General features: G+C 43.9%; 17 protein-coding genes and 1 pseudogene across 63 annotated transcripts in view; all 18 read right to left on the bottom strand.

The window, feature by feature from the left end:
- Positions 1 to 220,450: 220,450 nt before the first annotated feature.
- LOC138245662 (protocadherin gamma-C3-like) lies at positions 220,451 to 1,051,198 on the bottom strand. 47 transcript variants are annotated; one of them, XR_011194157.1, is made up of 4 exons: positions 353,732 to 356,408; positions 251,396 to 251,490; positions 238,569 to 238,657; positions 220,451 to 223,310 (listed from the first exon to the last, which is right to left on the bottom strand). XR_011194157.1 is itself a non-coding variant. In XM_069199458.1 (4 exons), the coding sequence occupies exons 1-4, from the start codon at positions 1,050,980 to 1,050,982 to the stop codon at positions 223,087 to 223,089; spliced, it is 2,826 nt and encodes a 941-aa protein (XP_069055559.1). In that variant the 5' UTR covers positions 1,050,983 to 1,051,198; the 3' UTR covers positions 220,451 to 223,086. The 47 variants fall into 47 exon arrangements, 46 of the variants coding, with proteins under 46 accessions (XP_069055559.1, XP_069055526.1, XP_069055529.1 ...); XM_069199458.1 differs by lacking the exon at positions 353,732 to 356,408 and adding an exon at positions 1,048,565 to 1,051,198; XM_069199425.1 differs by lacking the exon at positions 353,732 to 356,408 and adding an exon at positions 990,011 to 992,778.
- On the bottom strand, positions 293,142 to 295,658 carry LOC138245667 (protocadherin gamma-C4-like). Its single transcript, XM_069199472.1, has one exon. The coding sequence runs from the start codon at positions 295,656 to 295,658 to the stop codon at positions 293,142 to 293,144; it is 2,517 nt and encodes an 838-aa protein (XP_069055573.1).
- On the bottom strand, positions 318,786 to 321,491 carry LOC138245666 (protocadherin gamma-C4-like). Its single transcript, XM_069199471.1, has one exon. The coding sequence runs from the start codon at positions 321,404 to 321,406 to the stop codon at positions 318,890 to 318,892; it is 2,517 nt and encodes an 838-aa protein (XP_069055572.1). The 5' UTR covers positions 321,407 to 321,491; the 3' UTR covers positions 318,786 to 318,889.
- LOC138245842 (protocadherin gamma-A6-like) lies at positions 592,817 to 595,454 on the bottom strand. The gene is given in 2 exon segments (XM_069199805.1): positions 592,817 to 594,168; positions 594,171 to 595,454. Coding segments are annotated over 2 exon segments (2,595 nt in total). The 5' UTR covers positions 595,414 to 595,454.
- LOC138245833 (protocadherin gamma-A6-like) lies at positions 603,309 to 606,007 on the bottom strand. The gene has a single exon (XM_069199788.1). The coding sequence runs from the start codon at positions 605,964 to 605,966 to the stop codon at positions 603,309 to 603,311; it is 2,658 nt and encodes an 885-aa protein (XP_069055889.1). The 5' UTR covers positions 605,967 to 606,007.
- LOC138245819 (protocadherin gamma-A12 pseudogene) lies at positions 614,741 to 617,489 on the bottom strand (annotated as a pseudogene).
- On the bottom strand, positions 653,691 to 656,383 carry LOC138245665 (protocadherin gamma-A12-like). The gene is given in 2 exon segments (XM_069199470.1): positions 653,691 to 654,230; positions 654,232 to 656,383. Coding segments are annotated over 2 exon segments (2,574 nt in total). The 5' UTR covers positions 656,266 to 656,383.
- On the bottom strand, positions 826,723 to 829,360 carry LOC138245806 (protocadherin gamma-A6-like). The gene has a single exon (XM_069199732.1). It carries the CDS (start codon positions 829,333 to 829,335, stop codon positions 826,723 to 826,725), a length of 2,613 nt encoding a protein of 870 aa, XP_069055833.1. The 5' UTR covers positions 829,336 to 829,360.
- On the bottom strand, positions 854,925 to 857,515 carry LOC138245790 (protocadherin gamma-B5-like). Its single transcript, XM_069199707.1, has one exon. It carries the CDS (start codon positions 857,400 to 857,402, stop codon positions 854,925 to 854,927), a length of 2,478 nt encoding a protein of 825 aa, XP_069055808.1. The 5' UTR covers positions 857,403 to 857,515.
- Positions 866,593 to 897,582, bottom strand: LOC138245776 (uncharacterized). Its single transcript, XM_069199669.1, is given in 7 exon segments — positions 866,593 to 866,604; positions 867,514 to 869,236; positions 869,931 to 870,485; positions 870,487 to 870,814; positions 871,777 to 871,843; positions 878,840 to 879,196; positions 895,016 to 897,582. Coding segments are annotated over 7 exon segments (5,469 nt in total). The 5' UTR covers positions 897,443 to 897,582.
- LOC138245775 (protocadherin gamma-A6-like) lies at positions 897,580 to 907,643 on the bottom strand. Its single transcript, XM_069199668.1, has 3 exons — positions 907,157 to 907,643; positions 898,965 to 901,531; positions 897,580 to 897,684 (listed from the first exon to the last, which is right to left on the bottom strand). The coding sequence occupies exons 1-3, from the start codon at positions 907,641 to 907,643 to the stop codon at positions 897,580 to 897,582; spliced, it is 3,159 nt and encodes a 1,052-aa protein (XP_069055769.1).
- Positions 937,672 to 940,037, bottom strand: LOC138245668 (protocadherin gamma-A6-like). Its single transcript, XM_069199473.1, is given in 2 exon segments — positions 937,672 to 937,908; positions 937,911 to 940,037. Coding segments are annotated over 2 exon segments (2,145 nt in total). The 5' UTR covers positions 939,933 to 940,037; the 3' UTR covers positions 937,672 to 937,785.
- On the bottom strand, positions 948,805 to 951,590 carry LOC138245664 (protocadherin gamma-A11-like). Its single transcript, XM_069199469.1, has one exon. The coding sequence runs from the start codon at positions 951,535 to 951,537 to the stop codon at positions 948,913 to 948,915; it is 2,625 nt and encodes an 874-aa protein (XP_069055570.1). The 5' UTR covers positions 951,538 to 951,590; the 3' UTR covers positions 948,805 to 948,912.
- Positions 1,010,292 to 1,012,915, bottom strand: LOC138245769 (protocadherin gamma-A11-like). The gene has a single exon (XM_069199656.1). It carries the CDS (start codon positions 1,012,803 to 1,012,805, stop codon positions 1,010,292 to 1,010,294), a length of 2,514 nt encoding a protein of 837 aa, XP_069055757.1. The 5' UTR covers positions 1,012,806 to 1,012,915.
- LOC138245753 (protocadherin gamma-A11-like) lies at positions 1,012,911 to 1,024,519 on the bottom strand. The gene is made up of 2 exons (XM_069199627.1): positions 1,021,731 to 1,024,519; positions 1,012,911 to 1,013,108 (listed from the first exon to the last, which is right to left on the bottom strand). Exons 1-2 carry the CDS (start codon positions 1,024,446 to 1,024,448, stop codon positions 1,012,911 to 1,012,913), a joined length of 2,916 nt encoding a protein of 971 aa, XP_069055728.1. The 5' UTR covers positions 1,024,449 to 1,024,519.
- A 15,041-nt stretch (positions 1,051,199 to 1,066,239) lies between the features above and the next one.
- On the bottom strand, positions 1,066,240 to 1,068,949 carry LOC138246981 (protocadherin gamma-A11-like). Its single transcript, XM_069201730.1, has one exon. It carries the CDS (start codon positions 1,068,907 to 1,068,909, stop codon positions 1,066,240 to 1,066,242), a length of 2,670 nt encoding a protein of 889 aa, XP_069057831.1. The 5' UTR covers positions 1,068,910 to 1,068,949.
- A 58,758-nt stretch (positions 1,068,950 to 1,127,707) lies between these two features.
- LOC138246980 (protocadherin gamma-A11-like) lies at positions 1,127,708 to 1,130,430 on the bottom strand. The gene has a single exon (XM_069201728.1). The coding sequence runs from the start codon at positions 1,130,324 to 1,130,326 to the stop codon at positions 1,127,708 to 1,127,710; it is 2,619 nt and encodes an 872-aa protein (XP_069057829.1). The 5' UTR covers positions 1,130,327 to 1,130,430.
- Positions 1,130,431 to 1,153,403: 22,973 nt separating this feature from the next.
- Positions 1,153,404 to 1,153,433, bottom strand: part of LOC138246979 (protocadherin gamma-A6-like) — a 2,611-nt gene continuing 2,581 nt past the window's right edge. Inside the window, exon 1 of the mRNA XM_069201727.1 lies at positions 1,153,404 to 1,153,433. This exon is cut by the window's right edge and continues 2,581 nt beyond it. Within this exon, the coding sequence (XP_069057828.1) occupies positions 1,153,404 to 1,153,433 (30 nt within the window).

Here is a 1,153,433-nt window from a genome sequence, read left to right as displayed (position 1 = left end):
TTCCCTTCCCATGTCTATCTATTCCATTTCAATATATGTTAAATATTTCCCATCCAGCTATTTTGCTTAACAGGCCCCCCTTTTCACACCTCTCAGTTTGTGATAGACTCTCCTTCCATAGCCGCCTCTGTTATCAAATTCCTCATTCCATGCCACGTAATGCATGGCAGATCATTCTTTCCATATGTCTTAACATGTGGAAGTTCCACTTCTTCACCCCTCTGTGTGAACTTCATCTTTTCCATGTTTCTCTGTACTTAAGCAAAATTTTCTTCTGTGTACCCAGGAGGAGATGTGGTCTAGTAGTTAAGTTTCCAAGTATAGGACATGGGAATCTTGACACCTACCCTAGCATTTGACTGAAAATCATGTAATTCTGAATTAGATAATCTCCCTGTGCTTTAAATGTAATTGTTTTATTTAAAGATGTAAATCCCCATTTCATATGCAGATTTTGTATTGTCTCCCAACACTCCCTCTTCCATAAATTAGAGCTTGACTTGCTCCTCAGATAGGTTTTTATAAATGTCTATACACTCCTACATGTCTTACTCTGTGGGAGAGGACCATATATTCATGCATGGCACTTCTGCTTGCAAGCCCGACATTTGAGGAAACTATCCCCTATGTGCCCATGTGTGGTATTCACCATTTAATGTAACTACAAGTTTGTCTTTTATTCTTTAATTTCTCTACTAGCCTCTATTCAAAACCACCTATTTTACAAGTCCTGATTCAGGCCACCTTTTTGTGGCAGTTCCCCCTTCTTTGCATCTTACTCATGCTCTAGAGCTTCATCCTTATACGAAAAAAAACCTTCCATACCAACCTTCTCTGGAAGGTCACTCTAATATTGCATAGTCTCCAATCATGCCCACTTTTATGGCACTATCCCTTACATACTAATCCAGGTGTGATAGGCCCCACTCCCAAACCTCTCCATATGTGACAGGCCCCTTCCACATACCTTTGTAAGATGCAAGTCACACTCTATATACATATGAGGTAGGTCCCTAGCCAATGCCTCCTTTTGTGTGTGTGCCCCATTCAGAGACCATCTTGTATGACAAGGATTCCATGCCTGCCAGCTTTCCTATCACCTTTGTGCAAGATACCATATTTAGGCCTCCATTGTGTGGAGTATTCTTCATCCCCTTCAGTGGAGGGTTGCCCACCACATTTGGAAACCATCCCTCTTAGTCTTCTTGGGTGTGTGGTCCCATTTTCTTAAAATATTTAAGCTGCATGGTTACCACCTATATTTGCTTGCATGGCAGATCCCCTTTTTGTTCTCCTTGTGTGTGGGGGTGCATCTCTATGCGTGGTATTCTTTCAATGGCAGCCTAAAGTGGTGGACCACTTCTTTGCGCCACTGATCTTTCTGTACCATCCTTGATTCGCAGAACACCCTTTTTAGATTGAGCGTAAGCGTTCTACTTCGTGTATACTTTTAGTATACTTATTAAGGCTTAAGGCAGTTTAATTTGTTAGTTGCAGAGTCCTTTAAAAATTCTTGCTTGCTAGTGGTCAGTTCTACACTTTTATCCCTCCTTTTTCTCTTTCAGAGCAGTGGCCAACAAATGTATTATTCCACTTTGGTTTTGTTATCCGTTGCTTTGGCGGACTCCTTTGGCATCTGTTTGGTGCTTCCTTTTCATGGTGGGTGTTTTAGGCTGGTAGCTGCCTGTGTTTTATTGCAGCATTCCATTCCTGTCACCTCCTCCCATGTCACTGACATTTGTTTTGGCTTTATCCCAGTGCTGTCCTCACCCCTGACTCCTAAAATAAGCTTATTCTATAAAAGAAACAGCTAGTCGTTAAGCTCAATGCTCACGAAAACCACAATATGCCCTTTCTCATATAATGTATCTAAACCTAGAAGCAATGATCTGAAACTTGCTGAGCCTGACATCTGGAGTCTCTCCTCCAGGGCCCTTCCCTACCAGCACTCAGGACATTGCTTATCTTCTTTATTAAGGCCATAAATATTCTCAGTCTGTTCTGCTCTTGTTAACTTCATTAGAACTTTGTTGAAATAGGAGGCAAGAACCCTTGCAAGACTTCATTCTGTTAAAAAAAAAAGATACTTTTCCAGCCTTATTTTCCATCGTCTCTCCTCAAGGGCTTGTGATTTCTGATATCAGTAGCCGCCAGTAACCACCAAAACATAGCAGGAAAAGACAAAATTATGAGACAGAGTTGACCAATTTATGTGGCAAAAAAAGTCCAGTTATGAATTTACAGTGCCAATAGCTCTAACTCAAGACAACGCGAGACCTATTGCATTGCAAATGCTTGTTTATCACCCTTGTGGGATTTACCCTCACACAGCCTTTCATGCATTTGAGTATTTCCTTCACTTGCTCAGCATTTCTCTGTTTGGAAGTAATCTTCCTTCCAGTTCTGTGAATATGTGGCTGCCGTCCAGGTTCCTCTCTTTCTGCCTTTAGTAAAGGCAGTGGCCTTGGAAAGACCTTCTTCAGATTAGACGCCCAAGCTCAAAACAGACTAGGAGGGATTACATGATATAGTTTATTCCCATCTCTTATCATCAGCATGCTTTTACATACCCAACTGTTGTATGCTGCAGTTGTTGAAGAACACTGGGTCTAGTTGGGTTTTAAAATGCAATGTACAGTACCCATTACTGGAGAAAGTGTTCAGCGTGGCTAACATTTCAAAAACAATATGTTGCTACACCATTCCTCCTTGGCAATAGGATAAATCTAAGACATTCACCTACAGTTGATGGCTGATTATTCAGTTTATCCAGTTTTGCCTTTTAAGATAGAGTGACAAGAAAAGTGTAATACCAAGCAAACAAGCAAAAATACATCAGTTCATAAGGAGACCTATAAATACTTGGCTGCCACAAGATTGAATTTACTGAAAAGTTGACTAAGATTAGACCAAGACAGACAGCAAACTTTTCTCTGGTAAATTTGCCTGCCCTCGTCATATATGTTTCCACTTATACTACCTCTACTTATAATTTTGTAATATTTAGATGTGTGTAGTTTAGGTATTAGAGAAAGATTAGAGAAAGATCAAGGTTCCAGAAAATATTTAAAGTTGCACCTATAGTATGTATATTTGGGACTAAGCAGCTCTAATTCTAGTGACATTCCATTTCTCTTATAAGAGAATTAATACATGAAAAATTACACAACATAAAATGTGCGCCACTCTCTAAGACTTGTGGTGTGAGTTAATAAACTTTAAATGCAGTTCAAAGTGTCAATGCAGTTAAATGCACCCACAAATTTAAATGCAAAATTTAAATTTTAAATGTAAATTTGAATGCAGTTCAAAAATGGAAATAATTCTTCCAGACAGGTTAATTCGAAATTAGCAGTCATAGTATTTGCAGGTACTCAGGAAAAAGGTAGGAGGATGACAGGTTGAGAAACACTGCTACAATGTTATTAAGAATGTGGGCCCATATTTATACTTTTTGACGCAAACCAGCACTGGCGCAGGTTTGCTTCAAAAAATGTACCGCCAGCTAAGGCCATTCCTATGCATTATGCAGGTGCCTTATTTAAGGATTGACGTTAGCCGGCGCTGCAGGCTGGTCAGAGTAAAAAAAATGACTCAAACCAGGCAGCACCGGCGTAGGGGAAAATGGGGGTTGTGTATCAAAAAATGGTGCAAGTCAGGTTTGAGTCAAAAATCATGGCTCAAACCGGATTTGCACCATTTTTTGACACACAACCCCCATTGAAATGACTCCTGTCTTAGCAAAGACAGGAGTCATGCCCCCTTGCCCAATGGCCATGCCCAGGGGACTTCAGTCCCCTGGGCATGGCCATTGGGCATAGTGGCATGTAGGGGGGCCCAAATTAGGCCCTTCTATGCCACTTTAAAAAATAAAAAAATAATACTTACCTCAACTTACCTGTACTTACCTGGGATGGGTCCCCCCATCCATGGGTGTCCTCCTGGGTTGGGCGAGGGTGGCAGGGGGTGTCCCTGGGTGCAGGGAAGGGCACCTCTGGACTGCTTCCATGGTCTGAGACCATGGAAGTGTGCCCACAGGTCCCTTAACGCCTGCCCTCACCCAGGCGTTAAAAAAAGGCGCACATCAGGCTGTGCGCCGTTTTTAAGGCCCGCCCCCTCCTGTGCGTCAAAATGACGCAGGAGTATAAATAAGGCGCACAGGCCTTAAAGTCATTTTTTGGACGGGAACGCGTACCTTGCATGTCATTAATGCAGGCGGTTTCCCCCATCCAAAAAATGACACACACAGAGGATTTTTACGTCCGCGGGGTCGAGCATCATAGTTTAAATATGGGGCAAGCTTTGCGCCGAATGTGCGTCAAAATGTTTGATGCACATTGGCGCAAACAGAGTATAAATATGCCCTGTGATGTCCTGGTCTGTACAATGATAGGTTGTGTTAGACCTGGCATCCTTGGCGTGGTCTCCCCTGTCTTTTTGCCTCTGCTTCCTGTGCTTTTGACTGTGGCTGGACTTTTTTTTGCTGGTTTTGGTGCTCTGGGCACTTTGCCACTGCTGACCAGTGCTAAACTGCAAGTGCCCACTGTGAACTATATATGTAATTGGCTTTTCCGTGGTTGGCATATTTGATTTACTAGTAAGTCCCTAGTAAAGTGCACTAGAGGTGCCCAGGGCCTGTAAATCAAATGTTACTAGTGGGCCTGCAGCACTAATTGTGCCACCCACAGGAGTAGCCCTGTAATCATGGTTCAGACCTGACACTGCAGTGTCTTTGTGTGCAGTTTTAAACTGCCAATTCGACCTTGCAAGTGTACCCACTTGCCAGGCCCAAACCTTCCATTTTTGTACATGTAAGGTACCACTAAGGTAGGCCCTAAGTAGCCTCAGGGCAGGGTGCGGTGTATGTTAAAGGTAGGACATGTACTGATGTGTTTTACATGTCCTGACAGTGAAATACTGCCAAATTTGTTTTTCACAGTTGCAAGGCCTATCCCTCTCATAGGTTAACAAGGGGACTGCCTTTTAATATCTTTTAAGTGCAGTTTCCTATTGGGAGCAGATAGAGATGTGGAGTTTGGGGTCTCTTGAACTCACAATTTAAAAATACATCTTTTGGTAAAGTTGGTTTTCAGATTGTCATTTTGAAAATGCCACTTTTATAAAGTGGGCATTGTCTTGCTTAACTATTCTGTGCCGGGTCAGACTGACAGTTGGGCTGTTGTGAATTCCCTCTAGACAGTGACACAAAGGGAACTGGGCTGCAGCTTGCGTATCCTGGGCTAGAGTGGGGAGGGAGGAGCTGACACGTACACCTGAAAGGGCTGTGCCTGCCCTAAACAATGCAGTCTCCAACCCCTTCGTGTGTGTCTGGGGCCAGGCCTGGGCAAGGCAGGATCTTGTGAGACTTTCCTTTGAAGTTTGCCTACTTCAAAGGCAGAAAGGAGTATAAGTAGTAGACCCAAAACCCCAGAATTTTAGAACACTTCTGGATCAAGAGGAACCTCTGCCAAGGAGAAGAGATAAAGAGCTGGAGGAGGAGTACTGCCCCTTTGCTGTGTGTGCTTTGTTGGGTTTGCCTGCAGTTGCCGCTTCTGCCCTATAGAGGGCAAAGACTGGACTTTGCTGTGTATCCTGCTTGTGAAGTTTCTCCAAGGGCATGAACTGAGCTTGCACCCTGTTCTGAAGTCTCAGGGCCATCAAAGACTTCCTCTGCCAGCACTTGTTCTCTCTTGCTGAGACTCCTATCCTGCCAAGTGGTGCCTAATCCAGTCCCTGGGCCCTTGAAAGGAGAAGGTGGTGAAAAAACGAGAAAGACCAAGAGCACCAACTTCGGATGATGCCAGGACTGACGCCACTGTCGGATACCACGCAGCCACCTGCAACTGAAGCCGTGGTCCCCGCTGGAGTCGTACGACCCCGCAGGCCGACACCACTGCAGGCTCACCAAGGTACATGACTCTGTGAGTTCCAGAGTGCTGTGTCACTGACACCCATGACACCTGACTCCGCCATGGCGTCTGCAGCCTCTTGGCATGACCGCGACCCCATGAGGTTGCCGCATCACATCGTGGCCCCGGTATTCTACCCTGCCGGAAGTGCGAGGAGCCGACACTTCGCACCAATGCCGCCTCACCTGCAGAGTTCTGCAGCAAGGACCCGATGCCTCGTGCCAACATCTCCGCTCCTTCGTTCTGCAGCACCGGAACCAACGCCACACCGGATCCAGCGATGCCTCAACCCCCAACTCCGTGCAGCGGCTTGTTTCCTCATTTCCACAAGGTACTGTACCTGGGGGTCTGTACAACTCCCTGACCATTGCCATTGGTGTTGGATTGTTGGGAACGACTCCGTCACGATGCCGTGTTTTCATCAAATTGAAGCATTAGTGTTTCTAAGCGCTGTATGAAAGGCTAATCTTTGAAAATTCATAACTTTGCTTGTGTATGTTAGATTTTTGTTGTTTTGGTCGTGTTTTACTGAGATAAACATTGGATATGTTTCTAAACTGGTGTTGTGTCAATTTTGTAGAGTTTTCACTGTGCTACTGTGTGTGATTGTACAAATACTTTACACATTGCCTCTGAGATAATCCTGACTACTTGTGCAAAGCTACCAAGTTGGTGAGCAGGGGTTATCCCTGGTGTGTATTTCTCTTACCCTGACTACAGTGAGGGTCCCTGCTTGGACAGAGTGCATACCAACTGCCAACCAGAGACCCCATTTCTAACAGGTTGTTTCTATCTTGTGATTATTTTTGGCTTCTATTGGTGTAATGTGTAGCTCCTCTGAGTGTGAAGAGAGTGTATTTTATCATTGAGTGAGTGAGCCCCAAAACATTGCTCTTTCTCTCTTTAAATGAGGGGTGGCAATAAATGAGGGTTGACTTCATGAGGTTAACAGTAACAAGCAAAAGGCCATACAGGACTTCCACGCTTGCAGAGCTGGGAGAAATTATTTTATTTGGGACTGATTTGGTATCAAACGCTCTAATCTTTCTTAACGATGGTGTTTGAAAGAAAAGGCCTGGGTCAAAGAGGAAATAGTGGGATTTTAAATTGGCAGCAGTGGAGGGTGAAGCACTTTAGTTGTGTTTCATTTAACCAACTCACCATTCATGGTCGAGGTTTCCCACCATTGATGAGTATGAATTGCATTTTTGTAATATTTATTTAAAGGCCTGCAGTGATCATCCAAAACTGAGGGTGTCATTTACAAGGCCTTTGTGCCACTGTTGCATATTTTTTTTCTTCATGAAATGGTGGCCCAAGCAGAGCTCTACACTGCTCCACATTTACAAACTGATGCAGTGGGCCCAATGCACAGTTTTTCATTCTGTGACTCCACTGGGTCGGAATTTTACTGTCGCTCAGAGCAGGCATAGAACTGATGCAGGGCTTTTCTCAATGAGGGTCTCCTGGCATTGCTGGAGTAGTGTCATTTTTTTGATGCTAGTCCAGCAATGTGTGAGTTTAGTGCCACAGATACCTCAGAATTTCTGACGCATCTGTGAAAACATGAGCCATGGAGCTCTGTATTGTAAATACAGTGCATCAGTGGTATTGTTGGGTCGTAGGGCAGGGCAAGAAATCTGACGCATTGGAGCTAATGCGTCAGATTCTTGTAAATGGGGCCCTCAATATTTTAGACATTTGATCGTAGTTGGGGAGGACACTTCAAGAGATGGGCCAGATTCACAAAGATGCAAAGGTCTTAAGTGTAGACCAAAAGTCTAAGAGGCAGGTTCAAGAGCCCCTAGAACCTCCTTGCATCTCATTAGAATCATTTTTTACGCTATTGTGGTCGAATGAGGCCAAATTTGCTGTACCAAATTTACAGAGTGGCACAATGCATACATTGCGCCACTTTGTAACCCTTTGTGCTACATTATGTCTGTGCAAAGCATAATGTATGTAAAGGGAGAGGTCCCCCATTAGGGGGGCTGAAAAAATGGCACAAAGAAATCTAAGAAATTTCTTTGCGTCATTTTTTTTGGCACTTTTAATGCCCACTCAAGGCAGACGTAAAAGGAGGCACACCATTGTTCACAATGGGGTTCAATCGTCTTTGCAGGATTAGTGTCAACATTTTTTACGCTAATCCTGCAAAGCTCTGAACTAGCATCAAAAATTTTGATGTTAGTTCCCTAACTACTGCCATGGTTTTGGGTATGTATATTAGATATGGAACAGACTTGGTGGCGTTAAGGGGGCACTAAGGGTCACAAGAAAAGTGGCGCTACACTGGTTGCAGCGCCAATTTTCTTAAAACAGGCCCTAAGTTTAAACCTAAAGTCCTACTTTACTTATAGTAAAGTTAGACTTTTGGTCTAAGTTTACCTTTGTGAATCAGGCCCAGAGTTTGGAGTAATCGGCAAACTGGTGAAGGGAGCTAGCTGAATTGACTAGAAGCATTCAGGATGCATTATACAAATAGTGAATATCACTGGGGCAAGGACGGAACTTTGAGGGACCCAATATTTGACTTGGGGGAAGGTCCTATATAGGACTCGCAGTCCGTTTGAACATATCTTTTGTTACTTATCAACTAAAGACGGTATTCGAGTATATTTCATTGAAAACTAGAGCATGTGTGTGTATTTTTCATAGTACAAACCTAGACAAAAACATTGGAGTGCAGGCAGGATCAAAGGCATATACACAGTCAATGAGTGATTGGAAAGGAAGCTGGGTTCTGAGAGTGGAGGTGGTTTGTTACTTTATTGTGATATAGTGCTCTTTAAACAGGTATGTCTTCAGCTCTTTCTCAAAATGGAGCATGGTTTGTGCAGTGCTGATGAAAACAGGGGTGTTATTCCAGATCCAGGGTACATAAATAGTGAAGGTAAGTGTTGTTTTTGAGGGGGGGGGAGAGGGATTCTTGATCTACAGTATGATGGTATCCTGGCTGCTGCTATTCAGAAATTCATTGGCGGTTGTGAGCTTTTCAGTCAGACTGCAATCTGACTTGTGAATACAGAGCGACTACACTTGTTACACGCATGTGGTTCTTACTAACAACACTGGAAATAATATCTCTCCTAAGACTGTATACAGCAAGCTTAACACAATATTTGGTGTAACTTATATATGGTCTGTAAGAACCATGTGCAGAGGGCCACAGGTCAAATGGAGCTTACTGGGCCCAGCCATTGTGATTGAGGCCATTTACCCCTTGTGTCTTGAGGCCCGGCCTACTATGAAATGTGAGCAACCGGGCCAAATACCCCTTCAGCACACGACTCTTAGTCGTAGCATAGGTTGAGTAGTCCAAGGCTTTCTGGGGGGGGAGGGTAAATACATGGGGGGGTGAACACAGGCTCAAAACTCAAAATACAAGGAGCTGCAGCAATAAATTGTTATCCAGTCAAATACTTGCTTTTAGGAAAAAAGAAGTATTTATTTTACAGTTACCGCCACAAAGTAAAATATGACATTCACAAACAACTTACAGACTCCTGAGGTCAGAGCTCTAGTGTTTCTTAGACGGTTCCCTGAGTCACACTCCCTTTTCACTTAAGCACTAGTGCTTATTCTCCATTCACCACAGCAACATTCAGGTGAAGCCCAACTAGTAGCCTCAGTGTCAGGAGTCTCCTTTTGATTCTGTTTTAAAGTTAAAAGTGTTACAGTGCCATTGTGCATTGTGGCAAGTAAGTTTGCCTGTGGTTGACTGGCCCAAAATCAGCCTTACCTACACCAGCACTATCAGAGCGAACGGAGTCCTTGAATGTGTCCCCCTCTGCGGCTGGTGGAGATACAGTGGCTGTCTCCGGTAGGCTCTTTGCACACTGCCCAAGGGGGAAGCGCTCATCAGTCCTCGAGTTTCTCACTTGTGATCGTACAGCTGTTGCAACTGGTGGTTCATTGGTGCTATTCCCATCTGGGTAAGTTATTTGACTCTTCTATAGTTGGTGTGGGGAATGCGAAAGTCCTGACACTGGTCCTCATTCATGGTGTAGGCCCACTAGGGTCACCATGGCAGCCTCTCCTCTCCGATAATGATCCTGACCAGGTCACACTTCTTGCTTGGGCCCAGTGTCCCAATCTGTCATACAGGGTCACTGTCTCTCCACTGCACTTAGGCTCAGACCTAATCGGCAAGAGGGTTTCTTCATGGTGGCCCCCCCTATCATGTGGGTCCCTGGCTTTTCACTTCCCTAAGGCTTTGGCTGACTCACCATGGGAATCTCTTTCAGGTGGCCCCTACTTGTATACGGGGTCACTGACTTACCGCCGCACACAGTCTATGGCCCACTCAGCACTGCAATCTCTTCACGTAAGCCCCTCCTGGTTTACAGGGTCACTGGCTTACAACCGCAGATGGACCTGATTGGTGCAGCAGTGATCATGGCTCACTTTATGGGGCCCTTCTCTGGCATATGAGTGTCCATGACCTTCTATGCCCATTGGCAATGTGGTGCAGCATCCATCTTTCATCTTGCTAGTGGGACCTGCTTCGCTGATTTCCCACTGAATTCCCCACGCTCCCTCCATGCTTTCCTCTTCCTCAGAGAAGACACTAGTCTTGGCAAGCAGATAGCACTTGTGCTTCAGGGCAGGTGTTCTTAGATTCCCTGGGTGCTGCTCTTTCATCAAGCTGGGAGGCTAGCAGGTCTTGGCCTCCAGTCCTGGTCACCAGAAGACTTCTTGCAGCACTAGGGTCCTCACACAGCCTGACTAGATGCTTAACAGATTTTGAGGTCTCAAGAGCCCCTTCTTATAGTCCATTTCCAGACAACAAATGTGATTTAGAGTCTGAGCCTTTGATGTTTATGTTAAGGGTCTGCTTTCTTTTGAAGTACCCACTTCTCTGCCCTATCTTCCTCCTGAAAGCAGTTTGTCACAGCAGGAGCGACTCCAAATCTGATGACCCCCACAACAAAGGCCATGGGAGTGACTAGAAGTTCACACCTGGATGTCAGCTGCAGTGATATATGTATCATTTAGTTAGCCCAGAGCTACAGCTCTACTCTTTATGATTCTCTTATGAGAACCATCTCCTTCCCTAGATGTGCCCTGGCCTCTTCTATTTGAACTCTCTCTGAATCAAAGAGCACCCATTGAAGCGTACTGCGGGTGCCTGGCTCTCCCTCTCTCCAGTGTGTCCCACCCAGCTTACACTAATGCAGCAATACACAAATTTGTCTAGGGGGATTCCTCCAGCTTTTCTCCTCATGTTTCACCATGCAGCCCTGGGTCTTACCAAATTGAACCCTGAGTCTTCAGTGTGTTGTACCGCTTGCAGGCAGCATACATAAAATACATCCACTGCACAGCACTACATCCTTCATGGATTACACCACTCACATGCGCACATACACCTTGCACATGCATATAACTTATATGCAATGCACAGAACTGCATTATCCCTCTATTGTACCATTCACAGGCACACATACACCCAGTATATGAATCATACATTCACTGCGCAGCACTACACGCCAAACCAATAGGCCCAGGGTGAGTTAAGCACCCAGCAGTGGAACTTTAATTGAGTTAGCCTGTAAGCCTAACTCCAGTAACACATGTAAAAAGGACCTTTTAACTCCTTCTGATCACTTAATGGTATTCTGCCAGCACCAAGTTCATGGTAGCATGTCATAGAGTTGAGTGGAGAAGAGTAGAGTTCAATGGTTCAGTGGCTGGGAGTGTCATGGCGTGGAGTGGAGTGGCGTGGGGTGGAATATGTGGAGTGGGTTGCAGTGGACTGAAGTAGTGAGGTGGACTAGAGTAGAGTGGGATGGATTGGGTTGGAGTAGAGAGGGTGGATTAAATGAACTAGGGTGGATTGAATGGTGTGGGGTTGATTGGAGTGGTGTGGAGTGAAATGGGGTCAGGTGGATTGGAGCAGGGTGATTATTTTGGAGCAGGCTGGGAGGACTAGATTAAAGCATTAGGAATAGGGTGGAGTGGATTGTGTTGGGGTGGGGTGGATTGGATAGGGGTGGGGTGGATTGAAGTGACTTTGAATGGGGTGAATTGGAGTTGGGTGGATTAGGCTGGACTGCAGTGGGGAGGATTTGAGTGGACTGGAATGGGGTGGATTGGATTTATTTGATTGGAGTGGGGTGGACTGGAATGGAGTGGATTGTGGAGTGAATTGGACTAGAGTTGACTGGATGGATTGGAGTGGGGTGGATTGCATTGGGTAGACACCCAGGACGTAATGAAATACATACCCATTTTGCTCAATAAGTACACAGGGTGTAAAATAGTGTTACAGCTGATGCAACAGCATTTCAAGGTAAAGATAGGGCATATGCCAATCTCTGATAGGAACGGTAAACCACAAAACAGAATGTCAAGCTGAGGGTTCATGTGAACAAGAAGAAATTTCTAGGTCGGTTGATGGAAATGGGACAAAGGGACAAAATAAAAATAAAAGAACCAGTGAGTTGGCAAGCACCAGGGAATAGGACAGCATAGAGCTTAGGGATACCACACCTAGAGGTTAGAAACAATAGAGCTGCACCATGGTGTATAGAATACAGCTAGGGTAGCAGACCAGTTGACACTCCTCAGGAGAGCAAGATATGCTCTGTTTTGAAAAATCTTGGCATTTCTGCAGGCTGCAAAGATATCATCACAACTAGTGCAGCGGCCAACATATATTGAAGCACTGGTAGATGCCACGCCATTGCCAGCCTAGATAGGTTCAGATATGGTCCTAAGGGGTTGTCGATGATTGTGTTAGGACCACTGTGAATTTACTTTGTATGTGGTAACTCAGGGTATTTTCACCTCCCGGCTGGATGGTATTGGACTTGCTATCCTGCACTAGTGTTACCACGAATGACTCACATCACTAACATATCCCAGATAAATGATGTTGTTTGCCATAGGCCTCGCAGGAAGAGAGCTGCCACCTGCATAGATAGAATGATAGCAGTTAGAGGTGTCATGGTGCTGCTGGTTGGGATGATATATTCAACATCTAAGATACATCAACTGGCAGGGCTAACAGAGAAGCTGGCAGACTTCACAGTGGCGGCCCTGTGGAATATAACAGAAGAATTGACTGATATGAGAACCGTAGTAATTCAAAATCATATTGCTCTAGACATCATCCTCGACAAGGAGGGTGGGGTCTGTCACATAATCCATCAAAGTTGCTGTGCATAAATCCCGGACAATAGTGACAAAATAAACAAAGTTATAGGAAACAAGAAGATTCAAAAGGAAGCTAACGGTATGCGTACCTCTACAGATTTTGGTGGGATATGGGGAACACTGGGTGCATGGTTTTACAACTGGACATCATGGTTGATAGAGGCACTGGTAATAAGAGTAGTGGTTACTAATAACATTGTGTGTACTGATACAAGCCTGCCTGACATGCATAAAAATATTACTAGAAAGGTGCTGTAATGAGGATGCAGTACCCCTTATCACACCCGAGCAAATGTGTTTTCCTGTCAGGGGATACTGAAGAAACAATTCCACTAGGGGAATAGATGTAGGTTATCATTGAGTATCAGAGGGCGGAATGCAGAAATGCCATTGTATCACAAGGAATGGAATCCATGCTGGATTTCCTGGCCTGTGACACTCAATGGTAAGCGGGCCTATTGCTGAAAAGTTCATAAATCTGGTGAACCATGTTTACTGTTTTTCTTTCTGTATGTTCAGAACGCAGTTATGATGCAAGGCATGCCAAGAAGACAATACTGTGATGTACTCTTGCATGCTAGCTTGAGCAATGTATTAAGACATTTATCTCCCTGTGCACGTATTGTTTATCAAAGTAGAACATTCCTCTGATCATCACGTGGCGCATGCAGGCCATTATTTTGTAACTTCTGTAGCTGTTTTGTCCATTTATCTTATGTATGAGTGTTACTAAATTTTAACTGGAATTTTAGTTGCAATGTTCAAGTAATTGATCAGGTCGCAAATAATAACTGGACAATATATGAAACTCCTGGTTATGCATTTGTGGTTTTCATGCATAAAAGATTGTGTGTAAGTTCTGCTGTTTGGACTCTTGAACTTGGCTCTGCCAGTCATAGTCTCTGTGTCATGTTAAAATAAACTTCTCTTTTATTTTTCCTGATGAGGTCCTGCCTTTGACTTTTCCTGAGTTTTGAAGCTTCTACAGACTGAACTACAGTGGACTAGTGTGGAGTGGGGTGAACTGAAGTGAAGAGGGGTAGATTGGAGTGGTGGTGACTGAATTAAATTTGGGTGGGGTAGACTGGAGTGGGGTAGATTGGACTGGGGTGGATTGGATTGGATTTAAGTGGACTGGATTGGGGTAGGGTGGATGGGACAGGGTGGTTTGGATTTGAGTGAGGTGAATTGGACTGGAGTGGGGTGGATGGTACTGGAGTGGGGTGGAATTGAGTGGATTGGAATGGAGTGGGGTGAATTAGATTGAGTGGGATGGACTTGATTGGGGTCGATTGGATTGGGGCAGATTGGGGTGGCTTGGAGTAAGGTAGACTTGATTGGGGTGGGGTGGGATGGATTGGAGTGGGGCAGAGTGGGGTGGGAAGGATTGGAGTGTGGTAGATTGGAGTGGAATGGCTATTTTTGGAGTGGGTGGAGTGGGGTAGATTGGATTGGGGTGGACTGGATTTGAGTATGGTGGATTGTGGTGGATTCTGGTGGACTGAACTAGAGTGGGTTGAATTGGACTGGAGGGGGGACTGGAGTGAGGTGGATTGTAATGGAGAGGGGTGGATTCAATGCGTGGGGTGGATTTGATTGATCTGGGGTGGGTTGGATTGGTGTGGGAGAGATTGGATTGGTTGGTGTGGGTTGGGGTTGGATTAAGGTGGTTTGGAGTGGATTGAACAGGAGTGGGGTGGATTAAGGTGGACTGTATTGGATTGGAGTGAGGTGGATTAAAATGAATTGGTCTGGATTGAGATGAAGTGGATTGGATTGGAGTGGGGTGGACTGAACTGGGGTGGTGTAGATTGGATTGGATTGGATTGGATTGGATTGGATTGGATTGGACTGGGGTTGATTTGAGTAGAGTGAAATGGGATGGGATGGAATGGGGTAGATTGGAGTAGAGTGGGTTGGATTGAAGTAGAGTAGAACGGATTGGCGTAGAGCAGAGGTCTCCAAATTTTTTAATGCCGCGCACCCCCAGTTGAAAAATAAAAATCATTGGCCCCCCCCTCAGAATTTTATACAATTATTTTATAAACATGGCAAACCTATTTAAACATTGCAGTTAGGTATTGTTACCTTTTTAAAACTGCAATAATATGCTTCTGCTTAAAACAAAGGCCTGTTATCTGTATAATATTTATTTTGGCCAGAGTCTGGGGCCCCCCCTGGGATCACTTGAGGCCCCCTAGGGGGCCCCGCCCCCCAGTTTGAAGACCTCTGGCGTAGAGTGAGGTGGACTGAAGTACAATGAGTAGGATTGGATTAGCGTGGGGTATATTGGAGAAGCGTGTGGTAGATTGAGGTGGAGTGGGTTGGGTTGGATTGGATTGGGGTGTGGTAATGAGGATTAGATTGATAAGGAATGCATTGAGGTGGGTGAATTGGATTAGTGAGGAGTGAGATGGATTGAGCGGGGTGAATTACATTTGAGTAGGATGGACTGTAGTGGGGTGGAGAGGAATGGAGTGAGGTGGGTTGGATTGAGGGGGTGGAGTGGATTGGGGTGATTTGGATTGGATGGAATGGAGTGAATTAGATTGTGGTGGTATGGATTGGTTTGGGTGGGGTGAATTGGATTGGAGCGGGGTGGATTGGATTGGAACGGGATGGATTGGACTGGAATGGGATGGATTGGACTGGAATGGGATGAATTGGATTGGAGTGGGATGGATTAGATTGTGTGGAGTGCAGTGGATTGGATTGGTGTGAAGTGGGGTGGATTGGATTGGAGTGGGGGGATTAAGGTGGTGTGGGATGGATTGGATTGGAGTGGGTTTAATTACGGTGAACTGGGTTGGACTGGGGTGGATTAAGGTTGATTGGATTGGAGTGGGATGGACTTGGGTGAGGTGAGTGGATTGGGTTAGATTGGATTTGGATGGACGGGATTGGAATGGGGTGGGCTGGATTAAAGTGGGGGTGGGATGGACTGAAATGGGTTGGATTAGAGTGGGGTGGGGTTGGTTGGAATGTGGTGGTTTGGAGTGGGGTGGATTGGATTGAAGTGGGGTGGGTTGGCCTGCAGTAGAAAGGGTTGGACTGTATTGGGGTGAGTTGGACTGGAATGGGTTGGATTGTGGTGAATTGGAGTGGGGTAGGTTGGATTGGATTGGAGCGGGATAGATTGGATTGAATTGGTTTGGATTGGGGTAGACTGGATTGGTGTAGGGTGGACTGTGGTGGATTGGAATGGGGTGAATTGGGATGGAGTGGGCGGAATTGGGATGGATTGGATTAGGGAGAGGTGGACTGGTTTGGAGTGGGCGGTCTGGAGTAGGGCGGACTGGAGTAGGGAAGATTGTTTTGGATTGGAGTGACTGGATTGGATTGGAGTGTGGCAGACTGTTTTGGATAGGAGTGGGTCAGATTGTTTTGGTTTGCAGTGGAGCATATTGGAGTGGAGCCGATTGTTTTGGATTGGAGTGGGTGCAGATTGGTTTGGGGCATACTGTTTGGATTGGAGTGGGGCAGACTGGAGTGGTGCAGATTATTATGAATTGGAGTTGGACAGATCGTTTTGGATTAGAATTGGCCGATTATTGAGGATTGGAGTGGGGCAGATTCTTTTGTGTTGGAGTGGGGCAGATTATTTTGGATTGGAGGGGGGCTGATTGGAGTGCGGAGGATTCTTTTGTATGGGTGTGGGGCATATTGTTTTGGACTGGAGTGGGGCTGACTGTTTTGAATTGGAGTGGGCACATTGGAGTAGGGCACATTGCTTTGGAATGGAGTGGGCTGATTGTTTTGGATTGGATTGGGATAGATTGCTTCGGATTGCACTGGCAGATTGTTTTGGAATTAATTGGGGCAGGTTGGAGTAGTGAAGTTGTTTTGGTTTGTACTGGGACCGATTGGAGCGGGCAGATTGTTTTGGAATGTAGTGGGACAGATGTTTTGGATTGTAGTAGGGCAGACTGGAGTGAGGCATACTGTTTTGAATTTGAGTGGGGCTGATCGTTTGGGACTAGAGTGAGGCAGACTGTTTTGAAATGGAGTAGCAAAGATTGCTTTGGATTGGAGTGGGACAGATTGGAGTGGGACCGGTTGTTTTGGCTTGGAGTGGGGCAGATTGTTTTAGATTGGGGTGGGGCTGGTAGGAGTGGGGTGGGTTGAAGTGGGGTGGATTGGGGTGAGGTGGACTGGATTGGAATGACATAGGTTGGATTGAAGTGGGCAGATTGGATTGGAGTAGGGGGATAACAGTGGGGCAGATTGTTTTGGAATGGAGCACATTGTTTTGGATTGGAGTGGGGCTGATTGCATTGGGGAAGAATGCTTTAGATTAAAGGGGCATAGATTGTTTTGGGTTGGAGTGGGTCAGTTTGCTTTGAATTGGAATGAGGCAGATTGGAGTGGGCAGATTCTTTATAATTGCAGTGGGCACACTGGAGTGGGGCAGATTAAAGTGAGGTGGATTGGAGTATGGCAGATTGGAGTGTGGTGGATCATGTTGAGGTGGACTGAATTGGAGTGGGTTGGATGGAGTGGGGCGGATTGGATTGGGTTGTTGTGGAGAGTTGGGGTGGGGCAGATTGTTGTTTCATAATGGAGTGGGTAGATTGTTTTTTATTGCAGTGGGGCAGATTGGAGTGGTTAAGGTTGTTTTAGATTAGAGTGGGACAGATTGTTTTGGATTGAGTGGGGCAGATTGGAGTGGGGCACACAGTTTTATATTGGAGTGGGCCAGGTTGTTTTGAACTCAAGTGGAGCTGATTGTTTTGGGTTGGAGTGGGCAGATTGTTTTGGATTGCAGTGGGGCAGATTGGAGTGGGGCAAATTGTTTTGTAATGGAGTGGGGCTGATTGTTTTGGATTGGAGGGGGCTGATTGGAGAGGGGCAGGCTGCATTAGATTGCAGTGTCAGATTATTTGGACTGGAGTGGGGCAGGTTGGAGTGGGGCTGATTGTTTTGGTTTGTATGGGGACAGATTGTTTTGGATTGAAGTAAGACAGACTTTTCAAATTGTAGTGGGGCAGACTGGAGTGGGGCATGTTGTTTTGGATTGGAGTGGGGCAAATGGGGGGGGGGGACAAGATGGTGGCTGTGTGAACTCATCTGTTGCCAGCCCCCTGACCAGGCTTGAACACCGTAGTGGCAGAGATTATCCCCCCAGAGTATGGATATTCTGGCACCCCTCTGTGTCGAGGTGAATTGGCAGCAGTTAGGACGACCAACTTGGAAACTCACTGCGGCTCCCGGGGCTTCCCTCTCTGTTCTGTCCCTTAGGGCCACCCACTAGCTAACCAGGAAGCGAGGCCAGCGCACTACTTCCCGGCTGTACGTGATCATTCCCAAGCCCGCGAGAGGAGTGAAGGCTCGTGGGCTGGCTACACTGGAAAACGATGGATTGTGCCACTCCACCATAGCTCCATGAGGCAGGAAGGAGGAAGAACATCTATCCCATGTCGGTGGAGGCGGTAGCGGCGGTAGAAATAAGTCTGGCATGCAAGATTCTTCATGAGGCCCCCCTGACAAACAGAATCAGCTGCCAGTAGTGTCGAGCAGTGCAATGAGGTCAGTGAGAAGACTTTACAGAACTCTCTGCTTGATGACTTAGAGGGGAGCTTCAGGGGGACTGGAGAAGGGACAGATATCGCCATTATTCCATGGAGGACATGCACAAGCAGAGAATGAGCTCAAAGGGGTGATCAGCAAGACGGAGCCACCTGATGTGGTTGTGGAAACGAGAAAGGACGCTGTAAAGGAGAAAGATAAGGATATTGGGGATGCCCCAGGGCACCCTCCAAATGTAATGAGTGGAACACTTCTCCACCCAGACTGGGGTAACCAGGATAAGCGACCCCCAGACGAACACTAACTGATCTTGGTACAAAAGTGGGGTCAGAAATAGAGCCTGGGGAAAAGTTTTTTTCCCTTTCGGACGTATCAAGCTGGTCGGGTGGAGGATGAAGTGTCAGACTCGGTTCAATCCAGTAATGAAGATGGTCAGCATACCCCAAATCCAGTTTCCCAATCCAGAGGCTAGTCAGTACCAGCAGAGTCAGGAAGAAAAACGGACGGGAGGGTGATTCCGCTGGTACGGGTGCTTCTGGGGGAAAGAACTTGCTCTGGGATTACTCTAGAAGTGCTGCTTCGGGGTCTCCAGACTCAGGTAGTAAACCAGAAAGTGTGCTGGAAGGTGAAGTCTCAGAGGGCGTCTCATTAGGGGCAATCTATCAAAGTATTATGGCGCACAGACATGAAACCTGAACTGGGAGCAGGAAGACCTAAGCTGCTTGCAACAAAATGCAGTTAGCTATTCAGGCGGTTGCCAAATCTTGCGCTGAATTTGCTGAGCAGATCGGGGAGACAGAAACCTGCATCTCTAATATAGAAGATAATCTAACAACCCAGAAGCAAGTCTCTAACTCATTAAGAGCACAAGTAGAAGATACACAATGGAAACTTGAAGAGTTTGAGAATAGACTGATATGCAACAATCTTAGGCCCTCAATACAACCCTGGCAGTTGGTGTTAAAGCAGCGGTAATACAGCCAACAGGCCGGAGGTAAAAAATGGGATTACGACCGTGGCGGAAAATGGCAACATAGACAGCCACTTTAACACTCCGACTGCCATGGTGGTACAAACAAACAGCGCGGCGGACACCGCCAACAGACAGGCGGGAGACAATGTACCGCCCACCCTAACACAACACGCCTATCCGCCACCTTTTCTGGGGCAGAACCAACGCGAATAAAAACACGGTGGAAACAGTACACAGAATGAAAAACACTCACCTCTCCACACCCCACGAGAAACCAGGACACCATGGAGCCCGAATTGCAGAGACTGCCGGCGATGGTCTTCCTGCTCCTCTATCAGGAGCTCCAACAATGGCAGCGACGACCATGGTGAGTACTGCACCTACAACACAGGGGAGGGGGGGGGAAAAGAGAGTGACACACACACGCAATACCCCCACCCCCACCCTCACCCACAACACCATACACACAAATACATGCTGCAACATCACATATACGCCCCCTAACCCCCTGGAAGAACTCAAGGACAAAAGGAAATTATTTGAATGAATGTAATCATGTGAAATATCATTATCAAAATGCAAAATCCAGTATATACAATTATGTACACCAAATACACAAGTCCGGATAGTGCACTAATCATTGTCCGTGGACCACTGGGCCCAAAATGCATGGGCGAGGCCCACACTAGATACCTGACTCCAAATGGAGAGAACACTGGAGGAGCATCACATAGAAAATATACAGGCACCTCAGTGGCAGTGGGAGGGGGGGCACCTCAGCCTGATGAACGCACAACGCCACTGCTCCACGAGGGGGCTCCATGCCCACAGTTTGGTCCTGGGGAGTGCACAGCCACAGTCTCTCAAGTCTTTCCAGTGGGTGGTTTGCCCACTGCTTTATCCTGGGGAGTGAAAAGCCACAGTCTCTTAAGTCTTTCCAGTGGGTGGTTTGCCCACTGCTTTAATCTGGGGAGTGCAAAGCCACAGAGTGCTTCATCCTGCTAAGGACTGAGGTAGTGGATGTATCTCTCCACTGGTTCTGGAGGGGCCTGGTGCCCAGAGTGCTTGATCCTGCCAAGGACTGAGGTACTGGATGTATCTCTCCACTGGTTCTGGAGGGGGCCTGGTGTCCAGAGTGCTTCATCCTGCCAAGGACTGAGGTAGTGGATGTATCTCTCCACTGGTTCTGGAGGGGGCTTGGTGCCCAGAGTGCTCCACGTGCAGTGTGGCCAGAACAATACATTCACCTGGGTGTGTGTGCCACGAGATTGCCGAGGTACAGGTAGCATGATACGCCATGGAGGCAGAGACATACCACACACTGCTGCGGCTTCGCATTCCCTATGTAGGTGACAACTGTGATGACAGTGATGCTTCATGGAAGCTGCCCAGGGATCCTGGAACTCACCACCAGCCTCGGACGACTGACCACTGGGGATGGTAGCCATGTCAGCGGTGGTGCCACTGTCTGAGGACGTCACGGGCCGCTGGTGGTGCTTGCGGCGGTGTCAGTCGCTGCAGTACTTGAGGCGGTGTCAGTCTCGGCGGGGCTTGCGGCGGGGTCTGTGCCCGCGGTCCTTGCAGCGGGGTCTGTGGCGGCAGTGCTGGCTGCGGGGTCTGTGGTGGTGGTGCTGGCGGTGGGGTCTGTGGCGGTGGTGATGGCTGCGGGGTCTGTGGCGGCGGTGCTGGCGGCAGGGTCTGTGGCGGTGCAGGTGGCGGTGTTCTCCGCCGTACAAGTTGGTGTCGATGTGGACAGAAGGTGTCACACTGGTCCCTCAGTCGGTGCCAGCATGCCCTCTCCTGACCTGCCCTTCAGTTTTTGGCCCTTCCCCACCTTTGATGGTGGCGCAGCTGTCTTGCCACTATCCCCTTCAGTTTTCCCTGACCCCTTGGTGGCAGGTGTTTTCGGCTTCTCCCTCCCGGATGTGGGCACCTTTTGCACCTTGGCAGGTGGCAGAATGTCCTTACCCTCGCTCTGTGGCACACTGGCAGCCCTGATGGTTGGCGCACTCCATGATCCCACAGTTGCTGGCACCACTGTGCCTGGGGATGTGGTGGCGGGGGTGCTGGGCTGGGACCTGGAAAGCCTAGCCCCAGGGGAAGGACGGGAGAGAGGTGTAGGGAAGAGGTCAATGTTAGCCAGGAAAAGGTTTTTAGACACGCTGGAACGGGTAGATGGATGGGGTTTGGGAGTGGAGGTAGAGGTAGTGGTTGTAGGAGGTGTACATCTGCCGAATTTGGGTGAAGGTGCATGGGCTGGAGGCTGTTGTGAGGTGGATGGCTGTTGGGTGGGTTTGTGCCTGCGTTTGTGTACTTTGGGAGAAGGGCTCACAGACACACTGGGAGAGGACACTGGGGATGTGTGCATGGTAGTGGGGGTGGTGAGTGCACGTGAGCGGTGTGTGGTGATGGGTGTGCTGGTGATGGAGGTAGTGGCTGAGGATGTAGTGCATGCAGGTGTGAGTGGAGACAAGACAGGGAGGGAGGAGGGAGATGTGGAGAAGGGGGACACAGTGGAGGCAGTGGATGTTGGTATGTGTGCATGGGTATCATGCTTGTGTGAGTGCCTGTGAGATGTGTGGTGCTTATGTTTGCCTGAGCCACTCTTGTGTGTTGATGTGTGTGCATGCTGGTCTGATGGTGTGCTTGGGATAGGCTGAGGTACAGGGGATTGGGTATGGGTGGAGGAAGTTGGAGGGGGGAGGCTGGACACAGGGACAATGGCTGCCATCAGTGCTGAGGCCAGAGCCTGAAATGCTCTCTGTTGGGCTGCCTGGCCAGAATGAATGCCCTCCAGGTGTGCATTTGTTTGTTGCAAATGCCTCTCAACACCCTGCATGGCATTCACAATGGTAGACTGCCCAACAGTGAGGGATCTCAGGAGGTCAATAGCCTCCTCACTGAGGGCAGCAGGGCTGACTGGGGCAGGGCCTGAGGTGCCTGGGGTGACGGAGATGCCCAACCTCCTGGGTGAGCGGGCACGGGACACACCCTGAGGGGCTGCTGGGAGGGCGGTGCTGGTGGGGGGGTGGCGGCTGTACCTGTTGATGCAGTGGGCACAGAGGTGCCCGCCACCACAAGGGAGCTCCCATCAGAGGAGGAGTCGCTGTCACTGGTCTCTGCTCCTGTCCCCGCCGTGGAGCTCCCCTCGCCCTCCGTCCCACTGGTGGCTTCAGACTCCATTGTTTCGCCCTCCAGGGCCAAGTGGGATGCAGCTCCCTCCTGCTCCGGTGCCAATGCTCCTCCGCCTGATGATGCTATTGCACACAAGAACAGGGAGACCACAAAAAGGGGGGGAAGACAGGAGAAAGACATGTTCAGTGCATGCAACACCACTACCGTTGGCGGACACAACAGACACAGCAGCCCTCTGCACTAAGCCATGCACTTATAGTTCCTAGATTAATCACATGCCCATGGGGTACAAGGCCTAAGCCCGATTGCTGCACACCTGGAAGTCACAGGAGCCTGACTAGTTGTAGATGGCACTAACCCCTAGTGGGGTTGAGGTGCCACAGAGTCTGCCTCACAAGGGACCTTGCCTACCAAGATCGCCCTGTCCTAGGGGAACCCACTGCCCACCACCCCCACCCAGACACCTCGTAATGCGCGCAGAGTCAGTTGAATGAGAGTGTACTCACCCCCTTGTGGCTGCTGTGATGCCCTCAAGCGCCCATCCAACTATGGATACGCCTCCGCCAGGATCCGGACCATCAGGGGGGTCATGGTGCGATGGGCACCCCTCCCACGTTGGGAGGCCATCCCCAGCTGGGCCTCGGCTGTCTTCTTGTTCCAGCGGTGCAGGTCCTCCCATCTTTTACGGCAGTGGGTGCTCCGTCTGTGGTGGACCCCCAGGGTCCGGACGTCCTTGGCGATGGCACGCCAAATAGCCTTCTTCTGGTGGGTGCTGACCTAGAGGAATAGTACAGGGGGAAAGGAAAATCATTACCTGTCCGGACCGTCATACTCATTGACCCATGTTCCCACCCTTGCCCTGACGAACATACACTCACCGTCCGCACATGCAGGCCTCAGCCACCCCTCCATTTATCTTCCATCCACACCACTCCAAACAGGCATTGTCCATGCAGCATGCTCACAGTGTACTCACCTGTTTGTCTGGAGGACCGTACAGTTGTGTGTACTGGGGGAGGACCCCATCCACTAGTTTTTCCAACTCCTCCAAAGTGAAGGCAGGGGCCCTTTCCCCAGACACATGAGCCATCGTCGCTTCCAGACACAGGTCAAAGCAGCAATTGCAGTGTAGGTCCTCTCCTGTTGGTCAGGTACCAAGTGAGTGAACAGACAGAAAATGGCAGTCACGTCTGCGGCGGTGCATACCGTCACTACCGGCGTACATCGTCATTGGCTCCTCGGACCTATAGGGTCCCATGTTAACCAATGCTGGATTGCACCGCGGTCTTCGACCGCCCACCGCAACAGTGTACACCGCCAGCGCAGTTACCTCATATCCCCTTGTCCCACCTTACAGGTCAGGCAGTCGCCATTTCAGGGGGCCACATGGCATTAATATTAACTGCGTCACACCAATGGAGCCTTGAATACACACAGTTACAGGCACATTGCGGATTAATAAATGTGTGCAAATGACATTTTGTGAAACCTCAGTGTTGGCTGACTCTGCTCGCTGTTCTCCTCCATAGGGCACGTCTGCTGGGGCAGGTGGTGAGATGGCGGCATCCTCTGGTGTACAGACCGCTGGTGGACCTGTCGACAATGGAAGAGAGACACATAATAGTCACCTACAGACTTGATCATGCAACAATCCATGAACTGTGTGCCCAGTTAGAACCAGACCTGATGTTAGCTATCCACCATCCCACAGGAATCCCCCCTCTAGTGCAGGTCCCGTCAGTACTCCATTTCCTGGCAAGTGGTTCCTTTCAAACAACAGTGGCCATTGCATCAGAGATGTACCAGCCAATGTTCTCTAACGTGTTGTCCAGAGTGTTGTCTGCCTTGCTGAAACACATGCACAGCTACATCGTGTTCCCTCAGGTGGAGGATTTGCCCACAGTGAAAGGTGACTTCTATGCTCTGGGACATATCCCCAACATCATTGGTGCCATTGATGGGACACATGTGGCCTTGGTACCCCCCGCAGGAGTGAACAGGTGTACAGAAACCGGAAGAGCTAACATTCTATGAATGTGCAGATGGTGTGTTTGGCCGACCAGTACATCTCCCAGGTGAATGACAAATTTCCTGGCTCAGTGCATGACGCTTGCATATTGAGGAATAGCAGCATCCCTTATGTGATGGGGCAACTCCAGAGGCACCGTGTGTGGCTAATAGGTGAGGACAAGGACCCTATACAGTGTGAATAGGTGTCTGGGTATGGGGTTGTCTCTACGGGTTAGTCTGTGTCTAACAGTTGTCCCTCCATATTTGCAGGTGACTCTGGTTACCCCAACCTGTCATGGCTACTGACCCCAGTGAGAAATCCCAGGACAAGGGCAGAGGAACGCTACAATTAGGCACATGGGCGAACTAGGAGGGTGATTGAACGCACCTCCGGCCTCCTGAAGGCTAGAATCCGGTGCCTCCATATGACAGGTGGTTCTCTCTACTACTCACCAAAGAAGGTTTGCCAGATCATCGTGGCCTGCTGTATGCTGCACAACCTGGCTTTGCGACGCCAGATGCCTTTTCTGCAGGAGGATGGGCCAGCTGGTGGTCTTGTGGCAGCTGTGGAGCCTGTGGACAGTGAAGAAGAGGAGGCAGAAGAAGAGGATATCGGCAACAGGAACAATATAATCATACAATACTTCCAGTGAGACACAGGTAAGAAGATGACACTGCCTCCCATATCTCATACTATTATTGGAGCTAGCATGAGTCTGTCATTTTCGCTCAGTGTATGGACCCTGACTTGTCACTTTGCCTTTCCATTTCACAGATGTGGGTCTCACTTTGTGCCCTCTGCTATATTTCCTCCTGGCCCACAACTGTGTTACATTGGTATGTGCACATGTAAATTGACATTGCTATATTCCATAGTTATTGCAATTACACGTTTGTGAAAGCACAGACTGACTCCAGATTGTTTTGTAATTGAAGTGTGTTTATTTCTGTGCAAATAAGTGGAGGGGGTTGTAAAATGGGCAGGGGGATGGTAGAGGAATGTCAATGGCAGAGCCCAGCCTATTTGTTTTACAGGTGCATTGTCCAAAGGGGCATAGGAAGTGGAGCAATGGCAGTTGAAGGATGGACAGGGTGACAAAGTGGGACAGAAGGGTGACATTCAAGGGGGTCTAATTTCCTGGTGGGGGTCTTGGCAATGTTCTCTGTCTTGTTCCTGGATCTCAGGGACCATTTTGCGGGGTGGTTCTCCATCTGCAGGGGGTGGGGTGCTGGTGTCGTGTTCCTGTGGCGGTGCCTCCTATCCACTAGCGCCGGCGGAGGTGGAGGGCGGTTTATCGTCCAGGCTAGTGTCAGGGGCCCCTTGTTGTGCCACAGTGTCCCTCCTGGTGTTGACAAGGTCTTGCAGCACCCCTGCAATGGTGACCAGGGTGTTGTTTATGGACTTCAGGTCCTCCCTGATCCCCAGCTAGTGTTCCTCCTGCAGCCGCTGGGTCTCCTGAAACTTGGCCAGTACCGTTGCCGTTGTCTCCTGGGAATGATGGTAAGCTCCCATGATGTTGGAGAGGGCCTCGTGGAGAGTGGGTTCCCTGGGCCTGCCCTCCCCCTGTCGCACAGCAGTCCTCCCAGTTTCCCTGTTTTCCTGAGCCTCTGTCCCCTGAACCGTGTGCCCACTGCCACTGCCCACAGGTCCCTGATTTTCTTGGGTTGGTGGGTTTGCCTGGGTTCCCTGCAGTGGTGGGCACACTGCTGATTAGTGTGTCCTGGGGACAGAGGAATGGGCCCACTGGGTGGGTGCTGTGCTGGTGGTTCCTGAGGGGGGATGCTCTGTGGTGGCTTGTGCTAGTGTCAGGGGAAGCAACTGTCCTGAGGTCCCTGATGGGCTGGGCTGGTCATCTTGATCCAGTTGTGCAGAGCTGCTGTCATCACTGTGGGTCTCTTCTGTGGGGGGACTGGATATGTCTGGTACCTCCTGTCCGGTGACATTGGGTTGGGGTCCTGCAGGGGTGTAAAGGCATGATTATTGCATCTGTATGTGCCATTGTGTGCAATGGGTGAGTGACCCTGTACTCCAGTGCTTGCATTCTTGTCCTGGTCCTTGTGTGATATTTGGTTTGGGGTATGTGTGGGTATCTGTAGTGGACATGCTTTGGTGATGGGTGTCCATGCTTTGGTGTTGCATGCAGGGCTTGGTATTGGGATGGGTGGGTTGTGATAGTGAGGCATATGTGAGATGTTGGAGTGATGGGGTTGAGGGTGAGTGAGGGAGTATGTGATGGCATGCAGGTAGGGGGGGGTGAGGCAGTAAAGATTTGACTTACCAGAGTCCAGTCCTCCTGCTACTCCTGCGAGGCCCTCAGGATGCAGTATTGCCAAGACATGCTCCTCTCATGTTGTTAGTTGTGGGGGAGGAGGTGGGGATCCGTACAGCAATCTGGTGTCTGGAGACCACGGAATGCACCTTCCTCCGTAGGTGGTTCCACCTCTTCCTTGGTGTCATCCCTACTTCTTGGATGCTGTCCCACTGCGTTGACCCTGTCGACAATTCTGCGCCATAGCTCCATCTTCCTTGCAATGGAGGTGTGCTGCACCTGTGATTCGAATAGCTGTGGCTCCACCCGGACGATTTCCTCCACCATGACCCTAAGCTCCTCCTCAGAGAACCTGGGGTGTCATTGAGGTGCCATGATGTGGTGTGGGTGATGTGTGAGGTGGTGTGTGTTGTGATGTGGGAGGGGATGTGTTGGTGTGTGTTATTTGAGGTGCGTGGATGTTGTGTAAGTGATGGTGTTGTGTGTCTGTGGATGCTGGTTTTGTTTATGGTGGTGTCTCTCTCGGGCGTGGTTTCAGAAATCTGGTAGTAAGGGTTTGAGGGTGATGTGGGTGTGTGCTTTATATTGGATTGGGTGTGTGGGTGTGGTGTGTGTATGTGTGTCAGGTGTGTGCATTTTGAATTGTCCAATGTGGTTGTGTTTGGTAAATGTGCGTGTATTTTGAGCGTGGCGGTGTGAACCGCCAATAGAATACCGCGGTTGAAAGACCGCTGCGTGGATTCGTGGGTTGTGATAGTGTGGGCATATTCCTGTTGGCGTGGCAGTGGAGGTTTTGTTATTGCCAGTTTATCACTGACCTTTGGTGTGGCGGACTTGTGTGGGTGTCTGGATTATGGTGGATTCTGAGCTGTGGGTCATAATAGCTGTAGCGGAATTCCGTGGCCGCAGCGGTATGTTGGCGGTCTTCTGCACGGCGGTAAGCGCCATTTACCGCCAGGGTTGCAATGAGGGCCTTAGTGTTTTAGGTGTCATGGAAGGGGTTCAGCGGTCTGATACCTGGCAGTTTGTGGTGGAGCTGTTTAAGGAGGCTTCTCCTGAACTCTTGCAATGATCCTGGGAGAATGAAATTCAAAGAGTGCATAGATTCCCCTTTGTACAGAGGTCTAGTGCGGGTCGTGTAACAGATAAACCTAGAGCTATACTTATTTACTTGGGTAACTTTTTGCTGCAACAATCCCTGTATGACCTGAGCTGACCAGACCAGAAGAGATCTGCTAAGGGGCAGGAATGTTTTGTCAGACCAACCTTTTGTCAAATAACTGTTGAAAAGAGGTAGCAGTTGCATCAGTTGATCCCGACCTTTCAGGAGAAGGGCGCTCAAGCATTCTTACTTAATCCAGCCAAACTTAAAGTTATAGCAAAAGACTGCTCTTAATTTTTTACATCTGAAAACAAGGCCAAAGTATTTTTGGGAAGTCTAAAGTCAGACTGACAATGGCTTTAATATGTTAAAATTCTATTTGATCTATAACAAAGGGTTGCTGATGGGGGGAGAGGGGCAGGGAACCCATCAAGTTCTCAAAGAGGGGGGTTATGGACCTAATGGGGAAATGAATGCAAAAGAGCTCTTTCGAGCTTGTCTCAGGGGGCCTGCATCCCATCATGAATGGATCCCCACAATCCCTGTGCCCTTGGGTTTGGACTAAGGAGTAGGATGGGGGCGTTGGGTGTAGGGTTTGGGAGGGGAGGGTTGGGGCCTGGGGTCAGTGTAGGGATTTGGGTATTGGGGAAGGTGCTGAAAGGTAAAAAAGCCAGTTCACAAATCTATTCAGACAGGCCAGGGTTTTTCGGAACAGTAGGGATGTGCAAAAAAGAGTGGGGGGGGAGGAATAATCAGTGGTGGCTGAAAGTTGAAATTTAATTTTGAAAGGTATTTGATAATAAAAGTACATTACAAGTTACATGATGATAGGGGATAAGCTCCGAATCTGCACAATTAATATTTGCGGTCTCGACGATAGGGAGAAGAGGCAACATACCAGATTAGGGTTTAAGGCTACGCGCCCAGACATTGTATGTATCCAGGAAATTTACATCACTTGGGGGAGGCACCAGATACTTAAGGCGCTGGGCTTCTCGCTATTAGCTTGCTCTGAGCAGGGGATTACCTCTAGAGGGGTAGCAATCCTTGCCAAAAGTTCTCTTTGTGCATCTGGGAACTCATCTGTAGACAAATTAGGTTGATGGGCTAATGTTGAATGCAGAATGGGGTCGGCTCGGTTCACGCTTTGCACTATCTATCGGTTGAATATAGATGAACCCGCGATCTGGGATGCACTTAATAGCCTGTTGTCCCAGTTGCCCCTGCCGCTGATAGTATGTGGGGAATTCAATTTTGCCTTTGGGAGTTAACGACCAGCTTCTCGGAGACCAAGTCTATGTGGGGCAAAAGCCAAGAATGTTTAGAGCTTTGGGCCAACTAGTGGCTGACCAGGGGCTGGTGGATATTTGGGCAAGCCAAAAGGACCCGGACCCGGGGTTTACTTTTTATTCTGTACCACATAACAAGCTGGCCCGGCTGGACTATTTTTTCATGTCCCTCTCCAGAGCAGTGGGAACCAACATAGAAAAATTCCACCCGAGTTCTATCGGACCATAACCACTTGGTATTGGACATCCCAGCAATTATGCAGGCCCCACTGAATGTTCACATTCAGTAGGAAACTTTTGATGGAAGAGGTGTACGATGAGCATATGCGTTCCTGGCTGAAGGAGTTTCTGGCGATTAATAGAGAAACCACTTCTCTGGAAGTTATGTGGGATGCTCTGAAGGCATGTGTAAGGGGATAGACTTTAAGTCTGGGCTTGCATCAGCAAAAGAAGAAGCAAATAGAGTTGTTGCATCTTTATAGGGAGTTGGCCATGGCAGAGGAAAAGCTAGCTAGGGAGTTGTTGGAAGAACATGTCACTGGTGAGACTCATGCACAAATAGCAAAATTCAAGCAAAGGTTAATCAAGGTTTCAAAGTGTAAATCACACAGAAGTACCAGGTATATAGGGCACAATGTTATGAATATGGGAAATCCACTTTTGTAACTCACAATGCGGATCAGGCAAAAAGAGGTGAGGGGGTTGATAACTGCAATCAAAGATCCCAATGGCCATGTCATAGAAGAGCTGCAAGGGATTGTCAGGACTTTCCAAGACTATTGTCAAGAGCTTTACTCAGAGGAGGTGGGTTCTTCAACTGTGGGCTTAGCGGAGTATCTTCAGGGGACAGACAGGGGTAGGTTGAGTGAGGAAGACTGGGAGCAGCTGGACTCACCTATTACATCTGATTAAATACTTGCAGCAATGGGCTCCTTGGAGCTGGGGAAAGCAGCAGTCCCCGATTCAGTACAGCTGGAATTTGTATTAAAAAAATTCCCAAAATTACAACGGGATATGCTTTAACTATTCTGCAAGGCTCAACAAGGTGCCGCCCCGGCTTCTTGCGGCTCGGCAAATTTTGGGGGTTATTCTAACTTTGGAGGAGTGTTAATCCGTCCCAAAAGTGACGGTAAAGTGACGGATATACCACCAGCCGTATTACGAGTTCCATAGGATATAATGGACTCGTAATACGTCTGGTGGTAAATCCGTCACTTTTCCGTCACTTTTGGGACGGATTAACACCTCCTCCAAAGTTAGAATAACCCCCATAGTTATTTTCAGGAAGAAAGATAAATCATCCTGGTGCCCCCAGGTCTTATCAGCCTATATACCTATTGAATGCATATGGGAAGATCTATGCAAAGGTTCTTGCCTCTAGACTGTGTGTTATTATTTCCACTCTACTATCAGATAGACAACACAGATTTATTCCAGGTAGAGAAACAATTGATCATATTAGGAAGGTGATCACATTATTTGTTGTAGATGCAGTTCATGAAATCACACTGGGCTTGATTTTACTGGACACAGAGAAAGCGTTTGATCGGGTTACATGGCCACTCCTGCAGTCAGTGAAGAAGCTTAAGGGCTTTGCGGATTGATATATAGGGGTAATTAAGACATTATATAAGAACCCGACAGCCAGGTTACGTATTGCTGGTATGGAGTCAGAGGAAATACATATTGCAAGAGGAACGAGGTCCTTGCTCATCTTCGCTCTTTGCCCTTTACATTGAATTTTTCATTGCCAAATTAGAACAGACCCAGGACATTTAACCTGTAATTCAGCATTCTATACAATATAAGGTATTTGCAAATGCTGATGACGTGGCAGTAGTCCCCACTGATTCGGTGGCTGCCATAACAGAAATTGAATCCCTTGCTGAGAAGTTCGGGGAATATTCAGGGTATAAATTAAATGCTGCCAAGACTCAGCTTATCTCTATAGCTACAGAGGGTTCAGGGGATCAGCGGGTTCTGAAGGCTGCCTATAAAGTGTGGAGCCAGGTCAAGCAGAGACTAGCACTCTAGAAGGTCAATCACTATACACCTACCTCTGCATCGAACGCCATACCTGGTATTTTTCAAGGCTCTGCTATGAATAAGTGGAGACAGAACAGGTTGACTATGATAGGGGATCTACTTTATGATGTTCCGATTCGCCCCTTTTCAGGTCTGCAGGAACATTATGATTTAACGAAAGGAGACTTCTTCAAATATTTACAAATTCAAGACTTTTTATGTAAGAATTCTAAAGTGTGGAAGGATATGGCTAAGAGCCCTCTTATTGAGTCGGTTAGGCTTAGCCAGAAGATTGGAAATATATATGATATGTTAATTCTGATGCAGGTGGATGACCTAGAAACGCAGAATACTAAATGGGCTGCTAGACGTGGTAAGACCCAGGTGATAATTCAGAATTTGCTGTCTGTCTGTGATAAGGTCTTACTCACTGCCAGTTTGAGAACCCAGCACTTTAAGACTATCTTTGATTTATACTATACAACTGTAAAGCTGGCTAAGTGTGGAGAAGACGCAGCAGGCAGATGCAGGCGTTGAGGTTATTAACTGGATGGTATTGAACATATTTTTTTCGCCTGTCCTAAACTGGAATCCCTCCTGCAGTCTATTGCAGGATTTTTTAGTGTCATCTCAGGCAACCATTGCAGATAGATTCCCAGATGCTGCTGCTAGGTCTGGAAGATGTCAAGGGATGCCCAACCCGTAGCTAAGGAATATGCTGCGCTGATATTCATCTTGATGGCAGTAACACATCTGTGCATTGCTTCTGAGTGGTTAAAACCTGATTCCCCAACTTTTTTTATATGTCAGTCTAGATTCTTGACATCATATAGTATGGAGTTAAGTCTATATAGACTTAAGGGTCTTAGAAGTCGCCGCCGGAGCGCAGCGACGTGGTAACTAGTGGGCAGGTAGTTAGCAGCAGAATAGCAGCCTGGCTGGGGAGCATGGCTTGCTTCTAATGATCACGCCCTTTTTCTTTTTGGAAGGACTCTGTTCAGGCACACAAGGCCTCAGAACTGACCACATTTTATGAATGAATTTACTTACTCAGGTTCGCAGGGAATAGCTTATAACCCTCTCTCTTTCGTCTGTGGTTATGCTCTGCAAGAATTATTGAAGTACCTTAATTTGGCTTTGACTATGCCCGGATGTAAACTTTTGTTTTCCCTTTACTTCTAGTGTAATTGGCTATGATCTGTCTTGTGATCTATGTATATATACCTACGAATAAACTGGCGAAAAATCAATAAAGATATTTTAAAAAGGGGTGGGGCAGATGGTTTTGGATTAAAGTGGGCCAGATGGTTTTGGAATGGAGTAGGGCAGATTGTTTTAGATTGGAGTGGGGCACACTGGCGAGAGGCAGATTGGAGTGGGTGGATTGAAGTGGGGTGGATTGAGGTGAGGTGAGGTGGACTGGATTGGAGTGAGGTGGATTGGATTGGAGAGGGGGTTGGATTGGATTGGGGGTATTGGAGTAGGCAGGTTGTTTTAGATTAGAGTGGGGCAGATTGTTTTGGACTGGAGTGGGGCAGAATGTTTTGGACTGGAGTGGGGCAGATTGGAGTGGGGCAGACTGCTTTATATTAGAGTGGGCTTGATTGTTTTGGATTGGAGTCGGGCAGACTGGAGTGGGGCACATTGCTTTGGATTGGAGAGGGAAAATTGTTTTTGATTGGAGTGGGGCGGATTGGAGTGCAGCAGATTGCTTTGGAATGGAGTGGGGCTGGTTGTTTTGGGTTGGAGTGGAGCGAATTGGAGAGAGGCAGATTGCTTTGAATTGCAGTGGCAGATTGCTTTGGACTGGAGTGGGGCAGATTGTTTTGGACTGGAGTGGGGCAGATTGGAGTGGGGCAGACTGCTTTATATTAGAGTGGGCTTGATTGTTTTGGATTGGAGTCGGGCAGACTGGAGTGGGGCACATTGCTTTGGATTGGAGTGGGAAAATTGTTTTTGATTGGAGTGGGGCAGATTGGAGTGCAGCAGATTACTTTGGAATGGAGTGGGGCTGGTTGTTTTGGGTTGGTGTGGAGCGAATTGGAGAGAGGAAGATTGCTTTGAATTGCAGTGGCAGATTGCTTTGGACTGGAGTGGGGCAGATTGGACTGGGGCTGATTGTTTTGGTTTGTACTGGGACAGATTGGAGTGGGTCAGATTGTTTTGGATTGAAGTGGGGCAGATTGTTCAGATTGTAGTGGAGCATACTGGACTGGGGCATACTGTTTTGGATTGAAGTGGGACAGATGAGTTTGGATTGAAGTAGGGCAGACAGTTTTGGAATGGAGTATGGCAGATTGTTTCAGACTGGAGTGGGGCAGATTGAAGTGGGGCGGATTGGGGTGAGGTGGACTGGATTTCAGTAGGGTGGATGCGATTGGAGTGTGGGGATTGGATTGGATTGGAGTGGTGGAATTGGAATGGGAAAGATTGTTTAGGATTGGACCGGGCAGATTGTTTTGTAATGGAGTGGGAGAGAGTGTTTTATATTACAGAGTGGTAGATTGCTTTGGATTGTAGTGGGCAGATTGGAGTGGGACAGATTATTTTGGATTGACGTGGGGCACATTGGAGTGGGGCAGATTGTTTTGGATTACAGTGGGGAAAATTGTTTTGGATTGGACTGTGGCAGGCTGGAGTGGGGCAGATTGTTTTGGATTGGAGTTGGCAGATTGTTTTGGATAGGAGTGGGCAGATTGGGTTGGGACAGGCTGTTCTGGTTTGTACTGGGACAGATCGGACTGGAGTAGATGATATTGATTTGTAGTGGGGCAGATTGTTTTAGATTGGAGTGGGGTAGATTGTTTTGGATTGACTGGGGCAGATTGTCTTAGATTGAGGTGGGGCAGATTGGAGTGGGGCAGATTGTTTTGGATTGGAGTGGGACAGGTTGGAGACAGGCAGATTGATTTGAATTGGAGTGTGCAGATTGTTTTGGATTGGAGTGGGGCAGGTTGGATTGGGGCAGATTTTCTTGGTTTGTACTAGGGCAGATTGTAGTGGGGCAGATTGTATTGGATTGGAGTGGGGCAGATTGTTTTGGATTGTAGTGGGGAAAATTGTTTGGATTGTGGTCGGGCAGACTGGAGTGGGTCTTATATTTGTTTGGTTTGGACTGGGGCATGTTGGTCGGATTTACATGGGGCAGACTGTTTTGGAATGGAGTAGGCAGATTATTTTGGATTGGAGTGGGACGGATTGGAGTTGGGCAGATTGTTTTAGATTGGAGTGGGGCAGGATGTTTTGGATTGGAGTGGGGCAGATTGGAGTGGAGGAGAGTGTTGTAGGGCAGATTGGAATAGCGTGGAGTAGGGTGGATCATGGTGAGGTGGACTGGATTGGAGTGGGGTGGACTGGAGTGGGACAGATTGTTTTGTATTGGTGTGAGCAGATTGTTTTGGACTGAAATAGGGTTTATTGTTTAGGACTGGAGTGGGGTAGATTGCTTTGGATTACAGTGGCAGATTGTTTTGGATTGAAATGGGGCAGATTATTTAGGACTGGAGTGGGACAACTGTTTTGGATTGGAGTGGTGCAAATTATTTTGGTTTGAAGTGGAACCGATTGGAGTGGAGCAGATTGGTTAGATTATAAGGGATTGAGTGGGGCAGATCGTTTTAGATTGGAATGGGGGTAGATTGCTGTAGAGTGGAGTGGGGCAGATTGTTTTGTATTGTACTGGGGAAGACTGTTTTGGATTGGTGTAGGGTTGATTGGATTGGGGCAGATTGTTTTGGAATGGAGTGGGGCAGATTGGAGCTGGGGCATTGCTTTGGATTGGATTGGGCAAATTGTTTTGGATTGGAGTGGGGCTGATAGTTTTGGGTTGGAGTGGGACAGATTGTTGTGGATTGCAGTGGCAGATTGTTTTGGAGTGAAGTGGGGCAGGTTGGAGTGGGGTAGATTGTTTTGGTTTGTACTGGGACAGTTTGAAATAGGGCTGATTGTTTTGTATTGTGTGGGACAGATTGTTTTTGACTGGAGTGGCACAGTGGAATGGGGCAGATTGGAGTGGGGTGAATCGTGGTGTGGTGGACTGGATTGGAGTGTGGCAGTTTGTTGTTGCAGATGGGAGTGGGACAATTGTTTTTTATTGGCCTGGGGCAAATTGGAGTAGGTCAGGATGTTTTAGATTAGAGTGGGGCAGGTTGGTTTGGATTGGAGCGGGGCAGAATGTTTTGGATTGGAATGGGGCAGACTGGTATATATTGGAGTTGGGCTGATTGTTTTGGATTGGATTGGAGTGTGGCAGACTGGAGTGCAGCATATTGCTCTGGACTGGAAAAAAAGATTGTTGTGGTTTGGAGTGGGGCAGATTGTTTTGGATTGCTGTATTGGAGTGGGGCAGTTTTTTGGTGTTGGAGTGGGACAGATTGTTCTGGATTGGAGGTGGGCAGATTATGGCGGTCATTCCAACCGTGGCGGGCGGCCGTAGCCGCCCGCCATGCGGTTACCTCCGAATGACCGCACCGCGGTCAAAAGACCGCGGCGGCCATTCTGGCTTTACCGCCGCGGTCAGAATGGCCCTGGAAGCACCACCAGCCTGTTGGCGGTGCTTCCGCGGTCCCCGGCCCTGGCAGTCATGGACCGCCAGGGTCGGAATGACCCCCTATGTGTTGGGCAGATTATGTGTGAAAGTATAATTTTGAATTTACATATCAGAAGGAAACAATGTTGCTTTGCAATATTTAGACCAAGATTGTTTTGAAATGGACTGGTGCACATTGTCTTGGATTGAAGTGAGGCAGCTTGGAGAGGGGTAGATTGTTTTGGATTGGAGTGGGACAGGTTGGAGAGAGGCATATTGATTTGATTTGGGGTGTGCAGATTGTTTTGGATTGGAATGGGGCAGATTGATTGGGACAGATTTTCTTGGTTTGTACTAGGGCAGATTGTAGTGGGGCAGATTGTATTGGATTGTAGTGGGGCAGATTTTTTGGATTGTAGTGGGTCAGATTGTTTGAATTGTAGTGGGACGGACTGGAGTGGGGCATATTTGCTTGGTTTGGAGTGGGGCAGGTTGTTAGATTGACATGGGGCAGACTATTTTGGAATGGAGTGCAGGCAGATTATTTTTGGATTGGAGTGGGACAAATTGGAGTTGGGCAGATTGTTTAGACTGGAGTGGGGCATGGATGTTTTGGATTGGAGTGGGGCAGGTTGGAGTGGAGTGGATTGTAGTAGGGCAGATTTGAGTAGGGTGGATCGTAGTGAGGTTGACTGGATTGGAATGGGGTGGATTGGAGTGGGACATATTATTTTGTATTGGTGTGGGCAGATTGTTTTGGACTGGTATAGGGCTTATTGTTTTGGACTGGAGTGGGGCAGATTGCTTTGGATTGCAGTGGCGGACTGTTTTGGATTGAAGTGGGGCAGATTATTTAGGACTGGAGTGGGACAGACTGTTTTGGATTGGAGTTGGGCAGATTCTTTTGGTTTGAAGTGGGGCAGATTGGAGTGGGGCAGATTGTTTTGGATTGGACTGGGTACAGATTGATTTGGGGCAGACTGGAGTAGGGCAGATTATAAGTGATTGGAGAGGGGCAGATTGTTTTGTGTTGTACTGGGGAAGATTATTTTGGATTGGACTGGGGCAGATTGGAGTGGGGAACATTGCTTTGGTTTGGAGTGGACAGATTATTTTGAATTGGAGTGGGTCTGATTGTTTTGGATTGGAGTGGGATAGATTGTTTTGGATTGCAGTGTCGGATTGTTTTGGAGAGGGGTGGGGCAGATTGTTTTGCATTGGTATGGGGCAGATTGTTTTGGACTGGAATAGGGTTTATTGTTTTGGACTGGAGTGGGGCAGATTGTGTTGGACTGCAGTGGCAGATTATTTTGGATTGAAGTGGGGCAGATTATGTTGGATTGGAGAGGGACAGACTGTTTTGAATTGGAGTGGGGCAGATTATTTTAGTGGGGAGATTGGAGTGGAGTAGATTGTTTTGGATTGGAGTAGGTGCAGATTGGTTGGGGAGCAGATTGTTTTGGATTTGAGTGGGGCAGACTGGAGTGAGGCACATTATAAGGGATTATAGTGGGGCAGATCGTATTGGATTGGAAGAGAGCAGATTGTTTTGTATTGTACTGGGGAAGATTGTTTTGTATTGGAGTGGGGCAGATTGTTTTGGTTTGCAGTGGGGCAGATTGTTTTGTATTGGTGTGTGGCAGATTGTCTTGGACTGGAGTGGGTCTAATTGTTTTGGATTGGAGTGGGGCAGACTGGAGTGGGGCACATTGCTTTGGATTGGAGTTGGCAGATTGTTTTTGGATTGGAGTAAAGGTGATTGTTTTAGATTAGAGTAGAACAGATTGTTTTGGATTGCAGTGGCAGATTGTTGTGGAGTGAAGTGGGGGAGGTTAGAGTGGGGCAGGTTGTTTTGGTTTGTACTGGAACAGATTGGAGTAGGGCAGATTGTTTTGTATTGATATGGGGCAGATTGTTTTCGACTGGAGTGGCACAGTGGAGTGAGGCAGATTGGAGTGGGGTGGAACGTGGTGAGGTGGACTGGATTGGACCGCAGCAGATTGTTGTTTAAGATTGGAGTGGGCAGATTGTTTTTTTTTGCTGTGGGTCAAATTGGAGTGAGGCAGGTTGTTTTAGATTAAAGTGGAACAGGTTGGTTTGAATTGGAGTGGGGCAGAATGTTTTGGATTGGGGTGGGGCAGAGTGGAGTGGGGCAAACTGTAATATATTGGAGGGGGGCAGATTGTTTTGGATTGGAGTGGGGTGGATGTTTTTGGATTGGATTGGATTGGATTGGAGTGGGGAAGATGGTTTTGGATTGGGGTGGGGCAGAATTTTGTGGAGGGGTGTGGTGCAGATTGTTTTGGATTGCTGTTTTGGAGAGGGGAGGTTTTCTGGGTTGGAGTGGGGCAGATTGTATTGGATTGGAGAGGGAGCAGATTGGAGTGGGGTGGCTTGGGAGGACTGAAGTGTGGTGGACTGGAGTGGGGTGGGTTGGGACATCCTGTATGATTATGTGTTAAGGTATAATTTCGAATTTACACATAAGAAGGAAACAATATTGCTTTGCAAAATTTAGAACAAGATAAAAGTTATCTTTTGAGAACAGCGCCCATGAGCAAAAACAAACCATAAGTGCAAAGTGAAAAAAGAAGACTTGGCAACATAAAAAGTCAACTATAGAAAATACATCTTTTCATTTTTTTTTTGTTCTGCTGGGCATGGTTTTGCCAGTCATGCACCTTCAGTTTTCAGGGCACTAGAAGTTAAGAAAAAAATCAAGAGGTTCCAAGTGAGAAAAGAAGACTTGGCAAAATGTAAAAAAAGTTAACTATAGAAAATACAACTTCACAATTTTGTTTCTCCTGCAGAGCACGTTTTTGCTAGCCATGTGCCTTCTGTTTGCAGGGCAGAAGAAGTTAAAAGAAAATAGTACCTCAATCAGGTCGGGAGCAGCGGACGGCACTGATTAAGTTGACTCAATCAGTGATTAGTCCCTGCTCCACGGATCAGAACGGAGAAGATGATATGGCCTCCAGTGACAAATTACAAGGCTGTAAATTACAGTGCCAAGCAAGCCAACAAATGGTAAGCCACGGGTGGGCTCCAAACACTTTTCTAACTGCAGCAGCATCTGGCTAGCGATACGCATAAGCTACTGCAGGCTCGACCCAAAAAAGGCATACATACACCCATTATTAAAGAAACAAAGCCTGGATCCATATGACCCAAACCACTACAGACCAATTATAAATGTATATTTCCTGGGCAAACTGCGAGAAAGAGCAGCATTCACCTAGATGTCATAAATCATTAAATTTAACTCTATACTTTCTGACTTCCAAATCGGGTTCCATACAGAAAAAGGCACGCAATCTGCCCTCATTGCCATCTGGGATGACCTTAAAACACAGTAGACCGGAATGGGGTTGCAGCACTACCTCTCTTGGACCTTTCAGCTTTCTTTGACACATTTGATCATGACACTCTAATCCAACGACTCTCCGAAGTTGGCAGAGAGGAGACTGCTCTCGACTGCATCACATCCTACCTTCAAAGCAGAATAAATGTCACCCATACTCTCCCTTTCTCATCCAAAACATACTTCACAAAAGCAGGGGTCTCTCAAGGCTCTATCATCTCACCCATGCTTTTCTGCATCTACATAAAGTCATTACCTGCAATGATCAATGAATTTCAGCTCACTTGCTACAACTACGCAGATGACACAGAAATACATCTTAAAATTGAAAGCCTGAACGACATTGGAAACTTAAAAATCTTCACTTGCCTCTGAGCCGTTGATCAGTGGATGACATGGAATCATCTCAAACCATTTCTGTGCGTATTTATCCATACATTGTTTTCTGGCCATTTTATCTGTATTTATCCAAATTTATTGTGTGTTGTGTGAATAAATAAAGCAGTAACTTGTATATTTCCAAATGTTTTTAACCAATAAATGTGCACTCCTACTTTGATGTCTGGTCGGTTTTAGCACATTTATCAGGCCAATATAATAAAACTATGAAGCAACAAGAGAACATTTGTGTATTACAAGCTTATGTTAATATATGCAGTTATATAAGGAAATGTAATATGTATTTTAACTCCGCATGCTCTCCATCTGCATGACTATTTGTTGGGAATTCATGAACAACAAAAAGGAGAGTCACTAAAAAGATGCTCAATTGTATGCATTTTTCCCCTTTTAAAAATAATAACATACTGCAAACACGTTATTTTCTGTCTGTATTTATCTGTGAAAACGGAAAACTGGGAGGCTTAGGCTTAATTATGACGTAGTTTGACATGATGATTTGGGATCACCTTCTAAAGTATCTAAGGAAGTAAGAGATCTTGGAATTATCATGGACTCTAAGCTATTAATGAATGCCCAAGTGGATACGTTAGCAAGCTCTAGCTTCATTTCTATTAAAGCTCTTCAATGCATCTTCCCCCACCTAGGACTTTCACACAAGGTCCAAGCTAGTATCTCTCTTGTACTGTGTAAAGTTGATTATGCCAATGGCCTCTATCATGGATCAATTTTATCAACTATGAAAAGACTGCAAAAAATTCAGAACTCTGCTGCCAGACTATTCCTACTTGTAAAGCCACAAGCTCACATCTCCCCTGCCTTGAGGGCCCTTCATTGGCTACCGCTTGCCAGAAGATCCAGCTTCAAGCTGTTTTGTATTACCCACTAAACAATACATGAACAGGACCACTTTTTACCAGGAATAAAACCATCAAATACATATACCAAACGAACACCACTCTAGCTTTACACCTTGCCTCAAAACCCCAGCATACAAGACAAAAACATGGGTGGAACATACTTCTCTATTCAAGCAGCCAAACTAGGGATTTCACTACCCCCAAACATACGCTCCACAGTTACCTATCTTATCCTCAGAAGACTACTCAAGTGGCTCTGTTACTATATGATCGACATATTCAAACACAAATGTACAGCATATGCCTGTGCATTTAAACGTGTATAATTTGATTACATTTATGTATTTAGATATGTGCATCTCTTCGTACAAGTATGTGTACTACTTATGGTTCACAAATATATAGAATGGATCAATGTTAATAAAAGAGGTTATGAGAAGAGAAGAGGTAAGATTAGCAATGTCGATGTTTGATTGAAAGCATATGTAAAAGCAAAACGAACTTTAAGAATCACTAGTGGGAGGAGAAGTGGGGGGCGGCGAAGAGTGAGCTGAACATGTGGGTTATGAATTAGGCATCCTGCAGAGAGACAAGATGAGCGCTGATCCACGTGGTTTATGATTAAACTAACTTCTATCATTATTGTCAGCTTTCCTGGCAATGGAGTACTTGGTGTTTCTTTCAAACTCAAGGGAAGAGTGGTGAGTGTCCGGGGACGAAAAAACGTGTCCCATGGCCTACAATAAGATCCTTGGTTAAAAAATAAAATAAAAAAAAAAGCAGCAAAACATCTTTCGGCTTGTGACATCACCAATGACTGGAACACATATTTGTTGTAGAGATGGTTCGAGGTAATTTAGCTGCGAACGGTGGTGAGAGAGAAGAACGGAAAGAAGGAATTGAGAAAGCGAGCCAGGGCAAGAGGGAATGAGCAACCTGAAGGAAAAGGGAGTAGGGAGAGCACGCGGAAAAGAGGAGAAAAAAACTGCTTTTCACATGCAAATAAATCCATGACAAAAAGCACGAGGAAATTTCTGGGACGTGTCCTACCCTTCTCGGGAAAAGCTGGTGCAATATTGTCAAAGTGTGTAGAAAGCATTTCACACCGGATGTGCCTCATGAGCGAGTCACCCCGGCCGCAGCCCCGCCCCTCTTCAGAGATCAGTCGATGTGCTGCCTGCGGGGAGCACCGCATCTCTGAGATTACATTACCCCTGCGGTGCTCACCGCTTCCCACGTTGCAATACACAGCAGTCCTTGTGTCCCGATAATTTGCTTGCGACCCACAGCAGCAGAACAAGGCGACTCTGTGCCATCTGTTAATCATTATCCTGTTTCCGACTGAAGGTGAATCTTTTGGAACCCTTAACGGAGATTAGGGAGACATTTACAGCCCTGACAAAGAGAAACGCATTACATTTTGGACAAATGTATCAGATCGGACAGGGTTTTAGAGACATTTGGATATTTCCGTTCACGCTTGTGCCTCTGATAAATGCCAGTATAGGTTTGAGACGAATCAGTCACAGTCAGCCAGAGGAGAAATTTCTTAATAGGCCAATATTTCAGAACGGTTGATGGGGGACTGTCACTTAGTCACAGGCCAGATATTCCCACCAGGAAGACCGGTGCCTCAGAAAACCTGAAAGGGCTTTGGGGAAGTCAGTGATGTGTCAGGCAGAAACACAGAGACGTTTACAACCAGTGTTATGTCAGAGGTGCCCCCTTTTGTCACTACCCTGGTGCCTGAGGGACCACGTTATGGTACAGCTGTTGTGATTAGTAAAGCTTCATTGCGCTCTTATCCAACAGTGTCTTTGCGGTCTTCTGGCTGTGTCGGTTTTCCTCTACACATTCTTTAACAGGCAACCAGGGGCACTTGTTTGCAATGAGCAAAACCACTTCTGGCTCAAGAGTATGGCTGCCAACATGCCAGCAACCTCTGTCCAGGTGACACTCCACCAATAGGGGCTTGTCTTTACTGTTAAACCTGTCAGCCTTAGAGTGGGCTTCCCCCAAGGTTTTTGCCTACTTGTTCCCCCTTTTTGCTGTATTTTTGCTCCTGTTGGCCTTAGGACTCTGTGCACTTTGCCACTGTTACACAGTGCTAAAGATCTTCTGCTCACTCCCCTAAACATGGTTTGATTAGCACATACCTAATTGGCATAGTTAATTTACTTGTAAGTCCCTTGTAGAGTGGTATTTCACATATCCAGGTTTTGTAAATTAAATGGTACTGGTGGGCCTGTAGCACTTACTGTGTCTCCAACCTAAGTAGCACTCTAAAACTTGCCCCAGGCATGCCATTGCAGCCTGAATGCAGTGTCACACTGCCATGTCAACTTGGCATTCAAGCCCCTTTGTCAAGCCTTAAACTCCCTTTTTAATTTATATGTCACCCCTATGGTAGGCCCTAGGTAGTCGATAGGACAGAGTGCTGTGTAATTAAAAGGTAGGACATTAATTTTTACATGTCCCAGTAGTGAAAAACTCCCAAATTCGTTTTTCACTACTGTAAGGCCTACCCCTCCATAGGGTAACACTAGGGATATCTTACATTTAATAAGCTGTAAATCCTAATTGAGAGGAGGTAGGTATGTCATGTTTGGCACCTAGGGAGTTTTAATGATAAACTCTCTTTAATGGTAAAGTCAGATATTTCATTACAATTTAGAAAATGGCACTTTTAGAAAGTTGGCATTTCCTGCCCTTAGCCCTTTGTGCCTGCAGCCTGTCTTGAGTCATGTGACTGAGTACAGCTGACAGACTTTGTGAATTCTTCCCAGACAGTCCCACAATATAGGAATTTGGTGTGCCTCAATGGGTATCTGCTGGCAGGATGTGGGGAGGGGGCAAACCTGAGCGCAGGCCCACTTAAAACTGAATAGCCTGTGGTCTGCCTTCACGGAAAGGGCCTAATGACCCTGTATTGTCACTGCAGCCAGCATGGAGCCAAGGCAAGGGTCAGGTAATTATATGCACTTCAAAGAACCTTTGCAGAAGCTTTTCCCATCTTTGAGAAGAAGGGCACCAAGGTATAAAATTAAAAGCTTCAGACCCACTCTTCAGTTTGCTACTGGACCTGAAGAAGGACTCACAGGGGACTGCTTGCTGTTGTGACTTGCTGTGCACTCACTCCTCCAGACTGCTGTTTTACCTGGAAGGACTACTTCGCTGTCCTGAGCCTGCCTTAAACCCTCAGAGGTCAGCCATGCTTTTGAGCCCTGCATCTTCAGCTGTACCCAGGACTACCAGAAGTGACTCCAAGGGCTAGCTTGCTGACCTCCTGTTTAAAGCCAAAGGGACATAAAAAGGCTCCTGCCATCTTGAGCTCGAACCTGGACCCCCGCCTGATTGAGTCCTAAACCCCCAAGAGGTCTCCATCCACTCCTGGCCCATTGGTTGTGGTGCTAAAGGTGTCCAGGTGGCTAGTTTCCAAAAGTGAGGACCAAGATTTGGCCAAATGGTGCTCTAAGAACCAAGAGGAGACCGGGATCAACCTGCTCGCCTATTCCCCCATGGTGCATCACTGGTCAGATTGACTTCATTGCTTCTCCCACTACGTTCTTCTCTGCAGCAGCAAATCTGTTTAAGCCATCTTTCGCCAAAGTGGTATCTGACCTCATGGAACTGTCTTCAGCTAGAGCCTCCTGCTTTGTCCCACTGGAAAATTTTGACTTCCATTTCCACAACTAAATGTGAAGGTAAAAACTTTAACTGTGGTTTTGCTCCACAGCCATCTGACAGCTATGCTCCCTGCTCACACACTCCTGTAGCTTTGCCTTGCTGAACTTCTACCTTCTCAGATAATTTTCTCTCAAAGTTTTTCTAAGTCCAAAGGTAAGCGCTGGCCAAGCCCAATCTACTTCTTGTATCCAAGCCGCACTCCATCACCTTCAGCCTTAATGTTCGCCATTGAACAGGCCTTGTGCAACCAGAAGTCCACGGTTGGCGCATTTATATTTTAGGTACTGTTATGAACCTTAAACTTTAAAAAAACATAACTCCGGTTCTACTAATTGGAGTTTAAGCACAGGTTAATTTAGTGACTGTTTGTGGTTCACCATGCAGGGGAGTGTGGCTGTTGCTTGACCAGAACTTGTACCCCTGTCAACCAACAACCCAATTCCGTGCACTCACCCAAATCCCCACTCACATATAAAGCATTTTTCTCCAAGACTAGAGGAAGCCAGCAGTGGTGTCCTTCCTACTTGACTCACCAGACATGCGAGAAGGAGAAGAGGCTCTAGCAGGAGAAATGGAATGGCTCATTGGCTGGCAATATGGTCTCACATCTTCAAGTGCAACATATATACTAAACTTGAAAAAGAATGCAGAGCAAGAATGTGTTTGATGACAAGATGCACATAAGACTGTAGTGACACAACCCTAGCTCAGCAGCTCCTACTAAGAGGATCCACAGTGAAAAGAGCTAATCAGGCAACTGCAACACTCACATGCCATCTACTCTGACAGAATCATGTCAGCAGTCTTTGGTTTCTTGTTTCCACTTCACATCTGCTATCCTCTCACTCATTGAATGCTCTTGTCACAACTGTGTGGTGCTTCATTAACATTCCAACTTCATTTTCACATGATGACCCGCATCATGCTCCAGGGCTGAAAAAAATCATAGATCACCTTAGCACTCTCAATTGGTATCCTCTTCCAAGGGCTTCACTACTCCAATCTCTCAAATGATTATTGTTTAATATCATCAACACCAAAATCAGTATTGTTCCTAAGGGTCAATTTATTGTTGTGGATGCCCCCTATGATGAAGGCTGAAACACTCAAGAATCATTTTCTTGCTGCAGAGAAGACTGAATATGAAGTCAAGCCTGCTGCTCCACCTGGTAGTTGAAGATAAGCACACTCTTTTCAGAATTCTTCTGAGTACAGGCCCACGTCATATTATGCCACCACAACAGTGCCCTGAATATGCACTTAGAGTAATTGGTTAATCCGACTATGAACAATAGATGTCAATTCAGCCAAATGCTAGGGGTAGGAGAACTGAAGTCACACTCACACTTACACCTTACTGACATTACAGGAAGTGACATTATATGACTTTGAGGCTGAGTCGTCCCAGGAAGCAATGCCACATGACCTTAATCCTGGTGGCATCACAATAATTGTCAGCACTTAAATTCCATAATAAGTGCATGATTTATATAACAAAACAACATAGATACAAGTCTATTTTAAATTTCACCTATAGTAGGTTGCTATATTAATAGTTCCCTTAATGTATACCACAAGGGGAATATATAAATGAATCACAGCGAGAGGAAATTTATTTTAAAAACACAGTAGTAGTTGTGTACACATGTATCAATTGATACAAGCCATAAACTGAATACAAACTAAGCTATTGCCATAAATTATTCCTTATTGGCAATACATTTTGATTTATGATAATTACCCAGAGTACTGTCATTCATGCGAAGCAACGAGATGAGGTTTGTATTCAAAGCACATCATTTTTCATGTATACACAATAAAGGGACATGGCAACAACTTTTTTTTAAAAATGTGTTTTTTTGTGTGCATTTTTTGCATTTAATCCTACAAGTGTACATTGCGATGCTGCATTTATTTTACAAAACCTAAAGTGCAATGCCCGTGCTCCAGTGAAAGATGCAGAAAGTAACCGGTGCTCATCAACACATTGTTTGCCTTCTGTTCTTGCCGTAGCAGATAGTGATATTTGAAAGTGGTGTCAGTAATACGTGCCCTGTAATGACGTGGACAAGGACAGTGAGGGTTCGCCCTTGAATTATTTTTCTAAAAAGGGATCACATAATGCATTTTAAAGCATACATTTCACACAAAAAATCACTCACATTCACTTGAAGTCATTCTTGTTCTCAGTCACTCATTCTCACTCACTGGCTCACTCCTGTTCACTTACTAACCCTCAATCCCACTTATTCACATTACTACCTGTCATTCACTCACTTTCAATCACAGACATACAGGCACACACATTTAGAAACATGCTCTCACACACAAGCTGTCTCTCACACAATCACATGCTCAGCTGAAAGCATACACACAACATACGTTCAAAAGCATTTCCTTCTCGTATCTCAGCTACCAGCAAAGGGCCCACTGCAGATGCTCTTGCTACATCGTTATTACACTAATAGTGAATAGCAGACGATTATTCGTTATTAGTATAATAAAAAAAGGAAAGGGAAGAAGGATGGTGCATCCCCTCAATGATCATAAGGGCACTAATTTGCCATTTTGAGGCTAACAATCGCGGTCCAGGGGAAAACCAGTGGTCACTGCTGCAACTTCTGGCAGTCCCTAGGATATGCCTATGCTATGCACTCCTCCTCCTCGATCAGGCAAAACAGTGTGAGAATGAGTCAGTTGACAGGTTCTCTGACCGCCTCATGAAATGTGTTAGCAACTGCACACTTTATGATGTAGAAGGCGACCTCACACACAGGCATTCACTCTCCAAACTGCCACATCTCAGTCTGTGTGAATGGGGAGTATTGCTCCAGAACTGTCAGAGGAGGGGCATCATGCACATTGAGTCTGCACTTTTAAATGTGAGCATCAAGTCTGAGCCACTAGATTAACTTGGGAAACTGTTGTTTGAAAAACATACCATCTCACGCAAAAGTCATAAATCCACATGTAGACGCTGTAATATCACCACCCCACACCTGCCTAGGTGTCTTGCCAACAGTAAGAAACTGTTCAGAGTGTTCCAAAGACTGTAGATGTACTAGCACGCCTATACCATGCTTAAAAAACACATCCACCAAATTCCAAGTCTGGGTATCAGCTCTAAGGTCCTGCTAATGTTACTAGTGACATGATTGAAAACAAGAAGGAAGACACTATTCAAGATGTCTGCACAGTTGATGTCCACCACCACATGTCAGACCTAATCCAGTTGCCTGAAGACCCTCATGCATGAGGGATGGTCAGCGAAGAACCGTATTTATAATAAAAAGGGACACAGGGACAGAGTTCAGCTGTTGCACATACAAACACTTGGGCCTCATCTAAACACTCTGTGGTCAAACATGCAAACTGGATGGATGATGAATTCTGCACCCTGTTCCTGGGCATCTGGTGTTTAAAGACAAAAATACTAAACTGTACATTGATGATACTTTCCGACCAGTAGTGCTACCTAACAGTAGGGTAGGGTACAACATGAGAAGAAGAGTGGAATAGAATCCAGAAAGCTCCAAAAGGCAGACATCATTAAAAGTTTTGAATGTCCCACATCATTTGTTTCTCCAGTTGTGCTCACCTGTAAACCAAAACAGCCTGGTGATTTGTGCATATGTAAAGACATGCAGATACCCAACACTGCTGTTCACAGAGTATGCCATTTAACACGAATGGTAGTTGAAATTATTGCTGAGGTCAGTGGCTGCCAATGGTTCTCAAAGATAACCCTGAACTCAAGATACCATCTCAACTCCTTCTTGACTCAGACACTGGGTACATGAACAACTTTTCAACACTTTGGAACAATGGCACTACATCTGCTTTATGTTTGATATATCGAATGCTACTAAAGAGTTTCAGAACTGCCTAAGGGAGGTGTTATCAGGTCTACTTGATGTATAAATGCCAGCGACTACAGCCTGGTTCATGCTACCACAATCATGCGCGAAGAACAAAATACCTAGCTGCAAGCTGTGATTTACAGGCTCAAAAGGAAAGGACCAGTGCTTTAGAGAATCAAATGAGTTCCTAAAATCCAGTACTGATTTATTCTGATACCAGTTTTCAGAGGAGGGTATTGTTCCTGACCCTATAAAAGTTGAAGATGTCAAGGCCGATACCACCCTAAGGTCAATGTGGAAGTAAAGAGCTTCTTAGGTAACTAACTGAGAAAGAGTCTTCTGAAACTTGACACCCCTTGTGGGTCTGTGTTTTGACCTCAAGCCATCATCCATTTAGGAGTGGTGTGATGAACATAAACAAGTCTTCCAGGCCACTAGTGATGCATGCTCTCTCTGTGGATGCCACATTGTAGTTTGATTATCCAATCAAAGGCACTAAGCTGCTCTCTGCCACCAGTCCCATCAGCCTTGGGGCACTTCTTATACAGCTGCTGGACAGCAATTAATGGACACCTGTCTTGTATGCCAGCCATGCTCATGACTTCCGAGCAATGGTGTTTTCGCATACAAAGTTGATCACTATGCTGTGGTGATGCTGCCTTTTCATCCAATACTAATGCTGGCATTCCTTCCAGGTCCACTAGCTTCTGATGTGAAGGACCATAGCCAAGCCACCCTAAATATTGAGAATGGGACCTGCAGTTGGAGGAGTGTTTTTTTCAAAATGATACAAAAACCTTGACCCAGTATTCTGACTGACTTTCTTTGTGTGTTTGATGTACTGTACTTAGTTGCAAGGGTATGCTCAGATTTAGGTCCCATGTGCACTGTGCCAATATAACCAGGCTACACCTACGACTCATGAGCCCTAATCATGGCATCCTGATATTTGGAGCAATGCAAGAGGAACATGACAAGGCTCTTATATAAGTGTGCCAGTTACTTGCTGATGCAGGCCTCACTCTGAATGCAGCAAAGTGTGAGTTTCACAAGACCAAACTTAAATTCTTTGGGCACTATTATCTGATGGGAGAATAAATCCTAACCCAGATAAATTGCAAGCACTGCCAGCTACTTGTTCCATATAAGATGTCACTGCTGTGATCCTTCGCAGGCATGGCCAGTTATTGCTCAAGGTATGTTCGTGACTTTGCTACAGTGAGTGCCCCAGTGAGCGGCTTGACAAAACAAAATGCCTCTTTCCAGAGGTCTGCTGAATGTGATCAAAGCCTCAAGAGAATAAAACACGCAATTGAGAATGCAACCGAGATGGCCTTTTGGACCCCAAGATACATGCTGAGGTCACAGTAGATGCGAGACCGGTGGGGCTAGGGGCAATCATTGCTCAACATAATGGTCATCCTAATGCTCAGAGACACATTGTATGTTTGTAGAAGCCTGTCTGACACAGAATGTGCCTATTTTCAGCCAGAGAAGGAGAGTCTGGCTGTAGTGTGGGCCTGCAATCATTCACATGTGTTTTTGTATGGAAAACATTTCACTATCATTACAGACCACCAAGCACTGCTTACTATTTTTGGCAATCCGAAAGCCAGGGTGCCCCCTCTCATTGAATGATGGGGGTTGTGACTGCAAGAGTATGACAATGCAATTGTGCACAAGCCAGGTAAAGCTCAGAACCCTACTGATTGCTTTTCATAAGTACCACTACATCGTCATAGAGCAACATTCAAAATGGTTAAGGAGTACATTAACTACATTGTGAGGTCCAGCACACCAGCAGCCTGGCGCGTTGAACAGAGTATTGCTCCTACTAATGCCGATAAGAGCATGCTTATCCTCAAAGACATAATTTCATCTCAATTGTAGTAGAGGAGCACTCAACCTTTTTCGGCCAATGTTGAATTTCAAAAATTCCCAAATGTACAAGATGAACTGTCCTTGACCAAGGAAGTTGTTGTATTGAGAGGCTCAAGAATTGTCATACTTGAGAGTCTCAGACAGCAAGTCGTTAAAGTAGCCCATGAAGACATTTTGGCATTGTAGCCACCAAAAGAGCCCTAAGAGACTGAGTATGGTACCTGCGCTTAGACGAGCTAGTTAAGAAGGAACTAAAAGAGTGGAATCTTTGCAACTGCCTTTCCCCCAAGGTGATGCAGCATCTACTAACAATGTATTCACTTCATGCACAGGTTTGGGAAAGAGTTGCAGTTGAATTCCTCGGGCCCTCAGGAAACAGACATCATCTCATGGTGGTCACTGAGGAGTCTTCACACTTTTCTTTAGTAGAGGAGTTATCATCAATAACCTATGACAAGGTTATCGAGCAGCTGCACAACATCTTTGCAGCGTAGGGTATCCCCACCATTCTCAAATCTGACAGTGGCCCACCGTTCAACAGCAAAGAATCCAAGGAGTTTCTAGTCAGGCTAAATTTCAAGCATCAAAAGGGTACACCTCTGGGGTCCCAATCTAATGGTGTTGTGGAATGATTCATGGGTATCCTCAAAATGGTAGTTCGATGAGCATCGATGAAGGTGGTTGAATTGAACCAGGCCCTATGTCAAGTCCTTTATGCTTAATGTTCAACTCCTCTCTCCACAACTGATGAGAGTCCTGTCACCTTGCTATTTAGGAGAGCCATTGGAACTAAACTGCCACAGTAGACCGACCTTTAAATGCTAATAAGGTTCGTGTCTCCAACACTTCTCATAAGTGCAAAATGAAAACATATGCAGACTGGCATTGACAAGCTCAGGAAACAGTCTTTAATGAAGGTGACTGGGTTCTGGTCAAACAGAAACGAAAGTGAAAAACAGACACTGTTCTTGCTGTTGATCCTCTGAGGGTGGTGATGCGCAAAGGGCCATGGTGATGGTGCATCATCCTAAAAAGTCCATCACACAGGACTCATCACACTTTAAGCCCCTACCTCGACCTCGACATTCATCAGATCCCGCAATTATGAATGAGGCAATCCCACCGAACAGTCCAGATCAATCATCAGATCCGATGCCATTGGTGCACAACTAGAGTGCATCTTAACTAGCTCATACTAATATATCAAGCTGGCTGACTTATGAAGAAATGTAATGTGCTGTTGTTTATACTTTTTATTTAACAAAGGGAGAGATATAGTGCCATGAGACTGAGGGTCTCATTAGGAGTTCGGCAGACGGTTTGAACTGTCTGCCCAACTTCCGACGGGGACGATGCCCCCACACTGGTTACCTCCCCGCCGGACCCATTAAGAGTTTCCTGTTTGGCTGACGGGCAGAAACGCAGGGTGCACCAGTACCTTCGCACAGCAGACAGTGAACCTTGCGATGCTGCTGGGCAGGGGGACCCCTGCCCATGCCAAGTGCATGGGCAGGGCAGGGTCCCCCTGTGGCCCCCTGCACTTGTTCTTCACCAGCCTTTTCATGGTGGTAAAACCGCAATGGAAAGGATGACAGAGAACGAGGTCACAATCAGCAGGGCGGAATGCAGCACCGCCCTGGCTGATTGTGATCTCTGCCACTGCCAGCCCATCGGTATCATGGATCCCGGCAGTGCTGGCGGTAAGGGTCTTATTGTGGCACAGCAGCAGCAGTCCTGACCGTCTCATAATGAGGCCCTATGTGTGCTAGGACCCTTGAGATTCCAGGTGGACTCATCAGAGGAATAAGGTAACGTGCTGGGAAGTGTTAAGGAGTGGTTATTAATGGTTCTGTTGCAATCAGAGTGCAGTGTGTGATCGTATTCTAAGGAATAAAGATGTCTGCTACAGACCTCATTTGCAGGTTCCCAGGCTGGGGAGAACGCTGTAACTCACATTTTGTGGCTTTCTATTTGCTGGCTTTATTTGTTTTAGGCTGTCTAGGGTGAGTAGGGTGAGTTTTGTTCCTCCCAAAGAGTCTTCTCACACCAACTCCCCTTGTATTCTCTCACAAAAGCTCCATTCTGTAAATAGACCATTAAATCTTGTTCTTACCTTTTTATATATGATGTGCATGCAAAGACATAGGTCAAGTGTCAGGCTCTGTCTTCTGAGGGAGCTTGATGTTTACTTTTCTTTCTTAGACTTCAAAGTGAGAGCATTTATGTGACAATCTTGCTGGATATTGGTTTGTAGGAAAGGTTTTTTTTCTAGCACACAACAACATTTAAATGAACTGTGCAAATGTTTCAGAATACATCAGAACTATGAACGCACAAGTGATGCACATGTTTTTGTTAATTCTGAACTGTGTTGGAAACAAATACTTTTTTATGTGATCAAAACAAATCAACACAGTAGGTGATGCCATTTGTACACATTATTGTTCGTGCGCTGTATAGTTTTATTAGTAAAACTGAATGTCTGTGCAAATAGAAATGCCACTCTATGATACACCACTGCACTCTTCACCAGTGCACTCTACACCACTTCTGTCTGAGCAACTCCAATCTACTCTGCACAACTCCACTCTACTCCACTCTGCAACACTGCACTCTATGCCACTGCAATCTATGCTGATACACTCTACGCCAAAGCACTTTACTTTATAACACTGCACTCTATGTACTTGCACTCTACGTCAATCCATTGTACACCTCTCTAATCTACTGTTCACCACTGCACTCTATGCCACTGCACTCTACACCACTGTACTCTTCACCATTACACTCTACGTCAGCCTACGCCACTGCACTCTACCCTGCACCACTCTACTCTGTCCCACTTCACTCTATTCTGAAACAATATACTCTACACCACTGCACTCTATGCCACTCTCCCCCACTCTGAGCCACTGCACTCTATACCACTGCTCTCTACACCACTCTATTGTAAACCACTGCACTCTACACCACTGCACTCTACACAACTGCATTCTGTCACCACACCCTATGCCAGTCTATTTTACATTCCTGTATTCTACTACACTCTATGCCAGTGCACTCTACACAACTGCGCTCTACAACACTCTATTCTGCAACACTACACTCTCTGCCACTGCATTCCACGTCACTCTACTCTACAATACTGTACTCTATCCCAAGGCACTCTATGTCACTCTACTCTGCATCACTGCATTCTATGCCTCTGCACTCTGCATCACTTAACTCTAAGCTAGTCCGAACCTCTCTTCACCACTGCACCCTCTTCACTTTATGCCACTCTACTCCTCACCACTGCACTCTATGTCACTGCACTCTATTCCACTCTCCTCTGCACCACTTCAGTCTACTATGCGCTACTCTAATCTATGCCACTGCATTCTATGATGCTGCATTGTACACCACTGAATTCTATACCACTGCACTCTGTACCACTGTGCTCTACCTCACTATGCTCTGCAACACTCTATTCTAATGCACTCTACACTAGTTCACTCTTCTCTTCGCCACTCCACGCCACTGCACTCTTCACTATACCACTGCACTCTACTCTACGCCACTGCACTCTACTTTGCACCAATGTCCTAAATGCCACAGCACTCTGCACCACACTACTCAACTCCACTCTACTCTATGCCACTGCACTCTACACCAATCTAGACCACTACACTCTAAAACACTACTTAGCAACACTGCACTCTAATCCACTAAACTGTATGCCACTCTACTCTATTGCATTTGATGCCAATGCACTATAAACCACTGAACTCTATGCCATTCTACTCTGCATCACTCATTCTACGCCACTGCACTTTGCAGCACTCCACTATATACCTCTGCACTTTGTACCACTCCACTTACGGCACACTATTTCTACTTTGCAACACTTTACACCACTCTACTCTGCACCACTATATGCCACTGCACTCAGTGCTATTATACTCTGCATCATTGCACTCCACACCACTGTGCTCTATGTCCCTTTACTCTACTCTGCACCCCTCCACTCTGCACCACTGCACTCTATTATGCAACATTCTCTCTGAATTCTATGCCACTGCACTCTACACTAGTCGACTCCACTCTGCTGTACACCACTCTATGCGACTCCACTCTGTGCCACTCCAATACGTGACACTATGCTGCTTCACTCTACAGCATTCATGTAATTGCAAGAAGATGAGTGAATGATGGAATGCATGCAGTTTAGAGAGGGGCTCTAGAGAATCCACCCAACAGGTTAAGAGTAGCTCTCCAGGGCATGCGCTGGGTACAGTCAGTCCTGGTGGATGCTTTATGTCAACCACTGGAGTGACAAGTGAGCAACCATAGGCTTACAAGTGATATAGCTAGCTATGATCAGTTTTTTCAAGCATTCATTCAGGGGCATGAGGAATTACCTACTTGTTTGCAAAAGCAGTCATAGTAAATACTCTTTATAGACTACAAGGGCCTTAATTTCTTCAAAATGTTCCTTGCTGCAAACATAGAAGGCCCTGGATCCTGTGGCCTTGTTGCCTGCTCTCGACCTTGCCACAAGGCTGCAGCTGTTACCTGGAACTCCAATACAGCTCCCATTGCTAGGGAGTGTAGCATTCCTCCCCTTGGTAGAAGCTCCGCACCCAAAAACACCTGTACCATGCCATTCCACACTACCACTGCCATGCAATTACAAGTTAAACTCCACCGTATATGGATTAACTGTGCAGATCTGGATTTACCTGCCATACTTTGGATATCATTCCCAATCCCTTGGGGTTTAACACTCGCTAGGTCTTGGGTGTGAAGGGTTGGAGAGGAAAGGGCAGGTTATTGCGTGCAGGGTGCATGCTTCCCTGTGCATTGGGAGGGGCGGGATGTCCTGCAGCCCATTCCCAAGGTAATTTTACTGACCAGGTTTTCTAGCTGGTAAATTCGGGTCTTGTGTTCCCTTACCTAGAAAATTCTACAGTTCGCTAAGTAAGTCCCGAATCTTTGGCTCACCAATAACTGAGCAGCGCTTGGGTGTAAGTAGGGGCTGTGGGGAGGAGCTAACAGCAGAGAACCTGTGTGCTTGAAACTGCCCTTCTGCCTCTGAATGTCATTGGCTGATGAGAAAGAAGGCTCTGGCCTGCACATTTTACCTTTCTGCCACCACAACCCCCCCCACTCACCCCAACCTCTGTAATATGCAAGACAGACACAAGGGGATAACGGCTTTAGGGGACATGGACAGACCCTTTTCAAATAAGGTGACCGCCCTTAAACTACTTTCCCAGTGTAAACCCGTATCCTCCCACTGTACCCTGGCTTTTCCACGAAGATGCCCCTCTGTGTCCCAGAGCTATTTTGTATTTTCAGTTTTTGCTCGATCACATCAGCTGGAAGACAGTTCCAAGCAGTCACGACAATTTCTGCGAATACCAGCCTTTCAAACCGAGAAGCTCTCTTCACTGCGCAGAGACTCAGCGGTAAGCATTGACAAAACATGTTATTAGCTACTCTGCTTGCAAGCATACATTAAAATGTCTTCATTAATTATAAAGTGCGTATCTTTGCTGCAACACTGACTATTTCTTCACTTCCACTGTACAAAGAGGGTATCTGCTCATAATATCGAAGTGGCTGCTCCGTGGCCCTGGTAGAGATTTATTTTTTTTAAATATTTTTAGTCGAACACGACTTTATTTTGCATTGTTAAACGATAAATGAGCAGGAGCAAGTGATTTAAGCTTGAAAATTATTACGACATACACGATTGGAAATCGTACCTTAATATGTTATTTGTTGTTGCGAGATAAATGTTATCCTCTCCTAATGTAAGTGATAGGGAAGGCGGGTAGTGACTTGAGGCACAGAGCAGAGGGCAACCGGTTATTACCACGGATTACTTAAGAAGCCTGCTCATGCAGGTGTACTGCCATTTGTACATCATTTGTAATAACAGTATGAGTGTGCACGAGGCAGTAAAATAAATAAACCAGGAATTCCCAGGGATTGAGCATTAGAGGCGCGGTTCCCTTATTCGTTCATCGGGGGAGCTGTTGGTGTTTGTTTTCTCTACAAAGATGCCGCTCTCGGTAGCAGATCCAGTTTCAGCCCATCACCTCTCTGCCGTGAGAAATATATTTGTTTTGGTTTCCAAGCCATACTCACAGCTTTGTTTCTAATAAATACTGGGTATTTTAGCCAGATCCAATTGCAGAACCTCCTTAGCTCCAAGCCGTGAAGAAGGTATGTGTGAGCACATTTATATCCACTTTAAATAATCTAATACTTTTCAACTCACCCTCGTATGGATTGACTTGCAGTCACTTAAAAGCCAGAGTTTGACTTTGTGCTACTTGTCTGCAGTCCACTTTATTCCTTCCTATATAACAAACATTGGCAAAGCCAATAGGTCTTGCCTGTGTAAGAGCTACTGGGTATGTCAATGTGTTCTAGCCACATTGTAAACCAGCATAGCTGCTGTTCAGCATGTCCAAAAGTTAGTGGTGTAGAGGAGAGTGACACAGAGTGGAGTGTTGTAGAGTGGAGCGTTGTAGTCTGTAGTAGATTGTCTTAGAGTCGTGGGGTAGACTGGAGTTCAGTGGAATGGAGTAGAGCGTCATAGCTTGGAGTAACATGGAGTGGAGTGTCATAGAGTTGAGTGTCATGAAGTAGAGTGGCAATAAGTGGAGTGGCATAGGGTGGTGTGGCACAGAGTAGAGCTGAGTTGAGTAGAGTAGAATGGCATGGATTTGCCTAGAGTGATGTAGACTGGAGTGACGTGGCATAGAGTGTTGTAGAGTGGCGTGGCATAGAGTGTCTTAGAGTGGAGTGTCGTGGAGTGTCATCAATTGGAGTGTTCTAGTGTTATGTAGAATATAGTAGAGTGGAGTGTCATAGATTGGAGTGTTCTAGTGTGTTGTAGAATATAGGAGAGTGGAGGTGTCATAGAGTGGCGTGGCATAGCCTGGAGTGGCATAGAGTGGAATGGAGTAGAGTGGCATAGAGTGTAGTTGAGTTGAGTGGTGTGGAGTGGCGTAGTGTGGAGTGACAAAGCGTGGAGTGTGGTGGCATAGAGTGGAGTGTTGTAGAGTGTCATAGAGTAGAGTACCATAGAGTAGAACATTGAGTGGAGTGGCAATGAGTGAGGTGAAGTAGAGTGGCATAGAGAGGAGTGGAATATAGTAGAGTGCAGTAGAGTAGAGTGGCGTAGAGTAGAGCAGGGTAGCATAGAGTGGTGTACCTTGGAGTCGCATGGCATAGAGTGGCGAAGAGTGGAGTGGTTTAGAGCATCATAGAGTGTCGTAGAGTGGCATAGAGTGGAGTAGTGTCATAGATGGAGTACACATGGTGTGGCAGACAGCACATTTTCAATTGAAATGACTACTGCATTTTCACAGACATACAGTTTTACTGATATAATTATGCAGCACACAAATGATAATGTGTGAGAATGGCATCACCTAGTGATTTGATTTGTTTTGATCAAATTAAATTATTTGTTACCACCACACTCCACGAGTACAAAAAATTGTGCTTTCTTAATTCATTCTATTCTGAAATATTTCCACAGTTCATTTACAGACCTTTATATTTTTTTGTGTGCTAAAAAAAAATATTTCCTTTCACACCCTCAGATTGTCACATAAATCTTCTCATTTTAAAGTCGGAGAAAAAAGTAAATAAAAAGTTCCCTCATAAGAAAATGCCTGACGTTTGTCCTCTCTCTTTAATTGAACAGCAAATTTGACAAGATATGAACAAAATGTAAATTTAAAGGTCTGTTCACAGAAAGTGAGCACTCATGGAAGTATGCAAGGAGCGAGTCAGAGAGGTAGTAAACAGGCTATGCTTCACAGAAGGGGCAAAGGCGTGCTGGACGGCCTACAATAAATTAAACCAGCAGGCATGGCCACATGAGTTGTGTGTCACCAGCATAGGAGAGGACAATTATGTTATGAGATTGGAGGATGATGGCTAGTGAGATCATATATGCATGAAGAGGGTCGGGCTCAGGGAGGAACCTTGCCAAATGCTGCAAAAGAGGTCACAGGCATCCGAGGTGTAAAGTGCCAGGCTGAATGACTAAGGCCTTCCGGTCAGAAAGGAGCAGATCCATTGGAATGCACCACCTTGGATTCCGGTATCGTCTCAGCTTTGCATGAGAATAGAGAGGGAGACTGTGTCAAATGCTGAAGAGAGGTTCAGGAGGATAAGGGCCACCGTGCCTCCTCTGTCTAGAGTCAGCAGATGTTATCCGTGGCGGTGATGAGGGTAGTTTCCGTGGTATTGAGGAGTTGGTTGTTGTTGAGGTATTCAGCAAGGCATCTGTTGATGATTTTCTCTGAGACTTTGGTTGAGAATGGTAGTAGGGATATTGGCTTCTAGTTATCGAGCATTGAAGGGTCCATTGGGGGTTTCTTCAGCAGTGGAAGGACAGTTGCACGTTTCTACATATCTGGGAAGGTCGCAAGAGAGGTGGAGGCATTCAGAATGTTTGAGCATGGCACTCATAGTTTGCAGTTCCCTGTGGTAGGCATGGCGGGGTCTGATGGGGCCCCTGAGTGGATGGACTTCATGGTAGCAGCAGCTTTATCTGGGAAGATGAAGGGCTAAGTGGTTAGCATTAGTTCTTTTGATAAGATCGGGAGGCAACTGGCTAGGCCTTTTGTGTCAGGTTGCGGGTTGAAGTTTCTGTATATGTCAGTAGTTTTGTTGATGAAGAATTGAAAGAGATTGTTGCTGAGGTCCTGCAAAGGGATCATCGAGTTGGAGGTGGATGCTGGTGAGGTGAAATCCTTCTCAATAGCGAAGATTTATTTGCTTCTGATGGTGCTGGCATCAATGCGTTTCACCAGAGCGGCGCATTTTGTGGTCTTGATCATTTGGACTGAGGTATCCACCCGAGTTGCAGAAGTCTCTGCACCATAGGTACATGTTACATTAGTAAATGCGAGAGGAACTTGGGGGAGTGGCTATAAAATAGATGATAAATACTACTAAAAAGAAAGGATTAGCCAGGGTAAAGAGGGAGTAAAGGAGGGGTAAGGAGTTTAGGGAGGGACATCCAAATGAAAACACCCACCCACAGATAGTAATTCCATTGTTATTCACAAACTGCATTACGCCTAAAAGTACCCAGAACAGTGATCAAATAATTAAATAAATAATGGCAGCATGGGCTTGAAATTAAAGTCCATAAAAAAAGTTAAATAAATACAATTATTTTGAATTTGAACAGACATTTACTGAAAATACCAAAGGTTACAAGGACGTTATAGTTAGGTTCATGTTTTACATACACAAAACCATAGAAATTCAGCAGTTATAGTTATGTTGAGAAACTAAAACTCATGGCCTAAAGTTACTTCTGAATTTCTGTAGTTTTGTGTGTGTAAAACGTGAACCTAACTAACTTAAAGTGATATGTAATTACCATACGTTAATCCAACCATCGCCTTGGGCTGTGTGCGGCGGGAGCTGGCTGGAGGCCAGGCCTGTAGCCAGGCTCTGCAGCCAACCCCCTGCCTGTAGCCAATTCCACACTGTGCACAGCCTTTGGCTGGGGTTTGGTGTGCGAATGGGTGTATTTTATTTTATTGTGCTTCAGATCCACGGTTCCATTGTGAAGTTAAAATGGGGGCCACACTGAGCACCGCAGTGGATCTGTGGATCCTCTCATAGAGCTAAAAACATGTGGAGAATTTCTTGCTCATGAGGGGATCCTTGGAGACCCCACCATCTGTCCTATGGGGCTAGGGTACCTATATCCTAATCCTTTACATAATTTTTCACTTTTGTCACCCCCCCACTCCAGGCCAAATGAGAAGCAAAATAGTGACCAAAACTTTTCTCTCAGGTTGCGGCCAACCAATCAAGGCCTTGCTTTTGGCTCAGGATCAGCAGATCCCGCATGGATGGATCCTCGGAGGATGCACATCCTGAGATATACATTAATAACCCCTAAACTACTGAACAGATTTACACTAAATTACAAAAAGTCCTCTTTCTCGACCAAGAACTATCTGGTATCACTTCGTTCAGCAGTTTGGGCTGCAGTGTTTTGAGATCCCCCACCTCCCCCCCTTTTGCTCAGCTCTAGCTTGACAAATCACCCTGAAACTTTCAAGACAGCAGCTGAAGTGAGTGGCAATCTAGTTTTGGAAATCTTGTGAAGGTTAGTCAAACAGCGCCACAGTTATAGGCAAAACAAAAAATGCCAGTTCTATTCCCAGTAGGTTATATATATATATATATATATATATATATATATATATATATATATATATATATACACACACACACACATATATATATATATGTATATATATATACATATATATATATGTATATATATACATATATATATATAGATGATGGGCCCTTGAGAGCGTAAATCATCAACCCCACTTAATTTTTGGGCTACACAGAATCTTTGTCAAAGATTTTTTCAGAAATAATTGCAGGGACTTGTTCCAGCGATGGAGCACCGGCCTGCAGGTGCACATGTCTGCGATGCTGCAAGAAACATATATATAGAGAGAGAAGGAGAGATGGAGAGAGACAGGGAGTTATATTTAAGTGCTAACGGTTCTATTCAATTTGCATTTTTTAATTAAATATAAAAAAAAATGTTTGAAAATAGTTAAAAGAGTTACACTTCTAATCAAAAACAAAAACAATATTTAAATAAAATAGGATTTAATAAAAATGACTAAATACTTAAACATGAAAAATGCTAATATGGGGTTTAAAAAATATATTTTAAATAAAAACTATAAATTGAATAAATATTTTTATTTATTTATTTACCTATTTAAGAACATTTAATTTGGTGAGTACAGTAAGGAACAAGAGAGGGAAGACAGGGTTCAAGTAGGGTGAGCAAGGTCCAATAGAGCAGGCTGCAAGGGGGAGGACAGGGTAGAAGGATGACTACATCACGGAAGACGTAAAAGCTTCCTGGCCGGCACACAGTAGGTACAAAAGATGCATCTGCAGTGGATGATTCTTTCCAATAGTCAGAGATCAGCAGTGCCACACTGGGCAGGTATAGCAGACTCAGCAGTGGCGCAAGCCACACATATACAATGTATTGCTTTGTATTGTAATTACACCTATATAAAGCTTTGTACCCCTGAAAAGGCATTAAGGTGCTTTATTCCGGGCAGATTCCAAGGTTAATGGTTAGTCTAGAGGTTATTGTTGGATTATACTCTGAAGAAAATCATTTCATGGGATTCCTCCAGTTTATTTGTGGTGGAATAAATAAATACTATTTAGGCATGATCATTAGTTTTGGGGGATAGAGGGTTGTGAGTCCATGCAGCTGGCTGATGGAACTGATAGATGAGCAAGAGGAGATTAGATATTGTTGGAGTGCAGGTGTTTGAATTTCAAAGTAGGCGAGGTGGTGGTCTTTGAAATGAGGTCTGGGCAATTATCAGAAATACCATAATAGAGATTATGACAAACATGCCTTTGAGGTAGAGTCTGCTGTTTTCAGAGACAGGAGACATTCAGAGGATGGGAAGGAAGGAGAGGGTCACTCACAAGAAAAAATGGAGGCAACAATCAGAAGTTTTAAGTTATGGTCAGGTTTACATGCAGCGTTTTGGGAAGATAGAGAAGGCTTTTTGTGATAGCATGCAAACTGAGAATGCAAAACAGTAGGCAGAATCCTTATTTGCTCGTGAGATAGTGCTAGGTTAGGTACTTTTAGAAGGCACTAGAATCAGGTAAGCATGCTGTCCACTGCTAGCCTGCTGATGGACCACAGCTTCAGCATCTACAGCTGATGTGTTCAGCGGTTGGAAGGATAGTACTGGCTGGACTTATATGTAGGGAAATCGCAAGTGCTTTAGGCTGGGCAGTAACCTCATGATCATACGAAGGAAAGAGAATATATGGGGTGAATAATGCTTTGATCAAAAAGTACTACCTGCAAAGGTTGGAGATAATGTCTTCTGGTTTCACCTTTAAAGTCCGGCTGTCAGTATTAAATACAATAGCTAAGTGGGGTTAATTTTGGTGCTGTCTGTGGTTAGCATGGGCCTAGATGGTTGGGAATACAGATTTCCACAGGGTGGAAGCATTTTGCCTGCATTCCTGTGGCTGGAGAAAGGGGACCTAGACACCTATGAGAGGGGAGAGGAGACGGGGCGCCTTCATATATTTTATGAGGGTTTTGGGTTGCGAAGAGATGCTGATTAGTCTTTCTGAACACTGGCATTTGGCAAATGAGAAGGGTAAATTGTGGGACAATGCTTGCCTTTTGTCTTTCCCGGAATACAGCTTCAGAAATCCCACACCGTCTGTTGCTCTGTTGTGAATGCTCGCTTCTGTAAAGGTGTCTATCTTGGGTGCATGCAATCATCCGTTTTTGAACTGCATTAGGTTCCTCGAGACCCCACTTTCATTTCTGTTTTGTTGTACATGGTAGTTGTGGAAGCTCTTTTACTCTCTAAGACCACATTCTTCATTGAGATCTTTGAACCATTTGTTTGTCCTGCATAAAGGATGGACCCCACCATTATGCATCTCTGCTGCAGCCAGTTTATGAACTCTCCTTTTGCCAGACCAGGGGTGAAGTTCATCTTGTAGCATACAAATGTAAATGTGAATGTGGACGGAATGAAGTGCATTTCCTTGCCGTCGTTACTTTGTCCCAGTTATTGACGAGGAATATAAGCTCCATCTTCTGTGCTTTTTTAACAACTACTGAACACACACATTTAATTATGAGTTATCACATAACCTATACAGCACCAGAGTTTTCTGTTTTTTTCTCGCCTCATTCCACCAAGAATCTAAGCTGGGCTGCGTGATAGTTGTATATTAAGCATGAGACTGCCAGTTGATCATTATCAATTGGTAAATAGATTATAGCATGTTTTATTATAGCCTTCCTTCCTGCCCAAATTTAATCATTTAACAGCAATCAGGAGTGCTTTATTAAGATTTGTGTAATAGGGAGACACGTGAACTGACATGCTCACTTAGTGCACTCAGTGACTCCACTCCCCTTGCCCTCTCTCTCCTCCCATGGCCCAGCCCCGCCCCTCCCTGCACTTGCTGGCTGAGCCAGCAGCTGAAAAATAAAACAATAGTATAATATCGTTTTATTTTCAGCCAGAGGGGCGACGCTCCTTCGCCATTGCAAAGGAGCTGCTCCTGAGTAACAAAACCTACACTGTGTCAAAACTCCCCCTTAACAGCTGAACACTCACCTGCACTTTGGAAAGTCAAGATAGATGAACTACTTGAACTACAGCAATGGGTGTTATTAACTTGACCTGATCACCTCGTCAACCCTAATCCAACCCCAACCTTTCCACGCCTGGCCTTCAGTTCCTGTTTGTTCAAACATTCAAATAGTTGAATCTATAGCTAGGCTCTCCCACTGCCACCACTTTTGAGGTGCTGGATGACTTAATTTTTCCTACCCAATATCTCCGCTTTGTTGGGCTTTGAGAAAGGATACAACAAACATGCTAAATCTCCAATGACTGATATTTTCTTTCAGATCTAACAGTTTCTGCGTTGCTTCCAGAGATGCCAAACAGTGCTGCTTTCCTTCCCACGCAAAGATCAATTTGAAGGGATAGCCCCATTTGTAGGCTGTTTCCTCCTGTCTTGGAAAGTTTCTGACCTGGCAGAAATAATTTGTTTTGACTAGGGTAACCACTGATAAATCTTGATCGATTTGGATCTTGTCTCCATTGTAGTATAGTGGACCTTCCCACTGGCTTTCTTCATGACTTGCTCTTTGTCCCTGTAGAAGTGCACCCTCATCACCACATCTGGGACTATAGTGCTCCCCTGCCTCTGTGGGGCTACCCTGTGCACTCTGACAATGTCTGGTGGCTGAGAATCTGTGTCTTCATGGATTGCTATAAAGAGGCCTCTGACATAGTCAATGATGTGCCGTAAGTGGTTTTCAAGGTCCTTGCATTTTCCTTGTAGGATTATATGCTGTTCTTCTAGCACCAGCAGACATGCTGTCAAGGTTTCAGTGTCTGCAGCCTTCTCATCTACAGCTCTCTCCAAGGAGTCCACCCTGCAACCCTTATCCACGACATCCCTGTGGACTTCTTTATGGTCCTGTTTTAGTTTCTCTTTAAAACCAAGAATGTCTCCCTCGAGGTCATTGTAAGCCCTTGTAAGGAAGCTGCTGGTAACTCTTTCCTCCTCTAAATGCAAGTCATGTCCAGTTTGGACGCTAACTTCACCTTTGGGTCCACTTGATTTCTTCCTAGGTTGCTGTAGCATGAATGTTATGGACATTTCTACCCCTCCTTCACCCCTGCCATTTCAAGGAAGCTGCTGTCAAGCCTGTTAATGTCTGTGGGCCTCATCCATGTTCTATCTTTCTGAGTGTGCCTGTTCGGAGGACTGTTCTCAGGTCTAGTCTCTTGCTAGGTATGTGGAGTTTGTGCAGCTTTCCACAAACTTCACTCTCTGATTCAGCCGGGTGCAATACGCTTCATCCTTTCTAATCTGCAGTTTATGGACAGGCGCTTTACTGTTGCAGTCGGTGCTCCTGCGGTTGGTCAGTCCGAGGTCACAGGTGTGACACCAGCCTTCTTGCTTCTGTCAATTCTCATGTAGAGTAGGTTCTGCTTTCTTCTATGCTAAAGTCTCTCTTGATCCAGAGGCCTCCACTACATGGCCTCCTTTGCATCCCCCGGTGCTCACCGCACACACCACCAGCATCCACAAACCCCCTCAGGAGGCTAGGAGGTGCCACATCTGGGCCATGCTGTGGATCTTGTCATTCAGTGCAAGCCCCTCCACCTCTCCGCACACTCGTCGAGTGGCAGTGATGGCCGCCAGGGAATCATCCAGCACAGAGAGAGCAGTGTCCTCTCTTTACTTGGGACCCCCTTCTTAGCAGGCCCCTAGAAGTCACCACCGAGCACCAACAGCACTAGTATGGGGGTTGCTGCTTACCATCCAGCCATCATTTTGCAACTGTGATCTGTAGGTTGCAGTCAGCAATATGAACAAAGTTAAGTTCTAAGAGCTCTTAGGGGGTCCTGGTCGCTCACCAGGCTCTGCTGGCCCTTTTCTGTGATGAGGAGCCCCTCCTATTAGAGGCAGGTGCAGGATGGCTAGTGTAACCCAGGTGGTGGGTGGAATCTCTCCACTCCCTATCCACATTATTCCTCTATGATGATATTTTTTAAATAGTAAACACAATTGCCACAAATAGAAGGAATTTCCAATCAAAAAATCAAACAGGGTGGCAAATAAAGCCCATCACAACAAACATGTTGTTTTTGCCTTGGCTTTAAACTTCTTTTACAGCCCAGTCGACGAGTTGTGGCTGGTATCGGGACAAAGTGGTAGGGTGGTGGCACAAAACAATAACAAAAAGAAACGTACCTACTGCATCGCCGCAATGGCTCTTCAGGCTACACTGTCCACTGTGGACACAGGCTCCCAGCCTGCCTTGAAGCCAATCCTAATGCTGCTCTCATGCTGCCAGCAATAGGATTGGCCTGAGTGCACTGGATTTGCACACCCAGATAGACTCAGAGTCTGTGCCTGCTGTCTCCAACCCGGCAACACAGACCGGGTTGGAGACAGCTCAGTGCGCATGACTGTGACGGCCGGCAAACCCACATGCACACTCACAGCAGCACCACTCTTCCTCCCTGCCTGCCATTCCCCAAGGCCCGGCCCCCTAGAAAAATAAAATGATAATAAACATGGTTCATTCCAGAGTCCACTAGCACAAACCTCTCTTTTTAAAAAAATAAAAAGTGCTTTTGCTTTAGATTTAAAAGAGCACTTTTGCTCTTCTTTTATTAAATGTACTGATCCATCTCAAATCACTAAATTAAAAAAAAAGTTCTTTTGTGATTGCCTTGCGCAAACATGTTAAATACATGCACGTGCCTACAAAATGTCTCAGCAATCACATCACTGCGTCTCGTTTTTAGCTATGAATCACAGCACTCGCAATGCTGTATAGCATGGTTAAAAAACATTGGCAAAGCCAATAGGTCTGATATGTGAGCCCTATTGGCTTTACCAATGCTTGTAGGAAGGGTAGTGTTAGCTGCATCATGATAGAGAAGAAAAACCTCTTTGAAGAGGCTTCTTTTCAATTTTTAATTGAAGGCTATCAGATTTTATTGGAATTTTAGATGACAGTGCAGTCTATTCCAGAGCTTTGTTCTAACTACACAATGGACCACCATGTGACTTTAATCTGACAAATTAAAAAAAATCCTAGCTAACAAGAAGGAAAGTTTCAATTCTATTAAGGATACAGAGGCGAGTATTATGCTACTTATTTCTTCGTTTTATTAATAGCAGCCAAGCACAAGTACAACACCAAGGGAAAGAAGTTGTAGAAACAGCAATAAACAACCAAACAGTCACTGGATCTTTATAGTCCTATGCCTTTGTTGCCACCTCCTCTTTCTTCCTGAGTGCAGACAAGAGAGTCATCCTTAATCTTGCTTTGGCCCATCAGACCCTATAAGAAGATGACCAAAATGTATGAAACTGGAAACCAAATCCATCCATTTCTAGCAAGAAAAATATTCCACAAGGCATTAATACAGACTCCTCCCCAAAAGAATGTCATAAGATACCATTGGCAGAAACATCCATACTTACTTCAACAATGATTGGTATCATCTCGGGAGGAGCAAACCGGGCGGGTTAATCCTCATCTCTGTGTCCTTAATAGAATTGAAACTTTCCTTTATGTTAGCTAGGACATTTTTCATTCTATGGCATGACCGGGGGGGAGGATTACACTGGTTTAAAGCGTATTCACCACCAGCAAAGCAATACTGGGAACTAGTTAAAAATAAAATCTCTTAAAGGTAGTGTCAGATGACCAGTCCACAGCACTGAGGATATCTTCCAGGTGAGCTCTGAGGGAGAATGCCTTGGAGGCCATAGGTCCTCTGACAGAATGTGCTCCAAATATAGTTGTGTCAATGCCCACTTCCTGCATAGCCCTTGGGATTCATCAGGCAATCGGCGGAGAGGAGACTGCTCTAAATGGCTTATGTAAGGCAATGAGCAATTGTTGTTCCAAATGAGTATGTACCTCCTCTGTCATAGCTTTATACGCCTTGATGCACCTTACCACACAACGTTTGGGGGAATCTGGAAAAGAAGGTTAATTAACCAATCTCAAGTCACATTTTGTTCTTCTAGAAATACGGAAAGAAACTCCTTCCGGGGTAAATACTGTACCCGCAATATCCAGTAATCTGACATCTGAAACACATTGGAAAGAGATTAGACAAAGGAGTGATGCTAGTTTAGCCGACAATTGTTGGTGGAAAAGGAGTCTATTAAATGGCCAAGATTGAAACCAATTGAGGATCTTGTTAACGTCTTGTAGGGTTGAGTATCTGGGTTCCGGGGCAAAGGAAAGGTGGTTGCCTCGTAAAAGTTTATGCATTAAAGGATGCTCCCCTACCGGATGATCGCCCACCTGGGAATGGCCTGCCAAGATATCCAATCTAAAAGTGCTCTATATGCAAGATCTTCCAAGGTCAAAGAGGCGAAAAAGTTTAGGATGTGGACAACATCCGCCCCCACGGGATTCAGGTGTTTTGTACCACATCAGCCCAAACATCAAGGCCATGGTGATCAATAGCGCTTGGTAGTGCTGTCCACCCATGCTTTGCAAAGGAGATACAAATCACAAAATAAGCCAGAAAATCGAAAGATGGAGACTCCACAGGCTCGTGTTCCTGAGGTGATGAGAGTGCCAGTCGGCAGCTTGATTGGCCACCCCTGGAAGGTGTTCCGTGGAGACAGAGATCTGGTTCTGAAGGTAGTAGTCCCAAAAATCGTGGGGCAGGTCCGCTAAATTCTTCGATCGAGTTCTTCATAAATGATTTATGTAGCAGACTGCCACTACATTGTCCATTTTGAAGAGGACGCAACACTGTGATCTCTCCTTGGTCCAGCAGCAAACTGCAAAAGAACCTGCTAGGAGTTCAAGAAAGTTTATAAGCATTAAACATTAATGAGCGTACCAGCTTCTTTCAGTGGAGAACTTCCCGTACCTTACCCCCCATCCAGAGCCACTGGTGTCGGACTCTATGACCAGATCCGGAAGGGAGTCGAAGATCGCTTAACCATTCCAGGCCTCCATGTGTCAGCCACCACTGGATCTCTTCGTAGGTGTCCTCTGAGACGGGGAACACCTGAGAATATGTCAGTCCTTTCATTAGGTGAGACGCCTTCCACCGTTGAAGGGCTCAATAGTGCACGGGCCTGGAAAGATTGCCTGTCCCGAGGTGGACAAAAGGCCCACCACCCTTGCTAGCTGCCATAGGGAGGTGGAAGGCTGAGAAGCCAGTCGATGCAGTTTGTGCCTGATCTTGGTCATCTTCCTGGGAGGCTCAGGGTGGCTTGTACCGAGTCCACAACGAATGCTAGGAACACCAATGATTGATCCAGGACAAGGGGGGACTTCTGCTGATTGATGATGAAGCCCGGGGATTCCAGCAGGAAGACTGCCATTTGTAGATGAAGAGAGAGAAGAGACGTCAAGGTTTTGTTCCATGGAAGGGATGTCGTCCAGATAAACTATGAGGTGGACTTCCAGCGCTTTGAGGAACTTCACAGCCGGATGCATCACCTTGTTGAAGCATAAGGGGCGGAGGACAGCCCGAACGGGAGAGAGGTGAATTCGGAAGTCTTCCCCAGCCAAAGGAACTAAAGGAAGCGAGGGTGGGGGAGACTGGGACCGTGCGGTATGCATCCTTGGGGTCCAGGCTCCCCAGCCATTCGTTGGGAAGGAAGAGGTCATGGAGGAAGTGGATGTCTTCCATTTTGAAATATCGGTATACAACCCATTCGTTAAACTCCTTTCAATTGATCACTGTTCTCTGACCACCGTCTCTCTTTTCTACTATGAAGATATTGCTGAGAAAACCCCTAGGGTGGGGGACAGTGCTCACAATGGCTCTTTTAGTAGAAGATTGGTGACCTTCTTGTCCACCAGGGAGGCATGTGCTGGAGAAATAAAATAACGAATGAGGGTGTTGTCCTGCCAGGGGGAGCTGTAAATCTCTATGTGGAACCCCTGTACCATTTGGATGACCCAGGCTTCGGAAGTTAGAGCTTGCCAATTGTGGAGGAAGAGTGGAAGTCTGCCCCCTAACCCCTGGAATGCTAGAATCTGAACGCTCATCTGAATTGGATCCTTGGATAATTCCTCCATGTCGTCCTCCTCTTACCCTCGATGCCTGGGGTAACCCCACATAGAGTAAAAGCTTCCAAACCTGGAGGCGTCCTGATAGTGGTCCTTTTTAGGGTCTTTAGTACTGTTAGCGTGGCTGGCCAAACGCCTTCCTCGACCAGCCCCAGCGAAAACCCAAGGAGTGAAAATGCGCTTTATAAATGCCTGAGCTGTGTCAAGAGAATTAAAGGTATGGACACATTTTCCCAATACATGAATGAAGGGATCTCCGAACAAACCCCTTTGAGCCACGGGGCCCACCTCTGATGTGGCTGTGTCCCCCAGCTTCGGGTTGATCTTGATAAGGAGCCAGCGACGCTGCTCCATGGAGATGGCACAATTCGCATTCCCCAAAAGAATGATAGCCCGTTGAGCCCACCCAGAGAGGACTTCCAGGGAGATGAGGTTTACTGGTGCCTTGGCGTCCTCCACCATGTCCAAGATGTTTTTAAGGGGGTCCCACCAAGTCTAAGAGCTTGTCGTGGCGAGCATGCTAAGATCGGTAATTCCCCTTCTTTGGATGTCGTATGTATTGCCCCAAAAAGGTGAGAGTCACTTTGTTCTCCAAAGAAGGGTGGGGACATTCTGCTCGGAGGCAATTACGGACCACTTTGTCCGGCGACTTGCAAAACGTCCTGCAACATAGGTTGCAACTTTTTCTGCAGGAAACCATTCCGCAGAACAGGGGTGCTGGAGGGTACCTGGGTCAAGCATTTCTTGGTAATCGAGGTGGCCATGACTTCACAAGAGCGATCATCAATGGGTAGGTAGGTGATTACAATGAACCAACAAGTACTGGGCGGTGGCCGCACGAGAGCCATTTCATCTAATGCTCCTGCGGTCGTCTCACATGTACACCTGAAATGTCAATAGAGTACGTGACAGCTGCCGCAAAGTAACAAGGAACATTCCTGTGGCCGCACACTAAACTACAAAGGTCAAAGCTATAAATAACCACAATAACAAGCCAAAAATGAATACAAAGAGACCCAAGAAGTCAGAGGCACTTAACCCAGCTGCCGAGCAGCAAAGAAAGATGGGCAGCAACAGAGGCATAGGACTATGAAGATCCAGTGACTGTTTGATTGGTTGTTTATTGTTGTTTCTATTACTTCTTTCCCTTGGTATTATGGGAAATGAAGACTGTTGTACTTGTGCTTGGTTGCAATTAATAAAATGAGGAAAGAAGTAGCATAATCCTTACCTCCTTGCCATAGAATCAGGATAGTGTGGCTGGACCGCAAGGTTCGTCTCAGCAAATAGTGATAGAAAAGTGTTGGTAAGTATTTTGGGCCGTGGCCTTCCTGTGTGAAAAAAGACATAGAATTTTGAACTTTAATAACTGATCGACCCGCAGCCAGGGAATGGCAAACAGTCTGGCTTGAAGCAGTATATTGGCCTGAATTTGTAGGCACGGTAATTTCACAATCTCATTCTTTGTAGCTCCTGCATAAATAATGTTGCAGTAATTTAGCCTTAATATCACTAATGCCCTGAAAAATTGAATACAATGAGATTACTAGAGCAGCCGGAGGCTCCTTCTCATCAGTCTGAAGTTTTTGACCATAGTTCAGATTTGATGGCAGAATGATAGATCTAACTGGAACAACACTTCAAGAGTTTAGACTTCTTTGGATTGACTGGTGGTACCTCCTAATTTCTCAGGGCATTTACATTTGGGACTGTTGTCCAGATACAGATTCTCCTACTCAAGGGATTTCAGTTTTCAATGGAATAAGCAAAGATAATATCCTTCATCTAAATGGATATGTGTTTCTGCCAGCTGATGTTTTTGTGAAATCTTTATGGCAACACAAGCGGATGTAGAGTTGGATGCGGTTTTCTTGTTTGAAACTGTAAATTGTTTTCAGAAATACCCTGAGCCAACTAGCACATGCTGAAGAGGAGAGAAGAGAACCCAGTAAGACTCTGCATGAGAGGCATTTCACTCTAGAACAGGCAGCATTGATTCTAATTTGCTGACTGTGATCTGGTAGGAATTGCCACAGAGCCTGTGATCCCAGCTAATTTTTCCAGTCAGTTTAGCAGCTTTTTATGATCCACTGAATCATATGGACCTGACAGGCCAACGAGAATTAGTATTCCAGTTTGCTCCTTTTTTAGACAATGGCTCTTTCTGTTCCCCTTCTTGGTGTGAATCCGGGTTGCCATGAAGCGTATTGTCGGCTGCCACAAACTCTTGCAGCTGGTGCATTACCTCACCCTTCTTGATTTTGCTAATGAAGGATAGGCTAAGGAATGCTCTGTGAATGGTTATAATGGGCCCACAGTCGATTCCTCTAACAGGGGAGAGGTTATTGCATGTTTTAAGGCATTCAGAATGGCTTCTTGTTGGAGAGAAGTATTTACAGTCTTTGTAACATAGAGGCTTAGTGAATTGTAATAGTGTTTAATTGTTGTGGCTAAAGAAGGTTTGAGCATAATCCTCTTTAAAAACTTGTTTGAGGGTCACTAATACAAACAATGAACATGGGATTTTGATGCCTTTGGGGTCAATTAGTATGTTAGATGATGATCCCAACTTCTCTGAGATCTTGGATCAAATTTCTTGAAACGTGTTCTGAAAGAAATGAAGCTCATTGTTAAAGTGCTGGTTTGAGATGAGAGTAGTTCTAGAATATGTAGACCAGTTACAGTGAATTCAGCAACGGAGTAAAAAAATGGAGCAGCCGTACAAAGAAACGCAGCTATTACAATCTAAATCTGCAATTCTCTGCTTCTGTCGTGGGAAAAGGGACTGCATTTCTTTCAATTGAGGCACAGGCTGACCAAGGTACATTCAAGGAAAGAGGGGCACAACTGTACTGATTTTGGATAAATATTAAAAGATAGAAGATCCCTTAACATATTGTAGCTCAAGAAGCCAGACATAAAGTGCTCACTTGTATTCACGACATAGTCGTAAAGTCATTAAACAGACAGCACACAATTTGTCTTAGATTAATGTGGAATCCAAATTGGAGGTTTTGGCTGCACACCACACTTAACACCAAGATCACCATTTGCACCAGCTCCTAAAATCAAGCAAAAGATGTCAGACATGCTCACTATATAAGACACATTTATGACAGTATTAATCCGTCCATTAATACATGGTGAGTAACAGTTGAAAGTGGTACAAATTGTCAAAAATATACATACTTTCAGCCCCAACACAAATAACTATATACTATGTATAAGCATGGGCGTCATTTAGGGGTCACCAGGGAATGCAGCTGCAACCCCTTTCTTGTCCCTTGCAACCCCTGACATGCCTTGGAGACCTCTGGCTTCTGAGTTGTGTAAATTGGTGTCAGGACACGGGGCAGCTCGCCCTTATGAGAGTTAGTCAGGACTCCACTCTCCTTGTTTTCTGTCAATGAATTACTATACTAATAATATTGAATTACACTGTAATATTCACTATTAGGTTAATAAAAATGGAGTACATTTAGCTGGAATAGAACAAAAGTTCTTAAATGGATGTATTGTGTGTTCATGGGGGTGAGAGAGTGTTTATGTGAGAGGGAGCATGTGCGTGTCTCTATGTTTAAGCTTGTGAGAGTGAGAGTCAGTAACAGGTATGAAGTGATAATAAGTGAGATTGAGTTTCAGTAAAGGAATATGAGTCAGCCAGATTGAGTGAGAGTAAGTGAAAGTAACAGAGAGCACAACTGAGTGAATGAAAATGAATGAGTGTGAGGGAGTTTTAGAGAGTGGAGGAATCAATGTGAGTGAGAATGAGTGAGAGTGACAGTGAGTGAGCGAGTGAAACTGAGAGACAATAAGTGAGAGTAATAAAAAAAATAGTGAGAGTAAAAGTGAGTGAGAAAGTAAGAGTGAGTAGGAGTGATTCATATGAAGAGTAAATGTGGATGATGGAGTGAGAATAAGTCACAGTGAGTGATTATAAGTGAAAGTGAGAATGAAGGAATGTAAGTGCAAATGAGTGTAGGTGAGAAAGTATGAGTGACTCAGAGTACGAACGAGTGAGTGAAGATGAGGGATTGCAATAGACTAAGGGGGTCATTACAACATTGGCGGTATAAGGCGCTTACCGCCGTGCAGAAGACCGCCAATACACCACCGCATCCGCGGTAGACCGTCACAGCTATTATGACACACATCACGGAATCCGCCGTAATGCAGACACGCACACAACACCGCCACACCAAAGGTCAGCGATAAACATGCGGAAACAAATCCTCCACCTCCACGCCAACAGAAACACGCCCATGCTATTACGACCCACGTATCCACGCGGCGGTCATTCAACCGCGGTATTCCATTGGCGGTACACACTGCCGCGCTCAAAATACACACACATCTCCAAATCACCGCCACAGTGGACAATTCAAAATACACACACCTGATACACATACACACACCACTCCCACACACCCATTACAATATAAAACACACACCCACATCACCCACAAACCCCTACAACCTGAAATTCGGAGAGAAGGTGAGAGAGAGAGCACAGCTATTGACAACCCCATCACACAGAGGCACACAACACCATCACCCACACAACATCCACGCACAAAACACCACATACCACTACACTCACCACACTCATCACCACATACACCACCCCACACCTCACACACACCACCCCATGTCATGCCAAAGACACCCCTGCTTCTCCCAGGAGGAGCTCAGGGTCATGGTGGAGGAAATCGTACGGGTAGAGCCACAGCTATTTGGCTCACAGGTACAGCACACATCAATAGCCAGGAAGATGGAGCTATGGCGCAGAATAGTGGACAGGGTGAAAGCCGTGGGACAGCACCCAAGAAATAGGGAGGACATCAGGAAGAGGTGGAACGACCTACGGGGGAAGGTGCGTTCCACGGTCTCCAGGCACAACATCGCGGTGCCACGGACTGGCGGCGGACCCCCACCTCCTCCCCCACAACTAACAACATGGGAGGAGCAAGTCTTGACCATCATGCATCCTGAGGGCCTTGGAGGAGTCGGTGGAGGATGGGACACTGGTAAGTCAAATCTTAACTATCAGATCCCCCACCCTACCTGCATGCTAACACACACACCCACCCTCACCCCCCCATCACTCCAAATCCTCACTAATCTACCCATAACACAAACCACCCATCCCAACACCAAGCCCTGCATGACACAACTAAGCATGGTCACCCAGCACTAAAGCATGCTCACTGCACATACCCAGAATACCCCCCCAACCATCACCACACAAGCCCCCACACAGGAATGCCTGCACTGGGGTTCACGCACACCCACCCATTGCACACCAGGAAACACACACATGCAATAATCATGTTCTCATACCCCTGCAGGAACCCAAAGGGACGTCACCACACCAGAGGGTTCAGACAACACCACTCCACCCCCAGAAGAGGCCCACAGTGACGACAGCAGCTCTGCCCCACTGGATCTTGATGACCAGCCCGGACCATCGTGGGCCTCAGGACAGTCGGTTCCCCTTGCCCAGCCACAGCCCAACACCGAGCTTCCACCCTCTGGTAACACCAGCACAGCACCCACCCATTGGGCCCAAACCTCCCTACCCAGGACAGGTCAATCAGCGGTGTGTCCACCACTACAGGGCACCCAGGCTAACCCACCACCCCAACTACAACAGGGACCTGGGGGCAGTGGTAGTGGGCACACGGTCCAGGGGACGGAGGCACAGGAACACCGGGGAACTGGGAGGGCTGCTGTGCGACAGAGGGAGGACAGGCCAAGGGAACCAACTCTCCACGAGGCATCTCCTCCATCATGGGAGCATACCACCACTCCCAGGAGACGATGGCGACGGTCCTGGACAAGTTGCAGGAGACCCTGCGTCTGCAGGAGGAGCAGTATTTGGGGTTCAGGGAGGAGCTCAGGACCATCGGCTCCGCCCTGGGCACCATCGTAGGGGTGCTGACGGACATTCAAAAGACCTTGAGGCACACCGTGGCACTCCAAGGGGCCCCTGACACTAGCCAGAGCGATGAACTGCCCACCACCTCTGCCGGCGCTAGTGGACAGGACGCCCCGCCACAGGACCACCACACCAGCACCCCAACCCCTGCAGACGGACAACCACCACGCAAGCGGGCCCTGACATCCAGGAACAGGACAGAGCAAGATGGCAAGACCCCCGCCAGGAAATAAGACCACCCTGATTGTCCCCCCACTGTCCCACTTTGTTTCCCAGTCCAGATTGGAACTGCCCCAGCTCCACTTCCAAAGCCCAGATGGGCTGTGCACCTGTGAGACTAATAGACTGGACTCTCCTCCACCATCACCCATCACCATTTTACAACCCCCCTTCATTTTATGAGCACTTAAATAAACACCCTTGAAACACAAAAAAATATGGAGTCAGTCTATGATTTGGTACTTTGTATTATCAATTACAGTGTCATAATGGGTTACCCATTGTAAGGCTAACATACCTATGTCACACATCACAAGCCCTTCAAGGATGCAAGGAGTTGACACGTAGGTTACCACACTTGTGAAACTGAAATGGAAGGGTACAACTCAATTATCAAATAGTGATTGAAATGGAGGTACAGGATAGAGGTAGACGTGTGAAAGTTAATGTAATGTTAAAGCAGAAAATGTTCTCACCTGTGTGTCACTGGAAATATTGCTGTCTGACTGACTCCCTGTTGTCGTTTTCTTCATCCTCAGCTTCATCCTCATCACTGTCCACAGGCTCCACAGACTCCACAGCTGCTACAACACCGTCATCTGGATCATCCTCCTGCAGAAAAGGCACCTGGCGTCGCAAAGCCAAATTATGGAGCATGGAGCAGGCGATGATGATGTCGCACACCTTCTTCGGTGAGTAGAATAGGGATCCATCTGTCATATGGAGGCACCTGAACCTGGCCTTAAGGAGGCCGAAGGTGCGTTCGATAACCCTCCTAGTCCGCCCATGGGCATCATTGTACCGTTCCTCTGCCCTGGTTCTGGGATTCCTCACTGGGGTCAATAGCCAGGAAAGGTTGGGGTAACCAGAGTCCCCCAATAGCCATACACGGTGCCTCTGGAGTTGACCCATCATATCAGGGATTCTGCTATTCCGCAGGATGTAGGCGTCATGCACTGAGCCAGGGAACATAGCATTTACCTGCGAGATGTACTGGTCTGCCAAACGGACCATCTGGACATTCATGGAATGATAACTCTTCCGGTTCCTGTACACCTGTTCACTCCTGCGGGGGGGACCAGAGCTACATGGGTCCCATCAATGGCACCTATGACGTTGGGGATATGTCCAAGGGCATAGAAGTCACCTTTCACTGTAGGTAAATCCTCCACCTGAGGGAATATGATGTATCTCCTTACGTGTTTCAGCAGGGCAGACAACACCCTGGACAAGACGTTGGAAAACATAGGCTGGGACATCCCTGATGCCATGGCCACTGTGGTCTGAAATGACCCACTTGCAAGGAAATGGAGCACTGACAGGACCTGCACGTCAGTGGGGATTCCAGTCGGATGGCGGATCGGTGACATCAGGTCTGGCTCCAACTGGGTACATAGTTCCTGGATAGTGGCACGTTCAAACCTGTAGGTGACGATGACATGTCTTTCTTCCATTGTCAACAGGTCCACCAGCGGTCGGTACACCGGAGGATTCCGCCATCTTCTCATATGTCCCAGCTGACGGTGCCTACGAAGGACAACAGTGAAGAACCAGTCACTATCCCTCCAGGTATGTACCCACAGTGACACACAAGACTACACCAGACACAAAACCCTTCCTGTATGTGTGTTGAGTGTAGGCCTAGCTATGTGTGACGCAGTAGTAAATGAAGCCATGTGGGCCCCTGAAATGGCGGCTGCCTGACCTCTAAACTGGGACAATGGGATTGTGGGGTAACTGCGCTGGCGTTGCACACCGTCGCGGTAGGCGGTTGTAGACCGCGGCGCAATGCTGCATTGGTTAACATTGGACCCTACGGGTCCCAGGAGCCAATGAACAGGTGTGCTGGCGGTGATGATGCGCACTGCCGCGGACGTCACCGCCGCGGACGTCACCGTCATTTTCTATCTGTTCAATCACTAGATACCTGACCTTCGACAGGAGAGGACCTACACTGCTAGTGCTGCTGTGACCTCGGTCTGGAAGCGACGATGGCTGCTGCGTCTGGGGAAAGGGCCCCTGCCTTCACTGCACAAGAGTTGGAGAAACTTGTGGATGGGGTCCTCCCCCAGTACACGTTACTCTACGGTCCTCCAGACCAACAGGTTAGTACACAGGGAGCACTTTGTATGGGCTAGGCCTGCGTGAAGAGGGCTGGGTGGAAGAGGGAAGGGGGCAGAGTACATAGAACAGTTATGCATGGGAATGAATGGGCCACATGGCCAGAGTAGCGAGGGGGACACTCACAACGACGGTGCAGTTGGTAATGGCTGTACCTCTTCCCTTGTGCATGTCATGTAGGTCAGCGCCCACCAGAAGAGGGACATTTGGCGTGCCATCACCAAGGAGGTCCGGACCCTGGGGGCCCACCAGAGACAGGGCACCCACTGCCAGAAGAGATGGGAGGACATTCGCTGCTGCAGCAAGAAGACGGCAGAGGCTCAGCTGGGGATGGCCTCCCAAAGTGGGAGGGGTGCCCGTCGCACCATGACCCCCCTGATGTTCCGGATCCTGGCGGTGGCCTACCCGGAGTTGGATGGGCGCTTGAGGACATCACAGCAGACACAAGGGGGTGAGTACTAACTCATTCTGCGGACTTTGCGTGCAGTGGAGGGGTCTGGGTGGGGCAGGTGGGCTGTGGGTGCCCCTAGGCCGGGGCGCATTCGGTAGGCAAGGCCCCTCCGTAATATAGGCCATGTGGCACTCAACCCCACCTCAGCAGAGTGCCAAGTCGAGGTACATTTGTCCCTGTGGCATCCATGTGCGCAGATGTCCACCATTGCCATATAGGCCATATCCCAGAAATTGCATGTGCAGAGGGCAGGAGCACGGCGTAATGCAGGGGGCTGCTGTGTCTGTCTTGTCCGCCAACGGTAGCGGTATGCCATGCACTAAAACTCTCTTTCTTCTGTCTCCCCCCCCTTTCCTGCTCTCCCTGTCCTTTTGTACATCAGCATCATCAGGCGGAGGTACAGTGGCAACGGAGCACGAGGGAGCTGCATCCCACATGGCCATGGAGGGCCACACCACGGACTCAGAATGCACCAGTGGGACGGAGGGCGAGGGGAGCTTCACGTCGGCCACCGGATCACCAAGCAGCGACACGGACTCGTTCGACAATGGGAGCTCCCCTGTAGTGGCGGCACTATCTGTGCGGCCCACTTCTACAGGTACAGCCGCCACCTCCCCTACCAGCACCGCCCTCCCAGCAGCCCCTCAGCATTTGCCCTGTGCCCGCTCACCCAGGAGGGTGGGCATCACCTTCGCCCCAGGCACCTCAGGCCCTGCCCCAGTCACCCCTGCTGCCCTCAGTAAGGAGGCCATTGACCTCCTCAGGTCACTCACTGTTGGGCAGTCTACCATTGTGAATGCCATCCAGGGTGTAGAACGAGAGTTGCAACACGGTAATGCATTCCTGGAGGGCATTCATTCTGGTCAGGCTGTCCTTCAGCGAACCCTGCAATCTCTGGCCTCAGCACTGATGGCAGCCATTGTCCCTGTGTCTAGCCTCCCCCCTCCAACTTCCTCCACCCAGACCCAATCCCCTGTAACCCAGCCCATCCCAAGCACACCTACAGACCAGCATGCACACAAGTCAACACACACAAGTAGCTCAAGCAAACATAGGCACCACACACACCACAGGCACTCATGCAAGCCTCACCCACATACAGACACAGCAACATCCACTGTCTCCACTGTGTTCCCCCTCCTTCTCTTCTCCCTCCTCCCTCCCAGTCTCGTCTACACACACACCTGCATGCACCACATCTACAGGCACTAGGACTCGCACCAGGACACCCAGCACCACAAGCCGCTCGCCTGCACTCACCACCTCCACTGCCATTTACACGTCCCCTGTGTCCTCTCCCAGTGTGTCTGTGACGCCCCCTCCAAAGTACACAAACGCCGGCAATCACTCACCCAACATCCATCCACCTCACGACAGCCTCCAGTACCTGCACCTGCACCCAAAACAGCTAAAGTGACACCTCCTACAACCACCTCCTCTTCCTCCACTCCCAGACCCCCTCCAGCTACCCATCCCAGTGTCCGTCAGAAACTGTCCCTATATCAAATTGACCTTTTTGCCCCCACAACCCCCCCTCCAATTCATCAGTCCTGTTGTAGCGCCTCAGCCAAAAAGCCTCCAGTACCAGTGGTGCGTGTTCAAGGTTTGTGGAGTGCACTGGCCACCAGGGCAGGCAGTAGGACCCGGAGCCAAGGCACTGGCAGCCCACCCCCTGTAAAGGCTCTAAAATTGGAGAGTGGACGACAGGACCGTCTTAAGACTCCTGGTGGGACAACAAGTGACATGGGTTCGAAGGCGATTGGTGAGTCAGCTGTAACTCCAACAAAGGTGGGGAAGGTCCAGAGGAAGTCTGCCCAGCCTGTTGTGAGTGTCACGGCGGAGAAGTGTGCCATCATTTCCGGTGGTCCAGACACAACCGCCAGCACCGTCGTCACTGGTCCAGAGACCACCGCCACCGCCGGAGTCACAGCCCAGGAGGGCACAAGTATCGTCACTGGTCCAGAAACCACCGCCGGAGTCACAGCCCAGGAGGGCACAAGTATTGTCACTGGTCCAGAAACCACCGCCGGAGTCACAGCCCAGGAGGGCACAAGTATCGTTACTGGTCAGGAGACCACCGCGGGAGTCACAGCCCAGGAGGGCACAAGTATCGTTACTGGTCAGGAGACCACCGCCGGAGTCACAGACCAGGAGGGGCCCAGATGCCACAGCCCCACAGGGCAATGATGGAACGTCATGCCACCCACCAATGCCCATTGTAGAGATCGTCATGCCACACACCAATGCCCAGTGTAGAGATCGTCATGCCACACACCAGTGCCCAGTGTAGAGATCGTCATGCCACACACCAATGCCCAGTGTTGAGATCGTCATGCCACACACCAATGTCCGTATCAGAACCGCCATGTCAAAGCACCGCTGAACAGTCCAGAACCGCCATGGCAAAGCACTGCTGAACAGTCCAGAACCGCAATGGCAAAGCACCGCTGAACAGTCCAGAACCGCCATGGCAAAGCACTGCTGAACAGTCCAGAACCGCCATGGCAAAGCACAGTTGAACAGGGCAAAGACCGCCATGTCAAAGCACCGCTGAACAGGGCAAAGACCGCCATGGCAAAGCACTGCTGAACAGTCCAGAACCGCCATGGCAAAGCACCGCTGAACAGGGCAAAGACCGCCATGTCAAAGCACCGCTGAACAGGGCAAAGACCGCCATGTCAAAGCACAGCTGAACAGGGCAAAGACCGCCATGGCAAAGCACTGCTGAACAGGGCAAAGACCGCCATGGCAAAGCACTTCTGAACAGGGCAAAGACCGCCATGTCAAAGCATCGCTGAACAGGGCATGCACCGTGTAGGAATGAAGAGGCCGCCACATCAGGCATCCTTATCCCATATGCAGCTGGGACAGTGACAGGACATGAACTTTCACGGGGAGACTCATCCAGTCTGGGCACCAGTCCCACCCAGTACCAGGTGAGACCTGCATCTACTTGAGAGACTGTGGCTTTGCACTCCCCAGGATGGCACAGTGGGCAACCCACCCACTGTAGAGACTTGAGAGACTGTGGCTTTGCACTCCCCAGGATGGCACAGTGGGCAACCCACCCACTGTAGAGACTTGAGAGACTGTGGCTTTGCACTCCCCAGGATGGCACAGTGGGAAACCCACCCACTGTAGAGACTTGAGAGACTGTGGGTTTGCACTCCCCAGGATACATCAATGGGCACGGAGCCCTGTCGTGGATCTGGCTTCGCATTCATCTGGCTGAGGTGCCCCCCCTTCCCTTCCCCCTGAGGTGCCTGTAGTGTTTTTTATCTGATGCCCCAGCAGTGTTCTCTCCGATTTTGGTCAGGTGTCGTTTGTGGGCCTCGCCCATGCATTTTTGGACTGTTGGTGCACGGACATTGCTATGTACATATCTGCACTACTTCTCGGATTGTATGTGTAAATAAGAGTGAGATATATATGTGTATATTTTTGTATGACATGTATATTGGCACATTATAATGTTTGCCCGAATTTCGCTTTGTCTTTTCATTCTTCTGGGGGGATTGTGGGTTGTTACTGTGATTTTTGTGACTGCATTGGTGTGTATGTTGTAATATGCGAGGGTGGGGATGTTTGGTGGGTGTCCCCCTAACTTTTGTCTCCCCCCTCCCCCGTGTTGTAGGTGCAGTACTCACCGGTGTCTTCGGCACCTACGTAGCTGTTGGTCGTAGAGGAGCAGAAAGACAAGGGCAGGTAGGATTTGTAATTCGGCCTTCATGGTGTCCTCATTCCTCGTGGGATGTGTTGAGGTGAGCGTTTCTCATAGCAAAAGCTGTTTCCGCCGTGTTTTTATCCACGGTGAATCCGCCCCGGAAAAGGTGGCGGATTGGCGGGTTGTAATAGTGTGGGCGGTACATTGTCTCCCGCCTGTCTGTTGGCGGTAACCGCCGCGCTGCTTGTCTGTACCGCTGTGGCGGGCGGTGTGTTAAAGTGTCTGTCTTTGTTGGCGGTTACCGGCAGGGTCATAATTCCCTTTTTTTGTCCGCCGCCCTGTTTGCGGTATTTCCACAGCTTTAACACCGTCCGCCAGGGTTGTAATGACCACCTAAGTCACAAAGAATGAGTGAGTGTAAGTGAGAGAAAATAAACGTGAGGCTGAGTGAAAGAATGTGAGTAAATGTGAGTCTAACTGAGAACATGAGGGAGTCTGCTGTGTGCTCTAGCATTCTGAAGAAAAAATCTTATGGAGGCACCCGTTGCAGACACTGGAATACTGAAGGCTGTTCTTAGTATCACAGGCACCTGTGACAAAATACTTGCACTGGCACACTGGAAGCTATTATTGGCACAATGGGCACACATGGAAAAATAATGGTACTGGTATACTAGTGGTATAAAGGAAACAAGCTTGAACTTTGCATACTTGAATACATTCTTGACATTGAAGCACCTGTGGCAAAATACTGGCACTAGGCCATTGAAGCTAATTATTGTGGCACAAAGGAGGAAACCTAAGGTGTATGGGCAATCATGACACAATTCTGGCACTGGCATGCTCAGATAAATTTTGACAAATGTCTCACCATGGTGTATGAATGCCATTAATAAAAAAAAACTCTGGCTCTGGTATATTGTATATAATTTTTGGCCTAAGGGGGCACCAATTGCATATGGGCGTATCCTTGACTAAGTGGTGGCCCGACACGCTGGAAGTAATTTTTGACATACAAGGACACCCAAGGAACATTGGTTTGGCAAACCACGAAAGAACTTGAATATTTAATAGGTGTTCTTACAGATCCTATGGCTTTTAAGGATATTTTTTTGTAAATGTTGTGTTTTAAAATGCATTATTTGACCCTGTTGTTTACATACTACTTTTCTCATGGGATTACCCCTAATCCTTCCTAAAAGAGGTCTGGCTCACTCACTAGCTATAATTCAGGGCCCGTATTAAGTCTGACAACTTTCAATCATGTCAGCACCGGTATCTAAAATAGACTTCTGTCCTTGTGTTGTTATAGTTATCATGCAGCTTTTAGAAGGTGGAGACGTGTGGCACAATGGTTAGGGACCAGGGTTCAATTCCCGCCTCAGCGGGTCTTGGGCTCAATTCCCTTGGACCAGATAATTCTCGCCTTGGTGCCTAATCTAATTAATGGGTCCCACTCTGTAACTCTGGGCATTAGCTTGCTTAATCTCCATAATGGCCCTGACAGCGCTTGGATGCTTGGCTTCACCCTGGGGGTTGCCCAGGAGTGGGTGCCTCACAGGGAAAAGCCAGGACGGGTTCCACAGACACTAACGGGTGAGTAGTGCACTATACAAGTGCGAAATTTAAGGAATTTAACCAGTGTCACTTCTTGTCATACCAGGGTTAAAGTTATGTGGCATAACTTCCTGGGACAATTCAGGGTCAAACGTCATATGATGCCATTACCTCTGATGTCTTTAGGGTCAAAGGGCGTGTGATGTCACTCCACTACGCCAGGCATTTTGCTGAATCGGTGTCCATGTGTCTAAGATAACACCCTGAGCTACTCAAGTGCTGAAAATACTCAACATTCAGTTGGTGAGCATCACCCTTCTCAGTTTGGGCATGGCCAGGGTCCAGCAGGCGTGACCATTTCTCAAAGATAGGACAGACCACAAAGGTGCAGACACCCTTGCCTCCTCATTGTATATTCTGTTTCAGCTCCATTAATATTCATGGAATCACTGCAGATGAAACCAGAGCAGCAACATGCAAGAGGGCCCAAGGAATCCCCTAATAGCTGGTGAAGGCTGCAGAAAATAAGAGGAAAGGGGAAATGAAGGAAACATCACCAGGAAGATACCCACACCAGAGGCAAATGGTAATGGTGCACTGACAATGAGAAATGGGTATGGATCACCATATATGAATGGTTCCAAATTACACGAAAAAGAGTAAAGTTTACTCCTATGTAGGCACTAGATTTGTTGATCTCGTTGGTGGTACTGTGAGACCAGGCCCTGGTAGACAGATGCAGGAGAAAACTGTCGACTATTTGAGGTAGGGGGTTCACATGGAAGAGCAGACAGCAGATTCGGACTCCTGGTACAGAGCTTGGAAAAATGAGCATGTCCCAAGACGTTATAGCATCGTACCTGAAATCTTCACGAAATAGATCTTCAAGGAAATAGTAATTTGCTTTTCGCCCATCTATTTTCTAAGGTTGAATAAGAGCAAAGATGCCCTTTGTGATGTTCCCAATTCATTTGAGATTGTTTTGGAGAATACGTGGATGCCCCCCTCTGTTATTTGCTACAATAAGAAACGTCTTGTAGTTTATAGGTGTGTGGTGTACTTCAAATTCCATTTCTACTTACTTTCTACCCCCCTAATTTCAGGTGGATAGTTCACAATATCAAGAATGGACATTTGAGAACTGTCCTTTGGGAAAACTCTTCCTGTGCCTTTTTTAATCAGTTCCTTCTCAGACTTCTCTCTGGCAAAGGGCAGATAAAAAGAGTGACAGCCATTCCGCACTAAATAGGATGCGATGCATGCCACTGGGACCTGATAGTCTGTCAGAAAAAGAGGTTTTACACTAGTGGAGCCAATGGGGGTTCTGCAGGTGTAAACCTGGTACTTTCAAGAACTCAAAATTGACTGAGTGAACTGCTAGTTTAGGGAACTGTTCTGCATACTCGAATTCAGCCTTTCATTAAAGTTAAAAAACAATATCCTGTGAAGCTCTTTGAGACCTAATAAGACTTCTAAAGTAAGCGTGAATAATTAAAATATGCATAATTCTAAGAGAATGCATAGAGACAACATAAATAACTGCAGGCTATTTTCCACTTATTCACCAGGCTAAAGGTGAAATGTTAACTTAAACATATACATTAAATTGTGTTTCTGTTTATGGATTTATCTTGGGGCAAAACTGAAAACAGTAATTAAGCACAGGTGTTGTTGCCTTTGTCTGCTGGCAATGTGTCATATATTAAAGTTGGCAGCACAAGCATTACTCGTCATGGCAGTAAAGCTCATAGGCTTCGAGGTAGATTGGACAGGTTGTACTCTGCTGCTTTTTGCATAGTTAGCTTTGGCTCTTCAGATAACTGCTCCTTTCCTATGACCGTAACGTAGCGCCAGATGTAGTCTCAAAAAGTGGTCACAAATTGTTCCCCAACTGTTCGTGAAAGGACTCTGATTTTGTGAAGCAAAAAATGTACTTGCATCATAAAACTGCCACTTTCATGGGGTCGTGGAATGACTGGCCTAATGAATCTTAATTAAGTAAGTCACAATTTGGAGACCCTGTGATTGATTACAAATACAAGAATAGTGACCTGCAAGACATATCATTCTTGTATTTGTATTTCCAAATGAAAAACGTTTTTTTAAAGCAGCCCGTGTTTCTTAAAGGAATTGATGCTGCTTTGAAAAACAGGAAAAAATCCATTTGGGGACACATCACGTGCCATGGACCACTGCCTGCTCCCCCTGAGGCTGCTAACGCAATTCCCAAAGTGGAAGGGGCCCAAAATAGAACATTTTACCCTTTTGTAAATCAGCTATTACCTCCTTTAAGTTGCCAATAACTGCAATGGTTTGCAACTGCAATTTACAAACTGTTGATGCATGGCATGCTGAATCTGAATTTGAAACAAAATGCTCCTTTTACATCTCTTCTAATTTGCAATTCGGTATAGGTTGCAAAACCCAATTTTTGGCGTCAGAAAATAAATAATTTCTGACTTGTAAAATGGGTTTTGTACATTACAAACGGACAAGGTCTCCTTTCATGCACAGAAACAATCCAGTCTGAGACACAGGCATCTTTGCACCCTGGTGCCATCATCGGCGCTAGGCATCCCATTGTGTTGCCAGCGCAGGGGGAGAGGACAGAAAGATAAAGCAGACGTAGTTTATAATGAATTTGACTCTACTAAACCTTGCAGAATCCAGAGGCCGAATCTTTCCTTCCAGACTCAAAGAATTTTAAGCTTTCGGATTTTCCTTTGCTTTCAGTCAATCAAGTGATTGAGCTTATTTTACACACTAAATCAGGGTACCCATTAGACCCCGTTCCATCTAAGATAATACATCAATTGGCCCTTAAAATAGTGCCTTCCCTTACATCGTTATTCAGTAATATGAAGAAGGGAGGATGCTTTCCTCTGGAGTGGAAAAAGCTATGGTTCTACCACTTCTGAAAAACCCACTCTTGACCCGATGTTAGTAAGTAATTATCAACCAATACCTGGATTAAGTTCCCTGCCAAGGTTATTCAGAAGTACCTTAAAGGTATTTTATCGGATTATTTGGAGAGTAACAATAGCTTGAACAATACACAGTTTGGTTTTAGATCGGTCTATAGTACTGAGACAGCTTTATTAGCAGTCTAAGAAGAGATTAGACTCACCACGGACAATGGTGGAAGGGCTGTGGTGGTCCTTTTGCACCTATCCGCAGCCTTTGATACAGTGAGCTATACAGCTCTCTTGGAGAGGCTGACGACAATTGGGATCTCAGAGTCCACTTCTGACCTTCTTTCTTCATTTTCAGTAGATCGGGTGCAAATAGTGGCCCTTGGGGATTTTAACTGAAGACCTTATACTATGCTGTGTGGGGTCTCCCAAGGGTCATCTCTCAGACCTACACTTTGTAATATCTTTGTTACTCCTCTCGCCAAACGTATCCATTCTTTTGGGTTTGCCATTATTGCATATGCGGTGACACCCAGATAGTGGTGTCAATCCCTAGCAATGTTGAATCAGTTGCAGATCGGTTTAACAACTGTATGCAGGCTATCGTAGACTAGATGAGTAGTAACTGTTTAAAATTAAACACCCAAAAAACACAGGTTCTCCTTTTTGGGAAATATGTCACTTTTTGGAATAACTCCTGGTGGCCTAGGTCTCTTGGTTCTCCTGGTTTGTCAGTTCCCAAAGTAAAAAATCTGGGAATCACATTTGATTTAGAGTTTTCATTTGTGGAACAGGTTAATGAAATGACATCCTCCTCCTTCTTTGTTATAAAAACATTAAAGAAGGTGGTACCCTTTTTTCCACCAGACTTACAGAAGCCAATCATCATTTCCCTAGTTTTCTCTAGGCTTAATTACGGCAATGCCATTTACTTAGGCATTAACCAGAGACTCTTAAACAAGCTTCAGATGCTACAGAATAAAGCTTGCATTTGATCAAGAAAATCCCCAATTCTAAGTCCGTATCTGCTGCTTTGGTGGAGCTCCATTGGCTCCCTGTCAGAAAAAGGATTGCCTTTAAAGCATTATGTCTAGCTCAGAATGCGCTACATGGAGCGGGACCACAGTGTTTTAAAAATAAATTTTAGTGGTACTCCCCCAAAAAGAACACTGCAATCTACGCCCGCCAGATCTCTAATTGTCTCAAGGATTAAGAAGATGACCTGGGGCGGTCATAGTTTAGTACATTCCACATGTTATTTGTGGAATGATCTACCCTTTTCTCTGAAAAGCCTAGATACTTTTCTTTGTTTTTGCAAGTTACTAAAAACCTGGCTGTTTTCGGTACCCCTGTCAGCTAATTATGTTGGTTCCAGGTTGAAGGTCTTAGTGTTAAGGTAGAGCTGAGCTGTCCTTTTTACAGCGTCAAGACACTGCATGGACTTGTACTGGATGCTGCTGAAAGGAGCTATGACTGTCATTAGGAGTAATCTGCTTGCTATGCTGACCTGTAGCCTGCTAGGTCATCAAGGGAACTGCCACTGGACTATCAGGACAATCTTATGCTGAATTGCCCTCACTTTCTCTAGGGGGCCCCAGTGATCTCCTAGAGGCCAGCAGAAGATTCCCCCAGTTGATCATGCTGCCCTGGTCCTGAAACTATAGCACTTGGGGAGAGCTATATTTTATACTGAAGCATGTGTGAAGAGCGCTTCCTGCCTTTCTACTAGGAGCACATGGAGAGCACTCAACTTTGACTACCTTGGCAGTTTTACTTTTGTGCTCCTGTGGTGTTGGCCTTCCCCACTACCCGCCACAGGAAAGAGAGAAACGAGTCCACCACCAGCCTCTTGCTGAGTGTGAACGAAGCACTCACTGGTTGGTGCCTCCAGGGCACAAGCAGACACCACGTGGGTGCAACCACTGCCGCGGTCCGGCTGACGGAAAGGAAGAGGATCCTGCCTCTTGTTCAGTCTCTCCATGAGGGGCAGAGGAAATGAAGGAGTGCAGGAAGAACCTTGTCTCCAGCCAGTCCTTGGGAGCCGCTGAGCAGTGGTGTGTGAACTCTTCAGCCCCAGGCAGGGGAGCCATGATGTGAGACCATTCCCCCGTGAGCAGTCCTTATCCCACCAGAGGCCACTGCGCGGCTGCTGGAAGAAGCTGCATGGGCCTTCCAAGCCATTGCTGGAGCAACACAGAAGCTGCCAGCACCTAGGCTGCTGTGCTCCCATGCCTGCTGAGCGGTGGCCGGGCTAAGGAGAGTGGCCGTCCATCCAAGACGCCGACCGCTCTCAGAGCGCAGCTGCCCCATCTTCCTTTTTCTTTTTCGGATTTGGCCTAGCTTGTGTGAGCCTCCTCTCCCCCTGATGTGGGATTACCTATGGCCGAGGGGGGACCTTTTTGCCTTTGTGGTCATGGTTGGGGGGTGACTTCCCATCCACAGGAAACTATCTTCTCTGAGGCAGCTCCCGCAAGAGGAGCGGGATCACCTCTTTTTAGGGTACTGTGCCGTACTCCCTATAATAGGAACGCAGGAGCTCCTTGGCTCAACGGGGTGTTCCCTGTGATAATTACAGCCCATTACAATGCTGGTGCCGTCATTGGTAATATGGGCACCTGGTTATGTTCTCTGCTGTTCACCCTGGTGCTCTGTTTCACCCTCAGTGTTTCCTCTGTATTCTGTCATGACCTGATACATGTTACTGTCGCACTACTATGATTGGGGTGATGTACATAACTGCAGGGTCTGCCTAATATACAGTTGGAGGGTGAGTAATGTTTTATAGGATTTAGGCCCTATGGTAAAGTTTTTATGATATGTCCATTCATGGTGATGTCTTGGTATTCATGATAAGGGGTTTATTATGACATGTGCATGTTTGTGTTACAGAATACCAGTAACCTATATGTTTACCTGACTACTGCTTGCTGCCGCAGAGTACTAGTAACCTGTGTGATGTTCTGACAACTGCTTGTGTTCAGGATTGTAGGAAGCTGTCTCTGTATATACTATATCAAAATGAGAGATAGTGTGCACAGAGTCCAGCGGTTTCCCAGAGGCTTAGGAGAGGCTAAAGTAGATAGTACTAATGCTCCCTTTTGTGGTAGTGTGATTGAGCAGCTAGACTTATCAGAGGGTAGTGCAAAGCATTTGTTGTACACACACAGGCAATAAAGGAAGCACACACTCAATTACTAACTCCAGGCCAATGGTTTTTATATAGCAAAAATACTTTATTTCTAGAATAACAAGATTCAGTTTGTACTTTTCTAAGTAAGTATCAAACATATGTATCAACATCACTTTGTTTCAATTTGGCAAGTTATACGGTTTTCAAATAAACAGCAAATATCTGTTCTAAAAGTTCACAGTGCAATTTTAAGAAACAGGTCTGGGGGGAAGAAGAGTTAGCACAGTTTCAAGGTAAGTACAAGACTTACAGTTCCAGTCTCCAGTGATTAGGATGTCCACAGGTTGGGGTTCAAGTTAACCACAAACACCCACTACCAGCAACATGGGGCCAGCCGGGTGCAGAGATCAAAGTTGAGGTAGATTTAACATGGGCTCCTATGGAGACTGGGGGGCACTTAGAATCAGGCCTGCTTGCAGGTAAGTACCCATGGCTTCGGAGGGCAGACCTGGGGGGTTTAGAGGAGCACCGGGAGGCCACATGTCAGCACCAAGCACACACTCAGTGGCGTGGGAGTGGATGTACGCAGGGTGTAAACATAGTGCGGGCTCCCAATGCTTTCCAATAGGGGAACACCGGGGGTCACAAAAATGATGAAGGCTAGGTCTAGGGGGTCGGTTCCGGAAAACTACAGGCTGGACAAAGAGGAGGGTTGCCTGATGGACATTGCTGAACTGGTGGCTGGATTCCTCAAAGCCAGGGGGCTGAGGGTGTAGTGGTACCTTTGGGCATCGGGTATCTTCGTCCAGTTCTCTTGTGGTCAGAGGGGTCCTCCGGATTAAGGCTGCAGGTGTCATCGTGTTGGACAGGAGGGGCCAACCCAGGGTGGATAATAGGTCAGAATTACCTGGGGACCAGCTGTAGTTGGTTGGGCCACCTGGTCATGGGCATTTGGTGCAGAGTGGGCAAGACTCGCGGATCCGGGGTGGTTCTGGAGTCCTTCGCTGGTGTTTCTTTCTTGACAGGACCACTGACCATGATCTTGGTAAGAGGTCGCTGGTCCTGCATTGCCTTTTTGTAGAAGGGCTTCAGAAGCTGGAGACAGGCCTGTAGGGCTGGGTTAGCAGGATCCCAGCACACATTCAGTCAAGTTAGCATCGGATATCAGGCCAAAGGGCCGGCCTACAACTTTGGCGGAGGGGGTTAATCCTTCCCAAATGTGACGGATATCCCGCCCACCGTATTACGAGTCCATTATATCCTATGGAACTTGTAATACAGTGGGCGGGATATCCGTCACATTTGGGACGGATTAACCCCCTCTGCCAAAGTAGTAATCAGGCCCAAAGTGTCAGGAGGGAGTACTGCAAACAAGAAGCCAGTTTCCTACAAGGATATTACGAATACATGCCGTCTTTGGTCTAAAGATGTTTTATGCAATACCGTTTATTTTTATATAACTTGTGTTTCCTTTGTGGTGTATTTTTTGTGTCACGTGTGTTGTGTGTGTTGGGCAGACTGTGCCAAACTCCCAAGGGGGGTGAGCAGGAGATATCTTGGATGTGTAACTCCCTCACCCTTACTAGAGTAGTGGGTTCTGCCTGGCTTAGGTGCATGCCCTAGCCAACCAGAATCCCCATTTCTAGCACCCCCCATCTCTCCGGATATATTAAAAACAATCACTGCCTTTCCCCGCCCAGCTCCAGATAATATCTGTATTGTCATATGGCCCACCTACATACTTCAAATACCTGGTCACTACCCCACTCCTGGATTTCCTGATATCATTCATATCTCAAAAGCTTCAACTAGGACATGTACATCAAACACCAACACATCTGTCTGGATATACTCATCTTCTACATCATGCTCAAAAGCACCCCCCAGCTCCCACTGAAATCACCACTGCTGAAACACACTCAGCTTTGTCTCTAACTCTGGCTCCCAGCTCTCTCCCTTCATCAAAGTCTCTCGCTCCAACCATACCTATATCTACATGTCCCGCTCACCAAACCCAAAAGCTACTGATCAAAAGCTAATTGTTACTAAAGTTGCCTGTCTCTACTTAGACCGTACACACTCTGACAGCATAAACCCACAAAACCTACCTCTCCATAATTCCTATAATGCTTTCATTTTCTCAATGAAATAGTATTATAACCATTCTGGCACACATGTAATGAACCAACAGTTAGTAGTCACCAAATTCGAGAAAGTATCATAAGTTAAATACAAAAGTCCTTCCACCTACTTGCATGAGTGCAAGGAAAGGAAGAGCTAGTCATTTATAGTATATTTTATAGGTCTCTATGGTCCTGCAGGGATTCTGGGTTATGGCATGAGACAATTGTCCAGTTCAATCATGGTTATTCCCAGGTGAGAATCACCCTATACGGTTCGCTTGTTTTTCACCCTTATTGTCTATGAAAATCCAGATGTTTGTTTTGGGTCCAGTAAGACTTTAGGGGCAGGATAGGGGAAGATGAGAGATGCAGAATATGGGGACTCACAGAGAGAGAAAAGAGGGTTAAGCAGTGGGTCTTGGGGTTATGGCCTGGTAGTGTCACTGTAGTCCAGGAAGGGTGAGACAGTGTGTATTGAGAAAGTGAATATGAAGGTCAAAGGGAATATGTGGGAATTCAGAGTGTGGCACATGTAGGTCCCTCTAGAGGGACAAAAGATTAGAAAAAACATGTAAGAGCAACCAATGGTCAATGATACGAACTCCAAGATCTTACATACCATGAGCTTAATAGACTAGGTATTTAAAGTTGAATTGGGTTGTCCCATCCGAGGATGAGAGGCACGTCAGCATTAGGTGCAATGTCTGGATTTGCCTTCCTATTTAAGTATAGTGAAAGGGACCTTGTAGTGCCTGTTGCTGTCGTAAATCCAACTACATGATTAATGGTAGAATTAGGGAATAGTGGTACATGAGGTTAAGTTGGCTGTGTGCCCACATACCAAGGCACTTTTAAGAAGGAAGGGGAAGGGGTGATTCTGCCCAGGGTCTGACCATCATTATTTATCATGGGTGAACTTGCACTCTGAAAATAGCCCTCTTACATATGGGAATTTGGAACAATTCAAAAAGCTGTTCCCTGTGCAAAAGTACAACAGGTGCTTTCCAGTTGTCCAGTTATGGGGAATGCACAATTTCTCTACTGTTAGTGAAGTGAGCTGTGGAGTTAGCATTATTGAATAGCGCCAAGCTAGCTGATGGGATTAGTTTGCATCCTCTCTTCATTTTTTCATGTCAAATATCTTATAAGTACATGTTGAAATTTGGACATAATCATAGGATGCGTACAAGTTTGCAGCATGTATGTTGCATCTTCAGCAGGTGGTGCCTCTGTTAAGGCTTGTCCAGTGGAGTCAATATAGGGTCTCTTACTGCTTTTGCAGCATTTTGAAGTATGTGAGTTGGGGGCCTAGCTTCTGTTAGGCCTTTGTTATGCATCTCTAACAAAGCTTCCCATTTGTGTTCTGTACAATCATTAGAAATAGCCCTGAACCAGTATGTGTGGAAGGCTGTTGCAGTGGAAACAGAATGTTTTGAGTGATAACAGTCCTCTATATGACTGATAGAAGCCTCCTATATCAGCAATGATTTGGAGGTACTAGGATGTGTAACTTTATGAGAGTAAAGGAATAGATAATATGGATATAGCAACAGGATTGAATTTGGATCAAGCGCTTTGCCAATCAATGAACAATTTGATCTGGTCATCCCTGAATAGGTGGTCAATAATTTCTTTGCCGCCCAATATTCCTAGTGCCAAATGCCACTCGTAATCTAATGCCAATCTGCAGCACTTCCAGAAGCACTGCACAATGAGCACGTATATCCTTTTAACAAATACTCTTGTTTACCCCTCCATAATTCACCCCAGCCATGTAGGGACCATGTCAGACATTAGCTCTTTAAAAAATGCAAGAGAAACCAGCCTGCCAATGCTAGAAATCAAACACCCTAACACTTGTAAGCATTATATCGGTGGGGATATTTCAATAAAGTGGGAGGTCCACTGTCCAGAGGTCAAGATCTATATCATGTCCTAAATGCCATTTCCCATGTTAGTGTGAACCAATCCGTCCATTAGGTGCACCAGGCCATGCTGATGCCCCTGCCACCCAATCTATGCCACCCAATCCATTTGTCATCCATGACCAACAGAGTCCTACAGGGCCCCAATTTTTTAGGATACCAACGGTAAGTGCTAAATCCATTCTCAGCACTGGTAATCCTCTTATTGAAACAAAGAATATGAACAAAATGAAGACCAGCTGAAGCTATAATTGGTCTCCCTCTGAAGAGGCTCAGTTAATTCGACAAAAGCACTTTTTCTTTAAAAACAAAAGTTTTAATACCATAAACTAGCATCCTTGTAGATTAGTGAATCCCAATTCACCTTTCGTTTGTGTTTTTTCAGGTTTCATAGTTGTTTTGGAACTTCTTAGCCACTTTGGTTCAAGTCATCCCTACTTGTATCCAAGTGTAGTAAAAATAGATGTGTTTAACCACTGACTTTGTGTTGCACCACTTTGCATATTAGTTGTTTAGTGTTCACCAGTTGCAGATTACATTTTGTATTCAATTTCGCTGCCTATTGGCTTTGTCGTGGCGTTAGACATTGCAGTTGAGCTGTTTTTCCACATGGTAAACTAAGCTTGTTTCTTCATATTTTCTCTTACCGAGCATGATAGGAAAGTATTTATTTTTTGTTTTCTTCAGTGCAGGGAACAGTTCAGCCTTGGAAGGAGAGCCTTGAAATGCTGGCCAGTTTTCAATGTTTTTATTCCAACTCTGACCTACAGTAGCCAGCATGTTTGAATATTTCCATCTGAGAGGGGAGGGCCTTTCAGAAGGCTCTTTCCATGGTTGTTTAAACTATAAAAGAGGTGGCCCTGCTCAGTAGCGAGGGAATTTCGATGACCTTGGTCAGGATTAGACACCTGACACACACACACACTTGTCCCTTGAGGGTGGATATCTCTTTCTCGCAGTTAAATGGGGTCATCTTCTTGCTGGCATGAGAAAGATGAAGAGCTTGGCAGGCCCTACGGTAATGAATTTTTACTTTATCCTTTGCTTTGCAATTATGCTATAAAATAATCACATATATTTGCTGTGTACATTGCAGTTGAGAATCATTTTGATATATTTTCCTTTCATTGCTGTGACTATTTTTAAACGGGTGTTTTTTCGACCTACTAATCTCCTTCATTTTTTTTAGGAACCTCGTGGTAAAGTAATAATAAATGTCTTCTTTGAACTAAGAAGTGCATTCCAGGGATTTTTGTCAGCTCGGTCATTAGTGAAAGCAAAACACCAAGGAATCTGTGAAATTAGGCCAAAGGACAGATGTATCATATTGGTTCATTAGGAAACGTTGCAACAGTATATGAACTAAGGATGGTAAGATTTTTAAGCTATCCCAGAACTCTTGACGCTTCTCCTGTAAGAAAGCATGTTCTGCAGGTACTAATATCATTGTGATAATAATGTCTTATCACAGAAGCACTGTAAAGCCATTTGGGATATCAGAACATTGGGGCTTGTTTTGTTGATCATTATTTTAACTGCCCAAACTTTACTGTATCTAATTAAAGGTCAAGTATTTTAAAGGTAATAGTTCTGATTGGGCATTACGTTTATTGTGCGTTATCACTATGTCATTCATAACTGTGCCAAACGTATCACCTCCTGTGGACAACAAGAGAACAATAATACCTGAGGCCCTGGGACGTCAGGAGGAAATGCAGTATGCATCACAGATGCTACCTAATAATCACTTGTAAATACACTATACTTATATATATAATAATAAACCACACTTTCTACAGCGATGCCGCTAGTGGCAAACTCACTTCTTGGTCAGCAGCTCTTCAAAGTGCTCCAACCATCTTCATTGTTGGCCTTCAATACCCATGATTGCCCTCCCAGCTTTGTGTTTAACAGGTCTTTCTAACTTAGTGTATCTGCCCGAGAGTTTCCTTGTTATGTTGTAAAGTTCTTTCAAGTTTCCATAGCTTCCCACTTCCCAGGCTTCTGTGGCAAGACCATTGATGAATCTTTGCTTCTCTTTGCGTCCTTGTTGATTTTGGTGTGTTTACCTTGAGCTTTTGGGTTTTCTGCTCTTGTTTGGCTGGTGTTCACTATGGCTTTTTTCCTTTCTCCCTTGGATTTTGCAGAGTCTTTGTGGAGATCTATCCTTTATACTAGTTCACTATTCACTGTTTGTTTGATTTTTTCCACTGATTTTCTATGGGGTCTGTCATCCTCTAGTTCTTGCAGGACTTGAAACTTGCTGCTGAGAGTGACTGATTTTTCACTCTGTTTCTGTGCATCTTTGAGGAGGATGGTGTTATATCGCTGGTGTTAGTTTCTCTGTTCCATCCATGCTCTTATTTGCTTTAGCCTGTCCACGACAAGGTGATGGTCTGACATCACGTCTCCTCTCATCAATCTCACATCATGCAGGGAACTTCTTGGCAATACAGACATGGTTGATCTTATTCTCTGTTGAATGTTCTGGTAACATCCACTTTGCCTTGTGTATTCTTTTGTGTGGAAATACACTACCACCTATCACCAGACTGTTCAGGGCACAGAGATCTGTGAGCCTTTCACCGTTCTCATTCATTTGCCAAGGCCATGGGTGCCCATGACTTCTTTGTACCTAATGTTGTGGCTTCCAATCTTGGCAATGAGGTCCCCATCAGTATGGTGATGTCACTCTCAAAGCATTTCACTAGGGCAGACTGGAGTATTTTGTAAAACTGTACTTTTTCCTCTTCTTTGCTGTCATTTGTAGGTGCGTACCACTGGATAACATTCATGTTGATCCTCTTTTCCTTTGTGCAGAAGGTTGCTGTGATGTTTCTGGGACCCTCGGCTTCTCATCCAATCAGAGCTCTGTTAGTTGATGATGTTAGCATCAGTGCTACTCTTTGAGTATGCGGGGCGTTCTCTTCCTCAGTTCTCTTCCTCATGTCCAGAATACAACAGCATACCTCCTGGTGCCAGTCTTTTCTGTCCAGACTGTCTCCATCTGGTCTCAATGATGGTGAGCAGGGCAAGGTTGTATTTTGTCATCTCTGCTACCACTTCTGCTGTCTTGCCTGTCTAGTACATGGTCCTCACGTTCCATGTCCCGATGGTGATGGTCTTGGTCGAAAGCAGGTGGAGGCAGAATGTAACAAATATGTGATATTAGGGAAGATGTTCAACGTCCTTTTGCAGCCACAATCCCTGCAATCCACAAAATGCCAGGGTTAATGAACATCAAAGGACATTTTAAAATGCACAAAATCCCTTTTACTTGTCAGAATGGTCTTTCCGTAAAAGGGCCTCTGCACCCCTTTCTGAATGGCAAATAAGATGGAGCATGAAAGAGCCATCCTTATCCTAATTGTGACGCTCAAAGGTATGCATCAAGGGTTTGTGATAACCATTGTGGTCACAAACCATTGATCGGTTACAGACTCCACAAGCTGTGGTAGTGAATGAATGAATTACAAAAAGGAAGCTGTCTTCGTGAGACTACATTGCTTTTGGGAATCATCGGCAGCTTCGGTGGAGAAGTCAATGGGACTTCTGCCTGCTCCCTTGATCTCTCCCCAAGTAGGATTAATTTCTTTTCTAAGAGCACTACCTGTCTGCTTAAGGGATACTGGCTGTATTTAAAACAAGCATTGGCAAAGCCAATAGGTCTTGCCTTTTGGACTTATTGACTTTGGTGATGCTTAGCAATTGAGTGATGACATGACCACTGTTTTCAGGTTTTATCATTCTATAGGCACAAATATATGTCACTGCACATTTTTTTCATCTACAGAATGATGTGGGTGCCATTATCCCTTTTTAATTTACTGTTCTAAGATGACAGACATCATTTGAATCAGTGAATAAGAAAATGTTTTTTTATCTCAAAATAAAAAAAGTTTTTTTTAGCTCGTATGTTCAAAATAACTAAAAAAGGACAGCAGGGGTAGAGGACGATGGAGGAACAGGTGTTTGGAGGAAGGAAAAAGGAACACATGAGGAAAAGAGCAACACCAGGAGCATGGGGAATCATACACAGAGAGGCAGCAGGAGACTTTGGTGGAGGAGAAGCAAACAAGAGGGAGAATGTAAACAGCACCCAAGGAAGAGAGCAATCTGGGATATAGAGAAGTGCACAAGAGAGAAAGCAACATGTAGCACAAGGGCCGAGGAGTCGGGCTAGAACACACAAAAGAGGGAGCAAGCTCCATGCAAGGGAGAGAGAATCATGGAGAGTGGGGTGATTGGTGGGGGGAGGTGAGAGTTGAAAAATATACGCACTCATACAGAGTGCATAACCAAAAAGAAAGAAAGAAGAGAAATGTAGTTTTCTATATGTGAGCAATGGATGGATATCAGTCTGCCAATCAAAAGCAGAGTAAAGAGGATATGCTCCAGGGGAGGAGCCAACATAAAAAAAAGAAATCAAGCCATCAAATACGTACCAGGAAAATGAGATTAAGAATAAACCCAACCAATGGTAAGCAGTGGTGCAGGTAGTAAACCCATTTCAAGTTCACACTAGAGGACATATTTGCCACAGACTGGCATAAGGCAGTGCTGCAAATCGTTTGCTGTACTCCCTATGCCAATGTGAAAGGGTAGGAATGCACTGTATTCATGAAATATGGTGCATTCCTGTCCTTTCACCCAGCATCACTGCACAATTTGGTGCCTAGCACCAATGCAGGCACCCTTGCACCATGGTGCAAAGGTGTCTGCATTGCATGCAGGATTGTTTTTGTGACCGTCATGCACAAAAACAATCCAGAGAGGTGTTTTCCTCTTTTTATGTGTGCTGCAGAATGTAGGACACATGGAAAGAGAAAAAGCAAGGAGAAATAAAAAAATAATCCTCGTTACGCCACCCCTGGGGAGGCATAATGTTTTGGAGCTGTTCCAGGCTTACGTTGTTTAGTAAATCTGGGAAAGCGTCAAGATCCATGGGTTTTGCATGGGAAACCCCACCACAACGCCCATCGAACACCCCCCTGACTCAGAGAAAGGCAACGTAGCGACTTGGCTGCCTTGCCTTACACTATATCTATGAAGCCATGAAAAGCCACTCTAAGTGGCTTTGCGTGGCCTCATAGATATGGTTCTGCAGTCTGAGCTGCCGGAGTGTAAAGAAAAGTGACACTCCACCAGGCTTGTAAATAAGTCCCAAGGTGTTTGCGGTGTCATGTAGGCAGAACTTGCAAATTGTCACCTGCCTAATTAATATTCATTTGGCACACTGTTTTGTGAACCCTTGAGAATGGCCAATGTGCAAACCAGTTAGTGTGCACATTGCCAGTGCGTGTACAGACACTTGGGGCCATATTTATACTTTTTGACGCAAAACTGCGCTAACGCAGTTTTGCGCCAAAAAAATTAGCGCCGGCTAACGCCATTCTGAAGCGCCATGCGGGTGCCGTATTTATTGAATGGCATTAGCCGGCGTTAGCCGACCGGCGCTGCCAGGTGTGCGTGAAAAAAAACGACGTACACCAGGCAGCGCTGGCGAAGGGAAAAATGGCGTTTGGGCGTCCCAAAATGGGGCAAGTCAGGCTGAGGCAAAAAATTCGTCTTAACCCGATTTGCGCCATTTTTTTGGGGCGCCCAGACGCCATTAACATGACTCCTGTCTTAGCAAAGACAGGAGTCATGCCCCCTTGCCCAATGGCCATGCCCAGGTGACTTCTGTCCCCTGGGCATGGTCATTGGGCATAGTGGCATGTAGGGGGGCACAAATCAGGCCCCCCTATGCCACAAATTTTTTAAAAAAAAATACTTACCACAACTTACCTTTTCTTCCCTGGGATGGGTCCCTCCATCCTTGGGTGTCCTCCTGGGGTGGGCAAGGGTGGCAGGGGGTGTCCCTGGGGGCAGGGGAGGGCACCTCTGGGCTCATTCTGAGCCCACAGGTCCCTTAACGCCTGCCCTGACCCAGGCGTTAAAAAGAGGCGCAAATGCGGGGTTTTTTGCCCCGCCCACTCCCGGGTGTGATTTTTGCCCAGGAGTATAAATACCACGCACATGCCTGGGAGTCATTTTTTAAGACGGGAACGCCTACCTTGCATCTCATTAACGCAAGGAAGGTGTTCACGCCAAAAAATGATGCTAACTCCATGAACTTTGGCGCTAGACGCGTCTAACGCCAAAGTATAAATATGGAGTTCGTTTTGCGTCGAAAAAAACGACGCAAATTCGGCGCAAACGGAGTATAAATATGCCCCTTGGCGTGTAGTTTCCTCCTTAAGCCAGGCCTCAGTGACATAAAGGAAGTTAACATGGTGCTGGTCAAGGAGCACAATAAAAGGTTAAGTTTGTGTCTTCCAATCCACCCCACTCCACTCTATCCACCCCACTTTACTCCAATCCAATCCACCCCACACTACTCCAATCCAATCAACCCCATTACCTCAATCCACTGAAACCCACTCAACCCTATTCCACCCCACTCCACTCTACAACACTCTCTGCAATGGAACCACTGAGCTCTACTCCCCTCTATTCAACTCTACAACACTCCAGCAAATCCACTCTATGATACACTACTCCACCACTCCACTCTGACTCTCCATGCCACTAACTTTCGGCCATGCTGAACAGCAGTCACACTGGTGTACAACATGGCAAAATACATTGCCAAATCCAATAGTGCTTGTGTAGGCGAGACCTATTGGCTTTGCCAATGCTTGTTTATTGGATGTTATGCGATAAAGAGTGTGGCTTTAGGAGCCTAGGTTGCAGAGGTATTACCATTGATTAGACATTCACCAGGGATGGCTTTCATTCCAACCCAGCGGTTGAGGTGCAACAAAGTATGGAAATTCTGACCCTGAGTGTAATCGAGGCCAGGGACTGTGAATGAGGGACTGTGGTCATAAACGTGATTTAAAGGAACAAAATATTATGTAACTATTTTGTTGCTGTTCAACCTTAAATAGTGCAGAATCATGAATGAGAAATAAATGTAAATCAAACTACTCAGTGGGAAATGCATTCTTTTACGCTATGAAATCTCATTTGGTTAATATGATCACTGCTGATGTTTATGTGTGTCGCCAGAAAGTCACGGAATTTAATCCTGGTAGCTGCCGTAGTAAATAGATACTTGTGTGTTTATATTGCAAAGAGGTCTTAACCTATGACAGAAAGTGCTTTGAAAATGTAAATCATTATGTTAGAACTGAATTACACTCAGTATAAGATAGGCTGCCCTAAAATTAGCAATAAGATATAGGGCACGATTTAGAGTTTAGCGGACAGGGGCTCCGTCACAAAAATAACTGATATCCTGTTTGCCTTATTACACATGCACTATAACCTAATGCACTTGTAATAAGGTGAATGGAATATCCATGACATCTGTGATGAAGCACCCATCCATCAAACTCTAAATCAGGCCCTAAGTGTTTAGAAAAATATGTGGTTTTAAAATATATATTTTAGTAATACACAATCAGACCATATCTAGTGGAGACATTTTGATGAGCGTCCACAAAAGGGACACACTCCAGGATTCAGCTGATGAGGCTTGTTATGTCACCCCTCAAAAACAAAATCTTTGTTAACCATGAAGACTAAGGCCCATATTTATACTTTTTTAGCGCCGCATTTGCGCCGCTTTTTGACGCAAAAGAGGTACAAACTTACAAAATACAATTGTATTTTGTAAGTTTGTGCCTCTTTTGCGTCAAAAAATTACGCAAATGCAGCACTAACAAAGTATAAATACGGGCCTAAGTGACTCCATCAATAATGAATTAATTACTTACTGGTAATTCTCATTACTCCAAATACCCTGTTTCTCATCCCAATATTTACTAATATGAGGTGTTCCACCTCTACTCAGATCCAAATGTCCTACCCATAACCAATGAAAAACAAATGTTTGTGAAAAGCCCACCCCCCCCACCCTCCATCTCCAATCACCCTTTACCAGTTCTGGTTATAAAAGGGCATGGAGCCCAGAAGACATTCTGTACATCCCCAAGTCCAAGAAACAAGGGGAACAGGTTATGATCCAGGAAGTAAGGGGTAGGGTGGGATGTAAGTATTGGTACAAGAAACAGGGTATTCGGAGTAATGAGAATTACCAGTAAGAAATGAATTCATTACCTCCTCAACCCTTTTTCTCATCCCAATACTTACAGATATGAGGATATACCAAAGCAAACTCAGAACAACCTAATCCCCATAAAAACAAATGCCGCAAACTTTGGATACTGCAGAAACATCATTTATTGCAAACCAGAAGGCACCATACATGAGACCCAGGTGATCAACGAGCTACAGTAGCCAAAACTTGAGACCCAAAGGACAAAGACTCTCTAACATCCAACCTGTAATGGGAGACAAAGGTAGAGAGAGTAGCGAAAGTCGCAGCCTTACAAATGTCTTACAGAGAAACCCCCTGAGCCTTCACCCAGGAAGCCACCATTCCCCATGTAGACCAACCCTACACACCATCCGGGAAACAGACATTCTGAGAATCATAAGCCAAGGAAATCGAAGAACGAATCCATCGACTCATAGTGGGTGTAGAAGCTTTCAGGCCATGACGAAACACACCAAAGTTCACGAAGAGGGTCTCACATTGACGAAAATCCTTGGTGCAAGAGAGATAGATGGACACAGCCCGCTACACATCCAAACTGTGTAAGGCAACCTCCTCAGGAGTAGCAGGATCTGGAAAAAAAGAAGGCAGTGTTATCTCGTAGTGACGGTGAAAGAAGGAGACAACTTTGGGAGGTACCCAAGCGAAGAACACGCCGGTCACAAAACACCTGCAAATAGGGAGGTCGGATCAACAAAGACCACAGCTCACCCAATCTACGAGCTGAAGTGATGGCCACCAGAAAAATGTTTTCAAGGAAAGAAACTTCAAACACACAGTATCCAGGGCTCAAATGGAGGAGATTGAAGGACCCTAAGAACCACAGGCAAGTCCGGAAGAGGAACCACAGGACGAACCTGAGGCTTCAGTAAAGAAAAACCGTTATGGAGACAGGAACCCAAAGGAAGGAGCTAAGGCAAACCAAAAGGTGAGCAAATAGCCCAAATGACTGCCCATTGGACCCTCAATGTAGAAACAGCCAAACGCTTCTGGAAACCACCCTCAAGGAATTGAAGGACCGAAGAGGCAGGACAAGAGGCAGGGTCTAAAGACCTACCCATGCACCACTGAACAAAGAAAAACCAATGATGATCATATGCCTTCTTGGTGGAACATTTTGGTGGGTTCTGAATGGAAACAGCCACAGGAGAGGAAAGACCATGCAATATCATACCCCTCCCCTCAAGAGCCAAACCATCAGATACATCTGCCGGCAAGTGGATGGAGGAAGAATGGTAGTTCGAAGAGGACAAGGGTGGAACGAGAGAATCCACTCTGGCTCAGCCGACATCAGATGCAGCAGAGGAAACCAACCCATCTGAGTCCAAAGGGCGCCACCAGAATGAAAGAAATTGACTCTTTCCCAAGCCTGGCCAGTAGAAGGGGTATACGTGGGAACGGAGAAAGGTGAAAATATCTGGAGCCAGACAGAAGTCTAGGGAAGAAGGAAAAACTTGGCTGAGCTTGTCTGCCTGAACATTGTCTTTCCCCCGAATATACGTGGCTGAGAGGGAGAAGGTGAGATCCCGCCCAACTCCCTACCTGAAATGCAAAATAGGCCAGAGCCCGAGAACTCGCCCCAAACTGCCTGTTGACATAGGTTTTGGCTACAATGTTTTCTGTTCTCACCAGCACCACCTGGTCCTTCAGCAAGGTAGACAAATGTATCAGAGCCAGCAAGACCGCCTTCAATTCCCTCCAATTCAAGGAGAGCCTGCTGTCCTGAGGAGACTACCATTCCTGATTGGAAAGGGTGCCCAGAGTAGCCCCCCAACCTAGACTGCTGTCATCCATGGTAACCACATTGGGAGGGGGCAGTGCCAGAGGAAAGCCCCTGGCCAAAAGGATGGGATTGAGCCACCACTGCATCAAGTGCCAGATACTTTGAGAGACAAGCACCAGAAAGTCCAGTGGATGCCGACAAGGCACCCAATGTGATAGCAGACAGCGAACCAGAGGACCCAAGTTCAGCCGAGCCCACGGGATGACAAAGACGCATGATGCCTGAAAGAAAAAGAAAGCAGTTGTGGCCAAGGGAGGGACAGAGCATCTATCCCCCAACAACCTTGCTCTGGGGACCTGGAAAAAAATCGGGGATGGAGGGAATTGGCAGCGGATGCAAACAGGTCGACCTGAGGAGTGCCGAATTGGTGGCAAATCTAGGTGAAAATATCTGAAGCCAGACAGAAGTCTAGGGAAGAAGGAATAACTTGGCTGTGCTTGTCTGCCTGAACATTGTCTTTCCCCCGAATATACGTGGCTGAGAGGGAGAAGGTGAGATCCCGCCCAACTCCCTACCTGAAATGCAAGATAGGCCAGAGCCCGAGAACTCGCCCCAAACTGCCTGTTGACATAGGTTTTGGCTACAAAGTTTTCTGTTCTCACCAGCACCACCTGGTCCTTCAGCAAGGTAGACAAATGTATCAGAGCCAGCAAGACCGCCTTCAATTCCCTCCAATTCAAGGAGAGCCTGCTGTCCCGAGGAGACTACCATTCCTGATTGGAAAGGGTGCCCAGAGTAGCCCCCCAACCTAGACTGCTGTCATCCATGGTAACCACATTGGGAGGGGGCAGTGCCAGAGGAAAGCCCCTGGCCAAAAGGATGGGATTGAGCCACCACTGCATCAAGTGCCAGATACTTTGAGAGACAAGCACCAGAAAGTCCAGTGGATGCCGACAAGGCACCCAATGTGATAGCAGACAGCGAACCAGAGGACCCAAGTTCAGCCGAGCCCACGGGATGACAAAGACGCATGATGCCTGAAAGAAAAAGAAAGACAATGAAAAAATGGAAACCAGAATGTAACAGGAGACAAAACCAGAGAACATCAAAGGCAACCTACCATGTTACCCTGAAGACATAGCCAGTCTCGAGCAGGTGCCAGATCCCTTGTACCCATATCTAGGAGGAGATCAAGCAACCACTGCGTCCAGTCTGGAGGAAGGTTGACCAAGCCCTCTGCTGTCTGGAAACGGGCCCAAATGAACTGTAGATCCTGTGTAAGAGTCAGATATGACTTCTCCCAGTTGACAAGCAAGCCAAAGTCCTCCAGAGTCTTCCATACCGGCACAATCTGACATTGGAGGACGGACAGTACAGGATGATGGAGGAGCCAATCGTCTAGGTAGGGATGAATCATCACCCTGAGACAATGAAGATAAGCCACCAGAGAGGCCATCACCTTAGGGAACACCCTAGGAGAGATGGCCAGACCGAAGGGGAGGACCTGAAACTGCCAGTGGACACCGCCCACACAAAAGCGAAGGAACCGCTCATGGGACAGAGGGATGGGAAAGTGGAGGCAAGCATCCCTCCAGTCCAATGAGGCCAGCCATTCGCCTGGGCGAATGAGGGGAGTAATGTGCTGTAAAATGTCCATCTTGAAGTGAGGTCCCTTCAAAAACAGGTTCAAATGTTTGAACCTGACCTTCCCCGCAGGTTTTGGGACAAGGAATACCAGAGAGTAGCACCTTTTCCCTTGCTGCGCCACAGGAACAGGTACCACAGTCCGTTGTCTGACGAGGTCCGCAATCTTTTGGGACAGCACAGAAAGATCGGATGACTCTATGGTGCCTGTATAGGGAGAATGGGAAACAAAGTCAAGGGCGTAACCGACTGAAATGATATCTAGAACCCAAGCATCTGAAACATGCCTTTGTCAAGTTAGAAAAAAAGGCCAGACAACCCCCCCACAGGGATGGAGGAATAGTCAGGAATACTTCCCATCTTTAGGACCAGGGGAGGCTGAGGTTTGGAAAAGGAGAGAGGAGGAAAGGGGCCACAGCTAGGACCAGGAATGTCATCTTCCATAGGAATACTAAGGTTATCCCCAGATATCTGAACAAAGCCAGCAGACCAGACTTCTGAAGGAACTTGGACCTGGGCACATCCTCAGCCACTGGAAACACAATGCCCTTTCATAATCTGGAGAAGACGAGGAAGAGGAAGAAGAGGGAGACAACACCATCAAAGAAGACACCAACAAGGTAAGAGAATGGCAGAGTAACAAGAGCCACCTAAGTCCTTGGACCTCAAAAAAAGCTTCAGAGAGGGAGGACAGCAACACCTGGACTTGCTCATCAGAAAGACTCATACCCTGGGAGGAAACCAGGAAGAGAGTCTGCCGACTTGTGGTGTTTACTTCCATCCTGAGAGGTACTGGAGCAAAGATGTTGCTTAACTGACCTCCTACTGTGCTCCATGATGAATTGGCACCAAGAAGCAGCAGGACTCAGCTAATAAAAGCAAAAACTACCCCTTAGTAGGCCACAACAAAGCCTGGGAGAAGAACTGAGGCCCCATGACACAAACAAGTGCAAGACGTGCAAAGAGTTCCAAGGAAATATCCAAGGAAATAAAAGAAACAAAGTAAAGTGATTAAAATGACATTTTTTGCATATATATATATATATATATATATATATATATATATATATATATATATATATATATATATATATATATATATATATATATATATATATATATATATATATATATATATATATATATATATATATATATATAATGAAAACCCCTTATGGAGACAGGAACCCAAAGGAAGGAGCTAAGGCAAACCAATATATATATATATATATATATATATATATATATATATATATATATATATATGAAAACAAATTAAAAGTACAGAAAGGGAGGTGCCAGAGGTGAGAACTGAACCCATGTCTGCAGGGAGGGCTGAAGCACACGTAAGTCTGCCACCAAGTTACAGTCCCTGCCGCAATAGACCCACAGAGTTGCAGTAATGACCTCCTGCCATACGAGGGAGCCGAATACCCCAGCCGCTAGTCGACCAAAGAGACAATCCACTGACCGGCAACAGAGCGCCATCAACAGTGTATCGCATGAACCGCCCTCTGCAGAAATGGGTGCCATACAACCAGGCCACCCCAAACACTGTGATCGGCGGATAAGACAAAAACCAGCTACCAAACCACTGTGTCAATTAGAAGGAGAAAGCACGCGGTGGAGAAAATAATGCAGAGGTAATCGCAGCAGCAGCCCCCTAGTCCAAGAAAGGGAGGACATGTGCTGCACAGGGCACACATTAGGTAAGCCCAAACATCGCAGGGCTATTGTTGAAATGAAAAAAGCCCGACCCCAGGAAGGCCCAGTCAACCCAAGACCCAGGAGAGAGAGCTAGGGAGAGAACCACAACCCTAGGCACAGTGCCCAGCACAGCACCCAAACAGGGAAGTAAGCAAAAAAGAAAATTAATATAGTCAACCTCAAGAGGCCTGGCCTCCTGGGACTTACCTTTGATTGTAACAGCAAACAGGATGCCTTCTGGGCTCCATGCCCTTTTATAACCAGAACTGGTAAAGGGTAATGGGAGATTGGGGGGAGGGAGGGGTGGAACTCCTCATATTTCTAAGTATTGGGAGGAGAAATAGGGTTGAGGAGGTAATGGCCTATTCTGGTTCGTAGGCAGCCTTTACATTGTCCGATTAAGTATTTATGTACTTTTCCATTTCTTTCAGGCAGGAGGCACACTGATGAGAAGGTTTGTTTCTCTTTTGTGTTCTATGTCCCCCTTTCAGCCAGAGACAACTCATTAACACTTCAGGGGCTGTTGGTGTTTAACAAAAAATATGACAACTCTTTCTGTAAAAGTAAAAAAGTATAGGTACTTCATTCCTCCTAATTCCGGCCAACTTCGACCTCTGGTCCTGCATCTCTCATGTTGCATTCCCATTAACACACAGCTCCTTTTCCAGTGCTGTAACAGATATTGCTGTTGAGTATTTTCAAAGACCCCCAGGCTGTGGCCTAGACTTGCAATGGTTATTGCGCACAGTGAAATTTTTAACAGTTTTGTGCCGATACAATTGAACATCTTACTTTTCAAGGCACTGAAAACTCACCTCCTGGCAAAAAAGAACACACTGTCACGAAGGCACAACAATGCACCTTCCATTAGTCTGACACTCATGCACATAATCCCACCTACTCCCTCCTGGTCATTACTGCTATGAAAGGATCAAGTCTGTTCCTTTCGCTACACATGCTTGGTTTATGCAACTAACAGCTATCTCGTTCTTTTGTACTGCCTTTGTGCCTACTGTACAGAGTTCCTGGTAGAAATAACACAGTCCACCAAGAAAACATTCAAAATACAAATATGAGAGACTGAAAATGTATAGAGGGGGTTGGGAGGGACAGAGCGTCAAATTACCCATAAGAATAAGCACTGTTCAAGAGGTTGCATTTTCAGTAGAAGAGTCTGTCTTGAAAAAGGCACAATAGGAAACTGGAGATGGGGATTTAGAAGTAACAGTGAAGGAAGTGGCTATTTATATGGACACCAGTCACTAGTACAACATTTCTGCTATTTTAACCGGTCACCTGCCAAATAGTACATTATCCGTGCTATTTTTCCTGGCAACTCAAGTAGTTAAAAACTTCACTATTAATCTGACTTCTAGCTAAACTGCAGATATGTGTATTGTTAGACCGGCAACCAGCTAACTAGTGTGAAGGAGGTTCTTTTTGTCCAGGGGGTGTTTTCATGAGTGCTACCAAAATAAAACAAGCATTGGCAAAGTCAATCGTTTTTGTATATGAGAGTTATTGCCTTTGTCAATGATTTTCGCCATGTTGTACAGCATCATGAACTATACACATCATAGTTTTTCATCTTTATTGCAGAGAGGGGGTGAAATGGAGGGCAGGTGTGGGGTCAACATGGACAATAGTGGGTGTAGGAAAAAAGCACTTTGATGTGGTCAGCGGCATCTGCGTCATAGTCCTTGTTTAGTAATGGGGGTGGCAACATGGACAATGGATCAAGCAGATGCTCAGCAGAGGATGGGATGGAAGCGCTGGGGCAGTCACACAGACAGAGGAGGGTGACAGGCGTAGGAACATGGAAGGTTGTAGAAGTACATGAGGAAGACAGTTGTAAAAAACACACCCATGGAGTGCTTAAACACAAAGATAAAAGTAGCACCTAAATAAATTAGCATTATGCTCCAGATCAAGGACAAATACATGAAGAGGAAGGAAGCCTCCAACAGTTGACCAAAAAGAAGCACGCAAATGAGTGACAATGTAGCCAACCAATAGTAAGCAAGAGCGGTCTCTAAGGCCACTGTTAGAAGATCTAGCAAGAGACAGCACGTGTGCTGTCTTAAGTGAAACCTAAGAAGAAACTCTAGAAAGTTGTAAGATGTCGGCCATCTTAAAATTGGGGTGCAGAAAAGTCTGTCAACTATTTGAAAGTAAGTGTATGTGCAAAAGTATACCCACAAGTAATTCAAAAATTCCACAGAAAGGGGAGAACATGCATGTAGTAGTCTCAGAGCAAACTAGACAAAATATGGAAATCAAAGTAGCCAATAAGTGATACATGGAGCAATAGTACAATTTGGTGACCAAGAAGCGCCTGTGTGTCAAGGGAAGATGGGATATGGGCAGTCTGGGTTAGCTGGGGAACATCATATGTGAAGATCTTCTTTGTTTGTAAAGGAAGACATTTTGAGAAGAAAAAAAAACCTCTCCCAAGTGCGAGAATTGAATTACATCATGCCTCAGGTCTTTGCAGCAATTGCAATAAAACACTAGACTACCTTGTGGGCATCAGAATCAACAGGTCCCATATTTGCAGTGATTGCCTTAAAACACCACTGTTGTGCGGGCTCTAAAAGCATCAGTTCTAGTTTGTGTGCTCTTGCTGCATTAGAATACCCCTAGAATATTTACTCACTTGTAACAGATCATGTATTGTGCAAAAGGGCCTGCTAAATATGTTGCTATTAAACAACCGAAGAGGAACATTCAGATCCAAACAATTCTGCAAACCGTTTGCTATAGAAACAAAGAACTGTGAGATGAAATCACACAGTACTAAGTGAAACTCCAGTGATGCACCCTGGCATTTTAGGTATTGCCTAGAAACATGCTTAACTAATTTTCCGGCTTCATGATTTCCCAAAAAGTCCTAATAAAATTATGTACAAATATACATACAGATAGGTGGTTTGGGCAGCCCTCTTCATCCATGAATCTGTTCCAGTGACATTCACATTTTGGTCCGGCTCACATGTCATATACAGCGTGGAACAGTGAATAATCCCACTTCATACATTAGCTGTCTTGCACTGAGAGTGACATCAGTTTTTTTCTCCATATGCACTGCCTGGTAGAAAGGCGTGTGCTGCATTTGTTGGGCTGGCATACCTGAGCTTCTGATCCACTCTTTTATTTTTACTTTATTTACATTGTTGACAAATGTATTTTACATATATATGCACAACAATATAATGAAACTATCCATGCTTCCCAAGGCAGACCTACCGGCCTGCCCAATGTTTGTTTACTTCGTGAGAATTGGCTGCTTTCTACTGTCTTAGTTATAGTACACATTTTGTTTACTTACTCCAACGTGCATAAATTGTGATATTCCTATAGGTACAGCTAACCACCCCTCAGACGAATTTTAGGAGTGTCTCACATGCAATTATGTGCAAACACGCACACACCTGTCCAACCCTATAACAAGTAGATACAAGCCTGGGATACAGTGCTTTCCATGCCATGCTACACCATGCCACACAGACTGCCGCCTGTAGGTTTAATCAAAGGGTTTCTGCTTCTTGTGGAACTCGAGAAGTGAAGAGGAGGCCCTGTTCCAGTTGCTTGCAGTGTTGTTATGTTGTACGGAGTTCCTCCCTGGACCAGCTTGCTTGCTTTTGTGTTCTTCTGCATTGTGCATTGTGTTCCCGGGGTGTCAGTCAGTCGGTGCATTTTTTGATCCATTTGTCCTGGTTTTTTAAGGCGTTTAGATTGTTGGTGGAGTTTGGTTGATTGTGGCTCAAGGTGTCTTACCAGTTGGAGTCCTAGATGTTGTTCCAGCTTCGTTTGGCCGTATACTTGGTGGTGGGTCTCGTTAGGTGGGGAATGCTGATGCAGAATTGGATGATGGCATGGCTGATTCAGATGAGCGGCGTGGTTGCTGTGATTTTGATGTTGAAGACAGGGTCGAGAGTGTGTCTAGCAGAGTGTGTGAACCCGGTGACATGCTGTGTGAGTCCCAGGCTCTCTAGGCTTTCTAAGAGTCCAGTGGTGTTGGAGTTACTCTTGTTATCAAGTTGGGTGTTGAAGTCTCCTCGTAGAATGTAGTTGCTGGAGTTGATGATGAATGGGGTGATGAAGTCAGCTAAGTTGTCGGCAAAAGTAGCTCTAGGTCCTGGTGGTCAGTATATGAGAGTTCCACTTAGCGTGTATGTGGCTAACGTCTGTAGCTTGAGTAGATGTATAGGTGCTCCATGTAGAGGGTTGCAGCTTTTGTGGTTGTAATGCACTTGAGTCCTTGAAAATGATTGAGATTCCTCCTCCCGGTCTGTTTTGGTGGTCTTGGTGTGCGAGTCTGTCTCCTAAAGGGATAGCCATTACGATGTTGGGTGCTGACTTGGGGTGAGCTATGTTTCCTTAAGGAAGAGGAGATCCAAAGCATGGTTGTGTATGACGTCCCAAATTTCCATGGTGTGTTTGCAGAGGGAGAGAGGTTGAGAAGCATGCATGAAATATTGTCTCAGGGGTACATCCTTGTAGATAGGTGCAGAGGGTGCTCTGTGTGGCGTGAGCATGGTGGGTGTTGTGGGGCAGGTGTTCTGGGTGTGGGTGTAGGTGAATGCTCACTCTGTGTGGTGTGGTGAGGCGCGGTAGCAGTGCGTGGATGGGTGTCACAGGTTCAGGGACTGAAGGTGCTCAGTGGAACTGCATGCTGGGGTGAAAATTTCCAGGGTTTGTGGAACGGGGCACATTCTAGGAGCGAACAGGCACAGAAAGGCTCACCCTTGGTGCATGTTTGCCCAAAGCATGCCTGCTGCGCACAGCCGCTGCGCAACCATGCTGCGACTACTATTAAGTCAACTGAGCACACTTGAAACAGAACAAAAAAGAAACTGCTGCTTACTTCTTGCATATGTTAGGCAAGACAAAAACATGGTGAGCACAAACGGTTTACTTATGGCTAGTTGGAAAGCTACTAACTCCTTAGGGTTGCTACCTAGCTCCCTATTTAGCACACAATGTATCCAGTCCTTGGCTTTCATTTTACAATCTAAAACACTCTGGAAGCTGTAGTCATGGACTGCTTCCATTGAATAAGCTGGAATGTCACATCTGATAACAAAGATGTGCAATAAAAACCCAGCACCCTTAGCACAGGCTCACATTTAGTAATGGTTGCAACAATTTACAGCTGCTCATACTGGCTTTTAAAATGGTTAGTAAACTGATGGTGTCTTTTGTGTTGAATTTTGCAAGCACCAGACCAACACTTCAGTGGCCATCCTGGCCTGAAAACATAAAGCGTGGAGGCAAACCTCACCACTTTTCATAAAGTGTGTTTAAAATGTGTAATCCTTAGCATCAGTAAAGGTTTGCAATGCCTTTGTCAACCTTGCACATAAGGGCAGATTGGGTGAGAGGAACTGGGGGCTAGTTCAGTAGAAGACTCATTGGGTCTGCGGCTTAAAATGAACTTGTTACATTGAGTGATGAGCAGAAATAAAGTGGTCAAACTTACAAAGATCACCTACAAGCTTAACATCCAACTTCTGATGCCACTAGTGCTTAAAGGTGATGCGTTCTCGGAGACCAAGGTATAAAGTATTTTATTATTCCAAGTAGGAGATGCACAGGATCATACAATGACAGCATGCTTGGTTGGAATGGAGGAATGAAAGAAAGATCCTTTAAAAGCAATCTGTGGTAGAGTGTCAATCGACCTCACCCTCTGGGCTTGGGCAACTAAGGGTGCTCCTGGTCAGAAAGCAAACCTAGATTTTAGTGCCTGGGGTGGGCAGTGGGCTCCGCTCGTGAATTAGAGCATGGAGGTCCAGCATTTGTTGTCACTTCGCACCGCCTGTCCTACTGCTGTGTAACTTGAGAAAGTTGTATGTCATCCATTTCTGTATTTCATGCAGGTAACCCCATAGTTAGATAAAAGAATAAGTTGGCCCCTGGTCGAATCCTAGCTTAAGTTGAGTGCCTCTGATGTACCATTTAGCCTTGAAGCTAAAGAAGCAAGTCACCTCTCCCAAAGGTTTATGTAGACATTAAATAAAATAAGGAAGAAAGCAGGCCCCAGAGGAATAACAAAAGTCAATGCAAAGTTAAACAAATGAAATGGCGGGAGGAAGAAAGTCATGAGTGTGGCTCTCCAAAAAGATCTAAACCAGTTCAAGACTCAGCTGGCTCCCAGTGGTGAGAAGGTAGATAAGAATGGAATTTTCAAACAAGAAAGCCAGCGGGGTCTCCACTCACTCTTTGTGACTTGAAGCTCAATAAGGCTCACTATCTGAGCATAGTCTGTGCTATGGGTGTCATGAAAGTGTGTCTGACAGCAGTCCAGGAGCAGCGAGGAGTTAAGTGGCTAGCCATTTTGCAAGATGTTGTTCCATAATCTTAGCAATTGGCAGAAGTAAGGTGATAAGCTGAACAATTTTCAAGTTGATAGGGTGCAGACACATTTTCTTTATTAGAAGAAAACAAGAAAGTGGTCAGTCCAGTCCAGTGGCTCCAAGGTTAGTTTGGATATGGCAGATTGGTATGTGAAAAGGTAGATCAAACATGTCTAACCCATGACATGACTTCCTGATTCATTGTTCAAGCCAAAGGACCCCATAAGTCATCAGCATGCCCGCAGAAATGGCTATCATATGTACCATCAGCATGGTAGTGGAAGTCACCTCAGATGATTACCTTCCCTGCCTTCATCGTGGAGGGACTACTGGATGTCCTGAATTCTAATGTCAAGTGTGTCTTTTGTTGTGAGATCTAAATGTGACTAACAACTCTTGTTTCCTGGTCACTCTGTAATTACAGTCAAGTATTTAGGTACAGGCAGGATAGAAAGAGCAAAACCTTTGGTATGTCTCTTGTCTTAAATAGTGTTAAAGTGTTGTCTTTTTAGTGCTTTTGACAAAGGAATACTTCTCAAGGTTGATGCATGCAAACGTGTCTGGTGTAAATAAGTTTACACCTGCTACCATGCACATCTCCCTGTAACACTACATCCTACTGGCAACTGGGGTATATTTGTTGTGCTTGGGCACATATATATCAGTCTTTAAATGTATTTATTGGACGTCACAGAGTCAAATCCTGGTAGATCCATGCAGCCTTTCATTATCTTGAAGTTGATAAATATAGTACCCTTGAATTTAGCAAGAGTTAACATCTGCTGTCATTGGCTATTTACAAGATAAGTCATGAATTGCTCTTTACAGGTTGCACTTTACAATTGCACTCTAAATATTGTTAAATAACCTCCTCGGAGACCACCTTTAAACAAGAGATCATTGCTTTAGGACAGAGGTCTTAGTGTAGAGAGCTTCAACAGAACATTTTAGGACAAAATACACATACCCTAAACACTGTGCATAAATACAGAAGAACTAAAGCATATTGCAAGATATAAGTGAACAGGATGCTCAGACTGTGCTCTTCACTTGAGCTACCTGCATCCCAAGTCAGGGAAAGATGGACGTTCACAATGGGAATGCATAAGGAAGATGTGACAGTCAGGGACTACTAAATATAGTGAGTTTGAACAGCAAGAAGGGAGGAGTGACAACCAAAAGTTGTGAAAGGGGGGTGTGATAGGTGTGAGTGCTGCTAGTTACGCCACTATTCTCGATATATATCAAAGATCACTGAAAAGTAATAAGGGACATGTTTACAAGGAACTGGCCCATTGGCTCTGATGTGCCAGTATCCTTGCACTGCCCTGCGTTCCCCTAACACCACCATGGTAACGCTTTATTTACAATACAGTGCACCATGGTACTCGTTAGCATAACTGCGCCAACATTTTTGACGCAGTTGTGGCGTTTTGCTGGACTAGCGCAGAAAATGTTGATGCTAGTCCAGTAAAGGTCAGGGAGGCCCTTTAGATATAGCACTAGCATCATTTTAACGCCTGCCTCAGGCAGGCGTTAAAAAATTACGCTAGAATGGTGTGGTGAAATCTTGTAGATTTCACTGTGCCATTTTTATGGGCTTCCCTTCGGGGGAATGCCTCTCTTGAATACATTATACCTGTTGGAGGTATAATGTGGTGCAAGGGTCTACAAAGTGGTGCAATGGTACCATTGTGCCACTTTGTTTATACTGCGCAAGGCGGAGGGCTGATTAGTGCCACCATAGCGTAAAAAAATGATGCTACAGCGGCGCTAAGGGGCTTGTAAATATGCCCCTCCCTGTTACCAACTCTCTCCTGCCAACAAAACATTTTCTAGAATAGAACGTGACACAACACTCGGGTCAATGGAAAAGCTTCAGGCTATTTCTTTGATGAAACTGTCACTTAGGAGGTTCAGATGTACAATGTGGTACACACTAACCACTAATATCTAATTTTGCGACAGGGAACCTCTGGATGTGAGTAAGGTATTATTCTGTTTAGGCGTTTTCTTACTCACTACTTTTCTCTCACCAAGAAGCATTATCTACTAAACTCTGAACATCTGTGACACATTTCCTGTTGTTTTTGTTGCCTGCTCCCTCTGATGCTGCCTAACACTGTTCCTAAAGAGGAAACTGTTTCCCGGGCACAGACAGCATCCGCTTTCCAAATCAGATTCCACCCCCTATGAGATGTCACTATCCGATCAACTTTGCAGTAGTAAACAACTGATACATATCATTGTACATCAAAATTAGGATAGGATTCCCCTTTCACGCCCACTCTTAATTGTGAACCCCTTATGTAAGTCATAAAGGCTTTCTCAAATCACAAAATGGTATATGCACGTTTGAAAGCACTCTCGTCAAACTGTGTAATTTTGCGAATTGCAGCATTGGATCCACTGATCCCTATCTATATGGATGGGCATATGGCTAGCCTCAGGCTACACAACCAGCTCGGCCTGCCCGGCAGGCGTAGTCTTCGGGATGTAAAACAACCACTTTGTGCGAAATCGGGGAGAAAAAGCGATACTAGATAACGGTTCCTGACAGAAACTCCGTTTAGAGGACCGACTATACTTGGGATTCTCCAGCCTTAAAAACACATAGAAATCGCTGGGAATAGGTATCCAGTTTGTGGTGCAGATTGTCAAATAAAGGGTACCAATGCATATCTCCCCGTGCAGTTTGATATGTGCTGTATTGTGCATCAAGTTAGGTCAAATGATTTGTTTCTGTGTACGTCGACCGCAAGCTGTAAATCCCTAAGGACTGACTTATTCCCAAAGACTTTCCATCTGCATGTCTTCCGCTGCACAAAGAAAGGCACGTCCCCCTTCCCCCCACACCCACACACTCACCCCCCTCTATATCTTGTTTAGTGGGTGGTGTAAATCGTTAACGTGACAAAGAAAAAAATCCTGAACCGTCGAGTTTGAACAATCGCTCCCTCTTAAGAAGCGGTTCTGGGAGCTGACCCTAGCCTAGACCCTATCGATGCCTTTTATTTTTTCCTTTGCCCATACGCCATGTGGCTTCATCTTTTTTTTTTTTTGTCTTTTCACCCCTCCTTCTGGCGCCATTTTCTCCCTCACTACGTCCCCCTGGAAGCATTGTTTCCTTTGTCAAAGACACAATTGCAGAACACAGCCCATGCTCTGGGGGGCGCCAGAGCTCTGCGCATGAGAGGAATAGCAGCAGTCAGTTGGTAGGGCCGGGTGCACATTTACAGAAAAGTGATGGATGACTGTTAAAGCATAAAGGTCAACTCCCCTCCCACTCGTTTCACGTCAGTATTAGTGGGGTGAAGGGGGATGGGAAGTGTTCTTGTCGACAGTATTCCCGCAGCACGGTTTGGTGAATATGAACGCTTGAAGCTTTTCCTGGAAAAGTGTAAAACTTCTGCCAGGTGCGGTGTAAAGCAGCCATTTTAAATGTTTTCTTAAAGGGGTGACCCGGGAGGCACTCCGACCCCTGCAGAGAATGGGTATCCGAGAGACCAGATGGAGTACAGACCGCTGGCCTCGTTTCGTCTTGGAGACATGCCCATTTGTTGGACTTGGCAGTGTTTCTGACAATGCAAATTGGCTGGGTCCGTATCTGAAAACACCGACACAATGCTTCTTTATACCTGGAAGATTACCTTGCAAATTGTGTGGTTGGTCACAAAAACATCTTACTATTTCGAAACGGCTTTATAAAAATGATCGCAACAACTACGCACGTAGGTTAAGAAACACAAAACAAACAGACAAGGTAGACTTTTTTCCACGCGAAGCCCACGGATTTGCCTAGTAACTGGCACTAGTCGCGAGCGATTTTGTTGTTATGGCAACCTTGGTTTAACGAACAAAAATAGAGCAGAGAATTTCTTTTCAACTGAAGCCGCCTTCCAGCCAGAAGGCCTGGAAATGGAACAAAGAACCGAGTTGAACACCGTACTGCACGTGTTGCAATAAATCCATCCCGCGAAGGAGTTCGCTTAATAAAAAATATACATTGTTAAGTTTTCTTTCTATTCATTAGCTGAGAGAGACCACCTGAAAGAGAAACTTCGATGTTACATTAATATGCATGCTCTTAGTAGTGTAGTGGCTCTTCCAAGTAGTATGCGGGGTATTTCTATTTTTTTATTTAATTATCGTCTGATATACCATGGCAAACTCCCGCCGTATTTGAGACGACTCCACAGTGCGACGAATCACCTATAAATTGACATTGGCAGCTTTTAAGCAAGCTTTTGCAATTATTGCAAGGGTAAGAATGCAGCAGCAAGGCTAACATGTAGAAATAATACAGTGACTCAGAGAAATGTATTTTGCAGGCTGTTTGTTCAGTTGAGGAGACGAAAAGGTGAAAAGTTTTGACCACCCATTATGAGTGTTGTAGAAAGCAAGCTAAAAACATGTCCATCATATATTTACTATAGCAGTATTTAGACTAAATTGCTACTAATATACAAGTACGTGCTTATTTACAAAGAGTTAACTCAAGGCAGAACAGCCTATGGTGTTAGGGGGGGACAGCCAAACACTGGGAGGTCTCCCCGGGAGGATAGGAGAAGTGGGACAGTCTGCAGTGACATTAGGCTTCGCGGGCTCTCTGGGCTACTTACTAGCCATGGGATATATAACCCTCCATTTTGTGCCTCCATTTTATAGAGGTGATACAGGGGCTGGTGGCAGGAGCATCAGGCAATTCTTTATAGAGAGGCGGTTGGTTTTGCAATTCGAAAGTGGCGTTACCAAAAGGTTAAGGTGGTAGTCCCTCGCTACGGTGCATTTCAAAGGAGAGGCAAACCTACAGTGAGCCTATGGACAGGAGAGTGGAGATGCAGCAGCTCAGGGCGGCCAGCCACTACGACTTACTGCAGACCCAGACCTTGGCAAATGTGAAGCCCACGCAGCGGGTCTCCAAAGATGTGGCGGCTGCAGTCCTCACTTTCACGCCCCCGCCTCAGGACCCCAGTGCAGGGGTAAGTGGTCAGGGCCGCTCACAAGTGTGCAGAGCGGCCCCTGCAGCCAGGGTGTGGGGAAATGTGCATTGGGCAGAGGAGCAACCGCCGCAGGCCAACGGCGTGCTCCACAAGGTGCCCCGGGTGGCCTGTGGCGGCGGAGGAGGAAGGCAGGCAGTGTTGGCCCCACCTTGAGTCTGCCGTAGTCGGCTCACAGGCGGCAGCAAAGGGCCATGGTGGGGCTTGTGCTAATGTGCAGGCCACATAAGGAAGGGTGCAGGGGATTGGTGCGGCCTCCCAAAAGCCACCCATACAATGCTCAAACGTTACTGACAGGAAAAGGGGATGAGGGAGGGGGAACAAGACATGCAGGCCAGCAGGGCAAGTGGAGGAAAGAGGCTGGATGGCACTATTGCCACTCCGCCTTCAGGAGGGGCAGGGCCCCCACCCATTAGAAGAGGACCCCCAAGGAGCAGGTGTGCAGCAGACAGTCAGGATTTGTCAGGCCCTGATCCCCCAAGAGGGCTTCTAGGCAAAGGGGGGAGTGCAGGCACCCATCCACTGCAACTGGTGCATCTGATGTGGAGTGAGGATGAGGAAGGTGAACTGGGTCTAGGGGACCAGGAGAACATTAATATGAAGGTGAAGCCTCAGAGGGTCCATGGCAGGGATAACAGGAATCTGGGGTGCAACAGGGGATGGAAGGGGACAAAGTCAGGGGGAAACATGAGCCCAATCCTCCTGGATGAGTGGGGTGAAGTGGGGGAGGGTGTGCCTGCGCAGGAGGAGTTCAGGGATGATGTCATGCATGGGTTCGGGGGGAGCTCCTGTACACCAGACCTCTTTTTTTCTCTTGTAGGATGGAGCAGCGCAGGCATAGGAAGACTCGGGAGAGCCTAGTATAGCTTGGCTACACAGAGGGAAAGAAAAGGTGGGGTCCGTGGCGGCTAGCCGGGCCAACAGCGGACAGAAGTCGCACACACAACAGGGTGTGGCCATAAAAACCTGCTCATGGTCGCGGGATGGCCGGGTTAGTACACTCGCTAGCATCATGACCTGGATGAGGCAACGTCCTGGCACTGAAGACTTGCGGCGCAGAAACAAGGTGGCAGGCGGTTCACAATCCCAGGACAATGTGTGTGTTGGTAAGGAATATGCAGGTAGAAAGGGTGCTTGGCCGGGGATGGCAGGTATGTATGCTCAGGAGGAGTGGCATGACACAGTGTTGGACTATGAAGAGGAGAGCATGGAAGAGGGGTAGATCAGATATGAGGGCAATGGTGGTGAGGAGGGGAAGGGGATCTACTCACATATCTGTTCTTCAGTCGTTGCATTAGCAGGTGCAGCAGGGAGGTCTGTTGGGCATTGGGACGCTCCGCAACAGAGGCAAGTGACACTGAGTAAGGGAAATATTTTGGGGATTAGCTTTCATCTCCATTATTTCGTTTGATTAATGGCTTAATTATTTTATTGTAGAGCACATGCCATTTGACTTATCAGGGTCCTCTACTCCGGTTATTGCATTTGTCGTGGTCTTTCTTCCAATAAGGTGTACATACCTTACACCTTAGCTACAGGTAGTGCTTCAAATTTTATTAATACCTACACTTTGCATCTACCCTTTTGAGTCGCTTTGTGCATTAGATAATTTCCTGCGTTTTTTCTTGGTTACTCCTTTTACAGTCTCAGAGGCGATGAGTTACTATACTTTGTGGTCCACGTACTGATCTTATTACTTCACTTCGTCCATTAGGTATGGCCTTAGGCACTATGATTTTTCTCACTTACAATAGACTGTGTTCTTCGCATGACTGTTTGGCTTCGTCACTGTCTCTTTTTCACCTTCATCTTTTTTAGCTCACAAGGTTCTAAAAGTTTTTTATCGTATATATCTTTTTGGATATTTGGGAGTTTTCTCTCTTTCTCTTTTTTTTCTTTTTTCTTCTCATAGCACTTACATATGGTGTCTCCTCGCTATTCCTTTTTGACATTTGTCAGTTTGCCATGTCCACGGTTCACATTTCGATTATTCACCTTGAGGTTTTTTTTTACCTACTAAATGTTTTCTTGATAAAGACCATAAACTTGTACTGTTGGTGGTCCATATTGGCCGTATTTACTTTGTATTCACTCTATGGTTCCCCGCCAGCGACCATAGATGTTTGTTGGTGGTGGTCTTAATTGGTCATTTTACTTTTTATTATGTTCCTTGTAAGAACTAATTGTAAAGCATGGATACATGTACATGTTTTTCTACAGCCTTGAAAAAGTCACCAGTGTGACGAAACACCTGTCGGCTGTTTCTGGAACGATGTTCTCTCTCACTGAATGTATTTCGCCTACCAATAAACAGACTATCTTTTGAGAAAAGATGGGAACACCGACGTGTCTATTCTCTTCTATCCAACATCAACTATGGATTACGGAGCTTGAATACTTGTATCATACTGTTGTTACTGTGTGCTGTGGTCCGGTTTGTGTATTATGTTTTGTGTATAGATGTACACATTGTTCATGCCTATGGGTAGTAAGGCATTTTGACCACTTGCACCACACTCTATGTTATACATTTCACAACTGTGTCTACTTCCCTAGGAGTGCAGCTATTTTCACCCTTACTACCCCATCGACGAGGCAGAAGGCTCCGGAAGTGGCACCGACCTTGGAGCCAGGTAAGACGGAGGTGCGGCAAAGGGAGCGCATGGTTTCGTTGGCAGTAGAGGTCAAAGAACCCCTTAAAAGCAGGGAGGCCCGCTTAAATAGAGATACTTATGTGCTGGATACAGGGGTGGGGACTGAGGTGGTACTGATGCATGGGCCTGAGAAGAAGGGCGACAGTGTGCATTCGGCTACGAGTGCTAGTGGGCTGCAGGAGCAGGAAAGAGAAGGAGTAAAAGGGGCACAACAAGAAAAGATGGGACAGAAAGGGCTGGAAACTGACATACACACTGAAAAAAAGGAGAGTAAGGAGTTGAAAGTAAAAAAGCTCTCATACATGGGAACAGCTAAGCAGTTAGGGTCACACTTGATGTTATTGACCAAGGAAAATTATGGAAAGGGGAGTACGTGGAGATGTTGAAGCTCCTACATGGGGAACTGAGATAGAAAGAGGGGTCAAAAGAGGAGGAATATGAGTTGGCCAAACGGCCTTAATTGCCAGTCAACATTGAAAATTGGACGGTGGCCTTTCTAATATTTGGAGAGCAGTGGCACTTTTCTAATACATAGACATCATTAGAAAGGGGCAGGTTAATTATGTCGAGTACTAATGGGTCCAATACGACAAGGGGTTCAGGGTGCGGATGGCATTAGATCCAGAGGTTAAGAGGGGAAAAAACGATTCCGACTTGTGGCAGCACAGCCGGCTAAATTTGAGAAAGTGATTTCACAGCCAGCGTCCTCCCATTGTGTATCACCTCTTTCAGGGACGTCCTGCCCTGGGTGGGGTCATCAAGGAAGAGTAAGACAGGTACGAGCGGGAGTAACACCAGCCAAGTCGGGGCGTGCTGGGACTTTAACAGAGTAATGTACACAAGAGAGTATTGTAAGTTCAGAGATGATTGCTCTAAGTGTGGGGGGGGGGGCACCCACTGGCCAACTGATTCAGATCAGGAAATGGAGCGGGAGGTGCAGGAGGTCATGTGCACACAGCACATTCTAGTGGAGATCAGCAGCAGAGCAAGTGGCAGCAGTCTTTCAACTGTGGCAGGAGGCTCAAGGATCTGAGGGGAAGAGCTCCTACTCCAATTAAGTTACATAGGCTACAATTTTGGTTGGGGCAGTATGACAGGACAAATGCAGCGACAATGTAGTTGGATGGTTTTACCTGAGGCTTTCGATTGGGCAATGTGGGCCCATGTGAGCGGTGCTGGGTGGCGAATCCGAATCAGGGACACACAAACAGGTAGTGCAGGCTAAGCTGGACAAAGACGTGTTGGGAGGTCCATTGGCAGGCCCATTTGTAGACTCGCCGGCGCAGAACCTTATCATTTCCCTGATTGGGGTAGTACAGAAGAAAGAAAAAGGACAGTTCCAGCTCATACAACACCTCTCATGGCCAGGGGGTTCTTCAGTAAATGACTTCATCCCAGAAGACCTGGTGTCGGTTCCATATGCATCAGTAAATGTGGCACTGGTCGAGGAATTCGGACAGGGGGCATTGATGGCAAAGAGTGACATCAAGTCTACCTTTTGCCTATTGGCAGTACACCTTGCAAACTTCGAGCTGTCAGGGATTCAGTTTGATGGGAAATGGTACGTGGAAAAAGTCCTTCCCACGGGATGCTCCATATTGTGCATGGTTTTCGAGGCATTTAGGCCCATATTTAGACTTTTTCACACAAAATTGGACTAACGCAGTTTTGCGTGAAAAAGTGTACCGCGGGCTAGCCCCATTCCAAGATACCAGCCAGGCCTCTTATTTATTGAATGGCTCAATCCGGTGCAAAGGGTGGGCTAAAGTCATGGAAAATGATGTTAGCTGGGTGGGGGTGGCTGTATGGGAGAAGGAGGTTTTGCACCAAAAAAATGACATTAGGCTGGTTAGAGTAAAAAAAGATGACTTTAACCAGTCTAGCAACATTTCTTGACACTAAACCTACCATACAACATGACTCCTGTCTTTTAAAAGACAGGAGTCATGCACACCACTCCAGTGACCAGCACAGGGGACAAGGGTCCCCTGGGCATGGCCATGCACCCAGTGCCATGTATTTCGGCCCATTTCAGGGTTCTCAATGGCACTTTAAAAAACATATCAAAACACTTACCTGGGATGCGGTCCCCCATTCCCTGGTGTCCCTCTGGTGTGGGTGGGAGTGTCTCTGGGGCCTGGGGAGAGCACCAGTGGACTTAATCCATGGTGCTCCACCATGGAAATGGGCCCACAGGCCCCCTAATGCCTGCCTTGACCCAGGTATTAAATAATGGTGCCTCCCGTGCACCATTTTTGCACAGGAGGATAAAAAGGAGCCTGGGCTTTGGAGTCATTTTTTGCCCTGGAACACCTACCTTGCATCTCATTGACACAAGGTAGTTTCCTGCTAGCAAAAAATCACTTTAACCCCAAAACTTTGGTGCTAGACGGGCCTAGCACCAAAGTATACATTTGGAGTTAATTTTGCATTGAATTAGAGTAAAAAAAATGACGCTAAAGTGCAAACAGAGTATAAAAATGCCCCTTAGCACCTTTCTCCACTGGGTCTTTACAAAGCACATGGGACATGCACAGATCACGCACTACCTAGATGACTTCCTGTTGGTGGGTACACCAGGTTCCTGGCACTGCCAAGAACTATTGTAAGAATTTCAAGTCATCATGGATGATCTAGGGGTGCTTTTGGCACCAGAAAAGACTGTGAGTCCTAGTACAACTCTGATCTTTCTGGGCATAGAGATTGATTCGGAGGCAATGATAGTGAGCCTCCCAGATAAGAGAGTAGGCATGACTCTGTTGTTGGACAACATGCTGCGCAAACAGGAAGTGACGCTCAAGGAGATACAGGTCCTACTAGGCCACTTGAACTTTGCGTGCCGGGTGGTGCAGAAGGGCAGGACTTTTTGCTTTTTGTAGACACCTCAGTTTCGCTCTTTCAGGTAATTGGCTGCCACATCATCACATACGCCTCACAGCAAAGGTGAAAGAGGATCTGCGAATGTGGTGTCTCTGTTTGGAATCCTTAAATGGGATCCTGCTGAAGTCTAGACAGGAACTGGGATGGGACTCAGATATTTTCAGACACGGCGGGAGGTACGGGTTTTGGCACCTTTTAGCAAGGAAGTTGCTGCGCAGAAGAATGGCAGCAGAATTGGAAGTTGAGTGGGAGAACTATTAGCTTCCCAGACTTCTTCCCTCAAGTGGTAGCAGGGATGGTCTGGGGGTGCCAGCTGGCCCACAAGAATGGGGTTTTCAGGGTAGACAAAATGTCCGTGGTTTAGGTGGTCAATCGCCAGTCAGCCAGGGACCCACATATTTTTCCACTGTTACAAGTTTTTGCCTTAGGATGTTTGCGGCATGATATTGCATTTCAAGCCAGGCACGTCCCGGGTGTGGACAATGACATCACAGTGGAAGAGGTTCCATGGGCTGGCCATGGACGCAGAGCCAGCCAAAATGCAGATGCAGCCAGATCTATGGAACATTGGCGAAAGAGGATGCTTCAATTGGTGCCACAGTCCTTGGCAGTTTCTACAAGGAATGCTTATACACAGGCCTGGCAGGAGTTCTTGCAGCACGGGCGAGCAGAAGAGAGGTCTAATGGGAGAGGGTGGAGGAAATAGTACAGTATATCTTGGCATTTTTATATAGGGGTTAGTCCAGGGTAATGATATCAGGTAAACTAGGGGGCATTGCCTTCATGGGGAAACCCTATTGGGGTTATGCACCGTCTGCAGGTGAGTTAAGTTGAAGGATGCTAGAGTGGTGGGCCAGGGAAGCAGGATGAGCAGGAACAGGGAGGAGGCCAGTAACACTCATTTTGCTTGAACTTCTTATACAGTCACTGACAGAGATCTGCACTGACATGAATGAGGTACTGTTGTTTAACACCCTAGTGTCCTGGATGTTCTCTGGAGTATTCCGCGTGTCGGAACTGCTGGGAGCTGAAGATGGGCCAGAGGTGCTTGGTACGATGTAGAGTTCCATGATGGGGGAGTGGGCAACTGGTTAGCAGGGTCCAAAACAGACCAGGTTGGGAAGGGGGCAGTTATGTTCATGAGGAAGTGCCACCAGGCAGAGTTATGTCCACTGAGGTTGGGCCATCAATTGAGTGAGTTACAGGCATCAACGGGGTCCTGATATTCCAGCACGGGCACAAGAAGCCAGTCACGGCCGTCCAATGTCTATTTTGCGCAAAGGCTTCCGCCATTTGGGGGTTTAGGCTTCTGCCTTTGGCACACATTCTTTTAGAATAGGTATGGCAACAGAAGAGGGCAAGACAGGGTGGTCTAGGGACAGGTTAATGTGTTCAGGTAGATGGAAGTAAGACTGCTATCAGCATTACGTGCAATTTGGGGGAGGGGGATTGGAATGCAAGAAAGCTTCTGATGTTCTTCTTTGTGTCTTGAATGGTTTGGTCCTAGGTCCAGAGCTTCCTGGAATATCCATATGGTTGGCGGTAACTTGTTTGTAAAATGGGCTCAGAGGCACACAGCAAGCAGCAACTATGGGTTAAACCTTGGCCTGGATAAGTCTGTCTACAGGGTGCAATGGGAAGGAAAAAGGGATATGCGATGGGGCGAATTGCTTCCATGGCCAAACAATTGCATGGTTAGGGGACAGTGTCTGGACATAGTGGTAGTACATCTAGGGGGAAATGATTTAGTGGTGAAGAAGGGTTTAGCAGTCATAAAAGCCATGAAGAAAGATTTCTAAGAGATTTGAAAGCAATGGCATGGCTGTCAAGTGATGTGGACAGCATTTGTTCTGGAAAGGGCTTGGCGGGGGGCTCATCGACCGGGAGCTATTGAACGGACACGCTGTAAAGTCAACAAGGAGATGCAGGCTTTTTGTCAGAGTAAGGGCATTTCTGTGCTAGAACATGGGGATTTGAGATTTAAGGACAGGGAGTTTTTTAGGGGAGACAGAGAACACCCGCCCTTCATGGGCATGGAACTTTATATTTTCTAGATCAAGGACACATTGAAAGGCTTGTTGAACATACCTTAATTGAGGCCCATGGCGGTGGGGGTCAGAAAAAGTCTGGGGGGCCTTTTTGTGGGTGGCAGAGGCATGGCAAGTTGCCAGGGTTTTAGAAATTTAGGACTGTTTAGTGTGAGTCCAGGTGCTTAACAAAGGGTTGACAACAGCAGGTATGGGCGATCCAAGAAGGTAAATGGTTGTTAAGAAGGTAGCTTAGTTACAGGTTTAGTGTTTTGAGAACTGTAAGGCGTTGGAAGGGAAGAAACAGTTTAAACCATATAAGGAATGCAGTATTGAAAGGTCAATGATGGAGGGAGAGGGGCATGTAAGGTAGGGGGGAGGTTTTATGTAGGTGATTATGTGTATAGTGAGGTGGTTAGTTTTGTACAGCAAAGGCCTAGGTTTTCAATTTAAGAGCAATGTTAAAGCAGCATTTTCCACACTTAAGCCTGTGTCTGTGGTTGGTAATTTACCCATCTCTCCCAAAAGGGTCCTTGTGGGGCAGCCAACCACCGGGAGGATTCCCCCCAAGGAGGATTGGGGAAGTGGGACAGTCTGCAGCTTTGCGGGCTCCCTTTCGGTTACATACTAGCCTTGGGGTATATAACCCTCCATTTTGTGCCACCATCCACCATTTTATAGAGGTGACACGTGGGCTGGTGGTGGCAGCATCAGGCAATTCTTTACTCCCCCTCCACCCACCTTACCTAGAGGTTGACTTCTCTAAGGGTGCAGGTCATCCCCCATACCTTGGTCCATTTTTCTGGTGAGAGATGTGTAGAGACACTGCGTAATGCTAGGGCATCGCTTTGGAGCAGGTGCAGTTGTGGAGGCATGTCAAGTTGCCAGGGTTACAGAAATGTAGGGTTGTTCAGTGGTAGTACAGGTGCTTAACAGAGGGGTGACAACAGCAGGCATGGACGAGCCACAAAGTTAGATGTTTGTTAAGAAGTAGCTTACTTACCTGTTTAGTGTTTTGAGAAGTATAAGGCAGTGGAAGGGAAGAAACAGTTGAAACCATATAAGGAATACAGTATTGAAAGGTCAATGATGGAGGGGTAAGGGTAGGGTAAGGGAGTGGTAAGGTTTTATGTTGATGATTATGTGTATAGTGAGGCGGTTAGTTTTGTATGGCATAGGCCAAGGTTTTCAATATAAGTGTACCTGTTGCCAGCAAAGCAGCCTTTTCCACACTTAAGCCTGTGTCTGTGGTCGGTAATGTCCCCATCTCACCCAAGGTGTTGGCTGTATTGCGTGAATAGGAGACAGCAGACCTGTGCCATATCTCCTTAGAGTGCCACAGTTCTGCTCTCTCCAAGCACTGATGCGGTTGTGGCTCCCATGCGTCAGTGATGGAAACTTTGCTTCATAGTGCAAGTGTGTCTGCATTGACCTCAACTAAGGAGTCCCTTCCTGCACAAAAATTCTGCAATAAGACATTTATGTGTGTGCTGCAGAACGCAGCATACATGCAAAGAGGAAAAGAAATAAAAACATCTGTGTGTGCTACACCTGCCGGCAGGCCCACGATTTTGGAGTAAATCCCAGTCTACAATTCTTCGTAGACAGGAACTTGCTTTTAAACCCATGGGTAGTTGCATGGTAATGCCCATGCACCACACATGGAACTCCCTGTTGACGCAAAGTAACACAGGGCAGCACATCGCTCTGCATTGCATTACTTTAAGTTACAAACCAATGCAAATTGTGAATTGCTCTGGTTTGTTAATCCCAGCAGAAGACTTTGCATTGGGCTGCAGTAAAAAAGTAACTCAAACTAGAAACAAACTCATTAAAAATGTGGGCTGTGGTCTACTACCCACTGTTGTAGCAAGAGCTCTATGAACTCTAATGCAACATATGAATTTGTGCCCCTCAACCCCTGTTTTTTGTTGTTAAAAAGGGCAACAATTGGTGTTCAGTGGTTCTGTTACCCCTCTACGTGCTGCACTATTGATAGCTACCATCTACATACTAAATAGATAAACCAGGTAATCAAACTAAATGCCTCCAAAACAGAAATAGTAATATGTCGTGACTGGAAATATTATGACCCACTGTGCGCCTGGCCTGACGATCTCAGACCACCTCTTCAATTATCCAAAGAAGTTAAAAACCTTGGAGTCACCATGGACTCCAAGTTAACAATGAATGCCCAAGTGGACAAATTAGCACGAATAAGCTTCATCATCTTGAGGACTTTATGACACATCTTCCCCCACCTCGGATTTCCACACAAGGTGCAGGCTACTATCTCACTTGTACTATCCAAACTGGATTATGCCAATGGCCTCTACCATGGATCATCTCGATCTTTTATGAAAAAACTACAATGTATTCAGAACTCCTCAGCCAGACTACTATTACATGTAAAGCCACAAACCCACATCTCCCATACCTTGAGAGCACTACACTGGTTACCTGTTGCCAGAAGATGCACCTTCAAGCTGCTTTGTATCACCCACAAAGCTATACATGGAACAGGACTGCTTTTTATCAGAAACAAAATAACCAAATACATTCAACAAAGAAACCTCCGCTCAAGATTGGCATCCCACCTTAGAAAACCACCGTACAAGAAAAAGACTATAGGTGGCACATCCTTCTCCATTCAAGCTGCCAAACAATGGAATTCATTACCCCCAAATATAAGATCCACATATAACTATCTCATCTTCAGAAGACTACTCAAGAGTTGGCTCTTTCCTTCATAACCACCATATTCAAACAGCCCTTGTTGATAAATATTTTTTATCTGATTATGTGTATATTCTAGATATTAGGAAATATGTATCGCTACTATGTCATAACAATAAATTACCCACATACTCTTTAAACCTGTTTAACTAATGTATATTTACTCATGGTTTATATATATATATGTATGTGCATATATGTGTGTGTATTCATGTGTGTATGTATGTGTGTGTGGGTATATATATATCTATCTATATATATATATATATATATATATATATATATATATATATATATATATATATAGATAGATAGATATATATATGTGTATGATAACAGAGGGCTACCCCAACAAAAACCCAAGGGGCTGGGTATAGTATAACATGTTCATAGGTCATTGCACAGCTCCTAGAAGATACGTTGTTATATTAGATACTTATGAATCCCTGCTCTCATTTTATATCACTCTGATCACATGTTTATTATCATAGGCATTTGGCCATTCAAAAATTGAGTAAAGATAAATAAATGTTAGGAAAGTACACTTATTAATTAACTTCAAATATTACAAATCTTGAAAGTCTGTGTTTATACAATACTAATTTTCTTCTCATATTATACCCATTATTATATCCCTAGGGCATATATTCCCTTACTATGTATTTACATAACTATTTATCTATTACTCTAGTCCTACCACACTAGAGAATAAAATAAATAAAGATAAAATAAAATCTATAAATAAAATTCAAATTATAAATAAATCTTTAGAAAATGCATTAATTATAATAAAGAATAAATACATCAAATAAATATAATGATATACAATTACAAATACAAAATAATATATTTTTACTCTCTTGTAAGCTTTACTTTGTCTACCCATCACCATGTGTCATGTCTTTATCAATATATTCTCCATTCCCACTCTGACTCATCCAAAATCCAATCTACTACTTTCATCTCCTAAATAACCCTGCCTAAACTCTTCCCTCCTCTTCCACATCTAACTCACCCAAACCTCCGTTTTTGAATTTTTGCTTTTGAATGTCGTTTACCTTTGCATGTATAGAATTATAATTAAAATACTTAATTTTATATAAAAACAGGTATTTGTCTGGACATTGATTTGCTGTTCGTGCTGCTTGCACGTTGAGTTATGAGTTGTATTCACTGATCTGTTTTTGCACTCCCCCCTGAAGGAGCCTTGACTGCTTCGCTGAAGCTACCTAACTGAGAGTCAAGTGCAGAAGGGGTGTTTACCCCTGTTGAGCAGGATCAATAATAGGCTGGGTCATCAGGTGTAAAAGGCCTCAGCTACCACAGGTGGGTCCATTAACTCCTGTCTGCCCTGCAGCCCACTGAAAGGGGTTCTGACAATGGATGTTTAGGGGTACCATGGCCCTATCATCCTTTAAAAGTGCTGATATGTTTCTGCCTTCTATAATAGCGAAATAACTGGTCAGGGGCATTCCTCATGGCAAAAAGTACCCTTCACTCTAATTATATGAGCGTGTTAGCATATGTATGTATACGTTGAAAAGACCAGAATTTCCTACCTCTCCTTATTTGAATTTCAAGACCTAGGGTACAAAAGCACATAACGTTAGTCAACAAGATATCATTCATCATGCTGGGTTGGTGATGATTCACTGAAAAAGCATTCAGGGACACAGCACACATGATAGGGTGGTACTGTAAATCACATGCTCAAACACAACATGCTTATCACACGTGCAGCTTTGTGAGAGTCAACAATGAAATTAGTGTGTCTTTGCTTACACTATTTAGGACTACTCTTTACTTTATGGTCTGGCAGGGGTGGGCCACTTCTGTAGTCACACACACATATATGGTCTATTATGGGTTCCCTCTGTTAGAGGAAGCATTGCAATACTTTGTGTCATCTTTATATGAAAGAAAACTATTTGTTACCTGAGGCATATTTGCCAATGAGTTCTGTTGCCCTTGCATCATGCATTCGGGTGCAAAGGCAACACACCTACTAAGTCAGATTTATCAAGCCACGGAAGTCCATCTTGCATGGCACTGTGTGGCTTGATAAATCTAGAGTAATGCAATGCAGCTCAAATAGCTGCGTTGCGTTACTCTGTTCCAGTGAGGCGTTCCATGGGTGGAGTGTGGGTGTTCCCACGCTTCCACCCATGGATTATGGTGCATTCCCAGATTTACCATTAAAGGATGACCTGGGAATGCGTCAAAATGCTATGCCTCCCCAGGTGAGGCATAACTAGAAGAACAATGTTTATTTCTCTGCTTTCTTTCCTCTTTCTATGTGTGGTAAAGTCTGCAGCACACATAAAAAGAAGGAAATGCCTCAGAGGATTGTTTTTGTGCAGGACGGTGCACCACGGTGGAAGGCTGCCTGCATTGGTGCTAGGCAGCCAAAAGGGCATCAGCACAAGAAAAGGACAGGAATGTGCCGTATAGTGTTAAACAGGGCTCATTCTTGCCCTTGGAGGTGGCTTGCTGTGCTGCATGAAAGCTTGATAAATGTGGCCCTAGATCTAAAGGCAAGAATAGAGATAACCATTGCCATTAATCCATATGTTAAATTTTAGGGTAGCACAGCTACAAGTTATCATTACTGCTCGTAGACACCCAGCTAATCTTGTGCGGCAATCCAGAAGAGTTCAGGATGACTTGAGAAGTTGTGTACTTACTTCATCCAGGAGAACTGGCCTGGGTAAATACATATTATCTCCTCTCTTGCCAGCCAAACTCTCTTGTGCTCGAGATGAGATGCTACTGACAATTTTATGCTGGCTGGCAACATGTTTGGGTGGGATTCTGTTGGTCACATGGTCACCAATATGTAATGTTCGCTATCGCTAAAGGCGCTGATGTAGTCTGATAAGTTATCGTCGGTCACATGGTTACTGCAAGAAGTTGGGTTACTGGTTGAATGGGGTGAAACCGTACTCAAGCAGGGACCACAGTTGCTATCAGGGAGAAGCCACAAGCAAATCCTAAAATTAACCTGTTGTCAACCCTTGGGTAGCTTGGCATAGAGAAGTGTGGCTTAACTCAGAGGCAATATGTAAAGTATTTCCTCAACATTTCAAAGAGTAACACCGTGAAAACACACCAGGAACCCACATCAGGTTAGAAACATACAGTAATGTTTAATAAATAAAACAAGACAAAAATGACAAAAATCCAATCAGTAGCATGAGAGCTATGCAGGTTTAAAGATTTCTGTGAAATTAACACCAAAAAGCACAAAGGGCCATATTTATGCTTTTTGCTGCAAAACTGCGCTAACACAGTTTTGTGGCAAAGAGTATAACGCTGTCTTGCGTCATTTAACAATTTCAACCAGGCAACGTATCTATTGAATGGTGCAAGCTGGCCCTAAACTTGGGTTACCGTCTCAGAAAAAGATGTTAGTCGGGTGGGGGTAGGGAAGGAGGGGGTTGTGTGTCAGAAAATGAAGCTAGCCTGGTTAGAGGCAAACAAATGCCTCTAACCAGACTAGTGGCATTTTCTGGCTCACAACCACTAAAAACATGACTCCTTAGAAAAGACAGGAGTCATGTCCACCACCCCAATGGGCAGCACAGGGGACAAGTGTTCCCTGGGCATGGCCATTGCACCCTGTGCCATGCAGGGGGGCCCAAGTTAGGGCCCCAGATGGCAAAAAAAAACAAAAGAAAAACGTATGCTACTTACCTGGGATGAGGTCCACCATCCTCCGGTGTTCCTTTGGAGGGGGTGGGCGTGTTCCTGGGGTTTGGGGGGGCGCCTATGGATCCCTTTCATGATGTTTAACCATGGAAAAGGGTCCACATGTCCCCTAATGCCTGGTCTGACTGAGGCGTTAAATAGTGGTGCAAAGCAAGCTTTGCACCATTATTTAGCCACTCATCCCACCCGTGCGTCATTTTAGCAGGGGGGATAAATATGGGGCTATGGGGATTGCACCATTTGTTAGATGGGAACGCCTACCTTACATCTCATTGAAGCAAGGTAGGTGCATGCATCCAAAAAATGGTGCAGACTTCTATATTTTTACGTTAGATGTGTCTAACATCAAAATATAAATGTGGAGATAGGTTTGCGTTGAATTTGTGGTAAAAAAATGATGCAAATTTGGCGCAACTGAAGTATAAATATGGGCCAAAGTGCTAACAGTAGACATCTGGTCTCGCCAGACCGGGAAACGTTACACGTTCAGTCTGACTGCAGTGGAGCCCAGACCAGATACAGAAACCCATTTAGACCCGCTGAACACAGTACATTGAATCCTGGTTGTGGAGCGTTGCGAGGTCCCACGCCGAGGTTGCAACCTGTTTCTATTCTGGATTTGGGCTCAAGGGAAGGCAAAGCACAGACTCCTGCTGTAATACATTGTTGACTGCCACCATAATCAGTGATCTAGGAAATTAATTCTGATAGCCAGATTTCAGCAGTAGTTGACTGGTTATGTTATTTAGAGATGCTTTGATGTGGGAGAGAATAGAAGCCCAACTACAAAAATAATACATTAAGTCCTGGCCTTGGTGATTTGGTATCACTCAGTAATTATGGGTGTGAGAAGGCAGGGCCGGCTTTAGGGCGGTGTGAGAGGTGTGGCCGCACCAGGTGCTGACCTCAGGGGGGCACTGTGTTTAGCAATAACTTACAAACTTGCAATTTAAAAGCACCTCCTGAAAGTTTCTTGTGCGTCCAGCCTTCAGGAAGCAATTAAAATGTCAAGATACTTCTTGTTATTAATGTTCTTGCTAGAGAGAGAGATCGGTGGTTTGAGGGCAGCTTTGACTCACCTTAAAGTAGCTTAGAGGGTTAATATGCCTGCTGCAGAGAACATGATGATATTTTGCGTGGATAGCTGAGTGGATTAGTAAAGCCAACCTTTACAAGTGCTTTAAAACAAATGAATGTATGTGAAAGGGGGGCTTTGGAGAGATTAGTGGTACATTTGCCGGGTGGTAGTGAGGGATCTGAGGAGGTGGTCATAGGGTGGGGGGGCACCAAAAAAGACTGTTGCACAGGGTGCCACCAATGCTAGAGCTAACCTTGTGAGAAGGTACCTCTGTTTTTGATCAGCCAGGAGAGAAGCAGCTCTACTTTATTCAGCGGGAATCAAGGCTCTTCCCAGACAGAACAAGAGACAGCCTTTTTGCTGCAGGCGCATCTGATCTGCTCTGGCCGTCTGTTCTGCATCTTCTATATCCCTTTAGCCAACCTTGGGACTTTTTTTTTTTTTACTTGAGGAAGAGTCCTGTGTAACCCCTTTCTATACTCTACCATGCAGTTTTTCATCTACACACACTTGGGACATAATGTCCATGCAAGGAGCTACTCTTTGTACCTCTTTAACAATGCTTTGTTCTTTTTGACCGACCCTGCCCCCTTTATGTCAGATGTTTACTTCACTACAATGACCCTCATCTCACCTCTGTATATGTGAATTTTTGTGGCACTAGATCCATCTCCTCCCTGTCTTAGCACACCCTCCAAGCACACTCTCCGTGTTGCGTCTAGACCATTACCTCTGATTTGCAGTCATGCCTGGACCTTCCACTCTTTGCCTACTCAGATGGGGAGGCCAAATCCTATTTGGCTGTGTCACAACACCTTTGTCGTTGCGGGCAATAACCTCCAGTAGTGGATAGATAGGGAACTGGCTCTGAATCCCTGACCCTCTCCCACCTCCAGACGGATTTGAGTATCCGCCATATATAATAGGCTGTATCAGTGGTGGGATTGCACGAGATGTGTATGCCTGGATTAGGATTTGTGAATAGAAAAGAGACTCCCTCCCCGCAGATGAGGTCAGGATGTTTAGGTTTGTTTTGCTGCGGTACGCGATTTCTTAAGGACATATTCACCCCTGGGATTCTAGAGGACGCCAGTCGTCTACTGTCTATTTAAGCTATGGAAATGTTATGTGAGAAAGCCAGTTTTCACTCTATGAAAAGTCATGAAATAATCAATTCTTGTGTTATAACCTCTCTGCTCATTTCACCGTTGAGTTGTCAAAATGAGCGAATGCACAGATGTGTGGAAATTTAGCTGTAAGGAAGTGAATTTCGGCACGAGAGAATTAACAAGTAGAGATATCTTTATTATGCTGCAGAGGATTACACTGGAAGCTTTCTAAATATGTCATTGACACTCCACGTCCAAAATTTCTCACCAAGCCCCAGAATTACAAGAAAAATACAGAGTGCGACACTGTGCCAAATTTGGCAGCATTGCGCCCATAAATTTTAAAACGCAGGAATGTGCGGTATTCACAAGAATATGGTGCATCACTGTGTTTCCCCTAGTGCCGGCACAAAATTTGCTGCAGAGCACCAACACAGCCACCCTTTCGATATAGTGCAAGGATGGCTGCGTTGAGGGGGAAATTGTTTTTGTGTAGGAAGGGACACCTTCCTGCACAAAAACTATCTTCAATGGCGATTTTCTTTTCCTATATGTGCAGCACACACACATAGAAAGAGCAAAAAACGAGAAGAAATTAAAACATTTCTCCTCGTTGCACCACGTTAACGCCGTTAGATTTTGGTGCAGCCACAGCTTTATGAAAACTTGTAAATCTGGGGCAGCATCAAAATGCAGTGGGTGTATTTGTGGCACACCCACATCAACACCTATTGCATGCCCCTTCCACACAAAGTGCTGCGTGTGAGGGGGGCGTATTTACACGGTGGCCTTAAGTCACAAAAAGTGGCTTAATGCCGCCTAGTGAATACGGTGTAGTGGATAGCGATATTTGAGTGGTATGATCTCTGTCATGTGGAAGGTTTGGAGTCATGCTGCTGTCATGCTATGGCTGCGCTCAAGTATGACATGAAGCAGAGAGATGTCTTGGACATAGTTTTGTTTGCATATAGTTATCATGCTTACCTTACAATACAGACCACCATCTAGAAAGTGGTACTTACATTTCATTTCAATGGCAGGTGTATTCATCTCACCATTAATTTATCTTACCGGTTCAGGGGCGGCTCCTCCCCTAGGGCGGAGGAGTGTCGCCACTACCAGCAGCAGGAGCTGCAAAACGTTTATAGAAACAACATAATAAATTGAGTTTATTATGTTGTGTTTGTAAAAGTGGACAGGGCCACTGGCATGATGTGGATGGAGGGGGAGTGCACAGCACTCCCCCCTCACTGCACAAAGTATGTTTGGCTGGCCATCTGGGGGGCCCTATGTGCAGAGGGCTCTCTCCAGCCCAGCAACATGTTGCTGGGCTGGAGAAAGCCTGCACAGGCTCCCACTCTGCCTGGGAGCACCTTGGCTGGGAGCTCCAAGCCATTCCTGATGCTGCTTTGAGTAGCGTCAGGATTGGCCGCAGGGCAGGCTGGGAGCCTGAACCTGTGCCTGCAGCCTGAAGAAACGGAGCAGAGCGGACGCTTTGGTGTGGAAAAAAAGGTACGTTTAATTTTTATTATTATTTTTTTTTGTCCCCACGCTCCCTGCCACGCGCCGCCCTGCTCCTTTTCCCTCACACCATCTGCGACTGTACCGGTAATATCAATGGTGTCTTAGTCAATGACACAACATGTTCCAGCACTCCCTGTACATTTCTCAGGAGCATCAAGTGTCTTCGTCTTTAGGTATGGAACCCTTGTTTCATCTAAGTCTGTTCAGAAGAAGCTGCTCTTGTCTGTCTGATATCATACTCGTATTTCACAACATTTGAATAGTTCTCCCTCCTTGAGCCTCCCAGCATACCTTCCCAGTAGAGTTCAGGACTTTCAAAGCATGGCAGGCCACGACTGGTGCAGGTATGTCTGGACAGATGTCTCCCACCCTAACTTGATATTAAGGTATCTACAGTGGAGGACGTGTTACGTATTACACCTTTGCACGTGAGGCCTCATAAGTGCTGTATTCAGTGGATCTTCTGAGAAAACGTGTTGCATTACATAGGTAACATTACAAAGAACTGCTATGTGTATAAGAAAAACATCTGTAAAGTATTCAAATGTCCCAATAAAACATGATGCTGCACTTTGCCTCAGTAGAGCAAGATTTCGAAAAAAATGCCTGGTTATGCTGGCTCATAAATGTCACTCATTGAGAATAAGGGTATATTTTTCAAAAGCTAACAAGTTGGTTCAGTGACTTAGAAAACCGCCGCTGAGAATGTTATTAGTTTGAATCTCATCAAGGTCGGCACAGTCTCCGATCCGCCCAAGGTCAGTAAAGTGAGTACCATTGAAGTGGATAAGAGTAGCACCTGCTTTTTACGGAGCTTAAAATGGCGTGAGTGCAGTTTGAAGCGCCATATAGTTCTGTACATGTATGCATCATGTGACATTGGCTGCAGTGTGCAGGTGGAATGGAAAACAGCCCAAGCGAATGGTGAGGAACAGGATTTAGTTATAGCCCATCTGCCATCACTGGTGGCAATATATAGACCAATTGGCCACTTTTATCACTGATAAATAATTTCAGGTCACTCTTCGCAGCAGCTGTTGACCGTCCTTGGACTTTTTCCTCTACCAGGCAGAAGGGGATTTAAAGGTGGAATTACAAGGTCTTGCGCTTTCGAAATCCTCTTGCCACCAATCTCAAATGTGAGCTTGGGAGGATTACGACAGGGTCATTCTCTAATTTCCAAGAAGTAGGCTTTGGAACCAGGATGTCTGGATTTGAATTTGAGCATTCTCTCTTGATAAATCATGGGTAGTCTAGAACAGATCACTGAAGCTGGAAGTGCCTAGAGGCGCTGCTGCACTGTTTTCTCTACTTCTGCATCTATCAGCCTTGAGCTACTATCATCAAAACACCACTCGCTCAGCTACCCTTCCAGTCTTTGCCATATTGGACCGCTTGTTTCTGCTATACCGTCAATCTGTCCTTAACACTGGGCTAAATGTCCCTCTAATATTATGAGTGGTGTGTGTATTACCTAGTAGGGACACAGCCCACTTGTCTCACATAAAAAAAATGTACTTCTCATTGTTTGGTTTGTAAATCAGCTCCCATTAATGGTATGGAATAACGTAATCACTGTGCAATTGTAGCTTTACTAGTGTGTTGATATAGATGCTAAAATCAATTTACCAAGGCTCTTATATTGTATACTTTCTATTTGCAGTTCTTAAAAAACTCCAGGTTTGAACTTGTGTTAGCCATGGGCGCCAATCACTTGTTATTTATACAATTACACAGTCAAAATATAATTATTGATGTCAATACATTGAAGATCCCTTCTTTCATTATAACACTTTTAAAAGTATTTGTCTCTTCTTAGACTTGTATGTGTGCTGTCCTGGTATTGGGAAAAACTTGTAGCAAATACATCGCTTAACTGTAGGGGACCGAGAATTATCTGGCAAACATTCAGTCAAATTTAGCGCACATCCCCAGAATCTCTACCCACAACTACGAATTTCTGCACCTTCACTCAAAAGACTTGAAGTTATGTCTGATGTTTAAGCCAGGCCACACAGTAGGCTGTAGGTTTGATGTTTAAAGTGCCTGGAGGTGATTCGGTTTATGGTGGGGACTCTATAAACATCCTCAAGAAGAACCACGTTCTTATGGCCACCAATCATGGGCCAGACAAAGGTGGTCATTACAACATTGGCGGTAAAAGGCGCTTACCGCCGTGCAGAAGACCGCCAATACACCGCCGCGGCCGCGGTAGACCGCCACAGCTATTATTACACACATCTTGGAATCCGCCGAAATTCAGACACCCACACAATACCGCCACACCAAAGGTCAGCGATAAACATGCGGAAACAAATCCTCCACCTCCACGCCAGCAGAAACACGCCCATGCATTACTACCCACGAATCCACGCGGCGGTCTTTCAACCGCGGTATTCCATTGGCGGTACACACCGCCGCGCTCAAAATACACACACATCTCCAAAACACCGCCACATTGGACAATTCAAAATACACACACCTGATACACATACAAACACCACTCCCACACACCCAACACAATATAAAACACACACCCACATCACCCACAAACCCCTACAACCAGAAATTCTGAGAGAAGGCGAGAGAGAGAGCACAGCCATTGACAACCCCATCACACAGAGGCACACAACATCTCCACCCACACAACATCCAAGCAAAAAACACCACATACCACTACACTCACCACACTCATCACCACATACACCACCCCACACATCACCCACACCACCCCATGTCACGCCAAAGACACCCCCGCTTCTCCGAGGAGGAGCTCAGGGTCATGGTGGAGGAAATCCTCTGGGTAGAGCCACAGCTATTTGGCTCACAGGTACAGCACACATCAATAGCCAGGAAGATGGAGCTATGGCGCAGAATAGTGGACAGGGTGAACGCCGTGGGACAGCACCCAAGAAATAGGGAGGACATCAGGAAGAGGTGGAACGACCTACGGGGTAAGGTGCGTTCCACGGTCTCCAGGCACCACATCGCGGTGCAGCGGACTGGCGGCGGACCCCCACCTCCTCCCCCACAACTATCAACATGGGAGGAGCAAGTCTTGACCATCTTGCATCCTGAGGGCCTCGGAGGAGTCGTTGGAGGAACGGACACTGGTAAGTCAAATCTTAACTATCACATCCTCCACCCTAAATGCATGCTATCACACACCCCCACCCTCACCCCCTCCCCTAGCACTCCAAATCCTCACTAATGTACTCATGACACCAACCACCCATCCCAACCCCAAGCCCTGCATGACACAACTAAGCATGGACACCCATCACTAAAGCATGCCCACTGCACATACCAAGAACACCCCCCAACCATCGCCACACAAGCCCCCACACAGGAATGCCTGCACTGGGGTTCACGCACACCCAACCATTGCACACCATGAAACACACACATGAAATAATCATGTTCTCATACCCCTGCAGGAACCCAAAGGAACGTCACCACACCAGAGGGTCCAGACAACACCACTCCACCCCCAGAAGAGGCCCACAGTGACGACAGCAGCTCTGCCCTACTGGATCTTGATGTCCAGCCCAGACCATCGTGGGCCTCAGGACAGTCAGTTCCCCTTGCCCAGCCACAGCCCAACACCGAGCTACCACCCTCTGGTAACACCAGCACAGCACCCACCCAGCGGGCCCAAACTTCCCTACCCAGGACAGGTCAATCAGCGGTGTGTCCACCACTACAGGGCACCCAGGGTAACCCACCACCCCAACAACAACAGGGACCTGGGGGCAGTGGTAGTGGGCACACGGTCCAGGGGACGGAGGCACAGAAACACCGGGGAACTGCGACAGAGGGAGGACAGGCCAAGGGAACCTACTCTCCACAAGGCCCTCTCCTCCATCATGGGAGCCTACCACCACTCCCAGGAGACAATGGCAACGGTACTGGACAAGTTGCAGGAGACCTATGTCTGCAGGAGGAGCAGTATTTGGGGTTCAGGGAGGAGCTCAGGACCATCGGCTCCGCCCTGGGCACCATCGTAGGGGTGCTGACGGACATTCAAAAAACCTTGAGGGATACCGTGGCACTCCAAGGGGCCCCTGACACTAGCCAGGACGACGAACTGCCCACCACCTCCGCCGGCGCTAGTGGACAGGACGCCCCGCCACAGGACCACCACACCAGCACCCCACCCCCTGCAGACGGAGAACCACCCCACAAGCGGTCCCTCAGATCCAGGAACAGGACAGAGCACAATGGCAAGACCCCCGCCAGGAAATAAGACCACCCTGATTGTCCCCCCACTGTCCCACTTTGTCACCCTGTCCAAATCGGAACTGCCCCAGCTCCACTTCCAATGCCCAGATGTGCAGTGTACCTGTGAGACTAATAGACTGGACTCTGCCATGGACATTCCTCCACCATCACCCATCCCCATTTTACAACCCCCCTTCATTTTTTAGCACTTAAATAAACACCCTTGAAACACTAAAAAAACTGGAGTCAGTCTATGATTTGGAACTTTGTATTATCAATTACAGTGTCATTATGGGTTACCCATTGGAAGGCTAACATACCAATGTCACACATCACAAGCCCTTCAAGGATGCAAGAAGTTGACACGTAGGTTACCACACTTGTGAAACTGAAATGGAAGGGGACAACTCAATTAACAAATAGTGAGTGAAATGTAGGTACAGGATAGAGGTAGACGTGTGAAAGTTAATGTAATGTGAAACCAGAAAATGTTCTCACCTGTGTCTCACTGGAAATATTGCTGTATGACTGACTCCCTGTTGTCGTTTTCTTCTTCCTCAGCTTCATCCTCATCACTGTCCACAGGCTCCACAGGCTCCACAGCTGCTACTACACCGTCATCTGGATCATCGTCCTGCAGAAAAGGTCCCTGGCGTCGCAATGCCAAATTATGGAGCATGGAGCAGGCGATGATGATGTCGCACACCTTCGTCGGTGAGTAGAATAGGGATCCACCTGTCATATGGAGGCACCTGAACCTGGCCTTAAGAAGGCCGAAGGTCCGCTCGATAACCCTCCTAGTCCGCCCATGGGCCTCATTGTACCGTTCCTCTACCCTGGTCCTGGGATTCCTCACTGGGGTCAATAGCCAGGAAAGGTTGGGGTAACCTGAGTTCCCCCAATAGCCATACACGGTGCCTCAGGAGTTGACCCATCATATCAGGGATGCTGCTATTGCGCAGGATGTAGGCGTCATGAACAGAGCCAGGGAACATAGCATTTACCTGCGAGATGTACTGGTCTGCCAAACAGACCATCTGGACATTCATCGAATGATAACTCTTCCTGTTCCTGTACACCTGTTCACTCCTGCGGGGGGGGACCAGAGCTACATGGGTCCCATCAATGGCACCTATGACGTTGGGGATATGTCCAAGGGCATAGAAGTCACCTTTCACTGTAGGCAAATCCTCCACCTGAGGGAATATGATGTATCTCCTTACGTGTTTCAGCAGGGCAGCCAACACTCTGGACAAGACGTTGGAAAACATAGGCTGGGACATCCCTGATGCCATGGCCACTGTTGTCTGAAATGACCCACTTGCAAGGAAATGGCGCACTGACAGCACCTGCACGTCGGGGGGATTCCAGTCGGATGGCGGATCGGTGACATCAGGTCGGGCTCCAACTGGGTACATAGTTCCTGATAGTGGCACGGTCAAACCTGTAGGTCACGATGACATGTCTTTCTTCCATTGTCAACAGGTCCACCAGCGGTCGGTACACCGGAGGATTCCGCCATCTTCTCATATGTCCCAGCTGACGGTGCCTACGAAGGACAACAGCGAAGAACCAGTCACTATTCCTCATGGTATGTACCCACTGTTACACACAAGACTACACCAGACACAAAAGCCTTCCTGTATGTGTGTTAAGTGTAGGCCTAGCTATGTGTGACGCAGTAGTAAATGAAGCCATGTGGGCCCCTGAAATGGCAGCTGCCTGACCTCTAAACTGGGACAATGGGATTGTGGGGTAACAGCGCTGGCGTTTCACACCGTCGCGGTAGGCGGTCGTAGACCGCGGCGCAATGCTACATTGGTTAACATTGGACCCTATGGGTCCCAGGAGCCAATGAACAGGTGCACTGGCGGTGCTGATGCGCACCGCCGCGGACGTCACCGCCACGGACGTCACCACCATTTTCTATCTGTTCAATCACTAGATACCTGACCTTCGACAGGAGAGGACCTACACTTCTAGTGCTGCTGTGACCTCGGTCTGGAAGCGAAGATGGCTGCTGCGTCTGGGGAAGGGGCCCCTGCCTTCACTGCACAGGAGTTGGAGAAACTTGTGGATGGGGTCCTCCCCCAGTACACACTACTCTACGGTCCTCCAGACCAACAGGTTAGTACAACAGGGAGCACGTTGTATGGGCTAGGCCTGGGTGGAGAGGGCTGGGTGGAAGAGGGAAGGGGGCAGAGTTCATAGAACATTAATGCATGGGAATGAATGGGCCACATGGCCAGAGTAGGGAGGGGGACACTCACATTGACGGTGCAGTTGGTAATGACTGTTCCTCTTCCCTTGTGCATGTCATGTAGGTCAGCGCCCACCAGAAGAGGGACATCTGGCGTGCCATTGCCAAGGAGGTCCGGACCCTGGGGGCCCACCAGAGACGGGGCACCCACTGCCGGAAGAGATGGGAGGACATTCGCCGCTGCAGCAAGAAGACGGCGGAGGCTCAGCTGGGGATGGCCTCCCAACGTGGGAGGGGTGCCCGTCGCACCATGACCCCCCTGATGTTCCGGATCCTGGCGGTTGGCTACCCCGAGTTGGATGGGCGCTTGAGGACATCACAGCAGACACAAGGGGGTGAGTACAACCTCATTCTGCGGACTTTGCGTGCAGTGGGGGGGTCTGGGTGGGGGAGGTGGGCTGTGGGTGTCCCTAGGCCAGGGCGAGTTAGGTAGGCAAGGCCCCTCCGTAATGTAGGCCATGTGGCACTCTACGCCACCTCAGCAGAGTGCCAAGTTGAGGTATAATTGCCCCTGTGGCATCCATGGGCGCAGATGTCCACCATTGGCATGTAGGGCATATCCCAGAAATTGCATGTGCAGAGGGCAGGAGCACAGCGTAATGCAGGGGGCTGCTGCGTCTGTCTTGTCCGCCAACGGTAGCGGAATGCCACGCACTAAAACTCTCTATCTTCTGTCTCCCCCCCTTTTCCTGCACTCCCTGTCCTTTTGTACTCAGCATCATCAGGCAGAGGTACAGTGGCACCGGAGCACGAGGGAGCTGCATCCCACATGGCCATGGAGGGCCACACCACATACTCTGAATACACCAGTGGGACGGAGGGCGAGGGGAGCTTCACGTCGGCCACCGGATCACCAACCAGCGACACGGAATCGTCCACCGATGGGAGCTCCCCTGTGGTGGCGGCACCATCTGTGCCCACCACCTCTACAGGTACAGCTGCCACCTCTCCTACCAGCACCGCCCTCCCAGCAACCCCTCAGCGTTCGCCCCGTGCCCGCTCACCCAGGAGGGTGGGCATCACCTTTGCCCCAGGCACCTCAGGCCCTGCCCCAGTCACCCCTGCTGCCCTCAGTGAGGAAGCCATTGACCTCCTCAGGTCACTCACTGTTGGGCAGTCTACCATTGTGAATGCCATCCAGGGTGTAGAACCAGAGTTGCAACACGGTAATGCATTCCTGGAGGGCATTCATTCTGGTCAGGCTGCCCTTCAGCGAACCCTGCAATCTCTGGCCTCAGCACTGATGGCAGCCATTGTCCCTGTGTCCAGCCTCCCACTCCAACTTCCTCCACCCAGACCCAATCCCCTGTACCCCAGCCCATCCCAAGCACATCTACAGACCAGCATGCACACAAGTCAACACACACAAGTAGCTCAAGCAAACATAGGCACCACACACACTACAGGCACTCACACAAGCCTCACCCACATACGGACACAGCAACATCCACTGTCTCCACTGTGTCCCCCTCCTCCTCTTCTCCCTCCTCCCTCCCAGTCTCGTCTACACACACACCTGCATGCACCACATCTACAGGCACTAGGACTCGCACCAGGACACCCAGCACCACAAGCCGCTCACCTGCACTCACCACCTCCACTACCATTTACACGTCCCCTGTGTCCTCTCCCAGTGTGTCTGTGACGCCCCCTCCCAAAGAACACAAACACCGGCAATCACTCACCCAACATCCATCCACCTCACGACAGCCTCCAGTACCTGCACCTGCACTGCACCCAAAACAGCTAAAGTTACACCTCCGACAACCACCTCCTCTTCTTCCACTCCCAGACCCCCTCCAGCTACCCATCCCAGTGTTTGTCAGAAACTGTCCCTCTGTAAAATTGACATTTTTGCCCCCCCCCCTCCAATTCATCAGTCCTGTCGTAGCGCCTCAGCCAAAAAGCCTCCAATACCAGTGGTGTTCAAGGCTTGTGGAGTGCACCGGCCACTAGGGCAGGCAGTAGGACCCAGAGCCAAGGCACTGGCAGCCCACCCCCTGTAAAGGCTCTAAAATTGGAGAGTGGACGACGGGACCGTGTTAAGACTCCTGGTGGGACAACAAGTGACATGGGTTCGAAGGGAATTGGTGAGTCAGCTGTAACTCCAACAAAGGTGGGGAAGGTCCAGAGGAAGTCTGCCCAGCCTGTTGTGAGTGTCACGGCGGAGAAGTGCACCATCATTTGCGGCGGTCCAGACACAACCGCCAGCACCGTCGTCACTGGTCCAGAGACGACCGCCACCACCGGAGTCACAGCCCAGGAGGGCCCAAGTATCGTCACTGGTCCAGAAACCACCGCCACCGCCGGAGTCACAGCCCAGGAGGGCCCAAGTATCGTTACTGGTCAGGAGACCACCGCCGGAGTCACAGCCCAGGAGGGCCCAAGTATCGTTACTGGTCAGGAGACCACCGCCGGAGTCACAGCCCAGGAGGGCCCAAGTATCGTTACTGGTCAGGAGACCACCGCCGGAGTCACAGCCCAGGAGGGCCCAAGTATTGTCACTGGTCAGGAGACCACCGCCGGAGTCACAGCCCAGGAGGGCCCAAGTATCGTTACTGGTCAGGAGACCACCGCCGGAGTCACAGCCCAGGAGGGCCCAAGTATCATTACTGGTCAGGAGACCACCGCCGGAGTCACTGGGCAATGATGGAACGTCATGCCACACACCAATGCCCATTGTAGAGATCGTCATGCCACACACCAATGCCCATTGTAGAGATCGTCATGCCACACACCAATGCCTGTATCAGAACCGCCATGGCAAAGCACAGCTGAACAGTCCAGAACCACCATGACAAAGCACCGCTGAACAGTCCAGAACCACCATGGCAAAGCAGCACCGCTGAACAGTCCAGAACCGCCATGGCTAAGCACCGCTGAACAGTCCAGAACCGCCATGGCTAAGCACCGCTGAACAGTCCAGAACCGCCATGTCAAAGCACCGCTGAACAGGGCAAAGACCGCCATGTCAATGCACCGCTGAACAGGGCAAAGACCTCCATGGCAAAGCACCGCTGAACAGGGCAAAGACCGCCATGGCAAAGCACCGCTGAACAGGGCAAAGACCGCCATGGCTAAGCACCGCTGAACAGTCCAGAAATGCCATGGCTAAGCACCGCTGAACAGTCCAGAACCGCCATGGCAAAGCACCGCTGAACAGTCCAGAACCGCCATGGCTAAGCACCGCTGAACAGTCCAGAACCGCCATGGCAAAGCACCACTGAACAGTCCAGAACCGCCATGGCTAAGCACCGCTGAACAGTCCAGAACTGCCATGTCAAAGCACCGCTGAACAGGGCAAAGACCGCCATGTCAATGCACCGCTGAACAGGGCAAAGACCGCCATGGCAAAGCACCGCTGAACAGGGCATAGACCGCCATGTCAATGCACCGCTGAACAGGGCAAAGACCGTCATGGGAAAGCACCGCTGAACAGGACAAAGACCGCCATGGCAAAGCACCGCTGAACAGGACAAAGATCGCCATGGCTAAGCACCGCTGAACAGTCCAGAACCACCATGGCAAAGCACCGCTGAACAGGGCAAAGACCGCCGTGTCAATGCACCGCTGAACAGGGCAAAGACCGCCATGGCAAAGCACCGCTGAACAGGGCAAAGACCGCCATGGCTAAGCACCGCTGAACAGTCCAGAACCACCATGGCAAAGCACCGCTGAACAGGGCAAAGACCGCCATGTCGATGCACCGCTGAACAGGGCAAAGACCGCCATGGCTAAGCACCGCTGAACAGGGCAAAGACCGCCATGGCAAAGCACCGCTGAACAGGGCAAAGACCGCCAAGGCTAAGCACCGCTGAACAGGACATGCACCGTGTAGGAATGAAGAGGCCGCCACATCAGGCATCCTTATCCCATGTGCAGCTGGGACAGTGACAGGACATGAACTTTCACGGGGAGACTCATCCAGTCTGGGCACCAGTCCCACCCAGTACCAGTAGAGAACTGCGTCTACTTGAGAGAATGTGGCTTTGCACTCCCCAGGATGGCACAGTGGGCAATCCACCCACTTGTGAGACTTGAGAGACTGTGGCTTTGCACTCCCAGGAAGGCACAGTGGGCAATCCACCCACTGTAGAGACTTGAGAGACTGTGGCTTTGCACTCCCCAGGATGGCACAGTGGGCAATCCACCCACTGTAGAGACTTGAGAGACTGTGGCTTTGCACTCCCCAGGATGGCACAGTGGGCAATCCACCCACTTGTGAGACTTGTGAGACTGTGGCTTTGCACTCCCCAGGATACATCAATGGGCATGGAGCCCCGTCGTGGATCTGGCTTCGCATTCATCTTGCTGAGGTGCCCCTCCTTCCCTTCCCCCTGAGGTGCCTGTAGTGTTTCTATCTGATGCCCCAGCAGTGTTCTCTCGGATTTTGGTCAGGTATCTATTGTGGGCCTCGCCCATGCATTTTTGGACTGTTGGTGCACGGACATTGTTGTGTACATATCTGCACTACTTCTCGGATTGTATGTGTAAATAAGAGTGATTTTGAGTTATATATCTGTATATTTTTGTATGACATGTATATTGGCACATTACAATGTTTGACCGAATTTCGCATTGTCTTTTCATTCTTCCGGGGCGAGTGTGGGTTGTTACTGTGATTTTTGTGACTGCATTGGTGTGTATGTTGTAATATGCGAGGGTGGGGGTGTTTGTTGGGTGTCCCCCTAACTTTTGCCTCCCCCCTCCCCGTGTCTTAGGTGCAGTACTCACCGGTGTCTTCTGCGCCTACGTAGCTGTTGGTCGTAGAAGAGCAGAAAGACAAGGGCAGGTAGGATTTGTAATTCGGCCACCATGGTGTCCTCGTTTCTCGTGGGATGTGTTCAGGTGAGCGTTTTCCCATAGCAAAGACTGTTTCCGCCGTGTTTTTATCCACGGTGAATCCGCCCCGGAAAAGGTGGCGCATTGGCGGGTTGTAATAGTGTGGGCGGTACATTGTCTCCCGCCTGTCTGTTGGCGGTGACCGCCGCGCTGCTTGTCTGTACCGCCGTGGCGGGCGGTGTGTTAAAGTGGCTGTCTTAGTCGGCGGTTGCCGCCAGGGTCATGATTCCCTTTTTTTGTCCGCCGGCCTGTTTGCAGTATTACCGCACCTTTAACACCGTCAGCCAGGGTTGTAATGACCACCAAAATGTTTTCTTTTCAGTTCAAATTTAAAATATCAACCATTTCTAAATATTTTGCATGAATAGATTTTATCTATGTTGACGGGTAGTATGAAAACCTAACGAGGTGTTAAACGCCTTCTATATCAGCAGGACATTAATTAGAGAACCAGTGCTCACCCCCAGAGTGCCCTAAACAGGGGTACACTGCTGGACAATCTTCATTGGTGCTGCTTGGTTTATTATTCCAAGAGGATCCTGTTATGCTTCGTTTTTAAAGCACACACTGAAAGCTGACTTACTTGTTGGTTCTGGTTGCCACTTTCCTCAGATGCAGAGCTGACAGGTGCCTAAAACAATAATTATGATTCTGACGCAGAGTAGAATAAATAGGGATTTCATGCAGGCTTGCAGGTTATTCCAGAGGCTGGAAACTGCTTCCAGGATTGGCGAAAAGGAGGGTGCAGGAAAGGTCTTTCTGCAAACATTGGGCTATATTTATACCTTTTGACGCAAAACTGTGCGAACGCAGTTTTGCGTCAAAAACTTTAATGCGGGCTAACACCATTTTTTTGCACCACCTAGGCGTCAAATTTATACTTTGACGCACGGGGGTCCAAAACACGGGTCAGAGTCATTTTTGTTTACTCTACCCATTGCGCCTCGTCGTAAAGCAAAAAAACGTTAACGCAGAGAAAATGACTCTAATCCGGTTTACGACGTCGCATACCAGATACACGCCATTTTCCACCGCATTAGCATAAAAAGCGGCGCAAACGCAGCAAACAGTGCTAAGGAGCCACAAAATGGAAACCAGGCGAGACCCCAGGGAGACCCCAATTGACCCGAAACCAGCCAGGAGGACACAGACAAGACCCAGGAGAGGGAGAAGAAGAAAAGTAAGTGTTGTTTCAGTGCAGAGGAGCATGCAATACTGGTCAGAGAGGTGACGGAACACCAGCATCAACTTTTTGTCACCTCAAAATTGCCAATTGGGAGGAGAGAGTCAATTTGTCAATAAAAAACGAAGGAAAAAATGGCAAGGAACAGGAAGGCAGCACTGCAGACTGGAGGTGGGAGTCCAGCACCGCAGAAGGCCCTGGACGAGATGGAGGAGATGGTGGCAGCTGTCATCCCAGAGGAGATCGTCACAGGAATTCAAGGACAGGACAGCGCAGACTACCAGGAAACAACACATATGCAGGGTAAGTTGCATGGGGGACAAAAATGCCTAAATGTTAACTGCAAGCAGGGGGAGGTACATACCTACTACACAATGCATGTCAGCCATGGAAATCAGGCAGTGGAAGGGTAAAGGGGCACAGGACGGGTGCATGTGCTGTGCAGGGGAAACCAGGGGCACAGCACAACACTACACCAACAACCCTTGCATGGCGGTACTCTGCCATGCCAAGGCTGTTGGAAAGGCAAAGCCAGTCCAGGAGGGTAGGGTAGAATGTAAAACTGGGCTGCTGTCACAGGACAGCTGGTATTGTCACAACATGAACAAGGGGGCAATTTCCAGTCTCAGGCCATTTCCGCAAGTGGCATTTACCATTGACAACAGTTGCCACTACCACCTGTGCTGTGTGTGCTGGTCAAGTAGCAAATGGCAGTTAGGTGCCCATGGAACAAACACACCCAAAATAGAGGGTTCAGGATGACGACGTGATCAATCCCCTTCAATTCCTAACAAAGTGTAAATCCTGTCAAATGCTCATGTCTATAGGTGCAAGAAACATCATGTATTGTTATTTACATTATGAAGTACACCGCAGTAATGTCATACCCATGGTGCCCATTCCAGGGTCTACCCCGTGCCTGTGTTACAAGAGCTGCAATGCCACCTTGCAACATCTCAACTGTCATACTGCTAAGACAACAGCATTGGGGGGGAGGACATATGTGTCTAGCTAGTGAAACACACCTGCACAGTCATAAGAGGAAATGGAACACTGCCAGGCCCATCAGTGCAATCCAATGTAGCACACATTGGCAAACATCAACATGACACACTACCAATGCTGACACCTGTATTGTGCCATGCCAATGCTATACATAGTATGTGCTAGGTCTCAGCAACGTATAGGTGTATGTGAAATATCAGTGAGTGTGTCAGTCCTATATTGTTAAGTGTGGTGCAAGTGGCATCAGAACACCCACAGCCATTGCAAGGCTACACCATGCTAATGGAAGTAGAAGGAGGGTTGAGTAGGACAAGAAGGTGGCAACACACAATTTGGACAGAACCTACACCTAGAGGATGTGACGCAGACAATTCCCCAAACTGCCCACCCTACACGTGACATGCGGGTTGGGCATAGGCCTGTGAGAATGCTAATATTAATGACAGGAACAATGAACAGGAACCAAGATTACAATGTCCCACTAATAGGAAGTCAGTGACGTCACATTACAACTGCCACAACACAGACACACTAATTTTACAATATCTCATTTCAGAGGACGATGGCTCTCCTGTGGATATGCCAGTCCTGGACTTCCCTGATGACATGAATGACGAGCTGACAGCCATTAGCCAGCAAACCCTCCAAGATGTCCTTGGAACACTCCAGATTCCACCTTCACTCGCAAGGAGAAGCACAGATGTAGCAGCCATCACAGAAGTCCCACCCACCACAATAACAGTACGACCTGCCAGCTCAAACCCAGCTGAGGCCTCTGATGACACTGGTACCACCTTTGAGAGGACAGTAGTGGGAGTACAGCGGGAGCTGGCCAAGGAGGTGCAGGTGGGGATGCAAAATCTGCCAGCCAGCCTTGAGGGGATGCGCATGTGCATGATGTCATCTGCAGAACAGTCAGCAGCCATGCAAGTCCAACAATCCCTACTGCAAGGACTACAACCGTGTGTGAGGGATTTCACCACAGCAGTTAGGGAGTTGCCACAACACCTGGCATCCCAAATATTTCACTGCGTGCATGACTGCAATCATGACCCCCTCTGGGCCGACCTGGCTGCCTACCACAGCAATGTAGCTGCTATACTCAATAACCAGCAGCTTCTCCTTGCTGCAGTAATGCCCTTAATAGCCCCACAGTTGGCAGCTACCGGGAATTCTGAGTCCACTTCTTCAAATACTGAAGTGTGTGTTGTCCCTTCAAACCCACCACCACCAAGAGGAGAGGAGATGAGACACACATCAGAAGATGATGACGTGGAACAAATCACCTTCAGCCGTAGGATTACCCAGTAGCACCAGTCCATGCCACATGGGCACTGATTTCCTATGTCCTGTGCTTGTTAACATGCCAGTCTTGCTACAGTTGTTAACATGCACTGTTCTCCAGCACACTGTTTACCTTACCACTATGCACTGCAATTGTCTGTCACTACCTAATTGGCAATTCATGTTCCTCTGCACTGAATGCCACTCCATCACAGCATGTCCAATGACATGTCCCTCACCATTGCACTTGTGTTGCGTTACAATAGAAGGCGTCACACTAATGGATTTACAATCCTGGACTATGTAAATATTGCACTCCAGCACTTTCAAATAAATAGCACTTACACAACCACTTTGTCTCTGTGTAATGTGACACATCAACTGTGTAGGAGATTTGTAATGCATGTAACATGTCAATGGCCACAGAATGTCAATACAATAGTGTAGAACGAATGTGGGCTGATAACTATGCACAAGTGTCTGGATTGTATCATCATCTGTGCTTCCTTTGGCTTATTTCAGAAGTTAAAGGATCACAAACAGTATAATGCTGTGTAGAAAATAATATGTCAGGTCCAAAGTATGTACAAGACGAAACTCAATGTGGCCTACATTCCCTTCAAGACAATCATTATGTATGTGACATATTTTAATATTTAAACTTTAACCCCACACTCACACACCATACAGCAGGAATGGATGTGTACAAGTGTATGGACAATAAAGTCACCTGGGAGTACAATGTAAGAAATCATAGGTGTGATTTATGCATACTGAACTTCATAAGATTATGACACCACTCGGTTTCTCAGAGTTCACATGAACATCAGGCTGCAGGCAAATGTCCCATAGTGCCCAAAATTCCAATACAGGACTCAAACGATGATACTTTGAAAATCACACCAACCTTTACAACACATTGGGAACCATAGTTACCTTGAGTGGTGGGTGCAATGGATGGCAGATGCATAGAGAAGTAGTTTTGTTGTAGCTGCCAATGTGACAGCTCATTTGGAAGTGGGAAGTGGGAATAACCATGTCAAGAATGGGATATGGATGCAGGATGGAACACAAATGCAAATACAAACTTGACACTGTGCACTCATGCAAAGGCCCTGATCCCCAAGCATATGACACATACTGTAAAGGAGTACACCAAACTTTATTATATCTGTATGAAAGGAAACTTAAACTATGAGAAACACCTAAACTAACCTAACCTAACCTATCCTAACTATACATTACCCACAACTGGCCCTAACTACCCTAAGCTAGATTTACTTACCACATGTAACTAAACACCCTAAACATCAACCCTGCACCCCCCTTATATGACGGGACATGTGTAGGACAACATATACTAACCTAAACACATACTAACTTATCCTAAACAAATATTTTTTGTTTTTTTTGTTATATATATATATATATATACATATATATATATATATATATATATTTTATACACATAAACCCTAACATCATCCCCCACCCACCCACAAACAAACATGTAATAATGTAAGTTCCCCCTCCCCCAACCCACTTATCCTAACTAAACTAACAGCCTACTCTAACCTAACACTAAACCCCTAAACCCACTAAAGAAAAGTACGAGGAAAGAGGAGGGAGGGGACAGAATTAGGGGTGAGGATCAATAAATCACAGATTGGCCCTCCTCAGGATTTTCTTAATCCCTCGCAGTCTCCTGCCATTGAGGGCCACCTCCTGCTGCAGAGTGTCCATGTGGCGCAACGTACGTTGCATGTCATGTTGTAGGGTTCTGAACTCGGTAATGCCCATTACTGCAGCTGGGGTCGTCTGGGTAGCACTTGTTGTAGCTGGTGCTGTGGTTGGAGGTGGAGGTGCAGAAGGTTCTGCTTGTGGGCCTTGGGCTGATGTGGTCGGGGGACCAGCTAGAGTGGCTGTCACCCATGTGTCCACTGTGGTCTGAGCTGTTGTGGTGGGGGAGTTGTGGCCAATGCTGGCCCCCCTTGGGTAAATGCCCTCCGTGCCCCTGTGGCTCTCTCCTGATGATATCGCCTAGCCATACTACGAAACCCAGCCTCCACATCGAGGATGTGGCGGTACCGCACTGCCCGCCTCTGAAATTCACATATTTCCTGGGCATTCATGTTGGCAGCTGTAAAAATAGAGACAGTCAAACATTAGTGACATCATTGTGTGATACATGTACAGATGATATTCTAACACTACCTCAAAAATAGCACATGCAGTCCAAATCACAGTACAGATGATAGAATGTCCCTGAGGAATGACATGCCAACGCAGCCTACCCATCAACTATCTAACAGCACAGCAATGCACAACAAGGTGTGTACTTAATTAAATATGTGCATATTTGTAGTTCTATTTGTCACATAACAAATGCTACAAGTACTCAACATGTGCCAGGCCGACTAATCCCTATCTTCTGGATCACATTCAAAGCACACAAGACCTGTGATTTGTTTATGGAACTGGCAGGTCGGTATGCAGTTGGTAATCATAAGGGGGCATTGTAGTGTCTGTCATCTACACAGTGACCATCAGACCTAGCTACACATATTTTCTACCCCTAACGCTGTGCCTCCGGGGGGGTGGACATGCAACACATATTTTCAAACATCAAGGACAACCACAAAGCTTTGTACAGCTGTACATGGGATTAGTCAGTCCACCACAGGTAAGGAGGCCTGCCAACTAGGATTGATTTAACCATTGGACAATCACATCTACATTCATGTTTCTATTTGCAGACAATCAACAACATCTGTTCTCACTGACACATTTCCAAAATCAACCACATTGATGCAAGCACCCATCTGGCCTTGACCTGCATGCACGCCTATGACATTTCACTCAAGTGCCACGTAAATGGAGTACAACATGTGGAGCTAGATTCTGTGGGACAGTCACCCATACAGTTCTACATGTTCATTATTTAACAGGGATGCACAAGTTGGTGTGTAAAACCGATGCATCACTGTTCTGTGTGAATTAGGGTATGACTTGCTGACTAAATTATGACACTGGCCACCGCCAAATCAATATTTGGCATACATGTAGCAACAAATCACCTTGTTCACCTGCCCATCCCTATTGCGCAGCACTGCACTCCCAATATACTCCCACTGAATGTCTAACTCTTCCATGGAACACTATGTCAACCTCCAGTCAAGTCACATATCAGATCACATGCCAGCTCATCATATCTTGCAATGAGTCCAACACACAGGAGTCAATCACACAACAGCTGCAAACACAATACAGGACAAACATATTAACACTTACTGGATATTGTGTAGGGGGCTGGTCCACCTGTAAAACATGGAAGAGTGATATGTGCTCAATGTCTGCTCACTGTACAAAAGTTGAAACAACAAATCACTGTGTGTGACATTTTATATGATAGAGCTGCACATCAGGCATGTAGACACCCCAACAGACATACCACTGCAAACATGCATTGACACTGTCACTCCAGTGAGTAATAGATACACATATGCACACATGCACTTGCCCTAACAATAATGTGGTGCCAATCATGATTACTCAATTTTGTGCTTAATTCATTCCAGAGGGTACTCCATTTCATCTTTTGTAATTGGGAAACACATGCAATGCGACATTCCAGGTGCACATCAATACCAGTGACTCAGGTATTGTGGCTTGTGCGTCAAGGGACAGTGAGTAACTGTGTGATGATCATGTGGGTTGATTTGCGTTCAGGAATTATTGTGCTTTCAGTGGTCCATAATAGGTGTGCTAGTGGTGTATGTAGTTTACATATGCCACACTGGCAGTGGACCCTGAGCCAGATATGCCCCCTATCACAGCATGATGGCAGGGATCCTGTGTGTTACTTGATGACAATGTTACGCTAAACATGGATTGGCCACTTTTCTGATTCAAAACAGCAAAAAGATGTATGCTGACAGTGTCTTAGTTGATCATCCTTGACAGAATGCATGGGCACAGGTGTAGTCATTGCACCTGAAATGTGTTACTCTGGGCCCTGTGTACCTATATCAGGTATTGTAAATCACACATTGCCAGAATCAGCAACTTAGAAGTGCCAAGTTGGGTTATCATTGGTAGTGCAACTGGACTGACACTGTCCGCTAACAAAAAATGGGGCCGCAAATGTCCTACTTCTGCAATCATGATGAGATAGGTCTCTATTTGAAAGCACCTTGGGAATGGTGGCACTCACAGGAATGCTGGCCTGCTTATCTTAGCAGACCACCATGTCTGTGACTGCCTTCATATTGAGAAGTTAACATTTGTAGAAATGCTGCAATATATCAGCAGGTGTGTACCAAAAGTAACATACCAACCTATTACTTCACTAAAGTAATATCATGGAAGCAGTCAGTGGTCCCTTGCACAACATCATGCTCAAAAATAGTTTGTTATCATGCATTCACAAAAAGCAGGGATCTCATGATGTCCCTTTCACTTTAGAAAATGGGTTGGCACAAAAGTGACACAGATGGTAACTGCACTAGCTCAGTCCCAGCAATTGCGCCCAAGCCAAAAATGTTGTTGGGCCTCGCTACTCAATGATAGGATTTCAACGCCTACTCCGAAAAGCCACGAGATTAACCTGTTTTGTGCTAATGCAATCTGGTAGCATCATGGCCCATTTGGGTTTGGCCATGTGAATGATTATCTGTCCAGACGTCAACACATAGAAACAGTGAATTTATAGCCAGATGTGTAATTTATTTTGTGTTGCATTTGCTTCATTTGTTGACGCTGCAGCTGTAGAAATTATCCAAATATATTTGAATGTAGCAAGTGTGCAATACTTTTGCATCCAGAAATAGCGCAAATGCAGCACAAACAAAGTAGGAATTTGGGCCTAAGATAATAGCGAAGGTTATGAAGAGCTTGGTATGTATGGCCATGAATACTGTTCGGACATGGTTGCACAAAACTCAGGACTACATTGTTTCCATGTATTACCATGTGAAATATATCCCATTCCTGGTACACTCACAGGCCCTGATTTAAACTTTTTTTTGTGCCGCATTACCGTCATCTATTGACTCAAAAGCGGCACTAAATTACAAAACACAACTGTATTTTGTAAGTTTGTGTGGCTGTTGCGTCAACAAATGACGGTAATGCGTTGCAAAAATTTTATAAATCAGGGCCACAGTTTGTTCAACTTGCATTCCACATGTCCACAAACATTGCATGAAGCATGTCACAACATCTGCTACTGTCACTCCAGAGCATTGTACTGTACACATTAGTCATTTTGGTACTCACCAACAGGGCCACCAATCATCACACCCAGGTGGTCCAGCAGGTACTGCTCTCAGGCCACCAGGTCAGCCCAGCGATGCTTCAGCTGGTGGTCGTTGTGCTGGCTGTTGAATATGCGCTTCAGGTGGAACAGCACCTTTGCCCACCTCAGCCTTCTTGCCTCCGTGTGATACCCCTGTGTCACACGACCCCCAGCCTCCAACATCAGGGGGAGGAAGTGACACACCAGCCACACAAATGCCCCTAGCTCCTCCTCACCCATTCGCCCCAGCCGTGGCCTTCCCAACATCTCAGCAAAATAAGAAATTAAAAAGGTAAAGAGGGAAAAACAGGGAAAGGAGGTAGGAAAAGGAAACTTATCTAACCCACAGACAGCCCAACACTACCCCAACTAACACTACCCACAAACAGACTCCCAACAGTACAATGACAAATCTAAATACAATAAATGACAAAAATACACTTACACAGGATACCACAGACACTTACAAAACACCAAAAGACAATATAAAGAGCACACAGGAGACAAATTCACAATATGCACAGAAAGACAAGTAAAAACACAGCCACACAGTCTAGAATAATCACAGACCACTGAAAGTACACCCATTGTACCATTTCTGCAAACAGGATATCCTATTACATCACGTACTGTCTCAATTGCGGGCCATTTTTTGATTTGCGTTTAAATTTTTTATGCTTACGGGGTTTGTGTCAATATTTTTTCACGCACATTCATGAAAATTCCCACGCATTCAAGGATCAATACATTTTCAAAGCATAACCGCATTCCTGGGGTGCGTTGGTGGAATTAACGCTAGGGACCAATTGATGTATAATGTGCGCGAGTGTCATTTTTTAACGCATATGCGTCTTTTTAACGTATAAGCATCATTTTTAACGCATATGCATCATTTTTTGCCACATGTGTCTTTTTTGACGCGTTTGCATAAAACAATCTGTCTTAAACTGTGTTTGAGTGATTTTTCCATTTTTAACATGCATGCAGTCTATAACTATAAAAAGATAGGATGGTATGACCTGCAGTGTGTGTTCTAGTGTTTGGGCACATGTGGCAGACCATACTACTGCGGCCCATAATACTCATGTTGTTGTGCAGGATTAGGTCTCTTAACTGATGCAACAGCAGCACAAACTTTGGAAATAAAATAGGATTTTTCAAGTTTGAGCAGGTGTTGCATCAATAGAGGACAGCAAGGCTACGCTACGTGTTTATGTGTGTGAATTGTCTGTTCAAATTATTGTTGTGCCTCTGTGGGAACGGCATGCAAAACATTTGGTGTCATGTGCATGTATGAATGTGTTGAAAATGGGTACAACCATCAGATGCCATTCAATGAGGTACATCAGTCATGATATGTGTTTGTAATATCTGTTGCCTCTTATGCTGTGTGTAGTTGCTTGACATTGGGGACAAAACATTTCTCATGACTAACTGTACACAGGAAAGATCGAGGACGGCTCATAATGGCTATGTCAGATATGTTACCCCTCACATGTCATGAAATGTTGGCTACCACTTCATGGTCACTTGTGTGTATACTACCCATGAGTCAGGCAGTTGAACATGCTAGGTAGGTACGGTGTTTGTGACACAGAGTCTCAAATCCAATCCTAAAATTGTTATGTACACCATAGTTTGACTCATGTAAATGACTTAGGTTTCTTCTGTGGCTGTGGAGAACCAGCAGACCATGCTGCATGTGTTCACATATTTCCAGTGGTTCATTGCACAGAGGTGTCCAATTCGAGTGTGTGTGCATGTGTACCCTGTATCAGTATTGGCCGCCATGGTGTCACAGTTACGTGCAGGTCTAGTCATGAGTCTGTGGAGCCAACCGTTGAATGAACAGAGTATCCTTCAAAGCAGATTTGACTAAACGCCAAAGATCACCTAATGGCATACATGGGGATAGTCCAGCTATGGCACAGCAGAAATTTCAGAAGGCTGACGACAGAGCAACCTTGGTGTGCTCAAATATGTTATGGGTCAGTAATAGGAAACAGGCAGATTTCATCACAACATTTGTACACAGGGTGGGCTCTAAAATTCCCACTGCAACAAGGAACATCAGTGCCTCTGTGCTGATTAATTTCACAGCTAGTCACCACGCAAGCCCCATCAAAAGGTAGCGGCAGAAGTGAATCTGTGTCTGGACCGTCAGGGCACAAACATGTTTTGTCCTTACATACACATAAGCAGCCCTAGTTTGTTGGGCTGGAGGCACAGTACCAAATCCATGCATACAGCCATAGCACACTGTCACTGTTTGCCACTAATGAATACATGCAAAACCAGACAAGAGATGGGGCTGGATTAGTCCATTTCAGTTACATGTCCCAGAACAAAATACGATAAGTAAACAAATTAAACTATACTATACATTTGAGGATTCATCGTAGACCTACCAAACACAATACCCCAAGAGGAAACAGAGGACATGGAAACCAAGTATGAGGTAAATGTAGCCACAGGCAACATTTCTGGTTAATGCAAAGACTGGAAGCAGTCTGACTAACAGGGTGCAGGCTCTGTCAGTAACAAACATGAACAAGGCAAATACACAGTGAGCAGAGTCTGACTGGGACAAGCAGGAACAACACTGTGGGAACAAAGATCAGTTTCTGCTGTACTATGCACTGTTGAACAATCCCCCAAGGGCTCTGGTACACAAATGATTTGTATACCAATGCACAACAAGGAGATTCATAAAATAGCAGCTTCTAAGCAGTTCCAGGCACCAGCAAGGGCAGGGCAGAATCAAATGGCTGGGCTGCATGAGAGTGCTCACAGGTGTGTGCAGCTTCAGTCTCTCACAAGTCCTGGAGTTGAGAATCAAGTTCAAAGGGCCAACCGGACCTTTCACATGGGAAGCAATGGACAGCAGATTGCAGGTATTACCGACTAACAGGCAGTGCATTATCAGACCTGAAGTCCATGCATGCTGATGAACTAGAAGTATGGCATGCCATACTGAAGAGAGAAGCACACAGGAGTCAGAATGGGAGTCTGGGTAGCTGATGATTCTCAAGATACAGATAGTCCATTTACAGCCCCCCTAGAAAAGGGTGGTCAGAGACTTAAAACATGCAGTGGCAGGATTTATTACATGGGATGGTCTGCACAAGGCATGTCTTATGAGCAATGCTTGTCATACATGGGGCACTTGTGCTATCCATTTTCATGTTTGATGCACTTCTTGTCACACATGCTCATTGCAGAGATAGCTGATGTCGCACTGACTGCTGTCAAGGATATGGTCATACATTCCTGTTACCAGTGCAGTTGCACATCCACTGCCTCATGTATGATGCACCTTTTTACCTTATGATTGACGGTGTCTTAGTTGTGTGTCATATGCTGCAATGGACCATGTTGGCAACATGGATGTGTCTCATAGCTGTGGTCCTATGACATTGCCCTTCAAATGTGAAATAGACAGGATGTATGCCATTAAAACTGTGTGTGATGTTTGCTATACATTCATACCCATCACATATGATGTGGCTTCTGAAGTATGCAAATTTGTATTTCTGCAATGCTCCATGAGGCAATACTCTGATATGATTTCTAGAGATCATGTGATGCATAAATAATTACCCAGAGCATGATTGAGTGATGAATTGAGGTGTTTAATTCCATGTAATAACAAAGTTGTGATAGTGACTATAATTAGAAGAAGTTTTGTACAATCTGTTGTCTGCGACACCTTCCTGCAGCTGTGTTAGGATGTTACCCCTCATTTTCCCAGACAGCATCCTCCTCTTCAGGCATTTGTTGTTCCGGGTCATAGAGGGGAATGTTCCTCCTCACACAAATATTGTGCTGGGTGGAACAGGTCAAAATGATCTTGCAGACCATTTCAGGGGAATATAGGAGGCTGCCTCCGGTGATGTCCAGGCACCTGAATCTGGATTTCTGGATGCCAAAAGTCCACTCAACTATGGTGTGTGTCCTACGATGTGCCTCATTATAGGCACGCTCTGCTGCTATCATTGGGTTGGCAAATTCGGTCATGATCAATGGCTGGATCCCGTAACCCTGATCAGGTGAGAGAGAATATGTGGGTATTTTGTTGTTGGTTGCACCGTGATTGTCACTTTGCATGGCAGTTGTTATCTTGTGTCGTCTGTGACTCATATATGTTTGTGATATTGTGTGGGATCCTAGGCTTCTGTGATGTCCTTTCTGCATTGGGATGTTTGACTAGCAAAACTGGTGTTTGGCTGATCGACCTGATATCTGTGGTATACTTAGAAACTTGCAGTTCAGTGTGTGTCTCCCATGTGTTATGTAGTGAGAAACATGTATCCGTGTGCATTCACTGGAGGTGACGTGATATTTCCACAATCACAATAGATTCCACTGTGGTGGTAACATGGTTGCACTATATGGCCTGGACATCCCATCCAATTAGAAATATGTAATTGCAGGTGAAATGCAACAGTGAGGCCCTTTGATTTGGCTAGGTGACAATGCACAACACATCTCTATACGTTGGCAGCAGTGAAGTGTTCACTATTGACAATGCACAATTATCCCATGTGTGACAAGTTCTTTGCAAACCTATTTTTGTTCCCTCACCCAAATGGCTCATGTGCAACTGTGCACCTACACTACTGAACTTGCTCCAGGTGAGCTGGCTAACTTGGCTGTGGGGGTGTAGGTTTTAGTGTAGGAAGGTCCATTTCCCTGTACATCTGTTATGTATATGGGGAATTGTCTCAATCAGTATGTGTAGCAGTGTGCACTTTGCATTAGTGTCACATCCACATGTTTTCATAGCGCAGTCCACTTCCTTATTGCTAGCTGGCAATGTCACCCCAGGAGTGATGTGAGATGTTGGTACTGCCTCAATAATTCCATGTCACCTTCATTTGAGTCGGCGTCATCATGCTATGTGTCTCATGGTGTTTGACCTGCAGCAACACACATTACACACCCCTTGCACAGGACGTATTGCTTGGAAGTGTATGGGATTGACTGTAGCCTTATGTGATATTGAAAGGTTCATCTTCCAAGATGTACTGCCAGTTAAGGCCATGTCATTGTCACTGTGTGGTTTTAAATTGGTCCCGTGTGGCTCTAGAATGGCATCTATTGTTATTTGCATCCGTCATTTATCCATAGCTATGTATCACATTGGGTCAGGATATCAAACAACACTATCAGTGTCACACCTCAGTGTCTTCCTGGCCATGTGTCAATGTAGTGGTGTATGACTGTGTGTCCTATAGGGTTGCTGTGCTGTGTGTAAATTACTAGGTTTCCTTACTTACCAACAAGAAGGCTATTGCCATATCGTCCATCCTGGAAGTGCTGATTGATGGTGCTGTGGCGGAAGATGAATCAATCATCTACACTCCCAGGATACTTTGCCATGATGTTGGTGAACGACCCCTGGTTATCCACAATGGCCTGCACATTGATGGAGTGTGTGTACTTCCTGTTGCGATATAGGTGCTCGGTTGCAGCAGGTGGCACAATCCGGACATGTGTGCAGTCAATGGCACCAAGCATGTGTGGGAAGCCATTAATTTGATAAAAACCCTGTTTGGTCTCCTGCTGCTTCTGCTGTGTGTTGGGGAAGCTGATGTGGTGGGGTGGGAGGGAGATCATGGCATCAAGTGCCTTGGGAAGGAAGGCAGAGAATCCCGGCAACCAGGGCACCAGTAGTTTGAAATGAGCCACTTGCCAACATGTGCAGGACAGCTAGCAGCTTGGTCTCCGGTGGAATGATGTGGGGTGTCTGCAAGCTGGCTGCCAACTGTGACTCAATGTGGTGCAGCAGCTGCTGTATGGCTTGCCAGTTTAGTCTGTACCTCTGGATGATATCATGTTTCCTGAGGCCCTGAAGGGTTGTCCTGGTCCTGAATATCCTCACCCTGCCTTCTGCGTTGCCTTTGGGGTCCATGTTGGTGTGGTGGTAGCTGCTGCTGTTGGTCCTGTGCTCTGCGTCTCCTAGCAGGCTGCATGTGTAGCACCCCCATGTCGTCCTTCTTGAGCAATGATGTTGATTGTGTGAGTTTTCCTTAAGTAGTGGTGCGTTTGCCCCATTTTAATGCATGCCCTGACCCAGGCATTAAAATTTTACGCTAATCGGGATTTGCGTCATTTTCCGGCTTCGCCTCTCAGCCGTGCGCCATTTTTGGCCAGTTGGATAAATATGGCGCACAGGTGTTTAAGTCATTTTTTGGATGGGAACGCCTACCTTGCATCACATTGACGCAAGGTGGTTTCACGCATCCAGAAAATGAAGCACACTCAGATTTTTTTACGTTAGATGGGTCTAGCGTCAAAATATAAATATGGTGTTAAGTTTGCACCGGATTAGCGTAAAAACAATTACGCTAATCTGGCGCAAAGGGAGTATAAATATGGGCCATTGTTTTTGGAAGGTGATAGGGTAGACCTACAGGGGTACTTGTTAGGCTAGGAATTCTCTGCATGGACAAGTGCAACCCACACTGTCCCTCTGATTTCACATGTGCTGTCAAACCCTTATCTTGTTCTGTTTGTAGAAGGAAAGCCCTTATTTCTTGGAAACATTCTGATATTCAGACAAATGTTTTACTTTTAACATTTGGCCCTCGATATATTAATGTTTAGTTCAAACTGTGGCTAAGCATGACGATTCTAGCAGCTTTAGACTATTCTGTACAGCAGTTAATGTGGGAAGTTGGTTTGTTTCTGAGTGCTCAAAGTTTTGCATATTGGAGGTCAGTAAGCATGTGTAAATGTCTGTGAGGTACTTATGTGGCGTAATCCTAATGACAAAGGAACGGAGTGCTATACATCGCATAAACCAGAGAATATACATTAAAGGCTGCAATAGACAACACAGAGAAGAAAAAGGAGGTAAGGATTCCGGTAAAAGTATTGAGCGTATGGCAGTGAAAGACAGTGAAAATAAGTAGAGAGGTAGCTGGGTGAGTGAGGTGTCTTGGGGCGCATTCTTCATCAAGAGAAACATGACCAAGTGATGCACAAGCCTAAATTGTTTCTTTTGGATTGGAGGAAAGATGAAGAATGGCAGGTATCAAGGGAATGGAATTTGAAACTAAATAAAATGAAATTTATATTTATAGAGCACTCGAATGCCCAGAAGCATCATGGTGCTGCAATACATAACGCTGGGAAAAAAGAAAGAAACAGAATAAGTTATACTAAAAGGAACAGTCAAAAGTTAAAGGAGGACAGTCTATTGACCAAAGAGCCATGTCTTTAATGCTTCCCTAAATGGAAGAAGACCTGTCATTTCTCTCAAACTAAGAGGAATTGTGCTCCAAAGGTCCAAAATAAAGCTGCACGGGCGAGTGTGCATTGGAAAAGCAAGTGATGTGTCAATTCCTTACTCGCAAATAGTGCCATGTGATGATTCTTTTTCTGCCGGTCAAACGATGCATTGATTCTTTCCTCGCAGGGAAGTGATGCTTTGATTTCCTGACAAGCAGCCTCAGGTCAGTGATGTTGCAGGTTTGGACGCCCAGGAACGGTGCTTGGAAAATACAGATGCACAGCAGTCCAAACTACAAAGCCTCTGCCTCCCCAGTGGTATTTCCTGCACTGGAAACAATTATGTTTTTTGCTGCTTGTTAGAAATGGGGTCTCTAGTTGGCAGTCAGTTTGCCTTCTGTCCAAGCAGGGATCCTCACTCTAGTCAGGGTAGGGAAGATACACACCTAGGATAACTCCTGCTCACCCCTTGGTAGGTTGGCACAAGCATTTAGGCTTATCTCAGAGGTAATGTGTAAAGTATTTGTACCAACCCACACAGTGAAAACACCACAAAAGGACTCCACACTAGTTTAGATAAATAGCCAGTATTTATCTAAATCAAGCAAGACCAAAATGCCAAAAATCCAAATCCAACATACACAAGCAAAGATATGAATTTTTAAAGTAAAATGAGTCTTAATCCATTGAAATCAATAGATGCGTTGCTTTAGCACAAAGTACCTGGTATGCATCAAAAATAAAGCCGCATGGGTGAGCGGCAATTGGAAAAGTAAGCAACGCGTCAATTCCTTACTCGCAAATGAGATTGTGTGTTGATTCTCCGCCGGGCAAGCAATGCGTCGATTCTTTCCTCTCAGGGTAGCGATGTGCCAATTTCCTGACAATTAGCTTCAGGTCGGTGATGTTGCAGGTTTTGATGCCCAGGGACGGTGCGTGGTAAATACAGACGCACGGCGGCAATGAATATGCGCTGAGCTGGCGATGCATTGATTTTACCAGCGATGCGTCAATTTTTCAGCCATGATGCAGGCGCTACATGGATTTTTCTTCCCCTCAGCTCCGGTGTGTGGATTTTCTCCTTGGGTTCACCATCTTCTTCTTCCAAGGGCCCAGGGACAGGACATGGTACCACTTGGCAGTGTAGAGGTCTCAGCAGGATATCCCAGTTGCTGGCAGATGAACTCTTTGATGGCCCTGAGACTTCAGAACAGGGGGCGAGATCAGTCAAAGCCCTTGGAGAATCTTCACAAGCAGGATACACAGCAAAGTTCAGTCTTTTTCCTTTAGGGCAGAAGCAGCAACTGGGGGCCAACTCAGCAAAGCACACACAGCAAAGGGGAAGTACTCCTCCTCCAGCTCTTCTCTTTGGCAGAGGTTCCTCTTGATCCAGAAGTATTCTAAATGTCTGGGGTTTTGGGTCCACTACTTTCTGCCTTTGAAGTAGGCAAACTTTAAAGGAAAGTCTCTTTTGTTTACAAGATCCTGCCTTGCCCAGGCCTGGCCCCAGACACACACCAGGGGGTTGGAGTCCAATTGTGTGAGGTCAGGCACAGCCCTTTCAGGTGTATGTGTGAGCCCCTCCCTCCCCACTCTAGCCCAGGAGACTCATCAGGATATGCAGGACACTTCTCAGCTCCCTTTGTGTCTAGAGGGAATTCACAAACAGTCCAACTGTCACTCTGACCCAGACGTGGTTCCACAGGCAGACAGAGGCACAGAATTTGTTAAGCAAGAAAATGCCCACTTTCTAAAAGTGGCATTTTCAAACAGACAATCTAAAAAACAACTCTACCAAAAGATGCATCTTTAAATTGGGAGTTCAGAGAAGAGACCCCAAACTCCACATCTCTATCTGCTTCCAATGGGAAACTGCACTTAAAAGATATGTAAAGACTGTCCCCATGTTAACCTATGGGAGACATAGGCCTTGCAATTGTGAAAAACAAATTTGCCAGTTTTCCATTATCAGGACATGTAAAACACACCAGTACATGTCCTACTTTTTATATACACTGCACCCTGCCCATGGGCTACCTTAGGGGTGACTTACATGTAGTAAAAGAGAAGGATTTGACCTGGTGAGTGGGTACACTTACCAGGTCGATTGGAGGTGCAAAACTGTACACGCAGACACTGCAGTGGCAGGTCTGAGGCATGTTTACAGGGCTACTCATGTGGGTGGCACAATCAGTGTTGCAGGCCCACTAGTAGAATTTGATTTACAGGCCCTTGGCCCCTCTAGTGCATTTTAATAGGGACTTGCTAGTAAATCGAATATGCCATGCAGGGATAACCAATCATAATCACAATTTATACAGGGAGCACTTGCATTTTAGCACTAGTCAGCAGTGGTAAAATGCCCAGAGTACCAAAAACCAGAAAAAACATAGCCCAACACACAGTACCAAATACAGAAAGCAGAGGTAAAAAGATAGGGGAAACCACACCAAGGATGCCAGGTCTAACCCTGCTGATAAGCGCAAAGACCTGAAATGAATATACCAGGAAAAAATGTGTCGGAAATAATCCGGGCCAGAGTTATGGAGTGCTTTAAAAGCAACTACATAGGGCCTTAAATTCAATGTGCTTTCTAATAGGCAACCAATGTAGCTCCCTAAGGGCCTGTGAGGCTGACTGACACTTGGGAATCCGGAGCAGTTGTAGAGCCACAGCATTTTGCAGCAAAGTTTTGCTGCATGTTGGTGTAGAGTGCATTGCAATAATCCAACTTGGATAGCACAAGGGCAGTGACAACTGTCTTCTGCAGCCCCTTGGGAATGAAAGCAAGTATTTTTTCTGAGAATCTTGAGGGTATAAAAAGCTGATGACGTAACAGTATTCACCTGATTTTCAAAGGTCAGCTTGTCATCAAAAAGAATCCCATGTTCCTCACTTTCCTGGCTGGCGATGGCAGTGTGCCCATTTCTTGAGGTCACCAACTGGGGGACCAAAAGGAGGTTTTATTGCCAAACAGCAGTACCTCCGTTTTTCCTGAGTTTCATTTTAGGCAGTTGCAGTTCATGCCTTTGCCTATGTGTTTCCATGGGACCTGGCTGCAGTGTAATCAGGATCACTGGTCTCTGAGACTACAATTTGAGTGCCATCAGCGTAAGATATTACTGGAAAGCCAAAGATTTTATAAGCCTGGCCAGAAGAGTGACATATATATTGAAAAGGGTGGGGCTCAGGGAGGACTCCTGTGGCGCGCCACACGGAAGGGAGAAAGGATTAGACACAAATTCGTCCAGGGGGACAAATTGTTCCTGCTCCAGCAAAAAGGATTTAAAGAGAGCAATGGAATGGAGGTGATCAATCAGTAGGTCATGATTGAGCGTATTGAATGCCACAGGGAGATCTAAAATAATCAAGGCAGCATTTCCTCCTTTGTCAAGGGCAGCTCTTATGTTCTCAGAAGTCACAACTAGGGCAGATTCGGTGCTCCTCCTTTACATGATTTGAGAAGGGTTGGAACCGATTGTGAGACCCTCATAGTGTAGCCAGTATGGTGGGATTTGTGAGTTTAACACCTCAGGCATTGATGCAGTAGACTCTGAAGAAGATTCAAGCAGGTTGAGGAGGGCAGTGGAGTTCTCTAAGGGTGTGGATGACCCTGTCAAATATATTTAGCTATTTAGACAGTTGGGAAGCATTGCGAGGATGCTCCTTTAGGACATAAAATATTTCCCAGGGACTTAACCCAGCAGGGAGTTGCCTTGTAGTTTTGTGAATGATCTGCCCTTTGATGGCAATTTGGAAGTATTATTTTAAAAGAAACCCCTTCACTTTGCAAAGCATAGTGATGTGATGTCAGAACGGTTTATCTTCTTTAGAATGTGGGTTCTGAAAACTGAGGTTAGTGCCAATATGGAATCCAAGGGATGTCATTGCTGTTAACAAGAAGAGGGGAAGAGGCTGTAGAGGTTTATGGCTTAGAGCCATTCTTGCATTTTTCCTAGTTTGTTGTCACTAGCTATTAACTAATGTCTTCAGCGGGTTCAGTTTATGGTAGACTTTAAAGGCTTGTGCTTGGGGGGAGATGACACAGTCCATTCCAGAAGAGAAGTTATGCTCAGTCTTTGTCCCCTAACCTACCAAGCCCGAATGACCTCTTTTCTGCTACGGGGGTGGGAAACAAACCGGATGCCTCTCTACAAATACCACTCCTTAACTCGTGCTTATAATAATATTTGCCTTCAGGCAATCATTAAGTGCAACTCGCCATAGATCCATACTTCCATCTTGTAATACATGCTGTATCCTGTGCCACCACATTTACAGGACAAGATATTAAGTAGAGACTACCTGGAAAAGTCAGGTCCCTGCAATAGTCAATGGTAGACATCTTGTGGCATACAGGGATGCACATCACACCTGAGAGGAATTTGAATGGCAGGTGGAGGACTTTCAATTTGAATTAGTCTTACTTGGATAAGGGCTGGTTTATCGGGAGGCAAATGATTTCATAATAGAACTTACAGTGGAGGATGAGGATTCTGTGGTACTGTCCACCACCCACTTTCAAAGAGGATCTGGCACATTCTTGTAGATGGATTCTAGAACCCATCAAGAAAACAAAGAACCTGGGGCCTGTGACATGCATGCCAACATGTGTGACATGAAAGTCAATGTCTTTACTAAGGGTGCCCAATTTAAACTGCTGAAAATAGGCTGGAAACAAGAGACATATAGTAAAAATAAAAAAGTGCATATTTCCCACTGCTTATTTGTTTATTAATAGTTTTTTATAATGTACAAAATACAGGATCAAAAGGTACAACTATGATAAGGAAACAAAAACAAGCAGTGGCAGAGCCAATGGGTCCATCCCTTCTAAGTACCAACACTTCTGTGCGCTGCTGCTCTGTGTTGAAGCATGTGCATTAAAAAACTCAGACTGTGGCCAGCTTGTAAACCCTGGCTGCTTTGTGCACAGAGGCATGCACATGGAACATAACTCATGCACAAGTATGCGTGACAACACACTAGTAGACATTTTTAACTCTACTGTTTAATGGCAATGCCTGATCTTTCAACTACAATTAAAAATAAAGCAAGCAGTAACACTTTAAAGTAAAGCAAGTGGTCGGGAGCACATTGCAGCTTCAAAACCCTCACAGAAAAACAAAATGTGGAAGGGGGCAGGGGAGTCGATCGGAGGACTAGCATTGAGACTGTGCAGGGGGTGGTCCTTTCTAAACGCAAAGGGCTTGATTTATGAAAAGTTAGTGCCTCCTTTATGTCATTTTTTGATGCAAAAGCAGCGCAAACTTACAAAATATAATTATATTATACTTAAAAAAAATAATAAAGAGTGTGTGTCCTGCGATGGAATGCAATTGGTGTCTCTCTGGTGAGCTACAACAATATTCCCCTCTTTCCCTTCTGTACCACAATAGGCAGAGCCCTTGACTCGCGCTTAAAACACCACTAGCAGACGTAAGCAGTGCGAAAGATGCCAATCTCCTTTCCGGTAGAAGATGCTACCCAATGGAGAAGCCAGTGCCCTACTCCATGAGGACAAGGGCTGAGTGCATCAGCCATCTTGGGGCCTATGCTTCGCTCATGTGCTAATAGCGAAGCTGGCTTCAAGTAGACTTGACATTGAGGGCCATATTTATACTCCGTTTGCGCCGGATTTGCGTAGTTTTTTTTTACGCAAATTCGACGCCAAACTAACTCCATATTTATACTTTGGCGTTAGACCCGTCTAGTGCCAAAGATCTTGGAGTTTGCGTCATTTTTTAGCTTGGACACCTTCCTTGCGTTAATGATATGCAAGGAAGGCGTTCCCGTCTAAAAAATGACTCCGAGGCATGTGCGCCGTATTTACACTCCCGGGTAAAAATGACGCCCGGGAGTGGGCGGGTCAAAAAAAATGACGTCCAGCCTCTTTTGTGTCGTTTTTTAGCGCCTGGTCAGGGCAGGCGTTAAGGGACCTGTGGGCTCGGAAGGAGCCCAGAGGTGCCCTCCCATGCCCCCAGGGACACCCCCTGTCACCCTTGCCCACCCCAGGAGGACGCCCAAGGATGGAGGGACCCATCCCAGGGAACTTAAGGTAAGTTCAGGTAAGTATTTTTTTTAAAAATAATTGTGGCATAGGGGGGCCTGATTTGTGCCCCCCTACATGCCACTCTGCCCAATGACCATGCCCAGGGGACATAAGTCCCCTGGGCATGGCCATTGGGCAAGGGGGCATGACTCCTGTCTTTGCTAAGACAGGAGTCATTTCAATGGGGGTTGGGAGTAAAAAAAAAAGGCGCAAATCAGGTTGAGGCGAAAATTTTGCCTCAGCCTGACTTGCCCCATTTTTTGATGCCCAAGCTCCATATTCCCCTACGCCGGCGCTTCCTGGTGTAAGTCATTTTTTTGGGCGCACACCAGGCAGCTCCGCCGGCTAACGCCGGCTAACGTCATTGAATAAATACGGCGCCCGCATGGCGCTTCAGAACGGCGTTAGCCGGCGTTAGATTTTTTGACGCACAACTGCGTTGGTGCAGTTGTGCGTCGAAAAGTATAAATATGGCCCTGAGTGAGAAGGCGGGCCAGGCATATCTGACCTGCTGTGGCAGTTTAAAGAAAGAAAGAAGGGGAAAATTAAGCTTCAAGATGAAAGTAATATACAACAACTGTGGAACTTGTACTTAAAAAGTGGGCAGCTCTAGATTGCATTTGACTGTTAATGATCTGGAACATGGAAGCTCGGGCCCTTAAATTTCAGGCATGCTTCTAGGACACATTTCACATTAGGAAGCACAGCAGACTGCTATGATCTGGACAGAGCAATATGGGGGCATTCTCTGGTCTGGGTTCCTCCATTAGGAACTGACTTTAGGATGCTTGACACTATAAGCAAACTTAGGAGATTCGCTGGCCCCTGAGATTCAGCAGAGGGGCTGCAAAGTGTTTTTGAAAGGGCCTAGATGGCGAAGGTAAAAGGAACTGGTACACAGAAGTACCTAATGTATGTTGTAGGGACGTAGTGGGTAGTACCGGAGGAGGAGCTGGTTTATATATGCATTCAGTAACAGCAGACAACATGGCAGTGACAAGAGCCAAACCCACACTGCCCTTGACAAAGGAGGTTCTGCAGAGCTGCCTGACTGAACTTCACAAGAAGAAAACAGAGATGGTAGCAACACAAGTGCAAGCCCTGAAGTCGGACATGTCTGCAGCTCTAACTGATATGAATAAGGATATTCAAGCCACTGGAGAGCAGGTAGCCACCAAGGAAGATGACATAGCTACCTTGAGCCAGCAAATAGAGAAACTCCAATAGTCACAGGCTCGGTTTGAAGAAAAGGTGAGAGACCTGTGGGACAATTGTACCAACTTAGAGGCCCAGGCATGCAGAGATAATATTAGAATATAAAATGTAAGGGAGGTAGAAGAGGGACCATGAATGTGTTAACCTCTTGAGACCAATACTGCACAAAGACCAGAATTTTCCTATCCCATTCATTGGGGTCCGTAGAGCAGGAGCCGCTTGAGAAGCACTTAGACCACAGCCAAGAGACATTATAGTTAAACTGGGATCCTCGAAGCTCAGGGACAGGATTATGTGGCAAGCTTTGTCTTCCAGGGTCACCACGTGTGCTCATATCAACACTTAGCACACAGCATGATGAACAAAAGAAAAGCATTGATGCCTATCACTGCAGAGCTGAGAAGAAGACAAGTGCAGTTTGCTCTGCGGTTCCAACTGGACTGCAAAAATCAGGAGATCCACATGACTGAAGAAGGTCAGGATATCCTTTGGCGTACGGAGGACGGTACCTCAGAAGTGACTCAGGGAGCACATGAATCGAGATGGAGAGCTAAGGAGAAGTGAGAGAAGTGTTAGTCTTCAAGGTGAACAACACGTAAATTGTGATAATAAAATATTGGGGCAGGAGAAATGAACTTGAGAATCCAGAATTTGCAAAACACTGTCCTCTCCTACTGTTGGTATTTTAGGAATGCTGTATCAGTTGTAATAGTGCTCTTTTTTCCCTTTTCTCCTTTATTCTCCTCTATTAATCGATCTGTTAGGAGTAGTTAAGTGGATGTGTTCCTAAGCTGAGGGCAGTCAAACAGGGGAGTACTAGTCTCTAGTGAGCCTCATCACTGCGCCAGAGATGCAATTGTTTCCTTCCCTGGAGGAAAGCACCAATGTTGTTGGAACCTGGGTAAGATGGTGCAGCTGGGAATGTTGGAAGAAGGTAAAAGAGTGTCAGGGAATGGTTTTCATGGATCAGCACCATTGCATTGACCAATAGGCTTATAAAGGACACAGCTTGTATGCAAACTCAGTTCATATTTACACTATGGTAAAGCAGATTTCATGGAAAGTACGAGGGGTAAACTCACCAGTTAAGAGATGGTAATGCATAACTTTGGCTGTGCCGTTATGTATCATGAGAGTGACATAATAATGCAATCGACAAAACATATATCAATTGTTTTAATTTTACTAATGAAAAGTGGAGCACTCAAATCATATTACTGAAGGTGCATTCACAGTGGAGAATTATAAGTTTCATATATAAATGTATGTTCTAATGTTGATTTTAACATGTGTAAATGTATTACTTGAGCTTGTTTATATCTGTGTATTCACATTATGATATTATGGTGAAATTGCGGATAATCACCTTTCAGTTTTAATTTCATTTCACTTATATTTGTAAGATGCACTTATAATTATGTATTGAATGTGCATTGAATACCATATTAAATTAGCATAACCAAAAGCCTGAAATGTTGGTTTCATGTTGTTAGCCTTCAACGTGGAGTTTTGCTCACATTGTAATCCTCTTTATTTGCAGGTGGGTCTGCCTGAGTCTACGGTTAATAAAAATCATATTGGGCAGATTTACTAAAAAGTGGCGCAGCGCAGTGCTGCGCCTAAATTTGCAGCTCTGCTCTGCGTCACTTTAGAAATGCAGGGATGCGCCATATTTACTAAAAGTCGGCACACCCCTGTGTTTCCCCCTGCTCTAAATGTATCTGCCAGCACCAACGCAGGCATCCTTGCACCATAATGGAAGGGTGTCTGCGTTGAGGGGATTGATTGTTTAAGTGCAGGAAGGTGTCTTTTCCGACACATAAACAATCTGCAATGGTGATTTGGCACTTCTATGTGTGCTGGATAATGCAGCACACATAGAAATACCAAATTGTAATTTTTGAATGATGGTTTATGTGCAGGAAGGGACTCCTTCCTGCAACTAAACAATCATTTATGGCCTTTTGCTCCTTCTATGGGGCTGCAAAATGCAGCACACATGGGAAAAGCAAAAACGAGGAGGACTAAAAGTATTCCTCCTCGTTGCGCCATGCTAACGCCACCCCTGGGGTGACGTTAGTTTTTGGCGCTGACACAGATTTACGCCTTCTTGTAAATCTGGGGTAGCGTTAAAAGTAATGGGTGTTGTGGTGGAACGCCCACAGAAGCACCCATTGCACACCTCTTTGCCGCAGAAAACTGTGTTGGAGGGGCCCATATTTAAAATGTGGATTTAAGCCACAAAAAGTGTCTTAACACTGCCTTATAAATCTGGGCGCACTTCAGAGCAGCACCAGAGCATCACAAAATGTGATGCTCTGGTGGCACTAGGGCATTGTAAATCTCACCCTTTGTGTAGCAGAGAAAGTGGGGTATGGGACGATACTTTGGCAAGTACAAAGGAGCGTTAACGAACTGAGAAGAAAATACTCCTGTTTGTGTACCAGGATCCAAGAGCCACTGAAGACTGTTGTGATGTCCAAATCGTGGGATGCGTGGTTTGATGGTAGTTGCCAGTTTTAACAGTGTACAGAAAATGGAAAACTACTGCATGGACGATGTGGATTTCTCTAGGGTTCTGTGGATTTAATTGGTATTCACAGTTTTAGATGAGAGCAAATTCTCTTTAGCCTTTGACAAGGGCAGATCTCATTGAGACTTAGATGGGGACAGACCTCTCTACTCTCTATTCCTTTCTATGGCTTTATGCTTCGCAACACCTCTCCTACTGAGGTTCCTACTATGCTAACACTTTCCTATATTTCCATTGTTTCCTATATTACTAAAAGGTAATCATAATTACCTATAGCTTAGTTTAGGATAATTAGATTAATTTACATAACTCTGGCTCTAAATTTGTAATAAACTTTTGAACTTTACTCTCCGTCTCTGGGATTTATTGTGTGACCAAATAAGTTACATTGTTAATTGATTTGAAGTGTTGATTTTAACTCCCCTTTACCTATCGAGACTCCTAAAAAGGTCTATCAGAAGAAGAGAAGCAAGGATATGGGTCTGAGCATCATCAGAGACATAGGGTCTGGAGGGCAGGGAGCTAGGAATTCCCTGACAAAATATGCTTCCAGTAAACTCACATGGTTAGGAACGATATCTCACTTTTGAAAAACAAAGCATACCCCTTTCAGTATTGTGCAGCCACTCAAAGAGAAGTGGAATAATGATAGAACTTCACAGAGATCTCCATATTAGGGTAGATAAGGTGGTTTACGACATGAAAGGTACATGTAGATATATGTATTTGGAAATTAGCTCTGGGTGAAAAATCTAGCTATACTTAATACCTATGCCCTGAACAGAGAGGAAGCCCTTTTTATCTCCGTGCTTGACAAATTGAAAGACTGGACTCTGAGAGACCTCACCTGGTTGGGGGACTTTAATCTGGTCCTGGATATATCCTTAGCCCATAATGGAACCCACAAGGCAGCCACTTGTAGGTAGCGATGTCTCAGAAGCTCTGTAATAGATTTCGATAACAAGGGTCCAGAGTTAAGAAAAGTGGCACTACAATACATGTAACACCACTTTTCTTGTGGCCCCTTGTGCCACCCTACCGCCACCATGTGTGCGCCGTATTTAAAATACGGCACACCATGGCACAGGGTAAGGGGCAGAATTTCTGACACTATTGATGTACTGTTCAGGGTTAGCACCAAAATGTTGTTGTTAACCCTGAATAATACATAGGTGCCCATTTAAAACAATGGCATGCTCCCTTTTAATGCCTGCTCTGAGCAGGCGTTAAAAGTGCTGAAACAAATAATGCAAAGAAATTTCTTAGATTTCTTTGCACCATTTCTTTCACCACCCATTACGGGGGAACGCCCCCTTTCCATACATTATGCATGGTGCATAATGTAGTGCAAAGGGTTACAAAGTTTGTAAATTTGACGTGGGAAAAGGCCACCTTAGCGTAAAAAAAGTACGCTAAGGCGGTGCTAAAGTGGCGCTAGGCCTGCTTAAATCTTGGCCAAGGTTTCCTTGACATCTTGAGGGAAACACAAACGGAGGTTAGGGAGTTCACTTACTTCTCACATATCTGTAGATTCTAATTGAGGCTAGATCTGGCCTGGGGGGCCCAATCTTTACTCTGATCAACTACATTTAACCCCCAGGGCACTATCACAATATCTGACCATTCCATGATTAACAGGAAATTGGATTAGGGACTCTGGGCCAATGCAAGAGATAACTGGAGGTTTGATAAATAAGACACACTCATACTACAGAGTTTGAAGGACAGTATTTGACAGTACTATGAAGAGAATGACAAGGGTAGAGCAATGGAGGATCTGCAGTCTTACCTGAGAAATACCTGCAGCAGATATTCAGATGGCAACAGAAAGACTGAGAATCTGGAGAATGTGACTCCATTAGGACTCTGTCTGATGTGACTTCTCTTAGGGGGCAGCTTAATCTACTTGCTGCAGAGAAATTAGGGAAGGCACTCATGCCTGAAACAGATTTTATGCATGAGCAAACAAGAACAACTTGCTCTTGGCAAGGAGACTTAAGATGCTATGGACAGCTAAAAGAATCCCCACTTTAACTGACTCTGAGGTTTAACCCCTAAGTGAGGAGGATGCTAAGAAAGAATCTTTCAGAGAGCATTATTTTAATCTTTACTCCTCGGATAGGGTGGACCAGGAGAAATTGAATTATTTCATGGAAATGGTCAGCATTCCTGGATTAGCAAAGGCCATTAGCAAAGTGATGGAAGCTTTAATCTCGGCTGAAGAAGTTTATGCAACACTCAAGGAACTACATCCTAATAAAGACCTTTGCCTGGTGTCACAACCAACCATATTTATAAGCATTTTCAAATGGAATTTGTCCCACGGTTGGTGGCTACATTTAATTTGTTTCATTCACGTATATTTACCTGTCCAGTGACTGAGACCCATGTTACATTAATCCATAAGTATGGTAGGTCTGAAGTGTCTGTGCCTTCTTAAGGCCAACTGCACTTTTGAACTGAAAATGCAAGATCTTTACCATCGTCTTGGCGAACAGGCTGCCACCCCAGCTTGCATATGTGATTCACCCGGACCAGTCTTTATTCATACACAATAGGCATGTGGCCGATAGGATTAAATACGTCCCACATCTTATAAAGCAGTCAAACTCTTGGAAAAGGTAAAGCATTCGACAGAGTTAACAGATGTTTCTCAGTTGGGTGCTTAAACTTATTGGCCACAGCCAACACATGATAATCTGGAGATAAGATAATTATAAAGCTCCAGCTGCCAAAATAATAGTAAATTGGTTGCAATTGAGGAGGGTTCCCCTGTGTATGGGATACAAGTTGACTGGTCTCTTTCCCTTCCCTTTTTTGCACTATTTATACAGTCACTGGCTGCCAGAATTAGAAAGCTTTGAGATATACACAAATGTCTTTCCGTGGCGTACCACATAAAATACATTTGTTCGCTGATGACAGTTTGTTAACAGTAACAGATCTAGTTCCATCCCTTAAAAGAACTCTGGATGTTATACCAGAATACAGAGGCCCTCATTACAACCCTGGCAGTTGGTGTAAAGGTGGCGGTAATACCGCCAAGAGGCCGGTGGTAATTACCGCCAAAGTATGACCATGGCGGTGTTATCTCCGATAGACAGCCAATGTACCACAACAACCGCCAGGGCGAAAACAACAGCCACCACGGGGTAGCCGCCTACAGCCAGGCGGAAGTCAATGTTCCTCCCACCATATTATGACCTGAGAAACCGCCACCTTTTCCTGGGCGGTACCAACAACATCAAAACCCTGGCAGAAACAGAGCTCAGAAGGGAAAGGACTCACCATTGGAGACACAGGGAGCAACCTCACTGCCATGGAGCCCGAGCTGCATGTCTTCCCCATGGTCTTCTACATGCTGCTCCACCATGAACCCCAACGACGGCAAAGACGACAACAGTGAGTACAGTCGCCAAGAACACAAGGGAGGGGGGGAGGAAAATGACAGTGACACACACACAGACACAACACCCCCCCCCCAACACCATACACACAATCAGCTGCATTACTAAAACATTTCTACCCTGTACCTCGGACGAATAATGCAAGGACAAAACGTTGTAGAAAAAATGAATGTAATGAGAGCAACACATCAAGATAAATAAGGGAGGCAAGATAATATATATATACATATGTACATAAAAAGGGACACAGCCCACGCCACAATGTACATTGTCCACATGGCCACAGGCTGCTCAATGGTGGCTGGTGTTGGGGGAAGGCTTCTTCCCATCCTCTGCAGACTCGGACAGCTGCTCAATGGTGGTGGTGGTGCTGCTGCTGGTGGGGGGAGGCTCCTGCCCATCCCCTGCAGCCTCAGACAGCTGCTCAATGGTGGTTGGTGGTGGGGGCTCTGTCACAGTTCCTGCCCCAGGCCCCTTTCTCTTCCTGGCAGAAGCTTGGGCAGGCTCCTTGCTCCTTCTGGCAGCTGTGGCAGGCTCCTTTCCCTTGCGGCTGCCTGGTTCAGGCTCCTTCACCCTCAGGACATGTGCCCTGGATCCTTTCCCACGACAAGTAGGTATGGTGACGACTGGGCCCGTGGACTGGGTGGCTGAGGTGTATGGCTGGGTTTTTGCCACCCTGGCCTGATGTGCAGGACAGGGGGTGGGGGTAGGGAAGAGGTCAATGGTGGATAGGAAAAGTGTTTTAGAGACACTGGGGCGGGAAGAGGGAGAAGATTTGGGAGTGGAGGAAGAGGAAGTGGTTGTAGGAGGTGTCTGTCTGCTGATTTTGGGTGCAGGTGCATGGGCTGGATGCTGTTGTGAGGTGTACGGCTGTTGGGTGTCTGAGTGCTTGCGTTTGTGTACCTTGGAAGGGGGGGACAGACACAGTGGGAGAGGACACAGGGGACGTGTGCATGGCTGTTGTGGAGGTGTCTGCAAGTGAGATGTGTGTTCTGCTAGGTGTGGTGGTGATGCTGGTAGTGGATGATGGTGTAGTGCATGCAGGTGTGAGTGTAGATGGAACTGGGAGGAAGGTGGAGAAGGAGGAGGAGGGGGACACATTGGAAATTGTGGATTTTGGTATGCCTGTATCTGGATGGTGTTTGTGTGAGTTCCTGTGGAATGAAGTGTGGTGTTTGTGTTTGTCTGAATCACTCTTGTGTGTTGTCTTGTGTGCATGCTCGTCTGCCTGTGTGCTTGGGATAGGTTGAGGTTGAGGAGAATTGGATTGGGAAGAGGAAGTTGGACGGGGGAGGGTGGAAACAGGGACAATGGCTGCCATCAGAGAGGAGGCCAGAGCTTGGATTGATCTCTGTTGGGCCACCAAGCCAGTGTGAATGCCCTCCAGGAACGCATTAGTCTGTTGCATCTGGGCTGCCAGCCCCTAGATGGCATTCACAATGGTTGACTGCCCTACAGAGATGGATCTCAGGAGGTCAATAGCCTCCTCTCTCAGGGCAGCAGGGCTCACTGGGGCAGGGCCTGAGGTGCCTGGGGCGAAGGAGATGCCACCCTCCTGGGTGAGCGGGCACGAGCAACTCGATGAGGGGCTGCTGGGAGGGCAATGCTGGTACGGGGTGGCGGCTGTACCTGTGTCTTGGGTGGTCACAGAGGCGTCTGCCACCACCAGGGAGCTTCCAAAGGAAGAGGTATCTGTGTCAGAACTGTCCCCCCAGTCTCTGACGTGGTGCTCCCTTCGCCCTCCATCCCACTGGTGCTCTCAGCATCGGTGGACTCTGCCTCCTGGGTCCTGTGGGATACAGCTCCCTCTGTCACCTGTGCCTCTGCTCCTCCGCCAGATGATGCTAATGCAGATAAGGACAGGGTGACAAAACAAGAAGTGGGGGAGAGAAAAAGGATACACTTGATCAACGGCTGCACCAACACCACCGTTGGCGTACACAGCACCCTCACACACAGGGAACAGGCCTACGCACTATGCATTGCACTACGAGTGATATTGGTAACCACCAAGGCATGGGGAGGGGCACACACCGGCAAATCCAGCACACCTGGGACCCAGGCAGCCCTGACCAGTAGTGGATACCTACAAGCTAGGTAGCAGGACTATCCCTTCAAAACCCTAGACAACCCGGGGACCTACGCTGCAATGTCAGGCCTGGCCTAGGGGCACCCGCTGACAGACATCCCCCACCCAGATACCACCCCACCAGGCATTAGTAGTAATGATGGGCACTGTGCTCACCCCCTTGTGGCTGCTGTGATGCCCTCGAGTGCCCACCCAGCTCTGGATAGGCCACCACCAGTATGCGGGCCATCAGGGTGAACAGGGTTTGACGGGCACCCCTTCCTCGTTGGGAGGCCATCCCCAGCTGGCCCCTGCCGTCTTCCATGCCCAGCGTCTCAGGTCTTCCCACCGCTTCCGACAGTGCGTGCTCTGCCTGCCGTAGACCCCCAGGGTCTGCACGTCCTTTGTGATGGCAAGCCATATACCCTTCTTTTGATGGGCGCTGACCTGCAGAGGAAATACACACAGGAAAATAGTATTAGTCAGACAGTCCTACCTGTTACACTTATGACCCACCATACCGCTTCAAATCACCATTTGCACACACATGGCCCAGCACACAACCGTGGCCCCCTCCCAGAGGATATCCACCCACCCCCCTTACACGAGGCCTTCACACACACCACTCCATGCATTCATGCCACATGCATCGTGCCCACAGTGTACTCACCTGTTGGTCTGGAGGCCCATACAGCAATCTGTCCTGGGGTAGAACCCATCTACCAGTCTCTCCGACTCTGCCAAAGTGAAGGCAGGGGCCCTTTTCCCAGTCACACGGGCCATGGTAGGTTCCATAAACAGGTCACAGCAGCACATGCAGTGTAGGTCCTCTCCTGTTGAAGATCAGGTAGCAAGTGAGGAATCTGATATAAAATAGCGGTCATGTCCGCGGTGGTGCATACCATCACCTCCAGCGTAGATCACCATTGGTCACTGTAACCCATAGGGCACAATGTTACCCATTAGGAGTTGCACGGCGGTTCCCTACCGCCTCCCGCAATGGCGCACAATGTCAGCGGAATTAACTCATTTCCACCTGTCCCTCCACACAGGACAGGCGGACGACATTTTAGAGGTGGGGGGCAAGCCCTGGATAATTGCTGCGTCAATGTTTAAATTTGGACATACTGGACAATTCACACTGACCCATTACAAATTAACAGCATGCAATGTTCTGTTGTAGCTCGATTGTTCAGTTTGTGACTGGCTCCTCACTCTTTTGCCCCATACATTACTACTGCTGCAGATGAATAGGAGATGGAGACATACCCCCATTTATAGCCCCCTGGTGGACTTGGCAACAATGGAGGACAGGCACATAATACTCAACTATAGACTTGACAGGGCCACAATCACAGAGCTGTGTGCCCAATTACAGCCTGACCTGATATCTGCTATCCGTCACCACACTGGAATCCCCCCTCTTGTGCAAGTTCTATCTGTGCTCCATTTCCTGGCAACTGGTTCTTTCCAAATGACAGTGGGCTTGGCAGCAGGAATATCACAGCCAATGTTCTCAATAGTGCTGACAAGAGTGTTGTCTGCCCTGATTAAACACATGTGCAGCTACATTGTATTTCCCCAGGTGAAAGATTTGGCCACAGTGAAGGCCGAGTTCTATGCAATGGGACATATCCCAAACATAATAGGGGCGATCAATAGTCACATATTGCTTTTGTCCCCCGTCAAAATGAACAGGTGTACAGAAATCGTAAGAGTTTCCACTCTATGAATGTACAGATGGTGTGCTTGGCGGACCAGAACATCTCCCACACCAATGCTAAGTATCCTGGGTCGGTGCATGATGCCTTTGTCCTGAGGAATAGCAGCATTCCAAATGTGATGGGCCAACTACAGAGGCACAGGTTGTGACTAAAAGGTGAGCCCTGTTCCCCACCCTGTATATGTTGGTGTATGGGTATGGTGTGGGCCATATGGGATAGTGTGTGGCTAAATGTTGCCCCTTAATATTTGCAGGTGACTCTGGTTACCCCAACCTATCTTGGCTGCTGAGCCCTGTGAGGAATGCCAGGACAAGGGCAGAAGAACGTTACAGTTAGGCACATGGGTGAACCAGAAGGATTATAGAACAGACCTTTGGCCTCCTGAAGGCCAGGTTCAGGTGCCTCCATCTAACAGGTGTATCCCTGTGCTACTCACCCAAGAAGGTCTGCCAGATAATAGTGGCATGCTGCATGTTGCACAACCTTGCCCTGACATGCCATGTGTCTTTTCTGCAGGAGGAGGAGGCTGGAGATGCCCCTCTGGCAGCACTTGACCCGGTAGACAGTGAGGATGAGGAGGCAGAGGATGAGGACAACAGAACAGCAGTCATCAGGCAGTACTTCCAATGACATACAGGTAAGACAGTGTTACTTCACATTTCATTGTAATTATTTTTAATTGGCACTGGCATGCTGTTATTTCCCACTTCTATGCCCACTTTGGCAATTCATTTTACAGATGTTGGTGCCTCACAATAGTTCCTGGTGTGATCACTGCAGCCAGCTACAGGTCATTAACATATGCTCATTTACTGTACAGTTGAATTGCAATGTTTGAACCTGATTAAATGAATACATATTTGAAACATTTGACATACTCCATCCGTCTATTTTTTCCAAGGGTGTTTAATGAAGTGCTAAGAAAAAGAGGGACAAGTGCAATGGGATGGGGTGATGATGGAGAAAAGTCCAGGGTATTGTTTCAGTCTCTTTGTAGCACAGATGCATTGTTCAGGGGACATAGGAAGGGGGGCAATGGCAGTTCAAGGTGGAAAGGTTGACTGTGTGGGACACAAGGGTGGCAATCAGGAGAGTCTCACTTCTTGGTGGGGGTCTTGGCAAGTGTCTCTGGCTTCAGTCTGGATCGCAGGGAACATTTGCGGGGTGGTTCTCCTTCTGCAGGGGAAGAGGTGCTGGTGGCCTGTTGGTCCTGAGGCGGGGCCTCCTGTCCACTAGTGGCAGCGGAGGTGGAAGGTAGTTCAGATGTCTGGCTAGTGGCAGGGACCCGCTGTTGTGAGACTGCCCCCCTCATAATATTGACCATGTCTGCCAGCACCCCTGATATAGAGGCCAGGGTGTTGTTGATGGCCTGCAAGTCCTCCCTGTTCCCCTGGTACTGTCCCTCCTGCAGCTGCCTGTTCTCCTGCACATTGTCCAGGATCTGGCCCATTGTGTCCTGGTAATGTCGATATGCTCCCAGCATCTCTGCAAGGTCCTCCTGGAGATTCGGTTCCCTGGGTCTGTCCTCCCCCTGGCTCACAGCACTCCTCCCAGTTTCCCTGTTGTCCTGCGCCTCTGTCCCCTGAACCGTGTGCCCACTGCCAATGACCCCAGGTCCCTGATTGTCTTGGGTATGAGGTGTGCCCTGGGGTCCCTGTAGATGTGGACACACTGCTGATTGACGTGTCCTGGGGACAGAGGTATGGATACGCTGGGTGGGTGCTGAGGTGGTGCTTCCTGATGGGGGAGGCTCTGTGGTGGTATGTGACTGGGCCTGGGTAACCATCTGTCCAGAGGACCCTGATGGGCCAGGTTGGTCATCCAGATCCTGAAGTCCAGAGTTTCTGTCATCACTGTGGGCCTCTTCTGTTGGAGGACTGGATATTGCTGGCACCTCCTCTCCGTTAACATTGGCAGGAGTACCTGTGGAGATGTAAATGGTGTGTTATGGTTTCTGTGTCTGACATATTGTGCATCCGTGGCTTGCCCCGTTGGTTGTATTTGCCCTGGCAGCTTTCACTTGTGTATGTTGGTATGTGGTGGGTTAGCTGATTCACTCTAGTGTGCATGCTTTAATGAAAGGTGTCAATGCAGGGCTGTGAGTGGTGTCCATGCATTGGTATGGCATGCAGGGCTTGGCATTGGGATGAGTGAGATGTGACGGTGGGGAATATGGGACTTGGTGATGTGATGGGAGTGAGTGTGAGGGTATGTGATGGCATGCAGGCAGGGGGGTGATAATAGTCGAAAGTTTACTTACCAGAGTCCAGTCCTCCTCCTACTCTGTCCAGGCCCTCAGGATGAATGATTGCCAAGACTTGCTCCTTTTATGTTGTTAGTTGTGGGGGAGGAGGTGGGGGTCCACCGCCAGTCCTCTGCATAGTGAGTTGGTGTCTTGCTGCAATGGAACATACCTTCCCCCGTAGGTCGTTTCACCTCTTCCTGATGTCATCCCTAGTTCTTGGGTGCTGTCCCACGGCGTTGACCCTGTCCACGATTCTCCGCCATAACTCCATCTTCCTAGCTATAGATATCTGCTGCACATGTGCTCCAAATAGCTGTGGCTCTACCCTGATGATTTCCTCCACCATGACCCTTAGCTCCTCCTCTGAGAATCAGGGGTGTCTTTGTGGTGCCATGGGTGTTGTGTGAGGTGTGTAGGTGAGGGTGTGTAGGTTGATGTGTTGGGGTGTGTGATGTGGGGTGCGTGGGTGGTGTATAGGTGTAGGTAGGGTGTGGCTCTGGTTTTGTCTGTGGTCGTGGTGTCTGTCTCGTGCCAATGGTTTGTAGTTGTAAAGGGTTGTAGGTAATGTGGGTGTGTGTTTTATAGTGGTGAGGGTGTGTGGGTGTGGTGTGAGAATGGGTCTCAGGTGTGTGTTGTTTGAATTGTCCAATGTGGTGTTGTTTTGTTTGAGTGTGTGTATTTTGAGCACAGCGGTATGTACCGCCAACGGTTTACTGCCATTGAGTGTCCGCTGTGGTGATTTGTGGGTCATAATGTGATGGGCGTTGTTCTGGTGGCGTAACGGTGTGGGTTTTGATACCGCCACTTTATCACTGACCTTTGGATTGGCGGAATTGTGTCTGTGACTGAATAGTGACGGATTGGTGTGTGTCATAATATGGTGGACGGATATCCACTGTGGCAGCGGTAAATTGGTGGCAGTCAGCATGGCGGTAAGTGGGATTTACCGCCAATCTCATAATGAGGGCCAGAATTTCTAAGTGAGGGACTGTCATGTGATATGAAAGTCCATATTTCCATAAATCGATAAGGGGAAAAATTTTAAAAACTGTGGACGTCTTGGCTTTGCTATTTGTGAGTAGGTTCACCATCTTTAGCATGCCTGAGATAACTGAAGTATCTCCAGCCAGTATGTATGTAATTATAGTTGAGTTAGTGGGGGGCATAACATGGTATGGAAACAAAATGACATGATGATGAGGTTGAATGAACACATGGTCTGCCCTCCTTGGACACATTTGGTGGCTGATCCTAAATTGGGGGAGTGTTACAAGCCACATGACACATCAAACCTAATTTGTAATCACAGAGATTATCACTGTTGGCTTATTCCTACGAAGTTTTGTAAAAATAACAAAATATCTTTGGAGAAAAAAAGCAAAGAAAAGTAAGTAATTGTGTTTGCACTACTTTTTTAAAGTGTTTACACTGTTGAAATGCTGTCGGCTGATTTCAGGCCTGGTGGACAGCCCAGCTGCAAATGCCAAAAGCCAGTTCAGCTACAGCAGCCAATGGCTGAAAGGGGCTGTCCAAATGCCTCTTCCTTTATCTGGGTTAGGGTGACCACATGTCCGTACTTTTAACGGACTTCCCATAATTTAGCCCTACCGTCCATTGTCCGTGAAGAAAGGCTTAAAGGACAGTATTTGTACATAATTTTAGCCTTTCAGCTAAAGGACAACATGCAATTAGGACAGATCAGTTTCCCCAGCTGGATTGAAAGGCAGGGAGTCTCATGTGATCTGAGGGAGGGAAGGACAGACAGATAAGAATCAGGCCTTCTTGCCAGGGTGTCTCCTTCCCTAAAGAAATGCAAATGTGTGCAACTGTTAAATCTGCAAATGCAAAGGGGCATGGAAACCTGTATTGACTTTAATCAAAGGAGTCACATAACGCTTTCTGGTGGCAACAATATTTTCTTTTAGAGAGGTACTGTAAGGGTGTCCCAAGGTGAGCTGTGGAGTATGTGGTTTTAATGGACTATTATAAAAAATGTTTACACTAGGTATAATCTGTATGTTGAAATTTGTATGTTAGAAGGACTTTTTTTATTTAACCTAAATGTATTTGCGCATTTTGTAGCAGTCTATATTATGATGTGTGTAATGCATGTTGAAAATAAGGACATACACATTCAAAGTTCTTTCAGGGACTTTGGTACCTCATAGTACTAACAAACATTGGCAAAGCTAATAGGTCTTGTCTACGCAAGAGTTATTGGCTTTGCCAATGTGTTTTAGCCATGTTTTACACCAGAGCGCCTGCTGTTCAGCATGGCTAAAAGTTAGTGGAATAGAGGAGCGTGGCACTAAGTGTTGCAGAGTGGAATGGCAAAGAGTGGAATAGAGTGTTGTAGAGTGGAGTGGCAGAGAGTGTTGTGTTTAGGAGAGGCGTACTGTGGAGTCGCGTACAGTGGCATATAGTGGGGTGGTATGCAGTGTAGTTGACTGATGTAGAGTGCATTAGTGTAGAGTGTTGCAGAATATAGTGGTGTAGAGTGAAGTGGCATTGGATGCAGCGGCATAGAATTCAGAGGCATACAATATAGTGTCATAGAATGCAGAGTCATAGATTAGAGTGGTGCATAGTAGAGTGTAGGAATGCAGAGTGGAGTGGTGCAAAGTAGAGTGGCATAGAGTACAGCGGGTAGAGTGGTGTACAACAGAGTGGCAGAGTGTGCAGTAGTGTAGAGTGGTGTATAGGGCAGTAGTGTAAAGTGCAGAATAGACTCGGGTGGCACAGAGTACAGTGGCATACAGTAGCATAGCGTAGAGTGGTGGAGTGCAGAGTAGAGTATAGTGTTGTAGAGTGCAGTGGCGTAGAGTGGAGTTATGCAGAGTAGAGTGACATAGAGTGCAATGGCATAGAGTGCAGTGGAGTATAGTGACGTACAATAGAGTGGCAGAGACTGCAGTAGTGTAGAGTGGTGCAGCAGCATATAGTACAGAGTAGACTTGAGTGGCATAGAGTACAGTGGCATAGAGTGGTGCAGTGGCATAGAGTGCAGAATAGACTTGAGTGGCCAAGAGTGCAGTGGCATAGAGAGGTGCAGAGTGGAGTAGTGTAGAGTGGTGCAGTGCAGAGTAGAGTACAGTGCTGTAAAGTGCAGTGGCGTAGAGTGGAGATATGCAGAGAAGAGTGGTATAGAGAGCAGTGGCATAGAGTGTATTGGTGCAGAATGCATTAGTACAGAATACAGTGGTGTAGATGATGGTGGTGAGTGCAGTGTTGCAGAGTAGAGTGTCAGAGTGCAGTGGTGTATAGTGGAGTAGAGAGGCATAGAGAGCAGTGGCATAGAGTACAGTGTTGCACAGTAGAGTGTAGTAGCATATCATGCAGTTGTTTAGAGTGCAGTGGCGAAAAGTGCATTGAAGTAGAGTGCAGTGGTTGAGTGCAGTTGGGCAGAGTGGCATAGAGTGCGGTGGCATAGAGTAGATTGTTTCAAAAGTAAAGTGCTTTGGCATAGAGTGGAGAGGTGCAGGGTAGAGTACACTGGCATAGAATGCAGTGGTGCAGAGTGCAGTGGCATAAAGTAGATTGTTTCACAGTAGCGTGACGTGGCATAGAGTGGCGTTGTGTAGAGTGGCATAGAGTGTGATGGCATAGAGTAAAGTGGTACAGAATAGATAAGAGTGATGTACAGTGTATTGATGTAGAGTGCAGGGCATAGAGTTGAGTGTTATAGAGTAAAGTGCACAGTATAGAGTGTATTGGCATGGACTGCAGTGGCATACAGTGCAATGGTGCAGAGTGGCGTGGAGTGGAGCTGTGCGGAGTAGATTGGTGTGCCTAGACTGGAGTGTTATAGCGCACAGAGATGCAGAGCACAGTGGTGTAAAGAGGTGTAAAGTGCACTGGCATAGAGTAGAGTAGAGGGGCATAGCGTGAAGCAGCATAGAGTGCACTGGCATAGAGTGGAGTGGTTCAGAATGGAGAAGAGGGCAGTGTCCCACAATGCAGTGGCATGGAGTGTTGTAAAGTGGAGTGGTGCAGAGTAGTAGGCAGTGGTATGGAGTGGTGCAGAGTAGAGTAGAGTGGAGTATGCATGGTCCGGTAACAACACATGTTTGATTGAAATTACCATTACATTTGCACAGAGATACAGTTTTTCAAATAAAACTATACAGTACAATAGACGATGATGTGTGGAAATTGCATCACCTAATGTAATTATTTGTTTTAATCATATAAAGGTATTTGTTTCCTGCACAGTTCAGAATGAACAAAAATGTGCTTCATTTGTACTCCTTATTCTGATATACTCTGAAATCCTTCCAGAGTTTATTTAAATGTTGTCATGTGATAGAAAAATCTCTTCCTAACCCCAGTATGCAATAAGATTGTCGCATAAATCCTCTCACTTTGAAGCCAGAGAAAGAAAAGTAAACAATTAGAGGCATATTTAAGAGACCCTAGCGCCATTGGAGCATCTCTTTTCGTGACGCTCCAGTGGCTCTATGCCCTGCACCTTATTTACAAGGTGGTGTTAAGCCACTTTTTGTGGCTTAACGCCACCTTGCAAAGACTGCCCCTTCACTTGCAGCACTTTGCGCGGAAGGGGCATGCAATGGGTATTGCTGTGGGAATGCCACAGAAACACCCATTGCATTTTGACGCTCCCCCAGATTTATGAGTTTTCATAAACCTGAGGCAGCGCCAAAATTTAACGCCACCCCAGGGGTGCCGTTAGCATGGCACAACAAGGAGAAATACTTTTATTTGTCCTTGTTTGTAGCTCTTTCTATGTGTGCTGCATTGTGCAGCACACATAGAAAGAGTAAATCACCATTTAAGATTGTTTTTGTGTAGGAGGATGTCCCTTCCTGCACAAAAACAATCTCCCCCTCAACGCAGCCATCCTTGCACCGTGGTGCAAGGGTGGCTGTGTTGGCGCTCTGCTACAAATGTAGCACCGGTGCAGGTGACAACACAGGGGTGCGCTGTATTCTGTTAAATACGGTGCATCCCTGCATTGTGAAAATTATGGAGCGAGCGCTGCCAATCTTGGTACAGCGTTGTGCTCTGTCATTTTCTGTTAAATATGGGCCTAAGTTCCCACCGAAGACAGAGCCTGACATTTGACCTTGTTCTTTGAATGCACAGCAAATGTGATGAGATAAGAACAAGATTTACAGGCCTGTTTACAGAAAGAGAGCACTCGGAAAGATACTGTAAATAAGGTTTGGGCAAGGGAAGGGAGAGCTCAAGCTGGATAGCCTAAAACGAATAAAGCCAGCTAAGTGAAAGCAACAAAATGTGTGTTACAAACCACAAAGCCAATGGCAAGCAACGGGCGGAATGCATTCTCAAGGAAGCTCTTGAATGTACTTAAATTGACAGCCGTAGGGGACTTTGAGCGGAAAGTCCAATAATTTAGTCCATTCCGTATCTTGCAATGGTTTGGCCACATCAATCACCCAGGTAGTATGACAAGAAGACCTGGAGTGGTGTCCTTGTTGCAGAAAAGGTCTGTAAACCCATCTGATCAGTTTGCCCCCAGTCCATGTGGTGTAGAGCTTCTGGTACTCTTCATGTAGAGGTAGTGCTAGGTGGCAGACATGAAATAGGGCATTTAATGATTGTTTAAGGTGGTTTAAGTAAGGAGTTGACGGGGTGAAGATGGTAGTCTGCCACAAGGGTTTGGAAATTTAGTAGCTCATTGTCCAGAAACAAAACCCCAATTTTAAGACACCTGCAGCATGCCACTGACGGAGTGGTTCTGAGCACAGCCATCCTGTGCCAGTGGGAAGACCTAGCAAAGGTAGTGCAGGAGCACAGGGTTTCTTTGTGTCAGTGAGTTTACAGGTTCTAGCAAGGCAAGAGCAAGCTGTGGATGTTAACCCCAGATGCTGTTCCATAGAATGGTCAGTAGGCAACAATGACCAGTGCAGTAAGCCCTCCTTAAAAGTACCATGTGGCCCACTACAGAAAGCAGAAGAGAAGACCATAAAGCAAACTGGGCTCAGAAGGACCATGACGCTCTGCTGAGATTTCCATTCTGCAAATCAGCGAATAAATGGTAGATATTATTCACTAGGTATCAAAAGGTATTGGCTACCTGTTCAATCTGAGGTCTAATTGTATATAGGGGGAAACGGTACTATATGTTAAAGAAACACTAATTACATTTTAGAATCTTTATCATGTTCTTACATTTTGTTTGTGCAATTTACATCCCAAATATTTTGAAGATTCTATGTGTACTTGACACTAAGGCATAACGCAGATCACTGGTTTGGCTTTTGCTCAATTGCTTAACCATTTTAAGACATGGACAGAGCAGGCAATTGCCTTACACAACCTTGCAAGGGGTCTGGCCCCTACTCACCCTTCACAGCACGAGCAGCGGACCATTGCACCAGAAGAGTTTGCCAGGGTGGGTTGGTGCTGCTTATTCAACTACTTGACAGTGCCTCTTCTGTTTCTCTCCTGTCTGCAGAGACAACTCCCCAGGTACGCAATACCTTCCGATAGTCTTTGTAAACCCATTTTGTCTGATTTTAGGAATTGTTCATTGTTCTTCTCTTCCTTATTTATCCCGTTCTTAGCAACAGCTCTTTGAACCAGTTGCCGTGGATCTCCCATTTGATCTCAATTTCATCCTCCTCTTTTATTATTTTTGATTGGTAGTCCGGGCTCCCAGTTCTGAGATAAATGTAGAGTCCTGGACGTACACTCTAGTGCTGTGAGACTACAGAGAATTTGTGTGTACCGTACATCCTGACATTAGGTGTGAGACTGTCGCCCACACCATCTGCCCTGTCTCATTAATTGTTTTTAGCTTGAAATTCCATTGGAGGTTGAGGTGAGCCAGATGTTTTTGTTCACCCTGTTTATATTAGCATAAGGTTACTTACCTTAATGCTTCCCAAACTATTGCCATGGGTTTTAAGATGTTCAGACACATATTCAAAATGTTGCAGTTGCTTTCTCTTCAAGAAAAATTGGGTAGATTTGGGTAGGGGTGAGGGGTGATGGCCTTGAAACAGTGCTGAAGGGCATTCATTTACTACTGAACAAGAACATAATGTTACACCTGAATGTAGGATACCAGGAGACAATCACAAACAGACCACAGTGAATAAATAATGGTATGTTAAAAAAGAGTAAATAAATGTTCTGATAACGTAAAGGGGTATGGCCTTTCTTGGGTGTGTCTGTAAAACTGACTTTTGTTCTTGAATTTTTTCAGAATTTTTCTCCTGAATTTTGCCCTTTTCTCCTGAATTTTTAACAGTCCAGTCCAGAATTTGCCTCGATGCCAGATGGTCACCCTAATCGGGGTGCATGTGCCCCGTGTAAGTTTTGTGGGTGTGTGACGTCATGAGCTCTGCCAGAGGGCTAAACTCTCTGCCAGCAAGCCAGTCTCTCGGTCGTTAGGCGGTGCGAGCGTAAACAACAAAAGAAAAACAATTAAAAGCGTAGTTTAATATAAATTTATATTCTGTGGGCCTGAATTAAAAATATATTTTATTCACCGGCCAACAGCAATTAAATGGACACGACATCAAATGGATATATTTTTAACATATAGTTTGGCTTTTCCAGACATACGTCACAGTTTAAAACTGTACCTGCTAATTTGTTGACTGCTGCTTGTATTTTAAGCCCTGCAAGTACAGACAGCCCTGTAAGCAGTGATTAAAATATATGTTATCTAATGGCGTCAAACATTCGGCTAAACGATTCCCTTGCCAGCCCCTTCCTCCACACAACTGTCTTCTCGCTTAACTGATGGATGCCTTTTCAGTGTTTCAGTAAAAGAAAACATGTTTCCCATCCCGAGTACGGAGAACTGTAAACAGCTTTCCGTGATCAGGAAAATGTGATTGCTGGTTGCAACAGCAGCTTAAAGGACAGTGTGCAAAACGACTTCTTGCTGCTTCACCCACGCACCCACGCTGGAATATACAAAAATACCTCTACCTCCGGTGGTTTCACTAAGAATATCTATTTTGCAGCAGGCATTTAAATAGAACGAAATGTAGTTTGCAGGAGACAGAAGCGCCACCAAGGCGGCTCTGTCTGACAAAACTTCATTTTGGCCTCTCTTTTTCTTTTTTTTCTTTCTGTATTTCTCTTTCTTTTCCTCGATCTCTCTCCTTTCTCTTCCACTCTATTGCTCACGCACTCTTATTTCCCTTCCTTTTACTTTCCTTATCTTTTGCTTATTCTCTGCTTCCATTTCCCTAAATCTCACGCCCAGCCTCTCTTTTCCCCCCATTGATTCCTGTCTCTCACCCACTCTCTCATTTGTCCCTCTCTTTTACTTTCTTTCTCTGTCCTCTCTTTTACTTTCTTTCTCTGTCCTCTCTTTTACTTTCTTTCTCTGCCTCTCTCTGATTTTCCATACTGTCCCTTCCTCTCCGTTACTTCCCATAACTTTCTCTTTTACTTCTCTTTTCTCTCTTTCCTTTCTGCTTCTCTGTCTCTTTCTCTATCTTCCCCTTTTTATCTATTTTGCCTCATTCTCTATCCTTCTCTCCCTCTCCCTCACACTGTTAAATAATTGTAAGTCTTTCTTTCTACCCAACTCATTCTCGTTCCCTCTTTCACGTCCTCCCCTTCATTTCCTCTGCCTCCTCTTCTTCCTCCCTCTTTTCAACTACAGATCTAATTACTTTTATCCCTTTCTCCTATTCCTTTGAACATTTCATCTCTCTTCACTCTCTTTTTCTTTCCTTTTTTTCTTTCTCTGTCACTTTCAGTCTAGTTCTCTCTTTCCCACTTCCTCTCGCTATCTTCTTGCTCCATTTCCCTCTCTCTGTTGATCACTTATTTTTTTCTTAATCTTTTTTCTACTCTTGTTTTTTCTTTCTCTCTCACTTTTCCATATCTCTTTCTGCACCTTCTCACTCATTTCTTTATCTTGCCTATTTTCTCTCCCTCACTCCACTCTCTTTCACTCTCTCCTTCCCTCCATCTTTCTCTCTCTGGTTCTCTTTCAATCTGCTGGCTCTTACTTTTGTTTTCTTTCTCTTGACCTCTCTTTCTTCCATGATTGGACTGGCCTGTAGGTATGGACGTCACTTAGGGATCACACTGCCTTGCGACCCCTAACCTCGGAGGTGGCAAAATCAGTGCCAGGGGCACCTCAGACATTGGTCGGGCTCCACTGTCTTTGTTTTCTGACATTATTTTCTTATTACACTAACAGTGAATAACATTACATTATTCACTATTAGTATAATAAATGCTGAGTAGAATTAGATGTAACATGACCTTCCCTGGCAGCTGAGGTAAGAAAATGCCTTTAAATGGATGCTGCGCGCATGCTAACGGATAATAGTGTTTATGTGAGAGAGTGTCTCTATGTGTAAATGTGCGTGTATGTGTAAGCCTGTGTGAGTAAATGTGGTGTACAAAGGGCGTGTGAAGTCACTTCCACTCCCCCTGGCATTTTGGTGAATTGACGTTCATGCTTGTGGGGCCATCTGGCATTGCCCGAATGACTGCTCTAATAGGTCAGCGTTGTGAGAAAGTAGCCTCTTTCTAGCCTTGTTACCCCCACTTTTGGCCTGTTTGTGAGTGTATGTCAGGGTGTTTTCACTGTCTCACTGGGATCCTGCTAGCCAGGGCCCAGTGCTCATAGTGAAAACCCTATGTTTTCAGTATGTTCGTTATGTGTCACTGGGACCCTGCTAGTCAGGACCCCAGTGCTCATAAGTTTGTGGCCTATATGTATGTGTTCCCTGTGTGGTGCCTAACTGTCTCACTGAGGCTCTGCTAATCAGAACCTCAGTGGTTATGCTCTCTCTGTACAAATTGTCACTGACAGGCTAGTGACCAATTTTACCAATTTACATTGGCTTACTGGAACACCCTTATAATTCCCTAGTATATGGTACTGAGGTACCCAGGGTATTGGGGTTCCAAGAGATCCCTATGGGCTGCAGCATTTCTTTTGCCACCCATAGGGAGCTCAGACAATTCTTACACAGGCCTGCCACTGCAGTCTGAGTGAAATAACGTCCATGTTATTTCACAGCCATTTTACACTGCACTTAAGTAACTTATAAGTCACCTATATGTCTAACCTTTACCTGGTAAAGGTTAGGTGCAAAGTTACTTAGTGTGAGGGCACCCTGGCACTAGCCAAGGTGCCCCCACATTGTTCAGGGCCAATTCCCCGGACTTTGTGAGTGCGGGGACACCATTACACGCGTGCACTACATATAGGTCACTACCTATATGTAGCTTCACAATGGTAACTCCGAATATGGCCATGTAACATGTCTATGATCATGGAATTGCCCCCTCTATACCATCCTGGCATAGTTGGCACAATCCCATGATCCCAGTGGTCTGTAGCACAGACCCTGGTACTGCCAAACTGCCCTTCCTGGGGTTTCACTGCAGCTGCTGCTGCTGCCAACCCCTCAGACAGGCAGCTGCCCTCCTGGGGTCCAGCCAGGCCTGGCCCAGGATGGCAGAACAAAGGACTTCCTCTGAGAGAGGGTGTTACACCCTCTCCCTTTGGAAAATGGTGTGAAGGCAGGGGAGGAGTAGCCTCCCCCAGCCTCTGGAAATGCTTTCTTGGGCACAGATGTGCCCAATTCTGCATAAGCCAGTCTACACCGGTTCAGGGGACCCCTTAGCCCTGCTCTGGCGCGAAACTGGACAAAGGAAAGGGGAGTGACCACTCCCCTGACCTGCACCTCCCCTGGGAGGTGTCCAGAGCTCCTCCAGTGTGCTCCAGACCTCTGCCATCTTGGAAACAGAGGTGCTGCTGGCACACTGGACTGCTCTGAGTGGCCAGTGCCACCAGGTGACGTCAGAGACTCCTTCTGATAGGCTCCTTCAGGCGTTGCTAGCCTATCTTCTCTCCTAGGTAGCCAAACCCTCTTTTCTGGCTATTTAGGGTCTCTGTCTCTGGGGAAACTTTAGATAACGAATGCAAGAGCTCATCCGAGTTCCTCTGCATCTCTCTCTTCACCTTCTGCCAAGGAATCGACTGCTGACCGCGCTGGAAGCCTGCACAACTGCAACATAGTAGCTAAGACGACTACTGCAACTCTGTAACGCTGATCCTGCCGCCTTCTCCACTGTTTTCCTGGTGGTGCATGCTGTGGGGGTAGTCTGCCTCCTCTCTGCACTAGAAGCTCCGAAGAAATCTCCCGTGGGTCGACGGAATCTTCCCCCTGCAACCGCAGGCACCAAAAAGCTGCATTACCGGTCCCTTGGGTCTCCTCTCAGCACGACGAGCGAGGTCCCTCGAATCCAGCAACTCTGTCCAAGTGACTCCCACAGTCCAGTGACTCTTCAGTCCAAGTTTAGTGGAGGTAAGTCCTTGCCTCACCTCGCTAGACTGCATTGCTGGGAACTGCGACTTTTGCAGCTACTCCGGCCCTTGTGCACTTACGGCGGAAATCCTTTGTGCACAGCCAAGCCTGGGTCCACGGCACTCTAACCTGCATTGCACGACTTTCTAAGTTGGTCTCCGGCGACGTGGGACTTCTTTGTGCGACTTTGGGTGAGCACTGTTTCATGCATCCTCGTAGTGCCTGTTTCTGGCACTTCTCCGGGTGGTACTTGCTGCTGAGAGGGCTCCCTGTCTTGCTCGATGTCCCCTCTCTCTCCTGATGCAATTTGCGACATCCTGGTCCTTCCTGGGCCACAGCAGCGTCCAAAAACGCTAACCGCACGATTTGCAGCTAGCAAGGCTTGTTGGCGATCTTTCGGCGGGAAAACACTTCTGCACGACTCTCCAAGGCGAGGGGGATCCGTCCACCAAAGGGGAAGTCTCTAGCCCTTTTCGTTCCTGCAGAAACCTCAGCTTCTTCTGTCCAGTAGAAGCTTCTTTGCACCCGCAGCTGGCATTTCCTGGGCATCTGCCCATCTCCGACTTGCTTGTGACTTTTGGACTTGGTCCCCTTGTTCCACAGGTACCCTCGACTGGAAATCCATCGTTGTTGCATTGTTGGTTTGTGTCTTTCCTGCCTTATTCCCCTATCACGACTTCTTTGTCCTTTGGGGAACTTTAGTGCACTTTGCACTCACTTTTCAGGGTCTTGGGGTGGGCTATTTTTCTAACCCTTACTATTTTTTAATAGTCCCAGCGACCCTCTACAAGGTCACATAGGTTTGGGGTCCATTCGTGGTTCATATTCCACTTTTGGAGTATATGGTTTGTGTTGCCCCTATCCCTATGTGTCCCCATTGCATCCTATTGTAACTATACATTGTTTGCACTGTTTTCTAAGACTATACTGCATATTTTTGGTATTGTGTATATATATCTTGTGTATATTTCCTATCCTCTCACTAAGGGTACACTCTAAGATACTTTGGCATATTGTCATAAAAATAAAGTACCTTTATTTTTAGTATAACTGTGTATTGTGTTTTCTTATGATATTGTGCATATGACACTAAGTGGTACTGTAGTAGCTTCACACATCTCCTAGTTCAGCCTAAGCTGCTCTGCTAAGCTACCATTATCTATCAGCCTAAGCTGCTAGACACCCTATACACTAATAAGGGATAACTGGGCCTGGTGCAAGGTGCAAGTACCCCTTGGTACTCACTACAAGCCAGTCCAGCCTCCTACGTTCGTGTAGGCCGATTTTGTGGCTGTTTTATGCTCTGGTGACCTGTTTTTTGCTGTTGATTTGCCTGATATTAACATAGTCACTGCCTGCACAAATTATTGGAGTCCACCCTATATCTCGAAACATTTAAGCAGTGGCTCTGTAAATTAAAAAAAAAATGCAAATGTGGGTAACTTTTTTGGCCGCCGTATTCGCTCGTAGGATGGGCGCTTTATTTTGATGTATAGGCCTATTTTCTGTCCCCCTCAGTCCCTGCTCTCTTCCCCTCTGTCTTGTTCTTTCTCCTTCCCACATTCTTCAATTCACTCTCAATGTAGTACTCTTTTGCTTTTACATTATTACTCTCTTTTTCTCCTCTTATTTCTCTTTTCCTTAGCGCTCTCTCTCTCACACACACTCTGCCTCCCTCTCCTGCTTTTTCCCTCGGTCTCTCTTTTCCCCCGTCTCTCCTCTCACTCTTTCCCTTTCTGCCCATCCCTTTCTCTCGTTTTTGCCCACGCTTTTGCTTTTTTTCTCTTTCTTCTCTAACTCCATTTTGATTCCATTTCCTCATCCTCTTTCTGTACCTCTTCTTTTTCAATGCTCCTTCTTTCTAATTTTCTCTCGTTCCTTCTCTTCTCGCATTTATGGCCTCCCGTTTCTCTTGTTCTTTTCCTTCCTCTCTCATTGCCTCTGTCCCTCTTTCCCTCCCACTCCTAGGAAATGCTAGGGCTCAGCTGAGAGGGTCCCTTGTCCCAGGAAGGTAAGGTGTCAGTAGATCGGTTTCTTTGGCTAGGTTTAGTTAGGCGGGGTCAGGGTGGGAGGGGGGGGGGGGGGGCGTTATCCCGAATGACAGGCCCTCGAGCATCTCCACATAAATGTCCACTGATCTCCGTGCTCGATATTTTTCAATTCGACTACCGAAACTCTGCTTTTGTTTTTGCGTTCTGGCTCCCACATAGTACCCAGAGCGTCAAGAACCTCCGTGAAGCTGTGTTTGTGCTAAATGAAAAAATGGGAAAAAACAATATTTCTTCTTGGCTGAACAGCCCTTCCACCCTAAGCCTGACAGTGTGCCGACGTCGTACAGCCCCACTTTGCCTTTCAACACTCTGCTGTCAGGAGCCCTTAGGTTTTCCACAAGGACCACACGGGCTGTGGCACACACTTTGCAGTGCAGATGAAGCGTGTTGCAAGCTCAGAACCCATAAACGCGAGATCCTTTGGAACATTCTGCTCCACGCCGAGATTCGGATTTCTTGGAAAGGATGACGAAGACAAAGCACTGGGTGTACTTTTTGGAGAGAGCAGCTGAGAGGCTGCTCACAAAAACACTGCGCACGAAAACAAAAAATGTTATCATGACGACAATATAACAGATCAATCTCAATTGCGAAGCAAAACATGGCAACATTTCAATTGAAGAAATGGGAAGACGTCCTAACGGGAGTGTGGCAATGATGCAGCAGCGAATAGAAGAGGACGGCGCCGCCTTTAGGTGCTTCCAGGAAGTTAAAGTGATTTGTCCAAAGTCACCCAAGCTTTATCCAGCGACGGTAATCCGGTAGGTGACCACATTTCTCACACTGCTGGCAAAGCTATTCTCCTATAGTCATAGCTCAAACTAACACACTTTAGCACTGAAATTTAAAGGAATATCCATCAAAGTACGATAGTTCCCAAAAATTGAAACCACATGTCCCTATATTGCCCAAGGGTTAAAAGAGTAAATGCAACTGGGAATTAGCCTTGCTTGTTTTTTCAAGCGAGGCCAGCAAAGTCCCATACCATAGATTCCACCAAAGGTCAGTCGCATGATACAAGTGAACACGAAAACAAAAAAATGAGTGTTCCTAATGTCAATCCGCCCCATCTTAAAGGCTCCAGTTACAACTACATTTGCACGTGAGGAAACCGATTACCTCAATAAGTTGTAGTTCCTAATGGAACAATTTTATGTATAAAGAGAAGATCTATATCCAAATGCCACCAGGCTCAGTATATAGCGGCTCTTACAATGGTTCTTAGACAAAGTTAAAGGGGGCGCCGGTAATGCAAGACAAGTGTAATATGGTGTCATTAAGAAAATCAATCAAAAAGAAACAGAGACCCTTATGTGGGTTTAACACTAACTCTAAACAGCATGTGTGTGCAGTATCTACCTCTATGAGGAGACAAACACTCCAGTATTGCACTGTGTTAAAGATGAGTATTTGTGGTACAGTACCATGTACCGTACAGTAGGCAGGGGTGTCACAGAATCTTTCTACATCACTCTAGGTTGTGGAGTACCCCAAGTCTCTACTCTGTCACCCTGCTGTCTAATCTAATGATGCTTCCCCATTGCACATTTAATTAAAGAAATGGACCTCTACTGTTCAATATATGCCAATGACACCCAGTTCTTGGTTGACTTCAGTAACTCTGCCAGTGACAACAGAGAGCTGTCTGACTGCCTGACAGCAATCAAAAGTTGGAAGAGATGTAATAGTCTCTGACTCAAAATCAGCAGGACGGTGATTCTGAGGATAGAGAAAGAGATTAACATTCCCCAGTTGTTTAACTGGCCCTCTAATCTAGGTCACAAACTGGCACATACCCTGGGTTCATTTTGGCACAAACCTCTCATTCACCCCATGGTCACAGGCTGTGGTAAAATATGACAATTTTCAGCTATATGCCTTTTTTAAAATCTGACCCCCTGGTTACAACTGTGCATAGCATGCGGCTAGTTTGAGCACAGGTAACATCTAGATTGAAGCATTGCATGCAACATACTTAGGTCTACCACAAAAACACACAGAGATGGCAAAATATACAAAGCAGAGCCATTTGCAACAAATACTGCCTCAATAATGATGTGTCTTCCAAGAGGTCTGAATTTTCCTGGGAGACTATGAAACAGCAAACTCAGCAGAGATTCCTATCCCTTGCCTGGAGGTAGTGCTTAATTTGCCAAAAGGATGGGATTGGGAGCACAAAGATCTTCTCACAAGCCTACGGCCAGTGAAATTAAATGTTGATAAACAAATACCAAGGCAGCATAGTCTTTAATCCACCTCAGGCCTCTTTAATCCAATACCAGATATTTCTTCTCCTTTATCCCTCTCTTGCAAGTTCCTGCTTTCACCCTTTGTGACTGTTTTTCCATCTGTCTCCTTGTCTGTCTTGTTCTTTGTGTATTTTTCTCTCTCTTGCTCTTGGGAAACGTCTGATGCAGAAAAAATAAGTGCTGGTCCCTAAACATGTCCTTCTACCATCCTGTTAGACTTCTATGCTCTGGCCATGAACAGAAACTAAACACCGTGAAATGGCCCAACCAATTTGGGAAGCCAAACTATGAAGGTTATAGAAACTGGGGCCCAAATTTGTGGGGATTTGGCACAGGGCAGAGCAGCAAGTCACCTGCACTGTCCTGCATCAAAGTCAAAGGGCAGGAATGTGCCGTATCTATAGCATACAGCACATTCCTGTCATTTCTCCCTGCGCTGGTGTCATTGTGGCAGCCTAGCACCAACGCAGAATGCAGCACACACAGAAAGCAGAAAAAAGGAGTAATAAAGATATTTCTCCTCATCCCTGGGGAGGTGTAAGGTTTTCACGCATGCCCGCGTTTATATGGTCCTGTAAATCTGGGTATGCGTCAAAATCCATGGGTATTGCATGGAAAGACCCACACCCAACGCCCCTGGAACGCCTCCCTGACACAGAGTAAGGCAACGCAGCGAGTTGCACTGCCGTGCTTTACTCCATATCTATGAGGCCATTCAAAGCCATGCAACGTGGATTTCCGTGGCCTCATAGATATGTTTGAGAGGTCTGTGCCACCACTGCATCACTAAAAGTGATACAACAGCAGCACAAGCCTCTCATAAATATGCCCCTAAGTTTTAGAATGATGTACCAATGGCTTGAAAATATCTGTTGTCTTTCACAAAAGGACTCGGGCAGCATCTGCTTCAACAATGAGGTTTGGCATTGACTTCTCGTTTTCTACGGAGCTTCTCCTCCAACTTCCTACAGCCTTTGGGCTATCCTCTGGAACTGTGTTAGAGCCCCCTCAAGTGAATTTCAGAATGTGTTACATTCTGGAACACAATGTCATCAGTGAAAGGCGCCGTCTGGTTACATGGCCCTAGGAGAAGAGGTACTTGCAACTTGTGCAGGTTTAGTGAGGCAGACCTAGATGTGAGGGGGTTGATGAGCAGTGGCATCCACATGTGTATTTGTCAAAACTGTTATCTTTTCAACAGAACTCTTTTAACCAGTGGGTATAGGTGCCACACTTAGAAGTTCTGCACTACAAACATGTGAGAAGGTGCATAGCTAGAGATATGTGATTGGACGAGCAGGCTCTGAGACAATGAAATAAAAGTGTAAAACCTATCAAGGCAATTTCCGCAAAGGTTCAAATCCATCTTGACCAACTTACCAGCCAGACTAAATTGGCCTCATTTCAACCCAAGTTGGCACTCCTTATTTGTGGGTCTGGCAGTTTTTCTCTGAAAAGCAACTTAAGAGGTTTGGGTCTCACTTTACATTTAGGATACCTGCTTGGTGACAAACCAGGATCAGCAGGGCTTTAAAAAGAGCAGGAATTAAGGATCTGTAGTGAAGATTTCAACCTCTTCTGTCTCTTTTAAGGGACACAAGAGAAACACCAGCGATAATGATTGGGGGAGCCCATTAGGAAACATATTGAAGGAAACCTATCATCGATAAACTATGGTTTTAAACTGAAGAAATGTAAGTTCTCAATGCCTTCTTGAGAGTAAGTTTGGTATCAATAATTATTACGAACTTTCAGATGGATCATGTTAAGATTGAAAAAGCGTGAATTCAGCAAAACGTGACATCTGGAGCAGTAGGTATGATGACTGTGTTACAACCTATTAGATCAGTACTATAGTACTATCGATTGACTATTAAAAGAAGATATGTAATAAGCTACTGTGATATAAACAGCAAAAAGATTTTTAAACAAAAGTTGTAACTGTGAATTAATGGACATCTGTGTGAAATAGTTTTCCTGTGTACTTCTGTTATAGCGACTAGATTTATTTTCATATTGAAATGCACAAAAAGGACTGGTGTGAGCGCTACGCTGCAACCCTTCTTACCCACTTTTATTGTGTTTTTACTAGAAATTAACTCAACATGATGTTGCCTTCGCCATAGTTGAAGTGCACGGACATGGGATTCAAAACCACATAACACGCGCGTTTGGTATTCAGCTGTGAAAACACTGATCATCTCCGGAATGTGTGTGCTGCAGCGGAAACAGCCAGGACACAAGGAGCTGAAATCAAGGCAATATCCTGGGAGTAAACATTGTCGATGCTGTGTACAGAATGAGGGATGACATCCACGACACACCAGCCTTGTAACATCACTCCTCAGTTCAGGAAAATATCTGAGGCCTCATCCCTTCAAGGCCCATCTAATGCACCACTAATGACTGTCAAAGTCTACTAAACCCTTTTCCCTTGCTGTGTGAACAATTCTGAATCCAGTGCTTAATTTGTCCCAGTGGTTACAGGCCCATGCACGTATTTTGGGGGGCTGCTATTTATTTTCCCTTATCCGACTTTGACTCGCAGCAAGAACGAAATGCTGGAAGGGTGGGAAAAGGAGAAAGAACAAAACGGTGAGACGCGAAGAAATCAGGGATGGAAAGAAACCGACACGAATGAGATCAAGAGACAGGAAGCGAAAGAATGATTTGGGAGGTGGAATCGAAACCAGGAAAGCTTTGATATTCGGCAGTGCACCCCTTGGGCTCATAATGCAACGCTGGATCTCTGCAGTTATTTATATATTTGCAAATGTATCACTGGTTGAATCATTTTCTCTTGTATCTGCATCAAGGTGATTTGTCTTGTGTAGCGCTTTTTCGCTAGCCAGCCAAGTTTGCGCTATATAAATACTCAAATAGACGTTAACTCACTGAGCTAACTTGCTAGCAGTTTTGCATTTTGTGAATACTCCCCACAGAAGACGCCCCAGGGTGTGAAGCGTGCCCCATTTATTTTTTGCCATTCTTGGTTGCAATGATGTTTTCCGGAGCTCGATTGTCATGCCGGACTAGTGAAGCAAAGTGACGCATCACTATACGCTTCAACGTGCTTTGAGAGAGCCATTTGCTATCGCGGCCTGCCTCTTCCCAGTGGATTTATTGATTTAGCCTGCCTCCTGGAGTTGGAATGTCCGCCCCGACTCAGTAGGCCAGAGAGGGCCATCTGCAGGCCCCTGCCACGACTAAATGTCATTAAAAGGCGCAGGGGCTAGAGGCCACGAGGCAGGGTCACCTCCACGCTGAAGGGTCCATCTGCCCTCCCGGGAGGAGCAGATGGACAGTCACATGGAGTCAATAGACGTCTACAGCGTCTACTGGAATGCGGCCACCGCCAGATAGAAGGACGCCTTTACAGTCGGGGACTCCATCTGCCAGCGCCCCGGGCCAAGGGACATAAATACCCGTGCCATCCGCCCGGCCTCCATACCACCAGAAGCCACGTGACTCGGTCGCGCGCCCTCAATAGGGGCTTTGAAGGCCCACCGAGACTGACTGTCCCGTCTGCACACAGCCATTGTGCTCTATTCTGGAAGAATGAATGCAGCCCTCTGGGGACGCTGACTCCAATGCAGTCACGGCGCCTTTCAGCCACCGAAGGGCGGACACGCCATTGATCTGTGTCACATAAAACGCAACAGTGTGTCACCAGTGGGAGTGATCATGTGTGCGCGGGGGCCTTGGGTGTCGACAGGGGGCTGGTAACTGATTGGAAAGTTATGGCAGCCTCACTTGCAAGCGTGGAGGTACTGGGTGAGACAAAGCCTCGTGTACAACGCAGAGGGTATCGTAGATAGCTCATAGTGCACAGGTCTGAACCAGTGCGAGGTTAATGACATGCACACATCGTGGCAACAATCTGTTCTGGATTAATAATTTATATTCTACAGATAATGACTCGGGGTGCTTTGAAGTTGCCACAAAGCGCAAACCTGCCCTAGAGTAAAATTAGAAAATGAAATACAAGATTGGCCAAAACAATTTTCGAGTTTGACTCAATTTTGGTGATAAGGCAAATAACATTTATTGGCAGGAATCGCGCTCCGTTGAAGTTCATTGGTTCTGTACAGCTTCTAGGCTGACTGGTGCATTCAGAGGGACTGGCACATAATGATAGCCATCAAGGGGAAATGCCTTTTGTGTGAATGTGAGGTGACCTGATTAAAATTAAGGGGCATATTTATACTCTGTTTGCGCCAAATGTGCGTCAAAATTTTTGACGCACAATCGGCGCAAACCCTGCCCCATATTTATACTTTGACGTCCGACCCCGCGGGCGTCAAAGTTCCACCATGTGCGTAATTTTTTGGAAGGGGGAACCAGCCTTGCGTTAATTATATGCAAGGTAGGCGTTCCCTTCCAAAAAATGACTTTAAGGCCTGTGCCCCATATTTATACTCTGACGTCATTTTGACGCACAGGAGGGGGCAGGCCTTAAAAAACGGCGCCCAGCCTGATGGGCGCCGTTTTTTAACGCCTGGGTCAGGGCAGGCGTTAAGGGACCTGTGGGCTCAGAAGGAGCCCAGAGGTGCCCTCCCATGCCCCCAGGGACACCCCGTGCCACCCTTGCCCACCCCAGGAGGACCCCCAAGGAATGAGGGACCCATTCCAGGGAAGTTGAGGTAACTTGGGGTAAGTATTTTTTTTCGTTTTTTTTTGTGGCGTATGGGGGCCTGATTTGGGCCCCCCTACATGCCACTATGCCCAATGACCATGCGTTGGCGCAGTTGTGCGTCAAAAAGTATAAATATGGGCCTAAAAGTATTTAAATGAATGCTGGAAAGAGGCCCGCCTGCAGTTACCTCCTTTTAGGAAGTGTGTACTAACAAAAACTAACGTGGAGCACACTGTAAGTAAGCATGAGGCCAAGCCGGTTAAAAAAGTATAGTTAATTGGGCCATTCCAGTGCCGTCCAGAGGTGGCATCGCCCTGCACTACAATGTTTGTTGGCACCCACCAATGACCACCTCTGCCATGGATTCCCTCACTACGACCCTTTAACAGAGCCCCTCAAGCATCCATAACCACTCTCTCGACGCATTTAATTAGTTTTGTAGCACACTCATTCTAACGTACGGTGTCAGAGCACTTTATATTGCACACGCATTACACAGAGACAATCAATCATAGTTGTGTACATCAGTGTATAGGAAATGTTGCATAAGACAGAGGACTACAAGGTGTAGGGTTCACATGTCATCCATACTGGTAGGCTGTAGAGTTTAAGAGGGATTGGTCTGGAGAAGCACAAACTCAGAATTTAAAATGTAACACCGTGGTTGTGAGTTCTGTTTAATGATAAGAATTGATTTCTACATAAATTAACCCTTTTTTTGCAACATTAGGATAATGAAAGACAGGGGGAAAAATAACAACAATCTAATCTATAATATACCTTGCTGAATGCATGCAGTTCTTTGATGACAGTTAATAGTTTACTGTAATGTGTTAGGATTTTAACTTATGAACTGTAAGTAACAAAAGGACGTCTCTGACAAAAGCAGTAACACACTGAACTTTGGGCCACATGTACGTAGCTTCAGATTTGCGCCCTGCAAATTGCGAGTCAGAGCGACTCGCAATTTGCGAGTCGCAAATACGAATGTAGGATGGTGTCCTTGACACCATTTGCGATTCGCAAGGGGGTCGCAAATGCCCACCTCATGAATATTCATGAGGTAGGTCGCAATTTGCGACCCCCTTGGGAATAGCGGCCCTCACAGGGATGGTGGCCTGCTGGAGACAGCAGACCACCATGTCTGTGACTGCTTTTCAATAAAGCAGTTTTTTTTTTGTAATGCAGCCCGTTTTCCTTAAAGGAAAACAAGATGCATTACAAAAACAAAAAATGAAACGTTTTCGTTTCATTTTTACAGAGCAGGCAGTGGTCCATAGGACCACTGCCTGCTCTGAAAAAATGTTTACAGTGACATTCACAACGGGGAAGGGGTCCCACGGGGAGCCCTTCCCTTTTGCGAATGGGTTAGCACCCATTTGAAATGGGTGCAAACTGCGATTGGTTTGCGACCGTGTTCGCAGTCACAAAACAATCCTACATTGCACTGCGTGTCGCAATTAGGAAGGGGACACCCCTTCCTAATTGCGAGTCGCAAACCCGTTTTGCGATTCGGTAACCAGATTACTGAATCGCAAAACGGTGTTTGTGCATCGCAATGTGCTTTTTGCATGTCGCAAACAGCGAAATTCGCTGTTTGCGACGTGCAAAAAGCTACCTACATGTGGCCCTATATGCTTTGAATACACTTTGTGATATGCATGGTACATGTTCTTTGCAGGAGGCATATTAACCCTCTGCGCTACCTTAAAACTTTGACTTGCGAAAACTCCGAACTCTCTCCAGGCAGAACATTAATCGCCAGAGTTATCTTGACATTTTTATTGTTGCCTGAAAATTATTGGAGCAAGGAATGCTGCAGTAGGGGCTTTTGAAACTATAATATATTAGCAAACATGGTGCCCCCTTCTGAAAGTCAGCACGCAGTGCGGTGGCACCCGTCGCACTGCCCTAGACCCAGCCCTAGGCCAATCAGTGACTGTGATAAATGGGCTGGCATCCAGCCGTAGTGCTCATACTGCGCAAAGTGTGCCCCATATTGCAGGGGGAGCATTGGCTGAAGTCGCTGAGGTTATACGTGAGAGATATTTAACGGAAAGACGATACAGTGTTAAATAAATAAGAGCACAATTTTAAGCTGCCAATAGTGGTGACAATAAACAGTGTGTCAGACACTTTTCAGTGGGCTATGGGGTTGCAGGGGCTACTGGGCCCAACTGTGGTGGTTGAGGCCTTCTACCCCTGATGTTTCGGGGCTGGGGCGGGGTTGGACTGACCTACTATAGATTCTGCTCAACTGGGTCAAGTATCCCTTCTGCACTTGACTCTCAGTGGTAACTGTGGTTGAGCAGTCGAGGCTTTACCGGGGTGTGTGTGGGGGAGCTTGGGCATGGGAGTGCGGGATGTTGATACAGGTGAATGAACATGACTCATAACTCAAAATGCAAACAGTGCGAACAATAAATCAGTGTCCAGCCAAATATTTGCTTTTATATGAAAAATTAGTATTTTATTTCTAACTCTAAATGTGCAAAGAAATGCAACATTCACATGCAATAATACAAACCCACTTGAGGTCAGGGCTCTAGTAGTTGTCTGACGAATCCTGGTACCACCCTCTGTTGTGATCCACTAGCCCATCTGGCATACAGGGTTGCTGCACTGCTCACTATCAGGCTCAGACGTTTTAATGAGATCGCCCTCAATAAAGCAGACAAAAGTCTCATGCGCTGGCCTAATCAAGGTCACCAGTGAACCCTTCTGGCATATGGGTTGACCGGTTTGGCCATGGTGCTTCCTTTATGACACACTTCACATGGCTGGGATCATGCTGGCCCCCTCCTAGTACACGGGTATTGTCGGACTGTTCCTGCAGATGGGCAACAATTCGATCGGTGTGCAACTGCTCACCTTCCTCAGGGATGTCTCTCATTAGGGCTTCCCATTGGACCTTTCTCCTTCCAACCCAGTTCTGGTCACAGGCAGAAGTCTTGTATAGCTTTCCCTCCTCACAGAGCCTGGCTGCTGGGCAGATGACAAACTTTTGGGGACTTAACCTCCCTTTCTTATAGCTCTTTTCCTGACACCAAATGTAATTTGTAATCTGCATCTTTGAAGTTTTACTTTGGGGTTCTACTTCTTTTGAAGTAGGACTTTCTCCTTTTTATCTTCCTTAATGAAAGAGGTCTGCCACAGCAGGCACAACTCTGAAGCTGATTGTCCACAACATAATTCATGAGTGACCAGAGTTCACACCTGGATGCCAGCCACAATGATATGTACATCAAATGTCAATCCCAGCCCCCCAGCCCTACTCTTTATGATTCTCTTATCAGCCCCATCTCCTTTCCCAAGATTTGTCTAGGCCTCTTCCTTGTGATCTATCACTGAATCAAAGAGCAGTCTATTGAACTGTAAATGGAGTCTCTGCCTATTCCCTCCAGTGTGTCCCCATCCAACTCACAGGATGCAGCAATACACAAATCTGCCTGGGGGGTTCCTCTCCTCCTCATTTCTTTACCAGGCAGGCCTGGCCTTCCCAAAATGGAACCCAGGGGCCTCCATTCAATGTATCATTGCAGGCATGCTCACTCAGTGTACACTTAGCACACTTTCAGCTCAGCGCTAATAGCTCTATGCATTGTGCTCTCACATGTACACAAGCATTCACCAAACGGACTCTGGGGCATATTTATCAACGGTTTTGAGTTTTCCTTGCACCATGCAAGGTAATGCAAGAGTGACTCAAGACCTAGATGAGATTTACCAAGCCATGCAAGGCCATTGTGCGGGGCCCTGCTTTGCTTGGTAAATATGGAGTAACACAAGGCAACGCAAGTCGGTACTGTGCTCTACTTTGATACTATTAGGTTTGTTGTGTGCATGGTATAAATGAATAAAATAAAATCAATAAGTAAAGGATGAAAGGGGTCTTCAAAGACCTTCCTTAGAGTATTGTGGAACTAATAATGTTCTGGTAACAGGAAATCAATTGTTCTGTGTCCGATGGCTTCTTTCTCTGGAGGTTGACAAAATTAATACTAATGAGTTGGGTACAAATAATTATCTCTCAGCAATTATCTTACCGTCCAGACAACCCAAGGGTTGGACATGAGATTTCGAAATACACATTGTTATTTTTAGACTGAGGAATATCCTACTCTATGTACACTATTATGCTATGCCAACACGCCACTTGCCTCAATCGCTGTTTGTTTTGCTGTTTAGATCTTGGTTGAGAATGCACCTGTTAAACAGTTCTATAGCTAAGATTATACACCAAGTGGGCTTTGATTTGGCCCTTTCAACCACTGGCTTTCTTCAGCTTCTTTTAGCCACTGACTTGAAACTAGTGGAGTATTCATCTCACACATCATGCTATTTGCTGTTTGATTGTATTCTTCCGCCTTCAGTTCAGTGCTTCCATTGAAATGCAGGTGGGATTAATTTGCAACTATAAATCGAAATGCCCACTGCTGCTAGCTCTCTCAAGTGTCTACTTCTAATCTGCCAATGCTTCATGTGTTAGCACATTTAAACCAGACCTAATGACTTTGTAGTGCTTACTGATATTGTTTCTTCTCCCATTCGAAAAATGGGAATATTTAGAGTAAAGATTCTTTCTGCAATACAGGAAACATTGGAATAGATTGGGTTTACATTAGATTATTTAAAACAGCCCCTGGAGTGTGCTATAAAAAGACATTGTCACCATGATATTGGCGAGGCAACTCAGAATTAGCACCAGTTGACAAGGTCAGTGGGTAACCTGCAGATCACATGCAACATTTCAGCCTCATATGGTAAAGGTAAATATTAACATTTACTAGTGTTCTTTTAATAGTGACAAGTGAAAGCTCTAGGTGTGCCTTTTATTATATACATGGTGTTCAGAGTAAGTAATGAAAGGAATCCTGCTGGATCCTGGATCCAGCAGCTGTTATTGAGCTAGATCCAGAATCTTGGTTGGGCCTAGTGAAAAAAGCTGAATTTGTCAGTTCGTAATTTGCTAAACCAGATATATTCAGTGGTGCCCGTACAGTGTCCGCCTTCCATGAGGAGCAGCAACCTGCAGGTGGTGAGGGGGCTTTCTTATTTTCACTTTCAAGTAGGCCAAAACAAACGCCTGATTTAAAGGGCCAACAGCCCTCTGCTGTTCTTTTGCTTGAGTATCATCCTGGATGGGTACACTCTGCAGCCTAACACCTAAATGGCAATGCAATGAAGGCAAAAAAAGGTACACAGCTTGTTATTACTTCACAAATATTTAGAACAATTTATCATTTGTTCGACCACTGTATGGAAGAGACAAGTATGCACTGTAACAATGTCAGATGTATTTGTCTGTATGTGTAATTACACAAATAAAGATTTAAACAGCACTTACTAATTATTTTTTTTATTTAATTGTTTTATAGCGCTACTCATGCTAATGGAAAGTGTTAGAGTGCCATATATCACATCCACAGGCACATTTATTCAGACACATACATCAAACAAGTGTGTAAATCAACGTACATGAAATGTTACATAAGCCATTGAGGGTTATGTGGTGCAGAAGTCAGACATTGTACATGCTGTTAGTCATTATATGGTAAGAGAGCATTCTCAGGAGAAACACAGTCAGGATTAAAAACATAATACAGTAATTGGGGATGTGTGCAATATTAAGAATGTATTACTACCCAAAGAAACCCTTTCTTAGCAACCTTAGAATAATGATTGATTGAGGGGAAAAAAGCAATAAGGATGTAAATTTATACCTCGCAGTTTGCATGCAGCTCTTTGATGCCGGTTCATAGCCCACTGTGCTATAATAGGATTACAATTTATGAACTGCAAGTAACAAAAGGTGTTCTGTGTTACAACGTTTATGATCTACATGTCATACAATGCAATTTGCAGCATGCACAATTATCCTCTTTGATACTTTAAGAGTGAAAACTGTGAGGACAAATCACAGATCTCTCAAGGAAGTACATTAACCACAAGAGTTATCTTACCATTATTGTTATCCCTTGAAAATTGCTGGGTGCAAAGATTTGTGCAGCAAGTGCCTCGCGCCAGAAGATATAAAAGCTTCTTTGTGACCAATTAAGTGACCCAGAACATATTTGTCTGATTTATCCTTGTTACCAATTTCTTTGTGGCACAGTTTTAAAAAATATATATATAAAAGTTGACTTTCACACTCGCTTTCCATGGCCCTCCCTGAGGCTCCATCCCTTTTACACTACCACACCTTGACCACCAAATTATTGATGTCTGGAGTAAATGTTTTCCATTTCCAGCACGGATAATGGCTTTGGTAATTATGATTATTCAAGCTGTTCACAATATTTTCTCAAAACATATAGAACTCCAGACTTTTATTTAATTAGAGATGTCCACCACAACCAAAGGCACAATTTCAAACAAATGGACCTCAGACTCTCAAACTTCAGAAACTGCAAGCACAAAGCTCATAGCAATCAGAGCTGGCTCTAGGATAGTGCGACTGGTGCCACCAAACCAGGAGCTGACTTGAGGGGGCGCCGTGTTTGTAAGTATTATATGGTCTTAAAAGCACCTGCTGCCAGTTCCTTGCTTCCAGAAATGTTCCGGCAACAATAAAAAGGTCAAGATAGCTCCAGTGAGTAATGTTTTTCCTGGAGAGAGGTCAATTGGAGTTTTGTCTAGTGGAAGTTTTGACTCATCATAAAGTAGCGCAGAGGGTTAATATGCCTTCTGCAAAGAACATGTGCCATGCAGGTCACAAACTGCATATAATGTAAATAGGTCAATGGGTTACTGCTTTTGTTACTTGGAGTTTATAAGTTAATATACTAAAATAGAACTGTGACTTATTGACTGTCATCAAAGAGCTGCATGCAAACTGTAAAGTATAGATTAGAGGGTTATTATTTTCCCCCCCAATCTTTCATTATCCTCATGCTGCAAAAAGGTTTCATTTGGATCAAACTCAATTCTTATTATCAAAAAGAACCCCAACTATGGTGTTACTTTTTAAATTCTGAGGCCCAGATTTAAGAGGGCCGAGCGCTATTCCAATGCCACATTAGCATATTTTTTTTAATGCTAATGTGGCATTGGAAGGCTAAAAACGCTGCGCCATATTTACAAAGTGGCGCAAAGCTTGGATTGCGCCACTTTTTAACCCCTTGCGCCACATTATGCCAGGCATAATGTATGCAAGGAAAGCGTTCCGGTGCTAATGGGGCAGAAAAAACGCTGCAAAGAAATATAAGAGAGTTCTTTGCGTCATTTTTATCTGCACTTTTAACAGCAGGCTTTAAAGGGAGGCTCCCATTGTTTCCAATGGGGCTCCTGGTGCTTTGCAGGACTAGCATCAAAATGTGACGCTAATCCTGCAAAGAGCCAGACTAGAGGAAAAAGGATGATTCTAGTACCCCTGACCAACGCCATGGTGCACCGCATTTTAAATACAGCACACACATGGTGGCGTTAGGGGGGGGGGCGCTAAGGGACCCAAGAAAAGTGGCACTGCACTAGGTGCAGCGCCACTTTTCATAAATCTGCCCCGAGTTTGTACTTCTCCAGACCAAGCACTTTTAAACAATAATGCCTATCAGTATGGATGGCATGTTTCTCTTTCACCTTGTAGTCCTTTGTCTAACGTAAAATTTCCTATAAACTGATTTAAGCAGTATGATGGATTGTCTCTGTGCAAGGTGTGTGTAATTTAAAGTGCTCTGATACCCTACACTGGTATGAGTAGCGCTATAAAACGAATTGAATGCATCTGATAGAGTGTTTATGGGGAGTTGAGGGGCACAGTTAAAGGGTGGTGATGAGGGAATCAATGGTGGATGTGGTCACTGGTGGTGTGCCAACAAACATTGGTGCACCGGGCACCACCAGCGCTAAAGCCAGTCCTGATAGCAATGCCTTACTTGTAGGGTAAAGTCCCTCTGAAAGGGTGCAGGGGAGTGTGTGATGGGCAGTGCATCTGTTTTACACAAGAGACAGGACTCTACAGACTGAAGCATTTTATCCTGATTTTGCTCCGATTCTGTGGAGCCCCCTCATCCCAATTGATTATTCTTGTCCACATTAAATAACACAGCTGGCTGTCGCTATAGCTGTCCCTCGCGTCCCTTAACCCATTCTCCTTCCAGTGAGAGGAAGGAAGCGAGATCCCAGCTCCAACTCGTACATCTGCAACAGCTCCGGAAACTCCTCCGCCGCTTCCTGTTCCTGGGGGCTCTGGGGGTAGGCACTCTGCAGTGAAGAAAGCGGAGCACGTGCCCCTCATGATGCCATGTTACCTTGGAGGAGAAAGTGAGAGACCTCAGAAAACGGATTTTGTATAAACGTCTCTTTTCTAAGGTCGGGTATTTATCTATCCTTTCAGGTTCACCCAAATAATTAATTTACAACTTCAAAAAGTCCTCTTCATGTGCGTGCAGTAGATCCTCCTCATGTCCTGCTCTCCTTTTATCTAATTTTCTTTGCCACTTTTATATTGTTTGCAGCCTGCCCGCTCTTCTGGACCGCGCTTTGAAACACATGCCTACTGCACCTGTTCAACATTCAACTTTTATTTAACCTGTAACTTTTAACATGACTGGTCCTTTCACTGCTGCAGCCCCAGCCTGACCCACAATCCTGCATTCCTGCCCTTGACCTGCACTCCTACCATGCTCCGCAAAGAGTCCCTACCAACCATTACACCCCATTGTAAGCTAAGGTTAACATATTACATTTTTGGAAGACCAACGTTATTCCGACAATTCATTCTTGCCTTGAAGATATGTTTGAGGTGTCTACGTTTGGGAAATGATTTATAAATTAAACAACGACCTACGTAATTTTGACTATATTTGGGGCCAGTTCTTGACAGATTGTTCTTTTGGTATATCTATATTATTGATGGGTACATATTTATTTTCAGTTTCATGCTTATTGTCAATATAATTCTCTGTTTCTTTTCTTCCTTTCCTTTCTAATCATGTTGTATCTACACTTGGTGGAGACAACTGATTCGTAATGTAAGAAACTGGGATACTTGGAAAACAAATCTGTTACTTTATTACTCTGTTTATATCACTATGCTTCGTTACTTTATATTTATGTACTGTTTTCTGATTATAATCTATCTTATTTGTGAAAAAAACAATAAAAAGTGAGATACAAACAAAACAATTCTTGCCACATGCACATCACTTCTTTAACTGTCGACCTCTTGCCGCCAATGTACCAGCCCCGGCGGTTGCCATGTCTACCACATTTGTCTCTGGTCATCATCCAGCCCACCCCAACGCTCTGTGAAGAGGTGAGTGAGCCACTGAAAGCTTGAGCCAGGCTCCAACCTGAAACCTGGCTCAGCTCAAGGTCCTGTTGGAAACCACGAGCCCATAACGAGCCGAGCTTACATGTGGCTTTTGCCTGCCTGCCTGCCTCCCTCCCGTATTGTAGATGTAGCGTTAGGGTTAGAGCTGTGGACTTTGGACCTGGAGAACCATGTTTGACTCAGCATCTGCTCAACATCCTGTGATTCTGGGCTAATTACTTCATCTTCCCATCCCTATAAACAATGAATGGTTATCTTGTGTAATGCTACCGGTGCTCATGTAAAGCACACCAATACCTTCGGTTCACGCTCATGCTATATAACAACTGCAGAAAAGTGTAGAAAAAGGTAATAAAAACAGAGCCTTAAAATAAGGAAAGACAAATAGATACCCATTTGTTGGCTGATTTGTAGAAAGTACAATCAGAAAACCTGCATTAATCACAGCCTTCACACCCAAAGTTTGTAACCTTGGGCAAATATTTTATTTCACTTTTAATAAAGTACTTCTCAGTGCAGTACTATAGTGTGATATTTTAATGTCAAGCTCCACATGCTAAAGAAATGCACTTTTTTTGAATAATGAAAAACCTTGTTTTATTTTACGTGATTTTTGGCCTATGGCCTACTTAGCAAACAGTTTCATCTCTTGGCAAGTGCACGGGCTCTAAGATCGGAGCCAGACCCTTGGCTTCGCTTAGCTCTCTTTGTTAATTTGTTGGCTCTCTCATCTTTAGCTCTGTGATCCGGAAGAAGATGCCTGTTATGTCTCACCAGGTGAAGCTGATGAATGAACACCAGAAACACTGTTTTGTTGTATAAAAGTCTCTTTAATTAAAAGGGGTGATTATATTTCTATTTTCAACTTCAACTCAATAATTAACTTCAAGAATTAATCTTCTTCAAACATGTGAGGTCGTTCATTGTTGGCACCCGCTCCACTTTTATTTCACAAGTCCATTTTGCTTCTCCATTTTTATATTGTTTTCTGCCTGTTCACCCCACCGACCACAGCTAGCATTGTTACCAGTTTAAAAACATGTCTAATAAAACTATTAAACATTCACATTTTATTTACGCTATAAACCTTAACATGTCTGATCCCCACTCTGCTACCACACAAAAATATCTCTGCATAGAATTTTATTTCTGGCCCCTGCTGTTCACGTTCTCCTTCTCAAAGAAACCTCCATCAATACCGACACACATTCTTTCTTCCTAAAATAAGGACTGATGTGCATCATCCTGACAGAGCAATTCTGGTTTGCCACATTTAATCATCAGGTCTTCCACAACTCACAACTTAACATCATCCAAAAGTCACTCATTTCCCTATTGAATCCTGTCTCATTCCAACCACTGCTGATGTCTTCTCGGTCCCTTATATGCCCTGCTTGACAGCAGCTTAATCCAGTCCAAATATGTGTACGGGAACATTTTAGCAATCTCATTTCATCTTCTTTCATACCCTCCCGGCCCAAAAGGTGCATCAAGTCATTTTTTCAAGGTGTAACAACAAGAAGTCTGGCCTAGCTCTTTTACCCAACAATTTCCATAAAATAGGAATCGGCTGGGGCAACCTCACCTTCCTAACATCATCTTCACTTCTTTCAACTACAACTCCATTTTTAGGAAATCCACACTCTTACCACCCATTGCCATAGAACCTCCAAGGTAACAGAAGTATTTCTTCTTTTCGTAAGGCCAGCTACATCCTTGGAGTGTACCTCTTTCCAAATTTTCATTCTCTTTTGCCTGGGCAGAGTGTGGAACAGCGTGCTTCTCCTCGTGTTCTGAGCATTCTTGTTGAAATTTGCTTTGCGGCCTCATGTGGAATCTTTATTGTATGACCAACATGTCCTGCTCTGAACGTCTGCTAAACCTTGTTGCTGCCTGTCTTCTGCTCCCGCCCAGAGCCCCGTGACCCAAAGAGGATGCTTCTCTTGTCCCATGGGGCCCTTCTAGTAGGGAGCCCCGGGTTAACAACAGTGCGGCAGGGCTCCCTTACAAAAAGACTTGAGAGTTCTGAACTAAACGGTGATATTTTGCGATACAAGGTTTCTAGAGCAACAACAACTTTTTCTAATCTTGCTTCTATTTGTAGCTGGTGCTGGGTTTCCACAAGAAGGAGGTCCTCTCAGGGTGTTCCTGCCAGGCAGACACGGCCTCCATCCTATTATTTGTCTTTGTAGTTAGGTTGTGCTGTCTTTAGAGTGCTTTTCCCAATTGCCCCATTTTGTGTCCCTGCATCTCTTTCATGTGCCTTTAATGTTTTTGGGTCATGTTTTTGGATTCATGTGCTCATCCACCCACTTATTTTCAACTTCTGACTGTAATATGTCACTGTGGTAATCTCAATGAGGGTGTTGTTTTGCGACATACTGCCACTCTGAGTAGGAGAGGATGAATAATGTGTGCTTCCGGATGTGGTATAGAAGCAGCTGTAGTTTGAGTCATTGGTTGTACTCTTGTGTGTTGTGTGGAATGAGACTGGTGGGGTGGTGCCTTTTTTGTGCTCTGGTATTGGGTAGCCTCTGCCTGTCACACGTAAGCACTGTACGTCTAGTTTACAGCTCAGTGGTAACTGAAAATCATTCAAATTATGAAGGAAATCAAAAATAAGAAGTTGAATCCACTGGCTGAATTTTTTTCTTCACTGATACTGTTGAGAAAATGCAGTCAGCGGAATCTATTGCGTCATTTAATTTTCTCTAGAAAATGGAGCATTTTAGTTACCACCAAACAACTCAGGCCCGATATATTTTGAGATAAGTGTTAAAATTTCCAGAGGTGTGACTCAGTTTAAGCCTTTAGGGGCTTATGATGTGGTAAAAAAGGGTGACAATGAACTCAAAACCACATGACCCCTTCACCCAGTAAGATTTAGTTCTCTGCATGTATACTGCATTTTAAAGTCTCACCTACAGTTAACTGTAGCTGTCGGTTGTCGAAACGTCTGTTGTCTCATACATTGTGCATATCACCACCCCTTTGTTCCCCTGTTTGCCTCACCTAATCATGGACTCATTTAGGGGTCGCAGCTGCGACCCCCAGCTCGACACTTGCGACCCCTGACCTCAGAGGTCGCAAAATCAGTGCCAGGAACACAGGAGCAAGGACGTTTCTTGGGGCCCCACTTCCTTGCTTTCAATCAGTTTTTTATTACAGTAATAGTGAATAATATATTACTCACTATTAGTGGGATAGAAAAGGAGTACAGTTAGCTGGAATATGAACCTCCTTGGTAGCTAAGGTAAGAAACAAAAACACTTGTATGTTGTGTGTGTGTGTTTGTAGCTGACAGGCTGTTTATATGAGAGAGTGTGCAGCAGTGAGTGTGTGTAAGTGCAAGTATGTTTGTGTGCGTGAAAATAAAGCTGGAATGTCGTGTGATGTCACTTCCATACCCCTGGCCTTTTGGTGAATTGGCGTCCATGCACCTAACCTTGACCTCACAAGAGTTACACTTGCAAATTTACTGTCATCATAAGTGCACTTTACAGTTATAACATTCTACTTATGCTGACTCTGTAGGTCATAGTGACGAATTTAGTTAGAACTGTACATATCATGTTTCTAAAACTGACATCCAGCTGGGAGAGTAAAACAAATCAGAATGCATCTTTAACGGAAGTCTCATTTGCAGTGAGCTGATCTCTCACCTGAACAAGAGCAAACCCCACAAACATAATTAGCATGACAAAGTCTTCTAGTCATGCGAAGGTTAAATAAACAGATCTCTGTCCTCTGTATTCCTACAGTCCCGTTCCACTTCAGTGGGCCAAAAGCCACATGGAACTGAATTATAGGTTTGTTCTTGGCAACCTGGAACGGCTGTGTTGGCGACTGGAATGGGCCCAAAACATGAATTGTGTATGTAGGGAAGCACTGTGCCTCAAAGCCCTTTGCATAGTAAGAAAAGCTTTCAGTCTCTTCCAGGTTTCAAAGTGAGGACTGCACCATGGTAACATCAGCCAAGAGTGAGTTTAAGAGTGATGGGCTCAGACTCCCCAGTTGTTGATTTTGCACCCATGCAATCTCATTCTCAAATCATCTTACTCTCTTGGAGATCAGTCCGGCACAGATAGTTTACTCTGCACGTTCTCTTCCTTATTGTTTTTCATTTTCGAAGAGCACAGATCACAGTGTTTTTACTCTGGAGACACTGCAAATCAGTGACAAAAACCCCAAGCAAGTTCACTAAGTTTTCTAGCTGTGGCACACAATGAAACTGAGCAATAAATCTAGTAGAGTTTATTATTGTTATCATTAGTTGAGGTTCATATATGCGGTGCTTCTCAGATTAACATAATTGCACACCAAATTAGGTGAAAAACGCGAATCTAGGGGATTCAATGAAAACTAGGACGATGAATCAAAACTGTGTAGGTTGGCAAAACAATCCTGACACATTTCGCAGTTAATATCATGAAAAACTCGTCAAATTCGTTTTCGTAAAAGCCTGATCTGGCTAGATTGCAGAGATCAATACCTGTCCGTAACACCAACAAGCAGGGAGACCCGTGTTCTTCCTTTTGCTTAATCCAGCCTCCTTCCCATTGCTTTCATTTCCCCAAGGTGCTTTCATGTTTATCTTTACCACACTCGCCTCTGGCAAAGCTACCACGTTTTCTTCCCCTTCAACTACTCGTTTTTATTAAACCAAAAATTCCTTTTGTCAGTGAGTCTGTTCCGTCTTTTTCTTTAACCCCCCCCCCCATGGCACACTGCTTCGATTATTTCCTTTCTGATGCGTGCCCGCTTCATGCTGCCACCACTTAGATTTGCTGTTATTTTGGAGAGGCCACTTACCTTAATGCGATGAAAGAAAGAGCTTCTGTGCTGCAATATGTTTTACATATATTTTTATTTGGCAATTCTTTGTGCGTTAGAAGTTTTTTTTTTTACTAAATTGATTTTTAGATTTTGTTTGCAACACTATCAGATCGCTTGTGCCTTCTACTGTTTTTTATTTTCAGATCTGGACAATAAAAGGTCCTATGCTGTTTTCTTTTATAATAAATTTCGTCAGATTTTTTTTCCTTAATTTGGGATTCTGTCAATCTCATGGAGCTGGTACACGCACATACAGAGGGGAGAACGTTTTTTTAATGTAAAGCTCCCATGGCAACAGTAGTTCCCTGAATTGATGGGAGGGGAATTGTGAAACAACAGAATTCTGTTACTCACAGCTAGGTATTTCAATAGCTGACCCTGTGCCCCATGCTCCGGTGGATTAAAGCACAATGTAGATAACACCAGTGCAGACCAATGGATGGATAGGGCTGACTGAAAGCCCTTGCATGCCAAGTGAACATATTTTTTTACTAATTACAAAATGTTTTGGCTAATGCTCTATGGCGGCTGCCATCAGGGCAAAGTGGCAGGGCGGGGGCACAAACAAAAAGACCCCAAAAAAACGTATCTCACGCCCACTGCTGCATCGTGCTGCGTCACCGCTATTCTGCAATCACTGCTGGCTCCCAGGCACAGGCTCCCAGTATGCCCTGCGACCAATCCTAACGCTGCTCTCATACTGCAGGCAGCATGACAGCAGCATCAGGATTGGCCTGAGTGCCCTGGCTTTGCACTCCCAGGCAGACTGGGAGTCTGGGCCTGCTGTCTCCAACCCGGCAACACACCTTGGGTTGGAGAGAGCTCAGTGCGCATGTGTCTTTGGCCGCCATGAGACGGTCGGCCAAACACACATGTGCATTGAGGGGAGTGCACACCACTCCCACTCCCTGCCGTTATACCCCATGACCCAGCTCCTTGAATAAACATTGTTTATTAGCGTTTTATTAGGGTCGAGCATGCAAGCGCTCTGGCCTCTCTTGAAATATATTTGTGTGCTTTTAACCACGCCCATGTCACGCCAGTCACTTTCAGTGGTTCGTGAGCTTGCCTTTTGAAATTCGCTTGATTTCATTTGTGAAAGGCATGCGTATGTCATGCCTTTTCCGGTGCTTAGCCCTCCTCGAGCGCACCGGCCAGCTACTGAAAACATACGAGGCTCCATGTTTCAGCATGGTTTCTGGACTACTTTTCCTTTTTATTATTTCCTACATAGGGCGATCACGCTCGTTTGAAAAAAAAAATGTTTTTGTAAATTTCCTCTGTCCACACCCCCGGCCACCCTCCCTTCAATATTTGCGGGGGCCGCCGCTGCACATATGCATTCCCACACGTCCTCTAGTTTACAACGCTAATATCTGTAACTTCAGCAAACAAGACACCCATTGCATTACAAATGCTTGTTTTTCCAGTTTGAAGCTGCTGCTGGCGGGGGTGATGCTCCTCTGCCGCTGCTAATGCCAGACCTAAAAAACACTAGCTGGGTTTAGAAAGTGTATAACGTGATGGGTTTTCAAGTTACAAAGGTGGCAGGCACCATCTCAAATTTTTTTTTTTTTAAGTCAGGCCATGAAGGACCCGTTTTGTTAGCAGTTCTTCAGCCTAGCCATATTAGTACAAAGCAATGGAAGAGTGAATGAACATTTCATGACAGAGTTTTACACGTTATACTTGGCAAGTTTCTCAAATGTGGTGTCTGCGATTTGGGACTTCCTGTACCCCGTTCTTATGCTCTCGTTGACTAACCTTTATTCTGAAATGCTACTAAAATCTCTCCTTGACCAGAAGTGTTATCTGTGTGTGGTCCCTTTTTCTGTTTTACTTTGCTTCACTGTGAAAATATGCAGCACTGCCATAAGAAACGTGACCCCGGTATCCCCAGGGGATCACAGAGGTCAAACAAAATCATTAGAAATAATTGGAAGAAAGAAGGCCACTAGAGAAGACAATTTTTCAGAGAACAAGCTTAACGCTTTGAATAACCATTTACTTCCTGTTGGCTGCTGGCACTGAGGAAATATTAAAATCAATGTAGCACTGGAGAGACAGTGAATATGAACCAACCTCCTGAAATATGAGGTCGTAAGGAGTAGTTAAGGAAGCAAATGTTATGGTAGGTGTATTTGTAATGTGCTAACTCTTTCCCCTCTGCTCCCCCAATAAGCGTATTTAGGGCCTATTTACGAGGCCCTAGCGGAACATTGCGTATTTTTTTTTACATTCCGGTGGTGCACTGTGCCAGTCCATATTTACAATGCCACGCAAAGCCACCTTGGACATGGACCCCTTTCACGATTACACTACTTGAAAGCGGTGTTCCATGGGTGAGGCTTGGGGTGTTCCCACACAAAACCCATGGACGCATTCCCAAATTTACAAGTTTGGGGATGTGTCAGAGTCCTACGCCAACTCAGGGGTGGCATAAGAATGACGCAATGGGGGGAAATATCTCAATTTTTCCCCGTTTTTTTTCTCTTTCTATGTGTGCTGCAGAAAGAGGGAAAACACCTCTGTGATTGTTTTTGTGCAGGAAGGGACACCTTCCCGCACAAGGAAGGCGCAGGACGGCGCAGCAAGGAGCTTGCTGAGCTGCTCTGCGCCACAGGCCTCGTAAATGAGGCCCTTAGTGCTTTGTTCTGGGGTCTCACACATCACACAGGTCATGTTTGAGTCGAGAATCCAGTGGCTAATGATCTGTTCAGGGTGGAAGTTGGTTATGAGTTTTGCTATGAAGGTTAGAAGTTTGGACAGTTTAGAAAGCTCTTTGGGGATCACATGGCAGGCTGATGGACCATGGTGGCCCATAGTCATCTTCTCCAAGCACATGAAATGCAGATACATAATATTTGAAGGAAGGTGAAGGAGCTAGTATATATTTTGCTGTTTGAGGGTTGGAGGTCAGTTCACAATCACACACAGGGGCATTTATGCCCTGTGTGTTAAGATGAGGAATTTGAGGATGACTTGGGCTTACCCTGGGAGCAAACAATGACATTCTTCTCTTGCCTTCTGTGACGATGCTGGCTACATGATGGACAATATTTAATTATTTCCAAGTTGGACGAATAATCTATTAAATACATTTTTAAACTGTACATTGCAGTGGACCAGTTTTGGTATGACCATGGTGTATTTAATCGTGGCAGGGATTTTTTTCTGTCTTTCTGAAGTGAGGTGACAGATTTTATATTGTTTATGTGTGATGGTCTGGTACTGTCTTGTTTTGATTTGGATCTTGCAAGTAAACTCTCATAGCAGTTCTATTGAGATATGTATTTTAATTTTATTTAGGCTCATGAACTTGTCACCATTCCATCATTTTCATGGGGGAAAAGAAGGCATTGATGTGCTTAAGAATCAACATTGCACATTCATTCTAATCTCCTTTTCAGTGAACCTTCATTATGAACACGGGAGCAGACTTTCTACCTTGAAAGATGTTATAATCAAAGATAGGGCTGAGCTGCAGGATGCTGCCCCTGGTGGGGCTTTATCTGTAACCTTCAACTAAGTTAATACACCTACTTCTTTTATAATCTACGAGCATCCATCTTTGATTACAACAAAAGAGCTAGATCATTCTTTCCCACGTCATTCCCAGAGGGACCTTAGAATCTGAAAATTCTACACTAAAGTCATGTCAGGGTGATCGGAAACAGGTGAGGACATTACTTAAGCTTCTTCAACAACCCTATTTCTAAAAATTATGAATACTCTATGCAACAGAAAAGAAAAGAGAATGGGTAATCCTTCAAATCAGTAGTTGATTTTATATCTGAACTACCTAGCTATATATTAACACACACTAAACAAGAAATTGTTCTACCACAATAATCATTCGATATCAAACTAAATCCAGCTTTCAAAAGAACCAACAAAGTTGCAAACTACCTTCATAACGTTCCTAATCACCATCTCAGAAGACACAAAGGCATCTGGGGATTTGCCCAAGGAAAACAGTGAGACAACACATTTTTGGGGATGTATTTAACTGCACAAATGTCATTGTAGCCCATGCAATTCACTCGTGAGAAACAGTCTGAAAAAAACACAAATTAAAACATCAAGAAAGCAAGCACATTACACACCACACGAATTCAGAAGAAAACATTTTATTTTTTTTTCAAAGAAAAAAGCAATATAAATATTAGAGTATAAAACTTGCGTGTAACACAATGACATTGGTCTATATGGATATAGGAAGGATATAAGCATATATATAATATATAAGTATATTTCAGTATTAGACACATTTAAAAGGACAGGTGCGTATCATTTCACGTACATGTATATCACAAAACACAAAGAAAAGTTACAGATGAATAGAAATACTGATGTCCACAAGTTAGTACTCGGAGAAAAAAACAGCAGAGCTTACTACACAACAATTTCTACGCTATGTACCAAATGCATTTCTTGTTAAAAAAGGAAATATGGTTTACTAAGGTGATCTACTGCTAAAAGTTTCACTTGACTACCTGGTGTATAAACCTTACAAGCGGGTGTAAATGGATTCTACTACAGTCACCAGGGGCGAGAAGGCTGAAGGGGGTTGGGGTGATCAAAACAGGTTATTCTCTGGGAGAAGATCCTGCTTTATTTCTACATGTCACAAAATGAGACAGCAATCGCATAGTGGAGCAGAGATTAGTGCACACTTCCATAGGCTGGGCTGCCCAAGAGCAGGGACAGCAAATCTGGCAAATTGTAAAGAATTCAGCCACAAAATGGATCACGGAAGTCAATGATCCTTGCCAAGCAACTGGCTCTTGAAGGGTCTCTAAGATGTATTGGCCGGCCTATTTCCCCCTTGCGCTTCCCTTTATTTGTAGTGAAGGACTGCTACTACCTAACCTAGCTTCTATTCCCTTCACTTTGATTTCTGGGGTGGGACATCTTGCTCTCTACATTTTTCAAACTCAATTACCAGCAGTATCATGCTTCCCCGGCTTGCTTGACAGCATCTGGAGATCCACCTATCACGTTTGTTTATGCTTTCCTGAATTTGCTGCTGTTTGTCTGAATTTGCAACACTGGTGGCATGGAGTTCTTGGAATTCAATGCTAGCACCAAGATGCATTTTGTCATTTTCCAAAGAGTATTTGAACCTCAGAGTAGCTAGCAGCTAGAAGATCTGGGTGATAAGCTATTGTAGCTCTAAAAATCACTGCCTCTAGCAAGGCTTGTTTCCTACAGGTCAGAAAGACGATGGGTAGTGTAAGGTGTATTTGACAAATTAGGTCTCTTCTAATCAAAAGAAATGCATATGATAATGACTTAATTTAGAGGTTTCAAAAAATGGATCGAAATCCAGCTACTATTCTTGCTAGCTGCCTGCATGTAATCAGGACTGTTGTTTAGGGAGGTTCATACTCAACAACCTACTAGACAGGTCCAATATTTGTGTACCAATGCCTGGCTCGTCACCCATTAAAGTGGCCAGTGAATCAAAACTTAATTCAAAAAATGCTTCACAATATTTAATACGCCCCACTATTGTCACTTTTGCCCCTCCCACCCACATCTTTTTTAATACACCCTCCATGTCTTGCCCTTTTTCCACCAGTACTAAAGAAAGCTTGCTTACCTGGCCGGCTATTTACAGGGGTTTAGAAATCCCATGCGGTTTTCTTACATGCAATGACAGCCCTAGGTTTCGTTGGGTGGGGGTTGGCTTCTTTATGGCTGACTTCATGTGACTATTATGCATGCAGTTTCATGTGCACAAAGGTGACGCACACACACCGATTCCATTCAGAGAACGTAGACTGAGAATTATTCCCATATAGGTAAAGGAACCCACCCAATAACGTGTTTCTATTTTCCAAAGGATCCTTCTCATTGACTACCATAGGGGAATCAAAATTCCTACACTTTGCATCCTGGGAAAACAACATCAAAAGTACAGTATAGAAATACATACTGCAGAGGACTGATGCCAAGTTTGCTCTTGTGTTTTCTACAACCACTACTTACATTTTTACAATTACATGTATTTCTCTTTTTAATTCTTTCTGCTTATAGCTTTACCATCTTGTAATCACACGTATGTGATATCATCTATTCGCTTATTCGTCCACTAATGTTGGCACTTTGTCTCCTAAGAAAACTGTGTCAACGTATACACTTTTTTGTCATCCAACTATAATCATGCAGTTAAGAGCCATTATGTCTAATGACAATCAAGGAGCAACAAAGTTTGGCTCATCTCCTTATACCCCATAATAATGGCTTTCGTGATTACTCACGGCGAGGTCCCATTCCTACCCAAAAGCTCACAATTCAAATTTTGGAATGTGGAATGATCAAACGCTCATAAATTATAAATAATCAATTATAACCTTATTTACACTGGCCACAGCTCCCAAACATGCGTGCAGATATATCACTGACCATCCTTGGAGGAAATGGAATTCAAACAGTTTTGCAAAAAAAGATTTGACACTCTTGCATACTACAATACCCGAATGTTAGTAGAAAATAGTACTTAATATTAACAGGGCACTTGTTTCATTGTTCCAGATTTTTTTTTTTACGTTTTCCGACATGAGGTCTAATAGAAAATTCACTAATAGTTCTACTGATGAGATACATTCTTGTTTCTGCCTACCATGAATTCCAAACATGACATTCAGCATACATCCTGGGATTTGGCTTAGGTGGTTGGGGGGGGACTAGTGCTGGGAGGATTTTGCCCTGTTGTTTTAAGCTGCCCTTCCTTTGACCTCGATTTTACTTTTTTTCTTTCTTTCCAGATTTCTTCTTGTTGCCTCCAGAAGAGGCAGATGACTTCCCATCACGCTTCCCTGCAGCATTGGTGAGCGTGGCTGTGCTTCCTGGGATGTAGACGTTCTGCCGGTAGTCAGGGACGTGCTGCAGGGTGAACTGTGGTCCATATCTAGCACTGAGGCCCATGGTACCTGCTCCTCCAAGGGTAGAGTTGCCATCAGCAGCTTCTACATGGTGAAAAAAGAAAAAAGTTTTGTGAAACCTAGAGTTTTGTAACCGGACTGTATAGCGAGTTAACACACTGATCACCCAATCCTCATTTGCTTAAATAGAACAGTGTACAATTTGATTAGTAATCTGACATCACTATAATAATTAGTATTGAGTCTGTGTCCCTTCATTGCACATCTCCAGTGTAGAAATTGTGCCACGGTACTTAACGGCCACCCATCTGCACTTCTTTAACCATTGCTTTCTTCAGTCCTTTTTGCTGAACATTATCTGCTGGAACACTGCTGCAATAAGGTATTCTCTCACATTGGTTTTTGAAGAACCACTCCACTCACACAAGCACTCTCTCAAGTAGGTTCATATGAGCTATTAAAAAGAGAACTCCTAAAGCCACTGGTTCACCAGTTTCCTCAGTGCTCAGTTTTTGTGTTTTCAGAGTGGCGTCACATGCGAAGGGGCCTAAACAGTTTGCTTTCTTATTTTTATGATGATAACCTGGAGATATTAGTTTGAGGAGGATTAAGGCAAGACAAACAACTTGAGGGCGAAGAAGCACATAAAATTGGAGAGAAGCAGCCTCTAACCTGTGTAGGCAGACAAAACATGTATTTTTTATTTACTATGCTCAACAGGTCACCAACACTTCAGTCATGACACAGTAGAACCTAGAAGTATTTGTATGTTTCCCCATCAGGGGTGAAGAGATTACACTAGGTAAAAAAAAAAGTTTTCCAGCCACTCACTTACAACATGAGTTTATCTACATATTGTATATCAACCTTCACTCCAACCCTCCTTTGAAGATTTCAAGGCGCTACCAGGAAATAATGTTTTGTTAGTTAAATTCTTTATAATTGACAGGCGTCACTGTAGCATAGACTCTTGTTTAATGCAGATAAGACAGTGAAAGAAAATCCTTGACATTTTTAAAAAGTATTTTGTTGTACAATCCACAAAATATGATAAATGTTCTGTGAATGATTCTGAAACAAATGCTGTGGCAGACTGCAATGTTGCTATTTGTTTCTGAAAAACCAATTCATTTTCACATTTTCTGTGAAAGATTCAGCCTATGCATAATGTTGATTGGAAATTAAACAGTTCTGTATCTTTCCTGCTCCCATATCCTTAAGTTGTGAACTACTTTGCAACCATAAAGCTAAGCCAACTTAATATATGAAATTAAGAATCTTTCTTAAATGTTCAAACACACACAGAAGTTCCTGGACCACTTCCTATGCATATTCTGCATTCAAAATATTTGACCAAATCCTACATATAGATAACCAGTAAAGTCCTCCCTGGACTGGAAACAAGCATCCTGGGACCAGTTTCAGGGTATCACCACTTAGGACGACAAAAGCAAAAAGAATAGATGATGGATGGAATGCTGCAGGAAGGACCTGGCTTGGCAGTTCGGGCTGCAATGTTCTCATGGCGAACAGGATCAAGACTGATTTGCATATGGCTGGGTCCAGATGGATTAAACACAGATCTTTGTGACTGGGATGAATGTATCGTTCAGCATTCTGTCTACCATCTGTTCTTTTTGCTTTTGTCACCCTAAGTGGGAAAGGTATGCCCAGGTGTGGTTCCTGTGCTCACTGCACCACTGGATTCAACCTAGCCTGAGTGATGAAGGGTGATAACCTGAAACAAGTCCCAGTATGCTTGCATCCGGTCCAGGGAGGACCTGGCGTGGCAGTTCAGGCTGGATTGTTCCCATAGAGAAGAGGGTCAAGACTGATTTGCATATGGCTCGGCATGGTGGGCAAAAAGCAATGGATTAAACTCAGATCTTTGTGACTTGGGGGTGAATGTTTGCATTGTTCAGCAATCTGTAAATCATCTGTTCTTTTTACTTTTAGAAAGTGGGCATTTCTCTGTGCTTATAACTCAAGTGCTTTGCAGCCTGACTGCAATGTAGGTCTGGGGCAGAGTGACAGCTCCACTTGTTGTATACTTTCCAGTCAGCTATTGCACCGGAGGGGATGGGTGTGACAGAAGAGGCATCTGCATACTGATAGTCTTCCTGGTCTGGGGAGAGTGAATACATGTGAATAGGCTGTGTCCTGCCCTCATACAATGGACTGATTACCCCCTACTGATGTCTGGAGACAGGATTGAGTTGAAAGCCGGTTGTGCTTCACTTGAAAGGGCTCTTTTGAAGTTACCTCCTGAAGAAAGGCATTTCTGAGTAGAAGTAGAAGGGCGGTAGCCTCCTGATTGGGAGAACACTTTTGGAACTGGGACTGAACCCCTGCCTGAAGGACTGCATAAAGGACTCATCTGGACTGCTCTTCTTTTGCTGCCCTGTGGCCTGGCGTCTGCTGAGTTGTCCAAAGGAATCATCTGGATTGCTTTTCTATATGTTGCACTGCTGCCAGCTGTCCTACTGACTTTGGCTGCACTACGCACTCAAAGGACTGCCGGGAGGAGCCATCAGTTCAATCTCTGGTTTATGTGACCTGGCCTGCCTGTACCCGTAGTGCCCCCTTCAAGTGCCCCCGAAAGAGTCCAGAGCTGGGGGGGTGGGGGGGAGTGCTATCCTCTGCTCCTTGGTTAGTGTCTGCCCAGGTCGAAAAGAGCGCTTCCTATGCTCCTTGGTTTGTGTCTGCCCAGGGCGAGAAGAGCGCTTTTATCATTTTTGCACAAAGAGAATTTTCCCCATGTTAGGGCAGTACGTGTGGGTGCCTCATCCTAGCCTGCTTCCCAGTGTATGCAATATGGAGGACTGAACTGTGATTCCACATAGTGTACAGCTAAACCTTGGTGAGTAGGGAGCAGGCCCCAAGGACTGCGTGCCTGCCCTGCCTCCCCCAGCATCACACTCGTTTGGCTGTGACAGTACCGAGCGAATCCCCACTGCATTTCGACTGAGAAGCTAGTATGGGCCGGCCCCGTGAGGAGCAGTGTGCACAACCCACCCAGGTGAGTGGGGCCAGAGGAAGCAAGAGCAGCACCTCAATCCAGCGGGTGTGGTGCCATATGGAGAGACTGCATGAGGCAGCCTGCTGTTAGCTACAAACTGGTGCCCCATCCCCCCTCCTTACCAGGCTCAGTATCAGGAGAATCCTCCATCTTTCAGGATCCATGGACCCAAGAAAGGCGTGGGATCGACCCAGGGGAGCTTCCCCGACCCCACCTCTATGCTCTAATGGAAGCTTCCTTCTTGTCAGGAGCTCACTTACATGGAATACCAAAATACGGGAAGTGGGCATGCAGGTGTTCCGGCGGCCTATGATGTTTGCCTGCTTTGTTTTGCCTCTGCCGTTCCGGTCCGAGAGGCCCAGCAGGGCTTCGGACACACGGAACTTGGAGACATTGTTCTGGTGTGCCCCCCTCTTTTTTTGTTTTTCAGCGCAGGATTGGGGCGCTCGCTGCTGCAAGACCAGTTGTTCATGCCTAAGGGAGAGACCACATTGGAGGCTCCCTATTATAACCTAATGTAATTATCGTAATACTCCTAATAGGCATAAATAAGTCTTGGGCCCAATGTGTTTTTTTTTTGGTGATGCTATATTGTCCTCGCATTGATCCTCATGCACGGGTTGGTGGCCACAGAGGGTCTGTCTACTAAGGTGCAAATAGAGGATTGCCTCTAACGATACTACATTCCTTTGGGTAGAGGGGTACCTATATGCCGCATACCTATGAAACAGAACTTACGTGATGTTCTCACACTGCACCCCTTTTGAAGTGCTTACAGGTGTTATGACGCATGCTTGCACTGTAATTATGATATCCAATGTTTGGATGAGATTACTCCAATAACCTACCTGCTGGGCCTCATGCCCTGACGTTATGATGTAAGGCATTTTTATTGCTGCCTAGCCGAGATGACCCATATTAATTCAGGATAAGCATTGAGCGCACAGTACTAATGACTCATGTTGTTCTGATCTATGTCTCGTACAATATATTATATTTTTCTATCCACAGTGTGGAATCTCTTTTTTGGTGTATTTATTGTCACTGGTGTGAGTGTGTTGCACAAACGCTTTACACACGACCTCTGTGACAATAAACCTGACAGTTCTGTGACAAGCTGCTGGGGGTGCGCACAGGTTATCTTTGGTGTGTAACTTACCCGCCCTGACCAGAGTGGTGGGTTCTGCCTGGCTGAGGTGCATACCCTATCCAACCACATACCCCATTTCTAACAATTAGGAATTGTGATGTCACCATGTATGAATCAGTCAACTTACACATCCTTGTGTTTGCTTTTTAACAATCAAAAATAAAAATAGCTGCAAAACCCCTCCACGCTACTCAAAAACAGAATATTTGGGAAAAGAAAAAATGGCTTAAACATAGATGAAAAAGAAAGGTGAGGATACCTTCATTTCATATGAGCCCTTACTAATAAAATTAACTCAGGGTTCATTAGAAAGAGCTCTAAGGTGGAAGCCATACTTAGTGGCAAGTACTCTTAGAACCTTATCATCCAACTTACTTGAAAGCCTTACCGTGTACAGGGAGTGCAGAATTATTAGGCAAATGAGTATTTTGACCACATCATCCTCTTTATGCATGTTGTCTTACTCCAAGCTGTATAGGCTCGAAAGCCTACTACCAATTAAGCATATTAGGTGATGTGCATCTCTGTAATGAGAAGGGGTGTGGTCTAATGACATCAACACCCTATATCAGGTGTGCATAATTATTAGGCAACTTAACAAAAAACAAATATATACCCATTTCAATTATTTATTATTACCAGTGAAACCAATATAACATCTCAACATTCACAAATATACATTTCTGACATTCAAAAACAAAACAAAAACAAATCAGTGACCAATATAGCCACCTTTCTTTGCAAGGACACTCAAAAGCCTGCCATCCATGGATTCTGTCAGTGTTTTGATCTGTTCACCATCAACATTGCGTGCAGCAGCAACCACAGCCTCCCAGACACTGTTCAGAGAGGTGTACTGTTTTCCCTCTTTGTAAATCTCACATTTGATGATGGACCACAGGTTCTCAATGGGGTTCAGATCAGGTGAACAAGGAGGCCATGTCATTAGATTTCCTTCTTTTATACCCTTTCTTGCCAGCCACGCTGTGGAGTACTTGGACGCGTGTGATGGAGCATTGTCCTGCATGAAAATCATGTTTTTCTTGAAGGATGCAGACTTCTTCCTGTACCACTGCTTGAAGAAGGTGTCTTCCAGGAACTGGCAGTAGGACTGGGAGTTGAGCTTGACTCCATCCTCAACCCGAAAAGGCCCCACAAGCTCATCTTTGATGATACCAGCCCAAACCAGTACTCCACCTCCACCTTGCTGGCGTCTGAGTCGGACTGGAGCTCTCTGCCCTTTACCAATCCAGCCACGGGCCCATCCATCTGGCCCATCAAGACTCACTCTCATTTCATCAGTCCATAAAACCTTAGAAAAATCAGTCTTGAGATATTTCTTGGCCCAGTCTTGACGTTTCAGCTTGTGTGTCTTGTTCAGTGGTGGTCCTCTTTCAGCCTTTCTTACCTTGGCCATGTCTCTGAGTATTGCACACCTTGTGCTTTTGGGCACTCCAGTGATGTTGCAGCTCTGAAATATGGCCAAACTGGTGGCAAGTGGCATCGTGGCAGCTGCACGCTTGACTTTTCTCAGTTCATGGGCAGTCATTTTGCGCCTTGGTTTTTCCACACGCTTCTTGCGACCCTGTTGACTATTTTGAATGAAGCGCTTGATTGTTCGATGATCACGCTTCAGAAGCTTTGCAATTTTAAGAGTGCTGCATCCCTCTGCAAGATATCTCACTATTTTTGACTTTTCTGAGCCTGTCAAGTCCTTCTTTTGACCCATTTTGCCAAAGGAAAGGAAGTTGCCTAATAATTATGCACACCTGATATAGGGTGTTGATGTCATTAGACCACACCCCTTCTCATTACAGAGATGCACATCACCTAATATGCTTAATTGGTAGTAGGCTTTCGAGCCTATACAGCTTGGAGTAAGACAACATGCATAAAGAGGATGATGTGGTCAAAATACTCATTTGCCTAATAATTCTGCACTCCCTGTATATGTGGCAAATTGATTAGGGAAGCCCATTCAATTATAACACGTTTTTATTTTTTTTGGGGGGGGGAGGGTGGGAGGAGGCAAGAATGCTCATAAGTTGTCGTTCTGCAAATCTTTAAAAAAATATATATAAACTGCTATTCAGTGATGCCTGGTCTCTGTTAGATTAGAACAAACACAGACAAACCTCCCTCGTGGTTCCTAACCTATGTTTGATGCCTAGGGGACATTTGGGCTCCATACTTCAAAATATTAGTGTGGTGCTAAAACTGCGCCCTCAGGAATTCGATCCTTAAGCACAATGAGAGAAATTGACTTTTAATTGCCATATGATCTTTTAACCATCCAATTTTTTATCCTCAGTAAGAATTATACTTGTCACATGCCTTGATGAAAAAATCATGATAAAAAAAACATTTTACAGGAGATATTATGTTACAAGAAAGCTCACATATTTCCTAAGACAGAATTTTCAATAATACCTTCATGTCTGGAAACAATTTGCCACTCATGTATGAATGGAAAATAGTTGTAACCTTAGCTCATTCAGTGTAAAAGCATCTCAACCCTGTGAAGGAAGTTTGGCTGAGAGCGTGCGTTCTCTTTTGTGCAGTTCTGGGAATTAAACATGAGATTTTGGAACAGGAGACCCTAACAATTAATGCAAATTTAACCAGCAAAATATTATTTTTCATCAGACTTTTTCCAATTTAGCTGGGGGGAGCAGGGAAGGAGAGCATTGATACATAAAGAAAAATCAACTGATTTAAAAATGAAAGGAACAGCTAGTTCAATGCATGGTGATCTTTTTATGCCTTTGGACCCGTGCAAATAAAGTGCCTTCAGATACACTGCAACATTCCACCTGAAGTGTAACAGCAGACACACAGGGGCACATTTACTATGGACAGCTCCTCCATTAGGGTGGAGTAGCGTCACCCCCTCCCCCCCACACCACCAGCAGCAGAAGCTGCAAACCTTTCACCATGAAGGGATAATAATGAAAATGTCACTTACCCAGTGTACATCTGTTCGTGGCATCAGTCGCTGTAGATTCGCATGTTTTGCAATAGCTCGCCATCTGGTGTTGGGCCGGAGTGTTACAAGTTGTTTTTCTTCGAAGAAGTCTTTCGAGTCACGGGACCGAGTGACTCCTCCTTTTGTGTCCATTGTGCATGGGCGTTGACTCTATCCTCGATTGTTTTTCCCCGCAGATGGTGAGGTAGGAGTTGTATTGTAGTAATAGTGCCCATGCAATGGAGTGACTAAGTATGTACCTATATAAGGTTGAAATGATATATATACAAATAGTTGAAGGTAACTTCCGAACTGCTACAGGCTCCCGGGGAGGCGGGTGGGCACATGCGAATCTACAGCGACTGATGCCACGAACAGATGTACACTGGGTAAGTGACATTTTCAGTTCGATGGCATCTGTCGCTGTAGATACGCATGTTTTGCATAGACTAGTAAGCAGTTATCTCCCCAAAAGCGGTGGCTCAGCCTGTAGGAGTGGAAGTAGTCTGAAACAATGTTCTTAATACGGCTTGCCCTACTGTGGCTTGTTGTGCGGATAACACGTCTACACAGTAGTGCTTGGTGAATGTGTGAGGCGTAGACCATGTGGCTGCCTTACATATTTCTTGCATTGGGATGTTTCCTAGAAAGGCCATGGTAGCACCTTTCTTTCTGGTTGAGTGTGCCCTTGGTGTAATGGGCAGCTGTCGTTTAGCTTTAAGGTAGCAGATTTGGATGCATTTAACTATCCATCTGGCTATACCTTGTTTTGATATTGGGTTTCCTGCATGAGGTTTTTGGAATGCAATAAATAGTTGTTTAGTCTTTCTGATGTTTTTAGTTCTGTCAATGTAATACATTAATGCTCTTTTGACATCTAATGTATGTAGTGCCCTCTCAGCTACGGAATCTGGCTGTGGGAAGAACACTGGAAGTTCCACTGTTTGATTTAGATGGAACGGTGAAATAACCTTTGGTAAAAATTTAGGATTAGTCCTTAGGACGACCTTATTCTTGTGTAGTTGTATAAAAGGTTCTTGTATTGTAAACGCCTGAATCTCGCTTACTCTTCTTAGGGAAGTAATGGCGATGAGGAATGCAACCTTCCAGGTTAGGAACTGTATTTCGCAGGAGTGCATGGGTTCAAAAGGTGGACCAATAAGTCTAGTTAGGACAACATTTAGGTTCCATGAAGGAACAGGTGGTGTTCTTGGTGGAATAATTCTTTTAAGGCCCTCCATGAATGCTTTAATGAATGGTATCCTATAAAGGGAAGTTGAATAGGTAGTCTGCAGGTATGCAGATATTGCTGCAAGGTGTATTTTAATGGAAGAGAAAGCTAGGTTAGATTTTTGTAAGTGAAGCAAGTAACCCACTACATTTTTTGGAGTTGCGTGTAATGGTTGGATTTGATTAATATGGCAGTAGCAAACAAACCTCTTCCATTTACTTGCATAGCAGTGCCTGGTGGATGGCCTTCTGGCTTGCTTTATGACTTCCATACACTCTTGTGTAAGTTGTAAGTGTCCGAATTCTAGGATTTCAGGAGCCAGATTGCTAGATTCAGCGATGCTGGATCTGGGTGCCTGATCTGTTGGTTGTGTTGAGTTAACAGATCCGGTCTGTTGGGCAGTTTGATGTGTGGTACTACTGATAGGTCTAGCAGCGTTGTGTACCAGGGTTGCCTTGCCCAAGTTGGTGCTATTAATATGAGTTTGAGTTTGTTTTGACTGAGTTTGTTTACCAGATAAGGAAGGAGAGGGAGAGGAGGAAAAGCGTAGGCAAATATCCCTGACCAGTTCATCCATAGGGCATTGCCCTGGGTCTGCCTGTGTGGGTATCTGGATGCGAAGTTTTGGCATTTTGCGTTCTCTTTTGTCGCAAACAAGTCTATCTGAGGTGTTCCCCAGAGCTTGAAGTAAGTGTTCAGAGTTTGGGGGTGAATTTCCCATTCGTGGACCTGTTGGTGATCTCGAGAGAGATTGTCTGCGAGTTGATTCTGAATCCCTGGGATAAACTGCGCTATTAGGCGAATTTGGTTGTGAATTGCCCAATGCCATATCTTTTGTGCTAACCGGCTCAACTGCGTTGAGTGTGTCCCCCCTTGCTTGTTTAGATAATACATTGTTGTCATGTTGTCTGTTTTGACGAGAATGTATTTGTGAACTATTATTGGTTGGAAAGCCTTTAGTGCTTGAAAAACTGCTAGCAGTTCTAGGTGATTTATATGCAGTTTTGTTTGATGTACGTTCCATTGTCCTTGTATGCTGTGTTGATCGAGGTGTGCTCCCCACCCTGTCATGGAAGTATCTGTTGTTATTACATATTGTGGCACTGGGTCTTGGAAAGGCCGCCCTTTGTTTAAATTTATATTGTCCCACCATAGATGCGAGAGGTAAGTTTGGCGGTCTATTAACACCAGATCTAGAAGGTGACCCTGTGCTTGTGACCATTGTGATGCTAGGCACTGTTGTAAGGGCCTCATGTGCAGTCTTGCGTTCGGGACAATGGCTATGCATGAAGACATCATGCCTAGGAGTTGTAATATCATCTTTGCTTGTATCTTTTGTGTTGGATACATGCGTTGTATGATGTTGTTGAAGTTTTGAATTCTTTGTGGACTTGGAGTGGCTACTCCTTTTGTTGTGTTTATTATGGCACCTAGGTACTGTTGTACTTTGCACGGCAGGATGTTTGATTTTGCGAAGTTGACGGTGAACCCCAGTTTGTAGAGGGTTTGTATGATTTGATTTGTGTGGTGTGAGCACTTTGATAACGAATGGGTCTTGATTAGCCAGTCGTCTAGATACGGGAATACATGTTTTTGCTGCCTTCTGATGTGTGCAGCGACTACTGCTAGACATTTTGTAAAGACTCTTGGTGCTGTTGTTAAACCGAAAGGCAATACTTTGAATTGGTAATGTATTCCTTTGAATACAAACCTTAGGTATTTCCTGTGCGATGGATGTATTGGTATATGGAAATACGCATCTTTGAGGTCTAAGGTTGTCATGTAGTCGTGTAGTTTGAGCAATGGTAGCACTTCTTGTAGTGTGACCATGTGAAAGTGGTCTGATTTGATGTATGTGTTTACTATCCTGAGGTCTAGGATTGGTCTTAGCGTCTTGTCCTTCTTTGGTATTAAGAAGTACAGTGAATAAACTCCTGTGTTTATTTGTGTGTTTGGTACTAATTCGATTGCATTCTTTTGCAACAGTGCTTGAACTTCTGTCTCCAGGAGCTCGGAATGATGTTGTGATAAATTTTGTGCTCTTGGTGGTATGTTTGGAGGGAATTATAGAAATTCTATGCAATAACCATGTTGGATAATTGCTAGAACCCAAGTGTCTGTAGTGATTTCCTGCCATGCTTTGTAATAATGACCTATTCTTCCCCCCACTGGTGTTGTGTGGAGGGGATGAGTGACATGTGAGTCACTGCTTAGTTGCAGGGGTTTTGGGGCTTTGAAATTTTCCCCTATTCCTAGGGAATTGCCCTCCTCTGTATTGGCCCCGAAAGCCTCCCCTGTACTGTCCCTGGTAACTGGACGGTGTTGCCTGTGAGGTGCTGGCTTGTGTGGCCTGACCCCGAAACCCCCCTCTAAAGGGTGTCTTGCGGAAGGTGCCGTAGTTTCCTCTGCTCTGCGGGGAGTAGAGTGCGCCCATTGCTTTAGCAGTGTCCGTGTCCTTTTTAAGTTTTTCTATCGCTGTGTCCACTTCTGGACCGAACAGTTCTTTTTCATTGAAAGGCATATTGAGAACTGCCTGCTGTATCTCTGGTTTAAACCCAGACGTTCGTAGCCATGCATGCCTTCTGATGGTCACGGATGTATTAATTGTCCTTGCAGCTGTGTCTGCTGCGTCCATGGAGGAGCGTATCTGGTTGTTTGAAATGTTTTGACCTTCCTCAACCACTTGCTTTGCCCTTTTTTGTAGGTCTTTGGGTAGATGTTCAATGAGGTGTTGCATCTCATCCCAATGGGCTCTGTCATAACGCGCAAGTAGTGCTTGAGAGTTTGCGATGCGCCACTGGTTTGCAGCCTGTGCTGCGACTCTCTTTCCAGCTGCATCGAACTTGCGGCTTTCCTTATCCGGGGGTGGTGCATCCCCAGATGTGTGGGAGTTGGCCCTTTTCCTAGCTGCTCCTACAACGACGGAATCTGGTGGCAGCTGTGCAGTGATGAAAACAGGGTCTGTAGGGGGCGCCTTATACTTTTTTTCCACTCTTGGTGTGATTGCCCTACTTTTGACCGGCTCCTTAAAAATTTCTTTTGCGTGCCGGAGCATACCAGGGAGCATAGGCAGGCTTTGGTAGGAGCTGTGGGTGGAGGAGAGGGTGTTGAATAAAAAGTCATCCTCGACCTGTTCTGAGTGGAGGCTTACATTGTGAAATTGTGCTGCTCTAGCCACCACTTGAGAATACGCAGTGCTGTCTTCTGGTGGAGATGGCTTCGTAGGGTATGCCTCCGGGCTGTTATCTGACACTGGGGCGTCGTATAAGTCCCATGCGTCCTGATCCTGGTCACCCTGGCTCATGGTGGTGTGAGCTGGGGAATGTGATGGAGTTTGTGCTGGTGAGACGTGAATTACAGGTGGAGGAGAGGGTGGTGGAGTAACCTTTTTCACCACCTTTGTTTGTGGTGTTTGTTCAGTTTGGAACTCCAGTCTTCTCTTTCTTCTAATAGGGGGAAGGGTGCTTATTTTCCTTGTTCCCTCCTGTATGAAGATACGCTTTTGCGTATGGTCTACATCGGTAGATTGCAGCTCTTCCTCGAACCTATGCTTTCGCATTTGGGAGGTTAGTGAATGCTCCTCTGTATAAGAGCCTGGAACTGGGTCGGTTGCAGGTTGTTTTGGCACCGAAACCCTGTCTGCATCTTTTTTCGGCTCCGAGCTGACTTTTCTTTTTTTCGGGGCCGAAACCTCTCGGCGTTGATCTTCGTCGGTGCCGCTGTCTCGGCGTCGAGCCGTGTCTACACCGCTATCTCGGTGTCGATGCTTGTCTCCAGCACTTTCTCTGTCCCGAGAAGGCTGCGTACCGGTGTCTCGACCGGAGTCGGACTGTCTCGGCACTGTTTGGGCCTTTTTCGGTGCCGACGGTCGGTCACCGAATTTATGGGTCGAGCCATGGCCTGGTGGCAGTGGCGTCCCCTGGGCCTTGTCAATCTTCTTATGTGTTGTTTTCGACATCTTACTCACGGTTTGTGGGTCATCGAATTCCTCGGAGTCCGATTCGTGGATCGAGAAGGTACCTTCCTCTTCTTGTTCCTCGAACTCTCGGTGGGCTGTCGGCGCGGACGCCATTTGAAGTCTTCTGGCTCGACGGTCTCGGAGTGTTTTTCGGGACCGGAACGCACGACAGGCCTCGCAGGTGTCTTCACTGTGCTCAGGTGACAGGCACAGGTTACAGACCAAGTGTTGGTCTGTATAGGGGTACTTGTTGTGGCATTTGGGACAGAAACGGAACGGGGTCCGTTCCATCGGCGTTCTTCAGCACGCGGTCGGGCCGACCAGGCCCCGACGGGGGATCGAAAAACTACCCCGAAGGGCACCGGAGCTCTTCGATCTTCGATGCGGTGTTGAATCTAACTACGCCGATCCCGAACGCAACAATACCGACGAAAATCTTCCGAATTTAGCTATCTTTCCGTTCCGAAACTCGGAGCGACAGGAACACGTCCGAACCCGATGGCGGAAAAAAAACAATCGAGGATAGAGTTGACGGCCATGCGCAATGGACACAAAAGGAGGAGTCACTCGGTCCCGTGACTCGAAAGACTTCTTCGAAGAAAAACAACTTGTAACACTCCGGCCCAACACCAGATGGCGAGCTATTGCAAAACATGCGTATCTACAGCGACAGATGCCATCGAGCACTAGTTTTATCATCCCTTCGTGGTGGAATGGGCGGGGCCACTGAGGTGATGAGCACTGAGGGGAGTGCACTGTGCACTCCCCTCAGGGCGCATGTGTGTTTGGCCGCCCGCCTGTAGCCGGCAAAACACACATGCGCTGTAAGATCTCTCCAGCCCAGCAACAGAGTTGCTGGGCTGGAAAGAGCCTGCACAGGTCCCAGTCTGCCGGGGAGTGCCCAGCCAGGACGCTCCAAACCAATGCTGATGCTGATCTGAGCAGCGTCAGGATTGGCCACAGGGCATGCTGGGAGCCTGTGTCTGCTGCCTGAGGAGTCGGAGGAGAGGTGCGGTGCGGAGTGGGTACATTTTGATTTTAATTATTTTTTTGACCCGCACCCACGCGCTGCCCCCCACACCCCCGCATGCCACCCCCTCCTCATTAAAGATGTGAGCCGCAACAGACATTTACTAAACATTCACACAATGTAGGGCATCAAGAAAAGTTACTGCATTGCGTGAAAAGGAAAGAGCAAAAATGCTCCAGATTTACAAAGATATAAAGCACTTCTGTGCTCTCCTTGCATTGTTGCACTGTGTGCAGCCTAGCGTCAAAGCATGTACACGTGCACCACAGTGCAATGTTGCCTGTTACAGGCAGGATTCTTTTTGTGTATGAAGGGGCACTTTCGTGCAACAAAACAATCCTGAGGCATCTTCCTATTTCTATGGGTGCACAAGAATGCAGCACAAGTGCAAAGAGGAAATAATGAGGAGAAATAAAGTTATTTTGCCTCTTTATGCCTCACTTGGGAAGGTGTTGTATTTTGACACATTGCCAGGTTCACAAGTCTTGGTAAATCTTAGGATGTGCCAAAATCCATGTGTGGATGCATGGGAACACCCATGATCCACCCATAAAACGCCTCTCAAGTTGAAATGTAACGTTATTCAGCGCATGTTGGTGCCTTGTGTTACACATCTTTATAAAGGCACAACAAGGCCGTGCAAATCCGGCCTTGCAATACTGATGCTTTTGTGTTGGACAACACAATGGCTTCATAAATATTGCCCCCAGTCTCAGAATGTGCAACATACAGTGTAGACACATTTCAATTGTTGTCTTATTTGTAGGTCACATTTCTGTTGTATGCTTTGCTGCAATGCTCAAAAGTAGGTGAAAAGTGACTTGAAGGGATTGTAAAAAAAAAAAAAGAACAACTAACCATGGACACTATGGTGCGTTTATATGAAATTACATAATTAGGGGACCTGTGGGCCTAAATAATTTAAAGTTACAATTCTGGGCAAGAAACACGCTTTCTACTGACTGCAAAAACTACCAATGTTGCGGTACAAACTTTTACAATTTCTAGTGGGAGCGAAAAGTACATTTGGAACTAACGTGTGTTCTGTTTCCCATACATTGTTCAGCTTGACTATGTCATCCCTTCCTGTCGCTATATTTTGACAGATAGCGCAAGAGAAGCTGGCCGGATGTGAGGTTATCAACTACATAATGTTTTCTATCAAGTAAAGTGGTAAGGAGTTCGGCTTGTGGAAATAAACACCTCTACTGTGACTTTTCAAGAGCAAACCCTTGACATCAGTGCCCCCCCCCATTGTAGGACAAGTGTGAATGAATATTGCAAATAGCAAACAGAAGTCTAACATTTGATCACCATTGAAAATCAAAGTGAGCAGCCGTGCACTGCTGTCTCCTACACCAAAAGAGTCAAAATGTAACGAAATGTTGTTGTGTCCTTTAGAGTCTGCGCAATGCACCTTGTGGCCAGCCAGCTTGTGGGTTGTGCTAAAGCATTTCCCGACAATCCTGAATATCGCAAGTCCAGAGCACTGACCACACACCCTCCCACCGAGAAAGCCTTTGCCTTGCTTCGTACTGTACTAGCAGATGGTGTTAGACTGTCGATGCAGAGTTTTCATGTCTTCTGTGGTACTGTATGCTGCTTTAAAATACTGTGATTATTACAAAAAAATTGCATACCAATTTGGTGCTCTCCAACTAGGATACTGCACTACATCACATGACAATTACATCGGACCCACTATATCGACCTCTCCACTGCTTTGTGGTGTAAGAATAACCTCACCTATATTTACCTCAAAAAGAAAGCATAGCCAAGGGTTAATATTAGTAATTGTATACTTACATTGTGATGTAATGGTAGGATGATTTAGTGGATTCAACAATATTTTAGGTTATTATTATTGACCTTGAGGCAGTGACAAGCAGCCTCCTAAACTGAGTTTTCATGGTGGACTGTGATACATAAAGAATACGAAAGAAATGTTCACACTTCATAGAAAACGTGTAAAATTATTTGTGAACTTACCATTTGCTGAAGCCAGAATCATCGCCTGAAGCCTCTCTGTCTCAAATTGGTTGTTTGGCCATCCACCTGCTTCTTCTGAATTCTGAGAGCTGAGGGGGCAAAATGGGTCAAAGCATGAGAAAACAGCCTGCTCGGAAGAGACAAGAAGTGCGGACTAAAGAAACAGACAACCAAAAACCGACAGTGCTGTACTTTGATAATGTGGTACTACAGCAAATATTTGATGTTACAGTGATTTAGTAGCAAAAAAAAAAAAAGCAAATTTTGAAGAATATTTGAAATTAAGTACCTGACTTAGAGGTGTGTGATTTCTGGATTAAATGCTAAATCCAGAGTCAAAGGAGGAATTTGCTACTATGGAAATATGGTGTTAGAAATTCTAATAGAGATCTTTTACCATAATCAATAACCTTAGAAAGAAACACTAAGGCACATATTTATACTTTTTTAGCGCTGCATTTGCGTCATTTTTTGATGCAAAAGCGGCGCAAACTTACAAAATACAATTGTATTTTGTAACTTTGCGCTGCTTTTGCGTCCAAAAGTGGAGCAAATGCGCCGCTAAAACGTATAAATATGGGCCTAAATCTAGAGGAACATCAACCTCAGGAAGTTCCTTGGAGGATTATCCTCTGAATTGTGCATTCCCTCCAGAAACAAGAGGTTTGGGAATTACCACTCAATTATAAATCAGATCATACATCGCCTGAAACCTTGACAGCCATATCAAGCAACATATTGGAATATTTGCCCTTGAATGCCCAATGAACCCTTTCTCAGTTATGTAGTGCATGGATTAAACATTTATAAACTGGAGGGGGTGAAGGAGAACAGAATGCAACAGAGAAATTCAAAATCTAAATTTACATACATCATCAGACTAAACAATGCAAATATCAGATTATGGTGGTCATTCTGACCCTGGCGGTCTTTGACCGCCAGGGCGGAGGACCGCGGGAGCACCGCCGACAGGCCGGCGGTGCTCCAATGGGGATTCCGACCGCGGCGGTAAAGCCGCGGTCGGACCGGCACCACTGGCGGGGTCCCGCCAGTGTACCGCGGCCCCATTGAATCCTCGGCGGCGGCGCAGCTTGCTGCACCGCCGCAGGGATTCCGACCCCCCCTACCGCCATCCAGATCCCGGCGGTCGGACCGCCGAGATCCGGATGGCGGTAGGGGGGGTCGCGGGGCCCCTGGGGGCCCCTGCAGTGCCCATGCCACTGGCATGGGCATTGCAGGGGCCCCCGTAAGAGGGCCCCTACATGTATTTCACTGTCTGCTGCGCAGACAGTGAAATACGCGACGGGTGCAACTGCACCCGTCGCACAGCTTCCACTCCGCCGGCTCGATTCCGAGCCGGCTTCATCGTGGAAGCCTCTTTCCCGCTGGGCTGGCTGGCGGTCTGAAGGCGACCGCCCGCCAGCCCAGCGGGAAAGTCAGAATTACCGCCGCGGTCTTTCGACCGCGGAACGGTAACCTGACGGCGGGACTTTGGCGGTCGGCCTCCGCCGCCCGCCAAGGTCAGAATGAGGGCCTATATGTTTAATACTCAAATAAAAGTTAGAGGTAGGCAAAACAGCTAACTGCAAGAATGTAGAATTCTGATGAGTTTCTCTGATAAACTAAGCACAGAAAAAAGCATATTCTTCCAAATAATATTCCACGCTTTCATGGTTCAGAAAAGGCATATCTTTATATTTGCAGGCAGCTTTCAGAATCGGCATAATGAGGCTGGAGACGGTGGGTAGCACTATTAGAAAGTGTAACAAAGGCATGGTAAAGCTTCCTTGTACAACTAAACTCCCAGTAAAAGTACTGTTGGGACACAGACGATCAAGTAACTTAGAAAGGCCTTGCAACATTACTTTAAAGCTCCATCAGGTTGGAGACAGTCAAGGGTAACTGGACACATGGGTAAAGTACAAGGCCCTAGTGTTTCTTAAGTGCTGCTTGTTACTAAGATTCTATCTCAAAAACTGGAGAAAAAGAGAAGAAGGAATACAACTGCTAAAGCATCAGATAGGAAAAGAGGGTGTGGTGAGGGTAACAAGCCAGATCATTCCAAAAAAAGGAATGCATTCAATGTTTTTTAGGGTTGAGCTTGCGCATGCATCTCGTATGCGAAATACTGTTGTGATCAATAAAGGGCTTGGAGTCCACCTGTTGTCCACCATTTGTTGGTTTGCGTGGCACTTTTCTTTACAGCCTCGTAATACGTCAAGGCATGTAGGCCATCATTTCCGTTCCCCGGTGTGGAGCAGGGATCAAGCACTAATTGATTTCAACTTAATTTGTGTCCGTCCGCTGATCCAGATGTGATCGAGGTACTATTTTGTTCTAACTTCCAGTTCCCTGCAACCAGAAGGCTTTTGACTGGCAAAAATGTGACGCAAGAAACACCACATACAACAACAAAAGGAGATGGTATGCACCAATGGTATGCAAATACAAAACTCTGTCCCTCTGACCTACCCTACCACCTTCTATCATTTTTCATAGCAATGGCATGTCCACATAGCACATAATGGGAACGCACTCTCCCATTAGTATACATGACCGGAGCCTCAACCAATCCACTGATGAAATGTAAGCAAGTATAAAGTCTCTTACATGGGGATGGGTCTCCTCTTAACCCACTGATAAACGTAAATGACCATGGCACCCTTTAAATCATAATTTAAAATTTCTCACAAGAGAGTCGTGTGTACACAACCTTCACTTAAACAGTAGTAAGTACTACTTGCCTAGCAGCCGCACATTTGTGGGACTCGCTCCCCTAACATCAATAGATAACAGTTTCACTTTATGTATCGACCTCAAACAAGCAGGATAACATTTCTGTAACACGCCCAACAGCAGCACTGAACCAATCTCTGTAACAGTAGCGGATACTCACACATTGTGTTTCAATACACAGGCAGGACAACATTTCTTTAATCTGAGCATTAAACCAAGGTGGCCCAGGTGTCGGTGTACTTTTCCTTTGGTATTCCCTTAAGCCAGTGCCCCTTCAACAGTCTACTTTCAATTTAACCATGTGACAGGTCTGATTCCGCCATCAGACCAAAAGATATTCTCCAATTATCTTTCTATCCACTATTCACTTAGGGCCTCATTATAACCCTGGCAGTCACTGACCGCCAGGGTTAAAGTGGCGTTCGTACTGCCAACAGGCTAGCGGTACGAATTGCCATATTATGATTGCGGAAGGAGTGCCGGCAGTCAGAATCCGCCAGGGCAGCCCTGCTTGCAGCTCTGCCCTGGGGATTTTGACTCCCCTTACCGCTGGCCTATCCATGGCGGTGACGGTAAGGGGAGTAGCGGGCCCCTGGGGGCCCCTGCACTTGGCATGGGCATTGCAGGGGCCCCCATGCACAGCCCTGTCACAATTTAAAGCGTGACGGGTGCTGCTGCACCCGCTGCACCGCCACATTGCCGCAGGCTCCATTAGGAGCCAGCTGCAATGTTACGGCTGACATCCCCGCTGGGCCGGTGGGCGGAAACTCTGTTTCCACCAGCTGGCCCAGCGGGGAGGTCCAAATGCGGCCAGGTGGGTTTCCGGCCGCATGGGCAGCCGACTGGCGGTTCAGCCTTGGCCAAGGTTGAAATGAGGGCCTTAGTCACCACCAGTCCTCCTCAACGTATTTACCCTCTATCAGGCACTACTTTCTCATGCGGTGCCCGACATTTTGTATCTCCTTCCTAACTTACTCCCTGTCGTACGGCTCTCTGACAGTGCTTTGCCTCTCCTGCCATCGTTTTCTAGTCCATCTGACCTCATATCTAATGTCAAGTGCACATGGCACACTACTGCTCCACCGGCCAATAAAGCATGGCTATTTGAGGATAACTAACTTTAATCACAGTGCTGCTCTATCATTCCCTCTTGTCTGTCCCTCTTTGCTCTCTGCTGCCCAGCACAGTGAGGAGATCAAAGGGCTGCACCAGTGCTTTACAAGGAACCAACATACTAACATTTTCATACAACTGCTTGCCACTGCTCCCAGGTAATGCTTTTCAAGTTCAAGGCATTTCAGAAGCTCATGCTGGACACTGCAGGTCTAACATCTAAAAGCTGGGCAGGCCAGCTTCAGCTGATGTGACACATGGCTGTGCATCTACAGTTCACGCACAGCCTTACTGACACTGCACCAGTAACGGCAAATGAATCACCAGAAACAGGCGGATTTTCCACCCTGCCTCACATTTACCCAGCAACTGGGTCACGACCAGATTAGACGAGTAAAGCAGGGCGCGTAAACATGCTCCGTTGTTACTGGATGGCAATCACTTTGGTGCTATTAAAAGCACGCTCCGATCTGGTTTTCGACGAATGAGAGAACAGCACTGTTATCACAGACTGTAGCACGTCCACGTATCAGAAGTGAGGTCTTACACTCTCTAAAATTGCGCCTGCAAATAACCACTTTCTAGTAGACACAGCAGCCTGCGTGCCCTGCCTGCTGAAGACCGAGGGGAGGGTGAGACTGAGTGAGCCACGAGGGTCATGCAGTAATAGCCAGGGGCACTGGAGCGCCTGGTTCTGTTTTCCTGATACAAGAGGCTGAATCCCCCCCCGCCCCCTCACAAACACATCCCCCCTCTTCGCCCTCCCAAGCTTCTATTCGCTGACAGACCTTTGTTGGCTGACTGAAATCAGTGACTGCTTGGTTTTCAGAAACAATGGAACCATTCGGCCTTCTTCTGAATGTCTGCTTTTTGGGTCATTGCTTTGGAAACAGTTGTGTGTGAATGGCAACACTAAAGTACTGTCTCCAACTCTTAGACCCAAAGTTAGATCCATGTATTGAAATATTTATTAAATGTTTATTTTCGGTGGCATTGTGTGTTTTTTTAATGTTTACTGTCTCTTTGAAACAGTCCCATTTTTCTGTACAGCCTCTCTCTAAAACATTTCTATCTTATGCACGAGGGCAAAACATGTCAGAGGAAATGTGCTCACTCGAAGTGCGTTAAGAAAATAGTAAATAAAATGATCTATTTTAGCAAATCGGTGCTTCCATTTTACATTTGAATACTGTGGAGGCAGCTGTTCCAGATCACAAGCGCTCTTCGTTGTGCACTTCTCTTGGCACCATCTCTTGAGGGACGGCAACTGTGCTCTACTGAAAACAGGAGCCATGTTTGCAAGGTAGACACTCTCTCGGCAGTCTACTTTCGAGAGGTAAAAAAACACAAACTCATCGCAGAGTAAATTTTGCCTCAGAAAAAAATTCAAATAAAAGTAACAATTGTGATGCCAGCTATTGTTTCGTCAATAGTATTCACATGGAGGTTCTCATATGAATGATCTACTTTCTTCCATGCTGGAAGCCTTGCAAACTTTATTAGCCACTTTCTGACTGAATTTGGGATCTGATGTTGTGTCAAAAATCTATTCTTGGGAATGAGCGTGTGGGGAGCTTAAATTACTCTTAGATCACCTGAACCTTTTTTTTTCTCACAAAGGAGTAGGGCTGTAGGTCAAATAAAAAAATTAATCTTCATTCCTCTAGCACTGAGCACATACTCTCAAAGGTTCTGTGGTAGGGTTAGATGTTCTCAAATGGCCATGAAATAGTGCTGCCTGATGCCCTTGGTATATTTGGTGATGGCAGCTTGCTTGATTCTGACACATTCAGACCACTACCACGACCTAACATGTAAAGGGATAATTATGAATCTACCTATGCCTGAATTGTGTCCTGGCTGCTTTTTGCATGCACAGGAGTCTGCGTGCTTATTTCTGTGCAGACTGCAGAAACGAAGGGCAAGAGCTCCCCAAGTTCTTCTATTTACTTGTTAGGGTTGTTTTATGTATCGTGGAGCAACCCTCTCTTGGTATATTTCCTTTAAAGATAATGCATGGCCTTGTGTATTCTTTACTTCATATATGTACATATACTACAGACAGATTTTAGTTGTATACTACAGACGTCTGCCATTACATCTGAACTTGAACTAACGTTTGTTACAAACTGATATTAGTCGAGCCACTGCCAGCTCACTTCATGTTAAGTTCCAGGTGTGTTGAGGGTGAACATTTGCAGTGGTGTTGCCAGCACAAATTCTTTGCATGCCGTCCCAAATAGCTTGTCTATGGACATGTGCCTTTTCAGTGGTGTTATTTTGGCTCTTCGAGGAGGTGAAGGGGTGTTTTAGATACCACTGAATAACCACAGCATTCTTACCACACGTCTTCTATAGTAGATGATGAGCCTGTGTGCCCACCTATCAACACTGAGAGTGAAAACTAAGGTAGTGTATCTGTTTCAGTCTCTTCAAACCACCAGGCTTTGGTTGATACAATCTCCTGGTGTGCCATTTCTTCTTACTAAACATTGAACCATCCGTGACTACATATATCAAAGGCCTTTTTAATACTATTTTAGGACTGCTGGTGCTGCCAGCGGCAGTGGGCTTGAATGTATTGGTTGTTGCAGGAATGTTTATGGTGCTCATAGGAGCAATGTTTTTTCTGTTTCCTTCCATCTGCTTTGGTTCTTTTTAAAGGAGGTGCTACTAATTTGAACTTTACCTATTACTTTACTATCACCATAGCGTGTATAGAATCTTGTACCGTACCTTCCCATGCCATGTTTAGATACGGACACTATGTGCCTCAATTTGCATGCCAGCTTGTGCATCACATCCCTTTTCCTTGACACACCAACCCAGCTGTGATCATCTATCATAATAGTAAAACCTGGGTGTTTCAACGAGAACCATTTCAGCCTCTCAGAGACTCTTGAACATACATGAATGTGGGGGTAGCTATATACTCAAATATTATTAACAAACATATTCTCTCCTAGTGCAGGTGAATCAGTGACAATTCGGAAGCCACACAGATACTGAATAGAACAAGGAGCAATTCAGGGTTATGGGTGAGAACTCACAGCTGGGCCTTGCAGTTCATATGAATTCACCAAGATTGAAAGGGCTCCCTCTACGCTAACCCAAGGCACAGCACTCTTGGGGGCCCAACTGCAGCGACAGTCAGCCTCTGACACACAGAGCTCTGTGCACTAGTGTGGGGTGGTAAGATACCACAGGCTACTCCCCCATCCGACTCTAAGAAACTGGGCATACCGGGAATGCAACTTAGACTTGCCAAGTGCGACCTTACTGGCGTTTCCAGGGTGGGAGATCTTTGGCACAAGGGCTGGTAACTCCTTTTCTTGACTTACGATGGGAATTTCACCTTGTGCCCACTGAATGCTACCACTACCTCCAAGTGCAACACGCACTTCAGACAGCACTTCTGATGAGGGGAAGAGGGTGTGGGGTGGGGGGGCTGTTAACTCTACCTCCCTGAATCCTCACCCCCAGGGAATGGGTTACTGGAGGAACATATGCACTGGAGAGCGACATTCCCTCACTTTTCAGAAATTAATCAGCAACTCACCAGATATTCTGAAACACTTATGGGCACACTGGGAGAGTGACCTGGAGGATTTTGAAGACAATGAATGGCTTGAAGCCCTAGCTTCCCTGAAAGAAGGACAATTATATCTCAGTTCCACCTGGTGCAACTTAAAAAGCTTCATAGGTCCTACTTTACATACACCATCAAAGTGAAAATGGGCAGGATAGCCGACACAGGGTACCTTAGGCACTGCAGTCAAGAATGTTCCTTCTTGTATATATTATGGGACTGCCTGGCGGTGCAGGAGTACCGGGAATCGGTGGTTGCTTCCATGAATGATGTGTGTGGGAGTGGGATGGAGGCCTCAGCGAAATGGTGCCTGCTGAATATATGGGATGCAACAGACTAACAGAATGGAAAAAAATTGAATGACCCTAGGACTGGCTGTGGCCAAATGCAACATAGCAAGTCTGTGGGGGAGGCACAAGCACCTCAAATGGGAGACTGTAAATGCGACATGGATTGGTGCATGATGGCAGAGAAGGTGACTTCTGAAAGCCGGGTTCACCCCCAAAAATGGATGAAAATATGGGGATGATGGAATGCTTATAGAGGGAATCCTTGTGTCTTCCTCATTTCAGACTGTCTGTCAGGTTCGCTCTGACCAATTAAGCTCGATTGTTACAGCAGATGGCATAGGTGGGAGGGTTGAGCGCTCCTTCAGTCATATTGTAAATCTCCTATTGGTATTTGATCAATCATTGATGGCATGTGAATTTCGTGTTTTCCATGCACTTTCCATTTTTCAAATAAAGATCTTATTAAAAAAAAAGTGGTAAAGTGGGAGCACGACAAGACAGTACATGGCAGTGTTGCTTGCAAGAGTTGGTACCACAGAGAGGCAATCTAAGGAGCACTCCTAGAAGTTCTATAGAGTGATTTGAAATTTGATATAGAATTTCTGTTACAGACATGGGCAACGTCATCCAGTCAGCGGACAGACACTGTGGGAAGGTGATAAGCACCACCACTCATGAAATGTCCTATGGGTTTACCAACGCTGATGGCTTCAAACTAGATAAACAATGTAGCTGGTGCGGCGGTGAGAGCAGAACTGAGAGGAACATACAGCACACAAAGCCTACCTCTTGCTATGCAGGGCACAGACTCATGTAGAGTTGTGCAGTTATTTCCAAAGAGCACCTCTAAGCCAGAAGGATGGTGCGAATTTGGAGACACTCCAGAGATTGCCAAACAAAATGGTAAAATCGCAGAGGCTATGAAAAGTTGAATAAATTTAGGTGCGCACATTTGATGAACGTTGCCTACGTGCTATGTTCAAATATCTGAAACTGACGTTTTTCACCTGAAATGTATTCACCAAAAGACAGCTACAAATTGTGGCATGAAAGAGGGTAGTCATTTTGAGGACGTGTAAACAGGTCCTCCAGCAGATGTTAATACAGACAAGAAGGGAAATGTTATTAAATACTTGGGGAACGGTATAGGAGAGCAGAAGCAGTGGCTAAAAGGTGTGAATGTTGCAAAGCTTAAGCAGACAAAACAAGTGACAACGCAGAGAGTATGTTGTGAAGTGTAAGCAGACAAAATGTGAGACGGGCAGATCTTGGTGATCTTTTTTTATGGGGGCTCAGGCACAAATCAGGCAACGGCCTGGTCACTGTTAGGGCTGTCTTTGCAGCACAGTTATGGCAGCGTAGACTGAACCAGGACTGGAATGGATGGACCATCTTCGAGAAGGTGGTATAGGCTTCATGCACTTGTAAGCCTAGGTCTAGCGGCTGTCAAGCTGATGCAAGCATGCGCATTGTGAGGCGGGTGCACTGAACATCAGTTCAATGAAAGCTGGATTGAGGCTGCAAACCAGTGTTACCCACGCCACCAGTAAGTGACTAGAGGGCAATGATTTTTTTAACTATCGCTGAGCGGATTCTAACAGGACCCGACATTTTAGTGTTGCAGCACTATATAACCTTTTTGAAAAAGAGGGAACTAGGCAATCACAATGGAACTGTTAGTGAAGACAATGTATCAGTGCAAGAAAAGCATATTACACGCATGGACTTGACTCTTTAGAATGGAAAGCTCAAAACAAGTTACTCATATCCTGAGATGATGTCAGTCCTGTGTTCAGGACCCGCCTTCTTTGGAATCCCCCGACTATTGTGCTATTATGTGACTCTTTGGAACACATCACTGGCTCGTGAAATGCATTTTCCGGATTTGACCACTGCGTGAAAAATGCTGGCGCAGTAAACTGAACCGCGCGTCACATACATGGGTCACTGCCTCGCAATGGTTGCTCATTGGTACACTTTTAGAGCTTCTATTACTAACTATCAATTTTAAAACCGCACACGCTAGAGGCATTTTTACAGCCGTCAAACTGAACAGGCTTCAAGGAAAGTATGAATTATGAATTAGGAGCTTGTGCACCTCTGTAAATTAAAAACGTCGAAATGTGCGCTTCTTTAGCTTCAGGCACTACATGGTGCTGGCAGCAGCAGGTGCTAGTAGCAGCCATGTTCTCCTCCACCACAGCGCCTCGTGCTTGTGCTGTTATATTTAGGTGCTACTGCAAGACTTCCTACCAACATACAAATAAACGAGTGTTCAGGATGCATCGATCTGACATTATTTAAGGAATAATTGAGCCCTTCATAAATAAAGCAACCTTTTCTTTGTAAACTCCAGTCCTCGAGTGCCTAAAACGCTTGCGCTCCATTGCAACTACAGGATACTCTAGGAAAACACAAGTGATATATCAGTGTTATGTAACTTGTGCATGAAAAAGTATTTAGAGCACATTAACCACCTGTATTTGGTATCTATATCCCGCTAACCAAATGCCATTTAAGTCACACATTTTTGAGGGAATAAAACAGCTCACTGCAGAGGTAATTTTAAACCATCGTTGGAATTTTACAATTCAGCGTTGGTGTTAATGATGTGAGCTGAATATGATATCTTGCGGTGCTTGGTATTTCTATCACCGTTTAAGCACCCATAGATAATGTGCTTCACACCAACACAGTCCAATCTCTTCCACCACGGGTAGTGAAACGGAGGTGCAAACGACAGGAGGTAAAACAATCAACCTAATAAGCATCTTTAACTGACGAAGCATTATTGATTTCAGGCAAATTCTTTATCTAGGAAGACCCGAATCTAAAACTCTGTAGAGCAGACAGTGGTGAGGAGCCTGTTCTTCCAACGCTTAGCAGATGCAAGAGATCCCTCAGGATATAGGATGCTGATAAAAAATGTAAATGCCTTTGTTGATACCTGAAGCTCAATGGCTCCTTCTCATAGAGAACAGAGGTTTGAGTGCTGGATCCGCCGTGGGACATAATCAGGGAAAACTGAGCAGTTCGCAGAGTAAGACTCACATGAGTAGCAGAAAACATCCCTTGTCACCATCACATATGTGCAATGACATAATCCAAGTATGATACAATAACTCTATAGTACACAAAAGGCGTCCATTCAATGTGTTTGGGAATCATCATCCGACTGTTCGGATTTGACATACTGTAGTGTGGACCTAGAAAGGCGATTTTAGAAATATTTTGGAAAGAGAACATTTTTCAACTCTAAAATGGCAATTCTGTCAAGTGGCTCAATACCTGTAGGAGCAAACTCCACCAAAGAAACTAAACTGGGCTCCTCAGTCACATTGATTGGTGTGGAACGATACCGCCCATATGTTCATTCTATGTCTAAAATATCAGTGCACTTGGCGGGGATCCTCAAACATGACCTCTGGCATGTCGACATGCACAGAGGAAATATACACCATTTGCATACTTTGGACACGTGCTGAGAGGCAGCTTTGATGTCACAACATTACAGTCTGCTCAAATTTAAAGGCACGGAAGTGGGTCATCAGTATGGAATGGACAGCTGTGTCCAAAACCTTGAAGAGGTCAACGAGCAAAGGAAAGCGTGCATGTTTTACTTTCAAACACATTCCAGCTGGAAATATGCCCACAGAGGCTGCTGCATGCTAGTCAAGCAATTTACCTTTGCAAGGGTACTGAGATGGACATGTTGGAGACATTGGGCCATTCACATAAACTACAGACCCTTATCGATTGGTGGTGTCTGGGTGAGAGGGGATTTCTAAACTGGTCATATTCATAGGACATCAAGACCCAGTCATATTCAACTCCATTTGGTGCAAAAGTGGAGTAGTTAGGGGTGAGAATTAAATTTCTTTAACATGGCAAGAAGAGAAACAGTGATTCTTCACAGCAAGCATTTTGGGCCAGATGTATGCAGCCACTTAGCAGTCACAAGCACTGCACTTGCTAAATCACAGGGTTTGCGACCACTAAATGCCTTTATGGAGTATGTTAAACCCATTTGTGCTTACTGAAAAGGAAAATGTGTTTGTCACTTCTTGGAAGGGTCATGTTTAGGGCGTCTCTTCCAAATAGTAATTCATTATGATATGTATCAATGGTTTGCAACGAAAATCTGGTTGCAAAACATTGAAATATTACAAAATCCCAACATGGGGTGGTAAATCATTCACAAAAGGGATGGGGGCCTTCTTGGGACCCTTCCCCTTTTTCCCCTTTGCGAATGTAAGAGAAAAGTTATAATGACGAGGTAGGTCAGGCTGCGACCCACTACTACGATTCGGAATTTTGTGAACCGACCAACTAGTACATTGGTCAGTTCATGAAACTCAACATCACAAAATACGGATTGCAATTTGCGACCAGTATTTTGTGACCAGTGTTTCACACATCTGGTCCCTTGGCGAAGAGACGGGTATGCGTAGAATGTAATATGACGACATCTCCTGAAATGCCACTGTGCGCGCAGAGCTGTAATCCGAAAAACCTATCTACATGGAAGACAACAGAAGAGCCAGTAAACCACCGATTTTTTTAAAGCATGCATGTACGTAAAAAAATGCCACGTTTGCCAATCATTTACATGGTTAAAAGCTAACTCGAGAGGAAAGAGCTAACCACAAGTAACAAATGCAGTGAACATGAACAGTATACAGGTCTAATAGACAAACCTACAACTGCTTGCATTTTTTCTTTAGAAACGTTCATTTTGTGGGTTCTAGTTCAGGTAAGTGATAATTAATAAGGGACGAGCATCTCTACCATTAAATACTCAAGGAAGGGTCTCAACATAAAACAACTTTGTTGGAATGCTTATCCGGCACTAATAATTGGGTTTCTCGCTAGTGTGAAAAAACTTTGTTGATACAAGTGTTTTTACCACGTAAATATTTTACTACCGCTTAGTTAATGAGGTCACCTCCCTTCCCGTCTTTTTAGGATGTTTCTAGCCACAAAAAAACACACTAAATAAACCACAATCTTGACCAGGGAAACATAAGGAGAACATTATGGGCCGGAAGCACGAATGCAACCCATGTGTTTCTGTTCAAAGGAGACAACCTCCTACTCACCCGCTAGTGCCCGGCCTCTGTGCCTGCGAGAAGCGCCAGTCTGTGTTCGGTGGAGCTTGTTGGAACGGCTGGGCTTGTTGGAAAGGTTGAGCTTGCTGAGAAAAGAAATTAAACATTTATTTAACTTTTTTGTCACTCCTTTTGGCAGCTGATCATCAGAACAATATTATTTTAGCAGACAGAAAATGACATTCATATTACACAAAACAGTCAGAAAAACTTCTAATGGCCTTCGTGAGGACTAACAGATACTGCACAATGCAACACAACGACATCACGTTATCATTACCGAGAACTAGGCTGACCTTCTGCGAAACCGATTGCAGGGGAAGAGCCTTTCCAGAGAGAAATCTGCTCTTACAGTTGGAAACATAAAAAATGAGTTGTAAATCTAAAAGAAGTGAATCATGTGTAGCCTAGTTTTAGCTTCCTAAAAAAAAAAAAAAAAAAAAAGTTGCTCCTAAAAACTTTTTTCATAATTTTCTAAATGTAAGTCTCGTTCTCCACATATAAGCCTTCTGGATTTTCCATACGCAGAAAATCTGCCCCGTTTACAGTAAGTTAAAATGTACATTTTGCGCTTTGATTTTTTTTCACTACTAAGACAATTTTATTCTGTGGCGACATAACTTGACCTACTCTGCCTCAAATATGGAAACTGCTTCCTTGATTTTCCACTCGGTGAGCACATGTCAACATTTTGTGGTATACAAGTGTTTACATGGTGCAAACTTCCCTGCATATCCACAATCTGTGAATCCAGATACAGCATTTAAAAATGTTACTGATGAGCTTTCAACCATGAAAAGATGGACAAAAAATATTCAAAAAACACACCATGTAATATAAAAAAATGTAAATGCATAAAACAAGTAATAATAAAAAAGTATTAGGTAAATATTATGTTATCTAGATGTTACTTTTGTATCTGTTAAAAAATTGATGTTTTACTTTGTGTTTTATTGTCCTGTCACCAGAACTCCTTGATGGCATTATAAGTAGGTATTACAGACATTTCCATCCGTATATATCCAGATTTAATATTTAATTTTATAATCTGTTTTTATCTATGTTTGTGTCATGTGCAAAAATGTATTGCCATTAGTATATTTTCACATGTATTTATTTAGTCTATAAATAGGCATCTAGAATTGATGCCTGCAGAGTTTTAGCACTATCAAAAGCAACACATGGCAGCAATATTCATCTAACATGGGCATTAGAGTACTATCCATTGTGCGGCTATTTAAGTTTCATTAGGGAATCCCTTCCAGTTTTTCCCTCTCCATTATGGCAGTCTGCATAGCTTTTAGGCTGCAGCCATCGTAGGAGACATACTTTCCACTGTCATTTGTGCCTGTAAAAAACACACACACACGGAAACAGAGTGTTTTCTGTTTGTAGATATGGGTATACATCAGTGAAAGGTGAACACTGGAAGGATTAATCATAATACACGGTTTCCCGGGTTCTACATATATTTAACACATTGAATATCACTATTTTCCACTGTTTTCTGGAAACTGTATTTCTCAAGGCACACTTCAGTAAGCTAATTTCCAACAGTAAACCGATTGTACATACAGGAATTCAGAAGTATGTCTCACCTACGCCGAGAGTGAAACACCACTACTCACAAAGAAAGCTTTGAGAATCAGGCACTGGCGGTGATGGGAGACTGTTTGCTCTCTTTGGATGTGTTTTACATCTTCACTTTCACCTATTACATCTTCAGTTTCCTCGTTAGTGAGAGAAAAAACATATTTATGCTAGATTGAGCTACTCATTCATGCAGAACTGACAAGGCTGAATTCCATGCCTTGTTGTAAAAGAATATTGAACAGACTGTAAACCAAAATGAATTGCAGCTGCTTGTTAACATGTAGGAATGAGGGTGGGACTGCCTGTGCACACTACAGCAACAGGCGTATTGCTGAGTTTCCAATTTTCTCGCTATGACCTCTGTAGTATTAATAGCCATCATTGAATATGACAGATGCAATGATGAGGTTATAAGTTACTGTCAGGAACTGTGCGTTCCATGCTCAAAGTATGGGAGCATACTGGGAGTTGAGGTAAAATTTCCAGGCTTTGGGATTATTGATAGGATCGGGGACTCTGATCCCACTTGCCTTCAGAAATCAACAGGAGATCCACAGCCATTCACCAAAAGTGCACTTATATGCAGGGCACTAGAAATATGCAGCAGGAGAGGGCCAAATTATTCGGCGGGGTTAACTAAATTATGAAGCAAGAAAAGGCAAACTGTACTGCATAATGCAGCACATTTTGTGATACTATTATTTTATCATTAGGGTCGAGCGCACAAGTGCTCTGGCCTGTTGTAAACTTTCTGTGGGCATTTAACCACGCTCAGTCTTGCTATTCATTGTTTGTTGTGTTTGTTTTAAATACTTCATTTTTATTGGTGCATTTTGTGAAATGTTCCTCCTTTGTGTGCTGAGTTCCCTCCCACAGGCGATTTAACTAAGTGAACATTTTTGTTGGCCATCACACCACATCACACTTCTCCTGTTACAGCATGTCATGGCCCCTCCGGTTTCGATTCGCCTTCCATCCCAGCCGCGATCCTTTCTAGACATTCACACAGGGAGCCAATAACTCTTGCGCTCACGGCGACGGTGGCGCTCTGAATCGGCTTGCTTCTGTCAACTGTTTTGCTTTCAATTTTCAATTTATGTGTCAAGAAAAGTCCAGTTAGGAATTTACAATGCTAATAGCTCTAACTCAAGTAAATGCGAGACCCATTGCATTGCAAATGCTTGTTTTTACACTTGTTAGCACTCTCTGTGATAACTCTGCACCTCATTGATACCAACAAGACACAGAAAAGTGACTATTAAACTTTGCAAAGGGCATTCCACTACACAGCAACATGTGTTGATGCATTCTTAGTAACTTTTGAACCGTTTGAGCTAGAAACATATTTTTTTGTGTTGAAATCTGCAGATTATCCAGTAGATGATGGACTGTGTAGCAAATCCATAACTATGAGAAATACGCTGCTGCCGCATAATCGCATAATTCCAGTAGCCCTGCTTAAATATAACATCAGGGTGGTGGCAGCACACATCCATTATTTATAGGTAGGGGCAGTAGAGAGCAGCACATGTACTAACATCAGCCACTTTCGTTGCAGAGGTCCTTCACAACAAAACTAAGCACGTAACACAGAATTAATGCAGCTGAAACATGACTGTGAGGCACTGAATGTTATGGGCAATAAAACTTTGGGTGCTAACTTCCAAAAAAAGTAAGGCAATCTTTCTAGAACAAAAGCACATTATTATTATCCTGTCGGAGATAACGGAGTTCTATTATGTTATTTGACAGCTTCCGCTATCCCTAGGGACTATGACTCACCCAAGACCACAAAAGATTTAAAAAAAATAACCACTGGTTCCCTTTGATGCAACTTCCTATCAGTGTAGCTGCTCCATGTTCTTCAAGCGTATATTCAGTTCGCTCTGTTCTGAATCACAAACAGTGACAAATCAGTGTGTCTAGTCAATCCTATAAAAAAAATTATTCAGATATTTTATTTTTACTTATGCCAATAAATCAGATCAGCACGAATTTAAAGGAAAAAGATGCCTGCCTGTGATAAACCCATACAGACTACAGATAAAATAAGGAGTGCCCGAGAAGCCTTGTGGCTTGGCGTTACTGCTATATTGTGGAACTGTGGACCACTGCAGTGTCTCCATTACTTCTAGGTGTGTGCCCAATCCACAGCTCTACAGACCACTGCTCGACTCCACTCCTCTTCAAAGAGTACATTAGAGCACTACGGGATAGTAAATAAGTGATGTGCTATCGTACCATGAGCATCCTAATTATAAGCAGATCTATGTGCTGTGTATGGCAGAGGTAGGTGCAGCAGGTTCTATCATGCCAGCCTGCCTGTTGGAGGCCACTGCCTGGATGCAGGATAAACGGGACTTGAAATTCTGACAAGCAAAGGGTAATCTCTATGGATCGAAGCTATAGCCAAGGGAAACGCTTCGCCTTAGCTATGTCTATGGTGCACTACTCAGATGTTGCTGTTCCACTGTAGCGCCAACCTCCAGATGCAGGCTGTTAACAAGAGCCTGAGGGAAGCTTTGTTATGTATGAATGGTAAACTGTTTTCATTCCCCTTTAGTTACTAAAGTTTATTGTTGATCCTCGTTTTGGTATCACTATGAAGACTATGGAAACAACATCAAAGAACAAAAAACACAATAGGACAAGTGGAAAGGTTTGGGCGTGTGCTGAATGAAGCTCGTAAAATGTCAGAGTGAGGTGGTCACATTCAGCCTATGGCTGCAGAACATTGTAATTTGTACTGGCTTTCTGTCTAGCTTGGAGGCAACTTCAAAGTGACCCTGATGGCCTATGAATTACCTTAAACACTTGGCCGAATTATCAGCAGTTATTGCACTCTGGGTTTATCGAATGTGGATTTTCACTGCCCTACCGGCCAAAGGCCTATGGTTGAGCTTCGGGGGCACACCTTCCCAGGAGCACTTACAGGATTTACAGTGCTTGATGGCACGAAAACCAGGAGGAAAGGAGCAGGAGGTGCCCCCTTTTCATGGACAGCTCAGTTTTCACGGTAAACCTACCCATGTGTAAGTGCCCTTGTTTTTAATAGTCTTGTCTGTATTTTGTATGTGCATGAATTACCACCCAGACTGCTAAGCAGACGAAATAAAGTATTCGTCATGGCAGTGGGCACTGCCTTGCTTGTATTACTTGTTCGATGCAAGGACGAACACTGGAGGTCAGTGATCCTCTAGCTTGACTATCTAATCTTTGAATTGCTGATGTAGGAAGAATAGGAATACATCACATACAAACAAAAGTTCCCAAATCCCAATACAAACATTTTAGGCTAGATAGTTGTAAACCAATGTAAGTAGTGAAAGGCTTAATACATGACATGTTAAATAAGACAGACTGTGGGATCAATAGAAAAGGCAGGTCATATTTAGGACAAACACTTATTACTTAGGAAACTTATACACATGCTGCATTGTTAAGTTAGCTGTGCTGAAACACACAAGAGGCCCAAGCCACATTAGAATGAGAGTTTTTCTTTAAAGATGCACCAACTGTTGCTTTCAAAATGTTCACTTAGCATGAACAGGGTGAAACAGAAGGGTGTATCCTTCCTTAGCACAGGGGTCCTAAAAAACACAAGTCATTCATATTGTGTTAAGGTGAACTGTGTAAAGGTCAGATAAATATTTGCAAGGAAGGGCTACCATGAGCAGCACGCAACATATAATCTCTTGTTGTGCAGAAAGATAGATATGGTGAATGACATCAGTGTAACTTGCCCACCCATGAGGCCAACAAGTGCAAGTGCTTCTTTCCAGAGGCACCTCATTACCTTATCTGTACTGCTTGTAGTTGCTTACAAATGCTGAACTCTTGACCACATTTTTTTGTGTTTTTTACAGTATAAATGCTACTGGTGTTTGAACCAGAACTTTGAACTTCAGTCATGGCCTCTATGTGAGACTGCCTGTTGTTCCCAGCTGAAAATCGATTAAACCTATATTATTGTGTCAAAATGATTTGTTTTATTTTATTAACAGATTTCCCTCTAACATTGCTCGAACAAAGGAAGCCGGGGATAGAAGAATAACTGGATATTGTTGTATCTGATTGTTCTTCATTTGGTGCCCATTTTAGACTGACAATGGGAACAAAGACTTCAAACTACTAAATAAATGTGCAACATGTGAAACATGGGGAAAATAATTTTCATAATATCGACCATCGCCTGTTTTAAATGAGCTCTAGTTATTTACCTGAATTTAAACATTATTATAGACTGCACTTGAAGATGAGCATTTGACGGAACCAATGCTTAAGGAATCTCAGCTTCTACAGTTGGACTTAGTAAATATACCAATGAGATTTCTGTACATAAAGCGTTTAAGTGCAGTTATGAATTGATTGAGATATTATTAAGATTAAGACAGACTCAATTCTTACTCAAATTTAGTGAGCGTCTGCGGAAGCTGGGCATTATAATTTACATACAAACATCTCAACGAGTGCGGCCGACGCTGTGGAGTAGCGGGCTGCTCCTAGTGTAATGCTGCATTGTTTTTGGTAGAGCGGGGGCAGCCGCTGTAATTATGTTGCACTTCACTTTTCGTCCAAAACCAAAAATGAAAATGTTGTCTCTTAATTCACGGGTGCTACTGACGACTTCAACCTGTAATATCAAAATTAAACTTTGATAAACATTTTATTTATTATTTATTTCTGTGCATTGATCTACGGCTAACAGTTTACGAAACGAATGCACATCCAACAAGTGCTGCTCAGTGTAACCGCGTTACTGCGCCATTCGGCTTCTGAATAACATCCACCTCTGGGATGACAGACCCTCTCTCACCACAGTTCATCTAATATTTTCCATCTGTATTGCTCATCTTGTAGAAAACAATACGGCAGCGATTCAATAAACAGTTTGATCAGCTGGAGGTTACAAGAGGAAGCCAGCAGGCGTGCACATGTGTGTACAAAGGATTCAGGGTCCCCTCATAAGCTTATCTGTGGGCTGGGGCGCTTCCCGCGGAGCGCCTCTGTACGTCATTCATTAACAAGGAGCCATTTTGAGCATGGCTCAGTGGCAGGCCGCCACTCTCAGCTTCATTTGTGTCTAAGGTCAGGCAGCGAACAGGGGACGGATTCCCTTCCGTATGATTGAATACTCTATCGACGCCACAGTGAATGATGTCGAAAACTCATTGATGGAGTCCTCGGGCTAGAATTAATCGGAAGTAATCGATAAAGCTCGTGTGTTCTACAGGTGACTGATAAGCAAACAGGGTAACCTACCAATGATTCACTCTCGTACCCGGGTCAAATGACAACCTCTCTCTCTTTGCCTCTCTCTCTCCATCTTGTCTCGTCTTTGTCTCCCAGTGTTTTTCTCTCTCTTTCCCTCTTTATCCCTCGACTCTTGTTCTCTTGTCTAATTGTATCTCGGTTCTACCTCTCCTTCCTCTCTCTCTGCCTCCCCCTCTCATTGTCTGGCACTGTTTCTCCTGACACGGTGAGGGGCCCGTGGAGCTGTCGCGTGACTCACGCTTCCGCAGCCCTGACAGACGTTCAGTGGCACTGGTCTGTTTTGAAACCTCTCGAACTCTCCAGAGGCCCTTCATCCGCTGTTTATATTGCTGAGGTATCCACCACAATTATATTCACTGACGGACAACCTCACTCTCCTTTAGGCGCCCCTTCCCGTCTCTCCCGCCTTTCGCCGTTTCCTTCCCCACCCCCTTTCAGCACCGCGCGCTTCCTGGTAAAAATCACCAAGGTCAGGCAGCAAAAGCATGCTTCCTAGCAGAGGCGCATAATTCATGGGCGAGATATCGTGAACAGTTAATTATGGCACCTCTACTTGCTGAGCTCAGACTTGCAGAGCAGAAACCTACGCCCACCCACAATAGAGCCCTTTTCCTATTAAATGCCTAAGCTAAAGGAACAGGTCCTTGCTTTGGTTCAATAGCTGAAAAAAGGTCTGCAGGCTGAAAACGGAAATACTTAAAGGCATGAATAAAAGAGGCCTCGTGCTATAAACTGGCAGGATTCTGTTACGGAAGCCTGCAGGGGACAGCAGAGAGCAGGGCTGCCTTACCACTATCTCTATACCCATTTTCTACGTACAGTCTGTTTTTTTCCTGTTCTTTTTACACCCTTTCTCCTGAAAACATTGAATGGCGACGTTTGACACTTATAAATGTCCCCTTTCCTTTACATTTGCCTTATTTGGAAAATGAAACCTACAGGCCTCTTCTTTCAAGGAACATATATATATATAGAGAGGCCTGTATTGGAGTTTTGCAAAACAGGCAAGTCTTTGTCTAAATGCTGTTGTGCGTGAATGACTCCAGGCGGGGTTGAGCTGGAAAAATACTTTAGTGGTTTAACAAAATCACTGATAAAATCTGCCTGTAATCTTCGTTATGCTAAGGTCTTTCAAAGATGTGAAACTATGTGGTGCTGCATACGGCAGATCATTCTTCCGAAATTTAGATAGTATGCCTAACTTGGGGAGGCCGTTTCAGTCTTTAGAAGTTTAATTAAAAAGGCCTTTCATCCTTTTGAAGTGGGTAACACGAATTCCACTCAGTTGGGCATGGAGACTTCCAAAAGAAATGCAGACAAAATGGCAGAGATGGGCACTGATAGGAATGTGGTTAAAAATACAACGGGCGTAAGAACGCGCACCCCATGGGAAAGTCGTGCGTTCAGGAACAGAGCAATTCTGGGATAGAAACAAAAAAACAGAACAGCAGTAAATAGGATGGGCAGGGAGCGATAGGCACCGATAGGCACCGGTTTGTTGGAAGGTTAGAAACTCAGATCCCTGGCTTGGGAGGAGTGTCAGAGACAGGACTGAACGACACAATTACTGACAAAAGCACTAAGGCCTGGTAAACTGTGGACACTGACACGAAAAGCCACGCACCATAACAAGTACACGTTTTAAACGGCTTTTCTTCTGATAGTGACCACGGAAAAGCTACTTCTTACACTCGTGCGACCAGTCAGAAAAGCTGCAGTTTTCACATTTTAAATATTAAGCATTTTCTGGAACAGAAAAGATAAACCGAGACAAAATCTCACTTCAAAATCCTGAATCATGCTCTTGCAAGAGATTAACTTCTGATCAACAGGAAGGGCCTTTCAGTTTACAAAATACAGAGCCTCGTGCCCTGGGCCGCCTCCAGCTCACTCAGTGCCAACTCCTCAGACAGCAGTTGTGCAATCATTATTCTGTATACAATATAAAAGAGCAAACAACAAGGGACGATTCCCTCGGAAGAAAACTGCTGAGGCACAGGTAACAACCCCAAAACTCAAGTCTTGTCCTGTTCGGAAGGAGGAATGACTTGTGCTGTTCTACCCACAGAAGATGCCAGGGGGCGTCCTGTTCACTGTATGAAAACGATACGGTTCTTATAATTCTATACTGCAAAACGTAATCAAAGCACCATTGACCTGAAAAATGTAAGAATATTGACTCTTGATATTATGGAATTACCAGCCTGTCAGCGATTAATCACATCTTATCCTAATGCAAGATTAAAGAATATTTGAAAAATACCAGGACTCCGAGAGGATGGTAATGTTGGCACAGACAGTCTCGCCCTTGACATGAGGCTGTCTCTACCAGTGAGGGACTCTCTTTACCCTGTAATCTGCCCACCACTACTAAAGCTAATGCCCCCAAAGCAATATCCCCAAACAACCATCTGGGTGACACTGTGCAAGCTCAATTACTGCTTCAACCTGAGCCCTCACAGGAGGAGCAACGCTTCAAGGTGTCACTGGAGGGTGAACCATGAAAATCATAACGGTGGGGAGCTTGGCAGTATCAAACAACAGAAGAACATACACTCCATCCACTACTGGCACTTCGGGGGCGCTGCAGCGGACCTGCATTTCAGTACCAAGCAACTCAGTGGTGCCAGGTCTGATCAGCCTTGAAAATGATGAAAAGTTGATAAGATCCTTGCTATATAAGGGCAGATTATTTTTTAGCAGACACGTTAATCCACTGGCTATTTTTTGAGTGAATTGTTTGCTCAACTGAAAGCTGTGAAATTGTTCTGGCAGCACCTTTACATTTTGTAGAGTTTTATACAAGAAATGTCGTTCTAGGTGATATATGAGCTTTACTGCCCTCTGCTTAGGGCGTCAACACTGATTAATACACTCTGCAGAAGATATTATTTTATATTAACTGGCCACAACAATTTGGGTAGAGCAATGAACTACTGATTATACCCAGTTTGGTGAGGGTGGGTGGGTATGTGTATATATATATCCACGTTTTTTGAGTTATTGTTGACTCTATAGTCTTAAAATCTTGGCCCATTTTGACGAGTACAACTGCACTTGATGTTGCTCGTATGTCTATCTGACCCAATTTTGAATTCGTTTTGCGGGTGGGGCAGGTGGGGAAGAGAAATAGATCGCGAAAGTGAGGCTTTTCCGAAGGGAGTGGTGGATTAAACAGGAAAAGGAGTCTTCCATTTACACATTAGGGCATAATTATTCTGGATCACTTATCTCAATAAAGACTGAAGGCTTACGCCAATCTGTGTTACTTTATAAATGATGAGGTTCTATGCATAGATTTTGAAGTTAAATTATATATTTAAATTATGATACCTATGTGCCATACAACTTTAAATTATATATTAAATGTATCTGTTTGTAGCTTTATGCCATATAACTATGAACACAAGAGGGCAGCATCGCTCCTTAGCAGAAAATCATGGTACACCAATCAATCTACCAAAGACACGCTAATCTCCTTTGTCCACCAAACTCATCCATTTTAAAGAGTTGACATATATACAATGAAAATAAGTTAAACACATTTCCAATGATACCTGCTGTAACCTGTAAGTCACACATTTTAAACCTGGCAAGACTAGTTCTGTTACCATGTTTCTCAATCGAGTACCATTAATTTGGGTAATCGCAACACCTTTGTATTTCCACTGTTTGGTGATGACATAGCTTGTGTATGAAGCGCTATATAAAAGCAATGTATTCTTACTGTATGGAACCCTTAACTTGGACGTTTAAGGACTAACAAGGTTACTATTCAGCCATCTGTCTTTAGTACAAAAGACACGTTAATGATAGTTAACATAATAACATTTTTTGTGTATCACTTCCTACTGCACCACTGTAATTTGGGAGCGCTATAAATAACAGGGTTAACTTAATTTTATTACGCGTAAGTTGCTCTGTCCTTTACCTGCAGTGTATTTTGCAGACACCTGCTCAGTAGAGACTCCTGGCAGACTGCACTGTAGAACACTAACCTACTTAACCAATGATGTTGCATTCTTGTAAACAAACAAAGAAGCACTGTCAGCTCCTGAGGTCAGCACTCCTGTCAGCAGCTTCCAGTAAGGGAGCTCATGGCCTATGCTTAGCAGCTGTCCTAACCTCCGCCACACAATCTAACACACAATAGGAATAAAAGATTGCCCATGATCAATCACATACAAAAAAACCTGTTTCACATCTCTTTTCATGCATTCAAACACTAGACCCTTGGCACAAAGAGGCAGGTGCTGCTGTGGAGAGGTTCAGGGCGGAACGCCCACGCAAGGCTTCAATAGGACTTTTCCGCACTATCATGTTCTAAGACCACACCTCTTTTAACACACACATTATTCAACCCAAGAAAGGCCTGGAGTCTTACTGTGTTTGAGTCTGTTTACACTGACGTGCTTATTCCACCTGTGACTCATGTTACCTAGGTATCACACAACCAGAAACTGGAAAGTAGTGGTGAGGTATATATACTCAAATACATTTAACAGTGTACAAATCTCAACGCCATGAAATTTATACAGATTAAAACAGGGGCAAGTTATACCGTCTTCATAAAATGCAATCCTAATTAGGTATCTCATGGGAATGAACAATAGTTCCCCCTATTGTTGTGTAACCTGCAGCTCAAAGGTTTAAATCTTCAGATAAGGGGAGAGTGAGAGAGGATAATATTTTTTATCTATCCAAGTTTCATTAAAAAAAAAGTCTATTGAGTGGAATTTTATAGCTCACTTCTGAGGGCTATAACTGCTACACCCCAAGACAGAAGGACTAAAACGCTATTACAGTCTTCCATCCAGCTGAGGGTAGAATTTTCTAAAATAAACAGGTCGAAAGAAAGAGATGAAATGACACTGGAATGTTGGAGCAGAATGCAGCCGCTGCCCATCCCTTAGGGCGGAGGGGCCACGCTACCCCACCTTTTGCCCCTCATGAAGAGTGTGTGTCAGGCTGAGCAAAGGTCAGCCTGACAGACACTCTTCATGTTCAGATCAGGCAGCCAGGAGCGAGACATGCGCGATTTGCGCAAAGTCCCGGCTGCCTGAGCTGAAGTTTGCTGGGCTGAAGAGGTTACAGCTCCTATGGGCGTGACCTCCTCAGCTCAGCAAAGGTGCTTAGGCCCTTCCCCTAGGTGATGAGGGGAAGCATCACCGATTTGCTTCGACCTGGGCGCTTCAGGTTTAAGCCCTGAAGCGCCCAGGGCGACTGTCAATCAGTGACACCTCGTCACAGAGTGGGGAGGAGTCAGAAGTCTCACTGACCCCATCCCACTCTGTGACGAAGTTGGGACTGCTGCCTTCCCTCATTGGCTGACCTAAGGTCAACCAGAGAGGAAAGGCAGCAGTCCCAACCCTCCTCGGACCTCCGAGCTGAAGGTAAGTGTGTGTGTGTTTTTTAAATAAATGTTTGGTGTGTGTGTGTATGTTGATGAGTTTTGTGAATGGATGTGCGTGCATGTGTGAATGAGTAAGTGTGAGTGTGCTTCCAGCCCCCCCCCCCCTCCTAAAATTACCGGCGGCCACTGGCAGAAATTATATACCAGCAGCCGTTATTGGCCCTAAGGCACTTATTTGACTTCTGTGGAGCTTCCAACATTCCATTCTTTCATTGAGACCTATAACCAATTGTTCTGGTATTCTGATAAGAGGACAGCTATTATGGCTGCTTAATATGTACTCAACCTGGTGTAGAACAACTGTGTTACCCCACTGTGAAAATGGAACTCATGAAGGAATTAGCAATACACATGAAGAGACAACTGGTGAAAGAGAGGAGAATACATTAGCTAGGAGGCATGACAGTTATGAACTTTCTTAGGTTAGGAGAATTATTGATTATGGAGCCAGTCAATAACGCTCGTTAATATCCTTTTCGCCTTTCATGCCCCTCGCTGAAACATAACTCATGTGAGGACAAATAGCCGACTTGCGGATTGGCCTTTCTGAAGAATAATGCTAAGTTTTAACAGTCACTGGAATGTTGAGGATGAAGCAGACAACCAGATTCCTTAGCAAGCAGCCAATAACTACAAGTTTAGACAAAATCTTATCACTGTGAATGTACAGAGGAAGCGTAGCTGAAGGGGAAGTGCAATGGAGATGAGACGGAAGGAAGGGCTAACAGACAGATCCTTAACTTAATTAGTAACCAACTATCAAGCATGAGCAGAGCTGACGGAAAAGAGATAATAAATAGCAGTAAATAATCTTACATTATTAAGCATAATTCAGTTCATGCTCAGTGCCATATTGGTGAGCAATCTTTAAAACATTTATAGTAGATAGAATTCCATAGCCTTTCACCTCTCTACTTATAAAATGAAGCCCTTGTTGTATGTAACAACATTTAAGATGCACATCACTGTATTATATAGAGAGGTAGCTAAAACCTTCCAGTGGTTAGTTATACCGCATACAAGTTAGGCAGCCATTTTAAGGTGCCTAATCTAGGCAAACACAACAAATGCAAGTCAACAGGTGTAAATCGTAGAGTTAAACTGTACTGTGTGCGATCTGAGAGAGCCGGGGGATATAATATGCTTTATTAGAACAAAGGAATGTTGAGAGCTCCATTGAAGACAAGAGAGTAGCCCAGGGCCATTAACGGCCGATACAGACATTCTGCTCCAACATTTGTCTTACAGTTTCTCCCTTTTTAATTTAGAACATATTACCTTCAGTGGGTGGAATAGTCTAATAACACTAAAGACCTTGATCATTTCCTGTGTCAGAAGCTGAATGCCCTCACCCTGGTCATAAGAGAGACTTGGAGCCTTTAAGAACGGATACAGCCGTCTGCAGTGGGCTATAACGCTATATTATTACACGAGCATTCTGTTCAGGTCACGTCTACCATGTTAATGTTCTTACAGTGCCTCTGGAAACTCGGCACTCTTTCCTCATGGTTCTCCAATTGACCTCTTAGGTTTATTCTTGAGATGTAAGCAGTCACCATGACATTTAACAACTGAAAAAAATAGGAGTTTAAGAAACGCCCTACTGAAATAGAAAAAAAGTTACAGTTAACCCTAGGGAAACCAAAAACCTTCTGAGAATTACACCGTCCTTAACATCAAAGCCCTGTATTACTTAGATCAAAATCCAGAAAGCGGTGAATGTCGGTTAAAATCTAAGTTGGGAATGTTGGTGTTGAACTTGGTATAAGATCAAATGAAGGGGTCAGTGTGATTTTAAACACTCATGTTTATTTACGACTTTTCATATATCTTTCCTTGGCAACAAAGAGCCATCAGAACCGCTGCTGTCTCGATCTGGGAAGTGTATGAATAAAGTAAACACTCCTTTGTAAAACAATATTTACAACGCCCTTTTGTTTCCCTTGCAGCTGCTGCCCTGAAATTCAAATAAGTCTGTCACTGGTGCGAGGACCAGGTGGCGCGTGCAGCTGGCTGATGGCGAAGGGCGGATTTTTGTCTTCATGTTAAAAACGTAAGTATTCGGGCTCTTTACTGCACTAAAGATGGCGGCCGAATACACCGACACAGCCAGTAAAACTTACTGCCGGAAAGGAGTATACAGTTCTGATACAAAGTGAAGCCTGTCACAAAGAAAAGGCACACATATTCTACCCTTAAAGGGCCAGCTGTTCACGAACTATACTTTTGGAAATGGATTGTGCAGCCACTGTTACGGTCGCAGCCCGGGGTCTCTGGAGAGAGTGAGGATGGCAGCTGCTGAGCTACTAATGAAACTTTAATGTACATGGTGTAAAATAAAAGGAGCGTGGCATGCTCAAGGCAAATGGGTGACCCTAGCTCTCAACTTGCTGCATGCCACGATCGTGATTTTCACTCTGATGTGCACAACAGCCCTGAGCATTCTTGAACTTGTAGTTTATCTTTTTGCATTACAAGCACTGACCTACAAAATGCAGCAAAGTTAGTGTTGTTGGCTTACAAGTCAGGGCTGATTGAAAAACACCCAAAGGGAATGAGGCCAGCGGATAGTCCCAGGAGACACTGCCCGCATCAAGTGACATGTAAGTAACTGCACTCTCTGGACTGTGGCTGCTCAGCAACTGGCCAAGGAGGGTAGGGATGGGGTGGGTAGACTAAAGTGTGTCTGCAAGCACGCCCTGTGTGGTTTATCAAACTTCACCTGCACAAGAGGACTCCCAGCTAAATAGAATCTGATCATTTACACCATTGTGCAACACAAGAGGGTAGAGTCTAAAGGAATTAAGTGCAGTAGACAAATACAAAGCACGCAGAGCTGTAAACTTTGAAAGAAGACATTGGTAATTCTTTGGACCAAGGCTCACTCACTTTAGAAATCTGATGAACTTAATCACAGCTACACATATTGGACACCACTGCACAATCAGGGCAGATTGTTTTCAAGCTTTTAGTTTCCACAAAGAATATGAATAAGACATTAAACAATAAAAAACACAATCCTTGTCGGCTACACATATGCCTCTTCCACATAATAGGTTTATCGCTCTGTTTCTGAGGGAGGGAGGAGTGTGGGAAATGTTGTTCCCTGCCTGGCAATCTCCTAAAAACAGGCGGAGGTAAAGGTTTCTGCACCATAAGCTTTCATTACAGTACAACCTGACCACCGTTTTGCGAACAAGGCCCTTAGAATGCTGTTGTCAATCAATGTGTTCTCAGCAGAAGTATACAATTGCTACTTGCAGAATCGTAGACACTGCTGAGAGCAAATTATACTGCACGGAGGGTCGGCAGCGGCAGATATAAAAATAAGCACATCTTTTTCATGTATGACTCTTCCAATGGACTTATGGGGGATTTCCAAATTCAAACGTGTGCTAATACATGGCGACTACGGACACACAGTTATACTCGGTCTTGTCTGCTCCTACAGCAATTTTTTTTAGATCAGCATTAGTACAGCAGACAGCAGGCCGCTGTATCCTGGCAGAGACCTTCCTTCAAGGCACTACCCTAAAAAATAATCCCATTTCTGCACCCTGTACTCTTTCCTCTAAAATGACCTCCGTAAACCAAATTTCTACAAGAACTCAGTTGTTTTAATCTACACGGGGTGTTATGAGTAGGTGAAATGTAGGTAAATGCTTACGGGACAATTTTTGTGTTTCACTGCAGAAAAGTGCCCAACCTACTTTTTACTTGTTAGAACAATGGGATAGGTTTTCAATACCTCAGAAAAGTGATGGTTTCCGATACTTCTGATAACATTTGCTATTCTTATATGGAATTTAATACACCAGTGTTGCTTTTCTCAAAGCACTGTAAATATTCGGCTTTAATATTACCCAAAGCAATGGAGCTCAAGTTATGAACCTTGGAAAGATGCAAAATTGAGTTAGCCCCGTGTAGGTTCAAGCAAGTGACTGAATGCTAAACATAGTTCAATAAGTGAAGCACTCACAACTGGCATCTATTTTGTTACCTAACTGATGTGTGTATTTTTCACGTGTTTAGCAATTTGGCCTTAAAATGTAAAGTAACATCAAGATTTACCATTCTAGTATGTCACAGTGTGTGTCCTACGGCGAATCACTTTTGTTTTTGCTTTTGTTAAACAATGCTTTAAGATGCACATAAAAACTGTTGTTCAATGAATGCAAAAAACAATTTGATTATTTATTCATTAATGCGCTGAAGAATAAATGAGTGTTGAAATTAGTTCACAGAACAGACTTCAATAGCTCTTTCCAGTGATAATATCTTCAAGTGTTTTGTATAAAAACAGCCTCCTGGGGCATCTTTTAAGAACGCTGTGTGCTGTGAGCACCATCATCATCCACCACTCTTCACCAGCTCAACAGGCACGGAGTAACTTAAGAGATCTGGCACATAGTGCTAGCCAATCAGAAGAGTTTAGTCTAATTTCCTCCTGCAAGTCCCAACTATCTACATACTGTGACTGCTAGTCTGTATCTTTCAGTTATGGGATGATAGAAACTAAGGGCCTGATTCTAACTTTGGAGGACGGTGTTAAACCGTCCCAAAAGTGGCGGATATACCACCTACCGTATTACGAGTTCCATAGGATATAATGGACTTGTAATACGGTAGGTGGTATATCCGCCACTTTTGGGACGGTTTAACACCGTCCTCCAAAGTTAGAATCAGGCCCTAAGTCCATCCCAGCAGATCTCCTCACAATTTCTCTCTACAACCTAATCAGGACCATAAACATTAAACAAACATCAAGCTGGACAACACAGTGCAGTAACCAACAAAGTAGACTGTGATCATAAGAAATACCATAAAAGAGACCAGCAGAGCTGCTCAAATCTGCCAGCTTACTGAAAACCATAAGCTGAGCATCCATCTCTCATGCATGTTCCTCCACTACAATGCAATGAGCCAGAGAACATGATAGACGCACCTCAGTGGTCCTCACACACAACACTAAAACACTTCCCACATAGGATCAAAACAAATACTACTCACTACCAGGAATACAGCGCACATGACGTAGCTTACTGCCCATAAACACATGTGCTTCAGTGCCCCACATAGGGGTAGTAAGCACTACAGAAGTGCAGCAGTACATTACAATCAAATACCCATCAATAATAAATGTTGAATTTTTCAATGAGCTCGAGATCACAGTGCTTACAAAACAAACAATTCTGGACAACAGCATGCAAGTATTTAGATACTTTCTATCTTCAGGTGACTTACACTTATCGACGATGGAAAAAAAAGTGTTTTCGCTTCACATGATCTACAAATGATCCACTTGTGAACCTTCATCCTAATATAGTGATTAAAAATGTAAAGCAGTTACTAGTGTTTGCCCCGCGCAAGTTTAAAAAATGATTGCATAGAGGGAACAGTCTTTTGGGCTCAGGGGGCATGCTCCCAAATGAAGTAATGACTTCCTTGGAAATTACAGGTGCAGGATGGATTCCATAATGAATGATGGGCTTGGTGCGTGTGTATGGTGCATTCTGATGTACAAACAGACCTATCCGCAACATGAGAAGTACAGAGGGGTTGTTTGGGCAAGGTCTGCAACTAGGATACTAAGGTCCTAAATGTGCTCTAGTTGCACACAGTGCACAGCTGGACATAGTATTGTAACATGTGTACTATGTTTGCATGCAGGAATGTAGGAGACACAAGCCTGTACATAACCGCGATGGCAAGTGACCTCCTGTATACTTGTACAGAAACACACACAAACTCCCTAAACGTTGTGTATCCCTCATTCAGAGACTGGTCCAGGTACAAACTTTCTATGGGAGATATGATTTAGAGATTTATTTGGTGACTGCGAAGCTAGGAGACTAAAGTTTTACCCGATTCTCCAATTAACACTTGTTGGTTCATTTAGCATCTTTCCATAAAGTCAGATGTAACCCCAGGCTGAAGCAATAACGTTACTGTACTGTAAGTTACAGCAGCAGCGTTACTGCGCGTTTTCCACATCTATTTTTATTTGGTTGACTCAAATGCAGCTTGTTATGGAAACCACCCATTATAAAGAAAAAAAAGACTGCATCTGCGTGTTGTTCTGCTTCTGCCAAGTGAGTGATGGACTCACTCTGTTTGTACTTCAGTAAAGCTCTTAATTTCACCACAATAAAGACGCTAAAACAGGTTAAGTGGGATTGTGGTAAAATCATGTTGAGACTTGGCTGGCAGATGGAAGGCACTTTAATGGGAGGCATTAAGGCTGTAGAAAGGTGTGTAGCTCCTAAGACTGCTCTTTACTAACGCAATGCAGAGTAAGGTCTTCCCATAGCCGGACAAGCGGCCTCAGCGCTCAGCCCTTGTACCTGGACCATGCCAGCCCCAGCCCTGCCCACCACTCTCTGCCCAGACACGAAAAGCGCCTTGATGCAGCCCAGAAGGACAGAACACGCTTTACCAAAACTATAAATATATAAATCAAATCAGTGCAAATGGTGCCAGATGTATACACTAGGATGCCCATGCTCTTGTTTTTGTATCGAGGTTCCCCACCACTGAAAGTCTGTGCACGTTTACAACCTGACCTCCCTTTGCAAGGGGGATAGAGTACGCACAATCTGCAACTACTCCCCTACTTCCACCGCGGGACAGTCACAAGCAGCCATGGGACTCTTTACAACTGTCCTAGGGTAGGGGTAGGCGATGGCACTAAAAGTCTGCCACCTCATCCCTTGCATTATTTCTACTTTTCATGCATGACTCTAGGTCGAAGTGCATGTTATAGTAATGCTGAAGTCATGTAAATAGGGAGGTGTTTGGATTTGAATGTACACTCACTGTGGGAGTGCATTCAGTATTCCACAAAGGCCATGCATGCCTCTTCCGAATCACCTATCTAGTTAACGTCTACCTTTTGTATTACACATGAATGGAGAAGACAAGATTATGGCAATGTTCCCTAGTGCACTTGTTTAAATTCATGGATTAATTGATTAATAAATATCAAGCATTGTCAAAGCTAATTAGTTTGTTAGACAGTATTGTCCTTTTGGTTTTGTTAGTGCTTATTGAGTTTGTGAACTTGTCTGCATGAAGACTCTTGGGACGAGAGCTCTGATAACAGTATTGGGGTAACTGCTAGAATCTCATACAAGTAAAAACAAGCATTTTCCAAAACTCTAGATATTGAGATGTAAAATACATTTTACCAGTAGTCCCTGGCAGTGGATGCGACTACTTCTTGTGTAGATGAGCACAATGCGAACGACTGGAATGTCATCTCTAGCAATGACGTAAGCCAATGGCTGCAGCAGGATGACCGTTTGTCCCATGCAGTGTGATGTGGTGGGATGAAGCAAAATATGAATCGCACTAGAGCAGACCAGTGCAAGAATTTATAGAATATGTATATGTTATTAAAAACAAGGTCTCTGCTAACACCACATCTAAAAATATGTGTATCAAATTATTGGAACATGTTCCATCTTTGATGAGATGTGGTGAAAGAGAGAGGTGAAGGAACTGACGTAGTCCGTAACAGACATTTATTAAAGCAAAAATATTCAGAAATAAATTACAAAACCTTGATTTTGTATTGCTAATCGGCGCTACAGGTAAAGTTTTTAAAACATTCTAAAGAATGTCTAAATCTAAGAAACAGATAATTCAGGTGTTCCATAAGAGCGAAAAGTGCTCTTCCTCATGTGTCTGGTATTCAAAGATCACAGCTCAGTAGGTTTGAGGCAATGAAAGAGTGAGTGAATGAGTATGAGAGATCGAGTTTGTGAATACTTAATGATATAATGAAGGTGTGGGATAAAAGTAAGAAAGAGTGAGTGGGTGATAGGGAAAAGGAGTGAACTAGGGTACGAGAAAGTGAGTGCGTAAGTGTGGGCCACCGCGAATACAGTTGTCGATCTAGATTCGTCTCTTCCAGACCCTGTTCCAAGACACTGAGTCACTCCATTCCTTCAACAGCACCAAGCGGAAAATAACCAGGTTGAGAAATACTTAACAATATGGAACTAATTCAAGGCCAAGTTTGTAAAAACAAAGAGTGTAAACGCCAACATTCTTCCAGCCGGTATCCTGCACTGCTAAGCAGCAGACCCTCTGATTACAAAGAGCTCCAGCAGGCACATTTAGTGCTGAGAGAATAAGATTAATTCCTTGAGGAAGCCAACACTGCTTTTTGTAAGAACTCCCTGGGAGACTGTATTCCTGCTTTGTCTGAACCGATTTCATTCTTCCATAGCGCCTTAAAAAATGCCCAGTACCGAAAGAGTTTAACCTGCGATGGTTAACAGATTGGATAGTAAAGGTTTCACCAGGTCTTCGTACAATTAGTGACAATGTACAAGGTTACATCATTTGTAAAGATACTGTGTTGTGATTAGTAGTGTCCTCAACCTGCGATCTTTGGATAAGCTGCGCTTACTGGTATGAACTGTAATCTTGAGGGTGTGTACTGGTGAGGCATGGGGTTAGTCATCAGACAGTCTAAGCACTTTAGTGAAAGAATGTTAAAAACATAAATAAAGGAACCGTAGATCGGAGGGTCAGAGAAATATTTTGAAAAATGTCCTGCTTCCAGGTTAACAGAGTGTGAACAAAAATAAAGCCAACCAGCCATTGACAACCACATCACACACTGATGAACAACGATTCTGACACTGTGAACCCTAATTAAACATGTTGGTGAAAGCAGGGACTCGTCAGCCAGAATTCATGGCATGTTCTCAATAACTGGCAGTCAGGATGTGCTTTTTAAAACAATTGAAAAGGGAAGCAAACTTTCCCTGCCATTCAAGAGTGGAGTGTTTTCCTGATCTTCTGATCGTCCAAGTGTGCAATGAAAAGAGGATCAAGCCGGGATATTTTACAAAGGTCAAAAGCTTAGTTTCTTCACTGGAGGCTCACAACAGATATGGTGTGAATATTAGCTCCCATCCACACATTGCAGGCTGCCCAGAGAACACTTCCAGTCTAGTTTTTTTTTTTAACCAATTACTTCTAAAAGGGTACCGCAAGCATGGCCTTAGTGCGTCTTCGAAGGTGCCACACTGACTGCTGGCAGTGAGGCTTCCTTTTCAACTGACGGCTAACCATCTGTATTCATGACAAGGTTTTGTTATAGAGACAAAAAGGTTTGTCTGTTTATTTAATCACACCAGTGAAGACAAAGGAGAGGTTAGTTCCCCTTGCAGGAGTGACCACCTTCAGCAAGCACTTTGGAATTAGGTGCCATGCGCAACAAGAGATACACATTAGAGTAAATGCATTTGTTTATCGAGAGAGAGCAAACAGAAAGTGCACAGTAGTAGGTCGTGGATACCAACAATGTCTTGCTTTTCCATCATCTAGTGACGTCACCTCCGGTTTTATCTTGATTGTCCTTCATCTTTGATATGTCCCTTAGCCTGTGACAAACCTTTTTCTGCTTCGTTCCTTTGCTGCTTCTCAGATTTACATGGCTCAAACTTGCACAGAGATGCCAATCTCAAACAGGATCCATCCTATTGATAACCCTGTATGTCTCGTGAATATTCCCAGAGTGAGCTTTCACTGCGGTCCCCTCCGGTGCCCCTGCTGCACTTACACCATAATACCAAGATGATGCTAGAAGCCAGTGCCAGGCAATCTGCGCTAGGATACAGGTGCTTGATGTTGTCCGGATGAAGAAAGAGGCCCACCCATCTCCCAGTCACCTCCAGATGCACAACCTTTACCCCCACAAATACTCTAGAAGCTCTTATAGGCAATTCATATCCAATTGGCAATGTTATATAAGGAGATCTGCTCTGTTACAGGCCATTGCCTGGCAAACAATGACTTCCGGTGGGTGGGGCTGATTAGTATTTACAGAGCTACCTTCACAAATTCTACTTCGCTGGGGCTACATTTTGCACTTACATTTTATGGTGTGTTTACATGCACTCTCTTTGTCTGAATCTTGTGACTTGATGTGAAATAGGATGTGAGTGTGTGTGCCGCTCTCTCTGCGCCTGGGTGCAAGGTGTCTACTGAAACAAGCTACAGATCCCTCCTGCACACATCCCCTATACTACCCCTACACCACACACTGATGCACACCTATACTCAACCACTCACAGCGACACATCAAGCCACCCACTCAATGACACTTCACCCCTTTCTTTTCAATCCAGCTCTTTGATGCCAATATGAGGCCTGCTTAAAATGTGATTGCAGTAGGTAGAAAATAGGGGCACTAGAGCAATCAGCCACGATGAAAAGGATTTGTAAAGCCAACATGAGGCCCTTAAGCAGCTTTACCCTTTCTCGAAAGCACACTCTGCAAAATGGCGACCTCAATGAAAAAGGCCATATTTATGAAAACGACTAAAGAGCAATGCATGTTCTTAATTGCAGTTCATCAACAAAAAGAGGGCTGTGCTGGTTTTAAAACACACCCACATAATGGATTTTTCACTTCTTTTTGCCAGCTGTCAAGAGTGTGGACTTCATTGCATTAATAATGAAGTATTTAGACAGGCAATATACTGCGTGCATCCGAATCCCCGAAGCATTTTCAGTTCTTGGCAAGAAAACAGCGCCCTCAGCACATTGCAGCAAGGGGATCGGTTGTCCCTGAAGCCTCACCTGCCTCGATTCAAGTCATTTATCATGAATATCATTCACCTCAGGTTGAACTAGGTGCACGCTTAAGTCACTGGACCCGTGTTGTTTTTAATGTACCGGGGTAAATAGATCAGAGGGTTGAGTCCGACTGCAGAGACCTGCATGCAATTCAAAGGCTTTGATCTGGTCGGTGTTTCATCAGCCTTTCATCCCTCTTTCCAAGAAAACAGAATAGTGTGGGGATACATAAAAGGCACCTACAGATTAAGCGCCAATAATCGGGTCAGTGGCGCTGTGTGCTTTACAATGAGTACATTATTTTGTAGCACATATGTAGCCACAAGTAGTAAACACACAGTAGATCGGACGGGCACTGAACAAGAGCAGAAAAACACACTGTACAGGCATTGTTTACTGAAAAATATGAAATTGGTCCGTCTAGAAGTGCGATGCATTAGCTCAGTCTTGCACATAAAGGATGTTGAATAGTTAAGGAGGGTGTAAAAGAGCACCAGCATGTGTCACTTTCATGGCTAGCTAAACACAACAACACTACACCACCGTCAAAGATACAGTGCACACACCTCTTCCAGGTATACGTCGTTCATGGTGCTGAGCGAGACATTCGGGGAGAGCTTTAGCCCTCATATGGGTTATTGAGAGAACAACATGTGTGTGGGTGGGGAAGATTTCTAATGAATTGTGTCTCTAGAACAAATACTATTGCATCCTGAGCTGATGATCGGAGCTACCATTACAGAAGGCAGCGACCAGGAAGCGCCCAATAGGAGACACCTCACAACCTGGATCTACTGCAGGAATGCTCAAGGACGCTCAACACGCAGCATGCTGTCTACCTTCCCTATGAAAAGGTACGCTGTACACCGCTACTTCAATAACCGGCACGCGAGAAGCATCCTCTGTCAGGAATCATCACCCCGGCCTGGGCTGTGCGCTGCAAGAGCCCTACCTGGGATTCCCTCTACATGTGAAAGGTGAGCTCAATGACACAAAGCATTTATCTGTGCAAAACGAGAAGACGTGATAAGGCAGCATGTTTGACACTGCATAAAAGCATAGAGGTATAAATAAATGTTAAAAACGCAGCTGTTTTTCTCCTATGTGAACGACCAAGGCCTTGCCCACTTAATTCAATCAGCACTTGTAGGAGAACAGGGCTCGTGGAGTAAGGCGTTCTCTGTCCCCCCTCGGGCTATATAATTACATGCTGCTTTTTAATCAATAAAGCACAGGTAGAAGCTGGGCACATTTACTTTTAATGAGAGTAATCGTCCCTTAAACTCTCACTGAATAATCTGGTGTAATCGCATGGATTCAGGAGTTTTTCACCAGCTGTTATTGTTTTTCTTCACCCTGTTAACAGTTTACTTCTCGCTCCAAATGCCATTGTTTGAAAGTCTTTAAAACAAACAGTTTCATATGTTCAATGTTTTACAAATGCGGTTATGGAAAGCGCATCACAGCATTGTGAATGTGGTCTCACCTCGCACCGATGTTGGCGGATATTGCTTCGTTGAGTCTGCGGAAGGGCGTTGGTAGTGGCAGGTATCGATCTGTGTAAGAAGTCAGCCCTGTCTAAGGACCCTGTCACTCACTCTGAACAGCGACCAACAGGACTGCGTAATGATGCACATTTCTAAAGAAAACTACCCAGATTCAAGCTCTGCCCACCAAAACTAAGAGTATCTACGTACGCTCGGAAGCCACCCATGAGGACACATTGCATAACATAGAATAAAATATAGTGAAATTGCATTACAAAAGAATACATGGCAAAATGCAACACTACATAAGCCACAATGATAATTAACTACACACTGTGAAAACAGATGTTACTATTGACCACATCGACGGTCTTCACGTTTATATGTTGAATTAAGACTGTTTCCACCCATCAAATCTGCACAACACTCCATTGCCATGCTTAGTCCCATCTTATACTAACCGAGTCGCCTTTACTGATATTACTTTGTGAGATTATTAAAGTCTGATCTAGAGTTGTTTTCCAAAGCAGATGAAAGCTCACTATGCCAGCAATCTGTGCATGAGTAAAGTACATTTAAGGATGGTAATAGCTATACAGTAAATCTACTAAACAAATCACAGTTCGAAGCACCTAGTTTTAGTTTTGAGAAACTGATGAGGGTAAGATCTCAGAACTTCATCTCTTAGTAGCTGAAGTTCGTGTGCATTCTACGCCAACAAGGTCTCAAAGACGTGGCAAATGCAACCCCTTCTACGCAGGATTTTCAACAGTGTGACAGCAGCCATGGACAGACACCTCATTCCAGCATAAACAAGAAGGGGACCGAACAGAGGAAGGAAGATTTCTCCCTTCTCCTGCAACCTTTATATCAAAACCATGAAATATCAACAGGAGACAGGTGTCATTTCTGCCAATATGTGACATGACGCAAGACTTAATGACAGGGAGCCTGGTTTGCAGCAAACAACCTCCAAGTGCCTCAAAAATGTTAATCCATTTTCTTTTGGAGTAATTTTCACAGTTTCATTTCGCCTCCCTTCTTTCTGTACATTTCCCTTTGCGTTATGGTTCTCTAAATCTTTATGACCCGCTCAATGCATTTCTTGCTATGATCTGCAACAGTTGCCATGGTACCACTTTGTACTGCGTCAGTTTCTCACTTGCAAACACCTTGGCAAGGCTTAAAATGGAAGCAATAAGCACAGCAGATAATGCCGACTTCTGATCTAATTTTAGCAGCCAGTTGCTGTACACCAAAAAATTAATTTATGAGAATAGTATACACGGGGCCATGCAGGGGATTAATGGTCTGCTGTGCGAGTACGACATCAAATTATTTATAAATTGCAATTCTGCAGCCTGGCCTCTTGCTGGTAGGCAGCAAGGGAGATGATTTGCCAGAACTGGCAAATGTAATGGCAGGAGTAGAGATGGTGCCGCAGAAGGCTGGAACTTGGAATGGTCGCATCCTCGAGACTCAGCTGATGAGAGCTTACTGACAACCCGGATAAAATTAGGGAAATGATGCTGCAGTTCGTCAGGCAAGACTAAAAACATTCTCTACCACATTAAGGATACTAAAAAAATGATACAGACAAAACAGCCTTGGAAGAGCATTTTAACAAGGATGCGGTTCCTGCTTTTTTTTAATGAAAAGCTAATCCCTGTGGTAAGAGGGACAGAGAAATTTGAAAGCAGCATTTATAGAAAACCCGGATGTACTGCACTGCATTTAGAACCAAGACAGCTTTTTTTTTTAATTAAAAAAATCATTGTGTCTTGGTTTGCTTTGAAAATAGTCAACTCAGCCAATTATTTTCTACAAAATATACAGCCACCACCCCAACAGTTAGTTCTGCCACAATGAGCAACTAAGAATGAGGTGTATGGTCACCTGATCTGGCAGTACAGTGATGAACACATCACCCGGTCCCCTTCTTGCTGGAGCCCAATGGTACCTCTCGCTGCCCTGCACCATCATCAAAACCAGCAGCATCATTTACAAACCTATCATGAGCAGCACTGTTACCTAGCTGGCTGACAAGCTCACCATCTCAGGTGTCTCTTGGCTCGCCTGCAGCCAGGACACTATCAGGCTTGACACAAAAAAAAGTGTAAAGAAGAAGAAAAGTGAAAAACCCTTGCCCATCTACACACCCAGTATGTAAAACAACATCCCTGAATCCAACAATATGGCTTCACCCCTGCTCCAGTTCAGGAGAGAGACCAAGGTGCATCTTTTAAAGAACACTGAGTTAGATGTACTCTTACTGCATGGTAATACAGTCAACTCTTCAATCATTCGTTCATTATAAAACTTTCCCTTTTGGCTGATCTACACTATTCACGAGCTAGCACAGTCCGGAGTGTCAATAGGCGTGGCCAGTTCATTGATGACAGTATGTAAAGGGACGCAGGTTGACTATCTGAGAGTAAGTAGTTATTTCAGTTTTTCACCACAAAGGAAGGTTCAGCTCAGGCAGAAATAACATTTTATCACCTTGATTTTTGTTTTTTTGTAACCAACTCCTTTCTCATAAAATGACAGCCCACCTGTTGACTGACTGTAGAAACAAAGTATGTATTTCCTCAATTTCCATCTGCACAGTGTTGCTCACATTCAAGGTTAGAAGGGGAATTATCTGAACAGCAATATACACCACATAAAGATAGATATAACAGTGATACCAAACTGGAGTGTGATGATCATATAATGTTTTAATTATGAGTGCTGTCCAAATTAGAAGCTGTTTTAGAGAGAAAAGTTAAATTGTAACAAAATCGGCGACGTGATCATAAAGGTTAGTGTGCTATTCCATCTTTATATACATCTCTTCAATCACAAAAATATTATCAATACCCGGAAAAAGCAGACTCCCTTGTCTACAAAAACCCAACCGCAAGACCATATAAAAGGATGACTTGTGGGACACCACCAGGGTCGTATCCATTGCCCAGCAGCAAACTGCGTAAAATAAACTGCACCTTGCAGCGCTCTGCCAGTACACCTTCTCCTGGAGGCCAGATCTATGGGGGACGGCGGATGTCTGGCCCCCCGCATGATACCCACTGAAGACTGACAAATCACGGTTGGATCTTCAATTCATAGCACCTCTTATTTACATTCCAAATAACTGATTTTTTGGAGTGCATTATATAAATAATGTTAGTTATCTATTTTCAAGGAAACATGAATAATTTGGTGTTGTATACATTGTTTGTTGCCAAGTTTTTGTAGATCTGCATCCATGTAACAACAGATCTCACTGTTACTAAAGACAGCGAAAGCACGTGAGACAGAGGCGAAGAGAGAGCGAAAGTGACCGAGAGTAAGAATGTAGGAAAAGAAGGAGACACCGACAGAGAGAGGGGAGGGAGAGTGATGGAGAGAAGGAGAAGGGAGACTGAGCGACATTCATGACAGACATACAGCTAGGGAGTAAGGGTGCCGGCGCAAAAGAGCATGGTGTCCTGATGGGATCTGTAGAAGTAACAATGACAGGTAGAAGAGGGAAAAACTTCGGAACGACAAAGCACACAGTCTCATTCGGAGTGCTTTGGTGACTAGGAAACTAGCACCGTGCCCAGTAACGACTGACATCAGCGAATAGGGCATTTCTGAGGTGAGCGTTCCTGATTAGAACGAGCGCCACGTTACAGATACAGGGACAACACTCGCACTGTAACGCAGGTCACTGACTGAGGTTCGGGAAAATAATAACTGCTCCTCCCCTCGGATCTGCTCCTCGGGGGACTGACAACAGTAGACAGAGACTTTACCACAAGTGCTAACAGGACCAGGCAATGGGCAAACAGCCACTATACAAAACTTCAATAATGTGAACATTGTGGAGACCTTCACAATGGTGGCAGAATGCTATTAAAGCGAATGGATACAAACAGGGCTTTAAGCCAGCTGGGTCCATCTGGGTCTCAGACCAGGTAGTAATTAAAAATGGACACTTAAATGGGTCCCTATTGTGACCTACACTCGCACCCTTAACTTTACAGGCAAAAACACTTTATTCCTGAACAATGAATTTAAAAAATAAATAAATAAGCAAGGAAATCCATGTCAGCTAATTAGTTCCGGTTTATATTTCACATGTTGTATTTATTCTTGAATTCCCTATGTTTATTTGCTATTTCCAGGGTGGTGTGCTTCTGTTTTTTTAGCACATTATTCTTCCATAGTGCATACTTTGAACTGAGTCACATCTATGTGTGAAGGTAGTGTGAGTTCCTTGCAATGTCTGCCAGTGGGTTAGAAAGGTGTTCAAGATACATGGACAGATCGCAGGGAGCAATGGTCATGTACACTTGTTGTAACTGTGACTCTGTGAAGGATGTACACAGTTGTCAAAATATTGATAAGGCAAAAGTAATTGAAAATGTTGTGTTTACAGGTGAGTGGGTGGGTTGTGTCTGAGGCATGGTGAAGTGAAAGAGATGCGAGGAAGTGCATTCAGGAGAGAGCAAGACGAGTGCTATAGAGGAAAGAGATGAGATGTAAGATACGCAGATGAACGAGCTGTGGAAAGAAAAAGGGTGTACATGTCTAACAGAGTGAACACAGGAATAATTCAGACACTCTGAAGGCACTACCCATTCCACCGACATCAGCAATGTTTAAGTCACACACTCAATTTCACAACTGAAAAACAATATTAATTATTTACAACAAAATCATTGTTGGTACTCATTATCTTACATAGTTAACAGCCTTTGACAAATCCAATAGTCCTGCCTGGTTTTAGGTACATGTCAATTGTTGTGTTATTCCGCTGAGCTGGGTGCAATAACAGAAACCTCAGAGAGGAACCAAAATATCAGTTCGGGTGGAACACTGTTGGCATCATAGAAATTCAGTTTGCGCGTTTAAACCACGTTCTTGATTACATAGGCCACGCCCCTTTTAGAGTCCCGCACTTTTTTCATCCCACTTAAACCCTGGCTACAAGAACCACTGCACGGCCTTCTACTGGACATTTTACTGCAGGCGCCTACTAGGTAAATCAGGATGCGGTGTCGCAGGGCCCCGTAGTTGTCTGCCACGCATGTTCCTCTGAATATGGCACGCGGTTCCCTTCGTTTCAGACTGTCCTTACAATCCCCCATCCCTTCCCCCACCCAGCCCTGGCTGGCTGCCTATAAAAAGCCTACCTCTGATTCATTCACGCGAACCTCCTGTGAATACATCTGAGAGACCCTGACAGCGCGCGCACTGCTACATCTTTGTCTGATTAGGTTGGCCAGTGAAAGACATCACCACGTCCACAGAATTCCAAATTCCTAGACCAATTTAGCCTTCTAAATACAAAGCAATAGCACGACAATGCCGGTGTCTTATATTTACTATCAAACTCGTAGAGCGTGAGAGATGCGCGGCGGGTGGGCGAGGGAGTCTGATAATATGGCAGTGAGCCAGGTAGTGGGGGTGGGGGTGAGGGAAAGGAGAAACTAGAAAGCAAACGAAAGCATTAACATTACGCAGGTGAGGCTCGGACGTGCCTGTCTCTACAGGGGGATGTGGAGACTTCCTGAAAGCCTCACGCTGCCTGTGAAACGCCAGCAGTTCCGGTGCAGGGTCACTCGCATGTTAAATGCACATGACTGCCTTAATCTTACTGGCACTTCAGGGATACTGCTCCATGGCGACGGTCTTGTGCAAGGCTCAACTAAACGGGACCGACTGCCTCAGCCGTACCACCATTTTGAGGTATTATTCCAAAAATCACCCAGGCAGATGCTGCTCATGCCCAGTACGGATTCGTGAACAGCCCCAAACACTTCCATATGTGCCATCACATTCTTTTTCATAGGCGCCCCAAAATACCGTATCACTGCTCTCAAACTCGGACACAATAGCCAACACGCTCAGAGTCCCGAGGTAGACCCGCAACAGACTGTCACAAAATCCCAATAGATCATCACAGAGCAGCACAACACATTCTCCCAACATCCCCAACAGACTTTGACAAGACCCGAAACATACCCTTGCATAGATCTCCCACAGATTCACATGTATTGCAAAAGGCCTGCATGCAGCTGCCAAAAATGCCTCACAGAGCCCACACCAGAATCTGACAGTGTTCATAGCTCACAAGTGACCTTAACTCAGCCCACACACCTCACACAGTGCCCAAGAGACCCTCACATAGCTCTAAGAAAACAAAGCATAGCATCGAAGAAAAGTTCATATAACCATCAACACGCCCCACAGTGCGATGCAACCCATTGCAATATGCTGAACTATGTAACTTCTTACCTCCCAATTCTAATCTAATCTAAGCCTTCGTATGGCACCCGCGTGCACAACATTTATGAATACATGAAGATAATAAGATTGTTGATAGTTTAACCGAATCAAGTAAGCTTGCACTCTTCCAATAAAAACAACAGAAAAAACGATGACATAGTAACATTAACTGAAGTGAGAGGACCAGGTAAGACGCACAGCAATCAGCCTTAATAAATGTGTGTTGGCAACTCATTCTCAAAGTTACCCATAGAGGCAGCAGCACTCTGAGAGGGGAGTAGTGATGTGCTGCAAAGATCCGCTAAGGCTTCCAACAGCTCTCTGGAGGACCAACAAACTAATCCTGCAATCTCAGGTGCCTTAATGGGAGTTTAGTGTCTGGAGAATGCCAGGCTTTCATTACATTTTTCCTCACCAAAGTACCAGCAAAGTTCCCTGACAGCCATCTGGGCAGTCTCTAAGCACTCTGATACAATGTGAGGAGTTTTGGGTAAATGGCCAGACAGCATGAGGAGCTATGGCCATATAGGAATGGAGTGCACGGAGCTTGAAGCAGACTTCATGAGCTTCTAATGGGAGGTACATTGGCAGGGTGTGAGGGAGCACACCATCTGTAACAACAAGGCGATGCATAGAATGCTTGAATTAGGCGGGCCTTTGTCAAGAGTGGCATGGTGGGTGAAAAATGATGGACTGGAATGCAACCCAAGTGATTGCCAGTGGCTTAGATCAATTCAAGCATTCCACCATCACCTCGATGCAAGGTGTGTGAGGAGGCACACAGAATGACAGAGTGAGGAGCTCTGGTATGTAGTCAGCATTATCAGCTGTTAATATGCGGATAATGTGAAGAACTCGGGGCATAAATGCAAACAAGGCGAGAAGCGTAGCTCACATGGAAAGATAGTGTGAGCAGCGTGACATATGAAGATAGGCCGAATGGAGCGCAGGAAGAGGGTGAGGAGTCTGTGGCGCAAGAGCGGACCATATAAAATTGGGGCCTAGAGCCAGACAATGTAAGAAGATTGGGATTCATCAGACAGCGTGATGAAGCTGGGCTCAGTGTCAGACAATGTGAGGGACTAGGGACACCTGAAAAGTGTTTTGGACTTGCATCAGGACACATAGACAAGACGGTGTGAGAAGCAGCGGGAGCATGAACAGACTGTGTGTGTACTGGGGTACATACACCTTGTGAGGAGCCTGGGACACGAAGACAAATATTGTGAGATTCTTCCATTGCCACAGAGGGGTTCCGCATCCAGAGTGCTAAATCCGCCACCATCTGTACACCCACTGACCCGGAGTTCAATCCGGTCACACGGCACACATTAAGAAAATAATTGTATGGATGTAGTTCTTCCCTTTCAATCTCAACAATGCCGTGGTCCCACTAGATAGTAAATGCTTACTGAAAAGAATATGCTTAAATAAAATTAACTTCGTGTTTCATTACATATATGGCTTCCTCATCTGTTTCAGCTTTCAGTCAAAAATTAAACATTCAGTTACTGGGGCCTATTCAAAGAGAAGCATTTAAAACTTTTAAATCTATGAGTAGTTGTTTGCATCCGACAATTTGCCTCTTCTTATGCACTTGGCATCCCCACATTTACCTTTAGTGTCTACCTGCAAGTATGTGCCAGGTGGAGAAATTACTACTTCTACAACCACAGGGAAGGTGACTGTGACAGGAGAAAGGGGAGAAGTTTTAAATTCCACTGCCGTAATGAATCCAACTTTTTAGAAGTAAATGTACGTGTGCAACTGAAGTGTAAAAAAACTTTGTGAATGCATGCGGTCAATCACATTTCCAAATGTTTACTTCTTTTAACTAACGTGGGAAGGCCTATACTCCCACCTCTAACCATACACCTACGACAGCGGAGAATGTGTCATACAGGTGGATCTAACTCAGCAGAAATTAGAATTTGTGGTCAAACCCAATCTACAATTTTTTTTAAGAATTGGTAACACTATGTCCATCAGACAACTGTGCTGCCAAGCCAGAATGAAAAAGGATTCCACTGAGCACCAATGTCTCTAGTCGTGCTGCCTTTTGGTTTTGGTGCTAACCCCTATACTTCTATAGTTTATTGGTATGGTCTCACATAGGTGCACAACACTCCCACAACAAAAGTACTCTCTGCAATTAAGGGCACTTTTTGTCCCAGCTGTAAAAAAAACAGAGCTTCTGATACTCTTGCAGAAGCACCGTGTACAACAGCTATTTTGTGAGATCACTAAGACAGGCCCACTGCTCTGCAGACCTATTGATTTGCTGTAGCACACTGCACTCACACTTCACATTCTGCTTTGTGACATCGCTCGTACGCCTAGTACTGGCCCAACAATGACCGTGACAATGACACTGTGAAGTAACCTGCCGCTTTGAGGCCTTATGTGTCCATTTAAGATATGCCGGTGCTCAGTGAGGCCGGGTCTGGCTGAAGCACCCTGCACACACACGCGGGAAACTCCTGTTTTATTGCATCACTCGCACATTTAATACAGGCCCAAGGTCTTTGTGACGTATAAGAATGATGAGAAGCTTCCCTGATTGTTTTTATGTTACAAACGATTTATTGTGTCTGTGTCTGAATTTGCTAAACATTCTATGAGATTTCAACAGGTTGCCACTGATGTGACGAATCACCGTGAACATGAACAAAGGCACACTCAATTTTGTTCCTGTGTATTTTCCATGAGGAAGACACCTTAATTTGAAACATTATGCACCACGTCAACAGATAAGAAATCTTCAAAGGAATCTACATAACAATCTTCCTGCGATATCTGGTGTGTGGTCGTGCAAACCAGGGCTTGGTTTACCTGTGCAGTGACTCACAATCATATCAAAGGCCCTGCCCTACAGGCTGAAACCTTCAAGGGGCACACTTCACACACGCTCTACACCAGCGGTTTTGTGGCCTAAACCATACTCCCAAGATGGAGACACTACTCTCCAGGCCGAAATCACTGCCAGATCACAGTGAATCCCTCCTCAGTTTAGGCAAGGACGCAATGCCTGGCGCACCTTGCGTGAGCCAGGTGTGATACATCTCCGCGATATGTCATTATTTTCCCTCTCCGATCATAGCCAACATAAAAACCAATGAGCATATATAAATCACGCTTCAAAGAGGGACACCGTGTCGAGCTTGTAAAAATACAATATTTCCATTCATGAGATGTGGCCTGTTACGCATATACAACAGCCAAAATAAAACAAAGATTACATCTATGTTTGTGAGCAGGCAGAACTCAACCATGCTCGGCATCGAGAAGTATAACTTAGTTTGAACTCTTGAGACTAAACATTTTAACAGATAAATACAGAGCAGATGCCTTTAAAGTTTAAACAATGCATCACTGCTGTGGAATGCATGCTGTAGGAAAACAAAAAAGCGAATGGATTAATCTGAGACCATGACCCCCTGCAGTATGCATTCTTCCCAAGCATTCCGCGATTCCAAACATTCTTCTTTGCCCATCACGTCACACTGTCATCCAGCAATCACCTCTCCTTCTGTGATGAGGCTCATGGAAAGCCCCCAAGAGAGGAAGAAATGCAAGAAGTGTTTTCAAAATCTGCCTAGAGTTACTATTGTTTCTTCCTTCTGGAGCGACTTACAATAGGCATCCACCTGCATCTACTTACAGTTAGCACAATCACTGTGGCAAGCAGCAACCCGTGGATGAGAAGGACTTTTTCTGGGAGTTACAAATTCCAAATATATGGTTTCTACTGTCTGGTGTTTAAGTCACAATTGATATTTAGCTGCATTTGCTTACAATGAACATCTATCCATCTATCTTCTACCATGGTAAGGACAATACATTTGGAATGATTGCCTACAAGAAAGTCCACGTCTAGTTCTTCACAAATGGAACGAACACCAGAATCGATAAACAAGCAGAAGCAGTGGGAAAGCAAAGTTTAACAGAGGCAGCCATACTTTTTTTTAGCATAAGTGATACCAAGCAACAGCCTAGCACAATGTCCGACTGAAAAAGGAGCTTTCTCAATCAAGGCACACATCCTCGAAGATGTTACTTACTGGTTTTTACACAGAAGATGTGTGCCAATTTCTTGCCCCTTAGGGCTTCAGCACTGAGTGTGTCTGCGGTTGTGGTTTCCCTATGACTGGAAGCTCAATAGGGGAAATGCTTGGACATGCCCTTGGCCAATAGAATGGAGTGGGTGAGTGTTTTGCATGCACATGGGCTGAAAGGGATAACTGGGTCCTGCAACCTGCTATTCAACCCGTGTAAACACTGTGATGTCCTGGTCTTCAGATTATTCCAATCCCCCCTCAACTCCTAGTCTCATTGTGGTTTAGTTAATTACAGATCACTGTTTGCGGTCATTTCAAACCTCATACTGCACTGACTGGTCGCTGCATCTCCTATGTGTTAGTCAAATTATTTTGCTAGCGATTGAAGGTCATAAGCGTTACAGGCATTTGTGTAGATATGTTACATATTAACCATTTATTAGGCAGTGTGATACAATCGACATGCTGTGGAAAATTAGGCTGCAAAAATGCACTGAATAAATACATCAGGAGATAACCTATTCACTCTTATGTGCAGTATAACTCAAAGATTCAATGGAGTCTTTACATAAAGACCTCTTAAATTTATTTGGCCAAGGATTGGCCAACAGTAAAGGCCCTAACACCGGCAGTGCAACTACAAACTGATGTATGTCTTACAATAAATACCTTTATGTGTCTGCCTGCAATAATTCTGCAACTTAAAGTACCTTGCTTCCTAAATTAGATAAGTAGAACTACTTATTTTCAAGGAAAATAAGCCATTGCCTTTTAAGAGAAGTGAGGTGGCTTGTGTGCAATGTCCTCTCTCAAAGATTATTTACAATCCGAGAGATGTCTCGTTTGACATCCGGGCCCTCAGAAAATTCAGTATCACAGTGCCAGTGTCTGCTGACTGTGTACTGAGATTTGGTCAAAAAACATGGATTGGGCTTAAGAGCTGAATTCACTTCCTCAATCCATCCAGAATAGGACAGTACATAATGGATTGAGGTTGGGACATTCCGTTTGCCTATTCCCTTACTCAGCAGGATTTGTACTGCAATAAAAGTCCTTGTATATCGAATATTGTGAAACGTTTCACTTGGTCACTGAAGACCTCTGTATATATCAAGGTTAGAAACAACTGGTATATACCATGAAGTGGAACAACCACAATCATTTGCTATTTATGCATGAGGAAAAAGGTAGTATAACACCACAACTTGTGTACAGCACAACATTATGCGATTCCTTACTATTGTCAAAATTGACAAACTGTAAATTAAGTCACCTGGTTATGGACCAATACGCTGTCATACTATTAGGTTTGAACACCATACTATCAAATTTAAAGAAACCCTATGCCATTAACACAGTTGAGCATCCCACCCTTGTACCCACTCTAGCACCTCGATTGGAATTCACTGCCAATATTTTTGCAGATTATTCTCCTGCCTTTCCAAATGCCACCAGCTTGCTCACAAGCGCACCTCCAGGTAACAAAATATCCCCCTCACCTGTGGAGGAGTCCAGGTTTCATACTGTCACGTCATCTTCAAACTTTACATGGAGTCTCATGCTTGTCTCAATAATATGAACCTTAATGGCTTTGAACCCCAAATTGTATTGAATACCAAGCCCCTTCGATTTACCCTGGGCACTAACCTTGCCCTCGTGGAACAAACTGCCAGTACGAAGATGTCCTCTGCCAGCTCTCTCCTACAAAGAAAGGCAAATCATTTCTTCCAGAAACTGACTTCAAGACTACTGTTTAAACTCTCAATCTTGCATTTGGACAGTAATAATACTCTAATTTCTAGCCTCCTAATTAACAGCCATCAGGGGCATCCCATACGCCACAGTAGGTCTCATCTAGAACCTGAACATACATGGTCACATCACCCCATCCTGTTGGGGTGTCCCACACCATATTAAAAACCAACTGCACCATTTACAAAGCCATCACGACCAGTACCCCTGCTTATTTTGCGGACAAGCTCACCATCTCTGGTAGTTATTGGAACAACTGCAACCAGGACACCATCAGACTAAAAAGTGTAAAAAAAAATAAAAAAAGAAGGCAGCAGGCCTTTCCCATTTATGCGCCCATAATCTGGAACAACATCCCAGTGTCATCAGAACTGCCCCAACACTGCTCCACTTTAGGAAAGAGTTGAAGACTCTTCACTTTAAAGAACACATCACAATTCATTTACCATCCACAGCTCAGATCTCTCTCCTATTTTTTTTTTTTAACTTTATGTTTGACTTTGACCAGGTATAGTGCTCCTCTCCCTTTTAAGTAAGTTCATGCTATAGAAATACCATACCCATGCATCCAAAGGCATTGCACCATGGCCTACCTGGCTTATACTACACTCTAAAGTATAAAAGTCTGAGGGTAACTTTTCAATGTTCAAATTAGGCTTATTATACATATATATATACATATATATATATATATATATATATATCTACACACACACACAGGTAGACCTTTAAACAACTCACACAGACATCCACTTCTAGACACTGTCAAACAGTGGACATAAAGTATAATTGATGAAATATGGCTATTTTCATATTAAACCTGCAGCTCAGAGGCAGACTAGCTTATTAAATAAAGAACACTCCCAATAGGTAGAACCTTCTGAAAAGCAACAAGGGTTTTAGTTGAGGCAGTCACATGTCATGTGGATTTGACATGTTCTATCAATAACAGCCTCTCAAATGCAATGGCTTGTTGGCAGCCTCTTCCTCCACAATGCCTCATAGACCACTTTGGGCCATATTTATCATAGTATTGCTTTGCCCTTGTGTCACATATGGTGTTGCAAAAGCTACGGAATACTAAAGTCATATTTACCAAACAGTGTGAGGCCATCTTGCGTGGCCCTGTGTTGCATGGTAAATCTGGAGTAAAACAAGGCAGAGCAAATTGCGGTCTTGTGTTACTCGGCCATGGGAAGGTGTTCCATGGGAGGAGCGTGGGTGTTCCCATGTATCCCCCCATGGAATTTGGTTGATTTTAGATTTACCAAGACTGGTAAACCCGGGAAATGCCTCAAAAAGCTAGGTCTTTCCAGGTGAAGCTCAACAAGAAGAAATCTTTTTATTTCTCCTCATTGTTTCCTCTTTTGAAGTGTGGTGCGTTCTGCAGCACACTTAAAAGAGGAAAACGCCTCAAAGGATAGTTTTTGTGCAGGAAGGTGTCCCTTTCTGCATGAAAAACAATCCTGTGTCAATGCAGACACCCTGCATCATGGTGCAAGGGTGCATGCATTGGTGCTAGGCAATGGTAAATATGGCACGTTCCTGCCCTTTTACATAGCGCAGCAAGCTGTCTTGCGGCGTTACATGAAAGATTGTTAATTTTGGCCCTTTATGTCTGAGGCAGCTGCATGATTTGTCTCACACCAAAGCTAGTCTGTGTCCACCTTGCATTAAGCAAGTCACAAAAATACTTCTTACTGTAGATCAGTCACCTTAGAATCCAGGACAGCATCTGATTTATTGGAAAAAACTCTAAAAGCAAATTAAATATGTTGCATGAAACAGAAGCAAAACTAGTAGAACTTTCCATTCTAGAAATAATTTGTCTAAGGATTATTCCAAAAACCTTTAACAAAAGTGGATATTTCCAAAAGACAAAAATGCCCTACTTGTACAAACGTAGGCAAGTGGTTTGGAGCAAGTTAGTGAAACTATAATGCTGTACACATTTTTAATATGACTTAGTAGGACCAATGGTTGAACAATGGTGTGCCTGAGAAGCTGCTCTATTCAAAATGGATGCCATTTGTAATGAAAGACAACTCTGCCTGTGATTCTTAGGATTGTACGTCCCTTGGCTGAAGCAAGTAAGAAGTCAATACGTGTCACAGCACACCTGTGAAAGAGAAACAAACAATCACATATATCTTACCCCATCACATGGAGTGAGCAGCGTGCTGACCGACTGATCAGAGTTATTTACACTTTCCCCTGTTGCAGAATTACTGAAAGGCCTTACAAACATGAAATCACTCTGCTCAGACACTGGAGTTAGACATGACCTATAGCAGCGAGTCTCGGAGCCTAATCCTGTCCCACCAACTTCTATAAACTTAAGGTAGCCTTCAGGATTGATGTGTCCAGGTAAATGTGTGGCTTGCTGTTTATTTGCGTCTCTGGAATCATTTGTGCTTTTACAGCAAAAAGCACAACCAGGACTCCCATTACCTGGCCTGAGACATCTTACAAACAAGACAACGATCATTACTAAGGAAACCAGAGAAATGGCTGCTAGTGAGATAATTAGGTAAAGAGTTAAATCTGAAGATTTGTGGGAAGTTCTTGGAAGGTCTCTAATCTTTGATGATTCTTGCAAATTATTGTCCTCCAATGACACCTCCAAAGTCACTGATGTTGACATTGAGGGATTCCCATTGTCTTTCACAACAATTACAATCCGTTGTGCAAACATTTCCAAATCTTTGATGGTTCCCGCAATTCTAATTTCCCCAGAGCGAGGTTCCACTTTAAATGGACTCTTATCCGTGTTTGGTTGGAGATGGTAGGAAAGCCAGGCATTGTGACCACTATCTGCATCCACTGCCACAATTTTTGTCACCAGATATCCAGTTTCTGCTGCACGAGGAATAGTCTGGTGGATCAGGGTCCCTTTCTCTACCGGAGGATACATGACCCTGGGAGAATTGTCATTTTCATCCTGCACAAACACATGGACTGTAGCAGTGCTGGACAAGGGTGGTGATCCAGAATCCTTGGCTTCCACCAATATTGTGAATACTTTGTCTTGTTCATAATCCAAAGACCGCAAGGTGTATATAGAGCCATTTTCAGAGTTGATATGAAAATAGGTTGGCTGGGAAAAGTCTTGAACCAGAATCATATAGGAGACCTTGGAGTTGTCACCCATGTCAGGGTCAGAAGCAGAAACAGACCCTATCAATGATCCAGGAAGATTGTTTTCTTGAACATGAACTGTGTATGAAGACTTAGGGAAGGTTGGAGCATTGTCGTTCTCATCTGAAATATTCAGAGCTATGTATTTGCGAGTAGACCGTGGGGGCGACCCAGAGTCTACAGCTTCAATAGTGATATTAAAGGAAGATTGTTTCTCTCTGTCCAGAGCTCCATCTGTGACAAGTGAATAATGGTCTCTGAAAGATGACAGGAGTTGAAATGGAAGATCCTTTTGGATTTCAAGATTAACTTGTCCATATTTTCCAGAATCATTGTCCTTGACGCTGATCAGCGCTATCACGGTTCCAGACGGAGCATCTTCTTGAATTGGACTAGACACCGAGGTCAGTATGATCTCAGGGCTGTTATCATTGACATCAACAAGCTCCACCTTGATGTGGCAAAGCCCCTCCATCTTGGGGAAACCCCTGTCTCTAACTCTGACAACAACGTCATAAGCGCTGGACTCCTCAAAATCCATTTCACCCTTGGTTCGGATCTCGCCTGTTTCAGAATCTAAAGTGAAGAGGTTCGGGATTTTTTCTGGCGCGTTCTGTGTGGTTTTGTAAGAGTAATCTATCTCTCCGTTGGGGCCCTCGTCTAAGTCAGTGACATTCAGCCTTATGACCAGGGTCCCAGCCGGCGAGTTTTCTTGCAGGGAGATCTTGGAAAAGGAGGGTTCACACACGGGGGCATTGTCATTGGCATCGATGACAGTGACTACGATGCTAGCTGTCCCCGATCTCACAGGCACCCCTCCGTCGTAGGCTGTTAAAATTAAGTGGTGGGCGGCCACCTGCTCTCGGTCCAAAGGCTTCTCCAGCACAAGCTCGGGCATCTTGACACCGTCGTCACGTGCCCTTGTTCTGAGAGTGAAATATTCACTGGCACTCAGCTCGTAGGTGGAGACTGAGTTGGTGCCCACATCCGGGTCCTCGGCAATCTCCAGCGGCATTACGAACCCCGGATTGACTAGCTCGCTGATCTCAAAGAGAATGTCATTCTTAGGGAACCGGGGCGCGTTGTCGTTGGCATCCAACACCTCCACTTCCACTCGGAGCAAGCTCAGCGGGCTCTCCAGCACGAGCTGCACGTGCAGCAGGCACGGGGAGCTCGCGCCGCACAGCTCCTCCCGGTCCATCTTCTCGTGCACCAGCAGGGCGCCGCTGGCCAGGTCCACCTGGAAGAACTGGCGGCCGCCCTCGGAGACCACCCGCAGCCTGCGCGCCGCCAGCCCCGGCAGCGCCAGCCCCAGGTCCTTGGCCAGGCTGCCCACCAGGGCGCCGGGCTCCTGGCCCTCCCGGATGGAGTAGCGCGTCTGCCCGAGCGCCGGCTGCAGCAGGGACAGGGACGAGACGATGAGCAGGAGCGGTCGCTGCTGCAGACCCCGCTTCCTTACCCTGCAATCCATGGCGGAGAGGAGCCCCCTCGGAGCGAACGCTTCGTGCTGCTTCCCAGCGCAGCTGGTCACCCGTGCGGGACAAAATCCCTTGTTTCCGATGCCCACAATCCTCTATTATTATTATTGTTATTTTTTTTTTTTTTTTACGGAAGCCCAGGATCCGTAGTAAACTGAGGTTTGTGTCACGGCGAGGAGAGGGGAAAGGGGGAGGGGGTAGGGTGTCTCTCTCAGTCAGTTCAGCCGCTCATTGGCAAGCAGCAGTGTGGAAACCTGGCCAATAATTGCCACAGACAATTCATTTCTTAAAGCTGCAGGGACAGCCCTTTCTTCTCCCCCACCCACGCGAGAACGGAACCACGGCACGGTCCTACCAGGCTACCTGCCCTCGGACTGTGTGTGGTCGAGTAAGAGAACCCGACAGCAATCTCTGGGTGAAATGCCCGGCTCTTTGTGAATATTAGCAGGCAGCTATCAACCACGTGTGAATAATGTCAATGGACGAAATCCACTCCCATAAGCTCCAGAGCATCCCAGATGTATATGGAACCATACCAGAAAGTGGCTGATTATATCTGCTCTTAAAACAGGATGTATAATTAGCAGACAACTTCAATGATGAGGACTTTTTGTCACAGCTGAAATGTTAGCATGATTCACACAGAGATGAGCTCATATCAATGAATGAAGAGATCTGGGGTGTGGACTAGAAAGCTGAATGTGCTTGGCTTGCAGGAAGCATGCCCTTTGCCTGCATGTTCAGAGAGCTAGCCTCATTGGGCGCGCTGGAGCAGCTCGGCTCCGGGAGCTGTGCGCTAGGGGGGCAGCTGGGTGGGCCAGTGGAGGTCTTCATGAACATGAACTCGCTGATGTCTGACACTGGTGAGATACAGGATCTGCAAGGGGCTGATGGGACGTTCCCCATAGAGCTCACTTGCACACCTATCACAGCATGCCCCAAACTGTGGTGGAGCTGTACATGTTCCAAAAAACGTTTTGTTGGGTCTATGGGCTTTCTGGGCTTTTCTAAGCAACAACAATAGGAATTCTCGTTAGCCCTGTTCCCAGCGCACCGTATTCCAAGCGCTACCAGTCCAATCAAGGCAATAACAGATATGATTGCCAAAGAAATGATCAGATAAATTGTTAATGTTGGGATGTTCTCACTCTGAGTGGGCACATCATGAAGTCCCTGGAAAATCTCCAGGCCGTTGTCTTCCACTGACACCAGAACAGTGACAGAGGTGGACAGAGTAGGCTCTCCGGAGTCCTTAATCACAAGAAGTAGCTCCTGGATTGGAGCATCTTGATCTTGGAGAACACGTGTTGTTCTGATCTCACCAGTTCTCAAGCCGACAGTGAACAATTTTGGATCTGTGGCTTTGAGCAAGTGGTAGGACACCCAGGCATTGCGGCCAGCATCAGGATCCACTGCTGTTACTTTTGTCACTAGCTTCTTTGCTCCAATTGATCGAGGAATTTGACAACGTATATCAGTGTCCTTACCCAAAGTGGGATATAGGATGATAGGAACGTTGTCATTCTGGTCCAAAATGAACACATGCACAGTTGTCCTGCTGCTAAGAGGTGGGGAGCCGGCATCTGTGACTTCAACTCTGAACTGGAAATAGCTAATCTTTTCATAGTCGAAAGGAAGCTCTGCATAGACTTGGCCATTCCTGGAGTTGATATAGACTGGAAATGCTGATGTATCAGAATTCTCCCCATGGCCTCTGAGGATAGAATATGAAAGGAGGGCATTCTGGCCGAGGTCTGGGTCAAGTGCAGACACAGTACAAAGAAGCTCCCCCACCTTGTTATTCTCCTTCAGGAACACTTCGTAAGAAGGACGAATGAACTCTGGAGGACTATCATTAACATCAGACAACATAATTGAAAGCTCCCTCTTGACCATTAGGGGAGGGTTCCCCATATCCGTGGCAGTGATGGAAAAATTATAGCGAGAAACACTTTCTCTGTCTAGTTGGCTATTGGTGATCAGGGAATATTGGTGTTCAAAATCCTTTCTCATTGTGAAAGGGAGGTTACTGGGTAAATGGCAATTGACCATTCCATTTTTTCCAGAATCTCTATCATTTATATTTACGACAGCGACTACTGTGCCTGGAGGAGCGTCTTCGGTTATTGATTTGGCTAAGGATACCAAGGTGATCTCTGGCCTATTGTCATTGACATCAATGACTTCGACCGTGACTGTGCAATGTTCTTCCATTATGGGAGACCCGTTATCTTTGGCCTCTATGTCAATCTCATAAAGCTTGACTTCTTCATAATCCAAATCACCTATAATGCGGATTTCTCCAGTTTGACCATTAATTGTAAACACACTACTAAGTGCATCTGAGTTGTGGCTACTGAAGGAGTATTCAATTTCTCCATTGGGCCCTTCATCCAAATCAGTGGCATTGAGCCTGACTACCAAGGTACCCTTTGCAATGTTCTCCACCAAACTTGCTTTATAGGAAGGCTTGTCAAAGACAGGGTGGTTGTCATTAGCATCCAGGACATTGACAGTGATATTTAAGGTGCTAGTCCTCCGTGGTGCTCCCCCATCTTCAGCCGTGAGCACAAGATGGTGGACGGCCCTCTGCTCCCTGTCCAGGGCCCGCTCCAGCACCAGCTCTGGGAACTTGTTGCCGTCTGCACGAGTCTTCACCTTAAGAGAGAAGTTCTCATTGGGGCTCAGGTGATAGGTCTGCAGGGAGTTGGACCCGGTATCCGGATCCTGCGCGTTCTGGATCAGGAAACGGGCACCAGGGGAGGCCAACTCATTGACATTCAGCGTAAACTCGCTGCTCTGGAACCGGGGCGGGTTGTCGTTCACATCCAGGATCTCTACTTCGATACTGTACACCTCCACCGGGTTCTCGATGGCCAGCTTCAGGTTGAGCAGGCACTGGGAGCTCTGCCCACAAAGCTGCTCCCTGTCAATCCTGTCGTTGACTGTGATCACGCCAGTGTTCACATTGACAGAGAAGTACTGCGAGTCGGAGTCTGACAGCACCTGCAGATGTGCGGCCGTCAGCTTGGCCACATCTGTCCCTAGGTCCTTGGCAATGTTGCCCACGAAGGCTCCTCGCTTCAGCTCCTCGGGGATGGAGTAGTGAATCTGTGCCTCGGAGAAGCCGTAGAGCATGCAGAAGGGAAGCAGTCGTAGCGCTGCAGCCATCACAGCAGCCCGAGTCCCCGGCTCTGGCAGCATCCTGCAGCCCCCTGCATCCGCAGACGGCTGGCAGAAGGAAAAATAGGAAAACAATTCCAATTAGAGCAAAGCCGGGCTGCGCTGCTGAGAATGGGAAAGGAAAAATATAATCAGACGGTGTGCAGTGTGGGGTTTTCTCGCAGGCAGATGCTGAGGTGTCTCTGGCTGGCAACAGACGGGGGAAAGGAGGAGGGAAATATTTTGCTGATCGCCGATAGCTACTCATTGGCTGCTCGAGCCTTCTCTTTTAACCAATCTCCATTGGAAGTGCTAGGAATACATACACCGGTACAACCGAGCCCGGCACTCTGGTTCGTAGGACACAATACACCGCGATTCCCTGCACACGGCGTTTACCTGCTGCACACGTGACAACATGGAGCGCTCTGCGCTGCGCAGCCTCGTTCCAGGCGGGGCGGAGAGGGCAGCGCTGCGGCCTGGGGAGCCGCGCTCACGGCTGCCTGCCCCAGAGCCCGGCGGACCTGCAGCATTGGACGGCCCGCTGTTCAACCTCTTTACACAGTGAACGATTAACGGCTGCCCAGTGCTTGGAATAGAAAACTAGAGAAGCAGGTACTCGGAATAAGGGTACCTGCTTGTTTCTGAGAAGTGTGAGTACTCTCCAATTAAAAGTAATACGTTTATCTTGAGAAGTGAAGGTACTCTCCCTCTCACAATAAAAAAGTGCCGGTACACAGTACCGGCCCATTTAAAGCGCTACGGCTGCCCACAAACCAGTGATTAGCCACATGCTCTTTTTTTTCAGGTAAACTGTATAATCAGTAGAGGCCAAGGACGCTGCTGCTTTTACTTAAAAAAATAATAATATTTTCTCTGTCTTTCCACTTATGTTTTGATACCAAGCAAACATGTTTATATTCGTTAGGCTGCTAACGCGTGCTGTGTATTCTTACAAACACACTGCACACATAACAAAATCCACAGCCAGCAATCATTTCTTGGTGATGCCACTCTGTGGGAACTGCAGTACAGATCTAGAATGTGATGTCTGGAGTCACACAATGGGCCATAAGGTGCGTCAAGATTCGAACTTCGGGCTTCTGAATTGTACATTTCCAAATTAGGCACTAGTCCACTCCGTTCCATACTCTGCATCCGTCACTGACACGTGACGTATGGCATTCCACCATTACAGCAGTGAATCGGCACTCTATAATTTGTCGTGAATACTGTACTAATCTAGTGGCACAAGAGTATACCGACATTGGAATGTTATTAAATAAATCGAAAGGTGCAACTTGACATTAATATTTGTTGGGCAGGTTGTTTCAAGGCCTCTTGCAAACGGAGTATTTGTGAGGCGAACCAACAGTACATACATTGCACTGCACATTTCATGCCCATTGGCAAACATGTCTGTTTAGACTACTGATCACTGTTTGCAAATGGGTAGTCGTACATCAGCCCCTTAATGCAGTATAAGCTGTCAGTGTGTACCTGCGCCTGTTTACACCAGCACCACATTGTGCAAACCACCACTATGTGGCTGATTCCGAAGAAAAAGGTGCATGGATCTGCACTGGCGCACACTGTCAATGTGAGCTCCTGCACCGCAGAGGAAGTAGTAAGCAGTCGTAGTGGAGCAGTTCTGTGAGTACGCACTGCAGCCGCCCCATCAGAAGAGGCCTAAGAACACCACAGTGTGGGCGTATCCATGGACTTCACTGTCCTATGAGGATGGGTGCAGTTTAATAAGGCAACCTCCACCGTGGGGACTCGGCAGGACCCCTTGCTAGGAAGGTGATGTGCAAATCACGTGGTGCCACACTGGCTGCACGAAGGGTTGGCACAAGTGCAGGTCCTATCAGATTTAAGGAGTAGGCTATGGTCCTCAACGTTTGCAGGGCTTGTTTGGGATACCCCTTCACTCTGGGAGACTCCACAGAGTGTCTCTGAGGCTGTACATAAATGCTACCATGTTGCTCCAATGTCTGCCACTTCAGACCTTTCCTCCTGGACTAGTTTGTTTCTGAGTATAATTCTATGATAAAAGTATACATGGGACGAAGGTCGTACTCTTTTTTCCAAAGACATGCTCCCGCCTGTTCAAATGATGGACCTTCCCATGTTTACCAGCAGATGATGTATCAGCAGCCACAGACAATTCTTCCTGTGCTTTGAGACAAGTTGTGTGAAGATATATCCACTGAAGCTAGGACTGAGGCCCCTGATTGGCAAATGTTACCGCATTTTGGAAGAACCCAAAACTCTTGTGGACTGGGACCAGAGAGCGCATTGCACAGAAAATGCACAAAGACGACTACAGGAGAAACGTCACATCCGTCATCTGGCTAAAAGGGGTGGGTGGGAAGAATTATGCTTTTACTCATAACATTTACCTGCTGGTATAATATTTGCCCAAAAAGACACCCACATTCTTTGTCTCATTAATTGACACTACCAGTTCTATAAAAAGCACAGCTACCACATCTCACTGCTACGCCCTTCCAAACCTTGGGTCAGAATAAAAAAAAATACCACCTCAGCTTTAGCTCTGTTTATTTGGAGTCAGCTCTTGTATCCAGGTAGTGAAACCTTTAAGACACGTACACAACTGCATCGGCGTGGTGTTCGCCACAGGGAAGGTGATAAATTGGAGTATTTATTATTTATTTATTTATTGGATTTGTATAGCGCACAGCTACCCGGAGGTTTCCCGGCGCCAAGACAATGCAAGACAAAAGGCAGAGTCAGGAGATCAACTTGGGCGATTACTGGTTAAAAAGCCATGTCTTAAGCTCCTTACGGAATCTAATGAACACCCTTTCATGCCGTAAATGAAGAGGAAGAGAGTTCCAAAGAGAGGGAGCTAAGAAGGCAAAAGAACGTCCCCCCATTTTGGTACGTCTGAATCTGGGCACCTGGAATTTATGTTGATTAGAGGATCGAAGAGAACGAGAGGGCCGATAGAGTTGGACCAAAGTTTTAAGATAGTTGGGAGCTAGGCCTATAGTAATTCTATGCAAATAGCATAGAGCTTTGAATTTGATGCGATTCTCAATTTTCAGCCAATGTAGTTCACGAAGTGCACCAGAAGTGGGAGCAATTCTGGGAAGTTGACAAAGAAGCCTGGCCGCAGAATTCTGAACAACTTGAAGTTTGTGTAATACTTCTTTATTTGCACCCAAATAGAGCACGTTACCGTAGTCCAGTCTAGAAATAACCAGCGCTTGGACCACGGTTCTTTGAGCAGCCACAGGAAGCATCCAGAGAATTTTACGAAGCCACTTCAGGATAGCAAAGCAGGTAGAAGCTACTTTGGTCACCTGCTGTTTCATAGTCAACTGGTCATCAATAATGATGCCCAGGTTACATGCAGAAAGAGAAGGGATTGGGGGGGCACCCATCTCAGAGGGCCAATGTTGGGGGCCCCAGAGTGATTTTTTGTTTCCAAAAATGAGGAGTTCTGTCTTTCCTCCATTAAGTTTGAGTTTATTAAAATGCATCCAATTGGCTATCTTAGATAGTCCTATTTGCAAAGAGGAAGAGTTAGAGGTTTCTTTGGGAGAAAGTGAAAAAATAAGTTGAGTATCATCAGCATAAGAATAGATAGTTAGACCAGCTTGTTCTGCTATGCTTGCCAAAGGACTGACATATATATTAAAAAGTAGTGGACTAAGAATGGAGCCCTGAGGGACTCCGTAAGGAGATGCATGAATCAGAGAGGAAGCTGTGTGAGAAAAAACCTGAAAAGTCCTATTGGATAAAAAGCTGGACAGCCACAAGAGGGCTTTGCCGCCAATACCCTTGATATTAAGAGTTTTTAAAAGAGAAGAGTGAGATACAGTATCAAAAGCTGCGCTTAAATCCAATAGGATGAGAGCTACTGTTTCACCTTTATCAATTTGTTGACGGATATTTTCAGTCACACCCAGTAAAGTTGCCTCCGTTGAATAGCCGCCACGAAAACCAGATTGAGAAGGATGGAGGATATTACTGGTTTCTACAAACTGGGTCAATTGAAAATTAACATGTTTTTCCAGAATTTTGGAAAAAAGAGGAAGGAGAGAAATTGGGCGAAAATTGGAGAAAATTTCCGGATCAGAGTTATTTTTCTTTAATAAAGGAAGGACCATTGCGTGCTTCCACAAAGCAGGAACATAAGTTTCCATAAGTGACATGTTAAGAAACTGCATAATGGAAGTAAGTATGGAAGGGTCTAGCTTTTGAAGAACCGTAATGGGGATAGGATCATGCGGGGAGCCAGACTTGATGCTTGTAAGAATCTTAGAAAAGGAGGCAGTATCCATGGGGAGCCAATCATTAAGTAAATTAATATTATTAACTTGAGTCATTTCTTGAGTGATAGAAGAAAGAAAAAGGTGGTTGGATTGAGGTTTAGTGCTAGTGCTGGGATTGTTAGAGTCGTTGTGGAATTCAGAATAAATGTTGTCAATTTTATCCGCAAAGAAATTTGCCAGATCGTTGCATTTTTTAGGGTCAAGATCAGGGGGCTTAGATAAACGGGAGTCACCAGAAAGTTCCTTAACTACTTCAAACAGCACTTTGGGGCAATTCTGAGATTGTAAAATAATCTCGGTGGCATGTTCGGCACGCGCGATGTTACATAGTCGGTGATAGTTAAGAAGGGCTAGTTTGTAAGTGGATTTCCGGTCAGGATCATAGTTTTTACGCCATTTCCTTTCCAAGTTCTTGCACTTAGTTTTTTCTGTTTTGAGTATTTCTGAGAACCAGGGGGCGGGGGGATGCTGGTAGCCCTGTTTATTCTTTTTATTAGATAGAGGAAGACATTCATCAATTGCAGAGGTTAGCCAATCACGGATAACCCAGTCATCTCTTATACTCGTAATCGATGGTAGGGTTTTTTCCAACATTAAATTCAGGGTCTTAATATCTACATTTTTCCAGTTTCTATAGGTACTGGATTTGGCAAGGGATACGGAGGGAGTAGGACCCCGTGATTGTGCAATCGTAAATTCCACCAAAAAATGATCCGACCATGGAATAGGAGTGGCTTGTTTACATGAAATGGTATCAAGATTGGAAAAAAATGGGGTCTAATAAGTGCCCTGCCTTATGCGTGGGGCCTGAGTTATGTAAGAGAACATTTAATGCCGCTAAGTTAGCTATAAGAGTAGAGCTCGTAGTGCAAAATGTGTCATTGAGATGTAAGTTCAGGTCACCTAAAAACAAAAAATTAGTGGTTTCTAATAGAAGAGGAGCAATCAGGTCAGGAAGGGTCGATGCCCAAAGACCCGCAGGGCCAGGAGGACGGTACATAAGGGCCCCGGAAAGAGTAAAATTAGGTGATAAGTGAAGTTTAAAAAACCCGGCTTCACAATTTATAAAATCCAGGTCTACCCATTTACATACATAGTCAGTTTTGAAGATTAAAGCTATACCCCCACCAGTACGGTCAGTACGATTTCTTCCATGATAGGTATAGTTGGGAGGAAGCGCATACGCCATATCGGGTCCGGAACTCTCATTAAGCCACGTTTCAGTTAGAAAGAGGGCATCAGGTTGTAGCTCCATAAGAATATTCAGAATGTCGCCCTTATGTTTAGGTAGTGAGCGGCAATTAAGACTGAAAAAGGTAAAAGGAGTAAGGGAAGGGTTAGTCTTGATGATCAGAGGAGGAGTTCGACTAGACTCATGGCGAATGGAGCCCCAGTGAAGGGGGGGAGGGAGGGTAAAGCTACAACACAAACAGCTGTGTAAGGCTGTATCAGGAATAAGGAGTGAGCAAAAAGGGTTAGGGGCGGGTCGTAGGGTCAGAAGATTATTACGAGTGTATGCAACAAATTTTTGGGCAGGGGTTTTGGCCCCTGGCCCCGGATGGCCGCGGACGGGCGCAGACGGGCTTGCCTTAGGCGCGCCGACGGCGCGCCCGCTGCACGCGTCCGCTGCGCGTCGCGAGAGGCATCTAAATTTAAGCAAAATCTTCAGCTGTGAAGCTACTGATTAGTGGGCGAACCGGAAGTGATAAATCACTTCCTATTGCACTAATCGTCCCTCCACACAATCCAAATAATTGGCGGTGGAACGGGGACACAGTGCAGGTAGGACAATGATTAAAAAACTATTAATATGCTCACCAATAGCTCGTTAAAAAAAAAAGCAGATTAAAGTAAAACTTAAATTTTCTTTAAGAAAGCACAGCGCGAGAAGTGCGTAATTAAAAGGAAACCGGAGCCCTTTACCATAAAAAAAAAAAAAAAAAAACCACAGCATTTGGGGATTCTTATTGTAAAAATAAAAAAAAGGAGGTTTATCACAGAAGCCCGGGTTCACATCCGGGCCACGCTCTGCAAACTACATGAGGCCACAATAGAACGCAACACAGAGCAGTGGCTCGCAAAAATAAAAGTTAAAAAGAGGGGGCAGGGAAAATGAAAACATGATAGGGATATTACTCCAGACACCCATGATGGAGTACACTGGTGTAAATATCAGCAAATCCAGCGAAAGTAATCTGAGAAGTTTAGCTCTGATGCAGAGGATAGAATTTACATATTTAAGTTACATTGCGATTTCAGGTTTAGCAGAAAGAAACTTTAAAGCTCTGATTTTTGCACGTACTACCATACAGCAGCCTCTCTGATTTAGGGGGATGATACATGCCCTTACCTTTGCAAAGTTTGTTATGCGAGGAGAAACAGGTAAAGAAGTTAAAGTTCTGCCTTGGCTCTCACCCACAATGTATGCAAATTCGGCCTTAAGTCAATCCATGGCCCGGAATTTGTCTCTCACGAGACTTCATCCTCCTTTCCCTCAAGACCCAGTGACTGCACATTAGTGGTTTTCATTTGTAACACAATCACCCCAAGTGCCATCTGTGCAGGGGTTCACAATTTTCATACTATGGGTCTAGAACTCCTAATCCCATCCCAAGCATGTGTTGCTTCTGGTGTTCAATCAATCAAAAATATATATGCTCCACTTCCATTTCAGCTCCCTTCCAAAAATACCAGTTTTGCTTATCTCATTCGAAGCATTCGTAGATCTCTTACCATGATCGCCTGCATAGTATTTGGAATTGTACAGACCAGTGACTTAACTATCAGCTATGCACGGAGGCTCTAAAACAGAATTGGCATTTTATTGCTATACACAAGTTGTGATGTTACAAATGGATTACAATAAGGATTGTTAAAGGTTTTATTTTTTCCATCATATTTACTTTCACTTCCCGCATCATCAATACACACATGCATCTTGCTAAACAACAATGCCACCCACCTCACCTTCACTGTCGCTGACTTTTTACGGTCAACAATATTGCTTTTGTGCTAATATAGATCAATACCCCATCACTGTCTACTTTAGAAAATCCCAAAACTATTTGGTTATTTTTTTAATATTCTCTGCTACTTATGACAGACAACATTGCAAGTTACACTTAATTCCCCTACACGTTTCCTTACTGGTTTCTATTACTATATGTTCTTCCAGGTTACGTCTAATGGTACAGTTCGCAAATCAATTTCTATTTTTTCACTTTACTCTTCATCAGAATAACACACTAAGGGGCACATGTACAGACCCTATTTTGCGATTCGGTAATCTATTTACTGAATCGCAAAATAGGTTTGCGAGTTGCAATTAGGAAGGGGCGTTCCCTTCCTAATTGCGAGTTGCAGCGCAATATAGCATTGTTTTGTGACCGTGAATGTGGTCACAAAACAATCACAGTTAGCACCAGTTTCAAACTGGTGCTAACCCATTCGCTAACGGGAAAGGTCCCCCAGGAACCCCTTCCCCTTTATGAATGGCAGCGAAAATATTTTTTCCAGAGCAGGCAGTGGCCCCACGGACCACTGCCTGCTCTGAAAAAATGAAAAGAAAACTTTTAATTTTTGTTTTTGAAATGCATCTTGTTAACGGGCTGCATTTAAAAAAATAAAAAAAAAACTGCTTTATTTAAAAGCAGTCACAGACATGGTGGTCTCCAGCAGGCCGCCATCCCTGTGAGGGCGGCCATTTCCAATGGGGTCGCAAATTGCGACCTACCTCGTGAATATTCATTAGGTAGGTCATTTGCGACTCCATTGCGAATCGCAGACAGTGTAATTGACACTGTTGTACATCCAGTTTTGCGACTCACAGTTTGCGAGTCGCAAAACTGGATCTTTGTACATATGGCCCTAACTGCCTGGTATTGAATCTGCACCCTATACTATTTGAACCCGACTCCTTCTCACTTTAGAACATTGAACCTCCCTGCAGCTTCATACCTATCCACTCCTCTTTACCCAGTCAATCTGTCTCCCATTCCACATCCCCTCTTCCAGTATGCCCACAACCTTTTTTCCAGATTTGATGTAAACTTGATGATTTCATGTTCTATAGTGCCTAGCTTCAGAGCTATTGAGAAACACGCTCTTTTGTTGTTTTTTCAAATCACCTAGCTCCTGATCATAACTTTTCGTTTCTTAGATCTTCGTTGGTGCTTCTCTTTACCTTGATTTGGCAACAGGTCCGCTTAGTGGTGGCACTAGCCATGGACCAGCAGAGGGCCTGCCCAGATGAGCCTTCTGCGCATTCTGGAGTGTTCAGAAGGTGCTAAGAGGCCACGTTGAAAGTTATCTGGCATAAAAATTGAATAACTTTAGCAGAAGGAAGACTACAGCTCAAAATGTTAAGGGTAACGATGTGAAGCACTTGACAGAAGAACTGAGAAGCAAGAGCATTACTGGAGTCATTTGATCCTGCAACAGTAATACATTTTGGAAAAGATTGTGGTGGAACTGAAGACTGCAGGGTGTATTCGGAATCTCACATTACTGCAGTGCTAAAACACAGATATCAGGAAAACTTGGCCAAAATGGTTGTTTTGGTGGTACGCTTAAATTTGCTACTGCTATCTTATTTTCATTATGTATTTGAGCATTACCACATTATTCAAAATCTTGAGAAATGGAACAAAAAGTGCATCAAGGCGTTACAACAGGTACTGAAATAAGCACATGTTTTGAGTCTGTTGATAGATTTTTTGTTGTCACTGGCAACTAAACTATCTACGTTCACTGCAGTATCTGAGTATTGGCCGATGCTAGCCCTTTGCTCACAGCCAAGCATAAGGATCATCTTGCTAATGTATTTGGTTATTTTACCTTAATTCGCCTAACAATTTTGCAGTTTTGTATGGTTATAGTGATTCTTGTAACATAAGGCAGCAGGTTCTCAGCTTAGTTGTTTTAACTGGCATACAAAACAGGCTCTCATAAAACTAAATAATCAGACACCCACTCTATGAAGTGAATTCTTTGAAACCAGTCTTTTAACCATTTCATCAGACTCCTCTTAACTTCCCAATTGTTGACAAGTTTTCCCAACTATCAGTTTAATGCCTGGTAACCTTTAAATATACTTCTACTATTTATGTGGCCTTGCACTTTGTTTATTTCATGCATAGCGCTATTTATGTTACTAACCGTGAACCACGCTCAACTAATCTACAGTCACGGCAGCTACATCCTGATTGCAAATAATGATGTCTATATTACAACTTACATCAATAAGCAGAAATAAGACCAATACTCACATTGATGGCTCAATAAAAAAAAATAAAAAAATAAACCACACATGCTCCTTCAAGACTTCTTTCAGGATCAAACCTTTTAAAATGGCAAGTATAGGAAAACTGCTCCAACTGTTGAGGTTTAATCAAACTACTAGTAAATATACATGCACTTTGCAACCTGATGCCTTTATCTCAAAAAGTGGACATCTACACCACAATTCATTCATTCATTCTCTCTCTCTCCCCCCCTTCCTCTCTAGTTCCCTCTCATATATTGCTTCATGATGGTATATCTTGTATTTTCACAAAGAAGCCTTATTAACAAAGATTTTTAAAAGCCAAGTATTATCCAAATGTTTAGATTATGTAGACTATTTCCTCGACATTTGATAATATTTTAAATTGATCATCCTTGCTTGTTTCTTAAGTGGCACAAGTAGTGCTGGTTGTATGAAGATTGATAAAATATGTTCAGGGTTGTTAAGTGCTATGTTAAATATAATTTATTCAATGCCCGTTCACCAATAGGTTTCTTGTGCTAAAGAGTAAAATCGGAACATCATGCTGTACACATAGCACAGGAGCTAATGCAATTGTTTAAACAGCCATGTCTTTAAGTTTTTCCTAAAAGTTAAAGAATCATTGGGGAAATATAGAGAGAGAGGTAGAGAGTTGCAAATTATTGGAGCTTGTGCAGAAAAACTGCATCCACCCATCCATTTCCTTCTTTACTTGTGACTAGCAAGTAAATTAAAGGATGAAGAACAAAGCTCCCCAGCAGGAGTTTAATCGTAGATCTTAAAAATTGGGGACCCTTGTCATAAAATGCCTTACAAATGATGCAACACTCTTTAAAAATTATTCTTTGTTCCAATGGAAGCCAAAGGAGATCCTTCAGCAAGGGAGTTACAAGACAACTTCTAGGCCATTTGACGATCAATCTGCATGCCTGATTCTGAACCTCTGAAATCTGTAAAGTTAAATTCTCAGTAGGACAGTATATACAATTGGCATAATCGAGCTGTGATATCAATAAAACCATTACCATAGTGATTAAAACATTTTGCGTGAGGAATCTGTGTATGCACATTGAGTAATATCCATTGAATAGTATTCCCCAGATCATTTTAACTGTAGAATTGTTTTTTTTGGGTAAAGTATATGGAACATCTTTTAATGGCAGAGTTGGGTGTGTTTGCTGTCTTGAATGAGCTACAGTCACTAGTTTTGTCTAACACTATTGTATGACTACATATTTTCAGAGCCCAATATCAGGCAAGGCAGCCGTATCAGATAAGATAGTGAGTGTCTTTCAAGTAAATAATGTATATGGAGTTTTTTTATTTTATTTATTGCACCTCTTTGCAGTTTCACTTTGCTCTGGAAGACGTATCTCACACATTTATAGTTGCCTGCATCTAATCTTGTGTTCTAGGCCTTGCATGATACCGCAGACCTTTGGGACCCCTTCCCTCATCCATCTGTTTCTAAAATACTCTAGAAATGTTCCTAACCATCTGTAATAACCAAATGTTAATTTAAAAATGTAACATTAAACTCCCTTAAAGTATTCTCAGTCTGTCCTGTTGTGCTTTCTGACCTTAATACACTTCATTCGACATTGGAAATAACCCCCAGACTAACATAGACATCCATAACCCTTTGCAAACGAAAAATGTCAAACCTACTTCACTGCATATAGTTGTCCCTAGCTACTTAATGGAAATATCTAGAACAAAGGAAATATCCAGAAACGTGAAACCATATAGTGTGACAAACATGAGACTAAAAACATTGACTATTGTACCATCCATGCTTCAAAACCTTGCATACCCTCTGACATACTCTGTCTGGGTACTCGTTCACATCACTGACAAGAGAATAAATGATAACTGAAATAAACCCGATGTGACAAAACCTTGCTTCACCATCTATTAATAATTCCCTGACTCCTGAGGCCTTTACGCCTATCTTGTACTTCATCAATACCTCTATTCCCATAGCTATCTTCCCCTCATCCATCATTAGGAGAATGCTAGTAAGTGCAGAAAGAAATCGGTGTCTAAAGCACCTTGAGTTCCACAGCGTCCTCAAACTCTAACAATCTGGGATTTTCTTTGCCATGGTGCAGAGACTGCCACCATCCAGCTGGTGGATGATGCTCCATCCAACACTTTACGCTGAACCTGGTCTCTTGGTGTTGTTTAACTGGTCTTCGAAATCATTGACCTTTACAGTCTAAGGTAAAATCCTGAATTTTAGTCAGTCAATAAATCTTTATTTTGGCACAATGGCAATAAAAGAACAAGTTAAAAACAGATACATAAATAATAAAAGGATAAAACAGTATGGCAGATCTCTATTTCATCTGTGATCTGTCATATCTTTCCATAATACTGCAGAACATCAGTTCATAAAACCATCAATCAGATAAACGTAAAAACACTTCACACACAGCCAGGGCAACAAAGCCCTGACAAGTTAAAATCAACACTTTAAAAAGGGAAGATAGCTCAAGATGGGACTATAAGATTGATGTTTTATATTGTCTAAGCCTCCACATATGCACTAAGAAACGAGGGACAGGAAACAATGCATTGCCTAGTGTTGCTTCGTATAATTCTAAATGCGACTCTAAAGTTCCTTGTCCCCAACTTGCTGCAGACACAAACTCCACTTCTTTCCAATGCTTAAATATGTTTGTCAGAAAAATATTATGTGCTCAGCCATTGCCACCATCCGTGGGCAAAACGGGCATAACATATCACGGTTGCTGGTATGATGATTCCGTTTAGCTATAGTGAGAAGTGCCAATGGGTCCCTGGGCAGAATTTAAAATGTAAGGACTTTGATATGGGATCTCATCTAGATAAGCTTCTTTGTGATAATCAGCTTTGAATTCCAAAAAAAGAAACAATGAGCAAGCCAGTTCTATGAGAATATAAAGCTTGGTTGCCCATAAAGCGCCTGTAAGCACCTGTTAGCTCGGAATTCAAAATTACAGTACCATCAGCAGAGCAAGACCACAAATTCATAAACCCAATCAGTCTTTTATAGTCTGAAGCCAACCAATCCTACAGGCCCCCAGCTGCCCCTGAACAACCTCCAGTGCGAAACCGAAGGGAATGAGTTCTGGAGTTGCCAAACAAATCTGCCAGCACAGAAGTGGTTGTAGATCGACTATGTCCTGGATATACCTGAAGTTGTAATCAAGGCATAGGAGTACAAGCAGAGTACTGGCTGGTAGTCCTATAAGATTCCTCATAAAGCAATTTTCTATAACTTAAAGTGATTGAGTCCTGAAAACCCCAAAGATCTCCCCCTTACATGGTCCTTCCAAGAGCCTGAATATTATATATTGCAAGAGCTGCAGACACAGGACGAAAAGGGGAGCCACAGTGAGCCCTCAAGATACCTCTGCAGACCTGCCCTAGTTTAAGCCCTCGCATCCAAATATGGGATGACCAGTCTAACATTTCAGAAAGTATAACTCACAGGTAGTCGAAGACCTGGACTCACTCCAAGGAAAGTCAATTAGGGGTCGGGTTGGCACAGGTAGCAGGGTGGGGATTTAAAACCATGTATTTGGTCTTTTTAAGGTTGATCTCCAGCCTCCACTGCCTGCAGAAGTCTGCAAAGCAAACTAAAAGATGCTGGATCCCCATAAGGAATTTGGATAGCAGAAGCGTGTCGTCCACAAACGGAAGGCGTGGGGCATCACCTACACACTTCTCAAGTTGTAACACTCGATCATTATTTAAAGAAGAAAAAGAGTTGGTGCTAGCAAACACCCCTGCCTGACTCCTCGATTAACCAGTATGCGGTCTGTCAATTCTCCATGAGGTCTACACCTAGCCCGTGCATAATTATTTGAATGTAATATTTTTAAAACATCTAAAAGGTAGCCCGGGACCCCATGCCCCCCAGTACCTTCCACAATGAGTCTCTAGGGACTAAGTCAAAGGAAGATCCACAATAATAACTTATGGACTACCAACCCTCACAAGCCTGTTTCCAATATAACAGTTTCAGTTGGAACACCTGGTGAATTGTACATGAACCATCCCTAAACACAGCCTTCAGAGGAGTTAACACACTCGAGTCCGACATCCACTCATTCAACATGTTCAAAATAATCCGTCTAAACAGCTTTTTAGATGCTATTGATAAGACTGAGTGGCTTGTAGTTTGAGGGCTGCGACCTAGAGCCCTTTCCGAAGATTGGTATTATCTCTGTCTCTGCCCACGTAGAGGGCAATGGAGCCCCTCTCATTACTGAGCTAAAATAGAGAGAAAAATAAGGACACCAAACATCCCAAAAAGATTTTGAAAGGTCACCTGGCACCTGATGAAGCTGAGGAGCTTTGTTAGGTGTAATCCGGTCTAGGGCTCTCGAGATCTTAATTTCGGAAATACTATAAACTGCTTGTGGCAACAGCTCAGTAAAGGGCTCAGCCGTAATGGCATGGACTGGATTAAAACTCATCTCCGCAATAACCTGACTATTGGGGGTTACCAGATTCGGGACCAGGCTACCATCTCCCAAATTTATCTGAAAGTGTTCAACCCATGTGGCAGAAGACATGCTGCTAGCCAGAGTCCCTATTAGTGACAATGTGCCAGAATGATCAGTGGTCCTGACTTTACATGAGCGCTTAACTGACAGATCTTCATTTGGTTCCCTATTACTTCCGTGGCCAAAAATAACTGTATAGATGGCATTCTTTATATTCAGTTCTTAATGATCAATCTGAACCAAGAACTACTTAGTAATAGTACACCGTAAAAAAATAAGCATTATTTCCCAGAAATCTAAAGTCCCCCAAGTACACCTTACAATATAATTGGATAACATGCTTAAATTTAGATTCTGCTGTATGTCATATATACCTTGGTGTCGGCAACGTGTTTCAAACTCAACCCAACAAAGACTGAGGTTGTCCTCCTTATAAGATGAACCATCAAGTTCCTTATCTAGAAGAGACTCAGAAATATAATCTCCTCTGACCGTCCCCAGGTTTCTCATGGTCTGCTAAATCCTGGGCTGTTACATTGAGCTTTCTCTTTCTCTCGTGGACCATATTAAAAAAAAAAAAATCAAAAACAGCATGGTTCCAGCTTACTGTGAAAAAATCAAATGATTCTTCCTTCCGACAAGCTTACTGGTCATGCTTCCGCCCCTCCTCTAAGTATGCACTGATTGAGACAATGGTCTGTTCACTGTAATAATACACCCACTACTACCGCTGTGGTGGCCCCACCCCAGAATGGACAACCTTTAAGCTACTATCCGTTGGTGATCTGGCAAGACTCTTGCAATCTCTTACAGCGACCTTTTACAAATATAATGTCATCCTATTAAAATCAATGTCTATACATATTGTTACACCAATGTGTCTTTCACTCAAGGCTCCTATCCAGTTGCCAAAAAGGAAGTACACAGTTTACTTGTGTTGAAAAGTCCTACTGAGAATTCGAGGACCTTGCATGTTAACCTTGATTGTTTTTCTGCCACTACTTGGAAAGCTCTTTGAGGAAGCAGTCACTAACCGTCAACATATGTTTATCAGTAACAATCTGCTTCAGTCTACGTTTAGACTGCAGTGGAATCATAGGACAGCACTGTTTGATAACATAATACAAACACACAACAATAAGAACCTCTGCCTTCTTGTCCTCCTCAACCTCTCAACAGCCTCTCACACCATTGACTATTGGATTCAAAATGACACAGTCACATTTCAAAAGGGCTTTAATACTGTCACCCTACAATGACATGCGACATACCCAGAGATCGCAGCCCAGCAAGCCCAGAGGAGTTTCACCAGATCCTAAGGTTTTCTGTGACATCCGTTCTTTTGAAACTTATCTTCTACTTGTAATTAGATCCAGGAATTTTGATAGCTAACAAGGATGTCAAAAGTTAACAGTATCGCAACCTTATCAGGAGGTCTTATCTGGCTATGACATTGATCGCTTGAAGGAATACTTTGTTCCGATCCATGTCTAAATGACCAAGGCTTAAACTGAATCCTGGCAAGTTGGACATTTACTGCAAACAGCAGGTACAAGGGCTAGCTTGCTGAAATGAAATTTGACAACTTAACCTCTCAACTTCAGCAAATAACCATCCCTGGGCTTCTTCTTTGAAAACAACCTCAACTTCATGGTCCACACTGAACTCCTGGAACCAACTTGTCCTGCTTCATGGAGTGCATATTTTCTTAATGGAGACTTCAGGACTGACATCCAGGCTCTGGTCCAGTTCCATATGAAAGAAGGTGATGGTCTATTGCATGATGCGCTGGAGATCCACATGACTTCACTGAAGAGCACCCTTTCACTACTTCTGTAAGGAACTTTAAATTCAACTCTTGAAACAACACATTCTCACAGTGTACCATTATGATTGCTGGTCCACCACTAACAAGACAATTTTCATACGATCTGTTTTCACACCATGTCCTACCCACTACTCAGCAGCCCCCCTTGCTGCCAAATCCTCCATTTAAGCCTCACCGAAGAATTCTCCCCCTCTCAAATGTAAACCCTCTCCTGCTTCTCTTTAGTGAGTTTTGCTAAAAAAGTTAAAAGAATAAAACAGAAACAAATAAATCACAGTGGGACCATTCCATCATACCCGGGAACTCTAATACTGGATATGACACAGCGCCTCTGGTATTACTTCCTTAACTTTCTTTCACAGGTAGGGGAACTCTGGGTTTAAAAGTGCATGGATATGAGAAGAAATGTATGTGGCAGGTATAGGCAGGGAAAAGATTAAAGTTACAAAGAAACCTGCTTGGCGGAAGTCTCCAGGGCAGTGTTCTACAGACTACTTCTTCAGGTTTGCTAACACACAAAAAGAAACAGCAGAAATTAAAATGGGACCACTAACCCCATAATCCCAAATTCAGTTCTGGTCATGACAACTATTGTAAAATAGATTTAATATGATCTCACCTTCTCAGGCTCCTTTAAACCATGTACAGTAGATAGGAATGCATCTTCCTCATTCAATATGCTCTTCAGCTGTGGAAAATCCAATGGTTTCATGAAAGTGAAATCACTTCTTTCTGAAACCGGAGAGGAGCATGTTCTATAGCAATGACTCTGTGTCTTGCGATTGGCCAAACTAACCTCCAAATATTTCAATGTACCATCTTCGTTGAGTTGGAGAGATGGCTGAAAGGGCTTTGAATATTTTTTAGGTAGTGTTGTGGCGGAGCAACACAGAAGAGTACCTGTGTCCTGTCTCCTGAGACATGTAGTTAAAACCATAATGAAAGTAACTACTAATAATCCAGTAATTGTCACAAGGGTGATAATTAAATATTCAGTCATTTCAGAATTACCGTCATACTGTACATGAAAATTGTGTGATTTAGGCATTTCCTCATTCGTCTTTTCCTCGGAGGATAAAAGAATTGTAACTGTAGTTGACAAAGAAGGCTGACCATTGTCTTGTATTAAAAGGATAAGGGTGTACTCACTGTCATCAATGTCTTTAAATTCTTTTACACTTCTGATTTCTCCACTATGTGTTGTCACTCGAAACAAAGAGGTATCTGTTGGTTTCAAAAGACTATAGGAAAGCCACGCATTATGGCCAGAATCTGCATCCACTGCTGTTAATTTGCTGACCAAGTATCCTTTAGGCACATACTTTGGGATCTTCTGTTTCACGTAAGGCCTGCTGGATGCCACTGGATACAAGACTGAAGGGGAGTTGTCATTCTGGTCCACAATAAACACATGAACAGACATATTAGAGCTCAACTTTGGAGACCCTGCATCTTCTACCTTGATCGGTACATGTAAAACTTGCACAGATTCATAATCAAAAGAGCGCTGGGCGTATATATTTCCAGTCAAAGAATTGATGCGCACAAAGGAGGTGATGGGGGATCCTTCAATATCACTCTCTGTGATGGAGAATGTTAGCTGGGAATTCTCTCCCTCGTCTGGGTCTGAAGCAGAGACTGTACACAGCAAATAGCCTGGACTGTTATTCTCCATAACATGGGCACCGAACAGTGGCTGTGAGAAGAGAGGCGGATTATCATTCACGTCTGATATGTTGACATGAATTGTTGCCTGTGCCTGCAAAGGAGGTGATCCCATGTCTGTAGCCACTACTTTGATGGCATATTGGGCAATATGTTCTCGATCGAGCACGCCATCTGTGACAAGTGAATGATGGTTCCCAGAGGATTTGAATGTGAATGGCACATTTGGTGATATTTCTAGCCTCACTTCTCCATTATAGCCAGAATCCCGATCCCTGACCCTAAAAAACCCCACAGCAGTGCCAGTGGGAGTGTTTTCCGAAATTAAAAATGTGTTTGATTTCATTATTATCTCTGGTACATTATCATTTACATCTTCTATTTTCACGTGAAGGAAGCATCGCCCTACCATCACTGGCACCCCCTTGTCTTGGGCTAGAATGGATAATTCATATAACTTAGCTTCCTCATAATCAACAGCATTTGTTAGGGTAATCTCCCCAGTGTGTGAGTCAAGGCTAAACAAATGTTGCGTTGACTCCAACATATGGTCTTCAAAAGAATACTCAATATCTCCATTGGGACCTTCATCTATATCAATTGCATTGAGTTTAATTAGCACAGAACGAACTGGAAGGTTTTCTTGCACGCTTACAGTATAGGTGGAGTGATCGAATGTGGGGGCGTTGTCATTGATATCCAGGACAATCACCGTTATTTGGGTACTCCCTGATTTAGCAGGACGCCCACCATCAATAGCAGTCAGCACTAATGAGTGGTTCTCTTGCGCTTCACGGTCCAGAACTTTCTCCAGAACCAGTTCTGGAAGAAGTTTGCCATCACTACGCCTATTCACAGTTAATGAAAAGTATGGGTTGGGTTTTAGGGTATAATCACTGACAGTGTTGCTTCCCACATCCGGGTCTTGGGCACTCTCCAAAGGAAATCTCGTGCCTCGGGCCGCTACTAGCTCAGTAACCTTCACAACGCGGTTATCGGTAAGAAAGCTGGGGGCGTTGTCATTTATATCCAGAACCTCCAGCTCTACCCGGAAGAGCTCCAGGGGGCTCTCGATAATAACTTCCTCGAACAGAACACACCTCGCGCTGGGTCCGCACAGGCTCTCTCGGTCTAGCCTTTCTTTTACAACTAGAACGCCACTTCCCTGGCTCAGTGCAAAATAACGCCTGTCCGTCTCGTATCCCAGAGAGAGTTTACGCTGATAAACAGCCACGGCGTCCAACCCTAGGTCCCGAGCCAAATTCCCCACTAAGGTGCCGGGCTCGGACTCCTCTGGCACCGAGTAACGAAGCTGGCCAGAGACAAAACCCAAGCTGCAGAGGGAAAGGCAGCACAGTACTTGCCAAGTGCACTGCCGCCCACCGCCTGCGGGCTCCATTTCCAGCCGCACCTGTCCCAAAGTGCTCCGCGTCGGGGTGGTTCACGTTCTCCTGCTTCGCGGCCGGGTTAAGGGCTGAACTTCAATTGCTTGGACAGATCTGCAAATAAACTCTGTGCTTTTTTCCGACTACTGGTTTTCGGCGCAGCCTGAGTCGAGAAGAGCGAAATGTTCATGAGGGAGGTGCGAAAGAGGCGCTGTCAGATCTAGTCCTTAGCTCAGTCTGTGATTGGGCAAGACCACTACCTTCTCATCCAATTACGACCCCTTCTACTGAATGATTAAAGTGTCAGCTGCAGAATACTGAAACAGACCTTCCGATTTAAATCCCATGCTGTGCAGTCAGTCACTGTAGATTACTGTAGATACTTCTCTCCGAGTGTTAACAGAACACAAATGCTGTTTACATCTGAATCACACATCAGCATTCTTTGTAGCAAAAATATACCCACAACCCTGACAAATTAAATTGCTGTTAGAAAAGTCGTCTTATTTTGATTTGAACTCTGGGGTATTCCATGTTACATTGGAGGTGCTATACACTCTCGCTGGTGTACAAGAGAGTTGATGCTGGCGTAAATTAAAGTGGTATATTAGGATATTGACATGGAGACTGCACGCCCACATATGCAGATATTATTAAATTAAATAAACGTATATTAGTGAATACTTGGAAAAGTATCAATGTAATCAAGGCAATACCAGTTTCCCTCACTAAAAATTGATAAAGTTAAGACTTATTTTGGTTGAATATCTCCTGGAAATAGATAACATACGTGTGCATAACCCAGTTATAAAGTTAGATAACCCTTTCTTCTGTTAAAGTAAAAACGGAATTCTAAAGTTTTAACAGCTGAACGTTTGAAAATAGTATGTATGTTTTGGCCTGTCATCAATAAGGAATGCAATTCCAATGCATAATTACGTCTGAAATGTTTGAACGTGTAACCTTGCTTTATTCTAGTTAATTATTGCAGTGCTTGGTGTGTGATTTATATTACTCGCCTATATGATTTCTGCATTAAATGCGTTTCAGGAATGCTATGTATGCTGTTATAGGAGTTCCGAATTGGCTGTTCCACAGAATGTCCCACAGACAGCTCTAATCTAATATCCACAGTGCGGTTACTTAACGAGTATATTTAAGGACTCTTTAGTCTGAATTGCACAGGTCGGACAGTAGGGGTCGCTATTCACTCACTCTACACACGAAAAAGCTAAAGGCCGTTTCCCCTAGAGGCTCCATTCATCTACAATTATTTAAGAGACCCTACGCACGACTTCCACTCACGTCTACACTGGCATATTGAACTGCGAAGCACAACCCTAGAAACACAACATCAATGATAGTTGTAGCACGGCTCACCTGCTGAAGTTCCCGAAATCCCACGAAGCAGGACAGGAACGTATCACTGGATAACTGAGCTGAGACACACCCAGACGTCGTAAAGGGTGAAATAGTTTTTACTTGTGAATCTGAAGATATCCGAATCCGAAAGCACTGGTTTGGGCGCTTTTTTGGCTTTATCAGTTCTTGGTTCGGAAAGTTTAGTCTGGACCGTCTGTTAAAATCTCGGCTTGGCTTGATTTGGATAGAAACACACTGAGATGTTGTGGCTTGTTTCCCATTTGTGCGTTTAGACAACAAAACAACACAAGTGCGAGTGTCCGATGATCAAGGCTGTGTCTAGGCAGGAAATAACCTGTCCTTTCCGGATATAAAAATGCGGACTGTGGCCTGTTATAGCGGCTTTCCGCTATCCCTGTCCTTGCCTGCAGGTGGCAGTCGGTGGCCTCAATTCTTCCTCAGATATCGGTGCGAACGAAACAATGAGAGGAGATTCGTAATGTGGGTGGACTGTAAGAGCCTGGCGTTGTGGGCCGAGCCACCCTGGTGACCAAGGAACTCAAAGGCGCCGTGCAAGGCGGGAGGCCGGTGGAGGGCCCCAAATACAACTCACATAATTATTATATTCTGTTCCATCTAGTGACAAAAATGTGGCTTTGGAGCTGAGCGAGAAAGAATCGCACACACGAACTGGGACGACCAACCCCCGAAACAGTCATTTGCCATGGATCACTGCGCCGGATTTGATCAGTGCGGGAGTTGTCACTGTCCCGAGCCCAAGTGCACAGAGAGTACACAGCAAAGGACACCGCTGGGCTGTACTAATTGAAGGCAGCATATCAAAATGAGTTGTTTTTCATTGATAGCAGATGATTCCGAGAACGCTTTTTCTTCCCCTCTGTCTTCCTTTGAGATGGTCTTGTTGGTTATCACCGTTCGGGTGGCTTTTAGAGAAATATGCCATCTGTCAACACCCTCCTCTGTGGTCGGTATTTGTTTTTAATATTTTGTAATGTAAACAAAGTAATGCCACGTTTTCAGTTGGGTTGCTTCACTCCTACCAGGATCTTTGCTTTTGAGGTGTAAAAGTCGCACAGCGCTTTCGGGGTTCTAAATTTACCAGGGCGGTGGAAGGATCTTTGGAATGCTCATAGCCCGGGCTTTTGTTCACATCGGGTACTCAGCCACCGTTGTAAACTCTTGTTTTTAGCAGAAATTGTGTAAAACCGGACTCTTTCAATTCTCTATGTCTCCGTAATGAACCACCAGTGGGAGGATTGTGGGTGTAGACCCACCCCCTCATTCCTCTGTTTGACATTCCAAGTGTCGGAATACATTCTGCATCAAAAGTGGGCTCCTCGTGGCTTTCGGTTTGACCACGCAGTATATAAAGTGGTTTTACAGCAGAAATGCGGAAGTGAACTGGTCTACCAGACACACCGATTGATACCAAGAACCAGTACAGTAGTCTGGGAGGTTCCTGATCTAACAAGATTGTCTCCAGTGACGCAACTGATATCGCTTACTCTCCTGGGGATTTTTCACAATCAGTTTTGAGGGAAGGCTGTCATGCTTACGCTTTCTTCACTTTATGGCATTTGCCTGGACCCACTAACTAGTACGTCTTTGTGCCCAATATCTGCGCCCACAGCCAAGACAGCAGAGTGAACGTTCTAGTTAATAATATATATATTTGGTGGCAAATCCTGGTAGAGGGCCCCAACCGAGCTGTCTCTGCCCATCTTCTCTGTGAGAGTTTGGTTATCAGATCTCCAGTTTAAAGTCTTAACACCGTAGTCCGACCGTGATCCTCATCTTAGTCTACATACTCAAGTACAGTGGAAGCGCCCAGCCCCAGGTGGGGCCCATGCGCATGAACCATGCTCACTGCTGAGAGTGCTGTCCAGACATACAAGAAAGCTGTCCTTTTCATTTGCATCCCCTCCGAGAAGCCCGGAGGGCGGTTAATAGGCTTCAAACCAGGATCCGCACCAGTGAAATAATTCCTCTGTGACAAGATGGCTGACAGGTACCCCTCTCCACAGTGCTGAAAGCAGCCATTGGACCTGTCTGCCACGCGGCTTCCCTTTTCAGCTCAAACGGGAAGTTGTAGTGATCACTTTACAGGGTGGGAGGCGTAGACGCTGCTCCAGCTTTTGCACCAAGCAAATTGTCTGAAGCTCCACTATGTCTCAGCCAATGAGGAGAACCTCACACAGGGCTCTAAAAATAGCAGGAGCCGTCTGCTTCAGTCATTTCTAGATTTTGGACACGGGATTAATATCCGTCTCGCTAACAATACCCTGTAATATTCCAATGACACCATGGACATTTAAAGTCAGTACCCGACCATATACATTCATTAAACGTCTTAGACGAATACACACTATAATAAGGCATATTTAGAAATTACACTACACTTAAATTCACATAAAACTCATCTTAAATTGCCGTATAGCACTAAAACCTGTCAGCTGTTGACTAACAGAAGGGTACAGTATCTGCCAGGAAGTAAAAAGTACAAAAATGCTGATTAATCACTGTCTAAAGCAACCCCAGTATAGGCCTCGCTTTAATACAATCCTCACAGCACGATTTCTTAAATCATAACACCTTGCAATACATTCTGGAGAAGAACAACCCTCTAATGCCTGTAGCCAGTCTGACAGAGAAACCGAAACTGAAACCAGTTTCCGGCCGGATACTCACATCTATTCATGCCAACTATACGCCGTAATGCACACCAAGCTACAGCAAAACGCGAATCATGAGTATAAAACTGCTTGGATGAACATACACTGATGGACCTGTTTCAAATTCTCACGAATTATGTTTGCTGTCAATGTATGACAAATGGGCTTGATGACGTCATGACATTCAAGTTTCACCGCTTAAACACACTGCTACTCTCACCTAGTTCAGACAATCATGAGCGGACACGGATGAGTGAATAAGGCTGGGCCTGTCCTAAAACCCTGACTGCGCCTGGGCTGCAGGGAGCATGCCCTTGGCTTCCATGCCCACTGCGCTGGCTTCGCTGGGGGCACTGGAGCAGCTGGGCTCGGGCAGCGGGGCCGCCGGGGGGCAGCCAGCAGGGCCTGCAGAGGATTTCATGAACATAAACTCGCTGATGTCGGACACTGGGGAGATGCAGGACCGACAGGGAGCCGAGGGGACATTTCCCGTCGAGCTCACCTGCACCCCTATCACCGCGTGCCCCAGGCTGTGATGCAACTGCACGTGCTCGATGAAAGGAGTGCTCGGGTTGATGGGCTTCCTCTGCTTTTTCAAGCAGCAACCCCCACAATTACCCGCTTTCTTATTGCCCGAGCACCCTATTCCGAGACTCACTAATCCAATAAAAGCGATGACAGATATAATCGCTAAGGAGATGATCAGATAGACCGTTAAACTAGGGAATTTTTCTTTTTGAGGGGGCGCGTCGTATAGTCCCTGGAACACCTCCAGGCCCGTGTCCTCCACAGCCACAAGGACCGTGACAGAGGTGGACAGGGGCGGCTCCCCCGAGTCTTTAATGACAATGACCAGTTCCTGCAGAGAGGCGTCCTGGTCGTGGAGGGCTCGCGTCGTCCTGATCTCCCCAGTCCTCAGGCTCACGCTGAACAGTTTGGCATCTGTGGCCTGGAGCAGGTGGTAGGACACCCAGGCATTGCGGCCCGCATCCGGGTCCACCGCCGTGATCTTGGTCACCAGCTTCTTTGCTCCCGTTGAGCGCGGGATTCTGCAGCGGATATCCGAGTCCTTGCCCACAGTGGGGGACAGGACGATGGGCACGTTGTCGTTCAGGTCTAGAATGAACACGTGCACAGTGGTTCTGCGGGTGAGCGGTGGCGAGCCGGCGTCTGTAACTTCCACCTTGAACCGGAAGTAGCTAATCTTCTCATAGTCAAAGGGGAGCTCGGCGTATACCAGCCCATTCATGGAGTTGATATAGACTGGGAAGGCCGTGGTGTCAGCGTTGTCTCCAGGGCCCCGCAAAATCGAATATGAAAGGAGTGCATTCTGGCCCAGGTCTGGGTCCAGGGCGGACACGGTGCACAGCAGTTCCCCCACCTTGTTATTCTCCTTGAGAAACACCTCATAGGAAGGGCGAACGAACTGCGGGGGGTTGTCGTTGACATCAGACACGACCACCGAGAGCTGTTTATCCACCGACAGGGGAGGGTTGCCGAGGTCCGTGGCGGTGATGGTGAAGTTATACTGGGGGATGCTTTCCCGGTCCAGCTGGTTCTTGGTGATCAGAGAGTACTGGTGCTCGGAGTCCTTGCGCAGCATGAAGGGGAGGTGATTGGATAGATAGCAGTGGACCTTTCCATTCTGGCCGGAGTCCTTGTCTTTTATGTAGATCACAGCCACTACGGTCCCGGGAGGGGAGTCCTCCGCTATGGACATGGCGAAGGACGCCAGGGTGATCTCGGGCCTGTTGTCATTCACGTCAACTATCTCGACCAGGACGGTGCAGTGCTCCTCCATTGGCGGGGAGCCCTTATCCTTGGCCTCGATATCGATCTCGTACAGGCTCACGTCTTCAAAGTCGAGGTTTCTGGCCACCCGGATCTCTCCGGTTTGGCTATTGATAGTAAAGATGCTGAGCAGATCATCCGAATTGTGGCTTCCGAATGAGTACTCCACCTCCCCATTGGGGCCCTCGTCGGAGTCTGTGGCGTTCAGAGTAATGACCAGCACCCCCTTGGAGGCGTTCTCCACCAGGCGGGCTGTGTAGGACGGTTTGTCAAAGACAGGGTGGTTGTCATTGAAATCGAGGACATTGACAGTGATGTTCAGCGTGCTGGACCTACGGGCAAAGCCGCCATCTTCAGCCGTGAGCACAAGATGGTGGACGGCCCTCTGCTCCCTGTCCAGGGCCCGCTCCAGCACCAGCTCTGGGAACTTGTTGCCGTCTGCACGAGTCTTCACCTTAAGAGAGAAGTTCTCATTGGGGCTCAGGTGATAGGTCTGCAGGGAGTTGGACCCGGTATCCGGATCCTGCGCGTTCTGGACCTGAAAGCGGACGCCAGGGGAGGCCAACTCATTGACATTCAGCGTAAACTCGCTGCTCTGGAACCGGGGCGGGTTGTCGTTCACATCCAGGATCTCAACTTCGATACTGTACACCTCCACCGGGTTCTCGATGGCCAGCTTCAGGTTGAGCAGGCACTGGGAGCTCTGCCCACAAAGCTGCTCCCTGTCAATCCTGTCGTTGACTGTGATCACGCCAGTGTTCACATTGACAGAGAAGTACTGCGAGTCGGAGTCTGACAGCACCTGCAGATGTGCGGCCGTCAGCTTGGCCACATCTGTCCCTAAGTCCTTGGCAATGTTGCCCACGAAGGCTCCTCGCTTCAGCTCCTCGGGGATGGAGTAGTGAATCTGTGCCTCGGAGAAGCCGTAGAGCATGCAGAAGGGAAGCAGTCGTAGCGCTGCAGCCATCACAGCAGCCCGAGTCCCCGGCTCTGGCAGCATCCTGCAGCCCCCTGCATCCGCAGACGGCTGGCAGAAGGAAAAATAGGAAAACAATTCCAATTAGAGCAAAGCCGGGCTGCGCTGCTGAGAATGGGAAAGGAAAAATATAATCAGACGGTGTGCAGTGTGGGGTTTTCTCGCAGGCAGATGCTGAGGTGTCTCTGGCTGGCAACAGACGGGGGAAAGGAGGAGGGAAATATTTTGCTGATCGCCGATAGCTACTCATTGGCTTCGGGAGCCTTCTCTTTTAACCAATCGCGTGTGGTTCTGCTAGGTCTACCAACACAAGTAGAGCAGAGCCCGACTTGCTGGGTTCTAACACACAGCGAGCAGAGCCTGTCATACAGCACACAGAAATGAAACCTTCATTTTCCTCCCACCCCCAGCACCACTTCATACACACAGAGCACGGAGAAGCATTGTGAAAGGTATTTCTCAAGCATGGAAGCTGGAATTTTTAAAAGTGCAATCTTTTATTCATCATTTCTTTGCTACCACTTTGCTTAATATGTTTCAAAGATGCTCATATTTAGATTGCAGTCGATATGCTTGTTAAACAAGAGTGATTTTGTATGCTGTGAACTAGAAAAACACTGATCAAACTATAATCCACTTAGACATTGTAAAAGACAATTGTTGGCCTTCCTTGCTTCTCTATTTACCTTTTTAACTATCAAGTGCATCTTACCTTCATGTGGTTCTAACCTCAATTCTTTGTAAATGCAATATTGTCAATTTGATTTTTTCATTTATATTAGTTGTAAGACACAGTTGCTTTAGGAGACCATATACCCAGGTTTCACTTTACACCTGTACATACAACCTAATATCATCTGCATGACTTCTCAATATGCTAATATTTTGGCTGAATGTATACTTTCCTAATTGACACAAGAGAGCAATACAAATGCAATTACTTACCAATTACCAAACAATAACAAAGGCCAACCTGCTGCTAGTATTTCTGATTGTTCCCTCAGTCTATCTCTTATGAAGTAAACCACACGTGATCAAAGCTGGCATATTTTAAGCATTATTCAAGGCCAGGCACGCTTGAGCTCACCTGTTGAAGATCCCTCAGTCTAGCAGTGCCAGACAGCAGTGTATCTGACCCATTCATCATGTACATCAGCTGAAGGAAGTTCAGTGGTCTCATATCTTCAGAATCCTTGGTCCTTGTGCCAGGAGAAGAATACGCCCTGCGGTTCTGCTTTGGGGTTTCCGTCTGACCCAAGCTGACCTCCACATACTTGCCAGCTGTACCATCTTTATGAAGGTGAAGAGCTGAGTGTGAATGGTCGGAAAATAACCCATGGTGTTTCCTTCTTGGGGAACACAGAACGTTGGAGTTGGTTCCTTTTCTAAACCACTTGGCAAACAGCAAGATGAAAGTAACAAAGGCAATCAGACTGACCACCACCAGGGAGATAATCAGATATTGGGTCATTTCTGATTTGTGACCTACGTGTGGGTATAATTTGTGAGCAGTGGGGACCTTCTCAAGGATGTCATCCACCAATGATAAAAACACTGTAACAGTGGTTGACAGAGGTGGCTGCCCAGTGTCCTTGATTAGGATGACAATACTTTGCTCCGAGGCATCACTGTCAGTAAACTGACGAACAGTTCGAATTTCTCCTGTGTGTGGAGCTATCTGAAACAAAGAGCTATTCGTAGATTGGATAATCGAGTAGGAGAGCCAAGCATTGTATCCAGAGTCTGGATCCACTGCTATCACCTTACTGACCAGGTGTCCACCAGGCACAGATCGAGAGATTTTCTGTTCTGCAATTTGCTCTTTGGAAGCTACTGGATATAAAATGGAGGGAGAATTATCGTTCTGGTCTACAACAAAAACATGAACTGTGGTATTGCTCTTGAGTTTTGGGGAACCACCATCTTCGACCATCACAGAAATGTGTAAAACCTGGAAGATTTCAAAGTCAAAGGACTGCTGTGCATAAAGGGCACCACTTTGGGGGTTTATGTAAATATATGAAGACATAAAGAGGCCTGAAGGGTGGCTTTCTATAACAGAATAAGTGAGATGTGAATTGTCATCTTCATCCAGATCAGAAGCAGAAAGAGCGCATAACAAGGTGTGAGGCTCATTGTTTTCTTTGATGTAGGCCTCATAGCTCAGCTGCGAGAAATGAGGGGGGTTGTCATTAACATCAGAAATATTTAGGATGATTGTTGATCGTGCTTCCAATGGAGGCGTCCCCAGATCCCTGGCAGTCAGTTCAATGGAATACTGAGAAACTACTTCTCTGTCCAAGATGCCGGAAGTGACCAGAGAGAGGTGGTTTTCAAATGATCGGATCTGGAATGGCAGGTCTGGGGGGATTTCTATGCGAACCTCTCCATTGCGACCTGAGTCCTGGTCAATAACCCGGAAGAGTCCCACTGCAGTGCCCACCAAGGTGTTTTCCGGAACTGAGGAGACTAGTGAATTCAGAAGCAGCACTGGTGCATTGTCATTGACGTCTTCTATGGTCACGTGGACAGCACAGCGCCCCTCCAGTTCAGGCACCCCGTGGTCCCTGGCTCTGATGGATATTTCATAAAAGCCGGTCTCTTCGAAATCTAGAAGACCTCGGACTCGCATCTCCCCAGTGTAAGGGTTGAGGCTGAACAGGTCTTTCACTGACTCCGGGGTGTGGTCGTCGAAGGTGTACTCTATCTCCCCATCGGGACCCCCATCTCTGTCTGTAGCACTGAGAGTGATGAGCAGAGCGTTCATTGGGCAGTTTTCTGTAAGGTTCACCTTGTATACTGCATGCTCAAAGGCAGGGGCGTTGTCATTGACATCCAATACCGACACAGTTATGTTAGTACTTCCGGACTTAGCTGGGTTACCCCCGTCCAGGGCCGTTAATATCAAGTGGTGCTCTGCTTGCTCTTCTCGGTCTAGAACTTTATCTAGAACCAGCTCCGGGAGCAGGACTCCATCCTTACGGCGCTTAGTACTCAGCAAAAAGTACGGGGTTGGATCGAGTCTGTACTCCTTGATACTGTTGGCACCCACATCCGGGTCTTGGGCGCTCTCGAGCGGGAACCGCGTTCCTGACATTGTTACCAACTCTGTGACCCTTACAACGTGGTGTGCGCTGGGGAATCTGGGTGCGTTGTCGTTCTTATCCAGAACCTCCACCTCAAGGCGGAAGAGCTCCAGGGGGCTGTCGACCATCACCTCCGCTGACAGCAGGCAACTTACCGAGGAGCCACACAGGCTCTCCCGGTCTATGCGTTCACTCACCAACAAGGAGCCATTCCCTAAGTCCAGAGCAAAGTGCCGCCTGCCTTTCGGAGACCCAAGCCTCAGCCTGCGCCTTGAAATATCCCCCACGGCCAAGCCCAGGTCCAGGGCCACGTTCCCCACCACTGTCCCCGGCTCTGCCTCCTCCAGCACCGAGTACCGGAGCTGAGCGGAGACCCAGCCCCAGAGGGAGAGGAAGCACAGAAGCTGCAATAGCCAAACCCGCCGGATGACTCGGTGCTCCATTTCCAGAATATACGGGGCGAAATCCTTGGAGTTCTCTCCTCATACGTCGTGGACTTCAGAAACGTGTCTGCTGGTATCGGACGGCAGTACAACGGGACTACACGGAGCGGTGCAGCAGCCTGGACCGCTGGCCCCTGAAGCCGGGTAGAAGGCATCTCCAAGGCCGGCTAGTGAGCTTTGGCCCCATTTCCGTGAAGGGCGCCCCTAGCAAATGCGTTCTTTTTCTTCCTATTTTAAGTGAAGTCAGAGAGCTGGGGTGCCAGTACCTGAGCTGCGAAACCGGTCCAGGCGGCCCAGGGAGCTGAAGGCGCCTCCCCGCTGTCCAAGGTTCTGCCAGGTGGGAGAGGCAGGGAGGGCCTGTCAAAGCAACCCCGGAGCTGATGGCTGCCCAGCCCTGGATTGGAGGGCAGCCTCGTACCTCTTGGCCAATGAGGGCTCGCTATTGTGCACGCTCGAAAAACCGGCCAAACTTTATCAACTCAAGTCCTCCCACACTAAAGATGTAGTCTCAGTTGGTGGAGCCGCGCATGCGTGCCACAGATACACACTATATAAGATCACCAGTAGAACGTGCAACTCGACTGTAATGCTCTAATTTGCAGTCATGTGAGAGGCAATTTTGCACAGGTCACACCACACATTGCCCAATTTATCGATGCAACAGCCTTTCTGTTGTCAATCTTCTAGCCCGGTGTATGCAGCCCCAGAGAGAAGCAGCTGGCGCTGACTCAAACCTCATGTTTGTAAATACGTTTAACACTGTAAACATGTGCAGCCAGGCGGAGGGGGCATATTAGGGAAGGGTGCATTGCGCGTCAGAAGGCTATTAATGCAGTGTGCATATGTCAGAACATATTTGCTTGTATTACTCATCTGCTGCATTAATGGGTGCCTGGGGCAACTTACATACACTTCTTTAAACGACTCAACAAATATGTCTACACGCGATCAGGCTGATTAATCTGATATTATATGACTGGATAGCTTAAATATCATTCATCTCCTGTGGTCACATGCACAGATTTAATGCCTGGGACAAACTGACCTATATATCCTATATGAATACATGGGTCATTGTACGAGATATTGATCACTGCTTACCAATGTGCTTTATGGATTGCGATATTAATGATCCAGGCCTTGCTGCCTCCAGATACAGCTGTTACAAGAACTCTCGAGTCACACCACTATGCAGAATGATCTGCCAATCTTCGCAAGGGGTGGAGGTGTGGGGGGGAGGGGCGAGAGGAAATATTTTGCCAATCTGGACTGCTACTAAGCCACCCCAGTGGTTTGTTGGAGTCTAGAGGTTCTCTGCATGCTATGGAGCTCAGGCAAACGTAGAAGGCTTGAACAGCTCGAGGCTTTTTATCTGACTGGATACAAATAAGTTCTGAAGCACTGGTTCTGTGACACTTCAAGCACTCCATGGAATTCAATGTGCCATGCCCCTTTAGCACAAGGGACGGATGGGGCATAACTAAGAAATCTCAGACACCTGGACCACTTAGGCAGCAACATATACAGCTTGTGTAACTCCCCGCTCCTTTAGCATTTAGTAGATAAGGAACCCACAGGCACAGAAAGATGGCATTTTAGAGTCGCCCTTTTCCCCGCAGCAGCCTAGGGCTTTGCAGAGGGGCAATTGTGTAGCCATGCTGGCAGTGCTTTAGATACAACACCACCACAGAATGTCTACAAATATAGGCAAACGTTCTGGAAAATTGAAAAAAAGATGGCACAACTTGTACAAACAACTGAGAACTCTCTTATTTACGGTGTGTCTTGCACTTTTTAAAAGCGTATTTTCTTCTCGCAAAAACACGTTTTTCTTCCTGGGAAGCCGGCCCCCATAACACCATGAAATATAAGGACCCACCCTATAAACATTCTTTCACGTGCAATATCAATGCACGTGCACATGCATCCATGGTAGCAAACACCTTGAAAATCTTTGTCAATACCGTACGATTTCAACTCGAGAGGGTTTATACTTTTTTCTTAAAGCTGATCACATGCGACGCTCCTAAGAGTACATCTTCCTCCTCTAACCCAGATCCACTCATGCAGAAAGGTTCACCAAGAAGGCGAGAATTTTCACATTTGTAATGATATTTTATCTTGTGAAAATGCTCGAAAAGGATTTTCATGTTGTAAAATCAACTTTTTGCACACTTAGGTGACAACTGTGCACATGGTTTTAGAGAATCAGACCCTACAACTCCAGTATCAGTAGATTGAACTGCCTTACAGACGTACAGCCCTACATGCATTAGCACCTACCGTCCCTTCATAGCTGCTCTCCTTATCCTAACAAGAGTCCCCTTCCCTCCGCATACTATCCCCCCTGAAACTCCCTCTTCTTTCTCACTTTTCTGTGTTTTCCTCTGACCAACGTCCTATTCTTCTTATTCCCCAATCTCTGCTATTAAGGCCCTAACCTATCCCCCCCCCCCATCTTGTCTTTGCTACCCCTATGGCGCAAGGGCTTCGTATCCCTTTACAATGAGACTATCTTATAAGGTTTTCCATAGTATCCTTTTCTTTCTTATAGTACTACCCTTACTTCTCCACCATGTTGATACTCTACATCATAGACTTCGGACCCACCTGCCTATTTTCCTAGCAGTACTCGCTGAAGGCCATTCTCGTTAGCGATTCACTGAGACGGGACCCCTTCTCTTCTCTGCCTTCTCTCACCCTCCTCATTAATGATGACATATCTGGACCACAGGTGGGACTTTGGTCTCTTGACCATCACTGCCCCTGCGCCTCATCTCGTTGGCAGGACATATCCTTTTCTGACCATTAGCGCCAACTGTCTGGATCAAGAGCTATATCATCCACTCCTCCCCACATGGTTCTCCTCCTTCTAGTAAAGGCGCTCCTGGCCCTCACACCGGGAAGGGGATCCCGGTCCTCTCACTGCACATAAGGTCAAGTGTTATTTCTGTATACATCAGTACTATCTATGTACAATGTTGTTGTTTTCTTTCCAAAGCTGCCATGACTGTCCTTTTTACCTCTGTGGTATTTTGTTATTTGTGATTCTTTCAAATAAACAAATGCGAAACAAAAAAGACATCCTTTCCCATGAAAGAGACATGCTTCCCCAGTACTGTGAATTCATGTTCACCATGTCTACATTTTTGGTGTGTGATGTGTGTGGGTTGTGTGTCTGTGAGGAGCAGGTTTCAATGGGTACGTGTGCATGGAAAGAGGAAAATGGAGGAAGGAAGCCAGGGCCATCCTTAGCACAACAATCAGGGATATACAGGTTAAATGGTTGCACATCCCACCATCAAAGCACAAATAGCGACCATAAATGACCATAAAAACTTTACTGTGTGCTAGATCAATGAAGTAGCACTGCACAGAACCTTCAGGGAGTTGTAATTTATTGCTTTAATGCAAATACTGATGATTTAATAAACAAGTCTTCGGTTCATCACTGGAATAAGTAGACGCTTTAAATAATTTGAAAAATATATATATTTTTTTCTAGCTTTGGCTCCTAGGGGAAGACATTCCTGGCCTCCAATAACAACACATTCATGTGATTACTCCTAAAACTATACAAGATGTAGAATAACTGGGTCGCCAGGTTTAAGTTGTTACATATAACGAGGACAAGTAGGGAGACTATAGTTCTTTTACATGAAGAGTTTTAGCCTGGAGTCCTTTATTCAGTAACATTAGAGCTTAAAATGGAATTACTGCTGCCATGGGCAACCATCAAAGGCTTCTCAGAAAAGGTTTTGAATGCGCACATCTATTTGCACGACAACCACCTGGAAATACCTGCTTAGTTTAAAATATGAAGGTTCCTGGAAGGCAGGGAAATATTACTGAGCACATCTAGGCCACTTAAAAATCTGTCAGTCTGTAAAGTGCCTTTCTAGAAAAGTGTGCTTAGAACAGTGCTTGTTTTTCTATAAATTCAGCCATGAAAGACAGACTACATGAGCTCGTTTGTGCAACTGGAAGTCGACTCACCAAAACAACAGGCATAGACTAAGTTACCACAGACAACATCACCTGGCTGATACACTGCCTCATGTTTGTTATTTCTAAACACCGTACATAACAGGTGTCACTCTTTCACCAATTTTAAAGGTCCTCAAATCAGCAACCCCAGGAGGATGGAATGTTCCGATGGCCTTTCTGGGACTGAAATTGTGACCTTCAGATCAATGCATATCACAATGGCGAGTGTTTAAATCTAAGAGCCCTATATACGATATTTCTTCTGCTGCTTACCTCAGATGTATGACCAGGGTACCAAGAAAAGAGCCAGAGTTAACAGAGAACAACTCAAAGGCAGCATTTGACATTCCGGCTACTACTACTTAAAGTGCAGTTTATGGATCTCTTTACCCTAGAAGAGAGTGTTTAGACACTGAGAGAAAAACAAAAAACAGCAAACTGATCTTCGTCAGCCACTTGTGCAAGACCTAGGTATTAAATAAAAGCAGTATGTCTGTCCAAGATTTGGGTGGAGTACGTCTGTCTCTTTGTCCTAGTTTATAACAAGTGGCACACTAGCCTAGCTGTAGCACTTTGCAATTTCTTTGGTGTGGGTAAAATTTGCCCACTTATGTGTCTTGGAATTCATTGCATGTAGAGTATTCCAACATTAATGCCATTTCGATTATATATAGGTAGTTATAGTTATGACTTAGTTTCCATAGGAAAAGCATTTTTGGACTTGCCTATATCTTTGGCACTGTTCACGAATCTTCATGAACGTTTCCAAAAAAACTGTCAGGTTGGGTCTTGTTGTCCATGGAAAGTTTTGGGGCAATCCGTCAAGCAGGGGCCAAGAAAAGCGGGGGCAGGAGTCAAAAAGTGTTTCACATGTTAATTCCAATAGAGATTTGAGACACAACTATAGCCCGAACCGCTGTATGGAATTACACCAAATTTGGCAGAAAGCTAGCTTTGCTCCAGAAAGCATGCTGTTTGTTATTTGGTTTAAATCCGTTCAGTAGTTTGAGATATTAAAGGAAATGCAAAATTGTATATGTAGGTGTGTGAATAATTTGTGATGAATTTGCGATGAATTGAGAAAGCTTTCGGTAAAATGAGTGCAGTGATTGGCTGGTCGCTACTTCAGCAGAAAGTTGTGGCCTCCATTTTAATTTACGGGACATGGTTGCCAGGGCTGAAAAAATGGTGTAAGGGGTCAGGGTGGAGGTACCCTGACCCCATGGGTGGGATATAACGGTATTTGTTGCACACCCTTAGGGGCAGAAAACGTCAAAAAACACTCAATGAGGCCCCCCTCTTTAACATTGCAACAAATTCATGAATATCGTGGAAAAAAACAACAAAAAATAGAGATTCACCCACTCACACAGACTGTCATGCACCCATTCAAAGAACCACTCAGATTCTCGTGCTCCCACTCACAGACTACTCAGAGACTCATGCACTCACTGAAAAACTCACTCAAATACTCATGCACCCACTCACAGAACCATTCAGACACTTATGCTCCCACTCAAAGACCCACTCAAGGCACTTATGCGACCACTCACAGACCCACTCATACACTCACCCAGATACTCATGCATCCAATCACAGACCCACTCAGATACTTATACACCCACATACAGACCCAGATAGGCACTCTTGCACCCACTCACAGACCCACTGAGACTCATGAACCCACTCACGGATCCACTGAGGCACTCATGCACCCACTCACAGATACAGACAGCCATTCTTGCACCCTATCACAGACAGCCTCTCATGCACCCACTGACAACCCACTCAGACTCACACACCCACTCATAGACCCACTTAGACACTCACGTACCTACTCACATACCCACTCAGGCACTCATGCACCCACCAACGGACCCACTGAGTCACATATGCACCCAATTACTAACCCACTCAGAGACTCACTCAGTGATACACTCACTTACATACCGCTCGCAGTCCCACTCACTCATGCATGCATCCAGTCACAGAATCATTTACACAGTGTGATGCACAGAATCACCTACATATTTGTGAATTTTAAATGTGCTGGTTTTCATTGAGTTTCTTCAATTGTTTTTGCATATCCACAAATTCTAAAAAGTGTTAAAAAAAAGTAATTAAAAAAGAAAACAATACAGTTTTAAAGAAACAGGATGGTTCTGAAAAGAGCCTTTGTGTTTATTGTATGGGGATGATAGCTACCACCTGTTGCCTTTCTTTGTGAAGTGAACTCCATCACTTCTATGCATTCCATCCACTTTAAAGTGCACGTTTTTGTTGTAGATAGAGCCCATGTTATGGTCTCTGAGGAATGCAGAAACAGTTTTATTGCCATTTTTCCTGGCTTTGTCTGTCTGTGGCCAGGATTCATTTGACTACTTCCATTTCTGCCTTTGGCATATGTTGGAGAATACCAAGGCAGTTGAGGGAAAAGTACCATTAATTGGGATTAGGATTTCCAGTCCTACCACAGTTTGTGTGCTCAGATCATTGCCCCACAGTGCACAATCAGTAGTCAGGGTGTTGGAAATCCGTAATGCTTTCAACCAAATGCAGCAACTGATGCCACGTTAACCCTCTCTGGCCAATCCAAGTAATATCCACCTTTGGAAAACCCAGGTCCTTATGAATGCCACTTTTTATAGCACACCCTCTGGCCCAATACAAAGCTGTGACCCACAACCCACACTCTAAACATTTTGAAGGCAAGCAGGAATATCACACAGGAGAAGACTGGAGCAGAATGAGATAGGTTTGAAAATAAAAGGCAGTTCAAATGCAGGCTATGAGTTGTTCCTAAAATATGATACATTTGATTGGATGGTGTAAATAAACAGATACTTAAAATTAGGTAGTCATAACTACATCTGTGGTTGCCTATGGTTAAAATAAATAAAAAAAGAATGTTCTCTTGGATATGCTTGCTATTCCAAACAGTCAAGCACACATGCTGAAGTTGAGCTGGAGAGTAATGTGCAGTTTCTAGAATGCATTGTTAACTTCTGACCTACTGGCTCTAGTGGGATACTATGGAAACTCTGCTAAAGGAGTGCTGGGGGAAGAGTATCAAACAGAGTGTACTCTGTTTTTCTCAAATTAGGGTTGTTTAGTTCCATTCATGGACAATGAGGGTGTGTGTTCCTAATAGGGACTTCCTTATGAAGGGCAGTGAAGTTGTAAAGTATAATAATAAGTAAGCTAAATATGCTTTTGGACCCTTGTAAATATTCACAAATTTGTTGCAAATTTACATGGGGGGGCACGCTAAGGGTCACAACAAATGTGCAAATGCCCACAAACACCCTATCATATTTGGCTTTTTCACAGAAGTGCAAGAAAGGGTTAAAACACAATAACCATTGACAAGTGGAGTAACAAAAGTAAAATATGAAACACATTTAATTTGCTGCCTTCAGCAGTATCAGCAAGTGTAAAGTTGAAAAGGTTGCCAATAATGGTTGTCTTGCATGTGAGTGGTGTGCCATTCTCATGCTTAGTTTTCACGTTTTCTGAGAGTTGAATCTATTTAATCAGAGCAAAAACATATTTGACGAACAAAGTCAATTTTGAGGCATGTGAATTAGATTGAAATATTGAAGTATTGCGACTATGAGGTAGTCTGTGAGTGGTGGTGTGAGTGTTTTTATATATTTACTAGTGGTCGAGTAGCTCTCTTTCTGGGTGTGTAAGTATATGACTGTGTGTCTGAAGGTGAGAGTCCTTGTGTGACATGTTGCTTAACAATGTGTTGAGCTGGAACTGTATACTGTACATATGTTGTTTTACTTCATGGTGTACTTAGCACACAAAAAATGGTTGCTAAACTTTAAACTTCAATTTAAATATGTACTAGCAGCCCTGCAACGTTTCACAGGGCAATGCATGATGTGCTACTCCAGACTAAGGTTTTTCTTTAAATGCTGGGTCTTGTAGCCTTCTTTATTCCAATATAAAAGAACACCACAAGTCTCAGAATTCAAAGTAAAAATAGTGGACTGGAACAGTACATCATGCATGAACCTGTGAAACTTAGCAGCTATGTACTATATACCGTTTAGGTAGGGTGTAGTTAAGTCCTAGGGGAGGCTTGATGTGATTAGATAGTAAGGCATGCCCTTTTAAGTTATACTCAGTCAGATGTGTACTTTGAGACTTTCTAGGCATATTTAAATATGCTGTGTATCACCTATTCTAGAAATTATATACATAAGTAGAAAAGAATTGCTAATTAACCTAGCCTGTGACAGTGAGAGACAGAGGCATGTAGATATTCAGTGACATGCCCGTATAGCACTTATGTATACAGCAGTAAGTACATATACATTATCCCTGTGGTAGGCTGTAGGTAGGCTACTGGGCAGGGTGCTTTGTGTTTAACTGTGGTTTTAAGTTTCAAAGAGTAATATGTGTACTTACAGACCCATATTCCCTGTAATTCATCCAGTTTCCCACCCATACTGCAACTCACAATCCCGTTTACAGAAACAGAGCCACTCGCAAAATTGGACAGCGAGAGGCGCACCGATAAATTCACTCACACGGCAATTATGTATGCAGCAGTATCAGAGTAAGTTGCACACACAGTTACATGCTCCTATACTCGCTAACACAGGCAGTATGGAATTCATAGACCCACTTATATATACATTTAGACACCAGTAGAGTTACTAAAAGAGCAAGTGGTATACCGCAAACGCACCTCAAGATCTGGTAGCACACCCACAGAGGACCTGATTCACTCCTAGACTACATATATGAATGATTGTAAGACCTAGTTACCCATCCAGTCAAGTAGTCCTTTAAACCCGGCTCGGGCCTACTACTGCAGAGCCTGAGTATGCAGTTTTACTGCTGGCTTGACTTAGCATGAAACCCCCCCCCTTGCTAAGCCTTAAACTCACTTTTTAGTATACATGAATCACCCCTGACATGCGCGGTAGGGTATGCCATAAAGAGGGTGCTTTGTCCTTAAAAAGTAAGACATGTCCTTTTGAGTTTTACTAAGTTACACATGCATTTGCAGACTCCTATGCAAAGTAGTACATACAATATGCCACCAATAATGTAACTCACATACCTATTTTCCAAAGCATAGAACCTCTCACACACAGGGTTCACATAGCAACTAAGGCACTTAAACGTTCATGCACACACTCAGACACAAGTTATGTATCCAGCAGTATCAGAGCCAGTTTCACACACAGTTAAATACCCCTGTACTCACCAACATAGACAGTAAGCTATTCATATACTCACATACATGCACATTTAGAGACCCATAGAGTTACTAAAAGAACTAGTCATATACCTGCATACTTACTTAAATATCTGATGACACTCCCATAGAGGGACTCATACACATACGTAATCAAGTACTGACACAACTTATTTACCAATCCAGAAAAGTTGTCCTTAAAAGATGTCTCAGGCCTACTACTAAAGAGCCAGAGTGTGCAGTTTTACTGTCAGCACGACTTGGAATTAGAAAACCTACTTGACTAGTCTTAAAGTGTCCTTTTACAACAGAAAACTCACCCTGACCTAGGCTGTAGGCAAGCCATAGAGCAAGGTGCTTTGTGCTTAAAAGGTGAAACATGTCCTTCTGAGTTTCACTGAGTTAGACATGTACTTGCAGACCCCTATGCCCAGTTATACATTCACTCTCCCAGCCATACTGCAGCTCACATACCTATTTAGAACAGTATAGAGCCACTCACACACACACAGTCAGATAATGACAGAGATGCTTATACATTCACTCACATACCCAGACACCAGTTGTGTATCCAGCAGTATCAGAGCCCTTTGCACACACAGTTACATATTCCTGTTCTCACAAGCACAGCCAGTAAGCTATTTATACAGCTACTTATAATCACATTGAGAGAGCCATAGACCTACTAAAAGAACCAGTCATACACCGACATTCTTAAACATCTGGTTGCGCACTCATAGAGAGACTAATACACTCACTCACACATGTAGCCAAGTACTGACACAACCTAGTAATGCATCCAGACAAGTAGTCCTTCAAAGATGGCTTGGGCTTACTACTGCAGAGCCTGTGTGCACAGGTTTACTGCCAGCTCAACCTAGCATGCCAAAGCCCTTTGCCAAGCCTTAAACACACCTTTTAGTACACATAAATCACCCCTTAGGTAGGTTGCAGGAATGCAATGAAGCAGGGTCCTTTGTGTTTAAAATGTACGACTTGTCCTTTTGAGTTTCACTAAGTTACATGTGCACTTGCAGACCTCTATGCCCAGATATACATCTATTCTTCCACCGATACTGCAACTCACATACATATTTATGTAAAGCCAGTCAAACATCCAGTCAGACAGCGACAGGGGTATGTGTATCACTCACATATCCATAACCAGTTATATATCCACAAAATTAGAGGCAGATGCGCACAGAGCTACATATCCCTGTACTCACCAACACAGCCAGTAACCTATTCATACAGCTACTTATATTCACATTTATAGACCCATAGGGTTAGTAGAAGAGCCAGTTATATACCAGCATACATACTTAAACATCAGATGGCACTCAGATATATAGTCAATTATTCCACAGCCTAGTCACCCATTCAGAAAACTAGACCTTTAAACATGGGTAGATACACATAAACACAGTAATGCATACAGTAGTATACCCAGGGAAAGACCGATGCATACGCTGACACAGACAGAGACATAAACATGAAAATGAATAGAGTAAGAGTGGCCATAATATAGTAACACAACTGTTAATGTTGGCAGTTAAATACTCAAAATACGTAACTTAATATTAGTAATGAAAAGCTAAATATATTGTTTTTTCTTTCCAGTCATCCAAGTCTACTTAAATGCAGACAGTTACAATGTCATCAAAAACAGAGAAGAAAGAAACAGAAGCAAGGCTACTATCTTCTCAACTACAAAAAGGACAAAATGCAGAAAATCCAGTGAAAGAGAAAAGAGCTGCTGGTAAGAAAACAAATACATTTCTTAAAATAGTATCTGAAAACTACAAAGTTAGCAAAATCAAGTAAATAAAAAACAAAGTTTCAAATCAGCAACAAAAGGAGAAAAAGTACATGACACTATGAGTAAAATATCATACAATAAACCAGATAGTTTAACCAGAAGACAGAAGGAGTTTAATGAAATGAGTCAGAATGTTTTATAGTAAGGTAATGCAGAATCTCATAAGAACTATGAAAAAGTATAAAAGGAGAAGAGTAGCAGTCAGACAAACAGAACGTGTTGAGACTGTAGTCGATAAGGTATTTGCCATCAAGAGGACACTATTTATTTTGATTTTAAGCAGAATGAGAAAACTAGATAAAATAGTGGCGTCAATGATTAAAAGAAGCCAAAAGAAAAGACTTTTGAATAGAAGTAACTTTTGCACATTTTTCCAGTGGCGAATGGAAACAAACTTCCAGTGCTGGGCCTTTCTTTGATGAAGAAAACTACTTCCAAGAAAACACATTAGTGCATGCTGTTGAAACAACTGTACAATATTATGAGATGAAGGATGGTAGTCCTATTTCAAAAGAAGAGATGTACCTAGAAATGTAGAGGAAATGAAGGTTGCAAAGGTACACTGAAAGCATAGACAGGCCCCATTTACAAATAGAAGTATTGCACTATTTGCAGTGTTCGTCAGGAATCAATTGATATACTGAGAAATTTCCTATGGATGTTTCCTTGCAGAAGTCTGAAAAGGAAGATGTGTATGTTTCAAGGATAAGACCCATGCTAAGTAAGAACGTATACTAATTTACAGGGACACTCACTAGCATGTCTATCAAAGCAAGTGTGCCAAAGCACCTTTCATCACTTCATAATGTTAGCTGTACACCACTAAAACATGCAAACTTTAGTTAGGAGGCTTTACAATGTCAGAACTGCTGCCTATGTTTAGGAGAAATGAATAGAGCTCTTTTGCATGGTACAGTAGAAAAGGTGGAAAGGGTTTGGGAAGATGTTCAATTTAGATTCTTTGGTACTGAACATGAGTGCAGAGAACATGAGGATTAAAAAGATTAGGAAGTTTAAAAAAGTTTCTTCAGATAAACCAGACTGTGTTTGTATATGTTGTTGACACACTCACTGCAAACATCAAACACATAGGGGGTGATTTTAACCTTTGCGGACGGCCGCCGTGAAATGACCGCACCGCGGTCAAAAGACCGCGGCGGCCATTTGAACATTTCCTCTGGGCCGGCGGGCGCTCTCCGAAAGAGCGCCCGCCGGCCCAGAGGAAATGCCCCTGCAACGAGGACGCCGGCTCAGAATTGAGCCGGCGTAGTTGCAGGGGTGCGACGGGTGCAGTTGCACTCGTCGCGTATTTCAGTGTCTGCAAGGCAGACACTGAAATACTTTGCGGGGCCCTCTTACGGGGGCCCCGCGGCACCCCCTACCGCCATCCTGTTCATGGCGGGTTTCCCGCCATGAACAGGATGGCGGTAGGGGCTGTCAGAATCCTCATGGCGGCGGAGCGCGCTCCGCCGCCATGAAGGATTCCCCCGAGCAGCGGTAAGTCGGCGGGAGCCCGCCGACTTGCCGCTTCTGACCGCGGCTGAACCGCCGCGGTCAGAATGCTCGTGGGAGCACCGCCAGCCTGTTGGCGGTGTTCCCGTGGTCGGTGGCCCTGGCGGCCGGTAAAAACTGAAGAAGAGAACAGAAGTAAGTGGCACAAATTTGCTGCTTATTTGTTGCACAGGAACAATTTGATCTGCCCACACGGCAAATTATATGCAAGTACCTCTGTGACAAGTTAGAGGGTAACAAAATGTCAGCTAGAGCAGTACATAACAAGTTAGAATTACTTTTAATTCCACAAGAACTTCAAGATTTAAATCTTTGTGAATCAACTCTTATACAATGTATACATGCTTCTAAACCTATAGTTCATAAGGAACCAAAAACAGAAAAATTACCTCCAACAGAACCACAGAAATGTCTTAAAGGTAGGGTTGTGAACTTGTCATTAGATCATTAGATTTCAAACAGACTATTGGAACTGTAGGGGGCAGAGAGAGTTTGATGAACCACTTACATTCTAGTCAATGGTGTCCCTGCCAAGAACAAAATAAATATGGCAAGATTTAGTGGATGTTAGTAAAATAAATATAGCAATATTATATTTGGTACAAAATAATATTTATAATAAAAATGCTGATGTTCTTCAAGATGTAACACATATGGAGGATGAAACATTGCCATCAAGAGGTCAGAATGAAAAGGTGAATCGATCCAGATCAGAAGAAATTTATGAACACTACAGTTCCCATCCTCTCCATTCTAAATAAGTTATTGGTGATGCTATTGATCTCTTTCAAATGAAACAAGCAAAAGTAGCTCCCAAGAGTGTGTGGGAGAAAAGTTTAGAAGCTTGCAGTTTTCCACATCTGTTTTTCCACTGGAGTAGGCGGTCGGTATGATGACCGGCTAGTAGAAATACCAGCAGCCAAATACAGGTCAACTAGTCTATATTCAGAGGACTCTAGGTTTCACCAGAGTATTACCTATATATTCCATCTATTATATGAGAGTGACTTGTCAAGACTATCTTATGCAGTAAACCATATTCTAGAGACAGGAGTTCATCTGCAAAATTTCTCTGCAAGGGAATTTGTTGACAAAGTTCCAGGAAGGGACGAAAAGCTGGAATACAATTTGATTAATTTAATGGCATGTCATTGTGGTGCCAATGAGTATTGGTATCATTGCCATGGCGAGCTGAAATGCATATTAGGAAACCTACTTGGTTTCTGACACTCAACTTGTGCTGAGCATGTGTGGGATTGATCAGCTTGAATTTTTTTAAAGAAGTGAACTCAAACATCAAAATGAAAACAGCTGGAGAACATTGCTCTTTGGATCCTGCTAATGTTTGCAGATATTTTAATCACAGGTTTTAAGCCATGTCTTTCCTCTGCCACAAAACAAATCCTTCTGTTGGTGAAGTAACAGATTTCTTTTGGCGTAAAGAGTACCAAGCAAGAGGTGTTCCTTATATTCACATGCTGTTATGGATAAAAGATGCATCCAAATTTGGAACAGACAGTGATGAATCTATCCTGTCTTTCATAGAACAACATGTAACGTGTGCCATCCCAAAATACGGTGGTGAGAAAGGCCTGAGACAACAAGTTCTGGGGGTTCAAATTCATAGATGTAGGAAGTACTGTCATTGAAAATACAGATGCAAAGGAAAATTTTACACAAGATGTCGTTTTGGATTCCCGTAAGTCATTTCACAAGGAAGAGTATTATATATATATGGAAAATGTCACTTACCCAGTGTAAATCTGTTTGTGGCATGTTCCGCTGCAGATTCACATGCTGTGCATACGTCTGCCATCTAGTGTTGGTCTCGGAGTGTTACAAGTTTTCGAGTCACGGGATCGAGTGACTCCTCCTCTTCGGCTCCATTGCCCATGGCCATTGACTCCATGTTAGATTGTTTTCCAGCAGAGGGTAAGGTAGGAGTGATAGGGTATGAAGAAAAGAGATGTCCATGCTAATGGAATGTTAAAGATATATATATATATATATATATATATATATATGTACAAATATATATATCTACATAAGTACAAGTGTTGTTTAACTTAAACGACTACAGGCTCCCGGGGAGGTGGGAGGGTGCATGTGAATCTGCAGCGGAACATGCCACGAACAAATGTACACTGGGTAAGTGACATTTTCTGTTCAATGGCATGTGTAGCTGCAGATACACATGCTGTGCATAGACTACAAAGCAGTTAGTCCTCCCATAAAAGCGGTGGTTAGCCTGTAGGAGTTGAAGTTGTTTGAAATAATGTTCTTAGTACAGCTTGACCTACTGTGGCTTATTGTGCTGCTAAAACATCTACACAATAGTATTTAATAAATGTATGTGGTGTTGACCAAGTAGCTGCTTTACGTATTTCAGCCATTGGTATGTTTCCTAAGCAGGTCATTGTAGCACCTTTCTTTCTTGTGGAATGTGCTTTAGGAGCAATTAAGAGTTGTCTTTTGGCTTTAAGGTAACATGTTTGGATGATCTTACTATCCATCTTGCTAAACCTTGTTTTGAAATAGGGTTACCAGTATGAGGTTTTTGAAAAGCTACAAATAGCTGTTTAGTTTTACTGAATGGTTATGAGCTCGTTTAATGTCTAATGTATGTACAGCTCTTTCTGCCACAGAATCTGGCTGTGGGAAGAAGACTGATAGTTCCACTGTTTGACTGATATAAAAAGGTGATACTACTTTTGGAAGAAATTTAGGGTTAGTTCGTAGTATGACTTTATGTTTGTGTACTTGTATGAACGGTTCTTCAATAGTGAAAGCTTGAATTTCGCTAACTCTTCACAATTATGTAATTGCGAATAGAAAGGCAACCTTCCACGTTAAGAATTGCATTCCACATGAGTGGATAGGTTTAAATGGTGAGCCCATAAGTCGCGTTAAGCACTATATTTAAATTCCACGAAGGAACTGGAGGTGTTCTGGATGGAATGATGCATTTTAAGCCTTCCATGAAGGCTTTGATAACAGGTACTTGAAATAAAGAGCTGTGCTGTATATTTTGCAAATATGTGGAAATTGCAGTGAGATGTTTTTTTATGGAAGAGAATGCTAAATTTGATTTTTGTAAATGAAGAAAACAGCATACAATATCTTGTATTGATGCTGAAAGAGGGGCAATTTGTTTAGATTGACAGTAATATACAAATCTTTTCCATTTGATGGCATAGCACTGTCTAGTAGTGGGTTTTCTTGCTTGCTTAATTACTTCCATACATTCAGTTGGTAGTTGTAAATACCCAAATTCTATGACCTCAGGAGCCAAATCGCTAGATTGAGTGTGTTGGGATTTGGGTGCCTGATCTGCCCTTTGCTTTGTGTCAACAGATCTGGCCTGTTTGGGAGTTTGGAGTGTGGTACTACTGACAGGTCTAATAGTGTTGTATAACACAGCTGACGTGCCCACGCTGAAGCTATGAGTATCATATTGAGTGTGTTTTGACGCAATCTGTTGACTAGAAATGGAATGAGTGAGAGAGGGGGAAAAGCGTAAGCAAATATCCCTGACCAATTGATCCATAGAGCATTGCCCTTGGATAGGGGATGTGGGTATCTGGATGCGAAGTTTTGGCATTTTGCGTTTTCGCTGGTGGCAAACAGATCTATGTCTGGTATTCCCCATTGTTGAAAGTATTTTTGAAGTACTTGAGGGTGAATCTCCCACTCGTGTGTCTGTTTCTGCTGAGAACATCTGCTAATTAGTTGTGTATCCCTGGAATGTATTGTGCTACCAGGTGAATTCAGTTGTGTATTTCCCATTTCCAAATTTGTTGAGTTAGGAGGGAGAGTTGAGACAAATGTGTCCCTCCTTGTTTGTTTAGGTAATACATGGTGGTCATGTTGTCTGTTTTGATCAGGACATTCTTGTGAATAAGGAGAGGCTGAAAAGCTTTGAGTGCTAGGAAGACAGCTAACAACTATAAGTGATTTATGTGTAGCTGTTTGTGATGGGCATCCCATTGTCCTTGAATGTTGTGATTGTTGAGGTGAGCTCCCCAGCCAATCATTGATGCATCTGTTGTAATTATGGTCTGAGGCACAGGGTCTTGAAATGTCCGTCCTTTGTTTAGATTTGTGGAATTCCACCACTGAAGGGACAGGTATGTTTGGCGGTCTATCAACACTAGATCTTGAAGTTGACCCTGTGCTTGTGACCAATGTTGTGCAAGGCCCTGTTGCAAGGACCGCATGTTTAGTCTTGCATGTGGAACAATTACAATACATGATGCCATCATACCTAATACTTTCATGATAAATTTGACAGTGTACTGTTGACCTGCCTGTATTTGTGGTACTATATTCTGGAATGCTTGTATTCTGTGCGTATTTGGACTTGCAAGCGCTTTTTGAGTTTTTAGTATTGCCCCTAAATACTGTTGTATTTGCGCAGGCTGTGGTTGTGACTTTTGGTAATTTATTGAGAACCCTAGCGAGTGTAGGGTTTATATTACATAATGCGCATGGTTTTGACACTGGGTATGACTGCTTGATTTTATTAGCCAATCGTCTAGATATGGAAAGACATGCAAGTCTTGTCTTATTAAGTAGGCCGCGACTACTGCTAGGCACTTTGTGAATATCCTTGGAGCTACTGTTATTCCAGAGGGTAACACCTTGAACTGATAGTGCTTTCCTTGAATGACAAACCTGAGATATTTTCTGTGCGCAAGATGGATGGGTATATGAAAATACGTATCTTTGAGGTCTAATGTTGCCATGAAATCGTGTTGCTGAAGTAGTGGGATAACATCCTGTAGGGTTACCATATGAAAGTGTTCTGACAGGATGTAAAGACTGAGGGTTCTGAGATCTAATATTGGCCTTAGGGTGCCATCCATTTTGGGAATGAGGAAATACAGTGAGTAAACTCCCATCCCTACTTGATTTTGTGGCACGGATTCTATTGCTCGTTTGAGTAATAGAGATTTGACTTCTTCCTGTAACAGAGTGATATGGCCTGTGGATAGCTTGTGTGGTTTTGGTGGAAAGTTTGGTGGAGTTTGTATCAATTCTAGGCAATAGCCATTGCGGATAATTGATAACACCCATTGTCTGTGGTAATGTTTAGCCAATTGTTGTGGAACATTTGCAGTCTTCCTCCCACAGGGGAGGTGTGGGTTGGAACGGAATGGCACAAGTCACTGTTTACTTTGTTGTAAGACTTGTTTTGGTGTTTGATATTTTCCCCTGCCTCTGGGGTACTGGCCTCTATACGTGCTTTTGAAACTACTTCGTTGGTATTGAGGTTGGTAGGCCGTTTTTGGCTGTGATGTGGATGCCTCTGCAGTTTGGGCTCTAAATCCACCTCTAAACTAGGGTTTGCAAAAGGATCCCCTGTATTCTGTGGCGTATAGTGCACCCATGGCTTTTGCGGTGTCTGAATCCTTCCGCATTTTTAGGGTCGAGCCTGCGTTGCATGCGCTCGCGCATGCGTTTCGCAGGGAGACTCTTTTGTATTTATAAAAGGGCTTGGAGCCCTGTCAACTTCACATCAGTGTTTTTTATTGGTTGGTGGGCTTCCCTGATAAAATCTGCTTGCTTTCATTAGTCGAAGGCACGCCTATGGCATGCCTTTTCCGGTGGCTAGCCCTCCTCCAGCGCAGCGACCAAGTACAGAAAACATGCGAGGCTCGCTGTTTTCCATCGGGCTCGTGGCCTTTTTTTCTCTAATTTACGAGCCCGATCTCGCTTGGCAGAAGTCGAGCGCTTTACGTACTTGATTTCACTTTTTCGGGTTATGTGCATAAATGCACTTTTGCCCGATAGGTGAAAAGTCGGGTTAGGAGTTTACAACGCAATCAGCTCTAACATGAGCAAACACGAGACCCGATGCATTGTAAATGCTTGTTTCTATAGAAGTGTTGACCTCTGGGCCAAAAAGCTGTTTGTTGTTGGATGGCATATTCAACACTGCCTGCTGGATTTCAGGTTTGAATCCCGAGGATCTAAGCCAGGCATGCCTCCTTATGCTTACAGCAGTGTTGATGCTTCTGTCCGCTGTATCTGCTGAGTCCAGGGCAGACCTGACCTGATTGTTAGTGATGGCTTGGCCTTCCTCCACTATCTGCTGTGTCCTCTTTTGCTGTTCTTTGGGGGAGATGCCGAATTCTATCTTCCTCTCATCCCAATGGGCCCTGTCATATCTAGCCAACAGCGCCTGTGAGTTGGCTATTCTCCATTGGTTGGCTGCCTGAGATGCCACCTTCTTTCCTGCAGCATCAAACTTCCTACTCTCTTTGTCTGGTGAGGGTGCATCACCTGACGACTGTGAGTTTGCCCTCTTCCTGGCAGCGCTTACCACTACTGAGTCCGAGGTAGTTGCTGGATAATATAGACAGGATCGGAAGGAGGTGGCTTATATTTCATCTCTACTCTAGGAGTAATTATTCTTGCCTTTACAGGCTCGCTAAATATTTGGCCAGCATGTTTTAGCATGCCGGGGTGCATAGGGAGCGACTGATATGTTGCATGCGTGGAAGAGAGTGTATTAAATAAGAAATCATCCTCGAATGGCTCAGTGTGCATGGTGACAATATGATATGTTGCCGCCCTAGCTATCACTTGAGTGTAGCCTGTACTATTCTCTGGTGGTGAAAGCTTAGAGGGTTAGCAATCTGGGTTATTGTCCGGAATGGGGTCTGGATCATAAAGATCCCATGGATCCACATTGTCCTGCTGCGAATCAAATGAGTGTGATGGTGACTGCATAGGTGTAGAACTGGTAGAAGGAGAGATATGTAGATGTGGAGAGTGAGGAGGAGACTAAGGAGGAGAAAATTGAGGAGGTGGAGGTCTCTCTTTTGTTTTTGGCACTTTAGCTGGCGTCTGTGTAGTGTCCAATTGCTCCTGAAAGGCTAATTTCCTCTTTGGTTTTGGAGGAGGTGCAGTTAAAATTCTGCCAGTTTCTTTATGGATATGAATCCTGGTTTGCCTTTCATCCATTACTTCCATGACTGGTTGCATCTGTGAGTGCTCCTCAGTAGATTTATGGCTTTCTCTAAGTGTTTTTGAAAATCCATGCTCCTCAGTATAACTAGGTCTTTTCGGCTCCGAAACCGATTTTCAAGATTTGGACTCAGAAGAGCGGTGTTTGCTCGGTTCGGAGACGGAGCTTCAGCTCGAGTCCGATGGCTTCGGAGGGGTGGCCTTCTTCGGTGCCGAGCTGGTGGGTTTGTCACCGAGCGTTTTCTTTCGGGTCCAGCCATGGCCTTCCGGCAATGGCGTCTCCAGGGCCTTTTGTTTGGGCTTAGATGGTACAGGGGCAGGCGTACTCACGTGCTGTCCTGCCGTGACCGGTCTGTCTTCCTCAGAATCCTGGTCAGAGTCGGATCCTCGAACAGAGAATGCGGTTTGAATGATCTCTTCGATGCCGAAATGTTCAGAGCTTTTTGACGCCATCTCGAGCCTCCGTGCTCTTCTGTACCGAAGTGTCTTTTTCGACCGGAAGGATCTGCAGGCCTCTCAATTTTCTTCCTGATGGTCGGGGGAAAGGCAGAGATTACAGACGAGGTGTTGGTCTGTATAGGGGAATTTAGCGTGGCACATAGGACAGAACCGTAATCGAGTCCGATCAATGAGGCTTCCACGTGGTCGGCCCGACCAGGCCCGAGTTGGGCACGCGCGCCCCGAAGGGCGAGTAGAAATGTCTGTTCCGATGGTACCAAAGTGTGGATCGAAGGTGTAACGCAATCAAAACAATACCGACGAGAAATGACGCGTTTTCAAGGTTTTCCGAATCAAACTACTGGAGTGAAAGGAAACACGTCGAAACCCAATTGCGGAAAGAAAACAATCTAACATGGAGTCGATGCCCATGCGCAATGGACCCGAAGAGGAGGAGTCACTCGATCCTGTGACTCAACAACACTTCTTCGAAGAAAAACAACTTGTAACACTCCGAGCCTAACACTAGATGGCAGACATATGCACAGCATATGTGTATCTGCAGCTACACATGCCATCAAACATATATATATATATATACACACACACACACACACACACACACACACACACAGGTAGATATAGATATGAAACGTTCTGTACGCTCTAGAGCTGTGTCCATTTTAAGGTGCGAACAAACCACTGAAGGGGCACTTACTTATATGCTATAAAGTACTAATATGACACATAAGAGTATGAATGACCAATGTAAATATTTCATTTTGTAAAGGTTTACAGAAAACGTAATTACTTAAAGAAGTACGAGATGACAATAGTATGAAAATATAGGCACAGAATTGAGACAAAAAATGTCACTTGCATTTTTACTGGCAAATGCAAAGAATGTTCTCTTGCATTTAGTAAGCACTGTGGCTTCAATTGAAGAAGTAAAAATAACCCTCATTTGTAACTCGGTATACCATGAGGTTCTGACGTTATATGTGTCAATTTTCATCAAAGTTAGACCCAGCTGTAAACAATTATAAAATACACATGTTCCTTCACAATTTATTTACGTATTTATTAATCAGTTCAACTCAATCTCTAGCTGATTAATAACTACTTTGTTTTGTAATGACCACCTATGAGATTAAGTGTAACTGATGTGGCCTTTGGGGGATTGGAAACTAAACAGACATACAGGAATGTCAGGCAAATGAGAAACAGATGATAGCGATAAATCTTCTTATAGGCTCTATTCAATTCATGATCAGCTATGCCCCTTTGGTCAAACAAGCAGACCAAAGTACCCTGTAAAACTAGGCCTGAAAATCGATCCAAACATATACATTATGAAAATGAAATTGCTTAAGACGTTATGAACAATCATAACAAAAACATAACGCACTTCTACGTTACTCAGAAGCTAATAATGTACTCCATAGCATTGTCTTGAATTAGTGCACATTAAGCAATATATGGCAACTATGAGAAAGCCATTCTTTTTTCCTCCTACATTTGGTTTACACTTCAAACATCTACAGCCACCATCAGATTTTTAATTGGCAAAATCAGCAAGATGTGGTTAAAATACGACGTATAAATCAACAGTTCTATACTAATTTACACCCCACCTCACCATACCCATCAATGGGGTGCCCTTCCACCCTTCACACTAGACAGCGGCAGCTGCCGCATAACGCAAATGGAGGGGGGGAAACAGAGGCAAGGTTCAAATTTAAGAAATAAATAAAAAGAACTTACCTTGTTTCCGTCCCTGCTGCCTCGCGCTCCTCTTCTTCTGGTGTCCCAGCATTCACTGCTGGGACACTAGCACAGGCTCCCCAGCAATCCTGGTGCTACATTCATGCAAAACCTTGAATGAAAGCAGTGCCAGGATTGGTCTGAGCAGCAGTGACTGCCGCTCAGGCACAGCCCTGCGGTCTGCGCAGTGTCTCCAGCCCAGCTGTGTACGCAGCCAGACTGGAGAAACCTAGGTGCGCATGTGTGTTTGGCCGGCTTTAGACAGCCGGGCAAACACACATGCGCACTTAGGTGCCCTCTCCCCTCATCCCACCTCCCGTGGCCCAGCCCTGCCCTGCTGTCTAGGCCAGATGCAGACGAAACGATCTATCATTTTACTTATCTGCTTCTGGCACAGCCAGTGGGGTGACGCTCCCTTGCAATAGCGAAGGTGCCGCCCCTGACACTAGAAACCATCACCAAGGTTATCAACCTGCAAAGTCACTCCCTGTGAAAAAAACCTCCCCTGGCAACACTTGCCTTGTTTACAGACTCTGATAACTTATTCTCTCAAGTCACCTTTCTTTCTTACATCAAAGTAGATTAATTTCTTACTTCTTTAAGAGAAATACAATTGAACCCTTGCTTAGCCAATTAACTACTTCTCCATGCATGCAGGCAGGTAGCCTAATGATGTGGCTTATATAGCATGAACTACTTACAAAGCATTGCATGCTAAATATGGTGCAGAAGAGGAGATGGGTGACTGGGGATACAGAACTGAGAGCAGGGCTTTACAGTGGAGATGGAAAGGATGCTGACATAAAAGGTCAGAAAGTCCACTGCACCTTCCATTCCACAGCAACATAACAATTTGCCATTCAACTCTAACCATGGATTAACTAACAACCTGCCCCAATCCTTTTAATCTGGCTTCACATTCTGCAATGGTACTACGATGGCCACCTTCCAAATACTTGACATGACCCTGGACCTTTTTGGAAATAAGTACCTCTTGGCTTGGTAAATCTTTCAGCTGTGTTCAACACCATGGACCACAAAGAGCAACCCAAAACACTATGGCAAGGTCTGGGCAGATTTTCCTCTTTAGTCCCAAACAACAACCAATTCATCCAAATTAAATCCTCTTGTCTGCCAATGAATGCATACCCCCATAGTTGCACCCCACTCTCTATGATTTTCAACCAATAAATGGACGTCTTTCATTCTGTTCAACCAAGTAGGCTCCATCTAACAGATTACAAACAGCCACCTCTTTACATCAAGGTGTTGTTAGTGGTGGATAGTCATCACATAAAATGTAGCTTTTTCAGCATGACATCCTGGAAGTTAATATTTCACCTCTAATTTAACCTAATGAAAACATAATTTATTCCACTCTACCAACAGTAATTGACCTCAAAATCAACTCTTGAATATTGACAAAGAACCTTATCATGGTTTTCTTCAGTAAAGACATTGTGACAGCACTGAGAAAAATGAGAGACACTACCATTAAGATCTGCAATGTTTATACTTCTTGAATATGTGCTCTATGGAGGTGTATCTAGATTTGTATAAATGGGCATGCTGTCCAAATTGTCAGGAGTTAAAAATATTTTTTTTTAATTATTTAAAGAGGAATTACACGTTAGAGATTTCTAAATGAATCACACCCTTGACACCTCAATCTTGGAAACAACCCTCTGCAAATCCTTCTAGGGAGTTCCTTGGGGTTTAAGGCATAGGTACGCACAGAAGCACTAACACATAATGAATGTCATCTTTAACTGCTACATAAACTTGTCGTTACCTTCTGCCACCATGTGTTTTTGGCACTTCATAAAAATCAATTTGTTTTACTATATCTATCATGCAAAGGTCATGATTTTTACGTTTATGAGGATTAATTACTACATTCGCCAACAACCAGACTTTTAACTATCAGGACAATACTCTTGAGTTCTTCATTTAAATCAGCAGTGGGCCTAGTTTCAACCAGTTCACCAGTTCACACAGAGACTGAATTTCCTGAATTTTCCTAGAGTCATAATCTTTAAAATCCCATACGTGCCAACAGATCCGACTCCGATGACTCCGACATTTAAAGACAAGACTGACTTTATGTTAGCTCTCTCCCGCCTAAAACTGCTTCGGTTTCAACAGAAGTCAATGGGTAAAAATACATCCTCCCAATGATTTGTTTCAAAATCTGGTCTAAAATGTTGACATGTATGAAACTCTGCCCTACTTCTTTCTAACTCAGGAAGAAACATTGGTAACACTAGCTGCTTGCGCAAATCATTTGTGTACACAGAAATGTGGCAAGACTGGAACAGATTCTGCCTTCTGCTACTCACTCACCTAATATAAAGTGTCAAATACAGGGCTAAATGCTTCAAGGACTGTTGCAATAAAAGGCACTCAAGTATTTTTGTCTGTTAACTTCCTCAATGAAGTGATCTCTGCGTACTGTACTAAAATTGTTTTCCTAATACAGTATTACATACTTTGAAGGTGGTAGTCATCAGACATTTCAGAAGGATGAAAGGATTTGTGAAGCATGCTTGACTAATTACTGACTGTATCCCATCACTTCATTCCTTCAGAGGTGCAGGCTTGCCATGGACAATGCTAACTGTAATATTATTATGTTCAATGCTACTAATTCAAGTGCCAAGTGGCTGACTCTGTCCCAGTCCAACAGGATTTTTTCAAAGTTAGAGACCTTTAGTACTGCTTTACATTTTACAATTATACTGCACAATGATTCTTATTTGAGAGAATATTACTACCAACCTTAACGGTACTCATTTTACCTACCTAAGAAGAATGCATGGGAGCGGTCATGCCCCGGAGCTAAGAAGTGTCTACCTGTACTGGAATCTCACCATTACCTATTTCAGTGGTGCTTGCATCTCTCATAACCCCAGGGTGTGGATATCACAAGTGATCTCAAATTGTACCATAGGTGCATTAACATACCTTAGTAGGTCAAAGAGTGTGGGGAGGAATCTGTAACCTGTGGCTCACATGTTCGAACCTGGGCAGGGTTGACTGAGCACCACTGAAATAGGTAATTCTGAGATACCTCTTAGCTCAGGGCATGACCACTCCTGTGCATCCTTATGAGTAGTGTAAAATGAGTACCATTAAGGTTGGTAGTAAAACAATTGTGAGATTCATGACAGTTTTCTGTTTACTAATGATAAGAGTGTGCTATGAATACACCTATACAAATAGTGTTATTGTTATTATGTGTAGGGGGCAATGAGTAGTAGAAGTAATAGCAGGAGGAGAGTTCATTGTGCTGTTGCTATTACAATACTTGCTATAGAGGTGAAGAATGGGTATTATTATTATTAGTAGTAGTATTGCTGCTAAAGTAACAAGATTGTTGTTACTACAATATCAAGAGCCCTTTCTTGAAACGATATGCATTATGCAGAATTTTACATTTTTATGTAGTAAGCAAAAGGCAGATGGAAAAGGTGTATATTTTACATTTTAATTCTTTGTTGTGGTATAACTGCATCAGGTTGCCCATAATATTAGAAATAAAAATGCCAGTAATCATGCGTCATTAATGTGATGCATTATGAAGGACTAAAACCTTTCTCTAAATGCTGTAATAACAGCACTTGGTGTTATCCAATCCAGGAATTCACAATTTGCCTCGACTCAAACAAATATGTTGTCTGCCTAATTGCACTTGAGCGTTCACTGTGGCTATTGCCATTGACACGTACAGGCTAATGAGGGCAATGCTTGGGGGGTGGGGAGGAAAAGAAAAGAGATACAGCAGCCTGCAAGACATCTGTTTTCAGAAGGTGTCAAATTCCAAAACAATTTGTTTACAAATGAATACACTTAGAAGTCAGCGCATCTAAAACCCTACTCTGTTGGGCACGTTTGGCACACTGTAGTCAAGCGGCACTGATCCCTCTGTAAATCACAGCAGACCATGATAATGTTTAGCTCTCACCTAGTAGCTATCTTTTAGCAGAATAGTCACTCTTCTTTGCTTACTTTATAGTCAGTGATTTCCTTGTCCATCTTGTTTTCCTCCACTTCTTGTTCATCCGTTCCAGAGGGTACAGACTCTTTACTACCCTTTTCATTGGATGGCATGTATCCCTCCACTGCTCACATTTAGGAAACTACTATTTTCTTTAGTTTGAAGCACTACATGAAAGTGCATGTGTTTTCTAGCTCTCTACCTCGTGTGAGGCTCCCCTCCTACCGTCCTGTGTGCTTTGTGTTGCTCCCTCATCCCTTTCCCCAAGGTTGAGGCTTCACCTCTCGATAGTCCTGGCACCTCCATACATGACTCAAAAATGGCAATTAGTGTACTGCACTCTCTCTATATACATATATATGTATATACACACACACACAAAAACTGGATGCTCCGTAATCATGTCTTCAATGAGAACTTGAAGCCTATGCATCGAGATATCCAAGCAAGTCTGCACCTTGGCAATACGTTTTAGTATATACTAAGGGCTAAGGAAGGAACCAACGTGGCCAAGATCACACAGGAGCGAGAAGCACCTGCAAAGACGGTCACTGTTAACATCTGATGCACATCACCACAGCTGCCCTCTTTGATGCTGTTCCTTCATCCAAAGACTCATTAAGGCGGCTCTCCAGCCTGCACACTGGCTTTATACTCAGTTACTAGAGAGACACGCCTCTGAGAAGCAAACCAGTCAACTAGGCTGTGCCACACAATTGCATTTCTGAAATCACAGGTGCTAGACTGGCCTTGTTACCTCTATATCGTGGATGCGTGGGACTGGGTGGGTCCCGCGCCTGGAGTAGAGGGCACTGACTCCTCGAAGCTGTAACGCGCACACCCAGTGCTGCATATATTACTGTGTGGAGTCCACGGGGAAGTGGTGCATGCGAGGATGCCATGTGCACCGCTGGCAAGCTTCAAAGACATCTCTAAGATGCACTCCAAGGCAGTGCCCGTCCTATTTGTGCAATTTTCCTATGCGTGGCTGTAATCAAATTATTTAAATTCACAGTTCCATGCATGCAAATGTCCCCACAGCGGAAATCAACCAGTAAACAGGCCGTGCACAGAGCACGCACAACAAAGGGCTCTTGTTTACACGCAAAGGCGAAGCTGTGACCGTAGCCCTCAATTGGCAGCCTCGTACAAAGATGTCTCTTTTCTTCTCTTAGACGAACACTCCAGCTGGTGGTGAGAAAGTGCTGCGAGCCCCAGTCCCCTGAGCTGCCCCCCCCCCTTTCACCATCGTAAAGGACAGTCTTACTTAGTTTTGATGACCGTGATCGCTCTGCTTCTTTCATGAAATAACACATATTAGCGTGCAATGTTGCCTGAAACAAGCTCACACACATTTAGATGAAGTGTTTACCGTCCAGTCATCCGCCGTCTATCCAACCAGAGGTCTCCCTTTTAACCCGTGCCCTCTTCCGATACACAAAAGGCCCGTGTCATTTGCTGTTCGAGTACAATCAACAACCGCGGCATTTCCCAAATCTTATGCCCAACAGACTAGACTGTTGTGCACGCACGATGCCGCACCAACAAGCAGGGCATGCTTCCGCCGATGTATTTAACGCACACTTCCGCAGTGTTATTTACACACACGATGCACCAACGGACCGGAAGTCTTGTTTCAGGCCAGCCTCACCATCTTCTAGGTTCCACAACAGAGGTACTGAAGTTATTAAACCGTGTGCAAGACTCTCCAGAAACCGTGGGCTTAACACGGACTTTCTACGTGAAATAACACGCACGCGTTCACCTCTGGTCTCTCCATTCAGTGCACGCGTCAGTAATTACCCGACCATTCCCACTTCCTCGACCTCCCCGTCAAATAACAGCCTGCCACCGTCTGCTGCCATCCACCCGCCTTCCTGAAACCAGCTCGCGTCAGGGAAGATGCAAGTCAGAACCCCCAGAGTCCAGGGACGAGGGCCGCAGGGCATCCTAAGCGAAGTGAGGGTTCGGTTGAGGAGGCCCTACAATGCCATGCTTTTAGTTACAAAGTGGGCACATGGGAATAAAGATGGAGTCAGAACCCCCGTGCAGTAGCACGTTTTCGGGTGTGATTGAAAGGACGGCAGGGGTTGTTTGCTGCCCAGGTCCTGGCTTTATCACAGAAGCATTACAGTAACTGACCTCAGGTTCCCACCTGCTAAAGGTTAAGACCTTCTGACGTGATGGGGATATCCATGATGTCATCACAGCTCACTGATCAGGAAGGGGTCGCCAGGGAAGGCTATCTGGCCTATCTCAACACCAGTCTTTAAGTGACAGTGCATGCGATTCTTTGGCATTTGACGCAATTTAAATCCTCAAAAACAACTGTTTAAAACCCTGCAGAGCAGACAGGCTTAACCCCATTCCCAGCACTATCGCATGGCCACCATTCAGCATAAGCAGCTTTACAAGATGAAACATCTGTATGCCCGTGCATGCAATGCTACTTAAGCTGACATCTAAAACACTGCACAAATGTAAAGTGTATTTTTAAAACGAATCAACCTCGACAAACAACCCAAACTATAACACACAAACAAAAAACCCCAGATGTTAGCCGTCTATAATGGATAGTATTTTGTGTGTTAATAATAACGTTGTCAATTAAAAATACTAACGCACCCCTTTACATCTAATAAGATGGCGTTTTTGTAAAGTGCTGGTGAGAATGAAAGTGAAATACAACAACTGCACATTGTATTGACCAGCGTGGTACAACATTTATATATACTGCAGGTGTGGGGGTAACGTTTTAGTGCACCAACCAAAACACACACACGATATTGTGCATCAGTTGGCAAGAACACACAGCTCCGACTGTAACCATGTTATTACCAACACTTTCTTCTGCGTCCAAGTGACCTCTCGGCTATAAAGCAAAGGACTACACAACCGCGTTACTTCTTGGTCCAGTGACGCTCTTCGTGGCCTAGAACATGGGCGCCCGTTGAGCCAGCGAGCTACAATCATATTTGAGACAACAATGGCACATTACCATCTCACCTGGCTGGGGTCGTTTGACCCATCTAGATCAGAGACATAAGACTCCGTCTCATTCACTAATTCTCTGAGTTCAGGAAAGTTCAGGGGTCGCATAAATGTGAACTCACTTGTGTCCGATTCGGGAGGCAGAGAGGTCCCGTAGCGCTGGGCAAGGGGGTCACTCGGCCTCACATTGACATCCACAAACCTCAGGGTGCCATCTGGGTTCAGGGTGAGTGTGGGGTGGTACTGCTGGGGAAAGGCTGCCGGCTGCGGCTTCTCCGGGCAGCAGCAGCCAGAGGACACAGTGTTATCCTTCAAGATGCACTTGGCCGACAGGGCTATGAAAGTTATCAGTGCAAGCACACTCACGGCCACTAAAGACACGATTAAGTAGAGAGTCATATCCGATTTCCCCCTGGGATTGATATGGAAATCGCGAGATCTGGGGCTCTCCTCCCGGATGCTGTCTTCCAGTGAAAGGAGCATGGTGACGGTGGTGGACAGCGGGGGGTCCCCGTTATCCTTGACCAGGATGAGGATTCTCTGTGTTAGGTTATCTCTCTCCTGGAAGCTCCTGGCAGCCCGGAGCTCTCCGGTGTACGGAGATATCCGAAACAGAGAAGGGTCCGTAGACTGCAGAAGGCTGTAGGACAGCCAGGCGTTGTGGCCCGAGTCCGCATCCACGGCTGTCACCTTGCTGACCAGGAACCCCACGGGGAAAGAGGGCCGGATACTCTGGTCCAGTGTGAGCTCCGTGGAGGGCCTGGGGTACAGCACCACGGGGGGGTTGTCATTCTGGTCCAGGATATAAATGATCAGGGACACGTTGGATCCAAGCTTCGGACTCCCAGCGTCCTCTGCGACCACAGTGACCTGCAGAATTTGAATACTTTCGTAGTCGAAGGAGCGCTGGGCGAAGATCTCGCCGGTGTTGGAGCTGATGTAAATGAAAGAGGAGACGGGGGAGCCCCCCAGGTGCCGCTCCGCTATAGAGTATGTGATACGAGCGTTGTCCCCCTGGTCCGGGTCCGAGGCAGACACTGTGCACAGCAGCGCGCCTGGCTCGTTGTTCTCCCTGATCTGGGCGCTGGAGGAGGGGTGAGAGAACTGAGGGGAGTTGTCATTGACATCGGAAATGTTCACCACCACTGTCTTCTGTGTGCGGAGAGGGGGGCTCCCCAGGTCTGTGACCACCAGCTCAATGGTGTACTGAGACACGCTCTCCCTGTCCAGGGCCTCCCCCGTGACCAGCGAGTAGTGATTACCCAGAGACTTGATCCTGAAGGAAGGGTGTGAGATTTCCAGACGCACCTGCCCATTTTGGCCGGAATCCCGGTCCCTCACCCGGAAGACCCCCACGGCTGTGCCCACCGGGGTGTTTTCTGGGACCGAGGTGGCCAAGGAAGTCAACAGCAGTTCGGGGGCGTTGTCGTTGGCATCCTCTACGTTCACCTGGACCAGACAGCGCCCTTCCATTTCCGGGACCCCCCTGTCCCGCGCCCTGATGTGAATGTCGTACACCCCTGATTCCTCGAAATCCAGGCTACTCTCCACCCGGATGTGGCCTGTCAGAGGCTCCAGGGAGAAGAGGGCGCGCGCAGCACCGGAGGTGTGCTCTTCATACGAGTACTCAATGTCCCCATTCAACCCTTCATCCGTGTCAGTGGCGTTTAACTGGATTAGCAGCGTGCCGGCCGGCGTGTTCTCTCTCACACTCACTTTATACACTGGCTGATCGAAGGAGGGGGCGTTGTCATTTATATCCAGAACCACGACCGTTACCCGGGCAGTGCCGGATCGGGCTGGCGTGCCCCCGTCGAAGGCACTGAGGCTCAGCTCGTGCTGCTCGTGACTTTCCCTGTCCAGAGCTCTTTCCAGCACCAGCTCCGGGAGAAGTTTGCCATCTTTCAGCTTCTTGACGTTCAGAGAGAAGTACTGGTTCGAGTTCAGGGCATAGCCGCTCACCGCGTTGGTACCCACGTCCGGGTCGTGCGCGCTCTCCAGAGGAAACCTGGACCCCACCACAGCCGACTCGTAAATGCGCACGACGCGCTCGGCAGTGGGGAAGCTGGGCGCGTTGTCGTTCACGTCCAATACCTCTACCTCCAGGCGGAAGAGCTCCAGGGGGCTCTCAATGACCACCTCCCCAGAGAGCAGGCAGCTGGCGCTGGAGCCGCACAGGTGCTCCCTGTCCACCTTCTCGTTGACGAGCACATCAGCCTTGCCCAGGTCCAGCGCAAAGTACTGCCTGTTGCTCTCGGTGCTCAGACGCAGCCTGCGCTCGGAGGCGGCCGCCACCTCCAGCCCCAGCTCTCGGGCCACGTTCCCCACGACTGTGCCCGGCTCTGCCTCCTCCAGCACCGAGAAGCGAATCTGCCCGGAACCCCAGCCCCACAGAGAGGTTAAACACGCCACTTGCCACCACCAAACCCTCGGGCCTCTCCGGGGCTCCATGTCTTAGGAATCCGCCACTTAGATCTCTCCTGGGGTAAGCCGAGTCCAGTCCCGGGGAGAATGAGTCCCAAAGTGCAGGACCCCAGCTGCCAAACAAGTGCCACCGTCCCCGAGCGCTCCAGAGCCACTTCAAAGTAGGGAACGCTTGAACAGCTCTCTGCCTGCGAGCTGGGGAGGGGGCGGAGGCTGACTCACGCAGCTCCAGGGGGAGGAAAGCGAGAGGGGGGACGACCAGATCCCCTCGCAGCATTTCTGCTCATTGGCCAGGAGATCCTCCTACGGCCAGCCAGTGGCAGCACCACCTACGCGCCAGAGATGCACAGACTGCGCACCAGTGTGTGCACGAGGACCGTGCCAAGCGCCCGACAGTTTGTGTACAGACGTGGGCTGGGAACGCCATCAGGGGAAGCAAGCCCGGCTTTGCCAAGAATAACCTCATAATTAACATTCACTTTACATAATGTATGGGCGCCTGCTTGTGCCTGGTAAGACGCCCCTTTGCGTGCAGAAGTGAACTCATGTCAGTGTGTTTAGAGTGATCATGGAGGCTAGAACCACAGGCTAATACCCTCTCGCGGGGTCTCCTCTCCGGCTCTGGCCTTCATTCCACTGCTGTACATCCTGGCTACTGCACTTCCCTGTATTTGTCTCGTTTTCACACCTCACAGAGGTTTGCTATCCCTGCCAACTCTCTCCTTCAGCTCTCGCCCCACCCTTTCTCTCACGTCTTTCTCTGCTCTTTTTCTTCCTCCCCCTCTCTCGCCAACCTTTCTATATCCTGAAGCCAATCACTTCAGCAGAAAGGCCTCCTAACTACATCCACACGTGTGCAGCTTTCCTGGACAATCACTTACTGCAGATACCTGTCGCTCCCCTCCTACATGCCGACAAAGCTCTGGTAACCCCAGCTCATCCCACACTGACCCATGGCCTGTCACATTCTCCTCCACACCGCCCCCACGTGGCAGCAGTCGGTACTCTCTTCCCTTGGAAGTTGATAGAGTTTAAGCCAAGGTACAGGTCTCTGCCCCTTCCGCAGTTTACACTGTCTCAACCACCTCACTCCCACTGGCAATGGACTATCCCCTCCGCCCACAATTATTTCATCCATTTATTAATTCTCGGTGGGTCTACCACAGTCTGCCCTATTAGAAAGAAGAAAAAATACACAATTTACACGTTACCTAACAATTAAGACTGTCAACCTTGTAGCAGTAACGTGTCGCAGTGTGCACAGGAGTGTAGAAACAACAAGGACTAAAAGGGAACAATAAAGCGGGATGCTTAGATGGAGCGCAGTGCGCCGAGCCTCGCTCATTTTACACATTCGCAAATTTGGCATGTTTCAAGCAATTCAAGAGTTGATAACAACGCCGTTCTTGGATGTGCCACGTCAGCTCCTAATGTGTCTGGCCTCTAAGGTATGGCCGAAAACTCTGAGAAACCCGTGGGCCCCCAAGAGTTTCCAGCAGGAAAGCGCTACTGATGGTAATGGTTATTTCTCTATACTTAATAATTTTTAGCCAGAAATATACTGACGTGAACATCATTAAATTAATATTACGAATAGATGGCCAGGGCGTGGTTTCTCTTGTGACAAATTATCGCATTCCTGACTGACGTGCGAGTTAATGAACTGGGAACACTTTAAGATGATTTTGTTTTTTTCCAGCATTCTTTTTTATAGAGATTCCTACAACCTGCATCTATACCTGTGGAACTGCGCCATTAGTAATGTTTTTACCAGCAGTGGGTAGAGGAGGCTACAAGCGAAAAATACTAAAGAAATAAGTCAAATGCGAGATGCTAGGGTCGCATTAAATGTGGAGAATTAAAGACGTGGTGGAAGAGAGAAGTAGGACCGGATAGCCGAAAGCACGGGCACAAAAACAAAAAAGGCGCAACTGTAGAAAAACACCGTACTCGCTTCAAAAACGTCAATGCATTCCCTATTCCCTATTGGAGGCGCTGATATATGACCTCTCAAACGCATCGGTGACAGCCCTTCACAGCATTCAGTGCTACCAGGCCTGCCAGTGGAGACTACGTGCAGCCTCGTGCAGCGCAACGCACACTAAGAGACCTCTCTTTGGAGTGACCGTACTCCTTACCGCCACCAAGTCGCAGAAACCGACCGCCCAACAGCCAACTGGGCCCTGGTAAGGTAACTGAATTAATGGTGCTTTCCAATAGTACTGCTCCTGGGCACACATTGCTTAAGAGTTCTGTAGTGATACTTAAAACGTTTTTTATGCATTTGGTATTAAAGCAGGAGGCACCATCATTGAGAACACTGAAATGTTTTTTTTTTTTAAATAAATAAAAAAAATACATATGTCCTTTTGTATTTGCAATTAGCCACCATTTGCTCAGATCACCTCACTAAACGGACAGCCCTTTAACAATGTTTGTTAAAAAAACGGTTGTGTTTTGGTCTCGTTGTTGGTGAACTATGCTTCCCTAGTGCCAAGAAGCCTTAGGCACGTGTCGGGTTGATAAATACTTGTGCTCACCCCTTTCACGCAGTTAGCTGCTATCTATCTCAAACTGAACTCCAGAGTTGAGGTCACCAAAATAACAGAAGAACAAGACAAATATCCACAACATGTGTCACGTCATCTAGCTGTAACTATGTAGACATTTGTAAACATAGAACCGTCATAACAGTAACTCACTGCCCGGTTAATCTAACTCTGTTTTACCAGTTTGCATCATACTCAGTGGGCGAGGAGTTTTTTTTATCGTTGGATAGTGTAACGTCGGTGCTGCCAGTTAGGGGGTCAATGTTAATTGTGGATAAAGGTGGCTCCCCGTTTTCTTCGGCTAGGGTGTTTTTTTTAGGTTAACTGCACCCCCAACGGGGTTCCAGGGTTATTTTTTTTTTTTTACAGCTACTTGAAAAAGAGAGCTCCGTGCAGTATATCATGCATACATCACTGAAGCATCGGCTGACATCTCCTTCCACGAACTTTGGGATAATTGTTTACAGAGGTAACAGACTTCACACACTGTACACATTGGACTCGTTATGTGGGATCTGGATTCCGCTTGTTATTGTGAAAGCAACCTATATACTTTGAACAGAGACCCCTTTAACATTCAGGCCACTGTCTTTGTTTTAATGTCTTGAGTGGGAGTTCCATCCACCTGCAGGCACAACGCTGCCAATCGGGCGAGTCTCGTATTTGAGGGGGTTAGGAACACTAATATTGGAAAAGAAGCCATACATATGCCAATCACTTCACCGCCAGTGATGTGCACAGCAGTAGCATGGCCCGGCCGCTGTGCGAGCTGGGAGCCCGCTGAGCTGCAAGGCGTCAGTGGGAGTGGAAACCGAAAGTGAAAGCAAGGCGGCTGCTTTAATACGTGAGCGCAGACCCTCACATACAATAGAAAAGAGTACACGACTGCTGTCGGGCAGCCGCATGCCCTGTACGCTGCGAGAAACCGGACGGCGCCCGCACGGAGGGGGCCCTGGTGAACATTCCACACTGCACGGCAGACGGCACAAACCTTGACTCACTTCCGCACTTTAACCATATTTGTATCGCCGAGAAAACCATCCAAGGGGTGATCGGGTGGTAAAACCAAACTACAGCAATGGTCTTTAACGTGTTAAATAATCTACATAATCCAGTATTCTTTAGGCAGATTTTAGGAGCGCCCTACCTTTTAACTGCTGTGATTGCCAATAAGACACGAGTGCCATGGGATGTGAGTGCGCGCGCGCAATGTTTTTTTCTAACACAGGGAAGGGGTTGGGGGGTCGGGGGGGGAGGTAGTATGGGAGTCCAGTTCACATGTAATCAATTTGCCCAGACAAATAACCTGCAGCCTTGGCAACCTTTTTTTTTTAATGCTCCCAGGGAAGATGATCTTTTCTAGAGTTAAGCAGCTGACAATTTAATTGCATCTTTCCTACTGTAGAAATGCAGGTGATATTACATTCGTGACATTACTGCGATGCTACTAAAGCCAAATATGTAAGCCCCCTCCCAAATGCCATGTCCCTCACTACTACACACTAGATAAATCATGTTGTGAAGAAGCACAGCACAGCCCGGCGTTAAAAGTGAACATATGTAGGCACATCTAATCCAGCACTTGTCTGGTCATGCTTGTGCATCTGCGCGCCTCGCGGTGTGCACGTCGCAGCCCTTTGCACACCAGAATAAGAAGATGAGCAGTGGCGGCGTGGGTTCCGCTGCTGCGCGCGTCTGTGAAGTTAGAGCAGGATGCGTCGCGCTGAGGAGGGCCAAATCGAAAGGGAAAGCTGAGCCGCAGATGAAACGGAACCGGCGATTGGCTCACTGGCCTACCAAACTACGCTTTCTGCACTTAAAGGAACCGAAACACAATGCTACTGTTTACAAGCAGTGTCTATGTGAGCCTAAGCCGGACTTCCCTTATCTGTCCCACAGAGGAACAGCACAGCACTGTATGCGTGACAAACTTACACCACCATGAGCAAGGCAAATGCAAGATGGAAATCACACCAAACCTTTACAGCAAACTACAATGCAGCACGAGTGCGGGAGACGTTTTAAGCGAGATAAATGATAATTTCTGCCAAAATGAGTAATTACACAGCCGCTGCAAAATAAAAACGCGCGACCAAACCCAATATGATTATTACCACGCAATGTTTCACTTAAAATCAGAAGTGCACAAACATATATCTGGTGCTACTGCATTTGCTAAAATATTAACAACTACAGTAACTTAAAGTATAAAAATGTCACTTATCCTTACAAATGCACGTTTATTGAACTGCAGATACAAGCTTCTGAATGGTCCAAAATACATACACATATTCCAGTTACAAATACGGGTGAACTATACGGATTCAATGGAACTTGTTAGAAAACGATCTTTGGCTGCTTGCAATACACGATCCCAAAACATGAATATTTTACTTACATGCCAAGATTATTATGTTAATTGGCTATGGCAATCAATTTAGCTTGCTACCTAATCTCACCTGAATGGGGTCGTTCAATCTTTCCACACCAGACACAAATGGATCCATTTCGTTCACGGTATCTTCAAGTTCTGGAAAATTCAGCGGTTTCATGAAGGAAAAATCTCCTTGGGATACACAGGTCCTGTAGGGCCCCTGATCCAGGGGATCGGCTGCTCTCAGGCTGACCTCTGCGTAACATAAAGACCCATCCGCATTCATCTGAAGAGTATGGTGGGGCTGCTTGGAGAAATCCCAAGGTTGTGTCTGTTCGATACAACAACACAAAGTGGTGATGCGATTACCTCCCAAAATGCATTTAGCAGAGAGGAATATGAAAGTGAACAGACACAGAACACTGATGGCCACTAGGGATATAATGAGGTACAAAGTAATATCAGAGTCTTCTACTGGAGTTTTGTCGAAGTCGTGAAATGCAGGATTGACCACGTTGACATCATCTTCTGGGGACAGGAGGATGGTGACAGTAGAGGATAACTGTGGCTCCCCATTGTCCTTAGCTACAATTATAAGTATAAGGGTGAGGTTGTCCGTCTCCTGAGGTCTTCTGACAGCGCGCAGCTCTCCGGTCTGGGGAGAAATTCGAAACAGAGCAGGATCTGGACTCTGCAGAAGACTGTAGGAGACCCAGGCATTGTGACCAGAGTCTGCATCCACTGCTGTGACTTTAGTAACCAAGTAACCCACTGGGATCATCCGAGGAATCCTCTGCTCCACTGTGGACTCTCTTGAGGGTACAGGGTACACGATCACCGGGGCATTATCATTTTCATCCAGAATATAAATGAAAACAGACACGTTGGAGCTGAGTTTTGGAGAACCAGCGTCTTCTGCAATAACATGAATGTGCAACACCTGCCCGTGCTCATAATCAAAGGAGCGCTGGGCGTAGATGCTTCCGGTGTTGGAGCTGATATAAAGGAAGGAAGAGACCGGGGAGCCCTCTATCCGCTTCTCTGCTATGGAGTACGTGATGCGAGAGTTCTCTCCTTCATCAGCATCGGAGGCGGACACGGTGCAGAGCAAAGCGCCTGGTTCATTGTTCTCTCTGATGGAGGCGTCGAGGAAAGGACTCGAGAACTGCGGGGGGTTATCATTGATGTCTGAAATGTTGAGGGTGATTGTTTTCTGAGTGCGCAGCGGGGGTGTCCCCAAATCTGTGACCATCAGTTCAATATAATATTGAGGATTGATTTCTCTGTCCAGAGCTCCATCTGTAACCAACGAGTAGTGATTTTCAAATGATCTGATCCTAAATGGAAGATCGGGTGATATATCCACGTGAACTTTCCCATTGAGTCCGGAATCTTTATCTCTGACTCTGAACAGCCCAACTGCTGTCCCAATGGGCGTGCTTTCTGGGACCGAATGTGCCAAAGACGTTATTACAACCTCTGGGGAGTTGTCGTTTTCATCTTCTATTTCTACTTGAATGACACAGTGACCTTCCAGCTGCGGTGTCCCCATGTCTGCGGCTCTGCCATGAATTTCATGTATGTTAGTTTCTTCAAAGTCCACATCTCCTTGTAGCCAAATTTCCCCAGATCTGGGGTCCAGATAGAACAAATTACGAACTTCATCCGAAGTGTGCTCTTCATATGAGTATTCAACATAGCCGTTGAGTCCCTCGTCGCTGTCAGTGGCGCGGAGTGTGATCAGTGTCGTCCTCACCGGTGCGTTCTCTCTTAGTTTCACTTTGTACACAGACTGGTTGAAGACGGGCGCGTTGTCGTTCACATCCAGGACAGTGACAGTTATCCGGGCTGTCCCGGATCTGGCGGGGCTGCCCCCATCCACGGCAGTGAGGATCAGCTCGTGCTGCTCCTGGCTCTCTCGGTCCAGAGACTTTTCAAGAACCAGCGAGGGAAGAAGCTTCCCGTCTTTGAGACGTTTTAAGTTCAGTGTAAAGTATTCATTTTGATTCAGCCTGTAATCCTTGACGGCATTCTTTCCAACATCTGGATCTATAGCGGCCTCTAGTGGAAATTGAGTTCCCAGAGGAGTGGATTCTGCAATCCGCACAACTCGGTCGGCGGTGGGGAAGGTGGGCGAGTTGTCATTGATATCCAGCACCTCCACTTCCAGGCGGAAGAGCTCCAGTGGGTTTTCAATCACCACTTCCGCAGTCAGGGTGCAGCCGGGGCTGGCTCCACACAGGCTCTCCCGGTCTATCTTCTCACTCACAGCCAGGTCTCCGCTCTCCAGACTGACGGTGAAATGCCGTGTGCTGCCCTCGGAGCTCAGCCTCAGTCTGCGCTCAGTCACAGCGGCAGCGTCCAGCCCCAGGTCCCGAGCCACGTTCCCCATCACTGTCCCCGGCTCTGCCTCCTCCAGCACCGAGTACCGGAGCTGAGCGGAGACCCAGCCCCAGAGGGAGACGAAGCACAGCAGATGCCACTTCCACGGCAGCCGGGAGCTCCGGGTGTTCATTCTGGACAGTAAATTACCCCTTTACTGATTCTGGAGCTTACTTTGTAGTGTCCGCTGATAGTGCAGAAGGGGTGGGCTGATAAACAGGTCCTGACGTTCACCGCTGATTCGTAGACTGTAGAACCCGGTCTGCATCGGTTCATCTGCTCCAAGTCTGAGCAGGAGGAGGGAGTATGTTGAAGCAAAGCTTCTGGAGGAGGAGTGAGAGATGAGAAAGGATCTAGTTCGAACAAACAGCTCATTGGCTAGTCACCGCCCCGTCCTTGCAGATAGAAACGCCTTCTTAAAGGTGTAAATACTTTAGGAAGCAGGTTTAAAAATTGCTAAGTCCACTGCTTTCTCACCTTCATGGTCAAGTTTTAATTGAAAAAAAACTCTCCAATGTAATCTTCAGGGTGACACAGAGTACAGGAAACAATTTTAAGATGCCCGCGTTCCTGGTATATGCTAAACCCAAATCACTTATGTCAAATGCCAAAGCTTGATTAGAGGAACATTGAATATTATGAACTGTGCTTTTAAAGCCTATCAGACTATGGATAAGAACTATCAGCTGATGAATTATACTTGTATAACAGAGACCAAACATTGGAAAGACGCAGCATAAGGAAGCAGTATGATGACATAATCGGGGTGTATAATGTATTCATTGCAATAAACTGGGCACCATTCAAAGTAAACATAGCAGAGAGAAACGTACTAGCATAGAAGCATCTGAAAGAAAAACTAGTTTATGTTTTCAAAAACACAAGTCTTTTCGGATAAAGTCAACATGCATACAGAAAGAAATGCAGCGCAAAACCTAAAGAAGGTGAATGTTCAGTCCTACTGACGCTGGGTCACAATTCTGCAACAGATAATGGGAGAACACTAGGGATTATGCAAGTAAGAATGAAATCCATCTAACCAGGGCTTTTCCTGTAGACTCATGCCCCGCCCCCTGCATGAGTGAAGAGAAGTGGATGTCTTTGGTGACGTCATAAACTTCACTGACCCCTTCTTTCCACAGCAGCTCTCTCTACCTCCAACAACCCCAAACATATTAGTCAGGCCCAAGTTGCTCCCGTGCTTTTCTGTCACCGCACAACAAATGTCCCTTTAAGTTCTACTATCCCCACAAGCAGGATATTTCAAATGCAAACAAAATACAATTGTGTTAAAAAATGAGTCCGCTTGACCTATGAAGATACTACCACAGATAGCTTTCAAATACAGTGGCGGCCGGCAGCTTTAGGAGGGAGGGGCGGTGGGCGGGAAGCACACACACACTCATTCTTTCACACACAGAAACGCAGGCATGCACATCCATTAACAACACTCATACCATTCAAACATGCACGCATGCACCAAACATTAATTTTAAAACATCACACACACTCATTCTTTCACACACGCACGCATGCACATCCATTAACACTCATACCATTCAAACATGCACGTGTGCACCAAACATTCAATTTCAAACATCACACAAACACTTACCTTCAGCCTCCAGGACCCAGGAGGGTTGGGACTGCTGCCTTCCCTCATTGGCTGACCTTAGGTCAGCCAATGAGGGAAGGCAGCAGTCCCAGCCTCGTCACAGAGTGGGGTGGGGTCAGTGAGACTGCTGACCACAACCCACTCTGTGACGAAGAGGCACTGATTGACACTCGCCCTGGGCGCTTCAGGGCTTAAATCTGAAGCGCCCAGGGAGAGTGTCAATGGGTCACGCTTGCCTCGTCACCCAGGGGAGGGCCTCGAGGCAGCTTTGCTGAGCCGAGGAGGTCACGCCCATAGGAGCTGTGACCTCCTCAGCCCAGCAGAGTTCAGCTCAGACAGCCAGGAGTCTGCGCAAATCGCGCATGGCTCACTCCTGGCTGTCTGAGCTGAAAATGAAGTGTGTCTGTCAGGCTGGCCTTTGTTCAGCCTGACAGACACTCTTCATGAGGGGGAAAAGGTGGGGGGGTGTGGCCCCTCCGGCCTAAAGGACGGGCCGCCACTGTTCAAATGTAAAAATGCACTTGTCTACGACAAAAGCACTGTAAACTATTAAGCTACGTTGTGATATACAAACACACTATGATACAACACGCTTTTCAGACAGCGAGTTCACTGGACACTCGTGGACTGTGGGGTCCGTTGTTAGACTCTTCAGAAGTACACGACTCGCACAGCCATCAGCTCAGTGTATACCACCAAAATAAACAACCAGATACACTACGCGTTCACATTCAATGACTCTCAAGCCAGCAAAATTTTCATCAGATCTTGTATCAGTTCCACAGTTCAACAAACTCTACTAGGACACGCAGCCGATGTAAAGGGGAGACGCACCCTACTTGCAACCCGTTAAAAGGCTAAACATTTTTATCTGACACCTGGTTGTAAAAATAAGCACTAGGGGTTCGCTTAAGCTATGTTTAGGTTCACAAGGCCTGTCCCACGTCAGCACTGACCAGCAGTGGGGGGGAGGGGGAGAGGGGGTCCTGGACACCCTGTAACTGAAAAAGAGGTCACGTTTTCTACACTTGAATCCTGAGTTGTAAAAGGACTTCCCGCGAATGCCAATTGGCCTTTGTAGCCATGTTCCCCATGTGTCCGAAGTCTAGATGAGAACAAGGAAGGAAAGCACTGCGGAATACAAGCACAGAAACTTTGAAATCTCCATTGTGGCCCTTTGATTATACTCATTGTCTTTATGCAACACCTGATACAGCAGTAAGACCCAGTCATTTTGGGGACGTGAGTGCAGCACCAAAACAAACTCAACTAGGCCCGATGGACCAAGCGTCACTGGATTTCAATACTGTTTAAGTCTGGGAGCAAGATGAGCAAGTGGGAGGAGGAAAGGGAAAACGAAAGCAGAACAGCTAATGAAACGTAGCAGCTGATTGGCCGGGCCATCATTGTCTTATACATCACCTCACCCAAAGCGGTGTGCTTTAACCAACAGAAACGATTGCTATCGGCCTGTCCCAAACTAAAAATAAACCACTAGTGTAAAGGTGAGTAAAGGCCAAAACCCCTAATGACTACACAATAATAACATATATTAAAAGATTTCCTTTATAAATTTAAATGGATGTAACTGGCAATAAAATAATTTCGCATACACATAGATTGCTTTGGGTTGTCAAAGGAAGGCAGAGTCATCAAGCACAAGCACAATTTAATGCCTCCAAAATTAGTACACAATGATTCAAAGTGCTTCGAAGTACACGTTACCAAAATACTAATACTGAAGAAGCATGTAGTTTCGAAGTGCATTGGGATAAGGAAAAATTTCAGCTTTAGGATATATGCGTGAGATGAATTGTCATCTCTTGGGAATCAATATAGTACTGACTGTAAAACTAAGTTCAGGTAAACCACTAAGGTTTCTATTGTATCTCACCTGGTTGAGCTCGCATATCTTCTCCCCATCTGAGACAAAAGGGTCCTGTTCCTTTGTGGTGTCTCTGAGATCGGGAAAATTCGGGGGTTTCCTGAAGGTGAAATCACTGACTTGGGACAAACAAGTCATGTAGCCCTGATTCAGTGGGTCGCCTGGTCTCAGGTTGACATCTGCATAGGTCATTGATCCATCAGCATTCAGCTGGAGCGCTGGGTAGGGCTGTTTGGAAAAGTCCCAGGGCTGAGGTTTTTTGGTGCAGCAACAAAAAGATAAGGTCTGGTTTCCACCCACAATGAACTTCGCTGACAGGATGATGAAAGTGACCAGGCACAGAACACCGATGGCCACCAGGGATATAATGAGGTACAAGGTCATGTCAGTGTCTTCCACTGGAGTTTTGTGGAAATCATGAGACGTGGGCGTGTCCACACTGACGTCATCCTGTGGTGATAGGAGGATAGTCACAGTAGTGGACATCTGTGGCTCTCCATTGTCTTTGGCTAGAATAATAAGCTTCTGGGTGAGGTTGTCCATCTCCTGAGGTCTTCTGACAGCTCGCAGTTCTCCAGTATATGGAGATATTCGAAACAGAGCGGGATCCGGACTCTGCAGAAGGCTATAGGAGACCCAGGCATTGTGACCAGAGTCTGCATCCACTGCTGTGACTTTAGTAACCAAGTAACCCACTGGGATCACCCGAGGAATCCTCTGCTCCACTGTGGACTCTCTTGAGGGCACAGGATACACGATCACCGGGGCATTATCATTTTCATCCAGAATATAAATGAAAACAGAGACGTTGGAGCTGAGTTTTGGAGAACCAGCATCTTCTGCAATAACATGAATGTGCAACACCTGCACGTGCTCATAATCAAAGGAGCGCTGGGCGTAGATGCTTCCGGTGTTGGAGCTGATATAAAGGAAGGAAGAGACCGGGGAGCCCTCTATCCGCTTCTCTGCTATGGAGTACGTGATGCGAGAGTTCTCTCCTTCATCAGTATCGGAGGCGGACACGGTGCAGAGCAAAGCGCCAGGTTCATTGTTCTCTCTGATGGAGGCGTCGAGGTAAGGACTCGAGAACTGCGGGGGGTTATCATTGATGTCTGAAATGTTGAGGATGATTGTTTTCTGCGTGCGCAGTGCGGGTGTCCCCAAATCTGTGACCAACAGTTCAATAAAATATTGAGGACTTATTTCTCTGTCCAAAGTGCCGTTTGTGATCAATGAGTAATGGTTTTCAAACGATCTTACAGTAAATGGAAGATCGGGTGATATCTCTACACGAACTTTCCCATTTTGTCCCGCATCTCTATCTCGGACTCTAAACAGACCCACTGCTGTCCCAAAGGAGATATTTTCTGGTACTGAATGAGCCAAGGAAGTTATTACAACTTCCGGGGAGTTGTCATTTTCATCTTCTACTTCGACTTGAATAAGACAAGCTCCTTCCAGTTGTGGCATGCCCTTGTCCGTGGCTCTGACATGTATTTCATATAATATACATTGCTCAAAGTCCACATCGCCAACCACGCAAATTTCTCCAGTTCGGGAGTCCAGATGGAACAAGTTACTGATAGCATCGGGTGTGCGCTCTTCATAAGAGTATGCAACTTCCCCGTTGAGTCCTTCGTCGCTGTCAGTGGCGCTGAGTGTGATCAGTGTCGTCTTCACCGGTGCGTTTTCTCTTAGTTTCACTTTGTACACAGACTGGTTGAAGACGGGCGCGTTGTCGTTCACATCCAGGACAATGACTGTTATCCGGGTTGTCCCGGATCTCGCGGGGCTGCCCCCATCCACGGCAGTGAGGATCAGCTCGTGCTGCTCCTGGCTCTCTCGGTCCAGAGACTTTTCAAGAAGCAGCGAGGGAAGAAGCTTCCCGGCTTTCAGACGTTTTACATTCAGTGTAAAGTGTTGATTTGGATTCAGTATGTAATCCTTGACTGCATTCATCCCAGAGTCTGTGTCTATAGCGCCCTCTAGTGAAAATCGTGTTCCTGGAGTCGCTGCTTCAGTAATCCGTACAACCCGGTCAGCAGTGGGGAAGGTGGGCGAGTTGTCATTGATATCCAGCACCTCCACTTCCAGGCGGAAGAGCTCCAGTGGGTTTTCAATCACCACTTCCGCAGTCAGGGTGCAGCCGGGGCTGGCTCCACACAGGCTCTCCCGGTCTATCTTCTCACTCACAGCCAGGTCTCCGCTCTCCAGACTGACGGTGAAATGCCGTGTGCTGCCCTCGGAGCTCAGCCTCAGTCTGCGCTCAGTCACAGCGGCAGCGTCCAGCCCCAGGTCCCGAGCCACGTTCCCCATCACTGTCCCCGGCTCTGCCTCCTCTAGCACCGAGTACCGGAGCTGAGCGGAGCCCCAGCCCCAGAGGGAGACGAAGCACAGAAGATGCCACTTCCACGGCAGCCGGGAGCTCCGGGTGTTCATAGTAAACACTTTAACAATTGATTGTTCTTGGACTCTTTGGTATAGTCAGAGACAACCAAGGAGAGCAGGATGGACGCAGGTTATTGAAACCAGCCGTTCACTGCAGCGGAGAAGCCAGGTCTGCACCAGCTCAGCAGCTCTCAGTCTTTGAGCAGCAGGAGGGTGTAGGTTAAGGCGAAGCTCCAGAATGTGCGAATGGAAAGACAGCTGGGACAGGATCTAGTGTGAAGAGCACAGCTCATTGGCTAATGCTTCCTGAGACATTAAACCACTGGACCCGCCTTCTTAAAGTTGCAGACACTGCCTGAATGAAATACAGTTGTCTGAACTGCCCTGTGCAGCAACCTCGCCAAGTTCACATTCAAGCTTTTGTTAGCAAAACTAATAACGTATCTGCTACCAGAAATATACATATGTAATTACAATTAAATGAAAGTAGCTTAATACTATTCATATACCATACTAATTATGACAAACTAGGAGTTGCGTTTAGGAACTGATACCAAACTACTGAAGAATACAAGTAATTGTATTCAGATTAGAAGAACGATAGTACCAGAGAACCCGTTGAACACAGATTTAAACAAGCTGATGCTTAATATCAAAATGTCTACAACTACGCTAAATGTAACTATGAATCCAAAATTAAAGAGCTGAAGGAAGTTATATGTATCCCTAATTGAAACTCTAAAATCTACTTCGAGAAAAGATTCATAGCAAAGAAAACTAGACTCTGGAAGCTGAAAGCGAAGTATAGTAGTTTTTAGGCCATTTGTTATCGACCGAGACTCCTTTGCAGGAGCTGTAAGATGTGCACCTATACTGCGAGTGTCCTATTAGCAACATGGCAGGAAAGATAAGAAACCCTGAAATAGTCTTCATTTGCAACCTGATATTTGGATATCGCCAAGCACGTTAAAACAATTTACAACAAATCAAGTAGAAGATATGAAGCCATCCTTCACCCACACCTATTCACTCAACCAACAATGCGAGTGGGAAAGCGAGGACCCTGTTGCTCGAATCCATTTTTGAACGTACTGAAAGGCTCTGCTAGGTACAAAAGTGACTACAATTCAGTAAACAAACAATTATTCAAAAGCTGGATAGCCTTGAGGTTTAATTCGCTCATTATGTACATGTTTAGACTCCACTACTTATCCAGTCAATGCCTGCCAGGTAGAACCATGCGCCCCTGCAACAAAGGGGGAAGTGGGTGTGACTGGTGACATCAGGCATCCTCTTACGTTTCCTCGAGTCTCTTACTTCCATGCCAACCATCTTCTTACCTCCACTGAATCTCTCTTTCCGAAAACCCAAGCAGGGCAAGTGTGCATTTTTATCCTGGAGCAAGTCCCACCAACATTTTGTTTTAATTCATATTGGACAGAAACATTCGCTAACTTCACCCCCATATAAATAAACACACAAAAATTGAAGAATTGTCAGTTTGATTAAAAAAAAAAAAATCAGTGCAACAAATTCCTGTTTACTGATATGCCGACTTTGTTATTTTTTAATTCTATTCAACTTCTCAGGAAACGACTGCCAATGACGACTTTTATAATGTAAGCAACAAACATGTTTACTTGGCTTGCTCGTGATTTGATCTATACATGTGCGCTATAGCAAAAGAAGGTAGAGTACAAATAACACGATACAACATTGTGCATTCGTTCATTCAACACGTTCTCTATCAATACACAGAAGCAAAAGGAAAACACGCCCGGCTGGTCGCCCATGGGGTGAACAGAAACACTGTAGTGATCCTTTACAAGTGATATGAATGGGTGATCGTTTAAGGTGTACGTAGTAAATGCACTTTATTATAGAACGTAGTGCGCCTGTTCAGGCCTAGAGAGAAAACTACTACCCACCTGCTGTCTTTAAAAGGCATCTACATTGGCAACACCACCAACGTCCGTGTGTAGGAAGGTCTAAGATATGTGCCCAGCACTTTAACCAGCCCTGGTCCACGCTAATGTAACAGTCACCTTATGATCTAGTACTCACTCGCGAGCCTGGTGTGTGTATTTTCTTGGTGGAACCTGGGCTGCCATATTACCTTCACAAAACCATGAACCGAAGCAAACGTGAAAGGGCGCCAGCCTCTCGAGTTAACTGCTCAACAGAATTCAAAGATCACGTAGAAAAGTGCCCTGCCTGCACTCTGCCACAAACTCGCGTTCAGTTCTGATATTTTGCCGTGTCCCCTAAAAGGTCTGAGCCTCACACCCAAGGAGCGAAGGAGGAACGCTTCAGATGTAAAACACAGAGCACTTATGAGCGAGCGCCGTCACTTAATCCGACTTCACATTTGTAAATACACCGGTCTCTGGATGCCGTCAAAATATCCCTCTGCACCTTGCCCAAGACAGGAACGGAGCTAATAAAACAAACCACACCAGACTCTGTATTACAGCGGCCGCTGAGATCTGGATATGAGCTGAGAGAAAGCAGAGACCCACAGAACCAATGGGAGAAGGAAACCGAAAGTGAAAGCAGGGCTCCTGCTGAAACCGAACAGATGATTGGCTGTCGGTCCTTCCACATTACCAGGAAAGACACTCCAAGCGCGCGGAAGCAGAGATCTATGTTATTTAACTTAGAGAAAATAATAAAACACACCTGGTCATCGGACGGCCCAAGGCCCATATACTCAAAGGCACTACCCAATACGAATCATGCCGGACACGTTTGCCATATACGGAAGTGGCTGTTGCCGGCAAAAAAACACGTTTACTCTTACACGAGAAGTAACATTTGTGGTGTTTAAAATATTTTTGTAGTGTAGTAGTAGTGTTTAAAAAGATGCAATAGACTAACATTCTAAATTATAATCGATAAGCACATGAAACACTTTTGTCTTCCTCGGTTATAAGGCAATGACAAAGGAAGGTGTCCCTGCTTCAAAATGCACACAATTTGCAAATCAAGTAATTCACCTCTAGCACATAGATGCGTGTAACATAACATTTCAGCTGCGATCAATTCATACAATATTAAAATGTATCGGGGGGCGGGGGGGTAAGTGGATTGATCAATGTTGCTACTGACTCACCAGGTTGAGGTCGTTTAACCTCTCCACGTCCGACACAAATGGATCGCTTTCATTCACAGCATCTCTGAGATCCAGAGAGTCCAAGGGTTTCATGAAGGTGAAATCACTGACTTGGGAGACACAGGTCCTGTAGCCCTGATTCAAAGGGTCGGAAGGTCTCAGGCAGACCTCTGCATAGGTCAATGATCCATCAGCATTCAACTGAAGAGTTGGGTGGGACTGTTTTAACAAATCCGAAGAACTGGATCCTTCGCTGCAGCAACATAAAGCGGTGTAGTGGTTTCCTCCCACAATGCACTTCGCAGACAGGATGACGAAAGTGACTAGACACAGAACACTGATGGCCACTAGCGATATAATGAGGTACAAGGTCATGTCTGAGTCTTCACCTGGGGCTTTATCGGAATCGAGGGACATGGGCTTATCCACACTGGCTACATCTTCTGGTGACAAGAGGATCGTGACGATACTGGACAAAGGTGGCTCCCCTTTGTCCTTGGCTAGAATAATAAGCTTCTGGGTGAAGTTGTCCATCTCCTGAGGTCTTCTGACAGCGCGCAGCTCTCCGGTGTGGGGAGATATTCGAAACAGAGCGGGGTCTGGACTCTGCAGAAGGCTATAGGAGACCCAGGCATTGTGACCAGAGTCTGCATCCACTGCTGTGACTTTAGTAACCAAGTAACCGACTGGGATCATCCGAGGAATCCTCTGCTCCACCGTGGACTCTCTTGAGGGTACAGGATACACGATCACCGGGGCATTATCATTTTCATCCAGAATATAAATGAAAACAGACACGTTGGAGCTGAGTTTTGGAGAACCAGCGTCTTCTGCAATAACATGAATGTGCAACACCTGCCCGTGCTCATAATCAAAGGAGCGCTGGGCGTAGATGCTTCCGGTGTTGGAGCTGATATAAAGGAAGGAAGAGACCGGGGAGCCCTCTATCCGCTTCTCTGCTATGGAGTACGTGATGCGAGAGTTCTCTCCTGCATCAGCATCGGAGGCGGACACGGTGCAGAGCAAAGCGCCGGGTTCATTGTTCTCTCTGATGGAGGCGTCGAGGAAAGGACTCGAGAACTGCGGGGGGTTATCATTGACGTCGGAAATGTTGAGGATGATTGTTTTCTGAGTGCGCAGCGGGGGTGTCCCCAAATCTGTGACCAACAGTTCAATATAATATTGAGGACTGATTTCTCTGTCCAGAGCTCCATGTGTAACCAACGAGTAGTGATTTTCAAATGATCTGATTCTAAATGGAAGGTCAGGTGATATATCGACGTGAACCTTCCCATTGAGTCCGGAATCTCTATCTCTGACTCTGAACAAACCCACTGCTGTCCCAATGGGGGTATTTTCTGGGACTGAATGTGCCACCGAGGTTATTACAACCTCTGGATAGTTGTCGTTTTCATCTTCTACTTCCACCTGAAGAATACAGTCTCCTTCCATCTGTGGTGCTCCATTATCTCTGGCTCTAATGTGAATTTCAAAAAACTGTGATTCTTCAAAGTCCACACCTCCTTCTATACGAATTTCTCCAGTTCGGGAATCCAAGCCGAACAAGTTGCTAACTGCACCCGAAATGTGATTCTCAAAAGAATACTCAACATCCCCGTTGAGTCCATTGTCTCTGTCAGTGGCGCCGAGTGTGATCAGTATCGTCTTCACCGGTGCGTTCTCTCTTAGTTTCACTTTGTACACAGACTGGTTGAAGACGGGCGCGTTGTCGTTCACATCCAGCACAATGACGGTTATCCGGGCTGTCCCGGATCTGTCGGGGCTGCCCCCATCCACGGCAGTGAGGATCAGCTCGTGCTGCTCCTGGGTCTCTCGGTCAACAGTCTTTTCAAGGACCAGCGCAGGGAGGACCTTCCCGTCTTTGAGGTGTTTCACTTTTAATGTAAAATGTTCATTTGGATTCAGCCTGTAACCTCTAACTGCATTCTTCCCAGAATCTGGATCTATAGCGCCCTCTAGTGGAAACCGCGTTCCCAGAGGAGCAGCTTCTCCGATCTGCACAACCTTTTCAGCTGTAGGAAACATGGGCGAGTTGTCATTGACATCCAGCACCTCCACTTCCAGGCGGAAGAGCTCCAGGGGGTTTTCAATCACCACTTACGCAGTCAGGGTGCAGCCGGGGCTGGCTCCACACAGGCTCTCCCGGTCTATCTTCTCACTCACAGCCAGGTCTCCGCTCTCCAGACTGACGGTGAAATGCCGTGTGCTGCCCTCGGAGCTCAGCCTCAGTCTGCGCTCAGTCACAGCGGCAGCGTCCAGCCCCAGGTCCCGAGCCACGTTCCCCACCACTGTCCCCGGCTCTGCCTCCTCCAGCACCGAGTACCGGAGCTGAGCTGAGCCCCAGCCCCAGAGGGAGAGGAAGCACAGAAGATGCCACTTGCACCGAAGCAGAGCGCTCACCCTGATCATTCTGCACAGACAACCTGCTGGTGTGTTTTTAACAGCTTCCCTGTAGAGTCGACGGCAGACAGGGGAGAGGGTCGAGCTGCTGGGCTCGTCCAGTCCTTCACAGCAGCTTCAGAGAGGAGGTGAGCTCTGCATCGTCTGAGCTGCTCCCGGTGTGTGATCAGGAGGAGGGGACATGCTGATGCAAAGCTACAGGGGTGGAGCTCAGTCACAGAAATAAGAGAGGATCTGGTGTGAACCGTGTAGCTCATTGGCTAAAGTGTGTTCCCACTGACAACCACTGGAAACGCCTTCTTAAAGGCATTGGCACATCATGACGCTTGATTAATATATGCAGTGGTTCCATCATGTAAATAAGGTTTGATCTGAAGAAAACGCTAATTATGTTGATAACTACCTATCACAATTTAGGCACAATATTAATTTAGGATTGGAAAGGTGCAGATTTGTTGAAAAACATTTGCAAATGATGGCTGTACATATCAATGCTACAACAATAATATAAAAAGGCCATCTGTAAGGTTCCATGCTAAATGTGTATGGGAATACAATAAATATAATCAACATTTATAATCAAAATGTAACACAAAAGGGATCCTGTCCCCAGTAAGTGTCATCAGCCTGTGACCGCAACTGAAGGTAGGTGCTGCCATCACAACGAAATGACTTAACATTCAGGAAGAAACCAAGCATAGATTTAGAGGGATCTCAGAGTAGACCATTGGCTGTTTTCTCCAACATCAGTGACTTTATGATCGATATCAACAAGCAAATTTAAGAGACTTCCGGTAAAAAAGATAAAGGGTACAAGGCCTTTTCAGTGTTTTCCCAATTAATGTTTTAGGCAGTTCGTGACACCGAAGAAACTATCAAGGAAACGTAGTTATATCAACTTCATTATATTTAGCAGGTAACTATCCAATAAAGGTTAGCCAAGTAGAATTGTGATGTCCTCTACATGAATGGAGGGAAGTGACTGGTGACATCATGTGACCTAACGTACGCCTCGGGCACTTTCCTAAGAAGAGCTACTTCTCTACCTACCAACAACCATCCCAACTCCAACCTGTTTTCCATCGACGAATGACCAGGCTACTCGCACGTAATGAGAACCAGGAACCAAATGAAGGGCGGATTGGATTTTGTAAAAAAAAAAAAAAAAAAAAAAAAAGTATCTATCGTGCGTCTCTGTCTTCGTGGGCTGAGGGTTCCACCTTCTAGCAGATATTTTCCCTATAACACTACAGTGCGGAGCCTCACCATGCAGCAAGAGAACCCTGCATGTGACTGAGTTCACCGGACAGCGGTGGGGCCTGGCTCGTGTAACAAAACTGTAGGATTAGAAAACTTGAAGGGAGCGCTCCGAACTCACCGGCAGGAGAATAAAAGGGGCGCGTTAGTATTTTACATTCATCAGCCTTCATAGACAAACAAAGTAACAGCAACCCACAAATCATTTACACAATTCAATCCAAGGCATTCACACGCGGCCTCTAAATCCACCGCAAAGATGGATCCGGCTGAGAGTTAAGCTAGGAACAAGACCCCATGCACCCGTTTGAGTGTCCAGTCGGCCCTTTGATACTCCTTTTATAAATACACGAACCTCTCCGGGAGAAGGGAAACATCTCTGCATATATCCCAAAACCTGAAGTGCAGCTGCAGAACAAGACTCATGGGCTCGAGGGATCAGCGTCTCCTCGGGTGCTGCTCCTGAGCATGCGCGGTGGACAGAACATTACGAGCAACACAAACACAGAAGGGGAGAAAAGCGAAAGCACAGCTGGTGACGCTGGAGCGCTGATTGCTTGATAGTCCCCTTTCATTGAAAAGCAAGCGCACCCTCCAATGCTTTTAAGCAACGCCAGTGACTATTAACTGGCTGCTTCTAAACAAGACAACTAGGTACAACAGATCCGTAAGAGAAAGGGTACTAAACGACGTAAATCAACCTGAACATTAATATACACGCTTCCCTCATAATCGGAAAGGGATATTATGGGTGAGAGTGGACAACACTTTCACATAAGCCACGAGACGTACTTTTTTCATGTTATGATAAACAAAAGATGACTGCAATGTATTACTAAAATATGATTGAGGCTAGGGTGACCAGATTTTTTAAGTAAAAAACCGTGACGTTTCGCAAAAATAGAAGGACTGCAATTTCCCCGCCAAAACCGGTATGTCTGGTCACCCGAATTGAGGCAAAAGGCAGTCATAACATTTTACCCCACGGTTCAGTGCAAACTGTCCCAAATGATCGAAAATGGCCACTCTACGTAAAATTATTCACACAGAAAATCAACATAATTTCAAAGTATGATCTCTCAGGGGAGATCTCTAGCGCATACGCACTGTGTGAAAAGATCAGTAGTAAATGACTGTCGTGTGTGACAGTATCGTGTGCTTCACGTCATCGACTATGGGTGCTCGTGATCTCACCTGCTTGACCTCGTTTAACCTTTCCACGCAGGGCACAAATGGGTCCAGTTCGTTCAAAGTGTTCCTGGGTTCCAGAAAGTCTACCGGTTTCATATAAGTGAAATCACCCTGGGATACACAGGTCCTGTAGCCCTGATTAGTGGGATCTCCCGGCCTCAGGGTCACCTCTGCATAGGACAAAGAGCCATCCGCATTTAGCTTAAGAGTTGGGTGGGGCAGTTTGGAGACATCAAAGGGTTTGGATCTCGCGATGCAGCAGCACAAAGAGGTGTCGTGTTCTCCTCCCACAATGCATCTGGCAGAGAGAATGATAAAAGTGACCAGGCACAGAACACTGATGGCCACCAGGGATATAATGAGGTACAAGGTCATGTCAGTGTCTTCCACTGGAGTTTTGTGGAAATCATGAGATGTGGGCGTGTCCACACTGACGTCATCCTGTGGTGATAGGAGGATAGTCACAGTAGTGGACATCTGTGGCTCCCCTTTGTCTTTGGCTAGAATAATAAGCTTCTGGGTGAGGTTGTCCGTCTCCTGAGGTCTTCTGACAGCGCGCAGTTCTCCAGTATATGGAGATATTCGAAACAGAGCGGGGTCTGGACTCTGCAGAAGGCTATAGGAGACCCAGGCATTGTGACCAGAGTCTGCATCCACTGCTGTGACTTTAGTAACCAAGTAACCCACTGGGATCACCCGAGGAATCCTCTGCTCCACCGTGGACTCTCTTGAGGGTACAGGATACACGATCACTGGGGCATTATCATTTTCATCCAGAATATAAATGAAAACAGACACGTTGGAGCTGAGTTTTGGAGAACCAGCGTCTTCTGCAATAACATGAATGTGCAACACCTGCACGTGCTCATAATCAAAGGAGCGCTGGGCGTAGATGCTTCCGGTGTTGGAGCTGATATAAAGGAAGGAAGAGACCGGGGAGCCCTCTATCCGCTTCTCTGCTATGGAGTACGTGATGCGAGAGTTCTCTCCTTCATCAGCATCGGAGGCGGACACGGTGCAGAGCAAAGCGCCTGGTTCATTGTTCTCTCTGATGGAGGCGTCGAGGAAAGGACTCGAGAACTGCGGGGGGTTATCATTGATGTCTGAAATGTTGAGGGTGATTGTTTTCTGAGTGCGCAGCGGGGGTGTCCCCAAATCTGTGACCATCAGTTCAATATAATATTGAGGACTGATCTCTCTGTCCAGAGCTCCATCTGTAACCAACGAGTAGTGATTTTCAAATGATCTGATCCTAAATGGAAGATCGGGTGATATATCCACGTGAACTTTCCCATTGAGTCCGGAATCTTTATCTCTGACTCTGAACAGACCAACTGCTGTCCCGATGGGCGTGCTTTCTGCGACCGAATGTGCCAAAGACGTTATTACAACCTCTGGGGAGTTGTCGTTTTCATCTTCTATTTCGACTTGAATAACACAGTGACCTTCCAGCTGTGGTGTCCCCCTGTCTGCGGCCCTGCCATGAATTTCATATAAGTTAGTTTCTTCGAAGTCCACATCTCCTTCTAGCCAAATTTCTCCAGATCTGGGTTCCAGATGGAACAATGTACGAACTTCTTCCGAAGTGTACTTATCAAATGAAAACTCAACTTCTCCGTTGAGTCCTTGGTCGCTGTCAGTGGCGCTGAGAGTGATCAGTATCGTCTTCACCGGTGCGTTCTCTCTTAGTTTCACTTTGTACACAGACTGGTTAAAGACGGGCGCGTTGTCGTTCACATCCAGGACAGTGACGGTTATCCGGGCTGTCCCGGATCTGGCGGGGCTGCCCCCATCCACGGCAGTGAGGATCAGCTCGTGCTGTTGCTGACTCTCCCGGTCCAGAGACTTTTCAAGAAGCAGCGAGGGAAGGAGCTTTCCGTCTTTGAGACTTTTAACGTTCAGTGTAAAGTATTCATTTGGATTCAGCCTGTAACCCTTGACGGCATTCTTTCCAACATCTGGATCTATTGCGCCCTCAAGTGGAAACTGCGTTAGCAGAGGAGCGGATTCTCCGATATGCAGGTTATACTCAGCAGTGGGGAAGGTGGGCGAGTTGTCATTGATATCCAGCACCTCCACTTCCAGGCGGAAGAGCTCCAGTGGGTTTTCAATCACCACTTCCGCAGTCAGGGTGCAGCCGGGGCTGGCTCCACACAGGCTCTCCCGGTCTATCTTCTCACTCACAGCCAGGTCTCCGCTCTCCAGACTGACGGTGAAATGCCGTGTGCTGCCCTCGGAGCTCAGCCTCAGTCTGCGCTCAGTCACAGCGGCAGCGTCCAGCCCCAGGTCCCGAGCCACGTTCCCCACCACTGTCCCCGGCTCTGCCTCCTCCAGCACCGAGTACCGGAGCTGAGCGGAGCCCCAGCCCCAGAGGGAGAGGAAGCACAGCAGATGCCACTTGCACCGAAGCAGAGCGCTCACCCTGATCATTCTGCACAGACAACCTGCTGGTGTGTTTTTAACAGCTTCTCTGTAGAGTCGACGGCAGACAGGGGAGAGGGTCGGGCTGCTGAGCTCGTCCAGTCGTTCACAGCAGCTTCAGAGAGGAGGTGAGCTCTGCATCGCCTGAGCTGCTCCCGGTGTGTGATCAGGAGGAGGGGGCATGCTGATGCAAAGCTACAGGGGTGGAGCTCAGTGACAGAAAAACGAGAGGATCTGGTGTGAACCGTGTAGCTCATTGGCTTAAGTGTGTTCCCACTGACAACAACTGGAAACGCCTTCTTAAAGGCGCACACACTACATGAAGGGTGATTAATATAGCAGTGATTTCATCACGTGTATAAGGTTTGATCTGAAACAAAAGCTTGTTAGGTTAAATATTACCTACCAGAGCTCAGACAAAAGATTAATTTAGGATTGGAGACATGTAGATGTGTTGAGAAAGCGTTTGCACATGTAGGTTGTACATAGTGTGACAACAAAAATCTGAAAAACGCCATTTGTAAAGTGGCCTGCTAAATGTACAAGGAAACACAATAAAAATACATTAGAACTATGCCATGCAGTCGAAGCAAAGCTATAGGATTTACTTTACAGTCAAAACTTAACAGAACAGAGACACTGGCCCCAGTAAATGTCATCAGCCTGTGACCACCACTGAGGATAGATGTTACCATCAAAGTGAAATGACTTAATAGCGATCAGGGAGAAAAAGCAAACTGAGATTTAGAGGTATCGCAAAGTAGGTTTCCTACAACATAAGCGACTTTAAAATCAATACCAACAAGTAAATTTAAGAGACTCTTTTTTTTTTTTTTTAAAGACACCAGGTGGACGTCAAAAAGGTGAAACGTGTTCAAACAGAGTGCTATAATCCAAGCACCATCAGTGGGTAGAAAGGAAGCCAAAATAGAGGCCCCTTTCAGTTTTTTTAATGCATTTTTAGGCAGTTCACAACCACCAAGAAACACTTAAGCAAACAGTTATATCAACTCAATTTTATTTGGCAGATATCTATCAAATGAACATTAGCCAAGGAGAAATGTTGTGTACTCTGCATGAGTGTAGAGGGGACTGGTGACATCATGTGATGTACCATACATCCTTGTGCTCCTACCTAACCACAACTGTTTCTCTACCTCCCATCACCCATTCCAACCCGTAAGCTTGTTTCCACTAAAGCAGTGGTCTCCAAACTTTTTAATGCCGGTTCCCCCAGTTGGAAAATAAAAATCATTGGGCCCTGCCCCCAGAATTTTTCACAATTATTTTATAAAGATGGCAATGTATAGATATGTCCAGACCTATTTAAACATTGCAGTTAGGTACTGTTACCTTTTAAAAAATGCACATAACATGTTTCTGCTTGAAACAAAGCCCTGTTATCTGTATAATGCTTCTTTTGACCAGAGCTTGGCACCCCCCCCCCCCCCAAGATCACTTGCCTGCCCCCTTAGTTTGAAGACTCCTGCACTAGAGAATGAACAGGCTACACAAAAGTAGAAACAAATAAAGGGTGATTGGGTTTTGTAAAAACAATATCTATCTGTCTATCAATCTATCTATTGTGCGTCTCTGACTTCATGTGCTGAGGGTTCCACCTTCTAGCAGATATTTTCCGTATATTACTACAATGCAGAGCCTCACCATGCAGCAAGATAACACAGCATTGTGACTAAGTTCACCGGACAGCAGTGGGGACTGGCTAGTGTAACAAAACTTTAGGATTAGAAAACTCCTTGAAGGGAGCGCTCGGCAATCACTGGCAGGGGAAGCAAAGGGGCGCGTTAGTAGTATACATTCATCAGTCCTCATAGACAAAGTAACAGCAAATCACAAATCATTAACACAATTCAAAGGCATTCATAAGCAGCCTCTAAATCCACTGCAAGGATGTCCGTACGTCGGCTGAGAGTTAGTCTACGAACAAGACCTCCTGCACCCGTGAGCACACGAGCCTCTCCATTAGAAGACAGCTTCTCTGTATATTCCCCAAGACTGGAAGTGCAGCTGCAGAACACGCCTCATCAGCTCGAGGGGTCTCCTCGAGTGGTGATGCTGAGCAGGCGGAGTGGGCAGAGAGCATAATGAGCGACACAAAGGAGAAGGAAAGTGAAAGCACAGCTGGAGACGCTAGAGAGTTGATTAATACACAACCCTTTCATTCAAAAGCAAGGGCAATGCTTTTAAATAACGTGAGTGACTATTAACTGTCTGGTTCAAAACAAGAAACTACAAATAGGTGCAACTGATCCCTTACAGGAAATATACTGTATGATGTAAATCAACCTGAACATTATTGTACATGCTTCCCTTTTAGGCAGAAGTGGATATTATGAGCATGAGTAGGCAACACTACTACATAAGCCGCAAAAAGTATTTTTCATGTTAGGTAAATAAGGGACTGCAATGAGATATTTAAATAGGACTGAAGCACAAGGCAGGCGTATAACTTTCTACCACGCAAATCAGTGCAAACTGCCCCTAGTGATCAAAAATGAACATTTTACATTAAATCATTCACACAGAAAAAAATCTATTTCAAAGCATGATCTATTGGGGGAGATTTCTACCACATACACACTGTGAGAAAACACCAGTAGTAAATCAGTGTAGAATGATATTGTAACACGTGGTTAATGTAATCGACCATGGGTGCTAGTCTTCTCACCTGGTTGATCTCGTTTAACCTTTCCACACAGGGCACAAATGGGTCCAGTTCGTTCAAAGTGTTCCTGAGTTCTGGAAAGTCTACCGGTTTCATGAAAGTGAAATCACCTTGGGATACACAGGTCCTGTAGCCCTGATTAGTGGGATCTCCCGGCCTCAGGGTCACCTCTGCATAGGACAAAGAGCCATCCGCATTTAGCTGAAGAGTTGGGTGGGGCAGTTTGGAGACATCAAAGGGTTTGGATCTCTCGATGGAGCAGCACAAAGAGGTGGCGTGTTCTCCTCCCACAATGCATCTGGCAGAGAGAATGATAAAAGTGACCAGGCACAGAACACTGATGGCCACCAGGGATATAATGAGGTACAAGGTCATGTCAGTGTCTTCCACTGGAGTTTTGTGGAAATCATGAGATGTGGGCGTGTCCACACTGACGTCATCCTGTGGTGATAGGAGGATAGTCAGAGTAGTGGACAACTGTGGCTTCCCATTGTCTTTGGCTAGAATAATAAGCTTCTGGGTGAAGTTGTCCGTCTCCTGAGGTCTTCTGACAGCTCGCAGTTCTCCAGTATATGGAGATATTCGAAACAGAGCGGGGTGTGGACTCTGCAGAAGGCTATAGGAGACCCAGGCATTGTGACCAGAGTCTGCATCCACTGCTGTGACTTTAGTAACCAAGTAACCGACTGGGATCATCCGAGGAATCCTCTGCTCCACCGTGGACTCTCTTGAGGGTACAGGATACACGATCACCGGGGCATTATCATTTTCATCCAGAATATAAATGAAAACAGACACGTTGGAGCTGAGTTTTGGAGAACCAGCGTCTTCTGCAATAACATGAATGTGCAACACCTGCACGTGCTCATAATCAAAGGAGCGCTGGGCGTAGATGCTTCCGGTGTTGGAGCTGATATAAAGGAAGGAAGAGACCGGGGACCCCTCTATCCGCTTCTCTGCTATGGAGTACGTGATGCGAGAGTTCTCTCCTTCATCAGCATCGGAGGCGGACACGGTGCAGAGCAAAGCGCCGGGTTCATTGTTCTCTCTGATGGAGGCGTCGAGGAAAGGACTCGAGAACTGCGGGGGGTTATCATTGATGTCGGAAATGTTGACGATGATGGTTTTCTCAGTGTGCAAACTCGGTGTCCCTAAATCCATAACCAAGAATCGCACATAATATTGCTCACTGTTTTCTCTATCAAGCGTTTCATCTGTGATCAGTGAGTAATGATTTTGAAATGATTTAATCTGAAATGGAAGGTCGGGTGAAATCTCTACCTGAACTTTTCCATTCAGCCCGGAATCTCTATCTCTGACTTTGAACAGACCCACTGCCGTCCCAATGGGGGTGTCTTCTGGGACTGTGTGTGCTAAAGATGTTATTAAAATTTCTGGGTGGTTGTCATTTACATCCTCTATCTCAACTTGAACAAGACAATCTCCTTTCAATTGTGGCGTTCCCATGTCAGTGGCTTTAACATGAATGTCATACATGTTAGCCTTTTCAAAGTCTACACCATCCTGTACACGAATTTCTCCAGATCTGGGGTCCAGCTGGAACAAATTACGAACTTCATCTAAAGTGTGCTCTTCATAGAAGTATTCAACTTCCCCGTTGAGTCCTTCGTCGCTGTCAGTGGCGCTGAGTGTGATCAGTGTCGTCTTCACCGGTGCGTTCTCTCTTAGTTTCACTTTGTACACAGACTGGTTGAAGACGGGCGCGTTGTCGTTCACATCCAGGACAGTGACGGTTATCCGGGATGTCCCGGATCTGGCGGGGCTGCCCCCATCCACGGCAGTGAGGATCAGCTCGTGCTGCTCCTGGCTCTCTCGGTCCAGAAACTTTTCAAGAACCAGAGATGGGAGGAGCCTCCCGTCTTTGAGACGTTTTACATTCAATGTAAAGTGTTCATTCGGATTCAGCTTGTAATCGGTGACTGCATTCTTCCCAGAGTCTGTGTCTATGGCGCCCTCCAGTGGAAATCGTGTTCCTGAAGTAGCTGCTTCTGCAATCCGCACAACCCGGTCAGCAGTGGGGAAGGTGGGCGAGTTGTCATTGATATCCAGCACCTCCACTTCCAGGCGGAAGAGCTCCAGTGGGTTTTCAATCACCACTTCCGCAGTCAGGGTGCAGCCGGGGCTGGCTCCACACAGGCTCTCCCGGTCTATCTTCTCACTCACAGCCAGGTCTCCGCTCTCCAGACTGACGGTGAAATGCCGTGTGCTGCCCTCGGAGCTCAGCCTCAGTCTGCGCTCAGTCACAGCGGCAGCGTCCAGCCCCAGGTCCCGAGCCACGTTCCCCACCACTGTCCGCGGCTCTGCCTCCTCCAGCACCGAGTACCGGAGCTGAGCGGAACCCCAGCCCCAGAGGGAGAGGGAGACGAAGCACAGAAGATGCCACTTGCACCGAAGCAGAGCGCTCACCCTGATCATTCTGCACAGACAACCTGCTGGTGCGTTTTTAACAGCTTCCCTGTAGAGTCAGCGGCAGACAGGGGAGAGGGTCGGGCTGCTGGGCTCGTCCAGTCGTTCACAGCAGCTTCAGAGAGGAGGTGAGCTCTGCATCGTCTGAGCTGCTCCCGGTGTGTGATCAGGAGGAGGGGACATGCTGATGCAAAGCTACAGGGGTGGAGCTCAGTGACAGAAAAACGAGAGGATCTGGTGTGAACCGTGTAGCTCATTGGCTAAAGTCTGTTCCCACTTCCAACGAAAAGAAACTCCTTCTTAAAGGAACAAACACATCATGAGGTGTGATTAATATATGCAGTGGTTTCATCATGTGTGTACGTTTTGGTCTGAAGAAAAAGTTAATCATGTAGAATATAATCTACCAGATGTTAGACAAAATATTAATTTAGGATTGGAGACATGCTGATTTCTTGGGAAAAGGTTTGCAAATGTAGGCTATCGGTATCATTGGTGCCATGCTAAGAGTTTATGGGAATGCAATAAAAACACACTGGAGCTATGCCATGCAGTCAGAAAATAGAGCCACATCACTTATTGTATATCCACAATTTACCACAACAGAGACACTGGCCCCAGTAAATGTCATCAGCCTGTGATCACAAATGTGGGCAGATGCCTTCAGAGCGAAATGACTTAATGACCTTCACTGTGAACCCTTTGCTATGGTATACAACATGAACGACTTTAAGATGAACAGGCTCTTCTTTAGAAAGACACTAGGTGGAAGCTAAAAAGGTGACGTGCTCACAACGAGTGATATAATTCAAGCATCATGAGGAAGTATGAAGGATATCCTAAAGTACAGAGCACTTTGATTCTTTTTTCAATGCAAGTTTTAGGCTGTGCGTGACCACTAAGAAACAATTGGGCAAAAACAGATAAATCAACTTCTTTATATTTGACAGCTATCTGTCCAATAAAGGTTTGTCCAGCAGAAACGTCGTACCCTCTGCATGCATGGAGATAAGTAACCTGTGACATCATGTGACCTAAGTCCTTCCCTGTGCTACTGCCTGAAGACTGCTGTTCCTCAACCTCCCATCACACATTACAACTCCCAGGCTTGTGGATCCTCGTTGAACCGGCTACTCAGACGTAATTAAAGGGAGGCACAAATTAAGAATGAACTGGGTTTTGTACAGCTATCTACCTACCTACCTATCTATCTGCCTACCGATCTATCTATTTATCTGCCTACCTACCTATCTACCTACCTATCTATCTATTTATCTGCCTACCTATCTATCAATTTATCTGCCTACCTATCTATCTATTTATCTGCCTTACTATCTATCTATCTAGTGGGTTAAACGTTGTAACGGATATGTTCCCTATATAAGTACATTGCAGACCCTTAGGATGCAGTAAGATAACACTACATTGTGACTGAGTTACCGGGACGGGCAGCGGTGGGACCTGGCTTCTGTAACATCTTTAGTACCGTTAGACAGCGTAAAGACATGCCCCGCTCGGCACCCACCCTTCGAGGAAGCACACGCGCCCGTTAGTGTTTTACATACACCCGCCCTCACAGCTCAAGCAAAGTAACATCAAACCATTAATATATTCTTCAATTCAACCCTAGTCACTTAGAAGCGGCCTCTAACTCCACCGCAGAGATGCCCATACATCGGAGGCTCCGACCCGGATGAGAGTTAAACATCCAACAAGACTACAAGCACCCATGAGAGTGCCAAGCCGGCCCCATGTTTCTCCTTTTATAAATGCATGAGCCTCTCTGTGAGAAGGGAACCTCTCTGCATATTCCCGGAGAGCGGAAGTGCAGCTGCAGAGCAAGACTCATGGGCTCGAGGGATCAGCGTCTCCTCGGGTGCTGATGCGGAGCACGCGCTGTGGACACAGCGTGACCAGCAACACACAGAAGAAGGGGGAGGGAAACGAAAGTGAAAGCACAGCTGGCGACGCTAGCGAGAGGATTGGTACACGATCCTCTCATTTAAAAAGTAGGGGCGCTATCTAATGCTTTTACAACGCCGGTGACATTCACTGGGTGCTTCAGAACAAGAAAACACAACTAAGTGCAAAAGATCCGTTCGAGAAAATGTACCAAATGACGCAAATCAACCTGAACATTAATAGACACGCTAACTGTATAACCGAAAGTGGATTTTAATTCCAAGAGTGGACAATGATATCACATAAGCAGCAAGACGCATGTTTGTAAGATGAAAGAAAATCACTGCAACGAGATATTAAAATAGAACTGAGGGGTAACTCAGGCACATAATTCTACCACAACATAAGTTCCGCATACAAAATAAAAATATAATTTGAATGTACGCACTGCGAGTGAGCATCAGTAACATTTCCGTGATGGATAAGTGTACCTCACCTGCTTGACCTCGTTTAACCTTTCCACACAGGGCACAAATGGGTCCAGTTCGTTCAAAGTGTTCCTGAGTTCCGGAAAGTCTACCGATTTCATATAAGTGAAATCACCCTGGGATACACAGGTCCTGTAGCCCTGATTCATGGGATCTCCCGGCCTCAGGGTCACCTCTGCATAGGACAAAGAGCCATCCGCATTTAGTTGAAGAGTTGGGTGGGGCAGTTTGGAGACATCAAAGGGTTTGGATCTCGCGATGCAGCAGCACAAAGAGGTGGCGTGTTCTCCTCCCACAATGCATCTGGCAGAGAGAATGATAAAAGTGACCAGGCACAGAACACTGATGGCCACCAGGGATATAATGAGGTACAAGGTCATGTCAGTGTCTTCCACTGGAGTTTTGTGGAAATCATGAGATGTGGGCGTGTCCACACTGACGTCATCCTGTGGTGATAGGAGGATAGTCAGAGTAGTGGACATCTGTGGATCTCCATTGTCTTTGGCTAGAATAATAAGCTTCTGGGTGAGGTTGTCCGTCTCCTGAGGTCTTCTGACAGCTCGCAGTTCTCCAGTATATGGAGATATTCGAAACAGAGCGGGCACCGGACTCTGCAGAAGGCTATAGGAGACCCAGGCATTGTGACCAGAGTCTGCATCCACTGCTGTGATTTTAGTAACCAAGTAACCGACTGGGATCACCCGAGGAATCCTCTGCTCCACTGTGGACTCTCTTGAGGGTACAGGATACACGATCACTGGGGCATTATCATTTTCATCCAGAATATAAATGAAAACAGACACGTTGGAGCTGAGTTTTGGAGAACCAGCGTCTTCTGCAATAACATGAATGTGCAACACCTGCACGTGCTCATAATCAAAGGAGCGCTGGGCGTAGATGCTTCCGGTGTTGGAGCTGATATAAAGGAAGGAAGAGGCCGGGGAGCCCTCTATCCGCTTCTCTGCTATGGAGTACGTGATGCGAGAGTTCTCTCCTTCATCAGCATCGGTTGCGGACAAGGTACAGAGCAAAGCGCCTGGTTCATTGTTCTCTCTGATGGAGGCGTCGAGGAAAGGACTCGAAAACTGTGGAGGGTTATCATTGATGTCTGAAATGTTGAGGGTAACTTGTTTTTTTGTTTGTAGAGGGGGGTTCCCTAAATCTGTAACAACCAGTTCAATTAAATATTGAGCGTTATGTTCCCTGTCAAGCATCCCATCTGTGATCAGAGAGTAATGATTTTTAAATGATTTGATCTTAAATGGAAGCTCGGTTGAAATATCCACGTGAACCTTCCCATTCAGTCCAGAATCTCTATCCCTGACTTTGAACACACCCACTGCCGTGCCAAGTGGGGTATTTTCTGGGACTGTATGTGCCAGAGAGGTTATTACAACCTCTGGAGAGTTATCATTTTCATCTTCTATTTCGACCTGAATAAGACAGTGACCTTCCATCTGTGGTGTCCCTCTGTCTGTAGCTCTCACGTGAATGTTATATATTTTCTTTTCTTCAAAGTCCACATGTCCTTCTACATGAATTTCTCCAGTTCGGGAGTCCAGATGAAACAAGTTACTGATAGCATCGGGTGTGCGCTCTTCATATGAGTATGCAACTTCCCCGTTGAGTCCTTCGTCGCTGTCAGTGGCGCTGAGTGTGATCAGTGTCGTCTTCACCGGTGCGTTCTCTCTTAGTTTCACTTTGTACACAGACTGGTTGAAGACGGGCGCGTTGTCGTTCACATCCAGGACAGTGACGGTTATCCGGGATGTCCCGGATCTGGCGGGGCTGCCCCCATCCACGGCAGTTAGGATCAGCTCGTGTTGCTCCTGGTTCTCTCGGTCCAGAGACTTTTCAAGGACAAGCGTGGGAAGCAGCGTCCCATCCGCGAGACGTTTTACATTCAATGTGAAGTGTTCATTCGGATTCAGCCTGTAATCGGTGACTGCATTCTTCCCAGAGTCTGTGTCTATGGCGCCCTCCAGTGGAAATCGTGTTCCTGAAGTAGCTGCTTCTGCAATCCGCACAACACGGTCTGCGGTGGGGAAGGTGGGCGAGTTGTCATTGATATCCAGCACCTCCACTTCCAGGCGGAAGAGCTCCAGTGGGTTTTCAATCACCACTTCCGCAGTCAGGGTGCAGCCGGGGCTGGCTCCACACAGGCTCTCCCGGTCTATCTTCTCACTCACAGCCAGGTCTCCGCTCTCCAGACTGACGGTGAAATGCCGTGTGCTGCCCTCGGAGCTCAGCCTCAGTCTGCGCTCAGTCACAGCGGCAGCGTCCAGCCCCAGGTCCCGAGCCACGTTCCCCACCACTGTCCCCGGCTCTGCCTCCTCCAGCACCGAGTACCGGAGCTGAGCGGAGCCCCAGCCCCAGAGGGAGAGGAAGCACAGCAGATGCCACTTGCACCGAAGCAGAACGCTCACCCTGATCATTCTGCACAGACAACCTGCTGGTGCGTTTTTAACAGCTTCCCTGTAGAGTCAGCGGCAGACAGGGGAGAGGGTCGGGCTGCTGGGCTCGTCCAGTCGTTCACAGCAGCTTCAGAGAGGAGGTGAGCTCTGCATCGTCTGAGCTGCTCCCGGTGTGTGATCAGGAGGAGGGGACATGCTGATGCAAAGCTACAGGGGTGGAGCTCAGTGACAGAAAAACGAGAGGATCTGGTGTGAACGGTGCAGCTCATTGGCTAAAGTCTGTTCCCACTTCCAACGAAAAGAAACTCCTTCTTAAAGGCACAAACACACCATGAGGTGTGATTAATATATGCAGTGGTATCATCATGTGTGTAAGTTTAGGTCTGAAGAAAAAGTTAATCATGAAGAATATAACCTACCAGATGTTAGACAAAATATTAATTTAGGATTGGAGACATGCTGATTTCTTAGAAAAAGGTTTGCAAATGTAGGCTATCGGTATCATTGGTGCCATGCTAAGAGTATATGGGAATGCAATAAAAACACACTGGAGCTATGCCATGCAGTCAGAAAATAGAGCCACATCACTTATTGTATATCCACAATTTAACACAACAGGGACACTGGCCCCAGAAAATGTCATCAGCCTGTGACCACAAATGTGGGCAGATGCCTTCAGAGCGAAATGACTTAATAACCTTCACCCTGAACCATTTGCTATGGTATACAACATGAACGACTTTAAGATGAACTTTAATAAGCGCATTTAAAGAGGCTCTTCGTTAAAAAGGACACTAGGTGGAAGCTTAAAAGGTGACGTGTTCACAACGAGTAATATAATTCAAGCATCATGAGGAAGTATGAAGGAAATCCTAGAAATCCTAAAGTAAGGAGCACTTTGATTATTTTTTCAATGCAAGTTTTAGGCTGTTCGTGACCACTAAGAAACAATTGGGCAAAAACAGATAAATCAACTTCCTTATATTTGACAGCTATCTGTCCAATAAAGGTTTGTCCGGCAGAAACGTCGTACCCTCTGCATGCATGGAGATAAGTGACCTGTGACATCATGTGACCTAAGTACTTCCCTGTGCTCCTTCCTGAAGGCAGCTGTTCCTCTACCTCCCATCACACATTCCAACTCCCAGGCTTGTGGTTCCTCGATGAACCGGCTACTCAAACGTAATTAAAGGGAGTCACAAATTAAGAATGAAGTGGGTTTTGTACGTCTGTCTGTCTGTCTGTCCGTCCGTCCGTCCGTCCGTCCGTCCGTCCGTCCGTCCGTCCGTCCGTCCGTCTGTCTGTCTGTCTGTCTGTCTCGATAGTGGGTTAAACGTTGTAACGGACATGTTCCCTATATAAGTGCATTGCAAGCCCTTAGGATGCAGTAAGGTAACACTACATTGTGACTGAGTTACCGGGACGGACAGCGGTGGGACCTGGCTTCTGTAACATCTTTAGTACCGTTAGACAGCATAAAGACAGGCCCCGCTCGGCACCCACCCTTCGAGGAAGCACACGCGCCCGTTAGTGTTTTACATACACCCGCCCTCACAGCTCAAGCAAAGTAACATCAAACCATTAATATATTCTTCAATTCAACCCTAGTCACTTAGAAGCGGCCTCTAACTCCACCGCAGAGATGCCCGTACATCGGAGGCTCCGACCCGGATGAGAGTTAAACATCCAACAAGACCACAAGCACCCATGAGAGTGCCAAGCCGGCCCCATGTTTCTCCTTTTATAAATGCATGAGCCTCTCTGTGAGAAGGGAACCTCTCTGCATATTCCCGGAGAGCGGAAGTGCAGCTGCAGAGCAAGACTCATGGGCTCGAGGGATCAGCGTCTCCTCGGGTGCTGATGCTGAGCACGCACTGTGGACACAGCGTGACCAGCAACACACAGAAGAAGGGGGAGGGAAACGAAAGTGAAAGCACAGCTGGCGACGCTAGCGAGAGGATTGGTACACGATCCTCTCATTTAAAAAGCAGGGGCGCTATCTAATGCTTTTACAACGCCGGTGACATTCACTGGGTGCTTCAGAACAAGAAAACACAACTAAGTGCAAAAGATCCGTTCGAGAAAATGTACCAAATGACGCAAATCAACCTGAACATTAATAGACACGCTAACTGTATAACCGAAAGTGGATTTTAATTCCAAGAGTGGACAATGATATCACATAAGCAGCAAGACGCATGTTTGTAAGATGAAAGAAAATCACTGCAACGAGATATTACAAAAGGACTGAGGGGTAACTCAGGCATAGAATTCTGCCACACGCATCAACATAAGTTACGCATACAAAACAAAAATATAAATTTAATGTACGATCGCCTGGGAGAGATGCGCAGCACTAGGGCAGAATTATACGCACTGCGAGTGAACATCAGTAACATTTCCGTGATGCATAACTGTACCTCACCTGCTTGACCTCGTTTAACCTTTCCACACAGGGCACAAATGGGTCCAGTTCGTTCAAAGTGTTCCTGGGTTCCAGAAAGTCTACCGGTTTCATATAAGTGAAATCACCCTGGGATACACAGGTCCTGTAGCCCTGATTCATGGGATCTCCCGGCCTCAGGGTCACCTCTGCATAGGACAAAGAGCCATCCGCATTTAGTTGAAGAGTTGGGTGGGGCAGTTTGGAGACATCAAAGGGTTTGGATCTCGCGATGCAGCAGCACAAAGAGGTGGCGTGTTCTCCTCCCACAATGCATCTGGCAGAGAGAATGATAAAAGTGACCAGGCACAGAACACTGATGGCCACCAGGGATATAATGAGGTACAAGGTCATGTCAGTGTCTTCCACTGGAGTTTTGTGGAAATCATGAGATGTGGGCGTGTCCACACTGACGTCATCCTGTAGTGATAGGAGGATAGTCAGAGTAGTGGACAACTGTGGATCTCCATTGTCTTTGGCTAGAATAATAAGCTTCTGGGTGAGGTTGTCCGTCTCCTGAGGTCTTCTGACAGCTCGCAGTTCTCCAGTATATGGAGATATTCGAAACAGAGCGGGGTCTGGACTCTGCAGAAGGCTATAGGAGACCCAGGCATTGTGACCAGAGTCTGCATCCACTGCTGTGACTTTAGTAACCAAGTAACCCACTGGGATCACCCGAGGAATCCTCTGCTCCACTGTGGACTCTATTGAGGGTACAGGATACACGATCACCGGGGCATTATCATTTTCATCCAGAATATAAATGAAAACAGACATGTTGGAGCTGAGTTTTGGAGAACCAGCGTCTTCTGCAATAACATGAATGTGCAACACCTGCCCATGCTCATAATCAAAGGAGCGCTGGCCGTAGATGCTTCCGGTGTTGGAGCTGATATAAAGGAAGGAAGAGACCGGGGAGCCCTCTATCCGCTTCTCTGCTATGGAGTACGTGATGCGAGAGTTCTCTCCTTCATCAGCATCGGAGGCGGACACGGTGCAGAGCAAAGCGCCGGGTTCATTGTTCTCTCTGATGGAGGCGTCGAGGAAATGACTCGAGAACTGCGGGGGGTTATCATTGATGTCTGAAATGTTGAGGGTAATTTGTTTTTTTGTTTGTAGCGGGGGGTTCCCCAAATCTGTAACAACGAGTTCGATGAAATATTGAGCATTATGTTCCCTGTCAAGCATCCCATCTGTGATCAGAGAGTAATGATTTTCAAATGATTTGATCTTAAATGGAAGCTCGGTTGAAATATCCACGTGAACTTTCCCATTCAGTCCGGAATCTCTATCTCTGACTTTGAACACTCCCACTGCCGTGCCAACTGGGGTATTTTCTGGGACTGTAGGTGCCAGAGAGGTTATTACAACCTCTGGAGAGTTATCATTTTCATCTTCTATTTCGACCTGAATAAGGCACTGACCTTCCGTCTGTGGTGTCCCTCTGTCTGTAGCTCTCACGTGAATGTTATATATTTTCTTTTCTTCAAAGTCCACATGCCCTTCTACATGAATGTCTCCAGTTTGGGAGTCCAGATGAAACAAGTTACTGATAGCATCGGGTGTGCGCTCTTCATAGGAATATTCAACTTCACCGTTGAGTCCATCGTCGCGGTCAGTGGCGCTGAGTGTGATCAGTGTCGTCCTCACCGGTGCGTTCTCTCTTAGTTTCACTTTGTACACAGACTGGTTGAAGACGGGCGCGTTGTCGTTCACATCCAGGACAATGACAGTTATCCGGGCTGTCCCGGATCTGGCGGGGCTGCCCCCATCCACGGCAGTGAGGATCAGCACGTGCTGCTCCTGGCTCTCTCGGTCCAGAAACTTTTCAAGGACAAGCGTGGGGAGCAGTGTCCCATCCGCGAGACGTTTCACGTTCAGTGTAAAGTGTTCATTTTGATTCAGCCTGTAATCGGAGACTGCATTCTTACCAACATCTGGGTCTAGCGCGCCCTCTAGTGAAAACCTCGCTCCGGGATGAGCTGCTTCTGTGATCCGTACAACCCGGTCGGCAGTGGGGAAGGTGGGCGAGTTGTCATTGATATCCAGCACCTCCACTTCCAGGCGGAAGAGCTCCAGTGGGTTTTCAATCACCACTTCCGCAGTCAGGGTGCAGCCGGGGCTGGCTCCACACAGGCTCTCCCGGTCTATCTTCTCACTCACAGCCAGGTCTCCGCTCTCCAGACTGACGGTGAAATGCCGTGTGCTGCCCTCGGAGCTCAGCCTCAGTCTGCGCTCAGTCACAGCGGCAGCGTCCAGCCCCAGGTCCCGAGCCACGTTCCCCACCACTGTCCCCGGCTCTGCCTCCTCTAGCACCGAGTACCGGAGCTGAGCGGAGCCCCAGCCCCAGAGGGAGACGAAGCACAGCAGATGCCACTTCCACGGCAGCCGGGAGCTCCGGGTGTTCATTATACACTGAAACATTTCCAGTGATGACGCCTCTGCAGAGTCCCGGCAGACAATGGAGAGGTGGGAGTCTGCCTGCTGAACACTCCAGTAGTTCACAGCAGATTCACAGGAGAGGCGTCTGCTATGGATGAGCTGCTCTCAGTATGTGAGCAGGAGGAGGGGGTATTTAAAGTCCAAGTCTGAGGGAAAGGAATAGGAGAGAAGCCGCCGCCCGGGATCTAGTGTGAGTAGCGCTGCTCATTGGCTAAAGCTCGCTTCTCTTTCGACCAGGAGTTACGCCTTCTTAAAGGTGCAGGCTCAATGGGTCGCCCTGTTTACAAATGCAGTGCATCATTGTGTTTAATCCCAGGATTGGGGCTTTGAGTTGAGTAAATATTTACGACTTTTGAACATAACCTATGGGCAGACACAGTTATTTCCATGGAGGTATATGACGTTACACCATTGCTGGTGTATATGACATTTCTTGGACACCATGATAAAGATTGGCAGCAGTAGAGTAGTCCGTTTTGGAAATGGACCGACAGACACAAATCGGTCACATCCTAAAGGACCAAAAAATGCTTCTAACCACATGATGACGAAATTACTGTTTGGTAGACAAACAAACTTACTGGTGCGGAGGGTTCAAATGGATTGTGGTGATATACATTTACTTGCAAAAAGCATACACGGTTTAAAATAATGCAACTTAAAGCTTAATGTAAACGTGGAGATGAGAAGGCACCAGGTTGACGTTATACCACAGAAGAATGACTGTAATGTGTACGTCCCAGTACGAGTCAGTCCTACATGCCCCCTTCTGTACAGACGCTGGCAGGCCAAAGTCATTGGTACAAGTTTCAAGCTATCAATGAATGAGCATGTGGTTGACGGTAAGGAGACCTATTCGTCGCGCAAGGAAATTGGAGTTAGAACAGTTTAAGAAACAGATAAAAAAAAAACCACACATGTAGGAGTTATTTACTGGGGCTCACAGTTCCCAAACTTTTTTTAAATCACTTCGACCTCTGTTTAGCACCACCTACGCATCCCTGTGTATAAACAACACTTGTGCCACCCCTGCACTGCTCTCCAGAGCTATTACCATTTACAGATGCTATTGTGACCGGCTTCTGTTCTGTCACTTTGTTCTCAGACCAGTTAGCAGGCTGAAGGGGATGAACCTTTTACAACCGCTCGGTTCAAGCTACTTATGCCATCAGTGACACCATCCAGAGTCTGTACACTGCTTTCGAAGTCTCTCCGGTGCACTCTGCCACTTGGTAATGAATTCATCGGCTTACCATTTTCTAAAAATATAAATTATGTTTGAATGACTGACAAACTGACCAGTGGCAACGCACCTACCTTGCATACCGTGTACTCCATTTACACTATGCAAATGTACAAGTACCTTTTACTATTGGTAAAAACTGTCCAGTAGCAAAGTTTAAATCAGCTTGGAAACTGGTTAACAGTGAGATAAAAACACTAATAGACCAATCATCTCTACTTATGGCTAAAAAGTCAATTAAAAACCCAAGGAGAATTTCAATTAGTGTTATAGAGGAGGACGTTCTACTCAACGATCACTGTGCAAAGCTCAAATATGGCCAGGTCATGCCAGCCCTGCACAGGCGCCACCAGCACACATTGCCGGTTATCTGGATATAATATTTAGCGAGCTGTTTAGACGTTAAGTGAGAAGTGTGCTGTCTCACCTGGTTAGGTTCGATCAGCTCGTTGTAAGTGGACAGAAACGGGTCGGCCGCATTCACTATGCCCCTGAGTTCGGGAAAGTTTGATGTCCTCATGAAGGTGACAGGAGATAAACAGGTCCGATAGCTCCGTTTCTGGGGGTCTGACGACCTTAGGTTAACCTGCATACTCCGCAGTGCCCCACCTGCAGTCAGCTGACGGCTTGCATGACGCTGCTTGGGGAAATCCACGGGTTCTGGCCCACCAGGAAACCTGCCGAGGGCTGTGTTATGTTTTTCCTTCATGATTCATTTGGCACATAAAAGAATACAAATGGCAAGCACAGCCACGCCGATGGCCATTATAGGAATAATTAAATACAGGTTCATGTCAGACTTGCCTTCTGGGGTTTTATGGAAATCTGAAGCTCTACGACCTCACCCGATGTCTTGTGGTGAAAGAAGGATTGTAACAGTGGAGGGCAGAGAAGGCTCGCCCTTGTATTTGATGACGTGTAGGACAGTCTGTGTGAGGTTGTCCTTTCCATGGAAGACACTGGCAGCTCTCAGTTCTCCTCTGTTCGGAGATACTTCAAATAGAGAAGGCTCTGTGCACTATAAAATAAAATATGTGAGTCATGCGTTGTGTCCAGAGACTGCGTGTACAGCCGTTACCTTGGTAAGCAAGTACTCCACTGGACATGAAAGCGGGATCTTTAACTCTATGGTAAGATCCCTGGAGGGTGTTGGGTAGAGGACCACTGGACTATTGCCGTTTAGATCCGAAATGAATAAAGAAACCGTCACATTTGCGGAGTTTCGGAGAGTCAGAGTCTACAGCGAGGACTGTATTTTGACAACTCGAATACCTTCATAGGAGCGCTGGGCGTAGAGGCTTCCATTCAGTGGGATGATGTACATAAAGGGAGACACAGGCGAGCCATCGACCTCTCTTCCCATTTTCACCTTCGTAGGGATCAGAAGCAGACACAGACCACAGAAAAGTGCATGGGTTGCTGTTTTCTTGGACAGGGGCAAGGAATGATGGCTGTCAGACGTCAGGAGGGTTATCACTGACGTCTGACACATTCAGGACAAATGTTTTCCGAGAGCGCAAAGGAGGAGACCCAAGGTCAGTGACAGTCGGCTGGACAGGGTACTGAGGAATGGATTCGCGGCCTAGAACTCCGTCTGTCACCAGTGAATAGCGGCTTTAAAAAGGAACACTGGAGATTTCTAAATTAACTTCTCTTTTTTTCCTAGAGTCTCTATCTTTAACTCTCAAAACGCCCACTGCTATACCAAAAGGAGAGTTTTCCGGCACTGAAGTGGACAGGGTTGGCAGACGCACTTCCGGGGCATTGTCATTTGCATCTTCTACTTCCACCTGAACCCCACAAGTCCCTTCCAGGCTGGGCGAACCCCTATCCCTGTCTCTCACGCGCATTCACAGGGACCCGATACTTCATAGTCCACAAACCCTTGCACTCAAATACTCCCCGTCAGTGATTTGAGAAAGAACAAGCGCTGTATCCCATCCGAGGTGTGGTCTCCATAGGAGTATGCGATTTCCCCATTAACACCGGCATCTGAGTCACTTGCGTTCAGTTTTATTAGCACAGTGTTTAAAATTGTATTCTCTCGGGGTTTTACTTTGTATACGGGTTGGGCGAAGAAAGGCGCATTGTCACCTAAACAGTAACGTGTATCTATCTCAGTTGTTCCAGACTTCGTTGGGTCCCCGCCATCAAAGGCAGTGAGGAATAAGCGGTGCCTCTCCGGACTTTCTGGATCCAGAGATTTCTGCCATCCTTCATTCTCTTCCCACTGAGTCAAAAGTACCGGTTTGTGTCCAGCCTGTAATCTCGAACCGAGTTGATTCACACATCCAAATCAATGGCGCGCTCTAGCGGAAACCGCGAGCCTGTTACAGTCAATTCCTTGATCTCTACAACCGGGCCCTGCTGAGGAAGCCGGGGGATTGTCATTTACATTCAGAATCTCCAGCTCCACCCGGAAGAGCTCCAGGGGGGTTTCAACCACCACTTCCTGGGACAGTATACAGCATGGACTAGGCCGATGAACGTACCCAGCTCTGCCTCCTGCAGAACCGAGTACAGGAGCTGCCCCGAGCCGCGCCATAGTCCCAGAGAGAAGCACAGAATTCTCCACCCCCATCCTCGTGTTGTACCCCGAGGCTCCATGTCCTGTAAATCCACCCGCGGGGCACTTCCTGTGTCCGGCCCTCTCGAGGACAGACAAATACCTGGGCTCAGATGATGAGCACGCACACTGCTTTCGGCATATTAAATATTGCAGCTCTGAACAGGCTCGGAGAAGCTCCAAGTTAAAGAAAGTCGGGGGAGCGGCGATTACTGCTCCGGGGGTAGTTAAGCGATGGAAACCGATCCTCGATCCCATCGCAACTGCGCAGCCCATTGGTTAATACCTCCGGCCGCTTCAGGCTGCGGAAACACCCCCACATACTCAAAGCCACACACGGAGATGCGAATGCAGATATGACCGTGTATGTCAGCTGCGCAGCTAAATTCAATTCCAATACACACTAAGTACACAAATGCCCAACTTACTTCTCAAGACGTTTAGCACCTGAAACCAGGAAATACAGACACGGTCATGCCAGTAATATGTTCTTGAAGAAATATTTTTCCATTAATACGTCAATAGGATATGTTTAACAGTTACGTGTACCATAAGCCTGAAACAACATTCTTCCAACACAGAGAAAGGAAATACATATGTGAGAAGGATCGATGGTGAAAGCATTCATCCACCGTACGACACCGACGCTAGAAAGGAACTTCGAAACCAGCACCTTTGTCCGAATCAAGCCATCTCAGAACGTGTGACAGTGACATGCAAGCACGTAGAGCTGTACTCCCTCCGAGATTGGAACCGGTTTGCTTTGATATCTTTATCGCTGCATATATCTCACTTCTGTGGTGACAAGCAAGGGAGACGGTTACAACAACGTCCTGGCGGCCTGTACACAACCAGCAATTTCTGCAGACTGAAGGGATAGCTTTTTTACTGCCCGACCCCCATTTCACCAACAAAAAGATACAAATTGCAGTAAAATAGCCAAAACATAATACCGTTTTTAAAATTCAGATCTCCCCTTTCGCGCTCTCTGTGGGCGCTATTCCCTCGCATGCGTTATCACTATGGGCAGTTTGATTAAACGCACCTGTGCCCGCGCACGCAGGTGTGTAACTGTATCTAAGGAAAGCATGAGTATAAGGGTGTATGAAACCGAGGCGGGAATGAACAGCACCGTTCAAGGAGAGACAAAACGGGCCAGGATGCAGGGAATGCGCCTTTACGCTTTGGGCGCACAGATATAGAAACCGAACCTGCATTAGGTAAATACTTCTTGGTCTTGTTTGTGGGAACCAAAGAGAATACAATCACAGTGTACAACACATCATGGCTGGTAGGCTTTCCTGAACAATGTTCTAAACCAATATCACGCAGGAGACTTCCGTCATAAATACAATAGCCCCCCTTCTCCTCCAGCGCCATATTACAGATACCAGAAGTGTCAAGAGAGCACAGCGGCGCTGCCTTGCTTAGAACATTTTGTCAACACAACGCAAGCAGCCTAGTGGAGAGGAATAGAAAACGCCCCCCTTTCATCGGCTGAGATTACCAGTTCAGTTAGCACAGCCCAAGAAGAACCTCTAGCCCCACCGACTGTGTCCAATCTTACTATCGATAAACGTTATCGTCCTGTCTCTGTTACCAGAGGCGCGCGCGTGTAACAGGCCTCGAGCCAGCACACCAGGTGGGCCCCGCCACTCATCAGCGCGCGCTCGCTACCGTTGTGACCGTTGGTTCCCTAAGCTTTGAAAACAGCCCAGGCCAAACGTCTTCACGTCCAGAAAACGTAAAAATGAATGTGTGTCACCACACTACAGGGAACCTTTCACATTAATGATGACATGGAAGGTGGCACATGCCCACAGTGTAAGTGCGCACACAGGGTTGATAGAGCAACACAGAATCCATGCTGTGACCTAACCGATGACCTCTACCGGTCAGCCCTGGTACTGCATGGAGTATAAGTGACTGAGCAGTAAGGGAAAGTGTGTGATGCTAGTTTTGAGTTCTCTACATGCACCTGCAATAGTAGTGGCGTATATAGAGCGCCCTCAGTCTCCTGCCGTCCTTCTGAGGGGTGCTGATGCCACACAGCCATAGTTAAGATGTACATTTCCCGATTCAACGAGCGGTTCTGGTGTAAATACATCTGAATAATTGAAACCAGTCACAATGCAACTTATAAAGCGCATACTCATCCTCTGGGACAGATCTGTGCTGTTCACGTGCTTAGACACACAACATCCCATCCCTCAAGTTCTTATAGCGGTTAAACTAAAAGTAAGCTAAAACAATTGTTGCCAGGATGTAGTGTCCCAAACACATTTACTTCAACAAGTCACAGTGATTCAATACATCTATCTATCTAACCATCTACCTAGCTGGCATATCCTGTCTATTACATATTCATAAATACTCCTAGGTAGTAAACAGTAATTTACCAACTAATGAGCATAGCAATTTGGCGCTTAATACAAACCAAACGGCCTCTTGATGCTGACAAATGAGTAAATGAAATTGGCAGAAATATGGGATAAATTGCCAAGTTAGTTCTCTCACCTGGGTGGGATCCTGTAACCCGTTGATTAACGATGGGAAGTTTTCCGTTTTATTTACAGCGTCTCTCGGTTCTGTAAAGTTCAAGGGTCGCCTAAAGGTGAAATCACTGTTCTCCGAATTTGAGGTCAAACAGGTCTTGTAGTTTAGGTTCTGCGCATCTACCGGTCTGATGCTCACTTCGGTATATCTCAAATTCCCATCCGCAGTCAGCTGGAGCGTGGGGCACGAATACTTTGAGAAGTCACTGGACTGTGCCTTTTCAGGGCAACAACATAAAGTGGGCGTGTGCGTTTTCTTCATAATGCATTTAGCAGATAATAGGATGAAAGTAACTAGGGCCAGCGTGCTGATGCAAACTAAAGCAAGAATTAAATACAGGGTCATATCCGATTCGTCTTTGGGGGCTCTGTAGAACTCATTGGTCTTCAGACTTTGATCACTGACAGTGGCCTCTAGTGACAGCAGGATGGTGACAGTAGTAGACCGAGATGGTACTCCATTGTCCTTCACTTGGATGATGAGTTTTTGTGTGCGGTTGTCTAGCTCTTGGAAGCCTCTTGCTGCTCGTATTTCTCCAGAATAAGGAGATATCCGAAATAGAGTGGGATCTGTGCTTTGTGCAATACTGTAGGAGACCCAGGCATTGTGACCACAGTCTGCGTCCACTGCTGTGACTTTAGTGGCCAAGTAACCCACTGGAAAAGCCTGGGGCACACTCTGATCAGCAGTTAGGTCTTCAGATACAACTGGATACAGAACCATTGGGGCATTATCGTTTTCATCCGAAATATAAACGGACAAAGTGAGGTTGGAGCTAAGCGTTGGGTCCCCAGCATCTTCCGCAAGGATTGTTATGACAATCACTTGAACAAGTTCATAATCAAAGGACCGCTCGGCATAGATGTTCCCATCGCTCGAGCTGATGTACAGAAATGAAGAAACGGGGGAGCCGTCGATGAGGCTTTCTAGAATGGAGTAGGTTATGCGGGAATTCGCCTCTTCGTCCGCGTCAGAAGCGGATACTGTGCACAGCAATGCGCCAGGCTTGTTATTTTCTTGGATAAAGACATCTAGGGCAGGTTGTGAAAACCGTGGAGGGTTGTCATTAATATCTGAAATATTTAGAACAATTGTTTTTTGCGCATATAGGGGAGGCGACCCGAAATCTGTAACAATCAACTCAATTGTATATTGATTAACATTCTCCCGGTCAAGGATGCCATCTGTGATTAGCGAATAATGCTTTTTAAATGATTTGATTTGGAACGGAAGTTTAGACAATAGCTCCAACTTAACTTTCCCGTTCTGGCCTGAATCCTTATCCCTGGCTTGGAAGAGCCCCACTGCAGTCCCGACCGGGGTATTTTCGGGTACTGAAGTTGCAAGAGAGGTTACTATTAGTTCTGGGGCGTTGTCGTTGACGTCTTCTATTTCCACCTGGACAATGCAGCGCCCTTCCATTTCCGGTACTCCTTTGTCTCTGGCGCGCACGTGCACCTCGTAGAAACGGACTTCTTCGAAGTCTAAAGGCCCTTCCAATCGAATATGACGGGTACTTGATTCCAAGAAGAATAAGATACGAACTGATTCTGAAGAGTGATCGCCATAGAAATATTCAATTTCCCCGTTCATGCCCTCATCAGCATCACTTGCGTTTAGCTGCATCAGAACTGTGTTTACAGGGGCGTCCTCTCTTACTTTCACTTTGTACACAGACTGGTTGAAGACAGGAGCGTTGTCATTCACATCCAGGACAATGACAGTTATCAGGGCTGTCCCGGATCTGGCCGGGCTGCCGCCATCGCAGGCAGTGAGGACCAAGCTGTGCTTGTCCTGGACTTCTCGGTCCAAAGGTTTCTCAAGGACCAGCTCTGGCAGCAGAGAGCCATCTTTGAGAGTGCTCACGCTGAGTGAAAAGTAGGGGGTTTTATTCAGTCTGTATTGGCTCACTGAGTTTACACCGACGTCTGGATCTCTGGCGCTCTCCAGTGGAAAGCGAGTTCCCGGAGTGGCCAGCAGCTCTGAGATCCTCAGAAGGCTGTTAGCTGCCAGGAAACGGGGAGAGTTGTCATTTCTATCCAGAATCTCCACTTCCAGGCTGAAGAGCTCCAGTGGGTTTTCGATCACCACTTCCGCAGACAGAACACACCGAGGGCTGGCGCCGCACAGGCTCTCCCGGTCTATCTTCTCACTCACCGCCAGGTCTCCATTCTCCAGATTCAGAGAGAAATAGCGCTCCCTGGACTCGGATCCCAGCCTCAGCCTGCGCTCAGAGACAGCAGCAAGCTCCAGCCCCAGATCCAAGGCCACATTCCCCACCAAGGTCCCCGGATCTGCCTCCTCCGGCACTGAGTACCGGAGCTGCCCGGAGCTCCAGCCACAGAGAGAGACGAAATACAGCACTTGCCAGCGCCAGTCCTGCCCAGAGCGTACTGTTTTCATCCCTGCTGTGTTTATCCTCAAGATATCTGTGTGAAAAGGTCCCCGGTGCAGCCGACAGCAAGCAGACCACAGAGTGCAGTGTCCGGGCTTCTGAACCAGTCCAATGCTCTTCCTTAAAGCGCTCACAGCCGAGCGTCAGTTTGTTTCAGTTGCTCTGCTTTCTGCGTGTGGACGGAGGGAGAAGAGAGGGCGGGCTGGGAGTCACAGCTCTAAAGGGAGGGGTTTTCAGGAGGAGACTTAAACCTGATCCAGTCTAAGCTCCGACGCCTATTGGCTAAGAGAACCTCTCATTACAACCAGTAGAGCAAGCATCTCGGCTCTTAAAGCTGCAGAACAGCGCAGACATGTGGTTACTTCTCTCAGATTCTACACTTCGTAGCAATATTGTAATATCAAAACATTGGAAGAGAGAGCACGGGGATTCATGGGCAGGCATAATTTCGCATTTCTATTTCTTTCTTGCAGATAGGGTTAATTATTCCGAGGCACACTTTTTTAATAATTAGAACGCTACACTAGGATAAAAGAATGGTCACTTTCGGTTCTAAGGAGATACTGTGAAATGCAAGAATAGCACCATCTTCATGCCAGACGTGGCTTGGTGAATGTCAACTAATTAATCATTGTCTTAAAATCTGAATGGAAACTCTCTGCTCCCATGACAGCTAATGCAGGTTTTAGTCGTTTATAATATTCCACTTGTTATGCGTAATTTTCCTTTCAGGTAATCAGAGGTAAACAACGCTAATATTTTCCGCGATTGGCATAAGTAATTGCCCCAGTTGTGAGGTGGGGGACATTTCAGTTTTACATCTGATGTAAAGAAAACCCTTCCACTAGAGAGCACTGCCAGACACATTCAAACACACGAATTGACACTAAATCTGAATTTGTAAACTACGCCATGGGAAAGAGGGTGCTCACAGAGTCAGCCTGCTAAAACGATCTCCTAATTAACAGATATATATATTTTATTATATTAGCCTTTAATCTATGATTGTAAAGCCACCTCAAAGTGTATTTCGAATGCACTGTGCACGTCATCCACGTATCAGGGATTTAGCACCCCTTCCCTTAAATTAAAAATAATCTGTCAGATTATTCGGCATCACATATATTATGCTCTTCAGTTTAATATCTTCTTTTTTTCACACAGTGCCTCGTAATCGGTAGGTCTTATTTATCCCTTTTTAAATAAAAAAAAGGACAGACATAGAGCGCTTCTCACCCCGGCAGGGAGCAGCGCTGTCTGCACAAGGAGTCTTAAACAGAGGGGGGGGGGGGGGGGGGGCGGGGGCAGCGCTTAGACTGTGAAACAACAGCACCCACATGCTGCGATCTGCTTGACCAGTTCCCTGTGAAAGACATTACCCGCTTCTAGCAGTCGCAGCTCTCCGCGGATCCGCAACAGCGCTATGGCTTTTCAACCAGCAAACCAATCACACGAGCTGTCAAACACCAGCAGCTCCCTCGCGGGCCTGTCATTTCCGATCCCGCCGGAAGAGCTGATGTCCAATCTCCGTCTGCATCATAACGATGCATTTTATAGCTGCCGCCGTTCCTGTGTGCGGTCGCGCACTCTCTGAATGCGGGAAGGAAAGTGAGGATTCACCGAGGCAGACAGGGAAGGGGGATGAAAAATGACTGAGCTGCCAGGGGCCGGATGTGCAGTGTACGCACAGCTCCTTCACAACCAATGAGTGTGATGCGCGCTGAACAAGCACCGCCCCCACCCTCTGTCAACATTAACAGGAATCACTTCGGGTAGATGGCGCTCAGTGCAGTCACAACCCTTAGTGCGGACTCGAGCGCAGGCAGTCAAAGCACACGGAGCTGCTGAATGAGGACACGAGGAAAACACGACTATTTCCCAGAAATGCAACAACGAAGCCTTGCCCATTCATGCCTTTTATGACACATGCATGTTTTTGTTAAAGAAAGCTGTAATCCGTTTTTTTACATTTAAATCCAGCTATACACCATACAAGAAAACGTGACTGCACGGGTAGTGCTACAGTAGTAAAGCCAAACGTGAAACAGTCATGGTTTCTAATGTTTTTGTTTTAAATTCAGAGTGCCGCCAAAATCATGTATCCCTGGACAGAACAACCAACAGACTCCTATCGCTTTCCGCTATCTTTTTTTTACGAAGCAAGGAATTACACACGTGAAGAAATGCAAAGAAAGGCATACGAGTAAAACGATTTCAAAGAAGACCACTGTCCATGTCGCTTTCGCGGATTTCGAATCGAAGGAAGCAGTTGGTTTACGTTGAATATAATGTTATGTTGAATTCCTCGGCCATTTAGCACCACACGAGGGCGCGATTGCCATATCAGCTCACAAGGACGGACTGAGGGAGGTGGGAAGCAATGCGGATTGTTCTTGCAGGCCTGCGTTGAAGGAAATCTGAGAGGCAAATTCGAACATGTTGGGACATTGAAGTGTGTGCTCCTGTACATACTGAGGAGGGGGTGGGGGTTAGGGCCATGGATCCGCGCGTTCACCAGCACACCATGGCAATCAGTAAACTGTTAACATTATTTACCGTTTTGTTTAAATTTATGTACGGGAACAGACGGCCTAGAAACATCGTTTTAGGGGGCAAGGCCCATGGTCATTAGGCACAGCATCATTAGATGACCCTTACTGCTGTCACTGGAGAACCGAGGCTGCCCTTCCCCATCTTAGCGCTTTGTAGTAGTGACCGCCGGTTCATCGAGTAACATATTCGGTGGAATGCCCCGTCATCATCTGCATGTCTACCCTCAAGTGAAATGTTTGTGTGCTCGCTCAGTACAACTTTTGAAATTATATTATTTTTGTTCCCGGGTTCTCCCAAACAAGGAAGAGTGCGGTATTGAAGAAACACGCACCAGGAGAGCACCACTTGTGTAAACACGGAGACGCCTGACACATTAAAACACACACCACCGAAACGTTGTGCTGGATATGACAATCAAATTATTGGCCGATATCCAAAGGCATAAGCATTGCAAATTAATGAGTCCTGCATGTTTTGTAGGCCAGAAGTGACAAGGTTTAAGCCAAACACAAATATCCCACTGTAAACGTTTTGTGATGGCATCTTTGTTTAGCAGCGTGTAAGCATCAACCAGCTCCGAACTGGCACACAGTTACAAAACTTGTACTATATCTCAACATATGCACATATCGACAGAGTAGGGCCCCAAGACCGCACATTCCTCTGCCTGCGTTTTTTATTCCCACATTGTTCCCAAGTCCTTATCATTCCACGAGGTACTTCAGGCGAGGATGGGCCAGCATTTAACTCTGCCTCGGAGCAAATATACCTGGCTAAATCTTTGAGGTTTCGTCAGGAGTCTGCGTTTCATAGTTTATACGTGTTATCACGTGTCGACGCGGTAATATACCAGTAACCATCATTGAAATAGTCTGCACTGTCCACACGCACACCAATCTTTGGAATATTGTACACCGAGTGTTTAGAAAACAGTCACAAATTCAGAAAATGTAAAATTACATTGAAATATGTGGAAACATTTAGACATGTCACTCCTTTTAACATAAAGTCAAGTACGCAGGCGCGGATGGTATGAGCTCACTGGCATGTCGGAGAGGTGATAAGAAGGTCTTCTTGCTCGTACTGGTTTGTGGCCTGCAGATAACGACTCAGTGTTTCAGTAAATGCAGGTGAAACCTCTGGAGCTTTTGTGTGCCTCGCGATTCTCTGAGAGACATTTTGTAAAGAAGCACGCGCGCTTTTCTGCAGCTACACTGAGACCATCCTGCAGAGAGACACACGAGCTCCTGGAGGCGGGGTTAGGAGTACACATAGACTCGGGGACAGGAAGAGGGGTACAACAGAAGCATGTGTTAGATGACGTGCTGTTCTGATGAGGGACAGGAACAGGGTGCCAGATTTCAGACACCAACAACCGAGACATCCAAGAAACGTAGAAGCAGAGCTATGAAAATGACAGCGCTGACCAACACAGAAAACAGACATCGTGGCATTAAGTGTAACTAAATGCAACCTTTATATGCAATACCACCTGTGTTCACTAATGTGCTTAGTGACAGGGGCTGCTTTCATGGCAGTGATAGGCCCAGTCTCAAGATGAACAACCCTTGCACAAAACAAGGCAGGCCAACGTCGTCTCGAGGCGGACCCACTTCTTAGGTTTAACAGCAGTGCAGGTAGCGCGCCAATGTCAGGGCCACGCGGAGTGCACTGTGCACTGTGCGGTAAGCCAAGATACTCGTTCTATAGGCACCGCGAGTCCAAAGCAACCGCAGTGCACAGCACTTTACCTGAAGGCAGCACTGCCCCGAGAATGGCCTTTATGGAAAATACGTTGAAACAAAGGGAGATGGGAATTTAAACGTCACATATAGGTTCACTAACACGTACCGTGACCCCAATTCAAGTATACACAACTTTACAAAACTACTATATAAGCCTCCACCACGCACTCCCTGCAAAGCCCACTCCCTACCATACTTAATTTACGTCGGGATTTCGGCGTTCTACGAAATGACGAGGAAAACGGCGCTGGTTTCAATTTAATCAATACTTGATTCTTTATGACATTACGAATCTGAAATAGAACTTCGGTCTCGGTTTTTCGGCCTGTGCCCGTACATGTACAGAACTCCAGCTGTACTTTGAAATTATGCATAATGAATACATGCACACCTAGGTATATAGCTTAATAACAGTACAAAACGTTAGCACAGACAGGAGGGCTGGGAGGAGGGAAATGCTAGAAACGAGAAGGGTCTCTGGGGGTGTCTGCCCACCATTATTGCTTGGCTCACTTCAAGATGAAAGCCTCAGTTCAGGGAAGGTTTCTGTTTTCTTAAGGATGAATACTGCAAAACTGTCAGTGACGTCTGGCGCACGGAACGCTGTGAACAAAGGCAACGATTTGAACTGGGTCGCTGGTAAATAGGTGACCCCAGAAGGGCAAGTGGCAGATCCATTATTAATTGCATAACAAAAACTGAGGTGAATTATTTAAGTGTTGCAATGTGGGTGGAGAGGCATCTTTTCTTCTCTGTTGTTGACAGAGGGAGCTAGAGATCCTCAATGCCAATTATGATCATATTAATACTCCTTGCATCCTGAACATAATAAATACACTTGTTTTTCCACCAAATGTCCCAGTAACAACTGCTTGCAAACCAGAAGAACCTGGTGTCATTAATGCAGCTCTGAAAAGATGAAAAAAACGTATAGTGAACCCTATGCAAGCATGTCCTTTTGCTGCACCTAACCTATGACAAGGGAAGAGGAAACACATACCACATCACTCCATGCTTTGTTCTAATTATCAAAGACATGGGTGAAGCAGGCCTCCAGCAATGGGACGTGTACTTCCACTTTATGTCTGGCTATGGATCAATAAAACAAAAACATCTGTGCTCTTACATCACTCGAACAAAATAGTCTTCCGTCCCTCATAAATGCTGGAAACAAATCAAGAAAAACAAAAAGCCAGGCACTGTGCTCCACAATGTAACCAAGAGAAAACAAGGGCAAATTACCGAGTGCTAGGTGAACTATGCTAAAGGTATCTAGTCAAGAAATAAACATGTGTGCCTTGGGAAAAGGGCCAGTAAAAAGTAATTCGAAATACAATTCTAAAGGTGCTTGTTAGTAAAGTGGGTGTGTATGTTACTCCAATGTACCTAACACATTCAATTATAAATAGGTGAAGCACTGGGGCTCAAATCCTTAATCTCTTATAAGGAAGATACTGCATTAGGCTTGCTCCTGTGTTTTGCCGCGATTGCTACTTTTAATTAAATTAAGAAGGATCCCAGAGAGCATTCCTCAAAGCACAGAACAGTAGAAGGTTTTCAGAAGCAACCATCCCACTTGAAATAAAGGCTGGCTATCCACCAGGGAGAAAAAAATCCATCGATGAAGTGTGTCAAATTGTGGATTTGCATGTTTATTTTTAGCATTTCTGTACAGGCAACATGTTCTTGCCTATAGATAAGCCCTTCTTGTGCACCCAATGGAATTTGGGGGCTTTGCTTATACGTTCCCAGTCTGAAAACACAGTCACTGTTGCACTTGATGAGTGGACATAGGTACAGACCACAGGAGGTAGGCAGCGGCAGGTACATATGGTGAAACATTTATTGTGCAGACCACTACAGCAGTCAGGTTATCGGGTATGCGAGTCAGCACCCCAGCAGGAGATTGATGTTGTCAGCTTAATTTTTGGGTAGCTTCTTGTTGCAGCTGACAGGCACAGAATCTTGAAGAACCACGTGACATCCCACGAAGAACAATTATTTAAAATCAAAACAAGGAAGGGGCCAAGTGGCAGAAAGTAGATTCAACTGTTACAAGTGTCTGAGTCCCACACAATACAGACAAGCTTGAAAAACTCAGTTCAAAAATCTCCCAGGCGCTAAAGCCACACTTAAAAATCAATTACATAAGCAGCAGTTCTACATGCAGACATGTTTGTTTTTGCTATATAAAAAATATCTCCCATAGCAACCCAAGCATAATGAGTATAGCGCTACTGATTAAAGCTGCAGGGGCTAAACTTAGTATTGCTACTAGCTATAAAGTAAATCTTTAAAAAGAACAGAATTAGTTGTAGCCAGGCTAAAATCATAACAGGTACATTTACTAGAAGTGAATCATGGTGACTGTTGGTAGTAATATATTACGGGGGAACAAAAGCGAATGGCATTGATGTTCTGATTGAACCAGATATTTAGGTGACTTTGTGCCTAAACAGGCTTCCCCAATTTGAAATTATTTGTAGGTGTGAAGGTAGCACATTGGTGGAGAGCGTACATCATGCATTATGGCACTTTCCCTTAAATAAATACTAATCGGACGGATAAGTGTGCTGCATGGTAAAAGATGTGTACTCCTGCCTGATGCTCAACTGTACTGTTGCCTGGATCCATAATACTGATTATTTTGTCATAGGCAAACACAGTTCATGTGTGCACCACAACACAGATCTGTCTCATGGATTGCAATCTTGATGTATCAGGAGAGTCACCCAAAGTGCTACCCTCATACTGGTGGAAGGCTACCTCCTTTGCCTAGAGCTAAGCAGCACGTGCACTGTGGTGGCCGCATACAGTGTAGGGATCAGAGAAAGAGAAAACATCATTTTCATCCCGTCACTTGAGTGAGGCCTATAGGCTCAATCACCTTTTTTAAAGCTCTGCTACTCTGCATTTAACTCATCTTTGGCCTACATCAGTTGGATGTAGAGTGCTGCGCAGGGCAGGAATGGTGACTACGCTGGATGTATGCGTGCCTGGGAAGGGTACAGTACAGGGATCGAGCAGTGCTGTGCAAGCGTGGTTTGTGCACATATTGAATGTATGTATGCCTATGAAAAATACATTACATGGGAGTTATAGAGCTGTGCAGTGCATGCACAATGAAAGCATGCGCTGAGAGTATGTGCGCTTGCAAGAAGCACCATACATGAAGTGTTAGGCAGAACGCACATATGGTGACTGTGTGGGATGCAAGTATGTATGTTTGCAAATAGCACAGCATGGCACAATACAGAAGGGGTAAAGAATTGAGAAGTGCACCTAGAGTGATTGTATGTGCTCATATATGTGCGCCTGTGGTGACACAATACATAGAGGTAACAATAACCCCTGTATACTTCAAAAGGGAGCTCTTTGATTCATTGATAGATCACAAGTAAGGGGCCTGGAAACATCTCATGAAGGAGCTGTGGCTGATAATGGACTCACAAGGAGTGTGGCAGAGAGCCTAGGATTAACATATTAAGTAATATATTACTACTGACACTCCGGATGTGAAGTCTAGCCACTCCCATGGCCTGTGTGGTTGGCCCATCAGCTTCGGAGGCTCTCCTGCTGTGACAGACAGCCCTTCAAGAGGACGAAGAGAAAGAAAAGTGTACACTTCAAAAGAAGTAGAACCCCAGCATAAAATTTCAAAGATCTAGACCCTAAATTACATTTGTGTCTGGAAATGCACTATAAGAAGGGGACGTTAAGACCCCCAAATTATATCTCCATAGCAACCAGACAGGCTGTGTGAGAAAGGGAAGCTTTGTGAGACTTCTGCCTGTGACCATGACCGGGGGCAAAGGCCTGTTAGTCTCCCTGCTGAGTGAGGGGACATCACCCAAGGAAACCAAGACCACCTACCCTAGAGGCTGTAGTACCAGCAACTGCCTCCTTACCAAGACCAGTGTGCCAAGTGAGGAAGAGACAAGCACTTGAGGGAGCAAAGTCCAGTGGGGAGTCCTACTGAGAGGGATCCCTGTACAAGGTTTAAGGAGACAGCCTGTGCACTGATCGTGTTGCTGCTCATGTGCAGGAGTTATTTAGCGACATCTGTATACCAGGAGACGGTTGCTGTGGACTGAGCCATGCACTGTGCACTGCGGAGGGAGCGGAAAGAGGGTACAGCCTCATTGTGGTGACCCTAAATGACAGGGGGCCACTGTTGCAGGGACTGTGACAACATGTGCGCAAATACCTGAGTATGCTTTAGCCACAGCCCCATATGTCCACTGTGGTGCAGGTCATTGCACAGGAGTAGTCTGCGTTTTGCCTGCAAAAACCGAGGCAACCTGGTATGCTAGAAAGGGCTGCCAGTACTTGATTTTGTCAAACGTTTAGGCCACTGCCTCAGGAAGTAGAAGCTGGGACCTGTGGGTGGAGCCCTTGCACGAAGTTCTGCTCTTACTGACCCTGAGAAAGCCATGGACGACATCACACCATTGTTGCAATCTGTCCGGGAGCCTGAAGATCACACTCCTCCTCCCATGTGGGGAAAGCTGACATACTGCACTTACAGAAGCTAGGAGCATCTCTGATCACTTAGGAAGCCGGCAGCGCTGCTCGGTGAGAAAACCTGCACCAGCTGGGTGCTTCCCAGCGTACTAGGATCAGTCCAACGTCTATGAACAGGACCACAGCTTGCAAGTGTCCCCAGTCAGAGCACCCACTGAAATGCTGGGCGCTCCTGTGCTGCAGAAGAGAGTAAGACTTGAATCAGGCCTGTTTGGCCATGGAGAACTTGTTGCTGACAGTGTTGCAACACAATAGATATTTTTGACTAATTTATAAGAATCACAGGGGGACACTTGAGTATAGCCTACTAGTGAGCATTCCCTGGCTACAGCCGCCAGTGAATGGAGAATAATCTCAACCACACTGCAAGAAAGAGGGTGGTACAAGGACTTGCCAGAGAAACATTAACCCCAAACTTAATGGGATTGCATTGTTGCATACAGATGCCGTTATCTCCTTGAACACATGGAGTTAGAAATAAAATACTTTTTTCATACAAAAACAAGTATTTGACTAGACTTTGACTTACTGCCATTGCTGAGTGTACTTTGAGTACTGAGTCGTATTCACTAACCTGTATCTACACTTCCCCTGACCCCTGAGGGAGTATTTGTCTGCTTGCCCACAGCTACTGCTGAGGCTTATGCAGAAGGGGTACTTGGCCAGTTGCTCAGGATCTATAGTAGGTCATACCCCAGGAGATCAGGAGTAAAAGTCCTCAAACACCATGGTTGAGCCCAGTAGCTCCTGCATACCATGTTGGGTACTTGGCCAGTTGCTCAGGATCCATAGTAGATCAGACCCCATGAGATCAGGAGTAAAAGTCTTCAAACACCATGGTTGAGCCCAGTAGCTCCTGTGTGCCCTGTGGCTCTATGAAAGGGGTTCTGCCATGTATACCAGACAGAAATGTATTGGATGGTGCTCAGAAGATTTGCAAATACTAGAAAAACATCAACATTTAATTTTATTTTGATGAAGGTGATCAAAGGGACTATTTTGTGGTTATTTATTTAAAAAAATATACCCAATTACACCAACAACTTTTAGGAAGTGAATTTTCATTTCTACTACGGTATGTTTTTTTATATTATATTAAGTAGCTTTCACCATAAGGCAGAATGATAAGCGTGATTTTATTAAAGTCAATGTTCATTGACTTTAATACAATCATGTAAGAGCTGCTAACTCTTTAATGCCATTCAGCAATACCAGAAACTTTAACCAAAACAATCTGTCACAATCCTTCAGGAAATGAATGGAAGAATGAACTGTAAATGAAAAGATTAACATAGGGCTGCTTAGATGCTGCTCATTCTCCCCATCATTATCCGGTATCACAAATATCATGATCAATACATTATAAAGTGCATGGTTTTTGTCAAAACCCAGTAACTGATCCTCATAACTCGATTAATTGCTTTGTGACTTCAAGTAACAAACATTAATTTTTAGGATGGTCGAATTTCTCAACAAAAGAGAAATGTGAATCCCTCCTCACTACTGGCTAATCATTGTACCTGTTAACCTGAAGATGATTACTGAGATACATTGTGTGCAAAGAGCACCACTGTTCTATAGTATTACACACCAGTAACTCACCAATGTGAGCCACTTGCACAAGTCAGTGAGTAGCCAAACCTCTGCACGTTTGTGTTTATTCACAAAAATGTACATTAATTCCCCGCCCTGAAAACAGCTGGAGATGTACTTGTGTTAAATGTAGGAGCAAACCTCTTTCCTGATGGGAAAGAAGAGCCTATGGTGCTGAAATTCCGAGTTTTAATTATCATGCTACAAATATATCATAGCAAAAATATTGACAAAAGAGAAGTTAAGTACATATAAGTAAGTGTAGGTTTACTATATTCAACTCAAACATAGATGTACCTTGAGGTTATAGATCATGAAGCTACGTAGATGTTTAGTTAAGAATAGTAAGTCTATACTTATCAATATATACTTTTCTCCACAATATTTTGGATGTTGATATCCTTGCTATGATATAATTGCTTCTTTCTCGTAGTCTTTACTTATCTATAGCTGAGAATATTTTTGACTCTGTACAATTGTACGTAGACAGAAACTATCTATAGGTGATTTATGTATTTTGTAGGAGATTACTTCATAAATTCCCATGACTCCATTCTGCCTGATCAGTGAAAATGAAAAGCTGATGCTGCTTTGGAGCTGCACTAAATTCATTCAGGATTTTGCCTTACAAATATAGTTTCTTAAATACGTATCCCAAAATCTTGGAAGCACTGGGAATAATTTACTGAAATGTGTTTGTTATGTTCTCTTTAACCACATTAAAAGATAGTGGTGGTGAATCTCACCAACAGTCATGCCAGCAACAATGTGTGCAATCAACTGTGGTGTTGAAACCTCAAATTAATTAATTGTAAATGTGCTGAGGACAGTCACGACACTGGTTATGTGTAATAGAAGAAATATTTTTATTTGTATGCATTTTTGTGAGTTCAAAAACAATTTTGTTAATTTGATAGCATTTTTTCCCTTAAAGCAGTAGTTGAGTATTGAATAATTTGGTTGCCTCATTTTAAGTGAAAAGTATGATTCTGATATTTTTTTTAATACTACAGCAACATTGTTTTATGAGTGATACTGATACACGGTGGGGGCCCAAGTCACAAAGGTAAACTTAGACCTGAAGTCTAAGTTTAGATCTGAAATCTAGCTTAAAGCCTGAAGTTAGACCTTAAGTCTAAATTTACACCTGAAGTCTAACTTCAATTTAAAGTCTAAGTTAGACCTGAAGTCTAACTTTATACATGAAGTGTAACTTAGACATGAAGTCTAAGTTTAAAATTCAGGTCTAAAGTTAGACCTCAGGTCTAAGTTTACCTTTGTGAACCAGGCCCTAGATGTTAATTAGTCAGAGCTGAGCAAAATGTCTGGTTTGGCCCCAAGAGACTGTGATTGAGCTGTGCCATGAAAATGGTTGGTATGTCAATTGTGCAGCAAACATCACATAAAAACATGATGAAGTCTCTTTCACTTTTAAAAAAGTGTATTTCTTTAACATGCGGAAAGGTTTTACCTTGGTACATCAGATTATATAATTGCATTGAGAGGTATTTTTTAAATGTAGTAGTTTATAAAAGTGATTGTAGGAATTCAATGCCTCCACCAGCTCTAATGACAATGCCATAAGTGAATTAAGAGTCAAGTCATTTGTTATGTTTACCCTGTATGTGGTCTAGATTCCTATCGTGCATGGGACAACATTGTAATCAATTAAATCCAACACAAGATATGTTTTGGACAGCGCACATCCTGATCTCACATATTCCAAGGTGTGCTCATAGAAAACAATTAAAAAAACATGAAGCAGAGTAAAATACATTTTTCCTAGGATTATAAAAAAGGGTCAGGTGAGGAAGATGAGGATGATCCCAGTTTTTCTGGTTTCACATTGTACATTTCAGCCACTAGATGGGTATCTCTTTGTCTCTCCTCTTTTAAGCCATTAACAGTTTGTTTTTTGTGCATGACAATGTAGGTGGCAGGCTGAATCCACAAAGCTCAAATTACTTTGGCCTCAAGGGTTCAAGAGGCTCTCAAACTCCAGTGAAGCCTGACCAGTGTATTCAGACGTATTTTTTCTGAAACTGATAGTTTTCAAAAAGGAATGTAGAAACATTCATGCTTCCTCCCACCCAGAAAACAAAGAAAATGAAGAAGGAAGTCAGTTGTCACATTGAACCCTCTGGGGGGCCTAGGGTGTTATTCCACATGTACAACATTATATTTATTCAGTCAAACACAAAAGACGGTTTTGGACAATATATATCCTGAACTCATGCATTTCAAAGTGCTCTTACGTGTCATAATGAAGAAAAAGGAGGCAAAATGAAATTAGACAATTGCCTAGGATTACACAATTTATTCAAGTGGGGACACCGGGTTGATACTAGGTTTTTGGTTTTACATTGTGCAATTCTATTTCATTCCAATACAAACATCAAGTTACTTATTTTTCACACTTGACTCTCTCAAAAGTTACCCCAAGCTGCGGTAAAGAGATAGCGACTTAGAGACAGCAAACACAGTATTGTCAAATCTATGAATTATTAGGGAGTGGGGGCTTTATTTAAAGGACAGTGTGGAAAGCAACACTCAAAATAACTCAATGACTCACCAACCACAACATGATTTTGTTTCCCTACAACCACCTAAACTCCTCCCATCCCCCAACCCACAAAATCCTGCTGGCATCAATGTGGCCCTCGGGCACACTACAGAGCATACATTGTGGCCCTTGAGAAAATGTTTGTGAGTATTCATGCTCTAGAGCAGTGCTCTTCAAGCTTGCTTATGCCGCCCCATGTGTGGAAAAAAATAATTGAACGCTTCCCACCAAAATCCCAAAATGTTTTTACAATTATTCTATTAAATAGGCAATGTTTAAGTCTGTCTGTACTTGTTTAAACAATGCATTTAATTTATGTTACCATTTTAAAAATGCAATAAAATACATGATTGCCAAGCATACTATTCAGGTCAGGCAGACCTTACAAACATGTAAAAGAATCCACAATGTGATTATTAGAAACGGAGGTAGTGTGGGGTCTGAAGAATATTTTGAGTCCTTTCCCCTTTGACACCTTCTACCAACCAGGATGCATGTCACAAAAGATGTTAGTGATGGCCCATTACAGAGAAGCTTTCTGCCACTTATTTTTGTCCACTTAAAATAAAGCATTGTTATCAGCATAATGCTTCTTTTGGCCACAGGCTGCACCCCCACCCCATGGGATCACTTGAAGCCTCCCCTAGGGACTTGCACCCCAGTTTGAAGACCCCCTGCTCTAGAGTGATTTCTATCTTTCTTCACTGATGTGCTACACACTTGGTTTTAATGAGTCCAACAAAACCACTTTTCTGCATGCAGCACCCTATAATTCTGTAATGCATTAAAAGACTCTCACCACTTCCTTTGTAGTTAAAAATCTTGGGACTGTATAGCACATTTCCAGTACAGCACTGCAAATGTATTAATCATTCAACATCTATATTCAATTGATCAGACCAATCTTAATACTGTAGACAACTATGCACCATAAGGTTTGTCACAATCACTCTAGAGCGTGCACTTTCAAAATGTATTAATCTTAAACATAAATGCATCTTCATTACACTATGTCATGCCTTTTCAAAGAAATATATTCACCAGATTGTATTTCAGAAGAGTTTCCCATTCTGAATGGAGTGTGCATCCATCAATGGACAACGACAAGTACCAAATGCCTATTGTCACATAGAATCATCATATCAATTATAGCACCCGGGAACTTTCAAAAGAGTTCCCGCAGGATTCGGCAATGTCAAATGAATGAAACACGTAAACACTGTTTGATCGGTCAAGATAAAGTGGTACATAAGCACAGCCTATGGCAAAAATATGACAATTATTGAAACCACGAAATGTGTAACTTTCCTTTATTTTTAATTGCAAAGAGGGAATATCAGATGATTTATCTCGAGTCCAAAAAACAGTTTAAAATATTTGACATTATTTAGCATATATGTACTTTACGCGTTCTTCTTATGATGGTAACGAACAATCAAGTTGTCCTAATTCACCATTTGTTTTGATGTGATATCTACTGAAATAGGCTTGAGACTTTGTAGCACTGTAAATATCAACTGTAGTTAACAATCAGTTCAAATTCTGAAAGAAGAAACTCTGAGCTGACCTAACTAGCGTTCAGACCTGTTTTGTTCATATTGCAGGCACATACCCACCGAGTTCTTAAACTCTGTGCTTGGAGAAATGACCAGACATGCATGTATGAACCACACGCATTACAAAGAATCCATGATTTTAGGAACCTGGAACCAGCGCCAATAGTTCATGTGTTGTTGTTGGAAACAAAAATACACACTTACAAAAATAAGGCATCTGTTCTATCTCTGTAGGATAGTTTCTAACAACTGCATTGTCTCTTGCTTGAGAGGTTTTGGACAGGAATAGTTTATTCGCCCATCCTGACTTTAATAGCTTTTCCTGGATGGCAAATTAGTAAATGCTGTTTGAGAAGGCTGTAAAAAACATTGGAAAATGAACACTCAATGTATTCAGTTTGCTCGACCACCCTAGTGTCTTGACAGTATAAATACACACTCACTGGCATGTGTAATGAAATCCTCAGAGCTGTGATGGCCTCCTGAGTCAGGGAATAATAGTGGATGCAATCACTGCCTGGCACAACTATCGCTTGCACTTAGCATAAGGTTTGTTTTGCACCCAATTGTTACACTTGAGTTGAACAATGGGGAATAACGTGCACTGTCATTGCAACCAATTCTGCACACGTTATTTTCATTGCCACACAGATTTGCCAGCAGAACTTCCTCCGGGTGGGACGTAGTGGTAACCACTCACGCAACAATCAAGAGTGAGCAGCATGTGCTAATCTTGTAATAGGAGCAATTGCGGAACACCACAAAAACTTCTGCACCTGATTTTGCACTTTGAGATGTTGTTGCTCAGATACTTGATTGACAGTCATGGGTAAAGTGTTTAAATATTTTGAGAGAAAAGAAACGTGGCTTTCAGCGTGATTGGGGAATAGGTGAGAAAAGCTAACGATAATGCAAGGATCTGGGTGTCCGATATTTGCTATTTTTCCTGAAGAGCAGATAGACAACATCGGGACACGATACTCCAGAGCCACTATCCTGAAACTTCCATGAGAAGTTTCTTATAAATTCACGATAGAGTTATTATCATACTATGACATCAAAAACTGAGGTACACTTATTATAGTCATCTGTCTTGTTGTTATCAATATAAACGACAGTGCAAGAACAAACACGGGCCCTAAACTGCTTAGATCGTTAATTCGTTTAAAACTAGTTTAAGTTAGGGTGGGTTCTTTGCCTTGTTACTAATCATGCATTCATTGTGTTTACAAGTGACATTAATATTATATTATTTTTTGCATTCCAGTAGCAGTAAAGCTGGTAATGAAACAATCAATCTTTTAAAATATTCGTGCATTTATTTAATCAAATGCGATTTCGTATTCAGCCAACAGATCCTCACCCCCAGTCAACCTACACCTCTTTTCCTCATTGAGGTAAGCCTCTTAACCACACGATGCGGTAAACGGTACACAGTGAGTGCATTCCATTATTGCCACATTTGTTCGCGTTTAACAGATCATTATTCCATCGTCTTGTGTTGCTTTTCCAGTCACTTGTGTCTGACAGAGGGCTCAATGGGTGACATGTAATTACATTCTTCTGTAATTGTCCCGTGTCTATGTTTATATTTGCCTCAAATGGTGGTGACGTATGGAACCAATGTATTCTCAATGTGCATGGGTGCACATGGACAGGGTTCTAGAGGAGGGCCTCTTAAGGACTTTAGTGCCCCATTATTCTGATAAAGCACATTAGCATGGTGAGTTAGCATAATGCGATACCTGTCATCCAGTCATTAAAGTTTACCACAGCTCTATGTTAGCCCCATCGGGCAGTAGCTCACGTCTGCATTTTGAAATCTCCGCTCTAGCACAGTGAAGACGAACAGTGCTGTTTGCCTGCGCTGCATCACTTCCACATGAGAGGATCGGCTACGAAGATAGCAGGGCAGCTCCGACATCCACTCTCATTATTAGCCTCATTTGGAACTGCTGAGATGGACAATCAATTACCGTCGCACCACAAAGTGCGCAGCCGCAGGGAGCCGCGTCCAGCCTCCAGCTCAACTGAACGCTCTGCCTGGCATCTTTCCTCTTTGTCTAGCAGGTGCATGACGGCCATTCTACTGCGCTCGTTCACTTGTATCATATAGGGCGACTGTGTGCACGGGTCTGCCTCCATTCTGGCCTTTTTTTTTTTTTTTGCTCTTTGGTACTTCTTTACAGGCTGACATGGTTTACCTCGCCACACATATGGGGCAGACAGGATTTTATTTGATATAAAATGCCTTATGCCAAAGCTTGAAACCCAGAAAAAGCAAGCAACTTGCTTCAGTGTGTCATGGGATAATGTTTCTGGAACAGCCCCATATTTAACTGATGATTCCGGAATGTATTTCTGCAACTGATCAAATGTTTCTTCATGTATTACCATATTTCTATTGTTTCGTACAGCGCTCACATATTGTATTTTTATCTTTTCAGAGTGCCACGTAACATACACAAGGATGCAGTCGTTTTGGTTGTGAAAGTATCAGCAATGTGCTATGCAAAACCTTTAGTGTGCATCAAACCTGCCCGATTTTGCCCCACGCATGAGGCTTGATGAGGGATGTTAACACACCCATGGTGCATTTCACTTCGAACCAATCTGGTGGTGGGCAGCCACTGATCTGATGTATAGCCTCTTTTCATGTTTTCCTCACACTCTGACCCACGGGGCTCTCTCTCTCGCCTGGTCTCTCTTTCTCTCGTTTTCTCTCCTTCGTGATGTGTTGCTGTGTACTCTGCCTTTCTCATGATAGAATTGTTTCTCTCCTCTTGACTACAACTTTCAGTGTTTGCCCCTTCAACCCCCATCCCCATGTGTTTTTTTGTGACTGAGCTGACCCGTGCGTTCACCTGAAGTGGTCTCCTCTTTCCCATTAGGATTCATGATACACATGCAACCTAGAAGATGGGGCATCCACTTGGGAGAACCACGGAGGGCCTTACCAGATAGCTCACCCCCACCCTAGAAACATGATTACTCTATCTTGAGTACAGAAAGAAGATCATCAACCCCTAAAACTCTAGAAACTTCCATGTACATTATCTATGGGTGAGTTGCTAATGGTTACCAGTCAGCTGTGGAGAAAGAAAGAAATAGAAATGGAAGTTTCTTCTATCCCAAACGTTTGAGGCTGTTCACTAAGAACCACAGGACAGGGCTATTTTTCCAGGCATCACCGGCTAGTCTTTGTGACTTCCCAAAATCGAGTAAGGCTACGAAAACCTTAGACATAAACCTACAGCTTGTATGGTTACTTTTTTGTATAAAACGGGCCCTACCTGCCTGTCGGGCCTCACAGACACTGGCCCATTCTGGAGGGCAGTATGGAGTTTTTGCGTTTGTGAGGACGAAACTCATGACATATTTGGTTAAATAATTAGACGTACTGATTTCAACTGATGTGTGCATTTGCCTTTTCTAACCTAGGACTGCAAAAATATATCACCCTATTCAAAGTCATTCTCAATTCCGGGGTGATGCACTGTGGAAAACAGATTTTCCACTTAATTAAAGACTGGGCACGTGAGAAGGGGAAGAACAGTATGAAAACTCACAGGACTGTGACTTGTTGAATAAGCAGATGGTGAGATATGAGCCTGGTTGATAAACAGGAAGCAGTGCGCATTTATTCCTAGAAAAACAACAGACCAGTGAGACACTCTCCCAACGTTTGACACACGACCCTGTGTGAAACAGTTTTAAGATGGCCATAGCCTTAAGCCATAAGAACACACAATGATTCGAGGTAAGGTTACAGCTCTGAAGTGCATGTAAACACATGCTCGCAATCTGAATATTACAACACCAAACCCCACAGGCCTGGACAGTACAGAATGATACTCTGTGGCATATACCAATTCGAGGTGAATTGTGAAAATCTTACAGAACGCGTTACCATTGCACAGTTCAATGATGCATGCAGAAACAGTTCCATAATATTCATCCACTTATCAGAACCTAATTAACTGATCAATGATTTATCATAGACCACATATGCCAATGTGTTTTGTGCCTAATGTAATTGTAGTTACATTGCCAAAACCCGATGGTATTGGCTTAAGAGACCTCACAAGAGTGAAAAGCTGAGTAAACCATATTGCATATAACCTGGAACATTTTGACGCCACGCACCTCTCTGCAGCATGCACTAACCCTATTGAGCTAACTCGGGTGCCATTATCAATGTCTTTTAAAACAAAATCCCATCACAGTGACAATAATGTGTCCCTCACCTTCATTTTCAAGAGAGAGTCTAATGGGTGACAAAACGGTACATTTGAATCTATTCACATCTTCCCTCCTGGGCCGGTCCCCTGCTTACTGGTGAGAAACATTATGTAATCACAAGAACTCTCAATACCAGGCGTGGCAAGAACACCAGGTGAATACACACTGACTCCTCACTCCAGACTTTTAACAAGATGCACTCTTTAAAGAGCAATGCGCAAGCTGTGGGCAAGAGGACACTGAGTGACATTTACATTTCTCCACTATAAACGCGGACGTTTGCATACTTTCCACTGTGTATGTCACAGCAGTCTGTGGTGATGCACTGTGGCTGAATGAGAAAGGGGACAGTAGAGAAATGTAAATGTCCCTTTTGGTCCATGCAATGTATTTTAAGTCCGAGTTATAGTTAGATTTACAGTATGATTGATTGGTCCACAATTTAAAAGGCGTTTGCAAATCTGACAATGGCCAAACATGGTCTGTTATGCATTTAAGTTCATTATACTCAATGTATATTTTAAAAGTATAGCATGCAACTGAGGAACTCATATCAACCACAATTCCGCGCAGCACAGAGCAGACTCTTCACCCCATCCACCCTGGCAGTGATATAGCCCCTCTGCTAAAAAATAATTACATTTCTTATGATAGTCACGGCGCACACATCATGTTCTAACTCCGTCTTGTGGGCCTTTCAGAACTCCACTGTGGCATGACAGTCTACAATGCTGGGAAAGGTGTGTCTTGGGTGGGATGAGGAGCTTGGGGTACTACACACGGTCAATAATTTTACCACAGTTTCAAAGGATCACATTACCTCAAGCGGGCTTGGGAGTCTGTTGCTGTCTTTCAGTAACTGGTTATACAAGTTGGGCTCCCCTATTTTCAAGGTGTTTTGCTGACTTCCAATAGGACTTGGTGAGCACCTCATCTTATATATGGTGTCAGTCTTGCGCGAGTCTGTTGTCAGATACACCTGATGGTACAGGTTGTGAGGTGGAAGCCCACCCCGGACTGCATCCACATAGTGCAGGGTCTCGCTCGCCCTGTATAGGGTGCTCCTGGAGTTGTTATAAAGATCCCTGGTCTTTTTCCACTTGTAAAATTTGACCACCCCCACAGTCAAGAGGGTGATAATAAAGAGAGCAGAAACCACAACCACTGCTATGATTAAATAAAATGTCAAATTGTTTTTCTGATGCTTTTTGGCAGCCACATTTCCATCATGGGCCAGCGCTTCTGCAGATGTGTCTGTCATTGATATCGTGAGTGTGACAGTGGACGACAACGGGGGCTGCCCATTGTCTCTTACTGCAATGACCAATGTCTGCTTGGACAGATCGTTTTCCAGAACATCTCGAGCAGTCCTTATCTCCCCACTGTGAAGCCCAATCTTAAAAAGGCTCAAGTCTGTGGCCTTGGAGAGCGAATACGAGATCCAGGCATTGTGTCCTGTATCTGCATCCCAGGCCACAACTTTAGTCACTACACTCCCTGCACTTATCGACCGAGGCACAGAATCCACTTGTGCAGAATTTGAGTTTGGGGGAGGGTACAAAACTAAAGGGGCATTGTCATTTGTATCCACAACAAACACATTTATAGGGATGTCCGTAGCTAAAGATGGGCTGCCCCCATCGTGCACACGGACTGTCATCTTATACTCTCTGGTGCCTTCGTGATCTAGGGAAGCCAGAACAAAAACCGTTCCATTCTCAGAATTAATTGAGAAATATCGCAGAATAACATCCCCGGAATTACCATTTTGAAGAATGGAGTAGGAGAGGCGGCCATTTAAGTCTACATCCGGGTCAGAGGCGCTGACGTTGAATATTGGCACCCCAGGGGCATTGTTCTCTATCACATACACATCGTAGTACGGCTGTGCGGATGCTGGTGGGTTGTCGTTCACATCTGACACTTGTACCTGAATCCTCCTTTCTGTTGAAAGCGGAGGGGTCCCTGAATCTGTGGCGGTGATGGTGATGTTATACTCAGACACCTGTTCCCTGTCAAGGCCTGCCTGTGTCTCCAAGGTATAGTAATTTTTGATGGAAGAACTTAGAACGAAAGGGATGTTTGGAGGAATGGCACAGTTCACCAGCCCATTGTCACCAGAATCCAGATCAGTGACGCTCAGTAGGGCAACCACCGTCCCCCTGAGCGCATCTTCCGGCACTGGGCTATATAGAGAGGTGACCGTGATCTCCGGCGTGTTGTCATTCACATCAATTATTACCGCCGACACCTTGCAATGGGCCACCTGAGGATTCGTGCCCCTGTCTTTTGCCTGTATGTATATCTCATACTCCTTCCGCTGCTCATAGTCCAGCTGGCCTTTGACCTTTATTTCCCCGGTCACAGAATCCAGGGCGAACAGTTCCCGCACTTTGGCCGGGGTATGGCTGCTAAACGAATATACAATTTCCCCATTGGATCCTTGGTCCAAATCTACTGCGTGGACTTTGACAATCAGAGCGCCCGTGGGCGTGTTTTCCAAAATGTTGGCCCTGTAGAGGGTCTGGTTGAAGGCGGGGGCGTTGTCATTGGCGTCCTGCACGTGCACGAGTATCTGCACGCTGGCAGACCTGGCCGGGGTCCCCCCGTCCACCCCAGTGAGTGTCAAGAGCAGTTCTTCCTCCGCCTCCCTGTCCAGCCCCTTCTCCAGGACTAACTCGGCATACTTGGTGCCGTCCCCCCCAGTCTGAACGCTGAGGGTGAAGTGCCCATTGGGGCTGAGCCTATAGGTCTGCAAGGAGTTGACCCCCACGTCGGGGTCCTGCGCGCTCTCCAGCGGGAAGCGCGCCCCGGGGGCCACTGACTCGCTGATGTCCAGCCGCATGTCCCCTGCCGGGAAGGCCGGGTTGTTGTCGTTGATGTCCTGCACCTCCACCACGGCGCTGTACAGCTCCAGGGGGTTCTCGGCCACCACCTCCAGGGTGAGCAGGCAGGGCGCGGCTGGCCCGCACAGCTCCTCGCGGTCTATCCTCTCGTTCACGTACAGCGCCCCGCTCTCCAGGTCCGCCTCGAAGTAGCGCCGGCCCCCTCCTCCGGGGACCACCCGCAGCCGGCGCTCCGCGAGCCCCCGGAGCTCTAGGCCCAGGTCTGCCACCAGATTCCCCACTCGAGACCCCCTCTGCGCCTCCTCGGGCACGGCGTAGCGGATGAGCGCGGAGCCCCCAGCGCAGAGCCCCAAGAGCAGCGAGAGGAAGAGTGCGTGGCGCCCACGGCCGGCCCGGCCAGTGCAGGGGCTCATCTCGGAGTTTGTGGCGGCCCCTGTTGCTCTGCTGCCTGCCGCTGTTGTCTCACGGGGTGGCCCGTCCGGCACAGGGGCTCATCTCGGAGCCAGTCTGCGGGGGTCTCCGGTACGGTTGTCTCACGGGGTGGCCCGTCCGGCACAGGGTCTCATCTCTGGCTCTGTGGCGCTGTCCTCGGTCCCGCTCCGGGACAGGGTCTGTTATCTCACGGCGCAGTCGGTCCGGCATAGTGGGTCATCGCGGAGTTAGTAGAGGGCGAGTCTTCGACAGCTGCCCGTCCAGTACAAAGGTCCAACTACCGCACAGCACAGGGGCTCGTGGCAGGCCCCTTCTTTCTCTTCTGCCCTGTTGTCTCTCAGGGTGGTCCGTCCGGCAGAGGGGCTCGGCCCGGAGTTTGCTGCGCGCTCCCGCGCCCCCTCCTTCGCTGGGACGAGTTGTGTTACGTCCCGGGGCGGCCGGCAGGCACCGTTGGTCCTCTCGGAGTTCTTGGCGGGCTCCTCTTCCCCTGCGTGCTTGGGAGGAGTCCTGGTAGCACACGGGGCACCCCGGAAGGAACGGCAGTCTCTAGCGGCAGTGCTGGAGGGTGACCAACCCTACGCCGGGAAGCTCTGACTCACCCCCTCTCCCTGCCGCGCCTGAGTCCACGGAGGGGACCGGATGGCGCTGCTCCGGAGGCAGCAGTGCGTGTGGAACAGCGGCGCGCACCGTCCCCAGCCACAACTGCACCAAGTATGCGAGGGAGCGCGCGGCCGGCCGCCAGTGGTGCGCTCTGCCAGCACATGTGCACTGCATCCAGCCGACTTCCAAAAGCGCATCTGCGGCTCAGCCCAGACGTGGCTCTGGTTACCCTTCCCCAAAGTGATTTTTCAAACACGTAAAGTTCTATCGAGCGTCTCTGCAAAGCAAGTTGACATGGTTTACTGTGTTTTTAAATCGAGAAACTGTATAGTGGTATCAACTGTGCACCTGTGGATGACACAGATTTTTTTTTTTTTTTTTGCAAATCAGCTGTGTTCCCGTGGCAGCTACGGTGCTATTTGACCGAAAACACCTTATTAAATCATTCGCCTCAGAGGGAATGAACAATGGCAGATTCGTGGGCTGCCATGTTGCCAATTATAGTATCACAGCAAAGGAAATCCGATCTGCCCCCGGCTCAGAGCCTGCTGCCCGCCCTGTGCCGGGCGCCGGTCAGGGCCGCGTAGATATGCGAGTTCCCCCGCTCTTCTGAAGCCTCGCCCTCCGTTGTTCAGGGAACCAACAGGCTGAAGGAGCTTCCCTGGCTCTAGATGTACGTGGGAGCCGAGGTGGGGGCGGGGAGCTGCCTGGGTAAGCTTGGAGGTCTGTCCTGGAACGGCTTAGCATGCAACGCGCAAGCGCTGTTTGATTTATTTGAGGATGATTAATGTACATGCATTTGGTTTGCTAGTCACAGCCAATTGGCTCTTCTATAAGAAACCATACAGAGAGACATAATGTATAGATTAGTCAGTGAAAGCTGCATTAATTAAATCAGTGCTGCTGTGCTAGACGCAGGAGAATCAGCCGGACGTGCCCAGAGAGCTGGAGATTGGTTTTATCAGATCAAACGCTCCCAGTAGCGCTGTGAAAGGTGTGTGAGCAAAATACCAAAGTCCTCTGGTACCCATAAGGGACCGTGTGGAAAGGGAGGACGTGGGGAACCTGTTCTGCAGGTGCGCGGCGCCACCATTATGTGTATAAAAACAGAGAGACTGCCACATCGTGCCCATTCAGCCATTGGCCTCTCTGCTGAGTTCAACACAAAAGGCGCATATTGGTAATAGCAAGCTATGGGGATGTCAGTGAACCTGACGCCTGTGCTTCACAGCACGCGAATTAGGGCAGCAGCCCATTCCACCTAAAACACGTTCCCACTGCCAGGAGGTGGTCGTATTAGGAGAAGCGTCCCTATGCTCGGTACCAGACCCTGGTGTGAGTTACTGTCCCTTATGAAACAACTCCATTGCATAGATTGCACTGGCTTTACTATTCACTTCGAAGCATAGCAATGACAGCAGGGAGCAGCAGCCTGTATACATTGCCAGGATGCTTGCAAGCGCAGCTGTTATAGGGTGTCCAGGCACGTGGCCTAAAGCACTTCAAAGTTTTACCACGAAGCAACGGTAAACGCCGAGAGCACTGGGATCAATGCAGAAGCCCGATGAGCGTGAAATTAACCATATGAGGACTCTTACTCAAAGTAAGTGGTCGGGGCTCAGAGATCAAACAACTTTTAATATTTTGGTATTGGCTCAAGCTAGAATTGCGCGTGTTCCCCTAATAGCCGGAAGTGGTCCTAGCCACTCTTTACTCTCCAGAGGCCGGAAGTGGTCCTACCCACTCTTTAACCTCGAGGGGCCCGTGTCTACGGGGTTCACTACACCAGACTTTTCATTTTAGTTATATGACTCTCAGACAAACTGGCGCAGGCACGTGCGAGGGGCTCAGGGTGGAATGCAACGCTCAACTCTGGCATCAGCGGAAGGGCTGGAAGGCGCGCGCCATCCCCGACAGCTCTGGAAATGCATCTGTGACTAAAACTGTGACTAAAACTGCTCCGGCAACCGCGGGGCACAAAGCCATGAATGCGGCGTCAGTCCATGCCCGTTCAGCACCCTCCCAGAACTAGGAATGTGTGGTGCGCGCTTTTGTCAGTTCCAGGCTCCCCCCCACTGCCCAGAAGCTTTCGAGGTGATGCGGACTCAGCAAGTGAAGGGTCCCTCGCTGCGCTGAATCCAAGAGTCCTTCAAGCACAAAGCCCATCACTACTCCCACCCCACCGAAGCCTGGTAATCCAAGGCCGCGTTCAGGAAGTGATGTAGGATTTGTTGTCCTTCCCATCTGAAGGTCGTTTCCTGCCCACGGAGAATCACGGGGCCCTGCTGGCCAAGGTGCAATGCCCTCTCTAAATGGCACTAACGCGACGAGCTCTACTGACTACGTAGCGGAGCCCCTTCAATTGGTCACTGGTCTAAACCTGGAAGTCTCACTTTACACAAATATGTGATCGATGAAATGGAATGTTGCTCTATATCAATTTTATTGATTTTATATCACACAGAACAACCTTTATTTCAAGTATCACTCTAGCTTCTTGTGCACTTGTTCGACTTTATACCAAAACCAGAAAGGTCAAGGAAAACAGCTTAACGCTAACATTAAACCCTACATATAAAAAAACAAAGATCGTTCTGGCACAGTTGGTTAGAGCCGTTCAGGATGCACTTTAAACGCCTTTGGCACACGCACTATATAATGGTCCATTCGTGGAAACGCGTTGGGTTATGGACGGCAGCTCCGCTTTCTCACCACGAACACTGTACTGTACTGGTTTCCAGGCTCTGTCGCGGCTGTTCCCTCCAGTCTGCACTTATCATTCTGAAATACGTTTAATTCATGCTCATGTGTATATCGACGCGACACTGCACACTTAGATCCGGCTTTATTTCCGCAGCCCCGGGAGAATTGTGTGTGGATTCACGCAGCCTGTGTGCTTTGGTAGCTAGGGTTAGTCGTGCGCCCGACCCCCTTCTCCCCCCCCCCCCCCCTCTCTGGGCAGTCGTCATTTACCATGGCGTGCTCGCTCAGCTGAGCACGGAATTGTGATGAACTGAAATGCTAGCCACATGTGCCCACCTCAAACACACGGAAATCAATACTAACATTGATGTAACCCCGCCATACCCCGGAATAACTACGGCGTCAGACTCGTTGAACAATCTAAGACATCTTCGCAATGAAAATATCATCCCCATAATTCATAAGGGGTTTCAGAGAGAACACATTACTGTGGTATTTGGTGATGGGTGCATTGAGGCCTACTTATTCGGCAGACATATTTGCCACTTTGCACGCCGGCGTTGATGCACACAACCTACCAGTTTCTCAAGGCCTGGAGGATTACCCAGGTGAAACCTTGGGAATTAGTTTATATTTTAAATAAAGCTTCACTTAGAAATAAGGGGCTTATTTACAAGCTTCCTGCGCTGCCGGTGCGTTACTTTTTATGACGGGCAGACGACCCATAACTACAAAGCCACAAAAAGCCATCTTGCATGGCCTTTCATGGCTTTGTAGAAATGGAGTAAGGCAATGCAGCATTGTGTCAGGGAGGCATTTCCATGGGTGTTGCGTGGATGTTCCCACGCAACATCCATGGATTTTGACGCATTCCCAAATTTACAGGGTTTTGTAAACATGGGATTGCATCAGAAACCTATGCCACATGAGGGGTGGCGTAAAGGTGACACAACAGGGAGAAATATCCTAATATCTCCCTGTTTTTTCCTTTTCAATGCGTTTTGAGGTTTATAGCACACATAGAAAGAGAAAAACGCCTCTTGTGATTGTTTTTCTGCAGCAAGGTGTCCCTTCCTGCACAAAAACAATCATCTCTGCAAAGCAGGCACCCTGGCGCCATGGGTGCCTGCTTTGGCACGTGGCAGCAGTTAGTGCGCCTGCGCAGGGGAAAAGGACAGGCATGCTTTGCATCTTGTAGATACAGTGCTTCCTGTCCTTTTGTTTTGACGCAGGGCAAGAAGGCTTTCGGCGCTGCCCTGCGTCAAAACCTTGTAAATGAGGCCCAATTTCTTTTGCCCCGTTGTTGGATGTCAAACGGCACCACAAATCTGTACAATACTGGACATGTTAATTATGTGTGGAGACGGGCGAGAAATAAACCCTTTCCACTGTGACGTGCGAGAGGACGCACGCATGAAAGCTCCTACAACGCGCATGCACCCGCACTGAGGGTGCTTCACATGTTTTACAATTAACATGCACATGGTCTCTTCGCTGCTCCTTCTATCACCATCTGCTTTCAGCACTGCACAATTACTGGCTGTTCTGCTGCTCTGCCTAAGCTTTCCCTCTGTTCAGAGAAGAATGACTCAAGATTTTACTGCTCTCTGCATTACACATTGTCCCTTTACAGCAAAATGACATTTCACCTTGGAAGTACAGGCAAAGGCGTGGAAAGCGGCGAGGACAATGACTGCATCACTATACTGGCTACACTCATGCAAAGGGCACAGAAGACACGAAAGACACACCTAAAGGCCCTCACCAGTTCCCTGCCAGGACTAGGAGCGGGTAAAGATGTGTTGACAGCAGATGACACAGTTGTCACTCGTAGCGTGAGCCCCTGGAGAAGGGCTCTATTTCGCTACTGGAACAGGTCAGTTTTAAGAAACACTGGATGAGCTAGCTAAAGCAATGCAGACCATGTGCGCAATCGTAGGCATTTACTGATCTTACACACGTTCTGTGGGCCATGGGAGGATGGATGACGCTCAGTGGCTATGGGTGGGGGAGTGTAAAGGAGAGTACCTGCACTTCTCAGCACTGCTGCAGTGCATTTAATGGGAAGAGTACCAGCACTTTTCAGGCGGAAACAGGTACTATTACTAGTGAGTACCTGCAGTTCTATATTTCCATTTAAAGCACTGCTAAGCAAGAACAGACCACGTTCAAGCCTACTGCACCAACATCTGTGCTGCACTTTTGCCTCCTAGCTAATCGCATTTAAAGTGTTGCATCAGAACTGCAAGTCACTTCAGATTACAGAAGCAGTGCGGCACGTACAGGCCACGAGAACTGTATTAGATTGGGGGTTTATTAAGTGCACGTTCACCTGAAGGCATCAAAGCACTAATAATTGCTAAGTTAGAGCACGGCTAAAACTCAGCATACTTTTGAGCACCTTAAAGCGATGCTTTTAAAGCCTTCCTTAATTTTAAAAAGTTGCATTCTTACCGAATGGCCAAAGGGAACCTGTTCTAATGAATAACAGCTGCCCCTGAGATAACCCTCAATCCCACAATAACTGTTTCAACTTTGGCGACTTGTAGAAGGCATTGATCCATTGACTGTAAGGAGTGAGAAAGACAATACAATTGAAAACACATTTAAAGTGGTGTCTGTCGATTACTACTGAAGACCTTGCATGCATGGACTCACAGCCACATGTATGTACCGTTTGCGACGAGAAAAAAGCATTTTGGTATATACAGACCCATTTTTGTGATTCGGTTATCTATTTACTGAATCGCAAAAAGGGTTTGCGAGTCACAATTAGGATTGGACGTTCCCTTCCTAATTGCGAGTTGCAGTGCGATATAGGGTTGTTTTGTGACCGTGAATGCGGTCACAAAACAATTTGCAAACAAGAAGGGGTCCCCACAGGACACCTTCCCCTTTGTGAATGGGAGCAAAAATATTTTTCAGAGCAGGCAGTGGCCCCACGGACCACTGCCTGCTCTGAAAAGTTGAAAAGAAAACTTTTCATTTTTTGTTTTTAAATGCAGCCCGTTTTCCTTTAAGGAAAACGGGTTGCATTAAAAAAAAAAACACTGCTATATTTAAAAGCAGTCACAAACATGGTGGTCTGTTGTCCCCAGCAGGCCACTATCCCTGTGAGTGCTGCCATTCCCAATGGGGTCGCAAATTGCGACCTACCTCATGAATATTAATGAGGTAGGTAATTTGCGATCCCATTGGGAATCACAGTGTAAAGTACATTGTTGTACATAAGTTTTTGCTACTCGTAATTTGTGACTCGCAAATGAGTCACAAATTGCAAGTTGCAAAACTCTGGGTAGTACATCTGGGCCTTAGTCACTATTCACTGCTAAAACGGCAGCCAACGGAGTGATGCTAATGAAGGTGTACCATGAATTCGTTTCAGCAGATACAGGCATATTTTAGCCACTACTTTTTTAATCAATTGAAACCTAAATATGGAGCCCGCAAGGAGCTGAAGATATAGAGCATCGTGGTACCTAAAATAATAAAAAATCATAAACAGGATTCTTTTCAACACTTAAAAAAAGGAACACAAACTAACTATAGTGCTGATTTGAGTTTCAGTCTCAAACAAGTGTCAAGCTTGATTCTAAGATTCTTTAGAAGGGATTAGTCTGGGTAGGATTCATAACTTTGTGGGCAAAAAGGAGATTACCGAAGTCTAGCTAAGAGATATGCCAGAATCCCAGTCTCACCCCTGCTGAGTTCAGCTGACTACAACTTCCTCAATTTATGACCACTTGAAATCAACTATGCAAGTTTTCTGAGCTGAATTTCAAGTCATGTGAGATCTTATGAAAGCTACGTATTTTGTTGGCATATATAAAGTACATGGAGCCAAAATGTAAGTGATTGTGTATTATTAGTTGATGGGGGTGAGAATCCACCTCAAAGGACAATCACAATCCTGGTCAGGGTGAGTCACAAAAGTCAATAAAAAACCTGTGCATAACACTCTGAAAATGTGGTGCAAAGCAGTCAGGCTTAAGTTAGAGGCAAGGTGTAAAGTGTTTATGCAGTGCTAAAACAATAAAAATCCCAAAATTAATTAGAAAAATAAAATATAATTTAATAAACAAAGTGATGAAAAGACAGTCAGAGGAATCAGAGTTATGCATTTTTAAATGGTTAGGTAAAATAGCTCAAAAGAGGGAGTAGAAGGAGAAAAAGCCATGCTTACTCTCCTAAGTGACTATGTGAAATGACTAAAAGCCCAGCTTAAAAAACAAGCATTTGAAATGCAATGGGTTTCGCGTTTGCTAGAGTTAGAGCTATTTGCGTTGAAAATCACTAACTGGACTTTTCTTGCCACACAAACTGAAAATCAAAAGTAAAATAGTTGACATAAGCAAACCAATTCAAAGCACTGCCGTGAGCATGAAGGAGACCCACAAAAAGTAAAAGAAGTTCGCTCGCAGTCAAAGTTATCGGCAAATGTGCAATTATCCATGTACCAGGGTGGATAGCCAAGGCACTAATAAAACCACCCTAGGGAGGGACAAACGTAAAGCAGTTACCAACAAAAAGAAAGGATTTTTGAAAGGCAAGCGCACAAACGAGTGATAGTGATGGGCATGCAGTGGGCTTGGTTAAAAGCCCAGACACATACCAACACACAGCATAGCGCTGCCATGCTCAACCACGCAAGCTCTTTCTCCTTAGGTGTGGGCCCTTCCGTGGGCCGCGTCCTCTGGGGGGACTCCCCTGGGCCTCGACCAGCCCTCCCTCGAAAGGGGGGGCAACAGGGCCTCAAATGATATTGAGGACCTGGTGGGGAGCATCTGAGGAGGCTTCCGTTCCCTCGCCCGGCTGGGAATCTACACAGTGAGCCGGTCCGCAATGTTCCTGCTTGTGCCCCGGGGGTGCTCCAGAGAGCGAGCTCGCCCCAGGGGCACGATAGAAGCACGCTCGCTCCTATTCCTTTACTTTTAGATGCCCCGGGGGCACCAAGGACAGCGCAGCTCCAGCGCCCTGAAGAACACACCAAAAGCCGGGTTGCTGCGGTGATCGAGGAGCGCTGGTGACGGCAGTGAGGTCATTCAGGAGAGCGCATAGGAGCGTTCCCAAAGCTCCACAGACAGCGTGGTTCAAAGCACTATGCCCGGGCTGCGGCAGTGATTTTTAGGCACAAAAGAGTGCTCAAAACAGCACAAGGGGTACGTCAGTGATCCCGGGCAGCGGTGGAGATTTTGGGCCAGGAAAAGTGCTTTAAAGGCATGCAGGGCACTCAGGAGCGCTCTCCCAGTGCTTCATCGTCAAAACAGCCCTCCTTGTGCAAGAATAAGTTTACGGAGGTCAGGGGCCACAGCACCCCTGCCTCTAGAGACAAAAACAATGAAGAAGGGGTACAGGGCTGGCGAACCCAGCTACAGGCCAGCACACAAGTGGATGTCAGCAGTGGCAGTTTCTCCTTGTGGCCAGGCAGGTCACAGGTCAGCACAGCAGCAGCAGTCCAAGGTGGTCCTGGCGAGTCCTCTCAACAGCGTCCTGCGTCCAGCTCCAGTTAAGTTTTCTGGAGTCTGAAGAATGTCCAAAGAATGTCTAAATTGTGGGGAAAGTTCCCCTGTACTTATACTAAGTTTACAGTGTGTTTTGCAATGGGGAGGAGAGGGGGTTCCAACCAGTTACAACTGGTTTTGGGAGTGCCCTTTCTCTCCTCCAGCACAGGTTCCAAACATCAGTGGGGGGTAAACGACCCTATTGTGCGAGGCCAGAGCACAGCCTTTACAAATGCAGGTATGCCCCGCCTTTCCCTTCTCTCAGCCCGGGAAGGCTATTCAGTATGCAGATGCACCTCTGTGACACCTCCACCCTCCCTGTGTATAGGCTGTCTGAAAAGTACGCACAAAGCCCCAACTGTCAGTCTGCCCAGACGTGGATTGGAGGCAAGCTGCAAAACAACAGTCATAAGCACAGATAAATGCGCACTTTCTAGAAGTGGCATTTCTGTGACAGTAATAAAAAATACACCTACACCAGTAATCAGCATTTCTGATCACAACCATATCAAACATGCCTGCGCTACCTCTCAGAAATCAGACAATACCCCTTATACATAAGGCAGGGCATTTCTCAAGCAATCCTATGAAAAGGCAGCACTCACAGCAGTGAGACACCAAGTTAGGCTGTTTGCCACTACCAGGACAGGCCACGCAACCTGGCACATTACCTGCCTTCTACATATATGCCACCCTGCCCATAGGACTAGCTTAGGGGTGACTTACATGTAGTAAAAGAGGAGTTCTGGGCCTGGCATGTAAATTTAGATGCCAGGTTCCTGTGGCAGAAAACTGCGCACACAGGCCCTTCGCTAGCAGGCCTGAGATAGGTTTGACAAGCTACTTCAGTGGGTGGCACAAGCAGCGCTGCAGGCCCACTAGTAGCATTTAATTTACAGGCCCTGGGTATAGGGATAGGGTATAGGGATACCACTTTACAAGGGACTTATAGGTAAATTAAATATGCCAATTAGTTATAAGCCAATCACACCAATTTTGTAAGGGAGAGCACATGTACTTTAGCACTGGAAAAAATGCTCAGAGTCAAAACGTTAGCCAACAAAGGTCAGAAAAATAATGAGGCAAAAGGCAAAAAGTCTAGGAAATGACCCAGTAAAAGGGCCAGGTCCAACAGGAGGTATGATTAAAAAATGGGGTAAGTGGAAGTGGGGTATATTATGTACCTGCCTTCCTGGTCTACATGTTTCAAAGCCTACCCCTGGGTTTATCATCAGGACCAAGGGTGACTCCCTAGTGACAGTCCTTAAAGGAAACATGTGCCCAAGCACGTCCTATGCATGCTAAAGATAAACTATACTCCACCTATCTCATGCAATGACATCAAAGTATTGCCTGTGAAAACATAAAGGAAGAATAAGCCTGCCATATTATTGGTAGTATCATTGCTTGATTATATACTCTCGGATGATGCACCAAAAAATTAGAATACAACACTCAAAACGTGCAGAGCACTTGCGACTGCAACATTCAAGTGATAACGATGTGTGGTTGCATTCAAAGATGCTCATATACTCTTGTGATCGCATTTTTAGAAGTGCCTGTGTAGAGTGGTGCAGAACTTTAGCCCTTTAAGTACGAATTTAGCACAGGACTACACTTCTAAAACACCCTGCGATCTCAGGGGAGCCACTTAGAGAGTCACAGGGTAGCAGGTGGAGGCCACAGCAGCAAGATCTGGTCTTGATCAGCTGGGCAGTTGAAGGAAAAGGGCCTCTTTGTTTTTGTCCCTGTGGTCCAAGCAGGAGTCCACCATTATGACCTCTGTTTGCTAATTCGTTGTCCCTGGTAGAAGAGGGAGAGCAGGTCCAGTTTCCAAGGCTCTTAAGTCACAGACAGCAGGCCCAGTCCTCTTCTGTTTTTCTACAGGTCCTGACGTGATTTTGGGAGGGTGCTGGGGATGCCACAATTATGCCCAGTGAAACCCTGTGGTGGTGGTGGTGGTGGTGGTGGTGGTGGTGGGGGGGGGGTATTCTGTCCACTCTCTAACCAACAGGGCAAAAGTTCCCAGGGATGACCCTAGCCACTTTTGCAGCACACCCTGCCTGTTGTACTGTACAATATCACACAGTGCATCTCTGTACCCCATTCCAACACAGGAGAGTCTTTCTTCCCATGGTCAGAGCTCAAGGTGCCCACCTATAGGTGCAAATCCTCCCATATGGTCCCTCAAAACCAGCTCTAGGGCAGTTGTCCCATCCCACTGGATTTGGAGATACACTGACTAGGAAGACAAAGGGGGACAGGAATAGGTGTGAGCTGCATGTACCAGTGACAAGGTGGGCACTCTTTGAAGATCAGGAAAGGGCTGGCTCCAATCCCCTGGTCATCCTGCCCAAGGAGGAAAAAACCCTCTCCACAGCCAAGCCTTTTGTCCAGGAGAGGAGTACCCCTTCAGTGGTCTCCGAGCAAGAGTAGGAAAATGGGCTCCTAAGAGTAGGTTCATCTGCCCTGTCAAGGACTGTGAGCAGTGTGTCCAACCACAGCCTGACCCCTGCCAAGTTGGAGGGTAGGAAGGAGGAGAGGGACCTGAAATTACAGCTCACTACCCTAGCCCTGGAGGAGAACACATTAGCCTTGGCGGCAGAGAAGGCCCTGCTGGCCCATGAGATGGACCACAGAGAACAGGGCCTGAGAGAAAAAAGGGCTTCTGAGCCCTGTGAAGATGGTGGCAGCGACAGTGAAGTGCTTATGAGAAGTAAAAGAGTCCACATTCCTCTAAGATCTGGTGCTTAGCTGAATGGTGGGGTGACATTGATAAGTGGTTTTCAGGATATGAAATGTCCCTGCATATGCAGAGTATAGGATCAATCCAAATCTCACCACAGGGAAGCTATTTAACAGTCACGTGACACTATGCACTGGCAGAAAGGCATATTTGACTTAGGCATGAAAATGCCAATATTCTAAAAGTGTCATTTTTAAAATAGTAATATAAATTGAAACTTTACCACTAAGTTTGATTTTAAAGTACTATTAAAATACATCCTTGAACCATTTTTCTAGCTGTTCCCAAACCGAAATGAAACATTATAAATTGTTATAATGTAACCCAATGTTTCTCTATGGGAAAGCCTGCTTTGCTATTGTGAAAAACGACTTGAAACCTTTAAATATTCATGTCCTAGTTCATAAATACCATACATCCTATGTTATGGGCAATTAAGAACTGTTTTAGGGTGACTTATTCAAAAGGAATTTTAGGCCGTACAAAAGATTTACGTTGCTAGATGGAAATGACAGTTTAAAACTATACGCACAGGGGGCAGTGGCAGCGCTGGACACGTGTTTTACAGTGCTACTGCAGCGGGTTGCACGATGAGTGATGCAGCCTACTTGAAGCATTTAACTTACAGGGCCTAGGAGCATGTAGTACCATATACTAGGGACCTATAATTAAATTAAATGTGCCACTTAGGCATATGACAACTTATCTATGTTTAGAAGGACAGCACAACTGCTTTACCTCTGGTTGGTAGGGGTAAAGTGCACAAGGGCCAGCAAAAACGTGTTTAGCAAGAGGAACACAAAACTCTGGGGTGACTGCAGAAATTGAACATCTCCAACACAAAAGATTGGATGAAGAATGCCAGGATGAGTAACTAGACATTAAACTATATGAGGGACAAAATATAACTCTGTGACCACCACAAGAAATCTGTTGCAGAGTTAATTAGAAGGAGGTTAAAACAACTTTCTGTGAGTGGGGAGTTAAAAAGTCTTGGAACAAAGCTGGACCCTTAGTGTTAAAATCAAGACAACTAATTAATGACAACACAACCAGGGGTGTACAGCATGTTTTATTCTGCCTGTGGAATTGGTAGAATTTGGCGACCCTGTGTTACTCTTGTAACAAGGAGTTCTGGCCGAATTCTGCTAACCTCTGCATGGCTGAATTGTTTTCTCAGGTAGATCCAGAAATGCAAGTACGAGCGAGATTTGCCATCCCCTAGAGCGATTTTCTAATGTGGGCAGTTGTGGTTACAGTGCTGCTTCTTGAGTAGATTTGCTGCTGGTCGAATAGGTTTTCTAATTGAGCGGTAGCAAAGTCAACTCAAATAGCTGCACGATCTTGCGCACCACATGGTGCAGTTAATGCTGATTTTACAGTGATGCTCACGCTGCCATCACTAATTTGCCACAACAGTAGCAAGACATGCATATTTCACAACTGTCTGCGGAACTCTGTGGAATCTCACTGAGTATTTATGTAAAACTGTGGAGTGGAACTCTGCAAGTTTTACCCATCCCTAATCATGACCCGTGTCAAGGCTGCAGACACTTAATTGTATGATGGCTGCAATCATCTAGGACTAGAACCACCACAGTATCTGTATTAAGCAGGTGAAAACCACCCTAAACAGTTGGAGGACTGAATAAACCCCAACAAATTCTTTGAGCAGATTACACCCGCTCTTTCCAAACAAATTTGAAACAAAGCAACTGGGGAGATGGCCCAATAATTGGTGAGAATTCTTGGGTCTGAAGTAGTTTTTTTTTTTTAGGACAGGTACACCAGTGATGGATTTGACATTTTCTAAGATTAGTGAAACACTGGTGATTTTATTTCACAGCAGGTCCTATAATTTAAATGCTAGTAGTGGGTCTTCAGCACTAGTTGTGCCACCCACTTCGATAGTCTTTCAAACATGCCTCAGGATCGCCTTTGCAGAGCCTGTGTGTGCAGTTTAAACTGCCATTTCAATCTGGCAAGTGTACCCACTTACCCACCTAAACCTTTTCTTTTTTTACATGTAAGACACCCCTAAGTTAGGCCATGCTTAGCCCCAAGGGCTTGACACGGTGCATTTAAAAAGTATGACATGTACTTTTAAGTTTAAAACATGTTCAGGTAGTGAAAAACTCTCAAATTCGTTTTTCACTATTGCAAGGCCTATCCCTCCAATAGGCTAGCATGGTAATTGCCTTAAGATATATTTTGAGTGTAATTTCCAATTGGGAAAATATATACAAATGGAGGTTGATATCTCTGGACTTACAACTTAAAAACACATTTTTGGTAAACATGGTTTTAAAATTGCAGGTCTGAAAATCCCACTTTTAGAACGTTGTCATTTTCTTACTTTAACTATCATTAGCCTGCCTCCAATCCATGTCTGGTCTGTGTAAGGTTAGTTGACAGCTACCTTCATGCAATCTATTCAGTCAGCTAACAACACAGAACAGTCAAATGTCCCTACATTCCATCTGCATACTGTTGGTTCTGCCTGGGCAGGAAGGGTGGAGGGGATCTCACTTACACTTCAAAGGGTAGCGACCTGATCCCACACAAGTGAGTGATAGCTCCCCACTGGCCTCCTGATGGACTGGACTGGGCTGAAAGGGAACTGGGTAATTTCAAAACCACTCTTTGAAGCCTCTCCCACTTTAAATGCATATTTGGGTATAAGTATCAGAACTCTGACACCATATACTTGGAACACTGCTGGACAGAGGACATTCTACCAGGTAAAAGATCTGTACTATTGTCAGGAGGGACGCCCACTTTGCTGTTTGCTCTGCGGTGTGGCCCTGTTGCCTGCAACTTCTTGCCTAGGAGTGTGAGGACTAGATCTAACTCTCTACATCACGCAATCTAAAGTTTATCCAAGGGCCTGACTTAGCTTGTCTCCTGTTTCTGAAGTCTCAGGAACATCAAAGACTTCACCTTCATCTTGCTACCAGCATTTGGGCTCCGCTGCTGTGAGTCCTGCTCTGCCAAGTGGTGCCAAATCCAGTCCTGGGGCCTTGAAGGCGAGTGTGGTGTAGCAATACAAGAAGTCATGCAACATCCCGCTGCAGAAATGCCACTTTGCTGCTGCCTGCACCGAAGCCCGGAACATCGCTCGGTAACTGCGTGATGCAACAATGCCAACTTACAACGCAGCCCTGGCTTGGCTGACGCAGCACAGATGCATCGGAACAGTACTCATTGCTTCTGGTCATTGACTCATCAAGAAAGTTGCCAGTCAGGAAATTACATCGCTTTCAGGCATAATACACTCCCTCCTCTGGATCAATGCATCGTCAATGAGCATTGACGCAACAAAGGTACCGTCAGTGAGTCTGCATGACTCCTGTACTCAGTCTGCTATCCATTGCAGTCGTATTGCACTTTTGGATTTGCTTTGTTCAGCGCAACCAGATAGTTCTGGCTGTAGATACTGTCTTCCATGCACTGCATTTGATCTAACCTTAAAAATTCATAACCTGTATTTTGGTCTTGTTAGACTTCAGATAAATATTGGCAATTTTTCTAAACTGGTGTGGAGTCCTTTTATGGTGCTTTCACTGTGTCTGTGCACAAATACCTTTTGCATTGCCTGTTTGGTTTAACCTGACTGCTCTGTGGCAAGCTTCCAAAGGGTGAGCACAGGTAAACCTTTTGTGTGTATCTTAATTGCCCTGATTAGGATTATGATCCCTGTTGCACCTGGCCCTTTGTGGGGTCATCCCTAATCTTTTTGCCTCCTTCTTCCTAATTCTTCTGACCCGTTTTTGTTGGCTTTAGGACACTAGGCACTTTCCCACAGCTGAACAGTGCTAACGTGCACATGCTCTCGTGTAAATTGTACTGTTGATTGATTTATCCATGATTGGCATATCTGATTTACTGGTAAGTCCCTAGTAAAGTGTACTAGAAGTGTCCAGGGCCTGTAACTCAAATGCTACTAGTGGGCCTGCAGCCCTGATTGTGCCACCCACATAAGTAGCTCTGTAAACGTGGCAACGCAGTGTCTGTGTATGCAGTTTTAAACTGCCAATTCGGCCTGGCAAGTGTACCCACTTGCCAGGCCCAAACCTTCCCTTTTGGTACATGTAAGGCACCCCTAAGGTAGGCTCTGGGTAGCCCCATGGGCAGGGTGCAGTATGTTTAAAAGGTAGGACATTTACTGGTGGGTTTTATATGTCATAACAGTGAAATACTGCCAAATTCGGGTTTCACTGTTGCAAAGCCTATCTCCCTCAGAGGTTAACATAGGGGCTGCCTTTAAATAACTTTAAAGTGAAGATTCCCTTTGAGGGCAGACAGAAATATGGAGCTTGGGGTCTCTGAACTCACAATTAAAAAATACATCTTTTAGTGAAGTTGGTTTTTAGATTGTGAGTTTTAAAATGCCACTTTTAGAAAGTAGGTATTTTCTTGCTTAAACCATTCTGTTATTCTGCCTGTTTGTGGATTCCCCGTCTGGGTCAGTTTTGGCAGTTGGGCTGTTCACACCTCTCCTCTAGACAGTGACAAAAAGGGAGCTGGGGTGTGGCCTGCACATCTTGATGAGCCAACTGAGCTAGAGTGGAGGGAGGAGTGGTCACTTGCACCTGAAAGGACTGCACCTGCCCTCACACAATGCAGTCTCCAACCCCCTGGTGTGTGTCTTGTGACTGGCCTGGACAAAGAAGGATCTTGCAAACACTTGAGATTTTGCTCTGAAGTTTGCTAACTTCAAAGGCAAAACGGGGTATAAGAAGGAGACCCAAAACCGCAGACTTTTGGAATCTTTCTGGAATTAAGAGGAATCTCTGCCCAGGAGAAGAGCTGAAGAACTGAAGAGCTGAAGGAGGAGTACTGTCCCTTTTCTGTGATGCTTTGCTGGACTGGCCTGCAGTTTCTGCTTCTGCCTGAAAAGAGTGCAAAGGGTGAACTTTGCTGTGTGTCCTGCTTGAGAAATTTCTCCAAGGGCCTGGAGTAGAGCTTGCCTCCTGTTGGAAGATTGAGGGATATCAAATAATTCAGTTTCCTCAACCTGCAGCACTGGGAACTGTTTTGTGCTGTTGAAGAAGAGATACCACTGCGACATCGTCAACGATGCTGCTGGTCTGCACCATGACCTGCTGATGCCGCATGGAACCGCACTGTCCCGCTTCGCACCCTGACCCTGGTCTCACTGACGCAGTCATCGGAAGACTTCACTGAGCCGCTGCTCACACCGCAACCTGTGGGCCCCGCACTCCGGCATCACCTACTCACACCTCAGCCTGAGCATCCCTGTCGCTGCCGCTCCTCTGCTGTCTTCACCGTGGCCTGTGGACACCGCTCGTGAGGTACAAGAAGCACCGTCCCATCCCGCACCGCAACCCTGGTCCACCGACGCCAGCACCATTAACTCCAGTGTCATCACCAGTCATCCTGCCTGCACCGTGACCTGTGGACCCTGCCCATGAGGGTCACTAAGCACTGTCCCATCCTGCATCGCTGGCTTGGGCCTACCATCGACAGCGCTTCAGCAATGATAACGCTGCTGCCTGCACCATGACCTGGTGATACTACACATTGCATTGCCCCACTTCACACTGCAGCCCTGGTCTCACCGATGCCGCTGGATGCCGTCACCGAGCCTCTACCTGCACCGTGACCGGTGGGCATTGCACGTCGCATCGTCCTGCTTCGCACTGCAGCCCTGACGCCATCCACGCCAGCACTCCTGCCTTCATCAGCCCAGAGTACGAGCCGCAACGCGTGTAATTTCAAGTGCCAACCTACTCCGTAACCGACAATGCGACATCAGCAACGCTGCTCTTCGGAGCTCACCATGAGAATCACAATACCCTGCAATTTCAAAGGTACTGTTTTGCGGGTCTTCCCGACACCGTAGCGGGCCCACAACGGGGGTGAGCAGGGGTTATCTGAGCGGGTATCTCCCTTATCCTGACTAGAGTGAAGGTCCCTACTTGGACACGGTGTAAACAGACTGCCAACTAGAATCCCCATTTCTAACAATCCCTACTTGGACAGAGTGCAAACCTCTGCCAACTAGAGACCCGATTTCTAACAATAACATGCTGCTTAAGCCTTTTAAACAGATACTCTACAGTTTTTCACAGTCTTGTGGTTCTAGGAGGTAAATTTCTTTTGCCTGCAGAATTCTAAGCTCCTATGTCCATTCTTAATGGCCCTTAATTCACAAGTGAACCAACAACTATTATTCTTGCATCTTTCTCAGCAGCTGCAATCCCCATTGCCAAGGCCCTTATTTGGCAAATACCAAGACTGCTTATTCTGCTTCTACCACCTCTTGCCTCTTTCTTCCACCACCCTTTATTTCCTTTCCTCTTCCATTTTTTATTCCTGCTTTGCTTGTCACTTGTTTATATCTTTCTTTTTCTGCTTCTTTCTCCGTTTTTGCCATTCTCACTCTCTTGCTCTGGGCAGTGCTTAATTTTAGCTAATGGTTGCTGGTTTGGGGACCAACACTTATTTGTTCACATGAGATATTTACAGAGAGCAAGTAATGGAGAACACTCAAATCCAAAAGGTGGAGAAAGAGAGGGGTGGATATTCGTCACAAAGGTAGAAAGCAGGACCCTTTTAAAGTGAGATAATGGGCAGGGAGTGTCTGGCATTGAATTAAAGGGGTATGCAGTGGATTTAAGAATACCAGCATTGGCATTCAGCATGCTGAGATTTACTAGCACCAGACATGGGCATCTAAGCAGAGCTTCGGGGACCAGCACTCTTTATTTTATTTTACAAACTAGCTACCGACTCTGGATTGTTATAAAAAGTAAGCCTTGGTTTCCTAAAATGAGTGCCAATGCCCACCACCTGCATGCACTGGAACAAATTAGCACTGCATAAGAGTCGACATGGTGGATAGGGTGAATATCTTCCACGTTTAGATAATTATATTGGCTTAAACAGACTTTTAATTGCCAAAAAAAGTAGGTCTTCTGGTGTAATAAGGCTTAAACACAGAGTGCCTGGTGCGATTGGACAGTCTAGGTAGGCATAGAATACATAACAAGACTATTTTGACATCATAGTGAGGTCTTTATATTGTCTGTTTCCACAACAGCTCAATTTATATGGGGCTTGTGGACATTCAATGCTGCAGTCAATTACACTTCAGCAGAGCTTCATTAATATACACCCTAAATGTGCTTCTTTTGCTCCTAAAGGGAGATCTCACTGGGTGTTTTGGATGGTGGAAGCAAACAAACCACTCTGGTGCCTTGACACACAGAGTATCTCTAGCAAAAATCAAGAAAGAACACTTATTGAGGATGTGCCTCCTGCACTTTGTGGAACTCCACAGCAAGCGAACACAGACTGGAATCACCCTCCTGGTTCAAACAAGCCTTTGAATTGAACATGTTCTCAAATGATGGCTAGATAGCAGCAGGATCTTCTGGTTGACAGGGAAGATGGGGTGGATTCATTAGAGAGAAGGAATGAGGGGAGTGGGTTAGAGAAGTGGCAAGGTAGAGAAAGGGGAGAACGCCAAACGATGGGACTAAACTTGCAATCCTCTGCAAGGTTGGGCATCCAGAACCAGAGGGACTCATGTGACTGAGATACAAAAAAAAAGTTTCTGAAAGAAACTATTTTTACAAGAAGAACACAACAAAGTAACTCAAAAGGAGGGCCTTAATTGAGCATCATTCTATGAATTTCCTCAAAAACATGACAGGCTCTCACCTATCTAGACAATGATACACTGGTCTCACACATACAAATCTCTCGTCATAAAAAAAGGCATCTAGAGTAAGACTACCATCAATGAAGCAAACAACAGAAGAAAAGCACTTGCAGGAGCCATCAACTAGTGTCAACCAGTCTAAGTCCAGAACCATCAATCCTTTCATTAGCTAACAAATGCAGCCATATCAATCACTTATTCACAGAGATTAACAAAAACAAATACCACATTTACAACACAAAAACATCCACATTATCACCCTCTCCCATGGCCCTATCTCCAAGTGGATACCCTTTAACCTCCTCTCGCACAGTAACCTCCCCTTCAATATGAACTCTCTTAAATGCCACCTCCTATTAAGAAGATGTGCTACCATCAAACGATTATCAAATATCTTCAAGGCTGTGCCCTTACATTCTTCCTCAACATTCTCAATCACTCCCTTGATGAACAATGCATCCTGGATGCCCCCAAAACAGGACAGCTCTCCCCCCTTGCTGAAGAAACCAACCCTGGACGCAGATGTGACATCCAGTAACTCAAATACTGCATCAACCTCATCTAGAGGTTGATCCATCCAAAATCCAACTGGAAAAAGACTGAATTACCATTTTCATCTGTGACAAACAACCATAGATTCAATTGCGGCTCACTGATATGAATCTGGCTGACTTTCATCCCAGATCACAGACAATGTAAAGTGCTTATATTCACCCTCAGTGCAAGAACCCTACATTCAATACCACATAATGTTATGAGTGACCCACATTAGATATTGTCTTATGCTCTGACAGTGGTGCTCAGCAGCAGAAAACTTAAGGACATGTAGAGACACTGAAATCTAACTTTCACAATAGGAGACCACACATTTGCCTGTTCTAAACCTATGAACAAACATATGCATACACAAAATAAGATAAGGCAGACAATGCTGGTCTAGATGGTCCTTTCAGAGAAATACATGTGGTCACTAAGTAGGACTGGGTATCTGGAAAAGGGTGGAAAGGCCAGACACCGGTTTGAGAGTATAAACTTGTGAAATTCAAGAACGACTACAGGAAGGGAAAACAGATTTGAAGAAAAAGAACAGTGTGCAGAGTTTATACACCCCCAGGACGTAATGGGAGACAGGGCCTTCGTCCAGTTATTTGTTGCTTTTCCTCCATGTGAACTTCCTGCGTGATTAATGAAACCCATCGCAAAATGACGTTATGGAACAAACACCGACTCACTCCTGTTGTCTGATAAATTCAAAAGTTAAAGCTGGTACAGTTATAAGAAAATGAATACAAAGACATAAAACACAGAAAATGGAATAGAAAGGAACAGATCACCACCTGCCTCTGGAATATTTTGAAAAGTAATTCTTCCAGAAAAAAGCTGGCATCTGAGAAAGCACCACATTACTTGATGTGCAATCATAAAACCATGGCACATGCCCAGGTAAACGTGCACAGAAATAGATAGTAAACTCAATTAATACAATTTGAATCCCAGAATAAATGGGTACATTTGGAAGAAATGAGGAAACATCTCAAAGATAAAAATAAAAAAATGTCCCACTTCATTTCAAACAAAATTTAAAATCTAGGGGGAAGGAGAACAGAAATAACCTGAGGACATCTAGAAGGAATTTCAGTATCCCAAAGATTGGGAGTAACAAACCTGAAATGTAAAATTATGCACGGTCAAACTGATTTTTAACAAGGCAGGTGTGCCAGTAAACTGGAGACATAGTATCCCTGTTTAGTTAGAGAAGACGGGGGTGGGCAACTTCAGTTCCATTACAGAACATTTCTTCTCTTAATGAATGTAATATGTAAAAGAGGGCATAACAGGATGAATGCAACAGAGGAGAAAATAATCAAAAAATCATAGCCCCAAGAGATGTAAAATAGACAGCGTTTGATTCACTAAGGTAAAATTAGACTTCTGGTCCACAAAAGGATGCATCTGCATACTTTATTCACAAAGGTAAGTTACGAGTAGTATCTTTACGTCTGCACTTGTGGCAGAATCTCTGCACTCAGGGAGGAGATCTCCCCTGAATATGACGATTCCACTCCACGTGCAGAGATTACACTCTGGGTGCGGAGTAGAATCGCCGTACTTGGGGCAGAGATTCTGCCCAGAGTGCAGTGATTCTAACCCAAGCACTGATGTAAAGATACTACTCGTCACTTACCTTTGTGAATACTAAAAGTCATGAACTTAGACTGTTGGTCTAAGTTTAACTTTGTGAATTTGGCCCACAGTGTTTAATCATCTTAAATGCCAAATGTCTATTTGTCAAGTCAACTGCAGTACATCCACAGCTTGGTGCCCTATAGTCTCAAGATCCCAGTAGTCCTACCAATCTTGGTGAAGACAATTTTTTCACTTATGCCTTCATTGCAGCATAGAACTTAGGCATCCACCTTTTTCCATGCTTGACATGTATCTACTGCTTAGACCTCACTCCTGTGCTTGGCAAGGAGTTTTTCAAAGCTCAATAGATTACAGATGTATATATGAGCATTTGTCTCCTAAAGTTCAAGGGTGCCAAAAGGGTTGTACTCAACTCTAATTTTGCCAGCATGTGCATACATAGTGAAGGTATTAAACTGATCGCCTGGGATGCTGCTGAAAAAGGGGGTGATGTTTTTTCATTTTAACATTCATCCTTCTCTGTGGGTCATATATGAAGCACCACTAACTTACTGCTGTCCATTCAGTAAAGATCACTCTATAGGTTTCCTGATGAAACACTGGGACATTCTCATTTATACCAAGAACATTACTATTGAAGTCCACAATGATAGATGCAGGTGGATCTCCTGCATCCAGAGTTGGCAGAACCATATGATGGTGACTTTGTATCTCACAATCTAAAACATTTTCTAGAACCATCACTGCAAACATGTTATCTTATATGTTCAGTTTCAGAAATCAGCGTAGTGTTTTGGGTAAGCAGGATCTTACAAGCTAAGACATCAGAACTGTCCCCCGAATTACACAACTCTTATGCTCTCAGGGTTCTGTCAACATATAAGTTACTAGGCTTACACAAATAGTAAAAGTTTTCCCTTTCGGTCCCCAACATACCTTGAAGAGTGTAAACATGTAATGCTGCAAGAGGGTAAGATTCACGAAAAACAAGGTCAGAGCGGATCAAAACAGCAGGTACATCATCCCAGTAGGAACAATCAATGTGGGACCTTCCTCAAAACCAACTGAGCACGAAACACATAAGGTTCTAATTTCAAATTCAGAATAGCCCTTAGAATAGTAACACACACCAAACACAGACTTTTTTTCTGATTAGAACTTCAAATTCATAATCAGCCCTGATAAATGGAGGAGTGACGGTGAAGTCACTTCCTACAAGAAAGCTTCAAATGTGTTAGGCACCATTACAGGAGAATTTAGTCTAGAGGATACAAGGGGTCATAGACATCCTGCACACTTAATAGCCATCAGAAGCACACAATTATACCCATTGTTCCTTGATGCTCACTGTGCATAGTAGGTTAGACACAGCCATTGTTCTGAATGTTGACTTGCACGCAAATATAAAATTAGATATCTACCAATTTATCTATGAATCAACATTATCAGGCCACACACTAATGACAATGTAGCCAAAAGACATTATCATGTCATAGGTAACAGATGCACGAGGACTTGATCTAGCACTCTACCTCAATCATTACGGGCAAGAAGGAGTGGAAATAGGAGAGATGAAGGAATGATGGTGGGAGAGACCTTGAAGGGAGAAGGACGGACACTTTAGGAGAATAGATCCAAGTAGTACCTGTATTTTGTATGAGAGAGGGTGCTAAATACATACCCTAGCTCCCTGTGATTGTTACTAAGGGAACATGATAAAAATATAAATCAAAGAAGTCCTAACTGTGCTTCAACAATGATCTATCTAACGACTTCAGCCTAAATTAACAGAAAAGTTCAGAGGAGTTTTAGGCATAACATCAGGGGAACTACTTTCATTCTTCAAGGGACACAATTAAGGTAGTAGGAAGGGGGAATCTAGTATCTGGGGCTAGTCAGGAGAGAATTAAAAAGAACAAATAAACACTAACAAAAACAGACACTGTGCACATTGAAAGAAACCTACCTCATATCAGCCAGAAATACTACAGGCATGGCGACAGAGTTATCAGACACCTGGCCTTAGAGTTCAGACACAAACAGTCTCTAACAAAGTTAAATTACCCAATCTAAAATAGCGACACAGAAGTCCCCCACAAGTGGCAAATAATTTGAGTGGAAATGACACACACATGTACCTGCAACTCTAAGGCACAACCAAACATAATAAAGGAGCTTGACCAGTACCTGCAGAGTGGTCCTCTGCTTACTTTCTTGAGGCAATGGGTGGCAAACCCAAATTTAGTATTTTGAATTAGAAAACTCAGGGACATCACAAACAAATGCCCTTCTGCGAAGAATTCTGGTACAGAAGGGTACACACCAGAGTTTACAGAACAGGAACAAAAGCAAACTCAGACCAGTGTCAGCCTAGTTGGCCCTTATCAGTGAGGTGCAGCTTGGATACAGCGAACAGAGCAGTGCTTAAAATTTGAGCTGGTGGTTGCCCTTGGCACTCATTTTTGGGAAACAACACTTTTTTTTCCTCATCAGACTTTTTTTTAGAGCAAAAAAGGGAAAACAGACAAAGGGGAAAGACAGAGGAAGAAAAAGAGGGAAACCCGCCTTCTGAAAGTAGAAAGCAGGAACCTACTGGAGTGAGATTATGTGGCAGGGAGCATCTAGAAATGGGTTACAGACATACAATATTGATTGAAGACTGCTTAGTCTTGAAAATCGCACACTGACATTTAATAGTGCCAGTTGTGGGCTTCTGAGCAGAGCTTTGGGCATCGGCACTCATCCTTTTACAAACTAGGCACTGGAGCAGGGAGTCTGAATCTTGGGGCTGATGTACTGTTTTTCTAGCACACATTAAAAAAGCAAAGGGTGGAATGCGTGCAGAAGTCTCATTCATTGACAATAACTTAGATTGCAATAAAGTCTCCCATTTTTGCCCACAATACCAAAAAGCACTAAACACTTTTCAAAAAGAATTACATATTGCATTTATAAACTACAACTAATCATTACTACAGGTAAACTCAACTACATCTAAGTCATTCACAATCATGTGAAGTAGGGTTGCCCTCTCGTTTCAATGTTTGTAATTGTTAAACCTGGTATCATTGGCATGGTCTCCCCTAACTTTGTGCCTCTACTTCCCAGGTTGTTTCTTTGTGTTGGACTCTGTTTTTGCTGTTATGTTTGCTCTGGACACTTTACCACTGCTGTCTAGTGCTAAAGTGTAAGTGTTCCCTGTAAAAATGATATGTGTACATTGGCTTATCCATTATTGGCATATTTGATTTACTAGTAAGTACCTAGTAATGTGCACTAGAAGTGACCAGGGCCTGTAAATCAAATGCTCCTAGTGGGCCTCCAGCACTGGTTGTGCCACCCACATAAGTAGCCCTATAAACATGGCTCAGACCTGCCACCGCAGTGTCTGGGAGTGCAGTTTTAAACTGCCAATTCGACTTGGGAAGTGTACCCACTTGCCAGGCCTAAACCTTCCCTTTTTTACATGTAAGGCACCTCCGGTAGGCCCTAGGTAGCCCCATGGGCAAGGTGCAGTGTATGTTAAAGGCGGGACATGTACTTATGTGTTTAACATGTGTTGACAGTGAAATACTGCCAAATTTGGTTTTCCCTGTTGCAAGGCCTATCTCTCTCATAGGTTAACACGGGGGCTGCCTTTAAATATTATTAAAGCGCAAATTCCCTTTGGGAGCAGATAGACATGTCGAGTTTGGGGGTCTCTGAAATCACAATTTAAAAATACATCTTTTAGTAAAGTTGGTTTTTAGATTTTGTGTTTGAAAATGCCTCTTTTCGAAAGTAGGCATTTTCTTGCTTAAACCATTCTGTGACCCTGCCTGTTTGTGGATTCCCCGTCTGGGTCAGTTTGACCGTTGGGCTGTTTGCACCTCTCGCCTAGACAGTGACACAAAGGGAGCTGGAGTGTAGCCTGCATATCCTGATGGGCTCTGGGCTGAGGGGAGGGAAGGAGTGGTCACTCACACCTGAAAGGGCTGTGCTTGCCCTCACACAATGCAGTCTCCAAACCCCTGGTGTGTGTCTGGGGCCTGGCCTGAGCAAGGCAGGATCTTGTGAACAACAGAGACTTCTCTTTGAAGTAGTCCTACTTCAAAGATAGAAAAGGGTATAAGAAGAGCACCCAAACCCTCTGAAAACCAGATTACTTCTGGAACCAAGAGGAACCTCTGCCAAAGAGAAGAGCTGGAGAAGCTGGAGGAGGAGTACTACCCCTTTGCCTGTGACGGTGCTTTGCTGGGTTGGCCTGCAGTAGCTGCTTCTACCTGAGAGAGGACAAAGACTGACTTTTGTGTGACTTCCTGAGCTTGCCTCCAGTTGTTGAAATCTCAGGGACAACAAAGACTTCTCTCCGCCAACACCTGGGCTTTCTGCTGAGAGTCCTGACTGCCAAATGTAGCCCTAACCTGTCTCTAGGCCCTTGAAAGGTGCAGCTGGTGGACAAGGACAGAAATCCACACAAAGACTACCGTGCGGGGAAACTTTTGATGCACCACCCACCCCGCCGTTGATAAACGATGCGCCGCTGGCCTCGTGGCTAAAAGCGACGTTCTACCTGCGTCAGGGCTGGAGAAACAACGTGCAACACCCGCAGTGACTGTTGTTAACGACGCAAGCCCCCACGCTGTGCGGCTACTTGACACTGTGCAACTGGCTTTTACCGCAACATCGCTGGGCCTGGAAAATCAATAAAAAGCCTGCCCGGACTCAAGGTGCCCATCCGGATCGATACATCACTTTCTTGCGGAGAGAAGAAATGACGCTCGTCTACCTGACCGAAGGAGGAACGACGCATGTTCTTTCACTTGCGGGTGAAAAATTGATGCATCGCTGGCCTTTTTCGACGCACACTCGCCCGTGCGGTTTTATTTTGGCGCTACCCAGGTACTTTTGTGAAATAGCACCGTTCTCTCTCTTTTCTAAGCATTAAGACTCTTATTCTTTTTAAAATTCATAACTTGACTTGTGTAAGTCGGATTTGTGTTGTTTTGGTCTTGTTTTGTTTAGATAAATATTTCCTATTTTTCTAAAGCTGTGTTGTGTCATTTTGTAGTATTTTCACTGGGTTATTGTGTGTATTGGTACAAATACTTTGCACATTGCTTCTGAAGTAAAGCCTGCCTGCTCATGTCAAGCTACCAAGAAGATAGGGGGTTTAACAGAGGGTGATTCTCCTTTACCCTGACTAGAGTGAGGGTCCTTGCTTGGCCAGGGGGTAAACTGACTGCCAACCAAAGACTCTATTTCTAACAGTAATCAAGTTCCTAATGGAATCTAGAGTGAAGATATTAATGGTTAGGGATGTAGATACCTGAATTTTCCACTGCACAGACATTGTTCTACACTCAATTCACACTAGACTGGGCCCAGGCACAAATTAAATTAAACCTGTGCATTTGCATTATTCTCCGATGTTTGTGTTATGCTCATAATGCAAAATTCCTGAAATGATGCAATTAAGCTTAATTTCACCTATGTTGCATGGGGATTATTTTGTGAAAGTATAAGAATGATGCAACATTTGGCTGTTGTTCATGGCAATTGTGTTTTTTGCACTTTTAGCAGAAAATGCATCCTTGTGTCAAAAACTGATGCAATAGTTCATTTTGTGGTAAAATATACTGCTAAATAATGGATCTGCACTTTACATAACATGTAAATTGGCAACATTTTCCAGAAATTTCACATAATTACACAATATCAAATTATGCGAATTTCACAAATTCATAATCAAGACCACACAATATCAAAGACCTCTAAATCATAATTTAAATCTCATACAAACTAAATGCTGCTAGAAAATAATCAAAATTCAAGGCGAATGCATGTAATTGCCTAAAAAGTGAAATATTCCAAATGTGCAACAATTAAAATTTCGAAACATAACTTAGATATTTAGGCACAATCATCATCCCGAAGTCAACAACTATCAGCTCCAAAGAGAAGTAGATGTGGGTTTAAATGGATCACATCAAGTCTTGACTGTTCTAGAGAGAAATTACGAAAGGTTTATACAGGTTAACATCAGTAATTAATTAAGCACAACAACACAAAAGTCAGAATTGCATTGCAATTGTTTGCTGAAAGTGATGTACCTATGAATTTCAGTCCTGAGTGAGGGTAGAGTCCTTTAGCTGCAGCCTTGGTCAGTCCACATGTGCCTGAGTTGCCGCTCATTGGCTTATACATTCAGCTGATGAACCTATGAATTTCAGTCTTAAGTGAGGGTAGATTCCTTTAGCTGCAGCCTTCGTCAGTCCACATGTGCCTAAGTTGCCGCTCATTGGCTTATACATTCAGCTGATGTTCTCAGCTGAGGCAGGCACTTTAGGATTTACCCAATTCTTGATCTGCCAGCGCACTTGTTAAATGCTCTGATCGTCACGCCACCATACACTCCTGGATTGGGTTGCGCAAGTGCCTCTGACCCACCCAATCTGCATCACATCGAAGGAGTTGGTTGTGCATATACCACTGAAGGCTGCTGTAGCTCTGTACACGCCCACTCCTGGCACCAACAAAGTCTGATGGCAGCCATGCCGCACACTGCCTGAACTCATGCAAATGAGGGATTCAATTTGCCTCTCTGCCTGTGCAGTACTATGGACATGAGTGCAAAGGCAAGCAGGCCTTTAGAAGGTGCAATGAGAAAGTGGCACAAAAGGTTAGTGGACTGTCAATGCACCCCTTGAGGGTAGCACTCTAGAATGTGGAAATGGGGGTCCCATGGACTCCCCCACCCCACATTCTCCTGCAAGCAGGTACTGTCACTCACTGCACCCACCTGCAGGAGGATCTCTGACCCCTCATTAAAAAAGTGCAGGTGGGTTGCTACTTGCACAGAGAATCACAGAGTGGCTTTGAAACAGTTGCTCTGTATTCCACTGAATGCACTAACCCTAGGGCAGGGTGAGTTCATGCTTTCCTGAGGGCAGCACATTTATCTTAATAGGGTGCACTTCCCTTGTTTGTGCTCCTGTTTAAAGGTGTACCCTGGGCATAGAAGAAGAATGTATCCTGTCTGTAATATGGGACCAGGCAGCTTTATCAACATATTTTATATAAATTTAGCTATGCATGACATCTCATCTACTGGCATGTAGATGGCATGGTCCCGAGGATTCAAATTTCAGAACCTTTTCAGGGGTTCAATCATAATGTCATTTTCAAAGGATTTATGTAAAACCTCTGCTACTATTAAATCAAACAGCTGTGTGTTACTTGACAATATGCTAGATTGAACATGACAACTTTAGTAAGTAGCTAGTTTGCATCCATTAATAATGTTTACAAGGCATTTGACTGACTGCTCACTTGCAGCTTTTATATACCTTCTTTTTGGTTAATAGTGTCCTTCATAATTTTCAAAGAAAGTGAGTGTCCCTCAGAACCTCAAGGAAATAAATGCTAATTCTTTTACACATCAGATCATTTTAATAATTAGTTTTATGTTTAGTTTACTATACATTCCTTATTTTTGATGTTCATCAAAAGAGGATGGGCCATCTGGGTCAATCTTGTAGGGGGACTCAATATCATCAAGCACTGTTTTTTCCTCTCATATTGATATAGAAATTATTTCTTAGCCTGCAGATTGTTATGGTTTAACGTGCATCTCGTTAAAAAGTGACTATGAAGAAATGCACAGCTATGCATAAATCCTGAAAATTTACAAACACAAGCATTCACACTTTTTTCAGATAGGTTAAGTGAAACAAATCTACTTAAATGCCTGAGTCAAAGGAAAGACTGTAAACACTTCTCACCTGATTCAATGTGTCATTTTCAAGTGATCCTCCAAGGGACTCATTTCCAATCCCAGAATCATTTGCAGAAAAAAGAATATCCGTGGAAACATCATGACCTGGCTTGAGAAAAGTAAACTCATTGTTCCCAGAATCCAGTGCTACTGCGACCTCGTAAGAGTAGGGCAATGGCAGTGTTCCATTTTGATAGTTGGAAGAAGTTCTTGGATCAATGTGTGAATAAAGAGCAGGAGTTAGAGTCTCAAACATCTTGGTTCTCTTTGAATTTTTGCATTTTAAAATCACAGCGAGCATCAAAGTGAAAATAAATAAAAATGAAACTAGAGTTAAAGCTACTACTAAATATATCTTTAAATTGGATTCTAAGTCTGAGTCATGTGGTTGGTTTGTTTTCTCAGGAATTGCTTCTGCTAGGTTTTCTGCAAATACCATGGTTAGAGAAACTGTAGCTGAAAGAGGTGGCTGTCCATTGTCCTTTATTAAAATGGCCACTTTTTGTCTGATAGGATCTTTCTCCAAGAAAGCCCTTGATGTCCTGATTTCTCCAGAATGGAGGCCAATTTTTAACAGTGAAGGTTCCTGGGTCTGAATCAGATAGTAGGAGAGCCATGCGTTGTGTCCAGAATCAGCATCTACGGCCACCACTTTTGTTATAAGGTAACCAGGATCTGCAAAAGGAGAAACCATCTCAAACAGCACAGAGCCATCAGGTCCGAGTGTGGGGTATAGGATTTCAGGAGGGTTATCATTCTGATCCACGATAAATACCATCACAGTAACATTGCTGCTGAGAGGAGGAGACCCCGAGTCCTGAGCTCTCACCTGGAACTGAAACTCCCTGAGCTGTTCATAGTCAAAGGAGCGCTGGGCGTAGATCACTCCGGTCTGAGAGTTAATGGAGATGTAGGAAGACAGAGGAACCGATTCCTTGTTGTTGTTTAGTAGTGTATAAGTGATATGTGCGTTTTGATGAAAATCAAGATCAGATGCTTTTACACTGTAAATGGAGGCACCAGATGGATTGTTTTCTTGAACGAAGACCTGGTAGGAAGATGCATCAAAGACGGGTGGGCTGTCATTCGTGTCAGACAGCTGTAGCCGGAGAGTTCTGCTTGTAGTAAGAGGTCTAGATCCTTTGTCTGTGGCTGTAACTGTGAGATTGTATTCTGGGGTAGTTTCCCTATCCAGGACACCTGCCGTCACAAGTTTATAATACTTTCCAGATGATGACATTAATTTAAAAGGCACATTTTCTTGAATGTGGCATTCAACCTTGCCATTATCTCCTGAATCTAGGTCTTGAACATTGATTAATGCTAATACCGTCCCTGGTACGGAGTCCTCTGGAACAGGACTGTAAACAGATGCAAACGTTATCTCTGGAGCATTATCGTTCTCATCAGTAACGTCTATAAGTACCAGTGATTGTGCAACATGTCCCCCTCCATCCTTTGCTTCCAGTACCATTTTGTAGGAACTGGTCTTCTCAAAATCCAAGGTCCCCTTAACTTTAATTTCTCCACTCTCTGCATCCAAGCTGAAGGTTTTAAAGGCACTGTCTTCTATGCTGCTGAAAGAGTAGGTAATTTTTGAATTTAAACCTTCATCCACGTCTGTGGCTTTTACCTGTAGCACCAATGAGTTATTTTCTGCCCCTTCACTAATGGTGGCTCTGTAGCTCTGTTGACTGAACACCGGAGCATTGTCATTGACGTCAAGAACATTAATATAAATGTCCACGGTACTGGATCTGATGGGATCGCCTCCATCTGAGGCAGTGAGAATTAAGTGATGGTGGTGTTGTTTTTCACGGTCTAAAATATTCTCCAGCACCAAAAGTGCATATTTAAAGCCATCGCCGCTTTCATTTTCTTCTAGAATAAAATGTGGGTTTGGACTCAGCTTATACCCTTGAAGAGCATTGATGCCAATATCCGGATCTCGAGCGTTTCCAAGTGTAATGCGCGTTCCAGGCAATGTGTTTTCAACAATTTCTAGATCTATTGACTTCTTTGAAAAACTCGGGCCATTGTCATTAATATCCTGGATAAGGATTTCTACGTGAAAAACATTCAGTGGATTCTCTACAAGAGCCTCGAGGTTGATGTAACAGCTGGGCGAACCCCCGCACATTTCTTCTCTGTCTATTCTGTCACGTATGTGCAGGTTTCCAGTTTCGGCGTTTAATGTAAAGTGCTTATTCTCGGAATTAGAAACAAAGCGTAGATTCCTGTTAGTCAAATGCTTGATATTTAACCCCAAGTCCTTTGCTATGTTTCCCACAACAGAGCCTCTGTCCATTTCTTCTACGATTGAATATTTTATCTGTCCAGAGACTAACTCACAAAACCAGAGAAACAACAAAGAAACCAGTACTTGCCGTTTCCCTCCCAGCGCTCCTGCTCCGCGGTAGGCACTCATCCCAGCCATACTCGTGTGTTCTTCTTCAGAAAACTCGAGTTTTTCACAGATATTCCAAAATCAGTGTCATAAAAGAGATAAACGCAAATCCACGTGCTGGTCGAAGCGGGTGCTTCTCTTGTAAGCAGACACTTACCGTTCACACGGTTTCTGTGAAGAGCACATACCCGAGAAAATGCTTTTATGACGAGATTCTGTCCAAAGTGACTGCAATGACAGAGCATGAGTCTCCACTGGATCGCCGACTTCTCCACCACATTTGACAACAGCGGCACCGTGTGGCTCAATCCCAAAACTACGGTAGACTGCGTTGAACTTTCTGAACTATTCTAAACCCCCCCAAATCATCAAGTAAAAACACACATATAAAGAAAAATAAGTATGCTATTCATGAATATATTAAAGACGATAATAAGGTCCCATTTCATGTCAACACACATAATACATATTTATTCCTGTTCTCTTTTGAATGAATAAAACGAGGCAGGATGACACACTGTGGTGTGCTCTGTTTCACATGCCGATAGTGCATGTGTATAGATGAACCATCCAGTGAAACTAAGCATACGCAGAGAGTGAATACGGATGCAGGTGTGGGAGAGGAAATCAGAATTGGCACCGGGGACATCTAAAGAGTACAGACAAGCATGCATTGCCGTGCAGTCCTCAAAGGCGAACGGCATGGGGACAGAAAGAGGACCTCGAGAGAACAGCGTGCGGGGTTCTTCCTTAAGACAGTAGTCAGGGCTTGCAGGGGCTAATGCCTTCACATCGAGATCCAGTTAAAATGATCAGCTGTTGCCCCGTGATAACAAACACCTTTTAATTGACAGGCGTCGCTGTTAACGGAAACAGATATCGGCATTTACGTTTATTTCAAGGTAGGGTCTATATAAACAACGCCCCCCCACTCCCCAAAAAAACCCAACAATCTAATTCGTGATAAATGCGAGAAGTAGATTCTTAGAAATGTATTATATTAAGTAAAGTTAATGTACCGTTCAGTCACGTTTAAAAAGTGAAGCTGAAAAAACACCTTGAATTTTGGTTATATGGTATAAAATGCACCCCGACTTGATATGTGATGGTGCACGAACACATATTTGGGAGTTACTGTCACGGGACCTAGTTCTAGTTTTCGGCATACCATCTACGGAGATTTTACAGCTATACAGTTCGTATTGAAAAAAATTGTAAATGAATGTGTTATCTAGAAAAACCAGGAATCGGAGGCAGAAAACCCTGCGGATATCGGGAACCATGCCTGTATTGCCTACGCTGGAATATTAAAACGGCTTCATTACAATTCCCTTTCTCTGATCCTCGTCAATGGGAACTAGAGCAAGCTTATTAGCCTGTACACATACCATTTATCCCAAATCTCATTTAGGCTACTATTTCCGACGAATATTAAAGTTTAAATAATCTTATATTCTGCGATTTGGGCACACTCTTGTGGCGTATCTGTGTAAAGAGTGACAAGAGAACTGCCCTTGCCCGATAATGACAACCAACATATTACAAGAAGATTTGCTGTATCATGCATTCGAAAAAATAAAAAAGTAAACATATTATTAAATAAAATAAATGTACCTGAACACATACATTTTCTTCTTTATCAATGTTAACAAAATCTTCAATGAGGAGAGGTTCTTGTTTTTCAACATTGTGGAGTTCTGACAGGGTATTTGCGGGGCTTGAATTGTTGAACTGACAATGGCTATTCCCTGAATCTGTAGTCAAACAGACATCGTGAGAATATGTTTGAAGAAAAGCTCTGACACCGTCAACGCCCACGAACTGAGGGGCACGAAGTGAACCGAAGGCACTCCCAGATGAGCCACAGAGCTGAGATTCTCTCCAGTGGTGAAGCTTGATGGACAGAACAAGGAGGATCAGAAAAAGGAACAAGAAGGAAACAACAGCAACAGCGATCACTAGATACAGGGTGAGGTCTGACTCAGTGTCTGCGAGAGATGAAGGGTCACTTATATCATGAAGCATTTCCGGCAGACTGTCTGATAACACTATGGTGACTGTAACTGAAGAAGAGAGAGGAGTCTGACCGTTGTCCTTCACTACCACCACCAGGAACTGTTTAATTACATCTCGTTCCTTTATAGGACGGGCTGTCCGGATCTCTCCGGTGTGAAGACCTACAGTAAACAGTCCCTGGTCTGTGGACCTCAGCAGCTGGTAGGAGAGCCAAGCATTTTGACCAGAGTCAGCATCCACAGCAACCACTTTAGTGATGAGATAACCTGGTTCAGAGGAGCGAGGAGCCATCTCCACCCCAGAGGAGCCATCTGTGGGGGGCGATGGGTATAATATTTCGGGAGAGTTGTCATTCTGATCCTGTATGTAGACTGTCACAGTGACGTTACTCATAAGAGATGGTGATCCGCCATCTTGAGCCTGCACTTGAATTTCAAATTCTTTCAACTCTTCAAAGTCGAAAGAATGAAGTGCATAGATAACACCAGATTCAGAATTAATGGAAACGTAAGAAGACAGAGGTACACCAATAATGTGTCCATCCATGATAGAGTAACTAATCTTGGCATTCTTCTCCAAATCGAAATCAGTTGCCTTTGCTGTAAAAAGGGAAGTGCCTTGTGCTATATTTTCCATTATATATGCGCTGTATGACATCTGCTGAAATACTGGTGGGTTGTCATTTTCATCTGTAATCCAAAGGTTGATGGTTTTGGTTTTAGACAATGGGGGAGTTCCATTGTCGGTGGCTGTTATTGTTATGTTATACTGTGAAACATGTTCCCTGTCCAAATTACTATCAGTTACCATGCTGTAAAAACTTCCAATTGATTTATGCAACTGCAATGGGAGGTGCGGAGAGAGAAAACAAACAACCTTCCCATGCTCTCCTGAATCCCTGTCATATACCTCCAGCAGAGCAATGACTGTACCAGGTGGGCTGTTTTCTGATACATGCTCTGTCAGAGATGATATCAAAATCTCTGGGATATTATCATTTATGTTAATTACTTCCACCAAAACTCTGCAGAGTGAGTAATGACTTCCATCACTTCCCCGTACTTCAAATTCATAAAATTCAGACTCTTCAAAATCCAGATTGTCAACCAAATATACTTCTCCCGTTTTAGAATCCAGGCTGAATTTTTTCATGATATTTTCGTTTACTTTGTTAAAAGAATATTTTACTTCTGAGTTTGATCCCTGGTCTTTATCAACGGCTGTGACGCTGCCCAGAACAGTTCCACTGGGCACATTTTCCAACACACTGAAGGTATAGACAGACTGACTGAAAACTGGCGCATTATCATTTACATCCTGCACATTTACCTGTACCTGCAGGGAGCCTGATCTGACCGGGTCCCCTCCGTCTGTGGCTGTGAGGATCAAGCTGTGAACTTCCTGTTCCTCTCGGTCTAGCGCCGTTTCTAATATCAGCTCTGCGTACTTTGTGCCATCGGGTCTATTATTCACATTCAGAGTGAAGTGTATATTGTCACTGAGGTGATAGCTCTGAAGAGTATTTATCCCCACATCCACATCATTCGCCTCAGGGAGCACAAATCGAGTTCCCGGTGCAATAATTTCAAGCACCTGCAACGTTACGTGATCATCAGTAAACGCGGGGTAATTGTCATTGATGTCTTGAATCTCTACTTCGACTGCATACACTTTCAAAATGTTCTTTGAAATAATTTCTATGTTTAATAGGCAGAGACCGATATGTGCACATATATTTTCTCTATCAATCCTTTCATTAATGTATAAATGCCCGTTGTTGGGATTCAGAGCAAAATACTGCTTCCTACCTCTGGACACAATCCGGGCTCCTCCTTCTGATAACTCCTTTGTATCCATCCCCAGATCCAGAGCCACATTCCCAACAAACGAGCCTTTCCTCATTTCCTCGGGAATGGAATAACGCAGCTGCCCAGAAGCGGCTCCACAGGCTGTCAGAAGAGTAACAAGAAGCAGCAGGGGAGTCCCGGAGTAACAGCGCCTCGATGTCTGAGCCCCGGAGTAACAACGCTTTTGTGCCTGAGCCCCGGAGCTACAGCGCCTCGGTGACTGAGCCCACGAGTAGCTGCATCTCTGCGTGTGGGGCATGGCCATCATGTCGGATTAGCAGTAACAGCTCTGTGCTCGTCTGTAAAGAACACTCAGTTGGGGACTTCAGCGGGTGAGAGTCTGATATGCACTGTGGTTGCAGAGATCTTCCCTTCTGTCTTTGACCCGCCTGTGCTATAACACGTGGTCTGGTTATCTTTTAGTAATTTTCTATTTCTGATTGGTGAACAGCGCCCCTCAGCGTTCTAATTAGTAACTACAGCTGTTCCGATGCAAAAGAACACTTCTAGTAGAGAAGAGCCGCTTTTACTTTCACTTTGACTGAAGGGATTAGTGTCAGAGTATAAACCGGAAATACGAGACGCTGCGCCTCTCATTAACTATCACATGGTTAGTCTTGTCACGGACAGAGGTGACAATGAGCGCAGCGATGCAAAGCTGTCCAAAAGAATACACTTATTGACGGCCGTATTTTAGACAACATGCTAGTGGCTAACAAAGGTCTCTGGCCTATTGAAGCTCAGAATTAGTAAGCATTTAGGCTAAAACGTAAAAAATCTAATTCTATTCTCAGGACAGAGATCTTTCCTTATACTCAGAATTTACCAACCATGGCTTCATGGAAAGGACTTACTAGTTCGGGGCCAAAACAGTGAATTCCCTTCCACCACAACCAGATGCACATATTTACTTAGGACAGCAGCTCTAATGTGGCTGTGACTAAGTCACAGGAAGATAAGTTGCCGAACCTTTGATGTTCAACAGTGTTTATACTTTTAGACCTCACATTGATCAGTAATCTAGTAATGAAATTGCATCACTATCCTACTAACCTGTAGTGATCAATCTGTGCTACCTGTGTTTCTAGACTACAGCCTCTTATTGCAGTAAAATAATTGTTTGACAAGGGCAACAGCGGGAAAAAAAGGTTAAAAAAAAAAAAACAAAAAAAACATATAAAGTGTGTGATTGATGTGCAGACCATTTAAGCCGATTAAAGACCCTTCCAGAAACCTGAGTAACCTTCCTTGGAGAGCGAGTTATTAAAATAAAGAGGTAAAACGTGGCTTCAATGGATCTCGCCAGAACTGAGGTTTAGAAATTCCTTGCGCAGAGAGATGAGCCAACACTTTTGATTGGGCCTGATCAATAAATTACTGGCAGAACCATTTTAGTAATGTTCAGAATGTAGGTAAATAAAATAACACTATTGGATTTGCCTGCCTAGTGATAGCGTTGTCAGGACTTATATCATTGCTAGAATAAAAAAATAAAAAAAACAATATATATATATATATATATATATTCTGACATATTGCAAAGGCAGCAAAGTTTATCTTAAGGGTATGTTACTTGTTTTTCGTGGTGTTGGACTTTAGATAACAGCTTAAGGTCACGAACCCATGATTATAAGTGAGCCCAATACATCAGCACATCCATTTTCACACTAATGGTTTTGATGCATAGACGAAGGCTAATTAATGAGCAACATGGTGAAACGCTAAGTAGAAGATAAAGTAGGGCTGTCAAAGTTTAAATGCTGTCCAATTGACAGGTCGCTTGACAAACACAAACGTCAAATCTTCTGCAGTACCAACATCAACTTCACATCATCAGTGCCTGCAATATACTCTGTGATCCACACGAGCACACAAAACATACCACATTAAACACATCATCACAAACCTTTATGGAACCAGCACAGCATCAAAAGCAAAAAAAAAAAAAAAAAAACTCAAACAGAAACAAATACGAAGAGACATCAACATCTAAAAAGCTCACATATTTAAGTGAACACCAGGCAACCCATCCCGATGCATCCAACACAGAACAAAAAGCCATATAGATAGCAATTAAATACTCTCCTACGGCAGAAGCCACAAAGACATCATCACCACCAATAAACTACAAATAAGTGTGCAAAGTTGCAAAGATTCCCATCTGCAAACGTTAAGCTCATTTTCTAAAAAAACAACACCTTTGCAACATTAGTAGTAATGGTTATATTTTAGAGGCGCAGTCTTAATAAAGTCGATTTTAAATAATTTCTAGAATCTTGCCTCAAAGTTCAAGTTTTGCAGAGTTCCCTTGCTGTGTTGTGTGAAAGATGAATAAGTCGATCTATGCTGGAAGGTCTCACTGGGGTCTAGCCTAGTCCCACAGGAAAATAATAGCGCAAAAAAGAAATCACAGGACATTGCACCTCTCACACTGTAAATACAGGACTGCTGAGCAGTGTTGAAAAATGTTTAAGTACTGCTTTTCTGGTTCAAAAGTCTTCGGAGAAACTGGAGCTCAAATGCAATGGCAGAACATGTCTGCTCCTTCACTAATGCTGCTTCTGCGGCCCTCCTGACTGGACACTGGAAAACTGTCATTGACGTCAAGAGCACTAATATTAATGCCCAGAGTATTCGATGTGACTGGCTTTCTTACACGAGCAGCAGTGAGAAGCAAGTGACGGTAACTTTCTTTTTCACAGTTTAAAGGATGACTCACTGAGCTATGTAACTTAAAGACATCACTGCTGGCAATTTCTTCGAAGACAAAATATCGGTTTGGGTTCAGTTTGGACCTCTACAGGGCACCATGCCAAGATCATCCCGGGCACTGTGTACACCAGCTTTCGGCAACGTGCGTTCAACAATTTCTATATCAGTCACATGCTTTTAAAGCTCAGGCGTTTGTGGTAGATCTCCACAATAAACTCTCTGGCGTGGAAAACCCCCGGTGTAATTTCCACCAATGCCTCGAGGCTCATGGAACAGCAGGGTGATTCCCCGCAAGTCTTCTCTGTCACTCACGAGCAGGATGCCCGTTTCGGGAATTAATGCAAAATATCGTGTCTCGGGTTAGGGAAGACGCTTAGTTTCCTTCCAGTCAAAAGCTTGATATTTAAGCCTAGATCTGATGTAAGGGTTCCAAGGTAGAGCCACTTTCCATTTCTTCTGCAATTGCATGTTGTATCTGTCTGGACGCGGCCCACAGAGGTCAAACGAAATGAGGCGGGATGTTTCCCAAGTTTTTCACTTTCTCCCTGATCGGGAACAGCGGCTAAAAGCACATCGCTGTGAACGCGCACTTCCTGTCGGGTCTCTGCTTAACTCCAAACTGGTTGTTCACTGAAACTGCCGGAGCCTTCAGTGGATCTCCGTCCCTCACGCAGAATTTGATAACAGCGGCACCCTGTGGCTCAACCGGAAACTCCAGGCAACCTGCAGGGGCTGTGAACCACGTCAACGGCCTCCAAACCTTTATTCAATACAAACAATAGACAGAGAGTGTACACATTCTAATATGGTGGAAGCACAAGTCATTTTTTATGTGCACCTGCTCACATGCCATTCAGCAGAAATAAAGTAAATTAGCCCCAAAGATGACAGTTTAGAAACAGAGCAAACAACTCGGTGCTTTAGACCGAGGGACTGTGACTCTGCATTGAAAAAGAAAATCCTGTGGCTTACCAGATGTCTGGCGGGCGGATTTTCATAAATCCACTCTCCTGGTGCAACAAAAGGAAGCCCCACTATTCAGAAGCTATATTCAAACGATGAGAGTGATCTAGTTTTGAGCTTTCAATATACATATATCTGGTGTAAACGATTTTCAAATCAATATGCTATAGAAACTGAGCAAGAAATGAATGGCGAGGCTCTTACGGATATAGCACCTGTTCCCCGTAATATTTATACTGGAATATTCTGAAGACTTTTCTTAAAATGTCCCTCCCTGTTTGGTATTTCTATCATAGAGGACGTGGTACAGAATGTCTCAACACCAGTCACACCTTTCAAATCATAAACGATGAAACATGCATTGAGGCAATGTATAGTTTAACTAATTTCGTTTTCTTACACTTGGGCATATTTTAAGCTTCCCTTTTCTACCATTTTAGAACTGATGTAAAAAACAAACATTGTTTAGTTAACGTGAAAAAAATAAAAGAACATAATGCAAAATAAGTTAACTTACTTGAATAAATGGTTGGTCATCTTTGTCGATGTTTAAAAAATCGTCTATAAGGAGTGGCGCTCCTCGAGCTTCACTATTATAACTTCTTGAAAGAGTATTTGAGTCACCTGAACTAGGGAAGTTAATCTGTTTTTTCCCAGAATCTGCTACACAGACATCATGAGAATAGGCCTGTAGAAAAGCCCGGACTCCATCAACACCCACAAATTGGGAGACAGGAAGTGAATTTAAGTCAACCATGGATGACTCACTGAGCTGACATTTCCTCCAGTTGTGAAGCCTGATGGCCAAAAGAAGAATGATTAGGAAAAGGAACAAGAAGGAAACAACAGCAACAGCGATCACTAGATACAGTGTGAGGTCTGACTCCATGTCCGCAGGAGCTGAAGGGTCACTTATATCATGAAGCATTTCCGGCATGCTGTCTGCCAGCACTATGGTGACTGTAACTGAAGAAGAGAGAGGAGTCTGTCCATTGTCCTTCACTGACACCACCAGGAATTGTTTTATGGAGTCTTTTTCCATAATGGGGCGGGTTGTCCTGATTTCTCCAGTGTGAAGACCAACACTAAACAGTCCCTGGTCTGTGGACCTCAGCAGCTGGTAGGAGAGCCAGGAATTCTGACCGGAGTCAGCATCGACAGCCACCACCTTAGTGATCAGATAACCTGGTTCAGATGAGCGAGCTGCAATTTCCACGCCAGAGGAGCCATCTGTGGGGGGTGATGGGTATAATATTTCAGGAGTGTTGTCATTCTGATCCTGTATAAAGAATGTCACAGTAACATTACTCATAAGAGATGGAGAGCCGCCATCTTGTGCCTTCACCTGAATCTGAAATTCTCTGAACTCTTCAAAGTCAAAAGACTGAAGTGCATAAATGACACCAGATTCAGAATTAATAGATATGTAAGAAGACAATGCTGAATTTCCTCTAAGTCCATCAACAATGGAGTAACTAACTTTGGCATTTTTGTCCCAGTCTAGATCTGTTGCCCTGGCTGCAAAAATGGAAGTTCCTGGAGCTACATTTTCCATTATGTAGGCGCTGTATGACATTTGCTGAAATACTGGTGGGTTGTCATTTTCATCTGTGATCTGAAGGTTTATGGTTTTGTTTTTAGACAGTGGTGGAGTTCCGCTATCTGTGGCTGTTATTGTTATGTTATATTGTGAATCCTGTTCCCTGTCTAAGACACTATCCGTTACCAAACTGTAGTAACTTCCAACTGATTTATGCAGCTGGAAAGGGAGGTGAGGCGGCACAAGGCAAGTAACCTTCCCGTATTCTCCTGCATCCCGATCGTATACTTCTAGACGCGCGATCACAGTTCCGGGTGGGCTGTTTTCTGGTACCTGATTGACAAGAGAGGACAACACGATTTCTGGGCTATTATCATTCACGTTAATGACCTGTATAAAGACCTTGCATCGCGAATAGAGACTTCCATCACTTCCGCGGACTTCAAATTCATAAAATTCTGTCTCTTCAAAATCAACATTTTCAATCAAAGATATTTCTCCAGTCTGAGAATCTAGTCTGAATTTCTGTACAATAGTTTCCTTCATTTTGCTAAATGAATATGTTACTTCGGAGTTTGATCCCTTGTCACTATCAACGGCTGTGACGCTGCCCACAACAGTTCCCTTGGGCGCATTTTCCCACACACTGAATTTATAGACTGACTGATTGAAAACTGGCACATTGTCATTGAAATCCTGCACATTAATCTGTATCTGCAGGGTGCCTGATCTGACCGGATCCCCTCCATCCGTGGCTGTGAGGATCAAGCTGTGAGCTTCCTGTTCCTCTCGGTCTAGTGATTTCTCTAGGACCAGCTCTGCATACTTCGTGCCATCTGCGCTGCTTTTGCTATCCAGAGTGAAGTGTTTATTGTCACTGAGTTGATAGTTCTGAAGAGAGTACACGCCCACATCTGGATCGTGTGCCTCGGGCAGCATGAAATGCGTTCCAGGTGCTGTATTTTCAAGCACCTGCAATGCTACGTGGTCATCAGTAAACGTGGGAGAATTGTCATTAACATCTTTAATCTCAACTTCTACTGCATAAACCTTCATAAAGTTCTCTGAAATCATCTCTAAATGCAATAAACAGTGATTGTTGCTCCCGCAGATAATTTCTCTGTCGATCCTTTCATTAATGTATAAATGACCGTTGTTTAAATTGAGATTAAAATACTGCTTCCTACCTCTGGACACAATCCGGGCTCCGACTTCTGATAACTTCTTTGTATCCATTCCCAGATCCAAAGCCACATTCCCAACAAAAGATCCTTTCCTCATTTCCTCGGGAATGGAATAACGCAGCTGCCCAGAAGTGGCTCCACAGACTGTCAGCAGAGTAACAAGAAGAAGCAGAGGAGCTCCGGAGTAACAGCGTCTCGGTGTCTGAGCCTCGGAATAACAGCGCCTCGATGTCTGAGCCACGGAGTTACAGCGCCTCGGTGACTGAGCCAACGAGTAACAACGCTTCGGTGTCTGAGCCCCGAAGTTACCGCGCCTCCGTGACTGAGCCCCGTAGTAAAAGCGCCTCGTTGTTTGAGCACCGGAGCTACAGCGCCTCGGTGACTGAGCCCACGAGTAGCTCCATCTCTGTGTGTGGGGCATGCCCATCATGTCGGATTAGCAGTAACTGCTCTGCGCTCGTCTTTAAAGAACACTCAGTTGTGGACTTCACCAGGTGAGAGTCTGCTATGCACTGTGGTTGCAGAGATATTCCCTTCTGTCTTTGACCCGCCTGTGTTATAACACGTGGTCCGGTTATCTTTTAGTCATTTTCTATTTCTGATTGGTGAACAGCGCCCCTCAGCGTCCTAATCGGTAACTACAGCTATTCAGATGCAACAGAACACTTCTAGTGGAGAAGAGCCGCTTTTACTTTCACTTTGACTGAAGGGATTAGTGTCAGAGTAGAAGGCTGAAATTCGAGGCTATGCGCCTCTCTTTAACTATCACACGGTTTGTCTTTTCGCGGAAAGCGGTAACAATGAACGCAGCGATTCAAAGCTGTTCAAAGGAATACACTTATTGGCGGCTGTATTTTAGACAACATGCTAGTGGGTAACAAAGCTCTCTGGCCTATTGAGATTCGTAATAAGCAAGTATTTAGGCAAACACGCAACAAAATAAATATCTCCTTCTATTCACAGGGCAGTGGATTCTCATTGTAGTCAGAATTTACCAACCATGGCCTCACGGACAGGCTTTACAAGTTCCGGGCCAAACCAGTAAATTCCCTTCCACAACAACCAGACCCACTTTGTTACTAAAAAGAGCAGATCTAATTGGATAAATTGACGAACCTTTGATGTTAAGCAGTGTTTATACTTTTAGACCTCACATCGAACAGTAATCTAATAATGAAATTACATCATTATGTTACTAAAGTGTAATGACCAGTCTGCGGTGCCCGTGTAGTTAGAGTAATGGGTCCTATTACATTGAAATTAATTGTTTACCAAGAGCTACACTGAAAAAATGCATCAAAAAAAAGGAAAAAAAAACGAAAAAACTATGAAGTGTGTGATTGGCGTTGGTGTGCGCACCATCTTAAGCTTTTAAAGACGTGTCTCCAGGAAACCTTACTAACCTTCATTGGAGAGTGAGTTAAGGAGCTAAAACGCGGCTTCAATGAATCTCGCTGGATCCGAGGATTAGAAATCCCTGTTCCTGGTGCAGAGAGATGGGCAAACACTTTTGATTGGGCCAGATCAATAAGTTACTGTCAGAACCATTTTAGTACAGTTCAGAAAATAGGTAAATAAAATAACACTGTTGAATTTGCCTGCGTAGTGATAACGTTGTCATGACTTGAATCAATGCTATATTTTATTTTATATATATATATATATATATATATATATATATATATATAGTCTGACATACTGCAAAATTGCAAAGGCAGCACATTTTATCTTGGGGCCACGTTACTTGATTTTAGTGGAAGGGGCAGTAAGCTGGTTAAGTTTTACATGCCAACAAGTGAGCAGGTCTCTGGTAAAACATTCCAGGATTATACCTGGTGTTGGACTTTAGATAATAGTTTAAAGTCACGAAGCCATGATTATAAGTGAGCCCTATACAGCAGCACATCACTGGGCATCCACTTTCACACAAATGGTTTTGATGCACAGACTAAGGCTAATGGGCAGCATAGTGAAACTTCAAGTAGAAGATAAAGTAGGTCTGTCAAAGTTTAAATGCTGTCAAACGGGTGATTGAGATATGGCAGTGTTTATTCCGGTCAATAGATTTACTTTCTTGTAACACACAGTGGTCATCATACAGGTGCTGACATGCTGCTCTCTGACAACACTAAACAGGTTTAAAACATTCCATCCCAGAACACTCGAATCCATGATGAACTCTACATCCCAACCCCCCACTACATCAGGACACTCTAAAAGTGCCAACACCATATTGTCCCACAAACACAGCACTACATATCCCAGTGTAGTTGAGTACACTTGAGAGGTCGCCTGACAAACACAAACGTCAAATGGATAATTATCTTCTACAGTACGTTCATCAAAGGCCCATCATCAGTGCCTACAATATACTCTGTGATCCACACCAGCACACTAAACATACCACATTGAACACTCCATCACAAACATTTATGGAACGAACATAGCATCAAAAGCGATATATATTTCATTCTCTAACTGAGACAAATTCAAAGAAACATCATTAACATCGAAAAAGCTCAGATATTCAAGTGAACACGCCAGGCAACCCACCCAGTATCCCGGTGGATTCTATACACAACAAAAAGCCATATGAATAGCAATTACATACTCACCACCAGCAAACTACAAATAAGTGCGCTAAGTTGCAAAGATTCCCCACTGCGAATTTTTAACCTCTTTTTTCAAAACTTTTGCAACATTAGTAAAGATGTACAAAGGTTTCAAAGTTTTAATTTAGGGAGACAATCCCAAAAGGTAAATCTTTTAGAATTTTCGAAGTTCAAGTTTTGCAAAGTTTGTTTTTGTGAGGCGTGGGGGTTGAGATCCTCACAAAAGTTTATGGCCAAAATGCATATTCTATGAAGGTGTAATTATAGGAACACGAGGTATCAAAATAAACCCACATCAGGATGCAACAGCACCCAGGCACATGAACAATTGATGGTCAGACACTAATATTTGGCCCGAAGACAATTAGAAGAGGCCACGCAATGCAGCAAGATCCCTTTCTGTGCTGCAATAAAGACCAGTAAATCGGGTTGTGCCAGAATGTGTCACTGTGGCCCAGCCTCGTGCCACTAGAAAATAAAAGCGCCAAAAAACATGCACCTCTCGGGCTGTACATATAGATCAGCTGAGCAGTGCTAAAATGTACATGTAAGCTTTTCTGGTTTAATTTTTTTTCAAAGAACCTGGAGCTCAAGTGCAATGACAGAACATGTCTCCTCTCCTTCACTAATGCTCCTTCTGCAGCTCTGCTGACTGAACACTGGGAAATTGTCACTGGAGTCAAGAACATTGATGGTAATGTGCAACGCATTCGATGTGACTGGATTTCTTTTTCACAGTCTAAAGGATGTTTCCAGCACTTATTCCTTATATTTAAAGCCATCACTGCTCGCTCGTTCGTCGAGGGAAAAATGTGGGTTGAGATTTAGTTTTAAGTTCTGCAGGGCACCGATGCCAATGTCAAGATCATCAGGGTCATTGACGTGCGCAATGCCAGCTCCCAGCGCCGTGGGCTAAGTAATTCATAAATCAGTCGCATGCTTTGAAAAATCACCACAGCAGACTCTCTCCGTTCAGTGGATAGTGTACCACTGTCTCGGGGTTGGTGGAACAAGAAATGTTTCCCTCGGCCTATCCTGCAACCCCGTTTTGGGGCTCACTGCAAAATATCGTGACTCAGTATTGGAGAAGACGCTTTGTTTGCTTCCACTCAGAAGCTTGATATTTAAGCCTAGATCTCATAGGTAAGGGTTCCAAGGTAGAGCCACTTTCCATTTCTTCTGCAAATACATATTGTATCTGTCTGGACGCGGCTCACAGAGGTCAAACGAAATGAAGCGGGACGTTTCCCAAGTTTTTCACTTCCTTCCTAATCGGGAACAGCGGCTAAAAGCACATCGCTGTGAAAGGCACTTCCTGTCGGGTCTCTGCTTAACTCCAAACTGGTTGTTCACTGAAACTGCCGGAGCCTTCAGTGGATCTCCGTCCCCCACGCAGAATTTGATAACAGCGGCACCCTGTGGCTCAACCGGAAACTCCAGGCACCCTACGGGGAACTCTGAACCACGTCAATAGCACCAACCCATTATTCAATACAAACAATATACAAAAGAATGCAACACGCTTCCCGTTCCCGTCGCCGTGGAGAATACACATATCTTAATACGGTGGAAGCCCAATTCATTTTTATGTGCACGTGCTCACATACCATTGAACATAACTAAAGTAAATCAGCCCCAAAGATGACAGTTTAAAAACAGAGCAAACAACCCAATCCTTTAGACCCTCGAATGACTGAGACTCTGCATTGAAAAACAAATCCTGTGGCTTACCAGATGTCAAGCGGTGGATTTTCATAAATCCACTCTCCTGGTGCAACACAAGGAAGCCCACCAATCAGATGCTGTATTCAAACGATGAGAGTGATCTAATTTTGAGCTTTCAATACAAATATCTGTTGCAACAGTAACACTGCGTGTAAACCATTTCCAAATCAATGTGCTACATAAACTGAGCAAGAACTGAACGCCGAGGCTCTTGTGGATACAGCGGCCTTTCCCGTAATGTTTCCACTCGAATATTCAGAAGACTTCGCTACAAATTTCTCTCTGATTGGAAATCTGTATCATAGAGGATATGGTGCAGAATGTTTAAACATCAGTCACTCCCTTTAAATCCTAAACGATGAAACATGCATTAAGGCAATGTATGGTTTAACTAATTTAGTTTTCTGGCATTTGGGCATATTTTAATAAAGAGTGAAGCATAACGAAAACAAAACTTCCCTTTTCTGCCACTTGAGAACTAATGAAAAAAACACGCATTGTTTAGTTAACTTGAAAAAATAAAACAACATAATGCAGACCAAGTTAACTTACTTGAATAAATGGTTGGTCATCTTTGTTGATGTTTAAAAAATCGTCTATAAGGAGTGGCGCTCCTCGAGCTTCACTATTATGACTTCCTGAAAGAGTATTTGAGTCGCCCGAACCAGGGAAGTTAATCTGCTTTTCCCCAGAACCTGTTAAACAGACATCATGAGAATAGGCCTGTAGAAAAGTCCGGACTCCATCAATGCCCACAAATTGAGAGACAGGAAGTGAATTAAAGTCAACCAATGACGATTCACAGAGCTGAGATTTCCTCCAGTTGTGAAGCCTGATGGCCAAAAGAAGGATGATCAAGAAAAGGAACAAGAAGGAAACAACAGCAACAGCGATCACCAGATAGAGGGTGAGGTCTGACTCCATGTCCGCAGGAGCTGACGGGATACTTATATCATGAAGCATTTCCGGCATGCTGTCTGCCAGCACTATGGTGACTGTAACGGAAGAAGAGAGAGGAGTCTGTCCATTGTCCTTCACTAGAACCACCAGGAATTGTTTTATGGCGTCTTTTTCCATAATGGGGCGGGCTGTCCGGATCTCTCCTGTGTGGAGACCAATACTAAACAGTCCCTGGTCTGTGGACCTCAGCAGCTGGTAGGAGAGCCAGGAGTTCTGACCGGAGTCAGCATCGACAGCCACCACCTTAGTGATCAGATAACCTGGTTCAGAGGAGCGAGGAGCCATCTCCACCCCAGAGGACCCATCTGTGGGGGGTGATGGGTATAATATTTCAGGGGTGTTGTCATTCTGATCCTGTATAAAGAATGTCACAGTGACATTACTGGTAAGAGATGGAGAGCCGCCATCTTGTGCCTCCACCTGAATCTGAAATTCTCTGATCTCTTCAAAGTCAAAAGACTGAAGTGCATAAATGACACCAGATTCAGAATTAATAGATATGTAAGAAGACAATGCTGAATTTCGTATAAGTCCATCAACAATGGAGTAACTAACTTTTGCATTTTTGTCCCAGTCCAGATCTGTCGCCCTGGCAGCAAAAATGGAAGTTCCTGGAGCTACATTTTCCATTATGTAGGCGCTGTATGACATTTGCTGAAATACTGGTGGGTTGTCATTTTCATCTGTGATCTGAAGGTTTATGGTTTTGGTTTTAGACAGTGGTGGAGTCCCGCTATCTGTGGCTGTTATTGTTATGTTATATTGTGAGTCCTGTTCCCTGTCTAAGACACTATCAGTTACCAAACTGTAGTAACTTCCAACTGATTTGTGCAGCTGGAAAGGGAGGTGAGGCGGCACAAGGCAAGTAACCTTCCCGTATTCTCCTGCATCCCGATCGTATACTTCTAGGCGCGCAATCACAGTTCCGGGTGGGCTGTTTTCTGGTACCTGATTGACAAGAGAGGACAACACGATTTCTGGGCTATTATCATTCACGTTAATGACCTGTATAAAGACCTTGCATCGCGAAGAGAGACTTCCATCACTTCCACGGATTTCAAATTCATAAAATTCATTGTCTTCAAAATCAAGATTTTCAATCAAAAATATTTCTCCAGTTTGAGAATCTAGTCTGAATTTCTGAACCACAGTTTCCTTCATTTTGGTAAATGAATATGTTACTTCGGAGTTTGATCCCTTGTCACTATCAACAGCTCTGACGCTGCCCACAACAGTCCCTTTGGACACATTTTCCAGCACACTGAACTTATAGACTGACTGATTGAAAACTGGTGCATTGTCATTCACATCCTGGACATTGACCTGTATCTGCATCGTGCCTGATCTGACCGCATCCCCTCCATCGGTGGCTGTGAGGATCAAGCTGTGAGCTTCCTGTTCCTCTCGGTCTAGTAATTTCTCTAGGACCAGCTCTGCGTACTTCGTGCCATCCGCACTGTTTTTTATATCCAGCGTGAAGTGTTTGTTGTTGCTGAGCTGATAGTTCTGTAGAGAGTACACGCCCACATCTGGATCGTGTGCCTCGGGCAGCGTAAAACGCGTTCCAGGTGCTGTATTTTCAAGCACCTGCAATATTACATGGTCATCAGTAAACGTGGGAGAATTGTCATTAATATCTTTAATCTCCACTTCTACTGCATACACCTTCATAAAGTTCTCTGAAATAATCTCTAAATGTAATAAACAGTGATTGTTGCTCCCGCAGATAATTTCTCTGTCGATCCTTTCATTAATGTATAAATGCCCGTTGTTAAAATTGAGATTAAAATACTGTTTCCTACCTCTGGACACAATCCGGGCTCCTCCATTTGATAACTCCTTTGTATCCATCCCCAGATCCAGAGCCACATTCCCAACAAAAGATCCTTTCCCCATTTCCTCGGGAATGGAATAACGCAGCTGTCCAGAAGAGGCTCCACAGACTGTCAGCAGAGTAACAAGAAGCAGCAAAGGAGCCCGGGAGTAACAACGCTTCGGTGTCTGAGCCCCGAAGTTACAGCGCTTCGGTGTCTGAGCCCCGGAGTAAAAGCGCCTCGCTGTCTGAGCACCGGAGCTACAGCGCCTCGGTGACTGAGCCCACCAGTAGCTGCGTCTCTGGGTGTGGGGCATGCCCATCATGTCGGATTAGCAGTAACTGCTCTGCGCTCGTCTGTAAAGAACACTCAGTTGGGGACTTCAGCAGGTGAGAGTCTGCTATGCACTGTGGTTGCAGAGATCTTCCCTTGTTTCTTTGACCCGCCTGTGCTATAACACGTGGTCTGGATTTCTTTTAGTAATTTTCTATTTCTGATTGGTGAACAGCGGCCCTCAGCGTCCTAATCTGTAACTACAGCTGTTCAGATGCAACAGAACACTTCTAGAAGAGAAGAGCCGCTTTTACTTTCACTTTGACTGAAGGGATTAGTGTTAGAGTAGAAGCCGGAAATACGAGATTAGTTTTTTCGCGGAAAGCGGTGACAATGAATTCAGCACTACAAAGCTGTCCAAAAGAAAACACATCTTGACGGCCGTATTTTAGACAACTTGCTAGTGGCTAACAAAGCTCTCTGGTCTATTGAGATTCGTAATAAGCAAGAATTTAGGCAAAACGCAACAAAAATAAATATCTCCTTCTATTCACAGGGCAGTGGATTCTCACTGTAGTCAGAATTTACCAACCATGGCCTCGTGGACAGGCTTTACAAGTCCCGGGCCAAACCAGTGAATTCCCTTCCCCCACAACCAGACGCACTTTGTTACTAAAAACAGTAGATCTAATTGGGTAAACTGACGAACCTTTGATGTCAAGCAGTGTTTATACTTTTAAACCTCACATCGAACAGTAATTTAATAATGAAATTACTTCATTATGTTACTAAAGTGTAATTGCCAGGCTATGGTGCCCGTGTATTTAGACTACTGCGTCCTATTACATTGAAATAATTGTTAACCAAGAGCTACAGCGAAAAAATGCCAAAAAACAAAAACAAACAAACTATAAAGTGTGTGATTGGCGGTGGTGTGCGCACCATCTTAGGCTATTGACGACGTGTCTCCAGGAACCTTACTAACTTATTTTTCATGGAAGACAATAAATTAGTGAAGTTTCATATGTAAAGAAGTGAGCAGATCTCCAGTGAAAAATTCCATGATGGTATTTGGTGTCGGACTTTAGATAAGAGTTTAAAGTCACGAAGCCATGATTATAAGTGAGCCCAATACAGCAGCAAATCACTGCGCATCCATTTTCCCACAAATGGTTTTGATGCACAGACGAAGGCTAATGGGCAGCATAGTGAAACTACAAGTAGAAGATAAAGTAGGTCTGTCAAAGTTTAAATGCTGTCAAACGGGTGATTGAGATATGGCAGCGTTTATTCCGGTCAATAGATTTACTTTCTTGTAACTCACAGTGGTCATCATACCGGTGCTGACATGCGGCTATAAAACATCCATCCCAGAACACTCGGATCCATCAACTCAACATCCTAAACCCCCACTACATCAGGACACTCTAAAAGCGCCAACACCATATTGTCCCACAAACACAGCACTACATATCCCAGTGTAGTTGAGTACACTAGACAAGTCGCCTGACAAGCACAAACGTGCAATGGATAATTATCTTCTACAGTACGTTCGTCAAATGCACATAATCAGTGCCTAAAATATACTCTGTGATACACACGAGCACACTTAACATACCACACTGAACATAACACCACAAACATTTATGGAACGAGCACAACATCAAAAGCGATACATATTTAATTCTCGAACAGAGATAAACACAAAGAAACATCATCAACATCGAAAAAGCTCAGATATTCAAGTGAACACGCCAGGCAACCCACCCAGCATCCCGATGGATTCAATACACAACAAAAGCCATATAAATAGCAATTAAATGCTCACCACCAACAAACTACAAATAGGTGTGCTAAGTTGCAAAGATTCCCCACTGCGAATTTTAAGCTCTTTTTTAAATTCTTTAGCAAATTAGTAAAGATTTACAAAGGATTCAAAGTTTTAATTTAGGGGTACAATCCCAAAAGGCGTTGAGCTTGTGATCCTCACATACGTTTATGGCCAAAATGTATATTTTATGCGGGTGTAACTATAAGAGCACGAGATAACAATATAAACCCACATCAGGGTGCAACAGCACCCAGACACATGAACAATAGATGGTCAGGCACTAATACTTTGTCCTAAGAGAAAGTAACGCAGCAAGTTCCCTTCCTGTGTCGCATTAAAGACCAGTAAATCAGGTTGTACCAGAATGTCTCGCTGTGGCCCAGCCTTGTGCAACTATAAATAATAGCGTCAAAAAAAGAACACAAAACACAGCACCTGTCACGCTGTAAATTTAGATCAGCTGAGCGGTGCTAAAATGTAAATGCAAGTTTTTCTGGTTTAATTTTTTTTTTACAAAACCTGGAGCTCAAATGCAATGACAGAACATGTCTCCTCTCCTTCACTAATGCTCCTTCTGCAGCTCTGCTGACTGAACACTGAAAACTTGTCACTGGAGTCAAAAGCATTAATAATAATGTCCAAAGTAATCGATGTGACTGGGTTTCTTCTACGAGCAGCAATGGGAACCAAGTGATGGTAAATTTCTTTTTCACAGTCTAAAGGATGTTTCCAGCACTAATTCCGTCCATTTAAAGCCGTCACTACTCGCTCGTTCGTCGAGGGAAAAATGTGGGTTGGGATTTAGTTTTGAGTTCTGCAGGGCACCGATGCCAATGTCAAGATCCTCAGGGTCATTGCCGTGCGCCATGCCAGCTCCCAGCCCGTGGGCTCAATCATTCCTAAATCAGTCACATGCTTTGAAAAATCGTGTGGTTGTGGTAAATCATCACAACAGACTCTCTGGGGTGGAAAAATTCAGTGGATTTTGTGCCACTATCTTGGGGTTGAAACAACAGCGGGGTGATCCCCGCTATTTTCCCTTGACCTATCCTGCAAACTGGTTTTGGGTCTCAATGCAAAATATCGCGTCTCAGCGTTAGGGAAGACACTTAGTTTTCTTCAAGTCAAAATCTTGATATTTAAGCCTAGATCTGATGTAAGGGTTCCCACAGTAGAGCCACTTTCCATTTCTTCTGCAATTGCATGTTGTATCTGTCTGGACACGGCCCACAGAGGTCAAACGAAATGAGGCGGGATGTTTCCCAAGTTTTTCACTTTCTCCCTAATCGGGAACAGCGGCTAAAAGCACATCGCTGTGAAAGCGCACTTCCTGTCGGGTCTCTGCTTAACTCCAAACTGGTTGTTCACTGAAACTGCCGGAGCCTTCAGTGGATCTCCGTCCCCCACGCAGAATTTGATAACAGCGGCACCCTGTGGCTCAACCGGAAACTCCAGGAAACCTGCAGGGGCTGTGAACCAGTCAAAGGCCTCCAAGCCTTTATTCAATACAAACAATATACAAAAGGACACAGATAATAAATACATACTAATTCGTGGAAGCACAATTCATTTTTATGTGCACGTGCTCACATACCATTGAACAAAAATAAAGTAAATTAGCCCCAAAGATGACAGTTTAGAAACAGAGCAAACAACCCGATCCTTTAGACCCTCGAATGACTGAGACTCTGTATTGAAAAACAAATCCTGTAGCTTACCAGATGTCAAGCGGTGGATTTTCATAAATCCACTCTCCTGGTGCAACACAAAGAAGCCCACCAATCAGATGCTGTATTCAAACGATGAGAGTGATCCAGTTTTGAGCTTTCAATATATATCTGGTGCAACAGTAACACTGCGTGTAAACCATTTTCAAGTTAATGTGCTACATAAACTGAGCAAGAATTGAAAGCTGAGGCTCTTAAGGATATAGCGGCCTGTTCCATTAATATTTCCACTCGAATATTCTTAAGACTTCGCTACAAATTTCTCTCTGATTGGAAATCTGTATCATAGAGGATGTGGTGCAGAATGTCTAAACATCAGTCACTCCCTTTAAATCCTAAACGATGAAACATGCATTAAGGCAATGTATGGTTTAACTAATTTAGTTTTCTGCCATTTGGGCATATTTTAATAAAGAGTGAAGCATAACGAAAACAAAACTTCTCTTTTCTGCCACTTGAGAACTAATGAAAAAAACACGCATTGTATAGTTAACGTGAAAAAATAAAACAACATTATGCAGACCAAGTTAACTTACTTGAATAAATGGTTGGTCATCCTTGTCGATGTTTAAAAAATCGTCTATGAGGAGTGGCGCTCCTCGAGCTTCACTATTATGACTTCCTGAAAGAGTATTTGAGTCGCAGGAACGAGGGAAGTTAATCTGTTTTTCCCCAGAACCTGTTAAACAGACATCATGAGAATAGGCCTGTAGAAAAGTCCGGACTCCATCAATGCCCACAAATTGAGAGACAGGAAGTGAATTAAAGTCAACCATTGACGATTCACAGAACTGAGATTTCCTCCAGTTGTGAAGCCTGATGGCCAAAAGAAGGATGATCAAGAAAAGGAACAAGAAGGAAACAACAGCAACAGCGATCACCAGATAGAGGGTGAGGTCTGACTCCATGTCCGCAGGAGCTGACGGGTTACTTATATCATGAAGCATTTCCGGCATGCTGTCTGCCAGCACTATGGTGACTGTAACGGAAGAAGAGAGAGGAGTCTGTCCATTGTCCTTCACTAGAACGACCAGGAATTGTTTTATGGCGTCTTTTTCCATAATGGGGCGGGATGTCCTGATTTCTCCAGTGTGAAGACCAACACTAAACAGCCCCTGGTCTGTGGACCTCAGCAGCTGGTAGGAGAGCCAGGAATTCTGCCCAGAGTCAGCATCGACAGCTATCACTTTGGTGATCAGATAACCTGGTTCAGATGAGCGAGCTGCAATTTCCACGCCAGAGGAGCCATCTGTGGGGGGGGATGGGTATAATATTTCAGGAGTGTTGTCATTCTGATCCTGTATAAAGAATGTCACTGTGACATTACTCATAAGAGATGGGGAGCCGCCATCTTGTGCTTTCATCTCAATCTGAAATTCTCTGAACTCTTCAAAGTCAAAAGACTGAAGTGCATAAATGACACCAGATTCAGAATTAACAGATATGTAAGAAGACAATGCTGCATTTCCTATAAGTCCATCAACAATGGAGTAAGTAACTTTGGCATTTTTGTCCCAGTCTAGATCTGTTGCCCTGGCTGCAAAAATGGAAGTTCCTGGAGCTACATTTTCCATTATGTAGGCGCTGTATGACATTTGCTGAAATACTGGTGGGTTGTCATTTTCATCTGTGATCTGAAGGTTTATGGTTTTGGTTTTAGACAGTGGTGGCGTCCCGCTATCTGTGGCTGTTATTGTTATGTTATATTGTGAGTCCTGTTCCCTGTCTAAGACACTATCAGTTACCAAACTGTAGTAACTTCCAACTGATTTATGCAGCTGGAAAGGGAGGTGAGGCGGCACAAGGCAAGTAACCTTCCCGTATTCTCCTGCATCCCGATCGTATACTTCTAGACGCGCAATCACAGTTCCGGGTGGGCTGTTTTCTGGTACCTGATTGACAAGAGAGGACAACACGATTTCTGGGCTATTATCATTCACGTTAATGACCTGTATAAAGACCTTGCATCGCGAAGAGAGACTTCCATCACTTCCACGGACTTCAAATTCATAAAATTCAGTCTCTTCAAAATCAAGATTTTCAATCAAAGATATTTCTCCAGTCTGAGAATCTAGTCTGAATTTCTGTACAATAGTTTCCTTCATTTTGTTAAATGAATACGTTACTTCTGAGTTTGACCCCTTGTCACTATCAACGGCTGTGACGCTGCCCACAACAGCCCCCTTGGGCGCATTTTCCAGTACACTGATTTTGTAGACAGACTGACTGAAAACTGGTGCATTGTCATTCACATCCTGCACATTAATCTGTACCTGCAGGGAGCCTGATCTGACCGGGTCCCCTCCATCCGTGGCTGTGAGGATCAAGCTGTGAACTTCCTGTTCCTCTCGGTCAAGTGGCTGACGCAAGACCAGTTCTGCATACTTTGAGCCATCGCTCCTGTTATTTACATCCAGAGTGAAGTGTTTGTTGTCACTGAGCTGATAGTTCTGAAGAGAGTACACGCCCACATCTGGATCATGTGCCTCGGGCATCATAAAACGCGTTCCAGGTGCAGTGTTTTCAAGCACCTGCAATGCTACATGATCATCAGTAAACGTGGGAGAATTGTCATTAATATCTTTAATCTCCACTTCGACTGCATACACCTTCATAAAGTTCTCTGACATAATCTCAAAGTGTAATAAACAGTGATTGTTGCTCCCGCAGACAATTTCTCTGTCGATCCTTTCATTAATGTATAAATGCCCGTTGTTTAAATTGAGATTAAAATACTGTTTCCTACCTCTGGACACAATGCGGGCTCCGCCTTCTGATAACTCCTTTGTATCCATCCCCAGATCCAAAGCCACGTTCCCAACAAAAGATCCTTTCCTCATTTCCTCCGGAATGGAATAACGCAGCTGCCCAGAAGCGGCTCCACAGACTGTCAGCAGAGTAACAAGGAACAGCAGAGAAGCCCCGGAGTAACAGCGTCTCGGTGTCTGTGCCCCGGAGTAACAGCGCCTTGTTGTTTGAGCACCGGAGCTACAGCGCCTCGGTGACTGAGCCCACGAGTAGCTGCGTCTCTGCGTGTGGGGCATGGCCAGCATGTCGGATTAGCAGTAACAGCTCTTTGCTCGTCTGTAAAGAACACTCAGTTGGGGACTTCAGCGGGTGAGAGTCTGATATGCACTGTGGTTGCAGAGATCTTCCCTTCTGTCTTTGACCCGCCTCTGCACACGTGGTCTGATTATCTTTTAGTTACTTTCTATTTCTGATTGGTGAACAGCGGCCCCCAGCGTCCTAATCGGTAACTACAGCTGTTCAGATGCAACAGAACACTTCTAGTAGAGAAGTGCCGCTTTTATTTTTACTTTGACTGAAGGGATTAGTGTTAGAGTAGAAGCCGGAAATACGAGACTATGCGCCTCTCGTTAACTATCACACGGTTTGTCTTTTCGCGGAAAGCAGTGACAGTGAACGCAGCGATGCAAAGCTGTCCAAAAGAATACACTTATTGACGGCCGTATTTTAGACAACATGCTAGTGGCTAACAAAGCTCCCTGGCCTATTGAGATTCGTAATAAGCAAGTATTTAGGCAAAAACGCTACAAAATAAATATCTCCTAATCACAGGGCAGTGGATTCTCACTGTAGTCAGAATTTACCAACCATGGCCTCATGGACAGGCTTTACAAGTTCCGGGACAAACCAGGGAATTCCCTTCCACCACAACCAGACGCACTTTGTTACTAAAAACAGTAAATCTAATTGGGTAAATTGACGAACCTTTGATGTCAAGCAGTGTTTATACTTTTGGACCTCACACCGAACAGTAATCTAATCATAAAATTACGTCATTATGTTACTAAAGTGTAGTGACCATTCTGTGGTGCCCCTCTATTTAGACTACAGCGTCCTATTACATTGAAATAGTTGTTAACCAGGGCTACAGCGAAAAAATGCCAAAAAAACAAACAAAGTGTGTGATTGGCGGTGGTGTGCGCACCACCTTAGGCTATTAAGGACGTGTCTCCAGGAACCTTATTAACTTATTTTTCATGAAAGACAATACATTAGTGACGTTTCATAAGTAAACAAGTTAGCAGCTCTCCAGTGAAAAATTCCATGATGGTATTTGGTGTCGGACCTTAGATAAGAGTTTAAAGTCACGAAGCCATGATTATAAGTGAGCCCTATACAGCAGCAAATCACTGCGCATCCATTTTCACACAAATGGTTTTGATGCACAGACGAAGGCTAATGGGCAGCATAGTGAAACTACAAGTAGAAGATAAAGTAGGTCTGTCAAAGTTTAAATGCTGTCAAACGGGTGATTGAGATATGGCAGCGTTTATTCCGGTCAATAGATTTACTTTCTTGTAACTCACAGTGGTCATCATACCGGTGCTGACATGCTGCTATAAAACATCCATCCCAGAACACTCAGATCCATCAACTCTACATCCTAAACCCCCACTACATCAGGACACTCTAAAAGCGCCAACACCATATTGTCCCACAAACACAGCACTACATATCCCAGTGTAGTTGAGTACACTAGACAAGTCGCCTGACAAGCACAAACGTCAAATGGATAATTATCTTCTACAGTACGTTTGTCAAATGCACATCATCAGTGCCTACAATGTACTCTGTGATCACACGAGCACACTCAACATACCACACTGAACATAGCACCACAAACATTTATTGAACCAGCACAACATCAAAAGTAATATATATTGAATTCTCTAACAGAGATAAACACAAAGAAACATCATCAACATCGAAAAAGCTCAGATATTCAAGTGAACACGCCAGGCAACCCACCCAGCATCCCGATGGATTCAAAACACAACAAAAGCCATATAAATAGCAATTAAATGCTCACCACCAACAAACTACAAATAGGTGTGCTAACTTGCAAAGATACCCCTCTGCGATTTTTAAGCTCTTTTTAAAAAACCTTTGCAACATTAGTAAAGATTTACAAAGGATTCAAAGTTTTAATTTAGGGGTACAATCCCAAAACGCGTTGAACTTGTGATCCTCACAAAAGTTTATGGCCAAAATGTATATTCTATGCAGGTGTAACTATAGATCAGCTGAGCGGTGCTAAAATGTACATGTAAGCTTTTCTGGTTTAATTTTTTTCACAGAATCTGGAGCTCAAATGCAATGACAGAACATGTCTCCTCTCCTTCACTAATGCTGCTTCTCCAGCTCTGCTGACTGAACACTGAAAATTTGTCACTGGAGTCAAAAACATTAATAATAATGTCCAAAGTATTCGATGTGACTGGGTTTCTTCAACGAGCAGCAACGAGAACCAAGTGATGGTAAATTTCTTTTTCACAGTGTAAAGGATGTTTCCAGCACTAATTCCGTACATTTAAAGCCATCACTACTCGCTTGTTCGTCGAGGGAAAAATGTGGGTTGGGATTTAGTTTTAAGTTCTGCAGGGCACCGATGCCAATGTCAAGATCCTCAGGGTCACTGCGTGCGCCATGCCAGCTCCCAGCCCGTGGGCTCAATCACTCCTAAATCAGTCACATGCTTTGAAAAATCGTGTGGTTGTGGTAAATCATCACAACAGACTCTCTGGGGTGGAAAAATTCAGTGGATTTTGTGCCACTGTTTTGGAGTTGATAGAACAGTGGGGTGATCCCCGCTATTTTCCCTCGGCCTATCCTGCAAACTCGTTTTGGTGCTCAATGAAAAATATCGCGTCTCAACGTTAGAGAAGACGCTTGGTTTCCTTCCAGTCAAAAGCTTGACATTTAAGCTAGATCTGATGTAAGGGTTCCCACAGTAGAGCCACTTTCCATTTCTTCTGCAAATGCATATTTTATCTGTCTGGACGCGGCCCACAGAGGTCAAACGAAATGAGGCGGGATGTTTCCCACGTTTTTCACTTTCTCCCTAATCGGGAACAGCGGCTAAAAGCACATCGCTGTGAAAGGCACTTCCTGTCGGGTCTCTGCTTAACTCCAAACTGGTTGTTCACTGAAACTGACGGAGCCTTCAGTGGATCTCCGTCCCTCACGCAGAATTTGATAACAGCGGCACCCTGTGGCTCAACCGGAAACTCCAGGCAACCTGCAGGGGCTGTGAACCACGTCAACGGCCTCCAAACCTTTATTCAATATAAACTTACAAACAATATATAAAAGGACACAGATAATGTATACATACTAATTCGGTGGAAGCAAAATTAGTTTTTATGTGCACGTGCTCACATACCATTGAACAGAAATAAAGTAAATTAGCCCCAAAGATGACAGTTTATAAACAGAGCAAACAACCCGATCCTTTAGACCCTCAAATGACTGAGAATATGCATTGAAAAACAAATCCTGTGGCTTACCAGATGTCAAGCGGTGGATTTTCATAAATACACTTCCCTGGTGCAACACAAGGAAGCCCGCCAATCAGATGCTGTATTCAAACGATGAGAGTGATCTAATTTTGAGCTTTCAATACATATATCTGGTGCAACAGTAACACTGCGTGTAAACCATTTTCAAATCAATGTGTTACATAAACTGAGCAAGAACTGAACGCCGAGGCTCTTGTGGATGCAGCGGCCTTTTCCCGTAATATTTCGACTCGAATATTCTGAAGACTTTGCTTCAAATTTCTCTCTGACTGAAACCTGTCATAGAGGAAGTGGTACAGAATGTCTAAACACCAGTCACTCCTTTTAAATCCTAAACGATGAAACATGCTTTAAGACAATGTATAATTTAACTAATTTAGTTTTCTGCCATTTGGGCATATTTTAATAAAGAGTGAAGCATAACGAAAACAAAACTTCCCTTTTCTGCCACTTGAGAACTACTGAAAAAAACACGCATTGTTTAGTTAACTTGAAAAAATAAAACAACATAATGCAGACCAAGTTAACTTACTTGAATAAATGGTTGGTCATCTTTGTTGATGTTTAAAAAATCGTCTATAAGGAGTGGCGCTCCTCGAGCTTCACTGTTATAACTTCTTGAAAGAGTATTTGAGTCGCCCGAACCAGGGAAGTTAATCTGCTTTTCCCCAGAACCTGTTAAATACACATCATGAGAATAGGCCTGTAGAAAAGTCCGGACTCCATCAATGCCCACAAATTGAGAGACAGGAAGTGAATTAAAGTCAACCAATGACGATTCACAGAGCTGAGATTTCCTCCAGTTGTGAAGCCTGATGGCCAAAAGGAGAATGATCAAGAAAAGGAACAAGAAGGAAACAACAGCAACAGCGATCACCAGATACAGGGTGAGGTCTGACTCCATGTCTGCGGGAGCTGAAGGGTTACTTATATCATGAAGCATTTCCGGCATGCTGTCTGCCAGGACTATGGTGACTGTAACTGAAGAAGAGAGAGGAGTCTGTCCATTGTCCTTCACTAGGACCACCAGGAATTGTTTTATGGCGTCTTTTTCCATAATGGGACGGGCTGTCCGGATCTCTCCAGTGTGAAGACCTACAGTAAACAGTCCCTGGTCTGTGGACCTCAGCAGCTGGTAGGAGAGCCAGGAGTTCTGACCGGAGTCAGCATCGACAGCCACCACCTTAGTGATCAGATAACCTGGTTCAGAGGAGCGAGGAGCCATCTCCACCCCAGAGGACCCATCTGTGGGGGGTGATGGGTATAATATTTCAGGGGTGTTGTCATTCTGATCATGTATGAAGAATGTCACAGTGACATTACTGGTAAGAGATGGAGAGCCGCCATCTTGTGCCTTCACCTGAATCTGAAATTCTCTGATCTCTTCAAAGTCAAAAGACTGAAGTGCATAAATGACACCAGATTCAGAATTAATAGATATGTAAGAAGACAATGCTGAATTTCCTATAAGTCCATCAACAATGGAGTAACTAACTTTAGCATTTTTGTCCCAGTCCAGATCTGTTGCCCTGGCTGCAAAAATGGAAGTTCCTGGAGCTACATTTTCCATTATGTAGGCGCTGTATGACGTTTGCTGAAATACTGGTGGGTTGTCATTTTCATCTGTGATCTGAAGGTTTATGGTTTTGGTTTTAGACAGTGGTGGAGTCCCGCTATCTGTGGCTGTTATTGTTATGTTATATTGTGAATCCTGTTCCCGGTCTAAGACACTATCAGTTACCAAACTGTAGTAACTTCCAACTGATTTATGCAGCTGGAAAGGGAGGTGAGGCGGCACAAGGCAAGTAACCTTCCCGTATTCTCCTGCATCCCCATCGTATACTTCTAGACGCGCAATCACAGTTCCGGGTGGGCTGTTTTCTGGTACCTGATTGACAAGAGAGGACAACACGATTTCTGGGCTATTATCATTCACGTTAATGACCTGTATAAAGACCTTGCATCGCGAAGAGAGACTTCCATCACTTCCACGGATTTCAAATTCATAAAATCCAGTCTCTTCAAAATCAAGATTTTCAATCAAAGATATTTCTCCAGTTTGAGAATCTAGTCTGAATTTCTGCACAACAGTTTCCTTCATTTTGTTAAATGAATACGTTACTTCTGAGTTTGACCCCTTGTCACTATCAACGGCTGTGACGCTGCCCACAACAGTCCCCTTGGGCGCATTTTCCCACACACTGAATTTATAGACTGACTGATTGAAAACTGGTGCATTATCATTGAAATCCTGCACATTGACCTGTATCTGCATCGTGCCTGATCTGACCGGATCCCCTCCATCCGTGGCTGTGAGGATCAAGCTGTGAACTTCCTGTTCCTCTCGGTCAAGTGGCTGACGCAAGACCAGTTCTGCATACTTTGAGCCATCGCTCCTGTTATTTACATCCAGAGTGAAGTGTTTGTTGTCACTGAGCTGATAGTTCTGAAGAGAGTACACGCCCACATCTGCATCGTGTGCTTCGGGCAGCGTAAAACGCGTTCCTGGTGCAATAATTTCAAGCACCTGCAATATTACATGGTCATCAGTAAACGTGGGAGAATTGTCATTAATATCTTTAATCTCAACTTCGACTGCATAAACTTTCATAAAGTTCTCTGAAATCATCTCTAAATGTAATAAACAGTGATTGTTGCTCCCGCAGATAATTTCTCGGTCAATCCTTTCATTGATATATAAATGCCCGTTGTTTACATTGAGATTAAAATACTGTTTCCTACCTCTGGACACAATGCGGGCTCCTCCTTCTGATAACTCCTTTGTATCCATCTCCAGATCCAGAGCCACATTCCCAACAAAAGAGCCTTTCCTCGTTTCCTCGGGAATGGAATAACGCAGCTGCCCAGAAGCGGCTCCACAGACTGTCAGCAGAGTAACAAGAAGCAGCAGAGGAGCCCCGGAGTAAAAGCGCCTCGGTGTCTGAGCCCCGGAGTAAAAGCGCCTCGGTGTCTGAGCCCCGAAGTAACAGCGCCTCGGTGTTTGAGCCCCGGAGTAACGGTCTTTCTGTGTCTGAGCACCGGAGTGACAGCGTCTTGGTGTAGGGGCCCCGCAGTAACAGCGCCCAGATGTCTGGGCCCCGGAGTTATAGCGCATTCCTATTTGAGCTCCGGAGTAACGGTGTATCGGTACATGAGCCCCGAAGGCACAATATCTCATTGTCCGAGACCACAAGTAATAACCTCTAGGTCCCTGGAGCATGTCAGGCTCAGTGGTTCCACGGATTACCGGAGAATCAAATATGAGGTTTTGTGCGAATCTTCAACGGAGGACAGACCGGCGTGCACTTAGATTTTCAGAGATCTCCTCTTCTAATCACAGACTGTCTCTCGGCTGTATTTATACCACGCGACCGATCCATGTTTCTATTTCCCTGGTGGGTGAACAGCGGCGCTCAGTGTCACAATAAGTAACTGCAGCATCCCCCACAGAAACAGGACTAAAGAGCTTTTTCTTATTTCACTTTCATTAGTCGTCTCCCCACTTCTAGGCAGAGAAACAGAACGAAGAGATACATGCACACCTCTTCTTGTCTAATACGGGCTTGTATATGTCACAAAAACAGCCTCAATTAAAATGGTATTTGTCATATTCATATTGTTCTTCACCCTTCAACATCTAAAGAGTTTCCCAAACAAAAAACGTGATCATGTGCAGCAGATCAAACACTTGCGGTTTTAAGGAAAATGCAATGGGACCCATGCGAATATTCGTCTTTGGTAGTTCACAGAGAACCTTAAATAGTTATAGTCACTGATGTTATTTGGTGTTTTAGGAGCTGGAGATACTGAGTGGACAATTAAAGGTATTAAGGCATTGCTGTCCATAACCACAGACTTTCATCTTTTGCCGAGAAGCACCACCGCCTCCAAACCTGGGTCCCGAATAGGTGTCCAGCTGTGAAGGAAGTCAGTGACTGGTGCTTACACGCAGTTCGCTATGTCAGGAAGACAGATTACTATGGGGGTTATTACAACTTCGGAGGAGGTGTTAATCCGTCCCAAAAGTGATGGTAAAGTGACGGATATACCACCAGCCGTATTACGAGTTCCATAGGATATAATGGACTTGTAATACGGCTGGTGGTATATCCGTCACTTTACCGTCACTTTTGGGACGGATTAACACCACCTCCAAAGTTGTAATAACCCCCTAAGTCTTCTAGCACCATCATAGTACTGATCAGAACACCCCACCGCAGTCGGGGTTCAGAACATCTAGTGGGAATATAGTGGGGAGGCAGGCTTTCAAAAAGTATTGTTGGTTTGTATGAGCAAGAATACCGTGAACATACAGCCATGATGTTAAATCGACACCTTTCTCTATTTATCGTGGTAATAGTGACCACAGATGGTCCATAGTCAATGCTAATGCCAGTGTTACAACACCAAGCCATCCCCATTTTTAAGTGACCTACAATAACTAAAGCTGAATGGTTTCTGGGGATGCCGGGTTGAAGTTCAGGGGAACTACCCCAATGCAGAACATTTTCTGCACTTATCTTCCAGGGTTCCAAGAGACTTCTGACCTGCCTCCACTGCGGGGGGGGTGGGGTATTTTGAGCATTTATCTAACAGACTGAGATGCCAAACAGAAGGTCAATACAGTTATCTTTGTGTCGGCTTTTAGGGGAGCCGAATTTTACGTTCTTTCGCTCGGACTGCAATTAAAAGCCACCGGTATGCTCACCTCTGCAAGATCGCAAAACTAACTAGCAACAGGTAGGACATCCATCAGCAAAAACACTTGTCACACGCATAGGAGTAATGCGCAGTAGATGCGGGAAAATAGATTAAATGCTGCGTTTGACAACGCAGGGAAAGTCGACAGGGAGAGACATTATCAGCCACAAATGCTGACTTAGACTTTCAGATGAGCCCTCAGCTATTTCCGCACAAGGGAGACTGGACAAGCACACTGGCATACCTCCCTCACTGCTGGGCTGTGATGCCTAAGCTTGATTCATCCCAGACATTTCTTGGGTTGGCAGCGTGTGGAAGGCTGAAGAACCACTGTTCTAAAAAACTGGCACCTGACAGTGGTTGGCAGTTGTGACATATTTGGACTATCTCATTAAACCACCCAGTATTCATATGAGGTCAATTACCATAATGTCATCCAACGTTTTCCATGTTCAAACATGAGGTCCAAAATAGCACACTGGCCTCGTGTAGCAAGTTTCCCCGGTTGTATTTGTTGTTCCAGAAGAGAAGATTCAAACTGATGACTCAAAACTGCTTTTCATGGATGGACCTGATCCTAGGATGAAGCGGTCCAATAGGTAAAGGCGCATGCTGAAGAAGATGCTCAGAGTACTGGTCGAACCCCTGGGTTAGAGGGAATGAAAGGCCAAGCCACAGCATAAATAACAATCTGTAGACCTATAAGAACGCATTTTAGAGGCACAACATAGAGGTCAACCGGAAATACCATAGATTTCTGTTAGTACTTAGGGCCACCTTTTTTGAGACAGAGATCCCTTCAATAGAAAATATGTCTTTAAGAATTCTGAACCTATATATCCAATTTTTCAGATTGTACAATGTACGATTTTACCGTCCTAATATTACAATGATATTTCGTAAAAAATTAGACTGGTATAAAAAGAGTGGGGCATACAACACTTGTTCCACTTAACACAGATGCTTCTTTTACTTGAATTTGTCAGAAAATAGTTAAACTCTGACTTAGATCTCAAACAATCTGTGATCAATGTTTGAACATGAGATCAGATAAAATTCAATTCTTTACATAGTTTCTGGCAGCCTGTCAGATATGTGTGAACAGAGCACATTTGGTTGGCTTGATTATCAATGAAACTTCTCTAGAACATTTGAGAATATTTTGACCGGAACCTCTTAAAGGGCAATACCATTCCATTCAATGCAACCCACTGAACTCCCACCTCTAAAAAAATACAGTGCCTGCCACAGCAGCAAAGTAAGTTCTCTCACTGAAGACCCCAAGTATGCAGAACTCACAGAAAACTATTCAACTGACTAAAATGGGAGCCCAGATTAACTAGTATGCCTGTGGCAGTTAAACCACATAAATAGCAACACCCCCAATGAAAAGAGGGCCAGCACTATGTAGGCAGAACATTCCATCTAGTGGACATGGTAAGTGCAACTAAAGTTTACTCAAGATTGAGTGACCATTTTATGCAAGTGACGACAAATAGTAGGCTCAGAAGACTCAAGGAAAAGAGTGAGGCCATCACCTCAGCATGACAAAACTGGTAGCTGAGCAACAATCTCTACCAGGAAACATTATTTGGATCGCAAGCGCCAAAGACCAGGAGATTACAATGGCATTTCTGTAATGGTGGGAAAAGCAAAAATATCATAATATAAAGGTAGAAATTGAACTGTAGTCACATTTCTTAAATGAGCTGATTTAAAATTTATCTATGTCACTTAAATGGGAAGGAAAAGCTTGAGCTACCACTGACCCTACCAGTCATGTCAAGTCAAATTCATTTACATGCGGCTACACCCAGGGAGTATCCAGGAATTGAGAGTGGCAAGCGACCCAACGAGATTCACAATTAAAAAAATATACTATTTTCAATCAGCTTTTCAATTGGGTAAGACCAAGCACGTTTGAAGGTCAAAGGGCAATTCATTCACTGCTTGTTCCCACTACTCGAAAAATCATCTTCCAAAGGTAAACAAACAAATTTAGGGAAAATCCTGACATCTCTTACTGCATAACCTCAATAGTCTACTGAAAATGTAATGTTAAAATCTAGCCCAGGGCTCATTAACAATTTGATACACCAGTGACACAAAGCAATCAGTTTTAACGAGCTTTACACATACAAACACACACAATGCACACTTGAATTTACTTCGAAGAAATGAGGCATATTAGATCACAAGACTATACATGTAAACCATTTCTAGCACATATACGTTTTCTATGGTAATACAGTTAAGTACACATATAAAAATCAGTTAATTACTTTTACATCTGCTAATGTCTGAATTTCACACTGCATCGACAAGATTCAATGAGTCTGATGAAATGTAGGCCTCAATCGCATAAGTCCCTTTAATTTGTTGTTCCATATCACACATATATGCATGAGATAGAAGGTGTTTGACACTATGCCTTTGTACATTTAGGTGGTCATTACAACCTTGGTGGTCTTTTTGCAAGACCACCGAGGGACCACCGTGCTGAAGACCGCCATGGCAGGCGGTTTTCCGCTCCGCGAATTATGACTGCTGGCAGCCCTCCAGATGGAGAGCCACCAGCAGCCATACTGGCCGTCGGCGGGGAAGTGGAGGTTGCTCCACCTCCACCGCCCGTCACCAGAACACCACCCACCGAATCACGTTCTGTGATTCGACGTGGCAGTGTTCTGCTGACGGGGTGCTGGCGGCGGAGCAGCCCCAATGGATCCCGTCCCCTCCCAGAGGATCAACAGACCAGGTAAGTTGATCGTCCGTTAGGGGAGGTAGGTGGGGGGGTGTTGTGTGTTGTGTGCGTGAATGGAGGTGTGCGTGTGAGTATGCGTGTATGCATGCGGGGGTGTGTTGTGTTTGGAAATGTGTGCATGTCTGCATGTCTGAATGGATGTATGCGTGTATGTCTGTATGTGGGTGTGTGTATGACTATGTGTGTGGCTGTTGGCATGTTTGGTGATATGTGTGCAGGTATGTGTGTTGGTGGTGTACGCATGCATGTACAGTGTGTGTCTGGGTTGCGATGTTGGGGGTAGGGGTGGGGAGGAGGGTCCTGCCACCTTTGGGGGGTGGCAGGGTGTGTGGGGGGGGGGAGGATGCAGGGGAGACCTCTATCAGTGCCAGGGAAGGAATTCCCTGGCACTGATAGTGCTTACCGCCATGGATTTCAGGGCGGTTCCCAACCCCATGAGATCCATGGCGGTCAGCCGGGTCGTGATACCGCTGGCGGTCGTCTCCGCCCCGGCAGTCAGATCGGAGAAGTGGCGGATGACCATGGCGGTAAGACCGCCACTTCTCCACCAACCGCCAGGGTCGTAATGAGGGCCTTAATGTTTCCTATTATTTCGCACATATGGTGGTCAAAACATTGTTAGAGGTAGGGTTACTGTAATTTGACATTTGTAAGTGCTGGCCAATATAGAAATATATCTGATTTACATAATATTATGATACAGATGGCGAGGCAGTATATATTATCTCAAAATTTCTTATGGGTGAAATAGACATTAATTTGAGCATATATAATAGGAGGAAAGCCATTCACATAGTTACAGATATATTAGATTCAATATAAGGTGTCTGTACTGTTGGAATAGCGGGGGTTAGTATTTCAGTTTGGAACGCACCCTTTACTCAGATCAGATTGCTTGGCAGTTTTAGGTATCTTACTTTCTTTTCCAAGAGCAGACTCACAATACAGATGCTGAAGAGGTATATATTTCCCCATTTTTTGTTTTAAACGGAAACAAGTAAGCGATTATCTTTTATGTGACTGCCATGTGTATGTTTGTAGCTAAATGTGTTTCACTGTAAGATGGCAGCAGTGCTGGAAAAACTGCACCAAGACTCACTGGGTGCATCTGTTTGATGGGCGCAGTTCGCTTATTTCTTCAGTTTTGCAGTTCTGTGGGACTTGGGTGAAAATTATGGATTGGTTCAGTTTCTGGTAAGATAGAATACTCCTCCACTTTTTTATACAATTTTGATAGAAGCTCAAGTAAGGGGTCACCCTCACTCATAGCCACCGGTTGGGAGCTCTTTCATACAGCTGGGTGTGTGTTTGTGGCGGATGTCTTTGATAGGATTTTAATACACAAAGGTGATTTCCAGCACTTAATCAATATTTGGGTTTTTGTTCCCCAGAGGTTATATCAGAGGTTACTTTGGCGAAGATCAGTGTATGCTTTGAAACCCTAGTAAGAGTGAGATGGTATTTGTACATGAGGCACCTTACATCGTTTGGCATGCAATCACTCATATGGTGTACATGTGCTTTGCAGTGTTCAAATTATAATTTGATGGCAATTTGCCTGATTAAATCTACAATGATGCTTCATTGTGTCAGTACTCACAGCAGCTGCGATATCGAACAGGGTAAGAGTATGAACGGCAATGATTCTGAGTGGACAGGAGGAGGTCAGTTTCGCCATTCTCTAAAACTGTAATGCATTATGTGTGAGGTCACCAACTTTGGGTGTTCTCAGATTTCTAATATTGAGGACACAAGAGCACACAGTGGGGAGTTGTGGGTTTGCACACAAATGGACATATCACTCCCAGGCCTTCTTGGATAGTTGGTATGTGGCAATGGATGATACGCATTAACAATGTGTGTGATTCACAATGACTATGATAAGGTTTAATAGGCTCTACACTAGAATGGTTGACAATTGTATGTGGCATGTGTTTCTATACTGGTGTCAAGGGCATCTTTCTGTCAATTACTGATAAAAGATAAGGAGTTCTTTTTTTGTAAGGTGTTCTAAAAAGAATGCAATACAATTTATATGTTGGTTGATGATATAGTTTAGTTTTTAGAATAAGGTGTCTCGTCCTCTGAGGGTCCTTAAGAGGCCTGAAAGTTTAAAGGTCGAAATGTGTCGACATGCCTTGTGGTTTGGAGGAGCTACTATAAGATTAACTTTGATTTCAAAACTCAGTGGAAAGGTCTGAACCATTGAATGAACTGGCTTTTAGGTCTGACCTTATCCTTTCTACCTCGAGGTGATCATGGATTAAAAAATTCAAAATATATTTGACGTACCACTTGCTGTATTCAAAATGGATGTATGGATAGAAAAGCAATGACTACATGCGCAACAATGTATACAAGTTAGGAGTTGTATTATTGTTGTGCTGTTGTGCATTTATGTATGTGTATTTCCTTTTCTAATAACTTATGTTAACATTGGAATATCTATATGGTCTGTACTTTATTTTGCTTTCTATTAAAAAACGAATGATCAAGAAGTACACACTAGTGATTGAACAGAGATGTGGGTTGCTATGAAATCATAGTTGAAGACCTTAAGATGACAAATTCGTAGGTACGCAAATGAATTAAGTTTGGTTTTTGGTATAATATTATGGTTATTTATCTTTGTGCTTTCCATTGTAAGTGGTTATGACAATTTTAGCTAAGGTGTGGTAATGTTATAGGGACATCACCGTATTTTATTTGATAATTTATGAGTATAGGCTGAACTGTAAGTGTGCAATGCGGAGTGCTTCATGGAATGCTTCTGCTATTCCAATTCAGTAATAAAATTGCTGCTTATTTGCTAAAAGAGGACATGATGAATTTTTATAAGATTACTTTGGAACACTATTTAAATTGGTACAACAGATCAACACTATACTTAATGTAAAATATAGTCGTTTGTTCTACCTAGGATATCATAATCGCACAACTAGAAATTGACACAATGGTTTTATTTTTTGACTTATACAGCAGCATCCAACCACGTATCCCATCACACCCGTATCAAGAGACTCCATCACATCGGAATTCAAGAAGACACCCTCAAATAAATTGCATCCTGCCTCACCGGAAGAACCCAGAGAATTCGCCTACCATGTTTCACCTCAGGACCAAGATCATCATCTGAGGCGTTCCTTCAGGCTCGTCCCTCAGCCTTACACTGTTCAACATCTACATGACCCCACTGGCCAACATCGTCAGAAACCATGGAATGAACATCATATTCTGCACAGACACCCAGCTCATCCTCTCTCTATCAGAAGACCCCTTCACCACGAAGGCCAACTACCACAGGTTCATGACAGGCATTGCTGACTGGATGAATAACAACTGCCTAAAACTCAACAAATACAAAATGTAAGTGCTGCTCTTAGGGAACAACACCTCCCTATAGAATTCCTCCTTGTGGCTTCTCGAACTAGGACCAGCACCCACTCAGACAGACCACACTCGCAACCTTGGCATCATCCTGGACAGCAAGCTCACCATAAAAAAAACAGATGAAAATAGTCTCTTCCGCCTGCTTCTTCACTCTTCGCTTTTCTTTTTTTTTAAATAAAGGGATAAACATGAGTACAAGTCCCAGGATGCGCAATAAGGTACTTAGACTGGAGCAGCAAGTCCTGCACAGATCTGAGAAATTTGGGAGGGCCAGTTAGGGTGTTGTAGGAAGTTGGCACTGTATATACTATCTCAACGTGAGAGATAGTGTGCACAGAGTCCAAGGGTTCCCCTTAGAGGTAAGGTGGTGGCAAAATTAGATAATTGTAATGCTCTATTTTGTTGTAGTGTGGTCGAGCAGTAGACTTATCAGAGGGTAGTGTTAAGCATTTGTTGTACACACACAGGCAATAAATGAGGAACAGACTCAAAGACTTAACTCCAGGCCAATAGTTTTTATATAGAGAAATATATTTTCTTAATTTATTTTAGAACCACAAGATTCAAGATTTGAAGTGAAAACATCAAATGCAAGGTACTCCACACAGGTAAGTTAGGAACTTTGAATTAGAGCAGTAACATACACAGTTTTAGTTAAAATGGCAATAAGCTATTTTAAAAGTGGACACTGCAAAAATCAACACTTCCTGGGGGAGGTATGTAATGGTTAGTTTTTCAGGTAAGTAAGGCACTTACAAGTTCAAGTTCCTGGGCATAGGCAGCCCACCGCTGGGGGTTCAAGGCAACCCCAAAGTTACCGCACCAGCAACACAGGGCCGGTCAGGTGCAGAGGTCAAAGGAGGGCCCAAAACACATAGGTGCCTATGAAGAACAGGGGTGCTCTGGTTCCCGTCTGCCAACAGGTAAGTACCTGAGTCTTTGGTGGGCCGACCAGGGTCGTTTTATAGAGCACTTGGGGAGACACAAGTAGGCACACAAAACACATCCTCAGCGGCACAGGGGCAGCCGGGTGCAGTGTGCAAAGCAGGCATTGGGGTTTGAATAGAAATCAATGGAGGGACCCAGAGGTCACTTTAGCGGTGCAGGCAGGGTACAGGGGGGGCTTCTAGGGCCAGCCACTGACTGGGCTAGGCAGAGGGTCACCTGATTGTCACTCCTTCACAGGAGTTCAGTTCCTTCTGGTCCTGGGGGCTGCGGGTGCAGTGCTTGGTCCAGGTGTCGGGTTCCTTGTTACAGGCAGTCGCGATCAGGGGAGCCTCTGGATTCTCTCTGCATGCGTCGCTTTGGGGGTCCCGGGGTGTCGTCTCAGGCTACTCAAGAGGACGCAGTCGCCTGGGAGTCCTTCCTGTACTGTTCGTTCTCTGGAAGTCAAGCTGGGGGCGTCGGGTGCAGGGGGTGAAGTCTCACGCTTCCGGCGGGAAGAGTGAGTACTTTAAAAGTTGCAAGAAAGTTCCAATGTTGTTGCTGTTTTTGAACAGTGCCGCTGTTCATGGGAGTTTCTTGGTCCTTCGGGTTCAGGGCAGTCCTCTGAAGCTTCAGAGGTCGCTGGTCCCTGTTGGATGTGTCGCTGTGCAGGTTTCTTGAGTCTGGAGACAGGCCGGTAGAGCTGGGGCCAAAGCAGTTGTCGTCTCAGTCGCCTCTGCAGGGCTTTCAGGTCAGCAGTACTTCTTCTTTGTGTAGGCTGCAGGAATCTGATTTCCTGGGTTATGGGTCACCCCTAAATACTGAATTTAGGGGGGTGTTTAGGTCAGGAGGGCAATAGCCAAGGGCTACTGTCCTGGAGGGTGGCTACACCCTCTTTTGCCTCCTCCCTGAGGGGGTGGGGGCACATCCCTAATCCTATTGGGGGATCCTCCAAAACCAAGATGGAGGATTTCTCAAGGCAGGGGCCACCTCAGCTCAGGGCACCTTAGGGGCTGTCCTGACTGGTAGGTGACTCCTCCTTGTTTTTCTCATTATCTCCTCCAGCCTTGCCGCCAAAAGTGGGGGCAGTGGCCGGAGGGGCGGGCATCTCCACTAGCTGGGATGCCCTGGGATGCTGTAAGAAAAGGCTTGAGCCTTTGAGCCTCACCGCCAGGTGTTACAGTTCCTGCAGGGGTAGGTGAGAAGCACCTCCACCCAGTGAAGGCTTTGTTTTCTGTCCTCAGAGAGCACAAAGGCTTTCACCCCAGGGGGGCAGAAACTCGTCTCAGTGGCAGGCTGGCACAGACTAGTCAGTCCTGCACTGAAGGGTTGGGTAAAATACAGGGGGCATCTCTAAGATGCCCTCTGTGTGCATTTTGAAATAAATCCATCACTGGCATCAGTGTGGGTCTATTATTCTGAGAAGTTTGATACCAAACTTCCCAGTATTCAGTGTAGCCATTATGGAGCTGGGGAGTTTGTTTTGACAAACTCCAGGACCATATACTTAATATGGCGACACTGTACTTACAATGTCTAAGAATAGACTTAGACACTGTGGGGGCATATTGCTCATGCAGCTATGCTCTCACCTGTGGTATAGTGCACCCTGCCTTAGGGCTGTAAGGCCTGCTTGAGCGGTGACTTACCTATGCCACAGGCAGTATTTCGTGTGCATGGCATCCTGAGGAGCATGCCATGTCGACTTTGCCTTTTTCTCCCCACCAACACACACAATCTGCAGTGGCAGTGTGCATGTGCTAGGTGAGGGGTCCCTTAGGGTGGCACAACATGTGCTGCAGCCCTTAGGGACCTTCCCTGGTCACAGGGCCCTTGGTACCACTGGTACCTTTTAACAGGGACCTATCTGTGTGCCAGGGGTAGGCCAATTGTGGAAACAATGGTACATTTTTAGTGAAAGAACACTGGTGCTGGGGCCTGGTTAGCAGGGTCCCAGCACACTTCTCAGTCAAATCAGCATCAATATTAGGCAAAAAAGTGAGGGGTAACTGCAACAGGGAGCCATTTTCCTACAGGCGTTTATTGAGCCACACGTTCCTTAAGGTGGAAAAAAACCTCATAACTTTCTATGCTCTGTGTGAGTCCTATGAATGGGGCCATAGAGGCAAATATTACAACAGTTTCACACTTTCAGCTTAAGAATATCAAACAAATTACTCTGCATGCCTGCAACCCAGTTGCTTTTTGGATTCTGAAAATATACCGAAAGAACACAAATATAGATTATTATTAAGTGGTTTACAAATTAATGACTTATTGCTGTGCCTTTTCTTTGAATAGCCATTAAGATCAGTACTCACTTCTATTTAAGTGGAATATGTATAAGTATATGATGTCAGCATTAAGCCTCCTGCAGGACAATGCAGTCGCTTTTCATAATATATGTGTCCTTAACACATACTGAATCCTATATTGGGTCTAACATAGAAAATCACCATTCTTCGATTTTCCAATTGCCATTACCAAAAAACTGCCTCTTACATGAAACATCTATTTTTTATCTGAAAAAGCATTTTGTCTTGTGAGTTTACAAACACATTTCTTTAAATCAACAGCAGAATGTACTTGTCCAAATCATTAATATACAAATATGCTTCAATAAAATCACCCAACTAATGTGCAAATCATTTGTTTAAATATTTTTTCAACTTTTATTTATTGCTTGCTTAGTTAAAACCATTTTAATACCTATGCATCATGCACCATGCACCATGCAAACATGTGATAAACTGAACAAGTTCAATATGGACATTAAAACTGCACAGGCCGCATTATCGCTGTAGGTATTAAACTATTTGAAAAACGGACAAATACATTTAAATAAATCAGAATAACAACATAGACCTATGTGCCCAAACAGCATAGCTGTAGCAAGAACATAGCCTGTAATTAAAAAATGTACAAGTAACCAGGAGCTTCCCAATGATGACTATTTATATTGGCAGTTATCCTAGTAGGAAGTCTCATTATGGTGGCAAAAAGTGGCAGTTAGAAGCAACAACCATGCACTAAATTAAAGATCCCAATAGTGAAGTGGAATTGTGCTTTAAGTACCCGGGTGTTACTTCTCTTTAAGGTTGTTCCTAAGCTAAGATAATGCGTTTGGCCAACTATTAAAGTGCCAGTACTTTGACTGATAAAGTGCTGGTACCAATAATGTTCAAAAGATTCTGTTCTCTGGGATTAATCCCGGAGTGTAGTCTTCGCAAACGAAGGCCAGTTCTTAAACTGCCTGAGCCTGTGCTTATTTGCCATATGTCCTACTGGGACCAATCGTCTTAGTTGTTCTCTGACTATGCTTTTCTCAGCAATTGACTGGCTATTCAAATGGCATTGCTGAAATTACTCCTGTTATTACTCCTATTCCTGAACTACTCCTGTTGCAGGGCTGCAATATTCATAGCCAATTAGTTGTCTATAAAGTACTCATACCTACACAGATGAGGTGCTGGTGTGGCTGATGGCAGCCTGTTTCTACTCTCCCAGACTGTTGCTTAACTGCTAAGATCTTGATAACTAGCTAGCTGTTAAAGTGCCTACACCTACCTAGTGCTAGTGAGACTAATATGCACCTGTTACAGTGCTTCCCAATTATTCCTTTGGTGGCTAACTAGCTGTTATAATACAAGTACAAGGAAAAGGAAAGATCATTTGTGCTAGCAATATAAGGCATTGTAGTATCAGGCATGAAAGCACTATCTTTCCATGCTCAAACCATGATGTGCTCTACTGTCTGACCCAAGACAAGCAACAGTGTTTAGCTTGGGAGCACAACCTGACTGGTATGAGCACTGATGTCAACACCAGCCAAGCTCAAGTCTTTACTTCACTTGTAAAGTACAACATGCAAATCCCCAGCTGTGGCTGCGGGCCTCCTGGGATACACTGCACCGGTTTCATGTCACTAGTTACTTGGCGGCTTCATCCCATTCTTTGGTCAGCACCCACTTTCTGGAGGACTTTTACCACTGAAGAATTCAGTGGAAGGTTGGTTCGCTTAAAAGAGGCTATCACTGCATCTCTACATTTCCTTATTCCTCTTTCATTTAGTTTCCTGTGTAAGAGTATGTGACAGTCTTCAAGGGTAGCTTTGCACAGACACTGAACATGATTAATGTCTTCGAACCCTAGACAGCATAACCTGCATTTCTCCTGGCCTTCAATTATTCTCAATGGAGGGTAGCGCTTTAATACGGGCAGGACCCCTAGTCTGTATTTTAGGCACAAACCTTTCAGTGTTGTTAACATCAAAATCTAATCACAAAGGAGATGGAATTATCATGGTCTGTCAGCCAGTGTAAAATACTCGTTTTAAACCACCTGAATGGTAAATCAAATTAACCTTTATGTCAAAATGCTTCTTGTTGTCTGAAAAAAATCAATTTAAATGAATGACCCTAGATGACATAACTGTTCATACGTGGCCTTAGAAACAACATAACTAAGATTTAATCATTCATCAAAAATGAGGTGGATGCACGTTCCCAAGGCTGCATAACATGACCCCTTTTATCTCTTGCTTTTTTCGTCATTTTGTAGGAATCAATTTTTTAAATTACCAAGTCTCTCTTAACTTAAATTTCTCCAATCCCTACATCGTAATAGAATGTATTGTGCAGCAATCGACCTGTATGCTGCTCAAAGAGATATTTTTTTAAATTAAAACCTTTGCCGTTGTCGAACTTTTGTAAAAACCACCAATGACTTATTTGGTACATAAATCAACTCAGCCATAAATGGCTAGACATTTTCAACTGTCCTCATATCAGAGCTAATTTCATGGATGTAAAGGTGTCATCCATTAATTGTACATTTTGTAGATATTTAAAAGAAAATGCTTTATTCCACAAGAAGTTTTAATGTCAGTCCTGGAGCACCAACACACTTTTTCTATGTAAGCTGGATAAGAACTCTAAAAACGTAATGGTTGATAAAGAGCTTATTGCATAGGAATAGTATTTGAAGTACATTCATGAAGATGTGCACTTCTCAAATATATGCCTTTCTCAAATACATATTGATATACATCTATGTAACATAATGTGTGAGTATATATGTATATTTATATGAGGAAGACTAGAAAATGGTCTAGAAAATGAGATTTAGTCAACTGCAATATTAATAACCCAAGTAACCCATTCCTACCTTACTGATCATACAACCCCCTCCCCAAAAAGGTTGTGAATGCTGATGCAAGTATGTAGGCTATTATACCACATGTAATTGAGTACAATAACACCAATTATACTAAAACTCATCAAAGAGAAACTTTATCAGAGCTAAGCAAGTGAATATTTTCCATTTACCTGAACGGTGAATTAGCATATTGAGCATCTGTCTATGAACAACATAACAGCATCACAGAAAAATTCAGATCTTTTAGCACACTAAAATTGCTCACAAAGTTAATGTCAACTTCTCCTCCCCTAACCACTTTAACCAGCATGTAATAGGAAAGAAACATCTATGTTCTATCACTACGAAGGTTTAACAGTCAAAACACTAGAGAATAAACACACTGCCAAGCGATAGTAGGATTTTGACTGTCAGCCAACTAAGTGACAGCACAACACCTTGACCATTACACCAGAAGTGACTATTCTGCTCTGCATCCAAACATAACTCTAACACCTGTACAAAAAATCTTGCTAGTCTGACTCTATGAAGTCATTGTATGGAGAGACCACTGCAATGACAATCTCTCTCTCTCTTCCTTCCCATTATCGGATGGAAGAGAAAGAGAGAAAGACAGGACCATGGGGGGAGCCTCAAGGCCCCTGTGGTCCTAGCTGGCTCCACACATCCTGTCGGACCCGGCACAGCTCCCACAAGCAGGGAGCTGATTAAAATAGCAGATTCCTGCTTGTGGGAGCAATGTTTTTGTTTGTTTCCCTGCACGCATATTTGTGTGCAAGGAAACAGATGAAAACTTCACTTTCTGCAAGTGAGATCTGTTTGTCAATCTCACTTGCAGAAAGTGGACTGTTTGTTTTGACTTGGCAGGAGCTGCCAGCCCCCATGAAGGAAAAACAAACAGCTACCTCCCGAAAGTGTGCACCTCTGGAGGTAGCAGGAGCCGGCCCTGGGGGGTGGCGGTCCCCAAAGACATAAATGGCTCAGAGTGGTGGCCATGCGGCCCCCCTAATTATAGTATATTGTATTTACCCCAGGATGTGGCGGTCCCCAGTGTGCGGGACAGCATACATCATATTTACATGCACGGTCCCAGGAAGGTGATGGTCCCTGGGGGAAGGGTAAGATGACTGTGCAGGGAACCCTGCATACATCATTATTAACATGCACTGGCGCAGGGAGGTGGCAGTCTGAAGGCACGGGGCAGTGCGGGCTCCCCTACGTAGATAATTAACATGAACTGCCCTATGGAGGTGGAGGATCCCAGGGGTTGGGGGGTGCCGCCCCCCAGCACACATCATTATTAACAGGAACTGCCCTGGGGAGGTGGCAGTCCCCGGGCTGCTGTGGGCCACACAAGCCCCCATGTATACATCATCATTAACATGCGTTGTCCCGGGAGGTGGTAGTTCCTGGGGCAGCACCCCTACATATATCATTATTAAGGTACACTGCCCCGGGGAACTAGTGTCCCTGCATAAATCATTATTAAGATGCACTGCCCTGGGGAGGTGGCAGTCCTGGTGGGGGGGCCATGCGGACCCCGCATACATCATTAATGTTCAGTGACCCAGGAAGGTGACGGTCCCTGGGGCAAGAGGGGGGAGGGAACATGGCTCCCCCTCACACATCATTTAAATTCACTGTCCTGGGGAGTAGGTGGTCCCCGGGGAGCAGTGGGCCACATGGGCCCCCCGCATACATGATTATTAACATTCACTGCCCTGGGGAAGTGGCAGTCCCCAGGGCCTAGGGAGGTCTGCAGGACCCCCCTTATTATATTTTTTAGCTTGCTCCAGGGAGGTGGTGGTCCCAATGGCTATTAAAAGGCCTAGGAAGGGGGCCCAGTGTGCCTCCCTCCTTTTTTGATCCTGGAATGCCACGGGCACATTTGAGGGCTGATGCATTCAGTAACGCAGGACACTTTTTTTTTTATTACAGAGAAATCCACTGTTATTTAATATAATGCTATTTAGCCAGGTGGGATCTTAAGGGGATCCCTGGATCAAGGCTAGGGGGGAGCTAAACATACCCTGCCCCCTTTTCTTTGTCATTTTGTTTTGGGACACAGCTGAAGCAGAGTCTCACAATGGCTGCCAATACTTCTTGTTAGAAGTGTTGGCAGCCAGTCAGATCTCAGCAGGAGATCTCCCTGGATCCGTGGTTCAAGATATGCACATTTATTTTTCCTTTAAGATCTCAAAAATACTGAATGGATTTACACTAAATAAAAAAAGGTGATCTGCAGACCAAAAGCTATCTTTTTGCCAAATTTGGTGTAATTCTGTCCAATGGTTCCGGCTACAGGTATGTCTAAAGGGTCTATGGGAATTAACATGGGAAAAACACATTTTTTTAACCCACTTTTAGTCAGCCCCCACTTAACTGATCATCCCAAAACTTTCCATGCACAATAAGAGCTTTGGGCACAATTTTTTGGAAAATTTCGTAACGATTTGTCAAACGGTGCCACATATATAGGCAAGTCAAAAATCGCTTTTTCAATGGAAACTAAGTTGTAACTATACCCACTGGTGCTTGCCAGTAGGATATGTTATATTATATATACACACACACACTTACATGGATGTGGGTGTATGTATTTACATAAAGAAAGGTTAAAGTGACATTATACCTAAGTGCTGAAATGATACAAAAACTATAACTCCAAAAAACACTGAAGTACACCTGTTACAGTTTAGTAAAAAAAAAAAAAAAAACTAGAATTTCTACCCCCATCATGCACTACTCTTTGGTAACCAGAGTAAAGTGAAACTAGAGACATTTTACGGATTTTGTCAGCGTAATTTAAATTTCATACACAAAATGTATTTCAATAAATGCCTTACCTGGTTGAAGTTTTCATATTCATATTTTCCTTCAACAGACTCGTTTCCAATCCCAGAATCGTTTGCAGAAAGCAGAATATCCGTGGGAACCTCTTGGTTTGGTTGGAGAACAGTTAACTCGTTGTTCCCAGAATCCAGGGCTACAGACACCTCGTAGGAGTAGGGCAGCGGCAGAGTCCCATGTTGGTAGTTAGATATATATCGTGGGTCAATGTGTGAATATAGAGCTGGAGTTAAAGACTCAAACATCTTGGGTTGCTGGAGTTTTTTGCATTTGAAGACCACAACGAGGATCAGAGTCAAAAAGAATAAAAATGAAATGAATACTAATGCTAAAATTAAATAAATCTTTAAATCTGGTTGGATGGCTCCGTCAAGAGGCTGACTGCTTAGCTCAGGAAGTGCCTCTTGCATGTTTTCTGCAAACACTATGTTTAGAGAAACTGTGGCTGACAGTGGTGGTTGCCCGTTGTCCTTGACTATGACAACCAATTTCTGCTTTACAATATCTTTCTCCAAGAAGGCTCTTTGTGTTCTTATTTCTCCAGTGTGAAGACCAACCTTGAACAGAGAGGAGTCGGGGGATTCCAGCAGGAAGTAGGAGAGCCATGCATTGTGCCCAGAATCAGCATCCACTGCCACAACTTTTGTGATCAGGTAGCCAGGATCAGAGGAAGGAGAGGCCATTTCAAACAAAACTGAACTATCAGGTTCGAGTGCGGGGTAAAGTATTTCAGGCGGGTTGTCATTCTGATCCACAATAAAAACCCTCACAGTGACATTAGTACTTAGGGGAGGAGACCCAGAGTCCTGAGCCTTGACATGGAAGTGAAACTCCCTGATCTGCTCATAGTCAAAGGAGCGCTGGGCGTAGATCACACCAGTCTGGGAGTTAATGGAGATGTAGGAAGACATTGGTGGGTTCTCTGTGCCATTATCTTGAATAGAATAAGTGACACGGGCATTTTGATCCAAGTCCTGATCGGAAGCCTCTAGGTGGTAAATGGGAGCCCCGGGGGCATTGTTCTCTGGTATATAGATTTGGTAGGAAGACTTGTCAAAAATGGGAGGGCAGTCATTTATGTCAGATATCTGTACCCGGAGAGTTGTGCTTGTGGTCAGAGGAGGAGATCCTTTGTCCCTGACAGTAACTGTGAGATTGTATTCTGCGACACTTTCCCTGTCCAAGGCACTATCAGTCACGAGTGTGTAATATTTTGCAGATGATGATATTAATTTAAAAGGTATATTTTCTTGAATATGACATACGACCTTGCCATAGTCTCCTGAATCTCGGTCATGAACACTGATGAGGGCTACCACTGTACCCGGGGAGGCGTCCTCTGGAAGGGAACTGGGGACCGATCTGATTGTTACCTCGGGAGCATTATCGTTCTCATCAGTAACTTCTATGTGCACTCGACACTGTGCAACATGTCCCCCTCCATCCCTTGCTTCTATTACCATTTTGTACGAATTAATCCTCTCAAAATCCAGGGTTCTCTTAACTTTAATTTCTCCGTTATTTGCATCCAAACCAAATGCATTGTGAAAATTGCCAGGTATATTCCTGAAAGAGTAGGTGATTTTTGAATTTGAACCTTCATCCTTGTCAGTGGCTTTTACCTGAAGCACCACTGAGTTATTTGCTGCCCCTTCACTAATGCTGGCTCTGTAGACCTCTTGACTGAACACTGGGAAATTGTCATTGACATCAAGAACATTAATATTAATGTCCACGGTGCTGGATCTGATTGGCTCCCCCCCGTCAGAGGCAGTCAGAACCAAGTGATGGTGACTTTGGTTTTCACGGTCTAAGACAGTTTCCAGCACTAACTCGGCATATTTAAAACCATCTCTGCTCACTCTTTCTTCTAAGACAAAATGGGGATTATTACTCAGTTTATAGCTCCTCAGGGCATTGCTGCCAATATCAGGGTCCTGGGCATTGTCAAGTGCAAATCGGGTCCCTGGCAAAGACGTTTCAAGGATTTCTAGATCCACGGACTTCTTTGGAAAACTCGGGGGGTTGTCATTAACGTCCTGAATAAACACTTCCACATGAAAAAAAATTAGTGGATTTTCCAAAACAGCTTCGAAGCTGAGGGAACAGTTTGGAGACTCCCCGCAAATGTCCTCTCTGTCTATCCTTTCACTCACGTACAGGGTCCCAGTTTCAGAGTTTAATGATAAATATTGCCTCTCAGCATCAGAGACAATACGCAGATTCCTGTCTTGCAAACGCCCGGTATTTAACCCCAAGTCCTTTGCTATGTTTCCAACAACAGAGTGCCTCCTCATTTCTTCTGTTATTGAATACTGTATCTGCCCGGACACCGCCTCACAGAGATAGCAAAATAACAAAGACACAAGTACTTGCCGTCTGGGTCCTCCTGTTCCCGTCCACGCCATAGTCAGCGCTGCCTTTGTGTGCCTTTCTATCGAGGATCGCAGAGATTTTCACAATTATTCCAGTAAAACTACGGCTATCAAAATCTCAAACGGGAATCTAGAAACTAATCCGAAACTAGTAATGAATGGGTGCGTTTCTTAGGTATGCCAACTCTCGCTGTCTAGGAGTCGTATGTGAAGGGGGTCCTGCTTCTCGCAACACTGACGGCGCGCTCAAATTGCAGGAGAGTCCACTCCTACTCTCGCCCAGTATTTGACAACAGCGCTACTCCGTGGGCTTGAGGGCAACTGCAGCCAGATTCCACAGAACTCGCTGAACCAAGTTCAAAAGTCCTAAACTATTATTATAATAATAATACTTTATCTGTGATCAACGTTTTCCAGGCGCCGATGATACACGCAACCAAAAAAACGTACATCAGTAACCGAAAACACTTGCTGATAGTGACAAAGTAATAGGAACGAGTTAAAATTACCAACTGTGGTTTCAAGCGAGAACGAAATAAGCAGGTTGACTACAACTGTCCATTAAACATAAATTATGAAGGTGATTATGGCAATCCTCATCGTGTGTGGGTACCTGGCTCGGGGCTTGTTACTTAAAAAAAACACAGGCACGTTAACAAGCCCCTGCTGAGGAGGGGGTTGGGGGTGGGAGCACTTTCAGGCCAAGGTAAACTAATATCTGTAAAATACGGGAGACGTCCAGGCCCGTCATTGCATACAACGGAGAGCATCATTTTGCGTCACGGCACAGGAGCTGTATTGCTCATTTTTTCCCCATAAACCGCTCTATATTTCCCCTTTTATCAATCCCGATGAATCCAAATGGCCACATGTTTTTGCTGTACATAAGAGTTCACATTTATTGGGAAGGATTTAAAAAGTTTGGGGGAGGGTCAGGCAGTGGGCTTTGATCGAGCTATAGAGGTTGCTATTGCAATGGGGTTAGTGGTTCTTTCTGTAAACAGCCCCCAAGTAATAGAATCAGCGAAATGAATATGTATAACATAAATAGCTACGAAGTGACATTTAGCAATATTTCCCCCAAAAAATTCATTTTAGGCTCCAACTATACATACAATATTCAATTGCTATTTGACATGACGAAGAATGGATGCACAATTTAGCTATCACATCCAAATAATTAATACGTTGTAATTTTAAAAGTAAGAGACGCATACCCATACACACATAAAATTAGTTTTGTGTCATAGATTTTCAAAATATTTTAACACGTTGCCACGCAAATAAGACTGAGCTTGAATCACGGGCGGGAAACACCAAAGATATTCAATAGAGTTACGTTCTTTTTCACACTCGAATATTCGAAATACTGTTTCTAACGTTCTCTGTTTCTTTCTGCTAAACCTGAGCTAGTGAAAGCCCTCTAACCTTTGGAGACAATTAATGGAAACCGTTCCTGAGTAATGTGAACTTTATGAAGTAGCTCTATAGTTTAAATTTGTTTGGCTTTCTGCCAGTTGAGCATGTTTTAGTGAGCAAACAACGCAACGTAATCAAAATATACATTTATCTGGTATTCGCACCTGGCACTGCAGAACAGTTAATGTGACCCATATTTTAAAAATACCAAAGAACGTAGATTAAGTAAACTTACTTCAATAAACGGCGGGTCCTCTTTCCCTATACTTAGAAAATCCCCAATGAGGAGTGGTGGTCCTCGACCGTCAATATTCTGATTTCCTGAAATAGTATTTGAGTCATTTGAACTTGGGAACATACACTGTTTTTTCTCGGAATCTGTTGTTAAACACACGTCACGAGAATACGTCTGCAGAAAAGCTCTGACTCCATCAATACCCACAAACTGAGAAGCAGGAAGTGAAGTGAAGTTAACCCCCGGCGATTCACTGAGCTGGGATTCTCTCCAGCGGTGAAGCCTGATGGCCAAAAGAAGAATGATAAGGAAAAGGAACAAGAAGGAAACAACAGCAACAGCGATCACCAGATACAGTGTGAGATTAGATTCCATGTCTGTGGATGTCGAAGGGTAACTCATATCATTAAGTATTTCTGGTATACTGTCTGCCAACACTATGGTAACTGTAACTGAAGATGAGAGCGGAGTCTGCCCATTGTCCTTCACTAAGACTACCAGGAATTGTTTTATTGCATCTTTCTCCATAACGAGGCGAATTGTCCTGATTTCTCCAGTATGAAGCCCTACACTAAACAATCCCTGGTCTGTGGACTTCAGCAGCTGGTAAGAGAGCCAAGCATTCTGCCCAGCATCAGCATCAACAGCTACTACCTTCGTGATCAGATAACCTGGTTCAGAGGAGCGAGGCGCCATCTCCACCCCCGAGGAGCCATCTGTGGGGAGTGATGGGTATAATATTTCAGGGGTGTTGTCATTCTGATCTTGTATAAAGAATGTCACAGTGACATTACTGGTGAGAGATGGAGAGCCGCCATCTTGCGCCTTCACTTGAATTTGAAATTCTTTAAAGTCTTCAAAGTCAAAAGATCGAAGAGCATAAATGACTCCTGTTTCAGAATTAATTGAGATATAAGACGACAATGGTGCTTTCCCTATCACTCCATCAACGATAGAATAACTGATTTTGGCATTCTTCTCCCAGTCCAGATCAGTTGCCCTGGATGCAAAAATAGAAGTGCCAAGAGGTATATTTTCCATTAGGTAGGCGTTGTATGACGTTTGCTGAAATGATGGTGGATTGTCGTTTTCATCTGTAATCTGCAGGTTTACAGTTTTGGTTATAGACAATTGGGGAGTTCCACTGTCTGTGGCAGTAATAGTTATGTTAAACTGGGGGACCTGTTCCCTGTCCAAACTACTATCAGTTACCAAACTGTAGTAACTTCCAACTGATTTAAGCAACTGAAAGGGCAGGTGAGGCTGCAGAAAGCAAGTGACTTTTCCATGCTCTCCCGAATCTCTGTCGTATACTTCCAGAAGCGCAATGACTGTACCCAATGGGCTGTTTTCTGGAACCTCCTTGAGCACAGAAGTCATTACAATCTCTGGGCTATTATCATTCACATTAACAACCTCTATCAAAACTTTGCAGCGTGCCGATAGACTCCCATCACTTCCTCGGACTTCAAACTCATAATATTCATTCTTTTCAAAATCTAGTGTTTCAATCAAAGATATTTCCCCAGTATAAGAATTCAATCTGAATTTTTGTAGAATATTTTCCTTCATTTTGCTAAAAGAATATGTTATTTCTGAGTTTGATCCTTTGTCATTATCGGCAGCTCTGACACTGCCAACAACAGTCCCCTTGGCTGTGTTTTCTGGTACACTGATCTTATAGAGAGACTGATTGAAAACTGGCGCATTGTCATTCACATCCTGCACATTGATCTGTATCTGCAGCGAACCTGATCTGACCGGATCTCCTCCGTCTGTGGCTGTGAGGATGAGGCTGTGAACTTCCTGCTTCTCTCGGTCTAATGGTTTCTCTAGGACCAGTTCTGCATACTTTGATTCATCGGCACCGCTTTTTACATCCAGAGTGAAGAGTTTATTGTCACTGAGCTGATAGTTCTGAAGAGAATAAATCTCTACATCTGCATCGTGTGCCTCGGGCAAAACAAGACGAGTTCCGGGTATTGCATTTTCCAGAACGTGTAATATTATTTGATCATCAGTAAATGTGGGGGAATTGTCATTAATATCTATAATCTCTATTTCGACAGCATACACCTTCATAAAGTTTTTGGAAATAATCTCCACATTTAAGAGACACTGCACGACGTTCCCGCAGATATTTTCTCTGTCAATCCTCTCATTAACAAGCAAATGTCCACTGTTTAAATTAAGAGCAAAAAACTGCATGGTACCTCTGTCATGGATGCGGACTCCTCCTCCTGACAACTCCTTTGTATCCATCCCCAGATCCAAAGCCACATTCCCAACAAAAGAGCCTTTCCTCATTTCCTCGGGAATGGAATAACGCAGCTGCCCAGAAGCGGCTCCACAGACGGTCAGCAGAGTAACAAGGAACAGCAGAGGAGTCCCGGAGTTAAAGCGCCTCAGTGTGTGAGCACTGGAATAACAACGTCTCGGTATTTGAGCCCCTAAGTAACAGCGCTTTGGTACCTGAGTCCCGCAGTGACCGCCTCTCGGTGTCTCAGCTCCTGAGTAACAACATCCTGGTGTCTGAACCCCGGAAAAACAGCTTCTTAGTGTTGACGTACCGAAAGAACAGATTACTTTTGGCTGAAAAAAGGTGACAAATCGACTAAGCGTTTGGGCCATTCTAGACACAGTAGCCCCTCAGATTACCAGTGACTATGTACGGCTTCCTCTGGAGGAGCAAGGGACGCTCGTTTGTGGACTCCACCGAAGCAAAGCGTGCAGTGCGCTGAAATGTTCCAAGGTATTCCCGTCTATCCAAACGCTGCCTCAGACCCAATGTACTAAAAACCACGTGGTCTGTGTCTTTTAATTCTTCTTTTTCGGGTTAGTGAACAGCGACGCTCAGCGTCCTAGGAAGCAACTGTAGCAGTTCTCATACTGCAAGCACTGCTGGTGAAAAGTAATAGAGATCTGCTTTTATTTTCACTTTGCCCGAAGTTTGTACGGCCAAAAACCAGAAATAAGAGGCACCCATACCCCTTTCTGACGGACTAATACGGGGTTTTCAGGTAAGTGGAGCCTATGCGGGCGGTGCTGTGCACACATCCAGATAAACTAATGTATGCTTAAGGCACCTTTTAGTCTATTACCTAAGATGTGCTGCATTAATCACTCTTTCCAATCATTTCCCTATGTATCGCAAATATCTGTTGTGATAGCATTTAGCACTGTAAATTCCCCTTATTTTAATGAACATACACATATATTCTTAATCAAAATTCTATCTTTGAATACTGGTCTAATTAAATCGATACCTCAATAGAGCCGTATGAGGGTCATAATATCTTTCGGAGAACACAAATTACAGCTGCTCTAGGGTACTTCATTCATGAGTGGATCCATCAGGGTTGCCAAGACGAGGACAACATGGCAGCTAATTACCTGTTGTTTTCAAGCAAACGGACGCAATTTGGTGGTGAACGGACTTTTGAGAATGAATTGTATCACCTGCCTTTTTAGTTCATTGACCCAAGAGAATTCCTCCTTTTATCGAGGATCATCACTGGAAATCAACCTGGGTGAGAGCAGAGACTTTGAACTTTCAGTCAGTCAACTTTCCTCAATATCACTTCAATAGCATCCGATGCGGTGGATCATTAAGGTATCTCTGTAATGATAAAAGTACTTTGTTTTGTAGCGCTGCAGCACCAACTCCAGGGAATCCGAGGAAAGTGAAGGAACTTTAGGCGCTAAAAAAGTAATCTCTATGTCAGAGGTCAAAACAGCACGTGACAGCACAGCGCTGGCATTAGAAGGACACCTCTTCTATCTTTCAGGGGCAATACCATCAGCTCTCTGTTTAGTGACAAGCTGATAATATGAATCCTTCACTACCCAAGGTGGCCTGTAGTCGCTGAGCTGGGAGCAGGTACGCGGATTGGGGAGGGGAGAGATGTGTCCACCTGAGAGTAGCAGGACGCAGGAGCGCTACGAGAGCAGAAAAGCCTATCTGCCCTCTCTGAAGGGGCCATAAACAAGATCGGATTTGGCGCCAGTGCTTGGAGAATTGCCAGGACGCACCATGGAGCTGAAGCTGTGCAAGAAATGATAAAATATAGGCAGATTTGCTCCACCTTCTTAGTTGCACTGCTATTAATAGATAATGCTTTGCTCACACCGGCCAAATCCTCAATTCACGAGGCAGCTCAGAGACCACGTCTTTCAGCACATTATTGCAAGTGCAGTGTGCGGAAAGGACAGCACGGGAATATAATCAACGAGAGGCAGCCAGGCTGAAGCAGGGCTGTTAGTTTGGGTTCACACACCATTCAATAGCTATTCCAGCAAGAGGTTGGTTGAGCCTGCACCACACCTCGGAAAGGCTGCAATAGCTCAGTGTTATGTGAGCGTAGACATCTTAAGTACAAACCAGCCATGATAAATGAGTTATATTTCTTAATAAGTGTAAACTGGGGTATTCACGTCACTCTAATAAACCCACCAGCGAGCAAATGAAGTAAATTAACGAGTGGTACCTCTGAATTGTTCACCAGAACACAGTGGTCTGGGCAGGGGATGCTGAAAGGGCACATACAACTGTTCTTGAACAGTATGTGGTTGCAGAGAAAAAAAATAAAGCTAGTAATGGAGCTTGTCCGTCATTCACTGGGACTGATACGAGAATGTAGAGCCCAATAAGTGATAAAAGATCAAGTGAATATGTCAGCAGCATCAATACTAGAATTTGGTGGGAGAAAAAAGCCAGTGCATAGGAAAGAAAGCAATCCAGAAACATCCCCATCTCACATCACCAGAGAAACACCTTCACCAAATCCGTACGCAGAGACTGGAACAAGTTCTCAGAAGACTTCTGAACTCCTGGAACACCACCACACATACAACAGCAGCCTCACTAACTCAATCTCTAACTTTTAAGACTGGATCAAGGCCTTCACTGGCTCCTTTCAGCCCCCAAACAAAACTACAAGAATCTGACAAACATCATGGGACAGAAACACATTAAATCTGCCCTCAGATGCTATCACTAGGTGTTCCAAGCTAACAACCACTCTGCACTCACAGACCACATCAATGCCAGCAGCACCAGCACTAAAAAGATCTTCACCATCGTGAAAAATTCCATCTCCCAGCAGACAGCTCTACCAGCATGATCCCCTCACAGCATCTCTGCTGCAAGCTGACCCAGTTCTTCTGCACCAGAATTACCTGCATCTGTGACAATTTCGATCCTCAACTGGACCCTTACACCCTCACAGCATACCTTCTCATCTCAACAAACCCCTAAGGATAGACACTTATAACATGGGTATTATCACCATGGAATTAACCAGTACCACCATGCAGTCCATCCACTCCGGAGCCCCATCTTGCCCGTGCCCCACCATCTTTTTGTAAAAGGACTCAAGCCCATCAGCTCAGTGCTTACTCTGATCCTGAATGCCTCCCTCACTACAGCCACCTAACCAGATGGCTGGAAACACACCACCATACTACCACTCTTCAAGAAGCCCTCTGTGGACCTGATGACACATGCCAAGTACAGGCCTACTTTTCTACTACCCTGCCCTGCCAATGGCTTGGAGAAGTTGATTAGCAAGTGCAAAGCCACCCACTTCAATGAAAATCATCCCCTCAACACCAACCAATCTGATTTCAGACCGAACCACGGCATGGAAACAGCCTTCATAACCACTAAAGACGACATGCATAAGATTATGACCAGAGGGGACACTGCAGCCCTCATCCTCTTGGAGCTCTCAGTGGCCTTGACACTGTTTCCCACCCCATCATCACCTGACTTCATGAATACAGCATTTATGGACCCAAACTCTAATGGATATGCTCCTTTCTGACTTGCCACACCCAGTCAGTCAGCCTTGCTTCCTACTGCTCAGATGCCTGAAATGTAATTTGTAGAGAATAACAAGGCTCCTCACTCAGCTCAACCTTCTTCAACACTTACTCCATACCACGTGCCAGCATCATCTCTGCTCACAGAATCGTCTTATCTTTTGCTGACAACACAGCTAATATTCTCCCTCTCTGACAGAACAAACCAGACCTAGTTTGTCACCTGCAAGTCTAAAGTTTCCAACTGGATCAAAGCCAACTTTCTGAAACTGAACGCTAAGTTGTAATCTTCTGCAATCACACCTCCTCACAGAACTCCACCTGGTGGCAGGCAGAACTTGGAACCCACCCACATCACCCATGCCAAGAACCTCGGTATAGTCATCAACAATCAACTCACCATATCCTTGCAAGTCTCACCGTCGCAGCCTCCTGCTTCGACACCCTGAAGACATGGAGGATTTTGAAATGACTCCCCACGAGCACCCACAGAACCAGCAAACCAGACTTCCATGCCGGAATCAGCTCACAACTGACTAAGCGACTCCAAACACAACAGGACTGGTAACTGCGATCACACTCAAACTACCAAGCGCACATCACCCTGCAACACAATGAGCTCCACTAGCTTCCAATTTACAAGAAAGCTCGGTTCAAACTCGCCTCACACACCTTCAAAGCCCTACACAACACAGGACTAGCTTAACTCAACAGACATCAGATTCCACAAATCTACCAGGTACCAAAGCTCATCTTGACTTCTGCTTGCACAAATCCCACATATTTGTAGAACCAGAGCTGGCCTTTGCATCTTTTCCTACATCACCTCTAGAGCCTGGAATGACCCACCCTTGCACCTCAAAGCCGCCACTTCGATTCTTGAATTCCGGAAGAAGTTGAAGACATGGTTATTCAACTTCAAACTTCCTACCCCTTATAAGTACAAGACTGCGCCTGCTTCAGTGTCTGAATACTTTCACAGGTGAGAGATCGCTTATAAATACAAATAGCATAATATAGGATAACATAACAGAACACAGCAGAACATAACAATACCTAACAACCTATTGTAGATGGAGCGGGGTTGTATAGATGTGTATTTTTCTTCCCTTCTCTAGGGCCACATTTTCATTCTAGTTATTAGGACTGCAAACCAAACACATATACGTGACAAAAATAATCACATCTGTTGCCAACAATTAGTATCGATTAAATAAAACTCTATTCAGATGTATTTCAAGTTTATGAAGTAGAATATAGCTTGCAAGGACTAACTCCAGGCAGCACAAATGATTGATTGATTGACTGAGAATTGTAGCTGATGACCAAATTCACAACTAATTGGGTTGTAATCTACAACATATGGACAAAAAGTGACAATAATTGACTGTGAACATTGTTTTTAGGAAATGGGCTTATATTTTTGTATATGATGATGGTATTGACAAGTGTGGAGAGATCTAAATAATGTAAATAAAAGAGGTAAATGTTGGGAAAGTAATATAATTAGAGGTTTGTGTCTGTCTTTGATATATAGAAAATAGCGGGTAACACCTGGATGTCCCAAAATAACCTGCATTAGTTGACCGGATTGATTTATAAATGGATTGAATTGGACATATAGTAATCTACACATGTGTGCTTCACTGTGCTTTCCTTTTGTCTGAAATATACTGGTCTTTTAAAGTTCCAGTCTACACACTTTGGCAGCAGGTGTGATATCGTTTTAGAGCACCATATGTAGGAATGTTAAAATCCGATAAATTTGGAGGGATGTGCAGCTGAGGAAGTCATTATCGCCTGTACATATTTTATAAAGTTAGAGGTTTGCAGGTCACTGTGGGTAAGAAAATAGTGTGGGGTGCATGTGAAGCACACCACTGTGGACTTTACCATATGTCTAGTTTTCAGAAGTGTCTGAGTCTGGTAGATTTTTCTATGCGACAGCCAACCTAAGCCCAAAAAGAACAGCTATTCACCATTGCAAGTGGGACAATATATGAAGTTACCCAGGCTCTCCTGGCCCATATATAAAAGCAACACCTAAAAGAGTCAAATGTCCTCTTGCTTGCCATTGGGATGAGATACTTTAGACCGCAGGGGGAGCAGAAAGACTGTTGCCCCCTTTAGTTGGGGTGGGGCTTAACCATCCCTGTGGTGGTGGCGACATCCACCCCTCTTTTGTTCAAAAAATGATTTCCTGGTGTCTAGTATGCTTTCTGCCCCCCAGGGGGCAGATTGGGGGGTCATTATCCCATCCCGTCTGTCCCAGGGGCCGAGGCAGAAAGACTGTGCCAATTTTTGGGTGCTGGGGGCATTGCTAGGCCTTAATCTGGGCAGTCTCCACCCCTAGACTTTTCTTTAAAAAAAAAACACCCCTGGTGCCTAGTAGGCTTCCTGCCCCCTGTAAAGGGGGGGGGGGGGTTGCAGATTGGAGGCTATTGCCCCCCCACCCAGGGAGGACAGAAAGACTTGAGCCCCATTGATTTTGGGTGTGGTCATGGGCATGTCCATTGTGGACAGCCCCACCCCTCTTTATAAAAAAGAAAATAAATCCCTGGTGTCCACTGGGCTTTCTGCCCCTCCTCATGGTAGCAAATCAGAGGTAATTACCCATCTGCACCCAGAGAGGCAAAAAGACTGTGCCCATTTTTGGGGGGTGGGGGTATTTCAGGCCCTATCTGGGCAGCCTTCACTCCTAGACTTGTCCTTAAAAAAATCCTTGGTGCCTGGTAGGCTTTATGCACCCCCCTAATCTCCTCCCCCACTGGTTCGGGCAGATCAGGGGCTATTGCCCTCATTGGGCCCCTCGGAGGGGGCAGAAAGAGTTGAACCACATTTATTATGAGTGGGGGCTTGGCCATGCCCATTGTGGACAGCCCCCACCCCTCTTTTATGAAAAAGAAGAAAAGTCCCTGATGTCTACTGGGCTTTCCGGGGCAGATCGGGGGCAATTATGCCCATCCCCTGGGGGGGGGGGAGGGTTTGGGGAGGGAAGGCAAAAAGTCTGTGGCCACTTATTATGTAGGGATGGGAGCATTGGCATGCCCATTTTGGGCAGCTTCCACCCTATACTTTCTACACAAAAAGTAGTCAGTGGGGCCTAGTGCACTCCAGAATGACTGAATTATCCCCCCACCCAAAAAAAAATGGGGCAGCAGAAGCCCTTGCCCAAGGGGCTGCTCCCCCTCCCCGGTGTCTAATGGGTGGATCCCTGCTTGGGAAAGGTACCATTGGAAAAGGGAGATTCTCTCTTTTCCAATGATACCTCTCCTACCTGCCTCGGTAATGGGGGGCCGGTATAGCTCATTTCATTTTTGTTTTCATTGAAATGACTTTAGCGCTCCGCTCCGCTTTGTAAAAGAAATCTCTCTGGTGGCTGCACCAGAGGGATTTCAACTGCCATATGTGCAGACAGGTGGGAGCCATCCGATGCACACGAGCACTGTAGCATCAGATGGCTCCCGACCATCCGATGCACTGAAAAGGTTAACACACAATATCACAACAATAACATCATTTTTACATTGAAAGATCCAAAAAAGCAGAAGCACGATTTCAGTGGAAAATTGTGAAGCTTACTACTATGGTATACCAAATAAGGGCCCTCATTATGACCCTGGCGGTCGGCGATAATATGGTGGTAAGCTTTGCCAACAGGCTGGCGATACTTATTGCCATATTATGACATTGGGGGGTTGGCAGAAGCCAACCCGCCAATGTACCACTCCGACCACCACTGCGGTAACAGCCGCCGGGCTGGAGATATCCATCTCCAGCCCGGCGTCCATCACTGTTCTGCCTGCGGGATTATGACCCGGTCTACCATCATGGTTTTCGTGGCTTCCTTAATGCCATGAAAACCATGATGGTAGGTACTATCAGTGACAGAGAATTCCTTCCCTGTCACTGATAGGGGTCTTTCCCCCCTCCCCCTCCAGTTAGCTCCCTACCCCTCCACATTCCTCCCCCAGCCACCCAACATTCATGCCCCCTTCACAGACACACACGCATACACACACCCATTCCCACATGCATCCACGCAAGCATACATCCATTCACTCACACATCCGCACACACCCAAACATACACCCAGACACGCATTCACATCACACAACATACATGCATTCAAACCTCCATACATGCACACACGCATTCCAACACGCAACACACATCCGCATTCATGGATTCACGCACACACAAACATTCACACACACACCCACATACAACACCCCCTCCTCTGTCGGAGACACGACTTACCTGGATCCAGGGGGCCCTACGGCAGGAAACGGGATGGGGCGCTGCTGCCACCAGCAGTGTCTGCCAGCAGAACATCGCCACGCCATATTATTTCTCATAATACGGCTGGCGGCGGTTTACTGGTGTAGCGCTGCTGCCGGCAATAGTCCCACCTTACCCCCATCCGTCGGCATGGCCACAGCTAGATTTCCACCATTCTTGTGGTGGAATTCCAGCTGTAGTCATAATACGGCGGATGGCTGGTAGCCGTGGCGACAGTCTTTTGGCGGCCATCGCTGCAGCGGTAGGTGCTTTTCACTGCCAATGTCGTAATGAGGGCCAAAGTGATATAATTGCGGGATACATTATGAGGCAGCCCACATTGCGAATAAGAAACAAGGACTAGCAAATGTGGGTCTACAAGCTGCACATTGTGAAGGAGATGAAAACATTTGAAGATAATGCTTAATAGGTAGAAAGATGATACAATAAACTACAGAGAACGCCCATAAAGAGACTGAAGACATTACAAAGTTGAAATTATTGTCTCTGCACCAACTACTTCTAGAAGATAATATTATGGTGCTGGATGAAAGAGGACACAAGGTTCAGGTGGCCATCTCTCAACAATAAAATAAATGAAAGAATGAGTTGCTCTAGAATGTAGAAAAAGAAATGGAATACATTTCAGTTTTTTTAAATGAGTTTATGAAAGAGAATGATTTAGTCAAGAAATGTAAAGCACATAGTAGCAGGTCAGCTTCCTCTGGTTCCACTATTCCACATTTTGATTCAGTACTGAGCTTTACACACTATTGCTCAAAATAGAATGCTTTTATGAGATCTAGGAAGATTACAAACCAGTTTTTGTTTTAAACTAGTCATTAGAAATTACCATACTAAACCATCTGCTTTCATGCACACAAACACCTCAAATTATCTTAAACACTTATACTCTGTTATAATATGAACACAATTTCATGAGATTGTATAGGAGGGGGTGAATATGCTGTCCTTTACTTGAGTGTCCTTTCTTCAGTGGTGTAACCACTGATTCCTGCTCATTTTCTAGTGTAAGATAACATGGTATGTGTGTACTTGGGACTTAACTAGAAAGTAAAGTGACAAAACCACAGAATGAGGTGCGCACAGCATTTGGCTGCCAAACCACTTACTGCTGTAGTTCATGGCTTGAATAGCAATGTCTTTGTTTCGAGTCTAACTTTGAATTATTGTCCATGAAATTGTGCATCATACAGTTTATCTTTCCCAACTTCATTTTATCCGGTGTTTGGCTCAGTAGGCCATGCCTGTGACATGTTTTCATTGCTGTACAACAATTATATTGAGTGAAGTGCCTGATATGTACTTCACTCTCTTTAATGTTCCTCAAAGGAATGCAACACATCTGATCTGAAAGCACTTCATATTTCATTTTTTTCCCAAATAGTGGAAGTAGCTGATCAATAACAGCTCTCTACAAGGGATCATCTTCTACAAATAGAATAAGCTGATCAGGTAGCTCATCCTGCTCCTTGTAGGGTGTTTTGTATAACTAGAACTGTATCTACTATAGCAAAGAACCTTTTAATGCCAGCCAGTATCTAGCATGTTTCCTGTGAATGACAGCATACATGTAGATATTGCTACTCACTCATTCAACTAAAAAATATTACACAAATGTGTAGAAATAAGTTGGTTTCTGGTCAATCAGAAATCCTCCAAGAGTTTGCACACCTGTTACTGATTACTCTGTATACTGTCCCTCAGCAGGAAAACATGCATTCATATGTGTTAATCTGCTAATGTGAGTTACAATTCTCTAGATTACATGACATAATTTTTTAAGCTTTTTATTTTTTTGAGGGTTAGTTTGAGAAAAACTTTATGAATAAGAAATAAAATTATAAAGTGCTCTTATGAAGCAGTGCACTGCTGAGAGGGATGTGCCTAGCTCTAGTAATGATGATTATTTGAGGTAGCAGATGTTGATTGTCCATACAAGGGTGTTGGGTTTACCCGCACGGTGCCTCGTACGAGGTGGTCTCGTCCTCACCCATGGTTCCAGTGTGGCGGGGACAAGACCAGCTCGTCCTGCACCGGGCCCACGGGGGAGAGCTAGCGCTCCCCCCATGGGCCTCCCACCCACCCCACCAGGGCAGGGATGGAAGGGGAATCGCTTCCCTTTCCATCCCAACCCCCCCACTTCCCCAGTGACGTCAGCATGCAAATCGTGCACTGACCTCAGCAGAGGTCACCTTCGATCGTGCTGGAAGCATACTTCCAGGGCGATTCCGGAAGAGAAATGCAAAAGCATTTTTCTTCCGATCGGGAGGACCGTTCTTTTCATATGTCTCTCAGCATTTCTGTCCGATCGCAATGCGATTGGGAAGCAGAAATGCCCACTAGACAGGTCGCTCCCTAGGGGAGCAATTCTTTTTAAGGCGTTTTCACCCCCGGGGGCAGATCGACCTATTGTTATTAAGCCAATCTGCCCCCAGGAGGGGCAGAACCCTCGTCGCCGGGGATTATGTATTATTATTTTTTTTGTGGGAGGGGAGCGACCCCTTAGGCAGGTGTGACTCCCTGTGGATAAAATATTTTTAGGCCTTTTCTGCCCCCCCGGGGGCAGAAACCCCTAGACACGAGGGGTATTTTTTTTTGTTTGCTTTATTTTTTTTTTTATATATGGGGAGCGACCCCCATGGCAAGGGTCGCTCCTCTGGGGCAAATTTTATTTAGGCTATTTCTGTCCCCTATTTTTATTAGGCCAATCTGTCGCAAGGGGGGGAGAAACCACTAGACACCAGGGATTTTTTTTTGTCAGTTTCATGTAAGGGGAGTGACCCCTTAGGCAAGGGTCGCTCCCTGGGAGGGGTGGGGGAAATTTGTTGTTAGCCATTTCTGCCCCCCTTAGGGGCAGATCGGCCAATTGTAATTAGGCTGGGGGCAGAAAACCCTAGACACCAGGGATTTTTTTTGTTTGTTTTATTTTTTTATATGTGGGGAGCGACCCATTAGGCAAGGGTCATTCCCCTGGGGGGCAAATTGTCTTTCGGCCATTTCTGCCCCCCCTTTGGGGCAGATCGGCCTATTATTATTAGGCCAATCTGCCCCCAGGGTTGGGGGGTGGCAGAAACCACTTAGGCACCAGGGATTGGTGTGTGTGTATGTGTGTGTTTTGTTTGGGCGGCAGCCCCTTGGGCAAGGGTCACTACCCATATGTTGGCCATATCTGAATGGCCTGTTGTTGGAAGGCCCATCTGCTCCCAAGGGGTAAGAAAGCCCACCAGATACTAGGGAAGATTTGTCTTTCAAAATAAGAGGGTGGGGGTATGGCCATACCCCCACCCCAAATAAATGGGGCCAAAGTTGTTCTGCCCACCAGTGGGCAGATGGGGCAATTACCCGATCCACACCCCAGGGGGCAGAAATTCTACTAGATGCCAGGGAATAATAAAAAAAGAAAATAGTGGGGGGGGGGGGGGGAGGCTACCAACCAGTATGGGCCTGGTCATTGCCCCCACCCCAACTGAAGCAGATAAAAGTCCTTCAGCTCTCCCCCACACACTAAAATATATTATCCCACAGCAAGCAAGAGGACATGTGATTATTTTGGGTTTTGGTTTTACATTTGGGCCATGAAGAGCTCTTGGAATGGTGAGGGCTGCACTTTTTGGACTTAGGGATGTTGCCATGTAGAAAAATCCACAAGACCTAGACAAAGGCATGGGCAGTGCAGGCAGTACAACCTATAGGACCAATGTGGAGGGAAACCACCGGCCCCGGCGGTGCGACCGCGGCACTTCCGCCGCCGTCGTAATCCCCGAGTTTGTACCGCCAGCATGTTGGTGGTACAAACTCCAGAACAGCCCTGGCGGTCTTTGACCGCCAGGGTTGTAATGAGGCCCTCAGTGTTTTCAGTGACTAAAAGACAGGACTGCTGCCACTCTCTTTAATGTTCCTCAAAGGAATGCAACACATCTGATCTGAAAGCACTTCATATTTCATTTTTTTCCCAAATAGTGGAAGTAGCTGATCAATAACAGCTCTCTACAAGGGATCATCTTCTACAAATAGAATAAGCTGATCAGGTAGCTCATCCTGCTCCTTGTAGGGTGTTTTGTATAACTAGAACTGTATCTACTATAGCAAAGAACCTTTTAATGCCAGCCAGTATCTAGCATGTTTCCTGTGAATGACAGCATACATGTAGATATTGCTACTCACTCATTCAACTAAAAAATATTACACAAATGTGTAGAAATAAGTTGGTTTCTGGTCAATCAGAAATCCTCCAAGAGTTTGCACACCTGTTACTGATTACTCTGTATACTGTCCCTCAGCAGGAAAACATGCATTCATATGTGTTAATCTGCTAATGTGAGTTACAATTCTCTAGATTACATGACATAATTTTTTAAGCTTTTTATTTTTTTGAGGGTTAGTTTGAGAAAAACTTTATGAATAAGAAATAAAATTATAAAGTGCTCTTATGAAGCAGTGCACTGCTGAGAGGGATGTGCCTAGCTCTAGTAATGATGATTATTTGAGGTAGCAGATGTTGATTGTCCATACAAGGGTGTTGGGTTTACCCGCACGGTGCCTCGTACGAGGTGGTCTCGTCCTCACCCATGGTTCCAGTGTGGCGGGGACAAGACCAGCTCGTCCTGCACCGGGCCCACGGGGGAGAGCTAGCGCTCCCCCCATGGGCCTCCCACCCACCCCACCAGGGCAGGGATGGAAGGGGAATCGCTTCCCTTTCCATCCCAACCCCCCCACTTCCCCAGTGACGTCAGCATGCAAATCGTGCACTGACCTCAGCAGAGGTCACCTTCGATCGTGCTGGAAGCATACTTCCAGGGCGATTCCGGAAGAGAAATGCAAAAGCATTTTTCTTCCGATCGGGAGGACCGTTCTTTTCATATGTCTCTCAGCATTTCTGTCCGATCGCAATGCGATTGGGAAGCAGAAATGCCCACTAGACAGGTCGCTCCCTAGGGGAGCAATTCTTTTTAAGGCGTTTTCACCCCCGGGGGCAGATCGACCTATTGTTATTAAGCCAATCTGCCCCCAGGAGGGGCAGAACCCTCGTCGCCGGGGATTATGTATTATTATTTTTTTTGTGGGAGGGGAGCGACCCCTTAGTCAGGTGTGACTCCCTGTGGATAAAATATTTTTAGGCCTTTTCTGCCCCCCCGGGGGCAGAAACCCCTAGACACGAGGGGTATTTTTTTTTGTTTGCTTTATTTTTTTTTTTATATATGGGGAGCGACCCCCATGGCAAGGGTCGCTCCTCTGGGGCAAATTTTATTTAGGCTATTTCTGTCCCCTATTTTTATTAGGCCAATCTGTCGCAAGGGGGGGAGAAACCACTAGACACCAGGGATTTTTTTTTGTCAGTTTCATGTAAGGGGAGTGACCCCTTAGGCAAGGGTCGCTCCCTGGGAGGGGTGGGGGAAATTTGTTGTTAGCCATTTCTGCCCCCCTTAGGGGCAGATCGGCCAATTGTAATTAGGCTGGGGGCAGAAAACCCTAGACACCAGGGATTTTTTTTGTTTGTTTTATTTTTTTATATGTGGGGAGCGACCCATTAGGCAAGGGTCATTCCCCTGGGGGGCAAATTGTCTTTCGGCCATTTCTGCCCCCCCTTTGGGGCAGATCGGCCTATTATTATTAGGCCAATCTGCCCCCAGGGTTGGGGGGTGGCAGAAACCACTTAGGCACCAGGGATTGGTGTGTGTGTATGTGTGTGTTTTGTTTGGGCGGCAGCCCCTTGGGCAAGGGTCACTACCCATATGTTGGCCATATCTGAATGGCCTGTTGTTGGAAGGCCCATCTGCTCCCAAGGGGTAAGAAAGCCCACCAGATACTAGGGAAGATTTGTCTTTCAAAATAAGAGGGTGGGGGTATGGCCATACCCCCACCCCAAATAAATGGGGCCAAAGTTGTTCTGCCCACCAGTGGGCAGATGGGGCAATTACCCGATCCACACCCCAGGGGGCAGAAATTCTACTAGATGCCAGGGAATAATAAAAAAAGAAAATAGTGGGGGGGGGGGGGGGGAGGCTACCAACCAGTATGGGCCTGGTCATTGCCCCCACCCCAACTGAAGCAGATAAAAGTCCTTCAGCTCTCCCCCACACACTAAAATATATTATCCCACAGCAAGCAAGAGGACATGTGATTATTTTGGGTTTTGGTTTTACATTTGGGCCATGAAGAGCTCTTGGAATGGTGAGGGCTGCACTTTTTGGACTTAGGGATGTTGCCATGTAGAAAAATCCACAAGACCTAGACAAAGGCATGGGCAGTGCAGGCAGTACAACCTATAGGACCAATGTGGAGGGAAACCACCGGCCCCGGCGGTGCGACCGCGGCACTTCCGCCGCCGTCGTAATCCCCGAGTTTGTACCGCCAGCATGTTGGTGGTACAAACTCCAGAACAGCCCTGGCGGTCTTTGACCGCCAGGGTTGTAATGAGGCCCTCAGTGTTTTCAGTGACTAAAAGACAGGACTGCTGGCTCTGCAGTTGAATACACTTTGCCACGGCCCCATGGAGCTTTTCACTGTCTGCATAGCAGACAGTGAAGAGCGCGACAGGTGCAACTTCACACGTCGCACCGATGCAACACCATTGGGTCCATTTGGAGCCGGCTCCCGTGTTGCGGCCGACATCCCTGTTGAGGCTGGCGGGCGGAAACTTGGTTTCCGCCCGCCGGCCCAGCGGGGATGTCTTAATGGCCACCACGGGAGTGCGGCCGCACTGTGGATACAACTTGGCGGGCGGCGGTTGCCGCCCGCCAAAGTTGTAATGAGGGCCTGAATGCTTAAACCTTCAGACAGGCCAGAGTTTCCATAACCATAACTTAGCACAACATTCCCTAGCCATAATATTGCCACATGGTGAGTCTGCCAATAAAAGTGCACACCCATAGTGTGTACAGCTCTCATATATTTTTGTTCAACCAATGCAGAAATTTTTTGAGAAAGGTGGTAGAAAGAAAGACTTTATTCGGTATGAAATAATTCAACCCTTAAATTACATAAACAACAATAAATAGACCATAATATCAATAAAACAGTAAAATAACAATTATCATAATTTTTAAAAACAAATAAAACCTTGTTACCAAGGATAATAGTCTAAAAAATCCCTTTAAAAAACTCTACATTACTACGCCAAGTAATGGCTTCCCTCAAAAACAATCCCAAACCCCTCCATACCAATGCATCTGAGGCCATTTGCAGCCACATGAAAGCAGGACGATATTGCACAAAACCCTTTGGCCTCAGCAGGGGTAATTAAAAAAGTCTTCTAAAAGGTGCATAAAAAACAAAGAATAATGTAAAATGGGACAAGGTTTGCAGGGATACCCCGTCACAGGGACACGGTCTGATAGATTTTTCACCATACTGACCTAAAGGAAAACAGAGATTACTTCTAATGATCCCCAAGTGAAATCGAGTAATAAGAGTCCTTTCCCCCAGATCATTTATTGCTAGGAGATAGGGCTCAGGACCCGCCCCCATCTTTAACATTACAAAATCCCTGACCGATTGTTTCCCTAGTTCCATTCCCTCTCTTTCACCCCCTGGATTCTTAAAATATTCTCCTTCACCCAATTTTTATCCCGGCTAGTCAGACCCTTAGGAGTGTCAAACAAGTCCGGCCGCCCCAAATCCTGTGCTACCTTTCTTATATACATCAGCCAGGGAATGTATTTTACATTATCACAGGCCAAACAGTCCCTTAAGATCTCTCTATTAAAAATGGCAAATTCATTACACCAAATCGAAATCCATAACAAGAGGGGAGCCAACTGAATAGTGTCTTGCACACACTCAAGATCTAGTTCTAGATGCAGGCAAAAACCAGAGGTATTTTGGCCAACACCCAATAGCCTTCTATAGAAACAATTTTCTTCAACAATGGGCGCTCAGGTGTCCATATACCCCCAGAGTGCTGCACCATACAACAGGACAGGGAGACATTTTCACCTGTAGATTTCAAGCAGAGGCTTAATAGGTTTACTTCCTACTCTTACAGCAAAATCAAAAGTGGCATCAACTGAGGCATGGAAGAGCATACTCCTTCTGGCAATAGAGGGTTTCCATGAGCCTTTATCATCAAAAATCACCCCTAAATATGGGAATTAATTGACCCTGCTAATAATTTGATCATCAACCTTTAGCTCCCCAACCCTGCTCAAACGTATACCACATACCATAAAATGTGATTTCTTATAATTGATCTCTAGACCCAAGCCTGACATGTAAGAGGCATAGGAGGTATCGACCCCTCCCCACTCTGATTGACACTAGACCCTGGGCACTTTAGGGTTTAAAAATGAGGCTATCAATTATGCTTTCCCTTCAGTCTTGCAAATTTCAGCTCAGGCAGCCAGGCTCCAGCACATTTAGTGCATATATAGTGCCTGGCTGCCTGCCTTGAATATAAAGAGAGTCTGTCAGGGTGACTTATGCTCAGCCTGACAGACACTCTTTATGTCTGCCAAAGGGTGGGGCCTCTCCGCACTTCAGGATGGGCTTCTGCTGCAGAGAGCAACATCATCTCAGTGTTTATGCCCTTGTGGAACACTGTCTTGGTGTCTGAGCCCAGGAGAAGTAACAACACCTTGGATTCCTAGCCATTCCAGACAGAAGACTCCCTTTGATTACATATGCCAATGCTAGACTTTGTGTGGTCTGGAAAGAAGCCCAGTTGTAGACTTCAGAGAATGACAATCTGCAGTGCAGTGGGATTCTCAGGGGCATTCTCATCAGTCTGATGATAGCTGTATTTGTACCATGTGGTATGAAGGATCTCTGGGTTTTCTTTCCCAGGTTGGAGAACAGTGGTGCCCAGTGTTCAAATTAGTAACTGCAACAGCCCACAGAATGCATGATCTTGATCCCCAACAGAACACAGTTTCTTTTACTTTCATTTTCATTAGCAGAAGTCTCCATGCCAAGAACTAGAAATCAGAGATGTAGTCTCTATCACAGCAAGTGGTTGGAGTTTCCAGTAGAGTGAGGAGATCAAGGACTAAGTTGTAATGAGGGCCTGAATGCTTAAACCTTCAGATAGGCCAGAGTTTCCATAACCATAACTTAGCACAACATTCCCTAGCCATAATATTGCCACATGGTGAGTCTGCCAATAACAGTGCACACCCACAGTGTGTACAGCTCTCATATATTTTTGTTCAACCAATGCAGAACATTTTTGAGCAAGGTAGTAGAAAGAAAGACTTTATTCGGTATGAAATAATTCAACCCTTAAATTACATAAACAACAATAAATAGACCATAATATCAATAAAACCGTAAAATAACAATAATCATAATTTTTCAAAACAAATAAAACCTCGTTACCAAGGATAATAGTCTAAAAAATCACTTTAAAAAAACTGTACATTAATACGCCAAGTAATGGCTCCCCTCAAAAACAATCCCAAACCCCTCCATACCAATGCATCTGAGGCCATTTGCAGCCACATGAAAGCAGGACGATATTACACAAAACCCTATGGCCTCAGCAGGGGTAGTAAAAAACGTCTTCTAATGCATCTCCTTGGAAATTAAGTGACCATATGGTACAGTGAACTGACATCTCTCTGTTCTTAATGGAAATATATTGTAACAAGCACCCTAGATATTAGCTGTGCCTTGATTTTGAAACACAGTACTATCTGCCAATGTTACCTGCGGCACTCCAAATAGCCCTTTGTATCTATTTTCTGATGGGAGCCACCAGTGTTGCCTGTGAGTACACACAGTCTCAGCTAATGATATAGGTTTGCGTGAGACAGACATTACCCCTACATCCCTCCCCCACTTCAATTCATTACCAATGAGGCTATATAACCTCTAAAGATGCCAATAGCAATATTCCTTCGTTTAATATAAAAGACCCTCCTCCTGCGACTCCTATTTTTTGTCTTTTTAGGCTTACTGATGCTGGTGGTGAGGGAACCTCATTAGCCCAGGACTGAATTTCAATGGAGCATTAGATGGTTTCCCTGGTGGGACACAGGACAATCCAGCCAGGGAGTTAGAGAACCACAGTGCCCAACATGCAGGCAAGTGGAGCAGCTGACTGCCAGAGGAGAGAAAGAGAGAGAGGGTGACCATAACAGAGTCCAGCTGGCTCCCAAGCAGCAGTAGCTGCACTTCCTGGTTTAGAGGGCAGCAGGGATTGCACTGGAGCAGCGTATAACAGGACAGCAGGACTCCCTCTACGGGTGAAGGTTTTGTGAGTTGCCCATTAGGGTACACAATTACTCCATTATTTATACTTATTTTATGTCTGATTTAAGCTCTGGGGATTGCATAAGGATTCTCTAACACCTTATTGGATATGTGTATTATGTAACTTTGGTGACACAGAATAGACTCCTTTTCAGATATAAGGAAGAAGATGGGGTGCTTCTCTTTACTTGCTGATTTGCTATGAAGGGTAAAAGAGCTGGGAAGAGGAGGCATGTGCTATCTTCCTTGGATGAGGAAGGTCCAATACTGGCCAGAAGGCACAGACTGGAAGACAGTTTTTTGCCTTCTAGGGATATTACCTGCACCTCCCATGACTGCTGCAGAAAGACCGGAGAATACTGAGGGCAAAAGCCCTGGCTAGCAGTGCCAGGGATAACACCAAGAAGGAGAAACTATCAAAATTGACTGCTAATGTTGATGATCAAAACTCCTCATTTTCCAATGCAGAGGTTTTCACTATCTCAACAGGAAAATATGTCTCAAGAGAGAAGTTGGAAATCCTTTAATGTTAGAGATAACCTAGGATTCCCTTCTTTCCAGACAAATGAATGGGATGAAACTTTATTCCCACAATATGTCATACCATCTGCAACAGCAATGTCTTTTCATTGGAAAATAGGGGATATGGTCATGAAAGATTTGGACAAATCCTCAGTTCTGAAGTTTTTGCAAAAATTGCACAAATTGGAGGGAGAAGAGATTTTGCCTCATAACATCTGAGTGGATGCAATCCTGGCCACCTTAATTTGGAAAGTATCTATCAATTCTGAAGATTGTTCTTATTGTGATCCATCAGAGAAATGGTGAATGCTTGCCTGAAGAAGGCACATTCAGCTTGAAATATTGCATTAAAGCATAGAATGTGTTCAGCATATAAGTCACAAACAGTGGTTAAGGACTTTAATACATTGGCAGTGGCCATTCAGGAGGAGCATCAATGTTCTGAATTATTAGCAGTGATGGAGCAACAGGCTTACGATGGCAGGCATTTCCTCCAATGTCATTAGATCCACAGCTATGACAAAGACCAAGATGGATTACAGATGCAGTCAACCAGTCAAAGACTTATTTGTTTTCACAGGCAAAGCAAAGGGGCAGATATACTGTTCAAGAGTTAGGGTGAAACCAGGCAATAGGTGTCCTGCTATGCACATGGGCCAGGGGTCTCATATATGTTTTTTCCCCAGTTTCCAATAATATGAACATTCTTAATGATACTGAGGAAGGAGCAAGAACAAGTCATTTTGGTGTCTCTCCTGGGCCCAAGCCAATTGATTTTCCTTTTTGACAGCCCTAAAGATATCACAGGAGTCGAGACTACTGACAGTTCTTTCCCTTCGACTTACATTAACACCTATCAGTTGAAAGGAGAGGTCTGAACGAACAGAGTCTTTCATAAGATTTGGTGATCACTTTATAGGCTTCTAGTAGGCCTTGCACCCTTAGATCTCAGAGTGGATAGTGGGGTTCTTTTAGTCATTGGTGTGCCCGAAAATCGTTGGACCCCACTACTGTGGCTTTAGTTCAGATCCTTAAGTTTTTACAGGATGGATTAGACTGTGACTGCAAGTGGCTACTCTGAGAGTGCAGTGGGCCAGCCATTATGGCTTTCAGGCACTCTTAGGAAAATCTGAGGGATGAGGATAGTTTGGCTCCTAGACTGTTTAAGGGCCTAGACAATATCTGTTAAGTGCCTCCAAGGATACTCCCAAACTGGGATCTGGTTCTGGTACTGTGAGCATTGAGGAGTTCTCCATTTGGGCCTTTGGATAAGGAGGTTTTAAAGATCCTAACTCTCAAAACAGTTTTTCCTAATTGCTATTAACTCCCCAGGTCAGAACAAGTGAGTTGCATTAGGTCTTAGCTTTGAAGTAACAGGAGGAGCGGCTGGAGGCGGACTTTGGTTTTCTATTAAACAAAGGTGGTTTGGTGTCTTAAGAGGTAATACAGCCTCATTAGTAATGAACTGTGCCGGAGTAGGTTTTGGAGTAACGCAATTACCAGTAAGTGATTAAGGCATTATTTGAACTTGAGGGGTTTTAGGCACAGTGAGACTGCAGGACATCAATTTGCATGATTATGCACTTGCCTGTGCTGGGGAAATATCTGATTCTAATGAGGATCACCAGTGAAAAATAACCTGTGGCAGAGCAGGAACTCTGAGCTTTCAATGAAATTCAATATTCTTAACTTACCTTTTCTACTACTGGCTTATGATAAGTAGGCACTAGGTCTATTAACACAACTTCTATACAAATTTCAAGGATCCAGTTTTCAATGTTCAAGCCCTGACTTCAGAAAAATATGAAGAAAAGTAATGGAACATAGCAATGTGTGCCATCAAAGCTTTGACATCAGAAAAACACCTCTTTTCTCTTTATCAGGGATAATAGCTAGCCTCAACTCAAGGCCTGGTGACATAGGAGTAACATGAAGCATTCCTCATCTCAACATTACAGGTAGAGGATAATCTTGAATGAGATGCTGGGCGAGGGATAGGGAAAGGATAGGACTACAAATGAGTGACAAGCTCAGTGCAGAAGTATCAGGCTGCACCTTTCTTTAACAATCTACAGTTCTCCGGTCTAGGGAACTTATAGCATGTGTCCGTAGCAATCACTAGCAGTCGTTAGAGGGTTTACTAGTTGTGACAATGGGCTTCACCTGGAAAGCTATAGGACAGCTGTTCAAGAAAATACTAAACAGGTATTTGTATTACAGTGTTCATTGGAGCAATGCATACATTCTTACTCACTTAAATGGTAATAAACTTCACTAGTTTGGAGACAGTGGCAAATCCTAATACACCAGTGACAGCCTATGCACCTTTTAATTAGAGAAGATGTGATATTATTATAAACAATGAACATTAGAATTTGGAAAAGAGCTTAAATAATGTATTTGCCACAACATTCACAAAGTGGCATAATTCATTATAGGTGGCCAGGAAGAACCATGAATGCTTATTTATGTCAACAATTGATTCAACAGCTATTCATGCAAGATGGAGATTTGGCCTCCACTTTAGGATCAATGACAGGATATCTGTAACTAACATTGTATGTACAGAATATTGTGTCAAAAATATCGAGGACTAAAATATTGAGAAGATAAGTATAGATTTACTATACTTAACTCCACATCTACGTACCTTAACCCCCACAGTGGCCATGGGCAAGCTGGTCTTATCCTCGCACAGGGTTCCTGTGTGCCGGGGACGAAACCAGCTTGTCCTGCAGCAGGCCCATGGGGGCCTCCCTCCCACACACCCCCCCTCGGCAGTCTGATAACGTCAGCGCGCTAACAGTGCGCTGACGTCATCAAACGCTGCCAGGGACATGCTGGAAGCCATTTGCTTCCAGCACGTTAGGAGAGAGGACACAGCACAGGTGAGTCCTTCTCCTGGGGGTGGTTGGGAGTGGAAAACAGACACACGGGGAAAGGAAAGAGTTTTTTCCTTTCCTCCTCTGCCTGTTTTGAGTGGATTCCTGCTCCACGATCACGGGCAGGAATCTACCCACTAGGCAAGAGGGATTGTTTTATGTTTATTTTGGGGAGCGACCCCTTGGGCAAAGGTCGCTCCCCTGGGGTCATATGTATATCCATGTTTCGGCCACCCCTGGGTTTTTTTCAGCCAATCGGCCCTCGGGGGGGGGGGGGGGGGGTGTCGAAACCAACTAGACACCAGGGATTCAGTTTTAAATAATGTTTTCGGGCAGTGCCCCGTAGGCAAAGGTCGCTGCCCTGGGGGCAATACCTTTTATTTGTTTTGGCCCTCCCAGAGGATAGATCAGCCATGTTTTTGGGGGGAGGAGGGTTGTGCGTGTTTTGTCTTGGGGACACCCCTGGGTAAGTGTCTCACCCCAAAGGGGGGACATTAGTGTTGGCCATTTCTGCCCCCCTTGGGGGCAGATCGGCCTATTTTTTTAGGCCCCTCTGCCCCCGAGGGGGGAAGAAGCCACCAAAATGCCAGGGAATGCTTTTTTGTTCCCCTCGTGCTAAATCTAACCAGTATGTGTGGTAAAAATGACAAAACCTGTTCAGCTGTAATCAGGCATCGCAGCACACCCATGACACGCTAGGTGTCTCGGGAGGGACTCCGATGATGAAGCATGCCACCAACTTCGTTAGTGGGTGAAGCGTCTTTTTAACATAATCTAAGTGTGTTTCTTTTCACAATTTTAGTGTTTGGAACATCACAGAAGTACGTGGACACATCCAAATGATCTATTACAAAACTACCTGTGTTTGGGGGGGAGGGGCACCTATGTTTTAGGTCCTGGGTGCGGCCTTCATCTAGGAAAACCTACCAAACAAATTTTTTCAAACGCCCCAACGAGTCCAGGGAGGTGTGGCTTGCATGGATCCCCCAACATTTTCTTACCCAGTTTCCTCTGCAAACCTCACAATTTGCTTTAAGAAAGCATATTTTCCTAACTTTTATTAGTAGGATCACCGCTATGGAACAATTTTCCTACCCCCCCGTGTTCTGCTCATTCTCCCAAGTAAAATTATACCTCACTTGTGTGGGTCCCCAAAGCAGAGCCAGCCTAAAGATGTATAAAATTAAAATATGTACTTATCGACTTGCTGTGCTATCTCCTCAATCTCTGGAAGGAAATGTGTTGCTCCTCTCAGGTTCCAGAACTTTCTGTCACTGAAATGTGAGGAAAAGGTGTTTTTTTGGCCAAATGTTGAGGTTTGCAAAGGATTCTGGGTAACAGAACCTGGTGAGAGCCCCACAAGTCACCCCATCTTGGATTCCCTTAGGTGTATAGTTTTCACAAATGCAAAGGTTTGGTAGGTTTTTCTAGGTGCTGGCTGAGCTAGAGGCCAAAATCCATAGCTAGGCACTATGCAAAAAAACAGCTCTGTTTTCTTTGGGAAAATGTGATGTTTCCACGTTATGTTTTGGGGCATTTCCTGTCACGAGCACTAGGCCTACCTACACAAGTGAGATACAGTTTTTATCGGGAGAATTGGGGGTACGCTGGGGGGAAGGAAATGTGTGGCTTCTCTCAGGTTCCAGAACTTTCTGCCACCAAAATGTGAGGAAAATGTTTTTTGGGGCCTAATGTTGAGGTTTGCAAAGGATTTTGGGTAACAGAACCTGGTGACAGCCCCACAAGTCACCCCATCTTGGATTCCCCTGGTGTCTAGTTTTAAAAAATGCACAGGTTTGAAAGGTTTCCCTAGGTGCCGGCTGAGCTAGAGGCCAAAATCCGCAGCTAGGCACTTTCCAAAAAACAGCTCTGTTTTCTTTGGGAAAATATGATGTGTCCATGCTGTGTTTTGGGCCATTTCCTGTCACGGGCACTAGGCCTACCCACACAAGTGAGGTACCATTTTGATCAGGAGACGTGGGGGAACGCTGGGTGGAAGGAAATTTGTAGCTCCTCTCAGGTTCTAGAACTTTGTCACTGAAATGTCCGAAAATTGTTTTTTAGCCATATTTTGAGGTTTGCACAGGGTTCTGAGTAACAGAACCTGGTGAGAGCCCCACAAGTCACCCTATCTTGGATTCCTCTAGGTGTCTACTTTTAGAAAATGCACAGGTTTGGTAGGTTTCTCTAGGTGCCGGTTGAGCTAGAGGCCAAAATCCACAGCTAGGCGCTTTCCAAAAAACATGTCAGATTTCAATGTAAAAATGTGATGTGTCCATGTTGCATTTATTGTCGCAGTCATTAGGCCTACCCACGCAAGTGAGGTACCATTTTTATCAGGAGACTTGGGGATCACAGAATAGAAGAACAAGTGTTATTGCCCCTTGTCTTTCTCCCCATTTTTTCCTTCCAAATGAAAGACAGTGTGTAAAAAAGACATCTATTTGAGAAATGCCCTGTAATTCACATGCTAGTATGGGGACCCCGGAATTCAGAGATGTGCAAATAACCACTGCTTCTCAACATCTTTTCTTGTGCCCATTTTAGAAATACAAAGGTTTCCTTGATACCTATTTTTCAGTCTTTATATTTCACCAAATGAATTGCTGTGTACCCGGTATACAATGAAAACCCATTGCAAGGTGCTCATTTACTGGCTCTGGGTACCTAGGGTTCTTGAGGAAATGACAAGCCCTATATATCCCCGCAACCAGAAGAGTCCAGCAGATAAAATGGTATATAGCTTTAAAAAATCTGACATCGCAGGAAAAAGTTACAGAGTAAAACGTGGAGAAAAATGGCTGGTTTTTCCACCTCAATTTCAATTTTTTTTTTTATTTCAGCTGTTTTTTCTGTAGGAAAACCTTGTAGGATCTACACAAATGACCCCTTGGTGAATTCAGAATATTGTCTACTTTTCAGAAATGTAAAGCTTTCCAGTATCTAGCACTGGTTTCACACCTACTTCTGTCACTAACTAGAAGGAGACTAAAAGCACAAAAAATGGTAAAAATGGGGAATATGTCCCAGTAAAATGCGAAACTTGTGTTGAAAAATGTGGTTTGCTGATTCAAATCTGCCTGTTCCTGAAAGTTGGGAAGATGGTGATTTTAGCACCGCAAACCCTTTGTTGATGCAATTTTCAGGGAAAAAAACCACAAGCCTTCTTCTGCAGTCCTTTTTTCCCATTTCTTTTAAAAGAACACATTTTTTGCTGTTTTTTGGTTAATTTCTTGGTCTCCTTCAGGGCAACCCACAAACTCTGGGTACCTCGAGAATCTCCAGGATGTTGGAAAAAAGGACACAAATTTGGCATGGGTAGCTTATATGGAAAAAAAAGTTATGAGGGCCTAAGCATGAACTGCCCCAAATAGCCAAAAAAGGCCTGGCACCTGAGGGGGAAAAGGCCTGGCAGCGAAGGTTTAAAGATATACATATATTGTCAAGGCACATATATGTGGAGATATATATGTATATATACATAGTAAAACTTTGCTTACCTACAGAAGCTTACCTTCACAATATTTTTGTCCTTGATATTCTTGACACTGTTTTGTCCCCACTATATTTTGTTCCCAATATTTTGTCTAAACACCCGACACCCTCTACCGAAGGAGAGCAATATCTGAGCTTTATGTGACTGCAGAAGTCACATGTATACAAGTGAAAACACATGGTTGGCAAGTGCCATTTATCAGTAAACTAAATGTAGCATTAATGTCACTCCAACAAATCCACCTGTGATCGTAGGGAATGAGCTGGTCACTGTATCACACAATTTACATTTCAGAACAGGATGTCCACAGCAGTCCACTGGTGTTTGTAGAAGATGCTGCTTTATAAATATGTGGTCAGATGGCATACATTGCCATGGAGGAACAGAGAGGTAATGCTGGTGGTAGGGCTTAAATTAATAGGTGGCTTTAGAGGCCATAAGAGAACAAAGGTTGCACTGAAGGAGAATACAGCAACACTGGTCACCACCATGTCCACTGGAACTTTGAAGAGTAAAAACTAAGGCACTAGAAAAAAAATCAATCTGGAGACTTATAAAAGAAGTTTACTGGGGTTTAAGGCGCATACAGCTTTCCTCACAATGAAAACCACTGTTCAGATTGAGATCCCTGCATCATAATAGTTATATAGAATATGGACGTTTTTCTGGGGCTTTGGTGATCTAATTACCATTTCCTTGAGTATACTACAGTAAAAAATGTAATTGCCATCATGAAGGTGTAATACCATTCCACTAATTATTATCAGGCTCCTTCTCAGGGCTACAGTGAAGAATGTTATTTCCAAGGACTACTCAGGCAGGGCAAACAAATCTTCTTTTATTCACAGTTGTCAAGCTAGCTTTTGAATTATGTTTAAGTGACTCAAACAAAACTGTTCAAGGAATACTTGAAATATGGCAAATAATATACATGTTACATGTTGGGTGCATGACAAACAGTTCCATTTAATTCAGGCCTGAAAAGGTCTAACTGCAACACCTCAGAAATATAGTTTAGATTATTATAGTAGGGTCCGAAAGCAAGTGGTAACAAAGTGGTATGGTCAGCTACATTTAAACTAATGCCTGCCATGAAGAAGAAAATAACACATTTTGCTAGGTAGGCACGCTCCAGACATTGAAGCAGTTAAAAGTGTCAGAAAATACTGGTTATAGATACAGAAAGAGGGTGTAATAAACCTAAGAGAGTGTTTTATGGTAAAGACCATAAATGGCACAATCACTTTGACCCACGTGATATTGTACAACCATTATCAAGTTGTAAGGCGCAAAGTGGTGGGCTGGATCAAGAAAGGGCGGTACATAATGTCTTACAGTATTCCAAAGGACACAAGGCAATTTGCTAATCACTGCAATGAAGACAAATAAAAAAAATCAGGTCTTAAGAATGTAGAGATGGAAACTCAACACCCTTAATCTTTAACAAAGTGAGTAAGCCTGCTTGAAATATAGTGTCTATAAGCGTAATCTGATGTAATGTCCAGTATTTTGTGTTCCAATTGTTACACAAAATGCCAGTGATTATGCCATAATATCACACTGCGTTTCTCAGATTTTGTTCGGGCAAAAATCCTACAGTGCGAGCAAGGAACAATGCAAATTAACAGAATGCCAGCAACTGTTGTTTGTGTCATGTGAGATGTAGAACTTTTTTGTAGCATGAACTGTGTTTCTGGATTCAAAATGGATGAAAGGACCCATTTCAAGCTAAAATTAAAAATTGAGGAAATGTTGGATTGATATTTTACGTAATAATGAATTCTTTTGTGCAATGTTTTTAACATTATGTGTTATTGCTACAAAGGGAAAATGCTGCCCAGGCTTAAAAGTGAGTTGAATTCACAATAGGGTTGAGTTGCATAACCATTACCACTTTCAATTGATCCGCTGTTTGCGTTTTGGATGAAGGGAGAAATTTACACACAATTGTTTAAAGTAAGGAGTATTTACAATTTTGCTGCAATTTTACAGGCAGTTGGCCATTACTGAAAAATACAAATATGATCCAAAGAATAACAGTGTGTGAATATCATCAAATTGTTCACAATTACAGACATGCTTGAAATCAGCGGCCTATATGGCTGTGTGTAAAAACATGACACAACATGACATTTTAATGGCCATTTAGGTTCATATATAATTTAGTACAAATATTAATATCCACAACGGAGTTTCTCCCCATTTACGACCAGTTACTGTAGCAAGTTCAATGATTCCTGTTAGATTTCCGATATTGCAGTTCAGTATGAAGATTACTGTTTTTAGTGAAATGATGTTCAAAGTAATTTTATTAAGAATGTCTTTTATTATGTTTCACTCTTTAAATTGTTACTAAATATCAGACTATGCTCGCCTTAAAATGTCAAACACACACAGTAAATTATCCTACCTGGAATATCATAATTGACTAACTAGAATTTTGATTTAAAGGTTTGTTGGGCATAAACATATTCCTGATAAACACGTTAACCTTTTTAGCATTGGAAACAGATATGTTTAAGTTGAAAAGAAGCCATATTAATAACACTATAAGAGATAAATACATTTGTGTGAATTGGAGACTGGTATGTATGTTTGTTAGTTGCCAAGGCTTGAGGTGAGTGGTTTCATGTAGTAATGACTGAACAGCTGAATGTGTGTCTATGTCATTCAGTTACCCCAGTCTCAATGCTAAGAGAGGAAGGGCGAGAAGCCTGTATCTTTGTGCTGTCAGTGGCAGACAGTGCAGGGACACAGGAGCACATGAAGTGTGTTGGAGGTGACTGTGATGCAAACGTGGTGCTCGAAGTGCATTAAGAAAAGAATGAGAACTGTTATGCTGCATACAGTTGGGCTGGCAGTATCAGTGAGCATGGGGGGCAGGGTCAAAGGTGTGGCTAAAAAAATCCTCAAAATATTCAGTAAGTTTTTGTTTGCCCTTGACCATTAGGTAAGGAAAGTACATATAAAATAACATTCAGCTTAAATGAAAAATAAAGAAAAAGTTGTTACACAGTGGGAAATGCACTATAATACATTATGAAACCTCTCTCAGTTAATGCACTATAGAGGTCTGTATGTAGCCAGAAAGCCATAGAAATAAATCTTGCTTGGTTCAAGGGAGAGTATAGACTTGAGTATTTTTAGTCCAACGATGTCACAGTCTGTGACAGAAAGCAATGTGAATATGTAGGTCATTATTTTAAGATTCCATTACACACAATACAAGATACATTGTTACAAAATACATGAAACAGTTTAAGATAAAACAGTGCTTCCAAAATATAGATTTTAGTAACACCCATACCTGTATGCAATGCAATTTTTTTCATTACTGTTCCTTCAACATCTACAGGGGTAGTAAGTGCTATATAAATACAAATGCAATTAAACAAACACACTCCACCCCTCAGTTGTTACCTCTTTGCACTACAACCCAAAAAGGATAAATATTTGTCATCACAGAGCTTTAAGTGACTCAATCAATTAAAGCCAGTACTGGCTCCCAAGCATCCTTTACATTTGCACATTACCCTTTACATTTGCGGATTAACTCACAGCACACATTTGCATTTCTTTCAGGTAAGCAGCTGAACTATTAAAATCTTAGAATTAACCATCCTGGGACGGTTGTATTTTTAGAAAAAGTAGGGAGATAGTTTTTCATCAATCAAAAAAGTATGAGCACTTCGTGCCCCTCCTATCTTACCCACTTTGACCTCAATGCAAACGGCAGAGGTTGTAGGAGTCTGAGCTAATGGTACCTGGCATGGGTGAGTGACGTGGATGTGGATGTAGGAATCGTATGGCCATTACTAGAGATATATTACTGCTCACAATTCTGAAAAATGTGTAAAAATATGTATTTGTATTAAACGGGTGCACAAACTCAATGCTTGTTAATAAGCAATAACATTGAATAGTTCATAATAGATAGTTAATACTTTTTGAGTTGTTTAAAATGTCTAGTTGTGTTTAAATGCACTACCATTTGGAATACTAAGTGAAAAGTCTTGTCATGCTCTTCAAACAAACTGCGACAGATGAAAACACAAATGAAACAAGCATTTGCAATGCAACGGGTCTCGCGTTTGCTCATGTTAGAGCTGATAGGTGAAAAGTCGGGTTAGGAGTTTACAACGCTATCGGGCAAATGTGCATTTATATACGTAACCCGAAAAAGTGCAATTAACTATGTAAAGTGCTCGACTTCTGCCAAGCTAGATCGCGCTCGTAAACTAGAGAAAAAGAAGTCCACGAGCCTCGCATGTTTTCTGTACTTGGTCGCTTCGCTCGAGGAGGGCTAGCCACCGGAAAAGGCATGACGACGTATGCGTGCCTTCGACTAATGAAAGCAAGCAGATTTTATTAGGCAAGCCCACGAACCAATAAAAAACACTGACGTGATGTTGACAGGGCTCCGAGCCCTTTTCTGAACACTAAAGAGTCTCGCTGCGATACACATGCGCGAGCGCATGCAACGCAGGCTCGACCCTAAAAAGGCAAACTCTCCTGTAAACACACACAAAAGCATGCACACATGCACACACACAGCTATAGACATTTGCAGTCTGTCTCACACATGCACACAGCATCTCTGTGGTCTAACTTAGAATTCATAAGTGCGAGTTACCCGCTAACATTCATTGATAAAACATTAAAATAATGTTCCCACAGTCAGTGATTTGGTATGCACCCAAAAAAAAATATCACCCATGCTCCTAAACTACTGAGGCACAGGAGAACTAATTTTAACTACAACTGGCAACAACCCTTACCTGATTCAAGCCATCATTCCCAATAGATTCTCCAACAGACTCACTTCCGATCCCAGAATCATTTGCAGAGAAGAGGACATCTGTGGAAACCTCCTGACTAGATTTAAGAAACGTGAAGCTGTTGTTCCCTGAATCCATGGCCACAGCCACCTCATATGAGTAGGGCAGGGGCAGGGTTCCATTTTGATAATTAGATGCATATCTTGGATCAATGTGTGAATACAGAGCAGGGGTTAGAGAGCTAAACTTACTTGGTTCCTTGCGGTTTTTGCATTTGAAAATTACAACTAGCATCAATGATAAAACAAATAAAAGCGAAATTAATGCTAATGCTAAAACCAAATAGATATTTAAATTAGATTGGTTGTCTGGGTCACGTGGTTGGTTGCGTAGCTCAGGAAGGGCCCCTTGTATGTTTTCTGCAACCACCACGTTTAGAGTAACTGTGGCTGACAGCGGTGGCTGTCCGTTGTCCTTCACCAGAATGACCAGCTTGTGCTTGAGAGCATCCTTCTCCAGAAAGATTCTTGAGGTCCTGATTTCTCCAGTGTGGAGCCCAACAGTAAACAGTAGAGGGTCCGGGATCTGAAGCAGGTGGTAGGAGAGCCACGCATTGTGTCCGGAATCTGCATCCACAGCCACCACCTTTGTTACAAGATAATTTTGGTTGGAAGAAGGAGGGACCATCTCGAATAACATCGAGCCATCTGATCCCAGAGCAGGATATAGGAATTCCGGAGGGTTGTCATTCTGATCGATAATAAAAACCCTCACAGTGACATTAGTACTGAGAGGAGGAGACCCAGAGTCCTGACCTCTCACCTGGAACTGAAACTCCTTGAGCTGCTCGTAGTCAAAGGAGCGCTGGGCGTAGATCACACCAGTCTGGGAGTTAATGGAGATGTAGGAAGAAAGAGGGACGTCCCGGTGAGTATCTTGTACAAAGTAAGTGACACGAGCGTTTAGACCCAAATCTACATCAGATGCCTTTAGACAGTAAAGGGAGGCGCCGGCTGCATTGTTCTCTGGCACATAGACCTGGTAGGAAGATTTATCAAACATGGGAGGGTTATCGTTTATATCAGATACTTGTAATCGGATAGTTCTGCTTGTGGTCAGAGTGGGAGATCCTTTGTCAGTGGCTGTAACTGTGACGTTGTATTCCGAGACAGTTTCTCTGTCCAGAGTTCTTTCAGTCACAAGTTTGTAATACTTTCCAGATGATGCGATTAACTGAAAGGGGATGTTTTCTTGAACATGACAAACAACCTTGCCATTCTCGCCCGAATCCCGGTCATGAACACTGATGAGGGCTACCACTGTACCCGGGGAGGAGTCCTCTGGAAGGGAACTGGAGACAGAAGCAAAGGATATCTCGGGAGCATTATCGTTCTCATCAGTAACTTCTACATGCACCCGACACTGTGCAACATGTCCCCCTCCGTCCCTTGCTTCTACTACCATTTTGTACGAATTTATCTTTTCAAAATCAAGGGCACCTTTAATTTGTATTTTTCCTGTATCTGCGTCCAGAGAAAACGTATTATATAACTGTTCAGCTACGCTACTCAATGAGTAAATGATTTCTGAATTTGTACCTTCGTCCTTGTCAGTGGCTTTCACCTGAAGCACCACTGAGTTTATTACTGCTCCTTCACTAATGCTGGCTCTGTAGATCTCTTGACTGAACACGGGGATATTGTCATTGAAATCAAGTACATTGATATTAATATCCACTGTGCTGGACCTGATTGGATCTCCCCCGTCAGAGGCAGTGAGAGTCAGCTGGAGGTGACTTTCTTTTTCACGGTCTAAGACAGTTTCCAGCACTAATTCCGCATATCTGTAGCCATCGCTGCTGACTCTTTCTTCCAAGACAAAATGCGGGTTTGGGCTCAGCTTATAGCCCTGCAAGGCATTGATGCCAATATCAGGGTCCCGGGCATTGTCAAGTGCAACGCGGGTCCCTGGCAACGAGGCTTCAATTATTTCTAGATCCACGGACTTCTTTGAGAAACTCGGGGGGTTGTCATTAATGTCCTGAATAACAACTTCTACGTGAAAAACATTCATTGGATTTTCCACAACTGCCTCGAAGCTGAGGGAGCAGGAGGGTGACTCTCCGCACATCTCCTCTCTGTCGATCCGGTCACTCACGTGGAGAACCCCCGTCACAGGGTTTATTGTCAAATACTGCTTGCGAGCATCGGAGAGAACACGCATGTTCCTGTCAGACAAACGCCCGAGATTTAACCCCAAATCCTTTGCGATGTCCCCAACAACAGAGTCCCTCTTCATTTCTTCTTTGATAGAATATTGTATCTGTCCAGACACCGCTTCACAGACCCACAGAAATAACAAAGACGCCAGTACTTGCCGTCTGCCTCTCGGCGCTGCAGCTCCGGGGTGGGCTCCGATCCCAGCCATCATCAGCGGCGCTTATTAGGTCCAGGTTTTCCTCAAAACTCCAAATACCATTCGGCAATAAAATACTGAACTGTGAATCCAGGCTGTGCCAACTTGCGGAGCTAAATTAGGGCGCTTCCCTTACAAGCCAAGCTAACGCTGTTTAGGAGATTTCTGCGCAGAGCTCCCGGCAGTGAATACCTTCCGTCCCAGTCTCTGCTTCTCTCCAAATAAACCGGGCTCTGCGATTGCAAGAGGCTCTAGTATACTGCAGGCTCTCGTCCAGTACGTGACAACAGCGACACCACACGGTTCTTCGTGGCACTGCTGGCACAGAGCTCTACAAATCACAGCAAACTTCTGCAAACCATTAGTTAAAAACGTGCACACTAAAGAAAAAAACAGTTACTAAGAATACATTAATGGCTGTAATATATTTCAACTTCCTATCAAAACATGAGTGCATGCAACCACAAAGAGCGTGTTGATAAGTCTATGTTATGTGCCTCTTTTGCAAATGATGCCGAGGAACAAGTCAACGTGCACAATCGTAGCAAAAAGTGCAGTGCTTTGAGTACCGGAGCCATTTATTGCTTTTAAAAAAAGTTAGATTTTCATGGACTTTGTTGCTGACAATATCAGCGAAACATCTCCTTATCTGCGCGTTTAACCGCCCAGAATGAACATAAACTATATGATTTTTTCCGTATATAAAGAAGAGGTGCGACTTTAATTAAAATAGAGTAAAAAAAAACGAGGAATCCTATAGCGCGGCAGATGGCACTTGCGGGTGAGCGGGTTGTGATTGGGAAGTAGGGCAGTATTATATCAGTAGTTACTTCTCCAAAGAGCTTCCAAATGATAGAACATGAAAACATACAATTTAAACGGCGAACGGACTCATGCGCGCCCACACATACATTACGTTTGCAAAATATGTTGGAGTACGTTACTAAGTGCACACGGTACCTAGACTAGCATGAATGGGAGGTGAGAATATCTAGAACAGTCATCACTTCGTCTACGGTCAATTCATCTGACTTCGGCTTCCGAATTTCAATTTCAGTATCTGCTTTCCCAAAGAAAAGGAAGCATTTCAAAATGAAAGACAATTACTTCAAGCCAATTCTAAGTACTGAAAAATTATAAATATAGTTTTGGGTTTACCTATTTGTTTTCTGACAGATGACCGCATTTTAATTATAAAATAGTGTGACGTCATGGAGTTTTATATTTGATTTTCCCATTGTAGCAGAAACGTAGGCTGTCTCACAAAAAAGGGAAACGAAGTTAACTTACTTGCATAAAAGGCTGGTCCTCTTTGTTCATACATAAAAAATCGTCACTGAAGAGTGGTGGATCTCGTTCTTCAAAATTCTGGTCTATCGAAGGATTATTTAAATCGCCTGAAATTGGGAAATTAATCTGTTTTTTCCCAGCACCTGCTTTTGAGAAGACATCATGAGAGTATGTCGGTAGAAACACTCTAACTCCATCCATCCCCACAAACTGGGGGGCTGGGAGTGAATTGAAGTTGACCACGGATGACTCATTGAGCTGAGATTCCCTCCAGTGATGAATTCTGATGGCCAAAAGAAGAATGATAAGGAGAAGAAACAAGAAGGAAACAACAGCAACAGCGATTACCAGATACAGTGTGAGGTTCGGCGCCATGTCTGTAGATGTTGAAGGGTTATCCATATCATAAAGCATTTCAGGCACACTGTCTGCCAGCACTATGGTGGCTGTAACTGAAGATGAGAGAGGGGTCTGCCCATTGTCCTTCACTAAGATCACTAGGAATTGTTTTATGGCATCTTTTTGCATAATGGTCCGGGCTGTCCTGATCTCTCCAGTGTGAACACCTATTGTAAACAGTCCCTGGTCTGTGGACTTCAGCAGATGGTAAGAGAGCCAGGCATTCTGCCCAGAGTCAGAATCGGCAGCAATCACTTTAGTGATCAGATAACCTGGTTCAGAGGAGCGAGGCGCCATCTCCACCCCAGAGGAGCCATCTGTGGGGGGTGATGGGTATAATATTTCAGGAGTGTTGTCATTCTGATCCAGTATGAAGAATGTCACTGTGACATTACTCATTAGGGAAGGAGAACCACCATCTTCTGCCTTCACCTGGATTTGAAATTGTCGGAACACTTCGAAGTCAAAAGGCTGAAGAGCATAAATGACACCAGATTCAGAATTAATTGATATATAAGAGGATAATGGAATGTCTCCAATTCGTCCATCGATAATAGAATAACTGATCTTGGCATTCTTGTCACAGTCCGAATCTGTTGCCTTGGTTGCAAAAACTGAAGTGCCTTGAGGTATATTTTCCATTATGTAGGCGCTGTATGACATTTGCTGAAATACTGGTGGATTGTCGTTTTCATCTGTAATCTGAAGGTGTATGATTTTTGTTGTAGATAAAGGGGGAGTTCCACTGTCTGTGGCTGTAATTGTTATGTTGTACTGTGGAACTTCCTCCCTATCTAAAACATTATCCGTTACCAAAGTATAATAATTTTCAATTGATTTAAGTAACTGAAATGGGAGATGGGGTGGCAGAAAGCAAGTGACTTTTCCATGTTCTCCCAAGTCTCTATCGTGTACCTGCAGCAGAGCAATGATTGTACCCAAAGGGCTGTTTTCTGGTACCTGCTTTAGCACAGATGAGATTAAGATCTCTGGGGTATTATCATTCACGTTAATGACTTCTATCAAAACTTTGCAGCGCGATGATAAAATTCCATCACTTCCACGAACTTCAAACTCATAAAATTCGTTCCTTTCATAATCTAGATTTTCAATCAAAGCCATTTCCCCAGTTTTAGAATCCAGTCTGACTTTTTGTACAATAGTTTCCTTCATTTTGCTAAAAGAATATGTTACTTCCGAGTTTGATCCCTTGTCCATATCAACAGCTTTGATGCTGCCCACAACAGTCCCCTTGGGCACACTTTCCAGTACACTGAACTTGTAGACAGACTGACTGAAAACTGGAGCATTGTCATTCACATCCTGGACATTGACCTGTATCTGCAGTGAACCTGATTTAACCGGGTCTCCTCCATCAGTGGCTGTGAGGATCAAGCTGTGAGCTTCCTGTTCCTCTCGATCTAGTGATTTCTCTAGGACCAGTTCTGCATACTTCGTGCCATCTGTACTGATTTTTATATCCAGCGTGAAGTGTTTATTGTCACTGAGTTGATAGCTCTGTAGAGTGTACACACCCACATCTGCATCGTGTGCTTCGGGCAGCACAAACCGGGTGCCGGGGGCAGTGTTTTCAAGGACCTGTAATACTATTTGATCATCAGTAAACGTGGGGGCATTATCATTAATATCTTGAATCTCCACTTCGATTGTGTACACTTTCATAAGGTTCTTTGAAATAATCTCTACAGTTAAAAGACACTGAACGGCGTTCCCGCAGATAGTTTCTCTGTCTATTCTTTCACTCACATATAACTGTCCTTTGTTTAAACTGAGAACAAAATACTGCGTCCTACCTCTGTAATCGACGCGGGCTTCTCCTTCTGATAACTCGTTTACATCTAATCCAAGATCAAGAACCACATTCCCAACAAAAGATCCTTTCCTCATTTCCTCGGGAATGGAATAACGTAGCTGCCCGGAAGCGGCTCCACAGACTGTCAGCAGAGTAACAAGAAGCAACAGAGGAACACCAGCGTAACAGCGCCTCGATGTCTGAGTCACGGAGTAACAGCGCCTCGGTGTCTGAAACACGGAGTAACAGTGCCTCGGTGTCTGAATTCCGGAGTAACAGCGACTCGATGTCCGAGAACCAGACCAACAGCGTCTCGATGTCTGAGCCATTCCTGTCACAGAATGCCCCCTGGTTTCCAGTAAAAAGTTAAGAATTCGGGTCTGGTCTTGAACGAACGCTTAGTTGTGGACTTGGCCGAAGAGCAGCAGGCAGGGCACTGAGGTGTCTAGAGAAATTCCACACTATTCTGTGTCTGTGAATGAGCCGTTTCTGCTGCATTTATACCACGTGGTTTAGTGGATCTTCGAGGATCTCTTTCCTTCGTTGGTGAACAGCGGCACTCAGTGTCCTAGCTGGTAACTGCAGTTCCTGACTCAATGCAAGAGCTGCGGCTGAAATGAGTGAAACAGGCTAAGGAGCAGTTTTACTTTCACTTTCTGCTGTTTCCGTGCGCAAGAAGTGGAAACGTGAGACGACCGTGTATATACCACTGATAACATGGGGTCGAATTTCAAGGAGAGTGTAGACTTCCATGAGTACATCTTAGTTTAAAGGAAATACTCACTAGGTACCTTTTATACACGTTTTAATCCCTCAAATAATATATATTTAATCATTCTGGTACATTTGTCGCATTGGTTTTTTTCATGTTTCTCACCCTATAACCAACACACATATGCATTCTTCAGTAGATGTTTCTCTCTGGCCACAGGCACGGGAATCCTAATGCTGCTGTGTGAGGGTCACATTTCGCTGCGTGGAGCACGAAGCACTTGCTTGTGAGTGACTCTAAATATTCATTCACAACTCTTCCCTGATTTAAACCATCAGTGTTGCATAAGGGCGCGCAGCGGGTCAATGAGGTGTTTTGCTCAAGACCGACATAACGTACGGGTGCAGGCTCTGTTGGGACTGAATATATTAATTTCCCTTGTTATTTAATTGCTCGTACAAGGAAAATCCCTGATTTCAGTGGAAGAGCAGAGCTGAAAATTAACCTGGGTTACCACGTGGACGCTGAACTTTCAAGTGAATCCGATATTCTCTCTGTTCTTTTGAGCTATTGTTAAAATCATCCAGGGCAGAGGATTACTAAACAATACGTGGAATGGAAGCACAGATCCATTTGACCCATCTCCAGTGAAAGTCCAAGAAATGCCTCGGAGCTCCGGGCGCAAGTCACGCGCTCCCATCTCTGTGGGCGTAACAACGTGGGAAACGAAGCTCTGGCACTAGTGTTTGCTCTCTGCCTAGGGCTGACGCTGTCCCATAACTTATGCCCAGTGACAAAGGGACAGCACGAACCCTCCCCACCCGGACCTGTAGAAGCTACACGAGGAAGGAGGGCGGGGAAGGGGATGTCTCTCGGAGAGTGCACGAGGCAGGTGCAGACTCAAAGTAGGGACGCCTGCCTGCACCCCTCTCGAAGAGCCCTAAACGCCCGGAGGTTAGCCAGGCTCCAAGAAAAGAAAGCTGTAATATAGGTGGCTCTGTTCCACCTGTGAGCGGAGCACAAGGTTCCCTTCTCAGTCACTTCACGGCAGGAGCAGCCAATGCGTTGACCACACTGGCAAAGTCCCAGTTTTCCCGGCGACAGCTGAGGCGCCCTCTTTCGGGCTATTGGACCTTTATTAAAAGTAACGAGCGGTACAGTTTGGAGAGGGAGCTATACAATATCTCTGACACAACACTCATAAAGTGGGGTGAGTTGAAAGGCCGGCCCATGAGATAAATCTATCAGAGACAGGCAGGATGAACTAGGAATGCTACTGTACATTCACAATTGATGCCACACAGGGATTAAGTGGAATGAAAAAAAAAATAAGTTAAAAACCTGTTCTTAGCGTAGTGTACCACATAAATGGTATTTTGCTGCTACTTTCTGTCGCTGTATCCAGATATTTAATACGAGTAACACTACACCTACATAAACCAGGACTATTGGCTTTGTCAATGGTTGGTAGTTGGATAAGATAAATAAGTAACATCTTCTGTGTATAAATTAATTAAAATGCTTCAGTTCTGAAATGGGACTGAGAAAGAACTCTAAGGAGTCTCTTTGAAGTTACATCATAGGCAATGAAGGGTGGTACTGCTGCTGAGTTAAGATTTTTTTCCACCCCGAGTGTGAGGGCAAAAACGGAGAGCCCGATGGGGATCCTTCTCAGCACTAGGGTTTTAGAACTCACGAGCACAGACAGGACCCCGCCCACTTAAAGCCCTGATTCCACAGTTATTCCGGAAAGACGGGGATTGGGCTTGCACAGCCCCTCCCGCGGGGCTGCACACTCTGAGCTTTGTGTGGGTGTAGGCGGCGCATCTACACCAGAGATCTCAGCCCCATTGCACATGCTATCTGATAGTAAGGTGAAACTGTGGCATTGACGCCACTCTGAACAAATTCCCCAATGATTAGTGGAAAACCTCAGGTGTGGCCCTGGCTGCGGTGTACATACATGAAGATGATGCACAGAGCACACCAGTGCCTTGCAGGGGATGCTGCATAGGTCAGTGCACAGGTGGTGTTCCAGGACAGCAAGCTGCTGGAGAAGCAAAGGACGGAGTTTTCACCTTCATCCAATGGAAGAGACACGAGGATAAAGAGGCCCAGGAGCGGGAAAAGCTCAAGTTGAACATGCCAGCAGTAACGACAGCTTTGTGCATACAAGAACTGGGGGAGAAAACTCCACAGCACAGGAAATAAAGCTGTCTAGAGACTTACAAGTACCTATTGCAGATGGAGAAGGAGTGTGCAGAATGTATAGCTGTGAGCCTTTCCTTGGAAGCATATTTTACATACTAGTCGTTAAGAATGCTGCCTGATTCTCCACTGACCATATAATTCCCATTACTGCAAACAATAACTGTCTAACAAATATAACATTATTCCGATGCATTTATGGTTTAAGAAGAATAGAGCTTGCAAAGTCTGCTTTAGGAAGCATAACGTTTCTTTTATTTGCAGTGAACAGGGACGGCGATGAACTCTTTACTGCTTCATACAATGATTGAACAATCCTTAAATGAAGTAGAATGACCGAGGAAGACTGTGCAGCTTTCTACCGTGGGCCCCCACAGAAGGTGTTGTAATTGTGACATGGTGCATTGTATTTTGAGGTGCAGTATATTTTGAGGCACTGCCTATCAGGAGCAGCACAGAAGAAGCGGTGAGCTCCACACCACTGAGGAGATAAAAGCAATTGGAAACACTGGTTGTGTAGTTAGAAAGTGGAAGTGTGCAACACTGAGTGCACAACTCACATCACACAGTCTTAAGATCTGGAAAGAGACTGGTTCGAGAGGAAAATGCTCCTTGGTGAGAAATATTCTATAAAAAGTCCTGTTGGTATGTTGAAAAAGTTGTTTTTATTGTAGGGTATGCACTTGCTTATCTCTTCGCAAATTTGTATAGTATGACATATTGAGAAATTCTGTGAAACATTAGTGATGATCATGTCAGTGTATCATTGAACTGACTATATTTAAGACATCCCATCCCACTGGTATTTATATCATTTTTGTGAAGTCCGTGTTTTTATTTTCAAACACATTCAAGAAAGAATAGGGAACTAATACAGAAGTTTTATAAAACAGAATTTGATTTCAAAATAAACACTTAGAACACTTCAACTTGGAATTACAATGGTACATCTAAGTGAATGATACGACTGTATAACAGAAAATCCAATAGCTGATCTTTTGCCACCCTTAAATTAATGAAAAATGTAATGTCACTCAGCTCAGAAACCACTTTAAAACGGACACCGAGGACCTCACTTCTGACCATCTGTGTCATAGGAACACCACAATGTCCTGCTTGTGAAATCTCAACTTCGTGCCACTCAGATTAGGTAGGAGGATGCTAGACTAGGATTCAGGCCGCAGAAGAAGTGCTATTCAAAATGCCCATTGGCTACACACCATCTAATGATTGCAAGGTAAGGTCCTGGTGCATCACACAAAAAATCTGCACAGAAAACACTATTTTTTGCTACTTTAACTGATCGAACACAGAAAACAATGTCAGATACAATCGACATCTTACAGGTACAACTCAACACACAGCACACATTGACTTGCCCTATGCTATTTTTGCTGCAGCTGTTCTGGGTTGAGTAATTGTTCTCCCGAACCCCCACATTACTTGCACTGCTACAGGCACAATGTTGACTCTGTTATAACAGGCTACTTGTAGAACTGCAACCTCATGTTAAGGGGAGCTCTGGGCACTGTTGACAGATAACAGATATTATTATCCTACTCAATCCTACTCATTTGGTCGGCTCCTGAAGGATGAAAGACTTAGAGGCATATTTATGAGCATATTTATGAGCCCCTTGCCCCACCGGAGCGTCACTTTTCCGTGATGCTTCGGTGGCGCAGTGCCCTGCGCTGTATTTAGAAGGTGGTGGTATGCCACTTTTTGTGGCTTAACGTCACCTTGTAAATACGGCCCCTTCACATGCAGCCCTTTGTGTGGAACGGGCATGCACTGGGTGTTGCTGTGGGTGTGCTGCAACACCCAGTGCATTTTGACACTGCCTCAGATTCACGAGATTTCGTAAACCTAAGGCACTGCCAAAATCTAATGCCACCCCAGGAGTGGAGTTAGCAAGGAGCAACAGGGAAGAATACTTTTATTCCTCCTCGTTTTTTGCTTTTTCTATGTGTGCTGCATTCTGCTGCACATATAAAAAGAGCAAAATGCCAGACATAATTGCTTATGTGTGGGAAGGTGTCCATTCCTGCACATAAACAATCATTTCAAAACAACGCTTTGGCACTTCTGTGTGTGCTGCATTCTGCAGCACACACAGAAGTGCCAAATCACCATTAGTGATTATTTTTATGCAGGAAGGGACACCATCCCACACACAAACAATCAAACCTCTCACTGCAGACATCCTTGCACGTTGGTGCTGGGCAGCTCAATTTAGCGCCAGCGCAGGGGACAATACAGGGGTGTGCCGTAATCAATTAAATACAGTGCATCCCTGCACTACTAAAATGACAGAGCGCGGCACTGCCAATTTTGGCGCAGTGTCGCGCTCCCTCATTTCCCTTTAAATATGGGCCTCAGCCTCCTTTTGGATTCATACCGGTGAGCAAGATATTAGGCATGGATTGTCAAAGTGGATGCATCAGTGGAAGAGTTACTACTCCGCAGTGCACAGACGTTGCTTTTGATCATTCGGGAAAATTATTTTTTCTTCAGATGTGCCACAAATTCCATTCCCATCCCTTTGGCATCTCATAATCAGGCCACACATTGTGAAATAACTGATCAACACCATAAACTACCATAATAATGTTACATTTCTAGTCTGTCACCAACACAGGGTCCTTGCTGTGTAAAGCAATTCCAGAGGTCGTATAAGGAAATGTTCTATTTCAGTTCTGAACACTGCACTGCCTTCTTCATCAGGATAATATGACCCATTCCGCAAATAGAACTGCAGATGAACTAACTAAATAAAGGAAGGGTTGCCTGCCTAAGTAAATGGATGTATATGGTTACACACATATTACAGAAAGCATCTCTTCTCATCTTGGTGAGCAAAGTGCATAGCTAACCCCTTATTTCACATGGCCTTGGCATTTCTAGGCCCTGCACACAAAAAGGATCTGTACGGGGACCAGAATTATAACTTTTGTGGCTATAGCCCCATCCCTCGCAGTTTGCCTCTTAAAGTTATCACAGGACAATATCTATTTGTTTCTGTGCTCTGTGGAATTTGACGTGAAGGCACACATTCCACACGTCCTTCCTCATTTTCAGAGAAAAGCTCATTCAGAATTAGTGGTAATTACTGCCAGTAGAAAACAGTGAACCAAGGGTTTTGGATCTCACCTGGTGTGATCATGACCTCAACTGAGCCACTAATACTGAAGGTTTAGAGTTATTTTCATATGCTGTCTTTTAATGTTTATGTCAGAAAAAAAGCTGACATCCAGCTGTTGATATTAAACATTTATAATAGCAGAGGGCTCTATCAGTGAAGAAACCAAAGACACTCTGAAACCACTTCCCTCTACTGAAGAAATTGAGATATTTTCTCCCATAAGTGACTACACAACTGCTATTGAAGTTATTGTATCTGGGTAGTGGCAGCCCCTTGCTCCATGCCCTCCCGGACATCACATTGGTCCTTCTCTCAAGGGCATGCTGCAGCATGTCTCCCCCCGGGCCTCAGGACATGATCATATCACCTCTATCGTGCTAGAACTCTACTAGATCAATTTGTCCACTGTCACCATTGTCAAAACCTGCAAAAAGCCAGCATGCGCATCACCCCAGCCAATCTGGCTGAGAAGCGTGCCAGCAAGACTCACAAGTTTGTTCCTGTCAATTTGCTGCCATTTAACTCTAGTGTAGGAGCCTGTTTGGAGTTTAGGAGCACCTTTACTGGATTTTTTTCTTTGGGTTAAATGGCAGATTTGTGTACTAATTATGATTGCATTTCATTGCTCATGTTACTGATTCCAGGTCCAGAGAGCCACATAGGTTTAGATACGAAAACTGCAAAGTAATTTATTAACACTTAGATCCTCAACAGTAGCTCATTCAGATAGAATAATAATATCCCACAAAGCACATGAAATGTGTTTGAAAGGCATCTTTCTACAGTACACGTTGTGGTGACCCAGCATGTCATTGCTTTAATTATGTGCAACATCTTTAAAACATGTTAGGATTAGAACATTCTAAGAAGTCTTCAAAAGTAAACGGCAACAGATGTGCAACTTTCTATAGACACACACACACAACACATATGGGCTTATTTACAAGCCCCTTGTGCCACTGGTTTGTCACGTTTTATACGGGAAAAAGTGCTGCTCCGGCAGCGCAAGGGGCTTGTAAATAACCCTCTTAGTTGTCTTGGTATCTTTTAAATCATTTAAAAATGTCAGCTGTGACGAGTTGCACTGTAACTTTCACATTACACACACACAATGTGATTTCAAGTGCATAAATAAGTCTAAATGTGCTCTCAATTGACAGATCTCTCAATTTTCTGGATGTAATCAGACCCGAGATGGGCTAGTTTTGACTCCCATCTTGGCATCTTGTTTCCTTTTCTGGTTACCTCAGGTGACCTTAGATAAATGTTGGAACCATGAGGAAGAGCTACCCTTATGCTTCTCGAGATCAGTGTCTTATTCATAACCATCTCACATTCATTTCTGCTCAATGACCTTAAGCATCTGGGCATCCACAAACTTGTTCTGCCCTTCACCTCCTTCTATCAGACAGGACTCAAACTGTCCAGCTAGCATCTTTCTGATGTTATGCCAAATCTCTCAAGCATGGCATCCCTCAAGCTCAGCTCTCAGCCCGCTTCTCTATAAATTCTCCTATTCACATGGTGTTGTCGAGGCCCTGCACTATGGGAAAAGTGAATTCACTATTTTCAAGCCCTAATTCATGCCTTCAGCTTTTCGTTTAGGCCATACACTGGCAACACTATGATCATAATTTTTTAAGGATGACCAAGACAATCAACAGGATACGTTTCAGTTCTATCATCTCTACCTGACTGAATGTATTACAACTGCCTCGTGCTTAATGGGAACAAGATGGAGGTTCATAATCTTGGTAATCCATCATCTTTGTGGGCTTTCTGGTGGCAGCATTATTGTCTCAGTCCCGCCCCTTCTGCAGGTAAATTTGCTGGAAATCCTGACAATTTTATATGAGCAATTACATTTTCTGAATGGGTTAGATGCGTCTCATAACAGTGTTTTTTCTATTTCAGGATGTATCACAAAGATATCCTCTGCTTCCCCTAGGCAGACAAAAAACTGTTGTGCAATATTTTATTATTTCCTGTATTGACTATGGTCACACACTCGTTCTTGCTGCTAGGTTCTTAATGTATGAACTGCAACTCAGTCAATATCACCTTGATCTCTTGGCTCACTTATTGGTCTCCTTATACATTCTATTCAATTCCATAGGTTTATAAAGCACATAACTGCCAGAAGGATCTCCCAGCGCTAAGCCAGCAACCAGGTCCTCTAACCTTGCTGAACATTTATTCAAAAGGCTTGCTTTTAGCAATTTTCTGAATTTTAATTCTGACTTTGCCTCATTTGAGTTGGGAGAGCATTCCAAAGCTTAGAAGAAAAGGAAGGACCCCCAGCTCTAGCTTTCTTTATTCTGAGGACTGTCTCTCACTGCTGGTCAGTAGAAAGTAGCAGCCTTGAAGAGTTGTTGGGTGTAAGAAGTCCCTGGATCAATATGGGTGTTTTTTATACACCACTATGTGCAAGGCAGAGTGACTTAAAATGAATTATTTAGGGTACTGGAAGCCAGTGCAAGGTTGCCAGTGCTGTTGTTACTGACTGGTGTTTGGGTATTTTCAACAGAATGAGGGCTGCAGCATTTTGTATGAACTGTATTATTTTAATGACTTACTTGGGACTACGAAGATATAAGGAATTTCCATAGTCAAGTCAAGAATTTACCAGGCCTTGCACCACCATTCTGCTTGCTGATTCTGGCAACCATCTCAGTAGTCTTTTCAGGGTCCGGAGGTGGCCAAAACAGGTGGATGTCAGTTTCTTGACTTGAATTCTCATTGTATGTTTTTTGTCAAGCCAGACTCCTAAACTTTTAAGCTCCATTTTAGGAGTGAGTTGACAGCCCAAAAAACTTTGGCCAGTTCACCTCCCTCCACCTGGTGAGGTTATGGCCCACTATCATCACCCTGTTTTATCTCCATTAAGTTTAAGAGTGCTGGCTGCCATCCAGTCTACGATATACTCAAGACAGATGTTAAGAAGAATAGAAGTGCTTTCCATTTGATGGGAGAGACTGATGATTTGTGTGTTGTCCATGTAGGAGATCTAAGAGAAGCCAAACAACTGCATGAACTCCGCTTGTGGTAAAACGTACAAACTGGACAGAGTCAGGCTTAATGAAAAGCCCTGAGACACTCAGCACTTGCGGAGATAGATATTTGACTATTTTCTTTGCATACATGAAAAGTTCTATTTGAATTAAGGAGGTCAGCTATTTCAGTGCTGTCCCAGTAATTTCTTCTTCCACTAGTCTTTTAATCAGTGTAGAGTGAAATACAGTGTCAAAAGCAACACTTAGATTGGGTGGGATCAAGGCAGTGGAACCACCTTCATTCAACATTGCCCTTAGCTCCTCCATGGCTGCTAGGAGAGCAGTTTCTGTACTACTGCCTCGTCTAAAACGTGGTTGGGAAGGGTGCAGAATTGTGTTTGATTCCATATATAGGGATAGATTTTTATTTACACATTTTTCCAGGATTTTCTAGGCACTATTTGGAGAGTGATTGGACGATGGTTTTCGCATAGTGCTGATGGATTTTTTAATAATGGCCTGTTTATTGCATGCTTACATGTTGAAGGAACTGTGCCAGACTTCAATAAGTGGTTAAACATATTAGGCAAGGTGGAGATAACTGGCACCCGGCCTTTGAGCATAATATCGGGGGAGCGGGGTCCTGAGGGGAATCTGATTTAAGAAATGACAGGATTTCCTGTGTATCTTCCCTCATTGTTTCAGGAAAACTGCTCATTCTTCTGTGCCTATCCTCAAAAATGTGGTTGCCTCTCCATCTCCTACCAATGTTCGGAGAATGTTATTGACTTCATTCAAAAAGAAGCTGACCAAAAGGTTACACCTTGCTTTTGAGGGAGGGGGACCAGATTTGTTGTTTGCGTGTTTCATCAAACTTTTCACCAGCTTGTATAGTTCTTTAGATGAACTCGAAGCATTTTGTAATTAACCAGCACAATAACTAATTCTAGTTTTCATGATGGCACAGTGGTATTTTGTACTGCTGTTTTATAGTCTTTTTTTTATTGTGCAGTCGTGACTGGCTGTCTGTGGCTAGATGAGCTACTTTAAAGCACTCTACATCTTCCACTGAGCTCTATATCATGAGACCCACCTCTTCATCAAGAAAAAGACTCATCTTTGAGAGGTCTAATCTCAGATATCCCCACATTTTCTGTGGGCCCACTATTATGAAATTTTGCATGGGAGGCCACTTATTTTTTATCTAGTGGTAAAACACTAGAAACGCTATTTGTCTGGACTACACAGATAATAATATAACGATATGGCTTTTCGCAAAAAGATCAAGACTTGGCAAGCTCTTAAACACTATTCGAGTAACTCATACAATACTGTCTGAAGAGTCCTTGAATTATGGCAAATAACATCAACGTTACATGTGGGGTGAATGAGAAACATTGCAATATATGGCTTACTTCAGAGTGTTTTATGGTAAAGGCAATAAACGCCATGATCATATTGACCCACGGTGAGGCTGAACAACTATCATCACATTGAGAGACACAAGAAATGGCAGTACATAATGCTGTCTTACAATATTTCACAGAACACAAGGCCACGTGGTCATCAATTCAACGATGATAAATGCAAAAATGCAGTGCTTAAGAATATAGAGGTAGAAATTGGGTATCTTTTGCTTTTGCAAAATCAGGAAGCCCAGTCAAAATTTAGATTACACAAGTCTAATCTCATATCATTTCCAATATTTTGTGTTACGAATGTTACACAAAAGGCCAGAGATTGACAAACGATGAAAAATACATATTTGTACTAATTGGTGCACATTCACTGCTGGTTACAAAGCACTGACACCGAATAGCTAATAATAGCTAGTTAATTTAATTTTTGAGTTGTTGAAATGTCTAGTTGCGTTTAAGTGCACAAGCATTTGGAATACTAAGTGAAAATACCCATCATGCTCTTTACACTTAAATTGCAACAAACGAAAAAGCATGCAGGAAATCTCTTCTGTAAACATATGTTAATGCAGTCACACACACACACACACACAAACACACACACAGGTACACAGACGAACACACTCTCTCTGTGTCACACATGCACACAGCATCTCTGTGGTGGTCAAACTTTCAATTCATTATATGTGTGCTGTGGCAAGATATGTTCCAACGTTCACAGAGAAAACATTAAAAAAAAAAAATCCATGCTGATGGGCAGTTTTAGGATTTTGGGGGCCACGGGAAGAAAGGGGATGTGAGAGGCCCCTCTAATTTGCATACAACGTGAGACATTCGGGGCTGTTTGTATCACTATAGCTGCCTACAGACCTCATTTACAGCTCTAAAGGGCTGAAGATGTGATGTTTGCTTGTAGGCTGAAAAGGTTAAAATTGCTGGGGCACTAAACTGCGGGATAAAGGGCGTCCTGTGGTGTCCCGGTATGGGCAGCAGGGTAGGAGGCCTAATTGCAGGAGAAGCCTATAGAATGTGTCTCCTTCAGCAGGGGCCAAAAGACCTCTCCTCTTCCCAGGCCTCTCAACACCATAGCATCAAGGTGCAGAGGAGGGAGTGCTCTTTCAGGGGCACAATTACAAGCCACCTTGCTCTCAATTAGATGACCTGCGTGCCATGGCCTGGTGGGGTGTAGGCCTCATGTAGGTGAGCTGAGTACAGGGCCCTGTGCAGCTGCCTACACTGTCCATGCCTAGTGCCAGCCCAGCCCACATTTACTGATTTGGTATTAACTAAAAAATATTGCTCATGTTCCTAAACTGCTGTGGCAAAGGGAGACTAATCCTAACTACAACCTGAAACAACTCTTACCTGGTTCAAGCTGTCATTTCCAATAGTTTCTCCGCCAGAATTGTTTTTGATCCCAGAATCATTAGCAGAAAAGAGGATATCCGTGGAAACCTCCTGACTTGGTCTAAGGAATGTGAAATCATTGTTCCCAGAATCCATGGCCACGGCAACCTCATAAGAGTAGGGAAGGGGCAGGGTTCCATTTTGGTAATTAGATGTGACTCTTGGATCAATGTGTGAATAAAGAGCAGGCGTTAGAGATTCAAATTTGCTGGGTTCCTTGCGGTTTTTGCATTTGAAAATCACAACGAGCATCAATGATAAAACAAATAAAAGTGAAATTAACGTTAATGCTAAAACCAAATAAATATTTAAATTAGATTGGTTGTCTGTGTCACTTGGTTGGTTGTTTATCTCTGGTAGTGCCTCCTGTATGTTCTCTGCTACCACCACATTTAGAGTAATTGTGGCTGACAGTGGTGGTTGTCCATTGTCCTTTACCAAGATGACCAGCTTGTGCTTGAGAGCATCCTTCTCCAGAAAGATTCTTGAGGTCCTGATTTCCCCAGTGTGGAGCCCAACAGTAAACAGTGAAGGTTCCTGGATCTGATGCAAGTGGTAGGAGAGCCACGCATTGTGTCCGGAATCTGCATCCACGGCCACTACTTTTGTGATGAGGCGCCCCGGCTCAGAATGATGAGGGGCCATCTCAAACATTACAGAACCATCAGAACTGAGTGCAGGGTAGATGATTTCAGGAGGGTTATCATTCTGATCCACAACAAATACCCTCACGGTGACACTAGTACTGAGAGAAGGAGACCCAGAGTCCTGACCTCTCACCTGGAACTGAAACTCCTTGAGCTGCTCGTAGTCAAAGGAGCGCTGGGCGTAGATCACACCAGTCTGGGAGTTAATGGAGATGTAGGAAGAAAGAGGGACGTCCCGGTGAGTATCTTGTACAAAGTAAGTGACGCGAGCGTTTAGACCCAAATCTACATCAGATGCCTTTAGACAGTAAAGGGAGGCGCCGGCTGCATTGTTCTCTGGCACATAGACCTGGTAGGAAGATTTATCAAACATGGGAGGGTTATCGTTGATATCAGATACTTGTAATCGGATAGTTCTGCTTGTGGTCAGAGTGGGAGATCCTTTGTCAGTGGCTGTAACTGTGACGTTGTATTCCGAGACAGTTTCTCTGTCCAGAGTTCTTTCAGTCACAAGTTTGTAATACTTTCCAGATGATGCGATTAACTGAAAGGGGATGTTTTCTTGAACATGACAAACAACCTTGCCATTCTCGCCCGAATCCCGGTCATGAACACTGATGAGGGCTACCACTGTACCCGGGGAGGAGTCCTCTGGAAGGGAACTGGAGACAGAAGCAAAGGATATCTCGGGAGCATTATCGTTCTCATCAGTAACTTCTACATGCACCCGACACTGTGCAACATGTCCCCCTCCGTCCCTTGCTTCCACTACCATTTTGTAAGAATTCATCTTTTCAAAATCGAGGGCACTTTTAATTTGTATTTTTCCTGTATCTGCGTCCAAAGCAAACCTATTATATAACTGGTCTGCTATGTTCCTGAAAGAGTAGGTGATTTTGGAATTTGAACCGTCATCCTCGTCCGTGGCTTTCACCTGAAGCACCGCTGAGTTATTTGCTGCCCCTTCACTAATGCTGGCTCTGTAGACCTCTTGACTGAACACCGGGAAATTGTCATTGACGTCAAGAACATTAATATTAATGTCCAAGGTGCTGGACCTGATTGGATCTCCCCCGTCAGAGGCAGTGAGAGTCAGCTGGAGGTGACTTTCTTTTTCACGGTCTAAGACAGTTTCCAGCACTAATTCCGCATATCTGTAGCCATCGCTGCTGACTCTTTCTTCCAAGACAAAATGCGGGTTTGGGCTCAGCTTATAGCCCTGCAAGGCATTGATGCCAATATCAGGGTCCCGGGCATTGTCAAGTGCAATGCGGGTCCCTGGCAACGAGGTTTCGACTATTTCTAGATTCTCAGACTTCTTTGGGAAACTCGGGGGGTTGTCATTAATATCCTGAATAACAACTTCTACGTGGAAAACATTCATTGGATTTTCCACAACAGCCTCGAAGCTGAGGGAGCAGGAGGGTGACTCTCCGCACATCTCCTCTCTGTCGATCCGGTCACTCACGTGGAGAACCCCCGTCACAGGATTTATTGTCAAATACTGCTTGCGAGCATCGGAGAGAACACGCAGGTTCCTGTCAGACAAACGCCCGAGATTTAACCCCAAATCCTTTGCGATGTCCCCAACAACAGAGTCCCTCTTCATTTCTTCTGTGATGGAATAATGTATCTGTCCAGACACCGCTTCACAGACCCACAGAAATAACAAAGACGCCAGTACTTGCCGTCTGCCTCTCGGCGCTGCAGCTCCGGGGTGGGCTCCGATCCCAGCCATCATCAGCAGCGCTTATTAGGTCCAGGTTTTCCTCAATATTCCAAATACGATTCGGCAATAAAATATCGAACTGTGAATCCAGGCTGTGCCAACTTGCGGAGCTTAATTAGGGCGCTTCCCTGACAAGCCAAACTGTCGATGTTTAGGAGATTTCTGCGCAGAGCTCCCGGCAGTGAATACCTTCCATCCCAGTCTCTGCTTCTCTCCAAATAAACCGGGCTCTGCGATTGCAAGAGGCTCCAGTGAACTGCAGGCTCTCGTCCAGTACGTGACAGCAGCGACACCACACGGTTCTTCGCGGGCACTGCTGGCACAGAGCTCTACTAACCACAGCAAACGTCTATAAACCATTAGTTAAAGTGCTTACAAAGAAAATACAACTGTTACTAAGAGTACATTAACGGCTGTAATACGTTACCACTTTCTAGCAAGACATCGAGTGCATGAAACCACATAGAGAGTGTCATAAGTCTTTCTTTTATGCTTCTTAGGCAAATGAGGCTGGGGAACAAGAAAACGTACGCAATCGTAGCACAGTGCTTTGGGTTTCTGACTCTGCGCTATTTATTGTTAATGAAATACAAAAGTTAGACTTTCGCAAATGTTATTGCTGGCAATACCCCTTAAACCTCCTCTGCCCGTCTGACCATTCAGAATGCACATAAACTGTATGTTTTTTCTGTACGTAAAACAAAACTGAATTTCGAAACAAATTACATACTCATGAAAGCAAAGGGAAATAATGCAGTTTTATAGAACAACTCGATTTTTAAATAAAGTATAACAACTGAATTCCACATAACAGTCAATTAAAATGGTACGTCTAAATGAATTATGACTGTAAAACAAAAAACACAATAGTTGATCTTTTACCACCATAAAATTCATAAAAATGTAATACCACTCCGCTCGAAACCACTTTAAATGAGACACAAACAGAGGTGTGACTTTAATTTAAAGTAAGTGGTGGGGAGACAGGGTGTGGTTGGGAGATAGTGTGTTACTGTATCGGTGGCACCTTCTGCAAACAGCAACAGAACATAAAAAACATAAAGGTGAATGGAAATCTGGGGGCCCGCACCCATACATTTCATTGTGTTTTAATATGTTGCCAACTAAATTAGGTATCTACACTAACACTAATGAGAGATGATAATCCTTAAGGATATCTCTAACAGTCACCACTTTGTTTACGGTCAAAAATTCGAAATTCTGCTTCCGAATTTCAATTTCCATTTCTGCTCCCTAAGCTATGGGCAGCATTTCATAATGAAAGATTACTTAAGTTTATTTCATTGATTGTATTTATTGAAATAATATGAATACCGTTTGGGGTTTATCCATGTGTTCTCTGCAGTGGAGCATATTTTAGCTATGGAACAGTGTGGTGTCATGCAATTTTATATTTGATTTTCCAATGTGTAGCCGACACTGTAGATCAGGGTGTGTCCACAAAACAAAATAAAAAAATAGAAAAGAAAAGAAACAAAGTCAACTTACTTGAATAAATGGTTGCTCCTCTTTCTCCATACATACAAAATCGTTAGTGAAGAGTGGTGGATTCGTTTCTTCGAAATTCTGGTTTGCTGAAAGGTTATTTGAGTTGTTTGAAGTTGTAAAATTAATCTGTTTTTCCCCAGCATCTGTTGTTGAGAAAATATCATGCGAGTATGTGTGTAGAAAAGCTCTGACTCCATCAATGCCTACAAATTGACAGCTAGGAAGTGAATTGAAGTTAACCCCAGATGACTCAATGAGTTGAGATTTCCTCCAACGGTGAAGTTTTATGGCCAAAAGAAGAATGATAAGGAGAAGGAACAAGAAGGATACAACAGCTACAGCAATCACCAGATACAGTGTGAGGTCTGACTCCATGTCTGCGGAAGCTGAAGTGTTACCTATATCATGAAGCATTTCCGGCATACTGTCTGATAACACTATGGTGACTGTAACTGAAGAAGAGAGAGAGGTCTGCCCATTGTCCTTCACTAAGACCACCAGGAATTGTTTTGTGGTGTCTTTTTCCATAATGGGACGAGCTGTCCGGATCTCTCCGGTGTGAAGACCTACTGTAAACAGCCCCTGGTCTGTGGACCTTAGAAGCTGGTAGGAGAGCCAGGAATTCTGCCCTGAGTCAGCATCGACAGCCACCACCTTAGTGATCAGATAACCTGGTTCAGAGGAACGAGGGGCCATCTCCACCCCAGAGGAGCCATCTGTGGGGGGTGATGGGTATAATATTTCAGGAGTGTTGTCATTCTGATCCAGTATGAAGAATGTCACTGTGACATTACTCATTAGGGAAGGAGAACCACCATCCTGTGCCTTCACTTGGATTTGAAATTGTCGGAACACTTCGAAGTCAAAAGGCTGAAGAGCATAAATGACACCAGATTCAGAATTAATTGATAAATAAGATGACAGTGGAATGTCTCCAATTCGTCCATCAGAGATAGAATAACTGATCTTGGCGTTCTTGCCGCAGTCCAAATCTGATGCATTGGCTGTGAAAATGGAAGTGCCTTGAGGTATATTTTCCATTAAGTAGGTGCTGTATGACATTTGCTGAAATACTGGTGGATTGTCGTTTTCATCTGCAATCTGAAGGTTTATGATTTTTGTTGTAGATAATGGGGGAGTTCCACTGTCTGCGGCTGTAATTGTTATGTTATACTGTGGTACCAGTTCCCTATCTAAAACATTATCCGTTACCAAACTATAATAATTTTCAATTGATTTAAGTAACTGAAATGGAAGATGGGGTGGCAGAAAGCAAGTGACTTTTCCATGTTCTCCCAAGTCTCTATCGTGTACCTGCAGCAGCGCAATGACTGTACCCAAAGGGCTGTTTTCTGGTACCTGCTTTAGCACAGATGAGATTAAGATCTCTGGGGTATTATCATTCACGTTAATGACTTCTATCAAAACTTTGCAGCGCGAAGATAAAAATCCATCACTTCCTCGAACTTCAAACTCATACAAATCGTTCCTTTCAAAATCTAGATTTTCAATCAAAGATATTTCACCAGTTTTATAATCCAGCCTGAATTTCTGTAGAATATTTTCCTTCATTTTGCTAAAGGAATACGTTACCTCTGAGTTTGATCCCTTGTCACTATCAACAGCTCTGACGCTGCCCACAACAGTCCCCTTCGCTGTGTTTTCCAGTACACTGATCTTATAAACAGTTTGGCTGAAAACAGGCGCATTGTCATTGAAATCCTGCACATTGATTTGTATCCGCACCGAGCCTGATCTGACCGGATCTCCTCCGTCTGTGGCTATGAGGATCAAGCTGTGAACTTCCTGTTCCTCTCGATCTAATGATTTCTCTAGGACCAGTTCTGCGTACTTCGTGCCATCTGCGCTGCTTTTTATATCCAGGGTGAAGTGTTTATTGTTACTGAGTTGATAGCTCTGTAGAGTGTACACGCCCACATCTGCATCGTGTGCTTCGGGCAGCACAAACCGGGCTCCGGGGACAGTTATTTCAGGGACGTGCAATACTATTTGATCATCAGTAAACGTGGGGGTATTGTCATTAACGTCTTGAATTTCCACTTCTACTGCATACACTTTCATAATGTTCTTTGAAACAATCTCTAAATTTAAAAGACACTGAACGGCGTTCCCGCAGATAGTTTCTCTGTCTATTCTTTCACTCACATATAACTGTCCTTTGTTTAAACTGAGAACAAAATACTGCGTCCTACCTCTGTAATCGACGCGGGTTTCTCCTTCTGATAACTCGTTTGCATCTAATCCAAGATCAAGAGCCACGTTCCCCACAAAAGAGCCTTTCCTCATTTCCTCGGGAATGGAATAACGTAGCTGTTCAGAAGCGGCTCCACAGACTGTCAGCAGAGTAACAAGAAGCAGCAGAGGCGTCCCGGAATAATAGCGCCTCGATATCTGAGCCCCGTAGTAACAGCACCTCGGTGTCAGATCCCCGGAAGTACAGCGCCTCGGTGTCTGAGCCCTGGAGTAACAGCTTCTGGGTGTCTGTGCCGCGCAGTGACAGCGCTCCGGTGTCTGATCCCGGGAGTCACAGCGCCTCGGTGACTGCGCGCCACAGTAACAGCGTGGCGATGTCTGAGCCATTCCTGTCACAGAAGACCCTCAGTTGTGGACTCGGCCGAGGAGCAGCAGGCAGGGCACCGAGGTTTCCTGAGATATTCCACACTATTCTGTGTCTGGGAATGATCTGTTTCTGCTGCATTTATACCACGTGGTTTAGTGGATCTTCGAGGATCTCTTTCCTTCGTTGGTAAACAGCGGCACTCAGTGTCCTAGCTGGTAACTGCAGTTCCTAACGCACTGCAAGAGCTGCGGCTGAAACGGACTCAAACGGGCTAGAGAGCTGTTTTTACTTTCACTTTCTTTGGTTAAAGTTTCCACGCTCGAGAAGGGGAAATGTAAGAGAACCATGTATCTACCACTGACTAACAAGGGGGTGGAGTTCCAAGGGGAGTGTGGAAGTACATCTTAGTTTAAAGTAACTGCTCACCAGGTACTTTTCAGAAACACTTTATTCTCTCAAACCAGATGTATTTAACTACCCTGGTACAGGTGTCCCGTTGTTTTTTCATGCTTCTCGTCCTATAACGAACATGCACATGGACTCTCCAGTGGATGTTTCTCTTTGACAACTGGCACAATCGTACCAGAATCCGAGTGCAGCAGTGTGAGGGTTACATTTCGCTTCAGAGCACGGCGTACTTACTTGAGGGTGACGCTGAGTAGCCATTTACAACTCCTTCCAGATTGGAACCACCGGTGTTGCCCAAGAACCCACAGAGGGTCTTCATATTGGGTGCTTTCCGCGAGAAAGGGATAACTTAATAGTGCAGGGTTTGTGGAGATCAAAATATATCAAATAACCTTGTTATTCCATTGCCCCTGCCGGAAAAATAAGTGCTTTCAGTGGACGAGCTTACAACGAACCTGGATCACAGCTGAGACCCTGAGCTTTCAAGTGAATCTGATATTGTCTCTGTTCTTTTCGGCTATGTTTTTAAATCATCCAGGGCGAAGGATTACTAAACAATACGTGGAATGGCAACACAGAGCCGTCTGATGGCGCTGCGGCCCCATCTTCAGTGAAAGTCCAAGGAACGTCTGAGCTCTGGGCGAAAGTCTCTGTGGGTGGAACAATGCAGGACACAAAGCTCTGGCACTAGAGCAGAGGTCTTCAAACTGGGGGGTGGGCCCCCCTAGGGGGACCTCAAGTGATGGGGGGTGCCAGACACTGGCCAAAAAAAGCATTATACAGATAATGTTTCAAGCAGAAGCTTGTTATTGCATTTTTAAAAAGGTAACAGTACTTAACTGCAATGTTTAAATAGGTTTAGAAATATTTAAACATTGCCATTTTTATAAAACAATTGTGAAAAATTCTGAGGGGGGCCCAATGAGACCGCTGCACTAGAGTGTCTGCTCTCTGCCGAGGGCTGTGGTTGTCCCATAACTAATGCCTAGTGACAAAGGGACAGCACAAGCCCTCCCCACCCCAGCTGGACCTGTAGAAGCTCCTTGAGGAAGGAGGGTGGGGAAGGGGATGTCTGTCGGAGAGTGCACAAGGTAGGTGCAGGCTCAAAGCAGGGACGCCTGTCTGCACCCCTCTCAAAGAGACAAACGCCGGGAGGTTAGCCAGGCTCCAAGAAAATAAAGTTGAAATATAGGTGGCTCCGTTCCACCTGTAAGCGGAGCACAAGGTTCCCTTCTTAGTCACTTCACGGCAGGAGCAGCCAATGCGTTGACCACACTGGCAACTCCCAGGTTTCCAGGCGACAGCTGAGGCGACCTCATTCGGGCTATAAGACCTTTATTAAAAGTAATGAGCAGTACAGTTTGGAGAGGGAGCTAGACAATATTCTTGACACAACACTGATAAAGTGGAGTGAGTTGAAAGGGCGACCCATGAGAATAATCTATCAGAGACAGGCAGGATGGACTAGGAATGCTGCTGTAGATTCACAATTGATGCCACACAGGGCTTTAAGCGGAATTAAAAAAATAAGTGAAAACCCTGTGCTTAGCTAGTTTGCCACCTAACTGGTATTTTGCTGCTGCTTTCTGTCGCTGCATCCAGATATTTAATACAAGTAACACTACACCTACATGAGACAGGACTATTGGCTTTGTCAATGGTTGTTAGTTGCATAAGATAAATAAGCAACAGCTTCTGTGTATAAAATATTTTAAATGCTTCAGTTCTGAAATGGGATTGTGAAACTAATGTAACGTGTCTCTTTGAAGTTACATCATAGGCAATGAAGGGTGGTACTGCTGCCGAGTTAAGATTTTTTTCCACCCCGAGTGTGAGGGCAAAAATGGAGAGCCCGATAGGGACCTGTCTCAGCACTAGGGTTTTAGAACTCACGAGCAAAGACAGGACCCCGCCCACTTAAAGCCCTGATTCCACAGTTATTCCGGAAAGACGGGGATTGGGGTTGCACAGCCCCTCCCGTGGCGCTGCACACTCTGCGCTTTGTGTGAGTGCAGGCGGCGCATCTACACCAGAGATCTCAGCCCCATTGCACATGCTATCTGATAGTAAGGTGAAACTGTGACATTGAAGTCACTGTGAACAAATTCCCCAATGATTAGTGGAAAACCTCAGGTGTGGCCCTGGCTGCGGTGTACATACATGAAGATGATGCACAGAGCACACCAGTGCCTTGCAGGGGATGCTACATAGGCCAGTGCACAGGTGGTGTTCCAGGACAGCAAGCTGCTGGAGAAGCAAAGGACGGAGCTTCTCCCCTCGTCTACGGGAACAGACACGTGGATGAAGAGCCCCAGCAGTGGGAAAAGCTCAAGTTGAAAATACCAGCAGCACTGACCAGCACATACATCCCGAAACGGGCAGGAGCAAAATCCACAGCACAGGAAATGCACTGGAAACAATCCCCAGCTTACACATATAAAACATTTACATCTATTTCCAATCTAAGAAGACTGGGGCTTGCAAGGCCTACTTCAGGAAGCACAACATTTCTTTTATTTGAAGTGAACAGGGAACTCCGCATTTTTCTGCTTCATACGATGACTGCGCAATCCTTAATCACTTGACCTGATAATATTTAGTTTACATTTTGAGATGAGCAATGCACAGTTCTTTAGAAAGCACCTGCAAACTGATAAAGATGTGCAGAATGAAGCTTCCTTCAACAGATACGAATAACACACGAGGCACAGCAAAAACGTACTATTATTGAATGATTCTGATGCTGCTTGTGTGACCGATTGCGGCGTGTGCGTTATGGGAAGATGTCTGTAAGAGGGAAATGTAAGGTGTCCTGTTGTCCCACGAGTTCCCATAACCACTGCTTCCTGCTCAGTCCTTAGAGGTGAGGACATAGGGTGTGTGTGTGTGTTTGGGACGTATTTAGAAGCTGGAGAGCCCTATCAGAGAGCACCTCCTGCTTTGGATGGGTGTAGATATGTCTGGGACTGCACTGACTATAATGAAGACCCTTTAATATCTCCCGGAGGCCCGCATGCGCCCTGTGACTGAAAGCGTGCATGTCAATACTGGTGCTCATTCACTCAACTCGTGAAAAGGACGCACATCACTCTGCCGTCTCCAACAAAAATAAATTTCAAGAAATGCCTCTGGAGGAGTGCGTCGATCGTCAGGGGCAACCCAGGGTCAAGAAAACAACCTGACCCTAGAGGGACTTGAGTCCCCCTTTTAAACTAACTCGGGCTGCCCCTGCTGGTCACCTGGGAGCCCCCACCACACCCCCTTCAGCCAATCGGCTCACCCCTCGGGGTGAGCGCGATTTTTAAATATTTTCGCGGCAGCCACAGTTGTGCTGCCGGCCGAAACCGGTTCGATCCAGCCCGCACCTGTATTGGGGGCACGCTATGCCATAGTGCGTGCCCCCTGCCCAGAACTCTTCTTCAGATAGTGTGACATTCTTTGTCTAGCGTCACACATGAACAAGAAAGTGCTCATGTCAGCGAACATAACCTGCAGTGTTCCTGGAAAGCAGTGCACTGCTGAGAGATAGGAGTCTGGCCCTGAAGAGATACTGCCTGGCTTATCTATACACTTGGTAGATTTGGGTGAACATCGATCTAAGAGTGTGGGGTTAGGATACCAAACTTAAGCCAAAACACAAGCGCGCGCCCCTCTGTACTTCATCGTAGAAGTATTTCAATGCAGCACATTTATTTGTTATATGTATTCTACCGACGAAGTATTTTTAAATGTTGTGATGTTCACGGTTTGATATTCAAACATATGCGAAACGCACACACTAGGCACGTTAGACTGGACCTTTATCAAGCAGAACGTTACGTAGAAATAAACAATGAACCAACTGTGCTCGATAGTCAAAGGTACACGTGCAAATGAAAAATGGTCTGCACAACAGAAAGTCCGACACCATCTTCACAGACACTGAAATGATCTAGAAATGTATTGTTGCTCCTTCCTTGCAATCACTTCAAATCATCGAGAAAGCCCCCCATCTCTCTGTTTAATCTTGTGAACACCTCATTACATGGAATCTGAACTCAATGCCCCGCAGCTATACAGAAGGGAGCTGGCACACTGGCCGCAGTGCATAATTCACTTAAAAAGCATATAGGCTACACAACAGCTAATGAATGCAAGTCATATTCTTGTGCATCCGATAAAAATAAACACAGAAAACAGCCACCTAACCGGGCACACTCAAGAGATCATGCCAAGTAAAGCTGCCAACTTAATGACGAGGCAACGCGATGCCCAAGCTAGCTTGCTCGATGCTGCTCGCTTCCAGTAGCTGCCTCATGATTCTGCAATCATTCTCTCAACGCACCCCTACGTTAGGTGAACCCCCTTCTGAGATAAAGCTGAATGCGGCTTAGCAGGTGCTTTGTAGAGCTGCAGGTTCACCTACAAGGGGGTCTCTTAGCACTAATGACAGACAACAGATACTCGTTAATATCCAACTCAATGGTGCTCATCACTTTATTGGCCCGGAAAAGCTGAAATACTGATGGCATAGCTGCAGTCTCTATGCGTGAAGTGCTGCTCCAGTCCAGTTGTTTTCCTTTGAATTCTAGGACTTGTAGTCCCATTTTATAATGGAATATACACGCCCTCAAGTACCACAATTCAATGAGAAAAACTGGATTGGAGCAGGCCATTACGCATGGACCTGGGAAACCTGTCAGGGTGGTGGTGGGAAACCAGGATGTAAACACATGATCAAGCGAAAAAAGCACCATCGAGTCAGAAAGGCCACCATTTTCCCTTATTAATCCTTATGCACAACAGGCACTGGCCACATACTTTGAAGTAATTGAACAGAATTACTAAGTATTACCAGCCCTGTGTCTTTTGCACATACAGCTGTCCTGCATGACGGCTGGGCATTTCTGAACAACAAACTGCAGGGCATTCTACAGCACAGTGTCATCAGGCATGCTGCACAGAGTACCATAGATAAGCTAACTGAATGCATGAATGGCTACCAATAAAATAAATATATACATGAAACATTTGCATTTCCCCGTTATTTTTAATGTGTTAAATTTAATGACACATGTAGAAGAACATCCCTTGAGACATTTACGTACATAAATAATTCAGAGGCAGTAAACAGAGAATATTTACAAAGAGCATGAGTCTGTTTTGACATTTACTTTTCTCACTTGCAGGAATCAGCTATCATGCTTTTGTGCTAAGAGACTTTTGGAATGAGACTGCGAAAATGCAATACAAAATGAATATTTTATATTCCTAACATGAGCGAAGTGGTTGTTTCAGTCACACATTTAACATAACTGGGAGTTCTATGAGTGAAAACAGTGGAAGCAGGATGGTTTTTACGGATAGATTTATTTGAGGGACATTAATTTCTGACAACCACACAGAGAATTTTGGGGAGTTTTTGAGGGGATGCTGGGCTGTAGTGATTATAAAGTCAAGATAGAAGATGCTTTATAACATTAAGATTACTATGAAACACAGTCAACTGCTGGAACACTTGCTAGATGAAGAAGTGGGGTTTCCTGAAGTTACATCACAAATCTGTTGTTGTCAATTTGCCATCAATCAAATTATTGTTTTCCACAACTGCTTATGAAAAAGTGAAGAAGCCAGTCTTGGTTAGAGCGGTAGACCCTGATGCAGAGATCTGGCCCGGGACCAGGGTTCAATTCCCACCTCGTTGGGTCTTGGGCTCAATTCCCTTGGACCAGATCATTCGCGCCTCAGTGCTTGATCTAATTAATGGGTCCCACTCTGTAATTCTGGGCAATAACTTGCTTAATCTCCACAACGGCCCTCACAGCGCTTGGATGCCTGGCTTCACCCTGGGGCTCTCCAGGAGTGGCCGCCTCACAGGGAAAAGCCAGGAGGGGTTCCACAGCGGTATGCGTACAGTGCCTTGAGACCCTAACGGGTGAGTAGTGTGCTATACAAGTGCGACGTTTGGGTTTATGAACGTTTCTGCCACTGGGTGTTTTTCTTAGACTGAAACTACAGAGGTTTTTATTCATTATAATGAACTTAAATATTCCAGTTACATACTAGGATCGAAGGGGATGTTCCACACAAAATCAGTCACTGAAACTAGAAATAAATTAATTGAAACTCAGCTCTCTAACGGTAACACAAACAGTGATATCCTATTGAATCTGTGACCTTTTCAAGTTGCATTTTTACAGAGAATGTCAATGCAAGCCAGAAAATTTCACATTGGTTTATTTACCTGCATTGTGTCTACAATTAAACTAAAGGGCCCAGTGAGCTTAGAATTCATCACTCGCATACTGTAAAAAACACAAGTGAACAGAAGATTGCACCACTGTGCACACACAACTTCTTTTTGTTCTAACGTTTCAATCATTAAAAAGCTGTGAATGAAGTCTTATACAGTAGCAATCATTGATAAAACGTTCACATAATACAACTGCTGTATATATTTTCTGATGCATTGACAAGACCACATGTTCTTAACATGCTGCAGCAAAAGGAAGAAGGAAGAGTTAGAACTTGGAATGGGCCTCACAGGAATCAAGTTCCCATTTCCAGTAGTTTCTCCAACACACCCATTCCCAAAGCCAGAAACATCTGCTGAAAGTTCTTGCCTTGAGAGAATTAACTTCACCCACAAATTACAAGCACCAGAGTCTTAATTTGGGAGAGGGATGAGAATACTGGGGAAATATATAGAAAAAGACAAGGGCTTAGAGATTCAAACATTTCAGATATCAGGGAGACGCCCTTCTCACTTGCACTGGAATATTTGAATGGGTGTTTCAGAATTGCTTGTCTGTCTCTGCTTCCTTTGATCTGGTGGAAGAGCTCTAGGATCACAGTCTAATCAATTCTAGCCACTTCTAAATAATGAAAAATGCCTGTATACATTTTTACAATTTAGCTATTTTCATTCTCTGCTACTGATGCATATTCCAGCCAACAAACGATGTATCATAATGAAAATATACATTTGCAGGCGTATTATTCACAACTGGCATTGCACCCAGCATGTTGTGCAATATAAAACGCTGAGCAAGTTAACTTACCTGAAGAAATGGCTGGTCCTCTTTGCCTATACTTAACAAATCTTCAGTCAAGAGGAGTGGTCCTTGAGTTTCATTCTGGTTTCCAGAAAGAGTATTTGTGTTGCTTGAACTTTGGAACTGACCTTTCCCTGATTCTGTGGTTAAACAGACATCACGAGAATACGCCTGTAGAAAAGTTCTAACTCCATCGATGCCCACAAAATGGGAGCCCGGAAGTGAACTGAAGTTGACTTTGCATGATTCACTGAGCTGGGATTCCCGCCAGTTGTGAATCCTGATGGCCAAAAGAAGAATGATCAGGAAAAGGAACAAGAAGGAAACAACAGCAACAGCGATCACCAGATACAGGGTGAGGTTTGACTCCATGTCTGCGGAAGCTGAAGGGTTACTTATATCATGAAGCATTTCTGGCAGACTGTCTGCCAGCACTATGGTGACTGTAACTGAAGAAGAGAGAGGAGTCTGTCCATTGTCCTTCACTGACACCACCAGGAATTGTTTTACAGAGTCTTTTTCCATAATGGAGCGGGCTGTCCTAATTTCTCCACTGTGAAGACCTACAGTAAACAGTCCATGGTCTGTGGACCGCAGTAACAGGTAGGAAAGCCAAGAATTCTGCCCAGAATCAGCGTCAACAGCGATCACCTTAGTGATCAGATAACCTGGATCACAGTAGCGAGGAGCCATTTCCATTCCAGAGGAGCCATCTGTGGGGGTCGATGGATATAATATTTCAGGAGTGTTGTCATTCTGATCCTGTATAAAGAATGTCACAGTGACATTGCTCATAAGAGTTGGAGAACCACCATCTTGAGCTTTCACTTGGATTTGAAATTCGCTGAAGTGCTCAAAGTCGAAAGAACGAATAGCATATATGACACCGGAGTCTGAATTGATAGATATGTAAGAAGAAAACGGAGAACCTTCAATGTGTCCATCAATAATGGAGTAACTGATCTTGGCATTCTTGTCCCAATCCAAATCTATTGCCTTGGCTCTAAATATGGAAGTGCCTTGAGGTATATTTTCCATTACAGAGGCGCTATATGACAATTGATGAAATACAGGTGGGTTATCATTTTCATCTGTAATCTGAAGGTTTATGGTTTTGGTTTGAGACAGTGGCGGAGTTCCACTGTCGGTGGCTGTAATTCTTATGTTATATTGTGAAACCTGTTCCCTATCCAAAGCACCATTAGTAACCAAATTATAATAACTTCCAATTGATTTATTCAACTGAAAAGGCAGATGGGGTGGCAAAAAGCAAGTAATCTTTCCATGCTCTCCCGAATCCCTATCGTATACCTCCAGAACAGCAATGACTGTACCAAGTGGACTGTTTTCTGGTACCTGATTAAGCACAGACGACATCGAAATCTCTGGGTTATTATCATTCACGTTAATGACTTCTAGCAAAACTTTGCAGCGTGATGAGAGACTGCCATCACTCCCTCGGATTTCAAACTCATAAAATTCGGACTCTTCAAAATCCAGATTTTCACTCAATGATATTTCTCCAGTTTTAGAGTTCAGTTTGAGTTTTTGAACAATGTTTTCCTCCATTTTGCTAAAGGAATATGTTATCTCTGCGTTTGTTCCCTGGTCAATATCAACAGCAGTGACGACACCCACAACAGTTCCTTTGGGCACATTTTCCGGTACACTGATCTTATAGACAGACTGATTGAAAACTGGCGCATTGTCATTCACATCCTGTACATTGATTTGTATCCGCATTGTGCCTGATCTGACCGGATCCCCTCCGTCTGTGGCTGTGAGGATCAAGCTGTGAACTTCCTGTTCCTCTCGGTCTAGTGATTTCCCCAGGACCAGCTCTGCATACTTCGTGCCATCTGTACTGCTTTTTATATCCAGGGTGAAGTGTTTATTGTTACTGAGTTGATAGCTCTGAAGAGAGTACATGCCCACATCTGCATCGTGTGCTTCGGGCAGCACAAACCGGGTCCCGGGGATGGTGTTTTCAAGGACTTGTAATATAATTTGGTCATCAGTAAATGCGGGGGAATTGTCATTAATATCTAGAATCTCCACTTCCCCCTCATACACTTTCATAATGTTCTTCGAAATAATCTCTACATTTAATAGACACCGGGGTGCTTTTCTACACAAGCCTTCTCTGTCAATTCTTTCATTGACATTTAAATGTCCATTTCTTAAATTAAGAGCAAAATACTGCTTCCTACCTCTGGTTTCGATCCGGGCTCCGGCTTCTGATAACTCCTTTGTATCCATCCCCAGATCCAAAGCCAAATTCCCTACAAAAGATCCTTTCCTCATTTCCTCGGGAATGGAATAACGCAGCTGCCCAGACGCGGCTCCACGGACTGTCAGGAGAGTAACAAGAAGCAGCAGGGGAGCCCCGGGGTAACAGAGCCACGATTTCTGAGAACCAGAGCAACAGCGCCTCGATGTCTGAGCACCAGAGCAACAGCGCCTCGGTTTCTGAGCCCCGCAGTAACAGCGCCTTGAGGTCTGAGCCCTGGAGTAACAGCGCCACAGGGTTTGGGCCATTCCATGCATAGTCTGGAAAGAACGGCAAGTGGACTTCACCCAAGGAGGGTCTGCAGTGCACCGAGACTCTCGGCAATGTTCCCTTCTATACGGGAATGCTGTGTTGTAACCACGTGGTTTGAATTATCTCTGCGTGTTTTCTTCTGTGGTGGGTGAACAGCGGCGCTCAGTGTCCTAATCAGTAACTGCAGCAGTTCTCAAACACAGAAATGCTGCTACAGATGTGTTTCTACTTTCACTTTCATTGGCTGAAGCCCCCCACACTCGAGAAGTAAAAATAGGAATCAAAGACCCACCCTTCATTACATAGGAGGCTTAAGTCACCAGACTATGTATGACTTTCATAGAATAAATAATGTATTTAATCCATTTAAACTAGATAATCAACTTTTACATTGAAATCGCATGTGTAGCCGTGTAAGGAAACTATTTTAACAAGCGCCCATGGTATAGAGGTCATGCAAGTGTTGTATCTCGCAGTAGATGTTACGATTTCAGAGCGCACACTGCATTGCTGCTATCGATACCACTTTATACCCCTTCATAATATGGACAGAGTGTTGCACAAGACGCACTGCGCTTTCGCTAATGAAGTGTGTTCCTTGCGACCGCCAGGATTTACTTCGTGAGTTGGGTACTGCGGGTGGTGCTAGGGGTTTGCAATTGCCTATGTAAAGAAAGCAACCTCAGTGTGACCGGGGACACTGTGCTTACATGTGACCCCCCCGACCCTCGGCCTACTGCAAGCCTGCCGGTTTGCCATCAGCGGACAGGACAGTTTAACGCACTCGCCGCCATTATTCCATAGGTACCAAGGACCCGCTGTGCAGATTCGCAGCCCTGTGCCCAGGGAGCGAATGAGAGACAGAACGGAGCTGTGCGGTCCAACAACCTCAGCCAGACCAACGTTTCAATTCAAAGCTCGGGTAATAAAGAGACACCTCGTCTGTTCTTACAAGGGTAAAGGTGACCAGCGCGCGGTAGCGCACGCCAAGGCTTGGCGACAAGGGGACGACATGGACTATCCCTCATCCCAGCCCGACCTGTGGCAGCGGACCTCGAGGGAAGATGAGTGCCGGCTGACTGCGCTCTGACTGCATCCTTCCCCGAGTGTCCCGAGTGGGATTTGGTTGCCGAACAATCCGGGGGAATTGGGCAACTTACGAGGTGTCAGAGAAGATGAGATACATGTTTTTTCTTCCAGCGGTGAGTAGTGCAGAACATTACGAGTTAGGTAACTTTACTGCCGATAGTAGCCACTGGCTTGCTCACACTTGTAAATTCCTCAAACTAATCAGGACAGCTCAAGCAGCCTCCAATCAGAGTAGCTGCCACTTTGTTTATCATATGTAATTCCTTTAGAATAAGGGAGTAGGTGATCCACTGGTGCATCATTGCTGACGTGCGGTGAGAGGCAGCCCGTGCCTATAATTCACTGGAGGAGTCAGGCTGAGCCAAGGGTGGTATTAAGGTTCACAGCTGAATCAACAGCTACCCCTGAAAGATGGAGATTGGCCTTGTCCGCCTCCACCACCGGTCTATAAAACTGAGGCCAAAGCACAATGCCGCGCGCCGGTAATGTCCATTCAGTTCAGTAAAGTGAATTCCTTTGACCTGATATTGCTCTGAGTTAGTACTTTATTTTGTGACAGAAGAATTCGGAGCAGAAGGAAACAAGCGATGTTCACTGTTTCATATCTGACATCAAGGAACCCCCTCACACAAATATCGGGGTAAATCAATCCACTTTACTCACTGCGGGTGCATAGAACAGGTGTTCTTGACTGAGCCGGCAAAGTCCACCAAGATACGAGCCCTGCGCTTTATGTGAGCGAGGTGTGCGAGGCACAGGAGCGAGTCCAGTACAGTTATTAAGCGCTACTCGACAGTGAGGAGACACGTGGCATTGATGTCACTCTAATAAGTCCACCAGTGATCGGGGGTGTGAGCTGGTCTTGGTGCCACCCACATCCTGCATGTTAGGACAGGACGCCCACAGCAGCAGACGGGCCCAAGCAGACGACGGATGCTCCCTTATAAATATGTGATGTCCCGGCATGCATTGGCGTGGGAGGGACAAAGAGTTAAAGCTGGCGCTAGGCCTCCACTTTCAACCAAAGGATCAGATACGAGGAGATAAAGGCCCATTAGAGGTTAAAGGTCAGACTGGAAGACGTGTTAGCAGCGCCAAGCCTATTACTCGTTGAACTGCACGTTAAAGGGTTAACATACATTCTCATGTGGAAGCCTGCTAGGATGTCAAAATCGTAACTGATCCCAAAGACAAAATACTATTTTTCTAGCTTCCTATTATTTCCACGTTAATTGGAGAACACTTTAATAACGTGAACGTGCACACGAGGAGCACTTTGCGGTGCGCTCCCGAGAGCTTTGCAATTGGTCTCATAATATCTGTATTTAATGCACCTCCAGAATAGTACTAGCGGTGAAAGTCGGGGTAATGGCGCGGCCCTAAGATACACCGCATCTTAAAACAGGGACAGCTGCCAGCGCATTGAAACAGCTTGTGTTTCTATGCAAAGCGTTATTTGACACCCTCTTCTATACTGAGATCACTCGTCAATGTTTACGGCGCTGAAATTCCTGAGATAAGTAAAGTCACGTATTCCAATCCTCCACAAACCAGACACAGAGTTCCCCGTTTTCCTCCAGTTAAGTACGGGGCGCATCCGGTCTCTCGCACACCCTGCCGCGGAGAGACACGTAAGAAGGCAGCTAAGGTTATTGTTTCACACTAGATCGGTTATTGAGCGTGAACACTGACTAACTAACAGTATCTAAACACAAGTGAAATCCACGACTAGAACAACCAACGGAATGTAGGGAATGAGCGTGCAGACCAGGCTGACTGTGACACTGTCCAAACTCGGCAAATACTCTCTATCCCAACATGATCCGGACTCCATCCAAAGAAAAACATACTTTTTTTCATATTCAGGAGATGAGTAAAGTTCCACCTCTGCAGATACACACTGAGGTCTAATATCAGTCTTAAGTATCACACTCCTGACCCACACACTGTGCAGCAACTGAAGAACGTTACAAACAACTCTTCTAACCCACATTTCCCCCCTGCACCGCTGCTTGCAGCCCTGCACACAATTCTTATGTACCCCCCACACTTTTTTTCTGAACTAACCAGGGATTGGTGACACCAACCATGGGACAACTGCTCAGCACATATACTAACAAAAAACATGACCATCACTTTGAATAGATATTTATATAAAACATAGACAGTTCTTCTCACTGTACCCGGCAAATTACAACACACACATGGAAGCACTGAGTATCATCATATTATCGCTTGTAGGACTGACATATTACACTTAGCCAGAGCAACAGGGTTTTTCCTGCTGGGTGGCACCACGTGGCTGGTGTGTAACACTTCACACAGCGTGTGCTCTATGACTGATGGTCGGAAACACAAATTATGTGTTTTAGATGTCAGCTTAGGCCACTGAGCTCCGAGGTGACATTGTTTGCCGAGGTCACTGTGCTTTTTGCAGTTTTTGAGAGCCTAACGCAAAATACTGATTGGAAATTCATGTAGACCCTTGTGCATGCTGAAAGCGAGCAGTGGAGTTAGGATTCACCTAGGAACAGTCTAAAGTTCGTTTAACATTTTACTGCTTATATGCAATCAATTAAATTACTTTATTCCAATTTATAGATGGGGACGCTCTAAGAATCCGGCCTCATGTTTACAAATGCTGATTTCTGTTATAACAGTAGCATTTTTTCCCAACAATGATCATAACTGGTAGTAACCGATACCAGTCGCAGAGAACACAAACCACATGATGTCAGACACGAAAACTGAACTGTGGTAACATTAAGAACGTTAATAGAAGCGCTTTCAACTAAACATACATGGACAACCTACTAGAATGTTGGGATATTTCAATTCCTTTTTTTAAATTTATTTACAGAACATACCAATTAGACTCGGTCAGTCCTGGTTTAATGGTATGGGCTCAAGTTTCAATTTAAGGTGATAAGTGAAAGGACCGAAATTGCCTTTCATAACTAGATGGAACAGAGGTGAACACATCCAGGAATACAATTCTGTGCACCTAACCCGCAACAGACACATAAAAACAACTTATTTATGGTTGAACTTTCAAATCATTATAACGAGTCCTGAATAATTACATAAGAACGTCCATCGATAAAGGACACTAAGTGATTTTGTACGAACCATTAAGTATAAAAACCCGTTAATGCACAGCAACGTGGTGAATTACTCGAACTGTAACTAGGACCAATGCCTCCAAGGGTCATGATTCAATTCACAATTTCTCCTCCTGCCGAATCATTTTAGACCCAGAAACATCCGCAGAAAGCAGAATGTTCATGGGTGCCCAGTGTCCCGACTTGAGAAAAGCAAACTCATTCCTCCCAGAACCCGGGGCAACAGCGACCTCATAAGAGCAGGTCAGAGTCCCATTATTGGAAGGTTGATGTGAATCTTGGACCAACGTGAGAACGAACAGTAGACTCAAATATTTTGGGGGAACCATCTGGAACAACAGAGAACCATCAGGTCCAAACAGGGTAGAGGATCTGAGAAGCATTATCATTCTGATCATCAATAAACAACCTCACTGAGACATTACTGCTGAGAGGAGGAGACCCAAAGGTCCTGCCCCTTGACCTGGAAGTGAAACCGCCTGAGCTGTTCACAGTCATGGGGCCTTTCGACGTAGATCACCACAGAATGGGATTTGATGGTGACACAGGAAGTACGAGGGGTGCCACCAAGTGATTACCATGTGCAAAACAAGTGACACTGGTGTTTAGCTCCACATCTAGACCAGGTCCCTTTAGACCGTGAATGAAGGCACTAGTAGTACTTTTCTCTGGAGCAAACATCTGGGAGGAAGATTTACAAACATGTGAAGGTTATATTTTATGTTGGATAGATGACTCTAAAGGAGAAGTTCCTCTGTCTGTGACATGAGTGTGATATTGGATAATCTGAGAGCTTCCCTGTCCAGTGTGTTTGTGTCACAATGTTGCAGTGCTTTGCAGGTGATGAACAAAATATAAAAGGTACGTTTTCTTGATGATGACACACAACTTCGTCATTTTCTCATGAACCTTTATCATTAAACCTGAATAACACTTCCATTGTACATGGGGAGGAGTTCTCTGGGAGTGGACTGAAGACAGATCTTAAAGTTACCTCGGGAGCATTACTCTCCTCACCCTCAACTTCTATAGGTACCCGAGATTAAGCAACATGCCCTCCTCAATCTTCATTTCCAGTACCATTATGTATGAAGTTATCTTCTCAAAATCTAGGGTCCTCTTCATTACTAAAATCAAATTTATTGTGCTGATTGACAGACGTGTGGCTGAAAAAGTAGGTTATTTTGACCCATAATCTTTAGCTTTGCCTTTCGAGTGAAGCACCACTGAGCTATTTGCTGGTCCTTTACTAATGATGGCTCAGTAAACCTCTTGAATAAACACTGGGAAACTGTCATTAGTATTGAGAATAATAATATTAATGTTCTGTGTGTTAGACCTCCTTGGATAACCCCCATCAGAGGGAGTGAGAGTCAAGTAGTGGTGACTTTCTTTGTCAAGGTCTAAGGCTATTTCCAGCACCAATTCAGTACATTTGCAGCCATCACTGATCACTTTTTCACATAAGACAAAATGTAGGTTTGGACTCCACTTACAGCCATGCAGGGTATTATGATGACCACAACATTGCGAGTTACTAGCAAAGAAGCATCAAATAGATCTAAATGAAATAGATTTTCCACAACAACCCTGAAGCTGAGGTAACAGCTGGTTGATTCACTGCATGTTTCCTCTCCGTTTATCTGACCACTGACATGACAGCTCCCAGTTTTGGTTAAAAAACAATCATTCTCAGCGGCAGAGGCAATGCAAAATGTCCTTTCAGACAAATGTCTACAGTTTAACCAAAAATCCTTTGCTCTATTTCCAACAACAGATCCCCTTTTCAATTATTCAGCTACTGAATATTGTATCTATTGAGACACACCTCAGAGAGAAGAAAAATATAGCATATATTCTGGTGCTTCATGTATGCCTCTGGATGCTGCAGGTCCTCGGTGTGCTCCCATTCTAGAGGTAATCAGGAATGCTTGTGTATATACTTATCAGCAGAAAAGCTGAGATTTTCAATATTCCAGTAAAAGAACAACCATAAACTAGAGGTGGTCGAGCCAACAAAGTTGCAGGGACTGCCGAGCTACAAGTATGGCTCAGCACATAGCGAGCCCATACCTGAGCAGAGTCCTGAAAATGTTTGCTATGTAAATCATACAACAAACATGAAATAAAATGTGATAAGGTCTCTTCAAAACGCCAAAAATTGGTTTCTTTAAGCCATGGAAGCTTTGGCATTAACACGTAACATTACAGCAGTTCACTGAGAAGTACTTATTAAAACTGATAGTTTTTAAACATGAACCATTAGTGAACTAAGAGGCAAGGAATTTGTCATGTATACGCTGTACATGACCGACAGTATTATACGGCAATGTTGTAGTCTATGAAATCAAACACAATAGGTTTTTGTACAACTGGTATTCTGAACCCACATACTTGAAAGTGCTTCAATTATAAGCAATAATGATGAATAAAGTGTTTTGGTGAAATGAAATATTTGCCTAAAATCACACAATTTAAGCAGCGAACCTTTACTTACCTAGGTTTTGTTTTGTACAAATCAGCCAGTAAATGGATATCTATTTGTCCTTCCTTACGTTAAGGCTTTAATTTTACCTCTTTGTTCATTTTCTGCAGTTTGTACGTAGCACACACTCAACTCAAAGGTATTGTAGCACTTTCATGAGCACCGGTTACATTACACAAGGGCACATTCATTGATTTTAGGCACAGGGATATTAAGTGACTTGTCCAGAATCATAGGATGCTGAGCCAACGCTAAGCCTCGAACTTGGTTCCCTAGTTCCAAAGTTGCCAGCTCTGGCCATAACGCCACATACTGGGTAGAGAGAGGGTGGCAGGCAGAAGACACATGCAAGCTCGGCTAGTTCTGGGCTCAATATTCCAATAGGACCTTGAGCAGAGGCAGAGCTAGGCTTCAAACTTGAGCCTGTATTGAGCTTTCAGCGAGGCACCCATCTCTACTATAAAACCTTTAAATGTGAATCCGTGCTTCACTGGACATCGTAAACTGAAAAGGGTGTTTGCAGTGAGATTGCATGATATTACCCCCTCCATCGCGTGTTTGACAACAGAGGCAACAAGTAGTGTCCTGCCCAATTTCAGACACAATACATAAATATCGCAGATCCACCTCAAAAACACATTAAACTATCATTTAAACTAAATACATACAAACAAAATAAGTGTACTACAAATGGGCACATTAATGAAAGTAAAATATTCCTGTTTCACATTAACACACGCAACGTAGAATAATGATTTTTGTTTTTGCTGGTTCTCACTTGCTAATTAGAAACTATTAAGGAAATAAAGGATGCAAGGAACCATATTTGCACTGTTTCAAGGAATAAAGGCATAAAGGATTTCCAAAAGAATGCAACCAGACGAGAAATGCAGAAAAGCGAATCATTGAGTTAATATCTCATTCTAAAAGGAAGGGGAAAAAAAACAGCAACATTAATGAAACAAGCAACCATTCAAGAAATGGTAATGGGGGAACTATCAAACTGCACTGTAATAGCTGACGAGACATGGACGAAGAAGCGTGATGTGACGGCGCTGCAAAATAACTTAATTTGGCAAACTAATGTTAAATGCATGAAGATTGCATATTTATTTAATATTTTCATTTCTAGTTGGTCATATTTCCGTTAACAAACTTTGAAACCTACTGAATATTGGACTATGTTGTCTGCTACCCTAAAAGAACACCACAGATGATTCAGTGCATTATTCATTTGAATAGAGCAATAGAACATAATGCAAAATAAGTAAACTTACTTGAATGAAAGGCTGGTCCTCTTTTCCTATACTTAAGAAATCATCAACTAGAAGCGGTTCTTGTGCCTGGAATTTATTATTTTCTGAAAGTTTATTTGAATCGTTTGAAAGTGGGAACTTGAGTTGACTTTTATTGGAGTCTGCAGTTAAATAGGAATCATGAGAATAGGTCTGAAGAAAAGCTCTGACTCCATCAATGCCAACAAACTGACAGGCAGGAAGTGAATTGAAGTTAACCCCAGACGACTCACAGAGCTGGGATTTCCTCCAGTGGTGAAGCCTGATGGCCAAAAGAAGAATGATCAGGAAAAGGAACAAGAAGGAAACAACAGCAACAGCAATCACCAGATACAGGGTGAGGTTTGACTCCATGTCTGCGGGAGCTAAAGGGTTACTTATATCATGAAGCATTTCTGGCAGACTGTCTGCCAGCACTATGGTGAGTGTAACTGAAGACGAGAGAGGGGTCTTCCCATTGTCTTTCACTAACACCACCAGGACTTGTTTTACAGAGTCTTTTTCCATAATGGAGCGAGCTGTCCTAATTTCTCCACTGTGAGGAACTACAGTAAACAGTCCATGGTCTGTGGACCGCAGTAACAGGTAGGAAAGCCAGGAATTCTGGCCAGAATCAGCATCAACAGCGATCACCTTAGTGATCAGATAACCTGGATCACAGTAGCGAGGAGCCATTTCCATTCCAGAGGAGCCATCTGTGGGGGTAGATGGATATAATATTTCAGGAGTGTTGTCATTCTGATCCTGTATAAGGAATGTCACAGTAACATTGCTCATAAGAGTTGGAGAACCACCATCTTGAGCTTTCACTTGGATTTGAAATTCTCTGAAGTGCTCAAAGTCGAAAGAACGAATAGCATATATGACACCGGAGTCTGAATTAATAGATATGTAAGAAGAAAACAGAGTACCTTCAATGTGTCCATCAATAATGGAGTAACTGATCTTGGCATTCTTGTCCCAATCCATATCTGTTGCCTTGGCTCTAAATATAGAAGTGCCTTCAGGTATATTTTCCATTACAGAGGCGCTATATGATATCTGGTGAAATATAGGTGGATTATCATTTTCATCTGTAATCTGAAGGTTTATGGTTTTGGTTTGAGACAGTGGCGGAGTTCCACTGTCTGTGGCTGTAATTGTTATGTTATACTGTGAAACCTGTTCCCTGTCCAAAACACCATTAGTTACCAAGTTATAATAACTTCCAATTGATTTATTCAACTGAAAAGGCAGATGGGGTGGCAAAAAGCAAGTAATCTTTCCATGCTCTCCCGAATCCCTATCGTATACCTCCAGAACAGCAATGACTGTACCAAGTGGACTGTTTTCTGGTACCTGATTAAGCACAGACGACATCGAAATCTCTGGGTTATTATCATTCATGTTAATGACTTCTAGCAAAACTTTGCAGCGTGATGAGAGACTGCCATCACTCCCTCGGATTTCAAACTCATAAAATTCGGACTCTTCAAAATCCAGATTTTCAATCAAAGATATTTCTCCAGTTTTAGAGTTCAGTTTGAGTTTCTGAACAATGTTTTCCTCCATTTTGCTAAAGGAATATGTTATCTCTGCGTTTGTTCCCTGGTCATTATCAACAGCAGTGACAGCACCCACAACGGTTCCTTTGGGCACATTTTCCGGTACACTGATCTTATAGACAGACTGATTGAAAACAGGTGCATTGTCATTGAAATCCTGCACGTTGATCTGTATCTGTAGGGTGCCTGATCTGACCGGATCCCCTCCATCGGTGGCTGTGAGGATCAAACTGTGAACTTCCTGTTCCTCTCGGTCTAGTGATTTCTCTAGGACCAGCTCTGCATACTTCGTGCCATCTGCACTGCTTTTTATATCCAGCGTGAAGTGTTTATTGTCACTGAGTTGATAGCTCTGAAGAGAGTACACGCCCACATCTGCATCGTGTGCTTCGGGCAGCACAAACCGGGTGCCGGGGGCAGTTATTTCAAGGACTTGTAATATTATTTGGTCATCAGTAAATGCGGGGGAGTTGTCATTAATATCTAGAATCTCCACTTCAACCTCATACACTTTCATCATATTCTTCGAAATAATCTCTACATTTAATAGACACCGGGTTGCTTTTCTACACAAGCCTTCTCTGTCAATTCTTTCATTGACATTTAAATGTCCATTTCTTAAATTAAGAGCAAAGTACTGCTTCCTACCTCTGGTTTCGATCCGGGCTCCGCCTTCTGATAACTCCTTTGTATCCATCCCTAGATCCAAAGCCACATTCCCAATAAAAGATCCTTTCCTCATTTCCTCGGGAATGGAATAACGCAGCTGCCCAGAAGCGGCTCCACAGACTGTCAGAAGAGTAACAATAAACAACATGGAAGCCCCGGAGTAACAGATCCACGATTTCTGAGCAAGAGAGCAACAGCGCCTCGATGTCTGAGCGTCGGAGTAACAGCACCTCGGTTTCTGAAACCCGCAGTAACAGCGCCTTGAGGTCTGAGCCCTGGAGTAACAGCGCCACAGGGTTTGGGCCATTCCATACATAGTCTGGAAAGAACGGCAAGTGGACTTCACCCAAGGAGAGTCTGCAGTGCACCGAGACTCTCGGCAATGTTCCCTTCTATACGGGAATGCTGTGTTGTAACCACGTGGTTTGAATTATCTCTGCGTGTTTTCTTCTGTGGTGGGTGAACAGCGGCGCTCAGTGTCATAATCAGTAACTGCAGCAGTTCTCAAACACAGAAATGCTGCTACAGATGTGTTTCTACTTTCACTTTCATTGGCTGAAGCCCCCCACACTCGAGAAGTAAAAATAGGAAACAAAGACCCATCCTTTATTACATAGGAGAAATAAATTATCAGTCTATCAAGGACTTTCGTGGAATAAGTAATTTATTTATATCCATATAAACTAGATAATCAACTTTTACATTGAAATCGCATGTGTAGCCGTGTAAGGAAACTATTTTAACAAGCGCCCATGGTATAGAGGTCATGCAAGTGTTGTATCTCGCAGTAGATGTTACGATTTCAGAGCGCACACTGCATTGCTGCTATCGATACCACTTTATACCCCTTCATAATATGGACAGAGTGTTGCACAAGACGCACTGCGCTTTCGCTAATGAAGTGTGTTCCTTGCGACCGCCAGGATTTACTTTGTGAGTTGGGTACTGCGGATGGTGCTAGGGGTTTGCAATTGCCTATGTAAAGAAAGCAACCTCAGTGTGACCGGGGACACTGTGCTTACATGTGACCCCCCCGACCCTCGGCCTACTGCAAGCCTGCCGGTTTGCCATCAGCGGACAGGACAGTTTAACGCACTCGCCGCCATTATTCCATAGGTACCAAGGACCCGCTGTGCAGATTCGCAGCCCTGTGCCCAGGGAGCGAATGAGAGACAGAACGGAGCTGTGCGGTCCAACAACCTGGGCCAGACCAACGTTTCAATTCAAAGCTCGGGTAATAAAGAGACACCTCGTCTGTTCTCTTCTTACAAGGGTAAAGGTGACCAGCGCGCGGTAGCGCACGCCAAGGCTTGGCGACAAGGGGACGACAAAGACTATCCCTCATCCCAGCCCGACCTGTGGCAGCGGACCTCGAGGGAAGGTGAGTGCCGGCTGACTGCGCTCTGACTGCATCCTTAACCGAGTGTCCCGAGTGGGATTTGGTTGCCGAACAATCCGGGGGAATTCGGCATCTTACGAGGTGTCAGAGAAGATGAGATACATCTTCCAGCGGTGAGTAGTGCAGAACATTACGAGTTAGGTAACTTTACTGCCGATAGTAGCCACTGGCTTGCTCACACTTGTAAATTCCTCAAACTAATCAGGACAGCTCAAGCAGCCTCCAATCAGAGTAGCTGCCACTTTGTTTATCATATGTAATTCATTTAGAATAAGGGAGTAGGTGATCCACTGGTGCATCAATGCTGACGTGCGGCGAGAGGCAGCCCGTGCCTATAATTCACTGGAGGAGTCAGGCTGAGCCAAGGGTGCGTATTAAGGTTCACAGCTGAGTCAACAGCTACCCCTGAAAGATGGAGACTGGCCTTGTCCGCCTCCACCACAGGTCTGTAAAACTGAGGCCAAAGCACAATGCCGCGCGCCTCTAATGTCCATTCAGTTCAGTAAAGTGAATTCATTTGACCTGATATTGCTCTGAGTTAGTACTTTATTTTGTGACAGAAGAATTCGGAGCAGAAGGAAACAAGCGATGTTCACTGTTTCATATCTGACATCAAGGAACCACCTCACACAAATATCGGGGTAAATCAATCCACTTTACTCACTGCGGGTGCATAGAACCAGGTGTGCTTGACTGAGCCGGCAAAGTCCACCAAGATACGAGCCCTGCGCTTTATGTGAGCAGGTGTGCGAGGCACAGGAGCGAGTCCAGTACAGTTATTAAGCGCTACTCGACAGTGAGGAGACACGTGGCATTGATGTCACTCTAATAAGTCCACCAGTGATTGGGGGTGTGAGCTGGTCTTGGTGCCACCCACAACCTGCATGTTAGGACAGGACGCCCACAGCAGCAGACGGGCAGAGCAGACGACGGATGCTCCCTTATAAATATGTGATGTCCCGGCATGCATTGGCGTGGGAGGGACAAAGAGTTAAAGCTGGCGCTAGGCCTCCACTTTCAACCAAAGGATCAGATACGAGGAGATAAAGGCCCATTAGAGGTTAAAGGTCAGACTGGAAGACGTGTTAGCAGCGCCAAGCCTATTACTCGTTGAACTGCACGTTAAAGGGTTAACATACATTCTCATGTGGAAGCCTGCTAGGATGTCAAAATCGTAACTGATCCCAAAGACAAAATACTATTTTTCTAGCTTCCTATTATTTCCACGTTAATTGGAGAACACTTTAATAACGAGAACGTGCACACGAGGAACACTTTGCAGTGCGCTCCCGAGAGCTTTGTGATTGGTCTCATAATATCTGTATTTAATGCACCTCCAGAATAGTACTAGCGGTGAAAGTCGGGGTAATGGCGCGGCCCTAAGATACACCGCATCTTAAAACAGGGACAGCTGCCAGCGCATTGAAACAGCTTGTGTTTCTATGCAAAGCGTTATTTGACACCCTCTTCTATACTGAGATCACTCGTCAATGTTTACGGCGCTGAAATTCCTGAGATAAGTAAAGTCACGTATTCCAATCCTCCACAAACCAGACACAGAGTTCCCCGTTTTCCTCCAGTTAAGTACGGGGCGCATCCGGTCTCTCGCACACCCTGCCGCGGAGAGACACGTAAGAAGGCAGCTAAGGTTATTGTTTCACACTAGATCGGTTATTGAGCGTGAACACTGACTAACTAACAGTATCTAAACACAAGTGAAATCCACGACTAGAACAACCAACGGAATGTAGGGAATGAGCGTGCAGACCAGGCTGACTGTGACACTGTCCAAACTCGGCAAATACTCTCTATCCCAACATGATCCGGACTCCATCCAAAGAAAAACATACTTTTTTTTCATATTCAGGAGATGAGTAAAGTTCCCCCTCTGCAGATACACACCGAGGTCTATTATCAGTCTTAAGTATCACACTCCTGGCCCACACACTGTGCAGCAACTGAAGAACGTTACAAACAACTCTTCTGACCCACATTTCCCCTCTGCACCGCTGCTTGCAGCCCTGCACACAATTCTTATGTACCCCCCACACACTTTTTTTCTGAACTAACCAGGGATTGGTGACACCAACCATGGGGCAACTGCTCAGCACATATACTAACAAAAAACATGACCATCACTTTGAATAGATATTTGTATAAAACATGGACAGTTCTTCTCACTGTACCCGGCAAATTACAACACACACATGGAAGCACTGAGTATCATCATATTATCGCTTGTAGGACTGACATATTACACTTAGCCAGAGAAAATAGGGTTTTTCCTGCTGGGTGACACCCTGTGGCTGGTGTGTAACACTTCACACAGCGTGTGCTCTATGACTGATGGTCGGAAACACAAATTATGTGCTTTAGATGTCAGCTTAGGCCTCTGAGCTCCGAGATGTCATTGTTTGCCGAGGCCACTGTGCTTTTTGCAGTTTTTGAGAGCCTAACGCAAAATACTGATTGGAAATTCATGTAGACCCTTGTGCATGCTGAAAGCTAGCAGTGGAGTTAGGATTCACCTAGGAACAGTCTAAAGTTCGTTTAACATTTTACTGCTTATATGCAATCAATTAAATTACTTTATTCCAATTTATAGATGGGGACGCTCTAAGAATCCGGCCTCATGTTTACAAATGCTGATTTCTGTTATATTAGTGTTTTTTTCCCCAACAATGATCATAACTGGTAGTAACCGATACCAGTCGCAGAGAACACAAACCACATGATGCCAGACACGAAAACTGAACTGTGGTAACATTAAGAACGTTAATAGAAGCGCTTTCAGGTAAACATACATGGACAACCTACTAGAATGTTGGGATATTTAAATTCTTTTTTAAAATTTATTTACAGAACATACCAATTAGACTCGGTCAGTCCTGGTTTAATGGTATGGGCTCAAGTTTCAATTTAAGGTGATAAGTGAAAGGACCGAAATTGCCTTTCATAACTAGATGGAACAGAGGTGAACACATCCAGGAATGCAATTCTGTGCACCTCACCCGCAACAGACACATAAAAACAACTTATTTATGGTTGAACTTTCAAATCATTATAACGAGTCCTGAATAATTACATAAGAACGTCCATCGATAAAGGACACTAAGTGATTTTGTACGAACCATTAAGTATAAAAACACGTTAATGCACAGCAACGTGGTGAATTACTCGAACTGTAACTAGGACCAATGCCTCCAAGGGTCATGATTCAATTCACAATTTCTCCTCCTGCCGAATCATTTTAGACCCAGAAACATCCGCAGAAAGCAGAATGTTCATGGGTGCCCAGTGTCCCGACTTGAGAAAAGCAAACTCATTCCTCCCAGAACCCGGGGCAACAGCGACCTCATAAGAGCAGGTCAGAGTCCCATTATTGGAAGGTTGATGTGAATCTTGGACCAACGTGAGAACGAACAGTAGACTCAAATATTTTGGGGGAACCATCTGGAACAACAGAGAACCATCAGGTCCAAACAGGGTAGAGGATCTGAGAAGCATTATCATTCTGATCATCAATAAACAACCTCAATGAGACATTACTGCTGAGAGGAGGAGACCCAAAGGTCCTAGGCCTTGACCTGGAAGTGAAACCGCCTGAGCTGTTCACAGTCATGGGGCCTTTCGACGTAGATCACCACAGAATGGGATTTGATGGTGACACAGGAAGTACGAGGGGTGCCACCAAGTGATTACCATGTGCAAAACAAGTGACACTGGTGTTTAGCTCCACATCTAGACCAGGTCCCTTTAGACCGTGAATGAAGGCACTAGTAGTACTTTTCTCTGGAGCAAACATCTGGGAGGAAGATTTACAAACATGTGAAGGTTATATTTTATGTTGGATAGATGACTCTAAAGGAGAAGTTCCTCTGTCTGTGACATGAGTGTGATATTGTATAATCTGAGAGCTTCTCTGTCCAGTGTGTTTGTGTCACAATGTTGCAGTGCTTTGCAGGTGATGAACAAAATATAAAAGGTACGTTTTCTTGATGATGACACACAACTTCGTCATTTTCTCATGAACCTTTAACATTAAACCTGAATAACACTTCCACTGTACATGGGGAGGAGTTCTCTGGGAGTGGTCTGAAGACAGATCTTAAAGTTACCTCGGGAGCATTACTCTCCTCACCCTCAACTTCTATAGGTACCCGAGATTAAGCAACATGCCCTCCTCAATCTTCATTTCCAGTACCATTATGTATGAAGTTATCTTCTCAAAATCTAGGGTCCTCTTCATTACTAAAATCAAATTTATTGTGCTGATTGACAGACGTGTGGCTGAAAAAGTAGGTTATTTTGACCCATAATCTTTAGCTTTGCCTTTCGAGTGAAGCACCACTGAGCTATTTGCTGGTCCTTTACTAATGATGGCTCAGTAAACCTCTTGAATAAACACTGGGAAACTGTCATTAGTATTGAGAATAATAATATTAATGTTCTGTGTGTTAGACCTCCTTGGATAACCCCCATCAGAGGGAGTGAGAGTCAAGTAGTGGTGACTTTCTTTGTCAAGGTCTAAGGCTATTTCCAGCACCAATTCAGTACATTTGCAGCCATCACTGATCACTTTTTCACATAAGACAAAATGTAGGTTTGGACTCCACTTACAGCCATGCAGGGTATTATGATGACCACAACATTGCGAGTTACTAGCAAAGAAGCATCAAATAGATCTAAATGAAATAGATTTTCCACAACAACCCTGAAGCTGAGGTAACAGCTGGTTGATTCACTGCATGTTTCCTCTCCGTTTATCTGACCACTGACATGACAGCTCCCAGTTTTGGTTAAAAAACAATCATTCTCAGCGGCAGAGGCAATGCAAAATGTCCTTTCAGACAAATGTCTACAGTTTAACCAAAAATCCTTTGCTCTATTTCCAACAACAGATCCCCTTTTCAATTATTCAGCTACTGAATATTGTATCTATTGAGACACACCTCAGAGAGAAGAAAAATATAGCATATATTCTGGTGCTTCATGTATGCCTCTGGATGCTGCAGGTCCTCGGTGTGCTCCCATTCTAGAGGTAATCAGGAATGCTTGTGTATATACTTATCAGCAGAAAAGCTGAGATTTTCAATATTCCAGTAAAAGAACAACCATAAACTAGAGGTGGTTGAGCCAACAAAGTTGCAGGGACTGCCGAGCTACAAGTATGGCTCAGCACATAGCGAGCCCATACCTGAGCAGAGTCCTAAAAATGTTTGCTATGTAAATCATACAACAAACATGAAATAAAATGTGATAAGGTCTCTTCAAAACTCCAAAAATTGGTTTCTTTAAGCCATGGAAGCTTTGGCATTAACACGTAACATTACAGCAGTTCACTGAGAAGTACTTATTAAAACTGATAGTTTTTAAACATGAACCATTAGTGAACTAAGAGGCAAGGAATTTGTCATGTATACGCTGTACATGACCGACAGTATTATACGGCAATGTTGTAGTCTATGAAATCAAACACAATAGGTTTTTGTACAACTGGTATTCTGAACCCACATACTTGAAAGTGCTTCAATTATAAGCAATAATGATGAATAAAGTGTTTTGGTGAAATGAAATATTTGCCTAAAATCACACAATTTAAGCAGCGAACCTTTACTTACCTAGGTTTTGTTTTGTACAAATCAGCCAGTAAATGGATATCTATTTGTCCTTCCTTACGTTAAGGCTTTAATTTTACCTCTTTGTTCATTTTCTGCAGTTTGTACGTAGCACACACTCAACTCAAAGGTATTGTAGCACTTTCATGAGCACCGGTTACATTACACAAGGGCACATTCATTGATTTTAGGCACAGGGATATTAAGTGACTTGTCCAGAATCATAGGATGCTGAGCCAACGCTAAGCCTCGAACTTGGTTCCCTAGTTCCAAAGTTGCCAGCTCTGGCCATAACGCCACATACTGGGTAGAGAGAGGGTGGCAGGCAGAAGACACATGCAAGCTCGGCTAGTTCTGGGCTCAAGATTCCAATAGGACCTTGAGCAGAGGCAGAGCTAAGCTTCAAACTTGAGCCTGTATTGAGCTTTCAGCGAGGCACCCATCTCTACTATAAAACCTTTAAATGTGAATCCGTGCTTCACTGGACATCGTAAACTGAAAAGGGTGTTTGCAGTGAGATTGCATGATATTACCCCCTCCATCGCGTGTTTGACAACAGAGGCAACAAGTAGTGTCCTGCCCAATTTCAGACACAATACATAAATATCGCAGATCCACCTCAAAAACACATTAAACTATCATTTAAACTAAATACATACAAACAAAATAAGTGTACTACAAATGGGCACATTAATGAAAGTAAAATATTCCTGTTTCACATTAACACACGCAACGTAGAATAATGATTTTTGTTTTTGCTGGTTCTCACTTGCTAATTAGAAACTATTAAGGAAATAAAGGATGCAAGGAACCATATTTGCACTGTTTCAAGGAATAAAGGCATAAAGGATTTCCAAAAGAATGCAACCAGACGAGAAATGCAGAAAAGCGAATCATTGAGTTAATATCTCATTCTAAAAGGAAGGGAAAAAAAAACAGCAACATTAATGAAACAAGCAACCATTCAAGAAATGGTAATGGGGGAACTATCAAACTGCACTGTAATAGCTGACGAGACATGGACGAAGAAGCGTGATGTGACGGCGCTGCAAAATAACTTAATTTGGCAAACTAATGTTAAATGCATGAAGATTGCATATTTATTTAATATTTTCATTTCTAGTTGGTCATATTTCCGTTAACAAACTTTGAAACCTACTGAATATTGGACTATGTTGTCTGCTACCCTAAAAGAACACCACAGATGATTCAGTGCATTATTCATTTGAATAGAGCAATAGAACATAATGCAAAATAAGTAAACTTACTTGAATGAAAGGCTGGTCCTCTTTTCCTATACTTAAGAAATCATCAACTAGAAGCGGTTCTTGTGCCTGGAATTTATTATTTTCTGAAAGTTTATTTGAATCGTTTGAAAGTGGGAACTTGAGTTGACTTTTATTGGAGTCTGCAGTTAAATAGGAATCATGAGAATAGGTCTGAAGAAAAGCTCTGACTCCATCAATGCCAACAAACTGACAGGCAGGAAGTGAATTGAAGTTAACCCCAGACGACTCACAGAGCTGGGATTTCCTCCAGTGGTGAAGCCTGATGGCCAAAAGAAGAATGATCAGGAAAAGGAACAAGAAGGAAACAACAGCAACAGCAATCACCAGATACAGGGTGAGGTTTGACTCCATGTCTGCGGGAGCTAAAGGGTTACTTATATCATGAAGCATTTCTGGCAGACTGTCTGCCAGCACTATGGTGAGTGTAACTGAAGACGAGAGAGGGGTCTTCCCATTGTCTTTCACTAACACCACCAGGACTTGTTTTACAGAGTCTTTTTCCATAATGGAGCGAGCTGTCCTAATTTCTCCACTGTGAGGAACTACAGTAAACAGTCCATGGTCTGTGGACCGCAGTAACAGGTAGGAAAGCCAGGAATTCTGGCCAGAATCAGCATCAACAGCGATCACCTTAGTGATCAGATAACCTGGATCACAGTAGCGAGGAGCCATTTCCATTCCAGAGGAGCCATCTGTGGGGGTAGATGGATATAATATTTCAGGAGTGTTGTCATTCTGATCCTGTATAAAGAATGTCACAGTAACATTGCTCATAAGAGTTGGAGAACCACCATCTTGAGCTTTCACTTGGATTTGAAATTCTCTGAAGTGCTCAAAGTCGAAAGAACGAATAGCATATATGACACCGGAGTCTGAATTAATAGATATGTAAGAAGAAAACAGAGTACCTTCAATGTGTCCATCAATAATGGAGTAACTGATCTTGGCATTCTTGTCCCAATCCATATCTGTTGCCTTGGCTCTAAATATAGAAGTGCCTTCAGGTATATTTTCCATTACAGAGGCGCTATATGATATCTGGTGAAATATAGGTGGATTATCATTTTCATCTGTAATCTGAAGGTTTATGGTTTTGGTTTGAGACAGTGGCGGAGTTCCACTGTCTGTGGCTGTAATTGTTATGTTATACTGTGAAACCTGTTCCCTGTCCAAAACACCATTAGTTACCAAGTTATAATAACTTCCAATTGATTTATTCAACTGAAAAGGCAGATGGGGTGGCAAAAAGCAAGTAATCTTTCCATGCTCTCCCGAATCCTATCGTATACCTCCAGAACAGCAATGACTGTACCAAGTGGACTGTTTTCTGGTACCTGATTAAGCACAGACGACATCGAAATCTCTGGGTTATTATCATTCATGTTAATGACTTCTAGCAAAACTTTGCAGCGTGATGAGAGACTGCCATCACTCCCTCGGATTTCAAACTCATAAAATTCGGACTCTTCAAAATCCAGATTTTCAATCAAAGATATTTCTCCAGTTTTAGAGTTCAGTTTGAGTTTCTGAACAATGTTTTCCTCCATTTTGCTAAAGGAATATGTTATCTCTGCGTTTGTTCCCTGGTCATTATCAACAGCAGTGACAGCACCCACAACGGTTCCTTTGGGCACATTTTCCGGTACACTGATCTTATAGACAGACTGATTGAAAACAGGTGCATTGTCATTGAAATCCTGCACGTTGATCTGTATCTGTAGGGTGCCTGATCTGACCGGATCCCCTCCATCGGTGGCTGTGAGGATCAAACTGTGAACTTCCTGTTCCTCTCGGTCTAGTGATTTCTCTAGGACCAGCTCTGCATACTTCGTGCCATCTGCACTGCTTTTTATATCCAGCGTGAAGTGTTTATTGTCACTGAGTTGATAGCTCTGAAGAGAGTACACGCCCACATCTGCATCGTGTGCTTCGGGCAGCACAAACCGGGTGCCGGGGGCAGTTATTTCAAGGACTTGTAATATTATTTGGTCATCAGTAAATGCGGGGGAGTTGTCATTAATATCTAGAATCTCCACTTCAACCTCATACACTTTCATCATATTCTTCGAAATAATCTCTACATTTAATAGACACCGGGTTGCTTTTCTACACAAGCCTTCTCTGTCAATTCTTTCATTGACATTTAAATGTCCATTTCTTAAATTAAGAGCAAAGTACTGCTTCCTACCTCTGGTTTCGATCCGGGCTCCGCCTTCTGATAACTCCTTTGTATCCATCCCTAGATCCAAAGCCACATTCCCAATAAAAGAGCCTTTCCTCATTTCCTCGGGAATTGAATAACGCAGCTGCCCAGAAGCGGCTCCACAGACTGTCAGAAGAGTAACAATAAACAACATGGAAGCCCCGGAGTAACAGATCCACGATTTCTGAGCAAGAGAGCAACAGCGCCTCGATGTCTGAGCGTCGGAGTAACAGCACCTCGGTTTCTGAAACCCGCAGTAACAGCGCCTTGAGGTCTGAGCCCTAGAGTAACAGCGCCACAGGGTTTGGGCCATTCCATACATAGTCTGGAAAGAACGGCAAGTGGACTTCACCCAAGGAGAGTCTGCAGTGCACCGAGACTCTCGGCAATGTTCCCTTCTATACGGGAATGCTGTGTTGTAACCACGTGGTTTGAATTATCTCTGCGTGTTTTCTTCTGTGGTGGGTGAACAGCGGCGCTCAGTGTCATAATCAGTAACTGCAGCAGTTCTCAAACACAGAAGTGCTGCTGCTCACTTTCATTGGCTGAAGCCCCCCACACTCGAGAAGTAAAAATAGGAAACAAAGACCCATCCTTTATTACATAGGAGAAATAAATTATCAGACTATCAAGGACTTTCGTGGAATAAGTAATTTATTTATATCCATATAAACTAGATAATCAACTTTTACATTGAAATCGCATGTGTAGCCGTGTAAGGAAACTAGTTTAACAAGCGCCCATGGTATAGAGGTCATGCAAGTGTTGTATCTCGCAGTAGATGTTACGATTTCAGAGCGCACACTGCATTGCTGCTATCGATACCACTTTATACCCCTTCATAATATGGACAGAGTGTTGCACAAGACGCACTGCGCTTTCGCTAATGAAGTGTGTTCCTTGCGACCGCCAGGATTTACTTCGTGAGTTGGGTACTGCGGGTGGTGCTAGGGGTTTGCAATTGCCTATGTAAAGAAAGCAACCTCAGTGTGACCGGGGACACTGTGCTTACATGTGACCCCCCCGACCCTCGGCCTACTGCAAGCCTGCCGGTTTGCCATCAGCGGACAGGACAGTTTAACGCACTCGCCGCCATTATTCCATAGGTACCAAGGACCCGCTGTGCAGATTCGCAGCCCTGTGCCCAGGGAGCGAATGAGAGACAGAACGGAGCTGTGCGGTCCAACAACCTCAGCCAGACCAACGTTTCAATTCAAAGCTCGGGTAATAAAGAGACACCTCGTCTGTTCTTACAAGGGTAAAGGTGACCAGCGCGCGGTAGCGCACGCCAAGGCTTGGCGACAAGGGGACGACATGGACTATCCCTCATCCCAGCCCGACCTGTGGCAGCGGACCTCGAGGGAAGGTGAGTGCCGGCTGACTGCGCTCTGACTGCATCCTTCCCCGAGTGTCCCGAGTGGGATATGGTTGCCGAACAATCCGGGGGAATTCGGCAGCTTACGAGGTGTCAGAGAAGATGAGATACATGTTTTTTCTTCCAGCGGTGAGTAGTGCAGAACATTACGAGTTAGGTAACTTTACTGCCGATAGTAGCCACTGGCTTGCTCACACTTGTAAATTCCTCAAACTAATCAGGACAGCTCAAGCAGCCTCCAATCAGAGTAGCTGCCACTTTGTTTATCATATGTAATTCATTTAGAATAAGGGAGTAGGTGATCCACTGGTGCATCAATGCTGACGTGCGGCGAGAGGCAGCCCGTGCCTATAATTCACTGGAGGAGTCAGGCTGAGCCAAGGGTGCGTATTAAGGTTCACAGCTGAGTCAACAGCTACCCCTGAAAGATGGAGACTGGCCTTGTCCGCCTCCACCACAGGTCTGTAAAACTGAGGCCAAAGCACAATGCCGCGCGCCTCTAATATCCATTCAGTTCAGTAAAGTGAATTCATTTGACCTGATATTGCTCTGAGTTAGTACTTTATTTTGTGACAGAAGAATTCGGAGCAGAAGGAAACAAGCGATGTTCACTGTTTCATATCTGACATCAAGGAACCACCTCACACAAATATCGGGGTAAATCAATCCACTTTACTCACTGCGGGTGCATAGAACCAGGTGTGCTTGACTGAGCCGGCAAAGTCCACCAAGATACGAGCCCTGCGCTTTATGTGAGCAGGTGTGCGAGGCACAGGAGCGAGTCCAGTACAGTTATTAAGCGCTACTCGACAGTGAGGAGACACGTGGCATTGATGTCACTCTAATAAGTCCACCAGTGATTGGGGGTGTGAGCTGGTCTTGGTGCCACCCACATCCTGCATGTTAGGACAGGACGCCCACAGCAGCAGACGGGCAGAGCAGACGACGGATGCTCCCTTATAAATATGTGATGTCCCGGCATGCATTGGCGTGGGAGGGACAAAGAGTTAAAGCTGGCGCTAGGCCTCCACTTTCAACCAAAGGATCAGATACGAGGAGATAAAGGCCCATTAGAGGTTAAAGGTCAGACTGGAAGACGTGTTAGCAGCGCCAAGCCTATTACTCGTTGAACTGCACGTTAAAGGGTTAACATACATTCTCATGTGGAAGCCTGCTAGGATGTCAAAATCGTAACTGATCCCAAAGACAAAATACTATTTTTCTAGCTTCCTATTATTTCCACGTTAATTGGAGAACACTTTAATAACGTGAACGTGCACACGAGGAGCACTTTGCAGTGCGCTCCCGAGAGCTTTGTGATTGGTCTCATAATATCTGTATTTAATGCACCTCCAGAATAGTACTAGCGGTGAAAGTCGGGGTAATGGCGCGGCCCTAAGATACACCGCATCTTAAAACAGGGACAGCTGCCAGCGCATTGAAACAGCTTGTGTTTCTATGCAAAGCGTTATTTGACACCCTCTTCTATACTGAGATCACTCGTCAATGTTTACGGCGCTGAAATTCCTGAGATAAGTAAAGTCACGTATTCCAATCCTCCACAAACCAGACACAGAGTTACCCGTTTTCCTCCAGTTAAGTACGGGGCGCATCCGGTCTCTCGCACACCCTGCCGCGGAGAGACACGTAAGAAGGCAGCTAAGGTTATTGTTTCACACTAGATCGGTTATTGAGCGTGAACACTGACTAACTAACAGTATCTAAACACAAGTGAAATCCACGACTAGAACAACCAACGGAATGTAGGGAATGAGCGTGCAGACCAGGCTGACTGTGACACTGTCCAAACTCGGCAAATACTCTCTATCCCAACATGATCCGGACTCCATCCAAAGAAAAACATACTTTTTTTTCATATTCAGGAGATGAGTAAAGTTCCCCCTCTGCAGATACACACCGAGGTCTATTATCAGTCTTAAGTATCACACTCCTGGCCCACACACTGTGCAGCAACTGAAGAACGTTACAAACAACTCTTCTGACCCACATTTCCCCCCTGCACCGCTGCTTGCAGCCCTGCACACAATTCTTATGTACCCCCCACACACTTTTTTTCTGAACTAACCAGGGATTGGTGACACCAACCATGGGGCAACTGCTCAGCACATATACTAACAAAAAACATGACCATCACTTTGAATAGATATTTGTATAAAACATGGACAGTTCTTCTCACTGTACCCGGCAAATTACAACACACACATGGAAGCACTGAGTATCATCATATTATCGCTTGTAGGACTGACATATTACACTTAGCCAGAGAAAATAGGGTTTTTCCTGCTGGGTGACACCCTGTGGCTGGTGTGTAACACTTCACACAGCGTGTGCTCTATGACTGATGGTCGGAAACACAAATTATGTGCTTTAGATGTCAGCTTAGGCCTCTGAGCTCCGAGATGTCATTGTTTGCCGAGGCCACTGTGCTTTTTGCAGTTTTTGAGAGCCTAACGCAAAATACTGATTGGAAATTCATGTAGACCCTTGTGCATGCTGAAAGCTAGCAGTGGAGTTAGGATTCACCTAGGAACAGTCTAAAGTTCGTTTAACATTTTACTGCTTATATGCAATCAATTAAATTACTTTATTCCAATTTATAGATGGGGACGCTCTAAGAATCCGGCCTCATGTTTACAAATGCTGATTTCTGTTATATTAGTGTTTTTTTCCCCAACAATGATCATAACTGGTAGTAACCGATACCAGTCGCAGAGAACACAAACCACATGATGCCAGACACGAAAACTGAACTGTGGTAACATTAAGAACGTTAATAGAAGCGCTTTCAGGTAAACATACATGGACAACCTACTAGAATGTTGGGATATTTAAATTCTTTTTTAAAATTTATTTACAGAACATACCAATTAGACTCGGTCAGTCCTGGTTTAATGGTATGGGCTCAAGTTTCAATTTAAGGTGATAAGTGAAAGGACCGAAATTGCCTTTCATAACTAGATGGAACAGAGGTGAACACATCCAGGAATGCAATTCTGTGCACCTCACCCGCAACAGACACATAAAAACAACTTATTTATGGTTGAACTTTCAAATCATTATAACGAGTCCTGAATAATTACATAAGAACGTCCATCGATAAAGGACACTAAGTGATTTTGTACGAACCATTAAGTATAAAAACACGTTAATGCACAGCAACGTGGTGAATTACTCGAACTGTAACTAGGACCAATGCCTCCAAGGGTCATGATTCAATTCACAATTTCTCCTCCTGCCGAATCATTTTAGACCCAGAAACATCCGCAGAAAGCAGAATGTTCATGGGTGCCCAGTGTCCCGACTTGAGAAAAGCAAACTCATTCCTCCCAGAACCCGGGGCAACAGCGACCTCATAAGAGCAGGTCAGAGTCCCATTATTGGAAGGTTGATGTGAATCTTGGACCAACGTGAGAACGAACAGTAGACTCAAATATTTTGGGGGAACCATCTGGAACAACAGAGAACCATCAGGTCCAAACAGGATAGAGGATCTGAGAAGCATTATCATTCTGATCATCAATAAACAACCTCAATGAGACATTACTGCTGAGAGGAGGAGACCCAAAGGTCCTGCCCCTTGACCTGGAAGTGAAACCGCCTGAGCTGTTCACAGTCATGGGGCCTTTCGACGTAGATCACCACAGAATGGGATTTGATGGTGACACAGGAAGTACGAGGGGTGCCACCAAGTGATTACCATGTGCAAAACAAGTGACACTGGTGTTTAGCTCCACATCTAGACCAGGTCCCTTTAGACCGTGAATGAAGGCACTAGTAGTACTTTTCTCTGGAGCAAACATCTGGGAGGAAGATTTACAAAAATGTGAAGGTTATATTTTATGTTGGATAGATGACTCTAGAGGAGAAGTTCCTCTGTCTGTGACATGAGTGTGATATTGTATAATCTGAGAGCTTCCCTGTCCAGTGTGTTTGTGTCACAATGTTGCAGTGCTTTGCAAGTGATGAACAAAATATAAAAGGTACGTTTTCTTGATGATGACACACAACTTCGTCATTTTCTCATGAACCTTTATCATTAAACCTGAATACCACTACCATTGTACATGGGGAGGAGTTCTCTGGGAGTGGACTGAAGACAGATCTGAAAGTTACCTCGGGAGCATTACTCTCCTCACCCTCAACTTCTATAGGTACCCGAGATAAAGCAACATGCCCTCCTCAATCTTCATTTCCAGTACCATTATGTATAAAGTTATCTTCTCAAAATCTAGGGTCCTCTTCATTACTAAAATCAAATTTATTGTGCTGATTGACAGACGTGTGGCTGAAAAAGTAGGTTATTTTGCCCATAATCTTTAGCTTTGCCTTTCGAGTGAAGCACCACTGAGTTATTTGCTGGTCCTTCACTAATGATGGCTCTGTAGATCTCTTGAATAAACACTGGGAAACTGTCATTAGTATTGAGAATAATAATAGTAATGTTCGGAGTATCAGACCTCCTTGGATAACCCCCATCAGAGGGAGTGAGAGTCAAGTAGTGATGACTTTCTTTTTCAAGGTATAAGGCTATTTCCAGCACCAATTAAGCACTTTTGTAGCCATCGCTGCTCACTTTTTCTCATAAGACAAAATGTAGGTTTGGACTCCGCTTACAGCCATGCAGGGTATTATGATGACCCCAACATTGCGAGTTCCTAACAAAGAAGCATCAAATAGTTCTAAATTAAATAGATTTTCCACAACAACCCTGAAGCTGAGGGAACAGCTGGTTGATTCACTTCATGCTTATTCTCAGTTTATCTGACCACTGACATGACAGCTCCCAGTTTTGGTTAAAAAAAAATCGTTCTCAGCGGCAGAGGCAATGCAAAATGTCCTGTCAGACAAATGTGTACCGTTTAACCAAAAATCCTTTGCTCTATTTCCAACAACAGTTCCCCTTTTCAATTCTTCAACTACTGAATATTGTATCTATTGAGACACACCTCGGAGAGAAGAAAAGTATAGCATAGATTCTGGTACTTGATGTATGCCTCTGGATGCTGTAGGTCCTGGGTGTGCTCCCATTCTAGCGGTAATCAGGAATGCTCGTGTACATACTTACCATCAGAAAAGTTGAGATTTTCAATATTCCAGTAAAAGCACAACCATAAACTAGAGGTGGTCGAGCCAACAAAGATGCAGGGACTGCTGAGCTACAAGTCTGGCTCAGCACATAGCGAGCCCATACCTGAGCAGGGTCCTGAAAATGTTTGCTATGTAAATCATACAACAAACATGAAATAAAATGTGATAAGGTCTCTTCAAAACTCAAAAAATTGGTTTCTTTAAGCCATGGAAGCTTTGGCATTAACACGTATCATTACAGCAGTTCACTGAGAAGTACTTATTAAAACTGATAGTTTTTAAACATGAACCATTAGTGAACTAAGAGGCAAGGCATTTGTCATGTATACGCTGTACATGACCGACAGTATTATATGGCAATGTTGTAGTCTATTAAATCAAACACAATAGGTTTTTGTACAACTGGTATTCTGAACTCACATACTTGAAAGTGCTTCAATTATGTGCAATAATGATGAATAAAGTGTTTTGGTGAAATAAAATATCCCTAAAATCACACAATTTAAGCAGGGAACCGTGACTTACCTAGGTTGTATTTTGTACAAATCAGCCAGTAAATGGATATCTATTTGTCCTTCCTTACGTTAAGGCTTTAATTTTACCTCTTAGTTCATTTTATGCAGTTTGTACATAGCACACACTCAACTCAAAGGTATTGTAGCACTTTCATGAGCACCAGTTACATTACACCAGGGCACATTCATTGTTTTTAGGCACAGGGATATTAAGTGACTTGTCCAGAATCATAGGATGCTGAGCCAACTCTAAGCCTTGAACTTGGTTCCCTAGTTCCAAAATTGGCAGCTCTGGCCATAACGCCACATACTGGTTAGAGAGAGGGTGGCAGGCAGAAGACACATGCAAGCTCGGCTAGTTCTGGGCTCCAGATTCCAATAGGACCTTGAGCAGAGGCAGAGCTAAGCTTCAAACTTGAGCCTGGCTTGAGCTTTCAGCGAGGCACCCATCTCTACTATAAAACCTTTAAATGTGAATCCGTGCTTCACTGGACATCGTAAACTGAAAAGGGTGTTTGCAGTGAGATTGCATGATATTACCCCCTCCATCGCGTGTTTGACAACAGAGGCAACAAGTAGTGCCCTGCCCAATTTCAGACACAATACATAAATATCGCTGATCCACCTCAAAAAACCATTAAACTATCATTTAAACTAAATACATATAAACAAAATAAGTGTACTACAAATGGGCACATTAATGAAAGTAAAATATTAATGTTTCGCATTAACACACGCAACATAGAATAATGATTTTTGTTTTTGCTAGTTCTCACTAGCTAATTAGAAACTATTAAGGAAATAAAGGATGCAAGGAACCATATTTGCAATGTTTCAAGGAATAAAGGCATAAAGGACTTCCAAAAGAATGCAACCAGACTAGAAATGCAGAAAAGCGAATCATTGAGTTAATATCTCATTCTAAAAGAAAGGGAAAAAAACCAGCAACATTAATGAAACAAGCAACCATTCAAGAAATGGTAATGGGGAAACTATCAAACTGCACTGTAATAGCTGACGAAGCATGGACGAAGAAGCGTGATGTGACGGCGCTGCAAAATAACTTAATTTGGCAAACTAATGTTAAATGCATGAAGATTGCTTATGTATTTAATATTTTCATTTCTAGTTGGTCATATTTCCGTTACTTTGAAACTTAATGAATATTGGACTATGTTGTCTGCTCCCCAAAAAGAACACCACAGATGATTCAGTGCATTATTCATTTGAATAGAGCAATAGAACATAATGCAAAATAAGTAAACTTACTTGAATGAAAGGCTGGTCCTCTTTTCCTATACTTAAGAAATCATCAACTAGAAGCGGTTCTTGTGCCTGGAATTTATTATTTTCTGAAAGTTTATTTAAATCGTTTGAAAGTGGGAACTTGAGTTGACTTTTATTGGAGTCTGCAGTTAAATAGGAATCATGAGAATAGGTCTGAAGAAAAGCTCTGACTCCATCAATGCCAACAAATTGACAGGCAGGAAGTGAATTGAAGTTAACCCCAGATGACTCACAGAGCTGGGATTTCCTCCAGTGGTGAAGCCTGATGGCCAAAAGAAGAATGATCAGGAAAAGGAACAAGAAGGAAACTACAGCAACAGCAATCACCAGATACAGGGTGAGGTTTGACTCCATGTCTGCGGGAGCTGAAGGGTTACTTATATCATGAAGCATTTCTGGCAGACTGTCTGCCAGCACTATGGTGAGTGTAACTGAAGACGAGAGAGGGGTCTTCCCATTGTCTTTCACTAACACCACCAGGACTTGCTTTACAGAGTCTTTTTCCATAATGGAGCGAGCTGTCCTAATTTCTCCACTGTGAGGGCCTACAGTAAACAGTCCATGGTCTGTGGACCGCAGTAACTGGTAGGAAAGCCAGGAATTCTGCCCAGAATCAGAATCAACAGCGATCACCTTAGTGATCAGATAACCTGGATCACAGTAGCGAGGAGCCATTTCCATTCCAGAGGAGCCATCTGTGGGGGTAGATGGATATAATATTTCAGGAGTGTTGTCATTCTGATCCTGTATAAAGAATGTCACAGTAACATTGCTCATAAGAGTTGGAGAACCACCATCTTGAGCTTTCACTTGGATTTGAAATTCTCTGAAGTGCTCAAAGTCAAAAGAATGAATAGCATATATGACACCGGAGTCTGAATTAATAGATATGTAGGAAGAAAATAGAGTACCTTCAATGTGTCCATCAATAATGGAGTAACTGATTTTGGCATTCTTATCCCAATCCATATCTGTTGCCTTGGCTCTAAATATGGAAGTGCCTTCAGGTATATTTTCCATTACAGAGGCGCTATATGACAATTGATGAAATACAGGGGGATTATCATTTTCATCTGTAATCTGAAGGTTTATGCTTTTGGTTTGAGACAGTGGCGGAGTTCCACTGTCTGTGGCTGTAATTGTTATGTTATACTGTGAAACTTGTTCCCTATCCAAAGCACCATTAGTTACCAAGTTATAATATCTTCCAATTGATTTATTCAACTGAAAAGGCAGATGGGGTGGCAAAAAGCAAGTAATCTTTCCATGCTCTCCCGAATCCCTATCGTATACCTCCAGAACAGCAATGACTGTACCAAGTGGACTGTTTTCTGGTACCTGATTAAGTACAGACGACATCGAAATCTCTGGGTTATTATCATTCACGTTAATGACTTCTAGCAAAACTTTGCAGCGTGATGAGAGACTGCCATCACTCCCTCGGACTTCAAACTCATAAAATTCGGACTCTTCAAAATCCAGATTTTCAATCAAAGATATTTCTCCAGTTTTAGAGTTCAGTTTGAGTTTCTGAACAATGTTTTCCTCCATTTTGCTAAAGGAATATGTTATCTCTGCGTTTGTTCCCTGGTCAATATCAACAGCAGTAACGAAACCCACAACAGTTCCTTTGGGCACATTTTCCGGTACACTGATCTTATAGACAGACTGATTGAAAACGGGTGCATTGTCATTGAAATCCTGCACGTTGACATGTATCTGTAGGGTGCCTGATCTGACCGGATCGCCCCCATCGGTGGCTGTGAGAATCAAGTTGTGAACGTCCTGTTCCTCTCGGTCTAATGATTTCTCTAGGACCAGTTCTGCATACTTCGTGCCATCTGCACTGCTTTTTATATCCAGCGTGAAGTGTTTGTTGTCACTGAGTTGATAGCTCTGAAGAGAGTACACTCCCACATCTGCATCGTGTGCTTCGGGCAGCACAAACCGGGTCCCGGGGGCAGTTATTTCAAGGACTTGTAATATTATTTGGTCATCAGTAAATGCGGGGGAATTGTCATTAATATCTAGAATCTCCACTTCAACCTCATACACTTTCATCATGTTCTTCGGAATAATCTCTACATTTAATAGACAGCGGGTTGCTTTTCTACACAAGTTTTCTCTGTCAATTCTTTCATTGACATTTAAATGTCCATTTCTTAAATTAAGAGCAAAATACTGCTTCCTACCTATGGTTTCGATCCGGGCTCCGCCTTCTGATAACTCCTTTGTATCCATCGCTAAATCCAAAGCCACATTCCCAATAAAAGATCCTTTCCTCATTTCCTCCGGAATGGAATAACGTAGCTGTACAGAAGCGGCTCCACAGACTGTCAGCAGAGTAACAAGAAGCAGCAGAGGAGCCCCGGAGTAACAGCGCCTAGGTGTCTGAGCCCCGGAGAAACAGCGCCTAGGTGTCTGAGCCCCGGAGTAACAGCGCCTCGATGTCTGAGCACCAGAGCAACAGCGCCTCGATGTCTGAGCACCAGAGCAACAGCGCCTCGGTTTCTGAGCCCCGCAGTAACAGCGCCTTGAGGTCTGAGCCCTGGAGTAACAGCGCCACAGGGTTTGGGCCATTCCATGCATAGTCTGGAAAGAACGGCAAGTGGACTTCACCCAAGGAGAGTCTGCAGTGCACCGAGACTCTCGGCAATGTTCCCTTCTATACGGGAATGCTGTGTTGTAACCACGTGGTTTGAATTATCTCTGCGTGTTTTCTTCTGTGGTGGGTGAACAGCGGCGCTCAGTGTCCTAATCAGTAACTGCAGCAGTTCTCAAACACAGAAATGCTGCTACAGATGTGTTTCTACTTTCACTTTCATTGGCTGAAGCCCCCCACACTCGAGAAGTAAAAATAGGAATCAAAGACCCACCCTTCATTACATAGGAGGCTTAAGTCACCAGACTATGTATGACTTTCATAGAATAAATAATGTATTTAATCCATTTAAACTAGATAATCAACTTTTACATTGAAATCGCATGTGTAGCCGTGTAAGGAAACTATTTTAACAAGCGCCCATGGTATAGAGGTCATGCAAGTGTTGTATCTCGCAGTAGATGTTACGATTTCAGAGCGCACACTGCATTGCTGCTATCGATACCACTTTATACCCCTTCATAATATGGACAGAGTGTTGCACAAGACGCACTGCGCTTTCGCTAATGAAGTGTGTTCCTTGCGACCGCCAGGATTTACTTCGTGAGTTGGGTACTGCGGGTGGTGCTAGGGGTTTGCAATTGCCTATGTAAAGAAAGCAACCTCAGTGTGACCGGGGACACTGTGCTTACATGTGACCCCCCCGACCCTCGGCCTACTGCAAGCCTGCCGGTTTGCCATCAGCGGACAGGACAGTTTAACGCACTCGCCGCCATTATTCCATAGGTACCAAGGACCCGCTGTGCAGATTCGCAGCCCTGTGCCCAGGGAGCGAATGAGAGACAGAACGGAGCTGTGCGGTCCAACAACCTCAGCCAGACCAACGTTTCAATTCAAAGCTCGGGTAATAAAGAGACACCTCGTCTGTTCTTACAAGGGTAAAGGTGACCAGCGCGCGGTAGCGCACGCCAAGGCTTGGCGACAAGGGGACGACATGGACTATCCCTCATCCCAGCCCGACCTGTGGCAGCGGACCTCGAGGGAAGGTGAGTGCCGGCTGACTGCGCTCTGACTGCATCCTTCCCCGAGTGTCCCGAGTGGGATTTGGTTGCCGAACAATCCGGGGGAATTGGGCAACTTACGAGGTGTCAGAGAAGATGAGATACATGTTTTTTCTTCCAGCGGTGAGTAGTGCAGAACATTACGAGTTAGGTAACTTTACTGCCGATAGTAGCCACTGGCTTGCTCACACTTGTAAATTCCTCAAACTAATCAGGACAGCTCAAGCAGCCTCCAATCAGAGTAGCTGCCACTTTGTTTATCATATGTAATTCATTTAGAATAAGGGAGTAGGTGATCCACTGGTGCATCATTGCTGACGTGCGGCGAGAGGCAGCCCGTGCCTATAATTCACTGGAGGAGTCAGGCTGAGCCAAGGGTGCGTATTAAGGTTCACAGCTGAGTCAACAGCTACCCCTGAAAGATGGAGACTGGCCTTGTCCGCCTCCACCACCGGTCTATAAAACTGAGGCCAAAGCACAATGCCGCGCGCCTGTAATGTCCATTCAGTTCAGTAAAGTGAATTCCTTTGACCTGATATTGCTCTGAGTTAGTGCTTTATTTTGTGACAGAAGAATTCGGAGCAGAAGGAAACAAGCGATGTTCACTGTTTCATATCTGACATCAAGGAACCACCTCACACAAATATCGGGGTAAATCAATCCACTTTACTCACTGCGGGTGCATAGAACAGTCCCTGATCCGGCAAAGTCCACCATGATCCGAGCCCTGCGCTTTATGTGAGCGAGGTGTGCGAGGCACAGGAGCGAGTCCAGTATAGTTATTAAGCGCTACTCGACAGTGAGGAGACACCGTGGCACTGATGTCACTCTAATAAGTCCACCACTGATCGGGGGTGTGAGCTGGTCTTGGTGCCACCCACAACCTGCATGTTAGGACAGGACGCCCACAGCAGCAGACGGGCAGAGCAGACGACGGATGCTCCCTTATAAATATGTGATGTCCCGGCATGCTTTACCGTGGGAGGAACAGGGAGTTAAAGCTGGCGCTAGACCTCCACTTTCAACCAAAGGATCGGATACAAGGAGATAAAGGCATCCATTAGAGTTTAAAGGTCAGACCGAAAGACGTGTTAGCAGCGCCAAGCCTATTACTCGTTGAACTGCACGTTAAAGGGTTAACATACATTCTCATGTGGGAGCCTGCTAGGATGTCAAAATCATAACTGATCCCGAAGACAAAATACTCTTTTTCTAGCTTCCTATTATTTCCACGTTAATTGGAGAACACTTTAATAACGAGAACGTGCACACGATGAACACTTTGCAGTGCGCTCCCGAGAGCTTTGCAATTGGTCTCATAATATCTGTATTTAATGCACCTCCAGAATAGTACTAGCGGTGAAAGTCGGGGTAATGGCGCAGCCCTAAGATACACCGCATCTTAAAACAGGGACAGCTGCCAGCGCATTGAAACAGCTTGTGTTTTAATGCAAAGCGTTATTTGACACCCTCTTCTATACTGAGATCACTCGTCAATGTTTACAGCGCTGAAATTACTGAGATAAGTAAAGTCACGTTTTCCAATCCTCCACAGGCCAGACACAGAGTTACCCGTTTTCCTCCGGTTAGGGAAAAGCGCCCGCACCGAAGTGGGGGGGCGCGGCCCATTAGGGGTCGGGCCTACAAGGCCCTGGGGCACTCCCCTTCTTTTCCTACGATCTCGCCCTGGGTGCATGGTGTCGGCTGGGTTTCCGTCCTCGCGCGAGGCGTTGGGGGTTGAAGTTCAGCAGCGGGCATGTCGTGGGGCCGACGTTCGTTGTTGGGCCGGATCCGGCCGCCACAAACCAGTGGGGGGCTATTTAAGAGCCCCCCCAAAGAAGGCTAGCCCTTCTTTACCTGTGTGCGGCTGCAGGACCTGTGGAGCAGCCCGCGATTGTTCCACCCACCCTCTCCTTTATGTTAGCAGTTTTGGGAAGTAAGGTTTTGGAAATTGAGATATAAATGTGACTAGTAACAATAGGAGGGGGTCCCCAAGGTGGGGCCCCTGGGAGAACATCTGGGATGGGATCCTGAAGTTCTGAGCCAACCAGCGGATGTATACACCAGATCAGGGGGTAAGAGACATCAGATCGCTGGGGGGGAACATGGGGCTCCAGCTCTTGGCTCCCCCCATTACACCCCAGGGCTGATTGGTGTTTGGAAGGGGGGCGGAACCCGAAACATGAGGACAAGGTACGGTGTAGTCAGGGTAACCGCCCCTCCTACGGATACAGGTGAGACATGGGTCACCTGTGTGGTCCAATGGTGGTTCAGGACAGGAAAGGACAGATTGATTTATGGTCACAAGAAATTCTCGTTAACATGTAAATAAAAATGTTTTCTTAAATGATTAACCTTTGCTATACTTGCTATTAATATTTTGGCTTGTTGAGTTATGAGATGTTTTGAAATATGTCTTTAAAAATAAAATAACCTCTTCCAACGATAAAAAACTTGTTGCTCTGTGTATTCCTGGCGGGGGGAGTGTGGGCTGTTTTGGAGGCCTTCGGATCTTAAGTACGGGTCGCATCCGGTCTCTCGCACACCCTGCCGCGGAGAGAAACGTCAGGCGCCTGGTAAGAAGGCAGTTAAGGGTGTTGTTTCACACTAGATCGGTTATTGAGCGTGAACACAGACTGACTAACAGTATCTAAACACAAGTGAAATCCACGACTAGAACCACCAACGGAATGTAGGGAATGAGCGTGCAGACCAGGCTGACTGTGACATTGTCCAAACTCGGCAAATACTCTCTATCCCAACATGATCTGGACTTCATTAAGAGAAAAAACAAACTTTTATTTCATATTCAGGAGATGGGTAAAGTTCCCCCTCTGCAGATACACACTGAGGTCTAATATCAGTCTTAAGTATCACACTCCTGACCCACACACTGTGCAGCAACTGAAGAACGTTACAAACAACTCTTCTAACCCACATTTCCCCTCTGCACCGCTGCTTGCACCCACTGCACACAATTCTTATGTACCCCCCACACACTTTTTTTCTTTCTGAACTAACCAGGGATTGGTGACACCAACCATGGGGCAACTGCTCAGCACACATACTAACAAAAAACATGACCATCACTTTGAATAGATATTTATATAAAACATAGACAGTTCTTCTCACTGTACCCGGCAAATTACAACATACACATGGAAGCACTGAGTATCATCATATTATCGCTTGTAGGACTGACATATTACACTGAGCCAGACCAACAGTGCTTTTTCCTGCTGGGTGGCACCACGTGGCTGGTGTTAAACACTTTACACAGCGCGAGCTCTATGTCTGATGGTCGGAAACACAAATTATGTGCTTTAGATGTCAGCTTAGGCCACTGAGCTCCGAGGTGTCATTGTTTGCCGAGGTCACTGTGCTTTTTGCAGTTTTTGAGAGCCTAACGCAAAATACTGACTGGAAATTCATGTAGACCCTTGTGCATGCTGAAAGCGAGCAGTGGAGTTAGGATTCACCTAGGAACAGTCTAAAGTTCGTTTAACATTTTACTGCTTATATGCAATCAATTAAATTACTTTATTCCAATTTATAGAAAGGGACGCTCTAAGAATCCGGCCTCATGTTTGCAAATGCTGATTACTGTTATATTAGCGTTTTTTCCCCAACAATGATCTTAACTGGTAGTAACCGATACCAGTCGCAGAGAACACAAACCACATGATGTCAGACACGAAAACTGAACTGTGGTAACATTAAGAACGTTAATAGAAGCGCTTTCAACTAAACATACATGGACAACCTACTAGAATGTTGGGACATTTCAATTCCTTTTTTTAAATTTATTTACAGAACATACCAATTAGACTCGGTCAGTCCTGGTTTAATGGTATGGGCTCAAGTTTCAATTTAAGGTGATAAGTGAAAGGACCGAAATTGCCTTTCATAACTAGATGGAACAGAGGTGAACACATCCAGGAATGCAATTCTGTGCACCTCACCCGCAACAGACACATAAAAACAACTTATTTATGGTTGAACTTTCAAATCATTATAACGAGTCCTGAATAATTACATAAGAACGTCCATCGATAAAGGACACTAAGTGATTTTGTACGAACCATTAAGTATAAAAACACGTTAATGCACAGCAACGTGGTGAATTACTCGAACTGTAACTAGGACCAATGCCTCCAAGGGTCATGATTCAATTCACAATTTCTCCTCCTGCCGAATCATTTTAGACCCAGAAACATCCGCAGAAAGCAGAATGTTCATGGGTGCCCAGTGTCCCGACTTGAGAAAAGCAAACTCATTCCTCCCAGAACCCGGGGCAACAGCGACCTCATAAGAGCAGGTCAGAGTCCCATTATTGGAAGGTTGATGTGAATCTTGGACCAACGTGAGAACAAACAGCAGACTCAAATATTTTGGGGGAACCATCTGGAACAACAGAGAAGCATCAGGTCCAAACAGGGTAGAGGATCTGAGAAGCATTATCATTCTGATCATCAATAAACAACCTCAATGAGACATTACTGCTGAGAGGAGGAGACCCAAAGGTCCTAGGCCTTGACCTGGAAGTGAAACCGCCTGAGCTGTTCACAGTCATGGGGCCTTTCGACGTAGATCACCACAGAATGGGATTTGATGGTGACACAGGAAGTACGAGGGGTGCCACCAAGTGATTACCATGTGCAAAACAAGTGACACTGGTGTTTAGCTCCACATCTAGACCAGGTCCCTTTAGACCGTGAATGAAGGCACTAGTAGTACTTTTCTCTGGAGCAAACATCTGGGAGGAAGATTTACAAAAATGGGAAGGTTATATTTTATGTTGGATAGATGACTCTAAAGGAGAAGTTCCTCTGTCTGTGACATGAGTGTGATATTGGATAATCTGAGAGCTTCCCTGTTCAGTGTGTTTGTGTCACAATGTTGCAGTGCTTTGCAGGTAATGAAAGAAATATAAAAGGTACGTTTTCTTGATGACACACAACTTCGTCATTTTCTCATGAACCTTTATCATTAAACCTGAATAACACTTCCACTGTACATGGGGAGGAGGTCTCTGGGAGTGGTCTGAAGACAGATATGAAAGTTACCTCGGGAGCATTACTCTCCTCACCCTCAACTTCCATAGGTACCCGAGATTAAGCAACATACTCTCCTCAATCTTCATTTCCAATACCATTATGTATGAAGTCATCTTCTCAAATTCTAGGGTCTTCTTAATTCTTAAAAGATAATTTATTGTGCTAATTGACAGATGTGTGGCTGAAAAAGTAGGTTATTTTGACCCATAGCTTTTAGCTTTGCCTTTCGAGTGAAGCAACACTGAGTTATTTGCTGGTCCTTCGCTAATGATGGCTCTGTAAACCTCTTGAATAAACACTGGGAAACTGTCATTAGTATTGAGAATAATAATAGTAATGTTCGGAGTATCAGACCTCCTTGGATAACCCCCAGCAGAGGGAGTGAGAGTCAAGTAGTGATGATTTTCTTTTTCAAGGTCTAAGGCTATTCCCAGCACCAGTTCAGCACCTTTGCAGCCATCACTGCTCACTTTTTCTCATAAGACAAAATGTAGGTTTGGACTCCGCTTGCAGCCATGCAGGGTATTATGATGACCCCAACATTGCGAGTTCCTAGCAAGGAAGCATCAAATAGATCTAAATTAAATAGATTTTCCACAACAACCCTGAAGCTGAGGTAACAGCTGGTTGATTCACTGCATGTTTCCTCTCTGTTTATCCGACCACTGCCCTAACTGGTCCCAGTTTAAACAAAAAAAAAGAATCATTCTCAGTGGCAGAGGCAATGCAAAATGTCCTGTCAGACAAACGTCTACAGTTTAACCAAAAGTCCTTTGCTCTATTTCCAACAACAGATCCCCTTTTCAATTCTTCAATATTGTATCTATTGAGACACACCTCAGAGAGAAGAAAAATATAGCATAGATTCTGGAACTTGATGTATGCCTCTGGATGCTGCTGGTCCTGGGTGTGCTCCCATTCTAGAGGTCAGGAATGCTAGTGTATATACTTACCATCAGAAAAGCTGAGATTTTCAATACTCCGGTAAAAGCACAACCATAAACTAGAGGTGATCGAGCCAACAAAGTTGCAGGGACTGCCGGGCTACAAGTATGGCTCAGCACATAGCGAGCCCATACCTGAGCAGAGTCCTGAAAATGTTTGCTATGTAAATCATACAACAAACATGAAATAAAATGCGATAAAGTCTCTTCAAAACTCAAAAAATTGTATTTCTTTAAGCCGTTAAAGCTTTGGCATTAGCACGTAACATTACAGCACTTCACTGAGAAGTACATGAACCATTAGTGAACTAAGAGGCAAGGCATTTGTCATGTATACGCTGTACATGACTGACAGTATTATACAGCAATGTTGTAGTCTATTAAATCAAACACAATTGGTTTTTGTACAATTGGTATTCTGAACTCACATACTTGAAAGTGCCTCTATGTGTAATAATGATGAATAAAGTGTTTTGGTGAAATAAAATATTTGCCTAATATCACAATTTAAGCAGCGAACTGTGACTTACCTAGGTTGTATTTTGTACAAATCAGCCAGTAAATGGATATCTATTTGTGTTTTCTTACATTAAGGCTTTAATTTTACCTCTTTGGTCATTTTCTGCAGTTTGTACGTAGCACACACTCAACTCAAAGGTATTGTAGCACTTTTATGAGCACCGGTAACATTACACAAGGATATTAAGTAACTTGTCCAGAATCATAGGATGCTGAGCCAACGCTAAGCCCCAGAATTGGTTCCCTAGTTTCAAAGTTGGCAGCTCTGGCCATAACGCCACATACTGGGTAGAGAGAGGGCGGAAGGCAGAAGATGCATGCAAGCTCGGCTAGTTCTGGGCTCCAGATTCCAATAGGACCTTGAGCAGAGGCAGAGCTAGGCTTCAAAGTTGAGCCTGGCTCAAGCTTTCACTGGGGCACCATCTCTACTATAAAACCTTTAAATGTGAATCCATGCTTCACTGGACATTGTAAACTGAAAAGGGTGATTGTAATGAGATTGCATGATATTACCCCCTCCATTGCGTGTTTGACAACAGAGGCAACAAGTAGTGCCCTGCTCAGTTTCAGACACAATACATAAATATCGCTGATCCACCTCAAAAAAACATTAAACCATCATTTAAACTAAATACATACAAACAAAATAAATGTAATACAAATGGGCACATTAATGAAAGTAAAATATTCCTGTTTCGCATTAACACACGCAACATAGGAATAATGATCTTTGGTTTTGCTAGTTCTCACTTGCTAATTAGAAACTATTAAGGAAATAAAGGATGCAAGGAACCATGTTTGCAATGTTTCAGTGGAAAGGTGTATAAAAGACTTCCAAAAGAATGCAACCAGACTAGAAATGCAGAAAAGCGAATCATTGAGGTAATATCTTAGTCTAAAAGGAAGGGAAAAACAGCAACATTAATGAAACAAGCAACCATTCGAGCAATGGTAATAGGGGAACTATCAAACTGCATTGTAATAGCTGAAGAAGCGTGATGTGACAGAGCTGCAAAATAACTTAATTTGGCAAACTAATGATAAATGCATGAAGATTGCATATATATTTAATATTTTCATTTCTAGTTGGTCATATTTCCGTTAACAAACTGTGTAACCTAATGAATATTGGGCTATGTTGTCTGCTCCCCAAAAAGAACACCACAGATGATTCAGTGCATTATTCATTTGAATAGAGCAATAGAACATAATGCAAAATAAGTAAACTTACTTGAATGAAAGGCTGGTCCTCTTTTCCTATACTTAAGAAATCATCAACTAGAAGCGGTTCTTGTGCCTGGAATTTATTATTTTCTGAAAGTTTATTTGAATCGTTTGAAAGTGGGAACTTGAGTTGACTTTTATTGGAGTCTGCAGTTAAATAGGAATCATGAGAATAGGTTTGAAGAAAAGCTCTGACTCCATCAATGCCAACAAACTGACAGGCAGGAAGTGAATTGAAGTTAACCCCAGATGACTCGCAGAGCTGGGATGTCCTCCAATTGTGAAGCCTGATGCCCAAAAGAAGAATGATCAGGAAAAGGAACAAGAAAGAAACAACAGCAACTGCAATCACCAGGTACAGTGTAAGGTTTGACTCTATGTCTGTGGGAGCGGAAGGGTTACTTATATCTTGAATCATTTCTGGGATACTGTCTGCCAACACTACGGTGATTGTAACTGTAGAAGAGAGAGGGGTCTGCCCGTTGTCCTTCACTGACAACACCAGGAATTGTTTTATTGCATCTTTTTCCATAATGGGACGGGCTGTCCTAATTTCTCCACTGTGGAAACCTACGGTAAACAGACCCTGGTCTGTGGACCTCAGCAGGTGGTAGGAGAGCCAGGCATTTCGTCCGGAATCAGAATCAACAGCTACTACTTTACTGATCAGATAACCCGGTTCAGAGGAGCGAGGAGCCACCTCCACCCCAGAGGAGCCATCTGTGGGGGGTGATGGGTATAATATTTCAGGAGTATTATCATTCTCATCCAGTATATAGAACGTCACAGTGACATTACTGATCAGAGCTGGAGAACCGCCATCTTTAGCTTTTAGTTGGACCTGAAATGTTCTGAACTCTTCAAAGTCGAAGGAGTGAAGTGCATAAATGACACCAGATTCAGAATTGATGGATATGTAAGAAGAGAGCGGAGCATTTCCAATGTGGCCTTCGAGGATAGAGTAAGTGATTTTGGCATTCCTCCCCCAATCCAAGTCTGTTGCTTTCGCTGCAAAAATGGAAGTGCCTTGTCCTAGGTTTTCCTTTATGTAGGCGCTGTATGACATATACTCAAATACCGGTGCATTATCATTTTCATCCATAATCAGCAAGTTTATGGTTTTGTTTTTTGATAATGGGGGAGTTCCACTGTCTGTGGCTGTGACTGTTATATTGTAATATGGAGCCTCTTCCCTGTCCAAAATACCATCAGTTACCAAACTGTAGTAACTTCCAACGGATTTATGCAACTTAAAGGGAAAGTGAGACTGCAGAAAGCAAGTGACCTTTCCATGTTCGCCCGAATCCCTATCGTATATTTGCAGAAGAGCAATGACTGTACCAATCGGGCTGTTTTCTGGTACTTGGTTGATCACAGATGACATCAAAATCTCTGGACTGTTGTCATTCACGTTAATGACCTCTATCAAAACTTTGCATCGTGATGACAGAATCCCATCGCTTCCTCTGATTTCAAATTCATAGAACTCGGACTCTTCAAAATCCAGATTTTCGATCAAAGATATTTCTCCAGTATGGGAATTCAGTTTGAATTTTTGAACAATATTATCCTTCATTTGGTTAAAGGAATATATTACTTCTGAGTTTGATCCCTTGTCAATATCAACGGCTCTGACGCTGCCCACAACCGTACCCTTGTCTGTGTTCTCGGACACACGGATCCTATAAACAGACTCATTAAAAACTGGCGCATTGTCGTTAAAATCCTGCACGTTAATCTCTACCCGCACCGAGCCTGATCTGGCCGGGTCTCCTCCGTCTGTGGCTGTGAGGATCAAGCTGTGAACTTCCTGTTCCTCTCGGTCCAGTGATTTCTCGAGAACGAGTTCTGCGTACTTTCTGCCATCGCTCCTATTATTTACACCCAGAATAAAATATGCATTGTCACTGAGCTGATAGCTCTGAAGAGAATAAATACCAATGTCTGCATCGTGTGCCTCGGGCAGCATAAAACGCATCCCAGGTGCAATAATTTCAGCGATCTGCAATACAACATGCTCATCAGTAAATGTGGGGGAATTGTCATTAATATCTTTAATCTCCACTTCGACTGCATACACCTTCATAATGTTCTTTGAAATAATCTCTACATTTAATACACACTGGGCTAGGCTCCCGCAGACATTTTCTCTGTCAATTCTTTCATTGACATATAAACGTCCATTGTTTACATTAAGGGCAAAATACTGCTTCCTACCTCTGTAATCGATGCGAGCTTCTTCTTCTACAAATTCCTTTACTGTCATGCCCAGATCCAGAGCCACATTCCCAACAAACGATCCTTTCCTCATTTCCTCGGGAATGGAATAACGCAGCTTCCCAGAAGCGGCTCCACAGACTGTCAGCAGAGTAACAAGAAGCAGCAGAGGAGCCCCGGAGTAACATCGCCTCGGTGTCTGAGCCCCGGAGTAACAGCGCCTAGGTGTCTGAGCCCCGGAGTAACATCGCCCCGATGTCTGAGCCCCGGAGTAGCAGCGCCTCGGTGTCTGAGCCCCGGAGTAGCAGCGCCTCGGTGTCTGAGCCCCAGAATAACAGCATCTGTGAGCCCCGAAGCAACAGTGCCTCAGTGTTTGTGCCATAACAGTCCCTCGAATTACCTTCAGCAAATTAAGGTCGGAAAAGAACGCACAGTGGTAGACTTCATCCAAGGCGAATCTGCGGTGCATGAGTCGCACAGCCATTTTCCCTTCTGTCGGGGATGCTGTGTTTGCCAGGAGATTAAAACACCTCTTTGTATGTTTTCTGTGGTGGATGAACAGCGGCGCTCAGTGTTCTAATCGGAAACTGCAGCATTTCTCATTCAGAGCAGTGTTGCTGTTTAACTGTCCCCAAAAGAGGTGTTTCTACTTTCACTTTCATTGGCTGAAGTCCCCTATACTGAGAAACAAAAATAATAGACAGAGACCCATCTCTCATTACACAGAAGATTAAAGTTTCCAGGCTTTTCAGGACTTCGTGGCGTGACCAACTCCTACACTGAAATCACATTTCCAAAGAAAATATTTTAATGAGAGCCAAGGCGACTGGCATGCTAGTGTTCATCATGACTCCAGCAGTAGATTTTATGATTTCTGAGTCCACAGTACAAGACACTGCTGCTTTAACCACCTTCCATTTTGGACAGTCAGATTGTTGAGCGCATCCACTAATAAAGTGTGTTTCCTTGCGATATCCATTAATTACAACATGAGCTAGGTACTGTGGATAGCGCTATGCATTGTATTTGCTCATGTCAAGAAACTAGCTGCTTTTGCTGAGGGTCACTGGTGAAAATAAACCTAGGAGGGAGCAGGGACGCTGAGTTTTCAACTGAACCCCGTGCATCCTCGCTCTACTCCCACTACCGCTTTGCAGACTCGCAGCCCGTGTAGCAAAATGGTGGATGAGAGAAGGAATGTGGTGTAGCAATTTAGGACAGAAAGCGTGCGACTTCAAAACTAAAATAACAAAGAGGCAACTCGTCTCTTCTCAGCAGGGGCAAAGGTGACCAGAGCGAGGTAGCGCACACCTAGGCTTGACGACAAGGGGCCAACATGGATTATCCCTCATCTAAGCCGGACCTGTGGCAGCGGACTTCGAGGGAAGGTGACAGGGTGGTGGACGGCTGCTCTTCCTGCCAGTATGGGAACAGGCCCAGTGCAGAGGCGTCTGACTGCACCCTGACAATATCGTTTCCCAAGTATCCAGGACAGTGGCGAAACGTAACCCCCGCCCTTGCAAAGTACATGGAGGGGGCCCCTGCGGCCTTTTTTCCGGAGCTGTCATGCCCGGGTACTGTGGTTGGGTGGTGGGGGAGGGGCTGCAGTTCGCGCCCGTGGTCCAGAAGTGGGCCATGGTTGGTGTTAACTACTGGGAGAACTCAGCATCTAGTGCGGTGTATGATAAGAGATACGTTAATTTACATTCAAGCGGCGAGTAGTGCACAACATTTACTGCCGATAATAGCCACTGGTTTTTTCAATTTTGAAAACTCTTCAAACTAACCAGCGAGAGTTCATGCAGCCTCCCATCGCCGTACTGCCTCGTTTGTAAGTCATATGAGCGTTAGATACTAGGGGATGCACTGGCACAACATTGCTGGCGTGCGGTGAGAGGCAGCCCGTGCCTATAAGTCACTGGAGGAGTCAGGCTGAGCCAAGGGTGCGTATTAAGATTCACAGCCGAATCAACAGCTACCCCTGAAAGATGGAGACTGGCCTTGTCCGACTCCACCGCAGGTCTGTAAAACTGAGGCCAAAGCACAATGCCGCGAGCCTGTTTTATGCCCATCCAGTGCCTAAAGTGAATTCGTTGACCTGTTATTTCTATGAGCTAGAGCTTTAATTTGAGACAGAACAACTGGAAACAGAAATACACAAGCGTTGTTCACTGTTTCATAGCGGTACTGTTTGAAAATAAGGAAGCATCTCACAGCTATATAGGGTTCAATAAATCCTGTTTACTCGCCGCAGGTGCATAAAAGAGGCCCTGTGCGCTGTGACGCGCCATGCGCTTTATGTGAGCGAGACGCCACACGCACAAGGGAAAGCCCAGTGCTATTAATAAGCACTGCTGGACAGCGATGGGAAACTGTGGCATTGATGCTACTGTAATAAATCCACCACTGGATAGGGGGGCGAACTGGTCTTGGTGCCACCCACAACAGGAATTTTAGAACAGGACGCCCACACAACCAAGCCCGAAAACGTTTACTATGTAAATCATATAACAGTGACAGTGACATCGTGATAAAATCCCTTCAAAATTCAAAAAGCGTATTTATATCACGTGGATGGGTTGACATTAAAAGGTCACATTATAGGACTGAACTGATAAGTACATTTAGAGTTTTTAAACATGAACCATCGGTGAACTTAGAGACAAGACAGTTACAGACAATACATTGCGCATGTTATCACCGAGCAACATTATAGTCAAACAATCAAACCAATAGGTGTTTCTACAACCGGGAAGCAGAGTCCACGCGAAATCCACATGGAAGCTCGGCTCGATATGGGCTCGAGGTTTCAGAGAGTCAGGTTTCAGACTCGAGCCTGGCTCGAATTTCCCACGGCTGGCCCACATTTAGTAGCTAGTGGTGAATGTCGATGCAACCACTTGGGCCTAAGAGAACAAACCACAACTAAAAATAAAAGCAGCAACCCCTTGAACTTGACTATGCCTGTGCTTCAGTGCAATGTCTTATGTGACGCCCTGTTACTTCTGTGTTGAGTTTACTCGCCAATATTTTCGCAACCGAAACTACTGAGACAAGTAAAGTCACTTTTTCCCACCCGCCATAAACCGAACACCGAGATCCCCGTTTTCTAGCCAAATACCGTGCGCGTCCCGACTCTCTGCACAAGAGAACTAACCAACCTGTCCTGCCGCGAATACAAATCCAGGCGCCGGGTTAGGAGCCAGTGAAGGGTGTTGTGTCGCATAAAATCGGTTATTGAGCATACATGCTGCCTGACCAACAGCATCTAGATTAGAAAATGTCATGTGCGCCACACAATCATTTACACCAAAACACCTAATCTTGCTAAGTAAACTATGCTGACTAGGACAAGCACCCTCACGTTTGGATTGAACGTGCAGACTACGGTGATTAGCATGGGTTGTTGGCAGGAACTGTATCTAAACTTTGTAATTATGCTCCCAACCGCAAACATGATTTGGACTCCATCCGAAAAAAAACCCACATAATTTTATTTTATATTTGGGAAATAGATAAAGGCCCACCCCTGCAGACGGGCACTGAGCTCTAGTATCAGTCCTTAGATATCACATGCCTGACCCTCATATTGCGAAGCAATTGAAGAACGTTGCAAAAACCTCCTGGTAACCAGATTTACCCTATAACACTGCTGCATGCACCCTCTGCACACGCAGCTGTCATAAGTGTCACAAATTATGAATAAAATGTAAACACTAGATCACTAACTAGGGGTTGGGTGATACCGTTCACGGCACAACACCTCTGCACATATACAAATTACATAACATAAACGGCTATTAGGTTAAATAGCTATTTAAGTAAAAAACAGAAAGGCAGTTCCTATAACCGCAGAAGATAATGTATAGAGCACATATAACCACCAGCTATCACCATTATCATCTCTTGCAGAATTAACAATCTTTTTATTGAGACAATGAATCAATTTATTTGCTTCTGGATGAGGCCATGAGGGTAGTGTTACACGCTTCACACAGCAGTGAGCTCTATGATTAATGGGCAAAAAACACAAAATATGTGTAGATTTCAGCTTAGGCCACCTATCTCCAAGCTATGATTGGTTGCCGAGGCTCATTTTTAAGTGTGTAACGCAGAATTCTGATTGGAAATTCAGGTAGAGGAACCTTTTGCATTCTAAAGTTAGCAGTGGATTCACTGAACAGTCAGTCACCTAAATGTCGTTTTATATTTTACTGCTGATATGCATTCAATTAAATTATTTTATCCCAGTTTATGAATAGGAACATCTGGAGAATCCACTCGTGTTTCCAAATGCTGCCACAGTTCATGCCGCTCCAGGAACTGGAGATTTTTGTTCTAATACTAGTGCTCCTTCCCAACAATGAATTGAACTGGTAGTTACCAATACTAGTCTCACAGATCACAAGCCACCTGATGTCAGGCACGAAAACTGAACTGTGGTAACATTAAGATCATTAGTAGAAGCGCTTTCCAGTAAATACTCATAGATGGGGATTATAATTAGGCCTAAGCACCCCCCCTCAAAAAAATCCTGAATCTTTCCTATCTTTTGGAAGTTTTAACATAGGCTAAACTCAGCCCAAAGGCAATAGAGCAATATACGCAAGCACCAGTTACATTGCACAAGATCAAATTTATTTTTGTTTTAGGTGGGGAGATTAACTGATTTGCCCAGAATCACAGGATGTTGAGCTGATGCCCGGACCTAGTTTTCCAGTTTCAAAGTCGGATAAAGGCTCAGTATATGTATGCAAAGGCTGTAACAACAACCTATCACGTTGTGCACTTGCAGTGGAGATGGGCCTGGCCCTGGCTGATTGGACACGGCCCACAAACTGCCCTTGGTCACAAGTTCATCAGCCCATGGCCAACTGCCCGCCTTGCCAATCTGAGCCTGCTCATAGCGAAAATATGGGATGTTTGGATGAATGACTGTGTCTACAGTCTATGTCAATTAAGCTCAGTGTGGTCAACACTAGTTCAATGAGACTCATCAAGTTTTAAATTAACATAAGTGAAGGGAACAAACTTGCCTTTCACAACTAAATTGCAACAGATGAAAATGCATCAAAGAATACAATTCTGTGTATACCCCTTCTACACACCACACTAAACACACAACTTATTTAAGGTCGACCCTTTAAAATCATTATAACTAGTTGTGAATTGCGCTACACCTTTCGCTGATGCACATTCACACAGTCCACATACTGTCAATTCATATGAACCATAACATATCACACATGTCCCTACATTTCTAAGCACAGTGGAGAATTATTTTAGCCATAACTAGGACCATCTCTACTCTAAATCAAGCTTCAGTTTTCAACTGTTCCTCCAACTGAATCATTTCTGATCCCAGAATCATTTGCAGAAAGTAGAATGTTATTGGGGACTAGTGCAGTGACTTGAGAAAAGTGAACTCATTCTTTCCAGTTCATGGTTTACAGTGACCTCATAAGAGCAGGACAGAGTCACATTATTGGTAGGCTGACGTCAATCTTGGGTCAATATGTAACCAAAGAGCAGACTCAAACATTTTGGGGAAACCAATTTCAAACACAGAATCGTCATGTCCGAGCAGAGCAGGGAATCTGAGAAGGACTATCATTATGATCCATAATAAACACCCTTACTGTGACATTACTAATAAGAGAAGAAGACCTAGAGACCACGGCCACCACCTGGAAGTAAAGCTCCCTAAGCTATTCATAGTTAAGGGACCTTTAGACATAGATAACCTCAGAATGGGAGTTAATGGAAATACAGGTAGTCAGAGGGGTGTCATCCAAGCGATTACCTTGTGCAAAACAACTGACACTGGCATTTAGCTCCACATCTTGATCAGATGCCTTTAGACAGTAAATGCAAGCAGCATCATGCTATTCTTTGGAGAAAACATCAAGTAAGAAACCCTACTTAAAAAGGGAGGGTTATCTTTTATGTTGGATAGATGTAATCGATAGTGTTGCTTGGCAATGGAGGAGGAGGTGCTTTGTCTGCGACTTTTACTGTGGTATTGTATTCCCTGTCCAGAATGCCATGTCTCCCAAGTTTGTTGTGCTTTTCAGATGATGAAAGTAATCTGAAAGTTCGATTTTCTTGAATATGGTATCTAACTTTGCCATTTTCTCATGATTTGTTATAAATAAAAGTGATTAGAGGTACCACTGTACACAGGGAAGAGTCCTGTGGAAGTGCATTGAAAACACATCTGAAAGTTTCTCAGGAGCATTACTGTTGTCACCAGTAACTTCTATAAGTACCCAACAGATATGTAGTTAAAAAAGTAGGTTATGATTTGACCCTTCATGTTCATCTGTGCCTTTCAACTGAAACACCTGAGTTATTTTCTGCCCCTTTGCTAATGCTAGCTCTGTAGACCTCTTGACATTACACTGGTAAATTGTCATTGGGATTAAGAATATTAATGGCCAATCTATTGGGCCACCTTGGATCACCCCCATCAGCGGTAGTCATGTTACGTTACAGTGACTCTCACCTACTGCCCAAGGTGATACATCACAAAGCCAACACAGAAAGGACCTATGCAGTGAACAGTGAGGTCTTCAGCAGCTTGGTTCTGAGTATTATATAAATAAATGTAAAGGCAAGTTGTGCCATAAAACCAGAACCATTGCTTGAAAAGAGCGACCTCCCAGACTGACCCTACTGGCATGAAGTATCAATGCCAAATTCAAGGCAGCTGATCGGAGGGCCCTGGAGGGTAAAGTGGGCTGGATCAGAGATGCCAAGCTAGGGTGCCCCTTGCTTATTTAAAATCCAATGAGCTATGCACAAAGCCTTAAACTGAATATATTTTTCTATCAGGAGCCAATGAAGATTACCAAATCAACTCAGAAACAGAGCAGAATAGCCATATGAAAAAAATAATCTCACTGCTGCATTATGAACAATCTACAGCCCATTTTGAAAATATCTGGTGGCACCCAAGTACAGATTATGGCAATAGTCAAGGTGTGAGGTGATTAAAGACTGTACAGTCATTCGCTGAACCTGTGGATGGAAGAAACCTATAACTGATTTAAGGCTTCTAAGAGTACCACAACAGGTTCTCAACCATGTCTGGACCTGTGGCTCAAATGATAATGCATCATCAAGCCAAATACCCAACTTTTTAAAAATAGGTTTGGGCTTGAAAGGGCAACCTAAGACCCTAAGCCACCAGTGCTCTACCCAGTGAAAGTGGTGATGACTTTATTTTTCAAGGCCTAAGACTGTGTCCAGTACCAATTCTGCACCCATCTGTAGGCATCACTGCTCATTGTTTCTTCTAAGACACAATTTGGGTTTGGGCTCAACTTAGATCCCCATAGGACATTACAGTGATCCCTGGTATTGCCCAGAGCATTTTGAATTTTAGCAATGAGGCACCAACTATTTCTCAATCCATTGACACCTTTGTGGAAATCAGCAATTTACCAATAATGTCCTGAACAAAAACCATGTGAGAAATATTCCGAGGATTTTTCGTAACAACTTCGAAATTCAGGAAACAGCTGGTTGATTCTCTGCATGTTTCCTCTCCATTTATACTACCAATCACCTGGAGGCTCAGTTTCAGGATTTTAAATACAAATAATTGTTCACAGCATCAAAGGCAATGCAAAGCTTACTGTCAGTGAAATGCCTGCTTTTTTACCAAACATCCTTTGCTATGTTTCCAACAATAGATACCCTTTTCAATTCTACAGCTACTGGATATTTTATCTGTCCAGACACTGTGCTGTCTCTCTGTTTTTGTGAGGCAAAGACCAGTACTTGCCATCTGCCACCAGATGCTGCAGGTTCTATGGGCCCTCAATCCAGACATAATCAGGGCTGCATATGTGAGATTGTTTTATATTCCAGTAAAAATACGACCATAAAATCCTTTTATGAGAATCCATGCTGTACTGGGTTTTGTAAACTGAAAAAGGTGCTTGTAATGAGATTACATGATACTACCTCCTGTGTTTGACAACAGAGACATCAAGTGGCGCCTTGTGGGAGTTCAGACACACTGCATTCGGCTCTCTGATCCACCTCAACAATCATCAAACAATCATTCAAACAAAAGGAATATAAAGAAAACAAGCCTATTACAATCGGGTACATTGAGTAAAATAAAAGATTCTCTCTTAGTATCAACGCATGTAACGTTTGCAGTAGTGAGTTAAAACAGTTCTTTTTGGTTTTCTTGGTTTTAACATCCTATTCAGAAGCATTTCTAGTGGTTTCTCCAACACACCCATTCCCAATACCAACATCATTTGCTGAAAGTACTTGACTTGGTTTGAGAAAAATAACTAACCTCACTTTACCCACAAACTATGACCTCAGAGACCTTTTGAAACAAGGCCAGTGCAGAGTTCTAATTTGGTAGATGGACGAGAATTTTGAGGCAAGATGCAGAAAACAAGCATGGGCTAGAGACTCAACATAACAGATATCAGGAAGGAGCCCTTCTTAACACTGGAAAATTTGGATGGGTGGTTTAAAACCCTTTAACTTTTTCTGCTTCCTTGGACTTAGCAGACAAGCTCTAGAATCAAGGGCCGCTCAATTCTAGCCATTTCTAAATAATGCATATTTTAGTTTGAATATTTTAGGATTACATTTTTTTTGTTTTTTGGCACTGTAGCATATTGCAGTCGACATACAGTGCATGAAGTATACATTTAGTGACAATTATTCACAGCTGGCATTGCAGAAAAGCAAATGTAGTGTGCATTTCAAACATGCAGATAAAGTGAACTTACCTGAACAAATAGCTGGTCCTCTTTGCCTATACTTAAAAAATCTTCAGTCAGGAGTGGAGGTCCTCCAGTATCAGAATTTTGGTTTTCAGAAAGAGTATTTGTCTTGCTTGAACTTTGGAACTTCAACTGGCTTTTCCCAGATTCTGTTGTTAAACACACATCACGAGAATAGGTCTGCAGAAAAGCTCTGACACCATCAATGCCCACAAACTGAGAGACAGGAAGGGAGTTGAAGTTAACCCCGGGTGACGCACAGACCTGAGATTCTCTCCAGTGATAAATCCTTAGTACCAAAAGAAAAATGATGAGGAAAAGGAACAAGAAGGAAACAACAGCAACAGCGATCACCAAATACAGTGTGAGGTTCGACTCCATGTCGGCGGCAGCTGAAGGGTTACTTATATCATGAAGCATTTCCGGCAGACTGTCTGCCAACACTATGGTAACTGTAACTGAGGAAGAAAGAGGAGTCTGCCCGTTGTCTTTCACTAGGATGACTAGGAATTGTTTTACAGAATCCTTTTCCATAATGGAGCGGGCTGTCCTAATTTCTCCAGTGTGAGGAGTTACAGTAAACAGTCCCTGGTCAGTGGACTTTAGCAACTGGTAGGAGAGCCAAGAATTCTGCCCAGAGTCAGCATCGACAGCCACCACCTTAGTGATCAGATAACCTGGTTCAGAGGAACGAGGAGCCATCTCCACCCCAGTGGAGCCATCTGTGGGAGGTGATGGGTATAATATTTCAGGAGTGTTGTCATTCTGATCCTGAATAAAGAATGTCACAGTGACATTGCTCATAAGAGAAGGAGAACCGCCATCTTGAGCTTTCACTTGGATTTGAAATTCTGTGAACTGCTCAAAGTCGAAGGAAAGAAGAGCATAGATAACTCCAGATTCCGAATTAATAGATATGTAAGAAGAAACTGGTTTACCTCCAATTTGGCCATCAAGGATGGAGTAACTGACCTTACCATTATTTTCCCAATCTAAATCTGTTGCCTTGGCTCTAAAAATTGAAGTACCTCTAGGTGTATTTTCCATTATAGAGGTACTATATGACAATTGATTAAATACTGGTGGGTTGTCGTTTTCATCTGTAATCTGAAGGTTTATGGTTTTGGTTTGAGACTGTGGCGGAGTTCCACTGTCTGTAGCTGTAATTGGTATGTTATATTGCGAAACCTGTTCCCTGTCTAAAACACCACTAGTTACCAAACTATAATAACTTCCAATGGATTTATTTAACTGAAAGGGCAGATGGGGTGGCAGAAAGCAAGTAATCTTTCCATGCTCTCCCGAATCCCTATCGTATACCTCCAGAACAGCAATGACTGTACCAAGTGGACTGTTTTCTGGTAGCTGCTTCAGCACAGATGACATTAATATCTCTGGGCTATTATCATTCACGTTAATGACTTGTAGCAGAACTTTGCTACGTGATGATAGAATCCCGTCACTCCCTCGGACTTCAAACTCATAAAATTCGGAATCTTCAAAATCCAAATTTTCAATCAAAGATATTTCTCCAGTTTTAGAATCTAGCCTGAATTTCTGTACAATATTTTCCTCTATTTTACTAAAGGAATATGTTATTTCTGCGTTTGTTCCCTGGTCGAAATCAACAGCTGTGACGGCACCCACAACAGTCCCCTTGGGCACATTTTCCAGCACACTGAACTTATAAACTGACTGATTGAAAACAGGCGCATTGTCATTGAAATCCTGGACATTGATTTGTATCCGCATCGTGCCTGATCTGACCGGATCCCCTCCATCGGTGGCTGTGAGGATCAAGCTGTGAACATCCTGGTCCTCTCGGTCTAGTGATTTCTCTAGGACCAGTTCTGCATACTTTGTGCCATCTGTACTGCTTTTTATATCCAGGGTTAAGTGTTTATTGTCACTGAGTTGATAGCTCTGAAGAGAGTACACGCCTACATCTGCATCGTGTGCCTCGGGCAGCACAAACCGGGTGCCGGGGACAGTGTTTTCAGGGACTTGCAATAATATTTGATCATCGGTAAACGTGGGGGCATTATCATTAATATCTTGAATCTCCACTTCGACCTCATACACTTTCATAATATTTTTTGAAATAATTTCTACATTTAATAGGCACAGAGCTGCTTGCCTACATAAGATTTCTCTGTCAATCCGTTCGTTGATATGTAAATGTCCATTTTTTAAATTAAGAGCAAAATACTGCTTCCTACCTCTGGATTCGATCCGGGCTCCTCCTTTTGATAATTCCTTTGTGTCCATCCCTAGATCCAAAGCCACATTCCCAACAAAAGAGCCTTTCCTCATTTCCTCGGGAATGGAATAACGCAGCTGTTCAGAAGCGGCTCCACAGACTGTCAGAAGAGCAACAAGAAGCAACAGAGAAGCCCCGAGGTAACAGCGCCTCGGTGTCTGAGCAGCGGCGTAACAGCATCTAGGTGTCTGAGCAGCGGAGTAACCATCTCCCGGTATCTGAGCCCCGGAGTAACAGCGCATCGGTGTCTGAGCCCCGGAGCAACAGCGCCTCGGTGTTTGGGCCATTAGAGTCACACGAAGTCCCTCGACTTATCTGCAGCAAATTAAGGTTTGGAAAGAACAGCAAGTGTCAGACTTCACCCGAGGACAGTCTGCAGTGCACTGAGACGCTCAGCGATGTTCCTGTCTGTCGGGGAATTGTGTGTTTAACCACGTGGTTTGGAGGAACTCTATGTGTGTTTCCTTCTGTGGTGGGTGAACAGCGGCGCCCAGTGTCCTAGTCAGTAACTTCAGCAGTTATTAAACAAAGCAGTGCTGCTGCTTCGTTCCCCACAGAGGTGTTTCTACTTTCACTTTCATTGGCCGAAGTCCCCCACACCCGAGAAGCAGAAACAGAAGACACAGATCCATCTCTCATTACAAAGAGGGATACAATTCCATAGTCTATTTAGGAAGTCGGCGGCGTGAGGAATACATATTTCCATTGTGCACAGTCTGTGTTACCGCCATTAAGTACATCATGAGTTAGGTACTGTAGATCGGGCTATGCATTTGCAAATGGCTGTCAAGAAAATATTTGGTTCTTCTGAGGTTCACCAGTGAAAATGTAATTAAGTGGGAGCGGGGACGCTGAGCTTTCAACTGAACCCCGTATATCCTCGCTCCACTCCCACTACCGGTTTGCTATCAGCGGACAGGGTATTTTACTGTTTCCCGCCTCCATCTTTGCTCTGATTTCTAGCATCCGCTTTGCAGACTCTCAACCCTGTTTCAAGAGTGTCGATGAGAGAAGAAATGGAACTGTGCGGTGTAACAACGCGCAACTTCTAAACTAAAGTAACAAAGAGACACCTCGTCTCTTCTCAACAGGGGCAAAGGTGACCAGCGCGCGGTGGCGCACACCAAGGCTTGGCGACAAGGGGACGGCATGGACTATCCCTCGTCCCAGCCGGACCTGTGGCAGCGGACCTCGAGGGAAGGGGACAGTGGTGGACGGCTGCTCTTCCTGTGAGTGCCGGCTGACTGCACTCGGACTGCATCCTTCCCCGAGTGTAATGTGGTTGCCGAACAATCCCGGGGAGATTCAGCAGCTGATGCGGTGTAAGAAAAAATGAAATACATGTTCTCTTCCAGTGGTGAGTAGTGCATAACATTATTTGCGAGGTAACTTTACCGCCGATAGCAGCCACTGACTGGTTCACTTTTGCAGAGTCTTCTGATTAACCAGAGACAACTCACGCAGCCTCCAATCATAGAACTGCCTCGTGCTTTAAGTCATATGCAGTCCATTAAGGGTAAGGTCCTAGGGGATGCACTGGCGCAACACTGCTGACGTGCGGTGAGAGGCCTCCGTGCTGGAGGTGTCAGGCTGAGCCAAGGGTGCCGATTCAGGGTCACAGTTGAATCAACAGCTACCCCTAAAAGATGACGATTGGCCTGGTCCATCTTCACCACCGGTTTGCAAAATGAGGGGCTCAAAATGCCCCGCGCCTGTTTTGTGCCCATCCAGTGCGTAAAGTGAGTTCATTAACCTGATATTGCTCGGAGTAAGTGACTTGTTTTGAGACAGAACAGCCTGAAACAGAAAGAAGCAAGCATGGCTCACTGTTTCATACCTGTACTATCTGAAAACAAAGCACGGACTGAGACAAATATCAGGTTAAATCAATCCACTTTACTTACTGCAGGTGCGTAAAACAGGCCCTGTGCGCTGGCAAAGTCCACCATGATATGAGCCATGCGCTTAATGTGAGCGAAATGTGCGAGGCACAGGAGCGACTCCAGTACAATAAGCACCACTGCAGTGAGGGGAAACCGTAGCACTGATGTCACTCTAACAAGTCCACCAGTGATTAGGGGGAGTGAACTGGCCTTGGTGCCACCCACAACCTGCATGTTAGAACAGGACGCCCACAGCAGCACACGGGCCCGAGCAGACGACGGATGCTACCTTATAAATATGTGGTGTCCCGGCATGCATTACCGTGGGAGGAACAGAGAATAATAGCCGTCGACATACCTCGAACTTCAACTGATGGAACTGATACGAGGACACACGGGCCAAAGGTCACACTGAAAAGGATGAGTCATTTTTTCTGTAAATTGCACCTTAACAGGTTGACATACATTCCTATATAGCTGCGTGCTATTATGCCAGGACCGCGAAGGACCCTGAAGACATAGGACACACGTTTTGCAGCTTTCCATTATTTCCACGTTAGTTGGAGAACACTGTAACAATGAGAACGTGCACGAGAGGCAAACTTTACTGCTCTGATCAAATGATGCCCTCGCGTGAAACGTGGGACTGTTCTAATAAACAGCTTTATTCGATTTACCTCCATAATGGTAGCTAGTGGCGAATGTCGAAACAATCACGTGGGCGTAAGATAAACCACGTCTTAAAATAACAGCAACAACCACCTAAGGCATGGATATGTATGCGCTTCACTGTAACGCGTTGCCGGCGCAATCTTCTATGTTGGGTTCGCTCAATCTTTTCGACGCTGAAACTACTGAGTTAAGTAAAGTCACTTATTCCAATCACCACAAATCAGGCACCCAGTTCCCTGTTTATTTCAGTTAAATACTGTGCGCATCCTGTCTCTGCACGTGGAGTACGAAGTACCTGTCCTGCAGCGAATACAAATTCAGGGCCCGTTAGCCAGGTTAGGGGGTTGTTTCACACCACATCGGTTATTGCGCGTGAATACTGACCGCCCAACAGCGCCTAAATGCAAGAAAACCTCAGCTAATTCAGCAAAGAGTACGGAGTACGGAGTACAAGCACCTCCGTGATGTAAGTGTTGAACGTGCAGGCCAGGCTGACTGGCATGTGCTGTGGGCAGTAACAGTATCTAAGCTCGGTAATCACTCCCCATCCCAAAATGATGCAGACTCCATCCGAAAAAAAATGTATTTTATATTCAGGACATAGCTAAAGACCCACTCCTGCAGATAGGCACGAAGCTCTAATATCAGTCCTTCGGTATCACATTCCTGAGCCACACATCGTGACGTATCACTTTCTTGAACCACATAATTGAGGAGCGTTACTAAAGCACGTTCTCACTCTGTCACGCTGCATATTCCCTCTGCGCGCGCACACACACCTGTCATAAGCGCCACACGTTATAGAACAATTAGAATTCACCGAGGAACACTACAAAATTCGTTTAATATTTCACTGCTGATTTGCAATCAAGTAAAGTACTTTATCCAATTTTATGGCTAGGGACATCTTATGGATCCGGCTCGTGTTTGCAAGTGCTGCTGCAGTTCATGCCGCTCCCGGAGCTGGAGATGTATGTTCTAATATTAGTGTTAGCTTCATAACAACAATCTGACCTGGTGGTTACCAATACCAGTAACAGGGAGCACAAGCAACACAAACTCACGAGACGAAAACTGAACTGTGGTAACATTCAGATCTTTAACTGAAGCGCTTTCTAGTAAATACTCACAGACAACCTACCAGAATGGTTGGATGAATGACTTTGTTTTTACAGACTATGCCAACTAGACTCAGCTAAACGCTGGTTTAACGATATGCATCAAATGTCACATGAACAAGCAAAGTGGAGGGGACCGAACGTGCCTTTCACAACTACACCGCAACAGACGAAAACTCATCCAGGAATACAATTCTGTGCATGACCCCTCCCCTCACGCCCCGCCCCCAAAAACACAATCACTTCACGACCGACCCTTTAAATCATTTTAACGATTTGTAAATTACGCAACAACTTTCAGCAATAAACTTTCGCACAACTCCCACCCTGTTAGTGAGTTCGTATGGGCAATTACGTACCACACATTTTTCTACATTTCTAAGCAAAGTGAAAAATATGTTTAAACATAACTAAGACCATCTCTCTCCCATGAATCGAGGTGAACTTTTAAATTGTTCCTCCGATCGAATCATTTCCGATCCCGGAAACATTTGTAGACAGCAGACTGTTTACGGATACCCAGTGCCCCGACTTGAGAAAAGCAAACTCATTGTTCCCAGAACCCGGGTAACGACGACCACATAAGAGAAGGTCAGAGACAGAGTCACATTATTGGTAGGTTGACGTGAATCTTGATCACTGTCAGAAAAAAAGAGAAGACACACATTTTGGGGGACCCATCTGGAACAATACAGAACAGACAGGTTAGAGAATCTGAGAAGAATTATTCTGATCCACAATGCACACCCTCACTGCTGAGGAGAGGAGACCCGGAGTCCTAAGCCATGACCTGGAAGTAAAACTCCTTGAGCTGGTCACAGTCATTGGACCTTTGGACCTAGATCACCCGAGATTTGGATATCATGCATATACAGGAAGACAGATGGGTGTCCTCCCAGTGATTATTATGTGTAAAACGAGTGATACCGGCGTTCAGATCTACACCAGGTGCCTTTAGACAGTGAATGAAAGCACCAGTAGTGTTGTTCTCTGAAGCAAACATTTGGGAAGAAGACTTCTAAAAAAAAAAAAAAAAAAAGGAAGGTTATCGTTTATGTCGGATAGTTGTAATCAATAGTTTAGCTTGGCACTAGAGGACATCAAATCCTCTGTCTGTGGTTGATATTGAATTGCCCGCCCAGAATGTTTTGTCTCACAAGTGTTTAGTGCTTTTCTGGTAATGAAACGAATATGAAAGTTATTTTTTCTTGAATATGGTATCCATCTTCATCATTGTCTCGTGATCTGTCATCAATAAAACTGACTAGAGGTACCAATGTATCCAGGGCAAAGTCCTCTGGAAGTAGACTGAAGACATATCTGAAAGCTACCTCGGGAGCATTGTCGTTCTCATCAGTAACTTCTATAAGTATCCAACAGATAACCCTCATTAGAGGGAGTGAGAGTCTAGTACTGATGACTTTCTTTTTCAAGACCCAGGACTTTTTCTAGTACCAATATGGCACATTTGTATCCATCACTGCTGACTTATTTTTCAAAGTCAAAAAATTTGTTTGGGCTCAGCGTATAGCCCTACTGTGCAATATTATAATTCCCGGCATTGACCAGACCACTGTGAGTGTATGCAGGGGGGCATCAACTATATCTAAATCCATTGATGTCTGTGAAAATCGGAGATCTGTTGTTAATGTACTGAATAAAAACCTCTATGTGGTAAATATTCAGTGGATTTTCCACAACTTCGAAGTTGAGGTAACAGCTGGTTTATTCTCCACGTTTCCTCTCTGTTTACCCTGCTACTGTTGAGACAGCTCCCAGTTTCAGGATTTACAGAAAAATAATCACTCTTAACAGCAAAGACAATGCGAAGTTTCCTGTCAGAGAAATGTCTGGTTTTTAAGCAAAAACCCTTTGTTATGTTTCCAACAACAGATCCCCTTTTCAATTCTTCGGTTACTGAATACCTTATCTGTCCAGATGCTGCCTCACAGCGCTAGAGAATTAGCACTAAGACCAGTATTTGCCATCTGCCTCTCGATGCTGCAATCCTGGACGGGCTCCCATTCCAGACATAATCAGGGATTATTTATATGTATTTATTGTCTGAAAAGTTGATATTTTCAACATGATAGTAAAAACCCAAACATAAAATCCCTTCATGTGAATCCATGCTGTGTTGTTTTTTGTAAGCTGAAAAAAGGTGTTTGCAATGAGATTACATGACACTAACTTGCATGTTTGACAACAAAGGCATCAAGTGGCACCTCGTGGGATATCAGACACTGCATAAGGCTTTCTGATCCACCTCAAACAATCATCAAACAATTGTTTAAGCTAAAGGGATAAACATAAAACAGGCCTACTGCAGTTGGGCACATTGAGTCAAATAAAATATCCTCACTTTGTATCAACAGATGCTAACACTTGCAGTAGTAGGTATGAAGAGCTGTTTTTGGTTTTCCTGGTTTTCACATCCTAGCATTTGCAGTAGCTTCTCCAATACACCAATTTCCAATACCATAATAATTTGCTGAAAGTTCTCGACTTGGTTTGAGAAAAGTAAACTAAATTTTCCACAAACCACATCCACGAGGACCTTTAAAGATGAGGCCAATAGCAGAGTTCCATTTTGGTAGACAGGTGAGAATACTAAGGCAACAAAGGCAACATGAAGAAAAAAAGCAGGGGCTTGAGACTCAAACATAACAGATTTCAGGGAGGGGCCCTTCTTCCTAACACAGGAAAACTTGAATGGCTGGTTCCAAATCCTTTATCTCTCTCTGCTTCCTTGGAGTTAGTGGAAGATCTCAAGAATAAAAGACCAGTAAAATCTAGCAATTTCTAAATAATGCATCATTTATGTCGGACATTTTATGAGTTACCAGTTTTTGTTCTCAGCCACTGTGCCATACAGTACTCAACAGTGTATGAAGTATACATTTGGTGACAATTATCTACAGTTGGCACTGCAGAAAAGCCAGTGTACCATGCAATTGAAAAAATACAGATAAAGTGAACTTACCTGAATAAATAACTGGTCCTCTTTGCCTATATTTAAAAAATCTTCAGTCAGGAGTGGTGGTCCTTTAGTTTCAGAATTTTGATTTTCAGAAAGAGTATTTGTCTTGCTAGAACTTTGCAACTTGAACTGGCTTTTCCCAGATTCTGTTGTTAAACACACATCACGAGAATATGCCTGCAGAAAAGCTCTGACACCATCAATGCCCTCAAAATGAGAGGCAGGTAGTGAGCTGAAGTTAACCTCGGGCGACGCACAGAGCTGAGATTCCCTCCAGTGATGAATCCTTTGGGCCAAAATAAAAATGATGATCAAAAGGAATAAGAAGGAAACAACAGCAACAGTGATCACCAGATACAGTGTGATGTTCGATTCCATGTCTGCGGCAGCTGAAGGGTTACTTACATCATGAAGCATTTCCGGCAGACCGTCTGCCAACACTACAGTGACTGTAACTGAAGAAGAAAGTGGAGTCTGCCCATTGTCCTTTACTAGGATCACCAGGAATTGTTTTACAGAATCCTTTTCCATAATAGGGCGGCCCGTCCTAATTTCTCCAGTGTGAGGAGTTACAGTAAACAGCCCCTGGTCTGTAGCTCGCAGCAAATGATAGGAGAGCCATGAATTCTGTCCAGAGTCAGCATCCACTGCGATCACCTTAGTGATCAGATAACCTGGATCACAGGAGCGAGGAGCCATTTCCACCCCAGATGAACCATCAGTAGGTGTAGATGGGTATAATATTTCAGGAGTGTTGTCATTCTGATCCAGTATAAAGAATGTCAAATTGACATTACTCATAAGAGAAGGAGAACCGCCATCTTGAGCTTTCACTTGGATTTGAAATTCTGTGAACAGCTCAAAGTCGAAGGAAAACAGAGCATAGATGACTCCAGATTCGGAATTAATAGATATGTAAGAAGATAATGGTGTACCTCCAATGTGTCCCTCAATGATGGAGTAACTGATCTTACCATTCTTCTCCCAATCTAAATCTGTTGCCTTGGCTCTAAAAATGGAAGTACCTTTAGGTGTATTTTCCATTATAGAGGCGCTATATGACAATTGATGAAATACTGGTGGATTGTCGTTTTCATCCGTAATTTGAAGGTTTATTATTTCGTTTTTAGACAGTGGTGGAGTACCGCTATCTGTGGCTGTAATTGTTATGTTATATTGTGGTACATGCTCCCTGTCCAAAACACCACTAGTTACCAAACTATAATATCTTCCAATTGATTTATTTAACTGAAAGGGCAGATGGGGTGGCAGAAAGCAAGTAACTTTTCCATGTTCTCCTGAATCCCTGTCATATACCTCCAGAACAGCAATGACTGTTCCTAGTGGACTGTTTTCTGGTACCTGCTTAAGCACAGATGACATCAAAATCTCTGGGTTATTATCATTCACGTTAATGACTTGTAGCAAAACTCTGCAGCGAGATGACAGAATCCCATCACTCCCTCGGACTTCAAACTCATAAAATTCGGAATCTTCAAAATCCAAATTTTCAATCAAAGATATTTCTCCAGTTTTAGAATCTAGCCTGAATTTCTGTACAATATTTTGCTCTATTTTACTAAAGGAATACGTTATTTCTGCGTTTGTTCCCTGGTCGAAATCAACAGCTCTGACGCTGCCCACAAAAGTTCCCTTGGGCACATTTTCCAGAACACTGAACTTATAGACAGTCTGATTGAAAACGGGAGCATTGTCATTGAAATCTTGCACATTGATCTGTATCCGCATCGTGCCTGATCTGACCGGATCCCCTCCATCCGTGGCTGTGAGGATCAAGTTGTGAACGTCCTGTTCCTCTCGGTCAAGTGATTTCTCTAAGACCAGTTCTGCATACTTCGTGCCATCTGCGCTGCTTTTTATATCCAGCGTGAAGTGTTTATTGTCACTGAGCTGATAGCTCTGAAGAGAGTACACGCCCACATCTGCATCGTGTGCCTCGGATAGCACAAACCGGGTGCCGGGGATAGTGTTTTCGAGCACTTGCAATAATATTTGATCATCAGTAAACGTGGGGGCATTATCATTAATATCCTGAATCTCTACTTCGACCTCATACTCTTTCATAATGTTTTTTGAAATAATTTCTACATGTAATAGGCACAGAGCTACTTGCCTACATACGATTTCTCTGTCAATTCTCTCGTTGATATTTAAATGTCCATTTTTTAAATTAAGAGCAAAGTACTGCTTCGTACCTCTGGATTCGATCCGGGCTCCTCCTTCTGATAACTCCTTACTATCGATCCCCAGATCCAGAGCCACATTCCCCACAAATGATCCTTTCCTCGTTTCCTCGGGAATGGAATAACGCAGCTGCCCAGAAGCGGCTCCACAGACTGTCAGCAGAGTAACAAGAAGCAGCAGATAAGCCCCGGAGTAACAGCGCATCGGTGCCTGAGCCCCGAGGCAACGGAGCCTCGGTGTCTGAGCTCCGAAGTAACAGCGCCTCGGCGTATGAGCTCCGAAGTAACAGTGCCTCAGTGTTTGGACTATTCCAGGCATAGTAAGTCCCTCGTGTTACCTGCAGCAACGCAAGATCGGGAAGGGACACCCAGTGGTAGACTTCACCCAGGAAGACTCTGCAGTGCACTGACGGTTCAGCAATTTTTCGCTCCATCGGGGAACGCTGTATCTAGACCACGTGGTTGATGATCTCTTCGTGTGTTTTCTGTGGTGGGTGAACAGTGGCGCTCAGTGTCCTAATATGTAACTGCAGCATTGCAGCATTTCCCATTCAGAGCAGAGATGCTGTTTGCTGTTCGCCTCAGGTGTTTCTACTTTCACTTCCACTGGCTGAAGACCCCCCACATCCGAGAAGCAGAAACGAGGAGACACAGGCCAATCTCAATGCGCAGGGGATTCAAGTTCCCAGTCTACTTAGAACTTCTGCTGAGCGAGTAACACCGGTTTCCATTATGAAGTATTGCACGAGAGTGCACAGCGCGTCCACTACTAAAGTGGGCTTCCTTGCGACAGCCATTGTTTACATCATGTGTTGGGTAGTGTGAATCGGGCTATGCATTTGCAATTGCCTATTTCTGCTGAGTATCACCGGTGAAAATTGGGCTAGATAGGAGCAGGCACGCTGACCTTTCAACTGAGCCCCGTGCATTCTCGTTCCACTGCCGGTTTGCTATCAGCGGACAGGGTATGTTACTGTTTCCCGCCTCCATCTTTGCTCTGATTTCTGACATCCGCTTTGCAGACTCTCAACCCTGTATCAAGAGAGCGGATGAGAGAAGGAATGAAACTGTGCGGTGCAATCACTGGGCCAGAAAGCGGCCGACTTTAAAGCTTAAGTGACAACAAAGAGACCCCTCGGGGTAAAGGTGACCAAAGCGAGGGAGCGCACACCGAGGCTTGGCGACAAAGGAACAACGGACTAAGGGAAATTATCCCTCGTCCCCGCCGGACCTGTGGCAGTGGAGTTCCAGGCCAGGTGGCAGGGTGGTGGACGTGTGTTCTTCCTGCGAGTGGCTGCTTCATAGGAACAACCCCAGTGCAGAGGCGTCTAACTGCCCTCTGACAGCATCCTTCCCCAAGTGTCCAGGATACTGGCGTAACTAACCTTAAGGCACCCCCCTGTAAAGTAAATGGAGGTAGCCCCCTCCGGACTTATTCAGGAGCTCTCACGCCAGGGTACTATGCTGAGCCCCCACCCCATAGAGTCCACCCCCTACCCCCCGCCCCCCCCCCCCCCGCGCGGCGGAGCCTTTGTTACGCCCGTGGTCCAGAAGTGGGCCATGATTGACGTTAATTACTGGGGGAATTCAGCATCTAGTGCGGTGTAAGAGAAGATGAAGTACGTTCATTTACATTCCAGCGGCGAGTAGTGCAGAACGCTACGCACTAGGTAACTTTACTGCCGATAATAGCCACTGGTTTGCTCTCTTTTGCAAAGCCTTCAAGCTAACCAGCGCAGCTCAGCAGCCCCCAGTCAGAGTGTGCTTTAAGTCACATGCAGTCCACTGAGAGTGAGGGAGCAGGGGATGCATTGCTGACGTGCGGTGAGAGGCCTATACCACCCTATATTCACTGGAGAAGTCAGGCTGAGCCAAGGGTTCTGATTTAGGTTCACAGCTGAGTCAAAAGCCCCCCATGAAATGTGGAGACAGGCCTTGCGCACCCCTGCCACAGGTGGGTAAAATCTCAGGACCATATACTAATGGACTTTGCTAGTGTTGTGCAAAATCTCACACCTGCTTTATGGGTCTGCACTGCGCAAAGTACATTGATCTAACCCGATATTTCTCTCAATTACTTCTTTTTTTTAACAATATAACACCATCTCGGAAACAAAGAGGCAAGCCATGCTCTCAGTTTCAGAACTGTACTATCTGAACATAAAGTACGAACTCAAACTCCGGTAAATTTGGGGAAACATAGTTCACTTCACTCACTGGAAGCATTTTCATGCACAGGGGACAGACCACTGCAATTAATAAGCACTACTTGAAAGTGAGGGAAACGGTGTCACTGATGTCACTCTAAAAAGCCCACCAGTGATCAGGGGGAGTGAGCTGGTCTTGGCGCCTCCCACAATCTACCTCCTAGAACAGGACGCCCACAGCAGCACACCGGCCTGTGCAGACCGTAGGGGCTGGGCCTCGACCTTCAACCGATGGTACTGATTCGACGATGTAAAGGTCCGTCAGAGGTCACAGCGATGGAGATGAGAGCAGCGCCAAGCCCATTACTCTGTAAACTGCACCTCGACAGGTTGACATACATTCATATAAGGCAGTGTGCTACTATGTCATAATCTCGAATGATTCTGGGCGACATAGGACATTTTTTTTCTAGCTTCAAATTATGGTAGCCTTAGCTGGAGAAAACCTTCTTAATCAGAACGTGCACAAGAGGCATACTCTAGAGTGCGCTTGAAATGACGCACTCCAGAGAGATTTGTGATTGGTCTAATTCTATTTGTATGTAATGTACCTCCATAATGGTAGATAGAGGTGAATATCGGTGTTATAGTGTGGCCCTTACATAAACCACATCTTAAAAAAGAAAAAGCAGCAGCCACCTTGGACTTCACCATGTCTGTGTTTCAATGCAAGGAGTTAGGTGTCCTATTATTTTACAAGGTTTAATGCACTCGCCCATTTTCACCACCGAGGTCCCCGTAGGTTAAATATTGTTAATCCTGTCTCTGTGCACGTTCAGCACTAAGTATATGTCCTGCAGTGAACACAAAGTGAGGCCCGGGCTTAGTAGCAAGTTAAGGGGGTTACTTTACTCTACAACAGTTATTGAGAGCAAATATTGACAGCCCAGCAGCATCGGATTATGAGTAAAATCTATGTGCATCTCACAATAATTGACACTGGAAAAAAACGAATCTAACTCAGTGAACACTACTGAGTAGGACAACCAGGGTAATCTAAGGATTGAACATTCAGACCAGGGTGACTTCCTTGTGTTGTTGGCAGTAACAGTATCTAAACTAGGTAATCACTCCCTGTCCCAACAAGATCCGGACTCCATACGGAAAAACTTACTTTATTTTATATTCAGGACATGGCTAAATGCCCATCCCCGCAATAGGCACTGAGCTTTAGTATCGGTCCTTAGGGATCACATCCTGAGCCACACATTGTGGAGCAATTGAAGAACATTACAAAACATATTGTTAAACCACATTTTCCTGCTGCCACTGCTCATGCATACTCTGCACATTGAACTGTCATATGCTGCACAAATATATATGTTTATGTTCTGGGAGCCACACAGGCTTGAGATATGTTTTTCTCACCCACCATCCCCAGAGCAAGGAGCGCGGGGTGTTTGCTAGCGGAGGGGGTATAGCATATTTGAACAGATGTATGGTTATTAGGTAATCCACTTCTGTTTTTTTTACAGGAGTCATTGTGTTTGCTGAATGTCAAGTTTAACACCTTTTTTCCTCTTGCAGGTTGCAATGGTATATTGTATTTATGTGACTGGTTGGGTGAGGTCATATTTGGTGGGGACATTTAGGCTCCATGGACGCATCCTTTAGACCAAAGTTAACAGCGATGTTGTGGGACCCTCTAAGGGGGGCTGGCAGCAAGTCAAAAGGAGATTGTAGTAGGGGGGCAGTTTCTGACACATGGGCCTTACTTGGCAACCACTTGCACAGGTGCATTTGACACAAGCTGGCACAGACCCTTGGGTGGCAAGGAAAGTGAGTGTAAGGGGTGCCCAGGGTAGGTATCCTAAGGGCAGCCAGGCCAGTTGCTCAGGAACTCCAAGTAAGGAGGGACCCATCCATTGTCCTTTATGGACAAGGGGTATTAAGAGGAAGGGTCCCTAACCTCACTTGGAATGCTTATGTTTTTTCTTGGTTTCACAGAAACAAACTTAGTTATGGCTAGGTAACTTCAAAGTACTAGAGTCTCTGTTAAGGGTAGGTCTCAATTCTGTAAATGAGAAGGTCATTAATGTGGGTTACTGTGCAATAATGATTACATTTTGTGTTTATGTTTAATAAATTCGGCCGGGGGACTTACAATCCCTATCCCAAAAAAGAGCTGAACTGGGCCTTTTGTCATTGAAGTGGGTATGCTTGTGTGGGAGGGGTCTTTGAGGCTCTTCAGGGGACATCAGTGACTACCTGCCATATTGTGTTATAGATTTCAGCTTAGGCCTCCAATATCCAAAATGTGACTGTTTGCTGAGATCACTGAGTATTTTGCAGTTTTTGAAAGTCTAATGCAGAATTCTGACTGGAAATTCATGCAGACCCCTGTGCTTTGTAAAGGTTGGCAGTAAAATTAGATTTCACGAGGAACAGTCAAAACTTTGTTTAATATGTTACTGCTGATTTACAATCAACTGAATTATTTTATCCCACTTTATGGATAGGGACATCTGGAGAATTCGTCCTCAAGTTTAAAAATGCTGCTACAGATGATGCCGCCCTTGGGGAAGAGGTAGAACTTTGTTTATTGATGTTAGTATCCATTCCCAACAATGATTTAAACTGGTAGTTACTAATGCCAGTCTCAGAGAGCATGTCACACAATGTCAGACATGAAAACTGAAGCATGGTTAACATTAAGATTTTTATTAGAAACACTTTGAAGTAAAACACTCATTGACAAGTTATCAGAATTTTGTGATGTTTGAATTACCTTTTTTTTTTTTTACACAAAATATGCTAATGATAAGGCTCAAGTTTCAAATTAACATAAGTGAAAGGACTGAACTTGCCTTTTACAACTAGATTGCAACAGAGAAAAACAAATCCAGAACTACAATTCTGTACACCCTCCACCCCCAACACACACAAACAACTTATTTATGGTTGAACTTTCAAATCATTATAACAAGTCTTGAATAATTGCACAGGAACTTCCATTGATAAAACACACTGTAAGTGATTTTGTACGAATCATTACTTATCACAAACGTTCCTACAATGCAAAGTTTGAATATTTACGGAGGAAGAAAGTGGTGTCTGACCACTGTCCTTCACCAAGACCACTAACAATTGCTTTGCTGCGTCTTTTTCCATAATGGGGCGAGCTGTCCTGATTTCTCCAGTGTGAAGACCTAATGTAAACACTCCTTGGTCTGTGGCCTTCAGTAGCTGGTAGGACAGCCAAGCATTCTGCTCAGAGTCGGAATCAACAGCTATTACCTTAGTGATCAGACAGCCTGGTTCAGATGAGCGAGGAGCCATCTCCAAACCAGAGGAACCATCTGTGGGAATTGATGGATATAATATTTCAGGTGAATTGTCATTTTCATCCAGTATATAGAAAGTCACCTTGGCATTACTCATCAGAGCAGGAGAACCACCATCTTCAGCCTTCAGTTGGATCTGAAACTCTCTGAACTCTTCAAAGTCAAAGGACTGAAGTGCATAAATGACTCCAGAGTCAGAGTTGATGGATACATAAGAAGAGAGTGGATAATTTCCAATGTATCCATCAAAGATAGAATATCTGATCCTGGCATTCTTGTCCAAATCCAAATCTATAGCTTTGGCTGCAAAAATGGAGGAACCTTGTGAAATATTTTCTTTTATGTAGGCTCAATATGACATGTAATGGAATACCGTTGCATTAAAGTTTTAATCCGTAATCAGCAAATTTATAGTTTTATTTTTTGACAATGGAAGAGTTCCACTGTCTATGGCTGTGATTATTATGTTATGTTGTGGAAACTCTTCTCTGTCTAAAACACCATTGGTTACCAAACTGCAGTAGCTTCCAACTAATTTATGTAACCAAAAGGGGATGTGCAGAAAGGAAGCGACTTTGCCAAGGTTGCCTGAATCTCTATCATATACTTGCAGAAGAGCAATGACAGTACCCACTGGGCTGTTTTCTGGTACCTGTTTGAGCACAGATGACATCAAAATCTCTGGGCTATTATCATTCACGTTAATTACTTCTATCAAAACTTTGCATCGTGATGATAGAATCCTATCACTTCCACTAATTTCAAATTCATAGAATTGAAACTCTTCAAAATCCAGATTATCATTCAAAGATATTTCTCCAGTATGAGAATCCAGCCTGAATTTTTTAACAATATTGTCTTTCATTTGGTTAAAAGAATACATGATTTCTGAGTTTGATCCCTTGTCAATATCAACAGCTCTGACTCTGTAGACAACAGTCCCCTTGGGCATATTTTCTAACACACTGAATTTATAGACTGACTGACTGAAAACTGGTGCATTGTCATTCACATCCTGCACGTTGATCTATATCCGCATCAAGCCCATTCTGACCGGGTCTCCTCAGTCTGTGGCTGTGAGGATGAAGCTGTGAACTTCCTGTTCCTTTCAGTCCAGTGATCGCTCTAGGATCAGTTCTGCATACTTTTTACCATTGCTTCTATTATTTACATCCCAAATAAAATATATATTGTCACTGAGCTGATAGTTCCGAAGAGAGTAAATCCCACCGTCTGCATTGTGTGCCTCGGGCAGCATAAAACGCATTCCTGGTGCTGTGTTTTCGAGCACCTGCAAAACTACATGATCATCAGTAAATGTGGGGGAATTGTCATTATTATCTTTAATATTCACTTCGACCTCATACACTTTCATAATGTTCTTTGAAATAATCTCTACATTTAATAGACACTAGACTAGGCTCCTGCAGATATTTTCTCTGTCAATTCTTTCATGGACATATAAACATCCATTGTTTACATTAAGGCCAAAATACTTCTTCCTACCTCTGTAATCGATGCAGGCTTCTTCTTCTACAAATTCCTTTATAGCCATCCCCAGATCCAAAGCCACATTCCCAACAAAGGAGCCTTTCTTCATTTCCTTGGGAATGGAATAATGCAGTTGCCCAGAAACGGTTCCACAGACTGTCAGAAAAGTAACAAGAAGCAGCAGAGGAGCCCCGAGGTAACAGAGCCTCGATGTCTGACCCCCGGAGTAACAGCGTAGCTGAGTGCCGGAGAAACAGCCTCTCGATGTCTGAGCTCCGCAGTAACAAGATCTCGGTGTCTGAAACCTGGAAAAGCAGCCTCTCCGTACTTGTGCATCGATCGAACAGCGTCTTGGCGTCTGAGCTATGACCGGTAGCTGAGTCCCTCTGATTTCCAATAACTCAGAAGCTTCGGGGCGACACTGGAAAGCTCTCCTAACACCTGCTGTGGTTCGACTGTATGTGTAGCTCTTCCAGCTATCCTCCTTCTATAGTATTCTATATCATGTCGTCTGATAGCCCGTCAAGTTTGTCTTTCTATAGTTGGTGAACAGCAGTGCTTAGCGTCCTCATCAGTAATTGCAGGGCAAAGCGTAAAGACATTGTTGAAAGGTCTACAGGGCTCCCTTAATTCCTCTTTCATTACCCGATGTTCCCATGCTGAGAAACAGAAATCAAAGATAAATGGTCTCTATCATTATGTAATACATGGAAGACTTGTGCTGACAGTGGAGACTTCGGGGGGATGGGATATCGCCCTCAATCTCCCTGACCATCTGGCATATTTAACACACGTCTCTAGCCTTTTGCTGAACATGTGTTGTGATAATCACCCCGAATGTAGATCGTACACAGAATTTTCGTTTTCATATCATTCTTTTTATGTTTTATCTAAACGTATCTTGTGTTTGCCTTCACACCGCAAACGCCCATGCTCTTTTAAACATATAACTGAATTCGTCGGTGATTCTTTTGTACCTTTCAGTAGCTGAATGAGGACCAAATTTGCACAGCGTCCTTGGTGCTGCAGCTCTAAGTGCTGTAGAGGGTGCACAGCATGTCAGTCAACGATACGCGTATGGCCAAGGGGCCTCACTTAATGGCCTTGGAACAGCTTCAGTGACACCCGTGGACGCTCTTACATAATTACTTGCTCCTCGAGAATACGGGTCACCTCTGAAAAAATACCGGAGCCACAGTCAGACGTTCATTTTTAGCTAAATTACAGACCCCCTCTTTACTTGCCTCCTATCAGTTTACCATAGATCGTCTCATGGGCGGGGAATCTGTGACCCTGAGAAAGGTTAGAAAAACAGAACTTAATTTAATGACCAGAACAAGATCAAAACAACAAAAATCCAAAAAGTAGAGCTCTAGATATACATTTAAATACAAAAAACTGAAATGAAGTGCTTAAAACCATAAAGGGCCAAACGGGCTATTTGGTCACCTAAGGTTGGATCAAATATGAATAGTAAGGCCGACTGTGTGGAGCTCTAGTCGGATACAGGGACCAGCCTTGGCCTTCTGAAAAAGTACTTTGTTCATGTCAACATCGAGGGGAATGCGAGGAGCAGGGGAGGCAATGCATTGTTGAGCCTTTGGATGTAGATGATACATCAGTTACGATCTGCGCAAAGTCAAAGATGCATGAAAAACGTAGGCAGTGTGTGTTGGTGATGCAATGTCCTTGCAGCAGCATTGATGGAGATGTGCCGGTTGCGAGAGGTGCAACAATGTTGATTTTGGCTGGAGCAGTACTTTATACCCACTTCCAAGAGCCCAGGACTGGATTGGCATCACTTGGTAGGGCAAGACTGACAGCTGATAGAGTCCAGGTGCTGTAGGTGATGGGTTGGAAGTCTTTTGTGTACCTGAGACTTCAGAAAAGAGAAAGCAAGCCAGCAAACCCTTAGAGTTACTCTGGGTCTGGGCTCAAGTGTGGTGGGCCCAGTCCTTCTCAACAGGGCAAGAAAGGCAGCAGGCAGCACAGCAAGAAAACAGTTCTTCCAGAGCAGCAGTCCAGCAGAGCGGCAGTCCTTGTAGCGGCACAGCAGTCCTTCCTGGCAGATTATCCTCAGGTCCAGAAGTGTACTGAGTTAATGGTGTATGAGGTCCAGTAATTATACCCAGTGCTGGGTTTGAAGTGGGGAAGACTTCAAAGAGATGTCCTTGACTTGCACAGGGTCCCTACCCTTCCTGCCCTGGCTCTAGACTCACTACAGGAGGGTATGCAGCAATTTGTGTGGAGACAGGACACAGCCTATTCAGGTGTGTCAGCTCCTCCCTCCCTTCCTGTCCAGGATGCCGCATCAGGCTGTAGATGCCCCATCAGTCACAACTAAACTCTCTTGTGTGTGGCCGTCTAGAGGGAATGCACAAAGCCAGCTGTCACCCACTCCACATGTGTATTCATAGACAGACAAAAGGCACCAAATGTCTTACGTAAGAAAATGCCAACTTTCTAAAAGACTAATTTTCAGAATTAGAATTTATAATCCAACTTCACCGCACATTGTTTATTTTAAATTGTGATTCCAGGGACACCAAACTTGGGCATCCCATCCATTCCCAATTGGGAATTACATTATGAAATGTAATCAGGTAATCACAATATAGAGAGATCGGCAGTCCAGTAGCGAAAAATTGATTTAAGGTTTTTTAACTACTAAAACATGCAAAACTTAAAAGTACATGTCCTACTTTTAAAATAGACCACACCCTGCCCTTAGGCTGTCCAGGGCCTCCCTGAGCGGTAGTTATATGGATTAAAAAGGAAGGTTTGGGCCTGGAAAGAGGGTTAACATGCCAAGTTTGTATGGCAGTTAAAAACTGCACACACTGGTTCTGCAATGGCAATGCCTGACATATGTTGAAGGGCTACTTCACTGGATGACACAATGAGTGCTGCAGGTCCAATAGTAGCATTTAATATACAGTCCCTGGGCACAAGTAGTGCACTTTACAAGGGACTTATAAGTAAATTAAACATGCCAATTGTGGATAGTCCACTGTTACTATGTTTTAAGCAGAGAGCACATGCATGTTTGCACTGATTACAGATTGTAAAGTGCCCAGAGTCCTAAAGTCAACAGAAACAAATTCAGCAGAAATGGAAGGCAAAAAGGTTGAGGGTGACCATGTAGAAAAGGCCATTCCAACAGCTACACATATTTTAGCTTCAGCAAATTACTAACTAGATTGAGGAATTAACAGTGAATGGGTATGGGCAAGCAGTGTGAATTAATGGGTTGAGATGCACTAAAGGTCTATTCAAATACTCCATTCTGATTCCCTTCATTTCCAATCTGATCAGAGAGGGGGAAATAGTCAGAGAGTGGGCAGGAATTTAGTAGAGATTTGGCGTTCCAGAGTTGCAATGCCATGTAGATTGTACACACTCTCAAACTATCATGCTTATGTGTCTTGACATGCTTCATTCTGACTCATTACCATCATGGAAAAGGTCAGAAACTTTCCCATGACAGAAACAAGAGTAAATCCCTTTCCACTGCATTTGAGTGAAGAGGCTGTAGTGAAGGAGTCTCTTCAGGGTAAACAATGACAAGAAGCTTAGTTGGTGAATTTGCATTGCACATTTTCCCAAAACCAAATACAAGTATGGTAATGTACACATCTGACCAAATATTGTATTCACAAAGAAAACTATAAATACCTCATGTTGCCTTTAATACAGCTGAAAATATTTCAAACTCCCAAGAGTGGTAAGAAAATCCATTCAGGATCGTACTCGTGCAATTACTACAGATTTATGTTATTCTTTAAAAATCTGGCATTATCTCTCACTCACACATAATACCTATACAAACATATGAAGACTGTCCAGTGACCATAATGGAAGGTGTTTTCTATTCTTACTCCATGTGTGTCTTGATACTGGGGTAGGCTATATAGCAGAATAAAGCAAATATATCAGCACTTTTAGTATTTTGGTGCACTCACCCGAAAGTACCTATGCAGACTACAGGGTACAGTCTCCATAGCACAACGGTGCTTGCAGAGATGTTTGTCTGATTTTACCCAGGTTTACTAACACCGTGAGCACCAATCCGCAGTGTGTTTAACATGCGCATGCACTCCCCACACACAAACACACACACACTTCTTTGTCACAATATCTGAAAACTGTCTTCCATCCTCAGTGAGAACTACATCTAGAACTATTATGAAAAGCCTTTAAAACTTAGCTGTCCGAAACACTCTCTTCAACTTTTGAATGACTTATATGTTCCCTTCATTCCTCTAGTGCCTGGTTACCTCCTGGGCTAAATGTTCTTATATTTACAAATGTTAAGTTACTCACATGTATGTAGATTTACAAATATAGAAATCCTCTAAGTTTCTTACCGATTACTGTCTTGCAAGAGACTGCTATATGCTTGTAAATAGATGGTTAGTGCTAGACGTCTACTTTAGTAATTCAGTACAACTGCTACCTCATTTATTCTTTCATGTGTTCATAAGTACAAATAGAAAACCCTCTAAAGAGCTTCTTATCTTTTAATGTTCTGCTGGAGATTGCCATGTGGCCATAAAGAGAGGACTGGTTAGGGCTAGATTACTTTGTTCACAATTCAGTAATACAATCACTGCTTTCTTGCAAAATGAAGCTCCAACTGATTTTGTTTACACATCCTTTATTACATTCCACTACTTAGATCATTAAATAATATAAATGCTAGAATGCACTTAAACACACAAAATACAATACATTTTTCTAGCTGGATCATTGCAGTAGTATAATGAGAATTTTCATTAAAATCTTTTAAAAAGATGAACATAATTTTTCTGGGGAATGATAGTTATAGTTTTCAGCAGTAAACTAGAAACAAAGAAGTTGCATAAAAACAACATACACACCAATTTAGGGGATTGAATGGTATATATTTAGCAGGTTTGTAGGAGGGATGAATGTGGAATCTTGGTCTGGTGCATATCCTGTGAGGCAAGTTTATCTGCACATCTTATGTTGCACTTGTGTAGCGGTGATAATTTTCAATTCCAGTTATGGTCAAAGTACACTGTACCATTGTTTTGTGAGTGACAGATGGTGTAAGCAGCAATGGGCAGATAATGTGTGGTTGGAGTGAGTGGACCCTGTATCATTTTGGTTTGATTGGAGGAGGGTAGGAGTGTCTATGGTATGCTGCATAGGGGAGAGAAGGCCATGATTCGTTAGTACATCAGTGGTTGAGAGTCCCTGGTTAGTGATATTGTGGTTGGAAACAATGAATCCTCAACTGTTGTGTTGAGTTGTGAGTGGTAGAAGATGTGAGTGCCTGTGCCAGTGGTATCATTTCTAGAGAGAGTAGACCTGGCATCATCTGATTGTTAATGGCAGAGATTGTTAAGCCACAGAGGCAGATAGTACAGAGAAGTGAATTCCTTTTTGTTTGTGGGCAGCTGACCCTTTGTGGGTTTATTCTCCAAATCGCAGCTTTGTGTTCGTGTGTAGAGTACAGCAATTTGTCAGAATATATGTGGGCTTCATAGGAGAGAAGTGTGCAGCGTACAGCCTTCCTATGTATCCTAGTTTCTGAATAAGACAACAACTACTTCAAGCTAATTTAGAAAGGAAGATGCTAAAAGGAACAGCCCACTGGGAAAACATAATTGCACAGATACTGCATTTTCCATGTATATAATTTTCCACCACACTTCCTACATAATTCACTGTCAGATTAATCATTTCACAATTTTACAGACAAAACAGTACCCTGCTCAAAAGGATAAAAAATTATGGCAATTTCTACACAGTTTCTACATTGAGGGTGCAATGCTGCACCAGGCACCCTACAAATGTTAAATGATCACCTTTCAACTGTTGATTGCTACAACCAGGCATTTAAAGAGGTGAAAATATGGTGCAGACACTGTAAACTACCTTGCTGATAGATTCAGAGATGGACTGTTGTCTGCAGAAAAAGAAAAAAAAAAACATTAACCTTTTATGAAAACAGGGCTGAAAGAATGATTTCTTGATTGTTGTGGTTTTCTTTAGTTTCACTATCCAGAAAAAAACATTTCCATGTCACTGACACCATAGTCAAAATGGCAGTTTTTTTTTCAAAAGGGTAAACCAAATTTAGAAGAAAGCAAACATGCTGCATATCTTTATTGAATCTGGCGGTCACTAGACTCACGGATGGCAGTCGAACCACTGCCAATCAGGCGGTTCGACTGCCACATTTTAACCCCGGCGTTTGGGCCACCAGGGAACCGCCAGCTCTGGATGTTGGTGGCGGTCCAAATCCACCAGGGCAGCCCTGCAAGCAGCGCTGCCCTGAGGATTACGACCTTGATGTCCGCCAGCCTTTTCATGGCGGTAGCACCGACATGAAAAGGATGGCGGAGAACGGGTGCGGGCCCCATACACTTGGCATGGGTAGTGCAGGGGCCCTCCTGGCCTGGTCTGCTCTGCAGACAGTGAACATTACGAGTGTTCTGGTGCACCCTGCAAGCCACAGCATTGCAGCCGGCTTGATTATGAGCCAGAGGCAATGCTGTAGCCTGTTTACCACTAGGCCAGCGGGCAGAAACTCAGGTTTCCGCCCGTTGACCTAGCAGGAAACTCCTAATGACTCCGGTGGCGAGTTTGGTGGACCGGCTTTCCCGTCCGTCAAACCTGAAGTAGGGTCTTTAATGTCTTGATTTTTAAAGTGTTTCCAATATATATGTTAATATCTATGCATTTTGGTGTTCTACATAGACAAATGTTACTGAAAAGATATGCTTTCAGCGGCATTAAATCATGAATGAATTGTAAACCTGAAAGTAATAGCAGGTTCAAGGTATTAATAGGTGTGGATACCAAATGATACACACCGTTTATTGCAAAAAGTGTAGAAGTGTAGGCTTGTTTTATGTTGAGCACATTGGGACTATTCACAAGCTTTATTATGTAATATGTGAAGTAGAACTACAATAGTATTACAGACTTACTACAAAATGGTGTACACTTACTCAAGTGCAGAGTACTACGCCCTTCCCTCCACAACCTCTATCTTTTCTGCGTGGAGGCGTCAGCCATGTGTGCAGAGATCTTTGCACACATAGGTCTATTTTCAGTGGAAGGGACGGGGGAGTGGCTAGAAAATGGGGATATAGAAATACAAATAACCACTCACAAAACAGTATGCCCATTGTTATTCACAAACTACCATTCTAAAGTTACTATAGGCACAAAAGGTCCAAGAACAGTAGTAAATGTACTCCAGCCAAACCTGCAGTAAGTACAGCAGCACACAAAGCCACTCACTGCAACATATTCTTATAGGAAATAAAGTAGTCAGGGACTTAAAACACGTCCTATAGGAAATAATGTTAAATAAACTTATTTCAACTTTTAACACACACACATGCAAATACATATTACATTAAAATAAAATGCTACTGTAGGTGTTTTTAAAGATTCTTCAAGACATATGTATTTATGTATGGAACAGATACATTTAAAATAATTCTTTAGGGGACATTTAAGTTAACGTGCTGTAGTATGTAGTTATATCTTTGTATAAATACACATAAAAAAAAATATATATGGGGTTATTACAACTTTGGAGGAGGTGTTAATCCATCCCAAAAGTGACGGTAAAGTGACAGAGATACCACCAGCCGTATTACGAGTTCCATAGGATATAATGGACTCGTAATACGGCTGGTGGTATATCCGTCACTTTACCGTCACTTTTGGGACGGATTAACACCTCCTCCAAAGTTGTAATAACCCCCATAGTTTTTAAATGATGTAAAAACTTGAATATATTTTCCCATACTTTATCACAGGGAGCTCTCAGTCTTGGTGGGGGAAGTCTCCACCTAACTGTGAAAAGTTCAAATTTGTAACTTTACACTCAAATCCTGCTGTAGGAGGTTCCTCCAGTGGATGGAGACAAGTAAGACTAAACCTAGGAGTAACTTTAAACTTGGGAATGGTGACTGGTAAACAAGTGTAAAATTACTACTAGGTGCTGAAGGAGATTTACATGTGTATATATTTACAGGCGTAGATTTACTTTTGTGACTAGGTTCCATTGGCGGATATGTTTAAACAACCTATTTTAATCTGGAGGTTGAAATAACTGTTAATAGAGCGCAGTTCCAGTGCTTCCATGAAATACAACATTTTTAATTGTTGCCAATTAACATATAGATAACAAGGGACTTCTCAACACTGGACACCTCCGTACTGCTATAGCGCTGGAATTACTTTTGCATCAGTGTGTGAAAATGACAAAATATCAAAATAGACAATAATGCTGCACAATGTGTTGTTTAATTCGCCTTTAGTTGCATACACGCATGTAGCCTATTTTGACTTTCCTTGCATCAAAATTGGTCTTTTTTTGGTCATGTTTATGACACTGAGGCCAGAGGTGAAGAAGGCTGAACATACAGGTCACCCTTCGTGGGTTGTGTTTGCAAATGTAAAATCTACTATAAAGAAGCACTCTTCAATAACTGCCTCCGTCTTTGTGTTTCATACAACAGAGATTATATACAAACTTTAATGTCACACATTCATATAAGGTTTCAAATCAATAGTTTCTAGTGCAGTGAAATCATCATTTCAAAACCATTACCCAATACACAGTTTTTAGGCAGGTTAACATATATACATCTGTGGAATTAGGCTGTTATGAGAAACTCCAGAATGGTTGCATACGTCATGTAGCAATTTATATAACTGATTCGTCCACATTCATATTTGCCTGAATGAAATCACCAAACACAAGTGCAAAATTGGGTGTCAAATATATCACAACCAAAATTCTTGTATAAATTAGGTCAAAATATGATGTTAATGTATGATTAAAATGCCATTACTTTTTTTCCTTTTCACAAAACATATTCATTCCAAATTTGTACCCATTTTTTTAATGTCACTGAGACTGAAAGGGTATCAAGGATTTGTATATTACTATAAAGGAACTAAGAACACAGCCAAAATATAGCCAAACTGTATTTTTAGGGAAAAATGGGAAAAAGTGTTGAGCAAAGAGGCGTATCATTTTTGTTTCTAAAAATGGCATCAGCGAAAAGTTTGCTGAGTTAAGATCAACTTTTTCCAGCCTTCAGGAAGAAGCAGGGCTATATCAAAAACATTTTACAACAGCTTTTTTTTGCATTTTATAAGAAGTCGTCAACTTGTCCCAGGTTTAGTGGTTTCACTCTACTTGCTGTTTGTGGTGGATACAGGTGTGAAATCCATGGGTGGTCCTGCAAAAATGAGTTCGGAAATAAAACTCAAAGCAAACACTAATGAGTGCAATGTGGGTAAATAGCTTGGGAGTCTCTGATAAAAAAATCAGTGTTTGTGGCATTTAAAGTCTGATTTCATAAGTTGCCCCCATCGACCTTTCTCACAGACAGATAGAACATTAAGTAGTTGTTTGGACTCGATTTATAGAGAAAATATCAAACTGCAATCTGAGAGAAGACAATGCAGGATCGCTGAGCTGAGAGATGGAAGAAGACGGGGGAAGGAGGAGAGACAGAAACAGAGAACGAGAACTACGAGAGAGAAAGAATTATTACAAGTACAGAACCACAATTGATATCTCGAATAATGTTTCTATTGACCAAACACTAATACTGGACATTTGTTTCTTAATTTCTGTCTGCACTTCCTCTGAGGTAGTGGAAACATTCTACCAGGGAATGCGGAGCAATTGGAAATAATGTTGTACAGTTTATAGATGACAAACTGTGTAAATCACAAAAACATGCCATAGCGTGTATGTTATTCACAGCAGATGTACGGCAGGCAGAACATCACACATTTAAAAAATATAGCTGGAATCAAAATAAGTTAACTTACTTGAATAAATGGCTGGTCCTCGTTACTCGGATTTATAAAATCATCAATGAGGAGTTGTGGTCGTCGGCTTTCATAATTCTGCTGCCCAGGAATAGTATTTGAGTTGCTTGAACTTTGAACATTAAACTGGCTTTTCCCTGAATCTGTTGTTAAACAGACATCATGAGAATAGGCCTGTAGAAAATCCCTGACTCCATCAATTCCCACAAACTGAGCTGCAGGAAGTGAATTAAAGTCAACCATGGATGATTCACTGAGCTGACATTTCCTCCAGTTGTGAATCCTGATGGCCAAAAGAAGAATGATCAGGAAAAGGAACAAGAAGGAAACAACAGCTACAGCGATCACCAGATACAGGGTGAGGTCTGACTCCATGTCCGCAGGAGCTGAAGGGTTACTTATATCATGAAGCATTTCTGGCAGACTGTCTGCCAGCACTATGGTGACTGTAACTGAAGACGAGAGAGGAGTCTGTCCATTGTCCTTCACTAGGACCACCAGGAATTGTTTTATGGCATCTTTTTCCATAATGAGACAAGGCTGTCCTAATTTCTCCAGTGTGAAGGCCTACAGTAAACAGTCCCTGGTCTGTGGACCTCAGCAGCTGGTAGGAGAGCCAGGAATTTTGACCAGAGTCAGCATCGACAGCGACCACCTTAGTGATCAGATAACCTGGTTCAGGGGAGCGAGGAGCCATCTCCACCCCAGAGGACCCATCTGTGGGGGGTGATGGGTATAATATTTCAGGGGTGTTGTCATTCTGATCCTGGATAAAGAATGTGACAGTGGTGTTACTTTCAAGAGACGGAGAGCCGCCATCTAGGGCCTTAACCTGTACCTGAAATTCTCTGAACTCTTCAAAATCAAAGGGACGAAGGGCATAAAAGACACCAGATTCAGAATTAATGGATATGAAAGAGGAAAGTGGAACATCACCAATGTGCCCATCAATGAAGGAGTAACTGATTTTAGCATTCTGGCCCCAGTCGAGGTCTCTTGCCTTGACCGAAAAAATAGAAGAACCATGTGCTGTATTTTCCATTACATAGGTGCTATGTGTCATTTCCTGAAACACTGGAGGGTTGTCATTTTGATCTGTTATCTGAATGGTTAAGGTTCTCGTTTTAGACAGTGGTGGAGTTCCGCTATCAGTAGCTGTGACTGTTATGTTGTATTCTGGGACTTGCTCCCTGTCTAAAAGACCTTCAGTTATCAAACTATAATAACTTCCAATCGACTTCTTTAACTGGAAGGGGAGGTGTGGAGGGATAGAACAGGTAACTTTTCCATGCTCTCCTGAATCCTGATCATATACCTCTAGAAGAGCAATAACTGTACCCGAGGGGCTGTTTTCTGCTACTTGATTAGTCACAGATGACGTAACTATCTCTGGACTATTATCATTCATGTTAATGACACTTATCAAAACGTTGCAGTGGGATGAGAGACTGCCGTCACTTCCGAGGATTTCAAATTCAAAAAATTCAGATTCCTCAAAGTCCAAATTTTCAATCAATGATATTTCTCCACTTTTCGAATCCAATCTAAATTTTTGCACAACACTTTCCTTCATTTGGTTAAAGGAATAAATTATTTCAGAGTTTGATCCCTTGTCAATATCAACAGCTCTGATGGTGCCCACGACAGTCCCCTTTGCTGTGTTTTCGGGGACACTGATCTTATAGAGGGGCTGACTGAAAACAGGTGCATTGTCATTCACATCCTGCACACTGATTTGTATCCGCATTGTGCCTGATCTGACCGGATCCCCTCCGTCTGTGGCTGTGAGGATGAGGCTGTGAACTTCCTGTTCCTCTCGATCTAGTGATTTCTCTAGGACCAGTTCTGCATACTTTGAACCATCGCTTCTGTTATTTACATCCAGAGTGAAATGTGTGTTGTCACTGAGCTGATAGTTCTGAAGAGAGTACACGCCCACATCTGCATCGTGTGCCCCTGGCAGCATAAAACGCGTTCCCACTGCAGTATTTTCAATCACTTGTAAAACAGTTTGATCTTGAGTAAAAACGGGGTAATTATCATTTACATCTTGAATCTTTACTTCGACTGCATACACTTTCATAAATTTCTTGGAAATTATCTCTATGTTCAGTAGGCATTGGAGGACGTTCCCGCAGATATTTTCCCGGTCAATCCTTTCAATAGTGTATAACTGTCCATTGTTTAGATTGAGATTAAAATACTGCTTTCTACCTCTGGACACAATGCGGGCTCCTCCTTGTGATAACTCATTTGTATCCATCCCGAGATCCAAAGCCACATTCCCAACTAATGATCCTTTCCTCATTTCCTCGGGAATGGAATAACGCAGCTGCCCAGAAGCGGCTCCACAGACTGTCAGAAGAGTAACAAGAAGCAGCAGAGAAGCCCCGGAGTAACTGCGCCTCGATGTCTGAGTCCAGGGGTAACAGCGCCTCGATGTCTGAACACCCGAGTGACAACGTGTCGGAGCCCCAGAGCAACAGCGTCTCAGTGTTTCAACCCCGGAGTGACAGAGTCTCGGTGACTGAGCTCCGGAGTGACAGCGTCCCGGTGTCTGAGCCATGCTAGACGGAGGATTTTCTCGGCGTACCAATAACACAAATTGAAGACTTCTGTCCCGGTGTGTGTGCGCCAACAGTGTACTGGTCTTCAATGATCTTCCCCTCTATTCCATGACTGACTGGCACTTCATTAATGTTTTTGGTATCACGGGGTCTTCTGCGTTGCTTTATATTTCTCGTTGTCTGGTAGGTGAACAGCGGCGCTCAGTGTCCACAACAGTAACTGCAGCATCTCTCACACTGGAATACTACTGCTAAATGGTCCTCAAGTGTTGCTCTTACTCTCACTTTGAATGACTGAAATATCCATGATAAAAAAAAAAACAACAACAATAACAATCTGCTCTTCGCAAGGCCCTCCGTTTAGCTCTTTCAATGTTAGGTTACTTTCAGAATGTGTGGTAGGTTTCGAAGTCAACTGCACCATCTGTGCATAGGTTCATAAAAAACACCCCTACGCCTAAATGGTCCTTATAGGTGCTCTTACTCTCACTCTGAATAACTGAAATACCCAAGCTAAAAAAATACCAAAACAATGTGCTCTTCGCATGGCGCTCTATTTTATCACTTTCAATATTAGGTTGCTTTCGGCCTGTGTGGTAGGTTTTTAAGTCTATTATTACAATCTGTACAGCCTGTAAAACAGCGAATGGCAGACATCAACATTACGGGATTAAACGGATCACGCTTTACTGCGGTTAGTGTGACCAGAGCTAGTAAGGTCCAATCAAGGATGGATGCTAAAGGGACAAAACTAATCGCAGTTCCAGAGTGACCTGAGGTAGTGGAGATTAGAGCGAGGTAGCAGGATGGGGCGGAATCTGTCTCTCTGGGTATGGCAGGACATAGGATCAGTCATAATGCAGAAATGCCCGACGGCACTTTTTCCTCCCTGGGAAGAAATTACATGTGTTACACTTACAATCAATGTGGCAGGTTTTGTCCATCGGTAACGCTTGAAAGAGAATGTTTAAATAGCTAGTTCTGGTCTAGCTTTTAGAGGAGCAGAACACTACATTTTTGGATCACTTTAGAGGTATTATAAACCGCGGGTCTGCTCACACTTGGAAGATCCCAGACCTAACCACCTGCACTGTTTTCAAGGAAGGTGCACATGAGTTCTTAAAAACACTCTTCAAAACTTTTTTGCAGATTTCTTCTGGCGGCACGTGTTTGCCTGCTCTTGTCAAACGGAAGCCCTTTACACCAAGTTAATTTGCCGTTTGATCAAACGAGTGCAGCGCACCTTCGAAGGATTTAGCTGAAAGCAACGCTTCACATAGACAATATATAAGCTTTTGTCGCAAGTCATCCTTATTCTTGGCCTCCTTTCAGTTTGCCTAAGTACATCTCTGTCCACCATATCACCAATTTATCTGCCACAACAACTACAGCTAATTCTTTCAAACTCACATCCACAACTGCCAAGAGGCAACCGCAGCAAAGTATCAGTTGCTACTTTCCTCTTACTAGGCACACATTTAACCGCAATACAGAGGAAAATACATAGGGCACCCTTTGATTCAAAGAACGCTGCGCAGGAGGCAAAATATTGACAAATAGCCAAGATACATTCTTAAAACACGTACTGCTCCGCATGTAACGTCTGAAGCGGTTGATGGCCCCCACACAGAATAATAGTCCCACTTCGATCACTTTACTTCCTTATCTAGTCTCATTTTAAATAACTGAAAAGAAAGCCACAGCCCGTTAAGCATTCCCAGCCATGTGCAAATAAGTCTTCCAAGTGCATAAGCTCTAGCAGTCATTGTGATGATGCACACCTTGCCCGCTAAGAATGGCTTCAACACAGAGGCATCGATTATAGCACTTTTAACTTTGTCAAACACAGCTGTTGTTCACCATCCCCCACAAAATCCGCACCCTTGCATAATTATTTACTTATTAGTTCCATAACTTCAACAACATTTTCAACAAATTTTACTCCAATATTCACACAGTTCTGCAAATGACATCAGTTTGTCTGTCAGAGGCAAGCTTATACCAACAGCTCTCAGAACAATTTATTTGTCTGATATTGTAGTTGCCATGTTTTTTTAACAGTACTTACTTTTCTGCTCACAAACTATTCTCTCTGAAAGTCTGGTACATACATCCTTCAAAACTAAAGTATAGTTCATCTTCTTATGTAAAAACAGACAGCCACACTGTAAATAGTTTCCTTAATAAACCATAATTTTGAAAGATGAAACATAAACCTCTATAAAACTGAAGACACCGAGGCATGCCCAAGCGCACCCTCTTGTAATGGAACATTCAAAATGTACAATGAAGGGTGTCTAGGACCTTGTGACCGGCCATATTTTGAACTGATGGTAAGCTGATCTTAATTCTAATGTAGAAAAGCATTGCCACTATTAACTTACACACCGTCTCTTTCATTTTTTGGTGGCAGATGCTTAACCACAATAATGTTCCCAATCAATGCCTTGATGCCAGCACACTAATACAAGTGTCTGCCACCTTTTTTGGCCAATGGGTGAAAAACGCTTGAAAGACATTGCCTCTCTAAAAACTAGTTCTCACAACATGTTTTGGAGACTGTTCATGACATTAATGGCACCCATCCCTCATCCATACTTGACATAAATAGAGCTCTTTCAAACATTTTTTCTAAACAGATCGCTTCAACATACCAAACGTTTTATAAAGTAATCCAGTGAAGTCATGAAAAATCGGTCTTTCCATATCTCATTATGAAACTAGAAGTACTTGCTCCCGCCTGACCGAGGTTGACAATAATTTGACTTTTCTCTCATCTCTCCACCCTGATGTACAAGCGCCTCAGTCTGCAAACATTTTTTGCCATACAACCAGTGGCAGACAATACTTTTGGTGTCACTTATGCCCGTACTACATTTTGAAACTTTAGTATTGCTCTGTTGTTTGGGTGTATGCACAATCTGGAGTTTTGATGAAAGAATATGTGAAGTTTATTTGAGATTTAAGACTCCACAACTAAGACTGTCGCCTAGATCTGGAGCCTAATCTCACAAACCTTCAGGGGAGCCCCAGAACTCAGCACCTCAAGATATACTTTAGTGGACAGAAAACAACAACAGGGCCGGTTTTAGGGCGGTGCGGTCGCACTGGGTGCTGACCTGGATGGGGGGGGGCACTGGCCTCAGAGGGGCATTGTGTTTAATAAGACTTAAGTTGACAGAGACCCTCGAATCCCAAGTGTGGCAGATAATAGTCTGTTGGATGAGGGATGGAAAATGGAAGATATCCAAGGCTTTTATGAGCGAGAGAGGTGAGAATAGTTGCAGTACAGGATTATGGTTGCAGCACCAGACTCTGAACATTTGCACTTAGAAGGTTCTGACCAGTGGCACAGCGATCTCAGTTTGAGATGTGAAAGGGCACATTATGATACAATGCTTTATCTGTTGGTGGTGCAGGACCATAAGCCCCAGGAACCATCGGGAATGGGGTGTCACCATTTTTATTTAGCACTACTTAAATGTGCCATTTTACGCGCTGCTTCATGGGATGCTTTATCTTTTGGAACAAAACTTGCATTTAAAAGCACCTGCTGGAAAGTTCCTTGTGCATCCAGCCTTCATGAACAATTAAAAAGTCAAGATAACTCTTGTGATAAATGTTCCTACTAAGGAGAAAGATGGGAGTTTTGTCTAGCGGCAGCTTTGATTTCCCATAAGGTAGCACAGAGAGCTAATATGTGTGCTGCAAAGAACAGAGCTATATTTTATGTGGATAGTTGAGTGGATTGGTAAAGCCAGCCTTTACAAACGCTTTAAAACAAATGAATGTATATGTGAAAGGGGGGCTATGAAAAGAGGAGAGGCAATTTTGCCAGGTGGTAGTGAGGGAATCCGAGGAGATGGTCATCGGGTGGGGGGTGCCAAAACAGACCACCAGTGCTAAAGCCTGCCCTGAACATCAATATATCAAAATAAAATTACAAAGGACGCTCAAACAAACAAAAAACAATTAAACTAAACCAGGACATATAATAAAAAAACAACTTTATAGGTATCACATTTTTTCCCTTAAAGAGAAAAAACAAACAAACAAAGCGCTGGAAAAACCTGCAACTGAAAACTTCAATAAATGACATAATTATATAGATATTATAGAAGTACCATTTTCTCTTCCCAGTCATATTTCTTGACACCATCAGTCTTTAAGGTATCACCATTATTTGTTGCACTATTTTTAATTTTGCTGTTATTCACAGCAACATTACCTCCTATACCTGCACACAGGGCAGATTCAGGAACCTCAACAGAAAAAATCTTTTCAATGATATGACTTGACATGCATGAATCCATATGCAATTCATCAAAACACATTGTATCAGAAGTATCATGTTGATATACACCTTTTTCAATATAATCAATTGGACCAAATGTGATCACCCATCTCTTAATTGACTATTCAACATCCTTAAAAAATCTTGTGAAAAAGTAAGAATGGAGCACTCATAGAAAATATCCCTCTAATAAAGAAAGTTCAAATAGTCATACACAATCAAATGTAAGATAAGTTTTCACTGAAGTGGTATCAATACCAAGTGTACTGTTTGAAAAATTAAGAACTCAAGAAAAACTTTTAATACATAAATCATAAATTTTTAAGTGTCACAGATAGATTTACATAAGAATTTGTTAGTAAAGAAATAACGTTCATCACAACATTACATAGACGTAAAATCTGATGATAAGTAGTTTGTCCCCTACTAAAATCATTCAAAGTCCAAAACAAAAGTAGTTGTAGGGGTGGAAACTGTCCATTTTGAAGATATGGAAGCAGAAAATAATTTTCTTCATCCAGATAGAAAGAAAGATTATCCAGTTCATCCAAACTCAGCCGACACGTGTTTCGTCCCAAAAGGGACTTTATCAAGGCTTGCTCCTTATTGGCATAAGTTGTTTGAGAGCGAAATATTAATCCAATATAATTCAAAAAGAACTCTGTAGTAAAAATCTCCAATTAAGACTCTATAAATCCAAAGTAAGCCTGACAACCAAATATAGGGTGCCTTAGTAAATAGTACGGCGTCCTGAGAACGGTCCTTCCATAACGGCTTCCAAAGCCTTGATAAAGTCCCTTTTGGGACGAAACACGTGTCGGCTGAGTTTGGACTCACAGGCTAGCCCCTGTTGTCAAGAACACTTCCCGAACAAAAATATCTAACAACAAGTTTGCCAAACAATAGTTACTGAGGTATGCACAAATACACTCTTTCCCGTTTGGAAAAAAATCAGATAGTACAATCAAATGTTTCACATCTAGTGGAAAGAATACTCGGAGAATGTAAGATAAACATACTAATTAGACCAGCAGCTGTATCCTCCCTTCAGTTATTTCTGTCCCTGGCTCCCCCTCTGTACTTTTTCATTTTGGTAGATTTTTTGGTCCCTAAATCGATAGTGACAAGACAAACATCGGACCTAGTGTTTTGCAGGGCCCACTTTGTAGTACTTTGAGAATAGGGAGCTCTGATTTTTTTCCCCCCTTACACAAAAGTCTCAAGGGTTACCCCCTTTATCTGTTTACAGGCTCTAGAAACTGCCAAAAGATTATTATTTTGGGGCATCCAGGTGCACCCAAGGGGGCGGTCTACTGGCATTCAAAATGAAAATTAAGTCCAGTAGCTTGAGGGGCAATGGGGGTTCATTATGTGCTTGATTGTTTTATCAAATGAACAAGCAGACCATTATCTGCTGTTGGTGTTGGTGCAACCACTTGCAGAAATAGGAAGGCATAACTGTATTAAAGGATTTGAAAACATTACTGATGTGTCTTTAATCATTGTTGCCCATACATTCTCACAAAAAGCTACCTAGAGTCAGGAAAATAGAGGGTGGGTGCTCCTAAAAGACAACATACAGAGAACATCTGCATTCCTCACCCCCCTTTTGTTTAGGTTCAGTGGTCCATTCTGGTAAACTTGACTATTCCAAACTTCTTCCAGAGGAAGGAGATTGTGAATCTCTCTGGCTTGTTGGAAATTTGAATATTAAGAATGGACCAAATGTAACTAGCAAAAGACGGTGCCCAACTGCCTGGCTTTGATAATATGACCCAGAACCACCCTGCAGCTCACAGAAAATTGTTTGGACTGAGAATCTCCTTGAACCATGCTTCCTGAGGGCATTCCAGAGTGTACAGCTAGCATTCCATAAACTTCGTCTTGGTTAAAACAAATTCTATGGCCTGATGATGAGCTTCTGCCCTGAGCTCTTGCTACTGATTATTATAAGTCCCTAGCAAATTCAAGGATTCCTAGGAAACTGAAGAGTGTGAGAGCCTGCTGTATCCCTCACCATGAGACAAAGGTGTGGTGTATTAGACTATCACACTGACAGATTGCATATGTGTACACCTGCAAGACCCTTTAAACCCAGTGATTCCCAAACGTTTTCAGCCAGCGGCTCCCTTGAGATATTGGCCATAGGCTGTGGCTCATCATTATGTTACTTTTTTTTGGGGTGGAGGGGGTGTAAGCCCGACCTCAGGAGAACTTCAATTTTTCTCTCTGAGAATAAATGGGATGAAGCCAATGAAGGTATTATAATGATAGATGTAATCGTTTTGTGGCCTGAAAGTCTTGAAGGACGCATATTGCCCAGGAATTACACCCAAACATCTAGCACCATGCCCACAGGGAGGTAGAACCTAGTCTTGTACAGGTCCGGCCTACAGGTTGAAGAAGTAGAAGCAAACAGTGTCCCATTCTGTGGCTCTTCGGACAGCCGTCCACCTAGGCTTCCTTCTCTTAAACATGCCATCTTCTCAAAGTCATAGTTGTTTCGTTTGTAGTAACTGAACTGTAAATACTATAGCACTTACTGTCCATGATGAAGCATCAAAGTGCTTTTTCAGTGGGCAGTAAAATCCTGGGTTAGTTGACAGGCCTCTTAGTGGCTAGGACAGACTGGGGCAGACATGAAACTGAGGAGAAGCATTGTAACAAAACTAGATGATGAAATGTGGAGGGAGTTAATGTGGCGTTCCAACGAGAGCTGCAGACTATGGAAGTGGGGAGCCAGGTTCGAGTCTCGGCATCTGCTCTACATCCTATGATTCTGGCAAATCACCTAATCTCCCTGAGCCCACAAAAAACATGAATATGTCCTTGTTTAATGTACATGGTGCTCATGTAAAACACTATGATGCCTTTGGGTTGAGTTCACGCTATATACAACTGCAAAAAAAATAACGGCAAAACAATAGCCCTGCAACGCTCCTACCTGCTACAGCAGCACACAAAGCTGCTCTAGCATGACCAGGAATTATCCGAGAGAAAAAGATGACGGGAATGAAGTTAAAGGCTCATTGAATTTTCTTCCTTATAAAAGGCACCCAATCCGTAAGTGAGAGTCAGGCACCACAGTCTCTGCAGAGGGAACAGTGGGGACATTTCCCCACAGTCAGAGACTGCCAGAAAAGGTACACCTGTGGCGAGTAAGAGTGCCCGTCATGATGGTGGAGGCAGGAAAATATTCCTCGCACATCACAACTGAAAAAGGAAGTTGGCTGCAGGTGGATAGGGTCAGGTTGCACTTCCTTAGTTACAGCTATACATTGCAGCAAATGAGAGAATGGTTAAATGTAAACAGTAGGCCAATCTGTAAGCTAATGCTTTACACAATTATATGTGGCAGGAATGAATCATCATCCTTAGATGCTGCAAGTCACAGAGCTCTGTGTGTACAAAAATGCATTGATGTTACAAGAAGCTATACACAAGGATAAAAAAAAAAAAAAAAAACTCGAATCTGGGAAGTGTTGTGTACAGTGGTGTAATCATTTCATCACCAATGATGCTGAGAGTGCAGTAGTGTGATCGGACCCAGTAAAAAACATCTCTTACCGGTTTACTTGCTGCTGCTCCGATGTTCATACACAACAGTAGTTACAACAAAGCCCACCTTTTCCAACAAATTGTATGTAATGCACCGAATTTGTCTGCTTTTTAAAAATATTTTCCACAGTGAACTTTTTAAAAACGCTTTGAAGTTGCAATCTATTTCAGTTTTAAGCTAATAACTCACATTGGTGTATGTTCATGCTAAGTGTAACTTCAACACATTTGCAGCTAGAATTCTGTAAGTTGTGCATAAGCGATTGTCTGTGTTAAATTCATATAAAGTGTCTGAGGGGCATGAAATCAAGACATTCGATAACAAAGAGTGATTATTAATACAAATTCCAAAATTAAACAATCAGACAAACTACAAGACAACTTAATGTGCAAGCAAGCTAATGATATTTTGCATCTAATTTTGTGCGCCATGTTGTCACTGCAATTACTGTTCTGCACAAACATCAAACACATGTAATGCAGCCCCAAAACAGGTATGTTTACATGTCCAGAACAAACTTTGAGGCACTGTAACACAATGACAGAGAGAGTATAAACAAACAAGAAATGCAATGCCAAAACAGGACTTAAAATAAAAACAATTCAAGATGCAACACCAGCGATGTATAGTATTTTATCATTTCTCATTTACTGAATCCCACTTTCCTAGTAAGTGCTCCTTGGCACCTTAACATATATATGTGGGGCTTGCTACTGATTGAGACTCGGGGTGGATCTTCAGATCATGTTACAACTTACCAGTTTAATTAGTATGCATTTGTATGAATTAAACCACCAAAATGAAGTGCCAATTAACGCATGAAATCAATTGCATCAAGATAATGAACCACCTTTTTTATGTATAGCCTGATAAGAAAAATGCAATTATCATGAAAAATACCAGGACTAAATCACCTGATATGTACATCAAAGTGACCTTTAGTCAAAGTTCTGGTTGATGACTGAACAAGCAATTTCCAGATCACTAGTCAATCAGACTGCTCTTCTATTTTGTGATCGTAGGATAATAATTTATCTCACCAAAACTCCTTTTTTCATTATCACGTATGAAAACATTTTCAAATATGTGAGTTCATAATACCAGTTGTACAAAAACCTATTGTGTTTGATTTATTAGACAATCCTGTTAATCAATAATAATATGGACACTATACATGCTGGTGGTAAGCGCAACTCACCAGCTGCCTGACACACTTAACTTTGATCCGCAGATTCACTCTTCACAGTTCCTCCAAATGAAAACAACATAACTTTTGGATTTTGCTTATTTGGTGGTTTATTATTAATTCCTCAGTTAACTGTTCTCTTCATTACTTCAACCATACAGTTATCTCATAAATTTCATCTTGAACGTTGCAAATAGTTATTACTTCATAACATGAACATTCACTGGACTCAATGCATTTTGAGTCTGCCAACCCTTCCTTAGGGGCTTCTAAACAACAAAAATACTCAGCGTCACCTTAAGGAACAGCTATACACAACCCCTGCACCATAACACTGTGTTTACATCAATGTGCATTAGTATGTATGACCAAAGAACGGAAACCAAAAACAAACAGAGGAACGAGGACCTTGAGAAGTGCCCAACATCGTTAAATGTGTATCTAAGCAAGACCACATGCAGAGCCTATTGCAGAAATGTTTGTGCGTCTATTAATATATGTTCACCACAAGCTGGTTAACCCCTTCGCTGCCAGGCCTTTCCCCCTCAGGTGCCAGGCATTTTTGGCTATTTGGGGCAGTTCGCGCTTAGGCCCTCATAACTTTTTGTCCACATAAGCTACCCATGCCAAATGTGCATCCTGTTTTTCCAACATTCTAGGGATTCTAGAGGTACCCAGAGTTTGTGGGTTCCCTTGAAGGAGACTAAGAAATTAGCCAAAATACAGTGAAAAGTTTTTTTTTTTTTAAAAGAACTTGGAAACAAGGTCTGCAGAAGAGAGCTTGTGTTTTTTTCCCCTGAAAATGGCATCAACAAAGAGTTTACGGTGCTAAAATCACCAGCTTCCCATCTTTCAGGAACAGGCAGATTTGAATCAGAAAACCAAATTTTTAAACACAATTTTGGCATTTTACTGGGACATACTCCATTTTTACTATTAATGTGCATTTAGCCTCCTTCCAGTTAGCGACAGAAATGGGCATGAAACCAATGCTGGATACCAGAAAGCTAAACATTTCCGAAAAGTACACACAATTTTGAATTCAGCAAGGGGTCATTTGTGTAGATCCTACAAGGTTTTCTTACAGAAAATAAAAGCTGAAATAAAAATATATTGAAATTGAGGTGAGAAAACCAGCAATTTTTCTTCATGTTTTACTCTGTAACTTTTTCCTGCAATGTCAGATTTTTTAAAGCAATATACCGTTACGTCTGCTGGACTCTTCTGATTGTTGGGATATATGGGGCTTGTAAGTTCATCAAGAACCCTAGGTACCCAGAGCCAATAAATTAGCTGCACCTTGCAATGGGTTTTCATTCTATACCGGGTATACAACAATTCATTTGCTGAAATATAAAGAGTGAAAAATAGGTATCAAGAAACCCTTTGTATTTCCAACATGGGCACAAGATAAGGTGTTGAGAAGCAGTGGTTATTTGCACATCTCTGAATTTCGGGGTGCCCATACTAGCATGTGAATTATAGTGCATTTCTCAAATAGACGTCTTTTTTTTTTTTTTTACACACTGTCTTACATTTGGAAGGAAAAAATGTAGAGAAAGACAAGGGACAATAACACTTGTTTTGCTAGTCTGTGTTCCCTCAAGTTTCCCGATAAAAATGGTACCTCACTTGCATGGGCTGGCCTAATGCTCGCGACAGGAAATGCAACATGGACACATCACATTTTTACATTGAAGTCTAACATGTTTTTTGCAAACTGCCAAGCTGTAGATTTTGGCCTATAGCTCAGCTGGAACCTAGGGAAACCTACCAGACCTGTGCATTTTTTAAATCTAGACACCTAGGGAAATCTAGGATGGGGTGACTTGTGGAGCTCTCACCAGGTTCTGTTACCCAGAATCCTTTGCAAACATTAACATCTGGCAAAAAAAAAAAAAAAAACTTTCTTCTCACATTTCGGTGACAGGAAGTTCTGGAATGTGAGAGGAGCCACAAATTTCCTTCCACCCAGCGTTCCCCTCCCGATAAAAATGGTACCTCACTTGTGTGGGTAGGCCTAGTGCCCGCGAAAGTGAATGCCCCAAAACACTATCTGGACACATCAAAATGATCAAATACAAAACTACCTGTTTTTGTGGTGGTGGTGGGGGACGGGGGAGGCACCTGTGTTGTAGGTCCTGGGCTCAGCAGCCATCTAGGGAAACCTACCAATCCCAGACATTTCTGAAAACTAGACACCCAAGGGAGTCCAGGGAGGTGTGACTTGTGTGGATCCCCCAGTGTTTTCTTACCCAGAATCCTCAGCAAACCTCAAATTTAGCTAAAAAAAAAATATCACATTTTTCCCACATTTCCTACCACCCAATGTTCCCCTCAGTCTCCCGGTAAAAATGTTTACCGGGTTTACTTGTGTAGGTGGGCCAAGTGCCTGTGACAGGGAAGAGCCAAAAACATGTCAAAACTGAGGGGGAACCAAAGCGGGTCCAAAAGGGTAGTTTGAAAAATAACATTTTTAGGCTGACAAGTGGGGCAGAATTATTATTGGTATAGATGAGACAATGCTGGGTGGTAGGAATTTTGTGGATTCCGGAAGGTTCCATAACTAAAATGTGGAAATGTGAGATTTCCAGCAAAGTTGGACTTTTGCAGGGCATTTTGGGTAAGAAATGGTGTGGGGTGCATGTGAAGCACATCACCCTGGACTCACCCAGATATTTAGTTTTCAGATGCGTCTAGGTCTTGGGATTTTTCTACATGGCAGCTTCAAAAAGTCCAAAAAGTGCAGCCCTCACCATTCCAAGTAGGACGATTTTGAGTGTTAGCCTAGCTCTCATGGCCCAAATGTAAAACCAAAAGCCAAAATAATCAAATGTCCTCTTGCTTGCCATGGGATAAGATGTTTTAGTATGCCGGGGAGAGCTGAAAGACTGTTACCCCCTTCAGTTGGGGTGGGGGCATAACCAAGCCCATACTGGTTGGTAGCAACCACCACACTATTTGTTTGTTTATTCCCTGGCATCTAGTAGACTTTCTGCCCCCTCGGGTGTGGATGAGGGGTAATTGACCCATCTGCCCACTGGTGGGCAGAACAACTTTGGGCCCATTTATTTAGGGTGGGAGTATAGCCACACAATCACGAGGTTTGAACTATGAGTAAAAAAAGGAGCACAGTGTGTTGATAATAATCTGGGCCACATACAGGGTTTACATGAAAACAGTCTTGTCTCGTTAGTTCACTAATAACACTGTCACCAAGGTGGGCCAGGGGCAGGAATGGTTCTAAGTTCAGTTTTAAAAAAGATCACTTTTATTAAGTACATCTCAGTGCAGCGCTATAACGTGACATATTCATGTCAAAAATTTAACTTGTTAAACAAATACATGTTTTTGAATTTTGAAGAGGCTTTATCACATTTTATGTGATGTTTTTTGTATGATTTACAGAGCAAACATTTTAGGGTTCAGCTCAAGCATGGCCTCTAAAAGCCAAGCGAGACCCTACGGTTAGCTCTAGTTGGATTCTCCCTGTTAATTTGTTGGTTAGCCCACCTCTAACCTCACCTACAATGTTCATGTAGTGGGATCTACACACACTATGTGGCTCCTTGCCAGATTAGACCATTAAGATAGGGTATCCTTTCCCTGTTTTACCATATCGTAAATAAATTCTGTCTTCTGTCCTTTTGGATGTCTTATGTACCCTCCATGAAATACCCAAGATACAATAGACCTTCCTCTAATGTTGTTTTTATCATATTCCCTTGTATAGTCTATGTAAGGCACTCTCATACCACCTGGTATAGTGGCATTAAAGAGAAAAATATGAATAGGCTAATAAATGTTCAGTCATTGACAGAAATTGAGGTGGAGATAAATCACCTTAAAAATCAATTCAAATGTCACAAACTCAGAAAAAAATGAAAAGGCTTTGAATTTTCATGCAGGGGCATAGGGTTTAACATAGCAACTTTAATCCTGGGTAATAGCCAGGATGACCCTTCATTGTTTCATTTCAGGATTGTGATAACTAGAACAGGCCAACATTTAAATTACGCTAGTATAAATCCCATAATTTCAGGCATTTTGGGTTAAACTTGATGCACAAAATTCACGAAGTTACACCATAACACCATGTATAAATATGTACCATTTGCAATACAATATTACAACAAGTGTGTAGAAATAACTGCTAAAGTGTGAGTGGCACTGCACATGCCATTTCTATTTTCTGAGTGAAATTTCTGTAGCAAAATGCGACTGAGTTACACAGTGACAAGAGAAAACGTGTTGATCTGTAGTGCAGAGCTAAAAGACGGATTTGCATTTCTCATAAATACATGTACATTAAGGTACATTTTTCCCAAATAACGCTAAAGCAAATTATGCAAATTTCGCCCACTCCTGTGATAACCATCATCAAACTGATTTCTTTAATAAGCAACTAACATTTGGCACTGGTTACAATATTTAGGTATTATCTTTTATTAATACATTGCAAATTAAACAATGGACAATTGTAAGGGGCGGTGGATTTACACAATTATGTGGATGCAGCATTTACTACATAATTATGGGTTTACTAGTTTGACTATTTTATTTACAGATTTCGCAAAAATTGATTTCATGCACAAACTGATGAAAATAATACTGCCAGAAAATATGTGGCACAGTGTGCAATTTGCTACAATATCTATTCAAGCTTGCAAAATAATTTGGTCCTCTATGCCGCAGAATCATAGAAGTTCTGACAATGGTTAAGCACTGCATGGTGGTTTAGGGCTGTCATTATGACAATGATATCCATAGGTCAGAAGGAATAAGGACAACATCACAGGTTAACAACAATGGCATTGTATGGAGTCATTCCCATAATCCTTGAGACTTCCTGGTGAATGTTTTTATGTACAGATGATAACTGGTCCACCAATCCTTTATAACATGCAGAAAATGAAAAGTGCAAGATACTTGCTTATTGGTCCTTGCATGAATCCCTTGAGGAAGCGTAAAATTAACTGAATACTGAAACACGGCAACTGAACTAGAGACAGTGGTTGGAAACATGAACTTACTTGAATGATAATAGAAGCTGAAAATCACGTTATATAATACAAATGAAATTGATGAACACAAATATGACATATGAATGTGTGTTGTCATTAAGATCTCTGCAATGATTCAGGCACAGGACTTGCAGCGGATGTCGCATTCACACTGATTTTGACAACAAGACCATGTGGACCAGCCACAAAATCCCAACACACTACAACAATGTGAGGAACCACTTTAAAGATCCCCAAACCATGATTGGAAAAAAAAAAACGATATAAATAATAAGCCTTTTATGAATCCACATACAAAAGGGGGTAAAATGGTTTCCATTGATGGCAGTACCAATAATATGTGCAACCAATCATGGTGTACATATAAGTAAAGTACTTCCCAGATGCAATTTAAATTAAATAAATTAAATGAGGCCAGTAGAAAATAGTTTGTGACATAAATTATTTCTAGTGTCAATAACAGATACAGGCAAACAAAGTGTGACAAATCATGGGCCCATGTTAATAGTAAATAGAATGGACTCAGTCCGACAAAGAAGTAACTGAACTAAGGAGTACAACCCAGCAAACCAACGTATACTGCCCTCAGAAGTAAACATTCTTGCAAATACGGCAAGCACAGCGGTGCCAAAGACAAATGGACTTGAAGTAGAAGTGGGAAAACAAAGCCAGATTGTTTTGGGAGGTTCAGGCTGATATTTCTAAACGTGATCACTCTACTTCTTCTGAGTTAATGGTATGTCTAAAGACTAATCATTTCTAGACAATCCTAATTATAAAAAACATACAAAGGATATTTGTGTGTTAGCTATTTTTATTTTCTACCTTTCAGGTATATTATAATTCATACTCAGTGAAAAGCCCTGGCAACTGAGTTTTTCTTGTCCATTATTCACAACAAACATTAAATAAAATAGTTGTATGTACCATGCATTTAAAAATAGCTAAATGAATATATATCACAAAGTAAATAAACTTACTTGAATGAATGGCTGGTTCTCTTTGGTAATACTCAAAAAATCTTCGATGAGTAAAGGTTCTTCTTTATTACAATTCTGATTTTCTGACAGAGTGTTTGAAAGGCTTGAATTAGGGAAATTAAACTGGCTTTTCCCAGAATCTGCTGTTAAACAGACTTCATGAGAATATGTCTGTAGAAAAGCTCTGACTCCATCAATGCCTACAAATTGAGTGGTGGGAAGTGAATTGAAGTTAATCGTGGATGAATCACAGAGCTGAGACTCTCTCCAATGGTGGAGCCTAATAGCCACAAGTAGAATAATCAGGAGAAGGAACAAGAAAGAAACAACAGCAACAGCAATCACTAAATACAGTGTTACATATGACTCAATGTCTGTGGCAACAGAAGGTTTACTTATATCATGAAGCATTTCCGACATATTGTCTGCCAACACTATGGTGACTGTAACTGATGAAGACAGAGGAGTCTTCCCATTGTCCTTCACTAAGACCACGAGGAATTGTTTTATGGCATCCTTTTCCATAATTATTCGGGCTGTCCTAATTTCTCCTGTGTAAAGACCAACAGTAAACAGTCCCTGGTCTGTGGACTTTAGTAGATGATAGGAGAGCCAAGAATTCTGCCGAGAGTCAGCATCTACAGCTACCACCTTCGTGATCAAGTAACTTGGTTGAGAGGATCGAGGAACAATCTCCATCCCAGAGCTACCATCTGTTGGTATTGAAGGGTATAACATTTCAGGAGTGTTGTCATTCTCATCCAGTATAAAAAATGTGACAGTAACATTACTCATTAAACATGGAGAACCACCATCTTTAGCCTTCACTTGAATGTGAAATTCTTTGAACTCTTCAAAGTCGAAGGATCGAAGCACATATATGACTCCGGATTCAGAATTGATGGATACGTAAGATGAAAGTGAATTATCTCTGATTTGTTCATCAATGATAGAGTAACTAATTTTGGCATTCTCCCCCAAATCCAAGTCTGTTGCTTTGGCAGTATATATGGATGTTCCTGTAGAAATGTTTTCCTTTATGTATACATGGAATGACATTTGCTGAAATACTGGTGGGTTATCATTTTCATCTGTAATCTGAAGGTTTATGCTTTGAGTCTTAGACAATGGGGGTGTTCCATTGTCTGTGACCATAATGGTTATATTATATTGCGGGGTTTTCTCTCTGTCCAAAATACCATCTGTTAACAAACTGTAATAGCTTCCAATGGACTTCTTTAAATTAAAGGGGAGGTGCGGAGGCAGGGAACAAGTAAACTTTCCATGGACCCCTGAATCCCTGTCATACACCTGCAGAAGAGCAATGACTGTTCCAGATGGACTTTTTTCGGAAACGTATTCGAGCACAGAGGAAATCATAATCTCTGGGCTGTTATCATTAACATTAATTACTTCTATTAAAACTTCACAGAGCGAGGACAGACTCCCATCACTTCCTCTGACTTCAAATTCATACAATTCAGATTCCTCATAATCTAGATTTTCAATCAAAGATATTTCTCCAGTTTTTGAATCGAGTTTAAATTTCTGTAAAACAAGCTCCTGCATTTTGTTAAAAGAATATGTAACATCTGAGCTTGCTCCCTGGTCAATATCAACAGCTCGGACGCTGCCCACAACAGTCCCCTTGGGTGTGTTTTCGGGGACACTGATCTCATATACTGACTGATTGAAAACTGGTGCATTGTCATTCACATCCTGCACATTGATCTGTATTTGCATGGTGCCTGACCTGACGGGGTCCCCTCCATCCACAGCTGTAAGCATCAAACTGTGAACTTCATGTTCCTCACGGTCGAGTGATTTCTCAAGGACGAGTTCGGCATACTTTCTTCCATTGGTTCTACTTTTTACATCCAAAGTAAAGTGCTTATTGTCACTGAGCTGATAGTTCTGAAGAGAATAAATCCCAACATCTGCATCATGTGCCTCGGGTAGCACATAGCGGGTTAATGGTACTGTGCTTTCAGGGATTAATAATTTCATTTGGTCATCAATAAACGTAGGCGAATTATCATTAATATCTTGAATTTCTATTTCGATTGCATACACTTTCATAAACTTTTCAGAAATTATTTCTACATTTAAAAAGCAGTGAACCTCGTGTCCACACATGCTTTCTCTGTTTATCCTCTCGATAACATATAAATGGCCGTTATTTACATTGAGATCAAAATACTGTTTCCTACCTCTGGACACAATCCGGGCTCCGCCTTCTGATAACTCCTTAATATTCATTCCCAGATCCAAAGCCACATTCCCAACAAACGAGCCTTTCCTCATTTCCTCGGGAATGGAATAACGCAGCTGCCCAGAAGCGGCTCCACAGACTGTCAGCAGAGTAACAAGAAGCAGCACTGGAGTCCCGGAGTAACAGAGCCTCGATGCCTGAATCCCGGTGTAGCAGCGCCTCGCTGTCTGGACCCCGAAGTAGCAGCGCCTCGATGTCTGAGTCCCGGAGTAACAGCGTGTAGGTGTTTGGTCCCCGCAGTAATAGCCTCTCGATGCCCGATCCCAGTAGTGGCATAGTCTGCTTTTCTCCTTCGCCGACATTGCAGGACGATGAGTTTCCGCTGTTAGACTTCTGTGTGGTCTGAGTATAGTGATCTGTTGAGGGGTTTAAGGAGGGAGTGCCGTCGCTGGCTCCTTGGATGCAAGTCTATATATTCGCAGACTGCCTGAGACTCTTTGCCTTTGTATTTGGACCACGTGGTCTGGAGGTGCGCCTCTTGTATTTCTCTGATTGGTGAACAGCGGCACTCAGCGTCCTAGCTGATAAATGCAGCAGTTTCACACAACCGGGCGCGTCTTATTTTGCACGTGCTGCTCTGCCCCGCTGAGAATTTCAGCGTGCGTAGAACCAAAAGAGGGGACTCGTGTACTCCGTCCCATTAGTCGACGTGTACAGTTGTATCTAAGAGGAGAGGTTGGACCGGTGGGCTGGGCGTCTTTTCGCATCTTCAGCCGAAACTATAATACAGCTTTCATTGTGGGCCAAATGTCAGTGTTCAGATGAAAAGCCTGCTGTTGGGCAACAGGTTGCTTGTTGTCTTCCAAGTGAGCCGTCAATACAACTGCATCCAACTGTGCCAGAGCGAGGAGGGGGGCATTAACTCGCAGAAACGTGTTCCTTTTATGTCAGGATTAAACGTGTTCCTTTTATTTCAGGATTAAACCAATAGCCAATCGACGAGTATTTCTGATGTTCCCAAAAATGTTAAAAGAAAGACATAACACGCGCATTTCTCGATCTTTTGCAACAAACGCGTGAAACATGATCTTGAAACGGAGGCTTCAAAACAGAAATCCGCAGTTCAATAAGAATCTGAACGCATCGCTGTTCAGCAAAGGCTTTCGTGTTAGGAGGAATTGGTCCCCTAAAGCGTGAATAATCCGCCGACTATCAGTGACGTCGCTTCTCCCATCAGAGAGTGAGCGCTCAGACTCCAAGTTAATCAGCCCCAGTACGTTTTATAGAGATGACGGAACCGACGTTCGTTTATCCACAGTATCAACCAACGACGCCGCAGACTACAAACCATTAGACTTCATGCCGCGCTCTGTGAGAACCATGACGGTTACGAAAATACGAAATGAAACCTAATAGTTCCGTCAAAAGTAGAAGCACTGCACAATCTGCCCCATCCACTTTTCCCAACAAAAAACAATAGTTGCTCATGAACATTTCAGTCTATCTGTATTTCAGAATGCTTCCCCGAGTTAACTGGCGTTACAATTCTTTTGCTTAAAGTACACTCATCTATGGGTGTCAGAAAATGGTCTCGTGTGTGCCTGTCACACTGATTGCTGGGCCTGGCACCAGAGACAGGCGTGGCTTTCCTTGCCATTGTTCCTTTTTTTGCTTATACCTAGCAACAATGAGTATTTCTGTCATTGAACAGGACTGAACATAGGCCTGGTTTGCAACAAATAATTTCTGAATCCACGGCTCTGGTTTTGCTCTCTCCGAAAGTAGTGTTCTGCCCCTCGCAAGCAGGTGACATTCTTGAACAGGTAAGGATGGATTGTAGCATTACTGCTGCCTGGTCTCTAGTTACTGGCAGAAGCGAGGAAAGGAGCTTCTAGGTACCGAATAGCATTCTCATCTCGGGGCACGGGCCTTTGTGCGACGTGCCCCTCTCTGTGTCAGTAGCCGTTGTATCTAGGTCTGGTGCCAAGGGATTGTCATGGACACGTCGTCACCCCCGAGAGCCCCGCAGCAGCACCTGAGGGTGGGTGGCAGATGTGAGGAAGAGGCTTGTCCAGATCGGAGTAGCACTTTACAGTCGAGACTCCACTGTGACTTCTCTGAAAGATCCACTATGCGCTGCGCTTTAAACGGAAATATAGAAGCGCTGGTACTCGCTATCCAGAGTAGACATTTGCTTCTGAAAAGTGCCGGGACTCTCCCATTACATGTATTGTAGCAGTCCTGAGAAGTGCGCAAGCGCACCATTTCAAAACAAAGAAATGCAGGTACTCAGTATGGGACAGTGCTGAACATTTAAAACACTGACTTATGATTAATAGAAATGGTTGAGTATCTTTTGAAGACCAAACATTGGTCTCCAGAAGACTAAATATAGTTCTGTCCTAACTAACGAAACTAGCAAAATCTGATACTCACCGCGACGTTCATGGCAGTAATTTGGTTAGGTACAGGGCGCATTGTGCTGTGATATGCAAGAGTCACCACACCCCTCCTCCAGAGCACTGAAGTTAAGGGCGGATTCAGGAAACTAAATGTCAGCTGCCCTTCAGACTACAGGAAATGATCTAGCATGACGGCCATTTAACCCTTCGATGTGGAGTGGCTTTAGGCACCTAATTATTTTTGAAAAAAGGAAAAGTGAATGACCTATGAAATGCTTGCATTAATGTCAACCACTGGTAATTACTTTGGGTCTCATTCCAATCAATTGTTTACTGTTTATCGTGGTGCTGGAGAAGAACCAACCATATCCAGATCAGGTTTAGCCCTGCACAGAAAGGAACAGTTCAGACAATGCCAAGCCACCTCCTCTCTGCCCAGAGATACAAACAATCATACAAACTTTGTGACTTTGCTGTGCCTCTTCTGTGAGATTCACTTTGAGTCCAGTTGCACAGAGTTGATCTAGCCAATGTTACGGAACCACAAAACCATTTTTGTCTGTAGTCAGATGATGGCATTGCCACCCACCGATTTGGTGATGCACATGGATGCCCAGAGAAGCAAAAGGTCCCTGTAGGAAGTGCTGATCTGCTGGCCAAAATAAACAATGATAGAAGCGAGGCTACCAAGTTCCCAATCAGAAACATAAATGAAAAAAATGCAGTGCTCAAGCATATCACAGAGAAGGAGTGAAAAAGGATTGCAGTAGGTGACTTCTATAACGGTGATGCAAGAGTGGTTGAACAGTTACGGTTCAACATACACAGGGTACCAGCATCACCATCCACCACTACATGTACTAGACATTTGTGGTAGAAAATACCAGGATAGGACACCATCTTGAGTATTGTACAGTCTTGTGTGGAGGTGTTACAAGTATGTCTGTAGGACATAAGGGCGTGACTTGCTTTCCTAAAGAAGATCACATATTTACAGCTAAGGATGCTGAGATATTCATAAAGCTTCCTGTATGGCTGAGAAGCATAGGTAGAAATGGATGCCTTAGTGGTAGGATGAAACAAAATGAACTTCCACGGGCAACAACATCTTACACAATACAGTCCACTTGCACTTTAGCACCCATGCCATGCAGCACACAACAGTAAACCCAATCTGATCCTAATGACACAACAAGCAAAGCTCCAGTAAGAATGGTGAGATCTACCAATAAGGTAACCAAGATAAGCACAATGAGCAAAGGCAACCACATGACAAGAAGAATAAAGCGGGACCAACACTGGTGCAAAAGAAGCAATCGGTGAGATGTTGCTTGCTTATGAAGGAGGGTTAATTCGATGACCCTTTGTCCCTGACTATTAATGACAAGATAGCAGGGGTTCTGGAAGACACTGTGATGCCAATAGCTTCAGGCCCCAATCTTTCGTACCAAAATCACAACATGCACTTAACTTTGACACAAGATCCTGCATTTGTTGCATTTTATTAATATCGACAAAACACACTTCATTTATAGCTGCACTGAAAATATTGACTATTTAATCTTTAGTAATAATAACATTTAAAAGGCAAGTTATTTCATTGTAGTTTTCCACTTATTTTCATGTTGTTCTTTTGAAGGAAAGATTTGTGTTGTGACAACATGTTGGGGTCGAGACTACCATGGATACCACTAACTGTCCTCTTGAGAGGGTGTGGTTTAATGAGATGGGAGCAACAGTCTCCAGTAAATAGTCTTGAGGTAGGGCTGCTGCTGTACTCATGAGCAATGCAGGAACATAGCGGCCACGAAAGCAGAATAAAATTGCCACCCTCTTTTTTTTTTTTTTTACAAATGGTTCTTTTCAGGGCAGTGCTGAGTCCCGTAAAAGAGAAAAGGCGTGGGCTCTCTTAATACTTCTCACCACAGTTTTCTATTTTTTTTAGATAAGAGTCAAAAGTACACAGAATGTGGATGTTTCACAAACAATTAGATCTATTCCATCTTTCACAAAGAACTTTTGTCAAAAACATACTAATTAAGTCTAATGCTCTTAGATCTAGCTTTATTTAAGCATAACCGTAAGTTTGAATTCCCCAAACATGTACATGCATTAAGCAATAATGTACAAAGCAAATGAATGCCCAGCTCCCGAAGCCCCACTCAGGTCATACAGTGCAGCATCAATGGAAAAAAAAAAAAACAAAAAAAAAAAACAATTGAACAACTCCACGTCACGGAAGAGGCTACTCAGCCACTGTAAACAGGTGAATGGTTTGTGATCTGTTTTTGTACATAGGACACAGCAGAACTGGTACGCCGGCAAGAAATGATACAGATTATGTTGAAACGTATATTCAGATCTGGCAGATTAACTCTAATTTAAACTCTTACATCTACAACACTGTATATTATTTTAGCTCAGGGGTCTTCAACCTTTTCTGTAATAAGAGCTACTTATGTTCAATGCTAATTATTCAGAGCCACTGCAAGTGATGGGATAGCTCACGCAAGACTTTCAGCAGTACCGCATCAGTGCATTAGGCAGTGCATTGCCAGCAGTGAAGTTAAAAAATAATAATATATATATATATATATATATATATATATATATATATATATATATATATATATATATATATCAATTTGGAAAGCATCTACATGGATAATGCTATGTGTGACAGTTCTCTCCAACTTAAATGTAAGCTTTAAATTTATTTTGAATAGTGAAACATTTTTCTCCAAACATCAGTATACGGGTCCTGAAAATACACAAATTTTTGTCTCAAATACATGCCTTTTAATTTTGGCAAACACATAATATTTCACCAAAGCAAAGGCTTTCGTGTTTATTAAGCTGAGCTGCACACAGAAGAGCTACTCACAGTTAGGTGGAGAGCTACTGGTAGCTCACAAGCTGCTCGTTGGAGGCACCTGTTCTAACTGAACATTCATAATCGCATAACTGGACCTCAGTGGACACAGCAATGCACCTGCCATCGCAATAACTTTTCTTAGGAAACACAATAGCCTTTTGCACACTCTAAATGACACTGTGCAAGCCAAGCACACTATCTGCTCATTTAAACCACGTACATCAAAGCAAACCACACAGCCTGTCTGCTCGAGATGCAGTTTGAGACCATGTGAAACCAATGACTTGTAAGCACACACTGACCAATGCTTACTAGGCCATTACCTCAAGTGCCCCCATCACAATGGATACTATTAGTTTTCAACAGTAGTATCTTTTAGGACCCCAGAAGAAGTCTGATAATGCACTAATTTGGATCTTTCTGATGCTCATGTAACATGCCTCGAAGCACTCTAGTGAAGCACTGTGATAAAAGGTGAAATGTGTTGTACTTGTACGACTAGGTTCATTTGAGAAGAAACAAAAAAGGAAGCGATGTTAAATGAATGCATCACAGTCTATGAAACAGTCACAAATTCCAAAATTATACTTTGCGACACATCTGACCGATTTCACCTGTGGTCGACATACTTCTGTGGCAAATGATTATGAATGATGACACACATGTGTTGGGCTCATAAATGCAATCTAACTCCAGAGAAAAGCAAAAGACCCCTTGAACATTTCCATTGAAACGCAATGCGATGCAAGGATTCCCTCATCTTCAATGATTAATTTCAAACATTGTGATGTTTTTTAATTATATATATATATCATAGTAGATTAAAGGAATGAAAGCAAACTATTTCTACATGAAAACGTATCACACCTAGGCAGTTTAAGAACTGCATGGCATTGCATACTTGAGTTCAAATAGATAGAGAGCAGCATCCCACGCAGCTACTAACTAGCATTTATACTCGGAAAACGAGTGCACAATTAACACACTGAAGTTACTTAGAAAACTGCATTCAGGAACCAGTTCTCTGGGATAGGGATCTTTTCTAAGGGAGAAGAGGCCTGAGATTACACCTACCCATTTGGCTCCCTTCCTGTTCTAGATGGTGGGGACCAGCCATACATTGATGAGGCGACATCTTCCCCCACGCATCTTGTGGGCAACGAAGCGTGACTCATCACATTTCTTGATTTGTGTAACAGTAGGCGCAAGACCCTGGCATGCAGAAAGTGGGTGACAGTGGGCATAGGGTCCATACTACATATCCCCTACTACGGCCACAGATTGGTTATGCTGTAGAGCGTGGAGAGTGGTGAGCTAAGCGGGTTCAGCAGAGAATCCACGCTTCCCTAGATTTCAGCTTCAAAATGTATTATTTGCAGGATGGATTGCTAACTGAGGTTGGAAACAGCCTATATGATTTTATTGGCTGTGCATTGTATGGTGTCAGTCATTTCAAGGGGGCAGCCTAGCATACCATACAGATGAGTTAAATGCACCGACCTGCACTAAAGGACATTTGGTGGATGACGAAGGTTGCCCAGAGCTTTCATCACAAGCCCGTTCAGGTAGCTGCATTTTTTGTGATCACAGTTTTACTTTTTGCCATTAACCACTTATGGCAGACTGGTGAACCCCAGCCTTGCTTATCTTTCAGCTTCTACGACACAGCTCTGTCCAACTATGGATGAAGGTGGAGGATGTGGTAAAAGAAGACAATGCTTCTTAAATGGAATTCTGGTGCATGTTCAGGTACAAGTACCCACTGTCACACAAAGTTGGTGGAACAAACTGCAGCTTTACTCTCACATGCAAGCGACCCCATTTCAATCATTAGGTCTATTTCAGTAAACTCCAAGGAAAGACTGCAAATGGACACTGTGTTCATTGTGCAGTTTGTCCACAGAAGTGGTAGTTACTTTTGTAATTCTCCACAAACTGTGACATAAGTATGATGCTTAATTGTCCTTCAGGAAGTATATGAGTGCAGGTAGAGAGTAAATTAGCCCGTTTCAGGTGATAGATCCATTTTGTCTATTTGAGTTCATATTCTTAAACTAATATCATGAATCCAACCAAGGATAAAACAAACACCGATTTTGTGTTTCGGCAATTGCATGCTCTGGGAGTGGGGGTCCCCCAGAAACGAAAATACAGCTGAACAAACACAGGCAGTACTGTAAGAGTGGAAGTTTGTTTACGTACAAAATCAAATGTGATCCCTCTGTTAACTTTTTAAAACACTCAATGAAAACACAAGAGACTTCCAAATTGGTTTATCAAAATTTACAGAAAGCAGTCGTTTGAAAGACAAGCAAAGGTTTTTAGCTTAATGTTCAAATATTAAGCCAATGGTCCATAAAGCTTGACACAGCTATTTACATAACACACAAACATGAGTGTGCGCGGACACACACAAACTATCATATTTATAGAGTGACATGATATAGCACTTGTTTTTGTAAAGTGCACATTTACCTATAGAAATCTTGGAGCTGAAGAATAAATTATGCAAATATTATCAAAGTTATAAGGAGTCTATCTGTCAGGCTAAAATGTGACACATTAAGTTCCTCGGGTGATGGATCAAATCTAAGCAGAAAGAATGAGACACCCAGACAACTGTAAACTTGCCTCACCTGTTCCAGAATCTCGTTGTCCACAGCCCCTCCAAGAGACTCTTGTACAATCCCAGAATTGTTTGCAGAAAGAAGACTTGGTTTGGGGAAAATGAACTCATTGTGTCCGGGCTCCAGGGCTACAGCGACCTCATAAGTGTAGGGCAGAGGCAGAGTCCCATTTTGGTAGTTGGATGAGAATCTCGGGTCTATGTGGGAGTAGAGTGGAGGACACAGAGACTCGAATATTCTGGGCTCTTTGGGTTTCCTACATCTGATAACCACTACAACCATCAGAGTTAAAGTGAACAAAAGTGAAATTAAAACTAAAGCTACAACTAAGTAGACCTTTAAGTTTGATTCGTTATCTGGGTTAATTTCCTGGTTTCTTAACTCCGGAAGTGCTTCTTCCATGTTTTCTGCAAACACAATATTCACAGAAACTGTGGCAGACAGGGATGGTTGCCCATTGTCCTTCACACAGATAACTACTTTCTGCTTGGTGAGATCTTTCTCGACCAAGGATCTTGTTGTCCTTATCTCTCCGTTATGTCTCCCAATTTTAAAGAGTTGTGATTCGGGGACATGGAGCAGGTGGTAGGAGAGCCAGGCGTTGTGTCCAGAATCAGCATCCACAGCCACCACCTTTGTTACAAGATAATCTGGACTGGAAGAAGGAGGGACCATCTCGAATAACATCAAGCCATCTGATCCGAGAGCAGGATAGAGGATTTCAGGAGGGTTGTCATTCTGGTCGATAATAAATACCTTCACAGTAACATTACTGCTGAGAGGAGGAGACCCAGAGTCCACGGCCTTCACCTGGAACTGAAATTCTTTGACTTGTTCAAAGTCATATGTGCGTTGAGCATAGATCACTCCAGTCTGGGAGTTAATGGAAATGTATGAAGAAAGAGGCGTGTCCTCCTTGAGATTACCCAATGAATATGTCACATGGCCATTTTGACCTGAATCCTGATCAGATGCATTTACCTGATAAATAGAAGCACCAGGTGCATTATTCTCGGAGGCATAAACTTGATACAATGGCTTTATAAAAACTGGAGGATTGTCATTTATATCAGATAATTGTAATCGGATAGTTCTACTTGTAGCCAGAGGAGAGGATCCTTTGTCAGTCGCAGTGACTGTGACATTGTATTCTGGGACAGTTTCCCTGTCTAAGGTGGTTGCAGTTACAAGACTGTAATATTTTTCAGATGATGATATTAATTTGAAGGGCAGGCGTTCTTGAAATTGACACCCAACCTCGCCATTAGCTCCAGAATCTTGGTCATCAACGTAGATTAGGGCCACAACTGTATCCGGTGGCGAGTTTTCTGGGACTGGATTGGTAATAGAAGTGAATGTTATTTCAGGAGCATTATCATTTTCATCAACAACTTCTATCAGTACAGGACAGTGAGCAACGAGACCCCCGCCATCCTTTGCTTCCACAGACATTGAGTAAGAACTGGTCTTCTCAAAGTCAAGGAGCCTTTTAAGTTTTATTTCTCCACTATCTGCGTCCAAGCTGAAGGTATTAAGAGCAGTATCTGAGATGCTGCTGAAAGAGTAAGAAATTAAGGAATTTATACTTTCATCCTTGTCTGCGGCTCTCACCTGAAGCACCACTGAGTTATTTGCTGCCCCTTCACTAATGCTGGCTCTGTAGCTCTGCTGACTGAACACCGGGAAATTGTCATTGGCATCAAGAACATTAATATGTATGTCTACTGTGCTGGACCTGACTGGATCTCCGCCGTCAGAAGCAGTCAAAATCACGTGATGATGACTTTGTTTTTCACGATCTAAGCTTTTCTCCAGTACTAATTCTGCATATTTGTAGCCAGCATTATTTCTCTTTTCTTCTAATGCAAAATATTGGTTAGCGCTCAGTTTATAGCTCTGCAGGGAATTGACGCCAATATCAGGATCGCGAGCATTTCCGAGGGTAATGCGCGCTCCCGGTAACGTGTTCTCAACAAGTTCCAAATCAAGCGATTTCTTTAAAAAGCTCGGGGTATTATCGTTAATATCTTGGATTCGCACTTCCACGTGAAATATGGTCAGAGGATTCTCCGCAACGGTCTGAAATTTGATGGAACAACTGACTGACTCCCCGCACAGTTCCTCCCTGTCTATTCTGTCTTTCACATGAAGATTCCCCGTTTCTGCGTTTAGTGTAAAATACTGATTCCCGGAAGCAGAAACAACACGAAGTTTCCTTTCAGAAAAGTCCCTCCTATTTAACCCCAAATCCTTCCCAATGTTCCCAACAACAGAACCGCTCTTCATTTCTTCGGCAATTGAATACTGTATTTGGCCAACAGCTGCCTCGCCGAGCCAGGAAAAGAAGAAAGACACCATTACTTGCCGGCTGACCATCATCTCTACTTCTCGCCGGCGGGCTCCCATTGCAGCTATAAGCGCTGCTCTCTTTTGTGTTCTTCAGAAAAATCCAGTCGTGAACGAGTTATCCGAGAAAATGAGTGTAAACAAATAATACGGCTTCAGTTCATACCAAGCAGTAGATGATGCAGCGTAAGCCTTCGTGAAAATGTGACTAAGGTAAACTCTTGCTGCAGAATGTCTGCTGATCTGGCTGATGACAACAATGTAGGAGGAGCCAGCACCAGCTTTGATATTGCATTGTATAATAGCGTCGCCATGTGGCTGAATTAGATAACTACATGCACACCACAAAATTATATATCGAAACCTAATACACCTAAAAACGAGGCTCCGTCAAAACGTACACAAACACAACACTATTGTAGTGAACACATTAAGCACAGGGTGACCAGAAATTTAAAGCCAAAACTAGGACATTTCACAAAAATAGAAGTACTACAAGTTTACTTCAGTCGAGCGCACAGAATGACAGCGCTCATCAGCACAGAATTAGAGAAGAGGCACTAAGCACATTAATATAATGCGACTTTTAAAGCTAGTTTAATGTATGTTAATTAAATTGCTTTCTGATAGCACCTGCTAAATATCTCTGCTTTGGAAAACCCAAAAAATCCTCCCAGTATTTCCAGGCGACCTTTTTGAAAAACCGGGACGTGAGTTACATTCCCAGAAATCTGCCGACACAGCTTGTGAAAAACAGGGACTGTCCCGGCAAATCAGGGACGCCTGGTCACCCTAATTAAAAATTTCAAACATTTTTCAACAATAGCTACATTTAAAAGGATTCGCACAAAGAAGCATTACCTGTGTATGCATCCACGTTCCTGGATGCCATTCTACTTAAATTAAATACACGGTAGTATGCTACATTCATTTATCGTGCACAACCCCGGCACAGCTGATGCATTTCAAAGACTGTTCTTGGGCAAGCACTGTATTTAGCAAGGTCACGTAACAAGTCCAGAGGTGCCAAAGGTACTCTGAGCATCTGGAGAAACTACAACATTCGAGCGGTTCTGTGACAGACACAAGTTGATCGAAGTTAAAACCGGATCATTTATTGAGTTGAGATTTTCTCCAGTGGTGCACCCCGATGGTCAAAAGTATATGACTAGGAAAAAGGACAAGAGGTAGTCAACAGCAAGAGTGATCAAGAGATTCAGTGTGAAGTTCGACTCTGTGAGAGGTGAGTGACTACTTATGCCAGGAAGTATTTCTGGCATGCTTTCTGCCAACATTATGATGAATGGAAGTGAATAAGGGAGAGGGGTCTGACCACCACCAAGTATTGTTTTACAACTTTTTTTTTAATATAACGGGGCCAGCTGACCTGATTACTCCAGCGTGAAGACCAACAATAAACAGTGCCGCTTCCGTGGACACCAGCCGTTGGTAAGGGAGTAAGGCATTTTGCCTACCGTTAGCATCAACTATCACAACTATAGTGATCAGATCATCTGATCCAGTTGAGCGAAGAGCTATCTCCACCCCAGAGGTGCCAAATGTGTTTATATGTGTAAGGGGATGGGAGCAGGCGGGGTAACTTGTATAACTTTTCTGTAGGGTTGTGATTATGTGCCACTAAAATAATGGCACAAAGACATTACTCTCAAAAATTGGATATCCAGCGGCACAAGCTTTAACTTTGATTTGCAATTGAACTTATCAAAGTTGAAGGGCTGAAGTGTATAAATCACACCATTTTCGAAATTAATTGATATATACAAAGAATACTCCAATTCGAGTGCCCTACCTGGCAATCAGTTCCAGGAGTCAGGGTCGCACTAGAAAACCAAGCATATAACAGGAATTGGTATCCTTGAACTCTTCTTTGTGTTCTGGTTCCCTCAAATATGCAGTGTATCTCAATGTGACTATATTATTATATAAACTACCAACTTAGTTTAGAGTACAATCTTCAAAATTCCTTTGTTTACAAACTGGTGCCTATTCCACAAAAGGCACGTTCTTCACAACTGATTTGGGGGCACAATCCAAAACCAAAGACATCAAAGAGATCTAGTGAATGACTCCTGAGCCTGTTTTTACTGGGGAAAGCAAGTGATATAAAAGTTTCATAATACTGTGTCAATCTAGCAGTAGTTTATGAAATCTATTTTGACTATCCGCAAGTCATTTGGGGATATGCTGTAACCAGGAGGCTAAGTAGTAAAAGTCCATATCCAGGACACCCTTCTACTCCCCATTGGGTAATTTCGGAGTGGATACTTTGATTCTAGGATGATCACTTGTCCATATCAGAGTACGTATCAGACCTATTTTCTGGAATTTGCTTCTTAGCAGTACACAGAATGTCCCTTTAAAACCATCAAATCATTTAGGAAGCACCTTCATTTTCACTGGTGCGACCCTGTCAATCACAGATAAAGGAAGATTTATTCAGAACGTCACAGATTCAAGTATGCAAAAAAAAGTACATGATCTATGTACAAGTGTGTATATGTGTCCTGAACATGTGGCAGTTTAATTCAGATACTTCAAATCACTAACTTTCCACTGTAGGAATAAACCTGTGAGAGATGTCACCCCCACTCTGATCCAGCACGCAAAGAGGAAATATCCAGATTTAGTTCAATTTGAATGAAGACCTGAAATGTATCTATCAAGCATTCCAATTTGTATGAAGACTTGAAATATATATCCAGCAGATTTACCAGTTGAGGCGTAGAGCAAACAGGGTCTTTAAAGTCTACCATAGTGTCATTGGCATATTTAAGATAACATACGTTTCAATCCACCAAACGTAATACTCCATTCCTCCACATGTAGTCTTAACATAATGGGCATGGGTTTCATTACTTGACAAAACAAGAGACAATGACAGGCAGTTCTGACAAGTGCCCTGTTCCAGAATCCATCATTCCAATTTTTCTTTTCGACTACTTAAGCTTGATGTCTTTTATGGAGTAGCCTAATACATTCCAGGTAATAGGTGTCAAAACAAAGCTTTTGGAACATGAAGTGCAACTTCACAGGTTTCAAATAATGATGGCTCTCACCTGGATCATGTTTTCCAGGACATATGTTTGTGGTTTAAAATGAATGTTTGAAAAGTTTATAATTGCTCACTCTGTGAACTGAATCCCCTTCCTCAATAACAATGGGCACCCTTTCACATTTTCTCGAGCAGCCAGACCTACATCTTGCCAGACTTGCCCCCTTCCTATACAACTTGTGTTGGAAGGACATGCATGAAAATCTGTCTGAAGGTGTGTACAACTCAAAATACAGACACACACACACACAGACACAGACACACACACACACACACATCACCATCTATATTTCTCCTTGCAATGTAGTCTGTTTAACTAAGACAGTAATTTCTTAATCCAATTTTGCAATACCCTGCATCAGTTATTGAATTACTACCAATGTCTAACATATGCAAACACTCCTGACAACCATATCATGGCTCTCCATTTAATAGTCCAAGAGGATGCCATATTACAGATATTAATGAAGTAATCATTAATAGTCTCTCCAATAGCAGTTCAAAAAACATATCTTCTAGTGGCTCCATCCTGAGCCTTTACTTACATCAAATATTTAGTAAACACTGGGGGGAGTGGTAAAAAAAGAATATTATCAGCATAGTGGGGCCTATTTATAAATCGCATTTTGCAGTGTGTTTTTTAGTACAACAAATGTTCTATAAAAATGCTAAAAAATGCTATTCACCAACATACACAGGGACGTTCCGCCTCAAATATCTTTTTCTGTGTGAAGATCTCCGCCAGAGTGTGGAGTCTAAGCACACATAAGTACACATTTTAGTAGTAAATGTGGGAGGGACAACAGAGTGTTTCTAACATGACTCTCTTCTGGGGGTTGAGACATGTAACTTTCCGTTTTTGAGTAACTTTACATACAGATTTTTTGAATAGCCAAATGCAGCAAAGTTACTCAAAAGTTAAGAGGAAGCTTACATGTGTGACTTACTCACAAGACTAATTTACCTTTGTGGATAGCCTTGGTTGAGTTTTTAACCACCGTGAAGAAATGGCTTGCCTAATAAAGATGTAATCTGCTCTACTATAGGAGTCATGGGTGTGAGCAAAAGGAGTATGTTAAATATCGGAGATGGTGCTCCTACCTCAAATCCAATGTTTACAACCCGTATACAGTATCCCCAAACTGCACAGAAAGTCGTTGGAAAGGGCTTAGCCTAGAAGTGGGGATTTGTAAAGCACACTGGACAATACACAATTTAAATACCTGTTTTTTACTAGTTCTAGAAAAAAAATGGGAAGCTCAGCACTGAATGAATGTACTTATTAAGTTGACATAGAAGTTGCCTGTCTAAATACTGTTTATCAATACGAGTCTTGGACATTTTTATTACATTGGCATTATCTCATGTAATTTCAGTCACTTCGTGTTAGAGGTCCAAAATCTAGCAGATAACTTATTTTACACTAAAATGTAGCATCAAATGCCGGTTTTGCATTTTACATAATTACATTTCAGTTCATGTGTTTTTCCAGAATTTTCACATAATTATGTAAAAGGAAACTACACACATTTCACACACTCCTAACAAGCTCTTGTCCTCAGAGTCTGACTTTTATTTTAACTGTCCTTCACCTAGAGGAGAAACCTGGCTGTACCAGATAGAAAAAAAGAAAAACCCACACACCGTTGTCGAAAACATCCCAATTGTGGAGGTCATTAGCTTTTTTGTTTATCAAAAACAAACTACCACTTAGAAAGTTTATTTTTTTTTTAAAACAAAAAAGTTTGGTAAGTGGCAATCTGAAAGAGGCCCACCGCACACCAATCTTGAAGTACCTTCAGAGGACCCACTTTCATGGTGGTTTCTCTGAAAACACAGAAATCACAGCTAGTCCGACAGTGAACATTAAATCACCTGGCAAGAATAATGTCCTCCATCACTCTGACGGAGAGTGGGTTGCCTGCCATACTTTAAATCAAGCCATACTTTTTTTTAACTTTCATGTGTAAAACAAGTTACAAAACATTGATTAACCAAAGCCCCAAGCCAGAACTAATAAAAAAAAAAAAAGGAAAATAAACCCAACGAAAAAAACAATAACATGACATGGTTTAGAGTCTATGTGCTGTGGACTGATCAAATAGGAGGAGTTCCAATGAAGCAGCTTGAGCCCCACCTTAACACCAGGCCTTCCCCCACTGAGTGATGCCACAAGTCTGCAAGCAATATATTTAATTATTTCAGTAGTGTGCATTGTTTTACTGGATTTGTCCCACTCTATAATTAAAAAATGACACAGTCCAAAACACAATGAAACTGGAGTTCTAGGACCAATTAGGCACCCAAGTGTATGCTGTGCGCAACTCCTAACTGAAGTTTCATCACAATATTTATAGTAGAAAAACTGTAGCTCATAAGGTGAAATGGCTGCAAAGTCCCTGCAACACTAGCACTCTCACCAGGGTTTTAATAATGTATTGTCCTCTGTGACACAGCAGAGTGACAAGCTCCATGGATCATTAGAAGGTGACTTCCAGCCATACAGAACATGCAGGAAGTGTCTTAAGAGGAGACGGATGAGCAACCATCTGGTACTCCACCTAGCAACTCTTCACGATAAGAAGTGTGAAAATCAATGCTCAATAAGGATACCGTAGTGCAAAGTGCCCACTTGAACCACAGTGCAGGCCTGGCCATGGAGACCAATCTGTGATGGTCAAGGCAGGGAAAAAGAATTTGCAGGTGTCGCATGAAGCTGGGTCAGACAGGAGAGGTTTTCTGTGCACATGAAGACTTTATACAGCATGTCACCAACAGGCATCTTCCCTCCTATTGACCATATCTGCTGCTCATTACTACATGGCCTGCTCTACTGGAAGCTGGGAGCACCGTTACACTGGCACAACTTGGTTCAAAAACGGCCCCATAAAGTATGTGATGCTCAGGAGCACCAAAGAAATTATACTGCAAAACAGTACTGAGTAGCCTAAGTGGGCTTGGTTAACTTTAGGGGATTGCAATACTCCTCAGAGATATTCTGATAAAGTATTACCATTGCTGCAAAGTCAAGCCTTTGTATCAGATTCAGTAAGAACCCTCAGTCAGAGGGGATAGGCAAGTACAGAGTACTGTGAAAACTCTATGGTAAACATTAGAGGCAGAGACTACTGTATTGTAAAACACCAGGTACAGAATTTGCTGTTATTTCCTTGCAAACATTTTGCCATGTTTGTGTTTAGTATGTAATTGTGTGTAGTGATTAAAGTATGTTTCCTCTATACAAGCAGAAGCACTGTCTGTGCAATAATACCTGTTGTGTGTTGTACCGAGATCTGAATGTCTAGCCCAAAACCACCACCATGAGTAAGTTTTGTATTTCTCTACTTTGCTACCCTAAGGGCTAAGGGTGAGGGCACTTTTTGCTTAGATATGGGTCTATTACAAGAAGGTCTCAAGAAGCAGAGGTAAATGACACTTGTTGTCACACTGGAGCCCACAAACTCCTGCCCCGAGACTCTTCGAACTAGGTCCCACACCTTGTCAGTACTCAATGATGCCTCTGTAAACAAAGGCTGGAGTCTTAGTAGAGATTTTAGAATACATTGCTACCACAGAACACATGTCCTCTCCAATGTTATTTTATTACAAGTGTGTTGTAGATCACTAAGCTCCTTATTTAAAGTTTGTCAGACCACTTACTCATTCACAAATGTGATGGAAATCATGTCCACTGATTAACAGCTACCATAGGACATAATGAACTTCTAGTAAGGCAGACGGGATATCCATCATGATAGTGATGAAGTAACCTGACCACGAAACTCTAAATCAGGCCAGAGGCTACTGAAAGATGCAGTCCTGTAACCTCAACACCAGGATGAGTTGTATATAGTTATAGCTGTGTTGGCAATTTCTTAGAGCCATTGCATTGTGTGGCCCACATTTATGTTATCAAATACCTTTTCTGTAGTTTGCAGGGAGAACTAATAAATGCATATATTCTTCATTTACCCAAAACTGATTATGCTCTATAACAATACAATTAAGGACATTGTTGTCCCTTCTTCTTTCAAGAAAGGACATTTTCTATTTTGTTCCAAAACCGGCAAAGACCCCTGAATACCTGCATCTTAATGGCCACTCATTTATTAAACACAGATTGTAAATATTGAAGAAAATCCTATTTAGAAGGCTAGCTTTAATAGTCCCCAATACAGTGCATAATAATCAAACCTTACGTATCAGTTGGCTCGCCTGCAGTTAGATGGCAAGAAGGCATTCGACTCACGAGCACATCTTCTACCACAATGTTAAAACAATGGCAGAATACAGCGTTTATACATGAAGAGTGGAAGCAGAACACATCCTCTTTTACCAAGAGCAGAGAAAAGTACACATCCGAGGTGAAATAAATTAAATGTACACATTTTACACCACGTTAGAAATAGAATGGTGATCCACAATGTACCTTAAACTTGCAATGTGCTCCTACCTTTGTCTTCACTTACAGCTTAAATCCTCCATGAAAATCTATAATGCGGAAGATAGAGTATGAGAAGAATTTCTGGACCCTGAAGCGCCCCTCTGATCATATAGTACAGGTTAAATGCAAAAGGCAATCAATTTATTTCTAATCTGTAAATGCCCCGATAGAGACTCCGCTGTCACAATAAATATGTGAATGGCTTATTCTACATTAATATTTATGCTAGCAGGCCATGCTAACTAGACTGATAGTTCTGTGCGAGGGAGGGTGTAAGGCTACCTGACGGAAGGGACAGTCAAGAGATTAACCAGGGGCAGCAACCGAGACTGCCAACATTGAGGCTTGCAGGGCTGCATCAGAATCACATTCCCTGGCCGCTGGTTGGCCACTGGGCAGGTAAACACATTAGGATTTTACCCTATATGGTTATGTGAATTTTCTATTTGGCTTTTTTTTCCCCTAAGGAAGAGTAGTGGAGCAGTCGTGTGGAGGAGGCTTGGGGTTAGGCCCCTACCATGACTATTCCCTGGGTCTCTATGGGTGCACTTTTAACACAGCCCAGCGGTTATTCAGGAGATGGTACGAGGGTGAAGGGATCAAGATATGCCCAATCTATAAACATCTATCCTACAAAGGGTTCTGGGGGGAATTCCATTTTGGTTAACTCTGGCATACTTTAGATCCAACTTACTGGTTGGCGTTAAATTGCCTCCCCTGGTATGGGGAAGTGGCTGAGTTTGAATTTTGTAAGTACTTAGCAACTAGAGTCTGAGGTCCCAGGTCCAGTTTTCATGGGGATGGCGCTTGAAATGTCAAATATACGATTAACAATGATGTGGATAAATTCTGACTAGAATGGATGATTTCAATACCCATGATCAAGAAATGTTGATTATATGTCTTTTGGAAAAAAACGGTCTGAAAATGAGTACTTCTCAAAAACAATTTTGGTGGTTACATGCTATTTCATTGCTTTGCTGCTAGAGTGTGGTGGTGCATGGGGTTGGTTTAGTTCATTTATGCAGGTGCCGGCCCCACTCATCCTCGGGGTGTCCCTTGCCCAATATTTTCATTGTGAAACTGTTTCAATCGTCATAGACTACATGTGCTATACTGAACTTAAAATGTAAAATACAGTATATTTCACTAACTGAAAAATCACGGTCACATTACTAAACTTTTCTATAAACTCGTTTTCACCTAAAATACACACATCAACAACCAATGTTCCTATGACGAGTACCCTTAGTTTTTGACATTATAAGCTGAATACAATATTAGGTATGTCCACCTACCACATTATACTTAGCTAGCACAAGGTTTGCTCGTTGAGATTTTTAACATCAAAGCAAGTGTCACTACATACGTGTCAATCAGATGATTTCTGATAAATCAAAATATACACTGACGTATAAAAACACCAATGTTAGCGGCTAGTGCGCACTGAATGTGGTTCACTAATCCACTACTATTACTGACCCCACAACAAGATTAACCTTGAAATTAATTTTCAATTAGTGCTACCGTGCAAAAAACAAGAAAAGTTAGTCAGAGTATGTCGATAAAGCATTCACCTGATACATCAGCATCCTTAATAGCAAGAATGGTACAATCAAATACAGCGCTAAACAAACCCTTTGGCTCATCAATCACATGTTGATTCGGCCAACAGGCCTATTTAAAGTATGACAAAATGATCTCACAACTCGTGTAAAATAAGCAAGTAGAAGGGTGTGCAGGAACAGCCAATTGGATGCCAACATTTAACCTGAACCACAGGGTGGCCTTTGCAGTCACAGTTCACTTTAAAGTCAGGAACGCAGAATGTCTACGTAACTTCAAGGTTTACTTTACAGTTTAATGATATATGTAAGTTGATTAAACAACTGAGAGTAGAATGAATTTATGCTGCGTTCTTTGGGCAACTCTTACAGTCTGGCTAAACCAGAGGCACGCGCCGGCAAATTATAGCTATAAATCACTGTAAACCATAGAGATTAGTTAAAAGCACAGAAAGGATGTCCAGTGCTTTAGTCACAAGTCTGTTTGAGAAATTTGAGTTTTTGCTGAACTTGATTTACCTTTTGTCATTAACAGTGGACAATGAAGTACAAAAGTCCTGTCCTGATTATGTGAGAGCTCAGTACCACACTGTTTGCCCATCAATGATTTCTGTGGTGTGTACCAATGGTGCAAATGCTATCTAATCATTAGAGACATACACGCTGGAACACAAGCATTATTGCCATTCAGTGATGCTTAAGCATACAGCAGCTCTGCTCTCTAATGACAGCTATTTGAACTCTCAGTCATGCCAACTTGAAAGATATCAGTAAAAGTCCAGTGTGGCAAGAACATGAAAAGATATTTGCTTAGAATCTTCTCCACAGAGCTGTCTGCACATATAGCTCTCCAAAAACTGAGACAGAAAACATGGTACCTAAATATATGGGATGCATGTCAGGACTTGGGGATGGGAAAATGGCCTCTGAGAGCGAAAGGAACTAGGTAGGGAATATTCCGCATAAGCTCACACTTCCAAAACAATTTTCTTAACTTTTTGTTCAATCAATTCTCACCTAACTTGTGTTTTTACATTTGGATCTAGCTAGGGATTAGCAGCACCAGAAATTAGTCAGGCAGACAGTTCGTTAAGTTATGAACATATGTGTTATAGTCTAACTAATTAGAAGTAGACTTTTCTAAACAATGGTTGTAAACTGAAGAACCTTTAGCCTTATTTTACTGATAAAATTTACAGACTGACAGACAAATAAGGTGTGATCCGCTTCATTGTCAGGCATACAAAAGTATCCCATTTAAGAAAGAAAATCAAAGGGCCATATTTGCTTAGCCAATCACTTCAATAACACAAGCAGACACACACAAACATAAAAACACACACAAAAAAGAAACTCAGTAACTTCCACAGAATTGCCTAAACTTGACTCACCTGTTCCAGGCTCTCCTTGTCTGTATTCCCGCCAATAGACTCTTGTACAATACCAGAATCATCTGCAGAAAGAAGACATGGCTTGGGAAAAATGAACTCATTTTGTCCGGACTCCAGAGCTACAGCGATCTCATAAGAGTAGGGTAGTGGCAGAGTCCCATTTTGGTAGTTGGATGAGAATCTCGGGTCTAAGTGAGAGTAGAGTGGAGGACACAGAGACTCGAGTTTTGTGGGTTCTTTGAGTTTCCTACATCTCATAACCACTACAACCATCAGGGTTAAAGTGAACAAAAGTGAAATTAAAGCTAATGCTACAACTAAGTAGACCTTTAAGTTTGATTCATTGTCTGGGTAATTCTCCTGGTTACTTAATTCCGGAAGTGCTTCTTCCATGTTTTCTGTAAACACAATATTCACAGTAACTGTGGCAGACAGGGATGGTTGCCCATTGTCCTTCACGCAGATAACTATTTTCTGCTTGGAAAGATCTTTCTCGACCAAGGGTCTTGTTGTCCTTATCTCTCCGTTATGTGTCCCAATTTTAAAGAGTGTTGATTCGGGGACATGGACCAGGTGGTAGGAGAGCCAGGCGTTGTGTCCAGAATCAGCATCCACAGCCACCACCTTTGTTACAAGATAATTTTGGTTGGAAGAAGGAGGGACTATCTCGAATAACATCAAGCCATCTGATCCCAGAGCAGGATAGAGGATTTCTGGTGAGTTGTCATTCTGATCGATAATAAATACCTTCACAGTAACATTACTGCTGAGAGGAGGAGACCCACAGTCCACGGCCTTCACCTGGAACTGAAATTCTCTGACTTGTTCAAAGTCATATGAGCGCTGGGCATAGATCACTCCAGTCTGGGAGTTAATGGAAATATAGGATGAAAGTTGCGTGTCCTCCTTGAGATTACCCAATGAATATGTCACATGGCCATTTTGACCCGAATCCAGATCAGATGCATTTACCCAATAAATAGAAGCACCGGGTGCATTGTTCTCTGGGACATACACTTGGAAGGATGGCTTGAAAAAAACTGGAGGATTGTCATTTATATCAGATAACTGTAATTGGATAGATCTGCTAGTAGACAGAGGAAAGGATCCTTTATCAGTGGCAGTGACTGTGATACTGTATTGTGGGACAGCCTCTCTGTCCAAGGAAGTTGCAGTCACAAGACTGTAATAATTTTCAGATGATGATATTAATTTAAAGGGCAGATGCTGTGCAATCTGACACTCGACCTCGCCGTTATCTCCAGAATCTTGGTCGTGAACATTTATAAGAGCCACAACTGTATCTATTGGTGAGTTTTCTGGGACTGTATTAGTGATGGAAGTAAATGTTATTTCAGGAGCATTATCGTTTTCATCCATAACCTCGATCAGCACCCGACAGTGAGCAACATGGCCCCCTCCATCCTTTGCTTCCACAGATATTCTGTAAGAACTGGTCTTCTCAAAGTTGAGAAGCCCCTTAAGTTTAATTTCTCCAGTTTCTGCATCTAACCTGAAAGTGCTAAGTGCACTGGCTGAGATGCTGCCGAAAGAGTAGGTAATTTTGGAATTTGAACCTTCATCCTCGTCCGTGGCTTTCACCTGAAGCACCACTGAGTTATTTGCTGCCCCTTCACTAATGCTGGCTCTGTAGCTCTGTTGACCGAACACTGGTAAATTGTCATTAGCATCAAGAACATTAATATTAATATCCAGGGTGCTCGATCTGTTTGGATCTCCTCCATCAAAAGCGGTCAGAACTAAGTGGTGACGACTTTGTGTTTCTCGGTCTAATCCTTTCTCCAGAACCAGCTCTGCATATTTGTACCCGTCACTGCTTTCCGTTTCTTCGAGGATAAAATGTTGGTTACTGCTCAGTTTATATCCCTGGAGGCTGTTGATGCCAATGTCAGGATCGCGGGCATTTCCGACAGCAATGCGTGTTCCCGGCAACGTGGACTCCAAGATGTCTAAATCAACAGCAAGCTTTAAAAACATGGGTCTATTGTCGTTGATATCCTGAATGTGGACTTCCACGTGAAATATTGTCAAGGGATTCTCCACAACGGTCTGCAATCTGATGTAGCAACTGTCTGACTCCGCGCACAGTTCCTCCCTGTCTATCCTCTCATTCACTTGCAGCGTCCCAGCATCTGCGTTTAATGCAAAATAGTGCTCCCCAGTAGCAGCAACAATACGCACTTTTCTTTCATGGAAATCCCTCATATTTAGCCCCAAGTCCTTCCCAAGGTTTCCTACAATTGAACCCCTCTTCATTTCTTCAGCAATCGAGTACTGTATTCGTCCTGTAACTTGCTCACAAACGAAAAAAAGCAACAGAAACGCCATTACTTGCCGTCTGCCGCTCAGGTCCGCTTCCCCCGGGCGGGCTCTCATTCCAGCCATAAGCAGCTCTCCTCACTTCAGAGTGAACACTCGGAAGCATTCAGGCTTGAAGGAGTGATCCAATGAAATCAACGTGAGAAAAATAAGTCTTCACAGCATACCGAGAGTTGGAAATGATCCACTGTGAAACCCGCTAAAAATGCAACCCTGCGAAAAATTCTCGCTGCTGATCTGTCCTGCTCTCTGAACGACCGTGCGATGACTACATTGTAGGAGGTGCCAGTTTCAGATCTTGCATTATATTGTATAACAGTGTCGCCACGTGGCCATATATTAGAACTACATCTTACATCTAAGTTATGAGCTGAAAACCATTCAAAACAATGTTCAGTTGGAGCATATGTAAACGAAACAATGTTCGTTTGGACACATTCAGCATTTTAAATGGCACCCTCTATACATACTATGGACATTTAACATGATTTACACACTTAAGGGCCTATTCACAGGTCCATTCCTGCTCTCCCTGTCTGCTGCCAGCGGCCACAGGCCTGCCAGACCTGACGGTCGACTAGTAGCACACAGCGCCGTATCTGTGCCTAGGCTATGCCTCAGCTTGGGCCAGGGTCAAGGACTCCTGCCCAGGAGCCTTGACGGCTAGCTTGTCCCCTTTCTGGTTCGCCGCCCCCTGCTCCCACACTTCGTTTCCCGCTTTTTTCCTGCTCCCCCACCTCCCGAGCACCCTTCTCAGGGCCTATTTAAGGAAGCAGCAGCAGCGTGGCTCCATTGAGCAGGTCCATCCCTGCTCTAATTGTCTTCTGCCATCAACCACGGGCATGCCAGACCTGCTAGTCGACCAGCAACAGGAAGTGCCAGGTCTCTGCCCAGAGTTTCTATCCAGGCTATGCCTCAGCTGGGGCTTGCACCAAGGTCTCCTGTACAGGAACCCTGACAGCTGGCTTGCCCCCTCTCAGGTCTCCAGCCCCCCACTCCACTTCCTGGTATTTCTTCCTGCTCTCCTGCCTCCCCCACCCAGCGTCCCTCCCCTCTCTCAGGACCTATTTAATGGAGGCTGCAGTGCTGCTCCATTGAGCAGGTCCATCCCTGCCTGCTGTCAGTGACCACAGGCCTGCCTGACCAGACGGTCACCTAGCAGCAGGAAACATCAGGTCTCTGCCCATGCTTTCTGCCGAGGCTCTGACTCTGCTTGGGCCAGCGCCAAGATCTCTTGCCCAGGGGCCTTGATAGCTGGCTTAGCCCCTCTTTCTGTTCCCCCGACTACCCGATCCACTTCCCGCTCTTTTTCCCACTCTCCCGCCTCCCCAGCACTTCTCCCAGGACCTATTTAATGGAGGTCGCAGCACAGCCACACTGACTCAGATGCAGCGCAGCCAAGGCTGTCTGCACCCATCCGCACCTGGACTTCACCCAGAGCCAGGAATCCTGGGCCTCCAAACCTCCTCAGGTACCCTGCCACTGTTCTTCACTCCCTAGACCTTGAACGCAACCACAATAGCTGCCTGGCATCACCTTGCTCCACTACAGGACCTTTCAACTGTCACTCCACCTCTACACCAGCACCAAATACCCCCGCAGCATCCTTTTCTTTGTCATCAGCACGACTAAGATCACAGAGGAACTCAGCTGCATCCTCCTCAATGCCAGATCCCTCTGCAAGCATGCCACCAAAATCTGGGACATCATCTCCACCCTTGCCTCTGACGTAACCTTCATTACTGAAACCTGGATCACCCCATCTTCCACTCCGGTCACCCCCACAGCAACACCACCGGATACAAGAAGAAACACCACAACCGCCCCAATAAACACAGAGGCGGCATCGCCATCATACAAAAGAAGTTGATCACCTGCCCCATCACCGACGATCTGACCACGCCAATCATGGAACATATGAACTTCCAGCTCCACACGACAACACCACCACCATCATCAAAGGCACCCTTGCCTACAGACCGCCACGTCCTTGGACTGGAATCAGCAACGTCATTGTGGATTCCATCACTCCTCTCGCCATAGAATCTGAACACTACATCTTCCTGGGAGACCTCAACTTCCACTTAAAGAACCTCACTGACACCAACTCCCCAACCTATTGGAAAGACTGGACAACATCGGCCTCAAGCAGCTAGTCACCAGCCCCACGCACATAGCAGGTCATATACTAGACCCCATTTTGTCATCTAGCAACAGAATTATCTACACCCACACCTTGGACCTCACATGGATGGACCACTCCATTGTACACTTCAACATCACCAGGCATACCCACTACTCCATCACCAACAGCCACAGGGCACACTTGTGCAGGTGAACCAAGGTCACTCAGCAACAATGGACCGGCGCCCCTAGCACCACCTAGCCCAACTACCCCCCTCCCCCACAACCTGGACCAAGAAGTAAAGAATTTCAATGACTGAATCACCAACATCACCAACCAAGTCGCTCCCACCACAACAGCCAAAATGCACAGACCAGCCAAACAAGCAAAATTGTATACCTCAGAGCTCAGCAAGATGAAACACAGATGCAAACAACATGAGAGAAGGTGGTGCACAAGCAAGAACTAAATTGACAGAGCTGCTTTTAAATCAGCCTTCAACAACTATCACTGACAGATCAGAGCAGCCCAGAGGGAGGCCCTGACAGTCCAAATCAATACCAGCACCAATGGAACCAAGGAACTCTTTACCATTGTCAGAGAGTTCACCTGCCCCGCATCTACCAAAAACACAATCCAAGCATCAAAGAAGCTCTGCGATGCAATCGCTGATCATTTCCACAACATAATAGCAACCATCTAAAAGAAGTTCGATCCCCAACCCTCCAGCACAGCCAGCCTACAATCCACTACCACAACTGACCACCCGCTCAACACCTGCAAACCACTAGGCGAAGAAGACACAACTGACCTTGTGAGCTGCATTCATTCCAGAGCCACCACCAACCCTTGCCCCCACTGTTTCTTCAACCTTGGAAGAGACCAGATCAGCTGCCAACGCTTCACCATCATCAACGCATTGCTAACTACGGCCACCTTTCTTGATGGTTGGAAACATGCAGAGGTCAGACCCCTCCTGAAGAAACCCTCTGCAGAACCCAACAAACTACTAAACTACCAACCCATCTTGTTTCTCCCATTCCCTACCAAAGTTCTGAAGAAGGCTGTCAAACACCAATTCACCAAACACCTGGAGAGAAACAACCAACTAGACTCTTCCCAATCAAGTTTCAGAACCAAACAGAGGACCAAGACAGCTCTGGTTGCTGCTTCAGATGATGTCCGCACCCTACTCGACAGAGAAGAATACGCCACCCTTATCCTGCTTGGCCTATTGGCAGCCTTTGACATGGTTTCCCCCCACACTCATCCACCGCCTATGCCAGACAGGAATAACTATCAAGGATGCACCCAGAGAGTCTGCCCTCTCCCACATCACATTGCAAACCAAGCATAACATCTGTGGTGTTCCCCATGGCTTGTCACTTAGCCCCACACTCTTCAACATCTACACAACTCCCCTCGCTGACATTGTCAGATCTCACAACATCAACAGCATCTCCTACACTAAGGACACTCAGCTTGTCCTATCACTCTCTGCTGACCCCACTTCAACCAAGATGAATTTCCACAGCTGCATGGAGAGCGTTTCAGCATGAATGAAGGACACCTGTCTAAAGCTGAACACAGAGAAGAAGTTCTCATCTGCGGCAAACACTCCACCCTCTGCAATGATTTCTGGTGGCCGGTGGAACTTGGCCCCACACCCATGCTGAAAGACCACGCCCGTAACCTCAACATCATCCTACACGACAAACTCTCAATGAGAGGTCAGGTCAACTCCATCACCTGCTTCCACATGCTTCCCATGCTCAGAAAAGTTTTCGAGTGGCTCCTCGTCAACATAAGAACAAGCATTTGCAATGCAACGGGTCTCGCGTTTGCTCGTGTTAGAGCTAATAGCATTGTAAACTCCTAACCAGACTTTTCTTGCCACATAAACCATGTACGTAACCGGAAAAAAGTGCAATTAACTGTGTAACAGGGTCGATATTATGCAAAGGGCTCGACTTCTGCCAAGAGAGATCGTGCTGTGAAAATGGAGAAAAAGTAGTTCACAAACAGGACGGAAAACAGCGAGCCTCGTATGTTTTCTGTACTTGGTCGATGCGCTAGAGGAGGGCTAACCACCAGAAAAGGCATGACATATGCGTGCCTTCCACTAATGAAATCAAGCAGATTCTAACAGGCAAACCCACAAACCAATGAAAGACACTGATGTGACGTGGACGGGGTTCCGAGCCCTTTTTAATTCCTAAAGTGTCTCCCTAGCGAAGCGCATGCGACGCAGGCTCGACCCTAAAAACAGTTACTCATGCTCTCATTACCAGCCGGCTTGACTATAGCAACACACTTTATGCAGGCACCAGTACCGAACTCACACACAGGTCCCAATCAATACGGAACGCTGCACTCAGACTGGTTCTCGACCTGCCCAAGAGAGCTCACATCTCCCAGCACTTGAAAGATCTCCAACACTTGAAAGACCTTCACTGGCTCCCGCTCCAGAAGAGATTCCACTTCAAGCTCCTAACCCATGCCTAGGAAGCCCTCCATGACCAAGGATCCGCCGACCTGACCCAACACCTGCACTTCAACCCCCCACCCTCGCAGGAACCTCTGCTCTGCACCCCTGGCCTCGCACAGATCCCTTGCACACACTGCTGCTGCTACTTCCATCCCGCTGCTGAGGCCTGGAATGCCTTTCCCCTCCACCTCCGTACTACCCCTTTGATGACCGAATTCATGAAAGGGCTGAAAACCTGGTTTTTCGAATGATACCTATTTCAAGTGCCTGAATACCCCCGTCAGTGACAAGACACACTTTACAAATACCTCATTGATTGATTGATTCACAAAGGTAAATTTACATGTGCAAACTTAATGCAGGTCAATTCTGGGCCTGATTCACAATGGTAAACTTACAATTTTGTGTAAGATTACTACTTTCAGATATTCACAAACTACAAACTCAACTCTGCACTTTTTACTTATGTGTGTGGCGTTTTCCACACCTGGAGACTCCGCAATCAGGGCAGAGAACTCCGCACACATAGGAATAGGGAGTGCGGAGTCATAAAACTCTGAATGTAGAATATGAGCACTGAAATGTAGCAAACTTACAAAAAGTGTAAGTTTACCTTTCTGAATAAGACCCTTAGTCTTACAGTTTTGAGGAACTTTTCTACTTTAGGTTACAAAACGTACAAGTGTAAATGAATGTAACTGGAGCCTATTCGAAGCACTTTAAGATTGTGCTATAGAAAACTGCAGAAAAACAAAGCCCTAGCATAAGAGAAGACAAAAGGATTCACTGTTTTGAATTTTGAAGAGACTATCACGTTTATGTGATGTTTGTTGTATGATTTAAATATCAAACATTTTCAGGGCTTAGCTCATGCAGGGGCTCTATGATTGGTGCCAGACCCTAGGCTCAACTCTGCTCTAGCTGTTAATTTGTTGGCTTGCACAGCTCTAGTAAAATATAGGGAGAAAAATAAAGCTTGGTAAACTTTAAAAAAAAAATAGGAAAAAAAATATTTTAAATATTCGAAATATTAATTGTATTAATAAAGTGGGTTTATTATAAATGTAGAAATATTTTCAAAGTATTAATAACAAATTTAAATTAATATAAAATGAATTTGAATACATTCAATAAAACAATCTGAGATTCAAATGAACTATCCACCTAACATAAAGAATACTTTTAATATGATTTAAAAAAATTGTTAGCACATAATTTATTAAATTAAATATTTTTATTGAATAGGAATGTTCCTTTAATTCTTAAAAAAAGGTTTATAAATGTTAAAATAAAATTGTAACTATGTTTGTTTCCAGGCAATATTTTAACATTAAATAAAATATATTTATATTTTTAAATAGTTAAAGTTACGTAATTCATTTTTTGCCTTCGTTCCAATGGGGTTCCATTTTTAGCCACCACCGCCACTATTTTCTGTGAGAGGGTGTTGCCGTACCATTTGTTGACCAAGTGTGGCGCTAGAGTACATGTACAACTGTTTTGTCTCCTTTTTGGGGGTGTTCACTGTAGAAGGACAGATTGTGAATAGCAATGGTCCTACTCATTTGTGGGTGGGTGTTTGTCCCTCCCTAACACCTTTCTTCAGCCTCTTTAAACCTCTCCTTACTCCTCTCTTAATTCCTCTCCTTCAGTTATGTGTTCCTCTTTTTCCAGCTACTCCCTTCTATCTCTCCCAACTTTTTCTACTAAAGTGTATTCTTACATGTGCAGACATCTCTGCAGTCAGGTGGAGATTCCTGCACAGAAAAGTTTGGAGAGCCGGAGGGATAGACCTCTACAAGTAGGTATGTAAATAGAATTTTTTATTATGTAAGTAGCACAAATGTAGCACTGCTAAAACTACTACAAATTACAGTTTGTGAAGAGGCCCATTGTCTTTCGTTTATGTACGTCAGTCCAGAAATGCCATTATATAGAGGAAAAAGTACCATCTGCTGTGCATTGTAAAGATATTACAAATCACACAGGAGTTCTGTGATGATATAGAGGAACAAAGCTGACGTTTGAGTTACTTTAAAAGGTTTTGGAATGCAGAAGATATTTTATTGCTTACAATATATGGCCACATCAACTAGCTTCCCACAAACTCTGACACCCTGGAGCCTAGCTCCTTCATAACAAATAGATACCATGGTTACAGACAGGAAGAGTAAACATAGAATCTGTAGAGTGAACCCACTAAAAAGACGCAGGCAATTTTTGGGAAAACACATTGGTATCAGTCTAATGTAAATCAGATTTAAAAGGGCTGTACCTCCGAATGAGTAGCAGATTTCTTCTCTCCTGTAATGAACTCTGTGCAAAAAATTAACAAGTGCCATTAATCTCGCCCTTGTGCGGATGATGGTTCATCGTGGAAACAAAGATCATAAGAATGAAAATCTATTTTTTGTACTCCTAGTTTAAACTAGGGCTGCAATGATGCTCCATTAACGGCCTTTCATCTTGAACCCCTTCCTCTGGAAGTAGGCATGATTCCACATCTCAAACGTAATAGGTTATAACAGCTGAAAAGCTATGTCATTTTCTTATTACAGGAGATTAGAGGCATCACAAGTCAGCTAAAATAAGGAAATTTGAGGCAGGTTTAATACTTGAAATTCAGGCTTCCATGTATTATATTTAAGTAGTTTCGAGAAGTATCATTAGGTCTGCACTCGGGGCAGATCTCCAGCGAGTGCGGACCTACAGATACTACTTGAAAATTCCCTTTGTGAATTCCCAAAGTATTAAACTAAGACCAAATGTCTAAGTTTACCTTTGTGAAGCGGGTCCTCAGAATCAGAGTTCTGGACTAAGGGTGTTCAGGTTCCTAAGGCTCTGAGAAACAACCTCTCGGTGCCTAAGCCCCGGAGTGATAGTGGCTCAGTGTCTGAACAATGGCAGACCAATGAGACCTCCTGATTATATATAACTCCAATGCAAGGTTCTTGTGCTCCTGTGACAATAGCTCACTTGTTGATTTCACTGACGGAGAGACTGCTGTGCACTCATTTCCTATGATCCTTCTTTAATGAATTTGTACTAAGTTGCCTCCTGGCTCTCGTCTTAGATTAATTCTCTGATTGATGAACAGCAGTGCTCAGTATCCACTAAGTAACTGCTCCTGCAAAACTGAAAGCAATTAAACAAGGTACAGGGGTGCTTTTGCCGTCTTTCCTGTGACTTAAGAAAGAAGCTCATGCTCGTCCACAGGCCATCACATTGTGGAAATCTAGAATGAGGGTCATTTGCCTAGATTGTTTGTAACTCCAATGGGACCCATGTTTTAGGGGGATTTGGCAAACTTCTAAGAAAGTTTAAATCGTGCACATAAAGTCGGGCATGCTTATATGCTCAAAAAACCTACTGTGTCCCATTAGACTCATAATTCCCAGAATCAGAATTTACAGGTTTTCTGGCCACAAGAACGCACATGTACTGACAAATATCTGGTATTTCTGCAACTGTATCTCTGGGATTATGCAGGGAAATTGGATATTCCCATTGTTATGCCTTGGTGGATGACACTGAAAACACGGCCAGCTCTTACAATTTCGAATCTGTGACACAAACATGCTCAATGCCTTTAATCACTTTCATTAGACTTCTACTTCAAATATGTAATATCAGAGTAATTTGTGTAGAGGAAAGTGCTCTAAACACCCCTTTTTACACGGAGGTATTGGAAAACGTTTGTCCAGACAAAGTACAAAAAATATCTTATCATGTGTTAATCATAACATGATGACCGCAGTTGTTTTCACTCTGCTGACAATTGTAGTCTTAGGGTTGGGGCATAGCCCTGAAATTATATAAAATTGCAGAGGTTGACTTACACATACCTATAACGTCTGAGAAACAAAAATGAGCAAAAGTACGTGAAACATAAGCATATGCCCACTGTAACCATGGTTTGCTCCTTTTTTGTGAATAGCCTATTCATGAGAAGTATATTGTATAATTAAATCACCTAGGTGCACATTATGCACTATTTTATTATATCCCAAGCATATACTGTTGTGTAGCACAGGAAATACTGAAACAACTAAAATAGACATGAATACATCAACAAATCTTTTTCTTTGACTTTTAGTGGTACTTCAGAATCCACCCTTTGACATTATCATAAGGCAGAATGAACACCCAACTACAGCTCTAAATAGAGATACTTCATTAGAAGCATAAGATTAGGCACATCTTGCTCAAAACAAAAAAGAATACCTGAAGTTGCAGCTCCCAGTGTTACGCTACTCATTCCCCTCACTATTAGAAAAATTTGTGTTGTCCACTAATGCACAATGTGTGAAAAATGATATGAGTTTGCATTTTAATGCTGTACGTTAATGCACAATAGTGTCACAGTGATGTGTGTGTGTGTGAGCCTAACACACATATCAGTTGATGGACTGTGTGTGATATAGTGTTGGACTTTTCTCTTGTGTTGGGATGGAAATATCTCCTGCATGTCTGTAGAGAGCGGCAACCCATGATGTACAGTTGATGTCTGTCAATGTCAAGGTTTTCTGCTCCTGGCTTTTTAATTACCTACCTCAGGCATGTTCACTGACAGCCTCCCTGCTAAGTGGATTAAACCCAGAGCATTCTTCTGAGGTGAGGAGGTGCTCACAAAGTGCAGACTTCATAGGGAGATTAACTACTCTGTCTCACACTGGGCTGAGAGAGATGAGAAGTTATTGAAATGATGGAAACAGCAGGTATTTTTATCTCTCGCCTTCATGCTTGATGGCCGTATCTGTCAAAAGATTCTGCTACTTTCCCTCAGCTAGTTTTTTGCCCCAGTTGCATAAGATATGGACACAGAAAGAAAGCATATTTAGCATACGCAAGGTAGGATGAGCGTAAAGCCTGCATGTCTGTGAATGGACACTAGAGTAAACCTTCCTTCTTTTGTGAATGGCAACTCAAAATGGTGACTAAGCTGAAATTGCCCTGATCATGATCTTGCTTGACTCTACGGAGATCTCTGTGCCTTCTTAGGAGTGGCTACCACAGAGGCTGTTCTGAAGGCACTGAAACTTTGCTGAATGACCACTATGTTTGAGGAGTCTGTCTTCTCGGGAAACTTTTTTGTTTTTCAAAACCAAACTCCCAAACTGGGAGTTTGGTTTTGAAAAACAAAAATAAAAGTGATGACTCCGACACCTCTGAAGTTTTCTCCCAAGATGTGGGGGTAATTATTTTTTCTGATTTGGATACCAAACTGAAAAACGAACACCAGACCATCTGCTCAAAATGGGGCAGAGAATCTGATACACCTACACTTCTGATACACCTGCACTGACACCACAACACCATCAGCCAAGAAGTGTAGGGATTTCTGTTGCTGGAGCCAGAGGGGGCATCTACATGACTCTAAACATAGTGGGGAGACAGTCAGTTTGGTGGCCAGCACACTTTGTCAAGTTTGTAGCAGAGTACCCTGTCCGCCAAACTCCAAACCAGGCGTTTGGCATTCAGCCCTGTGTCAGGGTATCCAAGCTCCATCCCCTCCTTCTTTTGCATCTATTTAATAAAGACTGCAGATGAACCAGACAGAAAGTAAAGGAATTGGCCAAAACAAGCTCCCAATAGAGTTCCCCTAAAAAACACACAGCTACTCTTCAAGATCTGACTGGAGGAGACTTGAATGTTTGAAGATGGCAGAGTAACTGAATAGCCAGTCTATGAATAAATAATGGACATCCGTCCTGCGCAGAGTGCCAGGAACCCTTATGACCTAGGAAATTAAACCCTCAAGATTGTTATTCAGTAGTTTACTGAGATCATCCATGTTGGATCCAATTCTGGCTCAAGAACTCAGAAAACAGGAGCTGTACAATGACTGAAAAGGCGGTCCTGCCTGCCAGGAAAAAGAGAATTGCTTGACTGCATCCTCACAGAGGACTGCCATTCTATAGAGAAATAATTTCAGTTACTGTGAGAGGCTATGAGCTGTTTAAGGTAGTGAAGTTTCTTGTATCCTGCTATAATGGCTGCTTTAACGGAAAACCCTTTTGTGGAAGGTTGCCACCAGCATGCCCCTCCATAAGGAAGCTACCTGTATGAGGAGAATTCAAACCAACTGGCTGGTGACTAAGATGCTATGAAAGTATAACAAGTAACTATCCACCTGTGTATGGTCCAGGAAGCGGATCAGCTCTGCAAAGGTTCTCTGCGGTGAGCAACCTCTGTCCTTGTCCTTTAGTGTTCACAGTTTGAATATGAAATTACCCAGCCCTCCTCTTTGCTTGGAAAAGAACTGGTGGGGTTGCTAGTTGAAGTTTGATTGAACAAACCCCAAACGTTGTATAGTTCTGTACAGCATTTACAGCAATACTGAACTTTGAGGCTTCAACCCATACGATTCCTTTGTATAGTGCCAAGACCCTTGGTCCGGGTAGTTACATCGGTACAGAAAAAAGTCAACACCAATCACCAGTTTCTGAGTTTAGCACCTTTCCAATTCACAGAGATGGAAAATTATAACTGCATTTAGTGGTCTTCGATACATTGCTTTTAAAGAGACTCCCTCATAGACCTTCACCACAGCATGAAGATTTCCGTACTTGGGTGCTGTAGGACAAATGTAGTTCTCCTTAAATCCTCCCAACCTGCACCTGGAGTGTGTCTCTCTTGGGCACCTTCCTCTCAAGGAACAGCTAAAGTGTATCAAGGAGCTCTTCACCTTATTTGGTTAAATGCATTTGACCTTTACCCCCAAAACAGAACAGCATTATCTTGATGATGTGGCATATAGCATGTACAGCATGATGCCATAAGAGAGTCTCTGTATCCTTGAGCACATCATCTCACCAAGACTGCATGACCTGCTCTCAGGAACAACTGAGTGCGCACACTGGTACACTGGAGACCAAAGGATGTCTTATAAATAGCATGATGCCCGTATATTCGCCTGAAAATATTGTGTATAATAATGAACTACAACGTTGATAAGATTTTGTTCTGTTGCATGGTCTTCCCCCTGCAGTTAAGGACTTAAGAACCATGTGCAAAGTGTGATAGGCATAGCCAGCGTGTTGTGAAAACCCCATACAACTGTCACAGGTAAGGAGTTACTTTATAGTGAAAATTCTATTGAGTTGATTATGGCTTCAATGTGTAGATTTTGTCGTTTTTCATAGCATTACTTACCTGCAGTAGTTGATTAAAGTAATAATATTTTTAGTATAAATATTGAAACACGTTTAATCGTGCTGCTTCCATTTCCAAGCAGAATCTTTTTGGGTATAAATGTGGTGACTGGAGACTTTATTTCTCAGGATAAGAAGCATGACCTTTTTTAAATACCGCCATTCCATAGATATTATTGCATCCTTCACTATTATCATTTATTTCAGAAACGAATATTATCTGACTTATGAACAAAACTTAATCAGCAATTAAAGGATGTGTGTCTCATTTGCCACCTTGGCATTGAATAGTAGGGGAGAAATGAAGAGAGAAATGCAAAGCTCCCGAAAAATGCTATAAACATCTAGCAATTGAACAAAAGCCTTTTCTAATTTCATGATGAAATTTTCATGTACCATGATGGTGTACTTTATCTTTATGGCGTTGAGAAGGTGCTTTAAAAAGATCATAGTCTACTGAAATGTACTTTGATGTTTTTAGCGGTCAGTGGGTCATAAAGGTGTTCAGAATATGTGGTCAACCTATTCATGGCTTCTCTGCAGAGCACACAGAGCAGTGGTCAGGCTTTCCAGTTGCAAATGGGATTCAGTGGTAGTGTGTGTGAAGGAGGTACACAGTTCTCAAAATACTGACAATGAAAAAGTACAAGAAAATGTAGTGCTTACAGGGGAGTGGGTGCCTTGTATGTTAGGGGATGGTAAAGTAAAGGAGATGCCAGAAAGTGCAATCAGGAGCGAGTGAAAATAGGGTGCTGAAAAGGAAAGCGATGAAGTGCATATAGGTTGCAAGACTTGCAGATGGATGAGTTGCGGAGAGAAAAATGATGTAGGTGCCTAACATAGTAAACGTGACATGATTGATTGAGACACTCTGAAGATCACTTAACAATCCTCAGTAATGTTTAATTCACGGGCTCATAATCTCGGACTTCAAACATTTTTAATATTAATTATTTATAACAAAATCAGTGTTGTTACTCATTTATCTTAAACAGCTAACAGCCAGTGACAACGCCAATAGTCCTGGCTGATTTAAGATGTTGTTGTGCTATGTATCTGGATACTATAACAGAAAGCTCAGAGAGCAACCAACATACTAGTCAGGTGACACACTCTGAAAACCAAAGACATTCAGTTCACAAGTTTAAGTAATGCCACTCATTACAGAGGATACCCCCCCCTTTTTTTTTTTAGATCCCCACTTTTGCATCTCACGTAAATCCCAGGGTAGGAGGGACAGTGAGCCCAATTTGCACACACCATGCTCAGTCAACTGGGTCTTTGGAGAGCATGATAGAGAGTTGCCCCTAGGCTAATGTATTCTGGAAATGTTTTTAGGAAACTCACTAGAGTCACCAGGAGTACAGCAGAGACAGAGCACAGTCCCTTCTTTTGAGAATTGCACAATCTGTTTTTTACGGGCACCCTCCTTACTAAGCCCATCCTCACCCAATTAAGGAATTCCAATGAGGTTCCCAAAGCTGAACACAGGAGCACATAAATTTAATACATCTTCCACTACAACAAATGTTTCATTAAGAGGCAATCTTGAACAAGAAATGTATGAACACTTGAGGCCCTTTTAATGACAAGTTTGTTAGATATTCACTGATGGTAGTTTACTTTATTAAATACAGATGATCCCAAGCACTACAACCTCATTAAGTTTGTTTTCAACCTTACGCCCTTCTCTCCACCGAACGTTGCGAATAGTTCAATGTAAGACTACTTCGTCTCACTCACGGACCTGCCAACATCCTCAAGTCCATCAACACCATATGTCATGAAGATGTCTTTTTATCCTCTTTCAAAATGTGAAGGCACATGCAGTACATCTCACTGCAGTGGTGCCATATTATGAGTAAACAGAGAGATGTACACATTCGAGCTGAAAGTAAAGAGTATGTCCATGCTTTTCATATCTTTAGACAATCCAAATTGCACCATTAAATTGCAATGTGCACTAATGTGTTGCTTCAGTAACTCATCAAAACCCTTTATTCACTATAAACCCCATGCAGCATTGTAAAAATATTTTGAAAATAATTTCAGCAAAAAAGTCCTCCCTAGTCGAATAGTGAGAAGTATCAATGTGCAATCAATTGATTTTTCCCTCTGTTCCATCTGTGTTTTATTGGTTTTCACATAAGAAATAAGAGAACATACAGTGCAAGAGTCTCAAGCTCACATAAAAGTCCCCCCCCCCTACCAAAGTTTGCAACATTTTCCAGGGATAAGTAAAACTGTACATGTCAGGTTAGGCTTGAGAAGACCACAACAGTAATTACATAAAACAACGGAAAACAAAGCACCGAGCCAGTTTCTTAATGATAGACCCAACAATAGCACATTTGTTTGCTACGTCGCTCATAGAATGATACTCAAATTAGGTGGAAATAATATTCCATCATCAGAGCTAGTATCCGAGATAGACTCCCCTCATCATTACACTTATGAAGTAGCAGGCCCCAGAACATTATCTCTTCCACAGCCCCTTCATCGGTGCTGAAAAGGCACATATAATCTTCCTCAGCTACCCCCCATTAAATCAGGTTTCTCAGCCACTGAGATGCCTGAAGTACCCTGGTTCCCAACCAACCGATGGTTCCCAACCAACTGATTAGCCAGAAGAAGTGCAAGCTGAATGAGTTTAAAAGGAATCTTTCGCCTTGTAGGTCTCACGCCCACTCCCACAAGACAGGCTATCAGGTCAGAGGAATCACCAATTCAGTGACCTCCTCGATCGCTGACACCACCACCGTCCAAAAGTTCTGAATCTCAGTGCGGTCCACAGAAAGATGTAAAAAGGGAGCACTCTACTCCACAGTGCAGGCATTTAGCTGCCTTGGAGGGGTCCATCCTATTCAGTTGGCAGGGAGACACACAGGTGCAGTGTAGAAAGATGAAATGGAATAGTTAAAATTATAATTACAAGATACTGTTCACAACAGCTCAGATGTGTATGCCCAGTCAGTATCTGTGATTGGCTCTTCCAGTTCTCTTTCCATGGTCCATGCGACACAAGGTTTTTTCAGCATGTCCCTCGAGCGCTTTCTAGAATAATGTAATTTGGTATTGTCCCTTATTCCACTGAAGAAGGCAACCAAATACCCCAGAGGGTCATGGCACTGCCCTAAATTTGCTCCACACTTCTCTTGCCGTACTGTCCAGCTTGGCATGGTGGAGAAAGTGACCCGGTCCCACTACAAACATATTTTGTGCTTCTTGAAAAGTATGAGAAATTTCACTGGGTTATAAGTTGCACTCGACATCACAGGCACCCACCCTTCATTGTTTCATATCTGCACTGATTGCCCAGAACTAAGCAAGATCACAGAGCGGCAGCTCCCTATCAAAGGGAGCCCTGCAAAGTACTTTTTTGATCACATTTTCCCAAACCGCAGCTGTAATCTTCACCAGATATGGGACTGGGTGCTCCGATCTGCCCCACCCCCGCATAAATAGAGGCGCCAGAGGGTCATCCCCAAGCATATCCCTGAACAGTCTTTTCTCCCAATTATCAAACTCCATAAGCCAGCTTGTGGCATGCTGTACATGTACCGCAAAATAGTAAAATTGCACATCTGGGAGAACTAGCCCCCCCATCTTCCAGATCTCTCCTAACTGTTGACAGAGCTTCCCTGCTGTGTTGACCGGCCCAGGTCAAGGAGATTAACAAACTGTCCAAATTGTGAAAGGGCTGCGGCTCAAGCGGGAACATTGAGTTCTGAATTAGACAGAGGCATTAGGAGGAAGACCATTTTTTCAATAGCCGCCATCCCCCATCATCGACGAAGGGAGTCTGTTCCAGAACCCAATTGAGTTTTCGAGGCCACCAACTAACCCTGAATTTCCTCTCTGTAAATGTCTTGAAAAGGGATGTTTTTCACAGAGAAACAATGGAATTGCTATAATTTTCCACTTTGTAACAAGTAGGCTATGTTAACAGCACTGCTGTTTCTGGGCCAACGGATGCCCAGGTTGAACGCGTTGAAATTTGTTTTCATTAAATTGAACTTTTTGACTCGTCTGAGACTACCAATGCTTTACTGCACTTAAACTGCAAATTACAGTATATATGTGCTTAGGAGAAAAACATTAATTGTACTACTGGACGTTTTTAAAAAACGCTTTGGGGAAAAAAAAACACACACATTGCAGCAGCAATGACTGCTCTTAAAAAACAAAATATGAGCATTTTTACCATTAGAAATTGTAAAAATAGGTGCATATACCTATAAATAGCATAATACATAGCACCTACAACATTTACTCATTCCAGCCTTGGACAACGACGAAAACTCCACTGTACATCTGCCAAAAGGATGTTTTCTGATTACTCAAAAAGGTGTTGAATAATAAAAGTTACAGATTACTGCTGGCTAGTGCACACTGAATGTGGCTTTCTAAGACAGCACCTAGAATGGCCTCCAATAACAAGATTAACATTAATGTTCAACGGTAGTTCTAAGTAGAAAACTAGAGATGTTCTGTGACTTATTTTGACATTGTGTTCATCTGAAGGATCAGTACCTTGTTAGACTGACTAAGTTAGTTATATGGAGTTCAAAACCCATTCTTTCCTCAATTCACCTGGATTTTGACAGCATTCTAATATAAAGTATAACATGTCCTGACAGACATATAAAACTGTCAAACAAAACAGTAGGTATAAACAACCATAGGGGGTAATAACTAACATGTGCACCACAGTGTCATTTTTGTCACAGTTAGGTTTAACATAAGCAAAACATACAATGAACAGGCAACTTCAATGTTTACTTTCTAGTTTCGTGATATTTTCTAATGTTGTATATCAAAGTGTATTAAAGAAATGAGAGGAGACAGAATGTATGCTGAATTTTATCAAGCATGGCCAAGATACAAAATAAACATGTACTGCTTTTCCTTAAAGGAAAACGAGATGCATTACAAAAACGAAAAATGAAACCACTGCCTGCTCTGAAAAAATGTTTACATTGACATTCACAATGGGGAAGGTCCCTTTTGCGAAAGTGTTAGCACCCATTTGAAATGGGTGCAAACTGCGATTGGTTTGCGCCCGCGTTCGCGGTCACAAAACAATCCTACATTGCACTGCGAGTCGCAATTAGGAAGGGAACACCCCTTCCTAATTGCGAGTCGCAAACCCGTTTTGCGAATCGGTAACCAGGTTACTGAATCCCAAAACTGGGTTTGTGCATCGCAATGTGCTTTTTGCACATCGCAAACAGCGAAAGTCCACATGTGGGTCTTGGTCCCTAATTAGGTCTGGTGTTAACAAATACATCTTGTTTTTATTAAACTTCTCTTTCGGCTGGCTTTACTGTGAGTGATCGCATTCTGCTCTTCCACAAGGAGCATATTGGCACACAAAGTAGTTTTGTTCAGTGTCAGGAACTACAGTGGCGATCAGTGACGTAACGAAACTGGAGGGTGCCCCTTTGCAAAGAACATGGAGGAGCCTCCTCTCCAGACTCACTCAGGGCAGGTGCTGTGCTGAAGGGGCCCCCTGGAGGGCGGCTGCAGGGCCTTTGTTATGCCACTGGTGGCAACGTGTGCTTTTAGAGTTCAAAACCTTTTTGGGGGGTTTTTGCCAGTGTTTGTTACAATGTTGAGGGCCTGGTAGCTCCCACAACAATAAAGTGTTACAAAAGCCATGTCAAAACAAGACACGCATTGATGAAACTAAAAGACTTATAAAAATATGTCAGACCAGTTGGCTTTGTCAGTGTTTGTTTATTTTCATGCTTCCCATATTCGTGTTGAAAATGGTTACACTGATTTTCCATTAGAAATATTTTTGGGAAATACTAGCATGCATCAACACATTTTACTAAATGACACTTCATTTGCATCTAATCAGAGAGCATTCTGGGAGCATTATACTTAGCCTCATAGCCTAAACTTTTCAAACATGTGTATACACGTTTTTTGTTTTTTTTACTGGAACCAACGTCAGTAGTGAAGTGTGACCTTAAAATATTTATTTACAGCACTCTCCCTAATAATGAAGGCTTTCAAATAATGAACCATAAATACAAGTTCGAACAGCATTATCTTTCAGAAACACATTACCTCAACTGCAGAGAGTTCTACTGTCTGTAAACAAGCAGCCAAAGGGTTTGTGCTGCAGCGGGCTGGGCCTACTTGTCCCAAGGACAAAGTAAACATAAACTTGTTGCCCTTGACCCCAAACAAGATGTCGGGAGATAGGAATTCCACATCCCTAATAACATTCAAGGCATCGTAGTGACTTTGCTGGAAAACTGTTCTGTTTTTTAAATGCACTAAACAAGTGTAACACTCTATTATAATGCCATTTTGGCTCACTCATAAGGTCTACTTCTCAACAGGTGGACATATAGATGGGATTTATATCAGTAAAAAAAAAAAAATGTTCCTTACATATTTATTTGGGAAAACATCTGGGCCCATATTTATACTTTTTTAGCGCCGCATTTGCGTCATTTTTTGATGCAAAAAGTGGCACAAATGCGGCGATATGGGCCCTAGTTTATTTGTATAGCGTAAATGTCACTATCTTAAGGCTAGGATTGTTTGCTTAGTCAGAGCGGTCTGCTAGTGTTTTTAAGGGAGGGTGGATTTTACACAAACTGTAAATTTGAGTAGAAATCCGTTTAGATTATATACAAGTTAGACCACGCTCACTCAAACGCGTTCAGTGAAGAATGGATGGCAAGTAATTTATTCACGTTTGCTTGAGCTTCTGCACTTTTTTGCTCAGAAGTGATTTAATGTTTGCCATAAACAGTGCATGACGCAGAGTAGAAGGCCAGTCTTTATTTCCCAACAGCTCGTACAACACTGCTGTCTATCTAGGGGTGAAAGTGGTGATTTTGTAGGGGATGCCAATAGTACCACTGATGCATTGGGATGCTTGGGCATACTGCAGCTCTACTCTCCAATGCGACATATTCAGATTTTCCGTCACATCTATGGGTGGGTGGAAGTTTTAATTCTGCCGGCAGAATTGGAATAATTTAGGAAATCTGTGTTACCCATGTAACGTGTAAACACAAATTAATTCCGCTGTTCCACCAGCAGAATTAAATCAGCAGTGCAATTCTGTGCAATGAAACTCCACCAATTTCGTCCACCTCTAGTCTGTGATCTATGGCTGTAAATGCTCAGGGAGATAAAAAATTTAAATTATATTAATTCTGAAGTTTGTGCACACATCGGGCAGCACTGTCACAGGTATTCAAAAACGGCATGAAACACTACGCAAATATTTGGAATATATGTCAGACCGTGGAGACGGTAAAAGGGCCAGTGACGAGAAAAAGGAACCAGCAATACAATATGCTGTTAGTTTTAAATTAGTTTCTTTAGCCAGTCACTGGATTAAGTCACACCTGCCTCGAGTTCCTACATTTGGATCTTGAGAGGGTTAAACTGCATCAGAAACGAATACACAGTATTGAGAACACATGCCTGATAGCAGGCTGGTAAGTCTTTACGTTAAGGAAACGTGTTAATGCTTTGGTAATTAGTAATAAGCCTTTCAAAAACAGTAATTGGAAAATAAAGACACCTTCAAATTGTGTTACTAATTAAAATGTGCAGAATATGGCCCAGAAACAGCATGAATCTCTTGTTTGACAAACATACAAAGTTCATACCTTTCAAATTACTGGGCAATTTATGATTATACAACTGTTTTAATAACATAAGTAGACTCACACATACATGGATAAACACACACACAGATCAGAATATTTACATGTTACTTTGCCTCACCTGTTCCAGGATCTCGTTGTCCACAGCCCCTCCAGGAGACTCTTGTACAATCCCAGAATCGTTTGCTGAAAGAAGACTTGGTTTGGGGAAAATGAACTCATTGTGTCCGGACTCCAGGGCTACAGCGACCTCATAAGTGTAGGGCAGAGGCAGAGTCCCGTTTTGGTAGTTGGATGAGAATCTCGGGTCTATGTGGGAGTAGAGTGGAGGACACAGAGACTCGAATATTCTGGGTTCTTTGGGTTTCCTGCATCTGATAACCACTACAACCATCAGAGTTAAAGTGAACAAAAGTGAAATTAAAGCTAAAGCTACAACTAAGTAGACCTTTAAGTTTGATTCGTTATCTGGGTTAATTTCCTGGTTACTTAACTCCGGAAGTGCTTCTTCCATGTTTTCTGCAAACACAATATTCACAGAAACTGTGGCAGACAGGGATGGGTGTCCATTGTCCTTCACACAGATAACTACTTTCTGCTTGGTGAGATCTTTCTCGACCAAAGATCTTGTTGTCCTTATCTCTCCGTTATGTGACCCGATTTTAAAGAGTGGTGATTCGGGGACATGGAGCAGGTGGTAGGAGAGCCAGGCGTTGTGTCCAGAATCAGCATCCACAGCCACCACCTTTGTTACAAGATAATTTTGATTGGAAGAAGGGGGGACCATCTCGAATAACATCAAGCCATCTGATCCCAGTGCAGGATAGAGGATTTCAGGAGGGTTGTCATTCTGATCGATAATAAACACCTTCACAGTAACATTACTGCTGAGAGGAGGAGACCCAGAGTCCACGGCCTTCACCTGGAACTGAAATTCTCTGACTTGTTCAAAGTCATATGAGCGCTGGGCATAGATCACTCCAGTCTGGGAGTTAATGGAAATGTATGAAGAAAGAGGCGTGTCCTCCTTGAGATTACCCAATGAATATGTCACATGGCCATTTTTACCCGAATCCAGATCAGACGCATTTACTCGGTAAATAGAAGCACCGGGAGCATTGTTCTCTGGGACATAAACTTGGTAAGGTGACTTGATAAAAACTGGAGGATTGTCATTTATATCGGATAATTGTAATCGGATAGTTCTGCTTGTTGTTAGCGGATTAGTTCCTTTGTCTGTAGCTGTAACTGTTATATTGTATTCCTGGACAGTTTCCCTGTCAAGAGTGGCTGCAGTCACAAGACTATAATACTTGCCAGATGATGATATGAGATTAAAATCCACATGTTCCCTAATAAGACAAAGAACCTCGCCATTGTCACCAGAATCACGGTCTTGAACATTAATCACTGCTACAACTGTGCCTAGTGGCGAGTTTTCTGGGACTGGATTAGTAATGGAAGTAAATGTTATTTCAGGAGCATTGTCATTGTCATCAATAACATCTATCTGCACTCGACAGTGAGCAACGAGCCCGAATCCATCCTTGGCTTCCACAGACATTTTGTAAGAACTTGCCTTCTCGAAGTCGAGGAGCCTTTTAACTTTAATTTCTCCACTGTCTGCGTCCAAGATGAACGTGCTTAGGGCATCGGCAGAAATGCTACTGAAAGAGTAGGTGATTTTGGAATTTGAACCTTCATCTTCGTCTGTGGCTTTCACCTGAAGCACCACTGAGTTATTTGCTGCCCCTTCACTAATGCTGGCTCTGTAGAGCTCTTGACTGAACACCGGGAAATTGTCATTGGCGTCAAGAACATTAACATTAATATCCACGGTACTGGATCTGATTGGCTCTCCCCCGTCAAAGGCAGTGAGAACCAAGCGATGGTGACTTTGTGTTTCTCTGTCTAAACCCTTCTGCAGAACTAGCTCTGCATACTTGTACCCATCACTGCTTTCTGTCTCTTCGAGGACAAAATGTTGGTTACTGCTTAGTTTATAGCCATGCAGGGCATTGGTGCCAATATCGGGGTCTCTGGCATTTCCCAGTGCGATGCGCGCTCCCGGTAGCGTGGTCTCAACGATTTCTAAATCAATGGAATTCTTTAAAAAACTCGGGGTGTTGTCGTTAATATCCTTGATGAGGACTTCTACGGGAAATATTCTAAAAGGGTTATCCACGACAGTTTCAAATCTGATTGAACAAGTAGACAACTCCCCGCACTGTGCTTCCCTGTCTATTCTGTCATTGACGTGCAGCGTCCCAGAATCTACGTTTATTGTAAAATGCTGATCGCCAGCTGCAGAAACAACACGGAGTTTCCTTTCAGACAAGTCCCTCTTATTCAACCCCAAATCCTTTCCAATGTTCCCAACAACGGAGCCCCTCTTCAGTTCTTCCGCAATAGAGTACTGTATCTGTCCAGACACTCTCACAGAACCAGCAACACAACAGGCACAACATCACTTGCCGTCTGCCTCTCGGCTCTGCTTCTCCGTTGCGGGATCCCATTCCGGCTCTGAGCAGCGCTACTCTCTTCTGCGTTAATGCTCCCACGAGTGGAGTCTTGAACAAGCATTCCATTAAAAACGAAGTTTAAGTCGTTTGTCAAGCACTGGAATTGATGCAGATCATCTCGTCTCAACCGCACGAAACTGCGATGAAATTCTCGCTGTGTGATCTCTTCTGTTCTCGCGGTAATTTTAGAAAGACTGCTAGACCGAAGCCTTCAGCTCAAACTCTGGCACCACATAGTACAACAGCGCCACCATGTGGCTCTGTATGAGAACTGGCATCTCAAAGAACAATGAAAGTACCGTTATAAACTCAAATAAAAGCTTCTTCGACGGTCAAACAAAACATAGTAAAAAAGAAATGTTTGTCAAGGAAGCATTACATATGGTACAATGGCTCATTTAAATACAATATTTACCTTTAAAAGAATGAACACGACATACTTTACGTTTGGGCCAGTTGATGTGGGTAAGGAGATACAATATTGATAGAAATTAGAATGACTGGGTCTATTTAGCATGACTATCTGGAGTAAGGGGTAGATACTCCAAGTTTTAGGTGACTGGTCAGAAAAATCCCTACAGGACGTTTTGTGTGTTATTAGAAGTCCATGGGACGGCAGAAGATATTGGGCGTACACCGGAGAATGGCACCTATATTTTCACAAAGCTTCTATCACGCACACCTCGAAAACATTACAGATTGTGAAGAAATATCCACAGGGGAACACTAACAATGATTTGCAGCTCTGCAAAAAAGGACAATACAAGGCGAATAAGTACACAAACAAGTTCGGTTTCTATGGAGTTACCAAAGTATAGGGTGTCCAGAATTTTAAAGCCAAAAACCGGGACATGTCCCCAAAATAGAAGGACTACAGTTGTACTTCAACCGAGTGCACAGGATGACAGCGCTCAGCCGCATAGAATTACAAAAGAGGCACTAAGAACATTAATGAAATGCAATTGTTATAGCCAGTGTGATGCTGGTTAATTAAACTGCTTTCTGATAACACCTGCTAAGTATCTCTGTTTTGGAAAACACAACAAGGCACCTCCCACCATTTTCAGGCGACGCTCTTTAAAAACCGGGACGTGAGCTAAATTTCCCGAAATCTGACAGGACAGCTGGTGAAAAACCGAGACTGTTCCAGCTAATACGGTACAGCTGGTCACCCTACCAAAGCAAACACTGTATATAAACCTGATAAACGTTTGCGCCAAGGTACAAAATTCAGACGCCATCTTAACGAGACAAGCCCCGTCTATTCGAAAATTATAAAATGTAAGATCACACTTAGGTCTGTGTTAAAGAAATGTGCGGTTTATAGAACGATGATGGAATGAGCAACAGTGACTAGCTCTTGAACAAAAAAATCTGTCTACTCTGCAGGTAGCAACATTTCCAACACTAACAGGCAATATAAAACAATTTAGCATTAATGTGGCTTGCGTGTAGCATTGTTTTGGATTGGTTGTCATTTAGCCACGTATAAGTAAAGCTTTCTAGCATACGATGACAACGTGAATTTCAATGGATGTTAACACAATAGCCATTCGTCTGGTTTTACCATGAAACGCAAAGCGGACCTTTTGACAGTTTCAATGTTCTCACTGTATCTTGAGGGTCACGAACATCAGGACAGGTAAAAAAGAAAGAACACAAAAAAAGAGAAGCCCGAGACTTTAGGATGGTGGGTGGATAGGTTTGTTCATACTGCCTACCCTTTTTTCCACAATTCAACCTGCCTTACAGACATGTTGGCGTGGATGAAGAAAATCAAATTACACATCAATGGATCAAAGCTCCGAGGCTAACATTTTTGCAAGTTTAAGATACACCAGCTAGTATTTCTCTGTAAAACCCACACACGATTGTAGATGCTGGTTTCTGGTTTAGGAAAAAAAAAGGTTTCCACCAATGAGTGAACCGTGTTGCAAATGGTATCACCTCCAACTTCGCGTTGGTATCAAAATATTGCTTATGTTCGACTTCTACAAAAATGTGTATGTTTTCCAGTCCGCGACGCTACGCGGTATGAATCGCGGCAGCAGCATGGACAAAGACTTCCTGAAGTTGGCACTAGGACAAGTGAAGCTGCTACGTCACAGCACAGGGACGCTGGGCAGAGGCCTGAAGGCGAGGAGCTCCTAAAGCCTGTACGTTGTTATTTGCAATGTAAGCCACAAGAACAATGAGTTATCTTCAATGTACTTTTCCGACCTCACGAGGTACTATGCCCCTAGAACACCAAGACAATCTACTACGGTAAAATCTACCAGAAATATGAAATCAGCGCTTCACAACAAGAGACCAAAACCACAGAAGCACAACTTTGGGGTCTGGCTAACTAGAGGCATGATGAAAGCTACGCCCAGCAGTAAGACAACCACACATTGCAAAGGAAACCGAAGGCTCCCACAGCCTAATAAATACGGACCTATGCAAGGACGACAACGCCTGGCTGGGTTCCTGCAGTGTAGATAAGGATCACCACAGACGATGGAGTGAACAGACCATCACAAACACAGCAACTGAAAGTACATATAGTAGCTCTTAAAATATGCATCTGTCTTCTTCTTCTTATAAAGGAAACCTCTCTCATATGTGGTCAATTATTTTTTTCTTTTTTTACTTTCAATTATGTCCTTGTCCCACTCTCAAGCAGACAGTCAGTGGCATGTGACACCTGGCCTATTTTCAATAGGTAAATTAATTGCCTACATGTTTGCCCGCACTGTCAGAAACAAATACGAAACATTATTACTGAGGTATTTTACCATGGTTTTCATTCTGAAACATAAAAAAATGGTCTACATAAGTTGCAGTGTAATTTTACAAAAGCAAAACCGTAAACACTACTTGTGAGATCGCAAGTCATATAATTACAAACAGAGTACAGATTTCAGGTGAATTATCATGTAAACTAATAACTACCACACGCATTCCCTAACGATTAAACTACAGCAAGAAGAAATAGCTATGTTTCTTTCTTATTGACTAAACAGGAGCATGTCCATTATAATTGCAAACACGTTTCGCCTGTTTCTAAGTTTCTGTATGTGTTGTTCTTCTGTGAGATTAATTTCCTATCCCACAATCGTCTGTAGAAAGGAGACTGTACGCTACAACCTCTTGACTGGGTTCAAGAAAGCACGTGGCTCTGAGTTCAGAGTTACAACAACCTAATTAGAGTAGGACAGTCTTAGGTCCATTCACATATTATAGGGGAGCAGTTGCATAGTCAAGCAAGAGCTACAGAGTCAACCATGTTATAACCTTGGACTTCCTGCATTTGATAACTGCTAAAAGGATCCGTGTTAAAAATAAAAATTAAATGAAAGATAAAGCTGCTAATAACGAGATCTCTAAATTGGATTGAGTTTCTGAATTGTGTACATGGCTGCTTAGTTCACCAAGAATCCCATGTGCGTTTTCAGAAAGAAAGTAAAGTAACTGAGGATGAGAGGGGTGGCTGCCTACTGTTTTTCGCCATGATGAATACTTCCTGCTCGAGGAGACCTTTCCCCAGGAAGGATCTTGACGTTTAATTTCTCCTGTATGAAGTCCCGTTTTAAAGAGTGAGGATCCATGGATTCGAGGTAGATGGTTTAATGGTTGTGAACTACGTCCAGAATCAGCACCCACCAGTGCCACCTTGTTTTCAGCTAAACGTAATCAAAAAGGTGGAACTACCTTGTATAAAACTGAACCATCTGGTTAAATAGTGGGAACGAGGATTTCTGGTGAGTAATCATTTTGATCAGTAAAATACACCTTTTTAGGGACCTTCCAACTTAATAGAGCCGATCTAGAGTCCTGAGCCTTTAACCAGACCTGGAACTTCCCGAGCTCTTCATGGTTATATGAACGCTAACCTTAAATAACACTAGACTGAGAGGTAATGGAGAAATAAGAGGGCAGAAGGACACCATGAACGTCATTAATAAGTAAATAAGTGGGGTATCAATTTTCTCGTAATCTAGATCAGATGTTTTTACTCCATAAATGGAAGCACCAGGATAATTGTTACCTGGGACAAAGACCTAGTAGGATGACAGGCCAAGAACTGGGGGACTGTCATTAATGTCAGATAGTTGTTATCAATAGTTCTGCTTGCGGCTAAAGGAGAATATGCTGATATTGCATTCTGGTGCAGTTTTCCTGCCCTGAGTACTTCAGTCACAAGACTGTAATGCTTGCCAGATGACTATATTAAGCTAAAGGGCGGCAGTTCTTAAATATGGCGCTGTTCCTCTCTGTTAACTCCCATTTATTTGTTTTACCACATACATTATACTATTGTTTTATAGGAAATCGTTTTTCGATAATCAAGGAACTTCATAAATGTAGTTTCTCTCCTAACTGCGTCCAAATGGAAGTCAAAATTAGCATATCTAGAGATGCTCCTGAAAAAGTAGTTGATTTTGGAATCTGGCCCTTCGTCGTTGTCCTTGGCTTTCACTAGAAGCACCACTGACGTATTTGCTGTCCTTTTTCTAATGTTTCCTTCGTAATCCATTGGGAAACTGTCATTGGCATCAAGTACATTAATATTCATGTCCACAGTACTCAATTTTATTGGGTAGACCCATTACATACAGTCAGAATCAAATGTTGATGAGTTTGTTGTTCGCTGTCTCCTGCACCAGTTCTGCATTTTTGTATCCATCACCGCATTCCGTTTCTTCTGGGATAAAATGTGGGTTAGTTCTGAGTTTAGAGCTCTGCAGAGCTTTGAAAACTATGTTCAGATCTCGATCATAGAAATGTGATCTGGTTTAGACAATTTGCAAGACAATCCAATTCCTCAGATAAGTTAGGGGGTTGTCAATAATATCCTGAACATGGACTTCCATATGAGAAACTTTCACAGGATTCTCCATGTACAGTCTTGAATGTAATGGCACAGTTGAGTGATTCACCGCACTTTTTTCTCAGTTCATTATTTCATTCATGGGCAGGATCCCATTTCGGCATTTAATGAAAGTTACGTATTCCCAGCGGCAGAGACTACACAGAGAGCAGCGTCAGGCTTGGTCTGACACTCAGATAGTGCACTGGGTTCTGTGCAGTTTCTTTAATCCATCTGTGCAGCACAGCCGGGTTGGAGAAAGCAAAGTGCGCATGTCAGTTTGGCTGTCCAGCAAACTGACATGCTCACTTAGTGCACTGACTCCACTCCTCCTCCCCGCTCCCATGGACCAGCCAGGCACTCCATGCACATGCTGGATGAGCCAGCAGCAGAAAAATAAAACAAGATTAAAATATCATTTTATTTTTCAGCTGCTGGCTCAGCCAGTCGGGCGACGCTCCTTTGCAATCATAAAGGAGCCACCCTGGTTGCCCTCCTGTGGGACTGAGCAGAGATTGAAGGCAGTTCCAGTGAACCTACAGCAAGGGCTCATACAACATGTTTGACAACAGCTCTGTTCTGTGGATTAACTGAACAGCTGGACAGAGATCAACACAATCAAGGCAAGTCCCAACCAGCCAAGAACACACACATATATGTAAAACCTGTCCGCCTCATATGAAGAGACGCTGCGAATAAAAATCCATACATGTTGCGTGAATTAGTGTGCTCCAGAGACCAACAACATTCGAACACTCATCCCAATAGCTGGGTATGTGCTTAGTTTAGCTCCTCATTACAAAGATTTTTTAATACTTTGTCAGGGTTGGAAGCGCTATATAAATGCAAATGAGGCACATGACTATAGTTAATCTTCATACATATGATTTACACTGATAATGCACACAAATCGCTGTTCATGTTCGGATGAGATAATATGAGTTTAATCAAGTAACAGTACAGATCCGAAAGTAAATAGTAGAGCTACAGGCCGTGAACTACCTAGACTAATTTGCATAACAACATGCACTCCATTGTGTACTCTTCAATAGTACGAGCTTGTGAAACATTGCAGGGATACCTCAAGAGTTAGGCTTATTGGCTACGGAGAGGCAGAGACTCGCAGTTGATGTTTTGAGAACTATACAGTTGTTGCTGGCTACACCTCAACCCCTTTTGAAAGGAGTGTAAAGGGTATAAAGGGGTTGTAGTTCACTGAAGGGTACGGTTTGTTTTTATAACTCGTATTTATCGCAATGTACAAAAATGATTTAAGGGAAGGAGTGCAGAAAGGAGGACAGAAATACATATTGTGTGTCAAGCAAAACGATCCATATATGTCTACACCTAAAAAACACACAGTTTGTTTTTCGGGTGCTATATAATGGGAAAATGCAGAACGTGGATCCAGCTCTCACACCCTTGTTTAAAGAATGATTGCAACGAGGCATTAGCATATGCCTAAAATAGATGTAAAAATTTAATTGGCCACACTTAACAACGCACTGTTAATGAATTAGTGTCTTGACAGAATGAGAGAGCAGGACGTGGCCCACCGAGTAACTAATAAAAGCAGTTTTTTGTATTATTCCTCAACTGAGCAGCTCAAGATGTTTTTCATTTTACAACAGTTTGAAAAATTCATTTTGTAAAAGCAGTTTATCACGTTACTATTTTTTTTGTCATTAGTGGTTAGTCAAAAACGAAATTGTATCAGTCACTACATGGTGCATTTATAAGAATACGTTAAAAATCAATACATTGCTAAAGAAATGACAGTACCTGAATAAAGGTCTGGACTTCTGTGTCCATACTTAGAATATCTTCAATGAGAGCAGATCCCGGTATCTTATCATTCTGACTTCCCGTAAGAGTATTTGAGTCGCTCGGATTAGGGATCTTACACTGGCTTTGCCCCGAATCTGTTGTCAAACAGACGTCATGAGAATAGGATTGTAGGAAAGCCCTGACTCCATCATTTCCCACAAACGGGGCTGCAGGAAAGGAATTAAAGTCAACCCGGGAAGACTCACTCAACTGAGAATCCCTCCAGCGGTGAATCCTGATGGCCAAAAGAAGGATGATCAGGAAAAGGAACAAGAAGGAAACAACAGCAACAGAGATCACCAAATACAGTGTGAGGTTTGACTCCATGTCTGCAGGAGCTGAAGGGATACTTGTATCATGGAGCATTTCTGGCATGCTGTCTGCAAGCACTATGGTCACTGTAGCTGAAGAAGAGAGAGGAGTCTGTCCATTGTCCTTCACTAAGACCACAAGGAATTGTTTTATGGCGTCTTTTTCCATAATGGGGCGGGCTGTCCTGATTTCTCCTGTGTGAAGACCAACAGTAAACAGTCCATGGTCTGTGGACCTCAACAGCTGGTAGGAGTGCCAGGCGTTCTGACCAGAGTCTGCATCGACAGCCACCACCTTAGTAATCAGATAACCTGGTTCAGAGGAGCGAGGAACCATTTCCACCCCAGAAGAGCCATCCGCGGGGGTTGATGGGTATAATATTTCAGGTGCGTTGTCATTCTGATCCTGTATAAAGAATGTCACAGTGACATTACTCATCAGAAATGGAGAGCCGCCATCCTGAGCTTTCACTTGGATCTGGAATTCTTTGAACTCTTCATAGTCAAAGGGTTGAAGCGCATAGATGACCCCAGATTCAGAATTAATGGATATGTAAGAAGAGAGTGGAACATCTCCAATGTATCCATGGGTGATAGAGTAACTGATCTTTGCATTCCGCCCCCAATCCAAATCTGAAGCTTTGGCTATAAAAATTGACGTTCCTTGAGGTTTGTTTTCCATTATGTAGGTGCTGTATGACGTCTGCTGAAATAGAGGTGCATTGTCATTTTCGTCCATAATTTGAAGATGTATCTTTTCAGTTTTAGACAGAGGAGGAGTCCCGCTGTCCGTGGCTGTAACTGTTATGTTATAAAATGGGACCTGCTCTCGATCCAAAGCACTGTCTGTAATGACATTATAATAATTACCAACTGACTTCCTTAATTTAAATGGGAGGATAGGAGAAAGGAAACAAGTAACATGCCCGTGTTCTCCAGAATCCCTATCGTATACCTGGAGGAGCGCGATTACTGTGCCCCGTGGGGTGTTTTCTGGAACTTGCTTCAGCAGAGATGACATCACGATTACTGGTGCATTATCATTCACATTAATGACCTCTACTAACACTTTGCAGCGTGAGAAAAGACTTCCCACGTCACTTCCTTTGACTTCAAATTCAAAAAATGTAGTCTCTTCAAAATCCAGATTTTGATTCACAGATATCTCTCCTGTTTTAGAATCCAATTTAAAGGTCCGTAAAATATGTTCATCCATCTTATTAAAGGAATATGTTACTTCTGAGTTTGATCCTTTGTCAATATCAACAGCTGTGACTCTGCCCACAACAGTCCCCTTCGCTGTGTTTTCCAACACACTGAGTTTATACACATTCTGGCTGAAAACTGGTGCATTGTCATTGAAATCCTGTACGTTGATATGTACCTGCAGGGTGCCTGATCTGACCGGATCCCCTCCGTCTGTAGCTGTGAGGATGAGGCTGTGAACTTCCTGTTCCTCTCGGTCTAATGATTTCTCTAGGACAAGTTCTGCGTACTTTGTGCCATCACTCCTATTTCTTACATCCAAACTAAAGTGTTTATTGTCACTGAGCTGATAGTTTTGAAGAGAATAAATCCCCTCATCAGCATCGTTCGCCTCTGGCAGCACGAAACGGGTCCCAGGTGTAATTATTTCAAGCACCTGCAGTACTACTTGCTCATCAAGGAACGTGGGAGCATTGTCATTAATATCTTGAATCTTAATTTCGACTGAATATACTTTCATAACTTTCTCTGAAATTATCTCTACGTGTAATAGACACTGGGCTACTTGTCTGCACACGATTTCTCTGTCAATCCTTTCATTGATGTATAAATGTCCCTTATTTAAGCTCAGAACAAAATACTGCTTCCTACCTTCCGATTCGATGCGGGCTCCTCCTTCTGATAACTCCTTTATATCCATTCCCAGATCCAAAGCCACATTTCCAACAAACGAGCCTTTCCTCATTTCCTCGGGAATGGAATAACGCAGCTGCCCAGAAGTGGCTCCACAGACTGTCAGCAGAGTAACAAGAAGAAGCAGAGGAGCTCCGGAGTAACAGCGTCTCTGTGTCTGAGCCCCTGGGTAACAGTGTGTCGGTGTCTCAGCCCCGGAGTAACCATCTCCCGGTGTCTGAGCCCCGGAGTAGCAGCGTCTCGGTGACTGCGCCATGGCCGAGCAACGGTGTCTTTCAGGTTACTCTAGTTCCAAATAAAGCTTAAGGTTTGTGTGAAAACGCATCCCCAAGACTTGATCAAAGGACAGGCAACCGAGGACTGACATGTACTGATAAAATGCGTCCTGTCCCTGTCGGTGGGCTGTCTTTCTCTGCTGTGTTTACCCCACGTGATCTTCTGGATTTTGCTCTGAATTTCTTTCCTTGCTTGGTGAACAGCGACACTTGGTGTCCAAAACAATAACTTCACTGGCCCACACTTCGCTGAATTGTACGGGAAAGGTGCACATTATAACTTTTACTTCCTCTTTGCCTTTATGAGTTTCTCAGTATGAATAGTGAGACTGAATTAAGAGTCAAGTAAGCCCACTCTTTCCTCAGCGGCTGGTTCTGGGTTTGTGTGTTTTTTCTGTAAGGGAGGGAGAATAGAGCGTGTCATGGGTATACGCATCTGCAAGGCGCCACCTATCAGCTGGTATGTTTTAGCTATAACCCAATTGCTTTAAGGAACAGAAGCGCGTCACTGTGGTTACACGAAATGTTGCTTTCTAACCCAAAACACACCTCGTCATACCTACCGAACATCGTGCACTGACGTATAGCCATGGTAATACTCATGCGTCAACTTACATAAAATTGATTTCGTCATCGAAATATGCATTTAGCAACTACATAAACGAGTGAGAGAAACCAGAGGCCGTACGAGGTTCACCTTTGGCTTATGACGTAACCAACTGCACACTCGTGCAACTTTCGAGGCGCCTCTCGTGTTCGGTGGGATCTCTGTGGCCCAAGTATGCACAGAGCGTCAGATGCTGACGTGCTGTCCTATGCATATTCCATCTGACGGGATTGAAAATAGAAGCAATGGGTCGGATTTTTTGCAATCCTGAACCCTTTGGGTCCAGAACACGTCTGGTGTATTGTGTGTCCAGACCGACAAACGACCGTGCTCACACTACAGATTAGAAGTCCAACAGTCTGCTGACTCCGTGGCCCTGTCATCACTCTTTATGATATCAGTAGTCTATTTCTCTGTGCAGTAGAGCTGTCCCATCTCCAGGAAGACGGAGTGTCACGGAGCTAAATAGTGACACAGAGCGCCCCCATCTGCTGACCCACAGAAGTGCGTGACGTCACTTCTAGACACAAGACAAATACGTGTTTTTTTCTCTCTACTACTGTTTGAGGCGAACAAAGGTAACCTCAAATACAAGTTTAGCAGTAGTAACAAGGAACATTGTTAACTTTATCCACTCAAGGGTTACCAGCAGCAACAACTGGGATTAGGGTATGGGCGCCTTGTCTCGTGTGCAAGAAAATATACATAAGACCATCACAAGGTAGAATCGCCTGACTGCATCTCTCGCCCCTTCCTTCTAACTGGTTTGTGTCCAGTCACCAGGGACTGCTGAGTGCATTTCATCCAGCGGGTGTGGTGTCCGAGAAGGGAGATGCAGTCAGTTCACTTCCAGGTCAAGGACGAGACTAGGAGGTCGTGACCTTCAACAAGCACGAGGCACCAATCGGCTCTCTGCTATGAATGTTCATAAATTAATCCATGGGTGCAAGTGATGACAGGTGTCCTCCCACAAAGTACAGCTCCAAGACGACGGCTGCAGATGACTGCACGGGTGCTCAACGAAAGAGAGCGTCGTTTGTCATTATATCCGAAGGGACACATAGATCACACCTGGCAGGGTCACCATTTATACACATATCCTAATCCTGCCAGTGTTCTGAGAACCACCAGCTGCGTGAAACGTACTCAACACCTTGAGATCAGTAAACCTTCCCGACAGAGGGCGAAGCCAGCAGCAGCACTCTGGCCTTAAAGGGGTTCTGACCATTTATAAAATATACAGTAATATTAACGAGGCTGCTGATCCAGTAACCCACGGCCTTGCAAACACCTGACACCTCTTCAGGAAAGGAACTCGTAGGGGAGAAACAGCTCTGCCGGCAGTGAATGCAGATAAAGAGGAGCACGGAAAGGGCCGGCGGAGGCACGAGCTAGAGGTGAACAACACGTCAGCAGCAGCAGGCAGGTCTTTTTTAAGTGAATGTGTGTGAGAGAAGGCCTAGTATAGGCCAGAAAGCAACACAAGGGCACATTTCATAACCTTTTCTGGAAGAGAACGTGGCGGAGAGAGCTGGGATGACCATTACCTCCTTTCGGCAATCCCGGGATAGGCTTCGCCGCATTACCAGCTCCGGGGTGGTCCCTGATGAGTTAGAGCTGCTTTTCTGTAGGTGTTCCCTCTCCACCACATTAGCAACTCTACATGTAAACACATGTTCACATTTGCTTTTGTCAGGCCACCCTCTGTGTTGCACCTCGTCCTTTCCACTCAGGTTTTACGCAGATGCTTGTGCCTCGGGTGACAGTCACTGTGCTCAGGGCGCTAGAGGAAGATCAAGCAAGGATTGCCGGAGGAGCACCTTACCACTTTGCCTCACCAGCAAACTCAAAATCTCAGGTGGATCACACACAAGCCACAGCATAGGCATCACCAGGATTCAAAACAGAAATACAGTTTGACAAAAATGAGACAAAGGCCTTCGTAGGGATCAGAAGCTCCACCCACATCCGAACCTGTCAAGTGCCTCCCCCCCCCCCCCCCACACTCCCAGAAGGAGCTGAAGACCCTGCTCGTCAAACAACACCTTGTCATCGAGTCATTATCAAGCTGACAGACCCCCTGGAAGACATTCTACGTTTCTACCTATGTCTATATATTTACTATAAAACGCAACGTTTTTACATTTTTTTAAAATAAACACATCAACAAAAATACAACCAATTAGGAAATAATTGAAAACGGAGCAATATGATCAAATATAGCTGAACCCCCTGCCTACCACACCGTTTCCATGTAGCCTCAGCATTTAGTTTCCCCCTCTTTTCCTCTTAGACACCCTTCCCATTCCTTTCGTGCATTGACACTATTAACAGACTTGTATGCTACATTGCATGTTGGGGGTTCTACATATCTTATAAATAAGATAAGTTGAGCGACTTCAAGAAATAATATAAAAAATGTCCCTGCAACTTAGCACAGCAGTGGCATGATGAGATACATGCGAGGGCAACATCCACAATGGGGCACTGAAGGGTGTGGCTAGGGGTTGGTGAGAGAAACCTGGCACAGTGGAGCAGGTAAAAGCAATTTAATATATAATTAGGCAGTGCCAGCAACCATCAACAGCAGGCCCACAGCAGCCAACCAAGGAGGGGTGTGCGAAATATGTGTAATTTGCTTTTACATTATTATGCAAACAATTGAAAAAAAATACAATGAAAATACTCATAATTATGCGAAATGCAAAACTGCAATTTAGCTCTATATTTTAGTGTGAAATGTGTTCTTGAATCAATTGTTAAAAACGTATGAACAACACAATTGCTGTTAACAATAACTGATTACATTTTGGTCTCAGCTCTGTGTAGCACACTATTATTTTCAAGGTCTTCAACACATGGTCCACTCTAACCGTAACTCTCGTATCCATTCAGATCCAGTAGACATAGGGATCACCTGGATACACAAAGTAGTGTGATCAGTAAACCGCAGTGACCAGTGGAGATTGTTTGGAACCAATTCAACTAATGCGTTATAAAGTACTGGAGCAATGGTTTGCCAAAAAGAAACCAATAGCCCCTGTCACCCAAAGAAAGCAGTGACCTCCAGTACGGCCACCATACATATGTATCAGTACATATCAATACAACGCTGTGTACATCGTGCGGGACTCAGATGTTTGCATTATGTTACATTTCACAGATTTACAAATGCAGTTCTTATATTTACACTTTCAGTAGAGAGAGGGTGACACCTCATTGAGTGTGTGGAGAGCAGACCGCCGGCCAGCCTGGTCTGCAGACTCTGGCCTCTGCTACCCTGGTGGATGACCACCTGCATTATTTTGAGAGTCCCACGAAGGAGGCAAGGATCCCATTGCCTTCGAAGTAGGTCTTACTCTGGTGGCTCCATTGAAAGCACTGAAGATTTGCTGAGCGGGTGACATGTTTAATGGGTCTGTTTGCCAACATTTTTTGTTTGTCAAGGATAAACTAGCACATGAGTTCATTTCTGAAAAAAAAAAAGAAAAAAAAAAACCACCTGGACGCCGATGCACAGGGAGTTTTCTCTCTGAACGCAACTGAGCTGCATCCCCGCCCCACACCCCAATTGACTGCATGGCATTCCTGAGTAGGAAAATGTAGTGATGTCCTCCTAAATGGCTGTTAGACCAATAACGACCTGAGAGACATCAAGATGTTTTGAACAGCACAGCCAGCTGCAACTCTGCCATTTCAACACAAGTGTTATCACTACTCTTAATAAAGCGACTGCAAGCTTGGTGAGGTGGAATCAGTGCAAATTTACTGCAGCAATCTCACTCTGCCAAACTGTAAATGACCCCCTAAGTGATTTACTCAGAATCACACAATGTTCAGACAAATACTCACCATCTTTGGCACTTAACCACATCTCTTAACACAGTTCTTAAAACTCTGTGCCTCAGTTTGAGATGTGCAGTACTACAATCCCCACAATCCTTCAGCAGAATCACTAGCTGCTTTCTATCAGATTGCCCTTCCGATTTCCTTGCGCTTCACTATTTAAGCATGCAAGCTGGGAAGACAGATGCATCATTATGCAGTGGCTACACTTTGGAATACTTTCCGCCATCTATCATACCTTCCACAAACTCATGAACTTGAGAACTGCATGTAAAACCTTCATCTCCTGGAGCTCAGAGGTCACATTTTCTGTAACCACAAAAGAGGTGAATGTGGAGATGTTCAGTCATGATGTAAAGAGCAGACCTATGTGGCCATTTAGCCGCATATTTTCAAGAAAACAAGATCACAAGAGACACAATTATGAGGTATAGACAACTAGAGGAATGGCACAAGCTATGTCCATTAGTAAGACAACCACATGTTTAAAAGGAAACTGAAGGGAACTCCCATGTACAGACTTCTGCAGTCTGATAAATAGAGATCTATGCAATTATGATAATTTCTGACTGGGTTCCTTCAGTGTAGCTCTTGGTCTGGATTATGATAAGGGCTCACTTTCTCTGTTTGCGCCATGGCATGACATAAAATGGATGTGCTGGGCGCAAACAGGGAATCTGCACCCTATTACGGAGCTTCACTTCACCTCTCCAACAATAAAGTAATTTGTTTGTCCTGAACCTCTCTTGTTGAAACAAAACAAAGAAACCAATTCTTGCTGCTTGCATTTGAGCTCAGCTTCTCTATCAGACATGCTCCCATTCCAGTCATTGCCGCTGATGCCGATTGTAAATATATATAAAAACATTTAAGTCCCTTACATAGCACAAACTCTCCCCGAAGGTATTGGAAGTTTTACGTGACTTGGTTGTATTACACAAGCACACATTTTTTTAGGCAAAGCAAGATTAAGTAATTTGGTCAGAATCAGAAGATGTTGAGTGGTGCCGAACCTTGAGTTTGCTTTCCCAGGTCCAAGGTCACAAGCTCTGGACACGGCGCCACATCCACTCATGTTTTTATGTTAAGTCAAATTATCTAAATTAGAACATGAAAACAGAAATAAATGTTGCTGCGCACAAAGCAGGGTATTCGAATCCCAGCAAAATGTTCTAAAATGTCCCTGCTGAGACCATGTTCCCATTCTGGGGCACTGACCAGTGAGACTGTAGGCGGCTCCGGTGAATCTCCAGCTACTGCTCATACAACACTTTTCACAACAGCTCCCTTCTGTGGCTAAACCGACGGACTGCACAGAGATCAACACAATCGAGGCAAATCCCAACCAGCCACAAACACATACATTCATGTAAAACGTGTTTGCCTTGTATCAAGGAACGCTGCTGATACGAGTCCATACATTTTGCATGAATTAGTGTTCTTCAGAGAACAATGACATTGGTACACTCCTCCCTATAGGTGGTCTGTGCTTGGCTGTGCTCCTCATTACAAAGACTTTTCAATACCAATTCAGGGTTGGAAGTGCTTTATAAATGCAAATGCAAAAGAGGCACGCAACTATAGTTAATCTTCATACATATGAGTCACGCTGATAATGCACGTGTTCGGGAGAGGTAATGTGAGTTTGACCAAGTGACAGTACAGATCCGGAAGTGAACAGTAGAGCTACAGGACATGAATACCTGGACTCATTTGTATAATGACATGCATGGTTAATCAAAACAAAAGTGTATGACAGTTAATAAATGATGCATTTAAAGAAATACTTTCAAATCAGTACATTGCCTAAGAAATAAACGTACCTGGATGAAAGGCTGGACTTCTGTGTCCATACTTAGAATATCTTCAATGAGAGCAGACCCGTGTTTCTTATCATTCTGATTTCCTGTAAGAGTATTTGAGTCACTTGAATTAGGGATCTTAAACTTCCTTTCTGACGAATCTGTTGTTAAACATCCGTCATGAGAATATGCCTGTAGAAAAGCTCTGACACCGTCAATGCCCACAAATGGAGCCACAGGAAGTGAATTAAAACTAACCCCGGATGACTCACTGAGCTGAGATTCCCTCCAGCGGTGAATCCTTAGGGCCAAAAGAAGAATGATCAGGAAAAGGAACAAGAAGGAAACAACAGCAACAGCTACCACCAGATATAGTGTAAGGTCTGACTCCATGTCTGAGGGAGCTGAAGGGTTACTTATATCATAAAGTGTTTCTGGCAGACTGTCTGCCAGCACTATGGTAACTGTAACTGAAGAAGAGAGAGGGGTCTGCCCATTGTCCTTCACTAAAACCACCAGGAATTGTTTTATGGCATCTTTTTCCATAATGGGACGGGCTGTCCGGATCTCTCCGGTGTGAAGACCTACAGTAAACAATCCCTGGTCTGTGGACTTCAGCAGCTGGTAAGAGAGCCAAGCATTCTGCCCAGAATCAGCATCGACAGCCACCACCTTAGTGATCAGATAACCTGGTTCAGAGGAACGAGGAGCCATCTCCACCCCTGAGGAGCCGTCTGTGGGAGTCGATGGGTATAATATTTCAGGGGTGTTATCATTCTGATCCTGTATAAAGAATGTCACAGTGACATTACTCATCAGAAATGGAGAGCCGCCATCCTGAGCTTTCACTTGGATCTGAAATTCTTTGAACTCTTCATAGTCAAAGGGATGAAGTGCGTAAATTACACCAGATTCAGAATTGATGGATATGTAAGAAGAGAGTGGAACATCTCCAATGCGTCCATCGATGATAGAGTAACTGACCTTGGCATTCTGCCCCCAATCCAAATCTGAAGCTTTGGCTACAAAAATTGACGTTCCTTGAGGTTTGTTTTCCATTATGTAGGCACTGCATGACGATTGCTGAAAAACAGGTGCATTGTCATTTTCATCTGTAATCTGAAGATGTATGTTTTCAGTTTTAGACAGAGGTGGAGTCCCGCTGTCTATAGCTGTAATTGTTATGTTGTAAAATGGGACCTGCTCTCGATCCAAAGAACTGTCTGTAATTAAATTATAATAATTGCCAACCGACTTCCTTAATTTAAATGGGAGGTTAGGAGAAAGGAAACAAGTAACATGTCCATGTTCTCCGGAATCCCTATCGTATACCTGGAGGAGCGCGATTACTGTGCTCCTTGGGCTGTTTTCTGTAACTTGCTTCAGCAGAGATGACATCAGAATTTCAGGTGCATTATCATTCACATTAATGACATTTACTAAAACTTTGCAGCGTGAGAAAAGACTTCCCACGTCACTTCCTTTAACTTCAAATTCAAAAAATGTAGCCTCTTCAAAATCCAGATTTTGATTTACAGCTATCTCTCCTGTTTTAGAATCCAATTTAAAGGTCCGTAAAATATGTTCATCCATCTTATTAAAGGAATAGGTTACCTCTGAGTTGGATCCCTTGTCAATATCAACAGCTGTGACTCTGCCCACAACAGTCCCCAACGCTGTGTTTTCCAACACACTGAGCTTATAGACAGTTTGGCTGAAAACTGGTGCATTATCATTCACATCCTGCACATTGATCTGTATCCGCATTGAGCCTGATCTGACCGGGTCTCCTCCGTCTGTGGCTGTGAGGATCAAGCTGTGAACTTCCTGTTCCTCTCGATCTAGTGATTTCTCTAAGACAAGTTCTGCATGCTTTGTGCCATCACTCCTATTTTTTACATCCAATATAAAGTGTTTATGGTCACTGAGCTGATAGTTTTGAAGAGAATAAATTCCCACATCAGCATCGTTTGCCTCTGGCAGCACAAAACGGGTCCCAGGTGCAGCGTTTTCAATTATCTGCAGTACTATTAGCTCATCAAGGAACGTGGGAGCATTGTCATTAATATCTTGAATTTCAACTTCGACAGAATACACTTTCATAACTTTCTCTGAAATTATCTCTACATTTAACAGACACTGGGCTACCTGTCTACACACGATTTCTCTGTCAATCCTTTCACTGATGTATAAATGCCCCTTATTAAGGCTCAGAACAAAATACTGTTTCCTACCTCTGGATTCGATCCGGGCTCCTTCTTCTGATAACTCCTTAATATCCATTCCCAGATCCAAAGCCACATTCCCAACAAAAGAGCCTTTCCTCATTTCCTCGGGAATGGAATAACGCAGCTGCCCAGAAACGGCTCCACAGACTGTCAGCAGAGTAACAAGAAGCAGCAGGGGAGCCCCAGGGTAACTGAGCCTCGGTGTGTGAGCCCCGGAGTAACAACGCTTCGGTGTCTGAGCCCCGGAGTTGCAGCGTCTCCACGTCTGAGCCCCAGAATAACAGCAGCTTGATACCCGAGCCACGGAGTGAATGCACCTCGGTGTTCGAGTCCTGGAGTGACAGCGTTTCGGTGTCTGAGCTCTGGAGTAACAGCGCCTCGATGTTTGATCCCTGCTGCCACAGCGTGTCTGTCCTTGTGACCTCAGGTAACCATCGTTCGGTGTCTGAGTCCCGGAGTAGCAGCGTCTCGGTGACTGCGCCATGGCCAGCAACGGTGCCTCCCAAGTTACACTAGCTCAAAACCAAGCTTGAGGTTTGTATGGAAAAGCATCCCCGAGCGTTAACCAAAGGACAGCCCGTGCATTGACATTTACAGCTAAAATGCCTGCTATCCCCGTCAGTGGGCTATCTTTCTCCGCCGCGTTTAACCCACGTGATCTTCAGGATCTTGTTCCGAGGTTCTTTCCTTGCTTGGTGAACAGCGACACTTGGTGTCTGAAACAATAACTGCACTGGCTCACAGCAGGCTGAATGTTTGTGCAGGAAAGGTGTGTATTACAGCTGTTTATCTTTGTCTTTGCCTATATGAATGTGTCAGTATGAATAGTAAAAATGAATGGAGTCAAGTAAGCCCAGTCATTCCTCCGCGTCGTGTTCGAAATTCGTATTCTTTTTGAGGAGGAGGAAGAACAGAGGGGGTCACCAGTAAACTTATCAGCAAGGAACGACCTATCAGCTGGTGTGATTTAGCAATACTACTATTGTTTTAATGAACAAAAGCACAATACTCTGAGAACTCAATATGTTGCTTTATAACCAATCACGCTCCTTGACCTATCTATCGAACACAGTCCACTGGCTTATAGCTCTGGTAATAACTCATGCTTCAACTTAAATAAAGTGATGTTATCATTGAAATATGCATTAAACAACTACATAAAGGAGTGCTCACCTGTTGCTTATGAGGTAACCAAGTGCACACTCGAGCAACTTTCAAGGCTCCTCTCGTTTTCGGGGGTATCATTGTGCCCCAGGTAAAGCACAGGGCGTCAGCTGACTTTGTGCTGTCCTATGCATATTCCACCCGATGGGCTTTAGACTAGAGGCAATGCGTTGTATTCTTGCAACCCTGAACCATTTGTGTCCAGAAAACGTCTGCTGTATCCTGTGACAAATGACAGTGCTCACACTTTAGATCAGAAGTTCAACAGTCTGCTGATTCCGTAGCCATGTCCTCAATCTTTATATCAGTGTATTAGCAGTCAGTGCGGGCGGCTGCTCAGTAAATGTTGACACTACCCTCTGTGAAGTAGCGCTGCCCCATTTGCCCAAATTGCCATGAAACTGCAGTGCCAGAGTGGCAAAACTCTTGTGACCCACAAAAGTATGTGGCAACAGTTCTAGACACGAGGCAGATAATTGTTTTTTTCCTAACTATCATGGTTGGTGGCGACGAAAGGTGCCCCTAAATCTAGGTCTAGTCGTATTAACAAAGGACACTTAACGTTATTCATTCCAGAGTTACCAGCAGCAACACGTGGGATTAGGGTTGAGGCGCTTGGTTCTCTTGCCCCTGCCTTCTGACGTTCAATTGGTTTGTGTCTAGCCACCAGGGACGGCTGAGTGCATTTCTACCAGCTGATGTGGAGTCCGAGAAGAGAGATACAGTCAGTTTACTTCCAGGTCAAGGCTGCGAGTAGGAGGCCGTGACCTTCAGCAAACACGAAGCACCAATCAGCTCTCTGCTATGAATGTTCATAAATGAATCCATAGGTGAACGTGATGACAGATGTGCGTCTCCTACAATGTACAGCTCCAAGACCAGGGCTGCAGACGACTGCACGGGTTCTCAACGACACAGGGCGTTTGTCATGATACCCGAGTGGATCCATAGATCACACCTGGCAGGGACCATGCACATCTCCTAATCCAGCCAGTGTTCTGGTTAGAGAACCACCAGCTGCGTGAAACGTACTCAGAAGACCTTGCGATCAATACACATTTCCGGGACAGAGGGTGATGCCTGCAGCAGCACCCTGGCCTTAAAGGTGTTTTTTTTTTTTACTATTTGTAAAATAATCAGGAATAGTAACGAGGCTGCTGATTCCCCAGCAGTCCTGCCAAGTAGCCCACATCTTGAGGTGCACGAACGCATTTTAAGTCACTGTACCGTATTAACGCAAGTAAAAAGATTGTCGTGCAAATCCCGGCTTTTTCTGAAAGTTGAGTGTACTATATCTTTTGTGCTTTGAAGTACCAGCTCTGCTGTTTTTCGAGAGGCTATGTTGAGACATCTGGGGCGGGCGGCGATATGCATCCAACAGATGTTCTGACTACTGATCGCAGCCAATAGATGTTCTGGTAATTCACGGTGAGGCTGTCTGGTTCACCATAAATGCAGAGTGTTTTATTCATTGACGCAGCGCACGCTGATCCGACTACCTCTCCTTCACACTCATTGGTCACTACCAGTAGGCATGTGCGTGTGCTGTACAGCCTGCCCTGCGCCACAAGAGTTGCTGCTACCTGGCCAGTGGAGTGTGTGTGCTGGTAAAGGAAGATCAGCAGCTGCTTGAGTATGGCCCACTCAGTTTGGATATGGAAAGTGGAGCAAAGACGCATCAGGGAGTTTTGGCAGCGAGACACTGATACCAACATGTAACAATAACTGCTGGGCGGTTATCCGAGGACCGATGGTACCAGGTGAGTGGAGCTGTGACATGACAGAGGGTCTCCATACTTTATGAGTCAGGAAGGCCAGTCCACCAGTGCAAATATACTACAGTGGCAGGAGAAGTCAGCACCAGGAGCAGTGTCTCAGGTTGCCGGTACAGACAGCTACAGAGGCTGGGACAGGGGGACGGAGGCAGGAGTGGATTTAATTTGCACAGCTGTAGGTCACGAGGCCCTCACTCAGTGACAAGTAGTAGTGTAATATGAACAAGAGTACGAGGGTGCTGTGTGGAGCAATAACCATAATTGAAAACGCACAGTTTGTATTAGTACACGTTCACTAAGTGATTGCAAGCGTTCTCATCAGTCACGCCTTTGGTAGAACACAATTCTCTACCCGGGTTTCTCACTGCAGAACAAGACGCAACTGCACTGTAAACCATTTTTCCTATGATGTAAATAGAACAGGCCACTGTGTACTCGTATATCATATCAAATTAAATCAGGATTTATAGAGCACAATTAGTCACCCCTAAGGGTCTGAAGGCACTAAAGGGGTTTGTCCTCTGTGCTTCAGTTGAAGAGACAGGTTTTAAGGTGCTTCCTGAATTGAGGTAACAATGGTGACTGCCTGAGGTGCAGGGTGTTCCAGCTGTGTCGCGAGGTAGGTGAGGATCTTCCTCCAGCAGAGGTCTTTCGTACGCGAGGTATGGTGGCTAGTGCCTGTTGAGCGGTGCGGTCTGGTGGGGAAGTAGAAGTTGATGTGGTGGTTGGGATAGGCGGGTCCTAGGTTGTGGAGGGCCTTGTATGCGTGGATAAGGAGTATTAAGTCAATTCATTTATCAATAGGAAGCCAGTGGAGGTCTTTTAGGTGAATGGTGATGTGTTCACGGCGGGGAACATCCAGGATGAGTCTGGTGGAGGCATTGTGGATGTGCTGTAGTTTCTTCAGGTTCTTCTGGGTGGTGGCAGCATAGAGGGCATTGCCATAGTCAAGTCTGCTGGTAACCAGGGCATGGGTTACAATTCTGCGGCAGTCCTTTTGGATCCATCTGTAGATCTTTCGGAGAAGTTGGAGTGTGTGAAAACAGGAGGATGAGACTGAGTTGACTTGGCGGGTCATGATGAGCGATGAATCCAGGATGAAACCGAGGTTGTGTGCGTGGTTTGTTGGGGGGAGGATGAGATGGGGAGGGTGGCAGGCCACCATGAGTCGTCTCAGGCTGATGTGGAGGGTCCCAGGATGAGGAGCTCTGTCTTGTAAGAGTTGAGCTTGAGACACCTATTCTTCATTCAGGCGGTAAGGGCTTCCATCCCGTTGTGGAAATTCCTCTTGGTAGTTGTGGGGTTTTTGGTCAGGGATGATCATCTGGCTGTTGTCAGCGTAGGAGACGATGTTCAGCCTGTGGTTTCATTACAATGGATGCATGCAGGGCCATGTAGATGTTGGAGAGTGCGGGGCTCAGGGAGGAGCCCTGTGGAACTCCGCAGCTGATCTCCGTAGGTTCTGACAGGTAAGGCGGGAGTCTGACTATCTGTATTCTGCCAGATAGAAAGGAGCGTATTCATTGTAGGGCCTTTCCGTGGATGCCAGCTGTGTGGAGTCTGAAGCAGAGGGTGAGGTGTGAAACCGTGTCAAAGGCAGCCGATGGGTCCAGTAGGATGTGGGCTGCTGTATGGCCGCGGTCAAGGAGCGAGTGGTTGTCATCTGTGGCAGCAAGGAGGGCGGTCTTCGTGTTCTGGTTGCTCCTGTAACCCGATTGGGACATGTCCAGGATGTTGTTGTCCTTGATGTGCTTACCGAGCTGTGTATTGATGGCCTTTTCAATGACCACAGCTGGGAAAGGCAGTTGAGAGATAGGGTGGTAGTTCTTCAAGTCCAGGGGTTTCTTCAGGAGCGGGAAGATCTCGGCATGATTCCAGTCCTCAGGGAAGGTAGCTGTATCCATGGAACAGCTGAGGTGTGGCAGAGCTCGGGTGCGATGGAGGGGTTGGATTTGTTGAAAATGTGGTGAGGACAGGGGTCCATAGGGGCTCTGGAATGGATGCTGCTCATGATGGAACGGGGCAGGTCTGTGATGAGGGTGGTCCAACGGTGTAGAATCTGTGACAGTTCAAAGGGTCAGAGCTGAGTGTTTTTTGGAGGGCTTGGAGGGTCTTGGGGTCCAAAGCTGTCGTGTATGTCTTTGATTTTTCAGTGGAAGAAGTTGGCTAGTCTATCGTAGAGGCCTTGAGATGGAGGGATATTTGCTATTTCTATTTGGGGTTTGTCAAACTCTTTGACCACAATGAAGAGCTCTTTGGTGTTGTGAGTGGTGGCATTAACATGGTCTTGCAGGGCGGCTTTCTTGGTGGCTCTGATGAGATGGTGATGGGATGTGATGGAAGCTCTGAAGGCCTCGAAGTCTTCCGGGGACTTGCTGTTTCTCCATCTTTTCTCTAGCTGACTGCTGGTGTCCCTGGAGTCCTTGACTGTGGAGGAGAACCAGCTGGCCTTCTTGAGGTGGTGTTTAACTGAGGTTTTACATAGAGGTGCTTGGGTGTTGGCGCATTCAGAGATCCGTTGGTGAAAGTTCTGTGCTGAGATGTTAGCATCTGTGTGAGGAGTGGGGGAGACTTGCTGAGGGTGTTGGTGAGCTGTTTCTGGTTCCATTTTCTGCTTGGGGCTCATAGTGTGTGGAGGTGGATGGGATGGTGAAATGAATGCAGTGGTGGTCAGTCCAGTGAAGCGTGGAGGTGTTGTCAATGGTGATGTTGTTGCTGCTAGAAAAGATGGTGTTGAGTGTCTGTCCAGCAATGTGTGTTGGCTAGGTGACCAGTTGCTTTAGTTCTATTGTGGTGAGGATCTTGAGCAGGGAAGAGGTGTTGCCATTGTCAGTGTGGCAGTTGAGGTCACCAAGGAGGAAGTAGTTGGTGGAGGCGAGAGCGTGGGGAGGAATTATGTTGACAATGGAGTTGGTGAAGGTTGGGCAGGGGCCGGGTGGCCTGTAGATGAGGCTGCCGTGGAAGGTAGACTTGGGGGTGGCATGTATCTGGAAATGGTGGTGCTCCATACAGGGGGAGTGCTCTTCTGCATTGGTTGTCAGGTGGAGGGTGGATTTGTGTATGATGGCCAGGCAGCCACCTGGGCCAGAAGGCTGGTCTTTAGAAAGTATCTGTGGTTGTTGGGGATGGCAATGTCCAGTGCAGACCGTGGGTTTGTCCATGTTTGGTGGGAAAGGCGATGTCCAGCTGGGTGGAGTCTAGTAGGTTCCAGAGTTCTATGGTGTGTTTGTGGAGGAAGCAAATGTTGAGGAGGATGCAGCTGATGCGCTCCGAGTTGGTGTTCGATGGCTCAGTGGCATGAGGGTCCAATGCTTGGTGTAGGGTGAGGGTGTGGTGGAAGGAGAGGCAGGAGAACGGTCCATGGGTTTCTCTGGGTGATGTGAAATGGCAGGCAGTGGAGCATCCTGTGTTCAGCGTGTGGAGGGTGTCCGCATTGTCGCAATGGAAGGTCGGAGGACCAGGGTCTGTGGTGCTGGGCGCAGTCCAAGCACGGATGGGTGCAGACAGGCCTGTCTTTGGCGCATCTTCGGTGCAAAGGTGGCGCCCCTGATGCGTGCCCGTGCAGCGGCTACCATTAAGAAGGCGAGGGGGGACAAGAGGGTCCAGTCAGCTGAGAGGCCTGGAAAGCGATTCGCAGGGAGGGAGTGTGTGGGGCCACAGGGGCAGAAGGGGCAGGGAACAGAATTTGGGGAGAGAGAAAGGCTGAAAGGAGAGAGAAAGAGACAAGAAAGAAAAAGAAAAGAAAAACTAAAGATGACAGAAAAATAGGCAAAAGTAAAAGTGATAGCAAAATACTTACACACAGATGGCCACTAAGCCACCAGGGATGAGGTGCAGGTGGGAGCCTGTGGGTGGAGGTGGGCCTCAAACTGAGAGTCAGGCAGGCTCTCAGTTCAAATGCAGCAGAGGCAGCAGCAGCAGTAGGTGGAACTGCACAGAGGAAAGCGAGCAGACACTGACCAAGAAGTCAGAGGAGTCACCCTCTCAGTGCGCAGTGCATAAGACACTGTTTAATAATATCTCTCTTTTATGGAATCTTAGTAGCTTAATTGATGCTGCTTTACAACTTATACCATTCAAATCATTTAGAATCATGGAAAGAGACTCAGCATGATAATAAAAATGCACAAACCAAGAAATATATATTTTCACAACTAGACTACATGAATTCTGATTTATTTAATGCATATTCTGGTGCTTGTACTGAAAAAAAGTTTATTTTTTAAATTAATTAATATTATTACATGGATAGACATGTAATAAAATGTAATTCAAAGTTTTGTACATAAATGTCACAAGAAAGGTAGGGAATGTCACACTTAAGCACTCTACACATATGAAAATGTCACACATATAGCAAGGAGAAAGTTGGCAGCTATGCTCAGTTACTAACGATCTTGCAAACATCTGATAACTTAAGGCACCATGGCCTTGGATTGAAAGAAACTAGCAGGGGAAACAGCTCTGCCTGCAGTAAACGCAGATAAAGAGGAGCAGGATAAGGGCCAGAAGATGCACGAGCTAGAGGTGAAAAACATGTCAGAAGCACCAGGGAGGTCTTTTTGTTTGTATAGATATATGGAAGAAAGGGCCTAGCGAAGGCCGGAAAGCAGTCCAAAGAGACATTTCATCACTCCTTCTGGAAGAGAACGTGGCAAACGTTGGTAGGCTGGCCATTAATTACCTCAGTAGCTAAATAGGCTTCACCGGCCTTGGGTTGGTCCCTTGATGGGTTAGAGCTGCTTCTTTCTAGGTGTTCACACTTTACCATATTAGCAATTCTACAAGTAAACACATTTTTAGATTTAGTTTTGACAGGACACCCTCTGTGTTGCACCTCATCCTTTCCACTTTATACTCAGTTGAATGTGCCTCGGGCAGAGGTGTACAGATCAAATTCACTATGTTCAGGGCGCTAGAGTGAGATCCAGCTGGGATTGCTGGAGGAATACCTTAACTACTTTGCCTGACCAGCAAACTCAAGATGTGAGGTGGATCACACAAAACTTACAACATAGGTATTACAAGGACTGAAGCCAAAAAACGGAGGATGACAAAAATGAGACAAAACAACTTCTGCTGCTGCAGGGGTCTGGAGCTCCATCCAGATCAAAACCTATCAAGTGCCCTACCTACTCCACTTCCAGAAGGAGCTGAAGTCCCAGCTCCTCAAACAACACCTTGTTCATGTTTCATTCCGAATCTGACAGATCCCCCTTGAAGAGAATCTATGTTTCTATCCATGTCTATATATTTACTACAAATATCAACAGATTTTTAAATAAACACACCAACAAATACAGACACTTGTGAAAATAAATGAAAATGGAGCCGCAGGGGATGAACACATCTCCTTATCGCCTGTTTTTCATGTAACCTCAAAATTTCCTTCTCCTGCTTTTCTTTCGTAGACATCCTTCCCATTCCTTTAGCGCCATGACACTATTTAACAACTTTGAATACTACTTTGCACGTTTGTGTTCCTATACATTATACATCCGTTGATAAGAGCTGCCTCAAGAAATAATACTAAAAAGGTACTTGCAACTTAGTACAGCAGTGACGTAAGACAAGATACATGCAAAGGCAACGTCCACAACGGAGGGGGGTGGCTAGGCGAAGGCAGGGGAAGCCCAGCATAGTGGAGGAGGTAAAAGCAACTCAATACATGATTAGACAGTGCCACAAGCAACCATCAGAGGCAGGCAGGCCCACATGAGCCAAACAAGTAGTGGTGTGCAAAATTTACTTTCACATCATTAAGCAAAAGTTTGGGAAAATACAATGCAATTTTTCATAATAAGACAAAATGTAAAACTGCCAATTAGCTCTATATTTTAGTGTGAAATGCATTCTTGCGACAACTGTTTATGCAAGGAGGCATTTCTCTCTAAAAACACTTGAAAAACCCAATTGCTATGAACGACAGCGATTCACATTCTGGTTTCAACTCAGTGTTGTAGAGCGTGATGTGTTAGGTCTTCAACACATGCTCTAACTCTTCCCGCTAGAGGTGGGTGAGCCGTTGAATGCTGGAGCAATGCTCAAGACTAAGGCCTGCCTCTGGCTCCGCTTGAGGTCCTGTTGGAATCCCAAGCCCATAAGGAGTCAAGCTTTCATGTGACACCTGCCTGCCTGCCTCACTCTATCCAAGATGTGGCGTAACAGCCACAGTTTCCAACCAGATTCGAGTCTCGACGTTGGCTCAAAATCCTGTATTTCTGGGCAAATCAATTAATCTTCCCTGTCAATATTCAATGATTGTGACCTTGTGATAATGTAACTAATGCTCATGTAAAGCACTCAATGTCTTGAGTTCATGGTACATAAAAACTGCAGAAAATGCAGAGAGTTAAAACAAAGCCTTAGCATAAGGAAAGACAAATAGATACCCATTTCCTGGCTGATTTGTAAAACGTGAAATAAAACCCAAATAATTTGCAGCTTCCCCGCTTTTCGTGTGATCTTAGGCAAATATTTTATTTCACCAGAACTCTTTTTATTACAGTGTATGAAAGCACTTTCAAAAAGAGCCCATGGTCCCTGTCCTTCAAAGAAACCACTGACCTCCAGTAAGTCCAGCATACATAGGTATCAATATATATCAATACAACACTGTGTACATCAAGACAGAATTTAGATGTTTGCGTTGTTTTACATTTCACATATTTACAACTGCATTTCTAATATTCCAATTTTCAGTAGATGGAGAGTAACACCTGATTGAGTGTATGGAGGGCAGACTGCCAGCCAGCCTGGTCTGCAGAGACTATGGCCTCTGCTCCCCTGGTGGATGACTATCTACATTATTTAGAGAGTCCCGAGAAGTAGGCCAGGTTCTCATTGGCTTTGAAGTAGATCTTACTGCAGTGGCTCCATTACAAGCACTGAAGACTTGCTGGGTAGGTGGCATGATTAATGGGCCTGCTACCAAACCTTTTTTTGTTAAGGATAAACTCATGCTTTAGTTTATTTCTGAAAAAAGAAACCTCAAAAACAAGGACCTTGATGCACAGGAAATGTTCTCTCTGAAGGCCACTGAGCTATATCTCCAGTCCACACAACAGATTCTATGGCACTCCTTGGTAGGAAAGTGTAGCAATGACCACCTAAATGGCTGTTAGTTTCATATGACCTGCCATGTGTACCAGTTATCAGGTCTGAAGTTTTCAACAGGATACCCAGATGCAGCTCTGTCATCTCAAAACAAGTGCTATCTTCAAGTAAAGGGACTGTGAGTTTGATGATGTGGAAGCACTGCAAATTTACTGCTAAACTAAAAAATGAACCCCTAAGTGATTTAGCCCGAATCACACAATGTTCATTCAAATACACAGGCCTGGTAAGCGACTGGACCACATCTCTTTTTTTGTTCCAAATGTTACTATTAGTTTTAAGAAAACACAAGAAGCAATAAAAACAATAAATAACATCAGATACAAAGAGTACCTGGAGGCTAAACACATAAGAGTATGCTACAAATATTAGAAAGCATCAAAAACATACAGTCAAATATATATGCAAAAAGTTGACCAAAGGATATTGTTGTACCTAAAATCCAAAATAAAACATAAAACTGACAATATGTTAATGAGATTAGGAGATGTTATCCAAATGTACAAACAGCAATGAATAGCACCACTCGGTCATATTGATCCTATAAATGAAACAAAGAAACACAAAAGGAAACATATAGGGATCAAAGATTCATCGACCTTGAGGGAATACTCTATAATAGAAATGTAAAAAGATAAGAAAAAGAAGGCGAAAGAAAAGGACAAAAAATAGTGAAAAAAGGAAGGAATAAGCTCCATGGGGGTGTAGAGCACAGTGTAAAGCTAAACATTTCCTGCAGGAGGAAAAATGACAGAGTAGAAATAAAGAGTCCATTATGCTACAGCCATGAAGGTGTCCAGTGTATGCCAGAGTGATTGTGATGGGACAAATGTCCTAGTGAAGAATGCTAAACTTTTATGTGTACTCCTAAGGGAAGTAAACCATGCCCACAACATTGTTCAGAGTTTTCCATTCTAACAAGATAACTTTGACTGCCACCATCAAAAGAACGTTTAATACAGCCATATTGTTATCAGATAACCCCAAAAGGGGTTCAAGACATATAGGCCCAACATGATGAGGGAGAAAACAACATGATTAGAGGACTAGACCACATCTCTTCTCAATCTTCAAAACCCTGAGACTCAATGAGAAGTGTACAAAATTATGATCTCACCTCTGCAGCATAATCACCAGCTGCTTTCTATCAGACTACTCTGTGTCAACAATCTCCTTTTACTTGCACTTCACTATCTAAGCATGCAGATTGGGTAGATAGATGCTACATGGTGTAGTGGTCACACTCTGTAATAGCCTCTTCCATTTATCATAGCATCCCAATAGGCATGTACTTTAGAAATGCATTTGAAACCTTCATCTGCTGTAGCTCAGAGGTCATATAGTCTGTCATCACAAAAGAGGTCCACGTAGAGATGTTCAGCCACAATGTAATGAGCAAACATATATGTCAATTTAGCCTGATGTTTCCAGATAATGTGTCATCATCTAATAGAAACAATCTAGTTATAGGTTTTACATAATTATGAAGCAAGAAACGTTATTCACTGCAAGGTGTTAAAAGGGCATGCCACAACCAGCAGGCATGAGGTAATTAAGAAAATATAAAACACAAAAAAAGGACTATATAACAGGTAGCAATTATATAACAAGCAGGCTTGATGTAACAAGAAAGTATTGTGCAATAGATGTGCTTGAGTCAGCTAGCAGGCATGATGAAATGCACAGGCATAAAAGATCTGGGTTATTACACCACGTGACTTGCTGGAGATGCACCCAGGATCAGTGTGCCATGTCCCATGTACTTTTCCAATGTGCTGACTATACAAGTATTGGTCGTCCATACCGTTTCACTTGGTGAGGCCTTTAAAACACCTAATACACTGATGGAATTGTTAGTTCTACAGTATGAAATGGTCAATTTCCCGTTCTTAATGACCCATATGAGAGGCCTATTGGAAACAGGCCTTACCACAGCAAAAATCTGCATTTTGCGATAATGGAAGGCATAGCATAGACTAACTGATAATGAATAGTTGTCGGAGATATTCAAGACTGTCACGTCCAAATGACTTATTTACAGGGTACAATACAAGGTGGAAGCATTAACATGCATTTGGGAACCCTCTGTGACTTACACAGTCCTTACCCATAGCCACATGGGAGACCCCCCCTAGGGAAGCCTCACCTCTCTTTTCTTCTAACTCTCCTACTACATAACGAAGGTGACTGTAGAGGAGACGGATAACAACCCACGCTCCTTCACAGTCAGCCTCAAATTTTGCATAGATCCCTGTCTGCTGTGACCACTGACTGCAATTGCCAGTTTATGCTTGTTCGCACTACTCCTATTTTAAACAGTTATGTCTTCGGAACCCTTATTGGACATTTCTAAATTTGATATAATTTTGTTTAGGAAATTTTACTCTATGTGTCCAATTTGGTTTGACATTTTTAATGTACTGCATTTCCATCTTATTACTGTTTTGGTATTGCATAAGTTCTTTATATGTTCCCTCTGGGGTTAAGCTGCTCTCTCTCATAGCTACCAGGGGGTTAAGCTCTGCTTTATTTAATGACTTTAGTGGGACACGCTGACAAGGATTATTCTTATTGCTTGAGGAGTGTACTCACCATCACAAACAATATTCCGATTTCTAACACCCACTGCATTGCAAATACCATTGCAAGCAAACCTTCAAGTCACAAGATACATATTATAACAAATATACACAATACATTAATCCTACGTACATCCAGAAGAAATACAGCATTTCACATACTGAACTACAAAACCCAGAACAATACTCAACAATGCATGGCTGCATGCCCCCTACTCCTTAAACCCAACCCACTAAGGCTCACTTGCCTTGCAGCACAAACCCCTGTAAGGGTCCTACATACATCTGCTCCATAAAGCAGCCTCTCACACACAACACCAAACACTGCACACATGAGAAATACACTGTTGCAGGTTTCCCGCTCTTGCAATAAAACAGACCAGCTGTGTTGTAAAAAACATACTTCAGCCTGACTAGAAGTATAAAACATCATTATTCTATCTATGGACTTTGTTTTCTACTCAAGCAGATGACTTCATCTTGCTTGCATTGAAACATTACCAAAAGTAAAATAACCCCACATCTCAAGTGTCAGAACTAGCAGAACCCACCTCAAGTATTTCCTCTTTCTTTGCATATTTTATTCTTCTGAGTTGTTTTTAATTTAATTTCCTTGTAAGCACTCTTCTAAGTGGACACCACAAAGATTAATGGTTCACTTTGCTTTTTACCAAGTGCTCCTTAGTATCAACACCATTTTCCTTTGACTAAGGCCAGGTCATGGTGAAAGCATCAGACATGCCCACGCACTTTTTACTATTTTGCACTATGATAAGCTTGAAACAGAGGTGTTGCTATGGATTCAAAGAATTATGAATGAATACACTTTTTCATTTTTTTTTACCTGAGACCAGATTTGACACTGCTTCTATGTGTCTGCACCAGCTGTTTTCTGTGTGCCTCAGAAGAAGCTGGTGTTACTTCTGATCATGGGCGTATTTTTTAGCTCACTTTCTAGAAGTGTCTCCTGTCTGCTGACAAGACAACGATTTGCCAAAGGCAAGCTTCTCTGTGCTCATTTGCACTAAAGGGTGGGACCAAAAACAGAATGCTGCAATTCTGTTTGAGACTCACTTTGAATCACCTTCTTTTCACTTTTCTAGAAACATCTTCTAGGCTCTTATTCATCTCTTCCCAACCTCACCTACACTTCAATTAACTGGGTCTCTGCCGCTGGCATAAATCAAACTGTAAGCACACAAAAAACGTGATGAGAGGAATGCTTGCAAGTAGTCTAACCAATGGCAATCAGATGGGGTAGAATTCCAAACCATTGTTTTTTTGCCTACCAAACTACCTACTATTAGACCCAGCCACACCTAAATAAGGCTTAGTATTTCTCCAAAAGAACAGCCCAGCCTGAACGTCTTAGCCATGTCCTCTTTGAACTGAAAGACAAGCAACCCAAGACCTTTTCAACCTATTTGGGCCACTTGAGTTGGGTTGCTTGGTTCCAGTGGCACTGTGAGCATGCAACCCAGATCTGGGAATACCAATGGCTACTCGGGGCACTACATGGAATACACAAAAAATGATGACTGGAGTAAATTGTCTTGAATAGCACAATGGGCGAATAACTGATGGACTGGAATGATACCCGAGTGATTGACAGTGGGTAGACATTTTGCAAGCATTCATTCCATCATATTTCAGTGTCTGATAAATCTAACTGCAGCACAGTATGCTCTAACCCCTTGACTGCCCCGTCCTGCAGTGACATTCACTCACCTCACTTCCCCTCTGGTAGAGATGTGCACCGTTAAAGGTACAATCATTCCTCTTTCACAAGTGGAACATTTGGAATCTCATATTTGATCAAATATGGGACAGACACGTCTTGTTTTATAGATGTATGTGCTCCGGACTTAGCTTGTGCTTTTCTAAAAAGTTATAAAGTGCTTCGCTGTGACTACAACTTCCAGGGGACATTGCGCTAATTAAAAACAAAAACAAAAACTTTTAGGCTTCCCTCTTATCACTGGTTCACTACCCCATGCATTTAAGTCTCTGGTCTTTTGCTACAGACCCACTCTCAAGTTTTGGTTTGCTTTACTGCCATCCAGACTCACACCGAGCATGGATGTCCATTTGGACATAAATAGATAAGCTGTCTTGAATATGGTAGAAGCCAATGTTCTGGGTGACTTTAAAACATGGATGGCCATCTAATGTATGCCTTATTCCAGTAGAGCGTTCACTGGCCTGTAGAATCCATCATATGGATTGCTCTTCTGCTCATTATGATGGCTGCACACTTTGATATATTTTTGGTCCCTCTCAATTCCATCTTTGTAGTTAGGATCCTCACTTGTACTTTGATGGACCACATCATGATCAGCATCCCCAATCTCATCACTGATACAACCTGTACCAAACTGTTCTATGTCCCTGTAACAAGATCTCATGCTTGGGGAAACTGGACACACAAACTGACACTGATGATCTGAAATGGAACAAGTTAGTATTTATTGACCTCACTTTTACTGATCCAAACTCTTTGGTCAACTCTCACATAACTATTTGTACCACCACCTTTGATCATATAATCCACTTCATCCCCGGGAAAACCACAACCAAAACTAACATATGGTTCAACTAGAAACTTCAGACTGAATCACTGCAGACCCACTAACTAAAACGAAGCTAGTGGAATGCCACAACATTATAAAGGTATGATCATGAGAGTTTAATCCGCTTTCTTTTAATTATTTTGATGCTGTGAGCAATACTTCAAAGGACCTGGTTAAAGTTGCTGCCAGTTTTCTGAAATTTTAATCTCCCTCACAGGCTCTCTGTGAAAACACTGCTTCTGCCCTGGGCTGGTCCATAAAATGATTAATATCTGGGTTAATTTCCCAATTGTTAATCTGACTTTGCTATCCCTACCATTTTCCTCACCTCCTGAGCTCATCAATTGACAGAAACACCTGGAAATCTCTATCAATTATGTCACTGTTCATCTCACCACTCTGGTGGGGAGAGACGTGTTAAGGGTTTCCTTTGTGTTTTTTCTATTTAAAAATTGCCAGTTTGTATATTTTTCAACTGCTAAACTTGTGAAGAATTTAGGAATAGGGCTGCAAATTTAACCGGTGCTCATGTAAAGCACTGTAATCTTCCAGTGGAGTTTGTGCTATATAAATCAATAAAAAATAATCCCCCTCCAGCTTGCAGCCTTTGTTGGGTGCAGACACTCAAAGAAACAGTGAGATGCCGGAGGAAGAAACAACATACCACAAGCAGGAAGTGGAAAGGCAAAAGAAAAAGTACTGCACCGACACTGAGATATATGGCCAATCGTGCAATAATCCATGTAACAGGGTCAATGTCCAAGGCAGTAAGAAAACAGCCTCAAGGCGGGACAAACCTAAACCATTTACCGGGACAAACCTAAAGCATTTACCTAACAAACCATAGGAATTTTGAAAGGCAGGCCAAGCAACAAATGAAAGTGATTGGCATGGTGAAAGCCCACAGAAGTAGATTACAGCATGTCGAAAGACCGCGCATGCGAGTTGCTCTGGCTCGACCGAAAAATGAGATCTCATTATGGTTCAGAAGATATGGTTGGGTACAAATCAGCTCTAAAAAGGTACCATCAATTGAAAAGGGAAGCCAAAAAAGCTTACTTCACCTTACAAATTGAAGTAGCCAGTGATGACCCCAAGAATATCTCCGAAATTGCGATCAGTTTTCTTCCAGCCGTGCCCCCCCGGCAATACTTAGGAAGGTCATGGCTGTTATAAATCCCATTATCAACTCATTTTTAAACGTCTCATTATCTTCGGCCTGTGGCCATGGTCAAACCTTAATGGAAGAAACAATCTGCAGATCCTAACTTCTTATTTAACTTTAGAAAAATGTACTTTCTCCCTGCAACACTGTGATAAAAGTTAACAGATGAGCAATTAATGGACTATTTAGAAAGGCTCAAGATTTTACATTTATCACATTACACCGAATCTGCCTTCTTGAGGTGTTGGAGTCAGTAACAATCACACTTAATGATGGTCATATTGCTGTTCCTATTCTTCTTGACCTGTCCAACAAGGTGCTGCACGCTGTATTACTTGAGCGTCTTGCCTATATTGGAAATTTGTGGTTGGGTTTGATCCTGGTTTCAGCATTTACTTGTATATAGTAAACAGGTTGTTACTACTGGCCACTTCATTTTAGGAGAAAATGAAGGACGTGGTTTCGTGGGATTCATCCTTTATCCCAGCACTATTTAACATTTGTGTCCTCTTTGATGTCTCTTATTGAAGCTTTTGAAATCTGCACCATCTCATATGGATGACACTCTAGTGATCCTGTCTCTGGATAAGAATTCTTACCTGAAATCAGTAATTTGAAGTGTAACTGAGATAAAATCGAAATACTCTAGTTTGGGGATATGTACCAACACAGAATGGGGATAGTACTGGCCAGAACAATTAAACATTAAGCTTGACGCTGAGAGATAGACAGACAGACACACACAGACACATACACACAAAATTCATTTAAACTATTTTGTGGGCATAAAATTACATAGTGTGTTAGCAATGACTATGCTTATGAAATATAAAAACATCTTACAGTATAGCAACATTGAAAGGTTCAGGTGCAACAGACACAAGAAATAACACAAATGTAAAGTAAAATGAAAACTCTTTCATGCTAATATACTTCATAGCAAATTATGGTGTACATCTGGAAGTTCATTTCAGTTTCCTTAGAGGATCAGTTATACCCTATTAAGCGGTCTGCTAAAGGTGCCAGAGCAAAAGATGCCAACCTCTGTCCAACATAGGTAGGCCACTTACCCTACTTAAAATGATCACCTGTTTGGCATTTCATTTCTAATAAAAGTGATTCCACGCCTAGGCAGAACTCTTGTTTGTTAAAAAACACACATGCCCGATTTGCCACCATAAAATGCCGTCCCGAATAATGGTTCTAGAACAAAAGAACAATGTTTACATGCAAGCAGTTTTGTCCCTGCATGTGGTGATCATTGCTGATTTTCCCTGTATAGCTCCACAATTAGAAGCGTTGATGCAATGCATCTCAGACTACATCTAGTACAATTGGCATCAGGAAGACTGTTGGAAATGGCCCTTTTTGCAGGATTATCCCCAAACGTTTTGCCTTTGTCCTCCTATTTTTTCAGGTCTGTTTTTGCTGGTTTATTGTTTCTGCACCCTTTACCACTGCTAATCAGTGCTAAAGTGCAAGTGCACCCTAGTTAAATTGTATTGTTGATTGGTTTATCCATGATTGGTATATTTGATTTACTGGTAAGTCCCTCGTAAAATGCACCAGAGGTGTTCAGGGCCTGTAAATCAAATGCTACTAGTGGCCTGCAGCACTGATTGTGCCACCCACATAAGTAGCCGTGTAAACATGGCTCTGACCTGCCACTGCAGTGTCTGTGTGTGCAGGTTTAAACTAACAATTCGACCTGGCAAGTGTACCCACTTGCCAGGCCCAAACCTTCTCTTTTGGTACATACAAGGCACCCCTAAGGTAGGCCCCTAGGTAGCCCCAGGGGTAGGGTGCAGTGTATTTAAAAAGGTAGAACATGTACTGGTGTGTTTTACATGTCCTAACAGTGAAATACCGCCCAACTTGTTTTCCACTGTTTCAAGGCCTATCTCTCTCATAGGTGAACAGGGGGGCTGCCTTTAAATAACTTTAAAGTGCAGATTCCCTTTGAGGGCAGACAGAAAGACATATTTTAGTGAAGTTGGTTTTTCGATTGCGAGTTTGAAAATGCCACTTTTAGAAAAAAGGCATTTTCTTGCTAAAACCATTCTGTGACTCTGCCTTTTTGTGGATTCCCCGTCTGGGTCAGTTTGACAGTTGAGCTGTTCACACCTCTCCTCTAGACAGTGACACAAAGGAAGCTGGGGAGTAGCCTGCATATCTTGATGATCCATCTGAGCTAGAGTGGTGGGACTGTGCCTGCCCTCACACAATGCAGCCTCCAACCACCTGGTGTGTGTTTGGGGCCTGGCCTGGCCTGGCCAAGGAAGGATCTTGCAAACACTTGAGACTTTGCTTTGAAGTTTGCCAACTTCAAAGGCAGAAAGGGGTATAAGAAGAGGACCCAACTCCCCAGACTCTTAGCATTTTTCTGGAATCAAGAGGAACCTCTGCCCAGGAGAAGAGCTGAAGGAGGAGTACTGTCCCTTTGCTGTGTTGCTTTGCTGAACTGGACTGCAGTTGCTGCTTCTTCCTGAAAAGAGTGCAAAGGGTGAACTTTGCTGTGTGTCCTGCTTGATAAAGTTATCCAAGTGCTTAGAGTAGAGCTTGCCTCCTGTTGGAAGTCTCAGGGATATCAAAGACTTCAGTTTCCTCTTCGGCCAGCACTGGGAACTGTGTTTTGTGCTGTTCAAGGACAAAAACCACTACGACGTCATCAATAACGCCGCTGGCCTGCATGTGACTTGCTGATACCACACGGAGCAGCACTGCCCTACATCGCACCGTGACCCTGGTCCTACCGACGCCATCATAGGATGACTCCACTGAGCCGCTGCTCACACCGTGACCTTGTGGGCCCTGCACTCCGGCATCGCCTGCTCACACCACAGCCTGGCCATCCCCGACGACACCGCTCCTGCTGGCACTGGCGCCGCTGTCTGCACCGTGGCTTGTGGACACTGCTGGTGAGGTACACGAAGCACTGACCCCTCCTACACCACAGCCCCAGTCCACCGACATCAGCTCCATCGACTCCAGTGTCAACACCAGGCATCCTTGTGGACACCGCTCGTAAGGGTCACAAAGCACCGTCCCGTCCCGCAACTGCCGGCTTGAGCCTACCGACGACAGCGCTTCCGCAACGATGACGCCGATGCCTGCACCGTGACCTGGTGACACCGCACGTCGCACCATCCTGCTTCACATCGCAGCCCTGGTCTCACCGACGCCAGAGCTCTTGACTTCATCACCCCGGAGTTCGATCTGCAACGCGTGTGACTTCTGGGGCCCGATGACCACTGCACCGACTCCAGAACCGACACCGCTCTCCGGAGCTCACTGCGAGGATCACAATGCCCTGCAATTCCAAAGGGACTGTTTGCAGGGCTCCCAGACACCGTAGCTGGCCGGAACTGTTGGTTTTGTTGATCACAATGCTGTGATAGCCCCAGGTGGAGTATCGACTTCAAGGAACTGTACTTTTGAGTAAATCTTGCAGAATTCATATTTTTATATGTTGGATGTTTATGGTATTTGGTCTTCTCACAAAAGGGGAAACAGTCTTTCTGTCCTGCCTGGGGTGCGGATGGGGACACTTACACCCATCTGCCTCCCGGGAGGACAGAAAGCTCACTAGATAAAAGGGAGTTTTCTTTTTTAATTGTAGAGGTAGGGCTGCTCAGCATGGGCATGGCCATGCCCCAACCCCATCAAGAATAGGGAAACAGTATTCTGTCTCCCATAGAGGGCGGATTGGGGGCAATTAACCCATCTGCCCCCACTGGGGTGAGGGGGGCTTTTAGCACACTACACACCAGTGATTACTTTTTCATTATTATTATAGAGAAAGGGGGTGCCCAGCATGGCTAGTCCCCCACCCATATAAAAAGGAGGGAACAGTATTTTTGCCACCCCCGCAGATGGGGTGATTACTCCTGGTCTGTCTCACAGGGGGAGGGGGGCAAAAATCCCACCGTATGGCAGCTTTATATATATTTAATACAATAATGGTGTGTGTTTTTCCCAGCCTAGCATCAGGCCTGACCTCACCCCTAAAATGTAAATAGCCTTTCTGGTCCCCTGTGGTCCAAAGCATCTCAGCCCAATGATAAGCAAGAGGACATTTGATTTGTATGGGTGTTGTTTTTACAAATGGGCTAGGAGAGTTTGGCTAACTCCCAGTATCACCCCACTAGCAATGGTGAGCAGCTGCACTTTTTGGGCTTCAGTAGGCTGCCACTTTTAAAAATCTATCAGACCCAGACCGTTCTGAAAACTAAACATGGCTGATCTGAGGCTGATTTGAAACTGATTAAAATTGACTGAACTGTACTGAAGTACTGGAGTTTCAATTTGTGATAGGCCGAATTGAATCGAGCCAATTGGAGTTTGGATATGGAGCTTAAGTGCCATCTGATGAATGAGCATTACTTTATATATGGACTACCCACAACATAAGTGAATAATGTCTTGGAATTACTTATATGCGTGTGCCTTAAATGTAGACTTCTTGTTTTTGACAGTCTTCGATTGTTCAAACTTGGGGGTTGTGGATGTGTTTCCCCCCCCCCCTTTAAGTGCACCGCCATCTTTGAGATTTGGACCGAGAGACTTTAAGGATTGAGTGTTTATGAGCGCCAATTCATCTGAAAATCGGCACCCTGGTATCTTTCCTGAAAGCTAAACATCTAGGGGAGTCCAGGATGGTATTCTTCACATGCATCCCACACCATTTTCTTACTCACAATGCAAGGTCAATAAGAGTTCCCACGCAAGGGCTCCCATTGTTTTTGGTTTGATCAGTTCCTGTCACTGGCACTATGTCCAGCCATACAAGTGGCACAGCATTTTATTGGCACAAGTCAGGAAATGCTGGAAGTATGAATTTTGTGCATTCCTGCCGATTCCAGAAGCTTCCATCACTGAGGAAAATGCATTGTTTTAGGTAATGTTTGAGGTTTGCAAAGTATCTGGGGTAAACTAACCTGGAGAGAGCCACCCACGTCACCCCATCCTGGATTAACCTAGGTACCTAGTTTATTTTTAAATGGTACAGGTTTGCTAGGTTTCCATCAGTGCCAGCTGAGCTAGGGCCCGAAAACCACAGCTAACCAAAACGGGCCAGTTTTGCATGAAAAAAAAATGTGATGTATACACGTTGGGTTTTGGCCATTTACTCTCACGGTTACTTCGCCTGCACACAAGTGAGGTACCATTTTTATCAGAAGACGAAGTGGAATGCTGGGTGGAAGGAAGTTTGTGGCTCCCCACAGAATCCAGAACTTTCCATCACAGAAAAGTGAAGAAAATGTGGCTATTTTAAGTGAAAGTTTGAGCGTTGCAAGGGATTTGGGTAACACAACCTGGTGAGAGCCATGCATGTCACCCCATTCTAGTTCCTCAAGGTGTTTAGTTTTCAAAAATGTACACGTGTGCTAGCCTTTCCTATGTTCCAGCTGACCTAGAACCCAAAAACCGCAGCTACACACTTTGCAAAAAACAGGTCAGTTTTACGTAGATTAATTGGAAGTATTCATTTTGCATTTTAGGCCATTTCCTGTTGCGGCCACTAAGCCTACCCACACAAGTGAGGTACAATTATTTTCGGGAGACTTAGGAAAACACAGAATAGTAGAACAAGTGTTTTTATCAATTGTATTTCTCTACAATTTCACCTTCCAAATGCATGACAATGTGTAAGAAAGAAGTCATTTTGAGAAATACCCTCTAATTCGCATGCTGGTGTGGGTATCCACAAATTCAGAGTTGTGCAAATAATCACTGCTCCTAAAAATGCCCATTTCGTAAACACATAGGTTTCCTTGATACCTATTTTTTCACAATTCATATTTGACCAAATAAATCGCTCTATACCCGGTACACAATGAAAAACCATTGCAAGGTGCAGCACAGTTATTGGCTCTCGGTACCTCGAGATCTTGGAAAACCCACAAACCCCATATATCCCCAAGAAGAAGGGTCTAACAAATGTAAAAGTATATAGGTTTTATAAATCATCTCTCGATGATAAGTTACAAATGAAAATGCCATAAATGTCCGTTTTTTCCTACTAATTTGTAATATTTGTTTTAATTCAAAACTTTATTTATTTTGGAATACTTTAAAGGATCTTCACAAATGACTCTTTGCTGAATTCAGAATGTTGTCTAGTTTTCAGAAATGTATAGCTTTCTGGGGCCCACTACTGGTTTCTCACCCATTCCTACCACAAACTGGAAGGAGGTTGAAAGCACAACAAATAGGAACCATGAGCTATCTCCCAGTAAAATGCCAAAACTGTGTTAAAAATTGTTTTTCTGAATCAAATCTGCCTGTTCCTGAAAGCTGGGAAGATGGTGATTTTAGCACTTGAAACCTTTTGTTGATACCGTCTGCATGAAAAGAAAACAGACACTTTCTTCTGCAGCACTTTTTTCCCCATTTTACCATAAAATTGAACCTTTAGCTATATTTTACCTAATTTCTCAGTCCCATCCAGGGGAATCCACAAGCCCTGGGTACTTCTAGAAACCACAGGATGTTAGAAAAGAAGGGCACGAATTTGACATGGATAATTTATGTGGACAAAAAAAGGTATGGAGGCCTAAGTACGACCTACCTCAAATAGCCAAAAAAAAGGATTACTGCCAGGAGAGGAAAAGGTCTAGCAGTGAAGAGGTTAAAGCAATAAAAAACAATTTTTATCCAGTTTGTAGGAAAAAAGAAAACTAAACAGACATTTAAAAATGTAAGTGTATTACTCTTAACACCTTCCCACCTGAAATAGCTATAAAACCGTACAAACTGAAACATAAACTAAAAAAATATATTCAAATAGTGAGAAATACAAAATAATAACAAAACTGAATTACCTTAAAATAGATTAATAAGATATTTTTAAAAATACTCCCACTCAAACCCCCAAAAGCCCATAATTGTGAAAAAAACATTCAACTTAAAAGAAAACTGCTTACACATGTATTACAAATATTGCAAAATATAAAATATTTGTAGTAAATATAAAAAACAATTAACATTAATTCAAAACAATATCCTCAAACATCCACTAAAACCCAATAATCTAAAAAATACCAGTCACTAATATAATTAACATAAAATAAAAAAACGACTAAATATTAGCAAAAACCCACCTCAATAAAAACAAAATTTAAAAATATATTTAAAAAACAGTAAACAAATAATTACACATTAGAAAAAACATAAAACCTAGAATGAAAAGCAATATTAAATAATATATATTTATTTAATATGGCAATATTATTGTTAAGAAAAAAAACTGATATAAAATCATTGATATTCTAAACTTTGATATTATGGTACTCACAATATTATTACATCAATATTAAATAGCATCAATATTCTGCCGTCCACAATAAGAATCCACACTGTCTCATATTAACCTGTGGGAGACTGGTTCAAGCTAAAAAATATCTCACCGGGGGACTTTCGGTTGGGCACACATCATGTTCAAATTTTGTGTAATTTTTGTGAGTAAGACACCCTCAGCATATTGCTTAACTAATGTTTGTGAGAAGCTCTCAAGAGATAAAGACAAACCACTTTGCATGCTAAAAGTATAATTTTGCCAACTTTTCATGAAAATACACTAAATATACAAATGTGCACATATCTCCACATAAACCTATCTTGCTTTAAACACGAAAATGTGTCAGGCCTATTTTGCTGTCTCTAATACACTCTTGCATGGCTGAATTACAAAATTATCTCATAATGTACGTGGAAAACATACTGTCAGGCAATGATGAGAACATAATTCTACTGGTGTTTTGCTGACATGTTATAGAAAAAAACAAAGCCATCAAAAGAAGAGCATATTTTCATTACAGGCAGGTAGAAATGTTTACTTATGAGATATGAAGAAAATGAGGCATCAAAGCATACTTGTGTGCATTCACAAACACGCAATGGCCTGCACACACACACACACATTCAATTGTTTAGTCATGACTCGTGAAGTAAAATAGTAACCTGGTAAAGAAGTTAGGAAACAAATTCTATATAAATAAATATAATTGAATAAAGACTCACCTGGTTGAAGTTCTCATTACTAATAGTCCCTTCCAGAGAGTCCTTTCTTATTCCAACATCATTTGTAGAAAAAATAATGTCTGTCAAAACATCATGGCTTGATTTTGGAAAATGTAATTCATTGTTCACTGAGTCCAGGGCAACCGCGACCTCATACGAGTAGGGCAGTGGCAGAGTTCCATTTTGATAGTTGGATGATAATCGTGGATCAATGTGAGCATAAAGAGCCGGAGTTAGAGAATCAAGCTTCATAGGGCTCAAGGTTTGTCTGCATTTTATAATCACTGCAAGCATCAGAGTTAGAATGAATAGAAACGAAATTAAAGCTAAAGCAGTCACTAAATAGATGTTTAAATAGGACTGCTCGTCTGAGTCATTTGGTTGATTGATTAATTCAGGAAGTGCCTCCTGCATGGTTTCTGCAAACACCACGTGCAGAGTAACTGTGGCTGAAAGGGGTGGCTGTCCATTGTCCTTTACCATGATGATCACATTCTGCTTCCCAGCATATTTCTCAAAGGACACACGGGATGTCCTAATTTCTCCAGTGTGAAGCCCTATTTTGAAAAATGTGGGTTCAGAGACTGGTAGCAGGTGGTAGGAGAGCCAGGCGTTGTGCCCAGAATCAGCATCCACAGCCACAACTTTTGTGATCAGATAATTTGGATCAGACGAAGGAGGAACCATCTCAAATGATGCAGAACCATCAAATCCGATTGCAGGGTAGAGGATTTCAGGACTGTTATCATTCTGATCCACAATAAATACTCTCACAGTGACATTACTACTGAGAGGAGGAGACCCAGCGTCCTGAGCCTTGACCTGGAAGGGAAAATCCTTGAGTTGCTCATAGTCATAGGACCGCTGCGCATAAATCACACCTGTTTGGGAGTTAATGGAGACGAGGGATGAGAGGGGAACAGCGTCCCTGTTATCACTCATTAAGGAGTATGTGACATGAGAATTTCGATCAACATCCAAATCTGACGCATTTAACAGATAAATGGAGGCACCAGGCGGATTGTTTTCTTGAACATAGACCTGGTATAACGATTGATCAAAAACCGGCGGATTGTCATTTATGTCAGATAACTGTAATCGGACAGTTCGGTTTGTGGCTAGAGGAGGAGATCCTTTGTCTGTAGCTCTAACTGTTACATTGTACTCTGATGCAGTTTCTCTGTCTAGTGCACCTGCGGTGACAAGTTTATAGGTCTTTCCAGAGGATGATATCAATTTAAATGGCATTCGTTCGTCAATTTGACACTCCACCTCCCCATTTTCTCCAGAATCTCGATCATGGATATTGATCAGAGCCACCACTGTGCCTGAAGTGGAGTTCTCTGGAACCGGGATGGTGACTAATGTAAAGGTTATCTCTGGAGCATTATCATTCTCATCTATAATCTCTAAAAGTATCCTGCAATGGGAAACATGCCCGCCTCCGTCCTTTGCTTCTACTACCATTTTATAAGATTTGGTCTTCTCAAAGTCGAGGACCTCTTTCAGTCTTATTTCTCCAGTTTCTACATCCAGACTGAAGGCATAATTAGCATTATCAGAAATGCTGCTGAAAGAATATGCGATTTTTGAATTTGAACCTTCATCCTTGTCAGTGGCTCTTACCTGAAGCACCACTGAGTTATTTGCTGACCCTTCACTAATGCTGGCTCTGTAGACCTCTTGACTGAACACCGGGAAATTGTCATTGACATCAAGAACATTAATATTAATGTCCACGGTGCTGGACCTGATCGGATCTCCCCCGTCAGAAGCAGTGAGAACCAGTCGATAGTGACTTTGTTTTTCACGGTCTAGCGCATTCTGTAGCACTAACTCTGCATGCTTGAAGCCATCGCTGCTTTCTCTCTCTTCTAGGACAAAATGTTGGTTATTGCTCAGCTTGTAGCCCTGCAGGGCGTTAACGCCAATATCAGGATCTCGGGCATTACCAAGTGCAATGCGCGCTCCCGGCAACGTCGTCTCCACTATTTCTAATGCAACTGAATTCTTCGAAAAACTCGGGGCGTTGTCATTTATATCCCGAATGTGGACTTCCACGTTAAAAACATTCACAGGATTCTGCACAACTGTATCGAAGTTAATGGAACAGGTGACAGATTCTCCGCACATTTCCTCCCTGTCTATCCTTTCGTTTACGTGCAGGTACCCGGTGTCTGCGTTTATTCTGAAATATTGATTATCTGCACCAGAAACGATGCGGAGTTTCCTGACTGACAAATGTCCCATGTTCAGCCCCAAATCCTTCGCAACGTTAGCCACAATTGATCCCTTCTTCGTTTCTTCGGGGATTGAATACTGTATCAGTTCAGGAACAACCTCACAGACCCAGAAGAATACCAAATAAAGGAGTACTTGCCGTTCGCGTCTCATACCTGCTCGTCCGGTGAGGGCTCCTGCCTTAGCGTGTAAGCGATCCTTTGTACAAACGCAGAGGAAAGGGCAGCCTTCCAAGAAAAGTGAAATAACCCCCAGTGTTTGGGATAACAGAGGCGGAAAACAGCCGGGGTGGCTTCTGAAGGAAACGCGATGAAGCGAAAGTCGCCCTGGGTGAGGTTTATGCTTCTGTCCTGTTTCACAGCAATGAGACTGTGAGAGCTTCCGGTGAAGCTCAGGCTCTGACACCCTATTAGACAACAGCGGCCTCTTGTGGCTCAATCTAAGATCTCTTCTGTTTGAGCGCTGAACTCAACTTAACGATGTAGTTAGTAAGTACCCTCTGAACTCGATAACACATTTCAATGAAAAAAAGACTAAGATGAGCACGTTATCCACGTCTACTAGAAATGGACTCACAAAAGTAATGCAAAATGCATTACTTTCAAACAGTATAAGGCGGAGTTTAGCAAACTGATGGACTTTCTTTAGAATCACCTCGGATGAAATGATTGTAAAAAGATGTAATTGGTCAGGCTACAGGAATAGATCACCCGATACCATGTATTGATAGTGTGTAAACGTCGGTGTGAGCAACTCAGTGAATAATTCTGGTCTACGTAGCAGGATATGTGGGATGGTTTTTGAAGGACTTTGTGAAGATTTTCGGACACCTACGTAGCCGTTCTTTCACACAAGTACATATATTATTCGTATATCAGAAGGAGTTTGCTGTATGCAAAAAATGGAGCACAATAATATGAAACGCCATTTGCAGAAAGACTCACGGGTTCAGAACTAGCTGACCTGGAAGTGTCCCGTCAATCTCTGGAAGACACTGAAGGTCACCCGACATGTTCGCCCTTTAAACAAAAGGAGGGCGGACAGATCTGCTCGAGCTGAACAATCAATTGAACTTTTCTAAATATATCTGGGAATTTTTACAAAGGACAATCATAGAGAATTAATATAAATGCACGTTCAGAATCAGCTTCTTGCACATTACACACGGCTTTGATAGCTACTCAGCGAGTGCAAATTTTGAACTCCTGAGAAGACATCAAACCCACCCTCGTCTGCTTTATGGATGACCCGTATTCTTATGATATCCGTTATCAGAAAAGTATCATGTTAATAAAAAAGGATGACATTTACCTACATTACATAGGGTGCTACAGGTCGTGTTGTGGTTAGAGAAACTCAGCTAAGATAAACATAAAACCTACAGGTAATGAAGCACTGATGATGATTTCAGACTCCGCAGTAAACGATTGAAAGGTACCAGGAGATGTGTGCAAGGTTACTATTAAAGAAAGTGTTAAGGAAGGGGATGTGCTGATAACATAGAATGTTAATCTTAACAGGGAGCCCAATGGAGATCTCATGATCAATGTCTGCACTACTTAGTCACAAATTGCTCTCAGGCAGGTTTATTTCAAGTTTGACTCTATTTGAATTTATCATGACGAAGCAGGTATATTTTAGCATTGGCAAGATTTTTCAGGTATAGACAATTTTGTATATATGGAGAAGTACATAGGCTAAGGCACATGCGTTTATATTTCTGCTAGCCAGATGCACATTTGTAGTAAACAGAACAGTCTTGTAATGGGATAAATCAGGTCTGCATTAGGGAATTGCAACAGGGATTATACATCAGTCTATAACTAGTGTTATGTATTCAATCAAGTCAATACACTACAAGAAAAATACACTTACCTGAATAAAAGGCTCAATCTCTTTGTCTAGTTCTAGAAAATCTTCAATAAGTAGGTGTCCTTGTTGTTCACAGTTCTGTTTCTGTGAAATTGCATTTGATTCGTTGGAATCTGTAAACTGAAGTTGGCTTTTCCGTGTATTTGTTGTTAAATAGGAATCGTGGGAATAGGTCTGTAGAAAAGCTTTTACACCATTAATTCCTACAAACTGAGTGGCAGGAAGTGCATTGAAATTAACACCAGATGTATCTCGCAGCTGAGATTCTCTCCAAAGGTGAATCCTAAGGGCCAAAACAACAATTAGCAAGAAAAGGAACAAGAACGAAACAACAGCAACAGCAATCACTAGATACAGTGTGAGGTCTGACTCCATGTCCGCAGGAGCTGAAGGGTTACTTATATCATGAAGCATTTCTGGCAGACTGTCTGCCAGCACTATGGTGACTGTAACTGAAGAAGAGAGAGGAGTCTGTCCATTATCCTTTACTAAGACCACCAGGAATTGTTTTATGGCGTCTTTTTCCATAATGGGGCGGGATGTCCGGATCTCTCCGGTGTGGAGACCTACAGTAAACAGCCCCTGGTCTGTGGACCTCAGCAGCTGGTAGGAGAGCCAGGAATTCTGACCGGAGTCAGCATCGACAGCGATAACTTTAGTGATCAGATAACCTGGTTCAGAGGAGCGAGGTGCCATCTCCACACCCGAGGAGCCATCTGTGGGGGTTGATGGGTATAATATTTCAGGACTATTGTCATTCTGATCCTGTACAAAGAATGTCACAGTGACATTACTGGCAAGAGATGGAGATCCACCATCTTGGGCCTTCACTTGAACCTGGATTTCTCTAAACCTTTCGAAATCGAATGACTGAAGTGCATAAATGATACCAGATTCTGAATTAATGGATATGTAAGAAGACAATGGTACTTCCCCTATGCGGCCATCAGTTATGGAGTATGTGATTTTGGAATTGTTCTCGGAATCTAAATCGGTTGCCATGGCGCAAAAAACAGATGTTCCTGGAGAAATATTTTCAATTAGGAATGCGTTGTATGAGCTTTGTTTAAATATTGGTGGATTGTCATTTTCATCTGTAATCTGAAGATTTATGGTTTCAGTTTTAGAGAATGGCGGAGTTCCGCTGTCTGTGGCTGTAATGGTAATATTGTATGCTGGGACCTGCTCCCTGTCTAAAACATCATCAGTTACCAAATTGTAATAACTTCCAATCGATTTCTGTAAATGAAAGGGAAGATGAGACTGGAGGGAACAAGTAACCTTTCCATTCTCTCCTGAATCCCTATCGAACACTTCCAGGACAGCAATGACTGTGCCTGGTGGGCTGCTTTCTGGAACTTGCTTGAGCAGAGAAGACAGCGAAATCTCTGGGACATTGTCATTAACATTAATCACCTCTATCACAACTTTGCAGCGTGATGACAGACTTCCTACGTCCGTTCCCATGACTTCAAATTCATAAAGTTCGGACTCTTCAAAATCTAAGTGTTCAATCAGAGATATTGATCCAGTTTTAGAATCCAGTTTGAATTTTTGTAAAACATTTTGTTTAATTGTGTTAAAGGAATAGGTCACTTCTGAGTTCATTCCCTTGTCGATGTCAGTGGCTCTGACGGTGCCCACAACTGTCCCCTTTGCTGAGTTCTCCGGTACACTGAACTTGTAAGCAGGCTGGCTGAAAACGGGAGCGTTGTCATTGTAATCTAGAACGGTGACATTTATCATTGCTGTGCCTGACCTGGCCGGGTCACCCCCATCTACAGCCGTGAGCATTAGCTGGTGAGAATCCTGCTCTTCCCGGTCTAGAGGAGACACCAGCACCAACTCTGCATACTTCGTGCCATCGCCTCTGCTTTTCACGTTCAGGGTGAAGTGCTTATTGTAGCTGAGCTGATAGGTCTGTAGAGAGTAGACCCCCGCATCTGCATCGTGGGCTTCAGGGAGCACAAAGTGTGTCCCGGGAGAAGTGCTTTCCATGACTTGCAATGCTATTCGCTCGGCTATAAATGTGGGGGAATTGTCATTAATATCCTGAATATCCACTTCAACCGCGTACACTTTCAACATGCTTTTTGAAATAATCTCTAAATTCAAAATACACCGGTCGGCGTGACCACATGTGTTTTCTCTGTCAATCCTTTCATTGACATATAAATATCCATTGTTTATATTGAGATTAAAATACTGCTTCCTACCTCTGGACACAATGCGGGCTCCTCCTTCTGATAACTCTTTTATATCCATCCCCAGATCCAAAGCCACATTCCCAACAAACGAGTCTTTCCTTATTTCCTCGGGAATGGAATAACGCAGCTGCCCAGACGCGGCTCCACAGACTGTCAGCAGAGTCACAAGAAGTAGGAGAGGAACACCGGAGTAACAGCGCCTCGATGTCTGAGCCCCGGAGTAACAGCGCCACGATGTCTGAGCCCCGGAGTAACAGCGTCTCGGTGTCTGAGCCCCGGAGTAAAAGCGCCTCGATGTCTGAGCCCCGGAGTAACAGCCTCTCGATGTCTGAGCCCCGGAGTAACAGCCTCTCGGTGTCTGAGCCCCGGAGTTACAGCGCCTCGATGTCTGAGCCCCGGAGTAACAGCCTCTCGGTGTCTGAGCCCCGGAGTAACAGCCTCTCGGTGTCTGAGCCCCGGAGTTACAGCGCCTCGATGTCTGAGCCCCGGAGTTACAGCGCCTCGATGTCTGAGCCCCGGAGTAACAGCCTCTCGGTGACTGAGCCCTGGAGTAACAGCGTACCTGTGTCTGAGTCGGGCTGCAGCACCCTTTGGGTGTTTCAGCCATGTTACACTAAAGACTCGCACAACCCTCTGGTAGTTTGAAAATAAAGCCCGCTGGAAGGCCGCACACAAGGAGAGCCTGCTTCGCACCGAGGTCCTGAGTACTAATACATCGCCTTTGCCACTGTCCGTTTCGCCTGGTGCATTTGCATTTCGTGGTCGGCCGAATGTCCCGGTGGATTATTTCTCAGGTGGATGGACAGCGACTCTCAGTGTCGCAATCAAAAACTGCACCCACATACGTCCGGATGCCGCTTAACAGTATAAAGTAACTTTAGCTGTTTTATTCAGCTAAAATTCCCAGCTAACGGGAAGAATTAGAAGCTAGGCACTCACTCTCTCGTTTAGTCGACACGTGGTTGAAGTTTGATGGAAGAGAGAGGGCTGTTCTCAAAGTTATATTCAAGTAATATTTTAGCATCACAATGAAATGTCGGTAAAGGGGGCAGTGCAGAAACAAATTAAACAGTGATTTGTTTTTCCATCAAATACCTTATGATGCAACACTGAATATTGATCTGTGATATGTTTTATAATTTTCGCTCATGGTCTTTAATCTAACTACAGAGACACCTGAAACGCTTCACGAGAGTAACATTGTGCGTAAAGAAACGAAAGATGTTTGCTACTGAAACTCTAAGTACTATTCGCTACCACCCTTACAACAGACTTTTCAATTGTCACTCTAGAACTTTGCTCAGAGTTAACTTCTTAGTGACTTGTTGAAATTGGCGATGCCGAGTACTCTTGCTTTTAACCCCTGCTGGTACAAGAATATCTCCTGCTATAAAGGATGACCACTGGGCAGATACTTGATTCAGAGTCCAAATGTCTATCTATGTGCTCCAGAAGTTGTCTGGATTTAATTTCTAAAAAATAAATTCCCTATAAGTGGCTTTCACCACTTGCAAATCTATTCCCTCCATCATTATAAGATCCTCACTAAAGGCTGCGACACGACATCCCGTTTCCAAAAATGCATGGAGGATTGGAAAGTGTTGCAGGAATTGTCAGTCTCGTTCATCTCTCTACGGCAGAGAAATGTGCCACCTCTCATTTGTGCCACTAGGTGAGCTCATCATTATATGTCTTTAACAGGGGTACGTGTAAAACGCCTAACTTTATCTCTGAAGTGAGAACGCAAATCTCTTTTGTCTCACGCCTTGTTTCAGAGCGTCTGGCAGACGCAGCAGTTGTAATTGGGTACCAGAGATGTGGCTGGGAAGCGGAGGGGAGTTTGACTCTAAGGGGGTCACAGTCTGTAGGAACAATCCGAATGCAGAAAAGGGTGAGTGCATGTTCTAGGGTCCCCGCAGATTCGCGGATCCATCCCCATCCCCATGAGAGTTCTGCCCCCATCTCCGAGAGTTTGGAGGACTCAACCGAGGGCTCATGTGTCATACATCATATAAGCTCGGAGAAAAACACACGATGGGTCACATTTATCAACATTTCGTACCAGATATGTGCCACAAAACTGATGGAAACTCAGCCCAAACGGTTAATTTTGGGATTTACTTTCCAGTGCAAAACATTCGTAAATGTAAAGCAAAGTAGCGCTTTGTGCTGCTACTTTGTGACCTTTACACCAAGGGGCGGTTCATGAACGCTCCCACGTAACCAGACAAGGATTTTGTCACTAATACTGGGAAACAGGAATTTGCGACCAAAAAATTTACACCTCCTTGGGGCAGGCATACAGTTAAAGGAAAAGTTTCTTTTCTAAAACACTTTTCTAGCTTTGCATTATTGCTGTACTGTACAATACAAATACAAAGTTCTAAAAGTGTTCAACAATGTAAAAGCATCATCCGTTTTTTTTTGTATTGTAAGAGTGCTCTTCCAGTACAAAATATATGTTTGTTATCAGACCTTTTGCACTATGGTGCATGCATTCGTGCACTGGCACAAGGCTGCCTAAAGTGCATTAGCACAGCGGGAGAGAGAATCAGCACCCTATCTTAGCAGATATGGAACTGTTTTGCTTTTTTTGCTTTCATCTTTGGTTGCTGTGTTGTGTTGCATAAACAATTAAGACATTTGTCCCTTTGTTCTTGGTAACAACGGCAGACATTCAATTCTCCACTTGTGGAAGGGCCCAGAAAGAGCGAGCCGCAGCTCAGGCTCATCTCGTCCAAAGCAATATTACCTTGACTGATGTCTAGAAGGATTCAATAAGTGCATCTTGACACACAATAGAAAGTAGATTTGTAATGACGAATCCACACAAGAAGAGAGTTGAAGCTTTATTTCTTGTACACCCTGACACCATACTCAGGAAACACCAAGGCACAGCTGCTCCTGGCTGTTCCACTTTCCAACTGCCCCGACCTTGCTTCTCCATTGCATTACCTCACAACCACAACACTCTATCAGATTCTACAGTCTATGTGTTTGTTTAACTCAGTGAGAACTATGTTCAACACAAGTCAATTAATCAATCAACAATTTATAAAGTGTGCTACTCACCAGTAGGGTCTCAAGGTGCTGTGGGCTAGGTCCTCAAGGTTCAGTCGAAGAGCCAGATCTTGAGGTACTTCCTGAATTGAGGTAGCAACAGTGATTGTATGAGGTGGAGAGGTCAGGTGTTCCAACATTTTGCCGCAGAGTGGGTGAAAGATCTCCTTCCAGCTGAGGAGTTCCTTATGCGGGGTACGGTGACTAGCGACTGCTGGGAGGAGCAGAGAGGTCTGACAGGTGAGTAAAAGGTCATGCAGTGGTTGAGGTAGCAGGGTCCAAGGGTGTTGAGGGCTCTGTAAGCGTGTATGAGGAGCTTGAAGCTGATCCTCTTCTTGACGGGGAGCCAGTGATCTCTCAGGTGTCTTGTGATGTGTTCTCAGCAGGGATGTTCAGGATGAGTCTGGTGAAGGCGTTCTGGATTTCTTATAGCTTTCTCAGGTTCTTCTTGGTGGTTTCGGCATAGAGAGTGTTGCCGTAGTCAAGTCAGCTTGTGATCAGGGCAGTCACTTGGGATCCATCTGAGGATCTTCCATAGGAGTCGGAGGGTGTGGAAACAGGTGGAGGCGACAGAGTTGACCTGTTTTGTCAGGGTGAGCACTGAGTCGAGGACGACGCCGAGGTTGAATGTGTGGTATATGAAGTGGCGGGGAGGCTGCCAAGGGTTGATGGCCCCCAGGAGTCATCCCAGGCTGAAGAGAAGGGTCCCAGGATGAGGATCTCTGTCTTGTTGGAATTGAACTTAGGGCAATTCTCCTTCATCCAGGCGGTGACTGCTTCCAACCTGTCTTGCAACTCTTTTTCTTGGCATTTGTGAGGTTTTCGGTCAGGGAGATGATCAGCTGGGCATCATCAGCGTAGGAGACAATGTTCAATTCGTAGCTTCTGTGATTGTGGCGCGAGGGGCCATGTAGATGTTGAACAGCGTGGGACTCAACGAGAATCCCCGGGGTACTCCACAGCTGATCTCTGTAGGTTCTGACAGGTGTGGCGGTAGCATGACTCTCTGCATTCTGCCTGTCAGGAGGGAGCGTATCCACGAAGAGCCTGGCCGTGTATGCCTACTGTGCAGAGTCTGGCACATAGAGTGCGGTGAGGCACTGTATTGAAGGCAGCCGATAGGTCTAGTAGGATGAGGGCTGCTGTTTGGCCGCAGTCGAGGAGAGAGCGGATGTCATCTGTGGCGGTGACCAGGGCGGTCTCAGTGCTGTGACTAGTTCTAAATCCTGATTGGGAGATATCCAGGATGTTGTTGTCCTCGATGTCTTGGCAGAGCCGAGCATTGATTGCTTTTTCGGCGACCTTGGGTGTGAAAGACAGCAGCGAGATGGGGCAATAATTCTTGAGATCCGTGGGGTCGCCTGTGTTTTTCTTCAAGAGTGGGTGGATCTCTGCATGCTTCCAGTCCTTGGGGAAAGTGGCCGTCTCAAGGGAGCAGTTTATTGTCTTGTGGAGCTAGGGTGAGAGCGAGGCACTGACTTTGTTGAAGATGTAGTGGAGGCAAGAGTCGGTGGGGGCTCCGGAGTGGATGCTGCTCATGATGAAGCGAGTCTCATTGTGGAGCTGTGTGGGTTTAGTGGTTTCGGGTTGGGGCATTGTTGGTGAGTTCGGAGAGACTTGGGGTCTGACACTGTCATAGATATCCTTGATTTTCCAATGGAAGAAGGCAGCTAGTCTGTTGCAGAGGTCCTGGTATGGAGGGATGATAGTGGCCTCAGCCTGTGGTTTGGCAAATTCCTTGGTGATGGTGAAAAGTTATTTTGTATTGTGAGTGATGGCGATGATACAGACCTGCAGGGTGGTTTTTCTGGTGGATCTGATGACGCCATAGTGGGATCTTGTGGCGTATTCGAAGGCTGCAAGGATCTCCGGGAATTGTTGTGCCTCCATTTTTCTCCTGTTTTCTGCAGGTGCGCTTCAATTCCTTGAGTGCGAGGGTGAATCAGCTGGCTTTTTTGGTGGTGTGTTTCCCTGTGATCGTTCAGAGTGGAGCTAGGGTGTGGACGCAATTGATGATCCACTGGCGGAGGTTGCGTGCTGAGGTGTTGGCATCTTTTGTGTCGGGGTGGTGAGCTGATGAGGGTGTTGATGAGTTGCTCCTCTGTGGTCTGGTTCCATTTCCAGTGGGGGGATGGACGGTGTAGACATGAGCTGTAGATGTGGTGATGGAGAAATTGATGCAGTGGTGGTCAGTCCAGTGCAGCTGTGTTGAGTGGTTGATGGTGACGTTGCTGCTGGCGGAAAAGATGGGGCCAAGTGTGTGTCCGACGATGTGTGTTGGTGAGGTGACCAATTGCTTGAGACCGACTGTGTCAAGGTTTACGAGTAGCTAGGAGGTGTTGTGATCATTGATGTGGAAGTTGAGGTCTCCAAGCGGTATATAGTTGGTGGAGGCGAGTGTGCGGGGGCTACGAGGTCGATGATGGAGTCACTGAAGGCTGGGCGTGAGTCGGGTGGTCTATTGATGAGGGTACATACAAAAAGGTGTACACTGTTCCAAATGAAAAGAATATAATAACTAGGGGAACATTAAAGTTCAGGAGCAAGAGCCCTCACACATCCAAGAGGATGCCATGCTTCATCATTGGGTCGCTTCTCGTCAGACCGGCACTGCAATGTCTGACGGGCTCCCCATAAGGGGGCTCTTTGCCGGAGATCTTTTAGGTAGCAACCGTAGTAGCGGGCACTACAAGACCTGGTGTTACGGTCAGGCGCTAATCCTGGCAGGAGAGTGAAAGCTAAAAATGGTTCCCAGTCCTGATGGAGCACATCAATTTAATTAATCAATAGAAGGGACCGGGACCAAGATTAAAAACAGAAGGAAAGTGTAAAATGAGAAATAATGCTCAACTACTTTCTGCATGGTGCTGGAGCTTGGGGAGATTATCAACAGGCTCCTAGGACATGGTCAACATGTTTAGCGTACAGTGGTCTAACAAGATCCTATGATGCTTCTTCAGGACCAATACATAACAAGACTTCTCCTGTCTATATTACCGAAGGTTTGCAAAAATGTCAAACAAATCATATAGTCACTTACATTGAAGTTCACTAATTGTCAAAAACCTTTAATGGTCGCCCATCCCTTGATATATGGGGGGCCCCTTGGGAAGTAGCATGCCGAAAGCGGTCACTATTAGTGGATGACGGCAGTCTGCAGGGAAACCTACCCTGACGTGCTCTCCCGTAAAGAGAGTTTGTAGTCACTGTACGCAAAACATATTGACCATGTCCTAGGAGCCTGACGATAATCTCCCCAAGCTCCAGCACCATGCAGAAAGTAGTTGAGCAATATTTCTCATTTTACACTTTCCTTCTGTTTTTAATCTTGGTCCCGGTCCCTTCTATTGATTAATTAAATTGACTTGCTCCATCAGGACTGGGAACCATTTTTAGCTTTCACTCTCCTGCCAGGATTAGCGCCTGACCGTAACACCAGGTCTTGTAGTGCCCGCTACTACGGCTGCTACCTAAAAGATCTCCGGCAAAGAGCCCCCTTACGGGGAGCCCGTCAGACATTGCAGTGCCGGTCTGACGAGGAGCTACCCAATGATGAAGCATGACATCCTCTTGGATGTGTGAGGGCTCTTGCTCCTGCTCCTGAACTTTAATGTTCCCCTTGTTATTATATTCTTTTCATTTGGAACAGTGTAAACCTTTTTGTATGTTCAGTTAATTGGGAGACCGTACACTGGACCAACTAATCTCCCAGTCCCTCTCTTTGTTGATACTATTGATGAGGGTGACATGGATGGTGGTCTTCGGAGTTACATGGACTTGGAAGTGGAGGTGCTCCAAGGGGGGGGGGGGAGGGTGTTACTGTGTGTTGATTGATTGGTGAAGATTGGTCTTGTGGGCAATGGCTAATCAACCGCCTGATCTGGAAAGTCAGTCCTTGTGGAGCAGTTTGTAGTCGCTGGGGATGGTGATCTCTGGTTCGAACACTGTGTTTGTTGTCCATGACTCAGTGAGGAAGACTAAGTCCGGGGTGGTGGAATCTATCGGGTCCCAAAGTTCCATGGCGTGCTTGTGCAGGGAGCAGATGTTGAGGAGGATGCATTAGAGGTGATTTGGAGGTTTTTTTTATGGTTCTGCAGCTGGGGGGTTTTGGCATTTGGAGTGTGGAGAAGGTGCAGTGGCAGTTGTGGCAGGCAAAAGGTGCGTGGCTGCCTGTGGGGGAAGCAAGGTGGCTGGCAGTCGAAGGTCCTCGGTTCGGTGCATGGAGGGTTTTGGCGTTGTATTGGTGGATGGTGTGAGAGCCAGGGTCTGTGGTGCTGGGCACGGTCCAGGTGCGGATGGGTGCAGAAGGGCTTGCTTTTGGCTCGCCCGCTGCATGCAACCACATGCTGACCACCCTTAAGAAGGGGAGGTAGTGGGGAGGGATTGGTCAGCTGGGAGGCGGGAGGGCACGAAAGCATTTTGAGGGCAGCACCACAGGGTAGCAGGGTCAGGGAGAGAAGCGCTGGAACAAGAAAGCTCCAAAAAGTTGCAAAGAAGAGAGAAAGGCAGAAAAAATGAGTAAACAGAAAAAGAGAAAAAGAAAAGAGGATAGGGGAAAGACAAAAAGCCAGACAGACACAGGTGGCCACTAGACCACCAGGGATGAGGCGCAGGCGGAAGCGGGCCTCAAACACGGAGCCAGCAGGCCCGGTCAGGCACAACTGTGGCAGGAGCAGTGGCCATGCAGGAGCGAGTGACAGACACTGGCCAAAAAGGTCAGTAGAGTACTTATATATAAACCAAAATGGATAGCTACAACATTTAAGGTACTTTAAGCCAAGTGATTACGGAGGGAAAGGGTGTATCCTGCATTGATTAATTTCTCTTGAGAATGCTGCATGACATTAGATGCAAGTTACAGTAATGACAAAGATGCATGGTAAGGCATGACAACAACCTTTTTTGAACAAAGAGACGGAACAGATGATCAATGACATAGCAGCGGAAAGTGACTAGAAATGAAAATGTCACTTACCCAGTGTACATCTGTTCGTGGCATTAGTCGCTGCAGATTCACATGTTTGGCACAGTCCGCTGCCTGGTGTTGGGCTCGGAGTATTACAAGTTGTTTTTCTTCGAAGAAGTCTTTTTGGTCACGGGACCGAAGGACTCCTCCCTCCTCGGCTCCATTGCGCATGGGCGTCGACTCCATCTTAGATTGTTTTCCCCGCAGAGGGTGAGGATGGAGTTGTTTGGTATAAATAGTGCCCATGCAATGGAGTGAATATGTATGTACGATAAGAGTTTCTAATAATTATTTACAAATGTTCAGATGTTTAAGATTTATGATCTACTTCTAAACGGCTACAGGCTTCCCGGGGAGGTGGGAGGGTACATGTGAATCTGCAGCGACTAATGCCACGAACAGATGTACACTGGGTAAGTGACATTTTCAGTTCGATGGCATATGTTGCTGCAGATACACATGTTTGGCATAGACTATAAAGCAGTTACCTCCCCTAAAAGCGGTGGTTTAGCCTGTAGGAGTTGAAGTAGTTTGGAATAATGTTCTTAGTACAGCTTGGCCCACTGTAGCTTGTTGTGCATTTAGTACGTCTACACAGTAGTGTTTAGTAAACGTATGAGGCGTAGACCAGGTTGCAGCCTTACATATTTCGCTCATAGGAATGTTTCCTAGAAAGGCCATTGTAGCACCTTTCTTTCTGGTTGAGTGTGCCTTTGGTGTAATAGGCAATTCTCTTTTGGCTTTAAGATAGCATGTTTGAATGCATCTGACTATCCATCTAGCAATGCCTTGTTTAGAGATTGGATTTCCTATGTGTGGTTTTTGAAAAGCTATGAACAGTTGTTTTGTTTTCCTGATTAGCTTTGTTCTGTCAATGTAATACATTAGTGCTCTTTTGATGTCTAATGTATGTAGTGCCCTTTCAGCCACAGAATTTGGTTGTGGGAAGAACACTGGCAATTCTACTGTTTGATTTAAATGGAATGGTGAGATTACTTTTGGCAGAAATTTTGGATTTGTTCTTAGAACTATTTTATTGTTGTGTATTTGAATAAATGGTTCTTGTATGGTAAATGCCTGTATTTCACTTACTCTTCTGAGGGATGTGATTGCAATGAGAAATGCGACCTTCCAGGTTAGATATTGCATTTCACAGGAATGCATGGGTTCGAAAGGTGGACCCATGAGTCTTGTTAAGACGATGTTAAGATTCCATGAAGGAACTGGTGGTGTTCTTGGTGGTATAATTCTTTTTAGCCCTTCCATGAATGCTTTAATAACTGGTATTCTAAATAGAGACGATGAATGAGTAGTTTGTAGGTAAGCACATATTGCTGCGAGGTGTATTTTTATAGATGAAAAAGCGAGATTTGCTTTTTGCAAATGTAGTAAGTATCCTACTATGTCTTTAGTAGAGGCATGTAATGGTTGTATTTGATTGGCATGGCAGTAGTAAACAAATCTTTTCCACTTAGATGCATAGCAGTGTCTAGTGGAAGGTTTTCTAGCTTGTTTTATGACCTCCATGCATTCTTGTGTGAGGTCTAAGTGTCCGAATTCTAGGATTTCAGGAGCCAAATTGCCAGATTCAATGATGCTGGGTTTGGATGCCTGATCTGTTGTTTGTGTTGTGTTAACAGATCTGGCCTGTTGGGTAGTTTGACATGCGGTACTAGTGATAGGTCTAGTAGATTTGTATACCAAGGTTGTCTTGCCCATGTGGGTGCTATCAGTATGAGTTTGAGTTGGTTTTGACTCAACTTGTTTACTAGATATGGAAGGAGAGGGAGAGGGGGAAAAGCGTACGCAAATATCCCTGACCAACTCATCCATAGAGCATTGCCTTGTGATTCGCGGTGTGGGTACCTGGATGCGAAGTTTTGGCATTTTGAGTTTTCTTTTGTTGCGAACAAATCTATCTGGGGTGTTCCCCAAATTTGAAAGTACTTGTTCAGAACTTGGGGGTGAATTTCCCATTCGTGGACTTGTTGGTGGTCTCGCGAAAGGTTGTCTGCTAGTTGGTTTTGTATTCCTGGAATAAATTGTGCTATTAGGCGAATGTTGTTGTGAATCGCCCACTGCCAAATTTTTTGTGTTAGGAGGCACAATTGTGTTGAGTGTGTTCCTCCTTGTTTGTTTAAATAATACATTGTTGTCATGTTGTCTGTTTTGACAAGAATGTATTTGTGTGTTATTATGGGTTGGAAGGCTTTTAACGCTAGAAATACTGCTAACAGTTCTAGGTAATTGATATGAAATTTTGTTTCGTGTATATCCCATTGTCCTTGAATGCTGTGGTGATTGAGGTGTGCTCCCCACCCTGTCATGGAAGCATCTGTTGTTATAACGTATTGAGGCACTGGGTCCTGAAATGTCCGCCCTTTGTTTAAATTTTTGCTGTTCCACCATAGAAGCGAGAGGTATGTTTGGCGGTCTACCAACACCAGATTTTGAAGTTGACCCTGTGCCTGTGACCATTGTGATGCTAGACACTGTTGTAAGGGTCGCATGTGTAGTCTTGCGTTTGGGACAATGGCTATGCATGATGACATCATGCCTAGAAGTTTTAGCACAAATTTTGCTTGTATCTTTTGGTTTGGAAACATAGCACTTATTACCTTGTGGAATGCCTGCACTCTTTGTGGACTTGGAGTGGCAATTCCTTTTGATGTGTTGATGGTTGCTCCTAGATATTGTTGGGTTTGACACGGTTCTAGGTGTGATTTTGTATAGTTGATGGAAAACCCCAGTTTGTGAAGGGTTTGTATGACAAATGTGGTGTCGTTTGCGCATTTTTTTACTGTGTTGGTCTTGATTAGCCAATCGTCTAGGTAAGGGAACACATGTATCTGTTGTCTCCTGATGTGTGCTGCTACTACTGCTAGACATTTTGTGAACACTCTTGGTGTAGTTGTTATTCCGAATGGCAACACCTTGAATTGGTAATGTATTCCTTTGAATACGAACCGTAGGTACTTTCTGTGAGAAGGGTGTATTGGTATATGAAAGTACGCATCCTTTAGGTCTAATGTGGTCATGTAATCTTGCTGTTTGAGCAGTGGAATGATGTCTTGTAGTGTGACCATGTGAAAATGGTCCGATATGATGTAGGTATTTAGTGTCCTGAGATCTAATATTGGTCTTAATGTTTTGTCTTTTTTTGGAATTAGAAAGTACAGGGAGTAAACTCCTGTGTTTTTTTGTTGTACTGGTACTAACTCTATTGCATCCTTTTGCAGTAGTGCTTGAACTTCTAGTCCTAAAAGTTCTAAATGTTGTGGTGACATTTTGCGTGTTTTGGGGGGGATGTTTGGTGGGAAGTTGTGGAATTCTATGCAATAGCCATGTTGGATTATTGCTAATACCCAATTGTCTGTTGTAATCTGTTGCCAAGATTGGTAGAATTGGCTTAGTCTTCCCCCCACTGGTGTTGAGTGAAGGGGTTGCGTGACTTGAAAGTCACTGTTTAGGTGGAGGTGTTTTTGGAGTCTGGAATCTTCCCCTACTCCTTGGGAATTGACCCCCCCGATATCCCCTGAAACCTCCCCTTTGGAAGGAACCCTGATATGGTGTGGTTCTTGTTTGTTGGCTGGTGGTGTCTGTGGGTTGGCCACGAAACCCCCCTCTAAATGGAGTTTTTCTGAAAGAGCCTCTGCTCTGCGGGGAGTAGAGTGCGCCCATGGCCTTGGCCGTGTCTGTGTCCTTTTTAAGTTTTTCAATGGCTGTATCCACTTCAGAGCCAAACAGTTGTTTCTCGTTGAAGGGCATATTAAGGACAGCCTGCTGGATTTTAGGTTTGAAGCCTGAAGTGCGTAGCCAAGCGTGTCTCCTTATGGTGACAGCAGTGTTGACTGTTCTTGCTGCAGTATCGGCTGCGTCTAGTGAAGAGCGGATTTGATTGTTTGAGATCGTTTGTCCCTCTTCCACTATTTGCTGCGCCCTTTTTTGGTATTCCTGGGGAAGATGGTCTACGAGAAGTTGCATCTCGTCCCAGTGTGCGCGGTCATATCTGGCCAGCAGCGCTTGTGAATTTGCGATGCGCCACTGGTTGGCTGCCTGTGATGCTACTCTTTTCCCTGCCGCATCAAATTTTCGGCTTTCTTTGTCCGGAGGTGGGGCGTCGCCAGATGTATGTGAATTTGCTCTCTTGCGAGCTGCCCCTACTACCACGGAGTCAGGTGGTAACTGCAAAGTAATAAACACTGGGTCTGTGGGTGGTGGTTTGTATTTCTTATCCACCCTTGGGGTGATGGCTCTTGATTTTACGGGCTCTTCAAAAATTTGTTTTGCGTGCCGTAACATCCCTGGTAGCATTGGGAGACATTGATATTGGCTGTGTGTAGCCGAGAGGGTGTTAAATAAAAAATCATCCTCTATAGGATCGGAATGCAGTTGGACATTGTGGAATTCTGCTGCCCTAGCCACCAGTTGCGAGTATGAGGTACTGTCCTCTGGCGGTGACGGCTTTGTGGGGTATGACTCGGGATCATTGTCCGGCACTGGGGTGTCCTGCAGGTCCCAAGCGTCTTGATCCTGATCGTCATGACTTATGGTAGTTTGCGCTGGTGAGTGCATTTGTGGCGGTGTTTGTGCCGGCGATGCCTGTGGTGGAGAGGGCGGAGGCGTGACTTTTTTAACCACTTTGGCTTGTGGTTGTGCGTCATCCTTTGGAAGTCCGATCCTTCTTTTCCTTATGATTGGGGGAAGGGTTGATATCTTCCCTGTGTCTTGCTGGATGTACAGTCTCTTTTGTGTGTAGTCCGATTCTACACTTTGGAGCTCTTGTCCAAATCTGTGCATTTGGCCACTTATTCCTTGTTCCTCTGAGTAGGATGAAGGTGTGGTATTTTTCGGCGCCGAGAGAGAATCTTTTTTCGGTTTCGGCACCGACAGAATTTTTGTTCCTTTCGGCATGGATTCTCGGTGCCGATGTTTTTCGGTGCCGGTATCTTGTTTTTGTCTCTCGGAGCCGCTTTCTCGGCTCCGAGGTTGCTCCATGGCGGTCCCTCGACCGGAGTCGGGTGTCTTCGCTATGGGCGTGCCCTTTTTCGGCGCCTTCGACGGGTCGCCTGCTTTATGGGTCGAGCCATGGCCTGTTGGCAGTGGCGTCCCCTGGGCTTTCGGTTTGTCGATGGATTTACTTTTCGACGTCTTACTCACAGTTTGTTGCTGTTGTTCGACGTCGGAGTCTCCGGATTCTGATTCCGGAACCGAGAATGTTTCCTCTTCCTCGTCGAAACGTTGTTTTGTCGACGTGGACGCCATTTGTTGACGCCTGGCTCTTCGGTCCCGGAGTGTTTTTCTGGACCGGAAGGCTCGACAGGCTTCACAGGTATCCTCCTTGTGCTCGGGGGACAAGCACAAGTTACAGACCAAGTGCTGATCTGTATAAGGATACTTACTGTGACATTTTGGGCAGAAACGAAACGGGGTCCGTTCCATCGGCTTCGATGTCGCACGCGGTCGGGCCGACCAGGCCCCGATGGGGGATCGAAACTACCCCAAAGTCTTCCGATGATCGGTGTCGATGTATCTAACTATCCCGATACCGAACGGAACAATACCGACGCTTTCTTCCGAGATTCTGACTAACTTTCCGAACCGAAACACGGAGCGAAAAGGAATACGTCCGAACCCGACAGCGGAAAAAAACAATCTAAGATGGAGTCGACGCCCATGCGCAATGGAGCTGAGGAGGGAGGAGTCCTTCGGTCCCGTGACCAAAAAGACTTCTTCGAAGAAAAACAACTTGTAATACTCCGAGCCCAACACCAGGCAGCGGACTGTGCCAAACATGTGTATCTGCAGCAACATATGCCATCGAACATTGGCATTTATAGAGTAAAAAGTGGCCTGTTGAAATGCTCGACCTAACCGACATCACTTAATTGTTTTAGACATATTCTATTGCAACTCACAGATGAAACCTCAAATTCTGAAATACATTTGAGATTTCATGTGCTCTCATTCAGTTAAGGCCTATACCAGCAACACAGTCTAGCTGTCCACTTTCGAGCAGAGCCAAGACTAAGGTGCATATAATTATTCTTTTCCTGCTAAAGGATGAATGAGTCAAAATCATATAATGGGCTGCACATAAATACACTGCTAGTGGTTCACTTTGATTTACACATTTCTATCCATCTCATTTGTTCTAGCAAGAATGTTATTTATCATTATTTTCTGAACCTGGAAGAGTTTTGGAAACTAAGCCAGAATCGTCCTCTTAGCGGAGCACAGCTGACCACTGTGCCACATAACCTCTTTCACTCAGGGGCCTTTCCATGCTGATTTGGAATAGCAGTCCTGACATAGTGAGAGTGATGATGATGTTGGTCCACAAGTCTGGAAAGATAGTGCTTTAAGTGATGTTTAGGATAATGGCCTTGGAGACAAAAAAAATACAAATAAAATCCTGGTGAACAGCTAGTCCAAGAAGATGAAAAGTATCAAGAGCAGAATTTGGATGCAGACCTCGAATTGCAGTAAACACTGAGTGTAAATGGGCATCTGATAATGAGCAACCATGGTGAATAAGTCCACTGTGAAAGCGTGGTGATATGTCAAGCACCCACTCATTCTGAACCTTTATCATAGAAATAAGTAACTGTCTCCATGCATCCTCATTACATACACCACATGTAGCACGGTGACAATTCCTGGCTGCACTGTAGGGAATACTTTACAGTCTACAGACAGTGGTTACTGTAACATATCAGGAATTATTATATTGTTTGCCTTGTGGATTCACAAGTTTCCCCTGCTCCTTATAAATGCATGACTACAAGTACCAAAATACAAATAAAAAGCCAGGTTTAGCTACTTACTTCAGGCAAAGGGCAACCTGAGAAAAATGTAGGTTACTTTTTAAAAACAAGCATTGGCAAAGCCAACAGATCACTACTTAGGGATCTAATGGCTTTGACAATGGTTTTTAGCGATGCGGTACAGTATACTCAAAGCTGTGCAACATGGCTAAAAAGGAAAAGAAAAAAGGCGCCATGTCGTGTCTGCCTCTCCTATTTTCTAGGCACACAGAATAAGCACGCGTGCACCTACAAAATGATGTTAGTGCTTTTTACCCTCTTTTTATTTACAGATCTGAGTTGGATCAGTAAATGAAACACTTTTAAAAAGTAGAAGAGACATTTGTTTTTGTAGTGTTGGAGAAGCATCATTCTTATAATGACCAATCAATCAAATTGGTACTCGGAGCAGTTAAAACATGGGATTCCAAGGAAACAGCAAACACAGGAAACATATTTAAAAGAAAAAGATTCCCACTGCTTACTCGTGCAAAGATTTGAATGTTAATCACCATTTACCAACGGCTACACACTTGTGACATTTATAAATTATGAACTTTGTTTCTAAAGATCGTATTGTAATTCTCAATGAAATGCACACAAATTACAATTTGCAACCATCCTTCTGCTTTAGAAAACTTTAGAACTGTGAGTTACACTTATTTCCTTAAAAAAGCCTGGCATGGTAGGGCAGGTGTCACCTCGCCATGGTTATTCCTATCTTTGCATGAATGTATGCCATATTTATTTAGTGCAAAATTGGCTGAAATACAACTGAGCACTGTGCAGGGTGAACAGTAGACACAGTCAACGGTTGTTAGGAAGTGAAGCTGGTCTTGTGGCATGCTGCAGGGATACAGTGTTCAAGCTATGCCACAAAGAACACGTGTGGATAATCAAGCGGTTGCTTTACACATTTATGGCAATGGTGCATTCTGACCAACTCAGCAATGAAAGGTTTCCAGAATGCACCAACAGGGCAAGTTGCTCTGCCATACTCTTGAATCTCGAGGCAGAGAGATACTGTATGTCTTTTGGAACATCTGATGTGCACTAAAGAAGTGAAAGTCTTTACCGGACTGTTCTACTGAAGTGATTAGTGTATTAAAAAACATCCTGCCAGAACACAATCCGCAACGAGGTTTTAAGCTGATGCCTCCCAATTTTGGTAAAAGGTTCCCACCAGCCTAAATAGACCTCATTTGTGCTTCAGAAAGTGCAGGCTCCCTTAAATAATGTCACTATTATCTGAGACACAGGCAGATAGTAACCTCCTCACTCACGTTGGCCCTTGTTTCCCAACCAATGTATGTGCTTATATTGTTTTGAATAAAAGCTAGAACAGGCATCCTTTAACATTCATAAAAAAATGAGATGTGAAAAGTAATCTGGTGCTTGTTTAAAGCACTGCAGTATCTTCAGTTCGATTTCACACTATTTAGAAAAACAAAAGGATTGGGGCTGGTGGGGAGGAAAAAGCAGGATGGGGTGGAGAAACTGGTGGAGGTGGGGAGAAGGCATAAAAAAAAGTGCTATGAAGCAGGCAGCGATGACTGCATCATGGAGCTTTGTTTTTTTTTTTAGCAGAGAGAGTACCTGAATCACAGCGCAAGCAGTGGAGGGACACTAATTACTGTTAAATATTCTGTGCTTGGTCCATGTGCATCGGTATTAAAGAAAGTGACGTGTGGCAAGCACTGTCCAATTAAAAGACACCAAAGAAGTCTGACAACATATCTAAATAAATACTAAGCAACAGGCTGATTCCAACCCCATTAGAGAAAACAAAAGTCTTGCAAGTGAGAGTGCATGCCCTAGTGCATGCACATGCAGGCTTGACCTAATGAGTCTTTGTAAATGTTTCTGCTGTGACATGCAACATTTAGAAAATATATTTTAGTGTACATCTGAGTATTCAGAGTGCCAACACTGGAGGACAGGTGTAATGGGTTAGGGCCTGATTCAGAATTTGGCACACAGGGTACTCTGTCACAAATGTGGAAGAGCACGCTATTCGCCAAATTGGCTGCCCATCTCTCAAAAGAAGAGGCAGACAGACTGAGATGTTTCCCACACTGATACCCCTGCTAGTTCTGCTCTCAAAAACCCTACACAGGCGGTCCAATGTAGTTGGGCTATTGGTGGTCTGGGACAGTTGTTCATAATCTTAAATGAATTACGTCTTTGGATCCCCATTTAATAATTACTGGAACCCACAGACCCCATTGAATCATTATTGGGAGCTGGGCACACTCTCTGAGTCACTACTGGGAGCCGATGACTCAAGCTTATGCATTTTCAATTATTTGAATGGCAAAACAATACACAAAAATACAGAAACAAGCATTCATCCAATACACAAATGATGAAATGCTGTAGTTAATTAAAAAAAAAAAAAAAAGCAAAATGCTATAAAAGCTACTGATTGTTCATACTATATTCTGTTTGATGCACTTGCAGTGCTCCCAAAATCAATCTGAGGAAACTAACTTAATTTTTGGCCTCCAATTTCAAATTCCATCATGTTTCCAGAGCGTTTGAACATTTGTAATTAGCTTCTTTATTTATGCACACTTTATTAATATGTAAATATTATTCAATTTTCTAAGCAATTGAGAAACCCCTGAGTAGACTTTGCAGACCTCGAGGGATCTCTGGACCACAGGTTAAGAATCACTGGGTTAGGCTATACAAAAATGCCAATTCAATACAAGCAAACTTATTAAGGACCAATAACCTCTAAATACTACAAGGATTAATTCAACTGAGCCCCACATCAGAGTCATCTTTGTGTCATATTAAAAACAGTTTACAATCAAGGAACGACTGAATAACCCACTTGGCCTAGACAATGAAATAACAAACAATGTATCACTCATTCACTATGAACGAGGAGGCAGTAAAAACCTTAATACAGAACTTCAATCACAATAAGACACAGACAAGAAGAGCACACTTCCTTTACTGTAGGTATTTTCATGAATGTTTTTCAATGGATATTTGAGATATGACTTTACATAAACAGATCAAAAACACAAAATCCTCAAAGCGAAAATCACAGGGCATATTGTATTTGTTTCATCTGGCAAGATGAATTAGGAATCAAGTCAATTCCTACCAAACCAATACATATTTCCAGAGTTTAGGCATGTATTTAAATCACCACATAACAAAAGTAACCAAGGGCATAAACTTCCAGCTCTTGTTGCTCAGACAAATCCCACAGCTCCTTCACACAAATGATCTGAGCAGGGCATTTGTTTTTTTGGGAAGGGATTACTCTAAGGCTACTTAGACTGAAGTGGCAGAAAGAGAACCTGAAACATCAGAATCTGAAAAAAAATAGTTTACACAAGCACCATGCCCACCAATTTACCTCCTTATTCTGTCACCCCCTTTTTTCAGCCAAACCATACCCATAAAATCCAAAGTAAGAAATTCAGTAGTAAGTTGGGATGCCTAACTCAGAGTCAACTCTCAAATAGCAGTGGCTTTTGAAGCCACATGCCTAGCCAAAAGAAGCATAACCTTCACTACTCCAAAAATCCATGCAATGATGATAGGAGTGATAGGAGAGCTGGGCACCTTCAATCTAAAACGGGGGAATGCCTCATATGCTAGTCTTCACAGTTACTTTCATACATCACATACACAGGACCAAAATACAGCTGACCACCTCTTTTGGTTTAAAAAAACACCAAGCAGTGTCACCTCAACTAAAAAACCCTTACTGGCTTTCCATGCAAAAACATTCACTTCAAGGTCCTCTGCTTCGTATCTTCCTGAAAGGATCCACTGCCAACTAATTTCACAAAAAGTAAAACAAATACCACCCTGCATTGCTTCACAAGGATACAACTACTAGTCAAAAATAATACCAGAAACAGGAGCAGAGATGACAGGGATTTGCTACGATGTAATCTAACCTCTTGGCCATTCTCCCTTTGGACAGCCACAGTATTCCATTTACAATGCTCTTCAGAAACAAGCTAAAAAACACCTAATTCATTACTGGCACATAACTGCATCAATGAGACTGATTTTCAAAGTGAGTCCCTGAAGTCAACGTTTGGCCCCTTTCCCCCAATCTCCTGTGGGGGAGCTGGTTCACATACACTCTGCTCCCCATGCAATCTTCACTCCCCCTCTCAGCAGAACCGAAGAAATGGTTGCCGTCAGGTCCTGATCTTCTTGGTCCTAAGCTCCTACATGGAAAATTGTCTCTTTCAATATCTGTAACCACAAATACACAAATCCAATTATCTTTGTAAAACAAATGAGTACTTGCTGTATATCTACATTTCTTTCCTTTTACCGCAATGGGTGGGGAAAGTGAATGCAACCTCAAGCTCCTTGCTCCGGCTGGCAGCTGTCTAAAGCACCTAGAAACAATGCCATTATGCATTGTGAGCTATTCAAACTTACATACACTTTCATAATATAACCGTTTCATTTTAGTTATGTTAGATTTTAATACATCATACTTCAAAACAATCACTTTGGATGTATATTTTGCAAGAGAGAACCAGAACTAATGATCTTGACTTTGGTAAGGCACAGCAAAGACAAGTTCGATGGTTGAAAATTGGCCTTCGCACATATGTACTAATCAACTGCCCGCCCTTTTTAGGGGGCACGAGAGACTTTAATTGTGCAAAGCGACCCACATTTTGTAATGACGTTTGCCTGGGGCTTTGAAACAACCTGAGCAGGATGCTGACTTTTTGCAATCGTTAAAAAATAGGATTGAGGAGTAGCAGTCAGGCTAACTGCTTAAAGCTTTTGAATACCTTTACTCCAGAAATAGGCATGCACTTTTGGAAAGAAAGAAAAAGATAGATAGAGACTTGGATCATCTGACGAAAAATGTTTTTTGGTACCAAATATTGACTTGTAATATAATTGATGATTCTTCTAGTTTAACTAATATTTAGAAAAATAAATCAGCAACTCCCAAAAGTAGAAACATATTTTAATCTTTTAATGGATTTACCAATAATGAAACCTTGCACGCCACTGCTCATTGGCATGCTACGAAGAGCTTCACAAGAGCACGGTTTTAAGATAGACTGCTACTGCTATGGAAGCCATTTTTCACTTCTTTCAGACAAAGCATAACATAGCATAAAACTCAGTGCTAATATTTAATCAGTACAGGCATATTCATGTCCAGCATCCCCATTTCCAGCTTTTTAAGCAACTTTTTAATAATAGAAAGTATATGGGCTTTGACAGTACTACACTCTCTCAGCCTTTGTGCTCAGTTTGGTCACTGAGAAAAACTCCCTGCTAACATTCATCAACACCGATGTCCATTGGACTGTCTCTGTCCCCAACTGTTGGCTTATATTTTGTCATGTGTCTCACTGAACATTATGCCAAATAAGCTTGTTTCTTTAATGGCAAGTATCTCAGTGATTGGTCATGCCGTAAGTCACTCTGTGTACGCCCAGGCTGCAGCCAGCTGGTCAACCACAATACCGCTGCTTACAATGCACGGAGTTCATGATTGCCCTATTTGGTCATGGGCCTCAAAACACAGATTCACCAGACAGGTTGTGGGCATTTTGCAATCTCCAAATTGCAGAGAGAGCCTCAAGACTCTGATCAAAACAAAACGTTCTTTAATTTTCCCACATATGGAGCATTGGTCATTTATGTTAGTCATTTCACACAAAACTAAAATGTATTAGAGCTCTTCATAGATAACTGGAAATTATACAATACATGCACTACTTAGGTATCTTCACTATTCAACAGTTTTATGAGTGCAGAGTGCATGCTGTAGAGTGCCTGGGAAATTTGAGTGCTGTGTAAATAGGGCTTTCAAGTGCATTCTATGGAAACACATCTGCATTCACAGGATGCCTATGCAGGGCTTGATATGTGAGGTAGTGAGCTGTGCATAGACTCAGTCAAGACCCCACAAGATTGATTTTGTGTGATTTGCTCACAGTTGATTTACTTGATAACATTAATGGTATATTGCAGAATCCCAGGAGAGAATGTATGAGAGCTTCTGTCACACATGATGACTGTCTGATCAGCAAAAACTGAAACTACTGGAGACGTGCCAGTGGTGTTTAATAATCAATAATCTTATTTCTACGGTTGTACTTTTAGAAATGTAATTTAGCAATGCTGTCAAAATTGAACTATTTAGGTTGACATTTATGTCAAATCAATTTTAATACACTCAAGCTTGCGTGGTCATTTTTGTAACATTGATAGTGTTGGTGCACATGTAGAGCCAGTGCTACTTTGATAGGGCATTCCCTCATTTGAAATGCACCCACACCCAATTACAGATGCAGTGGCAAACAGGCCCTCAGGAGGCACACATTAAAACTAGTATATCACACCGTTCAAACAATACATTGCAAAAGGAGAACACTAATCTGAATAAATGATTGTTTCCACTTTCCTATACTTAGAAAAGTTGTCAAGGTGGACTGATCCCTGTAGTGAAATAGCACCAGCTTTGCCAGAGTGTTGTGAATTAGATTTGCTTTTATTGGTGTCTGTCAAACAAACATCATGAGAATTGGTCAGCAGGAAAGCTCTGACTCCGTCAATGCCCACCAACTGAGAGGCAGCAAGTGAAGTGAAGTTAACCTTGGAAAACTCACAGAGCTGAGCTTCCTGCCAGTGGTGAATCCTGATGACCAACAGAAGCATGATCAAGAAAAGAAACAAGAAGCAAACAACTGCAACCACAATCACCAGGCAGAGTGTGGGGTTTGACTCATTGCCTGTGTCAGCTAAAGGATTACATTTACCATGAAACATTTCTGGCATGTCTGCCAACACTATGGTGAGTGAAACAAATGAGGAGATGCCCACTGTCCTTCACAAAAACCACTAAGACTTGTTTTATGGCATCTTTTTCCACAACTGGGGTGGGCTTCCCTGATTTCTCCAGTGTGCACACCTAGAGTAAACAGTCTTTTAGGACTCACACTCACACACGCACGCACGCTTCTTGTTCCACCCTCACAAAATAAATCAGCATGTATGAAGAACAATGAAACATTTCATGAGTGTGTTTACAGCACAGCACTTCTCTGTAGCTTGTGAGGAAAACTACATTGCATGTTTGGTTATATTGATAAAAAATAAGAATTGTCCCGTTTGTGAACTGTGTGCCAAGTGGTTTATGGAGCCATCAAATTCCTTCATATGAATAATCAGAAGTGTTTGATGACTCACCACCAGCATGCGTCTGATGACTCATCTCCAGTCTATAAATAGAAGTGCCAAAGTGTTTCCTGTGCTTGGCTTCAAGTCTTCCTTCGCTCGGAGGTGTTCCTGGTTCTGATGGAGTTTCCGTGATTCCTTTATGGAGTTGTCATTCCGGTATAAGGCTTCATTGGAGCTCCTCTCTTTGGAGTGGATTACTTTTATAGCGGCTGGAGAATTTACGAACAGTATTCCATCTCCCTCAAATAATCTAAAACATTCCAGGAGAAGTTGGTTCGTGAGTAATCCCCCTCTTGTTGGCCTGTTTTCAACCTTCTCAAGATTAGTGATCTTTTGGTGCACTATGTATAACATTCGTCAATGCTGAGAAACCTGTGATCAAGACTATTTTCCAAAGACAGCTTGAGAAGAATTTTTAAAGGCAGCATTTAAGTTAAGTGTTGTGGACTCCTGAAAGCATTGCTTTATATCTATAGGAAATAAGACGTGTATTCTGATTATTTTTGGAATGAGTCTATTGTGTGAAAACAAATAAAAACAAATTAATAAGTTTGATTTTATAATGATTTTGTTGTGAATTACAAAAGTGTGTTTAATAGTTGAGCATTCACATGCTAATAATTATTTTTATTCTGCTTAAAGACTCTGTGATATTTGTAGTTCTTTTGTTTTTGATTTGCTTTTGGTCTTAGAAATTCCTGCACCAAACCCCAAGGCAACTTTCTTAGAACAACAGTGGCACTGCTTTGTGAATCAGTGCTTTTGTTTCTCTTCCCTTCCCAAATCCCTGTTCCCTCTCCCTTTCCCCCAGAGACTATTTGCTCCTTCCCTGTTCAGTTCAGATACAAGAGAATAGTGTTTAGGACTGAGGGTTTTATTCTCTTTACTCCCACGGAACCTGGAATTCAGGTGAGTGGACATGGTCTTGTCACAGTCTGTGAATCTCAGCAGGTGGTAGGAGAGACATGAATTCTGCCCTGAATCAGCATCAACAGCTACTGCTTTAGTGATCAGATACGTTCAGGTGAACGAGGTACCATCTCTACCCCACAGCTGTCTGTGGATGGTGATGAGTATAGTATTTCAGGGGTGTTATCATTCTGATTCAGTTTAAAGAAAGTTTGAGTGATATTACTCTTAAGAGAGGGAGCAGCACCATCTTGAGCTTTTACGTTGATTAGAAATCCTCTGACCCTTTCGAAGTACATTGATGACACCAGATTCAGAATTATTGGGTATGAAAGATGACAATGGTACTCCATCTATCTGTCCATCAAGGATGGAATAACTAATCCTGGAATTGTTTTGCCAATCCAAGTCTGTTCCTCCTGGCAGTAAAAGTAGAGGTCCTTTGAGGTAGATATTCTATTATATAGGCAATATGTGATATTTTCTGAAAAAGAGGTGGGTTGCCATTTTCATCTGAAATTTGAATGTTTAGGGTGTCAGTTTTTGACATAGAAGGAGCTCTGTTGTCTTTGGTTATCATTGTTATGCTATACTTGAGACTGTCTCCCTATACAAAACTTCAGCAATTACTAAATAGTAATAGCTTCCAATGGATTTCTTTAACTGAAAGGGAAAGTGAGGGTGAAGGAAACAATTAACACTGTTGTGTTCCCCTGAATCTGTATCACATACCTCAAGAAGATCAATGACTGTATCAACTGGGCTGTTTTTTGTCACGGTCTTGATTACAGATGACATTAAAATCTCTGGGCTGTTATCATTCACATTAATAACCTCAATCACAACTTAGCAGTGGGTTGAGAAATTCCTGTCAGTTCCTCTGACCTTAAATTCATAAAATTAAGGCTCTTCAAAATCCAGGATTTCAAGCAACAATATTTCTCCAGTGATTTAATCTAGTTTTTGCAAAATATATTTTGTTTTGTTAAAGGACTAGGCCACTTCTGAGTTTGATCCTTTGTTGATAGCCCTTGCTCTGAGAGTTGCCACAAGAGTCCCTTTTGTTACGTTTTCCAGAACACTGATTGCAAAAACAGATTGACTGAAAATAGGTGCCTTGTCACTGGCATCAAAAACATTGATGTTTATCAGCAGTGTCCCTGATCTCACTGGGTCACCTCCATCTCTGTCTCTCACAGCTAGCTCGTGGGTATCCTGTTCCTCCTGGTCCAGTGCCTTACGTAGGTCCAGCTCTGCATGCTTTGTGCCATCTGCTCTAGTGTTTTTATCCAGGGTGAAGTTTCTATTGTTAATGAGCTGTTAGCTCTGGAGGGAATAAATAACCACATCTGCTTAATGTGCCGCCAGAAGCTATAGTGGTGTGTTTTCATCGATCTGCAATGTTATTGTGTCAGTAATAAATGTGGATAGATTGCTGTTAATATCTTTGATCCTTACTTCCTCTGCGAACACTTGCATAATGTTCTCACAAATAATTTGTATTTATTTGACAGTGGTTTACTTGGCTGCAGAAATTTTCCCTGTCAATCCTTTTATTAATGTATAAATGTCAATTGTTTGTATTGAGAATAAAGTATTGCTTCCTACCTTTGAACACAACGAGGGCTCCTCCTTCTGATAATCCCTTTGTACCCATCGCAAGACCCAAAGTCACATTTTCAACAAAAGAGCCTTTCACCATTTCCGTGGGAATGGAATAACACAACTGCCAGGAAGCAGTAGCACTGACTGTCAGCTGAGTAACAAAAAGCAGCAAAGGAGACCAGCGTAACAGCACCTCGGTGTCTGAGCCCAGGGGTAACAGCACCTTGGTGTCTAAGGTTCGGAGTAAATGCTCCTCTGTGTCAGATACCCAAAGTAACAGTGCCTCTGTGTCTGAGCCCTGGAGTACCAGCGCCTCGGAGACTGAGCCCCGGAGAACAGCACCTCGGTGCCTGAGCCCTGGAGAAACAGCGCCTCTGTGTCTGAGCCCCACAGTGACAGCTTCTCGGAGTCAGAGTCCTAGAAGTACAGCACCTGGGTGTCTGAGCCGCACAGTAAAATTCTCTCTGTGTTTGAGCATCAAAGAAACAGATTCTGTCTCTTTGAGTCCTGTCGAAACAGCTTTACCATGTTTGACTCTTAGCCCCGGAGGCACAATGTATCGGCTTTTGACTTATGTTTTTGCCACGGCAGGGAAATGGTCCCTCGGGTATACAGATTTCAGCTGGTTTGAAAAGCGGAACCTGAGATCAGGCAGTCAGACACTGAGATTGTGTAAAGAGTTTCTCACCAATCCCCACTCCAGCTCAGATCCTTCTCCGTTTTATTTCTGACACATGGTCTGCTACAAGCTAACTTGAAGTTAAAGAGGTCATGGAGCGTTTTATATTTGCTTCCCTTTAAATCATCTGCGTACAAGCTAACATGGCATAATGTAATCTATAATGATCACAATTAAAAATAGGAATAAAGTGCATTTGGGGTATGTGACTGAGAAGGTTCTGTTTTGAATACCTGCACTACAATCCGGGCACCAGTTGGTTGTGTTTTGGGTCAAAAGTATAACATTTATTTTAAATAGGAACTGCATTAATCCTTCAAGATAACAGTTAATCAAGGATTTAAATAATAAATCCAGGATGTGTAAAGCTCGGCAAATCACCCCTGAGGGTCTCAAAACTGTAGGCATGGGAATATTGCCCCGAATCAAAGGACGTTGAGCCTATGCCTAGACTCAAACCTGATTTCTCCAGCTCCAAGGTCAGCTGCTCAAGCTGGTACGCCACACCCTCTCCCTACACAAAGATAAAGGCCTTCGGTCATTTGACAGGCCAACATCTATGCATTAAAAAAAGTACCTCTCCAAACATTAGTGCATCTTCTTTAAGTTTACTGCACAACATGCAAAGATTACAGACAAGGCCCCATTTTACTTAAAACAACGGAGAGAATACCTGCTACTACAACCCTGAGGATGACATTTCTTTGGACTTTATACATCCCCAGCAACTGAAGCCAGTGGCAAAGCCTATCCTCCACACAGTGACTAGAACTGGAGCTCAGCCTGGGGAGACATCCCCAGATGTCTTGGACGCAGGAGTGAGTGTGTGATACTTTGGGGTGCTGTTAGTGTCATGTCTGTGATGCGTCTGCTATAGATAGGGAGTGAAGACAGGCCAAACTCACAGAAGCAAGAAACCTACTTTTTCTCCTGGGGAGAGAATTTTACCATAGTGTTTGCCTTCACTGCAACATCATAAGAAGATGGGCACAACACCACAGGGCACTCAGGTGGGCCTGGGACAGCGGACAAATACAAAGCGACGTGTGAGGGTCTGCTCTCACATTAAGGAATGGCCTATATAAGTATGGTATCCAGGACAGAAGCATGGTATCCAGGACACAAGTATGGTATCCAGGGCACAAGTATGGTATACAGGTCACAGATATGGTATCCAGAACACGAGTATGGTATCAAGGTTGTATGGACCAGAAAACAGATTTGCCCTGTCCTGGTATTGTGCCCAAGAGAAGCAGAACTGGATAAAGGGGCCTGCATCTTATAAGCATAAATGAAATCACTGAAGGGTTAAGGAAAAAGGCAGCAGCTCCAAATAAGCCACATGATGACTTGTATTTTAGCATAGGAAAAGCAAGTAAATTCGCAGAATGAGATATAGAGGTGGGAAACCAAATGAAGTCCAGGTGGAAATGGAATTGCCATGCTTTTGCGACATTTCAAAGATTCTATATTATGATGAACGCGTAACTCATCCAAGGGCAGATGCTTTCCATAAAATCCACTGATATAATTCCCTTGGGGAACTCCTTGCATATCATGGAGACAAACATACCTTTTTTTCTTGTAATCAAAGGCACACACACATAGGAAATACCCATCAGTTTGTGCTGTCTCTGTACCATTGAATGGAGGCAAAAATTACAAAACTGTTTTTCTGAGGTAAACAATGCTTGTTACTGCCTTCATGAGCTGAATTAAATATATGATGATGTTGAAATTGTTACCAAATACCACAGGTGGACTTTAATTTAAAATATTAATGGTAGTTCATTACTCAAATGAAACATCATAATAGAGAAATATGAATGATCCTCAAAATAGTTTTGACAAAGGCACACACATTACCAATGACAATATTTACACAAAATGATTATATATGCAATCTGTGACAGAATTATCACAACACATTTGATGTTTTAAACAACAGATATAAATTTACGCATCAGGAACGCTGAAGTAACTCCACACTCCTTCCCTGGAAGCGTCCAATTACAACATGTACAGCCAGTGAACAACATCCACATTCGGCCTTAACAGAGGATAGGGATACATTTTTCAGCACTTTACAAAACAGTTAAATAAATGAGATATAAGAATAGATAGTTGCAGGAACCACTTAACCAACTAAAGTGCTGTATGATTCATGTCAGAAGTCAGTTTAAGTTACATAAAATGCAATGAAAAACATGCAAGGTCAGCAAGAAACTATATGCAGGGTGAATTAACAGAATGAAAACACTATCTGCGCACAATAGTGACATTGTATTTAGTGTTGTGCTTCATTTCTGGACAAACAATGTAAGACTCTGTAACATGTCAATCACCGGTAGTTTTACCAGTGATTTACTATGCAGTGTTTTACTTATTCAGTGTAAATGAAGAACAAGTAAATTACCATAAACTGATCACATTAACCACAATAAAGCAACCAAACAGTTCACTGATTTTCTTAAAGGAATTCTTGCATGAAACTGTATCCATCATCAATTGATCAGTTTCATTCAAATATAGCAATAGGCTTTTAATGATATAAATACTAAATAAATTTGAATTCAAGTATTTTGACCTTTTATATCTTATCTTCTATTTTAGCTGAAGAACATCCTTGCAATTACATGCATGATATTGGGCCCATGACAAGGGGAATCCTTTTAAAATGCTTTGGTTAGAAAGACTTTGTATAGATATGTCTCAGTCTATTTACCACATTTATGTGAAGTGTCTAAAGAAACAAGCAAGAAAACAAACTATGTACACATTAACACTTTAAAAATATGTTTCAGCCAACTTTTGAACTATTCCACAGTTAGTTAACATACATATACAGATCTAAGTAAATGATGAATGTTCATGCAAGTGTTTGGGAATGACTACCTAGTGCAATCCATAAAAGGAAGAATCCCCTTGCACATGGCCATATTTGAGTTTAACTGGGTGGAGTAGTTTAGTGCACCTCATCCTTTTTTCACTCATTTTAACTTCTAATTAAAATTATCATTTTGCAATATGTGTTATAGAAAAGCCAAGAAATGACAAAGAAAAAGAGGTTTAAAGTGGGACATTTCAAGCAAAACCAGTATCATCGATTATCTAGTTTATGTAAAACGTGGTCCCTTAAGATATGCACACATACAAAAATGTGTGGTTCCACACACATGCACATACACCGTCACATACTAGTATCAGAAATGTACACCAGAACAAAATGAACCCCCTCTTCTTCCGCTGGAAGTTATTAAGTGCAGGTAACATCTTCATGGTTAGTTAGAAGAGGATAAAGGTTAAAGGGAATCATTTTCCACTCAATTTTCTTAAAAATCTTCAGCATACCTGTCAGGCCACAGATATCAGCATAAAACTTAATTGTGGAATGGAGAAGGTTTCACTGAATCACAATAACCATAGCATTGTTCCAAAAGCTACCAAATGTGATGTTTTCAGTGGGAAAAATTGAAATCTATGCACATTCATTAGACATTTTAGCCTGCTTTGGGCAAACAGGTTCTGACAGGTAGAAAACAATAAACAAGCTAATCATTTCCCACCAAAATAGCCCATACAAAATTCAGAACATTAATCCAGATTCTGGATTCATTATAGGTGAGATAGAGACATGATGGGTTCACAAGAAGTGTGAAAGCCTGAGAAGACATTCCACCCAGGATATTCCTTGCATATGTGATGGCATGTAATAGGAAAAGAAAAATTGGTAAGGTAGAAAAGAAATACTACATAGGTAATTGTAGGGAACTGGAGTTCTATTTGCATATGCCCCCCTACATGTTGCTCCCATTTGAACTGCTAGATGCTTATGTTTGACTCTGACAGTGCGCCAAAGCCTGCTAACCAGGCTAGAGTGCCAGTGTTCTTTCCCTAAAACAAAGTCAATTTTCAATTGTAACCCAATTGGCAAGAACTTTAGCACCCCTGTAAGTCCCTGGTAAATGGTACCTATGATACCCAAGGCCTGGGTATTAAAGAGGGTACGTAAGGGCAGCAGTGTGTATTTTGCCACTCTAAGGGACCCAAACTCAAACACTTGAAGACTGCCATCGAAGAATGCGTGAAATGGTGCAGACCATTTTTAAAAACATGACATTGCACACACCTGTGTGCAATGCCCAGACCTACTGCATGTAATATTGTAAGTCACCCCTACCACAGGCCTTAAGAGCCCTAAGACAGGGTGCATTACATTATAATTAAGGGCACATCTACTTGAGCAGATGTACCCTTGAGATGCCTAGTTCCATTGCTAGGCATTTCAAGTGTTCAGGAAGCCATGTTGAGAACATGCACTGGGCACTGGTCATTATGAGTTACATGATGGCTTCACTGAAATTACTAGTGTTCAGTATCAATCACCTCATCTTGATAAATCCATACTAATGCTGGTATCAGATTTATTATGACATGCACCCAGAGGGCTTGCCACCATATATGAGCTTCTGACCCCCTGCAGGTGAGATCCCACACTCTCAGAGGCCAGAAACAATACCTACTCCAGCGGAAGATGATCAAACCTCCTCCAGCAGGACGGCTAGCGAATTAGAATATCAGAGACAGGGCTTTCAAAGCCCCTGCTGCCTTTGATCAGTATATCCTGGCTTCCCGCCCGACCTGGGGAACTTCCACCTACCCCCGTCCTGAGGCCCACTTGGTACCAAGGCAGGCAGGAAATTAGATATTCATGAAGGCGTGTTGCAATTCCAGGTTAGTCCCACCCATAAGGTGGACAACCTGAAGTGGACACTCGAGGAAGGGTTTCACCATCTTAATTGTGTTGAAAATAGAAACTCTGGGTCAGGAATATGCCCACTCTCTACAGGAAATGGTCATATAAGGGAAGTAGTCACTCCAGGGGTTAGTAGGTCATTGGTTCCTACCCTACACTCCCCTAAACACATCCTAAATTCAGTATTTGGGGATCCCCCAGACACTAGGACTTCAGATTTGTCTACTGAGAACTGAACAAGAATAAAAGGAGTGCAGTAACTGCGGGAACTGATGACTTTACAACATCTTGGTGCAAAAACCTGCCCTGCTGCTGGAACCACAACAATTGCACCGACCTGACTCATCCAAAAGCTGTACATCCTCCCAAAGCTCCTGCATACAAACACGATCTCCCACCAGTGCCACTTTCCTGTTGTCTTGGGCCATAATCTATTAATCTATGGCATTTCCTTTATGTTCTAGAACAGTTGTCTTCAATATTTTTAATGCTGCGCCCCCCCTCCCACCGAAAAAGAAACATTGGGACCTCCCTCCAAATTTTTATCATTCTATTAAGTTGGCAATGTTTAAATATATCTAGACCTATTTAAACATTGTAGTTAAGTCTTATTACTGTTTTGAAAATGCAATCAGATAAATGATTGCTGAACACACTATTCTGGGTAAGGCAGGCCTTACTAATGTGTTAAAATATCTACCCTGTGATTATTAGAAGTGCGGGTGTGGTGGGGATTTTGGAAAGTATTTGGAGTCCTTTCCCTTTTGACACTTACTTCCAGCCATATATAAATGACAAAACATATTAGTGATGTCCCATTACAGAGCAGTTTATTGCTGCTCATTTTTTTCTGATTAAAATGAAGCACTGTTATCAGCATAATAATTCTCTTAGTCAGAGTTAGCCCCCCCCGATATCACTTGAGGCCCCCCTGAGAGTGCCCCCACCCCGGTTTAAAGAGCCCTGCTCTAGAAGCAATCTTGTTTATGAATCCTTACAGACACGATAATGCACATTAACAATTATTAAGATATCTCAGGTGTCGTACTGTATACGTTTGGCAATTTACCCATCTAACCATCAAGGAAAGAGTCTCAGCTCTTTCTGTCTCCAGACCTTGGCATTGTCTTTTGGCCCTAGAAGTAAATTATCTGCATTAATCTATGTACTTCTGGTTCCATCCAGACACATTAGTATGTGTTTATAATGTTTAGGTTTTTCCCTAAGCCACCATTTCCAATAACATAAACATCGCCCATAAAACACAGAAATCATTAGCTCTGGCAAATAATATTTTGACAAAATAACATACGCGTGTTAGCATTAACTGTATTGAATGAAATACTTCCCAGTATGGAAATTCCCAGACAAATCACAAAACAAATCCAGAAGATGTGCTGCCAAAATTCAAGCACACAGTAGCCGTCAAAGAAAGATGCACTGTTATTGTAGGAATAGGTACTGGTTCACTATACTTAAAACACTAAGTGACGGAGGTATGCTTAACTAAACATCTTTAGTGCAACCACATAAAGGCACACAACATTTGCATTTTGTGGCATTGCTTTTCAAATAGAGTCTTTGACTATGGACCCACTTTAAAGTAATTTAGCAGGAATTAATAAAATCACAAAAACATTCTGTGATCGAGGAAATGAAGGCAAAATGAAATGAGTAATACAACGTTGAATAGGTCTGCATTGTCTCACCTGTTGAAAGCTGTTGTTGCCAACAATTCCTTCCAGAGACTCATTTCCAATGCCTGAGTCATTCGGAGAGAAGAGGATGTCGGAGGAAATATCTTGACTCGATTTGAGAAAAGAGAACTCATTTTGCTTAGAATCCAGGGCCACCCCGACCTCGTATGCGTATGGCAAGGGCAGAGTCCCAATTTGGTAATTAGTTGATAATTTAGGGTCAATGTGTGGATAAAGAGTAGGGACTAGAGAATCAAAAGTCATGGGTCCTTTGGGTCTTCTGCATTTGATAATTACGACCAGCATCAGGGTTAAAATAAACAGGAAGGTAATTAAAGCTAAAGCTACAACTAAATAGACCTTCAAATTAAATTCATCATCAGGTTCATTGGGCTGGTTTCTTAATTCAGGGAGTACCTCCTGTAGATCTTCTGTGAACACCATGTTCAGAGTAGCAGTGGCTGACTGGGGCGGCTGCCCATTGTCCGTCACTAATATCACTACTTTCTGTTTGAGAGGATCTTTGGGCAGCAACACTCGAGAAGTCCTGATCTCTCCAGTATGAAGGCCAATTTTAAATAGTGAGGATTCGGAACTCTGAATCAGCTGGTAGGAGAGCCATGCATTGTGTCCAGAATCAGCATCCACGGCCACAACCTTTGTGATCAGATAACCTGGACCAGAAGAAGGAGGGATCATCTCGAACAATGCAGAACCATCAGGTCCAAGTGTGGGGTAGAGGATTTCAGGAGGGTTATCATTCTGATCCACAACAAACACCCTCACGTTGACATTGCTGCTGAGAGGAGGAGACCCTGAGTCCTGGGCCTTGACCTGGAAGTAAAACTCCCGGAGCTGTTCATAGTCATATGAGCGCTGGGCATAGATCACTCCGGTCTGGGAATTAATGGAGATGTAGGAGGAAAGAGGGACATCCTCACTGTTACTTTGGATGGAATACGTGATACGAGCGTTTTCACCCAAGTCAGTATCAGAGGCTTGTACCTGGTAAATAGAAGCACCAGGTGGATTGTTCTCCACGACACTGACATGAAATGAAGTTTTCGCAAACAGTGGAGAGTTATCATTTATATCAGATAGCTGTAGTCGGATAGTTCTGCTTGTTGCAAGAGGAGGAGATCCTTTGTCTGTGGCTGTGACAGTAACATTGTATTCAGGTGCAGTTTCCCTGTCTAGTGTGTTCGATGTTACAAGTTTGTAAATCTTTCCAGAGGAAGATGTCAATTCAAAAGGCAGCCTCTCTTGAATGTGACACTCTACCTCGCCGTTTTCCCCAGAATCTCGGTCATGAATGTTAATCAGAGCTACCACTGTACCTGGTGTGGAGTTCTCTGGAACTCTACTGGATACTGATGTGAATGTTATCTTCGGAGCATTGTCGTTGTCATCAATAATCTCTATTACCACTGGACAGTGAGCGACCAGCCCCCCGCCATCCTTTGCTTCCACTGACATTCGGTATGAATTGGTTTTCTCGAAGTCGAGAAGACCCTTAACTTTTATTTCTCCAGTTTCTGCGTCCAAGCTGAAGGCGTTATTTGCCGGGTCTGCTATGCTACTGAATGAGTAAGTTATTTTGGAATTTAAACCTTCATCTTCATCTGTGGCTTTCACCTGAAGCACCACTGAGTTATTTGCTGCCCCTTCACTAATGCTGGCTCTGTAGCTCTGCTGACTGAACACTGGGAAATTGTCATTGGCGTCAAGAACTTTAATATGAACATCGACTGTGCTGGACCTGACAGGCTCTCCGCCGTCGTAAGCAGTCACAGTTAACTGGTGGTGGCTTTGTTTTTCACGATCTAAACTCTTGTCCAGGACTAACTCTGCAAACTTGTAACCTTCGCTGCTTCTGATTTCTTCTAGAAGAAAGTATGGGTCTGCGCTCATTGTGTAGCCCTGTAGCGCATTGAGGCCAATATCAGGATCTTGGGCATTTCCGAGAGCAATGCGCGCTCCCGGCAACGTGGTCTCAACAATTTCTAAAACAACTGAACTTTTTAAAAAGAGTGGCGGGTTGTCATTGACGTCCTGGACGAGCACTTGCACGTGAAAAACATTCATGGGATTCTCCACTACAGTATCGAAGGTGATGGAACAACTGGTTGCTTCTCCGCACATTTCCTCTCTATCTATTCTGTCACTCACAAGCAGGTCCCCACTGTCTGCACTTATTGTAAAGTATTGATTCTGTGCAGCAGAAACGACGCGGGGGTTTCTGTCGGTTAAATACCACAAATTCAATCCCAAATCCTTTCCAATGTTTCCAACAACGTGCCCTCGCTTCGATTCTTCTGGAATAGAATACTGTACCTGTCCAGACACCGCCTCACAGAGACAGAAAATTAAAAAAGGGATCAGTACTTGCCGTCTGCCTCTCAGCTCTGCTGTTCTGGGGAGAGCTGCCGTCCCGGCCATAATCCACTATCCTTTAATGTTCAGCACCGCCCAAGCTTTCAATAATATTCAAGAAACGCCTCGTTCCGTTACAACTCAAGGTGATTCTGCATCCCCCAAGCACGGTAAAAAACAAGCCGTGTACTTTCTGCGGAGGCGGCAGCGCCGTGGAAGTCCCTTCCTGTCGCGTCTCTTCTCAGAGTGACTGTACAAAGGGTATGCGCGAGGCTCTGCCGGACCGCCGCCAGCGCCTGTCCTCTTGTCGCGTTATACAACAGCGCCCTCTTGTGACTCAATCCAAATGCTGCATCCTACTCCAGGCAGCTCCATAAAGGACCTCGCTAATCAGTATTCAGACATCTCGCGTCTATACCAATATACTCTTTAATCACGCCTACTTGTCATAACCACATAACAGACACACGCACTTTATATTTTCACGTCACTGTTCAACTATCTGCATTTAGTGCGACGAAAACATACACGCCACCGAAATGAGTGCAACTAAAATGGGCTCCGCGATCACTTGTTTTGTTTATGATAAATCCAAATAGTGGTGATGCACATAAAAAACAATGAGCTACAAACAATATAATGCGAACTTGCCAAACTGATACACCGGGTTCAATATTCAGGTAAAAAGCGTGCAAACAAAGGAAGCATTTCGGTCAACTCTATATTACTGGGGCCGTGGCCATTCGCTGATGGACTGATGGGAATCATACTGCTGATTTGAAGTCAAATCTCCATGTAATGAATATTTTTACATCCGAAAGGGTTGGTACACAGAAAAGGAAGGCGCATATTTATTGAAGAGAAAGTGATCAGAATTCTGTGCTATGCACATGAGGAGGAGCTAAACGAGGGTTAAAAAGCTAAACGAAGGTTAAGAACATGGCATTTGATTTGTCTTAAAGTTTTTTTCCTATACCACTCACAGTCCAAACATGATTTCCAGTTTTCAGAATGATTATTTTTCTTCTTCGTTTCCCAAATCATTATACAACAGTCAGGGAAGTGCTGTGCTCTTTATGAAGGACGTATTGGTTGCCAAACTGAAGATCTCTTGTAAAATATCCGAAATGTTCGATATATTAAGTTAGTTCACACCCACTTTCAGAGTAGATTTCGAGTTTCCACAAATTTTAAAATAAATTGTTGACATTTCTAAATGAATTCACAAGCAATCATTTCGGTGTTTTTCAAAGCCATTAGTATCACTTTGCAAACCAATTGCAGCCCTGTTCAAGAATACACAGCATGATTAACGGACATACTTTCCTCTTTCAGTCTGCCAAACACACGTCTAAGCAGCGAACTGTGTAGCATTCCATTGAAACACACATTTTCCTCTCCATGAAATACAACTTTGAATTATAAGGCACCATGAAAGCACATCTTGTATGGATTTCAAAATAATAATCACAAAAAAATACACTTACCGGAATGATGTGTTGGTCATCTTTACCTATTTCTAAAAAATCTTCAATTAGGGGAGGCCCTTGAATTTCATTTGTCTGGGTTCCTGAAAGTGTGTTGGAGCCACCTAGAACAGGGATCTGGTTACTGCTTGCTACCGTGTCTGTTAAACACACATCATGAGAATAGGCCTGAAGAAAAGCTCTGACACCATCAATTCCCACAAACTGTGAGACAGGAAGTGCATTAAAGTTCACCCCTGATAACTCAGAGAGCTGAGATTCCCTCCAGCGGTGAATCCTGATGGCTAAAAGAAGAATGATCAGGAAAAGGAACAAGAAAGAAATAACAGCAACAGCAATCACCAGATACAGGGTGAGGTTTGAGTCCATGTCTGTGAGACCTGAAGGGTTACTTATTTCATGAAGCATTTCCGGAATGCTGTCTGCCAAAGCTATGGTGACTGTAACTGAAGAAGAGAGTGGAGTCTGCCCATTGTCCTTCACCAAGATCACCAGGAATTGATTTGTGACATCTTTTTCCATAATTGGGCGAGTTGTCCTGATTTCTCCAGTGTGGACACCTACGGAAAATAGTCCCTGGTCTGTGGACCTCAACAGCTGGTAGGAAAGCCAGGAGTTCTGACCTGAATCAGCATCAACAGCTATCACTTTTGTGACAAGATACCCTGGATCCGAAGAGCGTGGAGCTATCTCCACTCCTGAGGAGCCGTCTGTGGGGGTTGTTGGGTGCAAAATTTCAGGAGTGTTATCATTCTGATCCTGTATAAAGAATGTCAAAGTGACATTACTCTCAAGTGCTGGTGAACCACCATCTCGAGCCTTTACTTGGATTTGAAATTCTCTGAACATTTCAAAGTCAAACGTTTGGAGTGCATAGACAACGCCAGATTCAGAATTAATCGATATGTAAGATGACAATGGCAAATCCAAAATCTTCCCATCAATGATGGAGTATGAGATTTTTGCATTCTTCTCCCAATCTGCATCTGTTGCTTTAACGCTAAAAATAGATGTTCCAGGGGGCATGTTTTCAATAATGTAAGTGCTGCGTGACTTGTGTTTAAACATTGGTGGGTTGTCATTTTCATCTGTAATCTGTAGACTGATGGTTTTACTGTTAGAAAGTGGGGGAGTTCCACTGTCCGTGGCTATAATCGTTATGTTATATTGAGCGAACTGCTCTCTGTCCAGGGTACCATCAGTCACCAAACTGTAATAACTCCCAACTGACCTCTTTAATTGAAAGGGAAGGTGAGGAGGAAGGAAGCAAGTGACCACACCGTAGACTCCGGAATCTCTATCAAAAATTTCCAGAAGAGCAATGACTGTACCAGATGGGCTGTTTTCTGAAACTTGTTTGAGAAGCGATGACATAACAATCTCTGGTCTATTGTCATTTATATTAATGACTTCTATCAAAACTTTGCATCGAGATGAAAAACTTCCATCACTTCCCTGGACTTCAAATTCGTAAAATTCAGTTTCTTCAAAATCCAGCTGCTCATTCAAAGATATTTCCCCTGTAGTAGAATCTAATAAGAATTTTTGTGAAGTCTTGTCCATGATTTTGTAAAGCGAGTATTGTACTTCCGCGTTCGATGTCTGGTCAATATCAGTAGCTCTAAAACTGCCCACCACAGACCCCTTAGGCGCATCTTCCCGCACAGTAAATTTATAGACAGACTGGTCGAACACAGGGACATTGTCATTCACATCCTGCACGTTGATGTTAATCTGCATTGTGCCCGATCTGACCGGATCTCCTCCGTCTGTGGCTGTCAGGAGCAGTTGGTGAAGAGCCTGTTCTTCCCTGTCTAGAGGTTTCTCTAGGACAAGCTCGACACCATTTGCTCCATCTGCACTATTTTTCATATCCAGGGTGAAGTGTTCATTTGATTCGAGCTGATAGTTATGAACAGAGTTTATCCCTTCATCTGAGTCCTGAGCCTCGGGCAGCACAAAGCGTGTTGCTGGTGGTGTGTTTTCAATGATTTGTAAGGTCATTTGTTGAACAAAAAACGTGGGCGAATTGTCATTAATATCTCGAATTTCTACTTCGACCGAATAAACTTCAATTTTTTTTTCAGAAAAAATCTCCACATTTATTAGGCACTGGGTAGCGCGTCCACAAACATCTTCTCTGTCAATCCTTTCATTAATGCATAAATGCCCGTTGATTGGATTAAGAACAAAATACTGCTTCCTACCTCTGGACACAATGCGGACTCCTCCTTCTGATAATTCCTTAATATCCATTCCCAGATCCAGAGCCACATTCCCAACAAACGAGCCTTTCCTCATTTCCTCGGGAATGGAATAACGCAGCTGCCCGGAAGCGGCTTCGCAGACTGTCAATAGAGCAACAAGAAGTAGCAGGGGAGCACCGGAGTAACAGCGCCTCGATGTCTGAGCACTAGAGTAACAGCGCCTCGATGTCTGAGCCCCGGAGTAACAGGGCCTCGGTGTCTCAGCCCCGGAGTAACAGCCTCTCGTTGTCTGAGCCCCGGAGTAACAGCGCCTAGGCGTCTGAGCCCCGGAGTAAAAGCGCCTCGGTGTCTGAGCCCCGGAGAATCTGCGCCTCGGTGTCTGAGCCCCGGGGTACCAGCCTCTTGGTGCTTGCGCCACGGAGTACTCTCTCGGCGTCTTCTTATCCCTGCTGTAACAGCGTCTCGGCGTCTGGCTCTGAACCGCGTCGTTGCGGTACACTTCTATGTGAGCCCCTAGATAGTATCGTCTCTCTGTGTGAGCCATGGCAGACAGTGCAGCTTTCCTTAAAGGCCGTGAATTTACTGCAGGGACCCCAGGTATGAACAAACTTCCACGATTGGGAGATCTCTGAATAAAAGCCGTTTCGGATTCATCTGTATTTTTTAGGTATAAAACCCACGTGATCTTCAGAACCCGTCGTTGCATTTGTCTTTCAAACTGGTCAACAGCGACACTCAGTGTCTCAGTCTCTAACTACGTCTCTGCTCAAGAGAACTGGAATCCCGCTGAAATGCGCGATTCAGAGCAACTTTTATTTTCTCTTTGTTTAGCTTCAGTTCCCACGTCCGAGTGAATAATCAGAAGGAATAGAATCTTCCCAAACCAATCAATACAAATTACTGATAATTCATGGTAAAAAGATGTAACTAGCTTGGGCGCCAGGGGTATCTCTAAAATACAAAAGCCACTCTTAGAAGAAAAAAAAAGGAGACAAAAATGTAATTATATCAGTTTGGATATATATGGGAATCCAAGCGTGGAAGCAGGGCACGAGCCTGGAATGGCTAAATTACAGGGCCTGATCTTGTCCCAGGAGGACTGGTCAGCCCGTTCACAGCCACGCATCCATGTACTACTCTTTCCCTCCCTAGAGTGGTTTAACTTAAGTAATAATAATACTAATAAAAGCAGGACAACAAAGCGGAGCAACATTTAAAAACGTGCCTTTGTACTATGTGTCTTTGTAGACAAGGTAAGCTTGAACTCACAAGTGTCTCATTATACAGCTGTAATCTGAATTAAATGTCATGGAAGTCTATTTTTAATGTGTTTGCTGTGATTAAGACCGCGCCCTCTTTACAATTTGTTAGGCCAGGAGAAGAAGTGATATGAACATGACAACAGCCCGGTGCTTTTCCTTGTGCTTTTATTCATGTTTTTTTAAGAAAGGCATTTTGACATTTCGTATGCATGGAGCGTCAGATTGAACGAACATGTCATATGTATTACAAACAGTATACAAATGAAGAATAAGAAACAATGTAGTGAGAGCATAGTCTTTTGGTAGTTGAACGGCGAGAGTAGGAAATATTCACCCAATGGCTGTATAGCAGAACGTATAAGCAGAGAATCTGTGCTCAAATCCAGGCTTCCCCACTTGATCTGAATGAGTGATCCTACGCAAATCCCTATACTTCACTGGGACTCATTTTGACTGAGTGGAAATCTGAAGACACCTCGATCCTCACTTTTGTCTGATTTAAGAGACAAAAACGATAACTTTGACGAAATGTACAGTACCCATGGCAAACTAACATCTCTTGGTCCATTCACTGTACCTTCGTCAGAGTATTTTAACAGATGCCAATGCAGTGATTTCAAGCAATGTACTAAAATCAAACAGAGTGCAGCCATTAATGTATACATGATTCGAAATAGTCTTTAATATGAATTTACCTGACGTTTGGTATGATTTCTACATGCCAGAACCTTTTCTGGCTGTGATCCTTCCCTGGCTCTTAAAGATAAGCCAAAACCCCAGGCGAATCCAAACCAATTTCAACGTGAGAGTCAGTGATCGTTATTCTTTTTTTGCAGCTGATTTGCACTTATGCAAAATGCATCACAACAGTGACAAAATTGTATTCTCGTAAGCAGATGATGTTAGCAGAATATCAATTCGTTTTTTTTTTTAAGTTTAGCCCTTCTGTTGGGGGAATGTTGATGAGGAGTAAAAAGCAGAACAGATGTGCTTTCAGTCCCAGAATCAGACTGCATTGATAGGCATTTGCTGGCTTTTGCAATAGTCTCAGTGGTGCTAAGGTTAATATGAGTTTTCTGTAACAATGATGTCTCTGCAGTTTTGAAAATATATATTCATCATGTAAGGTGTTGATCTTCCATGGGAGTAAGAAATAGACATGTCTATGAGGATGTGGTACATAATTCAGTAATGTTGGAGAGTTATGCAATAGATCAACTTACTAAAATGGTGACTTCATTTTATTGTGCAATACAATTAAAAAGTTATAAACATGATTATTTGACCTGCACTCTTTTAAAGTCAGCTTCAGCTAAATCTTCTTCTTTGTTTTTTCCTAGTCCATAGTCTGGAGCTATGATCCATGCAATAGCTGTAACTTGCCCTTTCTCAAAAACCATGACATCCTAACCTATGGCACCACTGTGTTGCAGGGTCATTTCCAGTTTTTTGGACAACTGACCCAGTGTCTTCTACATATCACAGAGTCACAGTTGGAATCATGCTGCCTCCTTTGGGGCAGACTAGCATCAGTTCATCTTAGAGAAGGAATTGACGTCTTTTACTGAAACACTACCATGAGTAGTGCAATGTCCTGGATATCATCACTTTCACCCACTGCCAATTACCTTCTTGGTAAAGCCAGGTATCTACTACCTCAGAGAGCTGATGGGAAGCCACACTGTCACTAGCAAACAATGGCCTCCAGACTGCCCTTAAACACACTCCTTGCCAATTTGGTTTGCACTTATGCAGACTCATACAAATGTCAAATTCCCATTCAATGGGCTGATTTCATACAAGACTCTACACATATAGAAATGTCCAGGGATCCCAAAAGCAAATACGTTTAACATAAAACCGACAATCACAGGTGGACACCTGTAGTGTGCCAATCTCTAATTTGGCAGCAGGGACAAATGGACACAACGTTCCAAGGTAGCAACAGATGCACTTAGACTGGGTCGAGCTGTGGACTCACTAATCAGCCTAAGGTCAATGGACATCTAGCAACTAATGCTTGAGTCAGTTCCACACACTAATGACCAGCCAAATATGATTTGTAGGTCTCGGGGAGAGATGGAGATGCTCCAGTGAAGAGCTGATCTCCTTTTGCTCCTCGATAGTGAATGCACTATAATGCAACATAGAAACTTTCACAGTCAAACCGACATAGTCTCAGCTTAGTCCGTTCTGTTGTAGCCATTTTCTCATGAGAGGACTAGTAAGGGGGCTGCACATTTGTTGCACCAGTAATTTGGTTAAGGAGGACACTAGCATGATGTGGCTTTGGAAGAGTTTATAAGGTTCAGTAAATTGTCCAGATGAGCATGCATCTTCTTGCCTGTGGCGGAACTGGGGACATGAAATCAATTTAAAAATATTATGGGTACTGTGATAGTACTGAAAAATATTGAGTTTGTGAAAAATAAACCAGGCAAAAGTGGTGATTTGAGCCACAACTATCTGAGAATGGAACATTCATGTTTACAAATAATGGAGTACAGTTTGGAATTCAAGTAATATTTATTTCATCAAATTATCTCCTGCCAGTTAGGGAAGGTTAATGCTGGAGGCATTGGTATGTCTTGTAGTGGGGGTCAGTAGCACTTGATTGCCTCTTTTGATGTAGAACTTTGAAGTTTATGGTTGCTAATAATTAATAGCTTTAATAATTCTGTCCTGTTTGTGTATCAGGGTTTGTTTGTATGTCCTTTATCGGGCCTGGAATACTCTCCCAAGTCCCTAACACTGACCTTATGGTCCAAGATACAAGGAGAATGGGCCTCGGCCAGTGTGTCATGGCAGTATAGTCACCTAAACTTACACTGTCAACACAGGTATTTCTTCAGTATGTTATCTCTAGTAAGCTATGCCTGACATGAATGTGTGTGGGGGATATTTGCATTGGTGAATGTATTTTAATTTTAACCTTATTTCTGTGAGTTTGTGTACAGAATTTGGCATTCAGTAATCGTATCCATTCTATTTAATAGGTCCGAGGTTTCTTTGGGAGGGGCTAGGAAGGGTGGGGTAGCATCTCAGCTGGGTCAGAAGCATATGGAAGCCTGCTTGCTAATCGGGAAACAGCAGAATGAGGATGGGTCCGGGAGCGGGCTCAAGTACTTCTTGGAATCTCTAGAAGCCAGGCCATATACTATGGTGTAAGTCACTTTTGAGGACTATGAACTAGCTGAACTACTGTTGTTGCTAGAGCATGAGACTCTTATTCTCAGGTTTATAGGTTGTGCCCCACGTTAGGCGCCATGTCGTAGGACTCTTACCATCAATGTAAGGCTGCTGAGTTTAAGGCTGCAGCACCACCATTTGTGAGTGACTGAGTAAGTCTCAATGGAAGCTGTTGGACTGGCTGCGTTGGCTAGCCAGCAGCACATCACCCAAACCAAGGAAGTAAGGATGATTTCTGGCAGTCTAGAGGCATAACATCACAAAATAAAATGATGGACGGAGTGTTGAAAATTTACAAAAAGTCACCTCCAGTCACACATCTGGATTTAATCCATCTTTATTTTGCTCACTACATCACCCCTGTTCAGACCCAGTAATATGCAAAACAGTCTTGACCCTGTTCCCCATAGGAATAGTCTAGCTCGAACTGCCAGGTCAGGTGCTACCTGGATCAGAAACAAGATCCTGGGACTGGTTTCAGTGTATCACCCCACATCAGCCATTCTAGCTTGAATCAAGTGGTGCAGCAAGCAATGGACCCACATCTGGGCATACCCTAGCCAATTAGGGCATGCACTTAGCAACATCACAAAATAAAATGATGGACGGAGTGTTGACATTTTTAAAACACTCACCCCCAGTCACAGATCTGGGTTTAATCCATCTTTATTTTGCTTGCCACATCACCCCAGTTTGGACTCATCCTACAGACATAACACTCAGAATTCGCAGGGAAGTTGTGGTTGACAGATTGTACCCCTTTGTCTCATGTACACAAGGACTTATACACATGAAGACAAACAAAGAGAAGCAAGAAAAGTTTCAATACATTTTATTGAAGCACCTGGATCCCAATCTATAAAACATGAACTGTGATTGTTAGGAGCAAGAAGCATAACACAGCAATGATTGTGACCATTAGCATGAAAAATATAAACAGTTCCAACATCCTGGAATCGGCATGAATCTAGTGTTTTCTACCTACACCATAATCTCTAAACCTGAAAGCATGTTAGTGGGTAGCCCTTCTGCCTGTTCTGGTCTACAGGAGGAGTTCTAACCCAAAACCTGAAGTGCAGTAGGAGTGAATGTTTTGTTCTGTTGGCATTCCTCTTGATTAGCTGAAAGACAAAACCAGGGTTGGTGTAGCTGTTGGCACGATGACAGACAGAATGCAAGGGCTCTGGCTGGAATCCTCTCTGCCCTCGTTTGGCCTGTGTGGTGTGTTTTTTATAACAAAACATGCTGTGTTCTGAGAACAGGACTGATGTGATAGTATTGCTTTGATTAGAAGATTGGCTCCCTACTCTTGGGCCAGCAGTACTAGGTAAACTGTCATGTACAGCCTTGAGCAGAGGCACAGGATGAAATGTTGTGCAAAGGAACTAACAACAATGCTTTTGCAGAAAGGCAGTTGATTAGAATATAACATCATTGCTAGAAGCAAGCCATGCTAAAATATAATGAAATGAATAAACAAAATGAAATATGTATCTGGGTAAAAGGGCACAGGCTGAAGGTCTGAAGATAAAAATAAATGTGCCCAAGCAAGGTGCTAAGATGAACAGACAACAGGGGTGACTCATTTGATGATTTCCTTTGGCAGATAGAGATGAGAGATGTATGCCCTTTCACCAGGATCCAATCTTCCTGTTGTCCTCACTTGGATGGCTCCAAAAATCAACAGCTAGTGACAACACTTACAGAAGCTAATGTGCTGTCTTGGACTGTGACTGTATGAGTTGAGCTTCAATAAATATAATGAATGGTCTCATTCAATATCCTGAGTTTAACAACCTGGTCATTTTCTCCCAGGAAAACATCAAACCAGAAGTCATCTTTATTGTTTGTTGATGTCCTCTGTCTTTAACATGTTAGGAATTCTCCTTTGCTTATGTCTGTCTTGCACAAGTAAGTTGTGGCAGCAGTGGAGTTTGACTTGATCACCCCTGCTTTCATATATGCACATTCATTATAAATCTACAGCTCACATTGGGTATGAACTATGCCTATTAAAATTCAATGTGTGTTTTAGAGGGATCAATCTCATTAGTGGTTCTTTTTTGCACAGATGAACATACCAAACACATAGAGTAGTGTATTTAATCAATTAGTGTGGTATGTAGGTACTCACAAACATTTTCCCAGGGGCTAAAAAGTTTAGTCTATAGTGTGACTGAGGGCTGCCCTGATGCCGGAAGGGTGGCAGTCGGGGTGAGGGGTTGAGATGGGTATAGGCGAAGCAAAACATGTACATCTAGTGACTGACTTGCACAATGTGAAACCAGAAACCTGGGAACAACCCCAGCTTAGCTTTTTGACCAAAGTGTGTGATCCTAGGTAATTCAGTTACTTTGCTTTCCAAACTTTTTCGTCATTATCACATATAAAAGGACTTAGAAATACATGACTTCAGGATGTGTGCCGTACAAAATCATCTCCTGTGTTTCATTTAATAAACTATAATGTTGTTTGTTACACCTGGCATCCTTGGCATGGTTTCCCATGCATTTTATTTACCTCTGCTACCTGTAGTTTTGACTGTGTGCTGCATTTCGCTTTTGCTGGATACTCTGGGCACTTTACCACTGCTGACCAGTGGTAAAATGCAAGTGCTCTCTGTGTACATTGTGATTATGATTGTTTATCCCTGATTGGCATACTTGATATATTAGTAAGGCCCTAATAAAGTGCACTGGAGGTGCCCAGGGCATGTAAATCAAATGCTACTACTGGGCCTGCAGCACTGATTGTGCCACCCACATGAGTAGCCCTGTAAACATGTCTCAAACCTGCCACTGCAGTGTCTGTGTGTGCAGTTTTGCACTGACAGTTCGACCTGGCAAGTGTACCCACTTGCCAGGCCCAAACCTTTCCTTTTACTACATCTAAGTCACCCCTAAGGTAGGTCCAATGTAGCTCTGGGCAGGGTGCAGTGTAATTAAAAGGTAGGACAAGTAATGGTGTGTTTTAAATGTCCTGATAGGGAAATATTGCCAAATTCGGTTTTCACTAGGGCAAGGCCTATCTCTTCCATGGGTTAACATGGGGATTGCCTTTAAATATATCTTTTAAGTGCAGTTTCCCATTGGGAGAAGATAGAGATTTGGAGTTTGGGGTCTCTGAACTCACAATTGAAAAATACATATTTTAGATTGTCTGTTTGAAATGCCACTTTTAGAAAGAAGGCATTGTTTGCTTAACCATCCTGTGCCTCTGCTTGGCTGCTGAAAAGACATCTGGGTCGGATTGGCGGTAGGGCTGTTTGGGAATTCCCTCTAGGCAGTGACACAAAGGGAGCTAAGGTATGTCCTGCATATCCTGATGAGTCTTCCTGGGCTAGAGAGAGAGGGTGGAGCTGACACCTGTACTTGAAAGGATTGTGCCTGCCATCACACAATGCAGACACCAACCCCGTAGAGTGTGTATGGGGCAGGGCAAGGAAGAGGCAGGGTCTTGTTCGAGAGAAAGATTTTACTTTGAAGATTGCCTACTTCAAAGGCAGAGATAAGTAGAAGTATTGGACTGCTGACCCATTCAACTGTAGAACACTTCTGGATCAAGAGAAAACTCTGCCAAGGAGAAGAGCTGAAGGGCTGTGAGGAGTACTGCCCCTTTGCTGTGTGTGCTTTTCTGGGTTGGCCTGCAGTTGCTGCTTCTTCCTTGGAGAGGACAAAGACTGGACCTTGCTATGTCTCCTGCTTGTGAAGATTCTCCAAGGGCTTGGACTGACCTTCCCTCCTGTTAGGAAGTCTCAGGAACATCAAAGACTTCATCTGCCAGCAGCTAGGTTCGCTTGCTGAGCCCCCTGACTTGCCAAATGATGCCACATCCAGTCCCTGGTCCCCTGGAAGGAGAAACTGGAAGAAACTGAGTGAAAATCCATGCACCGGAGCCAAGTGGCAGATAAATCAGTGCACCGCCTGCACCGTGGCTGAAAAATTGACACAGCGCCGGTAAAATCGATGCATTGCCAGTTCTGCACGAATTCATAGTTTCCGTCCAGCTGTATTTTCAACGCATCGTCCTTGGGCATCAAATATTCAATATCAACGCAAGAAACTGAGGCTGTTTGTCCGAAAAACAACATATCCCTTCCCTGCGAAGAAAGAATTGACGCATCGCTTACCCAGCAGAAAAATAATTGACGCATGTCCTCACTTGTGAGTAAGGAATCAACGCAGCGCTTGCAAAACTCACCCATGCAGCTTTTTTTTTTATGCATACCAGGTACTTTGAGCTAAAACAACACTTCCATTGATTTCTACGGATAAAGACTCTTTTTACTTTAAAAATACATATATATCTTTGCTTGTGTATGTTGGATTTTTGTCACTTTAGATTTGTATAAATATTGGTTAATATCTAAACTGGTGTGGAGTCCTTTTGTGGTGTTCTCACTGTGTTACTGTGTGTGTTCGAGCAAATACTTTACACACTGCCTCTCAGAAAAGCCTCACTGATTGTGCCAAGCTACCAAGGGGGTGAGCAGGGGTTATCAGAGGTGTGTATCTCCTTTACTCTGACTAGTGTGAGGGTCCCTACTTGGACAAGGTATAAACTGACTTCCAACTAGAGACCACATTTCAAACACTGTTCACGTATAAGAGCAATCCAGCTCACCCAAAAGACGCACATATAACTGAATTGCCTCTTATTTCACAATTTGCATTATTTCTGGGAGGAGGGGAATGAATAGTTCTAATTTCATGTTTGAAAACCATCACTAAAAAATAAAAATAAACAATTCCTCAATACATTTAAAAAACTCCTAAATGCACTGATAGGATGCACTAAGGTGAAATGATTTCATGTTAATGAAATATACTTTTTGAATTTTGAAAAGACTATCATATTTCTACATGTATGCTGCAGGATGGCTTCATAAATGAATGAGTTCCTAAAGTCAAGTGGTGCAGGACACCTTAGTTACTTCTTCATCCTCAATTAACCATTAAATAGATGTTTGCCCATTTATTTAACATTTTTTTCAAGTTAGAGCGCAGTTCAGGAAACAACAACCCAGTAATGCTGTTGACCAGGGAGCCACATGTAAAGGAGAGTCACGTGTGGCCTCTGGGCCATAGTTTAAGTGTCACTGCTGTGGTATATGTTGGACTATGATATTCCATGATCAGGGTCAGGACATATTGAAACACAACATATAAATGATAGATGCTTAAGTGACGTTAATCTCTAGAAAAATGTATCTTACCAGTGTTATATTAATAACCTGAAACTAGACAGTTTTAGAAATCAACACATCCATTTAATTACAACTTCTAAAATGAGATTTTGAAAAGATACCAATTCGGTACCTTAAACAATCATGTTTTAAGTATCCCTTCCAAATACCAAACTGGTACCTTATATTTCAATGTTCTGCAACTGAAAGTTGTCTGCAATATTGAAAACTTACAAACATCTCAAAGGAGGTGGTAAGGCAATCTCAATATGGCCTTTTTGGGACCCCTGCACCATTGTACCCATAAAAACAACATTTATTGAAAAGTACTTGTCACATATAAAAAAAATGCAAATGCAGCCCCATGTCCTTTAAGGAAAACATGCTGCGTTTTTAAAACAAGGTTTGCTTTATTTAAACGTAATCAAAGTCATGTTGGTTGGCTGAGCCCAGCAGGACACCATCCCTGTGATGGTCTCCAATCATTGTGAGTCGCAATATGTGACCTACTTCATTAATATTCATGAGACAGATCAGACTGACCACAGTTCAAAATTTTAATATCTGACCTAGTAGCAAGTAGATTGGTTCTTAAATTCTTTACTACTAACAAGAACACTGGTCACTACCTTCACCCAGTATTTTTGGCCAGTTATTTATACCTGGCCAGAAGTCACTTGGATTAATTCTCGATAACTTCTATGAAGACATCAACAACATGATCAGAAATGCCTATCACAAACTCAAACTTATTCTGTGGATAAGGTGCATTTTTACTTCAAGCATATTTAAAAGAATTTTTCCAAAATCTATTTTTGTCTAGACTACGAAAATATTGATAGCATTCCCATACGCCATTTTTCTGTAGCACCTCTGATCTCAGGGAAAGACCATTTTGATCACGTCACTCCCACTGTACACTCCTTAAGTTGTCTCCCTATTGAAAAAGAAATCTGCTTACAAACTTGAATGCTGACAGCACAAATCAAATCACTTTGATCCATCATACTATCTGGCTGAGAGATTGAAACTCTCAGGTGGGTATCTGTGACTTAACCACTTTGATAGTATACTTCGCAAACTGCAATGTTCAATTAAAAAAAGCACATTGACCCATTTCTCCCCAAAAAGTGCACCAAGATTCTTAAATTTTATCCCACATGACATCAACACCAACCATTCTCTTACAGCTTTCAAAAGAGAACTTTCTTTCTTAACTCATATTTTCGTTTCTCTTCCAGCTTGTTCCCCAGTTCCTGCATCTAGAACTGAGAGCTGTTCTTTGGATTATTGGTCCATACAAATCAGTTCCACATACTGTTACATACGATGTACATGCTCCAGATTTTCTTTTGTGCAGATTTCTGTGTGTTTGTACACACCTTTGATACATCCTTTATTATTATGTATCTAACAAGTGGGAGACTGCAATCCTGGTATAAAACAATAAACTCGAATTTTAATAGTAAGGTCGAGTAATGACATAACTAGTCACCTACAATACAACCATAATATAGATGCTTGACTGTAACAAGTTATTGCACTTGAGTTGTGATGTTGCAATGGCTGCTATTAGAGACACAAGAAAGGGTAAAAGGCAGGACTACAACTGGTCCTTACAAAATGAAAATGACAACAAGCTATTTGAAACAGTTTTGATTTAAAAACTTAACACTCAGAAGAAAGGAGAGAGTTATGGGAGCTTGTTGATTTATTGCAGGTCTACAGTTCCTCATAGGAAAGCAGGAATATCTGCTTTTCCAAACTTTCTATGCAAAATTGTTATTTTTATTGTGCTATATTAAACTGCATCAAACTACTAATTGTATATTTTTGAAATACACATTGTGCATTTAATGGACATATTTTCAACCATACTCATTTATGAGACGGAGCAAGAGACCAATATTTTAAACCTTTTGTGAAAGGAAAATGGCACTGTATTACAATGAATAATATACCCTCTGTATAAAAAAGGGATATTGCAAGTCATCTTAGAGTTTCATGACTACATATCTGGCCCTTTGGTCATACAACTTCTCAGTCACTTGCACTTTCCTTATAATGTATGAAGACTGAACTTTATACTCTTACATATACTTTATAGTTTGCAGTATAATATTGTGTGTTTTGCTGTTATTGGTACTGGCTTTCTTTCTATGCTTTGCACAGTCTATATGTAAAGCATTCCATTGTTCTTGGGCCTTATATGAGCTATATAAAAATAACAAATACATAATTAAAAAATAAACAGTGCAGAAGAGGATGTCCATAGCATTTCAAGATCTGGGGATATTTGGATTTTGGGGATGGAAATGCCAGGACAAAGGCGAGGTAGAAATTTATACCATTACTGAAACCCATTTCGAAGGAAATTAGATGAGTGGCATTCACAGATTTTGATTGGGTAGACTGATAAAGTAGGGGTGAATGACAAAAAAAAAATATTTAAAATTTTTGTGTGAAATGAATTTTGGTTTTCAGGGGAAAAAGTGGTAATTTATTTAAATTATTGTATTTGTATTTTTCCATTTTTATGCTAATTAAATATTTAGGGGGTTATTACAACTTTGGAGGAGGTGTTAATCCGTCCCAAAAGTGACGGTAAAGTGACGGATATACCACCTGCCGTATTACGAGTCCATTATAACCTATGGAACTCGTAATATGGCTGGTGGTATATCCGTCACTTTTGGGACGGATTAACACCTCCTCCAAAGTTGTAATAAACCCCTTAGTGACTAATTATGAAAACTGATTCATGGGTTGTTATTTTAATTATTTGAGTGAATTTGTGTTTTTTAATGCATTTTATATTTTATAGTGCAATTAGTAATTTATATTTTAGTTGCAGGATGGTATGTTTGTAATGCGGTAGGATGGGAATTTATTTAAAACATATTTTAACAAATTGTTTCGGTTCACTAAGTATAAGCGTTTTATTAAACATTAATCACATAATATTTTCCATTGTCAGGTAAACTTTATTAATTATTTGTTAATTGATTACCAAGTGTATTTAACACTTGTAAAATGTATTTTATAATATTGGTTACAATTTAATTTATTGTATTTAGTTAATATGTTAATATTATTATTGATGTATTTAAAATGTATCAATTATTTTTAAAGGTTGTGTTGTTCGATAGTGGGAGCAAGGAATGTGTTGATTTTTATGTATGTTTATTTTTTTCAAATTGTTAAATTATTTTTGTATATTTCATATGTTAGTTCATTTATTTTTATATTATACATTTTATATTTTGACACGTTTTAACATTCTTATGTTGTTATGTATTTAAATGTATGTTTCAAAATGATTAGTAATTTCAGTGGCATCTGTAACCTATCGTAAGTCCAACACTTTCCATGTTTTCACTTAGAATGGTAAGAAAATAGGTAATATAACCCACTATAGTTCAACACGGTTCATGCACTTGCTTAGTTTTGAGAAGAAAGAGTAAATTAAACTCCTCTGAAGTCCATCACTTTCCCTGATGTTGCTTATATTAGACTAGCAATAGTAAACCTAACCACTCTAAAGTCCAACACTTTTTCTACTGTTGTTTAGACTGGAATGGGAATACTACTTTTAACCTCTGTAAGGTCCAACACTTTGTTTAGTGTTTCTTACATATAACTGCTTACATCCAACCCTTCCAAAGCCCAACACTTTCCCTACCATTGCTTAGATTGTTGTTGAAGTAATAAATGTAACCCCTCCAAGTCCAACACTTTCCTTTTTTGCCCATATGGGAGTAGGTATAACAAATCTAACTCCCTCCATACTCCAACACTATCCCTACTGTTTTGTTTATATTGGAGTGGAAATAGTAAGTAAAACCCCTTACAGGGCAACACTTTAGTTGTTTTTTGCTTATATTGGAGTGGGAATAATACATGTTTCTGAAAATAAAAAACACAAAACATCACAGCATCCACTTTCAATAGGGTGGGCTGTCTGATGTTCTCAAACAGATGGTCCTTACTCCATCAGGCCTTGGCTGCATAGTATCTAATGGTGGAAGAAAAGGGAGAACTGCCTATGGAAACCTGATGGTCTGCCCGACCCAAAATAGAGTGGGTGGACTGACGGTGTGTAGCAGAGTATCCAGTCTGCCAAACTCATAATCAGGCCCCATGATTGAAAACAATATCATGCACCTTGAAGCCCTATACTAGGTATACACAAACAAATACAAACATTTAAACAGTCACATTTTAATGTCTACGCCATCTGGCACAGGTTGATCTCTATCTGTACATATGTGGATGGTTTACAGTAACGATTTGTACCTTAAAAAAGGTAGCAATATCTGAGTTGTTACTACTCCACTAAGATGTTGCTCAAGTCATTTTGGTGAGATGATGTATGAGATGTCACCTTTTTACCTTAATGCGGGTTACCACTGCTGCAAATCATTTCAAATTATAAAGTACAGTACATCATTTTGGCTCTAATATCATATCACTTAAATAGAAAATTAGAAATAGAAATTTTTATGGCACATCAAACACAACAAGCCTCAGAAATAAAATGTTATTTACAATAGCTTCTCTACACAGATTTCTTACCACTAATGGAACACTCTCTGTAAACATTCAACAAAATAACAGAAGATCATTTTTAATGAAGGTCTCTGATTCCAATATCAACACTGAGGTACGATATGCCTTAGGATAACTTTTCAAAGCCCACTGAACAACTTAATGTACAAGGTAGTTTCTGAGGTCTGACTCTGACAACATAATTCTTCTATGCATGGCATATGATGCTATCCTAATTATTACTCAAATTGAATATCACTGTACAGCACTCCCCACAATGCATGCAGAGATACTGAAAGGCTCATTCGGCATATAAAAACATGTATAAATAAATACAAATACAATTACATCAATCTCACATCTGTAGGAAACTGCTAATTAATTTCAATTTTAATTTGTGTTATTGGAAATTTAGATAACAAAAAAACAGTATTGAAGGATCACATTTTTGGTTTACAGTACTGATACATGACATTTCTACAAAGACACTTTGGGTCTGATTATGAAGGCAGTTGGTTTGACCACCAGTCTGCCAATACGGCAGTGGGGAGGCTGCTGCCAAGCTGATGGCTTCCCCACCACTGTATTATGATGTTTCTGGTGGGCTGGCCGGTGGAAACAGTGCAACGGCATTGGCTTCAGCTCTCAGAAGGAGCTGAGGCAAATGCCATCGCACACAGCACACACTGAATGTGCACTGCCTGCCATAGCAGACAATGCACTTTCCGAGTGTACTGAAAAGGGGGCTGTGGTACTGCTCATGGTTATGGACAGTGCAGGAACCCCTTTTGTGGTTCCAACTCTGCCTTTCTGCCAAACTATTCATGGCGGTGACACCGCCACAAAAAGGCTGGCAGAAAGGAAACTTAAGATCATCGCTGCAGTGCCGCCATGACCACCACTGGGCTTGACCAAGGTTTTCTGCACCACCGCCATAGCAAAATCTAACACCCTGGCGGTGTTGTACGGTCTGACCGCCAGCATCGTAATTCTGGTGGGCACGCCTCTGGATGTGGCAGTGGGACCACCACCGCGATTACTCGTAATCAGGCAATTTGTCTTTTTCCATGGAATAAAACCAGCTCTTGATTGATAATAGGTATATATTTTGCAATATTTTTCTTTTAGAACCCATAAATGTTTGCTTTAATAACAACAGTAACAGATAAGGTATAGTTGAATCACTCATAACTCAAATACAAAACTAATGCCACAAGTTTTCAATACATACTAGTAAAAAACCAAGCTACAGCTTCGTGCAGGTTTTTGATCAGATTTAAACTCTCAAACAATACACCCCTTCTCTTTTAACTCTTCTGCTGTAGCCACTGAGTACAGGAATGACCCAAAAGTTGTTTTCTGTTCTAATTTTTCTACACTCTGTCATGTGGTGAGTATCCTATATTGCAACAAAAATTTAGCTTAATTAAATAAAAAAGCAAAAATGTTCCTCCATACGATGGTCTGATTCAGTGATAATACAGAACTTAGTTTTCACCTAAAAAAACATGAGTAGAGAGAGGTAAAGTATCTCAGCAGGCTCTGTGAGGGAAGAAAAAGTCGTATTCTGCTACACTGAAAGACTGAATCCATTTGATATAGACACAAAGCAAAGTTGAAATGTGGCCTTCCAACCCTTCATGCATTCAAATTATTTTCAGCTTTATGGAGAAGAATGGGTGCTCTGGTGGTTATGATAACAGATAACCATTTGACATTCTCCTGTAAAACATTTTGCCATTCAGAGATGTATGTCACATTCCATTGACATTAATTTGTATAAAAGAATGGTTTATAGAAATGAGCAAGTAAAGGAACCCAAGTAAAAGAGAATAGGTAAAAGCTGTCAAATACCAATTTGAGGCAAATCCGGTCCAGTCTATGCCTAATATACATACATGCACATATATAGAAGGTAAAGGTTTATGCTAATAATTTAGACTGGATAAATAGTGCAATCCAAACTGACATCAATAACTTCTTTGCACATTTCCATGTGTGTTTTTAACTGTAGTGTTTTTGCATACTATTTCATCTTTTCGTTTAATGTTTTACTTTCAATTGACTGGTATCTAGTATGAATAATTGCTATAGAAAATGCAAAAAGCGACAAATCAAAGGGGGTTTAAATGGGAAACATTTTAGCCATAAGCCATAAAATTATCTAGTGCATATAAGAAATGTGGTTGAAATGGTCACCTATAATACCCACACAGACAAATGTACGCTCACATACACATGGCTACACACTCACATAATATTAGAAATGCACAATGGACAAACTAATTTCTTCAGTTTGAAAGCCTCCCTCGTTTTTCTCTCAAGTGCAGGCCACATTTATAGCAGATGGGTTTTAAATCTATTTTTCATACACTCTCTAATATAACTGTCAAACCTCACACCCATTTTTTTGTGAACTGAAGAACGTTTTGTTGAATCACAATAGCAATATCATTCTACAGTCAAAAACATCCATCTCTAGTGTGGAAATATCGATATAATATACTTTTTTTTACCCTTTCACCTGCTTTGGACAAAGAGGAGGCAATTAGAGCAAAACAGGATAGAAGTATAACTTTTTTCAAATATTTGCACAGAATATTTATCCAAGGCCGACAGTAGGTGCAATAAAGATCTTGATATGCCCCAAGAACTACGAAATCTTGAGAAGACACTCACCACCCATAAACTCTTTACACTATAAGTCACATCATGGAAAGCTAAAATGCCTAAGGCAGGAAAGAGATGATACCAGAGGAATTAACTGGCTTAAAACTTACACTTAAGGTATTACTAGCTAGGCTACGCGGAACACCACTGCCACACTACTGAGAAAGGTTAAACAAAATACTGGAGTATTCCACCACCTCTGTGCTTCTGACATGGAGAGATCAACCAATGCAAAACAAGAAAAAGTCCCCTAATTGCCTTAAAAGGTTTGCTAGTACACCCTTCTCATTGGATGAAAGGCTTCAGTGTCTCGGACTATAAAGAAGGAATGCCCTCAATGATAAGATAAATTCAGACACGGAATTTCATGCATCTGGATTTTGTGAAGGGTGTTGAACTCCTAAGTGATTTCACTATTTAACTGTGGAGTTCACCTACCACTTACCACTTCCTTTCACCAATTTTAGCATTAATATATACCACAAATATCACCAGTGCAGCTGTGCCTGCAAGGAGTAGCAGCTTTCTCTCTCTCTCACTTCCCCTCTATTATTTCTCTGCCTTTTCCATTTCTATTTGTCATCACTAGTTACTCTTTATCCTGGGCACCAAAACCATATCACACTGACAAAACTTCCCAACTCCTCCTGTCCCGGATAGTGAGGTCTTCTTTCTGATTTAGATTTTGGGTGTGCTGGCTAGTGTGCTCCTGGTACCACCAAGGCCAAAACACACACTCATAATGCATAGGATAAAACTGCTATGCTGTTTTCTTTTGATATTTTCAATAACTATTACTTGACCCGTAAACAACAACAATAATCATAATAATAATAATACATAAGACAATTACGTATTTTATGTATTGGCAATTATATTGGAAGAAACACTTGGCATTAGAAACAAATTCCTGAAACCCTCATTTAGCTACAAAGTATCTTGCTAAAATTCTAGCGACCTGAAGTCATCAACGAAGTGTGTGCTATTATTCAAGAGAAAATTACAGCTGGACTGTGCTTTAAAAGTGAGTGAGGTCATATATACTTAAATAACTACCCAACCTCACTGCGATCACATACATGCACACAGCACCCACATTTCATCACAAGACTTTTCAAACAGTGCAGTTTGAATTTGTGGCCACTATTTCGCCATTTATAGTGAATGAATAAAACACAAAAAAGTCTGCAACTGTGGAAACTAAGAGTAAAGGAAACTCAAACGACTTCTAATAGAACTCAACCAAACATTACCTGTTGGAACCGCTCATTGACAATAGTTCCTTCCTCAGACTCATTTCCAATGCCCGAGTCTATCGGAGAGAAGAGGATGTCAGTGGACATATCTTGACTCGATTTGAGAAAAGAGAACTCATTTTGCTTAGAATCCAGGGCCACACCGATCTCATAGGTGAAGGGCAAGGGCAGAGTCCCGTTTTGGTAATTAGCTGAGAGTCTTGGGTCGATGTGGGGATAAACAGAAGGAACTAAAGAATCAAAAATCATAGGTCCTTTGGGTTTTTTACATTTAATAATCACTGCCAGCATTAGGCTTACAATGAATAAAAACGAAATTAAAGCTAAAGATACAGCTAAATAGACCTTCAAATTTGATTCATCACCAGAGTCAGTGGGCTGGTTCTTTAACTCGGGAAGTGCCTCCTGTAGCTCTTCTGCGACTACCATGTTTAGAGTAACTGAGGCTGACAGAGGGGGCTGCCCGTTGTCCTTCACAGTGATGATCACTTTGTTCCTCACAAGATCTTTGCCCAGGAAGGCTCTTGATGTTCTGATTTCTCCAGTGTGGAGTCCTATTTTAAAGAAAGAGGATTCGGGGGCTTCCAGCAGCTGGTAGGACAACCATGCGTTATGTCCAGAATCCGCATCAACAGCCACCACCTTTGTGATAAGATAGTTTGGTTCAGATGAAGGATGAACTACTTCAAACAATACTGACCCCTCCCGATCTAGTGCAGGATATAGGATTTCAGGTGGGTTATCATTCTGATCCATAATAAACACATTCACTGTGACATTACTGCTCAGAGAGGGAGACCCGGAGTCCTGAGCCTTGACCCGGAAGTGAAACTCCCTGAGCTGTTCACAGTCATAGGAGCGCTGGGCGTAGATCACTCCGGTCTGGGAGTTAATGGAGATGTAAGAAGAAAAGGCAACGGTCTCAATGTTATTATCCAGCATAGAATACGTGATATGGCAGTTTTGATCCACATCAGAATCAGACGCCTTCACCTGGAAAATGGAAGCACCAGCTAAGTTATTCTCTTGCACATAGGCTTGGTAGTAAAGCTTATCAAAAACTGGCGAATTGTCGTTTATGTCAGACAGCTGTATCCAGATAGTTTGGGTTGTGGTCAGAGGAGGAGATCCTTTGTCTGCGGCTGTTACTGTGATATTGTAGTCTGCTTTGGTTTCCCTGTCAAGGGCACCTGCTGTCACAAGTTTGTAAATCTTTCCCGAAGAAGAAGCCAATTTAAATGGCAAGCTTTCTTGAATATGGCAAACAACGTCACCATTTTCTCCAGAATCTCGGTCTCGGATATTGATCAGCGCTACCACCGTGCCTGGCAGTGAGTCCTCCGGGACTTTGCTGGTGACTGAGGTAAGTGTTATCTCTGGAGCATTGTCGTTTTCATCAACAATGTCTATAAATACCATAGTCTGGGTAACATGGCCCCCTCCATCCTTCGCCTCTACTAACATTTTGTAAGAATCTGTTTCCTCAAAGTCGAGTGTAGTGTTCACTTTAATTTCTCCAGTGTCTGCATCCAACCTGAATCTATGTGCTGCATTATCAGAAATGCTGCTGAAAAAGTATTTGATTTCTGAATTTGAACCTTCATCCTCGTCGGTGGCATTTATCAGAAGCACTAATGAGTTATTGGCTGTTCCTTCACTAATGCTGGCTCTGTAGCTCTGGTGACTGAACACTGGGAAATTGTCATTGACATCAAGAACATTAATATTAATGTCCACGTTACTGGATCTGATTGGGTCGCCGCCGTCATAAGCAGTCAGAATCAAATTGTAGTGACTTTGTTTTTCGCGGTCTAAACCTTTCTCCAGAACTAATTCTGCAAAAGTGTAACCTTCGCTACTCCTGGTTTCTTCGAGCTTAAATTGCTGGTTATTGCTCAGTTTGTAGCCCCGAAGGGAATTAATGCCAATATCAGGATCTCGCGCATACCCAAGTGCAATGCGCGCTCCCGGCAACGTGGACTCAGCAATTTCCACTACGAGGGACCTCTTCAGAAATCCCGGCGAGTTGTCATTGATGTCCAGAATGAGAACTTGGACATCAAAAACATTCATAGGATTCTCCACGACAGTCTCAAAGTTGATGGAGCACATGGGTACTTCTCCGCATATTCGCTCCCTGTCTATTCTGTCATCAACGAGTAGGTCCCCTGTTTCTGCATTTATTGTAAAATATCGATTCTCTGTAGCAGAAACGACACGGAGGTTCCTGTGGGACAAATGCTTTGCATTTAACCCCATATCTTTTGCGATGTTTCCAACAACAGAACCCCTTTTCATTTCTTCTGCGATTGAATACTGTATCTGTCCAGAGACTCCCGCACAGAACCAGAGAAACAACAAATACGCCAAGATTTGTCTCCTACCTCTCAGCTCTGCTGCTCCGCGGCGGGCTGCCGTTCCAGTCATTATCCACTCTGATTTCATCTTCAGAAACTTTCAACCTTTCAGAAATATTCGCATGAAACCCCGTTCGTCCACACAAAAAGGTATTGTAAGACAATCACGGGAGAAGGAGCAAGCCGGGTTGTTTATCCCGGAAAAGAAGCGCTGTGAAAGTCCGTTCCTGCCGAGCCTCTCCCGTTGTGCGACGGTGCATTCAAAGCACTGGATTCAAAGAGGATATTTATTCCGGCTCTCCCGTCTTGTACAACAGCGCGCCCTAGTGCATATTTATGGAAGCTGAACAAGAAAAGCACCGACATATAACTTCCTTTCTGGGAATGTGCGCATATAAGCGAAGGTATAATCACGCCTGTTAGTCATGAAGTTACAGTAAACGAACGTTTCACCTCCACAGCACGAGCCGAGCACTTTCCTTTAGAACCAAGCACACAAATTTTCAGATATGCTGTTTTTGTGCATCTTCATATGCACCTTTCATGACAGCTCAACTAAAGGAAACTAGGAGGCAACGGTGTGTACACAATAAACCTAATCGCTTGCGCTGATAGTGCACAGAAAGACTAATGTCCCAAAATGAAATATAGTGTGGGGGTTCAAAAACTGACGCTCTCTGTTTAAAAGAAAGCAATGAGGTGGGGATGCACAGCAAAAGAGGAACCGGCCTAGATATGGGACCCACTCGTAAATAATGTCCCGTTTAAAAATGTTCAGTTCTTGAAACGTGCATAAAAAATAAGAACTCTCCACAGACATGAGAGATGGGTCTGTAGCTATCCACTGAACAGCTTATTGGAATTTGAGATTTTCAGTAAAAGTTAACGCTGATATGGACTTCAATTTACAATCGCATTTTTGTTATAACTGAAGGCATTTTCGGAAGAGACAACAATCGCACAATTAAAAAAAATAAGTATAAAGTGTAATAAAGCGAGGGGACGTGAAAGAATGGCACTAGTGTTATCTTAAATATTTCTTATATTGTCAGTTTACAAAACATTTCAAGGGGAAAGAAGGGAAACTCGGCGATTAATTATGCTAAGCAAAAGGGTCGATTGACTATAAGCAAACAACTGAGAAACAAAGAGCAATTTGGGGGTTGTCAGGGGGTATTTAAAATACACATAAGAAGCAATTAAATATCTACTCGGGGTTCAAAAGCCAATGCAACATGCTTACAAATTTAAACGTTTTATTTCCGTTCACTATCCAAAGTTCATATCTAACAAACCCACTGAAAACGCTGCGCTATTTAAACGAAGGAAGATACGATGAAAACACGTCTACACAGACTCACAATAATTTTGCTCTTGTGTTTCTAGTTCCTATCGTATTTAGCTACTACAGATTTTCACGAATAATTAGATTTTGAAAACAAGTTTTGAGATATGACAGTGCTAAATGATCTTGGTTTTAGGGAGATAAGTTACGATTCAGGGCCTTATTTTCCATATTTATCAGCCATATACATGTTAAAATGGACTGCGTAGCAATGCACGAAAACTGAACATTTTTTTTTCAGTGTAATTAAAAGGTACAACCAAAATTACATACCAGTCTGCAGTTCGTATTTTAAATTGATTTACATTCAATGAATTGCAGCAAACAAATTGTACTTACCGGAACAATGAGGTGTTCATCTTTACATATTCCTAAAAAATCTTCAACGAGGAGAGGTGCTTGATTGTCATTATTCTGGTTTCCTGATAGGGTTTTTGAGTCCCCTGAACTATGGAGCATCTGTTGGCTTCTCCCGGTGTCTGTTACACAGACATCGTGAGAATAGAGCTTTAGAAAAGCCTTGACACCATCAATGCCCACAAAGTGAGAGTCAGGAACTGAACTGAAATTAACAACCGATGACTCACGGAGCTGACATTTCCTCCAGTTGTGAATCCTAGTGGCCAAAAGAAGAATGATCAGGAAAAGGAACAAGAAGGAAACAACAGCAACAGCTATCAACAGATACAGGGTGGGGTCTGACTCCATGTCCGCAGGAGCTGAAGGGTCACTTATATCATGAAGTATTTCTGGCAGACTGTCTGCCAGCACTATGGTGACTGTAACTGAAGAAGAGAGAGGAGTCTGTCCATTGTCCTTCACTGACACCACCAGAAATTGTTTTATGGCGTCTTTTTCCATAATGGGGCGGGCTGTCCTGATTTCTCCAGTGTGAACACCTACAGTAAACAGTCCCTGGTCTGTCGACCTCAGTAGCTGGTAGGAGAGCCAGGAATTCTGTCCAGAGTCAGCATCGACAGCGACCACCTTAGTGATCAGATAACCCGGTTCAGAGGAGCGAGGAGCCATCTCCACCCCCGAGGAGCCATCTGTGGGGGGTGATGGGTATAATATTTCAGGAGTGTTGTCATTCTGATCCAGTATGAAGAATGTCACAGTGACATTATTGGAAAGGGGTGGCGAGCCACCATCTTGAGCCTCTACTTTAATCTGAAATTCTTTGAACTTTTCAAAGTCAAAGGATTGAAGTGCATAAATGACACCCGATTCAGAATTAATAGCTATGGAGGAAGAGAGTGAATCATTTCCAATATATCCATCAATGAGGGTATATGTTATCTTAGCATTTTTCTCCCAATCCAAATCTCTTGCCTTGGTTACAAAAATGGACGTTCTAGGAGGAAGGTTTTCCATAATGTAGGCATAGTATGACGTTTGTTTAAATACTGGCGAGTTGTCATTTTCATCTGTAATCTCAAGGTTTATGGTTTTGGTGGTAGACAGTGGGATAGTTCCACCATCGATGGCTGTAATCGTTATGTTATATTGAGAAAACTGCTCCCTGTCCAAAGCACCATCTGTTACTAAACTGTAGTAAGTCCCTACTGACTTTTGTAACTGAAAGGGAAGGAAAGGAGGAAGGAAGCAAGTAACCACACCGTTGACTCCAGAATCTCTATCAAATATTTCCAGAAGAGCAATGACTGTTCCAGATGGGCTGTTTTCTGAAACTTGCTTGAGTGTAGATGATATCAATATCTCTGGGCTGTTATCATTGATGTTAATGATCTCTATCAAAACGTGGCAGCGCGATGAAAAGCTTGCATCGCTTCCCTGGACCTCAAAATCATAAAACTCCGATTCTTCGAAATCTAACTCTTCAGTCAGTGATATTTCTCCAGTGGTAGAATTCAATGTGAATGTTTTTAATGCAACGTCTGTAATTTTGTGGAATGAATAGTGTACTTCCGCGTTCGATGCCTGGTCAATATCAGTAGCTCTAACATTCCCCACCACAGACCCCTTGGGCGCATCTTCCCGCACAGTAAATTTATAGACAGACTGGTCGAATACAGGGACATTGTCATTCACATCCTGCACGTTGATGTTAATCTGCATTGTGCCCGATCTGACCGGATCTCCTCCGTCTGTGGCTGTCAGGATCAGTTGGTGAAGATCGTGTTCTTCCCGGTCTAGAGGTTTCTCTAGGTTTAGTTTTGCATACTTAGTGCCATCTGCTTTTGTGTTTACGTCCAGCGTGAAGTGTTCATTGGCGCTAAGCTGGTAGTTTTGAAGAGAATTGTTTCCTTCATCTGCATCCTGCGCCTCTGGTAGCAAAAAACGTGTTCCTGGTGCAGTGTTTTCAAGGATTTGTAATGACAGCTGGTGAGCAATAAACGTGGGCGAATTGTCATTAACGTCTTGAATTTCTACTTCGACTGTATACACTTTCATGCTCTTTTCAGAAAAAATCTCTATATTTATCAGACAATGAAAAGAGCGTCCACATACGTTTTCTCTGTCTATCCTTTCCTTCACGTACAAATGTCCGTGGTTCAGACTTAGAGTAAAATACTGCTTCCTACCTCTGGACACAATCCGGGCTCCGCCTTCTGATAACTCCTTAATATCCATTCCCAGATCCAAAGCCACATTCCCAACAAACGAGCCTTTCCTCATTTCCTCGGGAATGGAATAACGCAGCTGCTCAGAAGCGGCTCCACAGACTGCCAGCAGGGTAACAAGAAACAGCAGAGGAGCCCCTGAGTAACAGCGTCTCGGTGTCTGACCCACAGTGTGACAGCGTCTCGGTGTCTGACACCCAGAATAACAGGATCTCGGTATCTGAGCCCCGGAGTAACATCCTCTCGGAGCCCGACCCATGAAGTAACAACGTCTAGGTGTCTGAGCCCCAGAGTGACAGCGACTGGGTGACCGATTCATTCTAAACGAGTCCTCCTGATTACGAGTACTCCACACACGGTATCTAGGATCTGAATAAACAAGTACGGTTAAACCTCGCTTGACGAGATCTCGCCGCGCTATGCGTGTGACAAGAAGTCTAGAACGCATCTACATAGGATATGAATTACGTGATCTGCAGAAAACTTCCTTCTGTTTCTGTAGTTGGCAAACAGCGACGCTCAGTGTCGTTGTGACTAACTGCAGAAGCCTATAAATACTTAGCTGCTACATGGGATTAACTTCAGAGTCAAGTTTACTATTTTCTTCTTTTTTGAGTTTTCACAGCTGAGTGAAGAAGAAAGGGAGTTAACCATCATCAGTCACTGCGGGCTTCTGAAAATGACTATTATGTAATGAGAAACGAGAGCTTGGTCTTTCAGTGGGGGAGCGAGACCTGCTACGGGCGTTCTGTAAACGGCGGAACTGACGACCCGTCATATTAGCGTTTTGTTAATGTACCTTTTTATCCTAATAAAACAAAGACGTATATTTTTCTATCAAAGACCTCAAAATCTAAATAAGATATACACTGAATTCTTTAGCCAGGAGCCCGTGCCTTCAATCCACCTGTTATATGTTAATGTGCCATTTCCTGAGTTAGTTATATAATGGCGGGCATTGTAAGACAATAACTGTCCATCTTGGGCTGCTGTTTTGTGTTTTTGCCTACCTCTGCGAATCACAAAGTATGGGTCTGTTTGTCACAATTAGGTATCTATGGATGACTGTATTTGTGGACGGCCCTTACGAATATGGACGTGTAAAGAATTAACACCGCTGTTGTTTTCCAACCTCTCATGTAGCTTACAATAAAATTGATAAAATTGCTCTTACATCTATTTCACATATCTTGACGTCAATACCAACACCATCTTCTACCAAATGAAAGGTTTGCTCAAGTCGTAAAAAAAATATCCTCATTCTTGCAGGTCATGTGGCCGACCAGCTCAAAGTCAGAGATTCCTTGACAGAATTCCATTTGTATGGTTTGTTCTCAGTCATTTAAGAACCTTTTGCAGCGAAAGTTTACTGACAAAAGTACTATACATTCCAGCGCTATGATTCATGCCAGATTCAGCTTTACAAAAAAAATGTCCAGCGCGCGCACGAATATTATAGGCAACAGATTCACATGCGAATATGATTAAATCAACCAAATCTCATTTGCAGCCAAAGGTTATATCCACAAGAATGAGCCCTATGTGTTTTAGAAGTGAGCAAATTAGATGCATCCACTTCTGTCAAGCGTGAAAGACAAAAGCAATAAACACCACGGAGGGAGAATATATGTTTTTAACTTCAGGTGCTTAAATGAGAACTTTGTTGTTTCCAAGGCCACTACATTCAGACAGTCGGAGTCCATGGCAAAACAGAAACTTTGTGGTGGGTGGTGGTGCTCCGGAGCTGCGGATATTTGGGTTCTAGAGGGGCAGGGAGCAAGGAAGTAGGGTGGCTCTGGTGCCACACACATCGCTCTGCACCCCCAGAGAAAAGAAATATTCTGATGAATATCGACACTTCCAGCTGCCATAGCTAAGAAAAGTGAAAAAACACACTTCATCGACAATTTGTGCTGGACAGACAGACAGCACAGCCTTCAAGCCCTCTTTGAAGGACCCTAGAGGGCAACTACACAACCCATGATGCCTTTCCTCGCAACGGTCACTGCCAGAAAGTGGGGCAAATAGCTCTTGTCACCCAAAAGAGAGGCAACAGGCCCAGGGCACACATAGTGAACAATCATTTGAAATGCAATAGGTCTCGCATATTTGAAACAATTGTCGTCTTTTGACAACAGCGCCCACGAGCAAAAACAAAAAGAAAACATGAGAAGAAACTGAGAAAAGACGACTTGGCAACATAAAATAAAGTTAAAAAATAAAACTTAGTAGTTTTGAGCCTGCTAGGCACGTTTTTGCCAGTCACAAGCCTTCTGTTTGAGGGGCACTTGAAGTTAAAAACAACAAATAGTATCTCAATCACATTGGGGCAGCGGACGGGCACTTTATTAAGTTGCATTAATTAGTGCTTGATCCCTGAGCCACATAGAGGTAGGAAGTGATGACAGGCATGCCTTGATGAATTACAAGGCTGTCGAAAAGAGTGCCATGCAAAACAACAAATGTTGAGCGACAGGCGGGTCCAACCCCTTTACTGAGCACAGCAGTCTCTCGCTAGCGCATGCACTCACAGGCTTGACCTTAAAAATGAGCAAGTTGTCATTCTTCAACAACCATAAGCTATTTTTAAACTCAAAACATACTCCATCCGGTGGGCAAATGTATATTCCACGAGGGTGAGCTGTCGATTGCCACTTGCCTTTCACGCCTAGCAAATACTTGAGGTAACAAATGCACAGTTTTTCCTGGGAAGCATCAACGCTCCCCTCACAGAGTGGGGTGCAGGATTTCATCTCCCCTGGTTTCCATGACAAACTCTGCACTTGATCAGCATATAGTACCCTTAATATTGGCAGGTGAAAGTTAGACTTCCAGTTCGCCCTTGTGCTTATTTGGTTGACTTGGATCGGGAGAACCCAAGTGCAATCTACTTATTGAGCAATGGAAACTCTTCCACAGTCACAGCACGCCAGTGTGCCTGCTGGATCACAGCACTGGCCCTACCTAATCTTTTTACGTGGCAATGCCTACTACCCGCTGAACGTCTGTGACTTATAAGTCTGAGCCGCATGTGTTCCTGTCTGGAGGGAACCTGGCCTGGCAGTTCTGGCTGGACTGTTCCTCTAAGACCACCACCAAGACTGATTCACATACAGAAGGTCTTTCTACTGTGGCATACAGATTGTGAAATAATACACTGGAATGCTACTCCTAGCGTCTGCTGCCAGTGGCTGAGATAGTTTCAGGCATCCATTCCATTGCTGTGTTATTTGTTGCTGCTCCTATCTGTGGAGATAGTCTGTTATTCGCCCCTACACCCAAATCATGGATAGGGATATGACAATATCCATCTGTGATCTATGTCTCTCCCCATTTAACGTGTTTTGGATATGTGGATCATTTTATTTTGAATCGATCCCCTTGAATAGGGATGGAACATTCCATAAGCCCATGCTTTTGGTCAGGGGCTGTTTAAGTAGTAACGAAAGGGGACTGAGTAAGTTCTTGGCAGAAAGGGGTATTAACATCTGCAGCTACATGCACAGAGGCCACTTCAAGATGCGGACAAGAGCCAAACCCAAGGTAGGAGGGGTCAACAATACATATACCATGAGCGATGGATTCAGACTATTGACTATGAAAAGAACCCAAAGATGTGCACAGAGCTGGTATCGAATATGAGACGTGCAGTACGCCTGGGGCGGGCCTAAGCATGGATAAGTGGGACAGTTGTCTGGGGTGCCAGATCATAGTGGGGTGATAGGAGCAACAGAAAAATATATAATCATCAACCTCGTGAGAGAATTGTCAATGTTTTCATTTGACTTGCTTGTGGGCAGAAGTGATCACCACTCTATGAATACTTGCACAGCACTGCCTCTCCCAAGAGTCTCTGGTCGAATAGGGCTATCTATTAGGGCTGCAGGACCACTTTGCAGAGCTTGCCTGGTGGCATCCACCGTTTCTGGCCCCATTGCTTTCTGCAGTGTGTGCATGAATGGGTTTAAGAATGGAGGACAACTCCAACAATGTAAACAAATGTTTCTATCATTGATACTGAGATGTGAGTAATTTGCATATCAGTGCCACAAAATTAATCTCCTCGTTTGGTGTCTGACCCTAACATAAAAAAGCACAAGCAAACACTAATTGATAGCATTTTTCTTAATTTTCATCTTTATAAAACTGGGAGGAAAAAGGTAAACAAAACCACCAAATAACAGTGGTTAGTTTATTTTTAATCATTACAAAGCTGTCTAATTAGAAACAATTATGGGAAGTCAAACTTTGTCAATACTATTAAATCTGATCACGCAAAGAATGTGTTTTGTATCGTTTTTTCTTTTCATTTTGATATATGTGCATCTACCTTTGAAATTCTGCAAAGAAAAAACAAACGTGGAAGTACATGCATGCAAGGAAATGATTAGACTAAATAAGCTAGCAACATCTATCATGGGGTAACTAAGGTTTGCAAATACCAGAGTCACAAAGCATCCCACTTCAGTCATGCTGGCACATCCAATCATTATTTTGCTGTGCTTTCTGATAATTGCTTTTCTGCTTTTTAAAGGCCCAAATAAAACTGTAAGTAAAAGCAGGGGCGGATCCTCTTTGAGGGCGTCCTGGCTGCAACAGTTAGCTTTTTCAACCGTGGACAAGTTATTTTAAGTTCCTGGGGCAGGTGGAAGGGGCCTAAAAATAATTAGACATGATCGCGTAGCAGTTATACCAGTCACTCACTCTTTGGCAGTGCGTATGTCGGGTTGGAAGTCTTCTTTCTATGGCCAGCCCGACATGCGCACTAGAGGCCCTTTTTACATGCTCAATTAGTAAGCCCCCGGGGGAATCACAGCTGTAGCTCTCCAGTCTCCTAATGAGTGTTACCTTCACCTGCCCAAGCCAATCCTGACACCGTTCTCTTGCTTTTTAAAATCAAGTTAGCAGTTCCTGGATTGGCTCGGTGAGATGTGGTTAGTAGGGGGGGAGGTTCTAATGAAGCTCATAACCAATCACTGTGTGGCTTTACTGTAAAGCCATGCAGTGACTGGTCTCAACCATTGCTGGGGTGTGCTCTTTTAGTCTCTTCATCAAAGAGACTCTTCATGCACACATCCTGCACCTTTTGTCACCACACCACCACTTAGGCATTGCAGTTACAGTGCAGACGTGCAGTGTTACAGGGTCAGACACATCATGCACAACAAGAGGCATATGGTGAGGAAGCCAAGCGATCCAGTGTCAGAGAGAAGGGCGTATTATTTCCTCTTCTGACCTCATCGTCACCTCTCTCACTCTTGCATCGCTTGTCTCGGTCCTGGCCTTACAGCAACAACACTAAGAGTCCGAGACACAGTGTGTGGAAAAAAATGAGGTAAAGTAAATCCAAATAAATAAAATAATTAGGTTCAGACAGTTGACTACGAGTTGGCTGTTTTTGGTTGTGGTCAGAAGATCAGTTGGCAATCACTGTATGGCGTGGTCTGGCTTTACTTAAAGCCATGCAGTGACTGGCCCTTACTTTGTTTCTGTCATTTGCATGCTGCTGTTTTAGTCTCTTTCTCAGAGAAACTCTTCATGCTTATTTAACACCACTACCGCATGTCAGGGAGTGACATGCAGAGGATGAGGGAGGATGGGTGATACAGGTACTGCTACATTAAGCCGGACTCTGCATTCCGTAGCAATAAACTAAGCTAACACACAGGCAGTGTTAAGCACAGCACGCACACGACAGGGAGCAAAGGGTTGTAGTTGGAGAGAGATTGCTAATATTTCCTTCTAACCTTGTCACCTCTCTCATACTCCCATTTCTGGGCCCGACCTCAAGGCAACAGCACTTGGAGTCGCAGTGTAAAAAAAAGGTATCAAAATAAGAGTGCAAATAAATTGCAAATTAATTAAGTTCAGTCACTTGACTAGTTGAATCAATGCATTTTTACTATGGTTGTGGGCATTGGTTGAAGGGCAGTTTTGTGTATTGTGTCCATGTATTCTTCGTTTGCCTCGCCCAGTGGCAGCATGGCCACAGACAAGGGGAGCAAGGCTAATAATTTACCTAGATGACATTCTGAATAATGGGTCATCACAAAGAAGATGTCTTACGACATACAGAGATGACAATAGAGTGACTAACGAGTTACTAAAATATCTGGGCTTTGTGATAACAAAAATAAATGAATACGTTTATAGGTTTTGTTGTGGACACAGTCCAGGCAGAGTTGAGGTTACCAAGGGAAAAACTATAGAATTTACAAAAAGAGTTGAGCAGGTGTTAGGAACAAAGGTGAAACCTTTATGGGTTTTGGCAAGGATTGTGGGCCTGTTTTCCTTGGTCATTCAGGTGATATTCCCTGGACCACCTTACTATTGGGCCCTTCAGAGATTGAGAACAAAATACTTACGAACCAGAGCCTGAAAATGAAATACTTCTAAACCAAATGGTCATACTCCCAGATGATATCATTAGATCAGGAATCCATAGAGGAGGTAGAGTGGTGGCTCAAGAGTGTGGAGGAATGGCAAGGCCATTTTCTGGGAGAAGTCGGAAATAGTTCCAGAATCAGATTAGTTTAGAAGGATGTGGAGCAAGATGTGGGACTTCATCCACGGGTGGACACAGACAGTTCAAGAGAAGAAGTTACACATCTGCTGTTTAGAATTGTTGGCAGATCCAATCGCAATATGTTGTTTTACCCAAGGAAAGATGAAATGTTGTTTGATGCTCCGTATAGACAATCTGTCAGTGGTGAGGTACCTCAACAAGATGGGTGGACCACATTCAAAGAGTCTAGCAGATTTGGCAAAAGACATTTGGGAATACTGTTTGGGAAAGGGAATTTCTGTTGTGGTGACACATATTCCTTGTTTAAACAATGGGGTGGAAGACTCCTTTTTGAGGAATTTCAAAGATTCTAGAAACTGGAGGTTGAGCAGAGAAGCATTTCTGAGTGTTTAGGAGAGATGGGGCCCTTTTGTTGAAGATCTCTTTGCATACAGACAGAACGCACAACTGATGATATTTTTCAGTTGGAGACCAGACCCGGAGGCTTGGGGAATAGATGCTTTTCTGCAGGACTGTAGGGGTTCAGCTCCTAATGCTTTCCCCACACTATGATACAGAGAATACTTCTGCATATATGCAAATGCAGGGAAATCACTGTGGTGGTAACCCCAGTTTGGAGGTCACAAGCTTGGTTCCCAATCAAGATGGAAATGGCAACATATTTTCCCTTCCTGATACCGACTTTCAGAGACGTAATCCTTGGACCAGAGGGGGAGTATCACTTTTGGATAGAACAGAGACTTCTAGACTTAATGGCTTGTAAGATTTCAGAAGACAGTGGGAAATGCCAGGTCTTTCAGCAGAGTCTTTCAGAATCATATCAGGATACTGGGCATCGAGAACCAGGAAAGCATATAGATTGGCTTGGAAGAAATGGGTTTATTGGTGTATTTGAAAGAATTATGATCCTGTTTCAATGGATATAGTTCACACGTTTAATGACTTAACCAAATTATTCAGAACTGGATTATCATATAGGACAGAGAATGTTTATAGGTCAGCTATAGCAGCTGGTCATTGCTTAGTTGATAGCGTGTCTGCCGGTCATTATATACTCACTAAAAAGACTGCATACTATGCGAGTCTTGAACCTCTTAAAGCAAGCGATTCTTCATTGTGGGATATTAGACAGGTCTTGTATGTCTTACTGAGTTGGGGTGATAACTTCCCTGTCACTGAAACATATATCTTATAAACTGACAGTTTTGCTTTGTTTGGTGTAGTTTAGGAGGACTTTAGATGTGATTGCCCTGGACATTAAAAGAAGGGCCTATCAGCCAGAAGGTGTTTGTTTTCACATTAACAGGAGAACAAAAACTTTATCTATGTCTGTTTTCTACTCTGATTTTGAGTTGAATTAGAGACTTTGTGAGGTCAAATGCTTGAAAGTGTATGAGAGGAGAATGAAGTGACTGAGAAACAATGTTGCACAATTACTGGTTTCCTACAGGTGGCCTCATATAGTGGTTTTGTTGTGTAGCCATTTTAGTTATAGCTCCATGCACATTATTTTAACACAGTAGGCCACTGTGCACTTTAACCTAGATTTATTTTATTTGGCTTCGTCTTATTATTGTTACAATAACCATTTGTACGGTCTTGTTTTATTTTCCATTTATCTAACTGTTTTTGCCAAGGCCAGCACTCTGTTCTCAAACAAAACATTCTTGATCACTCTGTGCTTCTTCCAAGGCTACAGCACGGTACATTGCCGGTGAACGTGGTAGAAGTTTAGTTTCCAACTTTCGTCGAAAACACACATCCTTACGTAGGGACATTTTCTCAGAACAACAGCTGTGTTGTTATAAAAACACTTCCTTCTCCCTTACATGTTAGAGGGAGATTCCAGCCAGGGAACCACAACTGTATCCTGATTGCTGAATGCTTTGCTGCAGATGCAGGCCTTTCCTCAGGTATGGGGGTTGATGTCTTCCCAGGGGAACCTGAAGGCAGAATTAGAGCTTAACATGCTGTGTTCTATCATAGCCTAGGTAGGTGCTAGTCCATTGATTATACTGACAATATGATAGCATTGTTTTTATGCTTCACTCTTCTCGTCACAATTTTAATACTGTCATGTTGTGTCATCCTGGTTATTGCAGCTCATGCTTTGCTATCTAAGATGCAGTCGTTTTAATAAACTCATTATTGAAACATATATTGCTTCTGTTTGTCATTTATACATGAGACTGAATTGTAAATGAGAGAAACGGATAAGACCTGAGTGACCACGACTTCCCTGAGAAGCCAAGTATGTCATGTACTAGGCGGCCCAATCATCTCTATCCTTGGTTCGAGATGAGGCACTGCTAGTTAGCCGGAGCAAAACCCGGATTGGAGCGACAGGTATCACCCGCAGTGGGTTAGACTTAGTCTCCCACAGCGCGGGCGATTATGCCACTCAAAATCCAGTAGTCTCATTAGAATAATGAGAGCCTATGCGACATGGCGCCACCAACGTTTGGTCAGGCTCTAATTTTCGGGTCCTCTGGTGTATCTCTGTCTCGTTATATAAATTGACGCCTCAATACCGTATACGGAGACGTCGGTGATACTGAGGATTTCCACCCCAGCTACGTAGGCTATCCTATCTGAGGCTGGAGGTTGTTCAAGCTTGAACTTTAAAAGGAAAAACCCTATTTGGTGTGCCTTCTCTGAACATATAGTCTGTCTATGATGGCGAATCCACAGCAGATACAGATAGCAGTTAATATGAGACAACCTCTGATTGCACATTTATTAGCAAATGGCCTAACGGCCCAGGGGGGTCCAGTCACATTTGTGGTGGATGCCCATGCAGCTTATATAACAGAACTCTTTTATTCCTGGGTCACATTTCCAGCAGTTGTTGGGAACACAAATACATTTCATCATTATACACTTGCAAATGCACCTGGACAATACAGAGTATATGCATATTTAGAAATACCATTATCTTATCAAGAACATAATAATTGGCTTGATGGCGCCCTACCCCACACAATTTTACCAGTAAGGTTAGGTCCTCTAAGTAACGATGATCCTACCTGGCCTTTATTGGCCACCTATACACCACATCCTGCAGTTGCGAATTTAGCAGTAGCTGAGTTTCGTCTCTTTTATACAGAATTAACAGCGATATATAGACGATTAGTACAATTCATAATGCAAACATTAAATACAAACCCAGCATGTGCTGCTCCAGCACATCCACATGCAGTAACGCCAGGTATAAACCCTGCGACTGTACATTCAATCATGGGTAAAGTACCCGCCACACGAGAGGAAACTCAAGTTTTGGTTAGCACAAAAAATAAAAGCGCTGGAGGCAGTATTTCCCCATACGGGACCCCAGGATCAACATAGAATATTAACAATGTGCTTGCCCTTTGGGATGGTCCCTACAGTGGATAACTGTAATACCTGGGGCACGGTATTTCCTGCACACGGTACACCAACACTTGCCAATTTACCGGAGGTGTTGAAACAAATCCAAGATGAATATGAGGCTGCCCCAGCCCTGGATTTGGGGATGCGATTGATGGGCAATTTTGCCACAGTATCCTCAATCATTTTAAGTAACCTTAAAGAGGAAACGGTCGCACTGGCAGTACGCATGTGGCTCCATGACGTTCCACAACAGGATCAGGAACGTGAGCTGCCTAAGATTATCGCTGAGACCTATTCTAGCATTGGTCGAGATAGTTTAGTTTGCCACCCCCAACTTTGGCAAGATGGGTGAAATAGGTCATGAGAGAAGCAGGTGTGGATGTTAGTAAGTTCTGAGCTCACATTCCTAGGGGTTAAAAAGCATTCGTCCTGGATAGTTAAAAAGCATTAGTCCTGGGTGGTGGCCTGAAAGATATCTTAAGAGCTGCAGATTGGTCAAATGAAAACATGTTCAAATGTTGCTACTTAGGACCTGTTGTGAATGCAATAGGTAATGTTTTAAAAGCACTTTAATCTTGCATAATGTTAGCCTCTGTGTCCTGACAAAGTGTAGAATTTTTACAGCCTGGTGGACAAAAACGTTTGCGTGATATGGAGGCTAAGATTATCCCACTGCACTAATTCCCTCCCTAATGGAATAAATACATGTTTTTCTGATTCTTTCTCAGAATAGATAAAGTGAATGGAGTTTTTCCTCTCATAATAGATAAAAAACTGTAGCCAGTGAAAGTTTGAGTGATATTGTGTGTTCAGAACATTTTCTCCACTTCACGCTTGCTATCTAGGTTAGTCTTCCTGGCTCAATATAAAACACTTGTTATCACAGTTGAATTTCTCCACTTCACCATTGCCACCAGGTAGATAAACTGGATTGAATTAACAAAATACCCCATTTCTTTCTAAAAAAAAAGACTTACATTCAATAGCAGTGAATTGCGTACCACTGTCAGTAATTACCATCCTTAGTAAAACCTCTCTATGGAATACCTTATGTAGGAATATAAGAATTTTTTTTTGTGACTGCAGTATTCACAAACTCAATCTCCAGTCATTTAGAAAAGTAATTCATAGCTACAATAACACACACATTTTCACCACAATTCTCCACAGACTAACCCATAACATCAAACTCTACAGTTTTCCAAGCAATACCAGGATAGCTCACTGGTGGAACGGTCGATTTTGAAATGTGTCACTTATCAGCACCTTTACACTCACACAAGAATATGGCAAACATTCAATTTCTCCATCCAATATCAGACATCAGTATACTTCATTCACTCTTTTTTTCTCTTTATTGAGCCCTAAATGTCCCTAGTGGCATGTATTCAAGAATCCTTTTCCTTAACTGGAGAAGGGGAACCACTCTGGATCCCCTTAGGAGTTTGCTCTATCCCTTAGACATTTCATGACATATTAAGCAAAAACAAACTATTAATTCCTTGTTCCAAACCACAACTAAGAGGCCACACCTTCATCAGGTGTTCAGATGCACACTTTAAATTCTTATCATAATTGTCGGCTTGCCTCCATTCTTCTTTTGTTATTTCCTGGCATGCATCATCATCCAACCATGCCACACTATACTCTTCACATTCTTCCTTGAGAAGTTTCTCTAAAGGTAAAGGTAATCAACATAAACAATCAGTAACCTTGTTTATTACACCAAAAAAATATTGTATGTCATACATATAATCCATTAATCTCATATGTAACAGGTAATTATATTTTTGAAAAGCAAACTTACATTTACCTTTGATATACTCTGCTATTAATCTCTGGTGCTTTATAATACATAAAACATTTTCGAACATTTTATCATGATTACCTCTGTGCTTCCCAAAACCAAAATATCCTAAAAGGACATTACTCCAGCCATGGAACTAAACAAGGTGTAAACAAGATCGGCATCACCTTTTGAAAGACTGCAGCTGCTGGGCTATGCTGAACAACAAATACCTATTGAAAACGCTTTAGAGGTGTAATGAATGCTGGAAGTTTCTTACTATCTGGTTGTAAACAAAATTGATGGTATGCAGCTGAAAGAGTGCTAGATGAAAACCATCACATACCCTTTTTGCCATAGTAGGCATTTCATTACTCCTAAAGGAAATCTTTCCACAATAATATTTTCATTTACATCTCTAAGGTCAACAAATAAGCATATCTTCTGTTAGAACGTCTTGCTATGACCAAGGGTGCTAAGCATTAAGCAGCATCTATTGCCTCAATAATGCCACATGTTGTACGTTTTTCTATTTTTTGGTTTGCTTCCTTCCTCACAAGCAAAGGTATGTTCCTCATTTTATAATCCTTGGGTGTAGATTTTCTTTTAATTTTAGTTTTATTATTTCTCTGGAAATGATTTCACCATACTCTCTTGTACTTGATTTCCCTCGTTAAGTACCAAATATTGCTCTGGACTACTGGTATTTAAAATAACGTGTAAAGCTCTTTAATCTATTCATCCTCAGTCAGATGGCTTTTCTTCTACAACATACCGTTTACCCATGGCTGTTGTGTCTTTAAACATAAACACAACTATGCAATACACTACCATGGGTATTGAAACTACATAAAATCTCTCTGGGTTGATATCAGAAAAAATTAACAATTATTATTATTTTTTTTACAAATCTTTTCCCCCTGGCTTTTCTAGAAAACATTGTGTAAGAAGAACCTGAGACTTTTTACAATAGGGATTTTAATGCCACCCAAACATATTACTCATGTCTGTTACAAGAAGTTTTACTAATGTCACATACTTGCTCATTGAGAAGGAAATAATAAAACCTCGTGAAATATCGATGCGCAGTGGACAGCCCTTCGCAATGGTTAGATGGTCATCTTTCAGTTGCTTATTTCCGTATTTGGTTGATAAATTGGTACTCATGAGGTGACATTTTTGCCCATACAAAATTACCAAGCATACAAATTTAAAAGAAATAAAGTAAAACTATCAATATATGTCCAGCATTGTTTCACGTAATTTGCCCTTTCTTGCTATACAATTTGGTCTGTATAGTGACCTTACCTGCATGGAGTATGCAATCCTTATATTGTTCTTTCCTATCTTCATCCCAATCAGAATTACCAGTGTCTAAATCCGAGGAAGTATCTTGTTCATTTACTATTTGGATTTAGATGAGATTGAGTTTGCAAAATTGCCCTTAATCACACACAAGGCAAATTTTTGATTTACAGAAGGACAGTTTTTGCTATACACTATTTTTTCTCCCACAACAACATTTTCTTTCAGCATAGGAACAATTATTACCTTCTTTCTTTTTTGACTTCTAGATACCTTATCAATTTCATTCTTGCATTCATGTATAGAATAATCCCTACATTTACTTTTCTTACATTCCTCTTTTCCTACAATATCTTTATGAATAGTTACACATTTGCTAGATACCTCTTCCTTATGGACAACTGCAATCACATCATTCAAATCTGAACCTCCATAAATCCAAAGTCTTTCTTGCACTGATTCATTATTTACATGCATGATGACATGATAGGTTCATCATGTAATGGAACAAACCTGCAGGTAAGGGAAAGTTTTTTTAAAAGAAGTTATTTAATCCTCTATTCTTTCATGAGGAAACTACGACATTTGGAAAAATTGCATCAATCTGTAGCAGTAAAAACGCATGGTGCAAAATAATCATCTAGCTCTTGTAGTAGATCTTCCTTCATAGTTTCCAGTTTTACATAATTGTACCTGCTCAAGCTTTCAGGCCCTAAAAAGTGCAAGTGAATCATCTGTAGTTGCCATGCAGTTAATAAAGTGTTCCTTCCATGCTGGCCACTTAGACATGATATCTTTGTTCAGAAAAGTTAAAACAGTCCAACTGATGGAATGGAGGCGAGCTGTGAAGAGGAGCTAGAGATCCACAAAACACATGCTGAAAGGTGCACATACTGTTCCATTTAAAATACAGTATTCGTGCTAAGACATGCCCATACAGTCCCAATTAAAGTAGAAGAGTTCTACCACGTAGTGGAACTAGTTCAGCATTATCTGTGTTACTTTGCTGAGAATTGCTAACTCACTCAAGTTCAGAGTATGGCAATCATGTTGGACATTGTTCATGCTTTACAGGAACAACAGTTTTACTAAGAAGTGTTGGCACTGTTCAAGTTGAGATACAGTAGCCATACTGAGATGTCAATGTTATGTCCTACCTTAGTATAGCAACCCTGCTGAGTAATACTGTAATGGTCCCAATACTGGGAGCAGATAAAAGTAACCGAGAATACTGAGTGCACAGTTAACAAGCAGGGATTCTTGTGCTGAATTGTGTAGTTCAGAAATTTCAGAAAGGAACATATAAGCATGTATGTACCCTCTATCTATCTATCTATCTATCTATCTATCTATCTATCTATCTATCTATCTATCTATCTATCTATCTATCTATCTAATATACTTTTTTATTTATTTTACACAGTGACAGTTGCCACTGTGTAGTTATTTATATTGCCAGTTGACGAGTCTTCCCACCCCACCCCACCCCACCCCACCCCAACCTCATCCACTTCAGCTCCTTTGGAAGATCTTTACCCAGAAAGCAGGCTTTTTTATAATCTGGTGCAAATTTGGTCAGCCATTTCAGAGTACTTAAGCTTCAAAATGTATAAGTATCTAGTGATGTCACACTATAGAGGGAGCATGGGAGTACTACGGGACAAAAACACAAATGAAGCATTTTGACTGGCCAGTCCCACATGACTAGGAGCAGGTATGCAAAACCAAGTGATGTGATAAGCTGACCACAACATAAAGAGAAATGTTGCAACCACGATTTTCAAACGTGATGACTCGATCCCCATAACCTAAATATTAAAAGAAAACAACACATAAGATGGCAGGGTAGGGGCACTCTAAACACCTGGTCATTGTGGAGTGGTCTAGAGGGATCCCCAATCCATCGTGAGCCAAAGTGCAAAAAAAAAAAAAGCCTTGCAAAACTCAGCGTGCACCCCCTTCATCCCCATTAAAATTCATGAGTATAGTGAAGTTACCAGGGGATTACCATGGGATAAAAAAAAAAAACACCAAAAAGTTGGATGGGCATCTGCTGGTGTTGCATGATCATGGGGGGCTGGCCAGTAATCCAGGTATGTCCCGTTGGTCGCCTGTGGAGGGATGGGCACAGGGCCTCACCACAGGCCGGGCCCTGGGTCCATCCTCATGCCATGCATGGCCCTGTTGACCCACAGGGCATTGGGTGCCCAGCCCCAGGCCATGAATGGTGGGGAATTCTGTGCCCATGTGGGGGTTGGGGCTGGACCTGGCTGCAGGCTTCGGCCTTCTGCCCAACCCCCGCAGTGCATAGTTAAACGCCATGCACTGCAGATTGTTGGGATTGTTAGGTATCGGAATTAAATCTTAATTTTTTGTTTTTCTTTTTAAAAGCTAGAACTCCATTAAAAATACAAGGGTTAGCATGACATTATGTTGTTGCATGGGTTCTCATTATCCTAAAGAGACTACTAGATTTGGGCGACAGAATCACCTATACTGAGGAGGCTGATTCTGCCCGCACCATGGGAAGCCTGTTGGCCCAATCCGGGTTTGTTCTGGCTAACTAGCAGTACCACATCGCCACTCAAGAGCAGGGATGACTGGGGCAACCAGGGCGCATGACATAAATGACTCCTCGGGGGAATCGTGGTCACTCAGATCTCATCCGTTTCTCTCAGTTACATTAGTCTCACATATGCAAGTACAATCAGAGGCAGAGTATAGTTCAATAAGGTTTTATTGAAGTAACTACATCTTTGATAATAAAGCATGTATTGCAATAACTAGGACCATGAAGCACAATAAGATAAAAATTGTGACAAGGAGAGTAAAACACAACAATAACACTACCATATTGTCATCAAAGTTTATCAGGACAGTTCCTACCTAAGCTATGTTAGAGCACAGCATGTTAAGCTCCAATTCAGCCTTCCAGGTTCCCCCTGGGAAGACTTCATCCGTCATACCTGAGTAAGAGGCCTGTGGTCTACATAGGCAGCTGTAGCAAAGTAATCAGCATACAGTTGTTGTCATCTGGCTGGAATCTCCCTCTAACGTACATGGGTCAAAGTAGTGTTTTTATAATAAAACAGCTGAAGTTTCCAAGAAAGGATCCCCACGTAAGTGTGTGTATGTTTATGTGAACATTGGAAATAAAGCGTACCACTTTTGCCGGCAGCCTGTCTTACTGCAGCCTTGAGAAAAAAGCACAGAGTGAAAGAAATGACTTGTTTAAGAACGTAGTGCTGACCTAGGCGAAGAACAGCTAAATAAAGAAAATAGAACAAGACAGCAAATGTGGCTATTGTTAAAATAATATAATGAAGCTGAATAAAACATATCTAGGGTAAAGTGCACAGCGGCAGGCCTAGTTTACTAAAATAATATATATAAAACAATAGCTAAAATGGCTACACAACAATGTTAAGCATTGTAATATCTTAGTTTAAATTTTTTAAATCCTTAGAAATTCACTGCAATAACTGAAATGCCTAGTATACCCCTCTTCCCCGAAAGGGAGGTACAAAGCATACTACACATGAGGGATTTTATACTGGCCAAAAAAAAGAGGTGGAGTGGCCCACCTTGTATGGGGCTATGCATCCCATCCCTGAAGAGACAATACTGTTGTTCTGCCCCACAAGACTGAAATCTGGTAGTTTGACACTAATCTGCACCCTAGGGGGTAGACAGCGCAATGTCTACCACAGAGTTCAAAATGGCACCAATAAAACTGGTGCAGCCTGCCCTGGCATTGGGTCATACTCCCACCCTTGAAAGGACCTTCAAGTCTTTCTGCCCTTGGGATTCAGATAAAAGCTTTGCCCCAATGTCAGCTTTGTCCATAAGCTCCTCCCCCATTGGGGTAGAAAGTCAGTTAGACACTTATGATTTTACAGTGGGGGAAAAAAGGGGTGGGGTGTCCCATCCTTGTATTGGGCCATACTGTGACCCTCAAAATGGAACAATACATTCTTTCTTGAGCACTTGCCATGCAGTGTTGTCATTAATGATGTCATTAGTGATGCTATCAATGATGTCATAGAACATTTCATGAGTGACGTAATATATGATGTCATAAGCAGTGCACAGTGAAGACATAAGTTAGACCTGTGAATTTCTGTGTTTTTTTTAGTTTAAAACATTATGTTTTAACTGCCATTTTCCCCTAAGTATAACATCACTTGTTACCATAACTAATTATAAAATCCCTTTAATATTATTTAAGTGAATTTCTAGGTTTTCTAAATGTAAAACAATATTTTATTACCCTTCCCTACTATATCAACACTAAGTCATAAGCCATTTGGCCGTGCGAGGCATGAGGATGGGCACAGTCCCTGCACCCAACTGATTGTGGTGGCCAACCTTGCACAGTGCATGGCCTTTGGCCATGCACAGCATGGGTGCAGGCACAGGCCTGGCCTGTGAAGTTATCGCACCACTATGTATACATACATTTGTAACCTTAATTACTCAAAAATAACTAAATGGATTTAAACAATATCACAAAAAGCAAGCTATCGGGATCAAGACCTAGCTTCTGCCCTGTTCAGTGTAATTTGTTGAACCATTTTGGCTGTATTGTGGTTTAATTTTCCTATGGAAAATTGCATGGGGGAAATGTGCTGTGGGACTCATCTTTTTCTCAGCCCTTGCTTGATGGATCCCCCAAAACGTTCCACGAAAGAGCTGTGGGCTATGAACTTTTTTTGGGAAGGTTATGTAAAGATTTATCAAAAAACAATAAAATTGAAAGCAAACCAATAAAATCTATTTCCTATTGAAATAAAGTCCTATCTATAACTACAGAATATTTTTCTCAATTACATGGCTCCTACTGACACCAAGCCCCACCCTTATCATACTTCCATAAACCATTTTTCTCAGTGTGAAGATGATATTAATGATGTACTTACCATTCACCCTTCTTTGTGTTACTTTGTTTTTTTTCCGGGTCACTCGCATCCATCAAGACATCCAGTTTCTTTTCCAGCTGTTCCTCAATGTGTGTCTTGAGCCTCCTCCTTTAGGAACCCTGTCTCTCATCCTGTTGTCTTGACTCCCACAAATAACCTTCCTATTGTAGATGTTATGCTTGCAACTACTCTTTTTGTATTGGTTTTGGGGAACCTTTCTTCCTTGTCAAAATAATTAAAGTTGATAATTATTCCCAGTTAAAAAACAAGGTAGTACACTGGACATACCATCAGTTTTTGTTCTTTGTTAGGTCAAGTTATAGTGGTGAGACGCATTTCTTGGATTGGCCCAGATGTTAAATTTCTGGCAGGGGACTGTAGTGTAATCATTTTTTTATCTGGATGGCCTAGGTGGTCACATTGTGACATCTTTCTGATCCCACCCATACGATAAGCACTCTTACCCCCCCAAACACAAAAAGCAGCGTTACAGCCCTCTATTTGGGCTTCTTTTATAAAATCAAATTCCTCTCACAGACCAACATCACGCCAGCCCCGCAGGCCAACATGGGGCAAGCCCTCTGCTTTGGCAACAACCAACTGTATACTATTGATCCCAGCGTTCCAACTTGCAATAAATTTACATTTTTTTCTTCACATGACAGTAACGATTGATGCAAATTGCATTACTCATTGCCGAACAAGGATGTAGGTGATAGTACCATAAACACACCCAGTGTCTCAAATGTTAAGCCTCTTCCAACAACAGGTTGAATATATTGTTATGGAGCTTATCAGATGTCGGAAACTCTCCATTTCTGCACGGTCATCCCATATTGTTTTTGCTAGGCCCTTTATTTATGCTAGCCAGTGGTAAACTATGTATATGCTCCCTCTTTTAAGATGGTTGAATTGGTATCATCCTAACTGACATATTTCATTTATGTATAAGTTCCTGGAGTACGACACAATGCGTATTCACCGCCTGGAAGTCTGGAAGTTAACTAGCACTAGTAACCTGCAGCACCTATTGTGCCATCCACTACAGTGGCTGTGCAAACTTATCTCCAGTCCTACCTTGAGGACTCTGACTGTAGCAGTGTGAAATATGCTATTTGAATTGTCAAAATACACTCTTTTGACAGGACAAAACCCCCATTAAATATCAATAAGTCACAACAAGGCTGACTGCATGGTATTTGAAAGAAGGACTTCAAGAAATGTAATGCTAACATGTCCATATGGTGACCCAAAAGCTAATTTTCACTGTGGTGGCATGCACATCTACCCTTAGTAGGAAACCAGAGTGCAGATTCAAATCTAAATACTGTATTTTAAGAATGGGACTAGGTATAAAAACGACTAAGGAACTATTACAACTATTTTTATAGAAAATGCAATTCAATAATGAATTTGGAGTTTGATAAATATTAAAACAAAGTAGCTTTTAGAACAATACCTGTTCCCTACGTGAAAAACCTAGGGGCTAATTTGCATTTCCTCTACAGCTTCTCTCAGCCAGTGACTAGCATCTGAATAGATGTGAAAAAGTTATTAAATGCCTCTATGGAGCTACACAAAAGGTCACTGTGATTGACGGGATAACCTGCATGGGCAGGGATGGCTCCTTTGAGCTCCTCAAAAGGGTAGGTGATCTGAGCATCCTTTTTGACATTTTAGTGTCAAATACTGCTCAAGTGTCAAATCCAGACTGACAGGTCTGCTAGGTTTTATATATAACACTTGGTGTGCATTTTATTTCCAAACAATGCCAGCATAACCAAGGCAGCTGAAGAGACTTCCATATCTAAGTACCTTTTTTTAATAGGGTCACTGTGATTGTACCTCTACTTATTTGACTGCAGCTTGTATAACTAGATTGTCCCATCAACGTAAATGTTTTGCCTGTTTGCTCTCTTCCCATTGTAAGCTTAATTCACCTTTAAAAAAAGAAGCCTTGTTTGAGTTCTGAAGTACTCTAATGTAGAACCTCTTTTAAGAATGTTATCAAAGAGAAAGAATTGTCACTAAGGGATGACACTTCAGAACATTTAGATCACGCTTTGCCATTAGAGACCTTAGTGGTTTTTAGTGGCTCATAAGTTTTCCATTCTGTGAGGTGACCAATTAGTCTCTTATCGGTTTTTCTACCCCTCCTCGTGATTGGGTCAGACACTTTGACGTTTTTTATGATTTACAGCCTGATATCACTAAGATGGTCATCATTTTCCTCCAGTACACAGTTGCAAGACCCTCGTTTTTATTATGATACAGTGGACAAAAATATACATAAGGATCTGAAAGGTAAGACTCCTGCTGCTGATGAGGATACGTTTGATCTTAATAAGTGTGACCATAATTTCTGGGTCCCTCTTATTACCATGACCCTGAATGCAGCTATCACAAACTGTCTCCCACCCTCATTGTCACATTCACTATCTGTACATGTAAACAAAAAGGTAAGCAAAAGTGACCCACTTTGATAAAGGCCAATTTCTCTTATTTGCTTGATAGTAAAGGTAGTGGACTGAGTTATTTTAGGATGGCGCAGTATCTGGGCCACTGACAATTCTCTTGTTTTTGTCTTGAAGTATGGTTTTAGACTTGGATTAGGCACTATTGATAAGTGTCTAAACCTGCACTTTATTATTATACATAAATAAACATTGGCAAAACAGGGAGCAGTCCATACAGCATTCATGGATCTTAGCTTAGCATGCGGTCACCTAAATAGCAGCAAACTTTAGATATTATGATGTTGTTAGAGGTAGAATTATGAATTAGCAATTTTTTTGCATGACTTTCACTCAAATCTTACTCCAAGAGTAAGATATGGGCTGCGGGAGAACATACTAAATCATTTAACCTAAATAAAGGGTATGTTAAGGTTGGATTCTGGCCCTTTTCATTTTATACACACACCAATTAGATTACATTTTGCATTCAGCAGGCAAGGATGTGACAGTTATTCACAGTTGTCCTATTTCAGCTTTACTTAAAGCAAATAATGCAGTTTTAATGTCTAGGACAGATAACAGCCTCAAACCATTGTTAGACTCTTGATTTATTCATGAATAATTTAGATCTTATAACAAATTTTAGCAAATCACATAAAAGACGATTGGTCTAAAATCCACTAGGATGGGAACTTTCACAGTCAAGGAGCGACATATCAATAACCTTCCATCTTTTCCCTTTTTAGGGATGTTATTCAACTCTTCAAGCTCAATGTCTGGTATTCTTCAACTCTTCTAATTCATAGTCTTGCCTAATAATTAATAGAAGACAACTATTTTTTAAATGTATGTCATATTTTTTTGATTTTGTCATAAAGGTCTGAGGTTAAATGAAATCTCTTGTGCTCATGGGAACAGAATATGTTGGCTCAAATAATAAAGGATGTAACTTGCGATTCTGGGTGCCCTATTTTTGAGAGTCCAACAGTCATCCATAAGAAGGACAAGGGGTGGATTTGGGATCATTTTTTATCAGATGGAAATGCCCAAGAGAGGGCAGAGAATTAATGAAGCCCTCTGTCAGGAATATTGTTCAGTACAGACCATAAAGGGGGTAGCACCTTTTTTGGACATGGTCCCAGGATCCTGGATGCATATGTTGTTGTCTTGGTTTAGACTAGGTTCTATTAGATGGCTATTATGTTTTCCACAGACTCAATTTGGCTCGCCTAACATATGCTTTTATCCATGTGATGAAGTGGCTATCCAGACATTGCTGCACCATGTCGTTTTCTGCAAAGTTTTATCTCCCCATCACACAATGGTATTTATTGCCTCGTGTATGTAACCATAATTTTTGCCGGTGCAGAGTTGCACTGCTGTACTTGCAACAATTAGGATAGTCTTGATATGATCAGCTGTAGGCTCTTTTTTTTAAAGTGCAATTACCTTCTATGATCTTTTACTGGGACTTTTTGTTTTTACTCAACTTTGTATTTTTTCATTCTTATGTTTTTTGCTTTATGATATTAATTGTAATAGTATATTCATGTACGTTTGTATCTTTTATGATCTCCATTTAAGTGATTGAATAAAGATTATTGATTTATTGACAAGAAATCTCATCTTTTGAAATAGAGGAGAATAAATTCCTTAAACATCTTTTAACATTATCGTCCAGTTTACATTTTGACCTTATAAAACAGCTACCCGTGTTACTGTGGCTGTCAATCTGGTTGAAACATTAGCCATTCCTCTCCAAATGGATAATAAAGGACTGTCTCAGTTTAGATTTGTCTCAAATCATATTCAGTCTTCCTATTTTTGGTCCTGGCCGCCATGAGCTGTTTTTGAAGTCATACTTAATTGTCACGTCAGATGTGTATGGACGCGAGGGTACTTCCGAACCATCAGTAACCCTGAAAAACAGAAGCTGAATTTTGCAAACTGTGGTTAGATACCTTATTCTTTTGAAATTGGTGTCTATAATTGAGCCTTTTTTTATATTTGTTACAGTCACCATTGTGTTTTTACTGACAAGATTAAGGTTGAACTGTTACACTATTTCTTGTATGTGCCTGAATGTTAGTCATATTCTCCTTCCCTTAGCCCCTATAATTGTGATTCTTCTCTCTTCAAGACACCTTGCACTTTATTATGTTCTGCAAATGTTAGGGTCTGCTGAGTGAGAACTATCTTACATCGCAACTCAAGCATCTATGTTTTAGGCGTTATCGGATCTGTTTATCTGCAGGGCTGTTGCTAGTTTTTTGCCAGGTGCTATCAGTTAGATGATTATTAAACTTTCATTTCTGCACTATTCCTGCCTGCAATTTATCGAGCTGGCTATTTCAGTGTTTGTTTGCAAGGTTTGTTGTTTCTCCTATATTGTTCAAGAATGACTTTTTTTTAACCAATGCTGTTTGCAATTGTTTTTAATTGTCTTTTTTTTACGGCTCTAAGAATTCAAAACTAGAATCAAGATTTTAGGATGATGATTTACTAGTATCACACAACCCTACGATATGGAACATCACTGAATCATTGATGTGAGTTGTGCTCCATAGGAAAACTATGGGGACAACATAAAGCATTTGAGGTTACTAGTTGAACAGAAAGAAAAGTACCACTTATATAAAGGATTAAGATGATATATATTATTTGTTAGCACACAATGGTCATGTCAATGGCAAATAAGGATGTCCATCTTCATGAGCAGCCAGTCTCTGCCCCCCTCCACACACACACAGTACTTCTAATAGAAGTACTTGACGAGCACAGCATGACCCATATGTTTTTCATTTTACAATAATACACATTATTATTCAGAGCCATTGCTACTCTTTGAACACCATTTCTGGTGGACATTCTTCAGCAGAGGGTCAGTATTTCAGAATAGGGGAGTTTCTGAATGTACACAAAGTGGGCACAACATATTCCTAATTAGAATATGAATATGTTTTAACAACTATTTTCGAATAAGTGCCAGTCACTTGTGACATTTGTCAAGCATTAAATAAACTATTGATGCTAATTTTAGATAGTTTTTCATTTTGGGAGAGGAGTTTATTTTGCACACTTGACACTGGCCCGAATTCAGAGGACTTGGCACAATTTTACCTTCAACAACAGAGTAATGTAAATGGCTTTCAGAATCCCTGAGAAAATATGAAGAAAACTCATAAATGTTGCTACACTTTTTATGGAACAAAGACTTGGGAAATGTTGAATACTGTAAATGGAGAGAACGTCATTTCTTTACAAGCCACAAGAGGTCTTAGCACTTCCTTTAAGTAATTATTTTTCATTATGTGCAGAACTGGTGGGAGTGTTTTGTGATAGGATGCAGCAATGCAAAAACTGGCAAAGAACTCTAGCTACAAGTAAGGGTTAGAACACCTTGCTCATTTTAAGATTTCACTCTGAGCAACTAGCAGTGATAGTAATGAGGGAATCTATTTATCTCGGCCCATTGGTGCAACGACTTCATGGTTTTCTAGGTTTGTTTCTAAAACAGAACAGTGTAAGTTTGGAGATTCCTTTAAGGTATCACTCTTCTGAAATCAAAACTTAGCTGGCAGAGTAGTGGCAGTGGCATATTGGGAAGTCAGGCATTCGACCGGTGCCCAAGACCCACTGCCAAATGGCAGCTGAGGGCAGTTTTTTTCACCTGTACTTTTGTCAGGGATGGAGCCAATGAGTGATGCTCCTCTGAACATGAGGTGCCCCTCCCTTATCTAGCACCTACCGTGGACGTCCAATTGGTATTCTGTACAGAATGATCATGAACCAGCCCCAGCAGGCACAGCATGTAGTGCGCCTCCTCCTGTCCTGGCCTTAGGGCATGACACAGAGGCCTCACTTCGGGAGATGCTGCTTCTGAGCATCAGAGGTTACTGATGGGAACTATCAACAGAATTTTGTGTTTGTCCCTGCAATGGGTGGAGACACCACTGTTCATGGTACCAAACAAGGTATCCTTTCTATGTGACCGATCGGAAATCCAGAAAGAATGGACAAGCAAACCACAGCTGTACCCGTTATTTGCAGTTTTGCCACTTGAAAGACATATTTTGTCAGTAGGTGTCATCTGCAATGTTTTTTCTCTGTTTTAGAACACCGCAAGCGAGCATTTCAACTACCTTTATCAACGAAGGTCCCACAGAATATATTTGGAATTTGTTAGAAAGATCAGACCTTTGAACATGTACTTCTTCCTTGAAACAATCAATGCAAAATAAAGCCCTTTTCTCACTAAACAAGTCAAAATGAAATGATACAGACTAAGGCCCGAAGTTTAAAAGTTAAGACAGCAGTGAGTAATGTACTCTCTGTTGCATTTGCACTTATTTGTTTCCTCAAATGCAGCAATAATAATACAGCAGCATGCATACGGTTGCTGGTCATTGCCCTTGCATGTTACATTCTTGGCAGGGTGGGCTGAACTATTCATCTTTCTGAATTTGCAAATGGAGTATTACATTTAAAACACCTGTTACAGTGCTACAAAATGGGAGTGCAATGATGGAGTTTCAGTCCTGCCCTATGTTACTGACTATAGAAGTCAAAAAAGGCTTTATTTACAGCACCATTCTCCCAAAATTAGCCACCTGATACTAACCACACAATGCTGCGATCCATAAATGTGGGCCACTTGTGCCCGGACGTATTTTTGGTCACAATCTGACTCAGTGTAGTGGTTGTTTTTAATGATTCATTTACACAAATGCGTATTTTATTATTGGAGGGTTTGCTATTAATAAATGACAACAGCTTACCATGACATGCTTTAACTACATAATTGTAACAATGTTCCACAAATGCACCAGAGGAACCCACTGCTCCTTGACTTTGTCCGGATGGATGTGTTTCGCTCAGTTGATACTCTCACTCTTTATTTATCATTTGAATCGTTTACAAACTCCACGACTTATATGAAGTGTTATTGATGACCAGCCCATCCACTCGGAAAATAGTTCCAGCACCTCTATGTCATAAAAGACGCAGGCCTCGGCTATCAGCCTGACCTCTACCAATGAAGCGAAAATGTTTAATCAATTGACAATTGCCATACCTTACTACTTGAAAAGCAAACAATTAATTAGAAATGAAAAAAAATGCTCTTGTGTATCATTGACTTGCTTATGTAACAAATTTGTTTTTGAAAGGAAACTACAAACAGCAAATTTATCAATTAAATATGGTCTTTTATATAACAAAAGAACAAAGAGCGTCAAACCAAAGGGTTGGATTAATATTAGACATTCCACCTAAATCTGCAATATGTCCAGCTAACTGTACACAATGTACACATCATTATTTTTTGTATTGTCGATAAATATTCAGATGGGTGTAATTTGTGTCAAAATAAATAACTAGTTCACAAATATAGCCCATATATACACACTTTCCTGCCTTCATTATTCAAACAATGTAATATGAATTGCTGCACTATAGCCTGAACATTCAATCGCCGTTGATCTATTTCAGACAAATTATTAAAAATATACACTTCTCCGACAACCAGTCACTGAAGAAACAGAAACCTCAATGAAATACTGTACTAAATCTTAAAGGAACTGAATCAGAACTCACCTCTTGGGATCTCTCGTTGCCAATGGATCCTTCCACAGACTCATTTCCAATGCCTGAGTCATTCGGAGAGAAGAGGATGTCAGTCGACATATTTTGACTTGATCTGAGAAAAGTGAACTCATTTTGCTTAGAATCCAGGGCCACACCAACCTCGTAGGAGAAGGGCAAGGGCAGAGTCCCATTTTGGTAATTGGTTGAGAGCCTTGGGTCGATGTCAGGATAAAGAGCAGGGACTAAAGAGTTACAAACCATAGGTCCTTTGGGTCTTCTGCATCTGATAATCACTGCCAGCATTAGAGTTACAATGAATAAGAACGAAATTAAAATTAAAGCTGCAACTAAATAAACCTTCAAATTGGATTCATCATCAGCATCACCATAATGATTCCTTAGTTCAGGAATGGCCTCCTGTAGATCTTCTGTAAAGACCACTCGGAGTGTAGCAGTGGCTGACAGAGGTGGCTGACCATTGTCCTTAACTAATATGACCAGGTTTTGTTTGTGTGGCTCCTTCCTCATAAAGGTTCGTGATGTCCTGATTTCTCCAGTATGGAGTCCTATTTTAAAAAGAGAGAATTCTGGTGCCTGCAGCAGATGGTAGGAGAGCCATGAGTTGTGTCCCGAATCAGCATCCACAGCAACCACTTTTGCTACCTGGTAACCAGAATCTGAAGAAGGAGGGACCAACTCGAAAAAAACGGAATCATCAGAACTTGGTACTGGGTAAAGAATTTCAGGAGGGTTATCATTCTGGTCCAAAATAAACACTCTCACAGTGACATTACTGCTGAGAGGAGGAGACCCAGCGTCCTGAGCCTTGACCTGGAACTGAAACTCCCTGAGCTGCTCATAGTCAAAGGCGCACTGGGCGTAGATCACACCAGTCTGGGAGTTAATAGAGATGAAGGAGGAAAGAGGGATATTGTCGCTATTGTTATTTAGGATGGAATAAGTGATATGAGCATTTTCATCCAAATCGAGATCCGATGCTTGAACCCGGTAAACAGAAGCACCAGATGGATTGTTCTCGGGGACAAAGATTTGATATGAAGATTGGTCAAAAGCTGGAGAGTTATCATTTGTATCGGACAGCTGTAATCGGACAGTCCTTCTTGTGGCAAAAGGTGGTGTTCCTTTGTCTGTGGCTGTAACTGTTACGTTGTATTCGGGAGCTTTTTCCCTGTCTAATACGTTCGATGATACAAGTTTGTAAATATTTCCAGAGGATGGTATCAATTTAAAAGGCATCCGTTCGTCAATATGACACTCCACCTCTCCATTTTCTCCAGAATCTCGGTCTCGGATATTGATCAGCGCTACCACTGTGCCTGGAGCGGAGTCCTCTGGAACTGGGCTGGTGACAGATGCAAATGTTATTTCTGGAGCATTGTCGTTGACATCAAAAACATCTATAAGTAACACAGTTTGGGCAACATGCCCTCCTCCATCCTTGGCATTCACCACCATTTTGTAAGAATTGGCCTTCTCAAAGTCGAGAAGCCCCTTGATTTTAACTTCTCCAGTATCGCCATCCAAACTGAAAGTATTAAGCGCACTGTCTGAGATGCTGGTAAAAGAGTAGGTAATTTTGGAATTTGAACCGTCATCCTCGTCCGTGGCTTTTACCTGAAGCACCACTGAGTTATTTGCTGCCCCTTCACTAATGCTGGCTCTGTAGACCTCTTGGCTGAACACCGGGAAATTGTCATTGGCATCAAGAACATTAATATTAATGTCCACGGTGCTGGATCTGATTGGATCTCCCCCGTCATAGGCGGTCAGAATTAAACTGTGTTGACTTTGTTTTTCGCGGTCTAAACCTTTCTCCAAAACTAATTCTACAAATGTGAGGCCGTCGCGGCTTCTGGTTTCTTCTATGCTAAAATGTTGGTTACTGCTCAGCTTATAACCCTGGAGGGCGTTGGAGCCAATATCAGGATCTCGGGCATTTCCTACTGCTAAGCGCGCTCCCGGCAACGAGGACTCCAGGATGTCTAAATCAATCGAGTGCTTAATAAAACTCGGGGGGTTGTCATTCGTGTCCTGGATTAGCACTTCCACGTGAAAAACATTCATTGGGTTATCAGCAATAGTATCGAATCTGATGGAACAACTGGTTGCTTCTCCGCACATTTCCTCCCTGTCTATTCTGTCACTCACGAGCAGGTCCCCACTGGCTGCGTTTATTGTAAAATACGGATTCTCCGCAGCAGACACCACCCGAAGATTTCTGTTTGTCACGTGCCTCAGATCTAACCCCAAATCCTTCCAAATGTTTCCAACAATAGACCCTCGTTGTATTTCTTCTGGGATGGAGTACTGTATCTGTCCAGAAACTGTCTCGCAGAGCCAAAAAAGAAACAAAAATACGCGCACTTGCCGCATTCCGCTTCCTTCTGCTGCTCCGGTGCGAACAGCTGTTCCAGTCATGATCCACTCTCTTCAGTACTCAGAAACGCCCAGCCTTAAGGAATGTCCAAATTAAAGCACGCTCCGTTAAAATCCAAATGGTTCTGAATCCCAATAGTCGCTAGAAAGTCAGTCGGTGTTTCGGCAGGGAAAGCAGAGCCGTGAACTCCCTGTCGAGCCGCTGCCTTGTCGTATGACTGTGCAGTAAAATTGAGAGTCTCGAATGGCTCTCAGGCTCCGGTTGTCGCGTTAAACTGGACAACAGCGGCTCCATGTGGTTAAGTCTTAAAACTGCATTCGTATTCAATAGAGCACACTTGAAAGGCAAACCCTTTACCACACTAGACTAGGCCCATATGATTAAAATGCTCTTTTATATAGATGCGAAAACAACTAGGCCCATATTTATACTTTTTTTGTGCCGCATGTGCGTCACTTTTTGACGCAAAAGCGGTGTAAACTTACAAAATACAATTATATTTTGTAAGTTGCGCCGCTTTTGCATCAAAAAGTGACGCAAATGCGGCGCAAAAAAGTACAAATATGGGCCTAGTTGTTTTCGCATCTATATAAAAGAGCATTTAAATCATACACGCAGGCCATAAACACATAATAAATGCACACCTTCCACCTTCGGAACACCAGACAAATTACAGCATTTCACACAACGCGGATCCCCTGGTGTAAGATCCACCTCTACAGACAACATCATGCTAAACAAGTATAGGGAGGCGTTGAGATCATGACCCTACCTGCGGCAGATTAAGTAGACTTAAAATACATCTAGGTCTATATTTATACATTTTTGTGCCGCATTTGTGCAATTTTTTTGCGCAAATGCGGCGCAAGCTTACAAAATAAAGGGGCATATTTATACATTTTGGTGAAAAACTGCACTAACGCAGTTTTGCACCAAAAGGTTTAGGACCGTCTTGCGCCATTCCTGAGCACCAGCCGGGCGCCATAGTTATGGAATGGTGCAAGCCAGTGCAAAGGAAGGGCCAGCATAAAAAAAGGACGTTAGCCGGGTGGGGCTGACCGTATGGTAGAAGGGGGATTTGCACCAAAAAATAATGTTAGGCTGTTTAGAGTAAAAAAAAAAAAAAACTCTAACTAGCCTAGCGTCATTTTCTGATGCAAAACCATCCATTCCACATGACTCCTGCCTGCACCCTGTGCCATGCAGTGGGCCCCAAGTTGGGCCCTCGATGGCATTTTGATTTTAAAAAAATTACCTACTTATACTTACCCTATTGACCTGGGATGGGGTCCCCCATCCTCCGGTGTTGCTCTGGTGTTGGTGGGGGTGTTCCTGGGGATTGAGGAGAGCACCTGATCTGACCATGGCGTTAAAAAATGGTGCAAGCTTTGCACCATTATTTAGCCCCTCCTCCCACCTGTGGATCATTTTAGAATTTATGGGGTTAGCACCATTTTTTAGATGGGAATGCCTACCTTGCATCTCATTGATGCAAGGTAGGTTCACACATCTAAAAAATGCTGCAAACTCCAATATTTTGAGGTTAGACAGGTCTAACGTCAAAATATAAATATGGAGTTAGTTTTGTGCAAATTGGGTATAAATATGCCCCATAGTTGTATTTTGTAAATTTGTGCTGTTTTTGCGTCAAAAAATGACGCAAAGGTGGCACTAACTTTTCAGAAATTAGGACCCTAGTGGCTTGGAATGTATGCACACTCAGGGCCTGATTTCTGAAAAGTTAGCGCCACCTTTATGTCATTTTTTGACGCAAAAGCAGCACAAACTTACAAAAATTATGGCCCATATTTATACTTTTTTTGTGTCGCATTTGCGTCCTTTTTTACACAAAAGAGACACAAACTTACAAAATATCATTGTATTTTATACGTTTGCGCCACTTTTGTGTAAAAAAATTACGGAAAGGTGGCACTAACTTTTCATAAATCAGGCCCTCAGTCTGCTCACACACAATCCTCCTTCCCACACCAGGTCTTAAGCAGACCCATTTCTGCATATCTTGAGCTGAATCTGTTTATTTTAAATATGTGCACATGGTAATGCATTACTTTGCTACAAAGGTCACTTGGGAAAAATTAGCAAAAAAGATAACACACATAAAACATACCCAGTTTCAATGGTTCTCTTCTGTTTCATGTTGATGAAAGTATTTTAAACTAAAGTCCACTCAGTGCTAATTTGTTTAGGATAAATCAAATCGCGGGTGAGTGTGATGCACACAGAGAGATCCGTGGCGTGCAATGTGATGTAAATCTTAAACTGATCTACTGGTGTTGATGGGGGACTTCACGCAAAAAAAGAAGAAACTGGGTCAGCCCTAGGGATACAACATCCAAAATGTGTGTAGTGAACCGGTGTGAAATCTTGTGCAAACAGGTAAACACTTCATTTATTGAAAAATGTCCCATGTGTGTTTGCGCAAAACGTACAAGAATGTAGCAGGGAATCACATATCTGGTTTTGTATCCGAAACCCACACCACCACTGTTAGAACTCCACAATGATTTTACTGCAAAGACAATCAAGGCGCACATTTATTTAGTAAGCACATGGGAAGCCTTATGGGGGGGTGGGGAGTGGGGGGGGTACATAAGAGATGCTAAAGAGTTCCAGCTGTACCCATGTCTAAAAGGTGAAATCGATTTCCTATCATATAATATTTTTCTTATACTTTTTTCAAAGCAATAAATAAGAAATTGCTAAGAAAGCGCTCTTCTGTTGACACACGTTGTACTCGTAGAGACAGGTTAACTGAAAGGCTCAGGAACAACGTCAAATGGATCTACTTATAATATAAAGGATTTTGCATGCAATATATCTGTCCAATTCGAGCTGCCATGCGTCTGCTTTGTACTACGCTGAGTATCATCTTGCCAAAGAAAGTCAAAGACCTGTTTATGGCGATAGGCTAAGAGCAAGCTGTTTCGTTCTATGTATTTATTTTTACCGAACACACTTTTATTAACAAATTAACTCTGTGTGAACACTGAGTCCTTTATCAAATGCAGATGGACTTATACAGCAGCTTAGATTTTAAAGAAAACAAAAAACGAATTAGTGTTAAAAAAACAGGTCTTACCGGAATAGTTGGGTGATCCTCTTTACTTAACCCCAAAACATCTTCAACAAGGAGAGGTCCCTGAGGTTCATAATCCTGGTTTCCTGAAAGAGATTTTGAGTCGCCTGAATTAGGGTATTGAAGTTTGCCTTTCCCAGAGTTGGTTAAATAGACGTCATGAGAATAGTTTTGTAGAAAAGTTCTGATGCCATCAATGCCCACGAACTGAGAGGCCGGAAGTGCATTAAAGTCCACCATGGATGACTCACTGAGCTGAGATTTCCTCCAGTTGTGAAGCCTGATGGCCAAAAGAAGAATGATCAGGAAAAGGAACAGGAAGGAAACAACAGCAACAGCAATCACTAGATACAGCGTGAGGTCTGACTCCATGTCCGCAGGAGCTGAAGGGTCACTTATATCATGAAGCATTTCCGGCATGCTGTCTGCCAGCACTATGGTGACTGTAACTGAAGAAGAGAGAGGAGTCTGTCCATTGTCCTTCACTAGGACCACCAGGAATTGTTTTATGGCGTCTTTTTCCATAATGAGACGGGCTGTCCTGATTTCTCCAGTGTGAAGACCTACAGTAAACAGTCCATGGTCTGTGGACCTCAGCAGCTGGTAGGAGAGCCAGGAATTCTGCCCAGAGTCAGCATCGACAGCGATCACCTTAGTGATCAGATAACCTGGTTCAGAGGAGCGAGGAGCCATCTCCACTCCAGAGGAGCCATCTGTGGGGGGTGATGGGTATAATATTTTAGGAGTGTTGTCATTCTGATCCAGTATGAAGAATGTCACAGTGACATTACTGGAAAGAGATGGAGAGCCGCCATCTTGTGCTTTTACTTTAATGTGAAATTCTCTGAACATTTCAAAATCAAATGTTTGAAGTGCATAGATAACACCAGATTCAGAATTAATGGACATGTAAGAAGACAACCGTATACCACTAATGTCTCTTTCAATGATGGAGTATGTGATTTTCGCATTTTCTCCCCAATCAATATCTGTAACTTTAATGGCAAAAATAGACGTTCCTTGCAGTAAGTTTTCCATTATGTAGGCGCTGTAAGACATTTGTGAAAATACTGGTGAGTTGTCATTTTCATCCATAATCTGCAGGTTTATGGTTCTGCTTTTAGAAAGTGGTGGAATTCCACTATCTACGGCTGTAATTGTTATGTTATATTGAGAAACATCCTCCCTATCCAGAACACCGTCAGTCACCAAACTGTAATAACTCCCAACTGACCTCTTTAACTGAAAGGGAAGGTGAGGAGGGAGGAAGCAAGTGACCACACCGTTGACTCCAGAATCTCTATCAAATATTTCCAGAAGAGCAATGACTGTTCCAGATGGGCTGTTTTCTGAAACTTCTTGGAGAACAGATGACATCAAAATCTCTGGGCTATTGTCATTCACGTTAATGACCTCTATCAAAATTTTGCACCGTGATGAAAAGCTTCCATCACTTCCCTTGATTTCAAATTCAAAAACTTCATATTCTTCATAATCCAGCTGTTCATTTAATGATATTTCCCCTGTGGCAGAGTCCAGTTTGAATTTATTTATAGCCATATCTTTAATTTTGTGGAATGAATAGTGTACTTCCGCGTTCGATGCCTGGTCAATATCAGTAGCTCTAACATTCCCCACCACAGACCCCTTGGGCGCATCTTCCCGCACAGTAAATTTATAGACAGACTGGTCGAACACAGGGACATTGTCATTCACATCCTGCACGTTGATGTTAATCTGCATTGTGCCCGATCTGACCGGATCCCCTCCGTCTGTGGCTGTCAGGATCAGTTGGTGAAGATCCTGTTCTTCCCTGTCTAGAGGTTTCTCTAGGACAAGCTCGACACTATTTGCTCCATCTGCACTATTTTTCACATCTAGGGTGAAGTGTTCATTTGCTTCGAGCTGATAGTTATGAACAGAGTTTACCCCTTCATCTGAGTCCTGAGCCTCGGGCAGCACAAAGCGTGTTCCAAGCACAGTGTTTTCAAGGATTTGCAAGAACATTTTTTGATCAGCAAAGTTGGGCGAATTGTCATTAATGTCTTTAATTTCTACTTCGATTGCATACACCTTCATCTTCTTCTCAGAAAACATTTCTACATTTATCTGACATCGAACGAGGTGCCCACATAACTGTTCCCTGTCAACATTTTCATTTACATATAAATGCCCGCTGTGTACATTGAGATTAAAATACTGCTTCCTACCTCTGGACACAATCCGGGCTCCGCCTTCTGATAACTCCTTTGTATCCATTCCCAGATCCAAAGCCACATTCCCAACAAAAGATCCTTTCGATATTTCCTCGGGAATGGAATAACGCAGCTGCCCAGAAGCGGCTCCACAGACTGTCAGCAGAGTAACAAGAAGCAGCAGAGGAGACCCGGAGTAACAAAACCTCGATATCTGAGCCCCGGAGTAACAGCCCTTCGGTGAAAACCGCCTTGGTGTTTGACCCCCGGAGTAGCAGCGTCTCGGTGTCTGAGCCCCGGAGGAACAGCGCCTCGGTGTCTGAGCCCGGGAGTAACAACCTTTTTGTGTCTGAGACCCTAACTGACGGAATCGCGATGTCTGCGACTCGAGGTAACAAAGTCTCTCTGAATGAACCATGGCAGGCAGAAGAGTCAATCGGATTACCACTAACTCTAGAGTAGGAATCTGGTATTTAAATCTAACGCCACGGCAAGGTAAGTAGCGAAGACTCTTCACAGCCAACACCGCTTGAGACGGGAATGGTTTCCTGTGAAGCCCTCGGATTCATCCAGTGCAGTGTAAGAATCACGTGATCTGCAGCATTACACCCTGTCTTTCTCCATCTACTTGGTAAACAGCGACGCTCAGTGTCTCAGTCACTAACTGCATCCAACTCTTACACACCGGGATTGTTGCCGCAGAGTGGGAATCCAAGTTCTTTACTTTCCCCTCTTTTAGCTGAACATCCCATGGTTGAGTGAAGATCGAGAAGAAAGAGACCCTGACCCTCCTTTCGGACTCCACCTTCACTGTTATTCAGTACGGGATAATGAAAGATAGAACGATGCATCGACATTACTATGGTGTATTTTATTGGAGCTGGTGATCTGCAAGACAGGACACCTTATGTAAACTATTGTACCGGGGTCTGATGCGATAAGTCTTTGGCATCCCAGTGTGAATACGTCATTCTATTTGTAGTATACGGGTTAATTTTTTCTCCATCGGCCACCTTATAACTCTGTAGTGCATGCATTCTTCTTGCACTCTTCACCTCCACAGGCGCATTTTTTAAAATGTATTTACATTATTTTTTGCGAAACTCTACTAGGTCCTTAGTTTCACAAAGCAGGCAAAGCTACGGTATTCTACCTCCAGCTGTTCTTTTGATCTGTTGCAATCTAAGCCAATCACGCAGCATGAGAACGCTGTGCACAATTTACATCGTTTTAAAAAGCCGAGTTTGAACCCAATCACAATGACGGCGCCTTCATTTCCGAGACTAACTGACTACACGACCCTTCCCTCTGAGAATGATAGGCGTCCTTCTTAAAGGATGACGGTTTTTCGCTCTTATGACGATCATCACGCAAGTAGGGTGGCTTTATTACATTGTCCTCAGTACTGACCCGCACGTGTCAACGCAGTCTTGTTCGGGCCTCGATATTAACTTAAATCTCCAAACTAAACATTTGCTTCCTGGGTTAAAACGTATTATAGTAGTGTTCGTTCATTGCCATTCGTCTCGGGCTAGTTCATACTGTCACTTTGTACTAGAATCCGATTACCTTCTTGTCCTTATTCGAGACCAATAAAAGATTTAGTTCACCGACAAGTCGACGAGTTCTCGTCGAAATAATATATGCACCATTTAACTCCACTATAAAAAACACTTTCAGCGTGTGCCAGGCACTAACAATCATACATGAGACAATCAAACCAAGCTTATATCTGTACACATTACCGCTAGACGAACATTTCCTATTCACAAAGAACATGCCTCTCCGTGCTGAAGTACACAGGACATATAAAGGCTGTTAAGATCACTACAATTATGGGGCGTATATGAAGACAGCATGCCCATGTTGTGAACGTCGGACGATGAGCCAAATTTATTATTTACACTGCAGAAACAACTCATATGTTTGCACTACACGTCAACATGAATAACTTCCAAGCGCAAAATGAATAATATGGTGATGTTTAATGTCCAGATAAGGATTCTCTATTACAGTTAATTGTTTGAGGAAACACTTGTGATTTATGTACTGATTTATGTACTGAACAACATTCAATCAGTATGTGACTTCCGCTTATATCGTGATTCTAATACAATCATGAAAAATTACAAACCTAAGGATAGCCCTCATTGTTTTCAAATTTAATTGCTCACTTTTGACACGTCTTTAAGCCTCACTCTCCTGCTCACAGGACCACAAACATTTCATTATGTTGTTTCTAAAGGCCTTCGCTAAGTATACACAAACAAAACGTACCATACGAAATACATATTCCTGCTCTATTTCCAAAGGTTCCCCCAACGTGGGGAGAGCCAAACATATTTCAGCATGCTGTGACCTCACTTGGGGCATGGAGAAAGCCTTTGAGGTCCTTAGGAAGGGTTGTGGCGAGATTGACGCACACAGGTGAGACCCCAGAAGCACTAGAGTGCTTCCGGGGTCGCTGTGCCCATATAAGGCAGAGCGAGATGGCAAGTGGGTCTTTTTTCCAGCTCACTGCCCTGCAAGACGGTCGCCGTATCGGACCACGAACTGCCACTCAGACCTTGGCCTGGATTTTTTGTTTCCCCTCCCACCATCCTCTGAGTAATTAGGTACCGGGAAGTGGACCGCTTGGGTTTGTGTTGTGCTGAGAGGGTTTTATGACAATTGCTAGCTGACTGTTTTATTGGAGCTCATCTGGAGTCATGGCGATTATCTGTGCTGTGTATACCATTTTTTTTCCTTGTGTGTATGGTTTAATATGTCGTATTTATGGTTTTTGTAAAGCGGGTGAGGTCTTTATTGATGGAACAGTTCGGATACATGCAAGGCATCCTTTTGAACCAAAGTGACAGAGGGGTACCAGGATCCTCCAGGGGGTGGTGTCTCCAAGTATAAAGCTTCCAGGGGTAAAGAAGGAGGGGACTCTGCTATCAGTCATGATCTCACTCGTCAAGATATGATATTGAAGGATGCACAGGAACAACTTTAGCTATGTATAGGAAACTCCTGTGCATTAGTGTCTTTGTTAATGTTAGGACTTAATTTCTGTAAACAGAGATGCAATACCTGTTTTAAATAAATAAGGCCGGGGGTCTTTAGATCAATAACCCAATTTGTCTTGTTCTGTTGACATTATATGAAGTAAGTATTGTAGGTGGCAGGGTGTCCTGAGTGTGTGGTTGCCAAATTAGTAACTGCCTGGCTATAAAAAGAAGTGCCAGATTCTCTTTAAGGCTATGAAGATGAGCATGGATTACACACACACACACACACACTTCATGAAATATCAAATCAAATCAAAACAGGGTTTATAGAGCGCAACTACTCACACATGAGGGTCTCAAGGCGCTGAGGTGATTTGTCTCCCAAACATGTTGCTTTATCTCCTGGCAATGAGTACTTATCCCAGATTTCATTAGAACAGACAGGCCAGTTTCAAATTAACTGTTTACAAATCTTGAATCAGGATGATAATCAGTGATTCTGTGGCCTTTACATACCTTGAGCTGGAGAGTGTTTAAACAACAACCGGAAACCTCGCCCTGCAAGAAGGCTTGAGAAGTTTCCTGACTGAAAACGTCAGCCCATGAGCAGTGATGGTTTTCTCAATCATCACACTCCACTCTATATATTTATGTTAACAGTGTGGAACAGACACAAAGTTTGTGAGAAAGTTCCCAGGATAGTTACAAAATGTGAACTGAGGGCATCTGCTCTCAAACCACGATTCACCAAAGGCACACAGTCCCACGCAATGCAACCCACTTACTCCTTTGGAAACTGCGAGTCTAGCATCAGCCGCAAACAGGACTGAAATCTCAGTAATTGCTTTCGACCATTTAACATATTTATGTCAATGTTACAGCTCTGCTATAAATTCCCTGCATTTACTTCTCTGTTTAATGCAAAGCGCTCTCACATCTCTGCATAGAGTCACAAACCATGCTATAAAACAAATAAAAACAAATACATACATAAAGAATCATCATTCCAACAAACAACACAGTTTCATGTACAACAAAGAAGCAATATTTAGCAAGTATAAAGTTAAGCGTAGAAGCATGTGATGATGATTCAGGGAAACTATGTCCTAGAGGTCACTTCTAACCAGTTTTCAAAATAATGATAATCATAATGAAAGTAACAACAATAATAATAACAGAAAAGAAGACAGGTAAGCATGGGTGCTACTGAGGTTCACTGTAAAATGAGTAAATGCATATTACTTTCCACATGTACTTGTCGTCCCTTAAATCCTGTGTAATTGACATGGAGGCAGTGATATTTTCACACAACTTAAAATGTGGAGCATAATGACTACACTTCTTAAGATATACTCTACATAAATATATTATTTTGTCATTTAAACAAGTCCGATTTTTCCAAGATAATGAATGTGTTTTATATTGCTTGAAGTTGTTCAGGTTTCTAAAGTTGAAATTATTTAATATCTCTAAAGGCAGTGCAAGGGTTCGACTGCAACCTTTTCTCGATCATAGCTGGACATGTTTTGAAAGTGTAAAATAAAACGATGGAAAAACTACAAATGAGTTAAGCCATATATAGATTGTAAGTTATGCACTCCAAAATAAAATCATTTCTGAAAATAGAAACTGGTCGTCTTTTTTCTACTTTAAAAAATTTTCAAGTAAAAGAGCTCATCATTTCTCATCCTTCTGATTTACTATGAGGATAATTAGGCTGCGTTTGACACATCTTACTTATTAAAAGCTGTGTAGCAGAGCACAAAATAGTTTTAGCTTTCCATTAGCTAAAACCGATTTTTTACAAGTTAAATATGCTGCATTTTTAAAAACAGTTCAAACAAATGCATTTCTGAAGAAGTAAACATACATGGATAAACGGCTGGTTCTCTGTGGTTATACTTAAAAAATCTTCAATGAGGGTAGCCCTGGTTTTCTCGCAATTATTATTTTCAGACAAGGAATTTGAATGGTTTCCATTTGGGAAATTACATTGGCTTTTTACAGGATCTGCTGATAAATGGTCAATGTTAGAATACGTCTGAAGAAAGCTTCTGACTCCATTAATGCCCACAAACTGAGAGGCAGAAAGAGCATTGAAGTTAACTCCGGGTGACTCACAGATCTGAGATTGTCTCCAGCGGTGAAGCCTGATGGCCAAAATAAGAATGATCAGGAAAAGGAATAAGAAGGAAACAACAGCAATCACTAGATAAAGTGTGAGATCTGACTCCATGTCCGCAGGAGCTGAAGGGTTACTTATATCTTGAAGCAGTTCCGGAACACTGTCTGCCAACACTACAGTGATTGTAACTGAAGAAGAGAGAGGGGTCTGTCCGCTGTCCTTCACCAAGACCACCAGAAATTGTTTTACAGCATCTTTTTCCAGAATGGGACGGGCTGTTCTGATCTCTCCAGTATGAAGACCTACAGTAAACAGTCCCTGGTCTGCGGACCTCAGCAGCTGATAGGAAAGCCAGGAATTCTGCCCTGAGTCAGCATCAACAGCGACGACCTTAGTGATGAGATATCCTGGTTCAAAGGAACGAGGGGCCATCTCAACACCAGTGGTGCCATCTGTGGGCGTAGTTGGGTATAATATTTCAGGGGTGTTGTCATTCTGATCCTGTATACAGAATTTCACTGTGACGTTACTTGTAAGAGATGGAGAACCGCCATCCTGAGCCATCACTTGCACCTGAAAATCCCTGAATTCTTCAAAGTCGAACGACTGAAGCGCATAGATGACACCAGAGTCAGAATTAATAGCAACACGAGAAGACAACAGTGCATTTCTGAATTGTCCATCAATGATGGAGTAAGAGATCTTGGCATTTTTATCCTGATCCAGATCGGTTGCCTTAGCTACAAAGACTGAAGTGCCTTGGGGTATATTTTCCATTATGTAGGCGTTGTATAAAATTTGCTGAAATACTGGTGGGTTGTCATTTTCATCTATCATTTCTAAGTCTAGGATTGCCGTTTTGGACAGAGGAGGAGTACCACTGTCGGTAGCTGTAACCATTATATTATATTTTGATACCTGCTCTCTGTCTAGAACGTCATCACTTACCAAACTGTAATAACTCCCAACTGAGTTCTTTAAATGAAAAGGAAGGTGAGGAGAGATTGAAGACGTGACCCTCCCATGTTCTCCCGAATCTCTGTCAAATATTTCCAAAAGGTCAATGACTGTGCCCGCGGGACTACTTTCGGACACTTGTTTGAGTACAGACGACATCAAAATCTCAGGACTGTTATCATTACCATTTATAACTTCTACAAAAACTTTGCAACGCGCTGACAGACTTTCGTCGCTTCCCTGAACCTCAAATTCATAGAATTCGGATTCTTCTAAATCCAATTGCCCAGTCAATGTTATTTCCCCTGTGGTAGAATTCAGTGTGAAAGTTTGTAAAGCTTTATCCTTGATTTTGTCAAACGAATAGGTTATTTTTGCATTTGAACCCTCGTCAACATCGGTAGCCATGACAGTTGCCACAATTGTCCCCTTAGGCACACCTTCTAACACACTGACCTTGTAAACAGTATGGTTAAAAATGGGAGCGTTGTCATTGGCATCAAGAACTTCGGGCCAGATGTAGCAACCCTTTTGCGAGTCGCAAACGGCGAAAATCGCCGTTTGCGACTCGCAAATGTGGGTTTGCAATGCACAAATGCATATTGCGAGTCGTTACCGACTCGCAATATGCATGTGCGACTCGCAAATAGGAAGGGGTGTTCCCTTCCTATTTGCGACTCGCAATGGTATGCAATACCAATGGCATCGCAGTTACCATCCACTTCAAGTGGATGGTAACACAATCGCAAATTGGAAGGGGTCCCCATGGGACCCCTTCCAGTTTGTGATTGCACCCAAAAATAGTTTTTCAGGGCAGGGAGTGGTCCAAGGGACCACTCCCTGCCCTGAAAAAAACGAAACAAAAGGTTTCGGATTTTTTTAAAATGCAGCTCGTTTTCCCTTAGGGAAAACGGGCTACATTTAAAAAAAAAAAACCTGCTTTATTGAGCAGCAGGTCGCTAACATGGAGGCCTGCTGACGTCAGCAGGCCTCCATGTTAGCGAGTGCCCATAGTCGCTATGGGGCCGCAATTTGCGACCCACCTCATTAATATTAATGAGGTGGGTCTTTGCGACCCCATAGCGACTTGCAGAAGGTGTCTGAGACACCTTTCTGCATCCCAAATTGCGACTTGCAATTTGCGAGTCGCAGAGACTCGCAAATTGCAAATCGCAATTTGGTTTTTTCGTACATCTGGCCCTTCGATCTGTATTTGCAGTGTTCCTGATCTCACCGGATCCCCTCCATCGGTGGCTGTGAGGATTAGCTGGTGGACATCCCGTTCTTCCCGATCAAGTGACCGCTCTAGGACCAGTTCCGTGTATTTTGATCCATCTGCAGAACTGTGTACTTCGAGGGTGAAATGTTCATTAGTACTCAAGTGATAATTGTGAATAGAATTCGCTCCTTCATCTGCATCCTGGGCACCCGGCATTACAAAGCGTTTACCAGGTGCTGTATTTTCATTGATTTTTAATGACAGCTGGTGAGCAATAAACGTGGGAAAATTATCATTAATGTCTTGAATTTCTACTTCAATTGCGTACACGGCCACAGCTTTCTCAGAAAAAATCTCTACGTTCAATACGCAGCTAACGATGTGCCCGCATACATTTTCTCTGTCGATTCGGTCATTCACGCTCAAATGTCCGTTTTTTAAATTGAGCATAAAGTATTGCTTTCTACCTCTAGACACAATCCGGGCTCCTCCTTTTCATAACTCCTTTACGTCCATCCCCAGATCCAAAGCCACATTTCCTCATTTCCTCGGGAATGGAATAACGCAGCTGCCCAGAAGCGGCTCCACAGACTGTCAGCAGAGCAACAAGAAACAGCAGAGGAGACCCGAGGTAACAGAGCCTCGATGTCCAAGCCCAGAAGTAACAGCGCCTCGATGTCTGAGTCCCGGAGTAAGAGCGTCTCGGTGTCAGAGCCCCGGGGTAAGAGCACCTAGATGTTTGAGAATCGGAATAACAGCGCTTCGGCGCCTGACTCCCAAGGTAACAGCGCTTCGGTACCTGAGCCTCAGGGTAACAGCGCTTCGGTGTCTTAAGCCCGGAGTGGAAGCGTCTCGGTGAAAGCGACATTACTGACAGAGGAGTCAGTTGTATTATTAGTAACGCCAATGTGCTTTAATGCGAGCGTGCGGACTAGAGTTTGCCACCGATGCTAAAGATCGCATAATATTTGTATTTTCCTGTAATTTCATCACATGGTCTGCTGAACCGTCACTTGTGTATCTGTATCTCTTTGTTTAGTGAACAGCGTCATCCAGAGTCCCAAACAATAACTGCTGGTGCTGATACAACTGGCAAAGCTGCTGTAAGGATTTCAGAGCTCAACATTGCACTGTCTATTCAGTGAACGTTCCCACGCATCAGAATATGAGAAGGTTGTCTCATTAGTTGATGTGTGGTAATTGCCACTACTTGTTAAAACCCTTAATTTGGATGCAGGGTTATACGTGGGAGAGAGAGAAAGCAAAAGTGCTATGGACCAAGTTATATACAGAACCATAGAAACACACATTTTAGCTGGTGTGAACTTTTGGCATCTTAAAAAGGTAGTGTAGATATGGGTACTTTTTTTGCTCTAGTAACCAGATTTTTAAAACCAACTCTCTTTAAGACTCGGCCAAAATATATTTTCCCGAAATGCAGCACTACAAAACATCCAAGCTTTAAAAAGTATCTACCAATATTAGAAAATCCTCACCAGCGGGGTTGTTAAGCACTATAGACATCCCCAAATCCGTGGAGCGTCATCTGCTGTTTTTTGTTTAAGGCTATCGTTTTAAATTAAACAAAATGTTTTTGTTATTTATATTCTGCAAAGAATGGACGGATGTTAAACAGCACTTAGTGAAGACGCAGACCGAGGCAGACTTAACAGTCTGAGGAAAGACTGGTCAAGGCTTCTGTCTCTCAAATTTTTTGCAATTCTTAGGCAAATATTAATGTATCCCTCTAAAATAATACACAGAAAGTGTGAGTTACCAAAACATCCCCAGCTTTCTACACCTGTGTTTTTGTTTTGATGATAAGTACTTACAGCGCTCCAAATTTGCAGCAAGATCTGCAATATTAAGTATCTGCAGCGGCGGAGGAGTGTTGCCCCACTGAATTCAGCAAAAGAAAAAATGAAATAGTAATAACGCTATATTATTATCATTTTATGTTTCCTGGAAGTCAGGTTATAGCGGGGCAGGGCTGGGCTGGAGGGGGCCGGAGGAGGGCTGGAGGAGGAGGGATATGCGCACCATAAAGGGTACATATCTGTTTGGCCGGCCGTGATGGGTCGGCCAAATAGAAATGTGCACCTTGCACAGGCATTCACTCCATGTGTGAGCGCCAAACCAGGTCGCTCACACCAATCACAAAACTGTTGTCTGTGAGCCTATGTGCAGATGGGAAGAGGACGAGGATGAAGCAGAGACAAATGCGTCTCTCAAAAGAGACGGTAAGTTAAAAAAATAAAAAATACCCTCTTTTCCCCCACTCCACCCTGTTCAGTGGCAGCCATCACTGAATATCTGCCCTCTCCGTCAAAGGCATGTCCTGCCAAGGACAATACAAGCTCTCGTATGATTTTTCAGTTCACAGTTTTCGTGCACCTTCAAGTTTGTCCGTAGCCCTAGGTAGACTATCTCCTCATACCAATTGTCAATCAAATCAAGAAAAAAGGATCAGAGTAAAAGAGAAAACGAGGGCAGAATACTAGAAGTCTTAAAACGGGGTGAGACCACATGGACACAGAGGCCTTGTGACATGATTGTCACAAGGCCTCTGTGTGTTGTTACAGTACACATTGTTCCAACTACATTCAAAGTCAAAAATCGTCTCTTCGGATCGCAGAAGTGAGAAAGGACTCACTCTTAAGGAAATACACCAGCACCACAGTAAATGGATTTCTCCTATTCTGAGTGGCAGAAAGACAGGCCCAGAGTTTCCAAAGTTTCTTCCACGATACCCAGCATGACTAATCATGACTCAGCAGCCGCCGTTGCTGTATACATGAGATCACTGGTCACTAATGAATACTGGAGGTTCATACCCCCTTAAGCCAAACTGACAGCTAGTGTATCAATTTAATTGTTCAGTGACAGACTAGACAACTGGCCAACGGATGTGTCCTTTTTGGTGCCAATGGTGAATACAGGGCACAGTTCAATCAATCACTTATAATGCACGGCTTATCACCCATGGGGTCTCAAGGCGTTGCGATGGGCATGCTGATCACTCGAAGAGCCAGGTCTTGAGATCCTTCCTGAACTGCTTCAGCGAGGCAACCTATTTGAGATTGAGTGGGAGTGTGCTCTATTTCTGGGCTGCGAGGTATGAGAAGGACCTGCCTTCGACTGTGCTTTCCCTGATTCCAGGGATGGCAGTGAGTTGGGACGATCAAAGTTGCCCAGAGGGCCTTTAGAAGGTCAGGCGGTGGTTGAGGTAGTCAGGTCTGATTTTGTGCCTTCTAGGTGTGTGTCAGAGCTTGAAAGTGATGCGTTTGTGAACCAGGAGCCAGTGAAGTTCTCTGAGGTGGCCGGAGATGTGGCAGGGATAACCAGGATGAGTCTGGCTGATGCGTTCCGGATTTTCTGTAGTCTGCCTGTAGTTTCTTTGTGATGCCGGTGCAGAGTGTGTTGCCTTAGTCCAGTTTGCTGCTGACAAGAGCATGAGTGACCGTCCTTCTTGTCTCAGTGGGAAGCCACTTGAAAATCTTCCGAATGAGACACAGAGTGTGGAAGCATAACAATGAGACTGCGTTGACTTGGTGGGTCATGGAAAGCGGGGAGTCCAGGATGATGTTCGGTTGGCATGCATGGTTGGAGGGGGCATTTCCTAGGGCGGTTAGCCACCAGGAGTTGTCCCAGTCAGAGGGGGTGGGGACAAGTATGAGGATCGCAGTCTTGTCAAAGTTGAGTTTGAGGCAGCTGCTTTCCATCCAGGAGGTGAGTGCTCTCATTCCCTTGTGGAAATTTCTCTTGGCTGTTGAAGGGTCAATGGTCACCAAGAGGATCAGTTGGATATCATCAGTGTAGGAGACGATGTTTAAGCCATGCTGTCTAACAATTTTAGCGTGTGGGGCCATGTAGATGTTGAAGAGGGTCAGGCTTAGTGAGGATCCGCAGCAGGTTTCTTTGTGTGCGGGTAAACGGTGGGAGCCTGACACTCTGGGTTCTTCAGGAAAGGAAGGATTAAATCCTTTATCTGTGCAGTCTGGTGCAAAGGGTGGAATGGGAGACTGTGTCGAACGCAGCAGAGATTTTGAGGAGGATTTGACTCTAGGTACTCCGTGAGGTGTATGTTGATGGCCTTTTCTGTTACCTTGGCTGGGAAGGGTCCAGAGAGATGGGTCTGTAAATCTTCATCTCTTTTGGTTTGGCGGAGGGTTTCCTTAGGAGCGGGTTGTTCTCTGCGTGCTTCCAGTCGGATGGGAAGGTGGAAGTTTCAATGGAGCGGTTGATAGTTCGGCAAAGCTCAGGAGCGATGGTGGCACTGGCCAAGTTGAAGATGTGATGTGATGTTCAAAGAAGTATGCAACTTTGCTAATGACCCCTGGAATATCCTTTAATGAAGAACTACAGTCATGTCTTGGACCAGGTTACTCTCCTATGTAATCCACTCAACAACACATTGCTCCTGCATAGCCACTAAGGACAGAAGCTGGGAGAATGTGGACACTGCGCCTATGATGACTGGCCTTTAGTAGGCCCTGGGATGATAACTGGTAAAAGTAATCACAGCAAGTGCAAGAGGGATGTTCCTACAGAACACCTTTGTTTGGAAACTCTTTATAAATTGCACTCAGCATTTTGGTCCATATAGATCATCAATCAGCCAGCCCCATCGTCTTGTACGTTTGTTGTTTTTCTCCCTCAGATTCTAGTTCACCAGTCAGTCACTGTATCTGTGCTGCTCTGTCTTATTTGATGCCCTCCACTTGCCTCCAACAGTACTTTCGTTTCTGGGCTCTCTGAGGTTCCACAAGGACACTTTTAGAGCTTGATAATAACACCACTGCCCAGAGGATTCTATATGTTGCTGAAGTCCTGTCTTTTATTGAGGCTGATTGTTATATCTGTGCATTCAAAGTTTGCAGTTTTTAAATTATACTAATTTATTATTGTAAACCTGTGCCATTCTAAATCTGTTCCCTCAGTGATCCCCTTCTATGGGCATGCGATTTTAACAAAGTCTTTCACTTTAGAATGCAAATTCCTAGTACAAATCAGAGGGGATTGTGTTTGCTCAAGAACGAACATTGCCGACCACTGTAGGGTTCATTGTGACTCTCCAGAGCCTCTGATAACATGCAAGAAACATAGAGGACCTTTTGTGTCATGCATTAATGTCTTGAAAGTGCTGAGAAAAAGTCTGCGTTTGTTTGGGAACATGACCAAAGACGTCTTATCTTTCCATCTCAAACACTGCAGTACCTGCACTTACTGTGAGACACTATGCAATCTACTGGTAACATAGGGACACGAATCAGAAAAGTTTCTACGTAGTTCTGTAGATTCATTTCCATGGACATTTAAAAACAAAGCCACAAGGCTGTATCATGATCCATCCAGTGCACTAGAACAGACACTGAATAGTGGCATTCACAAATTCTAAACATATTTGCTATAATCAAAGAGCATACAGTAACCTGCAATTCTTGGAGTTAGTGCACACGCTAATAAGACAGCATAGCAGAGAATCTAAGGGACCAATTTATAAAAACATTTATGAGTACTGAAATTAGAGCTATAAAAGCACTTCTTCATACATGAGGAAGCAGCCAGGCAAGAGAAAGTTCAACAACAAAGTTACTTTTTTACACTGTGATGCTGATACCTTGATAGTATGCTTGACAAGCCCTGCAACAAGCTTGAGGCTAAATTAACATCAATTAATATTAATTGCTGCCACTGGCAGGTAATGTAACTCAGAATTTAAGAGATAGGTTCCCACTACCGTAGTTTGTATAACACACCTGCAGCAACATTTTAAATCAATCAATGTATATGCAATGCAAGAGATATTGTGAAAGAGAAGCTCAACATTATGTGTCACCAATCTACCGTAGTTTCTATAACAGACGAACAGCAACATTTTAAATCAATGCAATGTAAATGCAATGCAAGAGATATTGTGAAAGAGAAGCTCAACATAATATGTGTCACCAATCTGCATGACGATAAGGGTCATACTCACTTGAATTGTAAGCTTATGTAAAGTTTCCTGATGTCACCCTCACAATTATACACTAAGAAGCATGGCACAGTCTATGCTTCAGGCAGGTTCATTTATTCAATAAGCAGAGAAGTAGCAAAACTGTATCAGGAGTTACAGACGCTGCCTTAAGCTGTTACTACAGCACTGTAAGTACATAGAACACCTACACATCACAAAAGTCCACGAAAACCAGGGATACACAAAACTCATAACTCACAAAATATCACACATCATTCTCCTACTAAATGAACAGGGTGATCTCACGGGCACCACAAAAGACCTGAACAGACCAAATGTAACCTATGTTCATTAAAGCATAATATTAAACCCACATTATACATGTAGAACTTATATACACAAGTTACAACATACATATGAAACTGATAAGTTATGTATACAAAGTGTTCAGGTAGATTGCAAATGCACAACTAGCAAAAATACAGCTACAATTAGAGCCTGCGCAGACTTTGTAACAAGCTAATAATCAGCAACACATTGACATACACATGTGAACTGCATATAAATTAATGACTTTGCTCAACATTGTTACTCGGCACCTTTCAATAGCATCACATCGTACAGAGCAAACAAAATATAGAGAAACCCTTGTGTATGAAACACAGCACAGAATGGGTACAATCTCAATAAAATGAAAAAGGCACTCACCTGGCTGAGTTACATCCTATGTAATTAATCTACACAATCTAATGGCTCCCTACTGAGTAGATCTCACCTTCCCAGCCACAAAGCAAAATATTATCACTCGGTGGAGTTAGTTTAATCACTCATTCAAAGCATGTAGGAAATGATCAACAAATCCATTGTTATCCATCTGCGAACATAGGACATTAGCAAAACATTCAGAGAAGCCATTATTCTCCACACAAAATGTCCAGTTGAGTCATCAATGTTCACTTACGCATACAGTTCACAACCAAAATGCCTAGTGGGCCCACCACTCTTCTTGCAGGGTGCTCAGTGAGGTTGTTACTGCTGTATTTGAATTAATGGAAAAACAAGAACTGAGGAACCACAATGGAGGAAAACAAATCATGGAAAACCAATTTTAAAGAAAGACAATATTAAGAGAATATACATAAATCAAACATTAAAGGAAACATTTTAGAGGAAAGACACTTTTAAGGAAAATTCCACATTAGGGGTAGTGAGGGATTTTTGAGTTCAGAGATAGGTGATGTTTAGGGGCAATAAGAGTTTTTTATGGTATAGAGGTGGGTGGAGCTGAGGGGTGGCATGGAGTTTTAGGGATCAGGCATGGGTGGCATGCAGGGGTGTTGAGGGTATTTAGGCTCTATGAATGAGTGGCATTTAGGACTGTGAGTGTTTTTAGGGTTCAGTGATGGGAGAGTTTGGGGATGGTGAAGACTTTTAGTTTTGAAGAATGGGTAAGTTTAGGGTGGTGTGGGGTTTTAAGGATTCAGAGATAACGTGAGTTTATTTCTAGAAAGGGTTTTTAGAGTTCAGAGATGGGGAGTTAGCGGTGAAGAGGTAGTTTTGGAGACATGAATCAGTGGTTTTCAGCGGTGACATGTTTTTTTTTTTAGGGTTCATAGATCGGAGGAGATTAGGAGTGGTGCAGGATTTAAGGGATCTGAGACAGGAGGGGTTTAAGTGTGAAAAGGGGTTGTTTAGGGTTCAGGAGAAAGTGGAGTTTAGGGGTAGTGATGAGGTTTTAGGTTAAGAAATGGGTAGAGTTTAGGAGTAGAAAGGGCTTTAAGGGTTAGAGATTGAGGGTTTAGTGGTCAGAGACCGGTGGAGTTTAGAAGTGGTGAGGGTTTTAGGTTAAGAGATGGGTAGAGCTTAGGAGTAGAAATGGCTTTTATAGCTCAGGGATCGATGGAGTATAGGAATCAGGGATGGATGTAATTTATGAGTGGAAAGGCATTTTTAGGGGACAAGATATATGGTGTTTAGTGTTAATGAGGGTTCAGAAAATTGAAAGCTCCTTAAGTAATTGCTTGACAATGTAAAGTATGTAAATTGGAAATAATGCCCGCTGCCACAAAAGACTAAAAGAAAAGTCTTTGACAAAAATGTTACTGAAAGTAAGACCTGCAAACATTTCATTTACATCTTAAAAAAATAAATAAGTAGAAGTCACATTTTGAAAAACAAAAGACATTCCATGAATAGTTTTTTATGAAAAGGAAAATGTTATTCATCCTGAAACATTTTATTTGACTGTTTAGATGTAATTGTATTCCATTAAATTGTTTGTCTATGAAATCACATACAACTGTGTAGTGGGTTCCCACTCTGTATATGGTTGGATGTGTAAACGACTCTGTAGGCAGCGACCTTGGTTTCACAATTCCTTTTATTTGGGATATTTTAAGTGTAACCTTCACTTTATATGTGGTCTCTCTTTAGGAAATGTCTTTGTTCTGGTCTTCTTCCTTTTCCCCGTAAAGAGAACGACAGGGCTTTTATTTCCTCCAGGACTTTCTACTCGGCATTCAGGATCCCGTTGTGATGGTCATCGGGAGGAACAGGAGCTTGTCCCCAGAGGTTGTTGGCCGATTTCCCCAAATAAAAGAACAGGAAAAACAGGTAAGTGCAGGTGTTGGTTTGCAGGGTTGCAAGGGTTAATAAAGGTGTGCAAGGGTAGGTGTGCCAGGGTGTGGAAGGAATACATTTATAGTGAATCACCCCTTTTTCCCCGTGTTCAGGAGTCTCTCTCTCTCTCTATTGTATAGGAGGGTGGTTCACTTCATCACCCTCTTTTTGGTGCTGTTAGATCTCAGAGGGGGAGTAATTAAAGAAAAGTTTCCCCTTCTTTTAATCCCTTTCTCCCACCCCTTCCTGGCTCACTCTCGCTCGCTCCCACCCCTTATCCACTCGGGCAGGAACTTAAATCTGAGGTACGATCGTACCTGTGTGAGCCACGCCCCTCCGGGGACGTGGCGGCGTTGTTCAGTTCTCCTCGGCGTCTCTGTTGGGGTCTTCTGACCCTTCTCCAGGCCTCCCACAGTCTTGGGGTCGCTCCTCCCATCATTTGCGTTCTCACCAGCGTTCGCCTCTCTGGACTCGGTCCTTTCCTCTGCTCCTCGCGCCGTTCTCCGCTCCGTCTTTCCACACGGTTCTTCTTCAGATGTGTTGGGACACACCCACTCTGGCTTCTCTTTTTCTTTTATCGTCACTGTCGCGTCCTGGATATCCGGGTCAGATAGCTCTTCCGGGTTGGATATTCTTTTGTAGGTAGCCCCGGGGTACGACTCCGTCACCCAGGGCTACCATTCGTAACCGCAGCAATAGACGCCCAGGTTACAAACTGTTAGGACAGCACATTGCACAGAGCATCTAGGTAATATGTCCGGTAGAGCCACCATTTTCTAAGCGGCATGATTCTACCTGTGTGGGGTGCTCATGGCAAACAGGCTATCTCACTCATGAAACATGAATCAACACAAACAGAACAAGCCACACAAAGCACATACCAAAGTTACAAAGATTAGCATTGGACACATTCAAAATAGAAGCAGCCAAAACCACACCTAAGCCCCTATCACTGGGAAAACAGAATGAAACAATAACAGTATTAAATGTAGCACACCCATAAGCTTGAAGAACACTGACAAATAAACTGTAAACTTCGTACTTGTATAGCGCACTACTCACCCGTTAGGGTCTCAAGGTGCTGTACGCATACCGCTGTGGAACCCCTCCTGGCTTTTCCCTGTGAGGTGCCCACTCCTGGGCAACCTCCAAGGTGAAGCCAGGCATCCCAGCGCTGTTGGGGCCGTTGTGGAGATTAAGCAAGCTATTGCCCAGAGTTACAGAGTGGGACTCATGAATTAGATTAGGCACCGATGCGAGAATTATCAGGTCCAAGGAAATTGAGCCCAAGACCCGCCAAGGCGGGAATTGAACCCTGGTCCCGGGCCAGATTTCTGCATCAGGGTCTGCCGCTCTAACCATTGAGCCACACTTCTCCACAGCAGGGCAAAATCAGGCAGCCACTGCAACTAAAAGTGCGAACACAGAATATTGAGGCAGCGTAATCCTGAAACCTTTTTAGGCCTCTAGCTATCCAATTAATACCAACTCCTACACCTGCAACTGACTATTACAGCAGGCGATAGTTAGACACTGGTTGTCACGTGCGGTACCCTCAGCAGGATGGGTCAATTAAAATTGCACCTTTGGGCATGCCAGAGGAAGAACGGGGAATGTCGTCTGACAACACAACGAATTTGGTTTGGCAACAGGTTTAATTCACTTGTAAATATTAAATGTCTGTTTCCCGCCCTCCTTGTTTCCTTGCATGTATCGCATCGACGAGGCGAGATGACACACGGACGGGTGGAGGATGAACCGGTCGGCCCACACAGATACGTGTGGACGCACCTGTGTGCACTGGGCGCAATGGGGAAGATCCCAGAGGAAGCACGCCAACTCCCAAAGATCTGGGAGGCATACGCTAGCCAAGCACAGCGCAGTCTGTATGCGTCAGTGAGAATACAGAAGACAGGCTGGCACAAGGACGGCGCAAAAAAAAAAAGAAAAAAAAAAAAAAAAAAAGTGCTCCTTGGGAGGCCAGGCGGCCGGGACACTGAGGTGCTCTGGCGAAGAGCTGAAAGGTAAAACCCAAAAGGAGGAAATGGGGGAGCCGCCTGGCGACATAAGCCCCTCAGGCGGCGTGGCGGAAAAGGGGCACATTGGTTGGTAAAGGAGGCACACCGGTGGGCGGTGTGCCAGAAAAAGGCTACTTACCTTGGGATGCCTTACGGCAGGGTAAGCAGGCCAATGGGGGAGTAAGCGGAGCACGGCACTCGCGGCCCAGACCCGCCGGTTGGCAGGGCACAAAAATGGACAGACAAGGTAGCGAGTTGAGCCTAACAGCACAAAGAGGCGACCCCCCTCCCGATCAGAGTAAAGAACCAACAAAAATGGATGACCCCAAAAAGCGGCATGGGGGATGGCCTCAACTACAATAGGTGTCAGAATTATGACAAGCAAATGACAAGGACTTGATTGATTTACAACAGAGGTGACGTCATGCAGCAATGTTATGATCCTGGAGAAATGATGTATGTATGACCTATCAACTATGAGTGATGACCTGTCTCCAAAGTATGATTTGCAATCATAACGAAAGCAATGCGTGGCACTCAAAATGATTTATGACATGTAATAATTTATGGCCTTGGCATTTTGATTTATGACTGAACAAAGGGAGTGGTGAGGTCATAAGGTCGTGTCGCAAAAGTCTATGCAAGTAATAAAACTGCGGTCCATTATTCCCAATAGAATACAAACACACTCGGCTATTGTGATTTTATTCATAAATGTATTTGGGAAATAACAGTAATTGGAGTGGGCCAAGTGCGGGGGTTATGGCAAATTCCCGCCCCCGCAGGGGGCATTAGGGGCCGGCGCGTTAACCGCCGCCGGGGACAGTAAAGCAACACTTCTATCTCTCATAGTTTCCTATTTTGTAATTCTACGTACCTAAGCATATCCACAATTTACTAAATATTACAGTTGACACATAGTTTTCCCCTAAAATGACAGAAGAATTATGTACAATAAACACTGTTTCTCTATTGAATGAAGTACCTATGTATCACATGTGATGCTGGACTACATCCACATACTGTAATGCAACACCATCTATTGGAGTCTGTAACATTCCACTCATGGATCATCAGTGCCATATGCATTCTCTTTACCATCTACGTAGCCCCAGCAAAACACATACTATGCAGTGTCTCTTCAAATTCACTTTGGTAAAAAAGAGGCTTAGAAAAGATACTGCATATAAACCCAAGCAGCTCCATAATGTATGCAGTATTTGAATAAGGAACAAGTTGAATGAAGTACTGGCAAGGAAAGTAATGAAACATATATAAGATGTAGTCAACGATAGGTGCACCTTGTGGCGAAGTCTGCCAGATTTTGAGGGGCCATGGTCAAAAAATTTACATACTGTCCCACCCTGATTTTCAAACAAGGAACACTTAATTCTATGAAAAATTGTTACTGGGAAAGAGTTTATTTTTAATAAGCAACTTCAGCATTTGATACCATCAAGTACTGTTGCCACCGTGTTACCTGAAAAGGCAAGGGCAGGAAATCTTTTTGTCCTAGACAGACATTTTATAGCAGGAGTGCAGGGCCTTGAAAAGTGTGCAGCCTAGGATAAAGAGTTATGGCTGGACTTATGTAGCAGACATGGTTGGTGGAAAGACAAATGCACATTTACTTGCAGCAGAACATGACAATGGAACATGCATTAATCATCTGCTTAATAAACAGAAAGAAGCAATGCTTGTAAATTGAACAATGGCCATGTGCAAGATGCGCACACAGATGCACACAATCATGCAAACACACATATGCAAGCACACACACAAATACACATGCTTGTACACACACACACACACACACACACCAAAAAGCACACTGGTGGCCAATACAATGATCTCTTGCTCATTGAATAAACAAACTGAGATTGTGATAATTTACTGTGCAGAGTATGGGCCCTCAGTGCTCTTACATAGGAAAAAACAGTTTGCCACATTGTTATAATGTGGTAGTGAAATTAAGTTCACTTTTTCTATTAAATGTATTGCTAAATCATGGAAGGAATGGAAAGTTATCATGTAAGTCTTATGACATAGCGGAGGCTCTAAGGCAGTTGGTGCCTGCCTTGCAAGGCACAGGATTTCTCTACTAAAGTGAACTTCCTGTGATTGCCATCCAGAGTGTCCAGCTGTTTTTGTGGAACCATACAACATAATCTTGCGTCACAGATGGGATCGCCAGGCAACTGTGGCCAATAAGGACTCCTACAATGGCGTGCAGAGGAAGCCTGTGCCATCGTTTTTTCAACTCATTAAGCGGGGTAGAATTGCCCATTCCTCAGCAGCTGTTCCTGCGTGGCTCAGTACAACTACATCTGCACCCAGCCCGAGTTTCGTTTTGTCATTGTTGGGATCTATATTCAGTTAGAGGTGCAAGCATTTCCCCTGAGTGATCACTCCTACATCAGTGCCGCCTTTTATCAGCACGCTCATACACCACTCAAGCACTTCTCCTCGCCGGCTCATGGCTCCTGCACGACCTCAGTCTCCTGGACACAGTACAAGGTGAACGCAAATGTCTCTGAGCCTGCCAGTGTTGCCTATGCATAACCACAGCCTTCCTAATATTTTGAGCAAACCTCAGCCTTCTCAATATTTTTAATGAAAATGTGAACATTTACAGGTCTCACCTCCTCTCAGATCGCTTCTATTTTCCACACTGTGGACAGCACTGCCACAGAATGTGCTCTATGGTTGTGGGTGACAGTGCCACCTATGGTGACTTTGAGGCACATTACTGTTTGCACTGCTCTGCATCACAAACCATTGAGTGTCCTTTTCTTCAGGATTTGTCCTACTTTTATGATTTCCTGCCACTGTGTGAGCTGCATTACCTTTACCTGTACCACCTGGAGCCTTTATTCATCTAGCCCTCACAATTCTTACAGGATAGTAAGTGTGTGAGCATCAGCCAATCTACTGTTGTGCCACCTCCATTTTTGATGCACCAAGAGGATCCACTCATTGAATAGGAAGACTGGGTTGGAAACATCTGAGAACTATTTAGTAGTACTTGAAGGCACAGGGTTTTCGCCCCTCAGGAAAAAGGTGTTATTGATCAGGTGTATAGGTACTGAAGGTCAACATGTGTTCAAATATTTGCCACAAGTTTGCGATGAGTGGTGATGAAAATGGGTATGTTTACAAAGAAGCAAAGTGGTGACTGCAAAATCGTTTTGCAAAGACTCTCAACAGTCATGCAATGTCACAAGTTGTAAACGCAGCCACCAAAACCTGGTGAAACAGTAGCCAGACTGAGGGAATTAGCGGCAAAATGCAAGATTAGGCTGGTGACGGAAGAGCTAATAAGAGATCAGCCCATAGGTCAGAGCAGCAGCAAAAAAAATGCAGCAGAGGCTCTGGGCTGCCAGCAATCTGACTTTGAAGGGGGATGTAAAAATAGCCAAAGTAGTTGAAGAATTCAAACTGATGTCTGAATAAGATGCAAGAAATTGAGCATAAAGTTACCTCTGATATGGTGGAGGTAGACAATGATTAATGTAGTAAAAAAGAAAACTTGAGCTGTCAAATAAAACACATAACAAAGGTGAGAGTGCCAAGGATGCAGGAATGTCAAATGTGTCAGGCAAGGTCTTTTGTCGCCTGTGTAACCAGTGTGGCAGCAGCTTTCACTGGGGTGACTCCAAGAATTGTAGTGCAGTGGGCTAAGAATGCTGTGCTTGTGGAAAGAACGGACATTTGGCAAGTGTGTGCAAAGTAACCAAGAAATGCATGGCTTCAATAGAGGAAATGGAAGATGTGTTGGAACACAGTCTTGATGCTTGACAGTTTTGACAGTGAGGTTGGTATTAACGATGAATTGAAAACGAGAGTATGTCCTAAAGTGGAGTTCAAAGTGGATGGCAAGATTGTCATCTTGATGGTTGATTCTGACTTGCTGTTTACCATCATGCTTAAACATTTGTTTGATATTACAAGGCCGTAAATGGTTTTACATTCCATCAATGTGATATTGAAGGAATTCTTGAAGAATGTGGGTGTGAAGCATTTTTGCACCTCCTTATACAACCCACAAGGTAATGGTCAGGTGGAGAGGGTTAACTGCCTGGTAAAAAGGACCATGGAATTTACTAGAAGAGTGTGCTGACCTCATCAGAGGTCGCCACCCACCGCGCTAGGAGCATGCTTCCAGCGCGATCCAAGGAGAAACAGATTTGTTTCCCCTCAGTATAGGGGTAGGGGAGGTCAGAGAGGCATGAAAAGGGAAGGAAAGGCATTTACTTCCCTTTTCATGTCTCTCTGAGCATTCCTCCAGCAGGATGGCATAGCGATCCTGCTGCAGGAATGGTCACTAGACACCAGGGATTTTGTTTACTTTGCGTAAACAAATAAGGGGGGGTGGCCACTTGGGCAAAGGTCACTCCACAAAGGGGGCATTTTATCTAAGGCCATTTCTGCCCCCCCCCCCCCCCCACACACACACACACACCTTGGGGCAGATCGGCCTATATTAATTAGGCCATAGATACCAGGGATGGTTTTTTTAATTTTTTAAATTTAGGTATATAAGGGGAGCGACCCCTTGCGCCTTGGGCAAGGGTCGCTCCCCAGGGGACAATTTTATTATTGGCCATTTTCTGCCCACCCCTCCCCCAAGGGCAGATCAGCCTTTATTAATTAGGCCGATCATCCCCCGGGGGACAGAAACCACTAGACACCAGGGATTTTTTTTTGTTTACATTGATAAGGGGAGCGACCACTTAGTCAAGGGTCGCTCCCCAGGGGACAATTTTTTTGATAGGCCTTTTCTGCCCACCTTAGGGGCAGATAGGCCTATTTTTCTTAGGCCAATCTGCCTCCAAAGGGGGCAGAAACCAGTAGACACCAGGGATTTGTTGTTGTTTTGCCAATTTCACACAAGGGTAGTGACCCCTTAGGCACGGGGATAGGGCCATACCCTGACCACAAATAAATGGGGACAAAGTTGTTCTGCCCTCCGGTGGGCAGATGGGGCAATTATCCCCGATCCACTCCCTGGGGTGGGGGGGGGGGGTCAGAAAGCGTACTAGATGCCAGGGAATTAAAAAAAAAAATAATAATGGGGTGGTGGCTACCAACCAGTATGGGCATGGTTATGCCGTCACCCCAACTGAAGCTGAAGGGGGTAACAATCTTTCAGCTCTCCCCCGCATACTAAAACATCTTATCCCCCAGCAGGCAAGACAACATTTGATTATTCTGGGTTTTGGTTTTACATTTGAGCTTATCTAACTCTCAAAATCGTCCCCCTTGAAATGGTGAGGGCTGCACTTTTTGGACTTTGGGACGCTGCCATGTAGGAAAATCTACAAGACCTAGACACATCTGAAAACTAAACATCTGGGTGAGTCCAGGGTGGTGTGCGGCACATGCACCCACACCATTTTCCTACCTACAATGGACTGCAACCTCCAACTTTGCTGGAAATCACACATTTTTGCCACATTTTTGTGATGGAACCTTCCGGAATCTGTAGGAATCCACAACATTCCTACCACCCAGCATTGTTGCATCTATACCAATAAAAATTCTGCCCCACTTGTTGGACTAAAAACATTTTTTTCAAACTGCCCTTTTGGACTCGCTTTGGTTCCCCCTCATTTTCAACATGTTTTTGGCTCTTCCCTGTCACAGGCACTTGGCCCACCTACACAAGTGAGGTATCATTTGTACCGGGAGACTGAGGGGAATGTTGGGTGGTAGGAAATTTGTGCCGGAGTGGTGATTCCACACAGAAATGTGGGAAAAATGTGATTTCTTTAGCTAAATTTGAGGTTTGCTGAGGATTCTCTGTAAGAAAACACTGGGGGATCAATGCAAGTCACACCTCCCTGGACACCCTCAGGTGTTTAGTTTTCAGAAATGATTGGGTTTGGTGAGTTTCCCTATATGGCTGCTGAATCCAGAACCAAAAACGCAGGTGCCCCCAGCAAAAGCAGGTAGTTTTGTATTTGATCATTTTGAAGTGTCCACATAGTGTTTTAGGGCATTTCCTTTCGCGGACACTAGGCCTACCCACACAAGAGAGGTACCATTTTTATCAGGAGACCTGGGGGAATGCTCGGTAGACAGAAGTTTGTGGCTCCCCTCAGATTCCAGAAACTTGCAGCACTGAAAGGTGAGGAAAAGGTGTTTTTTGTCACATTTTGAGGTTTGCTAAGCATTCTAGGTAACAGAACCTGGTGAGAGCACCACAAATTACCCCATCCTGGGCTCCTCTAGGTATCTAGTTTTCAGAAATATCCAGGTTTGGTAGGTGTTCCTAGGTGCTGGCTGAGCTAGAGGTCAAAATTCACAGCTAGGCATTCTGCAAAAAACAGCTCTGGTTTCTTTGGGAAAATGTGATGTGTCCATGTTGTGTTTTGGGGCATTTCCTGTCACAGGCACTAGGCCTATACACACAAGTGAGGTACCATTTTTATTGGGAGACTTGGGGGAACGCTGGGTGGAAGGAAATTTGAGGCTCCTCTCAGATTCCAGAATTTTTTATCACTGAAATGTGAGGAAAAATAGTTTTTTTGCCAAATTTTGAAGTATGCAAAAAATGCTGACTAACAGAACCTTATGAGAGCCCAACAAGTCACCCCATCTTGGATTCCCCTAGGTGTCTAGTTTTCACAAATGCACAGGTTTGGTAGGTTTCCCAAGGTGCGGGCTGAGCTAGAGGCCAAAATCCACAGCTAGGCACTTTCCAAAAAACACGTCAGATTTCAATGGAAAAATGTGAGGTGTCCATGTTGTGTTTCATGTTGCAGGCATTAGACCTACCAATGAAAATGAGACTTGGGGGATCACAGAATAGCAGAACAAGTGTTATTGCCCCTTGTCTTTCTCTAAATTTTTTCCTTCCAAATGTAGGACAGTGTGTAAAAAAGACGTCTATTTGAGAAATGCCCTGTAATTCACATGCTAGCATGGGCACTCTGGAATTCAGAGATGTGCAAATAACCACTTCTTCTCAACACCTTATCTTTGCCCATTTTGGAAAAACAAAGGTTTCCTTGATACCTATTTTTCACTCTTTATATTTCACCAAATGAATTGCTGAATACCCTGTATACAATGAAAACCCATTGCAAGGTGCAGCTTCTTTATTGGCTCTGGGTACCTAGGGTTCTTGATGAACCTACAATCCCTGTATACCCCACAATCTGAAGAGTCCAGCAGACATAAATGTATATTACTTTTGAAAATCTGACATTGCAAAACAAAGTTACAGAATAAAACGTGGAGAAAAATGGCTGGTTTTTTTTCACCTCAATTTCAATATATTTTTTTTAATTTCAGCTGTTATTTTCTGCAGGAAAACCTTGTAGGATCTACACAAATGACCCCTTGCTGAATTCAAAATGTTGTCTACGTTTCAGAAATGTTTAGCTATCCGGGATCCAGCATTGGTTTCATACTCATTTCTGTCACTAGCTGGAAGGAAGCTAAAAGCACAAAAAATATTCAAGTCTACCTGTTCCTGAAAGCTGGGAAGATGGTGATTTTAACAACGCAACCCCTTTGTTGATGCCATTTTGAGGGAAAAAAACACAAGCTTTCTTCTGCAGCCCTTTTTCCCATTTTTCTATTTAAAACTAAATTTTCACTGTATTTTGGCTAATTTATTGGTCTCCTCCAGGGGAACTTACAAACTCAGGATACTTCTAGAATCCCATGGATGTTGGAAAAAAGGGACACAAATTTGGCATGGGTAGCTTATGTGGACAAATGTTATGAGGACCTAAGCGCGAACTGCCCCAAATAGCCTAAAAAGAGGCTTGGCACCTGAATGGGAAAAGGCCTGGCAGCGAAGGGGTTAAAATATCTTCAGTTAGTAAACGGCTGTTTATTATTATTCCTGGTCTCTGCAGGTCAAATACATAAGAACGGCTGTTAATTTACCATCTCAGATACATTCAAATGTTTGTGATTTATCCATTTAGTCATCATTCACTCCTACACAAGAAGGGACTCTCACAAAAACACCCAAACCCTCAGTTGGTGTACTGTTTGACTTAAATCACTTATGGCTATATTAGAAAACGTGCTTAGTGGCACCAAGTGAATGTGTGCCCACTTTCTACACTCCGTTGGTGATTAAAAAAATGGTCCTTTGACACTTTTGCGGCCTCTTCTATAATACAGATCACAGTTTCTTAATGTTCTTCTATGCAATCACGAGGATGTGTTCCCTAATTTACATGGGAGTGTGGCTTCGGGCAAATAAGGAAACACTTTGCCCTGGTGCCCACTTGAAACTTTAATCACTTATGGGCACATTCGAAAACGTGCTAAAGGGCACACATGAAATGTTTACCTACTTTTTACAGCTGTAGGTTACTCCTTTGGTGTTACAGAAAAAGCCATAGACACTTCTGTGGACACTTCCATAATACAGATTGCACACGTTCTAAATGTTCTTCTGTGAGTCACTGGGATGTGTTTCCTCATTTGCATGGGAGTGTGGCCACAGGCAAATAAGGAAACATTTTGCCTGTGTACCCATGTGGAATTAGGTAGAACAACCTCTCTTTAAGACAGGCCATTGAATATTATTATTTCCTCTTTTGCTTTCTCTATCCTTTTTCTACAAACTTTAAGACCATCTCAAAACAGTATTTAGTGCTTTACAGAAACAGAGGACTAAATATGTCAAATAACATTGACTTACTACGCCCATACTTGATTCATTGTCCTCACAATGAAGCTAAAACTACAAGAGATACCTTCAAGTTGAAAAGACTGAAAGAAATATATGAAAATTAAGCTTTAGCTTCCCATGTACATTTAAAACCAACGGTGAACATTCTCTATGTCAGGGATTTTCTTGGGGACCAATAAATTACGAAATAATCCATGATTCTAGGAAACTATTTACCTTTGAATGGCTACTAACCAGATCTATGAAATAGCCCAAGGTCAGTGAAGTCTGAGATGGGGAAATTAATAATACTTTGAAGAAAAAAACTTTTGCTAAACACAATTTGTTTTCTCACCTTGGAGAATTTAGAAGCGAAAATGCAAGATGGTGTGAGAAATTGGACTCTGAGGGCTTGTGAACTTCCTGGCCTTAAATTTCCCCCATAAACTGTCAACTTAAAAAAACATCAGGACCAAAGCTATAACCAGGGCTAAAATACTGGGGCAGAAACTACCATTGGATAACTTTTGCCTAATGTACTTTTAGGAGTGCAGTTACCCCTGCTTTAGTATCAAACCCGTTTGGATCCTGTATTTGGAACATTGAGGATATAACCGTCTGGTGTATCCTACTGTATCTGCTTTTAGCTGAAGGTATTAATTGAATTTGTTCTGAATAAAACCATTGCATTTGCAAAACTAATACATTAGGATGAGAAGTTACCATAAACTCGGCCTTAGATGATCAACCAGAGGCTTCACAGAAAGATTCCGGAACGTTACAGAGTCTTGTCCAAGCCACTGTAGTGACAGTAGACAGTATTGGCTAGAAGCAGATATACGCAATATTTTCTCTACACCAACTGGGTGTGATAAAACTTACTGCCTTAGTTCTCACTATACCAACAGTGCGTGTTAAAACATCCTGCAATAGAGATGTCAGGACTGGTGATGGATGGCACTACTATTCCCCTAATAGGTAAGAATTATCATGTTCCCTCATATGGGATTGAAAAGGGCAGGAACAGTGAAACTAGTTCTTTATTCACCAATGGAGATTTTAGAACAAAGGTAGGCGTGTTAGTTGTACAGGTGTAGGGGTTTATTTGCATGTCCACTTCTTTCCACTCTGTTGAACATGTGGTACTGCTTTTGGATGCTGAAATTAGAAATGCACTTCTTTGCGGAATATCTTCTTTTGACCAGATCCCAATCTGAAGCACTATCCCCATTTCATTCCACCCGAAACCTGTGACTTGAGACATGCATGATGAGTGGTTTACCGGTTTCCTCCTCTACAGCTTTTATATGAGACCATTGATAACACTCTTTAATGCATACAGTGGAAAAAATCAATTTAAGCAAATGGGATCCAGCTAACCTTAAGTCTCAAAAAGTCTGCGGAAGTGGGGAACCTTTTTCCATCCATGACTGTTAGCAATCCCGAGCTCTTTGTTATGATGGCCAGCGATATTCTTTTTGCTTATTATGACTGCATGATCACAGAAGCACAGCCCTCAACACTGTCTATTAATACACTGTCAGGGGGATTCCTTGCAGATGTACATCGTTGAGCAAAAATGTCCGACCACTCCGACCGTCTTGCTTACAAGTGACCTTGATGGGGTTGATTGACATGCAGAATCTTAAGCGGGCTGGGAAGTGAGTTCTTTGTCCTGTCTGCTGAAAACTGTGACTTGTTATTGTCATTGCTGTTATCCCAGTTGATGAGTTCAGTGGGCTACAGGCCTAGAACTTGATAATCACTTACGTTCCTCTCTGTTGTGGGGGGTGGAAGTTGGATATTCTTTCTTCTTATTTTTTCATTTTCGTCTATCTCCTGTACCCCAATGTTGTAATGTCTAGGGCTAAGGTAATACGACTTCAGATGCCCACTGGGCACTGTTGTATTTTTGTTTTTAATTCAAAAAAGAAATGTCATACAAAAAGGGCCTGTTTAATCATCAATTTAAAAGAGTCTGGTATTACTGAACATGTATTGGTGAGTGTGAGTCATATATCTAAACCTCAGTTCGACCAAATCAGAAATTCTGATCAAAATAGATTAATTAATGTAGGAGGCTAGATTATGCTGTTGGTTAATTGACTTTTTAACTACTTCAAGAAAATGAACATTTACAATTTAAGTTTGCATTCTTGTATATTTCCAAATAGATTTATTTTTCCAAATATGGCAATTCAGCCACATTTGTTTTTTAAACATCAGAAAGTGTCTGCTGTTGATGCATGTATTTCCTCCAGAACTGATAATTTAATTGATATTGAGATCTACCTTGCACTTCAAAGTTATAGCACACCATAGTCTCTATGAAATACATTTTCAGAACTAATTCTTAGAACAGACAAATTAAAGCATTTTTCTTTAGTACTTTGCTATTAGCTTTGGTCGTCTTAGCATTAGCAAGCACTTTTTAAATTCCGCCTGTAGTGCCATGAGCTAATATAACAATAGGCCAGTATTCATATAGCAGAAATCCATCCAATACCAACCCAACCATTTACTTTGAGACCTCTGGCTCAACATGATATCCTATAAAATAGGAAGAACTGGGCCCACTGCCTTCTTCAAGCAGTCAGTGAAGATATGTAAGAGACCGACAATGAATCTCGCATTAGGTACAGTCCTTAAGTCTCGAGTATCCACGCTCTAGTCAAAATATTGTTTATTTCAATACACTTCGATTTCAGTATTCTCCTCTTCTACACAGCAGTGGTTTACAACGTATGTGGAAATCTTACCCAACCATGAAAACCTTGGGAATTACTTATTGTTCTATGCAAGCAAAGGGCATAGGGCAGCCAGGTCTATGCTAGGAATTGCACCAACCTTTTGCATAAATTGTAATTTATATTCAGTCACTCGTGAAGAAAAGCTAATCAAATTGTACACAATGGTTTCAGAGTCATTCAGTAGACATAGCAGAGCAAGGTGTAACGTCAATTACAAAATGCCCACGAGCTACTTGCATGAGAGATGGCAAAGTCCCTTACAAGACAAAGATCAATCAATCAGCATTTGTAAAGCGCAGCATTATTAGATAAACAAAACTAAGCAAGGCATGAAGTTGAACACACAGTGCTCACCATTTCCTAGAGAGAACAAACACTTGGGAGAGAAAGTATGCAACAGTATACAAGGTAAACGTAGGAAACTCCGAAGCAGGGGTGGACCATTATTTGAGAACTTCACAAGACTACGCTCAAGAGAAAAAAGAACAGCCCTCCAAACGACCCAAACACAGATTCTGGTGTGGTTTATAAAACTGTGATGAGGTAAGATGAAAAAATGCATCATACAAGGCCTAATTTAAAGGTTAGCAGCAATGCAGTATCTTCCAGTTTTCAGGCTACCTGCTGCCCGTAGACCTACCCTATTTAGAATGAGGAGTACAATGCCAGTAATATCGACATTTCTACAGTTTCTGTATTATACATGCCCATCAACTCTTGAACATGATGCAAATATATGAGCATTTCTAACAGCAGCATCCACGCATAAAGAAATCAAACACAGCCAACAAATTGACTATTGTGCAATAAAATGTGACTAATTAAGGCTATCGACTTTTGCGTACTAGTGATCTCTAATGCTAGCATAATTTGCTCTCGGAGTATTTATTTTCAGGGGATTTACGACGGACCACCAACTTTGGGCCTCTGTTGTAAATGACATTACACTTTGCTATTTTCTTTTAGTAAACTGCTAAACACACCTCTTCACACAGGCCTTCAAAGCATCTCATCAACTCTACCATCCAAGGAGCTATTGATCCATTCCTATAACACCAGTAAAAGACGTTCATGAAAACCTCCTCAGCACATGCCCTCTCTTACATCAGCACGTTTATCCAGAGTTTAGGCAAATGTGAAAAAGGAACTATGCTTCGGTGCCTTCTTCATTAAAATACCATAGAGCACAATACGACCCGGTATTGGGCGTATTGTTTCATTATGGGGTTAGATTGAGGACATTCAGAAGGTAAATTGTGTACATTTGACAGCACTGATGAAGCACAATAATTTATAAGCGCTATTCAGCTTCCGGAGGTTGACTGCCATACTATACCAATTTACTGAAAATGTATCTTTGTTGTTACAGACTGCAGCAGCATACGGTCATACAAAACTTACAACTGGACTCCACAACACACTCTATGCCAATATGAAGTAATTGAAGGTACCATAAAAAGCACACACAAAAATGCACAGTTACATATTAAAACTGTGAAATTCTAGGAAATGCACAACATACCTCATTGGATCACCATACAGTGTATGCAATGGTGCACGGAGAAAGGTTTTACTGGAGATGAGGGGATTACATTTCACCTATGTTTCCTGACCTCTGCCAGTGGTACTTCTGAAACTCAATTATTAGTCATGAGCTACACAGTGGAAATATTAGGGTGTGTTATATTCACTGCCCATAATATTCAAAGTTTAAAAACAATGAGGATGACATGTTATGGGGTGGTGCTGTGAACTCCTAATATGGTTTGTACTCGCTTTTTGCACTTAAAAAAAAATGGAATGTTTAATATTTTGAAATTAAAGGAAAACAGCTCTACCCTGGAAGGAGTAGAACATCCCAACAAATATCTGAGTGATGGAGTCAGTAATTTACCTACAAGTGCTAAAATGCTGAGCACTGTAATGTGTTGGGCATATGCGAGGGCACAAGAAGAGTTAAAGACTAGGAACAAGACAATGTGCTACATGGACCGAGACCTACTCAGAGTCATATACTTAGGCATCTAATACCGCTAAATAACTTTTTTTTCATAAAAACCCTGCATTTATTAGTGTTATCTGTACAAACAGCTAATATGTTGACCATAAAACATGTCACTTTATGTGAGACTCTCAATTGTAACGAAAATGTATCTGGCGGTGTTAATACTAATGGGTCGATTTAGAATTTTGAAGGCTCAGTTTTACTCCATCAGGGCAATGAAGTAAAGTACTCTGTTACCCTGATGGAGTATGATCAGCCAAAGAGATGTCCACCAGCTCATTGGATAGCTCTAGCATTAGCAGAATCCACCATCATGGTGGTTCTTGTCAATGAATTGTAAGATAGAGGTACGGCTCAATCAACATTATAGAGCCACACAGCAAACTTACAATGTTTTTATTGTTTTACAAAAACAAAAAAACAGTGAGATTTTAATTTGGGAAATTAAAAAAAAAGAAAAACAGGATTCTCCCTCACCATGGTAGTTTTCTCCTATGGGGAGGTAGGCATTTTGCAGTTTTCACTACCCCTTACTGCCAGGTTTTACCTGTCAGGAATGGATAGTGAATACCGACCATTTGTTTGCCCAGTCTAAATCTGGTGGGTGGACAGATGATCAAACCTCGATTGGCCCTTACTGTATCAGGCCATGGGACATGTATGCTGGCATGGAGACGGAGCAGTCTCCACTGATGAAATAATGAGGTTCTGGCTGCCTGCAAATCAGATGGGTGGACCAGCGATGGCCCTTAAGATTGGTGGAAAGAAGACTCTGTTGCAATGGACCACCCTTTCTGTCAACATCTAAACCAGGACTTAAATTTATTAGTAAAATAACTTGGCACTAAAACACTCTCTGACAGCCCATAAGATCATCAGGGTGTGTAAATGGCCATAATAAAAACAAACTGATCAATGGCAGAGTTTGCTCTAATGACTCATGAGATCTGACAAGCTATAGTGCAGCCTTCAAAGAGGTCACATTAAGAAACACTCCAAAAACATGAGCAACTCATATACGTCTAATGATATAACATTGGTAAAGTATGTATCATTGTGACATCATAGGCATTTCTTACCTGTTTTGTGCTTTCGTTTGATATAGTCCCTCCAAGACACTCACTCCACATTCCAGAATCATTTGCAGTAAAAATAATGTCCGCTGGAACCTCTTGACTTGATTTAAGAAATGTAGATTCATTTGTCCCTGAATCCAAGGCTGCAGCGATCTCATAAGAAAAGGGCAATGGCAGGGTTCCATTGTGATAATTGGATGAAAGTCTTGGATCAATGTGTGTATACAGAGCAGGATTTAGAGAATCTAATACCACGAGTCCCTTCGGTTTCCTACATTTGATAATCACCACAAGCATCAGTGATATAAAGAATAAAAACGATATTACAGATAAAGCAATGACCAAATAAACCTCTAACTGTGGTTGCTGGTCAGAATCCTGGGGCTGGTTGTTTAGCTCCGGAATGACGTCCTGCATGTTTTCAGAAAACACCATGTTCAGGGTAACTGTGGCTGAGAGAGGTGGCTGCCCATTGTCCTTCACCATTACTACAACTTTATGTTTGAGGAGATCTTTCTCCAGAAAGGCTCTCAATGTCCTTATTTCACCAGTATGGAGCCCGATTTTAAAAAGAGGCGAATCGGATGACTGAAGCAGGTGGAAGGTCAGCCAGGCATTGTGTCCAGAATCAGCATCAACAGCTACTGCTTTTGTGACCAGATAACCTTCTTCAGAGGAAGGAGGAACCATTTCGAATAATACTGAACCATCAGATTCAAGTGCAGGATACAGGATTTCAGGCGGGTTATCATTCCGATCAACAATAAACACCCTCACAGTGACATTACTGCTGAGAGGAGGAGACCCAGAGTCCTGCCCTCTGACCTGGAACTCAAACTCCTTGATCTGCTCATAGTCATAGGAACGCTGGGCATAGATCACTCCGGTCTGGGAGTTAATGGAGATGTAGGAGGTTAAGGGGAGCTCACCCAGGTGACTGTTTAAAGAATATGTGATTCGAGAATTTTCATCCCTATCAACATCAGATGCCTTTAGACAGTAAATGGAGGCACCAGGTGGATTATTTTCATGAACATATACCTGGTAGAAGAGCTTGTCAAAAGACGGTGGATTGTCATTTATATCAGATAGTTCTAATCGGATAGTTTGGGTTGTGGCCAGAGGAGGCAAGCCTTTGTCTGTGGCTGTAACTGTGATATTGTACTCGGGATCAGCTTCCCTGTCCAGTGAGCCAGATGTCACAAGCTTATAATACTTTTTAGATGATGAGATTAATGTAAACGGTACATTATCTTGAACATGACACTCCACGTGCCCATAATTTCCAGAATCCTCATCATTAACATTGATTAGGGCGACCACTGTGCCCACGGAGGAGTTCTCTGGAATTGGGCTGGTGACAAATGTAAAGGTTATCTCTGGAGCATTGTCATTTTCATCAATAACCTCTATCAATATCCCCGCGTGAGCAACGAGCCCGCCTCCATCTTTAGCTTTTACTACCATTTTGTAAGATTTAGTGTGCTCGAAATTGATACGGCCCTTCACTTTAATTTCTCCTGTATCTGGGTCTAAGCTGAAGGTATTAAGAGCACTTTCCGAGATGCTGCTAAAAGAATAAGTGATTTGTGAATGTGAGCCTTCATCCTTGTCAGTGGCTTTCACCAGAAGCACTATAGAATTATTCTCTGCTCCCTCACTAATGCTGGCTTTGTAACTCTGTTGACTAAACACTGGGAAATTGTCATTGGCATCAATAACATTAATATTAATGTTCACTGTGCTCGATCTGATTGGTTCTCCCCCGTCGGAAGCTGTCAGAACTAAGAGGTGAAGGCTTTCTTTTTCACGGTCTAAAAGATTCTCCAGCACTAAGTCTGCATAATTGTTGCCATCGCTGCTCAGTCTCTCTTCTAGGATAAAATATGGGTTTGGGGTCAGCCTATAGCCCTGCAGGGCATTAACGCCAATATCAGGATCCCGGGCATTCCCAAGCGAAATACGGGCTCCTGGCAAAGTGGTCTCAACAATTTCCAAATCCACTGAGTTTGTCAAAAAGTTCGGGGGGTTGTCATTAATGTCCTGTATATGAACTTCCACGTGAAACACATTCAGAGGATTCTGGACAAAAACTTCGAAATTAATCACACAAATTGAAGCTTCTCCGCACATTTCCTCGCGGTCAATTCTGTTATTCACATGCAAGTTTCCGGTTTCTGCGTTTAGAGTAAAGTATTCATTCCCAGCGGAAGAAACAACGCGTAGTCTCTTGTCAGACAACTGCCTGACATTTAACCCGAGATCGTTAGCGATGTTACCAACAACGGAGCCTCTCTTCAGTTCTTCAGCAATAGAGTATTTCACCTGTCCAGACACTCCCCGACAGACCCAGAAAAACAATAGAGAAACGAGTACTTGCCGTCTGTTTCTCAACTCAGCTTCTCTGGAGCTGGTCGTCATTCCAGCCATAATCAGCGCCACTCACTTCAGACGTAAGGCTCAACGAAACGTTCAGCTTTCCATCCACGTTATGTTCAGAAATGTTTTAGAAATAAAAGTGATTCACACCACGTCCTTCCTAGGAAAACGAGCTGGGTGGTTCCTCTTCACCCCAGCGTTGGACGAGTCTTTGCTGCTGTGCCGTGCTCAACGAGTAACGAGAATGCTGGAGACGTCACCAAATCATAAATGTCGACTCTGAAGCGTAAGCGCTGAGCAATAGCGACACCCTGTGTTTAACCTTAGAATCGCATTCCTTAGCTAAAACGCTTTAAACAGCCCAACCTCGCAGCTTATTGCCGTGCAATGAAATATAATGGAACCCAAGGAAGTATGCTGATCACAACGCTTTATCATTAGCATAAAATACATGCAAAACGTCGCCTTTTCAAAGTATAGGTCAACTATTTTTATTTAGGAAACTACGTAATTCCTGTTGTTCAATTCTGCTTCATGTACATACATTCATACATACAAGACATTCGGGGTAAGTAAAGAACGCCTGATTTTGGACAGCTCTGTACAATGTACGCCAGCCTTTTCTTCGCGCAGTAATTAAGAGCTGCACATAATTACTCCGTTAATGACGTTCAAAAATAAAAATGTTTTTATGTTTTTAATTAGCTGTTATTTTTGTTAAGAGGATGCATGCAGAGAGTCAGCATGCGATTAAACATTACATGGAATTTAACAAACTGAGGCGCCAAAGAATCAGGTCACGCATTTTTAAAGTGCGAGCCCAATAATTTGAATAATTAGTTGAGCTTTCACTGAAATAGACAGCAGTTTTTGGGACCAGATCTCGGATGACTGTCACTTTTTTCACAGATTGGATATTGTCTCTAGTTAGGCATGAAAATGACAGTCAGCAAAAACCAAGTGCCAATTTGGCGTTCGAATTTTCATTAGCTATAAAACATGAACAATAAAGGGAACATGATAAAGCAGTGACGTATTGTCAGGCGAAAATGGCAAATATTAAATGTTGGAGCCTGCGCACAGCATATTTGTTTGCTATTCATATGATCACGTTTACAAATGTCAAGGAAACGGTGAGGTATTTGCACACATCTTCAGCTACACCTGAGCTCAGTAGATTTCACAGTTTTCTTTCTATTCAGGATTCATGAGTCAGTGAAATCGATTTCGACTGCCTTAACCAGGACTGCCTTGAGTTCAACGCGACTGGATCAATGCCACCCTTTTAAAACAGGTGAATGAGATCCACTCAAATCCATTGCATGCCTCTTCACGTCATGTTGACATTCTGAAAATCTGGCATGGATTCTCACATTTCTACATGCTGTGATATTTATTGAGCTAGCTTTAGTCTTAGGGGCATTTTTTTCTGACAGCCGGAAAATAAAGCCCGTAAAAGTCTCACAACACATCACCCCTCAACTGCTAAGGCAACAGATCATAAAGGTAGTCAACGAGCCTTGTATATATCCGATTACATAACAAAAACACATTTTACACAAAATGAACTTACCTGATTAAAATACTGGTCCTCTTTAGCCATACTTAAAACGTCGTCAATGAGCATACTCTCTTGCATCTCATTATTGTGATTTCGTGAAGGTGTATTTGTATCACTTAAAACTGGGAAAATTACTTGGCTTTTTTCTGAACATCCTGTTAAAAAAACATCATGAGAATAGGTCTGTAAAAAAGCTCTGACTCCATCAATGCCCACAAAGTGAGAGGCAGGAAGTGCATTGAAGTTAACACCGGATGTGTCGAAGAGCTGTGATTCTCTCCAACGGTGAAGCCTGATGGCCAAAAGAAGAATGATCAGAAAAAGGAACAAGGAGGAAATAACTGCAACAGCGATCACCAGATAGAGTGTGAGGTTCGAATCCATAGCTTCTGGCGCTGAAGGGTCACTTATATCATGAAGTATTTCTGGCATGCTGTCCGCCAACACTATGGTGACTGTAACTGAAGATGAGAGGGGGGTCTGTCCACTGTCCTTCACTAAAACCACCAGAAATTGTTTTATGGCGTCTTTTTCCATAATGGGACGGGCTGTCCTGATTTCTCCTGAGTAAAGACCAACGGTAAAGAGTCCCTGGTCTGTGGCCCTCAGCAGCTGGTAGGAGAGCCAGGCATTGTGTCCCGAATCAGCATCAACAGCGACCACCTTGGTGATCAGATAACCTGGTTCAGAGGAGCGAGGAGCCATCTCCACCCCAGAGGAGCCATCTGTGGGGGTTGATGGGTATAAAATTTCAGGAGTGTTATCATTTTGATCTTGTATATAAAATATCACTGTGACATTGCTGGCAAGAGGTGGAGAACCGCCATCTTCAGCCTTTACATGTACCTGAAAGTCTCTAATTTTTTCAAAGTCAAAGGACTGAAGTGCATAGATGACACCGGATTCGGAATTAATGGATATATAAGAAGACAATCTTCCACCATAAATGTACCCATCGAGGATGGTATAAGTAATTTTAGCATTCTTGTCCAAATCCAAATCCATTGCTTTGGCTCCAAAAACTGACGCTCCTGAAGGAACATTCTCCATAATGTATGCATTGTATGACAACTTCGGGAATATTGGTGGGTTGTCGTTTTCATCTATAACCTCAAGGCTTATGGTTTTGGTATTAGACAGTGGGGGAGTCCCACCGTCTGTGACAGTGATTGTAATGTTATATAATTGGACCTGCTCCCTGTCCAAAGCACTGTCTGTTATCAAACTATGGTAACTTCCAATCGATTTTTGTAACTGAAAGGGGAGGTGAGGAGCTAGGAAACAAGTAACTCTACCATAGTCTCCTGAATCTCTATCATAGACCTCTACAAGAGCAATGACTGTACCCGGTGGGCTGTTTTCTGAAATCGTTTTAAGTAGAGAAGACAATATAATATCAGGTCTGTTGTCATTCACATTGATGACATCTATCAAAACTTTGCAGCGTGATGACAGAATCCCGTCACTTCCTTGTATTTCAAATTCATAGAATTCAAATTCTTCAAAATCCAGTTGTTCCGTCAGATATATCTGACCCGTGCTAGAGTTCAGCTTGAATTTCTTTAGAGCCGTTTCCTTAATTTTGTTAAATGAATAGGTTATTTCTGAGTTTGATCCTTGGTCAATGTCTGTGGCTCTGACGGTGCCCACAAGAACGCCAGTGTTCACATTTTCCGACACAACGAACCTGTAAACCGATTGGTTAAACACCGGGGCGTTGTCATTGTAATCCAGTACATTGATATGAATCTGCGCTGTACCCGACCTCACCGGGTCCCCTCCATCTGTAGCTGTCAGGATGAGGTGGTGAACGTTCTGGTCTTCGTGGTCTAGAGATTTCTCAAGGACTAGCTCTGGAAACTGTGACCCATCTGCTCTCCTTTGTACATCCAGAGTGAAGTGTTTATTTGCACTGAGCTGATAGCTCTTAAGAGAATTATGTCCTTGGTCTGCATCGTGTGCCTCGGGAAGCGAGATGCGCGCCCCGGGTGCAGTTCTTTCATTGACCTGTAGGGAGATTTCATCAGCGATAAATGCCGGGGCGTTGTCATTAATATCTCGAATTTCTACTTCCATTGTATACACTTTAATATTCTTCTCCAAAAAAATCTCTACATTTAACAGACACTGGTCTACGCGCTCACATATACTTTCCCTGTCAATCCTTTCGTTGATGTATACATGACCACCGTTTATATTTAGAACAAAATACTGCTTCCTTCCTCTGGACACAATGCGGGCTCCGCCTTCTGATAACTCCTTTGTATCCATCCCTAAATCCAAAGCCACATTCCCAACAAAAGAGCCTTTCCTCATTTCCTCGGGAATGGAATAACGCAGCTGCCCGGAAGCGGCTCCACAGACTGTCAGCAGAGTAACAAGAAGCAGCAGAGTAGCCCCGGAGTAACAGCGCTTCGACGTCTGAGCCCCGGAGTAACAGAGTCTCGGTGACTGAGCCCCGGAGTGAAAGCGACTTGGTGTCTGAGCCTCGGAATAACAGTCTCTCTCTGTATGATCCCATGCTGGCAAAGGTTTCCATCGGATTGTCAAAAGCTCCATTTTAAATCTTCTGTAATGGTCTTAAACAAGAATGAGTTGGTGAATTAGACCGCCCGCAGGAGAACTGTGGTGCTCTGACTTGCCCGCCGAACCCCGTTGTGGATGTGATCATTCTCGGATGTATTTGCACCACGTCTTGTTGAATCTCGCTCAGTTTCCTCTCCCTACTTCATGGTGAACAGCGACGCTCAGTGCCTCATTTCATAATTGCAGCAGCTCCAATGAACTTGTTGTCAATTTACTGGGACTAACAGAGGTAATAACATGGTTACCCTGTTTCGTCGGACATTCCAACGTCCAAAGGAATCACTTTGAATAATTTCACCCCCTCCCTCATTTTTCGATGCGTAGTTATTATATATGATTGATACTCTGAATGAACGCCAGTGGCATTATGGAGCACAAAAGAGAACAGCAAAAAACCATGGCGTAAACTGCTCCACTGGCACTCAGCGGGGTTTTACTTTAGACAACAATTTGTTACAAGTATTTCACACGAAGGTGGCAATTGCCTTCTATGTTGTATTCAGAGATGTTCATTAGTCATACGTACACCGACATATTCTCCTGACATGCAGTGCCCCAATTAACATCCATACATCCGTGCGCATCGTTCTGTTAGTAAAAGTAAAGGAGCATCCGTATAATTCTCGATTTAAATTCCAACATTATGCACTAATAATTAGAAACAATACTGGGCTTTAAAAAAAAAAGCTGCTCTCTGTTGCAGGGTAGGTGATAACTAAAATTCAAGACCTGGCCACATTTGCCTCTCAATGGGCAGACAAGATGTGTATATAATTAATTTATTTGTTTCCAGGAGAGATCTATTTTTAAAACACTTTTCACAGTGATTAAGCCTCGCTAATCCATTTTCATCTCGAGATTAGCAATCAGAGGAATCAAGGGTCTGGTATACAGATTGTGTCAGACTAAAAAAATAGCCCCTCAGTACAGATTTTAGAGATGCCCCGGTATTAGACTAAGGCAGGATAATTGAAAGGGAAAGTTTTAAAGAAGATCCTTCTGCAAAGACTATCTCGCGATTTCCCCATCTCGAGACGAATCTCTGCACGAAGGGCACATTTAAGTCCCATATATACGTTTAGTCATTTCAGTTTTACAACTTCCGAAAGTTTAAAACTATGGAATATTCACCCACCGATAAATTAGGAACAAAGGGCCAGATGTAGCAAAGGGTTTGCGCCTCGCAAACGGCGAAAAACGCCGTTTGCGAGGCGCAAAAGCCTCTTTGCTATGCAGAAATGCATTTTGCGAGTCGGATCCGACTCGCAAAATGCATTTCCGACTCGCAAATAGGAAGGGGTGTTCCCTTCCTATTTGCGACTCGCAATGCTATGCAATTTCATTTGCGCCCGCGAAAGCGGTCGCAAATGAAATCGCTGTTACCATCCACTTGAAGTGGATGGTAACCCATTCGCAAACGGGAAGGGGTCCCGACGGGACCCCTTCCCCTTTGTGAATGATCACAAAAACTATTTTTCAGAGCAGGTAGTGGTCCTATGGACCACTACCTGCTCTGAAAAATACCGAAACAAAAGGTTTCGTTTTTTTTTCTAAGTGCAGCTCGTTTTCCTTTAAGGAAAACGGGCTGCAGATAGAAAAAAAAAAACTGCTTTATTAAAAAGCAGTCACGGACATGGTGGTCTGCTGTCTCCAGCAGGCCACCATCCCCGTGAGTGCCCATCCTCGCAATGGGGTCGCAAACTGCGACCCACCTCATAAATATTTATGAGGTGGGTCTTTGCGACCCCATTGCGAGTTGCAGAAGGTGTCTGAGACACCTTTCTGCATAGCAAATTGCGACTTGCAATTTGCGAGTCGCACGGACTCGCAAATTGCAAGTCGCAATTTGCTTTTTTCCTACATCTGGCCCAAAATTGGTTAGAGCGTTTATTTGATTACATCACAGTAAAGTTTAGCAGTAATTATGTTCAACATTTTTACCTACTCTATAAAATGTTTAGTAGTAGCCAGATCGGAGGCTCGAACACATACATAAATAAAGGAATAATTCAAATCAAATTCAATTGTTCACATCATTAACCATTAAATGGTGTTTTACTGTTTTCGGATGTGAAGAATGATGGAGGAAGAAAAATAACTTAAGTGCTAAACACACCAAAACATTTGAGGTGTTTTGCTCCAACAAGTGTTCCTAAACTGAAATCATGAAAAGGAGCGCGAAATTGTCACATAATCATCACGAAATTTGCCTATTTTTAAAAAAATGACGCACATTTTCGTTTTAAGGAACAAAGGAAAGGGCACTCCCTTGAATGAGTCTATTCAACGGTAGTGGACATACAGATTAAGCGTTTGTACATTACCTTACAAGACCACACAATACACTATTCGGCCATCAGTCACACCAAAGTTAGATAATTACCTTTTGTTAGTTTAGGACTTGATGCCAAGTGATCTGAAGATTCAGATGGGCTCGGTATCTAGAATTATGGTTTAGAGTTATGCGTTCCTCTGTTTTACATGTCGATTTTGCCTGCTGAAAATAGTCGAAATCTCTGCGTGAAAGACTAGGGGGAAACAAGAGAATCAGCATAGAAGAACGAGTTACTTACCTTCGGTGCCTGAATGGTCAAACCAAGAAATCCTGCAGCACCAACCGTGCAAAATGGCCATCCCTCCTAACTTCTGAATCCAAGCAGTAATGTTTCGCGAAAGTGTGGAGGGACGACCAAGTTGCGCCCTTGCAGATGTCAACCACAGGAACACCCCTAGCCAAGGCCGAAGAGGCTGACTTAGCTCTGGTGGAATGAGCTCTTATTCCATCAGGGGGCTCTTTCTTTGCCAGAGAATAACACAACTTAATGCAAAGAATGACCCACCTGGAGAGTATTCTCTTGTGGACTGCCCTTCCTCTCCTCTTTCCCACGTACCCGATGAAGAGTTGATCCTCCAATGTAAACTCCTTCGTCCTGTCTATGAAGAAGCTCAGCGCTCTTCTCGGGTCCAAACAATGAAGTCTTTCTTCCTCTTTAGAAGGATGAGGTGGAGGATAAAAAGAGGAGAGAGTAATAGTCTGACTCATATGGAAGGGTGAAACAACCTTCGGCAAGAAAGAAGCCTTGGTCCTCAACACCACCTTATCTACATAGAAGGATGTATACGGGGGCTTAACAGAAAGGGCCTGCAGCTCACTCACTCTTCTAGCAGAAGTGATCGCAACAAGGAAAACAGTCTTTAACACCAATAACCTCATGGGGCAAGAATGCAGGGGCTCAAAAGGTGAACACATAAGAAACGTTAAGACCAGGTTTAAATCCCACTGAGGCATAATGAAAGGAGTGGGAGGAAACTTATTAATGAGGCCTTTTAAAAATCTAAATACCAAAGGAGATTTAAATAAAGAAGGTTGGTCTGGAAGACACAGAAAGGCTGACAGGGCCGACAAATAGCCCTTGACTGTAGCCACTGCACAACCCCTCTGTGCCAGGGACAAAGCAAAAGACAAGACATCTGATAAGTGGGCACGTAAGGAATCAATTTGTCTTTCTCCACACCAACACACAAATTTAGCCCACCTGCTAGCGTAGATAGATTTAGTGGAGTTTTGCTGGCCGATAAAATAACATCCACTACCTCAGGTGGGAGAGAAAAGGAACTCAGGTTGCCCCGTTCAATCTCCAGGCATGAAGGTGTAGGCTCTGGAGGTGGGGGTGTAAAACCTGCCCCTGCGATTGCAAGAGGGTCTGCCCTGAGAGGGAGACGGAGCGGAGGGGCACAGAGAGAGTTGGAGAAGATCTGAATACCATACCCTACTTGGCCAATCCAGAGCTATTAAGATGACTTGGGCCCGGTCTTGGTGAATTTTCCTCAGAACCCGAGGAATCAAAGGTATGGGGGGAAACGCGTAAAGCAACTGGTCGCACCAGGACATCTGAAACGTGTCCTCCAACGTTCCTTGCACCGGATACTGGAGGCTGCAGAACAACGGGCAGTGCGAGTTCTCCTGAGTGGCAAAAAGATCTACCCGAGGGATTCCCCACATCTGGAGATCTGTCGGACTAGATCTGGGTGAAGACGCCACTCGTGATCGGTCGAGAAGTGCCGACTGAGACTGTCCGCACACACATTCAAGACTCCGGCCAGATGGTTTGCTACCAAGCAAATCCGATGGTCTCTTGCCCAGGACCATAGTCGCAGAGTTTCTCTGCAGAGAAGGTACGACCCTACTCCTCCCTGTTTGTTTATATGCCACATCGCAGTAGTATTGTCCATCAAGACCTGAACCGACTGACCGCGAAGGGAAGGGAGAAAGGCCTTGAGAGCCAAACGTATTGCCTGCAACTCCAACAGATTTATGTGAAACATCTGTTCCACTGGAGACCAATGACCTTTGACCTCCAGGTCCCCCAGATGAGCTCCCCACCCTAGAGTGGAAGCATTCATTATCACTGTGGTCACTGGTGGAGGTTGTGAGAACGGCCTTCCTTGAGAAAGATTGCTGTCCGCAACCCACCATCTTAAATCCACTGCAGCGTCCCTGGAGATCTTTACCGATCCCTCAAGATCTCCTTTGTGTTGAGACCACTGCTTTAAGAGGCACCACTGAAGAGCCCTCATGTGCCAGCGAGCGTGAGTGACCATCAGAATGCAAGAAGCAAACAGACCGAGCAGACGTAGGACCTTGAGCACTGGAATGACCGCTCCACTTTGAAACATTGGAACCAACGCCTGAATGTCCTGAATCCGCTGAGTCGGAGGAAAGGCACGATTCAATGTTGTATCCAGTACTGCCCCTATGAACAGGAGGCGCTGAGATGGCTCCAGGTGAGATTTGGGCACGTTCACCAAAAAGCCCAGATTGAACAACAACTGGGTTGTCGACTGCAGGTGACACAGCACGAGTTCCGGAGACTTGGCTTTGATCAACCAATCGTCCAGGTAAGGAAATACCGCTATCCCCTTCCTTCTGAGCTCTGCTGCAACCACCGCAATCACCTTTGTGAAGACTCAAGGTGCTGAAATAAGACCAAACGGGAGGACCGCAAACTGATAGTGTTGTGATCCCACCACAAACCGGAGATACTTCCTGTTCGACTTGAGTATCGGGATGTGAAAGTAAGCATCCTGCAAGTCGACAGACACTATCCAATCTTCTTCGTTCAACACCAAAAGCACCTGAGCCAAGGTCAGCATCTTGAACTTTTCCTGTTTGAGGAACCAATTCAAGATCCTCAGGTCCAGAATTGGCCTCAACCGACCGTCCTTCTTGGGGATCAGGAAGTATCTTGAGTAACAACCCTGACCCCTCTCCTGCTCTGGAACCAACTCCACTGCACCCTTTGAAAGAAGGACTAGAACCTCCTGTTCTAGTAACAGGAGATGCTCTTCTGAACAGTAGGATGGGTGGGGCGGGATGGGGGGAGGAAACTCCCGAAAGGGAAGGGCATAGCCTTTCCCCACAATGCTGGTGACCCAGGAGTCTGATATTATATCCTCCCACTTGCGGAGAAAGTTCAATAACCTCCCCCCTACAGGAGTGGTATGCGAAGGAATTGGTGGAAGACTAAGGCTGCTCCCCATGCTGCACCCCTCCAGAGGAAGAGGAAGAGGCAGAGTGCTGCTGTGCAGCTCCCCTAGTTCGGACCCTCCCCCTGTACGATCTATAGGAGAGAGCAGTGGCAGGTTGCTGTTGAAATCTGCCAGAAAGGAGGAGGATGAGTCACAACCAAACCCCTTAAATCTTCTGAAGAGTCTCGAAGAAACGGAAGAGGAGGCCTGCAAGCCTAAAGACTTCGCTGTGGCCCTACTCTCCTTAAATTTCTCAAGGGCAGAGTCCGCCTTGGATCCAAAAAGTTTATCCCCATCGAAGGGAAGATCCAGCAGGGCTGACTGGACATCCGACGAGAAACCAAAGGAACGAAGCCAGGCCTCTCTCCTCGTAGCAACAGCAGTGCCCATAGCCCTGGCCACAGAGTCAGTAGTATCCAGCCCAGACTGGATCACTTGGGTTGCCGCAGCTTGAGCATCGGAGACCAGACTCAACACCTCCTGAGGCACCTCAGCATGGGACGACTTTATCTCATCCATTAGGGCGTAGATGTATCTCCCCAAAATGCATGTGGCATTAGTAGATTTTAAAGCCATGCTGCATGATGAGAAAGCCTTCTTGGAAGATTGATCCATCTGCTTTGAGTCTCTGTCTGAAGGCACTCCCGGAAAAGAACCTGGGGCAGTCCAAGATGAACATGAAGCCTGAACCACCAGGCTCTCTGGGGTCGGGTGCCTGGAAAAAAAGCCTGGATCCGCAGGAGCCACTCGATACCTGCGAGCCACCGATCTATTAACTGCCGAAGATGACACCGGCTTCTTCCAAATTTCTAAAATTGGATCTAACAGAGCCTCATTAAAGGGCAGAAGTGGCTCTTCAACCGTCGAAGCTGGATGTAAAACCTCTGTTAAAATGTTGGGCTTAGACTCGGACACCGGCAAGGGAAGGTCCAAAAAAATCAGCTGCTTTCTTTATTACAGAGTGGAATGAAGCAGCCTCCTCTGTATATTCTCCAGAAGATGTTAAGTCCCATTCCGGAGAGGTATCCAAACCACTCGCCGTATCTAAACCTTTGAGATCCCCCAGAGGTTCCTCGATCTCTCCTTCCTCCAATGCCTGCTTCTGATACTCCTGCTCCTCAAGAAGGCAAAGGGCAAGCCTTCTTGAATGCAACCTGGCCTCAATTCTTGGCGTCAGCCGATGTCGAAGCCTGATGCCGATCCTCGGATCCATCTGACGCCGGATCCATCGGCACCGTATGATGAACACGAAAACGCTCCGGCGCCGGACCAGCAGATCTACTCGGCGTCACCGGCTGTGAAGTTGACGCCATAGGAACCGGCGCCGAGCCAACACCTCCCATCGGAAGGAAGGGCATGAAAGGTGCCGGTCGTAAAGGAGCCGCAGCACCCATATTGAAGGCCAATGGACCCTAAGGGCCAGCCGGTCCACCACCTGGAGCCATCTGTTAAAAGCTAGCAAACATCGCATTTAAAAATGCAGAACTGTCGGCTCCTGGGGCTGGGAAAGCCGGATACTGTGGAGCCTGGGCTCGAGGTGACATCGGCGCCGGCCCCGGGTGAGAACTCCTGACACTGAGGAACCTCAAACACAGATGGTGGATTCAAAGGTGACGTCGGCGAAACTGGTGATACCGGAGATGCAAGAGGCATCTGTGGCTGCGGAGAGATGGTGGGGCTAACTTCCCATGTTTTCCGGCGTCGAGCTGAAGGCGACCTCGAACGCAATCTCTCCCTACTCGACCGGTACCGAGATTCACGACGACGCCGGGAGTCACGATGACGCCAATGGGATTTCGGAGATGACTTGCATCAATGCCGCTTCTCCTTCTTCTTGGATTTCACCAAAAAGAGCTTCGCCTCTCGCTCTTTTAACGCCTTCGGGTTCATCCGTTGACAAGAGTCACATTTGTCAATGTCGTGGTCGGAGCTGAGACACCACAGTCTGTATGTGGGCCCGTCACCGACATTTTGCCTCCACACTCATTGCAGGGCTTAAAACCCAACTTTCTTTGAGACATGCTTTCTCTCTCGAAGAAAGAAACAGCAACAGTAACTGTAACTACGCAGAGTAGAAACAGTAGCTCCCTCGAAGAATAACCATTGTTAGAATGGCACGGAAAAAAGGGAACTGACATCAGCACGTCGGGGAAGACCTCTTATTGCCTGTATGACGTCAGACGGCATCGCGTGGGCAATTGTAACGTCCTCGTCGATGTGCGAAAGCTAGGAAGAAGATTTCCGTTGAGGGCTGGCGCAGGGGAGAATTCAATAAGTGAGGAATCCACAGGCAGTTGTATCCCTCAGAAACATTAATTACCACTCTGTGTTTCTCAAAATCTTGTAATGCCTGTTATTTCACTGGCCCGGAATTACGGAGGTCCCTGGTAACAATAATTCCGAGACAGGGAAAAATACGAGATAGGAAATGTTATTTGCAAACATTGATAAATACACATGGAAAAGTCTACAAAACAAATGTGATAAAGTTGCTGGGGGATGGGGTTGGTGGCACTCGAAATAACGCAGGTGCCTGAACATGGATTACAGTGTAACTAAGGAAATGAAATCCCAGCAGTGAGAGGTGGAGCAAATGATACTGGGACATAGACAATCCTGACACGGAGTCAATGAGTACACTGATGTGGCAGTGAGACACTTGCAAGTGAAAATTAATACTGTCTTTGTCCGGCAACACACCAACAATGCATCTCGAAAGAAGCCTGAGATGTAATATAGAGAGATAACATGTCCATGGCAGGAGATAGAACAACAGTGTGACAAGAAATAGATTGAAACTGTTGAAGAGTTACCTTGGGGATAATAAATAGGTGAATGCTGAGATGGAGTATATCAATTCTTGTAGAAGGAAAACATGACTAATGGCCCATGTTATGCACTGGCATTATGAAAGGTGGTCATCACTGAGGGATTCAAAACATACACATTTGGATGGGGAGACAAGTACAATGGGACAGGGAATACATAGTTATGGAGACAAGGCACACTCATATCAGATCGGAGGGAACACACTCACACTTGAGCAGTAACACACTGACCAGGTGCAAGTAGAAATCAGCCTTTTGGGAATTAATCCACCTCCAACATGAATATGCTCACACAGAGAAAGAAGGGAAATCACATTGAGTAAGGAAATGTGCACCTAGACATACCCACATTCGGACACTAAAACACCTACACTGCAAAAGAGGGTAGAGTTAGCACAATCATTAAAGCATAATATTCATTTGTGGTACAGAAAATAATGCTATTTTAGTATTACTCCGGGGGTACAAAATGCAACTCAAAAACTTGCTGTTGGAAGCCTACACCTCACTTTTCTCTGTAGAGTGATCTGGAGGCAGAGTTTGCAAGACACATAAGTACACTACTTTGTAGTAAATATGGGGGGGACCAGTGGAAGCAGCATGAAAATGGGGAATAACTGCTCAAAATGAGCAGGGTAAAGGGAAATTTCAGTAGAAGTTTGGAAGGAACATGCTAATGCAAATCACACATCACTGTTGAGTGAAATCTCAATGAACAGACATATATTAGAAAAAGTATCACAGTTGTATAGAAAGAATAGTAACTTAACTTATGCAGTAGCTTAGTAACTATTTTTAAGTCCCAGATTCCTTTACGAAACACACTCATTGGATGATGTCATCAGTAATGTCATTTGAGATGCCATCCATGTTGTCACCGACCATGACATGAATAATATAATATGTGAGATCATAAATAGTGCATTGCAGGGCGTAAGTTATAGTTGGCTCAGATAACTTTAGCTGCAGAATTTCTATGGTTTTGTGTGTGTAAAATTTGAAACTAACTAAAACGTCCCTGTAACCTTTTTTTCAGTGAATTTTCACTTTTTTTAAATCTATTTCCCATCTATGCTGTACCTGTAGCCTTTGTGTTTTTCAGTGATTTTCTAGGGTCTTTAATCGTATTTGCTAACTATAACAGTTTTGTAACCTTTGTTTTTTCAGTGAATTTCTAGGGTATTTTTTCTTTTTACAAAAAAAATATATTTATGAAACACACTTAAACATAACATTACTTCGCCCATAGATTTTTAAGTGATTTAAATCTAGAAATGTTTTAGGATAAACAATGAACTATATCAAAATATAAAATTACATGAATGCAATTCTTTTAAAAACAAAAATTGTGTTTAGTTTTTTTTAAATTGATTTGCGGATCTGTCACCAGCTAAACCCATAGATACTTTCTGTTCCAGGCTCCACTGGGGAACTGCATATCCAGCATGATTTCTAACAACACTTAAAATAAAAAATGGACACTATAAAATTGATGCTTGAAGTAAGTGATTTAGTAAAATAACATAGAAACTTGTATTCCCATAAGTAATTCTAGCTTACAAGGTTGTTTTAATGTATATTTCTGGATTCGCTGTGACATCATGGCACTGTTGCAAGGGATCCGCTAATCCCATGTGATAGAGCAACAAATACATTTGATTGGTTGAAACACCAGCCAACCACTTCTACAGGAAGTTTCTTCCCATTTTTTTCCTTGAGTGTGTCTCCTTAATCTTCCCACCTGTGCAGCACAGATGTAACTATTTCTTTTTTGTGTGTGTTTTTTTGTGAACTTGTTTCCAAAATGGCATTAGGAGGAGAAAGAGAGCAGGAAAGAGAGCAGCAGGAAGAAGAGGAAGAAGAACTGCAAAAATACCATCAGGAGAAAAAGATCATACCAAATATGATTAAATGCAATCTTTACAACAAAGAACTCTCCAGAGGGACACAAAAAGCACATGAATGGGACAAGCAGCATGCTAAAACATCTGCTGACCATCCATCCCTGAAAACTGGCGAGAACAGAAATCCAGAGGAATGCTTCAGGGACATCCACATCAACTGCTGCAGCGCCACTTGTTCCGAGAGACGAGGTTCCCAATGCTGTAACTGCAAACATTGCTGCAGTAGTACTGCAGATGCTCAAGATCACATCCTATTGCACAGATTGCAATAACAATTTCCATTGGTGGAAAATCCATGCCATCAGTTGTGCAGTCTGCGATGAGCCAAAAATGTAATTTCTTTTTTTTTACAAGACTGTTTGCATAATTTCTGTGCGTTTCTCCAATATATTTTATATAGTTATAGTTTGTTGTAGAAAAGTAAAACACTACCAAAATTAAAGAGAAAATCAGTTCCAAAAGATAAAAAAAAGTATTTTTCAGAAACCACCTATTTTGGTTTATAGAAAGAAAAACTACTTGTTAAATTTTTGTTTGTCAATGTATGATTAACTTATGTGGGCGTGTAAGTGGGTGTATGAGTGAATGTGTGGGCCCCTAAGTGGGCGTGTGAGCAGGTTTGCTGCTCTGTGAGTGGCTGTGTGAGCTGCTGTATGGGTGTGTGAGTGATTGTGTGTGTGAGTGGGTGTGTGAGTGGGTGTGTGAGTGGGTGTGTGAGTGGGTGGTGGTGGGTGTGTGAGTGGTTGTGTGGGTCTGTATGTGGGTGTGTGAGTGACAGTATGGGTACGTAAGTAGGTTTGTAAGTGGGTGTGTCAGTGACTGTGTGGATCTCTGAATGGGTGTGTGAGTGGTTTTGTGAGTCTGTGAGTCAGTGTATGAGTGGCTATATGGGTGTGGGTGTGTGAGTGGTTGCATGTGTGTGTCTGTGGCTCTGTGAGTGTGTATGCGAGCAGGTGTGTGAATGGATATGTGAGTGGGTGTGCAAGTGGCTGTGTAGGTCTGTGAGGAGGTGCTGTAGATGTGTAAGTGTGTGAGTGATTGAGTATGTCAATGGGAGTGTGGGTGGGTGTGTGAATGTGTGTGTGAGTAGCTATGTTGGTCTGTGAGTGGGTGTCGTGGTTTTGTGGGTCTGTGAGTGGGTGTGGGATTGTGTGTGAGTGGCTTTGTGGGTTTGTGTGGTAGTGGGTATGTGAGTGGGTGTGTGTGTGAATGGGTTGTGAGTGGGTGTGTCAATGGATGTGTGAGTGAATATCAGATGCTTGTTGCATATTTCTGATTAATTCTTTGTATTTTATTCCAATGCTTCTCAAAGAATTCCTAATTTCATCATGCACCCTACAGAAACGCCTTAGTGAACAGATGGATTTAATGCAATCTACTACTACAGTCATTCATCACAAAAGAGAGAGGTCTAAGGAAACTGGTCAGTATTTCATAAAACAAATATACTCAGTTAATACTGAGAAGTTAAGTCTCAATAAACAGTTTAGACTGTTGCAAAGCAATACCATACCCATACATCAGCAGGGGACATGCCAATGTAGAGGCTAGTTCACTGGTAAGCAGTACACAGTAAAGAAAGAATACTGATTTGACATATACAGTAGCTTGGTATATATCTTTAAGTCTCAGAAACTTTTAAAGAACACTTACAGTCATTGGATGATGTCATCAGTGATTTCAGTGGAGATTTCATCAGTGGTACCCTGAGTGATTTCACTATGTCATGAATAATGTAATATATGAGGTCATAAGCAGTGTATTGCGGAGGCAAAAGCTAAAGTTAGCGCAGATGAACAAGTGCTGAATTTCTATTTTTTTGTGTGTAAAATCGGAGTCTAACTATAATGACCCTGTAATCTTTGTTTTTTTAGTGAGTTTGGACTTTTTTTTTTTTACTATAAATTGTATTACAATTTCACCTATAAGTGCAATTTAGCAATGCATCTTTTTCCAAGTTTATAAATAAATTTGATTAACACATTTATTAGGATTTTACATTTTAAAAGTAACAATTAATAAAACAACATACAGTAACTTATGTGAACTTTCCAAGTCTTTCCCATTTTTGTATTCAATTTATGGATCCACAGATCTGCCGGGATGCCACTGTGAATCTGCTGCAATTTCAGCAACAAATCAAAATCTCAACTTCTCACTGGATATACCAAGGACCCCATTAGGAGTTCGGCGGACAGTTTGCACAGTCTGCCGAACTTCCGACGGGGAGGTTGCTGCCACACTGGCTACCTCCCAGATGGACCCATGAAGAGTTTCCCTCTGGACTGGCCGGCGGAAACCTTAGTTTCCCGCCGCCAGCCTAGCGGGAAACATGTGGCAGCACTGTCTCTGGCTTGTAATTGAGCCAGCAGCAATGCAGTCACTGCGGGGTGCACCAGCACCTTTGCAATGTTCGCTGTCTGGACAGCAGACATTGAACACTGCAATGGTGCTGGGCAGGGTGAATGGGCAGAGGCCCCCCTCTACTGCCCTACACCTGTTCTCTGCCAGTCTTTTTATGGCAGTAAAACCGCCAGGAAAAGGCTGGCAGAGAACAGGGTAGTAATCAGCAGGGTGGTGCTGCATGAAGCGCCGCACTGGCTAATTGTGATCTCCGCCACCATCAGGCCACCAGAAGCAGGGATCCCGGCGGTGCTGCCGGTACCTTAGTGGTCAAGCTTCCAGGGTCTTAATGTGGCGGTCAGATCGCCAAGGGAGCGGCAGCCCAGACCACCACCATGAGGCTGGCGGTCTTAAGACTGATAGCCTTATAATGAGGGCCTAAGTCTCCATGCATCCATATTGCAAACCACACCCTATGTCAGTTATTTGGGTTTCACATCTCTCTGGAGACAGACCGAAAACCAAAGCACCATCATTTTTCTGCTTTTCTTCAAAAAAAGAGAGTTTCATAGTTAAAATGTCTTCTTCTGAAAATAGAAAAGAAGGGGAAGCGCATGAAGAAGAAGACGACGACTTAGGACGTCCAAAGAATTTCTCTGACATTTGAAAATCTTCATCCATCCCTTCCGGAGAAAAGAAAGTTCTTCCAAAACTTGTCCAATGCAATATATGCAGCAAAAAAGTGTCAAGAAGTAATCACATGGCACATCCTCTATTGGGAAACATCTGAAAACCATACATAGAAGGAGGTGTCACGGGATGATAAGAGAGAGGGAAGGTGGTGCATCAGCAGCTGGGTCATCTGTTTGACCCTTACCAACTGACCAGATCATTACCATCCCCGTTGTTTCCCTAAAACTGGTCACTCATTTTGGCAAATGCCATATGCCAGTTGCACTAAAAATGTCATCTGTTGCCCAGTTATGGATGCTGTCAACAAGCAAAATTGATTATTTTTTCACCTCACTGATCTGACTTTCATTTCCCTTTAAGCACAAGTTGATTCCTGAAAAGCAAATTTAGACTACATTTAACTTTACATTATATGCAATTAGGTTACATACTATAAGTAAGTGAGTGGCTACATAAGTGGTTATGTCAGTGTGTAAGAGACTGGTTAAGTGTCTGAGAATGGGTATATAATTGAGGATATCAGTGTACGGGTGGTTGAGTGGATATGTGAGTAAATGTATCAGTGTCTCTGTGAGAGTGTCACTGGATGTGTAAGTAGCTGTATGGGTGTGTAACTGGGTCTGCTAGTGACTATGGGAGTCTAAATGGGTATGTAAGTGGCAATACTCACTGGTACCTGACTGTGTTAATGAATGTTTGGGTGTGTAACTGTGTGTGCAAGTCGATCTGTTAGTGGTGGATGCGTAAGTGCTGTCTCGGTGCAGGAGTTGATTTGTAAGTGCCTCTGTCTGACTAAGTGTGTGAGTGACTGTATGGGTTTGTACGTAGGTATGTGAGTGGCTGTATGGGTGGGAGGCTGGGTGTATAACTGGGTGTATAACTGGGTGTATGGGAAAGTAAGTGCATGTGTGACTGAGTGCTGGGTACATGAATGGATGTATAGGTGTGTGAGTGAGTTTGACAGTGCCTGCAATGGTGTGTGACTGGCTATGTAAGTGGTTGTATAGGTGAGTAAATGGGTGGATGAATGGTCTTATGGGTGTGTGACTGAACTGTACTAAACATTCTTTATACAGACAGTACAAACAAAATTAGAGCGAAGTTGCCTTGAACCAACTGTAGAAAGTGGTGCTGTGGGTCGCCTGCCAGAAAAAAAGGGCCGCATTGAAAGCATTATCTCACATCAAGTTGTAGACTATGAATTTACAAACAATCCCTAGGCTGAATGTAGGTAGTGGACTGTTGTTGAAGTTCTTGGTCCACCTAGAAAGGAAAAAAAGAGTGTGCCTACAGTCTGCCCTGTGCTAAACATTCTTGGCACACCCAGGAGAAATAAACAAAAGAGAAAGGTTAACTTAAACCAAATATACAAAGTGGTACCGTGTCTCCAGCCAGCAAGAGCACCTCAGTGAGGGCATTGGAAGGCGGCAAATTCTAAAGAATGAATCAATAAACGGATGTTAAGCTTATTTTGTAATCTGGATTGTATTGTAAATGCATGCTTTAGAAATTGTAACGCATTATGCAGCACTTGCACTATCTGTTATGAAATAGGCATGATGTTTTCCAGCCTTGGTCAGCAGACATTCTAGACAAACATCTAACTTTCCCAGTCTTAGAGACTCCCTGGTCTATGGAGGAACAAGACACAAATCAAATATCTCCTCAAATATGTGTACAGTGTCAGACACCAAATAACACACACATGCAGGCACCAAAATATAAACGGAAACTATTATTCACAGATACGTGTTCAAATACCAGCACACATACCATGAGACAGACACTCTCAGGCATGCAACAAGTGCTCTTTACATTCAGAACGAACATTGATATAAGGGCAGAAGTGCAGCTGCCAAGAAGTGCCTCAGAATAAGAGATTACTGCAGAAATATTATGGGGGTAGGTAGACGGGTTACCTGACATGGATGAGTCAAACAAGGAGCTTTCACTCTAACATAGCCTGTCGGACCACACTGAACAAACAACAATCAGACTTGATTCCACTGCCCATAATGAATAGGCTGCCTCTCGGCCGTGGAGAAGTTGCCAAGAATCAGTGATGTGAATTATACAACTGTAAAATTCCCGAGCATTTGTATAGCTTACAAAGACACAGAAAATGACTAGAAAGGGACAGCTGCAGAAAATTAGCGTACTCTGGATGAGATGGTGTTAATGCCATTTCTGTGAAGAGAAATGGGCCCTTTTTTGAACCAAAAATACACCTCGAATGTTTCCCTTTTACTGAAATCTACAGGTCGAATCTTCACATATTTGCACCGAGGGTTAAAAAAAAAAAAAAAATCACATCAGTGGACAATGAAATATATTGTGCAGGAAGGAGAAGGGACCAAAGCGGTAAACTACAAAGCTTCCCCAAAAACTAAAATTAAGGAGCCTGGAAACTGCGACAGTGGAACGTGTTTTACATGGATCAGTTCCAGATATTAAATCAGAGATAAAGTATGAATGAAAATGTGTGTATTGAGATTTCAAATTATATTGAGACTGACAAGGTTACAGAGTATCCTCTGAAATGGACAGGTTTAAGAGGTAAATCCCATTTCAAAGGAATACATATTTTTTTGTTATATCTGTACAAACACATGGAGTATAAATCTACCTTTTCCAAAGCTGGGTTTGCACGGCAGGGTCTTGCTTTGAACTCTCAGACTCGGCTAATGTTACAATATAGGAGGCAACACCACTGTAAAATACCACTTTTCCAAATGATAAATATCCCACATCCTATGCACAAAGTTTCAAATGCAACTGAACAGATTACTGTCTGATCTAAGGCATGTTGTACTTGATTAGTCCATTGCTGCGGCTATTCAGTCACCCTCGTCGGTCTGTGTTTGGGGTCCTTTGCTGTTGATCCTTCCAAGCGCAGCAAAAGTGTACTTCTGTATCAGAAAAAAACATTTCACCAAGGAGGCCAAAGACTTTCGATAAAGCTGAGGTATGTATGTTTACGGCACGTTCTTTCCTTTAGCCTAGTTCTGAACACTATACGCACGAGCTCCCTCAAAAATGAGTTCACATGAATCACGTGACTGACGGATCAGACCCCAGGCCACACATAATTGCGTGCATTTTACAACCGAACTGCAAGAATTTAATTTGCATACAATCGTGAAATGCATCCTGTTTATTCCATCTTGTCTGGTGGCACCTCGTAATTGCTCCGTTTAGTGATATTTTTTTTTTTTTAAAAGCATTTATTTGCATTTTGCTAAAACTAAGCCCTTTTTTCACCAGGTTTTGGTGCCAACAAGGGACTTTTGCACATTTTACAGCAACCGTTTTTTTCTTTGCACTGCAACTGGTCCAAGTGTGGGTTAACTGGTTGCCTGAGGTACAGGGAAAAGCAGGGACAGCTTTCTAAGTTGGAGTAGTCGTCTGAGGAGGTATGTGGAATAACGTTTGAATGCCGATAGAGGGGTTTCTGTACTATGCACCACCCTCACCTACGTTCAAAACCACCTTCCTCTTCCGACGGTTGCTGCCTGACAGCTGCTCCTGATTAGCCCTTACTTTTCTGCAATTGCCAACACATTGCCATACACATGTCAGGGGAAATTTGTAACATGCCCGTTCAAAGCAGTTTTTTACACTACTGTGTACAGTTTCAGGGAAGCCCTTGATATTGTTTGAAAAAGACCCATCGAAACATTCTTACGGACTGAACTAATAAATAAAGTTGAGTGCAAAACACTATAATTGAATCTTTTAACCCCTTAGCTTTTTTCCAACATTCTGGGGATCGCAAAGGTACCCAAAGTTTGTGGGTTCCCTTGCAGAAGTCCAAGATATTAGCCAAAATAAAGCTAAAATGCGTTTTTTGGGGGGAGGGGAACTGGAAAAAAGTGCTGCAGAAGTAAGCATCTGTTTTTCCCCCTGCAATTGGCATAAGAAAAGGGTGTGTGGTGCTAAAATCACCATCTTCCCAGCTTTCAGGAACAGGCAGACGTGAGTCAGAAAACCGCATTTTTCAACACAGTTTTGGCATTTTTACTATGTTTTGTGCTTTCAGTCTCCTTCCAATTAGTGACAGAAATGGGCGTGAAACCAATGGTGGACCCCGGACAGCTAAACATTTCTGAAAACTAGACAATTCTGAATTCAGCAAGTGGTCATTTGTGTAGATCCTTCAAGAATTTTCTACAGAAAGTAACAGTTGAAATAAAAAACTATTGAAGTTGACTTGAAAAAACAGCCGTTTCTGAATAGGTTTTCTTCCCTATCCTTTTCCACTTATGATAGATTTTTTACAGCAATATACCATTATGTTTGCTGGACCCTCATGGCTGCGGGGATATATAGGTCTTGTAGGTTCATCAAGAACCCAAGCTACTCAGAGCAAATAAATGATCTGCACCTTGCAATGGGTTTTCATTGCATATCGGGTATACAGAAATTCATTTGGTAAAATGTAAAGAGTGAAAAATAGGTATCTAGGAAACCTATGTATTTCCGAAAAGGCACAAGATAAGGAGTTTTGAAACAGTGGTTATTTGCAAATCTCTGAATTCGGGGGTCCCCATACTAGCATGTGAATTACAAGGCATTTCTCAAAATGACTTCTTTCTTACACACTGTCTTACATTTGGAAGGCAAAATGTAGAGAAAGACAATTTGCAATAACAATTGTTCTTCTATTCTGTATTCTTCCATGTCTCCCGATAAAAATGGTACCTCACTTGTGTGGATAGGCCTAGTGCCCCTGACAGGAAACACCCCAAAATGCAACATGAACACATCACATGTTTCTATTGAAAAATTATGTGTTTTTTCCCAAGTGTCTATCGGTGGATTTTGGGCTGTAGCTCAGCCAGCACCTATGGAAACCTATCAAACCTATACATGTATGGAAAGTAGACACGTAGGGGATCCAGGACGGGGTGACTTGTAGGGCTCTCACTGGGTTCTGTCACCCAGAATCCTTTACAAACCTCAAAATTGGGCTAAAAAACACTGTTTCCTCACATTTCAATGCTGCTAAGTTCTGGAATTTGAGGGGAGCCACAAACTTCCTTCCACCCAGCATTCCCCAAGTCTCTCAATAAAAATAGTACCTCACTTGTGTGGGTAAGCCTAGGGCCCGCGACAGGAAATACCCCAAAATGCAAAATGGGCACCTCACATTTTTCCATAGAAAAATGATGTGTTTTTTGCAACGTGCCCTAGCTGTGGAGTTTGGGCTGTAGCTCAGGCGCCACCTAGGGAAACCTACCAAACCTATACATTTATGGAAAGTAGACACTAAGGGGAATTCAGAATGGGGGGACTTGTGGTATTCTTACCGGGTTCTGTCACCCAGAATCCTTTGCAAACCTCACAATTGGGCTAAAAAAAAAACATTTTCCTCAGATTTTGGAGCTGCGAAATTCTGGAATCTGAAGGGAGCCACAAACTTCCTTCTACCCAGCATTCCCCCAAGTCTCCCAATAAAAATGGTATCTCACTTGTGTGGGTAGGCCTAGTGCCTGCGACAGGAAATGCCCCAAAAAACAATATGGACACATCACATTTTACTAATGATAGTGGATGCTTTTTGTGCAAAGTGCCAAGCTGTGGATTTTGCCCTCTACCAAACCTATACATTATAGGAAGTAGACACCTAGGGGAATCTAGAATGGGGTGACTTTTGGGCTTCGCAACAGGTTCTGTTACCAGGAATCCTTTGCAGACCTCAAAATTTCAGTAAACAAATACTTTTACTGCACATTTAGGTGATGGAACGTTCTGGAATCTGAGGGGAGCCACAAACTTCTTTACACCCAGCATTCCCCTAAGTCTCCCAATAAAAATGGAACTTCACTTGTGTGGGTAGGCCTAGTGCCTGTGACAGGGATGGATCACACAACGGGCAATGTTAGTCCTTACATGAGGGCAACTGTTGACCCAGGGGGGGATCCATTCCTGACACGTGCACTAGGTACAGACACTCAAGTGGGGTAGCGTTTTTATCAGGATAGGTGGGGAAACACTGGGTGGTAGGAATTTTGTGGATCCAAGCACACTCCTGTAGTTTATGTGACAGAAATGCAAGAAAACAATAGGTTTTAATCAACATTTTCACCTTGGCAGAATATTATGGATAAAGAAAATTTGGGGAATACACACAAGTCACGCCTCTGTAGACTCCCCTGGGTGTCTAGTTTCCAGAAATGTCTGGGTTTTGTAGGTTGCCCTATATGGCCGCCAAACCCAGGACCAAAAACGCAGGTGCCGACTTATAAAACCCGGTTGTTTTGTGATAGATAATTTTGATGTCTCCACAATACGATTTGGGCTGTGGAATTTGAGGCTGAACTAAATTGGGGAGCTCCCAAGAGAGCACTCTCTCTGTGCTTGACGCCGCATGCACCTCTGGGTTCTCTGGGTTGGGCTAAACCGCTATCGTCCCACTGTACAGAGTGTGCTTGCGAAGGGACAGGACGACAGTCCTCATTACCTCCCTCAGAATCACTGGAAGAGGAGTTGTCGGATGTGACTCCTCCGACTGAAAAATCACTCCCAGAGTCTGTTCCATTGTCCTATCCCTCAGATGCTGTCTAGGTCTCTGATCATACGTCACAGTTGCCCACCATAACCGATCTTAGGGCTTGAACAGAAGTTATCCAACGAGATGCCATCTCTGCTACTGGCTAAACTGCCTATGTAGATGGTCACAAAATTGCTGGTGAGTATGTGTGTGATGCGTGCAACAGTAAAGGTCAGTCACCTTACCTTTGCTTCTTCCCTCAATCAGCATGTTCTCTCAAGACACTCAAAAAAACAAAATAGAAACACTATTACTTCACCCTGTCACATACCCATCGCGACAGTCTTTAGCGCCTGTGGCGCCCGGTCTGACAATCATTTTGGTGCTCCCACTCCCATAACCTCCTCCTCATATTCCCTCACTACCACCCAGCAAAAGTGCTCTTCATCTCTCCATAGTCCCCCTCAAACAAAAATTCCATTTGCATTACAGTGCAGGTAATGGCTGGCTTTACTAATCTGTTGCGTAGGCTCTCATTATTCTAATGAAACTACTGGATTTTGAGCAGCAAGATCGTCCACGGTGTGGGAGACTGAGTCTAACCCACTGTGGGTGACACCTGTCGTTCTAAATTTGGGTTTTGCTCCAGCTGATTGGGCAGCCGAGCGCAAAACATATTAAGCTTCTCAGGGAAGTCGTGGTCACTCAGGTTGCATCCAGTTCTCTCATTTACAATTTAGTCTCATATATAAATGACAAACAGAAGCAGTACATGTTTTAATGATTAGTTTAATAAAATAAAGCAACTGCATCTTAAATAGCAAAGCGTGAGCTGCAATAACCAGGACGACACAACATGACAGTACTAAAATGGTGCCGAGAAGAGTGAAGCATAAGAATAACGCTATCATATTGTCACTATGATCGATGGATTATTTCCTATCTAAGTCATAATTTGAGCACAGCATGTTAAGCTTATAATTCTGCCTTTCAGGTTCCCCCGGGAAGACATCAACCCTCATACCTGAGCAAAGGCCTATAGTCTGCGTTAGCATCTGTAGCGAAGCATTCAGCAATCAGCATACAGTCGTGGTTCCCTGGCTGGCATCTCCCTCTTAACATATAATGGGACTAGGAAGTGTTTTTATAATAACACAGTTGATGTCTAAGAAAATGTCCCTATGTAAGGATGTGTATTTTCTACGAATGTTGGAGACTAAACCTCTACCACGTTCACCGACAATGTACCAGACTGTAGCCCTGAATGAAGCACAGAGTGATAAGGAATCTCTTGTTTGAGAACACAGTGCTGGGCTAAGCAAAAACAGTTAGATAGATGAAAAATAAAACAAGACCATAAAAATAACAACGTGAAGCCAAACAAAATATATCTAGGTTAAAGTGCATAGCGTCCTAGTGAGTTAAAATAATGTGCATTGAGCTATAACTAAAATGGCTACACAACACCCTCCCCTTTTCGGTTGAAATAGTTCAAAGCCAAAACTAAAATCTCATTGCTAAAAGCTCAACCTAAGATATATATAAAAACCACGTCAATTTGGACAAGTTAAAAGGACACACAAGCATACTATGTGGCAATTTAAAACATGAGCATGTTACTTATAATCGAATCAAAAAGACATGTCAATTTAGAAAAGTTCCATACTAGGTACGAGTCATGGAGAACAGGAGATGTTCCACTTCGGCAGATGTCAAAGCCGGAAAGTCCTCGCAAAAAAGGATCAAGGAGCAGGTGTGTTCCATAGCCCCAGTGTCAACCAAGGCGGCATCCGTGGAGTGCCCATTGATGAGTTGTTGACAACTTCCTCCAGGAAGGGTAACTCATAATTAGCTTCACGCAGCAAACATAACCTCAATGCACATGTCTGGTAATGAACCCTCAGCGAGAACATGAACAGATCAGCATCTACTGTAGGCAAGCGCTGCTGTGAAAGACAGACTTCCAGTGCATGTTCAAAAGAGCACCAGAGGCACCGAAACACGGGCTGCACACACTGCAAAACTGGTCTGAATGATAAAGATCAGTCACACTCCAATTGCTCCAGGAGTGTTGCTCCAAAATACTGCATCATACGCTCACGACACAGCTGCGCTGATGGGAGCGCCGTCATTTCTCCTCGTGGCGGGACAGCCGTTGTGCATAAACAACAGCAGCAGCAGGATGCCAGCTAATAAAGCCAAAGTTATCAGAAATCCACCAAAAATACTACAAAAAATTGAGTGGATAGCTGAAGGTATCAAACTGAATTTGGAGGAGAAGGTGTGAACGAAACCAGCTTTGAAAAAATGTGCGATTCCAGTTGTACTGGACGCACTGAATATTCATCCCATGAGTTCACCAAAGTGTCTCAGAAAGTTCGTATTTAACAAGGGCTGTATTTCTGCTGATGACCTTGCCACTTGAAGTGCGTAGGTCTAGCGCGCAGATGTAAGGGCCACACAGGCTTTTGAAACAATAAAGCCTTGAGTCTACTTAACTTGTCGAAATTCACGTTTGAAGTAGCAATGTGAGGCCAAATATCAGCTACCTCCTTAAATTTAGTGGGGGACACAGTACGTTCCCGCAGCACCTTGGAGACCGAAACAACGTAAACTATTCCGGCCTGCATGCCACAACAGCCTTCACTATTGAGGAGGACATAGCTGCCATTTGAAAGCACCTGGAACGCAGGTCTAATCAAGAGGACTGGGACTCCCTTCAGATAACTAGCCAAGTTTGCAGCTGAGGCGTTACACGCCCCATGCAAGGATAGTTGTTTACAAACCACTGAGTGGCTGACTGAAGTCTTGCATTCACTACCGCTAAGAAAGACCTCTTTAATGCCACTGAAGCATTTGTACGAGAAGGGAAGCTCCCACACCTCATGAATGTAACTATCTCCCAGTTTTTCATATCTGCCTACCGGAATGTGTTTTAAACAGGAGGTGAATTGTAGTGTAGAAATAGGCAGATTAATGACCCCATGTATTAACCACACAGCAGATGGTATTTCAGCCACAGTAAAAGGCAAATTTTCTAATTTCTCGATGTTAAGCATGACATAAGTCGCTTCCTTCTTAGCCATTAGTTCTTGTTGTTGCGTTAAATTAAAAGAAGAAAATATCTCCCTTGCACTGACGTGCTGCCATGGGACGCGACCCGCCTTCAATGTTTGAAGTGTCCAACCCAACTGCATAATGGACCTAATCTGACTTTGTCCAAGGTGTAAAGAAGACATATCTAATTGTATAATGTCTATAGCAGAAGAGACTATATTATTTATGGTATATATCCGGTCGGACAAGGTGTTAATCCCATTATCCACAACAGCTAATGCCTTTTTCTTTATTTTCCTGATCTATTTGCCTTAACCGGGCAGCAGAATCTTGTTGGGAAAGTTTCCAAATCTCATTATATACTGCATATAAGAAATGCTACCTACGTGGTGTTCTGGGGCCTGACAAGAAATCTCGTAAGTCAGTGGACTTAGACAGGAGACTGAGGTGTTCTCTAACCGCGTCTAGTGAGGATGATTTAAGCCACTGCTGTCATAATTTTCCCACAATATATGTTGTAATTATACCCGCATGCGGTGATGATATATAGTGAGGGTCTGGCTTACTCGTCCTAAAACCCCCCCCGAGGAGTTAATAAACGTTGATGACACCCATTCGTATCTGTTGGCCACAATAACCATCCGCCAGGACGAGCCAGTGAAGCATTAAATGTACCATTCTGGACCCACTCATAAAGCTCATTTTCAGTTGCATTTGTATATTTTTGCCATTTATAAAACTTTGCAGGGGCAGGTATACTGGGCATGTTTAATTCACTAATTTTAGCTAAGCCTAAACAACTTGTCTGTTGTACCGTTTTGTTTAAAAAGAACATTTGTACAGGAATAAGGCATGCTGTAAACAAGGCTTCCTTTCCCTTAACTTGCCAATTTCTTGTTCCCCACACACTTTTCAGATCAATTGATTTAAGCCAATTTTCAGAGCCTTCTATCGATAACCGGGAAAAAAGGGTTCTGAATATATAAATTTCATATTGGTCAGTAACATTTGTATATCCTTAGTAGGTGGTACTTTAAAATAATATGGCTCAGCATTCTTTTGATTGCGCCCAGAAAAATATACAAACTTTTCAGAATATGTTTTGGAACTCCCTTGTGGCGGAGTCGGGCAATGTTCCCATTGCGTGTAATTAAAAACAGTTTTGGGACTGCTCGCTCTATCTATGAAATGGTGCCCATAATAATCATAGCAAAAAATATCACCATAATTTTCTTTAAATTGGTAAACATCTTCGTTTTCAAAGACAGTATAATATTGCAATTCAGTCATCATAGAATCAACTGTTTTCACATCCCAATCGTCAGAAACAATGCCTGGTATCACTATATCATTCATTGATAATTTGAACACATACGGTATTTGAATAACTTCCGCGGGACCATGTATATCAAACATTACTTTGTCCCAAACAATCCCATCAGGCATTGGAACTGCGGAAATGTTCACAAAGGATAAGTCTCTCCGGACTTTATGTGATGAAAAATGTGGTTTCAAAACCTCCTCCACCAGTTAAACTGTTGATCTTTCAGGAAGAAAATGACCATGTATTAATAAGAAAAGGGTAATGACAAAACCAATCCAAAGTAGAAAGGCTAGGACAGTCAAAGAGAGCCATAGATAGTTCCATGGAAAAATAAAATACATTTCTTTAAGTCAGTTTGTTAGCTTAAATGTACTTGACAAATCAGCTGTCGAAGAGGCGAATGAGTCTGAGAAATCATTGTTGAAGTCGGAAAAATAACCAGAGGCAGTTTGTGCAAATGGCGGAGGCGTTGTCAGTGGTGGAGTTGGTGTTTCCTGCGGTGGCACACTATAGATAGCACCATCTGTTTCTGTTGGAGTCAAGTTGACTTGGTCAAATGTTTCTAAATTAGTTGACGTTAGTGGAACTAATGCAAGATCATCTTCCAGCCTCCCCAAGATTGGAGAGGTGTCGGTGTTGGTGTAAACAACTTGTAGAGGAACTTCTTCGCCAGTAGTGAGAGGGATTCGGGAACTACTGGATGTTCCTCTTGGTCGGCTGTGCAGGATCGGCCACATGGTGTAGTTTGACATTGACAATGGAGACAAAACGATTTTCTTTGGCACCCGCCAACGGTGGTAGAATAACCATTCTGGTACCGTGTATCCCTAGTACAGGGACTGGTGCTCGATAAGAAGGGCCAAATTCCTTTTTCACAGTGACTTTCTTACATACAAGATCCCCAACTCTGGGAATCCAGCTGGTAGATGTTAGAGGCACATCCTTAATTCCTGTGGAGACGGCACTGTTAGAAGAATTATCATCACAGAACTGTTGCAATTCCTTTAAGACAGTGACACGTTCATTTATGTCAAAAGGTGTTTCTGCTGCTTCCACGCCAGGACCATCAAGATCCGGAACATGCATTTGAGTTCCGAACAGGCACTCATATGAAGTATGACCCCCCCAGGGACCTTCTAGACAGATTATTTAGTACTCTCTGGACTCCATATGGGTGGTAAAGCCAACTACGACCTGTTTAATCGCTCCACAACACTATTTCCCTCCGGATGAAATGGAGATGAGTACTGGAGTTGGACCCCCAACTAAGCCATGGCGTCCCTGAATGCCCTTGAGGCAAAAGCAGGGCCCTGGTCCGAATGGAAAGCCGCAACTGCATATGTACCAATAAAGACTCTCAAATCTTTAATAACGGTCCGAGCATCAGCCGAGCATTGTGGCCACACCCATAAAAATCTGGAGCATGAATCAACAGCCACTAAAATATATTTGTATGCACTATCAGGTGTTAGGGGACCACAGTGGTCCAAGTACACACATTGTAACGGTTTGTTTGAAATTAAGAGGGGTGTCTGCGACGGGCGCTTGGCAGTGGAAACTTTAATTTGTTGACAGATGTCACAACAAATGACATACTGCTTAGTCTCTTTGTAGAGACCTGGCCACCAATAACGGGCCTGCAAGATCGAAATTGTAGCCGCCACACCAGCATGGGCAGATGCCCCCCGTCATGTGCTGCTTTAATCAATTGTGATCCTATGTCTTTGTTGGGGATGTCTTGTACACCTACGCCTGGTATCTTAACCTCAGCGTTAAGCATACCTACTATTCAATAGTGATACTTGTTAGGAAATCCTTTAGAATAGGGCTTACCATCAGCTGTAGCTGTCACGGCAGCCCAAATGTCTGCGTCCGGTTTGGAACTCAAGCAAGTCACTGCAGATACAGCGGCCACAGCCACTGCTGACTTTGCGGCTTCATTAGCCAGTGTATTTCCAGCAACATGTATTCCAACGCGCTGGTGTCCAAGTGTGTGTACAACATGGGCATTCAGTAGCGTCTCTTTCAGGTCAGCTACTTTCCCCCACAGTAGTCTGTGTTTAATGGTGTTGCCTTTGGAATATCTGAACGCATTCTGGCGCCAATAATGCAGGTATTCATTAAAGGACTGGACACAATAATATGAATCACAAGCAATCAGTGTAGGCTGTGCAGGATCTGTGTGTTCCAATGCCATCAGCAGAGCGTTTAGCTCTGCCAATTGTGCTGTACAATCCCCTAGGGTTTGTGTAAAGGTATGTAGAGGACAAAATGTATCGCCCTCCATGTAGCCACTTACGACTGTGCAAGCAGCAGAATATTGATGTTTAGTTCCAATTGCAGGTTTGTGCTGAACCATCGGTGTACATGACTCTATGATATTGTTCAATAGGCAAGGTATTTGATGGAACTGAGTATTCTATTTCATTTTGTAAGAATTCCTGAGTTTGTAGCTTTGGGTCAAAAATGTAGTCTACATCAGTGGCTGTCAGAGAAGTAGCCAATTGTATCCAACGTGGATGCAATGCTTTTGTGTTTGGAACGCTAGTTTTTGTAACAGCTTCTATGGCTGGGATTGGAGAAATGACAATAATGCGTTTTCCTTGGGCAAGAGGTCTGTCTTTAATGATAGGCATCTGAACAGCAGTGAAAATTTTCTCAGTGGGAGCAAAGTGTTGTTCTGCCGCTGAGTAAAAGTGCGATTTGTATGCAATCGGGACTGTCTCTCCTTCATTAAATGTCACATAGCAGAAACCGATGGCCCCAGCTATTACTCTGATGACCAAATGTGCTTTGTTGTCCCTCGTATGTAAATGTTGTGCTGCAAGCATATCTGGCTGCAACTCTCGAAGAATACGTGTATGTTCAATTGTCCATAATTTACTTGAAAAATCGGGACGTATTAAGTCATGGAAAGGTTTTATGCGTGTAGCATAATCTGGAATGTATGTTCTGCCAAAATTTTGGAAACCCAATAATGATTGGAGTTTTTTAATCGTATTCGGTGGTTGTAGCTGTACGCATTTCTCTAAGAATTGTGGCGCTAGGCTCTTCCCTTCACTTGACAGCTCATATCTCAAAAACAGGATGCTAAGGAAGGCAAATTTTGTTTTTTTTAAATTAAATTTGTAGCTAAATTCAGCAAATCCTACAACAATGCGGGCTACCCATTTTAAATGTTGTAGTAATTTATCATCTGTGAGATAGATATCATCTACATAGGACAATGCTTCAGGGTCAATCTCGTGCAAAATAGCAGTGACACGAGCTGCGGACAGTCCTGGGCTGTTCTTATACCCCAGAGGTAAACAACAGAATCTTTTCTGGGAGCCTAGTGCACTGAAACCTGTTAAGTCTCTACTCTCAGGCGCTATATTCTGGCAGAAAAACCCATTAGAAATGTCCAGTGTTGATTTGTATTTTTTATGCACCATGTTGCTCATTAGTGCTGTGCTATGTGAGTTTTGGATAGCATAGGTACGTGTATGACTGTTTAAATGTCTGTAGTCTAAGACTATTCTATATGAATGGTCTGGTTTAGCTACAGGAAATAATGGGTTATTTATTGGTGAGACACAGGGTTCAATCACACCCTGGTACTCTAATTGCGTAAGTATTTCTCTCACTGGTGCTTTTGCTTCATCTTTTATCGGATACTGCGGTTGTGGGTGAGGTTCACTTTTAATTGGAATTACATGCTAGGGGGAGTCTTTATCCCATCCTACGTGATTTCTGTATAATACAGGGGATTGTGCTAGAGCCCATTCAATGGAATAGGATTCAGCAAGTTCCTCTGGAACAAGGGGCGAGAAGGAAGGCGGAATGACTTCTTCTCCATATGGGCAGGTACGGACAAAGTCAGGTGGCCAATCTTGTTCGGCCAACAAGACATCATATACTTTTACTACGCAATACCAAAAGATTGCGTCTATTGTGCGTTCAATGTCTCCTTCTAACTGTAACGTTACTTTGTACACCCTGTCAGGCGTGGAGACACGCATGTCCACAGTCTCTACTTGTATAATGTCATCAGTTGCTTTCACCTCCAGATGCTCTAGAAGATTCCGGAGAACTATTGTGACCTCTGCCGCGCTACAGCCCAATTCTAGTTCTTCAAGAGGACCCTCTTCCTGAGTGGCATGTCGGTCTGCGACTGCTGCCACTTTTTTCTTTTTAAATTGTGGTTTTTGTTAGGTGGGTTTCTCTTCCTTTTTAACAGAAACCTTCGAAGAGCGTTGTGATTTCTTTCTCGGTTTCACGTACTCTGTTCTTCGCTCTGATCTCCCACTTCTCTCATTTCTTTTTTCTGATGAGTCCTGAAAGGAACAAGATTGGCGTGTATCAGTATATTGATATCTATCAGTTTTTTTTATATTATCTCTATTTCTGAGATTATACCTATTCTGTGGGGTCTCCATACGCGGAGATTCTCCCCTCTCTTTTTTAGGAGTTTGTTGCTTTTTATCCCAGCGTTTCTTATTACCCTCAGGTGCTTGTTTGGGGTATCTTTGTTCGCTTTACCCTGAAATTGTGGTTTTTGTGGTCTGGCCCCGAAGCTATCTCGACCAATACTTGAATAGGTCTCTGCTATTATTTTAGGCAGCTCTTGTTCCTGATCCTGTTGTGGAACATCACGAAGCTGCATGCGCACTGCAAGCGCCACTGCTTCCCCTTTAAGATTGCTTAAAATGATTGAGGATACCATGGCAAAATTGCCCATCAATTGCATCCCCAAATCTAAGGCCGGGCCGGCCCCGAATTCATCTTGAATTTGTTTCAACACCTCCAGTAATTTGGCAAGTGTTGGTGTACTGTGTGCGTTTGTATAGAGCGCAGCAAATACCGTGCCCCGGGTATTACAGTTTTCTACTCTAGGGACCATCCCAAAAGGCAAACACATTGTTAATATTCTATGTTTATCCTGAGGTCCTATATGGGAAAATACTGCTTCCAGCTTATTAATTTTCTGTGCTAGCCAAACCGGAGTTTCTCGTTTGGCAGGTACTTTACCCATAATGGAGTGTACAATTGCAGGAATTATACCTGGCGTTGCTGCGTGTGGATGTGCTGGAGAAGCACGTGCTGGGTTTGTATTTAGTGTTTGCATCACAAATTTTACTAATCGTCTATATATCGCTATTAATTCAATATACAAACGACGAACCTCAGCTACCGCAAAATTTGCAACTGCAGGATGTGGTGTATAGGTGGCCAATAAAGGCCAGGTAGGACCATCATTACTTAGTGGACCTAACCTTACTGGTAATATTGTGTGGGGTAGGGCGCCATCAAGCCACTTACTATGTTCTTGATAAGATAGAGGTATCTCTAAATATGGGTATGCTCTGTATTGTCCAGGCGCATTTGCAGGTGTATATTGGTGAAATGTATTTGTGTTCCCATCAACTGCTGGAAATGTGACCCAAGAGTAAAAAAGTTCTGTTCTATAAGCTGCATGGGTGTCCACCACAAATGTTACTGGACCCCCCTGGGCCGTTAGGCCATTCGCTAATAAATGTGCAGTTAGAGGTTGTCTCATGTTACCCGCTATTTGTACCTGTTGTGGATTTGTGGATTTCCCATAATAGTAACACTATGAGTTCAAAGAAGGCACATCAAATACGGTTTTCCTTTTAAAGTTCAAGCTTGAACAACCTCCAGCTGTAGTAGGATCACCTATGCAGCTGTGGTGGAAATCCTCAGCACCACGGACGTCTCCGCATACGGTACTGAGGTGTCATGATATATAATGAGAGAGAGCTACTCCGGAAGACCTAAAAATTAGGGCCTGACCAAAAGTTGGCGGCGCCATGTTGTGTAGTCTCTCATTATTCTAATGAGACTACTGGATTTTGAGCAGCAAGATCGTCCACAGTGTGGGAGACTGAGTCTAACCCACTGTGGGTGACACCTGTCGCTCTAAATCCGGATTTTGGTCCGGCTAACTAGTAGTGCCTCATCTCTACCAGGGGATAGTGATGATTGGGCAGCCGAGCGCATGACATATTAAGCTTCTCAGGGAAGTCGTGGTCACTCAGGTCACATACGGTTCTCTCGTTTACAATTCAGTCTCATATATAAATGACAAACAGAAGCAGTATGTTTTAATGATTAGTTTAATAAAAATGACTGCATCTTAGATAGCAAAACGTGAGCTGCAATAACCAGGACGACACATGACAGTATTAAAATGGTGACGAGAAGAGTGAAGTATAAGAATAAAGCTATCATATTGTCACTATGATCGATGGATTAATTCCTATCTAAGTCATAATTTGAGCACAGCATGTTAAGCTTCTAATTCTGCCTTTCAGGTTCCCCCAGGGAGACATCAACTGTCATACCTGAGCAAAGGCCTGTAGTCTGCGTTAGCATCTGTAGCGAAGTATTCAGCAATCAGCATACAGTCGTGGTTCCCTGGTTGGAATCTCCCTCTTAACGTATAATGAGACTAGGAAGTGTTTTTATAATAACACAGCTGATGTTCTAAGAAAATGTCCCTACGTAAGGATGTGTATTTTCTACGAATGTTGGAGGCTAAACTTCTACCACGTTCACCGGCAATGTACCAAACTGTAGCCTTGAATGAAGCACAGAGTGATCAAATGACTGATCAGAATGAGTTGTTTGAGGACACAGTGCTGGGCTAAGCAAAAACAGAGATGAAAAATAAAACAAGACCGTAAAAATAACAATGCAAAGCCAAATAAAATATATCTAGGTTAAAGTGTACAGTGGCCTAGTGTGTTAAAATAACGTGCCTGGAGCTATAACTAAAATGGCTACACAACAAATCCACTCAGCTATTCACATAAAATACAGATTTGATCTTTACAGCAGGCATATAAACCTTCTGCGCTACTTTATGGCATCAAAACTGACACTAGACAAAAGTCTGATCCTTCTCTAGCAGAAACTAAAAGCTATGGTTGAAATGCATTGGTTGGAGTATGTGCATTGCTGTGAAGACGCGCACTGCAAGACAACTGTTGTGTATATATATATATATATATATATATATATATATATATATATATATTAAGCTCCAACAGATCCACAGAAAGAGGCGCGCTCTACTCGTCGGTGCAGGCATCAGGGAAGGACCTATTCCCATAAATCATTTAGGCAGCTTAACATTCAAGTTAAAGATGCCGCACTCACAGAATTGTGATTAATCCTCTTTTATTCAGTAAATAAACGACCCCACCACCTAACACCAACGCGTTTCGACCTTCTCGGTCTTGATCACGGTAACTTGATTACTCCAAACCATGTTGTATTTATGCTTTTCCACTAAGCTATGCCTTTATGTGGCATACTGGGATATGTAGTTATACATATAACATGTCTAGTGCTGCAACACATCACCAATAAACATAAGCTTGAATTAACATGCACCCAGAATATTCAAACAGACATGTGATAATAAAGTGCAAACAAAATGAAAACTCCAATAATGTATGGAGCAGTAGTAACTATTGGAGTTTTCATTTTGTTTGCACTTTATTATCACGTGTCTGTTTGAATATTCTGGGTGCATATTAATTCACTTGTTTCCTTTTGTTATATTAGGAACACTTTTGGGGCAAGCTTATGTCTGTCGGGAGTGCAGAGCATCCGCGTCCCTAGATATACATATATTTGTTTCTTTAATAACTCCAAAACTACTGAACAGATTCACACCAAATTACAAAAAGGGCTCTTCCTGGACCAAGATCTGATTGTCTGGTAAAAATTGGTTTAATTCCGTTCAGCAGTTTGGGCTGTACTCATGTCTAAAATTTCTAAGGGATATTGCATGGGGAAAACATCTATTGAAACCTCTATCTTTTTCCCTAGGCTCCTACTTAACAAATCACCATGACCTTTCCAGACAGCAGTTGAAGTGACCAACGTACTAGTTTTGAAAATTTCTTAAAGATTTGTCAAATGTCACCAAAATTATTAGCAGAACAAAAAATGCTTTGTCGATGGAAACTAGGTCCTAATTAGAACTACCTACTAGTGACCGCCAGTAGGTCATATAAATTATTATATTATTGTTGGTGGCATTGCTGTAGAGAGGAGGTAACCCTGAGTCTTGAGCCTTCACCTGGAAATAAGACTCCCGGAGCTGAGCACAGTCATAGGAGGGCTGGGCGTATATCCCACCGTTCTGGGAGTTAATGAAGATGTAGGAGGAAAGGATATTATTAATTTGCAAAAATATGATGCAAGAATTTTGATCAGTATTGGTATTGGATGTGTTTAATTGGTAAAGAGAGGTTCTAGAAAGATTGTTTTCTGGAACCTAGACCTGGAAAGCAGTTATGTCAAACACTGAGGGCTTGTTATTTATGATGGATATATATATATTATATTCTGGTGGTCCTGCTCATGGCCAAAGGAGATGGTCGCTTGTTTGTGCCCATAATGGATATATTATATTCTGGGCAGCTTCCCTGTCCACAATGCTTGCAGTCACAAGAATATAAGATATTCTGGATGAAGATGGTCATTTAAACTGCACATTTTCTCTGACTACTACACTCAACATCAACACTGGCTAAAATATCTCCATCGTGGATGCTAATGAGCCCTGGGAAGGAGTCAATGGGAAGTGGACAGAAACTGGAAGTAAATATTCTCTCTTGGAGGTTTTCAGTTTGGATTATAGCCTCTGAAAGCACCACAATGTGAGTAACCCATCCCCCTCCATCCTTCACTTCCACTGAAATTTTTTTTAAATCAGTCTTTTCAAAATTGAACAGCCTCACTAATTTAACTGGTGGCTACATCCAAACTGATGGCATAAGGTGCTGAATCTGTGGTGCTGCTGAACGAGTAAGTAACTTTGGACTTTGAATCTTCATCCTTGTCTGTGTCTATCACCGAAAGCACTACTTACATATTTACGTCCCCTTCACTAATGCTAACTCTACAGCTTCCTTAACCTAATACTGGGCAATAACTTCCAAAAGGAATACTTTTAAAAGAGTGTCTTGCATCGACTCTATAGGAAGGAATTGTGTGGGAAATCACCCAGATGTTCTAGCACAGTTTATTCCTGTCCCAGTTTCTATATTTAGAATAAAATATTGTTTCTCAGCCGTAGACACTATAGGCACTTTTCTGTCACACAAATGCTCATATTTAAACCTGTGTCCTTAGCAATGCTTCCAGTAATTAACTTATCTTCCATTTCACCAGCAAATGAGAACTGTATGTTCCATGTAAGTCATTCACCTACTGAAAGAAATACCAAAGACTCCATCTTTTACCTAGTGACTGTCATTTCTGCTTATGTGGTATGGACACAATGAAAAGCTCAACTGGGTTGTTAGTTTTCAATATAAAATATGCACTTGTTCACTTGGTTACAAATCACCAACTCGTTTTCAAGCTGTACAAGTGAAATCACATGACTTTAACCTCAGCTAAGGAAGCGGGAATAGAGCAGCTGAAGTTGCAGTGTTGAGAAAACCTCCTCAATTAAGTCCCAGTCACATTCCAATGTGTCTGCACCATGAGGCGGCAGGTGGTTCCAGAAGATCGCCGTCTCTTGTACTCACATGGGACAAGAGACCCCATGTGGAACTAATTGAAATGCAACGTGTCTATGCAAGTCGCTCATGGTTGCAGGTATGGCCCACTTCACTCATTTTAGGGAAACAGGATTTATTTTTTATCATCAGTCCTTGACCCAGAACAAGAGAGAGGAATGTACAAAACAGGCAAAGAAGGAGGAAAACAGATACAGGAAAAAAGTGATAAGACTGGGGTGAAAAAGATCTTACAAGAGTGAGATAAAAGGACATGAAGCATAGTGTAGAAAAGAAGGAGGCATAAGGTGAAATTAATACTAGAGAGTCTTTGGGATTCAGCAACCCTGGCAATCAACAGCACATCTGTGACCTTCTTTAAAAAAAACTATTGGTCTTGTCACTTATTCTTACACAAATTAAGCACTGCAAACACAATGAAAACAGTGTTTGAAGAGGAAATATAAGAATACGCACAGTGGAACAGACTTAAAATCCAAATTGCTATGGGCGATCCTTCATGCAATTTAATTGAACGTAAGAAAAATGATCAGATACAATACTATTTTCTGAATGACAGCAAGGGTCTGCATTTAAACTTTTAAAGATGGGATGCATGAGAATCACTGACACAGTTCCTGGAGATGCTCCAAAAGTGTACATTTCAGCATGAAGAAACTGTTTTGCATATTTCTCAGCATATATGTTAGATCAGTGTTTCTTAAACTGTGGGCTTTGACATACATGTCGGTCGTGAGCTGAATTTTGGTGGGCTGCAAAAGTTCAAGCAATAAAAAAAGATGCCTTTTAAATCTGTATTTATATTGCCACATTTGCAGTGCTTCAGAGACAGAGGTCAAATGTAAGGCTATGCATTCTGGCAAATTTCTGCTTTTTTAACATGGAGTTGGTGCTTACAACCTACTTTTACGTTGCAGCCAGAGAAAGTGTAGTATATGACAACCTTGCTATGTACAGGTGTGTAAAAGGAAGGTCTGTAGGGTGCCATTTTTGTAACACACAACAAAATGTAAATCCATGTAAATGAAGTGTACACATTCAGCAGTTAGGAGAGCAAAAATAAAGCATTTTCTCTAATTGTGAAGCATGATGAAAACAAAGATTTTAACAGGATCAAAACAAATCAAAACACTTTACTTGGTTGTGCACAAATGATAAATATTCACTGAACCCCGGTTTCACATATTACTATTTGTAAGCAATATAGTTTTATAAGTAAAACCGTTTGCCTGTTAAATGTAGTGGTCATTTCAGTGGAAAATGTGCTGCCTATAAATGACAGTGTGCTACCACACAATGCTTTAGTTACATTAAAAAATCACCCACCTCACATCTATAAAAGCTAGTTGGATCTCAACAGTTTGTCAATCTTAAAATTGGGTCATAGTTCTAAAACGTTAGGAACCACTGCATTAGATGAGTTTACTAACATAAAGATAATTTAAAAAATCAAATAAAAAGAAAGAAATAGTTCAGAGTATTAAAGGTATAATTTCAACTAAATGATGCACTGCGGTGCTATTGCAAATTAATATCATGCAAAGACGAATTTTGGAAAAAATGTAGGAAAGGCATGGGAGGAAAGTACTGCATATGCTTTATGACTATTGGAAGAATTAGTTTTTTCTTTTTTTTCATTTTGGAGTTATTTAGAGGGAAATGCCAAATGTTACGATTGGGTGTGAGTGACTATGTAAGTGGACGCAGAGTTAAGATGCCATGTTTATGTTGTTCAAATAGGGTTACTCTGAATTTGCCAGTGAAGCAGGAGTGGTATTCTTATTCTTCATTAACAGAGGGAGCCCAAGTATTTCATTGGAAGTGTCCGGCTGCCTCTAGTTAAACTATAGTTGATTTTTTGTTACAGATTCCATAGTATGTAACAGGTTTGTTTGACCAGATGAAAATATTTAAGGAAACATCTCATCTGCAATAACAAAAGGTTCTACAATGATTTTCAATTATGGAAAGTGTTAACTCCTGAAAAAGCACGACTATTTTTCTAGCACTTGGTATTACAATGTGACAGCAAAGCTTCACATGCTCTGTCAGACAAGGTGTGAAACACTTTCATTTGAAAGCAATTCATAAAAAATAAAAAGACACATACCTTATCAAAGGATTGGTCTCCTTTGTCTATATTCAAAAAATCTTCAATGAGAACTCCACCATCTTTCTCACAAATTTGATTTCCTGAAACAGCATTTGAATCATTTGAAAAAGGGAACTTAAACTCCTCGTTTCTTCCAGCATCCATTGTTAAACAGACGTCATGGGAATAGGTCTGCAGAAAAGCCCTGACTCCATCGATGCCCACAAACTGAGAGGCAGGAAGAGAACTGAAGTTAGCCCCGGATGTGTCACTGAGCTGAGATTCTCTCCAATGGTGAAGTCTGATGGCCAAAACAAAAATGATCAGGAAAAGGAACAAGAAGGAAACAACTGCAACAGCGATAACAAGATATAGTGTGAGGTTTGACTCTGTGTCGGCAGGAGCTGAAGCATTACTTATATCATAAAGCAATTCTGGCATACTATCTGCCAGCAATATGGTGACTGTAACTGAAGAAGAGAAAGGAGTCTGCCCATTGTCCTTCACTAAGACTACCAGGAATTGTTTTATGGCATCTTTTTCCATAATGGGGCGGGCTGTTCTTATTTCTCCAGTGTGAAGGCCTACAGTAAACAGTCCCTGGTCTGTGGACCTCAGCAGCTGATAGGAGAGCCACGAATTCTGCCCAGAGTCAGCATCCACAGCGATCACCTTAGTGACAAGATAACCTGGTTCAGAGGAGCGAGGCACCATCTCCACCCCAGACGAGCCATCTGTTGGGGTTGATGGGTATAATATTTCAGGAAGATTGTCATTCTGATCCTGAATAAAGAATGTTACAGTGATATTACTCATTAGAGGTGGAGAACCACCATCTTCAGCTTTCACTTGGATCTGAAACTCTCTCAAGATTTCAAAGTCAAAGGACTGAAGTGCATAGATGACACCAGATTCTGAATTTATTGATACATAAGAAGAGAGCGGAATAGATCTTATGTGGCCTTCAGCTAAGGAGTAACTGATCTTGGCGTTTTTGCCCCAATCTAAATCTTTTGCTTTGGCTGCAAAAATGGATGTGCCCTGAGGAATATTTTCCATGATGTATGCACTGTGTAACATTTGCTCAAACAGTGGTGTGTTGTCGTTTTCATCAGTAATTTGAAGGTTTATTGTTTCAGTTGTAGACAATGGGGGAGCTCCGCTGTCTGTGGCTGTAATTGTTATGTTATACTGAGATACTTGCTCTCTGTCCAAAATACCATCAGTTACTAAACTGTAATAGCTCCCAAATGATTTATGTAATCTAAAGGGGAGGTGGGGAGGCAGAAAACAGTTAACCCTACCATACTCTCCTAAATCTCGATCAAATATTTCCAAATTAGCAATCACCGTTCCAAGGGGGCTATTCTCTGAAATCTGCTTGAGCAGAGATGATGTCAATATTTCTGGGGCATTGTCATTTACATTGATAACCTCTATCAGCACTTTGCATCTAGATGAAAGACTTCCATCACTTCCTCGAACCTCGAATTCGTACGTTCCACTTTCTTCGAAATCTAGGTTTTCTGTTAAGGATATTTCTCCAGTTTTATAATTCAATGTGAATGTTTGTAATGCCTCGTCCATAATGTTATTGAATGAATACGTTACTTCGGAGTTTGATCCCTGGTCAATATCAGTCGCTCTCACGGTAGCTACAACAGTTCCCTTGGGTGCAGTTTCCAAAACAGTGACCTTGTAAACAGATTGATTAAAAACCGGAGCGTTGTCATTGGCATCGGTGACTGTGACTCGTATCTGCACTGTGCCCGACCGGACAGGCTCCCCTCCGTCTAAAGCTGTGAGGATCAATTGGTGAACATCCTGTTTTTCTCGGTCTAATGATTTGTTAAGGACGAGCTCCGCATATTTCGTGCCATCATCTTTAAGTTTTACATTCAGAGTGAAGTGTTTATTGTCACTGAGTAGGTATTTCTGAACAGCAAATATTCCCGTGTCTGCGTCTCGTGCATCTGGCAGCTCAAATCGCGCCCCTGGGACGGTGCTTTCAACAACTTGTAAAGATATTTGTTCATCAATAAATGTGGGTGAATTGTCATTGATGTCTTGAATTTCTATTTCTACTGTATACACGTTCATTGTACTCGCAGAAATAATCTCTATATTTAAAAGGCACTCAGCGACGCGCCCGCAGACATTTTCTCTGTCGATCCTTTCATTAACGTATAATTGCCCTTTATTTACATTGAGATTAAAATACTGTTTCCTACCTCTGGACACAATCCGGGCTCCTCCTTCTGATAACTCCTTTGTATCCATCCCCAGATCCAGAGCCACATTCCCAACAAAAGATCCTTTCCTCATTTCCTCGGGAATGGAATAACGCAGCTGCCCGGAAGCGGCTCCACAGGCTGTCAGCAGAGTAACAAGAAGCAGCAGGGGAGCCCCGGAGTAACAGTGCCTCGATGTTTGAGCACCGGAGTAACAGCGCCTCGATGTTTGAGCACCGGAGTAACAGCGGTTCGGTGTTTTAGTCATGGAGTAACAGCGCCTCCGTACCGGAGGCACAGAGTAACAGCTCAGCGGTGGAGGAGTCCGGAAGATACAGCGTCTCGATGCCTGGTCCATGCCCGCTGAAGGGTCTGTTGCGTTATAAGCGTCTATCTCTAAAGTAAGGCTCCTGTTCTGTATAAAACGAGGGCTTCGTCGACGCTGAGGTCGACAGGTACTGAGTTGTTCCGAAAGCTTCCACAGCGTACCTCGCAGTCGTCTCAGCTCTTTACATATCACGTGATTTTTGTCAGCTTTTACCTTACTTGTGAGTGAGCAGCGACACTTAACGTTCAAATAAATAACTTCAGCAGCTTTAGCACAAAGTAATACTGTTCAGGATCGCATTCGCGTTCTGTAAATTCACTGAAAGTTTCCAGGCCAGAGCAAACAGTCATAAGGATGAGAACCGCGCCCTTCTTATTAGGCAGCACTGAAAATTATTTTTAAAAACTCCAACTACTGTACATTTACATTTTTGTGCAGTATACAGAGGAAACCATTTGTTTGTATACATTTCTCCTTAATCAACAAACAATTCGGTTATACAATGACATTTTGTAGGGACACTGCGATTTATTTACATGCTATGGGCAGATTCTTCGATCAAACAAGTAAAATAAAATGATCCTAAACGTATACGACTTTGGAGTGCCATTCTCTATTCCCATGGGATAAACATCGACGAGCATGCATCATTGTACCAACACCTTACCTACTGGCAAAGAGGGGCAAAGCAGTGGGTTCCCCCAATGACATATTCTTGTGTGAGTGACTGGGCGGTCTCTGTGGTTAACAGTACCGATACGTGTTAACATTTTTGCAAATGATAGGCGGAACACCGCCCATTTTGCGGCTCCCTAGGGAGATAACCGCTTCTAGCACTGGAGTTTGGCACATTCCCCACTCTGCCATGCTGCACAGATTAGATGTAAAGATCTTTCGTTTAAGATTTATGCAGATAAGATGGGCTTGACTTATGGCACACTTAAAAGGTACTGGCACCAGGTGAATGTTTACACTGTATGCCTTGCAGCCAGTGTCAGACTGGGATCAAAACCGGGCACAAAACGAAAAAGTGACCCACACTTGTGGATGATGAAGTTTCATAAAATGCTGCTTCCTTCGTATCTGAGGATTCATTTTCCTCTCCTAATTGCAAGAAGTAGAGCCTCCTAAATGGCAACCGTTTGTCATCTGGCTCCTTCCTCGCACAACCCCTTTCATTTCACCCCCATGTAACATTGGTGCTAGCTGTGCTGCTAATAAACAGCATGGCCCTCCCTAAGGCCTCATTGTCAGACCCACCACATTCTGTGAGTGCCGAGACTGGTCCATTCTCCTACCGCACGTCAGTGAGACACCCAGGGCATCTACATGGTCATACTGAGTTCTGACCTCTGCTCCTGCGACAGCCTTTCGGGGTGTGTGGCAGTGACCAGGGTGGCCCAGGCAAATGTTGGGCGTTTATCTGCAACTGAAAAAAACACGGCCCACCAGCTGGCCTTTGAAACAGGCTCCTCGGGCAATGACCGATTACCCGCACTTCCAATCCGACCCTGCTTGCAGCAACTACTCTGCGCTCAAAAACCCTAGGGAGTAAACTGCACAAATGCCGGTATGGTACATAATGCGTGGACTAATGACTATGTCTACTGGTCAAATTATTTTCCCATTAAGTCTGTCTCTGTAACAGTTGGTAAACACCTGCAGGAATACCAGAAGCCCAGGCTCGTGCATCCACTGGGAATTGTCCTGGTCCTACTGGAAAAGGGCAAGGTGTTATGCCATGCCCTGTGCTTAGAACATCTGTCTCCACTACCTTCCAATACTCTGAAAGTATTGGTAACTGTCGTGACTTTGGATTGGTTGCTGAGACCTTGAGGTTAGTCCTGTAGCTTGGTCATGGCTAGGGCTATGCTTTTCAGTTGATCACTTGCGGTGGGGCCAATCCCAGATGTATACCCCCTTTCCTATGTGAGTGGTTCTGTACGACCATCTCACTGCGGTATAAGGCAGCCAGATACCGAAATGATCCTCTTAATATGTATGTACTTAGCACGCTCTGACTACACTGAACTATAAATCACCTTCTGTTTGATGATCCACCACAAGAGGTACTTGGGCCAGACTGAATCACAAGCGTGTCACCGTGTGTGGCAGCGCTGACCCCCGCTGCTGCCAAGTATGCCAGTGCCCTACCCTGGCCTCAGATTGTCCCTGTGCTGCCGTAGAGTGCGCTTTGTGCGCACTGCTTCTGAAGGCATGGAGTGTGAGATCCTGCTAATAACTGTTCTATGGAAAGGGAAGTGTACAATGCTTGTTCCATTGCTGTGCTGGCCTGAGGGACAGGGACTCTTGCATTTCAGCAGCCTTGCAAGGCAGAGGGCACTGCATTCCTCCCGCCAGATGTATACCTGCTCTATAGGAGTGAGAAGTCGGCACTACCGCTGCCTGTTTCGTGGAAGATTACATTGCTCCTGCCACGCAGTGCCATTTCTCCGCATCTGAAGATGGTCGAATACTGCAATCACGAGTCCTCTTATTTTTGTGTATGTGATGGAAGTGTGTACGGAAGCTGCACTAGCTGTAACACTTGTTTGTTTGAGGAACCGTAAACAGCTGCTCACTGTATAACACTGCAGTGTAACTGACGAAAAGCATCTGCTACCACCGGGGTGACCCTGCACCTCGGTCCAGTACTGTGTATATAGAGAGTATCCAGCATGCTATGTATGACTGGAGCATTGCACGTCTGCCGAATGGCCTTGTGGGAGGCAGTGAGCATCATTTTCCGGATAGGGCGTCGCAGGCCTCGTCCTGAGTTTCGGCCTCCTAGTATGGAGAGGAGAGTAATGGGGGGGAGGGGGGGGTCATGCTCCACTTGTCTGAGTGACACTTGTGCGGGTGCCAGGCACTTCTTATTCTTGTAAGGGATGGTGGCATTGTTGCAGCAGCCACCTGTCCTGTACATCTTTGCATTAGAGAAACATGCTCCTTTGATGCCCTTCTGCACCTCTGTGCGCAGGTAAAGCAGACATAATTCGTTCTGTCATGTGTGTTCTTTTTGTGCTTGCACGTTGGCACTGTGCTGAGGAAACCAAACTCTACGTTGCAAATACTCCTTCCACAGGATGCAGTGGTGCTCGGGTGTGAAGATTTTATTACTATGACTAAGTGGAGTGTGGCTGATGGTAACGATCTCAGCATGGTACGATATGGTGCAGTCTGCCTAGAGGAGTGTTGCAGATCTGGCTCAGTCCAGAAAGGTTTTTACTGTGCAGCACAGTCCGGTGTCCCCTGGAATTACGTTTCATGTGGCAAGTGATTCTCGGTGTACATTGATTTGGCCACAGTACTTTGGTTTCCCTATTATAATTCTGAAATTTAGCACTCTTTAGTTCATGGTAGATATTTTACAGCGCGTCACAGATCTTCACCTGAATTGTTTTCACGTGTAGAGCAAATTGCTTCAACTGCACTAAAAAATAAAAATAAAAATCACAGATCTTCAGCTGACGGGTGTCAAAAAGAAAGCACTTTGTCAAGGTTAAGTGGCTAAACGTTTAATGAATGTACAGCTACTCATTTTTAATAACTTAATTTACATGGTTATGAACTGATCCTTCATCCTTCTAAGTAAACAAACATTTATTGAACACAAATGTAGCCATATGAGCAATGAAGCACTTAATTTACTATTCACTGAACCCACGACCCACGTTCAGCAATAAGTGGAACGCCCAGTGCCGTCCCCGCTAGTGAGCCTGGATATATTTACCAATGAGTCCACAAGGAGATGCAATACTAGGATCAATTCATAATAGTGGGAAGAAGCAGTTCAATAGGAATAATTGAGCAAATATCAAAACTGCAGAGTAAGAGTCCTGAAAAAGTACTAACACGCAAAACAGGTGCCAGCTGGAGAGTAGCAGTTCTGTATGACGCAAGTGAGACAACGTGCTCAAGACTTAAGAACCAAAGCAGATTCAATACTCTGACTTCTTCGGCATATGTGTGATTACACGCAGCACATAGGACTTAGGACCTATCTTAGACCCTCGCAGATTTTGTGACGCTTTACCGGGAGGCAGAGGCTGTGGCCTCCATTACACTGGATGAGGATCTGTCATTGTACTTACAAACCACTCCGGCTGGGTGGGGGCATCGATGCTGTGAAGGGAGCTGCGAGTCCATCAGCTCCCTGCACAGCACTAAATGTTAGCTGGGCGGGCACTAGGGGTTCAGTAGCCCCCCCCCCTCCCCAAAGGAATCTTCCATATTAAGAGAATACGCACCCAAAGCGGTGTTTACTTTCTCCTTACAAAAAATGTCCCACATGCGCAGGGAGGTTTTCCCCTGCGCTTTGCATGGCAGCCCCATCAGTTTGATCTGATTTCTCTTGGCGGATGGTGTCTCAGGTCCGAGGTTTACACCGCAGAGCCAGCTGATGCCAGGGTAAAGCCGCGTACTCCCACGCCTCTAACACCACTGGAATTGTGAGTACCGCTGGTTACGGTGTTACTTCCGCTCTGCCAAAAAGAGAGCGAGGCCCATAAAGAACAGTTGGGTTATGAAGTTATGAATATGTCATGTGATAACTGATTACTGTTCATTCTACAATGGCACCTCCCGATCTTATTTATTGTAATATGATATATTGCAGTGTGAGGTCGCTAATGTAGGCGATTACACATATAAATTGGTGCCAGTCCCATTTGCTTGTTTCTCTTCTATTTCAGTATTCTTTGGAGTCTACCATACAAACGCTCAACGTAGTTACGGTTTTAGCACAGTATAATGTAGATTTTCTATGTTTTTTTATGATACCTCGCACACTACTGGGTGTGTATTTATGGTGAAATTGGGCCTTCAAAACTACGGTGCATTATCATGACAATTTGTCATTAACAGCCAAACCATGGGACACCTTTTCCCCTGTCATTGCAAGCATAAATGACCAAGTGTTTTCAAGGAAACATGTGAAAGCCAAACTCTTTATAACAGCATTAAACCAGAGGTTGATGTACATAAAAACAGAATGGGATCTATGATAAGTGCAAAGGGGATGAGATCACTAAACTTGGGGACGGGCCAGCAAAAAGTATGAAAACTGTTAATATATTAAAAAAAAAAAAAAAAGAGAACAACATTCACAATGGTTACCACTCACTTCAATCACTGCATTAAACACCCCACTCATCACTGGGCTCTATATGAATAATTCCAAATCAGGGCAATAGGAATTAATCATCACCATACATAACCCCCCACAGACTCACTTCAATGCCATATTTCCAGTATCCATACCGCATTAATCTGCTGCACACAGGCATTTTGGTAGATGTGTGTTTGCAACTCGCGCTGCTGTGCTCTGCATAATCCGTGAAACAAACTACATTTTGTTTTGATATCTGGAATTGTAGTTCATGAGCTAGAGCAAGATGGGGAGCTTTAAGAAGGTAGTTATAACCAGGCTCTTCTAAGCACTAATCTTTTTCTTCAGGTGACAACACATTTGCACATTATTTAAACCTTTTGAGATCATTACACATACCCGCAGTAGTGTTTTTGGCTTAAATAAAACACATCATCGTTTGGAGCACATGCTTTCCTTTTTAATTGTCTTAAACTCTCATTTTCTCAAACCACTAATCTAATCATTAAAAATAATTAACAGGATAATAATTTCGCCTGGCGAATGACCCACACCTTACAACACAAGAAGACTAAAAAGGCTGACTATTCGTAGATACTTCTAAACAGTTGATTCCTAAAAGAAAAAAAGGGGGCCAAGCAAGCCCTTTCTATGGAGACTTTAAAACTTCTATGTATGTTCATATTTGTAATCAAATTACACAGGTTCCCACTGCAGAAGAAGTTTGACAGTTTTTGTGTCACACACTTTTATAAGCAGATCCTGTGTTGCTACTATAGGTGTGTGAAGACAAATTGCAATACACGCAATTCTGTAATTTGCTTAAGTCTTCGTGAGCTTTACAAGCCTTAAAAAAGCATCAGCTTCAGTGGCCTTTGTGGTAGTGCTGAACGTCTCTGCTTCTGCAGGGGGCAGTGAAGAGAAAACGGTTGGGTACCGCCATGTGTCCACTATTCAGTGCACCTAACTCCACATGTGACATCCTCGGTCCTATCCTATTACCTGTAACAACCCACTTGCCCCACACTGGAGCTTCTTACTTGGTAGGTGCAAGACTGCTACATCCTCCAAAAAACGTTACTGCTACAGCAAGTCCCATCCATGGAACATCTTGGAGTTGGACAAATCACACAAAGTCAACCGTTTTGCTAGGGTTAAGCTTCCCAACTTCATCTGATTACACAGGCATAATAAAACTTCACTCAAAACTAGTTGTTTTCAAACTCATGACTAAAGTTATCCACACTCAGCATCATAGTCAAACGCCTTCATTTTTGTTGACAAACAATGATGTCTACTTGAACTAATTCTCAAATTCCACTCAATGATACACGAATGAAGATTCAATCTCCAACTTTGAGTCCTTCACATACCAAGAGCTGCAAGATTTTTCAGCACGAAAATTAAGTATTTTGGTCCTTAAAGAGATAATACAAAAAGTATTAATTTCATGATAAAATGCAGCACACTGAGCAAACATTGAATGGCAGCTCATATAAAATGTCATCTTCTGCATAATAGAAAGCAGGGGCGTGTGTCCTTCTAATGTAGGGTGTGCGGGGACGGGAGCTATCAAACTCTTCAGTCGCTACAACTCCTTAAAGTCAAGAAAATATAAACAGAACAGCAATAGCATAGGAACACATTCATGTCTTACAGCTGCATTGTGACTGAGACAACGGGCATTCCCAGGAGAAAAGTCGCACTCTCAGCATGGGAGTCTTATGGATTTCTAAATTCCACTGAATTCTTAATAAAACTGGGGGCGGAGGCTGCCATTGATATCCAGCACAGGTACTTTGAGAGGGATTACATTCAGAGAGTTTTCCACAACCACTTCAAAGTTATCAAAAAATCCGGTTGATCAGCTTCACATTTTGTTAATATTTGCTGGGTTATTCACATGCAAGTCCGAGGTTGCTTCGTTTAGTTTAAAAGATTGTTTCTTGGCAGCAGACAGCAAAGGAAATTTCTTCTTAGTCAAACAGCTGAAAGTCGGCATTAAATCAGTTGCAACGTTTACAATCATGGAAACCATTTTTCATTCCCCCTACTCAATTACTGTATCTGTCCAGTAAACTCCCTCACAGAGTCAAAGAAATAATAATGGAAACAGTAAGTGATGTCTTCCTCTCAGCCATCCCCAACACCAGAAGGGCCCCATTTCTGCTGCATGCAGCCTTGCATTTATTGAACAACATAATCTAATAGCCTTTTTCTGTATTATCACAGTTGAGATCACCTTGAAATGAGTCAACATTTACAACTTATAAACCCCTATACCTGCATGGTGGTAGTGTTCCAAAACCTCTTCTATTTGACTTAAGAAATTGTAATGGTGGTCTATGAATAAGGAGTATCTGCACAAGACAAATTGAGCAGCCTCTTAGTTCACTATTGGCACCATCATCAGAGTGGTAAGGGGCAGTTCATGCTTAGAGCTCCCACTTTTAATAAATACCTCAAAATGCAGTGGGTAGTATAATCTGATGTGTTAATGTGAAACACACACTTCTGCATGTTAAAGAAATGAGATTTTTGTGAAACTATCACATTTACATGACGTTTGAGGCAAAGTTTCCATGACAAATATTTTCAAGGCTCAACTCATGCATGGGCTCTTCAAGCCAAGGCAGACCCTTAACTCAGATCTGGCTTGGCTTTCCCTGTTAACTTGTTGGCTTGCCTACATTTGGTCAAACCCCAACATATGAGATAATTAACCACTGATGGTGAACACAGTACAAAAGCACACATTAAACTTCAGCAAAGGGAGAATCCAGAGAATAAGAGCAATGCTTTGCAGCTGCTTGAATGAATTACATCTGCAACCCATTCAAAGATTCTCCTCTAATCATTGGTGGAAAGCAAAGTGCAAAAATACAGAATAGACGCCAACACTGAATGCACCAAAATGCATCATGTTAGGAAACCAATGCAACATCTAGTTTTCATATTGTAATCCTTTACATATGAAATCATTTAGCCTAACAAACAATTGGACTCTGAGGCAGAGTCAAAATATCATTATTAATTAGTTTAAGTTAACACATTTTTGTTTTCATTATTAGATTTCCATACCTATCAGCATTTCAAGGAATATATTTAACAAACATTACACCTGTATGAAATTTCATTTAAACCATCATAATCTCACATAAAATCTGGGGTTTTGCATTATGATTGCAATGCGGAATGCCTGACATTGGGCCATTTTGTCACATTGTCCAGTTGACATTTTATTCAGTTAAAAATCCTATTGTAAAAGCTCCTGTACAACACAAGCAACCAAAGGCAAACAACTGTTGTTTATGTCAAGCACTATTTCGCTCTTTTATTAATAGCACAAATGCATTGTGTCCTCAAAAATGGATGAAAGTATTTTTTTTCTTTTACAAATAGTTCAAAGTGCTGGATTAGCGCTTTGTGTAATAATGTGTTATGTTGCATTTTTGGGGCATATTGTATAACTTTGGCAAAGATAACAATGCAAATTTCACCGAGGCCAAACATGTGTGAATTGTATATTATATTAAGAAAGAGCCTGAAGATTGATTGAAATCACTGATGGTTTCGGAAATCCTTAAATTTTACTTTATATTCTATCGCAGTGAATCAATGTCTAAGGGGTACATTTTGTTGTCTCCCGGGGCAAAGGGGTTTTGTACAACAATACATTACAAACATTCCCAACAAGCTATTCCAAACATCAACTCTTCTCAGATGAAGTTTAAACTGACAGTACATTACTTTTCTAACAGAACATTAGCACGTGGTCAACACATCTATACCTTTCTGACAGAAAATTTGAAAATTACAGAAAATAATAAGGATCTATCTTGTCTGATAGTCACACCCGGCTGTGTGTACAAACCAAACCAGATGCATATTGAACAAAAGTCAAAATAATAAACAATAAAGTACCTGAATGAAGGGGTGGTCTTCTTTTCCAATATTTAAAAAATCTTCAATAAGTGCAGTTCCTCCTGTTTCACAATTTTGGTTTTCTGTAAGGGTGTCTGAATGGCTTGAAATGGGGATCTTAAGTTGACTATTCCCTGAATCTCCTGCTAAAAAGACATCCTGAGAGTAGGTCTGTAGAAACGCTTTGACTCCATCATTGCCCACAAACTGAGAGGCAGGAAGTGCATTGAAGATAACCTTGGGGGACTCATCGATCTGAAATTTCCTCCAGTGGTGAAGCCTAATGGCCAGAAGAAGAATGATCAAAAACAGGAACAAGAAGGAAACAACAGCAACAGCAGTCACCAAATACAGTGTGAGGTTTGACTCTATATCTGTGGGAGCTGAAAGAGTTCTTACATCATGAAGAACTTCTGTCAGACTGTCTGCCAACACTATAGTGACTGTAACTGAAGAAGAGAGAGGGGTCTGCCCATTGTCTTTCACTAAAACCAGCAGAAATTGTTTTAAGGCATCTTTTTCCATTATAGGACGGGCTGTTCGGATCTCTCCAGTGTGAAGACCTACGGAAAACAGTCCCTGGTCTGTGGAGCTCAAGAGCTGGAATGAGAGCCAAGCATTCTGTCCTGAATCAGCATCAACAGCGACCACTTTTGTTATCAAATAACCAGTTTCAGAATTACGAGGAGACATCTCCACTCCAGAAGAGCCATCTGTGGCGGCTGATGGGTATAATATTTCAGGAGTGTTGTCATTCTGGTCCACTATAAAGAACATCACTGTGACATTACTCTCTAGAGCTGGGGAACCACCATCCTGAGCTCTCACTTGGATCTGGAAATTTCTGAACTCTTCAAAGTCGAAGGTCCGAAGTGCATAAATGACACCAGATTCTGAATTAATTGATACATAAGAAGAGAGTGGTAGTTCTCCATCATGTCCATTAGTGATTGAGTATCTGACTTTGGCATTATTTTCCCAATCTAAATCAGTTGCTCTGGCGGTGAAAAGAAAAGTTCCAGGAAGTATGTTTTCCACTATGTAGGCACTGTATGATGCTTTCTGAAACACTGGTGCATTGTCATTTTCATCTAAAACCTGAAGCTTTATGGTTTTTGTTTTAGACAGCGGGGGACTCCCACTGTCTGTGGCTGTAATGGTTATGTTATATTGTTCAACTTGTTCCCTGTCCAAAAAACCATCAGTTACCAAACTGTAATAGATCCCTATTGACTTCTTTAATTCAAAGGGCAGATGTGGAGGAAGGAAACATGTGACTTTGCCATGCTCTCCTGAATCCCTATCATATACCTCCAGAAGAGCAATGACTGTACCAGGTGGGCTATTCTCAGAAATTTGCTTTGTCAGAGATGTTACTAAAATTTCTGGATTATTGTCATTCACATTAAGGATCTCAATCATAACTTTGCAACGTGACGAAAGACTGCCTGCATCACTTGCCTGGACTTCAAATTCATAAAATTCATACTCTTCAAAATCGAGCTCACCATTCACTGCTATTTCTCCTGACTTTTCATCAAGTTTGAACTTTTGCAAAGTTATTTCCTTGATACTGCTAAATGAATAAGTTATTTCGGAGTGTGAGCCATGATCACGGTCGGTAGCTCTAATTGTTGCCACAACAGTTCCTTTCTGCACGTTTTCTAACACACTGACTTTATAAACAGACTTGTCAAACATTGGGGCATTGTCATTGGCATCAAGAACAGTGACGCCTATCTGCAATGTGCCTTTTCTTGCAGGGACTCCTCCGTCTTTAGCAGTGAGGGTCAGGTGGTGAAATTCCTGCTCCTCTCGATCTAGTGATGTCTCAAGGACAAGCTCAGCATATTTTACGCCATCGGGTTTTATTTTTATATCCAATGAGAACAATGTATTGTCACTGAGCTGATAAACTTGAAGTGAATTATTTCCTACATCTGCATCTTGTGCCTCAGGCAGAATAAATCGTGCCCCAGGTGCAGAGCTTTCTATGACTTGCAAAGATATTTGATCAGTAATGAAAGTGGGCGCATTGTCATTAACATCTTGAATTTCTACTTCAACCGTATACACTTTCAGAATGTTGGCAGAAATAATTTCTACGTTTAACAAGCAAGGAGCGACGTGCCCACATGTAGCCTCCCTGTCAATCCTTTCATTAATGCATAGGTGACCGTTTTTGGTATCAAATATAAAGTATTGTTTCCTACCTCTGGGCACAATCCGGGCTCCTCCTGATAATTCCTTACTATCCATTCCCAGATCCAAAGCGACATTCCCAACAAACGAGCCTTTCCTCATTTCCTCGGGAATGGAATAACGCAGCTGCCCAGAGGCGGCTCCACAGACCGTCATCAGACTAACTAGAAGCAGGAGGATTACCCCGGCGTAACAGCGCCTCGATGTCTGAGCCTCGGAGTAACAGCGTCTAGGTGTCCGAGCCTCGGAGTAACCGCATCTTGGTGTCTGAGCACCGGAGTAACCGCTTCTCGGAGTCTGAGCCACAGAGGAACAGCTCCTATCTGTATGAGCCCCGAAGTAACTTCTCGTCCACGTACGAACCATGCCAGCAAAATGCACCGTGATGTACAAAACCATCAGCGAGGGCTCCCGTGCAGATCTAAAAAAAACTGGCCTGCAGAGTGTTTCCGTGTGGACAAGCAGGCAGTATGAGCTTGCAAAATGGAATTACACCCGGCGGCAGGCGGTTTCGGATTATATATTCTTTTTTGTACCACATGGTCAGCGCGCCTTCCTTTTCCTAGTTGGTGAACAGCGGCACCCGGTGTCCCAAACAATAATTGCAGGCGCGCAAACATAAATGGCTGCTTATGTTATGCCCTACCTGCTTCCAAACTACTTCTGCTTTCCCTTTATTGCATTGACGTTCAAATCAGAAAACACGCGCACATCTCTGGTTTAGAGACATGGAAGTATTGGAAGAGGGTACTGCGTAGCGGTAATCATTATTCATTTTTACAGTATTACGAGGTACAGGCTCCATACAGGCTACGGCTCTACTTGGCTAGAAGGTGAAATGCCGCCCATTTAGTTAAAACAATTATGTACTGGAGAAAATATATTTTGTATAAATACATAAGCGCGTTGACAAAGACTTAGCGCAGACAATCTGCCCCTTGAACAGACGTAAACATGGAATATGGATTAGAAACAGGAGTGTAATACCCGTTGTCATTATGAATCCTCGCTCTTTCAGTTTAAGACACGGCGTACAATACCTTGTTCCAACACTCGGAAACTCAGTCGACATAGCACTTTCCTCAGTCCATTGCCTTTAACCTTTAGACGTCAGTCACTGTCCTCCCGCCTCGCCTGTAAGAAGTAGGTTTGGGTGGTCCGCTGAATGAATTCAGAAGACCTTGGATATCCTCTGGTTGACACTGAGTTTAAGGTTGGACTAGTCATATTGCTATTAGAAGCAATTAGAAGAAGGCCTCCAGACGATAAAAGGGCCAGCGCGCACCTTTCAGGAAACGCCATCACGCTGTGCATATTTTGAATTGCGCGGAGGAACAATGGGGGTCATTCTGACCCCGGCCGGCGGCAGAAGCCGCCGGCCTGGCTGGAACCGCCAGAATACCGCTGCGCGGTCAAAAGACCGCTGCAGGTATTCTGGGTTTCCCGCTGGGCTGGCAGGCGACCGCCAGAAGGCCGCCCGCCAGCCCAGAGGGAAACACCCTTCCATGAGGATGCCGGCTCCGAATGGAGCCAGTGGAGTGGAAGGGGTGCGACGGGTGCAGTTGCACCCGTTGCGATTTTCAGTGTCTGCATGGCAGACACTGAAAATCTTTGTGGGGCCCTGTTACGGGGGCCCCACGACACCCCACACCGCCATCCTGTTCCTGGCGGCCAAAACCGCCAGAAACAGGATGGCGGTATGGGGGTCGGAATCCCCATGGCGGCGCAGCGGTACACCGCCGGTTTTCTGTTTCTGACCGCGGCTGTACCGCCGCGGTCAGAATGCCCATGGGAGCACCGCCAGCCTGTTGGCGGTGCTCCCGCGGTCGTTGGCCCTGGCGGATTTTACCGCCAGGGTCAGAATGACCCCCAATGTCTTCGTCCGTTCCAATAAATACAACGTGATGCAAAGCCTCGAGAGGCTTACGTAAATTGTCTGGGTTCTGTTATCGGAAAAGGCCAACGTGTTTAAACGTTACATTTGTTTGTCGGATCTATGGGCGTTCGCATGTCTATTGGTATAGAGAACCGTGGTTTATTTGTGAATTAAATAAGTCAGTCGTGCCTATGCGTACACAGGCTACTTGTTTCTATATATGTGTGTGTGCGAGAGAAAGTGAGAGGGCAGGTGAAACTACTGAAACTAAATGTAGTGAAAGGATGAGATCCACTCACTTCTACCCGTCTGGATACGTCACATCCTAGGGGGTGGGGAGATAGGAAGGGTTCGGATGTTGATCATTTCCGTGTATACCGTGCAAGCTGTCTTTCAGACTGCAGCTGGGGATAACCATGCAGGTGACTTGGGTTAGGTGAGCATCCCTGGTTTGTTTTACTCCAAGGATACTTTCTTTCCTCCTGGATCACACGACTGTAACCCTACAGCATTTAAAGCGTGTCGGTCTCCATTGGCTGAATGCCATGCCGCTACACTTTTTTCGAACTAAGACCACGGCCTTTGGTAAATTGTATACAGACACACGGAACATCTGTTAAAGTCAATGGTTTCCTGCACTTAGGAATAGTAGTGGACATTCTCTGAACCGGAGTACATATTCCAGAGACAAAGCGCAATCTACCATTACTGTTAGGAGAGGGCCTTGTATGCCTCAGCATTAAATACTGTGATTTGCCCGTGACCCGGGTGGCAGCAGTGATCAATGTGATGACGACGGGACGCTCTCTTTATTAAAATGCTTAACTATGATGGACACGAATTTGTTTATCTTTCGCAGCTATTTCTTCCTGCTTTTTTTTAGGAGCCCGTCACTTGGACTCAGACATATTTCTGTCAACTACGCGCTTTCCATTCTGATTGTCTTTCCACAGCCCAATTTTAAGACATCCATTGTCTGCAAGAAACAAGGTTATTTTCCTAGATTAATGACTTGGCTGGAAAAAGCTGAGCTGGTAAAGACGCTGTAATCCGATTGATAGTTTTGCAGTCAGAATGTTGAACTTGGGAGATCTGGGTAAGGCGAGAACAGCTAGTTGTAGATGCCTGATTCAGCAGCGTACGTATACATTATTGTCAAAAGCACAGGCTGTAAGATTTTTGCCCGAGGCTATAGAATTTTTGTAATTCTGATGGACGGTTCACAAGTCTTAAGTTCTAGACTTATAGATCAAGGTTTACTGAAGGATTAGTGTGTTGTTTAAAGTCCAAGAGGGTCATACGGAGGTCGGTAGATGTGAGCATCTGCTGAACAAGGTGGATGGCTCGTCGGTCTAAAAAAATGTAGACGCCGAGAGAATCCAGAGTTTTTGGCAGCAGAGCCTCAGTTGGATCTGTCAGTGGAAATTGTTGACCAGATGGTCATTTTACCACTGACCACCTTCTCAGAGCAATAGACATCCCACCCTATTTAGGTTGGTGTGACTATCATTAGAATTTTTTGTTCACACCTGGCATGCGAGGGAAAATTCACAACGAACCCTACACAGAGGGAGAAACCTCTCTGTCATCAGGCCCATTTGTTTAGGGAGTATGCCACTGCAGTGGCTATTTGCTTCTAAAGAAAAACAAATGATGAGCGTGAGAAAAAGCAAGGGAGCCCACTCATCATTACCTGGGGGATAACTGTATTGTCAGAGGTGTAAGTCTGTATTATATGCACAGCACGAGCCTTCAAAAGCTTGACAACCAGAATGAGGGACAACTTTACTGTCAGAAACAGGAGCCTATAGGAACTAAGTAGCAAAAAAAGATAACGTTGCTGTCACATGGCCAAGTCTGTGAAACCCATGGGACAGATTTAGAGTTTGGAAGATGGAATCTCAAATGTGAAGGATGTTCTGTCTGCTTTATTACACGTGTACAATCCTATTGTACTTGTAATAAGGCATACAGAATATCTGTCACGTTTATGATGGCGTAACCTCTCTGTCAAACTCTAAATCAATCCGTATATAAACAAAGGAACAACTGTCAGAGCCATGGCAGAGGCTGCACAATCTTGGTACCCTCATTGATATCTTGCTGTCATTAGCATAAGTGGCAGGGCTAGGACATGCTTTTATCATATGCATGTGCTGGACACTTTATAGAGCACACCGACGGAATGTAAATGAGTGTTTACTTACCCTGGGGATATAAAACCAGAGTGCAGGTGATTTGGAGAAGAAAAGGAAAAAGTCAGCTGGGGAAGGTTCATATTACATAGTAAGCTTTGTGAGCACCTTCTAGGTACACAATGCACATCTGGTTCATGGTCAGTCACTTCTGGATCACTCATTTCAGAGGCAGTAAAAGAAGTGGCCACTGTCACAAATCAGCGTTTGGGAACATCCCAAGTAGTTGTTTCAGCTTATCCTCAGTAACCACTGTTCACACCCAGCCCCTTTCGTGCCTTCGCTTATTATTTCTCCTTCCACTTCCCCATCAGTTCAGAGGCGGTTGATACTAGTGTTTGATTCTCTGTTTTCTTGCTTCTTTAGTTCAGTGGCAATTTGTGTTGTCAAGTCTTCAAGGTGAAGGAATCTATACTTGGTCTTTGCCAGTGCTTGTTAAAGCTAACTTATCTCCCAAGACTGAGATCGATAAGCCACATTTGTACAGCAACTGTTACATCTTGTATTTCCATTTAATGTTGTAATTACCTGTGTACTGGGGTATTCAATAGGCGCAGCAGTTACCAGACATTCCTGCAATGAGTGATCTTCTACTGGCAGATGATGCCAACTCTTGTGCTTTATTTTTACCCTTCTGCTACTGTTTCGCTCAAAAGTACATAAAGGGGGTCATTCTGACCCTGGCGGTAAATACCGCCAGGGCGGAGGTTGGCGGTAGCACCGCCAACAGGCTGGCGGTGCACCGCCGGGCATTCTGACTGCGGCGGTACAGCCGCGGCCAGAAGCGGAAAGCCGGCGGTGTACCGCCGACTTTCCGCTGCCCATGGGAATCCGCCATGGGGATTCTGACACCGCATACCGCCATCCTGTTCCTGGCGGTTCGCCCGCCAGGAACAGGATGGCGGTATGGGGTGCCGTGGGGCCCCTGGGGGCCCCTGCAGTGCCCATGCCAATGGCATGGGCACTGCAGGGGCCCCCATAAGAGGGCCCCACAAAGAATTTCAGTGTCTGCTTTGCAGACACTGAAATTTGCGACGGGTGCAACTGCACCCGTCGCACCTTCCCACTCCGCCGGCTCCATTCTGAGCCGGCGTCCTCGTGGGAAGGGTGTTTCCCGCTGGGCTGGCGGGCGGACTTTCGTCAGTCGCCCGCCAGCCCAGTGGGAAACCCAGAATGACCGCCGCGGTCTTTTGACCGCGGTACGGTCTTCTGGCGGTTCCCGCTTGGCGGGCGGCGAATCACCCCCAAAATGTCTAGTGCAAAATTAGGAGAGATGAAATGGATTTTTAGGAGTCTTTAAATTTTGCAAAGAGCTGTTATCTCATGTTAGATTCCCTAAGTGAATTACCCAATTACTACCAACATCAGCATAGAAGATTGACTTATCTCTACTAGATCCACTCAAACTAAATGGCTTCTCCTCATCTCCCGTACCATCGGTCATATTGCTGGGTTTCACTGTAGGTACAACTCTATCCCTCATAACACACACATAAACAAGATAGCAAGACCTGTGAACTTCTATATATGAACTTCTAAATACAGAGGTGCATTCCCTAATATTATCAAAACTGTACTTCAGAAACGCCAGTCCGACAGCAGTCTCTTTATCTCACCTTACCGTACACAAAGCTGTCCTCCAGTTTGCCACCAGATGAGTGCACAAATCTAAAATATTTAATCACGTCACAGCTATAGTTCGGGACTTTCCTCTTCAGGATGACATTCAACCTCTGCACACTCACTCATAAGGCTTCATAGTAAACACTCCTTTTACTCTCTGAATATATGACCCTAGCAGTGGGATCTAGAAATATAAAGTAATGATTCACTCCTCCTGGAAGTCCCCAAGTTCCAATTTTTCTCTGCCTGTCAACAGTCTTTATAGGGGATAGATGCCACCACCTTGAACTAGCTACCTGATAACTTCAGGACATTAATACCACTTATGGCATTCACTAAGCAACTTAAAACTCATCTGTTTAAAAACACATGAACTAATGCCACACTCTCTTATAAACTCCCCGTGACAACTGTTCCACAACCTTTTTTGAAAACCTACAGCTGGTTAAGCTTTTTAATCTTATTCATTGAACTCAACTTTTCTTGCATTACTCAGTGCTACCTTCTTGTAAAGCACAGTAATACGCCCCTTTAGGTGGTAGGCCTGCATACACATTTACATACATAAATTATTTAATTAATTTATTATATTTTGGACAGGGGAATTACATTATTTCCATGCACCATGTGGGATTAGTGTGAAGTTACCTACAATTTTAAACACTCTTTACTGGCTCAGACAAACACGTTGGTAACATGCTCAAAGCTATTTGGATGCTCCAAGAAGGCCACATGAGGAGGAAGTGGAACATATCCTCTTCCCATGCTTGTTATTTACTGACAGAAAGGACTTCTAGAAGGTAATGGATTTCAGCCCTATTTATCACCTCTTCAACCACTCTTTTATAACATCTTCCTACCTTTGCAAAAAAAAGATAATGCTACGATGAAAAGATTAATCGTTGAGCATACCAGGATAGACAGTATATGGTTAACACGGGGGTGACAAGGCTGCAAGCTTTGGAAGAAAACTACATGGGGCTAAGCACACTGCAGTAAAAAAACAAAAGTCAGTGATTTCTCTTATTTGACACCAGTGACTCCTGACAATTTCTGGGTTGTTCACATCTATCGTCTACAGCCATATCATTATTGAATGAGTATGGCTGCTCAAACTATAGCTTCAGGCGAGGTTGTGGTGCAATACAAGCCTGTCCTTAGCACTTTTGAAGGACATGAGATGGACAATTGACATTGACATATGAAGAGCATGGAGATTAAGGCCCTGATAGAAAAAAAAAAATCCTGACTAGTTCTTCTTAAACACACAGTTGCACAATGGTGTACTCATAATAATGTTATTTCAGGTCTGCCAGTCGAGTAAAAAATATCCTAGATGTCAGATTACATCTAACGCTTAATCTAGATGGACTCCAACAAGAGGCTCAAGATGTTATACTTATAATCTATTGACCCCTGCAGAGCCCATAGGCTAACTATTTTATGTAGTGTCAAGAAATCATTGACACACCTCAGAATCTGTGAAAACTGAGTATTCAATACATTAAAAAATAATTATTCTCATTCCTTCTCAAGTGAAGTAAACAAGAAAAGAGCATTTCTAACTGCAGAAGCCATGTTCCAGTTTAATGGCATGCCTTTGGATTATACAATGCACCAGACACCTTTCAGAGGTAGGTAAATCATCCTCAGATAGGCTTTAATACTGTTTAGTGTTACCTCTTCAGAACATCTGGTATTATTCAGTGACACAGTCTTTTATTTTTAGAATAAGGTGAGTAGTGGAATGGTACAACTTGCTAAACAAACCATCCATCACGAGTTGAGAGACTTAAACTACTCACACCCATGTGTGAACCTTCTTGGACCTCGCTAGGTGTCTGAAGAAAAAACACAGGCACACTATTTCTGCATAGCAACACCACACAAATGACTGCATTCTTGAAGCACTCAGGAAAAGGAAATGAATCAAGGTGTGCCTGCAGGCTTTTGACCAGTAGCAGAAGGCCCTCTGTGGCAGTCCAGTTTTAAATGTGCCAGACTTCAGTCAGGCCATAATCACATAAGTATGCAGGCCAATGCCCCCATTCAAGCGGTGGTGCCATAGTAGCCTCATTCCCGGAGAAAGGTGAAGAGCACCCAATAACCTTCATTGACTACCAATAAAAGTTTTTTTTAGAAGAATAAGATATCCACTGAAAAAAAGGCAGTTGGTTGATTATCTAGGGTAAACGATTGCACACCTTCATGCTTGGCAACTCTTTATGGGCCAGACGGATGATATGTCTTTGAAATGGCAGATAGGTACTATTGTTTGCAAATGTAACAATATTCATCCTATGCAGCCTATTATTTAAGTGCCTAGAGAAAATTACTTGTGTGGGAAATGCTCCATAAATTGTGACTACAATCAGAACAACAGCCTCAAGTTTTGTTGAGATAATATTTGCCCTCATTATTATTAATAACAATAACAGCAATATCAATAACAATTAAAATAATAAAATACAAATAATTCATTTTATTTTAACTTTTTATCTTCATACATGGGAGGGCTGAAGTAACACATTGTGTGGGAAGGCAATAAAACATTGCTATCAGCAGTTTCCATTTGGGTACTCAACCATATAAGTTTGATAAATTGTGATTTATAATTCGAAATTAGTAAGAAGAAGTAGTCACAGTAACCTGCATCCTGTTAAGCTGGCAGACAGTGTTACTCTCTCAGGTGGCTCTAGGCCCACACACAGCTAGGACATCCACAGAATTGAGCCAAAGAATTGTAAAACAAAAAAAGAGAGAAAAAGAAAAACAAACAACAGGCTTTTCTATCTATCAATCGAGGATAACAACATCCGATCTTAATCAGGACTGCCCTAGTCCTAGCCCAATTCAAAAAAATCTTTAAAGAATATCACATCAACAAACCAGCTAGCTTTTCAAATTACTTGTTGACTGTATTCTTTCCTTCGGACCTACACAGTGCTCCGCAGCCTTTAACAAGGGTTGTGCTATACAAATGGCAGTTACATACATACAAAGAGACATATAGGTGGTCATTCTGACCCTGGCGGTTTCAAACCGCCAGGGCCGGGAACCACGGAAGCACCGCCAACAGGCTGGCGGTGCTTCCAGGGCCATTCTGACCGCGGGGGTAAAGCCGCGGTCAGAAAAGGGGAACCGGCGGTTTCCCGCCGGTGTTCCCCTGGCCCAGGGAATCCTCCATGGGATTCCGACCCCCTTCCCGCCAGCCTGTTTCTGGCGGTTTTCACCGCCAGAACCAGGCTGGCGGGAATGGGTGTCGTGGGGCCCCTGGGGGCCCCTGCACTGCCCATGCCATTGGCATGGGCAGTGCAGGGGCCCCCTAACAGGGCCCCACAAAGATTTTCACTGTCTGCTTAGCAGACAGTGAAAATCGCGACGGGTGCCACTGGACCTGTCGCACCCCTGCAACTCCGCCGGCTCCATTCGGAGCCGGCTTAATTGTTGCAGGGGCTTTCCCGCTGGGCCGGCGGGCGCTCTTTTGGAGGGCGCCCGCCGGCCCAGCGGGGAAGTTGGAATGGCTGACGTGGTCTTATGACCGCGGTACGGTCTTTCGGCGGTTACCGACCGGGCCTAGGTCGGAATGAGGGCCATAGTGTGTTCGACTGACAGAGTAAGTAACCTGCAGACATTTTAGAACAAATCTCTTACAAAATACCTGCTTGATGTCTTACAAAACAAGAGCAGACAGATTAGGGACGCAGGAGGTAAAAACTAGTTCTGGATGTCCTTAATAAGCAATATTTTCTTTTCTGCTATGATGGAATTGGCAATAGCCTGTCCTCAATGATTACACGCACCACTGAAATGAAATAATGTAATATGATTTGTTTTTCATTTTAACTATTGGTGGGTACATTTTATATCCTCAATTGTTCAATCAGTATTAGTGGCAAATGAAAAATTGGCCCTAGATTACAGAAGCTGCATACTTTTTGTCAATTACTTTTTGTCAACCTCTGAAAAACTTTTTTGAGTGTGAGAAAAGTATCTAATTTTTCCTGCGCAGTTGGATAAACGTGGAAAATTTCAACCCTTGCAAATACTGAAAGACAGGCAATGATACATCAATTCGCCTACATTCAAATCAGGCAACTTTTTCTATTAGGATGGAAAGGACGAGACTTTTAGCTGCAGGGATTCGGCAAGACTGCCTAGTTGTGGTCAGTTTCTCTGTTTACACTCAGGTGTCTTACGCCCTGAGTGGTAATATATTTACACTTTAATAACTGCTGTATGGCAGCCATAAAATGCTCATTCTTCACTCTTATGTTCATGCCCTAGTCATTGGGACTTCAAGAGATATGGCATGGGTGATGCAGCCACGACTTCTTCGGGGCAACGAAAGACACAGTCTCACAATGTTTTCAATCTCTATCTTTTAAGCTTTACTTTTAAATTTCACTCTGGGCAACTTGTCTTGAAGAAAAACTTTGTCTCCTGTGATCAAAGGATTGGGTGCCCTATGGCATTTGTGATGTTTAGTCATGCATTTTTTTAAAGGTCTGAAATACTAGTTTGATGATTTCATCTTATTGGCTATCATGCTACTAATCACTTGAAGGTGATCGTATTTCAAACCTTTAAGGTAAGGCATGTAAAACGTTCAACATATGATCACCTGCATAACAAACATTTCATAAAACCAAATATACACACCTAACGTGTCATTCGGATGCTCACATCTGAACTGATTGCTCTGACAGGGAATATATTCGAAGTACTGATGCACATCCATTTGGAATATGTGACATACAGCACTGAAACACCTTTCAGTAAGAAAAAAGCAAAACACAGATTGTGAGCGTCTTTTGCTACCATCATACCTCTCTTCATTGCCTAATCTCAAAATTAGAAATTACAAGTAAATATGTTGTTCATTCTGCACTATCTAAGATGCTGAGTTATTTCACAAATTGTTTACTGAACAATCAATCTGTTGACTGGTGCATAATATAAATACATTGTAGAAGAAGTAATAATTGCAAACTCTAAACCTTCAATTACAAGTTCAACATTTAAAATTGAAATATAACTAAAAAAGTCTACATTTATTTTAAAATTTTAAATACAGATTAGCTCTTAGGGTCAGGTCACAAACATGTCTTTATAGGATAAAACTGAGCTGGACATATCAAAGAATGAAAGACAAAATACCAACGCATCTTATCATAAACTGATGAAATGTAGATTTCCGTTAGCCAATGTAAAGGAGATCTTTAGCCTGTCATAGAATCTAGGGATGTTCCTTGTGGGTTTAGCATTACTCAAGTTTTATAATGCTTTATCCATACACTAGATACCACTGGATTCAGCTAGCCTAGCAGATGAAGGTTGATACCCTGAAACCGGTTCTAGGATGCTTATTTCCAGTCCAGGAAGGACCTGGCTTGGCAGTTCAGGGTGGACTGTTCCCATGAGGAACAGGGTCAAGACTGATGTGCATATGGCTGAATGATTTGTTGAAGAAGATGAACAAATAAAGAAAAGGGAATGGCAAAAGCCATGTACAAAACATTTTACATTGGAAACACTCACAAAAAAAGCTTCCTGTGCAAAACAATACCATTATGTCAGACCAGGTGGTAAACCAGATGCAAATTCGGAATGTTTAGAAGAACTGTTTTAAAACTACCAAAGGTCTACCTGGTGGACTTAAACTGTTGAATATTCCAATATGTTTGTACATTGACTGCACATTTTCATTATTTAGACAAGTATTTGATAAGAAAAATAAGAAATGTCCAACAGACAAACCTGTATTAATGGCACAAAGGAACAAAAGTGGATAGGAATGTTTGGAAGCAACTGAAAGTTTGGTGGCAGGATGTAACATTTTTAAAACCTATATCTGTCTTCTTAGGATGTTTTGCATTTATGTTGCAGTCATTGATTTCAGTTATTACTGCACTGTTTCTCTTTTTTGTTTAACTGCCTATAATGGTTTGTTATTCTGATGTTTCCATTATCAGTTCAGTGGAAAACAACACCTTCTAGGGTTACCTGAACTGATTTTGTATTCTTTCCAGAATGTTTTAACAACACCGTCCTTGCAATACCTATTCTTTGACTCTTACTTGCAAAAATGAACCAGTACTGACCAACAGCCTTGAGCATGTCATTTTTTGGGTAACAGTAGGAGGGGTCAGGCAGCTCATCAGACTAGGAAAACAGCCCTTATGCTACTTGCAAATCTTTGCAATTTGATAAGAGAGGCTTGTTTTCTCGCTTTGTTTGGTGCTCTTATGTACACTCTAAACCTCTACTTTAGTATGCATTATTTTGCAACTCACACCAATTCACAATTTGTGTAGATCATTACATTTTGTATATCTGCCCTTCGTTCCTTCTAGCAAATTTCCTTTCTCAAATACAGTGTTGCTTTCCATTAATTAAAGTAACTTTTATTTACTTTTTCCCCACTGATGCCCACCTTCCAGTATATCATTCACTTATTCTCTTTAAGTGTAACCCTCATCTCTATTTTATCTAGAACCCTGCTAACCCATAATTAAAGTCCCTCTTTCTCACAACATTGACATTTTTTGTCCTTGGTTATGAATTATTTTATTACATTTTCTCTTGTGTACAACCGTAACCAAGTATTTGTCTCTTTGCATTTTGATATGCTTCTATCTCAAGGTAAGTGAATCTAAGGGTACAGACATGTTTCTATCAGAATACCCATGAAAAACCGTCAAATAACCAACTGGAATCATCTTTCTAAAAAAAAAACCAGAGGAACAGAAAAGTTGCCTAGCTTGAGCCTCAGTGGGGATAACTGCTGGGTGGCCTGGCTCCCTGTCTGATCCCAACAACTCTGTAGCATAATACATGACATAACTCAAAGAATACTCACAACTTACGGATGAACACATTTATTTGATTGCAACTACCTCAGTGAGAAAAAAAAAATCATATGTAGGTTTGAGGAGTTCCAAACAAATCTGGAAGTATGATAGCAGCAACAGGATTGGGGAGAGACTTGGATTCCTATCCCTGCCCACTTTATGTGTTCACTGTCACCTACAAAAACTCACAAGTGGTCACTGAAGTCACAGCACCAATATACACCTCAAAGTTCCTACACTGCCCTTTACTGTCACTGATCACTACTGGTGACAGTCATCACACACTGTTATGTGCTCCAATTAATGTACAACCCTGCTCTGACAAAACGTACTTTTTGAACACAAGTAAAGTCAGTGTCATGATATCTAAATGAGTCAGTACAACAGTCTTTATGTCTCCTACTCATCTCAAAACAAACGTCTGACCAACCCAATCTAAATTAAATAGATACAACCACTTTTTAGGCTATTTGACACTAAAGATCTTGTTGATTTTTCTGTGTTGAATGCTTCATAACATTGTCTGCCATCTTCGAATGGTTTCTTCTTAATACACTGCCTGTGACTGAACATCAGATGTAGCCCATTTAAGGACAGTCTGGCACAGTGAGGCAGCACCACAAGTGACTGGTGGTGAGTGTTTGAAAAGTTGCCCTAAGTGGGAAGGGTATGCCTAGACGTGGGTCCCTTGCTCACTGTGCCACTGGATTCAACCTAGCCTGGCTGATGAAGGTTGATACCCTGAAACCTGTCTCAGGATGCTTGTTTCCGGTCCATGGAGGGCCTGGACTGGCAGTTCGGGCTGGACTGTTCCCATGACAAACAGGCTCAAGACTGATTTGCATATGGCTGGGTCCAAACTGGGGTGGCATGGTGTGCAAAAGAACGATGGATTAAACCCAGATCTGTGACTGGGGTTGAGTGTTTGAAAAGTTTCAACACACCATCCATCATTCTGTTGTGTTGCTAAAGTTGCCGTAAGTGGGAAAGCTATTTCCAGATGAGGGTCCCTGGCTCACTGTGCCACTGGATTCATGCTAGCCTGGCTGATGAATGGTGATACCCTGAAACCGGTCCCAAGATGCTTGTTCATGGTCCAGGGAGGACCTGGCCTGGCAGTTCGGGGTGGACTGTTACCATGGGAAACAGGGTCAAGACTGATTTGCATGTGGCTGGGTCCAAGCTGGGGTGGAACGGTGAGCAAAAGAACAATGGATTAAACCCAGATATGTGCCTGGGGGTGAGTGTTTGAAAAGTTTCAACAGTCTGTCCATTATCCTTTCGTGTTGCAAATTTATACATCGCACTGAATAAAAACACTACCCCAGGTCACACTTGAGACATTGCACCAGTTATTTCTTTCCAGGCATACCTCAAGAGATGCTTTATGAATTCCTAGAAATCCATTCCTGCTGACATATATGTATAAGTGTAGAATCACTTATGCTGGAACGAAACATTTTGTGAAATAGCACATTTTTCATTCTTTTCCAGAGAGAAAACTATTAGTTTACAAAGAATCCCCCCTTCTAATTTTCCCTTCCTACCCTATAAAGGCTATTGAACCTACCTTTGGCTGGGGGTGAAGAGTTTAAGAGGAGTTTGTGAACCCACTCACACTCTTGTGAGTGTTCACAAATTTTCAAGGCTAACCATGCCTTAGGGCATCTGCTCGACACCACTTATGCAGTTTACTCATTCAGAGTAATATGCAGTTGTGTGGCAGCATTATGTGAGATCAAGAGGATCTAACACTATAAAACTAATAATTGTAAATCCACTGGTTATAAATTCAGCCCTTTGAGATGCAAGTCTTAAATTCAAGTGCAAATCCCTTTGTGAAACATGCTATACATTTTTTATGCATGCTTAATAAATGCAAGGCTGATGGGACTCACAAATTTAGGCAGCCTTGATCCAAATTTTGCTGATGTTTTGGTGTCTATTTGCTGCTTCTGGGCTGGTGCAGTTAGCTATCACTCCTTTTCCTTGCTTACTTTGCGCATCCACACTTGGTACAAATCACCTAGTAGTTGTACTGTCCACTGATGTCAATATCCATATGTCAGAAATTTCATGAGCAATGCATTACTCTGACAAAAAACTCAGTGAGGACTACATCAAATGAAATCTTTCAAAACTAATAACAACAGTAGGCTTTCTCATTAATGGTCTTCATTAAATCACTTACAAAAAAAATGCTGACTGTTTTTTCCACAATGTACTTGAGGTCAATGAAATCCATGGTGAGCTTCTCCCCCATAATTCTTTTCCATTCATTAAGAAAGAACAAAAATATTTGTAGTTCATTTCAAATATTGACTCAGAGTACAAATGCACAGTGTTTACAGCAATAAAGCCAGTTTTCAGTTTGTCAACAACCTTGTGGTGCATAGAAAGGTTGAGGTGAGGAAGAAATAACAGTATCTGAACTCCATATCTTTATACCTTAAAATAGGCTCACTATAGCTAAAACATATTTTCATAATTCCGCTAAATCAATTGAAACTTTTTTTTGTTTAAAATTCTAGTTTATGAAACCTGTAGAATGAATTGTTTCACTTCTGTGCCAGGTAAAATAGGAAGCATCCAGGATGTTAGTGTGTCGGCCTTAAGCTGCCTCAGACAGGAAGAACAACTATGAAGAAATGCCTTCATTTGTGCATTCCAGGGTGGTTTCCATTCCAGCCACAACCACACTTGTTCATTTCTGTTCTTTATGTTTGAACAAGTCCTTTGTTGCTCACAAATTCAGATAATAAATCCATTCTCAGACAATAAAGAAGAATCCACATCACACTAGCACTAGAAAATTGATAATGATTGACTTTCTTTGAAAGCTTTACGCAAACTTCACTCACAAAGGCTCTGCTAGTGTAACTGTGATGTGAGATTGTAAGAAACCCCAGTTTTGGCCCACACCCTGATATTTAGCTGTGGAACTTTAGCTGCATTGCACACAACTCCTTGGAACCTCTGTTCTCGAGAGGCATCAGAAGCACTCCTCTAACTCATGCTGTCCAGCCAGTCAAGAACCTCCTGTGGGGACACTTAAAAATGAACACGGCCATCATATTGAATGTACAGTTTGGAGGGAAAGAAATTATATTTGATATTGCGTTCTTTCAATTTCCTTTTCACCAACAGGAATTTATTGTGCAAGTTCTGAACTTTATGAGCATAATCAGGATAAATTAATATTTGTCTGTCTTTGTATCTGAGAGGGGCTGAGTGAGCTCATGTTTTGAAGGATGGCATCATGGTTCCAATGGCTAAACAGGTGAGCTATCACAGCCTGGGGCGCTTCCGGGAGTGGAACCACCGCCAGCGCCCTATGCACCATGTCCACTTTGAAGAAGTTAGACAATTTTGGGCACCACAGAGGTGGCCTCCGCACGTTCCAGGAATCCCACCAGTTGTATATTATTTTGCCGTGATGGGATCGCTGCATCTTCAAGACGTTCCTCCTCATGTGTGCCACTACATTTCAGTCCTTTGACAGTGTCTCTCAATGATTTAACCTAATTTTTCAAAGCATCAAAATCGTCCTCTAGTGCTGTGGTGTGATCCAGGACTTTTCGAAGGTCAAAGCATAGATCGTTAAGTCGATAGCTACTGTGTCCCATTTTCACTTTTAATGCAACCCGGGAGCCCTGTATCGCCACTAAGGGCTCCACCGCTGTGGGCACCTGGGTCGGTGTGTGGGCAAGTCCTTCTTGGGCATGGTCTGAGTGCAGCATCTCCATCCTCAACACCTTACATTGATCTATTTTATAGGTCTAAGCAGTCTGAGCCACTTTGCACTACTACATTCTTGGCGATGAGGTCTCACATTTGTATATAGCACCAAATTGCGACAGTTCAGACAAGACCACCTTCACGCTCAGTATTAGTTCCAGGCCTCAGAAATCACAGGATGACAAGTCTCCAGGGCGTACGACGCAGGTCATGAAAACAGGTCAGGCCTACGGTGTCCACCATGTAGAACCATAATCAGCGCTTCACCAGATGGGTGTTCAATAGGGGTGGGTGAATAATTTCGCTCCACTGGTGGAGTTCGCGGAGTTTTCCCCTTTCCGCACGGAGTACTGAGTTCCAAAATACTCTGCGAAGTGGTGCAGAGCAGAGTTTTTTCTCTTGCTTGCCAATGTTAAGTTGGCGAGCGAGAGAAATCACTAAATTGGCAAGTGCTAGCGAGATCTCTGAACGCGAGCTGTCGCGGTAGGCAACAACTGCTTGCAATGAGAAAGCTGCTGCTTGCCTTGAGGAAGCTGCTGCTCGAGCAGAAAATCTACTCGAGCAGCAGGAAGAGGTAAGCACCCTTAGGTGCTAGGTGTGATGCCATTTGCGCTGATTTTAAGCGCTGGAGAAACTCCTGGCAATGAAAATCAGCCTGACTTACCCAAACTCTGCCACTCGTGGTATTCCACATAGCATGGCAGAGTTTTTTCAGCACTTCGAGGAGTTTCGCATAGTAGAACTTAGAACAGGCCTGGTGTTAAAGTTGCAGGGCCACTCCCTGGACCCCAGCCTTTTCAATGGCCAGAGACCATACACCAGCCACAATTTCACAGCTACCATGCAACCCACCACCAGGACCTCCACCAGGCAGCTTTAGTGTCCAAAATATTATGTCAGCTCACCACCATCACCCACAACCAAGTAAGGAGCTCAGATGTGCAGTGCGTGACACAGGATTGAATCAGGCAATGCTGCGAACATTGCTTGCAGGGACTGAGGCTTAGCCTCCTATTGCAGATGTCAACTCCCCCAATATATAACTAGGAACTTAGTAAAAGCTGTCCAATTACTCCAGTTTGACGCCACTCCTTGGCCTTCTTCGCCAGGATCATGGAATAGCAATTCCTTCAAGCAGAATTATTGACTATGTGCATGGAGAGGACAGTGCATGAGGAGAACAGTGCACGTTATGTGTTTTTGAGGTATGTGGAGGTTCTTGCAAAAAAGTTTATTTCTCAAGGGCACAACTTTCCTTGATGCAGCATCCCTCTCAGGCTTTCCAGATGCACACGAAGGAGAGAGCACCCCCCAGGACTCACCTGCAATGACTATCAGCTCTGCTGACATACATACATGGGGAGCAGAGTACCACTCACAATTAGGGCCTGCTGCTCGGGATACCGCCCTCGGCCTTTCTTCATCCTTGCGTCCGCTTCTGTCCCAAAGGCGAAACTGAACATTCACCGCCTCACTGTCACCATGGCATGGCCCAGGCCCTACTCATGGACTGGACCCCCACCTACATACCAGGCCCACCCACAGAGCCTGGCCCCAAAGGTATGGTGATGGGCTCCAAGCCAGGGGGTATTATGGTTGCTGGCCCTCCGTTCTCAAGTGCTATGTTGCTAATTGGGTACACCAGCTTGTCCACTGGATCTTCCAGGGTGCAGCCCTAAACGGCGATCCACATAGTCCAGTTTTCTGTATGTTGGGGCACCTCTGTACAGTCACAGCGGGCTCCCACAAATGTCCACTGGCACCAGCATGCCAGTGCCACTTCACAGAGTCTCAGAACTGGAGCATGGGCAAGTATTAGGAAGGATTTAGCGGCTCCATGGTGGGAGCGAAAGTGAGTTGCAACTAGGTGGCCATTTTGTCAGGCAGCACCCCTGCTTGGATGCATCATTATTATTAACCTTGGGAAAGTAGTGTTTTCATGACATGCATACTTACTGGTAGATTTATATTGTGGCATTGAAAAAACACCTTTTCACTCCAAGGAATGCAACAAATTTTCTTATGTGTTTTGGGGTATTCTGTTGACTACTATTAAATTGCACATATATTGAATGACTACAGTCCAAACATGTATGATACAAAAGTGGTACAACAGGCAGTCAACATCTGAAGTGTAGGAGGGATGTAGGAACAGACAATTTAAAATGAGAGAAGCATTGTTAAAATTCACAGAAGTCTACCGGGCTGACCTTTTTGCTGCCGCTCGAGTTCCAGAGAGCACACAAGATCGGCCCTCCTCGTTCCATATCCTCGGGCGCCCCGTCCGATCATCGCATGTTTTCTCCATCATGAGAAGGCCCGGCAGGTCCTTTTGAAGGCACGGTCTCAGGGTCCATTCTTGCTGGAGGATCATGAGGTCAGAATGGCAGCAGATTTCTCCAGGATCACGAATGAAAAGCGCAAGGCGTTTCTGGCTCTCCGGCCTCAACTCCGTAAAATCAACACTAAATTTGGACTAATCGAACCAGCGCGTATCTGGATCACACACAACGGCAAATCAAGAGACTTCTTGGAACATACAGACATAGCTTATACTTGGATGACATCGCCCAATGCCCCATTGACTGCACTCCTGTACCCTTGGGCCCGGATCCCTCTGCCGGAGGTGACACCTCTCTGGCCCCTGCCGCCTTCTCTCAACCGCATGCTGTTTCGCAGAAGAGATGAAGGGTATCCGATCGATGACCTAAATTGCAGGATGGACGAGACCATGCCCTGCAAGAAGTGATCGCACATACCCAAGACCAGGGCAGAGACAAGTCCCGCTCTACCCTGAAGCAGTCAACCACTGATCAGACCTGATGTTACCATACCACCTCTGCGGATCAACTAGAAGTAGAATATTCCGGAGGGGCCCTCCGCAATGGACAGCTAAGTGTTTTGGCTGCGGACCTTTCTTGACTCTCCTTTACTGTTGGGGGAGGGTGGGTGGGGGGGATTCAGATGCTGTGGCATTGGTATTTCAGAGTTATGGTTATGTTTTAGTGCTACTACTGGGGACTGCTGCGTTTATGTCCAGGATTATCCATGAGTGGGCCCCGGGGGACACATATTGAGTGCGGTTGCCTTGCTTTGGCATGATTTCTTGATCAGAAGAAAACCCACATGCTCAATTCACTCGAGCCACTGGATTTTTACTATCCTCCGTTAATCCCGGTCCCAGCTCATCCGGGTTATTTGACCCCTCAACAAGTGCTCGAAGCTCGGAGCTTGGCCATGTCACTTTTCTACATATTGGAGATTGCTATGCATAGTAAGATTGCCCCACCCCGTCCTCCTCCTTCCACCCCATCCCCTCCATTATCTGTAGACCTAACGCCAAGTATTACTTCCTCTCAGCGGTTAATAGACGGCCCATATAAATGAATCACGTACCTCTTCTCGTCCCCCCCTGTTCCTTCGCGCTTGCTCGGCACGCAGACCATGCCTGCACCGACCCGCAGTTCAACAGCACTACCGGAGGTGAGGACTTTCCCTTACCTTTCACAGATATTGCTCTGTCCTCTGTGTTCCCCTTTTTCTTATTTCCCCACCTACAGGGGCACAAGGTCTGGGTCCCTTCTTCCTTAGCTATTACTGCAGATTTGACCCCCCCTTTCTCTTCTCTTCTCATCATATTCCTTGTTTTCCTCTCTTTCTCTCACTATTGGTATTTGTTATCTCATTTCATCTCTTTTCTTTGCCCTCTACTCCTGATCGACTTGATTCTCTTATATTCTTCGGCTGGGGACCCTCCATCAATTCTTACTTCCCCTCCCTTGATTGCCCCTTATCTTAGTACTCATATCTGGAGTCCCGCCTTACCCCCCTATAGCCCCTCCAGTTAGAATACTTCCCATTCTGAGATCTTTAATCCCCACACAGCTGAACCATTGATATTTCTTAATGGGCTCCGCTGCACCACTAAAGGTTCTTTCCTGGAATGTTCATGGTGTGACACACTACATTAAGCGACAAAAAATTCTGTCTTATCTGAGATCCAAAAACACAGATATCACTCTATTGCAGGAAACCCACTTATCCTCCTCAGAATCAGCAAAGCTGTGTAGGGATAGGGTGGGCTGGGTGCTCCACAGCGGAGCGCCGTCGGCGCGAGATGGCATGCAGGGCACAGGACGAAGGAGCAGTGGGGCGATTCTCATTCGTCGATCCTTACCGTTCAGACTCCTCAAGACATGGTGCGATCCAGAGGGGCGCTATGTCCTTGCCAAGATAGTACTGGGCTCCTCCACAATTAGCAAGGGATCTATTTATGTCCCCACGGGCTCTAAACGCTCCTTCTTTCTCCCTCTGAACAGAGTACTGACAGAGATCGTCGCTTTTCAATATCTTTTGGGTGGGGACTGGAACCTAGCACCAGATTCTATTCTAGATAGATCAAATGGCAGTGATGCGGGTAACAATACAGACAGATCCCTTTTGGGGGACATCCTTTCTGACTACGGCCTGCAGGATAACTGGTGTCTCTCACACCCTACAGACAGAGATTACACTTTTATGTCACCAGTACATGGGACCCAATCCAGACTGGATTACTTCCTAATTTTGCACCAGCTCTTACAAGCTGTTAGTGAGTCTGAGATACTCCCAGCAGCCTTCTCAGATCACTCTCCGGTTTTACTGTCTCTAAGGCTCGGGCAAGTTTCCCTCGGCTGTAAACCATGGCACCTTAATACCTCCCATTACCGCACCCCGAAGGGGAAAGAGCAGCTTGGATCTCATGTCACAGAGTATCTCCATAATAGCAAAGGCTCGGTAGCCTCACCTCAGTTACTCTGGGCAGCGGCTAAGGCGGCGGTCAGGGGGCAACTAATGAGAGACGCTGTCCTTGCCAATGCCCAAAAGCGTGAACAGCAGAAAGACTAGGAGCTACACATCCACGCACCGGGCTACCGCCATGCCTTTTCATCTGGAGCTGATGGATCCCTCTCTTGTGATCCCATTTGAGCCACCAATGGTACGCTGTGGATAAGATATGCTACTCTACTACCCATTCACAGGGCTCTCATCCTCTCTAAAACCTCTCACCCCCCTCCGAATCAGTTACTACCACACATATTCTCCCCCAGGACTCACCACAATACATTCCCTCACCCTCCCCTACTGCATTCCCATCCCCTCTCCCTCCTTCTCCCCCGGCTGATGTTCTTAATCTTGTTCCTGTCTCTGTACCTATTATTGTTATTGTCGTTCTTAATGTTATTGTTTGTCCTATTAAACATATGCTCTCTTCTTCTCCTCCTCTCTATACCCTTCTCATAGCTTCTTATCTGTCTTTCCCCTCTTCCCCTCTTTCTCCCCTCTCACGAATGTTGTGTCCTAATTATTGTATCCTCCTTTCTGTTACTGGCTCCTCTACCTTACAGCTCAAAACTAACCCTCCATCAGTAGAGCATCACATCATATATTCACTATTCTTAGGGCTCCAAGTATAGCACTAACTCCTCTCACCCTTTTACTAACATCATCAATATCGCCTCAAAATCTACTTAATCTGTGGGGGCACATTTAACACCTCAATATTCCCCAGTGTGTTCTTGACAGGGCGATCAGTCAAGTTATATCATCACATATTTCCCTCTTCTCCATCCTATCAGCATGTCTATAGCTTCTCCAGACCTATGGGCCCGGCCTTTCCCTCTTCTGGCCTCAATCTCTCTCTTTTGTCAACTGCCTCTGCCTTATAGAACCCGGGATATACACGAGCCACTCATCCCCTTCCATAGACATCTCCATTAGCGACCTTCCTCCACGACGTCCCCCTTGCTGCCACCCACAGCGGCAGTTGTTGTGGTGGGGGGATGTGGGGGAAATGAGTTAATAGATGGGGAATGGCCCAACAATATGGATCGCTTGTGAATACCGTCATGGGGACATGTTTGGAGTCATGAACGTACCTTTCTACAACTATAAGACTGGTTGTGTTGAACTATTAGTGACACTCTACTATTGACCGCTGATCTTGGTGTTGAAGCCATGCTTACCGTTTGTTTGTCCCTGGTCATGTTGTATATTCGCATGACTTTGGTCCCCTACATTTCTGTAAAAGTGTTGGGTCTACGTAAAGGATAACTGTCTATTACATGTTGAAAGTGATTGGAGCAATATGTTAATATTCCTGTTCTCGATTTTTGCTTCTACAATCTTTAATAAAGAAATACAACACAAAAGAAATTCACCGAAGTCATAGCATTAAAACCAAAGTATTAAACCTGGTTAATACATACTTATATCACAAGCTCTTTCACACTTTAGTGGGTATCAGTGAATGATTAAAAAAAAAAAATAGAAGTCGCAAATGTGAAAATCTTAAATTGTCCTCTTATAGTATAACAACTCTTAAAACAGACCTAAGATGTGGGTATAGGATTGTTGGAAAATGGGTTATTGATAGGGCAGGTAGGTACCTACACCTAGCAACAAGCCACAAACCTCCACAAAAGTACAGTTAGGTCTCAGTAAATTAATCCCAGCTCTACCCTTGGTAGCTTAGCATCGAGCGTCAAGGCTTAACTTAGGAGACAAAGTGTAAAGCATTCAAATATCACAAAACAGTAATTAAATAAAACACAGGAAACAGTTTAAAAATCCAAAACCAATTTATAAAAATAGCTTATATTTTTATCTTTAAAATGACACAAAAACGATTAAAATCGGTTCAGGGGAACCGGAGATATGAATTTTTAAAGTATTATTATTTTCTAGCGCTCAGAAACGAAAAGCGCCAATCGGGTCATCTGGTTGCACCAGGACCGGGGCAAAGTCAAACTTTCAGGCCGACCGCGATGGAGCCCTGCTCGGCTACAAGTCGCGGGAGGCCTCGGTCAAAAAGTTACCTTCTGACTTAGTCTCTTTTTCGATGTTTTTCTTCCCCGGGACGAACCTGCCAGTTGGATCCGACCTCCTGGAGCCCTTGTCCGGATACGCGAAGTCGGTTTCCTCGGTGGTGATTTTTACCTTCGGACTTAGTCGTTTTTTCGAGATGAAAATCCTTCGACCGGGGTAAACCTGGATCTTGATCCGACGTCCGTGGAGCCCTTCTCGGATACGATGGCTGGAAGGTCCCGGTCAACTTTTTACGTTCGGACTTAGTCTTTTTTTCGGATGTTTTTCTTGACCGGGACGAACCACGAAGTCAGGCCGGGTCGCGGTTGAGGCAAGCCGGCTAGAATTTCCGCGTCGAGTCGGTCACTTTATGGAGCTTTTTTCTAAAATTTCTCCAATCTTTTCCAAACTTCTGGGGCTTCACCCAGATGTTCTTTTAAGGTTCTTTTGGGGTCCACAGCTCACCCCAAGGGTCCAGAAGTTCTGTGATGGTCCTTGGGAAGTGCGGACTTCAACTCCCAGAGTGCACCTGGCGCAAACTCCTTTTTGGCCACTGGGCAGTGGTCAGCTGGTCACTTTTTCAGGAGTTGGTGCAGGGGACTCTGGTTAGCAATTTTTCACCTGTAGCAAACAGGGAGTCCCTCCTTGAACCAGTGGAAGCCAGGCAAAGTCCTTCTTGTGGTGAAGCCCAAGTGTGCAGCTGGTGCAGTCTTTCTGAGTGCAGGGTCCAGGTGCAGGCCAGGGGTCCAGCAGGGCAGTCCTTCTTCTCCTTGTAGTTCTTTCTTCTTGAAATTTGGTGGGGATCTGAGGCGTGGGTGCAGGTCTGCCAGTTTTATCCTTGCTCCTGGGTGAAAAGCAGGGGGGCCCTGGTCCTCCAATCAGGGACAGGGTCGTCCCCCTGTGATGACCACTTCCTGGGAAGTGTGGCAAAAATCCATCCCAGAAGGCAATAGTCTCTAAAAATCCAAAATGGATGAATCTGATTTTTGGAGGAGAGATCTGGCTGAGCCCACCCACTGGTGTGGCTAAAAATCATAAACACACCCCTCTCCTGCCCTCTCCTAATCTAATCAAGGGGGCACCTAGCTGTCTGGGGTTGCAGGATGTGGGGGTGTTGCTGGGTGCTCCAGATGTCCTTCTCTGCCTTTGAAGACCAGTTTGGCAGCCCTCCCCCTTCCTGCTTCCCCATCTGCTGAGGGGAGATTCTCTCCCCCAAGCACATTCCTTTGTGTGAAGTCAGGCCACTTCACACCTCATTAAAGTAGCCTGGCAGAAGCTGCTGCAGGCTGGCCAATCAGAGCACAGCAGCAAAAACAATGCAGAGCTGAAATTGGCAACTTTTTAGGTAAAGTCTAAACTTTTTACCTGCACTAGTTATATTAAATCCAACAACTGGAAGTTGTGGGATTTATTATAACAATCAATTTGATACCAAATTCTTGGTATGTAACATTTAAGGAGACTTTAAAATTTAAAATAAAGTCTGCCCATTCTAGCCTATGAAGGCCATTTACTTCAATGAGGGAAAAACGAATTTGGCTGTTTTTACCTCACCAGGGCTTATAAATCTATTTTTATAAAGTCCCTGCTTATAGTTACATGGCACCCAGCCCTAGGGGCACATAGGGCACACCTTAGGGGTGACTTATATGTAAAAATAAGGTAGTTTAAAACTTTGGAAGTAACTTTAATTCCAAAGTCGAATTTGCATATAACTTTAATTTAAAAGCAGCCAGCAAGGCAGGCTTGCTTTTAAAATGACACTGGGCACCTCAGCAATGCACCTAGGTGTGCACCACCTATGCTGTGGTCCCTAAACCTACATGCCCTACCATATACTAGGGACTTATAGGTAGGTTAACTTAGCCAATTATAATTAGCCTAATTTGCATATCCATTTTACACAGAGCACTGGCCCTGGGACTGGTAAGCAGTACCCAGGGCACAGCCAAGAGTCAGTAACCACCAGTACCTATCCAGAAAGAGTGGGGGTGATCAGGCAAAAAAAAGGACTTTCCTACAAGGATGCTTAATCTTAAGAAAAATGAAGCATTCTGGAATGTAAGACTACGAGCAGGTGACAATGGTGTGAATTATGATGGAGAAGTTCATTTTTTCCTTGGAGAATTATAGATTGTTGTTATTGTGTTGACAATATTTGTACCGTATTTCCTATTTACAGTGTATTTTGCTATTTTTGTGCTAGGTGATATCATCATATATCAATAGCTAGAATGGGTCAAAAGATGTTGCTATGATGATTTATTACCCAGGATCAATGGCTTAGTTTTTATCACATATTTATATGAGTTTTGACAATACCTATGTCCTCTTTTTCTTCATCTGCCTGTTATAAAACCATATCAGAAATATATATGACTGTGACTAATATATGTGCAATGCAACAGAAGATGGACTGGGAAGCAACTAAAAATATTGAGGACATTTTCCAAATTCATTGGATTGAATTTGCTTAAACAGCTGAAACATTATACAGGGAGAGTCAGCCACTGAGAGAGATTAGGCACCATTTAACAGGTGCAATGGGTTACTTTGATAAAAACTAATTCTAATACACTGAGTAAATGTGCATAATGGATACACCACTTCTGCTCTGTGATTATTGTGAAGTATACAGGAAGTAGTGGGTGGAATGTTTGAATGATTCTTAGCCATTGGTACCTAGTTGGGTCACAACTAGTCGATCATGATTTTGCACACCATGCTATTTCGATTTTGGTTGGGTCCAATCTGAGGTGGCATGGTGGGCAAAAAAGAAAATGGACTGGAATGAGGCCACAAGTAATTACCAGTGGCTGAGATTAATTAAGGCATTCCACCATTTTTGTTTACTTTGGTGAGATGTTCTAAATGTGATGGGTATGAGTAGACATGGGTCCCATGCTCACTATGCCACTGGAACCATACTGTACCTGTCTGAGGAGCCTTAACTATGGTGAAACCAGTCTTGTGTTGCTTGTGTTCCAGTTCAGAGAAGGCCTGGCTTGGTAGTTTAGCCTGGGCCATTCCTATTTGATCAGGGCCAAGACTGATTTGCATATATCTAGGTCTATTCTTATGTGTCTGGTTGTCAAAATATGATGGATGTGCATGGAGCCCAGAATAATTTCCTGTGGCTAAAAATTATTAAAGCATTCCACTCATAATGTTTTGTTTAGTTTGGTGCGATGTTCTAAGAGCGATATGCCTAGTTGTGGGTCCCGTGCTCACTGGGGAAATGGAACCACCTGACCGAACAGCATCAACTAGGGCAATATCAGTCTTGGCTCCTTTGTGCTCCAATTCAAAGAGGAAATGGTTTAGCAGTTTGGACTGGATCGCTCTTTTTGATGAACAAAGATTAATTGCATATGGTTGAGTCAAAGCTGAGGCTGCATGATGAGCAAAAAAAAAAAAAAAACACACACATAAAACAACCTATTGTGCAAACCGAGACATTACCAGTGGCTGAGATTAATTCAAGCATTCTATCCATCACTTTTTTTTTCTTTCACTGTGATAATTTGTTGACACATCTGGTTATTACAAGCACCACAAATATAGCATACAGTACAAGACAGGAGATACATCTAAATACAAAGCAACCACACAGAACTGTTGATTGTTGGTCTTGCTATGAATTCATAGTTTTATATCATTTTCTAATTCATCACTAATAAGTATGTGTAACAAGCAGGACTGTAAAGAAATATAAAATGACCTACTTGAAAACAGTGGAAGACACTGAAGAAAATGTGGAGTGTTTTGATGAGTCTTAAAGAGCATATCAGATGTAATTTCTAGGAGAATGATCTAAAAACATTAAATTCTTAAAGAGGAAGCCATAGAAATATACAACGGTTATTAAAGATCACACAAATGCTCACTCAGTGGGAGAGAAATGTGGATAATAGCCCTAATAGGTGAATGATCAAGTCAGTAGGGCTCAGCTTTCATGGCTGACACCATTATTTTTTCAGTCACTGATGAGTCAAAATATAGCACAGTAAAATGTCTAAGCACACATTTTCCTGCCTTCCAATCAAACCCAGGCAGAGGTAACGGCCAAAAGATGATATAATTTAGACAATAAATTCCAAGTATTATGACAACGAATATTCTTACCTGAAAGAAAGGCTGGTCTTCTCCCATACTTAAAATATCTTGGATGAGCCCAGAACCTTGCTGCTCACAATTTTGATTTCCTGAAAGGGTATCTGCATTGCCTGAACCTGGGAACTTCAACTGGCTATTCTCTGAACCACTTGTTAAACATACTTCATGAGAATAGGTCTGGAGAAAAGCTCTGACCCCATCGATGCCCACAAACTGAGAGGCAGGAAGTGAACTGAAGTTAATCCCTGATGATTCACTGAGCTGAGATTCCTTCCAGTGGTGAAGCCTGATAGCCAAGAGGAGAATAATTAAAAAAAGGAACAAGAAAGAAACAACCGCAACAGCGATCACCAGATACAGTGTGAGGTTTGACTCCACGTCTGTGGGTGCTGAAGGATTACTTATGTCATAAAGCATTTCTGGCATAGTGTCTGCCAACACTATTGTCACTGTAACTGAAGAAGAAAGAGGAGTCTGCCCGTTGTCCTTCACTAAAACTACCAGGAATTGTTTCATTACATCTTTTTCCACAATGAGACGGGCTGTCCTTATTTCACCTGTGTGAAGACCTACAGTAAACAGTCCCTGATCTGTGGACCTCAGCAGCTGGTAGGAGAGCCAGGCATTTTGCCCAGAGTCAGCATCAACAGCCACCACCTTTGTGACTAGGTAACCTGGTTCAGAGGAGCGAGGTGCCATCTCCACCCCAGAAGAGCCATCTTTGGGGATTGATGGGTATAATATTTCAGGAATGTTATCATTCTGATCCAGTATGAAAAATTTCACTGTGGCATTACTCTTCAAAGCTGGAGAACCACCATCTTGTGCCTTCACTTGGATTTGAAATTCCCTGAACTCTTCAAAGTCAAACGATTGAAGAGAATATATGACACCAGATTCAGAATTAATAGATATGTAAGAAGAAAGCGGGACATCCCCAATATCCCCATCACAGATGGTATAAGTGATTCTGGCATTCTCACCCCAATCCGAATCTGTTGCCCTGGCTGAAAATATTGAAGTTCCAGCAAACAAATTTTCCATTATATAAATGCTGTATGATATTTGATCAAATACTGGTGGATTGTCATTCTCATCAGTAATCTGAAGGTTAATAGTTTTGGTTTTAGATAGTGGGGGAGTACCATTGTCTGTGGCTGTAACAGTTATGTTATATTGAGAGACTTGTTCCCGATCCAAAGCTCCAGCAGTCACTAAACTGTAGTAAGTTCCAATAGACTTTTTCAACAGGAATGGAAGATGAGGAGGGAGGAAACAAGTCACTTGTCCATGCTCTCCTGCATCTCGGTCAGCTACCCGCAGAAGAGCAATAACTGTTCCTAGGGGGCTATTTTCTGGAACTTGATTTATTAGGGATGATAATATAATATCTGGGTCATTGTCATTCACATTGATGACCTCTATGAAAACTTTGCATTTTGAAGAAAAACTCCCATCGCTTCCACGAACTTCGAATTCATAAAATTCCCTTTCTTCATAATCCAGGTTGGCTCTCAGGGCTATTTCTCCTGTTTTAGAATTCAATGAGAATGTCTGTAAAACAGTATCCATAATGCTGTTGAATGAATATGTCACTTCGGAGTTTGGCTCCTGGTCAATGTCAACAGCTTTGATGGTTGTTACAACAGTTCCCTTTGGCATATTTTCCAGCACACTGACTTTATAGACAGATTTGTCAAACAATGGTGCGTTGTCATTGGCATCAAGAGCTGTGACCTGTATCTGCACTGTACCTGATCGCACTGGGTCCCCTCCATCTATGGCTGTGAGGATCAGTTGGTGAATATCTTGTTCTTCCCGGTCCAGTGAATTCTCAAGGACAAGTTCTGCATGCTTTGTGCCATCTGCTCTAATTTTTACATCCAGGGCGAAGTGTTTATTAGCGCTGAGATGATAATGCTGAAGAGAGTTATTTCCCACATCTGCATCCTGCGCGTCTGGGAGAGAAAATCGTGCACCCGGCGCTGTGTTTTCACTGACCTGTAGCGTAATCTGATCAGCAAAGAACGTGGGTGAATTGTCATTAATATCCCGGATTTGTACTTCGACTGAATACACTTTTAAAATCTTCTCCAAAATAATCTCGACATGCAATAGACACTGAGCTACTGGCCCACACAATTCTTCTCTGTCGATTCTTTCATTAGTGCTTAAATGCCCTTTGTTTAAGCTGATAGCAAAATACTGCTTCCTACCTCTGGTTTCGATCCGGGTTCCTCCTTCTGATAACTCCTTTGCATCCATCCCCAGATCCAAAACCACATTCCCAACAAAAGATCCTTTCCTCATTTCCTCGGGAATGGAATAACGCAGCTGCCCAGAAGCGGCTCCACTAACTGTCAGCAGAGTAACAAGAAGCAGGAGAGGAGCCCCAGAGTAACAATGCTTCGATGCCTGTTCCCCGAAGTAAGAGCGTCTCGGTGTCTGAGCCCCAGAGTTACTCTCTCTGGGTGCCCGAGCCTCTGAGTAACAGCGCCTCGGTGTTGTCTGAGCCCTCCTATAAAGCCGTCTCGGTGTTTCAATCCCGGAGTAACAGCCTCTCGGTGTCTGAGCCCCAGTGAAACACGGTCTATGTTCCCCGCCCATGTCAGGATGAAAATAGCCGTGACTCCGACTGAAGGCTTCTTCACTGGTCTGAAAAGAACGGATCGTTTGGCACTGCGCCTACGAAGATCCAGCACCTGTTAGGGCAAACTCCTTCTCAATCGCTCTGATCCTGCTCGGCGGTGTTGTACCACGTGATCGGAGAGAGCGTTCCTTTCGTTTCTCTCTGCTTGGTGAACAGCGGCACTCAGCGTCCTTGTTATTAATTGCAACAATCTGAGCAACAGTAACACCTCTGAAACTGCTGCTTTACTGAAGCGCCTTAGGCTTCTCGTTGTTCAACCCAAAGACTGCCGAAACCTAAAAAAAGAAAATATTCCAAACCCTTTATCTTCAGTCTGCATAGGAATAAACAAATGTTATAACACGCTCTGAAGAGCAGACGTGACCTAGCGTCTAAAGCTGCTGACACTGGACCTCCGTGACCTCGGTTAGAATCCTGACCTCAACATTCTATTATAAAGGACAAATCGTTTAAAATGTCCGTGCCTAAAAAAATGCCTGTTTTCCCTCGGGCCAAGTCTGCCCTACATAAAACTGGGAAAAAAGATATAAATGGCTGCAGAGAGACATTTCAGGTGGTTTAGCAAAGGGGGGTCCCCGTTGGTCATGACGTACACTGTTACTGAAAGAGCGTGCCTTTGGGGCAAATATTAAAAAACTACTGAACAATATATTCCACTGCTTATCTTGAATCGCAATGCGTACAACACGCGCATAAATTGGGCCCAGTTTTGTCGCAATTATGAAATATCAACTAAGCAATACATAATGCACAGTGATAGAAACGAAACAGAAATTGTAACAGGTACACACAGACCTCTGTTTGAATAAGTGGACTGATAAAGCAAACTATTGGTATATATTTAGGGATGTTGTAGAATGGTTACATTTTCAGTGTTGTGAGCCAAAGGCGCCACTTGCAACCGCCGGCGCAAATTAAGCGTTTACGGCTGTGATTCAGCACCTAAAATAGCACCGAATGGTACGGCTGAGGTCCCATCTGCTTTTTAGTAGCAAGCACGCACCATCAGTTTCTCGGCACTGAAATTGCTCTTGACCTGCAACTGACAAGCGTGTGTAAATAATAGTACATGTTTGTGCCTAGTCTTTCAAACATGGAGATATCGAATAAACTGTGTGTCCTCACAAGTGAACGGCACTGTGCTGCTTTGCCTGTACGTCTCAAAGTAGTATTTTGCTGCTGATATTTTCCAAAGGCAGCAACGTCGTTCCCAACCTTCGGAACTGGTCATTTTGCATAGATTCGAACGGAGGCTACATATTTTGAAACAAACACCCTCAGATGGAACACGTCTACTCATTGTTCTCGACTGTCTTCTAGACAGAATTTCGATCTTAATCCGAATAGTAGACTTACATCGGTAATTTCGCTAACATAGCTTTCCACAGACGCCAACAATTGTAGACACCAATGACAAATTCAGTACGCGCTCACTGTGTCATACATGACGCTATAGTCATTTCACATCGAGCGCCGCTGCAGCGCACAGCTACAACACCTGTCAATTTCAGTCCGCTTCAGCGCTGGAGCCCTTTTGCGGATGCAGATGTCCGCCAAGCATGACGTACCGGTGAGGCCACATACAATACTTTATTACTTTATATCATAAAATGAGACTAGGCGGAAACCTCACCACACCACCGTTGACCTCACAGTCAATGCTTCATCACCCGGCACTGGCACGGAGTGGCACCGTTCAGATGCTCATTGGACGCATATAAATACCTTGCGGCTTAGAGCTTGTATTTCTGGATAGTTATCGTATATTTAACCAATTGCACTCCTTTTGGCAATGCACATGGTCATAAATCTCTTAATGGAAGGATGGTGGGTTCTTTCAGGAGAGAGAGGTACGTAAGTTGCTCAAGAGCAATCCCTTCATCCGGGGCATATGCATGTTCTTTGTAGTGGGACGCACGAAGTTTGGTAAATAAGCCCACTAGACCTAGATTGTTCTCCAGTTGCCTGATCTGAAATAAATATTAAGGGTATCGAAATATCAGTAACTACGGTCTGTCAGCTAGAGGCTCATGTTGACAGCATAGAAAAAATAAAGAGATCGAAAAAATACCTATAGTTGCGCCCCCGTACTTCAACTTGGCTCCCACCTTCTGGCCTCTATGTGCAACCATCTATAACGTTCTGACTACAGGGCATTTGTGAACATGGGGCTGCAACTATGTAAACAGTTGAGAAACATATGAGAATCCGTATCCATATGTGTGATCTAAACAGAGCAAGTTTTATTTTTATTTTGTATCTGGGATGTCCAAGTGTTTGTGCAACTGCATCTAGAGCAGTGGTTCCCAACCTGTGGTCCGGGGACCCGTGGGGGTTCGCGAAGCCTTCTCAGGGGGCCCGCGACTGCTTAGAACATTAAGAAATGTGAACAAATATTGACAAATTAGGTCCCCAGCTGCCAGTAATGACTCAGGTCAGTGGGGGTCCCTGGATTCCATTAATGTTAAAGTGAGGGTCCACAGAAATCAAAATGTTGGGAACCACTGATCTAGAGAAATGTTAATTATCCTTACATACCCAGTGAATATCTAGAGGCCTCAGAGTACTGGACAAAGAGACACAGGAAAGGAGCGAGATCCATGGGTAGTGGCAAAGATATGACCAAAAAGAGAGGGCACTGTGTGGGGGCTCATTTTTTGTTTACAAGTAAACAGAGACAAATTGATCATAGAAATGCTCTCTAGGAAGGAGGTGACATATATGTTTTTGTTTTATTTTTGAAAGGGCCATCACAATCATTAGTGTAACAGGTAATGAAGATAATTGACCACTGTACCCCTAAATACGTCTGTCTTGCTATGAAAAAGCAAGGGGGGCATTATTCTTCCTAGCGTTAGAGCCAGTGTCACCCTTGCTGCTTCTCTTTATAACGCAAACGGGCAGAAAGTGTAGTTAGTGTTGCAGGAAGAGTGGCACCAGAGCCCCGTGGTATGTGGAGCCTACTAAAGCCAAATCATGATTGTTTCACTATCCTTCCTTGCTTGCATCAGGCCCCAGTGCACACTTGCCATCCCAATACTGCTTTCAGGCTCGGAGCAGGGCTGAAGGGTAGAGACACCTTAAGTTAGCCTCCGAGGCATGGTAATGAGAGGCATGTTACAAGGTGGGATCCCTGTTTTTACCAAAAGGCAGAAGAGACAGCCTGCTTTGCAAGGCAGTAGCTATCACTAGCAAAGCAGGCGCAGTAGCACTGGGGACCAGGGGTCTGTGGGGCAAAGTACATTACAACTACAACTGTCTCAGTTAAAAAAAAAAAAAAAAAAAAAAAAGAATCATGGGGCTTATTTTCCTTTCTAGCATTAGGGCCTAGGGTCCCTCTCATTGAAAAAAAAGTGAAGACTGAGGGCCAAAAGATGACCAGGAAAAGGAATAAGAAGGAAACAACAGCAACAGTGACCACAATATATAAGGTGACGTCCGCCTCCATGTCTGAAGTAGCTGACAGGTTACTTATGATATGAAGCATTTCCGGCAAACTGCCTGCCAAAATCATATTGACAGAGGAACATGCCCATTGTCACTCCCTAAGACAACCAGGTATTGTTTAAAGCATCCCTTTCCAAAATGGGATGTGTTCCCTCATTTCTCTAGTGTAATCACCTGTAAACAGTAAACAACCTCTGGTCAGTGGACCGCGGAAAGTGGTAGGAGAGTGAGGAACTCTGCCCAGATCCAGCATCCAGTTCTGGATACTTTAGGTCAATTACTTTAACTTTTATTTTCAGGGTGAAGGTATTTTGCAACTGAGATGATAGCACCAAAGAGAGTTATTTCCTACTTCTGCCTCTCGTGTGCATGGTAGCTAAAAGTTTGCACTCGCTGCACTGATTTCAATGACTTGCAGTACTATTGTTCAGCAATAAAAGTGAGTGGATTGTCATTAATATTTTGTGTTTCTGTTTCTACTTCATACACTTTCAAGAACCTTTATAAAATTATTTCCACATGCAACAGACACTGAAGTACGCATCTACAAACCTCTTCTCTGCCAACTGTTTTGTTTTTTAACAATGAAATACTCTTTATTTGAGCAGAAAGTCAAATAGTGCTTTGTACTTTTCCAATTAATTCTGGCAACAACTTCAATGATGTTAGACTACAGTGTATTGATCAGGTAGCTGTGTGGAGTGCCTTGGGTATGGTGATGTTTGCACCATGGTGGCAGCAAACTATCACTCAAATCTTACGTATCGGGGTGTCTGGGCATAACTGTATGAGCACAAGAGAACATGCAGGGGTAGGCTGGTGGCTAGAGAGGGGCAATGAAACCAGGGTGGTGTGTTTACATGACTGAATGAGGGTCCCAGTGAATCAGTTAGTATGTGCCACATGTGTAAAAGTTTGAAATAGTGCGTTCCTAATTGTGATTTCCTGCAAATTGCAATTAGGAAATCACTATTTCAAATGTATGAAACTCTTTTGAGTTTCATTTGCGATTCCCAGTGGGTAGGTCTCCATTTGCGACCCACTTGGAATCGGTAAAATCACAGGGATGGTGGACTGTGGGGTCATGTCTGTGACTGCGTTTAAATAAAACAATCTTTTTTTTTTTAATGCAGCCCGTTTTCCTTAAAGAAAAAAACGGATGCATTTAAAAAAAAGAAAAGCTTTTACAAATATTCACAAGGTGGAATCCCATTTGTGAATGGGTTACCCCAGGTTTGAAATTGGTAGTAAAATATCAATGTTTAACAACTGCATTTCGGTCACAAAATATCCATACATAGCACTGCGATTTGGTATTAGCAAGGGACGTCCTCTACATGGCCCTTCCTAATACTGAATCGCAAACCCAAATTGCAATTTGGTAAGAAGTTACAGAATCGCTATTTAGGTTTGGTACATGTCAAAATGCCTTTTTGCCTTCGTCAACAGGCCGATTCAGTCTGTGATCTCAAACTGGCTTTATGGATGTGGCCCTAAATGAATGTGGTGAGGGTGCCATTAAAGGGTATAGTAACACAGAGGAGAAATGTAGGCATGAGTGTCCATTAGAAGGAAACACAGAGGAGCACATTATCTGAAAACTACCCTCCATGCACAGCTGCGTGTCACTATATTGAGGTCGATAACATCGAACTGGAACAATATCACACCTATTGCATTCACCTAACAACTATATTGCAGGGTAAGTTACTCTCACCTCAGCTCAAACTGTTGTACAGGGGTTGTTGATATAGTAGATACTATATTGTTGTTACTTGAAAAATAATAGATGCAATATAGTGATTCAGTAACTCATGAACCATTCCCATCCTTACCCACCAGAAACCAGTTATGCAATCCTTGGTTTGCGTCTGTAAAGGCATGCTAGATCAATTAGTTGTAATTGGAAGTTTACATATGGCATATACCAACACTTTTCTATTTACGTCTCTTGAAAAATAAGCTTTTCTAGAAATGTACAGTTAATTTTATTAATTCAAAATAATAGTGAAATATTAGATAATTCTGTTTGAATGAAAGTTAGGATATTTCAGTTAAGAGAGCCACAATTTTCTCAAGAGTCTCCTACTTACACACTTTTTCTCAGCCGCATTGGCCCAAGACAACTCCTCTGAATTAAAACACATTAGATTTGCCAACAGCGCACTGGATGAACGCAGGCTATTTTCTTAAAAGGGGAGTATCAAGACAATCACTGCTAACTGTAATCCCTTGCTCATGCTGGCAGTATACTAGAAATAAAAGCCAAGAAAAAGAAGCAAAAAATATGCAGGCAGATGCTCTCTGAACTGGAGATTTTCATCTGATCCTAGCTTCTGTGCGTCTCCTCCGGTGGCCAGACTCACACTGACACGTTTATAAACTTCAGTTTCCAAGTATTTAAACTCTGGTGATACACTAGTTTAAACTAACGAGAGCCGGCTGTGGCACAAGGCACCACGGTGTTTGAGCAAGTGTCTGTACACATACACACACACACACACACACACACACTGCCCAGAGACTCATTCAAGGGGCAAGGCAGAGGAGTGTGTGAAGGTAGATTGTCACCGATCTTGAGTTTGTGATTAGTGGCTATGCTAGTTTGCATGTCTCAGGCCTGACCACAGGCCCTGGTCACTAGTGCCCAGAGGCCCCCAGTTCTGTATAATGTACCCCTCCAACTCAACGGAATTATTGATAAGTCACTACACAACCTTGCTATGGATAAACAGGCCATGTTTATTAACAGCACAACACAAACATGCCGATCATGAAATAGGAATCAATGTAAACAACTTTAGAAATTAACAAAATAAACACATGACAGCATAGGGTATGAAATTTACATATCACGTCTATGAAAATTGACAATGAAGATTGGAGGTGATGGATGAAGGCACAACTTCATAAAGAGTCATTGTTTCAAATGTCAAGGCACTACTGCCTGGATTCCATCCCTCTTGCTCGGGCCACACAACTGAAACCACCTGCATTCCTGAAGGGAGGTCCCAACTCACTGTGCCTATGCCAGGCTCCAGTCCTACCCCCAATACCCTGCAGCAGTAACTGCATGTCCAAGCGAATGGGGACCATGCTGCTTCCGGTCCGACGCAGTAAAGGCACATCAAAAGGAAAAGGCCGGTTTCGGGACAGCCTAAATAACCCCCTCACCATTGCAACTGAAGTGACGTGCTATTTGTGTCTTTGACTTCCCATCCCTCCTCATGAGACGAGGGACAGGAAACCCAAAACAGCCAAGCCTCACAGCATCTCCCTTCCCTCAGGACAAATAGTCAGGAGAGCAGGGGAGGGTCGCGGTACCATGGGGCCCCAGTCACTAGCACTGCAACCACTGAAAATGCGGCTCTGTCCAAATTGTTGAGTCCAGTGTGTTAGTGAAGTAACCAGTTATAGAAAATAGATAGATATATAGATAGATAGATAGATAGATAGTCTTTTCACTGTCACTATAATACCATTGGTGTGACATACTACTGTGCTTTTGTCATGTGTAATAAGATCACAAAGAGTGTGCATCCTAACCGACAGGGATTCTCAGGTGCGTTGCCCCAGAGTAATTTCTATCCACCTAATACAGAAGGAGCGCACATTCACTCAGGAGACTTCAAGGTGCTGAGAAAAGGGATAAGCTAGCCACAGTGGAATGAAACTAAAAAAACAAAGGCAAAATTTGGCAGCACCAGAAACATCCAGAAACAATATATCGGAAAATCCATGTTTAAATACATCATAAATCTTTTGTTTGCAATTGACGACATACTCACTTTGATGCTATTTTATAACTATTCTGTGGACGATCTTGCAGTAAATGTAACTGCATTATGCATCTGCCTTGAAATTGCATCAAACAGAATAATGTAACCAAACCATGATATACTTTGTGTATGCCTCTCAGACTTGATTCGAAAAGCGGCGTCCCATTCCATCCGCAGTGTACTCTGCTCACTGATGCATTTGTCTTTAAAAGCCCCATACTGCATGTAAATTTGTATCACAAATACATCTCAATACGAAAAAGGAGATTCCCCACAAAGGTAATATCATGAAAGTGTGTTTGATTGTACTGGAAACTCATGATGCGTACTTAACGTGACAGTGCAGTGAGACTGTAAGGACAATCAGTGGAGCGCTACCCCCAGTTCATTAACTGTACTGGGCAACAGAGACACCATCGGGCTCAGCATAAGAGTTACAGACACACTGGAAGCAGCTGTCAAAAGATGCTCAAAACAATATTAGATTAAAAAAAAAAAAAAAAAAGTTGAACCAATATAAGCCTGTGTGCTTACACGAACAAAACACGTGTTCCGTGTTCATATCCTTCACCACAACATGTGCAGCAAAATCTACTCACAATTAACATAATTCTATAATTTTTGCACAAATTCTAGTTTATTGATTGCCATGCCGTATCAGCCTGCTGCCAGATCATCAAATAATAGTCGTGACTGAGTGCTAGATCTCTGTAATTCAACCAAACAAAAATTCATGATCAAAGGAGTAACCAGAAGTTGGTCCTTATAAGCCTGAAGGTCACAGAGACAGCAGTAGATTGTTGGACTGATTAGTTAATCATTAAGTTATCTAATTATGGTTTTATCACTGTTATTAATACTGAACAACAGTGATGGACAGGCATCAACAGAAGATGGCTTAGCATATGAAAAGTGTATCCCGAAGACCTGTGGTGAGTGGGTTTCAGATCACGAGATATATACGTTCTAAAATCAGTTTTCAAATAACTATAAACGCATAACGAGTTCTGAAAGATTAAGCTACATAAATACACGTTTTCATTAAGGCCCAGCAGTTTAAAGCCATTATTTGTACAGTAAAATTGGCACACGCCTTGAGAAATATTCCAGAAATGACCCTCAGTGGCAATGTTCAATGAATGCATGGTTCAAATAGTGACTTTATTTTATAACAAATTATTTATTTTTCATTCGGAAGACTGGATTTACCACATGTCGCAGCCAGAAAGACCTTAAGTCTCTGGCATTGGTCCCACTGGGCATCTCAAGGAAACTCTTGCTGTTGCATCCAGAAAGACCTTAAGTCTCTGACACTGGGTCCATTGGGGATTTCAAGGAAACTCTTGCTTTGCTTCAGATATAATGGCATTATAATGGCATGAGTACAACAGCGTGGCTCTGCAGTTTAGACATTATGTTACTTTGAATAAATGAGTGAAATGTTAGTGTTGTTGGTGTGCCTTGTTCCATGGTGTTAAGTGTAATTGGGTTATTTCAAATATATTTTTCTAAAGGTTGTTTTTTTATGAGAATATCGTAAATTAACTATATTGAGTGCTATAAACAGCATAACATTAATGAATTATATCTGAACTTAAACGATAATGTTGCTTTTCATTTGGTCATACATAAATTAGTATACTGTATGGTGTAATGTAAAAGCTTACATCGTGCTGTCTCTTATTCATACCCAAACTCAATTAATGCTTTCATTGAAGTTAAAATGTTGCAAAAGGTAATATTCTTACCTGAACAAATGGTTGGTCTTCTGTTCCAATGCATAAAAAATCATCAGTAAGCACAGACTCTTGATTCTCAAAGTTCTGATTCCTAGAAAGGGTATTTGAATCCATTGAAAAGGGAACCTTAAGATGGCTTTTACCAGAATCTTTTGTTAAATACACATCATGAGAATAGGTCTCTAAAAAAGCCCTGACTCCATCAATGCCCACAAATTGAGAAGGAGGAGGAGCATTGAAGTTAACCCCAGATGTGTCTCGGAACTGAGATTCCCTCCAGCGGTGAATCCTGATGGCCAAAAGAAGAATGATCAGGAAAAGGAACAAAAATGAAACAACAGCAAGAGCGATCACCAGATATAGTGTGAGGTTCGACTCAATGTCTGCAGGAACTGAAGGGGAACTTATATCGTGAAGCATTTCCGGCATGCTGTCTGCCAACACTATAGGGACTGTAACTGAAGAAGAGAGAGGAGTCTGTCCGTTGTCCTTCACTAAAACTACAAGAAAATGTTTTAGAGCATCCTTTTCTATAATGGGGCGGGCTGTCCTGATTTCTCCAGTGTGAAGACCTACACTAAACAGCCCATGGTCTGTAGACCTCAGCAGCTGGTAGGAGAGCCAGGAATTCTGCCCAGAGTCAGTATCGACAGCTACTACCTTTGTAATCAGGTAACCTGGTTCAGAGGAGCGAGGAGCCATCTCCACCCCAGAGGAGCCATCTGTAGGGGGCGATGGGTATAATATTTCAGGGGTGTTGTCATTCTGATCTTGAATGAAGAATGTCACTGTGGCATTACTCATTAGAGCTGGAGTTCCACCGTCTTGAGCTTTTACTCTGATTTGAAACTCTCTGAAATCTTCAAAGTCGAAGGAATGAAGGGCATAGATGACACCAGAATCAGAGTTAATAGATATGTAAGAAGAAAATAGGACATTTTTTATATGCCCTTCAGCGATGGAATAAGTGATTTTAGCATTGTGACCAACATCCAGATCATTTGCTCTTGCTTCAAAAATGGAAGTTCCTGAAAATATATTTTCCATTATGTAGGCATTGTATGAGGACTGACTAAACACTGGGGGGTTGTCATTCTCATCTGTGATCCGTAAATGTAGTGTTTCAGCTTTAAACAATGTGGGAGTTCCATAGTCTGTGGCGTTGATTGTTATGTTATATTCTTGGACATCTTCTCTGTCCAAAACACCACTAGTAACTAAACTGTAATAAGTTCCAATCGACTTCTTTAAATGAAATGGGAGATGAGGAGGAAGTGAACATGTAACTTTTCCATATTCTCCTGCATCTTGATCGAAGACCCGCAGAAGTGCAATGACTGTGCCTACAGGGCTATTTTCTGCAACTTGACTGAGCAGGGATGACAGTATGATTTCTGGGGCATTGTCATTTACATTTAGAACTTCTATCAAAACTTTGCATTTCGAAGAAAAACTTCCATCACTCCCACGAACTTCGAATTCGTAAAACTGTCTTACTTCAAAATCCAGGTTTTCTCTTAAAACTATTTCTCCCGTTTTAGAATTCAACGTGAATGTCTGTAAATCCGCACCCATGGCGTTACTGAATGAATAAGATACTTCAGAGTTTAATTCCTGATCAATGTCAACAGCTCTTACAGCTGTTACTGTAGTCCCCTTTGGTGCGTTTTCCAACACACTTACCTTATAAACAGACTTGTCAAATATTGGGGCGTTATCATTGGCATCAAGAACGATGACCTTGATCTGCGCTGTGCCTGACCTTGCAGGGTTTCCTCCATCAATGGCTGTGAGGATCAGGTGGTGAACATCCTGTTCTTCCCGGTCCAGTAAATTCTCAAGGACAAGTTCGGCATGCTTTGTGCCATCTGCTCTTATGTTTACATCTAGGGTGAAGTGTTTATTAGCGTTCAGCTGATAGTGCTGGAGAGAGTTATTTCCAACATCTTCATCCCGGGCGCCTGGAAGCTCAAATCGTGCGCTCGGCGCTGTGTTTTCAATAACATGTAGTGTTATTTGATCAGCAATAAACGTGGGCGGGTTGTCATTAATATCTTGGATTTCTATTTTTACTGCATACACTTTCAAAATTCTCTCTAAAATAATCTCTATTTGCAACAAGCAAGGAACAGCACGCCCACACACCTCTTCTCTGTCAATCCTTTCATTGACGATTAAATGCGTCTTAATTGAGTCGAGAGCAAAGTACTGTTTCCTACCTCGATACTCAATCCGGGCTCCGCCTTCTGATAAATCCTTACTATCCACCCCAAGATCCAGTGCCACATTCCCAATAAAAGAGCCTTTCCTCATTTCCTCTGGAATAGAATAACGCAGCTGCCCAGAAGCGGCTGCACAGACTGTCAGCAGAGCGGCAAGAAGCAGCATTGGAGTCCCGGAGTAACAGCGCCTCGGTGTCTGAGTCCTGGAGCAACAGTGCCTCGATGTCTGAGCCCCAGAGTAACAGCGCCTCGATGCCTGAGCCCCGGACTGCAAGCGCCTCGGTGTGAGCGCCCCAGAGTAACAGCGTTTCGGTGTCTCACCCCCGGAGTAACAGCGCCTCGATGTCACTGCCCCGGAGTACCAGAGTCTCGGAAACTGAAAACCAGAGAAACAGAGTCTCGGTTTCTGAACCATAGCGATCTGTTGCGTCCTATGGATTACTAGTGGGGTTGTGATAACAAGTTTTTATGCGAGTGTCAAAAGAATAAAACGTCGGTTGAGCTGCGCCTTCTTCGCTCTAAGGCTTCGAAAGGGACGCCCCCCTTCAAACTGTCTTCAGCATTTCCGGTTGTGTTTGTACTAGGAGGTCTAAAAAAACAGATATACTGTAATTCTCTACTTGGTGAACAGCGGCGCTCAGTGTTCGATGTAATTACTGCAAGGACTGAAACTCCTGAAAAAGTGTTTTTCTTGCTCATACATAAGGACGAGATTCAAAGTTCTGCGTTGGTTGTTGGGGGATACACGGTCTTATACGGTTATGTTACGTCCAAACGCTAATAATGACATTGATATCCCTGAGATATGAAAGAGAGATTTATATTTTTTCGTGCGTCAGTCTACTTGGAATTACTTGCAACAACTCTGAAGTTCAGAAGCATTGCACAAAAATGTTTGGCGGCGGAGGGGGTGGGAAGAGATAACTACACTTTCGTACTAAAGTGTCTGTCAGTGCAAACATGGGCGTACTAAACTGCTCCCAGATGTTAAAATACTTGTCATTGTGTTTCTAGGTATACGTTTCATAAAGTATTTATTAATCGCTGACGTTTCATAATCAACGCCGAATTCGGCCCCACCTTTACGTCGCGGGGACGCGGATATATTGCAAATGTAGTTGTATTTTACAAGGATAATACACATCTTTTTTAGATGATGCACATATATGCCTTGAGCAAGCCAGCTACCGGTTCTGTGCCAATAGTGCTGTGCGCGTTTCTGCCGCCTCCGAACTTTTTACGTGCATCCCGTGTAAGAACCATGCTACAGATGCCGCATAACAAATGACAAGCTCACAGACCCACCGCATCCAGTTTCTACACACGTAAAACATCAAATGGCTCATGCAGAAAAATACATCGTTGGGGTTATCTGAAAAAGCCGTTTTGGGTATATCCTCATAAACAAAGCACAATACGTCCGTATTTAATGTAACAACTCTCCAGATAAAGAGAATCAAAAGTAAATATGTTCATGTCAGGAAGAAGTATGTCCTCGTTTGCAACAAGCACGTCAACGCTTCACCCGGTTTACTTTTGCACCCACTATGGAAATGCGAATGCCCACAATTCAATCGTTTTCAAATGAAGCACGACTTATTGAGATCAGAGAGGGTTACGGTTATTCTAAAAGTATTCAGCAGGCCTGTAATCCCATTGCCACACACAATCTTCGTGTGTATTGAGTACCCCTAGTAAAAACAGGCGCTAAAGGATGAATACAACGGTCTAAGGATGTTCGAAATAGTGGGAGTCTGCCTGAGCTCTCGGTACGTGTCTACTTATTCATTCTCGTTCAGTTTCAGACCACTGTTAATCTATGCTGGTTCGGCGAATAACTTATTCTGCTAGGACAGAGAATAAAACCTTCAATGGTTCTAGGTCATACGCCTAGTTTGCTACACAATATATGGCGTGGTCTCTGTGCTCCGCAATGTAGCTAGGAAAAGTCATTTAATTTGCAATTTTGAACTGATTTGCCAACCTTTGGAAGTACTACAAACATGTTTTAAAACTAAACAAAATGATCTTTAGAAAAGAGATAATATTAAATGTATCCAGGGATCGATCATGATACTTCTCAAAATTGCAAGTCATTGGGTCGTCCTTATGCCCATTTACAATAGCTCTCATACATTGGAGAATACTAGTCTTCAATTTGTTAATGGAGCTCCTCACATACAACTTATTACAACCACATTTGAGGACGTACACCAGATGGTCATTATTGTAAGTTATTCTATCATTGATTGTTATTGTTTGCCCCTCAAAAATCTGATAATCCTTGCAATTCAATCCATATTTACATAGTCTACAAGAGCTACATTTTGTAAAAACTCTCATGTTCATTGATAGCAAGTCATGTTTTCCAGAATTGAAATGGCTAGATGTCAAAATATCTTTCAGTGACCTCACTATTTTTGAAGTTACTTTTGGACCCATGCTCACAATATCTTTGCAATGCTCATCTTTTTTAAGGACATGCCAGTTCTTCTGTAGTACCTTTTTAATGCTGAATTGCGACACAATCTCTTAACTTCATTATCCTTTATGTGCTTATCAGATATTTGTGAACATAAGAGCTGCACTCTGTTTTTTTACGAGCTCCCCACCTTGCATTCTCCAGGATATTTCTTGGATATCCCCTTACTCTAAACCAGTGGTTCCCAACCTGTGGGCCAGGGACCCCTGGGGGTCCACAAAGCCTGCTGAGGGGGTCCGCGACTGCTTAAAAAATTTAATAATATTAGGTCCCAGCTATCAGTAATGACTCAGTGGGGGTCCCTGGGTTCCAATAATGATTCAGTGGGGGTCCCCGGGCTCCAGTATTGATAAAATGGGGGTCCACAGAAGTCAAAAGGTTGGGAACCACTGCTCTAAACAACTCAATCATATTATATAGCTCTTCATTGAACAAGTCATATACATATATTCACTTAAATAAACAAAGATTATAGGGACTTTATAGTTAGGCTCACATTTTAAACGTAAAAAACCAACCATAGAAATTTACCCGTTATAGTCAGAGTTATCTCAAGTTACTATAACTCTTACGTCCACATGCACAGTTTTTTGTCAAACATTTTATTGCAAATATTACATTGATATTATCAATGATGATATCAAAGATTTCATGAGTGCCGTAATTTGTGGGATAATTAGCAGACCATGGCAAGGGCCCAAGTTACAGTTACCTTAGGGCATGTGTTCTAGTTATTTTAGATAACTCTAACTATAACAGGTACTTTTCTATGGTTTTGTACATTCAAAATGTGAGCCTAACTATAATGTTGCTTTAACCTTTGTTTTTTTAATTGAGTTTTTGTTTGTTTAAAATTCTATTTCCTAACTATAGAATCCCTGTAACTTTTTTTTTTTTCAGAGAATTTCTATGTCTAGTGGCCAACCCCCTATAACCACTCAACCTTGCAGCAAGGGGTTAACCATAGGGGCTAGCCTTTGGCCAATCTCCATAACCACCCAACCCCATGCCGTGAAAGGCCTTTAGCCATGCGTAGCGGGAGTTGTCTGCAGGTCCACTTGGCGCCCTCTCTCCGGGCGATTTTGGCCCAGGAGACCCCATTTCCCAGGGCCCGACCATGTCACCTGGGAGCCACCCAGGGTACCCAGCCACCACCATTGAGGATCACAGGTGGAGTGTCCCAGCTGTCTCCATGCCTCCTGCGTGAGCCAGAATTGCGATCACAGAACTGGGGCTGCTAAACATGAAGCTCCCTCTCTGTGAGAGCAAATGTTTCCTTTGTTTCCTTGCCGATTTCCCTGCAGGCAGAGAAACAGAGAAAACCTTAGTTTCTAGCAAGTGAGAGGTGTTTGACACTTCTCACATGCTGGTACTGGATTGTTTGCTCCGACTTAGTGGGAGCTGTCAAAGCTCCCTCCAAGTCGGAGCAAACAGCTATGTTCAGGGGGTGGGCACTCTGGGATGTAGCAGGAGTCGGCCCTGGGGAGTGGCAGTGCCCAGAGCCATTATTAGATCCTCGAGGGGGGCCACACAGCACGCTCCAAGTTATACAGCCGCTTGGAGGTGGTAGTACCCGGGACCCGGAGTCTGAAATGGACCCCATTTGTTATTTAAATTTAGCCCCGGGGAGATGGCGGTCCCTGTGGATGCGGGTTGCAGGGGGCTGGGCATCCCCTCTGCATTTACTTAGATGATTGTATCAGGGAGGTGGCAGTCCCCGAGGCTGGGGGAGGCCGGGTGTCCCCCTGCATTTCATTACCACTTCTGCCCAGGGAGGTGGTGGTTCTTGGGGGTTGTGGAAGGGGGCGGGTGGCATCCCCCTGCATTTCATTTGAAATTCTGCACCGGGTAGGTGGTGGTCCTCGGGGTCTGAAACAGACCCCTCTAAGTTATTTAAATTTAGCCCCGAGGAGCAGCAAGACCCAGGGCTTGAGGGGGGCCAGCCCCCCTCCCACATTCCATTACTAATTCTGCCCCAGGCATGTGGCATTCCTCAGAGCTGTGGGGTGGGGCGTGGTGCCACACTGCATTCAATTACTAATTCTGCCTTGGGGAGGTGGTGGTACCCAGGGCTGTGGGACGGCCAGGCAGACCCCACATTCCATTACTAATTCTGTCCTGGGTAAGTGGCGGTCCCCAAGCTGAAGGGGGGGCTGGGAGAACCCCCAACATTACATTACTGATTCAGCACCGGGGCAGTCCCCGGGCTGTAGACAGGCTGGGTAGCCCTCTGCATTTCATCACTAATTCTGACACAGGAATGTGGCAGTCCCCGGGGTTGCAAAGGCCAGGCGGCCTTCCTTGCATTCAAAATTTCAATGTCCCAGAACCTGTCCCACCTAGAGCTTAGTTTAAACAAGCACAGGAACTCACACTGTGTTTTTTTTTTTTTTTAATTTTCGGTGGATCCACAATTCTGCCACATCCACCTCTAAAAATTCAAATTAAAAATGCTTTTTTGCTCCTGGGTGGGTCCCTCTGGGACAACAGCACTGGGAGAACCCAGAGGGTATTAGCAGAACTAAATGGTCAGGATGTCCCTACCGTGGCCCCTTTTCCTTTTCGAATCTTTTTTTCTGGGACTCGGCTGAACCAGAGTCCCAAAATGGCTGCCAACACTTCCGTGTTGAAGGTTTGGCAGCCAATCAGTTCTCAGCACGAGCTTGGGAGGGTTTACGGCACCTCTGTGTTCCTATAAATACAAATTTGTATTTGGATTTACACAGAATACCAAAAAGATTGTTATCTAGACCAAGAGCTACCTTTCTTCCAAATTTGGTAATTCTGTTCACCTATTCCTGTTAAAAAATCCTATGGAAAATGCATGGGGAAAAGGCATTTAGGGACCCCCCCTTTTTATTGGCCACTTGCTTGATGGATCACCCTGACACTTTCCAGAAAGACGCTGAAGTGAGTGTCGTCTTTTTCAGACAATTTTGTGAAGGTTCATCAAACAGGCACCAATGTTATTAGACAAACAAAAAACACTTTTTCTATAGAAGCTAGTTCCAAACTATAACTTGCGGACTTCGGGCCTCAGGGACCACCACCTCCCAGGGGCTAGACCAATGAAAAATAAAGGAGGAGGCCTGGAGTCCCCCCTCCCCAGACCATTTACAGACTCAGGGACCACCACCTCCCTGGGGCAAGGCATATTATTAAATAGTAAGGGGGGGACCGCGTGGAGCTCCTTCCCAGGCCATTTTTGGCCCCCAGGACAACCATCTGCCCGGGGCCAGCCTATGCACTTGGAGCCATTAATGGCCTTAGGGTCCACCACCCAAAAGGACAGGATCCCCATGTCCCGAGGTGCCCACCCTCGGGACATATATGTTTGCTTTAGCTTGGAGTGAGCTTTGACAGCTCCTACTAAGCGAGAGCAAACAGTAAGTCTGCTCCTAGGAGGCGGGAAAGGAAAACAGCTTCCGCCCATTGGGAGGGGACTTTTTATCTGTATTCCCCACCTGCTGTCAAGCAGGCAGGAACACAGATGAAAAAATGCTCTTGCAAACAGGGAGCAGCATTTTTTGCTACACCCTGCATGTGGAAACAATGCAGGCTTTGGCTGAAGGCGGGGAGTCAGTTGGAGCTGCAGTGGGATTAAGTCTCCCCGCATGCCCCCAACACCAGAAACTGTGTGCCCAGCAGGAAGTGGCTGGGCCCAGGCAATGGGTTCTCCAGGGTTAAAATTGGCCCGGAGGGGGCGGGGTGCACAATCCTCCTTCTCTTTTAGTAATGGGCTGGCCCTGGGGAATGGGGTCCCAAGGGCCAAATCAGCCCAGGAAGCAGTGGAAATCCTCCGGAGGCACCTCACCTCACATTACACACGGCCTTTAGGGTAATTGACCAGGCCCGGGGGATGGGGTCCCAAGGGCTAAAATCGGCCCAGGGAGTGGGGACCTCCTCGTTTTTTAGTATTGGCCTGTGCGCTTGCATGGGGTCCCCGGGCTGCAAACTGACACGGGGATGGGGACCACGCAGTCCCACTCCTCTTGCACTAATCAGCTGGGCCCCGGGGTGATGGGGTCCCTGGGTCCATAATCAGCAACCCTCTCCTTACAGTAATTGGCTCGGCCCCAGAGTATGGGTTCTCCAGGGCAGAAATAGGCCTGGGGAGGGGAGCTGCAGAGTCCCCCTTTTCCTAATTGGGTGGGCCCCAGTAGATAAGGTCCCCAGGTCTGCAATTGGCCCAGGGGTGGGCTGCATCCTCCCACCCCCGGTTGCCTGCATGTTGGGGGTGGCCACATGCAAACAACACCCTGCTGAACACCCCCGAAGGCCGTACGAGGCACAGATTCCTGCAGGGGATTGGCTGCATGGTAGGGGGGGCGAGTTATAGATACCCTAGGGCACAACTTTTATCATTTTTTTTAGATAAGTATAACTGTAACAATTGAATTTCGAAGGTTTTGTGCTGGTAAAACGTGAACCTAACTATAACGTCCCTGTAACCTTTGGCTTTTCCAGTGTGTGTGTGTATATATATATATATATATATATCCATATATATATATATATATATATATCCATATATATATATATATATATATAGATATATATATATATCTATATATATATATATATATATATATATATATATATATATGGATATATATATATATATATATTGAAATGTTACTGTTAATAATTGATTTCTTATACAGGGTTATTTTAGCTCCCTTCTTTCATTGCTTTCAATGGGAATGTGTTGCATGCAGTATCTGTGATTTGCCATGTGTGGTGATGAAGCTATTCCAGGGTGGTTTAGAGCATAATTACAACGGTTTTTCCTTCAGTTAATACAGATGTTCAAATTATTAATGGACAAACACTGTATTTAGGAAAGAAGTGGTCTTAAGCACATCCTGGAGATTGTGGGATGTGTAACTCTGAGCTCGCATTCTCCCCAAGCTAAGATTACAAGTTTACTCTGTGATTGCCCATCTCATACTTCTCCAGTAGCTTCAGTGAATGTCCCTCGAAGCTCTGAAGCCATTATTTTCATAAACTTACTTGCCCTTGTGAAGTTAGTAGGGATAAGCAAGCTGAATCGCCCCTATAAAGTTAGGCAGCACATTACAAAAAAAAGCATATTAAATCTAGAAACCAACTTTACGCCACATTGTTTTTGGCAATATTGAAGGTTTGGGCAGAGCAGGCTTGGTTGAAGTGCCTTCAGGACGCTGTGTGAACTTTAAAGATATGGAATTTTGAGGTTTATGCCATTCAAGGAGAACACACAGTGATAGGCACACCATAGATGTTCAGTGGCTATATTTGGACACATGCAGAGGGAAATTGATATTCAGGTGACTACAGTAGTACGGTTCAACATGGTGATAGGAACTCCTCTCAAAATTGTGCCAGTTGGCATAAATGGTAATAGGTACACCTAATTTTAAACTGTTTTTATGGTATTTCCCAACATTTAGAGCAAGGAAGAGCCTGTGCACCTTGCAGAGTGTGGCGTGCCAAAGGATCTTAGCTTATTCAACTATGTTTAATATCTACGTATATTCATAATATTCAGCAAGAGTGATATCATACCAGACATGCAGAATGTTACAGCCCCTCCTTTTCTTTTTAAAATCTCCTGGCAAACCTAAAATGAAATGGGGACAATGTAAGAAGGTATGTGAGAGGTATGCAAGAACTGTATGGGGCATCATTGAGTTCAGAACATAAAAAACAACTTTGTTATTGCACTGTTTGGGACCTGCAGGAAAAAGACGTATTTGATCACCTTCCTGAAGTCTCTGATAGTGATGTCGTGAACTTGAAGGATATATTGTATATTAGAAAACTGGATACCCATTATTTAGCAAAGATTAGTACCATACTGGCGAGGTACCACTTTGGTAGAAGGGTACAAAGAGGTGGGGGTTCTGTGGAGGACTACGTTACAAACTTAAGGAAGCTCACAGAGTAATGTAAATGTTTGAAAACTGTAGAAGAAAGAATAAGGGACCAGTTCATCCTAGGTTGCATTATAGACAAAGTAAGGGACGAGTTGTGGAAATGTATGATCCCACGCTGGAGGAGGTGCCAGTAATGGTTAAAAAAATATTGAACATTGTATGAAATGTGTGGATATTATCAAGAAAATGTGTGCGAAAGAAAATATATTGTTGAAAACAAATGCTTTGGATGTGGAAGTAAAGATCATTTAGCTTTCCATAAAGAATGTCCTGCAGAAAAAGCTGAATGAAGAAATTGTTGGATAAAGTGCAATTTTCAAAGTCAATGTAAGAGCAAGAGGATAAGGAGAGTATCAAAGAAACTGATGTGAGGCAAGGGGATAGTGATGGATAGATTGAATGCGGGCATATTGTACTGGAAGTGGAGAATGGTATGAGAAAGAGTCCCACTGGCTTTGATCCAGGTGGAAGGGAAAAGCACAGAAATGTTGCTTGATTCAGGGGTAAAAATAACCTGGTTCCTAATGCATTTCTCAATCAAGAACTGAAGTGGAAGGCAAATCTACAGAAACAAGACATCAAAACATGAGAATATGGAAGGGAAACAATAAAATTAGAAGGGTACTTCGTAGGGTGAATTGAATACAAAAGGAAGTATGTCTCTGGTAAGGTTTATGTGTCATCATCGGGAGGGGGCAAGAGTATCCTGAATTGGTTCCACCAAAGGAAACTGGGTTTGATGCTGGATCCTAATGGTGATCATTCTATAATTTTGAAAGAGTTGTGTCAGCATGTTCGGTCTGTGGAGGATGAACCGGCAAGTGCAAAATTCATACAGGATGAGATGAAAGAGTTGCCATCTGTGTTCAGAAAAGAGGTAGGTTGCTTGAAAGATTATGTGTCCCAAATTAAGATGAAGAAAGATGCACAACTAGTATGTAGTAAGGTGCATAATGTGCAATTTTCTGTAAAAGTAGATATGCAAACTGAATTGGACAAATTGAAAAAGGAGGGTATGACTGAAGTTGAGTGGACGGAATGGTTTTCTCCAGGGGTTGTAGCAATGAAAGAAAAAGGTGAACTTATTTTCTGTGTGGACCCGAGGGTTGAACAAATGTGTAGTAGTTAACAAGTATCCCATACCGAAAATAGTGAACATGTTGACATTGTTGGGCTGTCCCAAGGTATACTTGTATATTGACTCTAAGCCGGGCTATCATCAGATTGTTTAAATGATGAATACAAAGGATTTATGGCATTTGGTATGCCTTTTAGGACATTTAGGTACAAAAGAATGCCATTTGGACTGGGGTCAGTGGAGTCAATTCTTTAGACAGCAATGGAGAAAATATTGAAGAACTAAGAGAGAATCAAAGTTTATCAAGATGATGTGTTGATTTTTGCTTTGATTAAGAAGAACAAAAACAAATGTGTGAGAGAGGGTCTTAAGAGTCTGGATGAAATTAATTTGACTATTAAGAGCGAGAAATGTTAATTCAGACAATCTTACATTGAGTATCTAGGACATTAGATTTCAGTGGAGGGCATAAGGCCTAGACAAGCTTTGATGCTAATAGCAGTTTGCCATCATCCCCCATGCAAGAAGGGCTTCTAAAGGTATTGGGTTTGGCAGAATATTATCAGAAATGTGTGCCCAATTTCATCATGATGAGTGAAAAGATGAAGGGACTGCTGAAGAGCGGCATGCAGTTTGTATCGGACCAGAAATGTGAGCAAGAATTCAAGGTGATAAAATTGGGGTTGGCTATGGCACTCAATCTGAAAAGCTTTAATCCCAATATGAAACCAACTCTCATGACAGATGCTAGTGCGAAAACATTGGGAGTGGTGTTGGTGCTCAGTGAAGGTGAGAGGATGATTATGTTTGCCTCATGTAGCTTAAAATGGCCTGAGATACAGTACTCAGTGATCAAGAGGGAGGGAGGCTTTAGCCGTATTCTGAGCGGTGAAGAAACTGAACGTTTCTCTAAGGATGTCATATCATTGTGAAAACAGATCTCAAACTATGCATTCTCTGACGGGATTAACAAGTAGGTGAAGGCACAACAAGAGTACAGATTTGTAGTGGAGTGCATTTCATGAGCAAAATATGACATAGCAGATTCCTTATCTAGTTTGGTTACATATAAGGATGATGAGTTGGTGAGGAAGAGGAGATGGAAGGAGGTGTGTGTGTGTGTGTGTCTCTCTCTTTCTCTCTGCAGGGACAGCGATATCAGACGAACAGTGGAGGACAACTACTGAGGCAGATGGAGTAATGCAGGACATTTTCAAGCTGTTGAAGTGTGGTTGGAGTAAGAAGGATGCTGGCAGTGGTGAGTGTGGACATTTTTGGAAAGTACAGAATGAATTTTCTGAGAAACAGGGACTGCTGTTCAGAGGGACGAGGTTGGTTCCTCCTGAAGCCCTGCTAGGAGTACTGATGAAGATGGTGCATGAAGGGCATCTTGGAATTTCCAAGATGAAGGAGAGGTTGAGGATAATGTACTACTGGCCGAGAATGGACGTGAAAGTGGAAAGATTTGTGATGGATGGTGTGCAGTGCAGGTTGAGCAATAAAGCACTTAAGTCTAATGTTTAACCCATGGTTTTTAGGAACCTGCCTAATGCTCCATGAGATGAAGTAGTGCTTGATATTTTAGCACCTGTATATTTGTCAACAGGGGCAATGTATGTTCTGTTGCTACTGAATATGTCCTTAAGGTGGCCAGAAGTAGCTTTTACTCATGGTATTGAAACAAGGAATGTGGTGGTGTTTTTTAAGGAACTCATAGGGAGAGAGGTAATACCCCATGCATTGCTGACTGCCAGTGGGGTTCAGTAGGCCTCCAGAGAAATGAGGGAATTTCGGAAAATGGTATAAACAACAAGAAAGGCCCTTTATATAACCCAGAGGCCAATGGTATGGTCGAACGCTTCCACAGGCTGTTGAAAGAAACCATCCAGTTTACCAGCAGTTGTGGCTTGGAGTGGAAAGGAGAAGTACGTAAGTTAGTTGAGATATGTTGTTTGACTCCACACTCGGTTACAGGCAAAACCCTTTTTGAATTGTTCAAAGAAAGGAAGTCTAACAGTGAGATGTCTCCCTTTTGCAAAGTGCGAGAGAAGAATGTAGAAAGTGAAAATTGGAGAACAGCGAAATAAGGAACATGGATGAGAGGAAGATGTGGTTTGATGGTTGGAGAAGAGTGAACGTCACAAGAGTGCAAATTGGTGATGGGTGAGAATCAGAAAATCGGGTAGTGGTCAGGAAATGAAATTTTCCAATCTGATATCAGTGTTAAAATTGTTCAAAAATGCTGTTAAGATTGCAGACTCAAGGGTATGGAATCTGAGTGGTTGTGGTGAGAGTGATGAAGTTCCAAAGGGTGGAATGAGAAGGATGAATCAAAGAGTCCTATGGGCACTTACAAATTTAGAAGACTATAGTAGGAAATTATAAAGGTATTCTCACAATCTTTTCATGTTGGTGTGGTGTCCTTGCCTGAATTCCACTCTTTGACAAATTTATTTTTCCTTGTGAGAGTATCTATTGTACTGTATTGCTTGTATATATGTTTATTTGTATCATTTCATATCATGTCATTGCTCCCCAGCTTACATATAACATATGTTGTTTATGTTTTAGTTGTGCAAACTTATAAAGCCATGAGATTTGGGAGGTGTTTGCTGTCTCTATAAGAGGGAGGTGTGTGGTATCTTGAACTTGGAATGTGGAGATGTCACATTCCTGTAGAAAGACACTGGGCAAGGGTTATTCCTTAGGAGAATGTTTAGGTTTCAACATTGGAAACTTTGTGCAGATTGAAGAGAGATGGCTAGGATAGTTCTCAGACTTTACTATAAAACTCTGAGCATCTACGTTGTGTGAAGACTATCATTTGTGAAATAATTCCACATTTCTAAAATAAGCTTTGTGCTACTAAAAGTAAGTGCCATATTAATTTATCAACTGAGTGTTGGTGGAATAATGATTTCAAACAAAGAAACGAGAGCAGGGAAAATAGAAGTAATAGGAATTAAATACTTGTATGTCACTCAGAAAATCAACACTCTCTCTGCCCATCAACCAGTTTCAACCATAATTTACTAAATCTGAATGAATTTTTCTATTTGGACAGCAATAAAGAAGAGTCAATTGTCATTAACTTTTAGCATGTCTGTTTCTATGAACCTCTTTAGGGTAATCTTGACATGCAACAGAGTCTGAAGTACACATCCACTAACTTCTCCTCTGTCAATTATTTAATTGATAATTAAATGTCCTGTATTAGAGCTCGGAATCAAATACTGTTTCTTATCTCGGTAATGCATTTGGTGATCAACAGTGACAATGTCTGCTTATAGTGCATTGATTGGATAGTTGTGCAGAGTGCTTTGAATATGTTTGCACTTGTAGCACGGTGAAAGCAAATTATACCACAAATCTTAAGTAGTAGGTTGGCTAACTAAGGAGGTATGAACACATGAGGAAATGTGGGGGTAGGCTGGTGGTTAGAGGGAAGCAATTAAATTCGGCTCTGTGTATACAAGTAAGCATCTCCGTGAGTAGGTAAGTAAATGCATTTTGAGAGTACATTCTTAAGGTATATAGTAAAGGGAGATAAATGAAGCACAGAGAGCATATATACTGTAAAACTACTATCCCTGCACAGTTGTATGTCACAATATTGGAGTCGATATCATTGCTCTAGAACCATATATCACTCACTACATTAGCCTAACAACTATATAGCACGGTAAGTATGCCCTTTTCTATGCACCATTTTTAAAGTTGAGATCCGCTAAACTGCACCCAACCATTTGCATCACAATAGACTCAGATCTAAATATGCAAGCTCACATACAAGCTGCAACCAGAAGCACTAACCTGCATCTTCACCTTCTAAGAAAACGAAAACTATTTATACTGCCAGATTACCTCAAACCGGCAGTTCAATCTCTAGTGCTCTCACAACTTTACTATGGGAATGCAACTCTCATAGGTCTACCTAAAGCATGCCTAGGACCAATGAAAGTTGCTTTAAATGGAGTAGCAAGAGCTTTAACACGCACAGGTTGCTATGATCGCATTTCCCCATCACTCAGGACCATCAACTGGTTCCCAGTTGAAGCTCAGATCCAACAGAAAGTAACATGCATAACTCACAAAGCTCTATGCAATGCTGGTCCTATACATGATGAATAAGATCAAATTATGAGGAGGTAAAAGTGAGTCTAGACATGCTTAATCCCTCATACTAGAACGAGCTAGATTTAAAACACGGAAAACACACAGCCACACTTATGTGGATCTGCCCACAAATATGGAAATCCCTACCAGCCTCAACAAGAGCAATTACCTCAACCTGGCTTTTCTACAAGGAAGTCAAAGACATACTTCTAGAAACAATTGTGACATAAGAGAACTATTTTGAAACTCTCAGTTATCCGACTCTATAGTGTATCTTATTGTTTTGACCTGGCTCTTCGAACTCTATGTGCTGTGGATATGAATTAACAGGTGTGTTGCAGTTTACAGTAACCCTAATCAGCTCTTTGTACAGCATTCTGATACTGTGATGGTCATGTTCACACAATAAATAAATAAATAAATAACTTTTTATTTATACATTTCGAAGAACATGTACTTTTCTAGGTACCTACTGTTAATTTGATTAATTGCAAACAATATGGGAATGTTGTATTCATATTAAACAAGTCTACTTGAAGTGAAGTTGAGATGTTTAATATACAAGAGCTATGACCTGCTGAAGAGTACAAGTGTCTCCTACTTATATCTCTCTGTGTCAGCCACATTGGTCCACAGGATCCCACATGAAATTAAAAAAAACCCATCAGATTTGCCTCAGTGCACAGGGCGTATGAAGCCCATTATCTTGCATGGGGATCAATCTAAATAAGAGATGGCAGAAAATAAACACACAGATGCTCCCTGACTTACAGAGTATGTCCGACTCTCTCTTCTGTGTGCCTCCTCCAAATCACATTCTGATACTTTTATAAACTTGGGTCTGTAACTATTTAAATTTCTGGTTATTCAACAAACTTAAGTGAGACGACTGTGGCATAGGGTGTCAAGTGTGTGTGTTAGTGCATGTGTTGACTGGACAGTACTTCTCCAAGGGGCTAGGCAGAGAAGCGTGTGTGAATCTAACGATTGATAATATTGTATTTGTGCTTAGTGACTATCGTGGTTTGCACGTCTCAGGTCTGAAGTAAGGCCGTGCTCACATTTGACAAGTTCAGTACGCTAATGAACCTACCATTTTTTTCTTCTCCCTCTATTATCACCCTAAAACAGTTAGTTAGAAATGCTACTCAGTTTTGTTGCCATGTATGATAAAGTCCCAAAGGATTTGTCACCTAACTGATTGAGATTCTCAGGGGTATTGTCACAAACTGTCTTCCATCTCTCCATCTCTCTTGACCAGTTCTGAATGTGACATCACAACCATGTCAATAAACTGCCACCTTCACAGGCCTGATTAAAGGGCAATGATGACCAAAGCTGGCCTTGAATTCGTCTTTGATGTCAAAGGCGCATAAATGAATATTGCCTTGCATTGGAATACACTGATGAAGTATTACTAATTAGGAGGAGGTTGTGTTCTCTTCAGAAGGTGACAAGGCATAAAGGCAATGCTAATATAACCACGTACATTTTGACTTCACTAATATTCATAAAAGCGTGCCACGGCTCTGGGAGCTGTCTATCTATCTATCTATCTATGTATCTATCTATCTATCATGAAGTGTGCATATTTTCAGGAGGCTTTCTGGCACAAAGAACCCACGAGAGAAAATAGGCAATATTAAACAACACAATTCGAGAAAAAATAAAAGGGAGGATTGTGTCTTTGCAAAAAAATTAATGTAACAACATACTCTCTATGGCTAGACATTTCAATGCTCTTGCAGTAAATTAAACTGTAACGTGTATATGCCGTGAAACTGCTTCAAACAGAATAGTGCTACAAAAAAATTAAACTTTGTTCATCACTGAGAGAGTTGTTTCTAAAGCAGATTTCCATTGCAGCCATAATCTACTGTAGTCACATCTGAATTTAAGTTTCAAGACGTCCCTGCTACTTTCACAGTGAAATCACAACTCCATCTGAAGTGGGTTCTGGCTCATCTTGAGGTTCTCTTGGAACCCCCAGTCTAAAATGAGCCAAGCTTTCATATGGCTTAAGTCTCTCACCCAAGCTGTATTCGTATACAACAAGAATGAAATAATACACATTAACATTCTATATAAAGAAGGAGAGAGAAAGAGAAACCCATCTAGTAGCTTAATTGGAGCTTCCACACTTAACCAAATTGTGTGACTTTAGGTGAATATTTTATTTCACTGATCCTACTTTTTTCACTATCGCATGCGAGCAACTTCAAATATATGAAGTCAGGATGCATTTGTAAATAAGCTCTATAATTGATTTAACACACTATAATACTGCTCCACATATAATAATCTAGGGTGCATTTGATAACTGATTTCCTTCTTAGTTCACTAATGTCATTGTCATTCGGGGAGGGGTAGAGCAAAAATATTTCTACGTTTGTGTTTAAAAATGATCACTTTTTATTAAAGCCTCTTGAAGCAGTGATATAGTCTGGTGCACCGGAGTGAAATGCTCCCACATGTTGGACAAATACACTTTTTCAGAAATATTTAAGAGATTTTATCACATTTTTACATTTTACATTATGTTTGTTAAGCAATTTATACACCAAATATTTTTATGACTCAGTTTGTGCACAGAATCTCACAGCCTCGTCAGAACCTTGGTTCCGCTCTCTCTGTTAAATTGCTGGATCGCCCACTTCTAGTGGTAATACCATGAAAGATGTTGGTTTGGATTTCCTAAAAATACAGAATGGAATATAGTAGAAGTTGGGGCTCTTGGAACCACCAAGAAAGTGCTAGCTACACTCCTTGAACTGTATTAGGCAAAGGATACACATTGTGGCGCAGCACGAGAACTGCAGGTACAATACAAACAGCTCTCAGAAGTCACTCAAAACAACCTTCAATTTAAAAAAACAGGAACCAACACAAGCCTGGTAAGCATGTTCATATCCAAGATAGAAAAAAGGTCAAATTTTCAGATCTTCCACCAGACCACGTGCAGTCTAACGATCTCAAAGTGCAGACAATTCTCTTTTTTATATTTTTTTAATTATATGACATGTATTCTTAAACTACGGACAGAATTGAATAATAATAATCACTGTATACAAGGAACTCCGAAGTTGCAAGCAGAAAAGGACTTTGCTAGCAAATAACGCATTGCAGACAATGACAGGGGAATGTTATAATGGTGAGAGTAAGAAGAAGACAGTTATGTAACCACCAAGTTCACAGAACAGAAATAGATTGTGCTTAATCAATATTTAATCTAATTGCAGCGTTATGCGCTATTAGCTGTGGAGAACAGTGCTGATAAACCCAAAAAGCCACATTTTAACTGTCCTGTCTTGAAGAAGTCTTGCCATGTGATAAGTGGACTCAGAAGATCTATAGTGAGAGGTATTTGTGATCTCTGAAGATTCAAGCAGACAAGGAATTCTTTAGCAAATAACTCATTGTGGACTTTGACAAGGGAATGTTATAACTGCGGGCGTTAGAAGAATGTGGTCATGTAACCACCAAGCTCACAGTAAAGTATTGGATTGTTGCACTAGTTATTTAATCTAATTGTAGAAATATTCACTATTAGCTAGGTACAACAATACTAATAAACCCAAAAATGCACGTTTTAAACTGACCTAGCTTGAAGATGTCTAGCCATTAGATAAGTGGACCCAGAAGGACTATAGCGGGTTGCATCTGTGACCACTAGGGGCATGATATAAAATCATTTTTTGAGCAATTGTAAATGCACATAACATTTCTGAAAGATTAATCTACATAAGTACATCACTGTAATTACAAATGATGCAATTAAGAAACACACTTTTCATAGTCATTTCGGCATACAGCTTGCACGATATTGCTAAACATCTCCCTAACAGACAATAATTCAATGAATGCAGGATTCAGCTGTCACTACTGAGAGTTAACATACTTTTAGTTTATAACAAATAACTGATATTTCATTCAGACGACTGCAGATAACCTCATCTCACATCCAGAGAGTCTTAAGTCTCTGGCAATGACCACACTGAGCAGCTGAAGGTTAACTCTTGTCTTGCGTCAGATATAATTAGTGTGTAGATTGCGTGAGTGTAAGGGTGTGGCTCTGCAGTTTGGAAAGCTTGTTACTTTGAATGAATGATTGAAATGTTTTGTTATTTGACACTCTTAAAGTTGTCTAAAGGCAATCAGGACAGTTGAAGCCGAGAAAAGGTGTTAAGATAATCTATCTTGTGCCTTGTTACATACTGTTTAGTATAATAATCAGGCTATTTCAAATGTCATTTTCTGCCACTCACCAAGTTTGGGCTTTAGGAGAATGGCTTCAATTGATTATATTGAATCTACTAAACAATAACATATTAGTGAAGTGTATATGAGCTTAATGATAACATTTCAGCCCTACAAAAAATGGAACATGGCCTAGCATAATGTAAAATATTACATTATGCTGTCTGCTATTCACACATGGGAACTTATATAAGACAAAACATGATGTATTGTTCTTTTACAGGTAAAAAGATCCAAAAAAGAACATTCCTACCTGAATAATGGGTTGATCCTCTTTTCCGATGCATAAGAAATCATCAATAAGCACGGACCGTTGATTCTCAAAGTTCTGCTTTCCTGAAAGCGTATGTGAATCACTCGAAATGGGGATTTTAAATTGTCTTTTAACTAAATCTGCTGTTAAACATACATCGTGAGAATAAGCCTGTAGAAAACCTCTAACTCCATCAATACCAACAAAATGGGAGGATGGAAGTGCACTAGAGTTAACACTGGATGTGTCTCGGAGCTGAGATTCCCTCCAGCGGTGAAGCCTGATTGTCAAAAGAAGAATGATCAGAAAAAGGAACAAGAATGAAACAACAGCAAGAGCGATCACCAGATACAGTGTGAGGTTTGACTCCATGTCTGCAGGAGCTGAAGGGTAACTTAGGTCTTGAAGCATTTCCGGTATGCTGTCTGCCAACACTATGGTAACCGTAACTGAAGATGAGAGAGGGGTTTGTCCGTTGTCTTTCACTAAAACCACCAGAAAATGTTTTATGGCATCTTTTTCCATAATGAATCGGGCTGTCCTTATTTCTCCAGTGTGACCACCTATGGTAAACAGTCCCTGGTCTGTTGACTTCAGTAGATGATAGGAAAGCCAGGCATTTTGACTAGAGTCAGCATCGACAGCCACCACCTTAGTGATCAGATAACCTGGTACAGAGGAACGAGGAGCCATATCGGCCCCAGAGGAGCCATCTGTAGTGGGTGATGGGTATAATATTTCTGGAGTGTTGTCATTCTGATCCTGTATGAAGAATGTCACAGTGACATTACTGATAAGAGCTGGAGATCCGCCATCTTGAGCTTTCACTTCAATCTGAAACTCTCTGAACTCTTCAAAGTCAAAGGAACGAAGCGCATAGATGACACCTGAATCAGAGTTAATGGATATGTAAGAAGAAAGTGGAACATCTTTAATATGCCCTTCAGTGATGGAATAAGTGATTCTTGCATTCTGACCAATATCCAGATCTTTTGCTCTTGCTGCAAAAATGGAAGTTCCTGAAGATATATTTTCCGTTAAGCAGGTGCTGTATGAGGGGTGACCAAATATGGGTGGGTTGTCATTCTCATCTGTGATCTGTAAATTTAGTGTTACAACTTTAAACAATGGGGGCGTTCCACTGTCTGTGGCTTTGATCGTTATGTTATATTGTGGGACTTCTTCCCTGTCCAAAACACCACTGGTCACCAAACTGTAATAAATTCCAATCGACTTCTTTAAATGAAAGGGAAGATGAGGAGGGAGCGAACAAGTAACCTTTCCATATTCTCCTGCATCTTGGTCGAATACCCGCAAAAGAGCAATGACTGTCCCCACAGGGCAATTCTCTGCAACTTGATTGAGCAGAGATGACAGTATGATCTCAGGGGCATTGTCATTCACATTGATAACTTCTATCAAAACACTGCATTTTGAAGAAAAACTTCCATCACTTCCCCGAATCTCTAATTCGTAAAACTGTTTTAGTTCAAAATCCAGGTATTCTCTCAAAACTATTTCTCCTGTTTTAGAATTCAATGTGAATATCTGTAAATCAGTATCCAGACCGTTACTGAATGAATAAGTTACTTCCGAGTTTAGTTCCTGATCAATGTCAACAGCTCTTACAGCTGTTACTGTAGTCCCCTTTGGTATGTTTTCCAACACACTGACTTTATAAACGGATTTGTCAAATACTGGGGCGTTGTCATTGGCATCAAGAACGATGACCTTGATCTGCGCTGTGCCTGACCTTGCAGGATTTCCTCCATCAATGGCTGTGAGGATCAGGTGGTGAACATCCTGTTCTTCCCGGTCCAGTGAATTCTCAAGGACAAGTTCTGCGTGTTTTGTGCCATCTGCTCTTATTTTTACATATAGGGTGAAGTGTTTATTAGCGCTCAGCTGATAGTGCTGGAGAGAGTTATTTCCAACATCTGCATCCCGGGCGCCTGGAAGCTCAAATCGTGCGCTCGGCGCTGTGTTTTCACTGACCTGTAGTGTTATTTGATTGGCAATAAACGTGGGCGGATTGTCATTAATATCTTGGATTTCTATTTCTAATGCACAGACTTTCAAAACCCTCTCTAAAATAATCTCTATTTGAAACAAACAAGGAACAACACGTCCACACACCTCCTCTCTGTCAATCCTTTCATTGACGATTAAATTTGCCTTCATTGAGTTCAGAATAAAATACTGCTTCCTACCTCTGTACTCAATCCGGGCTCCGCCTTCTGATAACTCCTTACTATCCATCCCAAGATCCAAAGCCAAATTCCCAACAAAAGAGCCTTTCCTAATTTCCTCGGGAATGGAATAACGTAGCTGCCCAAAAGCGGCTCCACAGACTGTCAGCAGAGCGGCAAGGAACAGCAGAGGAGCCCCGAGGTAACAGCGCTTCGGTGTCTGAGCATTGGAGTAACTGCGACTCGGGGTCTGAGCCCAGAAGTAACAGCCTTTCGGTGTCCGATCCATGGCGAGTTGCGGAGTTCTCTTATATAAGATTTTTATGCGATTGTGAAAAGTATAACGCGTTAGAGCGGGCGTCGGTTAAGGCGCGCCTTCTTCACATTAAGACTATTAAAAGGAATGCCCTCCCTCAATCTGTCTCTCAGCCTTATCGACTGTTTGAACCACGTGGTCTACTGAAGCTATACTGTAATTCTCTACTTGGTGAACAGCGTCGCTCTGTGTCCCAAGTAATAACTGCAAGGACTGAAACTCGTGAAAATGCCGGACGAGATTCAAAGCTCTCTTAATTGCGGGCGGGGTGTTTGCCTGTGGGGGCAAAAATGGGCATATTCAAATATTTTTAAAAGGCTCCAAGTTCTTAAAACGCTAGCATAGTGTCGCTAGGAGTACGATTCATGCTTCACAATCAACGCAGTACCTTCCACCCCTCCCTCCTTTTACTTTGGTTGGGGCGGGAAAGGAGGGGCGATTGCACACATTGCAAGTTAAGCGGTATTTTACAAAGACAATATACGCCCTTTTTAGATGACGCGCGTATTCATATTCCTTTAGCAAAACAGTTATCCAGTTACCGATAATGTTCCCTTAGTGCTGCGCGCGTGTTTTTGCCGTCTCCAAACAACTTTTATATGCATCTTTGTAAGGATCATAGTACAGACACGTGCCAAAAACGGACATGTTCACAGTCACACCGTAGCATCCATTCCCTGCATACATAGAATATCAAACGGCTCGTGTACACAAATACACCGGTTAGGGTTTTTTTTTTAAACTCCACTGTTAGATAAAGCTAATAAAAATAAAACACGACACATCCATATTTAATCTAAAAGCTCTGAAAATGGTTCAGATAAAGAAAATCACAAGTAGATAACTGCATGTACGAATTTCCCTTTCAAGAAGAAATATGCCCTAGTGCAACAAACAAATAAACGTTTACGTTTTTCCAGACCTGTGGCTGTTTCAAACTCGGGTCTTCCACCGATGTGGCCTTCGCCTTAATCAATAATTCACCACCCCTGTGCGTAGTTCAGGCACTGCTCTCTGACGAACATTAGTTTACCTGAAAAACTGCTCCGACTACTTGAGGTTAGAGAGGGCCGCTGTTTCTCTAAGTGAATACAGCAGTCCTGTAATTCCACTGCCGCACACAATCGTCGTGTGGATTTGTTACCTCCGGTGAAAGTAGCTGATGAAGTCAATTAAAAGTTGTAGGGATGTCGGAGATGGCGCGAGCCTCTCTGCTCGCTCGTGCTTGTGTATATCTCCTAATTCGTACTCGTTCAGTTCGGCACCATTGGTAGTCTATTTTGTGGGTTGGCGAACAACTTCCTCTAGGACAAACGATAAAATATTCATTGATTTTAGGTCACACGTCTAGTTTGCCACAAAACTACTGAACCAATGGCCCTCGCCCCCGTTCTCCAAAATATAGCTATGCAAAGTTACTCAATTTTCAGGTTTGAACTTAATTGTGAACTATAGCAGGCATTCAAAACCTAAAGCTTTAAAACTAAAAAAAAAAAACGGTCTTATACCAACAAGGCAATCGCTGTCCCAAAACCAAATCTTTGTTTATTGTAAACAACAGATCCATAGACAGATTACTGTAAAGCCAGACCTAAAAAGAAGAAGCTCGGCAGCCCACTGCAGCAGCAGGAAACCCTTGCTGCAGTTGACAACGGGTGAACTTAATGTTTGGTACCATCTTCCATCTAAGTCCACACTACCAGCACATCTCGGGGACCACCAAGCACGCCAAACACTGCCCCCTGCAGCCACCACGCGTCTCCCCAGCAAGGTTGCCTTTCTCGGAGCCCTCTTTTTAATCATCCACCGACAATGACTCACCTGCTCCTCATCAGCCCTTGCCATTATTTCTGTGCCCATTCAAGTCATAGGATATTCCACCCTTCATTGGCAAGACAATTTTGAGCCGAAACATGTGACTCGGGCGAAACTTTGCAAAGTCTGGCAAAGTCAGGAAGTTTCAGACTTCAAAGCCAAGATTTTGGTACACCTACACAAGCCTAGGTGTAAGAGAACCAGAAAAGGCGTAAAATTAAGGTTTAATGCCAAACAGCTGGTTCAAACTATTTCCCAGCTTGTGGCTGCAGGGAATGATCTCAAAAGATTAGATAAACTCATCAGGGAGTAACACAGCAAGCCAGGCTGTGTGACTGCATATTCTACTTATGGACAAAAGGGCTATCTGAACAACCGCCATTCCCATAAGAATGTTAAGACTCTTTCTACCAGTGTAGTAAGTTCATATGTTTATAGATAATTATTCAAAATCATCAAAAACACTAAAAATGAAAGCCACATAGCCTTAAGTGGTGGTCGCCACTAGGTAGTTAAAGTTAGGTCCATTTTTTCATAAAGAGGGCACTTTCGATTGCTAATAACTTTGGTGTCATTGGACAAATCTTCACAAAACTTCTAAAAAAAATAGTTAATTTACATTAGCTTTTTCCTGGAAAGTTTTGCAATAATCCATTAGGCAGGAGTTGAGAAAAAAAGGGGTCCAAAAACAAAATCCCCATGCATTTTCCTTTGACTACTTTAAGAGGCACTACCACAAAAACTGCAGAACGGAATTATACAAAATATGAGAGGAAGCTAGATCTTGGTCCATATATTGCGCTTTGTGATTTGGTTTAAATAAGTTCAGTAGTTTTTGAAAAATCAAGGTTAAAATTATTTGTATATATGGACATTTAGGTAACAGGAACTCTTGCAAGAGTCCCTCAAACCAATTTTAAAAATTACAGTCTTCAAATTGGCCCAGGGAGCTTTTGTCCCCTTGGGCCATTCACTCCCATGGGAATCCAAGTCCTTGTGGAAGAGCATTCTGATTGGCTACCAGTAACATGAGCTAAATGTTGCTGGTATCCACCACAGGACATGGGAGCTTAATCCTCTGTCATGAAGTTTTTTTAAAGTAATAATAATATAAGATGGCAGGGTAGGGTTAGCCTGCCCCTCCCCTTAGACTCTGTGGGGGGGACACAAAGTGACTCCCCTGGGCCCAAAATAAAAATTAAAATGAAGGACTTGTTTCAATGTGATCCAGCAGACTTGTGGGATAATAGCAAAAAAAAAAAAAAGAAAATGGCATCCTGCCATTTTTAGTTAAATATTTGTAGAGGAAGGGTGTGAGTAGGGCCGCCCTTCCTCAGCACATTTTGGACTCCCTCGCACCACCCTCAGTGGACAGGTAACTTAAGTAAGTTGAAAGTGGTGCATTTGCCCCCCCCCCGATTTGAAGGTGGCCCCAGGGACCCCATCTACCAGGACCCAATGCATTAAGGGGGTGGGGTCAATTGTGATCTCCCCCCAAGCATTGTCTGGTCCCGGAGACCCAATCTCCTAGGGCCGGAATCATAAACAAAGGAAATGGGGCAGCACGGCCCATCTCCCTAAATCTAAAAAGGCACTGGGAACCCTATCCCCGAGGCCGTATTGAACAAAAAAGGGGAGTGGCCACCACATAAACCCTCCCCGAGACTTAAAGGCATCACTGTGGTCAGGAAAACACGTTTGTTACCGCTTGATGGTAGCATTTTTAAACATCCCGCTAGGTGGGAGCAAACGTTCCTTTCCTGCTTGCAGCTGTGCAGGCACAAAAGGCAAGTCATCTCTTTCTCTGCCCATATTCTTGTGGGAAGAGAAACAGATACTGTTTCTGCTTGAAGGAGCATTCAAAGAAAGATGGTTCCACTGAGCAGAAGTAATGCTGGCTCCTGCAGTGTGCAGGGAGCCAGCTTTGGTCACAGGTGCACTGGGGCTCTCCTTTAGGCCCCCAATTAGTAGTCTGTGGATGTCCCAGGTGGGTAACAGGGCACCCACCTGTGACCCCAGCACATGGGGTCACCAGGGCCCGAGAAGGCATGGAGAAGGGGTCCGCATGCCCCTCTCCCCCAAATGAAGCATTTCACCCCAGTGGTATGGGGTCTCTGAGGGCAATATGACTTAGGGAAGGAGGCTAAGTGCACTCAGTACTTTTTTAAAAAAATTTTTAAAGGGACTCCATGGTCCCCTGGGGTCAGTAGTGGCTTGGGGTGGTAACTGCACAACCCCCTCCTCAGACGAGGAGTTGCTTGACTGCGAGTGGTTGGCCACAGGGTCTGACAGCAGGTCATGCTATACAACCAACCCCAAAACTGCGCATAGCCTTTGGTTGTATGCATGCTAATAAGCAAAAACCTAGATATTCATTGAAAAATAAAACAAATATTGAATTAAGAAATTAATATTTAATAAACTGTATATGTTAAATCTAGATTTACTACTTTAAAATTTTACAACGCATTAACCAAAATGCGTATTGCATGCCGAATTATTTAAAATATGATTACAACATTTAAAATTATCTCAAAATAATTTTTATTTCATATGATATGTATTAAAATACATAGTTACGTATAGAAACTATGTATTAGTTACGCAAATCAATATTTTAAATGCTAATAAACAGTTAACACACTCTAAAGTTTAATATAATTACAACACTATGACTATTTCTCATACATATGTGTGTGTATATACACACATTGATATATTCACATTCAAATTAAACAGAATCAATATATTTTACAAGTCCAAATAATTTTATGATTTGATTTATTTATAAATTATTTCTTATGGAGTCTTTTTTCTTCAAGTCCACATCTTCATTGTGTTATATGGGAGTGTTGAAGTATCAGTGAATGGCCATGTGTGGTGCTGGAGGTACTCCAAGGCTGATCAAGAGTACATTTACAACTGTTTTGGGAGCTGGTTATTTATATTTACTTTAAAAGTGCAGCTTGTGAATAGCAATGGGTTTTATGTTGTGGGGGCTTTTGTTTTGGTTTTGAATGTCCTTCATCAAAGTCCTACTTACCCTTTCCTAAACCCCTGCTTCTTAGGTATCGGTGTTCCCCATTTTCCAGCTACCCACCCTGTCCCGACCACACTCACTACTAAAATGTAGGCCTACATGTGTGGAAGTCCCTGCACTTGTGGTAGAGATCTCTCCATAGAAAATACAGGAGATGAGGAGATCCCTGCATTCAGGTTAGAGAATTGTGTTTTGTGGTGTGGAATAGTGCTTTTGTAGTACTACTAAATTCACAAAATACAGTTTGAAAGCAGCCCTCCTAATGTTCACAACACAGTTATATTTTGCTTATATTTTTTTAGTAAGATATGTCACTGCACTTACTACATTAATCACTATTGTGCTGCTTAAAGTAAGAGCCCTTTTTCATTTATGAACTGACTTTTGGCGGAAGAGTGGTTTCAAACATTGTAATTATAGGAAGAAATATAGACATAACAAGAATTAAGCCCTCACATGTTACCCAGAACATTGACAATTTTGCAGCTCTTCAACAAGTTTTATTCATAATTTCCTAAATCTGAATACATTTTCGACTTAGACAGCAAAGAAAGAAAGGCAATTTTCATTAAAATATCATGTTTTTCTCCTGCAACTGCATACACTTTCATGAACCCCTCAAACATAATCTCAACATGCAACAGACTGAAGCGCACATCCACTAACAGCTTTTCCATCAATAATTTAAATAATGATCTGTTGGAGCTGAGAGTTAAATATTGTTTCCTTTCTCTGCAATCCAATCGGTCAACAAGAGTGGCAATGTCTGACTACAGTGTATTGACTGGGTAGTTGCATTGAGTGCCCTGGATATGACTGTTTGTAGCAAGGTGATAACAAATAAAACCTGCCGTCAGTCCATCGGGATCTTAGATCCTGGTGGGGATGGCAGAAGGTTGGTGGGTCTGCCCGCCAAACTCGTAATGTGGCGGTCGGACCACCACATCCGTGGTGGTCTGACCACCACTGCGAGTCTGGCAGTGCTTGTACCGCCAGACTCGTGATCAGGCCCGTAGTGTTTATTTTATTAGCTGCAAACCATATGGGAATGCTGTGTTTATTGTAAACCATTCTACTTGGAGTGAAGATGGGATCATTAAGATCCAACAGCCACAAATTGCTGGAGTGTGCGATGGTCTCCTACTTACACCACAATGTCCCAGCCACCTCGCCCAAGTTATTCCATATAAAATAAAAGGTATCTGATTTGCCAACAGTGCTCAGGGTGTATGCAGCCCATTATCTTGCATGAGGATTAATTCAAGAAAAGGAAGGTAGAAAATAAACATGCAGATGCTCCCTGAATAGAGCTTGTCTCCTGAACCGTTCTTCTGTGTGGCTCCTTCAATGTGCAGACCCAAACACTAATCAATTTATGAACTTGGCTTTGCAATTAATTGAACTGCTGGTGACCCACTAAACTTAGGAGAGCCGCCCATGGCACAATGTATTGTGTGTCTGTGTGAACATGTGTACATGGATGTGTTGAGTACAGAGTGCTCATCCAAGGGGCTAGGCAGAGGCAAATGAATGAATCTAGACTATTGACAGTCTCCTTTTTTTGTTTAATGATTATCATAGTTTACAGGTCCTCAGGTCTGAACTCAAGCCCTGGAGACATTTGATGAGTTCAGTATGTTAGTGAACCTACTAGGTTTGTCTTTCCCTGACCACTATTACACCAATACAGTTAGTGAAATATACTACTCAACTTTTGCTGCCATGTGTAAAAAAGTCTCAAAGGATATGTAGCCTAACTGACTGTGATTCTCAGGGGTATTTCCACAAAGTGTACCCCATCCCTCTGTACCAGACCTTCATGTGACATCACAGTCATATCAATAAACTGCCACCATCACTCTACGTATACAAGAGACCTGACCAATAGATAGCACAACTTTAGAAACAATAAAAAGGAGGAACACATATTTGCAAAAAATATAAATATTGTATACAACTTAACAACATACTCTCTTTGACCAGATGTTTTCAATTGTTCTGCCAACACTAGAAAACAGTAACGTGTACTTGCTGTAGGAGAGCACCTTCACATATATGAATTCAGGATACACTGTCCAATTAGCTAACTGCTTTAACAGACTATAATGCTGGTTTACATATAATGATAATCTAGGGTGCACGTAACAACTAACTTGACTCTTAGTTTATTAATGTCATCGTCATGGTGGAGGGATGGGGTGAACAAGTTCCTAAGTTTTTGTTTAAAAACAATCGCTTTTAATGAATACCTCTTAAAGCAGTGATATAACCTGATGCATCAAGGTGAAACGCTCCCGCATGTTAGATAAATAAAATTTTTCAGAATTTTTTAAGAGACTTTATCACATATGTTTGCTATGAAATTTATACGTCAAATATTTTCATGACTCAGAGCCTGCACGGAATTTCAAAGCCAAACTAGAACCTTGTCTCCGGTCTCTCTGTTAGTATGTTGGCTCACCCACAACTAGTGGTAATACCATGAAAAGAGTTGGCTTGGCTTTCCTGGAAAAACGGTTTGGTAGATGTTGGGGCTCTTGAAACCCCAAGGGAAGTGCTAGCTACAGTCCTTGAACTGTATTTGGCAACGAGGACAAATCGTGGCTCAGCATGAGAACTGCAGGTATGACACAAACAGTTCTCAGAAGCCGCTTAAAACAGTCAATATTCAATTAACCAACATAAACCTGGTAACCATGTTCATGTCCAAGAAAGAAAAAGGTTCTGTTTTAAGATCCTCTACCAGAACATGTGCAGCCTAGTGTACACAAAATTCAGACATGTCACTTTTTTTTAGGTTCTATTTGTATTACGTGGCATGTAATGTTAACCTGCTGCCAGTAATCGAATTATGGTAATTACTGCATGCAAGAAACTCTCAAGATTCAAGAAGTCAATGAATTCATTAGCAAATAACACACTGAGGGCTTTGATAAGGGAATTTTATAGCAGCAGGAGTTAAAAGAAGGTGGTCATCGACCACCAAATTCACAGAACAGCAATAGATTGTGGCACTGTGTATTTAATCATTATTTCATCTAATTGCAGCATTCTTCAATATTAGCTAAGCTGAACAATGATGATAAACCCAAAAAGCCTCATTTTAAACTTTCCTGTCTTGAAGATGTCTTGCCCTGTGATAAGTGGACTCAGAAGACCTATAGCAAGGGGGTTTTGTGATCACTTGAGGCAAGATCTACAATCAGTTTTCTGGCAATTTTAAATGCATATAAAATGTATGAAAAATGAGACTGCGTAAGTACATCATATTAATTGGAGACATGCAATTTAGAAACATTCTTTTCATAGCCATTTCAGCAAATAGCTTGAAAGATAATGCTGAACATCACCCTAACAGACAATATTCCATGAATGGACGGTTCAACTATCACTCAGTTAAATGCTTTTAGTTTATAACCAATAATTGATATTTCATTCAGAAGACTGCATTTACCTAATCTCACATCCAAGAGGCTTTAAGTCTTTGGCACTTGGCACACTGATTATACAAAGGAAATACTTGCCTTGCATAAGATATAACTGCTGTGTTATGTGTGAGTGCAATAGTATGGCTCTGCAATTTGGAGATGATATTACTTTGAATAAATTAGTAAACCTTTGTGTTGTTTGACATTCTTATTGTTGTGTAAAAACAATCATGGCAGTTGAAGCTCGGAACTGGAAAAGTCATTAATGCAATATATTGTCATTCATTGACTGGTGTTAAGATAATTCTTGTGCCTTGCTACATAATGTTTGCTATAATGGGCATATTTCAAATATACATTTCTGCTACTATCCAAGCTTGTTTTTTAGCACAATTGATTCAATTGTTTATATTGAGTCTCCTAACAATAATACAATAATGAAGCATATTTGTACTTGAATGATAACATTTCAGCTCTACATAGATTTATACTTGGCTTAGTATAATATAAAAGAATACATTATGCTGTCTGCTATTCATACGTGTGAACTTTTATCAGGCAAACATTATGTATTGTGATTTTCAGTTAAAACGATGTAAAAGGTAACATTCCTACCTGAAAAAAGGTCTGATCCTCTTTTCCAATGCATAGAAAATCATCAATAAGCACAGAACCTTGTTTCTCAAAGTTCTGATTTCCTGAAAGAGTATTTGAATCACTTGAAATGGGGATCTTAAACTGGTTTTTAACTGAATCTGTTGTTAAACATACATCGTGCGAATATGTCTGTAGGAAAGCTCTGACTCCATCAATGCCAACAAAATGGGAGGCAGGAAGTGCATTGAAGTTAACACCAGCTGTGTCTCTGATCTGTGATTCCCTCCAGTGGTGAAATCTGATTGCCAAAAGAAGAATGATCAGAAAAAGGAACAAGAATGAAACGACAGAAACAGCAATTACCAGATACAGTGTGAGGTTCGACTCCATGTCGGCGGAAGTTGAAGGGTTACTTGTATCATGAAGCGTTTCCGGCATACTGTTTGCCAACACTATGGTGACTGTAACTGAAGATGAGAGAGGTGTTTGTCCATTGTCCTTCACTAAAATCACCAGAAAATGTTTTATGGCATCTTTTTCCATAATGGGTCGAGCTGTTCTGACTTCCCCAGTGTGAACACCAACAGTAAATAGACCCTGGTCTGAGGACTTCAGTTGATGGTAGGAGAGCCAGGCATTCTGAGCAGAGTCAGCATCGACAGCCACCACCTTAGTGATCAGATAACCTGGTTCAGAGGAACGAGGAGCCATCTCCACACCAGAGGAGCCATCTGTAGTGGGTGACGGGAATAATATTTCTGGAGAGTTGTCATTCTGATCCTGTATGAAGAATGTCACAGTGACATTACTGATCAGAGCTGGAGATCCACCATCTTGAGCTTTCACTTCAACCTGAAACTCTCTGAACTCTTCAAAGTCAAAAGAACGAAGCGCATAGATGACACCTGAATCAGAGTTAATAGATATGTAAGAAGAAAGTGGAACATCTTTAATGTGCCCTTCAGTGATGGAATAAGTGATTCTTGCATTTTGACCAATATCCAGATCTTTTGCTCTGACTACAAAAATGGAAGTTCCTGAAAATATATTTTCCTTTATATAGGCGCTGTATGAGGGGCGATCAAATATGGGTGGGTTGTCATTCTCATCTATGATCTGTAAATTTAGTGTTACAGCTTTAAACAATGCAGGAGCTCCATTGTCTGTGGCGTTGATTGTTATGTTATATTCTTGGACTTCTTCCCTGTCCAAAACACCACTAGTCAACAAACTGTAATAAGTTCCAATCGACTTCTTTAAATGAAATGGGAGATGAGGAGGGAGAGAACAAGTAACCTTTCCATGTTCTCCTGCATCTTGGTCGAATACCCGCAGAACGGCGATGACTTTGCCCACAGGGCTATTCTCTGCAACTTGATTGAGCAGAGATGACAGTATGATTTCTGGGGTATTGTCATTCACATTGATAATTTCTATCATAACTTTGCATTTTGAAGAAAAACTTCCATCATTCCCACGAACCTCTAATTCGTAAAATTGTTTTACTTCAAAATCCAATTTTTCTCTCAAAACTATTTCTCCCGTTTTAGAATTCAATGTGAATATCCGTAAATCCGTATCCAGACCGTTAGTGAATGAATAAGTTACTTCGGAGTTTAGTTCCTGATCAATGTCAACAGCTCTTACAGCTGTTACTGTAGTCCCCTTTGGTATGTTTTCCAACACACTGACTTTATAAACGGATTTGTCAAATACTGGGGCGTTGTCATTGGCATCAAGAACGATGACCTTGATCTGCGCTGTGCCTGACCTTGCAGGATTTCCTCCATCAATGGCTGTGAGGATCAGGTGGTGAACATCCTGTTCTTCCCGGTCCAGTGAATTCTCAAGGACAAGTTCTGCGTGTTTTGTGCCATCTGCTCTTATGTTTACATCCAGGGTGAAGTGTTTATTGGCGCTCAGCTGATAGTGCTGGAGAGAGTTATTTCCAACATCTGCATCTCGGGCGCCTGGAAGCTCAAATCGTGCGCCAGGCGCAGTGATTTCAATAACCTGAAGTATTATTTGATCACCAATAAACGTGGGTGGATTGTCATTAATATCTTGGATTTCTATTTCTAATGCATACACTTTCAAAACCCTCTCTAAAATAATCTCTATTTGCAACAAGCAAGGAACAGCACGTCCACACACTTCCTCTCTGTCAATCCTTTCATTGACGATTAAATGCGTCTTAAACGAGTCGAGAACAAAATACTGCTTCCTACCTCTGTACTCAATCCGGGCTCCTCCTTCTGATAATTCCTTACTATCCATCCCAAGATCCAAAGCCACATTTCCAATAAAAGAGCCTTTCATCATTTCCTCGGGAATGGAATAACGCAGCTGCCCAGAAGCGGCTCCACAGACTGTCAGCAGAGTAACAAGAAGCAGCAGAGGAGCCCCGGAGTAACAGCGTCTCGGTGTCGGAGCCCCGGAGTAACAGCGCCTCGGTGTCTGAGCATCGGAGTAACAGCGTCTCGGTGTCTGAGCCCCGGAGTAACAGCGCCTCGATGCCTGAGCCCCGGACTGCAAGCGCCTCGGTGTGAGCGCCCCAGAGTAACAGCGTTTCGGTGTCTCACCCCCGGAGTAACAGCGCCTCGGTGTCTGACCCCCGGAGTAACAGCGCCTCAGTATCTGGGTTCCAGAGTTACAGCGTCTCAGTGTCTGAGCTTCGGCGTAGCAGCGTCTAGGTGTCTGTCCTCCAGAGTAACAGCCTTTTGGTGTTCGATCCATGGCGAGCCGCAGAGTCCTCTGGATTTACTAGCAGCTGCGATATCGTCTTTTTAAAGGGATGCCCTCCTTCAATCTGTTTCTCAGCATTCTGTGTTTGTGCCACATGGTCTACTGGTGATGTACCAGAATTATTTACTAGGTGAACAGCGGCGCTCAGTGTTCTAAGGAATAACTGCAAGAACTGAAACTCATGAAAGATGCTGCGGAACAAACTACAGGCTTGTTATTCGTGTCCGGTGTAAAGGGAAAACACGACATGCTGAAGTTCAGAAATAGAGAACAAATACTTTTGAAGGGGGAACCCGAACTATACTTTGTATACATTAGTTCAAACACGGATTATTTACCTAAAAATAATAAATCCTTCGTTACTACAAATGTCATAGTGTATGTACACAGATCACATAGTATGATTTGTCGTTGACGTTGCACAACTATCATCACCTTTACTTACTTCTCCCGGAACCAATGTACATCCTTTTGAGGTTACGGACAGATAGTATACGCCCTTTGCAGACCAGATACGTGCACGCCGATAATATTTCTATAACGCTGTGCACGTGTTTCTCACAAAACGACTTAAATAGATCAATTCGGCATCAAAGAATAGAGCGCCAATACAAATGCAAAAATAACGGTAAAACCGCTCAATATCTGACTGCTCATGAAAAAAAAATAAAAAAAAAAATAGAGTTATTTAAAAAACACTATCTGGGTAAAACCTAATAAAAATAAGTCATAACACATCCACATTTAATCTACACAACTTTCAACATAGACAAAATAAAGACAACCAAAAGTGAACAAGTTCATGTAGGAGACGGTCGTAACCCCAGGACAGATAAACGTTCAGATTATTTCTTGACCAGTAGCTGTTTCAAATACGAGTCTTCATCAATGCACGTGCCCGGCATTTTGACTTCAGTAGCGTTTAATAAAAGGCGAATGGCCAGAAAAAGCGCCATTACCAATTATTCACCAACCCTGTCGAACTTGCTCGTCTCCATAAACATCTGTTTACTTGAACAACTGTCTCCATTATGGGAAAGCCTGTGTTCATCATTCAGTCTTCTTAAAATGACGCGCCATGGTTTGGAGTAAGAAAGGGCCGCAGCTTTTTAAAGAGTAGACAGCAGGCCTGTGATTCCATTGTCACACGCACCAGTCGTGAGGATTTGTTATTCACTGTGTGTACATTTTTATTAGACTTAGTCTGTAGACATTCAGCTCCAGATGTTTGTTAATGTTTTTTTTATGTGACCCGACGAATAGGTTTGGACAGGAGAGACAATAAAACATTTATTGGTCCACGAGGACCCCTTCCCATTTGTGAATAGGTTAACACGAACTTTCAACTGATGGTAAATTGACAATGTTTTGCAGCAGCATTTTGGTCCCAAAACAATTGTACATATTATTCCAATTTGGTATTAGGAAGGGGCACCCTCAACACGCCCCTTACAAATACAGAATCACAAAACCCACAGTGTGATTCAGTTACAAGTTTCTGAAGCCTAACTTGGGCTTTGTACATTACACAAAGCATATTAGCAGTTGCAAACGGCCCTATTTGGAGAATCAGGCAGTTTGCAAACAGAAAATGCTTTGTACATCTATTCCTAGATTAACTCTTCAGATAGTAAAATAGGCTGCATCTGACTCCATCTTCAACTTATGGACTCAAGGCCCATTAGAAAAATCACCATTCACAGAACAATGCTGAACCCTTTCTACCAATTTTTAGTTCAGTTCAGACGTTTATTGATTATTAAAATCATTACAAACAATATAAAAACACTTTTTATTGCACCATGGGCAGATGGGCCCCCCAGAATACAAACTAAAGCACTTTTAACCTCATCCCTAACAAGGCATATGGAAAGAGATAAATACAAATACAATGAAATATATGATACCATCAAAAAGCATATTTAACTGCCCTTTTGTGGCACTAGTGTTCACAATGCAGATACATTATGTCAGAGTTTCCTTATCAGGATAATCGCTGTGACCACCACATTCATTATGATAGTGCTGCATAGAGGAAGGACATTTTTCCCATGCCAAACAAGTTGATGAAACCCTGTTTCAGACAGAGACATTATACAAAAATGGCAAATACAAGGAACAATAATCACTCTTCTGCCACCCATAAAATATACAATCGGCCCGCCCCTTAACAAGTGTAAGCCGCAATTTCATAAACTCGAATCTAGGGATCAGTAAGTGTCTCACACAGAGAGTAACTCTTGTTTATATAGGCAGCACAGTCAGGCGATAACTTTGTGGGACTCCCAACAGGAACTGAATGACAAATACTTGGAAGCTTTAAGGCAAACAATTCCTTCAACTCTCTGCAGTAAGAGAGGATTCCGAGCTCAGATTTATACATGTTTGAAGAGATTATGTGAATTGCTCACATCTCACTGAGCTGCCAGTTTCAATTCGCACAAGGATTTTTGAAAGTAGGTAAAACATAGATATGACTGATTACTCACACTATTGCTGTCTGACAATGAAGTAGCCTTCAGAGTTCCTTGCTCTGTGAGTCGAAGCGTGAAATGGCATTTTGAATAAAAGGATTGTGCACAGAGTCTGACTTTCCAGAAGTATGCAGGTTTGTGGGGTAGAGTATGGAAGAAGATACAGTGTGATCAATGTACTGCCTTAGACCTTAATCATTCAAGTGGCCAAGGATCCAGGAAAGGGCAAATCCCCATAGGTCAGGCGTGCAATAGTTTTGGTCCCATGAATGGCACACATGGATCAGTTGTCTGGCAGCCAGTGTACTACTCAACAGTGATCAAGCATAGTTAAAGGCTCCTCATCTGATCAGGAGTCTAGCTTGTCCGCATTTGTGATTGGCTCTTTCTTCAAGATGCAGAGCAAAGGAGCTATAAGAGGGTGCCGCCTCCATTCATGCATCACCTAGCAGCAATTTTGCTGCTTGTTTAGGTTCTGTCAAAACTCAGCACATTAGTCTTTGTTAGATTTGACACAGTTACTTTTATTTTATACAGTGATTGTGCTGATAACTGCAATTGCTGTTGTGTTGTAATATAATCTAAGACAACATATTCATCTTCATACTATGATAAATTCATATGTACAGGATCCAGTTGTGCCTTCGATGTGTCGGAATAAATGGTGTGAGTTAAAAGGGTCACAATGAGAAATATCTTATATGGTTAGGGCCGGTGATCCTTGGGGCCCGTCCCACTGTGGTCCTTAGGTACAGTGCTCCAGATGCGCCAACCATCATCAGCAGCTCCTTGCACTCGAATGACAGTGGGAGTGCTTAACAAGCAGAAAACATAAGGGCTAGCAGCATTCCATCCAGCTCTCACCATGCTCTGACAGAAAAATAAATCCCAAATATAGCGCTCCCCAGGCACTATATATATGTTTGCAGGCTGAGGGGCACCAAAGGCACATAAGCAATCTCATGACAGCCCCTGGGAGAGCACTGCGGCGCACAGGATCCCAATACCAGCAGCAGGCCAGCCCATCATGGTCTTTGGGGCAAAGCTGCAGTCCTTCTTGTGCCCTAGCAGGTCACACATCAGCACCTCAGCAGGTCCGTCCTGATAGTGGTTCCTTTTTGCAGCATAACAGTTCTTCCTAGCAGGTCCATGCAGTGTCTAAAAATGTGTGGTAAAAACTCCTGTACTTATACTCATTTTGCACAGCTTCCACAAAGGGGGAGAAGAGGTTCCAACCAGCACTAACCAGTTCCAAGAGTGTCCCCTTTCTCCTCCAGCACTGGCTCCAGACAACAGAAGGGGGTATACAAGCCCTTTGTGTGAGGCCAGGGCACAGCCTTTACGAATACAGGGGTGCCCCACTTCTCCTCTCCCAGCCCAGGAAGACCATTCAATAAGCAGAGACTCTCTAGTGACACCTCCACCCTCACTGTGCACAGGTTGTCTGTCAAGTATGCAGGAAGCCCATCTGTCACTCTGCTCTAGACATGGATTAGAGTCAAGCTGCAAAACACCAGAGTCATATACACAGATAAATGCCACCTTTCTAATAGTGGCATTTCTATACTGGTAATAAAAAATCCACCTCCACCTGTAAGCAGCATTTCTCACTACCCTTACAACCATACCAAACATGCCTGCACTACTCCTCATAGATCAGGCAATACCACTTAGACACATGATTGGGCATTTCCAATGCAATCCTATGAGAGAGGCAGCACTCACAGTACTAATAGTGAGAAATAGGATGTTTCTCACTGCATTACACTACATGTAGTATGTAAAGACATAAGTCCTACCTTTTACATACACTACACCCTGCCGATAGGGCTAGATAGGACCTACCTTAGGGGTGAGTTATATGCAGTAAAAGAGGGGTTCCAGGCCTGGAAAGTAAATTTAGATGCCAGGTTCCTGTGGCAGTAAACTGTGCATGCAGGCTCTGCGCTAGCAGGCCTGAGCCAAGTTTGAAAGGCTACTTCTGTGGGTGGCGCAAGGTGCGCTGCAGACCCACTAGTAGCATTCAATTTACAGGCCCTGGGTATAGGGATACCACTTTACAAGGGACTTATAGGTAAATTAAGTGTGCCAATTAGGTGTAAGCCAATCATACCAATCTTAGAAGGGAGAGCACATGCGCTTAGCACTGATGAGCAGTGACAAAGTGCTCAGAGAGCTAGAGTCAACAAAAAGGGGTCAGACAAAATAGGAGGAGGAAGGCAAAAAGTTTGCGGATGACTCTGCTTAAAGAGCCTGGTCCAAAAAATTCCTTGTATTACATTTTACTACATAAAGTGTCAATTTTATTGTCCACAGCAAAAAATTAAAAAAAAAAAAATTCCACAAGGTTCTAACCCTTACAGCTTATATGTTTGGGTGTATAAGTCACTTAGCTATAGTAATAGAAATATGACTTGTGACATACGGGTACATGAAGAATACCTGCAACAAAAAGCATTAACTCGCTGAGCTTTCCAGCATAAACTGCAAATCCAAGACAAGAATGTTACACCATGTGCAGGTAGATTACCCCTTTATGTTAATTTTTGATGAGTCAGACTTAAAATACAAATTATTTAACCACTCTTATACATTGATTCTTGCTGCGTAGACTAAAATCTCTGCAGCAGGTTCCGTGACCCCATCAGATATCTCAAAATTAAGTCTGTTTCCTGTCACTTACAAAAGGCTGAACAGCTTTATTATCACAATTGGGTTTCTTGCTAATTTGTTATACGGAACACTTTTATGAAATGATATATAAGATGAATACTTTGACACTAAAAGGCTCTTGGTGCACAGGAAATGAATGCTAAGTCATCTGCGTAAAGAAGTATATTCACAAGTTAAAACGTTGGCTGGAAAGCTCCTTGCAGATTTTGAGTACTTGTGGCGATGTGCAAAAAAGCAAAATAAGATTACTGCCAATACGCATCCCTCTATGAAACCAGTCTGAATATTAGTCACATTTAAAAAAGGCCAATTGACACTAGAAGAACTTTGGGCCACGTACCAGTATGTATCCTACAACTGAGGTCAATTAGAGAAACGACTATCTCCAACGGCTCATTTCTTTCCAAATACAGAATTAGTCAACGGTAATTAACTCTTTATGGATGTCCTGAAACAGGAAAATGTGTGTGTCAAATTCCCTTTCCTCTTTGGAAGCCATGAATTTCCCAGTTCCAGTCCATGCTTTATTTTTGACAGTTTCTGTTTAAAAGAAGAAGACTTTTGTACACGTTGAACATTCTTAGGGAGATCAACAATCTTTTATCCGGTGATTTAACTTGAAAAAGACTAGAACGACTACAAAGAAAAATACATGTTTTTATAGTTTATTGCCCATATATAATCTAATATATGGAGCCGAGAAAGAATGGAAATCATTGGGCACCAACAGAGAACTTCAAACTAAAAAAGAATACAGATACTAGTAAGGGTTTTAGCTGGGAGGGAGTCAAGAGACAACCATAAAAAGAAAACATTTTGTTCGCTATGAAAAGAAGGCAGTCTGGAATTAAAATACTATCTTTCTGCGAACCTGTAAAGCCATCTCACCTAATTTAAGCTGTCATTGCCAATAGTTACACCAAAAATGTCATTTCCAATGCCAGAATCATGTGCAGGAATTAGAATACAGATAGCAACATCTTGATGCTGCTTCAGAAATGTGAAATAGCTGTTCCCAGAATCCAGAGCCACATCGATTTCATAGAAGTAGCGCAGTGGCAGAGTCCCATTTTGGTAGTTGTAAGAAATTCTTGGTTCAATATGTGAATATACAGCATGGGTAACAGCCTCCAGCTTCGTGGGACTCTTTGGTTTCTGCATCTTATGATGATTACCAGCATCAGAGCTAAAACAAAAATAAATTAAAGTAATGCCAAAGCAACTACTAAATATATCTCCAAATTGGACTGATGGTCTGACTCTTGTTGGGTTTTTTTAGCACAGGGAAGTAAATCTTTGTTTAAGTTTTCAGCAAATACAATGTTCATGGTGACTGACTGACAGCGGTGGTTACACTCTATTCTACACTAGAATAACCATTTTCTGCTTGCGATGATCTTTCTCAATTAAGGCTCTTGATGTCCTGATTTCCCCATTCTGGGCATCTATTTTAAAAAGTGAGGATTCAGGTGTCTGTAGTGGATAGTAGGAGGACCATGTGTTGTGTCCTGAATCAGCATCAATAGCAACCACTTTTGTTGTCAGGTAACCAGGAGGACAAGACGACGAAACCATCACAAACAACACAGTACCATCAGTAAAAATTGTGGGGTATAGGATTTCCAGTGGGTTATCATTGTGAGCCACAATAAACACCTTCAAAGCGATATTACTGTTGAAAGGAGGAGACCCTGAGTCCTCAGCCTTGATCTGGAAGTGAAACTCTCTGAGCTGCTTAGTCATAGAAGTGATGCACATAGATCATACCAGTCTGAGAGTATAGGTGTAGGAGGACAAGGGAGTATTATCAGTGCTGTTAGATGATATGGAGTAACTTATATGAGCATTTTTCTCCAAATCTAGATCAAAAGGCTTGGCGTGGTACAAAGAAGCACCAGCTGCATTATTCTCTTGAAGATAGATTTGGTAGGAAAGCATCTCAAATACAGGAGGATTATCACTTACGTAAAACAGCATCACACTGATAGTTCTGATTGTAGTCTGCTTTGGTTTCCCTGTCATGGCCACCTGCTCTCACAAGTTTGTAAAACTTTCCAGGCGATGATACTACTTTGGAAAACATGTTTTCCTGAATACTACATGTTATCTCCCCATTATCTCCAGAATCGCTGTCACGCACATTGATTAGTGCAACTCGGAGGTGACAGATGCATTAGTGACAGATGGAAATGTTATCTCTGGAGTATTATCGTTTTCTTCAACAATCTCTATAAGCACTGGGCAGTGACAAATATGGTCCCCACCATCTCTCACTTCCACTGTCATTTTGTAGAAATGTGCCTTCTCAACATCAAAGGGCCGCTTAATTATAATTTCTCCTGTTTCTGTATCCAAGTGAAACACAGTAAGTGCATTGTGTGAGATGCTACTGGAACAGTAAGTATTGTTTTAATCTGACCCCTCGTCGTTGTCATTGGCTTTCACTTGAAGCACTACTGAGCTATTCTCCGCTGCTTCACTGATGCTGGCTCTGTATATCTCTTGGTTAAATGTGTGAACATTGTCATTGGCACCAAGCACATTAATATAAATGTCCACGGTGCTGGATCTGATTGGATCTCCCCCATCTTAAGCGGTCTAAACCAAGTGGTGATTACTTCGTTTTTCGCGGTCTAACATACTGCTCAGCACTAATTCTGAATATCTGTATCCATCGCTGCTTTCCCTCACTTCCAGGTCGAAATGTTCTTTGGGGCTCACTGCATAGCAGTGCAGGGAATTGGTGCCAATATCGGCATATCTGGCATTTCCAACAGAAGTGCGAGCTCCTGGTAACATGGTTTCTGCTATCTGTAAATGAAAAGATTTGTTCATAAAGCTCGGTGAGCTGTCATTAATGTCCTGAATGAGGGTGTCTACACGTAACACATTCAATGGGTTTTCCACGCCTGCCTCGAACGCCATGAGGCACGTCGATACCTCTTCCCGCATTTCTTCTCTCTCTATTCTGCCACTCACCTGCAGAATCCCCGTTTCCGTATTTGTTATAAAATAGGGATGACCGGCGGTGGAAACGAAACGTGGTTTCCGGTCTGTCAAATGCAACGTGCTCAAGCCTAAATCTTTCGTAATATTTCGTAATATTTCCAATGGCGGTGCCTCTCTTAATTTCTTCGGCAACTGAATATTGTATCTGCCCAGAGACTCCTTCCCAGTTCTTACCAACTGCCTACCGGCGCTGGAGACCCTGCACGTGCCATTCCTGCAAGCAAGACTGCTTGCTTCCGTTTGCAGCAAGAAATATCCAGCCTTTCGCCAGATGTGGAAAAAGTCTAAGTCTACCTTGACAATCCGTGGAAAATGTAACTTTGTGTGAATTCTGCGAGAAACGCTGCTCTGTGAAAGTGCCACCGTATCAAGGTTCTGCTGCTCTCGCGAGTGACTTGGAAATGGAATCACAGGATGCTCCAGAAGGCTTTCACAAAGCGTTTGGGAGCAGCGACATCTGTTGACAGAAATAGAGCGCTGCGCATACACTGCAAACTACACCCCAAAGCTACAAGGATCACGATAGCCTAACCTGCAACATAGGAGCTTATCATACAAACTATTTCCACTTAGCCGCCTCCAATCACAGTACTTTAAAGTACTATGTCTTTAAAGCCTGGTCTTTAAATTGAACGCAACGTTTACACAATTCACTGAGCAAATGCTTTTCAAAAGCACAATGCATACGCATTAAATAGAAAGAAGGAACAGTGTACTATTATATTTTGATTTTTGAGTAACCAAATATTTGATGCCCATTTTCATTTATAATGACCGATCAAACAAAAGAAACACTAGTTTGACTTTAGAAAACTGAATCAAAGGTTTGAGAAGTACTGCAAAAAGGCTTCCACGCAAAACGAAGCAGCTAAACACCGTACCCTTGTTGTGCCATTAATGTGAAAGTTCCAGTAAATATTCAAAGATGTTCTGGTTCGTCATGCATCAGAAGGAAGCTTTAGTGTGACCCAAGTTATATGCAGATAGTTGGAAGCTTCCTGCAAATGGCTTTCCTCCTGCAGAAGCCTAAGGAAAACGATTGGATTGTTGAATGCTGGGGAGAAAGGCTCTTTCATGACTTACAGATTTTCCAAATGATGCAGGCTACACAAAAGATCGGTCACAACTTCCGCCGTTTCACCAATATTACTTCAAAATTCACAAGTAACAAAGGCACACTCATAATTCAGCCGTCGGTGTGGTGGAAGGGAGGAGGGTTTGGAACGTTGCTGTGGGCAACGGCATTTACATCGCCTAGATGGTTCTTCTGGAAACCTGTTTCCAAGTATGGTAAACGCACATATGCGGTCTGAAAGCTATGGACCCGGACGGGCACCCCGATAAATAAAAGCTCTACAATTTGTTATCACATGCTACCAGCTTGCAATCCTGCAAGAGACAATAGGCCGAGCCTGGTCTTCAAAAGTATCTAAGCATGGGTGCACAGGTCAGATGTTATTATTACTTAACCAAACCAACCATTGTAGCGTCCGAATTCCTCATTTACCACATATCAACGAAGTGACTAGTCTAGCACACGCTTTCGTGAACAATTTATGGACTAAGTCAGATACAATTCGATTGAAGAACATCTACGCAATGTTCTTTCTTTAGTAGGGTTACCGCCTGCCATAGAAACAAATTCTGGGCAAGGACTGTAAAAATTCGGACAAACATTCAGGAGAAAAGGTCAAAATAATGGAGACATCTGTGTAAGTCAAGCAATAATATCACAGAAAGTAGAAATCCGCACCCCCTTGCATGCACCCTCTGTTTTCCACGTGTTCCACCATGCCCCGCTAATTCTCAGCTCAGGGTACTACTGCAGCCCCCTTGCTAATACTCCAGTGTCAGCTTACTTCCCCAGTCCCTCCGGCGCACTTGCTGTCAGCTTGCTGCCCCAGCCCCTCCTGCACTCCACGGTCAGAATGCTGCGTCAACTTCTCCCACCCACCTACCCTCGTTAGCTTGCTTCCTCACACGCTCCCAACCATCTTCTGTGGTGAGCTTACTTCCCCATCCTCTCCCACCCACATTCAACGGTTCACATGCTTCCCCAACCCATCCTGCCCACCCTTCGTTGTTGGTTGGCCTCCCCAGCTCCTCTCACCCACCCTCTGTTGTTGCTGGGCTTCTGCACTGTTTTTTGCGTGTCCTCTCGCCTACGGCAGCCTCCTCTATCGCCTTCCCTCTCTCTGTCTTCACTTACCCCTCAACCAACTTCCCATCTGTTTTTTTTTGTATTTAAAAAAGTGCATTATAAAATACAGCCCTGCCAATTGCCACGCATCTCGGGTTAGCCTAACACAATGTAGTAATTTTCCTGCATCACCGCAAGCACCGAATATTGACATCCTACCTAGCACTTGGCAGGACTGCTCAGGAAGTGGAATTTAATGTAATTGGTGTACATACTGTTACTTACTGCAGTGGTGCAGGTTTTCCGTGTTGCAGTGAAACTTTTTCCGAAGCGAGATACTAGATAATTGATGCGAGAGTACAATATTGCCACAGACCGGGCTGACTAGCTCTCTCACGCTGTCAGTGCTTGCAGCAGTTACATTTTTCAGAGGTTGAGCAGACCAGCCCCCCCAGAGATCTGTGGGCTGGAATTGGATGTAATGTCACGTACCCACGTGGCGTGTGCTGGGGCACGGGCCTCCTACCCTTCCAGGGTGTTAGGCATGTCAGAGTGAAGAGAAGAGCAGATGGCCCTCTTTAAAGACAGGCAGCACTAACTCTTTAGGACGACCACTTGGACTGTGACATTGTGAACAAGGTAAAGCTCACCAAATATTTAAAGACTGCCAAGAAAAGTTGCTAATTTGTTATCCGGGTTGCTGCAGGAAATGGTGGGGTGCTCAGCTGCCTGGAAAAACCCAAATTTGCATTTTCTGCTATAAACTCATTTAAAAATCCAAAATAGTTCATCAGTTCTCACAACATGAAAATATGACATCCTGTTATTGGACTTAGGTATACATTCATTATGCTTAGATTTAGTTCCACATCACACGTGACTGAACTTTAAATGCACACAATTTAGGCTGTGAAGCTCACTCACAGTTGTGTCAGTATAGAGCCTCTGAGATTCAAGAATACTTTTGATATGGGTCCCTCTCCCAGAGCCCCAGCTGCAGCACGGAGATGTGTCATACTTGACTATGCTATGTAAACTTTCAATGCAGGAGTCCTTGTCTTTTATTTAAAGGTGCATAGACTAGTATACCTTTCAAAGTATGAAATCACACTTACACTAAAACAATTTTTTTATTGAGTGGTTTAAACCACACATCCTTGCATTTCTAAACAGTTTACATTCCTTCACAAACTGTCACCCAGCATCTCACTTTTCAGATCATGTTATTCATTTTCCATTGCTTCTCAGGTGCAGCTAAAGTGTTCAGTATGATCCTGTTAGAAAAGGGATGTAGGTTACAGACCTAGCACAAACACCTCAGGAGTGTTGCCGCTGTTTTAAAGCTCTGCATAAATTATTACAGTGCAAATATAAAGAGCCTTTTTAGATAAATGGATATGGCTGCTTTGCTGCGTTCAAGATAAAGTGTCACTTACAGTGTCATGCATATGGCAATGAACTGTCACACAAAATACACAGAAATGTCACATATAAACCCGGTGAAAATTTGGCAGCTATGAATTGGCTGTACTTTTTTCTTTTTAATAATTTATAGTCAAGGCGCACTATAGTTGTGCTGCTATACAGCATGGGCAAAAATCATTGTAAAGTCAGTAGCTCTATTAGGTGTGACTTACTGTCTTTGTCAATGCTTGTTTTCTTGTATACCGTCAAGGGTTAAACAGCCCAGTGGGGAAGAGGGCATATATAGCCTTTGAAGTTACAATGTGATCACCTCACTGTTAATAGCATATCAATAACACTCATGCCAAAAACAAACTGAGTTCTTTATTACAGTAATGCAAGTAGCAACAACTAAAGAAAAAAACTTTGCTGACAACCCTCTTCCCCAGCCCATCCTCTGGCTAGTAGTTGGTGAAAAAGTACGGACAAGAAGCAGCCGTGACGGACCTCTCATGCCTCCATGTACAAGGCAGGCAATTTCAGGGCAGTCTGCGGAAAATGTGAAAGGTGGTCACCGTACTGTCTAGCATTGGTCCCGCGAGCTAGTGGAAGCTCGATATACGAATGGCACGCACATGTTCATGTGAGGATACCGTAAATAAAACTGTATTAATGGCCATCATCTGAGTTGGAAAGATAATTCATTTTGTCTTGAATTTTGTTGTATAGTTTGCCCAACAGAGTGTAATGACAACACTACCTTGAACAATTACTTAGACCCACATTTATGTGGCAATAAACCGAGTACTGTCGAGGACAGCTTCTAATTTTTCAAGAACAACTTTCCAAAAAGGCACTAGAATGAACTGAAAGAGGCATTCATTGGTTCATCCATAAATATGTATTTAAATGGGCATTATGAAAATCTAACAGTCAAAATGTTCTCTCAGCATTAATGCCCGGGAAGAGGGAGGCACAATCAGAACTTATAATGATTTACTGATAACAGCAGTAGTGGCCCTCAGCATGTTAAAGAGAAGAGGTGCATCCCTGAGGTTGGGATTGCGCTGCATCTGATGTGTATATTCTCAAAAGCATTTCCATGATGTTGGCACTTGTGTGCCTTTCTAGATCACTGTCCCTTGGGGGTGAGGTTTTTCTGCTTCAAATGACATTGACTTACAAGGTAATGGCTACTCTTCAGTATATGGAAAACCAAAGAATCAGCACAAACAGCCGGTCTCCGAATGACTGCAGCAGGATTGTCAGGATGCTGACTTACAATATGACCCGAGAATCACGTTAAACTCACATATTCATTTACTCATTCACCCCTACATTCCTCATAGAGAGTAGCACACATGCTGCTGGGATCAGTCTGTAATTTAAATGTCAATCATGTCTTAACCTTAAGTATTCCATGAGTTTTAAAAGCTTGAGCCAATCTGCGCTGCTGGGTATCTCCTGGAGGAAATGGAAGATTGCACTTGCTGCCACACGTGAGGAAGGGGAGCTTGTGTTGGTACTTCTGTGCTGTGCCTGTTCTGTGAGGAACAAAGCTTGGACTGATGCTGCCAGAACTGTATGTATCCTGTGGTGGGGAAAGCCTGTTCACCAGAGTGTTATTCTGCTGCTGCTCTAGCTGTGTCTGTCCTCAGAAGGAGGGGCGTATGCACTGTTCCTGTCCAAGTTGTACCTGTTCTGTGAAGAAGGGGTGTCTCCGCTGGTGCTGCGCCATCTTGTGAAAATATAAAGGATATATTGAATGCACTTGTGTGACATGACTTATAAAGCCAGGTACAGTTTAACAATATTTGTTGTGTCATACCAAGGCCTACAGTATTGAGGAATAGCCTGTAGAGACACTATTCAGGTGCTGAAAAATGTGGACAAGAAGAATTGTTGGGTACATTGCTCAACCCTCCTGTTTGCAATCTTTTGATAGGGAGAGACCACTAAAAAATGTTTTAGGTCACCCACACAATTTTAATATAAGGCTAATATTTTAACAAAGGGGTGGGGCAAATGTCACGTAAGTCAACATAAGGGACATAACCTTACCCACACTTGGGCACCCGTAGAGAGGAGACTGCACAGCCAGTGAGCAGTAATAATCTTGCTCGCTTCCCAGCGCTAGATGTGGAACCCATTGACAAAGCATAGTACACTAGGTAGGTGAGGGTTCATCCTGTGTCAGCAGATTAATTTATTGCAATTCCAAAAGAGGTTTGCTGTTTCTTCCAGGCATTTTGTACTTCATAAGTGTTTGCCTGTTTATAAAGAGCTACAACAGTATTCTCTGTTTAGTGTATAAGCTACCTTTTATGCACCTGTCCTTAGTGAGTGAAAGAACAATGTAATGTTCCTCGTGTTACTGCTACATGCCTTTACCTATTCTCAGTGTTAGGGAACATTGTGCTGTTACTGTCCATGTCGCACCTTTTCGTACTGTAAAGCTTGGTATGAAACTTTCCACTACACAAAAGACAAACCAATTATCATTGCCAATACTGGTTTAAATGCATGATGTTAAGGAAGAATGTAACTCTATAAAATATGCAAGCGGGGTCTATTTTTTCTTTTATACAACTACATACTTCTGTGGTAGAGCCTCCACAAAGAGCTGAATAGCTCACATTTAATTACGCCTTTATTAGTTATTTTCAAGTTAGCACACTGGTCATGAAATACAAGTGCTTTTTAACCCAATTTTGCTCTATAGATGAATGATAACTGGAAATATGATTGGTTCTTGCAATATATATGAATATGCATCTTCACTAGAAACACTTTTGTCCATTAGGTCACTTTCCAAAATTATTTCACCAATCCAGAATGGCGTTATCGTTTCCCTTCACATACCTGAACATCATTGTTAGTGCAGTAACAAGCAAGGAAAGACTGATGGTTACATTTGAAATGGCGCTTGACTAGTACACAACAGAACAGAACATCACAATAGACTGCAGTGACATGCTTGTTTTGGAGCATTTCCAGACCCGGTGTAAGGTATGAATATATTTAACGAGATGGTATTCCCCTTGGGGTCAGTTTTTCCAGTATTCTATCTTTGCTGCATGATTTTGGAGGTTGTCTGCCCACGGGCTTGGCCTAAACACAAGCAGTTCTTTGCATGGACAAGATGGCTTTATAAAACGCAACAGATGGCAACTGGTGCCATGTCATGTATACCAAATTTGACAAATTCTGGAATTTTAGCCAACATTACTGTGTGTGCTGGGGCTTTGAGCCCATAATGACAGCGTTAAAATAAAACTACAAGCCCCACAATGCAGCATGCTATTTATTGGCCAGCCAGAAGTAGCTGATGGCATCATATGCCTTAGTGCCACTTCGAAAACCTATGTAAGTCAAAATAACATTTAGTTCTCAACGTTCTGCCTCGTTTTCTTGTAGGCAAAAGGGGTTATATAGCCCACTGGATGAGAGGCAGAGATATTCTTCCGAATGTGAATGTGAGCATCTCACTGCTAAAGGTCTATCATTAATCTCCTTCAGAAAAACATACAGCACGATAAAATGACGTCATTTAGCAGCACAATGAAAATAGAAGCAACTGACAGTGTCTGCAGAGATACAGAGTAAGGAAAATCAATGTGTTGGCACCTGTTATCCTGGGCTCAAGCTATCCTTAGCCTAAAGGTTGGTGCTATTAAGGTGGGGTGCCTGCAACATCACTGTGATGTACCCTGCCATAAACAGGTAAAGCACGTGCTGAAGATGCTCCACAGTGGATAACAGATCTCCTCAGACAATGAAGAACAGTGGCCAAATTGAGAATGGTCAACAGACAGAAAACATACAACAGCAACCACGATCCTCGGGTACATTGTGAGCTTCAACTTAGTACCTTTATCATGAAACATTTCCCAAAAACTATCTGACAACACTGTGTTCAATGTACCTGAAAATGAGAGAGGGATCTGCCCAATGACCATCAGTAGAACCACAAGATTTTGTTGAATAAAATCATGTTCCTTAATGAGACAAGTCTGTCACTCTTTCTCCAGCACGAAGATGTGAGATAAGTCAGTACTAATCTGTGCTCTCTAGAACTATGGTAGCCGAGTATGTATCAGGCAATCAACAGACATCACTTAAGTCATCAAGCAGCCAAGATCTGAAGAATGAATTCCATTTCTAGTATATGGGAGTTGATGGGTATTTCTTTAAGGCTGATATTCTGATTAGGGCCAGAAAACAATTGTTTCATCTAACTCATCTCTATCACTAGTCTGAATCACCTTTGATTTCCTCCAACAGTGTGTACAATCAGTTTCAAAAACTGTAGATTTTCATCTGGGTGCCTGGTATTCTAAGTCATAATCTTCATTCTGTGCACTGTATACGTGAGTCTTTAAACAATTGTTGTATCTTGAAATAATAAGCAGTTAGCAAAGTAGATGCTTTTGTTGTTGTTTGTAAATTGTCTTTATTGTTGTTGGTCTTATACTAATATAGAGCTTACTGTGTTCCATTCACATTAGGTTGGTGCAGAGAACACATGTTTCACCCCATTACAATGCTGTGAGGTTGGGGTTTTCTGAAGGCTGGAAAGTTAAACAACAATACTTTACAAACCATTTTTTATTTAAAAAACCCTTCACCTCGAATGACCTATGTGCAGGAAAAAAGAGGTAGTTATCGTCCTGGAGACACTGGTTTCCTTTTATCCTTAGAAAAGTGACCCATTGTGCCAGTAATTCACATGCATTGTAGCCTGTGGTGTATACTCCTAATTTTCAGTCAATTTATAGTTCCAAGCATATAATACTGCATCCAGAAATGTTATTGAGAACAAAACCAATATTCACGAAAAGACACCAAAAAAAAGGGGTGGTGCATGTTATAAAATCGTCCCTGAAAAGGGACGCAAATAGATCCTAATTATGTTATTATTAAAGGAAGTTTTATATTTAGGCCTACAGAGAGTAAATTTTCTTACTTGGAATCCAAGTCACCATGCTGCATATTACTATGCCAGTTTGAAAAAATATATATATAAGTAATTTTATTGGTTATTGTTTCCAAAATATATCTGTGCTTTCAACCCAGTTCATGACCGCATACAGTTAATGTATATTAATTATCAAACCATCTCCATGAACAAAGGATACTTGACACTAAACACAGTTTGTGACCGCGAGTTTAGAATACGTTTAGTAATTATCAAAATATCTCCATGAACAAGGGATACTTGGCGCTGAACACGGTTCGTGACCATGAGTGTAGAATATGTTTAGTAATTATGAAACCATCTCCATGAGCAAGGGGCACTTAACAGTAAATCGAAAAAACAATTATCACATTGTCATATAGCATGAGTTTAATAGTAGGGGTTTAATATTACACAGGTTTTTCCCACTATGGTTCCATTGTTTATGTTAACTGAAAAGTTTTTATGTGAGGTTATATACACAGGTTACCAAGCAGCCTCCCTGAGCAAAATGGTGTTTAGGCCAAGCCCGTGGGCAGACAACCTCCAAAATCATGCAGCAAAGATAGAATACTGGAAAAACTGACCCCAAGGGGAATACCATCTCGTTAAATATATTCATACCTTACACCGGGTCTGGAAATGCTCCAAAACAAGCATGTCACTGCAGTCTATTGTGATGTTCTGTTCTGTTGTGTACTAGTCAAGCGCCATTTCAAATGTAACCATCAGTCTTTCCTTGCTTGTTACTGCACTAACAATGATGTTCAGGTATGTGAAGGGAAACGATAACGCCATTCTGGATTGGTGAAATAATTTTGGAAAGTGACCTAATGGACAAAAGTGTTTCTAGTGAAGATGCATAGTCATATATATTGCAAGAACCAATCATATTTCCAGTTATCATTCATCTATAGAGCAAAATTGGGTTAAAAAGCACTTGTATTTCATGACCAGTGTGCTAACTTGAAAATAACTAATAAAGGCGTAATTAAATGTGAGCTATTCAGCTCTTTGTGGAGGCTCTACCACAGAAGTATGTAGTTGTATAGGGAATATTTTTTGTACCATGTCATTCTTTAAGGAAAGACCATCTGTAGTTGATATTTAAGGCATTTCACGAATCTGAAGCAAGGAAGGGATCTGGAAAGAAAAAGAAAGTGTGACATGCAGCGCCCCAAAAGCTATATAAGAAATTGTTTGTACCAATACTCTAATTAGTTCACAGGTCTGAGAGATAAGGACATTAACAAAAAATATTTACTAAAAACAGTTAAGTAGACCAATTGTCTCTTTTACAGTAGATTTGGTGATTGAGATACTAATCAAAATATCTACAAATTCCTCATTAGACACAAATGAAACTCCTATTATCTAACATCATCCTAAATCTCAAAAGTCTCTATACCTTGTTGGTACACATACGAAAACAGAAAGATAATTCATTCATATGTATCAAAATTGTGACTGCTTGTTTCAGATGCAAACCAACATAAGCAGCAAGAAGGCCCCATGTCATGTGTGACACATGAATCAAGTTCTGGATTTTCTTCTAACAGCACTCTGCATTCTAGGACTTGTAATTTTTGGTTTTACTGTATAGCTGTCAGTCAGTAAATGTTTAAGCCCATAATCCTTTCTGCCTATGCCACCTATGCAGATCCTTCCCACCCCTATGGATCCTAGATCACAGTTATCATTTTTGTTTAACCTTCGACCACTTCATGTTATTGCATTTTAATATTTCCAACACAGATCGCAAACATCTTCCCAAATTCCTAAAGGTACTTGCAAAAAAGGGAAAAATAAATGCAAACTTGAATTATTTATGTAAGGGTATATGATAAACTGGATTGTAGGCATCGTGTGTGTTCTTATGCACACTAAAATGAGCATGAGGATATAGGAATATAGCAGCTATGGAGAAATTCAAGGTTCTCTTCACTTTATTTTGAAAGTTGGACACCAATTTCTTCTTTGTAAAATGTTGGCTCTTAAGCACCAGATATAGTACATGTGTGCACTTTTAATAAAAAACAAAATGCAAATCCAGAGATGATTACGTCTCACGGTTGTCAGTTCACACAGATTCTACCAGTGTGACTTGCATATTGATGATACATGGTGTCAATGGACAGAAACAACCAGCTTTGAGGTGGAAATGTAGGCCTCTGATCTCACTTGGAGTTTAAACTTATGAAACAGCAAAAATGTGTTGGAATTTTACAGGTAGCGGGTAGAATTCCGATCTCTGTTTCCATGAGAAACTTCTCCTGTAAATATTAACTGAAACCATTGATAAATTATACAGAAATACCGTGGGGAGCTTTATAGCAGCAGAACCATCAGCAATGCCATGCAAACAAAAAGGGTAAATACTCGCCCTTCACATCAAAATCCCTTTCCTTCAAACGTACTTCTTGAGGTGTGAACACCTCAAGATCAGTACCTTTATACGACTCTAGATACTTGCCCGTCGTGAATGGCTTTTATGGGGCATCAGTAAGGGATGCTTCCTATGAAACAGATAGAGACACATGAGCAGATAATGCAACATTTAAACCGAAGCCACGCTCGCTATTCAACTTTCATTTTAAATGCATTGCTTTATAACGAATCAGTCAACAATTGTTCAATTGCACTTTGTTGAAAAAAAAAAATGGCTACACTCTGACATACATTTTTGAGACTTTACTTTAAGGGCATCAAAAACTGCTGCGGACTTGAAATTAAACTTGTTTTAGTGAGTATAGCACATGGTGAAGCTATGTAAATCTTAATTATAGTGTTCTTCCAAAAATTACCTTACAGAGACATATGTCTTAAATGAATAAGCCTAATCTGTAAAAGGCTTCTGGTAAGGAAAAAAACAACAATGGAAACAGCAAAAACGTCTGAAACTGAATATCACAGTAAGCTATCTCTGATTCTTACAACTCCAGTGGACCCAACATTATAGAAAAATTAATGAATTTTGTAGAAGACAATGGTGTCAAATATCACATGTATAGCTTGCATTAGCAATGTTAATAGCCAATATACTGAAAGACATATTTGTATTTGACTTTTAATGTCTCCTAATTTACCAACAGGTATTTACTTTCCGTTTCTAGGATATACTCCAATGCTACAAATGCACATATGTTGAAAAAAACAAAATATATACTGAATTTATACTGATGTCTTCAAAATAGCAGTAAGCTGTCAGAAAAGAATAGATTGTGTACTCGAGAAAATGAAAAACAATGTTTAGCTTTAAGTATTTGTTTAAATAGTAGTGAAAGAAAAGAAGAGGCATTGATGATTAGGCTTATAAACTATATACTCATCTCCATTCACAAAAGGTGTAATTCTTTCAATGTAATTGGATAGTTCTAATGGCATTTTAGAGAGAATGACACAACAATCAGCCTCCTTGGATATACTATCAATTGCCACTCAACACTACTAGAAGCACCTCAATATTACAAGCACACAACTCAGCTTCCTTTGGTAATAATGGACAGTGAGATCTTCATGTTTCAGCTACCTGTTAAAGTATTAGATTTGAATATTCCACAAAATGTTTCTTACTCAGCCTGTCACTAAAAGAGCAGATATGATTGCAGCCTCTATACACGTTAGTCTTGGCAACTTCAAATCACTCTCGGTTAATATGAACTAAAGCAAATTCACTGACAGCATAAAATCCAAATCTATATGTAAAAAACTTTTGCGGGGATGTAAACTGCTTAGCTAATGAACTTTTACCTGCCAACGTGCACAAGTCCTTCAACTGTACAGAACAGCATAGGTGTACTCACAAAGGAAAATTCATAACCACTGTACACAATATCGCCAAGGCAGTCTGAACAAAGGCTCTGTTGATTTCTGAGCAAAAGGGTTCTAGGGTCAGTGCTGTGTAGTATTCGAGCCTAGTAGGGGGTTGAGTGCCAAAGGATTACCTAGGGAAATACAATATTTTCTTTCCAAATGCCGAGTTCCAAATATTTCTGGATACCCTTCATTAATGAGTTTTGAATACTTGAAAATAAATTGTAATTGGGTATACATTTGATGCCTTCATGAAGGTACTTTGCCTAATGAAGGATTACTGTAAGTCTTGATCTGAATTTAAGGTGGGATGAGTGGCAGGGGCATAAGTAGCATTAGTGTAGCCGGTGTGCTGCTACTGTGGGCAAAGAATCTGATGGACCGCAAGAACTACTTTTATGGATACTCCTGTATCTACTGTGAAACTGGCTATCAAAGAGCCATTTTTCCTTGCATGCATTAGGGCCCATGACACAATTGCTAAGCCAATGATTAGAGTCAGCATAATGGAAGTGAAAAAAACACTAGTCTAAACTAATGTTTTTTTGAATAAAGTGTTTTGCTTTTCTGGAATGTTCAAAATGCATGGGTATTACATGTCAACCTTTAGCTTACTTTTGCTCTGTGCAGCGTGATTTATTTTAACTTTGCTTTGGGATTTTTTTTCTTGTAAGCTGTCCTTATTTATAATTATTGCTCAGTTTGTATACATTTTGAGGTCAGGTCCCACAAGAGTCAATTGTCAGCTAAAGTCAGGAAAGAGTTGTGCGCTAGAGCATAGTGAGTTTTGATGGTATTTTAAGCAATCGTTGTTGGGTGCAGGAGTGACCAATGCTGTGGCTTTTCTCCTGTTTGGGCAGTGCTGACAGGATTCTCGAGTTGTTCAGATTACTATGTATACACAATTCTGCAGTGTCACAATTCAATGTATGAAATAGCCCGGTACTAAACTTTGTGCTTCTTGTTGGGATCAGTTTGATCCTTCTATTTTATTTTCTTAATTGAGAATGGGCCCGGAAGAAATTTAAACTAAGCCAGCATAACTCACATAATACTTGGAAATGTTACATTACACTAGTGTGACATTCCCAACATTATACTGTTACACCACATTGTGTAGATATGCCACAAAAGTCCCCCACCCACTATCAACAAATGGAGAAAGGATGCACTTTGCACAAAATGATAGATTTGCGTTTGTGTAATTACACCTAATTTCACATAATATTCCCAAAATGTCATGTAATTACAGAGAGGCAAATCACACAAATTTCACACATCCCTAGTTTAGTGTTGCAACGATTTTAACAGGACAATGCATAACGTTCATATTGAAAGCCTAATCCTACATTACTTTTACATTTCATTTTGCTCGAAGTCTGAAAATGTTTCCAATTAAATATAACAGTGTTTTTGTTTGCTCACGGGAGGTTGATTCGAGCAGGAAATGCCTTGCTAAGAGATGTTTTCTGCTTGATCCACTGTTGTGCAGTATCCCGAGTAACCTTTCTACTGACGGAAAATATCAGCCAAAAACTATTTATGCACCTTGCAGGTTTGCATAGCTGCACGTTTTCCAGGAACATCTGACGGCAGGGAGTTCAATCTACAGCAAACGATGATGCCCCACTACAGCTGAATGCAGAAATGTTCGAGTTAACTCAGTGTGAGGCATTTTGAGTGACTTTCATTGCTGCTTCTTTAAAGGAGATCATATGTTTAGCAATGTCAAGGTAAGTCTTTATGATCTCCTTAAAGACATGATAATTGCATTTGCAAGGTCTCTCCTGGTCGGGAAACAGGAGAACATCTTGAATACTCTAGTCACCCATATGGCAGGCAAAAATACTTAGATCATACGTGGGAGTCTGATATTGCTGTATAAATGAATGCCTCTAATTATTTCATTACAGCAGCTAGGGAGAAAGGCAGGCTACAGACCATGATTACTGCTGCAGTTTAAACAATGAAATCGAGAACCATTATTTTCAAGCTTCTGATTTATTTTTCTAAAATGAACATTCATCTGCTGAAAGAGGACATTTATGGCAGTATGTTTATTTTTTACCACGCTACAGGTAATTACAGAAAAGACACAATCTCTATATGTTTCTACACATTATGAGCCACATCATTTTTTTAAAAATCTGGTTTAACTTATAATGATTCTAAAATGTTTTTCTAACAATTTACTGCTTTTAGGAATTTTGAACTCTCCGCTGGTGATTTTGCTTTTATTCCTCGTATCTACAACCATGCTCCCTCTTTCATATGTAAGGGCAAGACACCAAGGATTTCAGCGGCCTGTGGGAAGAGTGAGGTGTTAGCAGGAGCAAAATACCCTCTGAATATGTTAAAATGATATTGCAAGTCAATGAACTTATAAAGGAACTTGGCCTTCGCTCTCTATTGTCGTTATGATAATAGAACTCCTCAGAGAACTGCAATATCCTCAAAGTACAGCAGGAAGTACTTTATCCCATATGTATCTACAACTTGTAGAATAAGGACATTGAAGGTGAGTATCTGTGTAATGTGACTAATGTCTGGGTGTCACATCACTCTCTACATTCACTCAACATTTGGTCTGGGGGCGATGGGGTTATGGATTTTGGTACAGAGTCAACATTTTCCTGACAGTTTAGGAGTGGGTATAAAATGGACATGTGAAGACAGCAGGAGCAATCTTTCAACAAATGTTTGGTGTTGTCCTTCTTGTCAGTTTATCTGCCTTTTTTCTTTGCTGTTTTTACTATAAAAATAATGACCCTAAGTATGTTTTCCTTTATGTAAATAATATTACTTGTTTACCAGGAAGTGTGACCCACGCTTGTATCCAATATACTGTCTTGTCATTTTTCCATGTATGGGGGAATATTAGCTTATTTGCCTACAAATTAAATGCTTGCTTTAACAGCTCATAAGTCGTTCAAAGCCCATATGCCAGAAACTAAATCCAGTAGAAAACGTTCTTACCACATAAACTAAAATGCCCACCTGGATAAAAAGACAGTTAAGAAGACAAACACATTTGCATTATCCAGCAACACCTCCAAACGATTTATATCGCAACACATGCCAGTTTGTTATCAACATACTCTACTTTCTTTACCATACTGACATCTTGCATCTGCTGAGCTACCAGTAACTGACAAATAACTCATATTGCAACGAGGATGACGTTTCAGATATCAATAATATAGCAAGTTAAGAGATGTTCAATTACACGAGGACAACTGTGTTATCAGTAAAGTCACTAAAAGTAATTAGTGAAACAATATCATAATGACAAAGTATACAGCATGATATCATTCACAAAATGCACCAGCCGAATGCAATGGACATTGGAGTGTTTGCCCCATTTGCAGAATTGGTATACTTAAAATTTAACCTGAATAGGGTGCATGTATGAATAACATTTAAATGTAATACTACAGAGGAGGCCGGTATTTGCTAGTATTACCATTAAACAAAACCAATAGAAATTGAACTATTGTGCATTGTACTGCATACTTTAGTGAACAAATAGAACCACTATAATAATTTATAAATATGAGCATAGCATTTCTTATATACAGAAAAACTACACATATAAAGAATGCTTTTATCTCCTCAAACTCCTGTAAACATGTCTTACCTGTGCCAGACTCTCATTTCCAGTTAGTTCTCCATGAGACTCGTTCCCTTGTCCAAAATCATTTGCAGAAAAGAGAATACCTGTTGGGACCTCTTGGCTGGGTTTAAGAAAACTGAACTCATTTTTCCCCGAATCCAGAGCAACAGCAACCTCATAGGAGTAGGGCAGTGGCAGAGACCCATTTTGATAATTAGAGGAGTAATTTTGATCACAAGGTGAAAAAAGGCCAGGTCTTAGAGCATCCAAGCCCCTAGGTGTCCTGAGTTTTCTGCATTTAAAAATCACCACTAACATTAAAGTGAAAATGAACAGAAATGAAATCAAGGCTAAAGCTACAGCTAAATAGACCTTTAAATCAGATTCGGTTTCCGTGTCAATTGGTTCGCTACTTAGCTCAGGAAGTACTTCCTGCAGGTTTTCTGCAAGCACCATGGTTAGAGTAACTGTGGCCGACAGACATGGCTGTCCACTGTCCTTCACAAGAATGACCAATTTCTGCTTGGGAACATCTTTCTCCATGAGGATCCTAGAGGTTCTGATTTCTCCAGTGTGGAGGCCAATTTTGAAAAATGATGTTTCTGGGACCTGAATCAGATGGTAGGAGAGCCATGCATTGTGTCCAGAATCAGCATCCACAGCCACCACCTTTGTAATCAGGTAACCTTGATCAGAGGAAGGAGGGACCATCTCGAATAGCACAGAACTGTCAGGGGCAGGTGCTGGGTACAGGATTTCAGGCGGGTTATCATTCTGATCCAAAATAAATACCCTCACAGTGGTGTTACTGCTGAGAGAAGGAGACCCAGAGTCCTGACCCTTTACCTGGAAATTAAACTCCCTGAGCTGTTCATAGTCATATGAGCGCTGGGCATAGATCACACCAGTCTGGGAGTTGATGTAGATGTGGGATGACAGCAGGCCTTCTTCCTTCTGAACAATAATTGAATAGGTAATAAGAGAATTTTGGTCCAGGTCTAAATCATATGCATGAACGCGGTAAATAGAAGCACCTGGTGGATTGTTCTCTTTCACAAATACCTGGTAGACAGGTTTGTCAAAAACCGGAGGGTTATCGTTCACGTCAGATATTTGTACCCGGAGAATTCTTTTTGCAGAAAGGGGAGTAGACCCTTTGTCTGTGGCTACAACAGTGATATTATATTCTGTGACAGTTTCTCTATCTAGGTTAGAAGCCGTGATGAGCTTATAAAACTGTCCAGATGTTGAGATTAACTTAAAAGGCAGACTTACTTCAACATGGCAAGCAACGTCACCATTATTCCCTGAGTCTTCATCATGCACATTTATTAGTGCTACAACTGTGCCAGGAGCTGCGTCCTCATGAACTAGGCTCGTGACAGAAGTAAAAGTTAATTCTGGAGCATTATCATTTTCATCAGTAACCTCGATAAGAACCCTACAATGAGCGACCAGTCCCCCGCCATCTTTTCCTTCCACCACCATTTTATATGCATTTTTCTTCTCAAAATCGAGCAAATTCTTAACTTTTATTTCTCCCGTATCTGCATCCAAACTGAATGTATTTTGGGCATTGTCAGAGATGCTGCTGAAAGAGTAGGTGATTTGGATATTTGAACCTTCATCCAAGTCTGTGGCTTTCACCTGAAGCACCACTGAGTTATTTGCTGCCCCTTCACTAATGCTGGCTCTGTAGACCTCTTGACTGAACACCGGGAAATTGTCATTGGCATCAATAACATTAATATTAATGTCCACGGTGCTGGATCTGATTGGATCTCCCCCGTCAGAAGCAGTGAGAACCAGGCGATAGTGACTTTGTTTTTCACGGTCTAGCGCATTCTGTAGCACTAACTCTGCATGCTTGAAGCCATCGCTGCTTTCTCTCTCTTCTAGGACAAAATGTTGGTTATTGCTCAGCTTGTAGCCCTGCAGGGCGTTAACGCCAATATCAGGATCTCGGGCATTACCAAGTGAAATGCGTGCTCCCGGCAACGTTGTCTCCACTATTTCTAATGCAACTGAATTCTTCAAAAAACTCGGGGCGTTGTCATTTATATCCCGGATGAGGATTTCTACGTGGAAAACGTTGAGCGGATTCTCCACAACTGTATCGAAGCCGATGGAACATATCGGCAAATCCCCACACATTTCCTCTCTGTCTATTCTTCCCTTTACCTGCATGTTCCCCGTTTCAGCATTTAATGTAAAATATTGGTTACCAGCTGCAGATACAATACGCAATTTTCTGTTAGACAAATCCTTTACATTTAACCCCAGATCTTTGGCAATATTTCCAACAACTGAACCTCTTTTCATTTCTTCAGCAATGGAATATTCAATCTGTCCATACCCCGACTCACAGAGACAGAAGAATATCAAATACGCCAGTACTTGCCGTCCGCCTCTCGGCTCTGCTTCTCCGGGGTGGGCTCTCATTGCAACCGCAGGAGGTGAATCCCAGTTGTTAATGTGATTTTTTAAAACTTTTCTCCGACAAGCAATAACACAGACGCGTCCTCAAAAGACAAATGTAAATAAATCCACGTCAATGTATTCCCGGAAGGAACAAGCTTTAAAATAAACTGGTCTGTTTGTGCTGTCACGCTGCTTCGGGAATCCCTCCGCGACGAGTGCCTGCTGCTCTCCTCTGACACCGTGTAATGTGCCTGCTGCAGGCTCCGAAGGATCTTCGGCGTCAACTCCACTAAGCATCAGACAACAGCGGCATCTTGTGGCAGCCACTAAGAATCGCAAACAAAATTCATAAAGTTCTCTAAAGTTACGCACTCTACCTCAAAAGACCGTTTTTGGGATCAAGTGCAAAGAAGAGGAACCCGCAAATCAGGAATGAACAATGTAATATACTCAAATCAGCCCCTCCCCCGATACATGTCAAAATCTGTGAAATGTTTTAAATTATTAGGACAACTAATGTGATAGGGGTGTAGGCGAGCAGCCGGGTAAAAGAGTATACAACTTAAGAGTCACAGATGTAAGCAGTGCGTGTGTGGATAGTGCCTTTTGTAGACGCGCCGGAGAATCGGTTGGACTTGCATCTCATTAATACTCTACTTTTTAACGTAAATCACACCAACAATATTAGCTCTCCTCAACAAGCACGGCACATACCCGTAGTAATGGTTATCGCAATAGTGAAAACACAATTAAAAATGTAAAAAGTATATGACGTGATCACAGAGTCCCCACGGAAACGAGCATGCTCACTATCAAAAGTGTCGTTTGCCACTACAATTATTATTTACTTTTTTAAATTGCAATTAGTGAAAAAAATCGGAAAGTTCAGAAACATAACATTACATAAGGACAAGTGCAACAATTGTGTATCAATAATTTGTTCAATGAAAGTACAGTTCGAGAGCTAGTTAACATGAATATTACGAATGTCTCTGTCAAGTTTGACAACGTTGTCAAAGGTGTTTAGGGCATTGTGAGTGCGAGACTGTGCAATTCTTAATTTATGGGAAACAATTCAGCCGAAATAACATATTTATGTCCTTTCTTCAACCTGCAGTACAATTAGGACTTGCTACACTATACACTGAAAAAAAAAAAAAAAAAAAAAATCAGCGGTCTCTTAACAGCAGATAGAATTATTTGACAGTCCCAGCACTATTTTTTATTTCAAGTCACAATTAAAATAATAAAAAACGACCTCTACCAGTGATCTATCCTCCTTGTCTATATTTAAGAAATCTTCAATAATTATAGCTCCCTGCTTTTGGCAATCCTTGTTTCCTGAAAGAGTATTGGGTGTTGCTTGTAATGGCGCAGGTAAAATGGCTTTGCCTGGAATCCGTGGATAAACAAATGTCATGAGAATATCTCTGTAGGAAATTTCTGACTCCATTAATGCCCACAAACTGGGAGGCAGGAAATGCATGGAGTTTAACCCCAGATGACCCAGATAGCTGAGATTCCATCCAACGGGAAACATAATGGACAAAATAAGAGTAATCAGAAAAAGGAAGAAGGAAACAAAATGAATCATCAAATAAAATGTAAGGTCCAACCAACTCCATGTAATCTGGAACTGAAGGCTTATTTATTTCACACAGCATTTCCGGCATAATGTCCGGCAGAACTATGGTGACTGTAACTGATGAAGAAACAGGAGTCCGCCCATTATCCTCCACTAACATCACCAAAAATTGTTTTATGGCATCTTTGTCTATAATAGTGCGGCCTGTTCTGATTTCTCCAGTGCTAAAACCTAAGATAAACAGACCCTGGTCTGTGGACCTCAGAGGCTAATAGGACAGCCAGGCATTCAGCCCAGACTCTTCATCAACGGTGATCACCATAGTGATGAAAAAGCCAGGGTCAGAAGAACAAAGACATCTCTACACCACGTGAGCTATCTGTGGGGGGTGGTGGCTAGAGTATTTTAGGAGAATTGTCATTCTGGTCCTGTATAACGGATGTCACAGTGATAATACTCATCAGATGTAGAGAAACGCCATCCTGAGCTTTCATTTGGATCTGAAACACTCAAGATATTACAAGTCGAAGGAATGAAGAGCGTAGATGACACCAGATTCAGTATTCACATACATTTAGGAAGACAACTGGTTACCTCCAATGTGTCCCTTGGCAACACAGTAAGAACTTTTGGCATTCTTGCATTAGTCCACATCTGTTGCCTTGGTTACATAAATGGAAGTGCTTTGAAATGTATTTTCCATAATGTAGGCACTAAATGACATTGGCTGAAATACGATGAGTTGTTTTCCTCTGTAATCTGAAGGTTTATGGTTTCAAATATAGACAGTTGGGGAGTTCCGTTGTCTGTGGTCATAATTGTTATGTTGTATTGCGAAACCTGTTCTCTGTCTAAAACACCAACAGTTACCAAACTGCAATAATTTCCAATTGACTTATTAAACTTAAAATGTAAGGAGAGAGGAAACAGGTTACATGTCCATGTCCTCCTGCATCCCCATCATATGCTTCAAGAAGGGCAACTATTGTACCACGAGGACTGTTTTCCAGTATTTTCTTAAACATAAATGACATCATCATTTGTGTTGTATTATCACTCACATTGATAACCTCTTCAAATACTTTGCAGCGTGATAACAAGCTCCCATCACTTGCACAGGCTTCAAATTCATAAGATTCAGAGTCTTCAAAATCTAGTTGTTCAGTCAGTGATATTTTTCGAGTTTTTGAATTCAATTTAAATGTTCATAAATCCATTTTCTTGACGTCAAATGAATAGGATATTTTTTAATTCTGATAATCGTCAATATCCGTAGCACTGATAATGCCCACCACAGTAGACTTCTGCATATTTTGCATAATCACCATCTGATAAACAGTTGTTGTGGTTGGACTCTTGCTCTAGGCAAGACTTCTCGTTTAGGAATGACAGGACATTTGTTTGTAGGCAACTAGGCCAATCCTACAACAAGTCACAACTGTCGGCCCAACCCTCCCGACTCACAACCAGTACCTCACCAAAAACCCAAACAGTAAAAGGTGATTTCTGGCAGCCTTTATGTATGGAATCAAGAGTGCGACCTCTCAGGGGGGTCGTGGTTAAACGGAGATTACCCGTTTCTCACATGAGCAATAAGTCTCTGTTAAACACAGGCAATGAAGGAAATGCAGTAAAGTTTTCAATAGGTTTTATTAACAAGACTGCGATCTACTGTAAAATGCATGAGCTGCAATGATTAGAATATTGAACGATGTAAGTAACAGAATTGTAAAAATGAGTCATAAATATAAAGATCCAAATCATCTTGCAACAACATGAGATATGAAATAGGCCCTAATGCCCTAACATGTAGAACCATGGCCCATATTTATGCTTTTTTGCTGCAAAACTGCGCTAACCCCATGTTGCGGCAAAACTTTTAGCGCCGGCTTGCATCATTTAACAAGGCGAGCCGGGTGCGGTATTTATTGAATGGCGCAAGCCACTGCTAAACTTGGGCTACAGTCTTAGAAGAAGATGCTAGCCGGGTGGGAGTGGCAGTAAGGAAGGAGTGGTTTGTATGTCAGAAAATTGCTCTTGCCTGGTTAGAGGTAAAAAATGCCTCTAACCAGACTAGCGCCACTTCCTGGTGCACAACCATCAAAAACATGACTCCTGTCTTCCGAAAGACAGAAGTCATGCCCACCACCCCAGTGGCCAGCATAGGGGACAAGTGTCCCCTGGGCATGGCCACTGCACCCTGTACAATGCAGGGGGCCCCAAAGTTAGGGCCTGGCGCAAAAAAAAAAAAATACTTACCGGGGATGGGGTCCCCCATCCTCCGGTGTCCCTCTGGTGGGGGTGTTCCTGGGGCTTGGGGAGGGCACCTGTGGACCCATTCCCATGGTTGTTAACCATGGAAATGGGTCCACAAGTCCCCTAACGCCTGGTCTGACCCAGGAATTAAATAATGGTGCAAAGCAAGCTTTGCACCATTATTTACCCCCCTCCTACCTGTGCGCCATTTTAGCATGGGGGATAAATATGGGGCTACGGGGATAGCACCATTTTTTAGATGGGAATGCCTACCTTGCATCTCATTAACGCAAGGCTGGTGCACGCATCCACAAAATGGTGCAAACTCCAATTTTTTGACGTTAGACATGTCTAACATCAAAATATACATATGGAATTAGTTTTGTGCTGAATTTGCATTAAAAAAAATGATGTAAATTCAGCGCAAACAGAGTATAAATATGCCCCCTAAGCTCTAACCTAAAGAGAGCTAGGTGTGTTAAACCTAATCTTCCAGTACCATGTCCATGAGAATAGCCCCTCAATCCTCGTTACTTTGTAATTAGGTCTCTAGATCAGACTCCATGGGAACACGAAGGCTGGGTCTGCACCAAGGCGATGTGTAGCATAGATAGCGTTGATAACATCTGGTAGCAATCTCTCTGATAACCTTGTCTGTGTGAGATGTATTTACACAGATCTTGTAGGACCCCTGATACAGGTATGTTCCAAGCAATAGATAAGAAGGCATGCTTGGGCGACAATTATATAAACAATTCCCTCCAAAAATATATTATGTTCCTGTCACAAGTAAGTGGGAAAGGGACATGATGTGAATACCAACATATATCACTAGTCTTTGACGCTGATAGAGATGCCTTCAAAGAGTGGCACTGACAAATCAAATGATCTTCATAACTATAAATAGCAGCCATCTTGAAAGAAATAATTAAATAAAAATACTAAAACAGAGCAAACTAAGTAAGCTAAAAGTCACTAGGTGACGTGGGCACAGGCCTGCAAGCCAGAAGGCTAAGCAAACTTCTGATTCCCACTAAAACTAAATAGGATCCACTACACTGTCTGATTAAACATGGGAGCGTTATCCTTGGTATCAAAAACAGTGATCCAGATCTGTGCACTGCCTCGCCTAACCAAGCCTCCTCCATCTGTGAGCATTAGTTGGTGAATATCTTGTTCCAACCAATATATAGTGATTTCTCTAGAACCAGTTCAGCATATTTTGTACCATCAGTTCTATGTTTTACATCCATGGTGTAGTGTTTATTGTTACTGAGCTGATAGTTCTGAAGAGCATTAACTCCCACAGCTGCATTGTGTGAACAAGGCTGCAGAAAGTGTGTTACTGATAAAGTGTTTTTTTAAGGACTTGTAAGGAAATCTGATCATCGATAAATGTTGGGGTATTGTCATTTATATCAAGGATTTCTACGTGGACTGATTACACTTTCATATGACTATCTGAAATAACCTCTACATTCAATATACAATAATTGACATAGTCAAATGGTTCCCCCGCAGATCTTATCATAAATGTATGAAAGTTAATTGTTTACATTGAGATTAAAACACTCCTTCCTACCTCTAGACACAATGCGGGCTCCTCCTTCTGATTACTCCTTTGTATCTATTCCCTGATCCAAAGTCACATTCCCAACAAAAAAGCCTTATGGATTAACGCAGCTGCCAAGAAGCGGCTCTACAGACTGTGAGCAGAGAAACAAGAAGCAGCAGAGGAGCCCAGGAGTAACAGTGTTTCAGTGTATGAACCCTGGAGTACCAGCTTCTCATTGTCTGAGCCCCTGAGTAACAGCTTCTTGGTTTATGAGATATTAAGTAACAGCTTGTAGTTGTGCCAGCCATATTAGGAGGAGGCATCACTCACTTTAACATTAGTCTGCCTGAAAATTATGCTGGTCTGGTCATGGAGGACCATCCTGCGCAGCACAACCACCGATCCCCAGTCTCTGATCTTCCAAGTATTTGGATAATGTGTTCGGCTGTATCATGGCAAGCTTTCGCTCTCTAGTCGGTGAACAGAGTCGCTCAGTGACTATACTGGTAACTGCATGAACTGAAACATTGCTGGGCGCTACTGCTGATCAGACTACCTGACCGGTCTTAGATATGTTTTAGATATTTTCACAGGAACAAATGGTGCATGTCCGAAACACAATGAGATGGTGTTATTGGAAAAAAATATTGTCACAGAAGGAAACGTCCTGAGCTGAGGCTACATGCCGATGTTGATTCCAAGGGGCATATCTGTCATTATTACAAATTGCAATTACCTAATTGCGATTCTCTGCAAATTGCAATTAGTTAATCGCTATTCGAATACACGAAACTCCATGAGTTTCATTTAGCATTTCCTAATAGGCTGGAGGTCGACCTACCTCATTTATGAGGTAGGTCGCAATTTGTGACCCAACAGGAAATGCAAAAATCACAGGGATGGTGGCCTGCTGTGCTCAGCAGACCACCATGTCTGTGATTGCTATTAAATAAATCAATATTTTTTTTTCTTTATTTAAAATGCAGCCATTTATCCTAAAGGAAAACGAGCTGCATTCAAAAAAGAAAAAATAAAAGTTTTATTTTTATTTGTTCTTTAAAATCTTTTCGCTACCACTCAAAAAGGGGACATGGTCAAGGCACCCCTTCCCATTTGCAAATCGGTTACCACCTACTTCAGTAGGTGGTAAAGTGTGAATGTTTTGCAACCGCATTTTGGTCACAAAACATTCATACAAACCGCTGCAATTCGGTATTAGGAAGAGACGCTCTTGACACACCCCTTCCTAATACCGAATTAGTATATATGCGCAATTCTAAAATGAGATTTAATAACATGTTACCGAAATGCAAACTGGAATTCATACATACCAAAATGCATTTTTGCTGTCGCACACGGCCCCGCTTGGGCCATTTGCGACCGCAAAAATGCATGATTCATATGGCCCTAAATATTTAAAACATATTGCTGAAACATTATTTTTTAGCTTAGAAATGTACTGATTAATTGATTTTAATACATACAACATAATTCCGGCACTCCTGTCTTTGTGACGAACAGTCCAAATGAAGAAGTGTGTGAAAAGCTGCAGCAGGGATGCCATACTGCTTCATGCAGCACAGTGTATCAAACAAAACTGCGAGGTTTTCAGGAGCATTGGCAAAATGTTGACTATGCTCAGATACTTTCTGCTTTTGTCCAGATACAGGAAAGCACGCAGATCTGGTTTACTGTACTGAATGTTCATTATTGATGAATTCCTGACTCGCATTATACTCTCCCCAATATCCATTTAATATGAGCGCTGTCTGTCACCTTTCTCGATCTGCTGCGGTCATCTTCTTGTAGGTCGAGAGGGACCTAGCCTGAAAGCATCACTGCACACTATTAACAACAATCCCAAACCGAGCAGAACTGGCATAGGAAGTCGACAGACAACTTCTACAAGTCACGGCACCAACAGCCAATTTGTGGGTAGCTCTAAAGTTTACAGGCGAACAGGTGAATGTTGTATGGATTCTAGTAAGAGGGCAGATGCATGAAGCATTGAAGATAGGGCAGCTGGCACTGGTTAACCTCGACCATCCCACAAAATGGCAGTTATGGATTAGAGGGCACATCTCTTCTTTCAATGAGTCAGTCAGCCAAAGTGACATTCGATGTGCCACGAGACCATCATGTTCCCATAATGTCCCCACTACAATATACCCTCGCTTGGTCACTACTGAAATGCAGCGTAACAGCATGGTTCGAGCTTGGGACGACGGTTTGTGGGGACGACTCAGGCCAGGGAGTATTTGAGGCTCATTAAGTTCTGGTTGGAAGGAATGGGGTGTGTGCTAAGATGTCCATTCCTGCACACAGACAGGTCTTCAGACCTGACACTACCCTTTAGCACACATTTTCACCTGTTCGTCCTTCACCCTCTTGGACAAGACACTCAACACAGGATTTGATTATATTGTGTCTCAGCCCCTCAGTAATAACAACGATGTGTAGATAGAGTCTGACTTTAATTTAGTTTGTCAAGTTCATAACACAGGTTTCTTCAATTACACCAATATTCAAGGAGTCCCTGACAATACAAGATACGACTGTACGTGGGCAAAAACACTTAGAAGGCAATGTACAAGAGAGTTATTTATATCTGATGAATGAGAGTGACTGTGAGTGAGACCCCATTTCTAATTCGACTGACCTGGCGTGGAACATACCAAACCACACCAGAAGCAGCATCCAGTCAAGATCTAAAATATATCCAAGCAGCTGTAACACACAAAGCAGGGCATAGGGCCACTTGAAGAAGAAGAATAGATGCACAGACTCACTCTCAAGGTGCCTGGAGTTCATTCAATACAATATGGCAGCTGATTCCACATATGCACATACTCCAATCACAGCACACCATTATTAATGTAGTCCAAGGCTGACAGGCATTTTGTTGAAAGTGCCATATATACTTCAAACACAACGGGGTCCAACCTCCCCCCCTTGTAATTGTGACAGGAGATGAATGGCAACTTCCTTCCTCCTGTTTTCTAGCTTGGGTCTGAGGGCACTCAGATTATCTGCATGATAGTAGCACCAGGGGCGGTGTTGGGGACAATGCTGTCCTCATAAGTAGATTAGGCAATTTGTCTGTAAGGAAAAGATTCAAAACACCATTTAAAAAATACAATAAATGAATAGTACAGAAAAGACCGACTTATAAAGGGAGTTTGTGATCAGTAATTTAGAGAAACTAATGGTATATTAAAAGATCAAAATGCTATACAGAAAACAAAAAAGGGTCAGTTAGTTCAATAAATCATTCATAAGCTAGATAAGTAATTTGCTATAAACGCATTTACCAATTTAAAAAGATGCAAGACTGAGCAGAATCTGCAAATAGGCTTCAGAGTACACAGTGGATGAAGAGAGAATCAGGCGCCATATTTAGAAGCTCAGAAAAGAGACTGACACAACCCCAAATTTGAGAAATAGAAAGCAATGTCAAATTACCTGATGGCATTGGATAAGCAGATGTACCATTCTATGAATCCCAATTCAGCATTATAAAACATCCTGTACTTCCACCATATTAGCACTATTCCCCCACTATGAATTTATTACACTCTTTCTTAGCTAATGTCATGTAAGGTGTCAGAGGAAATATGTTTCAATAAAGAATGGAAAGACTCACTATTAAACTATCATCAGCAAGCAACCAGGAAGAGTCTTGATAGCCACAAAAGGCTTCCTCCATAATTTTTTAAGAACAAGAGAACAGCATATCATCACAAATCAAACTGTGTACACTTTGCTGTGTGTGGTGTCACATGAAAAATATGAACATTCAATAAATATTATGAACTCGGCAACCCTATTTTACAAAATTAATTTGAGGCCTAGATAAGCAAAGGACAGAAAATACACTTACATTAGGAAGCAAAAAAGGATTCACTGCCATGATTGGGGAGTTAAACAGTCTCCAGTATTAGGGTTTGGTCTAGGGTTTTAAATTTCACAAAGGCATGGCAACCTAACGAGTAAATCCAAGTTTACAGGACAGTGACAGGGACAAATCTGTGATGCAGAATCGCAACTCTGCACCGTTTTGGGGAGGAAAAGGTGCCGGAAGGGCTGGTACTGGCAGAGGCTGGCTGATGAAGACTTCTACTGAAACACTGGCCAGCCGCACCCTCCTCAATTTGCCAGATTCTAGGGTGGAGAGATGTGTTTCCTACAGCAGGGCTATGTCAAGGGATGCAAAAATGTTAGTCTCTTCTTTGTCTTGATGCAATGGTACGGCCACTGAAATTAATGGAGATCATGCAAAGGATTTTGGGTTGGGATATCAAAGTAATGTGTCTAGTCAGGTCAAGCTAAAGCAGGTGATCGAATATGTTCGGTCACTGGCAAGCTTATAGACAGGGTGGTGATAGCTTACCACGTGCCAAGAAGGACTAGGGTGTAGCAGCACAGATACTACAAAAGTGTTATGCAACCAATGCTTCCCATAAAACTGCAAAGGAATGTATCACAATACATGGTCGTGTTTGGCTCTGACTAATATGTACAACACAAAATATAAACATGGAAGTGTACCTCCCAGCCGACTGTCTCCCCGATGCACCCCAGCAGTCAGCTATGTATTCAACAAATCAAGTTCACTGTGGGTGTCCCGTTCTCCTACAGGCAGTCCTCCCCACCACCTGGACATGTCAAGAGCAAACATATCATGCAACAATCAAAGAAGTAGATGTGATAAACAAGTACTATCCTAGTAGCCATTAAGTATAGATGTATTGTGCCCCCTAAAATGCCCCACAACAGATTATCTCTTGCAAAGCAACCATCACGCAGAATAATGGATGGATCTTTCCAATGCAAACATTGGAAAAGCATCTAAAGTTTGGGGTTGGAGTGGTCCAGAGGATATCAAAGTCAATGTTTAACAGGTAAGCACAACTTATCTCGCCTCTTGCAGCAGAGTCCACTCCGTACAAAGGTGACCTCCCCTCTGAGCATTTAAGAATAGTGTGCAGCCTTTGATGTTCTGGGGATTCTGCAATTGAGTCTTTTTGTTGGGAAGTCAATAGATGTGATATTAGTGGTGGTGGTGTTTGGTTAGCCATATCTGGTCATGAGTGACCCATAGCTGTGGGCAGACAAGTATTTTTCTAGGTCATCTAAAATGTCAAATTCTTTGTGTTTACCATTTATGGTGATAAGCACAGTGGATAACTACAGAGGTCATAATGAATGACAAGCTTTCTCAGAGTTGGCCATAGCACAAGGAATTTCTTCTGGCATACCAATGTATCATGGGAGAAGTCAGCTGCCATAGATCTTTGTGCCTCTGCAGAGGAAAGGGCTGTCACTTAGCTGCCATGACAACATATCTGGCCTGCTGATGTCAAAGAAAGACACTGTTCCCTTGGTGAGTGTTTCAACATCTGTCTCTCCTGATCTGTCCTATGTGCCCTTTGGTACTCCACTAGGGGCATAAAAGTCAGTTCTGTAAGTTCAGAGATAACTGAAGATAGGAAGTCTTCCATTGCAGGTCCTCTGGCCCACCCAAGAAGCAGACATTATTTATGTGATTGTGGTCTTTGATTTGTCATTTTCCAGTGTAAATGCCACACCTCGCTACCTACATTAGTAGATTCCAGGATTGTAAGGTGATCATCCATAGCCTCCACTATGTGATCTGTGTTGTCGAGCCATGCATGTAGAGAACAGGGATCAGACCTGAGAGATCTGAGGTCAGCAGCCATTGACTTGGTGTCTGCATACATCAGGTCAATAATTGACTTGATGTCTGTGAGCTATTTAATTATCGTTTCGAAGGTGATGTTTGCAATAGTGGATGTAAGGTGTTTCAACTTGCCAGTCACCACGTCCATAAAGAGAAGTTAACAAGTAGTTCTCCCCTTGGACATCATGGAGGGTGCAAATAGTCACGTACTGCAGGAAAGTGAAACTCAAAAGCAACACTAGTAATCCCCTTGCGGGTATCATATGAACAATATAAGAGACCATGGGGTGAACCCTTTGTGTAGGTCTGTGGATAGCTAGAACAATTTGTATCACTATCACTGTCTCCAGAGTGAAATCCACCTAATGCAAGTTAAGTGTGCCTCCTCCGAATGGGAAGAGAGATGCAATTGCCACAGGGCGCTGATCTGTGTCTGTGGTATGGCCCTGTAATATGGCTGATTGCCCACAGAGGGATTTAAGGGCCACAAAGTGAACACTATTACCAGGTCACACCGCATTGTAGATTAGGCCTTCCTTTAAGTGGCAGGACTCAGGAGAATATTGTGGTACAGGGAAGCAGCCCTATGGGGTCCCGATAAAGGTTGTGGAGTCTCAAACATTTACTACCAAGGCAGTCAGGGTCCCCCGACTAGGTGTTTCAGCTGTGCTAAATTAGGAGCATGTTGCACTAATCTTCAAAGTACTGTGGTGAGTTTATACCTAATCCATAAACCCAGTAGTTTCTGGTGCCAACGCCATCATTGAGAACAAGGAGCCCAGCGAAGTCCTTATCACTAGAGATATCTGTTGGAGATAGCAAGCCGTATCAGCTCAGGACTGTAAGCCAGTGTTTAGGCCCAGCCGCGCATCGGTACCTAGGTGGTTGCAGCAGAGGATGCAAAGTTAAAGGCAGAAAAAGGGCAGCCCATGGACAGTGTGAGTTCCAAGACGCGGTCCAGGAGTACTTTGAGCGGGGGCCAGGAAGCTACAAAAGTGGCCCGTGCCTGCGCTGTTGAAGGATGAGGCCCATGAGAGCAGCATGTCTAATTGGCAATGGGCTGCTGTTTCAGAAGGCTGGTTGAGAACCGTACAACACCCAGCGGACGAAGTGCATTAAAAAAAGTATGGGAACGGTGATGCTGCAAGTAATGGGGATGGGGTCAGTAAGTATGGGGTTGGGATCGAATGAGTGGCTAAAAAACCTAACATTTTCACGTTTTTGCAGTCTTTCACCTTCATGCATCTACATATAAAATAACTTGCAGCTTAAAAAAATAATAATTAAAAAGTTGTTAATCCGTGCAAAATGCACTAGTACATTATGAAATCTCTAGTAGTTAAAGCACTGCAAAGGTATGTGTGTAACCAGCGACAGAATTAAATCTTGGTTGGTGCAGTTGAAAATAGTGACCTGTGTATATTTAGTGCTACGATGTCCCAGCCTGTAACAGAAAGAACTGTGAATATTTAAGTCTTTATTTTAATTTTGCATTACACTACACACAGTATAAGATGGAATGCCAAAAATTTGCAAAAAGGTTGAAGATAAAATGGTGCTTCCAAAATATAGATTTTAGTAACACCTGGAATTATGTAATGTATTTTTTTTAATGTAACTGTCCCTTAAAAGCATGCACTTCACAGTTCATCTGGTGACGCTCTAGCACTACCAGTCAAGAACAATAAGTCTTTGTCATCACAGAGCTGGAAGAGATTCCATCAATTAACGCCAGTAGCAGCTCCCAAGCACGCTTTATATTTGCAGATTAACCAGTTGAGCAGATTTGCATTTGTTTCAGGCAAGCAGGCACCCTGACAAGAAGGCTTGATAATTGTTTAATTGTCTGCCCATCCTCGGTTTTACAGCACAGGAAACTCCCTGAATTACACTTCATCTGAAGCATTTAGGCTATCGGAATTAACCATCCCAGGGCAGTTGTCATTTCACAAAAACGTAGGGGAACATCTTTTCATAAATTAAAAAAAATATGGGCACACCATGCCCCTTCGATCCTGCCCACTTCAACCTCTGATAACACCTGTGCAGTGTCTCCTGGACTGCTGCAGTCATATTCGATTCACCCTCCCCTGACAGCGCACCACTGACTTCAGACGATATCGAGCTTCCGTAAGCCGCTTCAGGCAACACAGGCAGGGAACCAGTATGTGGGGACACCCCGCTTGACACTGCAGTCACATTAGGAGAACATGGTCTGTGAAGGGGATACATAAAGGGTTGCAAGCGCTGCACCCCCCGCTCCGGCACCCCAACCAACCCATGCATGTAGTAGGGAGCCCTGGGGGAGCGTCAATCCCCAAGAAAGCACCCGTCGACTCGGAAGCTTCAACAAGAGCTAGCCATCTTAGTCACGGTCGGACTCTGCTCCCACAGAAAAGACTCTTAACTCACACACATGGAGAACACGTCTCTACAATAGGCCAAGTTGTTAGCGAGGTAAGAAAGTGAAACAATCTCTATACAATTGCACTCCTTTTATTACAGGTATCATCTTCCATATAGGGCAAAGCAGTTAAGTTAAACACTGAAACAACATTCTTCTTTAGCCTCTGGCGTTCATCCATACTTCAAGAATGATGGCACCTTGACTACTACTGAGGACATGCTTAACAAAGAGAAATTGGTAAAATGTCTTTCCCTGAGGTAGCATTGTGTCATTTGGAGTTACACAGTCAAACTATTTATATGCCACCTGTATCATTCAAATTGTTCTTGGATTAACAAAAAGATGCAATATAATAAAGCACCTATTGGGTTATGGGAACGTAGGTAATATATGTACTATATAACACATTGTAGAAATGATTAACATGTAAGATAATAAAAAATAAAGCACTATTCATTGTATGAGAATCACTTCTTGTCATTAAAAGCCTAACCTGCACATACAAAGAGCTATATGAAGAGCTGTTGATATGCTTCAAAAAACGATTCAGAAAGGCAAGCGAGTTTAACAATGCGAAATGTGTTGTGACAATAGTCATGATGCCATTAAATTAAATCAAATGCGTACCCCTGTGTGCATTAGGAGTATTTCTACATGAACCTCTTAGAACAATAGGCATTTTAAAAACTGTATAGGACAAAAGGAAATAGAAGCATCTCCCAAGAGAACTGCCCCAACTTGAGAATTCAATTCATAACTTTATGTTTCAAATATAAGTAACAGGAGACAGATTATGGAAGTACTAGGGGAACACGGTGGGCTTTTGAGCTAGGCCCAGGTGAAATTCAAATAATGCAGGGAAATTCACTTATTTTCAGGAATTGTGCATTACACTTGTTATGCAAAATTCCCAAAACTGTGCCATTATGCCACACTGAATAATTAGGCCACCATCTATGGTAGAATTATAGCAGAAAACAACACAAATAACCAGAATTCTAATGGCCGTTATTCAGAAGACTAGAGCTTGTGTGCTGTTTTAGCACAAAACGCGTCCTTTCATCACAAATCTAGTGCTAAATGATGGCTTTGTATTTCACGCAATTGTCATATTTCCCAAAATGTTGCATGGTTTTGTAGAAATAGCATGCAATTTTGTGGAAATTCACATAAATATGCAAAAGCTAAATATGGAAATATTTGCTTTTTTGTGCTCTGGGCAACTTAAGTAATATAAAAAGGGCTTCAGACTCTGGCGTGGCAGCTTCTATAAAACCATTACAGCAAAACATTTCAAGTCTATTGGGGGGCACAAAATAACACTCTGGCAGGGAAAGGCTAAGCAGTTTAGTATCAGATCTGCGTCTGGCTACAAATAATATATTGAATTTAAAATTGATAAGTGAGTAGTGGTCGATGCAACGAACTGTACCACTCTCCAACTGAATTAACAGTCTCTTGATAATTTGTTTTGGATGCTTAGGTTTCGTGCTGTTTAACGAAGTGCAATGCTTCATAGCATTCCAAGATTGCTCAGGATAGGTAATCTCCAAAAATATTACTTTTCAAAAGGAGATTCATAGTGAAAGGAAAAAGATCTTCTCTTTTCTTCGGCTTATGGTATGGTAGGCAAAAACAGAACTAATTAAATAGACTAAACTTACTAAACAAACAATGTGAAATAATGACCTAAATCTTTCAAATCACAACTGACAGTACAGTCAAGCCAAGGATTTGTGTAATGTTAATTTAAATTAATATAATGCAAAGTAATTTAACATACCTGAATAAATAGCTGTTCCTCTTGTCCTATGTTTAAAAAGTCCTCTATTGGGACAGATCCTTGTTTTTCACACTTGTGATTTACTGAAAGAGTGTTTGGTTGACATGAATTGTCAACGATAAACTGGCTTTTTCCAGAGTCTGTTGTCAAACATACATCATGAGAGTAGGTCTGTAGAAAAGCTCTGACACCATCAATGCCAACAAACTGAGAGGCTGGAAGTGCATTAAAGTTATCCCCAGAAGATACACAGAGCTGAGCTTCCCTCCAGCGATGAATCCTGATTGCCAAAAGAACAGTGATCAAAAAAAGGAACAAGAAAGAAACAACAGCAACAGCAATCACCAAATAGAGAGTGATGTTTGACTCCATGTCCGCAGGAGCTGAAGGGTTACTTATATCATGAAGCATTTCCGGCAGACTGTCTGATAACACTATGGTGACTGTAACTGAAGAAGAAAGAAAGGTCTGCCCATTGTCCTTTACTAAGACCACCAGGAATTGTTTTATAGCATCTTTCTCCGTAATGGGCCGAGCTGTCCTGATTTCTCCGGTGTGAAGACCTACAGTAAACAATCCCTGGTCTGTGGACCTCAACAGCTGGAAGGAGAGCCATGCATTCTGCCCAGAATCAGCATCAACCGCGATTACCTTTGTGATGAGATAACCTGGCTCAGAGGAGCGAGGAGTCATCTCCATCCCAGAGGAGCCATCTGTTGGAGTTGATGGGTATAATATTTCAGGAATGTTGTCATTCTGATCTTGAATAAAAAAAATGACTGTGGCATTACTAGTAAGAGATGGAGAACCTCCATCCTTTGCTTTCACTTGGATCTGAAATTCTCTAAACTCTTCAAAGTCAAAGGATTTAAGAGCATAGATGACACCAGATTCAGAATTAATGGCAATATATGAAGAGAGTGGGATATCGCCAATGTGTCCATCGAGGATGGAGTAACTTATCTTGGCATTTTTGTCCGAATCCAAATCTGTTGCCTGGGCTGTAAAAATTGAGGTGCCTTGCGGTATATTTTCAATTATGTATGTCCTGTATGTCATTTGGTTAAATACTGGAATGTTGTCATTTTCATCTGTGATCTCAAGGGCTATTGTTTCACTTTTGACCATTGCCGGAGTTCCACTATCAGTAGCTGTAATTGTTATGTTATATAGAGACACCTGTTCTCTGTCTAAAACATCAACAGTTAACAAACTGTAATAACTTCCGATCGACTTTTTCAACTGAAAAGGAAGATGAGGCGGGAGGGAACAACTAACCTCACCAGTGACTCCAGAATCCCTGTCGTAGACCTCCATAAGGGCAATAATTGTACCCTTTGGGCTATTTTCAGAAATCTGTTTGAGCAATGATGAAATTAAAATCTCTGGGCTGTTATCATTCACGTTGATAATGTCTATGAGGACTCTGCAACGTGATGATAGGCTGCCATCACTTGCTTGCACTTCAAATTCATAAAATTCCAATTCTTCGAAATCCAGGCTGCCAGTCACGGATATGTCTCCAGTATTAGAGTCCAATTTGAACTTTTCTAAAGCTGTGTCTTTAATTTTGTTAAATGAATAGATTATTTCAGAGTGAGATCCCTGGTCAATATCAGTCGCTTTGACTGTTGTCACAACAGCACCTCTGGAAACATTTTCCACCACACTGACTTTATAAACAGATTGGTCAAACACAGGGGCATTGTCATTCACATCATCAACGATGACGCGGATCTGCATTGTGCCTGAACGGACCGGGTCTCCCCCATCTGTGGCTGTGAGGAATAGGAGGTGAACATCTTGCTCTTCCCGGTCCAGCGATTTGTCGAGGATCAGATGGGCATATTTTAAACCATCGTCACCAATTTTTACTTCCAGGCTGAAAGGTTCGCTGTCACGGAGTTGATAATTTTGGAGCGCATTGAGTCCAATATCTGCATCTTGTGCGTCAGGCAGCGCAAACCGAGCTCCGGGAGAAGTGTTTTCAATGACGTGTAATGACATTTGACTAGCAACAAACGTGGGCGCATTATCATTTATATCTTGAATTTCTACTTGGACGGCATATGCTTTCATAAGCTTATTCGATATAATTTCTATATTCAGTAGACAAAGATCGACGTGCCCACAAATTGTTTCTCTGTCAATCCTTTCATTAACGTATAAATGTCCGTGGTTCAAATTCAGAACAAAATACTGCTTCCTACCTCTTGACACAATGCGGGCTCCTCCTTCTGATAACTCCTTAATATCCATTCCCAGATCCAAAGCCACATTCCCAACAAACGAGCCTTTCCTAATTTCCTCGGGAATGGAATAACGCAGCTGCCCGGAAGCGGCTCCACAGACTGTCAGCAGAGTAACAAGAAGCAGCAGAGGAGCCCCGGAGTAACAACCTATCGGCGTGTGAGCCCCTGAGTGACAGCGTCCTGATGTCTGATCCCCGGAGTACCGTGCCCCAGAGTAACAGCGCCTCGATGTCTGAGCCCAGAAGTAACATCGTCTCGATGACTGAGCCCCGGAGCAAGAGCCTCTCGGTGTCTGAGTCCCGGAGTAATAACGCCTAAATGAATGAACTCCGGAATAACATCGTCTCGGTGCCGAAGCCCAGGAGTAACAATATATGGGTGAGTTAGCGATGCCTGAAAATTGAATCATTCTAGCAATTCTAAGTAAAGAAGCCTGTGCTGTCCGGCAATCAAAGAAATGAACCAAGCGGTTGCGCGAAGGTTTGCAGTGATTGTCAGATAACATCTGATGCTTTTATACAGTATGTTTCACGTGATCGGCTAAATCGATCTTTCAATTTCTACGACGGGTGAACAGCGACGCTCAGTGTCCAGATTAATAACTACAACATTTTAGACATAACTGTAGAGGGCTGCCCCTAAAATAATTTTCCAAATCACAATGTTGAAACTGTAGCAAAGCAACAAACGGTTGCTGCTGAATATTTTATACGACCGATTCCCCCCTTTTCTTTTTTACCTCACGTAAAAGATTCGTAAAATGGTGGGTTGGGAAGACGGAACAAAACAATCTAATTATTCAAATGTTTTCCCTTTATCACTGTGACTCTGGACACTGACTATATATATGGGTTTAATCTGTGCGTTGGGAGAAGAGTGGGCCCACCGAAATACTAGGATCATCTGGCATGCGTACTTTTTCAAAGTGATGATGCAGTAAAGTGTGTCAGGCGTGTCTGTGTTCCAATACAGTTATCATTTGTTAACAGAAATCTATATAATACTATGTTCCATCAATATGGCGGTGCAGAAGTAAAGACTGACTTGCATGTAGTTAGTCCCTGCGGCAACATGAGCTAAAGACGGGGGTTCAAATGCTATCCAGGTACGTTATCAGTGGTTGAAGATAATTCACTAATCCCGTTCATTAAAGTCTTATGTAAAATAATTAAACGTTGTATAAATACTTGATTTTTTATAGTATTGATTCTGAGAAAGATGTCATATTCTATTTCAAATATATATTTCTTCGAGTGCAGCACTAGAGAAACGTACAGGTAGGTACACCTAAATCCGACTTTCCAAGCAACTTGAAAGTGACATCTTTGAATAGATTAGATAATCACAATATGTATGATATATATGAGTTGATTCAAGACCAGCATACTAAATCTAGCTGCTTGTGGAACTCCAGAACAAAGGCTGACATTTAATAGAGAAAGCAAGATGACAGGCTACATGGAAACTTGAGACCCCACCACACAAATGTAGTGGATTCTCCCATCATAAACGTCGGTCACGCTCACGCTGTAAATGGGGTCAACCCACTCTACGAGGCCCTCTCCATTCAGATAGATGGCAAGAGATGAGAAGGAAGAAGAAATCAAACGAACTGCTGTGGATGGTTGTTTTGAAGTTGGGACGATTTGGTCTGGTTTTGGTGTTCTAAAAGGTAGATGTTCATTCAGAGGGATGGCAAGAGATGAGAAGGAAGAACAAATCAAACGGACTGCTGTGGATGGTTGCTTTGAAGGTGGGACGATTTTGTCTGGTTTTGTGTTCTAAAAGGTAGATGCAGTGTATGGGCGGCTGGAAAGAGCATGAGATAAGTGATGGAGAACAAGATGGCCTCACAGGCAAAACACAGTAATCAACTGACAGAGACACATCGGAGAATATGAACCAGACTGTAGAAAGAATGTGCAAGAAAAACAATGAACAAGAATTTTCAGTTAACCATTTGGGAGGGGCTGCTGAACGCTGCTGAAGGGCATTTGAACGAAATGGGGAGATGAAAAAAAGCGGAGAACTTTCCGGGACAATCTCAGAGAAACATATTAAGCAAAGCCTTTTCAGACTTGCTCTGACATCTGATGTAATCAAATCCCCGGTAGGAAAGCTAGTACAGGCGCCTGGCTAATGGATTTAAACCATACTGTAATGGCCTAAGTGGCTAAGGATATGCCTAGACATGGCTCCCGGGCACACTGTGCCACTGGAACCAAGCTGTACTTGACTTAAGAGACCCAAACAGGACGAAACTAAACTGGTTTTGGGATGCTTGGGTCCCAGCTCAGAGAGGGTCTGGGTTGACAGTTTGGGCTAAACAGTTTCTATTGAAGCAGGAGCAAGGCTGGTGTGCAAACTGCTGAGTCCAATCTTAAGGGGCATGGTGGGCAAAAAAGACGGGGTGAAATGACACCTGAATGATTGCCAGTGGGTAAGACTGTTCCAAGTGTTTCTCTCACCACCTTTTGTAAGTTTGATGTAACCACTATTTGGCTATAAAGTATGCCCATTCTAACTAAGCTGCACCAGACTAAAGTGGCCCCAAAGCACTGACACGATCAGGGGTGTAGCTTCAGAGGGGATGTTTGGGGTGTTACACCCCTCTAAAAATGCATTCTGTAGGAAATAGTTGGGTAAATGTGCTTTCAGTCAGGTATGGTGAAGTGTCTGTTAGATTGCATCCTGGATTTTTACATGCACACACATTCAAAAGTGCACACATACACTCTTTCTCGCCTCTGCCTTAAAACTTGGTTCGTTTGAAAACTATTGTGTTTTAAGAACCCCTAACAATCTGCACTTCTATTTCCACTGCCTCTTAAGTACCCTTCGTGTCCTGCGTCTCATAACATATTTTAACAAGAAATGCCACTGTGATTGTTGGGAAATCTGAAGCTTACACTCCCTTATCTTACTGACCAAGATACGCCCCTGAAAGCAATCTTGGGTTGCTTGTGTTCAGGTTCAGAGCGGACCTGGCTTGGCTGTTCAGGCTGGAATGTTCCCACTGAAGCAGGAGCAAGGCTGGTTTCAATATGGCTGGATCTCATTTGAGGAGGCAAGGAAAGACAAAACAATGATAGGTTGGAATGCTTCACCGAAAAATTGCCATTTGAAAGCATTCTTCCCATCAACTTTGTGTGTTTGGGTTCAAACCAGACACCGCATGAATAAGTTGTAAGAAATGCCCAAGAATCACCATCCTGAGAGGAAGTGAGGTAGTCCAATCAAGACTGAGTGTAAGCATGTCAGCCAGAACATTGCTTCAAAGAGATCAGCACACCAATTATGTCCAATTAAGAAGAGAGGATTCAAGTAAATTCCCCTGTCATCAAGTGCTTGGCACAGAGGATGGTTAAAATAGACAACAGAAGGGTAGGAAAAGCTTTAAGTACGTTTTTGATTGAATGTTTCCAATGAGTTACTGGGTGGTGACATCAGAGGCCCGGCAAAAGATTGCTCTGCATGGTCCAATGATGTGGCTATGGAGGAGGGCAACATGACCCAGTGGAACAAAGATATAAAAACAAGTACTAGTCACTGCAGTGTCAAACTTAAAGTTAACAACTTTGCTGCCTAAAGTAGAGTATTAAATATTGCTGTCTGAGTCAGACTCAGTTTTTGAACATGGGAGACTGTCATGGTTCTGGGAGTAAGGATTATAAAGTACAGCAGACCCCTGCAATAGAATAGTAGCCTGTCTCAATGGCTTGCATACAACATGTAACATCAAACCAGGGAGTCAGAGAGGGGAGAGGTCCTAGACTATTTAGGGTTTTGGGGAAAATAACCTTGTGTCCAGTGAACCTAAAAACACCAATCCCTGATTCATAGGAGGACTATCGTGTATAGATGCCAAAAAGTAATACTGCTATGGCTTGCTAGAGATGTTCAACCTGTGAAACACTTTAGGGTCCAGAGATTAAAAGACAGGTTTTCAGCACACCTGCACTAGACCCTAGATTCAGTGCTGGTGATGGGGGTGTCCCTTAAGACAGTAAGAGTGGGTTTCCCATGGTTTGGGTGGATCATACCACAAGATACCTACTGATAATGTCATGTAAACCTAAACTCTCATAAGCATTTTCATCCAAACATATTTATAAAATACATTGTTTCTTCCAGGCGAACCAATTTCATGCATGACTGCATGACACCAATGTAGATTGAATGTAAAATGAAGTACGCCTCCTCTACTTCTTCCCACTCATAAGCTGAAGGATTCAAATAAACGGTAAGTAGCATAATAAGGGTCATGATTCAAACCTCCCACATTGACAAGGTAGTTCTTCTTACATGTTTTAGGTTCAACATGTTCTTGTCATTCAGAGACTTGTCATTCTTGGTAGGCTGGTGCCCAACGGCTGAAAGCATGGAATCATTAAGCCGCTATTGACCACATCCAACATGAACTCTAGGGATTAAGCTAATTATACACCAATCACCATGCAGCTAGTTACTTTAAAAATTGGTGAAAAATATTTTAGTCCATTGGTTGTCATCCCACCACGAAGCACTCAATTTGTTTGATTACGCACAGATGGGTTTTTGGCATAGGATGGGAACAGAAACTGTAGTGTCAAAGTTTTTGATGAACTGAGACTAACCTTAGATTTTGGGTATTCTTCTGGACTTATCCTGTTAGACCTCCTCGCTGCCTTGTACATGGTATACCATGTCACATTGATTCACTGTTTGGAGACAGTAGGTGAGCAAGAAACAGCAAATTCTTAGTTCTGTTCTTTTCAGTCTGGGAAGAAGCAATCAGTATCCCACTCTCCATTTCAAACGAAGGGCTTGTTGCTTTACTGCCCAAAGGATGCTTATTGCTGAACTTGTTCAATGTCTAAATGAGCACCTGTCGACCACCATTTAATTTATTTACTTATGTTGACAATACTTAGACTAATTCACTATTCAACACAATAGCAGTCTCTCCAGTCTTGTTTCACTGACATTCAAGACTGGTTGACCACAAATTTGCTAAAGCTCAATACCTGCAAAACAGAATTGGTAGTTTAGGTCATGACAAATTATGGTCCCCATCTCTCTGGCCTAACCAATGAGGCCTTTGCCCAGTCCTGTTCCGAAAATCAAAAACCTTGGTTTTATCATGGGAAAAGGGTGTACCTGAGAGATCTAGTCAGTTCTGTGGTCTCCACATGTTTCACCCAAATGTGGCTCTTGGTAAAAATGCTTTGTATTCCCTCACAATTGCCAGCTTTAATGGTTGTCTCATTTTATTCAGACTGGACTATGCAAACTTCTGTTACTTAGGTTTGCCTGCAGGGACAATTACAAAACTTCGAAATATGAAACTAAACTTCAGACTGACGAATTCTAAGTATGTTTCAGTTGCTTAGCCGAGCCTTTACTGTCTGCCAAGTACCATAAAAAATGAAGTCAACACCTTTTGCTAGGTTTACTGGGAGGTACTTTACAGCCAAGAAAACATGGTCCATTTTTCAGGATTCCTCCATATGAGTCATCATGCCCGCTCTCCTACACAGCCCTGCACTCATTTATTTCTCTGTGTTTTAAGGGGCCTTGCTTGGGAGGAGGAAAACACTGCAGGCAAAGATGAAGACATATCCTTGGGTAAGATCCAGACTAAAACAAATTATGGCTCCTAAAATAATGCAAACATCTGACTGGGACATCCAAGCTGAAGCACTGGGGAAGTCTGACGCAACATTTCAATTAAATGTTCTGTTTGGCATAAGGCTTCATAAATGTGTACACTCCTAACATCATAACAGATGCCAAATGCCCTTTGAATCATACATTTAGAGGGCGGTACACTATTTCAGAGAGGTAATCAACAGTCCTGTAGGGAATGAGCTTGATCTTGAGGTAGAAGAAAATCACTAAAACTACCAGAGTTCCACTGTCATTCAAGTTACAATTGTGATTATTCAGGATTCGTGCTCTGTGAGTAAAACATAAGGTTACATTATTTCAAAAAGGCCACTTGTGACCTATCCGATGAGCTGATAATCTCATTAGCAATATAGGGGTTCTTGATTTCTTAGCACTTTTTATTTGACCTGGTAACATAAGCAAGTGGTCACTGACAAGGAAACAGATGACTTCTCCGTCAATGATGGTCAACAATAATTTGAGATTACGTCATTTGGAGTATAACTTTTTCCATTGCATTTGAAACATTTGAGAGGGTTTGCAATCAAGTGTTAAACTGATTTGTTTTGTGTACAGATCACATTGCTGTTGTCATCACCAATTGAGAGAAACAGTTGGGTACTGTGAAAGTATGTTTATTAACTAGAAAATAGTGTTTATTTCCCTTTCCTTCAAACCGTGATGTCTCCATGTTAGGCTGATTTATAGTTTGAACATTTGGTTCTTTCCTCAGAGGCAGACTTCATGTCGATCCTCTTGCTGATTTTCTATTTAGACACAATTTTGACTTACGAAGTGAACAGATATATGCTAGTACTTTGTTGAACTATATTTTAGTTTATGCAAATTAACTTATGTTAAGACCCCTCGCAATTTTCTTAATTTTTATGCATTACTGATTATGATTTGAATTTAACTAACTACCTTTTCACTTCTATAATGTTTTTTAAGTTTTGAATGAGCCTTTATGGTTTTGACTTTAAATTTTATCCTGCAAATGTTCTATTCCAATTCCATGGTCCACCGTCCTTTGAGACTCGTACATCCTCAGTCCTGCGTATTTTTTTGGCCTTTAAAGTTATTAGTGAAAAGTGCTGATAGAACCCTAAGTGGGCCCTACACATGGTTAATACAACTAGCAAAACCACTGATTACAACTTAGAACAGATATTGGTAGTATACACTGGGAAGCAAATGGGTGAAGGGGACATCCATTCTCTATATTCCAAGTTGCACACAATCTTAAACTAGGTAACAAAGAAGACACCAGCCCACGGAAAGCAACTCACAGAGGACTACAACACCGATATGAGCACCTACATTGTTCCCATTGAAACTCCTCTAAACATCTAATCAAACAGAAGCATCCACAAATGGACCATTTAGCTCGAGAGAGTCTAGTGGATTTATAAATGTTGAAAGAAGCACATTTACAATGTATTCTATACATGTTTCTGATTTTATTGACTGATAGACTGATAAATCTGTCTATGGGCTTAAGACCATAAAAAACACAGGTGAATAAAACCAACCAGTCACTCAAGATTTGTGGAATTTCCACAAATCCACCTGGCCAGAGGACAGATAAGCCATGTGAAACAACTGACCATATTTGCAACAAAATTGTCACAATTGTGCAGGCTAGAAAGGCAGTTTACTTAACTCATATGGCTTACCCTGAACTTGACCACCAAACAAACACTCTTATGAAGATGTACAACTCACCTTTGAAGTAGCATCTTTCGCAAAATACTGACTCGATCTTTTAGAACCATAATTATGTCAGTGCAAAATAACTATAAAAAATGGATGAACTCCTTCAGTGCCAAGAACTCTCAAAAGTCCAGTGACAACAGAATGTCAATTTCCAAGCAGCAGGGAAAGCTCATGCTATTTGATGGCAGACTTTCCCACAGTTCTGTACTTCAGGCCTCTTCTCTTCTGAGCTACTACCCTGCAATATTTGGAGGTCACTGTAATATTATCTCAAACACAATCAAATGCATCACATTTAAGAAATTATTATGAGACGCCATAAGCAGTGGATTGTTTAGAACGGGACGTCTTGCCTGGAAAATTAAATCACAAATCATTTGTTGAAATAAATCAAGTGGCACATATTTATACATTCCCTTATGTAGAAGAAGACAAGAGCGTTATTTAAATTACGGAGAATCATTAACAGGTCTACCAGGTTAGTGGACGGATGCCCTTCAGTGATCTGTTAGAGGGTGAACACAGTACTTAGAGATGTTCCCCTGACAGGTGGCAATCTCTGCAGCATCAGCTGATCTGCTGCTGCAGTGGCTCCTTTTAATGCACCACAGCTTTGCTGATTGGGATCCATGTTTAGTGAGTCTTCGCAGCAAAACTATTTGATTTTCAAAAACAAACTCCGAAAGCAGATATTTGGTTCCGAAAGCAAGAAAAGGAAATGTCACTGACAGGCTGGGAATTTTCTTCCTGGGTGAGGGGAACATTTCTTTGGTTTCCTGTTCCTTCATTTACTGTTTGAGACTGCCAGGAATTAGCTGACAGAGCAGTACAGGAAAAATGAAAGAAAAAATGATGCTCTAAATAGAGCAGATAGATATTCTGTAGTACATCCCCCAGTTTCAAATCATGGTTATTTGACCTGGTATTCTGTATAAAGCAACTGGAGGCGTATTACGCAATGATTCCTCAGGCCAAAAGACCCAGGTTTTTCTAAACTCCACTGCAAATATTTAATGATTACCACTCGGCAAATAGGGGATGAATGCACTGCATCTGGAGAGGATAAATATATGGCATGATATAACTGGTGAGAGAAATCAGTACACAATACTGCATACTTATTTAGATGTTAGATCATATGAAAATATCAGAGATCTGGGGTCTCCCTAATTCCACTTCCTCTTAATATGCAGTTTACTGGGTTGATCCTCCAGCACTATACATCATAGCAAATGCAGTATGTAACCTGTTATGAATCTGTAGACAATTGTTTCTCCACACTACCACTATCCACTATATTGATAGAAAATATGTATTGTGTTGTTATCAAAATCGCCATAAATTAATAAATTTAAAAGGTTTTGATTGGAAATTGTTGAAGGGTGGAGGTCCTATGTCTGAGATTAATGGAGGGAGTTTAGTATTAAATATATATTTTTTGTAAATGGATGTGGAAGCAGTGGGCCTACCTTCAATGCCTAAATGAATCTCGTTGAGTATTAACTATAAGGAGAAAGTAAGAGGGTTTATTGTTTGTGAATAATTAAAAACATTATTTTCAGTGCAGTCTGAGGGTTAAACCATTCATGTAATGGAAACTGGAAATAAATCTGAAACTAGGGCAGATATATACATAATTTATCAAGAGAAATAAAATGTGCAAATATTTGCAACAGGATAATTTCCAGAAGCATGTGTTAATAATGTAGGAACCCTTGTACACTAAGCACTAGAAAAAAAAGGATCTGCAACCAGCCTCAAACATTTGATGCACCAGCAGGTTAGCAAAAGATGAAAGCAGAGTTTGGGAGGGAGTATATCTCCTAATGTGAGATCTGACAAGTGTCAGGCCAGGCTTTGTTAAGTTCATGTGGCAAATACAAACAATTTAAAAAGAACATGCAATTGATTAGGAAGTGAATGTAAAGCTGCTAAATATCTAACAAAGTTCCTATGTCTAGGCAACCCTAAAAAAAAAACAAGCGCCTGTATTTTGAAGTACATGTACGTGTTCTAGTTTATAATTGGGAAGGCAAAATTTCACAGTGTTACCAAAACCCAGTTTAGACAAAATATAAGTGCCTGGATATTGGTTTTATGGCATGAAGTAGTGATATATGGTAAGATTTTGCCAGGTTATCAAACTACAAAATGAGTTTAGAAACCCATAATTAATTGCTTTTTGGAATGGATGTGGTTAGGGCGTCTGTTTCCAATACTGATTTATTAAGGGGTGTATGATTGTTTCGCTACCATAATCAGGTCACAAACACTAAAAAGTTACAGATGCCCAACTTGGAATGGTAACACATTCACGCTAGGCAAAGGGTGCTCTTGGGACCACTTCACCACTTCCTCTTTGTGAATATAAAAAAAAAAAGTTTGTTAGGAAGTAGACAGTGGTCCAGGTGACCACTGCCAAATCAAAAACTAACTTTAAGTAATAATAACATTTTCTATTTAAATGCAGCCTGTGTCCTTTAAAGAAAAAGAACTGAGTAAACAAAATGTTTTTTATTAAAATGTGATCACAAGCATGATGGTCTGCTGAGCCAATAGGCCACAATCCCTATGATGGCATCTAATCATAGTGAGTTGCAATTCACAACCTGCCTTAGGAATACAATATATATTTCAATTGATTGCTATATATTAAGAACTGAAACTAACAATAGCCGAACACCAACTATTTTTCAGCAGTACTCTTAATATCTGTATCTGTTAAGTATTTAAAACAAAGAATACCTATGTATTCTCTGTAAGCATGCATGCAACTTAACACCATTTACTATTAGAGAGTCATGGTGCAAAATGAGTGCAATCGCACTACAAAATGTTTTCCAAACATTCATGGAAATGCCCACTGCCAGCTAATATTTAGCCAAATTCAAGTAAGGGGAAAGTTTATATGGTGCAATATACACAAAAGATGTAAATCTAAAAGTAAATAAAAGTACCAAATGTGCTAATTACCAATTTGTGGTGAGTGTACTCAGTGACTGCCCTTACAATGTTGTAGAGGCACATCAAGGAACTCAAATATTCATTATTTCATATACTGCTGCAATTTTACTCATCCCCTCATCCCCATACTAATAATGTATACAAAGTGGGAGTGTATCTTCAAATAGTATATATATATATATATATATATATATATATATATATATATTGATTGATTGCCCCCCCCCACACACACACAGCCTGGGAGTTTCCTAACAAGGTAAGGAGAGTCATTTTTTCCCTGTCCAGTGACAAGAAAGGGGATAAAGCCTTTATATTGTCCACCCTAAATAGTGTGGATGGAGTAAAGTCCCTCCTCTGATGACACCTACTCCACTGGGACATCGGAGAAAGTGTTCTGTCAACAATGCCAATGGGGCCTCTGTCGATGAAATACATATGGTCCATCCAACTTTAAATGAGGCAGGCAGAGTGCCTTGCATTTGCAATAGTGAAACCTGTTCGCAAAACTCTAAATCAGACTTTATTGTTTAATGCATGGGCTTTAGCAATAAATAAAATTAAGGACTGGAATGTCAAGATAGAGTACACTGGGAGAGGAAGCGCGGGAGGCCGGGTTAGGTAGGACAGTGTGTAACCTGTGGGTCACTTGATGATGCCCTTTGACTACAAGTAATCATTGAGTATCACATTGTTTTTTTTTTTTTTTTTAAAGTTAATTAAATAGCTCACCTGAATAAAGGATTCTTCTTCTTTTCAAATTTTTAACACATCCTCAACAAGAATAGATCCTGGTTCTCAAAATTCTGGTTTTCTGACAAGGTATTTGAACGGCTTTAATTGGGATTATTTAACTGGCTAATCCCTGAATATGCAGCTAAACAGACATCTTGAGAATAGGTCTAGAGAAAAGCTCTAACTCAGAATGAAGTGAATTTAATATCAGATGGCTCACAGAGCTAAGATTAGCTCCAGTGATAAAGCCTCATTGATAAAACAATAATTATCAGGCAAAGTAACAAGAAGAAAACAGTAGCTACAGTGATCATTAGATACACAGTGAGGTTTGACCCATTCTCAGTAGGAGATGAAGGGTTACTTATACCATGAAGCATTTCTGGCATACAGTCGGTCACCACTAAGGTGACAGTATTTTATTAAAAGAGAGCACTCTGCCCAATACCCTTCACTAAAATCTCCAGGTATTGTTTTACAGTATCTTTTTCCATAATGAGGTGAGCTGTCCTGATATCTCCGGTATAAACACCTACAGTAAACAGTCCCTGATCTGTGGATCTGAGCAGCTGGTAGGAGACTGAAGCATTCTGCCCAGAGTCAGCATCGACTGCTACCACCTTTGTGATCAGATAACCTGGTTCAGAGGAACGAGGAGCAACCCTGAAGCCAGTACTGCCACCTGTGAGGGTTGAACAGTGTAATATTTCAGGACTGCTGTCATTATGAGCAAGTATAAAGAATTTGAACATTAACGGTATTTGCAAGAGGTCAAGGGACACCTTCTTGTGCTTTTGCTTGGAGCTGAAATTCTGTCAAATCTTAAAACTCAAAGGACTGAAGTGCATAGATGACACCTGATTTAGAACTATTGGACATTTAGGAACTCAGTGGTGTATCTCCAATGTGTCCATCCATGAAGTAGTAACTTATTTTGGCATTTTTGTCCAAATCAAAATCAGTGGCCCTGGCAGTAAACAATGATACACCTTGAGGATTTTTTTTCCTTTATGTAGGCACTGAATTACATTTTCTGAAATACTGGTAGACTGTAATTTCATCCGTAATTTGAAGGTGTATGGCTTTTGTTCCGAACAGTGGTGGGGTTCCACTGTGTGTGGCTGTAATGGTCATTTTATAGTATGAGAACTGCTCCCTGTCCAAATCACAATAAGCTACTGAACTGTAATAATTTGAAATTGACTTCTATAAATAAAATGGTAGGTGGGGAGAAAGAAAAAATTACTTTTTTCCCCTGAAGCCCTGTCATAGGCCTGCAGAAGAGCAATAACTGTGCCCGGAGGACTATTTTCTGCAACTTGCTTGAGCTGAGATGACATCAAAATCTCTGGGCTATTATCAATCACATTAATAACTTCTATCAGAACTTTGCAGCTTTATGAAAGACTCCCATCAGTTCCTTGAACGTCAAATGCATAATTTCTTGCTTCTTGCAAGGGTCAGCTTTTTCGAAATCCATCTTCTCATTCATGGATATATCACCAGTTTTTAAATCAAGGCTGAATTTTTGCAAAACCATGTCCTTGACAATATCAATAGCACTTACGGGAAAAACATCAGCTCCCTGTGAAACTTTTCCCAACACACTGATCTTATAGACAGACTGGCTGAAAATGTGAGCATTATCATTGAAATCGAAAACCATGACAATGATCTGCAATGTCCCTGATTTGACTGGGTGACATCCATCTGTTACTGTTAGGATTAACTACTGAACATCATTTCCCTCCTGGTCTAGTGATTTCTGTAGGCTCACTTCAGCATATTTTGTACCATTTGCCTATCCCTTACATTCAACATAACATTTGTACTATTACTAAGAAGAGAGTTCTGAACAGCATTAACTCCAACGTCTGCATCTTGTGCCACAGGCAACAGAAAGTGTGTTCCCGTTGCCATGTTTTCCTTGATTTGCAAAAAAAATTTATCAGTCATTAACGTCTTGAATTTCTACTTCCACTACTTACAATTTCATAATGTTCTCGGATACAGCCTCTACATTTAATAAGCATTCAGCGACGTAGCCATATATATTTTCTCTGTCAGTCCTTTCATTACCCCAGGTTGCCTTTGTCCTCATCCTTTTCATCACAAATGAGATACATCCTTTCTTACCATGAAGAAAGAAAACACAGAGACATGCTAGTATCTACTGCCCCACCCCTTCCTGCTGGAGCCTCAATAAGCAATACTTACCCAACATTCCTCCTGTTCTTTTTTCTGTCATGCTGTCAGGATGAGGAGGGCAAGGAATGGGGTTGGTCTTGCGTGGCTCGAGTGATCCTGTGGTAACTGTTAATCTCCAGCGGCATGTCAGCAGGGCAGAGGTGTTAGCTGTTAGGAGTGCCTGTATCCCAGTCTGCGGAGCTTGCTGGGAGACATGTTGGAGGCCTGGATTGCGTGGTGCAGTTGTCTATGGTGAGTCCCAACTTGGTAGAGATTCCGGCACCCGGCTTCTGGGTCACTGGCCGAGCACATTCACTGGTGAAGGAGTGTACACATGCATAGCCCATTCTCAGCTCTCCTGAGTGGTTGGGGAATGGAGAGCTGTGAAGCCGCGCTTAACCACGGTGTCTATTTTTTCAGGTGCGGTCGGACCGCAACTCTGATTATCAGAGCAGCGCCCTTTGCGCTTTTGCACCACCTTAACAGTGCATTTCGGGAAGCACATTCTGTGCTCTGGTCGCGTCATCCTTACCTGTTTCCTTGAGTTTTCTTCCTGTTCGTTGGTAGAGGACCCCTCTTCTTTTCTTTTTCCTTATTTTTTTTCTTGTTTTGGTGCACTTTGCTTTTTCTTACTCCTGGTCTCCATGTTGTCTTCTTTATGTTCCTTTTTCCCAGCATGACTTTTTCTTTTATACTGTTACCTTTTTTCCTATTCTTTTCTATGGGCCTTTCCCAGTCCAAGATGGTGTTGCTTCCTTTTCCTATGTTGTCACTTCCTGTCTTCCAGTACATAGGTCACTCAGTCCTGATCTTCTTTGCGTTGCAAACACTTCCTCTTGGTGGTGATCCTCTCTCCTGTTTGTCGTGTTTTCTCCAGTTCCTGTTGCTCTGATTGAGATTTTTTCAAATTTTTCCTTTTTTCACTCTTGTTTTTTCCTCTTTTTCAGGAGCTCCTGTTTAGAGGTTTTTCCCATATTGTTGGGGGTTTTCCCTCTGGGACTCCTTCTGGAGGGTACGGTCTGTTTTGGCGTTTCCTGTCAAGCAGTACCGTGGCCACTAGAAAGGGTCACCCTTATTTTGGTCAGTCCAGAACCAGCAGAAGACCAGGTGTTCTTTCAAATCCTTCAGTCAAAGCTGAGAAGCATCGTGCAGATCATGACAAGAGCATGAAATACTGATGTCTTGAATTTCTTACATACTACTTGTTTTTGGGCCTCTGTTGTTCAAGTTTGGTAGCATTACTTGCAACGGTGAACCATTCGAAGAAGAGGAGATCTGTGGACACTTCCTCTTATTCTGAGCCTTCCTCCTCTCTTACCCTACCCAGGTGTCGCAGGGAGAGTGCTGATGACAGGCTGTGGTGACACATTAAGTAGACGTTTTGTGACATGAGTCTGGACAATGTTGAACACAGTGAGGTGTTGGCAGTGCCTTCTTCTGGACCCCGGGATCTAAGGAAGAGGCTTCTGGTACTGAGGAGCATAAAGCGATGTTACCAGACTTGCTCACACATATTAAGTCTAATATGGGGTTTCTGGGGGAGGAGGTTCTGGGAACTTCTGCAGGTTTGCTCCTTCTTCAATTTCAGAGTTCTAGCCAGCTGGATGTGCCTGAGCATCCACACATTACTGAGGTCCTGAAAAGGGAGTGGAAGAATGGGGACAAGATTGTTCTCCCTTGGTTTATGGCAAATTTGTATTTGTTGCAGGATATGCAGAGGGATCGCCCCGATTCCATAACTATTGACTCTTTTGTGGCCAGTTTGGTGGGGAGGATGCAGTCATAAAGGGATCTGTGGATAAGAAGATTGATGCTGCTTTGCAGAAAGTGTATTCTGGATCACATCTCACACTGTGGGCTGGGATATATAAGATTTATGTCGCCCAGCCCTTATCTCTGACATTAAGCCAGTTCTTCCAGTCCATGGTTGATGCATCTGATTGTTCTGCATTCCTGGAGTACATCAAGTGTCAGGTTGAATATATGTCAGCCATCTCCTCTGATGTGGTGAGGGTAGTGGCTCTGTCTGGGGGTACTTGCATTGCTGCCAGACATAACTTGGTTTTGAAAGACTGGCAGACTGAAGGCATTGGCTCTCAGGCTTCCTTTTTAAGGGTACCCTGTGGTTTGATGCCGAACTAGAGAAGCTCCACTAGTTGTACAAGGAGAAGAACCATTCCTCCTCCCTGAAGCAGCCATCTTTGGAGAAACTATCTATGAAACCCAACTCACCCTTTTGTCGGCCCTCCAGGAGGCAGCCTCAGCAGGGAGGTCTGAGCTCATAGGAGTAGAAAAAAGAATGCTAAGTCTCCCCCAAAACCTCGCTCCTGACTATATCATGGAAGCTCAAGAGGGGGGACTGGAGGATCGCCTTCAAAGATTTCTTCAGGTGTGGAAGACATCTACTTCATACGCTTGGGTGCTGGACATTCTACTTGAAAGATACCACATCAAGTTTTCGGCTGTGCCAAGTTGTTCTGGTATAAGGCCCACATCTTGGCCCTCAAAGGTGGAGAGATGTTTAGCCGTTTCTCACGGCATAGACTCTCTTCTTCAAAAAGCAGCGTTTGTGGAAATTCCTCAGGCAGAAAGGGCCAGGGAATTTTATGCCATAATTTTTGTGGTGGAGAAGTCCAGAGGAGGCTTTCGACTTGTGTTGAACCTGAACACTGTCAAAAGGTTTGTAAGGACCCTGCACTTGAAGATGGAACGCTGCAGAGAATCATTCCTCTGGTGGTCAGGGGGCATCTAATGCATACACTAGATCAGTAGGACGCATATTATCATGTACCAATTTATCCCCTGCAACAGCAGTACTTCAGGTTTTGCACCAAGGAGCAGCATTTTCAATTTGGGGTGTTGCCTTTCAGGCTGAAATTGGCACCACAAGTGTTCACAAAGGTGGCAGCTCCTTTGGTGGTCTCCCTTGATCTGCAGAGAACCCACCTATATCCATATCTGGACAACTGGCATTTCATGCTCCCACGAGGGCTCAGCTCCATCACATATGGCCTTGGCCTGTGCTCAGGTGCAGGTGCACGAATTCTCATCAATCAAGGTAAATCCCAGTTGGCTGCTACCAGGAATCTGATGTTCATAGGGGCACACTTTTGTATAGATCTCAACAAAGTGTACCTTCCAGAGCTCCCAGTGGTGGTGTTTAGGTCTCTGGCCTTGCATGTGATGGGCTGTCATTCCTTCCTAAGTATGACAATGGTTGAGATTGTTGGGGCACATGGCGGCAACAGCAGTAACGGTACCAGGGGCCCATTTTCATCTTTATCCTACCTGAACAACCGGGGGGGGGGAATTTGGTCAAGATCTATCAGTGCTGTTGATACCCTGATCCTTCAGTGGCGGGAACGGTGCCTGCAATCTCTGGCAGCAGTGCACATCAGAAGGATGGCAAATTGGATGGCAGATTCCCTCTAGGCTGTTTCTTCCTTCCCAGGAAATCTCTCTGACAAACGTAGTGTTTCGTCAGCTGTGCGAGAGGTTTGGTGTGTCATGTCTAGACCACCTTGCCTCCCGGTTCAATATGTAGGGTCTCAGGTTTTGCTCTTGCATTCCTCAGGTGGGTGAATGGGAGGTGGATGCCTTGACTCTGCCATGGCAGGATTAACTGCTGTGTGTTTTTCCTCTGGTGCCTCAGATTCCTCCCTTGTTGGCCTGGTTGTTGACGGAAGCCAGGGTGATGATATCTGTGGTCCCATTTTGGCCCAGGCTCTTGTGGTTTCTAAGGCTCAAACTATTAATGATCGAGTGCCCTTGGATGATTCCGTGTTCTAAATCTCTTCTCAGGTCGACCTCATCCTGACCCTGCAGAGGCTCTGACTTTCAGTTTGTAAGCTTAGAGGAGGGCATTGGAGTGTAAAGGGCTGCCCAGGCATTTAGAGGAAGCAATACAGCAGTTCCATAGGCCTTCGACTTCACAGCCTTAGGAGTGGCATTGAGGTAGTTTTCAGTGGTGGTGTACACCTTTCCAACTTTCTCCTCTTGGCTGCCAGCAGAATGATATTTTGCAGTTTTTTGTGGGAAGGGTTTGAGAAGTATTTGGTGGGTTCCACCTTGCGAGCCCAGTGGGCGGCTATTCATGCTTTTTGGTCTCCATGAGGCAATTTGGCTGATGCAGAGGACTTGGTTGTGCAGTTGTCATGCAGGTTTTTGCAGGCCCTCCCTTTGGATAAACCTGTGTTTCCCTTGTGGGATCTCCCTCTGGTTTTAAAGGGTCTGGTCTCTTCTCCCTTTGAGCCCTTCAAGTTGGTGGACATTACGTTTGTCACTTTTAAGGTTGTGTTTTTGGTGATCATAACTTCAGCTTGTCACATTGGTGAGTTGGGGCCCTGATGGCTAAGGAGGCTTGTCTGTTATTTTCTGAAGATGGGGTGGTTTTCCACTTTGAGACCTCCTTTGTTCCCAAGGTGGCATCCCAGTTTCACAGGTCTCGGGTTATGAGTCTTCTGGCCCTGGTTAATGAGTCTGGTTTGACTTTGGAGACACAGTGGTCTCTGTTAATTGTGCAGAGAGCTCCGATGGTCAATGTGGCCAGGATAAAACACTTTTAAAACACATACTCATTGTTAGTCTCACTTGGGTCCTACTCTAGACAGGATAGTTCTCCTTCATCCATTAGTCGCTGGATCAAGCAGTTGATTTCTGTGACCTTTTCTTTATCTGGGACCACTCCAAGTGCTGGGATTCAGTGGAGGTCCACCCAGGACACTGCAGCTACCTGGGCTGAATTGAAGGAGGTGTCCATTTCTGCAATCTGTCGGGCTGCTTAATGGGCTACCCCGAAGACAGTTGTTAAACATTACAGGTTGCAGGACATCTTGGGTGAGGATACCAACTTTGGGCTGGTAGTTTTGCATTCTGTGGTGTCTTCATTTCCTCTAGTTTTTCACTGATTTCAGAATGAATCACTTTCAGGTGCGGTATTCTTATGATAGTATCTTTCTGTTTTATTAATTTGCATATGAATGCTGTTTGGATTGGCTTGGGTATTCTCATTTGTGATAAAGGGGAAGAGGACAAGAGGGACCAGGGGGAGGTAATGTCTGATCTTCATTCAAGGGGTATTCTTCATTACTCCTGGTCCCCTAGTCCTCGTCCCATTCATCTTCCCCCCCCCTCCTGTACTGCTATCTTGATATGATGGGGCTTAGTAGTTCAGGAGGAATGCTGGGTAAGTACTGCTTATGTAGCCTCCAGCAGTATGGGTGGGGCAGTGTATACTAGCATTCCTCTGTTTTTTTTTGTTCCCTGTACGGTGAAATAGGATATATCTCACTTGTAACGAATGGGACGAGGACAACAGGATCAGAAGTTATAATGCAGCTGTCCACAAGCAGCTCTACAGACTGTCAGCAGAGTAACAAGAAGCAGCAGAAGAGCCCTGAAGTAACAGTGTCTCTGTGTCTGGGCCCAGGAGTAATAGCACTTCAGTGACTGAGCCCAAGAGTTACAGCGTTTCGATGTCTGGGCCATGTCAGACAGTGAGTTTCCTCAAACTACAGTTCATGTTAGTGTGAGGCTGTTATGGTTAAAAAAAAAAAAAAAAAAAAAAATATGTGACAGAGAACTTCACCTACACCCAGCCAGTGGTGCAGTAACGCGATAACTGCAGAAACTGAAAATACTAATGGAAGCTGCAGGTGAAAGGTGTAAATATACTTTAGAACCACCCGGGAAGGGAATGAAAACAGGCAGAATTAGGATTGCTTTTACAGGTAGGGGTGTGTGTGTGTGAGTGTAACTTATGCAATAGTGTAAACATCTCGGTTTCAACACGTAGGTCACGTACTATTCATTTAAAAAGCAAAAGGGTGTCCTATTAACAAGTGTGCTGTAAAACCAAACCATTTTCTACACTATGCAGAAGATTTTCAATGTTTCATAACACAAAAAGATACCAGTATCTAATAATTAATATACATCCTGATATACTATTCACTTTTTTGCATTAAGAAAAAGTAAACTAAAATATCGAGGTTGGGAGCGGCGACATTTCATATCGGTGGACTGTTTCCTTTTTTGACACAACACACGCTTCCATTTTTTGGTCTTCCTTAACTGTGAGAGAACAACACTTCTGTCACAAGGCCTTTCATGAGCTGTGCATTCGTGAACTATACAGATATGCACCTGTTTTATGCGATTTCATTCTCTTAAGAAAATACGTTTAATTCAGGATTTCTCTGAATTAGTGCACGTGAGCAACACAACATAGTTTGAGAATGGAAAGACAATCACTAGTCTCTTCCGAGCTGTACTGTTTGCAGCACATGCGCTAACTAAGAGAAGACACAAAGTGTGCACTTTAGAAAGAGAAAGTGCAATTAAATAACAATAGGCAGCACATATGTGCTCTCTGTGAACTCACATCTTCAGAATATAACCCAATGTTTTTTTTAAACTCAAAATGATGTTCATATTGTGAAGACTTTGTCCCTCTTGCCCCAAGGCATTTTTTTGTTTGTTGCTTCTGTGAGCTTGTTAGCAAATCTTCTACCTTAACCCAATATTTTCCGAAATCCTACCAAAAAAGGAATGATTGGCATGCACTTGATTATGAAGTTCTTAGCTTTGGCTATTACTGTGCACTCTCATTATTTGTCAGAACCGGGAAACCTAACGATGCAAATGTAAGAGAAATAATTTCCCCATGGTCAGAATATGCTTCCCCTGGGCCTCGAACACTTTTAGTGCAGTTACAAGAGCAGTGGTTGCTCTGAAGGCATCGAATCTTGCAGACTGGTTGCCATTTTGTCTTCACTCACTCGACAAAGAATTTTGCTTTTAAAAAGAAGAGCCAAGTTGGGAGTTTATTTTTTAACAAAATAAGTAAATAAAAATAAACACATAAAACAGACAAACAAATAAATAACAGCGGCCCTGACATGAACGAAGTTTTCTTCCTTCACGCTTAGAATGTTCTCCCTGCACATTGGGACTGTTAACCGATTTTCCTGCCGGGGGGCATCATGCCTTGCACCTAACCAATGACAGACCTGCTTTGCCCTAAAGCGTGTTGGGGGTCAAGGTGTTGTTAATCGTGTCTACAAGGACACGAGAAGCGCCCAGCCTGCCGTGTTCCCCCCCCGAGCCGCAGCATGTCTCTCACACTATGCTGGATGTTTCTTGGATTTCTGTCAGAAAGGTCAATAGCGTTACCTAGTGACAAGGACGCGCATCTGCAACTTCGGTTGTTTTTACCTGTTGGTATCAGGTGATTTTCCTCCTGTGAGTTTCAAGGTAGAAATCTTTGGAGTGCGTTCCTGAAAGGTGTCATGCATGAAACGGAATTACTGAAACCACACGAAGGTTCAGCTATTCAGTCTTCTCTTTCGGTGCCACGTGTGAGCCTCCCTGCCTCACATTCCCATTGTTCGTGATAACCTATGTTCTGAACCCCGGCTCTCTGAAAATCCCGGTCTTCCAAGTATCTGCTGCTCTGCAGTGTGATTGTGCTTCGAAGGTGTCCAGGATCCCCGCGAATCTTAGCCTTTGGCGAATTAAGAAATCGGCTATGGCGCTACCTGTAAACCGCGGGTATACTGCAGTCACTTCTAAAACTTGCGTGAGGACTTTTTGAACACAAATCAGATTATTCTGAGATACACAAAAGCAGAAAAACTAAATTTTCCAGTTCCAAAAATAATTAGAACATAAGAATGTAACATAGACACAATTAAGTATGAATCCTTTGCCAAAACGCTCGTCTTTCTATACTCAGTTCTTTTTAATCCAGAAAAAAGTAGTTTCAGAAAACATGAATTTTTAAATTGGCATTTTACCCTGTGTTTCTGGAGAATGCACATACAATTTATCAGGCCCAGCTAACCGGTTCTCGAGTGTTAGCAAACTGACGTCGAAAAGTTAGCAATCCCAAACAGTATTTCGACCTCTAGCAGCCCTTTCCTCTTTTTTGGTGAACTGCGGTGCTTGGTGGTCTAGGTAAATATAGCAGCAATCAAGATCAGACGGAGCATGAACACTGCTACAGTTCAGTTAGAGACTATGGGGCAGATCAGCACTGATGCACCAGTTTTCTTGCGTCGGCCACCTAAAGACACCATGGGTGCGCCATATTTACAGTATGGCACACCATGGCGGTCGTTAGGATAATAACATCAACATTTTTGACGCTATTTAGGCGCTTTGCTGCACTAACATTTATGATGCTAGTGCAGAAAAATGCAGGGAGGCCCATTGATTTCAATAACTGATAGGAAGACAGAATGACTCTTCCTTGTATTAATAAGCACAACAGATCCGAATAAAGACCAAATTAGAGTACCTAGCTAGGAGTGAATAGGACAATTACTGCAGCAACATCATATTAAGAATTTTGGGGCAGCGGGCAAGACATATTTTGGGGGCCTCTGTATAGAACAAATTTGAATTATAATACCCATTTTCTGCTAATTCAAACCAAATATGATACCAACTAGCATTATATTGTGTGTTACACTTTTACAGGGTCACAGCGACTGCTGAAAATGCATTGGCTGGGGGCCCCAAAAAACCTTAAGATTTCCCTGGATAGAAAGACAACGTCAGAGGTGTAAGTAGGTAGAGTGGGTGAGAGGTTTAGAGGAAGGAATAGAATAGACATGGGGATCAACAGAGAAAATTCACCTTCCTATGGGACCCCTTGGAAGGTGAGGCTAGGGGGTATTTGCCCACATTGCCATTGACTTAAAAGGCACTGCACAGTCTTCCCAGAAGCAGGGGTGTAGCTTCGTTAGAAAGACTGGGGCGGGGGCTTCAGATTTTCCAACAATCATGCTGGCATATCATGTTAAAATACATTTTTAGGATTTTCTAAACAGAGAGAGGGAAAATGTGTATTCGTATTCGTCTTTGTGAATGTAAAACTATCTTGAGAACTCCAACAGACACCTCACCAAAACCGACTGAAAGCCCCTGCACCCACTGTTTATCAGAAAATACATTTATTAGGAGGGTGTAACACCCAAACAGCACCCTGAAGCTTTGTCCCTGCCAAGAAGGTGGCAGTTGATTATCATTACTCAATCACTAACATAGTTGACATAAAACATGCAATATTGTTTTAATGAATGTCACTACCCTGAACAATGCCAGTCTAACAGCTCAGATAATTAGGAAATTAATGTTGAGAACACTAATGTCACCACAAATAACTCAACCAGCCCAAGGGAGGCACAGACTGGCTTTTGTAAACATCCACAGCCCAAACATCAATTTCTGTACTTCGCCAAAATAGACAAATACTTGATTACTGTAATATAGTGTTAACGGTAATGATAATCACAACATTGCCTCCACCAATTAACCTCTATGGTAAAGATGAAGGTGTGTGGAGTCACCAGGTTTGTTTTCTGTCCCATCCCATTTAGTGTTTATGTGAATATGCTCAAGTCTTGCATTTCTACAAGTAGGCTGATAAAATGGGTAGCAAAAGTCTTATATTGATTGTAGGAAGCTGGCTCTCTATATAGTGCACTAAAAAAGTACATTGTGCAGAGAGTCCAGTGGATTCCCAGTTGGTAATGTGCAGGCAAAAGTAGATAGGACTAATGCTCTATTTGTGGTAGTACGGGCTTATCAGAGGGTAGTGCCAAACATTTGTTTTCCTCACAATAAATAAGACACACAACTCAATGAATAAATCTGAGACCACTTTAGAAAAGTAACAATTCTTTTTATATATATTTCAAACCCAAGAACTTCGTAATTAGATAAGTAGACTTTTAAGAATAAATACTTTGCAGTTTTGAAAATGGACACAGTGCAATATTCAGAGTTCTCTTAAAGTTATCCTATGGAAGAAAAACAATGTTCAGCAAACACAGAGATAACACCGACTTTCAAAGCCAATCTCTGAGAGTTAAGGTAAGTACTGGGTACTGGTCAGAACCACACCAACACGTCACACCAAGCGGCACTGGGGCGGCTGGGTGCAGAGATTTAGTAAGGCATTGGGTGCCAAATGGTTTCTATGGAAGTTTGGGCCTCGTGAAGACAGGCTGTAGGCACTCGCCAGCTGGGGTCAACAAACAGGTATGTAGCAGACTTGGGGTTCTCGGGACGTGGGAGCACCATTGGTCCTCTTCTCCTGTGCCCGGGGTGAGGGATGCAGGGGTGTCTTTAGGCATCGGGTTGTCGCATCTGGGGGCACTCGAAGTCAGAGGTCCTGTGTGTTGAGGATGCAACCCTCATGGAGGAGTCAGGCAGGGGTGGACCTAGGGTGGACTCGAGCTCCTAGGAGCCGAGGGATGTCACTGGCACCTGTGACCCACTTCAGCTGGTGTCAGAAGTCACGGATGCAGTGGTTGCTGTAAATGTCGGATTTTCTCTGTCCACAAGCCTGGGGAAGAGGGGCCTGCGTGCAGAGGCAGCAGGCAGCTCGGTAGAGTCCAAGATGGGTGAGACCACACTGGACCCAGTCTTGGGGCAGCTGGGGACTCGTGTTGGCACAGTCAGTTGGCCTTACCTCGTGTCGTGGACGTCGGGTGCAGTGGTCACTTCTGGAGTCAGGTTTCCAGGGTTCCAGCAGCTGCAGTGTCTTTTCTTTAGAGTTTCTTGTTGCAGGGCATGTCCGCTGCCCACAAGATACTTGAGTCTTTATTGAAGGATGGACAACTTAGCTTTGAAGTCAGCAGGCAGGCTAGAGGAGCTGGTTCCAGGTCAGCTGCTTCTTCTTTTCCTCCTATTCGGGTACAACTTTTTTTGTCTGGGTCTTCTTAGGTCATCGAAATCTGAGATCTAGCGTTCAGGGGTGCCACCTAAATATTAAATTTAGGGGCATTACAAGAAGTGCCAGGCAGTAGCCAATGGGTTGACCACCTTTAGGGTGACTACACCCTTCTTATGACCACTTACGCTGGGAAGTGGGCATAACCCTAACCCTAACCCTAGTAGCCTAATTCCTTCCAAACAAGATGGAGGAATTTAAAAAGTAGTGTCCACTTCAGGTTGTCCATCTTAAGGGTGGGACTGGCATGAAGTGGGCACCCCTAAATTAACAAATTTTCCTGCCTGTGCTGCTGTCAAAAGTAGGGTCAGGACAGGGGGGTTAGTCATCTCCGCCAGTTGGAGAGACCTAGGCCATATTACAAAGGTGGCAAGGCCTTTGAAGCTCCCTACCGCGGGTTGTCGATTCTATCTGGGAGAGGAAGTCACACCTTTGCCCAGTGCATGCTTTTGTTTCAGGCCCTCGAGAGCGCTGGCTCTCACGCTGGAGTGCCAGAAACATGTCTGTGGTGGCTGAACTGGTCAGGACCAGTCAGTCAACAAACTAGTAGTTGGTAGGTTTCCAGGGGGCAGCACTAAGGTGCCCTCTGTGTGCATTTTTGAATGAATCCATCACTGGGTTCAGTGAAGGTTTATTATTCTCAAACGTCTGATACCAAACATCCCAGGATTCAGAGAAGCCGTCATGTAGCTGAGGAACTTGTAATGACCAGTGTCCAGCACAAGCATTTAAATTGGCTTCCCTGTGCTCTTACTATGTCTCAGAATCAACAGAGACATAGCAGGGGAATGTTTGCTCATCCATATATGCTCTCACATGTGCCTGGATGCAGCCAGTCTTAGGGGTGACTTACATCAGGTACATGCAGTGGTAGGGCACCTGGCACACAAGGGTGTGTGACAGATTATGTTTCCAATTTAGCCTGCACCACCACACACAGTCTGCAATGGCAACACTCTGTGGGTTAGGTGAGGGGTCCCTGGGGGTGGCACAATTGATGCTATAGCCCTTCTTTAGTACCCAAGATCATAGGTACCAGGGGTACCATTTATTGGGGACTTACAGTGGTAGCTAAAGAGCTTGCTAATTGCCCAAAACAACTGTGTAGTTTTAGGGAAAGAGATTTGGCACTGGGGAGCTGGTTATCAGGGACCCAGTGCAGTAACAGTAAAAGTCGCATCAAAAGCCAGGCAAAAAGTGGGGGCTAACCATGTCGAAAAGGGTGCTTACCCACATGAACCCCTCTCCCCCACAAACAAAAGAGGATGAAACTAACCTTACCCAAGAGAGGCTTCATCTTCTAAGTGTAAAAATCCAGAAAGGCCATCTGCATTGACATGATCAGTACTGGGTCTATGTTTTATTGCGAAGTTTATTCCTTGTAGGGAGATAGCCACCTTAAACGTTTGGGATTTTCACCTTTCATCTGCATAAGCCATCTGAGAGGCCTGTGGTCAGTTTGAACAAGGAAGTGAGAGCAAAACGAGTATGGCCTCACCTTTTTCAGGGACCAAACCACAGCAAAGGCTTCCCTCTCAATGGCACTCCAATGCTGCTCTCTGGAAAGTAATCTTCTACTTATGAAAGCAACAGGTTGGTCATAGCCATCATCACTGATTTGAGACAGGACAGCTCCTATCCCATGTTCAGAGGTATCTGTCTGCACTAAGGACGGCTTGGTGTAATCTGGAGCTTTGAGAACAGGAGCTGAGCACGTTGCTTCTGTAATGGTATCAAAGGCCTCTTGGCTGCTCCCTGTCCAGTTTACCTTTATTGGCATTTTCTTGGAGGCCAGTTCTGTGAGAGGGGCCACAATGGAGCCATACCCCTTCACAAACCTCCTGTAACACCCAGTCAAGCCAAGGAAAGCCCTGACTTGAGTCTGGGTGGTTGAAGCTACCCGGTCCAGAATTCACTGGATCTTGGCTTGCAGTGGTTGAACTTGGCCTCCACCTACAAGGTGGCCCAAGTATACAACTTGGCCCTGCTCTATCTGGAACTTGCGTGCCTTGATAGTGAGGCCTACTTTAAGGACCTCCCCCAAGTGGATCAGGTGATCCTGCCAGGTAGAGCTAAAGACAGCAATGTGCTGCACTAAAGTATAAATATGCTGCACTAAAGTCTTCTAACCCAGCAAGGACTTTGTTCTCCAACCTTTGGAAGATGGCAGGGGCATTATTGAGTCCAAAGGGCAGAACGGTGAACTGATAATGCCCATCAGGAGAGTGGAATGCAGAATATTTTTGCTCCAGTTGTCAGACCTATCTGCCAGTATCCTGATGTGAGATTAAAAGTACTGAGATATTTGGCTGCCCCTCACCTTTCACAGCATTGAGACCCCTATAGTCCACACTAAACTTAATTTCATTCTTTCAACTCAGGAATGAGGCTTGGGGACTAAAACCACTGGGTTGGCCCAGGGACTTTCAGAGTGCTCAATGACTCACAATTCCAGCATCTTGCTGACCCAAGCTTTGATGCTCCCTTTGACATGTTCAGACTGTCTGTAAATTTTGTTGAAAGGTAATCTGTCATTAGTGTCCACATCATGTATGCATCAGGCAGTCTGACTAGGGGTCAAGGAGAAGATCTCAGTGTAGGAAGTTGGCTCTGTATATACTATCTCAAAGTGAGAGATAGCGTGCAGAGAGTCCAAGGGTTCCCCTTGAAGGTTGATAGTGGCAAAATTAGATAATACTAATGCTCTATTTTGTGGTAGGGTGGTCGAGCAGTAGGCTTAGCAGAGGGTAGTGTGAAGCATTTGTTGAACACACCCAAGGCAATAAATGAGGAACACACACTCAAAGACTTAACTCCAGGCCAATAGGTTTTATATAGAAAAATATATTTTCTTAATTTATTTTAGAACCAAAAGATTCAAGATTTGAGGTAAGTACATAAAATGCAAGGTATTTCACACAGGTAAGTGTAGAACTTTGATTTAAAACAGTAGTACACACAGTTTTGGTTAAAATGACAATAAGCTATTTTAAAAGTGGACACAGTGCAAAAATCAACAGTTCCTGGGGGAGGTAAGTTTGGTTAGGTTTCTCAGGTAAGTAAAGCACTTACACAGTCAGTCTCCTGGGAATAGGCAGCCCACCGTTGGGGGTTCAAGGCAACCCCAAACCCACAGCACCAGCAACACAGGGCCGGTCAGGTGCAGAGGTCAAAGGAGGGCCAAAACACATAGGCGCCTATGAAGAACGGGGGTGTTCCGTCATAGTCTGCTTACAGGTAAGTACCTGCGTCCTCAGGGAGCAGACCAGGGGTTTTTGTAGAGCACTGGGGGGGGCACATAAGCCCACAGAACACACCCTCAGCGGCACAGGGGCAGCCGGGTGCAGTAGGCAAAGTAGTCATCGGGTTTGCTATTGAAAGCAATAGAGTGATCCCGGGGGACACTTAGGCAATGCAGGAAAGGCACAGGGGGCCTTCTTGGGCCAGCCACTGACTGGGCTAGGATGAGGGCCGCCTGCTGGTCACTCCTGCACTGGTAGGTGGTTCCTGGTCCTGGGGGCTGTCGGTGCAGTACTTGGTCCAGACTACGGGTTCCTTTGTTACCAGGCAGTTGCGGTCCAGGGGAGCCTCTGGATCCTCTATGCAGGCGTCGCTGTGGGGGTGCAGGGAGTTCGACTGAGGGTGTCCACGTAGTTGGAGTCACCTGGGAGTCCTCTCTGCGGTGTTGGTTGTCCTGGAATCGTGCCGCAGGTGTCGGGTGCAGAGTGTGAAGACTCCTGCTTCTGGCGGGAAGTGAGAGTCTCTTTAAAAGTTGCAAAGTTGTTGCAGTTTCTAAACAGTGCTGGTGTTCTCGGGAGTTTCTTGGTCCTTTAGGTGCAGGGCAGGCCTCCGTGTCCTCAGAGGTCGCTGGTCCTGCTGGATGCGTTGCTGTGCAGGTTCTTTGAGTCTGGAGACAGGCCAGTAGGGCTGGGGCCAAGTCAGTTGGTGTCTCTGTCATCTCTGCGGGGCTTTCAGGTCAGCAGACCTTCTTCTTTCTTCAGGTTGCAGGAATCTGATTTCCAGGGGTCAGGGTCGCCCCTAAATATTAGATTTAGGGTGTGTTTAGGTCTGGGGGGCAGTAGCCAATGGCTACTGTCCTTGAGGGTGGCTACACCCTCTTTGTGCCTCCTCCCTGATGGGAGGGGGACACATCCCTATTCCGATCGGGGGAATCCTTCAAACTCAATATGGAGGATTTCTAAAGACAGGGTCACCTCAGCTCAGGGCACCTTAGGGGCTGTCCTGACTGGTAGGTGACTCTTCCTTGTTTTTCTCATTATCTACTCCGGACTTGCTGCCAAAAGTGGGGGCTGTGTCCGGAGGGGTGGGCATCTCCACTAGCTGGGATGTCCTGGGGTGCTGTAACAACAGGCAGGAGCCTTTAAGGCTCACCACCAGGTGTTACAGCTCCTGCAGGGGGAGGTGAGAAGCACCTCCACCCAGTGCAGGCTTTGTTCCTGGCCACGGAGTGACAAAGGCACTCACCCCATGTGGCCAGAAACTCGTCTGGTTGTGGCAGGCTGGCAGAAACAGATCAGCCTAGCACTAGGAGTCGGACTGGTATTTAGGGGGCATCTCTAAGATCCCCTCTGGGTGTATTTTACAATACATTCCACACTGGCATCGGTGTGCATTTATTGTGCTGAGAAGTTTGATACCAAACTTCCCAGTTTTCAGTGTAGCCATTATGGAACTGTGGACTTCTTGACTGACAGACTCCCAAACCATATACTCTTTATGGCTACCCTGCACTTACAATGTCTAAGGTTTTGCTTAGACACTGTAGGGGCATAGTGCTCATGCAGCTATGCCCTCACCTGTGGTATAGTACACCCTGCCTTAGGGCTGTAAGGCCTGCTAGAGGGGTAACTTACCTATGCCAGAGGCAGTGGGTTAAGGGCATGGCACTCTGAGGGGAGAGCCATGTCGACTTAGTCATTTTCTCCCCACCAGCACACACAAGCTGTGAGGCAGTGTGCATGTGCCGAGTGAGGGGTCCCCAGGGTGGCATAATACATACTGCAGCCCTTAGAGACCTTCCCTGGCCACAGGGACCTTGGTACCAGGGGTGCCATTTACAAGGGACTTATCTGTGTGCCAGGGCTGTGTCAATTGTGGGAACAAAGGTACAGTTTAGGGAAAGAACACTGGTGTTGGGGCCTGGTTAGCAGGGTCCCAGCACACTTTCAATCATAACTGGCATCAACAGAAGGCAAAAAGTGAAGGGGGTAACCATGCCAAGGAAGGCATTTCCTTACACTCAGCATACTGCTATAAGACTTGATTACAGTCAGCCTGCTGTTGGTCAGTGAGGGTGTCTGAAAAGACCACTCCCTCAACTGAGCCATCTTTTGGGTTGCTGGAGAGGAGATCAGGGAGAGGTTCACTCCCTGCTTCCTGTCCCTCGTCAGTGACTATAAGCATGGTCATTTCAGCTCTGTTGTGATAGAGTTTCAGGCGGTTTACATGGATAACCCTTTTGGGACTCCTGCAAGAGCCAAAGTCCACCAGATAGGTGACTTCCCCTTATTCTTTCTAGAGTAGGTTAGAGCCCACTCCACTTGTCTTGGAGGGCCCTAGAAGTCACAGCCATACTTTCCGCCCTGGTAGGAACTCCACTAGTGCAGCTTTTTGGTGATAGCAGAGCTTCTGGAGTTTTTGTCTGGCTTCAAAATAAATAATTTTGAAGTTTTTCCATGTACTCAGCCATCCTGGAACGAAGGCCAAGCACACAATCCACAATGTCTCGCTTAGGCTCTCTGAGAGAACTATCCAATCCCTCCTTCAAAAGACAAAAAGGTCTGCCTAAAGGATGCCCAAACAGAGCTCAAAGGAGGAAAAACCTACTCCCTTCTTTGGCACTTCTCTGTAAGCAAAAAGCAGGCATGGTAATAAGACATCCCATCTCCTTCTGAGTATTCCATGGAGTCGACCAATCATGCCTTTCAATGCCTTGTTGAATATCTCAACAAGGCCATTGGTTTGTGGGTGATAGAGGGTAGTGAACTTATACGTCACACCACACTCAGACCACGTATGTTTTAGGCAGACACAAATGAAGTTGGTACCTCTGTCTGACACTACCACTTTTAGTAAGCCAACTCTGGTGAATACACCAATGAGGGCCCTAGCTACTGCAGGGGCAGTAGTAGTCATAAGAGGAAATGCTTCAGGATACCTAGTGGCATGATCCACTACAGCCAGGATAAATATTTTCCCTGATGCTGTTCCAGGGTCAAGGGGACTGACAATGTCAATCCCTACCCTTTCAAAGGGAAACCCAACCACTTAAAATGGAAATAAGGGGGCCTTTGGGTGGCTACCTGTCTTGCCACTGGCTTGACAGGTGGCATAGGAGCTACAAAACTCCTTTACCTTTATGGACATTCCAGGCCAGTAGAAGTGGTTTACCAATCTACTCCATATTTTGCCTGGCCAAGATGCCAAGCTAGCAGGATGTCATGGGCCAAACTGAGGAGAAACTCTCTAAACTGCTGAGGCACTACCACTCTTCTAGTGGCACCAGGTCTGGGGTCTCTGGCCTCAGTGAATAGGAGTCCCCCCTCCCAATAGGTCCTATGGGAGCCACCTCCCAATGGATACCTAACTGGAGATCTTAACTGTACTAACAAAAAGAATGCCTCTAGTACAGTGGTTCCCAACCTTTTGACTTCTGTGGACCCCCATTTTATCAATACTGGAGCCCGGGGACCCCCACTGACTCATTATTGGAATCCGGGGACCCCCACTGAGTCATTATTGATAGTTGGAACCCAATATTATAAAATTTTCTAAGCAGTCGCGGACCCCCAGGGGTCCCCGGCCCACAGGTTGGGAACCACTGCTCTAGTACACCTGCAATACATTCAGTGGTAAGTCTCCAGATGGGATTCCAAGTAGGCCCTGACCATATCAGTAAGGATCTACTTGGAATCCCATCTGGAGACTTACCATTGGATTTATTGCATGTGCACTAGAGTGGTATCCTTTGGCTGCGCAGGTATGCCACCAAGCCTTTTTGGGATCCCAATGTTTACCCTTGTACCCAAACTTGGGCTGGGAAGAGTCTCAGGGCTCACCCTCCTGTGCAGGTTTTTGGAGGGCCCTAGGAGACTCCTTGTTCTTGTCCTTGTTTTGGCTACCCCCTTTTTCCCTATGGGGATTTTTGCCTCCTTTTTTGTGGTCTACCCCACCAGTGTTAGTTTTGGTCACCCTTGTTTTGAACCAGCGGTCTGCCTTCCTCCCCAATTCTTGAGCAGAATGTGGACCTAGCACTACCAGGTACTGCTGTAGCTTTTCCTGCACACAATTACTCAACAAATGCTCTTTCATTACTCAATCATAAAGACCTTCATAATTATGCACATTGTTACCTTCAAGCTGGCCATTTAGTGTGTTCACTGAGAAGTCCACAAAGTCAACCCAGGACTGACTTCAAGTGATTTGAGTCTCCTTGAATTTGGTTCTGAACTCCTAAGTAGTAAGCCCAAAGCCCTCAATCAGGGTAGCCTTTATGAGGTCCTAGGACCTTGGATCTGCCTCATTAAGTGTCAGGAGCCTATCCCAGTACTTTCCTGAGGACAGTTCCCAAAGAGGAGGGCCCTAGTGTTGTTTAGCAACTTTTCTGGCTACACAGGCCCTCTCATATCACCTGGTGATATCACCATCCTCATATTTAGGGACAATGTCTTTGGGGAGTTTAGGGTCACAGTGCTCTCCTCTGTCCCTAGTTATAAAATTGCTGCCACCACCCATTGGTGCTAATACCATTTCTCTTCTTTCTTTTTCTATTGCTAGGATTCTGTCTTCCAGGGCAAGTCTCCTAGCTAATCTCTCTAGAACAGTGGTTCCCAACCTTTTGATTTCTGTGGACCCCTACTTTAACATTAATGGAACCCAGGGACCCCCACTGAATCATCATTAGAATCTGGAGACTCCCGCCTGAGTCATTACTGGAAGCTGGCGACCTAATTTGTCAAACTTTGTTAATATTTTTTAATTTTCTAGGCTCTCGCGGACCCCCTGAGAAGGCTTTGCGGACCCCCAGGGGTCCCCAGACCACAGGTTGGGAACCACTGCTCTAGAAGCATCTCCTCTTAAGAGAGTGATTCTCTGAACCTTGAAGAACCTTAGTCCTCCTCACTAGGGGGATGTGTCCTAGACACTTGTGGTGCAAACTCCACCCATTTAAGTGTGGAGGGTCCAGTTCTTCCTCCACTTGCACTGCCCTGATCTAAGGCCAGTGGCCTCATCTGCAGAATGGGCCTGCTCATGCTCTGGCAGTAGCTCCTGGAGCCTTGCACTGGTAGGGTTGGATCCTGTTTGTATTTAGTACCCTTTACAGAGGGCCCTTAACAGCTTGTGTGAAGCTCCACAACCCTGTCCTCTGAGGTACTCATTATTTTACTAACGTGGGGACCTTTATGATCTAGAGAAAAAAATGAGAACACAGGTTTTTGCAGCCATAACTAAAGAAAGTTTTTTAAACGTTTACTGTTAAGCTGCAGGGACCTAACCAGGGCCCTGACAGCATTTTAAGAATTTGGAAGCACATCCAAAAAAAGCAGTTCAACTAAAGGCAAATTATGGATTTACTCATGCAGTCACTTACTGACAAAGTGGTATCACCACATGCAAAGTGGCAGACCCCACTGCTGTTCCACCAATGTAAGAAGCTGGCTCTCTATCTAGTGCACTAAAATGAAGTACCCTGTACAGAGAGTCCAGTGGATCCCTAATTGGTATTGCAGAGGCAAAAGTAGATAGGACTAATGCTCTATTTGTGGTAGTGTGGGCGAGCAGTTACGCTTATCAGAGGGTAGTGCTAAGTATTTGTTGTATTGTGCTGTAATTAATAAAATGAACTCACACTCAATGAATACATCTCAGTCCAATTTAGAAAAATACCGATTCTTTTTCTATATATTTCAAACCCAAGAACTTCATAGTTATGTAAGGAGACTTTTAAGCATAAATACTGTGTAATTTCAGAAATGGACACAGTACAAGTTTCAGAGTTCTCTTAATGTTATTCTATGGAAGAAAACAATGTTCAGCAAACACAGGGTTAACAACAACTTACAAAGCCAGCCTCAGGGAGTTAACGTAAGTACTGGGCACTAATCAGAAACACACCAACAGTTCACCCTGGGTGGCACTGGGGCAGCTGGGTGCAGAAGTGCAGTTAGGTGGTGGGTGCCAAATGGTTTCCTATGGGAGTTTGGTCCTCATGAATACAGGCTGCAGGCTCTGGCTAGGAACCCAAGGTGACAAGAAACAGATAGTAAACATGGGGTTGTCGGTGAAAAGGGTGCACCTTTGGTCCTCTTTTCCTGTGCCCATGGACAACGGATGCAAGGATGTCTTTAGGCAACAGATTTTCACGTCAGGGGAGCACTCGCGGTCAAGGGGTCCTGTATTTTGAGGCTACAGGTGCCATGATGGAGTCAGACAGGGACTAACCTAGGGTGGGCTCGAGCTCTTAGGAGACGGGGAACATCGTTGGCACTGGTGACCCACCTCAGCTGGGGTCAGAGGTCACAGGTGTAGTGGTTGCGGTAGCTGTCAGACTTTGGGGGTCATTCTGACCTCGGCGGTAAAAGGCGCTTACCGCCGGTCAGAAGACCGCCATAACACCGCCGCGGTCGCGGCAAACCGTCACGGTCATTCTGACCCGCAACTGGCAAACCGCCAAAAACCCGGCAACAACAAAAGTCCGCCACACCAACGGCCAGCGAAAAACTGGCGATGACCAAACCTCCACCGTCACGCCAACAGAAATACGCCCATGCTATTCCGACCCACAAATCCCCGCAGCGGTCTTTCAACCGCCGTATTCCATTGGCGGTACACACCGCCGCGCTCAAAATACACACACCTTTACAAAACACAGCCACATTGGACAATTCAAAATACACACACCTGAGACACATACACACACCACTCCCACACACCCATTACAATATAAAACACACACCTACATCACCCACAAACCCTTACGACCACAATTGCGACTGAAGGCCAGAGAGAGACAGCACAGAATAGAGTACACCATCACACAGAGGCAAATCACAACATCACCCACACAATATCCATGCACAAAACACCATACATCACCACACTCACCACACTCTACAACACATACACCACCCCACACCTCATCCACACCACCCCATGGCACCCCAAAGACACCCCAGGTTTTCTGATGCAGAACTCAGGGTCATGGTGGAGGAAATCGTTCGGGTAGAGCCCCAGCTCTTCGGGACACAGGTGCAGCACACCACCATTGCCAGGAAGATGGAGCTATGGCAAAGAATAGTGGACAGGGTCAACGCTGTGGGACAGCATCCACAAAATCGGGACGATATCAGGAAGCGGTGGAACGACCTACGGGGGAAGGTGCGTTCCATGGTATCAAGGCACAACATTGCGGTGCAGAAGACTGGCGGCGGACCCCCACCTGCTCCCCCAGAATTTACAGCATGGGAGGAGCAAGTCTTGCACATCCTGCATCCTGAGGGCCTCGCAGGAGTAGCTGGAGGAATGGACTCTGGAAAGTCAAATCTTCACTACTTCATTCCCCCCACCCCACCTGCATGCCAAATCATACCCCCACCCTCACCCCCACCGCATCACACCAACTCCTTGCAAATGGCTCACCATCACAACCCACCCATCCCAACACCTAGCCCTGCATGCGTCCACAAAGCATGGACACCCATCACCAAAGCATGCCCACTGCACATACCCATCTCCCCCACAAGCCACCGTCACAACAGCCCCCACAAGGGAATGCCAGCACTGGGGTACACGGCCATCCACCCATTGCACACTATGGCACACACAGAAGCAATAACTATACTCTTATACCCCTGCAGGACCCGAACGCCACCACACCGCCCAGGAGGGTCCAGAAATGTCCATCCCACCCCCAGAAGAGGCCCCCAGTGATGACAGCAGCTCTGTCTCCCTGGACCCAGATGACCAGCCCGGCCCATCGGGGACCTCGGGACAGTCGGTTCCCCTCACACAGCCACAGGCCACAGCAGACCTACCCCCCTCTGGGAACACCAGCACAGATCCCACCCAGCGGGCCCATGCCTCTGTCTCCAGGACACGTCAATCAGCGGTGTGTCCACCACTACAGGGCACCCAGGTTGACCCACCACCCCAACAACAGCAGGGACCTGGGGGCAGTGGTAGTGGGCACACGGTCCAGGGGACAGAGGCCCAGGGAAACAGGGGAACTGGGAGGGCTGCTGTGCGACAGGGGGGGGACAGGCCCAGGGAACCGACTCTCCACGAGGCCCTCTCCTCCATCATGGGAGCATACCACCGCTCCCAGGAGACGATGGCTACGGTACTGGCCAGGTTCCAGGAGATCCAGGTACTGCAGGAGGAACAGTACATGGGGTTCAGGGAAGAACTCCGAGCCATTAGTTCCGCAATGGGGACCATCATCGTGGCTCTTACCCAGATTGTCAACACATTGCGGGACCATGTGGCACCACAAAGGGCCCCTGTCACTAGCATAGACCAGGAACAGCCTACCACCTCCGCCGGCGCTAGTGGACAGGAGGCCCCCACACAACAACAGGCCACCAGAACCCCGCCTCCTGCAGAAGAAGAACCACCCCGCAAGCGGTACCTGAGATCTAGGAAGAAGACAGAGTAGGATGCCAAGACCCCCGCCAGCAAAGGATACCCCCTGATGTCATCCCACTGTCCCACATTGTCACCCTGTCCAACCTTGAACTGCCCCTGCTCCATCCTTCCACAGGCATATGGACAATGCACCTGTGAGACTGAAAATCTGGACTCTGCCATGGACATTACTCCACACTCACCCATCACCGATTTTCAAGCATGTCCCTAAATATAGCACTTAAATAAAATCACTTATTGCACTAAAATTATCTGGAGCCTGCTTGTATTTTGAACAAATGTATTAGACATAACGGGGCCAAAATGTTCAGTTACATTGTGATGACAACATACCACTGTCACACAGCTGTAGTCCATGGGCAAACAAAGCAGAGGTCACGCAGTGGGGCCCACATCTCTGAAAACGGACGGGAAAGTCACAACTCAGTTAACATAAACTGGGGGGAAACTCAGACAGTAGAGAGGCAGGAGACTGTAAGTACATGTAAAATGGCAGTGTTGATTCGTACCTGTGTGTTATTGAAAATACTGTTGTATCACTGTGCCCCTGTTGTCTGTGTCGTCCCCATCGTCTTCCTCCTCTTCACTCTCCACAGGCTCCACAGCTGCCACAACACCACCCTCTGGACCATCCTCCTGCAGGAAAGGCACCTGGCGTCGCAAAGCCAGGTTGTGAAGCATACAGCAGGCCACGATAATCTGGCACACCTTCTTCGGTGAGTACATTAGGGATCCAACTGTCATATGCATGCACCTAAACCTGGCCTTCAGGAGGCCGAAGGTCCGCTCGATCCCCCTCCTAGTCCGCCCATGGGCCTCATTGTACCGTTCCTCTGCCCTGGTCCGGGGATTCCTCACTGGGGTCAGTAGCCACGACAGGTTGGGGTAACCAGAGTCACCAATTAGCCACACACGGTGTCTCTGTAGCTGTTCCATCACATAAGGGATGCTGCTATTTCGCATGATGTACGCGTCATGCACTGACCCAGGGAACTTGGCATTTACATGGGAGATGTACTGGTCAGCCAAACAGACCACCTGGACATTCATAGAATGATAACTTTTTCTGTTCCTGTACACCTGTTCACTTTCACTGGGGGGAACCAAAGCCACATGGGTCCCATCAATAGCACCAATGATGTTGGGAATATGTCCAAGGGCATAGAAATCACCCTTCACTGTACCCAAATCACCCACCTCAGGGAAAACAATGTAGGTCCGCATGTATTTCATCAGGGCAGACAACACTCTGGACAAAACCTTAGAAAACATAGGCTGAGACATCCCTGATGAAATGGCCACTGTTGTTTGAAATGACCCACTTGCCAAAAAATGGAGTACTGACGGAACCTGCACCAGAGGTGAAATCCCTGTGGGTTGGCGAATGGGTGACATCAGGTTTGGCTCCAGCTGGGCACACAGTTCCTGTATAGTGGCTCGGTCAAGTCTGTATGTCAGTATGACATGTCTTTCTTCCATTGTCGACAGGTCCACCAGCGGTCTGTACACAGGAACATTTCTCCATCTCCTCGCAAGTCCCAGCGGACGGTGCCTAGGAAGGACAACATGGAACACAGAGTCAAGCAAACCCCAGGTACGTTCCCACAGCTTGCACAGTACACGATTCGCTATGCATTGAATGGCTTGTATGAGTGGCAATGCAAGGCCTAGGCCTGTGTGACGCAGTAGAAATTAAGCCATGTGGGCCCTTGAAATGGCGGCTGCCTGACCTGTGAAGTGTGACAATGGGATGTGAGGTCAATGCGCTGGCGTGGCACACCGTGGCGGTAGGCGGTCGAAGACCGCGGTGCAAAGCCGCATTGGTTAACATAGAACCCTATGGGTTTCAGGAGCCAATGACGAAGTGCGCCGGCGGGCGAGGTACGCACCGCCGCGGGCGTGACCGCCATTTTCTATCAGCTTAATCACTCGAGACCTGATCATCCACAGGAGAGGACCTATACTGCAAGTGCTGCTGTGACCTCGGTCTGGAAGAGACAATGGCTGCTGCGACTGGGGAAAGGGCCCCTGCCTTCACTTCTGAAGAATTGGAGAAACTCGTGGATGGGGTCCTCCCCCAGTATGCGCTACTCTACGGTCTTCCAGACCAACAGGTTAGTACACTGGGACCATGCTTTGTGGGCAATGCCTGGGTTGAGTGGGGTGAATGAACGAAGGTGCGGAGGGGAGCGTATGAGGCATGCATCAAACGACAGATGAGAGCATGCGCCACATGGCAAGGGTGGGGATGGGGGACACTCACATCGAGCATGCAGAAAATGTTGATATTTTATTTTCTCTCCCTGTACGTGTCACATAGGTCAGCGCCCATCAGAAAGTCGACATTTGGTGTGCCATCGCCAAGGACGTCCGGACCCTGGGGGTCCACAACAGACGGGGCACCCACTGCCGCAAGAGGTGGGAGGACATCCGCCGCGGGAGCAGAAAGACCGCGGAGGCTCTGCTGGGGATGGCCTCCCAATGTAGGAGGGGTGCCACCCGTCAATTGACCCCCCTGATGTCTCGGATCCTGGCGGTGGCCTACCCAGATTTGGATGGGCGCGTGAGGACATCACAGCAGACACAAGGGGGTGAGTACAAGCACATTCTGCTATCTTCACGCGCAGTGGAGGTGTCTGGGTGGGGGAGGAGGGATGTGGGTATCCCTAGGCCAGGGCGATTTATGTAGGCTAGTCCCCTCCGTAAGGCATGGCCCTGTGCCCCCGCCCTCCACCTCTGTAGGGTGCCAAGTACACCTATCAATGGCCTTGTGTCACCTATGTGTGCAGATGTCGTCCATTGGCTTGTAGGCCAATTCTCACTGATTGAGTAGTGTACCCCAAGTGCGCGGCGTAGTGCAGGGGGCTTCTGTGTCTGTCCTCTCCGCCAACTGTGTTGCCAATGCATGTACTCAACATGTCTTTATTTCTCTCCCCCCCCCTTTTTTTGTCTGCTCTTCCTGTTCATGTGTGCATTAGCATCATCTGGCGGAGGAGAAGTGGCATTGGAGCACGAGGAAGCTGCATCTCACATGGCCCCGGAGGGCCATGCAACGGACTCTGATTTCACCAGTGAGACGGAGGGCGAGGGGGGCTCCACAATGGGGACACGTGGAGACATCAGCGACACCGACACGTCCTCGGAAGGGAGCTCCCTTGTGGTGGCGGCAACATCCGTGCCCACCGCAACAACAGGTACAGCGGCCACCCAGCGCACCAGCTCCGCCCTCCAAGCAGCCGCTCAGCGTTCGCCCCGTGCCCGCTCGCACACCAAGGTGGGCATCTCCTTCGCCCCAGGCACCTCAGGCCCTGCCCCAGTTACCCCTGCTGCCCTCAGTGAGGAGGTCATTGACCTCCTCCGGACGCTCATTGTTGGGCAGTCTACCCTTTTGAATGCCATCCAGGGGGTGGAAAAGGAGGTGCATCGGAGCAATGCATACCTGGAGGGCATTCATTCGGCTCAGGCTGCCCATCAGCGATCGTTCAACGCTCTGGCCTCAGCACTGACGGCAACCATTGTCCCTGTCTCCTGCCTCCCTCCTCCAACTCCCTCCACCCAGTCCCACTCCCCTGTTCCTCTGCCTATCCCAGACACACCTACAGACCAGCCTGCACACACCTCAACACCCAAGGTCAGCACATCCAAACATAAGCACCACACATCCCACAAGCATTCACACAAGCAACATCCACATGCAGACCTGCCAACAGCCACTGCCTCCTCTGTGTCCCCCTCCTCCTCGTCTCCCTCCTCCCTCCCTGTGACGTCTCCACTCACACTTGCATGCACAACATCTTCAGCCACTACGTCCATCACCAGCACACCCACCAGAACACTCCGCACACGTGCAGTCACCACCCCCACTGCCATTTACACGTCCCCTGTGTCCTCTCCCAGTGTGTCTGTCACCCCCTCTTCCAAACCACACAAACGCAGGCATCCACCCACCCAACAGCCATCCACCTCACGACAGCCTCCGTCACAAGCACCTGCACCCAACGACAGCACACTTGACTCTCCTACAACCACATCCTCTTCCTCCACTCCCATACCCACTGCACCTACCCTTCCCATTGCTCCTAAAAAGTTTTTCCTCTCCAAACTTAACCTCTTTCCATCACCTGACCCACCCCCTCCATCTCGTAAAAGTCCAATCAGCACTTCAGCCACCACAAGCCCTGGACCTACAAGGACCATAGTCCAGGGATATTGGAGTCCACCACCTTCGAGGGCAGCTACATCAGCCAGCAGCAAAGGGACAGCCAGCCCACCCCCTGGGAAAAAATCCAAAAAAGGCAAGGGCCGGCGCGAGAGGACAGAGACGGCAGCCTCCACAGGCACCACACTGGCACCGTCAGGAAGTGGGGTGCCACCTGGCACATCTCCAAAGGGAGGCAAGGGACACAGAGGATCAGGCAAGGATGGCAAGGGCAGCACGGCCGACAAGTCCGGCAGCAGGCGAGCTGCCCAGGAGGGCCCCACCAGACCCATTCCGGGGGTGAAGGAGTACACCCACGGGCACGGGACACCAGCACAGGAGGGCCCCGCAAGCGAGAAGTCGGATGGCGAGTGAACACCAGATATTGGCCAGATCTGGTGCCCTGGAGACACATGTGAAGAACCGCTGAACAGGGCTCCGCCGTCTCAAGAACCGCTGAACAGGGCCCTTCAAGACAAGCACCGCTGAACAGGGCCCCGCCGTCTCAAGAACCGCTGAACAGGGCCCTTCAAGACAAGCACCGCTGAACAGGGCACCGCCGTCTCAAGAACCGCTGAACAGGGCCCTTCAAGACAAGCACCGCTGAACAGGGCACCGCCGTCTCAAGAACCGCTGAACAGAGCCCTTCAAGACAAGCACCGCTGAACAGGGCCCCGCCGTCTCAAGAACCGCTGAACAGGGCCCTTTAAGACAAGCACCGCTGAACAGGGCCCTTCAAGACAAGCACCGCTGAACAGGGCCCCGCCGTCTCAAGAACCGCTGAACAGGGCCCTTCAAGACAAGCACCGCTGAACAGGGCCCGCCGTCTCAAGAACCGCTGAACAGGGCCCTTCAAGACAAGCACCGCTGAACAGGGCCCTTCAAGACAAGCACCACTGAACAGGGCCCCGCCGTCTCAAGAACCGCTGAACAGGGCCCTTCAAGACAAGCACCGCTGAACAGGGCCCTTCAAGACAAGCACCGCTGAACAGGGCCCCGCCGTCTCAAGAACCGCTGAACAGGGCCCTTCAAGACAAGCACCGTTCCGCTGGGCCCTTCAACTCAAGCACCGCTCCGCTGGGCCCTTCCTCTCAAGCACCGCTCCGCTGGGCCCTTCCTCTCAGCTCCGCTGGGCCCTTCCTCCCAAGCACCGCTCCGCTGGGCACCGCCGTCTCTGCACCGCTCCGCTGGGCCCTTCCTCTCAAGCACCGCTCCGCTGGGCCCTTCCTCTCAAGCACCACTCCGCTGGGCCCTTCCTCCCAAGCACCGCTCCGCTGGGCACCGCCGTCTCTGCACCGCTCTGCTGGGCCCTTCCTCTCAAGCACCGCTCCGCTGGGCCCTTCCTCTCAAGCACAGCTCCGCTGGGCCCTTTAACTCAAGCACCGCTCCGCTGGGCCCTTCCTCTCAAGCACCGCTCCGCTGTGCCCTTCCTCCCAAGCACCGCTCCGCTGGGCACCGCCGTCTCTCCACCGCTCCGCTGGGCCATTCAACTCAAGCACCGCTCCGCTGGGCCCTTCCTCTAAAGCACCGCTCCGCTGGGCCCTTCCTCCCAAGCACCGCTCCGCTGGGCACCGCCGTCTCTGCACCGCTCCGCTGGGCCCTTCAACTCAAGCACCGCTCCGCTGGGCACCGCCGTCTCTGCACCGCTCCGCTGGGCCCTTCCTCCCAAGCACCGCTCCGCTGGGCACCGCCATCTCTGCACCGCTCCGATGGGCCCTTCAACTCAAGCACCGCTCCGCTGGGCACTTCCTCTCAAGCACCGCTCCGCTGGGCACTTCCTCTCAAGCACCGCTCCGCTGGGCCCTTCAACTCAAGCACTGCTCCGCTGGGCCCTTCCTCTCAAGCACCGCTCTGCTGGGCCCTTCCTCCCAAGCACCGCTCCGCTGGGCACCGCCGTCTCTGCACCGCTCCGCTGGGCCCTTCAACTCAAGCACCGCTGACACATTGGCAGAAGGGGCAGGCCCGGATCAGTGTCGGACAGGGCTGCACGATACACTCTGGGCACCAACACTCCTCCAGTACCGCTGGAGTCTGTCATCCCCTTGTGAGACTGTTGCTTTGCACTCCCCAGGATGGCACAGTGGGCAAGCCACCCACTGTAGGGACTTGAGAGACTGTGGCTTTGCACTCCCCAGGATGGCACAGTGGGCAAGCCACCCACTGTAGGGACTTGAGAGACTGTGGCTTTGCACTCCCCAGGATGGCACAGTGGGCAAGCCACCCACTGTATGGACTTGAGAGACTGTGGCTTTGCACTCCCCAGGATGGCACAGTGGGCAAGCCACCCACTGTAGGGACTTGAGAGACTGTGGCTTTGCACTCCCCAGGATGGCACAGTGGGCAAGCCACCCACTGTAGGGACTTGAGAGACTGTGGCTTTGCACTCCCCAGGATTGAACAGTGGCCATGGAGGCCCCTCGTGGATCTGGCGTCGTGGACTCATGTGGCTGAGGTGCCCCCCCCCTTCCCTTCCCCGAGGTGCCTGTAGTTTTCCTATCTGATGCCCCTGCAGTGTTCTCTCCAATGGATTCGGGTCTCATGTGTGGGCTTTGCCCATGTGTTGAGGACCATTGGCCCACGTACAATGACAGAAAGCCAATTTTGACGGAACAATTTACATATGTGTATATAGTTATGGGATGTTCGACTTACTTATTTACTTAGCCTTACAATATATTTGAATTCCAATAACATATTATTTTGTCTTTGCATTCTTCCGGGGGGTTTGGGGGGGTGTCACTCTGAGTTGTTGCTCTGCATTGGTGTGTAGGTAGTTGGGGGGGGGGGATGTGTCGAGTATGTGTGTGCCCGTATTCTTTTCTCCTCCCCTGTGTCGTAGGTGCAGTACTCACCGTTGTCTTCTGCGCCGGCGTTCGTGCTCCTGGTAGAGGAGCAGGTTAACAATTGCTGGTAGGATGTGTAGTTCTGGTTCCATGCTGTCCAGATTCCTCGTGGAGTGTGTAGGGTGAGCGTTTTCCCGTTCGTAGTCTGTTTCCGCCGTGTTTTTATCGGCGGGGCTCCCGCCCCAGAAAAGGTGGCGGATTGGTGAGTTGTGATAGGGTGGGCGGTACATTGTCTGCCGCCTGTCTGTTGGCGGTGACCGCCGCGCTGTTTGTTTGTCCCGCCGTGGCGGTCAGAGTGTTAAAGTGGCGGTCTGTGTTGGCGGTTCCCGCCAGGGTCAGAATTCCATTTTTTTTACCGCCTGCCTGTTGGCGGGTTGGCCGCCGCTTTAACACCGACCGCCAGGGTTGGAATGACCCCCTTTATCTCTCCACAGGCCTCTGTGAGAGGGGGCCTGCATGCAGAGGCTGTAGGTGTCTCGGGAGAGACCAAAATGGGTAAGACCACACAGGACTCAGTCTCTGGGCAGCTAGGGACACATGCTGGCACCGCTGGTTGGCTTCACCTAGGGTCATGGACACTGGGTGTAGTGGTCACTTATGGTGTCTGGTTTCTGGTGTCCCAGCAGCTGTACAGTCTTTTCTATGGAGTTTCTTGCTGCAGGGCAAGTCCACTGCTCATGACAGGCTTGAGTCTTTATTGAAGGCTGGACTAGTTGGCTTCTTTTGCAGTATCCTTCGAGGACAGCAGGCAGGCCTGAGAGGCTGGTTCCAGGTCAGCTGCTTCTTCTTTTCCTCTTTCGCAGGTGCAACTCTTCTTTGTCTGTGTCTTCTTAGGTTGTTGAAATCTGAGATTTAGGATTCAGGGGTGCCACGTAAATACTCAATTTAGGGGTGTTACAGGGAGTGCCAGATGGTGACCAATGGGTTGACCACCTTTAGGGTGACTACACCCTTCTTATGACCATTTCTGCTGGGAAGTGGGCACAACCCTAACCCTAGTGCCCTAATCCCTTCCAAGCAAGACATAGGAATTTGAAAAGTAGTGTCCACTTCAGCTTATCCACCTTAGGGGTGGGACTGACATAAAGTGGGCACTCCTTCTAATTTAACTAATTTTCCCACCTGTGCTGCCACCAAAAGTGGGGTGAGAACAGGGGTGTTGGTCATCTCTGCCATTTGGAGAGACCTGGGTCACATTACAAAGGGCAACAAGGCCTTTGAAGCTCCCGTCCTGGAATTTTAATCCTGCCAGGGAGAGGAGGTCACACTTCTGCCCAGTGAAGGCTTTTGTCTCAGGCCCCCAAGAGCACTGGCTCTCACCTTGTGTGGCCACAAACACATCTGTGGTGGCTGAAGTGGTCAGGATCAGTCAGTCAACACATTTGTAGTTGGTAGGTTTTCAGGGGGCACCTCGAAAGGTGTCCTCTGTGGGCATATTTTTTAATAAATCCATCACTGGGGTCAGTAAGGGTTTATTTTCCCGAGATGTTTGATACCAAACATCCCAGGATTCAGATAAGCCATCATGTAGCGGGGGAACTTGTAATGACCAGTGTCCAGCACATGCATTTAAATGGCTACTATGTCCACTTACTAGGTCTCAGAATTGACAGAGACATAGCATTTTTTAAATTTAGCCTGCACCAACACTTGCAGGCTGCAATAGCAGCACTCTGTAGGTTAGTAGAGGAGGCCCAAGGGTGGCACGATTGGTGCAGCAGCCCTCAGACACCTTCTTTAGTACCCCAGGCCCTATGTACCAGGGGTACCATTTAGTAGGGGCTTACAGTGGTAGCTAAAGATTGTGCCCATTGAGCAAAACAAATGTGCATTTTTGTGGAAAGAGATCTGGCACTGGGGACCTGGTTAGCAGGGACCCAGTGCACTAACAGTCAAAGCCACATCTGAAACCAGGCAAAAAAGTGGGGGCTAACCATGTCAAAAAGGGTGCTTTCCTAGAATGAACACAAACAAAATGGAGATCTTGACAGTTTTTATACAAGGGTACCTACTGTCTCGCGAAATACAGGTGGGTAAACTTCAAACACATCAGCATCACAACATAACAAGTGAAAAATACTATTGCATTATTGTTCAAAATGAGGTCTCTAGTTGGCAGTTGGTTTGCACCCTGCCCAAGTAGGGACCTTCAGTCTAGTTAGGATAAGGGAGATACCTGCTCAGATAAACCCTGCTCACCCCCTTGGTAGCTTGGCATGAGCAGTCAGGCTTATTGTCTCAGAAGCAATGTGTAAAGCATTTGCACATAACACACAGCAATAAATAAAAAAACTACGAGAGGACACCACACAAGTTTTAGAAAAATAGCCAATATTTATCTATATAAAACAAGACCAAAACCACAAAAATCCAACATACAGTGCTAAAGATATACATTTTGCAAGATTTAATCAAAAATACAATTCCTTGAACACAATAGCTCCACCTGGGGCATCACAACTTTGTGATCAACAAAACCAACAGTTCAGGCCGGCCGCTGCGTCACGGGCCAGCTACGGTGTCAGGGAAACCTGCAAACAGTACCTTTGGTATTGCAGGGCATTGTGTTCCTCGCTTTAAGCTCCAGAGACCGGCGTTGCTGGCATCATGGTGTTGGTTCCAGAGTCGGTGCGGGGGTCATCAGGCCCTTGAAGTCACACGCGTTGCAGATCGAACTCCAGGCTGATGAAGTCAGGAGTGCTGCCATGGATGGTGTTGAGGCTGCGGTGCAAAGTGAGACAATGCAACGTGCGGTGCCCACAGGTCACAGTGCAGGTACTGGCTCAGTGACAGTGTCCAGCGACATCGGTATGACCAGGGCTGCGGTGTGAAGCGGGGCGGTGCGACATGCAGTGTCACCAGGTCATGGTGCAGGCAGAGTCTGAAGCACTGTCGTCGGTGGGAACAAGCTATCGGGACTGTGCTTCGTGACCCTCACAAGCGGTATCCACAGGCCATGGTGCAGGCAAGGATGCCTGGTCACGACACAGGGGTCGATGGTGCTGACGTCAGTGAACCAGGGCTGCGGTGTGGGACGGGACGGTGCCTTGGTGCTTTTTGTACCTCACAAGCGGTGACCACAGGCCATGGTGCAGGCAGCCGCGCTGGTGTCAGCAGGAGTGGCGTCGTCGGGAATGCCCAGGCTGCAGTGTGAGCAGGCGATGCTGGAGTGCAGGGCCCACAGTTCACTGTGCGAGCAGTGGCTTGGTGAAGTCGTCCGATGACGGCGTCGGTGAGACCAGGGTCGTGGTGCGAATCGAGGCAGTGTGGCTCCGTGCGGCGTCGGCAGGTCGCAGTGCAGGTCAGCGGCATCGTTGGTGGCTGCGCGGTGATTTCTCCTGTGGAACAGCACAAAACAAACAGTTTCCAGTGCTGCAGGTTGAGGAAACTGAAGTCTTTGGTGTCCCTGAGACTTCCAACACAAGGAAAACTCTACTCCAAGCCCTTGAAGAACTTTCTCAAGCAGGACACACAGCAAAGTTCACCCTTGCACTCTTGTCAGGCAGAAGCAGCAACTGGAGGCCAGTCCAACAAAACACCACAGCAAAGGGACAGTACTCCTCCTTCAGCTCTGCAGCTCTTCTCCTGGGCAGAGGTTCCTCTTGATTCCAGAAAGATTCTAAAGCTCTCGGGTCTACTACTTATACCCCTTTCTGACTTTGAAGTTGGCAAACTTCAAAGCAAAGTCTCATGTGTTTGCAAGATCCTTCCTTGTCCAGGCCAGGCCGCAGACACAAATAAGGTGGTTCGAGATTGCATTGTGTAAGGGCAGGCACAGCCCTTTCAGGTGTGGGTGACCACTCCTCCTCTCCCTCTCAGCACAGATAGCTCATCAGGTTATGCAGGCTCAACCCCAGCAACTTTTGTGTCACTGTCTAGAGAAGAGGTGTAAACAGACCAACTGTCAAACTGACCCAGACGGGTAATCCACAAACAGGCAGTCACAGAATGGTTTAAGTAAGAAAATCCCTACTTTCTAAAAGTGGCATTTTCAAACTCACAATCCAAAAAAACACTTCACTAAAAGATGTATTTTTAAAGTGTGAGTTCAGAGACCCTAAACTCCATATTTCGATTGGCCCTCAAAGGGAATTTGCGCTTTAAAGTTATTTAAAGGCAGCCCCCATGTTAACCTATGAGGGAGATAGGTCTTGCAACAAACAGTAAAACACACCAGTACATGTCCTACCTTTTATATACACTGCAGCCAGCCCAATGGACTGCTTGGGGCCTACCTTAGGGGTGCCTTACATGTAGTAAAAGTGAAGGTTCAGGCCTGGCAAGTGGGTACACTTGCCAAGTGGAATTGTCAGTTTAAAACTGCACACATGGACACTGCAGTGGCAGGTCTGAGCCTTGTTTACCGGGTTAATAATGTGGGTGGCACAACCAGTGTTGCAGGCCCACTAGTAGCATTTGATTTACAGGCCCTGGGCACCTCTAGTGCACTTTATTAGGGACTTACCAGTAAATCAAATATGCCATTCATGGATAAACCAATCACCAATGCAGTTTACATAGGGAGCGCTTTAGCATTGATCAGCAGTGGTAAAGTGTGCAGAGACAATAAACCAGTAAAAACAGAGTCCAGAATACCATAAAATAGAAGGTCAGAAGACAAAAAGACAGGGGAGACACGCCAAAAAGCTGGCATGTCTAACAATCATGAAATATACAGCAAACAGAGGACAATGAGGAAATTGCATGCTTCAGGGGGAACATTCCTGCAGCCATGCAGGGCAAAGGGAGAGCAGCCACTCATCAGTGGCTTTCTCTGATGACGGATTTGTAGGGCTGTGACTTCCGAGAGCAGGGAACATAAAAGGGGTAGCTTTTGTGCTTCCTCGCTGTCACTCAGGTGGTCATTTGGAAATATATTTATCTGCATTCTGCTCTTCACGCTGAGCAGGATATCCAGTTCAAGGAATGCGGATGGGTGATGAGAATCAATATTGGCTCAGCCAAAATCAGGGAACTTTTAACTGCTTTAAAATGTGCTAAGTTCAGCCACATCCCATGACTATGCTGCCACAGGAAATCAATGTGCACATCATTTAGCTTCTTCACAGTGATGGCTGAGATTTAATAGGATGTCAAACTGAGCTCTGGTCATTCAGAAAGTTGCAGCTGCAGACATTTGTCTTTCCTAGCAGCGGCTTAGGTTCTATGAAGAGTACTCTGATGTCTGCTATTTTCCGACAGTATGTCTATTGTTATGGGCCCAGATACTCCAGAGTGGACTACTTTTACTTGTTTTTTCCAGTAATTTTAAAATATATCTTCTTAAATGATGATAGGTGGCCCAAGATGTGCCAGGCTCCCTTAATTACAGAGGTCAGCCACAGCAACTTTTCAATGTCTTCAATTGATCCCTATGAAGACGTAAATCCTGTTGTTCTACATTTTAAAGGACTAGATTGATTACACAAAGCAATGCAATTCAGACCATTCATTTACAGTTCTTTCTTCAACTCATTCGAATAAAGGCATCCTCACTCTTCTCTTGGCTTCTATTTAATACTAATTCAATACATTTCTTAAGATTGGAGTCCTGGAAGCTCACAAATCTACTTACCTAATATTCTCCTTGTGTAGACCTAAACCTCCAAAGGTTAACATTGCACAACTGAAAACGCACTTAATTCTAACCAAATATTGCATAAGGAAGGGAATGAAATAATGATTCCTTTATAAAAATGTATCAATGTCATAACAATTATGACATGGCAGTGACATTTCAACCCTAACTAACATCACCACCAGTTATGTTGCATCATAAAAGACAGTACACGCTATAGCTAGGCAAAAATACACGCAAACCTATAAAAAAATGATTTTTTTTGTAAATAAAACCATCACAACTAAAAGAGATAAGGATAATAGGAATAAAATCTGGGACAAACAACCTTATTATTAAAAATGATTACATTAATTTTGCAAAACACTTTAAAGTTCTGGGGATAACATTTTGCAATTGTAAAAGTGAAATAATAGGTATCAACAAAATTGGGATTTTCAATTGAAAAGTTTATAACAAGTAAGCTCTATGTACACGAGGAAAAATGGGCAACCATGTTTAAATTTTCCATATTGAGAAACAGTATTGCAAATGTATCTCTTTTGTTTCTAGAAAGTTCTCATTCCTGGTAGACATATTACAATTTAACATCAGAAAGCCCTCACACAGAAAGCAATAGTTATTTTCCTCGCCCTGATTTTCAATAGTTTCCTTTAACTTGCTAATAAATAGCCAGGTGTTTGAAATACCTGTTAGCGAATAACAACAGTTAACCTTGTCAAAGATACTGAAAAATATAAAAATGTTATACTTCAACAAACAGATATTTTGTTAGTTTAGATTTTTTGGTCAAGCCCAACACACTTGCTTGGTTAAGTCAGGGAGAAGATAACACCCCTCATATTTGTAAAGATAACACAAACAGGCCAGTGGGCTAGGCAGGACTGCATTGTATCCCTCATCATTCTACAACATTTGTAAAGGTGAACCATGCTTTAATCTTGGGCACACTCTTTTAGCTGCTACAGAAAATTCAACTAACACCCATTGGTCACTTCACAGATTGCCAATGATCTTGTTTCTAAGTAGAACATTTCAAAATGTGTTTGCTCTGCTGAAGGTACATTACCATCAATATCAACTTTAAATCTTGAACTTACTAGAATATTTCTGACCATGACAATAAACCCAGTGATTAGTCCATCAAGTGATCCTTGTCCCTGTTTCATAAAGCCTCAAGAACCCAATGTTTGAAATAATTTTATTTAATCTGTGTCAATAAGGAAATGCGTTGATAAACAACAGGATATAATACCACATTTTGCATAAACTCTGAGTCAGTAGTGCACAGATTCCAGAGATTTCACTTTGGTGGCATACCATAGTAAGTAAATGCTTTACATACATACTTATTTACCTGTATAACACATTTACCTGTGTTGACAACAGATGGACAAACTAGCTCTAGTCTGATCCAAACATGTAGAATCAATGGAGGTTTGATTTAGTTCAAACAGTGTGAACTGTTTGGAACAGTCTGCTTCAAGCAGCTTGAAAAGATACAAGTTCACCTCTGCTCCATCTGATTTAAACTCTAGGATAAAATAAAAAAATAACTGGAGAGCTAACTTACTGACTCACCTTTCCGGTCCACACCATCTTTAAATCCAGCTACATCATCTAGGGCCTGAAGAAATATGATCAGATCAGTCACAACCTGATGAATCTCCATGGACTCTCCTTGATGGCTCGCATCATCTTCAAAACCAGCTGAATCATTTACAAAGCTATTGTGACCATCCCCCCTGCTTATCATGCAGAGAAGCTTACCATCTCTGGTGGATCTCGACAAAGCCTAAGTGAGGCTACCATCAGGTTACAGATTAAGAAGTGTAAAAAAGAAATTTAAAAAAAGACAGCAGCACTTTTCCATGTATGCACCCAGGAACTGGAACAACATCTCTGTATCTATTAGTTCTGCTCCAACACTGCTTCAAATTAGAAGAGAGATGAATACTATATCACAATGCATTAACCATCCTAAATCCAGCTCCATCTCCTCTTGCTCATTGACTGTATGCATGTCTTTACCCATGTACTGTGTTCTGCAGCCTTTTGGCTAGGTACTCTCTGTTGAAAAATCATTTACGTCCATACATACATGCATACAAGTTAGCCAAGGGCAGTGGTTGACACACAGAATACTGCAGTAGGGATAACTGCAACAGTGAAATGAAAGAACCCATGGAGGATTTTATGAGAATTCTGTGACAGATTTCAAAACCTTATGCCAAACTTTGAACCAGAGTTTATGCACTGGTATTGTGCAACATAGGTATTAGGCAAAATTGATGAAAGGTATTATTAAAAACAGTAAATAGGCCTACAAGTGCTATAAGAGCACCTAAGCGGGCCATGGCCCATAAGATCTCTACCATATACCCATTCTGTAGTAGCCAATATCTTCCCATCATTATTAACATGTTCTAAAACAAAGAAGTTTAGCACCTTCACTCCAGAAACCCTATTGAGTCTACTGCAGTTTGGTCATGTGTTCATCTCTGCCTACCATCATTCTGCCAATCATGATATATTATGCTTCATTCCTATTGCCAATAGAAGCATTTCAAAACCCAAAGGAGATTGTCCCAGCATTCAAGCAGTACAACTGAGGTTGTGGGTGCTGATTCACTTAAGGAAATCTATCCACCCTTCAGTCAATGCAAAAAAGAAACCATTTTCTCAAAATAACAATGACTAAAAGCAAAAAAGGGTGCATTCCAAAAGTCTTTCTGAAGACATGTGCTTAGGCACATGACCAGGCCCTACAAATACATACCTAAGCATTCACAAGAAGCTTAAATCTTCACTTAATCAGCAACTTTTAAAATCATACTGGGTGACCTTTCATTCTGGTAGTACAGAAAAGGTTGCAGAAACGTAGTTGTCAATACGGAGATGCGACAATCATCCGATCATCAGCAATTTTATCTGCAAGTCCTATTTTGCATCTGATGTACTAGTAGGTACAGCCAGATGAAGAAAAGGAACAGCCCCAGAGGGGCTGGCATCTTCTTCTACCTAACTGTCTCGGCAGCCGTTCTCCTCCTGGCCGATGCATCCGTACAGCAGGCATTCAAGCTTTGCTGTGGGGTGTGCCCACGGGGCAATCCCAATATAGCACAAACCCAAATACATCCAGTAGCACCGAATGCAAGGGTCGCTAATCTGGAAGCTCTCCTACTGAGGTCGAAGCTCCCTGTGACTGACATCATCTGCAGCTGGCAGGATGTTTTGTGGGGCACCAATAGTGAGGCCCACAATCCCCTGCAGACCACCATGACCTCTGGAATGGGCAGCAAGTGCAAGAGCCTGGGGGGCCTACTAACGCACCATCAGTGATCCTCCTTGCACACCACTTGACTTATCTGCCTGCTGCTGGGATGGTGCTACAGGCACATGAGGGTTCAACATCTCTCAGGTGAGGCCAGATAACACATCTGGGCCTGCTTGGCACTCTACCACGTGGGGACTCTTCGTTTCTTGCTTGCCATGTGACCACCCAGCTACTACAGGTACAGTCTTCTAGCCCATGCCCCCATACGCCAGCTGAGTTTGTGGGGACCCCCACGTGGGCCCATCTCTTGACCCCTTGGAGCTCCTTACTCCTACCTGGGAACAGGTGGGTTCTCCACCATCTTGGACTTCACGGGGTCCCAAGACCGCCACACAGGGACACCCCGTGCTTACACTCAGAGTGCCTCCTGCAAGCTGCTTCCCCTTTTTAGGTGCACTGTTGGTTCCCATTCTGCCTAGCCGGGTAAAATATTGAGACAGGCAACTTGTCAGGCCCGAAATCAACACGCCAACTTTCCTTCTCGGAGGCGCTGGCGGGACCCAAATCAGGGTCTACAGCGAAAAGGACGTGGTCCTGGACATCATTCTCAAGGAGATAGTGGGACTCTGCTCCAAACTTTTCACATTAGATTCCACAATGAATTATCTATGTGTGGAAAACAAATAGCTCTGCAGTGACTTTGCGTTGATGCACAAATGCCTCAACAGTGGATGAGCATTTGGATTAAATGCACCAGAGAGTGACGGAACAGCAGAGCTGTCTCGTCTTCAGCAGAAAGTCATGGACTTGAAAGACCACTTCTTGCGGAATACTATTTGCATTCTTGGAGACCGGTCGGAGGCTGAGGGGCACAACATGGTGGGCTTCCTGTAGACGTCTCTGGCCCAGTTGCTGGGCTTTAGCTTTTCAGAGCCAATGGAATTTCAAAAGGTGCATGGACTTCGCTGCTGCAGCTCTTGCACATCCTCCCAGAGTGATCATAGCGTGCCTCCTTAGACACACACAGGTGCAAGCAACCCTGTAGGTGGCTAGGAAGCATGAGGGTCCATTTTTCATTCAGGGCCAACAGATCCACATAATAGTGGACTTTGCACATGAAAGGCTGAAGTACAAAAAGTTCCTAGCACTCCACCCCAACTCCACCATCATGGCATCATATACAGCTTATTCAAACCAGTGTTGATGCTCATCACCTGTAACAACGGCACACTGGAATTTACAAGACCTGATGCCTTAGAAGACTTCTCAGATACAGGGAGCTTAACCCAAATAGAGACACACTCTCAGGGGCCTGCGCTGAGACGTGGGTCTACAACCAAAAGCAACCAGGAACCAACACCTCCACACTCCTGTGATAGGGCGTGGGCAATGTTTTTCAGGAACACTTATTGGGAGGACCTCAACAAGGTAGTTGAGGCTCTACATAAGGAACATGACAAAACACATTCCTCATTGAAGGGTCAGCACCTTGAAGGAGTAATGGCCACCATCTCTGTGCCCCATTAAATCCCCTCTGGGAGACACCTTCTCCTGAGAGATGCTTGAGTGTGGACTATTGTTTTGGGGGTGGCAATCAGTGGTACTGGAACGCGCACCAAGGGCCGGCAAATCTCGTTTGCAAGTGCACATAGTGGAGCCTTGTGTTGTTCCTGCAAGGTGCAAATGGCAGAATAATTTCACCACGTGCAGATCGGAGAATTTGGCAGGAACTCAGCATTACTAGTATAAAACAAAGTTACCCAAATTCCACCAGTTCCGTGACCTGAATTATAATTCCGCCCAGGGCAAATTATACTTCAGCTGCTGAAAAAGTACTGTGGAAACTCAAGTGTCAACATTAAGAATGTGGAGAGAAGGCCGAGTGGCTGCTGGCTTTCCAACAGGGAGAAGGCCTGGATGGCAATGCTGTCCATCCAAGACACAAGAGGGACACTCCAAATGCTCCCAGAAAGCATAACGGAGACATTCACCTCCGCAGTGGCAGCTGGTAAAATATGAAAGTGGTGGGGTGTAAAAATTGCTGAGGCAATGAGCTCAGAAAATTAACTTACTTTTCCTGCAGTTTGATGGACCACTGTAATTTGAAGGGAAGTTTGGAAATGCTGATCTCCTTTATCTTTACTTCCTCCATCCTCGTGGCCATTGCAATAAGTGTCTTTTGTATGGAGGAGGCAAAGAGATGTGATTGGTTACTAGAAATATAGCCAATCACATTGCAGCTTTTCTGCTCTGCATTTGAAAACAAAGCTTGAAAGCAGCATCAACGTTGGCTGTGCAGGCCAACTCAGCGTTACCTCAGAATACAGGGGCACTGGGTCTCTGTCCCCATAGCGCTCTTATACCTCACAGATTCTGAGGGCAAATGTACGTGTGTCAGGCTAGCCACATTGAAGCTGACAATCGGACATGGGCACTTTGCGGCAGCAGGCAACCATCAGGATGGATGAAATCACATGGTGCCTTGTGACAGGGCCATGCCTCCTCCCCATACAATACTTCACACACACTACTGCAGCCTATCCCGCTCCGCACTAAACTTATCATGGGTCATTATAATACCTACAATGTGTGACGGCTCACTTTGGGGGAGGGGCACCGCCCCTAACGCTCCTTAACGGGAAACCCCATTGCACCTCCTACTACAAAGCTGTATACACTGCTTCCGCCATACTTACAAAGCCCTATATACTGCCTCTCCCCCACAAGGAGGATACACTCCTCAGCTCATTCCCCTTACATACCCTCTCAGACAAAGGTTAGGCAGTCCTGTAGAGTGAGATTATGCCAGAGGAGATTACTGAAGCTAGCTTGAATCTACCTCCCTGCAAGTTGCCAGAGAAGGGCAGATTCCTGGGGAAATTTATAAAGTTTGCAAAAACCTAGTCATGGCAATGCTGCATATATCATGTAAGAAGGTGGATACCACCAACTCTTTAGGTGCCCTCTCCAATAAAGCCATCATATGCTCCTCTCCAATAAAGCTATAATAGATGGATGAACAATCATTCTTTCAAGCTCAATGGCGATAAAACAGAGGTCATGGTTCTGGGCAAGAACACCTCTCTATGGGACCCTAGACACTGGCCGGACTTTCTAGGGACCTTCCTACTCCATCCTCGAAGGTGAAAAACCTGGGATTTCTTATTGACGACAAACTTTCTATGAAACCCCAAGTGACTAAAGTAAATGCCACTTGTTTTACAGTTCTTAGATGGTTAAAAAAGATAATTTGGCTAATTTCCCCCGCAGCCCAAACAGCTGTTATCCAAGCTCTTATTATATTTAGACTGGATTATGGAAACATGCTGTGTTTAGGTGCTGACAAGTCAGTGATTTATCGCTTACAGATAGACCAAAATACTGCTGCCAGGTTGCTCTTTTGTTTACCCGAATCGGCCTCAGTTTCTCATTTACTACAAGAATTACATTGGTTTAGGATCTCCAAACACATTGAGTTTAAGGCCTGCTTGGGGGAGGATGGGAATATGGAGCATTGATCAACTAGGGGATGGACATGGCTTTGAGTCATTCGATGATCTACAATCAGAATTTGGTGTTCCTGAGTCCCAACAATGGTCCTACGTCTAACTGCGCCACTGCCTCAGGGGATGCCTGGGCTCAGCATCGGAACTCCTCCATTCTCCTATACAATAGTATCTGGAAATCCGTGGGACACAGAAATGGGTGGTCAGTGGCTAAAACAATCTGTTTATAGACCATTAATTTTCCATGACCGCAGGAGGAGAGACGAAGAGCAAATGGCAACTCTTGCTGGTCAGGGACTATACTGACTATGACTAGCAGAACCACTTCCATATGCACACTCTCACGTGAGAAGCCAAACCGAAATTCCATTATTTCAAAGTGTTGCATGGCTGGTATTGGGTGGCCCGAAAAATGCACAGGGCTGACCTCTTACCACATGCCTCCTTTTGGAGATGAGGCGCAGGGGACTGTCACCCGATGCATAGCCTGTGGCACTGCCAAGCTCTCCAGCTGTACTGGTCTACGATCTGGTCCAGACTGGCCACTTGGGGACTGTCCATATGCTCTTCTATACAGCTGGCTTTTCTTCATGACATGACAGACTGTGTGACTCCATACAAACACACGCAATGCTGGCTGGTGATGGCTCTGGCTTCAGATAAAGTGTGCATTCTCTGACAGTAGAGACAGCCCTTACTCCCAATTCCCACTGAAGGGCTTGTGGAACTGGGGCGGGTAGCGGGCTGTGATAGCCTGATCTGCAAACTCAATGACCAAATGGAATCGTCTAAGACCATATGGGAGTCCTATCTGCACTCTCTGCTCTTATTCCAGTGTACATCCCTCCTCCTGCCCTATTCCCTGGTCCCATTCGAGTAGAAAATCTACACAGGCAGCAACAAATCTACTCAAGTGACAGCCCTCTGACTGCGACTGCTTGCAACCGCCTGTGTTCAAAAATTGCGCTAGGGAATGCCAGTTTATACATTTTGGAGCAGGGAAAGAGAAAAAGTATGCTACATGACAATTGCTAGAATTTGGCTGGAGCTCCACATTAAAGAGTAACTTGAAGTGACCAAAATTCCACCAATTCCACAGGCGGAACTAACTACCAGTCATTGGCAATCCCAATCCAAAAAACAAGTCACAGCTCAGTAAACAGAATTGAGCACTATGAAAAAAATAATAATGAATTAATCTTCCAATTGACAAAACAAATCTTGTCAACCAAGTCAGTCACTATGCAGTTCTGACAAGAACTCACACACATATAGAACATGCAGGCAGGAACAATCATGGTAAAAAAAAACACTCTGCTACCTGCTAGTATTATTGAACAGTGTTTTTAACTCAAAAGCACTTAATCAGTCCATCTCTGACATGCTAATCCTAGACGTAAGCAAACACAATGTCATCAACAAATTTATCATCAGCAAAATTAACAGAATCTGAAAATATATAAACATCACTGAACACACATCCAACTATCCTCCAAACAATTATCCCAGTTTGTTGAAATTGGCATTGTCATAAACTCGCACTCTTAAAGGCCTTGAACATTTCCTCAAGAGAGTCCTCCAAAGAAAATGTGTCCCCTTAATAAACCATGAAGTCCCTTTCAGAAAACACTCCCAAGCTCTCTCTTAACATATTAAATATCTTTTCCACTTAAGTAATTACTACAGATATGCCAAAAAAGAAACTGAAACTTTGATTACTGAAAAAAGAACCTCAGTCCAGAAGACTAAAAAAATGATTGTCCATTCTGTTCTTCTTTAGCAAAACATTCACAAAGCAGTGACCTGACAAGTCCATAAAAATGAATACTAAATTCTTCCTATGTGGCCACATATCAGGATTCAAATAACACTAACAGAAAATACACCATCAATACATTCTGAGCAGAAGTGCCTGTGACTACAGATGCAAGAAGACCTTAAGCATTATGACCTATATGGTACACATGCAATTGGCTCATCCTAGAAGCAAAGTAACACTGTTACAAAACCATCCTCTTGAAATCCTCTAACAGAATCAAGGCACTCCATGGCAATCAAGCACTGAGTAAAACCCACACTTACATCATGTCCCCAAGGAAAAATGCACTGAAATAAAAAAATACATCACAAACGAGATTGAAGAATACAATAGTACATAAATGCCATGTAAATGCCACAACAACATTATATATTACCACATCACTCCCCAACTATTTCAAAACCAAATTGTTTAAATTTACTACTCTCTAGGTTGAGGACCTGGACACACGCCTCAATACATGAAGAACATGTCATATGCAGGATATGTCATCATTTGTTCATTTGAGAAGAATCTCTACAGTGAAGCTTTGTCACCTCTCAGGAGAATCATTAATGCTTTATTAAGTGAAAACATTCCCAGACTCCCAAAAGAATTGCCAGATCCTGCTCTCCTGAAGAAGCCCAATGGAACCATGGTCACCTTCCACCAACAATAGACAATTACCTACTATTTCTGGTGAACATCATGGATACGCCCATAATCACCTAACTCAATGAAAATCAATATTATTGCTGTGGACAAATGTAACCAAATGACAATGCAAAATTGACAAAGATAGCCACAATATAAGTGAATGGTGAAGAATTTCTAAACTCCAACAAAGGTGATACATGTCTACCTATTCTTTTCTATCTATCTGCAGCCCTTGATCCAAGTCTTACTCAACATCTTTTTCACCTCTTAACTCAAGAGCAGTGTCCGGCTGCTCCAGATGTGGTTCTCTAGATAAAACATCATTTTCATCATCTGGGGTATCCCCAAAGAAATCTTCAACCTTTTTATAGAAAATGTCATTCCAACAACTCAGTGACTTTGCAAAGTCCCTGGGTTTATGCACTGACTCCAACATGAGCTTCAAGACCCACATGAAACACAAAACAAGGGCAAAAGTGATACCATTTTACGTTAGTAAGGTAAGCTTTACCTTCCAAAGGCTGAACTCAGAATAGTCGTACAGGTACTGGTTCTATCCCATCTCAGTGGAGAGAATGTTTCACTAGTGGGCATACCGTTGGCCCACCTGATAATACTAAATATGTGCTAAATGCAGCTGACCCTCTCAATAAGGGCTTTTGCAAATATTCACATACTCAGCTCCATATTCTCTCTACCTGAACACAACACTCTCACGAACTGCTGCATCATCAACAAGTCTATCAAAATCAACATCCAACAGCAACTGGCAATCAAGTTCAAGATCTCTAGAGGAACAAGCACAACAAGCTGCAGTAGCATGACCAGACTGGAAGGGAGAAACCTTAAGCAGGAAAGATTTGGTGTTAAGCTTTGGCATTCTTAGTTTCCTGAGTACAGAATGTCATCCCATTTCAAGGCCTCAGTTGTGGATGCCGCTGAATAATTTGTGCTGAAAAACATTACAAAATACCCTAGCAATGCAAGCAACGTGGGCAGGGAAAGATGAGATGGCAGGAAGTGGATATAGTCAATGGCAGTAAGGCAACACTTAAAAAAAAAAAAACTGTGCCACAAAGCAGTTGGCAACAATCAAATTTGGATGATAAAACTGTCTTCCCTAATTGGCCACAAGCGAGTTGAATTTTACGATAGATATGTGGTAAAAACACTTGATACCCAGAGCTATGTGCATTTAGTAAGATTCATGGTTAAATATTGGTATGATAACTATGGAGGTTAATAAATTTGTTGTAAAGATTTGTGTGCAATAATAATCACACAAAAGATTGTGTGCTTAATATTTCTCCTACATAGTGTAATTTGGATAACATCTGGGAAGAGACATTTATGCAGAGTGAAGCCTGTACAAAGGTCCAAGAGGCCATGTAAATGAAAAAAGCTGCATTATACAATTATCCAGTAACAGTACATAATACAACACCCTCTTGACACTTAAGATATCGGATTGTACATCTAAGAAAGTCAGCATTGAAACAAAATACAAGCACATTTTCTGAATGAAAAAACTAAAATGGTGAGAAAAAAGAGGATGTCTGCCACTAGAATGTCAAACCTAAAATATCCCATGGGTTTTATACTGGTGGGGCTTCACATAGGTGTTATTAATATTCCTATTTGAATAAAACAAACCCAACTCTAAAACATAAAACATGTACCTTTCATTAAACTCACTATACAAAAGACAAACTGCAAATGCAAATCATCAACAAGAATTGGTTTACCTGAATGACGTTCTGGTCATCTTTTCCTACATGTAGAAGATCTTCAACCATGACGGCTCCCTGTTTTTCAGAGGTCTCATTACCCAGAGGAGCATGTGCATAATGAGCTCCACATGGAAACTGAATATGGCTATTTATTCTATTGGCTGTTAAACAACCATCCTGGGAATAGCTCTGAAGAAATGCTCTAACACCATCTATTCCCACAGATTGTGAGGATGTAAAGGCATTGAAATTAACTCCAGATGATGTCAATAGCTGTGATTGCCTCCATTCATGAAGTCTGAATAGAAGCAACAGAATGACAAAGAAAAGGAACAAGAAAGAAACAACAGAAACAGCAACCACCAGATAAAGTGTGAGGTTTGATTCAGTATCTACAGGAGATGATAAGGTCCCCAGATCAGCAACAACTTCCGGCATGCTGTCAGACAATGCTATTGTGACAGTGACTGTAGAAGAGAGAGAAGGCTGTCCATTATCCTTCACCAAAACCACCAACAGCTGTTTCATAATATCTTTTTCTATAATGGGGCGAGCTGTTCTGATTTCTCCAGTGTGAAGATTTATAATAAACAGTCCCTGTTCTGTGGACCTCAGTAGGTGGTAGGAGAGCCAGGCATTCTGCCCAGAGTCGGCATCGACAGCCACCACCTTTGTAATCAGATAACCTGGTTCAGAGGAGCGAGGAGCCAACTCCAACCCAGAGGAGCCATCTGTGGGAGGCAATGGGTATAATATCTCAGGGGTGTTGTCATTCTGATCCAGTATAAAAAATGTAAGAGATGCATTGTTAAGTAGTGTAGGAGAACCTCTGTCTTGAGCCGTAATTTGGACCTGAAACTTTTGGAATCCTTCAAAGTCAAACTCTTGAAGAACATAGATGATACCAGATTCAGAGTTAATGGAAATGAAGGCGGTCACAGAATGGCCTCCAAGAACATCACCAACAATTGAATAATAAACTTTGCCATTCATTTCAGCATCTCGATCGGTTGCTCTGACTCTAAATATGGAAGATCCTGGTGGCATGTTTTCCATTACATAAATTTCATATGAGAACTGATCAAACAATGGTGGGTTGTCATTTTCATCACTAATGTGCAGATGAATGGTTTCAGTCTTACTGACTGGAGGGTTGCCTTTATCCATGGCAGTAATTGTAATGTTGTAATCTGATACATCCTCTCTGTCCAGCAAGCCATCAGTCACCAAACTGTAGTAACTCCCAAATGACTTCTCTAACTGAAAAGGGAGATGTGAGGGAATGTAACAAGTAACCTCGCCATATTCTCCAGAATCGCCGTCATATACCTCTACAAGAGCAATGGTTGTGCCTACTGGGCTATTCTCAACAACCTGGTTTAGCACAGATGACACAATGATTTCAGGGTCATTGTCATTCACATTGATCACGTCCACCAGCACTTTGCAACGGGTTGCACTTTCACCATCAGTTGCCTGCACTTCCAATTCATACTGTTCAGTTTCTTCAAAGTCCAGTGCTTTAAGTGTGGATATTTCACCAGTTTTGGAATCTAAGTGAAACATCAGTAAAACCTTTTCTGCAAGATTGTTAAATGAATATGTTAATTCTGAGTTGGTCCCAAGGTCTCTATCAGTTGCAGTAACCGTTGCCACAACAGTGCCCTTGACCACGTCTTCCAGAGTTTTAATTTTATAAACAGAATGACTGAAGACTGGGGGGTTATCGTTAGCATCAAGGACAATAACTCGGACCTGCACCGTGCTTGATCTCACCGGGTCACCCCCATCTGTGGCTGTAAGACTTAGTTGGTGAACATCCTGCTTTTCTCGGTCTAAGTGGTTCTTTAGCACAAGTTCAGCATATTTTAAGCTATCAGTGTCAGTGCTAAACTCTAGTGTAAAGTGATTGTTGGGACTGAGCTCATAGCTCTGTAGGGAATTTTTCCCCACATCTGGGTCATGGGCATCTGGCAGCACAAAGCGCGCTCCTGGTGATTTACTTTCAATGATTTGTAATACGATCTTATCAGTTAAGAAATTTGGAGAATTATCATTGATGTCCTGAATCTCAATTTCCACAGCATACACCTTCATTGATCGCTGAACAATGATCTCTAAATCTAATAAACACTGGTCTAGCTGCGCGCAAACCTCTTCTCTGTCGATCCTTTCATTAATGTATAAATGTCCGTTGTTTAAACTGAGAACAAAATACTGCTTCCTACCTCTGGACACAATCCGGGATCCTCCTGATAAATCCTTTATATCCATCCCCAGATCCAGAGCCACATTCCCAACAAACGAGCCTTTCATCATTTCCTCTGGAATGGAATAACGCAGTTGCCCAGAAGCGGCTCCACAGACTGTCAGCAGAGTAACAAGAAGCAGCAGAGGAGCCCCGGAGTAACAGCGCATCGATGCCTGAGCCCCGGAGTAGCATCGCCCTGGTGTCTCATTACCGGAGTCACAGCGCCTCGGCGTCTGAGGCCAGGAGTACCGTCCTCTCGATGTCCGAGTCCCGGAGACAAAGCGTCGAAATGTCTGAGCCCCGGAGTGACAGTGTTCCGGTGCCCCAGCCATAAAGGAAAATGTATGTTGGATTATTGGAAAAATATGGTTGCCACGAGTGACTAGGTTAGAGCGATCTCTTAACTAAAACCGCGGAAGCTCGGAAATCATCACAAGAGCTCTTCTCACCAGGGAATATGAATTTTTCAGGGCTGTGATTGAACCACGTGATCAGCAAGGTCGTATGCTAAAAATATCTCTCAGCTTGGTGAGCAGCGCCACGCGGTGGACAAACTAATAAGTGCAGAAGAGCGACTGAAAAAGGATGATGCGGTTTTTAAAGGAGTCATTTCATAAACCGCATTTTCATCAATTTAGAGAAAGACACTTAATGCACCTGGTGTTCGGTACCTTAAAATCTAGTCAGCGCGACTCAGAAGTAAATATCTGTCCTTGGCCTCTACATGAACTTCACAACATTTAGAAATGTGTAGTCGCTATTTTAATGCTTACAAGGGCAAACAAATGTCCTATACGGATATATTCAAAGGAAGGCCCGATTAAGTATCTCAAATAATGTCAAGTGTGCGAGCCAGCTTTGGCTGGCATCAGAAATTACATCATCTGCCTGAGGTAAATGCATAAGAAAGCTGAACTGAATTGAATATAATTGTCTTTACTGAACGCTATTACAAACATTCACCCAATTACACTTCGCCGAATTAAAACTAAGCAACTAATCTAAATGTTTAACTTAAATTCGGTGCTGTAGGGTCGGCCTAGAGACATGAATGCTATTAGATCTTCGTAACTGGTCCGAAGAGCACATTTGTCTTTCTACAGGCAATGATAAAGGATCATATCATTATGCTTGCTGCACCTTGATCGTTTGTTTAGCAATGTCTAATAGGCGACAGGTGAGATGGACAGAGCATTCCATTATGCTGAATGTAAACTCTATGCACAAGGAGTCTCTGGGGCGGAAGGAGTAGTGCTACTGTCTTAGCTGTATCATCTCTTTTGATTTTACTAGTTTACCTTCTAGTTTGCTTGTTCTTGCAGACGTGCACTCTGCCCATTAGAAAACCACACAGTTACTCCCAGTGCTTTAAATGGAAAAATAGAAGTGCAGGTACTCTGTAATAGAGTAAATGCTTGTTTCTGAGAAGTGCCGGTACTCTCCAATTAAAAGTATTACGTTTTGCTCGAGATATGCCGGTACTCTCCCTCTCAAAATAAAAAAGTGCCGGTACTCAGTACCGGAGAGTACCGGCCCATTTAAAGCACTGGTTACTCCTCATTTACACAAACTAATAGGCAACCTTTCTGGTATGAGTGCCATATTGGTAAGTGACAGTGATTTGAAATGTTTGAGGTATAAACGTTTCCTATAATGCAAGAGGAGATAGTTACTGGCCTCTGCATGAATCCAAAGTCTACCATCATTATGCTCACATTTCCCTAAACCATATTTGTGAGTCCTAGGAAATGTATGACTTTTGTTGCTTGGAATACGGAGTGCCCTCACAGCAACCTCTCAACTCCGGCCTCTGCCCTAATGCTGTGGCCCGACTCCGACGTTTTCACTTGGGTTTAAAACCGCTTTTAGTTCCTGGTCACCTCCATCAACCCCCAAAACTCTCCTTTCGTTTTTCCTGTATGCTGATTTCAGCTGTATGCCTATGCGGACTCCGACCAAACATATCGAATCAGACCTAGTTACAATACTTTTCAATCTCAGGAAGAAAACCAGAGAAATCACACACCACACTATATAAGTGCTTTTCCTTCCTCCTTATCTACTAACATAACAGCAGCGATTTAGCTGTGTTGCCAACAGAAGGACAAGCAGCTCGAACACGATCCAGACCAGTAAAAGTAATAGAGGTTTGATTCAGTTTGAACAATTTGAACGGCTTGGGCCAGACTGAATCGAGCAGCATGATACAAGTTCGCCTCCGGTCCATCTGAATCAAGCTCCAGGCTTGAATCATAGAGTTATAATTAATAATTAGAGTGGCATGTTACCGATTGTGCTTTCAATAGTAACCAATTCAGGTGTTTCCAGGTCGAGAAAAAAAGTGATATGTGTTGGGCAATGCTAGAAATTTCTATTTTGGTAGCTGCAAACAGCCTGATGTGGTGGCCGGAAGTAGACAAGATGAAGTGAGCCTCGGAGGTTGCTCTTGAAAATGAAACATTTTATTCTGTGGTCAAAGGACATCAGTGTTCGTAGGGGCAGGGGGAGTGGGAGCATACTCAGAACAAAGTTATATCGTTTGGTAACCACCATTTTGATGATTTCTACTCAGCCCCCGAGGGAGATTTAGAGCGTATCACATTTTTGGAAATCTCTCAGCATTTGGACCATCAAGGGGTCAAAAATATATTTTATTATAGATTGGATCCTGCTACTTGCCAGGATTCCCAAGTACATAAACTTGGAAGACATCCACTTTAACGGGTGGGTTTCGAGTGATGCAGAAGTGGTGCATTTGGAAATTGGGAGTGTCTCACTTTTACTTCAGTTCATTCTGTGACATGAGAATACTGAAAAAGTAGCAGTCATGGTCATAAAAGCTGGTATGGACGTAACAGACGATGCCAAATTCATGAGTATGCCATCTGCCTGAAGCAGCGTTTTCAGTTGGCCTGCACAAATACTGAGGTCCTTAATTTCAGCTGATGTTATTATGGCAAAGGCAAGAGGTTCCAGGATTAGTAGTCGGGAGAGAGGGCAGCCTTGACAAGTGCCCCTTCGAATATTTTATTGTGTCTGAAAGCAAACAGTTGCATGAAATCCAAGTTCTGACGCCGCTGCATTGTAATGGACCATCTTCATGAAATTGGTGCTAATGCCCATTCTGGCCATTGTCTGCAATAAATACTCCCATTCGACCTGACCATAGGCCTTTTCGGCATTGAGAGAGATGGCTACTCTTTTGTTTTAAGTTGTTCCGGCTTAGCCATATAAGGTGCAGGAGAGTTTGTAGATGGTTTCTGCAGGAGAGGTTGTGATCAGAACCTACTAAATGTCTGTGAATCAGTTCAGTGATTACTTTATTTAGGAAGGAGGATAACATTTTTGCTTTGCTGCTGATCATTGATAAGGGTGTGAAACTCTTGCATTCCAAGGGGTCTTTCCCTGGTTAGGGTATCCAAGTGATCAGTGCTTTATTTGATGGTGTTGGAAGACTTTCTGATTCCGTTGCACCTCTGAAGACCTGTCCGAAAAGGGGAAAAGAGACAGATGCCATCATCTTATAAATGTCTAGGGAGAAGCCATCTTCTCCTGGGGCCCTGCTGGTGGTCATTCACGTGATAGCTTCTATAACTTTGCTGTTTGAAATTGGTATGCCAAGTTGGTCTCACACGGAATCTGGCACACGAGGGATACAGATGGCAGCCAGAAATACATTTTCACTGGTATTGTCAAGGGGTGCTTCCAAGGTGTATAAGAAGGCCTGGAATGATGCACATTTTTGTGTGATGTCAGAGGGGAGGGCAAGCAGTTCTTTGTGTTGGTTATGTATTGTAGGGATAGGTGAGTAGGCCTCGAATTAAGTTGAAATGCCAGGAATTTAGATGCTTTTCCCCCATGATTGTAGAGTCTGCCTCATAGATGACAAAGGGTATTTTCTGCTTGTCATAAAGAGTTTATTCAGCTAAAAATTCTGATTTCTGGAACAGAAGGTGTCAGGGGTAGAGTTATTCGGGGAAGAAAGGTGACGGCATTGTAATTCTGTAATATTCACTTCCAGAGATGTTTGTTGTTCTCCATTTGTTTGGGGGTGGTAGAAGTGTTGCCAATCATGATGCCTCGGAGATATGCCTTGCACACTGCCTATAATCTGGGAGAAGATGAGTCTGAATGTTCATTTAAGATCAGGAAGTTTTTGAAGTGGTAGAGCAATTGTTTTTTTTTTGTTTTTTTTTTGCCTTAGACAGTTTATAATGCATCATGTTCATCCTCCAAGTCCTCCTTTTCGAAGTTTGAAGTTAGAGGTCCAATTACCACCTGCCACCAGCCAAAATCCACAGACGATCTGTTTACTTCTGAAAAGGAGGAGGATTTGTCTTTAGTAGTGGTGTAAACTGTTCCAACAGGGTGTCTACCTTGTAACAATATCTTAGTGAATGCGTATCTACCAAGGGGGTGTGACCACACAGTTTTTTAATGGTAGTTGGCTGTGAAAGAGAATCATTACTATACATTTTCTGTATAGTTTAGACTTTGATGAGGTTGTATCTGAGCTTGATGGGAGCAGGAAGCCAACAGTACTTGTCTGACCCAATCTAATTTAAATTTGTCAGATTCCTCGAAGGACACATCTTTTTTATATGCAATGTACTTTAGGACTTTTTTCCAGCGGATATTGTTAATCATTCCATTAACATTCAATAACCACAAGGAAAACAGCTGAACAAGGTTATAATGTGGGTCAATGTTACCGAGGCTGTGGTCCAAGATTGGGATAAAAAAATGGGATGATTGGTGGGGAGGTTGAGTACCAGGCATCGTAGAGAAAGTGGTAAAACGAATGGAAGAGAATGCAGGTAAGTCAGTACTCAGGTGTTGAAGGCAAACTCTGAGTAAGCAGGTTGTCTCTATCACATTTCGGGGCAATAGACTTAAGGGCTTCTGAAAAAAGCAGTAGCTCTGATGCTTTAGGACTTGGCATTAGGTCAATGAAAACACCAGTTGAAAGTAAGGAGAGTCAGGCCCGGATATTACTGTCTTGTGCTTAAGGATATATAAAAGCAGTAGTTTGGGTGAGATGTTTTGTGCTCCGGCCACTTTGTTATATAGAGGATAGGGCCACTTTCCCTAGGCAGTAGGGCAGACAGCAATGTGTTCAGCTCAAAGATGGAAGTAGCCAAGATTGCCCTGTGTTGAATGAAAGCAACAATTCGAATGGGTTTTTACTGCCCCATCCACTTTGTTGTGTAAAGGGCTGGGTAATTTTCTGTGGGCAGTGTGGTTCAATGTTATGTGGTCCTCACAGAGATGGGAGTGGCCCAAGCTATCAGAACAAGATCATTTCAACCCAGTTCATGATGGAGGGCGTCTGCTCCCTCGGAATCCACCTGTGGTTGGTGCTGCAGCAGTTTGCCCAGCGTTGTTTTATCTCGATGGTGGAGGTTTTGAGGACTTGCGGGGACATGTCAGGGGCATGCTGAGGTAGACTGCGTGTGGCCTGCTGGTCAAGGCATAAAATAGGTGGCTTACTGGGGAGACCAGTAGCAACAACACCTCTTGACTTGACAGTTCTTTTAGGTCAGAGATTCAAGGAATTGCAGTGGAGATGTGATGGGGAGATGGCAGTACTATACAAAAGTGCACTTGGGGTATGTTAGGCCCAAACCCAGAGTCGGGCAGCAGGACTCTGGTTACTTAGCTGGTAATGTTCTCTGTCTTCTTAAGGAGTGGCCGATTAATCGCTTAGGGTATGTGAAAAAACAGTAGTGAAAATATAGAACCAGCGCACAGAGATTAACTAAAGAGCGGCTACCATAGCTGCAGCCAAGCCCCATCTCTCATCAGTAATTTCGTCTGCAAGTCCTCTTTTGTGCTGGTGAATTGGAAGCTCAGGGTAGCTAAAGCTAAGGTAGACCATCTGCTTAGTGTGACCAGGATTGGGAAGGACCAATGGCAAGAAGCCGTGATCATCACATGAAGAAAGCAAGGTATCAACATGCGATTACTATTTAACTCACCCAATACAAGTCTTCTCTTTACCCATAATCATAAGCACTATTTCAGCACACATCTCTCATTATATCATATCATCATCCTCATCCTCACTTTGACTCCCATATTAATGACCATAAAGTACAACTGGTGCTAATCAGTAACAATACCACAAACTACTGCAACCACTACCTCAAAACACCAAATAGGTGTGAAATTAATCAAAGAAAGATGCTCACAACTACTGCTCTACACATCCTCAATATCCTCATCCTCACATTCTATACAAATCAGCACTTTACAAAAAACACAAGCACGGAAAAGGGTTAATAACCATTCATAAATCACCAAGGTGTTCAATTCTAGGATGACACACACTCATCTGCGTGGAGCCTCTTACTGGCCACTTTCCCTTATTGCCATTCAATATAGCCCTTTCCACTTAACCTACTAACCCCCAGAGTAAACACAACCAGGCTTCAAGAAATCTACTCATCAACTCATTACGTCCAGTTTGATTTCATCAGGACAAGCTATTTTTAGGGCTTGCATGCTGAATGAGGCGAGCTGAAAGTGAATGAGTAATAAAGATGCCTTTGAATCTTGTTTTGAACTTACTTTCTCAGACTGTGTAGTTAGAGGATTTTGTAAAGTGAACTGTTTGACAATCCTGCTGTGCAAAAGTATGTGAAATGAAAGGCTATAAGATTTCAGGATTTTTTCCAACATAACATGTAAACAGCTAATAGGTGAACTGTACAAACACTTGAAAATATATTTCAGTATTCATGAAGGCACATTTTTGTAAGTGAAGCCAGGGGTCATGGGTACCCTATATGTGGGCTCGATTCTTACTATACATTGAGCAAACACTTAGGAGGTCATTCTGACATAGGCGGGGAGTGATAAAGTGGTGGTAATACCGCCAACAGGCTGGCGGTAAATACCGCCAAATTATGACCATGGTGGTGATACCGCCCATGGACAGTCAATGTGCCATAGCAAACACCAGGGCGTTAATACCATTGACCACGGCGGTAGCCATCAACAGCCAGGTGGAAGCCAAGGTACCGCTCACCATATTATGACATAGCAAACTGAAAGGATTTCTGGGGCGGTACCAACACCATCAAAAACCTTGCGGAAATATATCACAGAAAATGAAACTCGCCAACAGGTACACAGAGGACTCCGGTGCCACCATGGAACCGGAACTTCAAGTCTTCCTGATGCTCTTCTACACCATGGCTCTCCTGGAACACCAACAGCGACGAAGACGACGACAGTGAGTACAGCCACCTAGCACACAAGGGAGGGAGGGAGGAAAAGGAGAGTGACACACACACGCACAACACACATCATTCACACACACCATACACAGAACCAGCTGCAGAGTTAAACCAATGTCACAGGACCCACGTTAAAATAAAACAAGGACCACAATGAGAATCAACTAACACTGTAATTTGATGCGAACAGCCACCATATTGTCCATTTGAATCCAAATGCAGGCATCAATGTCCAGAATGGGCAATGGCCAGTCCAAAGTAGAAAAGGGCAACATGGCCACAGGGCACAGTCCAAGGCCCAACTTGACTCCTGACACAATTCGGAATCCACTGTTCAGGGGCATCATGCTTGAAATGGGCAGGCACCTCAGCTGAAGTGGGGAACTTGCCCACTGGTTCTGGAGGGGGCTAAAGGCTAAATAGTCTTTGGTGGGGAGTGTAAGGCCACAGTCTCTGAAGAGGGGAACTTGCAAACTGGTTCTGAAGGGGGCTTCAACCCCAATTGTCTTTAGTGGGGAGTGTAAGGCCACAGTCTCTGAAGTAGGGAACTTGCCCACTGGTTCTGGAGGGAGCACCATGCCCAAATGTCTTTGGTGGGGAGTAAAAGGCCACATTCTCTGAAGTGGGGAACTTGCCCACTGGTTCTGGAGGGGGCTCCATGCCCAATTGTCTTTGGTGGGGAGTATAAGGCCAAAGTGTCTGAAGTGGGGAACTTGCCCACTGGTTCTGGAGGGGGCTCCATGCCCAATTGTCTTTGGTGGGGACTGTAAGGCCACAGTCTCTGAAGTAGGGAACTTGCCACTGGTTCTGGAGGGGACTCCTTTTACAACAGTCCCTGGAGGACGGCCTACATGCCCTCTGCCGGAGGTGAGGGCTGCTGTGCCTGTGCTGGAGGTGCGGGCTGTAGTGCCCGTGCTGGAGACACATTCTGGGGCCCCTTTGTGCCAGCAGCTGTTGATTTGATGGGAGCAGTGGCAGGCTGTTTGGCTGAGTTGCTGTGCTGGGTTGTTGGGACCCTGGTCTTACGGGTAGGACGGGCGGTGCAGGGAGAGAAAAGAGGTCAAGGCGTGAAAGGAAAAGCTTCTTAGGGGTGTTGGGGATGTGGGAGGAGGGATGGGAGTGGAGGTTGAGGGAGTGGTTGTTGGAGGTGTACTTCTGCTGGACTTGGAGGCAGGTGCATGGACAGTGAGCGTGTGTGAGGTGGATGGCTGTTGGGTGACTGAGTGCGTGCCTTTGTGTCTCTTAGGAGGGCGGGCAGACAGGGTGGGAGAGGACAAAGGGGACGCGAGGATGAATGTTGTAGAGGTGTCTGCAAGTGAGATGTGTGCTGAGTGATGTGGTGATGGTGGTGGTGGCTGTTGATGCGGTGCATGCAAGTGTGATTGTGGATGTGACAGTGAGGGAGGAGGAGGACGAAGGGGAGACAGTGGAGGCAGAGAGTGTTGTTGTGTGTGCAACTGTCTGTTGTTTGTGAGTGCTTGTGGCCTGAAGTGTGCTGCCTGTGTTTGACTGAGCTACTCTTGTCTGATGTTTTGTGTGCATGCTTGTCTGTATCTGTGCCTGGGGTGGGTTGGGGTTGAGGGGACTGGGACTGGGAAGTGGTAGCTGGAGGGGGGGACAGTAGGAACAGGGACACTACTGCCATCAGAGAGGAGGCCAGGGCCTGAAACAATTTCTGTAGGGTTGCCAACCGAACATGGATGCGCTCCAGGTATGCATTGCATTGCTGCATCTGGGATGCCAGCCCCTGGATGTCATTCACAATAGTTGACTGCCCTACAGAGATGGATCTCAGGAGGTCAATAGCCTCCTCACTGAGGGCAGCAGGGCTGACTGGGGCAGGGCCTGAGGTGCCTGGGGCAAAGGAGATGCCCACCCTCCTGAGTGAGCAGGAACGGCCAACTTGGTAGGGGGCTACTGGGAGGGTGATGCTGGTACAGGGGTGACAGCAGTAGCTGGGGTGGTTCCAGAGGGGTCCACCACCACAAGGGACCTTCCATCGGAGGAGGAATCAGAGTCTGTGTTGTCACTTTCCGTCTCCGCCGTAGTGCACCCCTTGCCCTCTGTCCCACTGGTCCCCTCGGCGTCAGTGGACTCTGCCTCTTGTGTCCTGTGGGATGCAGCTCCCTCAGTCATCTGTGCCCCTGCTCCTCCACCAGATTATGCTAATGCACACATGGACAGGATGACAGAAGAAAATGGGGGAGAGAGAGGAAGGAAGCATTGGGTCAATTACAGCAGCAACACCACAGTTGGCATACACATTACCATCACACACAGGGATCAGGATTGCGCACCATGCATCACACTGCCATTCCATTGGCTAAGTACCACAGCAAGATGAGAGCCAACCACTGCCAACCGCTCCCCTCCTGGGAGCCATTAAGCCCTGTCTGACATGGAATGCAACCTAGCTGGTTACTAGATTTTGCTATACACCCATTTACCTTGAGCTGGATCACACAGCAATGGTTGAGCTGGCATTAGGGGCACCCACTAACTGAAACCACTACCAGGATATCATGCCACCCAACAAAAATGGTTGCTGTGCTGCCCTCAAGCGCCCATCCAGCTCTAGGTAGGCCACCGCCAGTATGCGGGCCATCAGGGGGGTCAGGGTCCGATGGGCACTCGCCCTCGTTGGGAGGCCATCACCAGCTGGGCCTCCGCAGTCTTCCGGGCACAGCGTCTCAGGTCCTTGGACCTTTTCCTACAGTGGGTGCTCCGCCTGCTACACATCCCAGGGTCAGCACATCCTTGGTGATGGCACGCCACAAGCCCTTCTTCTGATGGGCGCTGACCTGCAGAGGTAATACAGACAGGAGGACACAATTAACCACACAATCCACCCTGTCACACATATGGCCCACAAATACCATTTCCATCTCCATTGGCACACACATCACCCGGAGCACTGCATGTACACTACCACCAGACATACCCCCCACCCAAATGACACACTGCTAGCACACACATCTCCAAGCAACCTTGTTGCATGCATCGTGTCCATTGTGTACTCACCTGTTGGTCCAGAGGCCCATACAGCTGTCCATACACGGGTAGGACCCCATCCACCAGGTGCTCTAACTCTTCGGAAGTGAAGGCAGGGGCCCTTTCCCCTGTCACACGGGCCATGGCAGGATCCAGACACAGGTCACAGCAGCACAAGCAGTGGAGGTGTTGTCCTGTGGAAAGTCAGGAATCAAGTGAGGTTTTAGACAGAAAATGTCAGTCACGTTCGCGGCGGTGTACACTGTCACTGCCGCCGGTGATCCCCATTGGACACTGTACTCCACAGAGCCCTATTATAGCCAATGAGAAATAGCACGGTGGTGCACAACCGCCTCCCGCAATGATGCCCAAAGCTGGCGGAGTAACATCACTTCCATCTGTCCATACTTAAAGGACAGGAGTTCGCCATTTTATGGTGGTGGACAACATTCAGAAATTGGAAGCTAGGTCATTGCTGTAAATTGCACATACATTACCATTCACATTGTCTGGTTCATACATGCTCTATGTACACTGAGATGGTTGTTCCATTGTTCAGTTTGTGACACCCTAGTCACTCTTGTGTCCCTTAGATACCTACCAAAGCAGAGGAATAGGAGGAGGAGACAAGACCCCGTGTACAGACCCCTTGTGGACTTGGCTACACTGGAGGACAGGCACATTATACTGACCTATAGACTGGACAGGGCCACAATCACAGAGCTGTGTACTCAATTGGAGCCTGACTGATATCAGCTATCCGTCATCCCACTGAGATCCCCCCTCTTGTGCAAGTTCTATCAGTGCTTCATTTCCTGGCAAATGGTTCTTTCCAAGTGACAGTGGGCTTGGCATCAGGAATGTCACAGCCAATATTCTCAATCGTGCTGGCAAGGGTTTTGTCTGCCTTCGTCAAACACATGTGCAGCTACATTGCTTTCCCCCAATTGGAAGACTTGAACACTGTGAAGGCTGGATTTTATGCAATGGGACATTTTCCTAATATTATCGGGGCGATTGATGGAACACATATTGCATTTGTCCCCCCGGCACAATGAACAGGTGTTCAGGAAACAGAAGAGTTTCCATTCGCTCAATGTGCAAATGGTGTGCCTGGCAGACCAGTACATCTCCCACGTCACTGCCAAGTATCCTGGGTCGGTGCATGACGCCTTCGTCCTGAGGAATAGCAGCATCCCAAATGTGATGGCACAACTACAGAGGCACAGGGTGTGGCTAACAGGTGAGCCAAAGTCCCAACCCAATGTATGTCAGTGTATGCCTTCAGGAGTCATCCCTCATCCCACTGTGGAAGGCTAATGTTTCTCCCCCAATTCTTGCAGGTGACTCAGGCTACTCAAACCTGTTGTGGCTCCTGACCCCTGTGAGGAATGCCAAGACAGGGGCTGAGAATCTGTATAATGATGCATTAATGATGCACATGGATGAACCAGGCGGATCATAGAATGTACCTTCAGCCTCCTGAAGGCTAGGTTCAGATGCCTCCATCTGACAGGTGGATCCCTCTGCTACTCCCCTGGGAAGTTTTGTCAGATAGTTGTAGTATGCTGCATGTTGCACAACCTGGCCCTCAGACGACATGTGCCTTATCTACAGGAGGAGGAGATTGGAAATGCCCCTGTGGCAGCAGTGGACCCTGAGGACAGTAAGGATGAGGAGGCAGAGGAAGTGGCCAACAGAACATCAGTTATACAGCAGAACTTCCAATGACACACAGGTGAGAGAGTGGAAATGACCATTCCTCTGATTATTTACCTTTTCAGTGAGGCTGTAGCAGGATGACACTCACTTCCTTTGCATTTCAACTGACTGTCACCTATGCCTTCTCATTTTGCAGAGTTTGGTGTTATAACAACTGCGTACTGATGTGATGACTACAGAGAGCTACAGGTCATTATTTGTATGCTATCACAGAGTTCAAGTCAATTGCACAAGATGTAACTGTAACCATAATTGCACATTTTCATCACATAAAGCACTGTCACTTAAGTTGCGGTCAAGGGTATTTATTAAAGTGAAATGTAAAGACTGAATAGTGCAATGGTATGGGGTGATGGTAGAAGTAAGTCCAGAGTATTGGTTCAGTCTGTTTGTAGCACAGGTCCAGTGTCCAAGGGGCCATAGGAAGGGGAGCAAAAGCAGTTCAAAGTTGACAAGGCGACAGAGTGGGACACAAGGGGGACATTCAGGAGGGTCTCATTTCCTGGCGGTGGTCTTGGTCTTGGCAAGTGTCTCAGGCATCTGTCTAGGTCGCAGGGAACGTTTGCAGGGTGGTTCACCTTCTGCAGGGGGAGGGGAGCTGGCGGCCTGTGGGTCCTATGGCAGGACCTCCTGTCCATTAGCTGCAGCAGATGTGGTGGGCTGTTCAGTTGACTGGCTAGTAGAAGGGGCCCGCTGTTGTGCTGTATATTCCCTCATTATATTGGCCATATTAGCCAGCATCCCTGCTATTGAGACCATGGTGGTGTTGAGGGCCTGCAAATCTTTCCTGGTCTCCTGATGTTGTACCTCCTACAGCCGCTGGTTCTCCTGCATGATGTCAAGAATCTGGCCCATCTTGTCCTGGGATTGTTAGTAAGCCCCCAGGACATTAGTGAGTGCCTCATGGACAGTTGGTTGCCTGGGCCTGTTCTCCCCCTGGCGCACAGCTGTCCTCCTAGTGTCCCTAATCCCCCTGTGCTTGTGTCCCCTGAACAGTATGCCCACTGCCATTGATCCCAGCACCCTGATTGTCTTGGCTGTGAGGTGTGGACTGGGGTGCCTGTACAGGTGGGCACACTGCTGATTGAAGTGTCCTGGGGACAGAGGTGGGGGGACGTTGGGTGGGTGCTGTGGTTTTGGATACTGAGGGGGAAGGCTCTGTGGTGGACTGGGAGTGGGCTGGAGTGGCTGACTGATCAGTGGTCCTTGATGGGCCAGGAAGTTCACACTGATCCAGATGTCCAGAGTTACTGTCATCCCTGGGGGCATCTTCTGTTGGGGGACTGGATAGCCGTGGCACCTCCTCGCCACTGAGATTGGCTGGGGCACCTGCAGGGTGTAAGAGATGTATTATGCTTCATGTATGTGACATATTCTACATCCCTAACTTCCCCTATATCGTTGCTGTTGCCCTGCCACCTTTGTTAATGTATGTTGATGTATTGTGTGATTGTTAGTTCTCCATGCTGTGCATGAATTGGTGGCCGGTGTACATGCAGGGATGGGAGGGCTGTACATGCAGTGGGTATGGCATGCAGGGATTGGCATTGGGGTTAGTCAAATGTGTAGGTGCACTGTGTGGGATGGAGTGGAGTGATGGGAGTCAGGGTGAGGAGGTGAGATGGCATGCAGGTATGGGGGAGATAGGTAGTAAATATTGACTCACCAGTGTCCAGTCCTCCGGCAACTCCAGTGAGTCCCTCTGGATGCAGTATTGCCAAGACTTTCTCCTCCCATGCTGTCAGCTGTGGGGGAGGAAGAGGGGGTCCACCGCCAGTCCTTTGGATAGCGAGCTGCTGCCTTGCTGCCACGGAAGGTACCTTCCCCCAAAGGTCGTTCCACCTCTTCCTGATGTCGTCCCTTGTTCTTGGGTGCTGTCCCATGACGTTCACAAGGTCCATAATTCTCTGCCATAGCTCCATCTTCCTTGCAATGGATATTTGCTGTACCTGGGCTCCAAACAGCTGTGGCTCTACCCTGACTATTTCCTCCACCATGACCCGCAACTCCTCATCTGTGAAACGGGGGTGCCTTTGTGGGGGCATGGGTGTTGTATGGTGTGTGCTGTGCAGTGGATGTTGAATAGTGTGGTGGGGTGTGGGGTGCGTGACGGATGGATGGGTGTTTGTGGTGTGTGTAGTTGTGTCTGTGATTTGCGTGTCTATCTCTTAGCTATTTTCGTGTTCATAAAGGGTTGTGGGTAATGTGGGTGGGTGTTTTATAGTGCTGTGGGTGGGTGTGGTGTGTGTATTAGTGTCAGGTGTGTGTTTTTGGTATTGGCCAATGTTGTGTTGTTTTGTATTTGAGTGGCCATTCTGACCGCGCCGGTGTGTACCGCCAATTGTTTACCGCCGTTGAATGTCCGTCTTGGTGATTCGTGGGTCATAATGTGGAGGGCGTTGTTTTGTTGGCATGATGATGTGGGTGTTCCTACCAACACTTTACCACTTACCTTTGGTCTGGTGAATATGTGTTTGTGGCAGTATTCTGTTAGTTTCGAGTGTTTGTGTCATAATATGACGAACTGATGTTCGCCTCCGCAACGGTATGTTGTCGTCCGCCACCACGGGGATAAGCAGGATTTACCACCAATATCATAATGAGGGCCTTAGTCTAGTAAACAAAAAGTCATTTTTTTGTACAGAAAAAATGGTGAACTCGCATATTTGAAGGTGCTTCATATGCGATAATGAAGATAAAGACGACTCCATAAAACAAAATATTTGCCTAGGATAACACAATTTGAGATCAGGATACGGGTCAAGTACATTACAGTTAGATCAATCAGAGTTTTCAAGTTACTAGTTTGGAGGGCTCATAACATTGTTATGATTATACGAGGCCTGACAACCTTCATTAGAAAAATTACAAATATCATTAAGATAATAACCATAAAGATTATTAATAACATCTTCTCAAGTGATTTCATCTTTCCAGGAGAATCCACCACAAAAGCCCCCAAATAAGTACTATTTGACCTCCTAACCACAGCTATATTCTTCTCTAAAGAGACTCTTTCCTTACTTTTCTCCAGTGAAAACAGGCATTTGTCACTGCATTGCCATACCCATTTATGTTCACCAAATAACAACCATTAATCACTGCCATTCCCTGTCCAAACAATCAGGTTTTCACTTCTGTGTTCCGCCACAATCAATTCACAGCTCAGTACACTTAATTGTGCATTATGTAACAAAATCAATGTCGACACATTAAGAACATGAATCTTGACACAACCACTCTGCACAATAATTCATAGACAAACTGCTATGCAGACAAAAATAATTATGGTGAAAACTCTGCTAAAAGAATGTGTTTCCCATTAAAACTTAATTCTCCACCCGAACTACACATTATCAGATAAAAGCATGTACTATTGAGCCTTGCTTTAGATGTTAAAGTACTGAATCAGTCCCGCTCTTGCTTTAAATGCTAAAGTATGGAATCAGTCAAACTCAAGACACATCAGTCCTTGACTAAGCAATCACAATGTTGTCAACAAATTACTGAACAGAAAAAATTATAAAATCAGAAAACATATCACCAAGTCTAAACATAAACCCATGCTACTCCCAACATTTTTAACAATCCACTGAAATGTACATGGTTATAAACCTGCACTCCTAAATACCTTTGAAATTTTGTCAAGACAAAAAACAGCATACCCCCTTACTCAACCAATGCATCCCTGTCAGGAAGCACTGCTGTACCTCTTGCTTATATATTAAATGCCTTTTTCACTTGAGAGATTATTACTGATATGCCAAAGGATGAGTAAATCCTTTGACTACAGAATAAAGAACACACAATCCAGATGACTAAAAACTGATTATACAATCCATTTTTTGTTAGCAAAACATTCACAAAGCAGTCAGCAATCAAATGCATAATAATGAATATTAATGCCTTACTTCATGGCCACACATCAGGATCTAAACAAAACCCATCTCACTAACAGAAAATACGCTATCAGACTCTATATGCAGAAGTGTCTGTGACTGCAGATGCGAGAAGACTTTTGACATTAAGAAACCTATAATACACATGCTTCTCGTTCCTCACAGAAGCGAAGTTAGCCTGTTACAAAACTATCATCAGGGAGTGATCCAACAGAAGCACTCTTCATGACAACCAGGCAGTCTCTGAAACCCAGACTTATCTTGCATCTCTAAGGAAAATCTAATACATTACAAACAAGAAAGAATACAGTAGCAAGTAAATGACACCACATCAATGTATATTACCACAATATGCCCCACCTGCATCATAACCAAACTGACTAACTTCACCACTCTCTCTGACGTGAGTCTGTTCACACTCCTCAAAGCCTGAAGGACCAGTCATATTCGGTTTCTGTCATCATTTGTGAACAAGCTCTCTGCTGAAGCTTTGTCACTTCTCCAGAAAATCATCTGTGCTTCATTCAGCAAAGACATCTTCCCAAATCCCCCAAAAGAGTAGTCAGATCCTGTCTCTCCTAAAGAAGCTCAACTAGAACTCAGATTACCCTGCAAAAAACTGGCAATCAATTACAGTAAGAAATTGGGTTGTTCTTTGACTGGGGTTGAGCCCTGGTCAAGCAACAGACACAATCCCTTGTAGGGTGAACTACAAAAGGTCACTTCATTAACCTGTGCTTAATCCTGGGTAGCTTGGCATAAAAGGAAGTCAGGCTTGGCAACGTGTAACTATTTATGCAGCACACAAACAGTGATAAAGTGAAAGCCCAATAAAAAAATGCCAAACTAATTCAGTAAAATGGAGTAAGATTTAATAAATTATTTGACACCAAACTGACAAAAATCTAATTAGTAGAATCAGAGTTATGAATTTTAAAAGTTTTTAATAAAAAGTAGTGCCTAAAATATCTAAGCGCCAACTGCACATATCTAGATAAAGAACAGTGAGTGACAGTCGTAAAATATGGCCGACTGCAATGGAGCACGGTTCGGATACAAGATTGGGCCCATAAGTGCTTACATTCGGACTTTAAAAAAACCTCTAAGAAACAGTGCTTAAGAAGGTAAAGACTAGTGGGGCAAGGCTGCAGGCAGTGTCCATGGAGAAGGCTTCATCATTGGAAAGCCTTGGGTTGAAGCTGTGGTGAAGATTTCTATGTTTGTACTTAGCAATCAAAATGGAAGGCAAAATTCTCGAGTGGAACTAAGCAGAGGGTTGCAGACGAAGACAGTTCCACAAGGTGAGATACCTCTTTGGGAAAGGACCATTGAAATGCTGCTGCGGAGAAGAACGTAGCAGGAGATGCCGCAAAGTCAATCCAACCAGCAATGCACCTTGGACAGATAGGTGAGAATGTTGGTCACAGTCTCCTCCTCGTTCCCAGAGCACTTTTGGACAAAAAAAGAGCAAGTCCTCAGTCTTTGTTTCTGGCCATCTTGGCACTTTTAGCACCACAACCATAGGTCCAGGACGGGTAGCACACCTCTTGAGGGTCCAGGACTCACTCAGGCTTGGACCAGGTGCGGGTTCAAGATTGTGGTGGCCTTTTATGTCCCAGTGGCTCTGAACAGGAGGCCGGCAAACTAACCCTTGGAGTCACTTCTGGTAGTCCTGGGTGCAGGTGAAGATGCAGAGCTCAACAGCAGGGCTGGCCTCTCAGACTTCAAGCAAGGCTCCAGGCAGCAAAGTAGTTTGTCCAGGTACAGCAGTACTCTGGATGATTGCACAGCAGGTCACACTCCTAGAGTCCGTCCGCGGGTCCAGTAGTGAACTGAAGATTGGGTCAGAAGGTCCTATTTATATAACTTGGTGTCCTTCTCTTAGAAGGTGGAAAAAGCCTCTAGAAAGTTTCTGCACTGGCTCCAAGCTGGCTGCAGTGGCAATACAGGGTCCTTAGTCCCTTTGTGTGAAGGCAGAGCACAGGTTTCTCAGTTGTAAATGGGCCTGTACTCACCTCCGCTCATTCTCGCATCCTGCCAGAAGATAGCACATTGAGGCACACCAAATTCTTCTATTGTGTGACTGTCTGGGAGGAATTCACAAAGTCTGTCAGCTACACCCAGTCATGTGATCCAAGACAGGCTGCAGCCACAAAGGGCTAAGAGAAGGAAAATGCCAACTTTCTTAAAGTGGCATTTTCAAATTGTAATGAAAAATATGACTTTATCATTCATAGCGTTTTAAAGGGCAGCACTGTCACCCCTAAGGGTATGTGGGTGCTGAGAGTGCTGTGTCTCTGTGGAAAAGCCACGTCTTGAGTCTCCTTCTGAAGTCCACCAGGGTGGGCGGTGTTAGGAAGTGGAATGGCTAGCCGTTCCAGGACTTGGCAGCTGTGTAGAAAAAGGAGCAGCCCCTGCTGCAGCTGCGATGGATGCAGGGATTATGTGTGCGAGGTTTAGCGAGGCAGAGCGTAGTTGTTTTGTTGGGACATATAAGCTCAGTCTATGGTATATGTAGGAAGGCCCTAGGTTGTGGAGAGCCTTGTATGCGAGTGTGAGGATTTTGAATTGGCAGCTCTTCTGGATGGGTTGCCAGTGGAGGTTCCTGAGGTGTGAAGTGATGCTTCAGCGCTTGGGGAAGTTGAGTATGAGTCTGGCTGTGGTGTTCTGTACAGTCTAGAGTCTTTTAAGTAGCTGGGAGGACACTCCGGCCTAGAGAGCATTGCCACAGTCAAAGCGGCTGGACACATGGGCGTGCATGAGTGTTTTTCTGGTGTCAGCAGGAATCTATTTCATATTTAAAAATTTGGTGGGGAATACAGAGGATGTAGAAGCAGGAGGAGGTGACTAAGTTTACTTGTCAATATAAGTGGCAGTCAAGGATGATGCTGAGGTTTCATGTGCGGTCTGATGGAGAGGCAGTTGGTTCGAGTTCTGCAGGCCCCCAGCTGTGGTTCCATATGGAGGTATTCTTCTCAAAGATCAGGACTTCCGTTTTGTCGGTGTTTAGATTGAGGCAGCTGTTTTTCATCCATGTTCCTACGTTGGTCATGGCGTTGCGGAAGTTCGCTTTTGTGTTGCGGGGTCTTCAGTGAGTGAGAAGATTACTTGATTGTTGTCGGAGTAGGAGACCATAATGAGCCTGCAGGATCTGACGATGTCTGTGAGGGGGTTCATGTAGATGTTGAACAGGGTTGGGCTGAGGGAGGATCTTTGGGATATGCTACAGGTGATGTTCTTGGGTGTAGAAGTGAAGGGAGAAAGGTGGATGCTCTGCGTGCAGCCTGAGCAGAAAGAGGTGACCTCCTTAAGAGCATTTTGTTGACTGTCTATGTTCTGGAGTCTGCTGATGAGAGTGTGGTGGGAGACTCGAACACTTCGGAGAGGTCCAGAAGGATCAGAGCTTCCAAGTCTCCTCAATTGAGGAGGGTCCTGATGTTGTCCGTGGTGGCAATCAGTGCAGTCTCCATGCTGTGGTTGGCCCAGAATCCTGATTGTGAGATGTCAAGCACTTTGGCTGGGACGGGGAGCAGGGAGATCGGCTTGTAGGTTTTAAGGTCACTGGGGTTGGCGGAGGGTTTCTTTAGGAGGGGTCTGACCTCTGCATGCTTCCATTCATCTGGAAGCTTGCTGTGGACATGGAGGTGTTGAGGATGCAGGTTAGTTCAGTTCTAGTAGTGTTGTGTCTGAGGTTTTAAAGCAGGTGGGGGGGGAGTCAGTGGGTGCCCTGGAGTGGATGGATGAGATGATGGCTGCTGTGGTCTGTGTGGCATTTAAGAGGTCTTATCATTACAATTTCATAGGTACCAAACATGAAATATCTATCAGTTCCCAATTAGGAATTATGGTTTACTAAATGTAAAAAGGAACCTCTAATGTAATCCAATGGGAGGGGTAGGTCTCACAGTAGTGAAAAATGAATGAAGGAGTTTTTCACTATAAGAACATGTAAAACTTAAAAATATATGTTCTACCTTTAACTACACAGCACCCTGGCCCTATGGGCCTCCTAGTGCCTACCTTAGAAGAGACTTATATGTAATAAAAGGGGATTTTAGGATTTGGCAAGGGGGTTTAAATGCAAGTCAACATGGCAGTTTAAAGCTGCACTCAGGCTCTATGGCAGGCCTGGGATATGTTTTAGGGGTCTACTTAAGTGGGCGGCACAATAAGTGCTGCAGGCCTACTGGTTCCATTTAACTTACAGGCCCTGGGCATATGGTTTACCACTCTACAAGGGACTTACAAGTAAATTAAATATGCCAATTAGGTATATGCCAACCAAGCCATATTACAGGAGTGAGCACAGACTCTTTAGCATTGATTAGCAGTGGTGAAGTGCACAGAGTCCCATGGCCAACAAGAATGAATTTCAGCACAAATTGGAAATAAGAAGGCTAAAAAATGGGGGAAGGCCACCATAAGGCTGGCAAGTCTAACAATTACCTACACTTTCAGTTGACATTTTGCTTGTGGCAATGTGTCACTTAATTTAATGAGGAAATCATTATCAATGCTTTAAACCAGGGTTCTGCAAAGTCGGTCCTGGAGAGCCGGGTCCATGCCAGATTTTTAGCATATCCACATTTAGAAAAATGTAGACTTCTGAAACATATTTTTGCTAAATGTGGATATGCTAAAAACCTGGCATGGACCCGGCTCTCCATGACCGACTTTGCAGAACCCTGCTTTAGACTAATTGAATCAGATGAAAATGCAGCACAGAGAAATCCACCTTTTAAGTGAATGCTGAGGCACTTCTGTACCCCAGTAAGAGTGATGCATGTCTAATCATCCTTTTCAACCTCTCTGCAGTCTTCAATACCAAGCCTTGCTCAACACATTTTCCACCTCTTAACACAACAACTGGGTCCAGCACCTCCAGATTTGCTTCTCTGAATCAAAAATTATCCTCAACACCTGGGGTGTCTTGCAAGAAGTCTTCAACCTTTTTATGGAAGGCTTGATTCCAAAACCTCTAAGACTCACAAAGTCACTGGGCTTCCACAATAACTCCAACTTGAGCTTCAATAACCACATTAATCACAAAACAAAGACAAAGTGACAACAGCTGTCCCGATTCTATAAAGTGAAGCCTCCCGTTCCAAAGGCTGAATTAAGAACAGCCGTAGAGGTACTGCTTCTATTCAATTTTGATGGAGGTAACGCTTCACTGGTGGGCAAATCACTGAACAACCTGATTCTATTAAACATGTTCCACATGCATTTTGCCATCTTTACAAAGGTTTTTGCAAATATAAATTATTCAAACCCTCAGCTCCATTGACTCCTACTGCCTGCAAGTATCACAGTAAAGACGTGCTATATCACCAACAAGGCTACCAATATCAACACCCAATGGAAGCCAGTAATCAATTTCAAGGTCTTGAAACAAACATTCTCAGAAAGCTGCAGTACCATAGCCAGACTGGAAAATAAAAAAAACTCAAGAAGGAGAAGTCATAATGCCAAGACTTCTTCTCTCTGTACCTTAAATACTAAAAGGCATTCCAATTCTAATCTGGCAGGCAACACCCCTTCATCCCTTGCAGAAGATGTTCAGAACTCACATCTTCAAACACCATATCCAAACTGTATGACCTTCTTGTCTTATACTCATTGCAAAGTGAACAAAGAGTGCAATTCTGACAAAGCTCCTTCTGGTTACCGAGCTCTTATTAACTTAGATAATGTTTTGAACAATGTATAATTGAGCAAGAAATATATTTTTTTCCTATCATTCCTATAAGATAAACAGTGAATGGTGCGTGTTTTTTATATTAAATTGTACTCTGACATGTGTGGCCTTTTCTTTTCCCGCAGAACTTAAAAAAGGCTTTCTGCACAAAACAGGAGTTTACTAATCCACGTAATTATATACTTCCCATCACTTGAAAGTTTGGCTCTCTCACTGAAACATTTTGGAGGTTTAAATTACCTGGGGTGATCCTGTGTCTGCTCAAACAGATGTAGTAATACCCATAAATAAGAACAGTTGCCACATTCAGTTGTTAAATCACTTTGGTTGTTTTGAGAAGGAAAACACCAAAATAAATAATTTCCCTACAATGGAATTACTATTATCGAATTTCCAGTGGTTGGGAAGCACTGAGCAGGAACTGGTATTTTGTTACTCATAAACTTAGCGGGTTTCCCTACAGTTCTTCTACATATTTTTTATGAAGCTGGAGTACCATCTGAACAACAAGTTATTAACTCCTATCTCCAGGCCATCAGAATTAAAGGGCCACTCACAATCAAGTTAGTAACAATGAAAATGTGATGAAAAGGCTGTTCTAAAAAACTGGCCACAAGTGGGCTGAACAGTAAACTAAATTAGGTGGTAATGTCACTTGCTGCACTGAGATATGGGCGTTCAGAGAAGTTCATGGTATAACATTGGTATGAATTGAAGGAAAGATCTGTGGGTAATCTGTTCACAGGATTCACTAATTGTACGGCAGCTCAGGTTTTCAATGTGTCTTTTACAAAGTGTAATTTCTGTAACATCAAGGAAGAACCAATAGTGCAGACTGAAGTCTGTACAAAGAAAAAGACCGTAAAATTGGCAAAAGCTTTAAAGTACAAAGCAACACAACATTACACTCTCTTGAAACTAAAGTCAGAGTCTTGTACCTCCACACATCACCCCCATGTTTCTATAATCTGACACTTGGTGTTTTCTCTCTGACAAAAAATGTATTGTTGTCAACAAATAGTCTTCTGTATTGTTTCTAATGATCAACCTTTCCTGTTTCTTCAGCAAGCAAAGTTTATTTCTAGAAACTGATCTCCAGCAGCATCAAAACAATGAAAAGGGCACAGGGTTTTCCTCACAACGCAAACATCAATCCAACAATAGTAGCATCACCTTAATGTCTAAAGCATGTTTTAAGAAAATCAGTATTGAAACCTTAATTCAAGCACAATATCTGTTTTAAAAATAGAAGACATCAGAACCATTTTGGAACTTAAACACTCCTTGCCTAGTCTCTGTTGTATGTACCTATCTGTGCAATAGCTTTGGAGGAAGTTCCTGTGCAATAGAACCACAATTAGACCATTATAAGAACTACAGATACATTGGAGTTGTGTGAAGTTAAACCTTTAGTGTGTCACTGTTATGAGAAACATGATGCACATTTTACTCTATAGACAATGACATTAGAAAAGCATGGACAAAGATAGACTAAATGGAATTCTATTAACAACTGTCAAAATAATGAATTCGAGAAAAGTAAATGCACTAACATTGACTGTCACATGTGGTACGGCTAAATCAAGGGCATACTGGCTCTAGATTCTTCCACCTCCAGTATGCATTGTATCTCTTTTGTACATTACATATTCATTGAAAGGCAATCAGATATTTAATTTTTTTTTTGGGGGGGAGAGGATTATGACAGGGCAGATGTTTTATATTTTTAGGTACACCTCTAATTCTTAGTGAAATCGTATTTGAATAAAAATTAACCGTCTCTAAACTATATAACATATACCTATCACTAGGCTCACCATACCCAACACAAAATGCCCGCAGAAATATTATTAATGAATCAGCTTACCTGAAGGAAGTTCTGGTCATC

Source organism: Pleurodeles waltl, chromosome 7 (genome assembly GCF_031143425.1).
Source record: "Pleurodeles waltl isolate 20211129_DDA chromosome 7, aPleWal1.hap1.20221129, whole genome shotgun sequence".
Classification (NCBI taxonomy): Eukaryota; Metazoa; Chordata; class Amphibia; order Caudata; family Salamandridae; genus Pleurodeles; species Pleurodeles waltl.
This window is presented reverse-complemented; position numbering and strand designations above follow the sequence as displayed.

What these genes read in the sequence shown, in the direction of transcription:
- LOC138245664 (XM_069199469.1), bottom strand. Translation starts at nt 951,537, where the DNA reads ATGGTTTTGTACATCACGGTGCATTTTGCTGGCATGGTTCGTACGTGG.
- LOC138245666 (XM_069199471.1), bottom strand. Translation starts at nt 321,406, where the DNA reads ATGCTGCCAGAGCCGGGGACTCGGGCTGCTGTGATGGCTGCAGCGCTA.
- LOC138245833 (XM_069199788.1), bottom strand. Translation starts at nt 605,966, where the DNA reads ATGCATGGAATGGCCCAAACCCTGTGGCGCTGTTACTCCAGGGCTCAG.
- LOC138245753 (XM_069199627.1), bottom strand. Translation starts at nt 1,024,448, where the DNA reads ATGGATCGAACACCAAAAGGCTGTTACTCTGGAGGACAGACACCTAGA. An exon ending in AGGATCAGACCTTTTTTCAG is followed by an intron (nt 1,013,109 to 1,021,730) that starts GTAGGAATGTTA and finishes TTGCCCCCACAG; the next exon opens with GCAAACACCCCGCCCGCAAT.
- LOC138246980 (XM_069201728.1), bottom strand. Translation starts at nt 1,130,326, where the DNA reads ATGGCTGGGGCACCGGAACACTGTCACTCCGGGGCTCAGACATTTCGA.
- LOC138245662 (XM_069199419.1), bottom strand. Translation starts at nt 767,481, where the DNA reads ATGGCTGAAACACCCAAAGGGTGCTGCAGCCCGACTCAGACACAGGTA. An exon ending in AGATTGAGCCTTTTATTCAG is followed by an intron (nt 251,491 to 764,670) that starts GTAAGTGTATTT and finishes TTCTTTTCTCAG; the next exon opens with CAAGCTCAACCTTTCCAACA. An exon ending in CAGAGGCCGGGCACTAGCGG is followed by an intron (nt 238,658 to 251,395) that starts GTGAGTAGGAGG and finishes TTGCCCCCTCAG; the next exon opens with CTCTCAGAATTCAGAAGAAG.
- LOC138245667 (XM_069199472.1), bottom strand. Translation starts at nt 295,658, where the DNA reads ATGCTGCCAGAGCCGGGGACTCGGGCTGCTGTGATGGCTGCAGCGCTA.
- LOC138245806 (XM_069199732.1), bottom strand. Translation starts at nt 829,335, where the DNA reads ATGAATCGGTCACCCAGTCGCTGTCACTCTGGGGCTCAGACACCTAGA.
- LOC138245790 (XM_069199707.1), bottom strand. Translation starts at nt 857,402, where the DNA reads ATGACTGGAACAGCTGTTCGCACCGGAGCAGCAGAAGGAAGCGGAATG.
- LOC138245775 (XM_069199668.1), bottom strand. Translation starts at nt 907,643, where the DNA reads ATGGCTTTAAAATCTACTAATGCCACATGCATTTTGGGGAGATACATC. An exon ending in ACTGCTCTCTCCTATAGATC is followed by an intron (nt 901,532 to 907,156) that starts GTACAGGGGGAG and finishes TTCTTGTTTAAG; the next exon opens with ACCATTACAGAAGATTTAAA. An exon ending in AGGACCAGTATTTTAATCAG is followed by an intron (nt 897,685 to 898,964) that starts GTAAGTTCATTT and finishes GCTATTGCTCAG; the next exon opens with CGCTTACGCTTCAGAGTCGA.
- LOC138246981 (XM_069201730.1), bottom strand. Translation starts at nt 1,068,909, where the DNA reads ATGATTCAATTTTCAGGCATCGCTAACTCACCCATATATTGTTACTCC.
- LOC138245769 (XM_069199656.1), bottom strand. Translation starts at nt 1,012,805, where the DNA reads ATGGATCGGACACCGAAAGGCTGTTACTTCTGGGCTCAGACCCCGAGT.